The 1,109,147-nt window shown below is 35.7% G+C and overlaps 39 protein-coding genes, 4 long non-coding RNA genes and 3 other non-coding genes across 85 annotated transcripts; 20 read left to right on the top strand and 26 right to left on the bottom strand.

Annotated features, from left to right (window-relative positions):
* Positions 1 to 44,303: 44,303 nt before the first annotated feature.
* On the bottom strand, positions 44,304 to 62,182 carry LOC138315554 (ubiquitin carboxyl-terminal hydrolase 10-like). The gene is made up of 15 exons (XM_069256661.1): positions 62,085 to 62,182; positions 59,502 to 59,606; positions 57,945 to 57,990; positions 55,208 to 57,160; positions 54,776 to 54,867; positions 54,390 to 54,499; positions 54,156 to 54,205; positions 53,739 to 53,848; positions 51,055 to 51,166; positions 50,563 to 50,669; positions 49,562 to 49,687; positions 48,394 to 48,486; positions 47,770 to 47,914; positions 46,468 to 46,533; positions 44,304 to 45,989 (listed from the first exon to the last, which is right to left on the bottom strand). Exons 1-15 carry the CDS (start codon positions 62,100 to 62,102, stop codon positions 45,799 to 45,801), a joined length of 3,324 nt encoding a protein of 1,107 aa, XP_069112762.1. The 5' UTR covers positions 62,103 to 62,182; the 3' UTR covers positions 44,304 to 45,798.
* Positions 62,183 to 62,253: 71 nt separating this feature from the next.
* On the top strand, positions 62,254 to 62,325 carry Trnaq-uug (transfer RNA glutamine (anticodon UUG)). The gene has a single exon. It is a non-coding gene; the product is annotated as a tRNA-Gln (tRNA).
* Positions 62,326 to 63,091: 766 nt separating this feature from the next.
* On the bottom strand, positions 63,092 to 63,163 carry Trnaq-cug (transfer RNA glutamine (anticodon CUG)). The gene has a single exon. It is a non-coding gene; the product is annotated as a tRNA-Gln (tRNA).
* Positions 63,164 to 63,398: 235 nt separating this feature from the next.
* Positions 63,399 to 139,933, top strand: LOC138315552 (WW domain-containing oxidoreductase-like). Of its 2 annotated transcripts, none has more exons than XM_069256659.1 (9): positions 63,399 to 63,518; positions 65,575 to 65,639; positions 66,107 to 66,164; positions 68,692 to 68,870; positions 69,460 to 69,655; positions 70,169 to 70,354; positions 71,278 to 71,536; positions 73,091 to 73,294; positions 134,810 to 139,933. In XM_069256659.1, exons 1-8 carry the CDS (start codon positions 63,424 to 63,426, stop codon positions 73,286 to 73,288), a joined length of 1,236 nt encoding a protein of 411 aa, XP_069112760.1. In that variant the 5' UTR covers positions 63,399 to 63,423; the 3' UTR covers positions 73,289 to 73,294; positions 134,810 to 139,933. The 2 variants fall into 2 exon arrangements, with proteins under 2 accessions (XP_069112760.1, XP_069112759.1); XM_069256658.1 differs by lacking the exon at positions 134,810 to 139,933 and adding an exon at positions 81,998 to 83,517.
* On the bottom strand, positions 138,318 to 139,004 carry LOC138316648 (GATA zinc finger domain-containing protein 14-like). Its single transcript, XM_069258321.1, has one exon. The coding sequence runs from the start codon at positions 139,002 to 139,004 to the stop codon at positions 138,318 to 138,320; it is 687 nt and encodes a 228-aa protein (XP_069114422.1).
* A 1,314-nt stretch (positions 139,934 to 141,247) lies between the features above and the next one.
* Positions 141,248 to 145,732, bottom strand: LOC138315553 (transcription factor MafB-like). The gene has a single exon (XM_069256660.1). The coding sequence runs from the start codon at positions 145,408 to 145,410 to the stop codon at positions 144,526 to 144,528; it is 885 nt and encodes a 294-aa protein (XP_069112761.1). The 5' UTR covers positions 145,411 to 145,732; the 3' UTR covers positions 141,248 to 144,525.
* Positions 145,733 to 149,860: 4,128 nt separating this feature from the next.
* LOC138315551 (uncharacterized) lies at positions 149,861 to 176,890 on the bottom strand. The gene is made up of 12 exons (XM_069256656.1): positions 176,735 to 176,890; positions 173,550 to 176,252; positions 172,448 to 172,592; positions 172,009 to 172,274; positions 170,891 to 170,998; positions 170,361 to 170,481; positions 166,212 to 166,382; positions 155,082 to 155,277; positions 153,601 to 153,707; positions 152,682 to 152,857; positions 150,917 to 150,957; positions 149,861 to 150,410 (listed from the first exon to the last, which is right to left on the bottom strand). The coding sequence occupies exons 1-11, from the start codon at positions 176,793 to 176,795 to the stop codon at positions 150,932 to 150,934; spliced, it is 4,080 nt and encodes a 1,359-aa protein (XP_069112757.1). The 5' UTR covers positions 176,796 to 176,890; the 3' UTR covers positions 149,861 to 150,410; positions 150,917 to 150,931.
* A 66-nt stretch (positions 176,891 to 176,956) lies between these two features.
* LOC138315550 (ubiquitin-conjugating enzyme E2 Q2-like) lies at positions 176,957 to 183,898 on the top strand. Of its 2 annotated transcripts, none has more exons than XM_069256655.1 (9): positions 176,957 to 177,235; positions 177,986 to 178,105; positions 178,250 to 178,404; positions 178,774 to 178,844; positions 179,194 to 179,267; positions 179,654 to 179,734; positions 179,945 to 180,038; positions 180,509 to 180,585; positions 180,822 to 183,898. In XM_069256655.1, the coding sequence occupies exons 1-9, from the start codon at positions 177,062 to 177,064 to the stop codon at positions 180,957 to 180,959; spliced, it is 984 nt and encodes a 327-aa protein (XP_069112756.1). In that variant the 5' UTR covers positions 176,957 to 177,061; the 3' UTR covers positions 180,960 to 183,898. The 2 variants fall into 2 exon arrangements, with proteins under 2 accessions (XP_069112756.1, XP_069112755.1); XM_069256654.1 differs by having other exon boundaries at positions 176,958 to 177,235; positions 178,771 to 178,844.
* Positions 183,899 to 186,785: 2,887 nt separating this feature from the next.
* Positions 186,786 to 188,626, bottom strand: LOC138315548 (uncharacterized). The gene is made up of 3 exons (XM_069256653.1): positions 188,514 to 188,626; positions 187,981 to 188,107; positions 186,786 to 187,862 (listed from the first exon to the last, which is right to left on the bottom strand). The coding sequence occupies exons 1-3, from the start codon at positions 188,551 to 188,553 to the stop codon at positions 186,875 to 186,877; spliced, it is 1,155 nt and encodes a 384-aa protein (XP_069112754.1). The 5' UTR covers positions 188,554 to 188,626; the 3' UTR covers positions 186,786 to 186,874.
* A 3,097-nt stretch (positions 188,627 to 191,723) lies between these two features.
* LOC138315547 (ranBP-type and C3HC4-type zinc finger-containing protein 1-like) lies at positions 191,724 to 203,630 on the top strand. 4 transcript variants are annotated; one of them, XM_069256651.1, is made up of 10 exons: positions 191,724 to 192,024; positions 193,151 to 193,516; positions 193,900 to 193,996; positions 194,195 to 194,393; positions 196,068 to 196,333; positions 196,707 to 196,856; positions 197,625 to 197,738; positions 200,822 to 200,903; positions 201,304 to 201,450; positions 203,388 to 203,630. In XM_069256651.1, exons 2-10 carry the CDS (start codon positions 193,350 to 193,352, stop codon positions 203,558 to 203,560), a joined length of 1,395 nt encoding a protein of 464 aa, XP_069112752.1. In that variant the 5' UTR covers positions 191,724 to 192,024; positions 193,151 to 193,349; the 3' UTR covers positions 203,561 to 203,630. The 4 variants fall into 4 exon arrangements, with proteins under 4 accessions (XP_069112752.1, XP_069112753.1, XP_069112751.1 ...); XM_069256652.1 differs by having other exon boundaries at positions 191,737 to 191,842; XM_069256650.1 differs by lacking the exon at positions 191,724 to 192,024 and adding an exon at positions 192,653 to 192,766.
* A 12,077-nt stretch (positions 203,631 to 215,707) lies between these two features.
* On the bottom strand, positions 215,708 to 300,579 carry LOC138315545 (ranBP-type and C3HC4-type zinc finger-containing protein 1-like). Of its 2 annotated transcripts, none has more exons than XM_069256647.1 (11): positions 300,443 to 300,579; positions 298,098 to 298,360; positions 290,370 to 290,463; positions 228,151 to 228,349; positions 226,768 to 227,084; positions 226,310 to 226,486; positions 221,734 to 221,915; positions 218,143 to 218,254; positions 217,389 to 217,667; positions 216,834 to 216,977; positions 215,708 to 215,883 (listed from the first exon to the last, which is right to left on the bottom strand). In XM_069256647.1, exons 2-11 carry the CDS (start codon positions 298,283 to 298,285, stop codon positions 215,803 to 215,805), a joined length of 1,773 nt encoding a protein of 590 aa, XP_069112748.1. In that variant the 5' UTR covers positions 298,286 to 298,360; positions 300,443 to 300,579; the 3' UTR covers positions 215,708 to 215,802. The 2 variants fall into 2 exon arrangements, with proteins under 2 accessions (XP_069112748.1, XP_069112749.1); XM_069256648.1 differs by having other exon boundaries at positions 226,768 to 227,033.
* Positions 252,073 to 272,241, top strand: LOC138315546 (uncharacterized). Its single transcript, XR_011207509.1, has 3 exons — positions 252,073 to 252,809; positions 261,714 to 261,784; positions 262,517 to 272,241. It is a non-coding gene; the product is annotated as an uncharacterized lncRNA (long non-coding RNA).
* Positions 300,580 to 302,577: 1,998 nt separating the features above from the next.
* On the top strand, positions 302,578 to 313,871 carry LOC138315544 (repressor of RNA polymerase III transcription MAF1 homolog). 2 transcript variants are annotated; one of them, XM_069256644.1, is made up of 7 exons: positions 302,578 to 303,188; positions 305,962 to 306,102; positions 307,250 to 307,415; positions 307,694 to 307,818; positions 308,077 to 308,196; positions 309,171 to 309,245; positions 311,045 to 313,871. In XM_069256644.1, the coding sequence occupies exons 1-7, from the start codon at positions 303,106 to 303,108 to the stop codon at positions 311,064 to 311,066; spliced, it is 732 nt and encodes a 243-aa protein (XP_069112745.1). In that variant the 5' UTR covers positions 302,578 to 303,105; the 3' UTR covers positions 311,067 to 313,871. The 2 variants fall into 2 exon arrangements, with proteins under 2 accessions (XP_069112745.1, XP_069112747.1); XM_069256646.1 differs by lacking the exon at positions 302,578 to 303,188 and adding an exon at positions 303,246 to 303,274.
* A 7,719-nt stretch (positions 313,872 to 321,590) lies between these two features.
* LOC138315543 (ubiquitin carboxyl-terminal hydrolase CYLD-like) lies at positions 321,591 to 347,247 on the bottom strand. The gene is given in 14 exon segments (XM_069256643.1): positions 321,591 to 325,087; positions 325,601 to 325,841; positions 326,199 to 326,314; positions 327,315 to 327,423; positions 327,852 to 327,987; positions 328,269 to 328,335; positions 328,898 to 328,989; positions 335,595 to 335,884; positions 335,886 to 336,026; positions 336,600 to 336,820; positions 340,406 to 340,753; positions 341,208 to 341,337; positions 341,808 to 342,116; positions 346,381 to 347,247. Coding segments are annotated over 14 exon segments (2,844 nt in total). The 5' UTR covers positions 346,834 to 347,247; the 3' UTR covers positions 321,591 to 324,896.
* A 17,446-nt stretch (positions 347,248 to 364,693) lies between these two features.
* LOC138315542 (uncharacterized) lies at positions 364,694 to 374,649 on the bottom strand. The gene is made up of 13 exons (XM_069256642.1): positions 374,267 to 374,649; positions 373,252 to 373,404; positions 372,372 to 372,494; positions 372,068 to 372,178; positions 371,288 to 371,561; positions 370,548 to 370,827; positions 370,092 to 370,328; positions 369,340 to 369,416; positions 368,803 to 368,910; positions 368,241 to 368,458; positions 366,412 to 366,480; positions 366,071 to 366,166; positions 364,694 to 365,841 (listed from the first exon to the last, which is right to left on the bottom strand). The coding sequence occupies exons 1-13, from the start codon at positions 374,530 to 374,532 to the stop codon at positions 365,592 to 365,594; spliced, it is 2,262 nt and encodes a 753-aa protein (XP_069112743.1). The 5' UTR covers positions 374,533 to 374,649; the 3' UTR covers positions 364,694 to 365,591.
* Positions 374,650 to 376,837: 2,188 nt separating this feature from the next.
* Positions 376,838 to 383,840, bottom strand: LOC138315541 (protein CA_C1420-like). The gene is made up of 4 exons (XM_069256641.1): positions 383,339 to 383,840; positions 382,831 to 382,955; positions 377,413 to 377,543; positions 376,838 to 377,106 (listed from the first exon to the last, which is right to left on the bottom strand). Exons 1-4 carry the CDS (start codon positions 383,791 to 383,793, stop codon positions 376,879 to 376,881), a joined length of 939 nt encoding a protein of 312 aa, XP_069112742.1. The 5' UTR covers positions 383,794 to 383,840; the 3' UTR covers positions 376,838 to 376,878.
* A 1,641-nt stretch (positions 383,841 to 385,481) lies between these two features.
* Positions 385,482 to 391,436, bottom strand: LOC138315540 (metaxin-1-like). The gene is made up of 8 exons (XM_069256640.1): positions 391,298 to 391,436; positions 389,863 to 389,932; positions 389,433 to 389,509; positions 389,055 to 389,147; positions 388,095 to 388,280; positions 387,556 to 387,632; positions 387,080 to 387,237; positions 385,482 to 385,839 (listed from the first exon to the last, which is right to left on the bottom strand). Exons 1-8 carry the CDS (start codon positions 391,379 to 391,381, stop codon positions 385,610 to 385,612), a joined length of 975 nt encoding a protein of 324 aa, XP_069112741.1. The 5' UTR covers positions 391,382 to 391,436; the 3' UTR covers positions 385,482 to 385,609.
* A 176-nt stretch (positions 391,437 to 391,612) lies between these two features.
* Positions 391,613 to 396,196, top strand: LOC138315539 (uncharacterized). The gene is made up of 3 exons (XR_011207508.1): positions 391,613 to 391,894; positions 393,302 to 393,527; positions 395,383 to 396,196. It is a non-coding gene; the product is annotated as an uncharacterized lncRNA (long non-coding RNA).
* Positions 396,197 to 397,964: 1,768 nt separating this feature from the next.
* Positions 397,965 to 401,042, bottom strand: LOC138316646 (uncharacterized). Its single transcript, XM_069258320.1, has one exon. It carries the CDS (start codon positions 401,040 to 401,042, stop codon positions 397,965 to 397,967), a length of 3,078 nt encoding a protein of 1,025 aa, XP_069114421.1.
* A 7,532-nt stretch (positions 401,043 to 408,574) lies between these two features.
* Positions 408,575 to 434,313, bottom strand: LOC138315538 (tyrosine-protein phosphatase non-receptor type 1-like). The gene is given in 10 exon segments (XM_069256639.1): positions 408,575 to 413,788; positions 414,304 to 414,653; positions 415,345 to 415,533; positions 416,169 to 416,378; positions 416,728 to 416,885; positions 416,888 to 416,909; positions 417,671 to 417,769; positions 418,794 to 418,894; positions 419,750 to 419,858; positions 434,177 to 434,313. Coding segments are annotated over 10 exon segments (1,503 nt in total). The 5' UTR covers positions 434,246 to 434,313; the 3' UTR covers positions 408,575 to 413,592.
* A 6,078-nt stretch (positions 434,314 to 440,391) lies between these two features.
* LOC138315537 (uncharacterized) lies at positions 440,392 to 444,842 on the top strand. Of its 4 annotated transcripts, XR_011207507.1 has the most exons (4): positions 440,392 to 440,574; positions 442,153 to 442,308; positions 443,033 to 443,502; positions 443,911 to 444,842. XR_011207507.1 is itself a non-coding variant. In XM_069256635.1 (3 exons), exons 2-3 carry the CDS (start codon positions 442,186 to 442,188, stop codon positions 443,447 to 443,449), a joined length of 540 nt encoding a protein of 179 aa, XP_069112736.1. In that variant the 5' UTR covers positions 440,393 to 440,574; positions 442,153 to 442,185; the 3' UTR covers positions 443,450 to 444,842. The 4 variants fall into 4 exon arrangements, 3 of the variants coding, with proteins under 3 accessions (XP_069112736.1, XP_069112737.1, XP_069112738.1); XM_069256635.1 differs by having other exon boundaries at positions 440,393 to 440,574; positions 443,033 to 444,842; XM_069256636.1 differs by lacking the exon at positions 440,392 to 440,574 and adding an exon at positions 440,582 to 440,740 and having other exon boundaries at positions 443,033 to 444,842.
* Positions 444,843 to 446,543: 1,701 nt separating this feature from the next.
* LOC138315533 (uncharacterized) lies at positions 446,544 to 710,059 on the bottom strand. 6 transcript variants are annotated; one of them, XM_069256626.1, is made up of 11 exons: positions 709,877 to 710,059; positions 514,675 to 514,804; positions 506,560 to 506,716; positions 477,737 to 479,073; positions 459,886 to 459,934; positions 455,611 to 455,655; positions 454,277 to 454,421; positions 453,477 to 453,618; positions 452,392 to 452,460; positions 451,985 to 452,079; positions 446,544 to 451,320 (listed from the first exon to the last, which is right to left on the bottom strand). In XM_069256626.1, exons 4-11 carry the CDS (start codon positions 479,002 to 479,004, stop codon positions 451,271 to 451,273), a joined length of 1,863 nt encoding a protein of 620 aa, XP_069112727.1. In that variant the 5' UTR covers positions 479,005 to 479,073; positions 506,560 to 506,716; positions 514,675 to 514,804; positions 709,877 to 710,059; the 3' UTR covers positions 446,544 to 451,270. The 6 variants fall into 6 exon arrangements, with proteins under 6 accessions (XP_069112727.1, XP_069112729.1, XP_069112728.1 ...); XM_069256628.1 differs by lacking the exon at positions 709,877 to 710,059 and adding an exon at positions 529,582 to 529,684; XM_069256627.1 differs by lacking the exon at positions 709,877 to 710,059 and adding an exon at positions 526,676 to 526,897.
* On the top strand, positions 466,010 to 472,406 carry LOC138315530 (integrase/recombinase xerD homolog). 2 transcript variants are annotated; one of them, XM_069256618.1, is made up of 2 exons: positions 466,019 to 466,470; positions 468,756 to 472,406. In XM_069256618.1, exons 1-2 carry the CDS (start codon positions 466,257 to 466,259, stop codon positions 469,739 to 469,741), a joined length of 1,200 nt encoding a protein of 399 aa, XP_069112719.1. In that variant the 5' UTR covers positions 466,019 to 466,256; the 3' UTR covers positions 469,742 to 472,406. The 2 variants fall into 2 exon arrangements, with proteins under 2 accessions (XP_069112720.1, XP_069112719.1); XM_069256619.1 differs by lacking the exon at positions 468,756 to 472,406 and having other exon boundaries at positions 466,010 to 467,901.
* On the bottom strand, positions 532,920 to 535,033 carry LOC138316645 (myosin light chain kinase, smooth muscle-like). The gene is made up of 3 exons (XM_069258319.1): positions 535,018 to 535,033; positions 533,638 to 533,909; positions 532,920 to 533,432 (listed from the first exon to the last, which is right to left on the bottom strand). Exons 1-3 carry the CDS (start codon positions 535,031 to 535,033, stop codon positions 532,920 to 532,922), a joined length of 801 nt encoding a protein of 266 aa, XP_069114420.1.
* LOC138315529 (transmembrane protein 143-like) lies at positions 538,011 to 549,141 on the bottom strand. The gene is given in 6 exon segments (XM_069256617.1): positions 538,011 to 539,695; positions 541,605 to 542,235; positions 542,487 to 542,681; positions 547,750 to 547,906; positions 548,819 to 549,029; positions 549,032 to 549,141. Coding segments are annotated over 6 exon segments (1,530 nt in total). The 5' UTR covers positions 549,108 to 549,141; the 3' UTR covers positions 538,011 to 539,435.
* Positions 553,717 to 559,545, top strand: LOC138315528 (DNA replication complex GINS protein PSF2-like). The gene is made up of 5 exons (XM_069256616.1): positions 553,717 to 553,887; positions 556,766 to 556,880; positions 557,574 to 557,673; positions 558,049 to 558,175; positions 558,784 to 559,545. Exons 1-5 carry the CDS (start codon positions 553,798 to 553,800, stop codon positions 558,901 to 558,903), a joined length of 552 nt encoding a protein of 183 aa, XP_069112717.1. The 5' UTR covers positions 553,717 to 553,797; the 3' UTR covers positions 558,904 to 559,545.
* Positions 562,503 to 649,822, bottom strand: LOC138315531 (genetic suppressor element 1-like). Of its 2 annotated transcripts, XM_069256621.1 has the most exons (16): positions 647,118 to 649,822; positions 646,735 to 646,825; positions 574,344 to 574,556; positions 572,838 to 573,028; positions 572,281 to 572,429; positions 571,882 to 572,073; positions 571,342 to 571,551; positions 570,810 to 571,108; positions 570,147 to 570,334; positions 568,886 to 569,810; positions 568,199 to 568,423; positions 565,518 to 565,577; positions 564,777 to 565,034; positions 564,180 to 564,383; positions 563,782 to 563,885; positions 562,503 to 563,330 (listed from the first exon to the last, which is right to left on the bottom strand). In XM_069256621.1, the coding sequence occupies exons 1-16, from the start codon at positions 649,326 to 649,328 to the stop codon at positions 563,235 to 563,237; spliced, it is 5,616 nt and encodes a 1,871-aa protein (XP_069112722.1). In that variant the 5' UTR covers positions 649,329 to 649,822; the 3' UTR covers positions 562,503 to 563,234. The 2 variants fall into 2 exon arrangements, with proteins under 2 accessions (XP_069112722.1, XP_069112723.1); XM_069256622.1 differs by lacking the exon at positions 565,518 to 565,577.
* On the top strand, positions 649,864 to 665,442 carry LOC138315532 (serine/threonine-protein phosphatase 6 regulatory ankyrin repeat subunit A-like). 3 transcript variants are annotated; one of them, XM_069256623.1, is made up of 19 exons: positions 649,864 to 649,978; positions 650,290 to 650,423; positions 651,334 to 651,423; positions 651,962 to 652,084; positions 652,467 to 652,574; positions 652,811 to 652,888; positions 653,336 to 653,422; positions 653,775 to 653,858; positions 654,262 to 654,354; positions 655,226 to 655,342; positions 656,632 to 656,745; positions 657,029 to 657,202; positions 657,410 to 657,502; positions 660,059 to 660,148; positions 660,447 to 660,566; positions 661,238 to 661,357; positions 661,972 to 662,073; positions 662,567 to 662,647; positions 663,080 to 665,442. In XM_069256623.1, the coding sequence occupies exons 3-19, from the start codon at positions 651,337 to 651,339 to the stop codon at positions 663,608 to 663,610; spliced, it is 2,202 nt and encodes a 733-aa protein (XP_069112724.1). In that variant the 5' UTR covers positions 649,864 to 649,978; positions 650,290 to 650,423; positions 651,334 to 651,336; the 3' UTR covers positions 663,611 to 665,442. The 3 variants fall into 3 exon arrangements, with proteins under 3 accessions (XP_069112724.1, XP_069112726.1, XP_069112725.1); XM_069256624.1 differs by lacking the exon at positions 649,864 to 649,978 and adding an exon at positions 650,746 to 650,764 and having other exon boundaries at positions 650,230 to 650,423; XM_069256625.1 differs by lacking the exon at positions 650,290 to 650,423 and having other exon boundaries at positions 649,869 to 650,223.
* On the bottom strand, positions 665,698 to 673,246 carry LOC138315534 (proteasome subunit beta type-5-like). The gene is made up of 7 exons (XM_069256633.1): positions 673,081 to 673,246; positions 671,081 to 671,225; positions 670,561 to 670,672; positions 668,449 to 668,548; positions 667,438 to 667,467; positions 666,857 to 667,061; positions 665,698 to 666,137 (listed from the first exon to the last, which is right to left on the bottom strand). The coding sequence occupies exons 1-7, from the start codon at positions 673,219 to 673,221 to the stop codon at positions 666,040 to 666,042; spliced, it is 831 nt and encodes a 276-aa protein (XP_069112734.1). The 5' UTR covers positions 673,222 to 673,246; the 3' UTR covers positions 665,698 to 666,039.
* LOC138315535 (uncharacterized) lies at positions 675,041 to 678,465 on the bottom strand. The gene is made up of 4 exons (XM_069256634.1): positions 678,231 to 678,465; positions 677,143 to 677,450; positions 675,514 to 675,662; positions 675,041 to 675,280 (listed from the first exon to the last, which is right to left on the bottom strand). Exons 1-4 carry the CDS (start codon positions 678,428 to 678,430, stop codon positions 675,134 to 675,136), a joined length of 804 nt encoding a protein of 267 aa, XP_069112735.1. The 5' UTR covers positions 678,431 to 678,465; the 3' UTR covers positions 675,041 to 675,133.
* Positions 710,060 to 710,517: 458 nt separating the features above from the next.
* LOC138315536 (uncharacterized) lies at positions 710,518 to 712,928 on the top strand. The gene is made up of 4 exons (XR_011207506.1): positions 710,518 to 710,715; positions 711,394 to 711,473; positions 712,017 to 712,137; positions 712,436 to 712,928. It is a non-coding gene; the product is annotated as an uncharacterized lncRNA (long non-coding RNA).
* Positions 712,929 to 714,213: 1,285 nt separating this feature from the next.
* Positions 714,214 to 723,709, bottom strand: LOC138312723 (uncharacterized). The gene is made up of 3 exons (XM_069253500.1): positions 723,490 to 723,709; positions 721,102 to 721,409; positions 714,214 to 714,263 (listed from the first exon to the last, which is right to left on the bottom strand). Exons 1-3 carry the CDS (start codon positions 723,687 to 723,689, stop codon positions 714,214 to 714,216), a joined length of 558 nt encoding a protein of 185 aa, XP_069109601.1. The 5' UTR covers positions 723,690 to 723,709.
* A 3,669-nt stretch (positions 723,710 to 727,378) lies between these two features.
* On the bottom strand, positions 727,379 to 741,503 carry LOC138315527 (DNA replication factor Cdt1-like). Its single transcript, XM_069256615.1, has 10 exons — positions 740,798 to 741,503; positions 738,768 to 738,977; positions 737,422 to 737,603; positions 736,924 to 737,121; positions 732,853 to 732,995; positions 732,394 to 732,497; positions 731,468 to 731,656; positions 730,515 to 730,655; positions 729,193 to 729,394; positions 727,379 to 728,839 (listed from the first exon to the last, which is right to left on the bottom strand). The coding sequence occupies exons 1-10, from the start codon at positions 741,473 to 741,475 to the stop codon at positions 728,682 to 728,684; spliced, it is 2,205 nt and encodes a 734-aa protein (XP_069112716.1). The 5' UTR covers positions 741,476 to 741,503; the 3' UTR covers positions 727,379 to 728,681.
* Positions 741,504 to 741,693: 190 nt separating this feature from the next.
* On the top strand, positions 741,694 to 916,300 carry LOC138315524 (RAB11-binding protein RELCH homolog). 2 transcript variants are annotated; one of them, XM_069256609.1, is made up of 28 exons: positions 741,694 to 741,982; positions 742,824 to 742,913; positions 743,514 to 743,585; positions 744,032 to 744,198; positions 744,475 to 744,663; positions 745,134 to 745,222; positions 745,476 to 745,775; positions 746,117 to 746,195; positions 746,687 to 746,785; positions 748,307 to 748,419; positions 748,706 to 748,796; positions 749,025 to 749,096; positions 749,900 to 750,040; positions 750,394 to 750,552; positions 751,527 to 751,541; positions 754,051 to 754,231; positions 754,559 to 754,715; positions 755,432 to 755,555; positions 756,028 to 756,076; positions 756,252 to 756,343; positions 756,672 to 756,778; positions 757,608 to 757,707; positions 758,083 to 758,165; positions 759,360 to 759,423; positions 762,175 to 762,313; positions 890,223 to 890,339; positions 890,685 to 890,838; positions 907,145 to 916,300. In XM_069256609.1, exons 1-28 carry the CDS (start codon positions 741,694 to 741,696, stop codon positions 907,284 to 907,286), a joined length of 3,474 nt encoding a protein of 1,157 aa, XP_069112710.1. In that variant the 3' UTR covers positions 907,287 to 916,300. The 2 variants fall into 2 exon arrangements, with proteins under 2 accessions (XP_069112710.1, XP_069112711.1); XM_069256610.1 differs by lacking the exon at positions 751,527 to 751,541.
* LOC138315525 (uncharacterized) lies at positions 768,873 to 868,440 on the bottom strand. Of its 3 annotated transcripts, none has more exons than XM_069256611.1 (3): positions 867,982 to 868,440; positions 814,769 to 814,930; positions 768,873 to 772,820 (listed from the first exon to the last, which is right to left on the bottom strand). In XM_069256611.1, the coding sequence occupies exons 1-3, from the start codon at positions 868,052 to 868,054 to the stop codon at positions 771,667 to 771,669; spliced, it is 1,389 nt and encodes a 462-aa protein (XP_069112712.1). In that variant the 5' UTR covers positions 868,055 to 868,440; the 3' UTR covers positions 768,873 to 771,666. The 3 variants fall into 3 exon arrangements, with proteins under 3 accessions (XP_069112712.1, XP_069112714.1, XP_069112715.1); XM_069256613.1 differs by lacking the exon at positions 867,982 to 868,440 and adding an exon at positions 862,353 to 863,068; XM_069256614.1 differs by lacking the exon at positions 867,982 to 868,440 and adding an exon at positions 843,378 to 843,432.
* On the top strand, positions 826,123 to 829,765 carry LOC138315526 (uncharacterized). The gene is made up of 2 exons (XR_011207505.1): positions 826,123 to 827,088; positions 828,312 to 829,765. It is a non-coding gene; the product is annotated as an uncharacterized lncRNA (long non-coding RNA).
* An 844-nt stretch (positions 916,301 to 917,144) lies between the features above and the next one.
* On the bottom strand, positions 917,145 to 924,440 carry LOC138315522 (zinc finger protein 675-like). 3 transcript variants are annotated; one of them, XM_069256608.1, is made up of 2 exons: positions 924,422 to 924,440; positions 917,145 to 921,655 (listed from the first exon to the last, which is right to left on the bottom strand). In XM_069256608.1, exon 2 carries the CDS (start codon positions 921,598 to 921,600, stop codon positions 919,489 to 919,491), a length of 2,112 nt encoding a protein of 703 aa, XP_069112709.1. In that variant the 5' UTR covers positions 921,601 to 921,655; positions 924,422 to 924,440; the 3' UTR covers positions 917,145 to 919,488. The 3 variants fall into 3 exon arrangements, with proteins under 3 accessions (XP_069112709.1, XP_069112707.1, XP_069112708.1); XM_069256606.1 differs by lacking the exon at positions 924,422 to 924,440 and adding an exon at positions 923,947 to 924,072; XM_069256607.1 differs by lacking the exon at positions 924,422 to 924,440 and adding an exon at positions 923,333 to 923,488.
* Positions 924,212 to 930,692, top strand: LOC138315521 (uncharacterized). Its single transcript, XM_069256605.1, has 2 exons — positions 924,212 to 924,332; positions 926,082 to 930,692. The coding sequence occupies exon 2, from the start codon at positions 926,118 to 926,120 to the stop codon at positions 928,620 to 928,622; it is 2,505 nt and encodes an 834-aa protein (XP_069112706.1). The 5' UTR covers positions 924,212 to 924,332; positions 926,082 to 926,117; the 3' UTR covers positions 928,623 to 930,692.
* A 5,678-nt stretch (positions 930,693 to 936,370) lies between these two features.
* On the top strand, positions 936,371 to 938,794 carry LOC138315520 (NF-kappa-B inhibitor cactus-like). Its single transcript, XM_069256604.1, has one exon. The coding sequence runs from the start codon at positions 936,709 to 936,711 to the stop codon at positions 937,792 to 937,794; it is 1,086 nt and encodes a 361-aa protein (XP_069112705.1). The 5' UTR covers positions 936,371 to 936,708; the 3' UTR covers positions 937,795 to 938,794.
* Positions 938,795 to 971,194: 32,400 nt separating this feature from the next.
* On the top strand, positions 971,195 to 996,095 carry LOC138315519 (histidine N-alpha-methyltransferase-like). 8 transcript variants are annotated; one of them, XM_069256595.1, is made up of 12 exons: positions 971,195 to 971,386; positions 973,083 to 973,149; positions 974,007 to 974,094; positions 975,763 to 975,850; positions 977,518 to 977,605; positions 985,089 to 985,276; positions 987,303 to 987,441; positions 987,745 to 987,847; positions 988,238 to 988,341; positions 988,791 to 988,868; positions 989,286 to 989,459; positions 995,480 to 996,095. In XM_069256595.1, the coding sequence occupies exons 5-12, from the start codon at positions 977,575 to 977,577 to the stop codon at positions 995,668 to 995,670; spliced, it is 1,008 nt and encodes a 335-aa protein (XP_069112696.1). In that variant the 5' UTR covers positions 971,195 to 971,386; positions 973,083 to 973,149; positions 974,007 to 974,094; positions 975,763 to 975,850; positions 977,518 to 977,574; the 3' UTR covers positions 995,671 to 996,095. The 8 variants fall into 8 exon arrangements, with proteins under 8 accessions (XP_069112696.1, XP_069112699.1, XP_069112703.1 ...); XM_069256600.1 differs by lacking the exon at positions 971,195 to 971,386 and adding an exon at positions 983,378 to 983,477 and having other exon boundaries at positions 973,033 to 973,149; XM_069256597.1 differs by lacking the exon at positions 971,195 to 971,386 and adding an exon at positions 976,583 to 976,659 and having other exon boundaries at positions 973,033 to 973,149.
* An 8,145-nt stretch (positions 996,096 to 1,004,240) lies between these two features.
* LOC138315517 (centrosomal protein of 72 kDa-like) lies at positions 1,004,241 to 1,025,079 on the bottom strand. 5 transcript variants are annotated; one of them, XM_069256590.1, is made up of 17 exons: positions 1,024,977 to 1,025,079; positions 1,023,651 to 1,023,778; positions 1,022,399 to 1,022,436; positions 1,021,867 to 1,022,021; positions 1,020,998 to 1,021,159; positions 1,020,196 to 1,020,321; positions 1,019,353 to 1,019,370; positions 1,018,512 to 1,018,555; positions 1,018,003 to 1,018,112; positions 1,017,500 to 1,017,588; positions 1,016,876 to 1,017,045; positions 1,016,337 to 1,016,538; positions 1,014,862 to 1,015,061; positions 1,010,141 to 1,010,273; positions 1,009,766 to 1,009,880; positions 1,009,215 to 1,009,382; positions 1,004,241 to 1,008,432 (listed from the first exon to the last, which is right to left on the bottom strand). In XM_069256590.1, exons 1-17 carry the CDS (start codon positions 1,025,047 to 1,025,049, stop codon positions 1,008,417 to 1,008,419), a joined length of 1,947 nt encoding a protein of 648 aa, XP_069112691.1. In that variant the 5' UTR covers positions 1,025,050 to 1,025,079; the 3' UTR covers positions 1,004,241 to 1,008,416. The 5 variants fall into 5 exon arrangements, with proteins under 5 accessions (XP_069112691.1, XP_069112693.1, XP_069112694.1 ...); XM_069256594.1 differs by having other exon boundaries at positions 1,005,173 to 1,008,432; positions 1,014,913 to 1,015,061; XM_069256591.1 differs by having other exon boundaries at positions 1,005,173 to 1,008,432; positions 1,016,876 to 1,017,042.
* A 2,548-nt stretch (positions 1,025,080 to 1,027,627) lies between these two features.
* LOC138315515 (F-box only protein 15-like) lies at positions 1,027,628 to 1,041,678 on the top strand. Of its 2 annotated transcripts, none has more exons than XM_069256588.1 (15): positions 1,027,628 to 1,027,787; positions 1,031,289 to 1,031,408; positions 1,031,765 to 1,031,869; positions 1,032,132 to 1,032,242; positions 1,032,467 to 1,032,565; positions 1,034,363 to 1,034,575; positions 1,034,932 to 1,035,067; positions 1,035,534 to 1,035,616; positions 1,037,917 to 1,037,972; positions 1,038,306 to 1,038,401; positions 1,038,656 to 1,038,762; positions 1,039,067 to 1,039,128; positions 1,040,539 to 1,040,582; positions 1,040,779 to 1,040,864; positions 1,041,258 to 1,041,678. In XM_069256588.1, exons 1-15 carry the CDS (start codon positions 1,027,705 to 1,027,707, stop codon positions 1,041,345 to 1,041,347), a joined length of 1,491 nt encoding a protein of 496 aa, XP_069112689.1. In that variant the 5' UTR covers positions 1,027,628 to 1,027,704; the 3' UTR covers positions 1,041,348 to 1,041,678. The 2 variants fall into 2 exon arrangements, with proteins under 2 accessions (XP_069112689.1, XP_069112688.1); XM_069256587.1 differs by having other exon boundaries at positions 1,032,120 to 1,032,242.
* Positions 1,041,679 to 1,043,793: 2,115 nt separating this feature from the next.
* LOC138315514 (uncharacterized) lies at positions 1,043,794 to 1,055,341 on the bottom strand. 2 transcript variants are annotated; one of them, XM_069256586.1, is made up of 2 exons: positions 1,054,533 to 1,055,341; positions 1,043,794 to 1,047,703 (listed from the first exon to the last, which is right to left on the bottom strand). In XM_069256586.1, the coding sequence occupies exons 1-2, from the start codon at positions 1,054,540 to 1,054,542 to the stop codon at positions 1,046,187 to 1,046,189; spliced, it is 1,527 nt and encodes a 508-aa protein (XP_069112687.1). In that variant the 5' UTR covers positions 1,054,543 to 1,055,341; the 3' UTR covers positions 1,043,794 to 1,046,186. The 2 variants fall into 2 exon arrangements, with proteins under 2 accessions (XP_069112687.1, XP_069112684.1); XM_069256583.1 differs by lacking the exon at positions 1,054,533 to 1,055,341 and adding an exon at positions 1,049,845 to 1,051,117.
* Positions 1,054,458 to 1,087,042, bottom strand: LOC138315516 (uncharacterized). The gene is given in 6 exon segments (XM_069256589.1): positions 1,054,458 to 1,056,930; positions 1,062,715 to 1,064,671; positions 1,064,673 to 1,067,576; positions 1,067,578 to 1,069,755; positions 1,083,860 to 1,083,929; positions 1,086,947 to 1,087,042. Coding segments are annotated over 4 exon segments (8,619 nt in total). The 5' UTR covers positions 1,069,753 to 1,069,755; positions 1,083,860 to 1,083,929; positions 1,086,947 to 1,087,042; the 3' UTR covers positions 1,054,458 to 1,055,347.
* Positions 1,087,043 to 1,091,331: 4,289 nt separating this feature from the next.
* On the top strand, positions 1,091,332 to 1,091,414 carry Trnal-uaa (transfer RNA leucine (anticodon UAA)). The gene has a single exon. It is a non-coding gene; the product is annotated as a tRNA-Leu (tRNA).
* Positions 1,091,415 to 1,092,800: 1,386 nt separating this feature from the next.
* Positions 1,092,801 to 1,108,817, top strand: LOC138315513 (linear primary-alkylsulfatase-like). 3 transcript variants are annotated; one of them, XM_069256581.1, is made up of 5 exons: positions 1,092,801 to 1,092,941; positions 1,101,984 to 1,102,170; positions 1,104,117 to 1,104,323; positions 1,106,099 to 1,106,354; positions 1,107,066 to 1,108,817. In XM_069256581.1, exons 2-5 carry the CDS (start codon positions 1,101,994 to 1,101,996, stop codon positions 1,108,172 to 1,108,174), a joined length of 1,749 nt encoding a protein of 582 aa, XP_069112682.1. In that variant the 5' UTR covers positions 1,092,801 to 1,092,941; positions 1,101,984 to 1,101,993; the 3' UTR covers positions 1,108,175 to 1,108,817. The 3 variants fall into 3 exon arrangements, with proteins under 3 accessions (XP_069112682.1, XP_069112683.1, XP_069112681.1); XM_069256582.1 differs by lacking the exon at positions 1,092,801 to 1,092,941 and adding an exon at positions 1,092,988 to 1,093,653; XM_069256580.1 differs by lacking the exon at positions 1,092,801 to 1,092,941 and having other exon boundaries at positions 1,100,619 to 1,102,170.
* The last annotated feature ends 330 nt before the right edge of the window (positions 1,108,818 to 1,109,147 follow it).

Here is a 1,109,147-nt window from a genome sequence, read left to right as displayed (position 1 = left end):
TCAGGTTTTTGGTATTTTCAGAAATGTCATAGTTTAATGAATAAGTACAAAGATATCACAATGGTTCTACAGAAGAGACACAAAATATCAAACTCCTTTAGTTCTAACATGGACAATTATTTAGGGCGGTGGAGGAATGCCGGAGCACTCAGATAAAAACTACCAACCCACGGTCATTACCCGGCAGCTGTACCACATTCACGAGTTCGGAACTCGCAATCCAGAGATGGAGGGCTAGTGCTGGAAAGTTGAAACACCTTCATAATTCGGCCATCGAGACCCTTAAAGGAAAGACTAAATAAAATGAAGTGACAAAGGTTAAAAAAAGGAAGAATGGTTTCGACCAAAAACTTTCGTTGTAAAATTAAGAAAGAACCCTCAATAAGTGAATATGAACCAAATGCATATCGTCGGTCACAAAAACATCTGATATTAACAAAACTATTAGAAAAATGATTTTTTCATATAGTTGAACAATGGTTTGTTTGTTTGGCGATCTTGAGGCCGTTTACCTTCAGTGTGGAGCTGATATCATGTTCGAATGATCTGAAGTCAGGTGTTTGTGGGACACACGGTAAATATCTGTATTCACCATGAGAATTATAAATCACTAGAGTTTCCACCACGGTGGAGTGGTCCTTACAGATGACTTGATTTTCTCATTTCAAGGGGATTGAGAGGCGAGTTGTATTTTAAATGTTTGGGGAATGTTTTATTTGTTATCAAACTTTTATTTATAAATTAATTTTGGTAAAGCTGGAAAGCTTTTTTGAGTGATTGAGTGATTCATTTCATTATGGTTTGCACTAATTGCCGCTCTGAATATTTAAAAGATTCAGGTTTTGTAGGGAAAAGATTAGTGATATATCAACCCCTTTACTTCAAACGACAGAGGTGGACTAATAGCTCGCTTTTTAGTCTTTTTCAGGCCATGTTAATAAAAACCAATTACGTTGAATACTAGTCACTATAAATCAAAACTCTATTCAACGTTGCGGGTCCTTGGAAGCCACAATACGACAAAGTACTTTGGAACACCAAGTGTCCTTTGCTACATCACCTAGACCCATCCACATACACATCTAGGTCAAAACGTTGTTAAATGATTATCTCAAAATGAGAGAGTAGTGGAGACTAAATATTATGGTATATGGGCCATGTTTCTCGAACATTCCTTCAAGGAATTCCTTAACTTAAAATTCTCCATGGAAAACGTAACAGAACTTAAGGGGAAATGATGAGTTAATGAGCCCTTATATATATTCTGTAGACTACTAGTATACCATGAAACCTCTTTAAACATTCCATTGTCGTTTACCTGTCCATGTATCAAGGTAATACTTGAGCAATATTTTGTAGCAGTTTCTGTCCATTTTATCTTCATTATCCCTACTGCAACTCTTGCATAAATAATGGAGAAAGAATGTCATTTCAAACAGCTGAATACGACATCTCGGCAGTAGCTCCCATATGTACGTACAATATAGCGTATTGAAATTGTACACGTTCTGTGTGTCTTCAAATTGTTAAAAAGTTTGGGGTCACTGACATTCAAAATTTTTCTATGGTTCGTGCTTGGCAGTGATAAATTGAATTTGTTCACTTATTGTACACAAAAAGCTGAGGGTAATTTTAGATTGGCCTACACAAAATATGAATATCCCTTGCGCCAACGAACTCCAACAGTCGTTAGAATAATGATTTACTAAAAACTAATAATGATGATATTTTAGTAAACTATGAATAGAGTGATGTACAAATAACATATTAAAAGTAATCCAAAGTTTTCAGTCCACTTGTGATGGCAAGCAAATTGCAAATCATGAAATATAATACCGATGGCTTAAGCAAACTATTCCCGTATTACAGTATAAAGTATGTTGTATGCTTTTAATTTGTCTTCATTTGTTTTTATTTGATCTGGACATAAGCCACGTACTAACAACTACCCCCCGCGATGATTCGTCAATAATAATTCATTCCGAAACTCTAGTAAATATTGACACTACTTCCTGCTCAGGTAACGGCGTTGTATTATCGTAGTCCAAAGTTCAAGCGTGCTATATTGTCTCAAGTTGGCCTGAACTTGTTTTACCTCTGGGCCACGTACATAAATATTATCACATATTGATTGCGGCCTACTTTGTGTCATTATGACACTATTTCCCTCATCGACGGAGCTGCTTTGTCGAATTTAGTATCACGGAATTAATTTTGTTGTAAAAGCATATACATACAAAAATTGCATATGTCAGCTAAACGAACTGATTCCATATATAAAACATCTTAATACAACGTTAATTTCAATTTGGAAGTAACCCCCATGTACAAGTGTTTGTTTGGTGACTATTTAAGCGATGATTAATATTACGGAATGAATATAAAAACGAAAACATGTAAAAACGAAACTAAAAAAGGAGGAACCGAAAGTGCTACAACTCCTGCAAAATACCTCGATTTAGAATGATCGATTTGCTCATGTAGTTATGCCAAAGTTGTGCAATGTAACAGTTTTGAGTATGAGTTACTAATAATGTGGCTCGCTATTTACCGTTCCGTAAATTCTACAAACCGCTACCAATGGCGGCGGCGAACATCAAAAACGACTAACTGTATCTTTGCCGTACTAACGATTTAATAACGCAGCTTGTAAAAACAAAGCACCGGGTATCGGCCTGATTAGTGATATTAATTATTTTGATGATATCAGGCTAGCAACACAAGCTGTCATAATCCCTATTGTCCGGCGAAGGCCCGTCGCGAGACAGCTAGGTGTGACAGCATGCCGCGGGGTATCGGCGAACACCTGATCTGTACAATTAAATTTGTTGTAAAAGCATATACATACAAAAATTGCATATGTCAGCTAAACGAACTGATTCCATATATAAAACATCTTAATACAACGTTAATTTCAATTTGGAAGTTAAGTATATACAGCGAAATATTGTGTGTCCTTGAAAACATGACACCACGTCTATCAAATTACTGACATGGAATTATAGCAATAATAGAGAATGTGACTGTAAATAATGAGAAATATATTCCTGGGTGACACAGTTTTGCCCATAACTCCAGAACTCTTTTTAGATGCATGAATGTTAAAGTCGACATATAGGGGTTTCAAATCTGCATAATAGGTCCTTGACAAGCAGACAGGATGTCAGCCGAGGTAAAAGAGCACGTTATAAACAGTTCTAAGAAAGTTAATTACTACGGTGTTTACACCTGTTTACTAAAATATGCGGCGAAGTAATGGAGATCGATGTGAAAAGACGAATTCGTTGACTGATATAAAGTTACACTGAGCTGTTTTATAACACAAGCAATTAGTGATTCTGCTTCCCATACTCGTCCATTTTAGCAAATAATGCAAAAAGCTTTAATGAATTAAATACTGAGTAAATTTACACAAATATTCAATAGTGAAGTAAAAGTCGATTTTACATAACCTTGTTGAACTATTTAATCATTTCACCTGACATCAATAGACTCCGGATTACACAGTGAGGATAATCAAACATCGTGGACAGTCAGCTTTTCAAAGCACGGATTTTAGACGCTCATAATAGTATGTCAAATCTGCCAAGAACATTATAAGGGCTACACTTCATGCGTGGTTATACGTGTTTTCCTTCCAATATGACCTGTAAATAAAATCACTACCTTGGGTTCTATTATATGGAAAGCTGTAGACTGAAATGCAATGCAAATATTGGAATATGGCACATGACCTTAGCTAATACTACTATGGAAAACTAAAACTTCCTGACCGTATTGTTAGTCTGCCAGTAGGACCACCTTAAAATAATATAGTAAATCATTCCGTCTTAAAAATTCCAATTCATTATTTATGATTTAATAGTCTAAATTGACTTAACGTGAAATTGGAGCAGACATTTATCATGGTGTCTGGCAGTGGAACTGAAATTGATGTTGCTTTGTATGGTTGTGTATCATACTAGTAAGAACAGCACACGATAGATGAATATATAAACTAAATCAAAGTAATTGGAACTTAATTTCCCATAAATTCTGATATTTTGTTGCTAAATAAAGGTTTAAAGTTATAATTGCACACAGATGTATCGAATGTATACTGAAATATACAGTATTTTAGATAGGTGAAGATTAAATAAACATCCGTAAATAATTTTGTACGTTTTAAAGTTAAAATCAGGTTGAATTATTTACGCTATAAAACATCACTTGTCGTGTAGGGTGATATAGAGTCTTCACACTACGCTAAGCAGGTGTATGTATGATAGACCAAAACACCAAGTAATCGACCGGTTGATTTCTGGTTTTCCCAAGGACAAGCCCTTACCTGACACGAAGACATTTATAAAAGAGGGATTGCCTTTTCAAAAATATTCTCATTATTCACAATTTTTCTATATTCACAAATATGCATTTAGAGTGGCTCACAAGATTATAAGTTTGTATACATTAAGAACGAAAGCATGTGTATGTTAAACGTATGTTTGGTAATAGATGTAAGTCATGGGTCACAAACTAGGACTGTAGGAATTGAGCGGTAGCAATAAAAAAGATTAAGTTTCTCAATGGGAAGTTTTTTTAGAAGGTAGTGAAATCAGTTGTTTATGGTTAAAACCTTTGTATTATTTTGAGTTCAATATAAGTAAATATTAAATCTAATATAGTCAGGCCCCACGCAATTATATGTTTAATCGGATACAATGTTCATATACTGGTGTGTATAACATGAAATTTAGTAGATAATAACAAAAATATCTCTTGTAATTTTTTTAAGGATTTTTATAATGACAGTTATAGTAGCTCCTAGAGTATCGAGTGTAAATTGCCTACATTAAAGAGACAATTCAATGAAGCTAATCTTTTACATAAGTAAAATATGACATAAATGTGTTGTTCTATATTCCTTATGAAACATATAACAAGAAATATTGACATTGTTAAGTATTTTAATTGATATCGTTGAAATTGCAAATCGGTGATCAATACGATATACTCGATCAAAGGTCATATATATACGTTAATCAAATGCAATACATAAGCATGAGCAGTTGGTGAAATTTATTTAGACAAGAACATGCACCTAATAACGTAAACACTTTTCTAAGGCGGTTTGAGTAGTTACAGACACAAAAAAAATCTTTACAACACTGGCCAGGGCCAGGGTTCGGCATACAAGACGCTCGATCACATTGTGTAATGGCGGACAGCAAACGAGTTTGAACATTTCGCATACATTTCACTACAGTGGACTTTTCAGTAAAACCAACTAATCTAATTTCCATAAGAAATGGTTTGTTTTCTATATATATGCAAATTCTGATGTTCTATTAAACTGAATTGTCCCTTTAGTGGCTTATATAACAAGGACTGAAAGTAGGGCAAACATTACATAAAACTGTGTAAGTAAAACCAAACATGATACTACTTCGGTATTGCATCATGAGGATTTATAAAAAAAAAGTATTAGGTATTTACACCTAGTTACTGTTTTCAAGTATTGATTATATGAGGCGACTGGATGTGAAACACAACTTTGTGTTACTGTTATGATACATTATACCCAGAACTGATCAGCTAACTTATAAGAATGCGTTCATATGCTTATATCACGATGACACGATTAACACTAACTGTTCCCTATTGAAACAGTGTGATTTGTCACTGACATGTGGTGTTGGACCAATAGTTAAATAATACGATGTGGCGTGTGATAAATGGGGAGGTGTGACGATAAAGCTATGTAGTGGAGTATATAGTGTTGTGTTGATACTGATAGAATTATTTAATATGGCTTTGAGTGTATAATTCACTCTCGATATTCATGTAGCAGTTACCTAGATATTAACCCCTGGGTCAAGTCATTTTATGAGATGATTCTATAACAAAAAATTCAAATTTGTTGGTTCAACCCCCTGGCTCTTAAATAAATACAAATATAAAATTAAGATAGATCAGGATTGATTGGCTACATAATTAGATGTTAAAGTGTACAAATGACATGTAATGAATCTGCAGATTTTAAGATTATATAATCAATTTGATAATATAATTAAAATCTTTTACGAAGTCATCATTCATTTCTAATTTTCTTTTTCGGTTTTTTTCTGTCTGTTTTTTTCTTCACATTATTGCATTGTGAAACGACATAGTGTACAGTTCCCAGCCGGTTTTTATTTCTTATGTATGCTAACCTCGAATCTTATTTATTCCTTATGATTACTGATGACGATAAAAGTCACATTGAAGTTTTTATTCATTCTTAATGCTTGTTGAGGTGTTTTAAAGTGTCATTTGATTTGCACATATATTGCAGTATGTTGAGGAGAAATGAGGAACTACTTCGTTGCAGAACAATTAAGTATGGTTATGACAACGTCCTTGAGAAGAAATCAGAGAACAACTTCCATCTATTATTGTGAAGTCATTAGTATTCTGTGGCCATATTGAAGTATGTTTGTCCTTATATTAATGATATACTGAATGATTAAATGAAAAAAATGTAAAATTTCATTATTGAATTATTTTTGCAAGAAATGAAGTGCCAGAGAAGTTTGGTCATTTTGTGTGAACTTATATTACATCAATGTAATATAAATTTTAGCATCTCGACAGAACTACAATGATGTTTTGACAAAATCTGTTATTGTTCTGTAATCAATGTAAGCATAAAATAAAGATACCTTCGGAGAGTAACAATTAACAATTGGTATCCGCCATACAAGATTAAGATGGGTATGTTATGGATATATAACACAGAAATCAGAGTGTAGATCTCATCTTCAGAATGCACTCTGACTTTTGTGCTGCATCTCCATGGCATAATAATTTATTCCAGTTAATTCTTTCATATAATAATATGATGATAAAAATAAGATAACTATTCTTTCTATTTTTTTTCAATACTTATCAACAACAGACTAACGAGTCTATGATCACTTACTTTTATCAGCCTATTGACATTTTATGTAAATTAATGTCCTTGTCCCTGTTATCGGCATGAAATACACCCAAATATAGATTGGTCCCTGTTGGACCTTCACACCATATCTTTTGTTTACATTGACGAACAGATCGATGACAAACAAACATGTGTAAATATAATCAGTGTTTGGTGATGTCGTTTGTGTACCCTATCAATATGACACACATCATGGTACGAAACATCCTAGGTATGGTCGCCACAACATTGACGTACAAACCAGACGTTCACGCAACCATACGTCAAATTGATTTATTAAAAGTTCACATCCTCACCGAAATTCCATCTTTTCATACCAATAAATAGTCTTGTTGATAATTCTGTTATGATATTCCTATCATTATATCATAATTTCAAATTACTTGGTATACGATATCGAAAAACAAGCTTTGAGCAAAGAATATTCCCGGAGATACATAAAACGTAAAATAATCTTCGACCTTGAAAACATCCTTTTTTCAACATGCGAATAAATGAGTTCACCAGTTACACACACTTATACTACCGTTATAAGCATACGTTCGATTCTGTTCTCATTGTTTGGGATATTTATTGGTCGCTAACGAGAATAGTATGGCAATACCACAGTGAGTGCAAGTTAATGAAGATAACTTTATGCCATGACGTCAAAGCGATTAGTGATTTTTAATATATGTGTTGTATTTCTGTTGTCACCACATGCTTATCAATTGAGATTTGTTAGTTTCATCGAGACCAACTAACTTATTTTGTCTGGTGGATGTCATCAGCTAAACAGAAAATGATTATTCTTATGTAACACTTCTTTTTAACTCACATTATTTTAGGTGTTTCAGTAAAATACATCTAACAATACATTTTGATATTCTATGACTGATTTGGTCTACGATTAAGCTGATATTTGTTATACATGTAAACATCGTATTTAATTTCCATGGTTTAACCAAATATATCAAATAGCGTTAGAAACTGATATATACTCAATACGAGGATCTTAATATTTCTGTGGTTTGACGTTCTACAGAAACATAACTTTGTTTCCTGTGGAAAAATATACAAAATAATAAGATACTGCACGTTAAGTGTAACAATTTCTTTCGTCTCCTTAGAATCACTATTCCGGCTTCCTTACAAGAATTACACTCCTCAACGGAAAGTTTTTAATTGTACATTAGTGAACGATGACACATGCTCTGATACAGTTATATTTTGAATACATGTACTTCAAAGTTGTCAATAAACACCTATCCCAACATCCTTTATCGTTTTTATATGTATCTTAACAAAAGGTATAAACCATTTAACAATTACATGTCGCTAGATAATTACATCACAGATGTCAAATTTAATTGGCATTTTCGTCATTTATTGTCTCAAATTAATACATTCATTCATTCATTCATTCATTCATTCATTCATTCATTCATTCTTTCATTCAATTGTTTCATTCGTTTAAATTGTTTGTTTGAGTGATAGTTTGTTTGTTTACTGTTATGGCTATTGGCGACATATAATTAATCACGTTGTTTATTGTGTTTTAATTTGAGTGTAATTTGTTATAATTATAGTCATATAACATATGATACCTCACACACGTTGGGAATTCGTTCATAATACGTTACAACAGGAAGGGAGTGGCGAGGAGAGGGAATTCCCCGAAATATTTGTCACCATTCATAAAGTATCTACTACAAATCTACGATGAGAATGTCTATTAGTAGCTGTTACGTTATTTCAACATATGTGTACGTTAGTATACACTTTATCTCTATGATAACAAAAATAAGAAATATACCACAGGCGAAAATAATATTATGGTTACAGGAAAATAAATATAGTATTACTAGTACACAATACTATCAGACAAATGGAGTTGCTGACCATCAGAATCATGCAGTTGTTACGTTCCCCACCTCTCTCAACACGAGCTTTGGACAGGCTACGGCGGAGGTACCATCTGAATCACTATGCTGATCATTATATCACTGACCATCAAGCACAAGCTGGCATGGTCACCATGGTAACTGATGGTCCTGATCACCAGGGTTATATATGGTTTGAAATTGCTGACGTGGTCACCATGGTACATAATTATCAGAGTTACACTAATGTGGCCACTTCTTGGTAACTGACCAATGGTGCTATGATTGAGATAAAAGAACAAAAGAATAATTATGGAGCTTTCCCATCCATACACGTGCTCATTATCTATTATTGGATTAAAAAACCCATTTATATATACATATATGTATTGATAAATCTTAGGATTGAAACATTTTCTTTTTTATTCAATAAATTAATAATAAACTTGATACAAATAAACTTCGTCAGCATTTTCGTTATTTCATATGTAATACCATCAAACCCCTTTTATCATAACAACTGTGGGTATTATTCTGATAAAGTCTTATGTATATGAACTTCATAATATAGAAAAAATAGACTGGCGGCAAAAAAAAAACTTCTGATTGATATAATACAGTTGTCAGTAATTGAAAGGTGATTTTTTTAACGTTAAACAAACAATCATTGGTCAAATCATTACTGCATATGCTGCACTATCCTTATATTATGGTATGGGATATTTATGGAATATCCCTTTACCCACAGAATACATCATCACATTATAACTGTTTGAACGAGTGATGGTACGTGCATACTAATGACAGAGTGAGAAAATAAAAACAATGGACTGATTTCTCCAGGCAGACGTACGTGGTGATTGGTCATCTACCAACAACACCCGTTAGCAGCTGTAGCTATAGTGACTGCTCATTTAATGTATCCTCATAACAATATACATTGTATTATCTTATCTATGTGTTTGCAAAACATTTTAATTGCGGTCACAGATGAAACGATGATTTAAGACAAAATCATAGGACTCAAAACATTGCTATATAAATATAAGTGTGTGGAAAAGATCATAAGAGAATGTGTTGCTCTCTTCATACAATATTATTTTGTTTTGTTTCAGGACAAAATCATAGGACTCAAAACATTGCTATATAAATACGTGTGTGTGGAAAAGATCATAAGAGAATGTGTTGCTCTCTTCATACAATATTTTTTTTGTTTTGTTTCAGGACAAAATCATAGGACTCAAAACATTGCTATATAAATACGTGTGTGTGGAAAAGATCATAAGAGAATTTGTTGCCCTCTTCATACAAAATGATTTGTTTTGTTTCAGGACAAAATCATAGGACTCAAAACAATTGCTATATAAATAGATGTGCGTGGAAAAGTTCATAAGATGATGTTTTGCCCTCTTCATACAATATTTTTTGTTTTGTTTTCATCAGGTAACGTACGTATACTATGTGTATTCATATCCTTCTTTTCGACAATTTTAATGGAGTTGAGATATGTTGGTATTTTGTGTTGTTTATATATCAAATAAAACAAATTCTGTTTCTAGCTGACTATGAAAGCTAAGGATAAGATTTTGAAATAAACAGTGTTTTTTTTTATTCAAACGCTTCCTGTGCACCCTATGGCTGAGGGAGACTGTAGGGTGCCCTCGACCCATTTACCAGACACCGGGTTTTCCCTATGACTAATCATCACATGCAGCCATACCCCCCTGATAGAGGCCGCGTCATCTGACGTAAATGCCTATTCATGCCAAGTTGTGACGTATTTATTAGTATAAATTTAGACCGAGACAGATTATATTTAACACTTGGCAACCCGCCCAAGAGTACGTTCACTATAGTAAAATTTACTATACACTTCACAATGTACGTCTGAGATCAATGAATGAACCGTATGACGTCAATGATCATGTGAGTGTGCTAATTTTAGAACTCGGTGGGGGAATACTCACCAGATGTAACCAAGAGAGACGGTTAATGTTTACATTATTGGTTAACCAGTGTATGGGCCACTTATTTTAAGACCATGGGTATCGGGGAAATTCCACTACTGGATGGAGTAAAACTCACGTGGTGTAATAAAGAAATATGAAAATATTTCCTCACAGACACAATTTCGAAATCTTTTGTTATTGGTTACAGGTTTATAGCGAATTTGTTGCTGTGGGGGTAGATTTGTTTCAAGGTCATGGGGTATATTTTATAATTATCACATGTTGCCATGATTGTACTGGTCAAATCAATAAAATAAAGTAATCCATGCAATCTATAGTAGCAACTTTGTACATTTTAGTGAAAACTGAGCACTAAACTATACACTTCAAATTCTAGTGCATTAACTTCGCTCCCATAAGTGAAAATAGCATAATAGCTTAATTAATTATTTAGATTTGCAATAAAGACAGAGGATGCTTGAGCATGTAAAGATCGAAAATGTGAAAAAAAAAGTACAATGAAAAGAATTAACTACGTCTGTCATATGTATTGCCTATTGTACTTGATGATTCCTGTCATTGTCTATCTATATAATCATAACCCTATCCATCTATTCGCAATGATTTGTATCGTTTCATAACTCATCATGCAAAAACAACATTTAATAAAATGCATGCCTTTTCAGCTTAGTATCGTGACAAGGGACTATAAACACAAATTGCAGAAATTGACTAGAATTGACTAGAAATCTCATCTATAACAAAAGATGAATTGCTTTCTGGTTAATTTCTTAATTTTTGTAAAATGGCGATAAATAAAAGAATATGTGCATGGCAAATTTTCTTTCTACAGTATTTGTTCATTTTAAGTTCAAATTTTGATTAAACGTAAAGGAAGTGTGTTAAAAATTTCAAAGAAAGGTATGGAAGAATATCATGTGTTTTCTGTGGCCTTATTTTACACCAACAAGTGGTTTATCCCATACGTAATTATCGTAATTCACTCAATACAAGTATCAACCATGGGAATGCGCTATTCCATACCATTTAATCATTAGTTTTACCATAACTTATAGTACTGTGAATTATGCAATGAAATGCATTACATACAATTTTCCTTCCTTCGTTACTAAAAAAATCAACTCATACAAAATTCGAAAGATTTCCTAACCACAAAAGAACTTAATCACGATCATTTCATGCTATATGTATCAGATGTGTGTTTGTTGGTTGGAGTTGTTTAAATTATCATACATTTCCTTGATTTGTTTTGTTGTTACTGATGCATGCATATATCAAACAACATACACTGTAGTTTAATCACAAGTCATTCTATATAACAAGAAATATTCGATATTTAGAAATTTTCACTGTTATAATTAGGTTATACAGTAATTTATTCCTGCACGTCAAGGCATCGCTTTTTCTAAAGTTTGTAAACTATAATAATTGCATGTTAACTCACTGGACAATTTGGTTTTCATGGTTTTAATAGATTTTTGTTTGGTAGGTTGGTTGAAATAACAGTATAATTTTGCTATTCTGAGAAGTACATTGAGTACTACAGTGTGCTAACGTCAGCCCAAGGGTAGCATTCTTTATTTCCCTATACCGTTAAAGTGGTTCACAAAAAATATTTGTGTCAGCTGTTATTTCATAACCCACAATATTTCTAAACATATATTATTACGAAATATTCTGTATGCTATAATCGTTAGTTAGCGTTGTTGCGTGGGAGAACGATGTGGCGATGAGCCGTATGACTGATTTTACCCAGTTTCCACCCGGAACTTTGACTGATTTTACCCAGTTTCCACCCGGAACTTTCAATAAAGGCTAGGTGTTATATCGGCCGGTTTATAAACATATATACAAGAATAAATGGTGAATTGCGCAAGTTTGCGTTATTCATCAACTTAACATATAAAAAAGTATATGTCCTATTTATGATATCTTCTGGCTTCTCACGAAGTATTGTTTGTATACTGCTGTCAGATCACTTGATGCATTACACAATCTGCACTGCTGCTTAGGGCATGTGATTGCAACTTTTCAATTTTAACATTTTTTTTGTTTCAGATATATATGAAAAAGGATCTAACAATAGGCATAAATGTAATCGCAGTTTTTTCGTTTTATAGAATCAAATACCTCTAGTTGTGTATTACTAACCAGGTAGTGACATTTAATATCAAGTCTAAAATTGCAGAATTCGTTAGTTGCATAGCACCGTTAATATACTTATCAAGTCAAAGGTACAATAATAAAAGTCATAGTGAAAGAGTTTCAAATTAGAATCGTAGTTCTATAAAAAAAAAAGTAAATGTATTATACATTATATTGATAAAGAGGTTTTCGTCATTAGTTGGTATTCAGTGACCTCACCTTACAGAGTCTATAAAGGTTTCCATGATTAAACTGTCAATGTTGAGAGAGCTGAGTCTGTCATCAATAAAACATTGGATTATATCTTCTTACTCAGCTATACATAAAGAACTTCTTGCTCATTGCACATTTTTTTAATTCAATGTAGCTCGCTTTGCTATTGTGGTTCTTTTAGTATACGCCAGTACGAGGTAATGCTATACCAGATACAGTAGTACTATAGCATGTACTCAAAATTCATTTACAAGTTTATAAATTCATTTTCTATTACAAACATCACACTATCAGTGAACTGTTTTTGATGCCATCATTAGATTTGTGCGTTTTGCTACTGATAAATACAAATGTACAGCATGATTTTTGCAATACAAGGGCAACACTGAGGTGACATTTAAGAAATTATAATATCAGAATATCGATATCGATGACCTATAACAAAGTTACAGCATCCAACAAATGCAAAATGCTTTGCGTTAATCTATGTAAGCAATGAATGTTCATTTTGATTTTTGTACATGGCGTAGTGGTAGTCAACTACTGCGCGTTAATTAGGCAGGAAACATAAGACGACCCGCGTTATGGAAATCAACATTTAATCGATTTCATTTTGCTTGCTCAGTAAGTGACGATTAGTGTAGTATTAACGACAAGCTACTAGTTTTTGCAACTCTACAAAATTATCAAACTCGTTTTACATTCACAATTTGAAAAAAACACCATTTTATAGGTACGATAAATAGGCGAACATTTTGACATGTTAAGTTTTCTTCAGTAATCTATTGAAAAACATAATAAACTACTAATAACATTGTAAAAGTGGGAAATGAAATTGTAGACCACAATTTGGTTTTAAGGCCCGACCTACATGTATGTACTCTAGTCCGCTAAAACTTCTATGTAATGTAATTTGCAAAATATTGATAATTTTTGGGGGTGAATATCGTATTATAAGCCTTTTTTGATTCATGAGCGAAATTACGACTAATATTAACTGTAAGATATACATGTACCTTTAAAGTACAAAAAAAATGTTTGTTTTTGTTTCCAGATGTTAATGCGATTTAAATAGACATCTCGTTATATATACATAAACATTGTAATCGTGGGCGGTAGTCACGGAGAGTAAACAATAAGTCTAGATTGTACATCTTTTTAGTAATTACAAAATTACAATGCCGAATGGGGTCGTAATAAGAAGATATTAATCATCTACTGTTCTAACGTGAATGATCTGACAATTACAAATCGTGTGGTTTACGATCATTAATATCTTACGCTTATCAAAAATAGCATCAAATTTGAATGCTATCTTAAACTTTAGACCATAATTTGGTGTGATTAGTTGCACTTTATTTATCGTGCATATCTTTCAATAGTTAAAACACTAAATATTGTGGCATTTTTCCTTTCTTTGCTGGAGGTAGGGCGTTTCTGTACCTATTGCTTTGTCGTAAATGGAGACTAAATATAGGACCTTGTCTTTTCTCTTCTTCTTCACCGACTTTCTTCTTCCTTAATTTTGGCCTTCAGTTGATAGCTCTCCCTTTTGAGGACGGCTCTTGGTTCTGTCCCCTGGCCGATACGTGTACACTATAGAATATAAAATTAGTAGTTTTTGCTCCTGTTTAGGAAGTGGGATGACTGGTTTGCTTTTGTCAGTATAATATGACCGGATGGAATGTGCTGTCCGGTGGCGGCATGCTTCAGTGGGATAGCACTATAAAATGGGCAACAATTATTACAAAGGGACACAATACGAACGTACATTGTACATCAACCTTCCAAGATATAAGACATTCATACAAAACCATTGCATACAGATGGGACTATCCTTAAAAGACCGTAGCTGTTATAGGACGTAAAGAAACCAAACAACCAACCAGCTCTTGCCTAAACAGTTATACAATTACAACAGTTTAATTGTTTCTAAAAATGAATGCCACTTAAAGACCACAGAGTGCATGAACTTATCACGAGGAGCAGTTCCAGATAATGTGCAACATTTTTTATCCATTATCCGGTCTTAAGAATGCAATACGATTTATAATCAAAACTTTATTCAAATTAATGTATAATTAAATTATCGTTTCTCCTTATTTAATTGTTCATATTCATATTTCATTTTGAAAAATATAGTTTCAATAATATCAAATGAAATTATCCAGACATCCATATTAAACCAAATTCTATTTTTATCAAAATTGTTATCAAAGGAAGCAATTTCAGTTATCCTAATGACATCGTATTATTTGACATATAGACATTGATGAAAGGTTGGATTCTAATAGGTATGACATCATATCATTTTTAGGTAGATGATATGTTTTGAGACCGACTTTCCTGAGTAACTGTAAACAACCTTGTTTCTGGACATGTATTTTGTGGATATGGTATAATCCTGACGCTACACGGTAAACAACATGAGAAAGTAATAATTGAGCTACACCTGTAATCTTTGTCGCGGTCTGTTCGTCTGAGTTGTGTCTACTATAGCTTAGTTTGGAGTTGGGTGGATGACAAGATTTCTGGTAATAAAATGTGTATGGTCAATATGACACAAATTCACACTGACTCAGCTTGTAGTGAACTAACACGTATACCGATCTAGTATTGACATCTCTCTTGAAAAATACTCAAATATCTATATTTGATAGTCTCTGTGATATTATAATGACAGTTGAGTATATTAACATTTCTTAACCTTTACATTGAGCGGTAATATCAAGTGCATTTCTAAGCATATTACTAAATTTTATTAAAACTGGATGATTACAGAGACAATATTTATTTGGATGTTACTATACAGGCGTCAGTGCATTTAAGGAGTTATTGGTGGGCAATTTTTGTGATGTAAGTACGTATATATCATCTATTGTTTCTGCTTTGTATTTTGATAACTCTTTTTGATGAATATCCTAATAACTATGTATCGATGTTAGGAGTTCTCCGGTGATCAAATGGGAAAGTATGCATGTCCAATTAGATGCCATTTATACTCATAAGAGAATATTGAATCTATAACTGAAATAATTCCTTCAATTCATATTTTCTTATATACTTTCAGTAATATCATCATTTCATATTTTCCGATAGGAACATTGTATAACTGTTTTCATATTGATATATAACTACATTATGTTTTTATTGGCATTTTGTTAGGTCTTTAGTCCAGCAACATGGCATCTTTAATTGTCAAATTGTTTCGTAAGCATCCTTATGAATACATACCATGAAAATTATATATAAAAATAACTGAATACAACATCCATTATATGTGATTTTATTTGAGATTACGACTTGACACATGTTCGGCTCTGATGGTATTACAGCCGTCGTCGAAGTAGAAGGGAAACACCTCACTCCATCCTCCTGTATACATATATTTTATACATATCCGTGCGACTCTACGTTTATTGTAGATAAAACAAATTATATGTAATTATTTGCTTTATTAATTTTGATTTTCCTAATTATGTCTTCCTAAACAAAACAACATGCGTTTATGCCAATTTGTATTTGCTTATGAGAGACTGGACACGCTGAAGAACTAAAATTTTATATCGTCTGGCTTGAACTGATGGTATACTTACCCGTATAGTGAGTTTTCCTTCTTGGGAATACGCGTATCGCCATTTTCACATAGTAATCATGGTATAACTTTTCAGTATATTGCAGTGTTTTTTGTTATAAATTTGAATTCTATTCTAGCATGAAAGTCACCTTTATTTCAGAAATCGTGTAATTTATAATGATTTTTTTTTCGTAAAATGGAGTACGTGTATTAGCTCGGCTACGATATTTGTATCTATATACAAAAATGGCAACAAAAGCATTCATGGGTGAGAGTCAATTTAAAGTGATTTAAGAGTACATCGAATGTGTCAGGGTAACCTGGTTTGTGACGCCGTAGTCTTATCATTGTTCAGTCATCCTTGCTATTTCAGGAAAAAGTTAGCAGAAATAAATCTAGATAAGACATTTGAAGGACTGGTCACCACTTTTCCTACGGGGGATATGAATGTAGTATATCAAAATATCATTGTAGTATATGATTTGGAAATATGATGTGGTATGACCTACATGTCTTCAGTGTGAATTTAAATGAGGTAATGTGATTATATTTGGTCCAGTGTGACGATGACATTTGAGCTGGAGTGGGTGGTTTCTTTGCCCGAGTCGATTAAAATTCCATTCCTGCTAAAGAGACTCGGATTTATGTTAAGATTCCTCAAACCACACAAAGACGGAGTGTTTATAAACCTATGACTTACTGCCTACCTCTCCAACGTCACCTGTCATTCACACAGACGACACCTGCAGCAGGCCTCGACCTTTTGTTAATTGATTTCCACCGTTTCTGCTGGATGGACTGATATGTTAAACATTGGTAAAAACTACGTATCTTATCCATACATTTTTTATCGTTTTTTACTCTTTATTCTATTTTTCTATTCTATTTAATTCCAAACCTCAATATGAAATAAACCTAAACAAGAAGTAATCTATATGAAACATGTATAATGAGTTTTGTCTATGTCTATGTGTCAGGTAATCTCAGTATTGTCTCTTGTCTTTTGTTTGCAAACTTTTGTGAGAATCCGCTACGTTAAATCGTAATAAACACATACCAAAATAATAATGTGATTCAACAGACGCGATGTGATATATGCCATAGCACAAATGAACACTCGCCTTACAAGAATAAACAAACAAACAATAGTTCACTATGATTCGCGCCTAGCAGAACAATACTTAATAACCCGAACATTGCAATAAGAATTATCCATCAATACTCGCTTTGTTACCAAAAACACCCCAACTTGCAGCTAGGCAATGACCATGCCGACATTACTTACAAAAACAGAAAGGAAACCCTTCAACTCCTGTCCAACTTAAAAAAGCAAAAAGTAAGTTACGTTTGTACGGGTGACAGATATTGGTAGCCTTGACCTTAATTCCACTCAAACCAGCCACCCACTGCATGAACAGCCATTCCAATAGGTATAACTCCTTAATTACTTGTAATACATTAATGACATATCTAGTACTCCAATAATACCTAAGGCATAATCTTATTAGCATTATCGGATATATCTGGTAATAAAGCATGTCTTGCTATCTAAATATGACACCAATAGGTATTACAGGCGCCTAGTAGGAGATTCAGCAAATACCAAATGGTATGTATGTATGTATTGGTGTTGATATGAATTAAATCCGCTATTGTACATTGAGGTCACCAATTTGACAAGACTCTACTGACTGAATGTTTGGTAAATCGATTTAGCTATTGTTGTGTCTATTTTGACCAGTAATGCACGTGACGTATTGATTGAACATTATGTTTTGTTTGGCTCCATGTTGTGGTTACCATAAGCTTTTATCATGTGCATAATGAATTGCATTGTCGTTTGCATAGTTGATGAGATACGTCCCCAGTGTTAAACTTGATACCTGGTCTTCTCATACGACATTGGCTTTAGCATGCGGTGCATCTGAATACAGTGTATTGACACAATTGTTACATTCGGAAATAAAATCCTCTTACAAATCTAATGCACTAAAATGACCGAGGATGAATAAAGAAAAACATGCATTATTGATACAAATGTTCATCAGGTACAAACGTATGTCCAGGTATTTTTTCAGAGTATTACCATACAACTACACATTGTATACTGGCGCACAGAAATAACTTTTACCACAAGTCATGTCCTCCATTTCATACGGCAGGTTCAACATGAAGTGTAACAGCTTTGGTTAGATGTATCTCCTGCTATCTCAGCCTTCCATCAGCACTCAAATTATAATCCAGCATGTCCATATTGATGGTCTTGGCTATGCAAAAGTGTTAATAAGATTCAGCCTAAGCCAAAATCATTACGCTTTCATGCAAATTACTCGCATTTTGAAAATTTAATTCAATTGATAAAGCGTTTTCTGTGTGTAAACAGTTTGTCGCAGTTTGATATGTACACTATTAATTGTTTAATTGTCATTTACTATCATGAAATAATCCGTCTAGTACCAACTGTTAGCTCAATATATCGTTCTTCGCTCATCAAGAATATCAGTCCATTAAAATGATACACGAATAAAGTTAATAAATGTTTTGATAATATCAATGGTGCTTGTCTTTGTTTTTAATTTGTGCAACAACAGTATTCAAACATCACAAAGATAGCATATGGTTACAATTTACGAATTATGCCTGCTAGAATTTGAAAACTTTTGTTGTATGGGTACCTGACTATACAATCCGAAGGGAGGTCTACGGGCTATATTGACTTGTTATGTTCCAGAGTCGGTCGGGTAGAATTAACGCGATGACTGCCAGCACAGGTAAAACTCTATAACCTGAATAATAGTCTTTTGTTGAGCTAGTCACGATCTGAACCAGTGGAACCGCAATAAAGATTAACGCTTCCACCCCGACAAACACCCGAGGTCAATATAGAGGGCGATCGTACCATCCAGCGGAATGTACTGCCGTATGCACACAATGTATAGACCTGTTCCATCTGAATACGTTTCTACGCTAATGATGTATTTGATTACACGGACTGAATGGTTTAGTCTCGTGACTATGACGTAGTCAACGGAATATCAAAATCTAGGACGCACTATTAATTTTAAGGTCATTAAACCTAAAACCGGAAATAAAAAATAAGCTTTTCTAGCAAAGATCTGTTTTGTTTCTGTTCATCCCATTTCGTAATTCTATTTTATTGCAAACTTTCTGGATCAATCTACTATGAAATTCTATAAAGTATAGGTGGCTATAGTGTGAAGTGTTTGCCTCAAAGGGAACATTTCAGAGTCATCGTGTGACCAGAATGAATTTAACGAACACGCTCTCTCTTGTTCAATACTATTTAATTCAAACCAATCTCCAGTGGCGTAGCTAGGTTTGGATAGGCCTGCATGCCTGGGGGTGCAGGGTCCAGGGGCGAAGCCCCGGTAGGGGGTATGGGGGGCGAAGCCCACCAGAAGCTGACGGGAACTTGTTACAATGTAGTAATCATTTTACTCCAATGGTCAAATGGAGGTCACGATATTTAGTTGATAACAATGCAGAGCTAAATTTAGTTTACGTGTTGGTTTGTTTATGACAGCCAGTCAAAGACCACTGTCAAAATTGCGTAAATTGCGTTAGAAGGGACCAGTCCACGACCACCTCAATTAAAAAAAAACTAAACATAGTATTTATAACCTATTTTTCTACCTATTCTGTTCTAATTCTAACAATTACAACAACAAAAATATTTTCTAAATCAACAATCTGTTCACATTCGACAAAAATAAAAGTCAACCATTTCGTGAGTAGACACCGAATTGGTATTCGTAAGTGTTTCCCGATTCAAAAGCCACATTTGCTTGAGGGATTTTTGTGAAGAAGTCTAATATTGTCTTCGACAAGATTCAAACAATCAAATTTAACAACTAAATGCACGTGGTAACCGGAAATATATAGACTATTATACATAATAAATTTCCAGAATGGCCAATCTTCAAATCTTTCTAATGTGCACAAAGTTATGTTAGGCATATAGTTGGACATATCATATGTATTTATACGTAATTTATATTCTGCAGCGTTACGTGTATTCAAATGTTGTGTTTTTTTCTGACTGTATAAAAATGTAAGTCAGAATATTTTTGCATGCTTGAGCATGCAAGCATGCACGGGCGCTACGCCACTGATCTCTCATGCCTATTACACACACCCACACACACTATGGTTGGCATTTAGTAAAATCTTTGAAAGAAAGTTGAACGGCCGCCATTTGCCACTACACCGACAAGCCAAAGCAAGAGGATCTTTCTGCTTATAAAACAAATCACAGGAAACCTATTCGATAGAATAGATATATTTTTATTCTGTTCAATAGCTTTGTTTCTAAATTTGTTTTTATTTCAATTACAATGTATTTGATTTAGACGCAGACTTTCTTTTGTCAATTTCAACAAGATTTTACATTAGTTAAATTATTTTGGGATTCTTTTTACTTTGAATACCTCACCTACCCTCATCACCATAACACTAATATAACGAGTCGTCAGGAACACTAAAATCAAACAACACCAAGCATGTTTTTAAAAGTAAGCTTTATTGCTCAATTTTATAAGTCACGTTTCCTTCATTTCACCTCTATGAATGAATGTCGAATAGAATCTATTGTAATATATTTATATGCACAACTTTCACCTAAGGCGAGGTATGCTAATTAGATGCATATATAGGAGTCACTAATCAGATATACATGTATAAATGAATTACACCCACTGTCAGGTACAAACCAACGTCAAAGATTTTCCGTGTAAAATTGGACTTTTTCGATAAATCCATATCTGTACTGTATCGACTTCTAAAAGAATGATATGGGCCAAAAAGTTTGATTTGTAACCTTGTTATTTTTACAAACGAATGATACTTCCCATATTTTGACAAATGTATCTACTTACATTTACCATGAGACTTTTAAGTTAACGTAGTGTAAACATCATCTTCGTCTTCTTCTTCTTTAGAGGTTTCCTCGTGTAGAGGGAGGTCCGTCCAACACACATCACACAATATACAAAAACATCAGCTTTTTCCTTTCAAATTATTTAAGTCTTCTAATGTATGAGATAGAAACACGAGTGCCTACCTTTAACATACAAAAATCAACCTACACCATGTGTTTAGCTGATGTGGTAATTAATAAACTTATTTAGTGAGTGCAATATTTTTCCCAAATTCAATATCAAAATCTTTATTTGTTTTCATACTAAATCCGACTTTCTGATACATAGATTCTTTTTCTTAATATACTATGGAAAAAAAATCCGATAGTGTTGCTAAAACCCGACGTTATCATGACGTCACAATAGAGACGTCGACGTTGCGTATTGATTTTGAAAAAAAATCCTTTGGAAAATCAATGGAATCGTACGTTTAAACGTATTTTGTGTTATGAAGTAGTCTGAAAATTTAATTATAAGCATTGATCTAACTATTTTTAATTTCATCGGGTTTTGAAATAAATTTTGTTTGAAAACTTTTGTGATAATCCGCTGCGCTGATTTACACAGATTGCAAACAAAATTTCTTTCATACCCCGATGAAGTTAAAAAAAAATAGTGACATCAATGCTTAAGCAAATTATAAAAAAAATGACAATGAAGTATTTACACAGATGGAGGACAACTTAATCACCGTCTTCTCACCCTTTTTATCGACACACTGGACTTAAGTCTAGGTTTGAGGTTAAATTTTAAATTTATCACGATTTTCTTTTCGATGTCGGTGTATATGCTATGATATATCATTTCTTTCTTTGCTAATTTTCAAACTTTTCAAAGTCGTCAAGGCTGTCTTTTATTTTGTTTATGAATACCACAATATAATATGAATGTGTATTCTTACGACCACAATTTGTAAAAATAGTAACAATATGTCTATTTCTGAATTAATCAATTCTAAAAATGAAATGACATAGGAGAAACAGTTTGATTGCACTGATACGATGTGTGTGGGAAAGGTAAGTACATGACTCCTACATTATATAATGTTTTATTTTAGGCCCGAAAAGAAAGGTACAGCAATACGTACGTCAAATTTTAATACTGTTTATCTAGTTACGTTTTAGAAACAGGTTTTTTAATGAATGGCCGAGTTGTGAAATGAAAGACATTGGAGAAAGTGTCTACGTCATATTTAAATACCAGAATAAAGACTTTAATCTATTTAAAGGTACAAGTATTTAATGGTATAACATGAACAATTCTAGTAGTATTGTGGTTTAAATATAAATACGAAATGTAATAGTATTATGGCTATAACAATTAAAGAATGTTAATGTGTGTTTAGATAAGACGTTATTAGTATACAAGAAAGCTATGACGTACATTTTAGGTTTTTTTGATCATGTAAAACGCATAACCTTGACACTGAATAGCTATTTAAAGGGCTAGGTCGTGTCAGGTCGTGTTTACACCAAAAAAGAAAGTTATTGGACCTCGGAACAAAACAAAAATTAAATAGATTAATATTTCGTTTATTTCTTATTTCACATGAAATTCAATTTTATTCATATACGTCACTTTGTCTTTTTATGATATTTGACAAGTGTTCATAGAGCATTAGAAATATCTAGATTGTACAAATTAAAGAAGACTGGTAGAAAAAAAGTTAAGATTTTGGCAACAAGTCAGTTGATTAAAGGAATCTCTCGTTGTTAGACAATGGTTGAAGATGTCGAAGTCGCCTGCAGAATTTAAGTGATCGGAGAAAACGAATGGAAAAAGACAAGATAACGACTGGTTATTTTAAACCAATCTCTTATTTAGTGTTTGAAAAGTGACACTCTTCAGAATAAAAGTTATTCACAAATCCGAGAAATTGAAACATTTCAAATATCTTGCAAATAATAACACGATTGTAACGTCAGTAATATGCGAAATGATTATGGTTGGTACCACCTTTTTGTTTCATTTTGTGTATCTTATGTTAGATGTCAGAAAATTGTACAAAAACCTAAAGATCATGAATAATTAATACACTGTATATGATTAAATATTTATTTATTCCAATTACAGTCACACCTACCTGTGAGACCCCCTGTTTAGTAAGACAATTTTCTAGGGTTCCATATTACTTTCCACACAATGGAACTCGTGTATAAAGACCACCTGGATATAAACATATTTTCCTCTGTCCTTTGGAATGCCTGTATAGACAGGTTTGACTGCAGTTGTTTTTATCCTTTTATCACTCATCAAGGTGTTTTCCATGATCTTTAATCTAAGTTGCTAATATTATTTAGCATGCATACGCATATTCATATCCTGCATATGTCATCCTCTAATTAGCTTATCTATTAACGTTGCATAAGCAGTGTGTAATCGACAATTACCTTTACATTTTTTTACCTGGCGTCAAGCATCACGCATTTAATTTCTAATTAAAGGTTATTTAAAGTAACATCTCAGTCTCATTTTGATACTGTCACTTTGAATATTATTTGAAAATGTATTCAAATTGCTCGATAATTTCAACCGAAGAATATAATTCTTTGCCTTCTAATCCAAAAAAGGTTTAGATGTCGTCAACACTTTTAATCTTACATTTAAATAACACTTCTTGAGCAACGTTTTTTGTTGCGAGAAACGCAACAAAAACGAGCCTTTGACACACACTCGTACATTTTTTCTGAATATAACTACATAAATATACACGGAAAATTGTCACAAATACATTTGTACATGCTCAGGGTGTATTACAAGGAATTGATATGACGCTAGTATGGGGTCTCGAGGCCTAAATGACGAATTCTTTCAAACGTTTATAAGGCAAATCAAATAGCGTCATTTGTTTACACTTTGGGTTTAATTGTATGTTCTGAAAGCTAATATTTTTTATTCCATACTATACTTGCAATTACTGCTCTAAGTATAAATCTAAATAGTCTACTGTAAAAAACATGAAAGTTTCGTTGTGTAGACCTTTTCGCTGTTTTTTTGGTGGTTTTTTTTTGGTTCTATGGATGTAGGAATATAAAAGGCAACGGAAACTGTTTGTTACAAAGATGTTAAATGTAATACCGGTACGGGAATCATATTTACAAAGATGTTTAATGTTTAACCGGTACGAGAATCATATTTACTAAGATGTTTAATGTAATACAGGTACGGGAATCATATTTACAAAGATGTTGAATGTAATACCGGTACGGGAATCATATCTACAAAGATGTTTAATGTAATACCGGTACGGGAATCATATTTACAAAGATGTTTAATGTAATACCGGTACAGGAATCATATTTACAAAGATGTTTAATGTAATACCGGTACGGGAATCATATTTACAAAGATGTTTAATGTAATACCGGTACGGGAATCATATCTACAAAGATGTTTAATGTACTACCGGTACGGGAACCATATTTACAAAGATAAACCACGAATATTTCTGTTAACTAAATAATTTCCAAACCTCGAAAAGAGTACTCACGAATATTTCATGTTCTACAGTAAATAATTTCTACCATACAAAAATTAACCTGCACCTATTTCTATCATATAAAAATACATTATTGATTTTCTGTAATATCATTTCATTATACATATTTCTTTCATTGAGACAAAATATTTGACTTTTTAAATTGATGTTACGTTGTGGAGCCGATAATGCCACAGAGGATAAGATTGATAGGATGTTCAAAAACTATGATGATTTCATAGTTATTTTTCCTTTCAGTGAAGCTGTCATTACTATAAATATAGTATACACTATAAGACTATGTCTTATAAGGTTTTAAGGTATGTATTGGTTGTCTGTCAAACCATGCCAAGGTCATTCATAACGTAACGATAAAGGAATGAAGTGTCGGTACACTTACACACTGACTCAGGCAATGTCACGTGTTGGATTGTGTAATACACAACAATAACATAGATACAGATAATACATACTTAGTATATTACCATACAATGTTTATATTGGTGCCAGATTTAAGAAAGCCAAGATGATGACGTTTTCTGTGTCGAGCACTAAATGAACCTTGTATTGTAAGATACTAAGCGTGTATTCTTTTACCCTGCAGCCAGTGGCTTATCAAACGACATTTAAAACGAAAGCAAATTGTCAGTTATTTACTTGGTTTGGCTTGAAGCGAGACGCTACTTTGTTGTGCACGTCATTCATTCACAAAACTAGAATGAAAGATTGGCACGACCAATTCTAGTAGGCCTAATCCTGCTGTTTTTTTTCAATTCAGAGTGTAACATCACTGAAACAGACATGGAAATACTCATACACCCCTTTATCTTTATCATGCGCAAAGTAAAAAACGATATGTTGATTCCGATATCGTAATAAAATGGCGTCGTTCCGATGAATGTAACGTCACGTTTTAGCGAAATTTAATGACGTTTATACAACGAATGGTTAGATTTCGGTTTAATTTAGAATTCAAGTGCATTGCGGATAAAGTATTTCGTATTAATTGATAGTTTATCCGGCAGTAGTTATCAGTCAGTATGTGTGTGAGACAGTTAAAGGATAAAGTAAATTAACAGTATACACAGGAGTAAATTGAGAGTAAAATTGCAGATTTTTCTAATGAACCAAATTATCAAATGATCAGATGCAAAAACTTGAGATCCATAAAGGGTTTTCGAACCACGTTGATGATTATTTTCATGGGCGAATTTTCGTAATTAATTAATTAATTGTATAATAATAAAGTGGAAGCATTGATCATATTAGATATGCCCTGATTGTTTCCATACTTATTGACTAATGTATGGTTAATTGAGGTTCGATATACATCATATCGACTCGGTTTTTCTAATTTTAGAACCATGGAGTCAAATTTCTTCTGTTATAATCTATGCAATAGGAAGCAAGTTCATATGACCTGTGAAAATCGTTTCTCAATAGATATGGTCGTGTGTCCTGGTTAAATGTGCGACTATAACCCTCGACTATGACCCGCTGACCTTTTAGATAAAACTCTGCTTTAAAGTACCCAAGTAAATCACAAGTGTATTAAACATCGATCATCAGGTTTGTTACGTGGATGAACTTTGTCTAAATATTTTAAACAATCGCTTATTTTTAACTACAGTGTAAAGTGTGGAAAGATGCAAATGAGTCCTAACAACAGTATTAACAATTTACTTTTGGAAAATGTAAACAAAATCAGTTCAGCATCCATTTAATGTTCACGTTTATTTTGCGGGCAATTACAATGCATACCGAAAATTAATTTCCATGAAATAGTTGCAATATCGCAGGTACAACAGAACTTTTATGAGTGCAAAACGTCGACATAAGGAATGAAAACACGATATAAAGACGCCGGTCCAAAGAAGATTTTCTTGAAGTATGAACAAAACGATATGCACTTTTGTATTTATTGGTTTTTCGCGTTATCGTCTGACACTTATTGCCATATAACTTATATATCCGTGTCAACGTATTTAACATTAAAACACCAACACATATTTCAAGAAACCACACAGTTGATACATGGACACATATTTTTTTTATTGTCTTTAACAGCCAACTCTTACATTTTATGAGCATTCCAGAACGTTACACAGGGCAACACAATAACAACCATATAATGGGGTTTCCTATGACAAATACCAATATTTCACACACTACATTACTATGTGTTATATAATGAATAGCCGGCATTTATTACCATTCCTAGTCACTTAACATCATCCAAACATCTTTACAGTAGCGTTAGAACAATTAGAAGAGAAATTATTTTCCTCGTAAATCACTCTTTATTTTCTATGGACAAGAAGTAATACAATACCATAGGAAGAGTGTTTTTTAAGAACGTTAGTATGGTATCTCGCGGTAATCTATATCAGATAACTCCTGATTTGCCAAATATAGATTCCAGAAAATGTAAACCATAAACATATGCACATAATGTGCAATGCTAAATAGACCATTTCAATCTGATTAAAATACAGATCCTTATTATCACTACGTTGATAACAGGATCTGACAACATTCCATTAGGGGTCACGTTCTGGTGACCTTTGAAAATGCTACCAAAAGTATTTTCCTGTATATAGTCATCTCGCCCAAAGAGCACAACAAAGCTTAATTTATATGTATACTGGGATGAAATGGAGTTTTCAGTTGACATAACAATGTGTAGAAAATGCATTTGATCTGAAGTACATGTGGTAAAAAGGTCATCAGAACATGGCCTCTGATGGGATGTTGTTAGATCCTCTATTGAACAGAGTGGTTATAAGGATCTTATTTTAATCATATTGAGACCATTTATACAGCTGAGTCTCCATAGCGATCTCCGTTATTGATCAGAGTATCAAGGTTGGAAATGCCCTGGATACAGGACAGTTCCGCGATATAGTAGTAGTAGTAGGCGTAAACGGTTTGTTTAGGTCCACTGGATGCAGGGTAGTCTTTAATATTTAATCACTTGTGCGTGAATCGTAGTATATATACACAGATGTGAATCAATGAATGTGAGAAATACAGTCAGTTGTGTATATACAAAGATTTGTACCATCAGATACGTTGTACTGAAAGTACTGTCAGCTCCATGAATAAATAATTTTTAATAAAATTGAAGCAATGAGAACAAAATTTTCTGAACAATAAAGTCAATTGTAGAAACAGATACCAAATAATAAAGATATCAGTTTAGAAATATAGTATATAAAGCCAGATTTGCAAAAATATCTGACATCTAAAAATTATGTTCTATTTATAAAATAAGTTCCTTTCTAATCGAGCAGTTCGTTCAGTTGTGTCTGTCAAAAATAACTTGCTGACAACAAAAGACAACATGCTCTCTGGACAAGTTGGAATTACGTAAATATTCGGATACATTAATAGTTAAATAAAATGTAAATTATGATTGTCGAGTTGTGGTGATGCTGGAGATTTATGGAATAAGACATGGCTGGAGACAATGCAAATCACCATGAATAATTATCGCTGTTATTATATTTGGATCCAGTTATACGTATGGCTTGTATAATGTTATATTGTTTCTAAAAAGGGAAGACAGAATGATTAAGTTATATATATAAAGATTTAACGCTTTATATTTTAATTTTCATTTTTATTTATTTATTGTTTGGTGGAGGGGGGATTTGCTGTTTTTATTCGTTTTTTCGTGTTTCTATAAATAAGATATCAAACATATCTATTATTCAGAAAGTGAGTTTTTCACTAATCCTTTTGCTAACGTCTTAACTGGCTGATTCAATCTCATGAAATGTAATTTTGAAATAAATCAAAATCAACAAATGGCTGAAAATTTTCCGATTCTATAACGTGTAGGATTTAATTGCACTTAATTCTTGGTATGCTCCAAGCCTGAAATATCATTTCTTGCACTACGATCGATAACATAATGTTTGAAATGCTGTTTTGAGCATTGCAGTTCGCTTTTTATTATTTATTTACACATCGGGTTTTTTAAAAACTTTGTGTAATTAGTGTTGCAATCAAATCATTCGAAATTATTATTTTGTAAAGCATCCCACAAGAAATGAACCCTATTGTTCATCCATAAACTGTATCAAAGATGATAAAAACATATGGTATATCTATAGTACTTGATTAGCCTCTAACATTTATATATATATATAGTGAAAAAGTCACTTCCTGAATAATAGACCTGTTTCGTATCTTATTTATAGAAACACGAAAAAACGAAAACGAAAAGCAGCCCCCCCACCAAACAATAAATAAATAAATAAATAAAAATAAAAACACATGTAAGCGCTAGATATCGCAGACATGTTTTAACTTTAGTTTTTTATTATTTTAATTCCGTCACAAGGATATTCTATGTATATCAATTTATTATTATTATATATATAAGTATACATGTACGCGAGTTCTAAAAATTACGTATATGTATATAATCAGATGCATGGCTGTCACTTGCAGACATGTCACGTTACCTTGACTCCTAATTTCCTAAAACACTTAACGTTTATATTAATATATACTACAGGTAAGTATAGTGAGGATATAATTAGATGGGCGTTAATAAAATGGGTCAAGGTAAGCTGTCACGTTTGAACCACCATCAGGCGATACTGAGATAATATATGTAAAACAATTCTTACGAAATAGATATCAGCGCTCAGGTGTCACAGAGTCCAGTCTAATGTCACAAACAAAAATATTTTGTATTTATAGGTAAATAAATATTTTCAATTTGAAATAATAGGTAGCAAAGAAAATATTCATAAATTTCTGTATATGATAGAAATGTCTTGGTTTTGAAAATGTTTCAAGTTTGACATTAATTAAATGTTGAGGTTCGAAAAATAATACACATTCACTGAGTCTTAAGTGTTTTTTCTCTATGGATCTTAGTTTGCTAACTTTAAAAAAGCACATATTGAAAAAAACAAACATGATATTCTATTGAAATCTTTAATATTGAGCAAAAAGCTCCGCTGTTTTTATTAAACATCAGACAGAATTAGAACTTTTATCATTTTTGTTTCATTTTAACAAATATTTAATCAAAAAGAGTGTACATTGTACATACTAGAAATGGTCTGCCACTGTGGCATTTAGAGGTAAAAGTCCAACTTTGTGCAGAGTAATAAAAATGGCGGCTATGTCAAAAATGGCAACAGTTAAGTGAATACTTAAGAAAGGCAAGATTTACTTTACCAGTAAAACAAAATAAATGTACATGATTTGTTCAATCATAGGTGTCCATCTTAGACCAGAAATAACTACTGATTGGATTGAAGCAGAATCCTTGACTTTAATTAACGTGAGTAATCAACAATAACTCGGGTAACCAAACATAATATCATAGTTAAAAACAGTTTCGAAATATTCGCCAGAGAATTATACAAAAAACACAATAGTTGGGAAATAGTTTAATATCCGATATTTTGCTACTATATCGATTTATGTTATTGTTTTACCTTTTTATGTTGTCTTTTTCTTTCTCTTCTATTTCAGAATCATAGAAAAAAATGTTCAGAATATTTTCCTATCTTATATGAAAACAATGACCACGAACATTTGTTCTTATCTTATGAAGAAATAGAGTTTCAATGTTTAAAGTAAAGTTGATGAAAATGAGCATTCTTGATTTTACGCCCTACACCACATCAACGCCCCTTCTCCCGTATTCCTTTACGACAATCACGCTGCACCTCTTATGGCCTATTTAAATAGTCCAGCATAACTTTTATCTTACCTCGAAATACATACAATGTACAAAAATAAAACATCAACTGTTAGCAATAAACAAAAATTGTTCGTTTTACAGGTCTATAATAAAATTGAACGTCGGAAGTTTTCCATAAGTTGGACATATCAAAACAAAATGGCGACGACATTGACCATGCTATATCGTATTAAGATACCGAAAACAAAGAAAAATTATGATACCATATTTCAGTCATTCAAATGATATCATCATTAATAAATGATATCAGTTTAATTTTATTTTCTCTTTTTTTTTCATCTAAAAAATAAGCGAACAAAAACCAGCCCAATAGAATTGCTATCGTATTATATCTCTTACAAACCTATTGCTTTACTTAACTTGATTATTTTTGGAAAGATTAATAATGTTTTAAATTAATAAGGTAATCAAAAAAGCATCAACACAAGTATAAAATAGTTTAAACTTGTATCCGATATTGTTTTTCAGACTTGCTCGCACATGAAAAGGGCGCTTGAATAAACAGACAAAAATGTGAATTTATGATTAACTGTTAATTATTGACATTAAAAAGAAGCCTTACATGGATGCTCGCACATGAAAAGGGCGCTTGAATAAACAGACAAAAATGTGAATTTATGATTAACTGTTAATTATTGACATTAAAAAGAAGCCTTACATGGATGATCATAATTAATCATCATACATGTAATGTGATTGCATTGTTACATTCAACATTATGTACATTGCGAGTAATCAACAAAATGGCGTCGACCAAACCGATATGACGAACTATAGAAATATTCATTAATACAGCCTTAATTGATATACATATATTTTGCCTCTTTATTTTAGACAATATTCATAAAAATGTCTACGTTATTTCTTTGAAGTCAAACAATTCGCTTTCTAATTCCATATTGAAGGGATATCCATTTATATATAGAATGATCTAGTGTTGAGGAAATGTATTAGGATACGATCATTTTGTTATCTGCCATGGAATAATTTCGTTTTTATCATGAAAACAAAACTAAACAATGTCAAGGACACCACAGTGCTTTTTCCTTAAATATTCAATCTTTGATTTAAACTGGATCTCTATGGTGGAAACAACAAACAGTCAATCTGTAGTCAAAACAACCGTTTAGTTTGAAAACATAGTGGGCGTTGTCAAAATGGCGTTGATCATAAGGTACAAAGATATTCCCATAACAAAGATATACCAAATTAGCCAAGATATAATGTACCACAACTTGATTTCAAATTCTCAGCCATCGTCCTTAATCCAATTATATACATGTAGTATTAACGTACTTTTTTCCAAAAGACAAAATTTTAATATTCATGATACAGCCTTATACAGCCTCAAATCACATTTAATTAGGAATAAATAAAATAAAACAACAAAAAAATGGAAATTATCACGTAAGAAGAAAACTGGTTTTTTTCCAAAAACCAAATAAGTGATTATTGAGTTTCAATTTCGCTTTAAAATGATAAACAAAATTCCGATGAATGTTATTTATTATCTCAATGCTTGTTGCCTACCACACCTTAATGCCACAAGACTCTACCCGTCAGGTTAACAGTACTGCACCTAACTAAAGTTTCTATTCAGTTATAATTCGTAAGAAATATTCTAATCTTAAAATATGCCGAGAATAAACTTATCAATGGAATTTTCATATGAAATTGTCAACTCAATTATAATTTTGCGATATTTCATGTCAGTATATTTGGGCTGGGCTGACCAATTCAATATGGCGCTAGACTAACGTAGATATTTACATTAACATTTACATTTACAGTTACATTAACAAACACCTTTTTCCAAGAAATAACGTAATTATAGTTGGTTTCAACCATTTGGTGTAACTATATCATTGACAAATTCGCATGATCTATCAGTTTACAATTATGTTTAATTTTAATTGAATCCAAACTGAGAAAGGTTTAGAAAATATTCTATGTAGCGCCACGCGTAACAGAAAGATTAAAATTTGGTTGATTAAGTTTCAATAATGATAATTCAAGTTTTCTAATCATGCTAAACAGAATTCAGTTTAAAAAAGAAAGCATTCCATTCATAAAAAATGGAGAAGAAAAAGACACATTTGATCAGACATAGGTATCTTAAATGTAAGAAAGTGACATAAAATCGCCATTTATTCTTTATTGACACGTGCAAACGTACCCATGCTCCTGATAAAGAAGTAATATGAACACATGCATAATATTTAAAACATTAAAGTACAAAATGGTGGAAACGACAACATGGCGGATTGTAATTGGGTATTTGACCAGTGTAAACGTTTCTAACCTATATTGTATGGGTGTAAAATATGCATTTATAACCGATAAAATAGAATTAAACATTGAATTTCAGGTTTTGGCTATTTTCAAATTCATATGGAATCGCTTACGATGATGGCATGGAACTAAGGATGTGGCCGGTTGTAGGGTACTGAACGACAATGTTAGTTGTTAACAGAATATCTGCTATAAATGAGGGAAGGGGTTGGGGATTTAAAAAAAAATGTATATACTGTTATATTCTGTGATTTCATCACTAAATACAAGTATCTTTATTAAGTAAATAACGACAGTCGTGGTACTTTCAAAAATCAAGATGGCGTCAACCAGTGCAATTACGCAGTATCCTAGTCATTAAAGATATGGATATAACAAATAACTAAATGGTCAGTTACAGATACCTTTGATGGCATCCTTAATAAAATAAATGTTTTTTCTTGTAAAATAAAAGGTTCATTAAACAGATATATATAAAATCAAGTGATCAATCGAATTGGAAAAAAATATGGTAGATATCTAACAAATCTAACGGTTATTTCTATATCTTATTTATTTTTGTTTATTATACATATTTTACGGATTATATTAATTTGAATCTAATTTTGATAGTTTCCCCGATATCTGGTATCAGTATGATTCTATGGGCGGGACTGACCAAACCAAGATGGCGCTCAACTATCTTGCGTTGGCTTGTTATGCTATAAACAATACTGATGATTATTTTCAATTTATACGAAAATAAAAACAGAATTAGCATAAAACATGTAAATGGTCAAATCATGTTATCTTGAAATTGGCGTTCTTTACTTCATATCATTGTCAGAAGTATGATCCATCCGAATCAAGGTTTGCAGGGACACGCCAAAAGAATTTAATCATTAACAATCAACAATTACAAGTGTTTTAGATGAATTTACACAAGATATCACATATCACAAATACAGCACAGCTTTGTATTCTGTAGATGCCCCCCCCCCCCCCACAAAAAAAAAAGAAAGAAAGAGGCATAAGTGACATGGGTGTGTAACCTAAAAAGAAATTATAAAGTTTCCTTAAAACTCCAATTAGCCTATCTGCGTAATTGATATGACGAATATTCATTTTCATTAAAATCGGCATTTTTCACGCGTCATCTCACTAAAACTTATTACGGCCATTAGCATAATATGTCTTTGTAACATAATGAAATGTCGCTTTTTACCAAGACTGTTCAGCCAAAAAAGAAGTTAATCAATTAGAGGTATGCTAGTTTAAACAGAGAATGCAACTTAAAAAGACTAAACCTTTCAACAAAAATGCATACATTTGTGTTTGGAGTGCAAAGTGAAAAATTAAAACAAAATGGCGAAGCAAAGGAAACATGGCGGATAACTGTTCTAAATATCCGGTAGTGTTGTTCTTTATTTGGCGAAAAGTGGAGATATTACATTCCTAGTGCATTGCTTCGAGACAAGCATTCACTACTTATTAGTATCAATTTAATGGATCTTGAAATAAAGAAACGTGTGTTTTATTTTAGTTGCCGTCTGACTGCTTTACCATGGAGTTGAGGGGGTGGGGTTGTAACCTTACTAAACAACAAAGATATGGTGGCTAGAAAAATGCGTTATATAATATACGCAGTACCATAAGTATTAAAAATGTGTTAACAAATTGATGATATTTTCAGTTTGCTTGTGGTAGCTGGCTGCTTGTAAACAAACAAAAGGTAAAAAATAAGGAGTAGGCAATGTTTGATTATGTAATTTATTGATTAAAAAAAACCAATCAAGAATGATATCATTTTTCCTCTGCTTGATTTTCTTCATATCTATCCTTTAAAGCAAAATATAAAAAATGTTTTCACTTTCTAGCCACCCCCCTCCCAAACCCACCCCGCCCCTCCCAAACCCAGTCAATAGTGGTGGATCAATATCATATCAGTATTATATCTTTGCCACATTATGAATAATCAAGAATAATGAACATTTAATTCTATTTTTTTTAAAAATTCACTATTTTACAAACATTTAAGGATTTTACGAAATTCATGACTATTTTTTTGAGACTTTAATTCATGCAAAGGTCAGTAATTTTCCATGGGAGGGGCTGAACAAAACAAAATGGCGCTTAATTGACCGACATATATAAACCGGTTCTGATAATGAAAATAGTTTTAATTTATTTTTTCAAGAAATATAAAAGTTTGTAAAATTAATGAAATAATTTTTGGAAATATATGCTACTGTAAAAAGCTTGATGTTTTTTTCCTTCCAACTATGGTGTCAATCCCAGTATGAGTCACATGTTCGTCACGCGCTTTGCTTGTCTGGCGCGAAAATCAAACAACCGGAAATGCATGTTTTCAAAAAATTGTGTTTTGACATAATATTTAGTTTTCCATATTTTTCCTGAGAAATAAAGTTAAAGTCTTTAATTTATGTGATATTTATATAAAAACATGCATCCGAAAGACTTTGAAGTATAACGAGTGAATTAGAAACAAAAAAATAATGTCTGAGATGAGTTTTTTTCAAACATTGCCCTACACATGGGTGTATTGATGGGGCTGAAATGTGTTTTTTAAGGAAAACTGTTCAAATTAATGTCGGAATATAAATGACACAAACAAGTTAATGGTGTTTAGTGCTAAAATAACAATGTAGGCTGAAACATTAGAATTTGAGCTTGGAAACCTACTATATTGTAGTTATATTACTAGCAATTCAGTTACTGTAGCGATAATTAATATTATAAATAAATGCAAATAAACTACAAACAACATTCTAAATTAGAATGTTTCAGCATAACCATTTGAAAGAACATGTCATACAACTTTTTAGAACCAATACACCAATACGAAATCTACAGTTAATTCCAAAAAACATGAAAAACAAGCGCTATTAATTTTACTTATAATACATTAAATACATCAATTGTAGTCATCATAAATCTAAGTTCTGTACATAAATTTACATATACAACACCTTACCTTTACATACACAGAGATATAATCCCAAACACAGTTAACTACCAAATGACACTATGGAAAGGCTTCCCAAAATCATCAATGACCAATATTACGAAATTTTTAAAATTGTGAAATTGACGGAATTGAAATGACTCAATCGGATACTTACTCATAATCAGACCACTTTCAGCGTGATTTTACCTGATCTGAAACTTAAAACTCTACATAGATTACAATATAACACTTTAATTTTATCGTTATTTTCTATCAGAGAGTTTATTCTATGATGTAATACGGCAGATAAACAATTTATCAAACAGCTGGGAGGCTTTTCATCTATAAAATCCTGAATATAATATTTATACTGTGGAAATATTCATTGACATGTACAAAAGCTGTTGTATAACTATCATGATCAACACATTATACCTATTTTTAAAGAAAAATGAAACTTTAAATTACTTTATATTTACGGAAGCTCTCAACGTAGTTCATAGTTTACCGATGGCTTTTGGTCAAAGGTTAAAGGGAGATAATTTGAACATAATAACATTGTGAACACGACACGATGCATCAGCTCTTGTTCATCAGGTTCGTTTATGAATGTTTTGACAGGTCCAATAACGCGCTTTATTTAAAAAAAATGAATAAAAGATACTAATAAATTAATTAAATGATAAAATTAAGTATTGCTAACATGTAAATAGAATAATTTATTATTCATTAGTGGAAAACGTATTTATTTGGTAATATAATGTAGCGGAATGGCAAACAAGCATATGCCATATATATCATACAAGTTGTACTTAGACTGTTCTCAATAGCAACACTCTATCGAGTAGTGTATGTAATAATGTATGAGAATGATTCGAGCAGTTCCGTCAACGTGGTCAAGGGATGAGAAGATCCAACTTGCTGATAAAAGTTGGCTATTCAAACAGGTGTCGATTTCATGAGCAATGAACCTTTTATCACACGTATCATGTGTCGTTAGAACCTGATAAATACTTTGTATACAGAATCACGCTTATTGCACACAAAATTGTTTGGAAGCAATGGTACAGGATTCTTGGGTTTCTTTATTTATGAATGAAACTTAAAGTGAATAGTCGGGCAAAGAAAACCAGTCTAAATGCGTTCATTGGCCTTCCAAAAGTTCTCACATATTAATACGACGGTCAAGTTCTGTTTAGTTTCCCAGTTCTGACCATTAAAGTAAAGAAAAGTTGAAAGCATTGAAAGCGAGGCTGCGTGGGAATGTAACCACGGACATAGTGAGCCGGGAGGACGTTTTAGAATTTCCATACTTTAAATTAATTTCTTCGTACGCAGACAGATTTTGACGAGAGATTTTATTTTTCCATTTCATAAGAAGTTATACTGGATACATTCACACCATTTTTACCGACTTTAGCCATCCTTGCCCGACTGTTCACTTTAATCACTGTATATGTGTTTATATGATATCAATTGCTTATGAAATCGACACCAATTTGAAAAGTTAACTTTTACAAGCGAGTTCTGTAGCTCCCCTTTATATAGCGACATTCTTAAACCTTGAGGAGAATGACCTCTAAGGGAAAACATTAAATGCATTTCAAATTCGTTATTCCATAGCATTCTCTTCCATATATGCTACAGGCGGGCTACATTGCTGGGTTAAAGGAAACTCTAGATGATTGAAAACAATGGCTTTCGAGCCGTCAACGTAAATCCCCGACCAAAAATAAAAGTCTTTTGATAATATACGATATATCTTATACTCAAGGATTTATAAGTGAGAAGGATTCGTCACTGTCTCTTTATACTACTAATACCACGCGAGACGCCTATGAACCGGGAATAAAAACCGTTTTTCTCAACAAATACTTGTCTTATCGAGTCAAACGAAACATCAATGTAAAATTTATTGAATTTCACAACGTTTATTGTTTGCTTTATGGACGGAAGAGTTGAATGATATGTCTTAAATTTTCGTTAAAAAAATACGACAGCTCATGAAATGACGGCCCGCTTCAGAAAGTAAAACGGTAACTCTCGCACCAGCAACCTACATCAAAGGCTGCGCCGGCAGATATCAATGGAAAATCAGTCATCGCCCAACGTCACGGTCAGTGCACAAACACAAAAGCTCCTGCGTTGTATCCTCCAAAACCCAGTATGACTTATCGTTCTCATATACGTCCTTGCTTATACTGTAGCAGTTGATGCTTCCAAAAGCAGTCTCTGGAACTGAGGTGAATGAATATGTCGTAAAATAAAAGGATATACTTAACACATTTACTTAACTAATTACTACAACCAAGGATTTATAAGTGAGACATATACGTCCTTGCTACAACCATCATGTCCTCAGCTGATTATCGTGATCTTCCTCTTGTTCTATATAAACAGTCGCCTAGGAGACCCCGACACTTGTCATGGACACAATATGGTTATAGTCAGATGATAATGTTGCTACATATATGGATGGTAATACTTTTGGAGTTAGTAAAATGGAAATGAAAATGGCAATCTTTCTAGTGATCTCTTTGTCAAGACAGGTTAAAAGAAGTTCTTGTCATAAAACGTAAACGTAATACTATGCTTTTAACATTGACGAAAACAGAGGATTGCCACTACGGAACGTTCGCTAGTAAGCAGATCATTTAGGGTAAGTTGCATATTTTATTCAAAGCGTCGAGTTTTTCTGGGTACATTGTAATAATCTGGGGTCAAGTAGTAGCAATGTAATTTTTAATATTTTATATTTAGTGGGGGTCCATTATGGTAAACATATCTCCGTAAGTTCTCCCCGAGATGAATAGGATTTAAGTTCACTCCAGAGAACATGTAAACAAGTCGATTCGATTCACGATCATGCAGTGGGGCAGCAGGCATAATACTAGCGTCCTACCTCAGTGAAGGCGTTGCTTGAAATTAAGCTCATAAAACAAGTCTAAATAATTTAAAATCATGCTTAAAACATGGGAAAACAGCATATGCTTATTAGACAGATGATATCCGTCATTCATTGAATATAACTTAATTCATGCACGTGACCCTAGGATGTAATCATCTGAAGCAGATAGTACTAAACATCAATTTCAAGCTATCAAATCTTTAAAAAAAATTCCTAGTTTTCAGCAAAAATATTTAAGATTTTAATGCTAAAATAGAATAAATGCTTAACTATGTCACTGTGACCTACTTTTTGAATTTTTTATCATTTTTCTGAACTGAACATCACAACCCCAATATTACAGGCAAAATCTGCAAATAATGTTATCTCTATTCTAATATTTAATTAATTATGACTTAAACAATGAAAATGTGAATTTTCACCCTTTGACCTCTGAAATCACCATGAGCGCAGAAAAAATCATATTCTGAATAGCATACAATATGCAGCTGACCGTAATGTATCTTCATGCAAAATATTTTGCTTATCACCGAGTGGCCGTAAAACGGCCCAAAGTGATAGCCCTCCTTTGTCTTTGGACAATCTGCTGGGTCAATACTTATATAAACTGGAACTGATTCTCAACACCCATGGGACAGTGCTGTTCATCATGTAGTGATATGATGATAAATTTTGGAATCTGGATTCTTCTACTGATGGATCGTAAAATACAATAATTTTCATAATTGTCGCAAGAATAATTTTGTGGGTTTTTTTTGTTTCAATAAATTGTATTAAATATTAGTAACAAAAGGATTGAGCCTATTAGCCTATATAACTCTTCGAGGTCTTCAATCACAATATATAATTCCAAATGAGGTTACAATTGGCCTTCTTATCATGTTCCATAATAAGGAATATCATAGTGTGTCACGTTTTCCTGTACAATTCAAACTAACATTCTTCAAATCAGTACTTTAAAGCATCATAAAAAAGATAAAGAAAATTCACTTCTGAATTAAAAATAAAACACAAGGTTGACAAAAAGTGTTTTTTTTTTTTTTTTTATTAAATACGACCTTAAACAGAACAGTTTCTTTCTTTCTTTCTTTCTCTCTCTCATAGCCATTCATTTTCTTAACATTTGAATACAAACCTAGCAAAAAATATTTGACTCCTAAAAAGAGCGTTGGTACCACTGCTTATGGAAATAACAAAACTTGTACGTACACATCTCTTCTATCTAACACATATGATTCCATTTGTAGTGCTCATGTGCATCTTCCATATAAAAAATGGCGTTTTTCTACCAGTGTAACTAAATAAAGGAACGTAAAAATTTAACTAAAATTCAGATATTACTATTTCATAAACATAGTGTTTTCTTTCAAGCTGCAAATAATAAATACTTAAGCAGAGCAAATCAATTATACATGAACACAAGAAATGGATAAGAGATTAAAGAGACTTAAAATTTACGCTAGCAACAAAGCAAACCTACCTCAAACTTAATAATGTTATGACTTGTAGAAGAGCCCTGTAAATTCTTTTTTAAACCCATTCACCCCTGAAACTCCAAAATGCACTACTCCAGTTTCTGAACTAGGAGAATATAAATGCTTCTTTAGGGGCGAATGGGTTTAAGGACAGGGTTCCACTTGCACAACTCCCATCACCTCACCTCCCCTCCTATCAGTATACACCATGTACATCAGAACCTGTACTATTCAGTATATGAAAGGATAATTTATTGAATAGCGGTGTGATAATGATCACTTTTTCAATTAAAAAAATGAAAGAAAAAAACGAGGCCCAGAGGGCCTGTATCGCTCACCTGGTTTTTTGTTAGTAATTATCACAAGACTCTGACAATTAGAAAAATAAGCAAAATTGACTCCCAAAGTTTAATTTTGAATCACAACCATACAATGATGCTATTGATACCATACAAATATGCTATCCAATACATAGGTTCAGAGACAAAGTAATTTATATGAAAATAGTAGCCTAATTGACCTTTTGACCTCGCATCTATTGCCGTCTAAGGCCCCGGGGGGTCAGCCCTATCATTTGTACAATTTCAAATCCCAACCCTATAAGGATGCTACCATTGCACTATAAGTGCTCTTCCATTCTTAGTTGCAGAGAAGAAGTCGTTTATATGGAAATAGCTAAATTGACCCCTTTTGACCCCACCCTTCAGGCCCCCGGGGGGTCAGCCCCATCATTTGCAAAATTTTGAATCCAAACCCTATAAGGATGTAACCATTGCATTATGAGCGTAATCCCATGTTAAGTTGCAGAGAAAAAGTCATATATATATGGAAATTGACCACTTTTGACCCCGCCCCTCAGGCCCCCGGGGGGTCAGCCCTATCATTTGCACAATTTTGAATCCCCACACTATAAGGATACTACCATTGTATTATGGGTGCTATACCGTGCTTAGTTTCAGAGAAGAAGTCGTTTAAATGGAAATAGCCAAATTGGCCACTTTCGACCCCGCCCCTCAGGCCCCCTGGGGGTCAGCCCCATCATTTGCACAATTTTGAATCCCCACCCTATAAAGATGCCACCATTGCATTATGGGTGCTATACCATGCTTAGTTTCAGAGAAGAAGTCGTTTATATGGAAATAGCCAAATTGGCCCCTTTTGACCCCGCCCCTCAGGCCCCCCGGGGGTCAGCCCCATCATTTGTACAATTTTGAATCCCCAACCTATAAAGATACTACCATTGCATTATGAGTGCTATCTCATGCTTAGTTTTCAGAGAAGAAGTCGTTTATATGGAAATAGCCAAATTTGACCCCATTTGACCCCGCCCCTCAGGCCCCCGGGGGGTCAGCCCCATCATTTGTACAATTTTGAATCCCCACCCTATAAGGATGCTACCATTGCATTATGGGTGCTATCCCATGCTTGGTTTCAGAGAAGAAGTTGTTTATATGGAAATAGCCAAATTGACCCCTTTTGACCCCGCCCCTCAGGCCCCCGGGGGGTCAGCCACATCATTTGTACAATTTTTAATCCCCACCCTATAACGATACTACCATTGCATTATGAGTGCTATCTCATGCTTAGTTTCAGAGAAGAAGTCGTTTATATGGAAATAGCCAAATTGACCCCATTTGACCCCGCCCCTCAGGCCCCCGGGGGGGTCAGCCCCATCATTTGTACAATTTTGAATCCCCACCCTATAAGGATGCTACCATTGCATTATGGGTGCTATCCCATGCTTGGTTTCAGAGAAGAAGTCGTTTATATGGAAATAGCCAAATTGACCCCTTTTGGCCCCGCCCCTCAGGCCCCCGGGGGGTCAGCCACATCATTTGTACAATTTTGAATCCCCACCCTATAAGGATGCTACCATTGCATTATGGATGCTATCCCATGCTTGGTTTCAGAGAAGAAGTCGTTTATATGGAAATAGCCAAATTGACCCCTTTTGGCCCCGCCCCTCAGGCCCCTGGGGGGTCAGCCCCATCATTTGTACAATTTTTAATCCCCACCCTATAAGAATGCTACCATTGCATTATGGGTGCTATCCCATGCTTGGTTTCAGAGAAGAAGTCGTTTATATGGAAATAGCCAAATTGACCCCTTTCGGCCCCGCCCCTCAGGCCCCTGGGGGGTCAGCCCCATCATTTGTAAATTTTCAGTTAGTAGCCCATAAGGATGCTACCAGTCAAATTTTGTTGAAATCCGACCAGCGGTTATGGAGAAGAAGTCGTGATTGTTGACGGACGGACGGACGGACGGACGACGGACGACGGACGACGGACGACGGACGACGGACGACGGACGCCGGACGCCACGGTATGGCATAAGCTCACCTTGGTCCTTCGGACCAGGTGAATTAAAAAAATGAAAGAAAAAAACGAGAACATACCAAGCTTTGTCAACAATGCAAAAATATCGGTAAATGAAAGCAAATCCTAAAACTTTTTAATTACTATTTCCAAAAATAAATTAACACATCATAATTATATGTTTACAAATTAATATGAAGAGAAAAAAGACTATAATTTTTTTTTATAATAGTAGTATTAATCTTTTATTTGTTTAGTCATCAAGTTGTTGAATCAAATTTAATTATCATGTACTTAAACTAATGTAAATGACAATGTCACGACATGAATTAAATTATTTAGTAATTAACACAAAATTTAATCTAGCTTTCCCAACTATGTTGGTGAATTTAACAATACACAGAACTAATTATATAAGATATGGTGATGCGTACCTCCCAACCAAGATCTGTAATTCATTCAAGGTCTGCTTATGAATTTGTTTAGATGAATTTTGTAATTAGTTAAAAGAAACAGTTCACCCTAACAACATCTAAATAAAAATAGTTTTGTTTTATATGTACACATTTCATACAAACAATCCTTCAAGAAAAGTGCTTGCCACCTCAATATGTAATTCCATATATCAACATTAATATCTATAATTCCAGCCTTAAAGGGAAGAAATCTTAAATATCTGAAAAAGAAACACACTTTAAACACTTCAAACCTAGTCATTTTAATTAAAAAAAAACCATGTTTGCAGAAAAAATATATATCTTATATATACATTTAAATACAGACACACAAATTTTGCAAACACAACATCTGTTTTTCGTTCATATATGACTTTTTAATACAAATGATAGGTTTATTTCTTTTTTTTTTTTCATTTTCTCTCTTACAAAGATCACAATTAATCATGTTGCTACTATTACGTCTATGCATACTACAGAGTTAGCTCCCTTGCGATAGGTATCTATTGTGACGTCATTATTTTGTGAGTGCAATTTACATTGTTTTCTCAGAAAATTATGACGTCACGCTCGCAAACACACGACGTCACTATCAATACCTACCCACAAGGGCAGATAACTGTAATATGCAACTACAGAATTCTGATCTTGAGTTCACCATTGAACAAACCAATCACACAAAACCACCATAAATAAGCGTAACAAACATAACTATGTCTTCATATCGAATGTTTGCATTGGACATTAACATGAAAAATAATGAAAATATATCTATATGGAATCTGAATATATTCTATGCATAAACATAGTTATACTATATAAACGATCTTTATAGAATTTCATCTCTATTCCCTTTCCCAGTAATATCCATATAAACAAAGCAAACTTTTTTAATACAAATTCAAAGTGAGCCCATCGACAGTCTGAACTTTACATATCCTAAGTTATATCACACTCTCAATAACTGGAATATATTGAGTTTTGGATGATTAAAATTAGGTTAATTCCTGTTACCCAGAGTGTTTTTTTTCTTTTCTTGATTTTTGTTTTTTTTTTTCTCTTCCAAGACCCGATTGGTATCTAAAGAATGATCCCTCAATGTAAATTGAAAATCTACACCTATAAAGTATGTTTTAACAAATACAGCCCAACATATTCTTAACCCTTAAAAATATATACTTAAATGTTTAGTTCAAAATTTGGTCATTATGGAACTTCTACCAAAAAGTAATGTATGGTATATCAAATGGTCTGTGCCAGAAAACAAATATAGATCTATCATGTGGAAACCTTGGGTATGTATATTTAGGATTGACAATTTTCTGAATATATAACATATACTGTTTACTGATATTCTGCTATGAACAAAATATTTATAAAAAGTAATTTACATTTCATCATAATTCAGTGTATAGATATGGGTTAGCCACATAAATTATAACCTCTTGTCGCTAGTCCACACAAAATTCCTTTGTCCCCATCATTTGAGAGATTCCTTACATGAACCATCCGACATAAGGCATATCCTAACTATCACATCGCCATGCTATTGTATACATACAGGTATTTCTTACCATATGTTGTAACTTGTATCATTAACCACACTTTTTACCAGTCTTACAGCATTTTGATAACCATGGTACCACCATATTAATTTATTCTGCTAAATTCATCACACAGTGTTCTATTTAATAAGTATTATTACTTAAGATATGTAGTATTTGAAAAGAGGAGCTCTTGTACACGTAAGACACTTTTAAAACAAGTATTCTCACCATGGCAACACTTTTACATGTCTTACATTTCTGTATATTTCAGTGGATCTTTCAATACATGTATCATACCCTTTAACATTCAACATCATATCTATCATCAGCACAACTGGGTAACATGCATCACATTGTATAAACATTCTCTCCTCAAATTCCTTTATATCATCAATCATACTAAAGATATATAATCAACAAACGAGAAATCCAAACACATTTATAATAATTTTGACGTTCTCTTCTATCACATATAACCACACCATTATATTGATTTCACACTAAGTGTCATATATCTAATAAACTCAGGTGCAAACTCAGGTGTTGAACCAAACACTAAAAATGCCATTGTTTCAGGAAAATTCCATCAACCTGATACCATAACATTTGCCCTCAATCCTGATAAATATCACTCGGTCTGTATGTGAATCAATACCACTGTTCAAACTTCTATACATCATCAGTCAATGTCTGTTTAAAGATAAAGCCACCGAAATCAGTTTATTCATCCTTATAAAATTTCAGATTTTGAAACTAGCATAACATGTGTAGGCTGAAAATATACTTTAAAAAACAATTGTTATTCCCAGAGCGCATACATGTTTGGTGAATTTTGACACAACTTTTCTCCCAAAATTAGAGTGCAGTTCCAAGCACATTTCTACATCATCTGTATTTTCAGTGTAAGTGGAATATGAGAGTGACACCAGTTCTTGCTTTGCCACTAATAGGCCTGTAGCACTGTTAGATAGCTTTGTGACTGCGTAGCCTAGTGGACATCTGTACGTCTGTAGTACAGGAGGTACGGTACTCGAGGGGGGTTGTACTTGAGAACAAACGGTAAGTTCACAGGTTTCACTATGTTATCGTCTATACTGATCCAGCCATTAATGGCGGGATGGAATACTGTGGTTGTATAATGACCACCTCCTGTAGCCATCTTCCCATGGTGAAACACAACTGTAAAACAGAAATCGGTGTCAGTGAAAATATAAAACTTAATCACAATAAACAAATAAAATACACTTACTCCATATTAGCTAAGTCTTTGAGACCATTAAACTCATTTCACATACTTGGTTCCAATTGTAGATTTACAGTAAATGTAAAAAATATGTGGCACCCTGTTAAATAATAAATTAGCATTCTTATTTAATAGGTTGCCACATTTCACAGAGTTTCATCTGAACTGGTTATTGTGGAGTTTAGCAGTGCCTCTTAAGTATATTTAAAAGTAAAGAAGTTTGACTAACATAAACAGACTGAAACACAGGTCACAATGACCTGGTACCTTCAATTCAATAAGCCCAAAAGGTAGTGTCTAAGGCATAATGTTTATAATGAAAGAACATTGTATTTACCTGGAACGTAAATTCTGTAGGCTCAAAAAGTAGTGTCTAGGGCATATTTATAAATGAGAACATTGTAATATACATACCTGCAAAGAGTTTGTATGACCTCTGGTGTAGCTGGAGCTTTGATTTAACATTGGGAGATAGAAGATCTGTATAGCAGAAAGTAAGGCATGATAACAAACTGAATCATCGTCTAATATATGTTGATATATATATGTTCATGTATGCAATTTAAAACGCTTTTGTATTTTTTTAACCAAACTTCCACTCAATAGTCGCCCAGCTAGACGTTTGAGGAGTTTTAATGTAAAACAAATATGAAACACATGACCTCAAATACTTTCTGAAGCGAGCTGACAAACAATGAAATGGAGAACCTCCTCGAAGCTGGTGCGAGTGTTTACTGTTGTCACTATGACAAAGTTTACACAAAAGTCTTGTACATCTTGTATATTGCCTAAGGGCTGTTCCAGCAAAACATATGTGGCACCCAGGGAAGGCACTTTAAAAAATAGTATGTGCCATGGTGGGTTCAAAGTAAAATCACTTCTGTGCCAGGGTGGCATTTCAATAAAATCACTTCTGTGGGTGGGTCTATCTGAAGCATTTGTAACCTTTTGAAATAGAATGCAAAATTTGTGTTTTATAATGTTGCCGTAAATCATCCTGACTACAAAAATAACTGTTGAGAAAAATTTTAATTTCTGACAATAATAATGTTTTGTTCATCTTCAATAAATAACAATTATTTTATTTTCTGGGTGTTCTGATATAATAATGACAAAATATTTATCTAAAACATATCATATTCATTCAAACTTGTCATTGGTACAGAGAAACAATGGATTAGTTTTGGCATTATCCTGTTGTCATCAACAGATCTTTATTTAAATTCACTGGTATTAATCAAGTCAAGGAAAAAGTGGCAGTTCACAAGCTTCAGCGTCAATGTCCAGATGTCTACTCTTGTATTAAGCTTGTGAAACACTTTGGTATCAGTAGTAGAATTTCCGCTGGTTCTATGAGGATTGTATCTTTATACAGTAATAGATGCAGCACATCAAACAATAGTTCACTGCACCATATACAGTGCAATTTTTCCTGGGACTCTTTAGTGATGCTAGAAATCAAAATATGTAAATCCAAATAGATGTTGGAGCAAAATAAAAAAAATCAAATCGCCTCTATGCCATGGTCTCGTTCATAAAAAAATAGATATGTGTGGGGGTCAACAAAATTGAAAATCACTTCTATCAATGAGTCTCCAAATTTCAAAGTGCCTTCCCCCCCTACCATATATGTTTTGCTGGAACAGCCCTAATTTATAAAATGAAGTAATACAAAACGGACAGTAACCCATGGTAAGACAACTTTTGATGACTCACCTCTGGTAATCTCCAGGTCTATTGGGTAATCTATCTTTTTCAGAAGCTTCTGACATCCACCATCTTTATTGAAGACAAAATACTTCAGGTGCATAACCAGCACCGGTGGCAGTTCCTCAAGGGTGACCTTTTTGGCTACCTCCATCTATAAAAGGTATACATATCACTATCCATGAAGTAAATATTTATTGTAGGGAGTACACAAGTACACGAGTTAACATTATTTTGATAATTTTACTCAAAAGAAATCAGAACTACAATGCACATGCACATGGATATTGGATCATCAGTATGTTGTTGGTATAAAAAATAATGCAACACTGTCTAAATTCTTCATTGCCCTAACTTAAAAAAACCATTTTGCACTAAAATCTAATTTGATGTAGCTAAGATAAACATTTACTTTTACAATTATTGTAAATACAAAGAGAGATCAATATTTATCAATCTTGACCAATGATAAAAGCATAATGTATATGTTCCTCTAATGTATATCAAACATTGATAACCTGGAAACTTCAAGGTCAAGTTTGACATTTTGACAAAGTTTAAATTTTAACAAATTCCACAGCAGTAAACCAAAATTTCATGTAAATGTTTTTAAAAATATATCTCCTATTATACCTCTTGTTTTGTCTTGGTACAGGTGTAGCCACTGATGGATTCCTTTATCACTAGTCCCTCCAGGGCCTCCTTAACACTGAACACTTTATCCGTCTGTCAAACAAATCACATCACAATTTATTCTATAATTCTCTATTTCTATGTAGCTTTCTCAACTTATTATTAAATTCCCTATTTCTCTGTAGCTTTCTCAACTAATTCTTTAATTCTCTATTTCTCTGTAGCTTTCTCAACTAATTCTTTAATTCTCTATTTCTCTGTAGCTTTCTCAACTAATTCTTAAATTCTCTATTTCTCTGTAGCTTTCTCAGCTTATTCTTTAATTCTCTATTTCTCTGTAGCTTTCTCAACTTATTCTTAAATTCTCTATTACTCTGTAGCTTTCTCAACTTATTCTTAAATTCTCTATTTCTCTGTAGCTTTCTCAGTTTATTCTTTAATTCTCTATTTCTCAGTAGCTTTCTCAGCTTATTCTTTAATTCTCTATTTCTCTGTAGCTTTCTCAACTTACTCTTAAATTCTCTATTACTCTGTAGCTTTCTCAGCTAATTCTTTAATTCTCTATTTCTCTGTAGCTTTCTCAACTAATTCTTTAATTCTCTATTTCTCTGTAGCTTTCTCAACTTATTCTCAAATTCTCTAATTCTCTGTAGCTTTCTCAGCTTATTCTTTAATTCTGTATTTCTCTGTAGCTTTCTCAACTTATTATTTAATTCTCTATTTCTCTGTAGCTTTCTCAACTTATTCTTTAATTCTCTATTTCTCTGTAGCTTTCTACTGTTTCCATTATCAAAGACCGCAGTGACTGTGAAAATCTTCAATTTTATGTAGGAAAATTGAGAGACAAAGCAGTTCAAGGGAGATAACTTGCTTTGCAATATCAGTAAAATATATCAATACTACTATAATAAAAAGTTAAAATCAAAGATATTCTAAGATATAAAATATTCCATTAGACACTCATTTAAAAGAATAAAATGTTTAATATATATATTTTTCATAAAATATATTAAAATCCTGGGCAGTAATACAGTTTGGTAGCCTTTTGTCTCTGTATTTTGAATATGTTAGGTATTGAGTAATTCCACTACAGATTTATGTTCAATCTAACTCTATACCTGTATGTCAAGCTAAAGTCTATACTTGTATGTCAAGCTAAAGTCTATACCTGTATGTCCAGCTGTAGAGTGAAGAAAGGCTGAAGAGTAGCAGACTCCTTAGCGGCTGATTTGTATACAGCTGATCTCATATACCCCACAAATATGTCCGCTATAGGGCTCTTGGAAAACATAGCCTGATGGTAAACGAGAAAAATGCACAAATAATATTCCACAAATACATTTTCATAAATAATATTCCACAATTACATTTTCATAACATGTTTTTAGGATCTACATATGAGATATTCTTGTGAGACTTGTCAATAAGTTTATAAAATCAAAACAAACATTGTTTGATTAATTAACGTCCTATTAACAGCTATGGTCATGTAAGGACGGCCTCCCATGTATGCTGTGTGTTGCGTGTTTGTTGTGCGAGGTGGATGTTTTGGGAAACTGTGGTATATTTATATTGTGTCTTCTTGTATAGTGGAACTGTTGCCCTTTTTGTAGTGCTATATCATTGAAGCATGCCGCCGAAGACACCAAGCAACAAGCCCCACTCGGTCACATTATACTGACAACAGGCGAACCAGTCGTCCCACTCTATGTATGCTGAGCGCTAAGCAGGAGCAGAAACTACCACTTTTATAGACTTTGGTCTATCTCGACCATGGGGACAGAACCCAGAGCCTTCCTCACAGGGGCGAAGGCTCATCTCAAGGCCAAAAGTGAGGCGGTGCCAAGGGAGGCATTAGGAAAGATAAAGTCGGTTAGGAAGAATAGAAAAGATAAGATCCTAAATTTAGTCGCCTTTTATGATCATGCAATAGGGGCAGCAGGTACAATTCTAAACATAAATCTTAAGAGATTTTGAATGTATAACATTCCAATGGAAGCAATCATTTTGTCTAGGCAGTCTCTCAACATACAGATGCTCATCAAGTCTAAGAAGTGAGCAAAGTCACTGGATAGCAAGTCAAATCTGACAGTCATCCTCTGATCTCAAATTCATCATCTTTTGCCAGAGTATTAATGTGGATACTATTTGGATCTGGCTGTGACCTACCTTGCGTGTTAGAGCACTGCGTTTCTTCGGTCCAACTTGTTCCCAGGAATCCTCAGACATCTCAGATTCAGCATCGTCATCTTGATCAAAGCCGTTCGCTTCAGCTTCTGTAGATATAGTGGTCATTCAATTTGTTTTAGATGTAGGTGTAAGCTAGATTGCTTCTAAAGGTTTGTTTTTGTTTTATTTTTTTTTCCTGTATGGTTACTACATTATCATGTATTTTACAAAACTGATTTGTTAACTTCATAAAACGTTCCAAGATGCAAGCATGACACTAGGCCTCCAGGATTTTTCACTTTTGATCTACACAAAATAGAATAATCAGATAACCTCAGTATTATTTGACAGGTCAAGTCACTCTCGGCAAACCGTAGGCCTATCTTAATACATGTTAACTTTGCATGTTTATAAGTAAAATGAATACACCATCACTTTTTAGTTCCTGTACTTAAAAAGCAGACCTTAGAATACACGTGTAAGTTTTCATACCTGGAGCGGGATCAGTGTTGCCGTTCACCAGCTGTATGACTGAGGCCATCTCCTCGTGTAGTCCGTCAAGGATACAGCTGAGGAACTCCTCAGCATCTTCCTGTCTACCAAGCTGTCGACAGAGTTCTCTCCCATTAACGACATAATTCAATGCCAAACTTCAATTATGATAATATAGTGTTAATAGCTACCATAGCACACTAGAGGACTCCGCTATAAAGAAGCTTAAGTTAATTTTTAGCCCACCATCATCAAATGGTGGGCTATTCAAATCGCCTTTCGTCCGTGGTCTGTCCGTCCTTCCTTCCGTCCGTTAACAATTCTTGTTACCGCTATTTCTCAGAAAGGACAAAAGGGATCTTTTTCAAATTTCATATGAAGGTTCCCCTAGGGCCCTTGTTGTGCATATTGCTATTTGAGACTGATAGGTCAACAAGATGGCCGACCAGCCACCATCTTGGATCTTGATAGTTAAAGTTTGTTACCGCTATTTCTTTAAAAGTACTGAAGGGATCTTTCTCAAATTTCATATGTAGGTTCCCCTAGGACCCTAGTTGTGCATATTACAATTTGAGACTGATCGGTCAACAAGACGTCCGACCGGCCGCCATCTTGGATTTTGATAGTTAAAGTTTGTTACCGCTATTTCTCAGAAAGTACTGAAGGGATCTTTCTGAAATTTCATATGTAGGTTCCCCTAGGACCCTAGTTGTGCATATTACAATTTCAAACTGATCGGTCAACAAGATGGCCGACCGGCCGCCATCTTGGATCTTGATAGTTAAAGTTTGTTACCGCTATTTCTTTAAAAGTACTGAAGGGATCTTTCTCAAATTTCATATGTAGGTTCCCCTAGGACCCTAGTTGTGCATATTACAATTTGAGACTGATCGGTCAACAAGATGGCCGACCGGCCGCCATCTTGGATTTTGATAGTTAAAGTTTGTTACCGCTATTTCTCAGAAAGTACTGAAGGGATCTTTCTCAAATTTCATATGTAGGTTCCCCTAGGACCCTAGTTGTGCATATTACAATTTCAGACTGATCGGTCAACAAGATGGCCGACCGGCCGCCATCTTGGATTTTGGTAGTTGAAGTTTGTTACCACTATTTCTCAGAAAGTATTGAAGGGATCTCTCTCAAATTCCATACGTAGGTTCCCCTTAGCCCCTAGTTGTGCATAAAAGATTTTGGGACTGATAGGTTAACAAAATGGCTGACAGCCTGCCATCTTGGATTTTGATAGTTAAAGTTTGTTACCACTATTTCTCAGAAAGTATTGGAGGGATCTTTCTCAAATTTCATATGTACGTTCCCCTAGGGCCCTAGTTGTGCATATTGCAATTTGAGACTGATCGGTCAACAAGATGGCCGACCGGTGGCCATCTTGGTTTTGGTAGTTAAAGTTTGATATCACTATTTCTCAGAAAGTATTGAATGGATCTCTCTCAACTTCCATACGTAGGTTCCCTTAGGGCCCTAGTTGTAATTTGAGACTTATCGGTCAACAAGATGGACACCTGGCTGCCATCTTGGATTTTGATAGTTACCGCTATTTCTCAGAAATTACTGAAGGGATATCTCTCAAATTCCATGCATAGGTTCCTCTTGGGCCCTAGTTGTGCATAATACCTTTGGGACTAATCCTTCAACAAGATGGCCAAGCGGTCATCATCTTGGATTTCACCACTGTTTCTCAGAAAGTAATGAAGCGATCTGTCTGAAATTTCATATGTAGTATGTGTGAAAAAGTTTGAAAAGCAGGGAAAAGATCCCTCTTTCCATTGTCAGACATAGATCATTCTTTGGTGGGCGCCAAGATCCCTCTGGGATCTCTTGTTTATAATTGAATTTGACCTGATGGTTTTTTTTTGTTCTATTTTTCTTGAAAATCCATAGAAAATAATGCTATTAGCCATACATTAGGCCAAACAAAATTAATTCTTAATTTCTCAGGCCCCGCCGCATCGACATTTACCCCCCGCACCAGCGTTTTTATGCGCCATAACTTAAAAATTAAAATCGAGACCACCGCATCGAACGCACCCCAAATTTCCATTCGAACTCGCCCGAAATTTCCATTCGAAAACGCACCCGGAAATTGGCTCCAATTTTAGTATGCACCTTTCATTTCCAGTAAAAAATGGCTGACGATGTCAGCATTTGCTCAAAACGCAATGTTTCCTCCCAGGATTATGTATTTTCAACTGGTTTTCTTTGGATATAGTAACGATTGAGATATTTAAAAGCTGTTCTTAAAGACTGAGTAAGAATTTACATTTTCTACACGTGTTTTCATTGATTTTCATGTCCTTCAAGTGAGAAAAAAATAAAATGGTATCTGCCGCATTTGTTTTCAGAGAAATGAAAAATAAAAAATATTCCCGCCGCCCGCACTGACTTTTTAAAAAAGTGGCCTGAGAAACTAACAATTAATTTTTTTTGGCCTTACTTAGAATAACTACTATGCTGACAGAAATATTTAATCATATTGTTATTTCAAATTAAGTACAATAAATTTAATATGAAAATTTACTACATGTATCCTATAATTTTACCATTTCTTTCACAAATGTAACTCTATGACTGTCAGCCTGTTGTGGTTTATACTGCGTAGGACTTAAAACCTACCAGTACTACCTTGTAAGCTTATATACACCTACTGTTCCAGCCTATATACCTACTCTAAATGTCTGGTTAGCCTGCATGACTTGTAACATCTTATAGACATTGACTGGTTCAAACTCCTTCCCCTGTGTGATATCCTGGAACATCCTACGGCCTTTCTGTGGTCCTACAATTACACAAGTATCAAATACTGTCTTCAAAATACTCTTAAGAGATCAGTTTTACAAATTTCCTACATTGATACGACATGCTAATCATCATTTAATTGTTAAAATCTAACCAGCATTTATGTATGTATTATTACTGGCAACAATCTAGAGAAATTTACATAACAGAATTTCCGACATTGAGCTAATGACTGAAAAATAGGTCTCACAAAATAATGACATCACAATCGTATACACAAGAAAGATATTAAAACTGTGTAATATACAAAGATGGAATATATAAAACTTGTGCTGCTGTCATCTTACCTCTATCTGTGTTCCTGCCATATGGGGAGAACTCGTTCACAAACTCCACCCTATAACACAGCAATGGTACGGGATTACACATTTTCCACATTTAATGGATTGCTGCTAAGCATCAATTTAATTTCCACACACAAGTACTGCATCACTCAAGCATGCTTGGACTTCAAAACATCTTTAATGGTATGAAGACATTTTAAAAAATGTTTTTACTCTAGATCTATCCTGTGTACTTACATGCAGTCTAGTACTGGGGTACTGCTGGCTCCTCTTTCCTCTCGGCTGTACTTCGGCATGCGACGTAAGAGATCACAAAATGGGGGACAGGCAACCAAAGCCTGAAGGGTCTGAGGGAGGGTCAAGGTCATAAAATATATATTCATTACCAGCATAAACATGAAATCATTATATTATATATTATTATGTTCTTATGTAAAATAGAAATGGAAGCAAACTAATCCAATGATTTTGTTAAAAAAAAAAGAAGATAACATACATTTTAACAGGATTCTACAAACACATATATATATATATATTTATCTACTGGGAGTTAAATTGAAGAGATAACATTGAAGTAATCACCAAGTTTACACTGTTATTAGATATGTAGTGATGAAGGATACTGCATTGATGTAGCACCAGTTACCACGATTCACCAGTCCGCGGGGGGTCAGTCCTACTTGGACATGGCTCACTTTTAAATTACTCAATGCCTCTGAAACAGAAACATATAGATGTCAACTTTAATTTATTTTTTGATAAAAACAACACATTTTATTAGAATATGTCTGAATATTATGTAAAAATGAACCAACAAAGCAAGATAAAATCCGACCATCCACAAAACATTGCTGATCCATTTACAGATAAGGTCAATGAATCTTGTTACACAAGACTTTGAAAAGAATATTAGGATAGGTTTTCTTTTTGGTAAAACAAACTTTTACAATAAGATACAAAGTTTATTTAACATCATTCTCTCGATTAATTGAAATAAAATTTGCTAATGAATATGAACATATTAATTGTATATACATGTATATTTAAAGCTTTACCTCCAAAACTACTTGCCAGTCTGTCGTCCTCAGTAGACACAGGTTCATTGGGTACATTAGAGTCTTTTGTCACGCTCTGTTTAATCTCTGTAGAAGCTGGCGTGTTATCTGTAACAGTTACACTGTAGCTAACTGGGCCGGTCGTGGCTGGACTCACGTTTTTGAATAGTCCCGCCCATGATGATGCTTTAACAGGTTTCGGTGGTTCCGGTTGAACTGGAGGACTAGGATAGCTTTCGTCTTCGACCTTTTGATCGCCACTTCCTTGCTGAGCTTTGTCTATTTCACTAGAGTCTGGTAATTCTTTAACTATTCTATTGTCATTAATATTCACACTTGGTTCTTGTGTATTTTCCTGAACAAGATTACTGGCTTGATAAACTGGTTCACTAGCTCGGTGATGTGGTTCACTAATTTTTTGTTCTTGTTGACCGACTTCACTGTTTCTTCTGTATTGTTCATTAGATGGCACCGTTTTCTCCTCAACAGGAACTGTAGGAGCACTTCCTGTTGAAGGATATTGTTTATTATAGCTGTCCTGTACATTAAACTCCATGGAATTTGTTGGAATTGCAGCTGCCACTGGTGGGGTTAAATGAGCACTAGGAACATTAAATCCGGGGGGTCTGTTTACATGTACACCTGTATTTGGTCCTGTGTGATTATTGTCCATGACAGGCATTCCACTATTAGAATTATAACCTGTATTAACAGTTTGTGGACCCGAATGATGATGATGGCGATCATGATGATGTGCATAGCTAGGGTTATTGCCCCTTGTGTTTTGGGACACATTGAGATCGGACATCTGGTGGGTGACTTTGTCCACCAAATTATGATCCACGGATGGGCGTGTCTCATGTTGTAAAGTCTGTGAATTAGAGATCTGATGAGGAATATACGATGCTGACAAATTTTCCTGTGGCGGAACATTACGATTACACTGTTCCACATGATGAACACCTTGGGGAGATGAGCTGTAGTTATAATCTACAGGTGAATTCTGATGAGGAATACTGCTCATGTTTCTGTTGATGCTCTGTTGTACAGGATTAGGGTATGATCCCATGGCCATGTTATTCATGGGTGGAGGCTGACCATGACCTGTGAAATGGCCATCATGATAACTGCGAGATTGTTCCACTACCCCCATATGGGCTCCCTCCCTGGGGAGAGATGCCTCTCTTAGCACTGGATGTGCATTCACCACCCCCATGTGGGCTCCCTCCCTGGGGAGGGTACTTCTGTCCCTGGCACTGGGAATATTCTCAGTGGCCATTCTAGTAGGATCCTGCTGAGGGATAGCACTGGGATTAATTGTCTGTATAGGATGGCCACCAACCATAGTGGGAGGGGCACCTTGCGGGGGGAAGGGTCGCTCCTGAACTACAGGAGGAACCATACCCCCAACAGTAGGCTGCTGAGTATGCTGTGGCTCAGTCTGTCTTACCTCTAGGGGAACCGCCGGGTAATTTAGGGGCATATAAGGAAAGTTTTGTGGCGAGACATGTCCTACAGCACTGTCTGCCCAGTTGCCCACGCTCCCTTGGACCATATCGGCCTGAGACTGCTGCCTCTCAGCCTCCTCCAACCTTTCATAATAACCTGGAGGGCGTTTCTTTTTGTTCCTACGTTGTTTACCACCACCCTGCGACATTTCTGACTGACTTGCATCATAACCAAATTCAACAGAAGGAGCTCTGTAATTTTGTGTTTCTCTAGGAAACTGGTTTCCATAAACTTCATTCTGTTGAACTCCTCGATAAGTATTATGTCGTTCTCCTACAAACTCAGGATTTCTAGGCTCGTGGTTGACTTTCATATGCTGTGGAAATTGTTGCTGCGGAAGGCCTTCTCTATGGTATTGTTGGAAGTTAGGAATGCCATCAGTATTAGTATTCACTGGCATACAGTTTGTATCAGTTTGGGCCACCATATCTCCGGCCTGGGCTGCTACATATCAGAAACAAAATTCATACATTCAATTGACAATTTTAATATCCATTCACTCTACTGCATAAAGCAAATATTCCAGAGATGGGAGTCTGACAAAAAAACACAACAGATTAACTGGACACACAAACTGATTGATTATTTACATATGAAATAAGGCATATTTTGAGAAACAAGTATGCCTATACTGTATTTTGTTCTTTTACTGAAAGTAATGTTGGAATAAAATATATTTACTGGTTTTTACATCTGTTATTTTGTTCATGTAGTTTTGCTTCAAAATTTACTAATTATTGTCTTTAATTCTCTAATTTGAACTATTGATAGTGACAAGCTTAAGGTTTCAATTGATTGTCTTTAACATGCCTCTTTATCAATAGATATCAATCTTCAGAGACATATTCAGTAGTATCTTCAGAGACATATTCAGTAGTAACTGGGGAAGCAGAGACACTTTTTGACTGCAAATCTACTCACATAATATTTTGCCCGCCAAAAAATGGAATTTCTTCCACTTAAGAAAGAAAGCTTTGATAAGGGCTTAAAAAAATATTTACTGTATTTGATTCAATAAGTGTCTATAAGCCAATAAGTTATACCTCTGTTGAGATTGCTTTCGGGAAATTTTGAACATGTTTTCATATTCTCAGTGTCCATTTAATTTTAGAAAAGTGAAAATGAGACCTCAAACAGCGGGACGAGAATGCTTATAGGGATGTGGGTGCCTATTTGTTAACTCATATTTTACCAAAAAGTTTGAGGCAAAGAAAAGAATGTTACTTACCATTATCAAACTGGAACATGTCAGCTCCCGTTTCATCCCAAGGAAACTGTACAAAAAAATAGAGCATACAGGTATACAATGCAATCTGCCTAAGCAACAACCTCTGTATATAAAAGACTACTTACTAAATCACAGGGACCTGGCATGAAAATTTTTAACCAATAGTATACATATATATATTATAGTATCAAGGGTATGAACTCGGCGGTCGAGAAAAACAGACCCATTTTTTTTTAAATCGTGATTATTTTAATAAATGGTTATATACAACATTGACGTATATCTTACCTTAAGGAGAAATAATTTATCTTTCCATTGAGTGCTTGATGAACAAAATTGGCCAAGTATTGACAAAGTGGCTTGATGAATCGGGAAATATACGAAAAATATGCTAGGTAGACATTTCCCTGTCCGGTCGAAATGTCGTCTCGGCTCTAATGGGTACCTCAAAAACAAAGCCAAACCTACGCTTGTGGTGGTAAACAGTAGCCATAACCGTGTTCATCCACAATCTCCTTTGGATGTGTCATGACTCTTACTTTGTAGAAAATCCATTTAAACATTGTGTAGCTCACCTACTTTAACCGTCACCGCCATATTTATTTGTTCTTCGGAACGCTTCTCGACTTTACATAGCGTGACTACATTATGCAAATTATGTTATGTTGTGCTTGTAGGTAAACTCCAGAAGCGTTCCGAAGAACAAATGAACATGGCGGTGACGGTTAAAGTAGGTGAGCTACATGATGTTTAAATGGAGTTTCTACAAAGTACGGCTCATGACACCTCCAAAGGAGATTGTGGATGAACACGGTTATGGGTACTGTTTACCACCACAAGCATAGATTTTGTGATTTTGGCTTGGTTTTTGAGGTGCCCATTAGAGCCGAGGCAACATTTCGACCGGACAGGGAAATGTCTACCTAGCATATTTTTCGTAAATTTCCCTATTCATCAAGCCATAGCTTCGTCAATACTTTTCCAATTTTGTTCATCAAGCACTCAATGGAAAGATAAATTATTTCTCTTTAAAGTAAGATATCCGTCAATGTTGTATAGAACCCATTCATTAAAATAAACACAGTTTTAAAAAAATAGGTTTGTTTTTCTCGACTGCCGAGTTCATACCCTTGATACTATAATATATATATATGTATTATACTATACTGTTAGTTTAAAAAAGTCGTGCCAGGTCCCTGTGTGCTAAATATGACTACTTTTCTAAGGTCCCAAATAGGCAATTTTCACACAATTCAACTTGTGTATAAAGACCACCTAGCTATAAAGATCATTCTCCGTCTATCTTTATAGGCCGATTTGGCAAAATCAGGTTGATATATTATGGTGTTTCTGTTTACAAAGACAATTTGCAATGTAACATTGATTATATGACATCAGGATTATATGTGATGTCACATTTTCTTTACATGTCTTGCAATATTATTTAATATTATAACTTGACCTTTTAAAATAGCAAAACAGATAAAGTAATTTGATACAAAACATTATTTCAGATATGAAATTTTACTTGAAGATAAATATTTATATTTAATATACCTCAACCTTCCTATCCTCATTTGCATTACGAGGCCCATACAGAATCTTCCTAATGTTGTTCTGTTCATGTTGGTCCAGGGTATCGAAGTCCCCAAACATTAAATCCTACAAGTAAACAAATATATGGAAATTAATTAAATTACCCTCTAGTACATACATAATATATAATAACCACAAAACAGAATACAAAATGTATACCTTTACCACATAGAAGGAACCTACAATTTATATTAGACACATATAGTGTTAAGGGACATTTGATAACCAGTAATTGTCCCACCCTTGTGAATTTTTAGGTACATTTGGGGCAGAATAAAGGCCCCTTCCCCTAGAGAAATTTTGCTGTATTTTCTAAATTTTAGGTTAAAATATTTTCCCAAATGAAGAAAAGCTCTCTTAAAATATACATGATTCAAGAAAGATGCAATGTAGCTAGGGTTTTCCAGATTGAAAAGGTAGAGACCCCTGAAATTATTCCATATTACACAGGGCTTTTTTCTAGCATGATTAGGGGCCGAAAATCGGCCCCATTCCCCATGGCAAAACCTCTAAATGTTTCCCAATTCAAGCCTTAAATTTCCCAAAATAAAAATTTCTTGAAAACTATCCAAAAATATTACATGAACTTAGTTGGTTAAGACTTTAAATATTTGTGAATTGGCTTCAGAAAAGTACATAAACTAAATTGGAAATCAAAAATCTTATTTGTTATGCTTTATTTCATAATTCATAATTTTTCCAAAATCCTAGTTTTGTCGCACATTTTCCCAAATTCAAAGCCACAGGCCCCATTCCCAAAGCAGTGAGAAAAAGCATTGATTACAAAGAAAATCACTGCACCCACAACATAATGTATAATCACATACAGTCGGAACCTTTTGGAGTAGCCTCCTTCTATGTTTTGATAACACACACAATTGTGTATAGGTGTAGTATAATACTGTATAGTATTGTAGAAGAATGTAACTCTGTGCATTCATGCTCATGCGATAGTATTTTCACTACCGCAAAACACCTATATTTCAATTCTATAGATATCCCAAATACATGTATTTGAAATTAGCACCCAGAGCACTAAAAACTTTTAGTACATCACATGATAATTACTAGGAATGCGATTGGATAACAGCCATGATCTATTATTTAGCGACAGTTCTCTGTCCTTCTTGACTAAGGCAGACTATACCTGACTACGGGAACTATACCAAAGTATATTCCCCCAGGAATGAGCACGCGACCAAATATATGATGTCATAATGAATGTTGTGTGACTCGGTGGACTATACCTTGCCAGATAACACTATAGGAGAACAGTTCCCTCTGGAAAGGGCCATAATAGAATAGTAACAAAGGGCAGTTAGAAAAACAAAATATATGCTGTGGACAATTTTTTTTTTAAGTTAGCCATAACTCTTTCTGTACATATATGGCACATTAATCTGTTACAGTAAACACAGATACGCCTTCTTTCCTTTGAGACGCATTATAATGACATGATTCATATGTTATAAACATAACACAATTGTAAAACATTGTTTAATCCATGGGATGAAGGGGGGGGGGCTTTTATATAACTTTAACTCCTTCAGAGGAAGGAAGGGCTACTTATAGGGGAAGGGATGCTAATTGTATGGTGAATATGGCATTTGATTATCTAACAGAGGCACGAATAATGAGGATTGGAGGAACAGACTACTGTACTCTCTGGTCAGCGACCCATTCTCGACAAGTACCCATTCTCACCATCGCATGTGTATATTTTATATATTTTTAGCAATATTTTGAAGAAACCTGCATGGCAGCGTCTTCTATCAGAAGATGACTTTATTCATTATAATTCACATGTTTCCATACAAATACACAATTGATCAAATGATGGCGAGAATGGGTACTTGGAGAGAATTGGTCGCCTGCCTGTAGTCTCTATTTAATTCATCACCGAACATTATTTTGTTGACAAGTACTGTGCCTAGCGTAATGTTTCAAAAGTTTAACAATCTCATCGTGTACAATCTAAACGTCTATCATTGTTGTAGTATGACCACAGGTACAGTTGAAGTTTTGACTTCATTTTACTCATATAAGTATCAAGACCAACACAATGTTCACCATTGTGTGCAGACTCATACTCTATATTGACATACGATGACATTGACACATAATCATTCGGTCATCTTTATTTTCTTTTTAAAAAAATCCTTGGTAGAAATGAGTCAATAAAAAAAATCTTAGACGTGATTAGTCAAAATCCCTGACCGAGTTTTCAATTTCATGGCAGAATATTTTATGATTTTGGATTAAAGATACCGTGTTTAATCACCAATGCCGTTATGCTTTGATTTGCTTTCATTGGAAGGTTAGCGGAAATAAACACATTCCTGTATAAATACTGACATTTTACAACAAGCATTATAAAACATAACATCACCCCCCCCCCCTTCCGTCCCTTCCGCATGCGGCACATTTGTTTCAAAACAAAAGTTTGACATTCGCATGAAGAAAAGAACACAAATGACATTAGTATTATGAATCGTATTCCTCAATACTAATGGTAAGTAAAACAATGTGATGTAATCATTTAACCTGTGCTTGGTAAGCCATAGTGGTAAAGAATCTATGATGTGTCACAAAACATGCTTCTTTGCCGCCATGTTGGGTAAAATTTTCGACCCGATGGTGAAATCACTTCCGTTCGATAGGTCGAAAAGGGAAATAGCTTTATAAACTCCTTCTACACCTGCAGGGGCATGCCGGTCCTATGGTGTAATGGTTAGCACTCTGGACTTTGAATCCAGCGATCCGAGTTCAAATCTCGGTAGGACCTCTTTTCGTTTTTTTTTTTTAATTTAAAAGTTGTATTATTTTTGTTGTTTCACAGAGTATGTAAACAAATTAACATGTGACTTCGTTGAATTCGTTTTTAATTTTGAAAGGTAAAACTACTTTGTTTGGGTGAATCCGGATATACTGTTACATGGATGATTGAAAGAGATGTAGAATGTTTCAAACTAGAAACATACTAACTAGAAACATACTATACATGTATATAATTTGTCTGGTGAACCATCTGAAATGTGATTCAATTTGTCTGGTGAACCATCTGAAATGTGATTCAATTTCAATTCACTTGCATTTTTTCATCCAAAATAATAAACCTTCCCAGTTCAAAAGACTATTCAGTAGTAAAACTAACAGAAGTATCGTCGATTTCCAGATGTTACGATCACTTTGAAATACGACAGATACTATGTTCGTACTTGCGATTTCTACTGTATCGTATGTATTCGTAAAGCCAGAAAATAAAGTATGGTTCAATTGGTAAACGTATTATATACTACACATAGGGACCAATTCGTACCCGGCCGAATGGTATAGTAGGCCGGGTACGTAAGTTCTAACATCTACAGTAGGCCGGGTACGTAAGTTCTAACATTTATAATCATTTACGAATTTTCGTAAATAGGTGCATGATTATTTTAAAAATAAAAAAAAATCGAAGCAGTGCAATCTAGTTGGAACTATAGAACACATCATAATTCATATCAGTATTTCGATAAAAAATAAAAAGAGAAGAAAAACGAAAGTTTGTCAGGTTCTACCGAGATTTGAACTCGGATCGCAGGATTCAGAGTCCTGAGTGCTAACCATTACACCATAGAACCAGTTACGTTTTCAGGAAAATAATATAGTATATAAAGATTTTGTCAAGCTAGTATGTCGTCAAGTGTTCAATCAATCACTTTTTAGTGATAACGATTGTAAAATTTAGTTGTTTAAATGAATATCAAAATGATAATAAGAACTAGAGCTAGACTAAACACAAGCTACAGGAAGAAAAATCCTCTAATCTTGCTCCTGTACTTCCGGTTTTTCTTGAATGACGTCACTGGCAGAAGGGAATCCCCTCCAAGTGAAAACAAAGATGTCTGCGCCCATATTTGATACTGACAGTGAGGATGAGCTGCCTCCTGGATGGGAGGAAAGGGTTACACTAGAAGGGAAAGTGTTCTATGCAAAGTATGATTCCACACTGACATGATTGATATTTTCACGGAGACTCACGTGTACTAGGTAGAAAGTTTGACCATTGACATTTGAATGTCTTACGGCAGATCACAGGCGTCTGCATCTGGTTTTGAAAAAATACTATGTCCTACCCCTACTATATGAACATAGTAGGGGTAGGTTATTATATTTTTATAAAACCAGAAGCAGACGCCTTTGGGCAGATCGACTGGGCCGAAACAGGGAAAGTTGCGAACAGGTTGGGTCACAGGGGTTTGACATTCTGTCAATAATATATAGTACAAATATATAAAAAAGAATACCCCTATATACTCCTGTGGTTGGGGACACTCCCGCTATATGCAGGATAGTCCTGCATTTGAGTAACAGTCCCGTATTTGAGGGATAATTTTGTTACGCAAAGCAAATAATCAGGTCCGGTAGCACCGCTAAATCTGGCTATATAGCTAGATTTGACTATATAGCCAAATCTGACTACACGTATAGTGGACAAATGTAAACAAACAGGTGAGATCTGGTCACATTTTTCTCGTGCAATATGAAAGCATAGATGACGAAACATGTAAGTCGGTGATATGAATAATGTTTGCCTACTTGTTCATTTGCAGGTGACTTTTTACAGTTCCATCGTTGCAATTATTTAGTATCCATTATCACTAGTCCCCGGTAACAAAACTATAGCGAGGCGAACCAATATGGCGTCGTTGTGTCGTCTGCAGATAAACATCCACCTGATGAAGATTCAGGCCACAGGTGCGCTTGAAGCATGCAGATCCCGTGCAACATTATTCGTGTGCAAAAAAGTGCTATAGACGGCTCATAAACAAAAAGATATTTGGCATATTTCAAATGGGAAATTTGGATTTTACATCGTTTACAGCAGAACATGAGGATGAATGGATGCGAGTACCAAAAAATGCAACGACGGATTTTTAAAAAATCACCGGAAATTATCTTGGATGAGAAAAAAATTTCGTTTTGCCGATTTTCAAGATTCGTCATTCAATTTTCTATGTGTACCCTGTTTTGTGACAGGTATGTCACTTTTGTTTACATTTGTCCACTATACGTGTTGTCAGATTTGGCTATATAGTCAAATCTAGCTATATAGCCAGATTTAGCGGTGCTACAGGACCTGGTAATTATCTGTGAAATATTGTTCATACACAAAAAACATAGAGTCGTCAATCAATTAATGGCTATCTGAAAATTATGACACAATTTTTTATACAAATTTTTAAACAATGTTATCCATTTTCATTTCACAGAATCCTGCATTTGCGTTACAAAATTATCCCTCAGATACAGGAATGTTACTCAAATGCAGGACAGTCTTGCACATACAGGAGTGTCCCCAACCTGGCAAAATGTCACAACGTCTCAGAAACACAAGCTTGGTTCAGTTTATAAAAGACGGGCCATTGGACTTTAACTGCATAATGACATTTAACAGAAAACCAAATTATATGAAAATTGAGTGGACTTTTTAACAACTTAACAAACGCAAATTCATTTTCAGGTGCATATCTTTTCTGTATCTCCAGACCTTTTTGACCTGTCTTCAGGTTGTAGATTACCTGGAGTACTTATTTGAATCATGCACGGCATGGAAGAGCGAAGCTCTACTTGTTTATTGTCTTTTACATTTCAAGTAGAAGACATAATTTAAAAAAAAGGATGTACTTTAAAGTCTACCTATACTAGTAGTAGTAGGCCTATATGATATAATAATTGTTTAACATAATAGAATTTAAAATTTAGACAGAACTCAAGATTTAGATTTGGAAGTTTAATTTTTCGGTGTCCATGCAATATGTCACAAGCCTGGGGTGGTGCATATGTGAATCCTATAGCCATGGTAATTAGAGGGAAATAATATGTTAGTTCATTTAATTGTGTGACTAATCAAAATTAATTAAATAATTTAGAATGAGAAGTATTCAAAGAAATTAAACATGGGGAATTCAATTGATAAATGAAAATGTTTTTATCATGTCATTGATTCAATAAGTTCAAATAACATGACTTCTGATATGCCTACTTTCAGTCATGGTACAAAGGCAACCCAGTGGGAACATCCTGGATCTGGTAAAAAGAAAGTTGTTAAGGGAGGTGAGTACTGATGGTCAAAAGTTTTCTACCAGAAATTTTTACAATTCAATAAACCTGGCAAATCCTATTCAGTGAATTACCGATAATCTGGACGCTGATAAATCAGAAAATATGCAGTCCCAACAGAAATATCTAGAAACAGACTACCATACAGTTACATATTAACTAAGAACACAAAAAATTTAGAAAATCGTAATTTGCATGGTTTAGGCTGGTATTATCAGTGTCTGGATTATCGAGGATTCACTGTGTCAGCAAAAACATATCTGAATATGATACACTTTGTACTTTTCTCAGACACACTAAAAGCCTTAGCTTGAAAGCCTAAATGATTGATTATGATATTATTATGATTAAATGGTCATTCTATTTCAAAACAGTTTTGTTCATATCTAGAATGCAATGAAAGACAATCTGATTGTTTTATTTATGTATTTCTTAATACGTAGATTATTTTTGTTTTCAAGATTTGCCATTTGGCTGGGAGAGGAAGGTAGCTGATGATGGAACTGTCTTCTATGTGGAGTAAGTTGCTATGTGTATTTGGTATATGTTATGTTAAGAAAATTGTAAGAAAACAAAACTATGGCTATATCCTGTTTTAGAATTACTTACCTATAAAAGGAGTTTTTAGGTCAGGATGACCTATTGTCATCGTGTTTTGTCCGTCGTCGTGCGCCGTGCGTCGTGCGTAAGACTATTTATACAAAAGCCTACTCCTCCTTAACCCTTGAGCTGATTACATCCATATTTGGTGTGAAACATCATTGGGGAAGGACAATCATATTTTATATAAATGAGCCTGGTCCGACCCCTAGGGGCTGAGGGATGGGGCCCAAAAAGGGCAAATTTTCTTAATTTTAGCTTTAAAATCCTACTCCTCCTTCATCCTTTAATGGATTTCATCTATATTTGGTGTGAAATATCATTGGGGAAGGACAATCATATTTTATATAAATGAGCCTGGTCCGACCCCTAGGGGCTGAGGGGTGGGGTCCCAAAAGGGCAAATTTTCTTAATTTAAGCTTTAAAATCCTACTCCTCTTTCATCCTTGGATGGATTTCATCTATATTTGGTGTAAAATATCATTGGGGAAGGACAATCATATTTTATATAAATGAGCCTGGTCCGACCCCTAGGGGCTGAGGGATGGGGCCCAAAAAAGGGCAAATTTTCTTAATTTTAGCTTTAAAATCCTACTCCTCCTTCATCCTTGAATGAATTTCATCCATATTTGGTGTGAAACATCATTGGGGATGAACAATCATATTTTATATAAATGAGCCTGGTCCGACCCCAGGGGCTGAGGGGTGGGGCCCCAAATTGGGAAATTTTCTTAATTTTAGCTTTAAAATCCTACTCCTCCTTCATCCTTGAATGAATTTCATCCATATTTGGTGTGAAACATCATTAGGGATGAACAATCATATTTTATATAAATGAGCCTGGTCCGACCCCAGGGGCTGAGGGGTGGGGCCCCAAATTGGGAAATTTTCTTAATTTTAGCTTTAAAATCCTACTCCTCCTTCATCCTTGAATGAATTTATCCATATTTGGTGTGAAACATCATTGGGGAAGGACAATCATATTCTATATCAATGAGCCTGGTCCGACCCCTAGGGGGTGAGGGGTGGGGCCCCAAAAGGCAAAAAAAAAAAACCTCCTCCTTCATCCTTGAATGGATTTCATCTATATTTGGTGTAAAAAATCATTGGGGAAGGACAATCATATTTCATACATGGTTAGGTCCGATCCCTAGAGGCAGAGGGGCGGGGACCCAAAAGGGGAATTTTCTTAATTTAAGCTTTTAAATTCTACTCCTCCTTCATCCTTGGATGAATTTCATCCATATTTGGTGTGAAACATCATTGGGGAAGGACAATCATATTTTATATAAATGAGTCTGGTCCGACCCCTAGGGGCTGAGGGGTGGGGCACCAAAAGGGCAAATTTTCTTAATTTTAGTTGGCCCACTTCCTGTTTTCAGGTTTCGGTCTCTGTTCTCAATGAAAATTAGTCTATATGGGTTTAAATTGATGCCGAACAAAATGCAAACATTTCTGTAAAGATTTTGGTATTCCAAGATGGCCGCTGACCCACTTCCTGTTTTCAGGTTTCAGTCTCCGATCTCAAGGAAAATTGGTCTATAGGGGTTTTAATTGATTCAGAAGGGGGAACTTCAGATGAGGACAATCATATTTTATAAAGGACCGAGCTAAGACCCTTGGGGATAGTACGGCGGATGTCCAAAATGGAAGCTTTGCTGAAATTTGGCTTTAAAATCTGACTCCTCCTTATATTAATCCATGAATGGGTTACAACCATATATGGATGAAGGGCTACCAAGTTTGTTCAACAAATGACATTTACCTATTTCAGAAACTTACATATTCAACTAAGGAGTTCCACGTATTGTTTATATTAATCTTTAACCAATACTTTATACTGTGACTTTGTTGTTTTGTGCAATGAGTCAGATGACCGTTAAGGCCCATGGACCTCTTGTTCATAAATGTGACATGATGCCAGAGAATTCTTTACCATCGATACTTGGTTATCTCCCTTCAGTAATCAATGAAGGTGAAACATACACTGGTCTGCTACTAATGTGACCAGAGTATATGTTTATCTTGATACCATATAGTTTCCTCCCACAATTTGACATCTTGCAATGCTTAGATATGTGTGTCAATAATATTGATTATAAATGTTATATATGTTTAAAAGCAGGGGGGTAGAGCCAACGCCATTGGTTTTGTAGGTGGGTGGGGTGATGGGTTCCTGGGTCCCTAGGCTGGCTATCCGGAGATATGTAGGGTTATTGGAGTAAGAGGTACAGCAAAGAAGGTTAACTACAATCACAACATGCGAAGGAGACCTCAATGTTTCATATTTATTGGTCGACCCGTTTCGCCACTATTAGGGCTTCATCAGGACACTAAATAGATATTTAAGTGGTACATTTGTATTAAGGTATAAAAAAAATCCTTTACATATTGATAGCTTCTGTATTTTATAAACCTGCCAATGTTTTTCATTAAACATTTACAGTCATATAAACTCCAGGACAACATACACTGACCCAAGATTGGCATTTGCTGAGGAGGTGAAGAAATCCAGATTTGACTTTCGCCAAAAGTTTGATGGAAGTAGCACAGCTATGCAGGTCATTCAAGGTCGTGACCTCTCAGGGAAATATGCCATAGTTACTGGGAGTAACACAGGAATAGGTATCTTAGATTTATACATAATTAGCAGTCTGTGGTGTACAAACAAATCACAACATAGTTAATGTCAGCGGAATATCAAGGATTACTAATTAGATACGTTTTATAGCTCCCGCAACAAAGTGAAGGGTGGTATACTGGAATTGGGTTGTTCGGAGAAGTCCTCCTACACTACTGGACAGATTTTGATAAAATTTGGTACACAGAACTCTGACATAAAGGGGAGTTGAGTAAACTATATAGGGTCTTATTAATGGAGTTATTACTAAATTTGTGCGGCGGGTAGTATTAGACGTCCACTCTGGCGACAGTTCTAGTTATACTTCAGATGCCCATTTTAATAATACAAAACCACATTATCACAATAAAAGAAGAAAAATACATTAATGCACAAAGAGATCTGGAAAGTCAAAGATGCCAAAGAGTTATGGTGTGAATTTTAGGAATTATCTCCCTTTAACTGTAGTGATTCTTCTGTGATTTGGATAGTGTATGCCCCCAATATTTTTAGATGTTGATTTATATCCTTTATCTTTTTATTTAATTAGTATCATATTAAAATAGATGTTTTATTGTGTTTCTATTAATGAAGGTTTTGAGACAGCAAGAACTTTGGCCCTACATGGAGCAATGGTGGTTTTAGCTTGTAGAAACACCGCAGCAGCAAAAGAGTGTCAGGCAGCCATTTTGAAAGAACGTCCTTTAGCGACTGTGGAAGTCATGGCCCTTGACCTGGCCTCTCTTAATAGTGTCAGGGCCTTTGCTGAAGAGTATAAACTCAAGAAATGGTAATGGGAATGTATAGTGAAAGACAGATATCATAGTATACACATTCATTTAAGACTTTTTGATTTTTATGTATTTTGATCAGTTCAGCATTTAAAAATATTACATTGATTTAATACTAGGTATAGACTGATACTTCACAATTAGGCAGCATTAAAGAAGGCTTTATACGTTTAGTCCTTTGGCTTGGAAGTATAGAAATGGAATCTTCTACTCTTTTTCATCACTAAAATTACTTGGGTTCTGCTATGACTGGTTTGGATATTGTAGATATGACGTCACTATGGGTTTTGTATGAATTATTCTTCAGGGAGATAGCACTATAATGTTGGCATCACAGTTTTTCACAAGGAGAAAAACTTAACTTATACTCCCAACACACTATAGAAAATCAGGAAGGCATTCCATGAAATGGATTAAGCTGTTGATAGAATATGTAACAGCATCAACAAAAAACAAAACAAAATGTAGAAGAAAAAAGTACTCAATATCAAAATTTTGTGTTAATTTTCCAGGCCATTACACCTGTTGATCCTGAATGCGGGAGTGTTTGGCCTGCCCTACACAGCCACTGAGGACGGTCTGGAGTCCACCTTCCAAGTCAATCACCTGGCTCATTTTTATCTGACCAAACTATTGAGGGATGTTCTAATATCATCACAGCCGTCTCGTGTCATTGTATTGTCGTCAGAGTCTCACCGGTGGGTAAATAGGGTCATATTGACCTTATAATCTAAGTTACCTTATTCTGGGGAACTGACCTCGCCAGAACCTCTCGATTATTTATTTGGCCCTAAATGACCTTAGTTGTCGATGGGCCGTAAAACTCAAACAAACAAAAGATATGAGTTGTCTTTCTTTATATTGTTATCAAAATTAATAAGTGTACATGTACTTTTTCTTAGGGGCACAAATAAATCATAATAAAAAAGTTCTGAAAATAGGATTTGGCATTTTTTTTTAAAAAATGAAGATGACTTAAAAACCACAGTTTATAAAGCTAGTTAATCATTACTGCTCTACTTATCAATATGTTCCCTATGGATTGCAATACAAAAAATCTGCACAATTGGCACCTCTAAAAGTCTCAATAGGATTATCTAATTGGATAAATAGACAGCATTAAAAACAATATACTGTATACATTTTATATTCAGCTACATGTATTTCGTTTAAGCATTGAAGTCGCTATTTTTTAATTTCATCAGGGTATGAAAGAAATTTTGTTTGCAAACTGTGTGAATTCTCACAAAAGTTTGCAAACAAAATTTATTTCATACCCCGATGAAATTAAAAAATAGTGATTTCAATGCTTATAATTAATTTTCCAGGCTACTTTATAAAATGAAATACGTTTACAGGTACAATTCCATTAATTTTTTCCAAGGTATTATTTTTTTCAAAATCGATACGCAACATCAATATTTCTATTGTGACGTCATGATAACGTCGGGTTTCTCAGATTTTTATTCATCGTGGAATGAAAAAAATGAATAGTCCAATCAGAAAGCCAGAAATAAAGAGAAAATTGATTATAAGATTTTATGGATCAAACTTTTGCATTCATAGCAATGTCCTGTGAAATCATGAAAATAACCAACTAAACGGTCTATATTGATTCTAGGGCAACTGACCTATCAGTGCAGAACATTTGTGTGGAGAAGTTATCACCAGGCCAGGCTAAATATAGTGACTTGTGGGCCTACAACCTTAGTAAGCTGTGTAACGTCCTCTTCGCTGCTCACCTTAATACACTACTGGCTCCTCAGGGAGTTGTCTGCAACTCTGTTCACCCTGGCAACCTGATGAGTTCAAGTCTGATGCGAAACTGGTGGCTGTACAAACTTCTAGCTTTTGTTGCAAGGCCCTTCACAAAGAGCATGGTAAAGATATAGATTTTGCACTTGATCCAGCATACGATGATGTATAAAGGCATTATCAAAGTAATTCATCATCAAAGAGAACTATTGGGCCAATGCTTGTCACATTTATATATGTACATGAATAATATCTGTCAGACTTGACTCGTTTTCATTATTTATCTGAAATAAGTTAATTTTTCTCAAAAAGTAAACAAAAGAAAATCATGAAACATCTTGAAATGAATATGAACAATTTGGAGGAGGTTTTTTTCCTGGAAAGTTTATTGATATTTGAGAGAATGTACATTTTTAGCCCACCATCATCAGATGGTGGGCTATTCAAATCGCTTTTTGTCCGTGGTCCGTCCTTCCGTCCGTCCGTTAACAATTCTTGTTATCACTATTTCTCAGAAAGTACTGAAGGGATCTGACTCGCATTTCTTATGTAGGTTCCCCGAGGGCCCTAATTGTGCATATTGCATTTTGGGACCAATCGGTCAACAAGATGGCCGCCAGGCAGCCATCTTGGATTTTGATAGTTAAAGATTGTTATCGCTATATCTCACAAAGTTTTGAAGGGATCTTTCTCAAATTTCATATGTAGGTTCCCCTAGGGCCCTAATTGTGCATATTGCATTTTGGGACCAATCGGTCAACCAAATGGCCGCCAGGCAGCCATCTTGGATTTTGATAGTTAAAGATTGTTATCGCTATATCTCACAAAGTTTTGAAGGGATCTTTCTCAAATTTCATATGTAGGTTCCCCTAGGGCTCTAGTTGTGCATAATGCGTTTTGGGATCGATCGGTCAACCAAATGGCAGTCAGGCAGCCATCTTGGATTTTGATAGTTAAAGATTGTTATCGCTATTTCTCACAAAGTACTGAAGGGATCTTTCTCAAATTTCATATGTAGGTTCCTCTAGGGCTCTAGTTGTGCATAATGCGTTTTTGGATCGATCGGGCAACAAAATGGCCGCCAGGCTGCCATCTTGGATTTTGATAGTTAAAGATTGTTATCGCTATTTCTCAGAAAGTATTGAATGAATCTGTCTCAAATTTCATATATAGGTTCCCCTAGGGCCCTAGTTGTGCATATTTCGATTTGGGACTGATCGATCAACAAGATGGCCGCCAAGGAGCCATCTTGGATTTTGATAGTTGAAGTTTGTTACTACTATTTCTCAGAAAGTATTGAATGAATCTGTCTCAAATTTCATATATAGGTTCCCCTAGGGCCCTAGTTGTGCATATTTCGATTTGGGACTGATCGATCAACAAGATGGCCGCCAAGGACCCATCTTGGATTTTGATAGTTGAAGTTTGTTACTACTATTTCTCAGAAAGTACTGAAGCGATCTGTCTCAAATTTTATATGTAGTATGTTTGCAAAAGTTTGAAAAGCAGAGAAAAGATCCCTCTTTCCATTGTCAGACATAGATCATTCTTTGGTGGGGGCCAAGATCCCTCTGGGATCTCTTGTTATAATATCCTGAATGTAATAAAGTTAATGATCATATATATTCTGCTTTAATATGCTAACAATATTGTCAAAATATTTTGTATTTTTTCTCCAGCAACAAGGCGCTGCGACGACCATCTACTGTGCAGTGTCCCCAGATCTAGGGGATTGTGGAGGCCTGTACTTCAATAACTGTTGTCGCTGTGAACCTTCTAAGTCCGCCCAGGATAGCCAACTCGCTCAAAAACTCTGGGACATCAGCGAACAAATCCTGGCATCAAAGATTCCAACAGAAGAGACGAACGACACATAACACAAGGTAAGTCCTGAAAACTTAAATACTTACTGTGAATCTCAATATTAGCGAGGTTAGTTTTTCCATTGTTTGAAAAATTCTTTTAAAATAAGATACTTCATTTATAGAAATAAATTACCAGTACTTTTTATAAGGAATTCCAAAATATATTTTCAATTATTAATTGCAGATTGCTTATGTAAAGCATAGAGTTGAAATTCTGTAGTTATTTTCCCTATTTCAAAAATAATTTCACTTGGAAAATATTAATGGTAATAATGGTAAAATCATCTTCATGTTTGGTCTTGGAATATTTTGGATACAATTTGAAAATACAGCCTCACTGAATTCCTTGATTCACATAACAGTTGGTAATTTTGTTGATATTTTACTTTGTTTTCATTGTATTTAAGTTTTACTAACAATTATTAGTCGGAATAAAAAAAATTATACTTGTTTCCGATAACACCTTTTAAACATGAAGGGTCGGTAGTAGGTAGGGATTTTTTTTTCTTTTTTGAATTTTTTTTTTCCTTTTCTTCCCAGTTTCTTGCAGTGATAAACTGAAATAGATTTTATTCAACCTTATATAAACCATGAATTTAATTCCCAGGGGATTATTGGTGGCTTAATTTACAGAAGTGAACCAAAATTTCTGATTGTATGCAAAACCAAAAAAATTCAGGATGTTATTTGTTTGCTTGAGGACAAAACGGCACTGAATTTATAGGGTAGGTCGGGTTACTGGAAACAGAAAAAATAATTTGTATGGCCTTAACTAGCTATATAGTCATTAAATGATTAAGATTGTCAAATATTGTTGGCAAAACGCCAGAATACCATGAATAAAATAGTCTAATCAAGATCCAGTATTTGACAACTAGCCCATGTTGACCTTGATCTTTGAGTTTAGAATTAGAATGCCAGTCTTTTATTTGTTTGTAATGTCTTTCCTTTTAACAGTTACAGTCATTAAAAGGTAGGCAACATTTATATGGGGAACTAAAATCTTATTGTTTTGATTAAATGCTACCTATTACCAATTCTGTCAACTACATTATGTGGTCCATGAACTTCCAGTCCAGAAGTAGTTTTAGTGTTATCAGACACTAATAATGATACAAATGAATGGTTCATCTGAAAGTTTCTGTGAAAATGGTCATTTGCTTTTTAAACATCTTTGTTTCTGCCTTGGAAAGAAAGCAATGATAGAAACTGAGAAGATGATAGTTTCAATTTGAATATCGGTGAATAGTTAGATCCTGAATATACTTTAAGTTAAAATATTGCCATCCTCATCTTTTATGCAGCATATGTATGTCTAAGTAAAGAAACATAAACATCCAGTATCAGTACTGAGTTAATTGTTAAATAGTTTTAATGGTTGTGATCAGTTTTGTTTTGAGTCCAATGATATCACTGTTGTTAAAGGCAGTAGAATTTGTTTAGGTGTAGGCATAGTGTACTTTTGGACACCATGATGGCACCAAGTGCTTCGTGGTATTCAAAACAATACCAAAAAGCACGATTAATCTAAACATTTCCTATTAAATAACTGCCAGAGATAAGAATTATGCAATATCGTAATAATAGATAACACCAATGATGTTATGTCTAGTGATATGTATCAATAAGTCAGGGCATGAATTATGTAGTGTTTACATATGGGGCTGCTTAGAATTTCTTGAATACCATACTTGACAAGTAAAATTATCGACTAAACTGCAGTTTTTGTGAAAAAAATGGATCATTTTTCATAAGGAATATAGAACATTAGTATTATGTGATATTTTGGTATGCTCTATGAATGAAAATTAACTTTACTAAATCGTCTCTATACAGGCTAAAGTCACTAAATACAGAGTTATGGGCCATGGCTCACTGAACGCTACCTTGACACTGGATATGAAGTATTCTGTGACATCCATATAAATGTCAAACAGTGTAGTTGAGACACACCCAATTTATAGAGTTACAGTATATTTTGATATTGATAAATATAAAGAGAAACAATAGTAAGTGTATAGTGATAGATAAAAAGTAACTTATCCAGCAACTTCCTTCAGGCTACAGCAGTCATACACAAAAGATTTCCCTTGCAGGGACTCTGCCTTTGGTATTGGGAATTTTGATTTATAGTTAGTGGAATTGGGAGTCTTATAATCATGCTGTAATTCCATTATTTTGACGTTCTGATCTCTGTGTTTCATTTTTAGATTCAATACTCAATTCAAAACTATAGGTAGGCAGGGTTCACCAGCCTTATAAACTGGAGCTGACCAGTTCAGTCCTATTACTGTCCATGTTTTCTGTTTTCTATCGTTAAATAATAAATCATAGATCTATCAAGCATGTTAATGCATTATATACCACAGTTCATGGTAGATGATAATATGATATCGACATTTTGACTGGCTTTGTGCTGCTCATCTCTGCTGTGTTCATCTTTACTTTATATTCATATTCATGTCATTTTTGTTGGTCGCATCTCTCAATTCCTGGCTTTATAAAGATAATGGCATCATAACGTTTGTGTTATTCAGTTAAGAGATTTAGGGTTCATTCTTGGACACATGTAAATATTTGATTTCATAAAAATAAAAGTGCAATGTCTGGTCTATAATGCATGTAACCATCAGCTCTACATTTAGGAGGAACACTGACTCATAGACATGAATGGCCATGGCAATATGCTTAAGAATCCAATTTCTGTAGGAAGGGATGCTAGAAGGGGGACCTGCCCTATGTATAATTAGTATGTCCTATAAAAAATGTCATAAAAAATGTCAGGCCATCTGTATATTGAAAAAAAAAACAAATAGAAAAAATACAGAAAAATAGCATTGTCTTTTATGAGGTCATCTGACCCGAATACAAGATTGCCGCCACAGCCACCAACTTGAAAACACATTTTGAACTTCTTCTCAAGTTCTACTGGTGTGATTTGGCTGAAACTTGCATGAAATGATCCTGATATGGTCCCGACAAAGTGTTGTGTGTTATTTTTTGGGTCGATCCGAAATCCAAGATGGTCGCCACAGCCACCAACTTGAAAACACATTTTGAACCTCTTCTCAAGTTCTACTGGTGCGATTTGGCTGAAACTTGCATGAAATGATCCTGACACGGTCCTGACAAAGTGTTATTATTTTTCGGGTTGATCCAAATACAAGATGGCTGCCACAGCTGCCATCTTGAAAACACATTTTGAACTTCTTCTCAAGTTCTACAATGCGATTTGGCTGAAACTTGCATGAAATGATCCTGACATGGTCTGGACAAAGTGTTGTTATTTTTCGGGTCAATCTGAAATCCAAGATGACAGCCACAGCTGCCATCTTGAAAACACATTTTGAACTTCTTCTCAAGTTCTACCGGTGCGATTTGGCTGAAACTTGCATGAAATGATCCTTACATGGTCCCAACAAAGTATTGTTGCATCTCTGGTTGATCCGAAATCGAAGATGGCTGCCATGACACTATATCTAATCAATTTCCTATATGTTAAGGCCCTTGGGCCTCTTGTTTGAAATAAAATTTGTTGAAAGAAATTGAAAATGATCCTGACATGGTCCTGACAAAGTGATACCATATATAATTAATTTTACTATTGCCAAGGTAGTCAGATGACCGTTTAAGCCCTTTGGGCCTCTTGTTTTAAATGAAATCTAAAAGTACCTGGTATTGTCTTTTGTTTTTAAGTTAAAACATGATTGTTGTCACAATATTATTCATTAATTTACATAACCATCCTTAACATAACCAGCCACGAAACTAATTTGAGATACATTTTCTCATGCTTTTCGTATACTTTTATGAACGTGTAAACAAACACATGCAGCCATATATATAATCATCACATGCAGCCATATATATAATTATTGTTTTATTAAAGATACTCCATTGCTGACATATGGTATTTTCTCACTAGCAAAAACATGAGCAAACAATTTAGTATTTTTCTTCAGTTACAAAAGTTACTTACTTTACACCATTACCACCATTGAAAAGTTTGAGCTTCTAATTACTTTAAGTTGAAAATATAAAGAAATAATTAATTGCATCCCGAAAAAATTCCGTGTCATTATACCCTATATGGAATGAAGTGACTGATTGCGCATGCACCAAAGGCAAAATAAATTATTTTATTATAGTTTTTGTGTTAATTAGACATATATATATATACGATTGAACACCAACTATTGTTCAAATGATGAATGTCATTTATGCTCTGTCGGCGGTGGAGCATCTTTAAACAATGGTTCACAGACTTTATTATTAGAGATAAATTATCCATTTATAGTTCAATAGTACTGATACACACATGTCCACTCCTTGTGTTTTTATCTGTTTCCTGTTTGGACCTGAACTTTGACCTTTACCCTTTATCTGTACTATTGGAACCTCAATCGGAACTTCTCGGATGTAAAACATATTAACATCGTATGTGATAGATGTAAGAAAGAAAATCAAACATTTTCTTCGCGGGAAATTTAATTACGCCCTAACTGTGCATAAGAAAATTAATAGTTATTGAAATGTTGAACATCTATTGTCGTATTTAAAGAAACTGAAAGTAACCATTTCTCATTTGAGACGGACAACATACTGAATCGATGAACAGACACTTTTCCAGGGGTTATGTCCTCGGTGGCAACCAGTTGTTATGGAAATAGGCCCTTAGTTTCAAAATGGATGCTCTTGTGTCACATCCGAAGTCAATGTAAGTCAGTTACATCTGGGGAATTCCAAGTGATTTGAACCTAGCCATTTGAAATCTTGTCATTTATCTTTTTCAGTGAGATTGTTTGGGTACATTAAAGGATTGCCCAGATTGTTGTCATTGACACCTATGTATAAAGATTTCATGTTATGGAACTGATAACTTTTTATACCTTTCACACAAATAATTATTAACAGGTCTCCATTTTACATAAAACGTGGTACATGTAGTCTGCAATTTGAGGGGCATTTGCCAGGTACTGACATGTTTTCGGTAGTTTTGTTTAGGATACTCTGACTTCATCTGAATTTGGTATGTCCTTAAAGATGCTCCATTATCAGAAACAGGAGCAGACAATTCAGTATTTTTCTTCATTTACAAAAGTTACTTACTTTACACCATTATCGCCATTGAAAAGTTTGAGCTTCTAATTTTACTTCAAGTTAAAAATATGAAAAATAATTATTTGCATTCCGAAAAAATTCCATGGCACTATATTCTTTATGAAATGAAGTACTGATTGCGTATGCATCAAAGGCGAAACAAATTATTTTATATTATTTTTTTTGTGTTAATTAGGCATATATATACACGATTAAACACCAATTATTGTTCAAATGATGAATATCATGTGCATTTATGCTCTGTCGGCAGTTGAGCATCTTTAAATGATCCTGGCTGTTAATAGAATATAAAACAAATGAAACCAGAGCAATTTAATGTACCGTATATATTAGGTCACTGTGGCCAAGTTGTTTAAAGATGTCTCAAACAAATTACCACAAGCTCTCCACCTGTGGATTGCCAGTACCCGCTGGTCGGTGGGTTTTTTTGGGTACTCCGACTTTCTTCTACCAACAAACCTGGCACATCCTTACATGACCCTGGCTGTTCATAGTAGTTAAACAAACAGAACCAAACCAAATATAGGATCCTTATTTCAATGTCAAAATGTGCTGCAAAATTCAAGGAAGGTGGCCATTTTATCTTGTCCTTGAATCCTGACGTCACAACTTTGTTTCTTGACGTTACTTCATTCTTTCTGTCATGACATTACGATGGATTTCCTTCTCGGCACAGCCAAGTCTAGTTTAATTGTCCATAAAAATACATTTTCTCTAGTTTATACTACACTAGTTACAATACAAAATATCAGGTGGATTATGTAATAAATGGTATTGTAAATTTGACATACAATTTGTACATGGTATTATGTTATTTGACACACATGTACCTACTTTTCAACATACACAGAACTATTTGATATACCAGGTACTGTTGTACTTTGGCTGGAATTCAGTGTTTTTACTCTGAATTCTTCTATCTGTCAGCAAGACGTAAAAAGATCAATCAAACTCAAATCTTTTATATTATTTGCCAGAAAGTATTTATTATTCATGAAAGGTCATCCATATCTATGCTATCTCGTCCTTTCCTGCCACATCCTGCACCATGCTTCCTGGCATGTCCTTTTCAGGTTTTATATGTAGGTTGAGGCATTTATGTCTTAAAGACATTTTCTAGTTACTTAAGGCACACTCTGGGTTTCTTCAACCACACAAATATGGCAAAAAGTGGTCAAAAACAAACAAAATTAAAGAAAGGTAAATCATAGAGATGTTGTCCATTTTATTTCATATGACATTTATATTTGTGACCAAGATTAGAACATGAATCCATTTGAAGATAAAATATATACATGTGTACATTAAGTATTAGTTTTGTTGTCATATAATGCTAAAGATTTTACTGCCATAACAAAATGATTGAAGTCTGCTGATGAAGAGATATCTTAAAAAAAATCTCATCATTTAATGGTTTAAACTAACTAGGAATAGATTGAGAAAGGTTTTATTGGATTTAAGTAAAAAAGTTGGGGTTGTGGAGGGGGGAGGGAGGGAGGGGTTGCTCAAACGATATGTTAGACTTTTGTAGTATTGGCAATAGCTCTCAGACAGGCATCAGTTGTGTGTAGTGCATTTGTACAGTTCTCTACCCTTCCGTAACGGACAAATTACTACAGGGGGTTATTGACTACTTATACCAGAACGTACCTGGCAGGCATTGAAAACTGTACTTATGTATTGGCTGTAGTGGTTAACTCTCCCATGGAAATTAAAAATTTCAAGGTTGAAGGGTCAGTGAAATTCCTTGATGGTATATAAGACATTTAATTATAAAAATCTTTCTTTGATGTAGTCACTGCATTATGTTTATTTCTGAATTGTTCCTCTTTAGTTAAGTTATGAGAATTATATAGTTAATGAAATGATTAGTGAAAACTGTCTCTTGAAATAATGTGTTTGATATTATTGTAAAAAAGGTCTTTCATATCGTTTAAGAAAACACAAGATCTTGGGCTCGTTGTTTGGTTTTGGTGTCCAACATTTAATCACTAGCTATCCACCTCACGGTCATGTTGCAGTTGGCTAAGTGGTCTATAGGTGTCTAGAATTCAACAACTAATACATCATTTTTATTTATGTCACTTATGTATTACTTATGTCATTGTGCGGCTTCTGTCGTCTGTCTGTCCGTCAACATTTCCTTTACCCTCTGGGCCTCTTGTTTTATTGAGAGTTGTTTGGATAGTTGTCAGGACATTGGTCAATGTTTTTTCTCCGTGGACTTTGAATTCAATGCTCCACCGCCAAAACTCGGACTATCACTTTACCATTATTAAAATACAGCTGTAATTAGGCTTTCCAATACAAATACCTGTGTGGTCTTAAGTAGCTATGGACATACAACTGCTTTGTCCATTTAATGAATAATTTTACTAAGTCTGTTTTTTGTCTCGTCTTTGTCAATAGTCGAGGAAGGGGAAACTAAGGTGTTACTTTTCTGACGGTGGAGGCAATGATGGTAGTGTCACACATTTGCATTAAAGGTCCCTTCTAAAAAAGTTAATCACATCTGATTGAACTGAAACTTGATCAAGTGGCTCTTTGCATTGGTCAGAATACAACTGCAGAAATTCAGAAAATTAGAATTGTAGTTATTTTTGGAAATTGGTTCTGCTCTGGTGAGGTTTCAGTCTCGTTTCAACATTAGAGTTTTTGTTATTTTCAAAAGTTTATTACCAGGTATCTCAATTTGTAGCAAGTTGACATATAGAAAATATGCAAAAAAAATTAGTCTTCTATTGCTAGTAGAATTTTTTATACACACATTTTAAGAAATGACCATTTTGGCGGCAGCTTTGAAAAGGTGCATTTCTTACACTTTGTAGAGAGGTGAAATTTCACTTTTTTTACTTCAATACTTTTACTTACTCGCTGGTGCTACAACATTTTTAGCTATGTCAAGTTGATTTTTGCTGTAAATCTTTTTTGCTTCACAAAAACCTCAAAATCAAGCACACCATGATATTATTTTATTACATTTTAAATTTGGTATGAATTCCTATTTTCGAAAAATCTATATCAGAAAAAAGTTAGTCATCAGAAAATTTTGACTTTTCACCAGAGCAAATCCTTAAGTCAAGATACTCTTTACATGCATCAGAACACAATTCACAAAGATGTAAGGAAATGTTTTATTAGTAGTTCTTACCTCTAATAGTACATTGCTGTGATTAACATTATGGAGAAACATTTGTTGTATGTGTCATATGTCAAATGGATTTAAACATTATACACAAAGCAGGATAGACGAGAATTGATTATGTGTAATTATTGATGTAACAATTAGGTCCTCCACTAATGGCAAAGTTTTTCCTTGATTTTTTCCCAAAAATTCTTAAAAATGATATTTCTCTTAATGAGCTCCCATTTTATGTTAGAAATGTATCACTGAAATGATTTCTGTTCTTAATTAGAAAAAATATTCCAATATTAATAAAATTATAAAACTTGGAAGAATATTACGTTTGATATGGGAGTTTTGGTTATGTAACTCTCCCATAAGTTATGTGAGCTAGTCTTAACAGTTACCATATGACTTTAATATATTGTTATGTAACCATGGATAAATGTCTGCAAATTCTTTTTTTTCTGTTGCAGGATAAACGCCCGTCAGATGTATTAAAACTTTATCTGTGATAATTCCACGACTGTCTGTGACATAATGGATAATATACTTTTCATTCCATCGTATAATGATTGCTTTTTAGGTCATCTGACCCGAAGGGTCAGGATGACCTATAGTCGTCATGTTTCGTCCGTCGTCGTGCGCCGTGCGCCGTCCGCCGTCCGCCGTCCGCCGTCAGCCGTCCGCCATCCGCCGTGCGTTAACTTTTCACATTTTGAACTTCTTCTCAAGTTCTACCTGTGCAATTTGGCTGAAACTTGCATGAAATGATCCTGACATGGTCCCGACAAAGTGTTGTTATTTTTCGGGTCGATCCGAAATCCAAGATGGCCGCCACAGCCGCCATCTTGAAAACACATTTTGAACTTCTTCTCAAGTTCTACCGGTGCGATTTGACTGAAACTTGCATGAAATGATCCTGACATGATCAAGACAAAGTGTTGTTATTTTTCGGGTCGATCCGAAATCCAAGATGGCCGCCACAGCCGCCATCTTGAAAACACATTTTGAACTTCTTCTCAAGTTCTACCAGTGCGATTTGGCTGAAACTAGCATGAAATGATCCTGACATGGTCCCGACAAAGTGTTGTTATTTTTCGGGTCAATCCGAAATCCAAGATGGCCGCCACAGCCGCCATCTTGAAAACACATTTTGAACTTCTTCTCAAGTTCTACCGGTGCGATTTGACTGAAACTTGCATGAAATGATCCTGACATGGTCCCGACAAAGTGTTGTTATTTTTCGGGTCGATCCGAAATCCAAGATGGCCGCCACAGCCGCCATCTTGAAAACACATTTTGAACTTCTTCTCAAGTTCTACCAGTGCGATTTGGCTGAAACTAGCATGAAATGATCCTGACATGGTCCCGACAAAGTGTTGTTATTTTTCGGGTCGATCCGAAATCCAAGATGGCCGCCACAGCTGCATCTTGAAAACACATTTTGAACTTCTTCTCAAGTTCTACCAGTGCGATTTGGCTGAAACTTGCATGAAATGATCCTGACATGGTCCCGACAAAGTGTTGTTATTTTTCGGGTCGATCCGAAATCCAAGATGGCCGCCACAGCCGCCATCTTGAAAACACATTTTGAACTTCTTCTCAAGTTCTACTGGTGCGATTTGGCTGAAACTTGCATGAAATGATCCTGACATGGTCCCGACAAAGTGTTGTTATTTTTCGGGTTGATCCGAAATCTAAGATGGCCGCCACAGCCGCCATCTTGAAAACACATTTTGAACTTCTTCTCAAGTTCTACCGGTGCTATATGGCTGAAACTTGCATGAAATGATCCTGACATGGTCCCGACAAAGTCTTGTTATTTTTCGGGTCGATCTGAAATCCAAGATGGTCGCCACAGCCGCCATCATGAAAACACATTTTGAAATTCTTCTCAAGTTCTACCGGTGCGATTTGGCTGAAACTTGCATGAAATGATCCTGACATGGTCCCGACAAAGTGTTGTTATTTTTCGAGTCGATCCGAAATCCAAGATGGCCGCCACAAGCTGCCATCTTGAAAACACATTTTGAACTTCTTCTCAAGTTCTACCGGTGCGATTTAGCTGAAACTTGCATGAAATGATCCTGACATGGTCCCGACAAAGTGTTGTTATTTTTCGGGTCGATCTGAAATCCAAGATGGCCGCCACAGCCGCCATCTTGAAAACACATTTTGAACTTCTTCTCAAGTTCTACCGGTGCGATTTGGCTGAAACTTGCATGAAATGATCCTGACATGGTCCCGACAAAGTGTTGTTATTTTTCGGGTCGATCTGAAATCCAAGATGGCCGCCACAGCCGCCATCTTGAAAACACTTTTGAACTTCTTCTCAAGTTCTACCGGTGCGATTTGGCTGAAACTTGCATGAAATGATCCTGACATGGTCCCGACAAAGTATTGTTACATCTCTGGTTGATCCCAAATCGAAGATGACTACCATGACACTATATCTAATTAATTTCCTCTGTGTTAATTATAAGGCCCTTGGGCCAATTTGTTTGAAATAAAATTTGTTGAAAGAAATTGAAAATGATCCTGACATGATCCTGACAAAGTGACACCATATATAATTAATTTTACTATTGTCAAGGTAGTCAGATGACCGTTAAGGCCCTTTGGGCCTCTTGTTAACAGATTGATTCTGGTTCAATTAAGTGAATATTGTTTTCAATGACTGTTTATTTTATATAAAAATCGATTTGTTGAACAATAATGAGACGTAAGTTTCCTGTGGATTCACATTACTGAAATAAGTTTGTCTAATTCATTATTATTATCTAAATTTTAGTTATTGTCCTGAAATAATTTAATATTAATTTTACTTTGTCACAATAATTTTCTAAAATTAAATTGAAATGTTGAGCATATTGCTTGTGTCACTATCCGGAGATCAAGAGAGAGAGAGAGAGAGAGAGAGAGAGAAAAGAAAGGGTCATTTTCAGAACTCCATTCCTTAATATTAATGCTGTGTAAATGGCTTGTGAATTTAAAGCAAATAGGAAGTGTAGTGGTGAGTAATTGTCCAATGTAAGGATGTAAAGCCATTTAAATAATAACTTCAGTATAAACATTCTCATGTCATAATTGTATCATTTTAGAAGGATAACCATCCACGATGGAGGATAACAAATTTGGAAAATTGTGATAAACACATGTAGCAGCAAAATCTTCCTCTGATATTGATTGTTCTATTTTATGCAAGGGATAAATTATTATGATGGCATGTCTGAGATTATATGTTGAGATCAAACTTTCAGGAACAAAAATCCAGTGCAATAATTATGTGTGTTAAACATTAAAAACTGTAATGTAAAATCGCAAAAATAAAGTTTACATGTATATTGTATATTATAATATATTATTATTTATTGTTGTGTTCTTAAATGCTCCGTTAAAATTGCTCTAGGTAAATGATAAATCCTTTGTATTCTGTCATTTTGCATAATGAACTACAAAAATTAATTTTGAAAAATAAGCAAAGAAAGAAAAACAAATAAGAGAGCAGAAAAAATTCTCAATTAAAAAAAGAAATTCCAGTAATCAAATTATCAGCTTTTTAGAACATCAATTATAAACATTTTTATGTTTGCGAATAAATTATATCAATACAGTGTCAATAACTATAGAAAATGATCCCATCAAATGTAATTAGATCCTGTTGAGTTTGATAAACAAATCAACAAGGATGCTGACATAACAAATGAGTTCTTTCTTTAAAAAGATGTAATCCATATATTGATACTGAAAAATAAAAGATAGATAAAAATAAACGATGACAAAAAATTAACATCAAATAATTCTGGAATTTTACTTATATTGGGGAAATTTAATTCCCCAATATTCCAAATGGCATACACTTGATGTGGATTATAATTTGCAATGTATTTGAAGCTGGGGTTTTCCCTTAGGTTTTTGTGGTAGATAATGAGTTCCAATCATGAAGAATTTATTTTTTATTTTAGATGAACTCTGGAAAAAAAAACATGTTGAAATTTTCTTTCCAATCTTCTTATATTCTTCAAAAAACAAGGCTCCTTCCTTATTACAAATAAGATATTTGAAACATTATGTTTTGTTTTTTTTTATTATTTTTTCTTTCATTTTATATATATATTTGTAAGGGTTTGGTTATATTAAAGATCTTGCATTTGTTCTGGTTTATGATTGGAATGGGGGAAAAATGGAGGCAAAAATCAGTGACAAGCTTGAACTTGATTTGAATGTGGAAAATTACTTGTGTATTTAAAAAAACAATCAATTTTGGTTAGGATATTTAGAGGTAATAGAAACATATTATTAATTAGTAACAAACAGCAGCTTGTCGAATTTCGCAGTATTACAATCAAATGAAAATAAAAGTAATAGATATTCTAACAATCAGTTATTTAAAATTCACAGGTATGTAGTTTGAGAATAAAAATTGTCCATCTTTCTGTCAAAAATGTTGAAGAGGAAAGATTAATCAATCTTGCAATAAAAATGTTTGTGCTTCAATTGGACCTTTTGTTGTAATTAAGTTTCCTCTTACTTTTTGAATTATGAATTCATAGTGTATATCACATGGTGTCTATTTTTATTCAATAAACTTCAAAGAAGTTTCCTTAATTAATGCAAAAGTAAAAAAAAATATTGTCAAAATTTTGACATTAGGAGCAATACTAATAAAGTTACAAGTTCTATAGTTTAAACTAAACATTGACCGAAATATTTAAATATCACTAAATTGCCAAAAATTATTGGTTGAATTGATTGAAAAGATATTTGGTCTACCTTTAAAGGTCAAGGTTGAATGAACCTAACACGGTTTCCTGCACATGAATTCGTGTATCGTTGTCTGCACATGACTTTGCGACCATCCTTAATCCCATTATTTAACCTCTAATGACAACCTCTGTACTGTTAAATTCCTTTTGGTCAAAATGCTGAACTGGATAGTTGCAATCTTGGTTGTACTTCATAACATTTGTTTCTGTTTGAATTGAAAAAAAAACCATTTTGATAATGGATTGGAAACACTTCGGGAATTTCCCATGACTGCTGGTTTTTCCAGAACCATACACCTTTGCATTGTAGTTAAGGGCAACAGGTAGGTTGAGGAGTGCCCAGTGACATACATTTCAAGAAGGTCACGATTTTGTTTAGAAAAGCATACATTTTGTAGTTAGGAATTCCAGTATTTTGTTTTGTTGCTAAGTGAATATTGTTCAAACTAAACCAATATCCCAATAATTATTATATAGGATTGGCTTGTGATCGGATCAATGGAATTTCCAGAGACTTAATTTGAAAGGTATGATTTAGAAGTGACCTATATTCAGATGAACTCTGTAAAAATATAGATATAAAATGCAAGGTTTTGCCTCGGTGTATTCACAAAATCATCTTCGTTTTCTACCTGTACACTTAAAGAATCGCCAACATAGCATAAGCACTATTTATCATTTGGACAATAATTGATATTTATTCGTGTATATGTATGTGTAATGAACACAAAAATACATATAAAATAAAATATTTTGCTTTTGTTGTCTGCACAATTTGTCCCTCATTCTATATAGGGCATTATCACATTGTGCCATGGAAGTAAAAACTTTTCAATAATGGAATACACTGCCCTCGAAAAGTTCTGTTACATACATAAATGTACCTGGTATATCAAACTTTGCTGACTATTTATCTCTGAGTAAACTCTCAAAAGAGAAGTTCATAAATGGTATATACTGATACCTGTATTAACAAGGTTAACATATTTCTATATTTTATATATATTTGTAAAAATGCATGTGTAACACAACTTTTGGAAGTTAGTGTATTGTAAAGTAAGTAACATCTGTACCAAAGTAAAATACTATTTTGTCCACTCCTATTTTAGATAAATAAAATTACCATTCATCGGTGATGGAGCACTAATGGTACACCACAATGTTCTATATTTGAGGAACTGTTTCAAAATTTGCAATATGTTCTATATTAAGGTTCTTATGGGGGTGTAAAGGATATTAAAAATACGTGTTTATGTAGGAGGATTTACAATGAAAAATGTACTGTTTATTCAGGGGGAAAAAGGGGGATGACAGTGTCACCACGGACAAGTGTCGTCGCCATGCCAGCTGGAAATCTTTTGGGAAGTTGGATGTCCTGTGTAGATGTGGGGGTGTTATCACTGCCTTGTGTCACCATGGGAATGTTGGGGGAGGTTTTATATCCTGGGCAGATAAGAGATAAAAGCCTTCCTGTACTACACCGGCCATTCAGGTCACATCTAGGCTCTGTCATTGGTACCATGCTCAAAAATGACATGCTATTGTTGTTTTGTCCTTTGTTTATGCAACCAAATTTTTGTTTAAGAGCTTTGTTTTAAATACTGCAAAATTTTTTGGATATTAAACACTTGAATATAAAATAAAATAAATAATCATTAAAAATCAATGATTTTTTTTTTCAACCCAATAAGTGCCCCCATCTAAAATAAGCGTTCCTTCCGTATAAATGCCACTCCTCTATTTCGAGGCCTCAACTTCACTTAATAATATGTACCTTAAATTTTCACTCTTTAGCAAAATAATTTGTGAATTACTGTACTTCATGCAAATATTTAGTTTTGTTGGGTCAAGTACAGTATTTAACTTGAAGATCCAAAGCTTAGAATGTTTACAAAAAAATTTGTTTTGGTTGTCATGGTAACAAGAGAGAAGGTGATACCTAGAATATAATGTTGGATCTGGGGGTTTAAAATTCTCATTTGAAAAAAGAACATATATTTTTGGCCTTTTTGAGTTTTATGTTCATTCATAAACATTAAGCTGTAGAAATTTAATTTGAGGCTATGAACACTCTGTTGTTGTATTATCTAGTTATGCCAATAGATACTGTATAACAAAATATGGTTGATAGGTACAGGTACAGTGGAACTTGGTTGATACGAACTCGGATAATTCGACAATTCGGCTTAATACGAAGTACTCTGACGGTCCCGACCGAATTCCCTCTTTATCTTTGTTTAAAGAGACAATTCACTCAGGCTAATTCTTTTACATAACCAAGAAGCCAAATATAGCATAAATGTATTGTTCTACATTTCTTATGAAATATATAACGTAAAACATTGACAAATTCCTCGACATTGTTAAGTATTTTAATTAATATCGTTCAAATATCAAATCGTTGATCAATACGATTAAGCAGGTACAATATGGACGCTGTACCCATACCCGAGTCAAAGGCACGCACGTTAAACAAATGAACTACATAACCACTGAGAAGGTGATAAAATGATTTTTAGGCAAGACAATTCACCTAACAAGGTAAACACACTACCGTCAGAGCGATTTGAGCAGTTCTAGACAAATATTGCATTACTCTACGAGCAAGGGACAGGGTTCGGCATACAAGAAGTTTGACCACAGTGTGTAATGGCGGACAGCGAGCGAGTTTGAACATTTTACACACATGTCACCCCATGGGCATTTCATGCATATCACAGGAAAACCGACTGATCTTATTTCCATTAGAACTAGTTTTTTCCGATATATTTACAAATTTTAATGTTCTCTTAGACTGAATTGTCCCTTTAAAGAACTCGGATAATTCGAATTCGGAAACCTCAATGAACTCGGATAATACGAAGTAAGTTTTGGGTCCAAATGACAAAAAACATACATAAAATGTTCTTATAACTCGAAATGAGATTTTTTGGACAACGAGATCGCCGAAAATGCTGATTTATTTTTCATAAATAAATAGAACGGCATTTCAAAATATGATATAGGTTTTCTTGTTATCATTTTGCAATTACAATCGGTGATTTTGACATCTCTCTTTTTCAGATCGTTTTACGACATAAAACTAGTCTATATATACCTAGTAAAAAGATAGACAGTAGACATGAGAACTCGCTTAATTTGAACACTCTGATAACTTGAAATTTTAACCCGGTCCCTTCGGGTTTGTATTAACCGAGTTCCACTGTATGCGTTATTAATTTTCACTTTTAAATACATGTAAGTTTAATTTTTGTCACGCAAAAGTATTATTTTGCATAGCAAGAGTACTTAATTTTTTTTTTTTATGTTAAATAAAATTTTATGTTATTCTTTGGAAAAATTAATTTAAACAAAAAAAATCTCAAAAGAAAAAAACAAGGTATTAGTAACAATTGAATGCAATATTTACAAGACTCAATTTCCAATGCTGTCTTAAAAATGTCTGAAAATTTCCTTTAAAAAAATGGTTAAGAGTACAATCTATCGCCTTCAAAAATTGAAATCCTTACCAAACCTATAATTCTTCTGGAATCCACACCAATTCTATAACTCGAACCTTTGGAATCCACACCAAATCAAGAACTCTTCAGTACAGCTACACTTAAAAAAAGTCAATCTAATTTGTGACCAAAAAAGTAAGTTTTTGTCACAGTCTGTTAAAGTGATTAGTTGTTGTTTTTTACCAAACTTTGTATATTATATTTCATAAAGATAACAGATTTTATTTTGTTTTTTTATTCACTCTCCCACCTTGTTTTTGTTTGTTTGTCGTTTAAGAATAGATTTGCATATACATTGTACTGTAATTGAGATGTTTTAGATTTGAATTACCGGTACTTTGACAACATATTTCTGTACTGAATTTGTGTGGGCGTTTAAGAGACGGGTATGGAAAACCTTGTGATCGCCCCCACACTCATGTTTTGTCTCCAGGATGTAGAATATAGAAATCTCATAAATATGAGGGCATTGATTACCCTGAAACATATAGGTAGCGTACCTGTTCTATTTGATAAGTTTTTAGCTACATACAGTTAGTTCCTGAAAATAAACAACAACTGCATCTCCAACCATTTAAAAATAATTTGTGTGAAATAAAGTTTTGAAGTAGGGTTGATTGAAGTTATTGTACATGAGTATTGTCCCTCACATCAGGAAATTGAAATGGATATTTTTTTTTTGAAATATTCTTCACTGAAAAATCTGACATCTCTCATTTGGAAATTTTTGAAAACTGGTTTATTAAATACAATTGATATCATTGAATTGTTTCATTATCGAAAATGGCACAAAATTTAAATGCCAAATTCTGGAGACAAAATCATGTTTTCAGTAATTGATAAATTAATTAAGTTTGCTAATCAAGAAAGGTGAGAAAGAGCTTAATATTTGATTTTTGTTAATATAATTATTATATTCTTAAAAAATCTTCATCGATTTAATTATTTTCCTTATCGGAAATGTCATAATTATGAAAATTAAATGTATTCTGAATCTAAAATATTAGCTTAAGATTAATTACCATATAAAAGATTATTAAGATAAAGTTTGACAAAAAAAAAAAAGAAAAAAGCACAAAAGGCCACAAAAATTGCATGTGAACAATTTCAGCTAATGGTTTATGATATCATATCTTTTCTTGTTTTTTTTCCAGATGTATCATAAATTACTAGCTGAAGATTTTTGTTTATTTTCTGTTCATCAATATTTTAAATAATGTGAATAGAATTTTATTTACAATAATAATACATTGTCAGATATATATATTGATGTAAATTATATGTATTTCAGATAAAACAACAGCTTGAAATCATGTACATGTATTACGACGGATAATATTACTGGAAATCCCAAGACTCCCACGTCTTAAGCTAGGATCATTAAGTATTAAACTTTGAGCGTTAACTCAGACTGATTAACCGACTTAGTTTACAGCATTAGACTACTTCTTTTGAACATATAAAACACTGTTTTATCCACAAATGAAGTCACAATTGAAGCCAAACAATAAGTGACACGCCGTCTTTCCTTCTGACATCTAAGATTTGTCAACAATAAAGACTTGTTTATACTTCACTGGCTAGCAAGATCAAAGGAGAAACATTTTATAGAGATCTGGAGTATGTTATTTATTAAAGATAATATTTATGTCTGCTGGGTGCATTTTATGTTTATTAATAGCTCACGATTTTTGGTTTACTCTCATAAGGTTATGATATTTGTATGTGTGTCTGAAAGCTGATACATTTGTATAATAGAGAAAATTATCTTCAGATATTTTTAAATGGGTTTTTTTTGCCAACCTTTAAAGTGTTATATAAGCAGGTTGATAAAATCCATTGCCCAGTTCTGTGGGAACGTTTTATGATAAGTGGTGTAAAAAGTTATTTTTAAATTAGCACTACAACTTCCTGTACATAAATCAATCACCTAAATAGCAGAACTAATTATACATTTAGAAAACACATCCTATGCTTTTTGTTGAAATTTAATTTCTCATGGCAAAGTTCAATTCAATATTCTTATTTCCATAAATTTACAACTGATTGAAATAATGAAAGTAAAAAAACATACACATACTTGGTATATACAATCAACATGGAAAACAGTACAAGATAAGTTACAATTATGTAAACGGTTAAAAGTGAATATGGTGCTCTTATAATGATATACATTTGTAATAAACATATTTGGTTAAGAGATTCTTCTTTTGTTTGCTTCAATAATATATTTTCCTAATGAATTAAGATCTTTTTAAGTTTATATGTGTATTTAGCAATTCAATAGCTTTGTAAACAGATGGCACTACACAAAAGTAGATTTTTAATGTATTTACTAGGAATATCTGAAAATTTTGTTAAATGAATATCTAAATAGACCACATTTACTGAAAGTACTATTACAACAGAATTTCCGGTAGTTGTAATATTTTCCTTGTCGCGGTATAAAATCCAGAGACGTTGATTAGTTTTTCAAGATGTTCAAATACAAATTTATTAAATTACTTTTCTATGAGTCGGAAGGCGATTTCTGGAGTGTCCGAAAATCAACCCGTAGAGACCGAGCTCTAGATCCTAACTGATGACAAAATATGAGACATGAAATTAAATGTACAATTGATACAATGGGTGTCACCTGGCATGTATATGACTCTATTATGGCTGGTCGGTACTCGGACAGGTGAGATAATTAGCTTAACTATTGTCTGAGTCGTAAGTGTCATATTACTAGAAAGACCAGTTTGGATAATTAACTTCAAAGGGTAGATGAGCTATAAAAACACAATGAACAAATTACAATTAATCATAAGTTATATATAGAGTAATTAACTGAAACAGACGTGAATAGATACATGTACAAAATTTAGCTTTAAAATATCATGTCACAAGAAAATAAAGGTACGAAAGTTTGTGGAAATCAAATTAAGTAATACTGAATTAAAATTTTAACCAATGTTCAAAAAATACATAATGTAGCACTTATATCATTAAATTCTTCATGATAGTACTTATGAATGCAACAACAGTTTCTTTCGTCTGATCATCAATTTGTTGTGTGAATGATATCAGCAAGAGATTGCCTTCACAACCGAATCCAAGTTCAGATAATTTCTGTTTAATAAACACTAAGAAGTAATGTTTTGGATGTTCTTTTTCAGTTTCCTTATAAAAGAACTGATATATTTACTTCAAAATACAGTTATTACTATTCAATAGTTTAAACAATAAATTTGGTGATTTGCCCAGGGAAAACGACCAAGTTCAAAATAAACCATTGCATTACAAGCCATTTTTTTCCCCATTAAATAAATGTTTTTACAAAATTCTATATGAAACTTTTCAACTTCATCAACTGAAAATGGCCTTGCAAGCTTGATTAGCTACGAGACTGACTATGTGTTTAATAGTTATTATTGCCCGTCCGTCCGAGATTCAGTTACAGTCAGATTGGAAAGTTTTGGGGATTGTTGAAATGTCATGTGGTTTCAGCAAGATAGGAAACTTTTGGGAATTGTTGAATTAAACTTTTGGGGATTGTTGAATTGTCATGTGGTTATACAGCCAGATAGGAAACTTTTGGGGGTTGTTGAATTAAACTTTTGGGGATTGTTGAATTGTTCCATGGTTACAGCCAGATTGGAGACTTTTAGAGATTGTTGAATCAACCTTTTGGGGATTGTTGAATTGTCCCATGGTTACAGCCAGACAGAAGACATTTGTGGGTTGTTGAATTGTCCAATATTTGCAGCCAGATAGGAAACTTTTGGGTATTGTTGAATTGTCTCATGGTTACACCCAAACATGAGAAATTTGTGGGTTGTTGAATTGTAATGTGGTTACAGTCAGATTGAAAACTTTTGGGGATTGTTGAATTGTCATGTGGTTATCAGCCAGATAGGAAACTTTTGGGGGTTGTTGAATTAAACTTTTGGGGATTGTTGAATTGTTCCATGGTTACAGCCAGATTGGAGACTTTTAGAGATTGTTGAATCAACCTTTTGGGGATTGTTGAATTGTCCCATGGTTACAGCCAGACAGAAGACATTTGTGGGTTGTTGAATTGTCCAATATTTACAGCCAGATAGGAAACTTTTGGGGATTGTTGAATTGTCCCTTGGTTACACCAAGACATGAGACATTTGTGGGTTGTTGAATTGTAATGTGGTTACAGTCAGATTGAAAACTTTTGGGGATTGTTGAATTGTCCCATGATTACACCCAGACAGGAGACATTTGTTGGTTGTTGAATTGTCCAATATTTACAGCCAGATAGGAAACTTTTGGGGATTGTTGAATTGTCCCTTGGTTACACCAAGACATGAGACATTTGTGGGTTGTTGAATTGTAATGTGGTTACAGTCAGATTGAAAACTTTTGGGGATTGTTGAATTGTCCCTTGGTTACACCCAGACAGGAGACATTTGTTGGTTGTTGAATTGTAATGTGGTTACAGTCAGATTGGAAACTTTTTGGGATTGTTGAATGAATTGTCCCTTGGTTACACCCAGACAGGCGACATTTGTTGGTTGTTGAATTGTAATGTGGTTACAGTCAGATTGAAAACTTTTGGGGATTATTGAATTGTCCCATGGTATACAGTGAGCTAGCGAACTTTTAGGATTGTGCTTTTTGGGATTATTGAATTATCCATGATAACAGCCAGATAGGAAACCTTTGAGAATTGTTGAATTGTTCCATAGTTACAGCCAGATTGGAGACTTTTGGGTACTGTTGAAATGTCCCATGGTTACAGCCAGATCATTGAAATGCCCTATTGTTACAGCCAGATTGTTGAAATGTCCCATGGTTACAGCCAAATTGCTGAATTGTCCAATGGTTACAGCCAGATAAAAACTTTTGATGATTGTTGAATTTTTGAATTGTCCCATGGTTACAGCCAGATTGGAAACTTTTGGGATTGTTGAATTGTCCCATTGTTACAGCCAGATAGGAAACTTTTGGGGATTGCTGAATTGTCCCTTGGTTACAGCCAGTTAGGAAACTTTTCGGATTGTTGAATTGTCCCATTGTTACAGCCAGATAGGAAACTTTTGGGGATTGCTGAACTGTCCCTTGGTTACAGCCATAAAGGAAACTTTTGGGATTGTTGAATTGTCCCATTGTTACAGCCACAAAGGAAACTTTTGGGATTGTTGAATTGTCCAATTGTTACAGCCAGAAAGGAAACTTTTCGGATTGTTGAATTGTCCCATTGTTACAGTCAGATAGGAAACTTTTGGGGATATCTGAATTGTCCCTTGGTTACAGCCAGTTAGGAAACTTTTGGGATTGTTGAGTTGTTCCATTGTTACAGCCAGAAAGGAAACTTTTGGGATTATTGAATTGTCCCATTGTTACAGACAGAAAGGAAACTTTTGGGATTGTTGAATTGTCCCATTGTTACAGCCAGAAAGGAAACTTTTGGGATTGTTGAATTGTCCCATTGTTACAGCCAGATAGGAAACTTTTGGGGATTGCTGAATTGTCCCTTGGTTACAGCCAGTTAGGAAACTTTTGGGATTGTTGAATTGTCCCATTGTTACAGCCAGAAAGGAAACTTTTGGGATTGTTGAATTGTCCCATTGTTACAGCCAGAAAGGAAACTTTTGGGATTGTTGAATTGTCCCATTGTTACAGCCAGAAAGGAAACTTTTGGGATTGTTGAATTGTCCCATTGTTACAGCCAGAAAGGAAACTTTTGGGATTGTTGAATTGTCCCATTGTTACAGCCATAAAGGAAACTTTTCGGATTGTTGAATTGTCCCATTGTTACAGCCAGATAGGAAACTTTTGGGGATTTCTGAATTGTCCCTTGGTTACAGTCATAGCAAACTGCTTCCTCTGTTGATTTATTCTCACAAACCAGAGTTGGAAGAGCTGGTGACAAAATATCAGATACTGTATATCAAAATAATGTACATCTGTACACTCAGCTGCTACATCAAGCCTCAGTCATATGTATATACCACTGTAATCAGTTATAGTAAGTCCAATATTTTAATAATGGAAATCTGTTGTTGATAGATAATCATATTGATGGATTTGCTGACATAACTTATGATATTTTTTTTAGTCCTACCATTAGTTAAGCACATCTGCTTATATCATAGCTGCATAACAACTTTGTTCACATTTGAATCCATCACTTTTTTCTTGATTTCTAGTACACATTGTCATGCATCTTTGTAAAAGAGAGAAATTTTTGTGGTCAAGTCAGGTTAAATTACTTTAAATATTTGTTAAGATTATGGCAGTATTCATCTTGACAGTTACTCTAAGGAAATTCATTAAAGATGCATTTTAACTATTTGAGCAAAACAGGCCAATGAGACATTTTCTTGAGTTTATTTGAAGCTGCAAAAAGAGATAAAGTGACAACCACCCAAAATGATTCCCACCCCAGCAGCACTCTTTTATTTTCATATTAATCCTTATTATATTGAACAATGCCTACTTAATTCCAAAAGACCGAAATGCTGTATTTATTGAAATTAGAATTTTTTCTGGCTTCGTGACAAAGAGTTCTATTTGAATTTTTGAAGAATATAAGACTGTTGCTGAGGACAAAGGGTGCAAGTTGTCACACGTTAATGATAAACGACTGTGAACAGGAAACAATAGCTTAGCAGGTGAAGTATTAGTGGGAGTATTACTCTCTACATCCTAAATGGTACAGCTGACGTCTATAACTCTCACACATGGTCTTTATTAGCCCCACTTCCAGGGGACATTTAGATACTAGAATTGTGTAAGATCAAATTTAACAAAAACTGACAGCAACTTAAAATTTTATGAGCTTCTGTTTTTTCAAATTCACATGCAGCAGTCGGACGCAGACAAAGTTTTTACAGGGAAAATTAAGTTAAAAGTTATGAGATTTCACATGATTTTTTCACACATAATTCTTTGGTTTAGAAGTGCAGTCAGTTATTTATTACCGATTGTCTACATTAGTTTCCTGAGTCAGCCCAGCCGGAGATAAGTGCTTCCAATAAGCCGGTTTGTAGTGTAGTGGTCACGTGCTTCGGGCATTATGTAATAATCAACTTCACAGTGTGAAAAGTCAAGTCGTAAAATTTCACGCTTCAGTAACATTAAATGAAACGATAAAATTTCACACTGTAATAAAAGTTTTATTATGAATTAAATGAGTACTAAACGTAAGTGGGTGTAGATATAGGATTTGTTAAGAGTTTCACATCTGTCATATGTCTAATACAGTTTTTGTAGGAGGTAATCCTGCAAGTCAAAGTTAAGGTCATTGATTTCAATAAACCATCCATAGACAAATGAAAGGTTAAGAATTGATATTATAGTAAAGTTAAGTGTAAATTGCAACAAAGGTCAAGGTTACTACAGGACATATTTAGCAGGTCGAGAAATAAAGGTCAAGGTCAATGATTGCTTTATTTTTACATCAGATATGGAAACAAAGGTCAATGTTATTAATCTAAACATCTTATACAGGACTGAAAGTGCACATAGGTCAAGGTAACTGAAAAATACATCAGATATTGGAATGAAGGTCAAAGTTATTAACAGAGACATAAGGTTTAGTGACAAGTTAAGGTCAAGGTTAGTGTCTAATACACAGGATATTAGGATTATAGGTCAAGTTTGTATATAATTTAAAATACAAATTGTAGATGAGTGATAAGGCAGTCTGGATTAGTTTCCGAGCTGAAATGTAAGGCACACAACAGCTTTCCTAGCTGTCATTGTCTTTAGCACAAATATTCTCTGACACATGGCATTTCATGGGAATTATCAAGATTTTAAAGTATCAGACAGTTTCAATCTGAAATATGTATGTTCATGCATCCTTGATAATTTGTACAGATATGAAATCTTATATGATCTATAATAGATATCACTGGGTTTTTTTAACAAAATGTAGGTAATATATACATAATCATTTAATATAGACCTATTTGAGATATGTTCTTAAAATTTGAGATGTTTTTAATCTCTGCGATTTAAGTAATAAAAGATGAACAATCTTGATTTCTTAAAAAATCATCTGGCCTGAAGTGAAATGCTGGTTTGCTTCACTCAACGTCACAGGGGATAAACAATATGTGGAGGTCATTTAATGGCTTCTCAATATACCAAGGCTAACATCAATATATGTAAAATTGTTTTAGCTATTAAGTTATGTTGTGTAGAAAAGGGTTAGCTTCTAGTTCCAAGCAAAATGATAAAACTACTTAGTTTAATATCAGTTTATTATCTTCATAGTACAGGCAGGTGAACTTCACATAGATCAAATTGTGTTAAAATTGCTAATTCAGGACCCCAAAAAGTGGTGTTAATAGAAAGGTGGTCATAATACAAAGGCAGTCGCTATGGCAATTTCCACTGTAATAAAGTAAATTATTTTTTCAACACACAAAAGTTTAAATAATTTACCAACTAGTCGAGGGCCATTCACATTGTGTCTGTGCTGTGCAAATGATTCTAAAAGTTAAAACATGTGTCTGTTACTCTAGACCATAAATCATTGTGCTATCGCCATGGGAACTGTGTGTAACAAATTCGGCAGGAAAGAGGGTCAGTACCCACTAAGTTAGGACCAAGACTTAGTTTCTTAAGATTTTGTAAGCTACTGGGAAATATTCCTTTTGGCTGTTAAAAGTTAAGAGTGTGTCAATGAAAGGTTACGTTATGTTTGTTTAGTTTCTACTGGTATCAAATACTCAATTTTGCAAGCATTTTGATAAAATCAACAGTGAATTGTGAAGTTATTTTTCAATGCTAAACTACAGACAATTAGAAAAGAGATAGCACATTTTATTTGATGACATAAAGAATTCTACAAAATACAATGTCTAATTAGGATTAAGGCAACATGTTACAAATTGTAATAAGATCAGAAAAGGTGATGGTAAAGATACTTTTTTTTTTTTTTTTTAAATCTTTCAAAATATGACTGAATGATTTCTCTGAAAAGATTGCACAAAAATGTTGTTGAAAAGAAATTGATACTAAAAGCTGCAGTACTTGATGAAAAAGATTGCATTAAAAAAATTGTTGAAAAGAAATTGATACTAATTCCTGGTACTTTGGAAATCAAAACCACATGTCAAATATGATATTAAGATTGTATATTTCACATAGTTTCCCCATTTTCCTTCGATGTCAATTAAAACTTTATTTGTTTACCACTATGAATATCGGTCAGTGCTCTCTTGTGACGTCAGTCAATGAACCCGATCTGACTACCAGCTGACCTCTCCTGACCTTTCCTGTTCCCAGGGTAACCTGTTTCCAAACATGAAATGGATAGTACATGTGGTTTTTGTTCAAAAGTTTGGATAGAAAGTGAGATTTTTTCCATCTGATATTACAACTTTGTTGTCACAGAAAAACAACATTTCTTTTGTTTTGTTTAATTAAGGTTCTCCTCTCTTGCCTATTGTCTACATGGCTATTGAAATATTTCTACCAATAGAAATTCCACAGTTAATGTTTGTTATGTTTTTATGTGCCAGCGATTATTCTTACATGTTCTTTACATTTCTGTGAGAGGTATGTTCTATGATGAAGCTGATCACCAAAAATGTCTCCACAAGCATGCAGCCATTTTGGATTTCACCTACAAAAAAAATTCATTCAAGGCTTCAGGATAAACAGACAGTTCTTCTGACATATCATAGTTCATTAGAGATAAAACTTTGATACCAAGAACTTCTGGATCAATACTCTTTCATTGTTTTTGCTTGGTGTATTCTAGCTTCTGATGGCCACCTCACTGTCAAATTATTAGAGGCTTGTGTCAACTGAGTAACAAAACTATGTGTTTTTCTTTGACAACTTTGATATCACAAACCTGCAACCTCTTTGTTAGCTTTCAGAGAAACTTTAATAAGTGAAGTGTAGAAGGTATATACAACTTTTTAGATCTTGACCTTTTGTTTAATGATTAAAACTCTGTACATATATCACCGATATTAAGATGAAATTTCATTACATGCATGCAGTTAATTGACAAAACAAATCATGAAAACTGTCAATTGAAAAAAAATGCCCAAATAAAAAGTACAAAAAACCATGTTCAGAATAAAGTTTGGTTCTTAGCATGAATTTTGTCTAACATATGATATGTAGAAATTAGAAATACTGTCATAGGAACTTATCACTAATGTTATCACAAGCATCTATTATGAAAATCCTGACCTGCCTGATCACAAATACCTACAAGAAAATTCTCAATAGTAGAAGTTAATATTGAGATCTTTGACTTCTGGACCAATCAAGTCTATGACCTTAAAGACCACACAAGTTTCTACAGCCCCAATGAGGCCAATCTCCTCATATGGCAGGGTTAGTGACTCTACCAACCCCTAGTGATGGAACTGGTGCACTAATTAAAATGTGTTTAACAGAAAAAAAGTAATTGGGGGGGGGGTGTTCTTTAATGCAAATAAGGTTTTCTGCTATCTGCAGATTGAGACTATATGTTGTTGTCCCACAGTTTTTACAGCTTGATGTAATATTGCACTTTATAACCAGTGATACAGTAAGATATAGTGGGTTATTTAATACATAATCCTGTAGGATTTAGTCTCTTATCAGAAAAGTGTTATCAATCACTACTATTGAAAGTGGAAGCTCCCTAATAGATTTAAGCATAATATATATTAGTAAATCAATATTCTATTATAGTCACCATGTTTGTGTGATACTGTAGGCCTATCCCTATTGATAGCATACATATGTGCATATATATAAATATGTCACAGCCGAGTTACCTAATACACCATGTGTAGGACAGGTAAACAGGGCCCTGTGGACCTTTTACCTCTCTACCATTGAGGCTTTGTGTTTTGTTTTCATCTGCCAGTGTATATATATACACACTCTTCTAAATTATACAGAACAACAGGTCCTTTGTGCCTTTTATCAGTGACCTGGATAAGTTCCAATATTGAGATGAGACAGGCCTTTAGTACACATGTGTTTATTTTTTACTTGTAACTTCTTTAAAACGTATAAAAAAGCTTGAGTTGATTAAAATAAAACATAAAAATAAGTACAAGATTCAGATGCATAATTTATAAGTTTGGTATATAGAGTCTTGAAGTTATTGGGACTGTGTTGACTTTACTAGGTATAGATTTTTGGAGAGACCAACAAAATACACAAAATTAAACAGGGTCCTTAGATTTATTTGTATGCACTCGAGTAAATAACAGAATACAACAGTTTCCAGCTACTAATCAAGTTCCTCTGCAGGAAGTTACAGGCTATTTATCTCTCTCTCTGCATGTCCAGTGGACCTTTTCCTGGATTGTAGACGAGGGTGTATACAGGCCCTTTAGACCTTTTCCATTTGTTTGAAGATCATTATACTTCATCACTCAATTTATTTCTACATGTTCCATTGGTCTTTTTTAGTCTGAATTTGTTTTTTAATACACTGTGCATATATATATAGACTTATTATTTTTCTTTAGCTGAAAGGTAATATTTAGTTCCTATATACCTTATTGGTCTTTTTACTCAATTTTATGTGGACCTGACCTTATTTAGGGTCATTTGGACCTTTTTCCAGAATGAGAAATAAAGACATGTTTGTACAGTTGTACTAAACTTTTGCTCTTAGGGAAATCAGCATAAATTCTTGAGGCTCTGTGGGCCTTTTCATTTCAGCGTGTTTTTTTTTATGAATGAATGTTTTTTATGTTGACCACTGTTTTGAATTGACGTCATGAGAGATAAAATACCTCAGTTATCTAGATAGTGTTAAAAAGCACATCAACTTAAATATATGATTCTTATCAAGTAATTAAAGATATTGTAATTAGGTCAACAATCTTCCTCAATTAAAACTGAAAAACGTGGCCACCCTGATCTAAATATAACTCAATTATGAGTTTTTACCCTTCCGGTACTATGCAGCTACTATTTTGTTATCAATTTAAATCACGGGAATGACTTTTTGCAAAATTGTTCAAAGTAAAAAAAATATATTATCAGTTTTCCTATGTTAAGATATCAATAATGAAAGATTATGATGAAGTGTGCATGTGTGAGGAACAGCCTGTATGTGACACTGGTATAAGAAAATGGAGATCTATGAGGACATAATGAAGATGGATGGTCTCTACATGTACCCTACTGCCATGGTGCGGTGACCTTCACCTCTATAGCACGGCCTGTGTCTGTGGATAGTGTGAGAGCAACATGTGCCTGTTTTACTTTACATGCTGGTAATGTTTACTAACTTGTCCCCACAACTGATCATTCAACCTACAATGTCAAAGATTCCACATTTGTAAATATAAAGTTTTATAATGTTCTTTTGAGCATTGTTTGAAATACTGATTATAAATCAATTTGAGGTAATTACAGAGGCATGTTTCTTATAGCAACAAGTTTAGATTTTGTCATATTTTACTCTGGGATTTATCATTAAAAATAAGTTACCCTGAAGATCAATTTAAACAATTCTATATAACACAGAAGATAGCCAGAAACATAAAAAGTATTACAGGAGTGCTTTGTAGAGTAGCTATGGTAATGTATATATACCAGTGGTGTTTCTGTAGATTGTATGTTAAGGTATTACAGGGGTGCTTTGTAGAGTAGGTATGGTAAAGTATATATACCAGGGTTGTTTCTGTAGATTGTAAGTTAAGGTATTACAGGGGTGCTTTGTAGAGTAGGTATGGTGAACTATATATACCAGTGGTGTTTCTGTAGATTGTATGTTAAGGCATTACAAGAGTGTTTTGTAGAGTAGGTATGGTAAAGTATATATACCAGTGGTGTTTCTGTAGATTGTATGTTAAGGTATTACAGGGGTGCTTTGTAGAGTAGGTATGGTCTGTAGACTGTATGTTAAGGTATTACAGGGGTGCTTTGTAGAGTAGGTATGGTCTGTAGACTGTATGTTAAGGTATTACAGGGGTGCTTTATGGAGTAGGTATGGTAATGTATATATACCAGTGGTGTTTCTGAGGATTGTATGTTAAGGTATTACAGCGGTGTTATGATAATGTATATATACCAATGGTGTTTCTGTAGACTGTATGTTAAGGTATTACAGGGGTGCTTTGTAGAGTAGGTATGGTCTGTAGACTGTATGTTAAGGTATTACAGGGGTGCTTTATGGAGTAGGTATGGTAATGTATATATACCAGTGGTGTTTCTGTAGATTGTATGTTAAGGTATTACAGGGATGTTTTGTAGAGTAGGTATGGTAATGTATATATACCAGTGGTGTTTCTGTAGAATGTATGTTAAGGTATTACAGGGGTGTTTTGTAGAGTAGGTATGGTAATGTATATATACCAGTGGTGTTTCTGTAGACTGTATGTTAAGGTCTTACAGGGGTGTTTTGTAGAGTAGTTATGGTAAAGTAAATATACCAGTGTGGTTTCTGTAGACTGTATGTTAAGGTATTACAGGGGTGCTTTATGGAATAGGTATGGTAATGTATATATACCAGTGGTTTTCTGTAGAATGTATGTTAAGGTATTACAGGGGTGCTTTATGGAGTTGGTATGGTAATGTATATATACCAGTGGTATTTCTGTAGAATGTATGTTAAGGTATTACAGGGGTGCTTTATGGAATAGGTATGGTAATGTATATATACCAGTGGTATTTCTGTAGAATGTATGTTAAGGTATTACAGGGGTGCTTTATGGAGTAGGTATGGTAATGTATATATACCAGTGGTGTTTCTGTAGAATGTATGTTAAGGTATTACAGGGGTGTTTTGTAGAGTAGGTATGGTAATGTATATATACCAGTGGTGTTTCTGTAGACTGTATGTTAAGGTATTACAGGGGTGTTTTGTAGAGTAGTTATGGTAAAGTATATATACCAGTGGGGTTTCTGTAGACTGTATGTTAAGGTATTACAGGGGTGTTTTGTAGAGTAGGTATGGTAAAGTATATATACCAGTGGTGTTTCTGTAGACTGTATGTTAAGGTATTACAGGGGTGCTTTATGGAGTAGGTATGGTAATGTATATATACCAGCGGTATTTCTGTAGAATGTTTGTTAAGGTATTACAGAGGTGTTTATGGAGTAGGTATGGTAATGTATATACCAGTGGTGTTTCTGTAGACTGTATATTAAGGTTTTACAGGGATGTTTTGTAGAGTAGGTATGGTAAAGTATATATACCAGTGGTGTTTCTGTAGACTGTATATTAAGGTATTACAGGGGTGTTTTGTATAGTAGGTATGGTAAAGTATATATACCAGTGGTGTTTCTGTAGACTGTATATTAAGGTATTACAGGGGTGTTTTGTAGAGTAGGTATGGTAAAGTATATATACCAGTGGTGTTTCTGTAGACTGTATGTTAAGGTCTTACAGGGGTGTTTTGTAGAGTAGATATGGTAATATATATATACCAGTGGTGTTTCTGTAGACTGTATGTTAAGGTATTACAGGGGTGTTTTGTAGATTAGGTATGGTAAAGTATATATACCAGTGGGGTTTCTGTAGACTGTATGTTAAGGTATTACAGGGGTGTTTTGTAGAGTAGGTAAGGTAAATTATATATACCAGTGGTGTTTCTGTAGACTGTATGTTAAGGTATTACAGGGGTGCTTTATGGAGTAGGTATGGTAATGTATATATACCAGTGGTATTTCTGTAGAATGTATGTTAAGGTATTACAGGGGTGCTTTATGGAGTAGGTATGGTAATGTATATTTACCAGTGGTATTTCTGTAGAATGTATGTTAAGGTATTACAGGGGTGCTTTATGGAGTAGGTATGGTAATGTATATATACCAGTGGTGTTTCTGTAGACTTTATGTTAAGTTATTACAGGGGTGTTTTGTAGAGCAGTTATGGTAAAGTATATATACCAGTGGTGTTTCTGTAGACTGTATGTTAAGGTATTACAGGGGTGTTTTGTAGATTAGGTATGGTAATGTATATATACCAGTGGGGTTTCTGTAGACTGTATATTTAGATAAGGTGTGTGGTTCAGCATCAGTCTATACCAGTACCATATTAATGGTTGGCCCTAACACCAAAGGGATGTCCATGGAGATAGCTTCCAACTTTAAATTGTGTTTACTTTATTTTGTTACGCTGGGGATAAGCTGGAACATTCTCCAATCCTTTAATCTTAACAAACAGTCGTAAAAATGGGTTGTGGCTCATTCATACTCCATTTGAACATCAAAAATATTTTGGAGCAGTAATGGGCCTACTTTTCAGCAACATATACATGTGTATATGTTTCAATAATATACTCTGTCATGGGCATATTGGGCTTTTGATATATTTTATTCAAATTAATTACCTTGACCTACTTTTAATTTACAGGGATCAAAGATATGTTAAATAATGTGTTCTGTAACAGCGAGGCCTACAGGCAGCATATATCACATAAAACATGCAGGGATAAATAGGATGACCTTGAGATATGCACTATATGCTGCTATACATTGTTTTAATGAACAACTTTCCCTAGAAACAATTACCTAGTACATTAACCTTCTTTTAATACGTTAGAGAGCAAATTTGTAAAAATCTAAAGGGTATTACAAATACCCTTTTCTGATGAATGAAGACCTATAAGGGCGATGTGCATGTTTAGGAGTTGAATTCAAGGTGATTTCATGTGTATAAAAGAAGTCTTATAATAAAGGAAGAATAGAATACTAAATTATGTTTTCTTCATCAATTGACGAAGTTGGTTTAAATGTTGATAGGGAATAAGATAAGACAAGGATGTGTATTATGAGAAAATCAAGCATCAGAAGTGAATCCATGGGGAGAAATGTATTGACAAAAATGGGGTAGCTAGTTTTGTATGAAGACATGGCAGAGGAAGTGAAGTACAATATTCTTGTCTATTGTAAGGTACATTAATGGTATAGTACTTGTAGCTAGACAGATAATTTACACTATATCAAGGTCGTTTCATGTAAATTCCTAGATGACACAGGGCTGATAAAATACCACACCAAGTCTACTGCATGTTACATGTCAACATAGTCCTCATAATTAAGGGCAAATGCTCCACTGTAGGGCGAATAGAAGCCATTGAGACTGTTAAACTCAGACATCATAGATAATCAACTAATGGTTTAAGGCAAACCATCTAGGGTAAAAGTACCTTAAATGCAAAGCTTGGGGTACATGTTACATTTGACATAAACAATGATCAGCCATCAGCTCATGGATGAACGATCTGGTGGGCAAACCTCAATCACATGGACAAGAGTCAGTTTTCTTGGCAGGGATCAGTCTACTAGAACAAAGGTCAACCAACTAGACCTGGGTCAACCATCTATGCAAGAGTCCACTGTCTGGGCAAGTCAGTTATCTACCCATTTGGACAAGGGTCAATCAATAGGCAAATATAAACCATCTAGACATGGGTCAGCCATCTTGGAAAGGGCAAGCCATTGGCAAGAATCAACCTTCTGGGCAAGGGCCAACCATTTGGGCAATGGTAGTCGACCATCTAGGCAAGGTTCTACCATCTCAAGAAGTTAATCATCTAGGCAAGGTCAACCATCTGGGTCAACCAATACGCAAATTTCAACCATCTAGACTTTGGTCAGCCATCTGGGCTGGAGTCAATCATCAGGGTAAGGACAAACCATCTGGACAACCAATAGGCAAATATGAACCATATATACATGGATCAGTCATCTTGCCAAAGGCCAGCCATCTTGGCAGGAGTCAATCATCAGGTCAAGGACTAACCTTCTGGGCAAGGACCAGCCATCTGGACAAGGGTAGTCAATCATATGGGCAAGGATCTTCTACCAGATCTTGGACCAACTATCTGTCCAAGGATCTACCATCTGGGCAGTAAGTGCCAACCATCTGGGCAAGTGTCAACTATCTACGCAAGTGCAAACCATCTCGGCAAGGACCATCCATCTGGGCAAGGGTGGTCAACCATCTGGGCAAGGTTCTACCAGCTTGGCAAAGGTCTACCAGCTGGGCAAGGGTCAAACATCTGGGCAAGAGTAGTCAACCATCTGGGCAAGGGTAGTCAACCATCTGGGCAAGGGTCTACCAGCTTGACAAGAGACAATCATCTGGGCAAGGGTTAAACATCTGGGCAAGAGTAGTCAACCATCTGGGCAAGGGTCTACCAGCTGGACAAGGGTCTACCAGCTGGGCAAGGATCAATCATCTGGGCAAGGGTCAAACATCTGGGGAAGGGTCAAACATCTGGGCAAGGGTCTACCAGCTGGGCAAGGGTCAACTATCTGGGCAAGAACCAATCATCATGGCAAGGACCAACCATCTCAACAAAGGATACTTAAAAAAAATTAGGTTAATTTTCTATTTGTCATGGTTGTAATTGTCATTTTAAAAATCGAAATTTTGTGAAAATTATCAATACATTTTGGGAAGATTTAATCTTGATATGATTGGTGTAGTACAGTTGTATGAAGTAAACAGCAATTCACTTTTATATACTATGAGTTACAATTACCTATTTCCCAGTCAAAAACATTAACAAAACATAATTTTATGTGTAGAATATAGTTCATCTCCAAATGTGAACCCAGCTTCTTATGTCTTAAATTTCCAGAATTGAAATTTTAGTTGCTTATAGGTCATTTCATCAAATGCTTTTATTATTGCAGCTGTCGTTAAAACTGCAGTAAATCTTCTGACATTAAAATTGATCAAAAACTCTCACAATTGTAGTATTATTTGTATTGGCATGCTACCCACATCAAGTTACACCTCTATAATCCATGCACACATAGCTCACGTTTTAAACCCCAATTACAATAAAATTTATGAATGACTTTATTTTGCCTTGTGTTATTTCAAGCATGAATATAAGGAAGAATTGATACTTCCAACCACACACATTGGGAGCCAAATTTATTGAGTTGGAGGGAGCAGTGTTACGCAACACTTCACATGGCAGACATCACTCCTTAGGAGGGGGTTAACATGGAAATCTGTAACATAGCGAACTCTTCCTTGTCTATAGGAATGTTTAACAAAATAAACCTGTATCATACATTACCATCCCAAGAATCATGTAGTGGCTTAGTGGTAAGGTGCTCCAGCATCTTACCATTAGCCTTCCACCTCTTGGTTTTGAGTTTGAATCCCACATAGAGCAGTTTCCAGGTACTGATAAAGTTGGTTGGTGGTTTTGCTCCTGAGTTCACCTTTTGCCCCTCCACACCCTAAACCTGGTCAATCCTTTGATTGAATGATCTTGGTTGTTAATATGATTTAAAACAAAAACGAACAAACCATACAAAAGTTTTCAGAAATCAAATTTAATGGATATTTAAAGATTTTTTATTGGTTCATGATCAATCACCCATGAATGGATGGGACAATATTTTTTCCAATAATTATAGTACCGTAGCTGATAATTGCTTTGGAAGGTTAATAAATTGTACTAAAGGCAATTATACCATATTTATATTGATTTTTAGCTCACCTGGCCCGAAGGGCCGGTGAGCTTATGTCATGGCGCGGCGTCAGTCATCCGTCCGTCCGTCGTCCTTCGTCCGTCCGCCAACATTTCCTTTAAATCGCTACTATTCCTAGAGTTCTGCATGGATTCTAACCAAATTTTGCCAGAAACATGCTTTGGGGAAGGGAAACAGGGTTTGTATAAATCTTGGCTCTGACCCCCCGGGGGCAGGAGGGGCGGGGTGCAATAGGGGAAATAGCCCGAGATACTCTGGCCCTGACACCAGACTTAGACATTATGACAGATAGATGTCTGGTTTAGGGCCAGAGCGCAGTAGTACTCGAAAACCTGGAATAAGCCGACACCGTTTGGTATCGGGCCAGGTACTCTCCGATTCAGACTACTTACAAAATATTACCACCGAGAATCGCCACTTACCTTGGTCTTTTCAACAAATGAATAATTTATCTACTCATAGCCATCCATTTCATCACGCATGCACGTTCTATTGTGTCAACACAGTAGTTTCTTTTCCTCAACTTTAAATTTCCCTCGTCGTCGTCGCCATTTTCTCGTAGTATGCAAATCATCTTTAATATCGACGGATTGCTATATTTGGGTAGGTATGATATTCATTTGTTGAATAGACTAAGGTTAGTGGTGCTTCTCGGTGGTCAGGCTGAATCGGAGATGACCTGGCCCGATACTAAACGGTGTCGGCTTATTCCAGGTTTTTGAGTACTACTGCGCTCTGGCCCTAAACCAGACATCTATCTGTCATAATGTCTAAGTCTGGTGTCAGGGCCAGAGTATCTCGGGCTAATAGGGGAAATAGAGGTAAATCCTATAAATCGCCACTAGTTCTAGAGTTCTGCATGGATTGAAACCAAATTTGGCCAGAAACATCCTTAAGGGAAGTGGAATAGACTTTGTATAAATATTGGCTCTGACCCCCTGGGGGCAGAAAGGGTGGTGCCCAATAGGGGAAGTAGACGTAAATATTCAATTTTCCTTCAGGAAAGAACAATGAATCTGTACTCAGAACATTACTTGGCATTACAAACCAGGTGAGCGATACAGGCTCTCTGGGCCTTTTGTTTTGTTTAACTTCCTATTAACAGTCAGGTCATTCATGGATTTGTTGGGTTTTAAAGTTAGAAAAAAGGAGTACTCACAGAAAAACCACCTACCTACAGTGAGTACCTTGCAACTGTCCTACATGGATTTGAAATTTGTATTTGTATTGGAGTGACAGAAAAGACAATGTGTTTTCTAATTTTAATAACATACTACTATGACATAGCCATACAAAAGGTCCTTTGTCATAGCCATAATATGAGTGTTGATTTGTTTTAGTTAGCCAGATAGACCAAAAAATTTTCTCTTTTGTATAGATTGGACGTTCTCAATATCTGGTCTGGTTGTTTTGTTCTTTTGTGTTGCTACTTTTTCCTGTTGTTGTTTGTGCTAAGTAGTTTCACATCAGTGTTCTTACCTGTATGTTTATTTTGAAATACCGGTACCTACAACATGTTTCTATTGAATTACATATCTAACAGATGATTCAACACTGAAATAAATTATTTATTTACATTGGGGGAAAACCTTGACCTTGATTAATCCATTTGACCTTCCTCGTATTCGTTTGTTTTCCTCGAATGTTGCCATTAGTAGGGCTCATTCACAGAAAACTATACTGTAATATTACTTATGTCAGGTGTCAAGTTGAGGAGCAAGGTAATGTCTATAGAGAAGGTGATAAAGGAGCGTAGCGATAGTGTTCTAGTCCTTTCAGGAGTGTTTCTATACCAGTTATTTGTTCCCTTAGAAAAGATAAACCTTCCTGTCAGGTATACCATTTACACACTACACCTTGACAATTGTAAAGTTTATCTTAAAATCTATACTTCTCTGGATCTCTTCTTTTTTCTTAAGTTGTTGCGAATATCAATATAGCTTTGATACACCATAACGTGCATAAAGATAGCACTTCTATGCTTAAGTGTTGAGGGCCAGAACAAAACCGTACAGGCCGATGTATTAGGCTTAGTTTTGAAACCCAGTATATCAGATTTTGAATGCACCATTTTTGTCTAGGACAAAATTTATAAAGCTTGGTTTCAAAACTCAGTATATAAAATTTTGATGCAGCATTTTTGCCTATGGCAAAATTTATAAGGCTTGGTTTCAAAACCCAGTATATCAATTTTTGAATGCATCTGTTTCTGCTTATGGTATAATTTACTACTCTGTATATTATATGTTGAACACACCCTTTTTTGTCTATAGCAGAATTTATAAGGCTTAGTTTAAAATCCTTTATATAAAATTTTGAATGCACCATTTTTGGCTTGGACAAATATACATTATGAACTGTGGCCGCAGTCCTTGTCAACATAGAAAGCTGCTATCTGATTATACTGCACGGTCCTAAAACCTGCCATCAGCCAGCCCAGATATTGAGTTAGTAGCTGTCATCTTTTCTATTGACTAAGTCCTCATAAGTTCTATTTTTGTAGAGTAAACCTCTTCCTAAAGTCACCAAAGATTACTAGGCTAACTTGATCTTTGAGATCTTGATCTATTGTTTTATTGTCCATGATAATTTGACCTACACGATTTATGCTATCTAGTTTGAATTGAGATTTTGTACTTTCAAGATATATTCAACTTAAGTTGTCTTACAAGTTTTGTTATCAATTGCAAGCAAATGGTTTCCAAGTTGTGACTGAAGATGTCCTAACCTTCTGATATTCTGTACCTTTGTTTGTCCTTAAGGATTGATGAGTTTGGCTGAAGTACTTCTTAAAGATGATTAACTGGTATAGTTCAATTATAGAACTCCCATTCTATTTTCATGTTTGGTTGCCATAACTATTTGTCAAAATAGAGAATATGTGGGAATTTAACTTAAGAGGATATTACAAGCATGTCATAATTATATATTTATTGAAGGGAAGTAATTTCACCATTTGATGTATGCAAAACAGATTCAGAAAACGAACAGATCAGATGAGCACTTTGGGTTTGTAAGGTAGTAAAAGGTGCATATGCACCTAAATCAAACTTGTATGTGTAAGTATGACATCAAGTAAAGATTACAATACCTTCAATCAATTACATTAGTTTGATGTCTATAGGTAAGGATGCAATACATCCTTCATTCAGTCAGGACAGTTTTAGTGCTGTATGATATTGTCTAGATAGTAAGGTAGCATACAGCATTAAAGAAATCAGGACTGTTTCATGACACATAATGGTAGCAATGCAGATTACATGGAGTGTGATTGTTTGGAGTCCAGAAAAGCCAGAGGACTAAAGAAAAACCTCTAGCCTGCAGTTTTGTACCTTGCAACTGCACCCACCCAAAATGGTTTCTCAGCCATGTAAACAAGGTGGAGGTCCCTTTATGTGTCCATTTAGTGGTATAATTCAGTAAGAGAGTACTATAATATCAGTATAATGTGACAGATAGGGAGTCCTACTGTATGTCCTCAGTAGTATGATACAGTGAGATAGTACTATAATATCAGTATAATGTGACAGATGGGGCGTCCTACTGTATGTCCTCAGTAGTATGATTCAGTAAGATAGTACTATAATATCAATATAATGTGACAGATGGGGAGTCCTACTGTATGTCCTCAGTAGTATGATACAGTGAGATAGTACTATAATATCAGTATAATGTGACAGATGGGGCGTCCTACTGTATGTCCTCAGTAGTATTATTCAGTAAGAGAGTACTATAATATCAGTATAATGTGACAGACGGGGCGTCCTACTGTATGTCCTCAGTAGTATGATACAGTGAGATAGTACTATAATATCAGTATAATGTGACAGATGGGGCGTCCTACTGTATGTCCTCAGTACTATGATACAGTGAGATAGTACTATAATATCAATATAATGTGACAGATTGGGCGTCCTACTGTATGTCCTCAGTAGTATGATACAGTGAGATAGTACTATAATATCAATATAATGTGACAGATGGGGTGTCCTACTGTATGTCCTCAGTAGTATGATACAGTGAGATAGTACTATAATATCAGTATAATGTGACAGATGGGGCGTCCTACTGTATGTCCTCAGTAGTATAATTCAGTAAGAGAGTACTATAATATCAATATAATGTGACAGACGGGGAGTCCTACTGTATGTCCTCAGTAGTATGATACAGTGAGATAGTACTATAATATCAGTATAATGTGACAGATTGGGCGTCCTACTGTATGTCCTCAGTAGTATGATACAGTGAGATAGTACTATAATATCAGTATAATGTGACAGATGGGGAGTCCTACTGTATGTCCTCAGTAGTATGATACAGTGAGAAAGTACTATAATATCAGTATAATGTGACAGACGGGGCATCCTACTGTATGTCCTCAGTAGTATGATTCAGTAAGATAGTACTATAATATCAGTATAATGTGACAGATGGGGCGTCCTACTGTATGTCCTCAGTAGTATAATTCAGTAAGAGAGTACTATAATATCAATATAATGTGACAGACGGGGAGTCCTACTGTATGTCCTCAGTAGTATGATACAGTGAGATAGTACTATAATATCAGTATAATGTGACAGACGGGGCATCCTACTGTATGTCCTCAGTAGTATGATTCAGTAAGATAGTACTATAATATCAATATAATGTGACAGATGGGGCGTCCTACTGTATGTCCTCAGTAGTATGATTCAGTAAGATAGTACTATAATATTGAGTATAATGTGACAGATGGGGCGTCCTACTGTATGTCCTCAGTAGTATGATTCAGTAAGATAGTACTATAATATCAATATAATGTGACAGATGGGACGTCCTACTGTATGTCCTCAGTAGTATGATTCAGTAAGATAGTACTATAATATCAATATAATGTGACAGATGGGGTGTCCTACTGTATGTAGAACATTTGCTTTCTACTTATAGTTGATTCACTGCAATGAAAATGAAGACAATGGAAATACATATGCACATACTACAGCCTTCCAAAGCACAAGTCAATATGAATATTCATCTTGTGTGTAGAACTGACTTTTTCATCGCTGTAGGAAGAAATTGAAGGAATGTTGAATATACTCAAATGAAGATGTAGAAAAGCCCTCTTATCACTGATACCTGTTGTAGCAGAGCCATTCCCTTTTAACACTGATACCTGTTGTAGCTGAGCCGTTCCCCCTTAACACTGACACCTGTTGTAGCAGAGCCATTCCCCCTTAACACTGATACCTGTTGTAGCAGAGCCGTTCCCCCTAACACTGACACCTGTTGTAGCAGAGCCGTTCCCTTTTAACACTGATACCTGTTGTAGCTGAGCCGTTCCCCCTTAACACTAACACCTGTTGAAGCTGAGCCATTCCCCCTTAACACTGATACCTGTTGTAGCAGAGCCGTTCCCCCTTAACACTGACACCTGTTGTAGCAGAGCCGTTCCCCCTTAACACTGACACATGTTGTAGCTGAGCCGTTCCCCCTTAACACTAACACCTGTTGAAGCTGAGCCATTCCCCCTTAACACTGACACCTGTTGTAGCAGAGCCATTCCCCCTTAACACTGACACCTGTTGTAGCTGAGCCATTCCCCCTTAACACTGACACCTGTTGTAGCAGAGCCATTCCCCCTTAACACTGATACCTGTTGTAGCAGAGCTGTTCCCCCTTAGCACTGACACCTGTTGTAGCAGAGCCGTTCCTCCTTAACACTGACACATGTTGTAGCTGAGCTGTTCCCCCTTAACACTGACACCTAATGTAGCAGAGCCGTTCCCCCTTAACACTGACACCTGTTGTAGAAGAGCCATTCCCCCTTAACACTGACACCTGTTGTAGCAGAATCGTTCCCCCTTAACACTGACACCAGTTGTAGCTGAGCCGTTCCCCCTTTACACTGATACCTGTTGTAGCTGAGCCGTTCCCCCTTAACACTGACACCTGTTGTAGCAGAGCTGTTCCCCCTTAACACTGATACCTGTTGTAGCTGAGCCATTCCCCCTTAACACTGACACCTGTTGTAGCTGAGCCATTCCCCCTTAACACTGACACCTGTTGTAGCTGAGACCTTCCCCCTTAACACTGACACCTGTTGTAGCAGAGCTGTTCCCCATTAACACTGACACATGTTGTAGCTGAGCAGTTTTCCTTAACACTGACACCTATTGTAGCTGAGCTGTTCCCCCTTAACACTGACACCTGTTGTAGCAGAGCCCTTCCCTCTTAACACTGATACCTGTTGCAGCTGAGCCGTTCCCCCTTAACACTGACACCTATTGTAGCTGAGCCGTTCCCCCTTAACACTGACACCTGTTGTAGCAGAGCCGTTCCCCCTTAACACTGATACCTGTTGTAGCTGAGTCGTTCCCCCTTAACACTGACACATGTTGTAGCTGAGCCATTCCCCCTTAACACTGACACATGTTGTAGCTGAGCCATTCCCCCTTCACACTGACACCTGTTGTAGCTGAGCCGTTCCCCCTTTACACTGATACCTGTTGTAGCTGAGCCGTGTCCCCTTTACACTGACACCTAATGTAGCAGAGCCGTTCCCCCTTAACACTGATACCTGTTGTAGCTGAGCCATTCCCCCTTAACACTGACAACTGTTGTAGCTGAGACCTTCCCCCTTAACACTGACACCTGTTGTAGCAGAGCTGTTCCCCCTTAACACTGACACCTGTTGTAGCTGAATTGTTCCCCCTTAACACTGATACCTGTTGTAGCAGAGCTGTTCCCCCTTAACACTGACACCTGTTGTAGCTGAGCCGTTCCCCCTTAACACTGACACCTGTTGTAGCTGAGCCGTTCCCCCTTAACACTGACACCTGTTGTAGCAGAGCCGTTCCCCCTTAACACTGATACCTGTTGTAGCAGAGCCGTTCCCCCTTAACACTGACACATGTTGTAGCTGAGCCGTTCCCCCTTAACACTAACACCTGTTGAAGCTGAGCCATTCCCCCTTAACACTGATACCTGTTGTAGCTGAGTCGTTCCCCCTTAACACTGACACCTGTTGTAGCTGAGTTGTTCCCCCTTAACACTGATACCTGTTGTAGCAGAGCCGTTCCCCCTTAACACTGACACCTGTTGTAGCAGAGCCATTCCCCCTTAACACTGATACCTGTTGTAGCAGAGCCGTTCCCCCTTAACACTGACACATGTTGTAGCTGAGCCGTTCCCCCTTAACACTAACACCTGTTGAAGCTGAGCCATTCCCCCTTAACACTCCACCTGTTGTAGCAGAGCTGTTCCCCCTTAGCACTGACACCTGTTGTAGCAGAGCCGTTCCTCCTTAACACTGACACATGTTGTAGCTGAGCCGTTCCCCCTTAACACTGACACCTGTTGTAGCTGAGCCATTCCCCCTTAACACTGATACCTGTTGTAGCTGAGTCGTTCCCCCTTAACACTGACACCTGTTGTAGCTGAGTTGTTCCCCCTTAACACTGATACCTGTTGTAGCTGAGCCGTTCCCCCTTAACACTGACACCTGTTGTAGCAGAGCCGTTCCCCCTTAACACTGATACCTGTTGTAGCTGAGCCGTTCCCCCTTAACACTGACACATGTTGTAGCTGAGCCATTCCCCCTTAACACTGACACCTGTTGTAGCTGAGACCTTCCCCCTTAACACTGACACCTGTTGTAGCAGAGCTGTTCCCCCTTAACACTGACACCTGTTGTAGCTGAATTGTTCCCCCTTAACACTGATACCTGTTGTAGCTGAGTCGTTCCCCCTTAACACTGACACCTGTTGTAGCTGAGTTGTTCTCGCTGACTGTTATTTCACTCTGCTGCTTTAGGAAACCTGTCTGATAAGTGTAATAGTTTCAAAATTGTTATGAAGTATGATAAATCAGTTCTCAGCTTCCTTGCACTTTATTAATTATGAGAGCGTCTACAACTTTATCAGCTGGCAATATGAGGCAGGTTGAAGTGCGCTGTGGGGTGTCCTGATGGAAAGAGTGGAAGTGAAACGCAGGCTTGTTACATCCAGTTTAAATTTCAAATTTAAGTCTGGAAAAAAAGAGGGTGAAGGCTGAAGGGGAGAGAATAGGCATTAAAATGTAAAAAATTACATTTAAACATCTGTTGGGAAAAGAAACAGACACGAAGGCAAAGAGAGAAGGTTGTTTTGTACAATAAAGAATATTCAAGAAGTTTTATATCTACCAAACATATACTATAGGACACCAACCAGGCTAACCATGGAGGCTTAAAGCTTGCACCAACTTAGACATCTCCTTTTTTCTTTGCATTTGCTTATTTAAATTTACTTAAACTTACAGAAATAAAGATTACGTTGGTTAGCTTGTCATAGTAAGATTTCCAAATAGGGATGGAGAGAGTTTTTGTTGCAGAGATATCAAGATATTTTAGATTAGGATATAAAGCTAACCAGACTTAATACATCTAGCCCAATGGGATCTCTAAGGATACATAATGTCAGTCTGGCAACAGCCTATGCAGGCAGGTTGTCTAGACTTGCTCAAGTTTTTTTCCACGTTTTTTCTCAATAAATGCCTATTTAGTTATCAGCAATGTAGCTGTAGCAGGGAGACAGGCTTGTATATAAGGTTAGAACCCACTGACACAAATTAATGCTCAGATGAATAATCTAGAATAAGACCAAATTCTGTGACATTAGATGTTAAATTCACCCTTCTGAAGAAAATATGTATTTCATGTTAGAGGTAAATCCCTTTAATGTCAAATTAAACCATTTGCCACTGAAATGTGAAGTCTGAGTGGAAGTCATTCACCCAGTTGATGAAGAAGTTTTATATCAAGGTTATTTCAAGGTCAGATGCCTTGAACAGATAAAAGATTTATCGGTCAATAAAGGGGAAAGAGAGTACAGGCTTGAAGCTTAATTAGTATTGCAGGACAGTATGCAAATCTGTGGTGTAGCTACACAAATATAACATTTAGTACACACTGTAAAGATATGTATCATCAGTCCTTGCCATAAAAAAAATGGAAGATATTTCCTGGTCTCGACATGTAAAGTGATATACATATCCTAGTATCAATGTTTGCATAGGTAAAATCCTTGAAGTCCTTCTGGTAAACAGTGCAATATCAGGGGAATTACGGTGTAATTGAACCTCATTAAGGAGAACTTGTACCTGCACTCAGAGACTTCGTTTTTAATTCAAGGTATTTTTGCTGGTCCAGACATTGATTAGGCTTTTCACTATATATTTCAGTAACTCATACTTTTACTATGGCCTGCTGACAAGTTAAAAATATAGAATTGTGTTAAGGTTTTTAACATGAAATATGGTATTAATATACATTGTCAAATTATGGTGCTTATAGAGTGCTTGATTTTCATAGTCTGAGATCCCAAGTTTTGAATTCCTGATCTTTTTTTCCACTCGAAAATGAAAATAGAAATTGAGAAATATTCTGGTCTGTGTTGTCTTGGGGGTGTCTTCATATTGCTTTGGATAGGATGCAATGGAGTTCTCATATGTTATTGAATTAGCCACCAGCTACTACAAGAAGACTAACTCGGAATTGCTCTGCCTTTTCACAAGGCAATGCAACACATCCAGTTGATACGTTGAAGACATAATTGAATGTAACAATATGCAGTGCATTGTATATGATCTGGAACGGTTCTGTTTAGGATAGATATGGTATTTTATAAATAGAACAGGTGTATTTATTTGTTTTTTGGATAAATATGGTACATGTATATGATTTAATGTGTGTGGCGTTTGTGTTAAATAGGTTGGCATTATTTCAAGTTAGGTGGATTGTGGATCAGAATGAAGAATAGCTGTATGAATGAATGTGTCAACAAGCTTACAACCTATAAAGGCCGGCTGGCATTATTAGGGGTAGGCTACCCCGGGAATGTTAAACCCCTGGGTCTTCCTTACTAAAGCTCTTGCTCAAGGCCAGAGACTACACAGTTTGTGAATGTGAACCAATTAAGTTTGGGCAGGTCAAGTTGGTTCTTGGCCAGATTAGAAATCTAGGTTGGGAGTCTATACTATTACATTAACTCCATATATACAATGTCAGAGATTGGGGACTGATTTAGGGCTGTCAGAGATTGGGGACTGATTTAGGGCTGTCAGACAGCTCACAATGGTACAATAATAAGACAGAAATAGAAATTGTTTGATTTTAAACTAGTCAAAATAAATAAATACATACAAAATTACTAGCTTTAACAAAGTGTTTACTATTATGCAAAATATATGCAATCATCTTATAATTCAAAGAGCTACACATATTGGACTTACCGGAACATTTATTTGTTTGGTAAAAATTGTTTCCCTTATTTGGTTAAGTGAAATAGTAATGCTAGAATTAGTGGTGACTACTCAGTAAAACAATCAGCTGAAAAACATTGTGTAAAATAGTCAATGTACATACTTTAATAAACTAATTCTCTGAGCAATGGAAAATTTGAAATCAACCAGTAGTAACAAATTTTGTCATTTGGCTAATTAATAAACCACTATACATATTGCTTAATTTGCATGTATTTAAAGCATTGCACCATTCCATTAATATTTTATCACTGTGTAGTAATAGACAAGTCTATTATTTACTGTGGGGTAAACAGGTATGATAGGATTACCGGTAAATTGATACCATATTTACTGTAGAGTGATTACCATACATGGACAGACATGCGATTGCTGTGATGCGTATTGGATAATAGGTCAATGTACCATTGACCTATTAACTAGATTGATGAAAACCTTTTACGTAAAAAAGAAGGCAAGTAAATTAGGTAATAGAAATACTATGACTTTACACAAACAAGGAAACAGTTAATGATGGACAGTACACTAAGCTCTATGTAACACAGATTGACTCCAGAACAATATTCACAAACTAGGCTGAGGTAGTACTAAGTAGGTCAATGCAGTATTACCTGTGGTTCAAATTAGGTCAATCGAACACCATATACCAATCAAGGTCAAGGTGACACTGGGGTTTTGAAAGTAGGTCAATGTGTCTCTTAGGTTAAACTAGATTAGTGTATGCTCTTGACTAATATAGCTACTAAAATGAGACCAAGAAACTGAGCATATGTCAACAAAATATAGTGCACCAATTTGTAAGGCCAAGATGAACTTTTCTGTGTCTGTCTAATCCTTAGGGTTTTATGGGCATTCTAATGAAATTCACATTCCAAGTAGTTTTATAAAGTCTGATCTGTTGGATTTAGGCCTATAATTCCTGACATAACATCAAGACGAGAGAAGGTAGGGATTTTTTTTAGAAATAATACAGTTGGATGTACACTGTAAATGTAGTATGCATTCAAGTTGAGATTTGTATTGGATATTTGATTCATGCTTATTTCATTTAATGTTTGCATTTTTGTACAGACATATTTTTCATCTTTCATAAACAATATTTTTTCTAATTTAAAAGAACCAGTCATTGAGCTCTAATGTACATATACCATGCAACCAAATGCAGAATCTTCAAACTTAACAAAAAATGGTAAATATCAGAAACATTCCATTATTATTAGTTCTATGTCATGAAGCTAAAGATGACTATAGTATTTGCAATGTATCAATGTCCATATGTCAATCTGTCTTTCAGTCTGTTTCGATCTCCATCTGGATGTTGGTTTTCAGATAACATGAGCAAGTTTGAGTTTCATTATCAGATCATGGTCTCCATTCATGTTTTTCCTATTTATTTTATAAATGTGTATTGCTTCAGTGATACTGTCTGTTTGTTTTACTTGAAAGATGTACATGATGTGCAATGTACTAACGTTCGCCTTTTCCCTGAATTTCATACCTGTACTATATGATACAAGTAAAGCTAACAGATCGTGGTGTTAGGTGTAGTGGACCATCTGTAGCTCTGACCTCTTAGTACTGAATCTGTAACTACCATCTAACATACAAAACACATGTGTAAAATAGACTCTAGATTAATCTGTCACAGAAAGCAATCTAACAATGCATGACTTTGTTTCACCATGTTCATATACTATGTACATGTATAGTAATGTGTTACAGAAAGCAATCTAACAATGCTTACCTTGCTGTTTAACCATGGTAATGTACTATGCAGTCTAATACGGAAAGCAAGCCAACAATGCCATACTCATTTCCGTGTTCATCTACAATGTTCATGTTATTACTATGTAATAGATGTTCACAAATTCCTTGTCAGCTTTAAATAGAATTTATCTATGTATGCATGCAACAATTGTGCAGATAGTTGCCAGTGAAGATCAAAGCAAGTTTGATTATGCATGGAACTCTATGTGGCTTTATAATGTGTATATAGGTACTTAAGTCTTCTTTGGTTCAGTAATTCAAAATTAGAATGGTTCATTAATTCACAATTAGAAAAAAATATTATATTGGAGGAAGAAAATTAGATAATTATACAGATATTTGAAATTTTGTCTCCATGATATGAATCATGGAACAAATTAGTTATCAACTGAAGTTTTAATGAACGTAGGAATTAAAACGTAAATAACTTACAAAGTTAACAGATTGGTGCTTTCATAGATAAAGTTATGAATAGATCTGCTATTGGAGGAGATGGTAGATTTATATATGTGGTGTATAAAGACTAGGGATTTAGAAACCATGTGTGCCCTGTCAGGCATGTATAGAACTTTAAGCCTGTTACCCCAAGTATTTTAATTTCAACATTTAAAATCAAACTGTCAATTTGCCACGATAATGTTTACGACTTCACAATGACTTTGATAGCAAGCAAATCATTTTTCCAAATAATTACACACAATTAAACTGGAAAGATAACTTTAAAAAAAATGTTTACATTTTGTGACATAGATAAACAGCTAAACATCACATCACTTTAATTGCTATTATCAAAGTCAATTCAATAGTTGTCACATAGTCTTGACAATGCATTTTCAAACAAGTTTTGTCAATAACAGTACAGTGATATGAGAAGTATTGTGTTAGTGTAGGGGTAGACCTGTCTGGACCATTAGGTACCCACTGGTCACTTCATAGATAATCTGTCCAGCTCAACAGGTCATTATAGGGATAAGGCCTATGTATCAATACAGGCCATGAACTACCTGGTTGTTCTAGAAACTTGCTGGACATGTCAACTAGATGTTATCTTTACGTATGTTCCTTACTGACAACCAAGATTGATGTTTTTCTTTCTAACATGTTTATCACCATTCCCCACCACTACCACCCCCTCATGCCTTCCCCCCCATCTGTCTTTCATTATTTCTTCTTCTCTTTGACATTCTCTTAAATCCTACCCATTATTTCTCCTGTCTTTTTCCTCTGCTTATCCTTCCTTTCTTTTTCTCTCCCATACTTGTGACCTACTCTTTTTATCCCTCATCTCTTGCCTTCGTTACTACCTTGCCACTCCCAAATCTACCACATGCATAGCTGTGTATTTCTGTGGTTAAAAATTCAAATGAAAAGACAAAAATCAAATTTAAGCAGTTTGTAATTTTTGCAATCAGCCTCATTCAGGGTATATATATGATTCAATTATTTCTCATTATTTTGTGGATGAAATATCACCAGCTATACATACAGTAATACAAGTCCCTGTTCTCTCTCTGTTACATTAAGGATGATAATTCCATCACAGATCAGGTTCTGGTAATATTTTGGATTATCCCATCAGAATACTTACTTTAGAATTTCAAAGGTAAGAATTGGGTATGAAAAATGATTTTCAAAGATTTTTGCTCCCTTGTGTGTCTGGAGTCATTTCACCCCTAGACATCTATCTGTTATAGCAACATGTTGTAATGAAATGACTTTATGCTGGTGACATCACTTGTTGAAATTAGGCACATGGAATGTAATACAGAGAACACTGACACAGATTGTCTGAAAAGTTGTAGCAATGACCTTGACCTCATTTATCTGAAATTGAAAGTTTGCCAAATTTCTTATATCAAGGAAATTTGATGTGTAATAACACACTGACCTTGACCTTGATCCATTTTCTCTCAACTTATTTTAGCAGGTATTGCAGATGGTACATTGTTATTGTTGAAAGAAAATAAATCAATTACATCATCCAAGATTTAGTCAATCAACTAGCTACTTTATCAATACAGATTCGATAACAAATTGGTGACTTTGACCCCATATCTCTGAAACACTGACTTTATGATAGTAAAATTTTCCATACAATGAAGCCCTGTGTCTTATGTTGATATTTATGGTAATTGTTGTCCTTATCATACATAAAAATCCTGTTAAATCATTATATATAAGGTATTACTTATATAAGGGGCTGTTATGTCAGAAATTACGGTAATAAAAGTCGGTCTTGGAACCACACACATCCGCTTCAGTAATATTATCTCATTTTTGTTGTATGTGTATTTGAAAATAATTTGAATGGGCGTAAGTATTGGTAAACATTAGTGATGGCGGTGTTTAGATGACAATGGGTGATGTTTGTACGATGTTTGTATGTAGTAGTTATAGATCAATACACACCCTACATAATGTATAATTTGCTCTCGGTAATGATCAGGTGGACTCCACACCTTACCTACACTATTATACATATACTAATGGGGCATGCTTTGTACCTGGGTCTTAAAACTACATGTACCTTGACCTCCGTGTCCGGAGCCTTGTCGACTTAAATCTCCAAGTTACACATATTATGTTGGCTTACAGCTGGAAATTACATACATATTGTACTATACCATACCTGCATATTGTATGTACTAGTTCCTATGCCTATACACTGTAAGCATTGTAAGGTTGCATTTTTCTGCAAAACACCCAGTCCAATTCTCATTGTATGAGCATTGTCATCTTACATCTTGGACTTAACTGTACGACTACAGATTGCATGTTAAAGCCTGTTAAGCCAAACTTGACTTGAGCTTAACCAAATATTTTCACAGTCATTATGCAACTTGCAATTCAAGCTTTTACATACTGAATTGTACATATATACTGGTCCTAAATTCAGTCCAAACCCCATTTCTCCTGACTCAGTAAGCATTGTCGTCTTACTACTACTAACTGAGTACTACCTTACTGTACCTAAGTTCTCGACTCCAGCCCAGACCACTACATCACATGCCATAAACCAGGGAGATACTTTCTGATTGTGTACTCACTCAGGATAAAGCCTACAAAACCACAGGTGTGATAAGTTTATCAGCATTTTCCAGCTGAGAGGAAAAGTAACAGAGGATAGAGTAGGACTAGATGGACACTCACTCACTGACCAGAGCTTCAGTACAATTCACAAAGTCCTTCCATATAGCTTTACAAACTTATGTATGTATCTATTTGAGTCCCAAGGGACAGCAAGAGATCCCTTAGGGATACTGGCACCCACCATTGAATGATCTTCATCAGAGGTTGCATTCACTACTAAAGGTAGACCTGAATATGAACCTGTGAACTCCATGGGTTAGGATCCCTCAACGGTCTGAACCATCTGGTCAGAAATTAATGTTTGATCCAAATGGACTCAAAATTGAAGAATTCTAGCTCTAGTGATGGAGGACTTTGGAGGTCATATGTAACCTGTGCGGTCTTAGTAATAAAAGCAGAAGTCCATGTATCCATCAACATTGAGAGATCTGCCTTGATACTGATAATGACTAACTAATAAGCCATAATGTCTTATGTAAGACCATGTAGGCAAATGTTCCTCCATTTTGTTGTTTCCATGGTAACCATTATTGAAGCATGTGATATGGTCAAGTATTAGATATCTATGTTACATTTTGCACAAAAACTAATGAGCTATTGACCATTTTAGAAAGTCTATACATAATATATAGTGACCTGGTTATTATGTCAATGAAAATTTTCCACAAAGTTTCATTGAGATTGACCCAGTCGTTTAGGAGGAGTTGTCTCTAGACTAACTTTGTTGCAGGGGTATAAAAAGGCGTATGTGAAAGCTTTAAGCATCAATATGAAATTCAATATATTTACCAAGGTATATATATGTCTCTTACAGATTTATGGTAGTTTAAGTGAAGGATACAAATGTATGGATTTGCTAAACTATAGTTTTGTATTTTGGAGATTTATGGTAGTGGAAGTGTAGGAGTTATTGACAGAATATTCATGGTATGTATATGCACAGACTTATAGGAATCTTACAAGGGTTATATGTTGGAAATTTACGGCAGTGTGTAGGTACTTTAATAGTACAGATGTATATAGATGATTCTTAGAGGTGGGATTATGTTGGAGATTTACGGTAGTGTATATCACGTATATGTCAGCATGTGTATCATTAACTGTCCATAACATCCAGTCACATGACCACATCCTGTAGTTCTAATCAATGGACATACACATTTCTGATAAAGTAACATCAGGACAAGGACAGAGAGATATCGGAGCCATTGCCTGTATACATAGGGTGTAAATCACTAATTAATCTACCTGTATATTACTCATACAGTTTAATAATTAAGACTTGTGTGGTCTTTTTAGGTATAAATTGACCTTTGCTACTACCTAACAGTAAATGAAGGGATACAATATATATGTATTAGCACAGCTTAGATGGCAGGCTAATGATAGGTGGGAATCTATATAGAAGGGTGTGGGTCTATATACAGTCAAACCTTTCTATAAAGACCACCCAAGAGACAAACTTACAAGGGTGTTGGTCTATATACAGTCAAACCTTTCTATAAAGACCACCCAAGAGACAAACTTACAAGGGTGTGGGTCTATATACAGTCAAACCTTTCTATAAAGACCACCCAAGGGACACACTTAAAAGGGTGTGGGTCTATATACAGTCAAACCTTTCTATAAAGACCACCCAAGAGACAAACTTACAAGGGTGTGGGTCTATATACAGTCAAACCTTTCTATAAAGACCACCCAAGAGACAAACTTACAAGGGTGTGGGTCTATATACAGTCAAACCTTTCTATAAAGACCACTCAAGGGACACACTTACAAGGATGTGGGTCTATATACAGTCAAACCTTTCTATAAAGACCACCCCTTTACAAGGGTGTGTGTTTATATACAGTCAAACCTTTCTATTTAGACCACTCAAGTGACACACTTACAAGGGTGTAGGTCTATATACAGTCAAACCTTTCTATAAAGACCACCCAAAGGACACACTTACACGGGTGTGTGTCTATATACAGTCAAACCTTTCTATAAAGACCACCCAAGAGACAAACTTACAAGGGTGTGGGTCTATATACAGTCAAACCTTTCTATAAAGACCACCCTAGTGACAAACTAACAAGGGTGTGGGTCTATATACAGTCAAACCTTTCTATAAAGACCACCCAAGATAAACTTACAAGGGTGTGGTTCTATTTACAGTCAAACCTTTCTATAAAGACCACCCTAGTGACAAACTAACAAGGGTGTGGGTCTATATACACTCAAACCTTTCTATAAAGACCACTCAAGGGACACACTTACAAGGGTGTGGGTCTATATACAGTCAAACCTTTCTATAAAGACCACCCAAGTGACAAACTTACAAAGGTGCGGATCTATATATATATATATTAACTCTTTAATAGGATAGAAATGGTATGTTTATATTCATACAAATCTTTAATAGGATAGATATGGTATGTTTAGATATGGTATGTTCATATTCATACAACTCTTTAATAGGATAGATATGGTATGTTTATATTCATACAACTTTTTAATAGGATAGATATGGTATGTTTATATTCATACAACTGTTTAATAGGATAGATATGGTATGTATGTATTTATACAACTGTTGAATACGATAAATATGGTAATGTTATATGGCTGGTTTATAGGATAGATATGGTAATGTTATATGGCTGGTTTATAGGATAAATATGGTAATGGTATATGGCTGGTTTATAGGATAGATATGGTAATGTTATATGGCTGGTTTATAGGATAGATATGGTAATGTTATATGGCTGGTTTATAGGATAGATATGGTAATGTTATATGGCTGGTTTATAGGATAGATATGGTAATGTTATATGGCTGGTTTATAGGATAGATACAGTAATGTTATATGGCTGGTTTATAGGATAGATATGGTAATGTTATATGGCTGGTTTATAGGATAGATATGGTAATGTTATATGGCTGGTTTATAGGATAGATATGGTAATGTTATATGGCTGGTTTATAGGATAGATATGGTAATGTTATATGGCTGGTTTATAGGATAGATATGGTAATGTTATATGGCTGGTTTATAGGATAGATATGGTAATGTTATATGGCTGGTTTATAGGATAGATATGGTAATGTTATATGGCTGGTTTATAGGATAGATATGGTAATGTTATATGGCTGGTTTATGGGATAGATATGGTAATGTTATATGGCTGGTTTATAGGATAGATATGGTAATGTTATATGGCTGGTTTATAGGATAGATATGTAATGTTATATGGCTGGTTTATAGGATAGTATGGTAATGTTATATGGCTGGTTTATAGGATAGATATGGTAATGTTATATGGCTGGTTTATAGGATAGATATGGTAATGTTATATGGCTGGTTTATAGGATAGATATGGTAATGTTATATGGCTGGTTTATAGGGATAGGATAGTTATGGTAATGTTATATGGCTGGTTTATAGGATAGATATGGTAATGTTATATGGCTGGTTTATATAGGGCTGGTTTATAGGATAGATATGGTAATGTTTATATGGCTGGTTTATAGGATAGATATGGTAATGTTATATGGCTGGTTTATAGGATAGATATGGTAATGTTATATGGCTGGTTTATAGGATAGATATGGTAATGTTATATGGATGGTTTATAGGATTAGATATGGTAATGTTATATGGCTGGTTTATAGGATAGATATGGTAATGTTATATGGCTGGTTTATAGGATAGATATGGTAATGTTATATGGCTGGTTTATAGGATAGATATGGTAATGTTATATGGCTGGTTTATAGGATAGATATGGTAATGTTATATGGCTGGTTTATAGGATAGTTATGGTAATGTTATATGGCTGGTTTATAGGATAGATATGGTAATGTTATATGGCTGGTTTATAGGATAGTTATGGTAATGCTATATGGCTGGTTTATAGGATAGATATGGTAATGTTATATGGCTGGTTTATAGGATAGATATGGTAATGTTATATGGCTGGTTTATAGGATAGATATGGTAATGTTATATGGCTGGTTTATAGGATAGATATGGTAATGTTATATGGCTGGTTTATAGGATAGATATGGTAATGTTATATGGCTGGTTTATAGGATAGATATGGTAATGTTATATGGCTGGTTTATAGGATAGATATGTAATGTTATATGGCTGGTTATAGGATAGATATGGTAATGTATATGGCTGTTATAGGATAGATATGGTAATGTTATATGGCTGGTTTATAGGATACAGTAATGTTATATGGCTGGTTTATAGGATAGATATGGTAATGTTATATGGCTGGTTTATAGGATAGATACAGTAATGTATATGGCTGGTTTATAGGATAGATATGGTAATGTTATATGGCTGGTTTTAGGATAGATATGGTAATGCTATATGGCTGGTTATAGGATAGATATGGTAATGTTATATGGCTGGTTTATAGGATAGATATGGTAATGTTATATGGCTGGTTTATAGGATAGATATGGTAATGTTATATGGCTGGTTTATAGGATAGATATGGTAATGTTATATGGCTGGTTTATAGGATAGTTATGGTAATTTTATATGGCTGGTTTATAGGATAGATATGGTAATGTTATATGGCTGGTTTATAGGATAGATATGGTAATGTTATATGGCTGGTTTATAGGATAGATATGGTAATGTTATATGGCTGGTTTATAGGATAGATATGTAATGTTATATGGCTGGTTTATAGGATAGATATGTAATGTTATATGGCTGGTTTATAGGATAGATATGGTAATGTTATATGGCTGGTTTATAGGATAGATAGGTAATGTTATATGGCTGGTTTATAGGATAGATATGGTAATGTTATATGGCTGGTTTATAGGATAGATATGAATGTTATATGGCTGGTTTATAATATGGTAATGTTATATGGCTGGTTTATAGGATAGATATGGTAATGTTATATGGCTGGTTTATAGGATAGATATGGTAATGTTATATGGCTGGTTTATAGGATAGATATGGTAATGTTATATGGCTGGTTTATAGGATAGATATGGTAATGTTATATGGCTGGTTTATAGGATAGATATGGTAATGTTATATGGCTGGTTTATAGGATAGATATGGTAATGTTATATGGCTGGTTTATAGGATAGATATGGTAATGTTATATGGCTGGTTTATAGGATAGATATGGTAATGTTATATGGCTGGTTTATAGGATAGATATGTAATGTTATATGGCTGGTTTATAGGATAGATATGGTAATGTTATATGGCTGGTTTATAGGATAGATATGGTAATGTTATATGGCTGGTTTATAGGATAGATATGGTAATGTTATATGGCTGGTTTATAGGATAGATATGGTAATGTTATATGGCTGGTTATAGGATAGATATGGTAATGTTATATGGCTGGTTTATAGGATAGATATGGTAATGTTATATGGCTGGTTTATAGGATAGATATGGTAATGTTATATGGCTGGTTTATAGGATAGATATGGTAATGTTATATGGCTGGTTTATAGGATAGATATGGAAATGTTATATGGCTGGTTTATAGGATAGATATGGTAATGTTATATGGCTGGTTTATAGGATAGATATGGTAATGTTATATGGCTGGTTTATAGGATAGATATGGTAATGTTATATGGCTGGTTTATAGGATAGATATGGTAATGTTATATGGCTGGTTTATAGGATAGATATGGTAATGTTATATGGCTGGTTTATAGGATAGATATGGAATTGTTATATGGCTGGTTTATAGGATAGATACAGTAATGTTATATGGCTGGTTTATAGAATAGATATGGTAATGTTATATGGCTGGTTTATAGGATAGATACAGTAATGTTATATGGCTGGTTTATAGGATAGATATGGTAATGTTATATGGCTGGTTTATAGGATAGATATGGTAATGTTATATGGCTGGTTTATAGGATAGATATGGTAATGTTATATGGCTGGTTTATAGGATAGATATGGTAATGTTATATGGCTGGTTTATAGGATAGATATGGTAATGTTATATGGCTGGTTTATAGGATAGATACAGTAATGTTATATGGCTGGTTTATAGATAGTATGGTAATGATATGCGGTTTATAGGATAATGTTATATGGCTGGTTTATAGGATAGATATGGTAATGTTATATGGCTGGTTTATAGGATAGATATGGTAATGTTATATGGCTGGTTTATAGGATAGATATGGTAATGTTATATGGCTGGTTTATAGGATAGATATGGTAATGTTATATGGCTGGTTTATAGGATAGATATGGTAATGTTATATGGCTGGTTTATAGGATAGATATGGTAATGTTATATGGCTGGTTTATAGGATAGATATGGTAATGTTATATGGCTGGTTTATAGGATAGATATGGTAATGTTATATGGCTGGTTTATAGGATAGATATGGTAATGTTATATGGCTGGTTTATAGGATAGATATGGTAATGTTATATGGCTGGTTTATAGGATAGATATGGTAATGTTATATGGCTGGTTTATAGGATAGATATGGTAATGTTATATGGCTGGTTTATAGGATAGATATAATGTTATATGGCTGGTTTATAGGATAGATATGGTAATGTTATATGGCTGGTTTTATAGGATAGATATGGAAATGTTATATGGCTGGTTTATAGGATAGATATGGTAATGTTATATGGCTGGTTTATAGGATAGATATGGTAATGTTATATGGCTGGTTTATAGGATAGATTGAGATAGGTAATGTTATATGGCTGGTTTATAGGATAGTTATGGTAATGTTATATGGCTGGTTTATAGGATAGATATGGTAATGTTATATGGCTGGTTTATAGGATAGATATGGTAATGTTATATGGCTGGTTTATAGGATAGATATGGTAATGTTATATGGCTGGTTTATAGGATAGATATGGTAATGTTATATGGCTGGTTTATAGGATAGATATGGTAATGTTATATGGCTGGTTTATAGGATAGATATGGTAATGTTATATGGCTGGTTTATAGGATAGATATGTAATGTTATATGGCTGGTTTATAGGATAGATATGGTAATGTTATATGGCTGGTTTATAGGATAGATATGGTAATGTTATATGGCTGGTTTATAGGATAGATATGGTAATGTTATATGGCTGGTTTATAGGATAGATATGGTAATGTTATATGGCTGGTTTATAGGATAGATATGGTAATGTTATATGGCTGGTTTATAGGATAGATATGGTAATGTTATATGGCTGGTTTATAGGATAGATATGGTAATGTTATATGGCTGGTTTATAGGATAGATATAGTAATGTTATATGGCTGGTTTATAGGATAGATATGGTAATGTTATATGGCTGGTTTATAGGATAGATATGGTAATGTTATATGGCTGGTTTATAGGATAGATATGGTAATGTTATATGGCTGGTTTATAGGATAGATATGGTAATGTTATATGGCTGGTTTATAGGATAGATACAGTAATGTTATATGGCTGGTTTATAGGATAGATATGGTAATGTTATATGGCTGGTTTATAGGATAGATAGTTGTATAGTAATGTTATATGGCTGGTGTTATATAGGATAGATATGATAGATGTATATGATAGTATATGGCTGGTTATAGGATAGATATGGTAATGTTATATGGCTGGTTTATAGGATAGATAGGGTAATGTTATATGGTGGTTTATAGGATAGTATGGTAATGTATATGGCTGGTTTATAGGATAGATAAGTAATGTTATATCTGTATAGGTAGATAAGTAATGTTATATGGCTGGTGTATAGGATAGATACAGTAATGTTATATGGCTGGTTTATAGGATAGATATGGTAATGTTATATGGCTGGTTTATAGGATAGATATGGTAATGTTATATGGCTGGTTTATAGGATAGATACAGTAATGTTATATGGCTGGTTATAGGTAGAACAGTGGTTTTATATAGGATAGATACAGAAATGTTATATGGCTGGTTTATAGGATAGATATGGTAATGTTATATGGCTGGTTTATAGGATAGATATGGTAATGTTATATGGCTGGTTTATAGGATAGATATGGTAATGTTATATGGCTGGTTTATAGGATAGATATGGTAATGTTATATGGCTGGTTTATAGGATAGATATGGTAATATTATATGGCTGGTTTATAGGATAGTTATGGTAATGCTATATGGCTGGTTTATAGGATAGATATGGTACATTATTAGATGGTGTATATTAGGAATGGGCTCCATGGATGTGGCCAAATAACCACTAACACTCCACCTCTAGTTTGCAAGTTTGAAACCCACATTTGGCGATATAGTAAGATATTCTTACAACTGGTTAAATAGAATAAATATGGTACCAATGCTCATTTGATTGGCTTTGGTGTTAAATCTGGGTACACCTCTTATCATACACTGTCTATCAAAACATGTTTTAAACTGTTTACTTTATTCTATAATTGTTACCAACAGTCAACAGCCTAAATCAAATACATTCAAACGTTTCATCTTATTTGTATAGGAAATTGACTGATCTTCATTGAATTTTTTCTACCATCAAACAGCATTTACCAGTGAATTTTACTGGAAAATGAATATGGTTTTATTGAATATCACAGACCTCTCTGGATGGCAAATTCATGATTTTTAGCTCACCTGGCCCGAAGGGCCGGTGAGCTTATGTCATGGCGCGGCGTCCGTCGTCCGTCGTCCGTCGTCCGTCCGTCCGTCCGTCCGTCCGTCTGTCTGTCCGTCGTCTGTCTGTCCGTCAACATTTCCTTTAAATCGCTACTAGTCATAGAGTTCTGCATGGATTGTAACCAAATTTGGCCACAAACATCTTTGGGGGAGGGGGAACAGAACTTGTATAAATTTTAGCTCTGACCCCCCGGGGGCAGGAGGGGCGGGGCCCAATATGGGAAATAGAGGTAAATCCTATAAATCGCTACTTGTCCTAGAGTTCTGCATGGATTGTAACCAAATTTGGCCACAAACATCCTTAGGGGAAGGGGAACAGAACTTGTATAAATTTTGGCTCTGGTCTGTCGGGGGCAGGAGGGGCGGGGCCCAATAGGGGAAATAGAGGTAAATCCTTTAAATCGCTACTAGTCATAGAGTTCTGAATGGAATGTAACCAAATTTGGCCACAAACATCCTTGGGGGAAGGGGAACAGAACTTGTATAAATTTTGGCTCTGGTCTGTCGGGGGCAGGAGGGGCGGGGCGCAATAGGGGAAATAGAGGTAAATCCTTTAAATCGCTACTAGTCATAGAGTTCTGAATGGAATGTAACCAAATTTGGCCACAAACATCCTTGGGGGAAGGGGAACAGAACTTGTATAAATTTTGGCTCTGGTCCCCCGGGGGCAGGAGGGGCGGGGCCCAATAGGGGTAATAGAGGTAAATCCTTTAAATCGCTACTAGTCATAGAGTTCTGAATTGAATGTAACCAAATTTGGCCACAAACATCCTTGGGAGAGGGGGAACAGACCTTGTATAAATTTTGGCTCTGACCCCCTGGGGGCAGGAGGGGCGGGGCCCAATAGGGGAAATAGAGGTAAATCCTTTAAATCTCTACTTGTCCTAGAGGTCTACATGAATTGTAACCAAATTTGGCCACAAACATCCTTGGGGGAAGGGGAACAGAACTTGTATAAATTTTGGCTCTGATCCCCCAGGGGCAGGAGGGGCGGGGCCCAATAGGGGAAATAGAGGTTAATCCTTTAAATCACTACTTGTCATAGAGTTCTGAATGGAATGTAACCAAATTTGGCCACAAACATCCTTTGGGGAAGGGGAACAGAACTTGTATAAATTTTGGCTCTGATCCCCCGGGGGTAGGAGGGGCGGGGCCCAATAGGGGTAATAGAGGTAAATCCTTTAAATCGCTACTAGTCATAGAGTTCTGAATGGAATGTAACCAAATTTGGCCACAGACATCCTTTGGGGAAGGGGAACAGAACTTGTATAAATTTTGGCTCTGACCCCCCAGGGGCAGGAGGGGCGGGGCCCAATAGGGGAAATATAGGTAAATCCTATCAATCACTTCTTGTCCTAGAGTTTTGTTTGGATTGTGACCAAATTTGGCCATAAACATCCTTGGAAGAAGAGGAACAGAACTTGTATAAATTTTGGTTCTGACCCCCTGGGGGCGGGAGGGGTGGGGCCCAATAGGGGATTTAGAGGTTAATATTAAAATTCCTTCAGAAAAGAAACAATGAACCTGTATTCAGAACATTACTTGGCATTACAAACCAGGTGAGCGATACAGGCCCTCTGGGCCTCTTGTTTATATCCTAATACTAATGCCTGCCTTGTAGTTTGGCCCTAAATGACCTTAGTTGACGATGGGCCGTAAAATTTAAATAAAAAAAAAAAAGAGAAAAAAAAACATGATAATGAATATATTTGACCTTTTTACACTGACAGATCAGAGGTTGTACTTTTTTAGGACTTACAAGAAATTTTAAGTATTATCCTTCAGCAATGGGGCCATATATTTAGGATGAATCAGTCTTTTTTCCAATTTCAACCTTAAACTGCCTTAGAAACTTGGCCTAAAATTGATTAACCTTCAGATGGCATCAAAACATTTGTGAATAAAAAGATCGTAAGTCTTTGATTCTGTAATGTAAATTATCAGTGTCACTCTGTATACTAATAAATGAAACAGTCACCGATACCCTGTTCATCTTAACAGATTATAATTATCAAGGCTCATATGGATTTATAAATCACCAATAATGACAATCAATATGTCCTGTAATTCCATGGGCATATTAGTCAGTATGTGACATTTAACATTAGTGCATATATCCTAATCTGTATCAAAACAATAGTATAAGTATGTGGATACTCTCTATATATAAGGATATACTGTATCTTAATCATCATGTAACCTTATCAACCTTTGGCCTGTGACCTTGACAGTAAAGTACATAGCAACTTTCACCTCCCACTTCATATCTGACACTTCCTTTAATAAACCACCAGTAAGGTGTTTGGGTTGTTCATGAGTGACTTAAAGATACCTATGTACTAATAAATATGTATTCTCCACAAAATGGTGTACCTATATATAGATCAATCTTTATAATCTCTTTGATAACCTTTGGTATCACCTTGACCTTTGACCCTCTAGGAGGTAAGAGGCTATCTGCAAGGTGACTAGGTACTATCAATACACAGTACCAAGGATACTTAGTACATAATAGCATATGATTTTTGTTTTTAGGATTCAAATCATTAAAAAGAATAGTCATGTATGATTTAATTAATTACGACATTAAATTGCTTTGGTTTGTAGATAATTTTCAATAAACAAGCTACATTGTATTTAAAAGATGAAAAACAGGAAAATGAATTTAGTTCTGTATGCAAAAGTAAATTGATCAGAAACTTTAATTACAAAAATATTCAAACTTACTTCAGTTTTTTTGTAGAATTGGTTCATATGAGACCTAGAAACACACAAGATTATGACATAAACTGTATGAGATTACTTTCCTGTGTTTCAGTACAAAACTACACCAGGAGAAGAAGAGAGCATCAGTGTGGTCGATCCACTAGTTACTGCAGGAACATTAACTGTTACCTAACAAGTTTGGTCACTGCCATGTTCCACCTGCTCAGACATACCACTTGGACAAGACCTTGACATCTTGTAATGGGAAAATATTCACGAATCCAACAGTGAATGATCGAAGCATTGGATGACTGACTGGATGTAAACTTACCATCAGTTCAGCCAAACATACTGAACAGTACTCAAGGGTCAAGGTCAAACTGTCAACACATGCAAATTAGTACTCTATGGTCAAGGTCAAACTGTCACCCCATACAGAATGGTACACAGGGGTCAAGGTCAAGCTGTCAACTCATACAAATCAGTACACAAGGGTCAAGGTCAAACTATCAGTCCATACAAATCAGTACACAAGGGTCAAGGTCAAACTGTCAACATATACAAATCAGAACACAAAGGTCAAGGTCAAACTATCAGTCCATACAGATCAATACACAGGGGTCAAGGTAAAAAAGTTAGCACATACCAGGTACATATCATTACCCAATGTTCAAAGTCAATCAGTTTTCAGTTACACATCAGTTCCTCATGCACATACAAATTAAAGTACTCAAAGGTTATGATTTAATTGTGAACACATCCAAGCACAGGTCTGTATTTTAGGTCAAGGTCAAACTGCCCACATTGAGGTCAGTATTCTGCATCAAATCGTCCACACACTGGTCATTATTATAGGTCAAGGTCTAACTGTAAACATTAAGGTCAGTATTCTGGGTCAAGGTCATACTGTCAACACACAGGCCAATATTATCAGTTAAGGTCAGACTGAAAACTTAAGGGTCAATACGGATCTGCTTGTTAGACCACAGAAAAATATGTGTGTTCCTTGGACAAATTCAGACCATGGTAGTGATAGGAGCATGTAACATCTGTTTAACTGGCTAAACAAAGAAATCACACATAAAGTTTACATATAACATTTAGTTGAAAAATCAATTGATATTCTGAATGTCCCAAACGTTTTGAATGACACCAATACCTGCAGATGAGAATTAAATTAGAAGCTCAATAGTACTTTGTGGACATACCATTAGTTCAATAAATGATCTACTGTTGTTCTGTTTAATACAACTAAATGTACCTAGTGTTTCCATCATACTAGGAATAGGCGTGTGTCTACTCCCTTTCTCTACAAGTTTTCTCCAATTTAAATTCTTTGTTGCATAATGTCTTCTCCATTACAGGACAGATTTTGGTCCCATTTATTGAAGCTGCACACAAGGACTAGTAGTATTTTCATGCTACCTAAACACTTTACTATGATTATCACAGAATAAGACACATAGCTGTGTTGCAAAACCAGTGCAAGTTGAATTTATTTTGTTTTGCTTCCTAATAACAGCTATGGTCATTTAAAGCAACACCAGCTTTATATGGTGAAGAGTACCCAGAGAATAATCACCAACCTTCAGTCAATACCTGCAACTGACCCAAGGTGCATTTTAAACTTGCAACCCAGATATCATCGCTAGCCAAGTTTGTGGAGGGTAAATGATAGTGGTAGAGGACTAATATTAATATATCAGAACAACGTAACCACTGAGCCATCTTCGCCCAAACACATTGGGTATGGGTCCAAATTTTTCAATGGATGCAAATTTTAAAATACAATCAGGGTGCAATCAGTTCGGAAACTTGGGTGAAAATTGAAATATTTAGGGAGCTTTGAAGAAGTTTAATGTACATTTAAGTCAAGGAAAATAATATCTAAATAACATTAATTTCCAAGATATTACAGAATGTATAAATTTATATTCTGTATATATCTTAATCGTTGAATCTTCATATAAGTAAAGTTTGAAAGCCATTCTTTGGGCTCGAGCCCATTTAGGAGTGGAGTATAATAGAGAGGGATCTAGCAGCCTGCCTCACTGTACAGGGATATACAAGCAGGCTTTCATTCATGTGAAAAAATCAATGTAAAAACTAGGGACAGTCACCAAAGGCTATTGATCAACTTGTGTATAGAGTACAAAGGTAAATTGGAAATCTATTATTTATCTTCAACTATAGCAAGTAGGTATATATACACCTACCTGGTATACCATGCCAGGTACAGTCTTGTTAGGAGGGAACTCTACGTACTAGTACCATACTATTCCATGTACAGCCTTGTTAGGAGGGAATTCTACGTACTAGTACCATACTATTCCATGTACGGCCTTGTTAGGAGGGAACTCTATGTACTAGTACCATATTATTTCATGTACGGCCTTGTTAGGAGGGAACTCTACATACTAGTACCATATTATTCCATGTACGGCCTTGTTAGGAGGGAACTCTACGTACTAGTACCATATTATTCCATGTACAGCCTTGTTAGGAGGGAACTCTAGCTTGTACAGTACCATATTATTACATGTACAGTTAGGAGGGAACTTTAGCTCGTACAGTACCATATTATTACATGTCAGCCTTGTTAGGAGGGAACTCTAGCTCGTACAGTAATGTATTATTACATGTACAGTGAGGAGGAAGCTTTAGCTCATACAGTACTGTGGGTTGTTAACCATGTACTGTGGGTTGTTAACCACATATTTTTGGTAGCTTACCATGAACCATGGGTTGTTGACCATGTTTTTTGGATTGTTGACCATGCACTGTGGGTTGTTAACCATGTACTGTGGATTGTTGACCATGTCTTTTGGGTTGTTGACCATGCACTGTGGGTTGTTGACCATGTTCTGTGGGTTGTTGACCATGTACTGTGGGTTGTTGACTATGTACTGTGGGTTGTTGACCATTGAGTGTGGGTTGTTGACCATGTATTTTGGGTTGTTGACCATGTACTGTGGGTTGTTGACCATGTTCTGTGGGTTGTTGACCATGAACTGTGGGTTGTTGACCATCTAAATGTACTGTGGGTTGTTGATCATGTAAATGTACTGTGGGTTGTTGACCATGTTCTGTGGGTTGTTGACCATGTTCTGTGGGTTGTTGACCATGTACTGTGGGTTGTTGACCATGTTCTGTGGGTTTCTGACCGTAAACTGTGGGTTGTTGACCATGTGTTTTGGGTTGTTGACCATGTACTGTGGGTTGTTGACCATGAACTGTGGGTTGTTGACCATGTACTGTGGGTTGCTGACTGTTGAGTGTAGGTTGTTGACCATGTACTGTGGGTTGTTGACCATGAACTGTGGGTTGTTAGCCATGTATTATGGGTTGTTGACCATGTACTGTGGGTTGTTGACCATGAACTGTGGGTTGCTGACCATATTGTACTTTGGGTTGCAGACCATGCACTGTTAGTTGTTGACCATGTACCGTGGGTTGCTGACCATGAAATGTGGGTTGCCGACCATTGAGTGTGGGTTGTTGACCATGTGCTGTGGGTTGCTGACCATGAACTGTGGGTTGTTGACCATGTATTTTGGGTTGTTGACCATGTACTATGGGTTGCTGACCATATTGTAATGTGGGTTGCAGACCATGCACTGTTAGTTGTTGACCATGTACCGTGGGTTGCTGACCATTGAGTGTGGGTTCTTGACCATGTGCTGTGATTGGTTAACCATGTAATGTGGGTTGCTGACCATTGAGTGTGGGTTGTTGACAATGTGCTGTGGGTTGTTGACCATGCACTGTGGGTTGTTGACCATGTTCTGTCGGTTGTTGACCATTGAGTGTGGGTTGTTGACCATGTGCTGTGGGTTGTTGACCATGTACTGTGGGTTGTTGACCATGTTCTGTGGGTTGCTGACCATTGAGTGTGGGTTGTTGACCATGTGCTGTGGGTTGTTGACCATGCACTGTGGGTTGTTGACCATGTTCTGTGGGTTGCTGACCATTGAGTGTGGGTTGTTGACAATGTGCTGTGGGTTGTTGACCATGCACTGTGGGTTGTTGACCATGTTCTGTCGGTTGTTGACCATTGAGTGTGGGTTCTTGACCATGTGCTGTGGGTTGTTGACCATGTACTGTGGGTTGTTGACCATGTTCTGTGGGTTGCTGACCATTGAGTGTGGGTTGTTGACCATGTACTGTGGGTTGTTGAAGATGCACTGTAGGTTGTTGACCATGTACTGATGGTTGCTGACCATTGAGTGTGGATTGTTGACCATGTGCTTTGGGTGGTTGACCATGTACTGTGGGTTGCTGACCATTGAGTGTGGGTTGTTGACCATGTGCTTTGGGTGGTTGACCATACCAGTATATTTTGGGGTATTTTCCTTGTACTGTATTTTTATTCTGTGCTGTTGAACGATAAAGATTGGACTGATTGTCATGTAATAGTGGCCATAGGAGTTAAAACTGTTTTTGATATATATTTTTGTTGATATTAAAGACTCAATTAAACAAGTTTTGTGTTCTTTGATAGCTAGAACTTGTTAGAACAGTCAAACATATGTACTAGAGCAATGGAGTACAAGTACAACCATAGCTTACTAGTCATAGTATATGTACATGTATAGCAGAAATAGTGTGTGATATTTCCACAAATATCTGGGTATGACAGCTTTTGCACAATAACCTTTCAACAAGGAAATATGGAAAAACAGTTATATGATGTCATTAATTTCATGCAGTGTAATTGTGGCATCATAATGTTATCAAATATTACATGTAGTTGACGGACCCATGATCATGCTTCTTCTGAAACCAATATCTCTTTCTTTTATTGTGTAGAGGAAAACATTCACTAACTTGTGGTGACAACGAAATCTCATCCCTCAGGGGAATTCATGAAAGCCCACCCCTTGGAAACCTTGGGTTAAATATTCATGAATTAACTCCTCGGATTGTGATTTTCTTATCGCACCCCTATAGCTTTTAAAGAGAGATTCAATTAATCTTGCCAGAGGAGACAGCAACAGTACAGACCAGGTTTTTTTCTTGGTGTAAGAACTTTTCTTCAAGTAAATACGAAGATTTTTGCTAACACATGATGACAACTTTGATCCTTCTATATACAAGAAAATTGTCAACTGTAATTGCAATCTATCTATTAAATTTCTTTCTCAACAATATTCATATCAATAATATATATGCTGTGCTTTGACATTTTTAACCTATGTTCCACATCTTATTAAATACCTTGTACCTGAATGACCGACAATTTCAATTACCTACAATTAATTACAGATCCGGGCAATTATGACGTGTATATGGGCTCTTAATTAAAACATCAAACATACCATTCTTTATCTATTGGCTAGAATGGCAAACTTTCATTGAACTGAATCTACAAAGAGTTAGATGTTCTTCCATAGGTACTAATGATACATGCCTGTTCACACAATGTTCCCTTTTCCCTTGAGGTCATTTTATAAGTGTGGAACTGATGTAAAACTAGAAACCTCATTTACATCACACATGGGAAACACCTGCTTTTTGATAATGTTTGTTAGGAGTTTCAAGTTTGTGTATCATATGACAGTGTTCATTCATGATAAGGGAATTTGACACTGGCTGCTACCTAAACATCCATCAGGATCTTATCAATGTTAAAACAGAACAAATCGCTATGAAAATTTTCTTAAAACTACCTGTTAAAGTTTTATCAATGTTAAAGCTGCAATGCAAGTTAAAAGACATCGGTGACATTTTATGCCTCTCGGACTTCCAGCTCAAATGTCTGCCATTTTCTTGAAAACATTAACTGAAAGATATATACTGTAGTCTTAAGACTTTTCTGGGGACATCTCTGAACCAAATGTGTTTCATTTCCCTTACGTCCATTGCAATGTAGATTGTGATCATATGCATGCGATGTAGTTTTGATGATTCATGAAAATTCATTTGGTGTTTATAGAATGAGGGCCATATGAGAGATTTTTATTATTGAAAGAAAATGTTTTACCTCAACACAAAAGCTTTACATTTTCACCATCAGTTTTTGACTTTCTAAAAACTATTGTTTCAAAAGACCTTTTGTATTATATGACAAATGACGGACATTGCACCTTGGCACAAGCTCATAAGCCTTTATGCTAAACAGTAAGTTAAGATAAAGCAACTCAATAGAGCTTAGCGTGAAAAAGTACCAAGATTTACTGTACCTGGAAGAAATACGAAGGAAAGTCAAAAGTATGTACCATATTCAACCCAATCAGCACACACAAATCATGTCCACATGATAAAAATGATATTATGTTTGTGTTTATTGGGTCAGATACAGCAAGTACTTTACAAGCCAAGGCAACCAGTAGACCCCATGAGAGTAAGTTTTGACTTCCAAAAATCAGATTTGACCATTACGTTTGAAGCACATCTATTTGTCACATGTTTTAATTAACTCTTCAGATTTCTGATAAATGGTCGATTTTACCTCTGAATCTATACTAAGAGAAGAGGGTCAACTGGATGCCCTGAAAGGCTCAAGCCAAACATCAATGTACAGTAAATAACAAGTCAGAGGTTTAATAAATGCGTTTTCCATGCATTTTATTTGTTGATGAGGACAAACATCATCCAAGACTGGTGTACATTGGTACAGTAAAGCAGATAGCTGGCTCAGTACACTATTACCAGTATCAAATATCACAAACTGGCCCAACACGCTCCAGTACATAGCACAGATAAAAAACAAAACTGTCAGATCTTTCTCTCATTCTGTCTGGCAAACCACGCTCTCCTGCTATCATGTATGGTATATTCTCACTCCCATCCTCCGAGGTTAAAACAATTACTCAGTCAAACATTTATCTGGTGTGCCCTCTGACCTAACATTGGTAATTAAGGTCAATTAAAGTTAAGTAGACATATGGATGGAGAGACTTGATTCAAAGATATGAACCAACCAATCACAAGGCCCGTTACAAATGCATCAACAAATCGCTAGGCTAGTAACATACAAAAATAATCTCCATATGGTACAACTTGGACCTGTGTAATGTGGGTAGATACCTGTCAATTAGACAGGTCACCTCTCTACCATTCAACAGCTGAATTATCCGGTAACAAAATAGCACAGTAAAACATGGCTAGTACTAGTAGTACCTCAGTGTGCCATATACATAAACATTTGTAATGTTTCATCAATTAAAAAAAATTTAAAACAGAAAACAGAAATATTTAACAGCCAGTGGCGTATTTATCATTATGTTAGCAATAACAATCTACACCTCTTCTGTAAAACAACTTCCATAACAACATTAACAACACAACAAATTATCACAATTGGATTAACATTCTCAAGCACTATAGTTATGGCCGTAGCGAGAGCACAGCATGGCGGTTGTGCGTAAGATACCCTTCTTTCTATCATTACTTGTTCCTTTTACACTAACTGCTTTACTGTACGTTAATAATTCAGTCTTAACAAACAAAAGAGATAACTGTCAAGTCCAGGACAAGTTACATCAGAGGCAACTCTTCCCGGTCATTGACAAGTTATTGTACATGTCATGTCCGATAAGGTCATAATATGGTAGTTAACTGGCAAAGTCAGGAGCTCGACTCGCAACACCTCCCACATACAAGACATAGCAGGTGATTGGTCAAGCTGGAAGGTTACAATTTTTTTAGTTTTTTTTTTATATATTTATATATACATTTTTTTCGATTTTTTTGGCCTTGATTTATTTCCATGGAGGAAAAAAACTCAAGATTTTTTTAAAAGTTTTTTGGTTGTTGAAGCCTTTTTTAAAACTTTTTTTTTATACATTTTTTATCACATATACAGAAGTAAACACATTCTGGACATACACTTATTATACACTAATTCAGCATATATACACTAATCAGCATATATAACTCGCATAACAAAATTCCAACAGAAAAAAAAAAACACAAAAAAGATCAATTTGTATACAACATGAACAATGTATACAAAGTATTTCACTCGTAACTCCGTCCGGTAATATACACATGGTGTATATCTAACTTCTAAGTATTCATCTATCTTTACCCTACAAATAACAAGGGGATAGTTACTTAGTAGTTTTTATCTCAATAACTTGCAAATTCGGTGTACCAAGACATATCGTGGAAGATACGTCCCGTTTTCATCATAACTTGTAAAAAGTTACAACTTGTGTGTCTCGCTCACAAACAATTTTGTCAACTTCTTGTATCACAGATCATTGTATTCATCAACCTTGGGTACCACACTGGTTTATACTAAGTATAGTTGCCCTTGCAGTGGGTACCTTTCAGTTCAAACATTTTGGAGGGGATGGGGAAATGGGGCTTAATATACAACTATTTACAAATGATGAAGTGACAGAACCATTTCTCTCATTCAAAAAAAAAAATATTAAAGTTTAAAATATTTTTAAAATCTCCATTGGCTAACATTCTATATAATTGCACTCTGCGACCTCACATTCCATTTCAAGATAATCCCCAGCATGTTCAACTCAACCTGTCTGTAAGTAATAACCCACTGGATTTATAATGAACATGAACAACAACAAAAAAACAGTTCACGCTTTTTTGATCACAAAAATCATGCAATATCAGGTCTGGAAGAAACAAAATCTTTCATTTCAGACATAACATTTCAGTGATGCATTCAGTAAATGAATTTACTCATTATTTTAGGGAATATCCTTAATTAAACGTGTAATACACAACAATTGTGAAACTACAATGATTTATACCTCTGAACAATGTACATGTATAGCTGTCATGGTTACTGTGGAATAGTCACCTCTGGTATGCTTCACAGGTGCAATAAGGATCAGGCTTTAGTCAATCCCCCCACAAAATATAAGGCCAGCTAATTAATAGCTATGGTGATGCTTCACAATGCATATATAACAAGCTGCAGTATTGCCCCTCTTGGGCCTCCCTCTAGCTCGAATGCTTCCTCCTCTCCCCACGAGACCCCCATCTTGGTGCCCCCATCCCTTCACTCATTCATGTTCTTCAGGGAAAATATTAACTATGTGGTGCCCATATTAATTAGCATTGAGAGGCCACTTAAAGGGTATCTGACTTTGATTAGTAATAATAATTATGATTATCCCAAATAGTACCCCTGCAGTTGGGAACTTGAGTGGGGCCTTCTGCAGGAATACTGCTTGACTATACAGCTGATACCCAATAAAATGCCCTCCAGATTACATTCTATGCCAAAATGACATGTTGCTAGAAATGTCAGTTTTACAGTTAACACTTTACACCCAAACATGCTACTTCATACAATGAAAAACCTTCCAGAGTGTAGTTAGGACAAGGGGGACTGACAAATGTATTGATCCCTTGTACATCTGTGTTACAGTAATATTGCAATATTCAAAGCAGATAATATTTTACATTTCAACCATATCATTAAGGAAATACTTCCTTGTGCTACAGTACTATGCATTTTTTGTTAATTTTTCTTTTTGCAAAAATATATCTACAGTGGCAATTGAATCATACTCACTACAGAAAGTTAGACCATGGTTATAAATGTATATATATGTACACAAAATTCTCACCTGTACATTTTATTACAAACAAAATCAAATGGCAATATTACGATCATAGTGGTAGTCATCTCTTGTCTAGTGATATCTTAACGTTGACCATTGATGAAAGTTACGTGTCACATTAACTATATATAATAAGTTGGTTAAAATTTTCCTGAAACCTTCTATTTGATAGTGATTTTCTATAGATCATGTCTGCTAATATGATAATACGTTTGACTGATTGATGTAACTGAGATAACAATGAGTAGAATGTATCAAGAATGTGTCAAATTACCAGTCTCTCTCAATCACTGTCTGGAGAACTTGGAGCATAGCTAGACACTGATCCATCCAAGTCGTGTTTCCTGGTACTTTTGCTAACAGCCAAGCTACATTTCACCCTGAGAAACTCGTACTGTTGTTTATATAAATCCCTCTCTCGTGTCAGGTTTGACAGCTGCCTCTGAAGTTGTTTCAATTCTTTTTCAAGAGAACGGTTAGTAACTTCTAAATCTTGTCTCTGTTGCATGCGTTTGGAACGGCAATTTTGAGCATATCCTCGATTTTTCAATGTTCTTCTTTTCTGTTTTAACTTTACAACGTCATCCTTTGGTAGCCCCTGAAGTCGCCGGTTCAGCTCTCTCACAGGCAAAGTAACCAATTCCTCGTCGTCCATTTTCTTTTTGTTGTTGCTGCTTCTGCTCCGTTTGAGGGTTGGGACCTTAGTTGTTAGGCTGGCCTGTGCAGGTGGAGAACTAGGGAGTGATTCCTTGCCGGCCTCGGCCCCAGATACCAAGTACTTTGTAAAATTGTTCACAAACTCTGGGCTGCTAGAAATCAATACGTCAACTGCCTCAGAGACCCCTTCCATGCTTGCCGAGTTGAACGACACACTTTGGGTGAGCCAACCAATGTCATCATACAGATTTTTGGACTCCGTGGGACTAGGAGGGACACTGCTACAGCTACTGTTGCTGAAGCAGCTCGGGGACTGGGGCACACTACATATGGAGGGTGCGGTCGAGCTGGCCTCAGAAGCCGTAGCCGGGGATTTAGCTCCGCCATTACAGCAATCACTGAAATCGAGCCGATCAAGTGTCTCTTGTTTAATCACAGCAGAACGTTCGACAAACTGGTCTAAGTCGAAGTCATTTATACAGTCATTTACCATGAGCGGGTCGGCCTCCATTTTGTGTGTCAGCTGGCAGGTTTGAGGTGCTCCTCGTGTTAGCTCGCCACTAAACTAGGTCAGCTGTCGACCGGTCTACGTGGTACACAGCCCAACTGCAGAGGTTTTTACTGCGACAAGTACACTCAAAAACTCAGATTTTCACAATTTTATACGTCCATCAGAGTTATCTCTTCCACATGTACTGTCTTACGGTGAATATTGTTACAATGATATTGGTTTCCTGGTAAAAATCGCCGGTGGCCAAGGGCACAACCACCATACGACTTTCCACGGCTTACCAGATGGGGAGACAGGCCAACAACGAGCCGACAGGGGAATCCCGGTTGGTTATATACCCCCTGTGACGTAGTACACAGGCAAATAAATTGCTGCAGAAATTGACCAATCGTTGCAAAGAATTAGTTCTATTTTTATAATCTTGCGTATTTTCTCCGTCATTTGAAACGAGTCTGAATCTCACAAGCGTTTGCGCTGGAAGCAACGTTAACCGAGTTGTGGTGGCTTCTAAAAGATTTGCCGGCCTTTAATATCAATGGGTTGTGCAATACACAAACCTGTACCAACTTGTCAAAACGAAACTCGGAGACTGAGGATGAGTTTAAATTGTTACAATAATAATGTTTTAAATAATGGAATAAAATTAAAAGGGAAAATAAGACTTTATTTACAAACGTTACCAGTAGATCAAATAATTTTAAAAAGGACCTCTAATGGAAAAAAAAATTAGAGTCTAGGACCCAATCATAAATGTAAATTAAAAATCAAAATCTTCATCAAGCTTCCAGAATACAAGTTAATGTCATGTTTTCCTTTTTTAGCTTACTTAGATCTCAACTTTAAATAATGTATGATAGGCCTACTGTTATTTTAGAATTGAGTTTTCATGCTGGGATTGCTTCTATCTATAATCTAAATAACATATTTAGAGGTCTGCATCATTGAATCCATCCTTAACTTTTTAAGGTTTTTCAATTCCCTTGTAGGTGCCTATATATCTGCTTTCTATCTTCTATTCATTTTCAATTTCTTGATAACAACGACATAGATCAATAAAATTAAAATTACGAAATTCCCGTGTTAGTTCATCAAATATCACCATTACACAGTATTCAACTATCGATAAAAAGTAAAAGTTATTAAAATCCAAATATGTGTATTTCATTATCATTTTGTTTAGCTAATGTTTGGTAAGTGAACTTGTGATAATAAATTAATCTATGCCTTTGCGGTCAAACCACAAAGTCTACGTTAATCACATGCCGGGCACACGTACACGTGTGACGCTCATCCAACTAGTACATTTGTATTTACATGTTTGACTTGTAACTAAGACTTTGAATTATTTACATAACGTTAAAATGTAAACTTATGATATGATTTAACTATCATTTTATAAATTAAGTGCCCTACAGTGTAACTAAATAAATATTGACTTCATATATATCCGTTCTAGAACATTCCATTGGTTTTCTCATCCCTATAAATAGAACTACACATACTCTTGACATATATACACTATTTAGTGTGTATTGATTGAAGAAAGCGACAGCCCTTGACAGATGGTAGACACGGACTTCTGATCGCAGTTACAATGATTAAATTATTTAATAGGGACAGAAACATAATATATCATATACATACATAGAGAAAGTCATTCTTTGTCTATGCTGACGACAATCTATATATGTTTCTAATGAGGACGTAACATGTATGTCCCTGTCATCAAGCTATCGGTCACTTATCGTATCAAATAAAAAGGCCTACATTTTGTGTACTTATTAGTTCAAAATTAGCTCTTTATGATTTTACCTAAACTCTTAAAAAAGTACCAGAAACATTAAATCAATAATAGATATATTTCATTGCCATAAATAGCAAATGGATATGGCGCAAACATTACGTCTAATCTATAAACGTTCCCTTCATTTCAATTTAAAACAATACATTAAATATATAGTCATAAGATGTTTTAATTTAGATATTCATGTAGAATAATACCATCATTAGTTGATCTATTAAAATAGAATAGGAGAAAAACTTAGTTAAAGAGTGTGAGGGAGGGAGGTTTAACATCGACATTTTTATGTAGTTTATGTAGTTTATTTAAATCAATTTACATGTAATATATATTTAAAGTGTTAAGGCCATCCTGAATGGAACATATAAAGCCAAAATACAGAAATGGATTTTGAATTCCAAACACATGTAGCGTCCATGTATATGCATGTCTTGGATATATGCATGTATATATATTTTGTCGTCACACGAACAGGGATCTGAAAATTAGTTACAGTTTATATGAATTTGGAGTACCCACATATCATTTTAGACGTTTTAGGGGTCTAGATCAAAATTCGGTAAAATCGTCATGCATGGTACTATATAGAATAATTCAATAGAAAACGACGATTTTACCGATTTTTAATCTGGGCCAATAAAACGTATAAAATTATCTTTGAGTACTCTCGTGGGTCATATTGATATAAACTTTAACTAATTCCCAGATATCTGTGGTCACACGTAGACGTGTTAATATGTAATATCATATACCTGATATTACTCAAACAATACTAATAGTTTATCAGAAACTGTATCAACTTGTATAATTCCCAACATACATGTAGTAAGCGTTTGCGCATGGAATATTTTGCAATCGACCGGACTTCATTTTCACCGTATTTCATTCTTTAAATTAATTATTACTGTGTAGGTAGAAAAGTTCAGAATACAGCATTTCATGAATAGCCAGTAATTGGTCCATTTCCTTGACATCGCCAGTCTCGCTTACAAAGTCCATCACGACGTCCTCCTTCCATGGACAATTTCCACGGAAATAAAAATACTTTCATGGTGATAAATATTTCACACGAGAACGTGAAAATATGTTGTATTGAAACAACTTGAATACAGTACAGCATGTTCCAAAAATTGAACATGAATGTTGTGTTGCTTCCCGCGTATTTGTTCTCCAAAAATGCGGTTTCCTGGTGTTGTAATTGAGCTTTGCGATAATACCAAATTTACCTAGCAACTCCAAGTACTATTTGTTAACATACATGTATATTTCTTTCTCATACTGATTTCAAACACAAATAAAATTTATCATCAAATACAAAATACATATAATTGATCAGATGTTACAGCGAATCTCTAGTCATAAATGCGTTTTCACTTTAAAAGTTGTCCTGTATGATGTCTACTTTAGGTAATCATAAATGTTTAGTATGCAAATGCCCCGTGCGGGACCTTGATTGGTTTAATAAACATTGTCTATGTCTTCATGGAGAACAATCTAACATTCAATGGCTAGGACAGCGATCTGTTAACAAGTCATCTTACTAATGAAGAATTGGTCTGCTATCCTCTATGGTCTGGAGTACCAAATAGTATATTTAGATTGTTTGACTACTGGCCATGTACCGGGTATTGGACCGTGTGTACATGAAGGCAATAAGGGTAAAATTCATTTCCCTTGTCTGACCGTTCATATTGCAGGCTCGTATCGTCTTTGTAAAATGCAATTTAAAATTTGAGAAAATAAATGTCTTTTCCAACATTCAAAATTAACGCGTCATACGTGTTGATATCCTTAAATGATTTATTGAAAACCAGGTGGCACATCCATCCAGCCACAAAGTATGGCCACTAGCATGTTTAGAAACGACTGAAAACGTCTCTACATCACAACGGGGACATACAGGCTCAAATTCTTTCACATCTTCTCGATCACCAAGCCGAGACATAGGGTTGTTTTGATCCAGCAACATAGTGAAAATACATTTACCTTCTTTGAAGGTGGTATGTTGAAATCTTCTCTATAGACCTCTATTTAAAGCGATACTACATTGAGGAAGATCTCAATGGCCAACGAGAGGTCATGTTCAGTTGACCTCAATGATTAATATACAATGGAATTTCTGTAACTAATCAGAAATTATATCTCATACGTGCAAGCTGCCATGTTACAAATCGTTCGGTGGTTCCATTTGTCTACAATAAATGCTGGGGCAGCACGATGAACCAGCTGTAATTTGGTTAGTTAATGTGATGAACCAGCTGTACTTTGATTGGTTAATGTGATGAACCAGCTGTACTTTGATTGGTTAATGTGATGAACCAGCTGTAATTTGATTGGTTAATGTGATGAACCAGTTGTAATTTGATTGGTTAACAGTAAGGTCATCTGAACTTAATATCTTATTGGTCACCTGAATATCTTCATTAATGTAGTATATATTTTTCTTGTGTATAATAGAAATTACATGGTTTACTTTCAAAATGGTGGAATTCAAATTTGTAGAGATTTTTTTTTATCTTGGAACTGAGTGTCATTCAAGGACCCTGGTTCTCATGTTGAAAACGTTGAGTCTCATGTTCAGATGGGGTCTCATCTTTAGATGTGCCATCAAAAGCTTGTCAATACCAATATACAATAACCACAACATCATTACAAATACATATACTTTTATTAACAAAAAATAAAATGTATATGATTACAATTATAAAATCGAATGCACAATTCAAATAGACTATCATTAATTTAATAAGCACATCTTATGAAATTTTGAAATAAAATTCTAAAGGCTTATTTTCATTTTTAAAACAAATAAAAATCATTCCTCCTAACAACAAACAAGTTGTGTTAACAAAAGAAAGGTTTAATATTAAGACACTTGATTTCAAATTCATATTCACTGTTTTAGAATGTCTAAAACTATTAGCTATGTAATTCTACTCTCACTATGGTGTATAGTTCTCTTCTCGTCCAACACTGTTGAACTATTAAATATCCTGCTTCTCTAAATATAGGCATACTACCTTCAATAGTCATGACTAACATTTGTAACACCAAGAACCAATTTCTTTAAAATATAAAGTACTTGGTTGTTTATACCAGCTAGTTAACCAATTCACAGCTGATGTTACTGTTAGCAATATCAAATTTGATTTATAATCAAAGACACATATACACTAACCGTCATGTTTCCTGGAAAAATCTGTGGAAAAAAAAGAAACTAAATGCTCCATCAAATTTGATGACTCTTGACTAAAGTTTCATAAATACTTTATTGTGACAGTTTCACAATGATTTGTCCCACCTTTTAATGATAATGATATTTCGATGGGATTGTATTGTAGGACTTAACATGGGCTAGCTCTACTCAAACTATGTCATTTCACTATCTCCATACTGTTGTATCAAAGTGGGTTTTTTCACATGGAAGCATTAAGGAAATACAAGGAACTTGAAATGGCTATAATGTTATTTTCTTCCTTATACAACTACTTTTATTGTTTCAATAGAAATCTATTGTTAAGGACCGGTCGACAACATTCCAGACAAGTTTTATTATTCCATCACAATGCTTATGCTTATTATTACTCATGTTATTTTACATTTTATACAATTAAAGATGAATTATTCTAGTTTTTCATATTTTGACATTAAACTTTTATCACATAGCTAGCATTCAACTTTTATCTATGCTTTCAGTATATTTACCTGTGATTTTAGCCGCTATAATTTAGGCTTAATTTGAATAGCTGAAACAAAAGATAGAAATACATGTTAGTGACATCTAGGACATGATAAATGCTTTTTTTACATAAGAAATCAAACTAGAAATATGTCTATCAGACATAAAGTTCTCGATAACTACTTCCTAACATTCATTTCCAGTATGAAGTAAATCTCAGCAAAAGGCTAAGTGTACGTAGTACTTTCACTCATTATCCTTAGGGCTATTGCAAGGAGATGGTTTACGTCCTTGATGTATTGTAATAAATATTTTCCTTTCCTTCATCAGATCTAGACACCCAGACTAATATTTGATGATGTTCTTTATTCTGTTTTTCTAAAACAAGGCTGGGTAATTTTATAAATATTTATCAGAACTGCAGCAAATGCGGTGTTTGGTCACAGGGTTAAGTACAAGAGCAACGTACACCTAGGACCTAGGATGATGTGACATAAATTATATATAATCTGCTAAATAACGCTGTATTTGGCTTTCCTTCTCCACTTTCTTTACTGACAATAGAAATCTGATTTGCATTGTATTGTTCCGGAAGTTTCCAAAGTCGATCAGATGCTTAAAATATCGTGACCAATGCAAGCGTTTGTATGATACTCCGTTTGAAATTTACACAAAACGAATGTGTTTAGCACTGTGTAATGTTACTGTCGTTAATTCATAGTAGAGCATCTTTGACAGGTATATCTTAGTATATCACAAATCACAGCGAAATCTATTAAAGACACCGATTTCCGGTATCGCGTGTGCAGATGGAATCTGCGCATAGCGGATGTACACAGACTCCACACCCGACAGGGAAAATAATAGTGTGAGAGTAAACTCGCACTAAAAATTGAATTTGATTAAAAAACCATGTTTAATTCAAAATACATGTATTCTGATGGTCTTGACTGATTTTTTCAAAACATTTTTAAATGCACCTAACTCAAATACACAAATACTGCAATTAAACTATTGTCAATGCCAACTTCGAGTAAGTGAGGATTTACTTTTTTTTTCTCAATGCTTTTATTGCTATTTGTTTTTGTGTTACATAATGGTAAACCTGACAGAACCTGTAGAGTTTAATAAAAAATATATACTGACATAGGATTTTAAGACTTGAAAGAAATGCTCATGTTTATGACTTAAAATCATAATATTCTTAATAAAGTTATAACAAGATTATCAGTTTGAATTTTTCTGAATTATTCATAATTATTCCATCTTTTATGAATATACTGATACTAATATGTGTAAGACCAATATTGTGGTTTTGTAGAAGATAGCCAGTAAGTTAACAGTTCAATGAGTAATATATGTTCTACTGTTGGATATTTTTTTTATCAGGAGCAAGGGGAGAAAACCTATGCATTCTAAAGTAAAATATAAATGTCTATATAAATCATTGTTTACTGATAATTATATCAATACATATAAATACATTGGATTTTAAATATGAACAGCATTATTTTAAATCTAAAAGCTATTCATATTTATTATTAGACTTTCATTAATGTTAAAGTTCATTGAAATGATATCTGGAACCAATATATATACTGGCAGGCGACCAGTTCTTGCCAAGTACCAATTCTCCCCATCGCATGTGTTATTTGGAAGATCACACACAATTTTTCAGGCAATTTTTTGTGGAAAGCTACATTAATTTTAATCGTAAAGCTACAGATACGATGGCGAGAACTGGTAATTGGCGGGAACTGGTTGCCTGCCAGTACAATAAGAATACTATACCCGCTCCTGATGATGTTGCAGACTCTATTACGGGACTACTGCCAAGGGAGATAAATGTTGGAAGTTTCTGTTGTTTAAATGGGATCCCGTGATCCTCATCAAGTAATCCCGATTCTGTTACTGTCCTTTTCAGTGTGTGTTGTTCCTGTTTATCTATGGAGGTGACCACAGACCGTCTGGAGTAGAAAACCAGAAAATGAATTGTATTATTTGCTGTCAAATCTCTGTAAACTTACTGGCAGTTATAGAAAACATGATTAGTATTTTATCTTTGTACAAATGTGTAACTTTAAACTGATTTGTATAAACGTTATTGGTAGTAGAATTTAATCATGTTTAACTCTATTGTCATTAATTTATCATTAAACTGTTCTGTGCTTCCCCTGCTTACATCCACATAATTCATATCCGATTGGTTTGTTTGGTATGTATGTTATACAAATGTATAAGTCCCATTTTTAAACATCTGTAGTCAAATGTGGATGTCTTGGCTTCTGTCAGTTAAGGAATTCTGGAGTTCCCAGGAGAAAAAGTACAGACCTATGGCAAGTGCATGACAATTTTCTCTAATTGGCTTTGATTTCAAAGCCAATAGCTGGAAGGCTAGATTTAGGATCTTTGTCTACAGATACTTTAATCATTTAGCTAGTAATTTTAAAATGACAACAATTCATACATTTTCAATTGAAGGTTCTTGTATGCGAGAAAACTTTGGTACCCTGCAAATACTTAAGTGGTTCACTAAGTGACCAACAACTACCACTAGCCACTGTAACCACTGACCAACATAACCCCTAAGAGTCATTAAGCAAAATATGGCAAAACAGTAATGGTGTAACATCTTTGAAACTAAAAAACATGTTTTGATACAGCTGCTGCAACTGTGTCTCTCAAATCCCTCATCATTGATTTTTATTACTTTTTCCTTGGCTTGTCTTTCTTATGGATCAGTGGACAGGACCGTCCCGCTGGACAATGTCCACTTTTACTGAAAGCTTCACACTCAAGTGTGTGCCGCTTCTTACACTGAAAAAGAAGTAAATGTATATAATAATGTATGCAAAGTAAATATATAAAATAATGTATGCAAAGTAAATGTATAAAATAATGTATGAAAGTAAATGTAGATAATAATGTATGCAAAGTAAATGTATAAAATAATGTATGCAAAGTAAATATATAAAATAATGAATGCAAAGTAAATGTATAAAATAATGTATGCAAAGTAAATGCATACAATAATGTATGCAAAGTAAATATATAAAATAATGTATGCAAAGTAAATGTATAAAATAATGTATGCAAAGTAAATGTATAAAATAATGTATGCAAAGTAAATTTATAAAATAATGTATGCAAAGTAAATGCATACAATAATGTATGCAAAGTAAATGCATACAATAATGTATGCAAAGTAAATATATAAAATAATGTATGCAATGTAAATGTATAAAATAATGTATGGAAAGTAAATGTATAAAATAATGTATGCAAAGTAAATATATAAAATAATGTATGCAAAGTAAATGTATAAAATAATGTATGCAAAGTAAATGCATAAAATAATGTATGCAAAGTAAATGCATACAATAATGTATGCAAAGTAAATGTATACAATAATGTATGCAAAGTAAATATATAAAATAATGTATGCAAAGTAAATATATAAAATAATGTATGCAAAGTAAATGCATACAATAATGTATGCAAAGTAAATGTATAAAATAATGTATGCAAAGTAAATGTATACAATAATGTATGCAAAGTAAATATATAAAATAATGTATGCAAAGTAAATATATAAAATAATGTATGCAAAGTAAATGCATACAATAATGTATGCAAAGTAAATGTATAAAATAATGTATGCAAGATTATTACAGCATTACTATAGTATACCTATCATACTGAGATTGTTAAATAAAGGTAAACTCATCACTTTATGAAATGGTTTTACATGAAAATACTTCAATGAAATAGTTTACATAGAAACTAAATCTTAACATAGTTGTTATTTCCTTTATCGATAGCAGTAGTCATAGCAAAGTTATACATGTATCAGGTCATTGATAAAAGAATAAGTTCTTTACAATAAAATATAGGTAAAATCTAGACATATCGTATTCCACCCAATAAGTGCCCATGTCCCTATAAGCGCCCTCCCCCTTTTTGAGGCCTCGATTTCGATTGTCCATGCATAAATAAAGACCAAAACTACACAAAACTGTCTAGATTTGCAATAATTTCGTCTTATTAGCACCTTTTCATTTTTTTCATTTTTTAAACGCCCTGGGCGCTTATTGGGTCGAATATGGTACTAGATATTGTTGACTTAGAATTGTGCTGTATTACACCAAATTGAATGTAGTTGTGTATGTTACTTTGGTGTGGAATTTTTACCTTCTCTCCTAGAGGGCAGAATCCCTTTAAAAAATTTTGACAAACAGAGGCATTTTTGTTGACTTTGACATGAAGGTATGGACAGTCATCTCTATTGCAGACCCCACGTAAGAAGTAGGAGCAGACTGGCATCTTCTCCTTGACCACTTTGTGAGAGAATGGACAGCCAGTCATTTGGCACGTTCCTCGAAGGAATCTGGAAATAAACCAAAACTGTTTAAGTAGATGATACCATTTCTCTCAGATCTTTCCAATGTTAGTCTACGGTACATACAAAGTTTCATTAAGCTCGGTCCATATTTACTCAAGTTATCATGTTCACAAGATTCAATAATCATAATTGCCAAGGGCAAAAACTCCGTAAGTTATGATCTAATCAGGTCTATTTTCTAACTTGTCCGAGATCTTTCCAATTTTAGTTTAAATACAAAGTTTCATCAGCTGAGTGCATATTTATTCAAGTTATCGTATTCACAAGGTTCAATAATAATTATTAGTGCAAAGGGCTATTACTCTGTAAATTACTGTCAAATCAAGTTGATTTTCGAACATATCCTAGATCTTTCCAATGTTAGTCTACATACAAAGTTTCATTGAGCTCAGTTTATATTTACTTAAGACATTTTTAGGTCACCTGAGACGAAGTCTTAAGTGACCTATTCTAATCGCCTTTTGTCCATCGTCGTGCGTAGTCCGTCGTACGTCGTGCGTCGTGCGTCGTGCATCGTATGTCCGTAAACAATTCACATTTTCGACTTCTTCTCCAAAACTGCTGAAGCAATTTCAATGAAATTTGCACAAACCTTCTAAGGCATAAGGCCAATCAAAATTGTGAATTATATGGTCCCCACCGCCCAGGGGGCTGTGGGAGGGGCCAAAAGGGGTAAAATTGAGTAAAATTTCAAAAATCTTCTCCTCTACTCGCAGATGTGGTAGAATCAAATACTCTTCATAGATAGAAAGGTCTTAAGGTCCTTTACAAAAATTGTGAATTATATGAGCCTGGGGTCTCTAGATTCCCCCTGGGGAGGGGGTTAAGTTTACTATACTTTATATTGAGAAAACACATTTTTGCGCATTATCTGGTCATTTGTAATAGGAAATGAGTCAAATGTTGTCAGAATTATCAGTATGAGATGGCCATTTAATCCTATTAACAAAGTTTCTATAACTGACCCCCAGGGGCCTTAGAGGCGGGGTCAAATGGGGTCAAATAGGCTAAAACTTCAAAAATCTTCTTCTGAAATTCTGGATATGGTAGAATCAAATACTTTTCATAAATAAAAAGGTCTTAAGGTCCTTTACAAAAATTGTGAATTATATGACCCTGGGGTCTCACGTTTCCCCCTTGGGAGGGAGTCAAGTTTACTATAGTTTATATAGGGAAAACACATTTATGAGCATTTTTTGCTCAATTTTCATTGGAAACGAGTCAAACTTGGTTAGAATTATTAGCCTGAGATAGCATTTTAATATCATATCCATATTGATCCTGGCCGACCACCTGGGGGCAGAGAGGCGGGGCCAAAAAAGGTCAAATAGGCTAAAACTTCAAAAACATTCTTTCAAAATTCTGGAAATGGTATAATCAAATACACTTTATAGATATGAAAAGGTCTTAAAGTTTGTTTATAAAAATTGTAAATTATATGACCCTGGGGTCTCCTGTTTCCCCTTGGGGAGGGGGTCAAGTTTACTATAGTTTATATAGGAAAAACACATTAATGAGCATTTTTTGCTCAATTTTCATAGGAAATGAAACTTGGTAAGAATTATTTGCCTGAGATAGCATTTTAATATCATATCCACATTGGTCCTGGCCGACCCCCTGGGGACAGAGGGGGGGGGGGGGGGGGGGGCTAAAAAAGGGTCAAATAGGCTAAAACTTCAAAAATCTTCTAAAATTCTGGATATAGTAGAACCAAATAATTATAGATGGAAAGGTCTTCGGGTGTTTTATAAAAACTGTGAATTATATGACCTTGGGGTCTCACGTTACCCCCTGGGGAGGGGTCAAGTTTATTTTAGTTTATATAGGAAAAACATATTTGTGAACATTATTTGCCCAATTTTCGTAGGAAATTAGTCAAACTTGATCAAATTATTAGCCTAAGATATAGCATTTTAACATCTATATCCGTCCTCGATGACCCCCTGGGGGACCAGAGGGGCAGGACCAAACAGGGTCAAATTGATTAAAATTTCAAAAAATACCTCTAAGTTCACAGGTTTGATAGAAGCAAATACTCTTTATAGTCTAAAAAGGTACAATTTATAAATCACTGACCAACTTCAAGGCCCAGCATATAGTGTTTATATGTCTTTAATTTGTTTCATTATTTGTTTCATTAATATTCTAACTCAGGTGACCGTTCAGGCCCATGGGCCTCTTGTTCTTCATGATTTCACCTGATCATCAATATACATGTGTATCACAGTTTAAAAAAAAAATTAACAGTTATTTCAAAAATAGAGAACAAAGATGCATGCTAAGTTGAAGCAGATGATATTGACACTTGGTGATTATATACCCCTAGTACCACAGAGTACTGTATTGACACTTGGTGATTATATACCCCTAGTACCACAGAGTACTGTATTGACACTTGATAATTATATACCCCTAGTACCACAGAGTACTGTATTGACACTTGGTGATTATATACCACTAGTACCACAGAGTACTGTATTGACACTTGTTGATTATATACCCCTAGTACCACAGAGTACTGTATTGACACTTGGTGATTATATACCCCTAGTACCACAGAGTACTGTATTGACACTTGGTGATTATATACCCCTAGTACCACAGAGTACTGTATTGACACTTGGTGATTATATACCACTAGTACCACAGAGTACTGTATTGACACTTGGTGATTATATACCCCTAGTACCACAGAGAACTGTATTGACACTTGGTGATTATATACCCCTAGTACCACAGAGAACTGTATTGACACTTGGTGATTATATACCCCTAGTACCACAGAGTACTGTATTGACACTTGGTGATTATATACCACTAGTACCACAGAGTACTGTATTGACACTTGGTGATTGTATACCACTAGTACCACATAGTACTGTATTATCACTTGGTGATTATATACCACTAGTACCACAGAGTACTGTATTGACACTTGGTGATTATATACCCCTAGTACCACAGAGTACTGAATTGACACTTGGTGATTATATACCCCTAGTACCACAGAGAACTGTATTTACACTTGGTGATTGTATACCACTAGTACCACATAGTACTCTATCGACACTTGGTGATTAAATACCCCTAGTACCACAGAGAACTGTATTGACACTTGGTTATTATATACCCACTAGTACCACAGGGTACTGTATTGACACTTGGTGATTGTATATTACTAGTACCACATAGTACTCTATCGACACTTGGTGATTAAATACCACTAGTACCACAGAGTACTGTATTATCACTTGGTGATTATATACCACTAGTACCACAGAGTACTGTATTGACACTTGGTGATTATATACCACTAGTACCACAGAGTACTGTATTGACACTTGGTTGATTATATACCACTAGTACCACAGAGTACTGTATGACACTTGGTGATTATATACCACAGTACTCAACTATGGTGATTATATACCCCTAGTACCACAGAGTATGTATTGACACTTGGTGATTATATACCCCTAGTACCACAGAGTACTGTATTACACTGTATTTATGACACTTTTGATTATTTACCACTAGTACCACAGAGTACTCTATCGACACTTGGTGATTATACCCTAGTACCACAGAGTACTTATGACACTTGGTGATATATACCCTAGTACCACAGAGTACTGTATTGACACTTGGTGATTATATACCCCTAGTACCACAGAGCTGTATTGACATTGTGATCTGTATACACTAAGTACACAAGTACTTATGACACTTGGTGATTATATACCCCTAGTACCACAGAGTACTGTATTGACACTTGGTGATTATATACCCCTAGTACCACAGAGAACTGTATTTACACTTGGTGATTGTATACCACTAGTACCACATAGTACTCTATCGACACTTGGTGATTAAATACCCCTAGTACCACAGAGTACTGTATTGACACTTGGTGATTATATACCACTAGTACCACAGAGTACTGTATTGACACTTGGTGATTATATACCCCTAGTACCACAGAGTACTGTATTATCACTTGGTGATTATATACCCCTAGTACCACAGAGTACTGTATTGACACTTGGTGATTATATACCACTAGTACCACAGAGTACTGTATTGACACTTGGTGATTATATACCCCTAGTACCACAGAGTACTGTATTATCACTTGGTGATTATATACCCCTAGTACCACAGAGTACTGTATTGACACTTCGTGATTGTATACCACTAGTACCACAGAGTACTCTATCGACACTTGGTGATTAAATACCCCTAGTACCACAGAGTACTCTATCGACACTTGGTGATTATATACCCCTAGTACCACAGAGTACTGTATTGACACTTGGTGATTGTATACCACTAGTACCACAGAGTACTCTATCGACACTTGGTGATTATATACCCCTAGTACCACAGAGTACTGTATTGACACTTGGTGATTATATACCCCTAGTACCACAGAGTACTGTATTGACACTTGGTGATTATATACCCCTAGTACCACAGAGTACTGTATTGACACTTGGTGATTAAATACCCCTAGTACCACAGAGTACTGTATTGACACTTGGTGATTATATACCCCTAGTACCACAGAGTACTGTATTGACACTTGGTGATTATATACCCCTAGTACCACAGAGTACTGTATTGACACTTGGTGATTATATACCCCTAGTACCACAGAGTACTGTATTGACACTTGGTGATTATATACCCCTATACCACAGAGTACTGAGTACTGTATTGACACTTGGTGATTATATACCACAGAAAAGTACTGTATTGACACTTGGTGATTATATACCCTAGTACCACAGAGTACTGTATTGACACTTGTGATTATACCACTAGTACCACAGAGTACTCTATCGACACTTGGTGATTAAATACCCCTAGTACCACAGAGTACTCTATCGACACTTGGTGATTATATACCCCTAGTACCACAGAGTACTGTATTGACACTTGGTGATTATATACCACTAGTACCACATAGTACTCTATCGACAATTGGTGATTATATACCCCTAGTACCACAGAGTACTGTATTGACACTTGGTGATTATATACCACTAGTACCATAGAGTACTGTATTGACACTTGGTGATTATATACCACTAGTACCACAGAGTACTGTATTGACACTTGGTGATTGATATATACCACTAGTACCACAGAGTACTCTATGACACTTGGTGATTAAATACCCTAGTACCACAGAGTACTTATCGACACTTGGTGATTATATACCCCTAGTACCACAGAGTACTGTATTACACTTGTGATTATATAATAGTACCACAGAGTACTCTATCGACACTGGTGATTATATACCCCTAGTACCACAGAGTACTGTATTGACACTTGTTGATTATAAACCCCTAGTACCACAGAGTACTGTATTATCACTTGGTTATTATATACCCCTAGTACCACAGAGTACTGTATTGACACTTCGTGATTGTATACCACTAGTACCACAGAGAGTACTCTATCGACACTTGGTGATTAAATACCCCTAGTACCACAGAGTACTCTATCGACACTTGGTGATTATATACCCCTAGTACCACAGAGTACTGTATTGACACTTGTTGATTATATACCACTAGTACCACATAGTACTCTATCGACAATTGGTGATTATATACCCCTAGTACCACAGAGTATTGTATTGACACTTGGTGATTATATACCCCTAGTACCACAGAGTACTGTATTATCACTTGGTGATTATATACCCCTAGTACCACAGAGTACTGTATTGACACTTCGTGATTGTATATTACTAGTACCACATAGTACTCTATCGACACTTGGTGATTAAATACCCCTAGTACCACAGAGTACTCTATCGACACTTGGTGATTATATACCCCTAGTACCACAGAGTACTGTATTGACACTTGGTGATTATATACCCCTAGTACCACAGAGTACTGTATTGACACTTGGTGATTATAAACCCCTAGTACCACAGAGTACTGTATTGACACTTGATATATATACCCTAGTACCACAGAGTACTGTATGACACTTGTGATTTATACCACTAGTACCACAGAGTACTGTATTGACACTTGGTGATTATATACCACTAGTACCAAGAGTACTGTATTGACACTTGGTGATTATATACCCTAGTACCAAGAGTACTGTATTGACACTTGGTGATTATATACCTCTAGTACCACAGAGTACTGTATTGACACTTGTGATTGTATACCACTAGTACCACAGAGTACTGTATTGACACTTGGTGATTAAATACCCCTAGTACCACAGAGTACTGTATCGACACTTGGTGATTATATACCCCTAGTACCACAGAGTACTGTATTGACACTTGTGATTATATACCACTAGTACCACATACTATCGACATTGGTGATTTATACCCCTAGTACCACAGAGTATGTATTGACACTTGGTGATTATATACCCTAGTACCACAGAGTACTGTATTGACACTTGGTGATTTATATACCCTAGTACCACAGAGTACTGTATTGACACTTGGTGATTATATACCCTAGTACCACAGAGTACTCTATCGACACTTGGTGATTATATACCCCTAGTACCACAGAGTACTGTATTGACACTTGGTGATTATATACCCCTAGTACCACAGAGTACTGTATTGACACTTGGTGATTATATACCCCTAGTACCACAGAGTACTGTATTGACACTTGGTGATTATATACCCCTAGTACCACAGAGTACTGTATTGACACTTGGTGATTATATACCACTAGTACCACAGAGTACTGTATTGACACTTGGTGATTATATACCACTAGTACCACAGAGTACTGTATTGACACTTGGTGATTATATACCCTAGTACCACAGAGTACTGTATTGACACTTGGTGATTATATACCCTAGTACCACAGAGTACTGTATTGACACTGATTAACCCTAGTACCACAGAGTACTTATGACACTTGGTGATTAAATACCCCTAGTACCACAGAGTACTGTATTGACACTTGATAATTATATACCCCTAGTACCACAGAGTACTGTATTGACACTTGGTGATTGTATACCACTAGTACCACAGAGTACTGTATTGACACTTGGTGATTATATACCACTAGTACCATAGAGTACTGTATTGACACTTGGTGATTATATACCTCTAGTACCACAGAGTACTGTATTGACACTTGGTGATTATATACCCCTAGTACCACAGAGTACTGTATTGACACTTGATAATTATATACCCCTAGTACTACAGAGTACTGTATTGACACTTGGTGATTGTATACCACTAGTACCACAGAGTACTGTATTGACACTTGGTGATTATATACCTCTAGTACCACATGGTACTGTATTTACACTTGGTGATTATATACCACTAGTACCACATAGTACTCTATTGACACTTGGTGATTAAATACCCCTAGTACCACAGAGTACTGTAAACCAACTTATTTTTACACACGATTATTAAGTTTCACGAACCATAAGATGTCACGAACAAGAGGCCCAGAGGGCCTGTATCGCTCACCTTATTTGTAAAGCCAATACAGGTTTATTGTTTCTTTTCTGAAGGAATTTGAATATTAACCTCTAATTCCCCTATTGACCGATCGCCAAACTCCGCCCACAATTTTTATTGACCAATTAATTAATTTCTCTATCATCCTCCGCGACTAGGATAAGTTCTGCTGTTGCTATGTCTGTCAAGCGCACGGTTGCTACGTAGAGTATTGCTATATACATATAGAAATATAGTTATTATAGTCTGATAACGATAGAAACACAAAGGAAATGTGAGCTAACAATGTCTGTTATTCAAATGACCAGTAGCCAGAGAGTATAATTGGATTACAATTTATTCTGTTTTCAAAACAAAAAAGTAATTTAGATCGCTGTTTGAGTAGTATTTATTACCGTTAAAGACAATATAAGTACATACATGTATGTAGACATTTCGATATGTAATAGTAATTATTTTAATGTTAATGGAGGTGTCTACACAAAAAATATTACACGTATTAGAATGAAGACCAGTGAGTTACTGAATAAATATTTTTTTCATTATTCACGATTGTAATTTATTTCCAGTTAGCTAAGAGGCTGCTTATTGTGACACCGCCGTTTTCGTTTGTACAGTAAAACCTTATGATTTACTTATTGTTTCGTCAAATTTGATAAGTGTAAATGCTAGATATTGATCTGTATTGATTACCAGGATGAATATTTGGTAAGGTACAAGTCTATCTCAGTTCACTATCCAAAGAACTTGTACAATAGACGTACGTATATGAAAACTAGCACGTTTTATCTACCAGCAATTGAAAACAGCATGGTATCACGTGTAAATCGACACATGCGATCTACCTGGAATTAACTCATGAGAACTGGCGGAAGTGTTATGTAACTGACTGATCATCCACAAAACACGTGCCGTTTGTTAGGGGATTGGATAATATTTGTTTACCATACATATTTAATTACATGTATAGATGCTTTTAAATTGTATCTGTTATATTACTGCGTTAAAATCGACATGACTCACCATAAACTAAAACGTAAACATGTAATTGGTAAAAACTACCATACATCTACGTATACATGCAAGTCAATGAAAAAGTTTAACCATTTATTTTATAGTTTATTCTTAAAACTATTGACTTCATACAAAACGTAATGCTAATTTCATATCATATAAATGCAAACCCTGCTGTATTTGAGTATTTGAGTTGAAAAACAGAGTTAAATTTAATGCTGCTTTGGATAATTGAACAAATATTTGAACAAAGATTTGAGGAAATATTTATTGAAACAAAATGGAGACAATATCTGTTTAAAATATATAATTGAATCATAAATGAATTTTATTGAACAATTTATGTTGGTTTTTCATGATAATATATATTTCATTGCAATATAAGATTGTGTGATCTAAGCAAAATATGTGTGAGCACCAAATAGGCTAAGGTGATGACATATATTTACCTAATAAAACAGGTCAAGATGTTAGTAATTAACTCTATCACCCCAGTTGGAGGCAATTTGATAATCAAGGAAGATCCATGTGTCCAATATAGCAATAAATAAATGTGTTTGTGACAAGAGTTTTCTGTGTAAATGTATCGTTGAATATATACCGGTAGATCTTGAAGTACATTAAACGGTACATGTCGACTACTTGCGCGCCACGTTAGTTCATGCAACACATCCGTAGCATGTGTGTTTTCTACACCTTTTGACGATACCACGTTAAAGGAATTGCGATTTTCAGTGAAAATGTATGTATTTTTTCTATATTATGAATAAAGAAGAAGACGTAGAATGTGACTCTTTATAGTCTATTCTGCCGTCTACTTTCGGGGTGTTGACAAAATTGACCTATTATATATCAACGAAATACTTCAGTAACCAGGATCCCGATTTGTGCAATATTCTATATAATTTACGGTCGTCGTGTGATAATAATTTTTTTTTTGTAAAAAGAGCGTGTTAAGTTAAGATTTAAGATGTATTTACAAAATATGAATAAATACAGAAGTCCAGCTTCCACGGAGAAATACATTATGATAATGTTAAACATGCGGCGATTTGGTCTTTCGCAAACATAACTTATATATCGACACGTGCCAAGTACATTTTTGTACATGTGAAAGTCTAGATGATATCAGGAAAGTTTTCAATCTGTGGTGTTACGACTGTTAAAAATCTCAAAGAAAGTTACATTTTATGGCAAATCTGTACGTACCAGTCTACGTGATACTGATACAGTCGCCATCTTTGTTAACACTTGACAGATGTACCGGTAGCAACAATTGCTAAGGAAGCAGAAAAGAGCGTGGCTAAATGGTCGTTTGGCGATCGGTCAATTGGACCCTGCCCCTCCTGCATCTGGAGGTCAGAGCCAAAATGTATACAAGTTCTGTTCCCTTTCCCCAAAGGATGTTTGTGACTAAATGGTTATAATCCATGCAGAACTCTAGGACAAGTAGCGATTTATAGGATTTATCTCTATTTCCCATAATGGGCCCCAACCCTCCTGCCCCGGGGGGTCAGAGCCAAAATTTATATAAGTTCTGTTCCCTTTCCCCAAAGGATGTTTGTGACTAAATTTGGTTACAATCCATGCAGAACCCTAGGACATGTAGCGATGTAAAGAATTTACCTCTATTTCCACTCTTGGGCCCCACCCTCCTCCCTCCGGGGGGTCAGAGCCAAAATTTATACAAGTTCTGTTCCCTTTCACAAAAGGATGCTTGTGACTAAATTTGGTTATAATCCATGCAGAACTCTAGAACAAGTAGTGATTTATAGGATTTACCTCTATTTCCCCTATTGGGCCCCGCCCCTCCTGCCCCCAGGGGGTCAGAGCCAAAATTTATACAAGTTCTGTTCCCTATCCCCCAAGGATGTTTCTGGCCATATTTGGTTACAATCCATGCAGAACTCTATGACTAGTAGCGATTTAAAAGATTTACCTCTATTTCCCCTATTGGGCCCCACCCCTCCTGCCCCCAGGGGGTCAGAGCCAAAATTTATACAAAATCTGTTCCCCTTCCCCAAGGATGTTTCTGGCCAAATTTGCTTAGAATCCATGCAGAACTCTATGAATAGTAGCGTTTTAAAGGATTTACCTCTATTTCCCCTATTGGGCCCCGCCCCTCCTGCCCCCAGGGGTTCAGAGTCTAAATTTATACAAAGTGTTTTAAAGGAAATGTTGACGGACGGACTATGGACGCCGCGCCATGTATTTCGGGCCAGCTGAGCTAAAAATTAATTGCTATGAAAATGTACTGAGTATATCTGAAATATAACCATATGAATCACAAAATTAAATAAATGTAAATAGGTAGCATGAAAACTTGAAATTAAGTTGTCTGAAAAATAAGTTGGTTTACCGTACCACATTTCACTTTAGCAAGCCAGAATTTCAATAAAGTGACAAAACAAACCTGGTACAGATAGCTACTTTGTCAGGGTCATGGATGTACGAACATTTGTCTCCCCTCTTACACTTGCCGAACCTGTTGTAGAAGAGGCAATACTGCTTTGAGAGCTTGTTCCGCTTGTTAATCTTTCTGGAACGTGCTGTTGCTGCAGCTATGCTCTTATTGATCACACGACTGGAAAGGAAATAAAGGATTTTTTTTTACTACCAAGGCAATCTTTTTAAATAAAAAGAACAAGAGGCCCATGGGCCTTAACGGTCATCTGAGTACCTTGGCAATAATCATATAGCAAATTAATTAGATATAGTGTCACGGTTGCCATCTTCGATTGGGGATCAACCAGAGATGTAACAACACTTTGTTGGGACCATGTCAGGCTCCTTTCATGCAAGTTTCAGCCAAATTGAACCGGTAGAACTTGAGAAGAAGTTCAAAATGTGTTTTCAAGATGGCGGCTGTGGCGGCCATCTTGGATTTCGGATCAACCCGAAAAATAAGAACACTTTGTCGGGACCATGTCAGGATCATTTCATGCAAGTTTCAGCCAAATCGCACTTTTAGAACTTGAGAAGAAGTTCAAAATGTGTTTTCAAGATGGTGGCTGTGGCGGCCATCTTGGATTTTGGATCAACCCGAAAAATAACAACACTTTGTCGGGACCATGTCAGGATCATTTCATGCAAGTTTCAGCCAAATCGCACTTGTAGAACTTGAGAAGAAGTTCAAAATGTGTTTTCAAGATGGTGGCTGTGGCGGCCATCTTGGATTTTGGATCGACCCGAAAAATAAGAACACTTTGTCGGGACCATGTCAGAATCATTTCATGCAAGTCTCAGCCAAATCACACCGGCAGAACTTGAGAAGAAGTTCAAAATGTGTTTTCAAGATGGCGGCTGTGGCGGCCATCTTTGATTTCAGATCGACCCGAAAAATAACAACACTTTGTCGGGACCATGTCAGGATCATTTCATGCAAGTTTCAGCCAAATCACACTAGTAGAACTTGAGAAGAAGTTCAAAATGTGTTTTCAAGATGGCGGCTGTGGCGGCCATCTTGGATTTCGGATCAACCCGAAAAATAACAACACTTTGTCGGGACTATGTCAGGATCATTTCATGCAAGTTTCAGCCAAATCGCACTGGTAGAACTTGAGAAGAAGTTCAAAATGTGTTTTCAAGATGGCAGCTGTGGCGGCCATCTTGGATTTCGGATCGACCCGAAAAATAACAACACTTTGTCGGAACCATGTCAGGATCATTTCATGCAAGTTTCAGCCAAATCGCACTGGTAGAACTTGAGAAGAAGTTCAAAATGTGTTTTCAAGATGGCGGCTGTGGCGGCCATCTTGGATTTCGGATCGACCCGAAAAATAACAACACTTTGTCGGGACTATGTCAGGATCATTTCATGCAAGTTTCAGCCAAATCGCACTTGTAGAACTTGAGAAGAAGTTCAAAATGTGTTTTCAACATGGCGGCTGTGGCAGCCATCTTGGATTTCGGATTGACCCAAAAAATAACAACACTTTGTCGGGACCATGTCAGGATCATTTCATGCAAGTTTCAGCCAAATCGCACTGGTAGAACTTGAGAAGAAGTTCAAAATGTGTTTTCAAGATGGTGGCTGTGGCGGCCATCTTGGATTTCGGATCAACCCAAAAAATAACAACACTTTGTCGGGACTATGTCAGGATCATTTCATGCAAGTTTCTGCCAAATCGCACTTGTAGAACTTGAGAAGAAGTTCAAAATGTGTTTTCAAGATGGCGGCTGTGGCGGCCATCTTGGATTTCGGATCGACCCGAAAAATAACAACACTTTGTCGGGACCATGTCAGGATCATTTTTATGCAAGTTTCAGCCAAATCGCACTTGTAGAACTTGAGAAGAAGTTCAAAATGTGTTTTCAACATGGCGGCTGTGGCAGCCATCTTGGATTTCGGATCGACCCAAAAAATAACAACACTTTGTCGGGACCATGTCAGGATCATTTCATGCAAGTCTCAGCCAAATCGCACTGGTAGAACTTGAGAAGAAGTTCAAAATGTGTTTTCAAGATGGCAGCTGTGGCGGCCATCTTGGATTTTGGATCAACCCGAAAAATAAGAACACTTTGTCGGGACCATGTCAGGATCATTTCATGCAAGTTTCAGCCAAATCGCACTTTTAGAACTTGAGAAGAAGTTCAAAATGTGTTTTCAAGATGGTGGCTGTGGCGGCCATCTTGGATTTTGGATCAACCCGAAAAATAACAACACTTTGTCGGGACCATGTCAGGATCATTTCATGCAAGTCTCAGCCAAATCGCACCGGTAGAACTTGAGAAGAAGTTCAAAATGTGTTTTCAAGATGGCGGCTGTGGCGGCCATCTTTGATTTCGGATCGACCCGAAAAATAACAACACTTTGTCGGAACCATGTCAGGATCATTTTTATGCAAGTTTCAGCCAAATCGCACTTGTAGAACTTGAGAAGAAGTTCAAAATGTGTTTTCAAGATGGCGGCTGTGGCGGCCATCTTGGATTTCGGATCGACCCGAAAAATAACAACACTTTGTCGGGACTATGTCAGGATCATTTCATGCAAGTCTCAGCCAAATCGCACTGGTAGAACTTGAGAAGAAGTTCAAAATGTGTTTTCAAGATGGCGGCTGTGGCAGCCATCTTGGATTTCGGATCGACCCGAAAAATAACAACACTTTGTCAGAACCATGTCAGGATCATTTCATGCAAGTTTCAGCCAAATCGCACTAGTAGAACTTGAGAAGAAGTTCAAAATGTGTTTTCAAGATGGCGGCTGTGGCGGCCATCTTGGATTTCGGATCGACCCGAAAAAAAAACAACACTTTGTCGGGACCATGTCAGGATCATTTTTATGCAAGTTTCAGCCAAATCGCACTTGTAGAACTTGAGAAGAAGTTCAAAATGTTTTTCAAGATGGCGGCTGTGGCGGCCATCTTGGATTTCGGATCGACCCAAAAAAAAACAACACTTTGTCGGGACCATGTCAGGATCATTTCATGCAAGTCTCAGCCAAATCGCACTGGTAGAACTTGAGAAGAAGTTCAAAATGTGTTTTCAAGATGGCGGCTGTGGCGGCCATCTTGGATTTCGGATCGACCCGAAAAATAACAACACTTTGTCGGACATGTCAGGATCATTTCATGCAAGTTTCAGCCAAATCGCACTGTAGAACTTGAGAAGAAGTTCAAAATGTGTTTTCAAGATGGCGGCTGTGGCGGCCATCTTGGATTTCGGATCGACCCGAAAAATAACAACACTTTGTCGGAACTATGTCAGGATCATTTCATGCAAGTTTCAGCCAAATCGCACTAGTAGAACTTGAGAAGAAGTTCAAAATGTGTTTTCAAGATGGCGGCTGTGGCGGCCATCTTGGATTTCGGATTGACCCAAAAAATAACAACACTTTGTCGGGACCATGTCAGGATCATTTCATGCAAGTTTCAGCCAAATCGCACTGGTAGAACTTGAGAAGAAGTTCAAAATGTGTTTTCAAGATGGCGGCTGTGGCGGCCATCTTGGATTTCGGATCGACCCGAAAAATAACAACACTTAGTCGGAACCATGTCAGGATCATTTTTATGCAAGTTTCAGCCAAATCGCACTTGTAGAACTTGAGAAGAAGTTCAAAATGTGTTTTCAATATGGCGGCTGTGGCGGCCATCTTGGATTTCGGATCGACCCAAAAAATAACAACACTTTGTCGGGACCATGTCAGGATCATTTCATGTAAGTTTCAGCTCAATCCCACTGGTCAAACTTGAGAAGAAGATTGAAATGTGAAAAGTTTACGGACGGCGGACGGCGGACGGCGCACGGCGGACGGCGGACGGCGCACGGCGCACGACGACGGACGAAGCATGATGACTATAGGTCATCCTGACCCTTCGGGTCAGATGACCTAAAAATGGAGATGAAAGCATCAAATTTTCAAAAAATATTTTATTTTGAAAATATATCTTTACAATATAATCTTAAATAGTACACAAGAACTGTTGGAAAGGTTTGTGAATAAAGTTATCAAAACACCAGACCTAAGGACCATTTTTTATTCACTCAATTTTTATCAGTTCAGCAACAAAATAAGTTGGGTTAAAATCACACAAACTAACTATTTCACAGCGATGAGACTTACTTGGCAACAACCCTTGTGTTAGCAGATCCAACCCTCTCTAGAGTACCCTGGCTGTTCCTTATATACGTCATCCCCCCTATATCCAGGCGCTTCACCGTTGTCTGAGACTGCTGGGTCTCTCCTGATAATAACCAAACATCAATTTCAACAGATAAATATGACAGAAACGCCTTAAAAGGTAAATCACAACATATCCTGCAACACATTCAAACATCTTTTACTCAGTATACTATGTCTGTCTTATGAGTTGGTTTTGATATACCTTACTATCCAGAAGTTTCTAACTACAAACATACAGTAAAACCTGCCTTATCGACCACCTCCTTATGAAGACACCCTGTTTAATAAGACCACTTTCCCAGAATTCCAAATAACCCATTTCAACACAATTCAACCTGTGTATAAAGACCACCAAGCTATTAAGACAAATTTTCCTGTGTCCCTTTGGTGGTATTTATAGACGGATTTGATATTACCTTGTTAACTAATTGCAGGCTGTCTAAAATCACTCCAAGAATACAAAGGAATACCTTGTGAACTTGATGTCGACTGAACCCTCCTAAGAGTTTTTCCACCAGCATCCATCTGGAACTGTACTCCACGAACCGTTACCACTTTCATACAATCTGACTCCATCTCTGGAAAAATAAGGAAGTTCTCATTGCAATACAGGTAATTTAAATCTGACAATCTGGTCTTATTTGTTTGTTTCTTTGTTTTTGTTTTTGATGTACCCTTTATATCAACAGCTATAACAATTTCATCAAGTTGAGGGATTTGAAAAACAATATTTCAAACATATCTAAACTAAACTAAAACGCTTATCACTTACCTGGTATAATCATTTTGTATAAGAAATAAGGATTGTGAATTTTTAGGTCATCTGACCGAAGGTGCATAGTGTGTAAGGCTATTTATAATATACAAAATCCTTAACCCTTGGGTGGATTACATCCATATTTCGATAGAAACATCATTGGGGAAGAACAATTTTTTTTATAAACGAGTTAGGGCTGACCCCTTGAGACAGAGGGGTGGGGCCCAGAAGGGGGAACTTGGATGAAATTTTGCTTTAAAATCCTACTCCTCCTTAACCCTTGTGTGGATTCCATCCATATTTGGTGAGAAACATCATTGGGGAAGGATAATCATATTTTATATAAATAGGCTAGGTTCTACACCTGGGGACAGAGGGGCAGGGCTCAGAAGGGGGAATTTCGATGAAATTTGGTTTTAAAATCCTACCCCTCCTCAACCCTTGAGTGGATTACAACCATATCTGATGTAAAACATCATTAGGGGAAGGCAATTATTTTTTTTTTTGGGTCAATCTGAAATCAAAGATGGCTGCCATAGGCGCCATCTTCAAGACACATTTTGAACATCTTTTCAAGTTCTATATGTGCTATTTGGCCAAAACTTGCCTGAAATGATTCTTACATGGTCCCGACCAAGTATTGTTATTTTTCAGGTGGTTACCAAATCAAAAGTGGCCACCATGAAATCATATCTATTCTAATGAAGTTCTTCTACCACTGTTGCTATGATTGTTAGATGACCATTAAGGCCCTTGGGGCTCTTGTTCCTTTTTATCAAATTACGAGATTATGTTGGTAAGTTGTACCAATCTAAAATAGTGACCACCTACTCTTTACTACTATGCCAGATGTCCTGTTGCTGGTGTTGCTGATGCTGGCTGAAGCAGACCTAGTCTGTGACATCTTCACTGGAGAAGTTTTAATCAAACTTTTTGAACTTGATTTATACAACATGCCATTGATGATCACAAAGTTAGATTTGCCCGGTGTTCCTGCTGGATTTAGGGTAGAGATATGCCTGCTTTTCAAACCTGGTGTTATTCCTGTAGCCATTGAGGGAATTGTTGAGGTTTGTCCTCTTTTGTCAGATTTGAATCTGGAAATAAGTTTATTGAGTTAGAATAATATCATTTTAAATTATGAACATTAAGTATTTTCCAGAAAGAGTGGTGATATTTTCATCTAGAAAATCAAATTACAATTCATGATATAGATGTTAATCATTTTGATAACTCCATATATTAATGTCAAAATCAGTTTTTAACAAACCTTGAAGGAGAATTCCTGTCATGTTGCAATCTCTTCAGAACATACTTCTTGCCAAAGACAACCCTTGACCTCATATGAAATGACCTTTTGACCTTATGAGGAATGTAAGGTTGATTGAAACCTCTGCCTGTGACTGGGTAAACACCTAAAACATTCAAACACTCTAAAATCTGTAAGACTATTCAATTAAATATGACATGCATGTAAACATCATGAGATTAGGTAAGGAATGTGCTGTATAGTTAGATCCTAGAGTATCCAAATCAATTTTTGAAATAGTGAAAATTTTCTAACACAAAGTAATGACTACATATAATAGAATCTTACTGGAGTTTGTAAAGTCGAGATATTTTTTCCTAGAAGATTTTTGCTAGTCAACAGAAGACTAGTCGAATGCTGAGAACTAAAAATACTCAGTCCTGTCTACTTTCCACAACTATGTTTATGTTTTTCTGTGAGTACCCTAATATGACATAAAGTTATAGTTTTTTAGAAAGGGCGAGTCAGGTTAAAGAGGTGGAGAAAAGCCAGAGTACCTTGGCAAAAACCACTGACCTCTGGTCAGTACCTGGCAACTTCCCTACGTCAGTACCTGGCAACTTCCCTACACATAATCCTAACTCAAAACCAAGAGGTAGACAGCTAGTAGTAAACATTATGTCACTTCAGTCCAATAAGTCCCTACACACACGCTCATGACCACAGGTGCATCAAGTATGGGAGTGCAATGGCTAAGTGGTTAACATGTCCCAAAATATTACCACAAGCCCTCCCACCTCTGGGTCACACGTTCAAATCACATGTGGATGGGGTAGTTGCAATTGCCAGGTACTGACCACTGGTTGGTGGTTTTTCTCCAGGACTTCGGTTTTCAACCACCTTCCAAACCTAGCATGTCCTTTAATGACCCGACTGTAATAGGAACCATTAAACAAATCAATCTAAATAAAGCTAATGTATATGAATCAAAAGGGTAGGTTAGGTTACATAAAATGCATAATGAAAGGACTTCATTTCAAATATACACTCTTTACTTGTCCTAGATTCATATTGCTTGTGTTGAACTTTCTTTGTCTAAAGTCTTCTATAAAAGTCATCTTACCGCTGTATCCTGGATACCCATGTCTAGTGTACTGTCCCATGTATCCAGGTCTGTCCCTCATTACTGGGTAGCTGTGATGCCTCTTCATGTCCATGTGTTGATAGAAGCCATACCCATATTGATGTATACTGCCTCGACTTCTTCTGTGGTTATGATAAGTTTTAGAAAACTGGTGACCTCTACTGCTGGGGAAAGACCTTGAGGGGAACATAGGAGGTTTGTTATCATGTCGTGGTGGTGGACTTCTCACACCAGAGGTCACTTTCCGCAGTTTGTATTTTGATTTGATCACCTTGGCAACCACCTGAGTTTTACTTGGTGTCACAGCAGATCTTGATGTATGCGGCAAATTTAAATTGTTTTTTTCTAACATTTTGGTTGCTTTTTTATTCAAAGAATATTTTTTATCAAACACTACATGTGACTTTGATAAAGGTCTTTTCTGACGTGACTGAAATTTAAGACTACCCAGTGCATTTATGGATGGAAATGTGTGTGCTTTCTTCAATGGAAATTTTTGTCCTTTAGAAGAATCTTGCCCATACATTTTGTGCTGTTTTTGTGTCTTTGTTTCTTGTACTGGTTTAGCTGACAAAGACTTTTCTTTCTTTATGGCAGCGATAGACTTCATGGTGACCTGACTATTGGTAATATTGCGGGTCATCCTTTTGATCTCAGCCTGGGTTTTTGCCAGTTTCTCACTTAGTTGTAGGACAGTATCTTTACGCAAGTCAAGTCTTTCAGTTATACCTGTTTTACTTGGAGAGTTAGAAACACTGTTATGTTGACATTGTAGACTAGACTTCAGAGGAGAGGATATTATTGCACTGTTACTATTAGCTTTGTGACCAGAGTTTTGGGAAACAGTAACAGTTGCTCTGTCACAGTCAGATCTTGATTTCTGGGCTGCAGTGAAAGATGCACCGTTACTTTCAGATTTTGACTTCTGCATTGTTGTGGAAGATGCACCGTTACTTTCAGATTTTGACTTCTGCATTGTTGTGGAAGATGCACCGTTACTTTCAGATTTTGACTTCTGCATTGTTGTGGAAGATGCACCGTTACTTTCAGATTTTGACTTCAGAATAATAGAAGTAGATACACCATCACAGTTAGATATGGTCTTCAGTGGAACCATGGAAAATGCACCGTGAGATACTTGGTCTTCAGAATTTGCTGAAATTGACTTTGATTCATTTAATTTTGCAGTTGAGTGACCTACTTTTGTGTTGAAATGTTTTGATGGACTTTCTGTTTTTGATTGAAATCCAGAAGATGAATTAGGCTGTTCCCTAGTACAAATACTTTTCATCTGAGAAGAATCACTATGACGTAAAACTGCAGATTCCTTGTTTCCAGGAAAGTTGGCAGATGGACGGAGACCTTGGCACATAGAAATTGTTTCAACTGCAGGCAAATCTGTAAAGATTTTATCTGATGAATCATGTTTTTCAGATTTAATTGAAGCACTTATATGTCTTCTACTTTGAGGTAAAAGTGGTTCTTTTTTTGAGCAGATAGTGTATTTCTCTGGTGAAGGCACTATGGAAGACTGACTTTCTGTAGTTGGCAAACTTTGAGCAGGTACAACAATCTTACATTTAGGTTCTGCTTTTGGTCCAGTATTTTGTGAAGTCAAATCATTTTCTACATCCTTAGACATTTTTCTTTTTAAATGATTCTTCAGGAAGGATGGAATCACAGAAAGCTTTCCTTGGGTTTGAGGCTTCTCCTTCTTTACACTCTGTTCCACAGGTTCAGGCGACTTAGAATCGGCAATCAATAATATCACATTTTTATCACCAGAGACTTTTGTTGTTGATGTTTCAGAAGATGATTGTAAAACAGATTTCTGACTAGATACCTGGGGATTAATCAAAGAAGGAATATTGTGACCAGAGCTTGTAGATTTTGTAGTGTCTGAGCTTGCTTGTTTCGTATGTTCTGTTGTGTGTGTGGAAGACTTCCCTGTATGAAATGAAGTTACAGATGAATTGGTTGGCCGATATCTCACAGATGAAGTTACAGAGTCCAGTTTATGAACTAACTGTGTCCTTATACTTTTTAGCCCTGATGATGACACATCAGCTGTTGATGGAGATGATGAGGGTACAATATTTGATGAGACATTTTGTAAGGAAGACATTGGTTTTAATGTCATTGTAGGTTTGGCTTCCTTTGGTAAAGAAATTTGATCAGATGCTTTGGCAACTGTTGCATTTTTAACATTTGCGCGATTCCCTACAGAACTTCCACTAATATTTGGTACAATTTTACAAGAGGATTTTGATAACTGATTATATCTGGTCAATTTGTCAGAATTGGCCCCTTGGTCTGTATGTAATGTTGCTGGCACAGATGATGAATTAGAATTTGAAGGCATAGTTTCTAAGGATGGACGACTAGATTTTTGTATGTCAGGTACTTGTAGTTTATGACTGGATTGGGTTAAATCTGTTTTTGGTTCTGAAGGCACACTCTGGGGCTGATCTAATATACCTGAGTGTTTCTTCCAAACATATTTGCCTTGTTTCTGAGTGTTTTGTGCATGACCTTCAATGTTGTGTCCAGTATTATATTTTTGTTGGGCTGTTCCTAGCCTCTGTAATTCAGTCCTTGTAATATTTTTTACATGCTGTTGTGTTCTAGTCCTCTGCTTTACGGTTGGTCCTCGTTTGCTTTTCTTGGCATTATTGATAAGATCTGCAAAATTGACAATAAAATGTGAAGATAAACAAGCTTGTACTACAACAAATTTTATAGATCTTTAAAAATTTAAATCCTACCTAGAAGAAAGTTTAGGTCAGGATTTTATTGAATACTACTAGGTCTATAGATTCATCAGTTCATCAAGCATTCTTTAATTATTATGAATACGTATAATAATTAGGCCTAGCTTAATTAAAATACACGTAGTTTAGAAACATATGTATACATTGTATTCTACATGACCAATTTAATATGTAGAAATAATCTATTAGTCCACAGCATGGTAGGCCTAATCACAGACGTCTGCTTCTGGTTTTGGAAAAATACAATAACCTACTCCTACATGTAGTATGCGTAGGCGATTATATTTTTTTTCAAACCAGAAGCAGCTGCTAATTATATTATAACAGTAAAATGGCTGAATTTTGTTGCTGATTTTCAGACAATTCCAAAGGGTTCATTTTTATCATACAAACCTGTGAGGTATTTTATTTGATTTCTTAACGTTTCTGCTTCAGACGATTTCGACATCTTCATAGGATATTAGTTGTAAGAGAGAAACAAACAGAATCGTCGTCACATGATTTCGAAGAAGCCCTACCTAGGCTTTTTCCATTTTACGTGGGTTTTTTCCTAATCTATGTCATTGAAACGCTTCAAACAATGTCATCGAAACGGTCATGATTTTCAAACATTGTTGCGACATTGATTGTGTTGATTTTCTTGCAACACGACATGAAAATTCTGGCGAGTCTCCACTGACGGAGCATTTTCGTTCTACTAGCCGATAAATTACCAAAAATATGGAGTTCCCACAATTGTTGGTATCATCAGAAGCTTGGTCAGAAAAAAGTGATTCAAAATTCAAAGTTTTTTCTTCTGACGAGGAAGATAAAAAAGTCCTATTCCACGTACCCGATACTGACATAACGTTCCATTTATCAATATGTGACATTTCAGAAGAGAAGACGAAATTGGTTTGTATTTATATTATGAACTTCTATATTCTTGTCATCACATTTAGATTTTGTCGTGTTTATTATTTTGATCTTTTCAGTTTTCGAATTTGTGGTACGTGAGTTTTTCACTAAAATAAGGAAGTAAAAAAGAAGTAACGTTACCAGCTTAGTTACAGTTAGCTGTCTAAGAAAGGATTATGCTGTATCCAACCCAATAGGTGAACCGAATTAGATACTTCATTAAATCAATCAATAAAATGTTAGTCACAAAATAATTGTCAAAAGAAATCATTTAGGGGGATGCTTGTAGTTGCATCCTCGATACTCATGGATTACGATCGAGGCCTACCACAGACGTACGCGTTATAACCACCTCTGCAATATTTCTTACCAAAACTGAAGGCTCCACATGACCACAAATGAGAAGGTAGTTTGGCTGTTTAATGTACACCAAAAGAAATGAATAACAGTATACTTTGTAGCTTTGAAGTTGGGCGTTGCTGTCTCTGTAATCTTCAAAAGAAGTTTCTGCTGGCATGTGATTGGTCTTAGGAAAACTGCCTTCAGTTTTGTTATGAAATATTCCAGGGGTTGATATGACAATAATGACAGTAATCCCTGGAAAATTGAGGGTGTTGTTTGTAGGGAGAGGGATTTTAATTGGCGTATACGTAGGCCTCAAGTGTTAAACACATAGTCTTTTTGTAATTACATGTCTTTATACAATGTATATACTTGCTGTTATAAGAACCTTGTTATGTTTTCCAGATGGTGTGGAGTAATAATGACCGTGTGCTGCCTTACCTAAATGATGTACTTGAGTTTACAGAGTCAAGTGACAAAACCGTTCAGATGGTATTGGACAAGGTTAATGTGTGTCTCAAACCTGTAAGTATGATATATCCTAGATACATGTATAAACTATTAAACTGTATTTGACCAAATTTTGCATGTTTTTAATTCACATTTCTGTATAGCTTTTATGATAAGTCTTGTGTCTTGCTGTATATGATAATTTTATATTATTCTAAGTTGGTGAGATCTACCTTGGCTGATGAAGATGATGATGACAATAATGATGAAGGTTGCGAATCTGATGATAATGATGACTATGGTGCCTACTATGGCAACGAGGATGTAGATGCTAATGATGAGGATGTTCCTAAAGCGAAAGAAGCACATTCTAGGTATATAATCAAATAATCATTCAGTTAGGATTTTTAATTATATCCCTTGAAATTTTATACTGCTAAGGAAAGTAAATAAACTGAGTTAATATTGATTCCCTAACAAGAATTTTCAGAACTAGGTATAATAAATGGTTTGAAAACACTATGTACCATATTGATTTTAACATGTTCTTAGTTTCGCTGATAAAATAAATGCATGATTTTTCTGAAACATTTAAAAGCAAACTCAAATGCTCTTTATAGAATTTATCCTTGAAATGATACTTTTGTTTTAAGATTTAATGCAGAAGATTTTTATTTCTAACTTTTGGCTTAATCTCTCTCCTTCCAACAGAAGCCACATTTTATGTTTTGTGTTTTAAGCAGTGAAGATGAAGAAGAGGATAATTTTTTCGGTGCTCAAGGAACACCAGGAGCTGTTCAGAGACTTCTAAGAGGTATCTATCATATTAGGCCCAGAGAAATACAGTAAAGGTCTATTACTATATTGAATACTACCTATAGTGATACAGATTTGGATGAACTTTTATTTTTATATCCTTATGATAAGGGAATTACAGAGGTAATAGACTTTAAATACTTAACATACTTAATTGTAATAAAATGTAATTAATTGATAAAACATTGATAGTGTGATTTGAATAATTTGTACCCTCTCAGGAGCTGACAGCACTTACTATGAACTCCTTTAACAGGTGTAGACAGGGGTGTCTCCCCTTATGTGTAGACCCCAGTTTAGAGTAACATATATTGTATATACTTAAAATTATTCTTGTTTTCTTTCAGATTTAAAAGGAATGAAAGAGTCTCATAAGTTTGGCATAGAAGGACGGCCAAGGGGAGACAATCTGTTCATTTGGGTATGTTGATTGAAATATGAAATTATTCATAAACAGGAGATTATCTGATGATTTTTGCTTGTGATATGGTGTAATGGTATCAGAGAGAATAAACTATGTAGTAAATGATGTTTATTATTGTTTTGAAGCATCTTTACATGTAATAGGACACACAAAGTAACAAATCATGACTAAACAAAATACAGTCCAGTACTACAAAAAGCAAACACAAGATGCCCCATAAGGCACACAGTCACATGAACAAACCTCATTATAGAATTAATGACTTTACAGGAAGTGAATTTGTTGTTGTCATTGAATCCGAAATTAAATTTGATAAATAAAATGAAATTGTTTTTGTTGCATGATGTGAAATTGCAGTTAGGGAACTATTGAATCTGTTACAGGATGTGAAATTGAAAGACTTCCCCAAAGAGTCAATGCTAGGGAAAGATCTACAAAACTTTGCTGATAAATTCAAGAGGGAGGTAAGAAACATATAACCACCAAAACAAATTATGGTATCCATGTTTTAAGTTAGAATGAAAGAAATATTAGCATCTGTTTCTTTGTATTTCACAGCTGTTGTTCATTTGGGCATTTATTCTTTGTTTGTATGATACAATATACTGTCTACACATGTAGAGATCCATTACAGCTGATTGTCCATGTAGATAGTCATCCTTTGTGTGTTACAGCCAGTTGTATACATAGAGATGCATTTCCCAGGAGAATATCCCATGAAGCCTCCATTTGTTCGAATTTTACGACCAAGATTTAAATTCTTAACAGGTAAGTCTGTCCTCTTTCATTCACTTCTTTATTTCTTTGATGCATGGTTCTTTATGTTCTTTCTAAACTATAAAGATAATATATTTCAGTGGTAGCAATTTTATGGGGTCCGATTTTAAAAATTGTACAAATATTCGAATCGATAAACATTCTCTACTCAATGACCTCAAAAGTCAGGACTCAAAAGGAAGTGAGGCTGTTTAGGGAATAGATTGAATGCACTACATGGTTCTGTGACTAGCAGAATTCAACATGAGAAAAAATTGTATGATAAATGAAGTGTGAACACTTACTGAAATATCAAGGCAATCAATTTACCAGTAGGTTCTCTGAAACTCTTTCATACTGTCATAAGTTTTTAACACCATTCTTATCAGCAAGTAAAAGTAAGCATTTGTTTTCCATCATGGAATTGCTCCATTTAAAAAAAAAAAAAAAAAAATGAAGTATTCTCCATTTCTTTAATACAGGTCATGTGACCATAGGTGGCAGCATCTGTATGCAGATGTTGACGAATTCTGGGTGGACACCGACTAATGACATTGAGGTAAGATTGAGAAAAACCTAGCAGAACGATTATTTCTAACGTACTGGTAGATTAGTAGGGGTAATCATTATTTGTTTAAGTTCATTCATCCTGATCTTGAGTCCGAATATGAATTGATTTGAATGTTTTACTTCCAAGTACCATATATCACCTTACTATAGGATATCAAAATGTTTTTTCAATGCCAGATACCTTAAACTGCTCTCACATTCACAACTCCTATAATTCCATTACAGGCAATCCTTGTGCAGATCCGCTCTGAGATCATGAGTGACCCAAACGCCCAGCTGGAAAGGAATGATTCAGATCGTGCCTATGGGGAACAGGAAGCCAAAGATGCATTTAAACGAATGGTGCAAAGATATGGATGGTGAAAATGTTAAAAACTGTTGGATGATAACACTGAATTACATTCCTAATCATGAAATTTGGTCATCATGTTATAACTGAGATTCTGTATCATTAGCACTTACTATACCGTAACACACCGAAAGCAACTCGGGGAAGGAATCTGGAGAGAGCTTGAGGCATTGTCTAAAAAATATCACTTATGTTTACATCCTCATTCACAAATATTGAGTATATGTGTAGTTTAGTTTAAACTGATATCAGGCAGGTCTTGTGTCATTGATAAAGAAATCCGTCAATAGTGGTAGTCACAGCTGACAGTCAAATGTTACATTATCTTGTTTATGAGAGGTGAGAGACTGTATCAAGTCTGAGAGTGAGAGTATTCTATTTATTTGTTGTGATGAAAGCTTGTGTATGCTGTGAGATGATATCGTTGAACAAATGTAGTCTGTGACATTGTTTCTGATGTGAATGATATGTATGGTTTCAGATTCAATCGTTGCCGCCTCCATATATTGGGTTTCAGATGCTAAAACGACACGGACAGTGTATAATTTACCAACAGTTAGTCCCACTGTAGGGTGAAAGTGATGTCATATTTTAACACAATTTTTGTGATGTTGCAATCACCGGAAGATGGACTAATCGATGGTATATCACACTTTTCCCACATCATTTATGTATCTCGAAACCCTCTTATTGTCATGATTAAGTGACATTTGTTTGTGATGAGAGTAGTTGTGCGATGGAAGGGAGTGATATATGACCTGTAGATAGGTTTAGTTTTATATGTCCATGATTGTAAGACAATGAGAAATGATTTTATAATAATAGATTGTAGATCATTTCACCTTCTTTAGGATTTATTTATGGAATTTTACAATGTTGTTTTTAATTTTTTACCATAATAAAAGCTCACATGAGCATCCCCTATTTATTAAGATTGATACAGACCTGTATCAGTCACCTTGTGAGTGCTCAGGCTTCACATCATGATCCATACACCACAATAGAGATGTTTGGTTGTTCTTCTGTCTGTTCCGCAATCATATTGGTTCTTATGTGGACAATTTTATGGTAAAACATATTCATTAGGACCAATATGGAAGTTTCGAGATACTGTATAGCGGATTATTTATGCAGTTTAATTTTTATTTACCATTTTTAAGTAAAAACGAAAAACTTAAATTTTACCAGTTTTACATTTTTTCGATACGGCTTTCTGGGTATTTATGAGTGAATCCTTTCTCAATATTTTACAGATGGTTTGATTATACATGTATATGCTATAGCTCCTGCAACACCTTGATGATTTAGAGAGTGTTTACCAATACATCGAAATTTTCAAAGTTCTGTGCCAAATAGTTTGAACCAAATCATGAATAGTACAATTTGTTAGCCTATCAACATCAGAAGGTTGGCTATTCAAATCACCATTCATCTTTGGTCGGTTGTCCGTCTGTAAACAATGTGTGTTACTGCTATTTCTTAAGAAGACCTGCACGGACATTTCTCAAAATTTACATGCATGGTTCCCTTGGTCTCTATTAGTGTCATGCTAATTTCGAGATTGATCGGAAAAACAATATGGACGTCAGGCAGCCATCTTTGATTTTGATAGTTGAAGTTTGTTACCACTATTTCTCAGAAAGTACTGAAGCGATCTGTCTCAAATGTTATATTTTGTATGTAGTAAAAGTTTGAAAAGCAGAGAAAAGATCCATCTTTCCATTATCAGTCATAGATCATTCTTTGGTGGGTGCCAAGATTCCTCTGGAATCTCTTATTTTTATTAACATACGCTGTAACTGCAATTTGTGATGGGTCCCTTACCTGCTAGGAGCTACAGTGGTCGAGTGATTATAGTCTCTTGACATTTTACCTGGCTAGCTTCCCACCTCTGGGTTACAAATTCAAATCTTGCATGGAGTGAATGCCAGGTACTGACCGCAGGTTGGAGGTTTCTCACCAGCTTTCTTATACAATGTACTCCTAAATCAATACAAAAAACATACCTAATTGGATGGATGGCTTCTAGAAAACAGTTGACTAGAAGCAATCACCTAAGTTCTGGTGAGCATTAACAATACATGGTAGGTTACCATGGTAATATTCAACTTTATATTTTCAGTGAACAAAAAATACAGCAGATTATGGAAGACTTCCGATATTTTGAGTACTTACTACTGCTCTCTACGAAATGTTATTGAATAAGATAAATTATTTAAGCACTGTGTTATAGAACAAAATATAAAATTAACTATCATGTAACTGTTATTGCTGTTGTTATATACTGTAAATCATTTTTAGTTTGTGTGCAATTTACTTCTGCACATTTCTCTATCTAAGTAAAGATATCTACATCATTTTTTATACTGAAAAGAATTTTCTATGTACATTTTAAATCTGTGAATAATATTCTTTGCGAATTTGTTTTGAAATGGAAATTGCAAACTATAGTATAAGTGAGAGAAAGTTGGTTTACAGTCGATCTTGTAATGTGATACATTGTTTGGATGGTCATGTGTCTTGTCATAGATCTACATCATTGTCTAATGTTTTGATAACTCTCATTATACAAATCATCTGTGTACATGTAGATATTATATTAGTTTTACAAAACTTATATGAAAAAAATAAATTGTCAAGATATGAATATATTTGAATAAAGAAAAATATGTGTGTGTCCATTTTATAAGGATTTGTCAGTATCTTATGTAAAAATAACTGAAGACCAATATAATGTACAAGTTTTTTTCAATTTGTAAAGTTGTATGATTAATTGGTAATATTTTACATGACATGTCGAGAAAAGTATGATGTATGTATAATGATGATAATGTTAATGTAAAATGTTATTAGTATTTTCGCAGCTGTAAAGCGTAGTTGATGACTGATCATATTTTAACAATTCCCTCCAATATTGTATAGATAATGTAGTCGAGTAAAAACAATGTGTAGCTATGTGTCTTAATGTTTTGATTCTTATAGATTTAAATGTCCATTTCAGAATATTTTTTTGTCAGATGTTAAAGACTATGGGAATTGGACAACAGACAAAATGCCTATACACACCCAAATACATACAGTTAAACCTGTCTAAAAACACTACCCAAGGGCGCAAGAAAAAGGTCTTTTATACACTGAGCAAATTGTGTTGAAATTTATCATTTAGCACCCTGAGAAAGAAGTCTTATTAAGCAGGTGGTCTTTATGTATATGGAGGTGATCGCTAAGACAGGTTTGACTATATATTCTCACAAATAGGTGGTTGAGTGATTTCTTTTTATTTCATTTCTATTTTAGAAAATATACTGTCTTTTGTATATGATAACTTGTCAGGCATACTTTTGCTGAATATTTTCAGCAGAACAAAGCTACATATGTTTATGACAGAAAAATAGCAGTATTTTCAAGAATATAATTCAAGGTCCCTAGAAATGTGTATAATCAAATGTCATGGACATATTCCATGGGTGAAATGCTTGCTTGCTATAAATTTCTATGGCATAGTTCAAAAGTCCATTGGGATTGTATTCCATGTCCAGAAGTAATGGTCACCTTTACTAAAAATAGAAATTATGTCAATTGGTCTGCTTTCCAATGACATATTTGTCAGAAAACTTGTCATGGTAACCATATTGTGACAATTCCATATCAGGTCTTGTGGTCTTCGTATTTGCTGATTTATTGTTTATAAGCAAGGATTTATAAGTGAGAAGGATTCGTGACTGTCTCTTTACATTACTAAACACCAAGCGAGACGCCTATGAACCGGGAATAAAAACCGTTTTTCTCAACAAATACTTGTCTTATCGAGTCAAACGAAACACCATTGTAAAGTTTATTAAATTTCACGACGTATATTACTTGCTTTAAAGACGGAATATTTAAAGGATATGTCTTAAATTTTCGTTAAAAATAATCGACAGCTCATGAAATGACGGCCCCGCTTCAGAAAGTAAGACGGTAACCCTCGCACCCACAAGCTACATCAAAGGCTGCGCCGGCGGATATCAAAGGAAAATCAGTCGTCGCCCAACGTCACGGTCAGTGCACAAACACAAAAGCGCCTGCCTTGGACTTCCCCAAAACCCAGTGTGACTTATCCTTCTCATATACGTCCTTGTTATAAGTTATGAACTTATTGTTCAGAGTTTGTAGGTGATGAGTTAATGTCACAAACAATTATGTGTGTAAATTTGTTTACATGTTGTTTAGATGTTGTCTTGTTAACATGATCCTTGACAATCTAGGGTTGACATTCTGGTTTTGCTTTCTTTCCCCCAGGGTAGTAGCAGTGAAGCTATATGCAATTGCTTAGCACAAATGTTAAAGTAAAGGTAAGTTAAAATAAAGTTCAGTTCAAATTCAATTTAGCATATAATTTAATTATTCTAATGGTCAGGTTTTGTACACCAAATGACTGAACTTTAAATTTTGTTGTGATATATTGTATAAGAACAGAGGAATGTACCCTTTGAGCAAAGAGGACATGATTACAAGACAGATTTTGGTTGTAGTTCTACAGCAATTAATTGCTGTAAGAGAGGTATTATATATATATTAATTTGTTGGCAGGTATACTTAGTAAGTAATGAAATGTTAAAGATAGATTTTGATGCATACAAAATAAAGTATTGCAATGTAATATGATAATTACTGGGTTTTTTTTCATGTTACATTACTTGAAAATCTACATAGAACTGGGTATCTTGGCTTGGCTTGTTGGTTTTTCCTTAAAAAATGTATCCTGAATCTACCCGTTTGGTTTTGATTGACAAATATAGTTATTTATGAAGATTCAACTTGCAGTTCTTTCCTGGAGAGATGGAATCCTCTAAAGCTTGTGGTAAGAGATGTCTCTGGTATATACCAAAATAATTCAGTTAGACACAGACTATAGCTACCTTCCACAGATTTATATATATGTTTACAAAGTTCTTGCACTGGAACTTTTTTATTTACCAAAATGTAAAAAATTTTAAATAAAAAGTTACCAAAACAGATTAGAAGTGATTAATTATACTAAAATAACAAAATAGAAAAGCAGCAGACCATCTTGACATCAATGAACACTTCTGGTAATCCTTTGTCTGGTAGACTTTGAAGCAGCTCTGTCCTTCCATTGTTGGACTGTTTGAACCAGTCTTGCCATTCAATGGATAGACTGTTTAGACTTTGAAGCAGTTTTGTCATTCAATTGCGTGACTGTTTGAACCAGTCCTGTCCTTCCATGGTTGGACTGTTTTAAGTAGTCTTGTTCTTTAATGGTGAGACTGCTTATGTTTAAAGCAGTTCCATCTATTAATTGTGATATGGTTTTAAGCAATCCTATCCATCATTGGCGAGACTGTTTCAATCAGTTCTGTACTTCATTGGTGAGACTTGTTATTGGCGAGACGTTTTGTCCTTCAAACAGGAAAGATGATATACCTAGTTTTGTCTTTCAAAAACGGCACACTTTAAAGAAACCCTCTGTTAAGTCGGAGCATTTCGTCTTCAAAAACAAGCTTATTTCACTGTAGTCTTACACTAACGGTATCCGAGGAACAGAAACACGTATTTCCTCCGTCAACGATCTGGAGGACTCCGACTAAGCGATACGTCAAAAAGATCGAGCTACATCCTCATCAATGACAAGGTTAATTTTCTTATCCAACAGAGTTATCAAAAACATTTTGTTCAATAGATAGTATTCTATTCCTATTGTTAGAGACAATGTGGTTTGCTGTTCGACACGCCTAACTAATCCCAGTAAACAATATCAACTTTACCATGGATTAATAGGATCGTTTCGTTCAGTATTAGTACTATTACTATCCAAAATATAAAACGAAACTAAAAGACATGTTTGTTTTATTTATTGTAAAGCCACCTTAACAGTACAACAGTAACATCTGTGTTGAGTGCCAGATTATGCTCTTCCACCACATCTCTATCCAATTAGATGACCACCAAACAGAGTGGTAAGTTTAGCATCCGTCATAAAATGGGACAGATCCATTTCTGTAAGCTGGTAGCCTCCGCCCAGATGTGACATGATAGAGTTGATCTCGTCAAAGTTGTACTGTATTGACGTTCCTGATCCTGCTCCCCCATAGGTAAACACGAACAGAAACACTAGCTGATTGTCTATAATGAAGAAGGAGGGGTTCCCACTATCGCCAGTTATCTTAGTCTCGTAGTACAGGTGCCTGGTAGATGTTCTGATGGGTTCAACCAGGGAAGCCATGCGTCCGTTCATAGCACTAAAGTCTGCAACTAAGGCCTTCTCCTCAAAGTCAGTACTGAGGACGGGTAATCGGATCGTCTCCCTGTGAGGGTTAAGGGCCGTGAAGTTCCTCGGCAAGACTTTGGCAAAGGAGATAGACGGTGGCACATCTCTGTCCAAGAGTCCTACCACCATATCATGGCCATAAAGGAAGCTCTGGTGTGCCGATGTGTTGGTGTACAACGCTCTCGTCTTGACCACGGTCCTATCAACCACATTGTTGTGGCGGTCCACAAACCGCAGCGTACTGTTGGTGCGGATGTTATAGTGTCTTGCCCACACGGCATGTCTTGGGGACAACAGCGTTCCTGCCCGGCGGGTCTTCCCATTACTGTTCCACGGGGATATAGGGGTCAAATCAAGGTCATGTGCCCAACAGTTTGGGTTCCTCTGATATATTTTGTGTGTATGATCCTGTTTAGAGAAGATTGGTTTCGACGCATTGGCACTTACGCCTGCGGCAGCTGACCTTTTGAGTCTATCGTCGACTCCATGAACAATAGAAGAGAACAAACTGGTCTCCTCCGGAGTCAACGGACGAGGAATTGCAGATAAGTATAACCGGTGGTCACAGTTTGGACCTAGTCTTGTTAAATGGAATGATTCGTTGTGGAAAAATGTGAGCCTACAGAACTGTTCCTGGAGTTGGCAGCTAGAAAGAAAGGACATGAGAGAACTTAGATTAAATTGTATTATACAGATTACAGGGGGATTTTATAAGCCATTCCGAGACATATGAAGACTGCATTAGGAGAGAAACATTGACTTGCCTGCCGTTATATACCCGGCCTTTACTGTCACAGAAGTACAGGTCGACATGAGGCGTGGCCTCCGGGGGACAGTAAGTGTCCGCCACGTCTAGGCAATCCTGGAGGCTAGCATCTACAGTGACAAACGCTGCAGCGAAAGATAACAAGTCAACTCCATAATAACTATAGGCTATACGTATAAATAAGCAGTGGTATACATGATATGCAGATTGCAATTCCCATGCGCTTTAATACATCCTAATATCAGATGCAAAATACCAATTGTCATAACGTACATGGTATACACGAAAAATATTAATTAGTATTCAGAGGTCGTCAGGACGTTAATAAAACAACGATAATTTTTGCTTGTGGCGAATATGACATCTGCTGACTCTTTGGTCAGCTGAAGCGTTGCATGAAGAGACAAACAACAATGTAGTATAAAAATAAAACTTCAAGAATCGTAGTGAGGGTGCAACTGAGCACGCAATATCTTTTGCATATATATCTAACTTGCAACTTTTCCGATAAAGGTAACTAAACTTCCTTACCACAAATAAAAACAGCAAGTATTGTGTGAACCCGGGCCATTGTGGTGAGTTCTAGAGTTGAAATCTATAACGGACTGAAACTCCACAACCTTTATTTGTATGGCATTTCTTATCTGTAGTCATATGTAGGGGTCAGTGCGGTCAATGTAGATTGAACCATTACTGGACAAGCACTGTGCCGTTAGTATTACAATACAGTATTATGTTAACGTTGTATGCCATATGTGTAAATACACAATGTTCTCAGAAATTCAACTCAATGTTCTTGAAAAATGCCGTCATACAGTGCGGCTATCGATAGACGCGCCATATATTCATACAGAGGAAATGTTGGCCTTACTGTTTTTAGGAGAAAATCCCCAAATTTCGCACGTGCCCAAAATTCGGACAGTGAGTCCTCTTATTAATACGATAGCATAAATACACTGTAGGTATTCTTAAATTAAAATTTGGAGTCAATCCGAAAAGTTATTAAAACTTATACACTGTACTTCACTTTTACATTCCTGAAAGCAACAGCCTTTAATTTGGTTGTCATTTTAGAAAAGGAAATCTTGGGTAGATAACAACATTACGACAAGATTGTTGTAATTTTGAGCACAATATGTCAACAATTGTTTGCATTGCTGAATCTAGATAGTTTGCCTTGTGTCAAATATAACTAGAGCCTGGCAAAAAGCATTAAAATCATTATTCGCCAACATAAAGGCACCACGTGGTATATGGTTTTAAACCATTAGTAAGATTGTTCAATCTTGACAAATTCTTGCGTTTCCGTCGCAAAATAACCATTCTGGTACCAGGGTTAAAGGCACAAAACAAATACTATCGGGTTTGATATGATTCCACTCAAACGAAGTGTTAATTGATAGTGGGACACAATCATTTTCCTTGCACTAAAATTAGATTGGAATGGAACATATAATATGTTATTTTCCAACAGAATGACTTATTTATTGTAATTTTTCACTAATGATGGACGTCTGCTTGTTTGTAGAATAAAAATAAAAATAAAATAAAAAAAGTTTTCATTAAAGTGTTACTTGTTAAACTTACCTGTATATTAAGCATATTGTATTTTCTAGAATAGCAATAAACTTATATAGAATCTATATGTTACCCATGTCCCTAAACTTTGTCAAGCAACATTTTTTTTACAAATGTCAGATAAAAGATTCAAAATCGTTTTAAATAAGTTTGCACATAAAAGAAAATTGTGTTTTTTTTTTCTAAAACAAGCAACATATGAGAGGTTGGTGTTTTTACGCTCGAGTCCAATTAGAATTGTTACTTTCTATCTGTACGTATTTTTAATAAATATAAACAAAATTATAATATAGATCATAAATATAAGTATTAGCAATATCGATTAGATAACAGGCAAAGCCTATACAAATCCGTTCAGTTTTCTCTCTGTAATAACATCTATTTGATTGCCGATTTTCAAACGGCTGTTTTTATTGTAAAATATATTATAAATTAACTGAAAGGTTGAAAAAGTGTTGGGTTTTAAGAATTATTTTCAACCCTTAAATACAGAATCTGAATGTTATTTTTTAGGAAAAGAAAAATTCCAGATTTTTGGTGTTTTTTATAATATTTCGCCAACCAGTAATTTTGTTTAATTAAGGATTAACTTGAATAAATTTTTTATGTTATGGAGATATAACACAAAAATCTGAGTGTACTCTAAATAAACCGCGAAGCGGTTTATGATGAGAGTACACTCAGATTTTTGTGTTATATCTCCATAACATAGAAAATCTATTCAAATTAATCCTTATAATTCAATTTACTAAAGATAATCTCTTCAACATTTAAAATTCATTTTTGGACTCTTTTGTCTATGAAATTATTACGCCGTCATCTCTGCCAATAAGAAGCGACGTTACAAACGGCGACGCCATTTTTTCCTTTATGGGCTGATAAAGTAAATTTTTAAGCCAATGAAAATGCTCGTAACAAGCAAAAATGAATTATTACATTTTATCGCACCTCGGACAGAAATGTCCCCAAATGATTGGCGGAGAGCCGTCACGTGGTGACCCCCTAACACTTTATAGGGGGTCAGTAAATTTTATTATGGTGCAATATGGCGGCTCTCGCCCTCGCTTCAAAATTTAAACACATTCTCTTCAACTAAATATACCACTTCATTACCGTAAAACTATATATTACTTGTTGATTTTTGTGTAAAAATAATTTTAATCGTTTTAATACTTCAAATTAAATGAAATGCATTTTTTTAAATACGAGTTGCTTCCCCTACGCCAGTTTGAAAGTTGATGACGCGGCGAAAGTCAAACGTAGAAATTCAAGCGTTTTCTAGACTGATTATAAACAAATGGAGGTGTTCGGACCCACAGATCAATTCTCACTCTACAACCAATTTATTGGCATAACTTTTCAGTGATTATCTCAGCAAGAATGCACAGATGATCAAGGAGATTGTGCTTAAAATGTTAGATGGATGTTTGTGTCACTCTTGTTTGTGATGCTTTTAATATACAGACGGTCTGGTGTAGTATTGAGGTAGGCCTACTGTGTACATAGGAATGTAGAACTGTTGATTTATGAATTATTCAGTATTATTCTGCTGGTTCCTTATACAGTGTATTTGAAAATTCTTGAAATTAATAAATGAATAAATAAATGTATAGCCTACTGAAGAAGGCCAATTATTTTAAAAGTGTCGATTGTTTGTTATCATTCGCCAGTATGATTTAAGTTTGATTTCATATTCTTGACCAAACAAATACTATGAAATAGGAAACAAAGAATTAATGAAACAATTAAATGGTCCTCGATGCGATAAATTCGTTATATAGTCAGTTACTGACCCCCTATAAAGGCATAGAGGGTCAGTAAGAAGTATAGGAGGCTCGGGCTACGCCCTCGCCCCCTATAAATCTTACTGACCCTCTATGCCTTTATAGGGGGTCAGTAACTGACTATATAACTAATATTATCGCACCTCGGACAGAAATGTCCCCAAATGATTGGCGGAGAGCCGTCACGTGGTGACCCCCTAATACTTTATAGGGGGTCAGTAAATTTTATTATGGTGCAATATGGCGGCTGTCGCCCTCGCTTCAAAATTTTAACACATTCTCTTGAACTAAATATACCATTTCTTTACCTTAAAATATATTTTACTTATTATTTTTTATGTAAAATTAATTTAAAATCGTTTTAATACTAATTAAATGAAACGCATTTTTTAAATACGAGTTGCTTCCCCTACGCCAGTTTGAAAGTTGATGACGCGGTGAAAGTCAAACGTAAGAATTCAAGCGTTTTCTTGACTGCGACCATAAACAAATGGAGGGGTTCGTATCTTTAGATCTATCAACCCTCACTCTACAGCTAATTTATCGGCATTACTTTAAGTGATTATCTCAGCGAGAATGTAGAGATGATCATGAGTCTGCGCTATAAATGTTGGATGGATGTTTGTGTCACTTTTGTTTGTGATGCTTTCAATATACAACCAGTCTGATGTCGCATTGAGGTAGGCCTATTGTGCACTAGGAATGTCGAATTATTGTTGATTTATGAATTAGGCCTACTCAGTATTGTTCTTCAGGTTCCTTATACAGTTATTTGCAGATTCCGGAAAGAAATACATACATGTAAATAAATACGTAGGCCTACTGTAGGCCAAATATTTAAAAATGCGGCGACAGCATGGTTCAGGTGTGATATCGGATTCTTGAGAAAACAAATAGGAAACAAAGATCTAATGAAACAAATAAATGGTCCTCGATGCGATAAATTCGTTATATAGTCAGTTACTGACCCCCCCCCCCCCTATAAAGGCATAGAGGGTCAGTAAGAAGTATAGGAGGCTCGGGCTACGCCCTCGCCCCCTATAAATCTTACTGACCCTCTATGCCTTTATAGGGGGTCAGTAACTGACTATATAACTAATAGTATACTGAAAGTGCTAAAAAATTACATTATTCCAGTCTAGAGTGAACCTTAAATAGGCCTATAACTAAAACTGTCGTCGAAGTTTGAACTAAAACGATAGCCTGTTATACCGGAATCTTAGTGGTCTATCTAGATATGTTGGCTCAGGGTTCAGCTCGGACCCGGAAACGAATAAACCCTCAATGCGTGCAAGAATCCGTTTGTAAATCGAGCACGCCGATCATGATATCGTGTCTCGGTCAATCAGACGCTTTACATTAATCATTCCGTAAAAATAACCTTTAGTAAAGTCCCTTTTCTGAACCAAGTTCCTTGTCAATGTGAGTAAATCTAAATTACAACGTAAGTGGTAGTTTTAATCTTGTATGTCTTTTCTATGTTTGATTTTGTATCACTGAAATGTTAGTAAGTAATGCTATATTTACTTTCGGTTTTAATGATAATCTCAAATCTTTGTTTGGAACTGCAGCCAGCTGTCAAATTTAATAAGGCCTAGGCCTCTACTGTACAGTTCTTTCTTAACTCATTTTGAATTGATATTTCTAGCCCTATGTACAACCCTGTCTTAATATACAGAGTATATTGCGCATAAATGGTGATTTCCAGCTTCTATTTTTGTACTTTCGTTTTCAGTACAAATTACAGTAGATCTAATCTAATATTCTGTATGCAAATTGATCTCAATTCTCTACTTTTCATTTCAGAATATGTATTTTGCAGAATGAAACATGTCATAATTCAGAAAATGTCACGCAAGCTTTCTGAATTCAGTGTTTAATTGTATAATATGGTTTAAGTACAAAGTAAAACTTTGAAGCTGGATTTCGGATATGTGAACATATTGATAAACAACATAAAGGGGAGTTCATGGTGATGGAGGATGATTACATATAGGAGAAAATAATGGAAAATACAGACATCTTAGGGCAACAACTTGCAGTTGCATTACAGAATGGAGATTTAGAAAAGGCAAAATCGTGTGTGAGAGACCTTTCCCAAGCCAAAGTACACTGTGCTATTGATTTGGATAATGAAATTGTGAATGGCATAGGAAAAGAACAGGAGGTCAGGTAATTATATAATGAGTTTTTGAACAAAGATATGTAGGACAGATGTATATTGAAAAAAAATCAAACAATGAATTTAAAGGATGAGTATATTTCTTTAATGTTCTCTGTACAATGTCCTTATACCTGGTTGTTCAGTTGAAGTTTTATTCAACCAGATTGACTCATAATATAATTTTTTTTCCAATTTGATATTGCCTATTGTCCTGTTTGAATTTCAGACATTTATAAAATTTTCAGTATGTTAAGAATTGTACTATTTTTTATAATTTAAAATTTCCATTATGATGGATAATAATATTTAGAATATTTTTTATAGTGTATTTGTTTTTAGAATATAAGATATGGAAAAAATCCTGAGTTGTACATTTCTGAATACTTTTCAGCATCAAAGTTCATATTGAAGACCGAAACAGATCTGGGGATTTTGTTTTATCAATGAAGGTGAAACCCAGTGACACTGTACAACATCTGAAAGGGAAGGTAAGAAATGTTCAGACACTCATAGAAAACAGTTGCTCAGTTCTGCTTTACATGTACATTGTGATCGCAAGCAGTATCTGTTAGTTTATAAAGTGACCGCAGAAATCCTATAAAGACTTACTTCCCTTCTTTAATATTTTGAAAATCAATATGGAGACATACTGTACTTTAATTTCAAATCCTTCAATTCCCCTCCAGATGTTACTGAAGTACAGGTTTCCTAAGGAGGTCCAAAAGTGGGTGATAAACAAGCGAATAGGTTGTGACCAAGACTCGCTGAGGAGACTGGGTGTGAAGGACGGAGATACAGTTTACTTATACCTCATGTCAGCCAAATCTGTGGGGCTTAGTAAAGAGGAATTCGACAGACGAATAGAACGCCTGATCATGAACCCAGGTAATTATTTTTCACCAGGATTCTAGGACAGCGGTAAAAGCAAATTCTGCAATTTCTTGGTAATTAGTCAATTCTGTGGAATGTAATATGATTTAGGATTTCCAATGAGCTTTTCTTTCAATTTTAAATTCGGAGCGTGTGTACAAGATATAATGATTTTTAAAGATTTTGAATTACCAGTAGTTACCATAATGGCATTTCCCCTCCGTATTATATATTATTCTGTACCTATATATACAAATTTGATAACTTATTGTCAAAAGTAATGTTTTCTGTATAATTCTACATTTGCATATAACAGAGTTATCTGCCCTTGCATCAGGTAGTGACTTTTGCTCACAAAATAATTACATCACAATTAATACCTACCTGTAAGGGAGATAACTCCCTTGCAAAAATGCAAAATATGAAATGTTAATTGGTTCTATCATGGTAAGAATTTTCCTACTGATTTTGCAAGCAGAATTATTCATTACTGTACATAGCATATAAATTTTGTGGGGGTAAAATTTTGTGATTTAAAGGTAGGTTTCGCCCAATGAAATATAAAGACTACGAAATTGAAACTTATCCTGTACATAGATACATATAATATAATCTTCAGATCATTTTCAATGCATACAGCGAACAATATGGGTGGTCAGTTGCCTAGCTTGACCAGGAAAATACTCCTCTAAAAATAGAGCGAAGTCAAGCTTTACATAGAACATGACATATTTTTTTCCAAAACGTGGCCGCAGCAACAAACGGAAGCGTGCAACAAAAAGTCAGATGGAAGTGACAGTTTGCCACGGCATGTTTAGTTTAAAAAAACAAGAACAAATCGAAGTACGATGGACTGTTTATCCATATCATATATGCTAAAACACTTCACATCGATGTTACTTACATACGCTCGCTAGCTTAGTACACCAAACATACATGTAGTTAGTCTGCGGCTGTATGTGCGCATCAGGCATATGTGTTGAAATTTAACTCACCACGTGCAACGCCGTTACACGAGTCCCAACAGATCCAGGCAAGTTTGGCTTCTGTTTCTTCTATCGCCACATGCCATCTCTGAATTTTATTCCATATAAATATCCTAGGGTACTACCGATTCCATTATAATTTCCTCCACTTTGTTGCCGATTCAGATATATTTTTTTATCTCACACACTTTCGTTCAGCCATTCTGTTTACTTTTATTGCGTAACAATGCGCATGCGGGAAACTTCGACTACACAATCCATCGCAGCTACATTTGCATACTATTTTGTCTGACGGACACCGTAATAAATCAAGGATTTCCTTCAAATTTGTATTCAAGACACATTTGTTCAATCTCAAATGTATAAAGAAATTAAATTGAGGTATTTTTGATATGTTTTTTATCTCTTCTTCCGTTTATCGGATTTTACAAAAAAATATTTATTTGTTTGGGCGAAACCTACCTTTAATGTTTGGAAATTATTTGAGGGGGTTTTATTTTCGCAAATCACTCTGTAGCCTTTGAAAGTATGATTTATGTGACAGTGTGTGATATGTAAATCTATGACTTTTGAAAAAAAACCAACTGTGAGATATGACTTAAGTTAAGATGATGTGGCACACACTTATACTTACGGTTTAAAAGGTTCCTTTTCTACTTGTAGTTTTATGTAATTTATACAGTGAGGTATATTTTCATTTCAGATGGACCTCCTCCTACCCCAGAAACACCCATGTCTAACCCCTCACTGCATGCCTTCCCGCCCAGTCGACAGAGATCTACTCAGAGTCAGGCCAGTGATAGGTCTTCCCTCAGCCAATCACAATTAAACCTGAGTGAAGAGTTTGCTGGGTTACTGAGGTCACAAGAAAGTCAAGGGTCAATAACAGGTCTGATGTCAAGGCCGGGTCAGCAAGCCCCTGATGTGTATGAACCTGTCCAGAATCCTGCCTCTTCCCCAAACAAGGAGGTATATAAGGCACTTATTTTCAAACTTAAATAAATCTAGCCACAATAGAATGATTGTAATACACATAATAAAATTATGTTTCTCTGGTACAGGCTAGCATCTATGCTGCAAGGTGATACATGAACATGTATATCTTTTTTTACATATGAACCACGATATAGCAATTGTAACACACATGTGTAAGTTTGTAAAACAACAAATGACAGACAGTTTTATTTTTTCAGTTCAGCACTTATATTAGATGTTAATCATTTAGCAATCACTCGTTGCTATATGAGAAGATGTCATAATTGTTTAAATTGACAAATATGTTTAATTTGTTCTAATCTTTCATATTTTTCCTTAAAACTTTAAGTTTGATCTCTTGATTTAGTTTAAGGAAGGTGATTGGAGTTGTCCAGCTTGCACATATCATAATAAACAACACAATAAACACTGCCAGATTTGTGCCTGTAGTCGGCCAGACTCGTATAAGATTCCCAGCCACGGGAGGTCAGAGGTCAACAGATCCATAGGCAATGAGGTATGTTACTTAAAGACCCACTTCCTTTCTGAAACAGCTTCTATGGTATTGTAAAACGAATATGATAATTTTGTAGAGTCGCAAAAGTTATTAGCTTACCGTTAATACCACACTTATCATCACATTATGATCAATTTAATTAAAATAAAGCAGATATTAATTTTGATAATGCAGGTTGTCTTATGTTTCCTGTCGTCATAATTACCACACGTTAGTTGACTATCGCTGTGCCTGATGGCAAAACAGCGAAATGAATCTTCACTGTTTACATAGATTACACAGGAAATCATGCATACCTATGTTTAGTGTTGCAACCTCATCTTAGACTATCAAGATCTATTTTCTTATAATATATTTGTTTTCACTAGGAAACTTTTAATTTTTGCTTCGGAATGGTAGTGGACCTTTAACTAATACTATTATTGCTTACTTGTAAAAGTTATTTTCTAGCTATGTTGTCTTGGTACTTAATCCAGTATCAGTCAGGTTTTTGCATTTTTACAAAATTGTGTAAGTTTTAAGAACTTCTTTACCTGCTTGCTGATTTTGTTGAAGATATAATCATAAATGTTGCAGCAAATTAGAAATGAAAATTTCACTAATCATATGATTAAGCTTTGAACAACTGGGCCCTGTTTATAAATCCAAATTTCAATGCGCTCTTAGACTAAATTGTGTCCCTTTAAAGCATGATGGTGTTGAAGGATCACTCAGTTGAGTTCATTCATGCTGTATGTAGTGTTGATTTATAAAATGTTGATATTACAGGTGTCGGATGGAGGGAAAGGACTCATGAGTTTGCCGATGACTGGTGTACATAAAAATATACAAATCTTACTGAAAAGGAAAACTTCCACTCATGATTTGATCAGCTGGATGAAGGTTTGTACCAGAGATAGAGCTGTCGGCGAAGGAGTTAAATTAAACAGTTTTATTAAATAGACCATAACTCCTTGAGATTTTTATTGTTTGATATACATATTGCTTATTATGATTAGGGCTGTTCCAGCAAAAAATATGTGGCACCCAGGCACCCAGGGAAGGCACTTTAAAAAATAATAGTATGTGCCATGGTTGGTTCAAAATAAAATCACTATTGTGCCAGGGTGGCGTTCAATCAAATCACTTCTGTGAGGGGGGAGGGGGGATTAGTTTTGGCAAAATGTTGTTATCATGATCAACAGATATTTACAATGTAAATTCACTGGTTTAAGTCGAGGAAAAAAGTGGCAGTTCACAAGCTGAACTGTGAAATGTCCAGATGTCTACTCTTGCATTACGCTTGTGCAACACTTCGGTACCTTTAGTACATTTTCCACTGGTTCTAGGAAGATTGTACCTTTATACAAATTAAGTAATAGATGCAGCACATCAAACAATAATTCACTGTACCGTACACAGTACAATTTTGTCCTAAAACTCTTTGGTGATGCAAGAAATCAAAAAAAGGTAACTCCAAAAATATGTTGGAGCAAAATAAAAAAATAAATGGTTTCTATGCCATAGTCTCTTTCACAAAAAAGATATGTGGAGGGGGGGGGTGGTGTCAACAAAATTGAAAATCGCTTCTATTTGATATACAGATGGCGTAGGATTACTGACATATTATAAATGTGTACTATTTGTTATACATATGGCATAGGATTACTGACATATTATAATGGTGTACTATTTGTTATACAGATGGCGTAGGATTACTAACATATTATAATGGTGTACTATTTGTTATACAGATGGCGTAGGCTTACTGACATATTAAAATGGTGTACTATTTGTTATACAGATGGCGTAGGATTACTGACATATTATAATGGTGTACTATTTGTTATACAGATGGCGTAGGATTACTGACATATTATAATGGTGTACTATTTGTTATACAGATGGCGTAGGATTACTGACATATTATAATGGTGTACTATTTGTTATACAGATGGCATAGGCTTACTGACATATTATAATGGTGTACTATTTGTTATACAGATGGCGTAGGATTACTAACATATTATAATGGTGTACTATTTGTTATACAGATGGCGTAGGATTACTGACATATTATAATGGTGTACTATTTGTTATACAGATGGCGTAGGATTACTAACATATTATAATGGTGTACTATTTGTTATACAGATGGCGTAGGATTACTGACATATTATAATGGTGTACTATTTGTTATACAGATGGCGTAGGATGACATATTATAATGGTGTACTATTTGTTATACAGATGGCGTAGGATTACTGACATATAATAATGGTGTACTATTTGTTATACAGATGGCGTAGGATTACTGACATATTATAATGGTGTACTATTTGTTATACAGGTGGCGTAGGATTACTGACATATTATAATGGTGTACTATTTGTTATACATATGGCATAGGATTATTGACATATCATAATGGTGTACTATTTGTTATACAGATGGCGTAGGATTACTAACATATTATAATGGTGTACTATTTGTTATACAGATGGCGTAGGATTACTGACATATTATAATGGTGTACTGTTTGTTATACAGATGGCGTAGGATGACATATTATAATGGTGTACTATTTGTTATACAGATGGCGTAGGCTTACTGACATATTATAATGGTGTACTATTTGTTATACAGATGGCATAGGCTTACTGACATTATAATGGTGTACTATTTGTTATACAGATGGCGTAGGATTACTAACATATTATAATGGTGTACTATTTGTTATACAGATGGCGTAGGATTACTGACATATTATAATGGTGTACTATTTGCTATACAGATGGCGTAGGATTACTAACATATTATAATGGTGTACTATTTGTTATACAGATGGCGTAGGATTACTGACATATTATAATGGTGTACTATTTTTTATACAGATGGCGTAGGATTACTAACATATTATAATGGTGTACTATTTGTTATACAGATGGCGTAGGATTACTGACATATTATAATGGTGTACTATTTGTTATACAGATGGCGTAGGATGACATATTATAATGGTGTACTATTTGTTATACAGATGGCGTAGGATTACTGACATATTATAATGGTGTATTATTTGTTATACAGATGGCGTAGGATGACATATTATAATGGTGTACTATTTGTTATACAGATGGCGTAGGATTACTGACATATTATAATGGTGTACTATTTGTTATACAGATGGCGCAGGATTACTGACATATCATAATGGTGTACTATTTGTTATACAGATGGCGTAGGATTACTAACATATTATAATGGTGTACTATTTGTTATACAGATGGTGTAGGATTACTGACATATTATAATGGTGTACTATTTGTTATACAGATGGCGTAGGATTACTGACATATTATAATGGTGTACTATTTGTTATACAGATGGCGTAGGATTCCTAAAATATTATAATGGTGTACTATTTGTTATACAGATGGCGTAGGATTCCTAAAATATTATAATGGTGTACTATTTGTTATACAGATGGCGTAGGATTACTGACATATTATAATGGTGTACTATTTGTTATACAGATGGCGTAGGATTACTGACATATTATAATGGTGTACTATTTGTTGTACATATGGTATAGGATTACTGACATATTATAATGGTGTACTATTTGTTATACAGATGGCGTAGGATTACTGACATATTATAATGGTGTACTATTTGTTATACAGGTGGCGTAGGATTACTGATATATTATAATGGTGTACTATTTGTTATACAGATGGCGTAGGCTTACTGACATATTATAATGGTGTACTATTTGTTATACAGGTGGCGTAGGATTACTGACATATTATAATGGTGTACTATTTGTTATACATGTGGCGTAGGATTACTGACATATTATAATGGTGTATTATTTGTTATACAGATGGCGTAGGATTACTGACATATTATAATGGTGTACTATTTGTTATACAGGTGGTGTAGGATTACTGACATATTATAATGGTGTACTCTTTGTTATACAGATGGCGTACAACCCCCAGGTGATGAAAAGTAAAGAGTTTATCAGGACAGTGGTGACTTGTGTTTGTGAGGACGCCATCAATAGTAAGTCTTCAGGGTCTACTACAACACACTACTGTGTACTAGTATAACAGTGATTATCTCTTTTATCAGTTATACATCTGACTAGTTTGTCTTTATTACCTTATATAGTCAACAGTGATATAACATAATCGCATCCTCTGTCTGCTTGCGTGTATACCCAATGTCTTAAACATGGTATTTATATCAATCATTCATCAGCTGGCTGTAAATAGAAAAATAAAATCCTTAGATGAAACTCTTCAAAACCTTAGATATTTTGCTAAATTTTGTAACCTTATGGTAAGACCCAGGTAGTCTGGTTTGGTTCGTTGTATGCATACATTATCAACATTTTCAATAAAACATTTTAACTAAATGCCTACTTTCCTGTCTGTGTATCCACTTGTGTCCTATTTTTCAGAGATTGACACTGTATATTTTGTGGATCAACACAAGATATCTGACCGTGTGATTTTATTATTGGACGTGTTGGATAATCAAGATTCTCGTATGGTGGAGGCTCTTTTAGCCTTACAGAATCTCTACCACAATCTCCAGTATCCTGAAGGTAGGTACCACAATCTCCAGTACCCTGAAGGTAGGTGTCACAATCTCCAGTACCCTGAAGGTAGGTACCACAATCTCCAGTATCCTGAAGGTAGGTACCACAATCTCCAGTATCCTGAAGGTAGGTACCAAATCTCCAGTATCCTGAAGGTAGGTGTCACAATATCCAGTACCCTGAAGGTAGGTACCACAATCTCCAGTACCCTGAAGGTAGGTACCACAATCTCTGGTACCTTGATGGTAGGTAACACAATCTCCAGTACCCTGAAGGTAGGTGTCACAATATCCAGTACCCTGAAGGTAGGTACCACAATCTCTGGTACCTTGATGGTAGGTAACACAATCTCCAGTACCCTGAAGGTAGGTGTCACAATATCCAGTACCCTGAAGGTAGGTACCACAATCTCTGGTACCTTGATGGTAGGTAACACAATCTCCAGTACCCTGAAGGTAGGTGTCACAATATCCAGTACCCTGAAGGTAGGTACCACAATCTCTGGTACCTTGATGGTAGGTAACACAATCTCCAGTACCCTGAAGGTAGGTACCACAATCTCCAGTTCAGTACCCTGATGATAGGTAACACAATCTCCAGTACCCTGAAGGTAGGTACCACAATCTCCAGTACCCTGAAGGTAGGTACCACAATCTCTGGTACCTTGATGGTAGGTAACACAATCTCCAGTATCCTGAAGGTAAGTACCACAATCTCTAGTACCCTGAAGGTAGGTACCACAATCTCCAGTACCCTGAAGGTAGGTACCACAATCTCCAGTACCCTGATGGTAGGTACCACAATCTCCAGTATCCTGAAGGTAAGTACCACAATCTCTAGTACCCTGATGGTAGGTACTATATTTGACCCAATGAGAACCCAGGGCAGTTAAAAATTTGAACAAGAGCTGTTGGAGAACAGCAAAGCTCGCCTATTCAGAAGAAGTTGATGTTCAAGTATTTACTATTTAAACATGGAAATATGACAAATTAACAGACTCAAAAACCCCCTAAAGGGCCCCAAATTGGTTGTATTATCACGTTCAGCATTCATACACATTAGGAAAATAAAATCATAAAAATTTATGATGACTTAAGCTTAAACAATTGACGAAACAGAAACTTGCTCAAAAACTTTAACGTGAAATGGGACGCCGACGCCGACGCCAGGGTGACAACATTAGCTCCCCCTATTCTTCGAATAGGCGAGCTAAAAAATGACAGGCGCTTAATATGACAAAATTTGAGCTAACATTTCACAAAATAACCACAGTCTGTAAGCCATTAATCAGTTTACGAAAGAAATTACCAGTAAATAGAGAAATCATAGTTACAGTCTGAAGTTAGTCAATGCAAATAAAATAGGCCTTAAAAAGGGAGAGGGGGTTGAATACGTTACCTGAACTTATAATCTCCAATTTGTTACTTTTGTTTCTCAGCCAGTCAATGCTATGATCAAAGTGACCTTATTCCATATTGTGGCATCTGACTTCTTCTTGAGTGGTAACATCTGGGGTGGGAATTCTAAATTTCCATATACCTGTAAACAACTTCTCTGAAACTTTAAGTTGTGGATAACAATTATATTGCATTGGTATCATCATAGACTTGAGAGGTGGGGCCAAAAAGGATAATGTGGCCATAAGGCTATATATTACTGCTTATTTTAATGCAATACCATTCCTGATAGATGCAACATATTTCAAATATTGCATCCATTAGGGATTGGGATTCAAAATTGTACATATAGTCGGGCTAATATTTGTTTGTTCTATGAAATATGTATTGTATTAGCCAGATGAGAGATAGAGGCCCATAAGAGATAGAGGCCCTATGGGCCTCTTATGTGTTGTAGAGTCCATGAAGATAACTTATAGCTATGTTGTATGCATTAAATCATTTTCATTTATACATAGTATTCATTTTATCTATTTTTCTTTACAGGAATTCTGCAACGATTGTTTGAAGTGATGTTTAGTGAAGGAATTATATCTCATGATGCATTTGAAATGTGGGAGCGGCGTTTTGATGAATCCGAGTCTAAAATCAAAGCCTTGTACGATACACATTCCTTCCTTAATGACTTACATGCAGATACCAATATTGAGTTTGACTGAACATTTCATTCTTCATTGTTAAGATTGTTTAAAGATATTATTATAAAAATTAAATCATACAAACTGTGAAGTTGTTGTTGGTTTTCTATCAAACATACCAATTTGACTTGCTATCAGTATGTGCTCATGTAAGAGGACACTGAGAAAAAAATCCCTCCACATGTTTTTACCTACTCCAACAATGTTGGAGGTATAGCATGACCAGACACTTTTGATCATTTTGTCATGTCTATTCATCAGAAGTTTTTCAATATCGAGCACCTAATATTATTGGATTAGTTTTTACCTTGAACATTATAATCAAATAATGAATAACATGTTGAAATTCTGGAATCATGACTTGCAACATTTTTGAGAATGAAAACGTCTTATTACACACTTCTAATTTCTTGGTTTGATTACCTTGCCATGGTTGACTATTGGATCAAACATAATAGAGTTTTGTTCTGAGATTTCAATTAAACGTTTTATATTGTGTTAGTCAATAGGATTGTGTGTATATATACTTTGTATTCGTAAGAAGATTGATGCATTCACCCCTGCAAACACATTTAGGTTTTTAATTCACCTGGCCCAAAGGGCCGGTCAGCTTATGTCATGGAGCAGCGTCTGTCGTCCGTCCGTCTGTCCGTAAACATTTCCTTTAAATCGCTACTTGTCATAGAGTTCTGCATGGATTGTAACCAAATTTGGCCACAAACATCCTTGGGAGAAGGGGAAATGAACTTGTTTAAAGTTTGGCTCTGACCTTCCTGGGTGCTGGAGGGAGTGGGGCCCAATAGGGGAGATAGAGGTAAATCCTATAAATTGCTACTTGTCTTAGAGTTCAGCATGGATTGTAACCAAATTTGGCTACAAACATCCTTTGGGGAAGGGGAACAGAACTTTTATAAATTTTGGCTCTGGGCCCCCAGGGGCAGGAGGAGCGGGGCCCGATAGGGGAAATAGAGGTAAATCCTATAAATAGCTACTTGTCCTAGAGTTCTGCATGGATTGTAACCAAATTTGGCCACAAACATCCTTGGGAGAAGGGGAACAGAACTGGTATAAATTTTGGCTCTGACCCCCTGAAGGCAGAAGGGGCTGGGCCCAATAGGGGAATTAAAGGTAAATCCTATAAATCGCTACTTGTCCTAGAGTTCTGATGGATTATAACCAAATTTGGCCACAAAAATCCTTGGGGGAAGGGTAACAGAACTGGTATAAATTTTTGCACTGGGCCCCCGTGCGCAGGAGGGGTGGGGCCCAATAGGGGAAATAAAGGTAAATCCTATAAAACGATACTTGTCCTAGAGTTCTGCATGGATTGTGACCAAATTGGGCCACAAACATCTTTGGGAGAAGGGGAACAGCACTTGTATAAATTTTGGCTCTGACCCCCAGGGGACAGGAGGACCGGGGCCCAATAGGGGAATTTGAGGTAAATCCTATAAATCGCTACTTGTCCTAGAGTTCTGCATGCCTTATAACCAAATTTTGCCACAAACATCCTTGGGGGAAGGGGAACCGAACTTGTATAAATATTCTGCACTGGGCCCTCGGGGGCAAAAGGGGAAATAAAGGTAAATCCTATAAATCTCTACTTGTCCTAGAGTTCTGCATGGATTGTGACCAAATTGGGCCGCAAACATCCTTGGGAGGAGGGGAATAGAACTTGTATAAATTTTGGCTCTCATCCCCCGGGGGCAGGAGGGGCGGGGCCCAATAGGGGAATTTGAGGTAAATCCTATAAATCGCTACTTGTCCTAGAGTTCTGCATGGATTGTAACCAAATTTTGCCACAAACATCCTTGGGAGGAGGGGAACAAAACTTGTATAAATTTTGGCTCTGACCCCCTGAGGGCAGGAGGGGCGGGGCCCAATATGGGAATTAGAGGTAAATCCTATAAATCGCTCCTTGTTCCCCATCCCCCATGGATTGTAACCAAATTTGGCCACAAACATCCTTGGGGGAAGGGGAACAGAACTATATAAATTTTGGCTCTGAGCCCCTGAGGGCAGGAGGGGCAGAGCCCCGTAGGGGAAATAGAGGTAAATCCTATAAATCGCTACTTGTCCTAGAGTACTGCATGGATTGTAACCAAATTTGGCCACAATCATCCTTGGGGGAAGGGGAACAGACTTTGTATGTTTTTAGGCCATTTCCACTGGGGGCAGTAGGGGCGGGTCCCAATAGGGGAAATAGAGGTAAATCCTATAAATCGCTACTTGTCCTAGAGTTCTGCATGAATTGTAACCAAATTTGGCCACAATCATCCTTGGGGGAAGGGGAACAGAACATGTATAAATGTTGGCTCTGACCCCCTGGGGGCAGGCGGCGCTGGGCCCAATAGGGGAAATAGAGGTAAGTCTTATAAATCGCTGCTTGTCCTAGAGTTCTCCATGTATTGTAACCAAATTTGGCCGCAAACATCCTTGGGAGAAAGGGAACAGAACTTGTATAAATTTTGGCTCCGGACCCCCCGGGGGCAGGAGGGGTTGGGCCCAAAAGGGGAAATAGAGGTAAATATTCAAATTCCTTCAGAAAAGAAACAATGAACCAGTATTCACAACAGTACTTGGCATTACAAACCAGGTGAGCGATACAGGCCCTCTGGGCCTCTTGTTTCCTACTTATAAGACCTTTAACACACATGAAAATCATGTAAAATTGTAAAATGAAGGTTGGAACTTTTTCAATGTTTTCTACAGGAACATTTGGTTTAGAATTGCAATATGATCTATTCAATACTTTCTTAGAAATACCTGGTACATTATTGTGACATATCTAAGTTGGCAACCTGTCGACCATATTGTTTTCAATGAAAAGGTTGAACAATCTCATAACGCATGCAGTGCCAACATGAGACAGATCCTTTAAGCACCAGCTGTAAATGGCAGAAATATAAATACTTTCTGATTTATAGCAGTAAATTACTTCAATCATCAAAATCTAAGATGGCCAATCCTGGACCATGTTATAGGCGATTTGGTTGCCTTTACCGTACATGTTGTTGTCTTATTTTAAAATAAAAGTATAGGTAAAACTACAACCCTCTGATCTGAAACCTTTCAGTGCTATTCTGCCACTTGTAATAATAGTAATAAGTTGTAGCTAGTGACAAGTAGCTCTGTTGAAATATATAGCTTTCGCATAGAGTGGATATGGGAGGTAACTCTGTTGTCTTTATCTAAATGGAGTGTGATGCTGTTATATCCCCCATACTACAAGCATACTTACATATTTGTGATACCATAATCTTATCTTAGCAAACAGAATAAAATATAGTTTGGCTGATTGTGATGAATTCACCTAGCATGTTATTTGGGTATATGGACATGTATTTGTCATATTTTGCCTGTTTCGATTAAATCACCATTAATTACATATTATTCACTATTTCTGTAAGTCATCCATGAACATTCACTAAACAAATATAATTCTGGTGGGAATATATTTTGTGACAATGTTAAAATTTGCATGATTGTTGATTTCCCCCCCATAAAATATTTCTGGTCTAGCTGACAGTCCAATAGTGTAAGCAGTCAGACTGATATCTTATAATTACTGGTAACTTTAACATTACAAAAATATGTTGCTTTAGTTCTTGGAATTAGACAAACAATTAAGACAATACAAAGAACTGTTTTTATTAGATGAATTAAACCATGAATGAAGGTTCATTGATCTCCACCATGCTACAAGTCCAATATCCAGTGTCTAGGCCTCTTAGTTATTTTCAAGAAGTCCTTTACAATTTTTAGACTATTTGACCCCTGTGACATTGAATGAAGGTCAAGGTCATTCACTTGAAAAAACTTGGTAGCCGTTCGTCCAAGCATGTCACAGGCCCAATATCAGGTCTCTAGGCCTCTAAGTTTTTCACAAGAATCTGTTTAAATATTTAGCCTATTTGACCATTTGACCTTGAATTAAGGTCAATGGCATTCAGTTGAACAAACTTGGTAGCCATTCATCCCAGCATGTCACAGGGCCAATATGAGTACCCTGGGCATTTTTGTTCTTGAGAAGAAGTTGTTTAAAGGTTTAAGCCTATTTGATCCCTTTGACCTTGAATGAAGGTCAAGGTCATTAATTTGAACAATTTTGGTAGCCATTCATCCCAGCATGTCACAGGGCCAATATGAGTACCCTGGGCATTTTGATTCTTGAGAAGAAGTTGTTTAATGGTTTAAGCCTATTGACCCCTTTGACCTTGAATGAAGGTCAAGGTAATTAATTTGAACAAACTTAGTAGCCATTCATCCCAGCATGTCACAGGGCCAATATAAGGTCTCTAGGTTTCTTAGTTATTCACAAGAAGTTGTTAAAAGATTTTAGCCTGTTTGACCCCTGTGACCTTGAATGAAGGTCGAGGTCACTCATTTGAACAAACTTGGTAGCCATTCATCCCAGCATGCTACAGGCCAAATATCAGTACCCTGGGCCTTTTAGTTATTTTGAAGAAGTCGTTTGAATGAAAAGTTTACGAACGGTGACGGCACACAGCGGACACCGGACGGTGCATGATGACAAAAGGATGACTTAATTATCTTATGCAACCGAACTGTTCTAATAAATTCTTATTCTAATAAATGATCGTCTCATTCTTCTAGAGTGTTTGCTTTCTTCTGATAGTCTGACCAAGTATTGAAAATATATGTGACAATCTGTATGTATAGTCTACGGTGGCTGATTTGTGCCATTTCGTCTTTTCGCCCCGAAAAGACAAGAATTAAGAAACCTTAATTTTCGTCTCTTCAGACGAAAATTAACAAACCTTAATTTTCGTCTTTTCGTCTTTTCGCCCCGAAAAGACGAAAATTAACAAACCTTATTTTTCGTCTTTTCGCCTTCCGGTCCGGTGTGGAAGTCATTTTGAAATCTTTTTATCTTAATATTGACTTAATTGTTCAATATGGAAGCATCAAAGTAGTTTATGATAACAATCGATTTATTAAATTGATAGTTTTACAAGTATCGTCATCAATAACTAAGATTAGAAGTTTTAAAACAGAAGTCAACATGTTTGTTTACAGCAGTTACGTAGATTTCTCACACGTGGCATATGCCACGTGCCACTAACAGATTCATCATTCCGCAAATCCTTTAGCATGATTGATACATTTTTTAAAATTCATTAATATCTTATTTTTTGTGTTCTAATCGCCCTCTTTAGCAATTACGCTTATCAAAACATTGCCGTGTATATGTTAGGACCATAATGAACTTAAGATGCTAAACATAGCACTTACAGGAGTTGCCTCCCCTACACAACTTGAAAAAAAAAGTTGTCGGCGGGTAATATTTGAAAGCGTTTGAACCACGGATAAACTTGTTAACAAAATAATTTATGAAAGACAACTCGTGAAGACTTTGAGTTTAAAGGAAGGACTTGTACCAAGAAATTGCTCAAATACAGTTAATTATAACAGTCAATCAGTAGGTACAATGTACTGTGTATTATTTGAAAAGACATTTTGACATGGTCTTCATCATAATTGTACATTAGAAATTACATTATAATCTCCGTCGTATATGATAGATGACAAAGTATATCTGTAATTTGCATTTTTTTCGGGGCGAAAAGGCGAAAAGACGAAAATTAAAGTTTGTTAATTTTCGTCTTTTCGGGGCGAAAAGACGAGATTTTTGAAGGCGAAAAGACGAAAATTAAAGGCGCTTATTAGAAACCATAGAGCACATCCTTGAACAAACTTTATATTTCTCCTAATGATATATAGGAGATGCATTCATTTCTCAGTAAATATTAAGTTTGTTCGATATTATGCTATAGTTTCACAAACAAAAACTTGTTGATAGGCATTTTTCTGGGAGGTGTGGGTGGGGGGAGGATAAAATACCATGGCCATGGTGAAATGACCACCTTCCCCTTCCTCACTCCAGAGATTTTTGAAGGCGAAAAGACGAAAATTAAAGGCGCTAATTAGCGTGCTTCACTTTCGTCTTTTCGTGTTTGACTTTTCGTCTTTTCGTCTTTTCGCCGCGAAAAGACGAAATTTAAATTTGTTAATTTTCGTCTTTTCGGGGCGAAAAGACGAAAAGACGAAATAGCATAAATCAGCCACCGTAATAGTCAGCACTATCTGCTGTAAATGTTCTGAAGGAGTTGGTGAAGGTGATAACCATCAGTTATAATGGGCTTGTAAGATTTTCCTATGGATAGTCTGTGTCATTTTGTATTTAGGCCCATTGCACTCCACACCAATTGATAAATCTTTTCCTCAGAACAGACAGGAAAAACAAAACCAAAGCTAAAGAGCAGTTGAACTTTTTCTTTTAGATCCAAGGTAAATCTATCACACCTCACCTTTTTGGTAGTATAAAACAAATAATGAAAGGGATATGAATGGTTTGGGGCCTTTTGGGCCCCGAAATCCATCCAATTTTTTTGAAATCTGTTAACTAATAGTTAAAATTATTGGATTTGACATATTTAGTACATCCTTAATTGAATTGTAATGAAAGTTTTCTAACCAATCAAATTACGCATAAATTATGAAAATGTGGAAATTTTTACAATTTTTTTCATTTTTGCTAAGTTTTTTTTCTAAGAAACCATAGAGCACATCCTTGAACAAACTTTATATTTCTCCTAATGATATATAGGAGATGCATTCATTTCTCAGTAAATATTAAGTTTGTTCGATATTATACTATAGTTTCACAAACAAAAACGTGTTGATAGGCATTTTTCTGGGGGGTGGGGGTGGGGGAGGATAAAATACCATGGCCATGGTGAAATGACCACCTTCCCCTTCCTCACTCCAATTAATTCTTTTCAACTGACATGTAACTGCCTTAAGATACAATAAAATCAAATATATTATGATATCAGTTAATTTTTCGTGTTATTATAAACAACAAGAGCCCCATGGGCCTTAACGGTCATCCGAAAATTATTTCAACAAATTATATCAAGAGGTAGGGAAAACAAATACTGGGTGAAATAGAAACCGAAACAACGGTGTTGGGCAGAGTCACTTTATAAAATCTTTTCTCATTCTCAAAAGGTTGTTTGACAAAATTTGTCCAAAATTTTATGATGTGTTTATGGCTACTAGCTTTTTCAAAACATATTCCCAATCTTCTCGATTTTCCAAACGATGTTTCTGACAAAATTTGGTTGAAATCCAATGAGACCTTTATGACTAGTAGTGTTTTGAAGGAATTTTCCTCTATTTCCCCTATTACGCCCCACCCCTTGCCCCTGGAGGGTCAGAACCATCATTTATACAATATCTCTTCACATTCCCCCAAAAGATGTTTCTGATCAAGGCCCCGCCCATCCGGCCCCAGGGGGGTCAGAGTCACAATTTAAACAAAATCTGTTCCCCTTCCCCTTCGAATGTTTCTGGCGAAATTTGGTCAAAATCCAGTAAGAACTTTATGACTAGTAGCTTTTTGAAGGAATTTCCTCTATTTCCCCTATTGGGCCCCGCCCCTCAGGCCCCATTGAAGTCAGAGTCACCATTTCTACAAAATCTTTTCCCTTCACCTAAGGATATTTGTGGACAAATTTGGTTAAAATCTGTTGAAAACCTTTTGACAAGTAGCGTTGTAAAGAATTACAAAATTTCCCTTATCGGGCCCCGCCCCTCAGGCCCCAGAAGGGTCAGCGTCCAAATTTATACAAAATCTGTTCCCCTTCCCCTACAAATAAAATCAAATAAGAACCTTATGATTAGTAGAGTTTTAAAGAATTACCAAAATGTCCCCTATTTGGCCCCGCTCCTCAGGCCCCAGGGGGTCAGCGTCACCATTTATACAAAATCTCTTCTCCTTCCCCTAAAGATCTTTCTGGCCAAATTTGGTCAAAAACCAATAACAAGGGGCCCAGAGGGCCTGTATCGCTCACCTGGTTGTAATGCCAAATAATTTTCTGAATACAGGTTCATTGTTTCTTTTCTAAAGGAATTTTAATATTAACCTCTAAATCCCCTATTGGGCCCCACCCCTCCTGCCCCCTGGGGGTCAGAGCCAAAATTTATACAAGTTCTGTTCCCCTTCCACAAAGGATGTTTCTGGCCAAATTTGGTTACAATCCATGCAGAACTCTATGAGAAGTAGCGATTTAAAGGATTTACCTCTATTTCCCCTATTGGGCCCCACCTCTCCTACCCATAGGGGATCAGAGCCAAAATTTATACAAGTTCTGTTCCTCTTTCCCCAAGGATGTTTGTGGCCAAATTTGGTTACAATCCATGCAGAACTCTAGGACAAGTAGCGATTGATAGAATTTACCTCTATTTCCCCTATTGGGCCCCGCCCCTCCTGCCCTCTGAGGGTCAGAGCCAAAATTTATACAAGTTCTGTTCTCCTACCCCCAAGGATGTTTGTGGCCAAATTTAGTTACAATCCATACAAAACTCTAGGAAAATTAAGTAGCAATTTATAGAATTTACCTATAATTCCCCTATTGGGCCCCGCCCCTCCTGCCCCGGGGACCAGAGCCAAAATTTATACAAACTCAGTTTTTATTCTCCCAAGGATATTTCTGGCCAAATTTGGTTACATTCCATGCAGAACTCTATGACTAGTAGCAAATTAAAGGATTTACCTCTATTTCCCCTATTGGGCCCCACCCCTCCAGCCCCGGGGAGCCAAAATTTATACAAGTTCTGTTCCCCTTCCCCAAGGATGTTTGTGGCCAAATTTGGTTACAATCCATGTAGAACTCTATGACAAGTAGCGATTTAAAGGATTTACCTCTATTTCCCCTATTGGGCCCCGCCCCTCCTGCCCCCGGGGGGTCAGAGCCAAAATTTATACAAGTTCTGTTCCCCTTCCCCCAAGGATGTTTGTGGCCAAATTTGGTTACAATCCATGTAGAACTCTATGACTAGTAGCGATTTAAAGGATTTACCTCTATTTCCCCTATTGGGCCCCGCCCCTCCTGCCCCCAGGGGGTCAGAGCCAAAATTTATACAAGTTCTGTTCCCCTTCCCCCAAGGATGTTTGTGGCCAAATTTTGTTACATTGCATTCAGAACTCTATGACAAGTAGCGATTTAAAGGATTTACCTATATTTCCCCTATTGGGCCCCGCCCCTCCTGCCCCCGGGGTGTCAGAGCCAAAATTTATACAAGTTCTGTTTCCCTTCCCCCAAGGATGTTTGTGGCCAAATTTGGTTACAATCCATGTAGAACTCTATGACAAGTAGCGATTTAAAGGATTTACCTCTATTTCCCCTATTGGGCCCCGCCCCTCCTGCCCCCGGGGTGTCAGAGCCAAAATTTATACAAGTTCTGTTCCCCTTCCCCCAAGGATGTTTGTGGCCAAATTTTGTTACATTCCATTCAGAACTCTATGACAAGTAGCGATTTAAAGGATTTACCTATATTTCCCCTATTGGGCCCCGCCCCTCCTGCCCCCGGGGTGTCAGAGCCAAAATTTATACAAGTTCTGTTCCCCTTCCCCCAAGGATGTTTGTGGCCAAATTTGGTTACAATCCATGCAGAACTCTATGACAAGTAGCGATTTAAAGGATTAACCTCTATTTCCCCTATTGGGCCCCGCCCCTCCTGCCCCCGGGGTGTCAGAGCCAAAATTTATACAAGTTCTGTTCCCCTTCCCCCAAGGATGTTTGTGGCCAAATTTGGTTACAATCCATGTAGAACTATATGACAAGTAGCGATTTAAAGGATTTACCTATATTTCCCCTATTGGGCCCCGCCCCTCCTGCCCCCGGGGTGTCAGAGCCAAAATTTATACAAGTTCTGTTCCCCCTCCCCCAAGGATGTTTGTGGCCAAATTTGGTTACAATCCATGCAGAACTCTATGACTAGTAGCGATTTAAAGGAAATGTTGACGGACAGACGGACGGACGGACGGACGGACGGACGACGGACGACGGACGACGGACGCCGCGCCATGACATAAGCTCACCGGCCCTTCGGGCCAGGTGAGCTAAAAACTTTATGACTAGTAGCGTTTTGAAGGCATTTTCATCTATTTCCCCTATTGGGCCCATCCCTTCAGGCCCCAGGGGGGTCAGAGTCACCATTTATACAAAATCTTTTCCCCTTCCCCTAAGAATGTTTCTGGACAAATTTGGTTAAGATCTGTTGAAAACTTTTTGACAAGTAGCATTTTTAAAGAATTACCAAAATTTCCCCTATTGGGCCCTGCCCCGCAGGCCCCAGGGGGATTAGAGTCACCATTTATACAAAATCTGTTCCCCTTCCCCTAAGGATGTTTCTGGACAAATTTGGTTAAAATCCATGCAGAACTTTTTGACTTATAGGGATTTAAAGGAAAAGTTTACGCACGGTGCACGACGCACGGTGGACGGCCCACGACGATGGACGGTGCATGATGACAATAGGTCATCTTGACCCTTTGGGTCAGATGACCTAAAAACTATGACTATGAGGAGATCAGAAGGGAGACAGTGGGGGGGGGGAGTCCAAATACCATACTACACCGTTATAGCCAGGTTTTAATTACTATAAATTAAGAAGAAACATACATGTACCATACAATTATGCCATAATACACAGGTATCCGAATTAGACATGGTTGGTTTTGATAAGTTTCATAGAGGTTCCCCAACATGTGACTTGTTTATAATGTTTATCAAACTCAAGTTATTTAATTTTCAAATTTTGAACAGACATAAGCTTTGAGCTTTAGCGAGTGTCTTGTAAAAATTTGAAAGTTAACTAAGGAGAGTTTGATAAACATATCTTTCCGCCATTAAATATAGTACCTAAATAGAGAGCCAATATTCTATTATTTAATACTTTGAATAAACAACTACCCGTTAGACAGTAACTACAATGATATTTTTGAAACAAGATGCCCATAGGGCCTGTATTGCTCACCTGGTTTGTAATGCCAAGTAATGTTCTGAATACAGGTTCATTATTTCTTTCTGAAGGAATTTAAATATTTACCTCTAATTCCTCTATTGGGCCCCACCCCTCCTGCCCCCAGGGGGTCAGAGCCAAAATTCATTCAAGTTCTGTTCCCCTTCCCCCAAGGATATTTGTGGCCAAATTTGGTTACAATCCATTCAGAACTCTATAACTAGTAGCGATTGAAAGGATTTACCTCTTTTTCCCCTATTGGGCCCCACCACTCCTGCCCCCGGGGGATCAGAGCCAAACTTCATACAAGTTCTGTTCCCCTTCCCCGAAGGATGGTTTGCCAAATTTGGTTACAATCCATGCAGAACTCTATGACTAGTAGCGATTTAAAGGAAATGTTGACAGACGGATGGACGGCGGACATCGGACAACGGATGTTGCAATGACATAAAATAGCGCATTTTTAGCTCACCTTCGGGCCAGGTGAGCTAAAAATGCGCTATGAAAAGTAGCCCGAAGATGAGAGCCAATCGGAATCAAGAGATCTTGGAGTTGACCAATCAGAGGTGTCGTAGGTGTTTACACACTGGAGAGTGTAAATATAAACGATAACCAACTGCTGTGGAATTTATCACATGAGTTTTCTGTTGTGAAACATGCATATTTATGGGATAGACTGTACTTATTAAATGGTATAGGCATATATATGGTAGGTATGGTCGTGCCAACAACTGCACATATAATGATATACACAAATTATACAGTTATTGCAGCACTCACCATAAATCTATATACGTGATGATGATGTACAATGGTTTCATTTCATATTTTTTCATGGTGATAAAGTAACCCACATTTTCAGAGCAAAAACATCTCTTTTTCTAAACAATAGTGTATTTCGAGAATGACTCACGATATATCCGAATGAGTACAGTACAGAATTTTGATTCCAAATGTATGTGTACTATTAGGTGCAACTGGCACGTGAGAGAAGGCATTTGATTGGAGTATTTTGTTGGTTGGTTGATTATAAGAAACGTCCGAAGTTCATTTAAGGACAGCCTCCCATGAATACAATGTATTGTGTGTGGTGCTTGCTTGCACTTTGCATGTTTTGGGAGACTGCAGTATGTTAGTGGTGTATAAGCCATGTAATAATGGAAACTCTCATTTATTCATTATACTACATCAATGAAACATACTGTCACAGTCATAGAAGAGTAGTCCCCACCTGATTGGAGTACACATTTTAACAGTAATAAAGACAATACAGCAATAGTCTATCGTTATCCTTCAGGCTCAGACATCTTTATAATATAAACACAACCAAACAACTTAGATAATGCAAATTTAATGTTTCAGACATAAATATTTGGAAATATCACATGAAATTAATGACAATTGCTCTACAGCTTCAATGACATCAGAAGTCAATGACAATTGTTACAGTTTGGATGACACCTGCGTCCTCCTACTCGACATCCACAACCTCCACTGATATCCCCAGTACCCTAAAAATAACAGGAATTGAAATCAAAGATCTAGACAGGTACTAATAAACAAATAAACAAGAGATCCCAGAGGGATCTTGGCGCCCACCAAAGATTGATCTATGTATATATATGAGAGAGGGATCTTTTCTCTGCTTTTCAAACTCTAACTTTTTTTTTCTGCTTTTCAAGCTTAAACATTTTTTTTTCTGCTTTTCAAACTTAAACTTCTTTTCTGTGCTTTTTAAACTTTCAACTATCAAAATCCAAGATGGTGGTTGGCCATCTTTATTCTTATTGATCAATCGGTCCCAAAATGCAATAGGCAGGACTAGGGCCCTAGAAGAACCTACATGAAAATTTGAGAACAATCCCTTCAGTACTCTTGTTGACCGATCAGTCTAAACATGCAATATACACAACTAGAGTCCTAGAGGAACCTACATATGAAATTTGAGACAGATCCCTTCAGTACTTTCTGAGAAATAATGGTAACAAACTTTACCTATCAAAATCCAAGACGGCCGCCGGTCGGTCATCTTGCTGACCGATTAGTCCCAAAATACAATATGCACAACTAGGGTCCTAGGGAAACCTACATATGAAATTTGAAAAAGATCCCTTTAGTACTTTTTGAAAATAGCGGTAACAAGAATTGTTAACGGCCGGCCGGCCGGACGGAAGGACGGAAGGACGGACGGATGACGGACCACGGACAAAAGGCGATTTGAATAGCCCACCATCTGATAATGGTGGGCTAAAAAACCTCTAAAACTCTAAACCTGTAAAAATGTCTTTACCTTGGCTTTTTATGACAAAGGAAACATGTTTAATGCCTCTACTTTCCCTCCTTATGGCAAAAAACATGTAAAAACACATGTTTTAATCCTAAACTTATTTTTGGTCCACACATCACTGAAGGCACCAACCACTACTTCTTTTTGACTATACAAATCCCCTAATTTACTTACCAAAGGTCCCCATCTGGGCCCCTTTGTGACCCAGCAGATTTCCAATTTACAGATAGAACATCGGACCCAGTCACAGCCATCTTTCTTCTGTACAATGACCTTACATCCAGGACAGTACATGGCATCTCCAGCCTTCACTAAATTCTGTAATACATGCAGGAACAATCTAATGTTATATTTTTACTAATATAGGTTATCATTGGGCAGAAAACAATATACCAAAGACCTGTTATAAATGGCAAGTGATATTGGTACTGTATTGTATAGTTGGTAATATTCACAGATAAGAGGCTTTATTTTTACTAAATTCACAGATTTTATATCCAAATTCATGAAATTTATCAAGTTTAACATATCTGAGCCTGTCCTGTGAATGACGAAAGGCTATAAAATGTGATTCGCAAAAATATTCCCATGTAAAAAAGTTCCAAATACATGTAGTAAATCTAAAATTTACACCTGCAAATTCATAATGAAACATACATCATTTGAAACTCAAAAATTCTTGTGAGTTGTGTATTCCTTGTCACCTATAACATTACTGGGAACAGTTACCTCTAACATGAGTTGTGTATTCCTTGCTGCCTCATCATTCTTGGCCCGGATCACTAAGTCATCCTGGTATTGTTTACAATTTAAGCCTGTGTGGATCGCCTTACAAGTGAGGCAGTTCTCGTGGTTACAGACTGGACATTGGAAAAAGTTGACCATGTCCTCATAGATACACCAGCCAGGACAGTCCGGAGACTTACAATGGAAGCTGTTCCTCTCCTGGCTCTCAGCTGTACTGAGGCTGCGCTGCAGGTACTTCTCAAACAGCTCTACAGGCACCAGCTAAATGAAAAATAAAATTATTTTACGCAACATTTGGGCTATATATACTTGAATTTGAAAAATTAAGGCAATTTGTTCTGGACAACCTAAATCTATTCGATTCACTATATAACAATTCTTCATCCTATTACTAAGTATGCAATTCAATGGTTCACAGAGGTTTTACATTGAAATAAAAATAAAGTATATTTATTTTTTAATGACCTTTGACCTATTGACAAGGAATGTTTATGTGACCTTCAACCTAATGAATGGAAATGTATCAGTGACATTTGATCTGCTGACTTGGAATGTATCTGTGACCTTTGAACTAAAGACTGTGTATGTTATCGGTGATTTTTTACCTACTGGTAATGACTGGAAATGCATCAGTGACTTTCGACCTAATGACAGGACATCTAAAATATATCTATAACTTAATGGTGGGGGTTGTGTATCAGTGATCTATGACCTAAGTACACAGAATTCATCTTACTGCCTTGATCTCCCGTTGTTGAAGCAGAGCGTTACAGGCCGTTTCTGAGTCCATGAAGGGACATCTGATAACAGGCTCCTCATTATGCTGTACAGCTGCCTGGAGACAGTCCCTTTCAACACAAAGTATACTTAGATACAGTCCCTAGCAACACAAAGTACACTTAGAGACAGTCCCTATACACAAAATACATTTAAACACAGTCCCTAGCAACACAAAGTATACTTAGATACAGTCCCTAGCAACACAAAGTATACTTAGATACAGTCCCTAGCAACACAAAGTATACTTAGATACAGTCCCTATCAACACAAAGTACACTTAGAAACAGCCCCTTTAAACAAAATACATTAAGATACAGTCCCTAGCAACACAAAGTACACTTAGAGACTGTCCCTAGCAACACAAAGTACACTTAGAGACAGTCCCTATCAACACAAAATACATTTAGAGACAGTCCCTTTCAACACAAAGTATACTTAGATACAGTCCCTAGCAGCACAAAGTACACTTAGAGACTGTCCCTATCAACACAAAATACATTTAGAGACAGTCCCTTTCAACACAAAGTATACTTAGATACAGTCCCTAGCAGCACAAAGTACACTTAGAGACTGTCCCTATCAACACAAAATACATTTAGAGACAGTCCCTTTCAACACAAAGTATACTTAGATACAGTCCCTAGCAGCACAAAGTACACTTAGAGACTGTCCCTATCAACACAAAATACATTTAGAGACAGTCCCTTTCAACACAAAGTATACTTAGATACAGTCCCTAGCAGCACAAAGTACACTTAGAGACAGTCCCTATCAACACAAAGTACATTTAGAGACAGTCCCTTTCAACACAAAGTATACTTAGATACAGTCCCTAGCAGCACAAAGTACACTTAGAGACTGTCCCTAGCAACACAAAGTACAATTAGAGACAGTCCCTATCAACACAAAATACATTTAGAGACAGTCCCTAGCAACATAAAGTACAAGTAGATACTGTCCCTAGCAACACAAAGTCCACTTAGAGACAGTCCCTTGCAACAAAACGTACTCTTAGAGACATTCCCTAGCAACACAAAGTACACTTAAAGACAGTCCCTAACAACACAAAATAACTATATTTTCTTTTGCACCATCCTGCAGTCTAAAGTGTTACAAATGTCAGTCAGTGCACTCTGTAACCCATGATGTTACCCCGGTATCATTTCCTTGCTCAGAAGATTGATTTTAAGGTAAAGGTTACCAAAGGTAGGCCTTAGTTTGTGGTTTATTTTTTTAAATTATTACATATAATTTACTTAATTTGATTGAGTCTGTGAACAGGGAACATATTGAAATTTTGAAAGCACTTTGTATCATGGTGAATTTATCAATGGTAATTTAATCCATACTATTGACCAGCCATTTTAACAGTGATCAGTTGACATGTCCATGTCAACATAAGTGACACCATAATGGTCACGTATCCTTTGTATATTATACCACTATACTTCATTTGGTCTTGGTTGGTTTATATAGTAATGGTGACAAACGAATGTAAATATATAATAAAATGTATGCTGGTATGATGACATTCAAGTGACATACACTGGTATTTAAGCATTGAACGTTTTTCAGTTGACATTCATTGCCAATAGGAGATTTCAGAAAAGATGGCGTGACGTCACAGAAAGTTTACATCCGGGTCCTCAAAGGTACAAACACAGTATGGCGACTAATAACAACAATCACAGATACGTACATCCCTGCTACACAATCGATACTTTGACAAAAGTATACACATTCATACTTGCAAATTCCGATTTTAAAATTGTTTCCTATTCTTTTAGAGGTTGCAGACATTTATATTTTCATATTTACAATTGTTTATTGCTAAATATATTTGTGTAGATTGTTGAAGCCAGCTTGCGAAGCGGTGTCGGGCCGTCACAGTAGCCATTTTTCCTTCACATGTAGAAATCCATGTTATGAAAAAGTTATGAATAGATAATTGATTTTATTGTGTAATTTTTCTGTTAAACATGGAAAAGCTGTTCACAACACTATTAAATATAACGAAATGTGAACCACCTTGCCAGACCACGGCCGCTCGTGCATGGCTTCGTTGGTAGATCACCTCAGGCTACAGCCCATAGTTAGGAATTTAATAATATAAATACATAAATACCAACACATATCTCAATAAGTTCTTTTAAAAGATATATATTTCGTTCTTTACCATATATATATCTTGCTTTAAAGGAATGCTATAAACAACTGTGTTACACTTATATGCAGATCTACGCAATATACATGTTTACGTAAACGTACAATGTATGGCCGCCGATCGCGATATCTCGAAAAATAAAATGGTAAAATCGTTCAGTTTTAATGCTGTAGAGTTTATTTTCTAATTTCAGTAGCTTTTATTCCATGGGCTGCTAAGTGAAGTCTCATATTGAAGTGATATTACTCTTAAATAATTCGAATACGAGTTACATAGACTACATTTAGATTTATGAATACAGATCGTAATAATGTAAATGCCGACCAGGACACATTGAGCACGGCTTCAAAAATCCTAAAATATTAAAAGTTTTGTTTAAAAATATGATAAAAAGTAACTATAAACTGACTCATTTGTATGTCATTAACTAAATAACAAAATTTCTGATGAAAAAAATATCCAGAATACGTAATATAGTGACTCTGAAAAAGAAGGAAATTCGAGATCTCGGCAGCACTGTACGTTATGGCTGCCATGCGCTTGGGGTAATCTACGAAAGCAAACTTTAATTTGGTCATAATCACACATTGTAAGGTGTTTTACCAAGTAAGACTAAGAAAACAGTAATCGCTTATTTAAATTTCAGTACTATATTTGCGGAACTTGGAATTTAATTTGTAATTTCAAGCTGATATTTGCAATATTCTGTCAATGTTTATACATAGTGGTGACCGTGTTTTTTCTCGTGTCGGTCGAAAATAGAGTATAAACATTGTAAAATATATGAATACCATATGTTTATATCGATATATTATTGTTACAAATTTTTTTTTACACCTTTTGAAATTAAGATAAAGCAACAATTCTTGGATTGGTATACTATTTATTACAATAAAATGTAAACAAACATTGAAGCGGCTGTGTCCCCACCATGTTAATGTGTACACATATACGGAGTTGTACCTTTGAGCGCCCGGATGTACCTTTGTGTGACGTCATCGCCATCTTTTCTGAAATCTCCTATATGAATGCCAACTGAACAGAGGCAAATTCAACATGAAGCGCTATCTTCAATGCTTATATTTACATTTGGTTAGAATTTTATGATGAAATCCCAAGGGATTTTGCATCTATAATGAATTAATCATTTGTTATCGTCATGGATAGAACAGCCATTTGAACAGCCTTTTCCCATGATCGCTGGCATGACAATTGTGACGTCACAATGATAATGACGTCATAATAAGAGCTTGTAGTTCATAGTCTTTATGACTGCCAACTGTGCTTGGTAAGGTTACATTGTGGGACTGCAGTGAAAATGTAAATATGATGATATGTATGCCTTTGTGATCAAGTTTACGGAGTTGATTTAGAATGACTAACCTGCAGAATGAATGAAGACACTCGCGTAACACTATACCATCCCCAGGTTCAATGGTATCAAAACAGATTGGACAATCAAACTCAACAGTGTTGGCAACCAGATGCTGCTCTTCCATTGCCAGCAGACGCTCAAAATTCTCCTGTCGCCGTGCCAACTGCTTCTCCCGACGCTTGGTCTCATACTAAAACAAACCAAAAGTTTTTCAACTTCTCCCAAAGCTTGGTCTCATACTAAAACAAACCATAAGTTTTACAACTTCTCCCAATGCTTGGTCTCATACTAAAACAAACCAAAAGTTTTTCAGCTTCTCCCAATGCTTGGTCTCATACTAAAACAAACCAAAAGTTTTTCAACCTCTCCCGAAGCTTGGTCTCATACTAAAACAAACAAAAAGTTTTACAATGCCTTGGTTTTAGCATTCAACAGAAATCATCTGAAGAACAGTTGTGCTCCAACAAACAATTAGCACCATGATTAATGCAGGCAACATAATTATTTAGTTCGTAACACACTACTTCAAAACTCAAAGCATGTTTGATTTAAAACAGGATATTGTGACTTACCCAATGTAATCATAGACATTATTAGTGAATCTAGTAATTTGGGGTGTCCTCCTTGAGGTACAGTGAAAGCCACTTAATGTCATGTCTGTTAATGTCATTTTCTGCTTAATATCACATTTCACAGCCAATTTACATTTTCTGGGTGACATGTGCTTGAGATTTTGATCAAACAATAGGTCGAAGCTAAAATGACTACTGTACAGAAAACATTAAGTAACCTGTGTGCAGTCATTGTCTAAAAGTTACATTTGTATTATGTATTACATTTTTTGTCTATCATTAATATCATCATTTGTGTGTGTGTGTGTGTGTGTGTGTGTGGGGGGGGGGGGGGGGGGGGGCTTTCCATTCCTTTGAACAGACTTGAAAGCCCTTCATCCCAGTATGCTACATACCCACTATATTCTATCTTCATTTAATAAGTAACTTTTCATGAATAATCTACACCTGTTTGTTGCATGAAAATGACTGAAAATGCTTCTGTTAATGTCACAATGTATCACATTTTTGCCTGAGGAATACAATATTAATACAAACATTAACCTTGCAATAATGAATAATAATTACTATCTGGTATTGTACTGTATTTGTAACAAAAACCTCAAAATCAAAGGCGTCGGATAGAGGTTGGATCAGAATTATGCACTATCGGGGGTATGTAATTCCCCATTTAGTCTGCCATCTACCGTAGTTTTACTTAGATTGTTTCAAATATTTTCAAAATCACTCACTTCTATCGCCATTTTACTGCTAAGAAGCAGTATTTCATACTTGAATTAAGACAAACTGGGATTTTATTCTATATAACACATTACAATATGGAGAAGGACATACTGAATCACCATAAGGCAATATGTATCACAAATCAACTCAAACATGTCCCTCTTTTACAACAAAAGTTTTAAAAACCAGCACTATCATGACCCTCATCATAATGCCAATAGAGTTCTGGGGAAAAGAGAAGCAGTAACATGAACTTTATATGACTCAATGCACCCTAATCAGGAAGCTGTTAAAGGGAAACTTTTTTTTTTCACTCCTCAGATAATGGTATTTATTTCACATCCTGTACGTTGTACAAACTTGGCTATTGTTTATCATAGATTTCTCAATCGCATCCACAACAAAAAAGTTCCCCAGTCACACCAATGCACTCAGGAAGCTGTTAAAGGGAAACTTTTTTTTTCACTCCTCAGATAATGGTATTCATTTCACATCCTGTACGTTGTACAAACTTGGCTATTGTTTATCATAGATTTCTCAATCGCATCCACAACAAAAAAGTTCCCCAGTCACACCAATGCAGACTGCACCATGGCTCAAAAACTACACTTCAACTCTAATAATTTATATCTTAAATACAAATAAATATCAATTTCAGACTCATTTGATTGAAGATTGAAACTTTTGATAGTTTTTTTATGCAGAATAAAAAGTACCCCTCTCTTTTCCCCTGGTTTGGGAACGAGCAAGGTTGGGTCAGAAAAACTTTTAAATGACAGCTGCAGTGTCGCTTTTATATAAATTCTTTCAATATCAGACTAAATTTTTAAGTTAAGTCTAATAGCAGTATAATAAATCATGTAAATTAAATACCAAATTTGTGATGTGTATAAATGTTGGATTTTGTCCACATTATTACTTTTAATTGTGTAACTTAGGGACATTTTATGATTATATACCCAACGCTTTAAAACGCTTTTGATGAATTATGGTTTTTTTTTGGTGTTTTTTTTGTAATTTTACATTAATTTATATACACAATACTCCTTTTGCTAATGCCATTGAGGAGATTATCATTTGTCACTATTATACACTATATGAACATAAAACATAACCCCTTCTATTCAATAACAGCTGTTGAAGTAGTTTATATTTACAACTCATTGATATGTACACATTTATCTGGCATAGACACGAAGGACTTCGAAGTATCCAAAGGAGTAGATATGATAGGACCAGTATTTGGCCTTAATTTTTCAGGCCGAAAAAAAATTAACTCTGATCCCCATCAATTTCATATCAATAAATACTCTCATACTTGCCATTAATCAAAACATATTTTTTATAACCATGTACATGATGTGTCCCACCTATGACGTCATCAAATTGATGATTTTCCTCTTCTCGCCAAATTTTGCTAGAAATTCATCATCTTTAGGTTAGAAAAGGCTCGAAATGGATTTGGCCGCCACCTTGGAGCAACTTTACATTTTGCATGGATATGCGTAAATACACGATATTACACAATGTGTAAAAATCTCTTTTTGCTCCACGAAGGCGGCCCCACATTCAGATTTTTAGAGAAAACCACTCCAAATTTATATCAGGAGAATTTCATATGCATCAGGAATAAGAAATATTTATTATATGATTGACTATTTTTGCAGGTCAACAATCGTTTTTGACTTAATTCAGGAAAAAAAAAAAAAATTTTGTTGCTATGATTTTGAACTTGCTATATTTTTGAAAGTTATACTGTTTGATAGCTAGGATTTTTAGGATAAATTGTCCCAATTCAACATCTTATACAAATAACCTTGTTCATTGACTTAGTTCCTATGGCAACCAGAAATCATGTACAGGTACTTACAAAACCTGTACTATAGATACTTCATCCATGCCTACACAGGCAATATTTCTTCATGTGAAATTCATGTGAAAAAATTTCACAAGGAATTGAAGTGAACATTTTCACTCGTGAAATCACATGAAATTTTCCACATGGAAATCCATGTGAAGAAATATTGCCTGTGTATAATTAGAGAGTATAATATTTTTTAATTCGAATAGACCATCAACACCAAAGATTTCATAAATGTAGATATTTATTTATTTTAGATGTTTCGGATGGCCAAATAGACCTTGTACTAGTTTTCACACACCCGAAATCATACTATATGAATATAGTCAAATCAGCCTTAACTATTTTTAACAATTTTTGAAATCCTACCCCATAGGATTGCTACCAATGCCATCTTAAAATCTATAGATATGGACAAGGTACTAGTTTTACTCTTTGCCCCCCCCCCCCTTTTTTTTTTACTCCAATTCAAGTATATTCATGGAATGTAACTTCTGAGTAAAGTGGGTATAATCTGCCAGACAGTCAGGCTATATATGATATCCCTGTGGAATCAAGTAATAGGTAAAAGTTGATGGTCGTGGGAATGTTAACCGATATAGGATATATCTATTGGTAAAACTGTCACCTACATCCGTACTCAGCTCTTAATTATCTCTCAATTTAAACAAGCCTAGGATTGAACAAGAAATAACACATTTATTTTCCAATCACTTTGACAAAAACACAGATACCAAGTTCTGAAATCACAGATATAGATTTTTAATTACTTTAAAGCAAAAAAAGAAATTGAAGTAACTTAACATGATTTCCAAGGGAAATATTGTAACATTGTGACAGAAAATGAATACCTGGTTGTTACAAAGTAAGCATTTGTGTGTCAATCATGTCAATCCCTCTCAATGTATCAATATACAGTTAAGCTGAATTCTACCTCTCACAAAATATGATTAGTTAATTAATATCCAGTAAAATGAAAGAAATCAAACTATTGATGAGAAATAGTTGAATGGACCATTGCTCCTACTGTAACAATGGCGACGATTGTTATATTACTGTCATAACTGTTACTGTAACAGAAGACTGAGAGAGAGCTTTATTGTTATCTAATATGTTACTTGAGCACTTCCTGTCATCAGGTTACTAATCACCTTTCACAAGTGTCATGTTGACTGCACAGTTGATGATTTTCTATCGAATGCAAATAGCACTGCATAAATTCACAATAAATCAAACTAAAGCCACTGAAAATGGAACAAAGGAGGACATATTTATTATATTTCACAACATAAATTTCGGAGCTGGGAACACACACACACATTAATTTTTTTCCGAAATTACCAGTGGGGTGAGAGACATACACACATAAACTATGTCATAAATTTTCCGCTATATTAGAATAAAAAGTCATAAAAATCTTCAACTAACCTTTTTGACCTCTTCTTCCTCCACCGATTCCTGTTGTATCCTTCTCCTTTCATCGTCTGTCGGTATGTAGTTGGCTGGTACCTTGTAGTCCACAGGGCGAGGGGCAGAACAGATTTCACATCCAGGGCGAAGTGGCTGATTAACAAATGTACAGGCTTCACAGGTCCAACCTTCCTTCTGTACAAAGACAAGACCAAAATACAGCAGGGACCTTTAATTAGCACTCAGTGCTTACATCTGTGTTCAGAGGCACAAGCTTACATGTGTTGTATTGATTCAGTGGTATTAAATTATATATATCTACATTTTCAACAATCATATCTAAGGTTAAATTCTTGGTTCTCTTTCATGAAATGTGATGGCCATGTACAAAGGAAAAGAACCCAACATCAATGTATAAGTGAGAGAACCTTAAGCTAGCTATGGTACAGATGTGGAGTATTCCCTTGAATACAAACCTTATGATCCTGAACAAAGTGAAGTTTGCCCAGATCTCCAATCAGAGGTACCTTTGGTTTGGCCCATGCCATCGCCTGATGAGTGTCTTCGTCAGAATCTTCCTCATCTTCCTCCACACTGCGTGTTTCTCCACTAGACCTGTTCATCGACGTCTGTCCCATGACTTTGTTTAGAAGGAGCATCCCAGGGATGGGGTTTGGATTCCCTTTAGGGAGGGGATTAGGGGAGGTACTAGACCTAGCTTTGCTTTTCCGAGTTTGATAGTCTGTATTAACAGAACAGAAACCAAGTGGCCCACAGGGCCTGTATAACTCACCTGTTAAGACGAATCAAACCCAAAAACGTTACAATTATAGGAGTATATAAGGTGAAGTATTAATCCCCTCAGACCCTTAGTCACACCCTTAGTTAATACAAAAGTCAAGGATGTTGCAGAGCAAACATGGACCAAATCTTTTATTTCTACAGCAGAAGAATTAAATAAAAAGAACATCAACCCTATTGGGCCCCACCCCTCTGGCAATTGGTTCCTTTTCATTAAGGATGCTGTGGACCAACTATGAGCCCAACAAATCCTTTATTTTTAAGAATTTGTACAATTTCTCCTATTTAGCCCCACCCCTCAAATCCTTGTGGACCCAGACCTTCAGTTTATACAAAATTGGTTCCGTTTAGGATGCTGCAGACCAAATATGCATCAACTTCTTTCATATCTTTTGAGCAGAAATTTTTTTAAGGAATTTGCAAAAAAATCTCCATTTGGGCTCTACCTATCTGGCTCCTATAGGGTCAGGGCTATGGTTTATACAGAAGTAGTTTCTCTTTCCCTAAGGACATTTCAAATGAAATTTGGTAACAATCTAAAGAGTCATTCATGACTAAGTGTAGCTATACATATACGGTATTAAGAAATCATTGATGAACACCAGCCGGCTGGCTAGGTCAGGTGAGCTAACAACCAAAGTGTGATTAGTACAGGTACTTGTTTTCACAAAACAAACTTAATTAAGTCAAAAATTTTCACATAAGTTGCATAAGGAGAAAAACTAAAGTTTTGAATCATGAAGTCCACACTTTTGTTTCAAGAAATCTGAGCCAAATTAAACATTGATTTATATAAAAATGAGGAAATTAATTGAGCCACATTACAACAGGAAATACTTATCTTCAATCTCTATATAAACAACACAAACAGACTATTTTATGACTCATGTCCTCTTTGGGCCTTGATCTAAATTGGTACCCATACAATGCCTGGGCCACATATATCTGTGGCTTGTACTACTGATGAACCACATCAATATACAGCACTCCCAAAGAAAGCAGAAGATTATCACTCACAACAAATATAATAATAGTATGTATAAGGTTATTTTCTTTACCTTGTTCCAATATCTGGAGTAGCCGTGTCTCATTGATTTTCGTCACCTTGGTGATGTCGGGGTTGGTGTGAATAAGGTAGAGGTAGATGACACTGCCCTCCATCAGGCCATATTGTCCAAGGGTGTCAAGGTCACTTGGCAAGGACTTTCCAATCACCCACTGTTGGATCTCCAGCGGAAACTTGTGTTGGACCAACATCTGTAACAAACATCACTAATTTAGGTTCAGGGAACATTTTAGTCTTTCGCCCAGGGCCCTTGGGTTCCATTCCATCATATGTGAAAAGGATTCTAACCTGCAGGAAGGGCATAAGAAATGTAATTGCTGCCACTTTGCATGAGCATAAAACACAACTATTTTTTTGGGTTCTTATCTTTCTCTTCTTCCTATCTGACTTTTTCTTAATATCTCCCTTTACACCGCCTCACTTTTGGCTTTGAGTTGAGCATTCACTTCTGTAAGGAAGCCTCTGGGTTATGGTCTCTGGCTGTGACACACCATACCTACTTTGTAATCATTGTAAAGGCTTGGGACGACCCATTTTCAGTATCATGTGAATGGGTGGGGTGTGCTGTTTGGTGTCATGAACGGCAAGCTTCAGTGAGAGAGACTCAGAGAGCACTATAAGAAGGGCAAGGAAACACAATAGGAATATATACAGCAGCCTTACAAAACATATTCTGACAGTCACACATGCAATACATTGTATACAGGGAAGGTCGTCCTTAATTAAATGACCTTAGATATTAACACGTTCAGTCTAATCCACCAACAATATCACAAACACATAAGTAGCTTTCCCATCTGGTAATTTAGCACTCTGCATTGTCTATTGAATTCTACCCAAAGTAACAATAATGATTGATATATGATATTGTTTCAAGTGTGTTATTTTTAATTACCTGTATATCAACAAAATTAATTTGCCTACTGCTCCCTTTATATTATACTCTAATTACTAAATACTGTAGTATCGTTAGCATCATATATCCCTCTAATGAATTTAAACTACTACGTGAACTTCCACAGATGAAAAATCTACACATCAGGTCTCTATAATTGGTCTTAATTTTCACTCTAATGCTAGGTAGTGTGCAGGTCAATTCATGGTAAAAGACAATAAGGATTGGAGTCAATTGATTTTTTTTCTTTCTTTTTTTTTCATTTTTCATTTTTAGATTTTTTTTTTAGCAGGGGAGGTATGAGGGAGATGAGATGGTTGAAATATGAGTCTGTATAACTATATAACCAATGTAAACCCTATTGACATTCAGTCTGCCTCTAGCTCTCTTACATTAAAATCCCAGTGAGAAATTACATCACTTTTAGATAGTATATTTTATTTGTGGTCATCAAATTACCCTGTATGGTCCCCAATTACCGTATTACCCTGTATGAGGCCCCATTTTTCCCTATTCGACAATATCACCATTTCATGCCTATCCCTATAAACATGTGATCTGTTGGCCAGTAACATCATACCATCCTCAGAATATCCAATCAAATTGTTGGATTCAAGTTTAAACAATGAACCAATGAAAAATTGTTTTATTACCACCAACTTTGCGCCATTTCTATAGACTAAGGTTTATGATGAGTGTCTTTAATCCTGATGCTTGAGATGTAAACAGGCTTGCTCTGTTCAGTTATAAAAGAGGTTCATTCAGACCATGACCTATGTGAAAGTTAATACAAACTTATGAGGAAATTTTTCTCATCTTTGTGGACATTATTGTTAGTTTAATTGATATGATTTGTAATGGTATGAATGTGAAGCTTGAGATTTCATGAATCATCTGATCTCTTAAGAGTAATTTTCAGCCTCGTGTTTATCTTACAAATTGTGGAAATGTACTGGTATGTGTAATTCCAAAAGGTAAGTGGACATTTTTCATGTTAACTCTATAGATAAGCAATATATTTGGATTACAATTATATATTTCATACTTCTATCTGAATGCTCTTACTGTATGCTGATACAGTTATTTGTAAATGTTTATAAAGTAAATGATCTACTGATCCAGAGCATCATAGGCTATAAACAAGCATGGAGTTAAAAAAAAAACCCATTCCACACAATTATCACTTCATCTACACAAACTGCTGCAAATATAATTGAGAAAACATCTAATATTCCCATAAAATCATCTAGCATGACCAGTACTTTTAAAAGAAAAAAAATGAAGATTATGTATTTATTTCTTAAAAATCTGCTAAAATAGAAAACCTAACTTTTCATATACATGTACCGGTAATTGTATTATTTAATATTTACTGCTTTGATTGTATAAATGTCCCACACCAGGGTTTATGTATTTACACTGTATGTATACAATGTATGTAATTTGACACAAACATGCATATCTGTTGTGTTACAAGATTTTTTTATTTGTACAAATGTGTATCACAATAGGTCACTACAGAGATACAATAATGATACATATTGATAGTATCTGCAAGTACCATGACTTCAGACTATGACTTGTGGAACTCCCTACCGGATTCTGAAAACCCTATACTCAGCACTTTCAAAAGTCCTCTAAGATACCTCAAGTTAAATCCCAGTTTTTATACGGCACATTCTGACAACAACCAGTTAAACGAACAAGATTGACATCAATTAGCTGTAGTCAGCTCCCAACTTTTATCGTCATTGTGTTACAGATAACAATATAATCATATACAACAACAGGCCCAATTCAGCAATTACTGTATCTTTTTCTGATTTGGTACAGACATATTGGTATCTAGTCATAACTAATCTACGTAAAGTGAGTGTTAATTGGTACAGTAATATGACCAGGTCTTCATTCAATCTGATTTGGGTTTTTTGTTGTAAAACCAATATAACCTAGAAAAATTCTTACCTTGCCAAAAACAATATCACATTGGCCAGGTAAGCTGTTTTCTGATGGTAAATATACATTTGGTCATACTTCTTAAGGCAAAACATTGTATCTATCCCCTAACATTTAACAGGCTGTGGCCAAAATTCAAAACCAAATTATCTAATCCTCGAAATGTAATATTGATGGACAAATTTTAAATATATGTTTTCAGACAAGATTAGTGCATAAATTAATAAAACAATTAACTGCATTCTGTGATTACTTTAGAAACTTAAAAAAATATATGTAATTTTACATGGATCTGTTCTTAAATTGTAAACAAAGTTTAACTTAAGAAAAAGCTGCATAATGATGTTTTTAATGAGTACTATCTTAATTTATGATGCACACACTTTGTTGATGTTGCTTTCACATAACCCTGATATGAATTAGTGATCATGAGTAAGCCAGCTCTTATTCAATATCATATATTTAATGTTGAAAAATATTCTTCAAACATTTCATATCTTTAATAAAATAGTTTTAATCGATAACTAAAAATATATTGCTTATAAAATGGATGCAATGAAACATTTTTGTTCATGATCAGCAAATATGTCAATATCAGCAATTATCAGTATGATAAACTATAAATTTCTATAATTAACATGCATACAGTTACATTTTCACTCCCATATCAGTATACATGTATTTGGGTATATCAATAATGATCTTATCAGAAATACATAGGAAGGTAACATATTGGCTATGGTTATAGTAAAATGAAAATTAAGCGTTAATACATGGGAACCCAACTTAAAATAATCATTTATTTATGTTTTTTTTTTTCAAAAATCAAAAGCTTGGTACAAATTGCATAAGATATTCAAAACATTTCAGAAATGAATGACAGCAGCTGAGGTAGTTATTCCATAGATATACTCCACAATTCTAAAGTATTGACTGTTCAATAACATACAGTGCAAAAAGATTATGGAATTATATAAAAAATTCTATGACAACAATTATGAGTATTGTAGTGCTACACTCAGCGAATAGTAATTTTCATTTTTTTAAAACAGAAGCAGACAAATAATTATAATTAACTTACTTTACATTATTACCATTACTGAAAAGTTTGAGCTTTTTGTTTTACTTCAAAATAAAAGTATTTAAAAATAATTAATTGCATCTCAACAAACATTCATGGTTTTATGTCCTATATGGAATGAGGTACTGATTACACAGACAACAAAAGCAAATATACATGAGTAAACATTAATAATTGCCCAAATGATAATTAGATAGTGTTAATGTTCTGTTAGTGGTGGAGCATCAATCTCTATTGAAAGTGATATGTATAGATAGTAATTTTTTTTATTGCAACTCTACTTAATGAAACATAAAACATAACTGACAGCTTCTTTAGTACCTGTACCTATATAATACATAACAAACAATGCTGAATCATACTACATGTATATAAAATATAAAATGATTTAATGTAAGAAGGGGTTAAGCAAACTCCCAGTAACAATACAGAAACTTATCTTTAAAGTGATGGGAAGAATTTGATACAGAAATAGGGTCTGTGTGAAATAGGGACTGAGTCAGAGTATATTATAAGGAGTGTCCTGGCAGGTGTTACTGTCCTGGCAGGTGTTACAGAGCTGTGCCCTGTCCTAATAGGGACTCAAATCCAGTGGGAAAACTTCTAGCCAAGATCTTCCAAGGTCACAACGTGATAAAGGGAATAGCTACAACTGTAATTCATATACATAGGAGTTTGTAATGAAACCAGTTTTTAATTATGAAATAAGATATTTTTGAAAGCAAATAGAATGAAGAAGACTACTATACAAGATTTATGAGCTCTTTACAACGCAGATTCATGTCAATTATCAAATATCGAAAAAGGAACTCTTATCCAAACAACCCGAAAGACAATTAGTCTTGTGGAAATATATTGATGATATTTCTGTGATGCCAGGAACTGTTACTACACAACAATGCCATATATAATGTTGATATCGTATTGTAATTTTATTCTACTGTATTAGATATGTAGATAATTCATGGGCTAATTAAGAAATGAATATCCATAAATACAAAAAAAATTCTTAGATATGGAAAAGGACTGTAATTTAAGAATCCATGATGGAACTGTTAGAGTTGTTTATCAGTCAATATCATGTGACATAATTGTATGACGTCACAAGTGTCTTATATCATGTGACATCACTTGTGTGACGTCACAAGTAACTAATAAAAACTGCCCACATTTTAGAAAAATTGTCCTGAAGAAGCCCACATGTTTGGGCAAAACCAGTAGACGTACAGAAAATAAAGATCACAAACTATCCTGAGCTTTAAATATCTAAACATGTTACGATTTTCCTGCTAAAATCGGCAGTTCACTGCAGACTCAGTTGACTGTGTGAGGGTAAAGATAATTAAGTAAGTTGGTTTAAATCAGTGTCTGTGGCAATAGGAAATAGGGTGATTGGTTGGTGTGGATGATCGGGTGGTGTAGTGGTTAAGCCACTCGCTTTTCACCTAGACAGCCAGGGTTCAATACCTGGCACAGACATGAAAAGGTTATTGGTCACCTTCCTGATCATCTGGGTAATTTCTTCGGGCACAACGGTTTCTCTAAGACCCCCTGTGTTTATATCCGGCCCATCAAAAGGGATTTGCATAAGATATAACTTTTTTCGCAATCAAAGTAAAATAAATCAAAGTTTAGTTTAATAGGAAATGACATAATGCTTTATTTCCATACATTCTATCAATGTAGAATATATATATATATATGTGTGTGTGTTAGGTGTATTCCAACAATGTCGGTCACAGGATTAATGTCTTTACCAAAAACAAGAGGCCTATGGGCCTTAAAGATGCTCCACCGCTGACAAATGGTATTTTTTCACTATCAAAAACAGGAGCAGACGATTTAGTATTTTTCTTCTGTTACAAAAGTTACTTACTTTACACCATTACCACCACTGAAAAGTTTGAGCTTCTAATTTTACTTCAAGTTAAAAATATGAAAAATAATTAATTGCATTCCGAAAAAAATTCCGTGGCACTATATTCTATATGAAATGAAGTACTGATTGCGCATGCACCAAAGGCGAAATGAATTATTTTATATCATTTTTGTGTTAATAGGCATATATATACACGATTAAACACAAATTATTGTTCGAATGATGAATATCATTTATGCTCTGTCGGCGGTGGAGCATCTTTAACAGTGATCTGCCTATTGATACAATACAACAACCTAGGGCCAGACCAAATAAATCAGTTGTTCATCGGGAACCCCCGCTCCTATAATGTCAAAGGCAAGAAAAAGTAAAGAAAAATATTGGCAAATCCAGATTTTTTTCAGACGTTTTCATGTGGTTAAATTCGTCAATCTTAGGCATTACTACATACTATCAGGCAGTTGGACACTGGCTTGATAGATAAGTATACAATAGAGGTGCGACCAGGCCCTAATCAGCAGCCTGCTTGCATTTGCTAGGTCTCTAGGCCTCCTAGTTATTCTCAAGAAGTCGTTCAAAGATTTTAACCTTATTGACCCCTGTGACTTTGAATGAAGGTCAATGTCATTCATTTTATCACACTTGGTAGCCCTTCATCCAAGCATGCTGCAAGCTTAATATGAGTATCCTGGGCCTTTTGGTTCATGAGAAGAAGTTGTTTAAAGATTTAAGCCTATTTGACCTCTGTGACCTCGAATGAAGGTAAAGGTCATTCATTTGAACAAACTTGGTAGCCCTTCATCCCAGCATGCTACATGCCAAATATGAGTATCCTGGGCCTTTTGGTTCTTGAGAAGAAGTCGTTTAAAGAATTCAGCGTTTTTGACCCCTGTGACCTTGAATGAAGATCTAGGTCATTCATTTGAACAATCTTGATAGCCCTTCATCCTAGCATGTCACAGGCCCAATATCAGGTATCTAGGCCTCTTAGTTATTCACAAGAAATTGTTTAAAGGATTTTTAGCCTATTTGACCCTGTGACCTTGAATGAAGGTCAAGGTCATTTATTTTAACAAACTTGGTAGCTCTTCATCCTAGCATGCTGCAGGCCCAATATGAATATCCTGGGCCTTTCTGTTCTTGAGAAGAAGTGGTTTAAAAATTATAGCCTATTTGACCCCTGTGACCTTGAATGAAGATCAAGGTCATTCATTTGAACAAACTTGGTAGCCCTTCATCCCAGCATACTACATGCCCAATATCAGTACCCTGGGTCTACTGGTTGTTGAGAAGAAGTTGTTTGAAAATTGTCGCCTTACTGACCCCTGTGACCTTAAATGAAGATCAAGGTCATTCATTTGAACAAACTTGATAGCCCTTCATCCAAGCATGTTACAGGCCCAATATCAGGTCTCTAGGCCTCTTAGTTAATCACAAGAAGTTGTTTAAAGGATTTTTAGCCTATTTGACCCATGTGACCTTGAATGAAGGTCAAGATCATTTATTTGAACAAACTTGGTAGCCCTTCATCCCAGCATGCTACAGGCCAAATATCAGTACCCTGGGCCTCCTAGGTCTTGAGAAGAAGCTGTTTAAAGATTTTAGCCTTTTTGACCCCTGTGACCTTAAATGAAGGTCAAGGTCATTCATTTGAACAAACTTGGTAGCCCTTTGTCCAAGCATGCTACAGGCCAAATATCAGTACCCTGGGCCTTTTGGTTATTGAGAAGAAGTCGTTTGAATGAAAAGTTTACGCACGGCGACGGACGGTGCATGATGACAATAGGTCATCCTAAGAAGGGTCAGATGACCTGAAAATGGGAAGGGGGTTATTTTCCAGAAATTTTGTGTAAATTTTAGACAAGAGGCCCATGGGCCTTAAAGATCATCTGACTATTCAAGGTCATTCATTTGAACAAACTTGGTAGCCCTTCATCCCAGCATGCCGCAGGCCGGGCCCAATATGAGTACCCTGAGCCTTTTTTTTTGTGAGAAGTTGATTAAATTTTTTTAGCCCATTTGATCCCTGTGACCTTGGTATCACTTTATCTAAGTATGTTATTTGTCTATGACTGAATAAACCTAAGAGATATTGAGAATAATGCATTTGTTTATACTTGCGATTCAGTAAGAACCTTTGACATGTTATTAACCACCATAAATTTGAGAATTACAAGATATACAATGCATAGATTTTAAGTTACAAAGCCAAATAAGAGCTTAAAATGATGATCATGATATTTATATTCATTAATCTCATTTCATATTTTTACAGTGTTATAAGTAATTGTAAAGTGACTTATTAGATATGTTTTTATCTAAACATACTTGTAAACATCAAAACCTGAATTTTCATTTCAGTAATATGTTACCATAACTTTAGTATGATAGACCTCGAACCAGGCAGTTAGCCCTCCAGTTGAATTTGGCCTAAGTGCTAAATTCTTTGACCATATGGCTCCCTATGAGTCAATTTCCAGTGCCTATTTAAAGATTCTTACTTTCTAACTTTGCAGACGATTTTTCTAGTGTAGTACATGCCTTGTCATATCTTTAATCTTGTCTGCATTGGTCAAGGGGATTTTTTGCAGTTACTCTGTGGTAACTGATTTTGCCTTTCTCACTAACAAGAGGCCCAGAGGGCCTGTATCGCTCACCTGGTTTGTAATGTCAAGTCATGTTCTGAATACAGGTTCATTGTTTCTTTTCTGAAGGAATTTGAATATTTACCTCTTATTTCCCTATTGGGCCCCGCCCCTCCTGCCCCCGGGGGGGTCAGAGCCAAAATTTATACAAGTTCTGTTCCCCTTCCCCCAAGGATATTTGTGGCCAAATTTGGTTACAATCCATGCAGAACTCTAGGACAAGTAGCGATTTATAGGATTTACCTCTATTTCCCCTATTGGGCCCCGCCCCTCCTGCCCCCGGGGGGTCAGAGCCAAAATTTATACAAGTTCTGTTCCCCTTCCCCCAAGGATGTTTCTGGCCAAATTTGGTTACAATCCATGCAGAACTCTAGGACAAGTAGCGTTTTATAGGATTTACCTCTATTTCCCCTATTGGGCCCCGCCCCTCCTGCCCCCGGGGGGTCAGAGCCAAAATTTATACAAGTTCTGTTCCCCTTCCCCCAAGGATGTTTCTGGCCAAATTTGGTTACAATCCATGCAGAACTCTAGGACAAGTAGCGTTTTATAGGATTTACCTCTATTTCCCCTATTGGGCCCCGCCCCTCCTGCCCCCGGGGGGTCAGAGCCAAAATTTATACAAGTTCTGTTCCCTTTCCCTCAAGGATGTTTCTGGCCAAATTTGGTTACAATCCATGCAGAACTCTAGGACAAGTAGCGTTTTATAGAATTTACCTTTATTTTCCCTATTGGGCCGCGCCCCTCCTGCCCCTGGGGGGTCAGAGCCAAAATTTATACAAGTTCTGTTCCCCTTCCCCAAAGGATGTTTGTGGCCAAATTTGGTTACAATCCATGCAGAACTCTATGACTAGTAGCGATTTAAAGGAAATGTTGACGGACGGACAACGGACGACTGACGCCGCGCCATGACATAAGCTCACCGGCCCTTCGGGCCAGGTGAGCTAAAACTCAGGTTTCCTGGTTTTTCCCCTGGGCCTATTATGTCCCTTCAAGAGCCTCTGTTCCAGGTTGCTGTGATGATGACAGGTTGCTTTGTCCTTGTCAAGCCTTATCCGCTTACCTTACCACCTTACCGGCTTACCTTGACAAAACTAGGTTCTTGTTTTCAGTTGTTTCTTCCCATCAAACAGGGTAAGCAAGATATCTGCACAAACTGTCTCTATTTTGCTCACAATCATACCTAAGAAACTATTCTCAATAGGTTTAAGGTGAGATCACATGTGGTCAGTGCATGCTCGATCTGGCTACCTCCTGGGCTCTGCTCTGTTCTACGTTTCAGGAGGTCATGTCCCCAGCTTTCTAGCCAGGACAGACCACTTTCACAGATTTTTATCTGAGATCCTTGGCATCTGTATCTGATGACCTTTTTCATTGGGTCCTTTAATGGTGGCACAGTCTCTTGCTGTTCCTCCTCATAAAGTTATGGTATAAGCATTACATCATGAACATTGGTTTTACAAGAAAAACCTCACTTTTACAACACATACAATTCTGTTTTGTTACTAATATTTATAAAACTATATATATCACATGTTGTCTGTGAATTTGAATGATTTTCACAGCTTAATTAAAATAGCAGGTCAAAATTTTGGCCCAGATAACATTAGTTTGAGATGAGAGAATTCTAATTTAAGGTCAGTACTGTATGTAGCTGTGTGGAAATTCTAATTTTAGTATGCTTATATAGACAATGTGTACTTTGCCCTCTTATACCAAAGCATTCTTGTAATATAATGTACACTATGATATACTCCTATGTGTATACCTGTGTTCTAAGAATAAGTCATGCATACAAACTCGGTCATAGTGTTGTGATAAACAGGTAAAATATAATTATCTACCTGATAACAGTTACATTATCAACGCAGATCATTGTTTTGATCACCTGAGTCATTTCATAATAAGATACATTGTATAATTTTGTTTTATTTCTCCGAAAGTTTTCATTTCTGAGAATCAGCTGTTTTTAGATAAATGAGGTCATCTGTGTATTGCATACACAGTGCACAATGCCTGGGTATATATCCTATGAGCTAGCCTAAATACAGCACATCGATCGGGTATTTTATACAGCTTATTTAAACCCAGAGTTTCAGTCGGACGTCACTTCTCCGAACAGTAAGCCATACAATTGTAAAGAGATATTCAACATACTACACAATTCATGGGACCTAGAGACGATCACATGAAGATATGAAAGTGAAAGAAAAAAAAACTTTCAACTTGATTTTCAACCATCTTACAGAGCATGATAATGAAGGAAGGATCTATTTTAACAAATTCTAAATGAAACATCAAAATTTGTTTTGGAGGTTGAAATGCACTGGACTCTAATCATCATATCCCTGGATTTTCTTCATGTATAAACCGGATAAATCGGACGGGGAAACCAGTAAACTTCAAACCCTTGGGCCATATAAGGAAACCAGTAAGTTAATATTCATCTTTTTTTTGGAGGGGGGGGGATTATTCATCTTCCAATTTGTACACAATTTTTCCAACAATGCAATTAAAAGACCGTCCAAGGGACAAAGAGACAAATAGTCTAAATGCCAAGTGTTCAAATTGTGTGAGTGACTGACTGTTTGGGCCCTAAGAAAGTGGTCTTATTAGGTAAGCAGGTGGTCTTCATACAGAGGTGGCTGTTAAGGCAGGTTTCACTTTATAATTGGATACATGTTCTTTACAGTTATTTAATTTCCAATATATTATATCTGTTAAAATTTAACAAGATGAACATGTATACTTTTACTTATGTATAAGTCTTTATTGCACTTGTAAAGATTTAAGATGACAACATTCCATTTAATGGAATCTGTTTACATTACATAAGTACATAGATAGTGTAATATTTAGATACCAGTTTGTACTTTAAATACAGCTGAGAATTTTTTTATCTGTACCTAGTTAGAAAATTTTACTTACTCCCTTAGCTGGTAAACAGACTTTGACCTAGATAACACACAAATATTTGTGCAGTACATCACAGTTCTTTGTATCAGCTGTTTTATCAAATACTGTATGAGAAAACGCACTTTCAACTGAAGTAAGATTGAAAGATCGCCAGCTGTCAATAAAATGCTCGGGGACAGCATGTGACTTTGCATTTTGTATAGTGTATATTAATCTGGGGTAATATTATTGAACTGGGTTAATATTAATGAAATAGGGTAATATTATTGATCATGAGTAATATTATTGATCTGGGGTGATATTGGGGTGATATTACTGAACTAGGGTGATATTGGGGTGATCTTATTGAACTAGGGTGATATTGGGGTGATATTACTGAACTAGGGTGATATTGGGGTGATCTTATTGAACTAGGGTGATATTGGGGTGATATTACTGAACTAGGGTGATATTGGGGTGATCTTATTGAACTAGGGTGATAATGGGGTGATCTTATTGAACTAGGGTGATATTGGGGTGATATTATTGAACTGGAGTGATATTGGGGTGTTTTTATTGAACTAGGGTGATATTGGGGTGTTCTTATTGAACTAGGGTGATATTGGGTTGTTCTTATTGAACTAGGGTGATATTGGGGTGATCTTATTGAACTAGGGTGATATTGGGGTGATCTTGTTGAACTAGGGTGATATTGGGGTGATATTATTGAACTGGAGTGATATTGGGGTGATATAACTGAACTAGGGTGATATTGGGGTGATCTTATTGAACTAGGGTGATATTGGGGTGATATAACTGAACTAGGGTGATATTGGGGTGATATAACTGAACTAGGGTGATATTGGGGTGTTATTATTGAACTGGAGTGATATTGGGGTGATACTATTGAACTGGAGTGATATTGGGGTGATACTATTGAACTGGAGTGATATTGGGGTGATACTATTGAACTGGAGTGATATTGGGGTGATACTATTGAACTGGAGTGATATTGGGGTGATATTATTGAACTGGAGTGATATTGGGTTGATATTAGCAAACTGGGGTGATATTGGGTTGATATTAGTAAACTGGGGTGATATTGGGGTGATATTAGTAAACTGGGGTGATATTGGGGTGATTTTAGTGAACTTCAGTGATATTATTTTGCATGACCATTATAACCCATTGATGCTGTATAGTTGTCCTTACATACCCTTAATGATTTATACATGGCCAATAATCAGTTAAGTACTTGTCCATGAATTACATCATGATAAATTTGTATCTGTTTAATTAGCATTTTCATGATGAACATTTTGTGTGATAATGAGATCATGTCAGTATAAAATGTACATGTAGTGCTATAGATGTAGAATAATATAAAAGTTGATTTTTGAGTAAATTTTGCTCTGTTTATGAAGCATGCTCAAGACCAGATTGTAGACGGCATAATTATTTGGCAGAATGTTCGGAATCTCCATAGGCCCATACATGTACGTAAGGATGCAGCTTTTCTAAGTGGGGAATTAATGCAGTAGTATATATAAGCCACACCATTCTGAGACCTCCCATTTTTTGTTGACCCATCCTACTAAATCTGAGAACAGTACTCAATTTCCTTCCATAATTTTTATTTTTAACTAGAACACTGACACGTCAGAAAGGGCCCCGCTATGTGTCTGACGTGCCAAGATGACTGATTTGCAGCCTTTTTGATTCTAATCATATCATGTAGCCATTTTGATTCAAATCATATTGACTTTAATTAATATATTAAGCAATGAATAATTTTATTTATTATGTCATAACAAATTGTTAATAAGTCCAAAAATGGAAAATGTGTCCACAACCTTTGATGCAGTGACCCCATGATCTTACCTTTGGTCAGTCAAAACTTTGGTGAGTTGACTTCTTGTTTAATTCTGAACAACTCTGCTTCATTATAAATGTTGTAGCAAAATGTTCATGAGAAAATAATTTTTTTAAATTTGACCTTGACCTTTGACTTAGTAACCTTGGCCCATGACCTTACCTTTGGACAGTCAACTCCTTGTTTAATTCTGAACAACTTTGCATCATAATGTTATAACAAAATGTTTATCAGTTAAGAGCAACAACATTGTGATTTTTTTAAATGTTAAAATCCAAGATGGCCGATTTTTTAATTTAATTTCAGCCTGAAAAATTACCAAGCAGATCTAGGATGGATGGGGAATCATCATGTAAAATATGGGGAAAATCCTCCACTCCCTTCCATCATTAATGTGCAAAAGAAAAAAAACGGACAGACGGACGGACGGACGGACAGACAGACGGACGGACGGACGGACGGACGGACGGACGGACGGACGGACAGACGGACGGACAGACGGACGGACAACCTGATTACTATAGGGCACCCGCATCTCGATGCGGGGCCCTAATTATTTTTTTTTTAAATCTAAGATGGTCTAATTATGTTAAAAAAGATTGGCCAGTATTTTGGACCCAGGGTTGTGAGAGGAAAGAATTTATAGGGATATACAAAATGTATATAAATATGGGTCGTAATTGTATATCAAGATTTATTTATACACTACTGGTAGTAAAGAAAGCAGGGTGGTATGTTTTAGGAATGTGCTGCTTGCTGTGTACAGAATGGTACATGTAGGTAATGCCAAGTATATATACAATACCAAGTACCATAAAATTGTAGGAATCATAGAGTGATCACATCAGTACTCAGTGCCTTTAGTCCAACACTAACAAAGCTAATCCAAAGCCAAATGACCTTTCAGTATTCCTCATAACCATGAATTCTGAAGTCATAAATAACTTGCCTGAATTCAAGAGAGGCAGTGGCATAGAATGTTTTTGATAATCTTCGCCATCTCTTTTGTTTCAATCCTTCCTCACCTGTTTTTGATCCGATATAACCTTATCATCATTTTAATGATACTTTTTTTTGTCATTACAAGAATGGGCAAATTTCTATTTTACTAAGGTCTTTTTGTCAAAAATACTGTTTGGGCACATTTCTATTTTACTAACATTACTTGTCACTGACAAAAAGATAGTCTGGTCAATTTAATTTCTATTTAAGTGCTTTTTCGTCAGATGATGCAAGTCATTTGGTCCAATCTCTGTTTAAATACCACATTAGGTTATTTTGTCAGGTGGATGTCAGTTATCATAAATCAGCCATACACAGTAGTCCTTATCATAAGACAGCCTCGATCTCCTCCAATCTTCTCAGTGGCGTAGGAAGATGAAACGTAATGGGGGGGCCAAGGTCTTCAATATTTTGTAACTAACCCCCCCCCCCCCACCCCCACCCCCACCCCCCCCCCCCCGCCCCACCTACAGGAGGAAATTAATTAAACTCCCAACCATATATGCTTTATGTACATTTTTCATATATCATTAAATTTAATCCTTGTACACATTTATACACAGTGGGGTCGCTAAAAGGAAATTAACGAATACGCAAATTGGACAAATTAGCGTGTGAGCGCCGAAGGCGCAAGATTTTGGTATTTTAGGGGTCTCAGGGTGACCCCCGGGAAAAAAATGTAATTTAGAATGGCTGATATGAGTTTTACAATGTACTTTGATGATTTTGCGAGGGCCAGAAAGCGCGAGATTTTGGTGTTTGGGGGTTCCGGGGCCTCCCCCGGAAAAAATATTACGATGTAGAATAGTTTAAATGAGTTTTGAGGTATTTGCGAGCGCCTGAAAACACGAGATCTTGGTGTTTGGGGGTCCGGGGGCCTCCCCCGAAAAAAAAAAAGAATTAGAATGACTTAGATGAGTTTTACGATGCATTTTGATGAATTTGCAAGCTCCCAAAGCCGCGATAATTTGGTGTTAGGGGGTCCGGGGGTCTCCCCCGAGAAAAAAATTACGATTTAGAATGACTTAGATGAGTTTTACGATGCATTTTGATGAATTTGCGAGCTCCCAAAGCCACGATAATTTGGTGTTAGGGGGTCCCCCCCGGGAAAAATTACGATTTAGAATGGCTTATATGAGTTTTACGATGCATTTTGATGAATTTGCGAGCTCCCAAAGCCGCGATAATTTGGTGTTAGGGGGTGCGGGGGTCTTCCCTGGGAAAAAATTACGATTCAGAATGGCTGAGATGAGTTTTACGATGTATTTTAATGATTATAAAGCATTCTTAACATGGTATTTTTCGATTAAAAGCTACCTGCATTTAGATATGATAATTGTGTCGTCATAATACTATGCAACCCTACTCGATCTGAATACACCGGCTTCACACCATCGACACATTGTTGTGTAACATAAAACAAGAGGCCCAGAGGGCCTGTATCGCTCACCTGGTTTGTAATGTCAAATTATGTTCTGAATACAGGTTCATTGTTTCTTTCCTGAAGGAATTTGAATATTTACCTCTTATTTCCCTATTGGGCCCCGCTCCTCCTGCCCCCGGGGGGTCAGAGCCAAAATTTTTACAAGTTCTGTTCCCCTTCCCCCAAGGATATTTGTGGCCAAATTTGGTTACAATCCATGAAGAACTCTAGGACAAGTAGCGATTTATAAGATTTACCTCTATTTCCCCTATTGGGCCCCACCCCTCCTGCCCCCAGGGGGTCAGAGCCAAAATTTATACAAGTTCTTTCCCCCTTCCCCCAAGGATGTTTGTGGCCAAATTTGGTTACAATCCATGCAGAACTCTAGGACAAGTAGCGATTTATAGGATTTACCTCTATTTCCCCTATTGGGCCCCGCCCATCCTGCCCCCGGGGGGGTCAGAGCCAAAATTTATACAAGTTCTTTCCCCCTTCCCCTAAGGATGTTTGTGGCCAAATTTGGTTACAATCCATGCAGAACTCTAGGACAAGTAGCGATTTATAGGATTTACCTCTATTTCCCCTATTGGGCCCCGCCCCTCCTGCCCCCGGGGGTCAGAGCCAAAATTTATACAAGTTCTGTTCCCCTTCCCCCAAGGATTTTTCTGGCCAAATTTGGTTACAATCCATGCAGAACTCTAGGACAAGTAGCGATTTATAGGATATACCTCTATTTCCCCTATTGGGCCCCGCCCCTCCTGCCCCCAGGGGGTCAGAGCCAAAATTTATACAAGTTCTGTTCCCCTTCCCCCAAGGATGTTTCTGGCCAAATTTGGTTACAATTCATGCAGAACTCTAGGACAAGTAGCGATTTATGGATTAACCTCTATTTCCCCTATTGGGCCCCGCCCCTCCTGCCCCGGGGGGGTCAGAGCCAAAATTCATACAAGTTCTGTTCCCCTCCCCCTAAGGATGTTTCTGGCCAAATTTGGTTACAATCCATGCAGAACTCTAGGACAAGTAGCGATTTATAGGATATACCTCTATTTCCCCTATTGGGCCCCGCCCCTCCTGCCCCCGGGGGTCAGAGCCAAAATTTATACAAGTTCTGTTCCCCTTCCCCCAATGATTTTTCTGCCAAATTTGGTTACAATCCATGCAGAACCTCTAGGACAAGTAGCGATTTATAGGATTTACCTCTATTTTCCCTATTGGGCCAGCCCCTCCTGCCCCCAGGGGATCAGAGCCAAAATTTATACAAGTTCTGTTCCCCTTCCCCCAATGATGTTTCTGGCCAAATTTGGTTACAATCCATGCAGAACTCTAGGACAAGTAGCGATTTATAGGATTAACCTCTATTTCCCCTATTGGGCCCCGCCCCTCCTGCCCCTGGGGGGTCAGAGCCAAAATTTATACAAGTTCTGTTCCCCTTCCCCTAAGGATGTTTCTGGCCAAATTTGGTTACAATCCATGCAGAACTCTAGGACAAGTAGCGATTTATAGGATTAACCTCTATTTCCCCTATTGGGCCCCGCCCCTCCTGCCCCTGGGGGGTCAGAGCCAAAATTTATACAAGTTCTGTTCCCCTTCCCCCAAGGATGTTTCTGGCCAAATTTGGTTACAATCCATGCAGAACTCTAGGACAAGTAGCGATTTATAGGATTTACCTTTATTTCCCCTATTGGGCCCCGCCCCTCCTGCCCCTGGGGGGTCAGAGCCAAAATTTATACAAGTTCTGTTCCCCTTCCCCCAAGGATGTTTCTGGCCAAATTTGGTTACAATCCATGCAGAACTCTAGGACAAGTAGCGATTTATAGGATATACCTCTATTTCCCCTATTGGGCCCCGCCCCTCCTGCCCCGGGGGGGTCAGAGCCAAAATTTATACAAGTTCTGTTCCCCTCCCCACAAGGATGTTTCTGGCAAAATTTGGTTACAATCCATGCAGAACTCTATGACTAGTAGCGATTTAAAGGAAATGTTGGACGGGACGGACGACGGACGGACGACGGATGACGGACGACGGACGACGGACGACGGACGGACGACGGACGACGGACGACGGACGACGGACGCCGCGCCATGACATAAGCTCACCGGCCCTTCGGGCCAGGTGAGCTAAAAAATGAATTAATTGTCTCGCTAAGACATAAACAGATTGATCTTTTAAGAGACATTTTTTTAAATAGTACATAGAATCCCTTGATGGACATTTTTAGTCTAGTTCGTGTGTATTGAATTTTTACTATTTAAGGTTTGACATTATGTGCTTGAACGTTTTAGGAAATGCGCCGCGCAGCGGAAAATTTTCTAGAATGAAGTACGAAAAATGTGCAGGAGGACCCTTTTTCTTTCAAACAAGCATTTTTAGAAAATTTCGGTCGGCGAAAATGGGGGGGCAAAAAGACATGTTTGCCCCCCCGTCCTGGGGAACAGGGGGGCAGTTGCCCCCCCGCTTCCTACGCCCCTGCTTCTACTACCATATTACATGTAAATGATGCTGGCATTTTATTTTCGATACATACACAGCTTTTCTGGAATCCGCATATCAAGAACACTAGGAAAATAGTAAGAAATTTGCTACTGTTATGCAAACTTTATAGGTCTGTAATTATCACATCCAGGGGAATTAAGTGCCCCCCCCCCCCCCCCCCCCCCCCCCCTTCGCCTATCAACTATATTTTCATACAATAGACATTTCTCTCCTATAGTAGCTAGTTTATCATTTCTGGGTACCTGGTATATTAATTGGTATGATTGATGTCACATACACTTTTGGTTATTGAATATATATGAACGCTAATACTACATATTGTTTATAGTAGATTATTGGACTCTTTTAATGCTATTTCTTGTTTCTTTTATTCACTAACTAACCCGAATAAATATCATAATGACTTAACAGATTACAGGGTCAATAACTGGGAACTTCCGTCGTCATTAGACTCTATATAGATCTAATATAGATCAAACATTTTTGATAATCACCAATGTAGAGCATAGATAATTATATACTAACACCGTAGATATAGAAGAACTTGTAGAGACATGCATGGTTTTTAACTTCAAGTGACTAAATGATTTGTGACTCGTCACTATTTCTAATCAATACGCCCACGTTTTTTTAACTGTTATCTGAGTTATATCGTCACCTACACAGTGAACATGATAAATAAGTGTTTGTAATGGTATGTACATGCTGTGCTGCCCATTTCCAAGAAAAGTGTAATTTCAATGTAAAATTGTCTAATTCTTGGAATAGCACATTTCACAGATGTTTAATGAACTAAATTCCTTGAACTTCCAGGGTTTTGTAATCAATTCAAGGAACTCAAAATTATTGCATTAGAATTACTTAATTTACAGTTTTCTTCAATACAATGTTTTTTTCTGGAGAAGTAAATAAAAACTCTTTAAAGGAAGGTCTAAGAAACCATGCTTAGTTTTATACTGGTTTATTTTTCTAATATATAATGATCCTATTCATTATTGTATTATACTAAATCAAAGTGGAAAAGTGTCAAATGAATGGAAATTCTTTAGTCACATTCCAAAATGTTGGATTATCAAAAACATACACTTATATCTTTATCTAGCTATTTTAGAAATATTTGTCATTATGAAAAGAATAGACAGGTGAACTTACATAAATTAAATAGATCTTACCTGTTACATAAATACTGTAAACTTCAATTCCTTTTTTTTCTTCTATAAAAATTTGATTTTTTTTTAAACAACGCATCAGATATTACATTCACCACATAATCATGACATATGAATATTATATACATATAAAGTGATATTCCATGCAGACCTTTCACTCTTTCATTCATTAGTAATTACATTGTGTTTTAGAGGGAGGGGGTGAGAAAGACAAAGAAGGCAAATGAATAAGGAAAGAAAGAGGGATACAGGGGGTACTGAACTAGAAGAAGAATGATCATGATGAACAAACATATCTTCTTCTGTGAATAATTGTAAATAAACCAATGAATAGAATGGTAAAGGAGGAAAAAAAGAAAAAATGGAGGCATACATGACAATAGACAGACATAGGTAATTCGGTGGAAATGGAAATTGATACTTCAGAATTCTGAAAATGTTCTATCCTTAGACTATAGAAGAGCAGGGATCCTTTATATAATATACAGTAATTTCTACGGAGTACATGCTCAGCCAGGAAATCAAACAGGAACAGCAGATCCCTTTAAAATATTATACAATAAAGGTACATCCTTTACAATATCTTACTTAATTTGTTTTAAAGAGATATCCTCAGTGAATCTCTATCACTTTACACGCTACATTTCCTGTTTAGTTCCCCACTGGACCTGGATTTTGAGCATGAACGAGACAGTGAGCCCTACCAACTGCCATATTCAACCCAATAAGCGCTCATGTCCCTATAATTGCCCCTCCCCTTTTTGAGGCCTAGTTTCAATTGCCCAGGCATAAGACCAAAACTATCAAAACTGTACAGGTTTGCAATAATTTTGTCTTATTAAAGTGAATAGTCGGGCAAAGAAAACCAGTCTAAATGTGTTCATTGGCCTTCCAAAAGTTCTCACATATTAATACGACGGTCAAATTCTGCTTAGTTTCCCAGTTCTGACCATTAAAGTAAAGAAAAGTTGAAAGCATTGAAAGCGAGGCTGTGTGGAAATGTAACCACAGACATAGTAGTGAGCCGGGAGGACCGTTTTAGAATGCCCATACTTTAAATTAATTTCTTCGTACGCAGACAGATTTTGACGAGAGATTTTATTTTTCCATTTCATAAGAAATTAAACTGGATACATTCACACCATTTTTACCGACTTTAGCCATACTTGCCCGACTGTTCACTTTAAGCACTTTTTCATTTTTTTGTTCAAATTTTTTAAATGCCCTGTAATATTTACTCAAGTTATCGCGTTCACAAGGTCCAATAACAATTATAAGTGCAATGGGCAATAACTCCCTAAATTACTATCGAATCACGCTGATTTATAGATTTGTCAGAGATCTTTCCAATGTTAGTCTACATACAAAGTTTCATTATAGTCTCGGTTCATATTTACTCAAGTTATCGCGTTCACAAAGTCCAATAATAATTATTAGTGCAATGGGCAATAACTCCCTAAATTACTATCGAATCACGCTGATTTATAAATTTGTCAGAGATCTTTCCAATGTTAGTCTACATACACAGTTTCATTATAGTCTCTGTTCATATTTACTCAAGTTATCGCGTTCACAAAGTCCAATAATAATTATTAGTGCAAAGGACAATAACTCCATAAACTACAGTCGAATCACGCTGATTTTCAAACTTGTCCGAGATATATTTAATGTTAGTCTGCACACATAGTTTCATTATATTTACTCAAGTTATCGTGTTCACAAGGCTTAATAATTATAAGTGCAAAGGGCAAGATTTTTTCAATGTTCCAGGTACACACAAGGGGTGTTCCAAAATTATTGTTACTTTGGTGATTTCTCTTTGATAGAAGTAATGCTGATCATTTTACTTTGCCCTGTCCCTCGAAGTACTCCCCCTCTGCATTTATGCATCGTTTCAACCGATCGATCCACTTTTGGAAACAGTTTTCGTACTCTTGAATTGGTATACTCATAAGATACTGGTAAATGGCCGAGCCAAGGGCATTTCTTGATTTATATTTTGTTCCAGACAGGTGAAATTTTAGTTTGGGGAACAAGAAAAAGTTACAGGGGGCCAAGTCTAGTGAATATGCAGGGCGGGGGAGGACAGTGACCTTTTCTGCCTTCAAAAACTCTGTTACAATGCGCTCCTTGTGTGCTGGCGCATTGTCATGTAAGAGCCTGAGCTACAGTCGTGTGCCAAAAGTCTTCGTAATATTCAAAATGGCCGACACGGCCGGAACAGCCCGCTTCACAATTTCTAAGTTTTAAATTTCAGAAACTAAGAAAGCCACTTACCTCAATATTTGGTTATGTATCCCTTTGATGATATTACGTTCCGTAAACGCTTAGGTATAGACGTGTACAAATTTTGAATGAAGTTAACGCTAATTTTTTCCCAAGCAGACCGAATGGCATTCTCCAATAAATTATTTTAAGTCAAACTTTGAGATTGTTTTTGGAGCTCTAGTTTCAGTTTATGCCAGACATTTTCAATTATGTTCATGTCTGAACTCTGCGCTGGCCATGTCATAGTATTAATATTATTAGTTTCTAGAAATGTTGTCACAATCCTGGCTCGATGTACCGGAGCATTGTCATCTTGAAAGACATAATTGTTTCCGGGGAAATGGCGTGCTATAACTGGCCACAGATTATTATCTAACACTTCAATATATTTTTCAGCATTCATATTACCATTAATAACACAAATTGTTCCAACACCACAAAAAGTAATGCATCCCCATATCATTAAACTTCGGGATGTGACAGCTGGCGTGTTCAAACATGGCAGACGCCATTCCTCTCCAGCTTTTCTCCAAATATAAACACGGTGATTATTTCCAATTTCCACCTTACATTCGTCAGAAAATATCACTTTACTCCAATAATCATCTACAGTTTTGTTTTTATTTTCTTTGCACCACGATACACATTTTTTTATATTTTCTTTCCTAAAACGAATTTTCTTCTTAACAATTCTTCTATGAAATCCTTCCTCGTGAAGTTTTCTCTGCAAACTTCGTTTAGACACTCTATCGCATCTATATTCATTAAATGTATTAGTAATATCTTGTAAAGTCCGCTGCCTGTTTCCCCTTACAGTTCGAAACAGTGCCCTCGAGTCGTGGTCAGATAATACGGGAGGTCGTCCCGATCTTTTTCCATTTTCTATCGAACTACGCACTTTAAAACGTCTCAAAAAACTGTATATGGTAGTATATGGCTTACTGAATAAACTTGCAATGTCCTTAGGTCGATGTCCTTCTTGATATAACTGCTGTATTACATCTTTCTCGGCATTTGTCAGCTCCATGATAACAGATACACATGGAAAGCCTGTGTTTGTAAATACCGCAAAATTCTATCAGACGACAACAAAACGCTCACGTGATCATTCTGATATGACGTATACATATGTGACGTGATATATGTGTAGTAAGGGGGATAACTCTTACATATTTATTGAGTTATGGTCAATTGAAACTAAGCGATAAATTCTGTAAAACCAGATAACGTTACGCTATTGTTGAAAATTACGAAGACTTTTGGCACGGTACTGTACTTCAAACCTGTCTGTGGGCGGCAGCGTTTGTAGACTTTCTTACGTTCACAAGGTCCAATAATTATTATTAGTGCAAAGGGCAATAAGTCTGTAAATTACAGTCGAATCACGCTGATTTTCCACCTCGTCCAAGATCTTTCCAATATTAGTCTAAATACAAATTTAAGTTTCATTAAGATCGGTTTATATTTACTCAAGTTATCGCATTCACAAGGTCCAATAATAATTATTATTACAAATTACAGTCGAATTACGCTGATTTTCTAACCCGTCAGAGATCTTTTTAATGTTAGTCTACATACAAAGACATTAAGCTTGGTTTATATTTACCCAAGTTATCGCTTTCACAAGGAAATGTTAACAAACAACGGATGATGCATGAAGACAGACAAAAGACTATCGTAACAGGTCACCATGACCTATGGTCAGGTGACCTAAAAACGATGTCATGTATATATATGATAATGGTAATAATATGACACTACCAGCCTCAGAAAGTTACAGTAATTTGGAATGATATCAGACTATCAGACTACAATATTACAAGTACTCATCAGTATAGAAGGAAAATATCTGTATATGAACATTTATCACTTTTTGGATGGATTCTCTTTCTTGAAGATATTTTTTTCATGACATCTCAATGCCAGTGGGCTTTTCAATATGGGATTAGGCTAATTGTAGTAAAAAAATTATCTGAAAAAATATGCTTTGCTAAAAGTAACTTGGAACAAAGAAATTCTAGAAATATTTTCAAAGAATGTTCCAAAATCCATGGAATATTATAACTGGTAGCAATTCATATGAGAGTTACAAATGAATGATGGGAATGTTAAAATGCTGAACTGTTATTTATCATTTTACAAAAAACTCATAAATATATACTGCTGTATTTTTTAATACAACTACCTGTATATCTGTCAAAGAAAGATCCCAGAAATAACATTTTCTTTCTCCACTTCAATGAAAACTGGCCATATATACACAGAGAAAGATTCAGCATTACCAGAAAAACATTATCTTAGATCAAATTCTTAGAAGAAAGAAAAAATGAATGTGGTAGAAATAGGATCAATATAAGATAACTGTACCAACAATGGATCCTCACGAACAGGTAAAATGTACTTATAAAAGGTCGTGAAATATATATCTTCCTGGTAATATAACTATTATATAAGGCAGGTAGTTAAGGCTGTACACAGGAATGATGTCATTTAACAGCTAACAATCTATCTGCTGTATACCGGGTAATCATTATCATAGAATACCAAGCAAGATAGCCCGGCCATCAATCATCTGCCCATTGGTTGGCACCCTCCCACTGTACGAAATGTAGGCGGAGCTAAGATGTATAAAAATGAACATCCGACTGGACTTGCTCCAGTGTAACAGGCCCAGGAAAGAAGCATGCACATGTAGTCATAAGAAGAAATATTGTGAAAATGATAGCTGCTATGAGGGGAAATGATCTGTACTGAGGACACTTTTACCCTGCCTGGAAGAGAATTAACTGAGTTAGGACACTAGTGATGGTGTCAGATTTAAAAGGCATGTGTAAGCGGTGTTGTTCAGCAGTTTGGGTTCTATGTTCAAGCTCTGATGGTGAGGAAGTTTGCTACAGAACTAAGGAGAATTGATACAGTGATTAGTGAAAGGTTACATCCGTTTTGTTTATGGCTCAGTGATTAATGAACCGGCATTAGTAAGTGTTACATTCTGGTGTAATTCAGTCCATTGGAATAAGAATGGAGTGAAAACATGGGTTATACAGAGTGCTGGGATGTAGCCATAAAACAAAGGTAAAGCATTTTCTTCATCGTCCCTGATTTTCCAACAATCATTATAATCATAAGAATGCTTGCTCCCCTACTTATATATTGACATGAATTTGGATAATCTATTAAGGAAACAAAATTAATGTATATAATTATTTTCTAAAATGTATATTAATTGTGATATTGGTATATCTTTAAAGCTGATTTGTCAATACCTGAGTAGGTTACTTTGGCTTGTCTTCTTATCTACTTATTTTACAATGCAATTTTGTAAGTTTAATGATAATTTCACTTCCTTCTATCGCTTAGTTTCATTCTATAACTATTTGACTTTCACCATTTTTTAATTTCATTGGGTTGAGAAAAAAAATGTTTTTACAAACTTGTTCATACCCCTAATTAAAAATGAAATCATAAAATAGTGACATAAATTTGGAACAGGGATATAAAATATTAGAAAACATGTAACCTGGGCAAACAGAATGAAGAAATGCACTTGCTTAAATGTAATTTCTACTATAGAGCTATTAAAAATACACAATAAGAAAATTATTAAGATTAAAATACTGCATAAATTAATGTGAATCATAATTTTTGAATTATCTAATAAAAATTTGATAAGTTATTACATAACTAGCCTGTTCTAGGGTCAGGTCTCAGATATTGTAAGAAATCGGTGTAGAACATCATATCTGATACCCAATACCAATGTCTGTAGCATTTCACTGTATTTTTACTGGAATAAAAACATTCCAATTCCACCCATATTAGAGAATGCTGAAGTATATCAAAGGACTTTCTTAAACACTAGAATTCAAATGAAACACTCAGAATACTACTGAAGGAGATATATATCACAAGATTTTAATTTGTCTAAAGTACTTTAAAAGCATGAAGCAAAGTTCTGCTCTTTTAATTGTATACCTACTGTCATAATAAAATTAGATTTTGTTCCTCATCAAATATTGAACAAGGAGCCGCAAAGCTTGGCATTATCCCCCGTGCCCAGTTGTGTATGAAAGCTCAAACATAAAATAAATGAAGCTCATTGTAACTAAGAGTTTAAATCTTGATATTGTCATCCATGTAGGTTTAACTATTTGAACAGAGCTTAGTATTGTCCTTGAATAAATTCATACAACAATATATCCGCTCTCCAGTAACATGACATTTAAAAGAATAACTTAAAAGATCATGTACAGAAAGTTTCGTGTAGCCAAGTTGAACGGTTTTTGAGTTATAGCCTGAAATAGAAAGGAAACTTTAATAATATGGTATTTTTAGATAAGTTTCCATGGTAACAGAAAAAGTATTGAAAATGAAAGATTCCCATTAGCAAAAGGCACAACTAGAGCACTAGCCTACTATGTACAGAAAGTTTCGTGTAGCCAAGTTGAACGGTTTTTTAGTTATAGCCTGAAATAGAAAGGAAACTTTAATAATATGGTATTTTTAAATAAGTTTCCATAGTAACAGAAAAAGTATCGAAAATGAAAGGTTCCCATTAGCAAAAGGCACAACTAGAGCACTAGCCTAACATGTACAGAAAGTTTCGTGTAGCCAAGTTGAATGGTTTTCGATTATAGCCCGGATAGAAAGGAAACTTTAATAATATGGTATTTTTTAATAAGTTTCCATGGTAACAGAAAAAGTATTGAAAATGGAAGGTTCCCATTAGAAAAAGGCACAACTAGAGCACTAGACTACTATGTACAGAAAGTTTCGTGTAGCCAAGTTGAACGGTTTTTTAGTTATAGCCTGAAATAGAAAGGAAACTTTAATAATATGGTATTTTTGAATAAGTTTCCATGGTAACAGAAAAAGTATCGAAAATGAAAGGTTCCCATTAGCAAAAGGCACAACTAGAGCACTAGCCTAACATGTACAGAAAGTTTCGTGTAGCCAAGTTGAACGGTTTTCGAGTTATAGCCTGGAATAGAAAGGAAACTTTAATAATATGGTATTTTTTAATAAGTTTCCATGGTAACAGAAAAAGTATTGAAAATGGAAGGTTCCCATTAGAAAAAGGCACAACTAGAGCACTAGACTAACATGTACAGAAAGTTTCGTGTAGCCAAATTGAACGGTTTTCGAGTTATAGGCCGGAATAGAAAGGAAACTTTAATAATATGGTATTTTTTAATAAGTTTCCATGGTAACAGAAAAAGTATCGAAAATGAAAGGTTCCCATTAGCAAAAGGCACAACTAGAGCACTAGCCTAACATGTACAGAAAGTTTCGTGTAGCCAAGTTGAACGGTTTTCGAGTTATAGCCCGGAATAGAAAGGAAACTTTAATAATATGGTATTTTTTAATAAGTTTCCATGGTAACAGAAAAAGTATTGAAAATGGAAGGTTCCCATTAGAAAAAGGCACAACTAGAGCACTAGCCTAACATGTACAGAAAGTTTCGTGTAGCCAAGTTGAACGGTTTTCGAGTTATAGCCCGGAATAAAAAGGAAACTTTAATAATATGGTATTTTTTAATAAGTTTCCATGGTAACAGAAAAAGTATCGAAAATGAAAGGTTCCCATTAGCAAAAGGCACAACTAGAGCACTAGCCTAACATGTACAGAAAGTTTCGTGTAGCCAAGTTGAACGGTTTTCGAGTTATAGCCCGGAATAGAAAGGAAACTTTAATAATATGGTATTTTTTAATAAGTTTCCATGGAAACAGAAAAAGTATCGAAAATGAAAGGTTCCCATTAGCAAAAGGCACAACTAGAGCACTAGCCTAACATGTACAGAAAGTTTCGTGTAGCCAAGTTGAACGGTTTAGGAGTAATAGCCCGGAAACGATACTCGGACGGACGGACGGACGGACGCACGGACGGACAGAGCCCAAATCAATATCCCCCGCAAACGCGTTTCGCGGGGGATAATTATTGGAGTTTTTCATGATTTGATAAAAATCTTAAAATACTTGTATACTTGGTTATAATACCACATAGCTGGTCATATTTATGAGAGTCAAAATTTTCAAGATTTTAAAGGCCCACTACCTTTCTGAAATAAAAATTAGAAATTAAAAAAAAAAATTAATAATAACATTAGAAAATTTATATTGATGGCCTAAGATGAAGTCACATCAGCAAACAAATCGAAGATTCCCTTTGTAATCTATGTGAAGATTAATTTCACTGTTTTGCCGTTTTGCAGTGATATTCAACTAACGCATGGTAATTAGGGCAACAATGGGAAATTCAAGATGACCAGCGTTATGAAAACTAACATTTTGTTTATTCTAATCAAATTGTTAAAAAGGTGATAAGTGTAGTATTAAAGGCAATTTAATTATCTTTGCTAATATACAAAATTATTAATCTCATTTTACATTCCTTATATCAAAAAGGAAAGCTATTTCCGAAAGGAAGTGGGACTTAAACTAATAAAAGAAAATTAAATTTAAAATTGTTTTAAATTTTCAATACTTTGCGGATAAAATTTTCGTAATTTCAAACTGAAACAGCATCTAGTGAATTTTTAGGAGGTTACATACTTGTGACAATCATTAAACACTTTTTCTTCATTTATTTCAGCCTTAATCTATGTTTCTTTACTTTCCTATCCAATTAATTTTATGGGAATATATTCTTTAAATTCCATTTAACATGTAACTCATGTAAAAACAATCCCTGTATTACAATGTGAGATAAGACCTTTCACGACACGCTTGTAGATTTGTCTTAGAATTGATTTAACTCACCAAGTAAATTGATATACTGGTAATGAATCATTTATTTATATTCTATGTTTATATATTGATGATACGGATATAGAGGCTTCCAGACTACATCCATTAATTGTCCTAATAAAAGTACATTTTTCATATATATATGCCTAGTTGGGTTGATTTATGTGGTTATTGTTCTGTTAACAGCCATATATGGGCATGTCAAGTTTAGGAGATTGAAAAAGGCTGTATTACCCGCAGAAAAAAACTTTGACCAGTGGTCAGTATCTGGCAACTATCCTTCATAGGTTTCGAACTCACAACCCAGAGCTGGAGGGTATGTGATAATATATTGTAACATCTTTATTATCCAAAAATAATCTTCTTTTTTTTTTGTAATTGTTTATTTTTCAAGGCATTTATATATACATGTAGTATAAAACAAAAAGCAATCATTTGTCATCAATCATCATCATTATCATCATCATCATTATCAACATCTCATCTTTATCATCATGATTATCATTAGCAATATCTTATCATTATCATCATCATCATCATTATCAGCATCTTATCATTATCCTCATGAATATCATTATCATTATCGGAGATAATTAGAAATATTACCATCAAAATCATCATCATCCTTATCCTCATATCATCAACCATCATCATCATTATTGCCTTTCATAAACGTACACATACACCGTTATATATATATATACACACTCTTATACACACCTTAACACACTTTCACTCACACATACACACAGTCTCTCACCTTCATTCACACACAAGTCACACTCAGATACACACGAGCATACACATGGAGAAACAAGAAAAAAAAAAAAATTTACAAAAAGAAATGGAATACTGTATATGGAGATACAAAGCAAAAGAGGTTTAGAGAGGGGAGGGGAGAGGCGGTAGGGAGATTCAATCATTGTAGTTTTAATATACTCTAGAGGAAGGAAATTGTATTGAAATATTTTGACTAGAAATTTATATCTTAATTCGGCACTGAAAGGGTCAATGACAAACTTAAACAATCTGTTAATAGTAATATGGTTATTGTGTAGATATAGATATAGATATATGTATAAGTACATGTATATGCATGTGATGTGTATGTAAATATATATATATACCTGGTATATATAATAGATTAATTAATAAAATAAAATTGAAAAATGTGTGTACATAAGGAAAGAAAATCATGTATTTAAAGGTCTAATAGTGGTTTCCATTTCCTAAAATTAATTTCAAACAATTGTTTTTTCCCTTGATTGTTGTTATTGTTTAAAAATTTCAGAGCTGATAAGTGCTCCTTTTTAGTATTAATAAGGGCATTTATTTTTAAAGATTTATTTAAACATCTAGCATTATAAATGTAGTGTTTTATTATAATGATTATTTCGTTATCAATTGGATTGGTATTTGGTGATAGAATTCCGAATAGGTGAGATTCTTTGTTTGTAGAAAAAGGAATAAATAAAATGTCCATTAGAGTTTCAAGTTCCTGTAATAAGCTTTGAACCTCTATACATTCCCATAGACAATGGACTATTGTTTCTGTTTCGTTGTTACAAAATGTACATAAAGGGCTAATAGCTAGCTTGGCTTTTATATGGTGAATTATTCTAAGTTGGAACCACTGTAGCTTTGTACTATGGGAGACTAAAAAAGGAATTTTGTATATTTTTTTTCCATTGATCTGTGTCATAGTGAAATTGCTGTCCCACTTCGTTATTCCAGTTGGTACAGTGGTTGGTGAAATATGACATTTGTAAAAAATCTTTTGAGCCTTTTCTATTTCTGAATTTTTTTTCAAAAAGCAAGGGAATAGATGGTTGAACTGTTCACTGAAATGGTTACAGCGAATTTGATATCTCATGGAACCGTCGGATAGCTGATAACAGTCCATTATAATTAAAATTTGTGTTAATGTTATATATGTTCTGAAACTCATCAAGAGAATAAAATGTGAGATTACTGGGGTCTTTAATTAGGTCATTAAATGTAAATATGCCAGTATTAAACCAATTTTTGTAAAAAATGACTTTTTTGCCAATTTATAGGTCTCTGTTGTACCATAAAGGCGTCAAAAATAATCTTATTCAACAAGAGTCAATATATATTTACAATGTCATTAAAATTTGAATACATCAGGACATATTAACGACATGGCCCCTTGGCTGATTGAACCGGTGGCTGGAAGTCCTCATAGGTAACATTACTGTTAGGGGTAATCTTTCATAGGCCCACCTAGTGAGACGGCCCACCTAAATATGTGTTAAGTATCTACTTAAAAACCCTTGGGTGATTCATTACATTAGCCTGAACAGGCTGATATAACAATTCTATGACATGGACACACTTCTGACACACGGCCTAGGTATTATCTCGAGCACAATGGCCAGAGAACACATTTAGGGTGTTTCTGATAAAGATGTTTAAACAAGAGGCCCAGAGGGCCTGTATCGCTCACCTGGTTTGTAATGCCAAGTAATGTTCTGAATATAAGTTCATTGTTTCTTTTCTGAAGAAATTTGGATATTTACCTCTTATTCCCCTATTGGGCCCCACTCTTTCTCCTCCAGGGGGGTCAAAGCCAAAATTTATACGAATTCTGTTAACCCCAAGGATGTTTCTGGCCAAATTTGGTTACAATCCATGCAGAACTCTAAGACAAATAGAATTTTTTAGGATTTACCTCTATTACCCCTATTGGGCCCCGCCCCTCCTGCCCCCAGGGGGTCAGAGCTAAAATTTATACAAGTTCTGTTCCCCTTCCCCCAAGGATGTTTCTGGCCAAATTTGGTTACAATCCATGCAGAACTCTAGGACAAGTAGCGATTTATAGGATTTACCTCTATTACCCCTATTGGGCCCCGCCCCTCCTGCCCCCGAGGGGTCAGAGCCAAAATTTATACAAGTTCTGTTCCCCTTCCCCCAAGGATGTTTCTGGCCAAATTTGGTCACAATCCATGCAGAACTCTAGGACAAGTAGCGATTTATAGGATTTACCTCTATTACCCCTATTGGGCCCCGCCCCTCCTGCCCCCTGGGGGTCAGAGCCAAAATTTATACAAGTTCTGTTCCCCTTCCCCCAAGGATGTTTCTGGCCAAATTTGGTTACAATCCATGCAGAACTCTAGGACAAGTAGCAATTTATAGGATTTACCTCTATTACCCCTATTGGGCCCCGCCCCTCCTGCCCCCAGGGGGTCAGTGCTAAAATTTATACAAGTTCTGTTCCCCTTCCCCCAAGGATGTTTCTGGCCAAATTTGGTTACAATCCATGCAGAACTCTAGGACAAGTAGCGATTTATAGGATTTACCTCTATTACCCCTATTGGGCCCCGCCCCTCCTGCCCCCGAGGAGTCAGAGCCAAAATTTATACAAGTTCTGTTCCCCTTCCCCCAAGGATGTTTCTGGCCAAATTTGGTCACAATCCATGCAGAACTCTAGGACAAGTAGCGATTTATAGGATTTACCTCTATTACCCCTATTGGGCCCTGCCCCTCCTGCCCCCTGGGGGTCAGAGCCAAAATTTATACAAGTTCTGTTCCCCTTCCCCCAAGGATGTTTCTGGCCAAATTTGGTTACAATCCATGCAGAACTCTAGGACAAGTAGCGATTTATAGGATTTACCTCTATTACCCCTATTGGGCCCCGCCCCTCCTGCCCCCTGAGGGTCAGAGCCAAAATTTATACAAGTTCTGTTCCCCTTCCCCCAAGGATGTTTCTGGCCAAATTTGGTTACAATCCATGCAGAACTCTAGGACAAGTAGCGATTTATAGGATTTACCTCTATTACCCCTATTGGGCCCCGCTCCTCCTGCCCCAAGGGGGTCAGAGCCAAAATTTATACAAGTTCTGTTCCCCTTCCCCCAAGGATGTTTCTGGCCAAATTTGGTTACAATCCGTGCAGAACTCTAGGACAAGTAGCGATTTATAGGATTTACCTCTATTACCCCTATTGGGCCCCGCCCCTCCTGCCCCCTGAGGGTCAGAGCCAAAATTTATACAAGTTCTGTTCCCCTTCCCCCAAGGATATTTCTGGCCAAATTTGGTTACAATCCATCCAGAACTCTATGACTAGTAGCCATTTAAAGGAAATGTTGACGGACGGACGACGGACGGACGGACGACGGACGGACGGACGGACGGACGGACGGACAACGGACGCCGCGCCATGACATAAGCTCACCGGCCCTTCGGGCCAGGTGAGCTAAAAAAGCACCTGGTATTAGAGGGAGCAGCCAAAATCTTAAACATTAACTGTTTATATTTATTACTGTTTCATTTTGTGAAGGTGTGTGTATGTGTAGAGAGATCTTGCAAAATTTCTTGGACCAAAAAGATATTTCAAAAACATCTACAATATTTTATCTGTACAAACCTTTAAAGATGCTACACCGCTGACAAATAGTATTTTTCTCTATTAAAAGCAGGAGCAGACGATTTAGTATTTCTCTTCAGTTACAAAAGTTAATTCTTTACACCATTGAAAAGTTTAAGCTTCTAATTTTACTTCAATATATTAAAATATATTCAAAATATTAAAAATAATCAATTGAGTCCAGGAAAACTTTATGGCACTGTGGACCTTTACCAAATGAAGCATTGATTGTGCATGTACCAAAGCAAAACATACTATTTTATATGTGTTTTTATGTTAATTAGACACATATCTACACGATTTAACATAAGTTATTATTCAGATGATGAGTATTGTATGTCGGGGGTGGAGCATCTTTGAATGACAGGTTGGTAAATAACTAGTTTTGAAGAGTTTTGAATTAATTTTTTGGCAAAGAAACATTTTTTGTAGTAGCACCATAGCTACCACCTCTAAACAAGGATTAACACATCATCTCACTATATCACAGTCTCCTAGACAATATCAGCCTCGGGTTGACCAGCCAAAATCTTTCACTAGGGTCAAGATATCCCTGTCCACTTGACAGACCCATGCAAGATTATTTCTCTCCCATATTTAAAAAAAAATCAGATTATGAATTATTTTCATAGTGTTGACAATTAATAGCGTCCTCAACAATAATTGATTGCATCATTGTCAAGCGCGTGTGAGCTGTGTTTTCCTACCCCAGTAAAAGACATAGTTATCTTTTCCTTAGCAACCGCAGGATAACCCTGTCAGTTATGGGAGAAAAAACATTCCAGTTCACATAGTCACAATACACAGTCTCAATTCTGTGTGTTTTAACAAAGATGTTACTTTTATAGGAGATGAGGAAACCAGGAATATTCTACACAGTACAGGGCCAGTCAGGGATATCCTCAACAATCACGTAAAGGTAGGTCCTTTTTACCTTCATTGTGGTATGTTATCCTCAAAGTCAAACGTTCAATACATGTGCTTATATTGGTTAATTCAAACTTTCAAACAAATTGAATACATTATTATGGGTAAGCACAAGGATAAAATGAAACACTATATATTATTGTTAATGAGTAATATACTCCTTCTTATTAGTGAAATTATCATTCACTGGAGTTTTACAGAGTAAAAAGAAAAAAACATTTGATTGCTACTAAAGTACCGGTATGTCTATTTCAATAGAAGTACATGTCTTCAGCATTCACAATGAAATACCTTAATTACATGATTTACAAACCCATCAATACCCATTTCCAATATGTCATACATGTACTTTCAAAAGTAAAGTAATGTAATGAGTTTCTTTTATTATATTAATTCTACTCTTGGGTTACAAAAATCCCTCACAAAACAATCCATACCACAAATGAAACAGTGAAACCAGTTTTTATATATTTGCAGTCCTTGGTGAATACATAATGTGTAAATCTGACTTCATGACAACTAATTATTCTAAAAGCACAAAGTAAAATTTTCTTTCTTTTAAAGATTTAAGTAGCATGCTTGCAGACTCTGATATAATACAGTGGCATGTCCTACTCCTGCAGTGGAAAAATATTTACTGTAATTATAAATATTGTTAAATGTACAGTTAATTTCTGAAATGTTTTACCTGGTATTTGAATTTGGACTTCTTTTGTTAATCTAGCAAACTGTGGCGATTGTAAGAGGGGAAGTCTATTCACATGCCGAGGATACACGACACTTGGTGAGGAAGGGATAAACATTTCAGACTAACACAGACACCAACAGCCTGTCCCCACATACCAGACAGGAAAACACTAATACAGACTCTTACATGCATCTGTTTCACAAACTTCTATAGTCTTAATGGATCTGTGGATGGGGAAAGAAATGTGCATAGTACGAGGGATGTTCCGAAATTAATTTTACTTGCGCAATATCTCGTGGAAATCATGCTAAATGGGCTTAAAAATACCTCATGGCGATAGTGTGATATCTGAAGCGTGATATAGGTAAATATCTCGCTCACAATTACACTGACCTTGGTGCTGTGTACATTGTTTTGTAGCGCACTCATTACACTCTATACAAATATGGTTGGCAAGAAAGTTGAAAACGTAATTGAAATTAGGGTAGGTCTCTACTTGGTTTAAAGCCGGTGGATATTCATCGTGAAGTGTGTGATATATATGGGAAGGGTCAAATGTCATATATGACTATTTGTAGGTGGGTTGCTTGATTTAAGTCGGGACACCAGCAGCTTAAAGATGCTGCCCACACAGGTCGCCCTGCAACAACAACAACAAAGCATAACATTGAACTCATTCGGCAAATCCTTGAAAAATATGCAAGGTACACTGTCCGGCAGTTAGCTAAAATGACAGGCTTGTCTTTAGCACGTATTCATTGCATTTTAAGGAAACATCTTAAGCTGGGCAAGATCAATGCCAGGTGGATTCCCCATTTACTAACTGACAACCAAAAGAGGTCCCGGGTTGACAAAGCCAAATCCTTATTGAAGAAATACCCAAAATACAGCAAAAAGGCTTTTGATAATTTGGTCACAGGTGATGAAACATGGGTGTATTTTTTTGAACCCAAAAGAAAATGCTCTTATCGAATCTGGGCAAGTAAAAACGCCAGGCGCCCTAGCATTGCTCAAAGAATACGCACCGTGAGGAAGGTTTTGTACGTCATATTCTTTGATAACAAGGGTTCAAATCCCTGTTCCAAAAGGCAAAACTGTCACAGCAAAGTATTATAGAGACGTTGTACTTCGAAAACTTAAGAAAGTCTACAAACGCCGCCGCCCACAGACAGGTTTGAAGTACCTCAGGCTCTTACATGATAATGCGCCAGCACACAAGGCGCGCATTGTAACGGAGTTTTTGAAGGCAGAAAAGATCACTGTCCTCCCCGACCCTGCATATTCACCAGACTCGGCCCCCTGTAACTTTTTCCAATCAATAAATTGCCCTTGGCTCTGCCATTTACCAGTATCTTATGAGTATACCAATTCAAGAGTACGAAAACTGTTTCCAAAAGTGGATCAATCGGTTGAAACGATGCATAAATGCAGAGGGGGAGTACTTTGAGGGACAGGGCAAAGTAAAATGATCAGAATTACTTCTATCAAAGAGAAATCACCAAGTAACAATAATTTTGGAACACCCCTCGTACTCTAATGTGCAAGAGTTGACATTGATTGACAGGTAGATTTCCCCAATGTTATTTCATAATGAACTGTTCCAGCCTTGGATGGTTTCAACTATAGGTTCAGTGGAACTCATTAATTACCAGGTATTTAATTAAGATATTTCAGTAGAAGTTAATTTACCCAAAATAATTTTTTGGGAAAGGCTTATGCTTTTGCACCCTTCCAAAGGGAAGTCTTATTGATTTAAAACACTACCAGTTGTCTTTGATGCTATCTAATTAGGCAGGTAGAAAATTTATGATGTGATATCCTATTCTTTTTCTTTTCCTATTTATAGCAACCTCAGAAAAAAACTTTCGAAACTTTCCAGTGTTCGAAATAAATACCTGTCCGTCTGCCCGTGTGCTGTTACTTTATAGTCATGCAGACTTTTTTGTCCATTTTGGTCGAGATAGAGGACACAAAACAAAAATAGCAGAAGAATTGTGGAAAGGTTGAAGATCAATCTGTAAAAATCATTTTTTTTGTAATATTCTGGTTTTCAGTCAACTTTGTTGAGACCCTACAATACTAATCTGGATATGCAGATATACTTTGTTAGTAAAACTGTTACTTTGCTAGTAATTATATAAACTACAAAGATGAATATGATGAATTGTAATTTACTTTGTAAGGACCAGTAACTTTCAGTCAGGACCAGTAACTTTTAGGGTCAGCCAGTCCTTAGGATTAGCAGGAAAAAATCCTGAAGGGAGAACACTGCTTGTGTCATTTAACTGCTGCTGTAAGCATACAATGTACTTTGTTGAAGAACCATCTGTTGCTTCAGCATTTTAAAACCATTGTTTTTAGAGTTGTAGCGGTATAAAAGTAACTTTGATATTCTTTATAAAAATAATGTTTAATTATGAAAGGCATTGGTTTCTTTATTTAATTCCTTTTGCGTATTGATTTACGGCTTATTTTGTGCAGTAATTTTGTGAAAAGGTAGCTACTGGTCCCTCTCCTTTTTTAAAGCATTTAAGCTATGGGTCGAATACAGTATTTGTTCATATCGATTAAAGACATCTTCTAGTAGCGATATGTACCATGTATGTAGTCAACAGATATCTTACATGTAGTGATATGGACCATGTATGTAGTCAACAGATATCTTACATGTAGTGATATGTACCATGTATGTAGTCAACAGATATCTTACATGTAGTGATATGTACCATATAGTCTAAGTGGGATGACAAACAGCCATTTCCCATCATTGTCTATATCCAATTGTCATTGTAAGAAAGTAACTTGTGATGTGAAGTTGTTTTACAACCACATCAAACATTTTAAACACCAATCTGTTGTGACTCAAGTTCAAATTTCCTTCAATTCAGCCCTATGGCTATCCAGTTACATTAGCATCTACCACTCCACAAGGTGTGCAACCCCTGACCTTAAAAGGCTAAAATAAACTACACATGCATGACCAACACTCATAGGTAATCCTATAAAATGCACAGCAATTTGTCTCTCTGTGCTTTTTCATCATTCAGGTGTGTGTGAGCATGATACAGGGATGTCTCTATGCATAATGGTATCAATTTTCAAGTTTTTTCTGAGGAATTTTACTTTGCTTCTAAAGTTTGTTGCATATTTGTGAAACTGCATGGCAGTATGGTTTGGGTTATCATTATGCCTCATGTTTATAACAGAGTCTGTGATTAGTTAAAACACATCATATGATAGGGAAATAAAATGTCCCTCTGGGAAATAAAACATCATATTTGATGACAGCCTGTCTTTCACACAGAGTTATCTCCCCTTCCGATTGTACAACAATGATGGACGAAGTGTACTTATCGCGAATTTAAGTAATATTTTAACCCAGAGTAGCCAATTGCGAATTTTTGGTATAATAAACAATTTATTTCTCCGGTGGCAATGTGATATGAAGTTTTATTAACCTTCAGATGTAATATTTCCATCGAGCAAGCCCTCAGAAAATATTACACCTCCGGGTAAATAAACCTTCATATCACACTGCCACCGTGCCCATCATGCATAAAGCGGGTTGTAGAATGTTCCTACTAAGTCTTCTAATGCTAATTCAGATACCTATAGTAATTTGCTGAGGAGGAGATTTTCTGTTATAGAAAGATGCTCTAGTATTCTTGGTATAATGAAATGTGAAACAATACTTTGGTAAAGATAGATATCTCCTGTAAATTCCGCAAGTCTCTTTTTCTATTATTTTTACAATAGGTATGAAAAATTGGTATATGGTGGTTGTCTTCAGCTACCCTGCAGGTAGGGCGTAAGAATTGTACCTGCTGCCCCTATTGCATGATCGTTAAAGGCGACTAAATTTAGGATCTTTTCTTTTCTTTCTATTTTACTTACTTCTACTTAACGTCTTCTGACACCCCCTCACTTTTGGCTTTGGTTGAGCGCTCGCCCCTGTGAGAAAGGCTCTGGGTTCTCTCCCCTGGCCGAGACACACCGTAGTCTATAAAAGTGGTAGTTTCTGCTCCTGCTTAGCACTCAGCATTAAAGGAGTGGGACGACTGGTTCACCTGTGGTCAGTATAATGTGACCAGGTCGGGTGTATTGGTTGGTGTCTTCAGCAACATGCTTCAGTGATAAAGCACTATAAAAAGGGCAAAAGTTCCACTATACAAGAAGACACAACATGAATATACCGCAGTCTCCTAAAACACACGTGCACTTCACACACACAACACACGGCATCCATGGGAGGCCGTCCTTTGATCATGACCCTGGCTGTTAATAGGGTCATTTATTTAATCAAACAAACAAACAAGTTAGGAATTCATAGTTGTCGGTGAGGAGGAGATTTTCTGTTAAGAATCACTTGATAGAGCTGATTCTTGGTACAAATGTTTAATGTAATGTGAAACAATACTTAGGTAAAGATAGATATCTTCTCTAAATTATGTCTCTTTTTCTTAATATTTTTACAATTGTTATAAAAATTGGTATATGGTAGTTATCTTCAGTTATTTTCTTGCATTCCATTTCCAAATTGTCTATTCTTTCAAAAGAAGATTTCACAAGAGGTTTCTTATTTTAAGCTTACTGGTTCTTAATTGCTTGTTATAAGGATCTACCGTATTTGACCCAATAAGTGCCCATGTCCCTATAAGCGCCCTTCCTCAATTTCAATTGCCTGGGCATAAATAAAGACCACAATTATCAAAACTGTATAGTTTGCGCTTTACTTTGCAATAATTTCAACTTATTATACGCACCTTTTCATTTTTTTCAATTTTTTAAAAGCCCTAGGCGCTCATTGGGTCTAATAAGGAACTTAAGAAAAAAAATCTACTAGCTTTATAGAGCTGATACATGATTAAATAGTCTTTATGTCTAAAAAATTCATTAAAAAAGAATGAAATTTCTTGTCTTCAGGTCTGAATAGACTTTGATATGGGGTAGATGTCACAGTGTTATTTATTGTGGTATACACAGTTTAAATCATCTTCTTTTAATGGGCTGAATTAGGAATTAGAAGTCCCCTGCAAAAAATAAAAATGAAAAAAAAATATACAGATAACAAATTATCCTCATTATGAAATGATGAAGGATAAGAAAAAATAAATAAATAAATAAATAAATAAATAAATGCTTTATTCATAAATAAATCTTTCAATTTTCACTGAAGTTGGACCCCATGAAACTACCTTAAAAATCTGGTTTAACACTGGTAACCCAAAATGTGTTAATCTTGCCGAAACTTGTTAGAATAACAGCAGAATACTTAATTTTTAACAAGTTTCGGCAGGATTAGCATATGTGCTTTTTTATTCAGTATTAACCCTTTATATTAAGAGTTTTCCTCAGAATTCCAATTCGATTAATAAAATTAAGTATTTCTGCCGTAAAATTAAGTATTTTCCTGTCCGCCGTGGGTCGTGACGGCTGACGGCCGAATAACAGAGGGTATCAGTCACAATTACCCAACGTGCACGGCTATTTATTGCTACATTGTCGGAGGTTGGGAATCGCCAAACTTTTCCGATGCGACGGTGAAATTAACAGATTCGGCGATAGAATTAAGAGTTTCTGCGTTTATATTCAGTGTTTCTGCGTTTATATTCAATGTTTCTGCGCTAATATTAACACATTTCGTCGCTTACATCGAGCGGGCGCGCCGAGCCGTGACGGCCGAGCACAGGTAAACTTTACCTTGTGAAACGAGACTTACAGTACGTACAGCCGCCAGCCGATTGTACCTGTAAAATAATTATGTTTACAATTCTCTTTTCCCCTTTAAAAATACATGTACCCTCATTATCCTATTCTCCTATCTTTTGTTGTTTTCTTTCCCGCGTCTCGTATGCATTTTGCACCTTTTTTCGGAAGAGTTCCGATACGAGCGGTAACAAATGAATATAACTGTCTAGGTTATGTGTAAAATATGTGTATATACACGGGGATTAACTATGACAAACAAATTATGTGTTTGATTATGTGCAATTGCATGTATGTATATTCTTCTCACAAATTTGAATTGTTGACGATATTAAAATAAGATCGTTTTCCATAAAATAAATAAATATTTGTTATTTACAGACGTTTTGAAAGATATTTTGGTGTTGCCTTTAATTGTAAAATGCTGATTAAGTGTTATACATAATGATCTGCTTTTCAGGTTTGCTGAATTGATTTGATATACATTAAACGACCGATATCATATTCTGGTAATATTTGATGTACTTTGTGGCACGTAATTCCAGTATTTATTTATTTCCGCGTTTATATTCAATGTTTCTGCGTTTATATTCAATGTTTCTGCGTTTATATTCAATGTTTCTGCGCTAATATTAACACATTTCGTCGCTTACATCGAGCGGGCGCGCCGAGCCGTGACGGCCGAGCACACGGCTTACACGGGTAAACTTATCTTGTGAAACGAGACTTACAGTACGTACAGCCGCCAGCCGATTGTACCTGAAAAATAGTTATGTTTACAATTCTCTTTTCCCCTTTAAAAAAACATGTACCATAATTATCCTATTCTCCTACATGTATATTTTGTTATTTTCTTTCCCGCGTCTCGTCATTTGAGCTATGCATTTTGCATCTTTTTTCTCACAATTGTTTTTTTTTTTATTTGATATTACATAATTACATGTTTGACTTAAATAAACAATGGTGATATACTGTCTTTGCTAATTAGTCAGTGTTATGGTAAAGGTTTTTACTACTACCCTAATTACGAGGCCATGCCCAGGCCTATGTTATTACAACGAAGCGAACTTAGCTTGGTCATGTATGATTTCTTTTGTGTCGTCAAAGAGAGGTACTCTGGATACGACCATAAGGAGAGTAGTACAGGGAGCTGTATTCATCGATTGGTTAAATGATAAAACGTGTATATTTCTTCATATTCCAGCTTACACATAATGGTAGTGAGGTTTCGACGAATTTTTTAAAATTATTATTTCTTTGTCGATTAACTTATTGAATCTGAAACTTAACGACATACATTAATTTTTTATACGTTTCTGATTCAGTATGCATTTTTTATACTCGTGACGTCGTTACACCTAAAAATATCTTTAAAAGGTTTTTTTTTACTAATATTACTATCACTGGACAATATTAAAAACGTCTTTAAAAGCAACTGGTTAGCTGGGGATATTTGTTAGATCTATGTACAACTCGTTATAGGAAATGACATCGGGATATACCGATGTCTGTATTAATCATCATATCTTATTTCTAAAAAAAGAGACACAAAAGTGAAAATAATATTGGTTTGAATAAATATCCTGATGAACCGTCATGGCACGAATCGAATAAAGCACTAATAAGAAGGTCACATAATAACAGAATTTTCATACAATTTTCAGTTTAAGAGCACACCTTTCGAAACCCAGTTACTGGGAGTTATCATAGCTGGCATGTTATTTATTACACCATAAAATACACATTAACATGGAATATTGTGTCAACACAAACCGACCAACGGCTAGCATTTTTTTCAAGGCTATATTTAGTGCGTGACGTAATCGATACACAACGTCACTATAATAAACATAAAATATCATATGAACGATCACTGTGCTATATATTTGGTAAAAATTATATACTCAAAATGCTAATCAACGAAAGACAGAGACTAGATTGTCAGTGAAGTTTGGGAAGACCCTTTTTAACCCAGTACACTTTAATGGGGGTTTACAAAGAATGAACTTTACAAAAAAAAAAAACTTATTGCCAGTATATGTTCTTCTCTCTCTGTCAGGTGAATTATATTACCTGTACATACACCTCTCAGGTGTACTGTGTACCGCACACGTGTCATCCGACTAATTAACTCCACAGATAACGGACGCCGTGGACAAATTTAGCTATATTGCTTGCCCTATTGGGGCCATCCTGACACCACGGGTAGGAGCTAGCTAGCGGTACCCTGCGGGGTTACGAAGGGGATGCGTATGCATTTTGGGGAGCTCGAAGTGAGAAAAATGGCCTACGATAGTTGTATACACTTTTTCAATGCGATCATATGTGTATGATTTTTAATACCAGAAACACAGTCATACAGCTACCTAATAATTTAATGAGACCATAGTATATATAGTTTCATATGTAGTGTATGTCTAATTTCTGTGAGCACTTTTTCACACCGCGGTCGCTTATAATATGATGATAATATGATACTAAGGATTTTTGTCTAAAATACATCCTTGATGATACCAAGGACGTATGTAAGGTGAATAAGTGACGCTGGGTTTTGGGCAAGTACGACGTAGGAGCTTTTGCGTTTGTGTACTGACCGTGACGTTGGGCGACGACTGATTTTCCGTTGATATCCGCCGGCGCAGCCTTTGATGTAGCTTGTGGGTGCGAGGGTTACCGTCTTACTTTCTGAAGCGTCATTTCATGAGTTGTCGTATTTTTTAACAAAAATTTAAGACATATCTTCTAAATCTTCCGTCCTTAAAGCAAGTACTAAACGTTGAGAAATTTTATTAACTTTACATTGGTGTTTCGTTGGACTCGATTTACCGGTTCGTCTAGCGTTACGCGTGGTGTTTAGTAGGGTAAAGAGACAGTTCTCACTTATAAATCCTTGATGATACTTTTGACGATGTTGGGATACAAAATGGGGGTGGTTTCAGTACCAAGTATTTATGAATTGGCATATATAATACATTCACTTGACTTTATATATATAATCATTGACACACACGCCATATTGCAAGTCAGCAATTTTAGGAGATTCACGTAACAGTACATCCGGGTACTCGGTAATCTGTACACATTTACATTTTTATTATGATAAAATGGTGCGTTAGTCCGGTAACTATTAGGCCTAAATCAAGTTCAAAAAGTGTTAATAAAATACGGAACACGATTACATATATACAAGGATTTATAAGGATTTATAAGCATTTATAATTCCATGATATATTTAAAGGATTTGTGCAGTCAAAAGTGATAATTTTAGTTTATGCTGGAAATGGCTTTAATAGACCATGTAGAAACCTCTCCGTGCCGCGCGCGACCGGAATAACCTGTAAACCGCCGATATCGAGGTCAAATTTTCTGACCGCCCGATTATGCATATTTTCTAGCCCTAAACCGTGTGACGTCACAATAGTCCGTGGCTTATTGCTGTACTTTAACTGATGTGCTATCACTTACATCGACGGTCACAGGAAAAGCGATCAAAGATTTTTTTTATGATTACTTTTGAGTGAAGTTAATCGTACAATAACTTTGTCTCGAATATAAATAACTAAAAGAGTGAAATTCGATGTTTCAAATACTCTAATTTGTGCTCTAATAGCAGGTATCTTCTAGTAATTATGAAAGAAAATCCACACAGAAATAAAAGTTTCCGATTTTTTGTCGAGGAGTTCAGCAACGAATACGCTTTAATTAAATAATATTTTCCTGTAGTCTGTATCTTTGATACATTGTGAATTGCAAAGTTTGTGACTGTAGAATGAAATTTTACGTAACAATTGAAGAAATTCTTGATTAAAGCATCAAGGATATGATGCTTGACATACGTACACACCGATGATTTATCATTACAAACATTGTGTTGTGTGTTGATAACCGAATAAATCGAGATACATTTATTACAATACCGTAAAACGTTTCAACATGTGGTAGAAAGAATTTACTTTCGATATTATAAAAGATCTAAATATTGAGATATTAAGCAAAACAAACTATTTTTTCAGACCGTGCGGTCGCTTTCAATTTTTAATCGATATACTAGTAGATACACCGACATTATAGATATATAATTAGCCATGCCTTTGGTTTGATGGTTATGTAATACCTTGACCAGGATGTTATTTACCTGTACACAACGCCATTCATCGAACTCACCTGTAATTACCTGGCCGCGGGCAATTTGCTATTCAGTGGACTATATCGGGTATTTGCTATTGTCTTACTGTCAATCAGGTTAGGACATCCGTTAATTGGATTGTGATTTGAATTATGGAAACCCCGTACATCTATGCTCTAGGTTTTTTTATTGTCACCTCCATTTTTAGAATGAAGATGTAAAAGCAAATGGAAATAAAATATACCTGATCATACATAGGAATACATATTACATACACACATATATATATGTCGTACGCAGGTAAAACAAAAATGGAAGGTGACTTATTCAGAAACAAAAATGGTTCTAAGAACTAGTTCAACTAAAGGTTTAACCTTAAAAATTATTCCAGTCTAGACTGTAATTACGGAATCGTGGCATATAGCAATCTCCAGCAATTTCTAAGGTATTAGTAAAAATTCTAAGCATGTATTTTCACCGTTTCGAATCTTAATGTACATGTATAGTCATACAAGAAGGGTTTAAATATCACTTAGTATATTTTTAAAAAGGTACAAGATATTATATCTATTTTTAATGCCTGTATACGAGTAATTTCAATTTTCATTTGAACACTGTATGTGGTTACTTTTTGGATTATACGATAAATGTTCATATATCATACTATTAAATCTCGGTATGATATACAAAACGGTCGACAATGAATATACTATTAAGGATTTAGTATAATTTTGAAATAATGAATTTAAATCTACACTTAAACTGTAATATAGGAACATATATCAGAAATACCATTGATGTATTTCTGCTTTTTAGTAAACGTTATGGATAAAGTTTCAAAGGCAACAATATAGATATACATATTATTTTCGGTATAAGTTCGGTACTGTAACTCCAATATCACATAACTGATAACCGTCCACATTTTATTTTTACTCAAAAACGGTGCCGTGTTTGCATCATATCGTTATAGCAGAAGTTTGAATGAAATAAAAACACGGATTCTAGATATATTCATGCTAAATTTTGGGATTTTACTCGTAAAAAGATAGTGTTACATTATACTTTTTTTATTACACTGAAATTTACATCATATGCTATCTAAATCTCAGTCCAGACTGATCCGAACATCATTTTGATATCGCTATCAAATTGGACTGATTATCTAATCTAAAGTTAAATATATGCTTGTTTGAATTTTTGAAGTGGTGTAAATGGAATGTTTTGAAACTGAAAATATCTACATCATAAAGCTAGAATAACCATTTACTCGAAAAACTCAAATTGTAGATCTAACGTATACGTATATATGCTGTATACATGTATAGTACTAGACTTACCTTGCGTCACGGCTCGGCGCGCCCGCTCGATGTAAGCGACGAAATGTGTTAATATAAACGCAGAAACATTGAATATAAACGCAGAAACATTGAATATAAACGCAGAAATAAATATATACTGGAATTACGTGCCACAAAGTACATCAAATATTACCAGAATATGATATCGGTCGTTTAATGTATATCAAATCAATTCAGCAAACCTGAAAAGCAGATCATTATGTATAACACTTAATCAGCATTTTACAATTAAAGGCAACACCAAAATATCTTTCAAAACGTCTGTAAATAACAAATATTTATTTATTTTATGGAAAACGATCTTATTTTAATATCGTCAACAATTCAAATTTGTGAGAAGAATATACATACATGTAATTGCACATAATCAAACACATAATTTGTTTGTCATAGTTAATCCCCGTGTATATACACATATTTTACACATAACCTAGACAGTTATTCATTTGTTACCGCTCGTATCGGAACTCTTCCGAAAAAAGGTGCAAAATGCATACGAGACGCGGGAAAGAAAACAACAGATAGGAGAATAGGATAATGAGGATATATGTATTTTTAAAGGAGAAAAGAGAATTGTAAACATAATTATTTTACAGGTACAATCGGCTGGCGGCTGTACGTACTGTAAGTCTCGTTTCACAATGTAAAGTTTACCTGTGTAAGCCGTGTGCTCGGCCGTCACGGCTCGGCGCGCCCGCTCGATGTAAGCGACGAAATGTGTTAATATTAGCGCAGAAACATTGAATATAAACGCAGAAACACTGAATATAAACGCAGAAACTCTTAATTCTATCGCCGAATCTGTTAATTTCACCGTCGCATCGGAAAAGTTTGGCGATTCCCAACCTCCGACAATGTAGCAATAAATAGCCGTGCACGTTGGGTAATTGTGACTGATACCCTCTGTTATTCGGCCGTCAGCCGTCACGACCCACGGCGGACAGAAAAATACTTAATTTTACGGCAGAAATACTTAATTTTATTAATCGAATTGGAATTCTGAGGAAAAGTCTTAATATAAAGGGTTAATACTGAATAAAAAAGCACATATGCTAATCCTGCCGAAACTTGTTAAAAATTAAGTATTCTGCCGTTATTCTAACAAGTTTCGGCAAGATTAACACATTTTGGGTTACCAGTGTAAATCATCTTCTTTTAATGGGCTGAATTAGGAATTAGAAGTCCCCTGCAAAAAATAAAAATGAAAAAAAAATATACAGATAACAAATTATCCTCATTATGAAATGATGAAGGATAAGAAAAAATAAATAAAAAAATAAAGAAATGCTTTATTCATAAATAAATATTTCAATTTTCACTGAAGTTGGACCCCATGAAACTACTTTAAAAATCTGGTTTCATTTGCTCATGAACTTGGGCATGAACTTGGGTATCTTAACATCGGTTTTCGCGTAAGAAAATATTTCATCTAGACCTACTTTTGCCTAAGAAGCTTCGGCCTAGGCATAACTGTTAGATCTAAACAGCGATGGCTTAAAAAATGCAAATATTACGACGGATTTCTACAATTTTAAAAGCATTTTTATGAACTTTCGTTTTACTGACTCTGTGACTCTTGAGTATCGTTCGAGTCAGCAACATTGCCTACCGAAGCAAAATAAAATGTGCCATGTCCCTGTGTGACGCGTGTCGAAACTACGTTAGAACGTCTCAGTTACAAACAAATCATGAAGCCTAAACGGTGATAAGAAATACTATATAAAAGTCAATGAGTGTTGATTTACCTTTAATCATTTGTTTAACTTGTATGAAGGCTAAAGGCTACATAAACCACTAGAACCTTTCCGTTCCCATCACGTTACGTACGGTGACTCTCCATTTTGAATCGAAGCGGGAGACAACCATATCACACAGTCTAGACATTATCCTTCCTCGTCTTCGGCGGATGATTTTTGCAATCACATCTAAATCTATTGTAAATGTTTCATGTTTCATCTGGATTACATTGATAATTAAGTTGTTTCTAAATAAATATATGACAAATGTAATATTTGCGCTATTTATTTTTAATTAGTCTAATGATGCACTATTTTCTTACGTCTCTCGTCGTAGACTTGCACAGGCCCAGAGACTCGCAATTTTTTAAACAAAAATCAACAAAAATCTTATACGATTGAATTGAAATATAAGTATTGAATCTTGCTTTGGTCGATTTCATGGGGTGATGAATTGAGTTGCTCTTGAAACAAATTCGATATGAACTGCTTTGCAGTTCATTCAATTTGTTTCAAAAGCAACTCAATTCATCACCCCATGAAATCGACCAAAGCAAGATTCGATCCTTAAATAAAAGTTCATAAACCATGGATTTTTTTATTGAAACTAATTTTACTTTTAGGAAATAAATAAAAATAAACACATTAATTACATTTTATGTACATGTACTAAATTATATGTAAGGTTGACTCACTTTTGACCTGGTTTGTAGGTGTACTCAACATAATTTTTCTTCTCTTTTTAAATTTCTACACCAAAACATACATGTATGTAATAGCCATATTTGCAATCTTTCTTAAATGAGAAAATGAATTTTTTCTTTGTAGTATGATAACAATATGATTTAAAACAATTTGCAATCTCATTATGTTCTTTTTAGACATTCATAGGGAATAGATGCTACAAAGTCATTTGGTGCAATGACACACATGTATTGACTTCTTCTGGTAGGTTATGTTAAAATATATATATTCATGAGATTTGATTATGCTTTTAAAATAATGATGATGCAAACTTCTTAAAAGAAAATCTAGACTTTAAGACAGAGTCAATGTCAATGATGGCAACAAAAAGTCTTCTTTTCAGGACTTTTTAGACTTTCATAGGGGACAGATGTCGCAGATGGCATTTTGATGTTTATTCTCCTCAACTATTGAAAGCATTATCTAACTTTCCAGAAAAAATGTGAATAAATATCTATTTTCATGAGAGAGAAAAAAAATAAAAGATATTATTTCAGTTTTTCTGATGACATATTACACTTGTATAACTTCCATTCTTTGCATTTGATTTCCATCTTCTCTATTCTGACACAGCTATTGACGGTGTCAGTCTCTTATGTTTGCAGATCTAGAGTGCAGGTATTTCATATCACTGTGCATTAATGTTTAAAAAAGTATACATAAATAATGAAACAGTATTTATCACAATATTGAAACAGTCAAATAATGTCAAAGTATTCTGTTTCACAGAAATGATTATGGATTATATTCCTATAAATTATACATCTTTATTATCTCTATATGATGTAGATTCTGTCTGGTCCTCAGGAGAGTCAACACATTCAACTCTTTCAATACGCTGTACTTGAATATACTGACAAGGCTGCACTTGTAATATCAGGGGTTGACACTAACATTTTCACCTTAGCAGACCAGAGGACTGCTATGTTAATGGCAGCTCTGATTCTGTTGTGGGGCCCGCGGATACAAGTGAGGAAAGTGCGAGCAGTATAAGATGTAGGGGATTCTCCCTCAGGGAAAAATTTCTATTTCTATATTCAATTTCCTGCATTCTAGTGAATTTTGGTACTGATTACGCAGATATCAAATCATACAATTTCCCTTCCTCAACTACATGTCTAAAATATAACAGGCAGCCTGCCGGGCTACTGCACTATGACATTCTGGCAGCCCGATTTTTTTTCAGGCCGCCCCGCGCTGCCCTTAGTGTCGACCCCTGTAATATGTATAACTAAGTCTTCCTACAATGTGTGGTATCTACATAGCAGCCCTTTAATATTCTCGGATTTCATATCATTCTAACACCCATTATAACACATTACTGGCTCCTGTCACTCCTCTTTATAGTGGGTGGTCTTGAGGTGGTCTTGTATTCAAACAAGGTGACAGATTACACAGCTGTTGTAGGGTGATATACTTAACAGTTCACCACAAATCAATTCCTACCTAGGATACAATAAATAAAAATACGAGGTGATAAACCAATCAACCTGATATAGGGTTAAATAAGTTAGAACTAAGACATCCGACATACGAGATTAATAACAAGGTAGAATACTAATGAATTTCATAACAAAAGATATTCATCATAAATCAAATGTGCAGTCAAACCTGTAAAGAATCTAAAGGGCAAAGGAAAATGGGTATTTACAGCCAGGTGCATGGTCTTTATACATAGGTCAAATGGTATGGAAATCATTCTGGAACCTAAGTAAGTGCTCTTAGTAAGCAGGTGGTCAGTAAATAGGTAAATACAAAATGAAATGTATATGGAAAAGATGATTGGAATGGATAAATATTGTAGTGAATTAATAAATAATATAAGACAGTGAGCATCATATATGATAGTTAAATAACAATGTGTGTACAAATGATATGTAGATAAAAAGGCTTAATCTGCTGGATGCCCATAATGCTGCATATCTTCTTGCCCGAGCAATATACCAGATCTTGTTCACAGTTTTCTGAATTTTGTATTTGTCTTCAGGTATTTTCTTGCATTCTATTTCCATCTTGCCTTAATATTTAACAAATATTTTTGGTAAACTAAATCCTTTGGTGTTTAATAATTGTTTCTGGTGGTTACTTCAGAGCATCTTATCATGTTGCACATGTATTTCAAAAATCTTAAAATTAAAAATATTTGCATAGCCTAATTACTCCATTAAGTGTTATATATTTAACTTATCTTCAATTGTCGTACATCTTATTTCTATCTTTGGTCATTTGCTCATATGAGTGTCTTGATTAAATGGTTTGCAATGTCTTAAAAATTTTAACTCAGGTTTCGACTATTGTTGTCTTGATTGTTCAATTAAATCAAGAACAACAATTTCCTCCACCATTGTCTAGAATAAAGTCTAGAAAGCCTTCTGAGCTGGTGTACATTTTATACATACAGTTGTCTTCAACAGCAATTTTTTGCATTCCTTTTCCATCCTCCTTATTCTTTTATAAGACTCTTTTTACGACACAAAAAATAAATAAATGAATAAATATAAAATTTTTTTTTAAAAAGAAAAAAATAAATAGATAAATATTAACTGATTCAAAGCAAGCAGTTAAAAAAAACCAAGATTGTTGTAAGGATTTCTTGAATGCGTTGAGAATCATACATGGTACTTAAAACACAACTTGTCCAAATAATTGGACATGCTGTATTCCTCCTTAACTATATGTCACATACAAAGCAAGCAGTTAAAAAAACAAGATGTTTGCATGCGTTGAGAATCACATATGGTACTTAAAACCAAACTTGTCCAAATAATTGGACAAGCTGTATTCCTCCTTAACTATATGTCACATACAAAGCAAACAGTTACAAAAAACAAGATGTTTGCATGCATTGAGAATCATACATGGTACTTAAAACCCAACTTGTCCAAATAAATGAACAAGCTGTATTCCTCCTCATCCTCCTCTCTTGATGGTACATCCAGTTAGAAAGATAAGGAATCTTTCTAAGACATGGACTCTTTCTTCCTAACAATTGTAATTCATATTACCTACCCATTAATTTTGGTTAATACCAGGTTTTATCCCTGAAATTTCATAATGAACTATATTTCTTGTTTAGAATAAGTCAAGTTCATGTGTGTCTTCTGGGAGAATATAAAGCTGAACTAAATTTCATAGCAATTTTCTTTATCAAATCGGACATTTACCTTGTAATACCTTAAACTACACTTAATTTATTTTAAACATCAAATTGCAAATTTTGAAATAAAGAAGCTGTAACATACTAAGTACAGTTATATACAATTTAGTTTTTCTTTCACAGTTGGATTGCAACCAATGCCTAATTGAATTTTTTGTTACCAACATTTTTGACTTGATGGAAAATGGCTGTGAATGACTATATCATCTGACTATGTGATGTGTTTCTTTTGCCTCGTTTTATTTATGGATGTTAATAGCATTTCTTTATAGCAGATGTATTAATGCAAATAAAATCTTGAAATCCAGATTGTGTGATCTAATTATCTGTATACTGCAAGTAAAGTCAGTGAAACAATAACAAACTTCAGATTTTCAAAATATTTTAACAAAAGTACTTTAATACATTGTATACATATGTGCATACCCCTTTAACTCGAACAGCAGGGGACCAGATCAACAATTCGAGGAATACAGGGTATTCAACTCATCCAAGGTTGGTCAACTGTCAAAATGTCTGGTCTCAAGCTATGACAAACAATGCAAGTCAATGACATTTTGAATTTTCATAAAAGTGGTTTTTAAAAACAATATCAAATTGAAAAAAAAAAAAATTATATTCATGTATGGGTATTACATAAAAATGAGAGTTTGAAAATTTCTCAAGGGTCTAACACCTGTTCGACGAATACATAGTTTAATTGTATGTATTTGATAAACGGTGATATATTTCTGTTCAAGGAATAAGGGTTATTCGACGAATAGCTGTTGGAGCTATCTGAGGTTTAGTTAGAAGAAATATATAGGGACATAGACTGGACCATGCAGGCAGTTCAACGAATGGGGGATATTCAAGGAATGCCGGTTCGAGTTAAGAGAGGTTATTTATATAGTAAATCACGTTTATGATAATCACACATACAACAAATTCATAGTTACACTAACATAGAGATTTTTATTCCCCATCAACTTTCCTATGGATGTTTATAATATGTGTACAACAAACTATGTTTATATTGAAGTGATTTCATTGGTCTCCAGAGATTCATTATAACTGTGTTTTACTGTATTGTGAAAATTTGTTCAGAAGCTATAAAATGCTTTGAATTAAGCAAGATCTATGCGTTATATCAAGTATATCTAATACAACATCATCTTCTACTCTTGATTTCTGGTGAACTCTGTAGAACTAAAATCTAAGATTCATTAAAATTACAAATATTGCACTGTATTCAGGTTCGATTTAATTCTGCAGGCAAATAGAAATCCCAAAAATCAATCGCTGCTTAAAAGTGTCAATCATAGGTTCAGTAGAACTCTACAAAGATGACTCCAAATCAAAAAATTGAAAATGAATTAACATGAGATCACGAATTTAAGTGATTGCCAAAATCAGTTGGTTCACAATGTAATGTAAGGATTTCCTTTTTTTTAGGCCTAACTGACCTTGAGCAAATATCATGAGGTTCAACTGCAAAGACATCGCACATGACATACATACAGAAATAATCCTTTTATAAGATTCCAAGAAATAACATTTTGTAATATATACCTATTTTTATCAACAAGATTTACATAATAGAAACAAAACAATTTGATTTCATTTTTTCTGAAATCAGAGTCTCCAAAAATAGAACCAGATGGCACATATATTTGCATAATTTGGTAACATAAACCTATTTTGTATCAACAAGATTTACATAGTAGAAACCAAGTAAATTATTTTAATTACAGTATTTCACTTTGTTGATCTTATCTTTTATTTTCCCCTTAAAGTTATAGGGTTACATCATCTCCAGAAATAGAACCAGATGGCACCTATATCTGCATAATTTCTAAAACATTAATTGATTTGTACCACCCTGTCATTATCAGTAGAGATAATAAACACATATATTATACCTCACAAAAGATTATAAAATACCGTCTGTGACAAGGTAAATTAATACCACATGACTCAAAGTCAGCCCATCCGGACTAAAACTCAACTCTACAAATTTCTATAGCCTTTGATATTTGATCTTTAAATAACAATCTTTTTCATAATGTTTTCACTGTCATTTACAACATTAAGATTCATTAAAAAGTGAAATTCAGCATTTAAATCTTTTAAATTGACAAGATTACTATTTATCAATACAAATTGTAAATGTAATTTAAAGTTGGATCATTTTTATATCAAAATCAGTCAGATCGATCATTCAAAGTTAATGACACATATTTAAATGGACACATTTTTATACATAACACTTAAATTACAGGGGAAGATCAAATTTACTATTACAATCAGAATTGTATTGACATTCCAATAAAAGTTCTACCCAAAGCTTAGGTCTCACATGAAATGTCTTTTAACATGTTACCGTAATAGAAGCTAGAAAATCTATCAGACAAATACTGTGCCAACATATGTATACTTGAGACATGATAGGACACGAGCTAGACTAGATATACACAATATGGCATACCTCTTCTCCCCCTCTCTCTCTCCTTTTTTGGAGAGTAACATTTGAATAGTCTGTATTATAGAGGCATACTTACATGGACCACATATCCATGGATAGTGATGGAGTGACTGCATTATTTAGCCTTAGTTCTCAACCTACTGACAAGCTTGTCTGATAAGATCATTAGTATACAAATATATCCACTGAAATCATAATGGCAGGTTTTGCAGGAAACCCAGAGTTTGTGTGTGTGGGTATGGTAATGAGGTGAAACATGAAAACCAGAAGGATTTTTACACATGACACCATTGCCCCATTGCTGCTGATATAGTTCAGACTACTACCTACTTAAAAGATAAACCATGCCTAGTCAAGATGACAATGGAGATAAGACCTGATTTAAATGTTATACAAGAGAGCTACAGTTGGAGTTCCTGCAAAAATCTACTGGCCTCACAGCAATCATCACTTGGCTTAGTGAATGCTTCATATAGACATCAGAGGTTGAGAACTAGTACAAGTCATCACAGTCACACCCTTTCGGTCACGGTCACGAGAGAGTTCCAGTATTATAATTAAGTCATCAGGTGGCACAGTAAAGACACCTGAACAATAAAGAGTATACTCGACAGCTAAAATCTAAGAGCCCATAAAACTAAATAGCTAAATAGAGCTTGATCAACAAAAGATGTCATTCATGTCTTTGATATGGCTATACATAAAATTAATTTCTTGAAAATTGAATAATTTTAAAGTGACAATTCAATAACATCAATTCTGTCACGTAACTACCAAACAAAATGTTTCATAAAACTATTCTTTTCTATACCTTTTGTCAGTCTCCCAAAACACGCACCACGCACTTCACACACGCTACACACTGCATACATGGGAGGCCGTCCTTACATGACCCTAGTTGTTAATAGGACATTAAACTAATCAAACAAACAAACAAACTATACCTTTTGAAAAAAAAAAAAAAACATTAACAAATTCTAAAGTCTGGTTAACAATTTTAATTGATATTGTTAAAATTCCTAATTGCATAGCTATACAATCTAGTACGTACAATGTGTACAACATGCTATAACTGTACCATAAACCGATTCCCATAAGGGTTTTGGTTTTATTAGTTTAATATCCTATTAAAAGGCAGGGTCATGTAAGGACGTGTCAGGTTTGTTGGTGGAGAAAAAACACTGACTAGCGGTCAGTACCTGGCAACTGCCCCACATGGGATTCAAACTCATGACCCAGAGGTGGAGGGCTTGTGGTAATATGTCGAGACATCTTAAACACTTGGCCACCATAAGGTTGGAAGCCACTTTTATAAGAGACCTAAGTTACTTTTCAGACATGATTATGCCTTTTGAAAGGTAAACTGTAAACTGCTACTGTAAGACTGATTTAATTCTTTCTAGACATAAGGCACTTTACTCCACAGGTATAGGTTAAAGTTCAGCCTACAAGAAGTAGCTAATGGCACCACCAATTGATAATGACTCTGAGCAAGCTATTCTTCGCACTGCATGCCATGATGACAGTATACATTTGCAGGCAGCCATATTCAACTACTACAACTTTCATAAGAATCGGTTTATTACCAATATTTTGGTACAGGTAAATGCAGCCTCAGACTAAACTGTCCCGGAAGTGATGAATCCTCACAACAGCTTGAATCAAGAGCTGATATCAAATAGATATAAATATGATAAAGGGTATGCTTATTAATTAAGTCTTTCTTAAATCACCAAAAAGTAAATGGTTTTACATAAGCTATTAATTAGTTTGTTACTTAATCCATATTGAAAGAATGATTGAATTGTAATATTGTATTCACTTACTTTCAATGAATAAAATATTGTTTAAACTAAATTATTACATTTGGTCTGTTTCTTTTTTACCTGGATTTAACACCCAGTAAACCGCCGGTTGTGTCAGGACTTTTTGGTAGTAGCTGCTGACTTAACCTCAGTGAATAGTAAACAATAAGTCTATTTAATGCCACATGCAATACGTGTCAAACTTTATAAATCTGCACACGCCATACTTCACTGTGTCTTTTTTCTAAAGGTCTGGCGTACGTCACCCACAAGTGTACATCCCTATCCCTTCCGCTGTAAATTGTTCAAGTGACACTTGTAGCTAGACATCACAGGCTGATTTAACTACATTGTATTATAGTGTGTGCATCAAATGTTACATCTCAGGCAACAGATATCATGTTACGTGCCTTATCATTTGAAATAAGAACTCTTTATTTACTGATGAAATGGCATCATGTTACGTGCCTTATCATTTGAAATAAGAAGTCTTTTTTACTGATGAAATAATTCATTGTTACGTGTCTTAACATTTGAAATAAGAAGCCTTCAATTTACTGATGAAATGGCATCATGTTTCGTGTCTTAACATTTGAAATAAGAAGCCTTCAATTTACTGATGAAATGACATCATGTTACGTGCCTTATCATTTGAAATAAGAAGTCTTTTTTACTGATGAAATAATTCATTGTTACGTGTCTTAACATTTGAAATAAGAAGCCTTTATTTACTGATGAAATGGCATCATGTTACGTGTCTTAACATTTGAAATAAGAAGCCTTCAATTTACTGATGAAATGACATTATGTTACGTGCCTTATCATTTGAAATAAGAAGTCTTTTTTACTGATGAAATAATTCATTGTTACGTGTCTTAACATTCGAAATAAGAAGCCTTTATTTACTGATGAAATGACATCATGTTACGTGTCTTAACATTTGAAATAAGAAGCCTTCAATTTATTGATGAAATGACATCATGTTACGTGCCTTATCATTTGAAATAAGCACCCTTTATTTACTGATGAAATGACATGTAATCTTAGTTTCACGATTTGTTCAGTACAGTGCTCACAAGAGTTGTTCAGACATTTTGTGAAGGTTTTATCAGAGCACAAAAAACCAACAAGATCATAGCAGAAATATGTGACCTAGCCACATCTAAAGGTTATACCTTTAAGCTAGAGCAAATCATTATTCCAGGATAAGAAGCCTTTTAGTTTTCAAAAGATAATAACATAACCTTCTGGCAAAATGCATTTGAATATGGCATTGACAACTTGTCATCAAAATGATTAAATTATCAGAACAAATTCAAACCATAAGCAACAAATTAATTCTACAAAAGAAAACAGAAAAGCAGGAAAGTATTTTTGTCACATTCATTACATCTGAACATCAGTTTCTCACACATAATTCCAAGATGATCAACGCACCTTGCTGGTTAAGTACCAAAGTAATATGCAGTATTTGTACTTGTAGCAATGGATTTATCAGTGTTTGTAAAAGACTAATTTGTTTATTATTTTTTTGTTTATTTATGCCCACTACCTTTCCAAAACAAGCATAAAAAGTTCATTAAAACAATAATAACATAAGAAAATATATATTGATGGCCTAAGATGAGGTTTTACAACACAACACAAACAAGATTTACTGTGTAATCTATGTTAACAGTGAGATTATGATTTTCTCTGTTTTGCTGTCCGGCACAGTGATAGTCAACTGACGCGCGGTAATTAGGACGACGGCAGGAAACTTAAAACGACCCGTGGTATGAAAATTAACATTTTATTTATTATAATTAAATTGTTCAGAATGTGTGGTATTAAACATTATGCTAATAATTTTTGTGACTCGACAAAATCACCAATCTCATTTTACGTTGTCATTTTAAAAATCAAAAGCCGTTTAGGAAAGGTAGTGGGCCTTTAATTATAACAGCAATAGACATGATCACTTTATTTATTCTGATCATTGTATTTCAGTCATTCAAATGGGACGCTCTTAATGGGAAATAATATATAAGTCTTTGCAAACAGTAACAGTGATGTTGTCAATGCTCTATAGATTCAAATGGGACGCTCTTAATGGGAAATAATATATAAGTCTTTGCAAACAGTAACAGTGATGTTGTCAATGCTCTATAGATTGATGTATTGTGTAACCAGATGTTAGTTTCGATTTCTCAGTCAGCCGGCCAGGTGCATTGCTGTCTCAATTACAAACAAAAACTAACATATTGTTTACTTTACAGAATCTGGATACCTTATCAATTGTTTAATGTAGCATGTAAAACACATCAATGACATAAATGTTTAGCAGTGAAGATACATGAAATGTAGTTGTTGATTATTCTAACTGATAAAGGCCCTAAATGTTTAAATAAGCAGCCCTGCATGTCTATGCAAATCACCTGAAATCATAAATGCTGTATTTGACATAATAAGTGCCTCTGTTCCTATAAGCACCCCTCACCCTTTTCCAATTCCAACAATAAAAGTAAAGATCTAATTAGAACAACTTTACCACTACATGTTTGATTGATAAAATTCAACTATTTTGAACAGATTGCATGGAAAGCAATGGCTAAATTGACTATGTACAATTATTTTGTGAAAGGTCTGGTCCCATTACCTAAGTGTCAATATCTGCAATTCTGGGTGGTTATTGGGTTATATATATAATACTGTAAACATAAACATACATATTTTAGCAGTATCTAAATCTTATTTTAGTGGTTTTTTGTGACAGGAATACTGTATTAAAATATAACTAGAACTGTAAGCTGATGGGTGACTAATTCCCTCCCCCCCCCACCCCCTTCCTCTTATTAGAGGTGTCAATCCAGCTTAACAGTCACAGGAAAATTACAAGTTTATATACAAATTTATGTATATTGACTGAGTTACTATGGCAACTAAGATTTTGACTAACAAAAACCTGCATGCCTATTCCCACATAATCCCAAACAATACTGTCAACATGCATTTTTCATTTGACAAAGCTGTAATGTATCACTGTATCTGTCAGAGTAAACATATAACGCCCTTAAAATATATTATTAAAATAGATTTGCATATCAAGGCATTTCAAGTGTTAATTGCTATATATCATTACCGAAAACAATTCCTGCATGTTTGTAGAAGGTCAATACAAAGACATATACTATCGCCCCGAAATAGAGTCATGTTATTCGTGATACAGCTAAGGTCCTATCCTAGTTATAAATGCCGTTTTATCATTGATGTTTGACATTTCTCCAGCAACAAATGGGAGTGAACCATCCTTGATACTCCAGGGGTTCCAATCCCATACGATCTCTACACCCCTGGACTATCTCATAGTAAAATTAAAGGCAGCTCAGGGGAACAAATCTGAACCAATCACAGGCCTGCAAAAAAATCTTTGAAGACTACAGAGAGAGTGACACCCTACTTCAAAGCCACACACTCAACCACAGTGTAACGTTATACAGCTCTTTTGATGTGCATCAAAAGCCTAAATTACCTGTTCTGTTCTGTTGCCTCAATTTTTACCATGAGATAATCCAGGGGTGGAGATATCGTAAGTGATTGGAACCCCTGAAGTATCGAGGATGAACGGTCACTACAGTACTAGTTTCTTTGGTTGACTGCCCATACTTTCACTGATAAATACCAGAACACAAAAGTTTACGTTTTTTCCTAATAATATAAAAATGTTAAAATTGATTTGGCTAATGTTTTTAATACGTATAGTGAAATAATGTGCAGAAATAACGTAGAAAATGTATATACAGAGAACTGTGGTTTGCCGCTAATTTGATTTGCTTCATATTGCATAAGGAGTGCATGGGTTGGTGTAGCATGAACAAACAGGGATATGAGAATTTGTTATAATTCAAATATATATGAACAAGAGATCCCAGAGGGATCTTGGCGCCCACCTAAGAACGATCTTTGTCTGACAAAGGAAAGAGGGATCTTTTCTCTGCTTTTCAAGCTTTTACTACATATTACTACACATGAAATTTCAGAAAGATCCTTTGACTGCTGTCTGAGATATATAACAGTAACAAACTTTAATTATCAAAATCCTTGATGGCTACCTGTCGGCCATCTTGTTCACCGATCGGTCCTAAAATGCAATATGCATAACCAGAGACCTAAGGGAGCCTGCTCATGAAATTTCAGACAGATCCCTTCAGTACTTTCTAAGAAATAGTGGTAACAAGCTTCAATTATCAAAATCCAAGATGGCATCCTGTCGGCCATCTTGTTCACCGATGGGTCTGAAAATGCAATATGCACAACTAGACCCCTAGGGGAACCTGCACATGCAATTTGATACAGATCCCTTCAGTACTTTCTGACAAATAGTGGTAACAAGCTTTAACTATCAAAATCCAAGATGGCGGCCTGTCGGCCATCTTGTTAATCAATCGGTCCCAAAATGCAATATGCACAACTAGACCCCTAGGGGAATCTGCACATGCAATTTGAGACAGATCCCTTCAGTACTTTCTGAGAAATAGCTGTAACAAAGTTCAATTGTCAAAATCCAAGATGGCGGCCTGTCGGCCATCTTGTTTATCGATCGGTCCCAAAATGCAATATGCACAACTAGGCCCCTAGGGGAACCTGCACATGCAATTTGAGATGGATCCCTTCAGTACTTTCTGAGAAATAGCTGTAACAAAGTTCAATTGTCAAAATCCAAGATGGCGGCCTGTCGGCCATCTTGTTCATCGATCGGTCCCAAAATGCAATATGCACAACTAGGCCCCTAGGGGAACCTGCACATGCAATTTGAGACAGATCCCTTCAGTACTTTCTGAGAAATAGCGGTAACAAACTTCAATTGTCAAAATCCAAGATGGCTGCCTGTCGGCCATCTTGTTAACCGATTGGTCCCAAAATGCAATATGCACAACTAGGCCCCTAGGGGAACTTACATGTGAAATTTGAGAAAGATCCCTTCAGTACATTCTGAGAAATAGCGGTAACAAACTTTAACTATCAAAATCCAAGATGGCTGCCTGGCGGCCATTTTGTTGACTGATTGGTCCCAAAATACAATATGCACAACTAGGGCCCTAGGGGAACCTACATATGAAATTTGAGAAACATCCCTTTAGTACATTCTGAGAAATAGCGGTAACAAGAATTGTTAACGGACGGAAGGACGGACGGACGGAAGGACGGACGACGGACGGAAGGACGGACGACGGACCTCGGACAAAAAGTGATTTGAATAGCCCACCATCTGTTGATGGTGGGCTAATAAAAGCTTACTAGTAAACACCTTTACATCAGGAATGAGATGTTCCTAATTTCTAGACCCCTAAACATGGTCAAATACATATAAGCTCCACATGGTCCCTATAACATATTGTTGTGCTTATATTTGAGACGCCCCCCTGATAACTGCTGTATGCACTTCCATCTACGTGTATGTGGTACGTCTACGATCAGAACTGGAGATGTCTAATAGAAATAGAGTAATTCTTCATTGGACTACAGGATAAGGCAAATGGCAGTAACTTGTTTATGTTCCATAAATATGGTGTAAACGTAGTGTAATAAATTTTAATTAGATTGCAGTAACCCCTACATACATAAATGCAATCGCAACACCTTTTAGAACCAATATTCTTGGAAGAAAGTCGGAATTTGTGTTAGATATCACTGCATTCTAGTCGAAGGGAAATAACCATTACAAAATGTCACTGTAACAATCAGATAAAGCTACATTATTGATTGCCGACTAGTGCCCAGTTGTTCCAAAGGTGATTTAAGGCTAGTCACAGTTTACAACAATTTTTAAATCAAGAGGAAATATTCATTAAGCTTGATTTTTTTTTTTTTTTTACTAACTTCAGAAGTACAAAATTCTTTACTTATACTAGCACAGGTTTTGCAGCAAACAGAAAATTTCACTGATCATGAGACTAAGCTAATTACTGTTTGAATAACCGAGACCAAAGATTAAGCATTCCGAGTGTATTGAAGGAAGTATCAAGAGATTTATTCAAAGCAATGAATACTGGAAGGAATATACATTCAATAATCTATTGAAACAAAATTGTCTTTGCATGTTTTATAAACGATTCTGAAAAAAACTTGTTTCAACAATATGTCTTGTTATCATTGTGTATATTACTGCTGAGGGAGAAGTAGATGATAACTGTGAAGAGAGGAGGAAACTTCACAGTATATTCAGTCTATACAACAATATACCGAATTATCATCTCACTTAATATCTAAATAATTACAAAATAGCTAAACTAAATGATACAAAGCATTCTTTGTTGTTACATTGTCCTGGTGGAAACAAAAGTGATGGTGGCTTCTGTCTCTCAGCTGTGAAAATAAAATAGCCCAAAAAACTAAAAAAAAAAAAAGAGGAAGCCCAAGGAATCATGTAGGTTATACTATACTTTCACATTTATAAACACTTGCAATTTAGGTATAAGGCAAATGTGACACCCAAATCAGTATAACATCATACAGATTCTATTTTTAATGGAAAATTGTATATGTGAATTTTACAAAACCTTAAAATATTGGTACTATTACTTGTCTGAAAACAGCATAATCCTCATTCATGATCAAATGATTATGTACATTCAGTCAATCCAATAGTCTTCAAAAAAATATAAAGTGAAAAAGGGTTTCTGGTAATGCTGACACAGACCTACCAGGTACATGAACATGAATTGTGAGCATATTGTGAATTTTGATTTTCTGAACTAGCTAATAGCCCAACACTTTGTGCTGAAATAAACTGTTAGCTATGAGGACTTACCTTATTCTTGAGGTCTAGAATGGTGTCTGCATGTCGAACAACAAGGGAGATAATCCCACCGCTGTTGTCTTTATCTTCCACATGAACCTTGACACTGTAAAACAGTATTTATTATAAAACTCTCAATGATATTGATATTTATATATGATAAGGTTCTTTGAGATATATATGTTCAGCTGATACATTGATTTATCTATTTTTTTTCCACATTTTTTTTTCTCAAAAGAGTTATATATATGAATACTAAATAATAAGAACAAGGAAATGTATTTATAATAAGAGCCTTAGCTATGCTAGTCATATGTAAATAAAATATTTATATTATTTTAAAATACAAAAGCTATTTATTTCACAAAAATTTCACAAAATACCACAAGGAAGTATATACAGTATACTAATTTATCTCTGTTATTACAGATCTCAGACTAAATAAAACAAGAAAATTGCTATTACCTATAAAAAATAGAATTCTGTTTTGACTATAAATGATTTATATACAGCTAGATCACATTGAAATACTAAGCAAAGTCATCAGATGAGCAGGACAAAGGTTGGAGCTAGAGGGAGAATGTCAGACATGCACCTGTACCACTAAGTCACTGCAGACCACAAATGGATGGCTCATGAGATAATGTCATACAGGACAACAGTGAGGAATAGTGACATCCTGTGTCTGGTTTTGGAAGTTGTGGAACTAATCTTATCAAAATCAGCAGAAAAGAATAATTTTGTTAAATAATTTTTATTACATTAAATTGACTATTAGTCTATATAGGTCACAACACAATTTGGGTAAATTTGGGTAACAGGATATTGGTTCACAGGTACCTTTAAACATTACATCATACTTATATGTTATCCCTTCATAAATGAATTATTGTAATTGGTCGCTATCCTTCATTCTTTTTTTTTACTTTCATCAGGTAATACTGTACATGTGTGCATTGGAGTTACAAAGTGGAGAAGACACTTCCCCCGGCATATACACTACAAAAGATGATTATATTAGGTGTGGTAATGAATGTAAGGATTTCATTAAAAAAGATTGATTTCATATACATGTACATGTAGGGTAAACTTCATGTTTAGTTTATTTTCAGTGTTGTATGTAAAGCAAATGCAACTTAAAGGTATTCAATAATTAAATGGGGGGGGGGGGGAAACTCAAAGATCCTTTTTGGTGATCAAAATCAATTCTTTATTAGGTAATGTTCTTTTTCGAAAACTTTTCCAGGTCCTAAAAATAAAATCAAGGCCTTGATTTCAAAGGGTTATATGATCACTTATAACCTCGATTTCGCTGGAACATATTTTTATTATAATAACGTGTTTGATTGGTTAATAATAGCGGAAATTTCAATATGTCTGCATCCAATGATGTAAAGTGGCCTTGCTTCACATTTTGTTAACTTTTGTTATTTTACTCTTTCTGAATGTTTGCATATCTAGAATGTCGTTGTTTAGATGGTGTAAACCATTCATCAAATCTTTCAAAAACTGTTCAATGTTAAATTGCATAACTGATAACGTAGTTCGATAACTACTGGTGTTTGGATCTTTTGGATTCCTGCATGCTTTTATATTACCATTATTCTTTCAGTAAACTCCAACAAGAATCACCAAAACAACATTATCCTGTGCAAATCCATCCACATTGTGAAGAGATATATTCATTAGCTGCAATCAACATGGAAACACTGTACCCTTTCCCTTAGATTACATCGCTACATCCAGTGTCTTATGATGGATTAATTGATTTGAAAATGCTAAAAGGACATGCATAGTAAAGCTTTTGAAAATTACTGCATCAAACATTGACTAATTCATTATCAAAAATATACCTGTATCTTGAATGATGTATTCAACTATCAATAATATTATGTTGATTATTACCTCCTAAGCCTGCTCCACGCAGCGATAGGACCCTGCCTGAGGGCACTATTGTATCCTCTGCTTTGGCCACCGCCCAGGCTCGTGTGGCAGAGAAGAATTCTTCTGCCACTCGTGCTCATGGGTTTCCTAGGCTGCAATTTGGGGTGTCTGATTTATCAGAGGTTAAACCCTCTGATTATGCCATCCATGACGGGATGGAGTCGAGGCTTCCTGGCCCGGGAAATTGGTGGACCAGGTGGTGTTCCAGGCCAAGGAACATATTCTGTCATACGTGGATTTTTTCACTGTATCCTTGTACAGATTGTCCGACCTGCCTGAGGGTCAACTTTCTGACAAGGAAAGACAGGATATGCAGGACAGACTTACGTCTGCCCTGAATTCAGCGTTGCGATCTGTAGCAGTGTTGCAATGCTCAATGCTAGCAGATGTAATGCTTGCTCGCCGCTGCTCTGTCCTTCGAGACATGCAGGTGAGTGAGCCCTTCCTCTCCCGACTCTTGACAGCCCCTTTCACTGGTCCAACTCTGTTCAGTGGTGTTTTACCAGTTGTTCAAAGGACCTGAAGGAGGACTGTGGCGTCTGGTATTCTTTTTAAGAAGTCCAGCTCTTCCGGTCCTAGTTCTTCATAGGGTTCTGGGCCTGCTGCGAAGAAGGCTAGACCTAATCCCAAGCAGCGGTCTGCAGGGAAAAGGCCTAAACCCGTCTTCAAGGCCAAGGGGAAGAAGGGGAAGGGTGGCAAGAGACCTCCTTCAAAGGGTAAGTCGATTTCCTGACTCGCTTCTTCCCTCCATACCATGCCCGCTTGTTCCTCTTGACCTGGATGTTCCAGGGTGTTTAAACCCGTCTTCCAGTGTTTGGGAGGGTCTGGATGTGCCATTTCCGGATCTTCCGGTAGTCAGCCATCTTGCTTCCTTTCTCCCTCAGTGGAAGGAGATCACTCAGGACAGCTGGGCTCTATCGATGGTATCGGAGGGATTAGGCATTCCTCTGACTCAGGTTCCTCCCTTGTCTACCAAGCCAATTTTCTATCCTCCGCTGGGGGATCAAGAAAAGGCGTTTGCTTTGAAGGAGGAAGTCAGGACCATGCTCCGCAAAGGTGCGGTGGAGGAGGTTCCTCTGGTGGGATGTACACCCGGCTTCTATTCCAGAATGTTTCTGGTTCGGAAGAAGTCCGGAGCTTGGCGTCCCATCATCGATCTGAGTGCTTTCAACAAGCACGTGGAATCTCCTCACTTCAAGATGGAGACCCCACGGGGCATAATTGCATCCGTTGGGGAGGGTATGTGGGCAACTTCAGTCGATCTGAAGGATGCCTATTTTCATATTCCCATCAAGAAGTCAGCAAGGAAATACCTCCGTTTTACTTGCGACGGCAGAGTATTCCAGAGGTCACTCCTTCTCAGGACTTTGTCTTCCTGGGGAACCGTTTCAATACGGTTCTCGGGATTGTGTTGCCACCAGACAACAAATTTCAGAAGGCTCGAGACATGGTTCTAACCTTCATGAAAATGTCTCGTGTCCAGGTATGTTGGTTCCTCAGACTTCTGGGGTATCTCAACTCCCTGGCAGGTGTGGTCCCATTGGGATGCCTTCACATCAGGCCTCTGCAAATGTTCCTTCTTTCCAACTGGGTCCCTGCGTCCAGGGATTGGGAAGCAATGCTTCCTTTAACTCAGTCGGTGAAGGACTTTGCCTCCTTGTGGACCAATCAGGACAATGTCCTTCGAGGAGTTCCTCTTCGCAGACCGAGTCCCACCATGACCCTGTACATGGATGCTTCCATGACAGGGTGGGGCGCTTACCTGGACGGTCACATACGGTCCGGGGAGTGGGAAGGGGATCAGCTCACGGAGCACATAAATGTGCTAGAGATGAGAGCAGTCCTGCTGGCTCTACAGTCACTACGGGATGTGCTGCAGTCACAGGTGATCTACCTGGCGACAGACAACTCTACAGTTGTCGCTTACCTGGAGAAGCAAGGGGCTACCAAGTCCCATGTACTGTGCGCCCTGGCCATCAAGGTTCTCTTGCTGCAGAGATGCATTTGACAATACAGGTCAAGCATCTTCCAGGCTGCTTGAACATCCTGGCCGATACCCTCTCCAGGCGTCGTCAACCACTGTTGACGGAATGGCAGCTAAAACCGTCTGTGTTTCAAGCGGTTTGTCAGGCTTGGGACAGACCACATGTGGATCTGTTTGCCACAGGCCTGAATGATCAGTTGCCAACCTATGTCTCTCCGGTTCCCGACCCACAGGCTTGGGCAGTAGATGCCCTCTCTCTGAATTGGGACGGCATGAATGCATTTGCATTCCCCCCGTTCAATCTGGTGGGCAGGGTGCTCCAGAAGGTTCGAGAGCATCATTGCTCTCTGCTTCTCATAGCACCCTTGTGGCCGAGGCAGCCATGGTTTCCAGAGTTGCTGTCTCTTCTTGTGGATCAACCTCTGCAGTTGCCTCCAAGTCGAGACCTTCTCGAGACCAGCCTCGGTCCAACGTGGTGCATCCACATCCTCAGATTCTCCACCTTCACGCTTGGAGGCTATCATTGGAGGCCTCACTAAGGCAGGCTTTTCTGAGGACGTGTCCCAGAGCATCACGAGATCAATTAGGTCTTCCTCTTCTGCCATCTACCACAATCTAGATGGAGGATTTTCTGCGATTGGTGTGGTGAAGGGAAGATTGATCCAATCAAGGCATCTGTTCAGGTGATTGCTGACTTTCTTCTGTCCCTGTTCAGAGATCGTAAGCTTTCACCTGGAACTATTGCTGGCTATCGCTCAGCATTAGCTAGTGTTTTTGCCTTTCATGGCAGACCGGAAGTTGGTAATTCTCCTTCCTTGTCTGCTTTGATTAGGGGTTTCGGTCTCTCTAGACCTCGAATCAGGCAGTTAGCCCCCCATTGGAATTTGGCCTTTGTGCCGAATTCCTTGACCAAGGCTCCGTATGAGCCACTTTCCAGTGCCTCAATGAAGTTTCTTACTTTCCTGGTTACTTTGGCTTCAGGTCGAAGATGTAGTGAAGTACATGCCTTGTCATGTCTTCAATCTTGTCTGCGTTGGTCAAGGGGATTTTCTTCAGTTACTCTGGTAACTGATCCTGCTTTTCTCACTAAGAATCAGGTTCCTGGTTTCTCCCCTGAGCCTATTAGAATCCCTTCAATACCATCTGTTGCAGGTTGCTCAGACGAGGACAGGTTGCTTTGTCCTTGTCGTTCTTTATGAGTTTACCTCGACAAAACAAGGGGGGGGCGAGGTTCTCGTTCTCGGCTGTTCCTTCCCATCAAACCTGGAAAGCGAGATATATCTGCACAGACTGCCTCTCGTTGGATCTGTGAGGTCATCCGTTTTGCATACGATCACACAGATGAAGGGATTCTTGACAGGTTTAAGGTGAGAGCACATGAGGTCAGAGCTCTAGCAACTTCTTGGGCTCTGCTCTCTGGCTCTTCCTTTGAGGAGGTCATGTCTGCAGCTTTCTGGCGTGGGCAGACTACCTTCACAGATTTTTATCTGAGATCCTTGGCATCTGTGTCAGATGACCTTTTTTCCTTGGGTCCTTTGGTGGTGGCACAGTCTCTGGCTGTTCCTCCTCCTAGTATTTAGTATGCATCTCATGTGCCGGTACACGGGTGGCTTTTTGGTTCCGATATTTTTATATATCCCTGCGGGGTTTTATTCTTTTGGCCCATCTTACTGCCCTGTATTGAACTGCTTGCTTGCTGGGATGTTAGAGACTCCACTACGGTAAGACGAATTCGCATACTAAAGTTATGGTAACGTATTACTGAAATGAAATTGAGGTTTTTCTTGTAAAACCAATTTTTATGATGTAATACTTACCATAACTTTACAGAGTCCCACCCTCTTTTTGGTTTCTATCCAAAATTCTTGCCTCCCCTTTTCTCTCATGGATAAAGAAGGATGTATTTCCGGTCGTGCGTACGCTCGACAGGCAGGTAAGAGGGGCCTCCTACGGGAGGTTTATGGGGTTTAATTTTGTTCATATTTATATACAAATGAATGAGAAATTGTGGAAGATATGCTTTTCTGGAAGCTTTTAGGTAGCTTTTGGATATGTTTTAGGTAGCTTTCAGGTACGTTTTAGGTAGCTTTCGGGTAAGTTTTAAGTAGCTTCTGGTATGTTTTAGGTGGCTATTCGGGTATGTTTTAGGAAGCTTTTAGGTAGCTTTCGGGTATGTTTTAGGTAGCTTTCTGGTATGTTTAAGATACTTTTGGGTATGTTTTAGGTACTTTCGGGTATGTTTTAGGTAGCTTTCGGGTACATTTTAGGTAGCTTTTGGGTATGTTTTAGGTACTTTCAGGTATGTTTTAGGTAGCTTTCGGGTAGCTTTTAGGTAGCTTTCGGGTATGTTTTAGGTAGCTTTCGGGTACATTTTAGGTAGCTTTTGGGTATTTTTTAGGTACTTTCGGGTATGTTTTAGACAGCCTTCGGGTATGTTTTAGGTAGCTTTCGGGTATGTTTTTAGGTACTTTGAATGTTTCGGGTATCTTAGGTAGTTTTCTGGGTATATCATAGGCAGCTTTCGGGTACTTTTTAGGCACATCATGCCACTAGGCACATATAGGTATACCTAAACTGTGCCTAAAACATACCTAAAATGTACCTATATTGACTATATAAAACCCCTCATCATTCTCCCTCTTTTTCTTTCTTACCAAAAAAGTACCTAAGGTACACCTGAAAAAGTACCTAAAAGGTACCTATTTTTCCCCTGGGTTTGTACCTGGCTCGTTTCTTTTTTAAATGACATGTTGTAGTACATAATATATCTCATATATTATGTACTACAATATGCCATTTTTTTCAATGAGCCAGCTGGTACCTGTGTTTGAATTAATTGTATTAAAATTGAGAAGGAAAGTATGGCCAGTATTACACAAAGCAATTGGAGTAAAATATTCTTAACAAGAAATGTAATAAAACGTCTGTAAGTGTTCCACCACTGTTAATTAGTGATTGGTTACATCATTAGTTGTGATTAATCATCAAAATCTGTAGAACTTTCTAACTGTTAATCTATTAAACCTGATCATTGGCCTATCACTACTCTGTATGAAATCTAGGCTGGACAGGATACAATGAGACAGAAATCTGACAATACTAGAAACAATTTTCTAACACCTCAGACAGGGAAATCCCACATGATACCCATGCAGTGCTAGATTTTCCTATCTCATCCAATCTGTCTGGTACCTTTACATGATTTTTGGCAAAATTTTACCCCATTCATGTAACAGTCTGCACATGTGACGTCATACTCTCGATTCGGTGACGTCACCTGCTTCAGATAATCAATATTATTAAAAATATGTGCATTTAGTCATTTATCATGCATTGTTTGGTTGTTGTTTTTTATTATTAAAACCTTATGAACAGATTGATCATTGTTTTTCTTTGATATAACCGAACAATAGTTTTACACGAAATCACTGAATTCCATGCACAAAAGAAACAGTTAATCGGCTTTGAACCAGGAGGCCCAAGACAGCATAATTTTACATTCTGAACACAATTATAGCTGGGTTATATATCTTCAAGTTGGAGAAAAAAAACAATTACATGTAAGAGATCAAAATCAGGTATCTCAGTCTCGGGCTAAGATTTTGTAACACCCCAACCTCGGCTAACGGTCGGTTGGGATTATGTTACAAAATCTTAACCCTCGACTGAAATAACGCAATCTTGATCACTTACAGGTAATTGATTTTATTAGAAAAGATATACAAGGTAAGTAACACATGCTATATGTCCTCACTTCATGGTGAGGGCATAAAATCAAACAAAATTATTTAACTTTAAAAAAAATTATTTACATAAATTGGTGATCCTTGGATTCGCCTGATAGAGACTGGACTTTCACAGTACATTTGACTTTGTTGGTGACTAATATTGTGGTATACTTGAGGGCTGATTCAGTGTCTCTTGTCTCTATAGCTGCCTTCAGTAGTTGTGTGACCTTCCTTAGATCCTCAACACTAGCAACTTCAGTCTCACCTAACATCTTCCCAGGTTTAGTCAACCCAAGCGTTGGCAGTATTTTGACATTGTGTGGTCAATAACTACATGATTATGTAACCTGAAACAAATAAAAAACAAAAACATAAACATTTTACTTAATACAATACATTGGAAAAGAAGATGATAATAAAAACATCCCTGATATTGTAACCTCTGTCTTTTTTTTTATCTTCTCATTTTTAAACAGGGTATTGACATAATGGTAGACTCATATATATTCTTTTGTAAAATCCATACACAGGTTTCCTTTTATAAGTATATTGTGTGTTTTGTTCAGCTGGTTTCATTTAAAAAACTAACAGGTTTTGGAGGTTTGAAAAAAGCTGTAGTATCCAGGAAAAATCTTAATGATAATATGGTCCTCAGAGGTCAGGTGGAAGGGAAGTGATAAAATCCTCCAAACACTCAAAGGTCAGTGTGGACAATAGAGTTTTATTGGTTTTAACAACATCCACTATGTATATGTAGATATTTATGTCATAGTCATATACTTATATACTTATAATTAGCTAGTATAAATATGAGGTTTCAGTCCCGTTGAAGTCTCGTTTCGACATAGATCAAAGAAGTTAATGAGATTTTCAAATAAAATCTATCAATATCTGTAGCAAATTGCCAGTTGCAAATTTTGTCAAAAAATTACATTTCTATTTTTAGTAGATTTTTTTATACTGGGATTTAAAGAAATGGCCCATTTGGCTGCCATTTTGAAATTAGTTTTTTTTTTCACTTTGAGTAGAGCCACAATTTTACCATTTTTTTCTGAAATTGTTTTTACTTAAATCATCACTGTACCAGTATTTTTAGCTGTATCGAGCTAATTTTTGCTGTAAATCTTTACTGGGTTCGTGGTAATCAAAATATTGAGCATTAATGGGTGAAATGATACACTTTTTGTCACTTTATTTTAGCATTTAATGGTAATTTGAGCACTTTTATTTTTTACGTTAAAATACTGAAAAATGACAAATATTCAAATGGGGCAAAAAAGTAAGCACACAGACCTCCCTTTTTTCTGTCTGATTTAGAAAGAACAACCCTTTCCCTGTTGATATGCAAAATATTTACAAAAGTTTAATACCAGAACTTTTTCTATAAAAGGTTAAAGGGACAATTCAGTCTAAGAGAACATTAAAATTTGTATATATATCAGATAAAACAAGTTCTAATGGAAATTAGATCAGTCAGTTTTACTGTGATATGCCTGAAACGCCTATGGTGGTGACACGTGTGTGAAATATTCAAACTTGCTTGCTGTCCGCCATTACACACTGTGGTCGAACTTCTTGTATGCCGAACCCTGTCCCTTGCTCGTAAACTAATACAACTTTTGGCTAGAACAGCTCAAATCGCTCTGACAGTAGTGTGTTTACCTTATTAGGTGAATTGTCTTGCCTAAAAATCATTTTATCACCTTCTCAGTGGTTATGTAGTTCATTTGTTTAACGTGCGTGACTTTGGCTCGGGTATGGGTACAGAGTTAATATTGTACCTGCTTAATCGTATTGATCAACTATTTGATATTTCAACGATATAAATTAAAACACTTAACAATGTCGTGAAATTTGACAATGTTTTACGTTATATGTTTCCTAAGAAATGTAGAACAATACATTTATGTTATATTTTGCTTATTGGTTATGTAAAAGAATTTGCCTGAGTGAATTGTCTCTTTAAATTTGGCAAAAATGGCTGAAAATGGTGCATTTTGTAGCTCAAATTAAGGGGTAGGGGTAACATATATTGTTATTCTGAGGAAAAATATTAGTCTTATTAATCAAAACTGGTATATTTTTAAAGACGACTACTGCAAAATAAATTCTACAAACATCCATACATATCAAACACCTCATTAGGAAATTATGGCTTTAATATCTTGTGTATATGGTCAAAACAACAAAATTCCCATAAAATCCAATATTTTGTCAACTAGGTATCTTTGAGTCACAATAGCTCAAAAACGAGCACACATAGCTTATGTTTCTAGTTAAGATAAATTTACTGCAGTAATTCTATGGAAACCGAAAGTAACTCGAATCAGATTTTGTGAGCTGACATTACGAGATATGTATCCATATATGGTAAGGTTTATCAACAAATGTGAGAACACTTTTGATAAATTGTACAAATATAAGCAAACCTTGTAAGTATCCTTAGAAAATAAAAGTGTCATCCGTTCGCTGCAACAGACGTATTTCGTCCGGAAGTGACGTTTGTGTCAATCTCTTCCCTTTCCTGCAAGGTTGGGTCAACTCGATTTGTACTAGCCAAGGATTTATAAAGTGAGAAGGATTCGTTACTATCTCTTTACATTACTAAACACCACTCGAGACGCCTATGAACCGGGAATAATCGTTTTTCTCAACAAATACTTGTCTTATCGAGTCAAAAGAAACACCAATGTAGAGTTCGTTAAATTTCACAACGTTTATTACTTGACGGAAGATTTAGAGGATATGTCTTAAATTTTCGTTAAAAAAATATGACAGCCCATGAAATGACGGCCCGCTTCAGAAAGTAAGACGGTAAGAGATTGGAAACTCCTCCTTTGTCTTTGTTGACAGGCAGAGGGACCTTCGGTTTGTAGGCATTTTTCCTTGGCTAACTACTAATTAAATGTATTCTTTTAAACAAGATATTTTTGCATCAATACAAAGTTTAAAAATTATATCATGGTTTGATGTGACCAGTTTTTCCAATTGATGTTATTTAATATGATTTTTGAAAGCATGAAATGAAAATCGGCAATTTTACCTGGTTTTTCGAAAATCAGACATTCAAAACCGGAAGTGCATTTTGTTTTATATATAAGTTAAAATATTATTTTTTTCTTTCCAAACTCGTAATCAAACCATCTAAAAATTACTGAACTTTTATAACATTTCAAAGTTATTCTGCTGTATTTAACAGTTTATCTAAAAAAAAAACCTAAGCCCATACGTACAGAGGTACATCTGGCGATCGTAAAAATGGCGGAGTTGCCAATCTCTATGTATATATGTTTCTGGTTTATTAAACCAATCAAGGTCCCGCACGGGGCATTTACATACAAAACATTTATGATTACATAAAGTAGACATCATACAGGACAACTTTTAAAGTGAAAACGCACTTATGACTAGAGAGACAGGTTTAGCAGACTAGCTACATGTACGTGTCATGTATGCATGGTTTGTGTCCTTTTTGGTCCCAAATCCGTCAAATTTTCAAGCTGGTGCATGTAATTTATAATGATTAAAGGGATAGGCCTAATTCAAGGAGGTTAATTCTGTTACATAACCACGAAGCAAAATACAGTGACATAAATGTTTATTCCTTATGGAACACATAACAAGAAATATTGACAAATTCCACGACATTGTTAATATTGATTGATACCGTAGAAATTCCAAATCGTTAATCAATACAATTAAGCAGGTATGACATGTATGCTGTATACCAACTTCGCTAGCCAAGGGTATTACCGGTAGTAGAGAGAGGATCGGACTAATACCCTTGGTTAATGAAGTTGGCTGTATACATACTCGAGCCAAAGTCACACGTGTATGTTAAACATTGGCGTAGGAAGTCAAAAGATGAAACGTAATGGAGGGAGGGGGGGGGGGGGGCAAAGAGGGGGGGGGGCAAAGGTCCTCAATATTTCGAAACAACAACTCGCGCGCGTACCGCACCCACAGGAGATAATTAATATACTTTTTAAATATATCATTAGACAGTGGCGTCGCTAACAGGAAATTAATGAATAAGCAAATTAGCGTGCGAGTTTGGGGGTTCCGGGGTATCCCCTGGAAAAATATTACGATTGAGAATGGCAGAGATGAGTTTTGCTATGCATTTTGTTGAATTTGAACGAGATTTTTGTTTTTGTGAGGTCCGAGGTTTTTCTCCGGAGAAAAATTACGATTTAGAAAGGGTGAAATGAGTTTTACGATGAATTTTTATGAATTTGTGAGATTTTGGTGTTTGGGTGGGGTGGGGGGGGGGGGGGGGGGGGGGGGGGGGGGTCCGGTGGTCTATACGATTTAGAATAGCTATAGGCGTGACGTGGTGTATGTAACAGTGCCTAATTTCATTTATCTAAATTAGCAGGTTTGAATCCAGCAAAAAAAAAGATAACAAAAGTGACATATGTCATATAAATTCTGGCATCTCTATTAGGGCAGAAATATATGTTTCTCAATAGGGTCTCTGACGTAAACGTTAAAAATAGCGCGGCAAAAATTCCCACGTTCGTACGTTTCCGTAGTTCTACGGAAATAGCCGCATAGTCTATTAACGGAGTGCATTGTGGGTAATTAGGTAGAGGAAGCAAAACAGAAATACGGAAAAGAAAGAGACCACAAACAAATACCGAAATTAGTGAAGTTTGGCTGTGTCTTGTTTGTTTTGGTTCGTTAGGAACCATCGTTCTTGACAGCACAGGTAACGCCATTGTGACATCTAGAAAGATCGCTGTTAATTGTATTCATCATATTCACAAAAACTTCGGATTACTTTGACATTGACATTCATTGAAATACCAACAAATGGAGTACGCAGAATTCGGGAGAGAAGATATGCCGTTTGAAACTCATCACCAAAGAGATCAAGAAAGAAGTAGAAGAAAAACGATAATACCGTGTTCCTTAAATCTTTCTAGTAACATTTCGTTTACTTATAAATCTTCACCGAACAGTTCTTCTACGACGATTTCTTGTTGTTGAAAATCATTCAAGCGTGCAATATTCGTGTGGTAATATTTTGTAATTGTAAACAACTGGACTCTTTTTACCGTTTAGCCACATACTGAGCCAATATATCACCATGAAGCTTCTGGAAAACTCTCTTTTTGAGCAGATCAACTCTAACTTATCTATACAATTGGAAACTTCAAAGATTGAAGGAAGGTATGAAAAACTCACTTCTAGTTTGTTTGGCATTAAGAGCTGATTAAGGTTTGACTTGTGCAGTCTTGCCTCATGGTCAAACAAATGTAAGTGTGTACGACATGAACAATTGCATGTCATTTATATGATCCTGTAAACCAACTTTCTTTCATGGCTACTAATATTTACCACTTCTTTTTGAACACAAGCTGTAGCTAGTTCTCAAAGATTTTACTTAAAAAAGAAAAGAAAATTGTTTATATCAAATATACCGTAACTGATGTAAGTGATTGTATTTACATTTGTGGAAATCATTTTTCACGAATTAACTGTAAACCATATGTAACGTATAATATATATACATACATATTTCTAATAAAATATTTTGTACATGTATACAGAGTTATATATACTAACTTGATGTATATTTGCCTGAAGCTGTTTGATGTTGGCTTTAATCGCTTGCTTATATATTAAGCCTCATGTGGTGGTTCATCAATATATGTGATAAACTGAATTGTGTATATATTATCTTAACAGATGTACATGCAACAGGTTGTTTATATATATATTTATATCTAATGCATAAAAAATGAGTGTTTGACATCAGAGAAATTATACATTATGTGTAAGTAATTATAAGAGGACAACCTATAGCTAGCTATAAAATACTAAATCTGAAAGTTATATTTACTCTGATATATTAAATTTGCTTCCATAATCTATTGATCACGACATCTATATGACCATTGTATTGATTAAAATAGAAAATAAATGTCTTACACCAACTAAGTATGCCCAATCACCACTTTTAAATAACAATTAATGATTTTTGTCTTACTAGAAATTTAATCCTTACTGTAAGGATTAAATTTCTTGTAATACAGTAACAAGTATACAATGTATAACTTTATATATATAGCTATAGCTTTTAAATGTAGGTGTGACAGGCGAATTATGAACTGGCCACAGATTGAGGCCTGCATAGGTCTCTAGAATCAGATCTTGACATATAATATATAAATAGAGACAAAATAATCAAGCCAAATTTTAGTTATTTTTTTTTCAATATTTTAGAGACTGGTGGCAAGTCTAGGATATAAGTTTCATTGACAATTCGTAAATTAATGGAAGGTATCTTCCTGGTATATGCACATATATACGCAGAGAGTTTCATGTAATTAGTCTGCTTGTGATCATGAAAGGTAATATAGTTTCACAAAATCTGCCAAGCTCATAATCAGTTAACATATATCTCTAGCATTTATGATGGTTAAAGTTGCAGAAATAGATTTCTCTTGAGGAAATGGTGATAAGTTAGCTTCCCATGTAATTATAGCTTTCATGTACAGTGGTAATGGTGGTATATAGCTATAGTATGAAAGAATATAAGGATGGATTTTGTTCATAATCATGTATCTATTCATCTTGTAAATATATCTAGACCTAATTATAAGGATGATATATATGTAGAGTCTGCATCTAAATGTACATCCATCAAAGTGAAATCAGGCTTGTTATTCTGCTCTACTACGATGCTTTATGTTACACTCTAATACACAAGATCTAAAAAGACCCCGTTCAAGGTCACATCATGATCAGCATGACCCCTATGGTTAATGATCAGTGTGTCACCTATAACATCTTCAGTATGGTTGCAATTGATTCATTTAGGAATATAAATGGCTAACAGTTCATCCCGAGATGTTCTGATTATAATCTTATGCCAGGAGGTCATGCTGAAATAACTCCGATTTTGTATTGGAGCTTAATGTAGAGAATCGTAGTGGAGTGCATGTGGAATTACAACTTTAATTGCTATATGCATGCACATATCCAACAGTTCTAATGTTTCTTATATATGTACTTAATTCAAATTTAAAAGTGTCTACCAGGCAGCCATCGACACTAACGTAAGACCGGGGGCCCGAGGCCCCTTAAATTTGCTACGGGCCCCCTGATTGTCTGCCGTTTGTGGCCCGGCGGGCCCCTGACTATTTTACAAGAAAAATAATATTAAGAACAGGTAATCCACTGAATTTGCATTATGTCGAGTGTCTACCGATCTAACTACGAGCACTAATAATTCAGTCGCACTCTCGCAAACGTGTAACGAACGAATAAGGTACGTGAATCTTTGATGTTAGCGGCATCACCGAAACGCTTGTTATAAATACAATCCAATCCCTTCCTATCATAAGCGTCGGAAAGACTTTGATTACATTCCAAGATGTCGTTTTTGAGTAGATGGTTGGGAATTAACTCCTCCACCAGCGAAAAAAACAAAAACCTCTCAGGAAATACAACAAAGTAATCAAATATATGAAAAAATGAAGAATCTGATGATGATGATGAATTCGATAATATATGCAAACAAGACTTGTTGCAGTTACAAAGGAAAGCGTGTAAGCTTTTAATGGAAAATTGAAAATAAATATGAACAATCAACGATCAATTTTTGTGTGATTTTCTTTTATTAAACCTACTGAATCTAAATTGGTTCAAAGGAAAAACATCTCCGAAAAGGAAGAAATTACTTCATTCATCAATATATGATTATTCTAGAAGAATTAAAAATATCGATATTTAATTTGATCAAAATCCAGGGCCCCCTGATTTCCATCAGGGCCCCCACTTTTATCATCAAAGGAGCCCGGAGGTCTCCTAAGCAAATAAAGTTAGTGTCTAAGCCTGCCAGGTACTAATTTTTCTCCTCTCTGTTACTTTAATTCTGTTACATGTAAAGGTAAAGGTGATTTTATTACCAATCCATGATTTCTTATTAATCATACAGATTAGAGAGCTACTCCTGTAAGATGGCAGGGAATGACAAGCGTTTGTACAACAAGATGCTGACAGCTGAGGGGGGCGTCAGTCCCATGGACCTACAGGCCTTATCACCACCACAGAGCACACTGTCACATAGCCCCAGCAAGTATGTATACGTATAGAATAGTTATTGAACATGATATTGGATAAACTGTAACAGAATACAATTCATTTACCATAATTATTATAACATTATGTCATAACTCACTGTCAATTTAACTAACAAGTCAGCTGTTTAGTTAAATACTGTATTTTCCCTATTAAGAGCGCCTCCTCTAATAAGGGTGCCCCCACGTTTTTTGCTGAAAAAAATCAACTAATTTCATACAGTTTTTGTGCCAGATTGTGACAATTTGTCTTTGCAGACGCTAATAAAATACTGTTTCACATCAATCTGATGCTTAACAGATATCCGATCAGCTATAAATTTATTGCATTGGGCAACTTAGGACATCTTTGCCAGGTGTTTACACATAGAAACAGCGAGAACGCCATTTTCAAAATAAAACACGTCACTTGAATGCCCCACACATGTGTATGGATGAAGACTAACTGGCAACAACATTTTAGCGATGTCTATACAGGTTTTATGAATACTTACTGTATATCTATGATAAAGGTTCCTAAATAACAGGAATGTTATCATTTCTAAGCATTTTACTAAGCATTTTATTGCGCGCTCTTGTCGGTATTTCCCATCTGCCACAAAACGAAAGTAGCAATCGAAAGCACCATCCACCATTTTGTGTACGCATGGTAAACAAACAGGCTAGCATGAAATGCCAAAATTCCGTGAAACAGACATATTTAACCAATGTTTGATACTTCTGGTGCATACATTACTTCATAATTATGTAATCAATACTTAGGCCTACTTGACTTCAAACGTAAGTTGGTTATAGTAAGTTTCAGAAAAAATACGAAACTAAAAGCAAGATGACTATAGTCTGTTTCAGAAAAAAAACATCTAAAAATGGTGTCAACCATCCGGCGCCCTCATTAGGGAAAATACGATATATGTTGTTAGGCTTTAAAGCTATAAGCTTTAGATGTACTTGATTTCAGTAATGAAATCCTTATATTTCCTGGTATATTTGATTAGTGTGTGTTTTGTGGAATAAATTAACTTATAGTTGTTAGTAGAACTTAAAATTAACAGACCAATAAAATAAAAAAAAATAATAAAGTAATTTTAAGTTTTGAAATATCATATATAGTAGTGTATTTATACATGTATAATTGTATTCCTGCAGACAATATAGCCGTAGCCAGGGTAGTGATGGAGAGGGTTACCTGTGTGATACTATATCCACTAAAACACTCTTTTATCTCATCTCCACACTCAATGCCTCGTTCAATCCTGACTATGACTTCAGCAATGCTAAGAGTGAGGAATTCAGCAAGGAGCCAAGCATACAGGTAAAAACCAAAAACAGGTACATAAAAAACTGAATAGAGATGCTTAAAACCAAATAAAAGTACATAAAAACACTAGATATGCAGATAACTAAAATACCAAATGCATGTGGGTACGTTATATCTAATAAACAAAAGACAGGCACAAATACACGTATACCTACCTTACGTGTAGAGGATGATGTAGAAAGTTTTGCTGATTCTATAAGAGTAGAATTACTCTTGACAACAGTTGAATGTATTTACCGGTACTCTATGTTCTCTAATTGATTTGCCTGTAGTGGGTACTTGGAACAATAAATACACAGATGCATGCAGCAGCAGGAGAACGATTTGACCCGCTCACCCAGAAGATGTGGTCTGCTGTTGATGCTGAAATTGGACTGCAGGAATGTGACATCTATAGGTAAAAGTTCATGTAGAAATCTTGTTTCATTGTTGAGGATGGAATAACAATATTTTAAACCAGAGAGAAACAAAAGCTGACATGAATTTACATATTGTCTGTTATTGATAATTTCTGGATTTTGATTTTTCTTTCAAATTTCATTACAAAAAAGTTTTCTTTAGAATTTTTGCTAAAAAATTCATGGAGTTTCGTATCTTATGCTCTTTTTTCACTCTAAAGAGATTTTATGTATTGTATCATTTTGATCATTTTTAGTTACAACCCAGACCTCTCCTCGGATCCGTATGGAGAAGAAGGATGTATTTGGTCTTTTAACTACTTCTTCTACAACAAGAAACTCAAGAGGATTGTTTTCTTCACCTGCAGATCCTCCAGGTAAGTACTAAGTACTCTGGATTTTGTTAAGTCAACTGGCACCCTTAAATTTAAGGTTAGTTGACTCATATATTGAGATTATCTGTCAACATTTTCTAGGTCAACAAACACCCAGAATATCTAGATTATTATATTTACACACCTAACTTCTGTGTCATTCAATTTGCACCCAGAACTTCAAGATCTGTTGTAGATGTCTCGTACCCTTAACTTCTTGGTGAATCTACTCTCATTTAATTTTGCATCCCTAGCTTTAGATCAGTAAACTGAAGTCCACAACATATGACCTATAGTTAAGGTTGTAGGTTGACGAGCCTATAGGTTAGTAAACTCACAACATGAGTTTGTAAAATTCTCTGATGACCTTCATTTAGATCTGTGAACTTACAACCTTAATTATATAAGTCTTTAGAATTGTAAAAAGGCACTCACAAGTTTGTAATTCTTGATGTTTTATTCTAAAAAGAAATATTGGTTGTTGTTGGTTCCATTTTGTATTTTTTTCCATTTCTAACCAATAATTCATCATGTTTACAAATCAAATTAACTCATCTATCATTTAAGTTACCATAATATAACTGCTTGTCTAATTTATGTTTTTATAAAAAATAGCATTAAAAATAAAAAAATATTATTTGAACAACATGTGGTTAAAGAACATGTACCATAAATAGGAAAAATTGTAAACATATCACAATGCCATCTTTTATTACAATACTATAAATAGATTAAAACAAAGTTCTTGGATGTGTGATTTTAGGTATCTGCTTTTATAAGTATTAGTTGGAGGGAAAACAAACAAAATGGAAAGACAGATTTCAATAATGTTACTTGATTAATTGTGTTTGAACTAATTATCAGTATTACCTCCTACTTTGGAGATTACCAGTTATACTGCAGTTGTTGAGACAGCTGTTTTCAGTGTTGTGTGTGGTGTGTGTGATCTCTCCATGGTTTGGTGTTGTGTGTTTTAGTGTCACTGCCCAGTCTGACTCTGGTATCGGTAACGACAGTATGTTTGATACCTCTGGGATGGACTTCGATGATCAGTAAGTACACTGCTGGACTGGTTTATTTCACTCTCATACTAATTACAGTTAACAGACAGACCAGCAATGATTTGTTGTATTATGTTTAAGTTTGATCTGAATAACATTGTGTATTTTCTTTACACAATCCAGCTTTGTAAATTCAGTGCACCCAAAACGATGGTATTTTACAGTGCTTTATATTGAAAAGCATTCTCTGAATTTCCAATGACAATTTGGACACAACTTGCAAATCTACTTCATTTGTTATTTGAATCAATTGAATAGTATTTTGATTTAAGTAGATGTATAAAAAGTTTGTCAAACTATACAGTCAAACCTGTCTGTAACGACCACTGAAGGGGAGACAGAAAAACGGTCACTATAGACAGGTTGCCTTTATAGACAGGTTGGGGCTTTCTACCAACCAGCAAGCCAGTAAATAAAACATTTTTTTTAATGCAAAACAGACCTGCTATTAGATATTTATATATATATTACCATGCATTATTTAAGAACTAATTGTATCAATATTTTTCTGTAATTTGTGTTCATTTTACTTAACAAAATCAACTCGTTTTGAAACACACTAGTTGTAGATTTTTTCAGCTATAAACATAACAATTACCTAATTACTGACTTGACATGGCCTGGAATTATCTGTGCAAGATTAATTTCCGACAACGTATGCGTGTAATATTTTGTACAACACTTTCTTGCTGGCAAGTCGTATGTAATGTTGCCGTGTAACCAGTTTTGACGGATTAATCTCGGGACTTGAAAGATAGATTTGGAGGTGTTTTCTCACAAAATATAGCTTCAAAACTATTAAAATCACAATGCAAGTACACATATTAACTTTCAGTAGCATTTCTACCAAGTAATGGGCGCGTATTTTATTGATAAACACATCGAGAGTACCCAGGTTACATCGGGCGATAATCCGACTGACTCTATAATCGTGAAGAAATTGAACGTAAATTTATAGGCCTAATTTGAAAAAGGTTAAGTACATGTCATTTCTTAGTATTATTACAATGCTAAATATTGACAATGAATAACTGAACACATTGAATAAATCGGCATTTTTTATTTTGCCTACCGTATCATCCGAGTTATGGCTTCAAAATCATGCTTAACGAGTGATCTTTTCATGCACATGGCGTTCGCGACCAAACATAATATCAGTCTTTGATAGGCATAAACGGTCGTTAAAACTTCCATCTTCAATTCGGCAAACATATTTGTACCTCATATGTTACAACCGCTAAGTTATAAACCATACAGTCCTGTATAAACAATTCATAGCTTGGGCTTCAGTAGGCCTAATGGCTGCCATATGCTTACTAAGGGAGTTAATTACCGGAAGTAGGTCAAAGGGACACTACTACTACGCACACTGTACTCGGTACTCGAAAAGTCAATCTCAGCGACCGGTCGTTAGACAACTTTGACGGGGCTAAAATGACCGGTCGCTAGCCGCATTAGACAGGTGGTCGTTATGCAGAGTGCCACTATATAGTAAAAATGCACGGGGAGTCTAAAAACCGGTCATTATAGACAGGCGGTCGTTATATACAGGCGGTCGTTAGAGCAGGTTTTACTTTATATACACACATAAATTTTAATTTCTGAAATCATTATTATTGATATAAAAGTGGTTTTCAATATTTTTTGCAAAGAAATAGTTCTTCATTTCAATAGTTATACTTAAATTTAATCAATATGATTTAGAGCAAGATTTATCTAGTCTCTGACTATCTTTTGGTGTGATTTGTTCGAGATTTTATCTATCTTTTAAGATGTCTGTCCTCTTTCAGAGATTTTGATGACATGGAGTGAAGAAGAGGATGATCCATCTGTAGAGCCTGAAGGATACAACAGAACCACTGTAGAAGGGGACGGTCTCGCTGGACATATCTGTGTGTGTGAACTATTTCAAACTTGGATAAATGGAAGAGTCACTTTAACTCAACATTCAATTTTAAAATTAAAGATGCTCCACCGCTGACAAATGGTATTTTTTCACTATCAAAAACAGGAGCAGACGATTTAGTATTTTTCTTCAGTTATAAAAGTTACTAACTTTACATCATTACCACCATTGAAAAGTTTGAGCTTCTAATTTTACTTCAAGTTAAAAATATGAAAAATAATTAATTGCATCTCGAAAAAATTCCGTGACACTATATCCTATATGGAAAAAAGTAATGATTGTGCATGCACCAAAGGCGAAATAAATGATCTTATGTTATTTTTTGTGTTAATTAGGCAAATATATACATGATTAAACACCAATTATTGTTCAAATGATGAATATCATTTATGCTCTGTCGGCGGTGGAGCATCTTTAAGAAAAGTATACCTTTGGAATGGATTCCTGGAATTTTTGTATCTGAAATATTACCCAACTTATCATTTTTGAACAAAGGGCATGGGGATATGCAGATTTTGTACCATAAAACTAACATTAGAAATCCACTTTGTATAGTTTGAGGATTTTGATATCTATTTTTTACAGGTGTGTTATTAGTGTTGTACATACAGTTTGAACATAAACCAGCAAATGTGTGTTAGTTTTCCACATTCCTTGTCACGTTACTTTCATATCAGATCTGCTGCACTGGGCTATCAATGTTCCTTATTTATAGGCAGCATTTCAAAGAAAACAGCAAGCCTTACAATTTTTGATTTTCTGCTATTTAAATGAAGTAATTTTAAGTATAAGAAATATATTATTTTGATGAAATTTTGGCTCTATTTGATGATAAAATTAATAATTATCCCCTTCTTTGTTAATGTTCTTTCTGTAACTATTTCTTTCTATATTCTATTCTTTTCTTTCTATCTTTCTTGCTGTTTACTACAATACCACACATGATCAAAATATAAATACTTAAATAAGATGTATGTTTTGAATAAGTGCATGTGTGGATAATCTTCTGACTTCCTGAAAACACTGGAAATTAATTGAATATTGGTCTTGTAGAATAACTCCTGGTTAAATACTGATGTAGTTATAAATTAGGATTGCAATAAATATTTGGCCAGTGCATTGTTGATTACAAGTAGAAACTGACATTGATGTGACAAAGCAGTATCTTTGATATCACATCAGTTATGTATCCATGTGCAGTAGTGTTAATATTTCCATTTATTATTCGAAAACCCAACATTTTTAATCAATCAGTGGAGTGAAGATATGTATACCTACACATACATATAATACCCATTTTAATACACATGTACAGAATGTTGTTTTCTTTTCAATGATTTTGCCATAATTAGTAAATGTAGCATGGTAGATTTAATTTGTGTATATTTTTGTGTTAATGTAGCGCATAGGTTACTATCGTTATTTTTAACTTTCGATATATTGTTTATATATAATTTTGACCTTGATATGAATATATGATGCATATATTGTAAAGTGTTTTTGAGATTAATATTGATACACAAATTTCTATTGATCTCGGAATTTCCATTTTCTTGTCAAGATTTTTACATGTACATCTATAGGAAAATTCTCCAAGTTTGAGAGGATCTCAGGAGAAGTATTATATGTATATATATGTTTGATACCAATTAAGGTATGCAGAAAACGTCCTGAGACATTATTTCTTATAAGTGTTGCATGATAATGGAAATGTTCCTGTGATTTTCTTTTGAAATAGTGTGGAAGTGGACAATTTGCAAAAAAATAACCTGTGAAAGTTTCCTGTAAATAGTGGCCAGGAGTTTTCACAAATATTGTGACAATAATCAAAGAGAAAGTGATTTTCCACATTTCTATATCCTTAGTGTTGGAGTATCATACTACAGGAAGTTAACAGACTTATAACACAGGAAGTGATTAACACCAGCTGATTTGGATGTTCTCGCTACCCACCATTTCCTGAGGTGGACAAGAAATGGAGACATGTTGGCAGTTGTACAGGAAGTTGTGTTGATACACATTGTGATATTAGTGACAATTTACAAAGATTGCTGAACCATGTACGTGGTTGTAAGAAAGAATTACTGATGGAGCCAGATGATAAGGTCATTGCTTTGCCATTATTTTTCCTTATTTTACATATATTCATGTACACGTACAACAAAACTAAGCATTCTTGTGTTTCTGAATTGAGATGTACAATCTTTTGTTATTTATGTCATGCACATCTGATAAACATTGGTAAATATGATATACAGAGTACATGTTTGTGTATCAATACCATTATTATAAGTAATTCAATTGATCTGTATTTTGTACATTTTAAGATATGAATAGCTTCTGTTTTTTATGTCCTTAATTGTAGGGCATTTAGTAATATTAAACAGGTCAGCTGTAGAATTTTAAAACTTGGATATCTAAATACAATCAATGTTTGATTCCGTTTTCTGTAACAGGAGGGGGATTATACTAAGAAGTACACACACTTATGTTATTATTGGCTCGGCAGTAGCCACTGCTGTAGCTGACTTCTCATTGTCATTGTTGTCCATCTGTACCATGATTAGATGTTGTCACCAGTGTTAATCATCAGTTTTGTTATAACTAGTTACTTGTGGCATTTTCTTATTTCCGATTATATCACTTTGTTTTCATCTTGTCATTTAAAGAGATAGAAACAAAAATAAAATTGTTTTATTTTGTATTTTTCAGCTACATGTTATGTTATCTATTCAACAGTACTATACATGTAACATCATCTGTACTGATAGGTTACAGCGTATACATATTGTAATACGAGAGCCGTCTATTTATAGGATTCATTGGAAAGTTACGAAAATATGAACATTTAATTAGATGCACATCCCATGTTGAAGTTTTATTTTGTGTTTCATCCTACCAATAGTCGAGGCATACAAGGACATGCCAAGTTAAGGAGTTGAAGGAATGCCAGAGTAGCTTGAAAGAAACCACCACCTTGTACAGTCGGTGTATGGCTACTGCTCTTCGTGGATCTTGAACTTACATCACTTGTGGGTAAGGGGTAATATGTTGGATTAACTACTTTCCTTCTACTAAAAGACATAGAAATAAATAAAATTAAAAAGAATCTTGGTAATAGGGTGATAGTAGCACAGATAAAACAGTTTGTACAATACATGACAATAGGTCAATCAACTACACGTTTTTACCTGCTAGATGCTCACATTTGTTACACCTGTTTTGACTTGCTCATTGTGTTTTAGTTAGTTTCATCAAAGTTTTAATTAATGTTCTTGTGATGAACATGGTCATTTAAAGACATACTGCCAGAGAATAATCCTGTAGACTACACCTCAAACACACTCGTGTCAAAACACAAAGGTGATGAACAAATGGTAGAATGCCAAGACAGTGACCACTAGGACCTTGGTACCATTTCATCCTGAACACACGAGATTTTACATTTCACTCTGCTGTAAATCAGGGAAAGCATTGATCAATAACCAGCACCCAGTGTATGCCTTAACCTTGGCCCCATATTTGGATGGTTACCATCTCTCTGATCTTTATAGTACATATGACGAGCATTAGGAGATGAAGTATGGAAATCATCTCTGATCATTATAGTGCATAAAACAGGCATTAGAAGATCAGGTATGGTAATCATCTCTTATCATTATAGTACATATGACAGGCATCAGGAGATCAGATATGGTAACCATCTCTGATCATTATAGTACACATGACAGTCATCAGGAAATCAGGTATGGTAACCATCTCTGATCATTATAGTACATATGACTGGTATCAGGAGATCAGGTATGGAAATTATCTCTGATCATTATAGTACATATTACAGGCATCAGGAGATCAGGTATGGTAACCATCTCTGATCATTATAAAACATGACAGGCATTAGGAGATCAGGTATGGTAATCATCTCTGATCATTATAAAACATATGACAGGAATCAGGAGAACAGATATGGTAACCATCTCTGATCGTCGAGATGACAGGGGAGATCGCACTACACTACGCTACACTATCAATAAGTATTACGTAGTGTATATATCGCTGGTTACCGAGGATGCCATCTCTGATCATTATAGTACATATGACAGGCATCAGGAGATCAGGTATGGAAATCATCTCTGATATTATAGTACATATGACAGGTATCAGGAGATCAGGTATGGTAACCATCTCTGATCATTATAGTACATATGAGTATCAGGAGATCATTGTCTAGCAGATCAGGAGATCAGGTATGGTAATCATCTCTGATCATTATAGTACATATGACAGGTATCAGGAGATCAGGTATGGTAATCATCTCTGATCATTATAGTACATATGACAGGTATCAGGAGATCATTATAGTACATATGACAGGATCAGAGATCAGGTATGGTAATCATCTCTGATCATTATAGTACATATGACAGGTTCAGGAGATGTACATATGACGGTATCAGGAGATCAGGTATGGTAATCATCTCTGATCATTATAGTACATATGACAGGTATCAGGAGATCAGGTATGGTAACCATCTCTGATCATTATAGTACATATGACAGGCATCAGGAGATCAGGTATGGTCACCATCTCTGATCATTATAGTACATAGGACAGGCATTAGGAGATCAGGTATGGTAATCATCTCTGATCGTTATAGTACATATGACAGGCATCAGGAGATCAGGTATGGTAATCATCTCTGATCATTATAGTACATATGACAGGTATCAGGAGATCAGGTATGGTAATCATCTCTGATCATTATAGTACATATGACAGGCATCAGGAGATCAGGTATGGTAACCATCTCTGATCATTATAGTACATATGACAGGAATCAGGAGATCAGGTATGGTAATCATCTCTGATCATTATAGTACATATGACAAGCATTAGGAGATCAGGTATGGTAATCATCTCTGATCATTATAGTACATATGACAGGCATCAGGAGATCAGGTATGGTAATCATCTCTGATCATTATAGTACATATGACAGGCATCAGGAGATCAGGTATGGTAATACATCTCTGATCGTTATAGTACTGACAGGTATCAGGAGATAGGTATGGTACATCTCTGATCATTATAGTACATATGACAGCATCAGGAGATCAGGTATGGTCACCATCTCTGATCATTATAGTACATATGACAGGCATCAGGAGATCAAGTATGGTAATCATCTCTGATCATTATAGTACATATGACAGGCATCAGGAGATCAGGTATGGTAACCATCTCTGATCATTATAGTACATATGACAGGTATCAGGAGATCAGGTATGGTAATCATCTCTGATCGTTATAGTACATATGACAGGCATCAGTAGATCAGGTATGGTAATCATCTCTGATCATTATAGTACATATGACAGGCATTAGGAGATCAGGTATGGTAATCATCTCTGATCATTATAGTACATATGACTGGTATCAGGAGATCAGGTATGGTAACCATCTCTGATCATTATAGTACATATGACTGGCATTAGGAGATCAGATATGGTAACCATCTCTGATCATTATAGTACATATGACAGGAATCAGGAGATCAGGTATGGTAACCATCTCTGATCATTATAGTACATATGACAGGCATTAGGAGATCAGGTATGGTAATCATCTCTGATCATTATAGTACATATGACAGGCATCAGGAGATCAGGTATGGTAATCATCTCTGATCATTATAGTACATATGACAGGCATCAGGAGATCAGGTATGGTAACCATCTCTGATCATTATAGTACATATGACAGGTATCAGGAGATCATTATAGTACATATGACAGGAATCAGGAGATCAGGTATGGTAATCATCTCTGATCATTATAGTACATATGACAGGCATTAGGAGATCAGGTATGGTAACCATCTCTGATCATTATAGTACATAGGACAGGTATCAGGAGATCATTATAGTACATATGACAGGAATCAGGAGATCAGGTATGGTAATCATCTCTGATCATTATAGTACATATGACAGGTATCAGGAGATCATTATAGTACATATGACTGGTATCAGGAGATCAGGTATGGTAACCATCTCTGATCATTATAGTACATAGGACTGGCATCAGGAGATCAGGTATGGTAATCATCTCTGATCATTATAGTACATATGACAGGTATCAGGAGATCAGGTATGGTAACCATCTCTGATCATTATAGTACATATGACAGGTATCAGGAGATCATTATAGTACATATGACAGGAATCAGGAGATCAGGTATGGTAATCATCTCTGATCATTATAGTACATAGGACTGGCATTAGGAGATCAAGTATGGTAACCATCTCTGATCATTATAGTACATATGACAGGAATCAGATCAGGTATGGTAACCATCTCTGATCATTATAGTACATATGACAGGCATTAGGAGATCAGGTATGGTAATCATCTCTGATCATTATAGTACATATGACAGGCATCAGGAGATCAGGTATGGTAACCATCTCTGATCATTATAGTACATATGACAGGCATCAGGAGATCAGGTATGGTAACCATCTCTGATCATTATAGTACATATGACAGGCATCAGGAGATCAGGTATGGTAACAGGTATCTCTGATCATTATAGTACATATGACAGGAATCAGGAGATCAGGTATGGTAATCATCTCTGATCATTATAGTACATATGACAGGTATCAGGAGATCATTATAGTACATATGTACATATGACAGGTATCAGGAGATCAGGTATGGTAACCATCTCTGATCATTATAGTACATATGACAGGCATCAGGAGATCAGGTATGGAAATCATCTCTGATCATTATAGTACATATGACAGGTATCAGGAGATCAGGTATGGTAACCATCTTTGATCATTATAGTACATATGACAGGTATCAGGAGATCATTATTAGGAGATCAGGTATGGTAATCATCTCTGATTGTTATAGTACATATGTCAGGCATTAGGAGATCAGGTATGGTCACCATCTCTGATCATTATAGTACATCGGACAGGCATTAGGAGATCAGGTATGGTAATCATCTCTGATCGTTATAGTACATATGACAGGTATCAGGAGATCAGGTATGGTAATCATCTCTGATCGTTATAGTACATATGACAGGCATCAGGAGATCAGGTATGGAAATCATCTCTGATCATTATAGTACATATGACAGGTATCAGGAGATCAGGTATGGTAACCATCTCTGATCATTATAGTACATATGACAGGCATCAGGAGATCAGGTATGGTAACCATCTCTGATCATTATAGTACATATGACAGGCATTAGGAGATCAGGTATGGTAACATCTCTGATCATTATAGTACATATGACAGGCATCAGGAGATCAGGTATGGTAACCATCTCTGATCATTATAGTACATATGACAGGCATTAGGAGATCAGGTATGGTAATCATCTCTGATCGTTATAGTACATATGACAGGCATCAGGAGATCAGGTATGGTAATCATCTCTGATCATTATAGTACATATGACAGGCATTAGGAGATCAGGTATGGTAACCATCTCTGATCGTTATAGTACATATGACAGGCATCAGGAGATCAGGTATGGTAACCATCTCTGATCATTATAGTACATATGACAGGCATCAGGAGATCAGGTATGGTAACCATCTCTGATCATTATAGTACATATGACAGGCATTAGGAGATCAGGTATGGTAATCATCTCTGATCATTATAGTACATATGACAGGCATCAGGAGATCAGGTATGGTAATCATCTCTGATCATTATAGTACATATGACAGGCATTAGGAGATCAGGTATGGTAATCATCTCTGATCATTATAGTACATATGACAGGCATCAGGAGATCAGGTATGGTAATCATCTCTGATCATTATAGTACATATGACAGGCATCAGGAGATCAGGTATGGTAACCATCTCTGATCATTATAGTACATATGACAGGCATCAGGAGATCAGGTATGGTAACCATCTCTGATCATTATAGTACATAGGACAGGCATTAGGAGATCAAGTATGGTAATCATCTCTGATCATTATAGTACATATGACAGGAATCAGGAGATCAGGTATGGTAATCATCTCTGATCATTATAGTACATATGACAGGTATCAGGAGATCAGGTATGGTAATCATCTCTGATCATTATAGTACATATGACAGGCATCAGGAGATCAGGTATGGTAACCATCTCTGATCATTATAGTACATATGACAGGTATCAGGAGTCATCAGGTATGGTAAATCTCTGATCATTATAGTACATATGACAGGCATCAGGAGATCAGGTATGGTAATCATCTCTGATCATTATAGTACATATGACAGGCATCAGGAGATCAGGTATGGTAACATCTCTGATCATTATAGTACATATGACAGGCATCAGGAGATCAGGTATGGTAATCATCTCTGATCATTATAGTACATATGACAGGCATCAGGAGATCAGGTATGGTAATCATCTCTGATCATTATAGTACATATGACAGGCATCAGGAGATCAGGTATGGTAACCATCTCTGATCATTATAGTACATATGACAGGCATCAGGAGATCAGGTATGGTAATCATCTCTGATCATTATAGTACATATGACAGGCATCAGGAGATCAGGTATGGTAATCATCTCTGATCATTATAGTACATATGACAGGCATCAGGAGATCAGGTATGGTAATCATCTCTGATCATTATAGTACATATGACAGGCATCAGGAGATCAGGTATGGTAATCATCTCTGATCATTATAGTACATATGACAGGCATCAGATCAGGTATGGTAACATCTCTGATCATTATAGTACATATGACAGGCATTAGGAGATCAGGTATGGTAATCATCTCTGATCATTATAGTACATAGGACAGGCATCAGGAGATCAGGTATGGTAACCATCTCTGATCATTATAGTACATATGACAGGTATCAGGAGATCAGGTATGGTAATCATCTCTGATCATTATAGTACATATGACAGGCATCAGGAGATCAGGTATGGTAATCATCTCTGATCATTATAGTACATATGACAGGTATCAGGAGATCAGGTATGGTAACCATCTCTGATCATTATAGTACATATGACAGGTATCAGGAGATCATTATAGTACATATGACAGGAATCAGGAGATCAGGTATGGTAACCATCTCTGATCATTATAGTACATATGACAGGCATCAGGAGATCAGGTATGGTAATCATCTCTGATCATTATAGTACATATGACAGGCATCAGGAGATCAGGTATGGTAATCATCTCTGATCATTATAGTACATATGACAGGCATCAGGAGATCAGGTATGGTAATCATCTCTGATCATTATAGTACATATGACAGGCATCAGGAGATCAGGTATGGTAATCATCTCTGATCATTATAGTACATATGACAGGCATTAGGAGATCAGGTATGGTAATCATCTCTGATCATTATAGTACATATGACAGGCATCAGGAGATCAGGTATGGTAATCATCTCTGATCATTATAGTACATATGACAGGCATCAGGAGATCAGGTATGGTAACCATCTCTGATCATTATAGTACATATGACAGGCATCAGGAGATCAGGTATGGTAATCATCTCTGATCATTATAGTACATATGACAGGCATCAGGAGATCAGGTATGGTAACCATCTCTGATCATTATAGTACATATGACAGGAATCAGGAGATCAGGTATGGTAACATCTCTGATCATTATAGTACATATGACAGGCATCAGGAGATCAGGTATGATATCATCATCTGTGATCATTATAGTACATATGACAGGCATCAGGAGATCAGGTATGGTAATCATCTCTGATCATTATAGTACATATGACAGGCATCAGGAGATCAGGTATGGTAACCATCTCTGATCATTATAGTACATATGACAGGCATCAGGAGATCAGGTATGGTAACCATCTCTGATCATTATAGTACATATGACAGGCATTAGGAGATCAGGTATGGTAATCATCTCTGATCATTATAGTACATATGACAGGCATTAGGAGATCATTATAGTATGGTATGACATCTCTGATCATTATAGTACATATGACAGGCATCAGGAGATCAGGTATGGTAATCATCTCTGATCATTATAGTACATATGACAGGCATCAGGAGATCAGGTATGGTAATCATCTCTGATCATTATAAAACATATGACAGGCATTAGGAGATCAGGTATGGAAATCATCTCTGATCATTATAGTACATATGACTGGTATCAGGAGATCAGATATGGAAATCATCTCTGATCATCATAGTACATATGACTGGTATCAGGAGATCAGATATGTAAATCATCTCTGATCATTATAAAACAAATGACAGGCATTAGGAGATCAGGTATGGTAATCATCTCTGATCATTATAAAACATATGATAGGCATTAGGAGATCAGGTATGGAAATTGGTTATCTGATAAAACAAACCAAAAGTTTTTAATCAAAACAATGTTCTTTTATTCAAAGATTTAACAACAATACAATGAAGAATTTGCTTACATGAAAACTGCTTTAAAAGGTACACAAGATGTAGTCATATACATGTATGTCGATATGGCCATTATAAATGTGTTTAGTTCATACATATTGAGGTGTAGATCCAGAATGATAGCATGGCTTCAAGGCAGTTAGGCTTCATACTGTGAAAGTGAAAGTGAATTTCAGCTATTTCTTAGATTCACTTCTCGTGAAATAAATATCACATTAAATGGTTTTCAATTCTAATGCACAAGAAATTGACAAAAAACACTAAGTAAAAGTAATAACATTGATATATAAACAGGCTCATTAAAATAAGTACACACACACACACATATATATATATAAGCATAAGAAAGCACAGAGGCCTTGCTGGAAAGTACCATATAAGTACTTAATAGTTTTGATGTTGTTTGTACCTTCACAAAGAAATATTAGCATACTAACAATCAAATTTATTAAAAAATGATTTAAGAAAACATATTTCCTAAAATTTATCTACATTTATAGCTCAAGACCAATAAATATAATAGAACATCAAAATAATTTGGACTAATTATACAAGGAAATCAATAAACATAATTAAAAACACTTACCCTTTCAACAGAACTTTTACATGATGTCTGTTTATCTATTTCAATACCATTGGCCTGTATGTTAATCTCTATTTAGACATAAAGTCTGACAATATGGATGATTCTATTCTTCAATTCTTCTAGATAATAGAATCACTGAAATCAAAAGTGTACCGTCTAATATAACAAAATGACAATGACACTCTTTTTCAGACTAAACACAATATAGTAATTTACAACATTTTAATCTCTAAAGAACTATGTATCATACTCTTCACAAAGACACTAGCAAAACTAATGTATCATAATCTATGTGCGTGTGTATGTGTTATAATACATGTACAGTAAAAAGAATATGAGATAACAGTCAACATTATAATGAAAGTACTGAGCTTAGACAGTGTAGCCTTTTATAAGTTGTATTCCACATTCTACAGAGAAAGTAAAGATTCCGAATGGATTTACAAAGGAAATATTTTCTGCTTTGTCAATCCAACCCTTGAATAATTTGTTCTCCTTTTTTTTAAGCAAATGTGAAACAAGCCACATCAACATATATATAATCACACTTTTCGTACTACAAAGAAACACCGATATCCAACTATTGGTTGCCAAGAGAAAACCAATCTGGCTATTAGTAAGGCCAGGTTAACCGTACCATATCTGATATGGGGATTACTACAGAAATGAAAACAAGAAAAAAATAGTTGAATATAACTCATATTTGTCAAAAATTACCAGTAAGTTCTCTTACTTCAAATGCATGAAAATATCCCACCTCAAGTTTATGTTCAACTAACCCACAAGAGTACTTAATAATATTGTGCACCAACAAACATGTTCATAATGACATTTTCTCCGTTATCACAAAATTTCTTGGAATAGTCATACCTATATATGTAGCTACAGCTCTAGAAGGGTTCAGTTCTTCTTGATGACTCAAAGTTGATGTCATAAGTTAGTAAAGTCCATCATATGAATAATTAAAACCAACCTAAAGCATTAAGATTTAACTTTAATTGACCCAGCAAAAATTACATCTAGGTATCAATTGATCGTAGATAAAGTTATACTGGTATTTATTCCTTATGTTTCAAACATCCAAGAAGCAGCTGCTTTTTTTCAAAATTTGAAAAAAAGACTAAGCATTCTGATTTATATCATTATTAAAAATCGCTGAAGTTTTCGCTACTTTATACAAATCCTGGTTACATCATTCTAATCATTATAACAGACATGTAGTCTGCCTACATTTTCTCCATACAGTAAGTAGGTATACGTACTAGATACTATTCAAAATTTAAAACGTTATCAGCGATTGTATGAGCTGCATCAAAACATTGCTTAAATTAGTTGGGCAAATACTCTAATGAATTTGGTAGAAATTTAGCAATCTAACTTAAGCTAGAAAAATAAAACCAAATCATTGCATTTATTTACCATCAAGGTTTCAATAAACACTAGAAAATTTTATCAATTTGCAAATATTTCTGATTTTTTCCCCTGAAAAGCCCCCTCTCAACCCGTTAAATTTTTTAAATCAATATATTTGATGTTTGAAAATATGTATAAATCCAATAATGATGATTCCAAAACAGGAATAGTCATTTACTTTCATCACTACAGGATGATCATTAAAATTCTGGTAGCCAGTCATAAATGTTTCAATTAGAGCCTATCAGAACTACTGAAAGCTTCAAGGTGGACAGTCAGCCAGTAGCAGCTATCACTGCTGAGACAGCAAATCATAGCTGTTCCAAATATTGCAACAAATTAAAATCATCCACATGGACAGTGGTCACATCTATCTCCAATGTTGAAGCTGATCACAGCTATTCTCTAATTTGCCAGTCAGTTTCCCTTTGACATCCAATGGCAACTGTTCTTTTATGCTGCCAAACACTTCCCTTTGACATTCAATGGCAACTGTTCTTTTATGCTGCCAAACACTTCCCTTTGACATCCAATGGCAACTGTTCTTTTATACTGCCAAATGCTTCCCTTTGACATCAAATTACAACTGTTCTTTTATGCTGCCAAACACTTCCCTTTGACATCCAATTGCAACTGTTCTTTTATGCTGCCAAACACTTCCCTTTGACATTCAATGGCAACTGTTCTCTTATGCTGCCAAACACTTCCCTTTGACATTCAATGGCAACTGTTCTCTTATGCTGCCAAACACTTCCCTTTGACATTCAATGGCAACTGTTCTTTTATGCTGCCAAACGCTTCCCTTTGACATCCAATTGCAATTGTTCTTTTATGCTGCCAAACACTTCCCTTTGACATGCAATGGCAACTGTTCTCTTATGCTGCCAAACACTTCCCTTTGACATCCAATGGCAACTGATCTTTTATGCTGCCAAACGCTTTGTTTGACATCCAAAGGAAACTGCTCGCATATGCTGTTGACATTGAATGAGGGCTGTTCTCTCTTACTGTTGACATTCAATGGGAGCTGCTCTCTCATGCTGTCAGTCACGTTGATAAGGTATGATGTGTGTTCTAATCATTGATATCTAACCTTGTTCTAAACTACCAGAATTATCCTGCATCACTAACATAACATCAAAGCATCTTTGTTGTCATCTAGGTACTCCATAGAGGAGCTTGACACTGTATCAATACGAATGGGTTATCTCAGTCTGAAGCTCATGGTGTAATTTAGAGAAGAAAAATTTAATCACTTAAACATAGACACTTCAGGATTTTGATACATGCACATGTAGGCATCACACAGAAGTCTACGCATGTGTTCTGGAAGTTCTCTATCATCTCGATGACGCATTATCTCTGACTGGTAATCCTCTGATAGCCACTGTGACAAGTCCTTACAAAGCTTTACTTCAGGGATATTATAACCACTCTGCTCACCTGAAACAGACAAAATTAATTCTAGAATTATGTTAAATCCTCTATAGTAATCCAGGTTACTTTGCAGTTTTGTGGTGCTAAATCAAAACAGAAATAAGCATCTCTTATCTATCCATTACTAAAAAGATGCTCCATCACCAACAGAGCATAAACGTTACCCACCATTTGAACAATAACTGATGCTTAATTTTGGACATACCTACAAAAATACATACATGCGCAATCAGTACTTCATTCTATAAAGGGAATAGTGTCATGAAGTTTGTTCGTGATGCAATTAATTACAGCTGTATTTTTAATATTTTCATCTTGAAGTTAAATAAGAAGCTCAAACTTTTCAATGGTGGTATTGGTCTAAAGTAAGTAACTTTTGTAACTGAAGAAAAATACTAATACTTATTCGTCTGCTCCTGTTTTTAATAGCTAAAAAAATACCATTCGTCAGTGGTGTAGCACCTTTAAAATATTGACATAATTCACTATTTTGAAAAGCGTTACACTAAAATCACTCACCCATTCTGTCAGCCATAGAGTCGAAAAACAACCATGGAGCACCCTTTCCTTTGCCACACTTCACAAAAGACACATAATGGCTTGTTTGAATACAAACTACAGCAAAAAGTTCCATTTTTTCACGAGGTATTGAAGGATTTTGTCCAGTAACAACCTTTTGATGGCTGTGCCTCTCACGATATTCTTGTGGCACGGAAATCTTCCTGGGCTTGTGGTGTTGACGTAACTTATGCATATGACTCTGAAACCAAGGTCAGTGGAATAGGAATAGTGAAAATCTTCTTTTATTCTTAGAGAAAACATTTGGGCATACATGTTCATTAAAGTTTATAGCAATTGATAAAATTGATAAACACAATTCGTGAAATTCCATCTTTTTGCATTGCATTGTTCTTTGCTATTGTTAAAAAGTATATATTGTTATGTCCATAATTGCATTGCATGCATTGTGAAAATCAATTGATTGCTGCTATTGTTAAAAAGTATATATTGTTATGTCATCAAATTGTGTGAGAACATTCAGTCATTTTCTCATCAAAAGTCGTATGTAGATCTCACAAACATTGGTATTGCATTTTTCAATGAAAATCTTCCTCACCATTTGTTTACAACCTTCACAGAAGGCGATTGTATTGAGCCCAGCTCCATGTGTGTTGTAACAATCCTTACATTCAAACATGGCCAGGTCTCCACAAATAATACAGTCTCGTGGTGCTGTAACAAAAACCTTGTTATATCAACACCTCTCTATGTTGCAAGGTAAGGATAATACAAAGTAAAGGAAGTGATTATTAAAGGGACAATTCAGTGAGGCTAATTCTTTTACATTACCACGAAGCAAAATATGACATAAATATATTGTTCTGCATTCCTTATGAAACATATAACAAGAAATATTGACAAATTTCATGACATTGTTAAGTATTTTGATTAATACCGTTGAAATCCCAAATCGTTGATCAATACGATTAAGCAGGTACAATATGTACGCTGTACCCATACCCGAGCGAAAGTCACGCATGTTAAACAAATGCAATACATAACCACTGAGGAGTCGATAAGTTATTTTAAGACAAGACCATGCGTCTAACAAAAATTTCTTTACTACACTGGCAAGGACCAGGGTTCGGCATATACAAGACATCCGACCACTATGCGTAATGGCGGACAGTAAGCGAGTTTGAATATTTCACTACAGTTGGCTTTTCTGGCATGTCACAGTAAAACGAACTAATCTAATTTCTGTTACAACTGGTTTGTTTCTGATATATGTGCAAATTTTAATGTACTCTTAGACTTAATTGTCCCTTGAACAAAATTTTGCAGAAATTTTCTAAATTGAAAGATTCCTGAAAATTCTTCTTGAAATATTTTTAAATTGCATTACATATGATATGTACTTAATTAATATTCATCACTTATTTTTCATCACTTCATTCAAAACAAAGGCATCCACTATCTCTATTGTATTTTTAAACACTTTTTCTTATTGAGTATCAAGGTAAAAATCTATATGAAAATGTTCTTCTCTTTAAAATTTGTGTAAATAACAATTAAATACAGTTCAATTCTCTACCATGTTTTCCATCTTTAAATGGGATTTTGAAGAAAATTATGACAATTTGAAAATTTCATATATTTGTTTCAAATAATCATTATTTTTTTTATATTCAAGAACATATATCCTGCAGTATTTACAGGCGTTGGCACTCACCACAATCCAGGACATCAGATATATCTAGTTCTAGACTGGGAACGATTCTGTCATACATCTTATAATCCTTTCCAAACCTAGGCATCTGGATGATCAGACAGGATGGTCTCTACAATGGAGCAGGTATCAAGTTTTTATTTCTGGCATTCGAACATATAAATAAATATATATATAAACATGTAAATATACACTAATAATAATGTAGTGTACATTAATTATATTAAGCCCTTACTGCTTCATATATACATTCTCGATTCTCCACATGGGTTATTATCCACATGTGAATAATAACAGTGATAATAGCCCCTAGAATTTCGAGGAAGGCAGAGTACTCAACACTTGTGATAATTAGTGATTAATCATGGTAAGAAATGTTACACAGGTCAGAGGAATACAACAGCCTTCTGTAGGTTTACATACAGCCAGATTGTTCAAATTATAATGTAATACAGATAAAACTAAATTTCATTGAAAGTTTTGAAGTATATATTCGTATTTTCTTTACAGTAATTCAGGGTTCCGTACATAGAAACTTACCTCCTGTAGTTTAACCCCCATTTGCAAGAAGGACAGCTCAAATAGTTGTTGTGTGGTTGGCAGTAGGAGACGTTCGTCTTTCTCCATGATAAGCTGGTATAAAAACGCGTGCTGCACTTCCTGACCTTCTTCTGACCTGTCAACCAAAGGTCATTTAATGTAGGTAAACCCTGATTTTGTTAATAAGTGAGAACTTAGAGGGAGTTTAACAGGCAATACATAACATGTATATTTTTCGCAGAAAAAAAAATCATGATTACAATTTAAAATGAGAAACTAATAATTTAAATATAGTCAATAAAAGTTTTTATGGTCCAAATTTGTTTGTCATAACAATGCCTCATAAAATAACATCCTCACAAATGTCACTGGCTATACCGTACATTAAGTGTTCTGCTTTGAGGCGTAGATACTGACCTTATATGTAATAGTGGGTCTGCCTTAGTGATCTGATTCAGTAACAAACTAAGGAACTCTTCAGGATCTGAAAACACAAAACATATCAAAAGTTATCTATGGAATTTTAAAAGTTTTCCATCAATTAGTTTTGATACTCAGTAGTATGTATGTGAAGTACATGACATATCATAAGACAGCAGTTCTTGTATTACAATTTTGCCTGCATTTTCTAGAATTAATGGTTAACATGTAGGTAAGCACCAGAAATGTCTGTAAGATAATTGTAAATATCCCTGACTCCACCTAAAACCAGGATGAGGCAGGACATGTACATGCATATATGCAATGTCTCTATGTTATTATTATGTATTTAGGAGAGGACTTATGAGTTTTAATATCTCGGGTCCAATCCTTATGTTTAGCTTGGAAAGATATTGTCATTCATTCATTCACAATTAAATGGAATTATTAGTTCTGTGTATTTCTACATTGATATCATTAGAGCCTAAGAAAGCACTATGACTTCCCGTGTCTATGCTAAAGCTCATGAAAGCCCATGGAGTCTGATAAATATTACATGGGCATCAGAATGTAGGTATCCTCAACCTCACTTCAGATGACCTCTGATTATCTTTGGATACCGTTACCTTTTTCCTCGCTCATCATGCCAGGGATATTTCCTAGTTTATGTAACAACTGTCGTAATCGCATCACTTTGTCTGCCCGTACATAATGGTACCTGCAAGGAATTAAAACATGAGTTTTAAGTACATAAATCATATTATTTATCCTCTTTATCCATCAAATTTATCCCACAATTTAGTGTATTTTCTCATTTACATAAATTCTGCATTTACATTTTACAGTTATCTGTCCTTGTGGTTGGGTATTTATTTTGACATCATGTATTTACGAGCACAATGTTATTTTTTCAGAGAAAACAATGTGAGTGTTCTTCACGAAATGAAAGAATGACCTCACAACCAATACCTATAACCCACAAGGGCAGATGCAAAGTCGAAATATATGATGACAATAAGCAATATTATGAATTTATCACACTAATAAGTTTTTACTCCCTCTATATTATTCATCAATAAGGTAAGCAATAAGTAATACATGCACACAGTATTTATCATTCAATCCATCAAAAAGCTTATATTACATCCTAATTCAGTGGAGTCATGAAATGAAAACAAACATAATCAAATGAAATTAATTTTTAATCATAAGAAAAGTAGCATAACATCTACTTTAAAAGGGTTAACTAACTATGTATATATTGCCACTTTATTTCTGTATTCTAGCTATATTCAGTGATATAACCCCTCCACTGAAAATCTCAACATCTATTTCTTGGGTAGGGGGCTTATTGTCGATAAAATAGGTAAAATATATATATTTCAGTTATCGCTTCCATTTACTAATAAGCAATTATACTTTATCATCTCTATCAACCTATAAATCATTTGCTGACTTTTGTGTTTTTTTCTTTGAAATTGTAATAAGCTTAAAAGTTAAGAACAGTAGAAATGGTTTGTGATGATAAATGAATTAAATTAAGATTGCTTTGCTTATGTACATATTGACGGAGACAAAGATTAAATAATCTGAATATATATAGTACACAATGTCAACAGTAACTTAGCAGTATATGAATGGAAGCAATGAACTGCATATGTCAGATAGGCTATATGATATGTACATTGTATGTATATACCTGTGATATGATCTTGATAACAATCTGCCATATTTATATAACAAGCCATTGATCTTACAGAGACATTGAATAATCTATACATGTATACACACAGGAAATTTGTCAGGACATAAATATAGCAAGTGAAACTGGGGATTCACCTAGCTGGTATTACACAGTGTACATGTAGGGAGACTTACTAAAGTCCGCCATTTGAACATCACAGTGCTGAGTGATGTACAGTTTAATGACATCAACTTTCCATACTGAACATTTTTTTTTATTTTGTGTATTAACAATACATTTGGGAAGCATGAATGGTGAAGCTATTTTGAGAATGAAATAAAGTTGACACACTTAAAAACAATTTTTAATATTGATAGGCCTCTAGTGAGTGGGCAAAATTAATAATTTTATTTTATTTTGAACATTGCATGCTTGTTTGTATATATTTTATTGGTAGGCACATGTAACGAAAGTACTGAAGTATTTTCTAAGATTTCCCCTTTATACTGGTGTTCAGAAACATGTATGCATACAGGCTGCAGACTTTTATATATACAACAATGACTCATATTACAAGGTGTTACTCAGATAACCGAAATACTAACTCTAGACAACAACAAACAAATATTTGTGGTTTAACACCCTCAGAGCAGCCAGACTGTGATAAAGTCAACATCTTATGACTCTTACAAATAGTAAATTAAGACTATCCTCTTTATATCATCATGTCTATAAATAGTTACATCTATATCCTGCCTGACTCAGGTGTGTTTATATGCACAGGGGGAATTCCCAATAAAAGATTTTTATTGCCCTGACTATATATCCTCACAGTTTTACTACCATATTTGATCCATTAAATGAGGTTTGAATTCCAAACTTGATTTCCAATATACAGCAAAACACATCTATTGTATACTAGCTTTTAACAAATTGTCTGGTTGAATAAAGATGCTCCACCTCTGACAGAGCATAAACAATATCCATCATTTGAATAAATAATAACTAATGTACATATGTATGATCATGTTTTTATGTGTCTAACTAACACACAAATGCATATGAAATAATTCATTTTCCTTTTGGTGCATGCACAATCATTACTTAGGTCCATTTAAGGCATAGTGTAATGGGATTTTTTCGGGATGCAATTAATTATTTTTAATATTTTCATCTTCAATCAAAATAAGAGTTAAGCTTAAACTTTCCAATGATATAATAATAGGCCCAGAGGGCCTGTATCGCTCACCTGGTTTGTAATGCCAAGTAATATTCTGGATACAGGTTCATTGTTTATTTTCTGAAGAAATTTGAATATTTACCTCTAATTCCCCTATTGGGCCCCACCATTCCTGCCCCCTGGGGGTCAGAGCCAAAATTTATACAAGCTCTGTTCACCTTCCCCCAAGGATGTTTGTGGCCAAATTTGGTTATAATCCATGCAGAACTCTATGACTAGTAGCGATTTATTGGATTTACCTTTATTTCCCCTATTGGGCCCCGCCCCTCCTGCCCCTGGGGGGTCAGAGCCAAAATTTATACAAGTTCTGTTCCCCTTCTCCAAAGGATGTTTGTGGCCAAATTTGGTCACAATCCATGCAGAACTCTAGGACAAGTAGCGATTTATAGGATTTACCTTTATTTCCCATATTGGGCCCCGCCCCTCCTGCCCCCGGGGGGTCAGAGTCAAAATTTATACAGGTTCTGTTCCCCTTCCCCAAAGAATGTTTGTGGTCAAATTTGGTTACAATCCATGCAGAACTCTATGACTAGTAGTGATTTATAGGATTTACCTTTATTTCCCCTATTGGGCTCCGCCCCTCCTGCCCCCAGGGGGTCAGAGCCAAAATTTATACAAGTTCTGTTCCCCTTCCCCCAAGGATGTTTGTGGCCAAATTTTGTCACAATCCATGCAGAACTCTAGGACAAGTAGCGATTTATAGGATTTACCTTTATTTCCCCTATTGGGCCCGGCCCCTCCTGCCCCTGGGGGGTCAGAGCCAAAATGTATACAAGTTCTGTTCCCCTTCTCCTAAGGATGTTTGTGGCCAAATTTGGTCACAATCCATGCAGAACTCTAGGACAAGTTACGATTTATAGGATTTACCTTTATTTCCCCTATTGGGCCCCACCCCTCCTGCCCCCGGGGGCTCAGAGCCAAAATTTATACAAGTTCTGTTCCCCTTCCCCCAAGGATGCTTGTGGCCAAATTTGGTTACAATCCATGCAGAACTCTATGACAAGTAGCGATTTATAGGATTTACCTTTATTTCCCCTATTGGGCCCCGCCCCTCCTGCCCCCAGGGGCTCAGAGCCAAAATTTATACAAGTTCTGTTCCCCTTCCCCCAAGGATGTTTGTGGCCAAATTTGGTTACAATCCATGCAGAACTCTAGGACAAGTAGCGATTTATAGGATTTACCTCTATTTCCCCTAATGGGCCCCGCCCCTCCTGCCCCTGGGGGGTCAGAGCCAAATTTTATACAAGTTCTGTTCCCCTTCCCCAAAGAATGTTTGTGGCCAAATTTGGTTACAATCCATGAAGAACTCTATGACTAGTAGCGATTTATAGGATTTACCTTTATTTCCTATATTGGGCCCCGCCCCTCCTGCCCCCTGGGGGTCAGAGCCAAAATTTATACAAGTTCTGTTCCCCATCTCCCAAGGATGTTTGTGGCCAAATTTGGTTACAATCCATGCAGAACTCTAGGACAAGTAGCGATTTATAGGATTTACCTTTATTTCCCCTATTGGGCCCCGCCCCCCCTCCTGCCCCCGGGGGCGCAGAGCCAAAATCTATACAAGTTCTGTTCCCCTTCCCCCAAGGATGCTTGTGGCCAAATTTGGTTACAATCCATGCAGAACTCTATGACTAGTAGCGATTTATAGGATTTACCTTTATTTCCCCTATTGGGCCCCGCCCCTCCTGCCCCCGGGGGGTCAGAGCCAAATTTTATACAAGTTCTGTTCCCCTTCCCCAAAGAATGTTTGTGGCCAAATTTGGTTACAATCCATGAAGAACTCTATGACTAGTAGCGATTTATAGGATTTACCTTTATTTCCTATATTGGGCCCCGCCCCTCCTGCCCCCAGGGGGTCAGAGCCAAAATGTATACAAGTTCTGTTCCCCTTCTCCCAAGGATGTTTGTGGCCAAATTTTGGTCACAATCCATGCAGAACTCTAGGACAAGTAGCGATTTATAGGATTTACCTTTATTTCCCCTATTGGGCCCCGCCCCTCCTGCCCCCGGGGGCTCAGAGCCAAAATTTATACAAGTTCTGTTCCCCTTCCCCCAAGGATGCTTGTGGCCAAATTTGGTTACAATCCATGCAGAACTCTATGACTAGTAGCGATTTATAGGATTTACCTTTATTTCCCCTATTGGGCCCCGCCCCTCCTGCCCCCAGGGGCTCAGAGCCAAAATTTATACAAGTTCTGTTCCCCTTCCCCCAAGGATGTTTGTGGCCAAATTTGGTTACAATCCATGCAGAACTCTATGACTAGTAGCGATTTATAGGATTTACCTTTATTTCCCCTATTGGGCCCCGCCCCTCCTGCCCCCCGGGGGTCAGAGCCAAATTTTATACAAGTTCTGTTCCCCTTCCCCAAAGAATGTTTGTGGCCAAATTTGGTTACAATCCATGAAGAACTCTATGACTAGTAGCGATTTATAGGATTTACCTTTATTTCCTATATTGGGCCCCGCCCCTCCTGCCCCCAGGGGGTCAGAGCCAAAATGTATACAAGTTCTGTTCCCCTTCTCCCAAGGATGTTTGTGGCCAAATTTGGTCACAATCCATGCAGAACTCTAGGACAAGTAGCGATTTATAGGATTTACCTTTATTTCCCCTATTGGGCCCCGCCCCTCCTGCCCCCGGGGGCTCAGAGCCAAAATTTATACAAGTTCTGTTCCCCTTCCCCCAAGGATGCTTGTGGCCAAATTTGGTTACAATCCATGCAGAACTCTATGACTAGTAGCGATTTATAGGATTTACCTTTATTTCCCCTATTGGGCTCCGCCCCTCCTGCCCCCAGGGGGTCAGAGCCAAAATGTATACAAGTTCTGTTCCCCTTCTCCTAAGGATGTTTGTGGCCAAATTTGGTCACAATCCATGCAGAACTCTAGGACTAGTAGCGATTTATAGGATTTACCTTTATTTCCCATATTGGGCCCCGCCCCTCCTGCCCCCGGGGGGTCAGAGCCATAATTTATACAAGTTCTGTTCCCCTTCCCCAAAGAATGTTTGTGGTCAAATTTGGTCACAATCCATGCAGAACTCTATGACTAGTAGTGATTTACAGGATTTACCTTTATTTCCCCTATTGGGCTCCGCCCCTCCTGCCCCCAGGGGCTCAGAGCCAAAATTTATACAAGTTCTGTTCACCTTCTCCTAAGGATGTTTGTGGCCAAATTTGGTCACAATCCATGCAGAACTCTAGGACAAGTAGCGATTTATAGGATTTACCTTTATTTCCCCTATTGGGCCCCGCCCCTCCTGCCCCCGGGGCTCAGAGCCAAAATTTATACAAGCTCTGTTCACCTTCCCCCAAGGATGCTTGTGGCCAAATTTGGTTACAATCCATGCAGAACTCTATGACTAGTAGCGATTTATAGGATTTACCTTTATTTCCCCTATTGGGCCCCGCCCCTCCTGCCCCCAGGGGCTCAGAGCCAAAATTTATACAAGTTCTGTTCCCCTTCCCCCAAGGATGTTTGTGGCCAAATTTGGTCACAATCCATGCAGAACTCTATGACTAGTAGCGATTTAAAGGAAATGTTGACGGACAGACAGACGGACGGACGGACGGACGGACGACGGACGACGGACGCCGCGCCATGGCATAAGCTCACCGGCCCTTCGGGCCAGGTGAGCTAATAATTGTCTGCTAATGTTTTTAATGGAGAAAAAAATACCAATCGTCGACGGTGGAGCATCTTTAATCATTTGGAAAATACAGTTATCCTGTTACAACAGCCAGTTACAGGATTTCAGTTCAATTTTATTGTAAACGCTTGTTGTTTTCATAGTTGCTTTTTAACAATGTATATAAAAACAACAAATTTTACATGAATGTTTCTACCCATGTACTGAATTGAAAACTCCAAATCATAAAGGAAAGTATACGTACCTACAAATATTTCATTTGATATATTAGATTTATATAATAGCCATTTACTAGATAGCCAGTTAAAAGATAGCTAGTTTTAAGATAGCCAGTCACAAGATAGCCAGTAACAAAATAACCAGTTACAAAATTGCTAGATACAAGATAGCTAGTTAAATATTAGATAGCCAGTTACGAGATAGCCAGTTACAAGATAACACTGTATGTGACCAAATAACAGCACATATCTTGATAAGAGTCCCACTTATCTACATGGATTTAAAGTGTTTTGAAAAAAATAAAACGGCAGTGACTATGCTGTGAAATGGACTTCCTGCACTTCCTGTATCATATATATCCACTGTCAAACTTGAATGAGCCCCCTAGAAGTATTACTCTAATAAGTAACCCCTCCAATTTTAAGGTCATTGGACCTTGTTGTTGGCGATCTTAGCGTGTATGTATCATCTGGCAAAAGCCCTGAATTGGATCAGATATGAACAGAAAAAGGAGAGATAAAAACAGGATCTTACCTTCTAAGTGGATTCACGATTCCCTCCTTTATAACCTGCTTCACCTCCTCATACTCGGGAAGGTCATCACTACGTTTAGGTCTGTATAGAATACCATCAAACACCGTGGTGAAGTAGAACATAGAGAACAAAGTAGCGTCTAGATAACAAGAATTATGGTGACCTTGAATGCCCCTTTCTTTACCACATACTCTACGCTTTATATCAGTTTCTTCCATGGAATCTGGCGGAGAAATATTTCCAGGAACATCTGGAGTTTCTATTCTTCCAAAGTTTCCCATGGCATCCATCTTCTATAGACATCTTGCTTTCTACAAATCTCTTGTCCTTCCGACACTTATACAGCGGAACAAAAAAAGCTTTCCTCGGTGCACAGGTAAACATACGATGTTGACCAAAAGTGCCATCAGTTCCTGCAGATATTTCTTCTTCCTATGAAATGTAAAGAGAGCTTTGATGGAATGTCAACCAATACATTGCTTTCACCTTTCAAAACGAAAAAAAAAAAAATAAAAAATATTAATTTGAAAAATGATGCTTATTCTACGCACTTGTGTTGCATGTCCTAATATGATAATGGGTCATTGAAGGGTATAAAATGTTAAGCTTTGAAAAGTGGAGAAATAACTGCAGTATCTAAGGCATTAGTGACAACAAAGACCCAGCAATAAGCAATATGGGTCTCTAACATTCACCCATCCTCGAAACTTCAGAGGTTACTATTACTGGCAGATATAATGTCAGTAATAGTAACCCCTAGAGTATTGAGGATAACCTTCATCTAAACCACAACCAGTGTTCCATTATCCTCTAATCTGTACAAAAGAGCTAGGTATTATATGATATTTTTACATACTTCTACAAATACAAATATTCCATGAAACTTTCTCAACTAAAAGTATCTGTGGTACAATTGATGGCCCTTCCTCTATACAGAATTGGAACAGGACTGAATGGCATGCAACAAAGCAATAGGACAGCCAAGGGTAATGCAATCATACTAACCATTTCAAGTCCAGCTATTATCTTGAGAGGCTTCTTCTGGTCTGGCAGATAACCAGTCCATTTGATGACCCCATACAATGGTGGATTGTTCATCACTTCAACCATTGATCCTACTTCAAGGTCAGGGTCAGCGTTAGGGATGGCTGACTCCTGCCCACGTCTCCCCCCACTGCCAGGCTGATCTAGAGACTCGCGTTTCACAGGTTCTAATGGAGACATGTCTAAACAGAAAAAAAATAGATTGATAGTTGAGATCAAAGAAAATCAATGTAGATGATTATTTTTAAAGTATATTAAAGCTTAAGATAATGTAATATTAAAAAAGTTTCCTTGAAAACCCTCGAGCAGGTAAGGAGGATCATTGTGTCGACAGACGAACCAATAACCAACCTCATCCAGTATAATCCCTAAAGATAACCAAGCACATGCATTATTAGTCATTTACTAGTCTGAAAATGTAATCAAATTAAAAAGTTAAACATCAATATTCAAAATGGCCACCTGTCAGCCATGTTGTTTTCTCATCAGTCATCAATAAGCATACATAGCTATGGGACATCTATTTCTAGAACTATAAATATGCTCTTCCATCTAAAGCATTTTACATTTCAAAATAAAGGCAAGCATTAATTTCATTGATTTATTATACATTTTTGTATCTTTAAAAACTAAACTAAACTATGCAGTAAAGTTGTAACTTAAGTATATAGATACCTACTCTGTCCTAACATTCCTGAATTTTTATGTTTGCCTAGCTATCAGTTACCATATATTACAGTAACACTCACCAAGAACAACTTCCTGTATTAAGATAGACATAGGATCCTGGTTTTCCAGTGTTTTCGTTATGACGAAAACGGGATTCCCAATTTTTTGACATACATTGTATATTTTTAAATTTATAGATATGTGTATCTGAAGGCAAGTTTTATTAGGTTGTCATAAAGTTACCAATATTCAACATTACAGTTTCATTGGTTACCAAACTATTCAAGTCTTATATCTAAGACCGGCAAAGAAAACAAAATTTAACCAATAATCCCTGCTGTAGAAACATTATAGCCATCGAGTGTACCACATCCAAGGCTACAAATATACACTATATTGTGGTCACGATTCATTCTGGTGACTTCAAGTTATATATATCATTGTGTCATATTAAAGCCAATCTGACTTTGTGTTATTTTTATATGACACAGACACACCATACTTGGTATCTGCAAATAAGCCATGCACATGAAAAAGAGAGGAAACTTTTTCCAGCATTATGCAGAACATGCAGCTTAATTCCTTTGATCAAAACATAGGATGAGAAACTTTGGATTAGCCAAACATAGGATGAAAACTTTGATTGGCCAAACAAAGGATGAGAAACTTTGGATTAGCCTAACATTGAATGAGAAACTTTGGATTAGCCTGACATAGGATGAGAAACTTTGGATTAGCCAAACATAGGATAAACTTTGATTGGCCAAACAAAGGATGAGAAACTTTGACCGGCCAAAGACAGGATGAGAAACTTTGATTGGCCAAACTTATGATAAATGGACTTTGACTGGTCAAACATAGGAGGCCAAATATAGGATGAAAGGATTTTGATTGTCCAAACATATAAATATTACTTCAGTTTTTCTCTACCGTAGAGTTCATACCTTTGATACTATAACATATATATATAAATAAATACTTTTGGTTAGAAATTTGTGCAAGGTCCCTTTGGAAATGACTTTGACTGGCCAATTAAAGGATGAGAGGACTATGATTGGCCAAATATAGGATGACAAACTTTGATTGGCCAAACATAGGATGAATGGACTTTGATTGGTCAAACATAGGTTGAATCGACTTTGACTGGCCAAACATAGGATAAATGGATTTTGATTTGCCAAACATATAAAGGGCTTTGATTGGCCAAATATAGGATGAATGGACTTTGACTGGCCAAACATAGGATGAGATGCTTTGAGTGGTCAAACATAGGATGAATGGACTTTGACTGGCCAAACATATGATGAATGAACTTTGACCAGTCAAACATTGGATGAGATACTTTGATTGGCTAAACGTAGGATGAATGGACTTTGACTGGCCAAACATAGGATGAATGGACTTTGACTGGCCAAACATAGGGTGAGATGCTTTGAGTGGCCAAACATAAGATAAATGGACTTTAATTGGCCAAACATAGGATGAATGGACTTTGATCGGTCAAACATAGGTTGAATGGACTTTGACTGGCCAAACATAGGATAAATGGATTTTTATTTGCCAAACATATAAAGGGCTTTGATTGACCAAACATAGGATGAATGGACTTTGACTGGCCAAACATAGGATGAATGGACTTTGATTGGCCAAACATAGGATGAATGGATTTTGATTTGCCAAACATATAAAGGGCTTTTATTGGCCAAACATAGGATGAAAGGGCTTTGATCGGCCAAACATAGAATTAGATACTTTGTTTGGCCATGCAAGCATAGGATGAAAGGCTTTGATTGGCCATACATTGGATGAGATACTTTGATTGGCCAAATATAGGATGAATGGACTTTGACTGGCCAAACATAGGATGAATGGACTTTGATCGGCCAAAAATAGGATGAAAAGGGCTTTGATCAGCCAAACTTGGGATATATGGACTTTGAATAGCCAAATGGATGAAAGGGCTTTTATTGGCCAAACATAGGATGAATAGATTTTGGCTGGCCAACATAGAATGAGATAACTTTGATTGGCCAAATAGGATGAGAGAACTTTGATTGGCTAGGCATGCACAATACTACCTGATTTAAGGAGTTGCTGTACAGCTACGCAAATACAACAGTAGTGCTGATTATTTGCTTGAAACATTAAAGAGATCTTTCATAGTCAGTCACACATGCATCCTTTATGCCTACAGACAATTATAGGTTTGTTTTATAGGATTGCTGTGTGGCTTATATTTATGTATTGCTTCTCTTGCATTCAATTCATTAAGCACTGCAGCTAGATAACTACTGAAGATGGACACTAGGTGTGTGAGAAGCTTAGTCAGCTAACAAAACTACAATACCTGGTACACAGAGAGAGGCTTTGTCTCTGTCCTACTCAACACACCATAATCCATCATCATACAATGATGTACTATTACACCTAATTTCTTTATAACTTGGTTTGTGTATACAGTAGATCTGTGTTTGCCTTATAGACACTAAACAGAGATTGCTAGTGCGTACATGTACAGCAGAGTGTTTATTAATGTCTAAATAATTTGACTTTTGGGTAAGCACAGTAGAATTTTGTTTGTGTAGACATGATGATTGCTAGTTACAACAGAACTATTTTGTCCACACCCAATGGTTTTATGACCAGTGGAACCTTGTCCAGTAGAATCAAATTTGCTTTGATACCTTGGGTGTACAATAAAACTTTGCAGTACCAGATTTTTTTTGTGAGGCCACTTTCATTTGCTTGTACTGTATAAAAAATATTTTTTGTAGACACTAAGATTTGAAAGTATAGTATAACTTGAATAGTCTGAACTAAATGTACATTTGTTTGGTTAGCATGTGAAAGAGAACTGTGTTAATTTGGACATATTTGTGTGTTGAGTACAGGCACAAGAACCTTATAAGTCTAGGATACATTCAGTTGCTAGTCTGGACACTTTGGTTGACAAAGATCAACATTTAGGTCCATGCACTTAACAGGATACAGTAGAGCGATATCTAGTGATAGTGATTTAGATATTAAAACACAGCAATAACATAAATTAATAAATAAACCTAAGAAATTATTATACATGCCAGATTTTGAAATCCTACCTTGATTTTTCCTATTATATTCATACACAGGGTTCAGTGCCTGCCCTTTAGTTGAGTCCTCCGTAAGCTCAGTTTGTCGATACATTGGTTTAGTCATCCCTATTTGTTTCGGAGGAGCATGCACGTCTGCAGTTACTTTATTTTTATCATCCAATCGATTAAAGTGTTCATCCCTATGCTGTGTTCCTTGTTTGGAAATTTGCTGTTGTGAACCATATTTTTCCGTATTCTGTTGAGACATCTTACGTTTCTCGGCCTCAAGTAAAAGTTTTTCCTGTTCTCTGAGCATCTCTGGTGAAGTGTTGGAACCTTCCAGGAATATCTTGTTGCTATCCCCATAGTTAGGAGCTGGAAGGTTTGGAATACAGGTCACAAGACAAGGATGGATAAATAACAGTAACCAAACCACAATTCGCATGCTAAAACACACACACATATACAAATATTCCTATTTCTTTATTTCTGTATCATCAAAATAGCGAACAAAACACATGGCCAAGCAGCATGCATGTAAAGTTATGGAATGGAAACTTCAGTAATTTCGTTTGATCAAGCATCACATTTATACTATAATGGTACTACTACTTCATATGTTCGAAATAATTTCATCTTAAATACCAAAAGTTTAAGGGGGTTTAGGTTACAGGCTGTTAGGCCAGGTTACATTATCTTTTAGTGATTTTTTTCTTCTTTTATAATTCTCATCAATCTATAAATCCAAATCACACTGTCACAAGCTGTGACAAGACCTTACAAAATCAACTCAATTTCCAAGCATTTCAAGCAATAGAATATTACTCACTTGTATCTCGGACTGCGACATCATCAGCTTTTATAAGGCCCATTATAGGTACTAGGGAAGCATGTTGTGCTTTTGCGTAGAAAAGACGCGTATTTTTATATTTTCCCGTCCCTGAACCAACTGGGTTATCCTGGAAAATAGAAAACACTTTTCATCAAACCCCCAAGACAACTGATTAACATATGCAGGTATTTACTATGGATCCAGTCAAATCATATGTTATAGGCTATACATGTAGGTTTGAATCTCCAAGTTTAAGAATAAAATTTAATCTACTTTTAAGTATGGCCACAATAAATTATGTATACCATACCCAAAATAATCAGGTTCTTCAAGTTATATATATAAGTTTAAGATCAGGATGTACATATCATGAATATTATATCCAATGTATTTAAGCAATAAATCTCTTTTAAATGAACATATATACCCACTAAATTCAATTGGTAAACATTAGATACAAAATTTTGCTTTTAATTTTACAAGTGATCTGAGAACAGGAATCTAACAGGCGATGTATAAAATACATCCAACATACAGTCCTTGTAGAATTCACAGCAGAAATGATTTTCTTTCCACAAAAACAAACTAAACACTTACAAATTCAACACCAACAGTCACTTCCTGATTTCGAGAATCTGGTAAAATGCCAATCCATTTAACTACCCCATACTCAGGTCCACTGTCACTCATCCATACCACGCGATCCTTCTCTCGTAAATCATGATACTCAGAAAACGTCTGCTGTTCATTCGCAAAGCCTGTAGCTCCTCCAGTCCCATGGCTAGCTGGCTTAGTAAGGTCTCTTCGAATCTTATTCAATGGCACAAACACTGAAGAATTTAGTTCAGTTGTAAAGTACCGTTTTTTACGAAATACACCATCACATGTTCCTTTACCTCGATTTTCCTGAAAAATGAAAAAGTATTTATATAATTAGATATAGGTATTTGAATCACTTCTTGGGGTTTTTTTGTTTAGTTTTTTTAGCAATTTCTATAATATGCATCACTGGCTATTTTTATGTATACATAAAAGCAAGAACATGGATATTGTAGCAAGATATCAAATTTAGCAAGCACATGGATACATGTTTTCAAAAACAAATAAGATCTCATTGAGTTTTTATATTTGTATCATAATAAATAGAAACTAGTGGTTAACATTTAGATTTCATTTACTGCAGTTCTTATTTTGCATTTGATGGACCTTTCAAATTCCTGCATGAAAGAACTTTATTATTCAAAGAAATTCCTTTCAAGCTATGGAGGAGCCGCAGTTGCATAAATGTCAAATCTTATCTATTGGAAAACTGCCATACTCAAGTCTGCTAAAGACATACACTGTAACATAACTCAGTCATTAATTGTATGTACATGTACATACTATATAATAAGTTGAGTCAATTTGACAATTTTCTACCCATCTGCAGAAAGGGAATCATGAAGCATTTATTTTGATTAAGAAACTTCAAGGGACATAAGTTCATTTGATTTTTTCAAATAGAATTCTTCAAATTATTCGTTCAATTAAATCAACAATTATTAATTTTTCTTTGTTTTCATACTTAATCTGGTGTTCTGATTGGCCAATATTTTTTTGCATACCACTAGTACTATGAAAAAAATCTGAGAATGGCGCGAAACCCAGACATTATCCTGACGTCACAATAGACATTGACGTTTATCGATTCGGAAAAAAGAATCCCTTAAAAAACCACTATAATGTTTCTTTTAAACATACTTCATTTTATCAAATAGAGTATAAAATTAATTATAAGTATTGATGTCACTATTTTTAAATTAAAAAAAAAAAAAAACACTTTTGTGAGAATCCGCTACGTGGATTCACACAGTTTGCAAACAAATTTTTTTTCCATACCCCGATAAAATTTTAAAAAAAGTGACATCAATGCTTAAACATCAAAATAATTTAAAGATGCTCCAACACCGACAGAGCATAAATGATATTAATCACTTGAACAACAATTGGTGTTAAATCGTATATATATATGTCTAATAACACAAAAAATGATATAAAATAATTTATTTTGCCTTTGGTGCATGCGCAATCAGTACTTAATTCCATATAGGATATAGTGCCACGGATTTTTTTCGGGATGCAATTAATATTATTTTTTGTAACTTTAACTTGAAGTAAAATTAGAAGCTCAAACTTTTCAATTGTGGTAATGGTGTAAACTAAATAACTTTTGTAACTGTAACTGAAGAAAAATACTAAATCGCCTGCTCGTGTTTTTGATAGTGAAAAAATATCATTTGTCAGCGGTGGAGCATCTTTAAAGAAAATCAAATTGATTGATATCCATGTTTAAAAAAAAAAAAAAAAAAAAAAAAACACTTCTAAAAATTATCCATTATTTATATGATGGGTATACCTGTATGTAATTTCAAGGGCATTTAAAAGATGATAAACAAGTCAAAATGGTTAAGAACAAAAATGTGTTTTTATAAAATGAATAAGTTAATATGGTAGTGTTACTGATGGGACTATTCTTTGTCTTATATGTGACAATACAACAAAAGAGTAGTTGTGTCTATATTAGTATAGAAAGACATGTCGTTATAGATTTTTGATACAGAAATTAAACATGGTAGAGTTTTGACCTAGATGATTATAGAACACCTAAATAAAACAATGGAGTTCTATGAGTAACAAACATAGCTTTATAAAGTCACAGTGGTCACAATTCTTTTCCATCTGAGATAAGTACCAGGCAGGAAGTATTTCATATATGGAGTTGATAACCCATAAGAAATTCATTAACTTCAAAAACATCAGATTCATAGAACTTTGTGAATAAACAGGAAAATATTTTCGTTGGAAAACCCAAAAACGTATAGTACAAGCTTGTTTTACAAGCTTTTTTTTTAAGTAAATTGCTTTAGGCCAAAAAAGCAAACCATTGAATTACAATGAGGTCAATAAAAAAGCTGTTTAAATTATAGGGTTGTAAGTACAAAAGTCAACAAAAAAGTGTGCCGTATCATGCAAAAAATGTGTTATTTGTTTCATCACATGTAACATGTTAAATTGGTTGTTAAAATATCTAGTACTTTGGAAGTTTATTATTAAAATACTGAAATATGTCTTTAATACATTGAAGGCTTTCATGTCAATTCTCCTGTGAAATATGGACATTACAGGATATGTATACATAGTTTGTTTTCAGGCTGAACTTGAATAGGATCAAATTTATGTGACAATATTTTAAAGTTCTACCTATAGGTAGAATACCCTTTAAAAAGTAAACTTTGCCCTAGCTCATACAATGTAAATATTGCAAGTCAATGTATACACTAGACATCTATATCTATTCTAAGACTTAGTGGCAGAATGGCCATGGTAATTACAAAAGATGATAAGCTAATTACGGTATTAAAAATTCATGTTATAATTCAGATTCTTAATAATTTATATCATGTATTGTTGAAAACCTTAATCATGTTATGAATTAATTGGCTATATAATAATTAAGCAAAATATATGGACTGAAGATGTAAACTGGGGGAATTCAATGTGCTTAATTATAGATTCCAGGGACCAAAGCTTCAAGTGGATAATGGAAGGGTTAACACAGCGAGGAGAAATTCTATGTCAGGTCCACTATTAGTGTTTTGAAAGATATCAATTTGGGTGATATACAATATTTAACGATTATGATGTCTGCAGAATTGATGGTCATGTGTTTGAAAAATTGGAAGATACCAGGTAATTACACTTTGGTTTATTTTGGTTTTATTAGTTTAACGTCCTATCAACAGCCCTTAAGGACATGCCCAGTTTGTTGGTGAGATGGAGGGCTTGTGGTAATATGACCAAACATTGTAACCACTCAACCATCGCAGCACCTTGGTAATTACACAACATGAAGCAAGGGTAACTTTTTAACAAAAATCCTGATACTGATGGTTTTACAGCGCTAGTTTAAAATGTTTTTGAAAATTTTAAAGTAATTCTGTATGATTTAATTCAATATAATGTACTGTAAACGAAAAAAAAAGTTCCTGGAAGGCTATGTTGGGTGATTTTGAGAAAACTTTTGATTTAGTGTCTTAGAATTTCATTGAAAAGATCTTTTCATTTTTGGTTTCTGGTCAGATAATTAAGTTGGGTATTAATAAAATATTCATACTAATGTTAGTGCAACAATTTATCAGGTTGGAAATCATTCATCTTTTTGGTACAAAAAGGCTGTCACCAGGGGGATCCAATAACATCTTAAGCTTAAACTTACATGATGCATCTTTATCATTTAATTGTGCTGAAATTTTAGCTTTTAAATACTGACGTAACTAAGACTGAAGAGGTATCTCTGAGATGTCAGTTTATTGAGGAAATTAAAGGTGATTAATCACAGGGACAAAAGTGCTGTTAACTGCGTACAAACACAGTTTAAGTTATAATGAACACGATTACAACAAATTCATGTTTATAACATAATTTTCATTCTCCATCAAGTTCATTGCCAATAAGTTGATTGCAGTTTTTTGTTGTTCCTTTTTTTTTTTTTTTTATATAATTGATTGGTTTAACATTCTGTTCTTCCAATGTCATTTAAGGATGGCCAAGTGGTTAAGGTGTTCCAAGATATTACCAAAGCCTAGCCTCCATCTCTGGGTCGTGAGTTTGAATCCCATGTGGGGCAGTTGTCAGGGACTGACTGCTGGTCTGGGGTTTTTCTCCGGTTCCTGTTTTCCTCAACCAACAAACATAGCACGTCATTACATGACATGGCTGGATTTGTCTTAACCATATCTTACTGCACTTTTCTTTTGCTTAATTTATTTATTTACATTTTTAGAATTTGTAGTTAGGAATACATCAGCATATATCTGTCAAATGCAAAAATAATTGTGCATGCCCTTTGTTGACACCTTTTAGACAGACAGGAATGAATTCAATATAGTAATATAACACAAACATAATTACATGTGTACATGCATTACCCTGTTTACCCATGCATTTTTTTTTTTTTAAATGTTCAGTTAGGTCAACTGTCAATCTGAATCAGTCGATGAATCCTGCCAGATCAGTTTTCGACAAAGATGGTATAATGTCTAAGATGTCAGTAATCCGCAAAGACTGCAAACTCTGGAAAAAAACTTGTTGCTTGTTTAGTAAAGGGCAACAACTCCTTTAATATGCTTACCCTTGAAAGTTCAACACCAAACTGAATACCAGTATTATCTTTCAGTACACCTTTGTATCTCAGTGTACCAGCTAAGTCAGGATTGCCTTTAAGAGATACTATAACAGGATCCCCTACACTTAAAGTCACCCCTTCATTAAGCCATGTTTTGTCATGAAAAACAGTCACACGTTCACTTAGGACAGGGATAGGTTGAAGTAAGTTAAGTTCTTGGTGTTTAAGCTGCTGTATTTCATCAAAATAACACTCCACTTCGGTACTTTCAGGTTCCAATAACTCCAAAATCCAAACTAGTTGTTCATGTTTGTTGTAAGTTTCTTCAATGTGAACTAGTAAACTTCCTGGCAAAACTTCAACCTCTGAATTAGATGGCCTTAAAATAGACCGTTCCTTCTTTCTACCTATCTTTCTGACAAGTAAAATGTAGTATACATCTCGATCTTGGTTTGACATTACATAAGTTTATCCTTTCTTGATACAGGTGTTGGATGAGCGAAGGTAAATCTACAGTACCACTTGCTTGTTCAGTGTAGGCGGGTTTTTTTTAAACATCAACGTGAATCCATAGTAAGACGTACTTAAATTCAACAAGGAACATACACATTCCGGAAGAAAAAAACCACCGTACACGTTTAACTATGACGTAGTTTTCGATGTAGGGTACACAATGTTGTAACTTTCGTCACTGGATCTGGAAACAACGCTGGAAATTCCGAAATTCAACGTCAATGACTCATCAAGATCATGCGATCGTTTTGTACGAAGCCGCACCTTGGTGACCGTTTCAAGCGTCTCTGTGACCCGAGGGAATCCCTTTCGAGTTGTATTTTAGGACATGGATTTCCGCAGACCTAGCCTACTGTTACTGCGTGTACTAGGCTACTTTAGAAGGAAAGATCCATTATGTATATGAGAAGAACTTAAAATAAGATCTACAAATATGGAAGCACTGCTTTTCATAATAAATATGACGAGAATATGTTTCTACTTTCGTTTTCGATTTGTCCAAATGTTGCTAATGCGTCAGCATCATTTTTAGATTATTCTGATGTTCCACGTTACTGTTTCATATTTTATTTCCGATGGAAAATTATTGGAAATCACTGGAAATGCACACAGCTATTCCATGTAAACAATTTCTGCTATACATATTAAGTTTGGTGGTGTCAGTTACATGTACATGTATACAGAATGTACATATATATATGTCTAGCTTTAGTGGTTTGGTTACTTGTCACTGTACAACGGTAAGCTTTCATTGTTCATATAAGCTTTAATTGTCAATTTCGTTTTAACATTTGTATGTACGCAAGCGTATTAGGCTCGAGAATATCAGTAAATAATATATATTTCAGGGTAATGAAAATGATGTTTCTACTTTCATGTAGATGTATGGTGGCTGCCATATTACTTATCTGGCACCCACTTAATCATTTGACAGGCTGCCATATAATTAATGATGACCATGCATGCACCATTTATATACATGTACTTACCAAATAATTATTCTAAAACTTAAAAGTAAGCTTTGTGGTCCAATTATAAAATACTTTAGTATTCCATATGGTCATTCATTTTTGGCAAGTAGAAAAAATGTGACTTTGAAAGTTGAAATTTCCAAAAAGGCCAATTTCAACACATTTTGACTTGTGAATACATTGCCCACTTGGTTATAACAACGAGTTCTTCTGTGTTTATTGACTGATCCTAAAATGCATGTATATGTTTTACTGCACTGTATATGAATAACCCATTAAATTACAAAAATGTCCAAGAAAAATGGTGGTGACACCAGAAGATCTAGAAATTTAGTTTACCGATATCTGATATGGTCTAAGATATTCTTTTAAATGTGGAATCTAATGGTACTGCACACCTTGTCTGAGTGATCATGATTGTCTCTCACCAAGTGCACACCTTGCCTGTGTGATCATGATTGCCTCTCACCAAGTGCACACCTCACCTGTGTGCTCATGACTGCATCTCACCAAGTGCACACCTTGCCTGTGTGATCATGATTGCCTCTCACCAAGTGCACACCTCACCTGTGTGAACATGATTTCATCTCACCTGTGTGCTCGTGATTGCATCTCACAAAGAGCTAACCTCACCTAATATTTGCTTTTCACCAAGTGCACACCTCTCCTAATGATTGCTTCTCACCAAGTGCACACCTTGCCACCTCTCCAGTGTGATCATTATCGTCTCTCACTAATACAAACCTGTGTGCTCGTGATTGCATCTCACAAAGAGCACACCTCACCTAATATTTGCATCTCACCAATTGCACACTTCGCCTTATGGTTGCATCTCGTCAAATGCACACCTCACCTTTGTTATCATGATTGCCATACACCAAGTGTACACCATGCTTGATGGTTGCTTCTCACCATGTAGACACCTTGCATGTGTGATCATGATTGACTTTCACCAAGTGCACACCTCACCTGTGTGATCATGGTTGCTTCTCACCATGTGCACATCTTGCCTGTGTGATCATGATTGCCTCTCATCAAGTGCATACCTTACCTGAGTGATCATGATTGCCTTTCACCAAGTGCACACCTCTCCTTATGGTTGCATCTCACCAAATGTGTGGTCATGATTTCATCTCATCAAGTGCACACCTCACCGATGTACTCATAATTGCATCTCATCAAGTGCACACCTGGCCTAATGGTTGCTTCTCACCAAGTGCACACCTCTCCTAATGGTTGAATCTCACCAAGTGCACAAAGCGTCTAATGGTTTCATCTTACCAAGTTCACACCTCACCTGTGTGATCATGATTGCCTCTCACCAAGTGCACACCTCGCCTGTGTGATCATGGAAGCATCTCATCAAGTTCACACTTTGCCTGAGTGGTCATGCTTGCATCTCACCAAGTGCACACCTTGCCTGAGTGTTCATGATTGCATCTCACCAAGTGCACACCTTGCCTGAGTGATCATGATTGCATCTCATCAAGTCCACATCTCGGCTGTGTGATCATGGTAGAATCTCATCAAGTGCAAACCTTGCTGAGTGATCATGATTGCCTCTCACCAAGTGCACACCTCGCCTGTGTGATCATGGAAGCATCTCATCAAGTTCACACTTTTCCTGAGTGGTCATGATTGCATCTCACCAAGTGCACACCTTGCCTGAGTGATCATGATTGCATCTCACCATGTGCACACCTTGTCTGAGAGATCATGATTGCATCTCACTAAGTCCACACCTTGCCTGAGTGTTCATTATTGCATCTCACCAAGTGCACACCTTGCCTGAGTGATCATGATTGCATCTCATCAAGTCCACATCTCGCCTGTGTGATCATGGTAGAATCTCATCAAGTGCAAACCTTGCCTGAGTGATCATGGAAGCATCTCATCAAGTTCACACTTTGCCTGAGTGATCATGATTGCCTCTCACCAAGTGCACACCTTGCCTGGATGATGATAATTGCCTCTCACAAACTACACACCTCACTTGTGTGCTCATGACTGCATCTCACCAATTGCACATCTGGCCTTATGGTTGCCTCTCACCAAATGCACACCTCACCTGTGTGGTCATGATTGCCATCTCATCAAGTGCACACCTCACTTGTGTGATCATGATTGCCTTTCACTAAGTGCACACCTTGCCTGAGTGATCATGATTGCCTCTCACCAAGTGGACACCTTGCCTTATGGTTGCATCTAACCAAATGTGTGGTCACGATTTCATCTCAAGCGCACACCTCACCAGTGTACTCATGATTGAATATCACAAATTGCATGCCTCACCTAATCATTGCCTCTCACCATGTGCACACCTTGCCTGTGTGATCATGATTCCCTCTCACCAAGTGCACACCTTGCCTAATTATTGTATTTCACCAAGTGCACACCTCACCCGTGTGATCATAATTGCCTCTCACAAAGTACACACCTTGCCTGAGTGATCATGATTGCCTTTTACCAAGTGCATGTCCCGCCTTATGGGTGTATCTCACGAAGTGTACAGCTCGCCTGTGTGATCATGATTGTCCCTAAACAAGTTCATAATTGCCTGAGTGATCATGATTGACTCTCATCAAGTGACACCTTTCCTGAGTAATCATAATTGCCTCTCACCAAGTGCACACCTTGTCTGAGTGATCATGATTGCAAAAAATGCACACCTCACTTGTGTGATCATGATTATTTCTCTCCAAGTGCACACCTTGCCACCTTGACTGAGTGATTATGATTGCCTCTCACCAAATGCACAACTCACCTGTGTGAACATGATTGCCTCTCTGACAGTGATGCGTTCAGTACAGGAGAGTACAGACGTGTTTTATACAGCTCTGAAATTTCTTCTTAAATACCATACACGGAGATTATGGATCTTCTCAATTTTAGATATGTGGATTATGTAAAGGATATACTACCCTCTCCTGTAACCAGTTTCTGAACTTTTAACCTTAGTGGGCAAACTGGATTTGAGACTTAATGTTATTGAAGAACAGGTGGAAAAAAATCGAGGGTGTTCAAAAATCCTTGAATTCATTGACAACTCGAGTGAGATTCCTAGAAGATGAAATCCATAAGGTTAAAGACAAACACAGTGAAATTGAGAAGAGTGCAGAAATGGTAAATGGTAATATGACGACATGAAAGACTCCACATTAAAAACTAATTCAGAGATAAAATGTATGAAGAAGACAGTAGAGATGGTTGACTCCAACACAAAACAAATTGAGACAGTGGTAATGACAAACAAAGACAACCAGCAGGCAATATTAAACACTATAGCGGACATACAGTGTCGATCAATGAAACGGAACTTGGTATTTCACGGACTCCGGGAAGACAAACACGAGGACACTGAAAGTAGACTGAAAGACTTTATCTACTTTGAACTGTGTATCGAGAAAAACACTGAATTCACAAATGTCCATCGTTTTGGCAGGCATGTATTTGGCAAATCGCGGCCGGTCGTAGCAGTATTTATGTACCAAAAAGACCTACTAGTGGAGTGGCTTAGGTCGATTTTTCGACAAAATCGTTCAATTTTGAAGAAAGCATGAAACTTTGCTGATGGCTTCTTTAGGACACCAAGTTTCAGGAAAAAATGGACCCCAAAAATTCACGGTCCCTGGTGGCCGCCATATTGGTTTTCAAAATGGCTGCCAAAAACACCTTCTGCGACCCATATACCAGCTAGACCCACACTTTAAACGTCGAAACTCATATTATTGATACTTAGAAACATTCTGTTAGTGTTAAACTTCATATAGAAGGACCGTCATTTTGTATTTCAAGATGGCCGCCAACTATGCGAGCTATATCTGGATAAATACATATAATTGGGTATGCTGATTTTAAGCAAATAAACACCTGCAAATATAGTCAGAGTATTGATACTTTTGTATTGTTTGATACATAAATGATTTGATTCTAATTTTGATTTCAAAATGACTGCCGTTTTGAACTCCAAGATGGCCGTTTAAATATATTTTTCCCGTATTTCACTCTGTAAGTGATCGAGCAAAAATCAAGTAACCACTCTTAACATGTTAATACATATGATATGCCTTGAATAATATTGGAATAAACCCCCGAATTCCAACTCTACAAGCGTTATCAGAGGATCATCTTTCGTGGACTTTATCGACTCTTCAACTTGAACATCTTCAAAGTCGCAAGTCACCAGCGATTGTCCAAATCACTGCCCATATGCAGATAACACCAAGCTCAAACCTTGTCACTTCTACTGCGATCAATCGGGCGCCTTCTCTCCTGTTTTTGACAGTAGATCCACAGCTGATTTCTTGTCATTCTCCATTACTTACAATGTTGGATATAGCTTTTACGTTAAACATGCAGGAAACAGGAACACCCATTCCTACATTCTATGATATTGATTTCTCCTACCAACATTCGTCTCCCTCCTTTCAAATCCTTCCTCACAGTGTAACTCCTATTGAAGTGTCAAGTCATCCATAAACACATCTAGACAAACGTATCTTACCTTATGATGTACGAGAACACAATCCACCTTATTTCTGCTCAGGTGTTTATATGACTTCCTTCTTCAGATCATACAGATATTTGTCATCGCTCTTTACCTTTAGCAAATGTGATTAAAGTACTTTCTTTTAGTGGCTACGACTTCTTTGTTGTTTTCTTTTTCAAGATGTCTGCCAATTAACTTCTCAGGGCGATAGCTATACTTTCTTTAGGGAACTGGGGTTGTAGAACGCGCAAGAGTTCCTGGTGGCACAATTATTAGCCTGCAGGTATCGCTCCCACCTTTTGTCATATATTGACGTCAACCAGAACTAAAAACCAATGTTCCAGATGACCAATATCTGACTGAGTTAGTTTTCTGTCTATGTGGTTTCCAGTCTTGACAATCAGAATTTGCACTTAGTTTAAATGACCATATATATTTTCTCTTTGAAGGCTTATTGTTCTCTATACCAGCTTATCTTCTAAGTTAGTAATGAGATGGGGAGTTCTACCTCGGAGGCTGAGCTTATATTTGTAAAGCTTTGACGTAGCAGTCACCATGACTATCTTCGGGACTTGCTTGTGGTTTTTTCTAGTGCCACTACTGGCAATTTGATAGACGTACCACAAGGGGTCATGTCAGACGAGGTAAATATCCATGATTTGGCGGCAAAACCTTGCTATGGAGTCATTCCTTAAGTGGAGTCTTCTGATGTTGTTGGAGTCGTTCATAATTGCTTCGAAACAATTTCTCTGACATGTTATCTGATATTAACAATAGAGGGAATGTCTTCCCCTGAATCCACACTTTCCAGGGACGCGGTTGACGGCAGGGCATGGACATGGTTATGCAATATAAGTGCGGCCATCTAATCTATGAAGCCTCCTTTGGAAGACGAAACCCATATGATATCCTTGCATTTAGCACTTCCTTTTGCATGTCTGATATTAAGGTAAATCTCTATCACGCAAAGTATTTCGGATGCCTGCCAAAGTGATTTCATTTAGATATTTTCTGATACTCCCTTGATGTTGTGAGAGATAGTGATGTGGTATCATCCATATGCATTAAATAGTTGTAGTCATAATAAACCATTTGAAGCCTTGACTGCCTTCTTGCTTTATCGAAAATATAATCGTTAGCCGTCATGAAGATTCCCATTCATCTGGAAAATACGACCTTCCATTCCACATACAAAAAGGAGATGATCCTCAATTGTTATTGTTTTGTTTGCAATTTGTATCTTTCGGAAACACCTCCTATGCTCTCTTCAGTTTATCCGATATCCTATTGCTCTTCCAAATGACATTAATGAGTTTCCACAGTACCTTTTATAATGTTAGGGTTCATCTTGCATTTGTAGACAGTGTAAGGTATACCAATAGGACATAGTGCTGATGTAGTGAAGATCTCCATCAGGATAGGCTATTTCCAATTACATGATATAGCTCTTGTACGGGTGTTCTTTCCAGAATGACAAATATTGCTATCGTGTAAAATTTGATTCTAGAACTATAATTATCTTTTTGGCATGAAAATAGGTGTGAGGCATGTTTTCCAACCTTCTGTACTCTGAAAGAGTTAAAGGTCCGCTACCTGTCCGAAATGATGAAATAGTTAAACGTTTTCTAATGACCGTTGTGAAAGTAAATCACGGTGTGTTTATAAGGACGACGTCGTGGATCATAAGCGACCCGTTTTATGGAAATTAACGTTTGTATCTAATTTATCTATTCAGATTGGTTCAGAGAGTAATGGTATGTCTAATATTTGTAGAAGTTTATATCAAGTTTTTACGCAATGTTTCCGAAATTATCAGCCAATTCGGTTAATTTATGTACCTTTAGTTTAATACTGCTGGACATCTTGAATTTCAGATTGGAGGCCATTTTGAAATTCAAATAAGAATCGAATTATTTTGTATCAAACGCTAAAATATTAATACTCACTGTATTTGCAGTTTTTTTAATTAACTTAAAGTTAACTATGACAATTGTGATATTATTATTATTTACAGATATAGGTAAATGTAGTAAATTGGCCGCCCTCTTAGAATACAAAATGGCCTCTTTTTACATGAAGTTTAACACTACCAGAATGATCCTAAGTAATAATAATACGTATCAATAATATTCGTGTAGACGTTTACGAGTGTTAACTTGATTTTTAAAGATAAATAGGGAAACAACTTGAATTTATACGGCAATGTTGGATTTCAAAATGGCGGTCATTTTAAAATCCAACATTGCCGTATAAATTAAAATAATAATCAAATTATTTATGTATTAAACACTACAAAAGTATGGATACTCTCACTTTATTTAAAAGTATTTGTTTATTTGCTTAAGGAAAGCTTATCCAATTAGATGTATTTTATACAGATATAGCTCGCAAAGTTGGCGGCCATCTTGAAATTCAAAATGGCGGTCCTTCTCCATGAAGTTAAACGCTATCAGAATGTTCCTAAGCATTAATAATATGGGTTTACTCGTTTAAAGTTTGGGTCCAGCTGGTATAGAACGTAAGCTATGGGTCGCAGAAGGTGTTTTTTGGCGGCCATTTTGAAAACCAATATGGCGGCCGCGAGATGCCGTGATTTTTTGGGGTCCATTTTTAGGTCATTTGACCGAAGGTCAGGATGACCTATTGTCATCGTGTTTCGTCCGTCGTCGTGCGCCGTGCGTCGTGCGTAAGACTATTTATAAAAAGCCTACTCCTCCTTAACCCTTGAGCGGATTTCATCCATATTTGGTGTGAAACACCATTGGGAAGGACAATCATATTTCATTTAAATGAGCCTTGTCCGACCCCTAGGGGCTGAGGGTTGGGGCCCCAAAAGGGCAATTTTTCTTAATTTAAGCTTTGAAATCCTACTCCTCTTTCATCCTTGGATGGATTTCATCCATATTTGGTGTGAAACATCATTGGGGACTAACAATCATGTTTCGTATAAATGAGCCTTTTGGGGCCCCTAGGGGCTGAGGGGTGGGACTCCAAAAGGACAAATTTTCTTACTTTAAGCTTTTAAATCCTACTCCTCCTTCATCCTTGGATGGATTTCATCCATATTTGGTGTGAAACATCATTGGGGAAGGACAATCATATATTATATATAAATGAGTCTGGTCCGACCCCTAGGGGCTGAGGGGTGGGGCCCCAAAAGGGCAAATTTTCTTAATTTTAGCTGGCCCACTTCCTGTTTTCAGGTTTCGGTCTCCGATCTCAATGAAAATTGGTCTATAGGGGTTTAAATTGATGCTGAACAACATGCAAACATTTTTTAAAGATTTTGGTATTCCAAGATGGCCGCTGGCCCACTTCCTATTTTCAGGTTTCAGTCTTGATCTCAAGGAAAATTGGTCTATAGGGGATTTAATTGATTCAGAAGGGGGAACTTTAGGTGAGGACAATCATATTTTATAAAGGACCGAGCTAAGACCCATGGGGATAGCACGGCGGATGTCCAAAATGGAAGCTTTGCTGAAATTTGGTTTTAAAATCTGACTCTTCCTTATATTAATCCTTGAATGGGTTACAACCATATATGGATGAACGGCTACCAAGTTTGTTCAACAAATGACATTTACCTATTTCAGAAACTTACATATTCAACTAAGGAGTTCCTTGTATTGTTTATATTAATCGTTAACCAATACTTTATACTGTGACTTTGTTGTTTTGCGCAATGGTCAGCTGACCGTTAAGGCCCATGGGCCTCTTGTTTTCCTGAAACGATATGGCTTCAAGAGGTCATACGCAAAGTTTCATGCTGTCTTCAAAATAAATTTAAAAGATTTTCATGCTTAGCCGCTCCACTATACAGCTAGTTCGAAAAAACACGCATTATTTTAAAGCCGCATGATCCGTATCTTTCAGGGTCCGTAAAACAAACAGTGACAAGATATGGTGTAATATCCCTAAAAAGTTATGAACTTTCCCCAAATTACAAGTCTAGAAAGTTAAGAGGTCCAAAGATATAAATATACAAAATTTTTATTTTAGACTTATGCGCGGTCCGACAGAAAGTCAAAAGTGAACGCCCCCAAAGCTTAGAAATGCTACTTTGCGCATGTCCGGAAATAAAAGTTGTTTACCGCAATGGAGCGAGCTTTGCAGTGAAAGCTCGGCGGCTTAGAATCAACTGCTGATTCGAAGTGAATAAGGAAATTATTTAAACTAAGAAATGTTGTGAATTGCTGAGAATATTATATGGAAACGAATTCGAGCTATGACAACAACTATGATTTATGAATGATCTACCAAAACCACATTAACTGACTTCTCTTCGTCTCTATAAGGTGAGTGGGGCCCCGAAGGGGTAACAGTTTTATATTCTATAAGTGTTTGGTCGCTTTTTGGAATTGGTACCATAGTAAAATAAAGATTAGAAATCAGGAAAAGTATTGATAAATTGGGGAACATATTACAGATTTAATCTTGGGTTACAACAGAAGCATTAATAGAGTCGTATTATACGCGTTTCCTTAAAAGATGATCACATTCTTCAGTGTTATACATGTACGATATACATGTAGCTACTGTTACAGGCTTACAGCGTCAGGAGTGTGATATCTTTTCCGATATCTATTTGTGTATTTATGTATATCAGTGATATATATCCTTTAACTATATGTATGCTATGGATATTACTGAATTAAAGAAGCCACTTTCAAACTTACAAATGTACTTCATCAGTGCTCGCGTGTGTAAGATTGTACATGTATTTTTTAGACTTACAGTCACTTAGTCACGTAGTCGTTATCCTATCTGCTGGTCTAAATTATATAAAATTCACACCAATACATCATAAGTGGTGTAAGTAAAGAATAGTAATTGACTTTTAATATATGTATTATATATTATGTCCAATAAATTTAGGCTTCATAAATTCTGGCACCAATTAGTACCATTATTCTTCACATGGAAATGCCTAGACCCCTGTAATTCAAGAAATGACTAACCAGGGCATCCAGTAGGATCAAAATCTCAAGAGTCAGTGACCCTTGGCTGTAAAATCCTGAGGGTCAAATCAAATTCCTGAGGGTCAAAATATTAAACTTAAGGGTCAATTATTAATCGCGTTAAAATTCAGTTATATTTAAATATTAAATTTTATAACCAATAACATTGATAATGGTTAAAAAAGTTAATATGACTTATTATGTTTCTATAGAATAAGTAAAAAAAAATGATAATAATTATTGTATAAAATATTGATTAACTTCAGTATTCATGTAAATATTTTAAATTTTTAATTATATTTGATTATCTAATTCTGGAATATTTAAAGGACAGTTTTGAGCTTCTGATCATAAATCTATTATTTAATCAACAACATCATTTTATAAAAAAAAAAAAAAGATTTTTTACAAAAAAAAAAAAGGTCTGTTTTATAAATCATAGTTACGACTGCTATTTTTTGTTTGAAATCAAATGTTATTAATTCAATGTATTTCTAAAACGATCTTTTAAAAATAAAGAAATTGTTTTTATTTATTTTGTGTTGCGTTTCCACGTCAAACCACTTTTCATATTTGCCGCCAAAAACAAATTAGAAACTGTAACAGGAACGATTTACGCTTCTCATACTCCAACACCGATGGTTTGTGGGTAATGTACATGTAGGGTTATTCAGGTTAACAACAAAATGGCTACTGCAGCATGCATCAAACTAGGCATATCTACGATCTCATCTCTGTTGTATACCTGCTTACAAGTTATATAACATTAATTTATTGCAATTGGAATCTAATATAGCTTTGATTAAAATGTGATTGCTGATAAGAATGTGCAGTTTTAGCGGATTGGAGGCGGGTAGGTACTCAGTACAGGTGTGACTTCTTTACCTGTGCTCCAATTAGCAAATTACGGTCGGACTATGTCACAGTTGAGTGAATCTTTTAATTGGCTTGGGGTATTCTACCAATTAGTGTCACTGACCCTTGCTAATATACACTTTATTGAGGGCTGAACATCACATAATACACACATACACAAGTCTGATGGGCAGTGGTAGTAAAAATGTGAAGCGTCAGATTGACGCACGGCATGCAAAGATCATGCGTCAAAATAAATTTTGCTGCGTCAATGACGCGAGGTCTCGGGTTAATGGATGCCCTGCTATCTTGATATTTCTACTGTGCATTTGATTTTGATAAACGTGTTCAAAAGATGTGTAATTGTTATAAATTTGTGTTTGACAGAAAACAATTGGAACTAGTTTGTTTTACATGTAGGCTTACACTGAAAGATTATGTACATGCATGTATACAGTATTTATCTATGTACATAACTGACATTTACTCCATGTTTTCTTTATAGAATGTATGGGACCTTCAACCGGATGACAGAAGTGCAAGATGTGATGGCAGCTCGCCCAAAAATAAAAGGGAAAAACAACTACATGTATCTCTGAGATCAAAACTGACAGTAAAAAATAAAGTCTGTTTGTAATGTACCCATTATGAACCAGAAAGAAATTATTTTCAAGAAGGAAGGACAGAACAAACCTAGCATAGTTCTTTACTATTATCACCAGGATATTTTCAAATTAATTTCTTCTTCACACAAATGAAAAAAGGAATAATAATGATTATTGCATGTTTACATACCTAGTATGTATAACTTTTGAATAATTTATATGGGACAAGGATGTAATTCCAATTTATGAACAGTAAACCAATTAAAATAATAAATGTCATTTGTCTGAGTTGTTTAATTATGTAGTGTTCATTTTAGAAATGTTCAAATACAGAAAATAAATAGCAAACAAGACTGGAGCTAGATCAAAGGTTATTTGGGTCAAAAGTCAGTGTCAAATCTCAAGATTTTGGATCTATAGATATACATATATCCCTATGTGTAATAAAAAAAATCTTGTTGCTGTGTAATACACAGATTGCACATATATATAAGAATATCCATATATCTGTAGAGACAATAGCCTGTGATGTATGTTGTTAAATTGCATTATTCATTATTGACTATTTTAAGTTGCAATGTTTTGATTGAATTAGAAAGGAATAGACTGACAATAACTTCTAATTAGTCCAGGTCAATCAAGGTCTACATGTATAAGCTCTTAGCAACTTCACTTAGTGTTTGGAGCAAGATCACACTAAAGGAATCAGTATTGTTTGAATATATAAAGAAAAAACTAACAATATACAACTAATAAAGTTAGATTTTCCACCAGGTTAGACTATTTACATACTGAAATTGAATTTTACTGCAATTACTCTGATGACATGAGAATCACACGCTATGGTCAGCTTATTTACTACTGGATACTATTTTGAACTCCAGTCATTTTTTTATTGACTTAAAATTCAATGCACAATATGTGTACATGTACACTATACAATGTACATTGTATATCTCAGAATGTGCTATTTGTGCATGAATATGATTGTATAAGAAACACATAGGTCTTTCATTATACATGTTTCTGATTCATTTGATTCAGAGGCAAATTCACGGCTGGACATCATATTATATGGTAGCTATATGGTTCATTGGCAAGCTATCATATACATGTACATCACAAATTTAACCAAGGGAGCTGTATTCATTATCTACATTATCAGAAAATATATACAGTACATAATTGCATGTTAGACATTCAGAACTTTTAACACACATTAAACCGCCTTATTGCAACCTCAACCCCATTCTTTCTTTTATTTTTTTTTATTTTCTGTAATCCCTGAAATCATATATATAACCAATTGTTTATAGTCTCACCAGAAATTTATCATCATGTTTTAAACGAACATGGAGCTTTTCCAACATAAATATCAGAAATATACATACAATAACATGCATGTATTAGGTTTTATACTCGTTTGGCGGTACATGGTGATTTTTTAACTAATAGATATGTATGTATACATGTACATGTACATACACATATGACATTGAACAAAAATGCATATTATGTCAAGTTTGCTCTCCGTGCTTATTTTACTTGATTTATTATTTTATTTTATTTGGACCTTTATAAAACAAGTTATATGGTTATCCAAGGCAAGTCAAATATCGTCTGAGATATTTATTTTAGAAAATATCACCAGAGATTTACATGTAGATAACCATTTTCGTCTCTATATAGTACGATGTGTCTTGTCTATTTCATCATTTATCAATTCCATTATTTATTTATCTGGTATATGTTTGTACAATTTATTATCTTGTCTAGTACGATGTATGGTATCGCAACACGTATTTTATACGAAGTTTAAATACCGTTCCCACAAAAAATCCCTCCGATGGCCCCCGGAAATTAGGCAAAGCATAGTCAACCGATCGCCGTATTGTAAACACTCAAAATGACCGAATGTAAGTATTGTTCACACGACGATAATGTATATATATATTGTTCTGGGGGACCCTTTAACTTCATTAAATAACAAAACATTCACTTGTTCATGAAAAGTAATAAGTTCTTCCGTAGAAGTTCCTGCTAACATGAACGACACACTTTTGACTGGGCACGCCATTTCGTTTGGTCTGGAAAGTCACGTGATCGTCTACGATTGAAAATGCATATTCAAACACTCTCGATATCGAATTCTTAATCATCAATTTCTTTTGAACTCGGGACTTTTTGGGTGTGTAATTAGGGGAAAGTTGATAACTTTTTATAATATATGTACCCTAATTTTCTTTTGTTGATTTACGGACCCTGAAAGATACGGATTATGCGGCTTTAAAGATGCTCCACCGCTGACAAATGGTATTTTTTCACTATCAAAAACAGGATCAGGCGATTTGGTATTTTTCTTCAGTTACAAAAGTTACTTACTCTACACCATTACCACTATTGGAAAGTTTGAGCTTCTAATTTTACTTTAAGATAAAAATATTGGAAATATTTAATTGCATCCCGAAAAAATTCCGTGCCACTATGTTCTATGTAGAATGATATTCTGACTGCGCATGCACCAAAAGCAAAATAAATTACTTCATATTCTTTTGTGTTAATCTGACATATATATACACGATTAAACATCAATTAATGTTCAAATGATGAGTATCATTAATGGTCTGTCGGCGGTGGAGCATATTTAAAGACACAAACTTTTGGATCAATGAGCAGTTCCCCGAAGCTGTAGAACAACGGCGTAGAGAGCTGTACCCTATTCTGCGATCGCACAAAAGAGCAGGCCACCATCCTTAAAGGGACATCACAGTGAAACTGTTCTTCTTTTCGTTGAGTGTACGTGTTTTTAACATTCCCAGATACATTTCTGTGTTATCCTCATATTTATAGTCGATCCCAATGTCCAGCTTGACCACTCAGTAAAGTTGGGAAACCCCGCTTATATTTAGCGCTAAAATTATCACGTGACCAATTTGAAATCGAGGCAGTTTCATCAGTAAACACAACCACGATGGCTGAAAGTGACACAAGCGATACGGTACGTTAGTTTATATTTTTAAACATGTTATTTGATATTGAAGCTTCAGATGATATTTTATATGTCTTAATCATTTGGGAATTATGAAAAAAGATATGTCACCCACTGACAAATTCGTGAAAGTATGCATTTTCCGCAACATACCCACGAAGGGGCCCCCAACGGGGTAACGTTACTGTCACGAAACGATCTGTAATGTTTGTTGTATAAATGGACGTCGGTCACACTATTATACCGATGTCATTATTTGTTTAGATGTTTTAGGTAACATTGACTTCACTTGCAATCTGGCGAAATCGCACTGTCGCGTACATGGTTTACGGCGAATTGATTACAACTAAACCCGATGGTCGTTGCGAGATCATGATATGTCAAAACTGCAGTACAGTGGCTTGGCAAAACGTTACGGTACGGCGTACTTACAAAGTATACGTACGTACGAAATACCGTTATAATGAAACAAATGTAACATGGAATACATAGAAAGTGTTATCAACCCAGATGTATAATTCGTGTGTATATTAGATCTACGTTATTATCTGAGGTACATATACACATGTACATGTTGCAAATAATACAAATGTAAGCTACGGTAGCCTGCTCGCCTAACTAAATGGGTCTGTGGTCGTTTTATTATTCCGATGATTATGAAATATGAAATTATTAACAATATGTTACCCGACTGGTAAAAGTTGTTGAAAAAAACCACTGTCTGTGTAAGCCAAATGAATCATCTAATAAAACGTTTTCAAATTGCATATGATGATTATTACATTCTTAATGATTCTTAATGATGTTTTCCAGCACAGGCTCCTTATAGATCCTCTTTGCTGGACTCGTAATATTTTTAGTTACATATTATGATTATAGTCACTTCCTAGCTGATATTCTCTTTATAGTTATTGTATTTGATTTCCTGTTCGTTCCAGTGATTGTCCAGAACAAAGGAAGGCAAAAGCACAGGTATCCTATATATTTATAAAATATTTGCTCTGATTTTCCATCGTTCTCATTTCTCCATTTTTAGAAACATCAAGCCAATACATGTATTCCTTTGTGCATGAACTTCGAATTCCTTGCCCAAGTTCTTCAGGGTGGCATTCTATGGCCAACATTTTTCTTGTTATTACATGCACATCAGAGATTTTTGACATTATGCATATTATCAAATAAAAAAAAATAGGATCTTTGTGCCGGTCCATATGGTGTTATACCGCTCTGGTAGAATCTGAAATACAATGTAACCTTGGGGTACACCTTCGGTTAGTATTCATTGTGCCAGGGCGGTATAACACCATATGGACCATTACAAAGGGTCCATAATTGATATACATGTATATTATAGCTGTGCAGCCTACGCCATGGATTTTCTCTATTCTCATACATTAATACTTATATAAATTAGTTACATGATGTGTGATTATATGATATCATATTGAACTCGGAGTTTGTATATATATTCAAACCTTGAGTTATATAACTTTTTTGATGTCATTATCCAAAAGTTGAGTTCTTCAGGGTGATGTCCTATAGTCACCATTATTCTTTAGGTCGGATAATTCTGTAGGCAATTAGGGGGAACTACATATCTGATATTAATATGAGATCTTTGATTCGGTCCATATGGTGTTATACAGCCTTGGTAAAATTTAATTATGACTGAGAGCTGAAGGTCCATGATTGGTAGTACACTATTACACGACACAAATGTAACAAACTAACTTTATACATGCTTTTGTGTAGCATACTTCAGTGATTATTTAGCTGTTTTTATTAATTGTGCTTATCTCAGTGTGCAAACATGAGCCCGAATCAGACGCACACTACCTGGTACTTTCAGTCCATATTATTATTATAGAGTAACATGTAAGATTCAAAGGTATTTTTTTATATTATATTTTTGTTCAGTTTTTCATGCCATACACAATCTGTATCATTATGAATTTGTAAAGGTCATTCATTTTAGCAAACTTGGTAGCCCTCCATGTAGGTCCACTATTTATTGAGGAACATTATCAAATAATTATTGGCCTGTTTGACACCTGTGACCTTTGATGAATTGGTCAAGCATTGACAAACTTTGTAATCCTTCATTGGAGCATGCTACCTGTAGGCCCAATACTAGGCTTCAAGGGACACTTGGTATTGATGCCACAAAAAGCATGGCACAAACTCACTTACCTTTCTCCATATGGTATTTAGTTTGCCTCAATTTTTTCTTAGCCAAAGTTATAAGTGGTACCTCAAGCTTCTTCAATTATAAATGCCTGTTTGAAAAGGTCATATTGTCACTAAAGGACTTACCAAACAAATATTGAAGTACTGTGCAACTTAGCTTTATTGTTAATTTTAGCTGTAAATTAGATGTTGTAGGAAAGCCGGAGTACCCTGAGAAATAACACATGACCAGCGGACAGTACCTGGCAACTGCAGCACACGGGAATCAATCATCACCCTCCACTTCTGGGTTACGAGTTTGAATCCCATGTGTGGCATTTGCTAGGTACTGACCGCTGGTTGGTGGTGTTTCTCAGGATACTCCGGCGTTCCCCCAACATCTACTGGCATGTCCTAATGATCCTGGCCGAGTTCAACTTATCCAACTAAACCAAAGTAATATTAGGGGAGAGGCTTGATAACTGTTTTACCATAACATTTGATGACTGGAAATGTGTTTCTTCATTTATTGACAGGAATTAGTGAGAAACATGTCAGCAGAAAGATTACGAGACATTGTAACACAGATGGTAGAGAGGGAACCAGGTTTGGTGTTTGATCTGTGCGAAGTTCCTGGTGGTAGCCCCCCTGGAGATCCCCCAGCTGGTGAACCATCCCAGACACCATCCTGGTGCAAATGTAACCATTGCAGAGAGATGCCAACAGACATCGAAAGAAAATGCTGTGACTGTCTCCCAAACAACTGTATTGCTAACAGACCGGTAAATGTCTCACACTTACAAAAATTTCCCAGGAGAGGAATTGTTATAAGCTTTAGCTTGTCTGTAACCCTCGGTTCAAATGTATGTGTACGTATATATATATGAGAGTTTATTTGAATAAAATATGAATGTATGGTTTACTAAAAATTGTCATTTAAAAACAAAGAGTCTTATATGTGCTACAAAATTTATTTTCACAAAGATTTACACCGCTAAAGCTGTATCAAATACAAAGTGTGTGATACAGACAAAAAGATTATTTATATCTTATTTTTTATTGAACGAATCTGAATATCGCACTGTATGAATTTAAAGATAATGCACTGGTCTAAAATGAAACAGACATACATGAATATATATATATATATATTGAAATTGCAGAAGAGCAAACAATTTGCTTACTGTATCAAAATAGTTGCAGTTTACAAGTTACAATTGCCATAACTTGTGTAAACGTGATAAAAGAAGTCTGCATCTTGAATTATAATCCTGACACTATTTCAGAAACGAATGCTTGCTCTATGTCAGTATGCTCCATATAGACATAAGGATATATAGTAAGTCAATGAATGGTACAATGAACATTTGTATCATATTTGTGTCTTCTATCATTTTCAGGAAATGGATACACTAGTATTGGACCCAATAGTCCTTGCGTTAGGGAATGGATATCACCGTGATATGCTGGGCAGACATCGCCAACCTGTTGAAGAGTACCATTCACACATGCGTCTTTCCGCATACCGGAATTTCACCCTATGGCGTCATGGACGTTTAGGTCAGGGTGTCAGGAGGGTTGTGCCTAGCTGCTGTGTGTGGCAGATTAGAACTCACTTTCCTGATCCAACACACACCTACACAGGTTTCCAGGCACACAGATTGGCATGATTTACTGAAATCTGGATTTCTTCTTTGCTACAAGTTCCTTAGTAGGAATCGGTGACACTTCCGCGATGGTCCTTTTGATGAGGCGCGGGTCTCCCTCCTCAGGTGGGAAGCGAGTAGGAAGTGGTCCTTCATGATGGGCTAGCCGTGAAAGGATTTCTTCCATCATTTGTGGGATGTACACATACTTTTTTTTCTCTTTCACAGGCACAGCGCTCCAATTTTTGTTCCTCTTTGAATACTTCCTTGCATATCTGAAATCAATAGAAAAGTATATATATTCAATGTAAATATTTTCAATCATAATTTAAATTCTTAAAATGCACAAACTATTTTCAATTGTTTCAAGATAAATGCAGAAATACATTTAAAATTCTTTTTTTCAGTGAGGATGAAAAATTGACTTCATTTTTTGCTGGGACAAATGAATTCTAACTAAGAAATGTACAACGATGTCCATAAATTTGATATATGTTTGCTTACATGGGTTCCCCTTGTCTGTTAGTAGCCTGAGCCCTCTCTTTGTGCTTCTGGTAGTCGATGACTGCCAGCTGGTTGCGGGCCTTGTACATGGGATAGCTAGAAAATGAAAGTTTGTTTTGTTTCAATTTACATACTTATAACTGATGTTGTGTTTTCAAATATATCATAAACTATGGCATACAATTACTTTGGAATAAATGCAATTATTTGAAGTTAATGTGATTTCATTTATTCAGTGTACATGTATTTCATAATGAAACGGTGCTGCTTGTATGTTCACCACATAACAATTTTCATTATCATTTTAATACAAAGTACTTTGATATGAAAATTATAAATACCTGTAGGCAAATCTCTTTGCTGCATACATGAGTATATGCTCGTGGAAGTTTTCCAACTCGCCTGTATGTCTGAAATAAATGGCAGTATAAAGAGAGACCATTTGTATAGTATACACTATATAACAAGATTGGTGAAAATAGCTATAGAATTGCATAATGTGGCAATCATAGGCACTATTGTGTTGTCTGTCAAAGTAGTATTGTCAAATATTGGATAGTTTCTTTTGATAATTGTTACTGTGTTATCAGGCAACTGAAATTGAGTACATACAACTTCGGAAAATTACTGTTATGAAGATTTGTTTTTCATTCATATGATTTATAATACCGTAAAAACTTGTGTAATTTGCGCACTTTTTCTGTGCAAAAATAAAATTTGAAGTTGGGGGTGCGCAAATTATATATTGATAGAGGAAATTTAAAAATTTTACGGGGAAAAAATCTGTCCATTCTGAGGGGCTGACGATCTATGAATGTTGAGATACCGCTCTGTGTATGGTAGCCATTTTATATGATACAAGGTATTAAAGATTGTAAAAACAATGCCTCACCTATTAAAGTGGATTATCTAAGGCTAATTAAAGTGTTAAGTTATGATCACATTGTCTTGTTTCCATTTGCCGTGAGAATTCAATGGCGACAGACTGAGAGCATGGCTTCTACTGACAGCAAGCGATGTATACCCTGTGCACCTCGTAATATAATGGGACAGCCACAATCAGTGACTTTGGCCGGGTCAATCTAGTTTACCTGTATTTTTTTAGGGAAGAGAGGCTGTAGAGAAAGTCTGTAGGGAGTGTGTGTGTGTATACACAAACATACGTATACCCCAGCTGCAGGCCGTGTGCAAAAAGTCAAAACACACGTGGGATTTATAAGATGCCTAAACTGACCTATATTTAGGACTTTTAATAAGTGGTTTGCAATTTTATTACTGCAGAATTAACAAGCTACAAGGTTAGTGACATATTCAACCGTATTGATAAATATAATTAGCCATTAGCTTTGCACATGAAACCTTACGTAGGGCCCAGCTGAAGGCCGTGTGCAAAAAGTCAAAACACACGTGGGATTTATAAGATGCCTAAACTGACCTATATTTAGGACTTTAATAAGTGGTTTGCAATTTTATTACTGCTGAATTAACAAGCTACAAGGTTAGTGACATATTCAACCGTATTTATAAATATTATTAGCCATCAGCTTGGATCTGGTACCGTACAGGTAGTGAGTTTACTCGCAATGTGATTGTTGCAAGCTAACATATGTATCCGCTAGCCGATTGCTGTTGATTGTTAATGATCTCAAACACACAAATTACTTATTGTGACAATTTCAAACAAATAGATTCAAATCTTTATAAATGTTCCTGATTACTATTCATGTGTAATATCTCAAAGCATTGACATGTGCACGGAGTACGGCGGACCGGACCGCCGATGTTTTAGACATCTGCAAGATATTTTAGTTTCAGGTTAAGGTGGCCAATAAAAGAAAACAAACACGATGCGGTTTTAATATGTTATTTCTTCTTAATACAACACTTCTTTGTGCAAATTGTCAAGCATTTCAGGGGAATATTTTGCATTGAAATTGTCACCTTCATACATCGATTTTGGGACTCCCTGGACATCGTTTTTTCCAAAAAATTTTGATGCGCAAAATATACTGATAGTAGATTTTTTTCAGCATTTTCAGCCCTAAAAAGTACCTGCGCAAATTACACTGGTGCGAAATTATACAAGTTTTTACGGTACTATTATGGAAGTTTATGCATATGATAGAATAAATAATTTAATCTCATGATGCCTTTAGTGTTTTATGCATACCTGAAGTTGACATAATAGTTCAAATTGTGCAGAAGCCTTGTGTCCAATATCACTTTGGCAAGAGAAGCGTGAGGTTCTGACCCAGGTTCCAGCCACTTACTCTCCATATCTTCTGTTGTCAGAATGGGATCATGCTCACATTGTGCTGGGCCTGCACCATCCCCAATAACCCATTCATGCACATCTGTCACATGGTGCAAAATCCCTCTCCATCTTGACTAAGAAATGCATACTTACATCACTATCAATACCTATATTTTGGCATAACATTGAAAGATATTCATTTATATTAAATTAGTAAAGACTACATAATAAGGATAGTAATAGTATACCATGTTCACATGAAGCTAAAAGGACACAATCTTATTTTATAATGAGCTGGAGTTATATTCAAGGATACAGAAGTCCAATCAATGAAATATACTATTAAATGTCTTGATGACCAAAAAAGTTATCATTCAAAAATTGAATTGATATATATCTATAAGTCAAAGGGAAGAAGATAACATCTTCGAAACAATGAATGTGTCTGTTAGTTGTATTAAGTCATGGAGATACTTACTATGAGAGCCATCTCACTGCCTTGGGCTTTCCTACTGCAGTACCAGAAATGGTTCACAAGGTCCTGTACCCATGGTCTAAGGTCTTTATTTCTGGTCTCTGCAGCAACCTGTGGAAATATAAATTCTTATTCGACATATTGTTGAGGGAAGATTTATATGTATTTAGAGATACATGTAATTAATTTTGTGAAAAAAAAATAGCAAATTTATCTGTCCAGTTATCAACCTGGTATCTAAATAACATAGCATCAGATAAAAGTAAGCCTAAATCATATTAATATTCCAGTGATACTTATAAATTAATTCGGGCCTAAACCTTACTTTGGTACTATCCACAGGTGTAGGGATTTTGTTTTTTTTTCAGATTAATTTTAGCCAGTACTGTGTAAAGACAAACCAGACTTGTGATGTATAGAAATTCATTGACCTATAGTCACTACCTTCGGACAATCCCATATGGGTTTCAAACTAGGAACCTAAGGTATAAGATGATACAAGGAAAGGACATAAACTTTTTTCGGAAATAATATACATACAGCAGTCATCTTTTTTCCGAAATTCTTAGCGCCATGCCAGGTGTCAAAGCTGTGTTTTAACAGGGGGTAGTCTTTCTCTGCAACAAATGAAAAATATATAAAAACCCTTATAATCACTTGTTTATGTAGGGATATGATAGACTGAAATAAAAGTTGTAATATACTTTGGTTGTGCGAATGAAGTTCCGACTAATAGGTTATAGCGGTGTAATCAAACTACTAGCACATGCCGTTATAATGTAAGGAAGTTGGGACTAATATAATCATACCCAAACAATTTTAATGTCTTGAAAATGATAGATTGGTCTATACCTCTAAACATTTTTTTTTATCTGGTATATATGCACCAAGGTGAATTATTATTTAATAAAATAGTGTTCCTTCATGCCAACATGTTACAAGTCCAATATCGGGACTCTAGGTCTCTTACTATACACAAGAAGTTGTTTTAAGACTTCAGCCTATTTGACACCTGTGACCATGAATGGCAGTCAAGGTCATTCATTTGAACAAACTTGGATGCACCTCACCTTAGCATGCTACAGGCCAAATATGAGTACCCTGGACCTTTCGGTAAGTTAGAAGTCATTTGAATGCAAAGGTAACGCATGGCCCTCGACAACTGATGGGGCATGATGGCTATAGGTCATCCTGACCTTTCGGGTCAGATAAACTTAAAAGGCCTTGTCACATGGGGGTAGTTATAAGAAATATATGACAATGTTTTATTGAAATATGGTTATAGCACTTACTCAGCATGCTTGCAATTTGGGTATGGGCATCAGTGCACACTTCTTTGATAAGTACTCCTTCATCCAGCAGACTTTTCATCGCTCTCAACATTCCCTCTTTTTCCATGTTGATGGATTTCATATTAGTCATTCGTTTGTCGATGACAATACTGGACACAATGTCTTTTGTCTCATACTCAATAAAAGTGTAGGTGCAGTACATTGCAGTGTGTCCAGGACTGTCATTACGTGCATCACCTATGAAAAGTAAAATTTTCCACTGCTATATATCTGTACCTTTATTTCAATGTCAACAAAATTTGTTTTGAACACAATGTAATTGGGATCATACTGGTAATGCCCATAATAAGGTCTCATAACCCTTATCATGATAGAAGCTATTTGATTATTTTTGTACTACCTACCTGATAATCATGTAAAATTGTACACTTTTCATCAGACAATCGCCAAACTTACCAGCAACAACTAATTCTTTTCCCTTGTATTTGTTGATGGTTTCTCTCATAAGGGTCTGGTAGGAAGAGTCTATCACTGGCACTGTAAATGTTCTTTGAACACGTAGATGGCTTGTTGAGCTGATCATTCCAAGATTCAAGAATTGGAATAATAGCGAAATTTTCTGATAATTATTACCAGACATCAAAATTGCAGCTGACAGGAGCACATTGCCAACATAAACCTTCTTCAACCTTGGTTGGGAGTTCCAAGTATGGACATTGTGCCCGTTGGAACAAGTCTGTGAATGAAATTATAGAGATAAATGAAAATCATATCATAAATATAACACACTGTCATTTGCAGTCACTAATTATTGTACATTTCATTCTTTAACACTATTTTTGTAACAAGTGATCTGACATACACGTTTTTACTTCATATTCTTATGAAACACAAGTTTGTGAAACATAAATACCAATATTGATTTGGTTTTGTTAGTTTAACACCCTATAACAGCCAGGGTCATGAAAGGACGTGCCAGGTTTGTTAGTGGAGGAAAGTCGGAGTACCCAGAGAAAAACCATCGACCAACAGTCAGTACCTGGCAACTGCCCCACTTGGGCTTTGAACCCGCATCCCAGAGGTGAAGGGCTGGTGGTAATATGTCGGGACATCTTAACCACTCGGCCACCGCGGTCCCAAAATACCATAAATAAACTTATTACATTCATTAATTTACATATATACACAATTCTTACCCATATCAGCTGAGCTGAACTTCCAACATATCTACATTTCACACCGATTTCTCCGTCACAACCCTTTCGCTGACAGTGAGAAGGCATCCTTATGGCTGCTAATTCCTTTAGGCATGACTCAAAACAGATGAATTTTTTTTCTGTCACTGGATCATCACTGCTCTCGGAATCAACAGGCACATCACCTTCATCATCATCTGGTCTCGAGTCATCTATGTCTACATCACCTACTATAGGTAGCATCTCCAGTGCTGCTTGATTTGTTTGTGGTGTACTGTGAAACATAAATAATGTATACTATAAAATCATATACCTAGATAAATTCATCTCAGTCTCTTGTGTTAATATCACATGTACAATAATCCTCATCACATAAAAGCTACAAAACAATGATTTTCCATGCGAACTTTGATGATAAAAAGTGACCTTGACTTCTGACACACTGATCTTGACATGTTACCCACTACTATGACCTATGGTCAGGTGAGTCGTTAACTTAATCCAGGAACATTAATTTCTTGCTTGATTATGTAATAAAAAAAAGCTCATCAGGAATATAAAATTTACAAAAATGGTTTGACCTTTGAAGTATTACTTTGACTCCTTCCAGTCAACTCCTATCATTGTGAGCGGGGCCCATATTTTATGATTTATTTATAAAGAATAAAAAATGTCCCAATATTATGGAATTGGCAGATATATATATTTTAAACTTATCATAGGCATATATCATAAATCATCCACACATAATAATTATGAAATCCATACAAAATCTTTTACCATAATGACATTTCAAACTCAATGTCAAGATCAGCATCTTCCTCTTCAATGTCACTTTGACTGGGACTGTATGTTGGATCATTAGGTTCTTCAATTTCTTCATATGATATCCTGAAATAAAACAAGTCTTTGTAAGAATAAAAGTTATTCTTTGTGTATGTCGAAATGGTACAATATTTCTAAATGATTTACAGATTATCATGCTCGAATACTAAATAACTTTTCCTGTAAAAGTGTATTACAAATACACGCTGTTTTATATTATGCTGGTCAATATCAAGTAACTGATCATGACTGTACTCACTGAATGAATGATCCTTCATTCTCCAAAGCTTTCTCTTCATAGCGCCTTAGAACACGTACATCTTCACACTCTCTGCTGACATCTGACATAGCCTCCACACCAGACATATCTGATGATTGAACTCTAATGAAAAATAAGACATGTCAATTATACAGCATATGACAAGTACATAATTCTAAAATAATTCATCTAGGGTATATACATAATATATATATATTGAGTTTCTGTAAGTATATACTGTATTTCTTAAACTAATACTTTATACTTTTCCAGTATCTTATCAGCAGGTTGTCATTATACAGAGGTGGTCACTTAGGCAAATATTACTGTATGGGGTACTGCATCCTCGATACTCCATGGCTTCCGATCACTTACGATCTCTACACCCCTGGACTATCTCGCAGTGAAATTGAAGGCAGCTCAGCGGAAAACATTTGACCAATCACGGGCTAGCAAATATTTCATTTGGAGACTACAGAGAGAGTGACGCCTAACATCAAAGCCACAGAGTCAACCACAGTGTACCGTTATACAGCTCTTTTGATGTACATCAAATGACTAAGTTACCTGTTATATTCTGTTGCCTCCAGTTTTACTATGAGATAGTCCAGGGGTGTAGAGATCGTAAGTGATCGGAACCCCTGGAATATCGAGGATGGGGGTACTGGAACCATAATATTGATGATAATAGATAACAAACTAACATTACAACGTGTATATAAATGTAATAAATAACAACTCTAGTGATGTATACAGTGTAGATCTGTTAGTGTTTCACAATATGTAAATGTGAAATAATAACCTGCATGCCAATACATAATATTTCATTGGTATGGAATAGACAAAATCTATTCAAATAATGACTAAATGGAACACTTACTCTATATCAGAAACATCTGATATAAGATGTTCATCTTTTGACTTCAACGGATGCAGATGACAAGGACCAGGTGTTGATGTAGATGGCCCCTGGACAGGTGTTGACACTTCAACTGTACTTGCACCATGTAATTCCCTTACTGATGATGCATACCTAAATACAGAAACAAAACATTTATATGAAAATGAAAGAGCGATTGTGATGTCATTGATCCACTGGTTACTCACAGCACAAAACCTTGACATGTCAGCTGTACATGTATAAACAGAGTTTTAAGAAATATTTCTTACCTTTATATATACATATATTATTTTGCTGAAGAGGTATCACATGATAATAGAATGAGGCAATGAGCAACACAATATACAATTATAAATATATAAAAAACAAGTGAAGCTTGAGCCATTGTGAAATAATTTCAAACTGGAGAACAAATTCTGGACAAAGGAAAACTGTGAGTTTACAGATACTGCAAGATATAGGCCTATAGATTATTCAATCTGCAAATATATCATGGTAGATTTCATATATAAAACATTTATGCTTTTAGCCTAAAAGCTACACTCGATCAATAATTTTACACCTTATTTCAGATATCTGACGTTATCCGATATACCGAATGCATCTAATAATCCAAATAAAATCAATTATCATTATTATAATAATTTAGATATTAGAAGCATCTGTAAGACTGTGTTTTTTTTCTAATTCGAATAGTTACTACATATAGACGAACGATACTGTAATATATTTACGACAATTTCCCCTTCGGGGCCCCTTTTCAAATCAAACTAACCAGTCTAGTTTTGATAGCTTACACTTGACACATTACATGCGGATATATGCTGGGTATCTTATAAAATAAACCAAAATTATGTGTTGAACATCTCATGCATGTGATTTGATGTGAATGTTTGATAATAAACGTCACTTTCGTACCCTAACAGTATTGTGTTGGGATTGCGAAAAAGGTAAACAATCAGTACTGTACTCAGATTAGACGAAAATTGCTTACCAATGATCCAACAGAATACGTGCAGCATCTGTGTTGGAACAACTGTCGTTTTCCTGTTTAAACTGCACCCATCTGGAGAATTGGTCCCCTAATGTAATGCGTGGGTTCTCTTTGCCCCATTTGGCCACTCTTCTCTTAGTAGCGGACTCGGTTACTCTTTTCAAACGTGGTCGATTTACGCGGGACGCCATTTTGTTTACAAGTGAAGTAGTATGTTTTGCGCATGCGTGAGATCTTTGACGATAAAATTTGCATATCCAAATCATCGTCCGACGAATAGTGGTTACCTTTATTAATTATTAATTAATATTTCTACGTAATCCTTTCGGCTTAAACAAGCTGGCATTGTCCATGAGGTTAATAGTTTTAATTTTATATGCAATAATATGATAAATATACGTGAAACTTTTCAAATATACAATGAAAACAGGGTTCTCGTTTAAAGCCGGCTGCCGGCAAAAACAGCCATCTATTTCCTTGTTTACAACCGGCTTGGTTTTTTGTGATGTCCCTTTTTAAACAACTTCTACTCAAGAACCAATAGGCCCAGGGTACTCATATTGGGCCTGCAACATACTGGGATGAAGGGCTACCAAGTTTGTTCAAATGAATGACCTTGACCTTCATTCAAGTTCATGGGGGTCAAATAGGCTAAAATTTTTAAATGACTTCTTGTGAATAACTAAAAGGCCTAGAGACCTGATATTGGGCCTGTGGCATGCTGGAATGAAGGGCTACAAAGTCTGTTCAAATGAATGACCTTGATCTTCATTCAAGGTCACAGGGGTCAAAAAGGCTAAAGTCTTTAAAGGACTTCTCTCTCACACACCAAAAGGCCAAGGGTACTCATACTGGGCCTGCGGCATGCTGGGATGAAGGCCAACCAAATTTGTTCAAATAAATGACCTTGACCTTCATTCAAGATCACAGGGGTCAAATAGGCTAAAATCTTTTAACGACTTCTTGTGAATACTAAGAGGCCTAAAGGCCTGATATTGGGCCTGTGGTATGCTGGGATGAAGGGCAAACAAGTTTCTTCAAATGAATGACCTCTCAAAAAAGTCGTTTAAAGATTTTAACCTATTTGACCCCTGTGACCTTGAAAGAAGGCCAAGATCATTCAGTTAAACAAACTTGGTAGCCCTTCATCCCAGCGTGCTGCAGGCCCAATATGAGTATCTAGGGCCTTTTAGTTCTTGAGATGAAGTTGTTTAAAGATTAAAGCCTATTTGACCCCTTTGACCTTCAATGAAGATCAAGGTCATTCATTTGAACAATCTTGATAGCCCTTCATCCCAGCATGTCAAAGGCCCAATATCAGGTCTCTAGACCTCCTATTTATTCTAAAGAAGTCGTTTAAAATATCTTAGCCAATTTGACCCCTGTGACCTTGAATGAAGGCCAAGGTCATTTATTTTATCAAACTTGGTAGCCCTTCATCCAAGCATGCTGCAAGCCCAATATGAGTATCCTGGGCCTTTTGGTTCTTGAGAAGAAGTCGTTTAAAGATTTCAGCCTTTTTGACCCCTGTGACCTTCAATGTAGATCAAGGTCATTCATTTTAACAAACTTGATAGCCCTTCATCCTAGCATACTATGGTACATGCCTAATATTAGGTCTCTAGGCCTCTTAGTTATTCACAAGAAGTTGTTTAAAGGATTTTTAGCCTATTTGACCCTGTGACCTTGAATGAAGATCAATGTCATTTATTTTAACAAACTTGGTAGCACTTCATCCCAGCATGCTGCAGGCCCAATATGAATATCCTGCGCCTTTCTGTTCTTGGAAAGAATTGTTTAAAGATTTTAGCTCATTTGACCCCTGTGACCTTGAATGAAGATCAAGGTCATTCATTTGAACAAACATGGTAGCCTTTCATCCCAGCATACTACATGCCCAATATCAGTACCCTGGGCCTACTGGTTCTTGAGAAGAAGTTGTTTAAAAGATTTTAGCCTTTTTGACCCCTGTGACCTTGAATGAAGATCAAGGTCATTCATTTGAACAAACTTGATAGCCCTTCATCCAAGCATGTTACGGGCCCAATATCAGGTCTCTAAGCCTCTTAGTTATTCACAAGAAGTTGTTTAAAGGATTTTTAGCCAATTTGACCCCTGTGACCTTGAATGAAGGTCAAGGTCTTTTATTTGAACAAATTTAGTAGCTCTTCATCCCAGCATGCTACAGGCCAAATATCAGTACCCTGGGCCTTCTGGGTCTTCAGAAGAAGTCGTTTAAAGATTTTAGCCTTTTTGACTCCTGTGACCTTGAATGAAAGTCAAGGTCATTCATTTGAACAAACTTGGTAGCCCTTTGTCCAAGCATGCTACAGGCCAAATATCAGTACCCTGGGTCCTTCGGTTATTGAGAAGATGTCGTTTGAATGAAAAGTTTACGCACAGTGCACGGCGTGCAATGACGGACGGTGAATGATGACAATAGGTCATCCTGACCCTTCGCAAAAACAATATAAATTTCACTTCTAAAATAATTATTTCACAATGGATACCTACTTACAAAGGAGGTAACTTTGTAAGATGTAAAGACAAAATTAGAACTATGCTACAAACTGTATGTTTGGAAGCGATATTATATTAAAGATATAAAGAGATCAGGATAACAAATTATGACGTAAGAAAGATGCTAACATCATTCCGTAATAACTTGGATGGTAATTTGCATGCAGTGTTGGTATCCATGACGATAGCTTCCCAGCCTCTAACATCCCATGCAACATGACCATTCCGGTGTAGCCACAGGACAGGGCTTTGTCCACATAGTTTGCTGCAGTGACCAACAGACTGGTATAGTCTAGTGTCTCTGCCCACTGGCCACACGCCTGGAAAAAAATAGAGGATAAAGATTTCTATTGATTGTTTGGAAGAGATCATCAGAGAATGATAACATAGTTTTCAACTGAAAATATTAATTATGCACATGTACATAAGAAATAATTCCCAGATAAAAAATAAAGATACAAGAAAAAACTGACCTGTATTACAAACAATACTGTTAATAAGCTTTACAATAACAGTATCTTTATGTACAAACGACACAAAACATGACAGAACACATACTTAAATCGTCAACACAATTTTGTTACTCCCTATGACAATTTCTAATTAGCTAATTAAAAATATTTTACCTTATCAAATGGTTCAGCTGCATCTGAGTAGCCATATGGTCCATCTTTATCATGAGTGTGGGCCAGATCGGCACTGACCATCACCACCACAGACTGCTCCAAGGCCTCGAGGTAATCGTACAGGTGGCACCCTGTCAAAGATAGTCAGACCTGTCTATAAAGACCACCAAAGGCCTCAAGGTAATCGCACAGGTGGCACCCTGTCAAACCTGTCTATAAAGACCACCCACATACAGGTGACACCCTGTCAAAGAAAGTCAAACCTGTCAATAACAAGAGGCCCATTGGCCTTAACAGTCATCTGACTATTGGCACAAAGGTCACAGTATACAGTAGTGGCTAACAATTAAGGCAATACAACAGACCCCTTATTGAAGCTTCAACTTTCCAAAATATTTCATGATTTTGACATTAAAAGTACATCACGGTCATTCACTTGAACAAACTAAGTAGCTCTTTATCCTTGTATGTTACAGGCCCAATATCCGTACTCGATGCCTCTAAGTTATTCACAAGAAGTCGTTTAAAAAGGTTTAAGCCTATTTGACCCGTGTGACCTTGAATGAAGGTCAAGGTCCTTCATTTGAACAAACTTGATAGCCCTTCATCCCAGCATACCACAGGCAAAAAATATCAGGTCCTAGGCCTCTTGGTTATTCACAAGAAGTCGTTTAAAGATTTTGGTCTATTTGATCCTTGTGACCTTGATTGAAGATCAAGGTCATTCATTTGAACAAACTTGGTAGCCTTTCATCCCAGTATGCTACAGGCCAAATGTCAGTACCTGGGGCCTTTCGGTTATTGAGAAGAAGTCGTTTGAATGAAAAGTTTACGCATGACACACGATGAGGGACGGTACATGATGTACCTTAAAAAACCATTCGAGGTAATCATACAGGTTCACCCTGTCAAACACAGTCAAACCTGTCTTAAAAGACCTCCCAAGGCCTTAAGGTAATCATACAACTGGCATCCTGTTAAAGACAGGTAAACCTGTCTATAAAGACCACCCAGGGCCTCATGGTAAAAGGTGGCACCCTTTCAAAGATAGTCAAACCTGTCAATAAAAACCACTTATGTAATCATACAGGTGGCACCCTGTCAATCCTGTCTATAAAGACAACCAAAGGCCTAAAGGTAATCTGACAGGTGGCACCTTGTCAAAAACAGTCAAACCTGTCTATGAAAACCACCCAAGGCCTCCAGATAATCATACAAGTGGCATCCTGTCAAAGACAGTCAAACCTGTCTTTAAAGACCACCCAGGGCCTCAAGGTAATAATACAGGTGGCAGTCTGTCAAAGATAGTCAAGCCTGTCAATAAAGACCACTTGAGGTAATCAAACAGGTGGCATTCCTGTTAACCCTGTCTATAAAGATCATCCAGGGCCTCAAGGTAATCATACAGGAGGCACCCTTTCAAAGATAGTCAAACCTGTCAATAAAGACCACAAGGTAATCATACAGGTGGCACCCTGTCAAAAACAGTCCAACATGTCTTTGAAAACCACCCAAGGCCTCAAGGTAATCATACAGGTGACACCTTGTCAAAGACAGTCAAACCTATCTATAAAGACCACCCAAGGCCTCAGGGTAATCCCACAGATGGCACCCAGTCAATCCTGTCTATAAAGACCACCAAATGTCTCAAGGTAATCGTATAGGTGGCATGCAGTCAAAGACAGTCAAACCGGTCTATAACACCCACCCAAGGCCTTAAGGTGTGCAGGTGGCACTCTGTCAAATATAGCACAGTCAAACCTGTCTTTAAAGACCAAGGTACAGATGGAAAATGGTATTTAGAGCCAAGAGGTCTTTTACACATGTTGAATTGTGTTGGTCATGTTGGAAATTGGTCATTTTTGGATCCTAGAAAATTTGTGTTTATTATCAGGTGGTCTTTATACAGAGGCAGTCACGTAAACAGGTTTTACTGTAGTTAGTAAAGCTAGCAAGTTTTATCTGCTAGTTTTTGCCAAAATCCAGAATATTTACTTAATTCTAGAAGTTCTGGTGTAATAGAGACAGCATCTGTTATTTGCGACACTTTAGTGTTTAACTAACTCTAGAAGTTTTGGTATCATGGAGACAGAATCAGTTTATCTGCGACATTTTAGTGTTTAACTAACTCTAGAAGTTCTGGTATCATGGAGACAGAATCTGTGTATCTGCGACACTTTAGTGTTTACCTAATTCTAGAAGTTTTGGTATCATGGAGACAGAATCAGTTTATCTGCGACATTTTAGTGTTTAACTAACTCTAGAAGTTCTGGTATCATGGAGACAGAATCTGTGTATCTGCGACACTTTAGTGTTTACCTAATTCTAGAAGTTCTGGTATCATGGAGACAGAATCAGTTTATCTGCGACATTTTAGTGTTTAACTAACTCTAGAAGTTCTGGTATCATGGAGACAGAATCTGTGTATCTGCGACACTTTAGTGTTTACCTAATTCTAGAAGTTCTGGTATCATGGAGACAGAATCAGTTTATCTGTGACATTTTAGTGTTTAACTAACTCTAGAAGTTCTGGTATCATGGAGACAGAATCAGCTTTCTGTGACACTTTAGTGTTTAACTAACTCTAGAAGTTCTGGTATAATGGAGACAGAATCTGTGTATCTGTGACACTTTAGTGTTTACCTAATTCTAGAAGTTCTGGTATCATGGAGACAGAATCTGTGTATCTGTGACACTTTAGTGTTTAACTAACTCTAGAAGTTCTGGTATCATGGAGACAGAATCTGTGTATCTGTGACACTTTAGTGTTTACCTAATTCTAGAAGTTCTGGTATCATGGAGACAGAATCTGTGTATCTGTGACACTTTAGTGTTTAACTAATTCTAGAAGTTCTGGTATCATGGAGACAGAATCTGTGTATCTGTGTTTACCTAATTCTAGAAGTTCTGGTATCATGGAGACAGAATCAGTTTATCTGTGACATTTTAGTGTGTTTACCTAATTCTAGAAGTTTTGGTATCATGGAGACAGAATCAGTTTATCTGTGACACTTTAGTGTTTAACTAATTCTAGAAGTTCTGGTATCATGGAGACAGAATCTGTGTATCTGTGACACTTTAGTGTTTACCTAATTCTAGAAGTTCTGGTATCATGGAGACAGAATCTGTTTACCTGTGACACTTTAGTGTTTACCTAATTCTAGAAGTTTTGGTATCATGGAGACAGAATCTGTGTATCTGTGACACTTTAGTGTTTAACTAACTCTAGAAGTTCTGGTATCATGGAGACAGAATCTGTTTACCTGTGTCACTTTAGTGTTTACCTAATTCTAGAAGTTCTGGTATCATGGAGACAGAATCTGTGTATCTGTGACACTTTAGTGTTTAACTAACTCTAGAAGTTCTGGTATCATGGAGACAGAATCTGTGTATCTGTGACACTTTAGTGTTTACCTAATTCTAGAAGTTCTGGTATCATGGAGACAGAATCTGTGTATCTGTGACACTTTAGTGTTTAACTAATTCTAGAAGTTCTGGTATCATGGAGACAGAATCTGTGTATCTGTGTTTACCTAATTCTAGAAGTTCTGGTATCATGGAGACAGAATCAGTTTATCTGTGACATTTTAGTGTTTACCTAATTCTAGAAGTTTTGGTATCATGGAGACAGAATCAGTTTATCTGTGACACTTTAGTGTTTAACTAATTCTAGAAGTTCTGGTATCATGGAGACAGAATCTGTGTATCTGTGACACTTTAGTGTTTACCTAATTCTAGAAGTTCTGGTATCATGGAGACAGAATCTGTTTACCTGTGACACTTTAGTGTTTACCTAATTCTAGAAGTTTTGGTATCATGGAGACAGAATCTGTGTATCTGTGACACTTTAGTGTTTAACTAACTCTAGAAGTTCTGGTATCATGGAGACAGAATCTGTTTACCTGTGTCACTTTAGTGTTTACCTAATTCTAGAAGTTCTGGTATCATGGAGACAGAATCTGTGTATCTGTGACACTTTAGTGTTTAACTAACTCTAGAGGTTCTGGTATCATGGAGACAGAATCAGTTTATCTGTGACACTTTAGTGTTTATCTAATTCTAGAAGTTCTGGTATCATGGAGACAGAATCTGTGTATCTGTGACACTTTAGTGTTTAACTAACTCTAGAGGTTCTGGTATCATGGAGACAGAATCAGTTTATCTGTGACACTTTAGTGTTTATCTAATTCTAGAAGTTTTGGTATCATGGAGACAGAATCAGTTTATCTGTGACACTTTAGTGTTTACCTAATTCTAGAAGTTCTGGTATCATGGAGACAGAATCTGTGTATCTGCGACACTTTAGTGTTTATCTAATTCTAGAAGTTCTGGTATCATGGAGACAGAATCTGTGTATCTGCGACACTTTAGTGTTTATCTAATTCTAGAAGTTCTGGTGTAATAGAGACAGCATCTGTGTATTTGTGACGCTTTAGTGTTTATCTAATTCTAGAAGTTCTGGTATCATGGAGACAGAATCTGTGTATCTGTGACACTTTAGTGTTTAACTAACTCTAGAAGTTCTGGTATCATGGAGACAGAATCTGTGTATCTGTGACACTTTAGTGTTTAACTAACTCTAGAAGTTCTGGTATCATGGAGACAGAATCTGTGTATCTGTGACACTTTAGTGTTTACCTAATTCTAGAAGTTCTGGTGTAATAGAGACAGAATCAGTTTATCTGTGACACTTTAGTGTTTAACTAACTCTAGAAGTTCTGGTATCATGGAGACAGAATCAGTTTATCTGCGACATTTTAGTGTTTAACTAACTCTAGAAGTTCTGGTATCATGGAGACAGAATCTGTGTATCTGTGACACTTTAGTGTTTACCTAATTCTAGAAGTTCTGGTATCATGGAGACAGAATCTGTGTATCTGTGACACTTTAGTGTTTACCTAATTCTAGAAGTTCTGGTATCATGGAGACAGAATCTGTGTATCTGTGACACTTTAGTGTTTACCTAACTCTAGAAGTTCTGGTATCATGGAGACAGAATCTGTGTATCTGTGACACTTTAGTGTTTACCTAATTCTAGAAGTTCTGGTATCATGGAGACAGAATCTGTGTATCTGTGACACTTTAGTGTTTACCTAATTCTAGAAGTTCTGGTATCATGGAGACAGAATCTGTGTATCTGTGACGCTTTAGTGTTTACCTAATTCTAGAAGTTCTTGTATCATGGAGACAGAATCAGTTTATCTGCGACATTTTAGTGTTTAACTAACTCTAGAAGTTCTGGTATCATGGAGACAGCATCTGTGTATCTGTGACGCTTTAGTGTTTACCTAATTCTAGAAGTTCAGGTATCATGGAGACAGAATCTGTGTATCTGTGACGCTTTAGTATTTACCTAATTCTAGAAGTTCTGGTATCATGGAGACAGAATCTGTGTATCTGTGACACTTTAGTGTTTACCTAATTCTAGAAGTTCTGGTATCATGGAGACAGAATCTGTGTATCTGCGACTGGGCTGACTTAGGATTATCACCTGTATCCTTGGTAAGTTGGGGATAAAGTAGAGTGGAATAACTTCACCCCATCTGGAAAAGATTTAAAAAAATTCTGTTTACATTTCATTGTTGTTCCTTCATTCATATAGTCTCATCAATTTTGTGTTTGTTCTTGTTTTAGTTGCTTCAGTGATATTTGATCAGTTTATTGGAGTTTGTAGCTGGTATATATCAATTTAACACATATACACTTTACACATCTTATAGATTTGTCCATTTTATGACATGTTATGCAATTAAATGTGAGTTAAACTATTTCAATACATACAAGTTACAAGCCTATACATACAGCTGTACATCAATTCTTATATACAATATTGAAAATGTACCGACAAACTTGTAATTTTATCACAAAATCTTACTAGCTTTAACATATAAACTAATGTCTTATCATTAATAATGTATGCACATACCTTAGTGGGAAATTCTCGTCCGATTTTCCTGGTTGTCCAAATGCACTAAGTCCTGTCAAGTTAAACCCGTAATTGAATTTTCTGACAATGTCTTTAGCTACATTAAAAGCAAGGTTCGCTGATACATTGAAGCAGGCGGGAGGACATTGTATATTGTCTGTATTTGCATTTCCTTCTCCCGCAGAGTTCAAATATAACGCAAACCTATCTAAATCTGCCACTCCATGCGGTGTACTCAGAAATATCAAGTCGGGTTTTGAACGATCAATTTGGTCTCCAATTTGTCTGTAATTTTTATGTAATATCCACGCTTGCTCCTTTGCTGTAGCATTTGTAGTATTAAAATGATTTGGTGCAAGTGCAATGCCGCCATGTGGAACTACGAATGCGCCAGTTATCTTACTGTCTGCCAAAGAACAAAGCGAAAGTGAAAGTAAGGATAAAAACATGTACATGTTAACGTTGTAATGTCCATAGCGAGTGCACGTGTGGTCTTATTTAGGTAATTCCTTATCTGTAACAATTTACAACGCTTCATTATCAGCTCAATATACGACAGAAACAGACACTAACCTCACCAGGACTAAGCACCGTTTTTTGTATCTTTTTACATCCTGTATCCGCGCGCGATTGCCTCCCTTTGATTTGGCCATTATAGCCTATATTCTTCAAACTGATTCGAAGCTCATCGGCAACGTTGGTTTTTTTTTTTTTTGTTTTTTTTTCCTACTTTTTCACTTTATTTCAAATATATATTTGTAATTCTTCATATTCAGAGTTTTGGTATAGGACTTTACAATTTTTAGCAAAATGAAAAAAATTGTATAGGAATGCATACAGACATGTACATTTGTAGAATCTACATGTCAGTTTAAATTTGTTTCTTCTCATTAGACAATATGTAACATAATCTAAACTCATGCAGGAATCAAATGAGGAATATAGCCAATGTGACTTAGTTCAAATATTTAATGTTGACATTGTCTGGTAATTAACTTCTTACAATTGTACATATATATGTTTCATACATGTATACACTGTATGTATATATATCTACTAAAAAATGAAAACGCATGAGTACTTATCATTTGCATTTATATACGGACTAAATGAGTTTTGACACATCATCAGAAACCCATGAAGATCGATTTTGTGGCAATTGAAAGAGCGATGACTTAGTTTCAAAATGACAATGCGAGTTTGACTTCTTGTAATTTTCATTTGCCGTTACTGGAACTTCATGGGTACCGGTTTATCCGTTAACACTACAAGTTTTATCATCATGCTACTTCCATTTGCCTTTCTAGGAACACAATTGGTTTGGCATGGTCTCAATACTTTCATTCAAGAATAAAGTAATCATGTTGTAATTTCCACTTCACAGGTTCCACATACATATGTATACGGTTGTATTGCTTCCATTTTCCATATACATGTAGATGTTTTTTCATGCGTTTGCTTTTATAAGAACTAATTCATGGACTTTGCATTTTCTTATATGTATATAACTTTGTCCACAGGAGACAATATGGGATCGGCATTGTCTTGCAATGTTAGAAACTACATCGAAGACGGAGTTGTCTTTTTTTAATTGTTTTCTTCCTTCCCTTTTTGAAGAAGAATAGAATCTTAAATGGGTTTGTCAAGTGGACAGGGATAGCTCAACAGGAATGAAAGATTTTGGCATGTCAACCCGAGGCTTGCCGAGGGTTGACGGCCAAAATCTTTCACAAGGGTTAAGTTATACTTCCCACTCGACCAGCCCATGTTTGATTCTCCATCTCCCATACTTATTCGGAAAAAATATGAAATCCTGTTTTTTCATCGCTTTTTATCGCCTCATGATCACAGGAATGTCCATTTCAGTCCATTTTATCTTTTGAATTTTATTAAAAGATTTTTTTTTCTTTTCTGTATACTATCTTTTTTAATATGTCGTTTCAATAGTAAGATGACCATTAATACTCATGGGTCCCTTTAAAGTATTCTATACATAACTAATGATGATTTAATTTTAATTCATCAAATTGATATTGTAGACAGGGCGAAGACATAATACTCTTCATCACCATGCAAATCTATAGTCAACAAAGGACATGTATGTCATTAATCAGAGTTCTGATAGAAATAAAATCAAGCTAAATTGGCTGTATATTCATGTTTTAATGTATATTGTTAAAACCACATTAATATATAAATCCTTTTCACATTACACTTCAGACATAAAAAACAACATGTAATACCAATTGAAGATCTAAATTTCTGAAAATGTTAACCATTTTCATCTTCTTCGTCATAGTAATCATCATCTGCATAATCGGGATTGTTCACGTCCTCAGTCTCAAATGTCACTAGTCCTGTAGACAAAGCGTATGAAATCATTGCTGTGGCAGCAAACACTGCCGCAAAAAACATATTACGTTTCTTGTTAGGAAATGCTAAAGAGTCTATCTGCATCTTCTCCCTTTTCTCTTCTTCTCGCTTTCTTTTGGACTCCATTTCTGTAATGCAAGGAAAAAATATGTATTTTCATAATATGAATGTTTTTTTTTAAATTCTAAAACACAAACTGTGACAGCTTTATTTTCCAAAATATCATGCATGAGAAAAATGTTCAGTGGTGTTGCATCTAGACGTTTTAATCCTATGTTTTAGCATTAAGAGAAAAGGCAGACATTTCAGACTCATTGTTATTTATATACCCTGCCCAGCATGTGAAATCATTTATTTCCTTAGTGTTTCTGTACTAAATCACAAGCTTATGTCGGTTGTCCACTACATTTTGACATTGTCCCACCCTTCACTGTTTTTTTTATTTAATATTTATTATTTAATTTCCTATTAATCGCCAGGGCTATTGAAAGGCACCTCAAAATTTTAAAAGCGAGTGAAGACAAAAGTACGACAAACCCAGGCCAGACTAGCAACTGCCCCATGTGGAGTCAAACTTGCAACTGAGATGTGGAGGGCTTTAATGGGTAATGTCGGTTGTCCACTACATTTTGACATTGTCCCACCTTTCACTGTTTTTTTGTTGTTTTTTTTTAATTTTTATTATTTCATTTCCAATCAATGGCCAGGCAAGGATTTATAAGTGAGAAGGATTCATGACTGTCTCTTTACATTGCTATACACCATGCGCGATGCCTATGAACTGGAAATAAAAACCATTTTCTCAACAAATACTTGTCTTATCGAGTCAAACGAAACACCAATGTAAAGTTTATTAAATTTCACAACGTTTATTACATGCTTTAAGGCCGGAATATTTAGAGGATATGTCTTAAATTTTCGTTAAAAAATACAACAGCTCATGAAATGAAGGCCCGCTTCAGAAAGTAAGACGGTAACCCTCACACCTGCAAGCTACATCAAAGGCGGCGCCGGCGGATATCAAAGAAAATCAGTCGTCGCCCAACGTCACGGTCAGTGCACAAACACAAAAGTTCCTGCCTTGTACTTCCCCAAAACCCAGTGTGACTTATCCTTCTCATATACGTCCTTGGCCAGGGTTATTGAAAGGCACCTCAAAATTTTAAAGCGAGTGAAGACAAAAGTACTACAAACCCAGGCCAGACTAGCAACTGCCCCATGTGGGGTCAAACTTGCAACTGAGATGTGGAGGGCTATAATGGGTAAATGTTTGAATATATTAAATATTCGGCCACTGTAGATACCTGTTACCTTCACAGGCCAATATATATATATCAAAGAGATTACTATATAATTGTGATAACCAACCTTCTGGGCTGAGGGGGAAGTATCTCATTAGAACCCTATTACATAGAGTACAGAGGTTTGTACAGGCTTTCAGATGGTTAATCAAACGATTCGTTTGTACTGGAGCCTTCAGCAGAGGTGCAAGGTATCCAACCACTTTGGCATCCAATTCAGACGGTCTACAAAATTAATTTAGCACTGTTATTGGCTTAATTTACTACAATGTGTTTTTCTTTTACATGCTTTCAATAAGAATGTGCAAAATTAATCCTTTTATGGTACTCTATTGATTAAGTTATGAATAAACTTGTGATAGTGTACAAAATCCAAAAATAACATTAAAAAACCTTAATGACAGATCTGATCTTCATTTCAAGAAAATCAATCAAAAAATTATTATCATGAAAAGATCATTAATATGTGTTTATTTATGAAGCACTTGTTTATAGGATTTGTATGGCAATATAGTAGCAAATATAAAAGATCTGCAGACTTACAAAGATCCAAAGAAAAAGTCCTGTTCTCCAAGCCGGTACGATAAATGATTCAGACATTCTTTTGCTTCTTTATATATCTGTTATTTGAAGAAAAATTTGAAAATAAATTCAGACATATCAAAAACACTATGTACAAGTCTTATATCATTTTACTTACAACACTTTGTAATTCTAGCTTGTATATCAGTGGTAGTTATCATAATGGCATTTAGTTTTCTTTGTTGTTTTTTTAACAAAGTAACAAAGTGATGTTTCTTTCATGTGCAATGGAATCATATCTCAAATTCATATACCAAACTCATGTTTTTGCTTTTTGCTACAAGATCCATGGAGAATTTCAGTCACAAACAAAAAGTGGTCTCCAAATATTTCTTGTTTTTCTTCAATGTAATGGAATACATGTTCTTTATAGGTTGGTATATGCTACATTGACCAACTAGGTGAGCCAGAAACATATATACATATGACTTCAGGTTGTAGTTCTACGGCATAGACAGATATCTAGTGTGTCATTTCTAAAACCTTTTCATTACGCTAACCTTGGCTTCTATTTCCTCCTTTGTTATGTTATCTGGATCCAAAGTCTCTGCCATGTAAACAACTGAAGCTGCTTGTCTGTGAAGCCTCCCAGGGATGTAAAAGTTCAATGGGAAGGGACTGGCGCGGGCGTACCAGGGACGAGTTACGTCAACATATGTCTGTTCATCCAGCCACCATGTGTGCAACTATAATTAATCAACAGAAGCCTCTGATTCTAACCATATTGATTACTTCATTAGAAAATGTTTCGAAAAGTGAAATATAAAAATAATAAGACTCTTCAATACAAAAGCATTTTAGTATTGTATCATTTAGTATTTAGGCATTTTGGAATGTTTTGCTGTTTCAATTCCAGTAATAGGAGACAAGATACACATGCAAGCATTTTAAACAATGTGTAAGGTGTCAGAATCTAGAGAATAACATAGTACAAAGTAAATAGAATTAAATGTAAAACTTAATTTACAAACCAAGAACACTTCTTACTATGGGTGTAACAATTAATCGCATTATTTTCTTTTAACAATACAATTTCGCGAATCTTGTTTTCGATACAATACTATACATTCAAATGACAATGATCAGTCGATTAGGATCATTAATCTACATATAATAAGAAATGATAGATCAATTTCAAAGTATTGCCATAGAAAGTACCAGGTATCTTAATTCTAGTGTTTTAATACATTCATTTGTTAGTTTTTGAAATTAGATAAGTTTCGCTTTTTACATTTGTGTTTGAATGAATACACAATTTCATATTTTGATGCCTTAAATCAATTAAACATAGCAAATAGAAAAATTGTAGTTTATTTGTAAAGATAGGTATATTGTATCATCACAATCATACATATCATATCGAGACATCAGTGTATCATTACACCTTTACTTCTCACACAGTCTCAAATGATGAGTACATTATAAATATTATGTACTGTAAGTCACTAAGCAGTACTTACCACAGCAGGTAAAAGTTTCTGTTCCAGTAACGAAGTGAATGCCTTTATGTCAGCAACATTTGGACCCACTTGATGAGTTACTCCAGTTGGACTCTTTAAATTTTTCAACAACAAAAATACATGTACATATTATTATAAATAAGTGACCAATCTTAGCTTTAAATATAATATTGAAAATTTTATGAATACTCAGTTAATGATGACATTGTAACTTAAAAGAAACCATCATCCTGTCCTTCAATAATTACACATCTTTCATTGAATACACTTGAAATCAATATTAATATATGATACAGAATACAAAACATATTAAATTAACATTTATTTCATTTTCGTTCAAAGATTTGCAAATGCCTATTTTAACTATTTTTAGATTACCCTTTTCCTGATCAAGTCCAACATCTCCGATATTTTTGATGCTGAATTTCCACCAGACCGCATAACAGGGAGTGTACCTAAAATTGCAAAGCCAATTTTGCACTTGCATAACATCTTTTTTGATAAAAAAAAAAAAAAAAAAAAAAAAAAGTCTTATTTCTACAGCAGGGTTGCCACCCTCCAGAGATGTCAAAGTGGGAGATCTCCCACCAAAGCATGTAGGCTACAGTAGAAATATACATAATAATTTTATGTTGAAATTTCCAAAAGTACATTAACATGATATGCCATTTTTATTAAAAGATTTTACCTAAATACCGATAATAGATATGATTTGACAATAGAGCTTGATTTCTCCTTCTCAGAGGATAATAACAAAATAAGTTTAATGCATTTATTAAACTTTAAAGTATACATCTTTTATATGTACCTGATGCTGTCCATACTGGATTGTTTCTTTTAACCACTTTACAAGGAACTCCACAAAATTTAGCAAATGCCTAAATATAATGTACAAAAGTTTAAGAATATAATCAAATGTATGATAAATCAAACCATAAATCAATCATCATTATATAACAAATTTAAACTTAACCACTTTACATAATGCATCATGGTATTACATTTGTATGCCAAGGTTATTAAAGTAATTTTTACACCTGGTATTATAGCTATTTTGGTTTTGAGTCATCGCTACAATACTGAAGAGTATTAAGCACAAATGGACAATATTGCATCCATGGAATCAAAAATGAATTCCAAATATTAAACATTAACAAAATAAATATGTTGTTGCCAGTGCGACTGTAAGCATTGAAACAGCTCATGTTAGTTTAAAACTCTATCTAAATACAATGTTAAATACATGTGTATTGAAGTATATACATATGATATACTTTCGTGTTTAACATGCACATTTTATGTAGTGAATGGTGCATATAAACACATACATTGTACATTATACAGGTTGGGGACCATCCCGTATATGCAGGATAGTCCTGCATTTGAGTGATAGTTCTGTATTTGAGGGATAATTTTGTTACGCAAAAGCAGGATTCTATGAAATGAAAAGTGATAAAGTTGATTTAAACATTGTCATCAAAAAAGGGCATCATGATTTTTATATGGCATCATCACTAATACAACTTTCCACATTATTACTCAAATGGAAACAAATTTCATCATCTAAATGTTTGTAAAAGTCACAAACAAAATCACCTCTATTGCTTACTATGGGGCTAAAAATAGAACACAGGTAAAAGCCAATCAACCATGACATTTGCACTAAATTTCCCTGATGGCTATACACTGTAGTCTATGGAGAGCACCTAAATTGTCACTTTATTACACAGTGAGATAATAGAATTCAATAGTTCATATAAAAATACATAAAGTTTTCAATTAGTTATATGGGTATCTGAAAATGATGACGCCCTTTTTTGATACAAATTTTTAAAACAACTTTATCCATTTTCATTTCACATAATCCTGCATTTGAGTAACAAATTTATCCCTCAAATACAGGACTATTACTCAAATGCAGGACTATCCTGCATATACGGGATGGTCCCCAACCTGTTATACACAATGTCAAAATGTAATTTTGTTCTTTTGTAGAGGGGTAGCTGCATGTAAGGATCAACTAAGGCAAACTATACCAGATAGAGTTGCATCAAAGGAGATGTTATATTGATTTGAAATCTTGTAATGATTATGATGTAAGCTTGCATGTAATTACAAGGATAAATTACGAAGGCTGTCTTTATAACCTTACACTACTTTTTGTGGTACGATTTTGAGTTTCAAATTGATTCTAAGTATGTGACATTAATATAAAAGTAAATATAACAACATAAAAAATATACCAAGACAGTCAAACAATCAGAATCTACGGAGGGAAGTTCCCAGTCACCTCCCCAAATATCCAGCTCCAAAACGTCGTCTGCCATGCTTGTCGAGCACTGTCCTTGACCTTGATGTAGTGATACTATCTTGTAAACCGGAAATTATTTTACTTTTTGAAAATAATTATTTGCTTTACCTACAGGTAGTAAAACAATGTGTAAAGTGAAATTGATTTTTAAAATTCGTCATATCATTAACACAAAATAGTAAACGGCTTTATGTATTAATTAAATATACGGTTTCATTGGACTATATTTTGCAATCGATGGCGCGGAGGGTTTTCCGGTAAAACTACGCTGGGTGTTCCAGGGCACCAGTTGGCAGTTCGTGATTGGGAAGTTTATTTTTTGGGAGGAAGTTTCGGATACGTGCATTATTTCAATTATGTTTTTTAAAGCATTGTGTATTGGGATATGTGCAGTTGGTATAATATTTGTATATGATGCTTGGAAAACAGCATTGGAGGTTCAAAAAGAACAAATGGAAGAGGACATCATAAATGCTTGGGAAACACGCGTTGTGTCGCCGCCGGTGAAGTTTCAACGTTTACACGTTGGGTTAGTGTATACCAAATTGACGTCAGTTTTTGGGTTTTTTTTGTATTTTTATGTCTTGACAGATAACGTGTTATGAGTAATCGATAAAGTTTCGGCCTCAAGTATCAGTATACGTGTATTTTGTATTTTACCACTAATTATATGAAAAAAAATCATAAGAAATAATCATCATACTGTATAGCTTCTGCTATGAGAAGAACTTATCAAACGAAATGAACTATACTACTGTAGACTAATCAGAAAAGAGCAGCCAGTTTCTCGAATCAAAATCTGGCCCTAAAGCCAGTTTTTTGGGGAAAACAGATAAATTGTACTGTTGTACATTTGTATATGTAAGTGTAGCGGGGGATATTAATTTACATGTTTACTGTATATGTCTAGGCAAGCTAACCAGTCAAGCTGTTTTGTCCGTAGCTGTATTGTGTACCTGTGCTGTGACTGTGCTATACTGTGGTAGTGTTTGTTTCGTGCATTCATTTGTCGTGGTGTCCTAAATGTGTGTCTGTGTTTTCTCTGTTGTGATTGGCTGCCTAGACTCGGGTATGATAAATTCGGGGTAGTTCTAGTAGACTGGGCAGTCTGATGGATTAAGTTCCGGTGTGCTGCCAGCTCCGCTACTAGGCCTATAGGTGACTATTTTATATTTGATAATTAGGTAGGAATAAAAACCGTAATATGGAATTAGGTACGGGAATGGGGGGCTGGGCATAATATTTGTGTGGATGTATGTGTGATGTACAATTGTATGTTGTAAATAGTTACTGTAATAGTCATAATAAACTGTTCCTTATCATATAAACCCAGTAGTTTGTTCTTCCTCCTACCAACAGACAAGCATATTAAATAAGGGGCGCGCCAGGCGTAGTTTGACATCCTTTCAAACTGGGCCCGTCTCGTTCCTGTTACATAAAATACTGTATGTAGGTAATGTGGATAGCAGGTTTTAATTGTACATAGTAATGTGGACACCTTCTAGCTTTGTGCTGGTGGAGGGGGGTGCCTTCAGATCTGTCAGTAAATACTGTATGTAGATCGGCGGACAATTATATATGTCTGGAGTTGCAGGTTCGAGCCCGGCTGGCAGCACATTGCACTCTCGCCCTGTTACACATGTACATACATGTACAATGTGGATGCCTGTGTAGTGTTGAATGCCACTACTGTGCACCTGTAGTCATCAACATGTCATATTGTCAAAGTCTCTGCACAGGTGGTTGGAATTCCGACTATTAAAGCTAAAATTCCAACCATATACACTGTTCTTCTTTTATGTAGTAATTTGATATTTTCCATAATATTTAAACTGGCTAACTGGATGCCCAGCTCAGTTATTTTGTCTTACCTTTGGCACATTCACCATATAGTTTTTATTTGGTATTATTTCATTATTGATTATATGTATTTCAGAATTAACTCCAACATTGACCTGATTGTCCCAGGTGTTATGCTTCTGAAGGCTTTGGCTATACCGTCAGGAAGGAGAGAAAACAAAGATGTTTTAAACACTGTTGATGACCTTGAAAACACTTTTGCACACTTCTTTGCGAAAGGCTCAGCAGCAGAAAGAGCTTTCTTGGATAAAAAGATATTTCAAAGAATTGTTTCTACTAGCAAGATGTTGGAAATTTTCCAGGTATTCCGCATATATTTCTTTAATTCAATGTAAAGAATTCTATTAATCAGTGAAGCTGTCTCAAGTTCCATAATGATCACATGTCGTGAACAACACCGATTGTTATCAAGTTATAACTGGAATTTTAAAAAATGAAGCATCCTTAGCTGGTTGAGATCGAAACTTCCATAAAATTGTTCTTTTATAACTGATAGCAGTTGATTTTTAGCCCACCATCTGATTTTTTAGCCCACCATCATCATCAGATGGTGGGCTATTCAAATCGCCTTTTTTCCATGGTCAGTCCGTCCTTCCGTCTGTCCGTTAACAATTCTTGTTACTGCTATTTCTCAGAAAGTACAGAAGGGATCTTTCTCAAATTTCATATGTAGGTTCCCCTAGGACCCTAGTTGTGCATATTGCATTTTGGGACCGATCGGTCAACAAGATGGCCGACATATACTATGTTCTTTTATAACTGATAGCAGTTGATTTTTAGCCCACCATCTGATTTTTTAGCCCACCATCATCATCATCAGATGGTGGGCTATTCAAATCGCCTTTTTTCCATGGTCAGTCCGTCCTTCCGTCTGTCCGTTAACAATTCTTGTTACTGCTATTTCTCAGAAAGTACAGAAGGGATCTTTCTCAAATTTCATATGTAGGTTCCCCTAGGACCCTAGTTGTGCATATTGCATTTTGGGACCGATCGGTCAACAAGATGGCCGACATATACTATGTTCTTTTATAACTGATAGCAGTTGATTTTTTAGCCCACCATCTGATTTTTTAGCCCACCATCATCATCAGATGGTGGGCTATTCAAATCGCCTTTTTTCCATGGTCAGTCCGTCCTTCCGTCTGTCCGTTAACAATTCTTGTTACTGCTATTTCTCAGAAAGTACAGAAGGGATCTTTCTCAAATTTCATATGTAGGTTCCCCTAGGACCCTAGTTGTGCATATTGCATTTTGGGACCGATCGGTCAACAAGATGGCCGACAGGCGGTCATCTTGGATTTTGATATTTAAAGTTTGTTACCGCTATTTCTCAAAAAGTACTGAAGGGATCTTTCTGACATTTCATATATAGGTTCCCCTAGGGCCCTAGTTGTGCATGTTGCATTTTGGGACCGATCGGTAAACGAAATGGCCGACAGGCGGCCATCTTGGATTTTGATAGTTAAAGTTTGTTACTACTATTTCTCAAAAAGTGCTAAAGGGATCTTTCTCAAATTTCATATACAGGTTCCCCTAGGACCCTAGTTGTGCATATTGTATTTTTAGAGCGATCGGTATACAAGATGACCAGCCGATGGCCATCTTGGAGTTAGATAAAGTTTGTTATCGCTATTTCTCAGAAAGTACTGAAGGGATCTTTCTCAAATTCCATGCATTGTTTCCCCTGGTACCCTAGTTGTGCATAGTACCTTTAAGGACTGATCCATAATGCCTTTCGGGACTGATCGGTAAACAAGATGGCCAACTGGCCGCCATCTTAGATTTCATTGTTGTAGTTTGTTACCACTATTTCTTAGAAAGTACTATAGCGATCTGTCTCAAATTTTATATGTAGTGTATTTGAAAAAGTTTGAAAAGCAGGGAAAAGATCCCTCTTTCCATTGTCAGACATAGATCATTCTTAGGTGGGCGCCAAGATCCCTCTGGGGTCTCTTGTCTTTAGATAGATAAGAAAGATGTAAAAGTATGAAGTTGCCGTAACTACCACATATTTCAATTATATGACATCATTAATGAGCTTCATGACATCTACGATAACAAATATAGAATTAATTTCAATTATTTTGGCATAGGAAAATTACAGACAAAGTTGCTATGTTTTAGGACAGTGTTATACATTCATTGTTTAAATTGCAGTACCATATTGGGGGTAACGCAGCAATTATGGCAAGTATAATAACGGAGCAGTTCCCAGAGGTTAAGGTAAGGACACACTTATACTCTATTTAGATACAGCAGATTTTATACTGGCTGGTAGTCATCTTGGATTTTAAATCTGTTTGCTGTGTATCACTATTACTCAGAAAGTACTGTCAGAGGGGTATTTCTTAAATCTCAAATGTGTGCCTATTGGACATTTTTATATACCATAACAGTGATTTTTAGCTCACCTGGCCCGAAGGGCCGGTGAGCTTATGCCATGGCGCGGCGTCCGTCGTCCGTCGTCCGTCGTCCGTCGTCCGTCCGTCCGTCCGTCCGTCCGTCAACATTTCCTTTAAATCGCTACTAGTCATAGAGTTCTGCATGGATTGTAACCAAATTTGGCCACAAGCATCCTTGGGGGAGGGGGAACAGAACTTGTATAAATTTTGGCTCTAACCCCCCGGGGCCAGGAGGGGCGGGGCCCAATAGGGGAAATAGAGGTAAATCCTTTAAATCGCTACTTGTCCTAGAGTTCTGCATGGAATGTAACCAAATTTGGCCACAAACATCCTTGGGGGAGGGGGAACAGAACTTATATAAATTTTGGCTCTAACCCCCAGGGGCAGGAGGGGCGGGGCTCAATAGGGGAAATAGAGGTAAATTCTTTAAATCGCTACTTGTCCTAGAGTTCTGCATGGATTGTAACCAAAATTAGCCACAAACATTCTTGGGGGAGGGGGAACAGAACTTGTATAAATTTTGGCTCTGACCCCCTGGGGGCAGGAGGGGCGGGGCCCAATAGGGAAAATAGAGGTAAATCACTAAATCGCTACTTGTCCTAGAGTTTTTGCTGCATAGATTGTTAACCAAAATTGGCCAAAAACATCCTTGGGGGAAGGGGAACAGAACTTGTATAAATTTTTGGCTCTGCTCTAGTTAGAGTCGTTCAGAATTGCTTCGAAACAATTTCTCTGACATGTTATCTGATATTAACAATAGAGGGAATGTCTTCCCCTGAATCCACACTTTCCAGGGACGTGCTTGACGGCAGGGCATGGACATGGTTATGCAATATAAGTGCGGCCATCTAATCCATGAATTAAGCCTCCCTTGGAAGACGAAACCCAAATGATATCCTTGCATTTAGCGCTTCCTTTTGCATGTCTGATATTAAGGTAAATCTCTATCACGCAAAGTATTTCGGATGCCTGCCAAAGTTATTTCATTTAGATATTTTCTGATACTCCCTTGCTGTTGTGAGAGATAGTGATGTGGTATCATCCATATGCATTAAATAGTTGTAGTCATAATAAACCATTTGAAGCCTTGACTGCCTTCTTGCTTTATCGAAAATATAATCGTTAGCCGTCATGAAGATTCACATTCATCTGGAAAATACGATCTTCCATTCCACATACAAAAAGGAGATGATCCTCAATTGTTATTGTTTTGTTTGCAATTTGTATCTTTCGGAAACACCTCCTCTGCACTCTTCAGTTTATCCGATATCCTATCGCTCTTCCAAATGACATTAATGAGTTTCCACAGTATCTTTTATAATGTTAGGGTTCATCTTGCATTTGTAGACAGTGTAAGGTATACCAATAGGACATAGTGCTGATGTAGTGAAGATCTCCATCAGGATAGGCTATTTCCAATTACATGATATAGCTCTTGTACGAGTGTTCTTTCCAGAATGACAAATATTGCTATCGTGTAAAATTTGATTCTAGAACTATAATTGTCTTTTTGGCATGAAAATAGGTGTGAGGCATGTTTTCCAAGCTTCTGTACTCTGAAAGAGTTAAAGGTCCGCTACCTGTCCGAAATGATGAAATAGTTAAACGTTTTCTAATGACCATTGTGAAAGTTAATCACGGTGTGTTTATAAGGACGACGTCGGGGATCATAAGCGACCCGCTTTATAGAAATTAACGTTTGTATTTAATTTATCTATTCATATTGGTTCAGAGACTAATGGTATGTCTAATATTTGTACCAAAATCTTTACCTATACCTTAAATACATCAGATGACTCCAATGCTGGCCGGTCCCCTCATCAGGTGGATCCTCCTTCCTTAGACGTTTCGGCGCTTTCCACGACGTCCTCCAGAGGTGCGCCGGCTGGGTTGATCAGGCCCAACCAGGGACCGGTCGGCTATCGCATCCGCTTGATGTTATTGCGGGTAGTTGTCTAATTTCTGCCTGTTCATCGCTACGGGCAGCGATGTCTGTCCTTCTGCCATTCGTCACCTTGTGGCTAGCACTGTTGCTGGTGACCAATCCACTTCTCCTCCCTCTTCCTCCAGATCCAACTGGAAGCAACTTCTGCCTGCCTGCTAACTGCTGCTATCAGGTTCCTCCGGTCTGCTCCGGTTACCCCTAATAGACGTAGGGCTCTCCATAATGATTGGCCGGGGAAACCCCTACATCCGACCTCTATCGGTAAGCACCATGTCTTCCATCCTCGATGTTGACATTCTTCCACCAGCTGCTGGTATTTCTGCTGCTTCCGTTCGTTGGCCTCCTCCATCCTGTCTTCCCATGGTACTGTTAGTTCCACCAAGACTACTTGCTTAGAGCTGCGGGACCACAACACAACATCGGGGCGGAGTGGTGTTGAAGCCACCTCTGCTGGGAAACCCATCCTCTGCTGGATGTCTGCCCTCATTTCCCAGTCTCTTGCTGTTGCGAGTATCCCACCAGCCTCTACGTTTCCTGTAGCCCGGGTTCCCGACTTCACAAATGTGACAAACTTTGGCCCTTTCGATATCGTCCGCTTTTTTCCTCCTTGCACGGTCTAGACTTGCTGCTACCTCCTTGAGGACCTGGTCGTGGCGCCATGTGTATCTTCCATCTGAAAGTGCCACCTGGCATGATGTGAGGACATGTGCCAGGTTAGCTGGTTTCCTGCAAAGTACACACTCAGCGTTGTCCTTGATTCCCCAGGTGAATAGGTTGGTTGGGCTTGGCAGTAGATCGTAGGTTGACTTCAGCAGGAAGCTAAGTCTGTGACCTTCCATCTTCCAGATATCATTCCAAGATACTTTCCTCTGCCTCACTCCCTCCCAGTGAGTCCAGCTGCCCTGCTGTCTCATGCTCACTGCCTTCACCTGCCTAGCCTCCTCGTCCATCGATCTAATCTCTGCCTGGGCCATGTCCCTACGTGTCCGTTGGTTTGCACTTCCCCACCTTGGCCTTGTGATGGTCCCCAGGCCAAGACGCCCTGATGCCACGGACCCTACGATATCACCATGCCGAAGTCTTGCCTCTGCTTCCTTCAAAGCCTGTTTAGCGTCCCACTTTCTTCCTGTTCGTGTAACGACCCTCGCTTCTCTGACCTTGTCATCCGCACTGTCCCTCAACATGATGACTTGACGTACTTTGGTAACCTTGAACTCCTCCGTTAACGATTTGAGCGGGAGTTGGAGTTTGGTCCCTGAGCTGTACAAGCCCACACTGCTGAAGCTGCGTGGAATGTTCAGCCATCTTCGAAGGTGTCCACTGATCATCCTCTCCATTGCCTCTACAGATGTAAGTGGTACTTCGTAGACAAGCAATGGCCACAAGAGTCTGGGTAGTACGCCATGCTGGTATATCCAGGCTTTGAATTTCCCTGGGAGTCCACTCTTCTCAACTGCCTTCATCCATTCTTCTGCCTGCTTCTTCATCTCCACCACACTGTTCTTGTCGTTGAGTGAACCATTAAACCACTTGCCAAGGCTCTTCACTGGCTTCTCTGTAACAGTTGGTATGTCCACTCCTCCGATCTGAAACCTTTCCTCCTTCACCTTGCCTGCCTTAAGAACGAGACTCCGAGACTTGGCTGGTTTGAACCTCATGCGGGCCCAAGTGATCTGCTCTTCTAGATCTCTCAGAGTCCACCTTCCTTCCACCACCGTCTTCGTCGTCACCGTCATATCGTCCATAAACGCTCTGGTTGGCGGTTGCCTGCTGCCTGCCGACAGGTAAGGACCCCTACTCATCTTCTCAACCGCTTTGATGATTAAGTTCATCGCTGCTGCAAAGAGTATGACTGAGATCGTGCACCCAGTGACAATCCCGACCTCCAGTCTTTGCCAAGCTGTTGTGTAGTCTCCTACAGTGAAGCGCATCTGGAAACTGTCGAAATAATCCTTGAGAAGAATTCTGAATTTCTCGGGCACATGATACTTTTCCATCGTCATCTCTACTAGTTTGTGTGGTATGGAACCGTACGCATTGGCCAGGTCGAGCCAAAGTACCGCAACATTGCCTTTGTTCTCCCTTGCTTCTCTGATGATTTGGGTTAGTACGCTGGTGTGTTCCAGACATCCAGATACACCAGGGATGCCTCCCTTCTGCACTGAAATGTCTATGTATTTGTTGTCCAGCATGTACTTCGTCAATCGCCTCGCTAAGACGGCTAGCATGACCTTTCCCTCCACATTCAGTAAAGATATGGTTCTGAACTGGCTGATGTCTTTGGAGTTGTCTTCCTTGGGTATGAAGCACCCCTCTGCTTTGTTCCAGCTCTCCGCCAAACGCCCTCTCCTCCAAACCTTCCGAAGCAAAAGCCATAATCTTCTCAGCAGTCTTGGGCAGTTCTTGTAAACCCTATATGGTACTCCGTTGGGTCCAGGTGCTGATCCTGCTCGTGCCTTCTTGATAATTTCACGAACCTCAGAAAGCTTTGGCTCGCTCTCGTCAAATGCCTCTGTTGGCTCTTCGACCTCCCTTATCTTGGTGTTCTCTGCCAGATCTTCTGCTCTCCTAGGATCACTGTGGGTCTTCCTTAGGTGCTCCTCCACTTCCTCCTTGGAGCTTACCAACTTCCCTGAACCCTTGCTCCCGAAGAGCTTCTTCACGAACTGGAAAGGGTTTGTCACAAAACTTGTCCTCTTCCTGCTTCTCTCTTTCCGATTCCTTCTATTGGTTTCTGCTCTTCTCAGTGTCTTCAGTCTTTCCCTGAGACCGTGTGTCAGTTCTATGATAGGTTGTTTCTGGACGTCTGATGCTTCCCTGAATTGTTTCTTCAGTGCTCTCAGTTCCCTTCTGATGTTACCAATTTCCTTCTCTCTTCTATTTTCCCGGTTGTTTCCACCTCTTATTTCCTTTTCCTCAGTTCCAAATCTCTCTATTCCCATGCTGTATATGCATGTGGCCATTCCTTTAACCTTCCTATCAATATTTCCAGCTAACATTGCCTCAAGGATGTTGTCGACGTCCTCATCAAACTGCTGCCATACTACCGTGTTGAAACTCCCAGGCCATTTTACACGTTTTCTTCTCTCCTCTCCTTGCCCTATCTGATCCTCCGCCGATTCCCTCTGAGAGTCTACCTCTCCGCCTTGCTCCTCTCCCCCCTCTGGTGCATGGAGACTGTGGTTACTGTGGTTGTTTCCCGGAACCTCCTCCTCCTCCGTCTCACCAGATTGCTCTGTGCGTTGCGCCAGGTTGAGAATAGGAGCGCAGCCCATCTTTGTGCGGTGGATCTTCAAACCTCTTTCGTTCTTACAGGTCTTTCCGCAACTACATATGCTCCCCCTTCTTCCGTTGATCGGTCTCATGTCCGTATTCCGTTCCGGTGTCGTTTCCAATATCTGTCCGATGGGTCGCTCATCCTCCCCCACTCTCGTGCGACCCCGGGGGTGTCTTAATATGTATCTCTCCATTGCGACTTCATGGGTTTCTCCTCACGGAGAATGCGCTTCGGCGTGTCATTTGACGTAAGGTCAGGCCAGGATGGACCTCGATGTGTCATCGTGTTTCGTATCCGTCGGTCGTGGCGCCGGTGCGTCCGTGCGTAAGAACTATTTATAAAAAGCCTACTCACTCCTGTAACCCCTTGAGCGGGATTTCATCCATATTTGGTGTGAAACACCATTGGGAAGGACAATCATATTTCATTTAAATGAGCCTTGTCCGACCCCTAGGGGCTGAGGGTTGGGGCCCCAAAAGGGCAATTTTTCTTAATTTAAGCTTTGAAATCCTACTCCTCTTTCATCCTTGGATGGATTTCATCCATATTTGGTGTGAAACATCATTGGGGACTAACAATCATGTTTCGTATAAATGAGCCTTTTGGGGCCCCTAGGGGCTGAGGGTGGGACTCCAAAAGGACAAATTTTCTTAATTTAAGCTTTTAAATCCTACTCATCCTTCATCCTTGGATGGATTTCATCCATATTTGGTGTGAAACATCATTGGGAAGGACAATCATATATTATATATAAATGAGTCTGGTCCGACCCCTAGGGGCTGAGGGGTGGGGCCCCAAAAGGGCAAATTTTCTTAATTTTAGCTGGCCCACTTCCTGTTTTCAGGTTTCGGTCTCCGATCTCAATGAAAATTGGTCTATAGGGGTTTAAATTGATGCTGAACAACATGCAAACATTTTTTTAAAGATTTTGGTATTCCAAGATGGCCGCTGGCCCACTTCCTGTTTTCAGGTTTCAGTCTTCGATCTCAAGGAAAATTGGTCTATAGGGGATTTAATTGATTCAGAAGTGGGAACTTTAGGTGAGGACAATCATATTTTATAAAGGACCGAGCTAAGACCCATGGGATAGCACGGCGGATGTCCAAAATGGAAGCTTTGCTGAAATTTGGTTTTAAAATCTGACTCTTCCTTATATTAATCCTTGAATGGGTTACAACCATATATGGATGAAGGGCTACCAAGTTTGTTCAACAAATGACATTTACCTATTTCAGAAACTTACATATTCAACTAAGGAGTTCCTTGTATTGTTTATATTAATCGTTAACCAATACTTTATACTGTGACTTTGTTGTTTTGCGCAATGGTCAGCTGACCGTTAAGGCCCATGGGCCTCTTGTTTTCCTGAAACGATATGGCTTCAAGAGGTCATACGCAAAGTTTCATGCTGTCTTCAAAATAAATTTAAAAGATTTTCATGCTTAGCCGCTCCACTATACAGCTAGTTCGAAAAAACGCGCATTATCTTAAAGATGCTCCACCGCTGACAAATGGTATTTTTTCACTATCAAAAACAGGATCAGGCGATTTGGTATTTTTCTTCAGTTACAAAAGTTACTTACTCTACACCATTACCACTATTGGAAAGTTTGAGCTTCTAATTTTACTTTAAGATAAAAATGTTGGAAATATTTAATTGCATCCCGAAAAAATTCCGTGCCACTATGTTCTATGTAGAATGATATTCTGACTGCGCATGCACCAAAAGCAAAATAAATTACTTCATATTCTTTTGTGTTAATCTGACATATATATACACGATTCAACATCAATTAATGTTCAAATGATGAGTATCATTAATGGTCTGTCGGCGGTGGAGCATCTTTAAGGACACAAACTTTTGGATCAATGAGCAGTTCCCCGAAGCTGTAGAACAACGGCGTAGAGAGCTGTATCCTATTCTGCGATCGCACAAAAGAGCAGGCCACCATGTTAAACTTGTGAGAGACAAACTTTACATCGATAATCAACTGTATGATGGTCAAGAGACAGCTAGTAGATCTTTTAGTGAAGTTGTTCTATCATCTAATGTTAACAATGGTAGAATTGTTTAAAAAAAAAAGATCACGTGTTCCCTCTTCCCCATCTGTGCATAATAATGCCCCGTTATCCAGTCGGCCACGTTTATCACATCTGATCTTGAGCCAGAGCAATCACGTGTGCCTCCTAGTACTCCTGGGCAACCAGTTGAGGAACGGAGGGTTAGCGAGGGTAACCTCGTCGAGGCCCAGTCAGGGCAGTCACGTGTGCCTCCTAGTACTCCTGGGCAACCAGTTGAGGAACGGAGGATCATTGAGTCTAGTGAGTCTAGTACCCTTGACACCTCCCAGACAGTAGGGGAACAGGGGTAGGGCAGGGAGGAGAGTGAGTTGTCGGTCCTGTCATGGAACATTGGTAAAGGGCTCACTAGTAAACTCACCTACGGAGCAAAAATTTATACAAGTTCTGTTCCCCTTCCCCCCCCCAGGATATTTGTGGCCAAATTTGGTTACAATCCATGCAGAACTCTAGGACAAATAGCGATTTATAGGATTTACCTCTATTACCCCTATTGGGCCCCGTCCCTCCTGCCCCTGGGGGGTCAGAGCCAAAATTTATACAAGTTCTGTTTCCCTTCACCCAAGGATGTTTGTGGCCAAATTTGGTCACAATCCATGTGGAACTCTATGACTAGTAGCGATTTAAATTAAATGTTGACGGACGGACGGACGGACGGACGGACGGACGGACGGACGGACGACGGACGGACGACGGACGCCGCGCCATGACATAAGCTCACCGGCCCTTCGGGCCAGGTGAGCTAAAAATGGTTTTACGACCATAAAGAAGTAGAGGTGGTAGATGACTTTAGCTACCTAGGTATGTTTTTTAATTATAATGGTAAGTTTAACAAAAGTCAACAACATGTAGCTGAAAAGGGCAGAAAAGCATATTTTGCAATATCAAATAAAATTAAAAAGTCATAGTTTTAAACACCGAAACATTATGTTCAGTATTTGATACTTACGTAAGAAGTGTATTAGGTTATGCATGTGAAGTATGGGGCTTTCATAGAGCACTCGAGGTTGAAAAAGTACATGTTAGTTTTTGTAAAAGAATTCTAGGCGTCGGTAAAAACACTTGTAACGATTTTGTATACTATGAGTTAGGTAGATTGCCTATGCATATTATCCAGAAAATGAAAATACAAATGTATTGAAATACTGGGTAAAACTTAAATAAACCGATAATTGTATATTTAAAGCATGTTATGAGGAAAGAATATTAGATATAATGATGATTGGATCATGAATGTACAAGCCGAACTGAGTAAGCTAGGATTGGGTTATTTATGGAATAGTAAGTATGAGAGTAATATTGTATACAAGAGGCCCAGAGGGCCTGTATCGCTCACCTGGTTTTTTGTTAGTAATTATCACAAGACTCTGACAATTAGAAAAATAAGCAAAATTGACTCCCAAAGTTTAATTTTGAATCACAACCATACAATGATGCTATTGATACCATACAAATATACTATCCAATACATAGGTTCAGAGATAAAGTAATTTATATGAAAGAAGTAGCCTAATTGACCTTTTTGACCTCGCATCTAGTGCCGTCTAAGGCCCCGGGGGTCAGCCCTATCATTTGTACAATTTCAAATCCCAACCCTATAAGGATGCTACCATTGCATTATAAGTGCTCTTCCATTCTTAGTTGCAGAGAAGAAGTCGTTTATATGGAAATAGCTAAATTTAGCCCTTTTGACCCCACCCTTCAGACCCCCCGGGTCAGCCCCATCATTTGCAAAATTTTGAATCCAAACCCTATAAGGATGTAACCATTGCATTATGAGCGTAATCCCATGTTAAGTTGCAGAGAAAAAGTCATTTATATGGAAATTGACCACTTTTGACCCCACCACTCAGGCCCCCGGGGGTCAGCCCTATCATTTGCACAATTTGGAATCCCCACACTATAAGGATGCTACCATTGTATTATGGGTGCTATACCATGCTTAGTTTCAGAGAAGAAGTCGTTTATATGGAAATAGCTAAATTGGCCCCTTTTGACCCCGCCCCTCAGGCCCCCGGGGGGTCAGCCCCATCATTTGCACAATTTGGAATACCCACCCTATAAGAATGCTACCATTGCATTATGGGTGCTATACCACGCTTAGTTGCAGAGAAGAAGTCATTTATATGGAAAAAGCCAGATTGACCCTTTTCACCCCGCCCTCAAGCCACCGGGGGGATCAGCCCTATCATTTGCACAATTTTGAATCCCCACCCTATAAGGATGCTTCCATTGCATTATGGGTGCTATACCATGCTTAGTTTCAGAGAAGTCGTTTATATGGAAATAGCCAAATTGGCCTCTTTTGACCCCGCCCCTCAGCCCCGGAGGTCATCCCCATCATTTGTACAATTTTGAATCCCCACCCTATAAGGATGCTACCATTGCATTATGGGTGCTATCCCATGCTTGGTTTCAGAGAAGAAGTCGTTTATATAGCCAAATTGACCCCTTTTGACCCTGCCCCTCGCCCCTCAGCCCATCATTTTTACCTGAATCCCCACCCTATAACGTTACTACCATTGCATTATGAGTGCTATCTCTTGCTTAGTTTCAGAGAAGAAGTCGTTTTTATGGAAATAGCCAAATTGACCTCATTTGACCCCGCCCCTCAGGCCCCCGGGGGTCAGCCCCATCATTTGTACAATTTTGAATCCCCACCCTATAAGGATGCTACCATTGCATTATGGGTGCTATCCCATGCTTGGTTTCAGAGAAGAAGTCGTTTATACGGAAATAGCCAAATTGACCCCTTTTGGCCCCGCCCCTCAGGCCCCTGGGGGATCAGCCCCATCATTTGTACAATATTCAGTTAGTAGCCCATAAGGATGCTACCAGTCAAATTTTGTTGAAATCCGACCAGCTTTATGGAGAAGAAGTCGATTGTTGACGGACGCCGGACCCCGGACGCCGGACGCTGCGGTATCCCATAAGCTCACAGTCCTTCGGACCAGGTGAGCTAATAAACTAATTGATCAAAAATTTTGTGATGTATGTACTCAAGAAATTTTATACAGAACACAGAATTCCTCAAAAGGAATTTTATATCAACATCTGGTAGACAATTTTGGTTTACAATATTATTTAAAGAACCCATTGATCAAAGTATAAAAACAGTATTACAAGTATACGATTAAGTAGTCATAAGTTAAATATAGAAAGTGGTAGGTTTCAAAATGTAGCACGACCTAATATAATCTATACAGTTTGTAATACCAATGATATAGAAAATGAGTTTCACTTCATCCTTAAATGTCCTTTTTATACCCAACTATGAGTTAGATATCTGAAACCTTATTATTTTTATCATCCGAGTGTGTTCAAACTTGTTCAATTACTCAGTGTAAATAATGTTAAAGTTTTAAATAATCTCGGAAAATTCTTAAAACTTGCATTCCAGAAACGTTCTCAGTCTCTTAATACGCCGTAACTGTATAGTATATGATGTATAATAATTGTGTACTAATGTTTGTGTTTTATTGTATACAATCACTCTCCTGTAAATGTTTAAAATAGGCCTATTCAATGTGTATTAAAATTGTACTTTGTGTCTTATAAGCCGCAAGGCTTATGGAAATAAACAAATTGAAATTGAACTCTCACAAAATGCACACCTCACTGTTGTACTGATGATTACATCTCACCAACCAAGTGCACACCTCATCTAATGATTGCTTCTCACCAAGTGCACACCTCACCTTTGTGATCATGATTGCCTTTCACCAAGTGCACACCTTGCCTGAGTGATCATGATTGCCTCTCACCAAGTGCACACCTTGCCTTATGGTTGCATCTAACCAAATGTGTGGTCACGATTTCATCTCATCAAGTGCATACCTCACCAGTGTACTCATCATTGAATATCACAAAGCGCATGCCTCACCTAATGATTGCCTCTCACCATGTGCACACCTTGCCTGTGTCATCATGATTCCCTCTCATCAATTGCACACCTTGCTTGTGTGATCATTAATGCCTCTCCCAAAATGCACACCTTGCCTGAGTGATCATGATGGCCTTTCACCAAGTGCATATCTCGCCTTAATGGTGTATCTCACCAAGTGCACATCTCGCCTTAATGGTGTATCTCACCAAGTGCACAGCTCGCCTTATGAGTGTATCTCACCAAGTGCACAGCTCGCCTTATGAGTGTATCTCACCAAGTGCACAGCTCGCCTTATGAGTGTATCTCACCAAGTGCACAGCTCGCCTGTGTGATCATGATTGCCCCTAAACAAGTTCATAATTGCCTTAGTGATCATGATTGACTCTCACCAAGTGCGCACCTTTCTTGAGTGATCATGATTGCCTCTCATCAAGTTCACACCGAGCCTGAGTGATCATGATTGCCTCTCACCAAGTGCACACCTTTCCTGAGGGATCATGATTGCCTCTCATCAAGTTCACACTTTGCCTGAGTAATAATGATTGCATCCCACACCTCTCATCAAGTGCACACCTTGCCCGAGTTATCATGATTGCCTCTCATCAAGAGCACACCTTTCCCGAGGGATCATGATTGCCTCTCATCAAGTTCACACTTTGCCTGAGTAATCATGATTGCATCCCACCAAGTTCACACTTTGCCTGAGTGATCATGATTGCCTCTCACCAAGTGCACACCTTGCCTGAGTGATCATGATTGCCTCTCACCAAGTGCACACCTTTCTTGAGTTATCATGATTGCCTCTCACCAAATTCACACCTTGCCTGAGTGATCATGATTGCCTCTCACCAAATGCACACCTTGCCTGAGTGATCATGATTGCCTCTCACCAAAAGCACACCTTGCCTGAGTGATCATGATTGCCTCTCTCCAAGTGCACATCTTGCCTGATGATTGCTCTCACCATACCTACATGTGCCCCATACCCTACCTACATATTTTTACACAATTACAAAAGACAGGGTGTCCTTGTGATGAAAGAGAAACAAAAACAACGAAAAAACTTAGTTAAAAGTTTAGATATTTTGTATTTCATTTCAAATATCATACAAAAACATATACAAGTATTAAACATCTTTTTTCACGCAATAGTTGTTTATCATAACAAACAGTTTAGATCTGCAAATATGTGCAAGAACATGTCCATGTCTAGACATAGTTAATAAAGTATAAAATTGTTTTAAAAAAAAGAATTATATTTCGGGTTTTCTTTCATTGAATTCCATCTAAAAGACAAAATGAACTAGTTTGTATTAAAGATAACAGCACCAAGACTGGTTAGCTGCAAGTGCTTACTGGTGCTCTGAGTGAAATTCTCAAAAGTTACGAAAAATTATATCTTGAGTATTTTCAACTTCATTCAATAATGATAACACTTTTAATATAGCAGACTTTAACTAAAATTCAATTTCATGTAGCTGTTCGTTAGTATGTAAGGTACCAGTAGATTTATTTCAAACAAACAAACGTATTTCAAACCCACAAAAATTAAATATTAACTCAATCATCCCTATCATTGCATGATGAACTATTCCAGGCTTTAAATTGAAAGAGCTTATCTTTGTTACTAGGGGTGGTTCAGCCAACATCAGACCCACGATAACGACATACCCACAGGACTAACATAAACAATGTTTTTAACCAGAAACACCAACAGAATTTGGGAACAACAACAGTGAATTAATTCAGCTGATTAGCTGATTAACACAAATAACGTTAACATTTAAATCAACAATTTTGGCATTCTTGCTTTGAGGCTCCAATATATCACAAAACCTGATGCTTGAAATATCAACAAAACAATTCAGTAATTCTTCAGTTACAATCTAAGTCCTTCTTGTATATAATAGGGTGACCTTGAAATGATCTATGTATATCAAATGGTCAAATCAAATCTGATAATTCTTCTGCTTTTCCATTCTCCCCGCCTTCTTCATTTAGGGGAACCTTCATTTGCCAATATCCAAGATAGCAGTATGTTGGTCATGTTTGTGTTTAGGCTCAATCATTTTAAGTATTTCAACAAGGATCTTTTGGCTGATGAATGTTTATAATTCATAGAAGGGCAAATGGTCAAAAAGCGCTTTAAACCATCCATGATTATTGTGGACTTATATGGTGAAATAACTGCCATTTTCACTTGATTAGATGCTTTAGTTTATGATAATAACCTAAAAATTCAAATTCAAAATACATTAAATTATAATAAACTTCAAAATACTTAAATGATAATAAATGTATGATTATACACCAAAGCTTTTAGTATGTTAATATCCAGAAATTTATCTATACAAGGAAGAGAAATCCTAAATAAAGCCAAAAATCCTTTCAGTTAAGGTGGGTATAGGTTTAAGGTGAAAGGTCAAATCAGATAAGGTGAAAGGTCAAATCAATCACAGTATATATATAAGACTTATATATATCCCAACACAATACAACAGGAACATGATTACTTTACACAAAAAGGGGAAAAAACTGACAAAACAGTTTCATAAATAGGGTAACTAGAAATTGAACTGAACATTTAAACATAATTGGGAAACAAATAATGTGAAGTTATCTATAATGCATGTGAGCAATTATTATCTATTTATCATTCCAACGTTTTTATATGGATGTTATTGTGAACACAAATTTAACTACATGAATATTTTAAATGAGAGGTAAAACTAACATACCATGCAGATGTATAATAATATTCTTAACGGCCCAGTAATTTCTATAAAAGTACAAATGAACAAAAAACCCAGTGTCACATTGATAAGTAAATTAGTTTATGTAATTTGATGGAAATAATGTTGCCTACAGCAATGATATTCTATTGTGATATCCCTGATACATACTTTCCTGACTGATGGAACAAAATCTAATATAAAAAGTTATGATAGAATAACCCCCCAAAAAATAAGATCTGGAAAATAAACCTCTATAGAATGTTAGTGTTAGTATCTGTTAAATCAAAGCCGAATGGAAAGACTTTTTCATTAATTAACATGTAAACTTTTATATGTCTGAATTGGCTATATACCTTACCATTAATATATCCTAAGCCTAACTCAATTTGCCCTCTTCTACTTCTAGCATAAAAATTCCAATCACTCAATTTTTTGCTCTTCTACTTCTGGAAGTTCTAGTATCTATGAAGTTGTAGATCTTCTGAGAAGAGTGCAAATTGAGTTGGGCTCTGACAACACAATCATTGACGATATTCACGACAGCTGAACACCTCAAAACATCGCAAGTACATCACTATTTCACATAATGGATGAGTATTTAAACTCATAGAATAGGATAGTATCAATATAATGAACATAACTGTATATAATACAGATCTTCTAACTCACATACCGTAGATCACAAAAATGGGGAACCCTTTTCAATTATAATCACATAATTTTGATGAAAGGTTTCCAATAACTTGTATTTTTCCACATTAAATATATATATACATGAAGTGCTTTAACTGATCCGTAGTATTAGTATTCAGTACAAAATAAAAACTATTGTCATCTACCATTGCTATTTTATAATTTTGAATGTATATCAGTGTAACATGGTATAAAAGGTTTAGCAAGATATTTATCACAAATTCCAAAAGAAATGAATCCTACTTATATTTAGGTATAAAGATCATGTTTTTGTCCAAGATTTAACATTCTTGTTATCTACTTATAATTTACACTCTTACATTAGAATCATCATTTTCGAGCTTAATCCTGCTTAAAGGTGGGTTTTTTTTGTGTAGTTTTTTTTAATTAATTATGTTAAAAATTCATTGTTTGAATTAATTTTCAACAATTTAAAGAAACCAACAGCTCTGCTTACAGTTATGATAAACTCTTAACATAATTTTGCCCATTGTATAGTATTCTGATGCAGTTTTCAAATATGAAAATAAACTTAAATATAAAATTGCATGCATACAAAATATACTTTAGACTATGTGTCAGCAACAAATGTTGCCATACAATTTTAATAGGTTGAACCTATGTAAGTTATATTAAACGAGTAAATAAAACATGTTATAGAGTATCGGCCAATATACTAAATCTCAGCATGCATTTGACCAATGTTTAATGATGGAAATGATAATTTGTATCAAATTTAAAAATTTGTATATGATACACAATGTTGACATGTTAAGTGATTTTTTACTTTATATTAACGTAAGATATAACATTTGCATAAAGGTACATGACACTTGGAAGAAAGGATAAGGTGGGCCACATTTCTAAAAGTAAACTTATACTTTCTGTGAATGATATATAAATGTAATATATGTCACTGTAATGTAAGATAATACACTATTACAGTACTATTCATTCTTTCCATATCATAGAGTTATCTGCCCTTGTGGTTTGGTATCAATGGTAACGTCATTATTTTGTGAGCAAAATTTAGATTTTACTCTGAACAATAAATATCCTGGTACTCGCAATGGCAGACAACTCTGTAATATGCAAATAGCTTATAGTTAACTGGCTCTATCATAAATATCATATTTACCATCAATTTTTCTGTGTAAAATACCTCTTATGATTTTAATCTTTCATAAGTTAAGAAGTACTCTGATGTATATATATATATACACATGTATATCAAACAGCACAAAAAAGCAAGCAAATACTTACTGATTTTGAAAATAAATTGAACTACCACTACCTAGACCTAGATAATATTTTGATGGCAAGAGTACATTCAAAACTAATACATTAGTTATTTTTTACATGGATGGGCCTTCAAATTAACAAAATATGTGTATTACATTTGTATATAAAATTTTGATATCAAATATCTTGAAAATACATATAATACACTAATTTTCTTTTCATAGATATTACCTGGCATTAGGTGAAAAATAAATCCCAATACCCGGTAATTATTTATCAACTTTAAGATATGTCTACAACTATAAAGAAGAGTTACTTTGAAAATATACTAGGTAGTTTGAGCATTCAATTTTGAAATTGTAAAAAAAAAAAATGTTTTGAAAATGACTCACTAATTCATTTGGAGACCAAACAAAATTAAAGAGAAACAACTATTACTTAAAGCTGGAATCTAAACAAATCATTTATACAAACAAAATTTCATCAATTTCCTACAAATCTGTTCCTTGTCATGAAAAGCATGAATTTCCTACAAATCTATTCCTTGTCATGAAAAGCATGAACTGGACTTTTGATCTATTAATTAAAAACGAATTGAACTCTTATGATCAGCTGACAACATGCCAGAATAAATAACATGCTAAACTCGCAATAAGAATCTGAACAAGTTACCAAAATCAAATATTGTTGGTGGGTTTTTTGATTTAAAATGAAGAGTTTTATATAACCAACAACTGGCAAGATATTGGGACGGACTTTTATGGCAGATGGCAAAACATCTAGGGAAGGCCTAGAAATATATCTTAATTATGTTCTGATTTTTATATACTGTACTCTGTGTTTTCTTAACAATATCTTTAAAATAAGATATTTTTAGAAACCTTTTATATAAGTAACTCTCAAACTATCAAAATGATTTTACTAATGAAACGCTGACTACAAATCACAAGCTTAGTAACATGTTTTTCTTGACAAAAATCTTCCCGTTTAAGTCTCTGCCTCAAAGTCTCAATGAATATCAGTTTTTTAAACCTTCATTTCCCAAAAAATCAACACGTTTTGCCACATAAGACAAAATTGCATACTAAGATAACATACAGAAAACAGAGATAAAATATCCCAAGTGATCATTAATTTTACATGTTACCAACGTGATCGTTCATTCTACATTGTTTTCATAATATCCCATGATTCATGCAATTTATGAGTTCCTTCCTCCATTGCTAGTTTGTTTTTAGTTACTGTTCAAATACATGAAAAGTTACAATTTTCTCTCATATGCTAATATTTACATAATTCTCAAAATCTAAATAAAATTGCATCATTTACATATGTTAGTTTTCACACCTAATTTTATCAAAGATCTGTAAATATATTTGAAAAAAGCCTCTTTTATGAAAAGAAGGGAAATCACTAATAAAGATATATCACATGATACAGAAGTAAAAATATAATTCACATGAATGCTTCCAATACATTTTACTATTTCCTTAGAAAATCTGTTCCATTTCAATTTCCTCTCGATTTTACTCCCACACAGTACAGTGATCATATCACAACAGTCCTTACAACTTTTATTTCCTCATACCTCCACACTTTATAGACTTGGACAAATTGCTGGAGGGAAATATGAGTGCAGATGGAAATCAGCTGGTATATCATAAGCTTACATTTTAACTAGGACATATCTTTGCTGAAACACTGAAGAATGCTTTTACTGAAAACCTGGGACAGAACTTTAATGGATATCTGAGGTATAATTTTACAAATACCCTGGGTATAATTTAAATGTATTGTGTATAGAATAGTGTAATACATAATTACCTATATCTATCTTAACACTAATAACATACAGCCAAGAGAAGACTTCCCCTATTTAAAGATAATAAAATAACAACATTCCAGTTTCAAACGCTGGTAATTCTTTTCTCGCATTCACAATGTTGCCTTGTTAATATTTCTGTATGTTCATCCTCTTAGTCAAGATGGTATATTTTCTCACTTCCAACTTTTTTCTTTCGCTTTCTTGAGCCTATATGCTGGACATGTAACACAGATGGGTTTCAATAACATTTAAGAATATAAAAATACTTCTGTGCAGGTTAACGTTAGTAACTAGACCAGTAATAACGGTATATTAACAGTCCACCTAGAAGAATTGAAATTCCTATAGCGACTGGCTGAAGGTACGACCTCCGACCTTTCCACATTTCATTGTCTTTCTGTTTTTGTCGCATTTTCTCCACCTGTTCCCGCGTCTTCTTTGCCCTCTCTTCTCTGTTTCTCCGTCGGATCTCATAGCCACTAATAAACAAACAAATAAGAGAAATAAACATTTTAGTTTCATTGAAAAAAAAAAAAAGATTTTCCATGTAATACTAAGAAAACATGATCAATAAAGTTATAAGGTTTTATACACAACAACAAAATTCTAACGAAAAGTTTCTGTACATGATCAGAAATCACAAACAAAGTTTGAATGTCATAAAAGGATTTAAATCATAAAAAGAATATCGAAATCTCTTTTTAGTGTAACACTTGTTAAAATACCAAGCCTGGTGAATAATATATAAGTATCTGGCATTTTATTTATATCATCAAAAGTTATCCTTACAAAGATTACATCATAGAATCAATCAAACTGTTCTTGTGCAAAATAGCATGGGTGAAGACCTTGTAGCTATATCAAAACAAGAAGACAACAAAGAAAAGCCTATTAACGAGTAAAACATGAGTGGTATTCCTCTCTTCTGGAACTTTCATTATTCAATATATAATAATAGGAAAGGGAGCAATAACATTGCCTGTGAATCTTGTACCTTGTGTTATTTTGATCCGCAGCAGGGATCATCTCCTCCTTAGAAGGTTCTGTGCGAGTGTCCTCCTCTATACCATTTACTCGCTCCTCCCTTTTTTCTGGCTGGAGGTTTCTCATATCAACAAAGTCCTCCTCATCATCTGCTTCACTTTCTGAAAGATCAAAATCCTCGTCGTCGTCATCAAGGAGAGAGTCTGAATCCGACTTATCTAGTCCATCAGCCATGTCAGTTGGAAGCCCAGTACCAGTGCGCGGTGGGAGAGGAGGAGGAGCCCTGTCGTGATGTCCGTGGGAAGGTGACAGACTGGTAGTCCGTGTTGGAGGTGGGGGAGGCATCATATCTTTGGACTCCTTACACAAGATAAAGAAACAGTGTTGTAATGACAGAGGTAAATTCATTTCCTACCATGCATACTACTTTTGTGACTCTACAATACCAGCAGACTCCCTCTGGTCATACTTCGACTAAATCTTCTGAGCATAAGTTACCATGCGCGTGATCAGCCAACTATGTCAATATTCACTGGCTTGAGTAACTAGTCTTCATTTATTCATGCATAACTTATTAAGAAGCGTGGTAACAACTGGTTATTGCTATCTGCACATATGATCTCATGATATGGAAGGGCCTTACAATAGTCAATCATTACGCTTAAAGCCGGCCTATATCATGTTTACAACATATCACAATATTGTATCACAAAATGTATATGTTTTAAACTAAGCCTCCGATTGACATACTGTATAAGAGGTATTTTCTGTCATGGTTTTGAGAAATGTGGTTAATAAGTATGCATTTATCACAATCTTAAATTTTCTGTGTATAAAATTCAAACTTAAATTTAAAAGATACATGTATGTGCAAAACAGTGCCTTAAAATTTCTATTGTAGAAAGTTTCATCTCAGAAGATTAAATACATTTTAATGTCTTTCAAAGTAATGAAATACATCAGAATTCTCGAAAGCTAATTAATGTTGGAAAACTATTTCACCTAAAAGAAAAATTTGAAATGTAATGATACATATTTTAAGAAATTTTACCTGCATGTAACCATCAAGGACAGAAAGTGTGGAATCATCGCTGGCAAGGATACGATGACCACCCTCTATTATAGCTTGGTAAGAAAATCGAAGCTGGTCTGCAGTCTGGATCAGACCCATTCTACAAGTTCTCATCTTGAGCAATAACTGTCGAAGGTCCACAGAGTTGAGGTCCTGGCTCTTTTCAACCTAATACACACAGTGATGAGCATTTTTAGCTTATTAGACTGCCAATTGAAACCATAGGAATGATGCTATGAGGTGACACTTCAGATACTATTTCTCAACATATAGGCCTTTGATAAATTGTATAATATCATTTCAAACTTATAAGATGTATAATATTTGCACTATACCTTTGTTAAGTTAGGCATAGTAAAACAGCTACAGTCATTTCACAATATGCCAGGGTTTAAAGATTAAGAAAAGCCAGATTACATTAATAAACAAGGTATCTCTCAACTGGCATGTTATGGCAAACCCAGAAATGTCATAATTAATGAAGCATTGGTAATGTGTTTACATCCTTACATTATGTTGCTTTCATCTACTTTCCCCCATTGGACTCTGCCCCTCCATCTCCTCGGGGCTTATACCCTTAGTTCATACAAAATTGATTCCCTTTCAGTCAAGGATACCACAGACCAGATATGAACCAATTCCATATTTCCCTTATTGGGCCTCACCCCTCCAGTCCCTTGGCACTCCCCTCCTTGGTTTATACAAAATTAAATCACTTTCAGTCAGGGATGGTGCAGTTTGTAATACAGTATATAACAAATAAGTCCTAAGATCATGGTATAATCAAGTTTTGTGATACTTACAATAACTAAACTGCTGTCAACAAGACAGAAGGTACCCGATCGACCAATTCCTGCACTACAATGAACAACAGCTGGGCCGACGTTGGCATCAAGGGCTCCTGTCTGCCGCACAACCATCAGAAAGTTGAGGAAGGCATTAGGGGAAGACGGTACACCAAAATCTGGCCATGTGATGTAATTGTAATGAAGCACCTCTCTTGTGTCTCCAGACTAGATCAAACAATAATATCATAATAAACTTCTTGATATTTCTTCTTTGCCAGAAAATTGTTAGACAACATAATCTGTTTAAAAAATTTCATATCATTAATTCTATTTCAAGAGTACGAAATGAAATGAAATGTATATAGTTAGGTATTCTACCACAACAACATGTTTTCTTTATAAAAGATTGAGAAATATATTTATATACTTTGCTAGAAAAGGTGCTACTACAAAATTTTAGCTAAAAAATATGCTGGATGTAAAAATCAAAATTAACACTTAACTTAAAAAGATATATTGTATGCATTTTATCTATACATGTATTTAAGACTTTGATGGTTGTGTGTAATACTACCTCTATTTCCTCGAGTTCTATCTTCCTGACGACGTAATAATTTATCTTCCTGACGACCCACATCCTCGTATAATAAGTTAGATAGGACTCCTCCATCAGTGTAACTTTTAGACCCACATCCTCGTATTCTATCTCATCCTCTAATCCATGTGTCTTTGTGGAAAGTACGGGTGACATTTTTTCTGAAAAACGAAACATTGCCATACATTTAGGTGAGGGAAATTTTTATCAGATTCTTATAGACCTTTTATCTATTCAAAGTGACATCTTATCAATGAGTAAATCGGTGTCTGGTTTCCAATTATACTGTATCTGTAAATTATATTCAGGCTTCAACAAATAAAGTTTTGTTGAAAATATTTAGTTCTAAACAACATTAGTTTTTGGGGGGTTTTGTAATGCCAAATACCAGTGTTAACTTGCAAGGTTAATTGATATTTCTTCTAAATTATATGAAATAACATGTGTCAAGTGAAAACAAGCTGATATTATATCTGGGCCCTTGGCTCTTGTCGTTCTGTATTTATATATATTAAAACACTACAATGCAATGTTATTCATCAAGAAATAATTTTGTCTATTGCTGCATAGACTCAGTAAAAATGTTTGGTAAACTACTTCACTCTTTGATTAGTTTGAAAAATTAGCATCCTATTAATAGTCAAGGTCATATAAAGACTTGCCAGATGTTGAAGGAAAGCTGGAGTACCCAGAGAAAAAACTGGCAACAGACCCACATGGGATTCAAATTCTCTACCCAGAGGTGGAGGGCTTGTGGTTAAGATGTTGAGACATCAAGGCCCTGTAAACTTCAATTTTCAGTCTATACATGACTATATCAAACAATTATCTTGTTCAATCTTTGAATTCATTACAATAGTACTGCATTTGCAGAATGATTTTCTAATGACATAATACTTTGTTGGTCATGTTGTATACTTACATAACCATTTTCCACTAATTTGTTGAGCATTACTACCGCCTTACACTTATGCTCCCAAACCATCTGCCAGAAATGGCCAGATGTGTGTTCTAATGGACCCTGTAAACAGTGAACACAATAAAACGATCAATTACTACAAAAGTATGGTAAGTTTTTTATAATGAAGAATCCTTAACCAGAAAAGCATATCTAGTAGAATACGTACATGATGTTAAAGCTGCCTAATAAGATACCCAAGAAGCTCAACAGCAAAAAGTAATTTTTCATTGCTAATATTAAGAAATCATACACAGGTATATCTAAAAGCATAAAGATAAATAAATAAGGGTCTAAAACATGAAAATATCTACCACAATGTAGTAGCTGTAATTTTGAATTATTCCATTGGCTATACATAACAATGGGCAACCTTTGTACTATTCTTAATGAACCTTCTTTCTTTATTTCCACAAGATGATAAAAGTAAAACTGTCACCAGAGTGGACGGCTAATGCCCCCCGCTGCATACATTTCATAACAACTCCATTAATAGGGGACATTGCATAACAACTTCATTAATAGGGGACATTGCAGAACCCTATACATGTATATATATATATATATATATCCTCCTTTATGTCAGGACTCTGTGTACCAAATTTCAGCACAGTTGTGTAAACAGTATACTTCATTCTAACTCCATGTAGAAATAATCTGAATCAAATTAGTGGCTACTTTGTGGTGGCCATTACATTCTGAATTTCAATGTGTGTTCTAGATCTGTATCTGGTTTTTTTTACCTACACAGAATCCAAATAAAGGTGGTATTTGTTTGGCAACTTGGGACAAATCTCTGGAAACTATTTTTGAAATGTACACTCAAATTCACTATCAATGATATTTGAAGGCAAGATTTAATTGGTCAATCCAAAAGGTTATTACATGACCTCTGTTGACATGTTGTCAGACCTACTATGAAGTGAGGAGAAGGGTCTGTAGTTATTCTATAGCAAGGAGTTATCTGCCCTCATCAATACCTTTTCAAAAGACCAGATAATTCCTTCATCAGGGAAACAGTTTGTAAACAAGTAAAATATGGTCTTGTCTATACTGTATACAACAAATATAAATAAGGTATACACACCTGAGCAAGTATGTAGTGCCGATTGGCCTCAGTAACCTCAATAAGGCTGGCATTAATGTAATCTGTGTCACCACGGTGAAGTACAACTCGACTGTGGTCATCTGTAAAAATCAAACACAAGATAATATAACAATACAAGAGGCCCAAAGGACCTTAACGGTCATCTGACTACCTTGGCAATAGTAAAATTAATTATATATATAGTGTCACTTTGTTTCAGCAAAATCGCACCAGTAGAACTTGAGAAGAAGTTCAAAATATAATGTGTTTTCAAGATGGCGGCTGTGGCAGCCATCTTGGATTTCGGATCGATCCGTAAAAAAATAACAACACTTTGTCGGGATCATGTTAGGATCATTTCATACAAGTTTCAGCCAAATCGCATCGGTAGAACTTGAGAAGAAGTTCAGAATGTGTTTTCAAGATGGCGACTGTGGCAGCCATCTTTGATTTCGGATCGACCCGAAAAATAACAACACTTGGTCGGGACCATGTCAGGATCATTTCATGCAGGTTTCAGCCAAATCGCACTGGTAAATTCGGGTCAGATGACCTAAAAATGGCTATTATCATCTGTATTTTGTTCAATTTTGTAGAAGTTTAAGCAGTGTGGTAACCTTACAACTATGCTTGATAAAATTGTGTTGAAATTCATGGGAAAATATTTGATATACAAATTGTACCTTGATAAGCAACTTTTTCATGTACATTTCTCTACAGATATGCATTGCATATACAGATATGTATTGCACAATCATGCTATTTTTCTATTTCTGTGATATATTTCTGTTTTTTTTTTTATTATTATTATTATTATTACTATATTAGATACAAAATCTTGTGATCAATATGAAAGGAAACAATTTGAACCATCAATAAAAAAACACACATTAATCAAGGATTTTACACAGAGCTTGCCACTCTAACCCTCTAATTTAGAAGTAGATATGTCTTACATGGACTGACATCGCGATACCGGTTTTTGTTACGGTTCACTGGTTTCTTAGCTTCCGAGGTGGAGAAGTCCTCATCAATGGCTCGCTCAGCAGCTTCATTCTTTACTTCCTGAAATCATAAAATACACAAACACAATAATTATTCCATAACCAGATTTCATAGTCTATTGTATAGTTTTTAAGGGATCTTAATTTCGCGTACTTATCCAAATTCGCGAAAATTAATTTCATGCAAAATTTATCATAATCATGGTTTTAGACATCATGTTTAATGCCAATTTCAAAGGCTATAAATAAAATTTGGGAAAATAAACCCCTGCGAAAAAGTTACAAACAATAAATTGCGAAATTTTATGCCTCCGAAATTAAACAACCATACAGTAATACACTGCATATTGAATCAGGTTAAAAGACTGGGTATCCCGAATAACTAAATATACATACCAGGACCCCAGCGGGATTACCAGACTTCAAGTACCCCTATTAACTAATTTATGCATACATACCCCTGGATTATATAATTACAAGACTCTTTTATCTGCTTGTAAATCTGTGATATTAGGATGGAGAAGTTGATCAAACCTTAAATATTGGACTGGAGAACATATTATGTTGGATGACTCTTTTGTTCTCAATTATGCCTGTTCAGGGTTTTTTCCAGGCCTTTGTAGGGTCTGGTAAAAGGACCCGTTCATAATTGAATCAAAGTACTGAAAGTACTGAAACACAATGGCTATCTGATCAAGTTGGTTCTAATAGCAATACCATTACCATTGTTATGAAAGGAGTAAATTGGCCGATAACAATTTTTTCATGAATGTATGTACTTTTCCGAGACTGGCACAAAATTATTGCATTCTAGATAGAGACAATTTTTATACATATGCTAATAGTTATTGAGAAAGAGAGAAAAAGCATTTAAGTAGGTATAACAAGTTGAAAATAAGAAATAAATGGATAGTTTCTATAAAAAGACAAAGTCCAATAACAATTATTTTTGCAAAGGGCAATAACTTAGTAAGTTACAGTCGAATCAAGCTGATTTTTGAACTCGTCCGAGATCTTTCTAATGTTAGTCTCCTTTAAAGTTTCATTAAGATCGGTGCATATTTACTCAATTAAAAGTGTTCACTATGTTTATTAATTTTTATTGCAAAGGGCAATAACTCTGTAAGTTAATGTCAAATCACGCTGATTTTCGAACTTGTCAAAGATCTCTCCAAAGTTGGTCTACATGTATTACTCAAGTTATCATGTTCACAAGATTCAAAAATAATTATTAGTGCAAAGGGCAATAACTCTGTAACTTTGAGTAGAATCATGCTGATTTTCACACTCCAATGAGATCTTTCCAATGTTAGTCTACACACAACGTTTCATTACACTAGGTGCATATTTACTCAAGTTATAGTGTTCACAATGTTTGCTGATTTTCATACTCATCCAAGGATTTCTCCTAAACAAAGTCCAGTAATAATTATTAGTGCAAAGGGCAATAACTCCGTAACTTACAGTCAAATCAAGCTGATTTTCAAACTCATTTATTCATTAAGTTGGTTCAAATTTACTCAAGTCACTGTGTTCACAAGAATGGACAAATGACTATCACAGGTCATCATGACCTATGGTCAGGTGACCTAAAAATGTAAAATGTATGCTGCATACGTAATTACGGTAATTTAAGTGGATTTGAAGTGGGGATTTTAAGCATTTAAAATATTAAAATTATTTACCAGTGTTTCTGCTAGGGGGATTTGCAGTGGTTCATTTAAGGGGTTATCCAGTGGTTTCGATAAGGGCATTTGAATTGGCCCCACTAAGGGGGTTTGCAGTGGTCCAGCTAAGGGGATATGAAGCGGTCACACAAAGGGGATTTTTTAAAAACGTCTACAATATGTTAATGAGGACACCAGTGGATTTGAAGTGGTATCCTTAGGGGGATTTGATGGGGTCTCACTTAGGGGATTTAAAGTGTCTAAAAATCAAGTGGTGCTTAACAAGAGTTATTTCATTAAAATCATCGTTGGTAACTTCTGGCATAAAAGAAATAAACTGCTGTAACAGGTGTTGTTTGAATATCTAAGCAAATCAATATACATTCTAATTTCTTTCTTTTTTAAAATACATTCATTAATAAAATATTGAATGGTAGTACACATAAAAATTAGAAATGAATACCATAATTACAGGACAACAATGCATGTCAATCTACATATAATCCCCTAAATGCTCAATTTAAAATATATATTTTGTAATATAACAGCACAGTCATTACATTATAGTATAGATATTGACTAATGATATTCTGTATTTGCATATTATAGAGTTATCTGCCCTAGCGGGTAGGTATTGATTGTGATGTCATGTGTTTGCAGGCATAATATCATACTTTTAAGAGAAATCTACCAGAATTTCGCACACAAAATAATGACATCATAATGGTTACCTACCCGAAAGGGAGGTAATTCTGTAATATCCAAAGATGGAATAGGTTTTATATGAGGAGACACAATAATATTTTATAATTGATGAGTTTGGTCAAAATCCATAAGTTTTCATTTTCTTCATTTGGTTTCTTTCTTCTTTGTTACATTAACTTTAAAATAATTCACATGTTGTTTTTAGTGTCTTTTTGTGAACAGCATATGTCTTTCTGTCATCGCAGTCTACTTCAGTGTCTGAAATGCATGTTATAAAAACAACAAATCCTAACAATCCTAATAATATTTGATATTCAAAGGACTGTAAATTCATACAACTTTGATCTTAAAATGAAATATCTCAAATATGGTCCTCGGCATTCCTCTGACAAAAGGGGTGTAGAGAGGCAGTATGGGAAAGGTATTTATTTTTTATTCATTTTCGGACCTTCCAGGTCCAATGCATGCAGGTTTTGAACTTGTAACACAGGTGGTGGTAATTTGACGACTCAATTTATATAGCCATATATAAGGCCACTATTTCCCAAGTAGGGGTTTTAATCAATTACTAAATGGAAGGCCTTATAGTTTATAATTTACTGACCATTTTTTTATTAATTAAAAACATCTTCATAACAGCTAAGTTTATACCCAGTATAAATTAAGGAGTTGATTAGACTACATATTTGTACCCGCAGTCTCCATTTTAGGCCGGCGATACAGATTTCATTTCTTATACATTTCTTCAAAAACAATAAAACATACATTTAGGAAGCTCTTCATTTCTTCGAGAATAAAACCTTTAGGAATATTATGATCAATGACTAGAAGATAACATGGTACAAAAAAAAAAATTTAGATTCTAAATACAAGGCAAATTAAATTTTGAAATGCAAATCTCTGAACTTCAAATTGCACAGAATAATTTCCAGATAAAAAATATCAAATGTCACTTGATAAAAGTTAGCTTTTTTAAACAAAATATAAATACATAACATTGTTTGTCATCATATACATATATCATGACTTTTTGTAATTTTCACATGGATCAATTGAGAATCACACTACAGTCATACCTGTTTGAATGACTTCATAATAGAGGACATGTAGCTCTGTTATATTCATGATTAATCAGACAAATTTGGAATGAATGTATTCTCATTCTGCATGATGACATACTTATGTAGTTTAATAATTAGGATATACACTACATAATCAATAATTGGATATATCTCACTCAGATTGCATGGCAATAAAACTAAATTAATCTAATTAATACATGTATACAAATATTTCAAAATAAAAAATGAATTTGATATAGTCTACTTCAGTAGGAGGCCTTATTGTTTTTTATCTCTACATTTTCCCAGTTTTAATTTTAATTTGCTGGTTAAAAATTAAAAGAATATGCTATAATGTCTTTTAAATACATTTAAATACCAGGTACTAAAACTTTCAATTACAGATTTTATTTAAAGTTACATTATTTTTTTTGGAAATTGACACAATCATAAACACAAATATCTAAGCTAAGGTCAATAATTACAAATTAATCAGCCGTGTGTGAATAACTCCATCTCTCAAAATATTACTGTGAAATTTGCCGTATAAGCATGTCATACCTAGGCCTACCGGTCGTAATTTAAAACAGCCATCTATACTGTAAACATCGATGTATTGAAGAACTATTCTGCTGTCCTCATGAAGTCTATGTTCTCAAGTGTATCAAAATATAAGCATGGTCAACATCGGTTGTAAGCCAAGCAGTCTGTGTCCGTATTTGTTTACATTCAGCAATCAGACATACGTAAAACAAACACACATGCCTGTGTTTCCCGCACTGAATAATCACGTGACTAACACATATGTGTCACAAAAGAATGCCGTTGACACACTCTCTAAACAAAGAACTGTCGCTTCCGACAAGTTTTGTTGTTAATACTCTGTTTAGTGAACAGTTATCAGGCATTATGTTGTTTTATTTGGATAATGCTTCACGTAATATAAATAATATTAGATCGACAGCACAGACCTGTACGACAACTTTGTCTATTGTATAAAGAACATTTTCCGGCATATCGTGAAAACTACTAGTAACGATCGAGATTCTAAAAGATAACAGAGCTAGAACTTCCACTTCTTTTGGCATAAGTCTGATGAGGATTGTCATTATATCATTGCTTAAATAATATCGGTACAACATAGGCCTACTGTACGGTATTTATCGTGGTAGGCCCTACGAGTAGCCTATGTATTGAGTATGGAATACTGCGTCAGATCCAAGCTATCAACCTTTACACACGTGTTACAAAGACCTAGCTCATGGCCGTTCACGATTGTTTTGTTTATATAACAATTGCTTTATATATAATTGCTGAACATTATTTCATATTTACGTAATAATATCGGCAAAATCTTGTCTTTAGTGTGACCTTCTTTCAACTGGAAGTTGCGCAGATACGTACACATATGCAAATGACGGGCAGAAATAAGGTCACCGGTCATCATAATTTATATGCAAATTGTCTTGACCATTTTACGTAAAATAGCGACTTTATCGTACTTTTTTATGAGTCATTGGTATATTATTCCCAATTTAAATCATCATTATAGATATTTGTTAATTCAAAGATGTGTTATGGAAGTTAGATATGAATAAGAGTAAGATAAAGAAACAAGAGGCCAAAGGGCCTTAACGGTCATCTGACTACCTTGGCAATAGACCTTTCTTAATATTAGCTCATGAATATTCATCTTTGAATCGCAAGATCAAGGGCGTTATCAGGACGATGAGCCGGAGGAAGTAATAACATGTGCATGTAATAGTATAAATCGTGTAGGTAATACATCTTTACTTACCTTATGATTGAAAATGGAGAAAAAAAAAAACATAATTTCACATAATAATGTTCCATATAGGTACATGGATCAATTCTGATGCACATCAGTGGCGTGAAATGGATGAGCATAAACATAGTATAATGACTATATGCCGCTCTAAGAGCCCAGTAGAAACAGAATATATGCTGGTATGTCATGTCTAATGATTTCCTTTAATGAGGCGCAAGACTCAAATTTACTAGTGAACTTGGTTACCACATATGCATTAAGCTGGAATATAAGTACGTATTGTACAATGTAAAGAGTGCCAAATGAAAACAAACGGAGAAGTGAAGCGCAACAAAAATAAAAAAAGTTACATAAATACGGTCATCTTCCTAACGGCCTGCATTTTCAGCACTAGTCTCATGTTGCCTTCCCCCCCTACTTCCTCTTTCAGAGCCAGGTATTTGGGTCGCCAGTCTAGTTTATATGTAACAAGCTGTCCCGCGATCCTGATACACATTTTGCCATTAAATTTCGCATCATTTCAGTGGAGTCACATTAGAATTAATGGTTATGTTAGCAAACAAATATCACATTTCCACTCATAGGCTACTGGCTAGTCCCTCATTTATCAATCCCTTATTTTCTCCGAATAATTTCACTAACCTGTTGTCTACTGACATGTGAACAATGACAAACACCCAACTTATGTTACACGATAGTTGGCAAAAAATAATGAATGATAATTGTAATTTGAGAGTAAAGCATCTTCCTTAAATGTCTATCTCTGTATAATGACACGTACCTCAACATGCTTAATCAAAGACCTATTTCTTTATGGGCGTCAACAACAATTTGGTCAATTTAGCATTTATCACTGAACTTGTTGTTGTGAACAAACTTGGATAAAAATCCGTCAATTTCGCATCTGCACGTTTTGGGTTATGATAGGACTTACCCTGTATAATACTTGTATGTGGGACGCCTATGATTTTCGTCATTTTTATGTATCAGCATAAATAAATGTACATTGTACTTTGATTATATGTCGAAGATTTTTTGGCTGGCGGCTAATATTATTTAAAGACTCTATAAAAGTGTGTTGGTGCATTAGCTTCTAAGTAGTTTTAACAATGCTTCAGAGGGGCTAATTACAAATAAATATTATTAGAAAGTTTTTCTGAAATATTGGATCGTTTTCAAAATCTAAAGGATCATGAGTCACAATAGGGTCCTATCTCTAAGAAATTACAACATTTATGTCCCTTGACGTGGGGGGAAGTTTTGTGATCCAAACAAAATACATATCCTATAATAAATCAGTTTCAACAAATGATGTTCATAAAGCAAGAGAAAACCTTAAATATAAGTATAAGTATTACCACCATTTTAAGACTTAAACACAAGATGATTAATAAAAAGAGGGGTTCGCGATTGACCTCCGAGACCTTATTTTTTCATAAACATTATAGAAAATATATCCCAAATGTGATTATTTCAGATAAATATATTTGGGCTTTTCTACTAAAGAAGTGAAGATCCCGATTGTTCCAGTTTACTATTGATTATTGAGTGTCCATAGATGCATTCTTATTCTAGTTTTACTTTATTTATAGTGCTTTTCTTCTATAATAGTTCTCCAGCTATATATGAATTTAAAGATGTTAGTTGTTAAGAAATAATTCACCCTATCTATGATCAATTGACATTAAAAATAATATCCAGCTTTTATTCAAGCCTCTAAGATTAGTGTCCTACGTGATTACATAGGCAGCAAAAAAAAGCTCGTTGTTTCATTTTATAGGAAAAGGTTATAGCATTCGTATAGCATCAAGCACGGCACGTTTCTAGTGCTATAAGGAAAATTACGTTTAAAGGAACTAAACACTTAATTTGATATTTGTTCGTCAGTTATGCTAAAGGACACATGTATCTGGGGAATTCTTTCCCTCTCTTGTAGCTTAAACTGTGTGTAAAACGAAAACTACAGGTTCATTGCACAAACGATGAATACAACTGATGCATATACAACCGCATAATGTATCTGTTATAAATCACGATAAATCTACACAATGGATCTTCAACATAATGCACGGTGAACCTTTTTTTTCCTTTTCCTTCTGCTATGTTGATAATCAACTTTCTTTTACACTTCAATATTAAGAATTTGATGAAAATGAGAAATTGAACCTATTTTCATGACATTGAACAGCAATTCGGTTTGCTTTGTAAGATATGTTGCATTAATTGTATATACGTTGCTACGGTGCCCGTGCTCACTAAGCCTCGATCTGAATTTAGGAATGTCAGGCATGCATATATTTGAGAAAGGTCTATAGTAAATTTAATTTCATATGGTGTCACTTTGTCCAGGACCATGTCAGGCGATCATTTTCAATTTCCTTCAACAAATTTTCTTTCAAACAAGAGGCCAAAGGGCCTTAACATGTAGGAAATTAATTAGATATAGTGTCATGGTAGCCATCTTCGATTTGGGATCAACCAGAGATGTAACAACACTTTGTCGGGACCATGTCAGGATCATTTCATGCAAGTTTCAGCCAAATCGCACCGGTAGAACTTGAGAAGAAGTTCAAAATGTGTTTTAAAGATGGCGGCTGTGACGGCCATCTTGGTTTTCGGATTGACCCGAAAAATAACAACACTTTGTCGGGACCGATATCAGGATCATTTCATGCAAGTTTCAGCCAAACCGCACTGGTAGAACTTGAGAAGAAGTTCAAAATGTGTTTTCAAGATGGCGGCTGTGGCGGCCATCTTGAATTTCGGATCGACCCGAAAAATAACAACACTTTATCAGGACCATGTCAGGATCATTTCATGCAAGTTTCAGCCCAAATCGCACCCAGTTAGAACATTGTGAAGAAAAGTCAATTATGTGGACCATTCTACAGTGATGCGGCTTTATGGAAACAGGTCATAACTACTTCGTCATTATCAGGATCGAAGCAACACGAAAATAATAACAACACTTATGTTTCGGGTAAACGCCAGATCCAAAGGATCCAAAATCATAAGCGAAGGTATAACAAGCCCATATTCGCCACCACGTTAATACTTGAGAAGAATATCAATAGTCAGGTTTTCAAGATGGCGGCCTAATCTTTGGATTATCGGGGGATCAGGACACAAGAAAAGTAAACAACACGCTTTCTGTTCGTGAGATCTGACCATGTCAGAGTATTCATTTCAATCAGCAAGTTTCAGAAATCAATCACAAATTGCGCACCGGTAGAAACTTCTCAGAAGAAGTGTTCGAAGATCATTTCTTCAAAGTACTTGGCTAGGACTTGTGACAGGCACATATTGGATGTTTTGGTTTTTCAGAAACACCAATATACTATTAAACAACTATTAGTTCCTAGTGGTGCGGTCAGGTATATATCGGTATAAAAAGATACCCGATATAACCTACAAGTACAATTCTGAGAAGACGATACGAATATCGCCGGTTGACGAATATTAGTACGTATAAGCGTTTCACATACATGGGCAAGAGGAGATCATTCGATAGAAGGATTTTTCCGTCTATATTTACACGCTGTGAGAATTTTCGTTTTCTAGACTGGGAGAAATATTTTTAAGAAATGCGAATTGAAATAAAAAATTAAGAAAATAAAATCTGAAATAACTATATTTAACTAACATTATCGCAGATCAGAAATATATTGAGATTTAATCATTGGTGAGCAATGAGTTTATTGGGTACATGGTATTATTGGGATAGCGGTTAGACAGTTTTTATGATTGATCTGTGTGCTTTTGTAACGTTTCAAAATGGCGAACCTTCATAGGCACTACGAGAATGATAACCATCGTATAAAAAATCCAGATTAGCAAAAGCGTTTGTATGGCAAGCATTTTGGCCGGTATCAGTACGATAAAGGGGAAATAGAATAGCGAGTAAAGCATCGCGCTTGATGTCCGATTGTGTGGCGGGCTCAATCGTTATTAAATGTGGAGTGCGTGAACATACGGAAACCTGATCTGTACTCACCTTGCGTCGCCCATCGTCCAAGCTACTGAGGTCCTCGTCTCCAGTAGTTAAGTGTTTGCATAAACATTCGAGCGGAAGAGAATAAGCACAGATCATTATCCATCGACATTTTTTTAGATAAAAAAACAAGAAGAATAAAAGTGATATATTGACAAAACATTTATTTCATTACTCTTTTTAGGTGATTGACAGAAAAAAACATGCAATTCTTATTCTACATCAAAATAATACCAAAATATCATGATACGTATCATAATACACTTATGATGTATCGTGATATATCGCGATACAAAATTTTTCGCGATAACCCATCCGCCACTAACTTTGTCGGGACCTGTCAGGAATCATTTCATGCAAGTTTCAGCCAAATCACACCGGTAGAAACTTGAGAAGAAGTTCAAAAATGTATTTTTCAAGATAGCGGCTTTCCTGGCTGTGGCGGCCATCTTGGATTCTCGAGATCGACCCGAAAAATAACAACACTTTGTCAGCGTCTCTTCTGATTTGGACCATGTCAGGATCATTTCATTGCAAGTTGTTTCAGTCCAAGTCGCACCGGTAGTAACTTGAGAAGAAGTTCAAAATGAGATTTTTCCCAAGATGGGCGGCTTTGGCGGCGATCTTGGATTTCGGAAGTAGGACCCGAAAAAATATCCAACACTTGGCTGCGAGGTCCATGGCAGGTTCAGTTCATCGCGAAGTTTCAGACCAAATCGTCACACACTGGTAGAACTTGAGATGAAGGCTTTTTCAAGAATGTGAAAAGTGTAAACGGCAAGGCGGACGTGCGCGCGGCGGTCGTAGACGGACGAAACATGATGACGACCTGACTTCGGGTCAGATGACCTAAAAAAAATCCGCATTTAAAATGAGAAGTCAACCGTATTTAAATGAGTACAAATGTAGGGTCAGCCATACGATGTTGAATCTTTTTTTTATTAAAGTTATACATGTACTTTGTATATTTTACCAATTTTGAAAAACATCGATGATATTTTCCTTATTTTGCTTAGACTCATTCTCCCAAAACAGCTGGCAAAAACCCTGCTGTAATATATGCACAAGTCATTTCATTATTTCTTATCCATGGTCATTCTAAGGCCCTAACAATTCTGGTTTGTTCAGGTTAGTAAATGTTAAATATCTAATTCTTCAATATATAAATTTAGCTTTTTATTACTTCAATTTACTTGGTATGGATAATAATTTTCTTTTTATTACTTCAATTTACTTGGTATGGATAATAATTTTCTTAATAACTAGCTATAGTGATTGATCTTTTTATAATTTACTGGTGTTTATATATGTACCAACTAGGATTTATATGTATCTAAAAACTATCTACCCAGTTTGAATCAATTTACTCTACTTTAGGTACAAATGTATAACTTGGTACAAAACTACACATACCACCTAATGTATCATGAGAATAAGCTTTCCCATAAGATGAATAATTACATAGAAGTTATCATCAATAAAAGTTAGTGTGTTTTTATTTTATCTAACGGATTCCCTAGTTAAAAGATAGCATTCATACAGGTATAATCTTTGTAGATAATGAATTTAATATGTTTGTATCATAAAAAGTATGTCAGATATATATACAAGTACGCTACAAGTAGGCTACAATTGGGTATACAAGTTCGCTTGAGGGTAAACTTCCTTAATTAACTAACATTCTGATTCATACATTGTACTCTACAACTGAAATTCCCTGAACTGGTCATAGCTATCTTACCTATAGATAGCTACAAATGTACCACTTTTAGCTTTGCCATGAATCATATAATCAGTCTCAATCATTACTTCCTGATTTGTTTTTTCAAAACTGTTATTTTATACAGGTCAGCTTATAAGATACATCGCTGAGAAAGCAAAATCAAGTTATTATTTAACAATATATATTATATTTAGGCAAAAGAAACATGTCCAATTAACACTTACATAAAACAAATGAATAATATTGTGACAGGCATTTGTACAATCAGCAGTGCATTCAACATAATTATACAACATTGGGTCAGACTAAAAAGGAATTTCTTTGAAACACATATATAAATTATTACCAGTAATGTACGTATCTTCAAATTTTGACTCTAAAGATGACCAGGAAGATAAGTTTTTTTCAAGGAAGGTAAACTGTAAAGTATGCATGTATTAAGCATACGTGTATATTTAACAACTGTTTTAACAAGAGAGAAAATACAAATTACCATATACAAGGATATATGATCTACCAAAATGTATTATATTTCACAGCTGGCTGTATGTATATTTAGCTATATCCGAACCAAATCTTCAATGTTTATGTAAACATGGTATACATTGATGTCTAAAACTGCATATACCATATATGGATATATGATCTACCAAAATGTATTATATTTCACAGCTGGCTGTATGTATATTTAGCTATATGTATCCCAACCAAATCTTCAATGATTATGTAAACATGGTATACATTGATGTTTAAAACTGCATATACCATATATGGATCTGAAGGTTATTTTTGTACTGTATGACAATACCGTGCTAGCTGTAATTCTCTTACTAGAATGTATGGTTTCCGGGCAAGACGGTTAGCCAATTATGGTCATATATGTTCACAAATCAAATAATTAATAACAATGCCGTATTGTCTTCTATAAGTGATCAAGGAAGCATTGAATTGTATTCAGAATTGTTTAAGATTTGAACACAACACAGGGAAACCATTTAGTACATTAAACTATAAGACATCACATATTAAGAATATACAAATGGTTATCTGCAAGTATACACAGATACCATTAACATTATATTTATATGTACAGTACATGTAATAAGATTTTTCATCAATTAATTTAAAGATGTTCCACCGCTGACAGAGCAAAAATTATATTCGTCATTTGAACATTTATTGGTGTCTAATATATCATATATATATATATATGCCTTATTAACACAAAAAAATATATAAAATAATTTATTTCGCCTTTGGTGCATGCGCAATCAGTACTTCATTCCATGTAGGATAGTGCCACGGATTTTTTTCAGGATGCAATTAATTATTTTTCATATATTTAACTTGAAGTAAAATTAGAAGCTCAAACTTTTCAGTGGTGGTAATGGTGTAATGTAAGTAACTTTTGTAACTGAAAAAAAATACTTAATCGTCTGCTTCTGATTTTGATAGTGAAAAAATACCATTTGTCAGCGGCGGAGCATCTTTAAGGAAAGTGATACAGCTGTAACACATTAAGAACTGTTAATTATATATATATATTTACAATTTCGTTTTCTCTTTACTACAATGTATATAACCTTACCGACTGCGAAATTGTTTACACTTGCGTAAACGCAATGGTTGCCGCGCAAGAATACACACACCGGAACACTGACTTCCGCAAGTAGTGTGAATGCGCATCCGGTTAGGCCTATTATATCTGTATGATAAATCTTCAATATATTGGATGCATGAATGTAATGTTATTCTTATGTATATCAGCAAATTAAATATTGAACAACTATTGTATAAATGGGATGAAAAAAAGATATAGTTGATATGGAACTATATTTTGAGTGCTCTCTGAATTTGACAACATTTCCGCCAAATTGAAGCCAGCTGTTGCCGATAATGACCACGATATATGGCTCAGGAGGTTCAAATCTATACGGGTATAGCCAATGTAGGCCACATGATGTAACTCGGTTTTCCGATATTACCCGAAAATTTGAAACATGGCGTTGACTGTGGCGGTTCTTTCAAAACGTGTGATATTCCATGCGACATTTACTGCTATGTCAATAGTATATAGGTGCTTGATCTGAATCATCATATATAAGCATCCATATTCACACACTGTATGTTTTATTAGAGTTTGTGATGGTGAAAATTACAAGAAATACAACTTTAAAGTTGTATGGTCTATCACTTTTGCTCTTTTTGTCCTAGTGAAAACTATGTAAGTGTTATACATATTTTTCTCTGTTTGTCTGAGTTTTAAACTTTCTAATTTTATCACTTTTTATAAAGTTGCAGTACTGGAAGTATTTTAAATTATAAAAGTAAAAAATCTTTTTAACGTGTACACGTGAAAAATAGGCTCGAAAGAGGCTGAATCATTCCGAACTCTTCCGAACATCGCCGCGACAATCTCGAAGTAACACAAGAGTTGTGAAACCAAGAGAAATGTCAACAATTTTTCGTAAACAAAAAATGTGGTCGACCTCTGTAGCAGACTGGATCTACAAGAAAATAATGCTCGCACATAACAATATTTGATTCACACAATATTGAATTACGGCAATGTGTGAATTAGATGTTTCAAATGCTCGCTCTGTGGACATATACCAGCACAATTTGCTCATATAAGCCAGAAGGAAAACGTAAACAAACACATGTGCGCTTACGTATACGCTAATTACCAGCTGGATCACCACGTGCGGGACGTGTGGACGTCAGTCAAGTGATACGATTCAGAATTCCGACAAAACCTGAAGGTACTGAACATGGCGGTGATTGAAGGCGTTTTAATCAAAACCAGGAATATATGATTCCTAGATTTCGGCTCTCTTACAGGCTGACATATGGTTTTGGGGAGCTAAATCATCAAGATACATGTCCATGTTCCAATATCAAATGTTAAAACGACATATCGCTTCAGTGAAAATTACAAGAAATACAACTTTAAATCAGATGTCACTTTCCAGACAGAACATCTGCACCTTAGACTTAAAACCGAGACTGAATCAGAATTTACAATGTCATTCTATACTTATTATGTCTGAATAAGTTTGTTACTTTATCAAAATAAGCTGAAATTACCAGTGCACAAGATTCTGTGCCGCGCAATATCGTGGTCCTTTCCTGTTCATAGTTTCAAGGTACCAACTGACTAGGCCCTACTGTAGGTGAAACGTGTCCAACTCCAGCAAGTTCCCTGGACTGGTATCATCAACAATCGTCAACTATGTGCATTATGCCTCTAAACTATGCTTCGTTACAGTAAATAATTGCGGTAGTTTCAATTGGTAATTAAAATGACATTGCACTGCTATTTGGACAAACATGTTTTGACAATCGCGATCAAAATCACATTTAGTAAAGTTATCATGGAAAATGTTTCGTATGTAAATTCTACGTATAAAATGGAAAGATCTGTGTTTTGAGTGGCATTTTACCTGATAAATTGGTTGCCATAGATTGTGCTGATCGTATTGAGCAAACTCCTTTTCCACTGTCGACTGCATACTTCACTGTTGTTGATAACTTTAAGATTTCGAAGAAAGTTATCACACCGGACGCGTCGCCATTTTATTTTCAGAGCGGAAATAGGATTGGCGCACTGACTTCTTTAAAATAAACCAATCAAATTCGTGGAAATTCAACACTTCCTCTATCAGCACTTCCTGTTCTACTTTCACTTTCTCGCTCAATATTAGTATTTACATTTGTGCAAAGAAGTACTGTAGCCAGCGGTTCTATATATGCTTAAACTGTCAGACTAGACATATTTTATCACATATTTTATCGGCTGTTATTAAATTTTGGGTTAGTATTATTTCATTAGATTTTAGGGCTTTAATGAAACATACTGTAGGCCTATTTCGAGTTGCCTATTTCACATTATGTTTCTGCTATCGTAAGGCACATGTTCCAAGTGAAACGTGTCCAACTCCAGCAAGTTTCCTCGCCTGGTATCATCAACAGGCGCCAGTAACATGCAAATCTACTTACTGTTGTTTCATTTATATTACAAATTACCTGTTACCTGTCGTAGAGGTCTTTATATTATAGACCGGAGGCCTCTCTGACCCATCACATATACGTTTTCTGGTTCCGGAAGGTTATGGAAACAGCTAGGGTTGAATTTGAGTTCATGATATTTCCAGTAACTGTTCAGTCTGCTCTTGAAGGTGTTGATGTTTTCAGCATCAACTATATTATCTGGTAGTGTGTTCCAACTGTTGATGACGCGTTGTGAAAAGTTGTATTTTCTAATATCTAGTCTACAGTTACTCTTTAGTAACTTATATTTGTTTCCACGCGTCACAGATCTTTGGTTGAATTTAAATAGGTTGTCACGGTCACAATGATCTATTTCGTGGACTATTCTAAACACTTCAATCATATCTCCACGGAGTCGCCTGTATTCTTATGAAGGAATTCCTATCTCTAATAGCCGTTCGGGATATGATTTGTGTGCTATATTTTTAACTAGCTTAGTGGCATGGCGTTGAATCCTTTCAAGAGTTGAGATATCTTTTTTTTGTGCATTACACTGCTTAGAAACGACACTTTTATCTGCCAAATGATATGACGATTTTTTTTTATCGAACATGAGTAAAGATATTTAAAGAAATGTAACGCAATAATAAGATTTTGCTAACGGTCAGTTCTACACTGTTCAGTGTTATACACTAATTGTATATAGGATTTACATTGTCAAACGGAATAACACTCATATGGTTTGTAGTATTATATTACTGTATGGTCCACAAACCAGAGGTTTGACATGTACTTAGATTTTTTGTGGGAAACTATAGATCTCTATCAAATGCATTCACCATTCTTATAAAATGTTGCTCTATAAATAAAAAATAACTGTAGAAATGAAACCTAAATTTATTCATTTATATATATTTGGGGGTTAAATTTGTTGGTTCTTTTTTTTCAGACTATGCAGACGAAATTTACCTGTAATACAAGTTATGTATATCACGTGAAAACTGAAGAATGTTTGATAATGAGTTGCGTAAAACTTTTATTCCAATATGGAACCCTAGAAGATCATGAACAGAACATTTATACCGTGTTCTACTACATGAAATAATATTCTGATGCAGTTTACCTGAGCCCCCCCCCCCACCCCCCCCCCACCCCCCCCATTAAGTAATTGAAATATTTGTTTATATTAGTTAGATCCAGTTTACATTATACAGTAGCTGTAAATAAGCTTACATTATATAAAATGGGGATTCATCACAATTATTCCACTATTTTCAAACAGTTTAAAACGATTTCTGTGCTCAGAAGCTTCAGAAAAGATATTAAGAGGTATGTATCGATTGGAGTCAAAGTTGAAAACAAATAAACCAAAGGAGCTCAGATCAACTCAAATTTGCTTGAAGATTCTTCTGTCCTTTAAGCCCCACCCCCAACCCCACACCCAACACCCACATGTACTTATATCGTATGTACAATGTACAGTTGGTAGTAGACTAAAGGTTACACATTGTGCACACGGTGTGAACTACGAGTGGACACGGAGTGCACGAGGTTTAGACTACAGGTAGACACGGAGTGCACAAGGTTTAGACTACAGGTAGACACGGAGTGCATAAGATTTAGACCACAGGTAGGCACGGAGTGCACTACGTGTGGACACGGTGTCCACTACATATTATTTATTATGATTATTATTTAGGATAGGGTTAGGGTATTTGTGGCAGTTTGGGGATCTATATACAGATCATTATATAATAGATGTTATAAAATGTAAATAATGTGATATTTTAAAGCAGGAATATAAAGAAAAAAAATGATTCATCTTCAAAGCGTTCATTATACAAGTTTGTTGGTCAAAGTTTCTGCTTATAACCTTATTCAACAAAACTAATTGGTGTCATGAATTTAAAAGAAAAACAAAAATACGATTTTCATCTCACAAATTAAATATTGGAACGGGAAGGTATAACAATTTAGAAAGAAATGAAAGAACATGCAGGTACTGTAATAGTGAGGACATCGAAGATGAATTTCATTTTATTTCTAAATGTGAATGTTATTTAACTTTAAGAAAGCGTTTCATTAAGAAATATTATTGCATTAGACCGAGAATGTAAAAATTTATTCAACTTTTAGAAACAGAGAACAAAAAAGAGTTATCAAATTTAGCAAAATACATTAAATTATGTAGTAAAATAAGAAATAACATTTTATAAGCTAAAATTAGCATAATCCCTCTACACTAGTCTTATGAGTGTGCATGTATGTGGTGAGAGTGGATGTGTTTTGCATGGATGTAAGTGTGTATTTTGTGTATTGTCTTTGTATATTCAGTTTGTTTGAAACCGATGCGCCAAAAGGCTCAAAGTAATTAAAGAATTGAATTTTAGTCTGTCTAGGGCTGAATGTACCTTGACACGATGTCGAATTCTCTACCGCAAGAATATTTAAGAATTTTAAGCTACCAAAGTTCAAACCACAAAAGCTGTTGTGTTTACTTCCCGGTTCGGTCAGACTATTGTACTAAATTAGGAATACATTTAATATGTATACGTCTGTGCCGATTCCGCCAAGTTATTTAATGTTTATTTATAAGTGACACCTTTATGCGGACTGTTGTAACACTGAAAAAAGAGGTTATATAGTCTTTTTAAATATATCATTTATTGTGACTTAAAATGAAAGTCGTATCTGGCATGAGTACGTCACTAAGGTATATCATTTTACCGATACAATACCTCTATCACCTCTTCAGAGAATTTCAAAACTAGCTCAGAAAACTTGAAATACACCAGGGATTTTTAAAATAATTCTAGAAGTTCTTCATGTTCACAAACTTTTGAAAACAAATCTACAGTACGTATACATGATTTTTTTTTTTTTTATCATTTCAGTCCTTTTGTATAGATCAAGTACAATGTGAATGCCATCTACCTATTACACCGTTTGACTGAAGATAATACTTGGCGCTAAAGTCAAATCCATCCCGTGTGGAAATCCGTGTTTAGCCGATGATGTCGCACTTGTTACCACAAGTCCGAAAGCACTACAAACTTTACTTGACGTTGCACAAAGATATGCTAATAAATGGAAATTCCAATATAATGCATCGAAATGTAACATACTAACATTCGGCTGTGCATGCCTAAATTATGAGTGGACAATCAACAACAATGCAATTCGTATTGCGAACAAAGAGACGCACTTAGGAATCATTCTCTCCTCTAACTTGAAAAACAACGATGCCGTTGACAACGCTTGCAAGAAAGGACGTAACATGCTACATTCTATCACTCGCATGGGAACTGATTGTATACACACTAAACTTCTTACACTTGTTAGTATTTACAAGAAAGTTATACTTCCCTCGATACTATTTGGATGCTAACTATGGAATGACTTAACTATTTAAATCTGAGACGATCTACGCGATCCGACATATGCGAAAGTATAGTTGGAGTACGCAGAATCCAGAGCGAAATTGAAAAGAGGAAATTGTACTTCTTACGTAATATTATCGAATGCACACCCACTAGTGTTCCGAAAAGCATCTTTATACGCAGACTATTCAAGTATAAAGACATACTAAAAGTAAAGCAAATGAGTTTCATCCCCGATATTGTGTCTATCTTAGCCAAGTACAATCTATTAGACTTCATACAGTGCTATATCCAGTCCGCAAATTTCCCGTCAAAGATCCAATGGAAGCTTTTTGTAAAAGGGGCTATAGCTATGCATGAAGATCGGTCGCTTCATGAGAGAATGGACAACGATAGTGATTTCGTGAGATTTAAATATGTTCACTCCACATATGATAAACCATATCACATACTGCAAACAGCGGATATCGACAATAAAACAGTGCTGTATATTTGCAAAATGATTACCTGTGTTCCTGGAGAACAACGCATCATATGTAATTTATGTGATAGGCCACTATACGACATTATAAGACATTTTGTAACAAGCTGTACAAGAACATTCCTACTGAGAGATACTTTTATGACGAAAGTGATTGATTATTATGGTATCCAGCCATATGTAATTATGTCTAACCTTTCTGAAGAACTTTTGCTTCAGACAATATTCAAAGCAAAAATTCCTAATTTCGAATTTGAAGATGATGAACTGTCAGATGAATTTACAAAGGATTGCTCGTATCTCCTCAAAAAGTCAGCAGAAATCTACTTTCACGATGTTGTGACATGAGCTGTATTAACTAGCATGTAAAGTAATATGCATGTAGTCGCGCGATTTTATCGTTAACAGAACTTTGATCTGAACTTTCAATGTAAATAGATCTGTTCCAATATATCTACAATGCATAACTTTTTTTTTTCATTTCCCTGTACTCTCAACTTTTGAGGAATAAAGAATGATGATGATGATGACGGAGAGCCGACAAGGAATTTCACGTATACCTATATTTAGCAAGATTATGGAGCCTCTCTTCTGATGCAATGTACATAACATGGTAAGGACGTAATTCAATACGTGACTATTTAATAGTCTGTATTTCCATCGGATAATTACGTACGCAAGATTACAAAACACACCGCCTCGCTTATTATAAAAGAATAACAGTAAAATCGATTCCATATTCTATAGAAGTGATATAAATGAAAAATTCTAAAGTAATTCATTTAAATACCTATCTATCAGCTACCAAATACATAACCAAATGGACATTTGATATGGTGTTTTAAAAAAGTATGAAAGTTTATTCTCCCGACTTTAATAACAACATATATGTATATGTCATTATTATGCGTTGCCGAACACTGCGTTACAGTAGTATCATCCTCGATACTCCAGGGGTTCCGATCACTTACGATCTCTACACCCCTGGACAGAACAGAACAGGTAATTTAGTCATTTAATTACATCAAAAGAGCCGTATAACGGTATACTTTAGTTAACTGTGTGGCTTTGATGTTAGGCGTCGCTCCTCTGTTTGTCTTCAAAGGAAATCTTTGCTGGCCTGTGATTGGTTAAATGTTTTCCGCTGAGCTGCCTTCAATTTCACTATGAGATAGTCCAGGGGTGTAGAGACCGATCGGAACCCCTGGAATATCGAGGATGCAGTGGATGCAGTGGATGCAGTAGTATATGACACTGCGTTGCCGAACACTGCGTTACAGTATCACGTAGTATATGGCTCTGCGTTGAAATAATGACACTGCATTACAGATTATGACATTACGTTACTGACATGCCGGCCACGAGACTGCGTTACAGATTATAACATTACGTTACTGGCATGCCGGTGTCAATGCAATACCGATAATGACATTGTGTTACGGCATGCTGGCAATGATAGTGGCATTGCCAAAACTACGTAACTGGCAATGACACTGCGTAGCTAAATAAGGACAATGCGTTGCCAATGAAGACACTGCGTTGCCAATAGTGACACTGCGTTAATTACCAACAATTACACTGTGTGACCGAGGATGACAATAGTAGCAACTTTACACAACTTTCATATTGTTATGTTCCCATGTCTCAAACCTATTAGTAGTCGTACTTTCTGGCAGACAATTCCTTGTTACAGGCACTGTAAGCTGGCCCATGTATCGTCTTTTAGTATAATATCATTCTTCCGGACACGGATAAATACATGATCTAATATTCACAAAGAAGGTGCGTACGTTCATAAATATACATGCTTTAATATTTATGAAGACGAGGTCACGTTATAAATGATTAGTAGTTTGTATACAGATAAATGCAGGATCAGACAATGACACATTCATATCGACGAAGTGAAGGGTACCGGTTCGTAGTAAACATCAATACAACGGGTAGCTAAGTTCCTGTCTACCGGCTACCGGGGCTATCTATTGATACGGTAAGATATATATGGATACAGCACTACTGTATTAAAGTTAATGTACATATGTTCATAGTGTGAGATTTTATCTATCAATAGATTTCTTCGAAAATGTTGTTTTCATAATCTCAGGATTAAGCATCAACAAGGAAGTGGTCACGTTTTAAGCGTATTACCGAAACGGGTAAGTGAGTTCTTTTTCACAAAACAAACTCACTTTTTACGTATCACTTAAATAACTAGATCTGTTTAGAGAGCTTTAAACATTCGCTTTATTATGTTGAAAACAATTCCGCATTTTCATTGTATAAAACAATAGATTATATGACAGACATGCAATATGGCATGGTGATTAATTGATTACTACATTACTTGGCAAAAATAATTAGCCTTTTTTCTCACGAGAATGATGTGGTCGTTCATTGCTTATACAACTTACAATGCTATGACTTTTAGGGGATACTCTTTCCAAACTGGACAAGTTGTTTAATAATAGAAATCACAGTCATTTTATGTAGTGTTATGATTTGGATAGTTTCACTAAAGAAATGTTTTTTTTTTATTTATTAGATCTAAAAGAAATACCGATAATTAGGCCTTCGTAAAATAAAAAAAAACCCGCCACCATTTTATTTGCTCATTTGATGTCATTTTCTTCTCTCTAATAAATACAGTTATAACACGAGCACCGCTCACTTGAAATTCCGCATATACATGTATGAACCACTAATTGCACACCGAGAGGATTCCTAATTTCAATAATTTCTTTGCGTGATATAGATCTAATATCCGCTATATTGACCTCTGGACAAAAAAAAAGACATCTTTACACTGTCTTGATATCTTCAACGGTTTTGCCTTCCAATGAAGTCTATATCAATTTTGAACAAAACCAGAAAAACCTAGATCTCTTAGAATCGTTGATAAAAGATAGAGGGAGAAGAGAGTCATTTAGATTCCAGGATACATAGAGTTACACGTTAAGTAGGGAGATTTTAATGTGAAAACATCCACGGGTTGAGAAAGTGAATACATCATGAGTTCCGCTACTCCCCTTATACAAAATCTATCACTTTGACATAAGTTTGTTCCATAATTGGGTCAATTGGATTGAAAGCTGGTATTATCCCAAAGTCTCGGACATGTAAGGTCATTAAACTGCCCATTGTCCGAAACTAGCGTCTTAGTAAGCCCAGATTAACTCACCACGCGATGTAATTGACGGAGAAACTAGGAAATAAATGGAATGAACAACAATCAATTGACAACGACAGGAAACATATCAAAACATGCCCAGTCATTCATTCTTGTGTAATCCTGATTGGCTATTAAATAACATACTGGTAGTAAGTGGTTTATAATAGAGACACTGTACAGTAAAGAGCTTTTAAATACTTCTTGTATCGTGAAAAAAGTCACGTCCAGATAGTTTCAATAGGGTAATTGTCATTCTTTGAAAATGGAACGGCTATGCTGGTGAGTGATGGTGTTTTAACAAAGACGTTTCCTGCTCCGAAATCCATTACCATATACTTACATTTTAGGACGTCACAATAAATTTGTCATGTTTTTATGTATAATATTTCGACATTTCAGACACACGCTACAGTGATGTGATCGAGTCCCAAGATGGTGGTGAAGTTATACATTTGGAGCATGAAGTCCTGCTGGGGGCACGTCTCCATGGCCCTGGGGGACGGGTTTTACATCAGCTGGAGACCAACGTATCAGGTGGAGAAAAGTCCTGTCTGTGTGAGTTCACATTGTTAAAGATGCTCCACCGCTGACAAATGGTATTTTTACACCATCAAAAACAGGAGCAGACGATTTTGTATTTTTCTTCAGTTAAAAAAGTTACTTACTTTACACCATTACCACCATTGAAAAGTTTGAGCTTCTAATTTTACTTCAAGTTAAAAATATGAAAAATAATTAATTGCATCCCGAAAAAATTCCGTGGCACTATATCTTATATAGAATGGAGTAATGATTGCGCATGTACCAAAGGCAAAACAAATTATTTTATGTTAGTTTTTGTGTTAATTAGGCATATATATACACGATTAAACACCAATTATTGTTCTAATGATGAATATCATTTATGCTCTGTCGGCGGTGGAGCATCTTTAAAGCAACTTGTAATTTAACTTATTTCATACTTGACTTGCCTTGCGATAAGATGGGGTTTGAGGGGTACCACGGATAAAACTGTATCTCTTAATCAGATACTGCATACCTGATACTTTGAAATATCATGGAATGTGCCGAATTGATTGACCGTAAAATAATATTATTCTTGATATCTGACCAAAAGATTCGGACACGAAGCTGTTCTTGGGAGTTGTGCTGCAATGTGCTAACTAACCGGGTTTCATTTCGATAATGTAATATATATATCACCACGTTGAATTAGGTGCTCTTTGGTCTGATTTTTTTTACTTTGAAATGACTGAACTGCATGTAATTCTATTTGCAGGCGACGGAATGGGTGATAGCACGTGCACAGCAAACCTTGCAAGACGACATCCGTGTCGAGTACGGGAAGCTCCCTATCCACGCCATAAACATAAGCGATGAGATTCTAGATGAAGACAAGATAAAGAGATGGTGGTTAAAGTTCAAGGCCAACAATAAGTACAACCTTCTCACATGCAATAGTTCCACCATAGTTTATTTCGCGCTAAGAGAAGGTGGTGCTTTAGATCACGTGATTGATCGTCAGCCTCGATGGTGGACCCCGGAAGACATCAAAGCTTTCGGAGAAGCAATTTGTTTCGGGCACAAGACGAAAGGAAGAGTGGGGGTTTCATTTTCACCAAGTGATCAACAGTTTGTATCGCATCTTGGAAAAGTGACAACGGCAGGAATGGTAAACTCGTTTCTATCTGCTTAACCAGACGTCCGTACTTTAATGAATTAACTTGACGCGTGAAATACCCCATAACTCTTTAAAGGCCCACTACCGTTCCGAAACGGCTTTAAATTTTTAAAATGGGAATGTAAAACAAGATCGATAATTTTGTAGAGCCACAAAAATTATTAATTTACCGTTAATACTATATTTATCATCACCTTCTGAACGATTTGATTAAAATAAATAAAATATTTATTTTCATAACGCGGGTCGTATTATGTTTCCCGCCGTCGTCCTAAATACCGGGCGGTAGTTGACTATCACTGCGCCAGACGGCAAAACAGCGAATTGACTCTCCACTGTTTTCATATATTACGCAGGAAATCTTGCATATGTTTGGTGTCGTAACCTTATTTTAGGTCATCGGTACGCATTTTCTGATGTTATTATTAATGTTTTTTTAAGAAAACTTTATATTTTGCTCCGGAAAGGTAATGGGCCTTTAATGACCAAACAAAACAAAGGTATACCGACGCTGTAAGGATTCGCGGGGATTTCAATTCCAGCTCTATCCAAAACTGAAGTTGTGCATCCGACGTCCACAAAGAGTGTGACGTACATATATGCTTAGTTCTGTTTACATCAATGCAATGACAGGATCGGCACTGAATGCAGCAAAGTAAAGTTATTCTTCTTATAATCCCTTAACTTTGTCATAAAATATTTCCTTATATCTCAACATTGCCACAAGAGTCTTACATGAAATAGTCTTGAGATGACAACAATTCGTTTCCTCTCAGTGATGCGATGGAGGCCTTGGAATCAAGAAAGGTCCAAGACGATGAAAGAGACGATGAAAGTAATCTGAATACTCTCTTTTGTGTTCATTCTCAGAGAAGGGCGTTGAGGGTTGAACATGATGGATTTAAAATAAAACTCCATAAAACGTTTGTTTGACGACAGAAAATCAGTCACGTGACACCTTAAGTTGGTTGCGATACGCTGATGCCCACCAAATAGTTCGTCAGATATTACTTTTATTATCTTTCCACGGCTGCTTTTTTAATTTTGATTTTTTTTAAAAATATTGTCTTGGCAATATTTACAGCATTCTTCATAAATGTTAACTGCGATTTGCCCAGGATGTATGTTGTCTCTATTGGCCATATCCATTCATCAAATTATGTTTTAGTATGTACGTTTAGGCCTTGAAATCCATGATACGTTTTGCTCAAATATTCAAAAGCTTAAACGGATATATTATCGCCATTGTACCGTCGTAAATTATGAGATTTTAATGTTTATTTCCATGAAATATCACTCCTCTCTTTGTTGTGCCTGCACTTTTTTTTTTGAAGTTTTACACATTGTCTCCGCTCTTTGTTGTGTCAGCACTTTTTATTTTATTAAAGTTTTACACATTGTCTCCACATACTGTGTTTTAGCCTTGATATCTCATTGTCTGTACATTTTCTACCAGTATTAGGATGCAATAAACCCTATCTAATGAAAAGTGTAGAATTACATTATATTCTTATTGGTATGATATGATTTCAGACCTGACACTCTATCTGTTAAAGGACAGACACAGTTGTTTCCCTTTGTCTGAGGATGGTAGTCGAACATATCGTTTTATTACACAGGGTTAGTAAGCTAATTTCTGAATCGTCAAACACACTGGTTATATATTCTATATGTCTTCAACATTTTGATTTTCCTTGTCTTTTCGGCAACAATTGTTCTCATTGCGATATCGCGTTTCTTTGCTATCACACGACACTTTTGCATACACAAATTTTAGTGTGGAAGTCGTCTTAGAATCAGAGTTTGGGCAATATCACGCTGGTCTAATCGAGTTTGGATCAATGTATAGTATATAACACGACACAAAAATCACGCTGGTTTAATCGAGTTTGGATCAATGTACAGTATATAACACGACACAAAAATCACGCTGTTAATCGAGTTGCATGTACTATATAACACGACACAAAAATCACGCGTCTATCGGTTTGGATCAATGTACAGTATATAACACGACACAAAAATCACGCGTCTAATCGAGTTTGGATCAATGTATAGTATATAACACGACACAAAAATCACGCTGGTCTAATCGAGTTTGGATCAATGTATAGTATATAACACGACACAAAAATCACGCTGGTCTAATCGAGTTTGGATCAATGTATAGTATATAACACGACACAAAAATCACGCTGGTCTAATCGAGTTTGGATCAATGTATAGTATATAACACGACACAAAAATCACGCTGGTCTAATCGAGTTTGGATCAATGTATAGTATATAACACGACACAAAAATCACGCTGGTCTAATCGAGTTTGGATCAATGTAAGTATATAACACGACACAAAAATCACGCTGGTCTAATCGAGTTTCTAATCGGTTTGGATCAATGTATAGTATATAACACGACACAAAAATCACGCTGGTCTAATCGAGTTTGGATCAATGTATAGTATAAAACACGACACAAAAATCACGCTGGTCTAATCGAGTTTGGATCAATGTATAGTATATAACACGACACAAAAATCACGCTGGTCTAATCGAGTTTGGATCAATGTATAGTATATAACACGACACAAAAATCACGCTGGTCTAATCGAGTTTGGATCAATGTATAGTATATAACACGACACAAAAATCACGCTGGTCTAATCGAGTTTGGATCAATGTATAGTATATAACACGACACAAAAATCACGCTGGTCTAATCGAGTTTGGATCAATGTATAGTATATAACACGACACAAAAATCACGCTGGTCTAATCGAGTTTGGATCAATGTATAGTATATAACACGACACAAAAATCACGCTGGTCTAATCGAGTTTGGATCAATGTATGGTATATAACACGACACAAAAATCACGCTGGTCTAATCGAGTTTGGATCAATGTATAGTATATAACACGACACAAAAATCACGCTGGTCTAATCGAGTTTGGATCAATGTATAGTATATAACACGACACAAAAATCACGCTGGTCTAATCGAGTTTGGATCAATGTATAGTATATAACACGACACAAAAAGAACATCATTTTAGCAGACTGGAACTTTGAGTTCTTTAGTACACAATAATAAAACCAGACACATAACAGTTGCATTTGAAACCTGTTTTTATTTTTTGTAGTGGGTTTATTTCATACACAACATCTCTCTACCAGGAAAGGTACATTTAGGAAGCAATGGACACGATGATGGGATAAATCTTACGCACATGGAATGATCGAGAATTGGCACCATTCTCCATGGTCTATACATATACGTTATTCTACCATTTAATTACGCAAACCTAACATACCTCAATATATGATCCTACATAGCCAAGTTTCACCAACATTAAACTCATTTGAAATTCTGTAGCTTAAGGAAATTCTTAATGTTACCCGTAAGAAAACATTAGAGTGTATAAGGAAAGCTTGTTAGCTTAAAGTGTTTTTCATTTTATTCTCTAATGCATTCCTATGTGGATTTTTATGTTAAGGAGATTCCTTAAGTTAAGGAATGTTAGTGAAACTGGACTCAAGTTCTAGACGTGAAATGAATAATACAAATGCATACCTGGTGATCTAAATTCATGACAAAAATGCATATATGACAATGATGATTCATTTCTATATACTAGATCTACTCTTAAAAGAACATTTGGACACATGTCTAACATATTTTGACGATAGTAATTCATACTTTACAATCAACAGCAAAATGTTCAATCTCACAAAAACGATTTTTAAAGTATTTTTTAATTCCTTGGTCGGGACCAGTTTCGTGAACATTCCTTAACTTAAAGGAATTCTCATACTTTAGTATACACATATGATATGAGAAGTTAATGAAAGTTCCTTAACCTCATCCTCGATACACCAGGGGTTTCGATCACTTTTAAAATAACGATCTCTACACCCCTGGACTATCTTATAGTAAAGCTGAGGGCAGCTCAGAAGAAAAAATCTGAACCAAACACAGGTCAGCAAAAATTTCCTTTGAAGACTACAGAGAGAACGACGCCCAACTTGAAAGTCACAGTGTACCGTTATACGGCGTTTTTTATGTGTATCATATGACTCAATTTTCTGTTCTGATCTGTTGCCTCCAGTTTTACAAAGAGATAGTCCAGGGGTGTAGAGATCGTAAGTGATCGGAACCCCTGGACTATCGAGGTTGCCTTAACATAACATTTCTCTGTAACGCCTTCTTATGGAGAATAGATAGTTCCAGTTTGTCAGTATCCCTACGATTCCGGCTATTTTTGATTAGGGAAAATACTATATGTCAATGTCGTATATACTAGAAAATTGTATGGATATAAAATGGCATGATTAGGACAATACCCAATGTTATACATTGATATAGCAAATATCAAACCAGTTATCAAAGTGCTAGTGATACTGGAGAACTGGTCGACAAAAGCTAGGACTTGGTAGTGTTGTGTTGAGGATCCTAATACGTATAACCGAAGGAATAAAGTCCGAACATTATCTGATATTATCAATTTGAAGCATTTTTAAAAGACATGTTTATAGTTATCTATCATATATAAACATATATTGTATATAAACATATATTGTATGAATTCATGATTGCACTAATTTGAGTACGTTAAGAAGTAATTTATTAAATGCATTTTTCACCTTTTGGCGCAAATGATACCACCTAGGACTAATGATCCATAGACAGCAAAAAAATTAATCGCTTTCATTCATGAACGTTATATTTCTAGGATAAGTCTTTCAGGGACATTCTTGGTCAATTACCAAACATAAGTTATGCATTTTTCTCCATTACTTGGATGAACGAGATCTAAATTCACCTACACTGTTGAATGGGAATATTGAAATAACCAGTATCGTATGAAGGCGTCTACACAATGATAAAACACATTCTAACAATACTAACGATACAAATATCAACTGGGGCATAGTCAATTGCAACTGGAAAAGAATAACCCAATGACCTTTAAAATTGGAACTTCATGGAATGTCATTTTGGTAGGTAGAGAAACATATAACAACAAAACATATGTATAAAGAGACTTTCTTCCTCTGGCCAATATAACATAAAAATAAACCCAACATTTAAACAAGGTTTATATATAATACATAGCATACAAAAAACAGTAACCATGTCTAGCGATTCATGTCTTCCCACAAGAATCGTTACGAGACCCCCATTGGTTTTACTAGTGAAACTGGAATGGATATCGAGTGAAACTTAACAGATTCGGATTTATCATAAATAAAACAGAAACTTTAACATCGCCAATAAAATAAACACCTCTACATATATATAATTCAACATAAATACAAACAATTTAATTGAATATATAAAATTCATTTCATGAACCATAACACTTGATAATGAATATTTCATAATCTTCACAAACACAACGTTAACATTCTACAACACACCATAAACAATATTCAATAACTTAATGTTATAATAATTAAAAAGAGTAAGTTCAGGGTAAAATCACAGTCATTAGTGTTTCATTTAGACAATTCATCCCCATAAATTTAACAACTAGACTATTAAGTACATCCTCGGTATCCCAACAACAGTGAATACCAACATCATCATATTCGCTGTGTTTACGGTTAACATGGCTATCGGGATGTTAAGAGTGGCAAGCATCTGATATTTTGACTAAAATTGATACTAAACCTTTTGTCAGACAATAAAATACTTTTCTGTATCTGCACTTTTTCTATAAATTGAACATGGCCAACTTTCATCTTCTATATGAATAAGAATAGCTCGTGTCATTGTTAGAAAGCCGATATTTATCCTCGCTTGTACTGTTTTGACACCTTCTAAGTAAGGCAAAACACCACCAAGAAGTGATTGTTTCATACCGTAATACCATGTATTGTTGTATGCTGTAGGGTCATATTAATAATCTAACATTTTACCATTCGATTCACAGAGAAAGTTGGGCAAGTTCTTTTTCTAATAATAAAATATATTAGCAAATCAATATACGTTACATGGGACAAATTGCAATCCTCCATTTATATTGCATGGTTCATACATGTTTGCTTAATAGTATGCAATTTCATAACATTCAGGAAGTACCCAACTTTTTAAACACGAAGAACGGAGCAAATCACTCTAAGATAAACAACTGTAAATTATTTCCCGTCCTTCTAATGAAACGGCGTCTGAATGACATTAGCTCAATTTTACAATATTAATTATTACTCCAGTAATTTTATGGGATGTCAATGATACACACGACATTTACCATTCATAAAACAAAATCGTATTTTTCATAAAATATTACATATCCACTAAGTCCTTGATATCCACTAAGTACACAGATACCTTCAAACACAATCACACAGACACTCACTATATGGTGTACTACACACAGTCTCTCACCTATTCTCTCCTCTGCAATCTATTTTCATTTTACATCCATTTTACACTAAGTGACATAAAATTAACATTTTATTGATCTAGCACAACATATAATGATATAGAGTATAAACATATGCACCAAAAAGCATAATTTTTAATATCTCTACATTATGGAGAGTAACGGTGGACATGGATCTAACCAATAAATCTCCCGAGTTCTACCAAGACTTCAAGGCTATATCATCTATAGTCTATGGCATGTACTTTACAGATTAAATGTTTTTCATGACTAATCTAAATACATTTGATGAAACTATTATAACCTAATATCCTTAACAAAGCTTTCTGAGTATTTTGATAAGACTTTCAGTAATAACACATTAACCGGTAGATAGCATATTTTATTGATGTGTAGGGGTATATACAAAGAAAATGAACACAACTTATATTTCTTAGTATTTATAACAATCGTGTCTACCTAATTTCTATATAATATAACAATGTCTCACAACCTTTCCCTTTCATCCAAATCAATTCACCAGATAAATAGGAACAAGTAACACTATCTTACAATTTCAACCATGCCTCTTCAGTTTAAATTGTTGATACAATCTATCATAATGCATGGTGTATTCCAAAGGACTCTGACCACCGTAAAACGACTTATTTTTGCGATGATTTGATTTAATTTCTCATACTTTATGACAATATTTTCACATGTATCTGTTTTTTTTATCCATGCCTTTAGTCAACTAGACTAAATTCATGCCACTGTAAAACTATAATGTCGTATATGGACACTTGTTTTTGTTTGATAAAACAATGTTCTGCCGTAGGAATGACATCAACAATGAAAGTCGCTTTATCTATAAATGATTATTTCATTGTAGGACAGAATTAAATCTACTCATCGTACAATCATAAGCAATAATGACAGTTACCTGTACAAAACTATTCTTTTCAGCAATGAAAACCTTTTCCATTTATTTCTTTGAGACAAACCTTTAACAACCAAAACAGATACCAGACTGCTTCTTATGTCAGTGAATACTAAGGTAGCTGGAATGATTCTTTGATTTTAATAAATATTAATTATAGATTGTTAGATATCAAAAAACCGTTTTATTCCTGTCTTTTCCAACACTTTTAAACATTTCTCGGTCTAGTTAACTAAAAGTGATTTTTAAAAAAATCGTTTGATCTATAAACGTAAACTTAAAGAGATGACTTACACATTACACATATCTAATCAACAGTAGTACATATATCTTTGTACATCAACATACGATAAAACCTACATCAGTTAAATACATAATCCACCACCCAGAATGAATATTGTATGCATGAGATCTGCCACGTGTGATTTCTATAGAGCGAGTCGTTGATGTGAGATGAGATTATTTCTATATGCATTGTACATGTACATCATCGAAGCATGTATTTTCATACCTATCCAATATCAACGTCCTTACGTTTCCTTTAGTTTTTCCACATTGTCCCTTAGCATCTGAACTTGCTCTGAAAGTAACGTAAAATATTAATAAAGACACAATACAAAAAGATTTGAAGTCAAAAAGTTGGATTGGTTTATATAACCAAACTCCTGATTTCAGAAAAATACACGTCATTATTTTAAAATAACTTTTCATTGCTCTCCTAGTTCAATTATCTTATTCTCTTTTGAAGACGATCTCTAAAACGCGAAGTTTGACAGCAGTTCACTGTAATGGCCAAATGTTCAACAACAAAATGTCAATAGAAAGTGACGGCTTGCTGTTTTGCATCATTATATGCATCAAGAATTGCAATTCTAACAAACCATGCATTGACCAATGTTATTGCATCAAACATATATAAGAAAAATTTTAAATAGTATACAATTTCAAAGCAAAATCCCAGAATGTAGCTTATAGATGCAATGGTAAGTTGCAAATTAGCGCCAGCTGACAATGTGGACAATGTCGTGTGGTCATCTTTAACTAAAGAAGTAAGTAATATTGTCACTGCATTGGCGTAAACGCTTGAACAGGTGGACAATAATCTTCAAACTTCAAGGGTTGGTAGCATGACTTCTTTTTTCACATATGTGTTCACCTTCTAAGAGACTACATGTATAAACTGGAATATTATGTGGATCTTTTTTTGAGACAGAATTAGCTTTACTAGAGTTATTTCTCCTTACCTTCTCTCAGATTCGCAATCGTTGACTGCTTCCTGAGGAACTCTAAACACAGCTCTTTGTTCAATCCAAACGATCGCATGTTGCATGTAAATGTTCTGTAACAAAAGATAAATTGTAAATATTTCTTCAAATTCAGATAAGCAGCATGGTTGCTGTTATTATTATAGTGTTTATTGACAATAACATAGCTTCGACACGCTCGAATCACATTGAAGAATTATGTAGAATTGAAACCAACAAATACAACGGACTGCATAGCAAAAGAAGAAATAGACTTTAACAAAGCAAATCTCCTAACATGAACAGTTCTGCCATTCTATGTCCTTTTCATGTGGGTCCTATTGAGCCGATGAGTGGTAATGATAGGATCAAGACGACATACATAAAAAGACCAATTCCAACCTTACCCGAGCTGGCCAAATGTGATATTTTCCTGGAACTGCTTATCGTCTGTTTGGGCCTGGTCCGTTTCTTGACTGTAAGTGAAAATAACTTTTAGTGTATTTTTTGTGTGTGAAATCTATGCTCAACATGCATTCAAAACTGATAAGACATTCCTATTACTATTTCTTCAACAACGATATGAAAATATCAAAGAAGAAACGTCAATAAAAAATAGTTCCATTAAGAACTTTTACACGGAACAAATATGTTTGATTCTAAGGCATATGCCATCACCATTTGCATGAAAATTAAATACACAGTAGTTACGGCCGACAAGTCATGGTTAGCTTTGAAGGTCAAAATCAATGAACGATCTGTTTAAAGCAAGCGGAGACTACTGGATCGTTTTCGATTAAACGGTTTGACTGGTTGGACCTAGTTGTTTGTTTATCAATTAAAGACGGGTCTGGTGATTTTAAGTTGTTTCAGCCGAGCCTTGACAAAGCCCCACAGGCCTGTTTCAAAAACTGCAAGTCCGTCAGGATTTATACTTGAAATAATGACTTTAACCAACGGCCGAATCGGTTGTTCCGAATAAACGAAATCCGCACAAGAGAAGTCTGGTTTAAACAATGACAATTATTGCAACCAGTCCTGGCTTTAGAACGCAGATGAATATTCATAAGGACTGTCAAGAAAGTGCAGGCCTGATTTATGGAACGACCATCAAAGCCAATCGAATCGCACAGAGCCATATTCTGTTCTCAGATTGTGTATATAAATGGGCAATATTACCAACCAAACAGAAGGAACATATGCCTAAATTATCACAAAAACAATTAAGGCCCTGTAGAACACACAGAAAATGGATATCCAAAATGTCATATGCAAAAATATACAATTTTGGTGTAATCTCAGTCTGTGTTGTGATAAAAAAGTGTTTAGCAAAAATGATAATCAAAAATATTTTTGAAATACATGTATATGTATTATTCCATAACCGGCAAATTGGCTTATGAGAGCGGGTATAAATTTGATTTCATAAATTGGTTATTGTTTTTTTAGATTTATAAACAACCGATACCATTTAACCGAGATCGCTATGTACCTTGTACACATTGGCTGCCGGGCACGTTCACATTGTACAGCATCAAAGAAGGCGGCGTTCCAGAACCTTAGTGACTGCCATATTGGTTGTTCTCGTAGAAAACTGTACAGGAAGTTACGTCCGCTCACGTTACCATGGTGACCTTTGTAGTTACAAAAGTCAATGTTAACTTGGTGCAGTAACTTTATTGTTTTATTACATAATTGATGTCATTAGCAACAACGCTATTAACGTGAAACCCAAGTTTTAAACAAAGTAATTGAAATCATATGGGTTCAAGAGATGCTGATGCATTAAGACTGGGGTACTTTTAGGGAAAACTTCAAGACATTCTTATTCTTAATTGATTTGTGCTGCCACTAATGGTTAACATTGTAACTGTTGCCATCACGATATTCTGACTTTTGTAATGTTGGATGTAGTTGATAAAGCTGAAAACGTTTCCTTTTCCATCAGATGTTTCTCCTTGTAATTGTTATGTATATATTCACTTCCAATTGTTTGAAATCTGAATGATGTTTATTATTCTAGAAAAATATGAAAGTGAAAGAATGCTACTTTCGTACGAAATGAAACAACAAAATTAACTTCTTTTTAAACATTATGCTAGTACTCTCAAGCATTGAGCTGAAAAACAATCTACAATATAAATTTAAAGAGTTGTCATCTGCTTCATTGTTAAGCTGACTACGAATGGTTTAATGAAATTACTGCAGTCAATTTGTAGTGTAATGTAATATGAGTTATCATTTACATCAACATATCATTTACAGATATACCGATAGTATATATGCTCTTACTTTCATAGAAGAAGGTAAAGCACATATTCATTAGGGACTTCGCAGGTGAAAAATCCTCAGCTTCGTTACATTCGAACAGAACAACCGCGAAGTACTGCACCAACTGGAAAAATATCTGCTCTGATACATTCTTGTTGTGGACTCTCTGAAACAACAACCAAATAAAACATCAAATACCTTTCAATACGTCAGATTGGTAACATGTCTTGGTACCAGTTTCAAAAACGAAAATATGGAACAATTGCTCAGTATTACGGAACAAACGGTAACTTAAGGAATATGAATCATGGATAAATTACAGATTCTCTTTTTAATATATCGTAAAAATACAAAATAATTCGTTGAACATTTATTTTCTCATCTGAATTAGTCAAAACCAGATGTACGGTATGACCTATTGACCTCACAAAAACTCCTGTTATCTTACTGAAACCATTTTGGAGGTACATCGTTCTCATCATCACCACAGCCTGCATCAAATATTCATTGTATTGACATATACATAACAAAACAGGGGTTCAAGAGATGTAAGTTGATAAAACCTGACATCAAACTCTCTTTTGGAATTACTCTGGTTTCTGCTAGCAAGATCAAAATAACAAATATAGTCACAGGGATTCTTCATCCTGTAATATAGGATATCACTAATTTTCTACTTTCTTTCGTAATTTGGAACTAGGAAATTAGACTTGGGTAACAAATTTAAAGTTTAGCTTACGAAAAATAAATATTTATAATGACAATTACAGTATAATTGCCCGTCTTACTGTCTGTCTATCTGTCCGTCCGTCTGACTTTCTGTCTGTCTGCCTGACTTTCTGTCTATAATAGGCAAAACTGACAGGTTCAAGCCGCTGTGTCCTGTCTGTTTGTCGTGTATTGTCTGTTAGTGTTTTTTAACGTGTATAGTGCATTGCCACGGGAAAGCCTGAAGGTATTTTTTCATACAGCTAACATAATCTTAGGCCAGTCTAGGGACAAATTTGATGTTGGAAACCGTTCCGACCAGTTACGAGAAATAAGAATACAGTCCACAGCTGCCAAAATTAATTATCCATCCACATGTATTCTGACTTCCTTTTCCACTGGGACAATTCTCACTAAGCACCGTCTCAACGTCCTGATATAGACTGATACTCGGGAAGCTTTGTATTCGTGTTATTTACGGTTTTCTTGTTATAATTTGCAGAAGAAATGATTCCTAAAAATGGTGGGTTATTGAGATTTTGGCATATAGATCATCATGGAAATGGTTATACATACAATCTATCACAAGAAATACAAAAATACTACAGAGTAATTAAAAATAGTCCAAACTTATAGGAATTACTTACCTGAGAGTTGACATATCTTGCAAACCATAAACGACCAGGAGCAAACTGTAACGATAAAACAATAATTATATACCATATAACGATTTCATTAATGCTTATTCTGTATAACTGAACATTAAAAAGAGCATTTATATCACATGAACATAGACCAGTTTCATTAGGCCTTATTTTGTATAACTAAACAATAAAAAGGACATTTATATCATATGACCATTGACAAATTTCATTAGGCCTTATTCCGCCAAAACACGATGTTAGGGATTTGCCCGATATAGGAGTGGTTAATTCAAACTCAAGCTCTACTTTGACCGCTGATGACGTGAATATGAGCAAAAGCCACATTTTTTTCCATTTCTAAGTATGTTTAATTTTGACACGGGCTTAAAAGCAACCAAGCTGTTTGTCAAATAGTTTTTTTGTTTTTGTTTTTGGTTCTATATCTACTTGTTACCTAACTCTTTGTTTAGGGAATCAATGTATCCATCGTACAACAGCGAAAGACATCCTCTGAACTGTTTCACACCTTTACAAGGAATAAGGAACTGTAAGCGTTTTTTTTATTTACCGTGGGAAACACCACAACAGAGTTGCGGGTATTGAAAAGAGATTTCTTTGAGATGGGGATAAATCTTATCATTAGAGCAGTAGATAGACAAATCAGGGGCCCTAAGACATCCTCAGGGATTTTACTACAATCCAACAATGGTTTTATGGATAGCCTAATAGTGACTAACACAATTCATATCCAGGTCCAATTTCACTATGAGATAGTCCAGGGGTGTAGAGATCGTAAGTGATCGGAACCTCTGGAGTATCGAGGATGGCCTAATAGTGACTAACACAATTCATATCCAGGTCAGGCGGATATTGAAAAAAAAATAGTATTCACATCCGTTTAAACGCCAAAAAGCAGATATTTTTAGAACGTACCTGGCTACATTTTACCCTAAACTACATTTTAATAGTTGTACCATTGTTGAATTTTTAATCTTAAGTTTGACCCTAAATGACAAATAAAGCAAGCAAACAAACACTAAAAGGATACCCAGAGCATTGAGAATGACAGTGGAATACGCAAGGACACTCAACCCTACAAAGTCACGCTGCATATACAGGACGAGTGGATGGTTTTTAACTCGATCAAGAGACTGGGGATATAGTCCAATGCAAGCCAGAATGACGCAGGACTAGTTCAAAGTATGGCTTCATCAGCATAACTTCTACATCGTCAGAAATAGCTTGTTAAATTACCACATTGACTGTAAAGGGAATGGAAATACCCATCAGCAAGCAGATGAGAAGACCTTTACGAATTTCTACAAGAGTTTCGTCAGTGTTGGTCTGTACATCCCGTTCTCTCACAGAGCCCCAAACTTCATCATTGGTAGATGTGTTCAAAGGAGCGAAGGAAAGACAGATAATAATAGTGACCGAATCCAAAGATAGAAAGATTCTAAACGTATGTGGGATTTTAAAGAAAATCAGGAAGGAAGTGGTCTGCTAGCAGTGTAATAGAATGATAGAACTAGCATAGAGACACCCAAGCACAAAGACATCGCTGGTAAATCATGCACATGCCGTCAAGGACTGACTACGTTTCATTTGCAGCAGTAAGAACAGTTGACAAATGTAGCTTGAGGAGCATAATAGTAAACAGAAAAGAAATATAAAACAGGAAATCAGCAGCGGAGATGGAAGCCAAGTGAGGTGGTCACCGCAAACAAACAACTATCTTGGTCAGGCTTCTGGTACCTTGAACCAACTTTTCGAAACTAACTATACAAAACCAGACTAAAATGGAAATTACTAATTGTAGCTGCGATAATGAGGTACTTTATTGTTTCGAGAAATGAGGACATGTAATCTTTAATTAATTGCTCTTACAGCCGGTGTACGATGTATTTCCTTACATACTTCCGTAGATGGGGCTTATCCAACTGTCAAGGGTGCACGTGACCACAGTGCAGATCTTACACATCTGCTTACAACATGTAATGCTGCACTTAAGTATGGAATGCACGAATAATGCTATGACAAGGTGCTAAAAGATCGAGTAGAGATCATGAAAAGAGAAACGGTAGATAACCTTAAACCAAAGTAAGGGTGCGCTTTCAATAACTTTGGTTGATACGACAAAATTCTACACAAGCCCACTAGAAGGTAATTCTTGAGAGAGCACGCATGTGAGAATGTGGATATGGGTAGGGATACTGGTGGCCCAAGGTATCATCCAGATCAATTTATACCTGGATATTTTAAGGCAAGCAAAGAAGCAGGCCATGGCAAAACTAGCAGTTCTATGGGAGGAAGGCTATGAGGAGTCATGTGTATCACAGAAACCGAAGTTTGAAAGTTTAACAAGGGACATCAGTGCTTGGATGGGGTCTCTGTGTCTTCCCAGTGGAGATCGTTCCCCTGCACAATCAACTTGGATAGTGTTTGGTGTGGAGGGAAGAAGCAGGAAAACAACAGTGGCTGGTATTTCAGAAGTCATACTGTTGGATTTGGAGGCAGCAATAAGACCTAAAGTCTATCTATCTACAGACAGCCAACGATTTGGCCATTGATTGCACTGTTGATCTGTAACATTGAAGACATTCCCGGATATAAGCTGAAATACTCTAAGGAAGATGGGCCTGGATGATGACGTTTGAGGAGCTGTACTCCAGGGATTGTAATTTTGGTGAATTGGCACTTCTAACAATACATACAAGTACAGCATCAACTGATTTACGTTTGTAGAAATACAAACCACACAGGTGCTAATGGAAATCTTTACATAGTTTCTGTTTCAAAAGACATTGGTTTGTAAAACTTGGTTTACATTATGTTCTTATTCAGATAGATTCCAATATCAATACTAGGATATCATATGTCTAAAGCATGACTTTCAGGAAAGTTGTGACTAATATTGACCTACTATTCTCCAGTTTAGTAATATGCAAAAACATGAATATATTGCCATCTTTTGGGCCCTGTACATAGTATTCTCTGCATATGTCAGTCTCCTATCGCTTTTATAACTAGCCAGGGATATCTACACTACAGTAAATAATGTTAATAGACCAATTTATCTAAATAAAGGTTTTCTGATTAGAATATTTACTTTTACTGTCGATGGTGATACCATATGACAACATAGAATAATGGCTGATCCCAGGAGGTTTGTTCTTGAATGGCTTTACAAGGTCAATCAATATCAAAGGATTCCCAATAGAGACTTCATTATTTTCATATCCACTCTCTTTCATTTCACTGATAACTTTGATATCTTGATAAATCTGTTAATCAATATCCTTTGACAGGTTATTTTCAGATTATTTTAAGAATGCATGGAAATCTTCATAAATGCCGTTTTGTGTCTGAAGATTAATTTTGGCATTAGGATTCTTAAAATAAGTGTACAACACAAAGTTGTTTCCATTAAATCTCTATATTTAATCTCAAAAGTGAAATAAGTCTACCAAGAATGAAGAAAGGAATATCAAAGCAATGTGTTTGAAAAGATGATTACAACAAATTCAAAGCTAACATATCTATAATTGTGATATAACTCTTTTTTACATGACACCTGGGACCCTCAGGTTTCCTTTGAAGAATGTTGAATGTCACTGGTATGTAAGCTACCATACTGTTCCCTAATAGCTCATCCTGAAGGCCCATAGGCCCCTTGTGGGTCAGCCCAACCTAACTGGTACCATTTTATTTACCCCAATTAGTGATAGTGATACATATATCATAGATCAATAGCTCTGCTTCGGTGAAGAAGTCATTTATATGTATATGTTGTGGCCAAATAGAATCCTTTTGGCCCTACCCTCAGTGTTCCAGGGGCTCAGCAAGGACATATTAGTGACATAGTTTGATAGTGACGCAATTTTTAATTCCATCTTGATGAGAGTCGCCTGTGCTAAGTTTTCTTCAAACTACAGCTATGTCATCCAAACCATATACAAGATTCTACCAACTTTACACGAATATATTTTGGATATCACATGATTCACAGGATTCTTGAGAGGGGAATAAGTATAGTTTTAAATCCACACAGACATAGTGACAACACAAAAGGTACTGCACATAGGAGCAATGTTTATAAAAACAGGGGACATGATTACGCCAACAATGTTAGACCTGTAGCATGTTAAGATGCTTTTGAAACATTAAATTGTTTACGATCAGTAAAATAATGCCGATAAGAAGTTAGCTGTTCAGTTAGGGAAGTAAAACAAAAAATGTATATATTTTGTAATAACAAAACCAGTGTAATTAGTTTACCTGACAAAGTTCCCCAAACTTGGCTTTTTCTGTCTGTGATATGGAATGACTGGAAAGAAAAGACAAAAAAAAAAGAACATAAAATGCAGGTTTATATACACAACAAAAATGATAATCATGCAACATGATATTCACTATACTTCCAACAATCATTGGAGAATCTTCAGCTGATCAAATGGTTGTATAGATAAAAAATCCCATTTATCTTGGAGATCCTGTTTAAGTCCCAACTAACCTATTCTGGATATTCTAATTCTCAGTTATTACCATGGTCCTATTGACTTGGAGTCAACAAGGTTTGACTGCATTCTGATAAAGCAATCAATGATCCTCTCTGTAGCATAACATGTGGCTTGTAATGTTACTTTTAGTTCTAGGAAGATATTTAAAAAAAATAAGACACTCAAATCTACCAGAGATTGAAATGTGACCACTAAATGAGCATATCTTATATAAAGTAAATCTGGAAAACAAAACCAGAAAAGAAATGTTCCCTTCATTGCTTTAACAACCAATTCTAATCAATAATAGATGTAAAACACTAAAACAGTTTTTGATTGGTCAATGAAAATAGTATCTTTAGTGTGCCAACTCTCACCCACTTGAAATGTAAGATCACATTCAATTGGTCATTGAAAAGACTTTTCTGCAGCAAACAGATATTTTGGGCTAAACCCATATCTTAGACAGTAATATTAGCTATATAAACCCCATAGTGTTTCAATGTTTGTGATGGTGCCAGGCCTGCTGTATCAGCAGGTTAAGTACAAACTTGTGCCCCATTGATGGATTGCTCCATCCATATCGACCAAACACCGCACAAGGAGATGCAAGTTCTATCTGACAATACACAGAAATGCACTCAAATTGATTTTATTACAGACAGCAGTCTTTATCTCTTGTTAAAAATACCATCATCATATTGCTGTGCATATTCAACTCTTAAACGACTGATGTTTGTTTCAAGATGACAGGAAAATTGGCAAGGACTTTAATGTGCTTCAGATTCGCAGATGATTGAAATCTTCTAATATAGATGTGTGCATTGTCATATCTCTAACAATTAACTTTGTTTAATTATTACTTGAAAATGATGATGGATAAACATGGTCGCCTAATTTCTAGCAGTCTCGCAGAATTACACTGCTGCTTTGTTTTAAAATTATATGTTCAGTGTCTTAAGGTTATTTGCAACAAGGATGAATAAGGATGTATTCTTCTGAGGTTTCAGTCCCGTTGAAGTCTTGTTTCGACATAGATTAAAGAAGTTATAAGATTTTCAAATAAAATCTATCACTATCTGTAGCAAGTTGCCAGTAGCAAATTTTGTCAAAATATTTTCATTTCCATTTTTAGTAGATTTTTTTATACGGAGATTTAAAAAAATTTCCCATTTGGCAGCCTTTTAAAATTGTGTCTTTTTCCACTTTGAGTAGAGCCACAGTTTTACCATTTTTTACTGATATTGTTTTTACTTAAATCATCACTGGGCCAGTATTTTTAGATGTATCGAGCTAATTTTTGCTGTAAATCTTTACTTGGTTGGTGATAATTAAACTATTGAGCATTAATGTGTGAAATGATACCCTTTTGTCACTTTATTTTTACATTTAATGGTAATTTTAGCACTTTTACTCTAAAATATTGAAAAATAACAAATATTTAAATGGGACAAAAAGGTAAGCACACGGACCCCCTATTTTTCTGCCTGATTTAGAAAGAAGAACCCTTTCCCTATTGATATGCAAAATATTAACAAAAGTTTAATACCAGAACTTTTTCTATAAAGGGTTAAATTTGGCAAAAATGGATGAAAATGGTGCATTTTGTAGCTCAAAATTAAAGGGTAGGGGTAGCATTTGTTGTTATTCCGGAAAAAAATATTAGTCTTACTAATCCAAAACTTGTATATTTTTAAAGAAGACTACTGGAAAATAAGTTTTACAAACATCCATACATATCAAACACCTCATTAGGAAATTATGGCTTAAATCCCTTGTGTATATGGTCAAAAAGACAAAATTCCCATAAAATCCAATATTTTGTCAACTATGTATCTTTGAGCGACAATAGCTCAAAAACGAACACACTGACATATGTTTTTTTTTCGTTTTCTTTTATGGCATGAACTCCTATTTCCAAAAATCTGTATGAGAAAAAAAAATTAATACAAGAAAATTTTGACTTTTCAGAGGAGTAAAACCTTAAGCATGAAGTCCTATACAGTGACAGTTTATAGTGTGTATCATAGAAACGCTGCATACTCAGATAGCTAGTATATAATTTGTACAGATCCCCATACTGTGACAGTATTGGATGTGTATAGGGTCCACTACAGTGACAAATCTCATTTCCTGATATCAGAGTAGTTTAATATAAAGTATTTCTTTTATCATTGGTAAATGTACTCCTCTAATGGAAGAAAACAATTTTGTTGATTATTAAAAAGTCGTGTCAGTGACATTATCAAAGAGAAAATATCCTGGTGATGATAATCATTAAAAAAACATGTATTTTTATGGTGTTTAACCTGACTGATCCTGGTAATTATGTAAATCTATTATCAACTTTGTAACAAAATTAGATGGTAGGTTGTTGCTATGGATAACATCTCATGTAATATACTGGTAGCTTTTTTCTTGTAATTAACTTTCAAGACCTTAAATATATCTATTCATTCTTTGTTAATTAGATTTAAATCATATGACCTTTTTTCATTCTTTGAGAATAAGATTTAGATCATATGAAATTTCATTTGCAATTACTGCAGCAGTCTCATGGAAACTAACTGGATTAATTGATGATGATGACCTTTGACCTACAAGCTGCAAGAACTGTAAACAAACTCTGTATCAGCTTTGGTCATGATAATTAAAATCCAAAAGACCATGGATTACATAGCACTTAACAGTATGGCTAGCAAGTTTGAGGAAAGTTATATTCCCGTATCATTGAATTCTGACTCTAAATTTTCAAATGCAATGATTCAAAATGATGTCAAACATCTTTCCATGGCTTCTCGTGTAATTTTGTTTCTCCAAAAGGTTGTGATGTAAAAGACACACACATAATCAAGTTGTTCCATTAAAGAACCATTGGCAGAGCAATGGTATTCAGAAATGGCAGACCAATGCATGATATTCAGATATTTCTTGTTAAATATAGATGTACACGTGTACTTTAACATATGACAAGGCACTCTCTATCCATGGTGACTCACCATTACAATATCACTTCAATACTAGTAATTCTGGAGTTGTCAATGATTCTTACAAGCTGGTTATATGCATTTTAATGATTTTGTTATTGTTTCCCAAACAAAGCCATAAACAAGCAAAATTACCCTTTATTATCGTCATTGTACTTTTATTTCCGCGAAAGCAGTAGTTACAAATGCCGTTCTCTTTTAACAATGTTTTCTCTATCTTTGCCACAAAGGAAGATTTTTAGTATTTTATTTTATCTTAACACTTCTTTAAGTAAAGATAACCTTTCAGTGCTGTGGTTTACAGAGCAGATATTTACTTTAATGGACAATAAGCAAATAGAAAAATGCTATCCATTAACAAAAGGAATGGTCTCAATGCTACCATGGAAAAGGTAGCTATTCTGAGAAGTTTTCCTGTAGATAAATGGTAAAATGACGGTAGGTTATGTTGCTGTGATCAGGTGGCTGGTCTCTTGAGGTAGATTATGCCACAGAGACCATATGGGTAGTCTTTTGTGGCAGGTTATGCTACAAAGCTCCAATGGATGGTCTCTAGATGCAGATTACTACATAAACTAGATATGTTACAGGTCTTTTGTGGCAGGTAATGCTACACAGACCAGAAGGATAAAAGTTCTTTTGAGACAAACTATGATGCAGAGATTAGATGTGTGCATTGTCTCTTGAAGCAGGTTATGCTGCAGAAATTAGATCGGTGGTCTCTTGAAGCAGGCTGTGTTGCAGAAATTTGATGTGTGGTCTCTTGATGAAGGTTATACTGTAGAAATCAGATGGGTGGTCTTTCAAAGCAGGTTATGCTGCAGATATCATATGAGTGGTATCTTGAAGCAGGTTATTTAGGCATTATTCTCAATATCTTTTGGGGTTATGAAGTCATAGACAAAAAACGGAAGAACATTCTTCTCAGACGCTTCGTGTCTATGAAAAAGAATGTCTGCCTGTTTTTTGTCTATGACTTTATAACCCCAAAAGATATTGAGAATAATGCTTGTAATTTAATTCCGATCACTCAATCAGGTACTAATGATGCATAAATTTCAGTAAATTTACTTGCTTTTACAATAAAACAAATTGAGTTGTGGCGCATTGATATCTTATCCAATAAGTTTGGCCAATGATTCTACCCCTTTTAAATTCCCTGCAAAAACGTTTTGTACTATGATATATTTATGACGTCATAATACTTGACGTATATTTCTTTCCCTCTATGGAAAAATAACCTCAAAGATCTAGCCAATAGAAATGAGTGTAACATATGAAATTAAATTATGCTGCAGAAATCAGATGAGTGGTATCTTGAAGCAAGTTATGCTGCATAAATCAGATGAGTGGTCTCTTGAAGCAGGTTATGCTACAGAACTCAGATTGGTGGTGTCTTGAAGCAGGTTGTGCTGCAGAAACCAGATAGGTGTTCTCTTGAAGCAGGTAATGCTGCAGAGATCAGATGTTCTAGAAAGTGCAAAGGTGATGAGTCTCATAGCAAGTGAAGCTATGGACTCTATGCAGACAGTCTCTCAAGGAAGTACTGTGCAGACGATATCTTGGGTTATGTTGCAGAGAGTGGGTTGATGGTGGTCTCTCAAAGCAGCTCATGTTGCGGAAACCTGAAGGTGGTTCTAATGGGGCAGGTTAATTGCAATGGTTGGGATATGTTGATTGGGCACAGAGACTCATGCAGTGACTTTAAGGATAGCCTCTCATAGTAGGCTTCGCTACATATGTTTCTGTATACATCTAGATAGAACAGAAGGTCTCTTAGAGAAGTTTTTGTCATATGTACGAACCATTTATTTCATCTTTTTGAAGACACAGTGGTTTGTTTCTCAAGGAAGGCTCTACATGTATTCTATGGGGACAAAAGGAGAAAAGAGTAGTCTCTTAAAAATGTTCTACTGCAGATATGCAGACACATAATGTGTTGTCTTTATTTCAGGTTCTTCTCAATACAAAGAATAAAGGAATACAAATAATGATTGATCAGAACAAGTTGTTCTTTAGGGACATGTGATTTTTTTCTATACAGAGGTTGCAGACAAAATGTGATCTCAAGGGGTAGCTTCTGTTGTTCGTGGTGATTTTTCTGGAATGTTTCAGCAAGACTTTGTATCTATTATACATGATTGTTATAACTGCCAAATTATGTGGCATGAAACCTATAAAATATTCATGGAAGCTTCTTGAAAGCACATTATAAAGTACATGTAAATGCAGAAAGACAGTCATATTTGGAAATATCATCAAAATCTACTATATGACAGTTTCTTCTGGATTTAACTGTGACGTGACATGCAACATCTATATACATAATAATGTAGATACATGTATAACCTTGAAAGCTTTATGTCAGCGGATCTACTTCAGGCACAAAAATGGCTTCTGTGAAATGTACTAGGTACATTGTATACTGCACAGACTTAACACAGATCACTATTACCGTAGTACATGCTTTGTTTTAATTAAAACGGTAATGACACCACTTTGTCAGTAAATGGAGTTATGCTGTGTGAGTGCTGTCACCCACTGGGACAGGTTGTCGTGGTATTTACGTAACAGGAAATAGTTTTGGTAAAGGTCAGCAAGCATTATGGGTTATTATAGTAAAAGTAATGAAAAGAAGCAAGGATGTTTCCAGAAAAGGAAATATTCGTGGCACATTCTGTCAGCTAGGGACTTTGAGTAATTTCTAAATATGGAAGCCGTGTAATGCAGAAATTGATTAATTTGATCAAAGCTCAGCATACCAGTTAATTGTCAGTCTATTATGGCAGATTGCATTGGGGAAATCTACTTGATGGACAATGTTTCCGATGGTATATGGTGTATTGAGTGCAGGATGGGCCATTTTTAGAGAGAAATTTAAGCTGTTAAATAAAAATAAAAGTAATACTGATTACCGACGTGTACGGTAATCAAAGTTATTGAAGCCATTATGGAAGTTTAGTATGTGTCATACGTAAGGTCACAGGAGTTACCCCCCTTTGACAGTAGTAAATAATTTAGAGTTATCTCGCTTTGCATAGGAAAGCATTGTATAGAACGTTATCCCAGCATGCTAAGTTAACATCCGGTCATCGACAGATTAGCAAATAAGAGGCACATGCTTGCAGAGAATTTTAATTTGTACTGATCGGACTTCTTAAGTATGCCAAGAGGTCTTGGAATTAGGAAGCGGCGAGGTCCCGGGGTGGCTTTGTCTCCGCCCCCAGAGAAAAGAAAAGGGGGAAGGCGAGCAGTTCCCCTCCCAAAAAGGACGGAGACCGCCGCTGGCGAGACCCGGAGGGAGACTCCACGTGGTCAGCTGCCAGAGGTACCAGTAGTAGAGCTAGAGGAGGTACAAGTGGAGGATGGGATCACAGGTATGGGCATAGAGCCCGAACCGCAGATGTTATTAAATGTACATGATAATGGTTACAATAATAGCACTACCCCCGAGATCGAAATTATCCCCCTGGAGTCCGACTCCATCGGTGACCATGTGCCCCGGGCTATAAAACAAAAAATCTGGGGTCACGAGTATATAAATTTGGCCCTTCTTTTAAAGGGCTACTCAGAATTGAATGACTTTTGCACTAGTGCGCCGATGGTTGTCGGATCCAGTGGGATGATAGAGACCCGCCCCCCTACTTGTAAAGAAAAAATACCAAATGTGGAGAAATGGACAGATGCTTTCCACATTTATATGTCCATTTATTTGGAAAGATTCCCCGCTAAGGTACAGGAACTTTTGCAGTATGTAAAAACAATACGTGGGGCAGCTTGTCAGGGTGTGCCAGGGGGTTGGCGAGTGTATGATGAGCAATTTAGGGCTCGTCTTAGTCAATCTCCTGGTTTAGCATGGAACCAAATTAATTCAAACCTTTGGCTCCGGGTAATGACCCCTCAAGCCGGTGGAATGGGGAAGAACAATGTGGTCAAGGGAGGTAACAAGGAGTGGGGTGGGAAACATTCCAAGCCATCACCTTGCTTTGGCTTCAATAGGGGTAAATGCACGTATAGTAACTGCAGGTACACTCATGTTTGCAGTATTTGTGCTGCTGACCATAGTGCATTGCAGTGCACTAAGTCTTTTCGGCCCTCAGCTGCAAGTTCCAGTCAAGGAAAAAACCCCCATGGCAGTGTCCAGTCTGGGAAAAACCCCAATAAATAGTGAAAAATTAAAACAGGAATTGCTTGATTACCCAAACCATCAAATCACACAGGAGCTTGTTGATGGTTTTTCAGAGGGATTTCCTTTGCATTATCAAGGTATTAGGGAGGATACTGATTGTTTAAATTTAGGTTCAGTCAGACAGAATGTCAATATGGCCCTTAAAAAAGTTCAAAAAGAGGTGGATCTTGGAAGGGTTGCCGGTCCATTTAAGGAAAGACCTTTACCTAATTTGAGACTTTCTCCTTTGGGTCTGATTCCAAAGAGTACACCGGGGGAGTTTCGTTTAATCCACCACTTGTCACATCCTAAAGATAATTCAGTTAATTCTGGTATCGATTCGGATTTGTGTTCTGTTCAGTATACCAAATTTGATGCGGCGATTGAATTGGTCCAAAATTTAGGTCAAGGGGCTTTATTAGCAAAATCCGATATCAAATCAGCTTTTAGGTTACTGCCAATATCTCCACAAGACTTTGATTTATTGGGATTTAAGCTTCAGGGTTATTATTATTTTGATAAATGCTTACCGATGGGATGTTCATTATCATGCAGCTTATTTGAGAAATTTTCAAGTGCTTTAGAATGGATAGTTCAAAATAAATCAGGAAAACGATCTGTATTACATTATCTTGATGATTTCCTTTTTGGAGGTAAAGCTGGTTCCACCCAATGTAAGGATTTATTGGAATGTTTCTTAGCTTCTTGTGAAAACCTGGGAGTCCCTATTGCTGAGGAAAAGACATTAGGCCCTTGCACTGTGTTATGTTTCCTAGGTTTAGAAATTGATACTGTAAATCTTACAATTAAAATCCCTGCAGCTAAAGTAGTTGAGATTTGTGAGAAGCTAGAAAATGTGTTCTCAAAGCAGAAAGTAACTTTAAGGGAAATGCAGTCGTTGATTGGGGCATTACATTTTGCTTGTAGGGCTGTAAGACCTGGGCGGACTTTTTGTCGACGTCTAATTAATTCAATTAAGGGTTTAACTCAGCCCCATCATCGCATTCGGGTTACTGGGGAAGTCAAGCAAGATATTGAGGCATGGTTATATTTCTTTAAGGGTTTTAATGGAGTTTCAGTGTTTCTAAACAAGGAATGGGAGAGTTCTCAGGATTTGTGTTTGTACACTGACAGCGCCGGGGGCCCAGGAATGGGGTTTGGGGCCTTTTTTAATGGTAAGTGGTGTTTTGGAGTATGGCCAGTCAAATGGCATGATCAGGGCTTAACCAGAAGTATTACACTACTTGAATTTTTCCCAATTTTAGTGGCCATAGTTGTTTGGGGGGAATTACTAACTAATAAAAAGATATTGTTTAGGTCAGACAATACAGGAGTTGTAAGCATCATTAATTCTCTAACATCTAAGTCAGATCTGGTTATGAAACTAGTCCGGTCATTTGTTTTGAGATGTTTAAAATTTAACATATATTGTGTAAATGTTCACATATCCCTGGTGCTGATAACACTGTTGCTGATTCAATTTCACGTTTGCAGTGGGACAGATTCTTCCAGTTAGCTCCAGGCGCAGAACGGGAGCCACATGTGGTGCCAAACCATCTATGGGAAATCTTCAATTAGAAATTGAGACTTTAATTCATGGTAGTTTGTCCAATAATACAAAGCAGGCATACAGTACAGGCCTGTCATCTTTTAAAAAATTCCGAGAGTTATACAGGCTATCTGAGATGTGGCCTGTGCCTATCAATCATTTGCTACAATATGTGGCTTATTTATCTATCAGTGGAGCATCCCCTAGCACTACACAAACTTACTTGTCAGGTATAAGTTACCACCACAAAATTAAGGGGTGGGGGGATCCTGCAAAACAATTTTTAGTACAGAAAGTTATGGAAGGTTATAGGCGTACAAAGGCATCTCCTGATGTGCGAGCTCCAATTACCTTAGATATCTTAAGGAAGATTGTAGGTGCATTACCGTTTGTTTGCACTTCAACATATGAAACAAGTTTATTTCGTGTGGCCTTCCTGTTAGCCTTTTTTGGTTTTATGAGGGTTGGTGAACTTACTAGTACTGCTAATTCAGATCATGCAGTGGGACTATCAGATGTGTCTTTAAATGATCAGGAGGTGACATTAAAACTAACCCACTCAAAAACAGATCAGACAGGTAAGGGTCATATTTTGGTTATCAGTGCTTGTCCAGATTTATCATTGTGCCCGGTTAAGGCAACATCAGCATTCCTTAGGATACGTCCTAAATCTCTAACTCGTGAATTTCTTTGCCATGCTAGTGGAAGGTCATTGTCGCGTTACCAATTTTCAGCAGTTTTGAAGAAAACATTGCAGTTCGCTAATGTCCCAGCTGCCAATTTTAAAACTCACAGTTTTCGCATAGGGGCGGCGTCTGCGGCTTCGTTGCAGGGAACTCCGGATGAACAGATAAAAGTGCTGGGCCGCTGGAAGTCGGCATGTTTTCAGAGATACATACGTATTAGTGCTCCAACATTGTTATGCCGTTAGCTGTTTATTACTGCTTATTTAAGGACATACTTTAATTTACCAGTAGCGTTGTTCGTTTTTGTGTATATGCTGTAATTAATTAGAGTAGGACAGATGCTAATATTGTAAGTTCATTACAGATGTGTGGATCATTGGGTCTTCATTAGTTTATTGGGCAGAGAAGAGGGCAATACAGAGACTGAACAACAACCTTCGTCTTGAGAATATTAAAGTAGACATTACATGGACAGGTATTCGGGGTATGCATTGGCGGGATTTAATCCCTAAGGTCCGTCAGATGTTGTCAGTGAGTCAGGCAGGTCCCCCTTCTATGATGATATTACATTTGGGCTCCAATGATTTAGTTGACCGCCCATGTGCTGAGTTACAAGAGGCAATTGCAAATGATATCCAATTGCTCCACCAGCTATGCCCGAAGACTGTCCTGGTCTGGTCAGATGTTTTGTGTAGGTTGTTTTGGTTTGGGGCTGGGAATTTGAGAGCAGTTGAGAGAAAGCGGGCACGGATAAATAGGAAAGGTAGAAAAGTAGTGAGAGCCTTTGGGGAAAAAAAAAAAAAAAAAAAAAAAAAAAAAAATCATACACCATACAGAAATATCTTTTGATTGTCCAGGCCTGTTTCGTAAGGATGGTACTCATTTGTCTGATATTGGTAATGATATATTTATAACTGATTTTCAATCAGCACTTGAGACATTCGTGAAAACAAATGCTATAGCTTTTTAGCTGCTAAAATTAAAGGGCGTAGGGCATTGGTTGTTGCCAGATTGGGGCAGTAAGCTTTGCTTTCTGTTTGGCGGAATTCTGGCAAGTTGGCGGCAGCATGTGTCAATAAGCAAATTCCCCTTTCATTTTTAAGTGGTACGGGTATCCAGGGTAGGTCTGCTTGGTTTCCCAAGGGACATAACTCAGGAGGAAAAGTGATAAGGGGAGGTAACTCTGCAAGAGATGGATGATAGATCCAAGTTTGGGTGTTGGCTATGGGAGCCATCACAGTGTTTCATAGGCAACTGCTTGGAGCACACCAGCATGGTGTGCTTACACAAGAGTTGTGTTCGCCTGGTTTCCCAGGGAACAGCCCTATAGTGTTGCTGTTTGTTGCTCATTATGCTGGTGGGCATTCAGCTTGGTGCTGTTTGTCGGGTAACCATGCAGGTGAGCATTCAGCAGTTTGCTGTTTGCTGGACACTATGCTAGTGGGCATTCGGCTGGAGATATCAGTCTCTTGTAGAGTTTCAGGTATATATAAATATATATGCTTGTTGGCACATGCTGCTGCTGTCTGGTTCAAAAAATCTGTGGCCGTATCCCAGCAATGAGTTTGTGTTGTTTGTATGGAATAAGGGTCTTGAAATAATACTGATTACCGACGTGTACGGTAATCAAAGTTATTGAAGCCATTATGGAAGTTTAGTATGTGTCATACGTAAGGTCACAGGAGTTACCCCCCCCTTTGACAGTAGTAAATAATTTAGAGTTATCTCGCTTTGCATAGGAAAGCATTGTATAGAACGTTATCCCAGCATGCTAAGTTAACATCCGGTCATCGACAGATTAGCAAATAAGAGGCACATGCTTGCAGAGAATTTTAATTCCCACCCTCCCAACCCCTATTTCTAGTTGACATTCATTGTTTTATTACAGTATTGGTAAAATAACTTGTATGCTGTGCTTAAGCAATATTCTGCTGTTAGTTCTTTTTGTTTCAGTTTTCTCCAAGTCATTATCTGGATATTTGGAAACATATACCTGACAAGGACGTTGTACAGTGTGATTCATAGCGTGCCTTATTTCAGAAATCATTCTGGAGTTGTGTTCGGTTTTGTTGGCTAGTGGACTGTAAGTATTATTGTCTCGTATTAATGGACGATTCATGTGTGAGCTTTTCCTGGTGAGGACATGTTATGCCAGTGTGCTCAACAACAAAAAATTGGTGAAGAGTTAAAATTAAACTGCGCTTACTTTAAAGATTAAAAAGTGTGCAATTCATCAATTAACAACATTGATAGCAAAGTTCATTTGGATTAACAGGACTTTAACAGAAGTGAGTGATACTACATCATCTACATGGGAAAGAATATCAAGTGACTATGATAATTCCATGTTTTGTTTGTTTTCTTTGTCACAGGTTTGCTGTTTTGAATAAATTAGCGGAATTCTGGCAAGTTGGCGGCAGCATGTGTCAATAAGCAAATTCCCCTTTCATTTTTAAGTGGTACGGGTATCCAGGGTAGGTCTGCTTGGTTTCCCAAGGGACATAACTCAGGAGGAAAAGTGATAAGGGGAGGTAACTCTGCAAGAGATGGATGATAGATCCAAGTTTGGGTGTTGGCTATGGGAGCCATCACAGTGTTTCATAGGCAACTGCTTGGAGCACACCAGCATGGTGTGCTTACACAAGAGTTGTGTTCGCCTGGTTTCCCAGGGAACAGCCCTATAGTGTTGCTGTTTGTTGCTCATTATGCTGGTGGGCATTCAGCTTGGTGCTGTTTGTCGGGTAACCATGCAGGTGAGCATTCAGCAGTTTGCTGTTTGCTGGACACTATGCTAGTGGGCATTCGGCTGGAGATATCAGTCTCTTGTAGAGTTTCAGGTATATATAAATATATATGCTTGTTGGCACATGCTGCTGCTGTCTGGTTCAAAAAATCTGTGGCCGTATCCCAGCAATGAGTTTGTGTTGTTTGTATGGAATAAGGGTCTTGAAATAATGTACTACACGTATCAAGTGAAATTTTAACCAGTTTAATTTGGAAATGAACTGTTGAGTAAATCGATTTTAACCAATTTTAATGGAATTATACTGCAATGTAAATTGAAATTTAACCAGTTTAATTGGAAATGTAATGCAATGTTAACTAAAATTTTAACAAGTTAAATTGGAAATGAACTGTTGAGTAAATTGAAAATTTAACCAGATTAATTGGAAATATACTGCCAAGTTAATTGAAATTTTAACTAGTTTAATTGAAAATGTTCTGTAGTAAAATCTATCAAGTGAAATAATGGTTATTCATGCCTACAATATGGGTAGAGAATCAATTGGTTCTACAGTAGGTCTTAATGATCTGCTTCAACCTTTTTGTACTCAGATCCATAAATTGTGTGATAAATTGAATTGCCTTTGTGAACTTTCCGGTTCATCATGCCAAGACATGAAGCATTTGGTATAGTCTAGGATCAGGTGCATCCTCATTAGTAATTGTTTATCAGGTCAGCCATGTTATACATCAACAGAGGGTCAAGGTCAAAGGTGAGGGAGGTTAAAGCTTCCCTTCAAAGAAATGACACTACATGTTAGGAACAATATCAGTTACAGGTCTTATTTCGTGGTACAGAAGATGGTAGTTCAGTAAACCAAGTGAACCCAGTCATTCTGACAAAATATAGTATCTTTATATTATCTGTATGATAGAAGGAGTATATACATACCTGGCCTACTATATGCTTTTTGGAGACAATGTATGAAATGGTCCCTAATGACTCTTGTAGAGCAGCTACCCAAGTGAATCACTCGGCACAATTTTGTATGAACATTTTTAGGTTTCAAATTATTTCATGCATTTAAATGCATATATATAAGAATTCTGTTCAAAGTTAACATACATGGTATACAAATCATTCTTAATATTTACCTTATCACTCACAAAACGTCAATTTCACAAACTCTAGAATTGCTGTGTTCTTTAAAAAGATTGCCAAACTTGTACGTAAAACAAATAGTACCTTGCTGTGGTTTGTATCTTTAGCATGTTGCCTAGAAAGTATGAGATATAACCTTGTCCAATGAAATATATACCAATATGTAAATGATATTTCGCAAAATTTTGACTTCGCCCCATTAGCAGTGATAAGCACCAATATTGTATAGCTCTAATGACGGCATCATTATCTGTCTAGAAGTAGTGACCTTTAGAGCTGCAATATTGCAGTTAAGCCAAAGATAGTACTGTCATGTTTGACAGGCTTCATTGTAGAATATTAGTAACATGTTAAAACAAGAAATCCTCAACAATCCCAAAATGGCAATGATCTATGTGACTGATCTGAAGCTTAGAGGCACATTTTTAATCTAGCATGTCAGCCATGTTTGGCCTACAGGAGTAGCTGCAATGATAAAGTGATCAGACGCAGAGAAAATCAGCGGAGTATATATATCTATGGGGTAATTATTTCTCTCCAGAGTGACATGCTCAAGGTAATGGCAGTGTGAGATACCATGTCTTTATCCTAATGGAGAATACACCTTAGAGCACTACTGTGGCAGGAATATATTACACAGACTGAAGAGACATGAGAGACATGCATAGTGGTCTTAAATATTAGATAGAACATCGACCATGGTAGGGACATAAGTATATATATATATACCGGTAAGTGATGTATTAAACTTCAATTTCAAACAAACTAAAACTTCTGTAATGTTACCCATTAAGTTGTTCAAACAAAATCAACAAGAGCGATTAGATGGAGCTCAAACAATTTGCAAAACTTAAGTCAACAAATATCCTGGAAGTCAAATTATGAACAAAATAAAAACTGTTCAACAAATGTAAAACTGTTCAACCAAAGTGAAATATATTATTTTAAAGTATTTAAGTATTTAATAAAGTCACTCAATTTTTAAAATGAAAATAATGGTTTGTCAAATAAGTCCAACATCAAAAAGAGTTCAAACAAATCGTTGAAAGAAGACCAACTACAGCTAGTGTAATCTGCCTTAGTGTTGACCACCTCTGTGTAAAGACCACCTGCTTATTAAGACCACATTTTTGGGGTCCCATTTGACCATTATATACATGTATGTGACCTGTGTATACAGACTACTTGGCTATAAAGACCATTTTTCCTTTGTCCTTTCTACTTTTGGTGTAACTAATTGTCAATTCAAGACTAAATCAAAATACGTTAATTTACATAAATGAGATAAATTTGTCAACTTGAGACTTTCTGTAGGAAAAATAAGGGTATTATCTCTATGTGATAGAAATCCATGCGAGATTGTAAACTATTGATAACACAGAACATGTAGAGATAAATGTTACCATTAAAACACAAATGCATCATTGACAATGCCATCACACACAGGCATTAGGTACGACGCCCCAACATCTTGCTAAGACACACCGACCATAGCCGATTAACATGTATAAGAATCTGTAAATATTGATTAAATCTATTTCTGGTTGTCATTTGATCTTGACTCTGGAAATTGGATGTTTCCGATGAGCTTTTTTTCCAGGTCAGCTCTGACAGGAGTGATGTCCATATAGAGATATGAGCTGTGACTTCCTTTTTGTGGCAGTGTTTGTTTAATTTAATATTAGGTGGATTTCTGGTAATGTGATTACAAACCTAATGGCTGAAGTCATCAATACTAACATCACTATTACATTAGCAAGCATACCATACAAAACAGTATCCTAGGTCTTAAACTGGGAAAGGTATTATAAAGGCCAGCAACCCTTTCTGGTGTTGCCTTGGTGTTTATTAGGAGGTGTTGGATGCTCCTCCTCTTGGTCTTCCTCTATCTAGGTGGAAGCACTTCAATGTGATGACTACAACCATCACATCTTCTATATTCCAGTGCTTTCTAGCACTGTTGTAATATCCAACCCTTGAATATGCCATAGCAAAACTGAAGGCAGTTTTTGAGAAGACAAACTGACCAATCACACGCCTGTAGAGACTTCCTTTGAAGATTATGTAGAGAGCAATGCTCAACTTCAAAGCCATTCAGTCAACCACAGCGTACTATTAATCTATTCTTTTGATGTACAGCAAATGACCAAACTACCTGTCTCATCTGCTAAGAGATATCCCAGGGGTTGATATTGTGACAGTAATAGTAACCCCTGGAATACCGCGGATGGAGCTCTTTTGCTCTATTGCTGATAATTGAGAGGATGCTTGTTGAAGGTCTCTCTGGTGTGGGAAATAGCCAGCTTGAGAGTCGAAAGCCAATTTGGCCTCTCTCTGGTGTTTGGAAAGGTGGAGGAAGGACATTTCTGTAGTGTGTTGAAGGATTTGTGTGAGGACTGGAGATGGTCTTGGTCCATGACGTATTTGGAATAGGGTAGTGGTGGAAAAGCCATTGGTCCATTTCTTCTGTGTAATTTATCTATGGTGAAGGAGCAATGTGGGGGATTCTAATCATGCTATGGTGGTGTGGCAGGTTTAGTAAGACTAGGCTGGAACGTTAGCATTTCTTGATTTTATAGAAGGGAGGAAGGGAGGGATGGAGCTCAATGAGGTCCATCCTTAGTGTTTGGTAACATCTGAGGAAGTAACATCTGGGGGTGGGAGTGGGTGGGGGGTGAAATCCTTCTTGATTTGATATTATTTATATATCTAAGAGGGAGCAGATGAGGGATAGAGCTCAATGTGGTTCATTTCTGGTGTTTGGAAGCCCGAGGAGGTATTCGAAAGGCTCATACCCTTCTTGTTGCAGAAAATTTGGGATGTTAGAGGTCAGAAGAAATGGAAGCCCTCTGGATATATCTAATTAAAACAAGCTATAACTTGGAATGATACTGGTGGTATTCATATATACATACATTGTGTATTATTACAAGGTTTTATAAAACCACATTTCTATGTACATAAACAGGTCTTCATTAACCTAGATATAAAACACGTAAATTCTGTTCCATATACAAATATAGACAAGCAATATATGGCTTTTTATGTGTAGCAATAAATGAAAACTCAATGTTTTTTATTACTGTTTTTTGGATCAAAATGAAAAATGTATGAATTTTGAATATCTTAACAAAAAGAAATCACAGCGCAGTTCAAAACTGAACCATAGATTTATTGAACTGTGTTAATGATAGAGAATTAGAACATAGGGGAAATCTTCTTAAGAGACCAGGGGAAAATGACAAGTATTTTAGGTTTGTTTCTATATATCTGAATTTTCAGTGAATATTTATTGTTATTTTTATAATTCTATTTAAAAGATGAGTATTTTTGGTAGTAGAAAGCTCAGTCAGGAGATCCTGAAAAACAACCTTTTTGAGGTATTAGAGGACTAATGGTGGAATGTCAGACACCTAACAAAGGCCACCATGGATTACTAATTGACAACTCGATTAATGTGAAAATAAGTTTGTCCTTTAGCTTTAGATAAGCTTGTAGATGTGATATATGAATACAAAGTAAAACTGACCAAAGTGACATCATTGGCCACAGCTCCAACAATAAGACATTTATATAAACTACAAGTTAGATATAATTAAAACCTGCTATACACATACATGTACACAATGTACAAGTACTTGTGTGATTTCTCTATTGAGATAGCATTGTAAGCTTTCACAACAACACACCTGTGTATATGGGAGCTGTGTGTATTGATGGTTTAAGCTCTTACCTGGTGAACTGGAACGTTTTAAATAGAAATTTATCACTTCCTACAGATTTGAAACACCTGTTTATTTCTAAACAATCTGTCAAAACTCTATTAACTGTCACAATGCTTTTAACTTTCACTCTAGCTTCTACATGGAATACTTTGATAAGGTTCAAGGTTACATGCATGACCTCATGTCATGTGCTCAACCATCTGTTACAAATAGAAATAATGGTGAAGAGCAGACGACACTTGTAACTAGATATAAAAAAATATACTATACAACATATACACAAATTTAGGCTAATAAATTGATTGAAATCTATCGGTATCAATGTCAATATGTTTATCGTGGAGAAAATCCTTATTATCAGGTGTTTTTTTTTTTAAATAACTTAAGTTAACCTGTACTAGACTTACCATATGTTTGAAAGTTACATGTGGTAGTTTTCAACAGTTTGCTTTCTGTTATTAACAGTTTACAAGTATATCTATATCTTCATAGCCACATTCAGTTTGTATGAATTTTAATCCTTAGAGTAAATACTGTCAATAACTTTGTATACAGAGGAAATGCCATGAATTTAATCTATAGTACCTTCCTGTCCTGTTAAAGCATTACAAACATTTTATAAAGCTTACCTGACATTGAAGATTTTCTCCACAAATTGTTTCATGAAACTCATACACTCCAGTGTAATGTCGTCTGGCTGACTCTCTATACTGTAGGACGAGCTCCATGAGTTTTCTGACCCCATTGATCCAGTCCGGTGTCGTACCTGGTACCCCCCAAAGTCGTTCTCAGAGGAGTCAACACTGGTTTGTTGATCATACCCGCCCCACTCAGAACTGTCTATACTACTGACACTCTGATCCAGGGAGACTCGCTGGTCCTGTGTGTTGTTATCTACACTGCTGGCCTGAATCTTCTGTTTGTGGTTTGTCAAATCCTTTTCACTTTCCTGGTCATCATCAAATGACATCAGATCCCCTAGAGGAATTAAACTCCTCCGATTCGAACTCTTTGTGTCCGGTTCCACCAATGCACCGACCTGATCTGCAGCTTCATCATTGTGTTCTATGTCCTCCGGGGGCGGGACGTAATCGTCAAAAAGCATTTCGTCCACAGTGCTTGACCTACGCTTTGTCGTCGTAAATTTTGGTGCCCGTGGTCTGGATCCATTTTTGCGGAAAACTTGGTCAGAAGGTGTAGATTTTCCTGAATCTGGGGAAGATATGCTTGGGGATGCTGGACTCTTTATATGTGAAGCACTAATTTTGTGTTTATCGATGCTATTTGATTGGTCAACATGAACGTCTGCTACCACCTGATGGTTATTCCCGTTATTATATTGAACGCTATCCTTTTCATTAAGTTCATTTGCACTTTTTTCAATAAACTGATGATCAAATTGCGATTCAATTGTATCTCCAGGCATTTTTCCTGTTGGAGAATATAAAGGTTCCTCAAAACTCATATTTATATTTGATACAGAGTGGTTGTCAGCATTCCCACTGCTGTCAGAGTACCCTGAAGAACTGTCATGGCGATCGCGGCCATATTGAATTTGAACACTGGGGTTTATAGTTGAGGCAAAAGAACTTACAGATTTTGTATCATAATTATCATGATCAGGAAACAGCATATCTTTTGATTTCTCACTCGTAGGGGTGGGAAGAAATGTAGGGCTATTTTCACCACTGCTAGAGTCATAACTACTGCTAGCAGATTTTGTTAAACGTGCCCCCACATTTTCTATCTTTGAAGATATATTGTTCAACAATCCATTCTTTCTAGCAACAACAGAACTGAAAAATCTTGAAGTTCCTTCAGAGATACTTGACGATGAAGATCTCTGTTCCTCATCACTACTCCCGCCTTGAGATAAACGCCGCCGTAGGAAATCCATCTTGACTAAGTGACTATGGTCCAACTGTCTATTCCTTGTAGAGTTGTCACAGCATTCCTTGTGTCATTTCTGTAAACACAAAAAGCACTTCATTGATAAAATAAACATGAAAATCAACTGCAAGAAAGATTACTCATAAATGCATAACAAATAATCAACATTCAAATCACATTGAAGAAATTTCTATTGTAATAGCAAGGTAATATTTCCAAAAGTAAAGCCAGTTACCACAGCTAGTTTTCAGCTACAGCTCACACTTGCCTCAGTAGCCACAGAATCTGATGTTTTCTTACCTTTCACAGTTGTGTAGTAAGTTTGTTTTTATATCTTACCTGGTTAGTACCTATATATAGGTCTATTTGTGAATCTACTCCACAATATTGATTTGCAGAAACTGTTGTGTTACTAATGGAGAGGCAAATGTCCTTGCACAACCTCCATATTACTATTTACACAAAGCAATACTGTATGGACTGCAGCTCTGATTTACTGTTAGGCCATAAAAGCACACAATAAGTTAATGTTAGGGAGAACGGCATGCTGTAGGCACTAATAGTACAAAGGTTGTATAAAGTTCATTGTAACAAGAGGCCCATGGGTCTTAACGGTCACCTGATATTTGATAAAAATATGTTATGTAATATACTAGTCTACTGATGTCTTTTGTTCACGAAAGAGGAACATACATCTAATAGGTCTATTAAACAAAGTTTCATTAAGCTTGGTGCATATTTACTCACATTACTGTGTTCGCAAGATTCAATAATTATTATTGCAAAGAGCATTGACACTCCATAAATCAGTTTGAGTCAAATCAAGCTTATTTTCAAACTTGTTGAAGATATTTCCAATGTTAGTCTATTTGCAAAGTTTCATTAAGCTCGGATCATATTTATTCAAGTTATCATGTACACAAGATTCAATAATTATACTTGCAAAGGGCAATAACTCTGTAAGTTACGATCTAATCAGGTCGATTTTCGAAAATGTTCAAGATCTTTCCAATTTTAGTCTAAATACAAAGTTTCATGAAGCTGAGTGCAAATTTATTCAAATTATCGAATTTACAAGGTCCAATAGCAATTATTAGTGCAAAGGGCAATAACTCTGTAAATTATTGTTGAATCATGCAAATTTTCAAACTTGTTCGAAATTGTTCCAATGTTAGTCTACATTCAAAGTTTCATTAAACTTGGTTTATATTTACTAAAGGTATCACGTTCACAAGGTCCAATAATAATTATAAGTGCAAAGGGCAATAACTCCATAAATTACTGTTGAATCAAGCTGATTTTCGAACTCATTCATGATCTTTCCAATATTAGTCCACCAACAAAGTTTTATTAAGCTTGGTTTATAATTATCTAAGTTATCGTGTTCACAAGGTCCAATGATAATTATTAGTGTAAAGGGCAATAACTCCGTAAATTTTTGTTGAATCACACTGATTTTCAATCTCGTACAAAATCTTTTCAATATTAGTCTACACACAAAGCTCATAAAGCTCAGTTTATATTTACCTAAGTTATCATGTTCACAAGGTCCAATAATAATTATTAGTGCAAAGGGCAGTTACTCTGTAAATTAGTCAAATCACTCTGATTTTTGAAGTCGTCCAAGATCTGTACAATATTAGTCTACATACAAAGTTTCATTAAACTCAGTTTATATCTATTCAAGTTATTACATTCACAAGGAAATGTTAATGAACGGCGCGCGGCGCACGACAACAGACAAAAGACTATTGCAATATAGGTCACCATGACCTATAGTCAGGTGACCTAGAAATTAACATATTCATATAGAAAAAGAACACTTTGTCAGATACAATTATAGTAGAACAGGATAATGGTTCAGAAAATTTTCACCAGAATCATAATTAAATTATTAGACATTGTTTTTACCTTAATTGATCTATGTAAATCGGGACTCTTAATTACTTCATACAAAACAGGGACTCTTCATTGATGCTCACAAAATTTGCAGGATTTTTATTGACTCGTTAGAAATTGAAAATATCATTTGATTCATACAAAATTCAGACTCTCTCAAGTGACTTGCAAAATAAGGCATCTCATCTAGTCTTGATTCAAACAAAATGGAGATACCTAATTCATTAAAACAAAACTTGGCAGATTTTAATGGATTCATCAATTGAGACTCTTATAATTGATTCACATCAAATTAAGACTCTTTTAGTTGACATGCACAAAATAAGACCTTTTAATAGAATCCATACAAAATGTTAATCCTTCTTTTTTTGAATTAAACAATATTGAGACTCTCTGATTGACTTGCACTGACTCATTACTGATTTAAGTACATGTGTAACATCATTTTGGCAAGAACTGCTCTAAAAACTATGTACTGAACAAGCAGCCATGCACTACAGACACCAACCATGTATGAGTATACCAGATAACTGATACATCATCATAGAAATTGACAAAAAATGTGCTAATTGAAAACTAAAATGGAAGCCATCTTGGATGTCACCCTAATTCAATCAATAGCTTCATAATTTCACGACCTTGACCTTGATTTTAAAAGGTCTTTGATGAACTTTCAAACAACCAGATTACTCTCAGATTGCAAATGCAAAGATGATCACCGGAAACCAAACTAGATAAATCAGATTGAGAAAAGACTTTAGGTAGCAATACAGCTTTGCCCGCGGGGAGTTAAATTGTTTCAGGCGAACTGAGTCTCGATCAAGTGTGTAAATAACAATAACATTGTGGGACACAGGAGACCGGATGATCATTAGGACCAAACTCCAGATAAATGTAATACACTGACGCAGTGCAAACACTCCCTGGGCATAACAACATGTACAAAAGTGCTTTTCAACTGCTGCCTTTCAGTTTGCCATTGTACTTTTCTGTTATCATATATAACTTGATAAAGCCCAATAGAGAGCTGCTGATATATTGTATACATACTGACTATTAAAGCAATAATTTTACATTATACATTTATTGCCCTGGCGGTAGGGAGACATGGCATTTTGTTTACCCAAGGCATGTCATATTTCCCGAGGGTATAGCCCGTTTTTCTCGTGCCAGAATACAAGTCTAACATAATCATAATGGCTAGAATTGTTGTTTGCACAAACACTGTTGGGCTTATGTTACAATTATTGTTAAATCATAAATTAGACCTACCATATCTTTCAGCCCAAATCTTTAGCCTGTTACATCATATAAAACTTACATAGTATTATTGTGTTATCTGTATCTTTTATCATTAGAATATTACGAATTTCCTCCGTCAAAGGTAGATGGAAGTGTCTCGGAGAGTTCCTTTACACGAACAACAACTCTTGCTAAACATATGAGGGGCTCCGCATTGGGGAAACATGATTTCTGAACATGACATTCAGAGGGATACACAATGTTTTGTCTCCCGTCACGTGACATCTCTCGACCAATCACCGAGTGTGAATTATGCTGAGGTATAATGATATGTAATATACTGAGGTTTTTAAGGAGCTAAATGTTCATCATCACCTATCTTTATACTGGATTGTATAAAGGCTATTTTCGTTTGTCTAAGTCAATTTTTGACAAACATATATTGAACCATAGGGAGCTCAATACTTTAAAAATGTATAGAACAAACACAAAGGTTTAGCCCAGCAAAAACACTTAAAATACCCTGAGCAGACATCTCATAAATCGTGCCATTATATTTATACTTTGTTGCTCTGTATCCAATGTAAATGACCTTGACCTTCCCCGTTACGATAATTCATTGTATTTTCATTACATGTATTTGAAATTGACCTTGACCTAACTGCAGGTCATATGTTCCTCATTAGGGTTTATATACTTGACCTTTCTTTTCATTTTTCCTTTGGTAAATAACCTTCACCTATTTGGTAATATTTCCCTTAATCCTTGACCTTGACCTACCCTTGTCATATTTCCTCAATTGTATCAAGGTTACTGATCTTTCCCTTATTTGGATCCAATAAACTTGACCTTGACATTACCTTGTAGACTAGAATCTAGTAGAACTTAATGTTCATTAGATTTCTTTATATTAATAACCATGGGTAATAATTCTTCTAAATCAGTCTGATAAGGTATTGTATTGCCTTTATCTTCAGACTGTTGGTGACAAGAAAGCATAATCCCTCGTTCACACCCAATTAATTTTACTGTAACTGAGCCTTTCTCTCATAAAACTGGATGAATCCAGAGGAAACAAGAATTATCTTTCACAGTAGGACAATTTATGCATATTTCATCATCATTACATTCTAAATAAAATCCATAACTGTGCAGCAACCATATCACATGATAAATGAATCCATCAGGATAAAGTTTGCCTTTGCTATCTAAGAAAATTGCTATAATAATATCATACTGCCTTGGTAAACATCTCAATTAAGATGTTACTTAATTGCATGGAAAGATACAAAAATAAAGATTAATACTTTTCCTTATGTAGAGAGTTTAAATATTCATTTGGTGCTTTGTATTTGTGATTAGATAGCAGCATTTAAAGGAAATTTTGTAATTAACACGGAGATACAATTAGAATTCCTTAGATGGGGGTAGATGGTATAATGAATATTGTATTGTCTTAAAAGGTCACATGTCCTTTCATCTATCAGAAGATGTCTTGTAAGCAGTTCCACTGACATGTAATTAACAACATGTACACTGGGATGTAAACTCTATAGGACACCTTTTCAATAGTGCATCTTCATGATCAGTGTGAAGCGACATCAGTCAGAATACACAAATAGCTTTTTCTTATTTAACACTTTATCTTTAGGGTGGTACAATGATGACACAATTTCTCTTGACTTTAGTTGGATTCCATGATTTAGAACCCTGTGACCTTGAATGAAGTTCAAGGTTATTCATTTGAACAAACATTGTAGACCTTCATCCAAGCATGCTACAGGCCCAATACGTGTATAAGGTCTTTGGGTCTCATAGTTAATGATAAGAGGTTTTTTTTACAGATTTTTACCTTTTTGACACCTATGATCTTAAATGAAGGTCAAGATCATCCATTTGAACTGTGTGCTTTCATCAACACTGATAGCTCCTTAATATAAAACAGAGATAAAGAGATATGAAATATAAAGGATATCACAACTGTAGAGCACTAATATGCTAAGCTGTTAATGTCTCTGGGCAAATAATCACAAGCCTTGTATAAATAGTATTATCACATAACTGGTCCATCCAGCCATGTCATACAGCCATGTCAGCTAAGCTGTTGATGTCTCTGGGCAAATAATCACAAGCCTTGTATAAATTGTATTATCACATAACTGGTCCATCCAGCCATGTCATACAGCCATATCATCAATATCGTAAGACACATATGTAATAACACTATTATGACATCACATGTAGTTTTGACATCATAATCTATATATGACGCCGCATGATGGTCTCTGTAAATGGAAACGTCACATCTGAGCCGGATTTCTATTGTTTTATATAGAGACGAAATTCAAAGTTTTAATTATATTTCTACTTCATAAAAGTTTGGTGATAAATAGAATCTTACACTTGAAACTATGTGATATGAAATTTATCAAACTCGTTAAATAATTTGATATGGCACTCGCCTAAAGGCTCATGGCATATCAAATTATTCAACTGGTTTGATTAATTTCATTCCCATAGCCACTCATGTAAGATCCTCTATTTATATATCAGTAATATTCTTAAGTCATCAACGTGGTCTTTAATTCATCGTAACCTCTACAGGAAATTATGCAATTTCTACCTTTTTAAAACTTAAAGTGAAATTGTTTGAAAAACATGTCATTAAAATAATCCTTTTGAAAAGGATGAAACACAGAACCATACCTGAGTATTGTAGTTACCCGAGATCCTAGTATCCACAAATTACTTGTGATAGCAAGGTCTTTCATTACGACTCTGTTCTAAGAGAGTTGACAAAGCAAAATGTGCAGTCTGATAGTTTTATACACCCTTCATTAGAACACAATTCTTAGAAATCTCTCAAACGCTCAACCCAAACAGTTTACATTTAACCTCCCATAGAATAACCAATTTCTCCTTTGTCCTGAACTTGTTCTTAAGAAAATGATTTGGCCACTTTGGTCAAAAGTACCACCAATATCCAGTCAAAAGAATCATCAATGTCTAGCATAAAGAATTACTGAAGTCTAGTCAAAAGAATCACCAATTTCCAGTCAATAGAATTAACGATGTCCAGCGATTAGAATCCAGCCAAAAGAATCACCAATTTCCAGTGAAAAGAATTAACAATGTCCAGTGAAAAGAATTAACAATGTCCAGTGAAAAGAATTAACAATGTCCAGTCAAAAGAATTAACAATGTCCAGCGATTAGAATCCAGCCAAAAGAATCACCAATGTCCAGCCAAAAAATCACCAATTTCCAGTGAAAAGAATTAACAATGTCCAGTGAAAAGAATTAACAATGTCCAGTCAAAAGAATTAACAATGTCCAGCGATTAGAATCCAGCCAAAAGAATCACCAATGTCCAGCCAAAAAATCACCAATTTCCAGTGAAAAGAATTAACAATGTCCAGTGAAAAGAATTAACAATGTCCAGTGAAAAGAATCACCAATTTACAGAATCACCAATTTACAATGTCCAGAAAATCAGAATTGTCCAGCAAAAATGTCCAGTGTGAAAAGAATTAAACGATGATGTCCAGTCAAAAGAACTAACAATGTCCAGTGATTAGAATCCAGCCAAAAGAATCACCAATGTCCAGCCAAAAAATCACCAATTTCCAGTGAAAAGAATTAACAATGTCCAGTGAAAAGAATTAACAATGTCCAGTCAAAAGAATTAACAATGTCCAGTGAAAAGAATTAACAATGTCCAGCGATTAGAATCCAGCCAAAAGAATCACCAATGTCCAGCCAAAAAATCACCAATTTCCAGTGAAAAGAATTAACAATGTCCAGTGAAAAGAATTAACAATGTCCAGTGAAAAGAATTAACAATGTCCAGTGAAAAGAATTAACAATGTCCAGTGAAAAGAATTAACAATGTCCAGTCAAAAGAATTAACAATGTCCAGTCAAAAGAATTAACAATGTCCAGTCAAAAGAATTAACAATGTCCAGCAAATACAATCAAGCCAAAAGAATCACCAATGTCTTGCCAAAAGTACCACCAAAGTCCAGTTAAGAGAATCACCAATATCTGAGCCAAAAGAGTCACCAATTTCCAGCGAAAAGAATCACCAATGTCTTGCCAAAAGTACCACCAAAGTCCAGTTAAGAGAATCACCAATATCTGAGCCAAAAGAGTCACCAATTTCCAGCAAAAAGAATCACCAATGTCCAGCCAAAAAAAATATGTCCAATGTCTCCTTCATCTCAAACTAATGTTCCATAAGAAATAAGTAATCATCGTATATCAGCCCTAAGTGTCATAAACATTTCCTTTATCACGCCTCCCATCTTTCAAGAACTTAAAAGCCAAAGGTCAAATCTAAAAGGTATCTTTATATATACCTACCAGATTTGGACCAAATGTACCATTCTGGAACTACACATTACATTACTGCTAGTTAGACAACACAATACATGTATACTGTATTGGTGATTTAAGAAAGAATCCTTGTAGTAAAATCAATATCACTTAAAATGAAACAAATAGAATGGCTGAGGTCCAATACAAGTCATACCATGGTCATGCAGGTAGTCTTTACTTTTACTTCAACAGTCATTAACCTTTGGCAAAAACAGATTTCTCATCATCTTTAATGCCCTACTCAGTCTCAGTTTGGATACATGATTCTGATAAATGTCAAGTCAAGATAAAATGTCATTCATGCAAATATAGATACATGTACAAATGTCTATGTACATATCTAACTTATAAATAAATCCTGAATGTTAAGGACCTAGTTCTTTAAATTTATATAATTGAAATCATAGCAAGTAGGAGATGAATGTGTAGAGGAATGTGGAATCAGTCTAGCTAATAATACAGACTTTGGTACTTCAGTACAATATGGAATATGGTAAACTTAGAGCAAATTGTAATGCATGTAAATATAGTTCAAATAGTCCGCAGTACAACATTGATTTAAATTCATCATCACCAAAATCACCAAACAAGCAAGGAAAGAAAGCAAGGAAAAGAAGCAAGACAGGAGAAAGGAAGGAAGGAAGGAAGGAAGGAAAGCAAGGAAAGGAAGGAAGGAAGGAAGAAAGTAAAGAAAGCAAAAATGTAACAAAAAGAACCAAAAAAGCAAGGTAAGAAGGAAGCAAGCAAGAAAAGGATGCAAGCAAGGAAAGAAGGCAATCAATGAAAGAAACCAAGCATGTAAGGAGAGGAAGCAAACAAGCAAGGAAGAAAAAAACAAGCAAGAAAAAAAAGCAAGCAATGAAAGAAAGCAAGTAAGCAAGAACTGTAGTGAGAGAAGAATACATGGGTTTAGGACTTCAAATTAAAGACATGAAGTGACACAGACTATATTCAGTCTAGGATTGAAAATAAAGTAATTATAAAGATTATGTTATCTCTTCATTACAAAGTTACACAGTGCACCTTTTTGTGATGATTCTGTTAGCCTTTTCACAAATGTATTCAAATAGGTTCTATTGGTGCCATCACAATAGAAATGTTAAAGGATGTTGGTTTATTATCTGTAAACTTAGATAAGATCAATATAATTATATTTGTTTATCATGTTCTATGATTCATCCAATCAATGATGCACATCATCGAAATGGAAAATCAAAATTTACATCAGTGAATCAGTGTATTGATTCTGGTGGCAAGAAATATCATCACGTGAAACCCAAACAAATATATCATTCACAAAAACCTCCACAAAAGCATATTCTATACAAGCTAGACCCACCAAACCATGAAAGACTGTCTATGAATCATAGACCCATATGGAAAACACTGAACCAAGTAATCACAATCAAGTCAATAAACCAAACATCCAATGACCACCCTCTACTCCAGCACCATAACCAATATAGGCTTCTCTCATCTAAATCAATTCATAACACTACTTGTCACCTCTGCTCATATCGAGTCAGCAGCGTATCATGGATTACCCCAATCAATAGATTCACAGACAATTAATAGCCATACTGCTGAGCAGCACGGGTCGTTAACAAATACGTCAGCATTAGACAATGATTAATTTTGGTAGTCTATATGACGATAATTGGTCGATAAAGCCTCCCTTTATCCAATCACTGATTACAATGTTCTCAGCCAATCAATGATGTTAAAGGCCATCTTTGGGTGCAACTGTTTGTACAAGAACCTATCATCAATCGTTATGCTGTACTGGAACTTAACGAAGCCTGGTCTTGAATGGGAATTAATGAACATCTTAATGTCATGTGTGCAAATAATCTCTAAACTTGTGTGTCAGTAAAATGAAAATGATATTGACTTCTGATACTAGGTTAATGAGAGTATTTATGGACCTCCTTTGGGTAACGACAGTGAAGGCAAATGGTGTTATGTCAACTCATGAGTTTCATAGAAACAACCATTTATAAAGATAATGATAAGTTGCCGCGACACGAAAATTAAAAGTTTAAGGAGCAGTCAGCAGATAAATTCAGGATATAACAGAGACTGGCAAAGTTGATGATTCATGCTCTTTTTCATCTTGGTCAATCTTTGGGAATCAGAATTGTCCTGACAACATGCAATCCTGCAGTTATACATATATATCATATATTCTTGTATATCTTGGGCAAGAACAGAAGACAGATATTGAGGTCCAAAGGGGCAAAAACTCAGATTAAGACGAAAAATGAATCTGATACAAATATAGATGTAGTTTTTATAAAATAAGATTCTTTCATGCCAATTATAGCTGCTGTAAAAGTAATTAAGCTGGCAAGCAAGGTCAATCGGCCAATTCAGTACATTGTGTACTCTGCTTAAAATGGTTCCTGTTGCCACCATGGGAAAATCACAGAAAATGTAGGTTTCAAGCAGTCATACTGGTATATGTTACCTAAAATTCGTAATGTACAAAACATCATCAGAGCTCTCTAATGTATGGAGATAAAAGCACTGGTCTCTGCTACTTTAAGCTGTCTGTCCAATAGGAATTGGCCTGTGTTTGTTTGACCAATGGTCAGTTGTATAAATCACTGTTAAACAGGATGAAAAAGGATTTTGTTCTGCAGCTCCAGTAATTGTCCATTAACAAATGTCATCTATAGTGGAAATAATTGGTGGGGGTACATGTGACTCCATGGGAACTCGTAATAGAGAAATAGGACATATGATGTATACTCCACAGGAACTCCTTCTAGGATCTGAGAATGGCACATACTACATAGGAACTCATATTTTAACAAAACATGTCAGTGAGACATTATTGCCCCATAAGAAATGGGAATAGGATGGGACTGGGCAGACATGTGTAAACACTATTACGTGTAATTTAATGTAACAAGTCATCTCCTTACCATAGCAGGGGTGAAAATAGAGACAAAGTGCCATCCATAACAAGATACTTTTCAATGAATTACCAAGTGATCAGTCCCAGACAATGATACAAGAATTGCTGTGTGATCAGTCCTACACAGTGATAAAAGAAGATACAAGAATTACCTAAAAGAAGATACAAGAATTACCCTGTGATCAGTCCTACACAGTGATAAAAGAGGATACAAGAATTACCGTGTGATCAGTCCTACACAGTGATAAAAGAAGATACAAGAATTACCGTGTGATCAGTCCTACACAGTGATAAAAGAAGATACAAGAATTACCGTGTGATCAGTCCTACACAGTGATAAAAGAGGATACAAGAATTACTGTGTGATCAGTCCTACACAGTGATAAAAGAGAATACAAGAATTACCGTGTGATCAGTCCTACACAGTGATCCTACAAAGTGATAAAAGAGGATAAAAGAGGATACAAGAATAACCCTGTGATCAGTCCTACACAGTGGTAAAAGAGGATACAAGAATTACCATGTGAACAGTCCTACACAGTGGTAAAAGAGGATACAAGAATTACCGTGTGATCAGTCCTACACAGTGATAAAAGAAGATACAAGAATAACCCTGTGATCAGTCCTACACAGTGGTAAAAGAGGATACAAGAATATATATCGTTTGATCAAAACTACACAGTGATAAAAGAGGATACAAGTAAAACCCTGTGATCAGTTCTACACAGTGATAAAAGAAAATACAAAAAATTACCGTGTGAACAGTCCTACACAGTGGTAAAAGAGGATACAAGAATTACGTGTGATCAGTCCTACACAGTGATAAAAGAAGATACAAGAATTAATGTGATCAATCAGATCCTACACAGTGTAAAAGAGATACAAGAATATGTGATCAGTCTACACAGTGATAAAAGAAACAAGAATAACCCTGTGATCAGTCCTACACAGTAGTAAAAGAGGATACAGAATACCGTGTGATCAGTCCTACACAGTGGTAAAAGAGGATACAAGAATTACCATGTGAACAGTCCTACACGGTGGTAAAAGAGGATACAAGAATTACCGTGTGATCAGTCCTACACAGTGATAAAAGAAGATACAAGAATTACCTGTGATCAGTCCTACACAGTGATAAAAGAGATACAAGAATTACGTGTGATCAGTCCTACACAGTGATAAAAGAGATACAAGAATATACTGTGATCAGTCCTACACAGTGATAAAAGAAGATACAAGAATTACCATGTGATCAGTTCTACACAGTGATAAAAGAGAATACAAGAATTACCCTCTGTGATCAGTCCTACACAGTGATAAAAGAAGATACAAGAATTACCCTGTGATCAGTCCTACACAGTGATAAAAGAGGATACAAGAATTACGGTGTGATCAGTCCTACACAGTGATAAAAGAGGATACAAGAATTACTGTGTGATCAGTCCTACACGGTGGTAAAAAAAAGATACAAGAATTTATTCTGTGTGATCAAAACTACACAGTAGTAAAAGAAGATACAAAAATTACTGTGTGATCAGTCCTACACAGTGATAAAAGAGGATACAAAGAATTACCGTGTGATCAGTCCTACACAGTGATAAAAGAGGATACAAGAATTACGTGTTAAATGATTACCGTGTGATCAGTCCTACACAGTGGTAAAAGAAGATACAAGAATTATTCCGTGTGATCAGTCCTACACAGTGATAAAAGAAGATACAAGAATTACCTGTGATCAGTCCTACACAGTGATAAAAGAGGATACAAGAATTACCCTGTGATCAGTCCTACACAGTGATAAAAGAGGATACAAGAATTACCGTGTGATCAGTCCTACACAGTGGTAAAAGAGGATACAAGAATTACCTGTGATCAGTTCCTACACAGTGATAAAAGAGATACAAGAATTACCGTGTGATAGTCCTACACTGGTGTAAAAGAAGATACAAGAATTACCGTGTGATCAGTCCTACACAGTGATAAAAGAAGATACAAGAATACCGTGTGATCAGTCCTACACAGTGATAAAAGAAGATACAAGAATTACCGTGTGATCAAAACTACACAGTGGTAAAAGAAGATACAAGAATTACCCTGTGATCAGTTCTACACAGTGATAAAAGAGGATACAAGAATTACCCTGTGATCAGTCCTACACAGTGATAAAAGAGGATACAAGAATTACCGTGTGATCAATCCTACACAGTGGTAAAAGAAGATACAAGAATTACCGTGTGATCAGTCCTACACAGTGATAAAAGAAGATACAAGAATTACCCTGTGATCAGTTCTACACAGTGATAAAAGAGGATACAAGAATTACCGTGTGATCAGTCCTACACAGTGATAAAAGAGGATACAAGAATTACAGTGTGATCAGTCCTACACAGTGATAAAAGAAGATACAAGAATCACCTGTGTGATCAGTCCTACACAGTGATAAAAGAAGATACAAGAATTACAGTGTGATCAGTCCTACACAATGATAAAAGAGAATACAAGAATTACCCTCTGTGATCAGTCCTACACAGTGATAAAAGAGGATACAAGAATTACCGTGTGATCAGTCCTACACAGTGATAAAAGAGGATACAAGAATTACAATGTGATCAGTCCTACACAGTGATAAAAGACAATACAAGAATTACAGTGTGATCAGTCCTACACAGTGATAAAAGAAGATACAAGAATTACAGTGTGATCAGTCCTACACAGTGATAAAAGAAGATACAAGAATCACCGTGTGATCAGTCCTACACAGTGATAAAAGAAGATACAAGAATTATCGTGTGATCAGTCTTACACAGTGATAAAAGAGGATACAAGAATTAATGTGCGATCAGTCCTTCACTGTTGTAAAAGAGGATACAAGAATTACCCTGTGATCAGTCCTACACAGTGAGAAAAGAAGCTACAAGAATCACCGTGTGATCAGTCCTACACAGTGATAAAAGAAGATACAAGAATCACTGTGTGATCAGTCCTACACTGTGGTAAAAGAGGATACAAGAATTAATGTGTGATCAGTCCTACACAGTGATAAAAGAATATACAAGAATTACCCTGTGAACAGTCCTACACAGTGATAAAAGAAGCTACAAGAAATAATGATTGATCAGTCCCATTCGATGGTACAAGAGCAACTTTCTCCACCAGTTACCATAAGTGTAAATATTTTATGTAATAATCTCCGCCTGCAGAAAATCTGAAAAGCCCACATATCAATCCTTCATTGATCACAATTAGTGGTCTCTTCCAAGTCGCCTATATCTCCCTACTTAGAAGATTTTCTATCACCCTAGAGATAAAGCCCTACTGATCTGTAATTAAAGTTCTATTTTCTATTGGCATCATCTGCAAAAAGTAGGATCCTTGTGCATTCTCTACTAATGGTTCCAACTTTCCATGTAAAATGACAAAATAACTGAAGGTAATATGTCTGTCAAAAGGAACGCTAATATAAGCTTCTAAAATGTGCTTTAGAACTAACTGAGAAGATCAATGGAATGATGGTGTCTCTATACTTCATCATAATAATGCTAGTCCAAGGCTTTGTAGAAGGGCAATTGCTAAGGGTTGTCCTAGAACAGCTGATAGGTCAGAAAGGGTCCCGCTCAATGTGCCTTACAATAAGAAAAGTAATATCTTAAAAATAAAAATGACTGATGACAGTATAGTACAAGAGATCACAGAGGGATCTTGGTGCCTACGGAAGAATGTTGGCCATTTTGTTGACCAATCAGATAGATGAAATATGCACAACTAGGGTTCTAGGGGAACAGATCCTTTAAGTACTTTCTGAGAAATAGTGGTAACAGACAGACGGACTGAAGGACAGACAACCTGATTACTATAGGGTACCCGCATCTTGATGTGGGACCCTAATGAGTCTGGTTATTATTAAAATATTCAGGGAGCACAAACCAATTCCTTAAATAAATACATCTGTAACAGAAGAGGAGAAAATATAGTGGCTATACGAAGCCGGCACCCAAAGCTATCCAAACACTATTGGATAACTACCAATTGAGCTATACCTTTGTTTCTGATGAACAACCCAGACCAGTCCCAATAGTAGAGTGCTACACATCTATAGTCAATAAGTGAATGTTTCGAGCAGGTAATGGTCATACATCTCCTGAATCTAATCTCATTCTAGAAAAGGAAATCAAGACATTAAAGTTTCATGAATTTATAAATATTAGCTAAGATGACTGATTACTCATTATAAGAATTATTGTGCATGAAGGTAGGAGTAATTCTGCGGGGATGTCACACTTTTATCAGATCTTTTGTACAGGCATACACAAGGACAATCATATCAAAAGTAATCAAATAGGTATCAACAAAATATACTGATCTATACTGATTTTTTACTCCAAACCCAAACTATACTTGTGAATCATTCAGCTTTAAAACTATAGTACCAAGAGGATCAAAGGTCTCAATTTAAGGTCACCTGAATTTTGAAATATGTATATTTCTTTTCAAATAAAAATTTGACCCCATGAAGGTCAAGGTTATTCACCTGAACACATTTTCAGTCTGTTATTCAATCATAATACTGTCTGAAATATCATGCACTTTTTTCTAGTTTAGTTATTTGAGATTTTGACATATTTGACTTGTGACTTTGAAAGAAGGTCAAGGTCAATTTCTTTCATAATCTTACATAGAGTTACCATTGGAAACAAAAACATAAATATATGTAGATAATTCAAGAGATATATGTGATAACAATGCATTACTAAGTACTCTTCTTATTGACTCAAAAGCATTTTGTGAAACCTTCATAAGAACTACTGTATAAAACTTCATTGCCAAATATAAATCAAACCCAATGTTTAATTCAGCTACAATTTAAATGATAATTACAGACAAGTGCAATTTAAGTCTTCACCCAGTATACAAGACTGTTAGCTTCTGGTTTCCCTGACATTTGAGACAGAGACATGGTAATACTGATTAGAACTTGACATTTCCAACATGGTGCAATTCTGTAAATACTGTGGTTAGTTATCTCTAACCTCTCTATCGTACGTCTACAGCTTCTAAAGGTCAACAACATACTAAAAACAACTTTACATTATTAACTACAACTTCAAGGTACAACCACTACAAAGAATAAGGATACTACAGTAAAAAATATTTATCATAAACACACTTAAAGCAAATTCACGGTTATAACATAGTAATTTGTATTCCATGTTAGAATTTCTATGATATGTTTGTTATATGTGTTTATATAATGAACTATTGAAGCCAAGAGGTTCTTTATGTATTGTCACTGAAACAAATCATGACAGAAATGTTGCGGACATCTGTATTTTAACTGAGCAAACCTTTACATACAAAAAGTATTATAGACGTTGCAGTGTTAATGTAACCCACTAGGCACCCGTAATTGTCCTTGGTTAAAATCTACTGTAGACATGATTTGTGAGAGTGTAACATATAAACTAGTTATAGGTCAAAGAAACAGCCAAGGTTACTTGGTATTGGACGGTAGTTGCTGCTGGAAAAGCAACCCCTTAGTCTCGCCTTCCTAGACTATCGTCGAAGGCGAGACAAAAAATCAGCCACCACTGGGCAGTATCTGGCAACTTCCCAATGTGGAATTCAAACAGACAACAAACAGGACCAATTCAGCGGTAAAATTTCAGACTCCTTAAGCACTATGTTACATGATGACCACTGCTAGTCTCGCAGCTTTTTAGTTCAATTTGGCGTCACCATTCTCCCATCTTCAAAGCCTGGTACACCCTTCAGTGATCATAGCCGTAAAAAGGTAGTTAACATTTAAATTATGCATTTTTAATCAAGATAATTACTAAATGAATGCTGTGTGAAAAATTCATATTGCTGTTTAAACGGACCAATTAAAAGTGAGGTCATCTTAAAACTACTGACTAATTTATGTACAGTGTGCTTGTTGGCAAATACTGTGCATATTATGCAGTGGATGTGCATCCCAGAGTTTGGTCTTTGATCAGCTACAGAAAGTTATTGTATGAAACTCTAATGAGGACGCTGCTACCAACACTATCACCACTAACACAATCTACCTATATGTCACCTGGTTTAGGCAAACCAATAATAAAGCTTCAGTGATGAAGATGGCTACATCTTTGTTTTAAATAAAGAAAACACCCACCTGGCAAAATTCAAGAAAAATTGCAAAAGTCAGATTAAAGATGCTCCATCGCTGACAAATGGTATTTTTTCACTATCAAAAACAGCAGCAGAAGATTTAGCATTTTTCTTCAGTTACAAAAGTTACTTACTTTACACCAGTACCACCATTGAAAAGTTCGAGATTCTAATTTTACTTAAAGTTAAAAATATGAAAAATAATTAATTGCATCCCGAAAAAATTCCGTGGCACTATATCCTATATGGGATGAAGTACTGCTTGCACATGCACCAAAGGCAAATTAAATTATTTTATATTATTTTTCGTGTTAATTAGACATGAATATACACTACTAAACACCACTTATTGTTCAAATGAGGAATATCATTTATGCTCTGTCAGCGGTGGAGCATCTTTAAATATTGATCCTTCAGAAAATTTGAAATATATCAGATGCGTTTCTGTATTATATCCTATTTTAGAAAACAGGTTAACAAAACCTGTCGTCTCCAGAGGTTTTCAGGGATTGGTTAAAAAAGTTGATTTGGAATCCCCAGAAATAACATCTAAATAACATCTTAATTCCATTAGCTTCACTTGATCCAGAGTGTGAGAAACAAAAATTCAACATTTAGGAAACGAGATTAAGACAAAGGAATGCTGATAGTTTTGTGCGGGTCCCTATCTAATTGATCTTCTCTAAGAAAATAAACTCCTGCGCTGCATAGTTTAGTGAGAGAAAGATTGTGATAAATATATACGTTATCTTGTACCATTATGGTGTGATAGTTGTTGTAGAGAGAGAAGATTACTGTTATTTTAGGACATAAAAAACTGCTATTCTGTCTTGTGCTGGTGTAGGAATTTTCCTACAAAGTTATTTCAGCTAAGCTGTGGTGTAGTGATTAATACATCTGCTGAGCTGATCCTGCTAGAGTATGTCTCATCACAAGTACTCACTACCACTAGGAGACAATTGAAAACAAAAAAACAAAGCAAAATAAAAACAATTGTACCAGGTACATGTACTTCATTCATATAAAATCTGACAGCTCTTACCATTCCATAAAATACATATTTTTTTGTTTGTTAAAAAACCCCATTGACATTAAAAAAAATCTAAAAAAAACATCCAAAAATCTACCTTAAAGACTAGATTTCCAATAAAATGTTAATACATTAAATTGTCTTTTTGTTACTTTGAGTCTGTGTCAGACATGTTGTGTTTATAAACATAATTATTTCCCCTTTGTAAAATTATATACTCTCCTAAAAAGTTGTATACATACATAAATATAAGATAATAGATGTATATCTTTTACTGAAGCTATTGTCTAATAAGTTTCCTCTGAGATTTTTTAAATGTTAAAACAAATTCTGTCTATGTAGAATTATCCCCCTTTCATCCATCAATCTGATTTTCTTTTATTTTCACTGAAATATATTTATACATTATTCCTGATGTTATTTTATTCGAGTCATCAGAAAAAAACTCCAAATAGATTTCTTTGTATATTCATATCTGAGTATCTCGCTTTTTTTCATTTATTTTCCTTTTAGAATATTGTCAGACATTAAGTCTGTGGATGCAGGATTTACCTCCACAAGATACGCAGGAAATTTGCCTAAAATCTTCTCATCATTTCTAAAGGGAAGAAATGGAGGAAAGTAATAATGTCACCGAAAGGAATAAATCTAAAGAGATATGCGATCATAACAGAACATCTATTCTTGAAGACTTTAAAACCACCCAGAGACTTAGTGTGGCAATAATGATTTACACATTGTCAATGGCCCGGGAATCAAACACGTGCATATCTTTCTTGTGTAATCAATTTTGCGACTGATTTTTTTAAAACAAAAGTCATGAGGGAATTTCAAATATGCCATATTTCTACAAGAGAATTCCTGGCATGCATCTTCATAGATACTGCTTTTGAATTGAACTCCATGACCTATAAACAACCAAAAGATTCATGACACGTAAACCCCACCTGATTGTGTTCATACAATCATAGGTTTACCTACTTTTTCTTCACACTGCACTGTGACACAGCAATGCTACGTACATTTTTAAACCTTGTTCAGAAAATTCAGAGACACTGAAACGCACTTGATTAAATTTCACATTTAGTTCCACTAGGCATAGGAATGGCACCAACGTTTTAGAGCTTTCTATTGATCTGGTTACCGAGATTTTACCATTAGCTATTAAAGATTCAGAAAATAACTACACAGTGTATGATGGTACCACACTATCCCAGTAAATCTTAGATAAAGAGCCTCGGGACTCAAAAAATAAAATTCTACAGAATTTCTTATATTTTCTTTTTCTTTTCTGAAACTATTTGTAAGTTGGTTTTTAGTTTAAATTATGGCTATGTAGTAGAGGTTTCCATATCTTTTTGAAACTATTACCAGTTTTCATTGACATGTGACGATTTTTAAATTTTAAATGTGACTGCTTCTCTCGAAAATTTAAAGCCATGTTACACATATACCTGCAGCCTTTTCAATTAAAAAAAACCAGCAAACCTTTATTTATTGTTTTTTGAGGAGATCTATCAAAACTAGGCTAACCGTTGACAAATATACAGAAATGGTGATTAAATTACTCATGGGTTCCCGGACCTGCATCACCAATGCGGGGCCCTAATTAGATCTGGTTACATACTGTAGTCTAGGTTAAGAAGGTTCCATTAACTCTTGCTTTGGTGTCTCTGTCTGCACGGGTAATTAAGAATAGAAGAACTATAGCTTATACAACTATAAACTTAATTTATTTTACATCAATCGCAAAATAAGTTATATTACTAATAGAGGGTATTACAAATTACTTTTGTTGGCTGATCGACATGTAAGCATGCAAGGGGTCTTATTGTTGGAGGAAACCGGAGTGCCCAGAGAAAGCTACATGTTCGAGCAGGTGACCTCTGACATCAGTGCTGGAGATTGAACCCTGGCAAATGAGGTGAAAGGCAAATAGCTTAACCAGTAAACAACCTGATCATCCATTGGGTGAGGCTTAGCTATGCATGCAGAGCTATTAATACAGCTAATTACCTCATTTATTCAAACTTTCATCACTCAAAAATAGTTTGTTCATAATCTTTATTCAGGCTCACCCTGATATCCAGCTAACTTTGAGGCAACAGTAAAGGTAAGAACGCATTTAAAAAGGTTTGAACATTAATATATTATCATATTTAACTGGGTTGCAAGTGAACAAGTTCAAATGTGTTGGCAAACCAGTCAAACAACAGATATTCAATTCCTCATCCGATACAACCCTAAACTACCAGTATTTGAAATTTTATGTGATCTATCCAATGGAAAAGTTTAAAAATACCAAAGGAAAAAAAAAATGAAGTCTCTGAACAGTCGTAATGCCATCTTCTATGTGCCCAACACCACCTGGGCCATGTGTATTCTAAACTGTATGTAGTTCGACTCTCAAAAGAGACCAGGAACAGCCGCCATTGTAACAAATAACATTTAAAAACATTGTATTTCCTAGAGCGCAAATGAGAAGGGATTCAGAGCAAGTATTAAAAATATGTTATTGAATTAATTTCTTATCTTCTTTTTGGAGAAGATGCATCATTACGAAGACAAGAGATTCCAGGTTGATCGTGGTGCCCACCAAAGAATGACCTATGTTGGACATTAGTAAGTGGAATCTTTTCTCTTCTTTTCCTTCTTTCTTTGAAATATTGACACTTCACATTAAGTATGCTTAGCAAAGACACACTTCACATTAAGTCTGCTTAGCAACTTAAGGCACACTTCAACTGTCAAATTTAGCATCAACCACTGTCTGCCATGTTGTGCTTGGATTTGTGCTTGGACATTTAGAACCTAAAGAAGCAAGGCATTTGAGGAAGCTAGACCTCTTCAGTACTTTCTGAGAATATCTGTCATGTTGTTTCCTTTCCATTCACAAAACACAATGGACAAGAGATCTATAGGGACAAAGAAGACCCTATGAAATTTCAGAGAGATTCCTTAGCACTTTCGGAGAAATACTTAGCAGTTACAAACATCAACTACCTGGTCGCCTGTCAAGCATCTTTTTGTCTGAGTGTTCCAAACTTACAATATGCACCACTAAAGTCCAACAAATGAAATTTGCAACTTGTACAGCTAGGAAACATGGAGAGTCTAAGTATGAAAATTGGAGAATGATCCCTCAGTACTGTCTGAGAAATAGTAGCGACAAAGCATTAATTATCAAAATCCAAGATGATTGTCTGCCAAATACCTTGTTGTCCAATCAGTCAAAAATTGCAATATGCATAACTAGAGAATTAACCTACATCTAAAATTTCAGGCAGATCCATTTGAAGAAATGGTAATAACAAACTTCAATTGTCAAATTCCATGATAGCTGCCTATCAATCAAATTGTTGACAGATCAGTCCAAAAATACAAAATGCCTGACTTGGGCCCTTGTAGAAAATTTGAGAAAGATCCCTTCAGGACTTTCTTTGTATTAGCAGAAACAAACTTCTACTATCAAAATCCAAGATGGCTGGCTATCGACCCTCTTGTAGACTGATCAGGCTCCGAATTTGATAATGATGGGCTAAAAATAAAAAATTTATAGAATTAATTTGTATTTTGAACATTTCACCAGAAAGAATGCAGATTGTTTTAATAATATCATATTTTTCACTTATCAGAATTTTCCATACATTTATTTCCTCTCTGAACTTCATAAACCACAAACTTCTCAACTTTTTAAACTTCTGTTTCATTTTGAATCCATGGAATCAACAGGTCAGGACTTATAAACTGATAAATCTTTACTAGTAAGGTGATAATCATATATTATATCTGGCTCTTTTTCCTAAAACTCTCTATAGCTTATATAACATATATGAAGGTTGGAAGTGTGAAGTAATAGCTAGGCTAGGCTTGACCTTGAAAACTAAATAACATGGAGATTTTTTTCACACTACACAAACAGGATACTATATAAAGAATGTGCCTATAAGATGAATTTGCAAGAACATGTATCACAACATTTTAGCTATACATTTTCTATGAATAAGACCAGGCATTATAAGCTTAATGTAGATTTTTCTACGAGCCACAGCCATGGGAGGGAAGCCCCACAATGTAATGCTATGTATTTATTGAATATCTTAAAGCATCACATCCCTTAACAGCCATGTTGGACCAGATAAGCAAACCAATTGTATCTGTCAGAGCAATGCTGGCTTGCAGCCAAGACATGACTCGAAGAGGGGAAGCCATTTTGTCTTCTCTTGCTAATCAATAGTAGACCAGTGTTTGACCTCTAAATTCAATCAAATATTATAAAGTTACCTTCTTTAACTCCAGACACCATGGTAATAGTGTTACACCATCACGTCACCGCCGATATCAAAGGCATTTCATGGCCAAAGAAGAAATCAAAAGTTTTAGATAGAGTTTTTTAATAAAAATTAGGCGTCTTTATCATGTTTGAAAATTGAAAAAACAAATTTCTTTGATTTCACAATTGCTTTAAGAGTAAAAGGTTTCCAAGTCAAAAAATCAATTAAAATAACTTGTAAAAACTTTTAGTTTCTGCTTATTGCATCAACTTTCTCCTTATCAATATTAAGTTATCCGGTAAGATGTAAATGGTAATATCACAACCTTCAGAATGACTTTTTTTTATAACTGGGTTTCAATGTATCCTAGAGGTATTGTTTATCGTGCACCTAAAAAGTAGTCAGGATTTAAAAAATACAGAAATAAAAGGAAAATCAAACTTATCATAATCATAATGCATTTATCCAATGGTGATGTTCAAATTAAGCCATTTTTAAGTTCTCTCTTTGTCCTATATTCATACCTAGCTGACGACAAAAACTATACATCAAAATAACCTTCCAGTTACAGAAGTCATCATTTTTCGCACACCTCACAAAACAGCATTTCTATGATGATTCACAAATAAATTATATCATATAAAGGTACAATTTTATTTTGTTGGTGTTATCCATGAAAAATAGATTAATTCTGGTATAAGATAGAGAAAAGATATCCGTTTTTTTCAATGTTTTCCTACCCTTTTTAAAATAAAATGACAAAGTTTTAAAATAATTTGTATATTCTACTTTTATTTTGAATGTAAGACACTTAGTGGCTTGGATAAAAGGAAAAAAAAAAATCTGACGTTGAAAAATATTAATTTTGAGTTATTTTAATATAATTTAGTTTCATATAGATCTTTGAGGATATTTTTTCATAGACTGAAAGAATGGTACGTCAAGTATTATGACGCCATACATACTGAACGGTTTCGCGGGGAATTTTTAAAAGGGCACAGTCATTGGCCAAGCTGAATTATTGGATAAGATATCAATGCGCCTCAACTCCATTTGTTTCATTGTAAAAGTAAAATTACGGAAATTTATGCCTAATTAGTACCTGATTGAGTTATCTGAATTAAATTATATGCATTATTCTCAATATCTTTTTGGGTTATGAAGTCATAGACAAAAACCGGATAGACTTTCTTTTTCATAGACGCGAAATGTCCTTCCGTTTTTTTTCTATGACTTCATAACCAAAAAAGATATTGAGAATAATGCTTAAAGAATTTCAAAAATGACAAAAATAATTCCATTAGAAATAAGAAACGCCGCAATTTGTAGTGTCCATAATAATTGTTATAATCGATATAATCATCCATATAAATCTTATGTGACCTAAAGTGTTTCTGACAATGGTATTTCCAAAGAACAAAGTTGCCAGCAACATTTTGTTAATATTTTAGGGCTGAAAACTACTCCACGTAAAAAACTGATCTCCAAATATAAACACTGTATTTGCGGGTTAAATACTGACTAGTAGATGACAAGGAATAAACAACAACTACACTATTCAAGTATAGTCGGGTACATGACGTCACCCGTAAATCAAAGTATATGATTATTGATCTGCGTGAAAATAGAGCCCCAGATGATATATATATATATATATTTTTTTTAATTTGTTTGAAGTGTTCTGTGTTTGAATCATCTGAAAATAACCTTTTTCTTCAGTGAGATATTGTTCAATATCTGCAGATTTTGTGGTTGTCTTCAGGTTAAAAAACAACCAGTACAAGTTTTTAGTCTTTTTCTGATTATATGTAGATAGCGCACTGTCTTCATGCATGGTGACCAATTGTCTACATCAAGTTTCAATTTTCTGGAAGTGTCAGTAGTCTCAAAGGAGATTCATTTGCATTCAATAAAATCCATACACAGTATGTAAGGGTAAAATACTAAGGATTGTTTTCAAGAAAACTAAAATAAATCTATAAAAAACTGTGTTTCAGTCTTTAATGATAATGGACATTTCTAACTGTGAATAATTCATGAAAATTCGAGACAGAAGGCAAGCTGACTATTTTCGATGTTGTTAATTACTCAATTTCCTCCAACCTTAGAGAGTTCGGTAATGGAGTTGCTCTTGACCTTGAGCAATGATAAATGTAGGTGTTTTTTAAACACAGGATAACAGAGGCAGCCATATTGGCCCAGATAATCAATGCTCGGAACAATACTGATTGATGAATCAAAGAAACCAACACAGGTATAAATAGTAAAAAGAGTAATTAGTCCACGATGGTAAAAAAAATCTATATATCTCACCTGGGGTTATACATTTTCTTTCACCTGCCACTGAACCTCGTTATAAAACTACAATGTATACCAATATAGAGTCATGCAGATCTATGTACTGGCCTCCACCTACACCAGAATGATACCAAGTACAAGCTCAGGGATAAGTCACCTTTACAATAGATCAATAATCACAGAAATAATTAATTCATTAGTACTTTCAGAGAAGTAGTTTTTATGGTGTTATAAACGCCTAGAGCCACATTCATTACATTGCTCCTGAACACTGGAAGGGTTATAATTAAGGCTTTAGACACAATGCTCTTCTATATTTGATGTAAATTACTAACTCTATTGAAAAGACCAAACTGTTCTCTTTCACATCCTATCAACAGCCAGGGTCATGCATTTAAGAGCATGCTAGGTTTAGAAAGTAGAAAAAGCCAGAGTTCCTGGAGAAAAATCACTAAACTATCATTGCCAATTGCCCTAATAGGGATTTGAACTTTAAATCCAGAGGTGGAGGGCTAGTGGTAATACGTCAGAACATCTGAACTATGTGGCCTAATGTGGCACCACAGAAAACCATTCCTGTTGTGTAGCAATAACTAGAAAGGCTATAGTAGAATGTCTGTTGTAAAATGTTTCTTCTATCACTCATAACAGCAAAAAATGTCCTTTGATTATTCCCTATTATCACATTTAGACATCTACAAAAATACAACATTTTACAGTCTAGTGAGCATACAAATAATTATAAAATCTATTTTTATGTACATTATACATTGCATCTAGGAACCTTGGTTGTTTGGAACCAGTAGCCTTTGGGCAGTGCCGTATGATTTATGTCAAATCAATGGATACAACATTAAATAGCCAATCAACTGTATTTTACCACAGAGACTGGCTATCTGCCGCCCCGAAGCTTGGGGATGATTTCAAACTGTACAGGTTAATAATTGCCAATTTACTCCAGGGCCAAACCAGATGGAAATTGTATTGACTTTTGGAAGAATTTCATCAATAAGTCAACTTGCAGCTGACCCCCAGGTGGTATAAAAGACAGGCTTGGTACTAGTGAATTGTTGATTTGTAGGACCATTGTCGTTACTTTTGTCAGATTTATGGTATTTGTAAACAAGAGACGATTTGTGCCATATGACTTTGTGGTCTTATGAAAGGTTAAGGAGAGACTGTGGGCATTATCAATTATGATATGTCCATTAATGTGTATAACAGAGAGAAACAGATCCCACCATGTTGACCAGGAAGATGAACCACAACACACATGAACTCATAGCAGGACGTTGGTTCTTAAAAATTTCTCCTTCTGGAGTTTTCTTTTTGTTCACCTAAGATCCAACCAAAGTCTCCAAGGAACAAGACATCAGAAGTGTTTATCAATGCTCAATACAACATTTAGTTTGTGTCAATTCAAAATATCACAATTTTTATACCTTTCAATAAAATTGAGGTTAAATATTGTTTTGTAGAAGTAAACTATCTTGAGTGCACTTTGATTGCAAAATTGGAAGAGTAAATCATAAAGAAAAGTAAACTGTTTTATAGAAGGATACGTCAGAATTTTGTAATCATGTTGGCTTACCAGTATTCGGATTAGCTCCTCTAGTATAACCCCTCTAACTCTGATTCCTCGAATACGGTACTCCTCAATCCTCGAACTGATCCCAAGGTCCCGACCTTGTCCCTATATATTTCCTCTAACAAAACACTAAATAGCCCGAACAGCTATTCGTCAAATATCCCTTATTCCTCGAAAAGATATATATCCCCGTTTCATCAAATACAAAATATCAAATCATGTATTCGTTGAACAGGTGTTCGGCCATTGAGAAATTCTCAAACATTTATTTTTATGTATTAATACACATTTTTTCAAGTTGATATTGCTATCATAAAACACTTTCATAAAAGTTCAAAATGTTGAAAATCACGGTAACTAAAATGTCATTGTCACTCATTGTTTGTTATGGTTTGAGAACAGACATTTTGACTGTTAATGATTGATCATGACCAACCTCTGATGTGTCTCGAACTATTGATCTGGGCCCCTATTGTTCGAGTTATAGGGGTTTTACTGTATTTTGTAGCTAAGGTCATTTTAAGGTAAGGTCTCTGCGTAGAAGCTTGTAGTTACATCAGCAAACAACAAGGAAGGTCAAATGTCTTACTTACGAATATCACAAATACATGTTTATACAAGATACCATTTTACCGGTAATGGAATATTCATTTCATACAGTATTTTAAGAAAGTCTTATATAGTACCAACCAATTTCACCTGGCTGTTAATTTTGCTATGCTTTAACACAAGGATGAATTTAGGAGAACAAGAACTATAAATTCACAATTCAATTCATACAAAAAGAGTTGTAATTAAGACCAAACTTAAATTGAGAAAGATTTAATTAAAAATCCTGATTTTAACACAAATACACAATGTTAAGACAATGTTGTTTGGTACATATATCTGCCCACATGTCCTAGTGTCCATCTGTGTACAAGTCCTATACTTGGTATGTCCAACTCACATGTCCATGTGTCCCTTCTCTGTCTTTGTGGCCAAGTCATATATCTCATTGTCTGTGCTTTCAAGTCCCTTATAATAATGATTACATAAATTTTTGTGTCCGAGTTCTGTATGTTTTGTTCATTTAAAAATGTCAGTCATCAATGTCCATGTGTGAATCTGTAAAATTTCTTTATATCAGTGTTCTGATAATTTAAACAATTTCTTTAAAACCTCAGCCTCATGTACAGACATATCAATTCGATACCATTGAGAATACTTAGTGTATGAAGAAATACAAGACATCGAGGCAAACTTATCACACCATACTTCAATATTACCCTCATGAAAAAACTATTTGGATTGCCAGGGCAGCCCATTATCTCAATTCAAGGTCATAGCAATGATTTTCACTCATGGGACATTTCACAATGGACAAAACTTACCATCTCCAGTGGATTTAGTGTGCAAAATGAGCCAATAACATTGAGAATTTTGTCACCGATGTTGTACGATGAACTAATTAACACCAACTACAAATTCCAAACTTGTTCTGAGATCACTGCAAAGTGTTTATAACTCCACAATTCCTAAAATACAAATCTACAATGAAGAGCACACACATCTGATCAGAACTGACGTTAGCCATAGCTCTAGACCCATAGATTCCCGGTCATCAATGAAAACGGTTTGTCCCGAGAGTCAATACACACAGCTTCCCCACAACACTCATTCAGCAGCGTGTTCCACTCCCTGAACAACACTCCTCCAGGAGAAACTCCGGTGGCTCTACCAGGAATTCCAATCTGACTCGCTAGTGAGCAGGAAATGGCTGATGTACAATATATATATACTAACCATGTATAGGTTCTCTGTGTTGAATTGTGATACTGCTTCATGACAGCACTGGACATGGTGTAGCTCTAATCATCATTACGATGCGTTAACATGATAGAGGTTCTCCGTTGTGTAGAATCCTGTACATTCACAGTGCAGCCCAGTTTTTCTGCAGATTCTAAAAAGAAGGGAGAGGAGTGATAGTGGGAATCAATAGGTTCTATTGACCGTAGTGCTGGGGAGTAGTTCTCAGGGAGTAGTATTAGTATTACTCTCTCATCAGTTCTCAGTGCGCTATTACAATTATTGTTGAGTTTTAAGTGAGCTGTTAGAATGACTCTTTCTGAGTTCTCAGTGAGCTGCTTACATTCTCAGAGACTAGTATTACTATTACTCTCTTGTCAGTTCTCAGTGCATTATCAGAATTACTCTCGAGTTCTTAGTGATCTGTTAGAATAACTCTTTCTGAGTTCTCAGTGAGCTGCTAACATTCTCAGGGACTAGTATTACTATTACTCTCTTGTCAGTTCTCAGTGCATTATAAGAATTACTCTCGAGTTCTTAGTGAGCTGTTAGAATCACCCTTTCCGAGTTCTCAGTGAGCTGCTTACATTCTCAGGGAGAAGTATTACCCTGGTAGTATTACTCTCTATTCTTGAGTTCTCAGTGAGCTGTTAGAATTAGACTGGCTCTCTAAGTTCATGGTGAGCTGTTAGACTCACTCTTGCGTTCTCAGTGAGCTGCTAGTAATACATTGAGTTCTCAGGGAGTAGTATTAGTATAACTTTTGAGTTCTTAGTGAGCTGTTAGAATTACTCTCTCTGACTTTTTGTTGATCTGCCATTTTTACACAGAGTTCGCAGTGAGGCGTAGTATTACATTTAGCTCTCAGAGAGCAGGATTAATATTACTCTTGAGTTCTCAGTGAGATGTTAATATTTCTCTCTCAGCGTTCTCAAGAGTTATCTTTGCATTGCTCAGTTTTCAGTGAGTTTTCTGTAAGCTGTTAGTATTACATGGATTACTTAGTGAGCTTTTAGTTTTACATGCTAGTATTACAATAAGTCTTACAGGAAACCCATGAAATTTAATTAGTACATCAAGTTGTGAAAGAAAGCTTTTACTATAATGTTAATAATACTTATTATTTTTCATTTCATTTCAAAATATTTTTATCAAATCGTTAGATTTAATAGGGATTGGGCAGCAGGCTATGCCTATATAAGCCCTCTCCCTGTGGATACATACATGTACATCTCAAAGTCATGTATCTAATATATGTAATTTTACAGACAATATTGAAATTAAATATATATTTAGGATACACTTGTAAGTAATACTATGATAACACTCCAATGATGAGCAGGTATAAAAAGCATGTTAAGTATATATATGTATATATGCATACCAATGTTTTTGTTTATAGTTAAAATTTGGATACTGTATAGCCAGATAATGATAAGTTGAAATTTATAATGGATTCATATCAGTTCAATATATACAGTTCCTTGATTTAAATCAGTTGATATTGATTTGAATTTAGTTTGAATTTGGATCCCTCAATATCACTCCCACACAAGCCATTCCTAGTGACCGGGCAGTACTATAAAGTCCATATTGTTACCACTGAGTACTGGTCCTAGTCAGAAATGTCCAGAGAAAGAGCCATACTGAGGGAGTATATTAAAGCATATGCGTATAAATTAATTATAACATTGGAGAAAATGAGTTTATACATAATGTAATATAAAAATATGAGTGTTATAAGGGTTTACCTATGATCTACTCCTGTCAAAGAACTTGGTACAAACAAAGGATAAAACTTGTAATATTATTTCTAGGTAATTCTAGGTAATTCATTATAATAAAATGTAATATCAATAGTTTAATACAAATTTGAGAATCAAATGGCATACCGGCAGACAAAATAGTTGAATATATATATCCAAATCCTCCAATACTATTCATTCTTCATATTTCATGAAACAGCTAGATTATGTTTATATAAGGAGTCATGAACATGTTAATATTCATATAATATTGGATAGTACAGTATGGATTATTTTGCTAAATTTTAATATATACTTGTATATGAATAGATCAAAGTTTACACATAAAAAAAATAAAATAAAATATTATAGTGACTTTAAAGTGAACAGTCGGGCAAGGATGGCTAAAGTCGGTAAAAATGGTGTGAATGTATCCAGTATAGTTTCTTATGAAATAGAAAAATAAAATCTCTCGTCAAAATCTGTCTGCGTACGAAGAAATTAATTTAAAGTATGGGAATTCTAAAACGTCCTCCCGGCTCACTATGTCCGTGGTTGCTTTCACCTTTTGTTTACTTTAATGGTCAGAACTGGGAAACTAAGCAGAACCTGACTGTCGTATCAATATGTGAGAACTTTAATTTGGAAGGCCAATGAACGCATTTAGACTGGTTTTCTTTGCCCGACTATTCACTTTAAATTATGTAATGACTATTCACTTACTTCTATAGTGTGAAAATTAAAGCACTGAAGGAGTCTTCATATCATATACATGTACACACATGTATATATACCAGTGTATATAAATTGTGTGAATATTTACGTTTTCTATACATTTACTTGATGTTTTAGTATTTACAAATAAGAGAGGTATTAATGTTATTATGTTAATATGATAATTATGGTGGGCTCAAAGTCTGCCAGATGATTCAATAAAGGTTTGGACACAGGCACACAGGTTTGAATTTATCTCATGGCTAAGGTGATTACTTCCCTTTGTTAGAATGTCAACATTCATATGTAGATGTTGAGAAAGATTCAGGTCTAAATTCAGGCGAAGGTTTAATTGGATGTAAGTTGTAAATGAGACAGAGAAGTTAACAAGCTCTGACGTTGGACTGCATATCTAGGACAGAAGAGAAAGAAGTGATCAACATCTTCAGTAGAGTATCCACAAATACAGGATGGACTATTAGAAAGATGGTCTTTATAGAGATCAGAATTTAGCTGACTTGCTCGATTACGAAGTTGACACATAATAATATTAAAATATCTAGTTCCACCATACTTAAAAGCATCAGTACATTTATCATCAGCATTGCCGGTGTAGTATGGTATTTTGACCCCCATGGTAGAATGACCCCGGGGTCAAAATACCATTATGGTGAAATGACCCCCCCCCATGGTAAAATGACCCCCCTTCTAAAAGTTATTATAACACTTGTAAACATGATATTTTCTTCTCATTTATGATAAACTTCAAATTAGGATTAAGTTAGACCTATGGCTAGCATGTGGAAGGCATTTTTTAATTTTTTTGGGGAAGGGGGGGGGTGTGTCAAAATACCATGGCCATGGTGAAATGACCCCCCATCTCCACGCCAATTATGTCTTTTAAATTCACATTAAACTGCCTTAAAATACAATAAAATCATATATATTATAATTTTAATGAATATTACATGTTATTTGCAAAAAACTATCACTATGAGAACTTCAACTTAGAAAAAGGTTGAGGAGGGGGGGGGGGTCAAAATACCATGGCCATGGTGAAATGAACCCCCAATCCCCACGTCAATTATATCTTTTTAATTTACATTTAATTGCCTTAATATTCAATAAAATCATATATATCATGATTTAATGAATATTAAATGTTATTTGCAAAAACTATGACTATGAGAACTTCAACTTAGAAGGGGAAGGTGGATGGGTTCAAAATATCATGGCCATGGTAAAATGAACCCCCCATCCCCACGTCAATTATATCTTTTTAATTTACAATTAATTGCCTTAAGATTCAATAAAACTATATATATCATGATTTTAATGAATATTACACGTTATTTGCAAAAACAATGACTATGAGAACTTCACATAAGAAGAGGAAGAAGGGGGGGGGGGGGGGTTAAAATACCATGGGAATGGTGAAATGAACCCCTTATCCCCACATTAATTATATCTTTTAATTTACATTTAATTGCCTTAAGATTAAATAATATCATATGTATATCATGATTTTAATGAATATTAAATGTTATTTGCAATATTCATTAAATCATGATATATATGATTTTATTGAATCTTAAGGCAATTAAATGTAAATTAAAAAGATATAATTGACGTGGGGATGGGGGTTCATTTCACCATGGCCATGGTATTTTGACCCCCCCCCCCCCCCCCTCCACCTTCCCCTTCTAAGTTGAAGTTCTCATAGTGATATTTTTTTGCAAATAACATGTTATATTCATTAAAATCATAATATATATGATTTTATTGTATTTTAAGGCAGTTAAATGTGAATTTAAAAGACATAATTGGCGTGGAGATGGGGGGGTCATTTCACCATGGCCATGGTATTTTGACCCCCCCCCCCCTTCCCAAAAAATTGTTTTAAAAAAATGCCTTCCACATGCTAGCCATAGGTCTAACTTAATCCTAATTTGAAGTTTATCATAAATGAGAAGAAAATATCAAGTTTACAAGTGTTATAGTAACTTTTAGAAGGGGGGGTCATTTTACCAGGGGGGGTCATTTCACCATAATGGTATTTTGACCCCGGGGTCATTTCACCATAATGGTATTTTGACCCCGGGGTCAATATACCATGATTCAAAATACCATGCTACACCGGGGATTAATACTTATTAAAATCAATGAACTGTCTTAGACATTCTACCAATGACTTGTGGTGAAGGTCTCTGACATTCTGTCATGGACTCTCTGTAGCTGCACACGAATGTTTCTTAACCACTTGTCTATTACAATTGTAGTGAAAGAAGTACACTTTTTTTTCCTTTTACAAAACCACAAGAATTCTCTCTAAACAGCAAGATATGGTCAAACTGGTTGTGATCTTGGTCACTGGTAAGTTTGATGGTTGACCTTCCAAGATGTATTCTTGCCAAGCAGCTCAACCATGTGTGTTGTAACAGAGTAAATAATTTAGTTGTGTGTGGGATCTTCAGGAGAGGTTTTATTCTAGTCTTTAAAGAACTAACATTCCATTACAAGTTCTAAATTATTCAACGAGATACAGAAACTTGTGTTTTGGCACAGTAATGACTTTCTTGATGTGGGGGTAAATGTTGCTGAATACACAGGCAGAGATGTACTGATTTCCTCCTGAAATTGATCAGTAGGTTGTACAATGGTCCCCAGATATCACACACATAACTATTATCATGCTTACCTAGAGTTTGTCTGGACTGGAATGGTTGACATTGGTACATACCAAAATCAATATACACCAAATAGAATCTACTATAGGCCTTATATTATAATGGCCACCTTTCTGAAATTTATTTTCCCCTTTTGACACTTTCAACTTCTTGTTGTCAGTCAGTATTTGCATGGAAGCAACATCAAATCAAATTTGGTTGTTCTAAAGAAATAATTCAGACATACCAAGTAACACGAAGATGGTCAATCATTTGAATGGTAGCCCTCATATCCAGCATGCTACAGATCAAGTATCAGATTTGTAAACCTATCACTTGTCAAAAAGTCCATGTGATACCTGATAAAAGATCAAGGTCATTCAATTGTACTAACTTGGTAACCCATCATCCAGGAATGCGATTGGTCCAATATTAGGTTTATGAGCTATTTTATTGAGGATAAGTCATGAACAAATTTTATGCTTTTTGACCCCTGTAACTTAGAATGAAATGAAGTCCCAAAAATTGTATCCAAGCATGCTAGGCTCACTAGCAGGCAAGCAGTTTAAAAAATTCAGCCTTTTTTACCCTTGTCACCTTAAATAACTAGAACTGTCACCACTCCATTAATAGGGGACACTGCAAAACCCCATAAAGTTTACTCAAGTGCCCTTTATGTCAGGCGTCTGTGTATCAATTTCAAAAAATCTGTCAAGTACTTTAGGAGGAGTTTGCTGGGCAAAGGTGTGTCTACAGACAGACAGACAGACAGATGGACGGACTGAGGACAAACAGAAGGACAGACGTACAGACGGACAACCTGATTCCAGTATAAACTCCCCCTCCTTTAACTTAATTGTAGGGGTATAAAAATAAAAAAAATCAAGGAGTTGAAATATTGGTAAATGGTGTCTGGTTATGTCATGGGACCAAAATGTCTCTCAGGGAACTGACATAAAAAATCAATGATGTCTAATATTATGCAAAGGAAGTTGATGCACACAGCTAATAGTGTCTGATGTCAAACAAAAGATACCCTGGTAAACATTCTATGGAAATGAAGGTTTTATCATTACATGTAGTTATTTGAAACTTTGTCTAGGGCTGATATAATGTAACGAGTTGCTGATTAATTTTCATTCACTCATGAGAGGTAACATAAAACTTTCGTATCAGGCAAATCAAAACAGTCAGATAAAACCAAATAATAAGCTTCACCAATGCCATTTAATTGGCTAAGATTGCATGACAGTATTGGTTGTCATAGTAATCGCAGCACCTCAATTGTGTTTTATCAAAGAGATTTTAATCATGTTGTTAAACCAGCCTCTCCATAGAAAACCCAGCAGTGTATATCTGATAAAAGCATGTTAACTGACTTAGGAAAGCTTCAGATTGAATTCTGTACTAAGGTAATGAGTTTAAGTAGAAGATTGAACTTACAACATGAAACCTTTTAGCAGCCCTTGTTTTCTATACAATATGTGTAGTTAAGAATTGCTAGTTGAATAAGTAGGCTTGAGATCTCCTTTATTGTTGCCATGGAAACTCAGGTACACAAAACTTGATGTCATGTATGCATGTGTGATTTGATTTGATTGGTTTAATGCCTTATTAACAGCTATGCTCATTTAGGGATGTGTCAGGTTTATTGGTGGAGGAAAGCCAGAGTACCCGAAGAATAACCACTGACCAGTAGTCAGTACCTGGAAACTGCCCCACTGATGGGATTCAAATCGCAATGAAGGATATGTGGTAATAATTAATTGTCATAACATCTTAAAGACTTGGCCCCATGTTTTAAATATGAGTTTTCTAGTACAAGACAAAAACATTATTGTCTTATTTTAAACAAGTTATCATACAAATATCAGCATACCAATTACTATTCACAAACAAATGCATATGGTGGATAGAAAAATGTTGCTGCTCGTGACAAATTAAACTGTAACTTCTTCAATTTATTATGATGGGCTTGCATTTCAGTTATATAGCGGGATGGACTTGGTCAATCATCGGTGACCATGCAGGTAACTCAATGAGTTGAGGATCCGACTAGTGTTTGGAGGTTTTGGGTTCAAACCCTGATCTTGCTGCTAAAGTTTTTCCTCTCCTTTTATACATATCCAAACATACTAGTGCAATAAATTAATACCTTTACTTAGTGTGGTAGAAATCAACCAGAAAGTAGAAATGCATTAATATTTTTGTGAATATTTACAAGAATATTACAAGAGCAGCTGAAAGAAAATTACCACCAAAATATTATATTTATATAAAAGAATGTTTAAATTCAGCACTGGTTACATCAACTTCGCTAGTCAAGGTTACAGTAGACTACTGTACCCTTGGCTAGCGAAGTTGTGGTTACATGAGAAGTTTTGCTTGTTACTAACAAGATGCATGTACCATCCAATTAAAAGCATGTTTTGAATTATAGAAGTGAAGATTTCAAGGTTAAGATAGCTTAACATTTCATTTCACACAAAGCTATTGACAAACATCAGAGTTCCATGTGATTAATCATTAGTTTGGAATTAAACGACCGGAAATCACTTCCTTTAGAATTCCAAGCAGGAGCAAGTCAATGTAACGTCTCTGTTACTTTAATTACTTATTTATAATTTGATCAATAAATTGATTATTCCAGTCCATGGTGGTGATGCTTAAATATGCGGAGTGTACGTCATGGTTTTGTGTTATGTTTGAGTGTAGGAGGGTGAGACTGACGCACTATCAGACAAAAATAATCCATACCATATCCAAACAGTGCATTATGAATTCAAATGGACTTTGTAAATACATCCACAGTGGAAATATCACAGAAAATTGAATTTTTTCTGCCACTGTATTTCGTCACTAAACTGTGTTCTGTAAAATAATCAATAGATCTGTTGGTGTGACGTGGATGAGATCTATATAGGATATTCATAACTTTAGTGAAATCACTTCCAGGAGAAATATTAGATAACCAGAATTACACTAACTTGTGCACACCAGAGTTCCAGCTGTGTGTCCTTGGAAGTGTCAGTCTGTCCCATGCTCTGTAGAGGTCCATTTTTCCATATAATATTCTTCACTGATTTATCTAAATCCATCGGTGAAAAGTATTTAAATCTGAAATTAAAAATAATACATACCAGTAAATTTAATTTGCAAATATTGATTGGAACAAGAAAGCATTAAATTTTCATACAAATGAAGTGGTGTCATTCTAAGCTTGAAGTATATGTTAACCTGGTAAACTAGGGCGTAGGGAAATCATGCTACCACATATAAACAAATTTTTAAATTATAGTCTATGCAAAACCAGAGGATAGCCGTAAATTAGGTAAAAGCTTTGTAACAGAGAGAAACAAAGTGTCACCGAATTCTTGGCAGGGAAATTCTGTCAGAATTCCAAGATGGGAATAACAAACATTGTAACTGATGTGTTAGCTACAGACACTGATACTTTTAAAGACAAATAAACCATCGACATTCTCAATTTCGGGGAGAAATTTCCCAAATGCCATCACAAACATGCCGAAGCTTCCGTCATTTCCGGAACAGACCCATCACTGCTATCCCATCATTTCCTGGGCAGACAGCTTCATCACTGTACTCTAAACTAAAACACACATTAGTTTACAATAACTCATACCAAAAGCAAACCTCATTGTTGAATAATGGCTCTTTTTTAGTTTTCAGTTTTGAAAGAAAATAATTGCAAAGCACAAAAAATTGAACCCAAAAATGAGACATTGGCTTTTCAAGAATTCATAAACCAACAAATGACCTTGACTATTCAAGAGCTGATAACCCAACAAATGACCTTGACTATTCAAGAGCTGATAACCCAACAAATGACCTTGACTATTCAAGAGCTGATAACCCAACAAATGACCTTGACTATTCAAGAGCTGATAACCCAACAAATGACCTTGACTATTCAAGAGCTGATAACCAAATAAATGACCTTGACTGTTTGATAACCCAGCAAATGACCTTGACTTTTCAAGGATTCATAACCCAACAAAATGCTTTTTACTGTTCTAATGTGGAAAGCCTACAAATGACCTTGACTATCAATTGTTGATGACCTTACAAATGACTTTGGCTGATTACCCCTAATGCACACAAAGAAAACTTACCATTTTTCTAATCTTGGATATCAAACAGAGATTAGCTATATAGCTACATGTATGTAGTTACTTGAGCATATAGTATTAGAAATCCCTGTTATAGTAAGCTTTAAATTAAAATTTTAAATTTTCCCAGACATATTGATGTTTGAACAAGCTACAACACACATGAACAAACAAATATTGATAATGAAGGTATACATTGGTAAACCTTTTTCTGTGATATGATCATAAACAGCTAGCTGTAGGATCTGTGCCAGTCGTGTACACCAAATGTCAGAGAATCTATAGAGGTAGTCGTGCTTCCTGACATCAGTCACTCCTTCGAGACCGTTCATCTGAATTTACTCCCAAATTATCTATACCCAATCGATGTTTCCCAACCCAAAGACAGACTGGGACTTGCGTACAGTAACTGTCTCTCCCTCAAACTGTTATAGTTTGACCTTTGACTTCAGACAAGTACAAATTTCTGCATCCCTATGCAATATTTCTGATTGATTTACTAAACAAAATTCATGGCATAAAACAAACGGATTTGGCACAAGTTATGACAGCTTATAAGCTACTAATACATGTATTTCATAATATTATTGCATTTTTTTATACAAAGTGTTGTGGTGTTTCTTTGTGACCATGAAATTTCATCTTTGACCTCATTAATAAATCAAAACTTTCCTTTTTTAAGAAACATTTTTAGGACATATTATTAGAATTGATAAAAACTGATTGAATTTTCATACCTTAATGGAAATCGGAAAAAGTCTTTTAGTTATTTTAGCAAGAATGTGAGTCCAGTACCAATGGAAGAAAACAAAAAATTCATTCATTTATTTCTAAAAGCTATGCTTTTAAAAGATTTTCTTGGATTCACCCCGTACAAAATTAAATGTCAAAATGGTTCAGGTTTAATCTGCCTTCCAGAAAATCCCTTTATGTTAAAGGTCACTGTAATCTTACGCTGCATCGTAACAGTGGCAGGAAGACGGAGGGATTTCAGAGCTTGGGAAAGATCTCGTATCCAGACATGGAGTTAACGTGACAGGAAATTATCATCATTATACAAGAGCAGTTTGTTTGTTGGTGCCTTACTTACAAGACTGCCATAGTTAGTGTATAAATACAGAAAATTATTGATCAAGTTTTAATGGTCGAACGTCTGGTCTTATATCAAGTACGTGTCCTGTACACCCTGTCTCTGGTATATATCCAGTCTTCATTTAACATTCACGTCTTGTACGCTCAGTTACCCAGCCAACAGTAACATGTACAGTTTTCCTCCAATCACTATAATCCAGCCCATTTCTGTGGTGACTTAATTTTTCATTTAGAGTCATATGGTTCTATTTTAAATATACAGTATCCAAAATTTATGGTGCTTAATTTTTGGAGTTTCCTAACACTAGCGAAATATGTGATGAGCAATTTGATTTAATATGATAAATAACTGGCTCACAGTATCATGATTAGATCTCTACTGATTTTAGTGGTAGAAAATGTGACAATTCCAATTAAGTGTGAACTTCTAGATAAAATTGTCACAGCTCATATCCAACTTCAAGCACTCGCATACATTTCAGTACCAAGCCTTACCGATATGATTGTCCCAGCCTTTATCTAACTTCCAGCACATTCATATATATATATCTCAGTACCAAGCCTTACCGATATGATTGTCCCAGCCTTTATCTAACTTCCAGCACATTCATATATATATATCTCAGTACCAAGCCTTACCGATATGATTGTCTCAGCCTTTATCTAACTTCCAGCACATTCATATATATATATCTCAGTACCAAGCCTTACCGATATGATTGTCTCAGCCTTTATCTAACTTCCAGCACATTCATATATATATATCTAACTTCCAGCACTCTCATATACATATATCTCAGTACTTAAGGCCTGGTCCCACTGAAGAGCTGATTAATTATGGATGAATTTAGTTTATAAATTTTGGCCGTTCGTCGTCATCCGCAACAAAATTGGCTTAAAATAACAAATTTTCAAGTATAAATTACGGATATATTAATAATATTCTGCGAATTTATTACAAACAAATGCGGATATTTCACGAATACAAGCGAATACGATAACTGACACTACTGCTCCCGTGAGGTGTACAATCGGTAAGATTATCCAACAATGCAGATATGTAACAAACAATTACGAATATATAACGCATATATTGAGGAAACAGATCGGAAGTATTGCGATTGTTATGGAAGTATTACGAATCTATTAATAATGCATTGCGCAGATGTAGTGGAAAAACAGTTATATTGCGCATGTAGGGCATCTGAATTACGGAGGTAAAAGAAGCGCGCTCGGGCCATTCGGTATCGCTTTTCACAACAACACGACCGCAACAAAGATAAGCAAGCTGTAACTTTCATCCTACCTCCTTCAGATACAAAGAAGGTTCAGTCTGTTTCAAAATCAAATCAAAGCAGACAACTTTTTCTTTTCTGTCTTTGAAACAATTTCATGACTTGAACAAGTAGATTAATATGTTGTTTGATACCATTATTACGCTGCATTGGTATTATTGCCGATGACCCATTATTACACCTGTACTTCTCGACGGACAGGAAATAATAGACAAATATGTCGATTTTTGCCATATTTATACAGTAGTTTTGGTTTACGCCATTGCCACGAATTTTAAGAGGATATGTCTCGAGGATGAGCATAAACATTCTGTTACAGCACATGTAAATCTAAATACCTTCACTTTATGTATTGATTGATACGCTAGGAAATATAGCCACTCCAACGTTTATACTGGTATTCAGACTGCTTTGACGTACCACATTGTGAATTGAGAGCTAACATTTAACATTTCCCAAATTCTAAATATGAAAATAAATGATGTGATTTTACTGCACTGAGTGGAGAAGAGGAAAATTGACAGAATTGGAAACAAGTATTGAAGTATAGGCAATTACTGCAGTGGAAAGTTAAAGTATAGGCAATTACTGCTCTGAAATGTTGAAGTAGGCAATCACTGGGCTGAAATGTTGAAGTATAGGCAATCACTGAGCTGAATTGTTGAAGTATAGTTAATCACTGAGCTGAATGTTGAAGTATAGTCAATCAATGAGCTAAATGTTGAAGTATAGCCAATCACTGAACTGAATGTTGAAGTAGGCAATCACTGAGCTGAAATGTTGAAGTATAGTCAATCACTGAGCTGAATGTTGAAGTATAGTCAATCAATGAGCTAAATGTTGAAGTATAGGCAATCACTGAGCTGAATGTTGAAGTATAGGCAGTCAATGCAGTGGAAAGTTAAAGTATAGGTAATCACTGCAGTGGAAAGTTAAAGTATAGGCAATCACTGAGCTAAATGTTGAAGTATAGGCAATCACAGAGCTAAATGTTGAAGTATAGGCAATCACGGAGCTAAATGTTGAAGTATAGGCAATCACTGCAGTGGAAAGTTAAAGTATAGGCAATCACTGCTCTGAAATGTTGAAGTACAGACAATCACTGAGTAGAAATGTTGAAGTATATAGTCAATCACTGAGCTGAATGTTGAAGTAAGGCAATCACTGAGCTGAATGTTGAAGTATAGTCAATCACTCAGCTGAATGTTGAAGTATAGGCAATCACTGAGCTGAAATGTTGAAGTATAGTCAATCACTGAGCTGAATGTTGAAGTATAGGCAATCACTGAGCTGAATGTTGAAGTATAGGCAATCACTGAGCTAAATGTTGAAGTATAGTCAATCACTGAGCTGAATGTTGAAGTATAGGCAATCACTGCAGTGGAAAGTTAAAGTATAGGCAATCACTGCTCTGAAATGTTGAAGTATAGTCAATCACTGAGCTAAATGTTGAAGTATAGGCAATCACGGAGCTAAATGTTAAAGTATAGGCAATCACTGCTCTGAAATGTTGAAGTAGGCAATCACTATAGGCAATCACTGCACTGAAATAATGAAGTGTAGTCAATCACTGAGCTGAAATGTTGAAGTATAGGCAACCACTACAGTGGAAAGTTGAAGTATAGGCAACCACTACAGTGGAAAGTTGAAGTATAGGCAATCACTGCAGTGGAAAGTTGAAGTATATGCAACTGATACATTAAAATGTTGAAGTACAGCCAATCAATGCAATGTTCTTAAAAGTCTTGTTAGGAAATTGAAAGTGCTTGATGTTAAATATACATACTGGAATATGACGTCAAGTAGATATACCTACTGAAATTTGATGTCAATGAGACATTCTGACATTTGATGCCATCCAGGGTACAAACTTAGCTGTTGCAAAACTTTGGATATTGATGTAGAGTAAATAATGTCTTCAAGACAAATGTTATTTGATTTTATGCACCATTGACAGCCAGGGTCATTTAAGAATGTGCCAGGTTTTTAAGAGGGGGAGGAAAGTCAGAGCACCCGCAAAAAATCATCAATCTGCACTCAGTACCTGGCAACTGCACCACTTTGGTTTAATATGTTATTAAGATAGGGGATGGGAGCCAAGTATATTTTGTAACATAAGCTATCAGTGTAGTGAATGTACCACCCACCTTCTATCCCCTGGCTCCCTAGGGGATGCCGGGGAAGGGAGATTGTATCAGGTGCCTTTGCACTTAGAGGTGATGGTTATTACCACATTGACACCCCTGCCCCCAGGTGATGGAGGGGGGGTATGGCACTTGAGTGACAGTGGTAAAGAGCCTATCAATGTTGTGGTCATTCACTACACTGACCAATCAAATCCTGTTGTAGTAAATGGAGTTTAGGACTCAGGGTCCATCTTAGACAACAGGATCACTCTATAGCAGCGAGGCGTGGCGATAAGGCGTTTATTCATAATGGCCTGCTAGCTGTAGCGTAAAAAATTTTGGGTTAGATTCTCTAAAAATTAAACCAATAACTCCATAATGAGTGAAGTAGACTCAGATGACAGTTCATCCCAGGTTGACATTGATGATTCAAAAAGAGTACGCATTTGGGCGGCTCATAAAAAGCTATCAGTCTCAACTGTGAAAATTTTACTGGAATTGGGATATACAAGTTTGGAGGCCCTTGCTAATTTACAAGAAAAAGACTTGCAGGATGTAGGTCTGCCTATTGGACAAGTACGTCTTATCATAAAATCAGTGGAACAGACTTTTCCAGCCAAAAATCCACGGGGGAAAAAAACCTGTGCTGGATAAGATGATGATTCGCCTGTACATGCAGACTCATACATACAAGAGGTTCTAGGAAATCTTCATGAAGTACAGTCTGGCAGTTCCAGGGACTTACCAGCAGCAGACTCGCGGTTACCAGGTAACAGGGCTTTTAATGCAGACATTTTCTCTTGGCAAGATCCCCAAATTTATTTTAAGGCTCTAAAACCAAGGTCTAGTAATCACTTTCTTGATATATGTGAATTTGTTGGACATAATGGCACTCCAACTGATGTGATTGTCTCTGAGGGCGAGGGGGGAAAACTAGTTTTTAACACAGGACCAGCTCGTCCAAAATTAGAAAATATCAACCAAGCACAGTGGGCAATAGCTAATATGGCAATTTTAAATAAACTGTTAGAGGATAAAATCCTCATGCACACTGAGATGCTTGATTACTTATCGTATACAACCCGTATACACAATTTGTTTTTAAGTCACGAGCAAGTGTCTGTTTTCCTGTATGATCGGGAGTACAGAAAACTCCAGCATCAGTACTCTTTCCGTTGGGGAACAGATGTTCCACATCTGATGGTAGTACATCTAAAGCAGAGACAGCCACAGTCAGTCTGGTAACCAAGGTTTAAAATCGGGTGGTCAACACCATGATTTTGGTGCTTATCAGCGGGGGACACATAAAGGAGGTGGCAATCCTGTTAAGTATGTCACTCATGATATAGATGGTACAGAAATTTGTAAGAGATATAATGCTCAAGCAGGTTGTCCTTTAGTGAACTGTAAGTTTAGCCATGTGTGTGGGTGTACCTGGGTGTGGGCAGAAGCACACAGCTTTGACCCACACTAAGGCAAAAAACTTGTAGTTCCGAAAACAGTCACAACAAAAGCCCTTATGCCTTCCTGCCTTGGACGAAGAATTGATTGATGATATTGACAGGGAGTACCTCCTTAAAGGTATTCGTGATGGTTTTGACATCATAGATCCTGATTCTGTTCCTTTACCAGTTGAAATGCATAATCATAAATCTGCTCATCCAAATGGTCCGCTATATGTTGAAGCCAAAAAGCAAATTCAAAATGAAATTGACAATGGAAATTACATTAAGACGGATAAAGCCATGTATTGTTAGTCCCATTGGCGTCATACCTAAATCTGATGGTGGTGTACGTCTTATTCATGATTGTAGCAGACCATTAGGACAAGCTGTAAATGATTATGTATCAGGTTTTGATAAACAGTCATTTCAAACTTTAGATAGTGCTAAGGCTCTGATGACACAAGAGTGTTTTATGGCAAAAATTGATTTGAAAGCAGCTTACCGATCAGTAAATATCAGTCAGCATAGTCAATCAGTGACAGGATTAAAATGGAAACTTGATGGCAGTATTCAATACTTGTATGATTCAAAAATTCCTTTTGGGTCCAGATTAGGACCAGGCATATTTAATCGCTTAACCCAGGCAGTTAGGCGTAATGGCAGAGCGGCGTGGGTTTTCCATTATGGCATATATAGATGATTTCTTTCTGTGTGAGAAGACGCATGAACGTTGTCAAGAGGCTATGAATTTTCTTGTGAATCTTTTGCGTAAGCTTGGATTTCAAATTAGCTGGTCAAAAATGGCTGGTCCTTCCCAAACGCTTACATTTTTGGGTGTGGAACTTGATTCAGTACATATGGAAATGCGTCTTCCCCAAGAGAAATTAGTTGCTTTAAGGGCAGAGTTGGACCAATTTGCAAGGCGAAATCGTGTGTCTAAACGACAGTTACAATCATTGGCGGGCAAACTTAGTTGGGCAGCAACTGCGGTGATCGGCAGGCGAGTATTCCTCCGCAGAATCATTGATGCTTTTTGCACCCTTCGAAATGGCGATCACAAAATGTATATGCGAGGCGACATTTTATATGATGTCAATTGGTGGCGTGTAGGCTTGAGTGCCTTTAATGGCGTAGCTATGCTGTTAGATGACGATTCCCCTCCCGCGGTCATTTATACAGATGCGTGCAATGATGGTGGCGGAGGTCACTGGGGGGATGACTGGTTTTATTGTAACTGGGATATTGACCTACCTCATGTCAGTTCTTTGCATATAAACCAAAAAGAAATTCTGTCTGTGTTAATTGGAGCACAGCGATGGGGACATCTTTGGTGTAATCAGGGTGTTTTTGCATATTCTGATAACTCTGTTACAGTGGCGTGCGTAAATAAAGGTTCATCGCGAAACCCTTTTATCATGGAATGTATTCGTAAACTTTTCTGGTTATCTGTAAAATATAACTTTAGGCTCAGTTGTCGTCATATACCAGGAGAGTATAATGTTAGAGCTGACACAATTTCCCGTCTGACTGAGGGGAATAACCTTTTTGAGGCATGGGCATATAATGTCCCATATCTTGTTCATGCATCATGGTATGTTGGCCACCTTTCGTCAGCGGTCCTTTCTTATTTCTTCTCCAGGTCGCTCTGCAACAATAGAGCAGTGCCTGGACCGTCGTGTGCTAGAGTTTCGGGGTAACAGCTTGGCAGAATCTACAAAACGTACATATCGAACATACTTATCTGCATATTTGCGGTTCTGCGCTTCTCTTCAGATTCCTTGTGTCCCAATAAGTACAAAATATTTGGCGCGATATGTTGCATATTTATCCAACACATGTGCCTTTTCGTCTCTTTGCAATTATTTGGCGATTGTTCGTCTTGTTCACCTTGAAGCAGGCTATAATAACCCTGTAGATTCTTATTATCTCAAGAGTATACTGCGCTGGGCAAGGCGTGTCCTAGGTGATAGCACCAAAGCAAAATTACCTATTACAGTACAGATGCTTTTTAGTATTTTTCATCAACTAGACCTCACTCAGCATTTTGACATTACATTTTGGGCTGTATGCTTGACAGCTTTTTTCTCTTTCTTTCGTAAGTCCAATTTACTTGTTGATTCAATCAATAGCTATGACTCGTCTAAGCATCTTAGTAGACATCACATTACTTTTTCTCCAGAGGGTGCAAGAGTGACTGTACCATGGTCAAAAACTATTCAATACCAAGAGAGAGTGTTGTGTATCCCATTGCCACGCATACCTTATTCTCCGTTATGTCCAAGTCAAGCCCTACTCCTTGTCACACGTCTCTGCCCATCCATCCATGCAGAAACACCAATGTTTACATATCATAGAGGTAAACTTGTCAAAGCAATTACATACTCACGCTTTCTTACTCGCTTAAAGCATGTGCTTACCGCCGCAGGGTATGATTGTAACAAGTATGCTGGACACAGCTTTCGTCGGGGTGGGGCAACGTTAGCAATGGAATATGGGATGCCACCTGCAGTCATCCAAGCACAAGGTGACTGGCGTAGTGACTGTTTTCGGCGTTATTTGCAGCCATCTGTGACATATCGTCAACAATTGGCTTCAGTTTTTTCTCAGAAATTGGCTAGTGTAACACATTATACATAGTTTTCCTGTTAATATACATATATATATATATATATATAATTGTGTAGGGATCTTGCCATTTATCTAGCCCTGTTACTTTTCCTGACTATTAACTTTGCAAGTGGAATTCCTATGTGAGAGTGACCTTATACCTATACCAGTCATGTGACTTTACAGTACAGTGTTCAATGGATTAATGGTTACCTGTTGGATATGGCAGAGACATGGTTTATTATGGAATTTTCTGCCAGGGGTGCACATGATGGACAGAGCTAGCGCTCGAGTGCACATGATGGACGTTAGATTAAAAAACGATTTAAATGCCGTTTTGTCTATAATGCAGTCTTTGTGAATATAATGTTCTTCATACAAGTATTTACTTCCTACATCTACCAGGTTTGGGGGTATGGAGATTCAGAAGAATAATTTTAATGTATTATGTAATATCATTTATGATGTAATTGCGGTAATCATTACATAACATTAATAAACTGGATCTACTATCCCAAACCTGGTCTTTGTGTTGGTTTCAGACCCGTGATTAATGGAAGTATTAATGTTTTTAATATGTTATTAAGATAGGGGATGGGAGCCAAGTATATTTTGTAACATAAGCTATCAGTGTAGTGAATGTACCACCCACCTTCTATCCCCTGGCTCCCTAGGGGATGCCGGGGAAGGGAGATTGTATCAGGTGCCTTTGCACTTAGAGGTGATGGTTATTACCACATTGACAGCCCTGCCCCCAGGTGATGGAGGGGGGTATGGCACTTGAGTGACAGTGGTAAAGAGCCTATCAATGTTGTGGTCATTCACTACACTGACCAATCAAATCCTGTTGTAGTAAATGAAGTTTAGGACTCAGGGTCCATCTTAGACAACAGGATCACTCTATAGCAGCGAGGCGTGGCAATAAGGCGTTTATTCATAATGGCGTGCTAGCTGTAGCGTAAAAATTTTTTGACCCACCCTTGGCTACCCATTCCCAATGTTTTAATGTTAATTATTTCTTACTTAATTGTTATATATCCTTGTACCGGTAGGTAGTTTATAGTCTATAGATCCAGTTTTACATGCAGAGATTCAGAAGAATAATTTTAATGTATTATGTAATATCATTTATGATGTAATTGCGGTAATCATTACATAACATTAATAGACTGGATCTACTATCCCAAACCTGGTCTTTGTGTTGGTTTCAGACCCGTGATTAATTGCACCACTTTGGTTTAGAAGTCGACCCAGAGGTGAAGGGCTTGTGGTTATATGTCAGGACATCTCCTTCAATGGCCAGTATAGACAAAATGTCTCCAGCCTGAGACTTGGCATAATTCTAAATCTCATGAAGTCTAATATACAGGAAAATACAAGTTACACTTGATGCCTTAAGGAGCAATATAGTGTCTTTATGTCTTGAATACATTATTTTTAGCTGATGGCTATAGTAATTTAACGCGAGGTATATCTATGGAAGCATTTATGTTCACACAAGTCTTTGATAAAACATGCTGACTGTTATACCTATAATGAAATATCACATTTGATCGCAACCATGCAATTTACTGCTATGTTCTATGTTAAAATGAACTTCCACACAACTGTATAAGGAGGAGTTAGATGAGGAAGACGTAATACCAATAGCCATTGCTCTCAGGTGATTAATATGCCAAAAGTTACACAGCAAGACCCAGGCTTCCTGGCACAGAAAACAAATATAGATGAGAAAAGAAATATTGATTTCTGAGCATAAAATTCTAATTACAGACAAAATCACACAGTCAGACATATTTGTGTGAAGATGATTGGGTTGGGTTTGTATTGGCTAGACATCACAGACTGGCCACGTCCATGCTCTATTGAACTGGCCAGTTAGGGAAAATATTGGCGAAGTATTACCATACCAAACTGTAAAGCTTGAGTCTGATACATCATCATCAACATAAACTTCAGACTTCAGGGTTTACATAGGTAGGGCTTGGGTGCATTCCAATACATGTATTACACATTCAGTTCAATATATTACATCAGTCCATTAGAAATGGACTGTATAATGGACTGTATATCACAAATTATAAATAGACAAAATGTTTGTGTGTCTTTGTTTATTTACTGAACTTATTGCACTGCGACCAGTGAGGGACATTTGTATAATTTGCTATGTGATCAGTCAGAGATACTTGAAGGTGATCCAGAGTAGTAGCTTAATTGTGGCTAACTCACCGAGCTTTAAATTGCTACAATCATTAATAGTATCAGGGATAAATTATGCCCTTAGAATCCTTACCTGATTTTTTATATATTTGTTTTCTGGCCCTTCTACTCTTATAAGTACAGCACAGATCTTCTGCAGCAAAAAAATGATAGACATAAAAACATTTTAACGTGTTTGTTTTTTGTGTATATAGTATCATAAAACTACACTCATGTACAAATATTTTGGTGTTCATTGGCTTAGGGTCAAAGGTCACATTTTTATTTATTGAAAAATGAGTCTGTATCAAATAGGTAAAACCTGCCTTAGTGACAACCTCCATATGAAAAACACCTGCATAATAAAACCAGTTACTTGAACTTCCAGTTGGCCAATTTCAACAGAATTTACTGGATTGGAGTTCCTCTACACTTTCATAAATATATCTCAAATATTAGAAAGTACACCAGAACAGTTGATGTGTGAAATTTTTTGTGTTATTGCAAGATAAGGAAAACATTGAGCTATATGAATCGGACTATCAGTGGAAGACCATCCTAGCAGACAGCTAGTAAATTGACCGATTCTATCTGACCACTGCGACACAATCTGACACTTACTATCTAATCAATACAAATATATATATAAATGTTGAACAGATTGTTTCTGGCACGACATCACACTCCATGTACAAAATGACACATTTATCATCACTGTAGTAACACAATGCTCTAATTTTTATCTCATTTTTTTATGAAATCTTTTCTTTGGAAAATTGGCTCTGTATGTGAAACAAATATCTGTGAATTCAGATGATTGAAAATACACACATTGTTTTTTTTTCCATTACCCTGGTAATTACTACAATGGTATATTATCATTTTGTATTTTTATATGGATGTATACTGTTTATATGAGTTTTAAGGTTTGTTGTTCAACAGGACATAAGACCCTATTACATTCACTATAGTAATTATTATTGTGAATTATCCAATTATTCAAATTCATGAACATTCCTTAACTTAAAGGAATTCCTTAACTTAAAATTCTCTATAGAGGTGCATTGCAAAATTAAAAAACAAGAGGCCCAAGGGCCTTACTGACTTCCTTGGCAATAGTCAAATAGGAAATTAATTAGATATGGTGTCAAGGTGGATCAATCAGAGATATAGCAACACTTTCTCAAGACCATGTCAGAACCATTTCAAGTTTCAGCAAAATCGCACCAGTAGAACACAAGAAAAAAAGTTCAAAATGTGTTTTCAAGATGGCAGCAGTGGCGGGCATCTTGGATTTCAGATCGACCAGAAAAATAAAAACACTTTCTCAGGACCATGTCAGGATCATTTCCTGCAAGTTTAAGCCAAATTGCACTGGTAGAACTTGAGAAGGAGTTCAAAATGTGTTTTCAAGATGGCGGCTGTGATGGCCATCTTGGATTTCTGATCAACCCAAAAAATAACACCACTTTGTCGAGACCATGTCAGGAAAATTTCATGCAAGTTTCAGCCAAATTGCTCCAGTAGAGAAGAAGTTCAAAATGTGAAAAGAAAACGCACCTAAGGAGCCTTCCTTAAAACCTGTAATGCTTTCCTATGGGTAATTTAAGCTAAGGCATTCCTTATTTAAGGAATGTTCGTGAAACTGGGCCCAGGTGATTTTTGGTTTGGTTTAACATCCTATTACAGCTAGGGTCATTTACTGTAAGGTCATCAGGTGGAGGAAAGCCAGAGTACCCTTGACCAGCAAAACATGTGGTGGCTGAGGAAGACTTCAACCTTCAGTACAGATACAGCCAAAGACAGACGATATACAGCAGGTCAGCGACAGGATATTGGTGGATCATCGACAGCCTGCTTTACAGCCTGGTCATTTGTTCCTAAAGTCTCTGTTAGGAACATGATTGGCAGATCCTACTAATTCAATACAATGGTCAGCAATTCTGACCGAGCATGGGCAGGATGACCACTGTCTAGTTTCAGCGAAAACATCATCATTTATTTTGTCCTTTAAGAGTATTGAGACTACCAGACAGGATTATATTCATTGATGCTTAACGTTTCTGCAGCAGTGAACATTTCAAAAGCCAAAGGCACAAAAAAGTGTAAAAGAAAACATATCAAAAGTACAAAAAAATAAGGAAATGAGGAGGAAATTGGGTGGACATTTAGACTCTAAGTCACAATATTGCCTAGAACTGATGGAAACCAATTACATATAACATCATTATCTCAATGTTTCCTTTGTTGGCATGATCACTTTTGGGTCTACCAATCCCCAAATATCCAGACACAAGAGGGAAGCAATGGTATACCAAGAGTAAATCAACTGTTATAAGGAATGACATTGCTTTGGATCTATTAGATGATCTATAAAATTAAATCATATCACTGTGTAAGATAAACAATCTATCGTGGAAAAACAACAATTTGTCATCACAAGTCTAACAACTTGCATAGAAAAAGTTAAACATCAGCAAAGTGTTTAAAAACTAGACCAATCATAATGCTTATGATATTCTGTCTTTATATATTACAGAGTTGTTTCCCTTGTGGGTAGGTATTGATTAAGACATCATTATTTTGTGAGTAAAATATTGATATTACATATTGAAACACACAACGTCATGATCAATACCTACCTGCAAGAGCAGATAACTCTTGCAAAGACTAAGATTTTCATCATACACTTTAACATGATTATCTATTGGTCAGAGGCTCAGGCATCCTAATCCATTGAACATGGTAATAACTGACCTCTGGTCATTTAAGAATACACAAGGTTATGATGGTGAAACATAACTAGAAATCCTGGATTAAAACTTTTGACCTACCAACTGCTCTATATGACTTAGAACTGGAGTTCAGATTTAGAAGTTGACCTTGACCTGCAGCTGAGAGATAAGGAAAACCAAAAAGTAAGACTGACCTCAAACTGTCACAAAGAACAAGAGATTTGTGTTAAGCTGTAGGCAAGAAGTTAACGAATGGGAGTGTAACCTTGAACTGCAGTCCGAAATAAGGCTTTACATTGCAGACCTCAGGTGCTAACTGTCATCAGGAGGTGAATGCTAGCCTTGAACAGCAGGCTGGGCTAAATCTGAAACCTAGAGAAAAAGTCAGTCTAAATCTGAAGTCCAGAGAGATTGGCCTCATATGACCTAAAAAGCCAACAACTACATATTGTATTAAGCCCATATTTTATGAGAATCAGTAGGATGTGATGAGCAATTTTCATGGTAACATATTCACCAAGTAATTTAGTATGATGCGACTATGAGTTTCCAGGCCGATATACGCATAAGCTTATTTGATAGGATGTGATAAGGAGATATTCCGAGGGAACACTAACAAGAATTTGATTACTGACAGTCTCATTATGATCCCCCCTGTCTGTGGTGTTAATCTACAATACAATTCACTTTATCATATAAACTATAGTTTATCAAATAGTGGGGTGACATATCAGACGACAGCCATACATTTCCCGCTTTTATTGATTTTCTTTATCTATTCAGTATTTTAGCGGTATGATGGAATACTAACTTTGAACAGTTCATTACAAAGCTGTCATCACAAAAGTCACCAAAACCTTCCCCGCCAGCCTTGACATGTGATGTTTTTTTAGTTTACATAGCTAATCACCAACCTACCATAAAAGTTGTGAGAAAATTGGATTAGATAATCATCTCTTCAGTGAAACCCTACTTTTATCATCTTAACTATGTCACTTTGACCTAGATACAGCGCCAAATTGAGTTTCCTATTATTTCAATACGCTGTATCCTGTTGATTGAGAAATACAAGTAACAACTGAAAAACATGGTGACAATGCAACGGAAATGGACCATATATGAAACGCACACAACATCACACAGGTAAACCAGATGAAATATAGTTAGAAAAGGTACACACAGGTCAACTTCATCATCATCGCTGTTGTTTCAGTAACCCTTGGTGTCTATTGAGGAAGTTTTGTTATACTCCAGAAAATTAGTTATGCGAGTGATATTTTTAGCTCATTGTAATGTCATACCTTAGATGGACAACGTGAAACCATTCTGATTAGAATCATCCATTCATGTCTTGTTTGTTACCTCTGCTTTGTCTGAACATCTGAAGGTACCGCATTAGGCGCAGTATACGCGTCATTAGTAACCAAAGCCATGAACAGGTGATTTTAATCAGATTGATGTCAAACTTGAGAATTCAAAATGGCAACCTAATAAATGAGATAATCTGTTGGCTTGAAGATCTCTAATCTGATCCTAATCATGTGTTATTTTCCATTACAACATAACTAAATCATATCTATAGGAGGTACAGAAAATAAACATCAAAAGAACAGACAACTAACACTAGGATCTGTCAAAATCTGTCAAACCTGGAGATATCTCATTTGTACTTAATACCAAGGTTTTCCCTGCTGCCATTATACATAGGAATGGTTACATCACAATATGCTCCTTTTATTCTTCCTCGGAGATTCCTTCGATTGGCCAAGTGCCAGGATCACTACATAGTTCCATTACTCTGGATACAAACATGTATTCTATTGTGTGGGAAGCGTTAAATATGTTCCTGTACATCGTCAACAGTGAAAGGAGCAAAAAGGTTTGCAGAAGATACAAAAACTATCTGTGTTTTATTGATAATTTTAAAATAGGACAGAAAGCATGACTAACAGAATCTATTTAGCTTTCCTGTCATCATTGTTTGGAAGATTTTTATCACCCTTCATTTCCAACATAATCAATACAACAAAAGATTTTATAATGACAGAGAGACTTTCTTCTTTACAGCAATGGTCATTTGCAGGATATAAATCAACCAGAATATAACAACACAACTGTGTACTATTATAGACCAACTCCATTGTATACAAATAAACAACTGTGTGTTTCTATAGCCCAAGTACACAGTAAAGAAACAACACATTTGAGGTTTTTTACAATGGTGGCTGCGAGCAGACATGAAATAAATAAAATTATTGTGTGGGAACAAAAAATTATTGTGTGAAAAAGAAATATTATTGCATGGGAACAAAATATTATTGCATTTCCATGAAATATTATTGCGTGGGAACGCAATATTGCATTCAAACTATATAATGATTGCGTTCGAACGAAATATTATCGCGTGGAACCGAAATATTATTGCGTATGAACGAAAAATTATTGTATCCGAACAAAAATAATGTTTTGTTTGAATGCAATAATATTACGTTCAAACGCAATACCATATCATTCATATATGATAATGAGCTCAATAGTTATTTCGTTCGAACGTAATAATTATTTTGCTCCCCCGCAATAATATTGTGTTCGAACGCAATCATTTTTGTTCCCACGCAATAATTTTATTCATTTCATGTACACTCCTAGTCACCATATTTTACAGACCATCTCCATTGTATACAACAGGCCCAGAGGGCCTGTAACGCTCATTTGGTTTGTAATGCCAAGTTATGTTCTGAATACAGGTGCATTGTTTCTTTTCTAAAGAAATTTTAATATTTACCTCTATTTCCACATCAGGCCCCGCCCTTCCTGGTCCCAGGGGGTCAATACCAAAATTCATACAAACTCTATTCCCTTCATCAAAGAATGCTTCTGGCCAAATTTGGTTACAATCCATGCAGAACACTAAGACTAGTAGCGATTTTAAGGATTAAGCTCTATTATCCCTATTTGGACCCGCCTATCTTGCCCCCAGGAAGGCAGATCCAAAATTTATACAAACTCTGTTCCCCTTCCCCCAATGATGTTTCTGGCCAAACGGGTACAATCCATGCAGAACTCTATGACTAGTAGCAATTTAAAGAATTTACCTCTATTTCCCTATTGGGTTCTGCCCCTCCTGCCCCCATGACATAAGCGTCATGACATAAGCTCACCGACCCTTCGGGCCAGGTGAGCTGAAAAACAACACAACAGCATGTAAAATGTGCATGGTTTTCTTTGTTACATAACTAGGCACTCAAACAGAAATTATTCTTCTTAAAGCCATTAAATCAATATTTCTGCATATGGAATGTAAACTTGGAGAATCCTTTCATGCAGATGCAGGCATTTTGACACCATGATGTATGGGAAAAGATGCAGAAATAGGCTATCAATTAAATGTCAGGAAGCAATGTAATGTAGTGTACAAATATGACAGCGAAATAGGGTTTGTCCGATTCTTGTCTCATTTATATAGCATTCATTGAAACGTGAAAAGGCTTGTGCTTCCAGTGAAATGCATAATGATGCACATCATCAATTGTGTTTACTGATAATTTACAAAACAATTTTGACATGTTAATGAAGGCCTGCCAACTTAGATGTGAACAGACATTAACCTTTGTTTGCTATATCGACAGCTTTTGCTTCTTGGTGATTTAGATCAAGGTTATCCAATGATTGATTTGAACAAAATAAGTAGCATTTAATAAAAGTAAAAAGGTGTTCAGGGTCTATAAGCATCTCGATAGCAACCTTTTGTGTCTCAACATCCTTCAGAACCTCTTTACCCTTTGTGTCTCTAACATCCTTCAGAACCTCTTTACCCTTTGTGTCTCTAACATCCTTCAGAACCTCTTTACCCTTTGTGTCTCTAACATCCTTCAGAACCTCTTTACCCTTTGTGTCTCTAACATCCTTCAGAACCTCTTTACCCTTTGTGTCTCTAACATCCTTCAGAACCTCTTTACCCTTCGTGTCTCTAACATCCTTCAGAACCTCTTTACCCTTTGTGTCTCTAACATCCTTCAGAACCTCTTTACCCTTCGTGTCTCTAACATCCTTTAGAACCTTTTTACCCTTTGTGTCTCTAACATCCTTCAGAACCTCTTTACCCTTTGTGTCTCTCTAACATCCTTTAGAACCTTTTTACCTTTTGTGTCTCCAATGTCCTTCAGAACCTCTTTACTTTTATTGTCTCCAAGATCCTTCAGAATCTCTTTACCTTTTGTGCCTCTAATGTCCTTCAGAACCTCTTTACTTTTAGTGTCTCCAAGATCCTTCAGAACCTCTTTACCTTTTGTGTCTCCAATGTCCTTCAGAACCTCTTTACTTTTGTGCCTCCAATGTCCTTCAGAACCTCTTTACTTTTAGTGTCTCCAAGATCCTTCAGAACCTCTTTACCTTTTGTGTCTCCAATGTCCTTCAGAACCTCTTTACTTTTAGTGTCTCCAAGATCCTTCAGAACCTCTTTTCCTTTAGTGTCTTCAACATCCTTCAGAACCTCTTTACTTTTTGTGTCTCTGACATCCTTCAGAACCTCTTTACCTTTTGTGTCTCCAATGTCCTTCAGAACCTCTTTACATTTTGTGTCATAGAAGCCATCTTCGAATTGGGATCAACCAGAGATATAACAACACTTCAATACTTTGTTGGGACCATGTCAGGATCATTTCATGCAAGTTTCAGCCAAATTGCACCTGTAGAGCTTGAGAAGAAGTTTAAATGTGTTTTCAAGATGACTGCTATGGTGGCATCTTGGATTTCAGATTGACCCAAAAAATAACAATACTTTGTGTGGACCATGTCAGGATCATTTCAGCCAAATCGCACTGGTACAACTTGAGAAGAAGTTCAAAATGTGTTTTTAGAGATGGTGACTGTGGTGGCCATTTTGTATTTCGGATCGACCTGAAAAATAACAACACTTTGTCGGGACAATGTCAGGGTCATTTCAAGCAAGTTTCATTCAAATCGCACCAGTACAACTTGAGAAAAAGTTCAAAATGTGTTTTCAAGATGGAGACTGTGGTACCATGTCAGGATCATTTCTTACAAGTTTCAGCCAAATTGCACCTGTAGAACTTGAGAAGAAGTTCAAAATAAGTTTTAAATATGGCGTCTGTGACGGCCATCTTGGATTTTGGATCGACCTGAAAAATAATGACATTGGGTCGGGACCATGTCAGATTATTTCAGCCAAGGTTCAGCTAAATGGCACCAGTAGAACTTGAGAAGAGGTTCAAAATGTGAAAAGTTAACACACGGCGGACTACAATAGACGAAACATGACCTAAAAATGAGGAATTGGGCTTTAATTAAGAGGTATGTATTTCTATTTTTTTTTGTATCTTTTTTAGTGAAGTACTATATTATGAATAGTTTATTACCAGGAATATTGCCTGTTATATAGGGTATATATAGAAACTTTGCATCTACTATTCCCTAGTGTACTATAGAATTTTCCTTTACATGTGCAAGTGTAGGTGTAACAGCATTAGTGATTGAAAACCCTGAATTACCCTATATAATGCTATTCACTTTGCCCTCCCCCTCAAATATGTACGTTCACAAAAATTATGAGACGTTTTTGTGAGCCTTGATAAATACAAATTCATGTCCAGGATAATAAATTGTCCTAGCCAATACACCAGCCAGACAATGCCAGACCATTATTCATTCCGTTAGACGGACAAATAAAAATATAAAGTACCCGATTTAATGGCCATTACGTCTATTACCATATATGGAGGTTATAGGATGTATATTGCACATCATTGATTTATTAGATGGATGCTTTAGGCACCTTTTAAAGGCAGAATAATTTTCAAATCTAAAGAAAATTGTGAAAGGAATGAGATGAGAGATGTTAAGATGAGTAGAGGGAATTTGTGAGCAGATGTTAGTGGCTGGTAGAGTTAAAGGACACCCAGTGTAAGTGATTGGTAGAGGGATGTGATGGGGAGGATAGGAGTGGCCTGTAATTGGTATAGGTTAGTGGATGTCGTGAGTAGATGTGAGTGGTTGGTAGAGGTTAAAGGACATCAAGTATTAGTGGTTGGTAGAGTAAGCTGATAGGCTATATGCGGGTGGTTTGGGTATAGGTTAGTGGCTGGTAGAGTTAAAGGACATCCAGTGTAAGTGATTGGTAGAGGGATGTGATGGGGAGGATAGGAGTGGCCTGTAATTGGTATAGGTTAGTGGATGTCGTGAGTAGATGTGAGTGGTTGGTAGAGGTTAAAGGACATCAAGTATTAGTGGTTGGTAGAGTAAGCTGATAGGCTATATGCGGGTGGTTTTGGTATAGGTTAGTGGATGTCGTGAGTAGATGTGAGTGGTTGGTAGAGGTTAAAGGACATCAAGTATTAGTGGTTGGTAGAGTAAGCTGATAGGCTATATGCGGGTGGTTTTGGTATAGGTTAGTGGATGTCGTGAGTAGATGTGAGTGGTTGGTAGAGGTTAAAGGACATCAAGTATTAGTGGTTGGTAGAGGAAGGCGACAGGCTATATGCAGATGTAGAGGTTATAGGTTAGTGGTTGACAGAGGAAACTTGTGAGTACATGTATCGGATAAGTTAGTGGCTTGAAAAGGAAAATGATGGGCATGAGTAAATGGTTTGTGGAGGCTATTGATGGGCAATATGTGAAAGGTTTGTAGTTGTTAAAGAATTGTGGTTGGTAAAGGTGTGTGGCAGAAGGAAAGTCAACTGTTACCTGTTATAGAGGTATTTCTATCAGTTTACCTGTAACCTCTGACCTATCACATTTGTTGTTTCTGTAGGTGAGTGGCTTGTAGAGAAAAGTAGTGGATATGAGTTTATAAATTTGAGGGTATCTGTAATAATTTGAAGAAGGTTTGGAGGTGGTATTAGATAAGAAGTGAGAAGTTTGTAGCTGGTAAGGTATTGTGGTTGATAGAGGTGTTTGAACAAGTGACAAAGTAAGGGTTCCTTATACATCCCTCAATAATAACAAGATAATTCTCAATATATTTCATTGTCAATATATATTGCTTTATATAAAATACAAGAAAAATAAACAAATTGACAATTTTGAGAGAATTTTATACTTAATTGGCGTTTGTTATGTGACAGTACTAGTATCTAGTAAATTACAGTACAGTATTTGCTTCACAGTAAATCTGCAAGGAAAAGTAATGAGTTTGTTCTAATGATTTGTTAAGAAGCTACTCTTTGATCTTATTCTACTGCTTTACTAAACCCTTTTGATGTTTTGTTTTAAATTACATGTTCATTCAAGTTGCAAGTCATCTAGTTTGTAATAGCATTTAAATTTTACTGTAATGGGCTATTAAACAGCTGCATTAACTACAGGTAGTCATTTCACCAATCAATCAATTATGGGTTGGTAAATCAATCAATCAGTCCAAATGACGTACTAATTATAACCTGTGTAATTTGTGACAAAAGCAGTGATGTGTGGTGCTGCAGTCATTTAAAAGTGACATGGTACTATTTGATTTGACTAGTACAAGTAAGCTATGAATAGTCAAGGGAAATCAATTAAATGATATACCAAATATTTCATAAGTGTGCATTAATCGACATCCTGTTGAATTGTCTAATCATCTTTCAGATATTTTTAGTTACAGTATTTACCTAATCAACCAAAAATACATGTATAATTTCATTCTAGAAATTGCATGATATAACTGGAAATCCCAGAGGCAACATTTGACTTATTTCTGGTCTATGGGATGTTAGCTCTTTTTGAATGATCTTTCTTAGTAATTATAATATTACTGGTATGTGGCATTGACAACACATACTGTTCATTTTCTCGTAACATGATTATTTTGAGGCAATTAACATCAGCTTATACCAGTATATACACATTACAGAGTCAAACCTGCTTTAAATTAGTGACTACCTCTATATAAAAATCACCTGCTTAATACGACCACTTTTTAGTGCCTAAATGGTTAATTTAAACACAATTTGAAGTAATTAATGTAAGAAATAGTGATATGAAGTTTGAGAAAAATCCCTTCTGTACTTTCTGTGAAACACTGATTGTCAAAAACTTGTTTTCAGATCATTTATAAAATGCAATTTGCATAACAGGGCATAAAGAGGGGCCTATTTACAAATGAAATTGGAACAAAAATACATTCAATACATTCTGATAAATAGTGATAACAAACTTCTATTGTCAAAATCAAAGATGGATACAAGCTGATTAATTGATCCTAAATTCAATATGAATCAGTATAGGCACCAAGGAGAACCAGTGTATGAATTTAGAGAGAGATTCCTTCAGTGATATCTCAGAAATATCTATTATACACTCCAATTGTCAAAATTCAAGATGGCTCCCTATTGGCAATCTCATTTTCATATCAGTCCTAAAATGCAATATGCATAACTAGGGGAACCTAGATATAACTTTTTTGAGGAAAAGACATCAATTTATATGATCAGTACCTGCATGGTGACTGTCAAAGATGGGTTTTGAAGCTGCAAACATGAGGTCAAGGGCTTGTTGTAAAATGTTGGAACACTTTATTTGAGATGAACAGATCTAGAGGGACTAGTGCTAGACCTCAAACAAAATGCATATGAATGCAGGATTAGAACCTTATAAGCAAGAGATGTTAAGAGATCACCATCTGATGTTGGGACACTTAAAATGGGAACAGAGAGATAACTCTGAATCTAGATCTAACATCAAAAAGATAATACAGAATGAAAATTTTTGTAGATTTTATTAAATTTTGACACTCCTTTATCATCAATTTCCATAGAAAAACTCATATACACTAATACATGTGATTCACCAGTATCACTGTTAAGTAGAGTCCATGAAAAGGTTTTATACTTCAGTTCATTCATCACAGAATACAATGCCATTCTTACATGATACATGATCAGTGTGTAACAGTACTGTTACGTCTGACAGAGTTACCTCCCCTTATCAGTATCGCGGTTCTGTAGTTCATCATATGACTAACTGTTACATCTACAGAGTTATACATGTATAATTACTTCCCCTCAACAGTCTAATCAACCTCTCTATAAGCTAGGTTTTAATTACAACTTTCTCATTGTTAAGAACCTTGTTGAAAATTGTCTCTTCATTTATGTATGGTCGTAATGACTGGAAGTATTTATCAGCATATTTGGTTATGATGTTTTAGTTACAGAATTTAAACTACTTTTTTTTTAAGTAACACAAGGACGTATATGAGTATAAATCCTTGGTAACACTTTCCTGTTGAAGCCTCAAAGTGAAGAAAATGATGATGTAATTAAATCATTATTAAAATATACCGATACTGTTTCAACAAATAGAGCATTTGATGATATCTTAACATGATAACATTATAATATCATTATAATATTATATGTACATTGGATCCAGCAAACAACTTCAGCAGATATAGCAATACAGGGCCAACAGCAACTTAAAACAAGTGCTATTGTTTTGGCACAATTACGTACAAAGCTTCTTAAAGATTGCATTTAATGAAACATGATATGATTGAAATGAAATCATACTCAAAAAGAAATACAAACTGTCTTATTGTTAATAGGGTTATTTAATTTTGCTTTTAATTTTTGTATTTTAATTTTTGATTATTCACCAACTAAACAAGCATACAACTATTTTTAAAATCGCGGTTTGAAATATCACACCCTGTCATCTGAATGATGCTTTCAATGTTATGAAGATGATTTGCAAAAATAATCCCCTGTGTTCCCAAAAGAAAATTTCAAAATTTTACACTCGCAAAATTTAACAACTATACAGTACATGTGTTATGACACCATCAATCAGCATATACCCTATTAACAATATATTATAAACATTAAATCAGAATTTGTATATAGTAGAATTCTTGTAAAAAGGAATTACATATTATATATTAGTTACATATACAAACTGTATACAAAAAATCCTATTATAATAGTGCCCTTTGTAATTGATTCAAATTGTTTTTGTGAAATCCAAATGTACAGTGCTGAATTATTATTGCTTTACTGTTTCACAGTATAAATAAGAAATTCTCTGTAAGAAAAGTTTTAAATATCACATCACATATCATAAATTCTAGATTGTACGAGACCAATAAAAACTTCTCTCACATATTCTGTCACCATCAACTAAACATCATGTAAACTTTTCATCGTCATGGTCTTCGACACGGTCCGACTCTAATTCGCGCATCAGTAGTGTATCAGGTCTCTGTGGCATACAGCGAATGGCTGCGGCTAAGGAAACGACGTGGATCTTCTTTGCAGACTGTTTGACTATGCCATAGTTCTGTAGTAGGGACAGAGCTTCCTGGGCATCAAAGTCAGCGTTCACCTCAGATTTACTGGTGATCCACGCCTCAATCTTACTCTTCAGCTCCTCTTCTGTTAAGCCTCCTAAAACAGTCAAAAAAACAGCTGTTGAAACAAGAACTCTTATTTAGAAACAAGAGACCACAGAAGGATCTTGACATCCACTATAGAAAGATCTACGTCTGAAAATTAAAAGAGCGATCTTTTCTCTGCTTTTCGAACTTTTCAAACATACTACAGTAACATATAAAATATGAGACAGATTGCTTCAATATTACCAGTTGGCAATCTTGCTCACTGATCGGTCTCAAAATGCAATATGCACAACAAGGGCCCAAGGGGAACCTGCATATGAAATTTGATACAGATCCCTTCAGTACTTTCTGAAAAATAGAGGTAACAATCTTCAACTATCAAAATCCAAGATGGGTGCCTGACGGCCATCTTGCCGATTGTTCGGTCCCAAAACGCAATATGCACAACTATGGCCCTAGGGGGAAATATGAGAAAGATCCTTTTAGCACTTTCTGAGAAATAGTGCTGACAAGAATTGTTTATGGACGGATAGCTGCAACATTGTAGCTCAAAAGACTTTAAGACAGATAATGGTGTTGTCCTTAGAGCTACAATTAGTGCCTATTACTGCTAATGATCGAAGCAAAGTCATGATCGTGTAAATCTTAATTCAAATGCTTGTATGCATCTTATTGTACTTGTTTTATATCGCTTACCTACAAGGCAATAAAAGTAAACGGTATAAAATATCAAATTCACAGCGAGACATGGCAAGTCTACAAATTGTGAATTTTACCTCTTTTGAGCTGTACGGTAGATATTAACATGGTCGTTATGTTTGTTGCAATATAGAATGTGCATGTATACGCATAAAGTAATTGGAAACCTACAACAAAGTATAGAAAATTGTGCCCAAGGGATTTTCTGAGGCAGTGCTCCACTACGACATATAGGGACCATTTTGTACCCAGCCAAAATGTATAGTAGGCCGGGTATGTATATTCATTCTAACAGACGGACAGAAGGAAGGCCTAGGGCGGACCACTGATGAAAGGCGATTTGAATAGCCCACCATCTGATGGGCTAAAAACAGTGAAGTTTGGTTCTATTTTAAGTTTATAACCAGTACAGAGTTATTAGATCCTCTACGCCGGACTCAAATATAGTAATTATTAGGATAATAGAGATTGTGACAAAGCCAAACCAAAGAAATACTTGGTATTATCTGATTTATAATTATAGAACATTTTGCAATAAATCAATGCTATGCTATGAAAATGGATATTTTTGATTGGGAATCAGACATTATTGCCAACTAAATGAGTCCTCAAAAACTACTATTGTTGCCAGAGTTGACAACTAATTCCCCTGCTGAACATATTTAGTAGTACATGTAACTCCATTAATAGGGGACAATGCAAAATCCGATAAAGTTTACTCAACTCCCCTTTATATCAGGGTTCCATGTACAAATTTCATCAAAATCTGTCAAGTAGTTTAGGAATAATTTGCCAGACAAATTGTGTGTACATGCAGACAGACAGACAGATGGACAGACAACCTGATTCCAGTATACCCCCCCTCCCCCTTAACTTTGTTGCGGAGGTATAAAAATACTATTTACATTTCATTAGGCTATTCTTTTCACTTACAGACTGGCTATACATTCTGTAGCTACCATTATATATTGGTCATTAATAACACGCTATAGTTTTATATAATGTATGCCTGTACGCACATTATTTTGTTTATCAAGAATGTACAGATATTCATTACTTGTGTCAGCTATACAATGTATCAGTCATTGGTCTACAATATTAGGATATCAGTTTTTTTAGTTATTTTCCGGCAAAGATGTTTCCAATTGTTATATCATCTTTTAAGTGCCTTGGGCACTAATTATAGCGAATGCGTTTTTTAATTTTTGAGCAATTTTCCTACGAAGATGCAATGTCAGATACAGTGCCAGATTTCTTACCTAATTCCTGTGGGGCCATGTCAGCCATAGCTTTATTCTTTACTGAATCAGGACGGTTAGCCAGAAGAAAGGAGTACACAAGCAAGGCTTCTTTGAAGCTCTCGTCCTCGGCTCGGTCAACAACTAGCGTTAAAAGGCCCCGATTATTGGCAATGTTGTTGGTGTACAACATTTGGAAAAGTTCTGCCAGGTAAGCATTGCGACGGTTCTGATACCTGAAATACAGTGTCCCTCCCACAGCAAATGTGACACCTGTCAAACCTAATGTCCAGTTCTGTAGTCCTGACATAAATGGCGATGCTTTCATCATCAGACTTACGGCGAATGTGGTTACGGATCCTCCAAGCCATAACTTATCAAGTTTTGTCATTCGTACCTTAACATCAGGCATTAACATTTCTAGAGAGTTTTTAGGAACATCTTTAAAGCCTTTAAGTACAAGTTTCTGGTCTTTCCTCAGTCTCATGGCCAAGGCAACACGTTTGTAGTATAAGCTCTCGCTAGGCCCTGGGACCTGACTAGGAAACAACCAATACCAGGCTTGTAGGTATAAAGGTGGTTTATCCTTAGGTAACGTCTTGCCGAGTGCCCAGATACGAAGGACATCAAACTTGGTTGAGTCATGGCTTACCTAATACAAAACAAGAATCAAAACTGAACATAGAAAATATACTGTAGATTTCTGTATTACATGATCTATCCTTTAACTCTTTTATCAGGTAAAAACAATGTGTGATCTTAAGATGTGTATATGTACTGATAATTTGAGACTGAAAATATCAGATCAAGGGAACTTGTGTTATTTTCTTCCTATTTTACCCAGACTCCCACTCCAACTTCATATATGGTCCTCCATGAGGACATCACAGCTCTCCAACTTACCCTGACTCCCAAACCAACTTCATGTTCCTCCATAGCCTTAGCTAGGACACTCTTTGGAAGTTCGTGGAAATTGGCCTTCTCCATGATTTTCTCCAGTCGCTGCATCAGCCAGAACTCATTGTCTACACGTTCAGCTTTGTTCCATTTCCTTGTCTGAATTGTGTCCTTGTCGGGGTTCAGGGGGTCAAACATCTCCTATTCAAAGGGAAACATTCAAATAGATAAACCACTGCAAAGCCGGACTACTGTGCTCAATAATTGTTCTATGTTGTATTTTGCTATTAGAAACTTCCAACAATTAAATTTGATGGCGGAAAAGCACTAAATGTCGGTCCAAAGATTGTTATTACATTATAAATTTAATTGCTTATAAACTACATACATATATTATCTGTCACATATGTCAAGCTTAGCATTGCTTACTAATAGCGAAATCAAAATCAGTATTATCAGATTGGACCTCCATCTGCACTTCAAAGTTATCATAAATATGATCAACAATTATTTGGGGGATGGGTAATTGTACTTGCACTTTTAAAAGAGAGGAATACAACTCTGACTTCTGTGCGAACCCAAACCTTAACAGAGATATATTGATAAAAGTTGTGTTAGTATAGTGAAATGTAATCAATGATAAGCTAGCAATTGTGAAAATATCTATCTGAATCAAGGGCACTGTTGATGCAGACTCTTAACAAGAGGCCTAATGGGCCTTAATGGTAATCTGACTATGAATTAGACAATAAATCATACGGTAGTACACAGTAAGTCATTAAAAGATGTTAGCCTATTTGATCCGTGACCTTGAATGAAGGTCATGGTGATTCATTTTGAAAAAGGTAGTCCTTCATTCCAGCATGTTACAGCCCCAATATCAGGTCCCTAGGACACCTATTCACAAGAAGTTATTTAAAGATTTTAGCCTATTTGACCCCTGTAACCTTGAATACAGGTCAAAATATTTCATTTGAACAAACTTGGTAGCCATTCATCACAGTATGTTACAGGCTAAATAACAAGTCTCTAGGTCTCCTAGTTATTCACAAGAAATCATTTAAAGATTTGAGCCTATTTGACCCCTGTGACTTTTAAGGAATATCAAGGTCATTCATTTGAACAAATTAGTAGCCCTTTATCCCAGCATGCAGCAGGTCCAATATGATTACCCTGGGCCTTTCGGAACTTGAGAAGAAGTCATTTAATTATTTACATATGTATCCTATTTGACCCCTGTGACCTTGAATGAAGGTCATTCATCTGCACAAACTTGGAAGTTAATCATCCCAGCATGTCACAGGCCAAATATCAAGTATCTAGGCCTCTTCGTTATTCACATGAAGTCGTTTAAAGAGTTGAGCCTTTTTGTCCCCTGTGACCTTGAATGAAGTTCAAGGTCATTCATTTGAACAAACTTGGTAGCCCTTCATCCCAGCATGCCGCAGGCCCAATATGAGTACCCTAGGCCTTTCGGTTCTTGAGAAGAAGTCGTTTAAAGATTTTAGTCCTTTTGACCCCTGTGACCTTGAATGAATGTCAAGGTTATGTATTTGAACAAACTTGGTAGTACTTCACACCAGCATGCTAAAGGCTAAATATCAGTACCCTGAGCATTTTGGTAATGGAGAAGAAGTCATTTGAATGAAAAGTGTACACACCGTGGACAGCGACGGCGCACAGCGCATGATGGCAGACGGTTCATGACAACAATACGTCATCCTGACCTTTCGGTTAAGATGACCAACAAATGACTGGAATTGATATGATTTTACTCAATTTCTTCTGATAATATTTCTGGTTGTAAACACTCATACAACTTGTGTTCAGTTATAACAAGTATTGTAAGGGTAATTTGTACACGTCCAATGTCCTTTCTTACCTTGGCCTGCTGTAACAAATAACCGATCAATACCTTACCTTGGCCTGCTGTAACAAATAATCCATCAATGCCTTACCTTGGCATGCTGTAACAAATAACCCATCAATGGTCTTTCTTACCTTGGCCTGTTGTAACAAATAACCCATCAATACCTTTCCTTGGCATGCTGTAACAAATAACCCATCAATGGTCTTTCTTACCTTGGCCTGCTGTAACAAATAACCCATCAATGCCTTACCTTGGCCTGCTGTAACAAATAACCCATCAATGCCTAACCTTGGCCTGCTGTAACAAATAACCCATCAATGCCTTACCTTGGCCTGCTGTAACAAATAATCCATCAATAACTTTCCTTGGCCTGTTGTAACAAATAACCCATCAATGGTCTTTCTTATCTTGGCCTGCTGTAACAAATAACCCATCAATGCCTTACCTTGGCCTGTTGTAACAAATAACCCATCAATGCCTTACCTTGGCCTGCTGTAACAAATAACCCATCAATGCCTTACCTTGGCCTGCTGTAACAAATAACCCATCAATGCCTTACCTTGGCCTGCTGTAACAAATAACCCATCAATGCCTTACCTTGGCCTGTTGTAACAAATAACCCATCAATGGCCTTTCTTACCTTGGCCTGTTGTAACAAATAACCCATCAATACCTTTCCTTGGCATGCTGTAACAAATAACCCATCAATGGTCTTTCTTACCTTGGCCTGCTGTAACAAATAACCCATCAATGCCTTACCTTGGCCTGTTGTAACAAATAACCCATCAATGGCCTTTCTTACCTTGTCCTGATGTAACAAATAACCAATCAATGCCTTACCTTGGCCTGCTGTAACAAATAATCCATCAATAACTTTCCTTGGCCTGTTGTAACAAATAACCCATCAATGGTCTTTCTTATCTTGGCCTGCTGTAACAAATAACCCATCAATGCCTTACCTTGGCCTGTTGTAACAAATAACCCATCAATGCCTTACCTTGGCCTGCTGTAACAAATAACCCATCAATGCCTTACATTGGCCTGCTGTAACAAATAACCCATCAATGCCTTACCTTGGCCTGCTGTAACAAATAACCCATCAATGCCTTACCTTGGCCTGCTGTAACAAATAACCCATCAATGCCTTACCTTGGCCTGTTGTAACAAATAACCAATCAATGGCCTTTCTTACCTTGTCCTGATGTAACAAATAACCAATCAATACCTTACCTTGGCCTGCTGTATCAAATAACCCATCAATAACTTTCCTTGGCCTGTTGTAACAAATAATGCATCAATGGCCTTTCTTACCTTGGCCTGTTGTAACAAATAATGCATCAATGGCATTTCTTACCTTGGCCTGCTGTAACAAATAGCCCATCAATACCCTTTCTTACCTTGGCCTGCTGTAACAAATAACCCATCAATAACTTTCCTTGGCCTGTTGTAACAAATAATGCATCAATGGCCTTTCTTACCTTGGCCTGATGTAAAAAATAACCCATCAATGCCCTTTCGTACCTTGGCCTGCTGTAAAAAACAACCCATCAATACCTTACATTGGCCTGCTGTAACAAATAACCCATCAATAACTTTCCTTGGCCTGTTGTAACAAATAATGCATCAATGGTATTTCTTACCTTTCCCTGATGTAAGAAATAACCAATCAATGCCCTTTCTTATCTTGGCCTGCTGTAACAAATAACCAATCAATGGCCTTTAATTCTTACCTTGGCCTGTCGTAACAAACAACCAATCAATGGCCTTTCTTACCTTGGCCTGTTGTAACAAACAACCAATCAATGGCCTTTCTTACCTTGTCCTGATGTAACAAATAACCAATCAATGCCTTACCTTGGCCTGCTGTAACAAATAACCCATCAATAACTTTCCTTGGCCTGTTGTAACAAATAATGCATCAATGGCCTTTCTTACCTTGGCCTGTTTTCTTACCTTGGCCTGCTGTAACAAATAACCCATCAATACCCTTTCTTACCTTGGCCTGCTGTAACAAATAACCCATCAATAACTTTCCTTGGCCTGTTGTAACAAATAATGCATCAATGGCCTTTCTTACCTTGGCCTGATGTAAGAAATAACCCATCAATGCCCTTTCGTACCTTGGCCTGCTGTAAAAAACAACCCACCAATACCTTACCTTGGCCTGCTGTAACAAATAACCCATCAATGCCTTACCTTGGCCTGCTGTAACAAATAACCCATCAATAACTTTCCTTGGCCTGTTGTAACAAATAATGCATCAATGGTATTTCTTACCTTTCCCTGATGTAAGAAATAACCAATCAATGCCCTTTCTTATCTTGGCCTGCTGTAACAAATAACCAATCAATGGCCTTTAATTCTTACCTTGGCCTGTCGTAACAAACAACCAATCAATGGCCTTTCTTACCTTGTCCTGATGTAACAAACAACCAATCAATGCCCTTTCTTATCTTGGCCTGCTGTAACAAATAACCAATCAATGGCCTTTCTTACCTTGTCCTGCTGTAACAAACAACCAATCAATGCCCTTTCTTACCTTGGCCTGTTGTAACAAATAACCAATCAATGGCCTTTCTTACCTTGTCCTGCTGTAACAAATAACCAATCAATGGCCTTTCTTACCTTGTCCTGCTGTAACAAATAACCAATCAATGGCCTTTCTTACCTTAGCCTACTGTAACAAATAACCAATCAATGGCCTTTCTTACCTTAGCCTACTGTAACAAATAACCAATCAATGGCCTTTCTTACCTTGTCCTGCTGTAACAAATAACCAATCAATGGCCTTTCTTACCTTGGCCTGCTGTAACACATAACCAATCAATGGCCTTTCTTACCTTGTCCTGCTGTAACAAATAACCAATCAATGGCCTTTCTTACCTTAGCCTACTGCAACACATAACCAATCAATGGCCTTTCTTACCTTGTCATGCTGTAACAAATAACCAATCAATGGCCTTTCTTACCTTAGCCTACTGTAACACATAACCAATCAATGGCCTTTCTTACCTTGTCCTGCTGTAACAAATAACCAATCAATGGCCTTTCTTACCTTGTCCTGCTGTAACAAATAACCAATCAATGGCCTTTCTTACCTTAGCCTACTGTAACACATAACCAATCAATGGCCTTTCTTACCTTAGCCTACTGTAACAAATAACCAATCAATGGCCTTTCTTACCTTGTCCTGCTGTAACAAATAACCAATCAATGGCCTTTCTTACCTTAGCCTACTGTAACACATAACCAATCAATGGCCTTTCTTACCTTGTCCTGCTGTAACAAATAACCAATCAATGGCCTTTCTTACCTTAGCCTACTGTAACATATAACCAATCAATGGCCTTTCTTACCTTGTCCTGCTGTAACAGATAACCAATCAATGGCCTTTCTTACCTTGGCCTGCTGTAAAACTCCATGGTATTTATTGCGGATTGACTTGTCAAGACACAGAGCAAAATCCTCAAATATCTTTCTCTCCTCATCATTCAACATGTCTTCCTGCAAGATGTGACGCACTATGGATGTCCGTGTGATAGGAATGTATTTCTCCCTGAAAATATGGAAATGTATCTTATTACGATTGTCTCCCCTTAAAAGCAATTGCATATACAAGCTTTCACTTCCTTCATATAATAATTCAATATCTTTGTACCAAAGTAGAAAAAGGTGAAATCTCAGAATACTTGAAACGGTTCATAATAGAATTAACTGAATAGGGCGATTCTTGTTTGTTATTCCATACAGGAAGCCAGTGACTTTCTTACTTGATAATTTTAGGGGCTTGTACCTTTCCATTTCGGAAAACAATGCATTGCATCTTTCTTGAAACAAGTATACATGTATTTTAGGGTTTTTCTGTATTTGGGAAAATATTTCCATAAAATTTGGCAAAATACAGCAAAATTTCTCTAGGAGAAGGGGCTTTATTCTGCCCAAAATGTACCTAAAATAAGAAATCCACAGAAGTGGATGTGTTGCCTGCACAGCATCACAAAAAAATAGTTTACAGTTGAAAATATCGTTAATAATTCGGTATAGTTATCAAGTCTCATAACTTGCAAATATTGATGGATTTTGACCAGTATCAAACCACTCCAAGATTTCATTGATATAAAGCCATATACCAAATTTGGTTGAAAATTGACAATAAATACTAAAGTTATCGAGCAGAAACCACAGCTTTATCTGTTTTGACGATATTGACGGATTTTGACCATTATCGCACTCATCTAAGAACACATTGATATGAAGCAATATACCAAATTTGGTTGAAATCGTACAATTAATACTTAAATTCGGTTGAAATCGTACAATAAATACTTAAGTTATCACAGGGAAATTGTTTCCCGTACACCGACGCCGATATAGAGATACGTTAGTGTCACCATTGCGTTGCAGGCAACACAAAAACCACTGGAAGATATATAATATATAGTCCATTAATTATGTATGCATAGTTCACCTGTATTTAGCATATTCTTCTTCAGCTTTGCGTTGTTGTCTAGCTAAAGCTGTTTCCTTTGGTTTTTCTTTAGTTATCACATCTGTATCAGGGACAGGTGACTTTATAACATCTGTTTTAACATCTTCCTTTGTGATCACTTCAGTCTTTTTAGCAGTGGTAGGAGTAACACTGGTAACAGGTGGTTTTCCATCTTCTTTCTTTTCTTCCTTTGGAACATTTCCAGTCTTCCCATCTGCACCACAGACTTGAAAAGTTGTTGATAGTGTCCTGGCATGTTGGTGACCATGGAGATTTACTTTAAACTTTCCACAATGAACAACCTGCATTAACATCAAATTATCAGAAACACTATTTATAATATAATTATCTTGTCACAACAGCACATGAGCATGTGTAAAACAAGAGGCCCAGAGAGAGGGCCGGTATCGCTCACCTGTTTTTTTTGTTGTTTTTTTTTGTGTTTTTTTTTTGTTTTTTGTAATTAACACAAAGACACTTGCAATTAGAAAAAATAGTAAAATTGACTCCAAAATTTGTTTAATTTTGAAACACAACCATATAATGATGCTATAGATACCATACAAATATGCTATCAAATACAAAGGTTCAGAGAGGAAGTAATTCATATGAAAATAGTAGCCTAATTGACCTTTTTGGTCCCGTGTCTAAGGCCCCAGGAAGTCAGCCCTATACTTTGCCATACTGTTTAATTTTAAATCCCCATCCTATAAGGATGTTACTATTGCATTATGAGTGCTCTTCAATGCTGAGTTGCAGAGAAAAAGTCGTTCATATGATAACAGCAAAAATTGCTCCCTTTCGACCCCGTCCCTCAGCCACCGGGGGGATCAGTCCCATCATTTGTACAATTTTGAATCCCCACCCTATAAGGATGCTACCATTGCATTATGAGTGCTCTCCCATGCTTAGTTGCAGAGAAGAAGTCGTTTAAATGGAAATAGCCAAATTAATCCCTTTTGACCCCATCCCCCAGCCCACCGGGGGGTAAGTCCTATCATTTGTACAATTTTGAATCCTCACCCTATAAGGATGTTACCATTGCATTATGAGCGTAATGCCATGTTTAGTTGCAGAGAAAATGTTGTTTATATGGAAATAGCCAAATTGACCCCTTTTGACCCCACCCCTCAGGCCCCCAGGGGATCAGCCCCATCATTTGCACAATTTTGAATCCCCATCTTATATGGATGCTACCATTGCATTATGAGCGTAATCCCATGTTTAGTTACAGAGAAGAAGTCGTTTATACGGAAATAGTCATGTTGACCACTTTTGACCCCACCCCTCAAGCCCCCAGGGGGTCAGCCCCATTATTTGTACAATTTTGAATCCCCACCCTATAAAGATGCTACAATTGCATTATGGATGCTATTCCATGCTTAGTTTCAGAGAAGTCGTTTATATGGAAATAGCCAAATTGACCCCTTTTGACCCCACCCCTCAGGCCCCCAGGGGGTCAGCCCAATCATTTGTACAATTCTAAATACAACACTTCTTTGTGCAAGTTGTCGAGCATTTATTGTGAATATTTTGCAATGAAATTACCACCTTTATAACATTGAATTTGTGGTTCCCCGGACATTGTTTTCCCCCAAATTTTTAAATGCGCAAAATATACCTATTGTTGATTTTTTTCAATATTTTTAGCCCTATAAGAAACAAGAGATCCCAGAGGGATCTTGGTGCCCACCAAAGAATGATCTATATCTGACAAAGGAAAGATGGATCTTTTCTCTACTTTTTAAACTTTTTCAAACATACTACATATAAAATTTGAGACAGATAGCTTCAGTACCTTTTGAGAAATAGCGGTAACAAACTTCAACTATCAAAATCCAAGATGACTCCTTGGCAGCCATCTTATTGATCAATCGGTCCCAAATCACAATATGCACAACTAGGGCCCTAGGGGAACTACATGTGAAATTTGAGAAAGATCCGTTCAATGCTTTCTGAGAAATAGCGATAACAAACTTTGAATATAAGAATCCAAGATGGCTGCCTTGCAGCAATTTTGTTGACCGATCGGTCTTATATCAAACTATGTACAACTAGAGCCCTAGGGGAACCTACATATGAATTTTGAGACAGATCCCTTCAGTACTTTCTGAGAAATAGCGATAACAATCTTTGAATAACAAAATCCAAGATGGCTGCCTGGCAGCAATCCTGTTAACCGATCGGTCCCAAATCACAATATGCACAACTAGGGCCCTAGGGGAACCTACATATGAAATTTGAGACAGATCCCTTCAGTACTATCTGAGAAATAGCCATAACAAACTTTAACTATCGAAATCCAAGATGGCGGCCTGGCGGCCATCTTGTTCACCGATTGGTCTAAAAATGCAATATGCACAACAAGGGCCCTAGGGAAACCTACATATTAAATTTGAAAAAGATCCCTTCAGCACTTTTTGAGAAATGGGGATATCAAACCTTAACTATCAAAATCCAAGATGGCCGCCTGGCGGCCATCTTGTTTTTCCGATCAGCCTCAAAATCTGTATGGCACAACTAGGGACCAAGGGTAACCTCCATGTAAAGTTTGAACAAAATCCCTTCGGTAGTTCTCAAGAAATATCGATAACAAACTTCAACTGCCAAAATCAAAGATGGCTGCCTGGCGGCCATCTTGTTTTTCCAATCAGCCTCAAAATCTGTATGGCACAACTAGGGACCAAGGGTAATCTCCATGTGAAGTTTGAACAAAATCCCTTCAGTAGTTCTCAAGAAATATCGATAACAAACTTCAACTGCCAAAATCAAAGATGGCTGCGTGGCGGACATTTTGTTTTTCTGATCAGCCTCAAAATCTGTATGGCACAACTAGTGACCAAGGGTAATCTCCATGTGAAGTTTGAACAAAATCCCTTCAGTAGTTCTCAAGAAATATCGATAACAATCTTTAACTGCCAAAATCAAAGATGGCTGCCTGGCGGCCATCTTGTTTTTCCGATCGGCCTCAAAATCTGTATGGCACAAATATGGAACAAGGGGACCCTCCATGTGAAGTCTGAACAAAATCCCTGCAGCAGTTTTTAAGAAATAGTGATAACGAGCATTGTTTACGGACAGACGCCGGACGCCGGACCACGGACGCAGGGTGATTTGAATAGCCCACCATCTGATGATGTAGGGCTAAAAATACATGTGCAAAGTACAATAGTGTGTAAGTTATGCAAGTTTTTACGGTATTTGTAACAATTACGATTGTGTTTGGTACAGCTAATATAGTCAGAGCGCCCGCGATTTACCTGTGGATAGGCGACGGTACTCGAGTCTATAAATAACTAGCTACACTCTTTCAATACATCGATACAAGTCAGCAGTAGAGGTTTATATACATGCATCGTTCTCAGTTGGGGTAGCACGGCTGTAAAGGGCCAGAACAGATACATCACATTGGTGCCATGGTAGCAGAGTGGTTAAAATGTCTCAACTTCAATAATTAGTCAACATACAAATATAACCACAAGTAATTATATAAGCTCTCCACCTCTGGATCATGAGTTTTCAAATTTTAGAGGGCCGTGTTGGCGAAGTTGTAAATTTGATAAACCGGCAGTGACGAAAATTTGAATAGATTTAACCCAAATTATACAGCGCTGAATATGATTGCCATGGGTCACCTATAAAATGTGTGATTATTCCATGGATTCATATTATGCCATTCTACTTATTATAGCAGAATGTGTTTATGGATAACTACTGATTCACACTATGCATGTTTTATGACATTCTGGTAAGTTTTCTCTCCGTTCACTTCCACCCTAATTTTACAGCAGAATTTGCGAAGACTCATATAGAGATCTGATTTTAGATGTCGATATTGCCCATCAGAAGTTTCTCGATATTGACGTCTAATATTATTAGATTAGATTTAGCGGTGCTACCCAAACTAATTAAAATTAGACTTGTAATTTCGCTCCACTACGATACTCTACGTTACGCTCCAATACAAGATCTAACGATGCTCCGTTCGGGGTCACCTCAGCATGACCCCTATGGTTAGCCAATCAGCGTGTCGCCTACGAAATCTTCGTTGTGGTTGATTCATTCGGAAGTGTAAACGGATAATAGTACATCCCCAGATGTTGCGATTCTAGGCCAGAGGTCATGCTGAGGTGACCTCGAACGGGGCATTGTTAGATCTTGTATTGGAGCGTAATGTAAAGTATCGTAGTGGAGCGGAATTACAAGTCTAATTTTAATTAGATTGCGGTGCTACCGGACCTGCATATGTAACATATAAAGGAATGACAATCAAATGGAACTGGAAAGTACTATATCCTGTTTGAACACACTAGTCATTGTCACAGTTATAGAAGACATACATAAATATATACTGGTCAGCGACCGATTCTCGCCAAGTACCAATTCTCGCCATCACATATTTATTTGTATGATTACACACGAATTTTCAAACAATATTTTGTGGAAACCTGCATGGTAGCGTCTTCCATCAGATTATGATTTATCTATGAAATTTCGTGACGGTGTGTAACCATACAAATACACATGATAATTGGTACTTGGAGAAAAATGGTCGCCTTTAACATGACTAAAATCATGAAATGCCCGTTTTTTGCCCTTGGAAAATATTTACATTTCTTGGAAATGTCATAAATATATAATTAGTATCAATCGCAAAATAAGATCGCAAGTACATTTCTGAATAAATGACATTTGTTATAAACACCTGAATCGCATGTTTTGTTGTTGTGTTCCCAAATAACTGCCGGGCAAGTGGCCTACCGGCATCTTTTGCGAGCAACCGTGCTGCCATATTTGCTTGAACATCTGCGTCAATCGTGTACTTTCACTTTAGGCATTTTTGGGCATTCGATTCAAACGTTTCACTGATCTAAGTAAGAGACTATTTCCCGCGAATTTTAATGTTCGAGTGATGTTGACAACTTATTAGTCGGAAATGGTGAAATGACGATTTAAGGATGGACACAGCTGAAGTAGAATTCTTAGCGGAAAAGGAAACTGTCTCTATTGTTCCTAATTTTGCACAGGACAAAATTTATCTTATTGGTGTAAGTTTGTAAATTTGTATAATATCTGATAATGGGCTGAAGTTTACAACAAAAATCTTCGATTTCATGTCAATACTGTAGTCATTTATTGCATATTTTATATATTTATTTGTATGCAATAGGCAAAATGCTGTTCGATCGGATCTCTACAAAGTTTACACGATAGTATAAGGCCTACAATTTTACTGCCATCATTCCACATGTTGCCATTTTTGGTCATTTCGGACCTGTGTAAAGTTGTCATATAGTGTTGGTACGAAATGACTTAGGCCAAAAAATATGTTTGTTTAGGTTACACTGGCAAAAAAATAAGTTCGGTAGGTCGCGAGGATTTTTTTTTTAGTGTGACTGGCTTTTAAGCTAAAATAATGGCCGGAACTGGAGTTGGAGATCGAAATCCCAACTTATATCACTTTTAGCTCACCTGGCCCGAAGGGCTGGTGAGCTTATGTCATGGCGCGGCATCCATCGTCTGTCGTCCCTCAGTCCATCAACATTTCATTTAGATCGCTGCTAATCATAGAGTTCTGTACGGATTGTAACCAAATTTGGCTACAAACATCCTTGGGGGAAGAGGAAGAGAACTTGTATAAATTTTGGCTCTGACACCCCCGGGGGCAGGAGGAGCGGGGCCCAATAGGGGAAATATAGGTAAATCCTTTAAATTGATACTTGTCCTAGAGTTCTGCATGGATTGTAACCAAAATTTGACCACAAACAGCCATGAGGGAAGGGGAACAGAACTTGTATAAATTATGGCTGTGACACCCCGGGGGTAGTAGGAGCGGGGCCCAATAGGGGAAATAGAGGTAAATCCTATAAATCGCTACTTGTCCTAGAGTTCTGCATGGATTTTAACCAAATTTGGCCACAAACATCCTTGGGGGAAGGGGAACAGAACTTGTTCAAATTTTGGCTCAGACCCACAGGGGGCAGGAGGGGCGGGGCTCAATAGGGAAAATAGAGGTAAATCCTATAAATTGCTACTTGTCCTAGAGTTCTGCATGGATTGTAACCAAATTTGGCCACAAACAACCATGGGGGAAGGGAACGAGGTGAGCGATACAGGCCCTGTGGGCCTCTTGTTTCATAGAAAAGTAGAAAAAGTCGGTCGGGTAACACCAAGGACGTATATGAGAAGGATAAGTCACACTGGGCTTTGGGGAAGTACATGCAAGAGCTTTTGTGTTTGTGCACTGACCATTTGACTCAATAAGACAAGTATTTGTTGAGAAAAATGATTTTTATTCCCGGTTCATAGGCGTCTGGCATAGTATACATGTTTAGTAGTGTAAAGAGACAATGACAAATCCTTCTCGCTTATAAGTCCTTGGGTAACCCTATAAACAGACATATTTTTTTTGGCCTTAGTCATAAGCATATATATATATATTATATTTTGCTTAATTACATGAGTTTTCCATTACACATGTGTTGTTTTCATTGTCTATAACGTATAATCTATATTTCATTTTTCAAAAGAGGAAATTAAGTTTAATTATTTATCATTGCAATTTGTAAGATCCTAATGATTACTTATCCAGGCATCCAAAATATCAAGGCTGTTAAAATTAAGTCTTGTACCATGATATTATTCCAATTATGTGGGTCGCATTTGAGTCTAAAAATTTAAATCGGAAATACAAATCTGATCATGAACTAAATTATGTATAATTAACTTAGCATTATGTAAGTTAAGGTAGGTTTCACCCAATGAAAGTTTACGAAATTGAAATTTATCCTGTACATAGATATAATCTTCAGATCATTTTGGATGCATATAGCAAACAAAATGGGTGGTCAGACATTTGCCTAGCTTGACCAGGAAAATACTCCTCTAAAAATAGAGCGAAGTCAAGCTTTACATAGAACATAACATATTTTTTCCAAAACGAGGCTGCATCAACAAACGTAAGCGTGCAACAAAATGTCAGATAAAAGTGACAGTCTTGCCACGGCATGTTTAGTTAAAAAAAATAACAACAAATCAAAGTACGATGGATTGTTATACCCTACGTACATGTCATATAATCTATAACACTTAAGTTACTGACATACACTGGCTAGCTTAGTACATCAAACATATATGTAGTTAGTCTGCCGCTGTATGTGCGCTGGCATATATGTGTTGAAATTTAACTCACCACGAGCATGTTGACCCAACAGAATCCGGGCGAGTTCCGCTTGAGATGTGGCTTCTGTTTCTTCTATTGCTACATGCCATCTCTGAGTTTCTTTCCCTAGAGATATCCTAGGATGCTACTGATTCCATTCTAATTTCCTACTTAGTCTTTGATGCCGATTCTGATACATGGTTTTTTTTCTCACACGCTTTCGTTCAGCCATTTTGTTTACTTTAAGTGCGTAACAATCGAAACTTCGACAACACAATCCATCGCAGCTTCATTTGCATATACAATCCAGTCTGCCTGTCAATCGTAATAAATCAAGGATTTCCTTCAATTTTGTATTCAAGACACATTTGTTCAATCTCATACGTATTAAAAAATTAAATTGAGGTATTTTTGATATGTTTTTTCACCTTTACTTCCGTTTATCGGATTTTACAAAAAAATATTTTTGGTTGGGGGAAACCTACCTTTATATGAAAGAATGTTTTTTTCTCTGTTTACCTCTAAAAAAAGACAAATTGACAACCTGTATATGTATAATTTCAAATAATCTATGGCTGCTTAATTAATTTGCAAATCATCAAAATAGGTTAAAATATATTTTAATAACATGTGGTTAATAACATGCATTTTAAAAGTCACCTATATCATTATAAATTAAATTCATATGCATATATAATATATAGTAATTATAAACCTGGATATTTGTAATATAGTAATATATTTGTATTTTGTGACTACCACAGGGAGATATTGGTCCATTCAGCCCAGGGTTACCAGCGGATGTTCCATTATGGATGGCTGTCAATCTCAAACAGTCACAGAAATGTAGACTTACACCACCCACATGGATGGATGTAGGTAGGTGTCGCTGGAAATGACTCAATGTGACTCTTGTTAGTAGTCAATGCACATGACTTCTTGTACAAGAAAAACTCTAGATAATTATTTCTATAAGCTAGCTATAAGTACAGGACAGTTGTACATTCAGAAAAAGTCACTCTATAATCTATCCTAGCTATATACCGTTATGTACTTGACACTTGTACAAGAAAAGATTATCATAAAAAATTGTGTAATTTGCGCAATTTTACTGTGCAAAAATAAAATATGAAGTTGGGGGTGCGCAAATTACATTGATAGAGGAGATTTAAAAATTTTACGGGAAAAAAATCTGTCTATTCTGAGGGGCTGACGATCTATGAATGTTGAGGTACTGCTCTGTTTATGGTAACCTTTTTATATGATAAAAGGTATTAAAGATTAAATTTTTGATCATCCTTGTAACTATAGATTTCTACAAAAAGTTCAAAGTTTTATCTTGTTGTATCACAGATATTGCAGAGCTACTCTGCTGATCTGCAGAAGAAAATGATAATATATATACAAATTTTTAAAGAGCCTCTCAAAATTTAATTGCTTTTAATAATATTATGCTTTATGTTTTAGCTATTCCTCAATCTAATATGTTACTTAGAAAGGCTATTATATAATATAATGAGGAAATCCTTTTGTCTCTCTGCTGTGAAGGTATTATAATTTGGTATATTTCAGAACAACTGCAAGAGAAGAAACAAGAGGAGACAGACTCTAAATTCTTCACTGCAATGCCTTCTCCTCATTACATGGAGATCACTCAACTTTTACTCAAATAGTCAGTAACGATTCTTCTCATTATTAAAGCCAAATCACCTAGTTTTTAATCAAATATATATGTGTACTGGTATTTAGATTGAATTGACATGGGATTAGTTTGCTTGCAGATTTTTTTAATTGGTAGTATGATGCAAAGTTCTTGATTGATAACAACTAAATTGTAATGCAATTTAGAATTTCAATTTTCATGATAACAAAATTATATACTTCATGTATCTTCGCAAATAAACAAATTGAACTGACTGCAGTTGAGTGATGGAGGATTTGCCCCATTCTTCTTTTTGAACTGGGATTTCAATCATATGTGAAATAAAAGATATATATGTCTGAAAAAAATGTCTTGGTAGTGCATTTCTCTCTCCCTGTGTTCTAGTGCCACAGATGATATACCTCATGCGGACGAGATCCGAACTCTTGTGAAAGACATTTGGGACTTGAGGATTGCCAAGCTACGGAGTAGTATTGACACTTTTGTAAAAAGTGAGGCAACACATGCTAAGGTGAGGGAAAAAATGTTTTTATAAAATGGCAATTGTTGGTAATTAATACACAGGCAAAATTTCCTGACCTGAAATTGTACAGAAATCCATATGAAATTTAATTTCACCAGAAATTGACCAAATAGGACCTCAAGAATTCTGACCTGAAATTAGTCAAATTAAAGTTTCGAGTCAATTTCAGAAAAGTTAAGATTTCTTGAGGTCACATTGGGTCATTAAATTTTGTCTGTGTACCATTCTTTTTACAACGGCATACAAACATGTGATTATGTTATTGATTATGGTCTTGAGAAATTAGTTCACTAGTTTGAATTTTGACCTTCACTTGTTTTGTAGGTTATCGCTGTGTACCAATACAGATCCCTTTCTAAAATTTTAACTGCCCTCTCAAATATTTGAAAACTTTTTAATGAGTCCATCGTGTTTGAATGATCCCTATTATGTTTCGTTTTTTCATTTTTAGGAAATCTTTGAAGTACATATTTATATGGGAAGTACATATACCTTTTTATCAATAGTGCTCTAGATCTTGTCTCAGTAATGATTGTATGTGACATATAATCATTAAAGATGAAATCTTATATAGTTCTAACATTGTTTGTTGACAGCTGAACCACTTAACTTTGATGGAACTGAACACAGTCCGACCATTCCTTACACAAGCCCTGGACCAAATGCACATCCTGCGGTCAAACATGAGTGGACAGGCTCAAGCATCTCAAGAATAAGCAAGATTCTCTTAGTCCAAGGAAATCAACTGAGGCTATGGCTTAGGCAGATTGTGTCCTGTTATCAGATACGAGGTCGATTTGTTACAAAGTTGATGATTCATGTGTTGCTGAATGCAATTTCTTAAAGACACAACACTTCACTAATTTTACCATATAAGACATTGCTTGGAATCAGATTAATTGTGAATATACATGAATGTTAAAATATTTAAATGTTTGTTTTAGAAATGGCAATGCACAATGTACATGTATGATATATAAAGTTAATAATGTGTCTGAAGCAAATTTGGGTTATGTTTCCTGATGAACATCGATAAATCTGTCTGAAATGATGTGAGTAATCAGTAAGTATTCATGTACATTAGCTGCTGTGGCTATTGAAGAAGTAATTACAATTACAGGCTTGGTGGCCTTTGTACCAGAATCTGCTGATGGATGTTGGGTCTATATAGAATGTGCCGGTCACAGAATGATAACAACTAGCATTGTTTACTGTTTGTTGATCTGTACAATTTGTTATTGACTTTGTGACCACACTAAATCATCCATTGTTTATTAGGTACTCTCATTGTGCATTTCACTTTAATAATAATAAAGTAAACAAACATATGATACTATACCAAACAGACATTTACTGAAGTTTTTTGTTCCATATAGAATGCTGTATATCATCAACTTTTCCTGTGAAGAATTCCTCAATAATTCTGGGATATATTACATTGGGGTAATGGTACCTGGGTATACTGTGATGAACTATGAGATATATGGGGGAGAAATTGTAATTATTTCTAAGTTATGTCCAGCCTTTCCTCATTTTGGCATTTTTGGTGGTAGATAGTGTGCCAAGATTCTGTTTTTCTGTTTATTGTTTATATAGATACATACATGTATGTTTATACAACAGTATGTTTGCCAAATTGCCGTGCTGCTATTTTCTTTATAGTCATTGACATTAACTGAAATGAAGCTGGGTCACCATTTTCTGCATTCAGTCTTTTGGAGTGATGTAAAGTCCAATCAGCACTAGCTTTCACCAACCGTTAGATGTTGGGAGTTATATATGTTCCCTTGTTTAGAAGTTTTGTGGCTAGCTCTATGCATAGAATACATGTAAATGTATCTATGACACATTTCTTAATATCATAACATGGTTCGATCCAGTTTGATTTGATCTTATGATATTTGTCTGAAGATAGTTGACACTTTATAAACATAGTTATTTGGGTAAGAATTTCTTTGCTGCATCATTTGGATAGAATTACCTGGTAATCAACACTGAATGCTGTATTTTGTCATGTGAAATTTGTTAACAATCCCTTCAGTACTTTCCACGAAATAGCAGAGTAACAAACATTAACTATGAAAATCCAAGATGGTTGCCTTGCGGCCATCTTGTTCACTGATTGGTCCCAAAATGGAACATGCGCAACTAGGGCCCTAGGGAAACATACATATGAAATTTGAGAAAGATCCCTTAAGCACTTGTGGAGAATTAGTGGTTAAAGTATGATTAACCGACAACCCACGGACAAAAGGTGATTTGAACAACTAACCAGCAGTCAGTACCTACAACTTCCCCACATAGGATTCAAACTCGCTGCTTGTGGTAATATGTCAGGACATGTTCCACCATCTGACAACATCCCATATAGGGTCACATTCTATTGACCAATCAAAATGTTACCTCTAAATTTCTTGATGGGAACAAAAAAATTTGCAAGATATGCATGCAGTGACGAAATGTCGTTTTCAGAAGATGTGAAGTAGAAAAATTGGATTTGAACTGAAGTACAGGAGTAAGAAGGTCATCAGATTGTTACAATATGTTGTCAGATCCTTTATGGAACACAATGGGAATAAGGATAACTGTTTTATCAGATCGTCTCGCACAATGCTATATGGAAAGTATTGTGAAAATAAAGATCAAAAGTTCTAATTTCCTCCGATACTACTAGCAAACTCTAGCCAGGAGGAATGTCTCCATCTAATATAAACTGTGTTATGAATATGTTACCATTAAGTTGCAAATACAACTTTTATTAGCCCACCATCATCAGATGGTGGGCTATTCAAATCGCCTTTCGTCCGTGGTCCGTCGTCCGTCCGTCCGTCCGTTAACAATTCTTGTTACCGCTAATTCTCAGAAAGTGCTGAAGGGATCTTTCTCAAATTTCATATGTAGGTTCCCCTAGGACTCTAGTTGTGCATATTGCATTTTGGGACCGATCGGTCAACAAGATGGCCGACAGGCGGCCATCTTGGATTTTGATAATTAAAGTTTGTTACCGCTATTTCTCAAAAAGGACTGCAGGGATCTTTCTCAAATTTCATATATAGGTTCCCCTAGGGCCCTAGTTGTGCAAATTGCATTTTGGGACCGATCGGTCAACAAGATGGCCGACAGGCGGCCATCTTGGATTTTGATAATTAAAGTTTGTTACCGCTATTTCTCAAAAAGGACTGCAGGGATCTTTCTCAAATTTCATATATAGGTTCCCCTAGGGCCCTAGTTGTGCAAATTGCATTTTGGGACCGATCGGACAACAAGATGGCCGACAGGCGGCCATCTTGGATTTTGATAGTTTAAGTTTGTTACCGCTATTTCTCAGAAAGTACTGAAGGGATCTTTCTCAAATTTCATATGTAGGTTCCCCTAGGACCCTAGTTGTGCATATTGCATTTTGGGACCGATCGGTCAACAAGATGGCCGACAGGTGGCCATCTTGGATTTTGATAGTTAAAGTTTGTTACCGCTATTTCTCAAAAAGTGCTGAAGGGATCTTTCTCAAATTTCATATACAGGTTCCCCTAGGACCCTAGTTGTGCATATTACATTTTGGGACTGATCGGTCAACAAGATGGCTGACAGGTGGCCATCTTGGATTTTGACAGTTAAAGTTTGTTACCGCTATTACTCAAAAAGTACTGAAGGGATCTTTCTCAAATTTCATATATAGGTTTCCCTAGGGCCCTAGTTGTGCATATTGCATTTTGGAACCGATCGGTCAACAAGATGGCTTGGATTTTGATAGTTAAAGTTTGTTACCGCTATTTCTCAAAAAGTACTGAAGGTATCGTTTACAAATTTCATATGAAGGTTCCCCAAGGACCCTAGTTGTGCATATTGTTAATTGGGACCGATCGGTAAACAAGATTGCCGACCGACAGCCATATTGGATTTTGATTGTTAAAAGTTTGTTACCGCTATTTCTCAGAAAGTACTCAAGGGATCTTTCTCAAATTTTATGTGTAGGTTCCCCTTGTACCCTAGTTGTGCATAGTACCTTTTAGGACTGATGCATAATGCCTTTCGGGACTGATCGGTAAACAAGATGGCCAACCGGCCGCCATCTTAGATTTCATTGTTGAAGTTTGTTACCACTATTTCTTAGAAAGTACTATAGCGATCTGTCTCAAATTTTATATGTCATGTGTTTGAAAAAGTTTGAAAAGCAGGGAAGAGATCCCTCTTTCCATTGTCAGACATAGATCTTTCTTTGGTGGGCGCCAAGATCCCTCTGGGATCTCTTGTTATCTCTATATTATGTATATTTATCGAAGATGTTGTGAACACTAAAAAGAACAAAAACCATAAATTCCAAAGAAATGTTTTTAATGGAAACACCCATTTTCTATTCCATTCTTCGTTTGTACACCAGCACAGTGAATCTCCTTAGAAAGAGTTATATTAACAACACTATGTTCGTCGCTTAAAATTTTAAATACAGCAATAAAATTGCAGCATTAATACATAATCACTCATAAAAGAAACAAAATCGAGTTGAGACATGCAAGTAGACAGCATAAAAGTCTAGCTATTTGTAATCAATTACTCGATCCTCAAAACATATTTGTAGAAATCAAAATTATAAAGAGATACAAAAACAATTCATGATATTTTTCTTGCAAAATAACAATGTAGACTTAAATCCATGAACATTGACAGAAGTAAAACCTTTGGTTCCAACACATACCCAATACTATAGCAATGATTTTAAATAGGATGATATGCATGACAAGGTTCTCTTTGCTAGGCAGTGACGTTGATCTAGGCTCCCGATAAATTACGATGACAAATGAAAACATGATCATGAATCGCATACAATACACAACAAATCGAATAAAAGTCAGAAAAAGTAAAACATGTCCGAGTTAATTCCATTGTGAATCACTCACAGGTAGATATATATTTCATATATATGCATCAATGATAAAACTTCAGTAGTCATTTCTCCGTCGATTCTAAAAAGTAATTTTGCACATGGTCCACTTTACAAGATATTGCGCTATCACACTGAGGGTTTATTTGTAGATCTACACTCCCATCATCACCGAATGTCTCGTGTACATTTCTTCAGGCTGTCGATCGACTCCTGTAGCTTGTTCCTCGTGCTGCTTGCCTGTCTCTTGTGTTCCATCAACTCCTGTAACATAATCTCATTATATTACACCCATATACAAATAATAGACACGTTAATTTTACAATTATAGGTACTCTTAATAAGGTTGGTACCATATGCTAAGACTTCAGATTATGTATATTGAAACATATTTCAGTAGAAAGCTGGCATACTTAATGATAGATGTCACATTGCATAACCATAAGAATATAATACCAATGAAATCAAAACTTTGCAGTTGGAACTAGATGTTTTGTCATGTTTGAAGTCCAAGATTTCAAAGGATTTTAGGGCCATAAAGGCATTATCCAAATTTAACATTTGTCCAAAGAATTGTGGTGAAGAACCTATCTATAGATTGGTTTGGTATAGTTATATCATTCCTATTAACAGCCAGGGTCATTTTAGTTTAAGGATGTAGCAGATTTTGGGAGGTGAAGGAAAGCCGGAGAAAAACTTAATATTAGATACTAACCGCCATCCGTTTGCTGAGACTTTCAGCCGTCCTATTGAGATCCTGGTTATCAGCTTGTAGATGGTGACAACGCTCCATTAAAATTCCTCGCTCCAGCTTTTGCTCTGTGAGAAGGAACAAAATCAAAATACATTATTGAAATGATTAATAGTTTTGACATGCCAATTTGACTTTGTATCAAAAAGACTTATAACTACAATAATGATTCAGATCAAAATATTGAAGAAGCAATGCCTAAAATATCCTAAGCACACACTCTGGTAAGGCTAAGTTGTGTAAGAATCTAAAAATAAATTAACTATATTACGTTTAAGGCAAAACTTGAACTGGAAGTTTGTAATTAATAGATATAAGAAATCATGAAGTTGCCTCCCCTAGTACCATCAAAGTTAACCTACCGTCTGAGTGATGTTGGTAGGCCTCCAACAGACTATCAACACCAGGCCATCGCTGTACCCCTACATTTGTATCGTGGTCAGTCCGACTCCCTGCTGACCCTCCAGTCTTAGTGCTGCCTGAGGTACTGACCAGTCGAGACATACTACTTATCTCTCCTTTACCCGGAAACGTTTTCATCTCTCCTGGTCGACCCTGTGTCATTCCTGTCATACACAAAACAGTTCTTAAATTAACAAAGGTATACTTCATCATTTAAGATTACAAACCATGAATGACTCAGAATACAGCAGAATTATCTAAGATTTTATCATATATTTGAATAGAAGAAATTAATTAATTCTATGTATCGGAAGCATTATGCAGTTGTACATTTGAAAATATTCATAAGATTTTACCTCATCAATTTATGGTTACCTTCATATTAATTTTTTGAGGAACTTCTACCAATACATTTTCCTGATATTCAATAGATTATTTCTCTGAAACTAGATAAATACTGGTAGCCCACCCAATCACCTTTTTTAACAAATTGAATAAATAACCAATTTCTTTAAAATCAAATAAAAAAATATTGTTAGCAATTTATGAGTTTTTACCTAGTCTGTTGTTAAGTTCCTTCTGTCGTGTTGTCTGCAGGACAGATTCATGGAATTCCTGAGCAAATTCTCGACTGAGCATCTTCTTTTTGTTCTTGTTGGGGAACAAAATGGCTGTTTTGTCTGTAGTGGTACTGAATGCATTACCAGACATGATACCGTTTTGAGACTTGACTCTACTGCCATCCTTGTCAAGAGCTAACATCTTTGATCCAATGCTGCTGTCCACAGAACCATCACTAGACTTCCTCTTTACACCTGTGAGTATAAAAAGATAAATTAATCTTCTGGGTAATTCAACTTGACTTTTCCGCTTCAACTGCTGAACTGCAATAATGGTTAAATACAAGCATGCACGTACAAATCTAAGCAACTCAAAATTTACCATGAGGGATATCTTGTTTTCCCTCTTTTTGGCAAATCATATAATTATGTGTCCATACAAAAATATTGAATAGTACTGTATACGTAATGGAGAATATCATAAATAATTTATAGGATTCGGACCCAATGGCTTTCATGAAAACACTTGTCCTACTACCGTCTATTGAGCACAGCTGAATTCTATAGCTATATCAAAAAGAAATCTTATGTGATGTGCATTATGATAAGAAAAATGTTTTTAATTACAGCTTCCCTTAAACTGATTTTAAGGTGAAAAAGAGAAGTTTACCATAGACCGTTTGTCTATACCCGAATCGAGAAAAAACAACCAATGACTTTAGCAGCTAGTGAATGTACCTGAGTTTGCTAATCGCCTTAATCTGTCCACTTCACAGATATGCTGGATGTGGTTCATTTCTGCAACGACAGAATAAACTAACATAAGCCCAGTGCCTTCATACCAATAAAAAAAGTGAGAACAAAATCAGAGAACAACAAAGAAAAGAGGTGCTACACGCTATACACTAAACACCAACTCCCATTTTTTCTCCTGAAATTTTTTTTCTGTCCAAAATTTACTATACACATATGCTGTAAATGTTATTTTCATAATTTCATGTGGTACTTTAACTTTTTACAGCATCTATAATTTTCTCCATATTGCAGGTTGTACATGATTTACAGTACAACAACATACCACGAGAATCATGGTTCTATTTAGTGTAGATAAGTGTTCTGTGTAGGGTGCAGTAGAAGGCTGAGTAATTGAGATAACTAACAACACAATAATTACTGTAATTATTAATGACACAATGACATTTTGATGTACTGTATTTATAATTACACAGCTACATGTTTGTAGCCTCTAAACAGAGCATATTTATCTTTATTATTGTGTAAACACCAACCTGTCCACATTTAAAATTCTACACTGGTCATCAGATCATAACTTAGTTCATGGTTATGATTTAAATTCAAAAGACTTGTTTATGAATTAATACCATTCATTTATGGAAAAAATGTCATAAAACTATTTTTAATAAATATACATGATATACATCAATTAGAACTGATCAGTGTTTGTATGAAATCTGTTAAAAAATTCTTTGATATCCTTTGAAAGGCCGTAACGTATTTGCGTAATTATGCATTTGCCCCTTTTCATGCACCCTTCTGGAGCCCCACTAAGCCCCTTGAAAACTAAATACGAGTTTTTTGAAAAGGAGATGTTCATCACTATATAACATGTCAATATCGATTCTGTCAATGCATTAGTGACGACACAAATCACCTTTGAACGTGCCCAAATACGTAAAAACTGAGGTCTGAAATCCGGATTTTAGTGTGCCCGGAAACCTGTCGTTGTGAGCTTAATTATCAAGATACAGATATGCAGATGGTCTTAAACGATAGAAGAGATATGAAAGTAAGAGAAATTAGAGAGACAAAGCAAAAAGAAAGGGGAAAATAGCACTGATTTAAAAAAAAAAAGTCCCACGCGCAGGTTTCTACCATGACCCGTGCGTGGTGACCTTAAGGGGACTTCCTGTGACTGTTTTTGCTTGTTTGCAGTGTGTACTGTATGTTATTATTGTGAAAATGGCATAAAACCGAAATCTAGATGCAAACTGCTTTCATTAATGGTATTTGTTATAACCTACTATCAAAATTGAGTCAGGTTCGAATCCTGGCGACCGTCGAAAGGATATAAAGAAAAGTATTACTGAGGAAGCAACTTATACGAGAGTATATGTCAGACAGATATTTCCAACACAACACCTACTCCACACTCTATGAGGGATAGTTTTGATTATGTCACTTACAACAACGTGAGAGGACCAGTCTCTAACATTGAGAGGGTCATATTTTCTGAGTTATCTCCCTTACTACAACGTGAGAGGACTAGACTCTAACATTGAGAGGGTTATATGATCTATGTTATACATTATCTCTCTTACTACAACGTGAGAGGACTAGTCTCTAACATTGATTGGGTTATATTTTCTGAGTTATCTCCCTTACTACAACGTGAGAGGACTAGTCTCTAACATTGAGAGGGTTATATTTTCTGAGTTATCTCCCTTACTACAACGTGAGAGGACTAGTCTCTAACATTGAGAGGGTTATATTTTTGTGAGTTATCCCCTTACTGCAGCGCGAGAGGACTAGTCTCCAACATTGAGAGGGTCATATTTTCTGATTTATCTCCCTTACTACAACGTGAGAGGACTAGTCTCTAACATTGAGAGGGTTATATGGTCTACGTTATCTCTCTTACTACAACGTGAGAGGACTAGTCTCTAACATTGAGAGGGTTATATTTTCTGAGTTATCCCCTTACTGCAGCGTGAGAGGACTAGTCTCCAACATGTAGAGGGTCATATTTTCTGAGTTATCCCCTTACTACGTGAGAGGACTAGTCTCTAACACTGAGAGGGTTATATGATCTACGTTATCTCTCTTACTACAACGTGACAGGACTAGTCTCCAACATTGAGAGGGTCATATTTTCTGAGTTATCTCCCTTACTACAACGTGAGAGGACTAGTCTCTAACATTGAGAGGGTTATATGATCTACGTTATCTCCCTTACTACAACATAAGAGGACTAGTCTCTAACATTGAGAGGGTCATATTTTCTGAGTTATCTCCCTTACTACAACGTGAGAGGACTAGTCTCTAACATTGAGAGGGTCATATTTTCTGAGTTATCTCCCTTACTACAACATGAGAGGACTAGTCTCTAACATTGAGAGGGTTATATTTTCTGAGTTATCTCCCTTACTACAACGTGAGAGGACTAGTCTCTAACATTGAGAGGGTTATAATTTCTACGTTATCTCCCTTACTATGTGAGAGGACTAGTCTCTAACATTGAGAGGGTTATATTTTCTGAGTTATCTCCCTTACTACAACGTGAGAGGACTAGTCTCTTACATTGAGAGGGTTATATTTTCTGAGTTATTTCCCTTACTACAGCGTGAGAGGACTAGTCTCTAACATTGAGAGGGTTATATTTTCTACGTTATCTCCCTTACCCTTCTTCTTGTCTGGACTTATAGTGCTGAGCTTCATGGAACTAAGGAAGGAGCATTTTTCTGGGTAGTCCTGCTCCTGACACAGAGCTTCCGAGTTGAGATCCTGAGAAATAGGCAGACTTGGGCCAGACTCCTCGGTCGACTCACCATCCACCATCAATATCGGGCTGACACTGCGCTCACGGAGAGATCGTCTCCGCTTACGATACTTCTGATGTTCTAAATCTGAAATAGTAGTTTATGTTCAGTTTGGCATCTTACTTTATACATATATTTCTAGAGTAGGTTACAGTTTCCTATCCAATTTTGTGTCTTAATTTTGATCCTAATTTTGTGTGAAATTCAAATTCAATATTCTTCATGTCATTCATTGCAACATCTAATTCAATATCATAGTTATGAATTTTTGATGATATATCACAACAGTCAGTCATATCATACATGTGTATTGATCATCCTGATTATAGGCTTAATATATTGAAATTTTGATCAATTTCTGATTGGTTTTTTAAGTAGAGATATACACCTCCAGTACAAAACAGTTGCGTCCCACCGTCAAACATTTCATATGAATATTAAAGTTAATTATTTATATGTCATTTACTAACATGATGATCTTGTACTAATATTTTAGAAGAAAGGATATTACCTAGCTATATCTAGTTAACAATGCACACTTATACTAACCTTTCTTGACTCGATGTGATGTAAGGCCTAGCTGATTTAAAAACTTTATCTTTGGTTTGGAGGTATCCAACGGAAGAGGAGGTCCATTTCGAATAAATAAAAGTCGTTGCCGTTTCGTTTCCTCATCATCTGATTCTACCTCACTTTCATCACTATTGTAGTCGCTGCGCATACGTCGCTCCCTGAGTTTACGCTCCTCCATATCGAGTCTGCTCACCACTGAGTGAATATGTTTCGTGTATGGGTAATTAAATGTTGACGGTAAAGCTGTTGAATTTTTGTGATCAAAATTGGAGTTTCCTTGGAAATTCGATGAATCTGACATAATTTGTGATGATTTATTAGACTCCTGATTATTTTTTTCCATGTTCATTATGATATTGTTATTTAGAAAATTTTTGTATTCGTTATGGCTGGCATTGGACGACACATCCTCTGGTGTCCTGCGATTCCGTCGGTCCACACCTGAGAATCTCCTTTGGAGCTCTTCAGTTGACCTCAGCAGTAATGATTCTTCTCCAGACTTTCGACCCGATGACAATGACTCCTCTGACATTCGTCTTTGAGCCATGTGACTGTCACGTGACCCTTTCATATGTAAGACAGACTCCTCTAGTATTGCGCGTCGCTCCTGACTAGCCTCGAGACTAGAACGACTGATGGAGGCCGGAGACTTACTTGTTCTTTCGTTAGACTTGCTGTAATGAACTGAGTATTTATCATAATCATGAGAACCATTGAAGCCATTCGTTAAAATGTTGGCTGTGTCAAACGGTCGGAAAAAGTCTTTGGAGGCTTTGTGGGCGAGATCAGCATGGTGAAGCGATGAATACTGCGACGATGACGGATGAGATGACGAGTGACGTTCTTTTTCTGCCAATGCTAAGGAGTAGGCTCTCTTCTCATACTCATGTTTGTCTATGTTCTGAAATCAGAAAATCAATCCACTGTATATTTAGTATTTCTTCTTATTCAGTGTATATTCTTTATTTCTCCTTATTTGTGTTTATGTTACAGCTGTTAATATGTACCGATAATATATCAATCCTACCTTCTCAAAAATGATACCTTGGATCTTGTCAGACAATAATACAAAACATGAGTTCTTGGAATTTTTTTTCATTTTAATCTACTTTATTTCATTAACATACATGCAACTCAGCCAATGAAATAAAATATAAATATTTACCTCTAATAAAAGTTCTATTCTTGAATAAACTGTTACATGTTACACTGGACCAAAGTTCCAACAACACCTTACCTTGAGCAAAGTTTGTTCACTGGAATGAGGATGAAGATCAGACTTCCTGTCGTAGCTTGACTCGCGGCTGTATTTGTCTCGGTCCGACTCCATCCGCGGTGGGTGGTCATTGTATGGATGTACCTTTTCTGTTCTGTCACTGTACATGTCTCGTTGGCTCCCATGCATCATGGAACTGTATTTAGACCCTACAATACAGTGGGTGTTAGAACTAATTAGTACACCTGTGTCTAAATAATTTGTGTGTCCTTAAACATCTCTCATTGCATAGATATGTATGTTCACTAAAGTTAAACTTTCTTTATTTCTAGGATATCAAATAGACGGCAAAGCTCGTCAAGAAACAACAAATTCTTTCCTCAACTTTCTTGTGTTCACGAATATGTTGAAAATAATGATACAAAATATTGTGTACACAAGAAAGTTGAGGAAAGAATTTGTTGTTTCTTGACGAGCTTTGCCGTCTATTTGATATCCTAGAAATAAAGAAAGTCACAATCAAGGGCTGACAATTCATGTAACTTTTTATATATTTATTTGCAAAACTGTTTTTAAAATTATGGGAACATTTGTATCTTTTGAAACTAAAGTGGTTTATAGTACAGAAGTAATTTCTGTATCCACAATCCCTATACTGACACATAGGTGATGTTCAATCCTTACCTGAGCTGTCCTCAGCCTTTGGAAGGCGAGACGGATTGGCCATGCTATGTGACCCCTCTCCCCGCCCCCGGGATTCTCTGTCCTGTGCCCGGGGGTCTAGTCGGAGCTCTGCCTGGTGTTGATGAGTGTAATACAGGTCTCTAGCCTTCTCTTTGTCATATTCCTTCTCTCGTTCACGTGCTCTTTCTCTTTCTCTCTGTAATACTGCTTCTCGTTCCTTTTCTCTCTCACGCTCTCGATCCCGCTCTCTTTCTTTCTCTCGTTCCATTTCTCGAATTCTTTCTTCTTCTAATCGTTGTCTGTAAAAAATAAATTGCATTCAATGATGAGAAATATGAAATTAACAAATTACCATTCTCTAAAGACAAATCGGGATAATCATTACCATACAGAACTTTATTATACAGAACTGATATGCTTTGTTAATATAACCCAACACATTTAGTACTTAACGCCCCTTTACATGATTACCAGTTATGATTTATCAAACACAGAAACAGATTTTTACAATGAGAATGATCTCATACTTCACCTTTCTGACAAGGCTGGTGATATGTGTTCACCCAGGCGCGATGACTGCGACCCAAATGCAAACTGTTGGTGTAGGAGCTCCGATGGGTACCTGCTGCCCGCAGTGAGGAATGGGTGGACCCCTGGGGGAGGGATCATCCCAGGGTGGGGGAACTGGAGGTACGGGGGCTGCATCATCCGGTACCGCTCCAGTAACACAGGGTCATCAAACCTAGAAATGAAGGAAGGTAATCAAACAGGGCCTTATATTCATACCATGTTTATTAATGTGTGCTTCTATGTGTGTCCATAGTTCACAAACAAATAACTTTGGTTTAGATGGGTATTAAAACAGTCTCTTTACTTTGTATTCGATCAGATTAGACAATAAACTTAAAAAGATAACTTCATATTCACAAATAATTTTCACAATCAGTGAAGCCTTGTAGAGAAGCTCTTACCTTACTAACAACACGTAGAATACATACAAATTCCAATTATATCAATATTTTACTTCACTTTACATTTTCCCTGTGTAGAAACTATGGGTTGTCTGCTTTACCTGAAGGCTGGGTGTGGGAAGTGAGAGGGCATAAAAGCCGTCGGGTAGGGGTAAGCTGCTGGGTCAAGGCCGAACATCGTGGGTGGCAACTGGTGCCGCAAATCTTCCCCAGGACGATAGGGCTGGAACCCACGACTACCAAGTTCCTCTCTGCTAGCTGCCGGAGATGTTGAGCTGTGACCAGAATGTGGTCTGAAACAAGAAAGTTTAATGGAGATGCTAACTCTACTGATAATAGTACATATAATTGGAATGGTGATAGATATCAATAATACAAGAATACAATATACAAGTAACATGAATTATAGTTGTTTACAGATTCATACAAAATTCACAATATGTAGCAAAAGTTATATTTAATGTCTTTTATGTCTCCTTGTTTTGTCACACTTGTCTCACCTTCGTGACTGAGCTGCGTCCTTTATTGACCCGCGGTCATCATCACGGTTGGAGTGTGTAGACTGGGGTCTATCACGATCTTGTTTGATACTGAGCGGGTCATAGACAGAAGAAGCCGTGCTTTGGACAGAGTGTGCTCGTTCCAGACTCTGAAAACAAAATCAAAGTCATTAAAATCATCTTAGCTCCAAACTGCTTAGTTTTCTTATGTTGGAGTTTTAGTTATGTAAGTATTTAATATTACAGAAATAATTATTAATTAAATATACCTTGAACTATATATTCTACAACTTCATCATTTTTAAAGAGAGTGATAAGTATAATGTATCATATTAATATGTACTTGTCAGAAACAAATATTGTCATTCCTACCTTACATATTACACTTCTGATGCACGATTTAGATAATCTGACTCTTTATTTCTTTGTAGGTATGAGGGTAAGAGGGTAGGTGGAGTGTGACTGAGGGCGTGTTTGTGATGATAGCTAGTGGCATGCAAGGATGACTGACAACTGGGGGCTGGGACTGTGGGCACTGTTTTATCATGTGTACTTACCTGTTTTGCTTCGCTACTGACGAGGGTGGGGTGTGACTGTGTGGGCGCGATCGTGACGATAGGTGGTGATGTGTGTGAAGAGGACTGACTACTGTACAACAAAGGTGGGGGACCTCGCTTTGGTGTGACTGCCCGTGGGCTAGTGCTGGAACTCCCGGGGGTGGGGGGATGCTTACTGCTGATTCCCTCTTCTGTAAAGTAAAATGTGGAATGTATTAATACTCTGTTATACACATATATAGACAAACAGTAAAACCTGCATTAGTGACAACATCTTACATATAAGGACCAACTGTTAAACAGGACCACTATCGGTGTGCCACAAATGCCTATCTTCAAACCCAATTTCACCCGAGTACAAAGACTACATGGATTTTGGCGGTTTTTATAGACAGGTTTGACTGTGTATTCAAATTATGTCTTGCCAAATTCACATGTTGTTTAAAATGTGTTATACGTAAATGTACTAGTGATGAAAGTTTATGAAGTATATAATGTTGTGAAATAATATGGATAAATTTAATAGATTAAAAATTCTGTCATTTCAAGGACTCGTGATCAAAACCAGTACCAAATCCCCCTCCCAGAACACTATTCACAGCAATACAACAAAAGTCACTAACTTTATCATGAGAGCCTGAAAAAACAGAGACCTACGCATAAACAGGTCTAGTTGTCAATATCAATGAGATTTGGTAGAAGTGACAAAATCCACCTCTGGGTTTGAGATAAAGTGTGAGATGGTAGACAGATAATGCCCCGTAACAGTTTGATGTAGAGAGTCTATTAACACATAAACAGTACCGTACAGATGTCATCCAGCATTGATCTGCTACATACAAGTCTATTACTTAATTAGCAGTCTCCTCTCTACACCAACTTTTATAGTCCACTGTCACGCTCAAATGTTTTTGTTTTGACCAAAAAAACACTGGTGTAAATTGAGTACAGTTGCTGTAATTGGAAATCATTATTAGAACTCTCCATAAAACCTTCTTCAATGTTTTTGTGTATAGATAGATCTGTATTTTCTTTAAAGCAAATTTTCAAATTCCATCAACGGTTGACATTATTTGATATTAGTCAGTGTAGAAACAATGTAGGTAGTCATACACTGTAAACAACTCATCCTTCTCTCATGTCTTAAGCAGTATCTGAATTCTAAGTTGTAAATTGGTTTTAACATTCCCCTCATTACATCAATGGGAATTATTCATTTACCATGGGATACGTGATAACATTTGTGCAGGATAATTGTTTCTATTGGTGATGGAATGACGTCAAAAGATGATATCCCGCGCTAACATCATTCTAGTGGGAAGATTACAAATAGTTATGTTCCATCACCACTGGAGATACTAGTCCCACATAAACGTTATTGGGTATCATGTGGTACGTGAATAAGTCCCATTTTGATTGTGAATCATGGTTTGGTTAACAAATCACCAATATTACTACCCGGTACCTAAAACTTTTCATATACAGTTATGATTAATTATAATTTACCTGGATCCTTAGCCTGATGGGCTAGTTTACGAAGAGCAGCAGCAAAACTGGACGTCCTTGTAGCATTGAGGGCAGCGTTGGCCCCGATGGACGTGACACCGTTGCTAGGGGATACTTGATTCAGGGGCGGCACAGTGGCAGTATTCCTGGACAACTTGGCTCCTGCGGGGCTGATCATTGTTAAGGGAGGCGGCTTAGAGCCCTGACCCAAACCTGGCAAATACAGAAAATACACAGGTCAGAAAAAACACAAGTCATAAGTATTGATAAAGAAAACACTGATGTAAAAAAAAAAAATTCTAAAAGGCTGCATCTGAAATAGAAATAGTTGTGAATCAACAGCACTGAAAAATAGATTTAAATTAGCAATCACAGATGAGGTCATATATTAGATAATACATATATCATTACAACGAGACCAGAACATTCTATCTAATTACGCCCGGTTACAGACCAACCAGGTGATAATGTCAAAGATTCCCAAAGTCAAGACACTTCCATCTTAACATTTTAACAACATCATCACTGGGAAAGTCATATCAAGTGTGTGAAAATAGTTTTGTTTTGGTTAAATACACTCTTAATATGTTTCCACATGAAAATGAGTTTTTGTTGATGGTAAAAAGCTAATAGAATCTAGTCCTGTGGGCTTAAAAGTGTTACAGATAAAGAGATGTTGCAATCCTCTACATCAACAATTTGCCTACCTCAGTAACAAACAAAAAAGTCAGGGTATTATCTCCACGTCAATAGGAACAAGGGCTGTCTACAGCCTCAGTAGGATCACAGGCCTCCTCCACAATCAAAGGTGTAAACACACTTCATCAATTTCTACCCCATTACACACAAAAGGAAGTCTATCTCCTACCAGGCCTTGCTCTGAAACCTGCTGCCTTCTCTTACAGTATAACCCCCTCTCAAACATGCCGAGTTCAAACATGGCAGACACTACAACGACTCATAACCCTTTGTTATATTGCTCTGCCATACACTTACATATGATGTTACGACTACCTATAAATAAAAACAATTACCACATCAGTGAATCCTTACATCATCCCACCACTTGTGTTTATAGATCCCAAATATTTTTTTTCACATCCACTGATTTTTTTCTTCTCCTGGTGAAGGCCTTCAGTTAATGAATGGTGAGATTTGCCAAGCTAATAATTGGTGTTGGGATACAGCCGTGGCTCTCTTTCCCCACATCAATACATATCTCACATTATACTAATCCAAAGTCAATGGACCAGCAACTCTCCCTGTTATTAAGTAAAACTATGTGCCCCAGTCTGACATCCTGCTCACTTCTATCAACTAGTAATCGGTTTCCATTACAATCCAAATTGCTCAAATTTTCAACTTCAGTAAGTTCAATGATCGGTGCAGCAAGCCGTAGTAGTAATATCTGTGGGGCTTATGAAGGAGTCTTTTTTATGTAACAGACCATGTGGTTAGCTAAGCATCTTTTCACTACCACTGCAGGGCAGGCCATACTGCTTCATTCCTGGGGATGAAAACAAGTCACTGGAGGGTGTCTTTGTAAGGGCAAGGGCAGTGATGGGAGCTGGGCACATTGATTCTGTACCAGGGCAGGGGCAGTGACTGGAGCTGGGCTTATTGATTCTGTACCAGTGCAGGGGCAATGACTGGAACTGGGCACATTGATTCTGTACCAGGGCAGAGGCAGTGACTGGAACTGGGCACATTGATTCTGTACCAGGGCAGGAGCAATTACTGGAGCTGGGCACATTGATTCTGTACCAGGGCAGAGGCAGTGACTGGAACTGGGCACACTGATTCTGTACCAGGGCAGGGGCTTTGATGGGAGCCGGGCACATTGATTATGTACCAGGGCAGGGGCAGTGACTGGAGCTTGGCACATGAAATCCCTACTATGAAAAGGCTATTGATAGGAGTTGGGACATCAAATCTTTATCAGCATAGGGCTAGAATACCTTGGTTGGCCAGGTGATGGAAGTAATGCAAAATGAATTATAAGGTACAATTGATTAAAGTACATGATTGTCAAAAGTTAGAGTTTTTTTTTTAAACTTTGCAGAGGTCAAATAACATTTTATGGGTGCAGCTTTAATACATTGCAAGGAATTCAAAACATTGCTTAATTTGAAAATAATTATTATAACTGTCATTATTTTATCACAACTTTATGGAATTCTTTTGAAAATAAAGCTGTATTGTTTTTTTTTTTTTTTTAAATTACAATAAGCATGCTATGCTAGTTAATGATTCCCACAACATACTGAAGTATCATGTGTTTTCTCTGTCTGTGGCTCTCCCCTATAGTTGAGACATATGAATTAAAACTGCTCTAAGAGTCTTTTGTTGTAAGCGGTACCAAATAGATTCCATATGGGCCTAGCAGACCTGGTGTGTGTTATGGGTCAGAGCAGTGATAGCTCCCCCTCCCCTACCCCCTTACTGATAGCACACTGTTACTACACCAGACAGGCAGCTCAATAGAACGTTTTTTATACAAAAACCAACAAACAATAAGTGACCCTTGCCAACCAGACAAGCAAGGTCAATAAAATCCAGATTGCTCTGAAATGGGACTTTAATCTCCTCAAACAAAACAATTTACTGTTTTTATTGAGACAAAAGTGAAAGAATGTTTAGTGATAGGATGTGTTTTACAAATATAGGCAAAACGCTACATACAAGAGACAAATATTTCTTCTCATTCACTGCTGCAGTTCAGAGATACATAAAACCTAGTTATGTTACCAATTCGTGCAATATTAATCATTGAAATTTCCATGCAGGAATTATCTTAAAGATAGAAAAATACCAACATACATGTCAATTTCCAGTTCTGTTTTGTTTGGAAAACTGAATAATTAGAATTTGAAAATTCTCATCCCTAGTCATGAATCACATCACACAAAGAGCCAAGAACATCTACACTCATAGACTAATTATATAGCTAATTTGATTAACTTAAACTGTTGCGTTTGTAGAATACTGCTGTGCAGTATAACGGACTGTAATGTCAGCTGTTTAACATTTAAATGTCTGTACCCCTTTGTGTTACTTACATAAAACTCATTAGTTTTTTTACCTACTGTTTATGTTTGAAAAAACTACTGGAAATGAATCAACTGAGCACAAAGAACTTTACTCTCTATAAATATTTTGGAAAGCAAAAATATTGTCAAGGCAAACTAAAATCATAAAGAAGGATACAAAACTGTAGTCTTCCAATGTATGACTATAGATAAGATGTAAATGTAGTTAACATTTCTGAATTCAGAATTTTAACTAACTCACTTTAAACTGATCTTACCTAACAAACTGAAACTTATCCTTTTCATCATCCACAAGTTACATTATCTATATATGGTAACCTATCTAGTACAGAAACAAATCACCATAGATTGATCATAAAGACCATCTATTGAAATTTTACTAGCAATACTCATGCCTATCATTTTCAATGCCCTCTCCTCATCCCAACTTATTTGCCCTAAAGGTCTCACTATCCTAAGACCGAATAGCTACAAAATACATTGTATGAACCCCAAGCCCCCAGAATTACATTGTCTGAATCCAAAGCCCCCCTGCTTTACAATGTCTGAACCCTAAGCCCCCAGAATTACTTTACCATCCCTCATTCTGACTAACACATCATCCATAGCTCCCAGGGTTTCTTCCCCTTTTCTTCATCCCTACTAACATCAGCCCTACCCTGACCCCACTAGCCCACAGGGTTATTCCCCTTTCCTCATCCTTACTAACACCTCACCCCTAGCCTCCCCTGACTTCCCTTGACCGCCAACTCCCATCTCATCATCTTAATTCCCCGGGAGTGATGTATCCACAGAATCCAATAACATCCCCAGACTAGTTAATCACTCCTCTAACGATTGCAGTTATAATTGCTAAAGACAAATTACACAGTATACAAACCCTACGTACACACTACTAAAGTAACACTGGACAAAGATATAAATACCTGTGATATCGTCATCAGCCGATCCTAAAATTGCCAATGAACACTGAAATGGTTAGATTTATGCGTGACCATCCTGATTTGTTCACGGGAGAAAACGAGCAGAGATAGTTTCGTTCCCCCCCCCCCCCATGTGAGTACCCTTACCAGTCGGACACCTTGGACATCCTATAAACAGATAGCTCCAATGATGATGACCGCAATGTCACACTGAAAGCGACCACTGATCAATATGCCAGCGTTATCACGCCTAAATAAACCGCTAATGGCTGAAACCCTGTACTATCTCAGTGCTCCGGGTTGTCAGCAAAACCAAAACATGACTCTTACAGTATTCCAACATCAATTATTGACAAAGGAATGGTTAATGTCTACTAACATGATGTTAGACTTGTTCGTGTCCTGCGGTAACTGAGAGCATTTTTTCTTCTCTTTGAGAACACCTTAATTATGCATAAGGATGTCAATTTCAGGTTTAAAGGTTGGTTAGACAGGTGTTTTTGCAATCACAGTCAATACTATTGCTTTTTAATACTTTAATGTTTGATGACAAATAATTTAACAATTAAACAAGATATTTACCCCATAATCAAAACAAGAGGCCCAGAGGGCCTGTATCGCTCACCTGGTTTTTTGTTAGTAATTATCACAAGACTCTGACAATTAGAATGAGTCGACCAGATACCTCACTGTACCACCTTCGGACCAGGTGAGCTAATAAATGCAAATTGACAATGAATCTAGAGGTGTCTGCAAATTATAAATATCCCAGCGGACATGATCGGATACAATTAGAAGGACAAGGCTAAGGGGAATAAAACATGAGATATTATTTATACTTATCATCACAGTAACTAAGGGACAAGGTTAAGGGGAATAAAACATGAGATATTATTTAGTTAACTTATCATCACATAACTAAGGGACAAGGTTAAGGGGAATAAAACATGAGATATTATTTATACTTATCATCACAGTAACTAAGGGACAAGGCTAAGGGGAATAAAACATGAGATATTATTTATACTTATCATCACAGTAACTAAGGGACAAGGCTAAGGGGAATAAAACATGAGATATTATTTATACTTATCATCACAGTAACTAAGGGACAAGGCTAAGGGGAATAAAACATGAGATATTATTTATACTTATCATCACAGTAACTAAGGGACAAGGCTAAGGGAGATAAAACATGAGATATTATTTATACTTATCATCACAGTAACTAAGGGACAAGGCTAAGGGGAATAAAACATGAGATATTATTTATACTTATCATCACAGTAACTAAGGGACAAGGCTAAGGGGAATAAAACATGAGATATTATTTATACTTATCATCACAATAACTAAGGGACAAGGCTAAGGGGAATAAAACATGAGATATTATTTATACTTATCATCACAGTAACTAAGGGACAAGGCTAAGGGGAATAAAACATGAGATATTATTTATACTTATCATCACAGTAACTAAGGGACAAGGCTAAGGGGAATAAAACATGAGATATTATTTATACTTATCATCACACAGTAACTAAGGGACAAGGTAAGGGGAATAAAACATGAGATATTATTTATACTTATCATCACAGTAACTAAGGGACAAGGTTAAGGGGAATAAAACATGAGATATTATTTATACTTATCATCACAGTAACTAAGGGACAAGGTTAAGGGGAATAAAACATGAGATATTATTTATACTTATCATCACAGTAACTAAGGGACAAGGCTAAGGGGAATAAAACATGAGATATTATTTATACTTATCATCACAGTAACTAAGGGACAAGGTTAAGGGGAATAAAACATGAGATATTATTTATACTTATCATCACAGTAACTAAGGGACAAGGTTAAGGGGAATAAAACATGAGATATTATTTATACTTATCATCACAGTAACTAAGGGACAAGGCTAAGGGGAATAAAACATGAGATATTATTTATACTTATCATCACAGTAACTAAGGGACAAGGCTAAGGGGAATAAAACATGAGATATTATTTATACTTATCATCACAGTAACTAAGGGACAAGGCTAAGGGGAATAAAACATGAGATATTATTTATACTTATCATCACAGTAACTAAGGGACAAGGCTAAGGGGAATAAAACATGAGATATTATTTATACTTATCATCACAGTAACTAAGGGACAAGGCTAAGGGGAATAAAACATGAGATATTATTTATACTTATCATCACAGTAACTAAGGGACAAGGCTAAGGGGAATAAAACATGAGATATTATTTATACTTATCATCACAGTAACTAAGGGACAAGGCTAAGGGGAATAAAACATGAGATATTATTTATACTTATCATCACAGTAACTAAGGGACAAGGCTAAGGGGAATAAAACATGAGATATTATTTATACTTATCATCACAGTAACTAAGGGACAAGGCTAAGGGGAATAAAACATGAGATATTATTTATACTTATCATCACAGTAACTAAGGGACAAGGGGGATAAAACATGAGATATTATTTATACTTATCATCACAGTAACTAAGGGACAAGGCTAAGGGGATAAAACATGAGATATTATTTATACTTATCATCACAGTAACTAAGGGACAAGGCTAAGGGAATAAAACATGAGATATTATTTATACTTATCATCACAGTAACTAAGGGACAAGGCTAAGGGGAATAAAACATGAGATATTATTTATACTTATCATCACAGTAACTAAGGGACAAGGCTAAGGGGAATAAAACATGAGATATTATTTATACTTATCATCACAGTAACTAAGGACAAGGCTAAGGGAATAAAACATGAGATATTATTTATACTTATCATCACATAACTAAGGGACAAGGCTAAGGGGAATAAAACATGAGATATTATTTATACTTATCATCACAGTAACTAAGGGACAAGGCTAAGGGGAATAAAACATGAGATATTATTTATACTTATCATCACAGTAACTAAGGGACAAGGTTAAGGGGAATAAAACATGAGATATTATTTATACTTATCATCACAGTAACTAAGGGACAAGGTTAAGGGGAATAAAACATGAGATATTATTTATACTTATCATCACAGTAACTAAGGGACAAGGCTAAGGGGAATAAAACATGAGATATTATTTATACTTATCATCACAGTAACTAAGGGACAAGGTAAGGGGAATAAAACATGAGATATTATTTATACTTATCATCACAGTAACTAAGGGACAAGGTTAAGGGGAATAAAACATGAGATATTATTTATACTTATCATCACAGTAACTAAGGGACAAGGCTAAGGGGAATAAAACATGAGATATTATTTATACTTATCATCACAGTAACTAAGGGACAAGGCTAAGGGGAATAAAACATGAGATATTATTTATACTTATCATCACATTAACTAAGGGACAAGGCTAAGGGGAATAAAACATGAGATAATTTTTTATACTTATCATCACAGTAACTAAGGGACAAGGTTAAGGGGAATAAAACATGAGATATTATTTATACTTATCATCACAGTAACTAAGGGACAAGGCTAAGGGGAATAAAACATGAGATATTATTTATACTTATCATCACATTAACTAAGGGACAAGGCTAAGGGGAATAAAACATGAGATATTATTTATACTTATCATCACAGTAACTAAGGGACAAGGCTAAGGGGAATAAAACATGAGATATTATTTATACTTATCATCACAGTAACTAAGGGACAAGGCTAAGGGGAATAAAACATGAGATATTATTTATACTTATCATCACAGTAACTAAGGGACAAGGCTAAGGGAGATAAAACATGAGATATTATTTATACTTATCATCACAGTAACTAAGGGACAAGGCTAAGGGGAATAAAACATGAGATATTATTTATACTTATCATCACAGTAACTAAGGGACAAGGCTAAGGGAATAAAACATGAGATATTATTTATACTTATCATCACAGTAACTAAGGGACAAGGTAAGGGAATAAAACATGAGATATTATTTATACTTATCATCACAAAAAGGGACTAACAATATCATCACATAACTAAGGGACAAGGCTAAGGGAATAAAACATGAGAACTTATCATCACAGTAACTAAGGGACAAGGTAAGGGGAATAAAACATGAGATATTATTTATACTTATCATCACAGTAACTAAGGGACAAGGTTAAGGGGAATAAAACATGAGATATTATTTATACTTATCATCACAGTAACTAAGGGACAAGGCTAAGGGGAATAAAACATGAGATATTATTTATACTTATCATCACAATAACTAAGGGACAAGGCTAAGGGGAATAAAACATGAGATTATTTATACTTATATCACATTAAGGGACAAGGTAAGGGAATAAACATGAGATATTATTTATACTTATCATCACATAACTAAGGGACAAGGCTAAGGGGAATAAAACATGAGATATTATTTATACTTATCATCACAGTAACTAAGGGACAAGGCTAAGGGGAATAAAACATGAGATATTATTTATACTTATCATCACAGTAACTAAGGGACAAGGCTAAGGGGAATAAAACATGAGATATTATTTATACTTATCATCACAGTAACTAAGGGACAAGGCTAAGGGGAATAAAACATGAGATATTATTTATACTTATCATCACAGTAACTAAGGGACAAGGCTTAAGGGGAATAAAACATGAGATATTATTTATACTTATCATCACAGTAACTAAGGGACAAGGCTAAGGGGAATAAAACATGAGATATTATTTATACTTATCATCACAGTAACTAAGGGACAAGGCTAAGGGGAATAAAACATGAGATATTATTTATACTTATCATCACAGTAACTAAGGGACAAGGCTAAGGGGAATAAAACATGAGATATTATTTATACTTATCATCACAGTAACTAAGGGACAAGGCTAAGGGGAATAAAACATGAGATATTATTTATACTTATCATCACAGTAACTAAGGGACAAGGCTAAGGGGAATAAAACATGAGATATTATTTATACTTATCATCACAGTAACTAAGGGACAAGGCTAAGGGGAATAAAACATGAGATATTATTTATACTTATCATCACAGTAACTAAGGGACAAGGCTAAGGGGAATAAAACATGAGATATTATTTATACTTATCATCACAGTAACTAAGGGACAAGGCTAAGGGAAATAAAACATGAGATATTATTTATACTTATCATCACAGTAACTAAGGGACAAGGTTAAGGGGAATAAAACATGAGATATTATTTATACTTATCATCACAGTAACTAAGGGACAAGGCTAAGGGGAATAAAACATGAGATATTATTTATACTTATCATCACAGTAACTAAGGGACAAGGCTAAGGGGAATAAAACATGAGATATTATTTATACTTATCATCACAGTAACTAAGGGACAAGGCTAAGGGGAATAAAACATGAGATATTATTTATACTTATCATCACAGTAACTAAGGGACAAGGCTAAGGGAGATAAAACATGAGATATTATTTATACTTATCATCACAGTAACTAAGGGACAAGGCTAAGGGAGATAAAACATGAGATATTATTTATACTTATCATCACATTAACTAAGGGACAAGGCTAAGGGGAATAAAACATGAGATATTATTTATACTTATCATCACAGTAACTAAGGGACAAGGCTAAGGGGAATAAAACATGAGATATTATTTATACTTATCATCACAGTAACTAAGGGACAAGGCTAAGGGAGAATAAAACATGAGATATTATTTATACTTATCATCACAAGTAAAACTAAGGGACAAGGCTAAGGGAGATAAAACATGAGATATTATTTATACTTATCATCACAGTAACTAAGGGACAAGGCTAAGGGGAATAAAACATGAGATATTATTTATACTTATCATCACAGTAACTAAGGGACAAGGCTAAGGGGAATAAAACATGAGATATTATTTATACTTATCATCACAGTAACTAAGGGACAAGGCTAAGGGGAATAAAACATGAGATATTATTTTATACTTATCATCACAGTAACTAAGGGACAAGGCTAAGGGGAATAAAACATGAGATATTATTTATACTTATCATCACATAACTCATCACATTATAACTTATCATCACATAACTAAGGGACACAAGGCTAAGGGAATAAAACATGAGATATTATTTATACTTATCATCACAGTAACTAAGGGACAAGGCTAAGGGAATAAAACATGAGATATTATTTATACTTATCATCACAGTAACTAAGGGACAAGGCTAAGGGGAATAAAACATGAGATATTATTTATACTTATCATCACAGTAACTAAGGGACAAGGCTAAGGGGAATAAAACATGAGATATTATTTATACTTATCATCACAGTAACTAAGGGACAAGGCTAAGGGGAATAAAACATGAGATATTATTTATACTTATCATCACAGTAACTAAGGGACAAGGCTAAGGGGAATAAAACATGAGATATTATTTATACTTATCATCACAGTAACTAAGGGACAAGGCTAAGGGGAATAAAACATGAGATATTATTTATACTTATCATCACAGTAACTAAGGGACAAGGCTAAGGGGAATAAAACATGAGATATTATTTATACTTATCATCACAGTAACTAAGGGACAAGGCTAAGGGGAATAAAACATGAGATATTATTTATACTTATCATCACAGTACAAGGGACAAGGCTAAGGGGAATAAAACATGAGATATTATTTATTTATCATACATAACTCATCACAGAGATAATTTATACTTATCATCACAGTAACTAAGGGACAAGGCTAAGGGGAATAAAACATGAGATATTATTTATACTTATCATCACAGTAACTAAGGGACAAGGCTAAGGGGAATAAAACATGAGATATTATTTATACTTATCATCACAGTAACTAAGGGACAAGGCAAAGTAAGGGGAATAAAACATGAGATATTATTTATACTTATCATCACAGTAACTAAGGGACAAGGCTAAGGGGAATAAAACATGAGATATTATTTATACTTATCATCACAGTACCTAAGGGACACAGGTTAAGGGGAAATAAACACATGAGATATTATGTATACTTATCATCTAAGGGACAATGCTTTCCAAGGGAGATAACTAACAATAGATAAGAATTTATCACCAAACTTTAACTTATCAAAATAACTAATGGACAAGGCTAAGGGGAATCGGCCATCTTGTTGATTATTTATCGGTCCTAAAATCACAGTAACTAATGCACAACTAGGGCCTTTGGGGAACCTATATATCATGAAATTTGACAAAAAGATAAAACCCTTTACTTATATCACTTTCTGAGAAATAGCGGTAAAACATGAGATATTGTTAACGGACGGCTAAGGGGACAAGGAAGGTCCCTCTATTAATAAAACATGGATTTAGGACGGACAGACCATGGACCAAGGACAAAAGGCGATTTGAAAACCCACCATCTGATTCTGTTTCATCACTAACAAACAGCAGCAGCTGTTACAGTACTAATACATGGCTTCAGAATCTATCATGTAGTAACTAAAAGGCTAAGGGGAAGGTTATTATAAGACAGTAACTAGAAGGCTGTGAAGGGGAATAAAAGAGAGTAGGTTGTAAAAGGGTGCAAGTACAATAAAGACGTAGGTTGTATACAGTGTAAGGACAGTATAAAAAGAGAGTATTTATGTTAACAGGGATCTAGGTAGGGGTATAAAAAGAGAGAATTTATCATCACAGTAACTGGCCGAATACAAGAGTGTATTAGGTGTAGGTGTACGTGTGTGTCTGGCATTCTGTACAGAATAAAAATATGAACTTTCATGGTTTTAGATACAGTAACTAAGGGAAAGCTAAGGTGTGTTTTATATAAATATTTGGTTTTGATATGAGCAATGTTGTGAAAAGGTTACTGGATGTCAATCTGTGATGGCTCCGGGGAGGAATACACACAGATACTAAATCACTGTAAAGATAGGCTACGCTTGTAACCAGGTCAAAGGGTGTAATGCATGCTTTTACAGATTGTCAAATAAAATCAAGCCCAGGGTAGAATTTTTAAATTCTTAGGGAGCTGATATCAAACATTCCTGTATATATTACATAACTTGTAGAAGTAAAACAGGACTTTATACTTATCATATCGCCCTAGGGACAGGAGGGAGTGTATGGGGGAGATGTTGGGGAGCTGGTGGGGGCGTTATCTTTGATGGTATCGGCTCAAGGGACAACACCATGCACAGGTTACCATGTTATCTACCCCTTACCAGTATAAAGTACAGCTACTACACAGCACACTATATACATTATCACACCTAAGGGACACTCACTAAAACAAATCTTTTTTGTACATCATCACTTATATTTTACAAGTGCATTTTCCTATTTTTCTTTTTCACTCTTCTGTAGCCACAAATACCCGGTAAATACACAAAATAATGCATCGGACAGGTTAAGGGGGGACATGAGATATTATTTATTCTATTAGTATAATTTTGGAGAGAGAATGGTTACACTCTCAATTCGCATATTATTATCAGATTTCTCAAAAGCTTAAGGGACGCCCGAGGAGTAAAAATAGTTTACATTTGAATGCATATTGAATATTTTATGATATTTATAAAAAGAAATTTCACTTCTTTAACAAAACTGTTGTCAATAAAATTAATTATTTATACTTTCCCTCATCCAATGTCATAGAGTAAACTTTTGATATAAAGTCTTATTGAGAGACTGACAATAGAACATGATCACAAACTCTGATTTTTTATCATGATTTAAATACCCCCTCACACTTATACTTATCATCTCCTATACCTGTGGTTACAAATCTCACTAACAACTTGCCTGTGAACATCAATAAATGCCTTTTTCACTAACCAGAAACACCAATATAAATGACCTTGATGCAGTAAATTTAAACCATGAGGTGACATGTTGAGATAGTTAAGGGGAATTGTATGATATTTTTTATCATCAAGCTAAGGGGAGTGACTAATATCGGCTGATTTTCCTTAACTAAGGGACCCTGTAAAACTTTATAGGAACATACATATGGTAATAAAACAGGAGATTATACACTTACAAAGGGGTTACACAGTTACTGATCCTCTTTATAAATGATACAGTTACTGATACATGAGCCCTCAACAAGGAATATACCAGGTAGGGTCAGTAATTATTTTAAACACACAGTGTACACAACCTTTCAATAAAACATACCCTTTCTATATGGCCACAGTTACAACTACTTCGTCTTTGTAGTTTTGTATACCCTGTAGTGTTAGCCAATACACCCCCTGTCGCTACAACTTTAAAATAGTTTGTAGAAAAGTTGGCCAGTTTTAATCTTGGTATTTTAAGAAAAATTAACATATTTAATTAGAGCTAAATGGAGATCACCTAGTGATACCTCGCAGTTTAACTAAGGGACAATGTAAAATACTGCATATAAATTTTAAGCGAAACACCTACACTTGACAACCAGTCTCTAAAATATTATAACTCCTTATTATCAAAATATGATATTCTTGCCGTTAAGACAATTATTTTTTTAAATCTTAAGGTACTGACTAGCCTGTGTGGGATTGGTTTGATTTATTAGGCCTAACATCCTATTTACATCTAAGGTCATTTTAGGATAGGTCTGTCTAGGTACTGTCTTGTTCTACAATAGACTAATTAATAAAATTTTACCTTCATAGGTAAAACAATCGTTATGTAATGATCATTATTACTATAAAAGTGATGTCATGTTACTGTCATGGAATCTACCTAGAGAAGAAATATTTTATTGCCTAAATAGTACAGCTGAGTAATGGAACATTTGTCATCAACGCACCATAAACCTAAATTTAGAAACAGGTCTGTTAAGTAAATTAATCTCAAAAAACTGTTAGAGTGTTTACCAGACATAAATGGTATCTCGTCTTTGTGGTTAGTAAAACCCTAATCTTGTTTTTGTGGTCTATAGTCATTTAGTACTTTCTGAGAAATAGGCGGTAACAAGAATTGTTAACGGACGGCTGACGGAAGGACAGACGGATGGAAGGACGGACAGACCATGGACCAAGGACAAAAGGCGATTTGAAAAGCCCACCATCTGATTCTGTTTCATAATCTACAAACAGCAGCAGCTGTTACAGTACTAATACATGGCTTCAGAATCTAGGATGTAGTACAAAAGGAGAAGGTTAATAAGACAGTAATTAGAAGGCTGTGAAAGGAATACAAAGGAGTAGGTTGTAAAAGGATGCAAGTACAATAAAGACGTAGGTTGTATACAGTGTAGGCAGTATAAAGGAGTATGTTAACAGGGATCTAGGTAGTATAAAGGAGAAGTTTGGGTGTTGGCCGTACAAGGGTGTAGGTGTACGTGTGTGTCTGGCATTCTGTACACAAAATATGAACTTTCATGGTTTTAGATAAAAGTAATGTGTGTTTTATAGAAATATTTGGTTTTGATATGAGCAATGTTGTGAAAAGGTTACTGGATGTCAATCTGTGATGGCTCCGGGGAGGAATACACACAGATACTAAATCACTGTAAAGATAGGCTACGCACCAGGTCAAAGGGTGTAATGCATGCTTTTACAGATTGTCAAATAAATCAAGCCCAGGGTAGAATTTTAAATTCTTAGGGAGCTGATATCAAACATTCCTGTATATATTACATAACTTGTAGAAGTAAAACAGGACTAAAGCATATCGCCCTAGCAGGAGGGAGTGTATGGGGGAGATGTTGGGGAGCTGGTGGGGGCGTTATCTTTGATGGTATCGGCTCATGTTTCCAACACCATGCACAGGTTACCATGTTATCTACCCCTTACCAGTATAAAGTACAGCTACACAGCACACTATATACATGGTACACCCTCACACTCACTCCAAATCTTTTGTTGTACATCTTATATTTTACAAGTGCATTTTCCTATTTCTTTTTCACTCTTCTGTAGCCACAAATACCCGGTATACAAAATAATGCATCCTGGCAGGGACTTTTCTCTTAGTATAATTTTGGAGAGAGAATGGTTACACTCTCAATTCGCATATTATCAGATTTCTAAAAGCTTCCGCCCGAGGAGTAAATAGTTTACATTTGAATGCATATTGAATTTATGATATTTATAAAAAGAAATTTCACTCTTTAACAAAACTGTTGTCAATCCATTAAATTCTTCCCTCATCCAATGTCATAGAGTAAACTTTTGATAAAGTCTTATTGAGAGACTGACAATAGAACATGATCACAAACTCTGATTTTACTGATTTAAATACCCCCTCACACTTAACCATCTCCTATACCTGTGGTTACAAATCTCACTAACAACTTGCCTGTGAACATCAATAAATGCCTTTCACTAACCAGAAACACCAATATAAATGACCTTGATGCAGTAATTTAAACCATGAGGTGACATGTTGAGATAGTTTGGGTTGTATGATGTTTTAAGCTGGAGTGACTAATATCGGCTGATTTCCTGCCCACCCTGTAATTATAGGAACATACATATGGTAATCTTTATACACTTAAAAGTTACACAGTTACTGATCCTCTTTATAAATGATACAGTTACTGGCCCTCAACAAGGAATATACCAGGTAGGGTCAGTAGGATATTTAAACACAGCAACCTTTCATATACCCTTTCCCATACATTACAACTACTTCGTCTTTGTAGTTTTGTAGTGTTAGAATACACCCCCTGTCGCTACAACTTTAAAATAGTTTGTAGAAAAGTTGGCCAGTTTTAATCTTGGTATTTTAAGAAAAATTAACATATTTAATTAGAGCTAAATGGAGATCACCTAGTACTACCTCGCAGTTTTTGTAAAATACTGCATATAAATTTTAAGCGAACACCTACACTTGCAACCAGTCTCTAAAATATTATAACTCCTTATTATCAAAATTATGATATTCTTGCCGTTAAGACAATTATTTTTTTAAATCTTAAGGTCTGGTAGCCTGTGTGGGATTGGTTTGATTTATTAGGCCTAACATCCTATTTACATCTAAGGTCATTTTAGGATAGGTCTGTCTAGGTACTGTCTTGTTCTACAATAGACTAATTAATAAATATTTTACCTTCATAGGTAAAACAATCGTTATGTAATGATCATTATTACTATCTCCGGTGTGTCATTACTGTCATGGAATCTACCTAGAGAAGAAATATTTTATTGCCTAAATAGTACAGCTGAGTAATGGAACATTTGTCATCAACGCACCATAAACCTAAAATTTAGAAACAGGGTCTGTTAAGTAATCTAAAACTGTTAGAGTGTTTACCAGACATAAATGGTATCTCGTCTTTGTGGTCTAGTAAACCCTAATCTTGTTTTTGTGGTCTATAGTCATGGCATCTCTCCTAAAGTCTAAGCATCTATCACCCTTGTGGTTCAGTAACTGGCTATCTACCACACACACACACACTCAATCTCACCTCAATCTTCAGGTATACAAACAATACAATCATATTATATCTCCTCAGATCAATCAAAATTCTTATCTATTCAGATCAATCAAATCTACTGAATAGAAAGCATTTCTGAACAGTTTTAAAAGGATATTTGTGTTTAGGCTGAACTTTTTATCCCTTTTCAAAATTACATAATCTCTGAGTGATGTATGAATAAGGTTATTAATATATTCCATATTACATGATTATTGAATGATAACTAAGTAAATATTTGAGAAAACCTTATATACGACTAAGATGAATGAAAATGTCACATAGAGTTTAGAAACTACCATCTCAACAGTCTATAAAAAATAAAACAAGAAAAAAATATATACATGTTCTGGCAGAAAACCAGCAATACATCAAAGTGTACCACATGACCTTTGACCTTGTATGACCTTTGACACTATTTGACCTGTGCCCCCTTATCATTCTAACACCATCAGGAAGCACTTCCTTGGTGGGTGTTGTGACTATCAGATTACTTATAATAGCTCCACTCTTCAACACATGCTCTCCCAACACTTGTCCTCCCTGCCGCTCCACAGGGAATTTCTGCCATATCTACCATCAATAAGACTGGGCTGGTAATATATCCAATTTAAATTGACACAAATTGCTTAATTCAAGTAGATGAAAAACAATGATTGTGTGATGTAATTAATTTTGGGAGTTGGTTGATATTTCGGGAATAGTTTTTAATATCTTGGATATCAAGCCTAAAAGTTTCCAAAATATTACTCTCAAATGAACTTTATCGTGAATGAAATTTATTTTCATTCATATAAGCACTTTGTGCACAGGCATGTTGGTCTTTACTATATAGTTTTAATACTTTACTCTTATTGCTCTGGATGAAATATGACAGACCTTTGTATCTTGTTTTATTAGGTAGTCACCAGCTACTACAACCAGACTTTTCTCAAAAGAATCCACATGTAGGCTAGCTATCATCTGATTACAGAACAAAAACTCTGTAACCAGACCTGGATTATAAACCTTGCTTTCAGATCTAAGGGGAACATGAAGGTCTAATATCAAACTCAACTCTCAACTTTAAGGTTGCTCAAAAAAGAGGCAAACATCAGACTTGACCTGGGCCCACAGGGAGAGGAGAAAAAAAGTCAAGGGCGATAACGTAACACTCATTGACAAGATTAATATTAAGTTTTTAGTAAGATCTTACAAATTAGGGAGCAATTACTACTGTTTTTATTCCAATTTATCTCCATACTGTTTTAATTACATCCAGGTTTTTATTCTACAAACGCTATCTCTGATTGGATTAATATCACATCAGTATAAAAGATGAGCAGAAGAAATTTGCCGTCAGTAGGATCAGAGGCCCGAGCTTTACTTCAGGAAGTATCAGGTTAGCAGATTTCATTAACACCATCAAAATATATTTGTATAATGAGTGTGCTGCTGGTCTCCACTAAATAAAAGGTCAACTTCCCCTCTGACTGTCTACAAGTAATCAGAGAGGAAAATTGGTGTGCTTTAAGTTCACATGTGTTTCCATCTTGTTAAATGTCCATTTGAATTAACTGACATATTCGCTACCAACTGTTACAGATTTAGCAAGAATGTGCATTTCCTTTTGGGAAAAAATTACATCAGAATTTTATGCATGGTTCCAATTCAACAAGAAAGATATTTCCGGTTGTACATTTTACACAACGCATTCAAATTTCAGCAGAAGAAAACCTGCTTGAACTAACCAAGCCGCCCCCTCCCTATCCACTACACATCCTAAACTCTCATGAAGAAAATACCATTACTATCTCAAAATAATTTTTTAAAACATGCTAAAATATGAGCACTGAGTCACTTTTCTTTAAGAGTATGCTTCAATTTCTCTTAATTTATTTATCTGAAGCCTCGAAGATTTATCCAAACATTAGCTGGTGACACTACTCTCTTGGCATCTGCTACAACATCACCAACCTTACAGTATTCTTTGAAAGATGCTACTTTAAATACCAAAATTTTGTCAAATATTATTTCAAAATATTTGTTCAACATCTAACGCTCTGTTAATTAAAACATAAACTAAATGAAGTGAATATAGCACAGTAACAGACATCTAAGATACAAGATGCCACAAGCTGTAATCTGTCAGATGTTTTTTTCCAATGATGTAGTTTTAACTAATCAAAGACATTAACATCTATCAAAGCTATAACCAAGATAAAACAGACAAGGGTTGGATGGCTGGAACCTGGTGTAAATTGTCTGTCTGACATGATAATATTTACATTATACTGGCCAGCTGTTGGGACCAGAATATCCCTTCACAGTCACATGGTATTTTAACAAACCACCTCACACCATCCCTTAGGTAGCAGTGAATCTCTTAATATTAACAGAGAAATTACCTATGAAAGTAATGGAATTACAACAATACCTTAATACTACAACTCTCGCCCTGCCTCAGGTTTCAATATCCCATCTCTGAATCCTTATATTGGTTTAGCTGGAGAATCCACAAGGTTCAAACAAAGGGGAGGTAATCCAGTTCCTCATAAAGCACACAAAGTTCAGAATTTTTGTGTAATGAATACCAAATCCTATTATGTGTAAACAATCCTTGTATCTAGAAACTTCACCGTTATCAAGGACAATACAATTCAAACAGTATTGAAGGCTATTGACAAAATATGAAATCTGAAGATGTTGCATCATACTATATTTTTGAATGAAATATTGTCAAAACTTGCCAACAGATAAGATGTGTGTTTACCTTTCACTGCACTCTTAGACTATACACCATGACCAGTGTAGTTCTATTTACTAGTTCACATGGCATCCATTCACAAGGCCAGACCACACAGCTAAATCCTAGCAGCTTCACAATGTCAGGATCAGACACTGGACAATGTCCAGTTGGTAGTAACAGGTCAGTAATGATCTGCTAGATACAGCACTCAACACTGACCAGCCCTGATCTAGGCTGACCACAATATAATGGCAGGTCAGCCAGACTGTGGCCACAGCAGTAATAATTGGTCACTTCAGTCTCAATCTGATCAGATCTGTAGAAAATGCTGTAAGCTATCTCCACATCTATAACTCAATAAGATGGACAAAGCCCAGGAAACTGACAAGTCCATACTTAGGCCAGCTGATCACCAATAGCTATACAGCTACATTACAAATCACCCTATTAAGGAGCCTCATTGCCTCAAGTATTAAAGCATGGTTTGCTTAACTTTTATTAAACTTCAATTTATTTTTACAAAATAACATACATAAATATGAAAAAAAATACTTTCCATTTTTTTGTAAAAAACAATTATTGGAACATAGGAATACAAATAGTATTTTTATGCATTCATATAAAATTGAATAACTGACCATGTTGCGGACTTTAAACTGACCAGACTTGATAATACAGACAGGTGTACTGGTATTTAAAGCACTACTTTCCAATAACAAGGGGATATCTGTGGTGGGACTACTCAGTGACTATAGTGTGTAAATATACAGTTGTTTATATACAAACATACAAATCCTGTTTATCTACCTATAGTCTGGCTAATATATACCCATTAATAGACACACTTTCAGATATCTCATAGAAATGGTATAGTCACAAAAACACCTACACAAATAATCACATACAAATATTCCATCTATACCTTATACCTCATTATGCCTATTGACTCTCTCTTGTAATGCCTGTTGGCCACCTATACCTAGTTATGCTGAAAGACTCTTTTCATATTTACTCCTGTATAACCTAAAGTTTGTTACACACACGTTTACAATTTATACCTAGTTATGCTTATAGATTTAATATATGTTAGTAGACTACCTATACCTAATTTTGCCTCTAGACCTTATATCTATTTAGACTGTAGACCACCTATGTATCTTATTTTGCCTCTAGACTTTATATATATTTAGGCTGTAGACCACCTTTACCTAGTTATGGCTCTAGACCTTACATCTATTTAGACTGTAAACCAACTTTACCAAGTTATGCCTCTAGACCTTATATCTATTTAGACTGTAGACCACCTTTACCTAGTTATGGCTCTAGACCTTATATCTATTTAGATTGTAGACCATCTATACCTAATTTTGCCTCTAGACCTTATATCTCTTTAGACTGTAGACTACCTATACCTAATTTTGCCTCTAGACCTTATATCTATTTAGATTGTAGACCATCTATACCTAATTTTGCCTCTAGACCTTATATCTCTTTAGACTGTAGACTACCTATACCTAATTTTGCCTCTAGACCTTATATCTATTTAGACTGTAGACCACCTATACCTAATTTTGCCTCTAGACCTTATATCTCTTTAGACTGTAGACTACCTATACCTAATTTTGCCTCTAGACCTTATATCTATTTAGACTGTAGACCACCTATGTACCTAATTTTGCCTCAAGACCTTATATATATTTAGACTGTAGACCACCTATACCTTATTTTGCCTCTAGACTTTATATCTATATAGGCTGTAGACCACCTTTACCTAATTATGCCTCTAGACCTTATATCTATTTAGACCGTAGACCACCTTTACCTAGTTATGCCTCTAGACTTTATATCTATTTAGACTGTAGACCACCTATGTACCTTATTTTGCCTGTAGACTTTATATCTATTTAGACTGTAGACCACCTATACCTAGTTATGCCTCTAGACTATATATCTATTTAGACTGTAGACCACCTATACCTAGTTATGCCTCTAGACCTTATATCTATTTAGACTGTAGACCACCTATACCTAGTTATGCCTCTAGACCTTATATCTATTTAGGCTGTAGACCACCTTTACCTAGTTATGCCTCTAGACTTTATATCTATTTAGACTGTAGACCACCTTTACCTAGTTATGCCTCTAGACCTTATATCTATTTAGATTGTAGACCATCTATACCTAATTTTGCCTCTAGACCTTATATCTATTTAGACTGTAGGCTACCTATACCTAATTTTGCCTCTAGACCTTATATCTATTTAGACTGTAGACCACTATACCTAATTTTGCCTCTAGACCTTATATCTATTTAGACTGTAGACCACCTTTACCTAGTTATGCCTCTAGACTTTATATCTATTTAGATTGTAGACCATCTATACCTAATTTTGCCTCTAGACCTTATATCTATTTAGACTGTAGACCACCTATGTACCTAATTTTGCCTCAAGACCTTAAATCTATTTAGACTGTAGACCACCTATGTACCTTATTTTGCCTCTAGACTTTATATCTATATAGGCTGTAGACCACCTTTACCTAATTATGCCTCTAGACCTTATATCTATTTAGACCGTAGACCACCTTTACCTAGTTATGCCTCTAGACTTTATATCTATTTAGACTGTAGACCACCTTTACCTAGTTATGCCTCTAGACTTTATATCTATTTAGACTGTAGACCACCTATGTACCTTATTTTGCCTGTAGACTTTATATCTATTTAGACTGTAGACCACCTATACCTAGTTATGCCTCTAGACTTTATATCTATTTAGACTGTAGACCACCTATACCTAGTTATGCCTCTAGACCTTATATCTATTTAGACTGTAGACCACCTATACCTAGTTATGCCTCTAGACCTTATATCTATTTAGACTGTAGACCACCTATACCTAGTTATGCCTCTAGACCTTATATCTATTTAGACTGTAGACCACCTATACCTAGTTATGCCTCTAGACCTTATATCTATTTAGACTGTAGACCACCTATACCTAGTTATGCCTGTCATACCTACAGTGATTAGCCTTGTGTATAGACTGGTGTAATCTGTGTACAGACAGATACTGACTGGATGATGGCCTCAGAATCCCTCCAAATATAAACAGGACTACTCATCCAAACAAGATTTAGAATATCAGGTCATTGATCACATATATGACACATTACAAGGGGATGTTGCCCTTGATAATTAATCATGACTCTGCAAGGTTACTGACACAGTTCCCACATCTTATTAAACATTATGCTACCTTATCCCTCTACCCAGACCAATAAGGTGTTTTCTCCTCCCAATCTCCCTGTCATACCAGATCTGAACTTGTCTTCCCTCTCCAGATAAATAATGTGTAGTCATCACAGACCAATAAGAACTGACCTTGACCCTCTCCATTCCCCAGACTGACAAGGAATGTCCTTGACCCTTCCTCTATAATGTCCTTGATCCCCCATCCTACTTCATCCACTCTATACTTACAAGGCATGACCTTGATCACTTCCCCTTACTGATAAGGCACAACATTGTTTCCAACCCCCTCCCCTCAGACTTACAAAGCATGACCTTGACCCTCCTTCCTGTCTGACTATAAGTGTAACTTTGACCCCCTCCCCCATCCTATGTACCTGGTAGTAACACACAGGACCAGTATTGTTGACATTAGGAGGTATTAACCAGTGATACTGTATAAACATTGTGGTAATGATTCATACAGATAAAATATCTCCTCAATTACCGTATGTACTTTCTATTGGGGGGAGTCCTTATCCTCCACAGTGTACATAACTCAAATCAATATAAATATCTGGAAATCAATGGGTGATGGGTAATACGGCATGGGGACATTTAGCATGGAAACATATTACATTTATATTTAACAAATACTCATTTAACTGCAAAGCATTTTTTAAAAGAAGTCAAAGTCATAACAATTTCTACATTTCCAAGAGGAGCCTCACCTAATCAGGAAGGGCTCTCCTCTCTCCCCATCCGCCACCCAGTAACCTTCCCTATAACCCTTTCCTGTTGATCCTTTCTCACTTACTCCCCTCTTTCATTGCTAATACTGTGATGAGAGATATGTAGTATACAATACTCTGATCCCACTTGACCCCAATTTTCACTTTTGAATTTCCTTATTATACTCAAGTCTCCAGTTTCCTATTATCATTGTCAATGTTATGTTTAATACACAGACAACAATGCATGTATACACAGATTTTACCTGTGGCAACATGCCCCACCAGGTAAAAGGTGTTTTAACACATTTTTTTGTCAGAATATATATATGTTATTACACCTATAATCACCAAGGCGAATCATAACAATTTTCAAGCATGTTAAATATTTAACTTACCATGATAAATCCACATTCTTAAGGAAAGTCAAATAGGTATAATTTTGATCAACACTACGAATGCACCATCGCCTTTGTGTAAAAGTCGGGCTGATCCATCCAATTCATAACAGGTGATTAATGACGGTATGACAGATAAATATAGAACTCTCGCTAGCAAGTTGACGAGTCGATTAGTTTTCATGTGCTATGAATATTTAATGGTAAGGTAGGCTGTCAGCAGATCAATCAAGTCACAAATCAATATGTAATGTTTTTTTATGAAACACTTCCAATAAAAACCGGCGTATCACCGAAACCACTCACATAATAGACCTGCTCCGTTCAGTTGATTGATTTTTATTGATAATGCTGATCTCGAGACGAGTACAACAGCAAATGCTGAATTCTAAATCTGTTTAAAATGTAAATATATCTGACTGTCGTCAGGTTCAATCTCTGCTGACACACTGATGGCAGTTAGGTCAATATTACAGAAAAACAGCACTATTCTTTATATCAATATTAACTTTGATAATCTACAACATGATTAGAAAAGAGATTTAAGTGGTTATAAATGTTAGCCAAATATCAATATTTCTCACACATGCACAGACAACAAGGCCAAAGTATAGTCATATCAAGGAAGAGAGAAAATCATCAATACCTCTAGGGATCAATTTTCCTCCATATTTTATCAGATACAAATACATCAATTAATTGTATATTTACCAAATGGCTAATTAAGCTAATTACAATTGTTGGATTTAGTTATTAAGTTGTCAAAAAACATATATTACATCAAACAATACAACTGTTTTTATATTCTAAACAAAACATTTACCAGTAGAATGAGAAAATGAGTTTTGATATATTTTACCAATTTAAAACATTACAAGATGCAAACTGTTGCTCCCTGTCCAGATGAAAAACTGACATAATTTCTAAGACAATGCTATTACTGTCTGAAGCTACTGAAGGTTCATGATAATGTCAACATCAGCTACAGCTGTCATGGGAGATATTATATAACAGTCCAAGCTGTCCAGGGGAGATAACTGATGTCAAGGGGAGGTAACTGTTGTCAGAGGCAGGTAATTATAGCCTTCCTTGGTGTATTGTCTCTGGTCAGGTTTCACTGGTGGATCAGCCCACCAGCCATCTCTCTCCCTACCACTTACACACTGGTTCTCCACCCTCTATCTATCTTAAAACATTTGTACCTGTCACTTCCATCTCCCCATCATCCAAACCTGTAGATGACTGTACCACTGATAAAGAACCTGTTACAAAGCTGTAGATATGGTTGCTATCTATGGCTGAGGGTGAACCTGCCATGGCCCTACACTGGTCATCTGTCAATCAGCAGTCAGCACCAATTATACACAGTCATTAATTACCTCACCCCTGGCCTCATCAACATCTGATACCAGTCTTGATCCATGCCACCAAGCTGGATTAAAGGGCACATACTAAAATATGGTATTTAAACTTCACCAAAACTGGTGCCATGCCAAAGTCAGGAGGATGTAACTACTACTGCAGACTTGCTAGAAAACCTATATATTTACTTTGAACAACCAATCAACAAGGTTCAGATAGTTGTCTTAAAACTCTCTAACATCTGAACAATACTAGACTAGTAGGATGTGCATTGTTTGGAACTTGTCCTTTTTTACAGTATGCCAGAACCACACATGTTATATAGATATATATAATGTTTCCCTGTCATTAACTAGCACTAATCAGGCTTGTCCCCCACAACTTAATTCAATAGATACAACACTATACTTAATTAAATTAGCTGCTCAATCACCATAGCACAGGATCTTGTTAATTGATATATCTTATATAGACACAGGGTCTTATTATCCATCAACATCTGCTCATTTCCTTTAATTACTGGGCTTTTACTTATCTACAAAATGTTGTGATGTGTCTTGGGACATGCAGGACAGTCAAGACTTTTTTCTTTATGCACCTTTTACATTTTAGCAATTCTGATTTCTTTTTTAATCATAAATGGTTGACATTTGTTAAGTTCACTTTAGGCAGGGACAAATGAACTTAAGCTCATCCTGACCCTATCATGCTGAAATAGAACATATTAGAATGGCATATGGCAACATCACTTATATCTTGCACCACATATTGACTAACCTAAATCAAAAGGTTATCAAAGTGTTCCGCAATGGTAAAATCCGACTGTAAATCCTTCTGACATCTTTTATCCCATCATTGAAAAGGCAAATCTGACATTTAACCATTGTATATTATATCATATGCCAAAAAGGAAGCACAGTGACTTTCATTTCAAACATAAAAGTTTTTAAAGACTAATTCTGTTTTATCTCATAATTGAGAACTTGACAACAGATATATAATCTAAAGGTCACATGACAGGAAGTTTCCTCTGGGTTTAGATAACTTATTTCTGTCCAATTACAAATATGTCACATGCTAAACACAAAAAAAATATTAATGTTTGTTTATCTCCATTTTGAGAAATGTACATCCTCATAGAACAGCCAATCACATACAAGAAAACTATTTTTCCGATGATTTGTTAACTAAAACATCTCAATATTATTTATCTACTCCTCTTGTAAATGGATTGTTTTCATATCAAATGTACACTGTATAACAAATCCACTTTTTATTTGGTCCAGGTCCATAAACAAGCTGAGTGTGTGTTTGTAAGTGATGTGACAGAGGATACACAGATCTATCTATAAATAATGTTACTCCCAGCTCTATTGATCCCAGGATGACAGGCAGTGATCCTTACAATGGTTCAGTGTCAGGAGTTGAATCGTCTCACTGCCATGTAGGGGAGGTAATCCAAACAGAAATAGCATCATTAAAGAGCTCGCATGTCACAGCATTACTGTCCCAGAATTGTAACCTCTTGGGTAAATGTGTCTAGAATACTGGTTTAGCAAGCACATGGGGGAAATATTAATGAAACAGCAATATTTATTAATAAAGCTTAAAACTTTTACTCATGTATATTACTGACTTAACTAATGTATCGTACCAAAATGACTGCAGCATCTGCTATTTTTTTTTTTTTTTTTTTCTATCTACGTTGTGGTATCTTTCAACAATTCAATTCAGGAGAACAGAACATAGAATCTAAAATGAATCACAGATTTCAAAAAAAAGTAGAGCCTTAACATTGTTTTTGGACTGAAGTCAGAAACTTTATCAATTTGACAGAAAGAATTTTGGAATCTAATTTCAACCCTGACCCAGACAGTACAATAGCTATATCTTAATCTCAGCATCTGTACCAGGCAGTGTCCAATGACTGTAGAATTATCTGAAATCCAAGAGGAACCTCCATCCAATATATGAAACCTAATTATACCGATATGCAGGATAGTAAACTGATCGCCAATCATACAAATCAAAATTGGTGACCTGGACACTGTCCCTATGACCTCTTAAAAAACCCATGCTTTAAGGGGGTGAAATGTTAATGTATTTCTTCTCTCTAAACCAGAAACCCAAACCAGGATAATTTGTAGTATAGATCTGTAGCAGTTGGGTAGAGATGTAGCTGTGATAGCCACACACATTAACACACCAGCTGGTGAGTCTGTATATAGATCATTAAAATACCTGTTATAGTCTTGACTGATATACCCTCAACACAGTTAAAGTTAGGAAGACAGACATACCCAATACAGATGCAGTAAGATGTTAGCTAATATTAGACGTGTCTGATAAAAATTGTTAAACATTGACCAATATTTCCCGGTCAATACAGATGTAGTTTTATGGATGTTACCTTATACTCTATGCGTCTAATAGCTTTAATACCATTAAACACGACTAACTTCCTATCAGTGACCTTGTAGAACACAATCACACAGACTCCAGAGTATTCAAATTATCAATAAAATTAGACTTTATGAATTTGTGCAGTCTGCCAGTAACTTCCACTCTAGAGGGAGATAATCTAGTGAATTTGAAATCAACTGAAGAGTTCTTATCAACCAGTTAAAATCTGGTGGCCACTCTGGAGATTCTAGCTTGTATAAGAACAACCTTTATTGCGATTTTACTGCAGACAGGAATTTGTTGCATGAGACCTAATACCAGATTATCTATCCCTAAATTAGATGTTTTTTTGTGTGTTAAAATCATAAATTCAAATTTTATTGACAATTTTGTATTAAGAGAAAGATGGACAGTCTACAATCACTTAAATAAAACCATGAAGTAACTTCTGCCGGAATAGTAGCCATGAAGTGGGCCATCTTCAGAGACAGTTTGAATGTATGTTAACAGTTTTTCACCCAGAATTGCTTCTATGCATTAAACAGCCTTATTCTTCATATTTACGTATTGTTGACAGGTAAGTAAATAATTTACCTGTGTTCATTACACCATCACCAGCTAGATAAAACACACGCTGTCTACCAGGTGTCACCACCTACACTATATACAACATCAACACTTACATTATTTGACAGGCCAAAAATCAATAGCCAATTTTTACAATCTAATAAACCGGGGAGGATTTAAGACAGGAGAGATTTACACACCAGTCTATGCTCATCAAACAGATACTCCTAAAACTCATAGGGCATAAAACAATCTGTATTTAAATACTGAACTTACCCCCAAGGTAGGCTGCTACATGAAACATTTAGTACTGCTGAAGGAGCTGTAGATTAACATCAAAATCCTTTTCAATCTCTCCTCAAACACAACCACTTTGGCCCCTAACGATAGTCGTAAGGACTCCCAAATCAATAACAAGGACGAACCACTGACTGAAGCTAGGGGTGTTAGGGTTAAGAGGAAAACAATGGGCGAGACAATGAGGCTGATGATCTCTATCATCTGGTTTCCACGGATATAAATTACACGTCCTGGATTCTTACGACCATGCTGGCCACGCGGCAATACCATGAGTAATACCAATGTCAACAGTTTGTCTCCCTTTTTTGTGCCATTTTGTCAGGATAGTAAAACTTGTGGTAAATGAGACAATTCTGTTTCTTCTGTAGCTAATGAGATTTAATGTTTTCCGTTTATTTTTTCGATCAATATTCCTAGCCTCTTCAGTTGCAAACACAACCTGTCTGTCATCTTAAGATTGCTTCAGGGGACCGTTTGATGACAAGCTGTGAAATTACCCTTAATAAATTTCTGGCGACTTTTTTCCTTTGGAGAATTCTTTGTGTAGGAAACATGATATGAAAAACTGGTGTCAAGAATGTCATTAAATCTCCTCTTTACTTTGTTCAAAATGCTACAAAATAAGATATTTATTGAATTTCCCTCATTGGCAAATAAATAATTCAACGTTTCTATGAAGTTTAGGTTCATTAAAATCAAAGTTTTTGTTCCATAACCTTTATCTTTAACATTTAATAAACACATCATCTTGGCACTGAAGGTTTCCATAATGTTCTTAAAAATCTCCATTTTCTATTCTTTATTTCATAATTTTACAGAGCAAAACGTTTTAATTGAGGTTTTATTGTTCTGAATACATTTTATTTGAAATATCTGCTCGCTTTGACACTTTAAACAAAATATTAACACAAATTTTATTTACAAATGACCATGCAAATGAAATATATCCATACTAACAATATTTCCATTAATCTAGGTGGAAAACATTTTATTCCAATATCCATCCTATTGTAATTCTATAGGTTGTATTGCCATGGTAACCGTTTAAGGACGATATAATGTGCCCAACATCTGTCAGATAAATTTATAAGGTATTGATTAGATGTGACCTTGACAAAGCAATTTTAAGTCAGCTGATATTTTAAACTCCTATCTAAAATATTAAATCATAGAACAGTTTGGTTTTAAAAGTTGGGTCTTCAGAATGGTATCGATTTCTAAGTTTTGAATTAAGGGAGATAATTTTGAATAATAAACCTGGGTGTCCCTTCTCCCCTCTCAAACAACAACTAGATTCAGTATCCAGTACAAGCATCCGAATATCATAATATAATACAAAGGATTTCAAAAGTTAGGTATTCATTTTATCAACCAAGTGAAAAACTGATATCACAAGTAGGGCTACGCAGACTTAATCTTAATGAGGAAGTTGAACTGATTACAACAATAATAACATTTCTGTGAAAGTTTTCCTTTATCTTTCTATTGTCTTAGTCCTGACAAACAGTGTTATAGCTATTGTAAGAGACCAGAAACAATGTCATGTGGAGTGGGGTGAGTCCTTGAGTGAAGTACTAGAAGTAGATTGAGGGAGTATATCCTCCACCAAAGACAAGTCAAGTGATTTGCCACGCTACCTTGATGTCCTCTTGTAACTACAAACTTCCTCCTCATCCAATCTGTGTACACACACACCTAGTACCATAGATAACTGCTTTAAGTTTAGGATACCACAGCAATGTAAACTTAAATGCCAGATTTTATAACTTAGTCCTATTTGAAGATTTATCAGCTAGCAGGAAATGAAAGTACAGCATGTAGGTAAGTGGTTTGGAGACCAGAGCTTGAGAAAATGGCAACATCATAACAAGAGGTTGTGAAAAAGGCAACATTCCAACAAGTGCTTGAGAAAATGGCAACATCATAACAAGAGGTTGTGAAAAAGGCAACATTCCAACAAGAGCTTGAGAAAATGGCAACATCATAACAAGAGGTTGTGAAAAAGGCAACATTCCAACAAGTGCTTGAGAAAATGGCAACATTCCAACAAGAGCTTGAGAAAATGGCAACATCATAACAAGAGGTTGTGAAAAAGGCAACATCATAACAAGTGCTTGAGAAAATGGCAACATCATAACAAGAGGTTGTGAAAAAGGCAACATCATAACAAGAGCTTGGGAAAAAGGCAACATTCCAACAAGTGCTTGAGAAAATGGCAACATCATAACAAGAGGTTGGGAAAAGGCAACATTCCAACAAGTGCTTGAGAAAATGGCAACATTCCAACAAGTGCTTGAGAAAATGGCAACATCATAACAAGAGGTTGGGAAAAGGCAACATTCCAACAAGTGCTTGAGAAAAAGGCAACATTCCAACAAGTGCTTGAGAAAATGGCAACATTCCAACAAGTGCTTGAGAAAATGGCAACATCATAACAAGAGGTTGGGGAAAAGGCAACATCATAACAAGTGCTTGAGAAAAAGGCATCTTTCCAACAAGTGCTTGAGAAAATGGCAACATCATAACAAGAGGTTGCAAAAAAGGCAACATTCCAACAAGTGCTTAAGAAAATGGCAGCATCACAACCTGAGTTCTATCTACATTATCTGTTGGCAATTGTTAAGTTCAGCTTAGTCCCACTATTAAGACATAAACTCACATATTGGTAATGATACTAGCAAGCGTATGTCGCTACTGTACAGCTAGGCATATTAGAGCCATTGGGTTATGTGACATTAAATATGACAAGTAAATAATAGGATTTATAATAAAGCTCCATATCTCTATCACTTTGCTGCCATTATTGGTTTCACCAGGCACTTGATTTAAGTCTTTGTTTAAACAAGCTGGTATTTGTGAAGGATCTTTGCCAGCAATCTACTCATCACACACATCCATATATGGACTTGACACCCCAATAAGTGATCTATATTTAACAATAGAAGCTCTAACATTTCCTCCTATGTCCCGGTATTGATTTCCCTAACAACTTTTATGTGTCATGTATATGTGTCAGTTGTTTTTGTAAACGTTGGTTCAATAACTGGTTATGCTTCGGCCTCTATATGCCTAAGTGACATGCCCTGATATTACGGCTACAGATTAACGCTCGACACTTGTACCCCAATCTGAACATGCGCGTAAGCAGCTTTCTGGCATGTATCTTGGTGTCTGAGCGACACAGATGGCTGTGTGATGTATAGTGTCGCCACACTAATGGAAAGCTGTTGCCCACTAAAAATACTTGGTGAATCATCAAATAGACCAATAACCTATCACCAGTATTACCTAAAATGGTCTCCAAAGATGCAGGGTAACATGACCTTTGACCTAGGTCTTGACCTATCACTTTATTTAGACCTATATTACCAAAATTTGTTCATAATGATTCAGGGTAATTTGACCTCTTACCTATCACCTAATTTAGACCAGCATTATCTAATTCTGTCTCTACAGTTTTAGTGTAACATGACCTTTGGCCTTTGACCCCAACCTTTAAACTAACTTTGACCAACATGAGCATGCATGGCCTCCATTCAATTGTTTAAAAGTAACTGACGTATGACACTTCTGATGACATGCCTTGATTTCATTTAATTTTCATTTCAAGGTCTATCTCGACATCTTTGGACTCCATTTCCATGACCTTTATCTGTAAAATGACCTTTATCTATAAATAGGCATATTCTCGGTATAACAAGACTTTTGACCTTTACAGATTCCATGTAAGTGATAGACCTATCAGTGTAGGGATGTCCCCAACTACTACAATTTTGTATGACCTCTCTATGATATTTCTTGTCTCTATATTGCCCCAGAGCTGTGACCTTTGACTTACCACTACCAGTAGAGCCATTGCTTATTGTGTCAGACATTTCCTTAGATCATAATGGTACCATTGTCTATCTGGAATCCAAGATTATATAATAAAACCCTCGGTGTGGGTCAGAACATTTCCAATATCAAATAAAATCATTTCTTGCAACAGTGCTGTGATGTAAAAAAAAAAATCCATAAAAAAATATTTATAGATAGTCTAACTGAATATTGGAACAAAGGGTACAATTTCTCACTAGGTAATAGCACCATAAAACTACTATCTCCGCTTTATTACACACAGAGTTGTCTTTGTGTTTTTGTAGAAAACGTGGAATAAACACAGATGATGATCCAGAGAACCAAATTAAGTAAAGAAAATTGAAAATCTAATTTCAACTTTAAGTCATGTTCTATACAGCAAGAGTACCAATTCCACAGCAAATAGAAACAAGTGAATTTATGTTTTCTGGTTTCTAACAAACCAAGCTGACCTACATCGTTTCTCACTTACCCACCGCGCTAACAGTCCCTACTGATTTAGACCTCCTCACAACATATAACCAAATAAGGTTCTGTCACAACGCTCTAATCATGCGCCTACGAAAATCAAATCACGTTATCTCCATGGGGACCCATCTTAAAACAATTTACATTTGAAATCTTAAAGCATGTTGTGTTTCGCATGATGTGTGGTACAAGGGGAGGATTGACTGCGAGATGTGGTGTGTATAGGGGGTGATTATCTCTTTCAATTTCCCACTTTTTTCCTGATGTATAACTACAGAATGCAGTCAGAACAGATATACGACCAGGAGTAACAGCTCGATTCAACATCTTTAAGTACAATTCAACTCCCTTAAAACTTCCTACTAATAATGTTATCAAAACCATTTATTGCTTGTTTCCTTTTATTTTTTTTTAACATCAGAAATTGATTACTTCACAATAATTAACATATTTTTAGAGTCTATGTGAAATCCCATCCCCAAAAAAGAATAATTAAATCAAGCTCAGGGAAACATTTTTTCAAATCCTACAGTTAATGTAATCAGCTGTCTATAAAATGCATCACTGATTTTGGTGGAGACAAGCCTTTTTATATGCATGATTTAGGTACAGGAACATTCCTTGTTAGTCTATAAACAGTCCTGGTTATAATACCGGCAGGTCTTTATCACCTACTGATTTCAGATTCCATTGTGTTTAGCGTTAACTACAACAAATATACTTCATACATGTTAAAGACTTTTTCAGGATAAGTATAGTTTTAGGTTACAGTAAACATGATTGCATGAAGAATGAGTTAGCTATTGCAATCTATACTTCCATATTTTCATTCTTTATCAAATTTTAATCAGTTCCTTAACCTTACCAAATAATTTCAGTTTTACTAATGTTCCTTACTACATGTCTCAAACCTTGATGTACATCCTAAGCTCATCTGTTATTATTATAATTAACCAAAGTTCTAAGTCTAAGTCTTGCCCTTAGTCTGAGTCTTCATCTTATTGTAAGTCTTCATCTTAGTCTAAGTCTTTATCTTATTGTAAGTCTTCATCTTAGTCTAAGTCTTCATCTTAGTCTAAGTCTTCATCTTATTGTAAGTCTTCATCTTATTGTAAGTCTTCATCTTAGTCTAAGTCTTCATCTTAGTCTAAGTCTTCATCTTATTGTAAGTCTTCATCTTATTGTAAGTCTTCATCTTATTGTAAGTCTTCATCTTAGTCTAAGTCTTCATCTTATTGTAAGTCTTCATCTTAGTCTAAGTCTTCATCTTATTGTAAGTCTTCATCTTAGTCTAAGTCTTCATCTTAGTCTAAGTCTTCATCTTATTGTAAGTCTTCATCTTATTGTAAGTCTTCATCTTATTGTAAGTCTTCATCTTAGTCTAAGTCTTCATCTTAGTCTAAGTCTTTATCTTATTGTAAGTCTTCATCTTATTGTAAGTCTTCATCTTATTGTAAGTCTTCATCTTAGTCTAAGTCTTCATCTTATTGTAAGTCTTCATCTTATTGTAAGTCTTCATCTTATTGTAAGTCTTCATCTTAGTCTAAGTCTTCATCTTATTGTAAGTCTTCATCTTAGTCTAAGTCTTCATCTTAGTCTAAGTCTTCATCTTATTGTAAGTCTTCATCTTATTGTAAGTCTTCATCTTATTGTAAGTCTTCATCTTAGACTAAGTCTTCATCTTATTGTAAGTCTTCATCTTAGTCTAAGTCTTCATCTTATTGTAAGTCTTCATCTTAGTCTAAGTCTTCATCTTAGTCTAAGTCTTCATCTTATTGTAAGTCTTCATCTTAGTCTAAGTCTTCATCTTATTGTAAGTCTTCATCTTAGTCTAAGTCTTCATCTTATTGTAAGTCTTCATCTTATTGTAAGTCTTCATCTTAGTCTAAGTCTTCAACTTAGTCTAATTCTTTCTAAGTTCTTAGATAATCCATTAATACTTGGGTAACATACCCTCAATGTTTCCTGTAATATTTTACCATTGTTTACAAAATTTACCAAGGGAACCAAAGGGAAAGTTAAGGAGATATATACTATATAGGTAAGTATTGTATGTGATTAACAGTGGTGATGTATATACTACCATCCAAGGGAAATGTAAGAGGGGGCAGTCAAAGCAAAGTCTACACATTCACAATGTCAGCCCCTGATGCAACTGTTGCATGTGCATAACACATGGAAAGGCTCTAATCCCCGGCATCTTGCATGCCACATTATCGCTTTTAACAGCTAAAGGTTAAAGGTTGAGTGCACACACTTTCATGGTTATGTGGCATAAATACATAAGACAGACTTGATGCAGGCTGTAGAATGGTGCCTCTGTTGATTCCTGGAGCTGCCAGAGCGGTACAGATCTCAAGCTTTTGTTTCATGTTGATGTTATCCTAACTTCCGAGGAGATCAAAATAACCCGCCGCTGACTTTAAAGCTACACTCTTTTGTGTCAGTTTGATGTTAACAAATAAACTAAAACTACACTAATTGCTTAAAACCTTTTACTGTACAGCTAATTCAACCCATGTAGATGTTACAGTGAAATTATGTCACAAGATTATTGGAATTTTTAACTCTGTTTCCTGTGATGTGATTTTGGTTGTATTTGGTTTCAGAGGAACAACATAAAACAACTCATGAATTGAACATTCCCAAGGTCAAAAGGTTTAATGAAACTCTGTGGGCTTCCTCACATTAACCTCTTAGCTTAGTTTGGTAGTTTTTGTGGGATTTTTTCTGGCAACGTGTCATAGTTTCAGCCTATGTGAATCCTTTGTCATTTATTTTACTACATATCAACCTTTTGCACAACATTCGATTTGATTTGGGTAATGACCCCTACAACCCTACTAAACCTGCTTTGGGTCATAAGCTTTACAACCTTATTGAACTTAATTTGGGTCATGACCTCTATAACCTTATTGAACTTGGTTTAGACCATGACCTCTACAAACTTATTGATCATTGTTTGGGTCATCATGACCGACATTCTTCCAGAACTTGGTAAGAGACATGCTAATGACTTGATACCTTGTATGTCATTTGTTGACATAAGACTCCAGCAGGTCATTAGAAATTGGTATAGGTCAGTTTACCTGAAATAATACGTCAAGAATATTTCCCGGCTGAAATTGGTGATGTTTCAAATTACCAGCAGTCGGCATCATTATCTGTGATATATGTAAAGCAGAGACATTTATGTGTAGAACAAGGGGCTATGTGTACCCATTACACTATCCAAGTCCTTTGTAGTGCTATATTGTATACACATGTATGTGTTAGAAAATACGATAACTTGGAAACAGGAGCTTTGTCACCTAAAGCAACATGCTGCAACAGAGCGATCTGGAGTCGTAACTATCACACCACATTTAGAACATGATGTGTTTGGGTTCCTCAAGTTATTGCACTCTTGACCTATCCCTGAAAGTCAGCAATCACTCCTACATGTTTGACAGGGGCTGTCCCTTCATGGAAGGGGAGATAACTGAGACGGTACACGCATGTTGGGACAGTAAATGTTGAGTTGGCCAGATGTGATGTAGAGAGAGTTGTCTGACCTACGTCAAACAAGGTGCTGTATTGTACTGTACCCCAGCGGTGGGGCGGTGCTGGCACATTCGGCCTAGCTCCATACCCTGGTGATTTAACCACATATCACAGTGACTGACAGTCTGACAATAACATGGTATTCTTAGCATACCATACTTCACACCCTCCTCAGACAATCTAGACAAGATATACTATCTCCTTATAGCATTGGCCTTTGTTACTTACACAAGTTCTGGCTGATTACTACCAGATTGTGAAATACACATTCAGAAACTTATCATTTGATGGTCAATTATGCATCAATTCGAATTCAATGAATTCAGTTTGAATTATGGGAATATTTTTATACTGGAACTTTCCTCATTTTAACAAACACCATTATTTCTTCACGAGATACATCATACATGCTATCTATTGTTTATTTCTTATTTAGAAATAAGAATCGGCTTATCCATCCAACATCTAGCAATTTTAGCTCAATGAATGATTTAAAGGAATAATAAACCTCATAAAAACGTTGCTGATATAACTAAGAATAGAAATAAACAGCTTAATCTTAAAGACTTTCAATCCATGCCAGATTTCCAAAAAATCATTTAAACAATGCAATAATAAAAAACATCTAATACATTCTTATCTACAATACGTGATTTGTAATTATATCCTTTGCAGGTACAATAAAAATTTAATTTACATCAACCCCAAAAGAAATGAAAGTGCAACTTTTCAATAATGATTTTCTTCCAATAGATGAAATTACCATTTTGGAAAAAAAGGCTCTATCAAGAATCAAAGATACAGACTTGGGAATACTGCCTAACAACTTTTAAATGCACTTTTTACTCTGCATCCCAAGCTATCATTCCAGACACGAGCCTGTTATCAGATACAAGTGTGACTGCTTCCAAACGAGAAGATACCAGGGTCCCAAGGGGGTCTACACACAAATGTTTGCAGAATATATATTCAATCTACGCAAAAACAATCAATACCAACTACATAAAATATGTAAGATGACAACTTATCTGCACATTTTTAGCCCACCACATTAGCCTTTCCACCCGTGAGCAAGCAGACGACAACCCCAGTAATATTGATCCCAGAAGCAATAGCAGCAGCATGTATAATTACTGTAGTATTCTCATTTCAGGTACAAGTAATTCACACAAACACCATAAACAAACAGTCGAAAGGTGAAAGAAAAACAAACCAGGTACAATTTCACAGTGAACACAATCTAATTGAAGTTAAAACAAGTTTCCTAAATAGATATTTACTTAAATGAAAATAGAACAAATATTGCATAAGAATGTTGGTCACAAATATTTCCATTCTGATTAATTCCTATGTGTGGCTAATATTTGCCCAGGCTCTAGGATCATAAAACAATCTTAGACTTAGGATTTTACATAGCCTTTTTCCTTAGCCAATCAAGAAAAACCAAAACTGTGTAACATCATCTGCGATTGCATTGATTAAGTCTAAACTTATGATCGTTTTAGAATTAAGTGTATTTCATGATCAGGTGCCATTATTTATAAATATCTTTAAAAAGGACATTGTAGCATACAGCAAACTCAAAAATTTAAAAATTCTTGCATTAATGGACAATTTCTTAATCTCCTTTTTGTTGTTCTAACTAAACCATAAATATCTTAATTACTAAATTACAATTCACAACCTTGTTATGATGAAGCATTGCACAACTTTCAGCGACCCATATATTCATACATAGCCTGGAGAATGACTCATATCAACACCTAGTACCCAAGACATTAATTTCCATTTGCAGTTAATTTCCACTTTCATCATCCACAAATACAGACAATTGTACCACAAGATTCCAGTCGAACAAATAACTATCAAATAAAACGTTATCTACTCCATTATTGTAATTAATAGAGGTTACAATCTGATATAAGGTTACCATGGCAACAGATTCAGAAAGGGTGACAAAGCATTAGACCGGACAAATTATCTGTTAAATCCTAAGACAGACCCATCCTAGACAAAATTCTGATCATTTATCATTAGTAAGGCACATAGAAAACATACACCAGCCAAGGGAAAAGGTGTGACAAATATGTGTCTTGTAATGACATCAACTCAAGCGAATAACCATCAAGCACCAGGCGTAGCCAGTGATACAATGAAATCAAAGTGATACCGATAAATCTAATTCAATTAGCAGCTCTAGCTTCAGGCCAACAGTTCACAGTCAGAGTTTTTTCATGTTAAGTTTTAATCTTTATGACAGAGAGACAATTCCCGAACCAGTCAATAAAAAAAATCTGACTGTAGTAAATTTTCTCTATCTCATTTCTTTACATTATGATTGGCGTCTGCTTTCATAAAAGTATGTGCACTATAGTGTGTGTCTATAAACACAGCCACATGATGAGACAAATCGTTTGTTCAAGGCACCGGTGCACTGGCAGCAACTAAGAGGACAGACCTCTGTTCAGGGTTTTCCTGATGAATTATTCACCATTGACCCATAATAATGTTTCTTTGTACAATAATTTACAACACGTTAGCAGGATCCAGGCGATTTAAACCATTAAACATTGACAAGCCCACACTGTCCACCATATTATTACCTCACACAAATCATTCCATTTAGAGAACCTTATATATATATACTTGGACTTCTTGATTTAGAATTTAAATCATCCTATCAAGATTTCTAATCTGCCACTAATTAGTCGATCAGTTATGTTGGCATCCTTAGAAGTCAGTCAACAGAAATCTTGATAGTTATTTACTTTTCTTTTTGTGAAAACGATAAATGTCTGTACCACATCAATACCTTCACCTTTATATGGAATTGAAATGGAACAGATATCATTCCAGGTAGCACTCTAATTTTGCCTCCCATCCTTATCAGGGACATGAAAATCAAAGCTGTGTAAGAAACAGTAACTGTATCTAACCTACTAGGAATTCTTTGTCCAACCTATTAGGCATTCTGTGTCCGACCTACTAGGCATTCTATGTCCGACCTACTAGGCATTTTATGTCCGACCTACTAGGCATTCTATGTCCGACCTACTAGGCATTCTTTGTCCGATCTATTAGGCATTCTGTGTCCGACCTACTAGGCATTCTATGTCCGACCTACTAGGCATTCTGTGTCCGACCTTCTAGGCATTTTAGGTCCGAACTACTAGGCATTCTGGGTCCGACCTATAAGGCATTCTGTGTCTGACCTACTAGGCATTCTGTGTCTGACCTACTAGGCATTCTGGGTCCGACCTACTAGACATTCTGGGTCCAACAAAATATCCTTGAGGTCTCATATCATGTCTAGCCCAAAGTCTCTACAAAAAGTCTACAAGAAATTGTTGTCTCACCAAACATCGAGCATGCAAAATTAATGAAACATTATAATTCAAATCATTTCTGATAACAGGAGTAATTTCATTCTTGACTGCACATTTTTAAAATTTCATTTTTTTTTTAACTTCTTTATTTTTTTTTAAAACTATTGGCTGTTTTAAGGCAGACGTCTATCTCCAGCTAATTACTTTAAGCCTGTATATTTTCAACACAAGGTACTCCTAACCAGATTTTATCATAGTACTATATTTAATTTATTTAAAATTCTAAACTGATCTAATGTTGTCTAACAACTTAACAGGCAATTTAGACCTATCGTGCCTAGGTATTTAAGATATATCAAGTCTGGATTTATTTAAATTGTAAACAAACAAGATACCACTGTATTGAAAATTAAATGGTGGTTTGTACGCGAGATCAAAGGGTATGATATACAGGTAAAGTATTTAAACAGTATAGCATTTCAGCTACATAATAAGTGACTAATAAATTTAGATACACGTCCGTTCACTAATATACAGGTACTAACATATTTATACAGGTAATTTATTTCAAGGTTAGTCGAAGTATTTGATCGGGCTATGATAAGGCATAGCCGAGATGACTGTTAACAGCAAGTTGCTTTCAGTATTCCCAGGACATGACAAGAAAATCAATTATATATCAATTACTGTAGGCCTTTTAACAAGTTAAGGTTGTGTGGATTTTATTCTTATTAAACCAATCGATTTGTCGACAAGCCTACATGGTTATGATATCTCAGAAATTCAATATGAATTAGATATTGTACAGATACCATCAGACAAATTTGACAATATTTGACATGCTGTTTGTAGTAAATATACGGTTACATTTAATACACAATCCACTTCTGTAAACAAACAGATTTTTGTGTACAATTCGATTTTTCGTATATCACAAGCAATAAAATACCACAGAAATTCATCGCCAGAATTTTTTTCTGATCATAAGTAAAATAGATGAACCAAATGTCTATAAATCACCAAATTAAATCACTGTGAAAAAGTCATCAGGGGTGAAAACACAAAATCAAGTCACCACGAAAATAAGTTGATTTACAGTAATCAAAATACCATTCAGTGGTTTGACCTTAATAAAATAGCAGAATATGACCTTTGAAAGAAAAGATTTAGATTTTATTCAAAGTTCAAAAGTTTCTGAATGAAGTAATGTAACAAAGATATTGTTCCACAGGTGCATCAGCAAGAAGACAGCATCACACAACCTATCTCTCTCTCTCTCTCTCTGAGAGGAAGGGAGGTGATCAGAGTATCATCAGAATGTAATAACGGCATCATTGGATAGGGGACATCACCAGACAAAGCATCATAAGCACAGAATAATGGGGACAGCATCAAGTAGAGGACATCACCAGACAAAGCATCATAAGCACAGAATAATGGGGACAGCATCAAGTAGGGGACATCACCAGACAAAGCATCATAAGCACAGAATAATGGGGACAGCACCAAGTAGGGGACATCACCAGACAAAGCATCATTAGCACAGAATAATGGGGACATCACCAAAAATCACCTGACAAAGCATCATTAGCACAGGATAATGGGGACAGCACTGAGTAGGGGACATCAACAGACAAAGCATCATTAGCACAGGATAATGGGGACATCACCAAAAATCACCTGACAAAGCATCATTAGCACAGGATAATGGGGACAGCACTGAGTAGGGGACATCACCAGACAAAGCATTATTAGCACAGGATAATGGGGACAGCACCGAGTAGGGGACATCACCAGACAAAGCATCATTAGCACAGAATAATGGGGACAGCACCGAGTAGGGGACATCACCAGACAAAGCATCATCAGCACAGGATAATGGGGACAGCACTTAGTAGGGGACATCACCAGACAAAGCATCATTAGCACAGAATAATGGGGACAGCACATAAGCACAGAATAATGGGGACAGCACCGAGTAGAGGACATCACCAGACAAAGCATCATTAGCACAGGATAATGGGGACAGCACTGAGTAGTGGACATCACCAGACAAAGTATCATTAGCACAGGATAATGGGGACAGCACTGAGTAGTGGACATCACCAGACAAAGCATCATTAGCACAGGATAATGAGACAGCACCGAGTAGGGGACATCACCAGACAAAGCATCATTAGCACAGAATAATGAGGACAGCACTGAGTAGGGGACATCACCAGACAAAGCATCATTAGCACAGGATAATGGGGACAGCACTGAGTAAGAGACATCACCAGACAAAGCATCATTAGCACAGGATAATGGGGACAGCACTGAGTAGGGGACATCACCAGACAAAGCATCATTAGCACAGGATAATGGGGACAGCACTGAGTAGGGGACATCACCAGACAAAGCATCATTAGCACAGGATAATGGGGACAGCACCAAGTAGGGGACATTACCAGACAAAGCATCATTAGCACAGGATTATGAGGACAGCACCGAGTAGGGGACATCATCAGACAAAGCATCATTAGCACAGGATAATGGGGACAGCACTGAGTAGGGGACATCACCAGACAAAGCATCATTAGCACAGGATAATGGGGACAGCACCAAGTAGGGGACATTACCAGACAAAGCATCATTAGCACAGGATTATGAGGACAGCACCGAGTAGGGGACATCATCAGACAAAGCATCATTAGCACAGGAAAATGGGGACAGCACTGAGTAGGGGACATCACTAGACAAAGCATCATTAGCACAGAATAATGGGGACAGCACTGGGTAGGGACAAAGACAAAGGCAAGGGGCAGCTAGATAACTAGGAAACACCAAAAGATGGCATCACTAGAAAGAGGCATCACCACATAAGGGGTAGCATTAAATACGGATCATCTCTATATAGGGGGTGTCAAAAAATCACTAGAATAACTAGACAGTCTGACATATTTTCTGTGTTGATTTTTGTTTGTTAATACCAGGTAGCAGACAGGCCTGGCTTTAATAGACAGGGGTATAGAGTAAGCTGGCAGGCTACCTAATATCAGGCTAAGGTGATGACAGGACACATAGAGAGGAGATGACCTCTAACACTAAAATATCTCCCCCACTCTACCCTCATACTGCTGTTTGTGTTTACCTAGTCAAGTGTTAAAGTGTTGTAATACAACAGCTAGCCTCTAAGGGTCATGTAGCACAGTCATCGTCTCAGATGATTTGTAAATCACAACATTATAATGACATTGCCATATTAAAAGATACTCCTTCCCCTTGTTATCCCGCGCAGAGACATGAATAAGCCACCATTCTGACGGTTCCCTGTCGCTGTTTACCGTGATCATTCAGCATGCCTAATGTTGCGGGCCTACTTAGCGTGATAAAAACTATTTCAATAGTAATCCCTACCTGTATTCCTTAAAGGTGATACACTGGAGTGTCAAGAGAAGCTCAATAAACGCAGGTAAAACGCTTTTAACCCCTTGATCTTAAACACCCCATACAAAGCGTTGATAAGAATAGCATGTGCCTGATAGGTCCGGGGAGAGATAGTCTGGTGGTTACAGTACAAGATATATTCAAAAACAGCTGTATAAAAGACCCTCTCTTATATACAGGGTAAAGGCTACATAGAGGAAATGTAACTCAATATCTTTAAAGTGATCAGTATATACTCGATATCTATGTAATCTGTATCAAAATGTCCTTCTACAACAATATCTGGTGGAGATCTTACAACATCAGGCTTCAGGTAAGAGGAAATATAGAGAGAAGATGAGGACAGCATTAGGTAGGGGACACGGACAGATTATAAGAACAAATACAATAGGGCAGAAAAGGGATATCTAAGTGAAAAGGGTGAACAAATAATTTTATTGGGACATTGTATATTATAAGGAAAAGGGTTTAAGGAATTTGAAGGCAAGTGATAGTAGAACAGATTGTTTCAAGGAGCAGAAAAATAGAAAGCATGAACAGAGATACGATCTACAGAGAAAAGAAAAATTGTAACAAAGAAAAAACATGAAAAAAGAAGAAATGGGAAATTCAGCTCTGTTTAGATTTGAGTCACCTATTTATGTTGTAACCCTTATGTTGAAGATACCAAATGTAAAACATGTTACATATACATAAAATCTAGACCACCCATGGTTGACCATAAATTCATGAAAAATAAATCATCACAGCTACATAATCACATAATATTTACAAAACACTGAACATAAAATAATGTGTTTGATACAAGTTACAATTTGTGTGCCCTTTATGCTCCCAATGTATCTCCTGTCTGCAAACATTTCACACTTTATTACATTCCTACCCCTCAAACTCCTCATGTATCTTTATCTGCCAACGTTTAAGCTCGTAATGTGCAACCAATGATATATATGGCGGTCACATAGCTCTATACAGGCGATAATCTGCCATTTCATGCGTGGTCTGCTGACACATGGTGCATTAGAGCTTGGTACAATTATCATCACTAAACATATTCAATAAACTATATATGCCTAGCAATCCGTGGCTACACAGTTGCAAGAATCCAGGCTTTTAATTTCATATGATCCGCTTTGAAGATCAGGGCACAAACAGTTTAATATGCGTTTTGTAGCAATAGAGCCGATCGTCAGACAAAGTGCAGCCAGGAGAAAAATGGTCTATGATAAGAAATTGATGTGTAGACCTATTCACCCTAAAGAGACTTGTTAGGATCAGCTCAATCCATCCTAAACACTGTTCATCATACAGAGTAGAAAAGGACAGACTTTTAGCTCAAAATATTTTGCTTGCTACTACTTTTTTGTATGATTCTGCAAATTGAACATTAAAGAGAAATATTGCATGTGACCAAGCTGGTTCTTATTCGGTGATTACCTTTATCCTAGCGGGTCATTAACCAAGTATTTTAATTATCCTATTGCTGTAAGAAGTAAAACAAAGACAGTATTGGATTCTTTACCACATTTCTTTTTCCTATGACAGCTTCATGTTCATCAATATACATTGCCTAAATATTTTATTTTATAAAATAAACATTGACAAGATCAGAGATCAACTTTAACAATTGTAGAAATTCCAACAATATAAATGAGGTTACAGACATTTTCCTTCATCCTTGGCATATTATACAACAAGAAAGCATAAATTTATACATTATAACTGACTAATTTAAAATATTTTAAAAGTTTAAAGCGTATACATGTTTAGCACATATTAGCATGCATTAGTAATATTATGCACAAAATAACCAGAAAATGCCTCAGAATCCCCTGATTCAAAACATTAAAAGAATTATCTAAATGTTTACATATCTTGACAACATAATATCTTATACAAAATCCTTCCAAGATTCAGAACATTTAACTTTAACTTTTTTATCTATAACTACATTACAGATACCATTGACTTTGCAGTGACCTTCAAAATCTCATAACAACAATAAATGAAGTGTATAAGAATCATCATCTTCTTCTTTAAATTAAGAAGCAATTACTTACATATTACATACTCTTTTAAATAGATTTTGATATTACTGACATTTCAGGATACAAAAATAGAAAATAATCAGCGAGTTCCTCTGAGAGGGGGTGACCTTTTCTCATACAGGATCATTTAACACTGATATCTGCTGTAGTTTAATTAAAAACCTTGCCATAATTCAAATTCATATCTACAAGAGATATTGAAGGCTGTTTCAGAAGTCTCAAACTTGGCTTGAAGCCAAACTTTTACATTTTTGTCCGATCTGATTTTCTATACAACTTAAAATGACTTTAAATACAAGCTAATTTTCTTGAGGTGTTAAATTTTTGAGATTACAAAATTGTCTATTACCAACAACTTGCTACTTTAAGTTGATACATTGGGTGATTAAAACTTATCAACTTGCTCTGTTGACATAGGTAACAGGAACCAACACCCTGACCCTTTTTGTACCCTCTTCCTGCCCTACACTCATTCACCCCTGAACACACATTTGACCTCTTCTGATTCAAAGGCTTGAATAGTTCATTATGCATTATTAGGTGTGAATGAGTTAATTTATTCCATTAGATTTGTCTTCTAGGTAAGTTCTCCCTAAACAGAAATCTGAATTTTAAAACAGAGTGTTTAATTTGTCCATGTACAGTCAAGGCTGTCTATAAGACCAACAATGTCATTTAACACAGTTCAAAGGTGTCGTATTTAGCAGGTGGTTATTATAAAGAGATGGTCACTAAGTAAGGTATTGTTTCCTGTGTAATTGCTGGGTTTGAATTTTGAACTAATACAAAATTTGAAAAATACCAGCTCGTAATAAATTTTTACAGAGTTTACATAAGTTAAGCTGATCAATGAGATCGGGCACAAAACATAAATTCCATTTTCACTAGGAAGAACAGACACGCTAATTCCAAGTAAATCATCCATTTCTTTCATATTCTTAATGTATTTTTCCTAAATGGTATATTAGATACACAAAATTTTATTTGCTGAAAACTATTTTAACTCATTCCATAATTCATTCTTACCTTCTGTTAAACTAGTCAGGGGTAATATTTTCTAATTTTGTAAAGCTTTTATCCTGTAGAAGGCTGACACTGTTGCATAATTAGCCAGCGCCATTGTTAACTGTATTCTCTAGATATTAACATGTTAGCAGATCAAATCTTAAGGTTATGATCACATCAGAAAATGAAACTGATGCTGACATATTATCATCTGTGTACGATCACTGATATATCATTAGAGCAGTAATGAGTGGAGTCAACTGGATTCTCTTTTATAGGTACCAAACTCAATGGTTGGAACATCTTCTTCCTGATTTAGAGAAATGTACTACTTACACATTTACTGGTGGAACAGCTTGTACCTGGTTAAAAGTGCTGTACCTAATACATTGTACATTGATTGGAGCAGCCTGTACCTGGTTAAAAGTGCTGTACCTGATACATTGTACATTGATTGGAACAGCCTGTACCTGGTTAAAAGTGCTGTACCTAATACATTGTACATTGATTGGAACAGCCTGTACCTGGTTAAAAGTGCTGTACCTAATACATTGTACATTGATTGGAACAGCTTGTACCTGGTTAAAAGTGCTGTACCTAATACATTGTACATTGATTGGAACAGCTTGTACCTGGTTAAAAGTGCTGTACCTAATACATTGTACATTGATTGGAACAGCCTGTACCTGGTTAAAAGTGCTGTACCTAATACATTGTACATTGATTGGAACAGCCTGTACCTGGTTAAAAGTGCTGTACCTAATACATTGTACATTGATTGGAACAGCTCGTACCTGGTTAAAAGTGCTGTACCTAATACATTGTACATTGATTGGAACAGCTTGTACCTGGTTAAAAGTGCTGTACCTAATAATTGTACATTGATTGGAACTGCTTGTACATGATTTATAGTGATGTCAGAGACTTTGGCAACAGAGTCTGCAATATTGATTTCAGATGAGTTAAAGCATTAGTTATGATAGGTTTACATACAATCTTTATTGACAGGGTAAACAAGGAGATACAGAGCTAGATAATACTCGGTGTAATTACATCAGGGGAGATAACCACTGAAGGTCAGACAGCTATAACGACTCTCCACTTACAGGTGTGAATCCTACCTGCTATACCACAATTGTCTAATACAGGTTCTAATATCAATCAGACTCAACTTAATTGGACCATATTTAAGTAATCAATATTTCTGTCAGTATTCCCATGAAAGAGTTCTATATTGGGAAAAGCTACAACAGGTACAGCATATTAAGGATTTTGCAAAATTATCACAATGATAAGACATTTGATTTTTTTGAACAGAGGTACCTGATTAATGTTTAAATCAGTAAAAATTATCAAAGAGAGATTATATTACAGCTTTATATCAGGGGAGGTAACTGTGTAAGAAGTATATCGGGGGAGTTTACTCTGTATGATATACATTCGTATAGATAGTTACTGTTATGAGTGAAAACAAATACTTCAAGTGGAGATATCAGCATCAGACAGGGGCACAAATTAAGGGGACATAACTGTTTTACAGAATAAATCCAAGGGAGATTACTAATGAGATGACAGGTAATGACATTGGTGGATGTAATTATGACTAGGTGGGGTGTGTTATGCTGTGGTAAGGCTATATAAACAAACAGCTGTCTAGCTTCCACCTATTAGTCCAGGGTTTGTTTTCATTGCTTCTCCTCTATAACCTATGTCTGTCTGTATGTTCATTTAGTATTGAGTGGGGTGATGATGGACTCATTCCTTTCCAACTATCAGTAGTTTTTGTTTTGTCTCAGACACAGGGAAAACTGAAGTCGTTAGGATGAATAGAGAAAAAAATCCAGTTTATCATTATCTGCCTAATCAGCTTTACATTACATTTCAAAATGTGACAAAAGGTTAAATATTTCTTCTTAAATCAGATCATTTATTTTTAAAAACAGAACTAATGCTGGAAATGTTTACCCACAATTTCTTTATAAATTGCCATACAAACTGACTGAGGGGAAAAAGGACAATACAATTAAGAACTACAGATAGTTCATGATTCACCATCTTTTTTTTTATTAATTACAACATCCATTGGTACATACCTGGTACTAGAGGGTAGAGCCCCGAGGGAGGGACGGCCCCCGCCGGTGGGAACTGAGACATCAGATAGGCCTCCATCCGGTTCATGAGCCCAGGGGGGTACATTCCGTTGTTTATAGACATGGTGAAGTACAACAATACACAACGTGTGACAGCTGTTGGTTATCCTGTCATTACACCATATAAAAGCATCTCGGATACACAACACAACCACAAAATGTCGGGATATATATCGTAATCACACAGTATCTACAAAGTCTAAATATATATTGTAATCACACCAACAACATCTACTGAGTCAAAATACCGTAATCAGGCATACATTCCAAAGTCACAGCGAACACAATGTAAAATGTAAATTTACGGATTTCAATATAAACCTGATCCCTGTGTCTGATTCACTTGTACAATGGTAGGTATTATGGGTAAGCGTGGAGTAGGTAAGCAGATGTCAATTTACCGTCAATACACCGATAGATACCTGTATTAAAACATACAATGGTATGGAGAAACAGTGCGGAAGGAATCAGCACTCAACTATGACCTCCCGGCAAGGATCTCACTTTAAGTTGATAGTACGCCTAATCCATTAATTTCACCACTTGCTGTTGATCTGCGGAGGGTCTCCAGTGTGGTAGCTTATCTATTGGTGTCCAGGTCCCTGTCATTGACTAGTAAAACGTGTTTGCTAAGGACACAAAGATGAATGGATGAAGGACAGACACTGGTGTGAACATCAGTCTACTTACCAGTATGTATAATCCCAAGTCTCTCATCGAGGCTCTAACATAAAACCCCTCACAAACTTGTACATACTTAATGTACTTCCTCCTACAAATCCCTGAAACAACACTATCTAAACTTCTCCATTTCCGTATGTTTCCAGCAGCTCGGTTGTATGACTACAGGTTAGACCTTATGATATCACAGTATGTACATGCACAAAAGTCGCAATCTAGCGCTTATAGTCTGCCTACTAGATGTAACACCAACATGGGTGCACCATGCCACTACTGCGATGCACTGTCTCAGCGTAGCAGCCACACGCCTCCATGGCATACAACTACACAATCGCTGCCACCCTCGGTATGTTGATGTTTCTCATATTGCGAGCCTGCTGTTCTTGTCTAATTGATGTACAAACCACTAATCATGCCGCGCCTGCCACCCTCAATACTATATCTTACACAGAGCCAATCAGCCAGCCGAGAAAAGGTGTTGATAACTACCGGCCATAGAACTGCTACTACGCTGTGGTGGTGGTGCACTGTTTACAATACAATACACAGTGTCTATCTGTACATAACTTGCCCATACTAATGTTATGACATTGACCCCTATTGACACCTCTGTCACCCACTCTATCTAGATAACCACCCCCTTTAGCCCTAGTCTATATCAACAGCCAGGCTATCGGCTTTCCTTCACTGCTTCTGCTCACTGATCTTGAAGAAGTGTGGACTGATCCCTATAAAGCTCTTTAAAGGTATCTTGTTCGAGCCACCGTCACAATGACAGCCTATCACAGGTATATTGATGTACACATATGTACATATGGCAGATGTTTAACTTCTCAAAAGATCACACTGTTCAGCTAATCACGCATATTTAATACTCAGTCAGTTGTAGGGGCCCAGTGTAAACGATACGTCCTGGCGTTATGTTAGCTTAACTTCTCATGGAAAAAACCTTCAACCATTTCTTCCAGGACAAATTTTTTTTTCTATTAAAAAGACTGCTTTCAACGACTTTACAATAATCTGACCTTGTGCTCTCAAAGCACGAACACATGTTTATGAATAGAAATTATAAATAGTATAAATAAGTGGCCTAGAATTGGCGACGGTAAGATGATTGATCGGGGAGGGCGAGGAGGTTGTGGGCAACACTCTCTGTACCACAACCTACTATTGATCCCCCACATCTATAATGACTTTAACATTAATCAAAGTAGAATTGTTATGTTGTGAATGGCAGTATCCCCTCGCTAACATTTAACTGGCCATTCAACAAATACATTATTCGGTCTAAATATCTGGGATTTAGCTAATTCACAGTAAATACTACACTAACCAAATAAAAAAATCGAACATTATGATCATGGCTAGTGAAAAGAGTGGAGTCTAATATGTCTCTAATGCCCGATTAATTACTGTATGATTTGTATTATACTCATACTGTCCTTGGTTTAGTACTGTAAATGAAGTTAATTAAATCATCAAAATTAAAGAAATATAATTCATGGGACAAAAATCAAAATGGGACCACAAGTCCAGCCCAATATCTTTTTGCCACATTTAAGAAATCAAATGGACATAAATGTGTTTGAAGATGATAAACTGTTGAATGTCCTTATCAACTATGTCCCCATTATAACATGACCCTGTCAATATATAATCACTAATCCTGTTTCTGATATCAGAATGTTAATACTATCAGAGAAAGCCACACCTTCAGCAACACCGATCCCACAGCACTGTTACACTTCATCCTGTAATTAAATAAGCTACCTGAGTGATCAGGTGCAATGTTTCCATGGTGATTAGTCATTGTTACTTTTCATTCTGACATGTATTTTACAACCCATACCCCCCCCCCCCCCCAAACACCCGAAATTTAATCGTGCGTTAAATTCAATTAACCGTTTTCCGATTTTCTGATGTCCATTTGGAAAAAACTATACCAGTTCAATTATTCCAAATATACAAATCTTAAAACCAGAAACGGCCTCTTTCCCAGAAATAGTGATAAACAGTTCTTATGCCACAATCAGATGTACCTACCTTCCTACAAGTTTGTTTCCTGATCATTCATCATGCACCAAGTATGACGTAGAAGAAATACACAGAATATAAGAAAGATTCTGATTTCATAAAAATTCAGGATAAATGATCACTTTTCAGATACGTTTGCAAAACTTTATCGTGAAGATGAGTAGTATCTGAATTTCTATTAAGTACGAAGAAAATAGTTACAAAAAATTCCAAATTTCAAAATTCCAAGTGTCTATCTTTTAGTTTCCTGATCTGACTCAAAATAAACATTTACGGGACACAGGGAACTTTGAGAAATAGCAGAAGCAGACTTGTCAAAATTGTCAAACTTCAAAATTGGTCAACTATTTTTTTCATTTTCCCATACGATATCACCATAGCATAGACAAAAGGGAACCAGCAAATGAAATTTGAGAAATATCTGGTGTTCAGAACAACCTGAAAAGATGTGTTGAAATGTAGAAAGACAACCGGATATGAACAGACAAAATGTGGAACAACATACACACTTTTAGACCCATGGTAAAAGAGAACGTCTGGAACAATACAGATATATATATATACACATCCATAGACTTAGGATAACAGCCAGACTGTAAAGCACAATCAAGAAACAATTTACAAACGATCCAGTTTCACAAACATACCTGAACTTTAAGGAATCCCTTAATTGTAGATTTCCCAGAGGAAAACGTTACAAAAACAAAGGAAAGTTGCTCTTCAGAGTTTTTCTTAACTTCTGTAATACTTTCATATGGAGAATTTTAATAAGTTAAGGAATTCCTTAAAGTTAAGAAATGTTCATGAATATTTGTTATGACTGCAACCATGATTCAATTTACAAAATCATTATATGTAGCACAGAGTTTGATAAGACTACAGTTTGACAAGACACAGTGCAAATTTGGATTTCATTTATTCAGAGTGAATTCTTTATACATTTTAATGTAATGGCTGTATGAAGATAAACCTAAATTGGTTATACAAATACATCTCTGTAATAAATCAACACGCATTATATAGAGTGGATTTTAGTATTATTGGAGTGAAGTGTTAACCTTCCGTAGGAGATGAGCCCACAATTGAATTCTTGACATTGCGGAAATCCATTTTCTAATTTAATACATTTGTCTTTATTTTCACAAGTCGGCTTTTGCTGAATAAAACATTTTGCCAAGGTTTTGCATCGATTTCAGTATAGAAGAACTTTATTACAAAATAATTTGAGACATGTTTATAGGAAAATAAAATTCTATTCTACATTAACATAGAAACAAATTACCATAAACATGGTAGGAAAATATTCCAATTAAAATCTATATGGCACTTTCTGTACTTGGCATGTAATAAATGTAATAAAATTCCAGCATTGTGTCGCATCCATGTTTTGTAATTACTGAAACTCTTTCTTGGGAATCATCTTGAAATCTATGACATGTAAATATTTTGATTACTCTACCATATAAGTGTTTTAATGACTGCAGTTCTATTATTTCAAGGTATAGTTGTTTAACGACTCCTTCTAGTATTTCTTCCATCAGAAATGTAGGGATATATCTGACGATGCCGTTACCTTGTCTTTTATGTTTGACACTCGACTTTTCCTAGTAGGACCCAATGGCAAAACAGTTAAGGTGTTTAGTATTCTACAACTCGCCTTCCACTTACAGTGTAAAGTTTGAGGAGCAGTTGATTGGTTTTTGTCATAAGTTGCTCAAGGTGCTCTGGTCTTCCTTACCAAAAGAACATGCCATATCATTGCTTATCACTGTTAATAGGATGTAACACAAGTATCACAAAATAAAACCAAACTTTTCATTGGTGCAAAATCGAAGATAAGCATTTCCATTTTAAGAAGACTGTCACAGTAAATGGATAATAAACAGAGTAACAAAATTTTGATTCAAGAAAATATCACTGCATGTTCATAATGGTCATACAACTGTCCCAAGGTTTACTCATATTGTAATTTAAAGGAGATAAAGATGTAAGCTCTTTTAGAAGCTTGATTTACCAAGATGAAGATATAAGCTCTTTTCGAAGCTTGATTTATCAAGATAAAGATTGAAGCTCTTTTAGAAGCTTGATTTACCAAGATGGAGATGTAAGCCCCTTTAGAATGTTTGATTTACCATAATGAAGATGGAAGCTCTTTTAGATGCTTGATTTACCAAGATGAAGATGGAAGCCCTTTTAGAAGCTTGATTTACCATGATGAAGATGGAAGCTCTTTTAAAGGCTTGATTTACCAAGATGAAGATGGAAGCTCTTTAAAAGGCTTGATTTACCTAGATGAAAATGTAAGCCCTTTTAGAAGCTTGATTTACCATGATGAAGATGGAAGCTCTTTTAAAGGCTTGATTTACCAAGATGAAGATGGAAGCTCTTTAAGAGGCTTGGTTTACCAAGATGAAAATGTAAGCTCTTTTAGAAGCTTGATTTACCAAGATGAAGATGTAAGCTCTTTTAAAGGCTTGATTCACCAAGATGAAAATGTAGCTCGATTTGCCTTGATGATAATATAAGCTCTTTTAGAAGCTTGATTTATAAAGATGAAGATATATGCTCTTTTAGAAGCTTGATTTATAAAGATAAAGATGTAAGCTCTTTAAATCAACCTACATATCTAACATTAATTTGAACCCGAACAATACTGATATACCAATTCCAGTAACAAGACTGGGATTTCATTTCAACAAAGTTTATTACACATGAAATCACAAATAAAGAGATTAGAGATCAGACTAAGCCTATATAAATCTTATCTGTAGTGGTGTATAGTAATAAATAATAAATATTAATTTGATATATAAATCAATGTTTCTCAGTAAGCAAGACTGTAATCATCCCTTAATATTACAAACTCTTTATTAAGATTCTTCTTGGGCAAAAACATATATATATGTGTGTGTGAAAACAAGCCTTTTTGATTAGGAAAAGGTCACATTTCAAATGTTTAAATTAAAATCTAAAATGAAATTCTGGATTTAATAATTAAAGTCAACAAATTTTAACTTGTTTTAATTCACAGACTGAACATGAACAAAGCAAAATATGCTTTCTTTTCTTCGTTCCGATATTTACTTTAATTCCACAGTGAACACTTAACACAATGTAGAAATTTTAATGATGATAAGAATTTTCCTTAATGAGCCTCTAATGACAGCCATAGCAATTCCAGCATCAACAAGCATGGAGACAATGTAACCAAGGCAACCGTCAACAACAAAAAAGTATATCTCTTTGAAGTGGCCAGAGCTATATAGCTAGGGCTAAATAGATGAGATCACGGTCTAAACGAGCTTTCAAGGATGGTGCTTAAACTTGAACCAATCAACCGTGATACGACAGGAAATCATGACCAAATCAGCTTTTGCAGATTGTGTTCAGCTCAAGTCAATCAGCGGAGACATGACAAAGCACAAGCAAACAAGCTTAAAACAAATAACACTTGATACAAACAAAATCACCAGTTATCTGCTCTTTAGGTCATTCACTGTGTCTTTTACAATGTATCTTTTCCAGCTTCTCCAAATGGCTTCAAGATCAGGATTATGTAATGCAGCTCGTTTCAAATTAAAAAAGAGGAGTTTACATTATATTTGGACATTTTTTTAGTTATAAGCACAGTAGAAATGATTGGTTTATGAAGCAAACTCTCATTAAATTCAAGTTAAAATTTTTATCATTATGTGTGGTGCAGTATTGAGTAACAGCAATTATGGATTCAGGAGCCGCTGAAATGACAGACAGGTACAGATAAGGCACTGCTGACTAAGTACAATGATGTCTAACAGCATTGCTGATTAGGTACAATGACCTTTAGCAGCATTGCTGATTAGATACAATGACCTTTAGCAGCATTGCTGATTAGGTACAATGACCTTTAGCAGAATTGCTGACTACGTACAATGACCTTTAGCAGCATGGCTCACTATGTACAATGACCTTTAGCAGCAGTGCTGATCAGGTACAATGACCTTTAGCAGCAGTGCTGATCAGGTACAATGACCTTTAGCAGCATTGCTGAATAGGTACATTGACCTTAAGCAGCATTGCTGAAAAGGTACAATGACCTTTAGAAGCATTGCTGACTATGTACAATGACCTTTAGCAGCATTGCTCACTATGTACAATGACCTTTAGCAGCAGTGCTGATCATGTACAATGACCTTTAGCAGTATTGCTGATCAGGTACAATGACCTTTAGCAGTATTGCTGAATAGGTACATTGACCTTTAGCAGCATTGCTGAATAGGTACAATGACCTTTAGCAGCATTGCTGAATAGGTACCATGACCTTTAGCAGCATTGCTGATCAGGTACAATGACCTTTAGCAGAATTGCTGACAACGTACAATGACCTTTAGCAGCATTGCTGACTACGTACAATGACATTTAGCGGCATTGCTCACTATGTACAATGACCTTTAGCAGCAGTGCTGATCAGGTACAATGACCTTTAGTAGCATTGCTGATCAGGTACAATGACCTTTAGCAGCATTGCTGAATAGGTACAATGACCTTTAGTAGCATTACTGATCAGGTACAATGATCTTTAGCAGCATTACTGACAGGTACAACGACCTTTAGTAGCATTGCTGATCAGGTACAATGACCTTTAGTAGCATTACTGACTAGGTACAATGACCTTTAGTAGCATTACTGAACAGGTACAATGACCTTTAGTAGCATAACTGACAGGTACAATGACCTTTAGTAGCATTACTGACAGGTACAATGACCTTTAGTAGCATTGCTGTTCAGATACAAACCCCTTTAGCAGTGTTGCTGAACAGGTACAATCAAGTCTAGCAGCACAGCTGACATGATACTTGAACTTTAATGAACATAGCTCCTGATGTAGGTATATATCACCAGCACAACAGATAAAAACTAAAATTTAGATAGTACAGCTGATGAGATTCTTGAAACTACCATTTTACATTGATTGATCCCAAAGCATATCAAATTCTTTGCCAATCAATTTCAGCACTTTCATTTAACCATTAAAATAGTTTAGTTGTAAATGAGGGGAATGATATACAAGGTTTTGTGTGAGTTTCGCCTGCAGTGATCTCCACACTTAACCGACTCAGTGTTATAGCCGACTATTGACATACAAATCATTATGTAGGCTGCATACAACAGCATCTACTTTTATCAAAATCAATACTTTTTCTTAGAGAAGATGACATGGAGCTGTGGAACAATAATTATTTTCTTTCTGTGAGGCTGCTATATACCAGGCAGTGGTATCAAGTTCTCAATTATTTATACAATAAGACTATCTGTGTAGCTGCAGCATCATACTTAGGACATTAAATTTAACAAGCGATGCGTCCATCCTTTCTTATCGTTAGTGATGACAGACATGTAGATCGACAGATCATTAACTTGAAAAATAATGCGATCATTTTTTTTTTATTGCCAATTTTAACCCTTGACCAGCCAAGCGTATCTTATCAATATATATAAACCCTGTACATTAAGACCATGTGAGGGACAAAGATTTTATGGCTAAGTCATGTTTGACCCCCTAATTAACAGCCAAGTTTTTCTTATCTATATATAAAACCCTGTACATTAAGACCATGTGAGGGACAAAGATTTTATGGCTAAGTCATGTTTGACCCCCTAATTAACCAGCCAAGTTTTTCTTATCTATATATAAAACCCTGTACATTCAGACCATGCGAAGGACAAAGATTTTATGGCTAAGTCATGTTTGACCCCCTAATTAACCAGCCAAGTTTTTCTTATCTATATATAAAACCCTGTACATTAAGACCATGTGAGGGACAAAGATTTTATGGCTAAGTCATGTTTGACCCCCTTATTAACCAGCCAAGTTTTTCTTATCTATATATAAAACCCTGTACATTTAGACCATGCGAGGGACAAAGATTTTATGGCTAAGTCATGTTTGACCCCCTAATTAACCAGCCAAGTTTTTCTTATCTATATATAAAACCCTGTACATTAAGACCATGCGAGGGACAAAGATTTTATGGCTAAGTCATGTTTGACCCCCTAATTAACCAGCCAAGTTTTTCTTATCTATATATAAAACCCTGTACATTAAGACCATGCGAGGGACAAAGATTTTATGGCTAAGTCATGTTTGACCCCCTAATTAACCAGCCAAGTTTTTCTTATCTATATATAAAACCCTGTACATTAAGACCATGCGAGGGACAAAGATTTTATGGCTAAGTCATGTTTGACCCCCTAATTAACCAGCCAAGTTTTTCTTATCTATATATAAAACCCTGTACATTTAGACCATGCGAGGGACAAAGATTTTATGGCTAAGTCATGTTTGACCCCCTAATTAACAGCCAAGTTTTTCTTATCTATATATAAAACCCTGTACATTCAGACCATGCGAGGGACAAAGATTTTATGGCTAAGTCATGTTTGACCCCCTAATTAACCAGCCAAGTTTTTCTTATCTATATATAAAACCCTGTACATTAAGACCATGCGAGGGACAAAGATTTTATGGCTAAGTCATGTTTGACCCCCTAATTAACCAGCCAAGTTTTTCTTATCTATATATAAAACCCTGTACATTCAGACCATGCGAGGGACAAAGATTTTATGGCTAAGTCATGTTTGACCCCCTTATTAACCAGCCAAGTTTTTCTTATCTATATATAAAACCCTGTACATTAAGACCATGCGAGGGACAAAGATTTTATGGCTAAGTCATGTTTGACCCCCTTATTAACCAGCCAACTTTTTCTTATCTATACATAAAACCCTGTACATTAAGACCATGCAAGGGACAAATAGTTAGCAAAGTGATCTTTATATGTACAGGTAAAATTGTGTAGTCTTAATAAGTGAGTCATTAGGTTTTATTATATTTAGGAAAGTTCCTTTAAATGCTAGTTTGTAACCATTCAGAAATGCAAGTTGTAAAATGATGCTAAAAATTTATTTAACAAGAGATCCCAGAGGGATCTTGGCGCCCACCAAAGAATGATCTATATCTGACAAAGGAAAGATGGATCTTTTCTCTACTTTTTAAACTTTTTCAAACATACTACATATAAAATTTGAGACAGATCGCTTCAGTACCTTTTGAGAAACAGCGGTAACAAACTTCAACTATCAAAATCCAAGATGACTGCTTGGCGGCCATCTTGTTGATCAATCGGTCCCAAATCACAATATGCACTACAAGGGCCCTAGGGGAACCTACATGTGAAATTTGAGAAAGATCCATTCAACACTTTCTGAGAAATAGCGATAACAAACTTTGAATATCAAAATCCAAGATGGCTGTCTGGCAGTAATCTTGTTGACCGATCGGTCCCAAATCACAATTTGCACAACTTGGGCCCTAGGGGAACCTACATATGAATTTTGAGACAGATCCCTTCAGTACTTTCTGAAAAATATCGATAACAAACTTTGAATATCAAAATCCAAGATGGCTGCCTGGTGGCCATCTTGTTGACTGATTGGTCCAAAAATGCAATATGCACAACTAGGTCCCTAGGGGAACCTTCATATGAAATTTGAGACAGATCCCTTCAGCACTTTTGAGAAATAGGAATATCAAACCTTAACTATCAAATCAATGATGGCTGCCTGGCGGCCATCTTGTTTTTCCGATCAGCCTCAAAATCTGTATGGCACAGCTAGGGACCAAGGGTACCCTCCATGTGAAGTTTGAACAAAATCCCTTCAGTAGTTCTCAAGAAATATCGATAACAAACTTCAACTGCCAAAATCAAAGATGGCTGCCTGGCGGCCATCTGGTTTTTCCGATCAGCCTCAAAATATGTATGGCACAACTAGGGACCAAGGGTAACCTCCATGTGAAGTTTGAACAAAATCCCTTCAGTAGTTCTCAAGAAATATCGATAACTAACTTCAACTGCCAAAATCAAAGATGGCTGCCTGGCGGCCATCTTGTTTTTCCGATCAGCCACAAAATCTGTATGGCACAACTAGGGATCAAGGGTACCCTCCATGTGAAGTTTGAACAAAATCCCTTCAGTAGTTCTCAAGAAATATCGATAACTAACTTCAACTGCCAAAATCAAAGATGGCTGCCTGGCGGCCATCTTGTTTTTCCGATCAGCCACAAAATCTGTATGGCACAAATATGGACCAAGGGTACCCTCCATGTGAATTTTGAACAAAATCCCTGCAGTAGTTTTAAAGAAATAGTGATAACAAGCGTTGTTTACGGACGGACGCCGGACGACGGACCACGGATGCAGGGCGATTTGAATAGCCCACCATCTGATGATCGTGGGCTAAAAAGCCATTATTACTGAGAAAACTGCCTACATTGTAATTGTTGAATAATCAGTCATGCTAAATGAGGTCAAATAAACTAATACCACCAGGAATTTAAATTGCAACCAAATTGCTATATAAGACTCAACATCTTTGTTAGCTCATCTATCTTGGTGTCCTAATAGGATAAATAGAAACCATCATCAAAATGTATATTATATGACTTTCAGGTACTGTAATTACAGTAAAGCCTTTTTGCAAGTGTTCTTTGTGAAGAATTTGATGGCCCACGGTGGCAGGGTGATAAAGGTGTCCTGAAATAGTACTGAGAACTCTCCACCTCTGGATCACAAGTTCGAATCCCATGTGAAGGCAGATGCCAGGTAGAGGCCGCTGGTTGATGGTTTTTCTCCAGCTTCCGTTCATGTCCTTAATGACACTGGCTGTTAATCGGACATTATTCTAATCAAACCAAACCAAATGTAGAACTTATTGAGATACGTGTACACATAGTAATGTAGTACATTTGTGGCCAAGCACTTGAGGTTATATGTCCGTCTTGGTTGTACAACGTAAGAATACTGTGATGCGGTTTTTTATTACTGTTTATACTAGGTTGGTGGTCTCTGGACACTTTGTCTTCCCTCCACCTTCAAAACTTAGCACATCCTTAGAAGATTATTAATAAGATATAATACACAAACTAAATCTACAAATCGGTGTGAAATACAAGTTTATATTAGGCCCAATATTTTTTCATATTAAGTCACTAACAAACTGTGTAACTAATATTATCCCACCTCAGACAAGAATCTTGTTTTCCTATTGGCTACAATGATGTCAGGTGATATCCAAGATATAGTCGTATTAGGTTTATAGAAATTGTATTAGATTTGGACGATACAAGTTTATTTATTTATTGAATTTTTACATCTCTAAAACAATACAGAGTTCAACAAATATTCTGTTAAAACCATTGACAGAATGATAGCAGAAACGTATTTGACATTTATTGAATATTATGTATGAGACATGATTAAAATTTGTGTAACAAATTACACAAGTTTGGAATGAGAATTAAGAATCAATTTTGACGTAATGAATCTGAATGAGAGATAGTAACAATGTTAGCCCCGTGTATTATTGACCTGCGTATCGGCACCAGATGTTACAAATTCGCGGCCACAGATCCAACAATCTGTCTCAATAAATTAACGTTTATTATCCGATTCCACAGACTCTAATCATCACAGAAAAATTCCCCAGAGATCTAAAAAAAAAATGCAGTGATTAGTATGTCCAGGCAAGTATTGATTATTTCACTGCTGGATTTCACAAATATTTATTGGCTTGTTCCACAATATCACAGGAAAATGTCTTCAAACCTTAGCCTAAATATCTTCAAGTAAAATAGGTACAATTCATTTCTTTTATTTGAGAAGACTTAAAAAACCACTAAGGCAGGCATATTTTATACCAAAAAAAGAACCCTATTGATTAATCCCAGAAGACCATTACAAGTTCATTAGCAGGACTAGATTCAGCAACACAATATGGGGTACTGAAAAGCTTAACTCAAGTCTAAACATAGATTGAAGATTAACCCATTTCTTCATTTCTTTGTTTTCTTTTTATCTTTTTAAGAAAAATAAAATTATATTTTAATAGATTTTATTTTCTCACACATGTTCAAAAGATTTGTCTAAAATTCAGCGATCTTTTATCCAACATTTGCAAAATCACCAATACTGTAAATGACCTACAAGTACATTATTTGACCAATGGAGGGATCAAGTAGAATGACCTATCAGTATATATTCCTTGACCAATGGAGGGACCTAGTAAATTGACCTATCGGTATAATCCTTGACCAATGGAGGGACCAAGTAGAATGGTCTATCAGTATATTCCTTGACCAATCCAGGAACCTAGTAAATTGGCCTATCGGTACATTCCCTGACCAATCCAGGGACCTAGTAAATTGGCCTATCGGTACATTCCCTGACCAATCCAGGGACATAGTAAATTGGCCTATCGATTCATTCCCTGACCAATCCAGGGACCTAGTAAATTGGCCTATCCGTACATTCCCTGACCAATCCAGGGTCCTAGTAGATTGACCTAGATCAGTGCATTCTTTGACCACCACAAGGTTTGTTTGTTTGTTTGAGTTTTAGGGCCCATTGACAAGTCAATTTACCCAAACTCTTTAATTCCTGTATTCAAAAGTCACTTAGTTCTGTAAAACCCTGCTGACCGCTGTCTTAATCACAGAGTTCAGAAGAATTCATAATAATGCCAGCACCATGTCAACACCTCTGTGTGAAGCCAATGTGCCCTAACAGTCTGCAACATGAACTTTTTTCATTGCTAGTCATTTGGACCAGTAAATCCAAAATTTTACTAGTCTGACTATTTAATCATTAGTCCAAATTAAATATACAGCGGTTTTGCTTCAGCACTTCAGTCATGATCAGTTTCAATTTTGACCCAAATTACAGTCTGGATGCCTTGGTGAATGCAAACTCTCGCAAAATGATGCATCTAGACTGAAATAATCGGATACAGGTTGCACTCAAAATATGTTGAAAATGCAGTTGACCACTGCTCTTGTAAATATAGTATTTACCGATTTTAATCAGGTGCATGTACGTGGTGAGCCACTAGTCCAATCGGACTAGTTCATTACAATTGGCACTAATCCGGCCATAAAAATTACTAGTCATAGGCATCAGACTAGTACTTAAAGTCGCAGACTGACAGAAGACGAAAACATGTTCCTAAACATTTTCTTCATCTACTGATTTTCACAAGGTCATAACAAGGTTATTGGTAAACATAATAAAAAGTGAATAAAATGTGGGTTTCTGAGATAAACACAGTCATGGAAAAGCAAGAATTATAACAATATTGCATGTGATCATGTTATAAAAATATCAAGTGAAAGAAACTGTAGACACAATAAAGCTCAAAAATGTCAAGAGATATTAAAATCATCAAGCCAGCATTATGGGATAGGTTGGTTGAACCTTGTCAGGGAACACAGACATTAATCTCCCAATTCTAACTATCTCAGTTAAAAGGAGCCACTTTCATTTCCATCTCAAGAGAAAATGGTTTTCATGGTAAAATGTTGGCCATAACTCTTCCATTAGTGGAGGAAAAGAGAGACAAAAACAAGATTGATTCTTACGCAGACTTATTTCCGAGGAACACATTTGAACAAATTTAAAGAAATGATAACCTAAGCAGCTACTTTCACCAAAGGTCAAAGTATTGTAGAGTGAAGGATTAACATGGAGAAAACAATCTCAGACCAATCATTTATCATCTAAAGAAAATCGAGAGCCACCCCGCAATTGCATTAAGGTGATCAGAAGTAGTTGTCGGGAAGTAAAACTATTAGACAATGGAAATGTAATCCCCAACCTGCAAATAGCGGCGCTTGCTGCAGCGTAATACAGGATGATTGTGGATGTATGTAGGTGGTTTGATAGCTCTATTAAATATTGATGCTAGTTGTAACATTTCCTATTTTGTTGGGTTATAAGTTTCATTTTCATTGATGGTGAAACATACTGCTATTGATCCACGTGTCAGCTCTCGGCTTCGCCTGCTGCTGAATTGCATGACCGAGCAAGCAGGCTTGCTTTAGGATTTTCTCATCGTTGCATACATCTAATCACTTTTTATACATTTTTATAGGAATTGTGCTTATCACATTGAGTAATGTTACAACCCCATGACGCAAGTTCCCCTGATTTTATCCATTTAGAAATAAAAAGCCACACAGTATCATGGTCGTCTTTATGTCTGCTGTAAGCAGCTTCAGCTAGGCATGTTTTAGGTGTATTAAGACAGCCAGCATGCTTCTTCTAATAGCTTGTATTCAATAATAAAATATGGCCTCGTTTTTGCCACTCAAAAGCCACGTAACTGACAAAGAAACATAGCTTTTGAAAATCGCAATATGATTGATAATGTTTCTTCTCGACTTCATGAGCCTTTGTTCCGGAAAAAGTCGACTCACTGCAGCAAAGTCATATTCATTTACAGTCATCTCTCATCATTTAAACGTCGACTTGAGTTATGTATACCCATAAATTACGCTCAGCTCTATGAAAAATGTGAAAGCATGCCATAAGATTGTACAATTCTATACACAAAATGCTTTCTCCAAATGATCAGAAAATAGTGTGTGAAGGTTTTCAATTTTTATTTTCATATCAATGCCTTTTAACCATTTGCCTTGGAAAGACTAAACCAGCATAAAATGAGTGTCTTGTCCTGCATCTAAGGCACATCCAATTTGTACCGGCATTTTTCAGTCCTTGGACACCACAAATTTACATTAATTGCTTTTAAAATGCAAAGTTATTGTAAATTAATCAAGCATGAAGCTAAATGTTGAAGGTTAATTTGAAGGGGATCCTTCAATCCTAACATAAACAGTTGATTTTTTTTTATAAGCAAGCACCAGAAAAGAAACTATCATTAAAAGGAACGGAGCTGATTTTAGTAAAGATAAGCCAATCTGTCACAATTGCAAAAACATAATCAAGATTGACCATCATTATTTGAAAGAAGGAACTGTGATTACTTTTATAAAAGAAGCTACATGTAAGGTCCAAAAAATCAATTATCAAAACCATTTATATGAGAAAAGTTTCTTGTTGCAATTAAAATCCTAATCTTAGCATTGGCTATGTGCTATGTAACCTTTGTCTTTACCGAATGTCTAAACTAGTAACATATCTAAATGAAACAGCAGATTCAGCAGCAGGCCCATGCTACTTGACCTTACCCATGTGTTCATCAGAGGCGAGTGGCCCTATCAATAACTGCTTTAACATATCCTTTGAAAAGCTGATAACCGGACCAGGCTGTGCTGTTGTAGTGTTAAACGGTTTACCTTGATTGTTCTTCTCCTGCAGTTTTCAGTAATCTTATGATAGTCACTTGCTACATGTAGGTCCAAACATCAAATTGTTGACGAACAAAACCATGTTTAAGCTTTAAGTAATCAGTCATGAAGGGACAATATCATTAGAATTGTATACATAAGGGTGGTACTCATTATCAAACAATACATTCTTTAACTACAGCTGTAATCACATTACATACAGATGTGTGTATCTATGTACTATGCATTCAGGTGAAATTCAAATTCCTTGTTACAGTGCCGGATCATTGGTTTAATGAAGGAAAACTCATCACGTTTGTATAACATCTTATTATCGGAATACATCAGCACGTATATCAAACACGGTGATGGAGTCTCTTTATACACTAGGGGAGATAATTGATTTTTTTAATGCAGTGTGATAAATATTTTACGAAGAACAAACAGCAGTAGGGACCTTACTTTCAATTATAGAATTACATTGCCTGGTATTGCCTATCTACCCTCTCGGGACACAGTATAACTAATGGCAGTCACCAAACTGTCTACTATAGACGTCTTACAGATGACTTCTGGTTAAAAACATCAAACTACCTTTAAACCTCCCCACCATACCTTCGACTTGGTACTTGGCTGGATATATAATAATGGTAAAATTAGTGTAAATGAAGACGTTTTAGAATGTCACTGCAATCATACCATCAGGCATGTGTAATATGGTTTTTCTTACTCTGGCCTTGAATATTGTCTTGGCAAATACAGACCAAAATAAGCCTCTGTGATACAACTCCTCTTCAGTCAGCCAGACTGGCTGATCATTGGACTAATTAAAGCTAAGGTTATTGAAAAGTCCAGAGTTTGAATCCTGGTCAAGGCACTCATCCATATCAATCAATCAACCATGGATTCTGTTACATATATAAATCAATCTGCTTCATATCTGCATTTATACTTGTTAACCCTTGATTCAGTTTAATATTTGTAATCCAAGTTCAATTTCATATCCTCAAAATGAATCTGCTTCTTTGTTGTATCCAACTTAAACTTTGATTCTATATGTAGGACTACATGTATATATTCACATGTTTCATAATTGGAAACATACATATATTATGCAGTTATATCCAAACCACTGAAAGTGATTTGTATAATTTGTGCTGTAACATATTTCACAATTGATGTGAAATAAATAAAGTTTGTAGATTTTAGTGGATGCTTTTCTTAAATGTAAACTGTATTTATATTCTTAATTCTACATCCATATCGCACCACTTAATTAGAACGCCACTTTCTAATACGTTCCATTAAAAACTCTGAGCTGTTTGTACTTCTGTATAAGGTAAACTAATTGATTTTTCTGAAGATACCAATCACACTCACAGACCTAAGCTGAGTAGAAGTTAAAAGTTAAAAGTCCAATTTCTAATTAAAAGACACAAAAAAAATTCTCCTTTACTCCCCAAATTGAATTGTGCACATAAAACACCTTACTATAATTACACATATTAAATCCCACATACAGTATTTCAATACTTGCAGCAAAATGTTCACATCGTAACACCAATGCCTGAGAATAAATCCATGAACCATTTATACTTTAAACCAGAGAATCAAAATATTACATACACTTTAAACCAGAGAATCAAAATATTACATTAACTTTCAATTTCAATTTATAGTTTTACATTCATATATATATCTCAACAACTAATAGAGGGTTTTAAAATGGTCGTAAAAATTCTAAAGATATCCGCCATTGCAGAGGATGACAGTAATGGAATATGAATTTTTATTGTTAGGTACGGTGAAGTATGCACATTTGTATAGGGTGCGTCTGTCACACTATAATTCTATTATAGCACCTGTAGCTGTTTTGTAAGACATGACATTTTACACCCTACCTCCCCGTGTCAAAGATCAGCCATACTGAAATCTTGACACTAAGGGGTGATAGATAGATGAAACTTTTATAAAAATCATATTCTCTTAAGATACCTAAACCTTTTATAAAAACTTCTGTATTACTTTGAGATATTTTAAACTCCACGCCTGTGTATTATTGTACATGAAATATTTCAATGAGATATCCATCTTAACCGTCATGTTGACACCTTGTGAAGGTAAGTTAACTCAGTATTTTAATCGTTGGTATCCAGTTACCATCAGATTCAACCGGTACACTCCACTTAGACCCTTCAAAATAGGACAGAATCAGACTTCTTTAAGAATGACAGCAAAAACTATGTTGTATAAAGATCAGCGATTCTGTGACGACCTTAGGCTTGTGGTATTGAGTTTTGACACCTTGCATCTCTCAGGTTCTCGTATGGTATGACGAGCTGCAGTTACTCCTCTGTATCATTTATAAACACCTTTTATAGTGTTTTTATGCATGTAACACAACAGGTATTATGTAAAAAAAAATAATAGACCTGCACGTATACAATCAGCATGAAATATTATCATAATAATTAGAGCTTAAACTCTCCACTCTTAAACACAGTCAAATCATATAAACTGAATTCAATCATATGTTAGCTGCTTACAGCTATGATACAACATCTTTTGAAACATAGAACATATGTAACTGTAAATGGTTTATCCTTTTGTAACATCACAAGAATCTGTTACCTAATTTCCATCAACCTCCTTTAGTCAAATCAATATCTTTTAACAACTTTTTGTGTACAAATTATGCATTAGCATATTTTGGGAACCTGGTATGTGTCTCCTTGTGATAGTGAGGACATGATGCATACTTAATAGTGTCATCCCAATGAATCACACTGCCAAGATACCAAGTAGGATACTCTCACTTATTCAAATCACACACATTCACTAAAAATATGTGTCTGCGTATGTTTGGGTGAACTTGGTTCAGGTCGACTTAGTACACAAACATGAAACCTAATTTTTACCATAGGATACATGAAAACAAGAAGACTGGGTATTAAACTCATCTTATTTTGAAAATTTTGATGTCTGGAAAAAAAACTTGTATCCATATCCCTTTTTAACTGCCGCAAATATAACCCATATGTATCACAGCTCTAAATGAAAACTTAACTTTATAGGATGTTTTCAATTAAAGTTCTCAATTAGGAATGTTGAAATCAGATTATTCCATATAACATTTAATTACTTCACTATCAAAACATACATCAAAACTAATTCAGAAATACATTGAAACAGATAGAAGGTTTCAACTGTGTCATTTACCTAGTTAAAACATTAAGTATAATTATGGAGTTATGAGTAGGTATGTATCCCAGATATAATAACTTCCATCTGTTGTGTCTTAAACCAGAGATAAAAGACCATTCCTTTTACCGATACATTAGAATCTCATCATTTCTGAGCTGAAGAGACTGGAAAAGATTTCATTTATAAAGTCAAGGAGATAGTGTGTTGTAAAGTCGAAGAGATAGAAGTGTTAAGTTAAAAATTTAGTGGGTCTTTGGTAAAGCTCCAAATTATATAAAGTTAGTGGGTCTTTGATAAAGCTCCGAGTTATATAAACTTAGAAAGTCTTTGGTGAACCTCCGAGTTATAGGTCTTTGGGAAAGCTCCGAATTATATAAAGTTAGTGGGTCTTTGGTAAAGCTCCGAATTATATAAAGTTAGTGGGTCTTTGGTAAAGCTCCGAATTATATAAAGTTAGTGGGTCTTTGGTAAAACTCCATGATATATAAAGTTAGAGGGTCTTTGGTAAAGCTCCAAGTTATATAAAGTTATAGTTAGTGGGTCTTTGGTAAAGCTCCGAATTATATAAAGTTAGTGGGTCTTTGGTAAAACTCCATTATATATAAAGTTAGAGGGTCTTTGGTAAAGCTCCAAGTTATATAAAGTTAATAGTTAGTGGGTCTTTGGTAAAGCTCCGAATTATATAAAGTTAGTGGGTCTTTGGTAAAACTCCATTATATATTCAGTTAGATGGTCTTTGGTGAAGCTCTGAGATATATAAAGTTAATGGGTCTTTGGTAAAGCTCCAAATTATATAAAGTTAGAGAGTCTTTGGTAAAACTCAATGATATATAAAGTTGGAGGGTCTTTGGTAAAGCTCCAAGTTATATAAAGTTAATGGGTCTTTGGTAAAGCTCCAAATTATATAAAGTTAGAGAGTCTTTGGTAAAACTCAATGATATATAAAGTTGGAGGGTCTTTGGTAAAGCTCCAAGTTATATAAAGTTAATGGGTCTTTGGTAAAGCTCCAGATTATATAAAGTTAATGGGTCTTTGGTAAAGCTCCAAACTATATAAAGTTAGAGAGTCTTTGGTAAAACTCAATGATATATAAAGTTGGAGGGTCTTTGGTAAAGCTCCAAGTTATATAAAGTTAATGGGTCTTTGGTAAAGCTCCGAGTTATATAAAGTTAGTGGGTCTTTGGTAAAGCTCTGAATTATATAAAGTTAGTGGGTCTTTGGTAAAGCTCCAAGTTATATAAAATTAATGGGTCTTTGGTAAAGCTCCGAATTATATAAAGTTAGTGTTTCTTTGGTAAAGCTCCGAATTATATAAAGTTAGTGGATCTTTGGTATAGCTCTGAGTTATATAAATATAAAGTTAGTGGGTCTTTGGTAAAGCACCGAGTTCTATAAAGTTAGTGTTTCTTTGGTAAAGCTCCGAATTATATAAAGTTAGCGGGTCTTTGGTAAAATATGGTCTAGATTTGAGTTATAAAATTGTCTCTCTGTGGTAAAGCTATGAGTGGTTAAGTTGATTAACATGTGGTCTAGATTTCAGTAATAGTCATGAACAGTTTGACAGTGGTAAAGTTTTGAATTTTAAAAGTTGATGGAACTGTGGGTAATGATATGATCTGATTAACTATCACTTATAGAGTCTAAGGACTTCATGGAATTTGCCTCTGTCCAGTTGGCATTCATATTGGCTATGAATGCCAACTAAAAGACATGCAATGCTTAAATAAACTTCACATGTCCTTGAATTCGTTTAGGTGGGATCAATTGTGAAAGAGAATGATGTAATACTATCAGCCATCAGCCATATGTTATAGTATGTAATGAATATGATTTTATATCAAAACACATTACATATCATGTGATTAGCCTTATTTTCATTTTTATGATATAAAAATAGTTCCAAATGCACTATTTCCTTAAGCAAAAATACAGCTAATTTGTGTCACTTATTTCTCTGTTAACAAAGGAAGTAACACCACTGAAAGCACAAATCTTTAAAAAAAAATTAATGTGAATGTACGAGATTCAACTGTAATCAACCAAATTCAGGCAACAGAAATCAGACAAGAAAAAAATTGTCTGTTCCACTGGTATCAAAGTGGTCTTAATTTGAAAATCTATAGCAGCGTTAAATAAATCTACTGCGGATCTAAAATCTATATTCCTTTAATAAGCGGATCCTGCTGTAGGCGAAGCAATATCATCATGACCTTCAAAATAACAAATTGACTCGGCGCTGCTGATCAAAAACAAATTGACTCGCGCGCTGATCAAAAACATGTACACAACTACTCAATATCTGAATAAATATAAATCTGTAAAGACCAGCGACAGAGAGTGAAAGCCCTTGTGCCGAGTATAAATAAATTCCTGCGGTAAATTTGCCAATGATATTGATCTGAGCTTAAATGATTAATCTACATCACTGTCACACTAAGTCACAAGTCGACCAAGTCACAGCGTTGAGTCAAACAGCCTTAACATAGAAAATAAGTTCTTTGTTGATTGACTGGATTGCAATAGGAAGCAAACTCTGCTAAAAAAATCAATAGCTACTACATAAAAGAGGATAATTATGTGTCGGGCTAATGCTGTATCACTTAATACCCTCCAGGCTCCTGTAATGGACCGATATGTGACAAACGTGTAGGTTTCATGCAATTCTAACCCCATGAGGTCAGAGGTTCTAGTGTCAAAGTTCAGAGGTCAGGTGGAGCTAGCAGGCATATGTGTGTGATAGCTTTACATATGTAAGTTCTGCAGTCTTCCTTGTATTGTGCTTGCAGCCCTGGTGGAGGCCTATGTTGGAAAGTCTCAAGGGTGCTAGCGATCGATTTCCCTGACAAAAACTCTTGATGTTCATTGTCTTTGTGCTATGCCTACAGTATATCCTTAGAGCCGCCAGACGGATCAAAACACTTTAGTTAGCTGGAGGGTTGGGAAAGGGGAGGCAACTCTTACTGAACACTCACACTATGCACCCGTTGAAGACACAGGGGGTATAATCCAAACAAAAATTAGGATTTGGATGGTCAGTTAAATGTTCAGTTTTTCCTAATATCTGACTTGACAGACAACAATATTGTTTCTGACACTAAGACTTAATGATATCTTATAGCACAACTGACTGTCAAGTTACAGTTTCAAAAATATTGTTGGACTTTTCAACTAATTAATGTGTGAAAAAGAAATATGCAACATAAATTCAAGTTTGGATTTTCTTTTCCTTTCTGTAAAGTAAGGCCAATTTGATTTTGATGTAAAACATTGATATAAAATTTGTTAATAACAAGCCCCAATACTATACAAATTGAATGATGATCATCTAAATCAAAGGATGTGTTGCCCAATTTCTCACAATATTAATAGTTTAGATCTGTATTTGTGACCTCATTTTCTGACACAATTGTACAAATGATGATGAATCAGTCTTTTGTGTAACAACATATAATGTATTCTCAGGTGATAACAGCATTAAGGTATTTTAAAGAAGGTATATCTCATTATTCTTTCATGGTTGATGATTATGCATAAATTAGAATTTAAACTAAGTGGCAGGGTTTAATAGTAAACTTCCTTTTTTTTTAAATCCTAAAAATTTTGAATGTATGCAATAGTGATATTAAACAATTTGAATGTAATGCTTGATCACTTTTAAATTGATTATACACATTCATTGACTGTAGAGTGTTACATCATTGATTAGCTTTAACATTAAACTATGAGTAATGAATCAATACCAATTTCTATTACAGGTGAGACATGTGGGTGTAGGTATATAAACCAGCAGACTGTTGAAAATTTTAATGTTGCACATGCAAGAAATCAGATACAAATAAATAGTATTTTAAAAGAAACTAGAAAGTGTCTGTTGTCTGTAATACTTTACGACCCCATCTCCATTCATGTAGCAAGACATGATAAGATGGGGAAAACCACAACACAATTATGTTACACAGTCAGGTCAATAACAGTATTGGTCAATAATTGTAGTCAATGAAACTTTCATACATAAAATGATTTATACAGTAAAATATATTTATAACGAACAACATTCATGGTTATAACATAGTAATTTCCATAATTTTCCTATAAGATGTAATGATGTCTATAATGAACTATGCCTATAACAAAGTTGGTACCCAAATGTTCAGTATAACTGTGCTTGACTGTAAAAGTACTCTGAATTTGTTAATTACTTTCCTTATCCATTATGTCACAAGCTTAAGTTTTTAAGGCATACTAGGTTTGTTGAAATATCAAAAAGGTCTATCAAAATGTGCCAATAACAACTTTTAATTGACTTCCTCATAAATCGACATAACAAATGCTAATGATTTGTTACATGGTTATCAGTCCACTATTCAATTATAATCTTTATAGAAGAAAATGTAACTTTAGATATTTATTTCAATTAACGGCAGTCATTTTTTCAGTTTCCTTATAGTTATAATTTCATGACTATAAGTATCTAACAGTTACTATATAATCATCTCAATAACCACACACTATATATATCAATAGTATCAGTGCCTCTAATCCTCTTGTTCTCGTTATTTCTGATATGTCAAATTATGGAAACACCTGAATGCATTGAAAATACATTTTACAGGTTAAAGGACAAAGTCTGTATGCATATGCATGAACTCTTTCAGGAGTGCGATACAATTGCAATTTCAGGGGGTACTTTTCTATACCATCTGTATGCTATCTAATGTACGTAACTTAGCCAAAATCAGGCGGTACCACAGCCAGGTTCAACTGGCAAAAAGTACCGGGTAACGCCCGATATTGAAACCCCTGTAACAGTGATACATTTATTTTATTTTAATACACATAATAGAAATCAATTATTTCAAAATGAATTAAGTAAAAAAATTCTGTTTGAGTGCTGAGTCAAAATTAATTTGAAGTCATGTTTTTTCCCTTTGTTATCCGATCCATGCATTTAAAGTTTAGATGACAACAAACAAAATATCTAGTTCCTTCAAATGGAAATGTTTGTAAATGCTATTTGCAGTCTCGAAATTCAATTTCACCAGAACTCTGATGATGAGTTGAGATGAGTTGAAACATTTTTTTTTACCTGGTAAAATTATTTTCATCAGTTAAAACGTGTTCTATACATTGAAATGAACTAACTAATGCCAAGTTAATAATGAAAAAGAATCAGTAGAAGCACTGTTTTGGGCATTTTAATAATGGCAATAATATCGTATATTTATTAGTAATTTAGTTGGTAGGTCATTGTCTAATGTTAACTCATTCAACCTTAAAGACATGTGTACACATTTGAATTCTTCTGATTCAAAGCTTGGAACATGTACAGTTCATTATAAATTTCCGGGGTGAATGAGTTGTGATTACATTCTGACCAGTTGTACTTACTATCAGCAGCATGTTTTCCATCAGCACCACTTCCTTGGCTGTCAGAACTGTTCTCATCAACATTCAGAAGTTGGTTATCATCATCTTCATCCTGATGAACACACAATCATAAAATGATCATAAATATTAATCAATTTAAATTTTTATTGAAATCAAAAAATAATTTACTGAATAGCAAAACATTGGAAGCATCCACATATCAAGCTGTTGCATGATCTTAATTAAAACATGATTATCAAAACAAAAGAATCCAAAAGAATTTATAACTGTGATATGCAACACACTTACAAATGATGGAAATAGTGATCAAATTATCAAAAACTTATTTATACATGTACTAAATGAAGCTTTCATTACACACTAAATCAATGCAGTAACATTACCTGCGGGTTGTCTTCCCTTGCATTTTCTGTCATGTCAGTCTGGCTAGCATTTACCCAGTTGTACTTCCTCATCTCAATAGGGACTCCCATCCTCTCAAACTCAGCATACTGATGTCCAAGGCTGTTGTAACAGGTAGCACATGCTGTGATGCCTTCACCACCATCAACAACCAAGGCATTGGCCGGGACAGGATGATCCTTCAGACTCGGGAACAGAGAAATATCAATTATCTGCATGTTTCTGCGCTTGACATTTTTAGAACATACGTAACAGCCAATCATTTCAGGAACAAAGTATTTTCTTAGCCAGCGGTTGTTTTCAGCAGGATTTTTGGAGTCTTCTTGTTCGTTCCACTGTTTCAAAAGGCTATGATAGCAAATGTTACAGGACAGGACTGTTCCATCTTCAGACATAGTCTCCGCTTTGGATGCAGGATCTCTATTGGCCAGGAAGGGAAAAAACGGAACCACTTGGCTGTTTGCACCCTTTGCTTCATGGCGTGTCGGATAGGAACACAGAACATGCATTTTAGATATTCTTGATTTGGTGCCACAGAGGAAGCATATTTTTTTCGGAATTGAGGACACTTGTTGAAGTGGGTGAGGGACAGTTAAACTTTTTTGTTCTTGATTTTGCTGTTTTTTCATCTGCTCTGCCATATTCCAGGATGAAGGTTCTGCAGCGTTAGAGGTCACAGACCCAATGCCCGGAGTCGCAATAGCCAGAAGTCCCTGGGAGCCAGCAGTGTTGGTTTTGGAAGTGCTACTGGCTAATGTAGCAGAGCTCTCGCTGATCTGAATATTCAGGGGTTGACTGACATCAGAAGAAGACGAAGATGGACCACCTTCTCCCTCAATCGTCTCCACTTCCTGTTTTATTTTCGGCTGTGAAACATGGCCAGATTCAGTGGTTATCTTTTTGCTGAGGAAGGACAGTGAATATTGACGTCGATACAGAGGTGTACCTTCAGACTCAAATACTTGCCATTGTTGATACAAGTCTCCAAAACAATTTCGACATGCCAATACTGTACCATCTGATTTCAAAGGATGTGCTCCTTGTGGCCTCTGAAGCTCTCGAATAAATGGAAAGAATAGAGTTCCAATAGACTGATGGCCAGGTGGCATGGTGTACAATGGCTGGATGAGTTCCTTGGGATACAAATGTCCACATAGGTAGCAGACATGTTGGAACGCTTGAGGTGGTTTGGTGTCCGGGTCATCTCTCGGTTTTGTAGTATTGTTTCCTTCAATTCCAGGCAAAGGAGACACATCATCATACAGCTTGTATGTCCTATGTTGCATAGGTATGCCAGACATCTCATATGCCTGCCATTGCTGATAAAGAAGGTTTTTACATCCGACACATACTCTTACCTGACCACTCTTGGTTAAAGCATTTGGGTTATTTGCCTGAGGTAAATGTCCCAAAACCGGAAAATAAGGCTCACTAGTTGGCTGACGACAGGTGCTTACAAGCTTACTCTGGTTAATGCTGCATTCTTTAGTACAAATAAAACAACAAACATGTTTATTACCATCAGGTTCGTGACCATGTTTCACTCTGCCTCCTTCAGGCATTTTCTTAGTGGCAACAGACAAATCCAAAGCTCCATCACCAAGTACTCCACGATGTGGTACAGAGTCAGCATTCCGAGACGAGTTGTTTGAACCCTGTTGTGAAGCAAGGTGCCTGTTCTCTTGGCTCAAGGAGGATTTATTTCCCTGGGATTGCTTGAAATTTGTAGGCATAGCAACTTGTGGCTGAGCAATGTAATCAGAACTCTGTCTTCCATCAGAGCGCTGTGTAGGTACTGGTGAGCAATTTTCAGGACGATTTTCACCTGGAGACGTTCCACCATCAAAAACACCTGGCTGATACTGTAAGCCCATTACCTGAGCAATGTACTCTCCTTGTATCCTCATCTCAGCCCCAGTAAAATGTCCATTATCAGATCTCTTCAGCCAGTATAGTCGTTTAATTGCTGGGGTTCGGGATCGTTCATATGTCTCCCACTGTTGACTCAAGAACATGTAACATACTCGACAGGAATCCACTCGTCCATCCTTCTTCGGAAGGCGACATCCCTTTGGCGGGTCATGATTTTCCAAAAACGGAAAGTAGGGGCCCCTTTCCTGTGGTTTTATATTCAAAATTGTTTCTGCCCCTAAGCTTCCACAAACAAAACAAATCAATCTTCCTGACGGCATTGTTGATGTAGTGATTTACATGACAAATGACATGTATAACATCATTACATGATGATGCACAAGTCTATATTTAGGTCCCACATCCAGGCGGGTTACCCATCAAAACAACAAACAGCATACGAGATTTTTTGCAATCAGCGAATAATATCGATCGTTATTGTCAAACGGACTGACATGAATGAAAAAATACACCACGAATCTAAAATAGTCCGGTGATTTAGTAAAATAAGTCCAAAATCGTAAACTTACAACTTGTTGAAACTTTTTCCGACTGAATAACACTAAGAACTGTCATCAAAAACCACAATAACATGCATCGTAAGTCATTAAGACGCAAATGATAATGTGTATTGCAACCTATTTTTCAATCTTCCATAAGCAACATCATATAACAATCCTTCGTGATGCTATGTCATGTGAAACTTCGAACAATGCACCATTCTTGGAGGGAATCCCCTGTCTTCGGTCGCCATGTTGAACATCTGTCTTCCCATAATTCCATAACCGGAAAATGCCACTAAACAGCTGCGAGAAGAAGTTCTAAAAATAACTCCACAGGAATTAACCTTTTTCTTTGTGCTGTGAATGTCACGTGACTTCCCATCTGGCATACAGCGGGATATTCGATCCTTTTCTGGGGCTTTATTTAGGTGCTGTTGCTGCAATATTTTGGGTTTACTTTACAAGCATAATTCTTATGAATGTCAAACTTCCGTAATGGTTTGAATTTACCTTGAATTAAAATAAGCCTCAAACAGTGTAGAAGTTTCTGTGCCAAGTCGGAGAAAATGTTACACAGGCAAGACATACAGAAAAAACAACTTTATTGTGGGTTTTTTCAGCAATTACAACGCTCAATGCCATCGCAGTAGAAACTTGGGATTAATATTTATGTGTGAGTCATTGATCTTTTAATTTATTTTAACTCGTTTCCCTCTTTGAGCCTCTGCTGTTTTGTTAGAGTTATTTCCCCTGCACGGCTGCTGAGGCTGATCGATAGAGTAGGCCTGCATGATGCTGCGCCAAAACTACCGTATTCCCCGAGACCAGACAGAAAACATGCCCAGAGGTTAATGTAATTAAGCATGTTCAGAGGTAAATATAATATGATTTTGTAAAATTTTGCAGAATTTACCAACCTTTGATAAGTAATTATTTAAGCAATCTGTTAAATGGATAAGTGATAATTAGTATTAATATATTAAGGCTACACGTTCTTGTTTATTCATTTACATGTTTTTTTTTATCATTTGAATTTCTTATTAAATCAGCATAACAATTCAAAGGTACCAAAGATGAATGTGTTGATTCATATTGTAACTAGGCCCTATAGATTGTTCCACAATGATTCTTGATTTTCTTCACTTTCACCCATATTTCTCGTGATAATTTCCACTTGCCTTCCATGTTTTTTCAGTGAGATACTAAAGCCACCAGTAAGTAGATAGGAATTGCCTTAAATATTCGTGTATGAGGTTTTAATTGTGGTGATATTGCAGCCTTCTGTAGCTTAATTCATGCTAGGGGAGATTTCCCTTTTGCTCAGTTGGTAGAGTGGTGACACCAGTAAGTTTGGCGTCACAGGTTCGAGCCTGTCTTATGGCACATAATTCTTGCCATGATCGGTGGCATCCTGTTATGCCACATATTTATAAATTAAATTCAACTCTTCACATTTCAACTTACACACACAATACCATTGTCTTAGGAAAGAATCTATTTCATAAGCTAAACTGTACATGTGGCTGCAAGTGAATAAGCTAAGGCTTACCAGCATAGCAAGTCCAATTAGTTCTGATGATATTGCTCCAATATTAAGCAGGTCAGAGAACCTGAATAACCTTTTTGTGTTCATTAACTGTATTATTTGTCAAAGAGAATAAAAGACTATTATAAAATGTACATGTAAATCTCAAATAATATTGTAACCAATTAACCATGTAAAACAGATGTCAAATACCATTTGACCTTTTGTGGTATATTTATTTTTGGCTCTATCCAACAGATCATGAGTATCCTTGAGGTGATTGAAGAACTGTGCCCAGTCCAGTTATTGAAACTGACGGGTGATGTCATCAAAGAAGGAGTTGTTAAGGTAATGACTATAGCAAGAATATTTTTTCTTATATGCACTGCTATTTTTGTTTTGTTAAAAGTAACTGCTCTAAGTCTCAATTGACATGTCTCACTTTTGGCTGAATGAAATGGACTTTTGATTTATCACCTTGTAGAAGTGAGGTGACAAACACATACTTCTGACTCCCAACACTCAATCATTTACTAAATTAGACAAGCGTTAAAACTGTCACATACAAGTCAACCAGTCCTTAAATAAAAATATATGTTGAAGAGTGTTGAAATAAAAGAGAATTAACTTATATTATAATAGGCAATAGTTTCTTCAATATTTTGGTAAAATGTTATTACATATTTTAAAAATCAACCCAAACTACAATAAAATATGTTCCATATACACCAGGCATTTTCACCGAAATGTTGCATACTAACTGTTTTTGTTTGCTTTTTGGCCTAATGAATTATAACCAACAGTGCTAGAATTTTGTAGATTTTATGGATGATAATGATTAACATGTTTGCTTCACTGTTGATTAAAAGAAATTTCTAATTTCTAGCATCCCATACTGTATCATCGTGCTGTGGATGCTTTGTGTCGTCATCCCAAGTCTCATAATGAGGCTGCACAGATCATCTACATACTTCGTAACTATGGATACAACATAAACCATGTCAATGAGGTATGTTGGTAACGGTGAATGTTGATAATCCATTCTGGTCTATGAGTTACTTTCCTTGTTTTCCTTCCTTCAGTACAGTGCTCAACTCGATTTGCACTCTTCTGAGAGTAGAAATCTCCGTTCTCAGAAGATCTTTCAGTATATAGATGGAAGAGCTTTTAGAAGCAGAAGAGCTACAAGTGAACCAATGTTACATAGAAGTAGAAGAGGGCAAATCGAGTTAGGCTCTGCCAAAATGAATTGAAGGGAAGTAACTCTGGTAGATCAGAATGCAATGATGTTAATCAACCTTTGTTACTTCAATCTAAAGGGCCCATATAATTCATTATAAAAAAAAAATAGAAGTTGTGTTAATTGTCTGTTTTCTATTCTGTTTCTACAGAGGGGATCCACAGCCTTGCTACAGTACATCCTGTCATGTGACTTAGTCAAGGACAATGTGGTGGAAGCTATGTTGAGATGTAATGCCGATATCTTTATTAAAAATGAGGTAAAATCAATCTGTCTGAATGTTTTTACTATGATATTTTAAACACTGCCTTTCAAGAATAATGGTCAATCACATTGACCTGTATTTTAACCAAGGATTCTACTAAATAATACTACCTAGTTGCATATGATTTCATTTGATGTCTTGGTATGCTACAATGTGGGATCTTTTTTTAAGTAAATCAAACATAATTATACTTCAATGTACAGTATCTTGTTTACAATTTTTTGGACCAGAACAATACCTGTGCATTTGAAGAGGTCAGGAAGCCTCATATTAGCCGGTCAACGAAGACACTATTTGCAAGATATATGGTTTGTAGATAGCTGACACTGTAGAAATGTCCAAATTATATTTTTGTAAATCAAAAGTACACCTGCTACTGTTCTTTTCATTATTCTATTACTTAATTGATTACAACTGTGTTGATTGGCAAATTAGTAGTTTTGTAACTCGCTTATCTCTCACAAAGATGGTTTTCTTGTATGGAGGAACCTGACCAGCTGTATTGGTTTTACAAACTACTCTGTTTTCTATATTAACATATCAATTTAATATCCTTTGTAAACTTTTATTTGGGCTGTCATGCATGATTACACATAACATGATATCATTTAATTTGCAATGTTTACAAGATAAAAAAGTTAATTTCATAACCATCTGAGATAAAGATATACCTGTTTCCTGGCCACAGCTATTCTGAAATACTATAGTATTTAATTATTGATTAACGTAAAACATTACTTTCTACTTCACTATAGCCTGGGATTTGGAGGGCGGTCGCAGCTGACGACGTTCATCAAGTACGCTTCCTTGTCAATCAATGGTGTCGTGTGGATGTTGAACAGGTTAGTTAGAAGAAGAAACCAAGGGCAGTAACTCTTCTGTGCATATTAGATATAAATCATTTTCTTCAATACATGCATATACCTGTTAATGATATTGTAATTATGAATTATGACTCATTCAAAAGTTCAAAAAAATACGTTTTTTACAATCTTAAAATCCTGGCCAGCAGTTTAACTGTTCATTTTCCCATGCAATGCATTCTTTTCTTTTTTTCCTTTCATTTCGTTTCAATTATTTGCCTGAATCATGTATCATGAAAAATACTGAAATAGAGATAATCTGAATTTGTTGTACATTTTAAACGGCTTCTCTCTTATTGAAATTAACGATATTATGTATAATGAGTTTTAGGATGGTCAGAGTTTAGTCCACCTGACGTTTGATGTAGGTACAGAGAACATCATAGGGATTATCAGTGGAATACATGCCTCTATGGTAAGACTACCAAATTCTTCAGATCAATATTCAACCTAATACTGAATTCCTTGGAAAAATTTGGGATAAACATTCTAGATAAAACAACTATATTCTGTTAGCTAAACAATTGGAAGGTTCTTAGATTATGATACTGAAAAGTTTCAGTTTTGCCCCTGATTTAAGATGTGCAGTAATTGTTGAATCTATGAAGGTATCTTGTATGTAAAGAGTGGTTTACTTGAATGTTTTGGGATACTTATTAATACAAATAATAAGGACCCATGGAGAATCATTGTCCAATGTATTCATACAAAATTATACACAATATAAAATTTACTTGGTGCATAATACTTGTATCTTTTTAAAATATGTGAAATAATGCTCATTATTAATTAAATTTGACCTTAACCTTTTGTTGAAGGCCCTGGCTCATGGAGTACTCGCTGGGGATGTGAAGTATGTGGAGCAGTTGTTGCAGAAAAAAGGAAATATCAATGTGAATCTGAAAAACATGGTGAGTGGTCTCCCTTTAAAGATGCCCCATCGCTGACAAATGGTATTTTTTTCAAAAACAGGAACAGACAAATTAGTACTTTTCTTCAGTTACAGATGTTACTTATTTTACACCGTTACCACTATTGAAAAGTTTGCAGAGCTTCTAATTTTACTTCAAGATAAAACTATTAAAAACAATTAATTGTGTCCTAAAAATATTCCATGGCACTATGTCCTATATGAAATGGAAAACTTGTGTGATAAATTCCATAACAATTGGTTATCATTTATGTTTATACACACCAGTGTGTAAACACCTACTGCACCTCTGATTGGTCAACTCCATGATGTCTTGATGCCAATTGGCTTTCAACTTTAGGCTCAACTCCATGATGTCTTGATGCCAATTGGCTTTCAACTTTAGGCTACTTTTCATAGCACATTTTCTTTTAAATAGTATTGTATTTACTGTATAAAAGGAAATTGCTTGTTCAAAGTATTAAACAATAGAATATTGGCTCTCTATTTAGGCACTACACTTTGAATGGTGGTAATTTTCACTGAGTGAAGGTGTGATAATGGTCACCACAGTATAAATATGGAGTTTAAGTTATGGGATAGATAAGTTCCCCAACACATGGCTGTTGTTTTTATGTTTATCTAAACTCTCGTTAGTTATTTTCAAATTTTTAAAAGACACTCACTAAAGGTCATGTCTATTCTAAATTTGAAAATTAATAAGCTTGAGCTTGATAAACCTGATAAACAACAGTCACTTGTTGGGGAACCTCTATATATATAATTTTAGAACTTGAATGATATTAAAATTCTGGATGTAAATAATATAAATTGTCTTAATATTAAAGCTTCTGATGTGTTTCATATGACAGGGAGATGGAGGGACCACTCCATTGTACTATGCTGCCCTTCAAAATAACACCGAGATCATCAAATTACTGTTATCATTGGGAGCTCAGGTACACTGTACTATAACAATGAACGACAAGGTAAGCCATACTACCATTGTTTATGGGTAATTTTCTAAATCAGAATGTTTGGTATACATAGCCTGTAAAATAATCAATAATGGTTTTGCTTTTTTGATTCTTTTTCAAAATCACAAAATATACCATGTACAGTGGAACCTCCCAAAACCGAACCTTCTCAAAACCGATCACCTCTAGAAACCGAACATGGATGTCATGTACGGAATGAATTCCTCTTTATTAATAGTATATAAAACTTCCCAAAACCGATCCCTCCCAATTCCGAATACCGGACCGATTTTGAGATCGGAATAGTCAAATGTAACTAAAATACACTTCTGAAAACCGGCCTTACCTGAGCGACACCGATAGATTGCATTGAGGTCTGATCAACCGACCGTGAAATACACACGTACCTGTACCATAGTTGTTGCATGCCATGTCCTTGGGCATGTATACAGATGTGAAGGCTATAGGTACACTGTAATTATACCCGAGATGGTGGTGTAATTATTTAATCATGCCTATTGTTTAGATATCTAACGAAGGTCTACCATGTGCACGCGGTTTGTTTACTGTAGGAAAACAAGCAGAGCTAGTAATAAAGAGAAAGTTTCGTATTCAAATCACACATGTTTTTTTTTATTTACATATGTAGTTGTCGGATAATGTAAATTATCTGTATGAAGAAGCCGAAGCCATGTATTGTTTTAGAAAATGACTATGTCATATAATGACCGGCATCGACTGATCATCGTGTAATTAGACCATACAATTTGATTCTTGACGTAACCGGAAGCGATCGGTCGTATGTAGGTTGCAGACGATAACATCCCCAAGAACATTCACGCAACTAACTAACTAAACTACGTTTATAAGCGGTAACAAAGTCAAGTTTGCTGTAATCCATTACTTTTAAACGTTTGATTCTCTCTTTTGTGATAGCATTCACATTAACAATCAGTATCGGTTGGTTTTAACGAACACTAGGCATACATGCGGTGCACTAACGTAAATAACGACTTCCGATCGATTAAATCCGGATCGTGATGATCGGTATTCGGTTCACTTCTCCAAATTATATGCACTGACCATGATCGGTTTCGGGAGGTTCCACTGTAACATCTTTGGCCAGATGCTATTTGTGCTTTTATTACTTTAAATTGAATGTACTTGGACTTGAACAAACAATACGCCATGCTATGTGTATGACACGATAACAAACTAATTTTATTACTTTCAACAAGAGAGTTCTATAAGGGGACATGATGCATACACTATCATTACACTATTTCTTTACAACTTTGTAGACAGAGCTGCCGCTGTTGTTTGCTCTGATGTTGGAATACCCACAAGTCCATACAGCTACTCTCAAACTACTTTTACCACTTAGTCCTGTTCATGTGGAGACCATTCATTACAAGGTAAGATTGGAATTGTTATTTCATTAAAAAAAAAAAAAAAAAACAACGAAAAAACAACTTCATTTGTATCGAGAGGATGCATTTCAAGGTAGCATTGGAATGTGATTTGAATTCTTTAGACCAAATCATCATTATTTCATTGATGCAACTTTTAAGTAGGTTCTTTTATCATTTGAAAATTGAATTTTCAGGCAGCATCCTTCTGACACTATTTGTACATAACCATTGACACCACTAATAAATTTAGTATAGTTGTTTTGTTATTTAAAAATTGTATTTTCAGGGTAAAAACATACTTTTCCACTGTGTAGACTGTGATATAGATCCATCTATGGTTGAATCCATCTTGGAAGTGTCGTCTGCAACCATGGTAACATCTAGAGAGGAGGGTGGACTTACAGCTAGAGAGTATGCAGAAAGACAAGAATGCGAGGCTGTTTTAAAAGTCATCGACAGGGTGAGAGTTTAAGGTCATAGAAACACTGTAAATTTAAGTTGTGTTTTGAAAAAATAATAATGATGAAACTGATCTTTTCATGAGTGATTTACTAACATTTTGAATTGTTTAAACTGATAAATATCTTTGAAAAAACTGTGGTTGTCATAAAATTCAATGGTATTGAACCAGAGTATCAGAATATAATGTGTTGTAAAATTTTGGCAGTTTGTGTATAAATGGTGGACAGACAAGGCAAATGACAAGAACAGAAAAGTGTTGGCTCTCCACAGCTATCGTCCCATACCAACAGACTTGGGGGTAAGGATTTGTGTTAGGCCAATTGGAGGCCATGCCATGGTCTTTTAGCAAAAAGAAATAATAAAATGATAAATTGGCATGCCCAATATATTACATATGGAATGAAATAATATTAGAATAAACTAGTAAATCATGTATTAGAGCAAACCATACAATGGCATATAATAAACTGGTCTGCTGTTGGGACAAAAAGCAACATAATTTTACATATCATCAAGTATTTAACTTCATTACATGCACTATCATTCAAATCCTTTTGCTTTGAAATGTGTTATTCTGTTAGTCAATACATGAGTTGTGATGTGATAGCATATCCAGTAAATATATGGGGCTTTACTGTCAACGCAAGAATAGTGTGAACGGTTTTGGTTGATCACTACATTAGCCATCTGTTGCTATTGCCTGGCAGGCTGTCGCTACACTCTCGATATCTTGGTCACAAGTGTTGGTCATGTTACCTTGACGGTGTCAGCAGGTGGTGCTGTTACGTCATACACACATATGTAAGTCTACACAGGTATTTCATTATAGCTGCAGCGATTTTAACGAAACATACTCTCTTAGCAGTATTAATGAAGTAGTTTACATATTGTAAGATTACGTTCAGTATGTACAGTAATTACGGTAGTCAAATCGGACATCAGTGTGGATTAGTTTTTGGCAAGCGTTGAAACATTATCATGGAGAAATCGAAGACTGAAATGTGACCCAAAAAATACTAAACGTATGAATTAGGAAACCGGACTACACGTACATAAGCTACAGGTACTTTACTTTTACCATTTCTGTGAGTTGGCTTTCGGTGATTTTTTAAACAAATAAAATATTATTTAATCTAAAAACGATGTCAAAAATATTTGAAAGTAGGAATGGGTTTTTTTTTTCGTGAAAACCATTTTTTGTCAAAGTACGACAGTCTGTATTGTTTGCAACACATTGTACTTCCATACCACACTTCCGAGATGAAACATGTGTAACATTAACTAGATGGTGCTGCAGATAACTTTCTAAAGGTGATCTCCGGCTGTAATAAAAACAAACCGAATCAACAATATTCAGATGACAATGCACAGTCAATGTCAGTGCTTACGTGCTGCCAATTTAGACATAATATGTAATACAAGTAATGATCTTGATGTAAGTATCTGTTTTAAACCTCTTTCTTAAATTTTCTGTGACTTGTCTACAGCCAACTTCGCTAGCCAAGGGTATAAGCCGATACTCTACTTTTACCCTTGGCATATCTGACTTCAGAACGGGTAGTCCCGCACTGCGCCACCTGCTGGATCACCGCAGTTGCGCCCCTTCCATTTACGTAATAAGCAACCAATTAAAAAACTCGTATCATCGTTGTATGGTTGAAAAAATGGCAGCGCCCTATGAAACACGTGTGTTGTTTGCGACAGATTCAAAATACCAAAGATGAACATGTGTGTGAGTCATAGTGAGTTCGGACACCAGTCTTTGCGATTCATGCAGAAGTTCTGCAGTGTCCAATTTTGTAACGAGATCGTAGTATATCTTTTAATTGTTTAATTTGTGAAACATAAACCACGCACGTACTTTCCAATCTGTTTGGAGAGCAACGTCTCCAAGACGTTCATTTAGCTGGTATAAAACATCTAATTGATTAAATAGATAGTAATATAATTTCGCTAGGAGTTGATGTTGACAGATATGCCTGATGCCTCATTATACAAATGTAGGTCACTATACTACCGCTTCAGTTCAGTTTTGTTGACAAATCAAAGCTGCGTTTTCATTGGTCGCCTGAACCTAGCCGCATCCAATCAGAATTTGAAAGCAAAAACACCTGTTCTGAAGTGAGATATGCCAAGGGTAGTAGGAATAGAATCGGACTTAATACCCTTGGCTAGCGAAGTTGGTCTACAGCGTTATATTACTGTTAACTTGGATACTGGAACTGCCGGAAAAGAAGTAGGCCTAATATGCTGTAACAACTGTATCGTAGTCTATATTACGGAAAAGAACAATCGTATGACATCAGAATCTCAAATATCAAACTATTCAATGTTAACACTCTTATCAGATAATGAAAATGTATTTTAAAAGTTATCCTAAGCAAAGACGTATTGTACAGTTTGTGTTACAAAAAGTTTGTGTTAAGAGCGCCAGATGCTTATTATTCTACTGTAGCTAATGTGTTGCCTTGATCTCTTGATTAATCAAATAAATATGACAAAAACAATCAATCAAGTTGTTGTACTGGTGTCAGGTCGTAAATATAGATAAGTGGACACAACAACGGCTAACTTCTCATTGTATTTAACGACAGTACCGGGTTAACACGCTCAACAAAGTCGTCATGTTTCCCGCAACACGTGTGTGTGACGTAACAGCGCCACCTGCCGAAACCGACGAGGTAACATGACCAACACCTGTGACCAAGATTCGAGAGTGTAGCGACAGCCTGCCAGGCAATAGCAACAGATGGCTGATGTAGTGATCAACCGAAACTATCACACTATTATTGCGTCAACAGTAATGGACAGAGGGTTTTGTGATTGTTAAGCTACATTATTTTCTATCATCAAGGTGTTATCTTTGGATTCTGCCAATAACCATGACAACCATGAGTGTGATGCTAGTAGAGAACTGCTGGCTGAATCCCTGACTCAGTATCAGGTAAGATTACCTAGCAACTTTCCACAACATATTGGGCAGAGCAGAATTATTATTTATTAGTGAAAATTTTCCTCATTAATATATCAGTACCTTAGTAAATTCATATGACTCAAAGAATTCTCAACTTTGTTAACCCACTATAAGTAAATATTGTGATAGATTGAACATATTGTGGAGAGCAAAACTTTGAGATAATTCACTCATACTCAAAATAACTTACAAACCATGTTTAATTTGCAATTCTGTAATCAACTTCAATGATTAATAAGTATAGATAGTGACTTATGTGTTGTTACAGCAACACATTTGTAAGTTCCACCAGGCCCTAGAACTAGAAGATGAGGGCCAAGTTCAGACAGATATCATCTACCTCAGCTGTGACCATTTCCAGGAATTTATGTGTGACAGTCGCCCACAGGTAAGTTTGTTTCAGTGTAAAACTATAGATTGGTCAGTTACTTTTCTCTCTTCATTGACCCAATCAGCACATTATCTTATGTAAGAAATATCCTTCTCCCATACTTGACAGGGTTATCCCGCGATTGCTAGGGAAAAGATAACTCTGTTTTTTACCAGGGTAGGGAAAAGACAGCTCACATGCAGTAGACAGTGAGGTTAATCAATGCATGGGGCGACCATTTTTACGCTGTGACGTTCATGTCAACAAATTTTTCACCATTCCTCGTTTAAGTATGGGAGAAAAAGAATCTTACATGAGGGAGGTAGACAGGGATTTCTCAACCCTTATGAAAGATTTTGACCACCATCCCTTGGCAAGCCTCAGCTTGATAAGCCAAAATCTTTCACTTGGGTTGAGATATCCCTGTCCACTTGACAGACACATGTAAAATTCTATTACTCTTCTGTATCATAGGATGTCATTTAAATAATTGTAATTGCAGTTTCTGTTAATTGTTTTCTATGAATAAGATTGTTGATAAAGTCATACATAACGATTGTTGATGCAGCAGCACTAAATTGTATGCTCACCAACACCAAATATGTATGTTGAATTTCTCTCGGTACATGTGTATTTATAACTATTGAAGAAATGATTGTCAATAGTTACTAATGAAAGTTCACTCCTAGGACAAAGGTCAGCCAGCTCTTCACAAGGCTGTACTGAGAGGGAACACCAGACTGACACACTTGTTGGCAGAAACCCTTGTTTACAAGCAGGGCTGTCGTTTGGACTCTATTCGTGACCAGGTATATCAGCATATAATTTATTGTTAATAACTGTTTATATAAACAAAACTGTTATACGTCTGATCCTGCTTAGTGCTCAACATACGGGGATTGGGATGACGGTTGACCCGTTGTCAGTATACTGTGACTGGATGGGGTTTGTTACTTAGTGGCAACATGCTTCAGTAATATAGCAATGTAAAAAGGGCAAGAGTTGACTATACAAGAATACATATCATGAATATACTCCAGTCTCCCAAAACGCACACCTTGCATTTAATACACTCTACACACCGCATAGGCGCATACATGGGAGGCCATCCTTACATGATCCTGGATGTTAATTAATCGAACAAACAAACTAACAATACGTTATGTTGAAATAAGTATATATGTTGAAATAAGTATACTGTAAGAAAACTTATTTTCGCTTTTTTTCACAGGCGATAATAATCTGTAAAGATGGTTCAAGTACAAGATTGATGTAGCTCTCTAACTCCAAAGTGTGAAAATAAATTGCTGTGGAAAAAGTTGTTTGATTTGAAAACAATGAATTAAGTTGGTTTACTTACAGAAAGTTGAGAAAAAATAATGCTTGTCATTATAGTTTTCTGGAGAATTTTTGATGTGGTTAGTTTTTCAGGACAGCCCTACACTATGCCTATGCTCTAGATGATAATGAAGCAATAGTGAACGTCCTGGTAGACCATGGAGCTTCAGACTTTGCCATGGACAAGGTAGTCAGCCGATTTTACAATTTCCTGCATCTATCATTTCATGACTCATGCATGTTATAGCAAATTGTTTTACTTTTATAACTTGGTTCCTCTTGTTACTCCCCTGTATTGGGGCACCTGATGGAAATTTGTTGTTCATTATTGTGAGTTTCATTACGTTTTCATGATCTAACAGTAAAAAACATATTTCATTATCAGATACATATAAATGTTATTTGCATCACAAGAATTGTCTATACATGCACCATTATGCTTTTCATCCAAAATAATAGCCATCTATTTAAATACAAAAGCATATAAACTAGATATTTCTTCATAAGCTGTATAACAGATAAAACATTATATTTGACCATTTGTCTCGGTAATAAATTTGGTTTCTCTTATAATCCTCATATGTCATTATAATGCCATTTTAAAAATAATTGGTGAGTAGTGACCTATTTAAAAAAAAAAAAAAAATATATAAGTGGTTTTTGTTTGTTTCTTACCGCAGGATGGACGCTCACCTTTGGCTTTTAGGGACCGTCGTGAGTTAGTGGAGATGAAAGAGCTGCTGCATTATCAGTTGATGCAGGTACACAACATTCTTCTATCATATTCATTCATTGTAATCTCACAGTATGATAATTCTAAGATTCTATGTAAAACACGCTAGAATAACCTAAATATGCATTACTCATGGTGTCTCAAATGCTTTTTGACCCAAATAAATCCAATTTATCTTCTGTAAAACTTTCAATTCTTGAAAAATATACCTGGAAATCAACATGATCTGTCTTGTTCTATCCAAGTCTGTCCTGTCAGAGACCTGTTACATACTTTGATCATGTCTTCATGATGTTAACTTTAAATGAATATCTTAATGACCACATGGCACATATCTTCATTTTCTCTTTTCCATATATCTAGAAAACTACTGCCCTTTACCATAATTCTGTATTTCGTGTCCCGTAAATTAACTTGCACATACATTTTTCTAACATGACGATGTGTTATACAATTTCAGGATTTCAGTCTGCCTGAACCAGACCCTTGGACAGCCCCTCTACCAATACCCATGGTTGGATACATGAAGAACTGTAACCATACCCACCATGTACAAAACAAGTTTAACCATTCACATCACTTCCATCAAATATCTACCGCCATCCCTAATAAAAGTGTCAAACATAACAGGAAGGTGTTCGCAATCCCAGACCGAAGTCTATTGGATCCCGAACAAGAATTGCAGGCAAACGTAACATCAAAACCACCAACTGTCAAAGTCAATTTTACGTCTGCAAGTTCTGAAAATAAATTTGATCCTTCGGAAAATTTCAGGAATTTGATGTTATCTGACGTTGAATCCCAATATTATGAGGATGATGGCTATTATGATGAAGAGCGATATGTGACGGAGTATGACGAAGTAGAATCTAAATATGTGATAGATGACGATGACATAGATTTGTCATCAGATGACGAGTGTTTGGACGATGAAGAGGAACTGGTAGAGGAGGAGTTCAGAAGACAAGGCAATATATGCATAATACTTTAATGTTTCGATCTCTAAAATAGCTGAGTCCGTCCGGCATCTTCTCAAAACTATCGATCAAAGCTGGCAAACAAATCTTTCTCTTTTATCTAAATAGCATCAATGCAACTCAAAAGAATCAAAAATCTGTTTTCAGGATACACTTGGTGTTTTTTAAACAAATAATTTCATTGGTAAGGTGTTGCCAAAGTTTTGCTCAATTAGGGAAATAAAGGGCGGAGAAATATTGAACACAGAACTTTGAACTGTTTTTATGTAAATGTGATGTAATGTAAGCATTTCACTAGTCCTACAGGTCATGGAGACTTTAAACTACTAGTCATATTACAATGTACATTAGTTGTTGTGCTCTTGTCTTCTTAAATCTACCACCTATGTTTAAATAGCACAGCCCTACAGTTTATAATATCCATTCATGTAAGACTTGAATTCCTGCACAAACCTCAAAGAACTGTCAGGATCATTTGATGTACAGAATCTCAGTAGAGATTTTGTAATGATTATTGTATCTCATAGAAACCTGCTGCACCAATACTTGAATACCATTTTATTCAAAGTGTTTTACCTATCCCATATACACTTACTTGTAATTCTAAGATAATATAAAAGTTTTATCAAGTTTTACTGTCACTTTATAGATAGTACAAAAATATTTGCAAAAGTCAAGCTATATTGCCGAAATGATCTAACAAATGAAAAGAGTAATCTCCCTTTGTATTGGAAGTTCATATTGATATTATCACTATTATTTGGTAATTGTCAAGGTCAGGTGGTCTGCAAATATTAACCAAAGCAGTGAATGGATTAAGTCATTGGGTTGGTTAACTATAAATATATATATAGTAAAAAATCAACGGTTCCTTGTGAAGGTCATTGTCAAGGTCAATGAAGTAGTTGAAAAGGTCTTGTTACCGGAATCAGCCCAGGTGTGCCAATTGGATAGTAAACAATCCATCCCCCGAAATCCAGGTTGTTTTTTTGTTGGTTTTTTTCTTGATGATACAATTTGACTGGGTGGACCTTGTTGTTCGTTCATGAATTAAAGACAGACCTGGTGAATTTATATTGTTTTCAGACGAGCCTTGACAATGGCCTCACAGGCCTGTATAAAAAAATGCAGGTCCATCAGGATTTATACTTGAAATTATAAACAAAGGGTTGAACTGGTTGTTCCGAATAAACGAAAACGGCCCTGCTAATTGATACATTTCAGTGTAACTATTTGGGAAGAAACAAAGGTGAAAGGTCATTAACAAGGTCAGTTGGTCTATAAATATTAGCCAAAGCAGTGAATGCATTATCTCATTTAAAAAATATATATATATCCAAGGTCACTGTCAAGGTTAATAAAGTAGCTGAAAAGGTCTTGGTACTTGAATTAGCCCAGGTGTGCTGAATGGTTATAAAACAATACATCCCAATACAAATTGTAAAAAGGTAACAGAATTAATTTACCAAGTAATAAATAATGAATTACATGTAAGGTATATAGAACTTATAGAAAAATCTGCCAATGGATACAAGTTATATAGTCATGTAGAAATTTTAATGAAATAGCCCAAAGCTGTATTAGTAGTACATGTATTGACACAATACTGTTTTATTAATTTCAGTCGATATAAGCCATAGTTTGTGGTTATTAAATTTATGAAATTGTCCAATTTAATTCTAAAGAAATGAAATATTATTCAAGTTGAAAACAGCCATGTAATAGTGATGTTCTCAATATATTTGCTTGTAGTTGCACTCAACTTTCAGCCTGGTGACTGTTATCTGGTTATATTTTGGAATATGTGCAATTTCTTATCTATTATAAAAGTTGATGTAGACTTCCAATCATTTGTTTTTTGTCAAATATTTTATTTATCACTTAATAGAAACTTAAAATCCCAGGTACTGTAGACGTGTCTTGTTTCTAACCTGAACGGTATAATATATCAGAACGGTCACTATCTACTCAATCAAAATCATTTAACAATCACATTCTAAAAGCTTTTCAGTGACAGAAGTATATAAATTCTGTTATATTGATATGTAATAATTTCCCAGAACAATGCTGCATTCTCGGAAGAAAATAAGATGACAACATCTTGGTATGAATCATTTTATTTTGTAAGATACCAAACTTTCAGAAGTCTGACATTGTATACAGACTGGCACCCTACACATTCCCCACAGTCCTTGTAGCACTTAGGAGTTGCAGTCAACAGAATAACTCTATCGTATGAAGAGATGATTTAACGATATCACATATATGTGAAAATTGAAAAGTCTGTAAAGATATTGTGCATCATCATTCAAAGTATTTGGCAGACTTTTCTCTTATCATAAATACAAAAAGTAATGGTGATCAATGATAGACATGAATCGTGTTCAGACATTTGTCTACCCGGAGACATGCCGAGAGAGTATGATGTCTATGACAATATTAATCACCGGCCGCGTTTCTTTTCCTCCTGAAACTTGTAGTGAATCTCTGTTGTATCGGTCTGTGATATAAACTCCCAGCCTGTCTCCTTCATGTGATATACTGAAATACACAAGGCATAACACTAATTCATTTTTTTTATATAATAATTTTTTCTTTGATTTCACACTAAATGTGACCTGATTGGATGATTTTTCATACATGACATGACATGAACAAGCATTGTTATCATGACATCACAATGGACATGACATTGCATATTGATTTGGAAAAAATAATCCTTTGATAAATCATCTAATTTGACAAATTTAAGTCCCCTGTGAGTCTCATACAATTGTACATTGGTTTTGGTTTTAGAAGTTTAACGTTTTATATTAACAGCTAGGGTCATTTAAGGACGTGCCACGTTTGTTGGTGGAGAATGCCATAGTTCCTAGAGAAAAACCACTGACCATCAGTCAGTACCAGGCAACTGTCCCACATAGGATAGAATTGTACAAGCTTATTTAAAAATCTATAGTGCTCACCCCATTTTCGTTTTATATTCCTAACAGTCTAAAAAATTAATCATTATTTGAAATGATTTGCAAAATTTTGTGAGAACCACTGATTCACACAGTAAAACAACTTGTTCCATACCACTATGAAATTAACAAATAGTGACATTTGAAGTTTAATTAAAGATACACATTACATTTATAAAATTCTAAGAGAGTCTTGGTAGGAGAGTCGAACTTTTCACCTGAGATTGTGTAAGCTGACTGAGTGACTCTGAGAGTAAGAGGAAGTTGATTAAGTACATAAGACAAAGAATTACTTACAGTTAACTACTCCTCCACTGTAAGCGTCGCGGTGAGTGGCGTGATAGATGGCACGGCGACCAAGGTCTATGGCCTCTGGTACGGTAAGATTCCAGGCATAGCCGGAGTCTAACACACCATAGGCGTATGTTGAGCCAGAGCCGACAGAGAAAATGTTGTTAGTCAGTCTTGTTCCATCACTGTCTACGTAATACAACCCTGGACCCTGTCAACAAATGTTACTTTAGTTATCAGGTAAACTCACCAGATAAAGGTCCTAATTCAATAGTTCAAGTTATTCTAAATGCAAATGATTTATATCCACGTCATTGACAGGTATAGAGCTTTCAGAAGCGTTCATAACAGTTATTTGTTCAAATCTGCCACATTTCATATCCAATTTTACCCTAAAAAGCAAACAAAACCAAACACATATCTTATGAAAGCATTTACATGAGATGGAGAAATTTGCTATGGAGTACTGTACTTGCAAAAAATTACAAACAAAACATTTTTAAAACTATAGTTGATTGTGATTTCATCAAGTAATAACATGGATATACCCATAATTGTTAATGAGAAAACCTCAGTGCTGTACTGACCTTCTTATCCCAGCCACAGATCATTGTGCCCTGAAAAAGAAAGAGTCTATCAATGCAGGTGTATTGTTATCTATGTAAATATTTCTGAACAAGAAGTATATATCTATATCTTATCTAAAATCAAGGATTATCAAAGTCAGAAATACACTTTAAAGGGACATGAACCTTAAATAAGTTGTTCTGTATGCTTAGATGTGGTTTTCAGATGTTTATTGAATATTTTATTACAATGATTGGTTATCTAAAACGGCAGGAAAACGTGGGAAATACCTACCTCAAAAATGATAAAAATAGACCGTCATATTCTATTTTTGGAACACAAAACGAAAGCTGGCCGAAAGCGAGATTATAATGAACAACAAACTTGCTGACATGACAAGGAATATCTGTTTTCCACATTTTAAGATTATTTTCTTATTTACGATGGTTGACAAATGAAGTTTAAGCCATATTTGTTTTTAGCGTAAATTGATAAGTCAGAAGTCAAACGAGACTTTTCATTCGACAGGGCACCGCGAAGTGAGGTTCCTGACTTATTGCAAATATGTATATCACGCAAGTATAAAAGTGGGGAGTTGCTCCCGTCTCTTGCATTTCAGCGATCCATTTATATTTAACTACTTTCCAAATTGCACACGTTACTGACTCTTGATGTACGCTGTTTTCTATCAGAATTTGTTTGTGTTCGCTTCACCCACGTTTTTGACCCAACATTTTGTTTACATTTGTGCAGTGCATTGTGGGAGGTCACTAAAGTTCAACACTACTATACTATCGTTACAAAATTTGACCGGGCCGGTTCAAAATACAGAAAGATGGAATTTCCATTATAATTATTTTATTTGACACATTTGCACAATAACTGATATATTTTACTAAGTAAGGTATCTGACACGTCTTAAATATGTATTTCACTCAAATTTACATGGTTTATTTAGGTTCATGTCCCTTTAATTTTTATAAGAATAAATATAGTACAAAGTTGTGCATGTCAAGATGTTGTATACTTACCATAGACAATCCCATGCCTTTGTAATTGTATACAATGTTTGCCAATACTTTTGATGCTGCTGCAACTGAAATTCGTTCTTTGTTTCGCAGTTCGTAGATTCTGAAGAGAAAATAACATTAAATCCATGCGTTAAAATTGTTGTTACGAAATATTATCTTTTATTTTCTGAAAATTGAAGATAAGAGTTAGCACTTCAATTCATTAAAGTGATATGTATATAATGTTCCAAAGTGTTCCTACTGACGCATTAAGAACTTTTCATATGTTATTCGCCACTAAAAGTTACAAACATTTGGAAAATTACCAAATTTTATCATGTATAAGTTTTACACAAACAAACAAGAACTCAAAATTATTATATTTACATCTACAGGGTAGTAAAATAAGAACATATGGTTACGTTATGAAACCAAGTTGTGGTCCACAATTTCATTAGACATTTTTAGTTACTAGTTTACATTACTATTAATAATATTAAAGAGACTTCTGTAGATCTATTATGTTTTTTTCTAAACATATATAAAACCTAAAAAGAACACCTTTTACAGTGCAAAAATCCTGTGTAGTAACTAATGTTTAAAAGTCATCATACATGTTTATCTGTGCCTTTAAATGATTTTCGAAGCTTCATCCATCAAAAATTATGGTTGTTAATAAATATCATAAGAAACAAGTGATCCAAGAGGTATCTTGGCGCCCATCAAAGAATGATCTACCTCTGACAATGGAAAGAAGGATCTTTTCTCTGTATTTGAAATTTTTACTGCTTATGAAATTTGAGAAAGATCCTTTCAGTACTTTCGGAGAAATAATGGTAACAAAACTTCAAATACTAAAATCTAAGAGTGCGGCTGGTCGGCCATCTTGTTGACCGATCGTGATCGATCTGCCAAAATGCAATATGCACAACTAGGGCCCTACAGGAATCTACATATGAAATTTGAGACAGGTCCCTTCAGTGCTTTCTGAGAAATAGCTGTAACAAACTTCAAAAGCCAAAATACAAGATGGCTGCCTGGCTGCCATATTGTTTTTCTGATCAGTCTCAAAATTAGCACGACTCTCCCAGGGCCCTAGAGGAACCTACAAATGAAATTTGAGACAATTCCCTTCAGTACATTCTGAGAAATAGCAGTAACAAACATCAACTGCCAAAATACAAGATGGCTGCCATATTGTTTTTCTGATCAGTCTCAAAATTAGCATGACTCTTCCAGGGCCCTAGAGGAATCTACAAATGAAATTTGAGACAATTCCCTTCAGTACATTATGAGAAATAGCGGTAACAAACATCAACTGCCAAAATACAAGATGGCTGCCTGGCTGCCATATTGTTTTCCCAATCAGTCTGAAAATCAGTGTGACACTCCTTGGGCCATACAGGAACCTACATATGAAATTTGAAACAGATCCCTTGAGTACTTTCTGAGAAATAGCTGAAACAAACTTCAACTACCAAAATCCAAGATGGCGGCCATTTTGTTTTTCTGATAAATCTCAAAATCAGTGTGACACTCCTAGGGCCCAAGGGAATCTACAAATGAAATTTGAGACAGATCCCTTGAGTACTTTCTGAGAAATAGCGGTAACAAACATCAACTGCCAAAATAAAAGATTGCTGCCTGGCAGCCATATTGTTTTTCTGATCAGTCTGAAAATCAGTGTGACACTCCTTGGGCCCTACAGGAACCTACAAATGAAATTTGAGACAGACCCCTTCAGCACTTTCTGAGAAATAGCAGTAACAAGCATAGTTTATAGATGGAGGATGGAAGCCAGACCACAGACAAAAGGTGTTTGAATAGCCCACCATCTGAAGATGATGGTGGGCTAAAAGATCATGTCAATTTTTTTGCTAGTTTTGGCACACTTTAAATATAACCTAATGAAATATCAATATTACCAGTTATAATTGTCCTCAATTGATAAAATAACGGTATCCTGCCAAATTCTTATTGTACAATTTTACTGAAAACAGATAATTTGCTACCACAACTATTGTGGAGTTACATCATGTCTGGTAAACCCCATCAGATCTAAGGAAAAACAATTACCAGTACATGTATATACCTGATAATAAGGCTGAACATTAGTAATCAAGGTGTGTATACCTGCACTGTTTGGCGAGAAACCTCTCCCAGTAAGAACAGTCAGCAGCACCTCCTGCCATGGTACCAAGTAGGTATGGGTTAATCTCAATAACCTTCTTTACTGTTTGGGAGGCTAAAACGACAAACAAGTCAAAATTTGTTAACTTGCCAAAGGAGGCAAAATCATTTTACTAGGTAACCATATAGGTACAAGTCCACCTCACAATTTGTAGTAAATTGTACAAATATCTTATAATATATCAGAGCTTTTTCTAATGTCTCTCAGGGGCTGATATAATATCAGCCCCAATTTCATGTTTTTTCCCAATCTGAAATTATTTTAGCTTTGGGGACTTAGCAATCAAACGCACCTGAAAGACGGCCGCCATGACAAGTGAGTTAACTGGCCAAGAACGCAGGTAAACTTAAAGAGGTACAGAAGCAAAACAGCGACCAGACAAATTTGAGTAGACCAGTACTCGGCAAAAGAGACACCAGCATACACATAACACTTGATCATACATCTCAGAAATATTCTTACCAATATAGGAGCCCGCAGTAGCTCTAGAATCCACAGCGACAATGACTCCATGTTGAAATTTGAATGCCAAGGTAGTTGTTCCATGATTAAATTGGATTTTTACATCACACTGTGGATCAGTGAAGGCTTTCAAGTTTTCAACAGGCTGAAAAAACAACAACATAAGATTAATGGAATGACCTACAATTTTTTATTACAACAGAAATAAAATGTCATAGAGTCTTTAACGTGAATTTTAATAATTATATTTGGTAAAATCCAAATATTACCTTATATATGTTCAGTTTCACTATGTTTATTCTTCGTTTGTTGATTTTTTTAACTTTAGCGTATTTGAACAGAATTATACTGTGTGTTGTTTTTGCCTTGTTGTGTGATATGAATATTGATCATTGTTGTTAGAACATTACAGTTTTCCACAACAAAGGCCGTGTAGAGCGAAGCTCTACTAACCATAACACGTGTGTGAGCATATAGATTTCAGTACATTCCAGTACCCCTTGTACTTTGAAATTGTGTCCCGCGGGATAAGTCTCGCACCTCCATGTAGTCAGCCATGTTTTAATTCTCGTTATCAGCACGACGTCACGAGATTTGAAATTTCTGTACCAGACTAAATGTGTTATCAGTATAAGCTTTAAAATTACTGTAAGTAGTTTTAATTTACACATATACAAGAACAACACAATAAATGTACTGGTCCAACATATACTGTGTATGATCTCAAGAGCACGGCACCGTCAGCAGTGACGTCACAAAACCTGACGCCAAAGATGACGGCACAGATTCGCGCATATATTTGATAGCATGGCATGTTGCCAAGTTTTCTCTACATCTGATAAAACAAGATTAACGTACATTGAACTATTCAATTTGGATTATTTTTAATTCTTTCTAACTATCGATAGTATGTGCATGTCAGTATAATATTTTATTGTTAATCACGAAGAGAAAAATTCAACAATATAAAGTTTTTGATGTTATAATCTTTTACATGTAGCTGCGCTCTTCTGAGGCTTTGCCTTAAAATCATATTATTTTTATTTGTGGTAGATCTAGGCCCACTGTACTCAGTATGCTGCTGGGCCGTTTTCGATTATGTGTTTTGACTGGTTGGACCACAGGGCCTCGTTACTGAGGTTGGGGACCATCCCGTATATGCAGGATAGTCCTGCATTTGAGTAATAGTCCTGTATTTGAGGGATAATTTTGTTACGCAAATGCAGGATTCTATGAAATGAAAAGTGATAAAGTTGATTTAAACATTGTCATCAAAAAAGGGCATCATAATTTTTATATGGCATCATCACTAATACAACTTTCCACATTATTACTCAAATGGAAACAAATTTCATCATCTAAAATGTTTGTAAAAGTCACAAACAAAATCACCTCTATTGCTTACTATGGGGCTAAAAATAGAGAACACAGGTAAAAGTCAATCAACCATGACATTTGCACTAAATTTCCCTGATGGCTATACACTGTAGTCTATGGAGAGCACCTAAATTGTCACTTTATTACAAAGTGAGATAATAGAATTCAATAGTTCATAAACAAATACATAAGTTTTCAATTTGTTATATGGGTATCTGAAAATGATGACGCCCTTTTTTGACACAAATTCTTAAAACAACTTTATCCATTTTCATTTCACATAATCCTGCATTTGAGTAACAAATTTATCCCTCAAATACAGGACTATTACTCAAATGCAGGACTATCCTGCATATACGGGATGGTGGTTGGACCTAGTTGTTCGTTTATGAGTTAAAGACGGACCTGGTGATTTTATATTGTTTTCAGACGAGCCTTGACAAAGCCCTCACAGGCCTGTATCATAAAACTGCAGGTCCGTCAGGATTTATGCTTGAAATAATGACTTTTACAAACGGTCAAACCGGTTGTTCCGAATAAACGAAAACGGCCCTGTAGAATGAGACAGCACATTCTCACCGGCATCATGTCTTTTCATAAAGAGTGATAATACAAGTACTTACGTCAAAATTGTTTGGTAGAGTGAAATTCTGAGATGATACTAGAGCGTCATCCACTAAACGTGACGAGTTCAAGCTGTCACCACAAAGAGAAGTGTTCTGTAGTGACTGGAACTTGAATCCACAAACATCTGCGAGCGCCATGATTTTTTGTATTGCAGGCCCGCAGTGAATTAAATTGCCAACATTAAAAATTCTAAATAGTTATATTATGCTTCAATGTAGGGAAATTATATAGCTTAAAAATAGACAATTACTTTGAAATGAAAGTTAAAATTTATCAAAACAATGAAACGGAAAATAGACAAAGTTATGTTTTCTAACAAACAAAACCTACAAACATACCGGAGAGAATATTATCCGGAATAAATTTTTAAACAAGAAAACATATTTGGTTAAAGTATAAGGTGATACATTCATTTGGTGTCTTGGTATTTTTTCATTATTATTTATCTACTGCTTTTTTTTCCCTTATCTTGTTGATGAATCCAGTATTTACAATGTATCTCTGATACTTCTCAAATCAGAACATTAGAAATACTGATAGCTGCACTTTTAGAACATGCTTTTAGTACAATTTTTCATTATGTAATTTTAGAGAAAATTATGTCAAATTTGCGGGCACATTTTCGCAAAAAAAAAAAAAAAAAAACGAAACAAAAAAAAAAACAATACTAAAAATAATATTTTGAAAATAAGACATCGAAAAAAGTTTTTTTTTAAATAGGGTCTACTATCTGCAAGAGCAAATAGTTTCTTTTTCGAGTCATGCGAAATGATTAAAATCAATCAATAAATGAGATCTGGATAAAGAAATTAATAGTACAAACACAAAGCATGTACAGTGTATCGTAAGATTTATCATAGAAGCGTGATGTACTATCACATGGCTATGATCCGTCCTTGGATCATTTACTCAGTACAAATATTTAGATAGTATACTAACTTTAAGTGGAACTACATACGAGTGTCTATACTTTTTGGGACAAATCTAATCTGAACTCGTGCAAAAAGTATGTTAACTAGAGGACGCGCTTGCCGAGTGGCTAAGATGTCTCGAAATACGACCACAAGCCCTCCACCTCTGGGTTGCGAGTTCGAATCCCAAGTGGGGCAGTTGCCAGGTACTACTGACCGCTGGTTTTTCTCCGGGTACTCCGGCTTTCCTCAACTATCAAACCTGGCACGTCCTTACATAACCCTGGCTGTTTATAGGACATTAAACTAACTAATTGAACTAAACCACTGCACTGTCTTATAGTTAAACAAAAAACAAAAAACAAAACTGACCAATCACAGCCCTGCAGAGACTTCCTTTGAATATTACAGAGAGTGACGCTCAACTTCAAAGCAACACAGTCAAGCTTAGTATACTGTTAATTCAATCCCTTTGATGTTTCAAATCATAAAATTACTTGTGTCTTCTGTTGCCTCCATTGTTACTATGAGACAGTCCAAGGGTCAGGGGTAGATATTTCGTCAGTGAAAGTAACCCATGGAGTATCGAGGATGACATATATCATTCTCCGCAGTATCATAAATCACTGACCAGCGTGTGTCTAATTACTGTTCTCTATTCGATCGTCTTTATCGTCTCGTCAACTTGTACAGATAATGATCGGCCTTACTCCTCTTGCACACTTCTTAGTGTCAAAATATTCGATATCTGAAATAGTATCGGAATCATCGAGGAAATTAAAAGCAAGCACAACAATACTAAGTTTCTGTAAGGTTTTTTTTTTAAATCGCATTTATCAATGATTCAGATTTCGATTTTGTCGACCAAAAGGTACAAGAAGTACGATTTTTGGTAATGTTGTTTAATCTGAACATTAATTAAATAATATTTAAATAAGTCTTTCTACTCATACGCAGTCCCGAAGTTTTAACTTTAGAAGCTTTGAACAGATTATTTTAATCAGATTGATACTACTTTACTGTAACAGATAGAATTAACAAATCGTCAAAATGGCAATAATTTTTATTATATCATCACTTTGTACAAAGGAATATTAGATAATACGAAATCTTTTCGCTCTTGCCACATTACGCGAGATTAACAAGAAAGTCGCCAGTCCGTTAGCAGCCTCTCTTTGATAAGGGTCATGAACTGAGGGGGGCGGTCACTGCTGGATGCGTGGCACACGTGACTGCGCGTGCTAGACCCGTGACTCTTGGTGGAGTACTGGACGTGGAACACAGCCTGTAAATATTAAAGGTAAGAATGACATTATTCCGAAAGCACTTTAAATCATAATGTGAACATACCAGTGATTATTAAAATAACCATTTGTAGCTATCGATGTTTGGGATCCTGGATGTCGTTCTTTTATGTATTATCAACATTTCTGTCCACTGACGACACATGACCTCAAAGTTTACGATATCATTTACGACACACGACTCTATGACACATGACTATGACAAAAGTCTAACCTTATGATTTCGGAGGAATGGTTCGTACTGGTCACACTCGTTGTAATCCATACAGGACTCGTTAAGGGCCCAGTCAAAGTACGGCTCCAGTGCTGATAACTGGCCCACATCATTTTTTAGTCCTATCGACAGGCCGCGGTGGTGTGCCTCTGTGTAAAAAATAAGACAATTAAGGACGATTTGCTGCTTACAATGGTATAAAGATAAAAAAAAAGGTCGATGGGCTTTAACGGTTGTCTGACTATTGGCAGTCCAATATCCCGTCGCTAGGCATATTAATTATTTACAAGAAGATGTTTGAAGATTAGCCTATTTGATATCTGTGACCATTTGAACACACTTTGTAGCACTTCATTTCAGCATGTCACAGACACAATATCAGGTCTCTACGCCTCTTGGTTATTAAAAAGTAGTCGTTTAAAGATTTCAGCCAATTTGACCACTGTGACCTTAATTGAAGGTCAAGGTCATTCATTTAAACAAAATTGGCAGCCCTTCATTCCAGCATGACACAGGGCCAATATCAGGTCACTAGGCTTCTTGGTTATTAAGCGCAGAAGTTGTGTAAAGATATTTTAGCCTATTTGACCCTGTGACCTTGAATGAAGATCTTGGTAATTTAATTGAAAAAAACTTGATAGCTCTTCGTCCCAGCACGTCACAGACCCAATATTAGGTCTCTAGGCCTCTTGGTTATTAAAAAGAGGTTAGTTAAAGATTTTCACATATTTAACCCCTGTGACCCCGAGTAAAGGTCAAGGTCATTCATTTGAACAAACTTGGTAGCCCTTCATCCCAGCATACTATAAGCTAAATTTCAGGATTCTATGTTTTCAACTTTTGGAGAAGGAATTGTTTAAATGGAAAAGTTGACGCCGGTCGGACAGACGAAAGTGCGGACGACGCCGACACACTACGGCATAAGCTCAATTGCCCATTGGGCAGGTGAGGTAAACAGGAGGCCCATTGGCCTTAACGGTCTGACTATTGGCACAATACAGAACCTCAAAGAATATAGTGGTGACAAACAATAAAAAAATACAAAAGAACTCTTTTCAATAGAAGAAGTTCAGGTTCTGATGTATTTGATAAATTAGACCATGAATGAAGGTATATTGATCTCCACCATGCTACAAGTCCAATATCCATTCTCTAAGCCTCTTAGTTATTTACAAGAAGTCGCTTAGAGATTTTAGCCTAGTTGACCCCTGTGACCTTGAATATAGATCAATGCCATTCATTTAAATAAACTTTGTAGCCCATCATCCCAGCATGTTACAAGCCCGATATCAGGTCTCTAGGCCTCTTAGTTATACACCAGAAATCATTTAAAGATCTTAACCTATTTGACCCCTGTGACCTTGAATGAAGATCAAGGTCATTCGTTTGGACAGACTACGTACCTTAGGCCTTTCGGATATTGAGAAGAAGTCGTTTGAATGAAAAGTTCACGCACGGCGGAAGGCGCACTGCAGACAGCGCACGGGGAAAGGTGGAATACATAGAAACCCCCGACGATCTTTGGTATATATACCTGCTACCTGCACCCAGAGATGGAACACTAGATTTACTGGGATTCGGATGTTAACTAGCGATGAGATGATATCCTTATACGATGGATCACATTACCTGTGGCAAGGAACTTGTTGTAGTCAAGTTGGTCGTCGCTGTCGATGTGAGAGTGAAATCCTTGTTCAGATGTAGACAGTGTGAACATGTCTACGTTGTCGGCATCTACCCCATCACAGCCCTTCTGTACTGCCAGGTCCATACGCCTCTTCATTATATCCCTAACAGCAGACGAACGAATATCCAGCCATCGTTCGTCCCACCCAGCTAATGAATGTCCGAGAACGCTGTCCGGGAAATCTCCATGGTCAGCTCTCCACCTTTCGTAGGAACCGGCGGAGAAATAGCAAATCACCTTCCGGCCATGACTGGAAATCAAAAAACCATGATATCGTTGATATAATGAAATACTAGTAGATCAGTAAATGAGCTCGTGCACATGGTTGGCAAGATTCGTTGATCCGAAAATCATCCAAATTATCCTTATATATTTCTAAGATCTTTATTTACAGGCTTTTATTTTTTTGGTCTTGCATGCATCATGTCCAAGTTGCTTCTTGTGTCAAAGCCAATTTGGATTAATAATTCACTATTTGAAATTGCTTCGGGCCAACCTACCATGGCACCTTGATCTGTTTAATACTGGGACGGGAATAATTCAAGAATCTGAACCAAGACTTGCACTAATGATAATAAGTTTATAAATTTCTGAGTTTTGAATATGTATTGCCGTCAAAGCACTAGCTATCTTAGTATACATCGGAGATCAAATTGAGAATATAAAACATTTCGATGTTCAGAACATTGAATGTGTTCAAACTTAAAATGTTAACCATAAACTGATGTCAGTCTCGATTCAGACCTACTGGATATGAGTGTAGCGTTCAGCAAAATATTACTTTTTAGAGAACATGGACTTGGTCGGGCTACTAAAGACTTACATGTTGAGGTCTATGGTGTCACTTATGGTTCCAGATTTATTTCTGAGATCCTGGATGGCTCATTCCAGACGACTTACTTTCTGAGATCCTGGATGAGACTCTCTGATCTCAGATTCCAGGCGACGTAAATGTACCTACTGCGATCATGGAAGACTCTCAGTCCAGACGATTTACCTTCTGAAATGTCACTCTCTACCCTAGACTTACTGTTGTAGATACTGTATGTCACTTTCGGGAGTATCGAACAAATCCACATCATACATGTCCACATCATACGTCTTCACCAAATGGCCGTCATCATTTAGCAGTTGCAATTGCCACGTCGTATGCTGGGATGGTTTCCACCATGCCGACACTGTGGTCAGAACTACGGCCAAACTGACCAGTACACCTAAGCTCCTATACATGTCTAACTGTAACAGTCTGATCCGATTGTCTCAACTCTGAGATAAAAAACCTATCTATATTTATACACCGAACCTATTATAGGAACCACAGGCGTTCCACATATTGTTATTCCATAGAAATTTCTGCCCACATAAATGTTTTCAACATTCTCATGTCGTGTGCCTTTTATGTGAAAATGTGTTTAATTGTGTCAAATATCAATACATCATAATAAAAGAAGCCAAAGCCAGTTAAAACGCTCAGCATGGTAAACTCCACAGGCCACTGTAATTTAACAACTATTAATTAAATTGAACATTTTAATTAAAATGTTCCAGTATATTATGATAATCAGTGGCGTAGGAAGATGAAACGTAATGGGGGGGGGGGGGGCAAAGGTCCTCAATATTTTGTAACCCCCCCCCCCCCCCCCGCACCTACAGGAGGAGATTAATTCAACACACAACCATATATACTTTATATACTTTTTTCATATATCATTAAATATAATCCTTGTACACATTTATAGACAGTGGGGTCGCTAAAAGGAAATTAACGAAAACTGGCCAAATTAGCGTGTGAGCGCCGAAGGCGCGAGATTTTGGGGTCTGGGGGTCGACCCCGGGAAAAATATTACGATTTAGAATGGCTGAGATGAATTTTACAGTGTATTTTGATGATTTTGCGAGCGCCCGAAAGCGCGAGATTTTGGTGTTATGGGGGTTCGGGGGTCTTTCCCGGGAAAAAATATTACGATTTAGAATGGCTAAGATGAGTTTTACAATGCATTTTGATGAATTTGCGAGCGTCCGAAGGCGCGAGATTTTGGAGTTTGGGGGGTCCGGGGGTCTCCCCCGGGAAAAAAATTATGATTTTAGAATGTTTAACGATGTATTTTAATGATATTAAAGCGTTCTTACCATGGTAATTTTTCGATTTAAAGTAACCTGCATTTAAAAATGATAATTGTGATAATTGTGTCGTCATATCATTGTGCAGCCCTGCTCGATCTGAACATACCGGCTTCACACCATCGGCACATTGTTTTGTAACTCAAAATAATAATGAATTAATTGTCTTGCTAAGACATATAAACAAAGTAATCTTTTAAGAGACATTTTTGAAATACAAATGCAGAACGTAGAATCCCTTAATGGACATTTTTAGTGTAGTTCATGTGTATTGAATTTTTTTAGAATGAAGTACAAAAATTGTGCAGGAGGACTCTTTTTTCTTTCAAATATGCATTTTCAGAACATTTCAGTCGGCGAAAATGGGGGGGGGGGGGGGCAAAAAGACATGTTTGCCCCCCCCCCGTCCTGGGGAACGGGGAGGGGGCAACCGGCCCCCCCCCCCCCCCCCCACCCCCTTTCCTACGCCCCTGGTAATTGAAGATCCACTACGTTTCCGAAACAGAAATCAAAAGTTTTTTAAAACCAATAATAAGAAAATCTTATATCGAATGTCTAGGATGAGGCTACCACACCAAACAGATGGAAGATTCTGTGAAAGTCTATGTTAACAATGAAGATCCATTTTTGTGGCTCTACAAAAGTATCGAACTCACTTTACAGTTAATTTAAATTCAAAGAATTAAAAGCCGTTTCGATTAAATGCTTTAGAACACCGTGATACAAAACCCTGTGAAATAAGAGGGTTGCAACCATACACTAACAGATAAGAACTTTAGATAACGTCAGTGGCCCCACAATCGTATGACCTCAAAAAAATAGAGCCCAAATATGTCTAGTAATTTGAAGGAAAGTGTCAATGATTCTGACCAAGGAGATCTCGTCAGTCAGCGGCACTGTAACCGTTGGTTTTATAATCTCATTTCTGTGGTATGTCCAGAGCTCGATCTCATCCGGGTATACCCAGTAAACGTCTCTCTTAAAAACAGTCCCCGACAGGGAGGAAGAAAACCTGATTTTTCAATCCCGTGTATTTTACTTTATCAATATTCGATAGGGACAAACACATTAGCCAGACAATGGTTACAACTTCTGAAATATGAAACTACAGACCAAATACTTCTTTAAAATATACATTGTAGTAACAAAAATGATACTAACAATTATCTGATTACAAATTCTATATTTAGATTTGTTTTCAATCTTGGTTTTTTCATATATTGATGTCCAGATATCCGATTTTGAATTCTTGAACACCTATGCATTCGGAAAGTGCACATTCGTCGTCCCCATTTATACACATTTATTTCTTATGCATTGAAGGTACATTCCTTAAGCGACTTTTGATTTTAAAATAAGTTGACAGCTTTAGCAGGTTGGTTTATTTTGAGGAAACTGCTTTTGTTTCGTAAAGAGAGCTCGAAAGAGGAAAAAAGATGAGTGGAAAAGATGAGGTCATCGAGACCAATAGTTTGACTGAAGGAAGAACTGTGTCACCCAGAAAATAACATCTATCATAACGGCGAAGAATAGATGGTGTACTGATATCTTATTGACAAATCATTTATCAACACATCTCAATATTTTCAATTAACCTTGCAACTGGTAAGGAAGTCGACCATCAGTGTGACTTGAACGAACTGGATGCTTCTAAAGATGGAAGCAAAAGAATTGACTGTTTTGTATTGATAAACACAGACTCTTAAATGTGTGACAGCCTCATTCAACTTCCATCAAAATTATCGTTATGAAGTACTATAGTTTCCATTGGTTTCGTCTCATACAAATCAGAATCTGTTGAAATGAGATTGATGAACAAGTATTTGTAAGTTCATCATTGCTTTTAATCCACATTGTTATTCCATTTTTGTTAATTTTCTCTGAAACTGTGGCAGGTATAAACTATATGTAACACCTGCTTTTTGTGATTTATTAGAAATGGTTTCGAGAAATGTAGTTTTGCTAAATTATATTATGTTTATCTGTGGTATCTGTAAATGTATTGATGTATGGCCATATTGTGAATTAGACTTGTTTAAATAACCCTTAATATGCATTGTAAGTATTACATATGTACATGCAGTTGTCTTTTACGTCAAATTTCTACACTACTGACACCAAACATAATCCTGTACATTGTTCTTTCTGCACCCAATACACTCTTCTTTTATAGGTAGTGGTTAGCAATACAAAACACTCAACTTCAGGGCACATGTTCTAAGCAAAGTACAAATCTGATCTCCAGATCAGTTTATTTTTGTATGGAGACGGTCATGTCGCATTTTTGACTCCGCCAGAAGTCAAAGTTCATCATGAGGCCATGTCATGTCATGCCATGTGTGAGACTCACACGTGATTGCACTACACTACGATGTACTTAATTAAATACTTATATTATAACTTATTATAATTCACTTCAATATAATAGAACTCTTAGTACATTATCACCGATGTCACAATATTCGATCTGATAAAAGGGGACATGCTGAAGCAAAACTTTTACTTTAAGTTTTTTAAGTACATTACGTATTGCTGTATCAGTTTTCATTCTCGTGTATGGATAACTTATATACATTAACAATCGAACCTCTTTATGCGAAGTCAGAGGAACCAACAAATACATCAAATTAAATATGACAATTGAGTTACACAGGTTTGGGTAAACAAGACTCCACTGTATATATATGTATTATGGTGTTTTATTTTCGTGAACAAAGCCGACAATTTGAAAGCGATACACATTGTACCATACTGGGCCATTGAACAACCTGCTGTAAACTTTATTTTAAGGCAGAACGTTCAACCATGTAACAAAATATAGCGATAACAGGCTTACTATTAATTGGATTCCTCCGACGAAAAATATGGAATGTAAGACAGCAAGGTCCAGAGCCTACCAAACATTAGTTAAGTAATCAAATGCCTCATCAGTCTGGGACCCTCCAACAAACAACCAAATCAACCGGCTTGACAGTCAGACATGACAACAAGTGCCATTGCGACAGTGACTGATCCGGGAACCACTATCAGTTAGGAGGACAAGGATCTGACTAATATTGATGTACAACATTTACCACCAACTTATTGCTATTCCATCACAGCATTAACTTGTACAGATTGACCTTAGAACTAGAGGAGGGTATGCCATCCGTATACCATAATGACGGACAGATGCCTACAGAACATAATTTTCCCTAGAACCATCCGAGACTAGAACAAGCTTCAAGAAACGTCAGATAACGAATACAGGCTGGATGGCTTCCATAACAGTCTATGTGCTCTGTCACTAACCTTGGTCAGCCTTGGTCAGCCGCATACTGCAGTCGTTTAGTGTAAAACTCTTCGAGGAAACAACTTTATCTATGGAAGAAAAAGAAGAGTCTAAAACAGAAAATCTTTATTTATTTCAATATTTTTCCAAACGAATTGATGATGATAATCTAACAAGAAAGTCGCCAGTCCGTTACAAGCCTCTCTTTGATAAGGGTCATGAACTGGTGGGGGCGGTCACTGCTGGAGGCGTGACACACGTGGCTGCGCGTGCTGGACCCGTGACTCTTGGTGGAGTACTGGACGTGGAACACAGCCTTTAAATAATTAGAAAAGAATATCACCCTGAAGTGCTTTTCAATGCACTATATAAATCACTTTGGTTACCAAAATACGTCCTAAGTAAGCAATTGAAAATTAGAAAAGACCGTACTTCAGACACTAGTTCCATATATAGACATATTTAAGCTATCACGTGACAAAATATCACTATAATTATATATTTATTTGTTCGGAAAGGACGTCAGTAAGTTGTAATAACTTTTGTCCGATCCATTTGTCTTTTGTTACAATAAAATTGATTTAAAGTAAACTAAACTAGTTCGGTGTAAACTTTGTATTGATGATGTTTCAGAACGTTCAGACATGCCAGACGGCAGCCAATAGGACTTAATCTATAGCAGAGACCTAGATATAATATCTAGTCTCTGTCAAAAGTTATATTATTTGTAACTACGTTTCATAGCATGGATTTCTTTGATTTCTCTCTAGGTACCATATTTACCTTTTGATGTGTAGGATGTCGCTATGTCACTACTACCCCCTGAAAAATTATCTGACGACAAACGACCTCAAAGTTTGACCTTATGACCTATGACAAAAGTCTAACCTTATGACTTCGGAGGAATGGTCCGTACTGGTCGCATTCGTCGTAATCCATGCACTCCTCATTGAGGGCCCAATCAAAGTATGGCTCCAGTTCGGATATCTGATCCACATCATTCTTTAGTCCTACCGACAGGTCAAATGTCCCTACACAGAAACCAATAGAACTTCTGTAATGCATACATGTAAATGTCCCCACACAGAAACCAATAGAACTTCTGTAATGCATACATGTAAATGTCCCTACACAGAAACCAATAGAACTTCTGTAATGCATACATGTAAATGTCCCCACACAGAAACCAATAGAACTTCTGTAATGCATACATGTAAATGTCCCCACACAGAAACCAATAGAACTTCTGTAATGCATACATGTAAATGTCCCTACACACAGAAACCAATAGAACTTCTGTAATGTATACATGTAAATGTCCCTACACAGAAACCAATAAAACTTCTGTAATGCATACATGTAAATGTCCCCACACAGAAACCAATAGAACTTCTGTAATGCATACATGTAAATGTCCCCACACAGAAACCAATAGAACTTCTGTAATGCATACATGTAAATGTCCCTACACAGAAACCAATAGAACTTCTGTAATGCATACATGTAAGATAATGTCCCCACACAGAAACCAATAGAACTTCTGTAATGCATACATGTAAATGTCCCCACACAGAAACCAATAGAACTTCTGTAATGCATACATGTAAATGTCCCTACACAGAAACCAATAGAACTTCTGTAATGCATACATGTAAATGTCCCACACAGAAACCAATAGAACTTCTGTAATGCATACATGTAAATGTCCCCACACAGAAACCAATAGAACTTCTGTAATGCATACATGTAAATGTCCCCACACAGAAACCAATAGAACTTCTGTAATGCATACATGTAAATGTCCCCCACACAGAAACCAATAGAACTTCTGTAATGCATACATGTAAATGTCCCCACACAGAAACCAATAGAACTTCTGTAATGCATACATGTAAATGTCCCTACACAGAAACCAATAGAACTTCTGTAATGCATACATGTAAATGTCCCCACACAGAAACCAATAGAACTTCTGTAATGCATACATGTAAATGTCCCTACACAGAAACCAATAAAACTTCTGTAATGTATACATGTAAATGTCCAACACAGAAACCAATAGAACTTCTGTAATGCATACATGTAAATGTCCCCACACAGAAACCAATAGAACTTCTGTAATGCATACATGTAAATGTCTCCAAACAGAAACCAATAGAACTTCTGTTATGTATACATGTAAATGTCCCTACACAGAAACCAATAAAACTTCTGTAATGCATACATGTATATGTCCCCTCACAGAAACCAATAAAACTTCTGTAATGCATACATGTAAATGTCCCCACACAGAAACCAATAGAACTTCTGTAATGCATACATGTAAATGTCCACACACAGAAACCAATAGAACTTCTGTAATGCATACATGTAAATGTCCCTACACAGAAACCAATAGAACTTCTGTAATGCATACATGTAAATGTCCCCACACAGAAACCAATAGAACTTCGTAAGCATACAGAATCCCACAAAACCAATAGAACTTCTGTAATGCATACATGTAAATGTCCCCACACAGAAACCAATAGAACTTCTGTAATGCATACATGTAAATGTCCCACACACAGAAACCAATAGAACTTCTGTAATGCATACATGTAAATGTCCCACACAGAAACCAATAGAACTTCTGTAATGCATACATGTAAATGTCCCCACACAGAAACCAATAGAACTTCTGTAATGCATACATGTAAATGTCTCCAAACAGAAACCAATAGAACTTCTGTAATGCATACATGTAAATGTCCCTACACAGAAACCAATAGAACTTTTGTAATGCATACATGTAAATGTCCCCACACAGAAACCAATAGAACTTCTGTAATGCATACATGTAAATGTCACTACACAGAAACCAATAGAACTTCTGTAATGCATACATGTAAATGACCCTACACAGAAACCAATAAAACTTCTGTAATGCATACATGTAAATGTCCCCACACAGAAATCAATAGAACTTCTGTAATGCATACATGTAAATGTCCCCACACAGAAACCAATAGAACTTCTGTAATGCATACATGTAAATGTCCCTACACAGAAACCAATAGAACTTCTGTAATGCATACATGTAAATGTCCCCACACAGAAACCAATAGAACTTCTGTAATGCATACATGTAAATGTCCCTACACAGAAACCAATAGAACTTCTGTAATGCATACATGTAAATGTCCCCACACAGAAACCAATAGAACTTCTGTAATGCATACATGTAAATGTCCCTACACAGAAACCAATAGAACTTCTGTAATGCATACATGTAAATGTCCCTACACACAGAAACCAATAGAACTTCTGTAATGCATACATGTAAATGTCCCCACACAGAAACCAATAGAACTTCTGTAATGCATACATGTAAATGTCCCTACACAGAAACCAATAGAACTTCTGTAATGCATACATGTAAATGTCCACACACAGAAACCAATAGAACTTCTGTAATGCATACATGTAAATGTCCCCACACAGAAACCAATAGAACTTCTGTAATGCATACATGTAAATGTCCCTACACAGAAACCAATAGAACTTCTGTAATGCATACATGTAAATGTCCCCACACAGAAACCAATAGAACTTCTGTAATGCATACATGTAAATGTCCCTACACAGAAACCAATAAACTTCTGTAATGCATACATGTAAATGTCCCCACACAGAAACCAATAAAACTTCTGTAATGCATACATGTAAATGTCCCCACACAGAAACCAATAGAACTTCTGTAATGCATACATGTAAATGTCCCCACACAGAAACCAATAGAACTTCTGTAATGCATACATGTAAATGTCCCCACACAGAAACCAATAGAACTTCTGTAATGCATACATGTAAATGTCCCCACACAGAAACCAATAGAACTTCTGTAATGCATACATGTAAATGTCCCCTACACAGAAACCAATAGAACTTCTGTAATGCATACATGTAAATGTCCCTACACAGAAACCAATAGAACTTCTGTAATGCATACATGTAAATGTCCCCACACAGAAACCAATAGAACTTCTGTAATGCATACATGTAAATGTCCCACACAGAAACCAATAGAACTTCTGTAATGCATACATGTAAATGTCCCTACACAGAAACCAATAGAACTTCTGTAATGCATACATGTAAATGTCCCCACACAGAAACCAATAGAACTTCTGTAATGTATACATGTAAATGTCCCTACACAGAAACCAATAGAACTTCTGTAATGCATACATGTAAATGTCCCCACACAGAAACCAATAGAACTTCTGTAATGCATACATGTAAATGTCCCTACACAGAAACCAATAGAACTTCTGTAATGCATACATGTAAATGTCCCACACACAGAAACCAATAGAACTTCTGTAATGCATACATGTAAATGTCCCCACACAGAAACCAATAGAACTTCTGTAATGCATACATGTAAATGTCCCTACACAGAAATCAATAGAACTTCTGTAATGCATACATGTAAATGTCCCTACACAGAAACCAATAGAACTTCTGTAATGCATACATGTAAATGTCCCCACACAGAAACCAATAGAACTTCTGTAATGCATACATGTAAATGTCCCCACACAGAAACCAATAGAACTTCTGTAATGCATACATGTAAATGTCCATACACAGAAACCAATAGAACTTCTGTAATGCATACATGTAAATGTCTCCACACAGAAACCAATAGAACTTCTGTTATGTATACATGTAAATGTCCCTACACAGAAACCAATAAAACTTCTGTAATGCATACATGTAAATGTCCCCACACAGAAACCAATAGAACTTCTGTAATGCATACATGTAAATGTCCCCACACAGAAACCAATAGAACTTCTGTAATGCATACATGTAAATGTCCCCACACAGAAACCAATAGAACTTCTGTAATGCATACATGTAAATGTCCCCACACAGAAACCAATAGAACTTCTGTAATGCATACATGTAAATGTCCACACACAGAAACCAATAGAACTTCTGTAATGCATACATGTAAATGTCCCTACACAGAAACCAATAGAACTTCTGTAATGCATACATGTAAATGTCCCCACACAGAAACCAATAGAACTTCTGTAATGCATACATGTAAATGTCCCACACAGAAACCAATAGAACTTCTGTAATGCATACATGTAAATGTCCCACACAGAAACCAATAGAACTTCTGTAATGCATACATGTAAATGTCCCACACACACAGAAACCAATAGAACTTCTGTAATGCATACATGTAAATGTCCCTACACAGAAACCAATAGAACTTCTGTAATGCATACATGTAAATGTCCCACACAGAAACCAATAGAACTTCTGTAATGCATACATGTAAATGTCCCCACACAGAAACCAATAGAACTTCTGTAATGCATACATGTAAATGTCCCTACACAGAAACCAATAGAACTTCTGTAATGCATACATGTAAATGTCCCTACACACAGAAACCAATAGAACTTCTGTAATGCATACATGTAAATGTCCCACACAGAAACCAATAGAACTTCTGTAATGCATACATGTAAATGTCCCCACACAGAAACCAATAGAACTTCTGTAATGCATACATGTAAATGTCCCACACAGAAACCAATAGAACTTCTGTAATGCATACATGTAAATGTCCCACACAGAAACCAATAGAACTTCTGTAATGCATACATGTAAATGTCCCCACACAGAAACCAATAGAACTTCTGTAATGCATACATGTAAATGTCCCTACACAGAAACCAATAGAACTTCTGTAATGCATACATGTAAATGTCCCCACACAGAAACCAATAGAACTTCTGTAATGCATACATGTAAATGTCCCTACACAGAAACCAATAGAACTTCTGTAATGCATACATGTAATGTCCCAGAAACCATAGAACTGTAATGCATACATGTAAATGTCCCCACACAGAAACCAATAGAACTTCTGTAATGCATACATGTAAATGTCCCCACACAGAAACCAATAGAACTTCTGTAATGCATACATGTAAATGTCCCACACAGAAACCAATAGAACTTCTGTAATGCATACATGTAAATGTCCCAACACAGAAACCAATAGAACTTCTGTAATGCATACATGTAAATGTCCCACACAGAAACCAATAGAACTTCTGTAATGCATACTGTAAATACATGTAAATGTCCCCTCACAGAAACCAATAGAACTTCTGTAATGCATACATGTAAATGTCCCCACACAGAAACCAATAGAACTTCTGTAATGCATACATGTAAATGTCCCTACACAGAAACCAATAGAACTTCTGTAATGCATACATGTAAATGTCCCAACACAGAAACCAATAGAACTTCTGTAATGCATACATGTAAATGTCCCTACACAGAAACCAATAGAACTTCTGTAATGCATACATGTATATGTCTCCACACAGAAACCAATAGAACTTCTGTAATGCATACATGTAAATGTCCCCACACAGAAACCAATAGAACTTCTGTAATGCATACATGTAAATGTCCCCACACAGAAACCAATAGAACTTCTGTAATGCATACATGTAAATGTCCCCACACAGAAACCAATAGAACTTCTGTAATGCATACATGTAAATGTCCCCACACAGAAACCAATAGAACTTCTGTAATGCATACATGTAAATGTCCCTACACAGAAACCAATAGAACTTCTGTAATGCATACATGTAAATGTCCACACACAGAAACCAATAGAACTTCTGTAATGCATACATGTAAATGTCCCCACACAGAAACCAATAGAACTTCTGTAATGCATACATGTAAATGTCCCCACACAGAAACCAATAGAACTTCTGTAATGCATACATGTAAATGTCCCCACACAGAAACCAATAGAACTTCTGTAATGCATACATGTAAATGTCCCAACACAGAAACCAATAGAACTTCTGTAATGCATACATGTAAATGTCCCCACACAGAAACCAATAGAACTTCTGTAATGCATACATGTAAATGTCCCTACACAGAAACCAATAGAACTTCTGTAATGCATACATGTAAATGTCCCCACACAGAAACCAATAGAACTTCTGTAATGCATACATGTAAATGTCCCACACACAGAAACCAATAGAACTTCTGTAATGCATACATGTAAATGTCCCTACACAGAAACCAATAGAACTTCTGTAATGCATACATGTAAATGTCCCCACACAGAAACCAATAGAACTTCTGTAATGCATACATGTAAATGTCCCCTACACAGAAACCAATAAAACTTCTGTAATGCATACATGTAAATGTCCCCACACAGAAACCAATAGAACTTCTGTAATGCATACATGTAAATGTCCCCACACAGAAACCAATAGAACTTCTGTAATGCATACATGTAAATGTCCCTACACAGAAACCAATAGAACTTCTGTAATGCATACATGTAAATGTCCCTACACAGAAACCAATAGAACTTCTGTAATGCATACATGTAAATGTCCCCACACAGAAACCAATAGAACTTCTGTAATGCATACATGTAAATGTCCCACACAGTCCATACACAGAAAACCAATAGAACTTCTGTAATGCATACATGTAAATGTCCCCACACAGAAACCAATAGAACTTCTGTAATGCATACATGTAAATGTCCCTACACAGAAACCAATAGAACTTCTGTAATGCATACATGTAAATGTCCCTACACAGAAACCAATAGAACTTCTGTAATGCATACATGTAAATGTCCCTACACAGAAACCAATAGAACTTCTGTAATGCATACATGTAAATGTCCCTACAACAGAAACCAATAGAACTTCTGTAATGCATACATGTAAATGTCCCACACAGAAACCAATAGAACTTCTGTAATGCATACATGTAAATGTCCCCACACAGAAACCAATAGAACTTCTGTAATGCATACATGTAAATGTCCCTACACAGAAACCAATAGAACTTCTGTAATGCATACATGTAAATGTCCCCACACAGAAACCAATAGAACTTCTGTAATGCATACATGTAAATGTCCACACACAGAAACCAATAGAACTTCTGTAATGCATACATGTAAATGTCCCCACACAGAAACCAATAGAACTTCTGTAATGCATACATGTAAATGTCCCCACACAGAAACCAATAGAACTTCTGTAATGCATACATGTAAATGTCCAACACAGAAACCAATAGAACTTCTGTAATGCATACATGTAAATGTCCCCACACAGAAACCAATAGAACTTCTGTAATGTATACATGTAAATGTCCCTACACAGAAACCAATAAAACTTCTGTAATGCATTACATGTAAATGTCCCCACACAGAAACCAATAGAACTTCTGTAATGCATACATGTAAATGTCCCCACACAGAAACCAATAGAACTTCTGTAATGCATACATGTAAATGTCCCCACACAGAAACCAATAGAACTTCTGTAATGCATACATGTAAATGTCCACACACAGAAACCAATAGAACTTCTGTAATGCATACATGTAAATGTCCCTACACAGAAACCAATAGAACTTCTGTAATGCATACATGTAAATGTCCCTACACAGAAACCAATAGAACTTCTGTAATGCATACATGTAAATGTCCCCACACAGAAACCAATAGAACTTCTGTAATGCATACATGTAAATGTCCCTACACAGAAACCAATAGAACTTCTGTAATGCATACATGTAAATGTCCCCACACAGAAACCAATAGAACTTCTGTAATGCATACATGTAAATGTCCCTACACAGAAACCAATAGAACTTCTGTAATGCATACATGTAAATGTCCCAACACAGAAACCAATAGAACTTCTGTAATGCATACATGTAAATGTCCCCACACAGAAACCAATAGAACTTCTGTAATGCATACATGTAAATGTCCCTACACAGAAACCAATAGAACTTCTGTAATGCATACATGTAAATGTCCCCACACAGAAACCAATAGAACTTCTGTAATGCATACATGTAAATGTCCCCACACAGAAACCAATAAAACTTCTGTAATGCATACATGTAAAATGTCCCTACACAGAAACCAATAGAACTTCTGTAATGCATACATGTAAATGTCCCCACACAGAAACCAATAGAACTTCTGTAATGCATACATGTAAATGTCCCCACACAGAAACCAATAGAACTTCTGTAATGCATACATGTAAATGTCCACACACAGAAACCAATAGAACTTCTGTAATGCATACATGTAAATGTCCCTACACAGAAACCAATAGAACTTCTGTAATGCATACATGTAAATGTCCCCACACAGAAACCAATAGAACTTCTGTAATGATAGAACTTCCACACAGTAATAGCAACTTCGTAATGTACATGTAAATGTCCACACACAGAAACCAATAGAACTTCTGTAATGCATACATGTAAATGTCCCACACACAGAAACCAATAGAACTTCTGTAATGCATACATGTAAATGTCCCCACACAGAAACCAATAGAACTTCTGTAATGCATACATGTAAATGTCCCCACACAGAAACCAATAGAACTTCTGTAATGCATACATGTAAATGTCCCACACAGAAACCAATAGAACTTCTGTAATGCATACATGTAAATGTCCCCACACACAAAACCAATAGAACTTCTGTAATGCATACATGTAAATGTCCCTACACAGAAACCAATAGAACTTCTGTAATGCATACATGTAAATGTCCACACACAGAAACCAATAGAACTTCTGTAATGCATACATGTAAATGTCCCCACACAGAAACCAATAGAACTTCTGTAATGCATACATGTAAATGTCCCACACAGAAACCAATAGAACTTCTGTAATGCATACATGTAAATGTCCCACACAGAAACCAATAGAACTTCTGTAATGCATACATGTAAATGTCCCTACACAGAAACCAATAGAACTTCTGTAATGCATACATGTAAATGTCCCAACACAGAAACCAATAGAACTTCTGTAATGCATACATGTAAATGTCCCACACAGAAACCAATAGAACTTCTGTAATGCATACATGTATATGTCCCACACAGAAACCAATAGAACTTCTGTAATGCATACATGTAAATGTCCCACACAGAAACCAATAGAAACTTCTGTAATGCATACATGTAAATGTCCCCACACAGAAACCAATAGAACTTCTGTAATGCATACATGTAAATGTCCCACACAGAAACCAATAGAACTTCTGTAATGCATACATGTAAATGTCCCACACAGAAACCAATAGAACTTCTGTAATGCATACATGTAAATGTCCCCACACAGAAACCAATAGAACTTCTGTAATGCATACATGTAAATGTCCCCACACAGAAACCAATAGAACTTCTGTAATGCATACATGTAAATGTCCCTACACAGAAACCAATAGAACTTCTGTAATGCATACATGTAAATGTCCCTACACAGAAACCAATAGAACTTCTGTAATGCATACATGTAAATGTCCACACACAGAAACCAATAGAACTTCTGTAATGCATACATGTAAAGGTCCACACACAGAAACCAATAGAACTTCTGTAATGCATACATGTAAATGTCCACACACAGAAACCAATAGAACTTCTGTAATGCATACATGTAAATGTCCCCACACAGAAACCAATAGAACTTCTGTAATGCATACATGTAAATGTCCCCACACAGAAACCAATAGAACTTCTGTAATGCATACAAGTACATGTCCCCACACAGAAACCAATAGAACTTCTGTAATGTATTGTATACATGTAAAAGTTCCTACACAGAAACCAATAGAACTTCTGTAATGCATACATGTAAATGTCCATACACAGAAACCAATAGAACTTCTGTAATGCATACATGTAAATGTCCACACACAGAAACCAATAGAACTTCTGTAATGCATACATGTAAATGTACCCACACAGAAAACCAATAAAACTTCTGTAATGCATACATGTAAATGTCCCGACACAGAAACCAATAGAATTTCTGTAATGCATACATGTAAATGTCCCAACACAGAAACCAATAGAACTTCTGTAATGCATACATGTAAATGTCCACACACAGAAAACAAAAGAACTTCTGTAATGCATACATGTATATGTCCCTACACAGAAACCAATAGAATTTCTGTAATGCATACATGTATATGTCTCCACACAGAAACCAATAAAACTTCTGTAATGCATACATGTAAATGTCTCCACACAGAAACCAATAAAACTTCTGTAATGCATACGTGTGAATGTCCCCACACAGAAACCAATAGAACTTGTGTAATGCATACATGTATATTTCTCCACACAGAAACCAATAAAACTTCTGTAATGCATACATGTAAATGTCCCCACACAGAAACCAATAGAACTTCTGTAATGCATACATGTATATGTCCCCACACAGAAACCAATAAAACTGCTGTAATGCATACGTGTGAATGTACCAACACAGAAACCAATAAAACTTCTGTAATGCATACGTGTGAATGTACCCACACAGAAACCAATAAAACTTCTGTTATGCATACATGTAAATGTCCCTACACAGAAACCAATAGAACTTCTATAATGCATACATGTAAATGTCCCCACTTCCCCTTGAGGGGAGAACATGTAATAATCTGTATACAGTAACCATTTGCCTGCCTCCTTTTTCCAGACAGGTTTGACAATAGTTCTTCCAAACATTTTCCTTTAAGTTAAAATGAGCTTTTCTGGACTTGTGAATGTTTGACCTGAACTTTGTACTTCTAACTGAACTTTGCCTTTTGTCGACCTGTGGACATTTGACCTTACCCTTTGTACTTCTAACTGAACTTTGCCTTTTGTGGACATGTGGACATTTGACCTTACCCTTTGTACTTCTATTTGAACTTTGCCTTTTGTGGACATGTGGACATTTGACCTAACCCTTTGCAATTCAAACTGAACTTTGCCTTTTGCGGACTTGTAGACATTTGACCTTACCCTTTGTACTTCTAACTGAACTTTGCCTTTCTTGGACTTTCGGACATTTGACCTTACTCTTTGTACTTCTAACTGAACTTTGCCTTTTGTGGACATGTGGACATTTGACCTTACCCTTTGTACTTCTAACTGAACTTTGCCTTTCGTGGACTTTCGGACATTTGACCTTACCCTTTGTACTTCTAACTGAACTTTGCCTTTCTTGGACTTTCGGACATTTGACCTTACTCTTTGTACTTCTAACTGAACTTTGCCTTTCTTGGACTTTCAGACATTTGACCTTACTCTTTGTACTTTTAACTGAACTTTGCCTTTCGTGACCTTGTAGACATTTGACCTTACCCTTTGTACTTCTATTTGAACTTTGCCTTTTGCGGACTTTCGGACATTTGATCTTACCCTTTGTACTTCTAACTGAACTTTGCCTTTTGTGGACATGTGGACATTTGACCTTACCCTTTGAACTTCTATTTGAACTTTGCCTTTCGTGGACTTTCGGACATTTGACCTTACCCTTTGTACTTCTAACTGAACTTTGCCTTTCGTGGACTTTCGGACATTTGACCTTACCCTTTGTACTTCTAACTGAACTTTGCCTTTCTTGGACTTTCGGACATTTGACCTTACTCTTTGTACTTTTAACTGAACTTTGCCTTTCGTGACCTTGTAGACATTTGACCTTACCCTTTGTACTTCTAACTGAACTTTGCCTTTCGTGACCTTGTAGACATTTGACCTTACCCTTTGTACTTCTAACTGAACTTTGCCTTTCCTTTCATGCCCCTCGATGTAAAACACCATCCTCATATACTGCATGCCATCCTTTTCAAATTCAACATGGCTGAAAAAACAAAAGGTATAAAAATCCTGTCTGTAAGACTTGAGCACACCACATATCAAAATAGGAAAGGATGGGACAGACAGGATCAACATTGTACACCTAAATAAATTTTATTGCAAGCACCAAAAAATATGCTTCTTGCAACAAGGATCTTAACAGTGATTAATTTTAGCAGCAGGGGGTCTTTTGTTTGTCTGTTTAATTTGTTATGAAGTATATTGGAATTCTTCTCCACCATCTTGAGCTGTTGGAGAACAGCAAAGCTCGCCTATTCAGAAGAAGATAATGTTCAAGTATTTACTATTTAAAAATATCAAGCAGTGCCCTCAGTCAAAAAACCCCGAAAGGGCTCCAAATTGGTTGTATTATCACGTTCAGTATCCATACACATTAGGAAAATAAAATCATAAACATTTATGATGACTTAAGCTTAAACAATAGACAAAATAGAAACTTGCTCAAAAACTTTAACAGACTCAAAAAACCCCTAAAGGGCCCCAAATTGGTTGTATTATCACGTTCAGTATCCATACACATTAGGAAAATAAAATCATAAACATTTATGATGACTTACGCTTAAACAATAGACAAAATAGAAACTTGCTCAAAAACTTTAACATGGAAATATGACAAATTAACAGACTCAAAAAACCCCTAAAGGGCCCCAAATTGGTTGTATCATCACGTTCAGCATCCATACACATTAGGAAAATAAAATCATAAACATTTATGATGACTTACGCTTAAACAATAGACAAAATAGAAACTTGCTCAAAAACTTTAACATGGAAATATGACAAATTAACAGACTCAAAAAAAACCTAAAGGGCCCCAAATTGGTTGTATTATCACGTTCAGCATCCATACACATTAGGAAAATAAAATCATAAACATTTATGATGACTTAAGCTTAAACAATTGACGAAATAGAAACTTGCTCAAAATCTTTAACGTGAAATGGGACACCAACGCTGACGCCGGCGCAGGGGTGACAACATTAGCTCCCCCTATTCTTTGAATAGGTGAGCTAACAAACTTTAACGTGAAATGGGACGCCAACGCTGACGCCGACGCCGACGCCAAAGCCGACGCCGGGGTGACAACATAAGCTCCCCCTATTCTTCGATTAGGCGAGCTAACAATGATCATTGTATTACCGCACTAAACATGTATTAAATGTCTTGTTGGTCCAGACTACAGTTTTGCTAAATATTCAATATATTCTTTTTTAAACAGTTTTAGATAACTCAAAATTAACTCTGGTCTGGCTGGCTTTGCGTTAAAATGGTTTGTCTGTCTGTAACTCAGAAAAGTCTATGTAAAATAGATTGTGATATGTACCAAGTCCTAGTCACAACTGCTTAAACCTACCTGGTGTGTCTTCTTCTCCCTCGTCTAGTTTCTTCTCCATAACATTTAACTGGTTCTCCTAGCACATCCATAAGCTTAAAACACAGAGACATTATCAGATGTAAAACTTGACCAAGTCTGACGTCTATTTCATTTCAAAATATTTTATTGTCTGATGTTAAAGACAATCAGAATTTGGCAACAGGTAACATGCCTATACATGCCCTCTCCTTACATATTAGTGTTAATTGCTATTTTATCTAATGATGTTGATATCCTATAACATCAAGCTAGATATTGATAAACATCATATACAAAAAGTCTCCTAGTTTATACACTGTATCATTAGGCCATTCCAATTTGATTTCTTGTTCTTCGGATTTTGAAATTTTAAACAAGCTGAGGATGTTGGTGTGATGATTTTATTTCGTCATCGACAGTAATTGCATATCCAGTTCAAATCTTTGTCATTTTATTAGATATAAGAATTTACATATGAAGCCGTATTCATGTCTAAAGTACAACTTCTATATCTTAATCATTTGAAATGTCTTCTCAATTCTAGAAAGTTTAACAAGTTCATTCCTTTCTAAGAAGTATCATCTTAAAATGAAATAAACATTAAAATACATGAACAGAAACATTGTATTGGATTTACCTCTGTATTCTGTTTACATAACTCAAAGGCATTACTATAGATCCCTCTTGGACTTTGACTGGAAAATACCTCTTTCCCAATGATATACAGCAAACTTCCTATTGATGGTAAAATGTTTCATTTAAGTTTAATCAAATCAATAAAATGCAAAATATACATAGAGGTGTTAAAATAAAATATAAATACTGTATAGCCTAAATCAAATTATTTTTAATTATCCAATTCATGTACCGTGTATGCCAACACAAGCCAGCAAGAGAGAACTTCTCTTTAGTTTACCACTAGTAATCAAGTGGTGATGACTATGTTCCCTAGTGGAGGCAGTCATTAAGTTTATATGAAATCCTGCACTTTCTCACATTAATATCCAATTTTACTACAATTCAGTTCAATTAAACATAAATATTCACGATGGTTGCAACCAGGCTGTGAACACACATGTACTAGCTGTGATAACATACAGTTGGTAGTAGACTAAAGGTTACACATTGTGCACACGGTGTGAACTACGAGTGGACACGGAGTGCACGAGGTTTAGACTACAGGTAGACACGGAGTGCACTACGTGTGAACACGGTGTCCACTACAGGTGGACATCGTGTCCAGGTAAAATATCCACTACATCCAGACCACAGACAGACTAGATGATGTGCCACAGAAATATGAGAAAATATGTATTCATTGGACTTTAACAGATAGAAATAGTTATTGCGATCAGAAACATAATATTTATTGCAACATAAAAATTGCCGTTAATTACTGGAAATCATTCGTAGTGTAATGTTTATTTGAATAGATACATATAAAGTAAAATGTATCAACATATATTATCATACAATTTAATTTATAAATAAGGACGTTAATTATAGAATTTATAAAAGCAAATTAACTGCGTTGCAAATTAACTGCGTACGGTAAACCACATACTAGTTATGTCTCATCAATGGATAGTTCCCAGTAAAAACTATTTTTCTTAGCTAGTGATAAGTAGTTTAAAGATGAAATTCTTTTTCGTACGCATAAAGTGATGAACCTCGCGTGGAGTAAGATTTTTAGTATAAGCAAATCATCGCTAAAGAGATATTTTGATCGGCAAATTATTTTGATTAAAAAGAATATATTGATGGACATAATAAAAAACAAGGACATATAAACATACACAAATTAAATTCTTCATAAAATGTTAAACTATGTATGTATGGAATATAGTTTTCTAAACGGCAAGGTGCGCAAAATAGTTTGTATAATACGTATACATTTGCTACATGAAACCTGGCGCGTTGCAAAGCATTGGAAAAATGAGAAATCGTCCATAGACATTAAAAATCGGCATTAGAAATTACACTTTATTACACTCAACCGATTGAGGAACCTGTAAGCACTGGCTTAAGAAAGCAAAATAATATTATCGGGCATGTGGCTGTTCGTGAGCATCACCAGTGTTCAAAGGACCGATTGCTAAAATGTAGGTCACATGTCTGATAACAAATCAAACAGACAGAATCAAAATAAATCCAACTTCTACCCATTTAAACTGTAGATTCATAGTTGTTGATTAGATTGTGAATTCGTCATAATTATTTTAATTCTAGAAACCTTGATAATTTGACAATTTGACAATATTCTAATCTGACCTTCTTTTACAAACCGCGTGAGTTATATGATAACAATATTAATGTATGATCCATACATGTAGTATATTGTTCACTTAAATTTGCCTGCTCGAAAGGTAGACCCATAGGCTAGGACTGCAGTTGCCATGGTCACTTGGACTTCATACGGTTCCATCAACCACACGGGTATGATAATCTAAATTACCTAACATTGGTCAGAGTGGGGCTAGGGGCCTGGGGCCTTCTTTGGGCACCCTTCAATATGTTCAGTCAAGTGTATCACAGACTAACAACACCTGTATACATGTAGTACCTTATCCCAACCCCAGGAGGTCCATTTATAGCATGCTGTACTTAGGTGGCAGCCTCTCTACATACTTACATACATATGTACATTGTACTCATCACACAAATACGTACAGTTATACAACAATGCTAGTCAATAGGGATATGTGTTTTAACTGGTAGTGCATTTTAATTTATTTGTTAATGAAGCTTTATATATTGAAATTAAAAATAATCTAAATACCAAGTGTATAGTTAACTAAAACATTTATTTCAAGATTATTGGAATATCATATTTCATCCAATATCTTTTCATTAATTTAATTTTTTACACTGGCTTTTTACATATATCAGAAACCTGATTATCATGACTATGTATATAAAATACCATATTACAATGTTGAATAAGTACCTAATCTACATTAATTTTGATTATAATATATACATGTATTATTGGTAAATTCAAGGTTGTGACAGACATGCATGATTTACGCATTGTACAGCTACCGTCAGCTCCACTTCACGGCTGCCTGTCATGACAATAATTGAGGTGTATTCAGCATCACTTACTATATGTTTTGCCAGCTAGTTTTTACGTATACCTCATCCCTCATCCCAATCTACAACCCCCCCCCCCCCCCCCCCCCCCGGGAACCGGTGTACATGTTTACCCAGGCTCTACAACCAGCATGTTCATGTATCTAATAAGAATGGTAATTATGTGTTTCAAACTCATGGACCTATATGATTTTTAAACGGTAAAGTATATTTGTTTGTCTTAACAAACTTCCATAGAAACAATTCTAAAATCACATCTTATATAAAGATACTGTCCCCATTCTCATAAAGCCGTGCAAACACACAAACACAGAAGATAACGATTCTGCCCTCTGGCCATTATCGATGGTCACCTTGAGGCACCTGTATAGCTGGATACTGTGGCTTACCTGTATGTTTGACAAGTTGTAATTATTGAACCATGACGCAATATACGATCAAGATAACTTGCGGGGTTGGGATCATAAACTTATTGTGTGTACCGGTAATTAAGAATCAAAACAAGCTGAATTGGGTACTTGTAGGTAGACTAGCCACCAATTAGTGGAGGACGTCATATAGCTTGAAGTGGATTTAATTCTGCATGATCTTTTAAAAGACGTTCAGTTTTTAATAAAGAATATGTAATTAAGCTATTTTTACGTACAATACTTTTAGAACTTAAAATAGCAAGAAAAAATATTATAAAAGTGTAATTATTTTAATGAAAGACGATCTACAAGGGTATCGCTAGACAACTAATTGATAGGCACCAAATCTTTTTGTTTAAAATCTATGTATTACCCGGTATATGATTGTATTACTGATAGCTTATTATAAAAGAAAAAGTGTCTCAAAAGCACATTAGGACTGGTTTTTGCTGCAATTCAAAGTTGTTTTTGACTTGTGAAAATGCTTGATGTAAATGATATATATATATATATATATTTAATGTAATTTACCCATAAAACATTTACTACTTCTGAAAACGCAATATATAGACCAATTATACAATTAACAGTAAACTAATGATAAGAAAAAAGACTCCAACTACCATCCACCCCATGACATATACAACCAAAATCTTGTATCCCCTGTCTAAAAGTGTACCATAAAATCTATACACCATAGAACACACACCATAAACCCAATACTCAAATACGAATATAAAGAAACCCCAATCCTTCCCAAATTCACCCCACCCAAACCCCACAACTTTACGACACTGACAATCACCTTACCCATTACACATAAGTTCCCCCTGCTAAAGGAACCACCGTATTCACATCGTAGACTGTCCCACATATACTTACCTTAATTCATCTTTTGTGCATCCTATTCAAACCATAAAGTCTAACAACTGTGCACTCCCGTGTCAACCTTTAGTCGAAACCTGGTTGTCACTTCTTTTTCAACCCCAAGTAGTCCTAAAACATTTATGTCACCTACCGTGGTCAACCTTAATTCTAAACGCTTTTGCAATCCGTTGTCGAACCTGAAGACTAAATGAGTAGAGTGACTCCCGTGTGCAAAAGGGGTGTGATACCTTTTAGTCTACTAACCAACTGTTACCTAGACTTACTGTGTGCCCAAGCAAGGTGGAGGTAAGGGCTAGGACAGTAATCACTATACAGAAAAAACTATTTGTTTGTTTGTTATAATGCTCTAGATACTCAATGTGGAACAAACAGCAAAGGACCTATTGACCTTTTGACATTAAATGACATTGTGTCATTATCTTCGACCTGTAGATTCTCAAATCAACTCAACTCTGTAACCACCAATTCCAAAGCTAACACTCTCCTCCCTAAAATGATAGTGTTCCCCAGTCATCTTTAACTAAAACAGAAACAATGGTTCACCTTGTCCATAGAAAAATGAGATATTCTTACAAGATACATAATATTACATATATCAATATAGGCATACATTATATAATTTACCAAATATTTAATAAAGAATAGGACTTAAAGAGAGCCTAGCTGATTTATAATGATAGCAATAGAAAAAAGATGGAACTTCAAAATTGTCACATTCTGTAAACTTTGACCTATAGCGAGCTTGTTTAACGATCGAGACATATTTTGTGAAAACACGTATTTAAATGAGGAAAAGTTAGATATGTACCTTTTCCCTACAATACAAATGTCTTCAGATTTGGAATAGCTTAGCTTTCATACTTTTTGTGTTATAGCAGTTTTTGTGTTTTTAGGTTTTGCGTCCATCACTCATGGTGGCCAATTTTGGATTTTTGACCTACTTAATTTTGTTTGTGGAACAACACCTTCAGATATATGTACATGCATATGGCAGTAACATACTGAAATAATTTTTATCATATATCTTACCGTTTGTCCAATAGAGCGTTCACAAAAAAGGAAGAACAAGCTCATAGTCATTCAGATCCCCCGCCAATGGAGAGCTAAATCAATTAATGCATTAATTTTTTATGCTAGTAAGAGTATAGGGAAAGTATTTTAAAACCCAACTGCAATTGAAGAATATATACAAAACATATTTATGTTTTTTTTAACAAAGTGAAATCAACTTTGAAAACATTTGCTTCTTTGAAAAATACCAGAATCAATCTTAGCTTTAACAAAGTTCAGCAGCTAGCAGTGCGATTTTTGATTTGTTTTTAAACAGCGACGAGTTACATAGGAATTAAGTGAATGTTCATAATAATTGAGTTTGATATATCTGAGTTTTACTGCATGCATATTAAATAAAAAGTAAAGCATAATACAAAATTAGAAGTCCTACATAAAATGGATGAAGTTTCATGGAAATATCTCTGCTGGTTTTAGAGTTGTGCTCCGGAAACGATTCTTACAAAAAATCTGCCATTTTCAGCAATGGTTCCATAGTTACAGAAAAAAGTACAAAAAGTGAAAACCTTAAAATAGCAAAAGGCACTACTAGACCATAAGACCAATGTGTCTATGAAGTTTCGTGGAAATATCTCTTCTGGTTTTAGAGTTATGCTCCGGAAACCATTCGTATGGACGGACGGACGGACAGACAGACGGACGGAACCCATTTGTATATCCCCTGCCAACTTCGTTGGGCAGGGGATAATAATAATAAGAATAAGAAACTTAATGAAAACAATAGGTCTTTTTCACCATTTGGCGAAAAACCCTAATTTCACCATTTGGTGAAAAGCCCTAATGAACACATATATCTAACATACAGATAACTGTCAATAACTGTCCAAAGGGATCACCCAGACAATACACATTGCAAATGTCCCTATAGTTTATCTGTATGTTCTTCATATGTTCTGTTTTAATATGTGAAATTATGTGACCGTCCTTAATGTAATTTTATTTGTTCTTTTTAAGTCTTAACAACCAGATAGATCGCCTCGAAAATTTGTTAATATTCTGTCTATATTGTTAGAATTACTTCTTCACTCCATATGTATCATCTATGTAGCTGTAGCGGGATCATACTGGGTTAAACATCGGCGACTAGGTAGTTCAGCAGTTAAGTATTTGGCTAGTGTCCTGAGTCCCAGGTTTGAATCTCGGTCTGGCTGCTACATGTTCTCTTCTCCTGTTACATAGCGTACTTGGACTCGATTGGTATTGGTGACAAGGTACATGTAGCTGCATGTAGCTCAACCAGTACAGCGTCCAAGTTTGAGTACAGGGTTGGAACCCTGGTCTGGCCATTACATTTTATTTACATTTATCATTAATTATATGCATTGTATGATATATAATCAAAGGAACAAATGTATGGTTCAATAATTGTCAATTACCCTTTTCCTTTGTTGACAGTTCAGAGAAGGGGCTCTCCCTAGTTACATCAATTTCTGTATTCTTTTTTTGGCTCTGCACAATGTTTAAATGATGTTGTAAAGAGGCATTTTTGTCCCCATACACTCTTTGACTTAGTATACACTTGCAGTAACGGTTGTCTACTAACCATTAGATAATGTTTTCTGTGATTGATAAAGTACAGGAATCTTCAGCATCCATTTTGAACTTGATTTAAAAGATTGCATTTTTCTAATAAAAAACGTACAAGCTTAGATGCCTATCTAATATGCATGCACATGTATGCCACTGTACTTATCCGGGGTAAATGTTACACTATCGCATGTAGACTTTATGACACAGAAAGTTCCAGTTGATATAGTAACCAGATAAACGCCTCCTTCCGATCTCCAAAACACAATAGAAGGGTTTTCGCATACACCAGTACGCTACACATAAACGGACAGTTCAAACGGACCGGCAAAAGTTGAAAGGACATCGTGCCATTTAACGGTGATTCAGAGTTGTTTCCCCTTGTTTCACTTCCGCTATTATAGTCATTAGCAGAAAAGTGAAAAGAATATCTGTCTATCAAAATAAAGCATTACTTGATTTTAAGTATGGAATTTTAAGTCGATTGATATCTTACCTTTTTTGCAAATGATATGAATAGACTTAGAGAAGAATAGATAGTATATTTCCGAACTAACTGAAATCATCTGAAAATAATGAAACTGACTATAAACGTCTGCATTTCCGGTTCTAAGATGGCGGACAGAATGGACCGGTTTGAAGCATTAGAGCAACAATTGGAAATGTTTATTGAAAACACGCGTCAATTGGGCATAGTTGTCAGCGATTTTCAGCCACAAGGACAGAGCAATATGAATCAAAAGATGTAGGATATTTTAACGATATTTGTTTATATCTAAGGCTTTAAACAGTGATATTTTGCAAGCCTATAACTCATTACTGCTGCAATTGAACAAAACTAACTTCATTATTTGTTGGTATGTACCCTGGCTAACTGCCAGTCTTACTGTTGATATGTAATTTGTGAAGCTGCTTGTAAAATTCAGTAAAATATGAGAAAAATGTATATTTCTGGAGAAGACATAGAACTCGTGTGAATTGCATTGATGGAACCAAATAATCATGCCATCGTATTCAGTTGTGAATATGCCAGGTACAGTACCATGCCAAAAGTATTCGGTCACAATGGCGGCGTGTTTACATGACGGTTAAAACGAAACGAATTCCAAATTACTTTTACTGATATACTACACAGTCGATTGCAACGGTATTACATACTTACCTTCAGTATTTTGTAAGATGTCCTTTCAATCTGATTACGTTTAAAATTCGTTTAGGGATCGTGTTGTACAAGCTTTGAATGTAGCAAGGTGTGATCTCCGTCCAAATCCTCTGAATCTCGGAGAACAAGTCATTTGCCGATTTCACAGCTGCTACTCGAGACTGAAGTTTTCTTTTTATTAATAACCAAAGATTTTCAATTATGTTTAAATCTGGTGATTGAGCGGGCCAACTCATTCCATTAATTCCGTTCTGGGCGATGTAGTCTTGGGTGGACCTCGCCCACGGTGAACTGGGGCATTGTCGTCTTGGAAAAAATAGCCACCAGTAGGAAAATGTCTGGCAAGAACTGGCCAAAGATTTTCCTCCAAAACCTCCTGATATTTTTGCAGCATTAATGTTTCCTTCCACTTGAGCTAATGTCCCCACACCGTTCCAACAAATGCACCCCCAAATCATAACCTCGAGTTTGTTTTGGGTATTACGCGGCTGCACAAGATCCGGTCGCCATCCTTCACCCCGCTTTCTCCATATATAAACTCTGTGGTCCTGTCCAATAACTATTTTGCTTTCATCCGAGAAAATAACTCGCTTCCAATTATATATTGTCCATCTCCGCTTTTCTCTACACCAAGCAAGTGTCTTAGTTCGGTTACTCTGCTTCACGACAAGTTTCTTCCTAGAAACACACCTGGTATACCCATGTTGGCTCAGATGTCGCTGAAGTGTTCTTTTAGAAGTCGAAACATTACTTTGCTCATTGTATTTAATGGTAACATCAGTAAGGGAATCCCTCCTATTGTTTTTAACAATCCTCTCCAAAGAACGATAATCCCGCAAATTCACTAACTTTGGTCGTCCGCTTCTCGGCCTGTTTTCCACTGAACCACATGTACAAAATTTGTTAACAATGTCAATAACTGTGGACTTGGGTATTTTTAACATCATACCTATCTTTCGTCGTGAATATCCACTCCTAAACATCCCTACGATCATATTTTTAACGCCCATTGATAGTTCTTTTCCTTTTCGGCCCATCTTGGCAATACACGTCCACGGGAAAAACAGAAAGCAGACGACAACAAAAAATTGTGTGACGTAACATGACGTCATACGCAAACCTAAAAATGACGCACGTCATCATCAGTGACGTTTACAATGAATGCCAAGGCCATTTTCAGCGATGTTATTGACACGACGTTAACACGCCGCCATTGTGACCGAATACTTTTGGCACGGCACTGTACTCCAACAGTTTGTTTGGCAAAATCGGACCAGCAAATAGCGCAGGAGCCTATTGTAGTAAATGCAAATGGCTGATCACAAATATAGCATATAAGAAGACATTTTAATTGATACAAGTGCTCTTATATACACTATAAGGTACTCTGAACATGACAAGAAGAAGCTGCACTTAAATTACAAGAAGATCTAGCTATAGACGCAGCAGGTAGGTGGGAGGAAGATTGATTAATGTCCTTCCACCCGGACAAGTGTAACGTCCTTAGCATCTCAAACAAACGCACAAAGACCAATTATACATACAAACTCCACGACCACAAATTACAACAGGTAAAATCTAGGAATCATAAAAATAACCTAAGATGCGACACACACATCAACAACATACCTGCAAATGCTAACAAGACACTAGGATTCTTGAACGAAATCTCCAGATAAACTCACAAGATATAAAAGAACATGCTTACAAATCCATAGTCAGACCCAAACTGGAGTACTTCTCCAACGTATGGGAACCTCACCAGACAAATCAAATCATGCAAATCGAAAAAGACGCAATGCAGAGCACAGTGATTTTTCAGGGTATTTTGGGAAAAAGGTTTTTGTAACAAATTGGGAATTTTTAATCGCAAAAAGAGCAGTTTTGGGAAAAAGTTACCCGATACTGAACATGGTATTACAAGTGATTAGACTAGTGGCTTTCCGCCCAATTAAAATTGTTTAAAAATACTATATCTGCAGTGGTCAATTGCATTTTCAACACATTTTGAGTGTATTCAGACTGTACTTTGGGGAAAAAATCGTAAACTTATGATGACCGAAGTGCTGTTCATGATAAAATTTAGTGTGGCCATACTTATATAATAAGAGTGGTATATAAGCATCAGTCCAATACATATATGTATGTAGTTTCATTTAGTTGTTGTACAATGTAGCCTTATTGATTTATTAAAGTTTTTTTTTGACTCAGGCAGAATAAAATGCAAATATATCCACTAAAATGTATAGTTCACTCAAGCGCAATTTGAATGCCGATAATAATTGATCATGATTTGATAATATATATAATTCAAAATAGAAATTAAACGACATCTGTGTACATTTTGTTCACTTTTTAAACCATTTTTACATTAAATATAAATCATGGTAAATAACAAAAGCATGCTGTTTAGCATGCATCTTCAGCATGAGCGATATTATCAGTCACCTGATCAAACCAGTTTTACCGCTTCGAGAGTTCAAAGAGGGAAATAGGATTACGTAGATAACACTCAAGGAGTTCTGAAGTTAAAAGAAAAGTGTTAATCCTTGTTGGTTTTGACATTAAAGGAGAATGATCCCAATTAGGAGGATGGTAATATATAGCCTGAATAATTTATAACAGCAAAAGATTTATCTCCCCTGATCCATCAGGCTATTGAACTCTTATCGATATCATGTCTTTTGTTCTTATTGTATGCATTGACTAGCTACTGTCGTAACAGAAAAGATATCACCTTCTGACTGCCTTTTCCGCTACTGATGAATGGATGGTGTAGTGGTCAGGCCACTCGCCTTTCACCTAGCCGGCCGGGTTCGATCCACGGCACGGAGGTTAAAAGGTTAGGGGTCACCCCTCACCACTTTTGACCTTTTTTTCTTCTCTGGGAGGGAGGTCTTATTTGCTGTCAATTAAGGGTGATGGAAATTTTCTGAATTTTGAATTATAAAAGAATCCACAATTTTGATTTTTGTCTTGATGATAAATTAACATATAGATGGTTGGTTTAATTGCCTGTTGTCATTATTATATGACTGGATGGTGTGTTTACCTTGTTCATTGTCTCCCACAGCATGCTCTTTAAAAAGCACTTTAAAACAGCAACAATCCGCTTTAGAAGGAGACACAACATGACTTCACACATAAAAAGCACTTCAAAGACAACATGAAATAAAACAGCAACAATCACATTGATTTTGTACAGGGGGTATTACCTCAATAGGACAACATGAAATACTACAGTCTCTCAAACAGACATTCACACATATAACACATTGATTTTGTACAGGGGAGGTAGTCCTGACCTCAATAGGACAACATGAAATACTACAGTCTCTCAAAACAGACATTCACACATATAACACTATGATTTTGTACAGGGGAGGTAGTCCTGACCTCAATAGGACAACATGAAATACTACAGTCTCTCAAAACAGACATTCACACATATAACACTATGATTTTGTACAGGGGAGGTAGTCCTGACCTAAATAGGACAACATGAAATACTACAGTCTCTCAAAACAGACATTCACACATATAATACATTGATTTTGTACAGCCCATACCGAAATAAAGCATGCTTTTATGATGCTTTTAGTGACATATTTTAGTACTTTTTCTAAAAAGTACAAAAAAAGCATGCTCTTTTAGTACTTTTTCCAGACACACCATCAGGGCAGAGTACTTTTTTTGTACTTTTTTTGGACTCTGAAATTTTGCAGAGTACTTTTTTTGTACTTTTTTTGGACTCTGAAATTTTGCAGAGTACTTTTTTTGTACTTTTCTGGACTTAAACATTCTGCAGAGTACTTTTTTTGTACTTTTCTGGGACTTAGTCATTTTGCAGAGTACTTTTTTTGTACTTTTCTGGGACTTAGTCATTTTGCAGAGTACTTTTTTTGTACTTTTCTTGGACTTAGAATTATTCACATGGTTTGAGAAATGTTCAGAGTACTTTTTTTGTACTTTTTTTGGACTTAGAATTTTTCACAGGATGAATGGGAAATGTTCAGAGTACTTTTTTTGTACTTTTTTTGACTTAGAATTTTTTATGAAAAATGTTGTGTACTTTTTTTGTACTTTTTTGGGACTTAGAATTTTTCATAAGGCATCACCATTTCAGTGTACTTTTATTTTGATTTTTGTTTCTACTCCAATTTTTTTAGGGGGAGTTTTTTTAACAAAATTATATATTTAATTAAAAATTGTTTACAACTGAACATTAGAAAGAAATATAATTCAACTACTGGTAATTAAGATGTTTATTTAATAAGTGAATGTTGCAGATGATGTTTTGAATAATTTTACATTCTTAATGCTAAGTTTTTATTTTCATTTCTTTACCATAAATGTTTAAATTATTTCTAATCACTTAAGTGTTCACCTTAAAATATTGTTGAAATGTGTTTATATAAGTGTTCACCTTAAAATATTATTGAAATGTGTTTCCAATTCCCTTTCTCTCTAAATGAGTTAAAATGTAGTAGTATACACTAGGCCCATGTACATACATGTTACATAAAACCAATGCCTATGTGATCAGCATAAGATGCATTAAAATTAGAGTCTTAATTATCGACAGTCACGTGCACACTGACACACAAATCGCCTGTCTCTGACCAGTGGTTTCACACACAATAACGATTTACAACCAGGTAAACAAGCCAACACATGTACATTAGTCGTTCTGCACGGACCTAACAAAACTCTCCCCTGGGTCAGACTCATGGTCCCATACGATAATAAATAGTTTGTGAACGTATTTCCATCCTCATATAATGATTAAATGGTTTCAGTATAAAATCTCAACAAACTAACCAAAACAAATAGACATGCCGGGGATAATCCGTTGCACACACTGTTGACGTAAATATGCTATCGGTCTGATTTATATGTAAAAGGAAATACAAGCTATCATAGATGAATTTGTCAATGGAATTTTATCAACTCATTTGTTTACACCGACTCGGACATCATAGTAGGCTAACCAACAAAACACTCACGGCTCATGTTTACGTAGGCCTGGATGTTTCTGGTCAGACACATGGTCTTATACGATGATAAATAGCTTGTGACTATAGAATCTTTCCAGCATCACAACGATGAAATTGATACTTTAAAAAGTTCCTCCAAACCATGCCAAAACAAGGGTTTTTGTTTATATTTTTTTATATAAAAATCTCGATCTTTTCACGACATGCCGGAAATGGTTCTTATTACAAATACTCTGTTGTCGTGATTATAAATTGGTTTACACCTCGCGTCAAAAGGTGGATTTATTAATATAATAGTTCGTATGTTTTCTGTTTTTATATATTATCAGAAACTCTCAACAAATATTTAGGAATTAAGAGGTTTGGTTTAGACGATAGGATCGTACAACATTCTTTTGAATCACGTAAGAGGCCTACAGGTGTCTGTTTGTAATACAGCAACTAAATGTGGATTTATCAGCACACCAGTTCATTTGTTTGCGTTTTTTATTGCTTGTCCTAAGTTAATAATAAAACGTGAGGAATTGAGAGATTTTGTTTAGAAATATTATAGTACAGCATTCCTTTGTGAAAGACGTAAGCGGCCCCACATGTGTTTGTCACGTGATTATTTGAGCGGGAAACACAGAATGTGAAACAGCTGGCTGGCGGCCATATTTGTTTACGTCTATCAGCTGATTGCAGAATGTAAACAAACAAATATAACTGGCTGCTGGGCCAACATCGAAAGAAGGTAGGATGTTTGCACAGAGACACGAGGTTATTTATTTTTTGTTTATTGTTACAATACCATCGATCTCCTCAAACTCTAGCTGGTGAACACAGTACCGATGGAGGATGGAGTTACGGTAAGTTCATTTTCTCTTACTTGTTTACTTCGTTCTGAAAGCATTTGGATGCAATTAAAACACCCAGTGTATGAAATAAGTTAGACATCATTTTTTGTTTACATAGCTGTGCTTTCTTTTTGAATGGGCTTGGCAATTATTTCATTGCCGTTTAGTTGTAAATTTCAACATCATTTCCAATTTCAAATCACAAGAAAATTTACACGGCAGGGGGGTTTAAATGTTATAAATCAATTCAACATCCAACAAATTGTATCTGGACACAAGTTTTATTAAAAAACTATGGAACTTTCCATATCATTTTCACTTCATTATCGCCCACAATTTCGTTTTATGTTTTTTTTTAAGTTTTTTTTTAAAAACTTTACTTTATTCATCATGATTAATTAGATAGGGAAATAATATTTGTTTTCTTGAAAACATGGGTAATGAAATAACATTATTAACTTAAATATGTGAGTGTGATGTGGATGCTCATATTCAATTATATCGTTGTTTTCACGACATTTTTTTGACAAGAAGGTATGATGTTTCAATGATGTAATCCTATCATATTTACATTTTGCTGTCCATCAGTCAATTAAGTCCTGCAATTAAATCTAAATGTGTATACACATTCATACATGTGTTTCCATACAATCAGGTCATGTATATATAACCTCATATTTTTCCTTTCAGGCAAATTGCAGATCAGTGTGTGATAATGATCCAGGGCAGACTGGTTAAAGACATAACATTAATATGCCTAATTTAAACAGGTAAATATTAATAAAAGGATGGTGGTAACATGTGAATATTTAAATATTTTAAGATGACTGATATACACAATGTATGAACATTATAAAAAGAGTTATTTTACCATCTAAACATAACCTTTGCATTCCTTTTTTGTTTAGTAATATTTCATTGAGACTTACAATTTAAGTGAATTAACACTCTGAGAAAAATGTCATTTATCAGAATGGCAGTAGGGTCACTGGGGTGTTGATCAGGGGTCAGGGAGTGGTCACACCTCTTTTGTTTACATAATTATCAAGCAACTGCCTGGTATTTTGGTAGTTTAGTAAAACTGTACTTGGGACAAACAGGGCTGGGTTATAGATCGAGGCATGGCGTCAGGTAAAAAGGGCACGGCGCTGCGCCATGCGTACATAAAAACACTGAAATAATTTAGTTCTGTAAATTTATTTTTGATTAATTAATCTAGCCATGTGTGAACTTTTTATGAGTATACTATTGTACCATATGCATTCACACTGTATCCATATTGCACATCCTATTTTTTTTTTCTTTCTTTTCAGAATACAGTAATTATGAAGAAGAAACAGTCAACAAAAACAAATGAATAGCTGATGACTGAAAATGAATGCACCTCATCAAAGAGACTGAAAATCCACAGCTGTCATCAAGCCACTTTTGCAGGTAAATATTTCAATCTATCCTGGTTTCAGATTGCTATTACTAGCAATTATGTAAAAATATGGATGCCATTTTAGACACTAAAACTCAGTAATCCTGTGTGGAGTGTATCTGGCTTCATTGTACGTTCATATAGGTGGGTGCTTCGAAAAATAAATGGAGGAATTTACGTTGTTACATACATACACATGGCATGGTATAAAATTAAAGCAAAGATTTATTTGAGCCAAACAAAAAAATAAGACATTTTAATATATCCATAAACATTATTGTTCCAGCACAAGTCTTTGTCTTTTTTCAGGCTTTCACTGCCAGGAAAATGGAATGAAAAACAGCATGTAATGGACTTGCACTGGACAGTGATCAAGGGGAAAAGATTTGGACAGGATTTCATTGCATTGACATATTGAAATTTATATTGTAGACAACATTGTGACAAAACCTGATGCCAATGTTCAACAATTTACATATGTTTTTATCTCTGAATACAATGCTGTGTTGTAAATATTGAACAGAGTGTGGCCCTTAATTTATTTGTTTCTTCTGTGCATTACCATGTCCAGGTACTATCTTTAAACTTGATGTGTGGGTCCATCTTGGTTGGATTGTGTGTCACATAAAAAACACTGCACTAACTAAGACAAGTCTATTTGAACAAAAAAAACAACCTTGAATTGCATCTTCATTTAAGAAAAACATTGCTAAACTTTTTCTGTGTTATAAGAGATACTAATAGGTCCATCTAGGTGAGCTGAGGCACCTATAACCATCAATAAATAAGATTTCTATCATAGTATTTGAAATTAGTGAAAGAGTACACCTGGGTTTTCATATTGTATTCTTAATTATTTTGGTACTTTTCCACCAACATCAGTAGTAAATTTTTCATACAGTTTATAATTTGTTTTGAGCTTGTTAAAAAGTACTAAAAAAGTACTGTACTTTTTTTGTACTGTTTTAGTACTTTTTGGTCTACATAGAAAAGTACTAAAAAAAGTACTGTACTTTTTTTGTACTTTTTCTAGACAAAAGAAAAGGTCAAAAAAAGTACACTGTGTGCTTTTTTTGTACTTTTTTTCCGCCACAAAGTACTTTTTTTGTACTTTTTGTACTGTTTTAGTACTTTTTGGCCTACCTATAAAAGTACTATAAAAGTACTGTACTTTTTTAGTACTTTTTTAGTACTTTTTCTGGATAAAAAAGGTCAAAAAAAGTACTGTACTTTTTTAGTACTTTTTCTAGATGAAAAAAAGGTCAAAAAAAGTACACAGTGTGCTTTTTTTGTACTTTTTGTACTATTTTAGTACTTTTTGGCCTACCTTCAAAAGTACTATTAAAGTACTGTACTTTTATAGTACTTTTTCTGGATGAAAAAAAGTACAAAAAAAGTACACATGCCACGGTCATGTGTGCTTTTTTTGTACTTTTTTCCCCCCACAGAGTACTTTTTTTTGTTCTTTTTCTGTATGGTGTAAAACAATAGAGTGTACTAAAAGCATGCTTTTATGAGCCTGTTTTAGTACTTTTTGTACTTTTTTTGACTCATTTTGGAACCGGGAGGTAAGTTCGGTTCCAAATTGAGTCAAAAAAAGCATGCTTTAGCATGCTTTTTTTGACCTTTTTTTAGTGTACTTTAGATGGGTCTTTGGTAAAGCTCCGAGTTATATAAAGTTAGTATTTAGTGGGTCTTTGGTAAAGCTCCATGAGTTATATAAAGTTAGTAGGGTCTTTGGTAAAGCTCCGAGTTATATAAAGTTAGTAGTTAGTGGGTCTTTGGTAAAGCTCCGAATTATATAAAGTTAGTGGGTCTTTGTTAAAGCTCCATGTTAGAGGGTCTTGGTAAAGCTCGAGTTTTAAAGTTCAGTAGTTAGTGGTCTTTGGTAAAGCTCCGAGTTATATAAAGTTTAGTTAGTGGGTCTTTGGTAAAACTCCAATGAATATTCATAGAGGGTTAGAGTAAAGTGGTAAAAGCTCTGAGTTTAAACAAAGTTTTAAGTTGGTGGGTCTTTGGTAAAAGCTCCGAATTTATATAAAGTTAGAAGTTAATGGGTCTTTGGTAAAGCTCCAAGTTATATAAAGTTAATCCACATCATTCTTTAGTCCTACCGACAGGTCACGGTTGTGTGCCTCTGTAAACAATTTTTTTTAAAAATCAGGGGACATACTTTACACTGGCAATGAGATAGAACGTCGACGACATTGGAACACCATGCCTGATGTTGATGTTGGAACGCCTTATTAATGATGAAATAGGAAATATGTCAACATCATGATGAAATGCAATAATTTGAAATGAACGCAGAAACGAGAACATTGCAACGAATGGTATTTTTGGAACGTTATAAATGTTGCTGAGATGGGAAGCTAATCATAGACGTAATTATTGGAACACTAGTACAATGGATGGTGAGATTGGAGTCCATCGACCGATGATGTAATGGGAGCAATACGACTGACAGACGATTGAAATATCAACTAAAATGGTGTGATGGGAACCTAACGACTGACGATGGTATAATATAACGACTGGCGGTGGAATAGCATAACGACTGACGATGGAATAGTATAACGACTGACGATGGAATAGTATAACGATTGGCGGTGGAATAGTATAACGATTGGCGGTGGAATAGCATAACGACTGACGATGGAATAGTATAACGACTGACGATGGAATAGTATAACGATTGGCGGTGGAATAGTATAACGACTGACGATGGAATAGTATAACGACTGACGATGGAATAGTATAACGATTGGCGGGTGGAATAAGTAATAAACACTGACGTGGAATAACGTATAAACGACTATGAACGATGGAATAGTAAAGACGACTGAACCGATGGAAATAGTAATAACGATGGGTGAATAGTATAACGATTGGCGGTGGAATAGTATAACGACGTACGATGGAATAGTATAACGATTGGGCGGTGGAATAGTGATTGCGGTGGAATAGTATAACGACTGACGATGGAATAACATAACGACTGACAAGGAAAAGAATAACGGGGTGGCGGATAGAGCATGGGCGGTGGTATAACGACTGACGATGGCAATAGTAACAACGACTGACGATGGAATAGTATAACGATTGGCGGTGGAATAGTAAAACGACTGACGATGGGAATAGTCTACACCGACTGACGAGGAATAGCATAAACGAATATGGCGGTGGAATAGAGTATACCGACTGACGATGGAATAGTTATAACGGACTGACGATGGAAATGGTAAAACGACTGACGTTGGAATAGCAACAAACGAGATTGGCGATTGGAATAGTATAACGCCTGACGATGGAATAGCATAACGATTGGGCGGTGGAAAATGCAATTTACGAACAGACGAATGGAATAGCATAACGATTGGCGATGTATAAATTATAACGACGACATGGAATGGCATAATGGTCAGTAACGAGTGGCGGTGGAATAGCATTACGACTGACGATGGAAAATAACCTAACGACTGGCGAATGCAACAGTAAATAACGACTGTCTGATGAGTGGGGGGGAATATGCAAATAACGACTGACGATGGAATAGTGTCACGACTGGAATATTTTTTTTTTTGACTTGCATAGCATAACGACTGGCGATGTAATAGTATAACGAACAGTCTGATTGATGGAATAGCATAACGATTGGCGATGGAATAGCATAACGACTGGCGATTCAACAGTATAAGACGACTTAGTCTGATGATGGAATCAGCATAACGATTTCTGGCTGATGTAATAGTATAAAACGACTGTCTGATGAAAGAATAGCATAACGCTTGGCGATGTAATAGTATAGACGAGCTGTCTGATGATGGGAATACGCAAAAACGATTGGCGATGGAATAGCAAAAACGACCTGCGATGCCACAGTATACACGACATGTCTGACGATGGAATAGTAATAGACGCCTGATCATTGAATTAGTAATAACGATATTTCGGTGAAATAGCATAACGATTTGCGGTGGTATAGTATAACGATTGGCGGTGGAATAGTAGTAAAACGGACTGACGATGGAATAGTATAACGACTGAGCGATGGAATAATATAACGATTGGCGGTGGAATAGTATAACGATTTGCGGTGGAATAGTAATAACGATTGGCGGGTGGAATAGCATAACGGACTGACGATGGAGATAGTATAAACGACTGACGATTGAATATTATAGACGATTGGCGGTGGGAATACGTATAACGATTAGCGGTGGAATAAGCAATAACGACTGACGATCGGACTAGTATAACGACTGTGACGATTGGAAAGGCATAAACGATATTTGCGATGAAATAGCATAAACGATTGGCGGTTGAAAAAGTATAAACCGTACTGACGGATGGAATAGAATACTAACGACCTGAACGATGGAATTGGCATAAAAACGATTTGCGGTGGAATAGCATTAAACGACAGTAACGACATCGAGTTAAACGACAGATATGGAATAGTATAACGACTAAAAACGATATGGGAGGATGGGGGGGTGATGGTGGCATATAACGATGTCGGTGAGAATAGCACGACTGACGATAGAATAGCAGAACGATTTGGCGGATGGATTAGCATAACAGACTGACGATGGAATAGAATAACGGCTGTCCTGATAATGGCAATAGCATAACGATTGGCGGTGAAATAGCATAACGACTGACAATGGAATAGCATTACGACTGACGAATGAATAACATAACGACTGGCGATGCAATAGTATAACGACTGTCTGATGATGGAATAGCATAACGATTGGCGGTGAAATAGCATAACGACTGACGATGGAATAACATAACGACTGACGATGGAATAGTATAACGACTGATGATTGAATAGCATAACGACTGGCGATGTAATAGTATAACGACTGTCTGATGATGGAATAGCATAACGATTGGCGATGGAATAGCATAACGACTGGCGATGCAACAGTTTAACGACTGACATTGGAATAGTATAACGATTTGCGGTGAAATAGCATAACGACTGACGATGGAATGGCATAAGGATTGGCGGTGGAATAGTATAACGGATTGGCGGTGGAATAGTATAACGACTGACGATGGATATGGCATAAACGATTGGTTGGTGGCTGTGGAATAGCATTACAACGACCCTGGACGATGGAATACACCATAACGACTGGCGGATGCAATAGTATAACGAAACGACTGTCTAATGATGGAATACCACAATAACGTATTTTGGCGGTGGAATAGCATAACGACTGACGATAGGAATAACATGCAACAGTATAACGACTGTCTGATGATGGAATAAAATAACAGCAAAACGACTGACGGATGGAATAGTTAAATAAACGACATGAGGTATTGAATAGCATAAACGGACTGGCGACTAGTTAATAGTACTAACGACTGTCTTGATAATGGAATAGCATAACGACCATTGGCGATGGAATAACAGAGTTATAACTGGCTGTGCTGATGGACAGTACATAACGACTGTCTGATAAATTGAAAGAATAGCATAGAACAGAATACGGCTGACGATGGTCCTGCTGAATAGTATAATTACTGAGCATTGGCTAATATAATAACTTCCAGTAACCAAGTGTCATAGATAATCACTCAAGCCTGCTTATAGGTAAGCGGCCGGATGAAAAAAACGCAGGCAAGACACAGTATACTCCAACGACTGACGCTGGCCTAGTATAGACGATGTGACCGCATGGCAATAGTATAACGAATGGCGGTGGGAAAAGCATAACGACGGACGATGGAATAGTAAGGTAACGTCTGACCCTCCATCGCCAGAAAAATAGTAGTATACGATCCCCTCCCGGTGGTCCCTAGCAGTATCCCCTAACCCTCAAGGTCTTGATTGACTAACCCCCCCCTGCCCGAATAGCATAACGATTAGCGGGTGGAATAGCAAAACGACTGACGATGTTCCATAGTATACACGGACTGAGTGCCATTGAATAGTATAACGATTTGCGGGATGGAATAAGTATAGGGCACGTCCCCCCATTGGATGAGCGGTGGAATAGCATAACGACTGACGATGGACTAGTATAACGAAAACCGCATTTCTACTGGCCCCCATGAAAAAGTATTACGACTGACGACCAGAATAGTATAACGACTGACAGATCCTCCAGGTCCTAGGCATAACGATTGGTCGGTGGAAGATGCATTCTCGACTGACCGACGGAAATAGCATAACGATTGGCGGTGAAATCTTCATAACGACTGACGATGGAATAGTAAAACCCGACTGTCTGATTGATTGAATGGCATAACGATTGGCGGTGAAATAGCATAACAACAGACTATATGGCATAGTATTACATGCACTACTGAAAGCGACACGATGGTGATGGCATACACGATTGCGGTGGAATAGCAATGAACGACTGACGATGGAATAGACATAACGCGAATTGTCGATAGGAATAGCATAAACGATTGGCGTGGAATAGCCATAACGACCTGACGATATGGAAATAGCAAAACGGACTGTCTGATGATGGAATAGCAAAACGGTATGGTCGGTGAGCATATCATAAAAACGATTGACACATGGAATAGTTAAAAACGACTGACTATAGCCTCACCATCACCGATTGTCGGTGGAATAGCCATAATAGATAACGACTGAACAATGGAATAGTAATAACGACTGACGATGGAATAACCATAACGATTATGGCGGTGGAATAGACATAAAACGACTGACAATGGAATAGTATAGGGAGATTTCAGAAAAGATGGCTGTGGACCGTTCACCCAGAAAAGTTTAAACATCCGCCGTGGAATCAATCCGGGTCCTCAAAGGTACAGAACCCTACAACAGTATGGCATTTGTTATGGGCGACTGATAAAAACAATAACAGGAAAAACGGTACCAGAGGTCATCCCTGCTTCACACATCAGTCATCTTCAAGAAGTGCACATTTACATTCCAACACATCGCACTTAGGAGACAAAAAAGACTATACTAACTTACCTACTATTCAAATTCTCGAAATTGAAAATGCTTTCCTAATTGTTTTCCGACATGTTGTCAAAACGTACGGTATTGTTTAACGAAATGTTTTTTATATTTTTTCCATTTGTTTTTAAGTTTGCTAACATAAAACAAGTGTCGAGTTTAGTCTACATAACTCACGAAGCCTCACGAACCAACGGCCAGCGTGCACAGACTAAAGAGAAACGTAATGACCGTGTTAGTCCCTTCCTCCTCTCCCCCCCTCCCTGTTATCCCCCTAACTCACGCCGTCGCTGTTATCTGTGCTACGACAACGAATCGACGCTCAGTCAAACTATGCCTGGTGGCCAGACCACCCAACACGCCCTTATCCCCTATTTATGTATACAACAATGACGAAATAAATTAATGAGGATGTTCAAAAAAGGTTGGTAAATGAATAAATGATGTTAAATCCATAGTTATCATGGTTTTCTGTTAAAACATGAATAAACCAAAACGTTGAACCACCTGACCAGACCACGGCCGCTCGCGTGTATGGCTTCATCGCTGGTAGATCACCGCAGGGCCACAGCATTGTTGGGGTTGAAATAAATCATATGAATGATTACCAACACTTTTATCTAAAAAAAAGTACTTGTTTAAGATATATATATTTCGTGTTATTTAATATGTACACACACACAGTTCAGTTTTTAATGGAACCCACCTCTAAGATGATACCCCCCTGCCCTTGTATCAACTACTGTGGTACACGTACACGTACATGTATGGCTGCCGATCTCGAAAAATAATATATGGTGAACACGTCGTTCAGTTTTTTCAATGCTGCATATTTCATTTTTTTAATATTTCATTTTCAGCCGCTTTTATATGCCATGGACTGCTGTGTTAAGTCTCCAATTGAAATGGTATTAATTTATATATAATTTGAATACATATTAGGTATAGACTTCATTTAAATTGATATAAATTACAGATCGTAGTACTGTACGTAAATGCCGACCAGATACATTACGCACGGCTTCGAGAATCCTAAATACTCAAAGTTTTGTTTAAAAATATGATATAATGAACCTACAAACTGACTCATTTGTATGTTATAAACTAAATCCCAAAATTGATGACAAAAATATTAACCAGAATACGGAATTTTATGACACTGAAAACGGACGAAATCCGGGTTCTCGGTTGTACTGTAATGGCTGCCGTGGGCTTGGGGTAAACTACGAAAGCAAATGTTTAATTTTGTACTAATCACACATCGTAAGGTTGTTTTATCAAGAAACCCTTCGAAAACAGTAATTGCTTATAATTATATTTTGGGTGACTTTGAATTTAATATGTAATATCAAATTGATATTTTGCAATATATCTGTCAATGTTTATACGTAATGGCGACCGTGTTTTCTCGTGGCGGTCGAAAATGGAGTATAAACAGAGTAAAATATATGAAATACCATATGTTTAAAATTGTAAATTATTTGTAAAATATTTTTATTTACACTTTTCGAAATGTAAATAACGCAATAGTTCTCGGATTGTCGTACTATTTATTACAATAAAATGTAAACAAACATCGCAAGCGGCTGTGTTCCCTCAATGTTTATGTGTACAGATATAGGAGTTGTACCTTTGAGCGCCCGGATGTACCTTTGTGTGACGTCATCGCCATTTTCTGAAATTCTTTGTCTGATGATGGGAATAGCATAACGATCTGGCGGTGGAATAGCTAAACGATGGCGATGCAACAGTTTTAACGACTGTCTGATGATGGAATAGCATAACGATTGGCGGTGGAATAGCATAACGACTGACGATGGAATAACATAACGACTGGCGATGCAACAGTATAACGACTGTCTGATGATGGAATAGCATAACGGCTGACGATGGAATAGTATAACGACTGATGATTGAATAGCATAACGGCTGACGATGGAATAGCAATACGATTTATTGAGTATTACAACTGACGATGTGATTGGGACCAGATGAATGACGCTGAAAACTTTACCTCTGGCAATAAATTTGTTGAAGTCGAGTTGGTCGTCGCTGTCGATGTGAGAGTGGAATCCTTGTTTAGATGTAGACAGTGTGAACATGTCGACGTTATCTGGCTCTACTCCATCACAGCCCTTCTGAACTGCCAGATCCAGACGCTTCTTCATGATGTCCCTGACAGCTGATGAGCGGATATCCAACCAGCGTTCGTCCCACCCATCTAATCCGTGTCCGAGAACGCTGTCTGGGAAATCTCCATGGTCAGGCCTCCACCTCTCGTAGGAACCGGCTGAGAAATAGCAAATCACCTTCCGACCATGACTGTAAATTAAAGATACATGGTATAAGAAACTGTTAACTTATGTTTTGACGTTAGAGGAAAACACAATCCCAATATTGTTCGTGCTTCTTGGAGACTATGGTTCGACAAATAGTTGTGATCCGATTTGATAACAAAGGGAAGGTGTTCATGACATTGCATAATAGTGCTCTACACTTAGACAATGGAGACAACTTCGCAGGCCAGGGCTTCGAATATGTCAATGGAAATCTGTCAAGGAACTTTGTCTCATTTTTGCCCACTTGGTCATTCATTATCTGCTAGAGTAAATAATGAACGTCGAACGTTCGTTTTAAAACATGGCTTACATTGCATTTCAAGGTATATGTGTGCATCTGTACAGTTAAAACTTAACCATTAAATGATATAAAACTACGGCCAATTAAAACCATAATTTCTGATCAATTCAGTACACCATGGGTAGATTGGCTGACGATCGCGCGAGTCAACACAGACGCCAGATGCATGAGCATATATGTTGTGCTTTTGTTGTCATTTTGTTTCCAAACTAAGATCACATTGATAATATTGATGCCTGATGTCAAACTAAATTCTGAGTCCTGATTAATAAATAGGTGATATTATAGCCAATTCGGGTTCCACTTTGAATTACGAAGAGCTTGAGTCGACAGTTCGCGACTTATTCAGGTAATTTTATCTCAGTACCTCGGGCCTGTCGGGTATTGAATACGAGTTATCGATCTACGACTCCTCAAATACGTTTTGTGGTGTGTCAATTACGATTACAACAATCTACATCTGTCTACCTAATAATCGACCTACTCCATCATATTGAAGATCATGTCGATATTGTTGAAGGTGTGGCTATGAACAGGGGATGAGAAGAAAATAATTAAATTAGAGATGAAAGACGAGTTTTGAAGGAGTCGAGCGACTTTGAGATTACAAGATCTGGCGGAAGAGAGTTCAAGTCTTGGATAGTGCGGGGAAAGAAGGAGTGTTTGCGAGAATCAGTTCTACGGTAATGTATTTGGTATGCAAGTGTATGGGAGTGTCTGGTAGGGTGTAACTGTGAGGTCAAGTATTGGTCTTTTTAATAGCTACTATGCCGTTAGTGATTTGAAAAGCATAGTAAGCCGTGCGTTTTTTCTTCTAGGCCACTCTAGGTGTTCAAGGATGTCACTAACGCCTGAGGTGTTATGGAATCTGTTAGTGACATATCGAGCAGCTCTGCGTTGGACCAATTCTAGCCTATTAATGTCTCCCTTCATGGTATGGGTCCAACACTGTACAGGCATATTCAAGTGTGGGACGTACTAAAGATTTATATGTTTGTTCTTTGATCTTTTTTTAAATTAATTTTGAGATTTCGTCTAATAAATCCAAGGGTCTTATTGGCTGTGCAGGTGATGTTGCTGATGTGAGAGTCCCATTTTAAGTCGCCCAGATATTTTGCCTTATCAGTGTGTTCCAAGCAGTGACCATGAATATAATAATTATGTTTGATTGTCTTGGTAATCGAAAGAACATTACATTTCTGGGGGTGGAATTCAAATTTTCCACCTTTTTTCCAAGTCAACTAGTTTGTCTAGATCATTTTGGAGTGTTTATGAATCTTTTTTCGATGTAATGATTATGTACGAGATAGTGTCATCGGCGAACAATCTAACTGAAGTGGCATATGTAATATAAGAACAAGCTTGGGCCGAGAACAGACTCCTGAGGGACCCCCGACTCTACATGGAGTGGTGGGGAAAGTTTCCGAACTTACCTTGAAACTGAGGATACAACATAACTAATATATAAAGTGCCTATAATGAGTATTACAAATAGTTACTGTAAAATAAATTTCATCAAGTTAATCAAGAACCGACTGCATAAATTATTTTACGACCATGGATGTCACTCTCTGGCTTTTTGAGAACATAAATGTTCTCGGTCAAAGTTACTTTGAGGTCTCTATCCCATCACAGGCTTTTGACTATATATATTACAGACACCTCTATCTGCAATGTCTTATACTGTCACATTATTACACATACATGTGTCCGTTTATCTAGAGAGCCAAAAGTCTGCGATCCCATACTTATAGTGACTTACTGTTGTAGATACTGTATGTCACTTTCGGGAGTATCGAACAAATCCACATCATACATGTCCACATCATATGTCTTCACCAAATGGCCGTCATCATTTTCTAACTGCCATTGCCATGTCGTATGCTGGGGTGGCTTCCACCATGCCGACACTGTGGTCAGAACTACGGCCAAACTGACCAGTACACCTAAGCTCCTATACATGTCTAACTGTAACTATCTGAACCGATTGTCTCAACTCTGAGATAAAAACCTGTCTATATTTATACCGAAACTATTATAGGAACCACAGGCGCTCGACACGGAGATTAGGGGACAAGGTTGCAAAAATAAAAATGGACACTTCCTAAAATCTATGTGCAATGTTCTGATATATGAATTGAATGTTAACATGCTTTATATGTACATGTATTTATATTGAATATTTTCCCCGCAGTATTGGATATCATTAATAAGGAAATATATACACAACTTTCTGTACAAATCGGGACGTTTTGGAATTTACTGATTTATATACAATTATGTACTTTTATTTTCGGCATAAGCCCTTGTGAAATGAGATGTGTCTTTCTATATTTAATAAAAGATAAGAATCGGATGTCTGAAAACAATGTCAGTGACCCACTCTAAATTTAGGTTATCGATATTCTCTTAAGAAGTCATCCTGGTCGAGTAACCTTATGATTTCTGTGCTCTTTGAACTCACGCACATTATTCACCATATTTAAATTCGTTTTAAAGAGAGATGCTCTACTCCGTGTTAACAAATCTGTTATTTTATAATATGCACGTGAGCTTTGGGATGGGTTTTTAGTATCACATTCTAGCTCACCGTGAGGTCCTTCATAAAATTTTATGGAACTGTTTCAGTTTTATATTCGGAAACGGGCCTTGAGACACTTCCTCATAAACGCAAAAGAAGAAAACTTAGTCTAGGCTGCACTATCTCCAATCACTTCTTCCTCCATACGTCGGCAATAATAACAACTATACTTTAAGAACTAATAGCAGTTATACAATTCCTCTTTACATACTATCTCTAACTACCAGTTAAATTCTCTTCCTTCTTCTCTTTATATGTGGAATGACTTGGATAAAACGACTAGATTACCATCTTCATTGGCAACTCTAAAAAATGTAAATCCCGTAATTCTGATGAAAAATATCCAGCCTGTTACAATTATGGTGACAGATATACAAATATTGTACATACAAAGAGAAGGCGTCGATATGAATTTAGCCAGTTAAATTTCGGCTTATTTCGTGTAAGGCTCAGATAGGAAAATATTTTTTCAGGGGAACGAAAATGTATTATTTGGCCGCCATATAGTTATATGGTGGGCGCCAAATAAAACATTTCCGTTATCATGAAAAACAAAATCCTGTGTGAGACTTAAACCAACAGTTCAAGTTGTATCTGTGGTCATAAGTGTGAGAGTGTCTATTTATTTTATTTAATAACTTAAGAAACTTTATTGTTGATGTTCAATCGAAAGTTAACTATGTAGCAGCGAGCTGCATGCTGATCATATAAACCAAAGTATTTGCAGACACGTACATCAATTTATCCAGTAATCCAGTAAAAGATTTTGATTGTATAAAATGTAATTTTTGTATTTAACTTAATCAATATTGTCTATGTCTTTTGACTCTTGTATAATCATTATAAGTTAGGAGAAAGCTTTTAAAAGTTGAAGTAACTTTTACCTGATCCTTTTGTCTTTTGCATTGACAATAAAATATGTTTAAACTAAATTTATCGACTCAATCCATCGCTTTTGCTAAAATGTGACGAATGGTGAAAAACATTTTTACTGATTATTGATTAGCAATAGTATAATGAGATCCAATCAAACAATTCAAAAACCAAGAAATACATGTATTCCAAGTTTGTTTGACTATGTTCAAGTCCGGATTAGCAGAGTCCGTTTCCGTCCCTGGTTTGAGAATTACAACAAACTTATTCAGTGCGTACCTGTTGTAGTTTTAGCTGTCTGCATAAGGCGAATATCAGCTGATGATACGATGAAAGAGATTGCGTTATCCATATTTTCCCTGATTATATCGCTGTTCTTTGTTATACTGTTTATAGCTTTAGGTGAGATACTTTTATGAAGTGTATTAAATGTGGACTAAGGCTGATTTCTTTCTGAACGAGCACCTGCTGTACATAAGAGAACAAAGGAAGTCTGCGTTAGTCCACATGAAATGAATCGAATGGAAATATCACTATCAAACTTTTATCATTTATCTTATTTTTTGTCAATATTCATGTGTTACTTAGTGTTTTTATCATCAGAAAATTATCAAGTCACTATAGTTACAGCTATTATTGACATATTGCAATACGCATATATGGTTGCTGACAATATAGTTATAATTTTGACTTTCACTTTGCAATTATTTTCATAACACTTGACCATTAGCAAGCTAATTATATACTCCTGTGTTAAAGGAATCACTAGTTATACTATTTTTGTATAATGAAATTTTAACCATATATTGAGATTTCACACTTCAAAAATAATGTTATTTTCTTGACAGGTTGGTTCATTGTGTGGAAACTATTTTTGTCAAGATTCAAATTTGTGCGGGAGCTATTAGGGACAAATGGGTCGGAAAGCTCGAAAGAGGAAGAAAAAACGAGAAAATCCAGATCAAAAGTTAGGAGAGATTGAAGAAAAATGTACTGTTAAGAAATGACTTCCATGATGAAATTTGCTGTGATATTACAAACCTTTCCTAGTTTCAAGAACAATTAGTATACCATATCTATCTGGACTTTTCTTCACCTGTGAGGACTGCTTTAAATTGTTTTGTCCACGCCTCCACGGATATCAATTGACTGTCGATTAATCCTTAATCATGTGAGCAACTGTTGTGGAAGACAATCATTGCCGTTTGACATGGAAGAGAAACTTCATGTTGTTGAAGTATTGAACATCCAGCAATAATCAACCTAGAAAAAAACAAGACTCCTTAATGATTGGCAGCAGTTGTAATTATTTTTGATCAAAATGATCATAATGGATGTGCAATAAACTACGTTTTTTCAAAAGTTCCCAAATCAGGAAACGTGTCAATATTTGTTAGATTGACGTTATACTAAATATATTTGTATGCTGGCATTTGTTTCAATTCACCTTTCATTAATCATTCCTGTGAAATTATGGCAGTTGTATAATTTTTGGTTATACATGAAAAACATTTTTTTTTTTTGTGTGCAAGGATGGTTGTTTGTATAAAATGACTATCATATGTTTCATGAGAAATGTAGTTTTGAAAAATTATCAGTATTTTCCTACACTTTTTGTAGAATGTTGATACCCTGTATAGATAATAAACCAATAACACTTATAAAACTATTTTTGTCATCCATGTCTTAAATACAAGTTAATAAGGGTGATAGTACGCGTAAGGAGTACACTATGTCATTGTTTGAAGAAACTTTAATACATCTCCATAAGCTAGCCTTAGCTTACCAACGATGTCAACTGAGCGAATAAGCTGGAGCTGTGTACAGAATATATTAAAATAACTCTATTGATGTCAAGATAACAAGTATCGTATAAATAATTCTGGAAAAGTTATTTATAAAATTGTCCTCAGATGTGTACCATTCAAACAGTATATCTCCATAAGCGGAAGGAGGATGGCATACTGTTTAGCCAGTTATCTTTGTGCAATACAATTTTTGTTTGTTTGAGTGAATATGTTCAAATGAAACATTGTGTCATGTGTCACTATCCATCTCATATAATCAAATGAAATGGGGCCTTGTAAGTAGTAGAGTAAATATAGACGAAATGAAATTTTAACATTTTGAAAATCTTATCGAAATACCAGGTATATTTTTTTTTTTACACAATGCCTTTCTTAGAGACCAATTTTTTTTTTCTTTCATGAGAATATCGATGTCCTACATAACTCAAAAATATTGTCAATGTGAATATTTACAGCACCTAAAAACTATTTGGTGACATATTCATAACTATGTTTATTCCAAACAGTCTCTTTCTGTTCTTTTTCAAATGTTTATCATTGTTCAAGAAAAACGAAAACAACATTTTTTTTTTATATTATTCACAATTTAATAATTATTACAATATACAAATAATGAAAGTCCAACATAGATAGAGAAAATGAAGATATAATGATAATGATGATGTTAATTCATCGTCTACCAAAAATACAAACTATTGGGTAGTACAATAATAAACGGGCTGACTAAAAATCTCTTTAAAATTGGAAACGTTACAATGAAACAAAAACCTTTCATAACCTAATTATAATAATTCTAAAAGAAATTTGAACTCAAAATGAAATTGCACTATATTATATCTTAAAATTAGATCACAATCAAAATGGCTAACAACTTCCTTAAAAAGTACCATTTACCATGCAAATAATAATGGCATATAATGAATTAAAAATATGAAAATAATTAAATCATGCCCATTTCCATTTTTAAAATTTAGATTTTAGAAAATTGCCCATCATGATTAATTAGAACTTGCTTCAAAATCACATTCCCTTATAAAGAAATCTGAAATAACTCAAGAAGCCTTAACCAAAGATAAAACCTTATTACATCAGGAAAGCTTTCCTTCACAAGCCTAAACTCTATATCAAATAACTGAAATTACAAATCTACAAATTATAAACTTACATGAACACAATTCCTTAGGAACAACACGTATATGTTTATCACTTCCGACTAGAATTACAAATTAAACACATATTAAAATAACTTTTAATTTACTTATGCTTCCAATTTGGATGTATACTTATCTTACAAGATAACAATCACAATTGTTTTTCATAGTCGTCAACACATGAAAATATCTGGCAAAGCAAAGCCTTTTTTCCAATAAATCAAACCATGCAAACCAAAGTGTTGGCCACAACCAAATTTCCTATCCAACCTCGCAGTATACACTTTTATTAACAAAGCCAACTTAAAGATAATTTAATTTGATAAGTTTGAACAGGAAGAAATGTTGCAAAATAAAAATAAACAAAACATTTAATATCTTTCATTACTGCCACCATTTCTATCTATTCTCTCATTGCACCTCCTTACTTCCGGCTCTCATCACACCTCCTTACTTCTGTCTCTCATCGCTCCTCCTTACTTCCGTCTATCTACACCCCTACCATTGCACTCGCCAGATCTCATTCCATACACTGTCACTGTTAGCCTTTGTTCTTTACAAGGTTGTTCACTTCTCCCACCAAGACCTGCAGATCCAAGTTTCTATCCATCTTCACATATTTTCCTTTCTTTATCTCGATGAGGGTGAGCCACTTTGGTAAGACTTCGATCATCAACTTCACATGACTTTCCACTGAAGCTGTAAATTTTAACAAATAGTATTCAACAAAGGTTTAACTGGAATTTTATTTGAACATATTAAATGGTTAAATGCACTAGATATAACTTTTTGAAATAGAACTACAAAAATAAATACGCCAGAAACTCCAAGACTGAAATGAGGAATGTAGCAGAATGACTAGCAGTAATTGATATTAATTGAGTAAAATGATATTCAGAACTCCTGTAAACAAATTTATCATTTTCAAATGTTTGAGGCCATGGTAACAAGAATATGACTACCAGGACTTTTTCCAAGAGATTTTAGGATTGTTAATTGGGCTGCATACTGTAATGGAAATTATTTGACCGTTTCCCTTGATTTCCACTTACCATATGGTATAAAATTACGGCTACTGTCTCCAAGCTTCTGAATGATATTTTCCAACAAAAGGGCTGGTTTCTTCTCTGTGACGAAATGTGACCTCAACATCCGCATTAGCTCTGGTAACCTCCGTAACATTTCCATACGTTTATCTTCAGCAGGGTTTCTTGTCATCGCAAGTGTCAGTTTCTTGTTCTCCTTTGCGCGAATCTGGAAATGTATATTTTGAAGTTATATGGGTTTTTTATCGTTTAGCCTAGACATTTTACAGCTACTATTAGATTTAACATTTTGTTTGTTATGTATGAAGATACCTATCACTATTCAATGGGACAGAAATTACTCACCAATTTGCAAAGACATTGAAATACTTGGTGATTCTAGTATTGGTACCTTTCAAATTCCAGGCAACATGCAAATGCAACAACAATATTAACATTTTTGAAACATGCCATTGCACACAACATAACTTTTACACTTGTAATTGGAGCCAATAGGTGTGTGGACCGGAATAACAAAATTACCAACAATCAGTATAGTCGCCCCACTTGCCAGGCAATGACTCTCTCAAAGTAAACATAGCTCCATAACAAGAGCTGTTGGAGTACAGCAAAGCTCGCCTATTCAGAAGAAGTTGATGTTCAAGTATTTACTATTTAAACGTGGAAATATGACAAATTAACAGACTCAAAAACCCCCTAAAGGGCCCCAAATTGGTTGTATTATCACGTTCAGCATCCATACACATTAGGAAAATAAAATCATAAACATTTATGATGACTTATGCTTAAACAATTGACAAAATAGAAACTTGCTCAAAAACTTTAACATGGAAATATGACAAATTAACAGACTCAAAAACACCCTAAAGGGCCCCAAATTGGTTGTATTATCACGTTCAGCATCCATACACATTAGGAAAATAAAATCATAAACATTTATGATGACTTAAGCTTAAACAATAGACAAAATAGAAACTTGCTCAAAAACTGTAACGTGAAATGGGACGCCAACGCTGACGCCGACGTGACAACATTAGCTCCCCCTATTCTTTGAATAGGCAAGCTAAAATGTCACCTTTGCATTGACAATATTTATTAAGCATTGAAAGATACTAGTTTCATGAAAGTGCATCATGCTTCAATATTTACAATATTCCTGTTCTGATTGTATAAATTCTACAGTGGACTAAAACCCTACACACTCTCAAGAGACTCTTTAACTATTGGAGGACAAATTTAATTGCATGTATATAAGTATTTTGCATAAACAGATACGATGACATTGCTTTTATACATGCAAACACTGACACACAGATGTATTGAATTACCTTGTCCAGGAGTGACTGAGGAATGCCCTTGTACTGGGTATTATTGGAGGCCGAGCCAGTGTCTGCCTTCGTCTCAGCTTTGACCTCCTGTTTTATCGACTCCTTAGATGTCAGTGCTACATTCTCCAGAGCTTGTTCTACCTGTTAAATTAAAGAGATCTCAACAAGTGAGCAATTTCATATGTAATATCAAATAAAATCAGCAGGCAAAGGGATCAATTCACATACCATGTGATACCCAATAACGTTTGGCGATGGAATGATGATGATATCCCAGGCTAACGTCATTTCAGCAGTAATATTACAAAGAGCTACATTCCATCACCACTGCAGATGCTAGTCCTGCACAAACCTTATCAGTAATCACGTGTTAAGTGAGTTAATCCCATTGCATGTCATCAGGTTAAAATTGTTATTTACTTTTTAACTATGAGAATGCATGTTGAAGAGAATATTTTGGTATAAACACTATGAAATTTTTTAAACCACAACATACACTTTCCAGTAGTTTGGAATCCTAAAAACAAAGTTTTGGATATTTTCAAATTAATGCTGAACATCATTGTATCAAAGTAAGCCTGTTTATTCCATTGTATTCCCCCCCCCCAATTGAACTTTCACTTTATTACAATACCATGGTCATTCAGACTTCTTGCTCTTATTCAGTACTTTGTAAAGTAGAAACTAAATATTGGCAAATCACTTAGTGTAAACCAACTACTAATTTTTGTTATTTCCATTCCTAAAAAAGGTTGCGAATATTAACATTTACAGATTTACAATTGAATAGAAATTACTATCATTATAAATGCTTTAGATATCATTTCACAGAGATAAACTTCCGCGTACATACTTAAATCGCAATGAAAGTTAATCGCACACGAAAGAAAGTTGGTTTTCAGAAACTTACATAATTTATTTGGTCAAGTATTTATTGGTCTTTATGATTTTACCTTGATTGGGAGTTGTCCTCGTTGGGCCTCCAGAACATCCCTAGCAGTGGTGTATTTATGCGTGACCTCTGGTTTAGGGAGCTCGGACACCTCAATATCAGGAACCTCATCCACTGAAAACTTGGGGTGCCATCTTGTAATCTTATCATCAGGGATTGTAAGTGGCTTGTCTAACTTTGCCAGGAACTCCTACCAGTCAGAGAAAAATGTAAGATTTGGTGAGTAATTTTAAAATGTATCACAAATTTATGAATAATAAAACAAAGCCTGCAAAGGTTCAAATGGTTATTTTTCCTTGATGTTATGTTGAAGCAAGGATTTATAAGTGAGAAGGATTCGTGTCTGTCTCTTTACATTACTAAACACCACGCGAGACGTCTATGAACCGGGAATAAAAACCGTTTTTCTCAACAAATACTTGTCTTATCGAGTCAAACGAAACACCATTGTAGAGTTTATTAAATTTCACGACGTTTATAACTTGCTTTAAAGACGGAATATTTAGGGGATATGTCTTAAATTTTCGTTAAAAAAAATTGACAGCCCATGAAATGACAGCACCGCTTCAGAAAGTAAGACGGTAACCCTCGCACCCGCAAGCTACATCAAAGGCTGCGCCGGCGGATATCAAAGGAAAATCAGTCGTCGCCCAACGTCACGGTCAGTGCACAAACACAAAAGCCCCTGCCTCGGACTTCCCCAAAACCCAGTGTGACTTATCCTTCTCATATACGTCCTTGGTTGAAGTAATTTGAATCCCATATGGGGCCGTTTTCAGATACTGATCTAAACCTGGTATGTTCTTCAATGATCCTGGCTATATAAAAATGATATCTTAATAAATTTGCCATTCCAAACTGTCAAGTCATATTATATAATTTCCTATCTTATTCTTCAGTGAAATAGACAAAGTTAGATTGACAAACCTTGTGATGGCGCTTTACTATTGAAAGCATCTTGTTCTGAAAAACGCAGCGTCTGTCCATCAAATCTTTTGGCGAGAAATTTGTTTTCTTCTGCTTCATATCATCTGTGATTTATCAAAGAATATAATATATCCAGGCAAAGTTTTCTGAGAACAATTTAAAGTGATAACATTATGAGACTTCACCCCAAGGAATCGCGCCTATTTTTGCTGACAGTGCAAAACCCCACTACTTTGTTTAATGATTAACATTATTTTTATAATGCCTTAATATGTTTATATGCCCTTGTGGATAGGTATTGATGATGATGTAACAGGTTTGGGAGCGCAACATAATAATCAATACCTTTCACAGTGGAGATAACTATGTAATTAGCAAAGATGTCATAGAGGTCAATACAAAGTATTTTTGAGTTTGAGTTACAAGATAAAACAGTCAAGTATTGGTATATAAGTTTACCTTGATCCAGATTGGCCTCCAGAGTCAGCTGCCATCCAGCAGGTTTATTACTGGTGAAGTCAGGGATGCCCTTCTGTTGTCGGAATGTATAGGCTGTAGGGTATACGGTCTTTACCTGCCCAACATGTTTTTCCTCAAAATTCCTAAATAAATATGATTACTGCATTAAGTCTCAGAAACAAAATTTACAAATAAATATACAAATCTATACATAATATGATCTTTAAAACACTTTGTGGAAAAGTTTTATGCTTGCTTTATAACTCGTCAACAATGTGAAAACCCTCTTTCTTTGTATTGAAACTCTTTCATAAAAAATCAAAATAAGTGCACTGGACTCACCTTAAAAATCCTACATAAACTACTGTCAATATTAAATGAATTATGTGAACCTTTCAAAATCATTGCCTAAACATTTTTTCATCAGCTTGCTGAAAAATCGCCTAACTACCTCTGAAAGTGAGAATCATAGGGCCTGCATCTAGCTGTTGTATTCAGAATCAAGGAAGTTTGTAACCAAATAAAGACAAGAGGCCCAAGAGGCCTTGACGGTCACCTGAATGCTGATACAGAAAGAGCATTGCAAAGTTGGTTCAAATCTGTAAAAAGTATTTACGAATTAGAATAAACTTTAAAGTTGAACCTTCGTTTTAGAATTTTCATTTTTTGTTTTTAATTTTGATAGTTAGTGTATTATGTTACCGAATCTTATGCTTAAAATTCCAATTTGCTTTGCCAACGTTAAACAACAAAATCAAACTAGAAGTCAGTCAAAGTCAGTCATTTTATAAATTTCACTTTTTAATCTATGAAGATTATTTGGTTCCATCAAACCTGTGAATTCAGAAGAAGATTTTTGAAATTTTAGTTATTTTGGTCCCGCCCCTATGGTCCCTGGGGGTCAGCCAGGACCAATATGAATATGGTGTTAAAATGCTATTTCAGGCTAATAATTCTAACTCAGTTTGACTCATTTCCTATCAAAACTAAGCAAATAATGTTCATAAATGTGTTTTTGTTATATAAACTATTGTAAATTTGACTCCCCTCCCCAAGGGAAAATCTGAGATCCCAGGGCCATGATATTCACATGTTTTGTAAAGGGCCTTAAGACCTTTCAAGCTATGAAGTGTATTTGGTTCCATTGAATCTGTGAATGCAGAAGAAAGATTTTTGAAAAGTTAGCCAATATGACCCCTTTTGGCCCCGCCCCTCTGGCCCCTGGGGGTCAGCCAGGACCAATATGAATATGGTGTTAAAATGCTATTTCAGGCTAATAATTCTAACTCAGTTTGACTCATTTCCTATCAAAACTAAGCAAATAATGTTCATAAATGTGTTTTTGTTATATAAACTATTGTAAATTTGACTCCCTCCCCAAGGGAAAATCTGAGATCCCAGGGCCATGATATTCACATGTTTTGTAAAGGGCCTTAAGACCTTTCAAGCTATGAAGTGTATTTGGTTCCATTGAATCTGTGAATGCAGAAGAAAGATTTTTGAAAAGTTAGCCAATATGACCCCTTTTGGCCCCGCCCCTCTGGCCCCTGGGGGTCAGCCAGGACCAATATAGATATGATGTTAAAATGCTATCTCAAGCTAATAATTCTAAACCAGTTTGACTAATTTCCTATCAAAACAAGGACATAGTCATTCAGATCCCCCGCCAATGGAGATATCAAAGCTGAAGTAAGTTTGATTGTGGAGACTTATGTGTATGAAAAAAAAAAAAAAAAAAAAAAACAGGAAAAAAGGAAGTTGAGCTAAAAAAAGATGGAGTATAATTCAAGTAGAGCAGGGCTGCAATTGTTGAATCAGGTATACAGCCTTGACATATATATTAGACTATATACCGGTACACAAAGATGGGTGGAGTTTTGCAAATTAACATTTACCATTTACCATGATATTTTCAGCAATGTTTCCATGGTAACGGAAAATTTTCAGCAATGTTTCCATGGTAACGGAAAAAGTGCAAAAAATGAAAACCTAAAAATAGCAAAAGGTACTACTAGACCATAAAAAGAATATGTCTATGAAGTTTCGTGGAAATATCTCTGCTGGTTTTAGAGTTATGCTCCGGAAATGAACCTGCTACAAAAATATTATATTTTCAGCAATGTTTCTATGGTTACAGAAAAAAGCACAAAAAGTGAAAACCTAAAAATAGCAAAAGGCACTACTAGATCATAAGAACAATGTGTCTATGAAGTTTCATGGAAATATCTCTGCTGGTTTTAGAGTTGTGCTCCGGAAACGATTCTTACACAAAAATCTGCCATTTTCAGCAATATTTCCATGGTTACAGAAAAAAATACAAAAAGTGAAAACCTTAAAATAGCAAAAGGCACTACTAGACCATAAGTTTAATGTGCCTATGGAGTTCCGTGCATGCTACGGAAACGAACCTGGTACAAAAATATGATATTTTCAGTAATGTTTCCCTTGTTACGGAAAAAGTGCAAAAACTGAAAACCTAAAAATAGCAAAATGCACTACTAGACCATAAGAACCATGTGTCTATGACGTTTCATGGAAATATCTCTGCTGGTTTTAGAGTTGTGCTCCGGAAACGATTCTTACACAAAAATCTGCCATTTTCAGCAATGTTTCCATGGTTACAGAAAAAAGCACAAAAAGTGAAAACCTTAAAATAGCAAAAGGCACTACTAGACCATAAGACCAATGTGTCTATGAAGTTTCGTGGAAATATCTCTTCTGGTTTTAGAGTTATGCTCCGGAAACGAACCTGGTACAAAAACATGATATTTTCAACAATGTTTCCATGGTTACGGAAAAAATACAAAAAATGAAAACCTAAAAATACCAAAAGGCACTACAAGACCATAAGACCAATGTGTGTATGAAGTTTCGTGGAAATATCTCTACTGGTTTTAGAGTTATGCTCCGAAAACCGTTCGTACGGACGGACGCAACCCATTTGTATATCCCCCGCCAACTTCGTTGGGCAGGGGATAATTAGCAAATAATGTTCATAAATGTGTATTTGTTACATAAACTATAGTAAATTTGACCCCCTCCCCAGGGAAAAATCTGAGATCCCAGGACCATTAAATTCACAATTTTTGTAAAGGACCTTAAGACCTTCCAATGAATGAAGAGTATCTGGTTCCATCATATCTGTGAATTCAGAAGAAGATTTTTGAAGTTTTAGCCTATTTGACCCCTTTTGGCCCCGCCCCTCTGGCCCCTGGGGGTCAGCCAGAACCAACATAGATATGACGATAAAATGCCATCTCATGCTAATAATTCTAACCCAGTTTGACTAATTTCCTATGAAAAATAAGCAAATAACGTTCATAAATGTGTTTTTCCTATATAAACTATAGTATACTTGACCCCCTCCCCAGGGGGAAACACGAGACCCCAGGGTCATATAATTCACAATTTTTGTAAAGGACCTTAAGACCTTTCCATCTATGAAGAGTATTTGATTCTACCAGTTCCAGAATTTCAGAAGAAGATTATTGAAGTTTTAGCCTATTTGACACCTTTTGGTCCCACCCCTAAGCCCCCTGGGGGTCAGTCATGGAAAATTTGTAAATAGGTTTGAATGGCCATCGCATAGGGATAGTTCTGACAACATTTGACTAATTTCCTAATATAAATGTCCAAATTATGCTCCAAAATGTGTTTTCACAATATAAACTACAGTAAACTTAACCTCCTCCCCAGAGGGAAACCAGAGACCCAAGGGTCATATAATTCACAATATTTGTAGAGGGCCTTGAGACCTTTCAATCTATGAAGAGTATTTTATTCTACCACATCTGTGAGATGAGAAGAAGATTTTTGAAATTTTAATCAATTTTACCCCTTTTGGCCCCTTATGAACCCCCTGGGGGATGGGGTTCATATAATTCACAAATTTGATTGGCCTTATGCCTTAGAAGGTTTGTGCAAAATTTCATTGAAATTGCTTAAGCGGTTTTTGAGAAGAAGTCGAAAATGTAAATTGTTTACGAATGCACGACAACGGACGAAAGGCGATTAGAATAGGTAACTTGAGACTTCGTCTCAGGTGACCTAATAAAACCATGCAATTCTCACCTTTTTGTCATCGACTGTACTGCAGCTTTAAGCTTGGAGAATGTGCATGCCTCTGTACGGTTATGGAGCATGCTGACGACCGTGTCCATGCTACGAAACACATCGCCCAGCAGTCGGTACTTGTAAGGCATTGTCAGTGTAGGAGGCGCTGGCGTAGCAAGAGCGTGAAACCTCTCATATGCAGGGGCCTTCTTGGTTCTGAGACGATAATAAAAGCAGTCAACTATTTAATATGTAAAACTTATATGTAAGATCATCAATAATGGGCCAATAGTGCCTATATACCTCCGAAAAAATATTTGTCATCAACCAAAATACCAAGACAAAATTTGATTTTCAAAGATATTTCTACGGTCTTAGTCCTTGAGCAACATCAGTGTGTTGAATTTGATCAAGATAAAATATTTATGTCAGCAATCAGCATTATATAAAGGAAATGTGACAAGCATTTATCTACTTTGCAATACACTTTTAAACCATTAATGTACAAACACCTACGTTTCCTTGGGGACATCTGGTACTTCAACATCAACTTTGTCAAACTTCTTTAGTTTTGGCACATCTTTCTTAAGACTGGCTTTGGTCTTCTTCATATCTGCTAACCTAGCCTTCAAATCGTCTAAACCACCAACCTTGGATAGTTTATCTTTCATGCTTTCTGATGTCATGGTCTCCTTCAACTTAATGAACAAATTATTTGTTGAAAATCAATACTAAATTATTTGATACATATACCACAGCAAATAATTTTCTGCAAAGAAAAGTTACCAAAGTCACACTGTCAATATATAATTTACTTAATATATATATAATTATACTCTATATTCAGACTTTTTGTTAATACTGCCCCCATATTATTAAGTACAGAAAATGAAAGGACTTAAAATTTTTGTTTTGAAAATCAATTCAAGTACGGGGGTTTTGAAATATCAAAATGACATTGATAAATTACGACTTACAGTCGATTAGTCCCACCTGTGGTAGTGGCATCACAAAAGTACATAAAAATATAGAGTTACAATAACCAGAAGGTGGGACTTTATATCGACAGTAAATTCTACTTCACCCATGTGTTATTTTGTTAACTGAAAACCCATGTAAGATATAGAGGAACCCCATTTTATCTGAGGGGACTCCTTTGATGGTACACTGCCAGTGCAAATCCTGATATTGATACTTGAATTGTTTCAGCTATTACTGGCTAGGTTCTGTTTTGGAGGCATGTTCCATACAATAAGCAGGGATCAATCTAACTCTGATTTATTACCGTTTATGGGTAAATTTCCCCTCAAGGAATGAATTCCCCTCTGGCCTAAAATTCCCATGAAGATTTAAAAAATCACCATTTGAAGCTAAAAAATTCTCGCCAAATTTTGCTAGAAATTCATCTTTAGGTTAGAAAAGGCTTAAAATGGATTTGGCCGCCACCTTGGAGCAACCTTATATTTTGCATGGATATGCGTAAATACACGATACACAACCTGTGAAAATCTCTTTCTGCTCCACGAAGGCAGCCACATTAATTTTTAGAGAAAACCACTCAAAAAGTATGAATTTTCATGGATTTCTGTGAAAAATGGCAGGAAACTGCATGTTGATGACGTCATAGTGAACATAATTGGCACATGCAGGATATTTTCGGGATGTAATGTGTTAGCAAATGTATTCAACTGTTATATGGCAAAATGTGTGGTTCTTTACTGAAGAATTAATTTTGCGGCAATATTCGAGTCTTAACGTACCTTCTCCATTTCCCAATATTTTGAAAAAGGGTAGTTTCCCACAAAACCTAGATTGATCCCTGATAAGCATCCCTAACTTAAGTCTGGCTAAGCAAGTCTTACATCATTTTTGTAAGTAGTCTTAGTTTCCGCCTTTCCCTTGGAGTTCTGTAATTTCTGAACGAGGGCCATGGCAGCCTTGACCTTGCTTGACGTTGGTTTGGCTGGGCCTTTCTTCAACTGTTGACGGACCACCTCTGGAGTTTCTGGTATAGGAGATATAGCAGGTGGAGTTTTTGGAGGCACCGACATTGGACTAGTTTCTTCTGTTACCTGTATTAATATATAAGTTATATGAATAAAATAATGCAATAAAAATGATCTTTTTTTAAAAACTTTTATACCCAATATATTATAATATTCCATCCCATGTCAATCTATAATGTTGTTTGGCAGATTAACAGGGATCAAACTCAACAGTAGCCCGATAGTCTGGGGCTAGCAGACTTTGCAGATGGGCTAGTGGTTTGAAATTATAATAGCCCGACTGACTAGCGGAAATTTTATAATACTAATCTCGCTAACAATGTCGGGCTAGTACAAAATTGCAAGTCCAACAAAGCCTGTGTGACTAATCGATATCATGTACCTTTTTTTTGATATAGTCAGTTTAGATAGAAATTTATATAATAGTCCACTTTCTGTTTTCATCCGACGACTTTCTGCATTACCTATTATATATAAAAGCCAGAGAGTTCTAAAAGCATGTATATGAAAGATACAATATGCCCTAGTGCACATGGCAAATCTTGACCAGTCTCGCGTTTGAACATACATACTACAATCAGCAATTTATGGGACGCGTCCTTGATACATATCCATTTAATTTGGGACGCAACATTTTGTAATAGTCTGTGTCCATGGATGTGTCCCGATTTTAGTGGCTTAGTCCCACATTTTTAAAAAAAATCGAACGCACCATAAATGGCGGCCTTGACAGACGAGTTGGCTGGCTGAGAACACAGGTAATTATAAACTAACAGGGATCAATCTAGGTTTTTGGGGGAAACTACCCTTTTTTAAAATAGGGGGAAAGTTTGGCGAAATATAGGGGAATTTGAATCTTCTTATTTTGGTCCAAAATTATATTCATTTTGACGAAAAAGTAATTATATTCATTTTGTACTGTAAAACAACTAATTTTAATTTAGATTTAGTAAAGCAAGATTTTAAGCTCAATAATGAGAAATTTGAGTTTATCATAAAATATGCAGTAGCTGTATAATTTTAAATAAAGAAATTTGCAAACAAAAGTCTAAAAAAAATTAATGAAAAATAAGTCACAAGGGAAATTGTGTTACGAAAATGGTCATTTTTAGCTTAAAATGGGGAGTTTTTAAATCTTCAGAGGGAATTTTAGGCCAGAGGGGAATTCATTCCTTGAAGGGAAATTTACCCATAAACAGTAATAAATCAGATTGATCCCCGACTAGCGTGCAATTCTAAGTACCAATTTAGTTTTTTTAATTATTTTAATAAATTCAGGGATCAATCTAGCTTTGATTTACTATTTATGTAACAATAATTCCTCTGTGACTTTTGTTTGCAAATTTCTTTATATTTATCATACAGCTACTGCATATTTTATTATAAACTTAATTATTGAGCTTTAAATATCTTGCTTTATTCAATCTTAAAATAAAATAAATTGTTTTACTGCTGTTTTTCTTCAAAATGAATAAATTTTGAACCAAAATCAGATTAGTCAAATTCCCCTATATTTCACCAAACTTGTCCCCTATTTTGAAAAAGGGTAGTTTCCCCCAAACCTAGATTAACCCTTAGTCTTTCATATTCTAATTCACATTGTGCAATCTTTTTTCTTTTAACATAAAATATATAAAGTAGATGGGATAAGACAAACATCTGGTTAACTAAAGTGTTTAATATGACTGTAATCAATGTATTGTATCTAATCAAATGCAACAAGCAAATACATCTATTGCATTTGTTCAACTATGGCTAATGTTTTGTTATATATTTTCAGAAACAAATTCAAAATTGGGCTATATTGCTAGGCTAGTTTGTCTACTATGCCTATACCCAAGTTAGTATTTAACCTGCGTTTTAATTTCTTATTGGTGACATTATACCTCATTCTCTGAACTTCCTTCTTCACTGGAGGAGTAGATGACCGGACGTAGGTGAAGGTTCTTTTTGGCCTGTCTGGGCTTTCTTGTTGTTTCCACAATTTCAACTTTTGATGGAGTTGCAACAGCTTCGGTCTCCTTGGCTTTACTTTTCCCTCTCCTCGTGCGCTTCTTTGTTGCTTCCGTCCGCTCCGAGTCAGACGAATTGTCGCCATCCTTGGGTCGTTTGGACGGAGTCAATGGCACGCCATCATGTTCGTCCCAAGCTGAAGTAACTTCTTCAACAGTACCGGTGTTTTCAATGTCTTCAGTTGGAGTACTTGCTCTGCTAGCCTTTTCAAATGCATCTTTAATACTACTTTGGTTTGTCTCAGGCGATTTTACATTCGCTTTGCGTACCCTTCTTACCGATTTCGTTTTCGATTTCTTCTCTGATTTGGATTTGTCTATGGATTTCTGGGCCAATGGCTCCGCATTTGCATTGAAAGTAAACTGATCAGGAACAGGGTCCGTCACTGCCTTATTTCTTGATGACGCACGGGTCGATCTAACATTTTCATTTTGAACAGGTAATGTTTCCGAATTCGACGACAAAATAACAACTTTCCTTCGCTTTGATGGTTGAGATTCAGCTGTACGTTTTCGTGCTGAAAAGAACTCCGTGACTCTAGCCTGCGCCATTGTTGATAGTTCTATTTCGCGCCACAGGATCATGTGATCAGTACATCCGTTACTTTATTTAGAATACACTTATAAATGATCTGTAGTTCATACGTGTATATGATTTTATAGTACGCATATAATTAAGCTATAATGTACTATTTTGATATGATTTCAAAATTTGTACGTTAAAATACAAATAAATTTTTTGTTCATGTTTTGTATCACGTGACCACAAAATGGCGGACAACACAAACACCAATCCCTTCGATTGCGATGTGGATCCAGATATTGTCATAGAAGAACAGTTCGGTGACACTGAGAATGACACAGTGCCTACAGATCATTCAGAATCATCATGGGACTCGATTGCACATAAATTATTGAGGGAAAATTTTATGCTTACAGCTCTAGAGTTCCATACAGAGTTGATTGAGTCTGGGAGAGAACTTCCACGTTTGAGGGACTATTTCTCAAATCCGGGGAATTTTGAGAGAACTCGGGATGATCTTGCCTCGCCTGGTTTGCGTAAGGACCAGTTAAACTCTTAAACTAATAATACATTTGGCATTTGATATGGACCCCTTTGGCTTCAACGTGCACATTGGTTATACATAAAAACACACCTTCCTGCTTTAGATCTGAAGTGAACGTGGACTAAGAATACCATATTGACTATAATCGGGTTATTCTATCATTTTCGACATATCATACCTTGGCTCTTTTATGAATGTAAAAAAAAAATGAAAAGCCTGAAGAGGTGGTTATAAATAAATATAATAAATTTTTAATGATGATTCTATGAAGGTAGAGTCACCTTAGTGTCTTTAGTAGATATAAATCAGTAAAAAGTTTGTCGCTATCATATCTGAAATACTGTTACATTTGACAACAGCTTCATTTACATTCATGTTGTTGCACTTGCATCACACGTCAAAAGTTGTTTTTGTTGGGAGTTTGCCAATAATTCAACAACATAAATATCACAGACACTTTGACTTTATAGTTGTTTTTTCATTACAACAATTTGATATTAGCATTACATCTATGTATGGTACAATCAAATGTATAAACGTGTATGTGCAGTTCTGTATTAATATAGCCCAGTGCAAATATTTTGTTATGTACCCGAGGTATGTAGTATATTGAAATAAGATGGAAATATATATATACCTAGTTTAGAAAAAAAATCAGGATGTATATGGCATGTTTTTCTTTGTTTTGTTTTTAGCACAGGTTTGCTTATACCAGGATAGATGAAATTTAAGATAAGTTAAATCACCAAAACTACTGTTTTTAAAGATAATTGTCATCTTCATAAACTTTGTACTTAATTATTAAATTTTCTAAAATCTTCTTTTTTTTTCAGCCAGAACCTCTAGTATTCAGACCTTTGATTCCCTTGACTTTGCAAGATATTCAGATGATGGGGCAGGACAAGTGGATGAACGAGTTGCAGGTAAAATTGCTGCTGCCTTAAAGGATATTTGATACCTGTTCAAAAAATTGGTATACTTTCAGGAGGTTTCAGATAAAATAATAAAAATTAAAAAAAAGACATTTCTATATGTATTCAATAAGTGTTGTGTATGACTATAATAATATCAAATGAAAAGGGTTTTTTTAAGATGCTCCACTGTCGAAAGAGTATAAACGATACCCATCATTTGAACAATAATTTGTGTTCACTCATGTAAAAATTTATGTCTAATTAACAAAAAAATAATATAGAATAACTTGTATTGCTTTTGGTGGATGCACATCATTACTTCATTCCATATGGCATAGTGTCCTGGATTTTTTTTCGGGGCACAATTAATAATTATTAATATTTTTATCTTGGAAGTAAAATAAGAAACTCAAATTTTTCAATGGTGATATTGGTGCAAAGTAAGTAGCTTTTGTAACTGAAAAAAAATTTGATCTTGTTTTTGATAGAGAAAAATATTGTTGGTCAGCAGTGGAGTATCTTTAAGGATAAAATATTAACCTGTATAATTTTATTTCAAACTTTTGTACATTTCACTTACCAAATGATGTCAATTTTATTTCCTTATAGTTCTTGAATTTGAGCTACGGAAGGCACAAGAAACTATTAAATCACTCCGAGCCAGTCTAACAAAAGAAGCAGGTAAAATTTCATGTGAAAGAAAAAAAAATATGCACTGTTAGAAATTATTGATACCATGCATATGGGAGTTATTACTTATGTATCATTTTCTGATGTGTTTCTATAAGTGATAGAGTGCTTTATTCTTTAGCGTTTTTTTATTGAATTACAAGTTCCTGACTTAGTTTCATTAAAGCAAATGAATTTGTAAGGTTAAACTACAAAAATGAGAATAACTTTGGTTATCAAAACTGTTTAATGAAGTTAAATTTAAAACTAGAATCATAATTCTCCTAAATGTTAATGACTGAATGTATAATAATAAAAATCTCATCATTAAGATAACAAAGAACATCAAATTAGTATGTAATAAATTGTTGTATTTTAAAGTTCAGTGTATTGTGTATGAGTTTCGAGTCTCGTGAATGATATTATTTTCTTCTGAACTGTCTATTGTCCATTTGTAGAAAATGAATGTACAGAAAATGTGACAGAAGGATTTACTCAGGTTGGAAAGGATGACCCAATTCGACCTCTGGACAAACGAGCACTTAATTACCTTGTGAACGAATATCTCCTTATGAACAACTACAAACTAACATCTGTCACATTCAGCGAAGAGAATGAGGATCAAGTAAGTTGGTAGCTTTGTTTGGTTAAAAGAAAATTTAATTACCAACTTAGCTAATTACTTTATGATTCATAAATAGTTGAAGTTAATTTTGATTTGAATTCTTACATTGTAAAGAGAAAATGAGCCCCGGATTAAGTTTAATTTCAATGTTGTGAAGAAAAGCTGTATCGGGAAAAAAATATGTGTATATAAAGAAATTTCCATAATGAGAAGGAAATATATATAAATAAATGCATTTGTTATAAAATTTGATTCCAAAATTTCATTACTGTCCAGGATTTTGAAGACTGGGATGATGTTGGATTAAACATTCCAAAACCTCCAGACCTCCTACATCTCTACAAGGACTATGGTAGCCATGGTACACAGGAAGTAGAAACTAGCAATGCTGAATGCTGGGTAAATATGGAGGAGGATCGTATTGGAGAACTAGAGCAAGAGTGGGTCACCATGAAGGAACAGTTGGTAGGCGATTCAAAATCTGCTAAACATACAATAATAACAAAATTTGTATAGGGATACTGTATGTTTATGTGATTTTGAATCATAGGGCCATATTCAGAATTTTGATAATTCACTCTTATTCTGAGAGCCATATTCAGAATTCTGATAATTCACACTTCTTTTTTCACCTCTGAATTCCAACGTTTTTTTATATCATTGGCCCTGCTTTTCTCAGACATCCTTGATATTGATGATTAAAATCTTATGTTATTATTGCTATTTTTTAGTTGAGTGTAAGAAATAATCAAGTCACAGATAAAAATGTCTCCTTTGTACATTGGTACACTTAATTGATACACTGTTGTTGTAACGAAAATTATTTGTCATTTTATAGGGCAGATCATGAAATTTTTTCCAGTTTTACTTATTGTTGAAAGAATAACAAAACAAACAACAAAAATTGAGGTATTCAAATCCAAATATTTTTCCAGGATTCCCAGATCAAACAACTAGAGGACCAAATAGTTTTAATACAAACAGAGAAAGTAGATCTAGAAAACCAACTCTCAGAGATGTCAAGGTAAGATGATTTACATAACATTATAATCACTGATCAGAACACAAGATATAGATTCAATGTGAATGGAGTGGTATATCTAACTGAAATAAATGTGATTCAAGTTTATCACTCAGCTAATGGAGCACAATTCTCAAGGAAAATTGAGCTGTTGGTTTTATGTAAGTAAATGCTTGTTAGTTATTCATTGTGTAAAGTTGTATCTCAAGATGTGTTGTCAATTTGGTGGTGCTATTTTTTATTTTATCATTTTCAGATTAAAAACAGAACTACAAGACACTTTAGACACAAAAAAATCAATAACACAACAAAATGGAGACATTAGTGATGTTTCTCCCTCAAAGAGTGTGAATACTGCTGATGTGAAGGCACACACACCAATGGATAGTAACCATGGTGATGATGACATAGACTCAATACAGAACAATATGGGTTCAGATCCCAATGATAGCAAACATTCTGTGGACCAAGATAGGAATAGTGATTTTTTTGTCATAGATACGCCAAATAGAAAAAAGGAAGAAGACATGGAGGAGAAAGACAATCCAAACAAAAGGTATAGGTCAAATGCTGAAATACTGATATTAATAGTAATTATGAAATGTTAAAAGTGGTTGGTAGGTGGTTTTGTATCGGTTTTGTTCTTGTTTATTCTTAGGCTTATATATATCTAAATTAGTCCAGATTTTTCTGTTCATTTAATAAAGAATTTTCACCAATGACCTGATATTAAGAAAAATGTAACTTTACTAACAAAAAAAGCGACCTTTTGAGTGTTTCATAAAATCATGGAAGCTTATGATCAGAATTCATTTTAATGTCTGATTTTCAAAACAATATGCATGTACTATGTACAACTTGAATGTAATCTGATACTTCTCTATCCCATTATGACAGACACTTACCACCCACCTTTAAGAAGGCTCTGTTAGATGTTTGCTTTCACGTCTCCAAAGACAACAGGATTGTTAGCGAGGTAAGTTGTGAATTGTCTCCCTTAAGGTGTGTAATAACATGGTAATTGCTACATTCACAAATCAACCACATAATGATTCAACATTTTAGATAAGAAAATTATTTCATTTGAAACATTTCAAAATCTCAATACTAGTATTTAGTATATGTATTTAAAAATCAGTCAAATAAAAATGGATTACTGTCAACACACTAACATTACTTTCTGTAGATGTCATGGTATGGTAATACAGGGGTGTACTGAAGCTGTTTTTTCTGCAATCTTTAGTTAGAAAATAGTTTTGGCTTGAGTATATCATACCATGTTAAAAGTTAATATTTGAATCACCAAATTGAATGATTTTCTTTCCTCCCTTTTAAAAGGATCTGCAACTTTTCCATTTGAAAAATGTATGTAACATTAATATTCGTGTGTTAGGAAACAATGATCTTTTTCTACCGGGACTTTCCTGTTTACATATAATTATTCATGTTATTATCTACACATTTCAGATGTCACAGATTGCCAGCTTTAACAAGGACAGCGTGGTTTTAATGTTAGGTCGCTGTCTACCTCATATAGTGCCCAATGTTCTCCTAGCCAAAAGGGAGGTAAGTAAACTGAAACATAGAGCTTTATAATTTTTTCTGTATTTGTAGACGAGCAAAATGTTTTAAATGGATTATCACACATTTTCTTTTTCTGGCCTAAATAAATTTTGTTTAATCAGGTCTCAAGATCAGGAAACAGTCTTACTTAAAGGGACAATTCAATGAGGCTAATTCTGTTACTTAACCATGAAGCAAAATATGACATAAATATATTGTTCTACATTCCTTATGAATCATATAACAAGAAATATTGACGAATTCCACAATAATGTTAAGTATTTTGATTGATGCCGTTGAAATTCCAAATCGTTGATCAATACGATTAAGCAAGTATAACATGTATGCTGTACCTATACCCGAGCCAAAGTCACGTATGTTAAACAAATGCAGTACATGTACATAACCACCGAGGTGTTGGTGAAATTATATTTAGACAAAAACATGCACCTAATAATGTAAACACACAACTGTAAGAGCGATTTGAGTAATTCTAGACAAAAAATTCTTTACTACACTGGCATGGGCCAGGGTTTGGCATACAAGAAGTCCGACCACAATGTGTAATGGCGAATAGCAAGGGAGTTTGAACATTTCACATACATTTCACTACAGTGGGCTTTCCTGGCATATCACAGTAAAACCATCTTATCTAATTTCCATTAGAACTGGTTTGTTTCCGATATATATGCAAATTAGCTCGCCTATTCGAAGAATAGGGGGAGCTAATGTTGTCACCCCGGCGTCGGCGTCAGCGTTGGCGTCCCATTTCACGTTTAAGTTTTTGAGCAAGTTTCTATTTTGTCTATTGTTTAAGCTTAAGTCATCATAAATGTTTATGATTTTATTTTCCTAATGTGTATGGATGCTGAACGTGATAATACAACCAATTTGGGGCCCTTTAGGGGATTTTTGAGTCTGTTAATTTGTCATATTTCCATGTTTAAATAGTAAATACTTGAACATCAACTTCTTCTGAATAGGCGAGCTTTGCTGTTCTCCAACAGCTCTTGTTTTAATGTACTCTTAGACTGAATTGTCCCTTTAATAAATCCAAAGAAAGTCTACATGAGTTTTAGTTATGAAAGAGAACCAATTATTTAAGCTTATAGGTCCACAAATGAAAAGCTGCTCTACATGCGTGCTTGATGTTTCTGATTTTGATAGGAGTTAAGACCCTTATGTATGATTTTTACTGAAGTTAATACCCTTGTTTATGATTTTTTGACTGGAGTTAATACCCTTGTTTATGAATTTTTGACTGGAGTTAATACCCTTGTTTATGATTTTTACTGGAGTTAATGCTCTTGGTTTTGATTTTGACAGGAGTTAATACCCTTGTTTCTGATTTTAACAGGAGTTAAGACCCTTGTTTATGATTTTGACTGAAGTTAATACCCTTGGTTTTTTTATTTTGACAGAATTTAATACCCTTGTTTTTTGTTTTGACAGGAGTTGATGCCCTTGTTTTTTGTTTTGACAGGAGTCAATACCCTTTTTTTTTTTTTTGTTTTTTTTTGACAGGAGTTAATACCCTTGATTCTGTGTACAGCCATGTTACATCCAGACTCCAAGGAGAGAGACAAACTTCTTAACATCTTGTTTAACCTCATCAAGAAACCAGACGATGAACAAAGGTATGATGCTTATGTTATTTTTCTCTGTTGATTGTATAATATGTATTAATATGTAAAATGGAAAAAAAAAAATGATTTTTTTTAAAGTCCCTTTAATTAATCCCAGAACTGGATTTTGTTTATATGATCAAATCCCTAAATGTTAGATTATTACAAAGATATATATTTTAATTTATCCGAGTACAATAACCTCATTTCCTTTGTTGGTTTTTGTGTTCGATATTTATCCATGTTTCTGTGAGCATTTGTTTATCATTTACTAGTGTATTATTGTTTCTTTACACAGACAGATGATCTTGACCGGATGTGTAGCGTTCGCCCAACATGTAGGACAGGCTCGCCTACTGGAGGAACTCCTTCCACAGTGTTGGGAACAGGTAACTTTCTAAATTGTAACAGATTACTTCATTCATAATTTGACTATTGTATCTAAAACCGGTCATTAAGAATTGCCTGATTTTCCTTTCATTTTAAGCTTTCCGATTAAATTAATATTTTGTTTGTTTCAATTTATTTATTCCAAAGAGTTTGAAAATATATTAATGGTCCAAATTGACATGGCATTTTTTAATGCATGCTGAAAGTATTTCTGTTAACTCGTACAGATCAGTCATAAGTACGCAGAGAGGAGAATCCTCGTGGCAGAGGCGTGTGGAGCCCTGGCTTCATATCTGCCTGTAAGTATTTCATTGGATGGTAAAACAAAATGTACTTTTCTTAGCCAATCAGATGTTGTAAAACTTACCATAGAAAAAAAGTGTTTCTGTATAATCTAATTTAATGTATAAACAATTAATCTAAATTCATTATTATCAACAAACTGCTTTTTTACTTTTAGATTGACTGTACAGCTCAAAATGATTAAGAATGAAATTCCAAGCTCATTTTAATTAATGTCTTTTAAGTACACAACATGTTTTTAAATGAAATTTAGAGCTCACTTACTGGTGATGTTAAGTTCACTCTGTTTTCAGATTGAAATTCTGAGCTAAATATATGATATCTATAAAGTTCACACTCTAGTTTTAAATTTAAATTAAGATCGGAACTTGTTGATGGTGTTAAGTTCACTCTGTTTTCAGATTGAAATTCCGAGCTCAGTTAAAGTGAATAGTCGGGCAAAGAAAACCAGTCTAAATGCGTTCATTGGCCTTCCAAAAGTTCTCTCATATTAATACGACCGTCAAGTTCTGCTTACGTTTCCCAGTTCTGACCATTGAAATTAAGAAAAGTTGAAAGCATTGAAAGCGAGGCTGCGTGGAAATGTAACCACGGACATAGTCAGCCGGGAGGACGTTTTAGGATTCCTAAACTTTAAATTAATTTCTTCGTGCGCAGACAGATTTTGACGAGAGATTTTATTTTTTCTATTTCATAAGAAATTATACTGGATACATTCACACCATTTTTACCGACTTTAGCCATCCTTGCCCGACTGTTCACTTTAATGATATCTATAAAGTTCCCACTCTTTTTTCAGAATGAAATCCTGAGCTCATTAGTGCTGTCCATGCTACAACAGATGTTGAGTGATGACAAGGATGAGGAGGTTCGGGAGGCTGTTGTCCGGAGTCTGGGTCTGCTCTTTGGTTTTATCTGTGATACTGACAAATTTACTCAGGTACGTCAAGATCTGTTAGGTTCTCTTCTAAGGCTTTATCTGTGATACCGATACAGCTAGTATAGTCTGATAGTCTGTCAATCTGTCAGAAAGAGAATCTTCATAACCTTATTCCGCCTTAGCATGTTACAGAGTTAGCTCCCTTGGTGGTAGGTATCCATTGTGATGTCATTACTTTTTGTGTGCAAAATTCACGTTGTTTTTTCAGGAAAGTATGATGTTACGCTCACAAACACAGGATATCACAATCAATACTTACCTGCAAGGGCAAATAACTTTGTAATATGCAAATACATTACATGCATTTAATTCATTCTGAGGTTTATATATCAAAATACATTTTGTATCAACAGGGGTTCGAGCTTTTGCAGACGGCCCTAAAGGACAACTCGGAGCGAGTGATCACTGCAGCACAACAAGTCTTTCTTCCTGCGTTTGCTGTCTGGGCACAGGAGCTTGACAAGTTGGAACATAATCTAATTAATACCATTCTCAAGGATCTGGAAGAACTAGTTAAGGCAATTCCATATATCTTTGCTTCTCACCCTGGCTCACCAGCGCCACCTTGTGTCATCTACAGGAATTAATAAGGGGATGTACATCAATGCATGTTTTAAACAAAGAATGAAATTTGGGTAAAGAGGCTAGAAATTTTCAGGTTTAATACTAAAACAGTTCTTGTATTTGATTGTGAACCAAGTTCAAGTCAAAGGTCAAGTTAAAGGTCAAGTCAAAAGTTAAGTCAGTGATCAAGTTGTGGTTGAAATCAAACGAAAAAATAGGATTCATAAAATCTAGGCCACTGATAAAGGACATACATTATTTCTTGGGATTGCATAAATAAAGGTTTATATGATTTTGTTAAATACTGAGACAAACAAGATGACACAGGGGGATGCTTTTCTGATTAATTTAGTGCTAGTCTGGTGTACCTTTTATTTATCTAATTTTAATTTTTTATCTAATTGTGCTTAAATGTGTATTATTTGTATTCTGAAAACAATGGAACTGCTAGGTGTACAGCAAGAGTTTAACGTTTTGGTATAAAATAAATGTAATACGATGTTAACATTACATTTATAATGCATCTTAAAACATCTTTCTCAGTAGACATTGGTTAAGTCAATTAAAATAGTTCAATAGTTACGGCGAATTCTTGTAATATGGGATAATATGGGAAAGGAGCATAATTTTTCTTTGTCAATAGTCTGTAGGAGAAAATTACATTGTTTTATCCTAAATATCTTTTGAACAAATTTGCTGTATCAGTAACTGCTGTCAAGGGCAGGTAACTCTGTACTGCAATTTGAAAATTCAAAACCAGATCAGCAGATGTAAGCAGGATAAAGTAAGACAAGCATTTCAGTACATTTACCTATCATTTTAGTATGAAATGATAGAAGCATAGTTTGTATAGATGGTTAAGGTGAGATTGTATAATTCTATGATAAATGACTACATCGCCTATGATGCTGTTTACCTTCAGTTGGCCTCTCGCCAGGTATAGTATAAACATGGTAGCTACGCCTGCCAGAAAGTTTGGTGTGCCGTATAATCACACTCTATTGTTTCAGATATCACACTTTATCAACTAATTATAGATAATCATTGGTCTATAGGATGAAATCAAAAGACTGCAGAATTATTGTTCTTATCACAACCATTTTACACAATATCTGAAATTTTATTCACACGACTGCCACAGACTCTCTAGTTTTACTTCTATCTGATGATTCCCCATTTCTACCTGTAAGTTCCATTGTTAAACTACCATTGTGTTTACTTCATATCTGACAGATTTCAAAAAATAACAGGTTCCAGGTTTTTAATAAAATGTGGCTAAATTTTGCTTGAAGTATTTGTGACATTTTACATTTTATTATATTTATATTTGTAATCCATAATTTGATATTGCAAAAGTTTATTATGAGACCTCCTTTACCAAGCAATATTGAACATTTATGTGGGAACTTTTACTGATAAATTTACAAATATTGCATCCATTTTGTTCTGTACTTGCCGTATACATTTTATCATAATGAACATGAATGTTTAATTGTGAAATCATGACAAACCACAGCAGAACTCTGATATTATTGGAGGTCTATAACTTTGCAAGATAGATAATTATACTCTCTCCTGATTTTGATCCGTCAGGTTTGATTATGACCAATGTTAGACTGATCATTCATTTATAACTGTATTTGTTTACTATGTTAATTCTACCTTTCTGCTGTCAGTGTTTTTCAGTTTCCAAGGTGACAAATTTCTGTGTTGAAGACCCGTTTTCCATACTGATGCTTTCAACATTTGACAACATTAAATTTTTTCTCTGACACAAGAATCATAGCTTTTATAGATACAATGTGCCATGTTTAACAGAGACAGCTATTGTTTTACAGGGGATGAACAGGTTTAGGTCTGAATATGAACTATAAAAATTGTCTTTTCTTTTGATTTTATTGATTAATTATGTAATTTATGCAAAAGTCATCAACAAGAATTGGAGAAAGAGCTTTAATGTTAAAGAATTTCTCCCTCATTTTAGTTTGCAATTTTTAAGTCATTCAGTTTCATGGATTAAAGGAAATCATATATTTATTACACAACATGTATTACCTACAACAAATACCTGATAATGACACTATCTAAGAAAGGTATGATTCTTTGGGTGAAGGGACTACTGAGTAGTTATCTGTTGTCTGTGCCAGTGGTTCCGAGTCAAGCTTATATGTTGGTTTTTAATTTTAAAAATTATTGCTTTCAAATAGGTTTGTAATGCCTTGAAATCATATTTAGATTTTTGGTTGTTATCAATTCTGTGATACTGTTTACTTAGAGTAGTGAAAGTCATTTCTATTCCTGAGATTTCTGGTTGGAAAAATGTGAAAAAATTAGTGTTATGATAAATATGTAAACTCTAATATAATGGGTTATTACTTATTATTATAACTTAGAAATATCCATGTTGCTAAGATAAGGAAACTATCTTAAAGTTAAGCAACTTTCCTTAACTTCTGTAATGCTTTCATATGAATTTTAAGTTAAGGTATTCCTTAAAGTTAAGGAACGTTGATTAAACTGAACCCTAAGCCTCTAAAATTTATTCCTGTTTATCATATCATATACTGATAACATAATATATGATGTATACTGTTTTATATCAGTTTGTAAATATTAATCTGTGTTTTCTTGTGTACTCCAGTGATCAACTTTTTTACAGTAGTGTCTTTAGTAAATATATAATACTAGTGTAGGTTAATCCATATAAACTGTTAACCAGAGCATTTAACATTTTCTGCTTCAACCCTCTAAATTATTTTTTTAATGTATATTCAGACCCTCTGTATATATCTTCAGTAGATCCCTAAAGTAGATTGCTTTGCTAATAATATAATTTTTATCAGTTTTTTTTAAAAAAGCTTCAAACAGCTTAATTTTATTTTTGTTTGGTCTCAATAGATTTTATCAGATGTGCATATTTCTACTAGATTTAAATAGATTCATATTTTTACATGTACAGTCCATTTTCACACTTTTATTTTGTTGCTGATAAAACAAACCATTTCATTCTTGAAATTTCGAAATGGTCAATGCCACTCATACAGAAAAGTTAATTGATGTTGTTCATGCAATATTGTTGTTGATCATGATGTTCACAGATATACTCACTGGCTTAAAGTGTAAAATGTATTGTAAATAGTCTCAACAGTGTTACTATGTATAGCAATTCATGTGCATGTGTAATGATAACTGATACCTTAACTGTAGAAAAGAGATCAATACTAAACAATTGTTCCACTGTACATGTTAATTGTCTGTTGAATTTTTACACCATGGACTGGTGGGTGTGTCTTCTTTATAATGCCATGGTTACCCCAATATATTGTCTCCATGACAACAGAGGCTGTATAAAGGGAGATAACTGAGGTATTATAAGGAGAGTACATACCAGTATAAGAGAGATATACTACAGACACTAACACTAGGCACTACTTTTATTTTGATAGTGTGCTCTAGCAGCCCAGAAGGCCTCTAACAGTGTGACAATACCGCTGAACGAAGGCCGATTTCTCCTACTCATGATGGCCCTTCAGGAGCTGGTGCCCTTCCTGTTTATATCTATGATCAAATCCGCCCCTTTTGTTAGTAAGCTGAGTGAAGTGCTAGGCTCATCAGAACCAGTGGACGGTAAGCTGTTTATTGTTTTATTGTGATAATGGTATTGTTTGGGTAAATAACAGTTTCTACATTATAGTCGACCAACTTTGTGTTAATATTTAAAAGCATAAACAATTTAAAAATTAAATGACCTTTGTTACAAATATACACTTCAAGTTTCTACTGTTATTCTAATAACAATATCTAAACACTATCTAGTATAACAAATCCAGAAGATTTAAATGTTTTTGTCTGTGATAATCCTCTTATTTTTCAGAGAGGTATAACAATAAAAAAGGTACCTTCTTATTAAAACTATTGCAGTGCTGTTATATTCTTGTCTTCAATCTAATTCAGCATCACGGTTTCCAAAACCAAGCTCAGCATTGTCAGATCTGAAAACAGTAGTAGGAGGAGGTCAAGAGTTATCCGCCCTTATGCATCTATACGAGGACCATATAACACAGGAATGGTTTGAACCTTGGGACAACTTCAACTGGGTCGTAAATAACCTGTAAGTACTATTGCTTATTTTGAAAAAAAAATCTTTGTCATTTCTCCTTATTATGTGAATATTAATAACATGTGTATATATATATACAATATCTACTCATGGATATTTGTACCTCCATAACCACTTGGTAGGCTTGCCCTTAGTGAAGTTAGCCACGGGCTTCACACTGGCATGCTGACAAGGGAAAATTATAGACTGTTGAAGTAAAGATCTCGAACTCATTCATCCCTAAGATCTCATAATGAACTGATATAGTCTTTGATTTAGAAGAGTCTAAATGTGTCTTCAGAGGTGAATGTCCTTTTATGTCTTCCATGGAATGGATGGACATGATGTTACACTAATGTCTATTCTGTCCCTTTGTGCCCTGTTTGTGACGTCAATGGAGGCGAAAACTTTGACATGCTAGATCTTATAGACAATTGTCAATTCTTGTTTCATTGTTAATGTTTTCAGTTGACCCTTCAGAAACTTCAATTTCATTTTAGCAAAAATTATTACCATATTTTCCGGAGCATAAGTCGCGACTTTTTCCCTGAAAATTGGGAGTGCGACTTATACACCAGTCGACTTATCCACGGACAAAAACCAAAATCTGATGATGTTTTTGCATTATTATGTCACGATTCTCATGTGAAAATCGTAACTTTTACTATCTCTATGAAAATGACATGACAATGACATGCTATAAATCATATTTAATGCGTGTGTTTCAGAATCCCGCGTCTGATCGAAATCTCCATGGGTGCTGGATTGTCATCCCCGCGTATTACCACATGCCAGTGCAAATGTTTCTTCAAAATTTGTCGGACATTTGGCAAAACATTCACAGAAAAGAAGGTATATAAGTAATCCTACTGTTACTCAAATCTGAGTGGCATCGTTGTTCTCTCTTTGGCGTCAATCCAAGATAAAAAATACATCAAAGGTCAGAATTATCCATGGCACACCAAATTTTAAGATATCTCCTGACTTGTCTTCCTTATTTGTGAAAAAGAATCCAATTTTATCATTTAAAAATAATTTATCATATAAAATCACCTAAAATATAAGAAAAGAATTAGATAGTAAAGAAATAATGTAGATCAGTGGAAAAGAGTACCATAGCTGATAATTCTTATTATCTTACTTAAGAAAACTAATTCATCAAATATTGAATTGTTTGTGATATTGATTATAGAGTTTCCAAGATGTCGAACAAATTTTGCTGCAATTTTTTATTTTCACTAAATTTTGAAAACAGTGAAATTTTGAAGACGATTCATGGTTTCAATTAAACATTTATGAGATTAATTGTACTTTTTTTTTCTAGATTCGACCAAAATTTATAGAGCTTATGATGTTGACAGATGAACATGTAGGTAAGTAGTTGTTGATTTTGTCTCAAGTCAATACAGAATGGAAAAGTGTAAAGATGTATCAGTTGTCAATGCTCTTGTTAAAGATTCTAAAGTAAAATAAATGGATTGAGAAAAGATTTGTGCTTTGAGGGAGATGTCCAATTCATTTTATATTTTTTCCTTTCCCCCCTTGCAGAATACCAGGCGTATGCGAATGCCAAGCAGACGTCGGTGACCACCTGTATTGTACCAGTGTATGCTGGTGGTGTACTTAGTGCTTTCAATGGTGTAAGTTACAGGCAATATGTAGGTTATACTTTACACATGTTTAGTACAGCAGACTCGATGCAGGTTTGATATACCATATTTATATGGAAATTGGGATTGAATTTTCATTATTAAGTAAATCATATTAAGGCAAGTCTCAGCATTGGAAAAAAAAAATCTTTCTCCATATAAATATTCTGTTTTAATCATTGATATAATGATGATAAACATCACATTGAGACTGTCTTTAGTTTTGAAAGAATATGTTCTCCTTTACATTTGGGGTTATGAAAAACATTGGAAAATGTCAACTTTTTTTGTAAATTATTTGAATGACCTTGACCTTCAGGAGGAGGATCGGCAGCAGCTGACACAGTTTCTACAGGAGATGTTGACAATGGTGTCGGTGTACCAAGCACCTCTCGACAGCCTCAAGGCAGCCTTCATTGAGATAAGGTACACAATTGAATACTTTTACTTACCGTGTTATATGGTAATTTGAAAGTCCAAGAAACCCTAGTGTTTTTTCTGAGATTGTATGTAATTGGTGTAATCTGTGACCTTGTTTTTGAATATGACCAAGGGTCATGCTTTGATTGTATATTTTTTATAAATAAATATGTGTGACCTTGATCTTGTACTACAATATAATTTTGGATCACTTTGGAATGGTATGTTATTAATTATGTTATTATTATGATAGCTTTTATTTGCGTTAGACACATTTTTTCAAATATTTCATGAGAGACCTCTAACGTACGGAAGCGTATTTGGTTCACGTACATAAATATTTTTTAGGAAAGCGAAAATGTTTTATTTGACTGCCGCCAAATAATTAAGTTGCGGCCGCCACTTTATTATCTGGCGGCCGCCACTTAATTGATCTGGCGGCCGCCACTTGATTATCTGGCGGCCGCCAAATAATTAAATGGTGGCCGCCAAAAAAAACATTTTCGTTATCCTGAAAAATATTTTCGTACGTGAGCCTAATACGCTTCCGTACTAATGTGAGCTCAAATGTTTTTCATATAATTGTATAAAACGTATTCCTGAATGCCCTATTGTCAGCAAGAACCAATGATTGTGAATGTTTGTATTTAAAATGACAAAGATGTGTCTATTGTGAAATATTGTGTATGTGAAAATGAAGTGATTAACAGTAATGGTCCTAACCAAACCAGTATACAGTTACTAACTTAATGTTATTTGACCTTTAACTTGTATTTAGATAATAGATTCACAAATAGTTATTCCAAGTTTTGATTGGATGACCTTGACATTTTAGTGCCAATCCTAGTAACCATGAGTTATTGTTGACTGTGTTATGGGAGGGTGTGGTCCACACATCGGCTCAGGTGCGGAGCACAGCAGCTCGTTTGTTTGAGGTTAGTGCCCGCTCTTATCATTTTTGGTGTACCCATTTCAACATATAAAGGTAAAACCCGACATGACGTGTTATTTTCTAATCTGGATCCCTGTATATTCTGGCATTAATGTATGGCATTTTCCTTCTTATTCTATTGTAATAAAAACCTGTATAATCCAGAACCCTGTTTATAAGGGCCAAATATCTTGGTCCCAATGATGTTCAATGACAATTGCTAATACATATATGATTACTGTTTAAAATGTGAAAGGGTTTCACACTTGCTCAATTTGTCATCTCACTGCCATATTTTGTGTGATATTTCATTAGTAGAAATACCAATATTCATGTGATGTAACATGACTGATGTGGTGTGTTGTTACCTGTGTTTCAGCTCCTGGTGAAGGGAGTGGGTGAGAACCTTGTGTCTACCCGAGTCTTTCCTGCCTTGGTTACTCTCGGCAACGACCCAGAAATGTAAGTCCTTTTTAGGTCATCTGACCCAAAGGGTCAGGATGACCTATAGTCACAGCCACCACAGCCTCCATCTTGAAAACACATTTTGAACTTCTTCTCAAGTTCTATCAGTGCAATTTGGCTGAAACTTGCATGAAAGGATCCTGACATGGTCCCAACAAAGTGATGTTATTTTTCGGGTCGATCCAAAATCCAAGATGGCCACCACAGCAGCCATCTTGAAAACACATTTTGAACTTCTTCTCAAGTTCTATCGGTGCGATTTAACTGAAACTTGCATGAAATGATCCTGACATGGTCCCGACAAAGTGTTGTTATTTTTCGGGTCGATCCGAAATCCAAGATGGCCGCCACAGCCACCATCTTGAAAACACATTTTGAACTTCTTCTCAAGTTCTACCGGTGCGATTTGGCTGAAACTTGGATGAAATGATCTACCTGGCTACCATGACACTATATCTAATTAATTTCCTATATGTTAAGGCCCTTGGGCCTCTTGTTTGAAATAAAATTTGTGGAAAGAAATTGAAAATGATCCTGACATGGTCCTGACAAAGTGACACCATATATAATTAATTCAACTGTTGCCAAGGTAATCAGATGACCGTTAAGGCCCTTTGGGCCTCTTGTTACATCATCATATATGTATTAATACATGTATACACGAAGAACTCTAATACTTATCTAGGGGCAGCAGTGGCCAAGTGGCTAAGATGTACCGGACAAGCCCTCCACCTCTGGGTTGTTAGTTTGAATTCCATGTGGAGCAGTTGCTAGGCACTGACCACTGATCAGTGGTTTTTCTCCAAGTACTCCAGCTTTCCTCCACGAGTATACCTGGCATGTTCTTAAATGACGCTGGCTGTTAATATGATGTTTAAACTGATACAACCCAATAGTTATCTGTTATCACTCCTTATGTCTGTTATCACCTCCCTCTGATAGCTGTGTGAGGTAAAAGTAATTTTATCCCTTCTCATTATGTTTGAGTCGTATAATTATTCATCCTAGATCAACTCAGTTCTTTTCAAATATGCCAAAGTAGGGATTTAAGCCATGCAGAAAACAGAACTAAGTTTAACGAGGTCAAAACATACGGTAAGTATACGTCTAGAAGTCTCCATGTTATGGTTTTGACCTTTGACCTTTTGATGATTGTATGACATTTGACCTTTGTCCTTTATGTATTTACAGCTCTGTGAGAACGTCAACCATTCCAGCTTTAGGTGCAATAATAGAAAACATTAACCTAAGGGAGGTAAGTCTGCACAGCTTGCTGTTATCATGGTGATATGTGGATTATGAAACTTTCAGACATTTTCCGGTTTAAATGCTGTCCAGCTAATAAAGTGTCAAATGCATAGACGATTTGTCTCAGTGACAGTTTGAGTGTGTCTGTAGTGGTTTCCGTCTGTGAAAAATAGGGCAGATGTTGTCAGGGGAATCGACTACATTTCCGACCGTCTGCTTACAGGATTAAAGTAACGTGATATATTTACTGATAAAACCCAACAATTCATTATTAAATTGTGTGGTGGCATATATTATATATCAAATACAAAAACCTTAAACTGACACCAATGAAATTTCAAAACTGATACAGAGCCTATTTTTAGCTCACCTGGTCCAAAGGACCGAGGTGAGCTTATGGGATACCGCAGCGTCCGGCGTCCGGCGTCCGGCGTCCGGCGTCCGTCGTCCGTCAACAATCGACTTCTTCTCCATAACCGCTGGTCGGATTTCAACAAAATTTGACTGGTAGCATCCTTATGGGCTACTAACTGAAAATTGTACAAATGATGGGGCTGACCCCCCCGGGGGCCTGAGGGGCGGGGCCAAAAGGGGTCAATTTGGCTATTTCCATATAAACGACTTCTTCTCTGAAACCAAGCATGGGATAGCACCCATAATGCAATGGTAGCATTCTTATAGGGTGGGGATTCAAAATTGTACAAATGATGGGGCTGACCCCCCGGGGGCCTGAGGGGCGGGGTCAAATGGGGTCAATTTGGCTATTTCCATATAAACGACTTCTTCTCTGAAACTAAGCATGAGATAGCACTCATAATGCAATTGTAGTATCGTTATAGGGTGGGGATTCAAAATTGTACAAATGATGGGGCTGACCCCCGGGGGGCCTGAGGGGCGGGGTCAAATGGGGTCAATTTGGCTATTTCCATATAAACGACTTCTTCTCTGAAACTAAGCATGAGATAGCACTCATAATGCAATTGTAGTATCGTTATAGGGTGGGGATTCAAAATTGTACAAATGATGGGGCTGACCCCTGCGCGGCCTGAGGGGGGGGTAAAAAGGGGTCAGTTTGGCTATTTCCATATAAACGACTTCTTCTCTGAAACCAAGCATGGGATAGCACCCATAATGCAATTGTAGCATCCTTATAGGGTGGGGATTCAAAATTGTACAAATAATGGGGCTGACCCCCTGGGGGCCTGAGGGGCGGGGTCAAAAGGGGCCAATTTGGCTATTTCCATATAAACGACTTCTCTGAAACTAAGCATGGTATAGAACCCATAATGCAATGGTAGCATCCTTATAGGGTGGGAATTCAAAATTGCGCAAATGATAGGGCTGACCCCCTGGCCTTAAATGGCAATATATGCGAGGTCAAAAAGGTCAATTAGGCTACTATTTTCATATAAATTACTTTGTCTCTGAACCTATGTATTGGATAGCATATTTGTATGGTATCAATAGCATCATTGTATGGTTGTGATTAAAAATTAAACTTTGGGAGTCAATTTTGCTTATTTTTCTAATTGTCAGAGTCTTGTGATAATTACTAACAAAAAACCAGGTGAGCGATACAGGCCCTCTGGGCCTCTTGTTAATTTTTCTGTTAAAGATGTAGCTAGTCTGTCTGAACTTTTACGTCAAAAGGAAAGAGTAAATGAGATGCTTTGATTAACCATAAAAGTTCCATAAAATTTTTGATAAATCTTTTGAGGTCATCTGACCGAAGGTCAGGATGACCTATTGTCAGGATGACCAATTGTCTTCCTGTTTCGTCCGTCGTCATGCACTGTGCGCCGTGCATCATGCATTGTGCGTAAGACTATTCATACAAAAGCCTATTCTCCTTAATCCTTGAGAGGATTACATCCATATTTGGTGTGAAATATCATTGGGAAAGGGCTACCAAGTTTGTTCAACAAATGACCTTTACCTATTTCTGAAACTTACATATTAAACTAAGGTGTTCCTTGCATTGCTTAATATGAATTGTCAACCACTACTTTATACTGTGACTTTGTCATACTTTTCGGAGGAAATGACATGAATTGCGCACACAAAATAATGACGTAACAATCAATACCTACCCGCAAGGGAGCTAACTCTGTAATATGCAAAGATGGAATAGCTCATTCACCCCTGAAAATTCATGATGAACTTTTCCAGTGTGAGAATCAGAAGAGTTTAAATGTGTCTTTGGGGGTGAATGGGTTAATCAAACCTGGGTAGCTTGATTGAGTGGAGCTTGATTGAGTGGTGAAAACATACTCCCCTTACACAAATGAGTAAAAAGTATTAGGTCATCTGTCTCAACATGGGGGTTTTGTCTGGCTTTGTGATTTCTTACTTTTAGTTTAGTTCAATCTTGTATTACAGTCCAGCCTTGATTACTAGATGTCCATGACACCAATATAAAACTGTTTGAGTATCCTCTGAATCACTTACTTATCCTTAAATATTTATTCTGGAGCTGTGCATTTCTTTAAATAAATTAAAATGGTCAAATTGACGAGGCTCGTTTGTATGTTTCTATCGTCACCAACAAACATGATAAATAGAAATTTATATATTTGTGTATTGTTGCTTTTCAAATAAATCTTATTCTTCAAAATGATAGCTTAATGATAAAAATTAAGTTTCGATTGTTTGTCAATATATTTTTAGGTTATGTTTAATTTTTTCATGGATGGTAGTTTGTGTTTACGATTTTGTTGTTATTTGTTTAAAATGTTATATGTATTAACTGTTTTTACAGATGTTAGATCGTGTGTATATGCAGTTTTTGACCTTCATGGATGACCCTGCCTATAAAGATGAACACAACATACAAACAGAACTGATACGTACCCTGGCACGTGTCGGACCAAACGCAGAGCCTCGCTTTCGGGATGAATGTGAGTACTGCTTTTTCTTACACAGTTTGCTGTATTTATCCTGAATGATGATTCAATGGTACAAGGTTATAATAATATACAAAGGTCCCATGTGTAATTTTACAATTAAGTTATGTGGTCATTTCCAACTATCTTTTTCATTTCTCATTCATCAATATATAAAGTAAAATTTTTCACCACTGCTCTACTGAAGATCATGTTTGGACAGATACAGCAAACTATTTTATAGTGAATTTATATCTGTTGTTTTGAATTTTTCTTTAACTCCAAAGGAATTTGGGCGTTGAGGTCTCCAACCACTAAAACATGTCTCTGTTGTGAGAATCAGTCATACGAATCCAAGACATGTTCTAATGCTTCTCTGTAGATTCCAATAGGTAGATGGCATCAATGTTCCTATGTTGAAAGCATGCAATCTATCATTCCTTTGTATTGAGCAGCATATAAGTTTTCCCTCAGTGGGAACTTAGGGTCATGAACTGTTAGAGTGAATGTAGTTATGACTGTATAAATATTATTTCTTGATATAGGGAGTCAAAGTGGTAGATATGCTCTCTTTTTTAGTAAATAAAAAAAAATAGTTTAACATTTAACATTAAACTTATTGGATTTTGATATTTGAATTCCATTATTACATAAACTTTTTCTGGCAAATTTGCTTTAATACATTTTAGTACAGAAAGTTTTATTTGAACAAGAAATATTTAGGATTTTGTCAGTGAGGGTTTTAGCTTCAAATTAAAAGAAAGTTGTTTGAGAAAAAATAGCAAAATTATGAATAAGTCTGCTGCAGTACTTTAAACAAAAATATAAGTTTTGTTGTTGGAGTTTCATGTTGCTTTTATGACTGGTTAAAGAAATTTGTTATTTCATCTGTTATTTGATAGACCACAAAACCCCACTCCTACCATGTGGCATGGCTGATACAGTGCCTCTATAGTATATTGGCCTGTTATGTCTATACTACCAGGGGACCTGCTCCTGTCCACACTATATAGAAAGGAAATGAGAAATTTGTACTTTCCTGTGGAGTATACAGAGATTTTTGTACTTCTCTAATGTAAATATCTCCTACAGTGTTATACAGTAAAAGGATATGTGAATGATTTATAGCTTGTGCATGAAATCAGAAAAAAAAATAGTATAGAGAAGACATTGGTTTTATACGACAGATATTTTCTGTCACCAAGATGGTGGTGCTATACATCAGAGGAGATAAAAAGTGGCAGGGAATCAGGTAATACAGGGACCAATATAGTCTGTCAGTTACATTGCTGTACAACATCATCACCAGGATATTGCCAATGGGATATAGTCTCGTGAGATACATGTATCTCCTACACACTGAAATCCATAAGAAATAGTGTAAATGTTATGTCTTGTACTATTTTATCTACAGGGATGATTGGCTCCTTTGACAGTTGTATCTATGAATCTGCTACAGCACATACAATTGTGTGGAAAGTTTTCTTGTTTTCACTGTTGCATGGAACCGCAAATTTTGATGAAAAAAAAAATTATGAACTAGAAATATTTTTACTCATCAAATAATTTGAAAATCATGTTATATGTCTCTAATAGCTTTTTTAAAATCCAAGATTCTATGAGAATTCGGATCCTTGTGGGAATTCTAATATCCTTTAAAGTGAAATAGTTAAATTTTGCTTGTTACGAGCATTTTCATTGGCTTAAGAATTTACTTTATCAGCCCATAAAGGAAAAAATGGCGTCGCTGTTTGTAACGTTGCTTCTGATTGGCTGAGATGACGGCGTAATGATTTCATAGACAAAATAGTCCCAAAATGAATTCTGAATATTGAAGAGATTATATTAAATAAATTGAATTATAAGGATTAATTTGAATAGATTTTTTATGTTATGGAGATATAACACAAAAATCTGAGTGTACTCTCATCATAAACCGCTTCTAGAGTAGACTCAGATTTTTGTGTTATATCTCCATAACATAAAAAAATCTATTCAAGTTAATCCTTAAATAAATGATTTATCCATTTGCACTTATTTCATCCTCTCTGACACAGTGTAGACGAGGACACAAAAATGTCTCCACATTGCTAAGCCTATCTTATCTACATACATTTGTATATTCATACTCTTTGGATTTATTTTTGCTAGTTAGACGTTATAAGTATCTACACAAAAGAGACTGTGAATGTAACTGATAATATGAGAATGACCTTGTACGTTTTATATAACAGGGAACAGTAGGATATGATAGGGGTAATTTGATCAAAAAATACTAAAAAGTCCTATACACTCCATGTAATTCTTAGATTATTGTTTCCCAGTTTCTATATTTAACATTTACCAAAAAACGACAATAAGCCTGTGATCTATCAAGGTTTGAATGTTGTTTCACGAGAAGAAATCCTACGGGTGGTCATAACTTGACTGAGATGTAACGATGAGAAGTAAGGCTGCTGCTCAAGACTGAGGCAGGCTGTACACTATAGCTACTGGGTTGGTCTGTTCGGCTTCATGTTACCAGCTTGGTATAGAGTGATATAAGTTGATACTCAGGAAATGTATAAGGTGAGGGTTGTGTTACCTCTTGGTCAGTTTGAAACATTGGTTATATACTTGGGGACTAAATAATCATACCGGGGTCTGTGGTGGTTATAAACCTTCCACCTCTTGGTTGAGAGCTTAAATCCCATATGAGGCAGTTGCCAGGTGTTGGCTGCTGGTTGGTAGTTTTTCTCTGGGTACTCTGACTCTGTCCACATATAAAATTGGCTGATCCTTAATGGACTCTGGTTGTTTGTAGGATGTTAAACTAAAACAAACAAACTGTAATGGTTCTTTTTCTTGGTTTGTGTTTTTAGCTCACCTGGCCCGAAGGGCCGGTGAGCTTATGTCATGGTGCGTCGTCCGTCGTCCCATGGTGCGTCGTCCGTCGTCCGTCCGTCCGTCCGTCCGTCCGTCCGTCCGTCCGTCCGTCCGTCATCATTTCCTTTAAATCGCTACTAGTCATAGAGTTCTGCATGGATTTTAACCAAATTTGACCACAAACATCCTTGGGGTAGGGGAAACAGAACTTGTATAAATTTTGGCACTGTCCCCCCCGGGGCAGGAGGGGCGGGGCCCAATAGGGGAAATAGAGGTAAATCCTATAAATCGCTACTTGTCCTAGAGTTCTGCATGAATTGTAACCAAATTTGACCACAAACATCCTTGGGGGAGGGGGAACAGAACTTGTATAAATTTTGGCTCTGGTCCCCCAGGGGCAGGAGGGGCGGGGCCCAATAGGGGTAATAGAGGTAAATCCTTTAAATCGCTACTTGTCCTAGAGTTCTGCATGGATTGTAACCAAAATTAGCCACAAACATCCTTGGGGGAAGGGGAACAGAACTTGTATAAATTTTGGCTCTGATCCCCCGGGGGCAGGAGGGGCGGGGCCCAATAGGGGAAATAGAGGTAAATCCTTTAAATCGCTACTAGTCATAGAGTTCTGAATGGAATGTAACCAAATTTGGCCACAAACATCCTTTGGGGAAGGGGAACAGAACTTGTATAAATTTTGGCTCTGGTCCTCTGGGGGCAGGAGGGGGGGGGCCCAATAGGGGAAATAGAGGTAAATCCTTTAAATCGCTACTTGTAATAGAGTTCTACATGAATAGTAACCAAATTCTGCCACAAACATCCTTGGGGGAAGGGGAACAGAACTTGTGTAAATTTGACTCTGGTCCCCAGGGGGCAGGAGGGGGCGGGGGCCCCAATAGGGGAAATAGAGGTAAATCCTATAAATCGCTACTAGTCATAGAGTTCTGAATGGAATGTAACCAAATTTGGCCACAAACATCCTTGGGGGAGGGGGAACAGACCTTGTATAAATTTTGGCTCTGACCCCCTGGGGGCAGGAGGGGCGGGGCCCAATAGGGGTAATAGAGGTAAATCCTTTAAATCGCTACTAGTCATAGAGTTCTAAATGGAATGTAACCAAATTTGGCCACAAACATCCTTGGGGGAGGGGGAACAGACCTTGTATAAATTTTGGCTCTGACCCCCTGGGGGCAGGAGGGGCGGGGCCCAATAGGGGAAATAGAGGTAAATCCTTTAAATCTCTACTTGTCCTAGAGCTCTACATGAATTGTAATCAAATTTGGCCACAAACATCCTTGGGGGAAGGGGAACAGAACTTGTATAAATTTTGGCTCTGATCCCCCAGGGGCAGGAGGGGCGGGGCCCAATAGGGGAAATAGAGGAAATAATCCTTTAAATCACTACTTGTCATAGAGTTCTGAATGGAATGTAACCAAATTTGGCCACAAACATCCTTTGGGGAAGGGGAACAGAACTTGGTATAAATTTTGGCTCTGGTCCCCTGGGGGCAGGAGGGGCGGGGCCCAATAGGGGTAAATTTTGGCTCTGATCCCCTGGGGGCAGGAGGGGCGGGGCCCAATAGGGGTAATAGAGGTAAATCCTTTAAATCGCTACTTGTCATAGAGTTCTGAATGGAATGTAACCAAATTTGGCCACAGACATCCTTTGGGGAAGGGGAACAGAACTTGTATAAACTTTGGCTCTGGTCCTCCGGGAGCAGGAGGGGCGGGGCCCAATAGGGGAAATAGAGGTAAATCCTTTAAATCGCTACTAGTCATAGAGTTCTGCATGGTTTGTAACCAAATTTGGCCACAAACATCCTTGGGGGAAGGGGAACAGAACTCGTTTAAATTTTGACTCTGGCCCCCCGAGGGCAGGACGGGTGGGGCCCAATAGGGGAAATAGAGGTAAATCCTATAAATCACTTCTTGTCCTAGAGTTTTGTTTGGATTGTGACCAAATTTGGCCATAAACATCCTTGGAAGATGGGGAACAGAACTTGTATAAATTTTGGCTCTGACCCCCTGGGGGCGGGAGGGGTGGGGCCCAATAGGGGATTTAGAGGTTAATATTAAAATTCCTTCAGAAAAGAAACAATGAACCTGTATTCAGAACATTACTTGGCATTACAAACCAGGTGAGCGATACAGGCCCTCTGGGCCTCTTGTTCTGTGAGTACTGTGGATTTCCCCGACAAAAACCTAGTATAACCTTCAAATAACCTTGGGTATTAACAAGACATAAGATAAAACCAACCATTGCCAGGTATGTGCATGTCTCCCTTTGTTTCTTTGGGATACAGAAGCAAATAAAATGATTTAATGATGAGAAATCTTGAGACATAACAAAGTCAATTTTATCTTAAATTTTAATATTACTATGAGATTTGCAGTAAATAAATGTGTATATAAACAATTTTGATACCAACATGAAGGAAAAGTAGAGTACATTGAATGGTTGTTCATTAGATATGAGATAGGCACTGTGTATGTTCACTGGTAGTATCCTGTCACCACCCTGGAGATAGAATGGATAGATCCAGATCAAAGGTAGAGACGGACTCAAGTTAGGAATTAGGGGTGGCAGCATATAGATACTGTAAAAAGTCAGTATAGTCACCATGATGTGATAAAAAAAATTTTGAGAATGTTTTTTTATTGCTTTACTGGTATGATGATTGTATATGTAGGAGTGGTAAATGTTTGCTTAATCAATATACATGTGTAATAAACCCTATAAACAAGAAATGGGAACAAAACATGACATCTTTTTGCTGTAGTCTGCTGACAAGGTGTAATGCATAAAGAGAAGGAAATTGTGCCAATATTTAAACTAGTACTATTAGCAAAAGCTGATTTAAAGTTAGGTGTCAAAGTTAAAATGTATGTTTATAGCTGACGTACAAGTAAACTGATAAAAGTGAACATGTAAATAATTTTCCTTGTACCGTATTTTCCCTATTAAGAGCGTCTCCTCTAATAAGTGCGCCCCCACGTTTTTTGCTGAAAAAAAATCAACTAATTTCATAAAAATTTTGTGCCAGATTGTTACTACTTGTCTTTGCAGACGCTAATAAAATACTGTTTCACATCAATCTGATGCTTAACAGCTATCCGATCAGCTATAAATTTATTGCATTGGGCAACTTAGGACATCTTTACCAAGTACAAATAGAAACAGCGAGAACGCCATGTTCAAAACAAAATGGTCACTTGAATGCCCCACACACGTGTATGGATGAAGACTAACTGGCAACAACATTTCAGCGATGTCTATACAGGTTTTATGAATACTTACTGTATATCTATGATAAAGGTTCCTAAATAACAGGAATGTTATCATTTCTATAAGCATTTTATTGTGTGCTCTTGTCGGTATTTCCCATCTGCCACAAAACGAAAGTAGTGATCGAAAGCACCGTCCGCCATTTTGTGTACGCATGGTAAACAAACAGGCTAGCATGAAATGCCAAAATTCCGTGAAACAGACATATTTAACCAATGTTTAATACTCTTCTGGTGCATACATTTCTTCATAATTATGTAATTTCAATAGTTACTTGACTTCAAAACGTAAGTTGGTAATAGTAAGTTTCAGAAAAATATGAAACTAAAAGCAATATGACTATAGTCTGTTTCAGAAAAAAACATCTAAAAATGGTTTCAAATAACAGCGCCCCCCCCCCCCCCCCAAGCCATTTACCCGCCCGCGCCCTCATTAGGGAAAATACGGTATGTAGTATTTGTGTGGCTTCATGAACATATGCTCTCTCCTATAGTGTTTTAATGATTTGTAAAATAATACAGAATGCCTGAATGATAAACTAATATTCAATGATAAAAAACAGGTACAAAAGCTATATAAGCAAGCTGAGACATATAATGTACATCCCAGGTGGTAATCTCACTCACAGATCACCGAACATAGTCTAACACCATAAATCAAAGGGTAACCGTTGGTGGAAAGTTCCATAGCAGAAAAACAAACCTATAATATAATGCATTTTTGTTTCATAAAATGCATTCTCTCCCAATTAATGGCTGAGGATATGAATCAAAGTGATATGGTTAGGTCAGAGGTGGTAGGTCATAGGTCATGTGATTGGGTTTATGAAGATAATTTTAAAAAGGATGGTTTACACATACAGTAAACGCTGATAAAATCTGTTTTATAAAGATAAGTTGTGGTATTATTTCAGATAGAATTTACTCTAAGACTGAATTATTGTGTTCCAAGTATGATCAGGTGACTATACCATTAGCTTCATTTCATACAATATTTTTACTTAGTATGTTGTCATGGTGTCTACAACATTACAGCCTTATTTCACACAATATTGTTATGTTCTCATGGTGATTAGAACATGCAGCCTCATTTACAAAGTACATTGTCATGGTGATTACAACATACAGCCTCATTTCATACAATATTTAAAAAAAATTGTGATGTTTTCATGGTGATTAGAACGTACAGTCTCATTTCACACAATATTGTTATGTTGTTTCATGGTGATTAGAATATACAGTCTCATTTCACACAGTATTGTTATGTTGTCATGGTGATTAGAACATGCAGCCTCATTTATCTAGTACATTGTCATGGTGATTAAAACATGCAGCCTCATTTCACACAATATCGTTATGTTGTCATGATGATTAGAACATGCAGCCTCATTTACCTAGTACATTGTCATGGTGATTAAAACATACAGCCTTATTTCCTGCAATATTGTTATGTTGTCATGGTGATTAGAACATGCAGCCTCATTTCATACAATATTGGTATGTTGTCATGGTGATTAGAACATACAGCCTCATTTCACACAATATTGTTATGTTGTCATGGTGATAAGAACATGCAGCCTCATTTCATACAATATTGTTATGTTGTCATGGTGATTAGAACATGCAGCCTCATTTCATACAATATTGTTATGTTGTCATGGTGATTAGAACATACAGCCTTATTTCACACAATAGTGTTATGTTGTCATGGTGATTACAACATACAACCTCATTTCACACAATATTGTTATGTTTTCATGGTGATTAGAACATACAGCCTCATTTCATACAATATTGTTATGTTGTCGTGGTGATTACAACATACAACCTCATTTCACACAATAGTGTTATGTTGTCATGGTGATTAGAACATGCAGCCTAATTCTATACAATATCATTGTCATGGTGATTGAAATTGGTAGTTTTAATTATATTCAGTTACGTTCCATCTGTGGAACCATATTTTGACAAAGCTTCAATAAGATTTGAACTGACTTGTTTAAGTACATAAAAAATGAATGAATTTCAATGTATGTACAAAATATCTTACCTGATACATGTAAATGCAAATATTGAACCTTTTGTGCTATAAACAATTTACAAGATATAGATCAAACCTTGTCTACTTTTCTTGTATACAAAACTGTTATAGTTTTATACTAAGTGATATCATTCATACTTTCCCATGCAGCAAGCTGACTTCCATACTTGTGTTAAATTTTCCACATTGTGAGGTGACTTCCATAGTTGTGATAAATTTCCCACATTTTATTGCGAGGTGACTTTCATACTTGTGTTAAATTTCCCACATTTAATTGCGAGATGACTTTCATACTTGTGTTAAATTTCCCACATTTTTTGCGAATTGACTTCCATACTTGTGTTAAATTTCCCACATTGCGAGGTGACTTCCATACTTGTGTTAAATTTCCCACATTGCGAGGTGACTTCCATACTTGTATTAAATTTCCCACGTTGTGAGGTGACTTCCATACTTGTATTAAATTTCCCACATTGCGAGGTGACTTCCATAGTTGTGATAAATTTCCCACATTGCGAGGTGACTTCCATACTTTTGTTAAATTTCCCACATTTAATTGCGAGGTGACTTCCATACTTGTGTTAAATTTCCCACGTCCATAGTTGTGATAAATTTCCCACATTGCAAGGTGACTTCCATACTTGTGTTAAATTTCCCAGATTGTGAGGTGACTTTGCGATAACATCCAAACACATATTTGTTTTCTACACTCAAAGATGAAGCACAGACAATAAATCCATTTGTGGTTTTGAAATCTATATACTTAGATACTTTTATTGCACAAGTACCTTTATGTAGCACTAGGAAAGCATTTTGTTTTCTATCCTTACGAAGCTTTCTTAATCATGGCAGTTGTCGTAGTGCTGGGACTTTTTGTGCTGTTTTCTTGAAGCTTATGATTAATCAATAAGAATTTGTTGAATATCAAATCCAACTTACAAAAATCAGCAATGGTCTTCTGATTTCACTTCACACACCTGTTGAAGATCAGCAATGGTCTTCTGATTTCACTTCACACACCTGTTGAAGATCAGCAATGGTCTTCTGATTTCACTTCACACACCTGTTGAAGATCAGCAATGGTCTTCTGATTTCACTTCACACACCTGTTGAAGATCAGCAATGGTCTTCTGATTTCACTTCACACACCTGTTGAAGATCAGCAATGGTCTTCTGATTTCACTTCACACACCTGTTGAAGTACCAATACCAGTGGCAGTGTAGATTTTGGGACGTGCACCCGCCGTACTGTTAATAGAATTTGTAGATCGAGTGACTTCGATGGATGAACCTCTTTTCCTTGTCGACAGTTGGTAGCGTTTATTTGACTGGCAGTATTTGAAGCAGCTCATCATATCCTGTCGCATCTTCTTACAGAACACAATGAAGATGTACGGCTTTAAACTTAAATAGGCAAAGTCCATTGTACGAAGGACTATGTCAAACAGAGCAAAATTTAAATGCACTTCAGGAAATTTGGCTAAGACTGACTCGATGGCCAAACATGATGAGTTTATCAGGAAATACATTGATAAAATCACTGTGGCTTTCTTCATGTCGTGAAGGGTCTTTAGATCAAGGAAATACTTGCTGAGTAATGATTCCACTTCATCTTGGTTGCTTTTCCTTCCCATGTTTTGGACGATGTGCACAGAGCACACACACAGGCATGAAAACACTGCTATCATGGGGATAGCATTTCGAACGATGAAGTCAACGAGAGGCCATATAATCGTTCGGAAATCTTCCGACAGTTCGTAGTTGTCATGACAGTATGGTGAGGTTATTTCCGGGGACTGACCAGGCAGGCTCAACCCTACTGTCCAGAAGAAGTGAATGTTGAGACAGATTAGTAGAACAATGATAAATAGAATGACGGCTTGTGACCGCTCCCGCATACACATCATGTACATGTGCCGCGGAAACCGCACCGCTATCAGTAATTCCACCGAGGCCGCGACAACAATCCATGACGACATGTGATTAAAGAAACTCAGGAGAAATGTGTACACTTTACAGATGGAGTTTGATATGAGTAGAATATTCCAGCTGAGATTTTCGTCGGTGACCTCCTCGAACCACTGGTTCCCACAATGGACGTACAACTTGACCAGGTCAATACCGAGGAGAAGAGAGAGGTACACACAGGTCGACCACACGGTATGACTGTAACGATTCAGCAACACAATACAGGGGAACGATCCAACGGTACCCAGGATGAGAAAGACAGCAAACACGTAGCGGAATACGACTTGTCGAATCTTATACTCAGGTCCAGTGGACGCAGACTCAAAGCCTTCGTAATCATACTGGTCACTCGTGTTGCCCAGACTAGGATCTGTGAAATATAAAACGAACATTAACTTTTAGTTTAAAGTTTAAGATTCTAATGTATTTCAAAATATTAGTTATTTCTAACTTCTGAAAGAAGATCGTAGATTTTAATGCCCTTGTCATATAATTATTGTGTGTGGAGGGGAGAGGGAAGGGAGTTAGAGACATACCAGTAGTCTGTCATGTTCCAGCCCCTCCTGTATTCAAAACATTTCAAGTTTATCTATATTGAACAAAATCTAATACATACACCAAGAGTCGAGCCAATAGTAATTATGCTACACATCTTTATCTTTCAATTTGCCATAAAAATGGCACAATCTCTAATTTAAAAACTATGCATGCAAAACAATTCGTCTTATCACAATTTGTCATTATAACTTTTCAGAAATGATTTTTCACCTGTTGCCATGATCAATTCTATCAAATTGAAATTTGTAAAACAGAAACTGGCTGCCAAACTTTCATAAATGTAATTGCCTTTGATCAGAAAAATACAGCTAAATCATGTAGAAGTATTTCAGATGTTACAGATGTTTTCTTAAAATGGAGATTCTGATGTTTTAAATAGCTCAATTTGATTGAGATGAATAACGCAAATTAATACTGGTATAAGCAATTATTTAGATAGGATTGGTTTCTTTGCTCATTAATTAGGAAAAGCAAGCATAACAACTTAATCATTAACAAACGCAGAAGAACCTGTCTTTTGGCTAATTTTGACAAAATGGAATGAAAAAAGGGAAACCTATAATATAAAATCTGTGAATGAAATTTATTGATTTTACATGTAACAGATCTTTAGGCAAAAGGCAAATCAAATTATCTTTAAGTTTAATCAATTTAGACAAGATCTATCATATTGTGTAATCAGGTTTGTTTTGTGTGTCTTGATAAAGGGGCAGATCGCCTCGAAAATTTGACAATTTTTTTTGTCCACACGGTTGGAATTACTTCTTTGTCCCATAGACAAGTTAGTAAGATTCTTTTTTCACATCAATAGTGTTTTTGAAATATAGACAAAAACAACTTTCGATTTTGTGGATGTATATTTGGTAAGGTAGGTAAAATCCAGCTTGGATGTGACATTAATTTGATGTTACAAATTGATTATAGCATAATTCTTACCTCTTAAGTATAAATTATAATTATGAAATTTATGACTGTGTGACATGGCAGAACATGTCAGTGATTTATTTCTGATCTCCCATGACATATTTAGTATGTTACCATGGTAACTAACTCTCCTAGAAAACATATCAAATTCACCCTTAAAAAGCTTCAATTACCAAAAGGTTAGAGAGAATAATGTCAGTTTTTCAAAGGGGAATTATATAAAGTTACCATATATAGATTCCTTGAATCACTCTTGGAATTTTTTTCTTTATTTGCACACAAAAATGATGAAATTAAGGTAGCTCCATACTTTTGGTGAAACCCATGTCATTTTTTTCTAATAGGTATTATTTTCTTGCATTTTTCATGTAGATTTCAAATTTGTATAGAAAAATGGGTGTTCTCGAACTACTTTTTGAGATATTTGAGCTTGAAATATACCATCCGTACAAATTTGCTGGCCGCAAAAAGAAAAATTCATAAAAATATGTTTTCCGTAATATTAGGGTGAATGTAGTCTCAATCCTGTTGATTTTTTGTCATTAATTTCTAACGATAAAACAATATACAAAACTATTGTATTTTTACAAATGCTAACTAATTTTCTTTATTGCCGAGGACCGTTTCTATTCGTAATTATCATGTTTTGCCATGTTTTTACCCCTAAAAAAACCAGTGAATAGGCAAAAAAAGAAATGAAAACCTATGTCAATTTTACAATATTTGTATATGATATGCCTAAGGTAATATGTTTTTCAAATATCATATAAAAACATGGGGTCCTCGATCAAAATTTCACAATTTTGTAAGCTTAAAGTTTGTAACTCATAACCCTACCCCCATTTCATCCAGGGCTAAGATTGGTCATATTTGACTATTTTTTAAAAATCATGCCACAAGAAAACATTCTACATCAGTTCATATGTTTTTGTCATATTCTATGTGGTTTATGTCTGTTTATTTTTATGAGTTTCTCCAAATTTTGTGTTTTAAAGAAATCTGTAGGCGATTTTTTTAGAATTCCGGAATTTCAGTCCGGACGCGGCCCCCTCTTATCATTTATTGCGACGAACCTTACTTCTGGTGTTTGAAAGTCCATTCCCATTTACGACAGGGACCGCAAAAACCTCAGAGATAGCATGTTATATTCACTTCATTGCTTTTATTTGATTTATTTAATGATTTTAAACATTCAATATTATATGTAGACAATTTGCACCGATTGAAAAAATATCCAAGTGGAATGTCGTAGCGTATCGGAAACCATTCTGAACCCAAAACAACCTCGGCAGCTTCCGGTTTAGCGTCATATGAATTGGCGCGGTTTTCAAAAGTATGGACCTACCTTAAAAGACAAATTGGGAAACAACATCTAACGGTAAATTGATACACCAGTTTCAGTCTCTAAAATTATTTTGCTGAGGGAAAGCTGCATCAGATAATGTGTAAAGGTAGAAATGATTAGTGATACAAAACATAACATAGTATACATTTCAGTTAATTAGAAAAAAAAAATACTCTCACACATAGAGTGCTAAAATGAGTACCTGGAAAATAACCACTGACCACTGGTTAGTACCCGACAACTATCCTACATGGGTTTCTGTACCCCCGAACATTAAAATGTCTATGTTTTACTGTTTGATGAACTATTATTGTACTCTAATGCGTGCAACAGGTACTGGCTTTGTGTAGCTGTATATAAATTCCTTACAAAAGAATAAAAGATTGATATCTGGCTTATTGTGGTAAATTTAGAGCTTTCACGCTCAGCATGTTAGGTATAAAGCTACGGCTGGTTCCATGGAAACAGGAGACAAAACTCCTGATAGAGTTTAGAGGCTGGAGGTGGTAGAGAATAGGTATAGACTAGGTCGACTGTTATAAGTTTGTATCATTGTGGGTTGCCTATCCTAATAACTTTTATATTGATCTTAACCAGTCTGATTGGAATTATACCTTGACAGAGGAAGATATTAACTCAGATTTAAACTTGATACACACGGCTATGATTTCCAGGAATACAATGTTTTTGTGACATCAATTCTAGTTACGCCCGCCTCTAGTAAATTGTGCTGCAAGAATTGCAGGCTTATACAACTACGAGACAAAAACGATACTTCTCAAAGGCTGTGGGTTAGGCTTTAATTCTTTCTCTTTGTTTGTTGTGGAAAGTAAATATGATTGGATGAGACTGTGGTGCATAATGACTTTAGATGATAGATATCCAGTTTTGGACCCCTGGTGTGGTTCACTATAATTTTCAATTACCCTGGTGCGTCTGGGGGTTTATAGTGCATATCACTGTCAGATAGAAGCCTAGTAGGACAAGAGTCAGCCATCCTCTGATAGCAGGGTCATTGATTCTCAATCTAACCTCAGGCAAATTGAGAAATATTAAAAACTCTTCATCACTGTCATTCTCAATAACCTGATCAGTAATTGTCACTCAGCATGGCACCATGTTTTATAATTAATGCCTTAACGTTGGTACTTTAGTTTTGTCATGACCATTTGGTTTGTTATGTGCTCCATTAATAGCTGGCAAGGACCATTTAAGGGTGTGCCAAGTTTAGGAAGCTGAAAGAAGAGTTCCAAGAGAAAAACCACCACTACTGATTTCAATGGCTATTGAAAATGTGTCAGAACATCTTAACTTCCCAGTCAATACAGCTTCCTAAACCGTTTAGATGACGACATGCTAATGTGCAGAAACTATTCTGTTTTATACTATCAGCCCAAAGTGACAATGATAATGCCATCTTAGCCCTTCGATTAGGTAATCAACTGTCTGATGTTAATCTCCTAATGGAATTCCTTTTCTAAGTGACATATGACCATAACAAAATTTTGACCTTGATAACATTTTCGAAAAATGAAAAAAAAAAAAACACAAACCATTTAATATTCTGTTTATTTTATCTTTAAGGCAAGAAATGAAATTATTCTATCTTTAAGATAAGAAGCAAAATCACAAGCGTGTGTGTTGAAAAAGTTTTGGAATCAATGTGTCCTTGAATTCTGGTATGCATCATAACAAGACGACATCCTTTTAAATTGGCTGATGTCTATTTTTTGTACATTCTTTTAATAACCGGACGATACCTGATTTTTAACATTTTTATTGGCGTAAATTATTGACAACAGGGATTAGACACAAGTTTTGCCAACTTAGTAACATCCTCTCCTATTGGAGTATTATGGACTGTTGGACGATACTTAAGGAAATCAATCAGAGTCAGAGAACCTGGAGAAATTGACATAAGACCTGGTCACTGTGCCCCTCATCAGTGTTGAACCTGCAACCCAGAGATAGAGGGCTAGTGATAATATGGGAGAACACCTTTGACCTTTCAGTCACTACACTCCACTTGTTGTCCCCACTTTGAATAGAGTAGCTGTTTAATGCAATGCTCTCAAATGGTTATACGTATGTACATTGTGTTAAAAGATAAAAAGAACCTTTTTATGTCCATTTAAAAAAAAAAATTCAATAGGGTGAATGGAAAGATTGCTTTGGTTGGTCAAAAATGATGAAGTTATTATTAATTATCACTACAAAATATGATTAGATAATTTTTTATAATGTTTGTAAATTTCATTGATGTAGCTGTTACAAATACAACTCTTCTATTATTGAATGATAGATTCCATAGATATTCAGTGGTACAAATCAGAAATCTATTATTGTATCTACAACTATTGTAGATATTTGTATATAGCATTCTTTAACTTTGTAGTATTACACTACTCAATGACTTAACTGTCAGTTGTTCCTTTTCCTTATTTTTATCACAGGGGGCTGTCACAATTTGGGTATTTGAGTGTCTTAATACAATACCCATATTCTTTCACTTCTTGTATCGTGACAACCCCTCAGATTTTTTTGTGGTACTTATAATCATTCTAAATATGGCAGAAAACTATTTTTGTTCACAATATAATAAATAAATGTGTCATTGTCTGTAAATAACAAATTTTCAACTGTGACATGTTGCCATTGTATTTTCATTAGCATTTTCGTTATATTCAGTAGACATTCTATTTCTGCTATTTAGATAGATTTTATATGATGGCTCTGTTCATACAGTTCATACATGTACAGTATTAGATAAATGACTATTGTCTCAAAATAAGTATATAAATATAAACACTTACAGAAGTAGTTATAACTGTAAAAACTCATGATTACAGATCCGTTGACGCTTGAATCACACGGCTATATTCCTAATTTAAAACGGTTGTCATGACACCGTAATCTCCAACAGGTAACACAAGGCACCATATGTTTCATTAGAAGTGCTCTACAATGTTCATTCTGTAGCTGTTGGCTGTGAGGTGAGCTGCGAGAAAGGCACAGTAAACTTATAACACAGTTTAAAAACCACACAAAAAATTCAATCATATGGATTTAATAACAATTCAAATCCTGGAGAATCTGGAAGATGGCGAATGTTGCTTCAGATTTCATCAGCTCTTTAAAAAACATACTTTGGTATTGATTGCAACTTTCTTTAGTTCATTTTTATGCACTGTAAAATGTTTAGATAGAGGTTGTCTAATGTAGTATTGTTTAATAATTCACAAATCAGATGGTAGCATGTTCACATGGATGTTAAATCCGTGATATGTACAAAATGTAGCTGTTAAATTTAATTTTCTAAGTTGATGAAAATATTTCAAGTTGTGAAGCCATAATCCTTAAGAACATATCAAAGTAAAACTTGATTCTCTTCAATTCCACAGGAAAGCACACATGTTAAGAGAATTAGCACCAAATGGCTATCGCAGTGTTAGATCAGATCACATCATCCTTAAACCTTCTCAAGTGTGGTAGGTATATTGGTAGGAACAGAAAAGTTGAAAAGGAATCATAAATTTCTCTCCACCATGAAACAGCAGACGTTACTACAGTAAATCAGGCTACATCAATAAGACAGGCATTGGAAATGAAATCAACTCTGTTTGATTATTGGCCAATGAAAACAGTGTGCACACTAATGCGTAGCTTCTGTTTTGAAGTCGACAGTAGCTGGAACATCTAGTCATAAAGAACTGTTTACTTAAGTTTCTTTTCATCTCACTTTTGTTAGAAACCACAAGTGGTTTTTAATTTATGTGTCTGTAATTTTTCGGTGACTTCTTGATTGCATGTCTATGAACCAAATATGAGTATTACAGCTGTTCAAGGGTCCAAGTGTAGAATAGCGTATGGTGGCCTAGCAATCCAATGTATAAGACATTTTCTCCAAAGTAAGGTAGAGTATTCCAATTAGAGTTGGTGTGAAATGGTATGAACAGATAGCATCGGAAAAATTCTGATCGGAAGTTCCATTCGGATGTTTGATAGACTGACCAGTGAGTATGTGAATAAATAACCAATCTGACCACCGCAAATTATTGACCTTATGTCAGGAGCGGTTCCATTCTGGTCAATCGGAAACAGCTCTTCTGTGAAAAGGAATCGGCACCTCACTTCCGTCAAATTATTTGTTATCCTGTTGTGCTTTAGCGTGATTTGCGGTTTATCTAGATCTATAAATGTACCAATGTCAGCTAGTAGGGATTAAGGTCATCAGCAACACGTTACAACAATGCTTCTCAAGTCTTATTCCATTGATGTAAAAACGACATGTTTTAATGAGTTGTGATATCTTCCATTGATTGAGAAGCGACACATTTTAATGGCCTTTAAAGTCAATAAGTTGATGTCCTTGTGAAGTGATAAAATTTTCCTCCTGCTTTGAAGATTTAATGCTTTATAGATAGAAATGCTTGTCTGACTCCGACTGCTATGGCTACTCCGTGGGAGACAACAAATCTGTGACTGTAGAATCTGTTTTTAGATCAATTTATGCAACAGCTGTTCATTGCAAATTTCTCCATATGAAGATTATTGTTATTCATAGGTTTATCAGTTAAAATGATAAATATTGGAAATTAATCACCCAAAGTTGTAAACATCAAACACAGAGTAATAAACTCTGATCAGTGATGACAAAACAGTTACCATTGAGCAGTAAACATTGAACAATTTGAAACATTGAGCTGTAACCTTTGAGCAGTAATTGAAAAGAATCAAACAATTTACATTGTAGTGATAATGAGTACTGCTATTTTACTTATATGATCAAACCCACTTAAACATTCTGCTGTAGAAATACCTTGAAGGCTTGTTCAAATCAATAGCCCTTTCCAAACTTGTTATCATTTACTGGTAATTTTTCAGAGGAGCAGTCTATCAGCTGGGAATCCCCCTGGTTGTACACACTATCTTTACTGATGCTTTAAGCAGCATTTACAAGAAGTCAGCATACCTGGTTTAGATTAACCTTCAATAAACCTGGCACACTTTTCCCTTCTGTGATTAATTAGTAATGTTTTAAAGCTGTTTTCTCTGCTTACATTGTTTGATGGTAAAGCTTTAAATCTGTTGCCATGGTAACTGTCAGTTGTGGTATAGGGTTTATAATTCCTCCATAGTCCATTAACATACACCAATCATATTAATTTGACAACATTCCAGATACCATAGGCATAAAATGAAGGTCACATCCATAAAGGTCAGATGTATTCTTTGTATGATTTAGAGGTTGGTCACAGTCATACTGCGTGGTCAGAATTGTTCAAGGTCATTTTGAAAGGTCAAGAACCAAATGACAATTCAAATTAACTCTACTGTTACATGATAGTATAGTGTACCTTAGGGTGTTGGGATTTTATGCTAATGAACATTGAAAAATTCCCACAATTCAGTTTCTTCATTAGCATCACACAATGAGAATATTCATGTCTGGCTTTTTCAGTGAAACTAGTTTTTGGTGGATTTGGTAATTACTTTTGGTATTAAAGTGCAATCTGTAAAGTGAAACTGCAACTTCAGGATGAGAATAAATCTGGAAAAGCAATCAGAAAAAAGGTCATGAATTAGATTTTCATTTCTCTGTGATAGTGTTAACCTTCTGATTTTTATGAAGTATTCAGTTTATTTCAGCATCCATTTATAGAACTCAATTTCATGTGAAGGAAAAAAAAAGCCCGGTATTTTTGGTACTGCATGTAAATCTTAAGACACTCAATATTCCTAGAGGAAATGTGAATCGATACATTTTCCCTTTTTAAAGACATGCACAGACAAATTTTACCCAAGGGAGACCACTCTTGTGTAAGTTGGGCTGAATATTTGCCTATGGTGTTGTGGCTATTACTTTAGCACTTGACAGCGTAGAAGCTCTAATTTGTCCACAAATCATTCACTGTAAATATTTATGGCATTTTCTCCAGGGAAACAATGCTAATATTCATAGAAATATCTCGGAATATATGTGATTTGGTTGCCATGGTAATCTATCCTTTGATGATGGGCTACCCTTGGGAACATGGCTGGGAACCGCTGATATTGTTTTGTTTTCGTCTTCGGATAGCCTAACATTTGGCAGACTGTGGGTGTTACTATAGCAGCCTCTGTATGTGACATCTTCTTAATGATCTTTTTAAGATGTATGTCAGTATCAAAAAGCTACAACACAACATAGATGTCTCCACAGGAAAATATCACAAAGATTTTAAAACACAAAACTATTTTACAAGTTGGACTGAATGTAGTTGACCAGTATTCCTAAGTGCTTTGTATCATTGTTTTGTGTATCTATGGCTGTTTGAAGTGTTAATTGTATAGTATGTTTAGATTCTGTTCGGAAGTTTCTTTTTCCCATGATAACAGTATTGGACCTCTCTCATCAGAACTGAAATGATTTTATGTACTACAAGTACCATTTTAAAATCAAAATTTGATGAAAAAAACTAGGATCAGTCAAGCCCACATGAAAAAAGCATTGAATTTCAATCTTATTTGTATAAAATAAGCTTTCATGCTATGAAAAATTGAAGTCTAAGGACTTGGGTACATACTAAGTTGACCAGCTATAGATTCTGTTTACAACAGATCATATGGAGTCACCCTTGGAGATCTATGGGAGTCTGTAGTATGAAGGTATGGGAGATTAAGTGGAAGAACGGGTACAAGTCTGTAGTATGAAAATATGGGAGATCAAATGAAAGAATGGGTACAAGTCTGTAGTATGAAAATATGGGAGATCAAGTGGAAGAATGGGTACAAGTCTGTAGTATGAAAGTATGGGAGATCAAATGGAAGAATGGGTACAAGTCTGTAGTATGAAAGTATGGGAGATCAAGTAGAAGAATGGGTACAAGTCTGTAGTATGAAAGTATTGGAGATCAAATGGAAGAATGGGTACAAGTCTGTAGTATGAAAGTATGGGAGATCAAGAGGAAGAATGGATACAAGTCTGTAGTATGAAGGTATGGGAGATCAAGTGGAAGAATGGGTACAATATGTTAACCATCAATCACATTGTGAATGGACTTTTTAAATTGTTCTATATTCATAAGGTTAGTAGTCTATCATATTCAGCCTGGGTTATTGCTTTCTTGTTAGACATACTGGAGGGATTGTTTTCTAAACTACAATTTGTCAATACTCTATAGCTTTGCTATTTGGTAAAGTTCTTGAAAACCAAATTGATTCACACAAAAGTGGCAGTCTTGTTAAGACATTTGGAGTTTGATGGTTTTTTTAACCTCAAATAGTACATGTATTTAAATTTAATTGATAACCAACTTAAGACATCACTGGCTATTTTGTATTTGATCTGCAGAAATTTGAATACCACGATGTACTTCTCGAAATATTCTTAGATGTATCATATGAGCATATCAAATTTTCTTTTCAGTAAGTAAATGTGAGGAACGAAAAAGAAAATTCAGAAAAAAATCATTGATAGACTATTATATAACAAAAACTTGTACATGTTTGAGACAGGAGGTAAAGCGGAAAGTGATCACCATGAAATGTTATTTTTATACGAGCGTGTTCTCATGATCAGTGACATATTGTACTCCTTCGTGTTTCAATGCAGTAACTCAGGAGAAGGAAGAAATTGACTTAAAGATTTTTAAAGATTATATTTTCTGTTTGCTCAAGAAAAGGTTTTTAAATGATATTCTTTTCTTGTAATGCGGAAGTAGTGGAGATGGTAACAGGAACAATCTGCCCACGTATGCAGCGACTTAATATCATTCTGTGTATCATTACAAAGTGTCGGGGAAAATGGAATCAAAGTAAGACAACATGGTGTAGCTTGCTCAGGGATATTGATGCCTTTATATGGTTTGACATTTTGGTTGTCATGAAAACGGATTATTTTACCATTACAGCGCCTGTTAGATATGAAATCCGTAGATATCATTAACTGAATACAAAACAAGGCTTTACTAATACTACAGGGTAAGAAATAACGATTAGATAGGGATACATGTATCACATTCTGTCAGTTTTTGGTCAGTAATTTGAGCTAATTAAAAGCAAAAAAGAAGTGGACTCAGTATGTCTATGCATTTTCTAAACAGAATAAATAATTTCATGTGTAGGCATCAAGTAATAAGAGACAGATTAATTTCTGTTTGTGATTCCATAAATAAATAATTCAGTGATGATTGACACGTTCCTGGTGTAAGTATCATACTGTTAGCTTAATGAAACAATGAATATCAAATGTTCAATGGAAAATTTCATTTTTAGTTTTGCAAAATTATTTATTGTTTGTTTTCGCACCCTATGAACAGCTAGGGATATTTAAGGATGTGTTAGGTGAGGAGATGGAGGAAAGCCAAAGTACCCTGAGAAAAATCAACAACCTATAGTCAGTACCTGGCAACTACCCCATGTTGGATTCAAACTTGATAAATGCACTGGAAGATAGGAGAGCTAAACAAGAAACTGCTTCCTGATTCAACTTAAGTTGAAGCCATTTCTAAACCATGAAAGTTATAAAGACCTAAAACTACCCAGAATGTCTGTGTCTCTCTGCTTCGAGTGGAACTTTTGATAGGTTATCTGCATCCAGAATGCTATATGAGAACTAAAACTTTGTGTCCAGACTATTGTCATCTTCTGGGCTCAGACTTAATACGGTATGTTCATTTATTACAACAGGTAAATTTTCAGTTACAACGATTTCTCATTGTTGGACTGCTAACTCCCTTTCAGCATTGACCACTCACATTTATCATATAAATGGTGATTTTTTTATGAGGCAAATGTGATGCTATATATTATACAGACAGGGCATTTTAGACTTTCTGCTCATTTCTGTGGTGTAAAGCCTGATTAGTTCCTGGTTCACCACCTACATGATTCCATCTGTTACCATAGGTTTTGTCTCACGCTTTGTGTTAAACCTAATTAGTTTTTAGTTCACCACCTACATAACTCCATCTATTACTAGTAAAGCCTAGTTAGCTACAAGTTCACCACCTACATAACTCAATCTACTAGTTCAACACCTATTTGACTACACCTATTACTTGGCTTTGTCTCACCACCTTGTGTAATGCCTTATCAGTCAACAAATTATTAAAGGATTCTATTGGTATGATAGATGTATAGCTTTTAACAGTCATTACAGACGATGGAAGCCTTATTCTGCGTTAATTAGCTTTGTGTAAAGCCAGAAATTGGATCATAAAAATATCATAATTGTTAAGTTACTGCTCAATGAACATAACTGATGTGTTTGTTGCTTATGAGATATTGGTGAATCTAAATTACTATTTTCAGAGTATGTTGTGAAATCTATCACATGAAGATGTGAAAATAAATTACTTTTTCATAGAAAATGTTCAAAAGTGGGATTTATTCCTTTAAACCATTAAATTACCTGTCAGTTGTTTATAAAGCAGAATGACTAAAACATTAGGAACAGCTTTTAATTACTTCACTGAAAAAAAACAACAACAAAAACCCAGCGAAACATGGTTATAAAATAAAAGGCAACTGAAAAACATGTCATGAGATATTGTAATATAATGCAAATAAAATGAGAATATCTTTCTGAGAAACATAAAGACTGTTTAAGTGATGTTAAACGAATATGATGTTGAATTAAAAGCTTTGCTATTATTTTTCCTTTCCTACCAGGCCCTGTGAATTTCAACAGTAACCAGTTGTTATAGCTACTCATTGCACGTTTACCAAAGACTATATCAAGCTTCATCGATAGATATGGTAATTAAGTTTCTCCATATCTTTACAAAGATTTTTTTTTTTGTAGAGAGATGTTACCTGATTACCGAGGGATGTGAGATACAACATAATAAAATGACATTTAGATAACATGTTCTTTACTGAGTAAAGATACAAATATTTATCCAGTGTGTTTTAGAGGACTTGTAGTTATCCATTCCAGATAAGCTAAGTGCTTACTGACCTTTGTCGTCCATTTTCCCAGACAAAATAGGTGGTTTTTAATACACATTGGAGCAGGACAAAAGAGATGAATCTTGATTTGCCAGCCAAACTATATGTATGACCACAGCCATAAGATATGTATACTGAGTTATGGGTAGCACCCACGGGCTCACAAATATAGTTTTATATGTCTCACATACACAAGTTGTATTAAACGGCAGTTATAAGGCGGGGCATTCCTAGAAACCCTTTTGTATAAAATGTGATAAGGCCTTGGTGTCCAGACAGGTTCTAGCTTTATATATATCTTGTGTGTTTATTCTTATGGTGACTATAAAAGTATAAGCCTCAATATCTAAATTCAAGACACAGGGCAGGATAAGTATATAGATTGGGCACAGAATAACAATTTTAGCTGACTCTGATTCAGAGTCAAGATCTTAGTTAACATGGATTCTCCGTAATGGTATTATTTAGTTGACTTGAAACATAATATAGATATTTTTTTATTCAAAATTATTTCAGAATCTAAATTGACTCAGACGTCAAATAAAGAACAATCTTGGTTGATACATGCACACTCAGAATAGTTAATCGATGTAGATGCAAAAATTTATATATAGATTTCTGGAATGTCTGATTATATGTAGCAGATTTATTGTAAATATATATACTTTTGATTTCTTACATTTTTTAGGTCACCTGACCATAGGTCATGGTGATCTATTGCGATAGCCTTTTGTCCGTCGTCGTGCGTTAACTTTTTGTTGTGAACACGATAACTTGAGTAAATGTGAACCAAGATTGATGAAACTTTGTATGTAGCTTAATATTAACAAGATCTCGGACGAGTTCGAGTTTCAGAGTTGCTGGGTCAAGTTCAAGGTCACTGCTACTATTTTTAGAAAATCCCTATCAGCACTCTAGCGGCTTCATTCCTTGAGTGATTTTGATCACACTTCACACATAGACAAAGGATCATAATATCTCAGACAAGTTTGAGTGTGAAGATTGCCAGACTAAGGTCAAGGTCACTGTTACTATTTTTTAGATAATTTTTTTGCCAGCACTCTAGCGGCTTCATTCCTTGAGTGATTTTGATCAAACTGCACACAAATACAAAGGACTGAAAAAGTTCGAGTTTCAAGGTTGCAGGGTCAAGGTCAAGGTCACTGCTGCTATTTTTAGAAAATCCTTTTCAGTGCTCTAGTGGCTTCATTCCTTGAGTGATTTTGATCACGCTTCACACATAGACAAAGGATCATAATATCTCGGACAAGTTTGAGTGTGAAGATTGCCATACTAAGGTCAAGGTCACTGTTACTATTTTTAGATAATTTCTTTGTCAGCACTCTAGCGGCTTCATTCCTTGAGTGATTTTGATCAAACTGCACACAAATACAAAGGACTGAAAAAAATTGAGTTTCAAGGTTGCAGGGTCAAGTTCAAGGTCACCATTACTATTTTTAGAAAATCCTTTTCAGTGCTCTAGCGGCTTCATTCCTTGAGTGATTCTGATCAAACTTCACACAAATTTAAAGGACCATAATATTTTCGACAAGATACAGTTTCAGGATTGCCAGGTCAAGGTCAAGGTCACTGTTACTATTTTTAGGTCACCTGACCATACGTCATAGTGACCTACTGCAATAGCCTATTGTCCATCGTGCGTTAACTTTACTTTGTGAACATGATGACTTGAGTAAATGTTAACCGAGGTTGATGAAACTTTGTATGTAGCCTTATATCAACAAGATTTCGTACGAGTTCAAAAATGGGAATTATTCGACAGTAACATACAAGTTATTGCCCTTTGTTCTAATTTTATCATTGTGCTTGTGAACAAGATAACTTTGGTAAATGTGAACTGATTTTGATGGAAACTCTGTATGTTGCCTTATATCAACAAGATCTAGGATGAGTTTGAAAAAGGGAATTTTTCGACGGTGACTATATTATAGAGTTCATGTCCTTTGTAATAATGCTATTATTGGACCTTGTGTTCTAAAGATATTGTGGTGCTTTATCAGAATTGTGAATTTTATAACCCTTGGCCTCTTTGTTTGCCCCTGGGGAGGAGACTAAGTTTGCTATAGTTTATATTGAATACTTCTTGGGTATATTTTGTTTATTTTCTACTGGAAATTGTTCAAACTTTTGATTCACATTATAACCACAAGAGGACATTTTGCTATTATGTCATTTTGACCCTGTCTCATCCCCAAAGGCTGAGGGGTGGAGCCCAGTGGGATCCAAACGGCTTAAATTTTCAGGTGACCGTTAAGGCCCATGGGCCTCTTGTTTAATATCTAGTTTTAATGCCTTTCAGTAAATATGGTATATATTATTGTATAATATCTTCTGACTTATAAGTGCAGTTTTCTGACTGGTAAACACATTTCAGTAAATATATAACTGACATTTGAATATATATGTATACCAGTTAGTCTATACTTCAAAGTTAAATTTTCAAATATTTTAACGACTAGAATGGCTTTGGTAAAATGGTCTCCATAGTAAAATGTTTCTGGTGTATATGTATATACCGGTATGCAACATAGTTGCAGATTCTGTATATAGGGCGACTAGGATATAGTTATTGTTTTCTGACATGTCAAATACACATCAGAAAGGAAGGAAAATTAACCACGGAAGTTATTTCCTCCTCGTTACTAGATCATGGCATGCTCAGTTTGAGTATAAAGTATTTACAGCCACAACAAGTCAAACGATTGTCAGTAGCGTGTAGATGCTCCTTTTAAATAGCTCAATGGAACCATACTGAAACTGGTCTGCATTGTCTCCCCTTTGATACTCTCCTTTGATGTACACTACTGTTTTACATTAAATGGTAATCATTGTTTTTTGTTTTTAAATGTCTGAACATTATAGGATGGATGGGATGGACAAATTGTTTTCCATTAAAGAATACGTTTAAAGTTTCTATCATAAACATCCTTTAAAGTTTAGTAATCACATCTGATTCCAATATTCCTTTACCAGGGTATCCCAAAATCAGGGTATCCCAAAATCATCATATTATTATGTGAAAAGTGCATTTGACTTTAATAATCTCCCTTTTTGTTTTAGTTATCTCCCTTTAGTAATGGTTCACTACATGCTATCCTGGAAATAGAAAAATATGTTACTTATCATAAACCAAACTTCTCATGTTCTAAAGAATGTCCGACTTCCAAACTTCATTTGAACTTGGACTCTATTTGACCTCATTAATTATTTCAATTTATATGTATTTGAACTCTACTATTCGCATGTCAGCCATCCTTAACTTTTTTCCTTCGCTGGACCATGATGACCTGGTATTAATCATGTTGCATTTGGTGAGACAGGTCGGCCAATGATAAAATACTTATAACTATCCGACAATCAGCCGAAATAAAGACTCATCAAACAACTAGAATGTTTGTTTTTGTTAGATGAACTTGATAACTTGTCCAATATTTAATATAGTCTGATGATTGTGAAAAAATTAAACAATGATCCATGGGATAGATTGGCTGGATCAACCATCTGTTATCTATGTAACTGTCTGATTGGCTGTTTTATGAGGAACATCCCTGGCCAATGGTTCTTTGATACTGCTGTACTTATCTAATGAGGATGTTATCAGATTGTGTATATCGACCCTACACTCATTCACCCCTCAAAGCACATTGGAACTCTTCTATTTTATTGGCCGGAACAGTTCATTATGAATTTTCAGAAGTGAATTTTTTAATTGTTTTCAGACTCCAAAGTATAATACTGGACAGAAATAATAAATAAATCAATTCAAATATAAAAAAATCTGAAATTATTAATATTTATACATTTAGATAAAATCACATGTAAATAAAATGGAAAATCAGAAGAACTGGAAAGGTTTGATAGTTTGGTGAATAGATTCAGACCTTTGACACATATACCGCCAAGCTACACTTGGGTCTGTTTGCCCTATCTCTCCCTTCAGTGTCCTATCCATGAAGTTTATTCAGTGTGTGTGGAAATCAATACATTATTCACTTACATTCTGTCACAAAAAATTAGTAATATTCCATCAACATCTACCAGGTTACAGATTAAGTATATAGGCATGGCACATATACTGATGGTAGGCATCTGTTTTATGTAAGGTATACAATGGTATGTATATTTTGGGAAAATAACTTAGATTTTTTTCACATTCCGAAATGATTCATGAGTCAATTGTATACATATATAGTCCAATAGACTGTAATTTTATCCTTTTGTGACATAATAGTGTTAGTTTTAATTTGTGATTGCTTGCTTGGTTTGTCACACTGTAAATAGCCATGTTGAAGGAACATGTCACCCTGTAGTAGCTGGTGACTAATACTAGTATCGTATTCACCATAATTACCTCCCCTCCACCTTTAAGCGCCCTTCCTCTTTTCTGGTGAAGGAGTTGAAGTTTTTACAACACGTGATGCCTCTGATAACAGCATTGTATCCCTGTGAGTCTTGTGAGTCTTTTACATGTGAATCAGAACGTTACAATGTGCCTCAAAGATTTTAGACATATGCATGTTTGCTCTCAGCTAGATGTTCATTTTGTTTACTGCTCTTAGGAACTGTTATGATAATTGTGTCACATTTTCATGATATTAGAATTTTGCAGAATAGATATTAAACTCAAAAATAACACTATTGGGTGTTGTGTCCAGAATGGAATGAGTCCACTTAGTGGCTGGAGGTTGTTTGTTGTGAGTTGGTGGGAGGAGACATGTGGAGGGTGTGCAGTACATATGGAGTACAAGTGTTTATGGTAATAGAGGAATATTGTGTAAGAGATAATTTCATAGTCATCCTAACATGCCAATGTATTGATCAGGGGATGATAGGGATGTTCCAGATAATTGTCTGGTGTCCATGAGTGGTCATTTTCACCGGTCAGCTATGGTCAATAATCATGAATAGGAAATTTTAAAGATTGTTGTTATTACAATCACCTCAAAAACTATGGCTATTAATTCTCCAATCAAAGCAAAAGTAAAAAAAAAAAAATGAGAAAAAAATGAGATTTTTCAGGACAAGCTTTAATTGTTCAAGTCAGGGAGGTTTAATGAGAAAAGAAATCAAGCATGCTTCCAGGGGTTCCAGAGTCCAATAATTAGAAGAGAAAAAAAAAATATCTAATAGGAATTTTTCTTCCTTGTCAGAGTCAGGGACATGAAAAATGTGATGTTCAGGCGATTTCTTCTGACAATCAATAGCATATTGTCTCATATAAAATTCCATAAAAAAGGAAATGATGAATTTTGCATTAGATATTACATTCAGCTGTCCTGTTTTGACAGTCTGAAGGGGCTCTAAGACACTAACATGTGATAAGGTGTATTCTCCAGATAGTGTAAGGATAAATTGATGCTATTTGGTATCAAAATTTACATATTTTTGATGTTTTTCATGATACTCACTGCATTAAATTCATGCAAGTACACATACTGTGTTACAGGAAATTTCCAAGCATCAAAAGTTAATGTTTTATCATTTTAACCCTATCGTTAACAAGCATTAATTTAAAAATTGGATGAAATCATATTTAAGAATCTACAGCTATGTATTACTGACACAATGCTACATTTGCCCTAATTAGCGCCCCTCCACCTGTAAGTGTTCCTCCCCTTTTCTGAAGGAGTTTAAGTTATATAAATGCCCCCATCCCATGGATTTAACAATGTTTTACAAAATGTGATGCTTCTAACATGAGCATTGTATCCCATATTAGATGAACTTTGGAGGTCTTTCACATTTGAATCATGACGCAATTATGTCAAAGTAAAGAAGGCATATGCATGTTCACTGTGCCATGAGCTCAGAAAGAATTAAAATATTGCTGACTTTTTTCATCCACAGCTTACATTTTGGTTTCCTAATAAGCACCATTCCCCCGCCCCCCCCCCCTCCCCCCCCCCCCTCCTTGTTACAATTTCTTAAGCGATCTGATGAGCGCTAATTACGGCCAATATGGTACATTGAATTTGAATTAGATATACAATCATTTGTCATTATATGGCTTTGAAATGTACATCTGTTGTTGTTATTACTTTCCAATAGATTTTGTAGATAACCCATGGGAATCAATTCCATGCAATATTCAGAAATATATATATTTTATTGCCATGGTATCAGAATGACATCAGGTAATAAAAAGTCTTGTTACTTTTCTGTATGATTAAAATCTCTCATAAGATTGATAGTATTCTTCTATAAGCTCTTTTGGAATCATAATGTAGATACATAAACTGAATTTATTTACCTTATCCATTGATGCATAGTTCTAATTATGTTACAATTTTATATCTAAACATCTATAAGTACATTTGTCAATATGACAATTGATGCTGCATATTGCCTCCGTTAATTTCACCCATTGTCCGTATACTATCACTGGATGGGGTATGCTTCAGAAAGACGCCACTATTCCAAGGAAAAAACATGGATATACTGAATATAAGACTGCCTCCCAAAATATTCAGACATTCACACATGCAACACAATGCATGCATGATAGACTGTTAATTGGATATTAACCCTTAATATAATCAACCAACCAACAAACCAATTTTATATATATGATAAAAAATATGATTTAATTATACTGTAAAATTTCATCCATATATATTTGAAAACTTTCAGCCTGAGTTTTGATGTAACCAAGATAATGAAAAGGTCTACTTGCTCATCTTAGATTGAACAACTTGTAGAAGGTTTGCATGTGCTAGCCAAGTATCTCTATAGTATTAGGCTTAAAACAAAATAACTGGTATAAACCGCAGTATGAACATTTTCCAGTATATAACTGCAGTTTTAACTCATGAAAATACAATCCGATATCTACAGTTTTGTCAAAGTATTCTGCATCGCCAAAATCGATGCTAATCTTTTTGATCATGATACAAAATTAATGAAATTTGGAAGGACATTACGGAACCTTTAGGATCAGTGAAGACAATCCTCTGGTCTCTTGGGGTTTCACTTCGACTGAGGATAGACTGTGTTATAACTTATTAATCATTTATCACAATATATTAGTTTTAAAGGTTTCTATAGGCTTTGATCTGAGTGAGATTCCTATTTCTGATTCCATTGTTGATTACCCTGGTGTTATGTTCCAGTAATGGGGTTGATACCTGTAGAATTATCGTCAATTAAGTCCAGGTAAACACTCACATGTTTATGATGAGTGACTTCTGGTCAACAATCAATGATAATGACATCCTACAATATCTGACCATGTCTATCACTATGTCTACAATCTCCAATTGGTGTCATTGGGATCATTGACTGCTGACACGTACCTCATCATATCCAACTTATTGGTTTGATTGTTTTAACAGCCAAGGTCATTTAAGGACATGCAGCTTTAGTAAGGTGGAGAAAAGCCGGATTACTCAGAGAAAAACCACCAGTCTAGTATCCCACATGGAATTCAAACTCACAACCCAGAGGTAGAGGGCTTAATTGTGGTGATATGCCGGGACATTTAAACCTCTCGGCCACGGCAATATGATTTAAGTTTGATTGGTTTAACGTTTCAAACGACCTAAATAAACAGCCAGGGCCACTTAAGGAAATGCCAGTTTTAGGAGGTGCAGGAAAGCTGGAGTTCTAGAGAAAAATCACCTACCTACGGTCTAAGAGGATGGATAAAACCTCACACCTGTCTATATCAACTAGCTGTCTATAATGACAGACTTTCTGATTTATCGGTCCCTTGAGTGGTTGTCATGATGACCATGACGTGATGCCCACATTTTAGATATAGAGCCTTGAAATGATCCTGCCAAGTTTGAAAGGTTGGAAATTTGACACCCAACATCATATAGGTACATGTAGATGTTGTCCATTAAAACATGTCTAGGTGTGCGGTAAATATACTACATTATTCATTGTTAAGTTCAGTGTATGAGAGAAAGTCCCAAACGGTTATACATTGATCTTGGTTTCTTGACTGAAAAAACAAGGAATTTTACCGATGCATGAAATATCAGAATCAGCTGTTCCTCTGTATGTTTTAAAATGTTTGGTTTCAATAGATAAAACAACCAGAGGAAATAGAAAACAGAAAACTTTTTATTTAAATTCAAAATCTGGACTAAAAAAAGCAGCTTAATCTACCTACTTCTGAAAAGAAAACAGCTGGAGATGTGTTTAGTGATATATCTACAGCATTATAACAATGTCCCATGGGAAAAGGTTCAAGCTAAGCTGTTTTGTGCTCCAAAAGGTTGTTGAACATGCCTTATATAACACCTATCAGGCACATATTTCAGATTCTACAATCATTTACATCGTGGAGGGTGTAAGGCTTATGCCGAGATAAGCCTTTTTTCATGCTATTAAAAGTACAATACCATTGTTGATTAGGAGGCAACAGAAGAACATATGATTGTAATTTTGCTTTATGTACAGTTCTCAGGAGAAAATAACCAGATTATAGGTTTAGATTTCTTTAAAAAAGTTTTGTTAGATGCATGGGATCTCTTAAGACCTAAATCTTTGCTGTATGAACAACTTCAAGCTCTCAGTATTGATCAATTTGTTGAAACCTTACAGAAAACTACTGAAGAACTTTTTAACTAGGAAATGACACTGATCATAAAATTGAAACATCTTTTAGCATACCTGGTATGTGTACTGTCATGTTCAGAGTCAAAAGCTTTTTGGGATCCCCCGGGTTATATCACATCCATACTGTGCTATGTTTTCTAAAAACTAAGAACCAAGAAAAGACGAAACTGTAAAACAAATGCCTGTCATATTACGTAAGAAAGAGCTCCTAAATTCCAATAGTCATAAGACGTCATTCAATTACAATTTTGAATTATTTTTTTTAATGATGTAAAATTCTATTATTTGTGATCATGATCATATGTTGGAGGGAAACTGTGCCAGTTTTGTACAGACATTACACCATGGTCAATGAGAGAGACATGTAGTCTGTACAACCATGCAATAATTGAATGTGCTGCTGCATGTTCTATATCACAATCATATATCATCTGTATTTATAACTTTACAGAATAGCTCCTATGCAGACACCATTGTCATTTGATCAAATTATGATAGTCTGTCTTTCATTTTTGTATGGAAGTTCCAACCAATTCACGTTAATATTGGATTGATTTAGTGTGAATTTACGACATGGATTTTTCAGGGTATTGTTCTGGCTTTTGTCTGACTTCCTGTGGAACTCTCCAATGACCACGATACAGGTTGAGAGGCGATAATGGTCCTACTATGCCAACCCGTAATAACTATATCTATATCAATAATATACAATCATGTATTTACTATTAGATACAAATGTAGGAGCAGGAAATATGTATAAAGTTATTCTCCCTGTGGGGCATTTTCCATTTTATTTTTAGAATGGAAATGTATTATGATGAAATGGTCAGCAGTGTGATATGGTGGGACATGGCAAGTAATGCTCGCCATTGCTCGGTGTCAGCTTTTGCTGAACATTTTAAATCCACATTATTGTGACAGTGACTGCATTTGTAACTGGATGATGCCATATAATCTTTAATGCAGCAAACCATAGTCAGTTAATTGTAATTAAGAACCCTGTCTGCCAGGCTTGTTTCATGCAGAAATAGAAACCTAAACATGCCCAGCTTTCAAAATTAGCAAATAAAATTTAATGGCCACCTTAAATCCAAAATCTGCTATAAAAACTTTAAATGTCTTGCATAGATGAACATAGCCTTCATAAATCTGGGCTATTGAAGTAGAAATATAGGTAAAGTTTTCAATTATTAATGTTCAATAAGTTTGATTGAAATCACAGAAATGTGCTGTAATAAAATATGATTTGCCATGTATGGAATTCTTGGATCATTCTGTTCAGTTACAGTTAGGTTTGTGTTGCCTTAATTACAAAATGTCTTATCAGTTTTTTACAACTCATTCACCCCTACAATTTCCTAATAGCCTGGTCTAGTCTTTGATTAAGAAGAACCTAAATGTGTGTTCAGGGGTGGAATGAGTAAACTGTAAGAATCATGAATCCTAGTCTGTGGTACAGTGACCCTGAGGATATTTGTATATGTTCAACGCCAGGGAACAATTCTCCAATGCTTGTCATAAAGATTTAAAAAGATAGAGATTCATGATGCATATTTGTCTTTAACTGAAAATGGCAGCTTTATAAAGGCTGATATAATAGCTAATCTGGTGTACCTGATGGCATGGCGACGACATGAGTCAAACAGTTCTGATTGGTTCATCACATTGCATAAATCGTTCACTGCAGAAACATTGCAGATCTCATAACAAAGCTAGGTACTCACTTACATAACATAAAGTGTGGCTTGCTCCATGAACCTTAAGATAGCCTGAGTTTTAATTTGTATTCTCATGTTTCCTGTTTTGATGAGGTTAGGTAACATCCTTGATGGTCCAGACATATCTCTATAACACCACATGATACTGACTACCATACAATGCTTATCTTACAATTCCTAATGATTTTCGTAAAACATGTTTGTCTGTAAATTTAAAATGGCTAGTCATTTTCGCTAACATTATCAAAATTTTTTCTGAGATATTGAAGTATATTTTCAAGTTTCATCCTAATGGATATCACTTGTGTGCAACATTAATCTTTCTAATGCTGACTCCATCAGTTCTGAAGCCGTAGGCATGATCTATATACATGTACAATTTTATCAGAATACCAGATAGCAAATAAGTTAAAAGTACATATATGTGAAAAGGCAATGATAACCGCTGACATTTTTTTCCAAATTACTTTTTTAATGAATTAGATGCTGGTCATTTTTAGGTCATCTGACCTATTGTCATCATGCACCGTCCGTCGTGCGCCTTGCGCCGTGCTTAAACTTTTCATTCAAACGACTTCTTCTCAATAACCGAAAGGCCCAGGGTACTGATATTTGGCCTGTAGCATGCTGGAACAAAGGGCTACCAAGTTTATTCAAATGAATGACCTTGACCTTCATTCAAGGTCACAGGGGTCAAAAAGGCTAAAATCTTTAAATGACTTCTTCTCAAGACCCAGAAGGCCCAGGGTACTGATATTTGGCCTGTAGCAGGCTGGGATGAAGGGCTACCAATTTTGTTCAAATAAATGACCTTGACCTTCATTCAAGGTCACAGGGGTCAAATAGGCTATAAATCCTCAAAACAACTTCTTGTGAATAACTAGGAGGCCTAGAGACCTGATATTGGGCCTGTAACATATCTGGATGAAGGGCTATCAAATTTGTTCAAATGAATGACCTTGATCTTCATTCAAGGTCACAGGGGTCAAAAAGGCTAAAATCTTTAAACAACTTCTTATCAAGAACCAGTAGGCCCAGGGTACTGATATTGGGCATGTAGTATGCTGGGCTGAAGGGCTACCATATGCTGGGATGAAGGGCTATCAAGTTTGTTCAAATGAATGACATTGATCTTCATTCAAGGTCACAGGGGTCAAATAGGCTAAAATCGTTAAACGACTTCTTTTCAATAACAGAAAGGCCCAGGGTATTCATATTTAGCCTGCAACATGCTGGGATGAAGTGCTACCAAGTTTGTTAAATAAATGACCTTGACCTTCATTCAAGGTCACAGGGTAAAATAGGCTAAAAATCCTTTAAACAACTTCTTGTGAATAACTAAGAGGCCTAGAGGCCTGATATTGGGCCTGTGACATGCTAGAATAAAGGGCCACCAGGTTTGTTCAAATGAATGACCTTGACTTTCATTCAAGGTCACAGGGGTCAAATAGGCTAAAATCTTTAAAAGACTTCTTCTTAATACCCAAAAAGCCTAGGGACCTGATATTTGGGCTGTGACATGCTGGTATAGAGCAGGGTTGGGGTCAATTACATTGCAATGTAATTAATTACAATTACAATTACTTGTTCAAAACCCAATTACAATTACAATTACAATTACTCAGTTTTGTAAATGTAATTAATTACAATTACAATTACATTCAAAAAGTAATTAATTACAATTACACATTACATTTTCTTAATATGTAGGTCCAATAAAAATAGGTTCAATAAAAATATACATTTAAAACTTTTCATACACTGATGATGATAAAATGCAATTCAAAAATATGAATACCTGGTACCGTACCAGGTATTCATATTTTTGAATTGTATTTTATCATCAGAGACATAGTTTGAAAATTATCATCAGACAGTCTGTTTCTGTCTGGTCGATATACTTTGCCAGCAACACTAAACAATCTCTCTACTGGAGCTGAAGTGGCTGGTATAGCTACATGTAAGTACTTGCTAGCTATAATAGACAAATTTGGAAATCTGCAAGAATTATCTTTCCAGAACTTTAATGGGTCACAACATTTCTCTGTGCAATATTCACCAATGTACCCGTGTAGATGTCTACTTCATTGGATTTAAGACCTGAGTTGTGTCTCTTTCGTGAGGGTGTAGTGGGAAGAAAACTGAAAAAGTCTTTTGTTTTAATTTTCTTGGCAGGGGGCGGTTGAAGACTAATCTGAGCTATCATCTATATATTTGCCTTCATTAGATATGCTAATTAGGTGATCAACAGGTGTTATATAAGCAAGACCTTTGTGAGTTGTAATCACTCTATACTATAGAGTGCTACCAAGTTTGTTGAAATGAATGATCTTGACCTTCATTCAAGGTCACAGGGGTCAAAAAGACTAAAATCTTTAAATGTCTTCTTCTTAATAACCAAAAAGCCTAGGGACCTGATATTGGGCCTATGGCACGCTGGGATGAAGCGCTACAAAGTTTGTTCGAATGACTGACCTTGACATCATTCAAGGTCAAAGGGGTCAGAAAGGCTAAAATCTTTAAACAACTTCTTAATAACCAAGAGGGCTAGAGACCTGATATTGGGCATGTGACATGTTGGGATGAAGCGCTACAAAGTTTGTTCAAATGAATGACCTTGACTTTCATTCAAGGTCACAGGGGTCAAATAGACTAAAAACTTTAAAAGACTTCTTCTTAAAAACCAAAAGGCATAGGGACCTGATATTGGGCCTGTGGCATGCTGGGATCAAGGGCTACCAAGTTTGTTCAAAAGAATGACCTTGACCTTCATTCAAGGTCAGAGGGGTCAAATAGGCTAAATTCTTTAATTGACTTCTTTTTAATAACCAAGAGGCAAAGCGACCTCTTATGTGCTTATAGCTGCAATATTGTAGCTCAAAAGACTTTAAGACAGTAAATGATGTCGTCTTTAGAGCTACAATTGGTGCCTATTACTGCTGATGGAGCAAAGTAATGATTATGCAAACCAATAAAACGTTTATTTGCATTTTATCTTACTTGTTCGATATCGCTTACTTACTAGGCAATAAAACTGAACCACATAGATAATCAAATTGCCACCGAGGCATTATTTTTTACGTAATACATATGAAGATCTTTCTGAAGGGGATTTTTACGGCAAGTCCAGAAATTGTGAATATGACGTCGTGTGAGCGGTACGGTAGATATTAAGAATGGTAGTTATGTTTGTTTTGGGCAAAAATAATATGTAAATGCATGTATAGGCATGAAATAATTGGAAACCTACAAAAAAGTATAGAAAACTGTGCCCGAGTGATTTTCGGAGGCAGCGCTCCACTACGACACATAGGGACCAATTCGTACCCGGCCGAAAGGTATAGAAGGCCGGGTACGTTTATTCGTTCTAATGTGCTTAGGGATGATATAAATTCTTATTTACTCTTTTTGTTAAGTATGACCAGGTTGCAGGTGAGCGATTCGGGCCCATTGGGCCCTTGTTTTTAATACAACGTGACTAGCGTTTGTATTAATGCTATCCGGTTTGCTATTGATGTGTAGGACTGAGTAGGACTTGCCCTACAATGACATCAAGTGGTGACCTCTTGAACCATTTCATTCATAAACTTCCATTCATAAATTCCCTATTCATTGAATAATATTCCTTTGGACCAATCAGTAGTCATGGGAAGACTGCCTTCTGATTGGTAGAATACACAGAGTGTGTATAGAATACACAGAGTGTTATATAATACACAGCCCATCTAGGTCAACTGTTGCCTGCTGGTGACACCTCTGTCCAACTTACATAATCTCTGTTAATGATAATTCGAATTGGACTGGAAAAATTAATTTTAGCTGCTTTGGATTTTCGCAGTGTAGCTTTCAGTTATATATATGATTCACCTGTTTCTTAAAATTTTTCAGATCAAAGATTGCATGTAATTCGCTACTTCTACCGCTGCTGTGTATATTGGGTGTATAAACATACTTCAGCTAACTTCCATAAAGAATTTTTTGTCGAGATTTTTTATTACGCTCAAACACTAGATAACATGTGAAATAAGAGGAAAATATAATAATTCTACATGACAAAATGGAAAATTTATCTGTTGTATAGCGGGATGTAAGTTGCCATACTAACATTCTCACTACACCAGTAACCTTGTAAGGCAATGACAGAAAACAAATCATTCTAGTGCTGCCATGAATTTAGCCATCACAAAAACTTTTTTTATATTTCCAGACCAAATTTGGGTAATTGGTGGATGAATACCAGTGATTTGCTAAAAATCATTTGATACTTGAGCGGAAGCTCAGTAGACATCTCCTGGGGCTCAGTTGTATGTTGCACGAGCTTTGACTCATTTAAAATTCATTATGGTTTTGAATGAATGTAAATGTGACATTTTGTTATAAGCTGCATCCTCCGGATTCTGACGACAACTGATCAGACTGTTAGGGATTAGATTTTTGTTGTTGATTTTTCTCTCTTCAATATCTTAACAATATTTTGCCCAATGGATAAGATAGACCTGAATTGTCGTTTGGATCACTGCCTTCAAACAGAGTTATTTGCTCATCTTTATAAAATGATTTAATAATATGGAGATAAAAAAGTAATTCATATATGATTCAACAAAGCTAATTACTTAAATTATCTCCCTTTCATAAATGTTACAGTTGTGCCTTCTGGCAACGTGATCCTCCCTGAATTTTTAGCTTGCCTATTCGAAGATAATACAACCAATTTGGGGTCCTTTAGGGGTTTTTGAGTCTGTTAATTTGTCATATTTCCATGTTAAAGTTTTTGAGCAAGTTTCTATTTTGTCGATTGTTTAAGCTTAAGTCATCATAAATGTTTATGATTTTATTAGCTCGCTTATTCGAAGAATAGGGGGAGCTAATGTTGTCAACCCGGCGTCGGCCCCGGCGTCAGCGTTGGTGTCCCAATTCACATTAAAGTTTTTGAGCAAGTTTCTGTTTCGTCAATTCTTTAAGCTTAAGTCATTATAAATGTTTATGATTTTATTTTCCGAATGTTTATGGATGCTGAACGTGATAATACAACCAATTTGGGGCCCTTTAGGGGTTTTTTGAGTCTGTTAATTTGTCATATTTCCATGTTTAAATAGTAAATACTTGAACATCAACTTCTTCTGAATAGGCGAGCTTTGCTGTTCTCCAACAGCTCTTGTTAAAGGCTTGATAATCTCCAGACAATGTCATCTCCCTTGTGTATAAATGATTATCTCCCCTTCAAAGATTATTAGTTGTTAACACAGACACATTTGTCTCTCTTAGACAGTATTGGCATTGTAACTGCTTTTTGATAGAGTGGTCTCCCCTTCATTAATTCTTCTGACACGATATAAATGTTCCTTCCATAACTAACCTTGTGAATTAATTGAATGTAGACACTGCTAAGGGTCTTTGTTTATAGTTAACAAGCCTACACAATCCATTCAAAAGGATAATGTTCATTACGATGGAGTTAGATTAACTGTCTGCCTTGATCATGTCTGAGATGTAGCTGAGATAAGCAATTAATTACGTTGCTGCTGATACCCAGTCATAATGCTAGGAGTCCTATATCATTCTAATTTTTTTTTACACAAAATAAAGATTTATTGGTTTGAATGCTTATTAAGTTATTGTTTTGTGAAGGGGTAATATGATTTTGATTGTATTTACTTTTTGATATATCTTGTGAACTCATAACAAAGGTATAAATTTGTATACTTGTGCCAAAAGTTACATTCAAAGTATCAACTTGTAAGATACTTGCAAGGCATCATCACATTTCAAACAGTTTTCAGCATCTACAAGAATATATATTTTCAAATGAGAATTGAAACAGATCTGACAGTAAACCAAATAGACAGATGTAGACCTCAAATCAAATTCTGGGTCACTTCAAAACTGAAACCTTCTGAAGATAAAAACATATGATAGGTATCAAAGGTCATTTTTGAAATTCTATGTGGCATGTTAAAGCCTTAGATATTTGATGATGGTTGATTTATTGGCGGGAGGAAACCGTACTGTAAACAGCTGAACAAGATGGCCACCATGGGAGGTTAACATAGGGCCATGTGTCACCTCTTGTTTGTGTAGCCTTGGTAGGGATGCATGTTGATGTTCTAGCCTTCCCATTACACCGAGTGTGTCAGTGACATTAAGGCTCTTTTCTTTATATGGTTTAATTTGCTGTTATATCCAATAAACCACATCCAACATGTGTTGTAATATACCAAGGGATTGGCGAGGGATGTTGTAAAACATCAGAATTTGTAACCATGGTAACCCAGAGGTGGGTTAGATGTTGAAGAACATCAGAATTTGTAACCATGGTGACGCAGAGGTGGGTTGGATGTTATAGAATATCAGAATTTGTAACTACTGTAATTCATTGTGGCCAAGAGATTGGTTGAATGTTGCAAAATACCAAAATTTGTACCGGAAGCCACTGTGACCCAGAGATGGGTTGAATGTTGTAAAATATCAGACATGGCTGGTTAGAGGTAGAATGCTAGAATAATGTGTGGTTGACGGTCAGAAAAGCTGAATTGGAGCCAGTGCAGGACATAGGCTAGATGAAATTTATAAAGTTTATAGGCTTGAGCTCTGTAAAATGCATCAATGGCAAAAACAAGGTAAACAGTTTTACAGAAATCCCAGACCATCACAGTACTCTCTGGGTCTCCCAGACCATCACAGTACTCTCTGGGTATCCCAGACCATCACGGTACTCTTTGGGTATGATTTCATCATAGAGTGGTATATTATGTTTTTGTGAACTGAAGAGCCAGACCAAATTCTGGGACCATATTCTCCTGCAGGGTAACAATCCACTTGGTGTAAATCAATACTCATCATCCTTAAAACTTGCGTATAGTTTTCAATATTTTGACAAAGTTGTGTTTTAGTATACTGCATACTTATTTAGCGATTATCATCTTTTAGTGCTTTTTGTTCTAGACATTTTACACTTACATATGGTTACACTAACTGCATTTGCTTTAGGTGGTAAGATCATGTATAGCAACTACTACAAATGTGTAAATTTATCATTGGGCTAGTCTGTTCAATTTTTTTTTTCACTGAAATATAATTGTGTCATAATAAGTATGCTTACAGTTTTCCATTCCCCCACACAGAATATTTGATCCAAAGGTTAAAGCTAGTAGTTTGCTGTGGATTGTTGTGGAGAAGAAATGGCAATAGCTAACACATGGGAACCATTGGTACCGGTGACTAACAAAGATACATCTCACTATTTCTCCTGTAGATCTACGTAAAAGTCGTCAACTATAGCCCTATAACACCTAAGGGATTGCCATGGATACGGAAGAGGTCCAAATGACATAAACAAAAAACTGCTGGCTAACTGTAAATGACTTGGGAAGGAAATGAGTCTATACTTAACTAATCTATCTTATGATTCCTATCTCCCTCAAGGAAAATCTTGTCATCATCCAAATTAGTCACTAGTTAGCGCATCGCTCATTCATATTTACAGTTATAAGAATATTGTTCCAAAGGCCAAGGTCATTATTTAAGAACAATAGATTGGTGGAGAGTGTGTCAGACTTACATAGGGCTTGCAATTTTTATCACTTTAGAAATCTAAAGCGGAGCCGAATCAATTGCTATTTTATTTTAAGGAGTTTCACGTACATACAAATCTATACTTAAATAGCTATTCTGTGCTGCTGATCGGTTCATTTTTGTTGTACCATAGATTGCTCTGTTTCAGTTAGAAGGTACAAACATTATTAGAGTTATCTCCCCAGGGAAGCTGTGCGATGTAACTCTGATATTGATCACACTGTAGAGAGCATTCAAAAACTTTGGCTTAATTCTATTGATGCTTAAAAAGTTTTGATGAATAAGACAATACTGGTTTTTATATGAGTTTGTTAGCCCACAATCATCAGATGGTGGGCTATTCAAATCGCTTTTTGTCCGTGGTCCGTCGTCCGTCCGTCCCTCCGTCCGTCCGTTAACAATTCTTGTTATCGCTATTTCTTAGAAAGTACTGAAGGGATCTGTCTCACATTTCATATGTAGGTTCCCCTAGGGCCCTAGTTGTGCATATTGCATTTTGGGACCAATCGGTCAACAAGATGGCCGCCAGGCAGCCATCTTGGATTTTGATAGTTAAAGTTTGTAATCGCTATTTCTCAGACAGTACTGAAGGGATCTGTCTCAAATTTCATATGTAGGTTCCCCTAGGGCCCTAGTTGTGCATATAGCATTTTGGGACCAATCGGTCAACAAAATGGCCGCTAGGCAGCCATCTTGGATTTTGATACTTAAAGTTTGTTATCACTATTCCTCAGAAAGTACAGAAGGGATCTATCTCAAATTTCATATGTAGGTTCCCCTAGTGCCCTAGTTGTGCATATTGCATTTTGGGACCAATCGGTCAACAAGATGGCCGCCAGGCAGCCATCTTGGATTTTGATAGTTAAAGTTTGTTATCGCTATTTCTTAGAAAGTACTGAAGGGATCTGTCTCAAATTTCATATGTAGGTTCCCTTAAGGCCCTAGTTGTGCATATTGCATTTTGGGACCAATCGGTCAACAAGATGGCCGCCAGGCAGCCATCTTGGATTTTGGTAGTTAAAAAAATTGTTATTGCTATATTTCACAAAGTACTGAAGGGATCTTTCTCAAATTTTATATGTATATTCCCCTAAGGCTCTTGTTGTGCATAATGCGTTTTTGGATCGATCGGTCAACAGGATGGCCGCCAGGCTGCCATCTTGGATTTTGATAGTTAAATATTGTTATCGCTATTTCTCAGAAAGTATTGAATGAATTTGTCTCAAATTTTATATATAGGTTCCCCTAGGGCCCTAGTTGTGCATATTTCGCTTTGGGACCGATCGATCAACAAGGAGCCATCTTGGATTTTGATAGTTGAAGTTTTTTACTGCTGTTTCTCAGAAAGTACTGAAGCGATCTGTCTCAAATTTTATATGTAGTATGTTTGCAAAAGTTTGAAAAGCAGAGAAAAGATCCCTCTTTCCTTTGTCAGACATAGATCATTCTTTGGTGGGCGCCAAGATCCCTCTGGGATCTCTTGTTTAGATAGAATTCTATACCTTGGAGGCAAATTCTCAGCAAACCTTACACATATGCATAGGGATAAGGGAAAATATGTTCAAAATATGTTCCATCAATTTTTGCCTTTCATTGTTTAACATTTATTGTTTATAGCTTGGTATTATAGTATTGATTGACAGCCCATTGACAATTCAATTATTTAGATCCAATCACATTTTGGTAAATCTCTTTGCATAACAGAATTTCAATTTGTAAGTGAATTAACTCATGTTCACTCAAAAAAACAAATTTGAAATCTTTTAATTCAAAGAGTGGAAGATAAGTTCATCATGGATTTTCAGGGGTGAACTAGATAATTTATTTAAAAAGATGTCAACTTTTGAAACGAATATGCAAAAAAAAAAAAGTTTCTTTGATTAAATTTCTAAGCTGAGTATGTCAATCAAGAAAACTTAATAACATGTTATGAAAAGTTTGGTTGCATGGAAACATAATAAAAGACATTAAATAAGAAAAAAGGTTGTTGTATTCTACAAGTTTATGTGTTAACATGGTTCAACTTTAATTGCATATAGTATGATACATGTAGATTGATGTATCAGTGTGTTTCGATTTTTCTGCAAGTTCATAACAACCATTGATTGCCAATAAAAGGCACCTTAGGTCACTAAGATGAATTCCTCAGTGCCAATTGTAACACACACATGACTATAGCTAATCCATCACAGAAATATCTGTCAACTTTAAAATCACATCTCGATCTGTCTGACCTTATCAGTCATTTCTCAATGCTGAAACTCATTGTTTGTCACTAACATGCCCTTAATTGCCACACAAATGTTTTCCAACACGTCTTTTGGTCAACGTGTCGATCAATCTTAACAGAAGCTAGAGCAGAATATTTACAGCAACAGAAATGAAACAACAGCAAATAGAATGCACTTAGGTTAATCAGGTATAAACTTATATTCGTTGTTGCCTAGCAACAAATAAAAGCTACGATAGTTTTTCTGGTCAGGATTTATACTGGAAACAAATAAATTAATGATTGTAAAAATGAAAGAAATAACGGAAGTGGATTTTTTTTTTTTACATAATGAAATCTGAGAATAGTTTTTAAGATTAAGTTACAATAAATCTGTGTTAACTTAATTAATCTATAAAACATAATGATTTAGTACTGCACATGCAACCCTACTTATAAGGCTTAAAAGTAAGAGAAAATGTTTTTCTAACAAAATGGTTAAAAATGTTCAAGTCCATTTCAAATTTTTTGAAAAATATTTTGTTTTAAATGTATTGTTTTTTTAAATATGTTTCTCATTTTGTACTTACACAAATACTGGTAATGGTCCATGGTGAAATGTAATCCTATAACAGTGAAGCAGTGGATGGATTAGGTGGATGTCCCCAATACACAACCACAAGGCACGCACTGATGGCTCACACAATGCCTCGTTTATTAATTAAAATAAAAATCTTTAATCTTCTTTCTGCTTCATTAATATAAGTGATTGTACGATTGAACCTTCGTGTGTTGTTAGCTCATTAAGTCATGTTAGATCGGGTGCTCTGTCACTGCAATGAAACTCAACAAACCTGCAGAATTGTCATTTGGTACAAATACTCAGAACTCATCAGTGTTGGGATTAGGGCCACCAGATCACTATAATCACGGTCAATTATTTCCTTGTAATCAACCCACGGCAAGCCATTTGTCAGCAATGCATGAAGCCTCTCCAAACATTTGTACGATCCGGATCAGTGAGGATTTGTGTGAAGTCCTCGGTCGGGATATAGATAATGCACGTGTCAGTATTTGTAAAGATCAAACTTTGTAACCAGTGTAATTGTTCCTAAAGTGACACTAAGTCTGGGGCCTGTCATTACACTGGTGAGTGAAATTGACACGGCGTATAATCGTCAATAACTATATCCAAGTTATGTGATCTTGTCTCCGACAATGCTATATATATACACTGAGAATGACATTTGTGAACAATGTTGTCAAGAGCTGTAAAACTCCTTGGAGATTTGGATCGGAGCACTCATGACATCTTACCAATATCAGTAAAAAGCTAGCTAAGCGATGTTTTTGTCTGTTTATTTGGTACTATTTTGGTGTTTATTGGGATAAGACTGTGGCCTGTTGGTGCTGTCGGTGATCTGCTGTTAGATGGTGGTCAGGAGTAAGGGTAACAGTCATTGGACTAGTGTGTCTATCCAACCTAAGTAATAAGACCAAACCGTTTTGTTACGTTTCCCATAAAAGTTCACACTTCAATCCTCAGATGGAGTTGTTGTCTCCAGAAGTTTCTTAAAGAGAATGTACATCCATTATGTCATGTTAACATGCTCTAAATTGTATAAGCAAGGAGACATGATTGTGTTTCAGATAAGACAAACACTTTGCTTTGTCCTTTCTGACTTTGACTTAAAATCTGTGTTTTATAGTGTTCATATAAATATATGATGATAAACTTGTGCTTTAGATTTGAATGCTGAAGATTTTAGTGCTTAGAAATGCCAGAAGAAAATGGAACTTTAATTAAAGATAATAAAAGATTGACAAGAAGCTGATCCTCTAATGGATAACAGCAACAAACTCCAAGGTTTTGGGAGTGATGATATTTCAATTTGACAGTGAAGGGAAATTTCAAATAAATTCAAGGTTGATGGAAATTTAATCATTATTCAAGGTTGATATTTTGAAATCATGGGACTCTCTTCTGCACAATATTGTTCTTGTCTTTTATGGCATGGATAGGCTAATACATAATCGTCATTATTAGTATACCTGTAATACCCATTGACAATATATCTTAATTTGAAGAGAGATACTCGGGTATTTGATGAGATATGTTGATACCTCTATCTTACCATGGGCAAGACAGCATGTACACACAAAACACTGATGTCAGCATGCAAACACAAAATGATGATGTCGCAAGAATACTCTATTGACGTCATACCGATAGCTTTCCATTGCATCATGTCAAAATTGTTGTCGGACAACAGTACATACATCAGAAAGCCTACAGGTGAAGGGAGAACTAATCTATCATCCTGTTGAGAGTGATACAAAAGGAATTTCAACCCTAGATCATAGGGACAAGATTCTTAAGCTGTCAACCCCTTGGCAAGAATTGGCAAGAATTTTATCCCTCTCTTTTTTTTTTGAGATTTGCTTAAATGTCTTGACTTCAAAGGGATGAAAGATGGTTTATCAATTCATCATAATAAAGTCAACGGAATGTAAGATAAACTTCATTCAGAACACAATGAATATATTGAACATTTGTAGATTTAACTTGTCAAGATCTCTATAAAGCATTTGGTTACTGTAATTTTGATATTTCTTATATGTATTTGAATGTACATATAATAATAGATACATACAAATTACAAAATACCTACATTTGACTCTGAGCTGTTTTATTCATACAGCAATAAAACAAATGAAATCGTAGATGAATAATTCAAAGAAAATAGTATAGAAATTATAATTATTTCCTAGTGATTAGGTATCTTGACATTCTTTCTCTAGGTCAGCCTTTTAGTTACAATTCAAGGCCTACTTGCAGAGATTACTATGAACAGACTGTAGATTTGTCTTTGTTAGAGATTACCGTGGACAGACTCTAGATTTATCTTTGTAGAGATTACCATGGACAGACTGTAGATTTATCTTTGTTAGAGATTACCATGAACAGGCTTGTCTTTGTTAGAGATTACCATGAACAGACTGTAGATTTGTCTTTGTTAGAGATTACCATGAACAGGCTGTAGATTTGTCTTTGTTAGAGATTACCATGTTACCATGAACAGACTGTAGATTTGTCTTTGTTAGAGATTACCATGAACAGACTGTAGATTTGTCTTTGTTATAGATTACCATGAACAGACTGTAGAAACAGGCTGTAGATTTGTCTTTGTTAGAGATTACCATGAACAGACTGTAGATTTATCTTTGTTAGAGATTACCATGGACAGACTCTAGATTTGTCTTTGTTAGAGATTACCATGAACAGACTCTAGATTTATCTTTGTTAGAGATTACCTTGAACAGACTCTAGATTTATCTTTGTCTTGCCTGGGCTTTTCCTGATCCCCGATTTTCCTGATTTTAGAAAGTATTAAGTTTAGACAATAGCATGTAGCATGGTATTAATCTGTAAAGCCATGCTATCAATGTCACCTACAGATAAAATATTGGGACATTTTTACTCTGAAAATACAAAGAATCCTTGAGGAATAATAACTTATGATAACTAAACTCTGTTATGTGACACAATTCTGGTAGTAAACAATCTCTTTAGGTTTAATTGGATCTATTTAAATGTCAAAAGATCTTTATAAATAACCAATAGAGAGTTACTGTAGAAAAGATAGCCCAGTTAGAGCGATAGTTATCCTCTAAAGCATTGTAAACTGTCGCCTTGACTTGTACACTCAGCCTTATATCATTTCTATAACCTACTTTTCTCTATCTCTCACTTCAGCTTATATTTTATAAACAAGTATATTTTACAATATAAGACCCAGACACACAGGGGAAGCTACTTATCGATTCGTCCTTTTTTCACTTCACTTTCAAATTAGATTTTTAGGCTGTGAATCAGAGCCCTATTCTCCAGGCCTATTTGTTGTAGATGTAAAATGGAACTATGGGGTATAACTGTGAAAGACTGTGGAATTATTGTCTGAATCTCAACACCAAATAGATACAGTTTTCACCCCTGGGCTCTGCCTCTCTAATCAGACTGATGCTAGGTATAAGAAAAAACATTTGTAAGATGCTTATTGTTATAATCAATGTCCAAAAGATAGAACAAATCTTTCAATTTTATAGAGAGTGGTTAAATCATTACATCACGTAGATATATATATTTTTTATTTTAACAAAAAGTAATATAAGCATATATTTATAAGTTACAATTATTCATTAATTTTAATTCATGTTAGATATGTAGATCTTATAAAGCAACCTGCGATTTCATTGCAATAAATGGCTTTTTAAAAAATTCCGGAAAAGTGTGGCAATTACAAACATAGCAAGTATGGGTATGGAAGAGCCTTATAAGGAGCTTCATATAAAAATTAAAATTTATCTCCCTTAAACAGAGTTATCTGTCTTGTCTAGAGTTTCAGAGACATGCTTAATTAAAGAGACAACAGTACTGGTTTGTCTCTTTTGAGACTGTTCTCTTACATCAATTCCTTATTTCCGATCACAAAATAAAAATGTCCTACTTTGTTTTAGAAGTGAATTATCTCCCTTAAACAGTCTGTTTTAAATATTTCTCTTTTTAATCAAAGTTTTGGAGTGGTAGATTATTAACACCATCACGTTTTCTCACAAACATAATGATGTCCATATAAATGATTCTAAACAGATGTTTGTAATACAGCAGTTTACAGTAGTTATCTCCCCTGTAAATGTTCATACTGTCCTGCTTAATAACCCAAAACAATGTTGTGTTGAGTGGAAGGTTTATTTAAATGATCATGATTCCAAACAAACAAGCATGAGCTTCCTGACAGTAATAATAGAAAAGTTTAAGCGTTAATAGTACAAAATGAGGCATCTGTAGATCATTATGGGGCTGATATTACAGAATATCGGCAAAAATGTCAATTGGCTGTCGTTTCTCCTATGAACATCGGACATGAGGGGAAACATGGTGGTATACTGGGAGCAGTGAGATGGTTAGATTTCGGATGTTGGATAGATTACAGTACAGTTATAATCCCGGGGGTGAGGCTGTCACTGCTAGTGTTGTGTTTAGGGGAGTCCCTCTCATTGATTAACGACCGATAGTCATGCATAGTCACAGCGATTGTATAACTGGCGCTGTACCTCAGAGGACACTAATCTCGTTACCTTAGTTACAGATACATATGAAAAATTTATTTATTCTGACAAATAATAACTTAACCCATATAAGTTCTCTCTTGGTAAACAGCCAATCAAAAGTTAGACCATCAAATGTAGGTTAGTTTTTTTGTGATTTTATCATTGGAAGAATTTATTTAATACTTCTCTTTGAGGGTTTTGTATTGGGTCACCTTTCTTGATAGGTCAATGGTAATCTGGAATATTGTATATATTCTCTTATTGTAATTTATCAAAATTGTTCTGCTGTAAACTAGAACACTTGCAGATCTGATTCCTGTAGCCTGAGATGGTGTATATTCTGTTTTTTGTGCCTCCTCCCTTAAACTTCAATTTAAACTAAAACTGTAACTCTTAAACTCTATTGTAATTCACTGTTAAATTCCACTGGGAGCAGATCTGGTTTATTTATAGTGTGGCTTCTGGTGCTGCTGGCTGTGGTTTTGATGTTTGTCCTTACTGTATCCTAGCCGTGATGCCTTTTGACCTTTACTTATCTTGTTATAATGGACAGAATGACTGTCAAAGCTTCTACACCAACCATTCAGACCCAGGTATTTTCCCCATTAAATCCCCATGGACCATCATTGATCCACAAAGACCCTTTACATAATAGTCAACAGATAAAGAGACTCAAATCCCCAGGGACACATTACAAAACCAAAGCAACTGGAAACTTCTTTATCTCCATCTTGTTCTCAAAGGGTCTTTGAAGGACTTTAGAGATAACATGACTTAAAAATTTGTTTAAGCATGTAGTAGATATACAAAATTTATGAGTGTGGGGTTAAAGTTGTATTGTCTATCACTTTCGCTCTTTTTGTCATAGTGAAAACTCTTTAAGTGTTATACACATTTTTCTCCGTCTGTCCGAGGTTTAAACTTTCTACTTTTACCACTTTTTATAAAGTTGCAGCACTGGAAGTATTTTTAATTATAAAAGTAAAAAATCTTTTTAACGTGTACACGTTTAAAATAGCTCGGAAGTATCCGAACTGTTCCGAATTATTCCGATCTGTACCGGTATTGCGAATATTGAGCATGTGATGCAACTGTGTTTTCCGATATTACCCGAAAGTTTGAAATATGGCCTTGACTGTGGTGGTTCTTTCAAAACGTGTGATATTTCATGCGATATTTACCGCTATGTCAATAGCATATTGGTGTTTTTATGGATCTGAACCATCATATATAAGCATTCATATTCACACATTGTATATTTTATGAGAGTTTGTGATGATGAAATTTACAAGAAATACAACTTTATTGAAGTAGATGTCCCACACTTATGATATCAATATAATTTTTTAGCCATTTTAGTTTTTACCTAGCTTATTACAGTTTTTCTGTGGTTGTTTTTATCCCCCGACCAACGAAGTTGGCGGGGGATATACAAATGGGTTCCGTCCGTCCGTCCGTCTGTCCGTCCGTCTGTCCGTCCGTGCGAATTGTTTCCGGAGCATAACTCTAAAACCAGTAGAGATATTTCCACGAAACTTCATACACACATTGGTCTTATGGTCTAGTAGTGCCTTTTGCTATTTTTAGGTTTTCATTTTTTGCATTTTTTCCGTAACCATGGAAACATTGCTGAAAATATCATATTTTTGTACCAGGTTCGTTTCCGCAGCATAACTCTAAAACCAGAAGAGATATTTCCACGAAACTTCATAGACACATTGATCTTATGGTCTAGTAGTGCCTTTTGCTATTTTAAGGTTTTCACTTTTTGTACTTTTTTCTGTAACCATGGAAACATTGCTGAAAATGGCAGATTTTTGTGTAAGAATCGTGTCCGGAGCACAACTCTAAAACCAGCAGAGATATTTCCATGAAACTTCATAGACACATTGTTCTTATGGTCTAGTAGTGCCTTTTGCTATTTTTAGGTTTTCACTTTTTGTGCTTTTTTCTGTAACCATAGAAACATTGCTGAAAATATCATATTTTTGTAGCAGGTTCATTTCCGGAGCATAACTCTAAAACCAGCAAGAGATATATTCCACGAAACTTCATAGACACTTTCTTCTTATGGTCTAGTAGTACCTTTTGCTATTTTTAGGTTTTCATTTTTTGCACTTTTTCCGTTACCATGGAAACATTGCTGAAAATATCATGGTAAATGGTAAATGTTACTTTGCAAAACTCCACCCAACTTTGTGTATATAGTCTAATATAAAAGTCAAGGCTGTATACCTGATTCAACAATTGCAGCCCCGCTCTACTTGAATTATACTCCATCTTTCTTTAGCTCAACTTCCTTTTTCCTGTTTTTTTTACACATAAGTCTCCACAATCAAACTCACTTCAGCTTTGATATCTCCATTGGCGGGGGATCTGAATGACTATGTCCTTGTCTGATCTAATTTCAAAAATCTTTTCTCTGTATTACCCTGTTCAGCCACTAATGAGGTGATCAACATAATTAAGTAACCTCAACATGTTGTACTTTAACCAAAGACGGACACAGAAAAGATTATTAGTGTGAACCAGTTCAGACACAATTCATACTTTGTCAATGGTGGTAAGCTTTGAACCACTAATAAGCTCAGTATAATCATAATTTTCAAATTCATTATGTATTGGCAAATGATGTACAAAATCAGTATTATCCTTTAGCAAATCATGAACGTGGACATTCAGAAAAGTAAGCAGCAGTTATAGATTCATGTGTGTTTATTTGGCTAAATATGGTTTAAATAGTAAGATCTATATAAGGAATACAAATACACTTGAATCAGCATCAAGGGACATCACTCTGTGACCTTCCTGTGAAAGCTGGATTAATTGTCCTAATTACTCTGCTTGTTACAAGTTTTTAGTCCCTTTGGATTAATATCTGTCCCTATAATTGATCCGTGTTTTAACCTTCATTTGTTATTTATTTGTCGTGGTATGACCTCTGTGTTACCCCAGGGTAACCTGATTAAATGATATTATAAATTAGGAAAAGAAGGCCTCAATGGGAGGGCCCTCCTGTATCTCCCTGTGTGTGAACTGTAATTAGGAGTTCTGGAAGAGGATTTAACTCTGTGCATTTGATCTAGATAGTGATGGAACAAATTGTTTTTGTTTTATTGATTTGTTATAAAGATGTAGAATTTGTTTGTTCAAGAGAATATTTGAACTTTGATTTATGTAGATTAAATCTTCGACTTTAATTGTGTAGAGAATGTGTAGACTGTGATTAGTATGAATAAAGTTTGGACTCTGAATGGTCTAAAAAAAGTTTGGATTTTGATTGGTGTAGAAAATCTCCTAACTTTAATTTGTATAGAGAATTTCTGACCTTTTATTGGTTTAGAGAGCTTGGTGTAAATTTTAATTAGTGTATTGAAACTCTATACTTAATTCAGGTGTAAAGAATCTCTTTTATAAGTGTATTGAATCTCTGGACTTTATTGAGGTGTAAAGAATTTCTGGACTGTTTTAAGAAATGTTACGACCCATTATTGTTGTATAGAAGAGAGAGAAGTATGATGAGTTTTGTGTATTATTTATCTATCACCTTCAGTAACAACCATGCAACATAAAAATATCAAACACTCAATGCTTTTAGAAAAATATTTTATTTGAGAATAGGTTATCCAGCAATCCAATTCTAATGGCAACTTGATGTTGCAGGACATGAAGGCTTAATTATCCTTCATATTCCTTGCATGAAATATTAATGCCATTTTCCAAATCGAGATAAATCCTGAAAATTGAGAAGTACTTAAGCATACACAATTATATTGCCTTGGTGATCATTAATGGTCAAACATCAGTGAATCACTGAAATGTTGTGTAACAGCAGTATATAAAAGTATATAAAAATTATGGCAAAACATGTGTTGCTTTTTTAAAAGAAGAAAAAATAAACATTTTTAATTTGATAATTGTATCTTATTTTTGGTCCAAAATCAAGTTCCCCTAAATGGTAAGATTTGGCTGTGACTTTATCAAGTGTTAGCATTGTATTTTCTTTGAAAGCATGCATACAGTGTACTATGCCTTAATTATGTCCAGTTTTGGTCATATAATTAGGACTTGATGGATATAGTGTAGACAAAAATGGGTAAAGGGAATGAACTCTAAATACTTCATCTTACCAGTTATATTTCTGTTAAAGGCAGTTAGAGTTGTTGTTCTTTTTTAGCTAACGTTATACCAGAAAAGTTTAGCATATAGCTAAGGGACACAACTCTGTTATCCCAAGTCTATGTAAGGTTGTTAGAGGCTAACTTGTATGTACTCAATGCTTAGTAGGGATGAAGTGATGTGTTTTAAATGACCCTTGTGGTGCTATTTAAGTGTTGGATACTATATCAGTATACAGATACCTTTATGGTACATCTCCACCCAGGGTTTGAGGATGTCGCGTATCCAGGCCCGCTGACAGAAGTCTGTGGCCGAGATCTGGTGACAGTACGGAATTACTAGCTTTGTTTCCAGGTCCTTGTCCATCATTCCGGCCAACTCACGCATGGAGTATTTCATGTTTACTGCAAAGATACAAAAAACAACGATATTCATATATCTTTTTGAAATTCATCTTTTTGGAGAACACTGTGAAATTGTTAACCCATAGCAACTCTCATTTCTAAAAAACTTTGAAAATCCTTATTAATCTTAAAGAACCTGATAATTATTTGCCAGTCAATCTTCATATGGAAACCAGTTTCCAAATATTTCTTGTTTACAGTGATCAATCCCATTCCTACACTATGCTTGTTTAATTTGTCAAAAAAAAAAAGAAGAAAAAATGAAAAAAAAAAAAAAAAAAATCAAGGTTATTTCTCCTCTTAGGAAAAAAGCCTTTGCTGAATTTGTAAACTTTTTTTTCATTCCAGAATCTAATTTGTCTCGTTAGTGTATTTTTTAAGACTATAGATCCAATGTCCGTTGAGGTTGTTGTGTAGGGATCTAGTGTCTGTCATGTTTCTGTTGTTGTCATATGAGTAGGCTTCCCTTAGGAAATTTGTACAGTGCTGCTTCATGTTACATGAGAAGGGAGGTAACTCTAACATACTTTAATGGTACCATGTGGAATTGAAATTGCATTACTCTAAGACAAGTTGTGTGAAAGAATGTGATGATTATTCTTGGTTTAAGCTAGAAAATGCACCGGTATGGTGCCCACAGGGTCAGCTGACTGGAGGAGTCTGATATCTGATAAATCAATCTAAATTAACATCTTGTAGACTGCTTTTTGATTTGATTTGGTTTTTATTATTATTTCATTTTGTTACATCTATATTTTAACAGTTAATCTTTTTACAATTTTGTACTAAAAGTGAAGATGTATTTATAACTCAGACAAATGACATCACTCACTTTCAATCACAGTTTCTGTTATTCAATATCCCTTTTCATTTCAAGATGTTTCCAATGGTTCCCTATGTGTAAGATTTAAACATCTTAAGGATGTACAACTCTGAGAAGTCAAAATTTTCTCGTATTAAACTTTTTTTCTCATATAGATTTTTGGAAAAAGGAGTTCATACCATAAAAGAAAATGGAAGAAAAAACATATGTCCGTGTGCTCGTTTTTTGAGCTTTTGTCACTCAAAGACACCTAGTTGACAAATTATTGGATTTTAGGGGAATTTTGCCGTTTTGACCATATAAGATAGAGATTAAAGCCATAATTTCCTAATGAGGTGTTTTATATGTATGAATGTTTGTAGAATTCATTTGCTAGTAGTCTTCTTTTGGGGGTCCGTGTGCTTACTTTTTTGCCCCATTTTAATTTTTGTTATTTTTCAGTATTTTAGAATAAAAAATAAAAGTGCCCAAATTACCCTTAAATGTAAAAATAAAGTCACAAAATTGTATTGTTTCACATATTAATGCTCAATATTTTAATTACTACGAACCTAGTAATGATTTGCAGCAAAAATTAGCTAAATACAGCTAAAAATGCTGGCGCAGTAATGATTTAAGTAAAAACAATTTCAGTAAAAAATGGTATAACTGTGGCTCTACTTGAAGCGAAAAAAGACACAATTTTAAAATGGCCGCCAAATGGGCCATTTCTTAAAATCCCCGTATAAAAAAATCTACTAAAAATAGAAATGTATTTTTTTGTCAAAATTCGCATCTGGCAACTCGCTACAGATACTGATAAATTATATTTGAAAATCTCATAACTTCTTTGATCTATGTTGAAACGAGACTTCAACAGAACTGAAACCTCAGAAGAATACATCCTTAAGCATTGAAACAGAGATAAGAGCGTTAGGATGCTTAGAAATAATTAACTTTCATATTTGTGATCATTGGAGCATAAAGTATAGTGATTTTTAAGGTGATTAAGTATAGAAGTCAGCTAATTAGATAACAATTAGTATCTGTCATCTGTATTTTAACTGAATGACTCTGGAAGAAAACCTGTGATAAAGGTTAGCATGTCAATCTAGTATAAAAGACACATTTAAGATGAAATAATTTCAATTGATATTGATGAGGTATAGATAGTACACATCGCCTAAATTGTACTTTTAATGTCTACCATTAGATAGGTTATGTAGTGTTAAGTGTTTCTCATGTCCATCCCAGCACTTAATTCTATCAACCATTGCAATAGCTCTGGACTTAAAGCCACACCTAATAGCAAGTTTTCTCCTTAATAGTTTGAAAATTTGTCTGGGTCAACAAAACCCTCAATCAATATAAGTAAACAAATCATAGCATCAAAACTTTGTATTGAATCAGATGTGATGATGATTTGGTAAAATTCATGTAAATATGAATCCGCTATTGAAGATATTTAATGATATTCCATATTGATGACAATAAATTTATCATGAGTTATGAAGCACATAAACTGTTGTAACTTGTTAAAATATTGGTTAGAAGGATGATAGTAAAACATCCAGTCATGTGAGATGATGATGAAAATAAACGGAGACAAAAGCTACCAGACTTCTCAGATACAACACTGAGTCACATCATACTGCTTTATTGATGATGGATCGGAAATTAATGCAATTCTCGTTCAGATGTTGATGGAAAACAGACAATTTTTTGACACATTTGAATATTAAAGATTATTTTATGATTTATTTTTGGAATTGAATAGAATTTTGTTACATGAAGGCATGAATATGGAAAATAAAATTGGTCGATTTGGTTTTGGCAAATTTATTCATGTAAAGGAATTTTCTCCAAGGGTATTAATTAGTAAAAGATTCTAAGGTTTGAACTCTTGTCATTTTGAAGGTTCCTTGAGAATGATATCTAGATAGTATACCACTGGTAGAGTTTAATTAATGTTGTAAAATGTAGGAAATATATTATAGGGTTCTTTAGGATGTAAAGAGAAGATAATAGACTGTAGGCTCCGTGGGTATGTACCTACTTAATAGGCTAGTGTTAAGGTACAATTCATTGCCTTTCAGCAAAACATTTTTTTTTATCTCTTTGAGAGTAAATGAATTTGTAAAAGATAAGGTTGTGTGTTTAGAACAGACTATGACCTTGAGCAGATACAATAATGATTTTAGATACAGCAATCTTATAGATTACATGCCTTATTCTGTAGCATTTTGCTACACAGCGTTGTGTTTATGACATACAATTATCATGTATAGATCTTTCCTGTTCAGAACTCTTTTTTAATTGAATCATGTACTCCAGTGATATGGTCAGGACCTTAGCTAGATGCAAAACACTCATGAAATTGTTTCTGTGTAAAAGACATGGAAATTGAGTAATTGATGAGAATGGTGTGTACAAAGGTTGCTGTGATAAAGAAAAAGCTATGTCTGAGGTAATTACATCACAGTTTATACTCACAAGGGGATGTGTTTGCAAACTATTCTTCTTATACAAATCAGGACATAGCTACTATAGCAATGGTAACCAAGTTAAGAGGCCTTTTCCAAAAGTAATTCATTAAGTTACTATAGCAATGGTAACCAAGTTAAGAGGCCTTTTCCAAAAGTAATTCATTAAGTTACTATAGCAATGGTAACAATGGTAACCAAGTTAAGAGGCCTTTTCCAAAAGTAATTCATTAAGTTACTATAGCAACGGTAACCAAGTTAAGAGGCCTTTTCCAAAAGTAATTCATTAAGTTACTATAGCAATGGTAACCAAGTTAAGAGGCCTTTTCCAAAAGTAATTCATTAAGTTACTATAGCAATGGTAACCAAGTTAAGAGGCCATTTCCAAAAGTAATTCATTAAGTTACTATAGCAATGGTAACCAAGGGGTTAAGAGGCCTTTTCCAAAAGTAATTCATTAAGTATCAAATTGCTTCATTAGAAAAGGTTGTCTAGTCTCTCTCTCTTAAATACTGTAAATTGTGTGTTGTCTTCAAGCTATGGAAATACTGTGGTACGACGGCCAGGTAGTTATTGGAAGGTTACTCATAATAATGGTAGTTATTTTAAAGATTAGCAATTGATAGTTTAATGGTCACTGCAGTGACCAATTTAGTTTTTGATACATTGGTTACTAGGGTGATCGTTTCCAAGGTAATTGTTTGATATTTAACATACCGGGTAATAAAGGTTAATCATGATGGTTGCTGTAACGTTGAAAATGGACCCCCATTGAAAACTGACCTCTGGTCATTTTTCAACGTTGAAAAATGACCCCGAAAACAGTTGAAAACTGAACTTTAAACACACTTTTTACACCGACCCGTTGAAAATAGACCCCCTTGAAAAGTGACCCCATAAGAACTCGTTTTTACACAACAACACAACACCACAACACCATGAAACCACACAGCATCACACAGCACATCAACACACCAACAACACAACAACACTACACAACACAACACCACACAACAACACATCACACCACACAACAAAACACAACAAAATGATACAACACCACACAACACAACATCACACAACATAACATCACATAACACAACAACGCATCACACTAAACACAACATCACACATCACACAACCACACAACACAAGACAGCATTACACAAAAACACGACACAACATCACAACAAAACAACACAACCACAACATAACACAACCACGCAACAACAGTACAACAACATCCAACAACAACACTACACAACACAACATCACACAACACAGCATCACACAACACAACATAACATAATACAACAACACATCACACAAACATGCAACAACAACACAACACCACCCAACAACACACAACAACACAACACGCCTCACACACAACACAACATAACAACAAAACATCACGAAACAACACATAACACAACCACAACACACATCCACGCAACAACAATACAACACCACTCAAAAACAACACAACACACCAATAACACACAACACAATAACATTACACAACCAAACATAACAACATAACACAACAACACATAACTACACAACAACACATCACACAACACAACAACACAACACAAACACAGCCACACATCATACAACAACACAACACAACAACACACCAATAACACACAACACAATAACATTACACAATCACACATAACAACACAACACTTCACAAAATTCAGCCGCACAGCATACAACACACAACAACACATCAATAACACAAAACACACTAACATTACACAACCACACATAACAACACAACACACAATGACTCAACATCACACAACAAAACATCACACAACATAACACAACACATCATACAACACAACAACACAGCACAAACACAGCCACACAGCATACAACAATACACAACATCACACCAATAACACTCAAGCACAAACACAGCCACACAGCATACAACAATACACAACATCACACCAATAACACACAACACAATAACATTACACAACCACACATAACAACACAACACAAAACACAACAACACACAACACAAAAGCACACAAACACAAAACAACACAACCATACGCAGAACACAACATAACTGATCCATACGCAGATCCATAATAATACATGTATTCTTGTATTGCAGGGAATAAATATATATTAACAATTACTGAATATCTGGCAAACGTAAGATCGTCAAAAAAATATAATCATAAAAAATCATTAAGAAACTAATTAATAATATCCCATAATTATAGTTTTGTAACACTATCCACTGGTACTAGGAAGTGAACACCACATAGTACAAACTCTGCATGCAATTGATAACAACAATTCCTTTTTATTTACTACGTTACCTCAGTATTATATAGCATTTCCTCAGTTTGAGAACAATTAAATTAACATTATCCACACGGACAGACAAAATGACTATAGAAATATGATAGTTTTTTAGTGCCCTATTCTCCATAATAAACATACAGACACCTAAAATATTTAAATGAGGTATTTGTTACGATGATAACAATACCAAATTTCAATTCAAATCACGGTAATTACGTAATTTAAATACCAGCACAGAAGGGTCGCTTATATTAGGAATGGTGATAACAGAATTCGAGAATCATGTTTGTGCAACAGCCATATATGTGAATGTACTAGGGCCATTTTTCAAAAGACCATCAGTTGATAGTTTGCCAAGGTCATTTTTCAACGGTCATTTTTCAATAGACCTGCCATTGAGAATTGACCCTAGACACTATCAGTTTTCAACGGCATGTTCAATTTTCAACGGCATTCGGGGTCGTTTTCAACATTGAAAACTGACCCGAGGTCAATTTTCAACGGAGGTCCATTTTCAACGTTACAGTTGCCAATGTAACTTTTGCTATGGTAATTGCTATCAAAGTAATTGCTGAATTAGTACTTCATGCTGATGGTTATGAAGGCAATTCCTGTGAAATTACTGTGGGGATGGTCACAACTATTCCTAAATACATTATAATTTTTCAAAACCATGCATCCCTTGTCTAATTCGGATCACTGTATGCCAGCATAATTGTATGGCATTTTTCTTCTTAATTGAGAGGAATTAAACCTGTATAATCTGAAAACCTGGCTATACCGGCCAAATATGCTGGTTCATGTGACATCCAGTTTAGTTTCCTGGGTAATGGTTACCATGGTAATTGATGAATCTGATTTTCATTGTGTCTAAGATAATGGTCGTCAATTTAGTCAGAAAAAATTAACTCATTTTGTGAGGTTTCATGTTCAAAGTAGATTAATAGCAGTGGGAACCTTGTGAGGTAACCATGGTAATGGATTTTATGGGCTCAGCAGTGATCTGTTATTGTTTAAAATGCGAACTAGTGTATGTAACTTAATGTTATACAGAAGGGAAAACCATCTTATTAACATGTAAAGGATTTGTATAGTATAAAAATTGTGTGTGGCATGTAGACATTTCAAGTTTAATATTGATGTTTTGAAGTACATATAGTGTTTATAGGGGTTGTATTGGTGTTGTTTTCTGGAATATAGTCCTCGTCACCACACCATATAGGAATCTAATGTAATTGGTCTTTATACAGTATTCATGGAGGCTCCAGGATGATTCCAACGGGACAGAGTTTTAAGTTCATTAAGTTCAAAATTGGTAAAATACATTTCTCGTGCAATGAAAAAATAAAGGAAAAATTATATTTCATAGAGTATTTCAGGAATGAGGTCTGATGTTACAATGGTTTTAGGCTATCAGGCAGTGGGTCCATGGGGGAATATTACTCATGCATGTAGTAATATAATTGAATTAGTTATCTAACCCAGTTCTCATCCGATTTTCAATTTTCTTTGGTGTAAGAATCAGGCCAAGGTAAACATAAAAGTAAAAATATAATGGCAGACGGAGAGAAATGTTGAAATACAATGTCTGATGAGTAGAGGTTGTATGCTGAGATTTTTGCTTTGGTATGATCTTTGATACATACAATGGAAGCTGGTGCATCAATACCCTGTTAATGTTTTATTTGAAGAAAATTCAACCATGGAAACACAATTTAATTCTTCTTATTCAAAAGCTAGAACAGTTCATTATAAATTTATAGGGGTGAAAGAGTTAAATTTAAACTGGAAAAAGGGAAAGGATGGTTTGTTCCAGTTATGTATGTTTTTTGTTAGTACCTTTCCAAAATTGTGAAGGAGTACTGCAGAACTACTGGTGATGTTGTTTTTTATTTCAGTTTATTTGTCATTTCACAGAATTCGGACCAATCCTTAGAATTATTTTAATTAAGCTTTGAAAACAATGCCATTTATTATGTTGTAGCCATGTTTTTGACAAATTGTTTTTGCTTATTAACTGTTATTTTGATCCAAACCCACCATAATGACTAGGATAATAGGCTTTCTAGTGCTCAATCAGGAATCCTGATTAGGATAAATGAATTTAGCCTCAAAAGCAAAATAATGGTATTTCCGCTGTATTGATAGAAACAAACGATAGTGCTATTGGTAATGGGATTGTACATCATTAGATGTTAGGTCAGGTTGTGCTACAAAATGTTTTTAAATGTATAGACCAGTAGCAGAGGTTTGAGTATAATACAATGTTTCAGCTGCGAATATCTTTGTACTTTAACCCTTTTGTTTTAAATCAAATACATTAGGAACTGAGGTAAAATGTGATATGTCCTTCCTAGAAATCACAGTTTCTGTGGAGAGAACAACTTTGGTGATATGTTATTATTAAGCCAGTTATTTTGGGCAATATTATTGGAAATTTTGCCAGTATACAGAACATTATTACTGTAACAACTGAGACATATATTCTGTTAAAGTTGTAGCTGGTGGTTACTTCAATAAATAACTCACAGGTCTTTTGTCTGAGAAGGCAGTTTGTGAATAGCATTGATTCAGGCTCGCAAAGTGGGGAGAAAATGTAATAGAGCATTATGACTCCTATCTTGATTAAGGGTAAAAAACCTGTCAGAAAACTAATGGATATCACATGAAGGCTCTTAAAATAAAACTCTATCATTAAAAGCGCTTAATAAGTACTTTTTTCTTCGGTTTATAAGCATAGTAGGTTTGTCTGATCTATTGGTTCATTAAGCACACCCATTTATTTTAACCTTATTTCCACATTTTTAAACAGTACCGTTGCTCCTGTCTGACAACTGAATGTGGAGACCAAGCCTTCCTACTAATGTGTGTTGTATTTTACAAAGCTGAAATTTAAAATTAAGAAACCAATTAGAAGAGGCATGTGTCATGACTTTTCTCTAGCAGCTCTTGTGTGTTTATGTGTTGTGTAAGTCGACAGGAGGCAAACAGAAAGTAGACATTACTGAAATGATTTATCATTGTCATTATGGAACGGCACCATCAGCTCTGAGCTCTTACATAGCATTAAATTTAGGGAAAAGAAAACAAAAAATGAGGAAATGCAGCAAATACAAATAAATCTAAACAGATTCACACACTTCCATTGATTTACCTTGCACAGTAACAAATCAATGGGGAAAAAGAGCAGGTTGCTTTCTTGGTGGATATCTGAAGGTTTTTCAGGAATTGGTTCAATTTGGCATTAATGATAGCTACTGATGAAGATTGATTACTTATATATCTATTATGAATCCTCCTTTGCTGTAGATTCTATTAAAAATAAATTGAGATATTATCCACGTGAAGTCTGAAACGTAGTTACATGCTTTTACATCGGTAACATTATACCAGGGGTATATATTGCTCATTCTAATTTGAAAACTTCTCAAAGGAATCAATATTCTAAAATGTTTTTATATTCACAGAATTTCATGATTTTTTTATCTGATTTTGATTTGGCAATTTTAGGCAATCTGTTTTTATTGTTTTAGACCTAACAAATTGTGGTTTTCACATTTCCAAAAAATCTACTCAATCAACTTGCTACATGTAATTTACCTGAAAAATCAACCTTGTCCTGGTTGATATATTGTTAACATAGAACATGTACTATTCAACAAAAAAGGAGAATGTAGAGGCCGCTTCTTACTACAAGGTCATGATACAAGGTCACTGCGGGGTCACTTTAAGTTGACTTAAAGATGATTGAAAATTTGCAACAAGATGACTGTAGTTATTTATCTCTGCCCCTTTAATTCTTACTGACCCTCTATGACACGATAGGGGTCACTAACTACTATATAACTATAGATATTAAAGACTACTGAAAATTCACTGCAAGGTCCCATCATTAAATCAAAAATAACTGAAAGTCGTCTAAAAGGTTGTTTTAAGTTACTGCAGGATCTCAAAAAGGTTCTTGACAGGTCAGCTAAAATTCAACACCAAGTCCCTACAGGGCTATTTCTATCCTAGAGAACATAGTAGTCAAAAGTCTTCATTATTTAGATCGAAAGAATGGATTCTGATTTCTGTATAATCCTTGATTTATAACCATGTAAAACATGACAGATCTAATGTTGCTTATGATTTCTATGGTAAATACATAATTGGAAACATGTTATTCAATATGGTCTGGGGTCATAAGTAGAGGTATAGGCTTGTTTCTTTAGGGAATTGAACTTTTGACTCGTGCTGCTCCAAAAAGAACTGAGGCTGTGACCTGTGCTACAGCTCCACAAGGAATAGAACCTATGACCTGTGTGACTCTGTCCGCTCTGTCAGATATTGAACCACCGACTTAGAGAGGCCCACCGGGTATTAACTGTGTGAGACTCAGCTTGTCGGTGTGTCATTCTGCTTATCAAACTATTGAGTTGATAAGTATTCCATATTTTAACACTAGACTGCAGAAATATGTAAGCTGAATATGATTAGCAATTGCCTCAATTAGACGCTACATTTCAAATGTGTTAACCCAATGGAAAACCAACCCAGGATTCATTAGGCCCTCTGATGTGTCTAGTATAATGGGACTGGACATAGTGGTCAACAGCAGTACTGGATGTGGTGGTCAACAGCCGTCACATAAAGCAGAAAAGTAAAAGCATGTCATAAACAAAGACCAAACCTTCCATGCTCTACTGACACCCCTGAGTGCCAAATCTAATGACCCAGCATTGCTAGAAGGCTGCTGTAATGACAATCTAATGACACAGCATTGCTAGAAGGCTGCTGTAATGACAATCTAATGACACAGCATTGCTAGAAGGCTGCTGTATCATTAATATCAATCCTGACACTTAACCACATCTCTACAAATACCCAGACATTTTGGTCAAAGGAATTTGATTCTTCATCACTTTTGTTTAACTCTTTTCGTACGTTTTATTCTTTCCGGATTCCGTACCAGAGTAGTTATTAGTCTTGTCCCCAGAAGTTTTTGAGAAAATGCCGGACAAAATGTCCATTTGTTTTGTGCTAATTCAATTAATTTGAACATGTTAAGGTTAGTGCAATAATTTAAACTTAAAGAATTATTTAAAGCCTGAACCATGATCATATTTTGAAATTGCAATCTGGAGCAAAGGTGCAAAAAAACCAACGCCATTTTGTTGATGATTTATCTTGTTCCTCTGCCATTAAAACAATATACATGGTAAAAAGAAAGAGGAATAAAATACTGTCGACAACGGGGAAAAACAGAGGGTAAAATACTGTCGACTATAGTCGACAACGGTGCCGTTAGAGTTAAGAATCTGCTCTGGTGAAACGCTCTGGCGAGGTTTCAGTCTCTTTGAAGTCTCGTTTCAACATAAATCAAAGAGTTTTTGTGATTTTCAAAAACTGATGATCACGATTTGTAATAAGTTGTCATATAGAAAATATGTCCAAAAAATAGACTTTCATTGCTTGTAGAATTTTTTATACACAAATTTTAAGAAATTATCAATTTGGCAGGCATTTTGAAAAGGTGCAGATTTTACTCTTTTTTACTTCAATATTTTTGCTTAACTCGTCGGTTCTACAACATTTTTACTGAAAAAGCTTGCTTTTCCAGTATTGCTACGGCCCGGATGACCCACTAATTTAAATGCGATTGACCTCTCATTTGCATGCGATTTTTTCTCTTTTCCTCTTCCTAGAACAAATATGCTGCCATAGTGCAGTTAAACAACTTCTATGGTATTTCATTAAATAGAATAGTTTCAAACATGTCTACAAAAACTATAACATGAACGTCTATAATTGAAAAATAGTGAGGATAATTTGCATCAGTGGTAGCGATCGGTGGCCTAATTCTCGCCTGCATTTGCATATATATGTAAACATCCGGTTTGGGTAACACTAAATAAAGGAATTGTCAGGATTTTGGTATGTAAGTAACTAATTGTAGTTTGATGTATACATTCATAATCTATTATGTAATGACAATTTTTTAATTCATCCCGACGTAAGAAAGATACAAAAGTTGTTTGTTTTTACATGTATTATATTGATAGTCATTTTGGAGAACAGGTACGTTCGTATTGTGATCATGTCATTACGATGGCCCACTGAATTTAACCAAGTCTCACTCAAACAGACGCTTGTTAACTACGTACGCATCAAGCGTCTGGGTGATCTATGCAGAAGCTAGCTAACAAACACGATAAATTCTGAGTTACGCTGGCTCCTTATCATTTCGCACGGATTGTCAACTAACGCATCCTTTCATTAACGAGGGAATATTTAATACACGGATACAGATACAATGAAATATCGTGACACTCAGCAATAGTGTAAACGGCCGAATGTAAACAAAGACGTCATCACGCAAAGCGGACCTGTGATGTAAACTTGCAAGTCAAGAGATATTTTCCATTTAATTATCGAGCGTAATAAATACATTCTCATATCAGAAAAACACCGAAGAATATTTGAACACTGCATGTTGCAAGCCACCTTGCTAGTAAACTTCGGAATTCTTTTCGTATTTGGAGACAGAAGCAGTGAAAATCGTAAGTTTCATTTCGTTTTGCTTCTTTGCCTATCACGCCTATGGGTCGGTATATTATAATTATATGAACTATTTGACAAACATCGGCACATTAAGTGAACTTACAACATCATGAGTATGTGTGAATTCCTGCTAACATCCATATAATCGACGTTTTATTTTATTACAACGCAACAAAATTGAATATCACTTTAAATTTGAAGTAGTTTGTTGTTATATAATTAGCAGTTGACAAGATTCATTTTTGGTATTATTTTCTAATGCGATGACATCAAATTTAATATTAATGCATAGAGTCAATTTACCAGATTGTCAATATGTCTATAAACATCACAAAGCATGTGTTTATTTGTAGGCAAAACAATGCATGATATAGATCCATACACAATACGTATATATGTGTGTAATACACATGTGAATACAGAATTTCTTTAGATAAATAGAAGAATTGTAATGCTAGATTTATTTAAGACAATTGATATCTGGGATTTCGAAATTGGCGGTATGAACTTAAAACATCGATTAAACAGTCACTACATATATAACTTCATGGATTCAGAGAATTTATAATAACACTTACCAAAATAAACAATAACCTGTGCACTGTAATACATGGTAAATTTACACTTGCTCAATATTACAGTATTTGGTTTAAAGTAAGTTTTGCTAACAGTAAAAAACATTGTATTTTATCAATGTGTATCAGGTATAGGAGACAAATTAATTATGATGCTAATATATTAAAGATGCTTCACCGCTGACAAATGGTATTTTTTCACTATCAAAAATGGCAGCAGACAATTTAGTATTTTTCTTCAGTTACAAAAGTTACTTACTTTACACCATTACCGCCGTTGAAAAGTTTGAGCTCCAATTTCACTTCAAGTTAAAAATATAAATAAAATAATTAATTGCATCCCGAAAAAATTCTGTAGCACTATATCCTATATGGAATAAAGTACTGATTGCGCTTGACCCATAGGCAAAATTAATTATTTTATATTATTTTTTGTGTTAATTAGACTTATGCATACACGATTAAACACTAATTATTGTTCAAATGATGAATATCATTTATACTCTGTCGGCGGTGGAGCATCTTTAACTCAAAGTACTTGTGTACATGAGTCCAGTTTCTTCCTTTTGTCATTGTTAGATGATTTCTGTAACTTTTTTATAACAAATTAAGAATATTGATATATATGTTAAATTTTATAATTACAGGACTCATTGGCTAGTCATCTGAAGCAGATTCATAATTGTTGAAGACTGGAGATTATCAGGATTACTTTGGAAGCAGTGAAATGATTCTAAGGATGACTACCAGGCATATATTAAACTAGCTGCGACAGCATACATGTAGCTCTGGACAACAAGCATATGGGTTGGCGCTTCTCATTCGCATTGTTTCGTAATGCCAATTAAAACACAAAAATACAAAAAAGTAAATCCAGTATATTTGCAACTTTGGAAAGAGTTGTCACCATTTGACAAACTGCCGATTGTTATTAATCTGTGGAGAGATAGAAGGTGTTTAAACTTTTAACTTCACAGACTGACTCACATGTTAGTCTTTCGGTTTTGTTGTAAAATTCATACAAACAAAAATAATTTTCTTGGCTTGAATGAAACACACTATATATGTTCTGACAGACGGTCATTATCAGAACTACAATTCTGTCCCATTGACTGTAATGTTGCAAAACATCAAGTGATGACAATTAGCGAGTGTCGAGTAACTTTGCATTTAGATATATATAGAAATATCCCACATTTATAATATAAACTTATAATTTATTTACCCATCATCACGCCTGAGTTATCATTACTACAATGTATATTTCAATGTTTCACATCTGTGACACGGCCATATAAGTACATTGTATATGGAATGACATTCATTTATTTGCTACAACAGAAACATATTAAACAGTTTACTTGTTGACTTTGTGCAGTGTGTTCACAAAAATGACACAAAGTTTAACGCTTCTGGTGACATAGCCCATTAGTTGTTCCATTTAGTTGATGCCTCTATCAAATGTTTTTACAACTGTTTCTGATCTTGTTACCAATATATGTACAAACAGTTGTAAGTAATGTGACATTAACAACAAGTTGCCAATAATGTGTGATTACATGTACGTTAATTTCATATTCTTAACATAATTAAATGGGAAAAAAAACCTTTAAAACATAACAAAAAAAGTATTTATTTTAGTACATAAACATAAAAACCGATCATTGATTTACAAGGTCAAGGAGAGTAACTTGTACATGACAATTTCAAAATTGACTAGGGTACACGAAATTCGGCAGTCCAGAAAATTTGTAATCTGGGCGGTTTAGGCTGGGAACGAAGGTTTCCAGATTATCAACGGTCCAATGTACATGTCAATGTATACAAATAACACACTGATTTTGAGAATGGTTGTTTTAATATGCTGTTAAGAATTCTCAGTGTCCATTTTATGCATTATATAGAGACAGTATCATACTGAATCTAACTTTGATATGACTTTTCTTCAATATTGCAGCAAAGTATCAAGAACTGCTCTTTACTTAATAATATGCCTGAATACATTGTGTGTATCACAGAAGAGAACTAGAAAAAATAATGTATTGTGATGTTATTTCATGTTTGTATTAAAGTATTTTTGAATAAACATAATTCAAAACAATTCAGTTTTGATTTTGATGCAGTAACCAATTCTTTAAATGAACATTTGACCCTTAGTTTTTGTCATTTCATTTCTTCTCTTGAAAATTATCTAATTAATTGCCTTTTGCCACATAGTTCATCGGAAAAAAAAATACTTGTATATTATATGCATTGCACATAGTTCCTTATAAATGAGGTCTGTAAACAACATTTGCAGCATAAGCCATGAACTTTGTAAAAATGCCATCAAGGGATATCCATGTGTCAGATCATACTTTCTTCTTAATGGAGTCTTAATGTTTCCCTTGTTGTCATTTTACTGCAGATTGTTATTAGCTGTCTCCATGGCTTTGTCCTCAAGATCAATTATCAAATAATCATAACTACAATTTTTTTTCTTTATTTTGTTATTCAGACAATTATATTCAAACATTAGAGAAAAGGTCACATGACACTGACTGTAAATATTTGTTGAAACTGTTGAATTCAAGATAGGTTCAAAGTTCAAATCTAAAAGAAATTTTCTAGCATTTTCTTAAAATCTTCTCATAATTTTTAGATTCATCTTTTGATATGAGGAGGAATAGTTGTCTGCAATCTCAACAATTTATCCAAAATTAATTAAATGAATACTTGGAAGATAAATAACCCAACTTGATAATGACATGGGACTTGCAAGAAAATACACACCCTAAAATGTTACTAATGACATATTTGCCTTCTTTGAACTAAAATTTTGTTACATCAATGCTTTTTCAGTTCAGTACTTACAGTACTTTGATTAGTTATATCAAGTTAATTTTTGCTGTAAACCGTTTTTAGGTTTACTGAGATGAAAATGATCAGCATTTAAGGTTCGAATCATTACCTATTGGTTTTGATTTTTTACATTTTAGTGAAGATAAAGCAATTTAAATTTTTAGCAAATATTGCTGAAAAATAACAAATTTTGTATCGATACAAAAAATCGAGCACTGACCCCCTATTTTTATGGTAGATTTAGAAATAGCAACTTTTTTTCTTTTGAGCTGCAAAGTTTAAGAAAAAGTCATCAGCACTTTTTCTATGAAGCGTTGAATCAGTCAAAATTTGTTAAAAACAAGGAATTTTCATCTTCAAAATTTAGGGAATACGGGTAACATATACAGCTGCTCTGAGCACAAATAATGAGTTGACTGTGTCATATTGTTATTTTCTTAAAGAAAATATTGGTGTTGTCAAATTTGCGAATATTCATACTTATCAGACAACTAATTTGCAAAATATTGCTTTAATTTGTCATGTGTATGGTCAAAATAGTGAAATTCCGGTCAATCACAATTTACTTGAAATAGTCATTTTTGATTCATAATAGCTCGAAATCAAGCTCACCACCATATTATTTTTATAATATTTTTAACTTTGGTTTGCATTCCTATTTCCAAAAATCTATGTAAGAAAAAATGTTTGACTTTTCACCAGAGCAGATCCTTAAGTTGAAAATCTATAAAGAAAAATCTCACAAACTATGAAGTCCATAACAATATTTTTAAAATACGATCAAGCCTGTTTTGTATTCTACATTGTTTCATTGGGTCCAAATGTCTGAGCCAGAATATCGGACATTAAACCACTTGGCCACCACAAACTCTAATATGTGTTTGAAGGAAATATAAACATGTACTCTGATGCAGAATAATTTGTGGACTTTGCACTGTGGCACAGAGGTAGGAACAAAAAGTCCAACTTCATGAAGTTATCATTGCTGATAAGCAATACAAAACTTAATATATCTCTTTCTGCTGTACGCTGTATAAAATTATTACTTTTTAAAGTTCGCGGAAAATAAAGTTTTCTTTCTAGCTAAAATTGATAAAGATTTTTATCTTAGAGAGTTGCCATAGTAACCAGATGTTATTTATCTGCCTACCATCACTAACATCATTCAGTACCACAAATTAGGGGCAATATTTTGAGGGAAGATATATACTTGAAAATTCATCCCTGTATATTGAACTGGTGTAGTACAAAGTTTGTTCTGATGGAAGATGCATCTAAGAAAGAAAGCCTTTCATCAAGATAAGCCAATAGTTCTTGGTAGCCTCATTTTTATCCCAAGTAGAAGATTTGTTATGGTTTAATTTCATTCTGTGTTGTTATTGATGATGCCATAGAAGATGTAAGGTATTTTATTGTGATCAAATTGTTAGCTATTTATAACGTTTATCGAAATGTGAGTTATCCAGTACAAACAAATCCCTCAGAAACAACATCTATCTGAATGTGGTTACCTAGTACAAGTCCCTCGGGGATTATCTATACAGATTCCTATCCTGCAAATGGCATTGCTCTCTTCTAACACAGAGAAGTGTTATTCTGTTCATATCTAAGTTTTAAGTAAAAGAAAATGATTACTATGGAGACGAACTTGACCTTAGACCAGCAGTCAGTAAGATGTCAGTTGGTGTCACTGAGGTTGATTTCTTGCTACAAGTTTGGACAGCATTTTGATGACAGCTTGTTTACTTAACAAAATTGGCAGATACACATAATGAAGTAAATTCATTAAACTATAGAGCTACATTACCATCAGAGTTAGTACAGAGTTTATATTAATGTAGTAGATCCACCAAGGGGCCGCGGTGGCCGAGTGGTTAAGATGTCTCGACATATTACCACAAGCCCTCCACCTCTGGGATGCGGGTTCGAATCCCATGTGGGGCAGTTGCCAGGTACTGACCACTGGTCAGTGGTTTTTCTCCGGGTACTCCGGCTTTCCTCCACCAACAAACCTGGCACGTCCTTACATGACCCTGGCTGTTAATAGGACGTAAAAATAAACAAACCAAAGTAGATCCACCAATGGTGGTCTACCTTAATTTAAGTACGTAAACCCTCGATAATCTGGAGGCCGAAAATCAGAAAAACTCGCAGTCCAGATGAAAATGTCCGGGATTGCATTATCATAACATTACATACATGGAATTGGCAGTCCGGATGGTTAAGGCTGGGATCGAAGGTGTCTGGATTATCAAGGATTCACTGTAATTTAAGGTTACAACAGTTGTTCTCATCTATTTTGCTGATATCAGTTATCTTCATTTTGAAATCTTGTTTTCAAAAGCATGGAGTTTTATACAAATATATTAATATTTGTGGATGCAGCCTTTTTCTTTAAAAGTTCAATTATGAAATCATGCCTGCAAGATGAACATATTGCAGAGTTCTAACTCAAGGTTATTGATATTGTATACATTTGATGCGGTACCCTTTTGTTAATGTCACTATAAATCATCTCAACCTTTATCTCATCTCAAAATATAGATTTTATAGATCAGTTTAATATTACAGACATATTGTTTACGAATCACTGTATAAACTTATCTACTTCTCTATCACCAAACCTGTCATCTCCATAACTTAGTCAATACTAACGGGTTGATTAGGGAAATTAAATATGGATAGTAGTCTGTAACGGAATCAATAAACTTACTCTACAAACTCTAGCTATATCAGAGTAAATGAGATTTTAACTGTATAAGAAATTATATTTGACCATCTGTATATAGACACAACAATTGACTGTCTACTAACATGTTTATAATCTATATCTGAACAAGATACCTGATCCATCGTATTCAGGGCTAGAAGTTGACCTCGTGGATGATAGATCTAGTTTTGTTTCAAGGTTATTATAAAAAAATACTGATATAAAACTACACAATGAAAGTGAGCTTATGATTAGTTCTGGAATAAGATAAATAAAATATATTTATTTTTTGATTATGAAAAATGAATAATTGACATGTAGTGATAAAGATATGTTTAATCATCGATATTGAAATCTGAAATAATTCTGCATACAAGAGTGCATACCTAGTTGAATAGAGGTGTAGTATACCGAGAAACTTCTCTCCAGAATTGTGACTTTGTTGAGGACCTTGTAGTACACACTACCATGAGACAATGTCAGTCACCATTGCTCCACACCTTAAATGATGTATGGGTGTGATTATTTGATACTGTTGTTAGCCTAATCGGTGGATGAAGTACACCTCCTTCTCCCAGTGCTGTTCATTTAGCTATGTAGGGTAACTTGTGGAAGTCTGTGGGGAGGGGGTCCATATCATCTCTTCACTAATTGTGTATTACCAGCCGTGTCCTAATACACAAAGGCACCCATTAAACTCATTGTCTGCGAGATCCTTTTGTAGTATAGTAGGAGATTGTGGTTAGGTCAACTTGGTAAAAACTTACAAACTACTGTAAACATGGATATTTTTTGTGTTTAATTTTGCAATTTGTTGGTGTGAACATTTTGTGATGCTATTATGTTCGCTATGAAAGCACCTGTTAACTATTTGCATCATAGTTTCACATACCCGCCAAATGTTATGCGCAGAAGAAATCTTTGGACTAAAAAGTCCTTTGCATAATTAATATAAATTAACTCCTTGCGTGAATGTCCACGTTTACAATATATCTTGAACTTGAACAATCACCTTAATGAAATTGTTTCATTGGATTCTTTCTTAATGTTCTTGTTTATGTTAAATTGTTGGTAGTTACTGGTGAATTTCAATGAAAAAAAAGACTGAGAAAGGAACATTCAGTAGAACAAACAGTAGATTATATATACAACAGGTTTAGGTTATATTACCATACTGGGAAATAGATGATGAAACTGGCTCTATGTTTTTCCTTATCTACCTTTTATTAGATGGAATAGATCTGATAGTGTTGGTGATCACTGATGGAGTCAGAGGCTGTAGAATCTTGTAACCAGGTCGAATGAGACCTTGGGGATAGTCTAATCCAGACTATTATCTACTTAAACCAGAAAGTTCCGCTTGTTTATGTATCTACAGTGTCATTGTACACTGGTAGAGGTTTCTAGGATGTGTAATTCTTCCAAATTTACCCAACCACAAATAGACATTTGAAGCCCCTATCTGTCCCAACCTGTCCTGTCACGTCCCGTGATGTCCCAATTTACCATAGCATTACTAAATAGCAACCATTTTTTTTTTAATAAAAAAATTATGATGTATCACAGTACATCCTTCTTATTTCTACCCAGATAAATTATTCTGATTGTATGGAAAATTGTTTTGAAAGAACTAATTTGATATGGAGGAGGGTGTTCATGTCTATATATGTCTTAAATGTATTATTCAATCTTTTGATTGTAAATATCTCCTGAGACATCCTCTTCCTTCACTCTTACAGTTGCAGGTGACACAAAGGTATCACTATGTCTCATAGTTGTCCTCTTTCTCTCTCACAGTTTTCTCCCTTTCCTCTGATAGTTGCCTCCCTTTACTCTCACAGTTGTCTCTCTTTTCTCTCATAGTTGTCTCCCTTTTCTCCTACAGTTGTCCCGTTTCCCTCTCACAGTTCCCTTTACCAGTAGTCTCCCTTGTCTGACATTTCACCTTTATTTTTGAGTACATGACTTTTAGAGATACCTGTGCGAGTCCTCATGCTTGTGAACATCATTGTTAGTTGATCATTTTTAGCTCACCTGGCCCGAAGGGCCGGTGAGCTTATGTCATGGCGCGGCGTCCGTCGTCCGTCGTCCGTCGTCCGTCGTCGTCCGTCCGTCCGTCCGTCCGTCCGTCAACATTTCCTTTAAATCGCTACTAGTCATAGAGTTCTGCATGGATTGTAACCAAATTTGGCCACAAACATCCTTGGGGGAAGGGGAACAGAACTTGTATAAATTTTGGCTCTGACCCCCCAGGGGCAGGAGGGGCGGGGCCCAATAGGGAAAATAAAGGTAAATCCTATAAAACGCTACTTGTCCTAGAGTTCTGCATGGATTGTAACCAAATTTGGCCACAAACATCCTTGGGGGAAGGGGAACAGAACTTGTATAAATTTTGGCTCTGACCCCCCGGGGGCAGGAGGGGCGGGGCCCAATAGCAGAAATAGAGGTAAATCCTATAAAACGCTACTTGTCCTAGAGTTTTGCATGGATTGTAACCAAATTTGGCCACAAACATCCTTGGGGGAAGGGGAACAGAACTTGTATAAATTTTGGCTCTGACCCCCTAGGGGCAGAAAGGGCGGGGCCCAATAGGGGAAATACAGGTAAATCCTATAAATCGCTACTTGTCCTAGAGTTCTGCATGGATTGTAACCAAATTTGGCCACAAACATCCTTGGGGGAAGGGGAACAGAACTTTTATAAATTTTGGCTCTGACCCCCCAGGGGCAGGAGGGGTGGGGCCCAATAGGGAAAATAAAGGTAAATCCTATAAAACGCTACTTGTCCTAGAGTTCTGCATGGATTGTAACCAAATTTGGCCACAAACATCCTTGGGGGAAGGGGAACAGAACTTGTATAACTTTTGGCTCTGACCCCCTGGGAGCAGGAGGGGCGGGGCCCAATAGGGGAAATAGAGGTATATCCTATAAAACGCTACTTGTCCTAGAGTTCTGCATGGATTGTAACCAAATTTGGCCACAAACATCCTTGGGGGAAGGGGGAAAGAACTTGTATAAATTTTGGCTCTGACCCCCCGGGGGCAGGAGGGGCGGGGCCCAATAGGGGAAACAGGGGTAAATCCTATAAATCGCTACTTGTCCTAGAGTTCTGCATGGAATGTAACCAAATTTGGCCACAAACATCCTTGGGGGAAGGGGGAATGAACTTGTATAAATTTTGGCTCTGACCCCCTGGGGGCAGGAGGGGCGGGGCCCAATAGGGGAAATAGAGATAAATCCTATAAATCGCTACTTGTCCTAGAGTTCTGCATGGACTGTAACCAAATTTGGCCACAAACATCCTTGGGGGAAGGGGGAAAGAACTTGTACAAATTTTAGCTCTGACCCCCCGGGGGCAGGAGGGGCGGGGCCCAATAGGGGAAATAGAGGTAAATCCTATAAATCGCTACTTGTCCTAGAGTTCTGCATGGATTGTAACCAAATTTGGCCACAAACATCCTTGGGGGAAGGGGGAAAGAACTTGTATAAATTTTGGCTCTGACCCCCCAGGGGCAGGAGGGTGGGGCCCAATAGGGGAAATAGAGGTAAATCCTATAAATCGCTACTTGTCCTAGAGTTCTGCATGGATTGTAACCAAATTTGGCCACAAATATCCTTGGGGAAGGGGAACAGAATTTGTATAAATTTTGGCTCTGACCCCCCGGGGGCAGGAGGGGTGGGGCCCGATAGGGAAATAAGAGGTAAATATTCAAATTCCTTCAGAAAAGAAACAATGAACCTGTATTCAGAACATGACTTGACATTACAAACCAGGTGAGCGATACAGGCCCTCTGGGCCTCTTGTTATTGTATTTTTATTGGTCTGAAGACCAGGACTTGTACGTGATAAAAAGTGGTTGCTGGTACTTTTATGTTGCTAGCGATTGTGCCATGTGATTTTTGTTTCCTGATGAAGCAATGAAACATATTTACAGCGTAATTCTCAGTCGATAAACACATCTTAAGTTTGAACTTAAGACGTCTGCCGATAGAACCAGATCCTGATTTTAAAGGGCTGTCAAGATTTTTAAACTTAATGAACCACAAAACAGGAATGCTTGTGCTGAAATCTTACTACAGTAAATGGGATTACACTTAAATGTAAAAACAGCTTTTTATTTCATAAGACTTTGTTATGAAGATGGTATATTCCCATTGAAAAGATTATTTTGAAAAATTATCCAAATTTTTCAAAAATGTCTTACGATTAAACAATTGTCTTTATCCTATTTCAACCAAAAACTTTTCATCTCTGTGATTAGGGAATGATCTTTTTATTTCTATAGAATACCAATACCAAACCTCTATCTGTTTATAATTCTGATCCTTCTCATCACTTTATTTCAGTTAGGATTTGACAATATCCCCATATATGGTGGTATGCTTCAGTGAGATAGCACTAAAAAAGGGCAACAGTTCCAATACTAGGAAGAACCACATACAAACATAGATTACTGCAAAATTTGTCAGGCGCACTTCACACATGCAAAGCGCTGCATACATGGGAGTACATCCTTGAATAACCCTGGCTGTTAATTGGACATTATATTAACCAAACAATTAATGTAAGATGTTGTGTTCTAATGCACTTAATAACTATTATTTGTGATGTAAAGATCCAGTCACAAGAAACAGATAAACAGATAAGATTTTTCGAACAAAATATCTCAAAATAATCTATAGTATTGTATCTATTCCTCACATCCCAAATTCACATGGAAAGTGGCACCTTTATTTGATCAGTAGATCCAAAAACTCATTATGATATAACCCTATATGAGATATTATCAGACACTTTCTGTTACTATGGTTGACAACATTATAACATAACCCTTTATGAGATGTTGTTAGACACTCTCTGTTACTATGGTTGACAACATTATAATAAAACCCCTTTATGGGATGTTGTTAGACAATCTCTGTTACTATGATGGCTGGTTGACAACATTATAATATAACCCTATACGAGATGTTGTTAGACACTCTCTGTTACTATGGTTGACTGGTTGACAACATTATAATATAACCATTTATGAGATGTTGTTAGACACTCTCTGTTACTATGGTTGACTTGTTGACAACATTAAAAACTAACCCTATATGAGATGTTGTTAGACACTCTCTGTTACTATTGTTGACTGGTTGACAACATTATAATTTAACCCTATATGGGATGTTGTTAAACACTCTCTGTAACTATGGTTGACTGGTTGACAACATTATAATATAACCCTTTATGATATGTTGTTAGACACTCTCTGTTACTATGGTTGACAACATTATAATATAACCCTATATGAGATGTTGTTAGACACTCTCTGTTTCTATTGTTGACTGGTTGACAACATTATACTATAACGCTATATGAAATGTTGTTAGACACTCTCTGTTACTATGGTTGACTGGTTGACAACATTATAATATAACCCTATATGAGATGTTGTTAGACACTCTCTGTTACTATGGTTGACAACATTATAATATAACCCTATATGGGATGTTGTTAGACACTTTCTGTTAATATGGTTGACAACATTATAATATAACCCTATATGAGATGTTGTTAGACACTCTCTGTTACTATGGTTGACTTGTTGACAACATTATAATATAACCCTATATGAGATGTTGTTAGACACTCTCTGTTACTATGGTTGACTGGTTGACAACATTATAATATAACCCTATATGGGATGTTGTTAGACACTCTCTGTTACTATGGTTGACTTGTTGACAACATTATAATATAACCCTATATGAGATGTTGTTAGACACTCTCTGTAACTATGGTTGACTGGTTGACAACATTATAATATAACCCTATATGAGATGTTGTTAGACACTCTCTGTTACTACGGTTGACTGGTTGACAACATTATAATATAACCCTATATGGGATGTTGTTAGACACACTCTGTTACTATGGTTGACTGGTTGACAACATTATAATATAACCCTATATGAGATGTTGTTAGACACTCTCTGTTACTATGGTTGACTGGTTGACAACATTATAATATAACCCTGTATGAGATGTTGTTAGACACTCTCTGTTACTATGTTTGACAACATTATAATATAACCCTATATGGGATGTTGTTAGACACTCTCTGTTACTATGGTTGACAACATTATGATATAACCCTATATGAGATGTTGTTAAACACTCTCTGTTACTATTGTTGACTGGTTGACAACATTATAATATAACCCTATATGGGATGCTGTTAGACAATCTCTGTTACTATGGTTGACTGGTTGACAACATTATGATATAACCCTATATGTGATGTTGTTAGACAATCTCTGTTACTATGGTTGACTGGTTGACAACATTATAATATAACCCTATATGAGATGTTGTTAGACACTCTCTGTTACTATGGTTGACTGGTTGACAACATTATAATATAACCCTAAATGGGATGTTGTTAGACACCCACTGTCACTATGGTTGACAAAATCATGTTTTGATGAGATCCTCATGATTTTCATTCCGTTTTTCACAAAGACTTGTCTCACACAACAGTCAAAATCTGCTAAAATATGGATTTCGATGTTTATCACATCAAACAAGATTATTGATATTTGACCTGATAGACATAAAGTGAAAGCCAGTTTTGTCATTTTTAATTCATTTATGTTGTAAAATTGTGCAAGAAAACCTGACAGATTTTGGCCATAATTCCATCAGGTTTCTGACTTAACTATCTCCATCTCTGCTTTGTCAGTAATTGGATGCAGGAGTTCTTGTTTGCAAGCTCGTTTCCGTGGCAAATAAATCACTCGAGTTACAAACCAAAGACACCTTGTCTTTGATTATTTCATTACTGTGTGCTATAAGGGTTTAATGGTGTAACAAAAACACAAAGATTATCAATTTTGGTGTCATAGCTCTGAAAGATTTGCATAATGATTTCATGTGAAAGAACTATCAAAATTGTTTTAATTAGTGGAAACAGGGAAAAAATGTAAAAGGACAAAAAATTCAGTAGAACATTGGGTGAATTAATCTTAACACAAATATCTTGAACTCACTCAGTGGTACCTCGTTAAGATAAATTAAGCATCAGCAGAATCCTTTTGAGAATTAAGATAGAAATTTGGTGAAAGATTTTACTGATTATAGGGGAAAGGTGTTAAATTCTAATTTTCATTGAACAATTTCACAAATTTCATTACTGTATTGACAATATTACCAGGTTTTCAGATGCCATTTTCTCTATTTCGTCTAAAGTTAAGTACCAGGATTTATTGTAGCTATCTAAAACTCATTGATAATGTTACAATATTTCTCTGAATAACTCTGATGATGTCACTACTTAGAGTTGAAATATTTCTTTATTACAGAAGTGAGCTAGGTCCTATTGTGAATCAGATCTGTTTTACCACACCTCACTACACAGTCTGATGCTTTACAATTTTACCGTATAGTTGGTAATTTTCGCGATGTTGGTATTTTCATGACTTTGCAAAATACTGCTATGATCATGAAAATTTGATCCGCAAAATATTAACAAATGGTTGAATCAAACCTTGAAATCCAGATCACGAAAATTTAAAATTGATGAAAGATTACTTCATTTTAAGTAGAAATTGCATAAGTAATTGTCTATATGGTATAATGAACTCATAGTGCAATGCAAAAAGAGCCTGAGGTATTAAAGATTCTCCACCGCCGACAGAGCATAAATGATATTCATCATTTGAACAATAATTGGTGTTTAATCGTGTAAATATATGCCTAATTAACATAAAAATAATAATATAAAATAAGTTTTTTCACCTTTGGTGCATGCGCAATCAGTACTTCATTCCATATAGAATATAGTGTCATGGATTTTTTTCGGGATGCAATTAATTATTCTTCATATTTTTAACTTGAAGTAAAATTAAAAGCTCTATTATTTCGATGGTGGTAATGGTGTAAAGTAAGTAACTTTTGTAACTGAAGAAATATACTAAATCGTCTCCTCCTGTTTTTGATAGTGAAATAATACCATTTGTCAGCGATGGAGCATCTTTAAATTCCAATTTATTTTACTGAAGATTGTCAAGATTAGGTAGAGTTCCAGTCAAACCATGTAACTTAACTTTTGGTCCAAGTGAAACTTACAATAAAGGCTCACATTTTCATGGTTTTTCTTCAACTGACCTTCATTACCATACTTGGTCTATTACAAAATGACAGCCCGGCTTATTTACCAAACATAAGATTTGAGTATTTTTTATGTGTAAAGGACTCCTATTGGAGTGCACCGGAATACAGTATGTACTGGTGAACACGAGATAAATGATAAGATTATTAACTTACTGAATAAAAGGCTTATTTAACAAACATGAGTTAAGTAAATAGGGCTTATTTGCCAAACATGGATTAAGTATACATATGGCTTGTTTACCAAACATGCATTAAGTATAGGGCTTATTTACAAAACATGTGTTAAATATATAGGGCTTATTTACCAAACATGGATTAAGTATATATATATATATATGGCTCATTTACCAAACATGCATTAAGAATATATAAGGCTTATTTACCAAACATGGGTTAAGTATATATATAAGGCTTATTTACCAAACATGGTTAAGTATATATAGGGCTTATTTACCAAACATGGGTTAAAGTGAACAGTGGGGCAAGGATGGCTAAAGTCGGTAAAAATGGTGTGAATGTATCCAGTATTATTTCTTATGAAATAGAAAAAAATAAAATCTCTTGTCAAAATCTGTCTGCGTACGCAGAAATTAATTTTAAGTATAGGAATCCTAAAACGTCCTCCCGGCTGACTATGTCCGTTGTTACATTTCCACGCAGCCTTGCTTTCAATGCTTTCAACTTTTCTTTATTTTCAATGGTCAGAACTTGGAAACTTAAGCCAAAAATCGACCCTTCGTATTAATATGTGAGAATTTTTGGTAGGCTAATGAAAGCATTTAGACTGGTTTCTTTGCCCGACTATTCACTTTATGTATATATATAGGGCTTATTTATCAAACATGGGTTAAGTATATATAGGGCTTATTTATCAAACATGGGTTAAGTTTATAAAGGGCTTTTTTACCGAACATGGGTTAAGTATATATAGGGCTTTTTTACCAAACATGCATTAAGAATATATAAGGCTTATTTACAAACATGGTTAAGTATATATATAATGCTTCTTTTTTAAACATGGTTAAGTATATATAGGGCTTATTTACAAAACATGGGTTAAGTATATATATATAGGGATTATTTATCAAACATGGGTTAAGTATATATAGGGCTTATTTATCAAACATGGGGTTAAGTATATAAAGGGCTTTTTTACCAAACATGAGTTAAATGATAAGATGATTAAAAGACTATGAGTTAAATAAAAGGTTTATTTACAAAATATGGGTTAGGCGATTGGCTGATTTACAGACATGAGTTAGATGATAGACATGTTTATCAAACATGTGTTAAGTAAAGGACTATTATTTAGCCAACATGGGTTGAAGATGAGAAAGGCTTAAGGCTTATGCAGCAAACATAGGTTAGATAATGGTCTTACTCACCAAACTTGAATTAAGCAAAGGGCTTATTTACCAAGCATGGGATAAGTAAATGACTTATTTGCCTGAGACATGGTTTGAATGAAGGGCTTATTTATCAAACATGGGCTGATGATTGACATGATATCACCGCTGGTTGTGTGATACTCCCATTGTAATGATAGGTTATCATCCTATGTCAGACCATCAGTAATGGTATCTCGTTTGAAAATGATGTGTCGAGTCGGTAGATTCCTCCAGTATCCCTGGTGACCATCACTGAACCGCGGAAGACATTAACATCATAATTATCTCATTAGCTATAGTACAGTATTGGAGAAGTTTTATCAGAGATGCATCATGGTTGAAATGAACAGACCAATATTGATTGTTATATACGTTTCCAAATTCTGTAAACATCCAAAAGATTGTGAAACACAAACACAAGTCGTGAATATGAGGAGTACTAAGTACAACACAATTTTCTGATGTAAAGGAAGTTCTGATGCCAACAGTCTCATCTCGTAACTATAACATATTCCCTACACAAGGAATCAGAATCAATAATCCTATTACAGCTGATAAACCTTTATTTCTAAAAATTACACAACTTTCCCTGGGGGTCAAAGTGTTCCACTTACCTTAATGTATGAAACAGCTTATACAACTTTTGAGATGAAAGTATAACACACTGACAGCGAATCTAACACACAGGTTGTCAAGAGTCTGGCACTGACCAGTAACTCCAAAAAGGTTATTCCAAGAACAATGGGTGCAACAAAAAATGGCCAAACTTAGTACTTCCCACAGTATGTGACAGTTTAACTATGACAAAGGGGTGATTTGAGTAGAAAGTACCTGTGGGTTTGGTGTCCTACAAGCTTAACACCAGTCTACTGTAGGGGATCAATAATCGCCTCTGTAACACTGATCACAATCTTCTACTCTACTTGGTTGACACGCAGGCATGATTCCCCATTTAAAATTCTCGGCACACCAACCATGTGACAATTTGGCCAAAAAAGTGGGAAAATTTTTTTTTGAAAGTTGCATGTGGTCTGCTGAGTTTTGTATATATGTTGCGTGCTGTCTCGTGTTGTACCAGCTCTACGTACCAAATATGTCCCCCATATAGTTCGCTCACTGCCATCACAACGGCAGTGCTGTTGTCTTTTTACGACAAATTTGACAATAACTGTATAGATCATTTCTAGGATAGATTTTACGAGCAATCTGTCAATGTGTCGTTTTGAACCATTTTTCAGATGTAAGCCATGGTAAAAACAAAATGTGTGTTATTACTTCACAGAGTGATAAGAGATAAAATTCTGTTTCAGAACACTAAGTGTTTTTATATATCTTAATGTTCTAAAAGTGCACATTTGTTTCAATCAATAAAAAGATATGTTTCAAAAGGGTACATAATATAAAAAAGAGAAAAAAATAGTGGTGTACAAGCTATTAATTTTGATGAACTTCCTATGAAACAAACGGAAATAAAAATTGCTCATATTTTTACCATCCCCAAAACCAGTTTCAATACAACTGCTTTCAGAAACTTATCTACTGAATATAGCCATAAATTTTCAGTGATATATTTTCGTGCAAAGTTTTGTGTTACATTGGTGATGTTTTTAAAATTTCCTATGCCATATATATATAGTAAAAATAATATAAAATATCTTATAGTCATAATTTGAATTTTTCATTCACTAAAATTTGGTTTTCACATTTTTAATATGTCCAAATTTGCACACCTTTGACAAAATTACTGGCTTTATGGTATGGTATTCTTCTGAAAGTAATAATCAGTTGTTAACTTGTTTTTATTTTTGGATGAAGCATCCAAGATGATCAACTGCCACAAATTATCGGTGTCAAATGTATAGGAACATATAGGTGGAGTGTGTGATGAATCCCTGGAGTGAGTAAAGTGTGTGATGAATCCCTGGAGTGAGTAAAGTGTGTGATGAATCCCTGAAGTGAGTAAAGTGTGTGATGGATCCTTGTAGTGAGTAAAGTGTGTGATGAATCCCTGGAGTGAGTAAAGTGTGTGATGAATCCCTGGAGTGAGTAAAGTGTGTGATGAATCCCTGGAGTGAGTAAAGTGTGTGATGAATCCTTGGAAAAGTGTTGTAATAAAGTGTGTGATGAATCCTTGGAGTGAGATAAGTGTGTGATGATGAATCCCTGGAGTGAGTAAAGTGTGTGATGAATCCCTTGAAGTGAGTTTGAAGTGTGTGATGAATCCCTGGAGTGAGTAAAGTGTGTGATGAATCCTTGGAGTGAGATAAAGTGTGTGATGAATCCCTGGAGTGAGTAAAGTGTGTGATGAATCCCTGGAGTGAGTAAAGTGTGTGATGAATCCCTGGAGAGAGCAAAGTGTGTGATGAATCCCTGGAGTGAGTAAAGTGTGTGATGAATCCCTGGTAGTGAGTAAAAGTGTGTGATGAATCCCTGGAGTGAGTAAAGTGTGTGATGAATCCTTGGAGTGAGTAAAGTGTGTGATGAATCCCTGGAGTGAGTAAAGTGTGTGATGAATCCCTGGGGATGTAAAGTGGTGATGAATCCCTGGAAGTGTGTGATGAATCCCTGGAGTTAGTAAAGTGTGTGATGAATCTTGGAGTGAGTAAAGTGTGTGATGAATCCTTGGAGTGAGTAAAGTGTGTGATGAATCCCTGGAGTGAGTAAAGTGTGTGATGAATCCCTGGAGTGAGTAAAGTGTGTGATGAATCCCTGGAGTGAGTAAAGTGTGTGATGAATCCCTGGAGTGAGTAAAGTGTGTGATGAATCCCTTGAGAGAGATATGTTGTTTATATTGATGCATTAAATTTGCACCATCAGATTCATCATTTGGTAAAATAAGTGACTATTATTAATGATTTTTTAAGGTTGATTGATGCAGCCCAAGTTTACTTTTGGTTATGTTGATTTTTCAATTCAATAATGAAAAGAGAAAGATCTGTGGCTATAGATTTATAACAGTGATGTCTGAAGTTCATTAACAGAGCACTTTCAACAGGAAATTCAAATCTAAACTTCAGATCAACAACACAAATACTGTATGTGATGCATTGTGTTTAGAACAATAAGGTAATATCTCAGAAAAACAAGTGATGGAAGAGGACGATTTTATGATTTGTGCCCTATCCTGACCTCAAAATCATAATCTACGGCATGAAATCACCAAGCCAACATAACTCTTGCTTTCACTCTTGTGCCACATCCACATCCTCAAAAACAAGATGTTTCAGTGACAAAGTGATAGTCGGCCCAATATCCTGACATGACCACAATGACAAATGGTCTATTTGAACACTGACTCCTCAATTTGGCCTTTGACACTATGGTCTATGAGATGAGGCAAACCCAATGATACGCCATGTCTTTCATGTGATATCCATTAGTAGTCAGCCATCCAAGTCAACCATTTACTAACTTTTGATATATCACTCAGGTTGTCTGATAGATATTTATCTATCTAGTGAAATTTTACAAGACATCATACTGTCTACCCTTTGTTCCAAGTTTACCTCAATCCAATTGTTCAAGCTCTGTGTATTTACTCTATGTGGTGACACTCATTATTCACCAATTTATTCAGATATTATGACCACTTCTTCAATATAAATATTCTGTTTTCTTCCTTTAAACCCAAACTTCTACTCTGAATCTAATTAACTGTCTGACCATCCATTTTGTCAGATTATACATATATGCATCCTTCAGTATAAGTCCTTTAATGACCTGTTATATAAACACTGCTACAAATCAATGAAGAACCAGACATTGTTATGATACTTGGAGGTTTTCCAAAGGACCTCTTTATACCTCCAAAAAACTCAAAATCTTTGAAATTAAGCTGCTTTCAAGGAACCATTCATCTGTTTCTCTTGGAAGATAGAGTCTAGATGTAGGACCAAGGCTAGGTAGTGTCTGAATGTAGGACCAGGACTAGTAAGTGTCTGGATGTAGGACCAGGGCTAGGTAGTTTCTGGATGTAGGACCATGGCTAGGTAGTGTCTGGATGTAGGACCAGGGCCAGGTAGTATTTGTATGTAGGACTTAGGCCAGGTAGTGTCTGGGTGAAGGACCAGGTCCAGGTAGTGTCAGGATGTAGGAGAAGGACTATGAAGTGTCTGGATGTAGGACCGTGGCTAGATAGTGTCTGGATGTAGGACCAAGACTAGCAAGTGTCTGGATGTAGGACCTGTTCTAGGTAATGTCTGGATGTAAGACCAAGGCCAGGTAGTGTCTGGATGTAGGACCAGGGTCAAGTAATTTCTGGATGCAGGACCAATGCTATGTAGTGTCTGGATGTAGGACAAAGACTATGTAGTGTCTGGATGTAGGACTAATGCTATGTAGTGTCTGGACGTAGGACAAAGACTAGCAAGTGTCTGGATATAGGACCTGTTCTAGGTAATTGCTGGATGTAGGACCAAGGCCAGGCAGTATCTGGATGTAGGACCAGGGTCAAGTAATGTCTGGATGTAGGACCAAGGCCAGGTAGTGTCTGGATGTAGGACCAGGACTAGGTAATGTCCAAATTTAGGACCAAGGCCAAGTAGTGTTTGGATGTAGGACCATGGCTAGGTAGTGTCTGGATGTAGGACCAGGACTAGGTAAAGTTTGGATGTAGGACCAGGACTATTTAGTGTCTGGATGTAGGACCAGAACTATTTAGTGTCTGGATGTAGGACCAGAACTAGGTAGTGTTTGGATGTAAGACCAGGAATAGGTAGTGTCTGGATGTAGGACCAATGCTATGTAGTGTTTGGACGTAGGACAAAGACTAGTAAGTGTCTGGATATAGGACCTGTTCTAGGTAATGTCTGGATGTAGGACCAATGCTATGTAGTTTCTGGACGTAGGACAAAGACTAGAAAGTGTCTGGATATAGGACCTGTTCTAGGTAATGTCTGGATGTAGGACCAAGGCCAGGTAGTATCTGGATGTAGGACCAGGGCTAGGTAGTGTCTGGATGTAGGACCAGGACTAGGTAGTGTTTGGATGTAAGACCAGCCTAGGTAGTGTTTGGATGTAGGACCAGGGCTAGGTAGCGTTTGGATGTAGGTCTAAGGCTAGGTAGTGTTTGGATGTATGTCCAAGGCTACTAGGTAGTGTCTGGATGTAGGACCAGGGCTAGGTAGTGTTTGGATATAGGACCAGGGCTAGGTAGTGTCTGGATGTAGGTCTAAGGCTTGGTAATGGTTGGATGTATGTCCAAGGCTACTAGGTAGTGTCTGGATGTAGGACCAGGGCTAGGTAGTGTCTGGATGTAGGACCAGGGTTAGGTAGTGTCTGGATATGGACCAGGTCTAGTTAGTGTCTGGATATAGGACCAGGTCTAGTTAGTGTCTGGATATAGGACTAGGTCTAGGTAGTGTCTGGATGTAGGACCAGGTAGGTAGTGTAGGACAATGACCAGGTACTATCAGGACAAGGTTAAGGGCCAAATAGTGTTGATTGAAGGGAGGAAAAATAACTGCATACTTATGATGTCAATATACAGTCAAATCTTTTCTTCTCAACTTTTGACTGTGCTGCTCCAAAAAGAACTGAGGCTGTGACCTGTGCTACAGCTCCACAAGGAATAGAACCTATGACCTGTGTGACTCTGTCCGCTCTGTCAGATATTGAACCACCGACTTAGAGAGGCCCACCGAGGTATTAACTGTGTGAGACTCAGCTTGTCGGTGTGTCATTCTGCTTATCAAACTATTGATTGAGAAGTATTCCATATTTTAACACTAGACTGCAGAAATATGTAAGCTGAATATGATTAGCAATTGCCTCAATTAGACGCTACATTTCAAATGTGTTAACCCAATGGAAAACCAACCCAGGATTCATTAGGCCCTCTGATGTGTCTAGTATAATGGGACTGGACATAGTGGTCAACAGCAGTACTGGATGTGGTGGTCAACAGCCGTCACATAAAGCAGAAAAGTAAAAGCATGTCATAAACAAAGACCAAACCTTCCATGCTCTACTGACACCCCTGAGTGCCAAATCTAATGACCCAGCATTGCTAGAAGGCTGCTGTAATGACAATCTAATGACACAGCATTGCTAGAAGGCTGCTGTAATGACAATCTAATGACACAGCATTGCTAGAAGGCTGCTGTATCATTAATATCAATCCTGACACTTAACCACATCTCTACAAATACCCAGACATTTTGGTCAAAGGAATTTGATTCTTCATCACTTTTGTTTAACTCTTTTCGTACGTTTTATTCTTTCCGGATTCCGTACCAGAGTAGTTATTAGTCTTGTCCCCAGAAGTTTTTGAGAAAATGCCGGACAAAATGTCCATTTGTTTTGTGCTAATTCAATTAATTTGAACATGTTAAGGTTAGTGCAATAATTTAAACTTAAAGAATTATTTAAAGCCTGAACCATGATCATATTTTGAAATTGCAATCTGGAGCAAAGGTGCAAAAAAACCAACGCCATTTTGTTGATGATTTATCTTGTTCCTCTGCCATTAAAACAATATACATGGTAAAAAGAAAGAGGAATAAAATACTGTCGACAACGGGGAAAACAGAGGGTAAAATACTGTCGACTATAGTCGACAACGGTGCCGTTAGAGTTAAGAATCTGCTCTGGTGAAACGCTCTGGCGAGGTTTCAGTCTCTTTGAAGTCTCGTTTCAACATAAATCAAAGAGTTTTTGTGATTTTCAAAAACTGATGATCACGATTTGTAATAAGTTGTCATATAGAAAATATGTCCAAAAAATAGACTTTCATTGCTTGTAGAATTTTTTATACACAAATTTTAAGAAATTATCAATTTGGCAGGCATTTTGAAAAGGTGCAGATTTTACTCTTTTTTACTTCAATATTTTTGCTTAACTCGTCGGTTCTACAACATTTTTAGTTATATCAAGTTAATTTTTGCTGTAAACCGTTTTTAGGTTTACTGAGATGAAAATGATCAGCATTTAAGGTTCGAATCATTACCTATTGGTTTTGATTTTTTACATTTTAGTGAAGATAAAGCAATTTAAATTTTTAGCAAATATTGCTGAAAAATAACAAATTTTGTATCGATACAAAAAATCAAGCACACTGACCCCCTATTTTTATGGTAGCTTTAGAAATAGCAACTTTTTTTCTTTTGAGCTGCAAAGTTTAAGAAAAAGTCATCAGCACTTTTTCTATGAAGCGTTGAATCAGTCAAAATTTGTTAAAAACAAGGAATTTTCATCTTCAAAATTTAGGGAATACGGGTAACATATACAGCTGCTCTGAGCACAAATAATGAGTTGACTGTGTCATATTGTTATTTTCTTAAAGAAAATATTGGTGTTGTCAAATTTGCGAATATTCATACTTATCAGACAACTAATTTGCAAAATATTGCTTTAGTTTGTCGTGTGTATGGTCAAAATAGTGAAATTCCGGTCAATCACAATTTACTTGAAATAGTCATTTTTGATTCATAATAGCTCGAAATCAAGCTCACCACCATATTATTTTTATAATATTTTTAACTTTGGTTTGCATTCCTATTTCCAAAAATCTATGTAGGTAAGAAAAAATGTTTGACTTTTCACCAGAGCAGATCCTGAAGTTGAAAATCTATAAAGAAAAATCTCACAAACTATGAAGTCCATAACAATATTTTTAAAATACGATCAGGCCTGTTTTGTATTCTACATTGTTTCATTGGGTCCAAATGTCTGAGCCAGAATATCAGACATTAAACCACTTGGCCACCACAAACTCTAATATGTGTTTGAAGGAAATATAAACATGTACTCTGATGCAGAATAATTTGTGGACTTTGCACTGTGGCACAGAGGTAGGAACAAAAAGTCCAACTTCATGAAGTTATCATTGCTGATAAGCAATACAAAACTTAATATATCTCTTTCTGCTGTACGCTGTATAAAATTATTACTTTTTAAAGTTCACGGAAAATAAAGTTTTCTTTCTAGCTAAAATTGATAAAGATTTTTATCTTAGAGAGTTGCCATAGTAACCAGATGTTATTTATCTGCCTACCATCACTAACATCATACAGTACCACAAATTAGGGGCAATATTTTGAGGGAAGATATATACTTGAAAATTCATCCCTGTATATTGAACTGGTGTAGTACAAAGTTTGTTCTGATGGAAGATGCATCTAAGAAAGAAAGCCTTTCATCAAGATAAGCCAATAGTTCTTGGTAGCCTCATTTTTTATCCCAAGTAGAAGATTTGTTATGGTTTAATTTCATTCTGTGTTGTTATTGATGATGCCATAGAAGATGTAAGGTATTTTATTGTGATCAAATTGTTAGCTATTTATAACGTTTATCGAAATGTGAGTTATCCAGTACACATAATAGTACAAACAAATCCCTCAGAAACAACATCTATCTGAATGTGGTTACCTAGTACAAGTCCCTCGGGGGATTATCTATACAGATTCCTATCCTGCAAATGGCATTGCTCTCTTCTAACACAGAGAAGTGTTATTCTGTTCATATCTAAGTTTTTAGTAAAAGAAAATGATTACTATGGAGACGAACTTGACCTTAGACCAGCAGTCAGTAAGATGTCAGTTGGTGTCACTGAGGTTGATTTCTTGCTACAAGTTTGGACAGCATTTTGATGACAGCTTGTTTACTTAACAAAATTGGCAGATACACATAATGAAGTAAATTCATTAAACTATAGAGCTATACATTACCATCACTAGTGATAAAGATATGTTTAATCATCGATATTGAAATCTGAAATAATTCTGCATACAAGAGTGCATACCTAGTTGAATAGAGGTGTAGTATACCGAGAAACTTCTCTCCAGAATTGTGACTTTGTTGAGGACCTTGTAGTACACACTACCATGAGACAATGTCAGTCACCATTGCTCCACACCTTAAATGATGTATGGTGTGATTATTTGATACTGTTGTTAGCCTAATCGGGATGAAGTACACCTCCTTCTCCCAGTGCTGTTCATTTTAGCTATGTAGGGTAACTTGTGGAAGTCTGTGGGGAGGGGTCCATATCATCTCTTCACTAATTGTGTATTACCAGCCGTGTCCTAATACACAAAGGCACCTATTAAACTCATTGTCTGCGAGATCCTTTTGTAGTATAAGTAGGAGATTGTGGTTAGGTCAACTTGGTAAAAAACTTACAAACTACTGTAAACATGGATATTTTTTGTAGTTTTAATTTTGCAATTTGTTGGTGTGAACATTTTGTGATGCTATTATGTTCGCTATGAAAGCACCTGTTAACTATTTGCATCATAGTTTCACATACCCGCCAAATGTTATGCGCAGAAGAAATCTTTCCACTAAAAAGTCCTTTGCATAATTAATATAAATTAACTTCTTGCGTGAATGTCCACGTTTACAATATATCTTGAACTTTCATTGGATTCTTTCTTAATGTTCTTGTTTTATGTTAAATTGTTGGTAGTTACTGGTGAATTTCAATGATGAAAAAAAAAAAGACTGAGAAAGGAACATTCAGTAGAACAAACAGTAGATTATATACAACAGGTTTAGGTTATATTACCATACTGGGAAATAGATGATGAAACAGGCTCTTTGTTTTTTCCTTATCTACCTTTTACTGTAGATGGAATAGATCAGATAGTGTTGGTGATCACTGATGGAGTCAGAGGCTGTAGAATCTTGTAACCAGGTCGAATGAGACCTTGGGGATAGTCTAATCCAGACTATTATCTACTTAAACCAGAAAGTTCCGCTTGTTTATGTATCTACAGTGTCATTGTACACTGGTAGAGGTTTCTAGGATGTGTAATTCTTCCAAATTTACCAAACCACAAATAGACATTTGAAGCCCCTATCTGTCCCAACCTGTCCTGTCACGTCCCGTGATGTCCCAATTTACCATAGCATTACTAAATAGCAACCATTTTTTTTTAATAAAAAAAAATTATGATGTATCACAGTACATCCTTCTTATTTCTACCCAGATAAATTATTCTGATTGTATGGAAAATTGTTTTGAAAGAACTAATTTGATATGGAGGAGGGTGTTCATGTCTATATACCGTATTTTACCGCAAATAAGACCCCTCCCGCAAATAAGACCCCCCACCTATATTTTGACACATTTTCAGACTTAGGGGGGATGTCTGCAAATAAGGACCCCCCACCTATTTTTCAGTTTACTGGATGATGGATTTGAGCAATGGAGTATTTAAAAATATCACCAAAATGACTTTGTATCGGAACTTTTTTTTGTTTATTTTATCGGCATAGAAAAATCACGTAGTCAGTATAATATGATTAGCCGCAAAGTTTCGTATTTTACTCTGGATATCCAAAATACTTGCTACGATGTTTTAATGCAGTTAAATACTTGGATTAATATCTGAAATATTATCAAAAACTATCGTCGTATCAATAGCAATACCAGATCAAATTCCCAAACACGACCCGGTGTGAAAATGTGAAAGTAAGGCTTCATAATTCCTTCTTGTTGTACGATGTTGAAAAATGAATACTGGTGACATGTCGGCAATGTGAAGTTAAAAAACGAATGTTGATCATTTGAACATGAGTACAAATGTAACAAATTCAGTTCTGTTATAACAAATTTAGATTATGTAAACCATAAATAAATAGGCCTGAGTATGAAAACGGCGATCTTCCTTCCGATTTCATTATTACCTTTTTTGGAATAGACGGAGATGTAGTGTTGGTGATCGTCACAATAGAGGCCTAATGTAGAATCTTGTAAAAGTCAATACATTATTAAAACCTAGATTAAAATGATGAGTGTGATTCGTTTTGATTCTGTGGTTAGTCCAGACTCTTGCAAAAATGTGCGTTTATCTTTCTTAAACCAATGCCCTAGTTCCGCTTGTTTATGTATCTACAGTGTATTGTAACTTGTCATAGGTTTCTGGATTTAATTTTACCATTTCATTACCATTAAATAGACTTTGAAGCCCCTATCTGTCCCAACCTGTCCTGTCACGTCCATGATGTCCCAATACCATAGCATTACTAAATAGACAACCATTTTTTTTTTAAAAAAAAATTATGATGTATCCTCAGTACATCCTTCTTATTTCTACCCAGATAAATTATTCTGACCACTGTATGGAAAATTGTTTTGAAAGAACTAATTTGATATGGAGGGGGTGTTCATTTGCTGAAATATATGTCTTAAATGTATTATTCAATCTTTTGATTGTAAATATCTCCTGAGACATCCTCTTCCTTCACTCTTACAGTTGCAGGTGACACAAAGGTATCACTATGTCTCATAGTTGTCCTCTTTCTCTCTCACAGTTTTCTCCCTTTCCTCTGATAGTTGCCTCCCTTTACTCTCACAGTTGTCTCTCTTTTCTCTCATAGTTGTCTCCCTTTTCTCCTACAGTTGTCCCGTTTCCCTCTCACAGTTCCCTTTACCAGTAGTCTCCCTTGTCTGACATTTCACCTTTATTTTTGAGTACATGACTTTTAGAGATACCTGTGCGAGTCCTCATGCTTGTGAACATCATTGTTAGTTGATCATTTTTAGCTCACCTGGCCCAAAGGGCCGGTGAGCTTATGTCATGGCGCGGCGTCCGTCGTCCGTCGTCCGTCGTCCGTCCGTCCGTCCGTCCGTCCGTCGTCCGTCAACATTTCCTTTAAATCGCTACTAGTCATAGAGTTCTGCATGGATTTTAACCAAATTTGGCCACAAACATCCTTGGGGGAAGGGGAACAGAACTTGTATAAATTTTGGCTCTGACCCCCCAGGGGCAGGAGGGGCGGGGCCCAATAGGGAAAATAAAGGTAAATCCTATAAAACGCTACTTGTCCTAGAGTTCTGCATGGATTGTAACCAAATTTAGGCCACAAACATCCTTGGGGGAAGGGGAACAGAACTTGTATAAATTTTGGCTCTGACCCCCCGGGGGCAGGAGGGGCGGGGCCCAATAGCAGAAATAGAGGTAAAATCCTATAAAACGCTACTTGTCCTAGAGTTTTGCATGGATTGTAACCAAATTTGGCCACAAACATCCTTGGGGAAAGGGGAACAGAACTTGTATAAATTTTGGCTCTGACCCCCTAGGGGCAGAAAGGGCGGGGCCCAATAGGGGAAATACAGGTAAATCCTATAAATCGCTACTTGTCCTAGAGTTCTGCATGGATTGTAACCAAATTTGGCCACAAACATCCTTGGGGGAAGGGGGAAAGAACTTGTATAAATTTTGGCTCTGACCCCCCGGGGGCAGGAGGGTGGGGCCCAATAGGGGAAATAGAGGTAAATCCTATAAATCGCTACTTGTCCTAGAGTTCTGCATGGATTGTAACCAAATTTGGCCACAAACATCCTTGGGGGAAGGGGAACAGAACTTTTATAAATTTTGGCTCTGACCCCCCAGGGGCAGGAGGGGTGGGGCCCAATAGGGAAAATAAAGGTAAATCCTATAAAACGCTACTTGTCCTAGAGTTCTGCATGGATTGTAACCAAATTTGGCCACAAAACATCCTTAGGGGAAGGGGAACAGAACTTGTATAACTTTTGGCTCTGACCCCCTGGGGGCAGGAGGGGCGGGGGCCCAATAGGGGAAATAGAGGTATATCCTATAAAACGCTACTTGTCCTAGAGTTCTGCATGGATTGTAACCAAATTTGGCCACAAACATCCTTGGGGGAAGGGGGAAAGAACTTGTATAAATTTTGGCTCTGACCCCCCGGGGGCAGGAGGGGCGGGGCCCAATAGGGGAAACAGGGGTAAATCCTATAAATCGCTACTTGTCCTAGAGTTCTGCATGGAATGTAACCAAATTTGGCCACAAACATCCTTGGGGGAAGGGGGAATGAACTTGTATAAATTTTGGCTCTGACCCCCTGGGGGCAGGAGGGGCGGGGCCCAATAGGGGAAATAGAGGTAAATCCTATAAATCGCTACTTGTCCTAGAGTTCTGCATGGACTGTAACCAAATTTGGCCACAAACATCCTTGGGGGAAGGGGGAAAGAACTTGTACAAATTTTAGCTCTGACTCCCCGGGGGCAGGAGGGGCGGGGCCCAATAGGGGAAATAGAGGTAAATCCTATAAATCGCTACTTGTCCTAGAGTTCTGCATGGATTGTAACCAAATTTGGCCACAAACATCCTTGGGGGAAGGGGAAAGAACTTGTATAAATTTTGGCTCTGACCCCCCAGGGGCAGGAGGGTGGGGCCCAATAGGGGAAATAGAGGTAAATCCTATAAATCGCTACTTGTCCTAGAGTTCTGCATGGATTGTAACCAAATTTGGCCACAAATATCCTTGGGGAAGGGGAACAGAACTTGTATAAATTTTGGCTCTGACCCCCCGGGGGCAGGAGGGGCGGGGCCCAATAGGGAAATAAGAGGTAAATATTCAAATTCCTTCAGAAAAGAAACAATGAACCTGTATTCAGAACATGACTTGACATTACAAACCAGGTGAGCGATACAGGCCCTCTGGGCCTCTTGTTATTGTATTTTTATTGGTCTGAAGACCAGGACTTGTACGTGATAAAAAGTGGTTGCTGGTACTTTTATGTTGCTAGCGATTGTGCCATGTGATTTTTGTTTCCTGATGAAGCAATGAAACATATTTACAGCGTAATTCTCAGTCGATAAACACATCTTAAGTTTGAACTTAAGACGTCTGCCGATAGAACCAGATCCTGATTTTAAAGGGCTGTCAAGATTTTTAAACTTAATGATCCACAAAACAGGAATGCTTGTGCTGAAATCTTACTACAGTAAATGGGATTACACTTAAATGTAAAAACAGCTTTTTATTTCATAAGACTTTGTTATGAAGATGGTATATTCCCATTGAAAAGATTATTTTGAAAAATTATCCAAATTTTTCAAAAATGTCTTACGATTAAACAATTGTCTTTATCCTATTTCAACCAAAAACTTTTCATCTCTGTGATTAGGGAATGATCTTTTTATTTCTATAGAATACCAATACCAAACCTCTATCTGTTTATAATTCTGATCCTTCTCATCACTTTATTTCAGTTAGGATTTGACAATATCCCCATATATGGTGGTATGCTTCAGTGAGATAGCACTAAAAAAGGGCAACAGTTCCAATACTAGGAAGAACCACATACAAACATAGATTACTGCAAAATTTGTCAGGCGCACTTCACACATGCAAAGCGCTGCATACATGGGAGTACATCCTTGAATAACCCTGGCTGTTAATTGGACATTATATTAACCAAACAATTAATGTAAGATGTTGTGTTCTAATGCACTTAATAACTATTATTTGTGATGTAAAGATCCAGTCACAAGAAACAGATAAACAGATAAGATTTTTCGAACAAAATATCTCAAAATAATCTATAGTATTGTATCTATTCCTCACATCCCAAATTCACATGGAAAGTGGCACCTTTATTTGATCAGTAGATCCAAAAACTCATTATGATATAACCCTATATGAGATATTATCAGACACTTTCTGTTACTATGGTTGACAACATTATAACATAACCCTTTATGAGATGTTGTTAGACACTCTCTGTTACTATGGTTGACAACATTATAATATAACCCCTTTATGGGATGTTGTTAGACAATCTCTGTTACTATGATGGCTGGTTGACAACATTATAATATAACCCTATACGAGATGTTGTTAGACACTCTCTGTTACTATGGTTGACTGGTTGACAACATTATAATATAACCATTTATGAGATGTTGTTAGACACTCTTGTTACTATGGTTTACTTGTTGACAACATTAAAAACTAACCCTATATGAGATGTTGTTAGACACTCTCTGTTACTATGGTTGACTGGTTGACAACATTATAATATAACCATTTATGAGATGTTGTTAGACACTCTCTGTTACTATGGTTGACTTGTTGACAACATTAAAAACTAACCCTATATGAGATGTTGTTAGACACTCTCTGTTACTATTGTTGACTGGTTGACAACATTATAATATAACCCTATATGAGATGTTGTTAGACACTCTCTGTTACTATGGTTGACTGGTTGACAACATTATAATATAACCCTATATGAGATGTTGTTAGACACTCTCTGTTACTATGGTTGACTGGTTGACAACATTATAATATAACCCTATATGAGATGTTGTTAGACACTCTCTGTTACTATGGTTGACAACATTATAATATAACCCTATATGAGATGTTGTTAGACACTCTCTGTTACTATTGTTGACTGGTTGACAACATTATACTATAACGCTATATGAAATGTTGTTAGACACTCTCTGTTACTATGGTTGACTGGTTTACAACATTATAATATAACCCTATATGAGATGTTGTTAGACACTCTCTGTTACTATGGTTGACACAACATTATAATATAACCCTATATGGGATGTTGTTAGACACTTTCTGTTAATATGGTTGACAACATTATAATATAACCCTATATGAGATGTTGTTAGACACTCTCTGTTACTATGGTTGACTTGTTGACAACATTATAATATAACCCTATATGAGATGTTGTTAGACACTCTCTGTTACTATGGTTGACTGGTTGACAACATTATAATATAACCCTATATGGGATGTTGTTACTCTGTTACTATGGTTGACAACATTATGATATAACCCTATATGAGATGTTGTTAGACACTCTCTGTTACTATGGTTGACTGGTTGACAACATTATAATATAACCCTATATGGGATGTTGTTAGACACTCTCTGTTACTATGGTTGACTGGTTGACAACATTATAATATAACCCTATATGAGATGTTGTTAGACACTCTCTGTTACTATGGTTGACTGGTTGACAACATTATAATATAACCCTATATGGGATGTTGTTAGACACTCTCTGTTACTATGGTTGACTGGTTGACAACATTATAATATAACCCTATATGAGATGTTGTTAGACACTCTCTGTTACTATGGTTGACTGGTTGACAACATTATAATATAACCCTAAATGGGATGTTGTTAGACACCCACTGTCACTATGGTTGACAAAATCATGTTTTGATGAGATCCTCATGATTTTCATTCCGTTTTTCACAAAGACTTGTCTCACACAACAGTCAAAATCTGCTAAAATATGGATTTCGATGTTTATCACATCAAACAAGATTATTGATATTTGACCTGATAGACATAAAGTGAAAGCCAGTTTTGTCATTTTTAATTCATTTATGTTGTAAAATTGTGCAAGAAAACCTGACAGATTTTGGCCATAATTCCATCAGGTTTCTGACTTAACTATCTCCATCTCTGCTTTGTCAGTAATTGGATGCAGGAGTTCTTGTTTGCAAGCTCGTTTCCGTGGCAAATAAATCACTCGAGTTACAAACCAAAGACACCTTGTCTTTGATTATTTCATTACTGTGTGCTATAAGGGTTTAATGGTGTAACAAAAACACAAAGATTATCAATTTTGGTGTCATAGCTCTGAAAGATTTGCATAATGATTTCATGTGAAAGAACTATCAAAATTGTTTTAATTAGTGGAAACAGGGAAAAAATGTAAAAGGACAAAAAATTCAGTAGAACATTGGGTGAATTAATCTTAACACAAATATCTTGAACTCACTCAGTGGTACCTCGTTAAGATAAATTAAGCATCAGCAGAATCCTTTTGAGAATTAAGATAGAAATTTGGTGAAAGATTTTACTGATTATAGGGGAAAGGTGTTAAATTCTAATTTTCATTGAACAATTTCACAAATTTCATTACTGTATTGACAATATTACCAGGTTTTCAGATGCCATTTTCTCTATTTCGTCTAAAGTTAAGTACCAGGATTTATTGTAGCTATCTAAAACTCATTGATAATGTTACAATATTTCTCTGAATAACTCTGATGATGTCACTACTTAGAGTTGAAATATTTCTTTATTACAGAAGTGAGCTAGGTCCTATTGTGAATCAGATCTGTTTTACCACACCTCACTACACAGTCTGATGCTTTACAATTTTACCGTATAGTTGGTAATTTTCGCGATGTTGGTATTTTCATGAAAATACTGCTATGATCATGAAAATTTGATCCGCAAAATATTAACAAATGGTTGAATCAAACCTTGAAATCCAGATCACGAAAATTTAAAATTGATGAAAGATTACTTCATTTTAAGTAGAAATTGCATAAGTAATTGTCTATATGGTATAATGAACTCATAGTGCAATGCAAAAAGAGCCTGAGGTATTAAAGATTCTCCACCGCCGACAGAGCATAAATGATATTCATCATTTGAACAATAATTGGTGTTTAATCGTGTAAATATATGCCTAATTAACATAAAAATAATAATATAAAATAAGTTTTTTCGCCTTTGGTGCATGCGCAATCAGTACTTCATTCCATATAGAATATAGTGTCATGGATTTTTTTCGGGATGCAATTAATTATTCTTCATATTTTTAACTTGAAGTAAAATTAAAAGCTCTATTATTTCGATGGTGGTAATGGTGTAAAGTAAGTAACTTTTGTAACTGAAGAAATATACTAAATCGTCTCCTCCTGTTTTTGATAGTGAAATAATACCATTTGTCAGCGATGGAGCATCTTTAAATTCCAATTTATTTTACTGAAGATTGTCAAGATTAGGTAGAGTTCCAGTCAAACCATGTAACTTAACTTTTGGTCCAAGTGAAACTTACAATAAAGGCTCACATTTTCATGGTTTTTCTTCAACTGACCTTCATTACCATACTTGGTCTATTACAAAATGACAGCCCGGCTTATTTACCAAACATAAGATTTGAGTATTTTTATGTGTAAAGGACTCCTATTGGAGTGCACCGGAATACAGTATGTACTGGTGAACACGAGATAAATGATAAGATTATTAACTTACTGAATAAAAGGCTTATTTAACAAACATGAGTTAAGTAAATAGGGCTTATTTGCCAAACATGGATTAAGTATACATATGGCTTGTTTACCAAACATGCATTAAGTATAGGGCTTATTTACAAAACATGTGTTAAATATATAGGGCTTATTTACCAAACATGGATTAAGTATATATATATATATATGGCTCATTTACCAAACATGCATTAAGAATATATAAGGCTTATTTACCAAACATGGGTTAAGTATATATATAAGGCTTATTTACCAAACATGGTTAAGTATATATAGGGCTTATTTACCAAACATGGGTTAAAGTGAACAGTGGGGCAAGGATGGCTAAAGTCGGTAAAAATGGTGTGAATGTATCCAGTATTATTTCTTATGAAATAGAAAAATAAAATCTCTTGTCAAAATCTGTCTGCGTACGCAGAAATTAATTTTAAGTATAGGAATCCTAAAACGTCCTCCCGGCTGACTATGTCCGTGGTTACATTTCCACGCAGCCTTGCTTTCAATGCTTTCAACTTTTCTTTATTTCAATGGTCAGAACTTGGAAACTTAAGCCAAAATCGACCTTCGTATTAATATGTGAGAACTTTTGGTAGGCTAATGAAAGCATTTAGACTGGTTTTCTTTGCCCGACTATTCACTTTATGTATATATATAGGGCTTATTTATCAAACATGGGTTAAGTATATAAAGGGCTTTTTTACCAAACATGGGTTAAGTATATATATAGGGCTTATTTACCAAACATGCATTAAGAATATATAAGGCTTATTTACCAAACATGGGTTAAGTATATATATAATGCTTCTTTTTTAAACATGGTTAAGTATATATAGGGCTTATTTACAAAACATGGGTTAATATATATATATGGCTTAATTTATTTTTTTTATCAAACATGGGTTAAGTATATATAGGGCTTATTTATCAAACATGGGTTAAGTATATAAAGGGCTTTTTTACCAAACATGAGTTAAATGATAAGATGATTAAAAGACTATGAGTTAAATAAAAGGTTTATTTACAAAATATGGGTTAGGCGATTGGCTGATTTACAGACATGAGTTAGATGATAGACATGTTTATCAAACATGTGTTAAGTAAAGGACTATTATTTAGCCAACATGGGTTAGATGAGAAAGGCTTAAGGCTTATGCAGCAAACATAGGTTAGATAATGGTCTTACTCACCAAACTTGAATTAAGCAAAGGGCTTATTTACCAAGCATGGGATAAGTAAATGACTTATTTGCCTGAGACATGGTTTGAATGAAGGGCTTATTTATCAAACATGGGCTGATGATTGACATGATATCACCGCTGGTTGTGTGATACTCCCATTGTAATGATAGGTTATCATCCTATGTCAGACCATCAGTAATGGTATCTGGTTTGAAAATGATGTGTCGAGTCGGTAGATTCCTCCAGTATCCCTGGTGACCATCACTGAACCGCGGAAGACAGTAACCATCATAATTATCTCATTAGCTAGTACAGTATGGAGAAGTTTTTATCAGAGATGCATCATGGTGAATGAACAGACCAATATTGATTGTTATATACGTGCCAAATTGTAAACATCAAAAGATTGTGAAACACAAACACAAGTCGTGAATATGAGGATACTAAGTACAACAATTTCTGATGTAAAGGAAGTTCTGATGCCAACAGTCTCATCTCGTAACTATAACATATTCCCTACACAAGGATCAGAATCATAATCCTATTACACTGATAAACCTTTATTTCTAAAATTACACAACTTTCCCTGGGGTCAAAGTGTTCCACTTACCTTAATGTATGAAACAGCTTATACAACTTTTGAGATGAAAGTATAACACACTGACGCGAATCTAACACAGGTTGTCAAGAGTCTGGCACTGACCAGAACTCCAAAAGGTTATTCCAAGAACAATGGGTGCAACAACAAATGGCCAAACTTGACTTCCCACAGTATGTGACAGTTTACTATGACAAAGGGTGATTTGAGTAGAAAGTCCTGTGGGTTGGTGTCCTACAGCTTAACACCAGTCTACTGTAGGGGATCAATATCGCCTCTGTAACACTGATCACAATCTTCTACTCCACTTGGTTGACACGCAGGCATGAATCCCCATTTAATTCTCGGCACCAACCATGTGACAATTTGGCAGTGATTGAAAGTTGCATGTGGTCTGCTGAGATTTGTATATATTTGCGTGCTGTCTCGTGTTGTACCGCTCTACGTACCAATATGTCCCCCATATAGTTCGCTCACTGCCATCACAACGGCAGCTGTTGTCTTTTTACGACAAATTTGACAATAACTGTATAGATCATTTCTAGGATAGATTTTACGAGCAATCTGTCAATGTGTTGTTTGAACCATTTTCAGATGTAAGCCATGGTAAAAACAAATTGTGTATTACTTCACAGAGTGATAAGAGATAAAATCTGTTTCAGAACACTAAGTGTTATATATCTTAATGTTCTAAAGTGCACATTTGTTTCAATCAATAAAAAGATGTTTCAAAAGGGTACATAATATAAAAAAGAGAAAAAATAGTGGTGTACAAGCTATTAATTTTGATGAACTTCCTATGAAACAAACGGAAATAAAAATTGCTCATATTTTTACCATCCCCAAAACCAGTTTCAATACAACTGCTTTCAGAAACTTATCTACTGAATATAGCCATAAATTTTCAGTGATATATTTTCGTGCAAAGTTTTGTGTTACATTGGTGATGTTTTTAAAATTTCCTATGCCATATATATATAGTAAATAATATAAAAATCTTATAGTCATAATTTGAATTTTTCATTCACTAAAATTTGGTTTTCACATTTTTAATATGTCCAAATTTGCACACCTTTGACAAAATTACTGGCTTTATGGTATGGTATTCTTCTGAAAGTAATAATCAGTTGTTAACTTGTTTTTATTTTTGGATGAAGCATCCAAGATGATCAACTGCCACAAATTATCGGTGTCAAATGTATAGGAACATATAGGTGGAGTGTGTGATGAATCCCTGGAATGAGTAAAGTGTGTGATGAATCCCTGGAGTGAGTAAAGTGTGTGATGAATCCCTGAAGTGAGTAAAGTGTGTGATGGATCCTTGTAGTGAGTAAAGTGTGTGATGAATCCCTGGAGTGAGTAAAGTGTGTGATGAATCCCTGGAGTGAGTAAAGTGTGTGATGAATCCCTGGAGTGAGTAAAGTGTGTGATGAATCCTTGGAGTGAATAAAGTGTGTGATGAATCCTTGGAGTGAGATAAGTGTGTGATGAATCCTTGGAGTGAGTAAAGTGTGTGATGAATCCCTGGAGTGAGTAAAGTGTGTGATGAATCCCTGGAGTGAGTAAAGTGTGTGATGAATCCTTGGAGTGAATAAAGTGTGTGATGAATCCTTGGAGTGAGATAAGTGTGTGATGAATCCTTGGAGTGAGTAAAGTGTGTGATGAATCCTTGGAGTGAGTAAAGTGTGTGATGAATCCCTTGAGTGAGTTAAGTGTGTGATGAATCCCTGGAGTGAGTAAAGTGTGTGATGAATCCTTGGAGTGAGATAAGTGTGTGATGAATCCCTGGAGTGAGTAAAGTGTGTGCTGAATCCCTGGAGTGAGTAAAGTGTGTGATGAATCCCTGGTAAGAGCAAAGTGTGTAATGAATCCCTGGAGAGAGCAAAGTGTGTGATGAATCCCTGGAGTGAGTAAAGTGTGTGATGAATCCTTGGAGTGAGTAAAGTGTGTGATGAATCCTTGGAGTGAGTAAAGTGTGTGATGAATCCCTGAAGTGATTAAGTGTGTGATGAATCCCTGGAGTGAGTAAAGTGTGTGATGAATCCTTGGAGTGAGTAAAGTGTGTGATGAATCCTTGGAGTGAGTAAAGTGTGTGATGAATCCCTGGAGTGAGTAAAGTGTGTGATGAATCCCTGGAGTGAGTAAAGTGTGTGATGAATCCCTGGAGTGAGTAAAGTGTGTGATGAATCCCTGAAGTGAGTAAAGTGTGTGATGGATCCTTGTAGTGAGTAAAGTGTGTGATGAATCCCTGGAGTGAGTAAAGTGTGTGATGAATCCCTGGAGTGAGTAAAGTGTGTGATGAATCCCTGGAGTGAGTAAAGTGTGTGATGAATCCCTGGAGTTAGTAAAGTGTGTGATGAATCCCTGGAGTTAGTAAAGTGTGTGATGAATCTTGGAGTGAGCAAAGTGTGTGATGAATCCTTGGAGTGAGTAAAGTGTGTGATGAATCCCTGGAGTGAGTAAAGTGTGTGATGAATCCCTGGAGTGAGTAAAGTGTGTGATGAATCCCTGGAGTGAGTAAAGTGTGTGATGAATCCCTTGAGAGAGATATGTTGTTTATATTGATGCATTAAATTTGCACCATCAGTTTGGTAAAATAAGTGACTATTATTAATGATTTTTTAAGGTTGATTGATGCAGCCCAAGTTTACTTTTGGTTATGTTGATTTTTCAATTCAATAATGAAAAGAGAAAGATCTGTGGCTATAGATTTATAACAGTGATGTCTGAAGTTCATTAACAGAGCACTTTCAACAGGAAATTCAAATCTAAACTTCAGATCAACAACACAAATACTGTATGTGATGCATTGTGTTTAGAACAATAAGGTAATATCTCAGAAACACAAGTGATGGAAGAGGACGATTTTATGATTTGTGCCCTATCCTGACCTCAAAATCATAATCTACGGCATGAAATCACCAAGCCAACAGAACTCTTGCTTTCACTCTTGTGCCACATCCACATCCTCAAAAACAAGATGTTTCAGTGACAAAGTGATAGTCTGCCCAATATCCTGACATGACCACAATGACAAATGGTCTATTTGAACACTGACTCCTCAATTTGGCCTTTGACACTATGGTCTATGAGATGAGGCAAACCCAATGATACGCCATGTCTTTCATGTGATATCCATTAGTAGTCAGCCATCCAAGTCAACCATTTACTAACTTTTGATATATCACTCAGGTTGTCTGATAGATATTTATCTATCTAGTGAAATTTTACAAGACATCATACTGTCTACCTTTGTTTCACATCCTAACTGTTTTTGTTCCAAGTTTACCTCAATCCAATTGTTCAAGCTCTGTGTATTTACTCTATGTGGTGACACTCATTATTCACCAATTTATTCAGATATTATGACCACTTCTTCAATATAAATATTCTGTTTTCTTCCTTTTAAACCCAAACTTCTACTCTGAATCTAATTAACTGTCTGACCATCCATTTTGTCAGATTATACATATATGCATCCTTCAGTATAAGTCCTTTAATGACCTTGTTATATAAACACTGCTACAAATCAATGAAGAACCAGACATTGTTATGATACTTGGAGGTTTTCCAAAGGACCTCTTTATACCTCCAAAAAACTCAAAATCTTTGAAATTAAGCTGCTTTCAAGGAACCATTCATCTGTTTCTCTTGGAAGATAGAGTCTAGATGTAGGACCAAGGCTAGGTAGTGTCTGAATGTAGGACCAGGACTAGTAAGTGTCTGGATGTAGGACCAGGGCTAGGTAGTTTCTGGATGTAGGACCATGGCTAGGTAGTGTCTTGATGTAGGACCAGGGCCAGGTAGTATTTGTATGTAGGACTTAGGCCAGGTAGTGTCTGGGTGAAGGACCAGGTCCAGGTAGTGTCAGGATGTAGGAGAAGGACTATGAAGTGTCTGGATGTAGGACCGTGGCTAGATAGTGTCTGGATGTAGGACCAAGACTAGCAAGTGTCTGGATGTAGGACCAGTTCTAGGTAATGTCTGGATGTAAGACCAAGGCCAGGTAGTGTCTGGATGTAGGACCAGGGTCAAGTAATTTCTGGATGCAGGACCAATGCTAGGTAGTGTCTGGATGTAGGACAAAGACTATGTAGTGTCTGGATGTAGGACTAATGCTATGTAGTGTCTGGACGTAGGACAAAGACTAGCAAGTGTCTGGATATAGGACCTGTTCTAGGTAATGTCTGGATGTAAGACCAAGGCCAGGTAGTGTCTGGATGTAGGACCAGGGTCAAGTAATTTCTGGATGCAGGACCAATGCTAGGTAGTGTCTGGATGTAGGACCAGGACTAGGTAATGTCCAAATTTAGGACCAAGGCCAAGTAGTGTTTGGATGTAGGACCATGGCTAGGTAGTGTCTGGATGTAGGACCAGGACTAGGTGGTGTTTGGATGTAAGACCAGGAATAGGTAGTGTCTGGATGTAGGACCAATGCTATGTAGTGTTTGGACGTAGGACAAAGACTAGTAAGTGTCTGGATATAGGACCTGTTCTAGGTAATGTCTGGATGTAGGACCAATGCTATGTAGTTTTGGACGTAGGACAAAGACTAGTAAAGTGTCTGGATATAGGACCTGTTCTAGGTAATGTCTGGATGTAGGACCAAGGCCAGTAGTATCTGGACGTAGGACCAAAGACTAGTTAAAGTGTCTGGATATAGGACCTGTTCTAGGTAATGTCTGGATGTAGGACCAAGGCCAGGTAGTATCTGGATGTAGGACCAGGGCTAGGTAGTGTCTGGATGTAGGACCAGGACTAGGTAGTGTTTGGATGTAAGACCAGCCTAGGTAGTGTTTGGATGTAGGACCAGGGCTAGGTAGCGTTTGGATGTAGGTCTAAGGCTAGGTAGTGTTTGGATGTATGTCCAAGGCTACTAGGTAGTGTCTGGATGTAGGACCAGGGCTAGGTAGTGTTTGGATATAGGACCAGGGCTAGGTAGTGTCTGGATGTAGGTCTAAGGCTTGGTAGTGGTTGGATGTATGTCCAAGGCTACTAGGTAGTGTCTGGATGTAGGACCAGGGCTAGGTAGTGTCTGGATGTAGGACCAAGGCTACTAGGTAGTGTCTGGATGTAGGACCAGGGCTAGGTAGTGTATGGATGTAGGACCAGGGTTAGGTAGTGTCTGGATATGGACCAGGTCTAGTTAGTGTCTGGATATAGGACTAGGTCTAGGTAGTGTCTGGATGTAGGACCAGGTAGGTAGTGTAGGACAATGACCAGGTACTATCAGGACAAGGTTAAGGGCCAAATAGTGTTGATTGAAGGGAGGAAAAATAACTGCATACTTATGATGTCAATATACAGTCAAATCTTTTCTTCTCAAACTCATATAACTCATGGAGACCCTATAAGTATTTTATTGGTCCATCTTACTATAGAGTGTTCACTTCATATTCAAGGTATCTTCATTATATTGAATGCACTGACAACTGAAAGTGCTGCCACAGTCTGAACTGACTTGGAGTTAACAACTAGTGACTGTATACTGTGTGCTATAATAGCTTGTGTTATTACTCTGGTGCACACAATGTCAATTATTGTTAATGTGTCTGTTAACAATAACACAAGCTAATAACAGCTTCACCAATCAATAGTCTAGTGTTCCGACATAATTACAAATTTAAGTATTTATACTTACCTGGTTTCAAACCTTCATAGAAAAATCCCAGGTTTTTACTGTCCCAAGTCAGATTCTTCTTGATATACAGCATGTTGTATAACAATGTGTTCACCCTAATCAGCACTCAGCGTTTCGTTAATTGACCCACACACGAATTGTTAGTATGAGCGATGGTCGATCTATACTCTTAAGATACTGGACTTCAGCTCGATATACATACAGCTAGAGAAATGCAGTGCATATCCATTCAGTAAAATACAATATAAATCCATAAAAAAATGGAAATGTTTCTCAGTAGCAGACAATAAATTCAAGGTGCATCCAAGCATGTGTAGATACATATACGTTAAAGTTCCTTCTCACAGTTTGGCTAAAGTAAATATAGTTTTGGGGTGGAAATCATTAGCATCAAAAGGCGTATCGATGAAAACTATTCAAGCAAGAAAATATAAGTATGAAGATGTTGGTGATGTTCAATTGAAGACCCTTTAAATGTCTGCGGGGGATAGCTGTTTTGAAAGGTTATAAATGCCATCAATCCCAAGCGTCTGTTGCTATGGTATTCACCGAGAACCTATTCCCAACTTATTGGCAACTTAAGTTGATATCGGTGGTGGGATAAGCAAGCATTCCTTAATTCATCAATTTGTATACAACCCCAATGCCAGACATATCAGCAGATGAATTTTCGCCACAAACTGATGGATGGTTTGCCCAGAGTTTAATTCGTCTGTTTGACCATCCTGTAGAAAGCCTCAATCAACACTCTGCTTCGTTCTGATAATATTTATGGATCTTTTTTCTGATTTGACAGGTGTTGGGGAGTCTATGAGTGGGGAAGTGGTAGGATCAATACCGACCCCTAGGGACCCATGCATTTTGAGAAGGGTGCTTTGTTTATGCCTGTTGTAAATAAAGGAGTCAGTCTGTTCTCAGAGTCAAGTAGAGACAATTAGCAATTAAATGGAATGATGGGTTCTTTTTCCATGTCTATCTGTATATATATGTAAACAATGTCAGTTTGGTTGTCCATAGGTTTTCAGTCTGAAGACCTGAACCATGGCATTGTATTTAGACTTATCATTTTATACATACACACTAGGGACCTGTATTTTTTTTTTTTATTAAATAGCAAACTTCTTAAACACAGAAATCAATTAATATACGATCTCATAATTATAGAAGTTGTTATATAATGTAATAATATACAAATATAGCATTTTGATGAGGTCGATACATGGTTATATCGACCAAAGAAAAAATATTGACCGAGGACGTAGTCCGAGGTCGATATTTTTTCTGTGGCCGATATAACCATGTATTGACCGAAATCAAAATGCTATAATTGTTTTATTATTTTTCTGGGTTTTTTTTTTGGTTTTTTTTTTATTACATTTTGAAATGACTGTGAAACCAAATAAGCATGGCATTGTAAATTCTGCTTTGTGATGAGTTACAATCTTATGATTTTGTAACAAGTTTAATTTAAAAACAACATATGAAAACAGTATCAATTGATGCACTTCACGCTTTAAAGGTAGGTTTAGCCCAACCAAATAAATGTTTTTTTGTAAAATCCGATAAACGGAAGAAAAGATGAAAAAAACATATCAAAAATACCTAAATTTAATTTCTTTATGCATTTGAGATTGAACAAATGTATCTTGAATACAAAATTGAAGGAAATCCTTGGTTTATTACGGTGTCCGTCAGACAAAATAGTATGCAAATGAAGCTGCAATGGATTGTGTTGTCAAAGTTTCGCGCATGCGCATTGTTACGCACTAAAAGTAAACAAAAGGGTTGAACGAAAGTATGTTAGATAAAAAAAAATATGTCTCAATCGGCAACAAGGTGGAGGAAATTATAATAGAATCGGTAGCATCCTAGGATATCTGTAGGGAATTAAATTCAGAGATGGCATGTAGCAATAGAAGAAACAGAAGCCACATCTCAAGCGGAACTTGCCCGGATCTTTTGGGACTCGTGTAACGGCGTTGCACGTGGTTAGTTTAATTTCACCACATATGCCAGCGCACATACAGCCGCAGACTAACTACATGTATGTTTGGTGTATAAGCTAGCGAGCGTATATAAGTAACATGAAGTGTTTTAGATTATATGATATGTATAAACAGTCCATCACACTTCGATTTGTTGTCGTTGGTTTGTTTTTTTAACTAAACATGCCGTGGCAAGCTGTCGCTGCCGTCTGCACGCTTCCGTTTGTTGCTGCGGCCTCGTTTTGGAAAAAAATATGTCATGTTCTATGTAAAGCTTGACTTCGCTCTATTTTTAGAGGAGTATTTTCCTGGTCAAGCTAGGCAACTGACCACCCATATTGTTCGCTGTATGCATTGAAAATGATCTGAAGATTACAAAAATGGAGCTACAGGTGTACATGTACATGTATGCAATTTATAAACAAGCATGCACCGGGAGCATGTAATTAAAGGTAGGTTTCGCCCAATGAAATATAAAGACTACGAAATTGAAATTTATCCTGTACATAGATGTAATCTTCAGATCATTTTCAATGCATACAGCGAACAATATGGGTGGTCAGTTGCCTAGCTTGACCAGGAAAATACTCCTCTAAAAATAGAGCGAAGTCAAGCTTTACATAGAACATGAACATATTTTTTATATTGAAATATATTCTCTTATGCTTAGTATACTCCATTTCGTAAAATAAAAATCGTATACATACAGTAGGATTAGCCTATGCCTAATGTTGTTATTAGCCTAGGTGGAATTTTAAAAATAAACATCAAACGCATTCACTATTCAATGGCTTGTTATTCGATTATTTCCTACTCTCCTACTGTGTTTATGTTGTAAATTTGTAAATTTAAACTGTCGTAATCAGCTGGAAGTCATCATCATCTTTGATAGAAACCCAAACAATCTACGTCGTCTGTCACATTTGGTGGTTACGCTTCAAACTCAGGTCATCAAAGCGTTTGTTTCAAAGCGCCAGGAACACGAAGCTTTTTGGTAACATAGACGATAACGTTATCTATAAATAATCGTGCAATATACTTTTTCTATAAACTACTTCCAGAAAAATCGTGCAATGTAGTTTTTTATCGGTGATCATGTGGCATGTTTTTGACCAATGAGAAGTGACGAAAAATCCAGAAAAATAATAAAACATATTAGGGTTTGCTAGTGAAATTTTTAATAGGACAAAGGTCAATATACTTTTCTTTGTCTGAATGAAACATTTCAGTAGCATGCTTTTTGATAAAATTATTCTGAAGAAATGAATGAAGCATAAAAATTTGAAACTCAGCATTTCATGTAAAGATATTACTAACACCAGACACACCTTGATGGAGACTTGCTCAGAACAGAAATTGAATTTCACACTGTCTTACAATTTTATTGCGTTTCATAATATAGAAAGACGAGGAAATATGATTAATAATTTTTTTTATTTTTTGTCATCTTGTTTGCATTTTAAGTAAATTGGATGAATATCGATGAGCTCTTAATCTATTTTAAAGCTAGTACAAATTATTGCAAACACATAACAGAGATACACCACAGGGTCATGTTATCTTCAAACTTAAACTTTCAATAAAAATCTATTTAGATTTTTGAAACCGCTTTTATTTGGAAACTTTCAATAAAAATCTATTTAGATTTTTGACACCGCTTTTATTTGGAATTGATAAGATCTTAGAAAAGAAAGTATTTTGGATAGTCATCATAATTTAAAAAATTGACGGATCGATGCCAGTTGTCAATCAACCCGTCCGGGTGCCTTACATGACTTTCCATTTTGTATTATGTATGCTACGATGTTTGCTCTGATATTGAATAGGTACGCTTTTCATACTGCTTGGCGATTGGTCAGTTGTTCTGTGTGTCATTTTAAATTGAAAGTTAGCAAGAATAGATTTTCTGGGTCAATACATTTTTTTATGATTCTGAGATAGTTTATGTGTTTGAATCTTTCTTATCATTTTATTCTTAGAAAGTGGGGGAAAAATGATGAACGATTGGTTCGGTTGTTTTGCCTTAACAATTCTATCGATAGCTGAGTTCATTTAAGGCCAACTTTAGTCCAAGAAGTCAGATGTCTGCACGTAGTTGTTTTATATAAACCATAAGACCTGTATTATTGACCTAATTTATTTTCCCCGTGTACATCTTTCATTGGACAAATAATAATCTAGTCTGTCTGTGTGTCCTTTGGGAACCTACTAGAACAAGAAAAGGAAGCCATTGTTTCAAGTTAGAAATGAAATTGTGCGGGCTACATATGGAAATTTTGATCCCGTGAGTAATGGACAATATTTCACATTGACAGTTAGGTATTTATTTAGTTACTACAGCAATGTTGACTGTGTGACCTTAAACTCGGCGCCATCACTTGCGTTGAAGCAGTTATGTGTCTTTTGCAGTGGATTATTACAGGTATGAAGTTGGTGCTCACCAAGTGTTATTTGTCCACTTGTCTGGAAGGAGCAGAGAGATTGTCCTTGTGTCTGTACAGAGCAAGGAATTGGTACAGTAAATGGGTTAACATTGAACAAATAAAATGGAAATTGAATCCCCAATAGGGGACAGGGCTGATACCAAGAAGTTATTTGTTATCGCAAACTTATCATTGTCTTCACATTCGCCTGTGAGAGATGAAACAACTTAAGCAAGACACGCTAAATAAACATGGAATAATATGCATCCATGTACGGCAAAGCAATGCAAACAAAGCTTGTTGTAATGTGCTCAATGTCTGTAACGGAAGCTGAATTTGATCTGTGTTGAAAGGATATTGGGAGCCATTCTCCATTTCTCTTTGTATGGTTAGCTTACAGCTAAAGATGAAAGTATCAATCACTATGGTTACCAAAATCATTAGACCTACTTACTGGTCTAACCTGAATCTTAAGCTATCTGGCAAATAGCCAAAGTGGAATTCATAGAAAGATACTTGATTGCAGGCATTTTTTATATTATTTCAATATAGTAACTTTACATTATTGGATGTTATTTCCTTTATTAAAGTTATATTTTAGAAATTATAACCTTTTTTAATCACAGAAATTTAGAAATCGACAGACATATTTCTATGGATGCAATATGCTTCCAACATTTTACTTTTAGTTGAATCCATTTGTAACTATGGTTATAATACTTAAGTTGCAGTTATGGCACCTATATTTGGTTGATTATAAGGGCCAAAGGATGTAGATTTTATGTACATTTCCATTATTCTGCCAGAAGAAAAGACATTGAAATGAATTATAATCATCATACATTTTGCTCCAAATGGAAATTTTTGACCATTTAACAAACTTTCTGGATATATGTTTAGTAGTCTGCTTACCTTGCAGGTCTATATCAAATGGGTTCATATTATCTAAGACATATGACTACTTGTATTTCAGGTGTGGTATGATGAATACAAGCCATTCAGCAGACTGTCTGGGGAATTTAGACAGATGCCTTAATTTCTATCCTGATCCTTCTTAAGTTCCTTCTTTCTTTGTAAACATCTTCTTCATCATCCAAACTGGTTTCCAGGGGAATTCTCAGCCATCGTTAGTTTCCATTTTCTGTTAAAAAGCCAATTCTTCTATCTTTGCAATTCTTGAAAATATATTGTCCTCATATTCTCTGAATCTGCCCATTACCCAACTGTCTCTACATCATCTTTGTCTTTTATCCTTGTAAATGTATCTCATTCTCTAATTTGTACCTAATAAACAATTTATTTATATTCCTTTGGATCAGCTACAGACAGATGGAACTCAAATGCCCTTGAAACAACAGTTGATATAAGGTGCCTTAATGTTATATTAGCTCACTTTTCTGAAGGAAAGTGCCAGAAGGAATCTTTTAGAGTTTGATCATAATGGTCAAATGAATGAATGAAATAGAAATATTTGCACTGTAATCTTTATACATCCAGCAGTGTCTATAGTGTTTTAAGGCCATGTCCGTGAGGTAGTATAGCACTCGTATATTATCTACCAGTATCTATCACATGTTCAGTTATCATGCCTTTGGATATATGTATATCTGCTGATCTGAAATGTGACTATTTGATGATTTTTAACGTTCCTGTATTTATATTGTCAGTGTACACAGACTTGATGGTACGTCAGAAGGAAGCAGCAATTCAATTTGGCAGCTTGTTTGGACTTGATATGTCCATTAGTGAATGTGCTACCCATAATCTCTCTTCATTTTGACCGATGTTTGTTTTTGATACTTATACAGAGGATAAAAATGAATGTTTTACAGTTCTGTATCCTTTTGTGGGATCAATGTTGTTGCTTGATGTTTAATTGTACAAATTAGACTTTCAAATAATTTCATATTGGGAAAAGCAATTGAGAGATTTCCAAAATAATAATTTCCACACTTTGAATTAAAGTGATGTTCTTGGCAATCAACAATTTATCATGTAGGGCAACTCTTTCATTGAATAACTGGCCTTAATATAGATAACTCTTTCATGTTACCGTTATGAAGAATTATAATTTGTTCACGTTGAGCAACCTTTTATATATTACTGGCTTGAATGTAGTTTTAATAATAACAAGCTGTTTTGTTTATACTGTAATATTTATATATAGATAAAAAGATGTACGTGACGGAGTTTAAATGTGAGTCGAGGTACAATGGATTTCTGTTGTAATAGACAACAGCTGTTACATCCATAAATTTAATAAAACAAGGATGCCAATCTATATCTGGTTATAAAATCATGTCTTCTGTATATGTTAGGTATTGTCATGTGGTGTTTTTATTAGCTCACCTGGTCCAAAGGACCGAGGTGAGCTTATGGGATACCACAGCGTCTGGCGTCCGTCGTCTGGCGTCCGGCGTCCGGCGTCCGGCGTCTGTCGTCCGTCAACAATCGACTTCTTCTCCATAACCGCTGGTTGGATTTCAACAAAATTTGACTGGTAGCATCCTTATGGGCTACTAATTGGAAATTGTACAAATGATGGGGCTGACCCCCCGGGGGCCTGAGGGGCGGGGCCAAAAGGGGTCAATTTGGCTATTTCCATATAAACGACTTCTTCTCTGAAACCAAGCATGGGATAGCACCCATAATGCAATGGTAGCATCCTTATAGGGTGGGGATTCAAAATTGTACAAATGATGGGGCTGACCCCCCGGGGGCCTGAGGGGCGGGGTCAAATTGGGTCAATTTGGCTATTTCCGTATAAACGACTTCTTCTCTGAAACTAAGCATGAGATAGCACTCATAATGCAATTGTAGTATCGTTATAGGGTGGGGATTCAAAATTGTACAAATGATGGGGCTGACCCCTGGGGGGCCTGAGGGGTGGGGTCAAAAGGGGTCACTTTGGCTATTTCCATATAAACGACTTCTTCTCTGAAACCAAGCATGGGATAGCACCCATAATGCAATGGTAGCATCCTTATAGGGTGGGGATTCAAAATTGTACAAATGATGGGGCTGACCCCCCGGGGCCTGAGGGGCGGGGTCAAAAGGGGCCAATTTGGCTATTTCCATATAAACGACTTCTTCTCTGAAACTAAGTATGGTATAGCACCCATAATGCAATGGTAGCATCCTTATAGGCTGGGGATTCCAAATTGAGCAAATGATAGGGCTGACCCCCGGGGGCCTGAGGGGGCCGGGGTCAAAAATTTCCATATAAATGACTTTTTCTCTGCAACTTAACATGGGATTGCGCTCATAATGCAATGGTTACATCCTTATAGGGTTTGGATTCAAAATTTTGCAAATGATGGGGCTGATCCCCCGGGGGCCTGAAGGGTGGGGTCAAAAGGGGTCAATTTAGCTATTTCCATATAAACCACTTCTTCTCTGCAACTAAGAATGGAAGAGCACTTATAATGCAATGGTAGCATCCTTATAGGGTTGGGATTTGAAATTGTACAAATGATAGGGCTGACCCCCGGGGCCTTAAACGGTAATAGATGTGAGGTCAAAAAGGTCAAGTAGGCTACTATTTTCATATAAATTACTTTGTCTCTGAACCTATGTATTGAATATCATATTTGTATGGTATCAATAGCATCATTGTATGGTTGTGATTCAAAATTCAACTATGGGAGTCAATTTTGCTTATTTTTCTAATTGTCAGAGTCTTGTGATAACAACTAACAAAAAACCAGGTGAGCGATACAGGCCCTCTGGGCCTCTTGTTGCTGACATCATCTAACAATCAAGTCCATGTTATGTTGTTACATCCAGTTATATGTTTAGCAAAACTCCTGTCAAGTTCCTTGCTGTTGGGAAGTTTTTAGGTCATCTGACCCAAAGAGTCAGGATGACCTATAGTCATCATGCACCGTCCGTCCGCCGTCCGCCTTGCGTAAACTTTTCATTCAAACTTCTTCTCAATAACCATAAGGCCCAAAGTACTCATATTTTGCCTGTAACATACTAGGATGAAGGGCTATCAAAGTTGTGAAAATAAATGACCTTGACCTATTTTCAAGGTCACAGGGGTCAAATAGGCTAAAATCTTTGAACGACTTCTTCTAACTAACCAAAAGGTCCAGGGTACTCATATTTGGCCTGTAGCATGCTGGGATGAAGGGCTACAAAAGTTGTGAAATTTAATGACCTTGACCTACTGTCAAGGTCACCGGGGGTCAAATAGGCTAAAATCTTTGAACGACTTCTTCTAATTATCCAAAAGGTCCAGGGTACTCATATTTGGCCTGTAGCATGCTGGGATGAAGGGCTACAAAAGTTGTGGAAATTAATGACCTTGGCCTACTTTCAAGGTCACAGGGGTCAAATAGGCTAAAATCTTTGAACAACTTCTTCTAACTAACCAAAAGGTCCAGGGTACTCATATTTGGCCTGTAGCATGCTGGGATGAAGGGCTACCAAAGGTGTGAAAATTAATGACCTTGACGTTCTTTCAAGGTCACATGGGTTAAATAGGCTAAATTCTTTGAACGATTTTTGTTAACTAACCAAAAGTCCAGATACTCATATTTTGCTGGTGGCATGCTGGGATGAAGGTTTACCATATTTATAAAAATGAATTACCTTGACCTTCTTTCAAGGTCACAGGGGTCAATTAAGCTAAAATATTTTAACTACACCTTTTAATTAGCCGAAAGGACCAGGGTATTCATATTTAGTCAGTAGCATGCTGAGATAAAGGGCTATCAAAGTTGTGGAAATGAATGACCTTGACCTACTTTCAAGGTCATGAGAGTAAAATTTTCCAAAATCTTGAATTTTGAACTTCTTCTCAAGTTCTACCAGTGTGATTAAGCTGAAACCTGCATGAAATGATCCTGACATGGTCCCGACCAAGTGTTGTTATCTTTTATGTCGATCCAAAATCCAAGATGGCTGCCACAGATATGTATATCTGCTGATCTGAAATGTGACTATTTGATGATGATTTTTAACCAAAAAATGAATATTTGTTCCTGTATTTATATTGTCAGTGTACACAGACTTGATGGTACGTCAGAAGGAAGCAGCAATTCAATTTGGCAGCTTGTTTGGACTTGATATGTCCATTAGTGAATGTGCTACCCATAATCTCTCTTCATTTTGACCGATGTTTGTTTTTGATACTTATACAGAGGATAAAAATGAATGTTTTACAGTTCTGTATCCTTTTGTGGGATCAATGTTGTTGCTTGATGTTTAATTGTACAAATTAGACTTTCAAATAATTTCATATTGGGAAAAGCAATTGAGAGATTTCCAAAATAATAATTTCCACACTTTGAATTAAAGTGATGTTCTTGGCAATCAACAATTTATCATGTAGGGCAACTCTTTCATTGAATAACTGGCCTTAATATAGATAACTCTTTCATGTTACCGTTATGAAGAATTATAATTTGTTCACGTTGAGCAACCTTTTATATATTACTGGCTTGAATGTAGTTTTAATAATAACAAGCTGTTTTGTTTATACTGTAATATTTATATATAGATAAAAAGATGTACGTGACGGAGTTTAAATGTGAGTCGAGGTACAATGGATTTCTGTTGTAATAGACAACAGCTGTTACACCCATAAATTTAATAAAACAAGGATGCCAATCTATATCTGGTTATAAAATCATGTCTTCTGTATATGTTAGGTATGTTATGTGGTGTTTTTATTAGCTCACCTGGTCCAAAGGACCGAGGTGAGCTTATGGGATACCACAGCGTCTGGCGTCCGTCGTCTGGCGTCCGTCGTCCGGCGTCCGGCGTCTGTCGTCCGTCAACAATCGACTTCTTCTCCATAACCGCTGGTTGGATTTCAACAAAATTTGACTGGTAGCATCCTTATGGGCTACTAATTGGAAATTGTACAAATGATGGGGCTGACCCCCCGGGGGCCTGAGGGGCGGGGCCAAAAGGGGTCAATTTGGCTATTTCCATATAAACGACTTCTTCTCTGAAACCAAGCATGGGATAGCACCCATAATGCAATGGTAGCATCCTTATAGGGTGGGGATTCAAAATTGTACAAATGATGGGGCTGACCCCCCGGGGGCCTGAGGGGCGGGGTCAAATTGGGTCAATTTGGCTATTTCCGTATAAACGACTTCTTCTCTGAAACTAAGCATGAGATAGCACTCATAATGCAATTGTAGTATCGTTATAGGGTGGGGATTCAAAATTGTACAAATGATGGGGCTGACCCCTGGGGGGCCTGAGGGGTGGGGTCAAAAGGGGTCAGTTTGGCTATTTCCATATAAACGACTTCTTCTCTGAAACCAAGCATGGGATAGCACCCATAATGCAATGGTAGCATCCTTATAGGGTGGGGATTCAAAATTGTACAAATGATGGGGCTGACCCCCCGGGGCCTGAGGGGCGGGGTCAAAAGGGGCCAATTTGGCTATTTCCATATAAACGACTTCTTCTCTGAAACTAAGTATGGTATAGCACCCATAATGCAATGGTAGCATCCTTATAGGCTGGGGATTCCAAATTGAGCAAATGATAGGGCTGACCCCCGGGGGCCTGAGGGGGCCGGGGTCAAAAATTTCCATATAAATGACTTTTTCTCTGCAACTTAACATGGGATTGCGCTCATAATGCAATGGTTACATCCTTATAGGGTTTGGATTCAAAATTTTGCAAATGATGGGGCTGATCCCCCGGGGGCCTGAAGGGTGGGGTCAAAAGGGGTCAATTTAGCTATTTCCATATAAACCACTTCTTCTCTGCAACTAAGAATGGAAGAGCACTTATAATGCAATGGTAGCATCCTTATAGGGTTGGGATTTGAAATTGTACAAATGATAGGGCTGACCCCCGGGGCCTTAAACGGTAATAGATGTGAGGTCAAAAAGGTCAAGTAGGCTACTATTTTCATATAAATTACTTTGTCTCTGAACCTATGTATTGAATATCATATTTGTATGGTATCAATAGCATCATTGTATGGTTGTGATTCAAAATTCAACTATGGGAGTCAATTTTGCTTATTTTTCTAATTGTCAGAGTCTTGTGATAACAACTAACAAAAAACCAGGTGAGCGATACAGGCCCTCTGGGCCTCTTGTTGCTGACATCATCTAACAATCAAGTCCATGTTATGTTGTTACATCCAGTTATATGTTTAGCAAAACTCCTGTCAAGTTCCTTGCTGTTGGGAAGTTTTTAGGTCATCTGACCCAAAGAGTCAGGATGACCTATAGTCATCATGCACCGTCCGTCCGCCGTCCGCCTTGCGTAAACTTTTCATTCAAACTTCTTCTCAATAACCATAAGGCCCAAAGTACTCATATTTTGCCTGTAACATACTAGGATGAAGGGCTATCAAAGTTGTGAAAATAAATGACCTTGACCTATTTTCAAGGTCACAGGGGTCAAATAGGCTAAAATCTTTGAACGACTTCTTCTAACTAACCAAAAGGTCCAGGGTACTCATATTTGGCCTGTAGCATGCTGGGATGAAGGGCTACAAAAGTTGTGAAATTTAATGACCTTGACCTACTGTCAAGGTCACCGGGGGTCAAATAGGCTAAAATCTTTGAACGACTTCTTCTAATTATCCAAAAGGTCCAGGGTACTCATATTTGGCCTGTAGCATGCTGGGATGAAGGGCTACAAAAGTTGTGGAAATTAATGACCTTGGCCTACTTTCAAGGTCACAGGGGTCAAATAGGCTAAAATCTTTGAACAACTTCTTCTAACTAACCAAAAGGTCCAGGGTACTCATATTTGGCCTGTAGCATGCTGGGATGAAGGGCTACCAAAGGTGTGAAAATTAATGACCTTGACGTTCTTTCAAGGTCACATGGGTTAAATAGGCTAAATTCTTTGAACGATTTTTGTTAACTAACCAAAAGTCCAGGATACTCATATTTTGCTGGTGGCATGCTGGGATGAAGGTTTACCATATTTATAAAAATGAATTACCTTGACCTTCTTTCAAGGTCACAGGGGTCAATTAAGCTAAAATCTTTTAACTACACCTTTTAATTAGCCGAAAGGACCAGGGTATTCATATTTAGTCAGTAGCATGCTGAGATAAAGGGCTATCAAAGTTGTGGAAATGAATGACCTTGACCTACTTTCAAGGTCATGAGAGTAAAATTTTCCAAAATCTTGAATTTTGAACTTCTTCTCAAGTTCTACCAGTGTGATTAAGCTGAAACCTGCATGAAATGATCCTGACATGGTCCCGACCAAGTGTTGTTATCTTTTATGTCGATCCAAAATCCAAGATGGCTGCCACAGATGATCCAAGATGGCTGCCACAGATGCCATCTTGAAAACACATTTTGAACTTCTTCTCAAGTTCTACCAGTGCAATTTAACTGAAACTTGAAACATGAAATGCGGCTGATATGATCTTTTCAAAGTATTGTTATATCTCTGGTTGATCCCAGATTGAATATGGCTACCATGACACCATATCTAATTATTTTCCTATGCAGCTATTGCCAAGATAGTCAGATGACCGTTAAGGCCCTTGGGCCTCTTGTTAAGATGATAAGATTTGTGAAATGTTCTCTGAGGTAATTTTGGATCACGGTTATTTAAACCAAAAAATGAATATTTGGAATGATCCCATGTATTCATTACTTTAAAGAAAGTGAAAAACTGAATCAGCTCGTCTGTCTATCCATTGAAAATAAATCTTCTGGATCAATTTCAATGAAACTTCACTGTTTCACTGTAAGGTTATGGACCATGTGTAGATGTGCATGCAGAGTTTTCTTTTACCAAAATGTTGGTTGTCATGATAACCATGTACAGTCCCTGTGTATAAAGACCACTAGGCTATAAGACCAATAGTTTTGTCTCTTAGATGGTCATTATAGACAGGTTGACTGTACTCACAGCTACACTACTGATTTTTCTGCTGTTTTTCTCTTTGATATATCTTATATATAATTTTGTCATGGTTAGAAGTAGGTCACATATTCCGTGACTTATCGCTATTGGGGTTTCGAAAATAGATTACGAATCATCTTTTCTTTCCTAGTCTCATTTGCAGGATGGTACCATGTTGATGATTGTTGAGTTCTCAAGGGTACATCTATTATGAAGGTACAGATCCGTTTGAATGATTCCTAACTCACATTTCTATCCAGGAACCCATTATAGACTTAATTCGACAACTCTTTTCACTCCACTTCATAGAGAAATCGGCCATTGAGATGATTTTTATCCTCTAGAGTACCCTCTGTACCATGGCCCTGTATGTGTATCTCAGAAATCGATCATCAGAGGTGATGTGTATAAGAGTGTTCAACTATGAAGGAATTGAGTCATATTTTTATGAATGATTTACTCATTTTTCTAAGTGACTTATGATCAAATGGCATTTAAACTTATTGTTTTGTGATTAAATAACTTTACTTGGTTACTGAAACTGTAATTTTAGCCATCATTAATGTAAACATGAGTTATAGCTGTCTGCGTCCTATGACCCAGAAAATTTAAAAGTTTCAGGATGTTTTTGAAAAAGTCAAGAAAGGCAAGGCTTTAAGGTGTTGCTTTTCCGCCAGCAGCATCTACATTTTCATGATGTCCAACTTTGACCAAATTAATTATCCTCCATTAAAACGAAATGTCCATCACTTTATCCTGCATAAGTCAAAACAAATGGCAGAGATAAGAAAAGAAATCTCTCAAATGGTTCTGATATTTTTGGGATTGAAAAAAAGGATTTTGAGAATTTGGATTAAAGTTTACTTTTGATAAAGTTTATCACATCCAACATTGAGCTGAAACTTGGTCAAGTTAATCTTTGCTTCCATCAGTCACAACACATTAACAAAGATTGAGAAAAAAATTCAAAACCAGTTCTGGTATTTTTGGGGCTAAAAAGCTCTGAATAGTGGATTTTAAGTGTTAGATTCCAATTGTTCTGAAACTTGGTCAAGAAACACTTTGTGTATTAAGGAAAATATTGTATCTGGTTCTTTTGGGATTTTGAGAATTTGTGAACAAGATAATTTTAACTTTCTTTGCAATCAGAGAAGTTTGGCAAATAAATTTCTGATGACATCTGCCTATCAGATTGGTACTCATTGACTTGTTTGTACTGAATTTTATTCAAAAATTGAGATGGAATATAATGAGCTCAACCTTGACCTGGAGAGATTTCTTCTCTGTTTGTTACCATGGCAATGATAACTAATTACACTAGTCTGTTACTTTGTAATGGTGTTTTACTCCCAACTGAAGACTAGTTAAAAGTAAAAAAAATGTTTTTATTTTATTGCCAATTTGAAGCCATAAAATTTTTATGAGAATAAACCTAGTTGAACAGTAACAGTATCTTTACTCGTGTTGTGCAGAAATCGGTTGTTCGATTGTCTTGGGATCCATAATGATAGAACAATTTTTCTGGTGGTATTCCGATTTTTCTGGTGGTACCGAGATACTGGAGCTGTGGTTTATGATCTTGCTGGTATTGCTAGGTAATAAAAATGTTATAAGAGTCAGACAATATCAAATTAAAACTTCTAAAGCATTGTTTGAATGGATTGGCATTCCATTTGACCTTTAAAGATATGTAATAAAACACTTTGTTAATGGATAAAATCAGGCTGATATTTGGCTATTCTTCAGTCATGTTGATAACATATGTACAGTCAAATCTGCCTTAGCGACCACCTCTGTATAAAGACCGCCTGCTTAACAAGGCCAACTTTTTCTTAGGCACCCAAATGGGCTAAGATATCAATGCGAAAATTTGTTTTATTGTAAATGAAAAAGCAAGAAAATTAATGAGTTATTTAAGTTAAATTATAAGCATTATTCACAAAAGGGTTACTGTTACCTCTGAAATTTGGCGGGGATGTCTGAATGTTCCCTTCCCTAAAGAAAACAATTTAACATGAGTAGATATGTTAGTGCTAATTGCTGAATTTGAAATAAATTCATGGGTTGTCTGACTGTGTTACATGAATGATATAGTTGATATTTTTGGAAGGATATTTTACAAGATGATGGACATCCATCAATGTCAAACTTCCTATCCTTATCTGATTTTTTGTGTCAAAATCAATTTCTATTATTTTGGCTATAATTATTTGGCTGTAGTTGATACTGGCCTGTCCAACTGTCATTAGTAATCAATAATCTGATACAGTATATACACTCGTCATACACGGCCGGAGAATGGCAATGCTTTCCTCTTAGTGTCTTTCATTTCATCATATTTTCTTCCCCCTTCCTTCTCGTACGTCAATCTGTAGGTCGTAGCCGATCTTACTAGCCCACCCACTGCTGTCTGAGATTCCGGGTTCCCATCTCATCCTTTTCCCGGATATCTCCATTATATCTCAGAAATTGTGTTATCTATTCCTAAATCACTCAATCCCAGTATAAGTTGAGCAATGTCATATTATATATTTTATGCCCTTTTGATTAAAAAAATGGCTTTAGTTTATAGACAGTCTATATATGTATTTGTCCATATTTGGGTATATCCATTAAGATAACTTTTTATTTCTATCATCAATACAGCTTTAGAATGGTAGATGTTCATTGTTTTTACTAAGGTGCATCATATATCCTGGAATGATTTGATGTATTGCATTCTAAATCCAGACATATCGGTATGTAGCTTTATATGCTGTTCTCATGTAGCCTGTTCTACCTTATAAGATATCCATAGTCGCTTGATCGTCTAAATCTCAGCTAATTCAGAGGACAATAAGAATTAAAGATAAAGGATACTTTAGGCAGGCTGTAGCATTATCAAAGTCTTTTGCAGTTATGAAGGTGATTTGATAATGCATTTATAAAATACCTGTATATAGCCTGTGTTCTGATATCCTTATTAGAGATGAAGAGATATTTTCTCATCTGCCTGCCATTGTGGCTTATACTCCATGTATGCTGTCTATTTCTAGACAACAAGAGTAAATATTACCATCATCATTATTGCATCGGTTTGAAGTTCACTACAGTCTCAGATTGGTGGATAACAGTTGGCCCCCACACTCTCTGATTTGTGTATAACAGTTGGTCACTAAACTCTCTGATTGGTGGATAACAGTTGACCACCACACTCTCTGATTGGTGGATAACAGTTGGTCACCACACTCTCTGATTGGTGGATAACAGTTGGTCACCACACTCTCTGATTGGTTGATAACAGTTGGTCACCATACTCTCTGATTGGTGGATAACAGTTGGTCACCACACTCTCTGATTGGTGGATAACAGTTGGTCACCACACTCTCTGATTGGTGGATAACAGTTGGTCACCACACTCTCTGATTGGTGGATAACAGTTGACCACCACACTCTCTGATTGGTGGATAACATAGTTGGTGGATAACAGTTGGTCACCACACTCTCTGATTGGTGGATAACAGTTGGTCACCACACTCTCTGATTGGTGGATAACAGTTGGTCACCACACTCTCTGATTGGTGGATAACAGTTGGCCACCACACTCTCTGATTGGTGGATAACAGTTGGTCACCACACTCTCTGATTGGTGGATAACAGTTGGTCACCACACTCTCTGATTGGTGGATAACAGTTGGCCACCACACTCTCTGATTGGTGGATAACAGTTGGTCACCACACTCTCTGATTGGTAGATAAAAGCTGGCTCTTTAGTCTCTCTCTCTGATTGGTGGATTACAGTTGGCCACCACACCTGTTCACAGCACATACCTAAAATGTATGTTTATTTAACATGATTGAGTAATTTACACGAGAGTATGTGTTCACATACCTAATAAATGACATGTAGATGTATCGATAGTTATTAACAAACAGATGAAAAAATAGCCAAATTTTGATTCGTTAAATTTTGGCACTTCCATGCCAAATGCCAAACGCCATATAAGCCAAAATATGACCACATCCAAATAATTTCAATTTACAATAGCCACGTCATTTATTTTTTTATGATTGATGGATGAAATGGCCACACCATTCTCTCTCTCTCTCTCTTTCTCTCTCTCTCTCTCTCTCTCTGATTGGTAGAAAACATGGTCACGTCATTCTCTCTTTCTCCGATTGGTGGATACCATGATCACCACAGGCTCTGATTGGTGGATAATAGCTGGCCATCACAGTCTTTAATCAGAGGATTTATTTTAAGATGGAAATGGAAGAATTTATTTCTTATGAACATTTTCTGGGTTCATTTATGGTAAACTTAATCATGTTTATATCTCCTAATCATAAAGTTATGTTCCTCAACTGTTTAGCTCCTATTCTGGAGATTTCCTACCTCAGTGCTACAAAGCTGACTGAATGTGATATCCTCTGTCTCACCATCGGCCTACAATGGACTTTACATGTTTAGTAAGCATTCAGGCAGATAACGTGCAAGGTAATTTTCAAATCTCACATATGCTGGCAATTTACAATGAAATTTTTTACAAACAATTCTTGAAAACAATGAGTCATTCTTGTTGGAAATTGTACACAAAGGTTTTTCACTGATAAACGCTGTAGGCATTGATGATCTGTCCATGGAACGATTGTACAACATCACAGCAGTCCTGTCCATGGAACAGATTTACAACATCACAGCAGTCCTGTCCATGGAACAGATTTACAACATCACAGCAGTCCTGTCCATGGAACAGATTTACAACATCACAGCAGTCCTGTCCATGGAACAGATTTACAACATCACAGCAGCAGTCCTGTCCATGGAACAGATTTACAACATCACAGCAGTCCTGTCCATGGAACAGATTTACAACATCACAGCAGTCCTGTCCATGGAACAGATTTACAACATCACAGCAGTCCTGTCCATGGAACAGATTTACAACATCACAGCAGTCCTGTCCATGGAACAGATTTACAACATCACAGCAGTCCTGTCCATGGAACAGATTTACAACATCACAGCAGTCCTGTCCATGGAACAGATTTACAACATCACAGCAGTCCTGTCCATGGAACAGATTTTACAACATCACAGCAGTCCTGTCCATGGAACAGATTTACACATCACAGCAGTCTGTCCATGAACAGATTTACAACATCACAGCAGTCCTGTCCATGGAACAGACACAACATCACAGCAGTCCTGATTTCTCAAACAGACAATTTCACATATTTAAAAATTTTCACTGTTACAAAAAACGTACTTTATGGTCTTTGCATGATCATTACATTTGTTCAGGGTGTTAAAAACTTTTATGAAGACCAACATTTTGCTTTCAGATGATACTTGGACTTGATTTTTCTGATAAGAATTCAGGAAATATTTAAACATAATTGATTGGTTTATTGTAAAAAGCATACAGGCATATAAGGCATGATGATAAGAAGCAAGCACAATCTACTTTGTTCCTTTATCTTTCATTTCAACATTCGTATTTATTACATCTTTATATAATAATTGATAAAAAAATTGAATTTTATCTATTTTACTCTAACTTAAGTTCCACTAAGTTGATTATAGTCGTTAGCTGAAAAGAAGTAATGTAGATGGTCTTCACTCTGGAGCACGCCATGTTGTTTCAGAGATGACAACATAGCCATATATATGTATATATATATCCTGTCAGGGGAATTGAACCCGGGTGTCTATGGTTCACCACCTAACACTGAATTCCCCTGTACCGCTTGTGATATCCAATCAGAAATGGTCTTGCCACAGAATTGCACTTCATCTTATCAATAGAACAGATTCCTTTTATTGTGTCTTTCCTTTTTTCCCCATTGCTGACTCGTCAGCTGTCATTTACACCAATTTGTGGAATACGTTGAAGCTCTAACATTTGTTGCTTTATTGCTTACATGTCATGATAGTAGAATAGCTAAATACTGGCTTAAAGCAATTTGTTTAATTCCTAAATTTCTTTACTTTGTAGAAGTTTTATAGGTTAAACCAACTCTCAATAGTCAGAGTGATGTAGGTGATAAACAATTATCTCAGTAACTGAAAATGTTTGAGTTTAAGGATCTGGGAGATTTATGATGGAGCAACTCTAGAGGACTGCCTATCCTATAGTAGATTTGTGATGGAGCGCCTCTAGAGGACTGCCTATCCTATAGTAGATTTGTGATGGAGCACCTCTAGAGGACTTCCTATCCTATAATAGATTTGTGATGGAGCAACTCTAGAGGACTGCCTATCCTATAGTAGATTTGTGATGGAGCGCCTCTAGAGGACTGCCTATCCTATAGTAGATTTGTGATGGAGCACCTCTAGAGGACTGCCTATCCTATAGTAGATTTATGATGGAGCACCTCTAGAGGACTGCCTATCCTATAATAGATTTGTGATGGAGCACCTCTAGAGGACTGCCTATCCTTTAATAGATTTATGATGGAGCGCCTCTAGAGGACTGCCTATCCTATAGTAGATTTGTGATGGAGCGCCTCTAGAGGACTGCCTATCCTATAGTAGATTTATGATGGAGCGCCTCTAGAGGACTGCCTATCCTATAGGAGATTTGTGATGGAGCACCTCTAGAGGACTGCCTATCCTATAATAGATTTGTGATGGAGCGCCTCTAGAGGACTGCCTATCCTATAGGAGATTTGTGATGGAGCACCTCTAGAGGACTGCCTATCCTATAGTAGATTTGTGATGGAGCACCTCTATAGGACTGCCTATCCTATAATAGATTTGTGATGGAGCACCTCTAGAGGACTGCCTATCCTATAGTAGATTTGTGATGGAGCACCTCTAGAGGACTGCCTATCCTATAATAGATTTGTGATGAAGCACCTCTAGAGGACTGCCTATCCTATAGGAGATTTGTGATGGAGCGCCTCTAGAGGACTGCCTATCCTATAGTAGATTTTTCGATGGAGCACCTCTAGAGGACTGCCTATCCTATAGGAGATTTGTGATGGAGCGCCTCTAGAGGACTGCCTATCCTATAGTAGATTTGTGATGGAGCACCTCTAGAGGACTGCCTATCCTATAGTAGATTTGTGATGGAGCACCTCTAGAGGACTGCCTATCCTATAGTAGATTTGTGATGAAGCACCTCTAGAGGACTGCCTATCCTATAGTAGATTTGTGATGGAGCACCTCTAGAGGACTGCCTATCCTATAGTAGATTTGTGATGGAGCACCTCTAGAGGACTGCCTATCCTATAGTAGATTTGTGATGGAGCAACTCTAGAGGACTGCCTATCCTATAGGAGATTTGTGATGGAGCGCCTCTAGAGGACTGCCTATCCTATAGGAGATTTGTGATGGAGCAACTCTAGAGGACTGCCTATCCTATAGGAGATTTGTGATGGAGCGCCTCTAGAGGACTGCCTATCCTATAATAGATTTGTGATGGAGCACCTCTAGAGGACTGCCTATCGTATAATAGATTTGTGATGGAGCACCTCTAGAGGACTGCCTATCCTATAGTAGATTTGTGATGGAGCGCCTCTAGAGGACTGCCTATCCTATAGTAGATTTGTGATGGAGCGCCTCTAGAGGACTGCCTATCCTATAATAGATTTATGATGGAGCGCCTCTAGAGGACTGCCTATCCTATAATAGATTTGTGATGGAGCACCTCTAGAGGACTGCCTATCCTATAGTAGATTTGTGATGGAACACCTCTAGAGGACTGCCTATCCTATAGTAGATTTGTGATGGAACACCTCTAGAGGACTGCGTATCCTATAGTAGATTTGTGATGGAGCACCTCTAGAGGACTGCCTATCCTATAGTAGATTTGTGATGGAGCACCTCTAGAGGACTGCCTATCCTATAATAGATTTGTGATGGAGCACCTCTAGAGGACTGCCTATCCTATAATAGATTTGTGAAGGAGCACCTCTAGAGGACTGCCTATCCTATAGGAGATTTGTGATGGAGCACCTCTAGAGGACTGCCTATCCTATAGTAGATTTATGATGGAGCACCTTTAGAGGACTGCCTATCCTATAATAGATTTGTGATGGAGCACCTCTAGAGAACTGCCTATCCTATAGTAGATTTGTGATGGAGCACCTCTAGAGGACTGCCTATCCTATAGTAGATTTGCGATTGAACACCTCTAGAGGACTGCCTATCCTATAGTAGATTTGTGATGGAGCGCCTCTAGAGGACTGCCTATCCTATAGTAGATTTGTGATGGAGCGCCTCTAGAGGACTGCCTATCCTATAGTAGATTTGTGATGGAGCACCTCTAGAGGACTGCCTATCCTATAGTAGATTTGTGATGGAGCACCTCTAGATGAATGCCTATCCTATAATAGATTTGTGATGGAGCACCTCTAGAGGACTGCGTATCCTATAGTAGATTTGTGATGGAGCACCTCTAGAGGACTGCCTATCCTATAATAGATTTGTGATGGAGCACCTCTAGAGGACTGCCTATCCTATAGTAGATTTGTGATGGAGCACCTCTAGAGGACTGCCTATCCTATAATAGATTTGTGATGGAGCGCCTCTAGAGGACTGCCTATCCTATAGTAGATTTGTGATGGAGCACCTCTAGATGACTGCCTATCCTATAGTAGATTTGTGATGGAGCGCCTCTAGAGGACTGCCTATCCTATAGTAGATTTGTGATGGAGCGCCTCTAGAGGACTGCCTATCCTATAGTAGATTTGTGATGGAGCACCTCTAGATGACTGCCTATCCTATAGTAGATTTGTGATGGAGCGCCTCTAGAGGACTGCCTATCCTATTGTAGATTTGTGATGGAGCACCTCTAGAGGTTAATACAAGGATTGGGCAACCTGCTTTATGATGATAATAAAATCTCCACTTCTAATCATCAGACTAATAAATATCCATGTTGAACTCTGCTAAAGTCATTAATTGTATAGCATAAGAAAAGACATTATCTTACGTAAAGTTATGATTCTTCATCTGACTTAAAACCAATTTGTTTTTGTGTATTTTCAGTCATTCTACCCAGACTGGCTGCCATGGCATCAGCAAACAACAACCTGACGACGGAGGGTCGTAAACGAGACATTGCCCTGCTCCTGTTTGAGGCGTACAGTGCTATGTCCTGTTGCTGTATCCTTACCCTACTTATATTTTCACTTTGAATTATCCATATTCTGAAACTATTACATTGATGTTTGAACACTGAAATGTTTTTACAAGTACTTCAATTGTCAAAATGATTGTTACTTGATGAGTATAATGGTCATTAAATAGGTAAAGTACTGGTAATAAAAGTTTTTCAAAGTTTATACCCAATTTAGAATTTATTTGTAAAACATAATATATGAATTACATAATATATAGGCATTCTTGCCTTTATGTATTACTTTTATGGTGTTCACAATGCAACCAGTGTTTTTAAAATATAGAATACCACTCAGATTTCCAGAGTTACTTCCCTTACATGATTGACAGTTATCAATGACCAGCTTGTCCAGGAGGCCATGGTGCCTGGTCTTCGCTGCCTCAAACAAGATGTGGCACAAATAGCTCCCGAACATGAGGAGGTTGTTGCGTCCATGATCAAAGACTACGAATCCAAGATGGAGTCTGGGAGGCCAGCAGATAGGTAAGATATGGCAACATATGTAATGTAGAATACCTTTATCATGACAATGGGGTAGGTTTTGTACCAAGGTTTTGAGAATTGCTGACCTTGACTCTGCCTAGGTAGTTCAAGGTCACAAGAAAAAAAAAAGAATTCTTACATTCGAACAAGTTATTCTAATTAACCAAATGCCTTCAGTTGTGGATAAGGACAGCTTTTATCGTTCAGTCAACGCATACTTTGCAAAAGATATGAACTTGAAAATTTTAATATACTTATTTGGAAGTTACTAGGTACAAACACAGAAGACCCATGGAAGCAATAAATATATGATGAATGGTGCAGACCCATTAAGATGATATATTTTATATGTCTCGACAATGACGACAATATTCACACTCGTTTACACAAAACTGGAATTAAATTGAGCAGAAATGTAAACGCATTTGTATGATTATTTAAATTCCATATCAGCACTGACAAATTGATGTTGGAGGTGTATTACACAAGTTACTTGAGTATGATTAATCTTCTGTTAGAACATCATTATAAATCATTTCAACATGATTGTATTAGTGACACATACATTTGTTTGTTTCCAACAATTCATCCTCATGACTGACTTTGCTAAATTTCCATTACAAATACCAGAAATACTACAGGACAGAATCATCAGATATCAGGATAATCCACACTTAGAGATCTCAATGTCACTAACACACACACTTAGACATCTCAATGCCACTTACACACAATTAGATATCTCAATGTCACTAACACACACACTTAGATATCTCAATGTCACTAACACACACACTTAGATATCTCAATGCCACTTACACACAATTAGATATCTCAATGTCACTAACACACACACTTAGATATCTCAATGCCACTTACACACAATTAGATATCTCAATGTCACTAACACACACACTTAGATATCTCAATGTCACTAACACACACACTTAGATATCTCAATGTCACTTACACACAATTAGATATCTCAATGTCACTAACACACACACTTAGATATCTCAATGTCACTAACACACACACTTAGATATCTCAATGCCAATTACACACAATTAGATATATCAATGTCACTAGCACAGACACTTATATATCGCAATGTCACTAACACACACACTTACATATCGCAATGTCACTAACACACACACTTATATATCGCAATGTCACTAACACACACACTTACATATCGCAATGTCACTAACACTCACACTTACATATCGCAATGTCACTAACACACACACTTAGATATTTCAATGTCACTAACACACACAATTAGATATCTCAATGTCACTTACACAGACACTTACATATCTTAATGTCACTAACACACACACTTAGATATTTCAATGTCACTAACACACACACTTACATATCTCAATGTCACTAACACACACACTTAGATATCTCAATGTCACTAACACACACACTAAGATATCTCAATGTCACTTACACAGACACTTACATATCTCAATGTCACTAACACACACACTTACATATCTCAATGTCACTAACACACACACTTATATATCGCAATGTCACTAACACACACACTTACATATCGCAATGTCACTAACACTCACACTTACATATCGCAATGTCACTAACACACACACTTACATATCGCAATGTCACTAACACACACACTTAGATATTTCAATGTCACTAACACAAACACTTAGACATGTCAATGTCACTAACACACACACTTAGATATCTCAATGTCACTAACACACACACTTAGATATCTCAATGTCACTAACACACACAATTAGATATCTCAATGTCACTAACACAAACACTTAGATATCTCAATGTCACTAACACACACAATTAGATATCTCAATGTCACTAACACACACAATTAGATATCTCAATGTCACTAACACACACAATTAGATATCTAAATGTCACTAACACACACAATTAGATATCTCAATGTCACTAACACACACACTTAGATATCTCAATGTCACTAACACACACACTTACATATCTCAATGTCACTAACACACACACTTACATATCTCAATGTCACTAACACACACACACTTAGATATCTCAATGTCACTAACACACACACTTAGATATCTCAATGTCACTAACACACACACTTAGATATCTCAATGTCACTAACACACACAATTAGATATCTCAATGTCACTAACACACACACTTAGATATCTCAATGTCACTAACACACACAATTAGATATCTCAATGTCACTAACACACACAATTAGATATCTCAATGTCACTAACACACACACTTAGATATCTCAATGTCACTAACACACACACTTAGATATCTCAATGTCACTAACACACACAATTAGATATCTCAATGTCACTAACACACACACTTAGATATCTCAATGTCACTAACACACACAATTAGATATCTCAATGTCACTAACACACACATTTAGATATCTCAATGTCACTAACACAAACACTTAGACATGTCAATGTCACTAACACACACAATTAGATATCTCAATGTCACTAACACACACACTTAGATATCTCAATGTCACTAACACACACACTTAGATATCTCAATGTCACTAACACACACACTTAGATATCTCAATGTCACTAACACACACACTTAGATATCTCAATGTCACTAACACACACAATTAGATATCTCAATGTCACTAACACACAAATTAGATATCTCCATGTCACTAACACAAACACTTAGACATGTCAATGTCACTAACACACACACAATTAGATATCTCAATGTCACTAACACACAAAATTAGATATATCAATGTCGCTAACACACACACTTAGATATCTCAATGTCGCTAACAAAAACACTTAGACATGTCAATGTCACTAACACACACACAATTAGATATCTCAATGTCACTAACACACACAATTAGATATCGCAATGTCACTAACACACACACATTAGATATCTCAATGTCACAAACACACACACTTAGATATCTCAATGTCGCTTACAAAAACACTTAGACATGTCAATGTCACTAACACACACACATTAGATATCTCAATGTCACTAACACACACAATTAGATATCTCAATGTCAATAAACACACTCACACTTACATATCTCAATGACACTAACACACACACACTTACATATCTCAATGTCACTAACACACACACTTACATATCTCAATGTCACTAACACACACACACTTACATATCGCAATGTCAACACACACACTTATATATCGCAATGTCACTAACACACACACTTACATATCTCAATGTCACTAACACACACACTTACATATCTCAATGTCTCTAACACACACACTTACATATCGCAATGTCACTAACACACACACTTACATATCGCAATGTCACTAACACCACTTACATCACAATCACACTTACATATCGCAATGTCACTATCACTCACACTTACATATCTCAATGTCACTTACACACACACACTTAATCATCAGTCACACTTACACTCACACTTACATATCTCAATGTCACTTACACACACACTTAATCATCAGTCACACTTACACTCACACTTACATATCTCAATGTCACTTACACACACACTTAATCATCAGTCACACTTACACTCACACTTACATATCTCAATGTCACTTACACACACACTTAATCATCAGTCACACTTACACTCACACTTACATATCTCAATGTCACTTACACACACACTTAATCATCAGTCACACTTACACTCACACTTACATATCTCAATGTCACTTACACACACACTTAATCATCAGTCACACTACATCACACTTACACTCACACTTACATATCTCAATGTCACTTACACACACACTTAATCATCAGTCACACTTACACTATCTCAATGTCACTAACACTCACACTTACATATCTCAATGTCACTTACACACACACACTTAATATCATCAGTCACACTTACACTCACACTTACATATCTCAATGTCACTTACACACACACACTTAATCATCAGTCACACTTACACTTAATATCTCAATGTCACTAACACACACACTTAATCATCAGTCACACTTACACTTAATATCTTAATGTCACTAACACACACACTTAATCATCAGTCATACACTTACACTTAAATATCTTAATGTCACTAACACACACACTTAATCATCAGTCACACTTACACTTAAATATCTTAATGTCACTGTACTACACACACACACTTAATCATCAGTCACACTACACACTTAATATCTCAATGTCACTTACACACACACTTAATCTCAATGACACTAACACTCACACTTACATATCTCAATGTCACTTACACATACACTTAATCATCAGTCACACTCACACTTACATATCTCAATGTCACTAACACACACACTTAGTATCATCAATGTCACTACTCACACACTTAGATATCTCAATGTCACTAACACACACACTTAGATATCTCAATGTCACTACACACACACTTAGATATCTCAATGTCACTAACACACACACTTAGATATCTCAATGTCACTAACACACACACTTAGATATCTCAATGTCACTAACACACACACTTAGATATCTCAATGTCACTAACACACACACTTAGATATCTCAATGTCACTAACACACACATTAGATATCTCAATGTCACTAACACACACAATTAGATATCTCAATGTCACTAACACACACAATTAGATATCTCAATGTCACTAACACACACAATTAGATATCTCAATGTCACTAACACACACAATTAGATATCTAAATGTCACTAACACACACAATTAAATATCTAAATGTCACTAACACACACAATTAGATATCTCAATGTCACTAACACACACATTTAGATATCTCAATGTCACTAACACAAACACTTAGATATCTCAATTTGTCACTAACACAAACACTTAGACATGTCAATGTCACTAACACACACAATTAGATATCTCAATGTCACTAACACACACACTTAGATATCTCAATGCCACTAACACACACAATTAGATATCTCAATGTCACTAACACACACACTTAGATATCTCAATGTCACTAACACACACAATTAGATATCTCAATGTCACTAACACACACAATTAGATATCTCAATGTCACTAACACACACAATTAGATATCTCCATGTCACTAACACAAACACTTAGACATGTCAATGTCACTAACACACACAATTAGATATCTCAATGTCACTAACACACAAAATTAGATATATCAATGTCACTAACACACACACTTAGATATCTCAATGTCGCTAACAAAAACACTTAGACATGTCAATGTCACTAACACACACAATTAGATATCTCAATGTCACTAACACACACAATTAGATATCGCAATGTCACTAACACACACAATTAGATATCTCAATGTCACTAACACACACACTTAGATATCTCAATGTCGCTTACAAAAACACTTAGACATGTCAATGTCACTAACACACACAATTAGATATCTCAATGTCACTAACACACACAATTAGATATCTCAATGTCAATAACACTCACACTTACATATCTCAATGACACTAACACACACACTTACATATCTCAATGTCACTAACACACACACTTACATATCTCAATGTCACTAACACACACACTTACATATCGCAATGTCAACACACACACTTATATATCGCAATGTCACTAACACACACACTTACATATCTCAATGTCACTAACACACACACTTACATATCTCAATGTCACTAACACACACACTTACATATCTCAATGTCACTAACACACACACTTACATATCTCAATGTCACTAACACTCACACTTACATATCGCAATGTCACTATCACTCACACTTACATATCTCAATGTCACTTACACACACACTTAATCATCAGTCACACTTACACTCACACTTACATATCTCAATGTCACTTACACACACACTTAATCATCAGTCACACTTACACTCACACTTACATATCTCACTAACACTCACACTTACATATCTCAATGTCACTTACACACACACTTAATCATCAGTCACACTCACACACACTTACATATCTCAATGTCACTTACACACACACTTAATCATCAGTCTTACACTCACACTTACATATCTCAATGTCACTTACACACACACTTAATCATCAGTCACACTTACACTCACACTTACATATCTCAATGTCACTTACACACACACTTAATCATCAGTCACACTTACACTCACACTTACATATCTCAATGTCACTTACACACACACTTAATCATCAGTCACACTTACATATCTCAATGTCACTAACACTCACACTTACATATCTCAATGTCACTTACACACACACACTTAATCATCAGTCACACTTACACTCACACTTACATATCTCAATGTCACTTACACACACACTTAATCATCAGTCACACTTACACTTTAATATCTTAATGTCACTAACACACACACTTAATCATCAGTCACACTTACACTTAAATATCTTAATGTCACTAACACACACACTTAATCATCAGTCACACTTACACTTAAATATCTTAATGTCACTAACACACACACTTAATCATCAGTCACACTTACACTTAAATATCTTAATGTCACTTACACACACACTTAATCATCAGTCACACTCACACTTACATATCTAAATGTCACTTACACATACACTTAATCATCAGTCACACTCACACTTACATATCTCAATGTCACTTACACATACACTTAATCATCAGTCACACTCACACTTACATATCTCAATGTCACTTACACACACACTTAATCATCAGTCACACTCACACTTACATATCTCAATGTCACTTACACACACACTTAATCATCAGTCACACTCACACTTACATATCTCAATGTCACTTACACATACACTTAATCATCAGTCACACTTAAATATCTTAATGTCACCAACTCTTACATTGAGATATCTCATCAAAGTTCCTTACACTTACACCTTACGCGTACACTTTTTCCATGTCATAATGAATGTTTAATCTCTAAATATAGAAGCATTTGTAACACTTAATAACTCTCCACTGTCAAAAAAAGTAGTATTGAACATTTGTGTTTTGGTGTAATTGAGGCAAGGATAACTTATTATGAATATTTTTGCTGTATAACTATTGAGGGAGTGTGGGCTTCATTATTGGGAGTGATATACTGTATTTACATAGCCTTGCTTTTAAATAATTAAAGAAAATGACTTTATAATTATTTAAAGTATGGTGTTGTTTAAATTGTACCATACTGTGTTTTTAACGACAACTCGACAAACAATGGTTGTATCCTCAGACTGTTGGTTTTCACATGACTATTACAATGTGTCAGACCATGGTAGGAGATACTGTCGGAGGACACACCATAGACCAATCCAAATTTCTCTATCACGGAAGTACTGCTGATTGTCTTAAGTCTTATGTCGTCTCTTACATACTTTACTGCCTCGGCGTCCAAATTCTGCGAAGAAAATGTCAAGATTTGCACCAGAGAGCCATTAACTTGGCTAACAATTGCTTTATAGATAATCCCATCAGACTTCTTAATGCTGCTATCTTTAGAAATCACCCTTGATGAACAATAATTAAATCTTAGGGTCTAAATACCACATGATCAATACTCAGAGTGGCTCCACTGAACCCTTGGTATAACTATATAGATTTTACCATCAATATACCACTGAACCCTTGGTATAACTATATAGATTTTACCATCAATATACCACTGAACCCTTGGTATAACTGTATAGATTTTACCATCAATATACCACTGAACCCTTGGTATAACTATATAGATTTTACCATCAATATACCACTGAACCCTTGGTATAACTATATAGATTTTACCATCAATATACCACTGAACCCTTGGTATAACTATATAGATTTTACCATCAATATACCACTGAACCCTTGGCATAACTTTATAGATTTTACCATCAATATACCTCTGAACCTTCCCAATTGTAAACCATAGATGTAGACTATCCAACCTTCAACAATGAAACCTTCATGTACAAATGTAACTTCAAGTTTAGTAATAACTAAGGTATTATCAATAACTCTATATATATATAACATGTTTTGCTGTTTTCTTATCAACTAGAAATCTGTAACCCACATACAAGTACATACTGGTATATATATATATACAATAAATGTAACTTGATTATAACTTGATTTTCTATTGCTATGTTTTATCTTATATCCTTTCTGAAAAAGTGTACTCACTTTTTATTAGAGCTTTAAACCTTACAAGAAACTATAATCACAAATATATTCATTGGGTTAGTTTATCTTACTATATACATTTGTAGTTGCTAATATTTGCGAGGGTTTTAATTTCACTTAGCTAAAAGTCGTGGATTCGTCCAAACTGACAAAATTTAATACCTTGCAAAATTGATCAAAATTTTGTTGTATGAGAATTAGTGTTTGTCTGAGTAAAAACTAGACAGTCTGGCAGTAACAGTACAGTCTGTATTTTGTAAAATATCTGTATTTTGTAAATATTATAATGACATATTACTGGTTTACTGGACCTAAAAGATACATAGAGTAATAGAAGTTGTCAGAATTAATCAGAAAGCTCTTCCAACATAAAGACAGTGACCAGAGTTATCACTCAAACTTCCGACCATTTTTGGTCTCGGTGGAAACGGTCAGACGGCCAAAACAGTCAGCAGACAATCAAATTCTAGTGGTATTATTTGTACGATGATGAAAGGTTGTTAACTTATGAACTCTACGTAATACCAGCAACGAATCTAAAATCAGTGTCAGAAGGATGTTTTAAACTATGCGTCCTGGTGTACATAAACTTTCTTTCACATATGATATAAACATTAGTTGACTTTGTAACTACTGTAATACATGGTACCTGTTTCTCAACAGATCAACAATGGTAAATCTTATGTTAGATAGATTAGGAACCACCATGGTAAGTCGAACCTGTCTGGGAAATGTGAGATGATCTCGCTTTACAGAGTTCAAACAAATGATTGTAATGAGGGATTTTTAGAGACATCTAAGGTATTAATTTATCTCTAGAAAAAGTCGCATAAATAGCGCAAGATAACATAAGCATAACAAACAAAAATCTGTGTTGGTCTTTTTAAAAATTATATTCATTCAGAATAGCAAAGCATCAAAAGCCTTACAATAAACTTTGTTGATACATTTTGAATGTTTTTGGAATCTTAATAATATTCTGAGTGGCAACAATGCCAAACAGTTCTGCATGCACCATTACAGTCAATGAGATGAAATGCTTTGTTAAAATAAGGGAAGACAGTGATGCCTTTTTGAAATCAGTTTTCACACAAATAGTAATTATTGATTGTGTGGAAATTGTACCGTTTCAATGGAACAATGGGACTATGTTTTAATGAATTTTAAGAGCTGTTTATGCATCTCTGTATTTTAATATAGACTAAAAGTCCCTTTTAATAGAGACAGTTTGATCTCTGTAAAAGGAGAGTGTCTCACATTTCTGCGACTGTCTTGACTTGTCAGAATGGTTTCATCAATGACATGCCATATTATGCAGAATATATACATGAGTCTTACGTGTGAGGTGAGAGTAAATTGGCATAAACTTGATTTGATGAAAAAAGTGAAATAAACTAGGTAATTGTCAGCAAAGAGCTTAAAAGTGCATCAAGAGAATTCAGAGTAAAGCTCAGTGCTACAAACTTGAAAAGAACATTTTTTGAATATGAAAAAAACCCTCAAACAATGTGTTCATTGATTTTGGCATGTAATGTGTGTAAGAAAACAATTGAAATTAGGTGCTCCAAATATAAAGAAAACAAATAAAAAATACAATCAGTGTCAAATAAATGTATTATGTTACATGTGTATTCCCCAAAGCAGGACGATGTAATCAGTGTCGTTAAGATGTTTGCAGCAAACAATGTTCTCAGCAGACTTTCCCTGTCCGTGTTGACATTTTCCAGGCCATGACTATTTTACTGTAGGTGTTTGATAAGCAATGCTCCTCTTTTACTTTTTCCAGTTTGTGTTATTGAATGTCAAAAGTTCAGATTAGGTCTTGAAACTGCACATTTATAGTTGTGGTGAAGTTGTAACAAATTATAGTAAAATAACAGTCCCTTTATCACCCTGATTTGGATTGTGGTGGCCGAGTGGTTAAGGTGTTCTGACATACTAATACTAGCCCCTACCTATGAACCAAATGTTTGAAAGCCATAGGTCAGTGGTTTTTCTCCAGGAACTGGCTTTCCATGTCCTTAAACAACCTTGTACTATCAAACCTGTAAAGATTACCCAAGAGACAACAGAAAAGTGGATTTATAGCGGTGTGGTCTTTCTACACAAGACAAATTGTGTGGAAATTGGTCATTTGAGATAAACAAATGTGGTTTGATTAAGCAGGTGATCTTTCTACAGAGGTATTCACTAAAGCAAGTTTGACTGCCATCCCTAATGCATTATTATATCCTTGTATCGCCTGAGATTCCTTATACCTTAAAAAGTCTTATACTCCGGAAAATACGGTACTGACTTATCTGCGTCTGACCCTAGCTATTCCGATACCTCTAACTCTAAAACAAGTCATGGTCGCTACTTTCTCTTTCTCCCTGCCATCAGTCTTGCTCTAATTTACCAGCTCACTTTATGATTTTTATTGTATTGATTATATGCCATGCTTCCATCTGTTGACTAATTACCTTCAGACAATGGTATTTAGAAATCTGTGCCTCTCATAGCCGTTTGATTGATAATGGACTGATTGATGGTTTAGGATGCCTTTGCTTTTCCATTTATTTCAGCTTAATAGCCTTCAGCTTTCTGTTAGAGGAGTTCAAATACACAATGTATCACAAAGTATGGAATTTTCATGTAATTTTCTCCTTAAAATTAGTAGAGAACTTATTAACTTTCGCATTTGTCCTCAATTTTGTTAATGAAAATTGCAAAATCCAAGGTTGTAAAATATAAAAATATAGGAGATGCTTTTGTCAAAATGGAATAATAACTCGATACTGTAGAAGCTACGTTTCATGTTTCCTATATATTTAGAGCCCTGTGGAACTGTGTTGCTGTTGTAAAATCTGAGAAATCTAAAGTTTTCCAAAAGACAGGTCCTTCATACTTCCACAACAGGTTCTCTTATCAGAGACGACTGACCCTTAATGCATATGATTTACAGCAGTACCATGTGGTATTCTAGTTACCATACTCATCGTTCAAAAACGTTTGCACAAAGTCAGCCACAAATATTTTTTAAAAGAAATTAAGTAAAGATAGGTAACAGTAATCCTATTGTCATTCTGTCATTATAACTGAAGATAAGTGAACTTGAGACCTCAAAAAAGGGTGAGTAGGTCTTATGTTAGATGGGTGAGGGTATTTATTGGGTTAAATGTGGTAGCTAAAGTCAAAGCTGTCTAAAAAGACCACCCAAAGGACCAAGAAAAATGAGAATTATATAGCCGAGTGGTTTTTATACACAGTGCAAATTTGGTTGAAATTACATGTGGTCAGTATACAGAGGTGATCAGGTTTGACTGTATATCTGTTTGGTGATAAATATCAGCATTGCCAACTGATCTAGATTAAGGTAAAATATAATCTTGATAATGATAAATTTGATGGTAGAATAAAGGAATAAGAATAAGATTTTAGAATGGCTTACAATGAAGTATTAAGTGGGAGTATGTATAGAATGTTACAGGTGAATTTGAGAAAGTAAAAAAATGGGTTGTGATGGAAAGTACTGGTATGTATGAGTTGTCATAGAGACTGGAATTAATGCAAGAGGAAGGTTTGTTTTATGGTGGATGAAAGAGATGTGTTTCAAGAGGGGAAAATGAATGAGATGAAAAATCATGAACATCATTAGAAAGAAGAAATAGAGAATGGGAATTACCATGTAATGTAAATGAGAAAAAAATAGAACAGACTATATATGTATGTGAGAAGTGGAAAGGAGTGAGTGAAAAAGATATTGGAAGAGGCATAAAGAAAAAAAGTAAAGTAAGGAATGAGACAGGAATATGAGTGGAAGGAGGTGGATAAGAAATGTTAAATAAGTCAATGCAAGTCTGTGAGTGCAATATTGATTTTCTACTGATATGATTTTATTGTCTCTTTGACTGATTCTTTCCTTTTCTGTCCACATACCATACAACAAAATGAAGTAGACATGATTTGACATCTATTCAGCAATTTATTAGGATGGTCACATCCTTGGTAGCCATTAAAACATCCAATTTGGCTTCGTTACATCCTCCATTATAACCTCAATTCTGACCTCCCTCCAAATGTCTTGGACTGAACTGTACCTAAATAGGGCTAATTTACTACTGGATTTAGCGGATTACCTCAAAACAAAGTATCGGGGAGGCAGGCTTCCAAATTACCTCTGGAAGTAGGCTCTTGCCTGTCACAATTTGATATCTGTATCCCAGTTGTCCATTTAGTAGAGTCCTTAAGTACACCATTAGATATGTATATACGAAGGAACCATTAGGACCTATATGTGTGTAGTAATGTTTCCTGTCTGTTTGCTTCTGATCAATACACACTATCCGGAAGCTGTAAAACTTGTAATGATAAATCAAACCATTATTTATTGTTATATGACTGTGAGTTTTGCCTTTTTCTGATTGGTCTAGACCGCTCGGACAAAATGCAATGTCAACCTGAGACCGATGAACACCTGTTCAGAGGTTGACATTGCAAATCCGGTAACCTGGCTGAAAATAGACACAGGGAATTCCCTGTCTCTTCCACATTTTTGACCTATCAAAATAGAGCATTGTTGATCATCAGGCAATAGCCAAATCCAAAATGGCAGACAACAGTGAGGTATGATTAGAAAAGATGATAGGCACATTTTAAATGTAGCTATATATTCTTAAGTTATATATTATGAAGAAGTACAGCAGAAGAACTAAAAGTACCTATACTGAGGATACGTGGATGAAGATTTTCTGTCTTTTTGTTTAATTAGTCATTGCACTGTCCTTGCTTCAAAATATTGTTCCAAGTAGCAAAACTTACAAGTAATCAATGTATCGTTTCATATAACAAAACAATTATTGACTTTTTGTAGGTTAATTTTTTTCCGAGGGAAATATCACCTTTCAAAGGTTTAACAATTCCTCGTATTAACCTACAAAAAGTCAATATTTGTATAATGTCGTCCTTTGTAACAAAATTATGCTGTTGTTGCTTACTTTAACCTAATTGTAGAAAACCTTGACCTTGGTCACAGCATTTTGACAATTATAAAAATAGCATTCATATTTCAGTGTTACAACTCATTTGCAGAGATTGTGACCTTCACCTTGACAATTGACCTTAATTGTTACCTAACTGCCACACTTGAATATTAATCAACAGTACATGTACATACTAATACCAGTTTGTGTTCTTTAAGTTCATTTCTCTCCATTACATACTGTGAGTGCCACCTTTTCTCTGAATATACAGTAAAACCCCTCTAACTCGAACCCGGATTTCTCGAATACCCCCTATTCGTCGAACTGGTCGTACGGTCCCGACCGTCTCTCTATATAATCTTAGTAACAAAACCCCGGATAGCTCGAACAGCTATTCGTCGAATACCCCTTATTCCTCGAACAGAAATATGTCCCCGTTGCATCAAATACATAGTATTTACCCATGTATTCGTCGAACAGGTGCTCGGCCCTTGAGATTTTTTTTACCTGTGTCACACCTGACTGCACCGACCGACATGGATAATTGCTCACGATCTTGTGTTTATACAGTTGGCTTGTCAAGCCTTTAGGTAATTAAGGGATTAACGGTGTCATTATTACCTACCTACACGATCGCAAGTCGTTGTTTGATGCTAACTTTATTTAAATATTTCAGAAAAGGCATTAAGTTATTGATGTTTCTCTCGTAATAATCTTCGTTGTAAATACGGAAGTTGTTGATCCGTGTTAACAGAAAGTACGCATTGTGAAATGACAAAAGAGGCGGAAGATATTGCTGACGTCCGCCTAATTATAAAAGGTTTTTTTTTTTTAATTTCTTCGTTGGTTTCATTCGACAGGCTAACACAATGTTATTTGCCGAAAGATGTAAACGATATCAAACGATATATGCAAAGTACATTATATCAGTGCGTTCCGTATCTTTTCATGTAAATTGTATTTTGTAACTTTACTCGTAAATACTAAATAAACATCTATAGATATCATTTCTTATGTCCATAAATATGCTGGTTAATAACTTTATTGTGAGTATGCATTTTGTAAATGTTTTAAATAATTTGTGATATTTAAATAATAGAAAATGTACTCCTTGTTGACCAATATGGATATTGTACATTAACCTAGATGACGATCGCTTACTCTGATGTGAATGACATTTGATTTAGGGCTTTCTCATTAGCTTTTCCAAACGCTAAATTTATGTTATACATTTTTTTCAAGTTGATATTGCTATCAATACAACACTTAAATAAAGAAATCCAAAATGCTGAAAGATAGGGTAATTAAAATGTCATTGCCGTGCATTGTTTGTCATAGTTTGAAACCGGACATTTTAACTGTCGATCTTGACCAACCTCGGATGAGTCGAATACCCCGTATTCCTCGAACTATTGACCTGGTCCCCTGCAGTTCGAGTTATAGGGGTTTTACTGTATTCGTCTCAGTGAGATTCTTAGAAATAGATTTCATCAAATGATTTATTATGTGCTATAACACATAATTATCAATTTTCTATGAACCTATCCTTTGTTTAGCACACTTCTGTTACAACAAACTTCAAATTAGTACCTTTCAAATGCTTTTATATGGGATTTTTTATAAACAGAAACTTAAAACATAAAAGAAAAAACAGGTTTCTGTCTCTGTGAACTGTATGTTTAACCTGAAAGATTATTTATCAGTTTTCATATGATCATTTTTCTTGTCAGAGTGAGGAATGAGATTTTGAAGATTCTGACAGAGAAATCAGAGGTTAAAGTCGACCCTGAGATCTCGACAGTCATTACCAGAGATAAAACTGTGTCTCCATGTCCCACTGAAGGATAACTAATGTCTTGTCGATGAATAGGGTTTGACTGAGAACAGAAAAACTTTGACACCACAAATCTGTCTCCACTATCTCACCAGACAACTTCAGGATCTGAATCTGAAATCGGAATGTCAATGTACTTTTTTGCCCAACGTTTTAAACTCATGTTTCACCAGTCTGCAGTCTCCATATTTCTGTGACAACACAGAAAACGTGTAAAGCAATTGTCAAATGTCAGGAAAAGTCATAGAATAGATTTCTCTGTCATCTTCTAGTTGTCAGATTTATAGGACAAACATTGTCAGTGCCTGTGACGTTCTTGTCTTTTGTCTTCATTTCTGTAATGGGGGCCATAACTTTGCTTGAGTAATGATGCTAGAGGGAGCGTTTGTTCATTAGCTGCAGCATTTAAACCCATTGAATTGATTAGGGTTTTTTTTTGTTTTTTTTTTTTTATCAAAAGCAGAATTCTGGAAAAGTGATTTATTCGTTTACAAACAGCCGTCCTGCAGAATAGAGTGGATGAGAATACCACATCCATTCATCCCTCATTACATTTCCTTAGGCTACACAGGTCATATCTTGTACATTGTATTTGTATTTTTCTTCATAATTACAAAACATGATGATCAAGTGCATTTCTAAACTTGCACTTTTGCATAACAAGATGATATTTTGACCTGTAAATGATGTATTTGTTTCTCTTTGAGGAAGATATTAGATTAGTTAAGATTACGTGTATATCAGGTGATTAGAGCTAAATTAGCTTTCTTTTTCATGATGATGATAATGGAAAAAACACTAAGCTTAAACAGGAGTAGAAAGTGCAGAACAATGCTACATAGACGGAGATATTTCTGTTCATGCTTTCAGTGTTCCATTAAAACTAAGACATACGGGTGGAATTTGTCTCCCTGAGGTGTATGTAGTTAAACTATAATGGATTGACTAGAGTTCATTGCTGATGGAGATGCCATTAAGCTGGCATATAGGGGCTAGCAATAGACATCCGTCTCCCAAAGTACTCTTTTACACAGTTTTACAGCTCCACTTAATCACAGTTTCCTTCATTTATAGATAAGATGAAAGATGACTGGCAACTTTTATAGTTTCTTTCCTTTTGAGACTCTTTTGTCAAATTTAAATTGTGGAATAAGGGTTTAAGAGTATGTGTCACCTCTACCTGGAGTGGATTATATATCTTGACTGTAAACATTCTGGATGTTCAGTTGTTTCACAATTTCAGGATTTTATTGTTATTGTGTACTTTATATATATGTATCTGTTGATGTCTGAATGTTTATGTCATTGTAGGAGCTTCACTCCATCATCAGCCTACTCAGTGGCAGGTGGCACCCCAATGTCATCTGAGGACATGAAGACACGCATGATGTCACGTCTAAAGGATACAACATCTAAAGCAAATCTGTCCACCATATTCAACAGGAAAAAGTAGTTGATTAAGGAAATCTGTCCACCATATTCAACAGGAAAAACTTGTCAACATAAGCAAATCTAGGAGGGCACCCTAACACAGTTCATTACTGGTGGTTATGTATTTACCGGTAATTTCTGTAAAGTAGTTGACTTAGGCAAATTTGTCCACTATATTCAACAGGAAAAAGTAGTTACCTAAAGCAAATCTGTCAACCATATTCAACAGGAAGAAGTAGTCAGCCATTTGAAATCCAGAAGATATATTCAACAGTGGTCATATTTTTCCATACATGGAGCCTTTGTTCTCCAAGAAAAGCAGCTAAGCAGAAGATACTCAAGCCAAATTTTCAAACTTAGAAAACAATAGTCAATATGTTTATCTTCTTCAAAGTGATAAGAAGTCAACTATCCAATGTAATTAGGATTTGCTATTCTAGAAAGAAATGTGAACAGGATTTATGGTGTATATGGCTTTATTAATGAAAAGAATTTTGATGAAAATCAAGATTTTATAGTTTCTAATGAAATTCTTTGATATACATGTATGCAAAAAAGAAATTAATATAAGAAGATATTGACAAATGACATGATAATTTGAGAACATTTTATTGTTAGATGATAATTACAAAGGAATGTTAAGCAGCAAACAGAGTCTTTTAAAAAAGCTTTTTCTTCAAAATTTTGAACAGTGATCATTTTAGATGAATGAATAAATATTTTTTCAGCTGTAAATTAGTAGGGTGTCTGGATTCTGGGCCCCAGATGTTAGCTAGGGCCTTCAGTTGTTTTGATCAGTTGAATATGATTTGATGAGAGTTCTAGTCTGAACAATAGAGTGTCTTTTTGTAGATTTAAGCAATCGTCAGAATAATTATCATCAGATGATACCATCAAACAAAACAATAACATGTTTCATTCGTAGTTACTTTACCACATTAAAAAGCACCTACATTATTGTATATCATTATTGGTGTATTTTATGTTGCTTATCTTTCAATTTGAACCTCTTAGGAGGTTGATCACTTCTACAATTACAGATTTTTTCTCGACTTGTAAAATATATATAAATACAGTTATTAGTTATTTTATACTTTTGTTATGATAAGAAAGACGTATGGTTTTGTATAAAAGCTTAGGAACATGAACAGTGTGTTATTAATTCCTCAGGCGGGCTCTCTTTATCTGTAACTGTTCTGAACATTCCCCAGACTGTACGACTTCATTGAATTGACTTAGCATTAGTTTCAGTTAGTATACAATGTATATGCTTTACCCCTCCATGCTTCAAAGGAACAATGAATGGTTCTTTCACTGAAAGTAAGCATTAATTTCCCCAACAGATATATGACCAATTCTTCTGCATTCCATTCCATGTGTACTTTTACATTATGGCAATGTATGTGTTTAACAGATAAACACTCTGCATTACTAAACATGAATGCATAATAAGTTGTATTATTAGCTAGAAATGTCTTAGTCCTACAATTGTTAGTTAGGTGGTCAGAAACTCATATCTGGCTTTATCAATCTTTTTCCCTACACCTTGAAATCAAGAAGGTGGCCTATTTACAATTATGTAATGTCGTTTTCCATTACATCACATGCTATTCTGTCCACATTTTACACGGAGGCAAGTGCATTTATTTATGTCTTACAAATTATTTAATTAATGCCTGATTCTTAGTAATTTTTAGCTAAATTCAGTATTTTTCCTTTCCAAATTTGTCCAATGAGTTTTTGAAACTTGATTACCATATGCCAATAAACTGATAAACATATCATAAATTATTATATTCATCAATACATAATTAATGAGATGAGGATTCAGCATCTAATTCTCATACTCTTATTGGTGGTGATTGATCAATATGTGTTGAATTGTGATTGGCAGATCACTGTAAGATCCTGATTGGTCAATAAGTTTTAAATTTTTGATTGGAAGAGAGATGTGAGATTCTGAGTGGCTGATCAATCTAGAACTCTGATAGGATGGAAACATATGTATAAAGTCAATGATTTGTCCAATTTCAGAGCAGCCTTTTCAAACTACAGTAATTACCTTATTAGATTGTGTTTTCATATCACAATGTATCAACTACAAATAGTCAGTGTTCCAATCATGGCTAAATCCAACCATAATTTGCAAGTGATAATGGTCAACAATGTATGATCTTCTATACACAATGTATTTGTTGTTGATCTCCATGATCAAATGACCAATCCCTTGTTTGTTTTCTCTTGTTAAAGTCTTGATATCTAATTATCAAATAATAAACTACACACAAGGCCATTTGTATCAATCAATGTTTGTAATGACAGTCTGAAGGACAATAGATTGATGGTTGAACAGTCTGGTAATGAAATTATGCGGACACATTTTTGTTGTTCTCAAGTGCAAGGATATAGTGTCTATTATGTGTTTTGTTTCATTGTAGCATGTTTAGGGGATTAAGATAAAACATTAATGTTCAATTTGAATTATTTGTTGATCAACAGCATATATATCAGAGTGTAAGTAGTTGAGCAGTATTTTGTTTACTGAAACTGCCTACAGCACAAAAAAGTTTTCAATTCTCATCTGCAAAAACATTATTAAAGGGACAATTCACTCAGGCTAATTCTTTTACATAACCAAGAAGCAAAATATGGCATAAATGTATTGTTCTACATTTCTTATGAAACATATAATATAAAATATTGACAAATTCCACGTTATTGTTTAATATTTTAATTAATATCGTTGAAATATCAAATCGTTGATCAATACGATTAAGCAGGTACAATATGGACGCTGTACCCATACCCGAGCCAAAGTCACGCACGTTTAACAAATAAACTACATAACCACTGAGAAGGTGATAAAATGATTTTTAGGCAAGACAATTCACCTAATAAGGTAAACACACTACTGTCAGAGCGATTTGAGCAGTTCTAGACAAAAGTTACATTGCTCTACGAGCAAGGGACAGGGTTCGGCATACAAGAAGTTCGACCACAATGTGTAATGGCGGAGAGCGAGCGAGTTTGAACATCTACACACATGTCACAACCATGGGCTTTTCAGGCATATCACAGTAAAACCGACTGATCTAATTTCCATTAGAAATGGGTTTTTTCCGATATATGTACACATTTTTATGTTCTCTTAGACTGAATTGTCCCTTTAATGTCAGATTATTTCATGTACCTGGTAATTTATAACACATATCAATTATCATAACAAAATGATCAACCACAAGCATTAACTAATCAAGTGTTTTCCTTTTTTTTAAGTGCTAACATATTACTGGGTAATTCTATAGAAATAGAGATACGATATCATAGTGAGTGTTGAAGCATTAGACATCTCGATGCCATAAAACCAAGAAAGAAATGTTTAGTTTGGTGACTGATCAGGAAAATTCCTATATTGAAGATTTATTTCTAGTAATTTAAATTAAAATATTGACTATTTTGTTACTTCATGTCATATTTACTTACATATTATATAGAATAATGTGCTTTCTTTTGTATTCATCTTATGAAAAAATATTACAGTTGATTTGATCAAGTGCAAAGTTTTCTTCATGTAATATATCATTTTATTTATACAGACATTTATTACCGAGCCTATTTTCATTAGAGATTTTTTTTATCTGTAATATACAATTGTAACATATTTTAAAATGGAAATTATCATTGATAATGTACATTAAGGCATTATGGAATTGATATTTTGTGTATTGATGTAAATAATATTAAGTAATTAATATTCAACTAATTACTTATCATGTTAAGACATTCCTAATTTATATTGAAAGAAACAACTCTATATGTGACTTGACAGATTATTTGATTTTGATGTCAATATCTAAGTTTTGAGATAGAAAAGATGACGTCATTTGGATGATAATTTGCACCATCTTGTGATTATGGTGTCATATCTTTGGTGGTAATTAGGATATGTGTCAATCTCCAGACAAAATTACTGAATAGTAAATGTCATTTCATCTCAAAACTGTATTAAAAACTATCCTTAATATATTGTCATCTTTCAGTTATCTTTAGGCTATCTTAATCCAAGAAAGCAGCCCAAACTTTCTTTTAAGGATTGGAGCTTGTGCTTGGCAGATATCTACCATCATAACTTAAGTGGTGACATTCAACCCAGCTCAATTGTTTTACAACTCCACACACACCAGAATCTGAGCATCTCGCATAAACTTCTTTCATAAATTCTGCATGATTCAACTGTATTTTAAAGTTATTTCTATGTCTGTAAATCTTGACGGGTAAATGAATTCCACCTCTAGACACAAATACTTGATGCATTTCAGTATTATGGAATACAATTTCAAATAATCTATAGACATTGTCTATATAGGTCTTCACAATTCAACGAATACACTATTGATTTTATTTCAAACTCTAAAAAGACTTCAACATCTCTGCTTTCAGAGTTTAATGCTCACAGACGAGATCAACCTTGAGAGTATACCATTAATTTTGCCAGTTTATCTATCGTTAATCAGACAAACAGTCATTAATACATGTACAGTTTGGACCAAAGCAGCTACCAGGAGATTTATCTTACCAAAGGTTTCATTTTCTAATTACCATTCTTTCTGAGAGAAACTTGTGATTAAGAAATGCACTGTCTGTCGGTGTTTATATTTTGTATGTAACGTGGTAAACAATTGATTTCCTTTGTTTACAATTTGATTTTAAAGCTCCACAACAAGTTGAGATCATTGTATTAAGTCCCTGTAATACATGAGATAGTTGTGTATAGGATGCTTATACACTTATTGAGTTACATTTGTATATGAGGTTGCTTTATGAGATATGTTTTGAATCTCTTTAAATATATACATTGTAATTGAACACATGTTATGAATTAATATTGAATTAAGAGCTTTCAGTTATTACTACAATGTATCATAATTACTTAGTAATCGTTGGAAATCCAACAAAGTCAAATCAAATTTTTTTGTTTCATCTTCTAAACTGATGAGAGTTCATCATGAATTCACTACAACTATAAGATAATCAGATTTGACTTTTATTTTCTTCTTTTGTTTACCATTCCATGAATGGTATTGTGAAGAGCATAAAAGCTCTTATTTCATTCTTGAATCTCACCTTTTACTAATTACATGTACATGTAGTATGTTATTGCTATGAAATATTATAGATATTCACTTCCACTGAGTTATCCTGACTAGAAGAATAATACCTTATGGAAACAAATCCATTAATGTTGTAAACATACACGAGGATAATCTCCACTGGATCAAGTATGATTTGAGTGTAAGTTATCTGACATTGATGGATCAAATGCTTCATCCAACAGATGAGAAGTACATCATTCATTACTAGATAATTGAATATTGGTCATGAGTCAAGTATTACCTCTGGGTCCTTATTCGATGACATTGACAAAAATGATTTCAATGTCTTCTCTAGCTCAAATACATAATGTATCAGAGTTGTTTACATATGGTTATACATATTGTACATTAATCCTGATTCATATGAGGAGAACAGTTACATACATTATTTAACTGATTTTGTTGTTTCTTTATTGTATTGGATTTCAATTGCATGTAATAACATTTGGAAAAAAAAATTAATTGATTTTACCTATATATGTAAATAATGTTGATATACAAGCATCCTGAAGTCAACTGAAGTTCTGAGTTTTCTGCTTACAGTAAACTTAATTGTCTTGGCAATAATTTAAAATTTAATGTGCCATATTTTTATAGATAATTTTTTTGTAGTTGATCATAAAAATATGTACATAACTATTCTTCAAAATTAACAATGTGCCTCTTTGGTATTTTTATCAACCTCACAACTGCTACTAATTATAAATATAGTATATAATCTGTAACTACTAATTATAAATATAGTATATAATCTGTAACTGGCTATTTTCGTAGTTGAAAATTTCTTCTCATTAAAATTATCTACGGTATTGAAGTTTTAATGAATTCAGATTTTGCAGTCTAATTTCTATACATCTGTATAATTTGTATTTTACAAATCAAAGTTACAACCTACCACTTGTCAAAATATCATACTACCCCCTATATAATCAACTACAGTAACTGCATTGACCATTGAGTAATAATTTTATATGTGGAAAAACAAGTAAGAATTTATATGTGTAAACTTACAAATTGAAGACGTTAAATATTCAATTTTAAAACTTAAAACAAAAGATCATAATATATTTCTATTTTGCTAGAAAATGATGTCAGAAAACAATTTTTGCATCAGGGAAGACAACTCTTGCTTAAGCTTTCTCAATGTGTTTGGTTTCCATGTTTCTGTGTTTTTACATCATAATTTCTTTATGGTTCCTGGATCACTGTCTGAAAACCATGGGATATGTAGAACTTAATTCATAAAGAATTATTTCCATATTGGATAACATTTCAAATTCAACTTTACATACCTACATACATTGTACATATAGTTTTTGGTTTTTTTTTTTCATTCAGATATGTACACTGGTCTACAATTTAGAATTTATTTAAGCAGTGATTTCGATGATTTTTGTAATTTTGTAATGCTGAAGTGAATGGCGTAGTTTCATACTTATCTTAAATAAGGAGTGATCAGTCTTTAAGTAGGGGTAGTGATTGTGGAAAGTCCTGCAAAAGGTCTCCTAGATCAGTTCATGGATACTTACGTAATTTTGTCTGATATGTTACAGTTCATGAGAATTAGGGTTAGGACGATGATCTGGTCTGTGTAATTATTATAGTCCTTGTGAGTTTGCAAGTATGCAATGCCCTGCAGACTATTTATCAAATCAAGATGCATATAAAGTTAGTTGCTATGATAGGCAAACTACTAAGAGTTTTCTATGTTCTGTTAAAAACCATAGACACATTGGATGCTACCCAGTATGTGTTTATTTATATCTGTTTTAAGATATATGCAATTGTAATTGAAAATCTGAAGATTCTTTTAGCTCAAATTCAGCTTGTTTAATTTGCAACTGTGTGTAATTGTTTTGTTGTATCAGAATTATTACCAGTGATTTTTTTTTGTATTGTGCAATTTCAATATGAGTTTGTTGTTTTATAGCACTTACTTATCATACTGTGAACAAATTTCAGCAGTATAGTCTTAGTGTAGTGTTGCTAGCTTTTATTTCATACAGTATGCATAGTTGTTTTGATTTGTGGGGAGAAAATATCGCTATCTTTTCTTTGATACTCATTCGCTAGTTGAAATGTTCGCACATTAAATTTTGTCAATAACAAACAGTAATAAGCTGTACGGTTTACCTATCTTGCTATAATTTTCTCTAATTCACAGGTATTTAATTTAACGGAAATTAAATTTGAACACGTACATACTAGTACATAGTAGTACATACTAGTATATAGTAGTACATACTAGTACATAGTAGTACATTCTAGTATATAGTAGTACATAGAAGCAAAATTTAATCCCTCTCAAAATAAAAAGCAACTACAAGTGTATGAAAATTGTATGTAATTGAAGCTTCTATGGCAGCAGTTGCTAGCACAACTAATCATTATTTCGTCAGTCTGAATTTTCCTGAACACTAACTATAAAATGTTAGCTCACTCAATTTAAGATAGAAATGATATTAAGTTTGAAATTAATATTAGATATATTAAGTTTTTGTTTTCATCATATTGAATATAATTATAATCACCATTTTCAGATAAAAAAAAAAAAAAAGAATAAGAAGAATGAGAAACATTCAGAAATATTTTCACATTCACCGCTATATTTTTAATGAGGTTAATAGTGGAACTGACAGATTATTTATCAAAACGGAAAAAAGAACAAAAGAAATTGCTCATGGTAACTATTTCTCTAAAGAAGTGAAATGTAAAGTAAAATAGTAACCCAGAGGATTGAGTAAATGTTAACAGTTTATTGTAGCCATGCAGGACTTAACAATAGTTAAAGAAAGAGCGACATATAGGGGACATGAACTTATAGACTGGAATTGTGTCATTGCGGTCTGAAGTAAATATTTTAAATTTACATTGAATCTGGTTATCATGGAATAGTTTTTAAGTGTAGAGTTGTGACTTGTATGTTTGTGATAAAATGTTCGCCCATTGCCAGCAAACTGTGATTTTAATTATTTACCTATAGTTTGCAAAATAATAAATCATTCCGATTTTTACATATAACTTATTGCATAAGAAGGTAAGCATATGCTCACATTATGTTAAATTATGATATTACTTATATAAATAACATTACAATGTATGGTGACCATACCTTAGAGTGCTATGTACATTACAATGTATGGTGACCATACCTTAGAGTGCTATGTACATTACAATGTATGGTGACCATACCTTAGAGTGCTATGTACATTACAATGTATGGTGACCATACCTTAGAGTGCTATGTACATTACAATGTATGGTGACCATACCCTAGAGTGCTATGTACATTACAATGTATGGTGACCATACCTTAGAGTGCTATGTACATTACAATGTATGGTGACCATACCTTAGAGTGCTATGTACATTACAATGTATGGTGACTATACCTTAGAGTGCTATGTACATTACAATGTATGGTGACCATACTTTAGAGTGCTATGTACATTACAATGTATGGTGACCATACCCTAGAGTACTTTAGAGTGCTATGTACATTACAATGTATGGTGACCATACCCTAGAGTGCTATGTACATTACAATGTATGGTGACCATACCCTAGAGTGCTATGTACATTACAATGTATGGTGACCATACCCTAGAGTGCTATGTACATTACATTGTATGGTGACCATACCTTAGAGTGCTATGTACATTACAATGTATGGTGACCATACCCTAGAGTGCTATGTACATTACAATGTATGGTGACCATACCTTAGAGTGCTATGTACATTACAATGTATGGTGACCATACCTTAGAGTGCTATGTTGCAGTATGTCATGTATCATTATATATTATCACTATCTGTTGTAAACATGAGGGCAAAACACCATACACCAGCCCTTTGTGGGAAATAAACCATTTGATATATCTCCTCAGTCTTGTGTGTTAATTCATCTAAGTGAAACAGGGTGAGAATGTGTAGTGTGCTGCCAGCCAGGCTCAAACCCGTCACCCAGACTTACTGGTCCACTGGAAGAATAAACACCACAGAATAGGTTACCTTCAAGTAATTTGGATTATGGTAAAACTTTGCAATCTCACTATTGCCAACTGAAGACTCAATTTTTAGATCACTGCTTCCTTATACAGTATATAGACATAAATGAAGTTCTACTTTTATTAGGTCACCGGAACGAATATCGGTATCTGTTAGAAATCTTGTGTCTGTTGTTCATAGCTATGTCATTGTAGCTACTAAACACTCAGCATTAGGAGGACATCTGTTATATAACCTAGGAGAGTGTGTGAGATAGCACTACAAAGTCTGCAGGAGTTTATACAAGGAGAACCAACACAACAAGCTCCTAGATGAGGTGCATACACACGCATGTAGGAGTGGCTCCCTTAAATGACCCATTCCTCAAACGCTAAATCATATTACTGTTATAACAAACCTATGTGGTATGAATATATTCATCAATCGGTCATTATGGTAATAAAAAAACAACATTATGAAGGTTGAGGAAAGTCGAATAAATAAGTAATAATTTGAATGCCACCTAGCAAATAGAATGAAGAGCATAAAGATGCTTCATCACTGATATTTTTTCTCTATCAAAAACAAGACCAAACGAATAAGTATTTTTCTTCAGTTGAAAAAGTTACTTAATTTATACTCTGTCAGCAGTGGAGCATCTTTAAGACTAACATATCATCATTCTTCACCATAATGCTGCCACTTTGATGAAAACATAAGAAGGTAACAAAAAGACAGATTAATTGTGAAATATAACAATCTTTAATTGGCAAAAGAAATTGTGAACTATTATTATACATACACTTGCAAACACTTTCAAATGGGTCTGATCCTCAAATAATTACCAGGAAGGATTTGCATATCTACTAGACCTTGGTATGCATGTACTAGGCAAAAATTAATCTAAGTATAAACTTATCTTTGTATGATATACACTGTATAGCAAATATTACAGAACATTCCTTTAAATTATCTCCCCTTGCATGCCCAGAAAAGAAAATCACAGTCCAAATTATAAACATCATTGAATAATGCAAATAATATAGTCCTAAATTAACAGGTATCAGCAATTTTTTTTGGTTTGTATTAAGAAGTTTTTCTTCAACTACAATATGCTTTCAATTTGTCTGTACATAATGATGATATGCCATTTTAATGGCAAAATAAAGTAGAAATTGCAAGAAAATGGCAAAATCAAATTTGTGAAAATTGAAATCATATGGACAAATCAATAAGCCAGGCTGTTCTGAAATATCATTAAACAGTTTATGACTGACAAAGTCACAATATCAACCTTTAATTCAATTTCAACAAAGACTTTTTTTACAACATCTGCACAAATATTAATTCTTTTGCTTCTGAATAACCTTATATTAAATTGCATAGTATTACAAAAAAAATGGCAAAAGAACAGATTTTGATGAATCAGCTACACAGTGAAATGTTTCTCACACTTCGTTCAATTATATTTCTGCATTTCATTCAAATGTTATGTCAAAGTTATTGGACCAAGATAAATCGGTGTATAACTATGATAGATTTGGTACATCTTGGAATCCAATCAACTATAGTAAACGAAAACTATATACTACACAAATACCAGATTAATCAGACTTATCTTGTCATTTAATAGAGTCATTAATAGAGAATTACCAGTACCGGTCCATACAATTTTTTTTTTTTTACAATATATGTGTAATATAAAATGTCACCATCCTGCTTTTGTTATACAAGACATGATATATCAAGGCATAAACATTTGCAAAAGCAAGATGGTGACTTTAAGAATAAGCTGAGTTTGAATTAGAGATATTCTAAATTACACAAATTGTAAATAATATTGTCTTTGGAACAACTATGTCAAGTTATAGATAAATTAGTTTGGACTGAAGCAAAATTATGCTTTTAATTAGTCAAATACTTTCACTATACTCTCAAGAAAACACATTAATCAAACAATCACCCATACATTCCATTACAAAAATAAAACCAACAGACATCAACAAAACCTCTTTAAAACATATGTGCAGCATATAACAACAGTATGTACAAACATTCCAAAACTACCCACATCATGATCACCAAATATGTACATGTATTTACACTTAGATATAGGTGAATATACATAACACTTGACTAAACTGCTTCCAAATAAACATTTCATTTATATGTATAATACCTATGGATCTAGAGCAGGAACAAAATGTTTATCTCTTCAGTACTATACACAGCAGCGTGTCTTTAGCTGTGGTAGGTTTAATTTTTATGCAGAATCACTAAATTAAGAAAATATATATTAAGTGTTCAATGGACAGTTAAATTTTAATTGTAACAGTCGACATCACTATACATGTATTTCACCTATATCATAATATTTATATATCTATTAAATACATATTACTATATATATATTTGCGGTATTGTGTCTGTAGGTTGACTTTCTGACAGAAGGCTTTTTTGTGACAGTATCTATTAAATATATGTTCAATCTAGCCGTGTGGATTTTTCACAATTTTTCTTTTTTTTATTATTAATCTTACAATTTTTCTTTTTTTTATTATTAATCTTATAAGTTGTTAATGCTTGTGTCCAAATATTAATTACCAAGTGGGCAGCAACATTCCTATTTCAAATAAATTCTACTGTCATTGATGTAAAATTACAAATTACTGTTATATCGTTTAAACAAAACAATGATAAATCAGGCTTAAAATCTAATTATATATAGATTTCAATTGTATAGCCAAAAAAAACTTCATGTGTTTCTAATTGTTAACAGTATCTTATTACTGATAATCTTGATGCTAACTACATAAATATAGTCTACTTGAAGTCTGGAGGACCATATAGTAACACTTTGAATTATATGAGTAGTCATAGTGTTTATAAGTTTACTTTAATATAAAGTGAAAAATTAGATTGGTACCAACAAAATACTTCTAATTAAACAGTAGTTGACCTGTATATCAATTAGGTCAATCTTATTTTAATCAAATTGCAATAAGGTTTAAATGTTTGCCTGATAAACACCTCTGACCCAATGTTTATAACACAGTTACAGTAATATCCTATAAAGGAATGTATTAATCAGTTGAGGTACCAGCTGTCTCTGCCACCTGTGACTGCATGGTAGCAGCCACTAACTGTGCCAGTTCTTCCTGTGTTAGTCCAGTCTCTATTTCCTGGGAGTCCACTGGTACTTCCACTAATCCAGTTTGTTCGTCCACAGATGACAGATCGACCACCTCTGTCATACCTTCCTCTTCTTCCTCCTGTTCCTGCGGGACATGTTCTGCACCTTCGAGTTCCTCATCAATAACTTCCTTCTTTATCTCCCCTGCTGTTTTAAGTTTTTCCTCGTCTTCTATCTGAGCGTGAACCTTCATGTGGTTATCAAGGATTTGTTTACGACTGAAAGTGAAATGACAGAGCTTACATTGGAATGGACTCTTGCCAGTATGTGTGCGGTAATGTGTCTGTAGGTTGACTTTTTGACAGAAGGCTTTGTGACACTGATCACATTTGTACGGTTTATCACCAGTGTGAATACGGATATGACGGTACAGGTCGGAAATTTTACCAAATGTCTTCCCACATGTGTCACACTTGATCTCCCCAGTGTGGACTTTAAGATGGACATGGAGGCGATACAAGTCTGTAAAGCCCTTAAAGCAGACTCCACATTTGTAGGGGGTGTCATCACCAGCGTGAATCTTCATGTGTCGACGGAGGTTTCCACTTTCGTTGAAAGCCCTGGTGCAAATGACACACTTAAAAGGCTTTTCACCTGTGTGAATACGACTGTGCATTTTCAGTTCATATCGATGCATATAAGTTTTGTCACAGTATTCACACTTATATGACTTGCCGTGAGTGTGTGATTTGAGATGGCGATGACAGTTGCTCTTGTTGTTGTACTCCTTACCACAGACATTACACTTGTAGATGTATTTAGTTGTCACATCCTCATATTCTCCCTCTGTCGTGTTTGGTATCTCCTCTTGCGTGGTCTCTGTCCCAGCTATAGCTGTCTCCAGCTCTTCTCTCACTTCTTGTGAGGTGGTTGTAGTTGTCTTTAGACCTTGGTCACCACTAGCACTTTTAGCAGTACTAGTACTAGTGCCGTCTGCAGCATCGGATGTGACTTCTGCATTCATGGCCACATCTATCAAATTACCAAGATCTATGACAGTGGCCACCTGCTGGTTTGGTAGAGTCACCTGATGACTTCTCACCATGTATCTCTTCTCTCCATTTTCATCCATCACATCAAAATCCTGACTTTCATTGTTGCTGGGAGCTTCTGTTTGAGTTTCAGTGGACATAGCTGTAAGCGTTGCAGTAGAAGAAGCTGTAGGAGTGTTATCTACCTCGTCATCAGCATTTTTCGTCTGAGCTTTTGCAGCTTCTTCTTTAGCAGCCTCTTCTTCACTGTGGTGGCTTTTAATATGGGCAACAAAACAGAATCCCTGAATAAGCTGACCACAGTATCCACACATAAATACTTGCTCTTTTGAGTGGCCCTTCAGGTGATTCATCCAATTAGTTTTGTTTTTGTAGATTTTCCCACAGATACCACATTTGTGGAAAGTTACTTCCTTGCCTGCACGTATTCCTTTCACTGTGTTCTCGTCATCTGTCTGAACGTTCTGTATAACCCGCGGATTCTTAGTCGTCGCTTTCCTCTTTCTCTTTGCAGGCCGTTCTTCAATTTCTTCTTCCACTACTTCATCCATTTCTTCATTGTCCTCTGGAATCGGAAGCTCGACTGGCATGTTTCCATCACCTTCAATCAATAATGATTCATCTGGAGTTGGGTCTGTTTGTACTCCATGTTCAGCAAAGCTGTAACTGTTAAACTGAGGAACCGTGGTATTCTGAATCCCAATACTGTGTGCACGCCTGTTCCTGATGTCTATGTCTGTCTGTATGGCAGACTCTGCATATCTGGGCGTGGAAGGATCCTGATCTTCCTTGCTATCCTGATAAACAATCACCTGTACTGTGCCGTCCTCCAGCACCTCTGTTTTGTAGTTTCCCGCTGGAATCTGGAGAGGCATGCCATCAATGATGATTTCTTGATTTCCTGCTGAAAGCTCCTCTGCAGCAACCTCCTGGATCACTCCTGGGGTAAGCATTGTCTGCATTAGGGCCTCTGTTGATCCCATTACTTCATACTGAACCTCCTCTGTCATCTTGGTATAGGTTTTGTCAGCCAGATAAAGTTTATCAATATACTGTCAGCGTTATCTGAAAAACACAATAAGATAAACTTCATAAAATCTGTTGATTTAACATTATATACCAAATACCTTATTTAGACAACTTTCTCTAGGGGTAGAAATTATTGAACTGAACTAAATTAGAATTACCTAGTAGACAAAAAAAATGAAATAACAAAATTTGCAAGTTCCCACTTGTTGCTGAAAATTAAAACTTTGATGTCTACCTGTTAAATCGTAATATTTTCATCCAAAAGAATTTGTTGTGGTCATTTAAGAGGCCAAAATGAAGTGCTTTTGGTGACAGTAAGTATGTTATTATATATTATGCATGTCTCCAGTCCAACCCAACAAGCTATTAATATACCATTTTTTGAATGCACTAGGGCACTTATTGGGTCAAATACGTTATATTCATCTTCGCTTGCCAAGGGTTTCAAATCTTTCTATACAATCACTCTCACTTGCTAGTCCCTTTTGTGAAGAATCCTATTTCTTGATATTAGTAGAATATGCAACTGCACAGTGACAGTTAATTCATCAAAGATAATAATGAAGATTGAAGACTATAATTATATAAGCTACCTTTTATAATGAGATATTAACTTATTAAGTCTTTATAACAAGGACTATGTACTTATAATTAGCGACTTATGTATATCTTGTTATAACAAGGTGAAAGTATTTATTTGTGTTACAATGTAAACATATTTATTTTGTAACCTCATCTATATCAACCATTGCTGAATTAATATTGTAACAGGGCTTGAGTAGTCTGTCATCAGCCGGGCTTGAACCGTGACCCTGGACTTACTGGTCTGCTGCTCTACCGACTGAGCTAAAGGGAAAATCACCCTTGCACGAAGCCGATCGTATTATCATTTACTATTAAAACCTGCTACACTACCCTCCCCTTTCAAATGTGTTTGCCCCCAAACATAGACCAAATTAGGTTTTGTCTCCAAGAAAGCCTCTCAAACTCCTATAGCTTTCGCTTCTTCTTCTTAATTTGTCTTCTTGTGGTTAGACCACTCCATCGTAGCCAACGATTATGTGGCTTTAGGTTTTGCGCAGCGGCGTGAGGAGGGGGTTAATTACAGTTGTCTACGACACTAAATGTAACTGAGAGAGTAGTGTGTCGATAGCTGGGCTCAAACGCAACCCTGGACTTACTGGTCCCCTGCTCTACTGACTGAGCTAAAGGGAAATTCCCCCAAGCGTGAAGCTAGGTGACGACCATATCACTATATATACATGTACAAATAAAACCTGCTATACACTACTCCCTGTTTTCAAACATGTTCGCCCTCGATCACACTTATGACCAACCAAAGTTCTCTCTCCAAGGAAACCTCCAATACGTGTCCCATTTGGAATGGTCTACTACAGCACCAAATGTAACGTTAACAGGGCCAGCACTACTCTCACCCTGTTATAATATCACATTTGCCATTTTGAGTTGAAAATTACAGCTGCAAGGGGTTTCAATATCAGACGGTACCGGGTTGAACCTGGTTGTGGTACGCCTGATTTGGGCTAAATTACATGAGATAGCATACAGATGGTATAGAAAAGTACCCCTGAAATTGCAATTGTACCGCGCCTCTCCTGAAAGATAATGAAACCCCTAAGCTGCTATCAATTAATCTAGACTTATGTAGAATAAAATGTCATTTCTGTGAAAATGGGTACTAAAAATATTTACCTTGACCAAATAGGATAAATCAAGAAAACTGGGATTTCAAATTCCATGCTTATGCCATGGCCAAGTGTCACACCACGGACTTTACTCTTTAACCCATCAAACTTTGGTAACAATTTTAAACAACACATGTTATATATGCCTAGGCCTAACTAAGCTTACTGGACCAATAACCAGTTAGATCTAGTCCCCATTCGTTTTTAGAACATACAAGTGAATACTTTTTGTTCAGACAAAATGTATTAGACAGAGTAGTCTAATCAGTAGAGGACACATGGTTGCTTTGAGACACGCATACGGCGCATTATTTTTTATTGGCACAAAAAATATCATTGGATACGAATGCAAAATACCTCTAGATCATGAGTCAAACACTTTACATTACATTCAAGCGTTTTAGAATACAAGAATGTGCTGCAAACGACCAGCCGATCGAGATTAGAATCCAAACATACTCAAGATCCTGTCGCCATGCTTGGTCGACAAGGAAGGTGAAATGGAACCGTGGAATTAACCAGTGCGGTGCACGTATTTTTCGAATAAAATCAATGAAATGTTGTTTTTAAATAAGAAGACAAGTGTAACTATACTTTTCACAATAATTGGGAATGAATTACCATTTCCGTGACTGAAAAAGTATGAACTTTGGAGCTTCTTGTTGATTCTGATGAAATCAAAATGGCGACGGGAAAATGTCCACCATGAGCCCGCGCAATAATATGACAATGTTGTAAGCGACATAGCAAAAAATAATTAAGGAAACATTTTAAATGTTAAATAATTTCCTTTCATCTCAAAAAATATTATAATATTTTGAAAACATATATATTCCTTAAAGTAAGCACATAGATATTGCAATAAATCCATTATTTCATATAGTCGCTTAAATCATTATGAACTTTCTGTAGAGTAATTTGCCCTTGGAACGCTGCCTCGTCGGCCATTTTGCCCGATAAAAACTTGAAAATTCATGGAAAACTGAAACCTCTCTGCTCATTTTGAGGTAAGATAAATCGATGTTATTTAGTTGCTTTGATTGACAATGTATCAAGTTCATATTTCGAGGTTAAATAATTGTTGCGTGTAACTAACCCAGGGTTTTCACTTAGAAGCTTGGCACAAAGATATCGAAACGGCGTCCAAGCTTCTGTTTGAAAACCAGTGGTTAGCAATGCGCTTGGAAATCCGACGATGTGATTTGCATCAGTTCGTCTTTCTAAGAGTTGTCATGATGTCTTGATCGCTTCCTACTTTCGATTTGACTTTTCGCGAAAGGGGTGTGATATAAAAATGGTTTCAAGTTAATTTTGCAATTAATTTTAAATTCATTTGATTAATTTTGTTTCATAGGCCTAATGTACAGAAACTAATTTGATCACCGGAGTTTGACGTTCTGTCAATAAAAAGTATATAAGGGTATTTTTTATATATCGATACTATATATTGAATATTATTGACTGAACTTTATTTGGACAAACTTAAAGCAAATGTAAAAATCTTACTTGAAAACTTCACACACAACCTGTTTGTTTTGAAAAAGTGTGATAAACTAGCTAGATTAGGAAGTAAAAAACTGGTATGTAGCTAGGGGTACCTGAAACATATATATTTTGGGGGGGCCTTAGAGAGAACTCTCTTTTGCTCGATCTAATACGTTTCAGCGTCAGACCACCGGGAGTAACCGATCGAGAGAGTTTGATCCTTGGCAGAGGCTGTTATTATGTTTATATCAAATTATAGGCTCTGTTAAATATACTGTATTCGCCATAGTTCACCCAGGGCATTCAAATAATTTGAACAAAGGGGACGCTTATTATGAACCAAAATGTAATTAGTTGTGGGCGAAAAAAGTCAGCAATATTTTAAATCTTTCTTTACTCTTGGCACATTAATCTGGTACACTAAACATGTATACATTTTACATCATTTAAGACAAATTATTATTTCATGATTCAAATGTAAAACATTGGCAAGCTCATGTAATATGGGATACAATGCTGATGTTAGAGACATCACATGTTGTAAAACATTGTTAAATTCATGGAATTGGGGCGTTTATATAACTTTAACGTTTCTCCATAAAAGGCCAAGGGGAAGGGTGCTATAATTACGGTGAATATAGTAAATACATACATATATAAAAATGCAAAAAAAAATCATTAAACCCTATATATATCCATTAATTGATATACAGCAGCAGATTTTAATTGGTTCAACATGAAAGATAGATCTCAAGTTATCTCCAATAAGTCTATTGTGAACTTCAAAATAATAACTTCCATATATGTTCTAGGATCAAGGAATCTTTAAAGAAGATCTAAGCTAATTATATATATATTTAACATTTGATGGCATATGATACTCCAGATAGTGATAAAAATGTTTGTTAAAAAAAAATGAATGATTCAAATTCCTAAACTGATTCACACTGGCCATTGGCCAGGGTATGCAACAATTCACAAACAACTTCTGGACGACCAAGAAGGTAATTGATAGACCTGTGCCTATTTCAAAAAATGATTATAATTATTAGGCTTAGCTACCTAGTACTATTACTATACCTGGTAACTATAAGAAGACTTTAGATCTATATATCTGTTTTAAACTAGATTTACATGTATATACTGTAATACAGCAACTGCAGCTGTCTTTGACTACAACAACTTATCATACTGGAAATGATTATGTAATTGTAAAGAAAAACTCATTCACATGATCACAAAATTAATCCATTTTACTTTGATTTCCCCAGTTTAACTGCCAGAAATTGGGAGCTGGAGACATCATCATGGCTGAAAAAACAAGCATTCCAACAGTAGTAGAGATGGAGGGTCAAATACTGAACAATTCTCAGATTATTCTTGAGCAAGTTGAAGGTGCCGAAGGAGTTGAAACACAGACAGCTGGAGGTGGCATCATCAACATCACAAATGATGAGACTGGCAACATCATCATGCAGATCCAGGATGGTGCTGTTGCAACTTCAGATGAACAAGGCATGATGACCACCTACAACATCAATGAGGTGCAAGCAGGGGAGAACATGATGGAATTTGCCCAAGCTCTCAGCGAACTTCAAGCAAGTGAACAATTATTAGAATTTGCAAATACTGCTCATGAACAGCAAGGGAAAATTGTTATTAACATGCAAGAGAGCGAGGAGCAGCAGCAGATTCCCAACACAGTCAAAGATATCCAGTCAGAAGTGCAGATGATACAGATTCCTTCATTAAGTATGGAAGCAGGAGATAAGCAGAAAACCGTTACCATCCCAAACACAGTGATGGATATCCAAGGAGTTTCTGATGGTGTCACACAAATGCCAGTCATCGTCACTGACCACAAGGGCGAAAAACAAGTGGTAGAGGTCATACACCCGAAAGCTGAACATGTAGTGGAGACAGTCCAGGTTCAAACCACACAGACGGGAGAGGGTAGCTCAGCTGGTACCAGTCTACTTCAGGGGGTCAACTTACAGCACTTAGAAGAGGCTCTTACTGACAAGCAGATTGTCATCGATGGCCTGGCACCAAATAATTTTCAAAACTTGCGTTCTGAAATTCTCGAAGATGGAACTATTCAACTGTATATGGTTGAGGAATCTGATAAGGAGGGAGCTCAAGGTGACATGGCAACTATAGAGGACGGAACGTTTTACATTCAGGACAGGCCAGACAAGAGAGACTCCAGTATGCAGACAGCAATGATGTCCATCAAAGCCAAGCAGTATCGTGATGTGGCTACACAGATCACATGCTTCCCAAAGTTCACAAGACAGGGCTTGTATGATGTAGCCATTCAAGTCAGTAGTAAGGACATCCGTCGTAATCCACTAAAGATATCTGCAGGTAAACACCTGCCTAATGGCACGAAGATTATCCAGAACAATATAAAGACTCAGAATGAGAGCACAGTGGTACTCAACGCAGGTGATGCATCTCAGCTCATCTTTCACAAGTGTAACATTTGTGGGAAAGTCTACAAGAATAAGCTAAACTGGACAAACCATATCCGATGTCACTCTGGGGAAAAGGTCTACATGTGCTGTCACTGTGGGAAGGTATACCAGAAAGGTAGTCTGGCTTCTCATCTCCGCACCCACTCGGAACTCCGACAGATTGCAGTGTTTGAAAATTTGCCTGACGATATGAAGAGAAAGAATCATAAGTCTATTCCTGGCTTAAAATTTCCCAATCAGGAAGCTTCCATAATAGAGTTAACCATTGCTGACGTTACAACAGAGGTTGACGGAAGTATGTTCCCTCCCCCAGCAGCTGTTCCAGCTATCCCTGGATCTGATCTGCAGGATTTCTCCCAATCAGAGGAAGTCTATGCAGATGCTGACATTCCTGCCAAGATGGAGGTGGAAGCTGAGGCAGAGATTCAGGAAGGCACTGCTAAGACCAAATACATCTATAAATGTAATATCTGTGGGAAGGAGTACAACAACAAGAGCAACTGTCATCGCCATCTTAAGTCACACACAATGGACAAGAATTACAAGTGTGGGTATTGTGGCAAGGCCTTCACTCATCGATACGAGGTGCGTATGCACTGTCGTATACACACAGGAGAAAAACCATTCCGCTGTCCAATTTGTACTCGTGGATTCAATGAAAGTGGTAACCTTCGACGTCACATGAAGATCCATGTTGGGGATGACTCTCCATATAAATGTGGTGTTTGTTTTAAAGGCTTTGATCACATTGTGCGACTGAATGCACATGCTAAAGTTCACACAGGGGACATTGTATGCGACACTTGCAACAGAAAATTCAGTAAGATCTCTGACTTGTATCGCCACATTAAGATTCATACTGGAGAGCGACCTTTCAAGTGTGAGTTCTGTGATAAAACCTTCTGTCAGAAGGTCAACCTTAACTCCCATATGCGTACACACACTGGCATGAAGGCATTCCGCTGCAAGTATTGTGGACTTGGCTTCAGTCGCAAGACGATTCTACAAGCCCATGAGAAAACACATGAAGAGGGTGCTGACGATGAAGGAACAGTAGAACGTGAAGCTGTTAAAATAACTAAGGACCAAATAGAGATACTAGAAGCAGAGGTCATAGAGCACATGGATGAGGAGGAGGAAGAAGTTGTTGAGGAATGTATAGAGGTCATCACAGCAGAGAATATTGTGGAGGAAGTAGAGACGGAGGAGACCACTGGTGATAAGGGGATTCAAATGGCAGGGGAGATAATTGAGGAAATGGAGCAGGGAGAACCTGGGGAACCAACTGAGGATAGAGGAACCCAAATAGGAGGGGAAGTTACTGAGGATCAGTAGAGTAGAAATCATGGGGAATCAATGATGTAGGTAGGGGTGGGGGATTATTAATTAATAAAAGATCAGTAAAGCTAGCTTGAAAACCTATGGAGAAGGGGTAATGTAGTTCTACTGGTTTTCAAGAGGAAAATATTGATATTGAGTATGGTACTCAAATGGGAAGGATCGATGGAGGTCCGAGGCTTTGAGAATGAAAATCTATGTGATGAGAATCGAGAATTCAAATGGAAAGGGTTATTGAATGTCAGTCGAGCTAGCTATATATAGTAAGGAAAGGGGAGCGAAATGGAGTGGAAGATATTAGGTTATAGATGATTGATAGAGTAGGGTAATCAGAGCATGCATGGAGAACCTATTGAAGAAATGGTATATCAGATGAGGGGGGAGGGATAAGAAAACATGTAGTATGTGTGAGGAAACTGGGGGCTCGAGTAGAAGGAATTATTAAGGATCATATATACCTAGATACCAAAAGGATATAATGAAAAGGAGAGTTTAAAGAGAGGGGGCATATACATGAATATATTTCTGATAGACAGGTAAAGCAGACATTTCAATATTTGATTTACCATTGATAGATTAATTTTATTTAAAACCATTTTGATTTAGGAGAATTATAAATGTATTAAGGAAAATAATGACAGTTATTTCACCTACTTTGTAGCTAAATAGAGTGCACTGAGCATTTATTTGTGTTTAGAAAGAATTAAAAGAGATTTTTTCACATGATAATGATTTAGGGTTTAGATATTCTGCCCTTCAACATACACATTAATATTATTTATGTAAAGGTAGGGTCATCCGGACGTATTTTCCCCATATTTCATATAGAATTGGGAAAAGGGGACATATTTTCCCCTCATTACATATAGAAGTGGGAAAGGGGGACTCCATTCTATATGTAATATGGGGAAAATACATCCTGGGAGTGAAAAATCTCCTATTAAATGTTCCTAATTCCCAGTCTGGTGGTTTTTTAACAGTTTGATTTATTCATACTTTTTGTATATATACATGCTGTTGATTTGAATCGATAATGAAATCACAAGTATTTCAGACAGCCCATGTCCACTTGATAGGTCTGTAGATTAGTGTATGTTACATAGTTATCTCTGTGATTTGTTCCACAGCCTTGCTCAGTGTATTATAATTCCGTATTATGGCTTTGTTCATTTGTTTTATTATCAATTTGTATGTATTGGAATCTTAATCTTGTTCTGATGTTTACTTGTTTGCCTTCAGCTTGTTAAAATTGTTTTCTAGTTTTGAAAATGTTCTAAAAGTGATACACAGTAAGTACAATAATAATCAGTGTTCGAAATTAACGCCTGTCTGCCCGTGACCGACAACTTTATAGTTGGGCAGACAATTGTTGCCATGTAGCTTATATAGCTGGTCCTTTGACAGGGAACTTTTGGTCCAGATAAAGAATATGCAAAACAAAAATGGCAGTGGAATTGTAGAAAGGTTGAAGATCATACTGTACAATACAAATTTTTGTAGTAGATTCTATTCTGGTTTTCAGTGATATTGATATATGAATTTTCCTTCCAAAACTCTGAAACTTTCAATCCTACAATACACACCCTTACTGACAGGTCAAGTTTGTGTATATCTGTTAATAAGATAATGGACTGGTTTGATAATATTGACAATTGGAATTTTTAAAATGATTATTACATGTACCATATTCGACCTCATTAAATAACCATGTGCCATCTATAAAAACTTTTGTGACAACCATTTCAAATTTCCAAATACCAATTCCAGATGCCAAAAAGAATATGTCACATAATCCTAGAAATGTTCTGTTAATTGTGGTTCAATGTTTTAATATTGGATGTCAACAAACAAAGGCGTTTGATTATATAGATATGTGATATACTGTGTGTATTAGAGAAAACCATAAGAGTCCAACGCCTGTGTTACAAAGGATCCATCCCATTCTCTACATTGGAAGTGCTGTCTGAGCTTTTATGGGTTGAATATGGTATATGTACTTAAAAAATCCAGAACGTTTGTGTTTATTGTTGCAAAGTTGTATTCCAAATAAATGTTGATATTGATAAATATTCTTAAATCATTTTAATTTGTCTATAGTGTGTTGAATAGCATTTTGTACAAATAATTTGAACTATTTAGATAATTTATGTAATTTACCAACTCAGTAAAACATATAAATCTCTCATTTAAGAACAAGATCAATTAAAATGTGATAGTTTAAATTATAATGACATCAAAATTGAGGCTGACTCAATGATTAATCCCAGTAATTGATTCCTTATATTTACAGAAGTTCCGTTTCTTATATATAATCTATAATGGTCATCGTGTCATTAAAATATTAATTTTTAACAAAATATATTATTGCCAAAATTAGCTAGGTCTTTTAACAGTGCTAGGAACATTTCTCTATGTTTCGCGGAAAAAAAAAATATATATATATATATATATTGAGTTACCTCCCCTTGATCGATTGGCCTCAATCTTCGAAAATATCGGTATGTGATATATTTCCAAAGACGGAAATTACATCGAGATGTCTGGATTGCGATCATTCTATCATTTTACACTGATAATGATAATTGTAGAAAGCATGGTAATTGAGTCCATGTCAGTGCAAACTGAAAATATTAAGGAATAGATTTTCATGCAAATTAATATTATTTATTCTCGCGACAGCTTTTTTTTTATGAAAATATCCATGTTTTTTCGCTCCCGTCATTGTCAAGGAATTCGATTGAACTGCTTATTTTAATCGATTCATGCATATGTTCCCAACAAAAGTGGGGTTCGTTGCTACGTCAACGACTATTCCCATAACTAGAATTACCGCACGTGTTGTACTATCATTATACACTGATAATGATAATACTAGAAAGCATGGTTATTGAGTCCATGTCAGTCAAACTGTAAATATTAGCTTATAATGATAATGAAGCCCGTGTAACCCAGCGATTACACGTGCACCTGCTCCATTATCATTATACCCTCATAACCTCAACAAAATAAAATTCTATTCCTTAAATAAATACGTACTATACGGATAGGATATACATGTATAAGGTAATGTATAACAAGATAACCTGTACCAAAGAATGATTTTTGATTGACAATGGAAAAAGTTATCTTTTCTCTGCTTTTTTTAATTTCAACTATCAATATATCGGCCATCTTGTTGACAGATCGATCCCAAAATGCAATATGCACAACTAGGGACAAAGTGGTAACAAGAATTGACGGAAGGGCGGATGTACAGCGGACCATGGGTAGTCCACCATCTGGTGATGGTAGGCTTAAATGTAAAAGTTAGATACTGTGACCATACAGTGTATGTAGTCTACGGCAATGGAACTTGTTACTTATAGTGAAAACAACAACTTCGCTGAGAAATGTCTAATTAATTCTACACAAACTCAGATTTGTGTAGAATTGATTACTTTCTATATGAAAAGAAAAAACCCCATTGTCTTTTATTTTGGACAAAGATTGAAGAATAACGTCAGTGTGGGGAGGGATGGGGTGATTTAAAAACCTGTCGGGAGTGCACGTATCTTTCGTTACACTTAATCGTTCAGAAATTGCTCGTTTGGGGCGGAAAACTCTTACAGTGCTCTCAATCATTGCATGGAATTTCATACGGAGTGATGACCATTTCATTATCAACTTTTTTTTTACATTACTTTTTGCATCATACGTATAGAATCCATGCAGAATACAATTATGCTAAGTTGATAAAATCTTCACTAATGATTTCTATTTTGGATGGTCGATTTAAAATTCGATGATCATTAGTCTAGGCGTGTCTGCTCCGTATTTATTCTTACTTTTTATTTATCTACTTTCTTAAATAACACAACTGTAGTAAATTGACATTACTTGACAGAGAACAGGGGAGATGACTGCCATGGACATACACTTGTTTCAGTGAAAAGGCCACGTTCTCTATCAAAAACGTTAAAGGAAGGGAGATAACTCTGGTAGATCTCGTATGGACATGTTACTTGTTACTCATAAAGTCAATAATAGTACTTACTAATATGATGAAATCACTACCGATGGTACAATTTGTTGGTTTAGTCACACTAAGGCTTTAAATGTGTCATCTTGTTAGGTGATTCATAAAATTGGTCATCTCGATATGATTAAAAATACGAAATCCTTACAAAATTCTAATAAAGGAAAAATATGTATATGAAATCATTACAAATGTAACTTGTGATCTCCGACTTATAGCCTTTTTGTCTATTTATTTTTCTGGATTTTACGGTATAAACACGTTGCTTTCCCATTAATTAGAAATAAATTACTTGATTCGTTACATTTGAAGTATTTTACATTGTAGTAATGAATATTTATTTGAGAATAAATAAGAAAATAGATATAAAGGAATCTACAAAATAAAATTTGTATGCACATGTTTTGTTGATATCCATGTACGTTTTACTATAGTTTGGAATATTATTTTATTTTAAGTTGTTTCTTTCTAAATCTTTTATTGATAAAATTATAAGAAGCGACTTAAATTAGGATTTTATCGTGATTATTCCTATTACAGTTTTCAGCGCGAAATTGTATCAAAATTCTATCAATTTGTCGCCCTCTACTATTTTGACCGTACTTATTGTTAAATTTAACATGTTATTGTTATTCTATGTACAATAGATTTCAAAAGTACATGTATTAAACGGATATATAAGATGGCATTAAATAGGTTTGCATAAGAAAGTAATGGAATGAAGACACCATTCAAATATACAAGTAAATGTCCCTGTATCCTTGATTCAAACCACGGGCATATGCAGACTGAAATAATAATCTGACAACGTGTCTTGGTGACTTCAGAGAATACAACTCGGACATCTATTATAATATCTTTATCAAAAACAAAATGCGTGCACATGTGACGTTTACCAACATCCCAGTAAGTGTACTTTCTATGGTAAACGCATAAATTTCGTTACATGATTTGCTCAGTCATTGATCCAAACACCTTATGTCATGGCTATGGATGTGTCTGTATGTCATTAACTTCTATATAATTTACTGCCAATATAAAAAGCTCAAATTCTAATTAAACTTGAGTAAAAAAACATTAGCTGCCGACGCCATTGTAGGACGTACTAGCCAAGAGGAAACTTAGAGGAAAAGTTTGTTTGACTAGTGATGTGAACCTTTACCTGTGGGTTACCGACCACAGATATTTCCTCTACATCTGGGTTAAACTTCTTAGAAGGAAATTATGATCAGTCATCGCCGTCATTAACTATGAACTGTCGGATGTGTTTGAGAGACAATCTATTGTGTGGACTCTCATTGTAATCGGGACGAGAATAGATTAATCGGGAGATGTATGTGCATTTTAACTAGATAATTTGAATTTGATGCATCGCGTTTTCAAGTAGATATCTGTAATCATATTGCGAGGGAAATCATTGGCCATGTTCGTCCAGAACAAGCTCCATGTCAAATTAGATGGAGGGGGATATGATATAGCATTCCTTCGATGAACATTTTAGATGACCAACGCGGCCTCTGAAATAATACACACACACACCGGTACTCTCTCACACACACAAGAAAGACGATTTAGTAAAACACAACGGTATAGGCCTTTCTGAGCGCACATTTTGATTACAGATGCTCCACCGCCGAGAGACAATAATTGATGTTTAATCGTGTATATACGCGTCTAATTAACACAAAAATACATATATAGATAACTTATTTTACTTTTGCTGCATGCGCAGCCAGTACTTCATTTTATATAGCGCAAAGTGCCATGGATATTTTTTTCGGGCGCGATTAATTATTTCTAATATCTTTATATTGACTAAGTAAAATTAGAAGCTCAAACTTTTCAATGGTTTATAACTGAAGAAAAATACCAATTCGTCTGCTCCTGTCTTTGATAGAGAAACAGTCGTCAGAAGTTAATTGCCATCGATACCTATTGGGTTACAAACAGTAAACTACGCCTTGATTATACAATCGGAATTCAATGTTGAATTCTGGATGAAAGTTTCCAAAACATTGCCGCAGAAAGAAATGTATGGTTTAGACCCTTTTTAGCTCTCAAATTGATCGATATTTTAAAACTAAGTGTTAAGTTGTTGTATTTGAAATATTAAGTACACCCACGATTCAATTGTAATGGAAGTTGTTTGATTTTGCGGTTTTGGTTACCAACGTAACCATCCGAAATATGCATAAATTAAGCGAATTCGAAAACCTTGTGTATTTTTAGTATATTTTTATTTTATTCTAAGAAACATTAGAGTCAGAAGAAACTTGATATTTACTGTGAATAGTAAGCAGTTTAAATACATATTTAGGAGAAAGATTTTGAAGGATGCGCTCTATTGTTTCTAGACGAAAAACTGAGCGCAAAAAAAAATTGCGGACATGATGAAAAAACAACAGAAAAAGGAGAAATGTTCTATAATGAATTTTTTTAAACTATATGTTTTGTCAATGTTAGCTATTTTTACGGTTTATCATACAATCGGTTTTGTACTATCGTCTGTAATATCACTGACGAATCATGGCCCCACTTTTGTGTGTGTTATTTTTGTGCGACTTCTGTACAATTCGATAATACATAATACTTACCGTACCGAAAAAAATACAGATGTAGCTCGATTGTTGTAGTTTGTTTTAATTGTCAAAAGATAAGTTTCATATATAACATGTCTTTTTTCTATTTTTTTTTTTTTTTATATATATATATATACCAACGAAACACTGTACCAGTACTTCTTTTGCTTTCTTTATTATTTTGCTCTCGTGTTACTATATAGATAATTTTAATACGGATATCGTTGGTGGTGTTCCGCTAAAACTATCAATATATCGTCTAGAAATACCTCCATGTCGTATAATGCCTAACAAAATCCGGGAAGAATTCTGTAATCTAGCATAATCACTGGCGGACATTTCTACCGGAATAGATAAATGCTTTTCATCGGAAACCTGATTCGGAAAGATTATCAGAAAATTGGTCCTAGTAAAACCTTAACCAAACCCCCGAAAATTTGTGCTGCTATGTGAAATCCCGATAACTTAAAAAGGTTACTGCGATTTATATTACAGATCAGGAAGTAGACCAGACACTCCCGTGTACAACGGTTTTCTTCGTACGTGCCGGACACTAAGCTAGAAACTATATTCTTCGGAACTTCTATCACATATTATGATCCAATATATCCATCCACCCAGGTTCAATTTGCGTCCCTGTTCCGCAAAATTCGTTGACATATCACGATGTCCTATAATTGATTTATCATCAATATATATAAGTTTTGTTTTCGTGGTGATATTGAAAAACCAAAGATTATATTTGTACATCTTGTAATACGTATATAATGTATAATGTGTAAAACCTGTATACTTTCCCAGAGCTACACATTTTTGTAACACCTGTATTTACACAGTCATCAACATTGGCAATATTATCCCAAACTGAGACAAATTCTATATTTGTTTTTCATATTCAGCTTCAAACTAAAAATAACGTACAGCTGATAGCTGTTGAAACTTGACTCTTATCATTGCTATATCAGTTTAACAAACACTGGGAATTTCCGCGTTGACCTAGTGAGTATGTGTGTCTATACACGCAAGCCCTGCATGATTGACACCTAGGTCGTTCACAGTACAGTTGTAGAAAATCAACAGTGCGTGCAAAGCCAAGGGAAAAACCAACGGGGAATCCCCTACAAATTTCCTAGCGGAGCTGCAATACAAAGGCCGACCCTATCTGCGTTGCTGGCAGCCTACGTGTATGGAAATACCAATCCAGATCATCGATTGTGAATGACATAAGTATTTCAAATAACAAGGTATTTACACTTCGGATAGGTTTTCCAGGCGACAGAAGTTATAAACTGTGTAGTCCTGGTTTCAGTAATCAAAAAACGGTTTGAACGAACACGAGAGAACTCAGTGGTGAGAAATATCTGATCGACCTTGGCATACGGAGAGGACGCCATATTTGATATACGTTGACTTGTATTGTGTGGATACTAATCTGCGCAGTGTATTTATAGTGAACATTTATAAAAGACTCTGCAACAAAGTGGACAAAATGAACGACATAGAAACTGATTGTGCACCGGTTAATACCCGACCCATCTCACAGAGAATGGACCAACTTAATAAATTACACCAGAAAAGCATGGATAGCGCTGACTGTCTAAGTGATCCTGGCTATGGTTCTGGTTCGTTGTCATTTTCCAGTGGAGATGTTGCTAGTTTACGGGAGGAAATAACTCGATTGAATGATAAATCTTTGGAATCAGTGAAAGAGCAGAGTGAGAACATCACGGACATTGATGAACTTTTGTCTAAGACGAGAGAAATAACTATTGGTGACGAAGGCTATGTGGAAGAATCCGTTCAGGAAACTAAGACAAGTGAAATAGTACTCCAGGATAGAATCACACCCGAGGCGTTGATGGTGTATGGTACAGACTCTGAAGGAGACAATCTCCTTTTCTTGGCTATCATAAATGGACAAATACAATTGGCGTCCGTGATAATACAAATGGCCCCCGCAGCAGACTGGCTTGATATTTACAATGACGAATTACGCCAGACGGCGTTACATCTGGCTGTTCTGACGAAACAAGTTTCTATTGTTAGGAGGTTAATTGTTGGCGGCGCTTGCTTGGAAATGTGTGACCATAACGGAGATACCCCTCTCCACATCGCTTGTCGTCAGGGTGACCACGAAACGGTGCGCGCGCTGTTGGAACCAGTCCGGTATGAAGAACTACAGCAAAACGAATACTCTATCCGTTACCAGACAATTCCTCAAAATTTGGAAATCCGAAACTCTTCCGGTTGCACGTGCTTGCATGTGGCAGCAGAGAACGGACATTTGAATGTTATGAAAGTGCTTCTATCCAAAGGAGCCCACATAAACAATGGTGACGCGAAAAGGGGCGCGACTGTACTGCACAGAGCTGCAGAGCGAGGTGATCTCAGCCTCACAACTTTTCTCCTGGGACTTTCTGATATTGATGTGGACAGTAAAATGTATGATGGCACAACGCCTGCAGCCATTGCTTATTGCAGACGACACAATGAAATCGTGACCATTCTGAAAAAATTTGGTGCAAGAACTGAATATTTGAGTGACATGTTTGATGATAGTGATTCGGATGCATAAAAACTATTACTTTCCCCAAAGACATTGTTCTCTTTAAATTTCCAATGCAAAGAAAATCTGAGACATTATGTAAAACGCAATGAGGCAGCTGAATATTACATATAGAGTATGCAAATGAGAGGTTGTGAAAAACGTTGAGAGAAGAATGTAAATGATAATGAATGGAAAAGTTAATCGGATAAACAGAATTCCATTATAGATATTAATAATTAACACAAGTACGAAGGGATAGCTTAAATTACAAGTATTTAATTAAGATATACGCGTGTTAATTATCATAGTAACCAGGGATAAGAAAAATCTATGTAAAATTACGCAGTGGATTATCAAATATTTGGGAAATACCCACACGAGTCGATCTACGTCTCGGTGGTTTTAATCTTCTGACCCCACAGGAATTCCACGTGATGACAGGTGCGGCAGATTAGTATGGCGCACCTGGTGACCTCAGTGATTTAGGGACACTTCCTGGTGTATTTCGATAAAGTATTATTGATTTAGTCAGGGATTAACAAGACTGTATAACTCATTACTTTTTTAAATTATTTATGGGTGGGAATTTTTAAATAAGTGTGAATGACTTGGACATGTGTAATTAATGTTTACCATTAAAATTACAAATTAAACGAGCAATAATGAAGCTAAATAAAAGCCGAATTTATTGAGCAGATCGATTTATTATGATCTCTTATTACAAGAATTATTATAATTACTATCGATATAATCTAAATGCTCTATAAATTCTGATCTTTTGTTTTGGCAGGCCAGTGGTAGTTTATATGTATTGTTTGATAACGTTTTATTTCTTACGATGTAGAATTTCACTGATTACATTGATGAAAGAAAAAATGAAAAATCATTTAGTTTATCATCACCCATGACTTGTGCTTAGTGGAATTTTGATATTGTAATAAAATACAATGATATCACGTGTTTATATCTATTTGTATTATTTATGTGTTTAGTTAAGTTAATAATAAATAAAATGAAATTAAACTTACATCACTTGTATCTTGTTTTTAAGTAAAGATAAGAAAGAGGCGAAACATGAATTGTTCATGGATTTCGTCTATAAGTTGTCGAGTACAAAACTTGCTCGTACGATGGCACAGAGAAGATGGTGACCAAACCGATGAAATTATTCGTACTAATTACATCTGATATAAATATGATCTATGATAAAGGATTCAGCTTAATTAATCACTAATATGAGGGGACCAGCAGCTGTGGTTTATTGTCTGACATCAAAATGGGGTTTTTACCAGAAGTTTTTCTCTTATTTCGGCTTATACACAAGTAGGTGTAAAGTAGAGGAAGAACATCACTGAAAGGATTAACCGCTCATCTGAGCAGGACTCAAATGAACGTAAAAACCCAGGTCTAAATATAGGCTCCGACAGATGTTAGTTATAAAATACCTGGTTTTGATCGACCGAGCACTGAACTCGGAAAAACCGTTTCTGGCCAGCGCTCCCTGTCTTTTTTTCTTAGTTACGAAATATGATATCCCGGTCCGTTGTTGGGGCATTATCATTAATATTTAAAAGGTAACATGCACATTTGTACATATGTGTATCGATATGTTATTTTAGCACGTCCGTTTTAGAAGTTATTTGGAAAATTTCAGATAAAGGACATTTGCGAAATACTTTATTTTTGTTTGATTTTTTTCTTTTTCTTGGTACTTTTCCGCTTTGATTCTGTCGCTTGTCCAGTTTCGGTTTTATTACTTGATGGACGAAGAATACGCGTTGTGTGTATGTGTTCGTTGAACGTTATTTTGTTTTGTGTGTCGGGTATCTGAAGCTTTATGGAGTTCCGACCACGATCATTAAACCCCAAAAGTGATATATATATATGTGTGTGTTTTACCTAATAGGGATAGTTTAATTTAGTTTAAACATATTTTATTGAATCAACTTATATCAAGCCCTCTCCAACAATATTACATATATACATAATCAACATTTGAAGATGGCAGACTTAAAATATTTTTCGGACGAAATCTCATGCATACTCAAAATCAATATAAACATAGAATTAACGTAGTAGTTTTAAACATACAAAGTACATTTCCATTTTTTCTTACAAACTCCATAACAGATAGAGAGAGAGAAGGAGAGAGAGAGGAAGATTAAAATCTTTTTGTATCAATAATGTATTTTTGATTTTCATTAATAATAAATTCATTTTCGTTATATGTTAAGTTAGAATCACCGAACAACAAGGTTTGAAGTCTGAGTGGTATATAATCATTATGCCGAGCATATAAGTTGCAATTAAAAAAAATAAAGATATGCGTCTTCACATTCAAATCCACATGCACAGCTTTGGTCGTCAGAAAGATTTACTCTGATATAGGGATAAATATTTCATTAATTTTACTTTAAGAATACGTTTCATTATGATATACAGTATGACAATCATTTGCACAACTGTTTTGGGGATTGAAAGGAATGTGAAATGTAGGTACATATCAATTGTAGTCCGAATGTCACTTTCTCAGAATGTTTATGTCGGGTCCTGCAATCGCTGTAATAACTTGATACGCTGTTTCCATATCCGTCCATACATTTTAATTTGTGTTCTTGTTCTTTATATATATCCATTAATTTAAAGAGACCAAAATGCGATTCATTGCAATTTACAAAATCTTTTAAAAAGTCTAAAGAAGTCTTAAGTATAACTGAAGTCTAAGACTGTTTTATAATCCTAGGCATGGTTACCAATGTTTTATTACGGTGTTATAGATTAGATCAATATGACATTTGTCAACTTGGTCTGTACTTTTATGCGTTTTATACTCAATCAATATGACATTATTTACTAAAGTGTTGTGTTCTATAGTCGAGTCACCAATATAAGATTTGCTTATTATTCTTTTGTGCGTTCTATAGCGTTTCATAGAAGAATATGACATATATCCACTATAGTGTGTTCTAATAAAGTAGATCAATATGATATGTGTTTACTATAGTTATTTGTGTTCTAATAAAGTAGATCAATATGACATTTGTGAACTATTGTTTGTGTGTTCTAATAAACTCGATCAATATGACATTTGTGTACTATTGTTTGTGTGTTCTTATAAAGTAGAGTAGATCAATATGACATTTGTTTATTATGGTTTTGTGTGTTCAAATAAAGAAGATTAACATGACATTTTTTAATATAGTGTTTTTGTGTTCTAATAAAGTAGATTAACATGGCATTTGTTTATTATGGTTTTGAGTGTTCTAATAAAGAAGATTAACATGACATTTAAAACAAAAAATTGTGTTCTAATAAAGTAGATCAATATGATATGTGTTTACTATAGTTATTTGTGTTCTAATAAAGTAGATCAATATGAAATTTGTGTACTTTTGTTTTGTGTGTTCTAATAAAGTAGATTAATATGACATTTATTTATTATAGTTTTATGTATTATAATAAAGTAGATCAATATGACATTTGTTTAATATAATATTTTGTTCTATTGTAGATCATATGACATTTTTTTACTATAGTTTTAGCGTTCTATAGTAGAACAATATGACATTTGTTTACTATTAATATTTAATAATTTTTTCTTTCTATTGTAGAACAATATGACATTTGTTTACTGTTGTTTTTGCGTTCTATAGTAGATCCATACTTCGTTCGTTTATTTTAGATATTTTTTCTGTTTGTGTTATAGATCGATATGACATTTGTTTACTATACTAGAGGTTTTATGAACTCTATAGTAGATCAATTTGATTTTACTCTGACCTGGATTCAGACACATCCTGGTTTGTGTATACAGATAAAAACACGTCTTACATTGGTCGAGTTGTTCAAGTGTATATTATTGTATGAGCCTTCCGGGTATGAAAAATCGTATAAAATTGGAAAATTGCCACCTCGATATCAAATATAAAAAAATCGACTAACAGAGTCAAATGAAGTGGAGTGACATAGATCATCGCTATGTCAGAGCAATTGTTAACTCTGGGTGTCTTGCCAAATTCAGGTTTTGTACTGTTATCGAAGTCCTTCTCTGCAAGTCAATATAGAAAAACAAATAACAGAGTCCGGGATTACAAACTCAAAGTAAAAGTGCATATACTTAAGTTATAATATTAATGAATTACAAACATCCGTACCAGTTTGTGCATCATCATCAATGCCACAAGCTCGAGGTATACACAGACTCCTGACCCTATCACACACATTTTGACAGATAAACGTCTGTATCGCGACAACAAGGCAATGTTTTCCAGAATTGATATAAATATAACGGGATACTTTTAATTTCCAAACAATGTCCTTCTTGTCCATCTCGCCCTTTTGTCATTTTCCCTGCATATCATATATATATATGATTCATAGAGTAGTGTATGTTGAAGGCCGCTGTTTCTTTATAATAGTATTATAGTATTAAAGTTAATCATATGTGCCATAACTGGGCGAAATGAGTTGGTTTTTTTAATGGTATTGAATTGTTTAGCAATCTATTGAAACTCTTAAGTTTTGATGAATTAAGCTGTGAAAATCATTCAAGGTACGGATAAACATGTATGATACTTTATAGACATAAGTCATTAGTTACAACACATAATTTATGCACCATTGATAGTACTTGTTTTTATGCTTTATGTAGGTTTAGATGAAAGGTTTATCTGAAGAAGTCACTTAATAATTACTTATATCATCGTAAAAATATGAAATGAACTGGTAGACAACAATTTGGCTTCATGGCCTGACCGTGTGTACTCGCCATGATTTTTGGCAGTACTGCTAAAATTCATTTTGAACTCTTATTTGGTTTTTCATAAAATTAAAGCCTATGCAATGTAAATATTAATATCTCAAAATGTTCGTATCGTTTGGTGGTGAATAACATTAAAAGTTCTTTTTGATTCGTCATTATGAAACTAACGGCACATATAACTTTAAGTTTGTGCATTGGACGCGAAATCGAACTAGATTTGTGTAACGGATGCTGTATATATAGCAGTGAACGGTTACTCTCTTGGAACATTATCACCATAACCATATCTCTTTTAACAATTTTAAGTTCAAAGAGAGCATATGAACTGACATCTGGCGTCTCCGCACTTGTATAATTCGGGATGATCTAGCTAAAGGCAAGAATTTGATCATCGGAAAAGCATTAAGGTTAGATCATTACCGGAAATGTTTGGATTGGAAATTAGAGAGTGTCGCATTACGAGGAGCACTTTGTGGAATAGGAAGACTCAACATTAGTAGCGTCTACACCCATCCAACAGGGATAAATGTGTTAATGGTGCTTTATAAAGCATCGTCAATAGATTGATTAACATGAAAACCATTTTGTAACAGCTCACTGATATTAGTGTTTTAACAACATATCATAACGATGTGAACTTTAATACAAATCCAAATCTGCATGATTTCATGACTTTAACGCGAAAACTACTGTACTGGCCTGAAATAATAACAAATTAAAACTTGGCAAAAATTGGCAACCTCCTTCACCATATGTTCATCGATGTACTTTTTCATATTGCCAATTTATATTTGTATCTATATATGTATAAAGCTAGGGATAGGTTTTATGTTGTTTTGTGGGATGTTATTTTCAGTCATTTGTTGACATATGACTTTCCTTGCTACCGTCAGTGAGTTTATCGACACTTCATATTACCATAAAAGGTAACAATGACAGGGAAGTATGTTAAATACTAAAATGATATCTAAATTACACTCAATTGGCGACGGAAGTCTTAATGAATCAGACAATCAACCCCAAACCTAGTAAATACGGCCACAATATGAGACAATTTCAAAGTTCGTTTGTCGTTTATGTTGCTCCACGAACTCCGTCTGCTCTTCTTCATAAGTCTTACAACGTCATTGTTTGATCCAAGATGTTTATAGAACGTCGCCAAACCAGAACAAACCAACAAAAACCAAATTAAGTACTAGTAAAAACATGTAAAATACTTACTTTGTCATGCTAGATACAAAGATAGAAACTAAAAGAGTGAGTTATTTTAATGTGCAAATATTACCATGTTTAGCGAACAAAGTGTATGAAGTAATAAAGTAATTGTGTTTTGTACCGATGGACCCCAAAAAACAATAAACAATATAGTTATAACAAGGAAGGATGATGTCATCATGCAAAACAATCCAATTCTGGGCAGACTGTGTTTTATAATGTCTAGGCGTATTCCATCAATAAAATATCTCTCTAATGTTGTGCGTCAAAAGAACTTGTTTTCTCTATTCAGTGGTATGTCGTCGCTATATCCCGTAAACAGGACTAGAGTACGCAGAGAGTTCTGACGTCATCTTTGTTGTTTACATGTGAGCGACTGAAACAACCATGTAAGCTTAAATTAGCGTGTGCAATATGTGTGTTGTCATACCAGTCGAAATATAGCGTTTTGTTACGAAAGTTTACATGAAATAAATGAAGTTATTTATATCTTTCTACGATTCAACTTAGCCTTATGCTGTAATTGACCGTTTTAGTAGTGAAACAAATATCAAGTCACTCTTAAATTGTCTCTGTATGCTAACAATGCTAGATGAATTATCGAAATCAACATGTTGCTATTATATATACCTAACCATATACGTACATAGTGTTGTCTGCTTACTGTGTTGCTTGGTTAAACCAGGTATAATATCGTCAGACAACAAGGTCATTATTTAGACTACCTGGGTTATTAAACAGAACGAGGACACGTGTTTTATATTTAGGAACACATCATGGATGATTTCCCGTAAATATGTCCTTATTGAAAGAAAGACAGTTCTTACATGATAATGAGTAAATATCATATGACAAGGAAAATGAAAATCGAGTAAAATTCATGACGCACATAGGTAAACTTCAGAAATTGTATTTAAAAAAGGAGTTTTGATATTGTACTCCTACATATTGGGTACCCCGCATAGTTACGGGCGTGACCAGTCGTACTTGAGGATGACGCTGTCAATAACATGGAACTTAAGGTGCAACGCTAAGCAATATTTATTTCGTAATATATTTTACATCTAATCTTAGATAAAGTTGATATTAAAGGGATGGTAAAACCCGCCGAATGATCTTACACAATTCGTTCTAAATTTTTGTTATCGTTCGATCAATGCGTAATTAGTCCATCCCTGTTAGGGATATCCAAGGATTTATTTATTTCAGAATTGTTCCGTCACCACAGGTTTACGACGCGCAAAAAAAAAACAAACAAAAAAAACTAAAAATACTGAAAGGTTGTTTACTTAGCTCTGTATCCCATTTCCAGAAAACGGGGTAATTAATTTTAAAATGCTCTGAAAACCACAAAAAACATCCGATCTGAATAATTTTTAGCTTACAATGAAGACAATTCCTTACTGGTCACTATGGTATATGATATGATGGGATTTTATTTCATATCGAAAGTTGAATTACGAGGATTCATGTAAAAATCGTTAGTCGGAAAAGTACACGCTACATCCCCAGGTCACGATTCCCTAATGAGCACAGACCGAATAAAATCGCCATCCATTCAACGAATGCATCCCTGAAGTGCAGATCCTAAATATAAACTCACTTATAAAAGTTACACAATGGTATCCCTTAGCGATCCCCACGCTCCATTAATTGTAATGCAGAACAGATGATCACCGATTGATACAAGCTCTCTGATTGACTCCTAGGAGCGAGTAGATCAATCAGAGAGCTTGTATTTTTAGTTTTTTTTTTGCGCGCGTCTTAAACCTGTGGTTCAGTTTATCGAAAATTACCACCATCGGTAATCCAGACTCTATGTATAAGTAATTAGTAAGCTACCGATTTAAAATTTTGACACTGGTTTGAAGGAAAGCAAATGTAAAAAAAAGAAAGAAAGACAACAACAACAAAAAACAAATAATCAATTTCCTTTACATATTCCAAATTTATCTGTTCTTCTGTAGAGATAATATTGTCATTACTGTGACGTAAATAACGTAACAAACAACACTTGCTCACAAGCAAGAGTAGGAAAGTACAAAGGACATATTCAAAGATTACTGATAAATAGGTGTTCATAGATTCCTACTTTGATTGTTAAGCACGAGTTTCATTCAATGTTATTTATAAAAAAGAAAGAATTTGTGATGAATTGCATCAAGTCAAATATGAGAGTTTCCACTCATTACATTTGTATATTCACCTTATATGAAGTCAATATATCGACGACAACATTTTGCCTACATTGAATATATATGACTCACATTGTACTTAAACAATGAATAATAAACAAATGACTACTTAGCTTGCTTCTTGTTTTAATTCGCGTCTTGATGCAACTCCCTCATGCAGATTCTATGACAAACACTTAACCTTTGTTTGTGGTACATATCCTTATGGGTGTGGGTCGTACTTCCGCCTTGCTAATACAATTACCGGATGAATGAAATGTAAATCTTAAAAGGGATATACATGCAATTTGTAAATATTCAGATAGATATAGCTGTTGAACTAAACTTTTTAACAGCACAACGTCAAGTGAGACTGAGACATTAAAGATGCTCCACCGCCGACAGAGCATAAATGATATTCATTATTTGAACAATAATATGTGTTTAATGGTGTATTACTATATATATGTGTAATTAACACAAAAAATAATATAAAATAATTCATTTTGCCTTAAGTGCATATGAAATCAGTACATCATTCCATAAAGGATATAGTGCGACGGATTTTTTTCGGGATGCAAATAATCATTTTTGATATTTTTTACTTGAAGTAAAATTAGAAGCTCTAACTTTTCAACGATGGTAATGGTGTAAAGTAAGTAACTTTTGTAACTGAAGAAAAATACCAAATCGTCTACTGCTGTTTTTGACAGTGAAAAAATACCATTTGTCAGCGGTGGAGCATCTTTAAAAGGAATTTTATTATAATCTTTCCTGTTTAAAATGTTCATATTGCTATGTTATATAATGTAGGACCTACGTGTGTTGTACTGATGTTTTATGGACTTGGCTTTGCCTATATCCATTTTTTTTCATGAAACGTTTACGTTGGTAGTTGCACCATACAAAGTTTAGTTGTGGGTGAATTCTTTGAAGGCGGCCATTGTTCTGCCAAGGTTTTCTATATTATTTCTGAACTATTTATATTGTAATATTTTCTTGATCTACCCAACGAGAGGTATTATTGCCGATAATTTATATTTGTAAGATATATATTGGTGTTTGTTTTGGTATTCATCTGTTTTCTAAAAATATGCCATCGTCAAGTTATAAGAGTTATAAACTCTTCTGCGATTTCGCTCATTGGATAGTATTTTGACTGATGTGGAAAGAAGTCTCAATGTTCTTCATCTTGTTCTATGTGTATTATTCATTTTATAGGCGTTCGTTTGTATGTTTAATTATTTCAGTTTTATTGGTCCTGCAGGTAGGGCGTTAGAATTGTACCTGCTGCCCCTATTGCATGATCGTAAAAGGCGACTAAATTTAGGATATTATCTTTTCTCTTCTTCCTAACTGACTTTATCTTTCCTAATGCCTCCCTTGGCACCGCCTCACTTTTGGCCTTGAGTTGAGCGTTCGCCACTGTGATGAAGGCTCTGGGTTATGCCCCCTGGCCGAGACACACCAAAGTCTATAAAAGTGGTAGTTTCTGCTCTTGCTTAGCGCCCAGCATACAGTGATTGGGACGACTGGTTCCCCCGTTGTCAGTTAATGTGACCGGGTGGTGTGTGTTGCTTGGTGTCTTCGGCGGCATGCTTCAGTGATATAGCACTATAACAAGGGCAACAGTTCCACTATACAAGAAGACACAACATGAATATACCGCAGTCTCCCAAAACACACACCTCGCACAACATACACGCAACACACCGCATGCATGGGAGGCCGTCCTTACATGACCATAGCTGTCAATAAGACGTTAATTTATCAAACAAAAAATCAAACGGAAAATCAATATGAACTCAATTTACTAAAATGTTTTAATAATATCCCATTAAACAACTATAAGATATATAATCCATTTCTTTTCAAAACCCATTTACCAAATTTGATGCATGAAATAAGCCAAATAAATTTGACAAATAACCACGTGACCTACTACTACCTTGCTCTTGTACTGTATATCGTTATATAATCGTGCTTACCTGTAATGTACTTACTATCTACCCTGGGTAAGTACAGGTATACACAATAGTTATGGTGTGAGATATAGAAAGGTCAATCTCCCACGGAGTTAGGGAAAACCAGAACGTGATGAACTTCATAATAGTAATTATCATGTCATATACCGAATTTAGATTATAAAACTAGGTATAGGTGCGATAAATAATATAGTATCTACCTAGGATGACATCAGGGCGACAGTGCATTAGTGAGTTGATATCACATGATAATGATGTTATCTAGTCCGGTTTACATCGAAAGTCATGTACAAAAATTTATTGTTATATACATTTTACTTCTATATTTATAGATCGTAACATATAATAATTAAATTGTGATCGAATGCTGTTTACTTTACTTTTTGTGAGTTTATGTTCATTCTTTTAAATCATGAAGATAGTCTCTACTTATATTGCTTTATGTGATGTCTTTAATGATGTTCTCATTTATGACCCCTTATATAACCATGCAAAACTATGATATTTTATTCTTTGAGGCAATTTAATACTATTGTTTATTGCGTTAACTCTTCAACGTGAATGGCTATTTTTAAAGTTTTTGTTACATATGTCGTAATGTTATCCATGTCACTTCCATTACTTCTTTGAGAATATTTGAATCCAATTAATATTACAGGTAAGATAAGGTATGATGAAGATATAATCATGGAATATTATCAATTGTAAAGCAATGCGGTGCGTGTTATCTGAACAAATGCACTTCAACCGTATGACTAACAGTGTTTGGATAGCAACGTCTGCAGGAGAATTGTGCTGGGTTTTTTTATGAAAATATAAGTATTTCTTAAATGAGCTTGGGCTGTGTGTTAGAAGAAATATTTTTAAATTAGTGTTTAATGATCAATCATCACAAGATTTTCTTATTTCAAAGTTTTCGGGTTGTATTCAGAAGAATTTACGTCGATGATTTTTTTAATGTTATCGGAATGGTGTTGTTACATAAATATTTCAAACAAACTTATTAATCTATTCAGTACAGGCATCAGCATTTAAGAATATGTAAGCTTTTTTTTTAAAACAACTTCAAATTGAACTTGAAACGTAGTGGACGCATTCAATGTTGATGAAGCTTTCGATCGAGAATCATTGGGATAATTATTTTGAAGTTAAATTACACACCAAAGCACATAAACAAAAAACAATATAGAAATTTATTCCACTAGGCCATGCCTAGAGTTATACATGTTGTTGTATATGCTCTTTTATATTCACACTGTACCGAGTATACCACTCATGTTTAATGACCCAGAAATATCGCGTGATTAGACCCAATCGATAATAAATGTAAGTTCAATAACTGAGCCTAGATTCCGGGATTTCCAGAGAAATGTGTCTCGTTTTGTTTCAGACCAAGCACATTATACAGTAGAAATACACGTGTGAACTGAGCCTTTAAACAATTGTCCTGATCTTATTGTAAGATATAATCAAGACAGACCTCTTTCTGACCCTGATATTGCCATGAATAGAAATAGCTGTGTCGGAAATCCCTCGACCTAGATAATCGCGTCGTCTTAGAAACCAACCCGGACGACCTAGATAGCGAACACAATATATAGGGGAATTACCTAACAAATGTGTGTACTGTATTTATCATGTTTATGTCAAGTCATTTTCCAATCACGGAAATTGTTATGTGAAAATAAAACACATGGAAACCCAACATTTAGTTCACACAAAGGCATATCAATAAATCTTGTATTTTCCATACATATAATTGCTCTAGAGATTTTTTTTTTGCAGCATCAATCATATCCCTGAAGTGCTGTGGGTTTTTGTACTTGTAATATCGAACTTAACATAAAAATGATTAAGCAAAATGCCGAGAAAAATGTTCTTGGGGGAACACGTCAGCTATCACCCCTTGACATTTTCTCGTCGTTCATATTTATCGATAGTTCTAACTGAAGTTGATACCTATTATATTAATTATCTATTAATTAAAACAGTTTGTAGACAACTAAGGTGTAACGATATACTGGTAGGCCTTGGGTTCAGTATTACGTAGTTGCACTAATTAGCCAGCAGCAGCTGACGAGGAAGCTATCATTTTAATTTTAGCTTCATTAACTCTGAGTATGGATTTTTTGGTTTCGCTACAGATTTTCAGGTCAGTTTCATTTCTGCAGGCATCTGTTGGGAAAACCAAATCGCTAAATTGCCTATCTCAGGCAATAACTTGTCCAGGTTAGGTCGGAGCTCTATCTCTAATGCTGTACACATATACATACATATATAACCTACTGTAGAGGAAACCGCTAGAGTTTTATATGGATATTAAATCTACGATTACGTCATCAATTCTCCTGCTTTTTATTTCGAATTTGAAACTTTCATTTTCATAATTTCCTATTTGAATTAAAAGCAAGTAAACAAAAATGATTGCGTTCACTTGCTAGACAGTATAATAATTATTCAGGCTGCATACTTTGCCAATCGAAAAGTGTCAGAAATAGGTGCAGATGATAATTTACTGGTGCTTCTGAAAGCTTCTTTTTGCTACTCACTATAAGATTCATTAACTCCTAGACAATCTACTTTTTGCTGTGTCTAACCTTTACAATATCAAGCGACCTTAAGACGTATGCAACTATTCTGTAATGTGACAAAATATCCACATTTCTAGCCAGGGACATCGTCCTTCACTGTCGATTGTGTAGAGTACTTGGATGTTTGCCAGGTTATTTAACGTGCAACAATACAAGCTTATGCACACTACAAATGTTTGTCGCACCCAGAAAGGGAACGTGATAAACTATGTTGAGAGCTCGTATTCTAATTCCTCAACATATTTCCTCCGGGTTTTCCTATTTATATACCGCAATAGCTTCTTTATGGCACATCAGGAAAAATATAAAGATGGCTAAAAGAAAATCATTGCTTGGCTAAATGACACTCTAAACGATTAAAAGGCGGATTGGGTTTTGAGAAATTATACATAAATAGATAAATAAAACATGCAAAATGACTTCATTTGAATATTGATTCATTGTAAACATGTACAATTCTGCATCTTCCAGCAAGACTACAATGTAGTATGATTGTAACAGACAACAGACAACGGAAAATGATAATACAAAACTGTAATACTGCAGAATGTCATGAATGATTTAATAATAACATTAAAGCCAACTAACTGCAAACGTGAATTTAGGTATGCTACACTTGAGAGCATGATATTATCAAATGAGATTACATTAACGATACATTACAACATGCAATTAAAAAGTTTATCATATACAAAGTGTAGTAGTTAAATGATTAAATTAAAGATACGTTCCCAAGAATTAATGCAAGATTTATTTATTCTGAATGTTAATTGGGGCGATGATTGGTTCTGATCAGCCTTAATGAAGGACGTTTTAAGTTTTGGTAAAAGTTGAAATTTCCTTGGGAAAACCATCGACTTACGGCAGTTACATGGCGATTTTAGCACCTGCCTACAATCTGTCTAAAATACTGAGTCTTCAAAACTATAGCGTGTCTTACTACGACCTGATAGTATTTAGCACACAGGTTCAACGAACGTGTTATGATTATTTATCTGAAGCATTTGTTATGTGTAATACACAATTAACATGTAAGAGTCTTGTATACTAACATTATTTAGATTTCCCTGTTTCCAACACTTCAACCATAATGCAGTAACTTTCAAAAATATTTTTTACTCAAAACTATTAAAGGCCCACTACCGTTCCGAAACGGCTTTAAATTTTTAAAATGGGAATGTAAAACAAGATCGATAATTTTGTAGAGTCTTAAGAATTATTAACTTACCGTTAATACTATATTTATCATCACCTTCTGAACGATTTGATTAAAATAAATAAAATGTTTATTTTCATAACGCGGGTCGTATTATGTTTCCCGCCGTCGTCCTAATTACCGGGCGGTAGTTGACTATCACTGCGCCAGACGGCAAAACAGCGAATTGACTTTCCATTGTTTTCATATATTACGCAGGAAATCTTGCATATGTTTGGTGTCGTAACCTTATTTTAGGTCATCGGTACGTATTTTCTGATGTTATTAATGTTTTTTTAAGAAACCTTTATATTTTGCTCCGGAAAGGTAATGGGCCTTTAAAATATGCACCTGTATGTATGTCGTTTACTAATATTGGGTACATGTTTAACGTAAATAAATAACGCGGTAAAGAATGTTTTCCAAGAAATGAAATGGGGAATAAATCCACGGATTTGATACAACGCCATAACACGCGGAAATTCCGCATGCGGTTTGGCCCACTTTTGGTATCTATCTTATCACATGGTGTGTACAACCCAGTTTATCACAAGGAAACTCGATTCCCAAGTATTGGAAATGCCGACGTCAGGGTGCTGTTTATTCGTAAAGAAAATTCACAGTCACAGATATAAGCATTATTAATTTAAACTTTAAAGAAATGCCGTGAAAAAGATCAACCATGGCTTTTCCGCGATTTTCATGAATACCAATTTCAGCTTTGATTGATTTTGCCATTTTTCCGATTTTTCGATTATGAGTTTCTAAGTTATTTCCTTGTTATGTTAGTATTCACGTACTGGTTTCACGATGGGTTTCACTTGCTATATAAAAAGAACACACCTCTTTTCAAGTGCCTCATTCGTGACCTTGTCAATCTATTGGAATTCATATCTTTTCAAGAATAAAGCATCCTGCGAAAGCCATTGAATCTCACGGAAACGTTTCGAGAGGTATTTGAATTCTTTTTGGCAAACATCGAGCTTCCTTGTACGAAATATGTTGAATTTGATATGCGCTTGGTTAGGACGTAGTTAATTGAGGCTTATGATTAAATTCATACATGGCTTTAGTCTATCAGGCTTCAGAGTATCAATAACACAATCTGACAAGCTTGTTTTATATTGACACGATCTTTATTACCCAGAGATGAACAACGAAATGAGTGTGGATTAAAATGATACGATAAGCCATTGCATATGACAGACTAGAATGACTAAATGTGATGACATGTCTATAATTACTTTTGTGAAAATATCTAATTCAGTGATTGTGTTAAATTCTTGTTGAAAATTGAAGGGTGCCCCCATTACATTTAAGGCCGGAACTACAGTAGATTAATGAACAGTTTTCTCTATATACCCTTTATACACACATCGTTTGTAATTAAATGACATCAAATGAATGCTTACATGATATTTCGATTATACTGAAATTAACAGCGATAAAATGATACAAATAAATTGTATACTATTTAGAAAAATAAAAATAATAGCACAGCTATTTTTTAAAGTAATGTCAGATAATGATCAACTTTAGGGTTTATATCATAAAAGTCGAGCAGGATTTAATAAATCACTCATAACATTCGTCTAAAATGGAATATTTTCCAATATAACGGGGATCAAGTTGAACACAATAAAGAAACTACGCACATTTGGGAATACCGTTGACTTTATCAGGAGTGGTGGTCACGTTTATAGATACCACAAGTCTATACAACCATGACACGCTTACTCTTTATACGGAATGCTCTTGTACCCATTCTTTACTGAAGGGGGTGGGGTGGTGGTAGTAAATACGAGAGCACCTAGCTAGACTTAGACTAGCCATCAGACCCTTAGTTGATGATAAGACTTTCTAAGCAGAGTTCTTTACTAGATTATTTCCCCCTTGTTTAAAACTTAGGTGCCCGAAGAGTAAAACTGTCTCGCCGCCCCCCAAAAAATCTCTTTGGAAACAGACGCCGTACGATTACCGCACAGACTCTTTTTTATGTAAATGATGTCTGTCAATTGTTTTGATAGGTGTAGTCCGATATCGGAAAAAATTACCAAAACCAGCGATGTACCCCCGATTATCCCCTATACCCGGATATCGGCCGATCATTGTGACCTTTATCATTAGATGTCAAATGCAAGTTAGTAATTTAATTATTTGAAATTAAAGATGACTATAACAATTGTATGTGTAGAGGTAGAGAAAATGGGGAAAAATAACCAATTAGCAACATTATATTAAGGTACATGTATCGATATGCCTATATATTACATTGCAAAATTAGATTTACACTTTGTGTAACTTCAAACTGGTGTCACAAGATTTAATTATAAGACTTGTTCTACAGATGTTATCAGATTTAAGCTAAGAGACATGTTTGTTTATCATAAAACAATTATTTCCAGATTTTGTTGGAAACATGTGTTTAGTAGGTATAGATCAATTATGTTGGGGACTAGATTTTAGTGGTAGTGCGATGGTTTTAACTAGAATTTAATAATCACATTTTGGTCTTTTGTGTGAGAGACATTGCTGGAAATTTCTTATTTCCACTATTTCGACCAGATTTTGTATTAGGCATGATTTTTGTTATTCACAATATAAAGTTTGCTTTAGTTGGAGAAGACCAATCCTTAAAATTGTTGTATGTTATCGTGGTTGATATATATCTCAATTAAAGACTTGGTAACTTGAACAATACGAGATATATTTTTACATTGTTAATATAACTTTGCCTTATCTTCTTACGGATGTTTTATTTAGGTCTTTTGTTTAGAAATTACTTATCTTAATATAAACACGCCGTAAAAACCAGTGGTAAACTAGACTTCTAATGTTCCAAAACGATGATGCAGTCATTTAAAAGGAATGAGGTTTTTCCATTTTCTATTTAGGTGCAGGAATAGCTCTTAAATTAAAAGTCTACATTGAAATTAACCACAAAAAGGGCATCTGTATAACCTTTTGTCTGCCATATGTCTGTTGCATTAGGTCTGTCTGTGAAACCCTATTAATCAGCATAGCCCAGAATAGAAATACTCAGTAACTGACTAGAGAATGAAACTTTCAAGTTGGAACTAATTCAAGTTAAAGATAACATAATAACAATACGAACGTTTGTTTTTCTTTATGATACACAGTTCGGTAAATTTACGTCATTGTCGAAATAATAATAAAACAAAATCCATGGTTAAGGTTTTAATGACCAAATGAAAGTTGCATTTTCTTATTCATCATTTATTTGGTTTTCCCGTTGGTTTCTGCTTTGGCCCCGCTGTCACTATTACTACTACCTCCCTCAGACATCATTTTTGAATATCTTAGTATAAAAAGGAACAGCACTAGCACATGTTCTTTCTCATACCTCTTTACAAAAGCTCTGTATGGGTGTTCAAGTGTCAGTTGACTATCTTAGCGGTCATCATCCTGCTGGGCGTATGACCTACAATGTATGAACGACTGTTACGACGGTATTGAAAAAAATAAAACAAGAGGTCACTGAACTGGTGACAACTTAAAGGTAACTTGACAAAAGAGTCAAGTCTTTTCATCGTGTTTTAAAAAAGAAATTACACATGGTTTCCGGTAAAACCCACAAAATCCTATTATGACTATTAATCCTATCATATCAATGCCGTCCTCTTAATTTATTTGCAATTTTCGCATACATATATTTTTAAAAAAAAGTGAGCAAGGGAGCATCAATATTAAAACACATTAACATTAATAATGCACTTATGCACCAATACCATCGTTTATTGAGAAATCAGTGAGAAGTGCATTATAAATTTAAAAAAAAATAAGAAATGAGGGAAAAAAATCCTGGACAACGAACGTTAAATTGATGTTATCACATTAAAATCTTCAACTTGCAGTAACTCATTGTTTAAAAAAGGTTATTAAAACATCACAATAATTTTATATTGTAGTTCCAAAATTATGACACAACTATGGAAACTGCATCCTCGATAGTCCAGGAGTTACTTTCACTGGCGTTATACCCACCCCTGGACTATTTGACAGTAAAACTGGAGGCTTTTCAGAAGAAAAAACAACAGACCAATAACAGGCCTACAGAGAATTCTTTTGTCATCACAATTGAGCTCAGCTGTAAAAAAGTGTTTGTCATGTCACCCATTTTTGTTTTGTTTATTAGAATAGAAGTAAAATTGTCATTGATATGTGCATAATTTTGAATAAATCAAATATGTATGTCAAACAATTGTAGCCAACGGGTTTCTATCTATACCTTCATAGCCTATATAACGAAGTAATTTGTGTGGCCATAAATAACAGCGAATCAGTGAGCTGGTCATACATTACACACGATATTAATTAATCATGTATTAAGTACATTATAACGCAAAAAGAGCACAGGCGGTCAATGAAAGTATAACAAAATGATGAGTGCATTAAAGTATACCGGTATACATTGTATAACAGTGGTATTGTAGTGTACATCGCCCTTTCAAACTTCTCCCGTCAAATTGATAACTACCATGGATGTTTTTATAATGACACGATCATTTGCATTTACATGTCAGACAAAGCATGTACTAGATATCAAGTAATGACTGTAATACCTTATCGCTTAAAGCAAATATCAAAAGCGTGATGAGGAATTCAGACACGGAAATACAATTCATTAGTAAGGAACTACAACAAAAATGTGACAGAGCGGGAACAATAGCTTTCATCCAGTCATATTTATATACATCTTTATCATATGATGAGCCTTTGGAGGGAGGACATGGGCTTACAACAATGAACAGAAACCATCAAATGAATGATGGAGGGGGAATACGACACTTTATAAGGTCTATCAAGGTTTTATACGAAGACATGTACACAATTAAATATGCCACAACTAAGTAATGTAAGAGAGTAGAAAAATAACGACCATCCAATCGTATCTATATTATTTGAATTTAAAATTGATTTTTAGGACGCGTTTGTGATGCAAAGGACCAAATACCGTTGGCGAGGGAGGCAAGAGAAATAAACTTAACAAAATTGGAAATAGAATGCTAAAGCCTTCATTGACAGATGGAATTATGTCAATGAAGATCGTTTCATCAGGTTTTCAATATTGCAACCCGAAAGGATATAGCTATATAACATCCGATACAACTCTACCTTGTGGAAATGGATTGTGAAGAAATGAATATTTGAGCATGTATTCTGTAATGCATTGATTGACCAGCGCGTCAGGTCCACCGGGATAAAAAAGACTACTCTCTTAACCGATGTGTGATGTGTTACCAAAACTATGATATTGTCCACGTGCTTCAGTCGCGCTATGCCCCAATATAACAAAGTACTGTTGGTCTTAGACAAAATTTACTTAAAAAATATCAGATACACAGGTGTCTGTGAAATGACGAGGAAAAAACACATTTCAAGTATAAAATTCCTTGATGTGTATGAACATCATATTCATATTTTTCACTTTTATGGGAAAAAATTTAACATAGATTGTTTACTTCAAAAGTCTTTGTCGGAGAGAACATTGTCTACCTGATAATGGAGCCCAATGGTGTTGTTACGAGGTTCGTCGAGTACAATTTTGTTGCATCCATTCGACTGTATGGTGATCGATAAGGAAACTTAAAGATGCTCCACCGCCGACAGAGCATAAATAATACTCATCATTTGAACAATAATTGGTGTGTATGCATGTGAATAAATGTCTAATTCACAAACAACAAAAATTATATATAAAATAACCTGTTTTGTATTTATTGGATGCGCAATCGGTACTTCGTTCCATATAGGGCATAGTGCCATGAACTTTCTTCGAGAAGCAATTAAATATTTTTAATATTTTTACCTTGAGGTAGAATAAGAAACTCAGACTTTTCAATGGTGATAATGGTGTAAAGAAAGTAAGCTTAGTAACCTAAGAAAAATACTGATTCATCTGCTCCTGTTTTTAATAGAGAAGATATACCATTAAAAATAGACATACGGCGGTGTAGCATCTTTTAAGTATCTTGATTGTGTAATGAAGAGGTACATGTTCTATTGGCAATAGTGAGACACACTATCTGCCACGCTTTCATTAGTTTTTCATATCAATAAAAAAATAAACAAAAACATGCACTTTGTATTTAAAAACACGTACATGCACTTCATGTATGTATTTTTAAAACTAACACTTGAACTTTATCTCAAGAAGTACTTTAGAAAATGATATAATGTGAAGACTCTAAAATAAATAGGATTTTCTTGTCATATTGAATTAAATTGAAACAAAAAGTATTTTAAAAGTAAAATTCCTAGTAAATTTGTCATTTTACCTTAATGTACTTTCAACTTACAATGTCAATTTTCCTCGTTGTAATAGTTTTATATAGTGAAATAAGGGAAATCCCCCAGTAAGTATGTTGTCCTGTAAGTAGTACATCCGGGTAAGGATAGAGGACGGGAAGGCGACATTGGTTATTTTTATTTCATACCAGTGAAGGAAACATACCGTTATTAAATGTCAAGTGATATCTTTATCAGACACTCACAATGTAACTCGAATATGGATTTATGACGACTAGATATTATAACAAAGGAAGAAGCCCTCTTACAGATGCATTTCTACAAAAGAGCAAGCTATAGAAGATTATCAAATACCTTTTTTGTACTAAATCAAACAGATATACCTTAGTAACATCTAGACATTATCATAGCAACATAACCCGAATCACAGATAGAGATGGATTCTCATTAGATTTAGGCATTACCGCCATTTACAGCAGGCGGTGGACAATTTGGAATTGCCATCGATTCAACAAATGCAAGACAACAACGAGAAGCACAATCACTTGAACATTACTGAAGTTTTACTACCCAAAGGAATATTAACGTCCGGTTGCATTTAAATCTAAATCTCGTGCAGACAATATAATCAAGAGAGCAATACAAAAATCTACAGTTTAGGATTTTTATGCCTTATTATCCTGCAACTGCCACACAAACTGACCCAAAACTACTATCGGATAACTTGTATTTTATCCGTCAATACGAAACGATTTATCTGTCAATACGATTACGCCAATTTGTTCCATATCTAACTTTTGCTATCTTGACTTCGAACTTTAATCTTGATAAGAATGGAACGCTATTCAGTCCAACAAAAAAACGTAGCATCACATCACCGGGATGGCGTTGTTTTTACAATATCGTAACCCCGTATTTTTTCTTGGCTCCTGGTAAATGTACATAATGTAAATAATCCATTGATATGGATGGTTAATTTTGTGAGTTGTTTCTGAGATAATGCACTCTAAATCTTAAACACAGAAATAATGGAACTGTTTGCAAAGGCGCTTTTATATTCCCCACGGCAATAAAAAGGAGTACACAGTCACTCATAATCGGTTTAGTGAATGAATCTTTTCCTGAGCATCGGCAATTTCCTTTCGTTTTAAAATCTCATCTATAAGGAAATGGTTGCATGATTAACATAATACATGGTTAGCATCTTGCAATACAAGGTTTATTTTAACACTATATCTAGCTGCAATATTGTAGCTCAAAAGACTTTTAGACCGATAATGGTGTCGTCTTTAGAGCTACAATTGGTGCCTATTACTGCTAATGGAGCAAAGAAATGCTTGTGCAAACCATTATTAAAACGTCTGTATGCATTTTATCTTACTTGTTTGTTATCACTTACCAACTAGGCAATAAAACTTAACCGTATGAAATATCAAAGTCACAGCGAGACATTATTTTTTCACATATAAATATGACGGTCTTTTCGAAGGAAAACTATACGGCAAGTCTACAAATTATGAATTTGACGTCTTATAAGTGTTAAAGTAGATATTAAGAATGGTCATTATGTGTCTTTTGGGCAAATATAATATATAAATGCATGTATACGCTTAAAATAATTAGTAACCTACAACAAAGTATAGAAAACTGTGCCCGAGTGATTTTCTGAGGCAGTGTTCCACTACGACATATAAGGACCATTTCGTATCCGGCCGAAAGGTATAGTAGGCCGGGTACGTATATTCGTTCTACACTATATCGTCATCTAAGACTTTCTCAACAATTTCTCAACAATGGAGACGTGGAGTTTGTATAAATATTTAAGAGTACGCGTAATCAGAGTAACATAAAGGTGAAAACGAACTAATTTTATTGTAATTTCCGACTAAAAAGAAGACAATTACGAAAGAAGGTCATATACAACCAATCTTTATCTGGAGTGTAACCGAGAGTGAATGCTGGATTGCAAGAGTTGTTGGATATACTTTGGGCTAAAAGAAGTCCATTCCAGGCCAACATTTAATGTATGTTGTCTAACAATTATCAATTCTTAAGAACTTAGTCACTTAAAGATGCTCCACCGCTGACAAATGGTATTTTTTCACTATCAAAAACAGGAGCAGACGATTTAGTATTTTTCTTCAGTTACAAAAGTTACTTACTTTACACCATTACCACCATTGAAAAGTTTGAGCTTCTAATTTTACTTCAAGTTGAAAATATGAAAAATAATTAATTGCATCCCGAAAAAAATTCCGCGTCACTATATCCTATATGGAATGAAGTACTGATTGGACTATTTTTTTTATGTTACTTAGACATATATATACACGATTAAATGCAATTATTGTTCAAATGATGAATGTAATTTATGCTCTGTCGGCGGTGGAGCATCTTTATACCTTTCAGTTAATGCATAAAAAGTGTACCAATAAAATTTTCTTAATAAATGTCATTTTGTTTAAACATATTTCTATTCGACATGTGAATGTTTGGTTGGCTTTACGATGCCTTAGTTTTACACAATTAGCATATTTCTTAGCATCCTTTATATGTAAAACTAATCTAGCTGCAATTTGAACTTAAATCGCAATGGAACAAATCAGTCATAAAGGGTGTCTTCATCTGATAAAAAGCCACCATAAATGGACGAAAATGGTTGGTAACCTGCAAGATTTGGATGGATGCCAAATTACAATATGTATCCTTGATTATCTGCTATATGCTGGTAACGGATCCGGTTTGAGTAAGTCTGGGTTTAATATGACATATAGGTAGGCACAAATCAGAACATACACTTATTAACCCGGATTGTAGTGATCACGGTTTTCAAGTCCATTGCGGAATGTATTTGTTTTGTGAAAAATACGGGTTGCTCTTTGTCAACGCGTAACAAGGATAGATGTTAAACATTTCTGTAACATACCTGTTTTACTCTTTTTCTCGGCATGGATTCTTACTGAAAACTCAATTTGTTTTTTCGTTTTGCAAATTATCAACATTATAATGTTTTTAGACATATTAACAAATTCTTGGCAAAACAAAACATGGAAACATGGAATATGAGCATTTGGAATAACTTTTTTGAAATTTGAAATTCTATAAACTGACACACAAAGAACACAAAGGCAGAAGAGTGCTTAAATTCTGGACATAAATAGTTTAAAATTGGGGAAAAACATTAACATTGATCAGTATTTTATTTGCATTTACACATTGTTTATTTAAAAATCAACGAAGACGTATAATTGGAAATACCCACATTCCATCAGCATGTGTACTCAGCTGTTAAAGCTATCACGCCTAGGCGATTACGGTTTTAGAAGTCGGTTATTAATTATTTTCAGGATACAAACATGTGGTTGTATACAGCTTAAAGCAAAATTTAGTCCATCGGTGGTTACTTATAATAGCAACGTCATTCATATTTTGTAGAACTCCATAAAAACATGTATTGTTGTGTATGCGGAATAATTACTTTTTTACAAAATGATTTATGATAAGAGATTTAACTGGAATTACATTTTAAAATGTTATAATTTTTATAACCTTACATTTTAAAACCTTATTTCTCCGAGATTCAAATGTTTCGCGTAGCTTTTCAATATACCTCGAACGCGATTTCGAATGATTCGCGAAACTTCTCAATATACCCTGAACGCGAATTCGAATGTTTCGCGTAACTTCTCAATATAGCTCGAACGCGAATTCAAATGTTTCGCGAATAAGTGTATTTAGCCTTGCACGCATTTATGTACCAGTATTCGCGAATAGTTATGTGGGAAAAAAGGGAGACGTGAAATAAAATTTACAGTTTTCTATTATGGCACTTTCCAGAGGGAACTGTTCTCCTATAGTGTTGTCTGGTACAGTAAGATATAGTCCCCGTGTCGAAGACGAGGGGACTATACCTCGCCAGACAACACTTTAGTAGAACTGTTCCCGAGGGAAAGGGCCATAATGAATTTAGTACTTCACATGACATTCATTATGACGTCATATATTTGGTCGCGAGCTCATTCCCGGGAGATTATACTTTGGTATAGTTCCCATAGTCAGGTATAGTCTCCCGTAGTCAAGAAGGACAGGAAACTGTCGTAAAATAGACCATGGCTGTTATCCAATCGCATTCCTAGTAATTATCATGTGGTGTACTAAATTCATATATGAAAGAAGGCAGAACCTCAATCTTATGAAAGACGTTAAAATAGTATTCTACGAGGAGATGATAATTCCTGTACCTACTTTCAACTGTGCGATCGTTGTCTAAACTATTATTAATAATTCCTTAAAGTTAATGAATGTTCGTGAAGCTAGGTCCAGATGCGTTAGCGATCATTGATTTGTTGACGTCGTCACATGTCTATACATTCTAAAAAATAATATAATTATTTATACCAAATCATCGAAGAATCTTTATTTCATGATGAAACAATATTTATTTTGTATAATATAACAGGCCAAGTTAAAATCAACTGAGACTTCAACATGTAAAAACATTTACAATGTACACTGGGCACAGACGGTTAACCTATGTCTACTTATTGGCAACGAAGCATACTAATGTCCAAGTATGAACGAGTTATCTGCCGCTTATAAGTATTCTGGAAATATTTCGTTTGATACAGTGTATGCGATACTCATAACTTTTAGTAATAAAACCAGATAAGAATATTTTTTTTATTTTTTTTTAACGTATTTTACTTAATTCTTTTACAGATAACGACTTTTTACCAGCAAATATATATTTCCTTTCCACATTGCCAAGTTCCTAAAACAATTACTTACCTAATGATACCGAACACATATAAAACGTTCTATCCATCTTTTTTTTCTGTTATGTATCTACAAGATACTATGTAATTTATGTTGTGATATGATATGATAAAAACTTTAGTGAGAATCCGCTACTTGGATTCACAAAGTTTGCAAACAATTTTTTTTTTCATACCTCGATAAGATTAAAAAATAATGACATCAATACTTAAATGATTAATTTTTCTTTGTTTTCATACCAAATCTGGCTTTCTGGTTGGCCAATATATATTTTAAGAATATTAATTATATATTGTATTAGCTTTAAGAACATAATTAATAATTTTAATTTTAACTACAGTTTTTTTGTATTATTACATGATAATTCACGTAAGGAAAAATGAATAAGTTTTCACAAAGTAACGGAAACAGATGTTGTGATACTCTCAAATATTAGCATAACTGATTTAACTTTTCTATTTCTAGCAAATACCACCAGAAGTGGCCACCCTCGTAAACCACACTATACAACTCAAAGACGTTCCTCACTCTGTACCAGACCACAAACAGACTGTGGGCTGATTACGTGGGTGACAGCTAGCGTTCTAAACATGTTCTTAATAAAATGTTATAGAAGATAACAAAGAGCAAGGAATATGAACATTTTATATATTTTCATATATTACAAAGAGAGAGTGACCTTTTTTGAAGAAAAAAAAACAATTCAGATTTCCGAGAAGAACAACTAAGCACATATCAATAATTTATATATTAATCTTTCAGCATTTTGTGTATCACTTGTTTCTGAGTTTAATTAAGAATCAACAAAGGTGTTGGTCTGGAAATACCAACATACCATCATCATAGCTGTTACGTTACCACGCCCGATGACTAGGATTTCTATACCAGTTGAGAAGTCAATTAATCATTTCCGGGATATGTCCACAAATACCACTTAAAAAGGAAATGTAGATCGTCGTAGGCATCGTCTGATAAAAATATATAAAGATATGGCAGAGATTTGTAAGAAAAGTACTCAAAATTCGTATTTCATAAAATGAACGAGAGCTTCACATTTTGCCATTTTTCATATCTTAAAAACATATCTGCTTTAAGACGTGCTGATTGAATAAAACTGAAATTGAGTAAAATAAGTAACGATTTCAAAAGAAAAGAAAACCTATACCAATTGTACAATTTGAACAACAAAAGCACTAAGTTACGCATCGCTGATGTCTGTGAAACTGAAGGCTACAGAACACACAGATAATTTGATCCTTTGATGTACTTCAAACGAATCGAATAACGGTACACTGTGGTTGACTGTGTAGCATTGAAATTATGTGTAGCGCTGTCTGTAATCATCGGAGGAAATCTTTGAAGGCCTGTGATTGGTCTTTTTTCTGAACTGTCTCCAGTTTTATTTTAAAATAGTCCAGGAGTGGAGGTATATGAAAGTAACACCTGGAGTATTTTCATTTCATTTCAAAATATTTTTATTAAATCGTTTGATTTAATAGGGATTGGGCAGCAGGCTATGCCTTTATACGCCTGGAGTATCGAGGATGCAGTATACTAAATACGAACTTGATAGCGAATAGGAATTTTAAAATACATTTTCAAAATAAAGAACATATAATGACGTTGACATGCAATGTCAAAACAGAAAAACACAGCAAAAAAGTGTCCCTTTGATTAAGCTCTACGTAGAGTAGAAGATGAGAGTATCACCGATTAGCTAGAAGAAAATATGATATCCATCTAGTGATCCTTACTTTACCTAGAGTAGATTACTCAAGTTGTTGGAAGTCGTTATCAGCATGACAGTGCGGCCAATAACGTCCATCACAAAATATCTAACGGAAATCTAATGATTCTACCACAAAAAGTGTATAATGCTTCAAAAGTAACATAACAATATAAATAAATATTGGTTTTTGTGGTCATATATAATGGAAATAACTAAAACAGCGAAATTTCATCAAAAGTTTTCGCCCATCCATGGGCTCTTCAGATAATGATTTATTCTTATCAATTTTTATTCCTATCAATTCATATCAACAAGATACAATGATGTTGATCCATTTTGTTGATAATTATCTAACTTGACCTGTCATATAATACGAAATTGATATTGTTTCATCAAAGAATATTAATTCTTGGACGATTTAGTATAATTATAACATCTTTATATTGATTTTCAACATGTATGGGCAAGGAATCGTCATTTTTTTGTTATGCTTTTAGAATGAGACGAGAAACCCCAGAAGAGTAAGCGATCAATGATCAATTCAAAATACTGTTCCCATAGTCAGGTATAGTCTCCCGTAGTCAAGAAGGACAGGAAACTGTCGTAAAATAGACCATGGCTGTTATCCAATCGCATTCCTAGTAATTATCATGTGATGTACTAAATTCATATATGAAAGAAGGCAGAACCTCAATTCTTATGAAAGACGTTAAAATAGTATTCCAAACATAATGTTATTGTATCATTTAATATCAGACGAGGAGGTGATAATTCCTCTACCTACTTTTATGGGCTCTTCAGATATTGATTTATTCTTATCAATTCATATCAACAAGATACAATAATGTTGATCCATTTTGTTGATAATTATCTAACTTGACCTGTCATATAATACGAAATTGATATTGTTTCATCAAAGAATATTAATTCTTGGACGATTTAGTATAATTATAACATCTTTATATTGATTTTCAACATGTATGGGCAAGGAATCGTCATTTTTTTTGTTATGCTTTTAGAATGAGACGAGAAACCCCAGAAGAGTAAGCGATCAATGATCAATTCAAAATACTGTGTAGTCAGACTGAACTTATGATCCAAAAATACAAAGATGGTGGAAACAGAAAAAAGATAGTTACGCAAGGTAAGGGAAATCATAGGAATAAATGTTTCCAAAATTTACATATCACAAAAAGAAGCTTTTCAGTAATTCACATGCCATCGGGAAATGCTTAATCATATTCAATCTTCTTTTTCAACTGAATATCATTATTACGAAAGATAAACACTTTTATTGATTATTAATTTACAAATCTATCCTTTACAGGAGCAAAGAAAGCTTAAGATATAAATGAGAAAGTAATACCGATTTTCCTCCTTGGTCGTAGGACTCCCATAGGCATTAACAGAGTGTAAGAATAATATTCTTTGATTTATCTGAATGTTTGGTGTTATGGCAATACTATGTACTGGTAAAACATAAATAAAAAATTGCTTTAAATTCACGTAATAATACTTTACTGTCGATTTTTCGGAGATACCATCATATTATATGAATTCGAATTTTTTCATATATTAATTATTTATTTTTGTCAGTTTATTTTAAAATATATCAATAATGATTATAAAAAGTATTATATCCTAAAAATGCATATAATGAGTTAGATGATTTTCGGCAAAATGGTTGAATTTTGTTTCAATGCCAAAGACATGAAGAGTTATCGGCCTTCCTTAAGCATTCGGACGATGATATGTAAGAATTGATGTCACTATTTTCTTTAACTTCATCGGGGTATGAAAGAAATTTTAACTGTGTGAATGCGCGTAGCGAATTCTCACAAAAGTTTGCAATCAAAATTTATTTCATAACCCGATGAAGTTTAAAAATACTCACATCATTGCTTATAATTAATTTTTGACGTCGACGTCTCTGTTGTGACGTCATGATAACGCCGGGTTTTCGTGCCATTCTCAGATGTGTTCTTCATTTAAGCATTGATGTCACTATTTTTAACAAAGAAAAATTAATTATAGTAGTAAGAAGAAAAAGAATTTTGTCAATCAGAAAGTAGAATTTAGTATGAAAAAAAGTAATGTACATGTTATTCTAATATTAGATATGGATTAACTTTAATGTATTTGAAGCAGACATCAAAACGAAATATTACATCATAGATCACAATTTATATATTGAAGCATATCTGGTATGTCTTTTCAGATTAAAGCTACGGAAATATAGAAATCTTTGACACAACACAACTAAAAGCTTATTCTTTCGATCTTTGAGTTCATTGCAGTATAACCTGCAACATGGACAGATGACAGTAATCGATCGCACAGTTACCGACGGAGATTGCATTCTTACAGATTATAGCAGGTAAAACAAGTCTGCCAGGAGTCATTTCCATGACAATATGCAAATATTGCTAAAGGTGAGTCTGCACGCGAGTGAAATGTCTGGTATAAATGTAAGAACATGATCTATACGATTTGATAGGTCCGGAGAGTACGATGAAACAATTCATGACAAATTAATTCAATTCAATAATTGTCGTCTCACGATTTGACCTGTCTTTTGGTTTTTTCTTTACATTGGGCATTTTTCACATTACAGGAAACATAAAACAATGGAGATGGCAAGCTTCTCGGTTGACAATTGAATAATACAAAAACATACAAAGTAACACATATTATAACACTTATTATCACTTATTATAGTATCACATTACAGTATTTTAATGAGTCCTCCATTAGCTCTATTGACCGAGACTAGATACCATTTATCAGAAGCGATGGTTGTTTATTTAGCCATTTGATCAACATTTTTTTTCATCAATGATTACAAAAGATATCCCGATACAAATATTAATAAATGCATTGAAATAATCTGTTAGGGTATAATATCATTTTGGTTGTATACTAAACTGATGATCATGCCTATATATGTAGTTGAAATATCCACTCATTATAATTACTTTTAAAATCAGAGATACACAAAAACATCCAAACGATTTCTATTGGACATTCGACACTACTATAGTTATGAGACATACCGTACAGCGGGTAATTTTTTCTGGGATGATATTTTTGCGACTTCGTGGGATATTGTGTTGAAAGTGAAAGTCTTATTCACAAAATAATAAGTTAGATAAAAGGAATTTATATATCAGAAAGTAAATGGCGTGTGATCCTGAAAACAAAATAAAATTTTCTTGTTTAGACCAATTTCAATAGTGACAACTGAACATAGTAATGAAAAGAAAAAAAGATGCTTTCTGAATTGGTGTTTTCAAATCATGGTACAATTTAAGAATGAAATCTTTAAAAATATTAATAATAAAAGACGATAGAATTATATAATGAAAATTTAGGGAATAATGTGTTTTTAAAAAAAATTAATGAAAAATATCACTACTGGAACGTTGTGTCTTTTATTAAATTTTGGGACATTCATGACATAATTTGCAATTTTCTAGAAGATCGAGGATTAATTTTTGGTATTAATATTTATGTAAATTTTAGATATAAAATTAGACTGAAAAAGAGACGCGGATCTCAAAATTTCTATAAAATCCTTGTCCAAAATTAAACTAACATCACTGGCCAAAATAAATTTAAAAAAAAAATGGGAGGAGCTTACTCAATTGAAAAGCCAATGATGAGTCTTCACATAAGGTAGAACTATTCATCCGCGACGTCAAAAAGTTCAATATTTTAGTGTAAAATAAACATGACAAACAATGAGCTTGAAAAATAATAATTTGATTTAATCAGATCAGATATTTGGCGTAATATTAACAAAGTATCTGTTCTCGGCCACTTGTGTGAACTCGATGACCGTTAAATTGTGCAGCGAAAACACCAGTGTTCAAGTAGCTTAATGTGTTTGAGATTGTTGCTTGGTGTCTTCGGCCACATGCTTCAGTGATATAGCACTATAAAAAGGGCAACAGTTCCACAATACAAGAAGACACAACATGAATATACCGCAGTCTCCCAAAACACGCACATCGCCAAACATACATGCAACACAACGCATACATGGGAGGCCGTCCTTACATGACCAAAGCTGTTAATAGGACGTTAATTAGTTTAAACATATTTTATTGACATAAAATAACAAAAGGATAAGTCATTAAGTTTTTCCAACTTATATGTGACTTCTCCTGAAATATAGAAAATATAAACATACAATAAATAGACACTGCTTACATGGAACAAAATAGTATGAATTCACATAAAACACCAAGAACATTAAACTGGTAAGAGAGAGGGAGAAAGATAGATTGATTTGTACTCTTAGTATTCGTGTGATACCATTATAATATATAAAACAAGCGATGAAAAATGCAAAAAAAAAAAAATCTTGACAACTTGTAATGATATAGGAAATAAGTAAGAGAGCGAAAGAGAGAGAGAGAGAGGGGGGGGGGGGGGAAGTGTGAGAGAGAGAGAGAGAGAGAGAGAGAGAGAGAGAGAGAGAGAGTCTACCCGTTCTTACCAGGAATTGCTGTGCAGCTTTTGCAATTTTCATGTTATTGATGATTGAAATGTTAAGACGTTAATTAATAAAACAAACAAACAAACAAATTGAGATTGTCGTCTGACTTGGCGATATTACATCTTTGGGAGCCATGTGATTATATAATCTACGGTAGATTCATCGATAGATGGAAAAAATCATTTGTGTTCGATGTATGCAACGTATTTGTGGTGACGCGTACCTGTCAACTCGTGGATTACTACATGTAGCGGTGCATATTTTATAATACACATTATTAATTTTTCAAAGAATAAAGACAAGACGAAATGTTTATAACTGAACTCTGTCAGAGGGTCTCACGCACGTCCACCCCAAAGACTCGGATGTAATACGAAGACAAACACAGAGGTAATGTTTTCATTTGACATCCACTAAGGGATTTTGAACAAAAATGAAAGCACTGCACGTCGGGATATTTTCACGTTTCTTTCATACAATAGTTAATTTAAAAAATGGTTGTATTATATATAAATATGATATATATATATATATTGTTTACATTTTTCCGAAATTCTATGAAAAACATCAATATACATGTAATGTGCGTCGAAATATAAACAAATCCATGGGTTTGTTTTTTTTGGGTTTTTTTAATTAGCCCTTATACGTTGCAAAGAAATTTTCATACTCATGTTCAAAGTTCAATGTTACCATGCAGTTATGGTAAACAAACTCGGCTTGTATTTCCTAGTGAACAAGCCTAGCACGTGTAAATACATCGGAATGAATACACCCACATCGGATGAAGTTGATGACGTTACTTACAATACCAGCAAAATAGGTAGCCTCCTATACGAGAATACAACAATTCACCATCATCCCCCACTTCATATTGGCAAGTACAACAATTTTAAGATACACAAAGGCTATATCTCACCCACAAATTAACACCATTCCTAACACACATGCAACAAATAAGCCTTGGAACTGATAGAATTCATATAAACACATTCATCACAGAGCACAACACTGTAAGGAGCATGCCAACTATCAAATTTGACAAGGACATTAAAAGAATATATAAAACATAAAGGAAAGAAAAATCAAAATAGAAAGAAAGTTGCAAAATTTGAACATTCAATGTTATATGATGGTGTTCATCCTAACTTTGACAAATGTTCTGGAGTGATTTGCAGATCTACGAAAGCAGATTGGGCTCATTTTGGTAGAAAAAAAAATCGCGTAATTACGCGAAACTTTCGCGTTATAGATGATAATAATGGGAGTTATTTTAGCAACAGTATAGATACAAGCAAAGAGAAATTTTGATACAAGCAAAGAGAAATTTTGCGTCTTATAAATTGTGTATATAATAGAAATCAGAATATTTTCTTAAATGACCATGAAAATTATGTGGATGCACGTGAGTTCGGGAGTATATGGTAGCCTGTAAGTTATTAAAAACAAGTCAACTCTAAAGCGGTATCTAATTCCATTGCAATTAACAAAATGGAAATAGTTTTCAGATTTAAAGGATTTTCAACATTTATTTTGAGCGAACTTCAGCATTCCGGACAACGTAATGGGTATAGATGACAAAGTTCTTGCTCGTCCATATGAAATGTGGCTTCCGAGAGTTCAAACAATGAAAACATATATAGTAAGTTTCGCGTAATTACGCGATAGTTCCGCGTAATAACGCTAAAGGTTCGCGTAATAACGTAATAACGTAAAAAGTTTCGCGTAATTACTTAACCACTAGGCCACCGTGGCCCCGACCAGACGAAAACATTATGCTTTGAAATTTACAAAAACGTTAGGACATTCCAACCAATATATGAGACAAGACAACAAGAATATACTTCGGCCTACTTAATATCTACTGTGTGTTTTGCTATTTATATTGCACTAGTTTTGAGCGTTATGAAAGATGATTTGTTTTTTACTGCCGACGGTGAGTTATCGACTTTTGCTAAAATTAGTAAAATGATTCTAAATCAATACAATGCAAATACCTGAAAACTAGCTTCGTTTCTAGACTTTTGGTATAACAAAATAAATACTACCTGCATTAGAGGGTGACAGTGTCTAGTGTCATTCAGAGGATATCGTTGTCACCCGAGGCGAAGTAGAAGTAATATATATAGTTTTTACTCTAGTGACATAACATGCTAAGCAATTGCACTTTAAAAAAACTTTTGCAGCTTGACACATTACATCATCATGATGATCTTTAATTATATCTTATAAATGAATCACAAGTTTTAAGATACATTGTACATGTAATTATGCAATGTGACCTTTTAAACAAAATCGTATTTGTTGCATTCATTTGTGTACATTCAAGCGTTCAATACATGTATGGATACCTGATAACAACACTTCAAAACTAACAGAGGACTTAAAACATGGATAGAACTACTTGATTTCATACAAAAGGTAAGATAATAACTAATTACAATTGTTCCATGCGATCCTGGTATTTTTACTTACCATATGATAACAATTAGAACTATTTTTTCCATACTAATATATATGTGCTAATATATTTCAACCTATTTGACGACATTCGATATGAACATTACCGTATTTAGCTGTTTAGTAGTCATACATTGAAAAATACAATGTATAATTCTCTTTCTTTCTGGAAGATCTACAACTAAACATCACCCAGTCTAGAACTTATCTAGAGCTTCACTCTTCTCATGCCATGCGTGTATCAAATTATTACACGTATTGCTAATATGCTAATTAGGCATTTGTTCCTTAAGTAAAAGATCCCTGATTGGGGATTATGTTTGTCAAATAATTTAATATGAGAACATGAAAACAAAGAATCGATTGTTTTCAGTAAATTGAAATAATTTATTGAATCCGAGACGTGGAGATTTTAAGTATAGAATGTATCTGTTTACTTGGTGATTTTAATAGTAGAACTGCAGAGCTACCTGATTTTGTTGAAGTATCGGACACACATTTTGATCACTCTGATATTCACAAATTAGAGGAAATTAAAATATTTCAGATGATAAACATTTACTGAACATAAAATAAAGGGGATACGTTTTACGAAAAATTGTAGACCCAGCACTATTGATAGATCACAAATTTTCGTTATATTCTTTAATTGAGAGCTTTTATAGATTTCGAAAAAGCTTTCGATTTTGTCTGGAGGTTAGGATTATGGAATTCATATCCCTATCAACTAGCTGATAAAGATGATTTTACACGAGTGGGTATCCAATGCGTTCAATGAGTTAAATAGATTTCATATTACGTATCCACGAGTCTAAACTTCTATTTATCACATTACTAGTTTATATGGAAAATAAAGACAAAACTTTCAATTATGTAAGCGGTAGCAAAACTACCTGTAGGCCGGATTGTTTATATGCAACTTTGTCATAAAACCAATCCTTAGCATGTTTTACCATATAATCAACTTTACTTCCTTGTTGCTTATACGTCGATCAACTAGCAACGTTCATAGCACGTTGAAATATTTTTGTTTTGTTATGAAAATTTTCAATACTTAATTTCACATATAAATATTACTACAACAAACGTGTGTTTAACATAACTTTTTAATTATGAGGTGCCGATTACAAAATTGGCAAAACGGCCGGTTATGTCGTAATTTGATCCATCATTTTCTGTTTAAAGTATGAAAGAAGTTTATGTGATTAGTAAGAACACTGCACAGTTACAACAAGTCTTTGATATTATTTCCATACATCAGTTCATTGTTCCGATGCTTGGGATCTAAGTTGTTAGGCAAAAAATGATAAAAATCAAAATTTTATTTTTAAAGAATCAAATTTTTCCGTTACGCTCCATGCAACATACATATACTTTGAATTTATGTATAGAATTACGTCTACCCCCTTTCAACACTGACACATATATAAAGGAATAAATAACCATTTTATCAAAATACAATGTGTTTCACATATATATATTTAGTTTTTAGATTTATATTTAAACTTAACTAACAAGGACTGTAACTTTGTCCTTCAACACTGACACATACATAAAGGAATAAATATCCATTTTTTCAAAATACAATACATTTTACATATATGTAAAAAAAAATACCTTGACTAACAAGGACGGTATGTTCGTCTTTCTTCATTAGCGATGTACATCATGAAGGTGTGCTTGCTGCAAAAGTATCCTAAGAGGTTGGTGGAAAGAGTTACTAAGTAAGTGGTGTCAGAATATACTGCATTTGATAATATCTATGCTAGTCATAGAATGTATTCTTAAGTATGATAATGACCACATCATGTCTTTAATAATGTGTAATATCAGGCTTCATCTTATACCAATGCATGTTATGATACACAATGTCAAAATTGTTGTAATATGCATTGTATTCTTATAGTTTTCACAAGTGAATTCCACTCATTATTTATTAGATATTAGAATAGTTATTGAATTTGCATTTTGTCGGTATGTCATAATAATATCAGGATAGAACGATTATGTTATGTAAGTATGACTAATTAAAACCAGTAACTCTAGATGTGCAATGTACATGTGATAACATCTTGTATGTGGGGTTCATGCACACACAAGACCACATCTGCAACCCATACGTTTATAAGCTTATTAATTTCATTTTCATTTATATTAAAATATGCAAGGTGTAATATTAAGCAACATAAATTGTATCTCTCGTATTTTATTCTGATCAATTTTGCTCTTGATTTCTTTGCAACAATACACTGATGTATTGTACCATAAAATTCTACTTAAGTACACATCTTATCTGAAAATAATTCGTAATTCACATTTTATCTAACCATCTGATTTATCTTATCAAAATTATTACCATTAATGTGAAAATGTTGATAGATTGTTTGCAGAAATAACAATATTTTTTTATTGCTTTTGAATATTGAAATGTGATAATAATGAGAACGAAGACGCCCATACGACTATTTATCGCTACATCACTTACACGTCTGTACACGCACCTACATTTTTTCGTTATGAAATATTTAATAGTGACCACTTCTATGAACTATAGTTTTCCATTAATTTGAATATCTGACAGGAAAGGTATATAAGTAGGAAGGCTGATCGATCCGGGACGACTCCAGCCATTTGGCGAATGGACATAAATATACAAGATCTCAGCAAAGGTAACTTTCTCTTTTACGGAAATTCCAAAAAGGACATCAACAATTTTCAGTATTGATTCGTCATTGTAAGGGAATAAAGCGATTGATCACAGCATGCGAATTTGCCATTCAGTCATGGCTTATTGACCTTAGCTACGCTTGAATGATCACATGTGATGAACACACGAATGGACATTTTAGTTGCACTTTAAACTGAAACAGAAACGGTAGTTCGTTTTTAAAAATACAATAGACTTAAAATGGCGCGACTGTCTATCAACGTTTGAAAAGTCGTAAAAGTAAATAAATATTGACATGTAGTAAGGCGTAAAAGTCAGTGAATCAAAAATTATAAATGTAATTAAGAGTCAACACTTGCTCAGTGGTTTTGTTTGAAAGGGACACAAAATTAGAGAAATAATAACCATCAAAATAAAACAAGATAAGATATATGTGCCATAATTTTCATACGCACAAATCAAGTAATATTTTGTTCGCCACCCAAAGTTACCAAAATTATGAAAATTACGATACATTCAATGCATATGCTCGATAACTCCCCTCCCTCTTGTTCCACCTACCAAATCCTATCCCATTTATAAGATAAGTTAATATGATGCAAAACTATTGCTAAATGAAATATAATATGATACATTTATTTGTATATGCATATTTTCTCAGATATATTATAGCACCAGATGGACTTATTTTTCATAATTGGCGTTTAATCATCATCCAACTTTATTTCCTCCAGGAGGAGATACAATATAAATCGGCAGTAAAAAGCGAAAAATGGGAACAATTTAATCAGTATAAATTAAAGAGTAATAGGTAAGCCATTAATCTTTTGTGCAAATTGTTAACAAAGTCAATTTCACAGCTGAATAAAACGCGAAGCGTTCGCGATGACCACATCATGTCTTTAATAATGTGTAATATCAGGCTTCATCTTATACCAATGCATGTTATGATACACAATGTCAAGATTGTTGTAATATGCATTGTATTCTTATAGTTTTCACAAGTGAATTCCACTCATTATTTATTAGATATCAAAATATTTATTGAATTTGCATTTTGTCGGTATGTCATAATAATATCAAGATAGAACGATTATGTTATGTAAGTATGACTAATTAAAACCAGTAACTCTAGATGTGCAATGTACATGTGATAACATCTTGTATGTGGGGTTCATGCACACACAAGACCACATCTGCAACCCATACGTTTAAAGCTTATTAATTTCATTTTCATTTGTATTAAAATATGCAAGGTGTAATATTAAGCAACATAAATTGTATCTATCGTATTTTATTCTGATCAATTTTGCTCTTGATTTCTTTGCAACAATACACTGATGTATTGTACCATAAAATTCTACTTAAGTACACATCTTATCTGAAAATAATTCGTAATTCACATTTTATCTAACCATCTGATTTATCTTATCAAAATTATTACCATTAATGTGAAAATGTTGATAGATTGTTTGCAGAAATAACAATATTTTTTTATTGCTTTTGAATATTGAAATGTGATAATAATGAGAACGAAGACGCCCATACGACTATTTATCGCTACATCACTTACACGTCTGTACACGCACCTACATTTTTTCGTTATGAAATATTTAATAGTGACCACTTCTATGAACTATAGTTTTCCATTAATTTGAATATCTGACAGGAAAGGTATATAAGTAGGAAGGCTGATCGATCCGGGACGACTCCAGCCATTTGGCGAATGGACATAAATATACAAGATCTCAGCAAAGGTAACTTTCTCTTTTACGGAAATTCCAAAAAGGACATCAACAATTTTCAGTATTGATTCGTCATTGTAAGGGAATAAAGCGATTGATCACAGCATGCGAATTTGCCATTCAGTCATGGCTTATTGACCTTAGCTACGCTTGAATGATCACATGTGATGAACACACGAATGGACATTTTAGTTGCACTTTAAACTGAAACAGAAACGGTAGTTCGTTTTTAAAAATACAATAGACTTAAAATGGCGCGACTGTCTATCAACGTTTGAAAAGTCGTAAAAGTAAATAAATATTGACATGTAGTAAGGCGTAAAAGTCAGTGAATCAAAATTATAAATGTAATTAAGAGTCAACACTTGCTCAGTGGTTTTGTTTGAAAGGGACACAAAATTAGAGAAATAATAACCATCAAAATAAAACAAGATAAGATATATGTGCCATCATTTTCATACGCACAAATCAAGTAATATTTTGTTCGCCACCCAAAGTTACCAAAATTATGAAAATTACGATACATTCAATGCATATGCTCGATAACTCCCCTCCCTCTTGTTCCACCTACCAAATCCTATCCCATTTATAAGATAAGTTAATATGATGCAAAACTATTGCTAAATGAAATATAATATGATACATTTATTTGTATATGCATATTTTCTCAGATATATTATAGCACCAGATGGACTTATTTTTCATAATTGGCGTTTAATCATCATCCAACTTTATTTCCTCCAGGAGGAGATACAATATAAATCGGCAGTAAAAAGCGAAAAATGGGAACAATTTAATCAGTATAAATTAAAGAGTAATAGGTAAGCCATTAATCTTTTGTGCAAATTGTTAACAAAGTCAATTTCACAGCTGAATAAAACGCGAAGCGTTCGCGATGACCACATCATGTCTTTAATAATGTGTAATATCAGGCTTCATCTTATACCAATGCATGTTATGATACACAATGTCAAGATTGTTGTAATATGCATTGTATTCTTATAGTTTTCACAAGTGAATTCCACTCATTATTTATTAGATATCAAAATATTTATTGAATTTGCATTTTGTCGGTATGTCATAATAATATCAAGATAGAACGATTATGTTATGTAAGTATGACTAATTAAAACCAGTAACTCTAGATGTGCAATGTACATGTGATAACATCTTGTATGTGGGGTTCATGCACACACAAGACCACATCTGCAACCCATACGTTTAAAGCTTATTAATTTCATTTTCATTTGTATTAAAATATGCAAGGTGTAATATTAAGCAACATAAATTGTATCTATCGTATTTTATTCTGATCAATTTTGCTCTTGATTTCTTTGCAACAATACACTGATGTATTGTACCATAAAATTCTACTTAAGTACACATCTTATCTGAAAATAATTCGTAATTCACATTTTATCTAACCATCTGATTTATCTTATCAAAATTATTACCATTAATGTGAAAATGTTGATAGATTGTTTGCAGAAATAACAATATTTTTTTATTGCTTTTGAATATTGAAATGTGATAATAATGAGAACGAAGACGCCCATACGACTATTTATCGCTACATCACTTACACGTCTGTACACGCACCTACATTTTTTCGTTATGAAATATTTAATAGTGACCACTTCTATGAACTATAGTTTTCCATTAATTTGAATATCTGACAGGAAAGGTATATAAGTAGGAAGGCTGATCGATCCGGGACGACTCCAGCCATTTGGCGAATGGACATAAATATACAAGATCTCAGCAAAGGTAACTTTCTCTTTTACGGAAATTCCAAAAAGGACATCAACAATTTTCAGTATTGATTCGTCATTGTAAGGGAATAAAGCGATTGATCACAGCATGCGAATTTGCCATTCAGTCATGGCTTATTGACCTTAGCTACGCTTGAATGATCACATGTGATGAACACACGAATGGACATTTTAGTTGCACTTTAAACTGAAACAGAAACGGTAGTTCGTTTTTAAAAATACAATAGACTTAAAATGGCGCGACTGTCTATCAACGTTTGAAAAGTCGTAAAAGTAAATAAATATTGACATGTAGTAAGGCGTAAAAGTCAGTGAATCAAAATTATAAATGTAATTAAGAGTCAACACTTGCTCAGTGGTTTTGTTTGAAAGGGACACAAAATTAGAGAAATAATAACCATCAAAATAAAACAAGATAAGATATATGTGCCATCATTTTCATACGCACAAATCAAGTAATATTTTGTTCGCCACCCAAAGTTACCAAAATTATGAAAATTACGATACATTCAATGCATATGCTCGATAACTCCCCTCCCTCTTGTTCCACCTACCAAATCCTATCCCATTTATAAGATAAGTTAATATGTGCAAAACTATTGCTAAATGAAATATAATATGATACATTTATCTGTATATGCATATTTTCTCAGATATATTATAGCACCAGATGGACTTATTTTTTCATAATTGGCGTTTAATCATCATCCAACTTTATTTCCTCCAGGAGGAGATACAATATAAATCGGCAGTAAAAAGCGAAAAATGGGAACAATTTAATCAGTATAAATTAAAGAGTAATAGGTAAGCCATTAATCTTTTGTGCAAATTGTTAACGAAGTCAATTTCACAGCTGAATAAAACGCGAAGCGTTCGCGATGAACCTAGCCGATTTTATCAGGAATGTCTTTCTGGTAGTATCATCCTTGAAAGGGACGTGACTCTCGCCGTTTCGCCTAAAAGGGTTCGAGCAAATGAAATGTCATTTTTGCTTATGACAGTATTGAAGACACAATACCCGAGTTCAGCCAGGACTTTTTGTAGAAAACTGTCACAGAGAGCTCTTTAATAATCACAGTTATGAACTATAAACGTCATGGAAGGACTGGTTGCACAAAACAAACAATCTAGTATTATGGGTGACTGATAATGTCAACGTGGAGCACAAGGGAAAGTATCCCTACTTGTACATTTAAAAAGAAATATAAACGTTCGATGAAGATTCGCTAACCTTAAAACGACTGTTCTAAAGATATCAGTTTCTGAAGGAAACACAACTTTCTTCTGTCAATCTCGACAGGTATACGAAATAAGCCAAGCATGGGCTCGATCAAGTCCGATTTTGATCGCCGTTGTGCACCAAGAATAAGTTTCGCTGCGTTGTGTTGGAAACAAGCTAGTTGTGAAAGATCGCACGCACATGTACCCAACGTTAACATCAATAGAGAACAGATGGCAAAACCACGTTTTTGTACAAATTACTCTTGAAAAGCGGAAGATGATCGAGTGAATAGTTCTTCTTTCTTTATCACACGGTGCGGTCACACGTTCCACATTGGACATTCCGACTGATATTATAGTTCCAATACAAACTTGAGAACAAGTTATACCTTAGAACCTATTTCAACAAGACCGAGCTGACGTGCAATATTCCGATTACAACAATTTTGCATTTTGTGTTATTCAATTCGAATTTCCACTTTCCGCTGTAATCATGACAAATGCAAACTCCCCTTCCTTCCTGCTCTACGTCAACAATCCTATCCCATGCATAAGATAACTTTATATTGTGCAAATGTATTGCTTAATGAAATATAATACCATATATGATATATAATATGTACATGCATACTTTACTCGGGTGCCGTATAGCCGGTTATTTTCGACATATCAATGCATAGTACCGTATATCCGGTCATTTTCGACATATCAGTGCTTAGTACCGTATATCCGGTCATTTTCGACATATCAGTGCATAGTACCGTATATCCGGTCATTTTCGACATATCAATGCATAGTACCGTATATCCGGTCATTTTCAACATGTCAATGCATAGTACCGAATGTCCGGTAATTTTCGACATATCAGTGCACAGTACCGTATAATCGGTAATTTTCGACATATCAGTGCACAGTACCGTATATCCGGTCATTTTCGACGTATCAGTGCATAGTACCGTATATCCGGTCATTTTCGACATATCAATGCATAGTACCGTATATCCGGTCATTTTCGACATATCAGTTCATAGTACCGTATAATCGGTCATTTTCGACATATCAGTGCATAGTACCGTATATCCGGTCATTTTCGACATATCAGTGCTTAGTACCGTATATTCGGTCATTTTCGACATATCAGTGCATAGTACCGTATATCCGGTCATTTTCGACATATCAGTGCATAGTACCGTATATCCGGTCATTTTCGACATATCAGTGCATAGTACCGTATATCCGGTCATTTTCGACATATCAGTGCTTAGTACCGTATATCCGGTCATTTTCGACATATCAGTGCTTAGTACCGTATATCCGGTCATTTTCGACATATCAGTGCTTAGTACCGTATATCCGGTCATTTTCGACATATCAGTGCATAGTACCGTATATCCGGTCATTTTCGACATATCAGTGCATAGATCCGTATATCCGGTCATTTTCGACATATCAGTGCTAAGTACCGTATATCCGGTCATTTTCGACACATCAGTGCTTAGTACCGTATATCCGGTAATTTTCGACATATCAGTGCTTAGTACCGTATATCCGGTCATTTTCGACATATCAGTGCTTAGTACCGTATATCCGGTCATTTTCGACATATCAGTGCATAGTACCGTATATCCGGTCATTTTCGACATATCAGTGCATAGTACCGTATATCCGGTCATTTTCGACATATCAGTGCATAGTACCGTATATCCGGTCATTTTCGACATATCAGTGCATAGTACCGTATATCCGGTCATTTTCGACATATCAGTGCATAGTACCGTATATCCGGTCATTTTCGACATATCAGTGCATAGTACCGTATATCCGGTCATTTTTCGACATATCAGTGCATAGTACCGTATATCCCTTTAGTAAATTTAGTACTACGTATATCCATATCAAAATGTAATATTTTTTCGACATATCAGTGCATAGTACCGTATAGACCGGTCATTTTCGACATATCAGTGCATAGTTACCGTATATCCGGTCATTTTCGACTCGATATCACATATCAGTGCATAGTACCGTATATAATTTAAATATTGATCCGGTCATTTTCGACATATCAGTGCATACATGTACCGTATATCCGGGCATCATTTTCGACATATCAGTGCATACCACGATATACCGGTCAGCGCGTGGTCTGGTCAGTCATATCAGTGCATGTTTAGTACCGTATACATTGAAATAAATCATTTATCATAAAACCTTTTTCACAACCTCAATTTATCGGTCATTTTCGCTTCGACATATCAGTGCATATTACCGTAAAGTATCGATTATGAGCGGTCATTTTCAGTCGCCATCTGTGTTTGTACATATCAGTACATATTACCGTATAGTACATATGCAGGTCACGACATATCAGTGCATAGTACCGTATATCCGGTCATGTTCGACATATCAGTGCATAGTACCGTATATCCGGTCATTTTCGACATATCAGTGCATAGTACCGTATATCCGGTCATTTTCGACATATCAGTGCTAAGTACCGTATATCCGGTCATTTTCGACATATCAATGCTTAGTACCGTATATCCGGTCATTTTCAACATATCAATGCATAGTACCGAATATCCGGTCATTTTCGACATATCAGTTCATAGTACCGTATAATTGGTCATTTTCGACATATTAGTGCATAGTACCGTATATCCGGTCATTTTCGACATATCAGTGCTTAGTACCGTATATTCGGTCATTTTCGACATATCAGTGCAAAGTACCGTATATCCGGTCATTTTCGACATATCAGTGCATAGTACCGTATATTCGGTCATTTTCGACATATCAGTACATAGTACCGTATAGCAGGTCACGACATATCAGTGCATAGTACCGTATATCCGGTCATGTTCGACATATCAGTGCATAGTACCGTATATCCGGTCATTTCGACATATCAGTGCATAGTACATATCCGGTTTTTCGACATATCAGTGACATATCAGTACCGTATATCCGGTCATTTTCGACATATCAGTGCTTAGTACCGTATATCCGGTCATTTTCGACATATCAATGCTTAGTACCGTATATCCGGTCATTTTCGACATATCAGTACATAGTACCGTATATCCAGTCTTTTTCGACATATCAGTGCATAGTACGGTATATCCGGTCATTTTCGACATATCAGTGCTTAGTACCGTATATCCGGCCATTTTCGAAATATCCGTGCATAGCACCGTATATCCGGTAATTTTCGACAAATCAGTGCATAGTGCCGTAAATCCGGTCATTTTCGACATATCAGTGCTTTGTACCGTAATACCGTAACATCCGGTCATTTTCGACATATTAGTGCATATTACCGTATATCCGGTCATTTGCGACATATCAGTGCATAGTACCGTATATCCGGTCATTTTCGACATATCAATGCATAGTACCGAATATCCGGTCATTTTCGACATATCAGTTCATAGTAGTGTATAATCGGTCATTTTCGACATATCAGTGCATAGTACCGTATATCCGGTCATTTTCGACATATCAGTGCATAGTACCGTATATCCGGTCATTTTCGACATATCAGTGCATAGTACCGAATATCCGGTCATTTTCGACATATCAGTTCATAGTACCGTATAATCGGTCATTTTCGACATATCAGTACATAGTACCGTATATCCGGTCATTTTCGACATATCAGTACATAGTACCGTATATCCGGTCATTTTCGACATATCAGTGCTTAGTACCTCAAAATCGGTCATTTTCGACATATCAGTGCATGGTACCGTATAATCGGTCATTTTCGACATATCAGTGCATGGTACCGTATAATCGGTCATTTTCGACATATCAGTGCATTGTACCGTACTGTCGGTCATTTTCGACATATCAGTGCATGGTACCGTACAATCGGTCTTTTTCGACATATCAGTGCATGGTACCGTATAATCGGTCATTTTCGACATATCAGTGCATTGTACCGTACTGTCGGTCATTTTCGACATATCAGTGCATGGTACCGTATAACCGGTCTTTTTCGACATATCAATACATAGTACCGTATATCCGGTCATTTTCGACATATCAGTGCATTGTACCGTATAATCGGTCATTTTCGACGTATAAGTACATAGTACCGGACATACATATGTATCACTTTCACATCTCGTTTATCAAAACAGATGTTTAGATTTTTTGAGCAGAATTTTTTTTCCCGCTTAGTCAACCATTTCTTGCACTGTGAATCCATGATAAAGTTATTCACATGTAAATTGTGTACTAATTACTATATCCGCGTTTCACGGACAACGCGAATAGTTCCACTTCTACAGTATACAAGGGTATTTTTCAATATTCAAGCGTGCATATGTAGATTTGAACAAAATCTGATGTATAGAATCCTTTGAAGCGATTTCAGGGCGCGAAAATAGAAATAAATGTATTTATTCTGATTAGTGACAAAATGTTATCTTTCTATAAATTGTACAAGCATACGCCGATGTTCACCGGAAAAGTCATTCCACTTAAATTGTTGTAAAAATTCAGAATAAAAAAGTCTTAAAAGAGGTTTTTTCTTTTCAAGATCCAATATAGCTGACTGATGAGAAAGACCTCAGCATCAAACAAAATAATTGACCGATCAGCTGGGTAGTTGCCCTACAAGAGACGCCGGTTATCTAAGGGTAATAACTCCAACAAACCCAAGCAAAGGAGGGAACATAACTCTTAAAAGCAAATACCGTTAAACTTAACACTAGTACTCTTACTACGTACTTTACATGTATACATTAACTAAATACTTAGCTGCTTTTCATGTATCTGCACACTGGCGAAAGAATAAGGCAACAATTAAAGCGAATAAAAAGGTCTGGCTGATGTAGGCTGACTAAGAATTTATCAATTTGAAAATTCAATAAAAACAAAACTTTTAAAGACGTGCAATAGAATCAAAAATACATAATATAATCATTTTGAAAAAATATGTATAGCCAATGTGTGGGTTAACAAAAAGCACAACAAAGACAAGAAATGTCTCCCCTGTGTATTGGTCCTGAACTGTCACAAAGGTTATCTTTCCATAAGTTATATAATGATATGCCGAGATTGACTGAAATTTGGTTCAAGGTTGGTGAAATGTCAACCCGAAATATCACGTTTCTGCACAGACGGCCACTGGATCCGACAATAGTTATTAACGTTACATCCAAATGACTTAAATTTGTGTAATACTAGACACGTAAGCCATGGATATTGTGTTTTTTTATGCCTGTCACTCCGCCAAGTTCACGACTTTCTGAAATGTACAGGTATTAATACCTACCTATGACGATTCTTAGCAATTAATCCACTGTATGACATCTCTGGGTTAGGATAGAAATTGGCATGTTGAAGGAACGTCCTATCGAATAGGTAGGTACATGTATTTATCTCTTGGAATAATTCATAGACTTTAACATTGTATTTCATGTAACATACCGTTGAAATTATCAAGAAATATTACTCTTTCGAGGACACAATGAAAATAAAAATCATAATCGTATTACTCTTGACTCGTAAATTGTTGAGCATTCTGTAAATTTTGATAATATGCTAAAACTTTACAAATCGAGATGGCGATTGTAAATTGTAAAAAAATACTTCTATCATATACATGTATTTATAGGAACACTGAACATGATATGAAAATTGGTTGTGAGAAATAGTATTCAACCGTTGTATTTGGGGCAAACATGAAGATTTGTGGGCAAATACTCAAAATAATAACAATTTCTCGAAACCGTCTCCTCACTATTTTCAATTATCATCAAAGCATTGAATTTTTGTATTGATATCAATACTAGGGTTTCAAAATCCCAAAATAAGTACGAAGCACCGTCGATTAGTATCACCTTCCAGTGATTAAGAAAATCACATAGAAAAATATGACGTCCCAATCACAGGAATGTGGGATGTATTGACGGTGAATCGTACTTTGCCCATGCCATTTCGTGATTTCGAAACCCCCGTATTGGTTGCGCAATATACATTACTGCTGCCATAGATATGCCATGGTAAAAAAGGACTCAAAGCGTATTTTCTGTCAAATCCAGTCAAACAAACGCTTGCAGTACCTGCTGTAGACACAAGTAAATAAAAGGGTGTGTTCATTTGGCGACAAAAATATGTTCCTAACAATTTGGAGTTTCCCCTGAAATATATAATTTTAATATTTTATAATTAACTGGCGTGAATTCGTGAATTTGGCCCGGGATATGTAGAGTAGCCGAGTTGTAATTTTTGCGTTTAAATTTCAGAAAACATGACTGATACCAAGGAACAGAAATTGATAGCGGGATTGACCTCCTCTCCGAAATACATTCCTGCTTGGTATAAATATGACAGCCTAGGATCAGAGCTAGAACTAGACTGTAGGGATACTGCGAAAAACAATGATTATTACCTGTACAGGTGCATGACGTCCTGTCTAAAGTCTAACATACAGGTAAAGCAAAGGTCATATCGTTCAGGGACCGGTTGTTCAAAAGGTTTATTACTTTTTAAGTGAAATTGCCATTGCTTAATTTCTAAAAAATATGATTATAATCAATTCTCTTCTCAAAAATGTAGGTAAAGAATGGAATACTTCATTTTTATTTTTTTTATAAAAATCTGTAAATTTTGTTTTTCAAAATATTATTTTAACTTAAGTCTCTAGTGATCTATTCTAATCGCCTTTTGTCCGTCGTCGTGCGTCGTGCGTCGTCCGTCGTGTGTTCGTAAACAATTTACATTTTCGACTTCTTCTCAAAACCGCTGAAGCAATTTCAATGAAATTTTACACAAACCTTCTAAGGCATAAGGCCAATCAAAATTGTGAATTATATTACCCCCACTCCCAGGGGGCTGCGGGAGGATCCAAAAGGGGTTAAAATTGACTAAAATTTCAAAAAATCTTCTTCTCCACTCACAGATGTGGTAGAATCAAATACTCTTCATAGATAGAAAGGTCTCGAGGCCCTCTACAAAAATTGTGAATCATATGACCCTGGGGTCTCCGGTTTCCCCCTGGGGAGGGGGTTAAGTTTACTATAGTTTATATAGTGAAAAGACATTTTGGAGCATTATTTAGTCTTTTATAATAGGAAATTAGTCAAATGTTGTCAGAATTATTCCTATGCGATGGCCATTGAATCCTATTAACAAATTTTCCATGACTGACTCCCAGGGGCCTTAGGGGCGGGTCCAAAAGGGGTCAAATAGGCTTAAACTTCAAAAATCTTCTTCTGAAAATCTGGAACTGGTAGAATCAAATACTCTTCATAGATGGAAAGGTCTTAAGGTCCTTTACAAAAATTGTGAATTATATGACACTGGGGTCTCATGTTTCCCCCGGGGAGGGGGTAAAGTTTACAATAGTTTATATAGGAAAAACACATTTATGAACGTTATTTGCTTATTTTCCATAGGAAATTAGTCAAACTGGGTTAGAATTATTAGCCTGAGATAGCATTTTATCGTCATATCTATATTGGTCCTGGCCGACCCCCAGGAGCCATAGGGGCGCCCCAAAGGTGTCAAATAGGCTAAAACTTCAAAATCTTCTTCCGAATTCACAGATTTGATGGAACCAGATACTCTTCATAGATTGGGAGGTTTTAAAAGGTCCTTTACAAAATTGTGAATTTCATGGCCCTATGATCTCAGATTTTCCCCGGGGAGGGGGTCAAATTTACTATAATTTATATAACAAATACACATTTAGGAACATTATTTTCATAGGAAAATAGTCAAACTGGGTTAGAATTATTAGCCTGAGATAGCATTTTCTGACTTCTAATTTGGTTTTGTTATTTTACGTTGGCAAAGCAAATTGGAATTTTAAGCATAAGGTTCGGTAACATTATACACTAATTATCAAAATTAAAAACAAAAAATGAAAATTCAAATGCGAAGGTTCAACTTAAAAGTTTATTCTAATTCGTAAATGCTTCTTACAGATTTGAACCAACTTTGCAATGCTCTTTCTGTATCAGCACTCAGGTGACCGTCAAGGCCTCTTCTTATTAACCTAGGCTAATTATCTTTTGAACATCTAAGCCTTGAAAAATAACCAGTCTATATGAAAATCAACAGAATGCACATCAGACAGCTAAAGTCACTCTTGTAAAATGTTATCAGAAATGTAACGATCAACCTTTTTTATTATTCAGTCCGCCTGATATCCTGTAACATGTCACTGGTGTAAAATAACTTGCTGCCGATTCCTTGACATTAAGTCATGAAGGTGTTCACTAAGTCATATTTTCACCATACATACAATTCAATAAGGATTGAGATTGGATATCAAACGAAGACATTCTCTAGCAATAATATGTCAAAATAGTTCCACCCAAATGCCAACAATGAATAGCATTGTTTGACACAAGAAAAACTTTAAAATGTCTTTTCCTATGAGAACAAAGTCCTTGTTACTCATATTAAAAATCAACCCTTTGAGAAAAACTATATAGGAGTTTATTCATTTGTAGGACATCGTGCCAAATAAGGAAACACCATACAAACTGATTGACCTTGGGAGTGGTAATTGTTCCAAGACCAGATATGTAATAGACCAGCTTCTCAAGGCCCAAACACAACTGTCATTTTATCCTTTAGACATATCCAAAGGTATGCATTACTCGTATTTATAGCTACTAGTAGAGAGTACGTAAAATACCAAGGCAATTCCTATTCGGTTTTTATATAAAACCATACAATCTCGAAGGCTATACTAGCTCTCTAGATGTTTCTAAGTAAACGAGACCTTATGTACCGGTAACTGACATTTTGTACAATTCATTGATGCATCTGCTTCTCGTGAAATTAATGCTTTTTATCTGTCCTCTGAGATATTTATTTTTGCATTCATCTTAAACAATTTAAAACTTTTCCTCTCCCCCTTGCCATGTTTTGTTGTTGATACGGTTACAGAGTTTCTAATGCGTACAGTGGACATATTACACCATGAGTATGGTAGACAGTTAGTTATTCATCCAACAGCAGAAAACTACGTCAACGGGATCGAAAAATTCAGGTTTGCTAATATTTTACACTTAATAAAAGTGTCTCTACAACTACATCAACGGTATCGAACATTTCAGGTTGGTCAAAACGTTACACTAAATAAGTGTATCTACAAAAAGGTTGAGCGAGGAATATTTCTAAATGATTAAATTATTAATGTTTTCGAAATTTCCCCGACACTTTAAAAAAATACATTTTAATAAATGATTTTTCTTATGCTTTTCTAAAGATGGTACCTTGATAATAATAACACAAACCAGTTAAAAACTATTATCTTATTTGGGTATCAAAAGCCTCCTATATTTATCATACAGTTGTTACATTTTATATTAGTTCAAGTTGCGATTTAAGAAACCTTTACTGTAAAGCAAAATATTTATTTTAACATTTTTTGTTGCAGACAACTGGAGGGACCGAAGCTTATACTGTGGTTTAACGCCATCTTGAATCTTACCTATCATGACCAAGTTGAAACTCTGAGGTTGATATCGGACATTATGACGGGTATGATCTATATTTAGTTTTGTTGTTACGAATGTCACTGGTGAATTAACAAATGACGAACAATCAGACATTATGGAAAGAAATTTGATGAAGATCTGTTCAAAGTAAAATGAAATTATTATTTTCATAAATAAGATACACGAATATATTAATATGCATGGCTTTAAATGGGAATTAATATTCAAGAAATTATGCATAATTTGACATACCTTAGGGAAAAGACAAAACAAATTTCACGATAATTGAAATCACTACGCCATAATTATATTCTTTGCATTACTTTATCACATATAGAAATTTCCTTTTCTTCAAATAATCTCAATTATCTAGGTCAATACCGTTAGAAACTTCTGAAGCCAACATTAAAACGTTTGTGGCCTACTTGTTTTCATGCTGCCCGTATGATCCTAGCATAATCATTTTGGCACACCTTGTTCCTTTGTTTCCAGATGACTGTCACTTGATATTCAGCACTGATATCACACAGGATCAACACTCCATACTGAAGGCATATAACGACAAAAACGGCAAGTACCTTTTTACAATAGTTTGAAGTTAAATATTGGAAAATACACGTAATCGTAGCTATGTAATTAGAGGTCAAATAATCATGTATAGCTGGAGTTTCGACTATAATAATGATTTTAAACAATCATGGCCATTGATTTTGGCCCCTATTTTATTTTGATTTTGCTCGGGATCAGAAAAATAATATCAACAATGAATGATATTTTAATTGTGTAATGAGATAAGATAAGATAAGATCAGATGAATACGAAAAGAAATATTCTGTTGGGTGAAAGATATGAAATGAAGGCATTGGTCTAATAGAAATGGCAGAAAAAAAATAATTGTCTACACTCGTTATATCACCACCAAAGTGTAAACGTTGATGAAGATACAGGAATGAAAATAACACGATGAGTACTTTATATTTGAAATAGGGCTTCACAAGAAACTCTTCCTGAACACTATAACGAGACTGAACCGAGAGTATGGCAGTGAGGTCAACCCTGATCTGTTCCGATATGTAATGGACTTTGTATCTGATCCAAACTCGGATATGAGTTACGTAAGGGCGTATATCCAAGCTACACAGCATGTGACATTCCCTATACGTAAGTAACATATCATGTGACATTCCCTATACGTAAGAAACATATCATGTGACATTCCCTATAAGTAAGTAACACATCAAGTGACATTCCCTATAAGTAAGTAACACATCAAGTGAAATTCCCTATACGTAAGTAACACAGCATGTGACATTCCCTATACGTAAGTAACACATCAAGTGACATTCCCTATAAGTAAGTAACACAGCATGTGACATTCCCTATACGTAAGTAACATATAAAGTGACATTCCCTATACGTAAGAAACATATCATGTGACATTCCCTATAAGTAAGTAACACATCAAGTGACATTCCCTATAAGTAAGTAACACATCAAGTGAAATTCCCTATACGTAAGTAACACAGCATGTGACATTCCCTATACGTAAGTAACACATCAAGTGACATTCCCTATAAGTAAGTAACACAGCATGTGACATTCCCTATACGTAGGTAACATATCATGTGACATTCCCTATACGTAGGTAACATATCATGTGACATTCCCTATACGTAAGTAACACAGCATGTGACATTCCCTATACGTAAGTAACATATCATGTGACATTCCCTATACGTAAGTAACATATCATGTGACATTCCCTATACGTAAGTAACATATCATGTGACATTCCCTATACGTAAGTAACATATCATGTGACATTCCCTATAGGTAAGAAAACAACATGTGACATTCCCTATACGTAAGTAACACATCATGTGACATTCCCTATACGTAAGTAACATATCATGTTACATTCCCTATACGTAAGTAACATATCATGTGACATTCCCTATACGTAAGTAACACAGCATGTGACATTCCCTATAAGTAAGTAACATATCATGTGACATTCCCTATAAGTAAGTAACATATCATGTGACATTCCCTATACGTAAGTAACACATCATGTGACATTCCCTATAAATAAGTAACATATCATGTGACATTCCCTATACGAAGGTAACATATCATGTGACATTTCCTATACGTAGGTAACATATCATGTGTCATTCCCTATATGTAAGTAACATATCATTTGACATTCACTATACGTAAATAATACATCATGTGACATTCCCTATACGTAAGTAACACATTCTGTGACATTCCCTATACGTAAGTAACATATCATTTGACATTCCCTGTACGTAAGAAACATATCATGTGACATTCCCTGTATGTAAGTAACACAGCATGTGACATTCCCTATAGGTAAGAAAACAGCATGTGACATTTCCTATATGTAAGTAATACAGCATGTGACATTCCCTATAGGTAAGAAAACAGCATGTGACATTTCCTATATGTAAGTAACACAGCATGTGACATTCCCTATACGTAGGTAAAACAGCATGTGTCATTCCCTATACGTAAGTAACACATCATGTGACATTCCCTATAAGTAAGTAACATATCATGTGACATTCCCTATACGTAAGTAACATATCATGTGACATTCCCTATAGGTAAGAAAACAACATGTGACATTCCCTATACCTAAGTAACATATCATGTGACATTCCCTATAGGTAAGAAAACAACATGTGACATTTCCTTTATGTAAGTAACATTTCATGTGACATTCCCTATACGTAAGTAACATATCATGTGACATTCCCTATACGTAAGTAACATATCATGTGACATTCCCTATACGTAAGTAACATATCATGTGACATTCCCTATAGGTAAGAAAACAGCATGTGACATTTCCTATATGTAAGTAAAACAGCACGTGACATTCCCTATACGTAAGTAACACATCATGTGACCTTCCCTATACGTAAGTAACATATCATGTGACATTCCCTATACGTAAGAAACATATCATGTGACATTCCCTATAAGTAAGTAACATATCATGTGACATTCCCTATACGTAAGTAACATATAAAGTGACATTCCCTATACGTAAGAAACATATCATGTGACATTCCCTATAAGTAAGTAACACATCAAGTGACATTCCCTATAAGTAAGTAACACATCAAGTGACATTCCCTATACGTAAGTAACACAGCATGTGACATTCCCTATACGTAAGTAACACATCAAGTGACATTCCCTATAAGTAAGTAACACAGCATGTGACATTCCCTATACGTAGGTAACATATCATGTGACATTCCCTATACGTAGGTAACATATCATGTGACATTCCCTATACGTAAGTAACACAGCATGTGACATTCCCTATACGTAAGTAACACAGCATGTGACATTCCCTATACGTAAGTAACATATCATGTTACATTCCCTATACGTAAGTAACATATCATGTGACATTCCCTATACGTAAGTAACACAGCATGTGACATTCCCTATAAGTAAGTAACATATCATGTGACATTCCCTATAAGTAAGTAACATATCATGTGACATTCCCTATACGTAAGTAACACATCATGTGACATTCCCTATAAATAAGTAACATATCATGTGACATTCCCTATACGAAGGTAACATATCATGTGACATTTCCTATACGTAGGTAACATATCATGTGTCATTCCCTATATGTAAGTAACATATCATGTGTCATTCCCTATATGTAAGTAACATATCATTTGACATTCACTATACGTAAATAATACATCATGTGACATTCCCTATACGTAAGTAACACATCATTTGACATTCCCTGTACGTAAGAAACATATCATGTGACATTCCCTGTATGTAAGTAACATATCATTTGACATTCCCTGTACGTAAGAAACATATCATGTGACATTCCCTGTATGTAAGTAACACATCATTTGACATTCCCTGTACGTAAGAAACATATCATGTGACATTCCCTATACGTAAGTAACATATCATTTGACATTCCCTGTACGTAAGAAACATATCATGTGACATTCCCTGTATGTAAGTAACACAGCATGTGACATTCCCTATAGGTAAGAAAACAGCATGTGACATTTCCTATATGTAAGTAATACAGCATGTGACATTCCCTATAGGTAAGAAAACAGCATGTGACATTTCCTATATGTAAGTAACACAGCATGTGACATTCCCTATACGTAAGTAAAACAGCATGTGTCATTCCCTATACGTAAGTAACACATCATGTGACATTCCCTATAAGTAAGTAACATATCATGTGACATTCCCTATACGTAAGTAACATATCATGTGACATTCCCTATAGGTAAGAAAACAACATGTGACATTCCCTATACGTAAGTAACATATCATGTGACATTCCCTATAGGTAAGAAAACAACATGTGACATTTCCTTTATGTAAGTAACATTTCATGTGACATTCCCTATACGTAAGTAACATATCATGTGACATTCCCTATACGTAAGTAACATATCATGTGACATTCCCTATACGTAAGTAACATATCATGTGACATTCCCTATAGGTAAGAAAACAGCATGTGACATTTCCTATATGTAAGTAAAACAGCACGTGACATTCCCTATACGTAAGTAACACATCATGTGACCTTCCCTATACGTAAGTAACATATCATGTGACATTCCCTATACGTAAGAAACATATCATGTGACATTCCCTATAAGTAAGTAACATATCATGTGACATTCCCTATACGTAAGTAACATATAAAGTGACATTCCCTATAAGTAAGTAACACATCAAGTGACATTCCCTATACGTATGTAACACAGCATGTAACATTCCCTTTACGTAAGTAACACATCAAGTGACATTCCCTATAAGTAAGTAACACAGCATGTGACATTCCCTATACGTAGGTAATATATCATGTGACATTCCCTATACGTAGGTAACATATCATGTGACATTTCCTATACGTAAGTAACACAGCATGTGACATTCCCTATACGTAAGTAATATATCATGTGACATTCCCTATACGTAAGTAACATATCATGTGACATTCCCTATACGTAAGTAACATATCATGTGACATTCCCTATACGTAAGTAACATATCATGTGACATTCCCTATAGGTAAGAACACAACATGTGACATTCCCTATACGTAAGTAACATATCATGTGACATTCCCTATACGTAAGTAACATATCATGTTACATTCCCTATACGTAAGTAACATATCATGTGACATTCCCTATACGTAAGTAACACAGCATGTGACATTCCCTATAAGTAAGTAACATATCATGTGACATTCCCTATAAGTAAGTAACATATCATGTGACATTCTCTATACGTAAGTAACACATCATGTGACATTCTCTATAAATAAGTAACATATCATGTGACATTCCCTATACGAAGGTAACATATCATGTGACATTTCCTATACGTAGGTAACATATCATGTGTCATTCCCTATATGTAAGTAACATATCATTTGACATTCACTATACGTAAATAATACATCATGTGAAATTCCCTATACGTAAGTAACACATTCTGTGACATTCCCTATACGTAAGTAACATATCATTTGACATTCCCTGTACGTAAGAAACATATCATGTGACATTCCCTGTATGTAAGTAACACAGCATGTGACATTCCCTATAGGTAAGAAAACAGCATGTAACATTTCCTATATGTAAGTAATACAGCATGTGACATTCCCTATAGGTAAGAAAACAGCATGTGACATTTCCTATATGTAAGTAACACAGCATGTGACATTCCCTATACGTAAGTAAAACAGCATGTGTCATTCCCTATACGTAAGTAACACATCATGTGACATTCCCTATAAGTAAGTAACATATCATGTGACATTCCCTGTACGTAAGTAACATATCATGTGACATTCCCTATAGGTAAGAAAACAACATGTGACATTCCCTATACGTAAGTAACATATCATGTGACATTCCCTATAGGTAAGAAAACAACATGTGACATTTCCTTTATGTAAGTAACATTTCATGTGACATTCCCTATACGTAAGTAACATATCATGTGACATTCCCTATACGTAAGTAACATATCATGTGACATTCCCTATACGTAAGTAACATATCATGTGACATTCCCTATAGGTAAGAAAACAGCATGTGACATTTCCTATATGTAAGTAAAACAGCATGTGACATTCCCTATACGTAAGTAACACATCATGTGACATTCCCTATAGGTAAGTAACATATCATGTGACATTCCCTATACGTAAGTAACATATCATGTGACATTCCCTATACGTAAGTAACACATCATGTGACATTCCCTATACGTAAGTAACACATCATGTGACATTCCCTATAAGTAAGTAACATATCATGTGACATTCCCTATACGTAAGTAACACATCATGTGACATTCTCTAAAAGTAAGTAACATATCATGTGACATTCCCTATACGTAAGTAACACATCATGTGACATTCCCTATACGTAAGTAACACATCATGTGACATTCCCTATAAGTAAGTAACATATCATGTGACATTCCCTATACGTAAGTAACACAGCATGTGACATTCCCTATACGTAAGTAACACATCATGTGACATTCCCTATACGTAAGTAACACAGCATGTGACATACCATATACGTAAGTAATACAAAATATGAATATGACATTTCTAACGAAAGCAAGGAAGTAATTATCGAATTAAGAGAAAATGTATCGATATTTCATTTTTCATCAATATGTAATTGCACGCACAAAATTTACGCTATAAAGATGCTAATAGATTACTAATTATGTAGGAATGTGTTTTCAATAGTTTGTCAGAAGTAAGTCAAGTACTGGTTCCCTAACAACTCATAATCCAAGTGCACGAAAAAATATATTTCGATCGGGTTTTTGTTTGTAACTCGTCTACATATAGTAATGGATTTTAACATAAATAACTTAATTGACAGGGAAGGGTTGATTGGTATAGTTACCATGACAACGGTTTGAAAATGTATGATTAACATAGCTACCTTGGAATCAAACCTGTATGAATCGAGTTCTTGATTACGCATTTATTTTCTGTGAAATTGTGAAAAATTATCCGTTATTTCTTTGAATTGTTTCTGTATACGATTATTTTACAAAACTGACCTCGGTTTAATAATCTTTTGGTGTTTCACCAACAGCTGGACTTGGTTTAAGGTTGGAAATGGAAAGGGACGAGAGGCTATATCTCCACGAGTCAGGAACAGGAGTTAGCTGTAAATACACAATGGACCAGATCAGAACTCTGACCAACAGGGCAGGACTGAAACTGGCCAACTCATGGACAGATGACCAAAATCACGCGGTGATATGTAGATGTGAAAAGATGTAAACGGCTTAATTATTGAGCTGATTAATATACATAATGTATTTTAAAATCTGTTATTTGTATATATTTTACTATATTTAGAATAATTACATTACAGTGAAATATAACACTGAAATGAAGACAGTCACAATACAACTCTTCTTATATGACTTTCTTCCCGAATGTTGTTCAGCGGGTATATGTGGCAAATTATCTTCAATGAGGATCTAAATGACTCTGTTCACGGGGTAAAATCCATAAGGCAATCTGACTTGTTTTCATTATTTTAACTATATTTTCTTGTTTATCGTTTGTAATTTGCAAAAAAAAAAGTCGCCCGGAAGGCGGAAGCTTGGAAACGCGACGTTGTGGAACGACTTTGTCATCCAGCTGTTCCATTAATCTCGTTTCTCGTCGTATATGGGTGTCATAATTAAATAAAATATAATAACCTTTCAATAATTATTATTTCCTTGAATTATTCTAATGTAAATATATGGATATAACGCGCTCCACGTGATATGTAGATAGCTTCTGCTATTCATAGTCGCTATGAGAATCAGAAAAATACATTCAATCCCCATATAGGCCCATTTGGTGTCGTTGGTGTTCAGAGTGGAGACTTTTAGAGTGGCGAAACAGGACTCTAAAGAGACCAATTCTACGAATAAAATGTTGATAAAGATTTTGGAAGATGTAACTGTGAAGGTAAAGTGGTTCAATCGTTCAAAGTTTGAAGAAAGCATGAAACTTTGCATATGGCTTCTTTAGAACATAAGGTTTCAGGAAAAAAATGGACCCTAAGAAATCATGGCCCCTAGCGGCCGCCACATTGATCTTCAAAATGGCCGCCAAAAACCACCTTCTCTGACTCATAACTCACGTTCTATACCAGCTAAACCCATATTATTGATACTTAAGAACATTCTGGTAGTGTTAAACTTCATGTAGAAGGACCGTCATTTTGTATTTCAAGATGGCCGCCACTTTCCGAGCTTTATCTTTATATATAATGCATTTAAATGGATAAGCTGACTTAAAGCAAATATAGTGGGAGTACTTATATTTGTGCAGTGTTTGATACATAAATAATTTGATTCTTATTTTAATTTCAACATGACCGCCATTTTGAAACCCGAGATGGCCGTTTAAATTAAAGATGTTTCCAAATTTCACTCAGTAAATTATCGAGCAAAAAATCAAATTAACATTTTCAAACGTCTACACCCATATTATTGGTACTTATTATTATTGATACTTAGGATCATTCTGGTAGTGTTACACTACATGTAAAAGGACCGCCACTTTGTATTTCAAAATGGCCCAACTTTGCGAGCTATATCTACATATATAATGCATTTAAATGGATAAGCTGACTTCAAGCAAATATATTGAGAGTACTTATATTTTTGTATTGTTTGATACATAATCAATAATAATTTTGTTATCAATAATTTTATTCTTATTTTAATTTCAACATGATCGACATTTTGAAATCCAAGATGGCCGTTTAAATCAAAGTTGTTTCCGTATTTCACTCTGTAAGTAATCGAGCAAAAAAATCAAGTTGACACGCTGAAAATGTTGATATATATGAAATGCCTTAAATTGCAGCTCTGCAGGCGTCATCTGAGTCTCATCTTTCATGGGCTTTATCGAATTCTCAACTGGAACATCCTCAGAGTCGCAACCCATACCTTGTCACTTCTAATGCGATCAATAGGGCGCATTCTCTTCTGTTTTTGACAGTAAATCCAGTTGATATCTTGTCCCTACCCATTACTTTCAATGTTAGCAATATCTTTTAAGTTGAACGTACAGGAAACAGAAACAACCATTCCTACATTCTAGGATATTAGTATTTTCTACCAAACCTTTTTAATACTTCGTCTTCCTCCTTTCAAATCCTTCCTCATAGCGTAACTCCTATCGAACTGTCAAGTCTTCCATAACCACTTGAGAACATCTAGACACACATTTCTCCTTATGGTGTCTGAGAACACAATCCACCTTATTTCTCATGTGTATGTATGGATTCCTTCTTTAGATCATACAAATGTCTGTCATCCCTATCTGCCTTTAGCAAAGTTGATGAAAGTGTTTTCTTTTAGTGGCTAGGGCTTCTTTGTTTTTTCTCTTTTCATGATGTCTGTCAATTTACTTAGCGCCTTCTCATGGCAACCGCTATACTTTTTTTAATGAGCTGGGGTTGTAGAAGTAGAGTTCTTGGTGGCAAAATCAGCAGCCTGCACTATTGGTCCCACTTTTTGTCATATATCGACGTCAACCAGAACTAAATTCGGCAAGGTAACAGATGACCAATATCTGACTGAGTTAGTTTGCTGTCTATGTGGTCATAATAAAGTTTATACTCTCTATCATCTCCATTGTTTGTACTTAGTTTGAAGGCTTATTGTTTTTCTGTTCTACATCGCTGCAATATATTTTCACACAGTACTTGGTGCCGTATGCATGTTTTCTGACGGTGGCTATGCGATTTAGGTGGATTTAGTTAGCATATACTACACTGCGCATAGCGCTTCATATCTGTTCTTAATTCAACACCATCATCTGTCTTCTCTTCGCCACCTTCATCTCCAGTAATGAGATTGGGAGTTCTAGCTCGGAGGGTCAGCTAAACATTTGTTAAGTATTGACTTAAAGTTACTTATGACTATCTTTGCAAAAGATTGTTTGTGATTAATTCTAGTGCCACTACTGTTACACTGACAGACGTACCACAAGGGGTTATGTCAGACGAGGTAGACATCCAAGCTTTGGTGGCAAAACCTTGCTATGAACTTACTCGGAGTCCTTTCTTAAGTGGAGTCTCCTGATGTTGGAATCGTTCGGGATTACATCTAACCAATTTCACTGACATTTTATCTGATTATTAACAATAGAGGGAATATCTTCCATTGAATCAACATCCAATTGCCTGAGATGCGGTTGACAGCCGGACATGAACGTGGTTATGCAATGTAAATGCGACCATCTCAACCATGAAGCCTCCTTTGGAAGACGAATCCCAAATGATATCCTTGCATTTAGTACTTCTGCCTGCATGTCTGATATTTCTCCATCACACATAGTATCTCTCGGATGACTGCCAAAGTGATTTCGGTTAAATATTTTCTGATAATTCCCTTGCTGTGGTAAGGAATATCATCCATATGCATTAAATAGTTGCAGTCATTATAAACCATTTGAAGCCTTGAATGCCTTCTTGCTTTAGCCAAAATACATCCGTTAGCCGCCATGAATATTTTCATTCTTCATGCAAATAATATCTTACATTCCACTTTCAAAAAGGAGATGATCCTCATTTTGTTTAAGGAAACACCAATCAGATAACATACCTTTCTTCCGAATGACATTAATGAGTCTCTACAGTATCTTCTCTAAGGTTTTGGCACATCTTGCATTTGTAGACAGTGTAAAGTATACCAATAGGTTATTGTGATGATGTAGTTAAGATCTCCTTCAGGAAAGGTTATTTTGAAGTACATGATATAGACGATTTCACAGATCAATTTGTGATTTTTATTCTAATTAAATATGAACTTACATTTTGTGTTAAAAAGTCTCTGCCTAAGCCTCTTTTAAGAGTTAAAGCACTGAGTTCTTGTATGACTGTTCTTTCCAGAATGGCAAATATTGCTATCTTTGTTCTTTCCAGAATGGCAAATATTGCTATCGTGTAAAATTTGATTGTAGAACTATAATTATCTTTCAGGCATGAAAATGGATGTGAACATAAATATGTTTCAAACTGCTGTACACTGCAATAGTTAAAGGTCCGGTAGCTGTCCGAAAGGATGAAATGATGAGGACGACGTCGAGGATCATAAACGACCCGCGTTATGGAAATTAACGTTTGCATATACTTATATTGGTTTAATTTGATTTTTTTTCTCGAATAGCGGTCATGTTGAAATTAAAATAAGAATCAAATTATTTATGTATGAAACACTGCACAAATATAAGAACTCACAATTAGTTAGCTTATCCATTTAAATGCATTATATATAAAGATATAGCTCGGAAAGTGGCGGCCCTCTTGAAATACAAAATGGCGGTCCTTTCACAAAATGTTAAACACTACCAGAATGTTCTTAAGTATCAACAATATAGGTGTAGACGTTAAAATGTCTGAAGAAGCCATATGCAAAGTTTCATGTTTTCTTCAAACTTTGAACGATTTTCATGCTTAGCCGCTCCTACATTACTATGCCCACGTGTCACTTTTACAAAGTACAAGGTATGTAGTATGTAGATTTTGAACAAAATCAGATATAATACTTGTATTATGTTTCAATTAAAAAAAACAACTCCCTCTCCAATCTGCTTCGCGTCTCCAATTCCATCCCTTTCATAAGATAAGTTTATATTATGCAAATATATTGCAATATAATCTGATACATTTATACGTATGGATATTTTTTCATGTGTATATTCTGGCACCAGATAGACTTTATATTTTGCATAATGGGCATTTTACAAAATTTTCCAAATTGCTTTATTTTCGACATAGCAGTGCATAGTGCCGTGGGTTATTTACGCGAGTCAAAATTTTCGTGATTTCGGCTAAAAACGAAAAAGTCGAAAGTTTGCGTTTTTGAATTTTCGCGATTTGACTTTCATGGTATAATAAACGATTGGTTGATCGGGTGGTGTAGTGGTTAAGCCACTCGCCATTCACCTAGCCGGTGGGGGTTCGATGCCCATGGTTCATCTGCCCAATAACGTGGGTTTCCTCCAGGCACTCCGGTTTCCTCCCACTCAAGACTCGCGTTAGTCCGTGCCATCGAAAGTGATTTGTATACGTTGTATAACTTGTTTCGCAACCGATGTAAAATAAATAAAGTTTATATTATAAACGATTAAACTTTTTCTCAATGTAACGCAGATTTAAGTTTCGCGATCATAGCAATGATATCATTCCAGCTGATAAAGATATCATTCTAAAATCACTTCTTAATAATTTCATCTACATCTATATGTTTTGACTACTTAGCATCACTACTTAAAATTACTCTTCAGTGTAATGTCTATAATTGTGTTATCGAATGTAAAAAGTAGCTGGTAAGTAAGGAAGATTTGAAAAAGATACTAGAATTTCTGTTTGGGGTTGAAGGACATGAACCAGTCATTTGACTATTTTTCTAGAGCTTTTTAATCAGTATTGGTAACACGTGTAAAAACATCTAATACAAATAATCTGAAGAGTACGATAATGAATACTTTGTCGACAACACTCGACATAAAACATTTCAAAACAAATAGGAGAAACCTGTATTTTCACAATCGTAAGAAGAAACATAAACCACTACAAAACCTGCCAAATAGATAGTATACCAATATAGTAGTTCACCATGTATCGGTAAGATCTTCTATATCTACATTTAAAGGGGCATATCATCTCCACACCTCGTTTTTTTGCACTATGCATCTATCATAATGCCAATGTGGGGTTAACAAAAAGCACCACAAAGACTTTAAATGCCTTCCCTGTGTAGTTTGCCTGAACAATGACAAAATATCATCATTCCGTAACTTCTATAATACCATGCCGAGATTGGACAAAATTGGTTCAAAGACAAATTCCTTCAAAGTCATTAGTCAACCAAATATCAGACTGCCACAACATCCAGATCTTATACCAGCCATTCCGCCATGTCAATGGCACATTGTACACAGTTTAATGAATCTTATTGAAAAATACGTATAGCCAATATGGGGTTAACAAAAAGCACCAAATGACATGAAATGTCTTCCCCGTGTATTAATGATATCACTTTACCGCACAGGCGGCTACATTAACCGGTAATATTTAGTAACGTTACACCCAAATCACACAATAGTCGGTAATATACTACACACGTAAGCCATATTTATCGTCATTTTATGCCGGTCATCCTGCCAACTAGATTGCTTACTGAATGATATAGGTATTGCTATTTACCTAAGACAAATGAAAATACAAGAAAACAAAATTAATTTAAATGCTTTATACTTTGCCGACAACACTCGACATCAAATAAATCCTAGGAAAAAAATGTATTGCTACTATTGTAAACGCGAATAGCTCCACTTCTACGGTATACAAGGGTATTTTACAATATTCACGCGTGCATATGAAATTTTGAACCAAATCTGATATACGTTACAAACTTACACGGTCCATTTAGGTCCCTCTGTGTTTCGCGATGTATAGCATGCATTTGAAGCTAGCATTCTTAAAGCGGTTTCAGGGCTCGAAAATCAAAGTTAATGTATTTTTCCTGACAAAATATGATCTTTCCAAAAATTCTAAGGATACGCCGAGGTTGGCCGGAAAAGTCCTAAGTCAATCCATTTTATGGTTGATTTAAAAGGTGTTTTTTTTCAAAATCAAATATGGCTGATGATAAACTAGAAGCCACATTCCCTATACGTAAGTAACACATCATGTGACATTCCCTACACGTAAGTAACATATCATGTGACATTCCCTATACGTAAGTAACACAGCATGTGACATTCCCTATACGTAAGTAACATATCATGTGACATTCCCTATACGTAGGTAAAATATCATGTGACATTCCCTATAAGTAAGTAACACATCATGTGACATTCCCTATACACACGTACGTAAGTGAAATATCATGTGACATTCCCTATAAGTAAGTAACACATTATGTGACATTCCCTATACGTAAGAAACATATCATGTGACATTCCCTATACGTATTAACACAGCATGTGACATTCCCTATACGTAAGTAACATATCATGTGACATTCCCTATACGTAAGTAACACAGCATGTGACATTTCCTATACGTAAGTAACACAGCATGTGACATTCCCTAAACGCAAGAAATACAGCATGTGACATTCCCTATATGTAAGTAACATATCATGTGACATTCCCTATACGTAAGTAACATATCATGTGACATTCCCTATACGTAAGTAACATATCATGTGACATTCCCTATACGTAAGTAACATATCATGTGACATTCCCTATACGTAGGTAACATATCATGTGACATTCCCTATACGTAAGTAACACAGCATGTGACATTCCCTATACGTAGGTAACATATCATGTGACATTCCCTATACGTAAGTAACATATCATGTGACATTCCCTATACGTAAGTAACATATCATGTGACATTCGCTACACCTAGGTAACATATCATGTGACATTCCCTATACGTAAGTAACACATCATGTGACATTCCCTATACGTAAGTAACATATCATGTGACATTCCCTATATGTAAGTAACATATCATGTGACATTCCCTATACGTAAGTAACACATCATGTGACATTCCCCATACGTACGTAACATGTCATGTGACATTCCCTATACGTAGGTAACATATCATGTGACATTCCCTATACGTAAGTAACATATCATGTGACATTCCCTATACGTAAGTAACATATCATGTGACATTCCCTATACGTAAGTAACATATCATGTGACATTCCCTATACGTAAGTAACATATCATGTGACATTCCCTATACGTAAGTAACACAGCATGTGACATTCCCTATACGTAAGTAACATATCATGTGACATTCCCTATACGTAAGTAACACATCATGTGACATTCCCTATACGTAAGTAACATATCATGTGACATTCCCTATACGTAAGTAACATATCATGTGACATTCCCTATACGTAGGTAACATATCATGTGACATTCCCTATACGTAAGTAACACAGCATGTGACATTCCCTATACGTAAGTAACATATCATGTGACATTCCCTATACGTAAGTAACACAGCATGTGACATTCCCTATACGTAAGTAACACAGCATGTGACATTCCCGATAAGTAAGTAACACAGCATGTGACATTCCCTGTACGTAAGTAACATATCATGTGACATTCCCTATACGTAAGTAACATATCATGTGACATTCCCTATAAGTAAGTAACACAGCATGTGACATTCCCTATAAGTAAGTAACACAGCATGTGATATTCCCTATACGTAAGTAATATATCATGTGACATTCCATATACGTAAGAAACACAGCATGTCATTGTGACATTCTATATTCGCAAATAGAAAAGTGTGTAATGGTTGACGAATTTTGACCTGTATCAAACCCATCCGAGATCTCATTTATATAAAGCAATAAACATAATTTGGTTGAAATCGGATAATAAATACAAAAGTTATTAAATGGAAACAAAGAAATTATCTGTTTTGATGATTTCAAAGTCTCCTACCTTTTGCAAATATTAAAGGATTTTGACCAGTATCAAACTTATTCGAGATCTCATCGATATAAAGCAAAACACCGAATTCGGTTAAAACCGGACAATAAATACTAAAGTTATCGCACGAAAACCTTTTTTCCGCACGCCACTGACGCTGACACCAACGCCGACATAGTGATACCTACATGTATGTGTCGCTCTTGCGTTACAAGGCGACACAATAATGAAACAAGTCGTCTTTTGTGGTAATTCCAGTACCAATGCCGCCCCATATCAATCATATAGGCCGGTAGCCTATACATATTTGTGCATATTGCATTATTTTCTTAGTAAAAAATAACTAAATTAGCTTTAATATACAATATATAGTTTATTGCATTGCTTTGTTGTTTACCATTACATGATGATGTGCATGGCACCACAAGGGATCCAGTGAGTGAATTCCAAACCCAAAAACTGTAATTTATAATTACAATAATACACACACAGACTTTTATGCTCTTCATTTGTCAACCTGTGCATTTAAAAGCACAAAAATACACAAAAATACGGCATAGAAAACAGCACATCGTAAATTAGCTATTACATCACAGTTTAGTGATTTAAAAGAAGTGTCGCTGATAATGAAATGATTAATGCAAACCGATCCAATCACATTGTTTTAATTTTAAGTTGAAAGAATAATTTGTAAATAAGATGAACTGAAATAATGCTATGCTTTGTAAATGATGTTTGATATGTTTAAGGTTTCTACATAAATACACGTTTACTGTACACATTGAAATTCAAGCAAGAGGGAAATTTATGCTAGTTAAAGTGAACAGTCGGGCAAGGATGGCTAAAGTCGGTAAAAATGGTGTGAATGTATCCAGTATAATTTCTTATGAAATGGAAAAATAAAATCTCTCGTCAAAATCTGTCTGCGTACGAAGAAATTAATTTTAAGTATGGAAATTCTAAAACGTCCTCCCGGCTCACTATGTCCGTGGTTACATTTCCACGCAGCCTCGCTTTCAATGCTTTCAACTTTTCTGTACTTTAATGGTCAGAACTGGGAAACTAAGCAGAACTTGACCGTCGTATTAATATGTGAGAACTTTTGGAAGGCCAATGAACGCATTTAGACTGGTTTTCTTTGCCCGACTATTCACTTTAAGAAAAGGACGTTTTAGTGCAAAATATTCGTCTGTGCGTAATATTGTTGTATATATATGAAAGTATGTTGCAAAAAATGGTGTATTTATCAGAAACCACTCGCGTATATGTCCACGTTTGCAGTTTAATAATCACCCCTAATGATTATAAGAAAATTATAAAAACAAAGCAATCTGGTCTTTAAAATTGAGTATACTGAGTATATAATCATAATACAAAAACTGTGTTCCTTTTCAATGTAATGGTAAACAACTAATTGTAATATATCACAGATAGCAGACACGTATGGAACACACACTCGTATGATAAACAATGTAATACAAAAGTAGACTTCATATCATCTCTTCTGATTTTCCCAACCCAGAATCAAAATTACCAGTACATTATAATAATAGACTTCATATACTGCCCTTTCCGAATTTCGCCACCCAGAATCAAAATTACCAGTACATGATTATTGACTTCATACTGCCCCTTCTGATTTTACCCACCCAAAATAGTATCACTCTGGATGAAAAGAAACCCAACATTTCAACTTTTAACTCGACTCTAAATTGCATAAAAACATTAAGAGTACAAAGGTAAATAAATAAACAACAGTTATCTAGATATGCCCAAAATACGTCTTGATAGATGGATGTGCAAATAGAGCCAAATGGTGAATAAATAAAACCTATTTTACATATAATGTTCTATAATGCAAATTACCATTAATCATTAGTCTCTCCATTGCATCAAAACTGATGAGCACAAAGGAATCTACAGTATGACAACTACATTGAATTGTAAGTGGATTTCGCTTTAGGTATACTTTACCTTCTTATATAAATGCTCTTGTAAATCAAGATATATATTTGACTATTCCTGCACTGAGAATTCTGTCTATACGTATAGTTTAGTTTTGTAGGTTGAGGCTTTTTCACAGTGCCTGACCAATGTCACAAAAACTTTTTAAAAGAGCTAAAAATTACTTTAACCAAAAACATATAAGTACAATGTACATAAGTCAGAGATGACAAAATTTCATTTAGTTCGGTAAAAAAATTATTATGATACCAAGTACATACATGTAAAATCAAACAATATATCCAATAGTGTCACATTAATACTAACCTCCCAATGAAACAAACACTGTTAATCAAGACAACAACAAAGGATTTAAAACAAGTTAATAAAGGCAACAAATGCTTATTTCAAACCCCCTATAACACCAAAACTCAAGTATAGGATATTTTACTTTATAAAAACATGAAGACTCTTAAAGATGCTCCACCGCTGACAAATGATATTTTTTCACTATCAAAAACACGAGCAGACGATTTAGTATTTTTCTTCAGTTACAAAAGTTACTTACTTTACACCATTACCACCATTGAAAAGTTTGAGCTTCTAATTTTACTTCAAGTTAAAGTTACAAAAAATAATTAATTGCATCCCGAAAAAAATCCGTGGCACTATATCCTATATGAAATTAAGTACTGATTGCGCATGCACTAAGGGCAAAATAATTAATTTTATATTATTTTTTGTGTTAATTAAACATATATATACACAATTAAACACCAATTTTTGTTCAAGAGATTAATATCATTATGCTCTGTCGGCGGTGGAGCATCTTTAAATTTTTATTCAAATTAATATGTACCCAGTATACCACAGCTTTAATTCCTTTTGTCATAGTTTTTGTTGTACATTTGGCATTGTAATTGGAGTTCCTTTGTCAGAACAAAACACATCATACCATAATCACAAATGTACCCCTAGCGTTTAGACAACTTTATATAACTCCCATAAATATAGAGACAAAGCCCTGCCACCATTCCACAAACTCGATACATTTATCTCAATGAAGTATGTATATCTTCATTGGTAGTACAGGAGAACATGTAACCGGTATTCATTGATTTAACATGAAAATGCATTTTGTGACATTAGGTAATGTAATACAATACAATATACAAAACAACTAAACTGTCTAGTTGTTTTTATAAATAAATAATAATAGCACAACTTTGAAAAATACAAGGTAATCAAGATCATCACTATAAGTCTAAATCAAGGTAATTCTGTTTCAATCAACTATAAAACTTGGTTGATGAGCTGCAAGTAGGAATTTGAATCAATGATTATGAAAATAAATTTCTTGTTTAATGCATACAGAACCTTGAAATAGCAATTGGTCCCAGTCAAAGTTGATTAATGCTAATGCAATTTCAATATTGGAGAGTAAGAATGCTACACAAAAATTACCAAGGGAGACTCAAAGCTATACCTCGGACCCCATACATGAAATATATAAATATATAGATAAATATATTACAATGGACGGATTGGATTTCTCTTTCAAGCACATATGGCAAACAGTAACACAAGTCATATGATAAAACAAGAGGCATATGGGCCTTAACGGTCACCTGAGGTTGGATATAGAATGAACCAATAGAATGAAACAAAGACATATAAACACTATATACATACTGCCCCTTGAAGTCGGTCAGTGATTTTATAAATTGAACTTTTTAATCAATGAAGAGTATTTGCTTCCATCAAACCTGTGAACTCCGAAGAAGATTTTTTGAAATTTTAGTCATTTTGCCCCTGTTTGGCCCCGCCTCTCTGGTCCCCCAGGGGGTCAGCGAAGACCGATATGAATGTTAAACTATAATTCACAATTTTGATTGGCCTTATGCCTTAGAAGGTTTGTGCAAAATTTCATTAAAATTGCTTCAGCGGTTTTGGAAAAGAAGTAAAAAATGTAAATTGTTTAAGGACATACGATGGACAACGACTGACAAAAGGCGATTAGAATAGGTCACCTGAGACTGAGACTTCGTCTCAGATGACCTAACAAGAAGGATATTTTACTGTAAACACACTTATTTTGTGTGATCAAATTTTAATGTTAAATTTATTTTGAACCAGTTACTAGAGTAATATATTCTCGCATTGCTATGCTAATGAATTATGATTGCACAATCATATTTTTAGCACAAAATGTCTCGTGTAAAAAGTGTTAAAATATAATTTCTGCTAAAATATGTATGTTTACACTATTAAACAAAAAGATTTTTATATTTTGTAGTTCTACATTATTTTCTTTGTTAAAAAAGTCGACTTTATGGGAAGGATTTCATATATATATATATATATATACACACATGTATAAGTATCTAGTTTTGATTGTACATGTGTCTTGCTAGATGGTGTCAGAATCCGGTTTCAAAAAAGAAAGCATTTTTTTTATAATTAAATTTAAAAGTAGACTAATTAGTTATCAGCTAAAACTAACCAGACACCAAACAAAGCCAAACTTCAGAAACCGTCAATCTAACAGAGTAAAATTTACCATTTTCATGCCTCTATTTCTCCAATTATTTGCGATAGAAACTGAAAGAAATTGTTGTTGTTAAATATTTTATAAATAACAATAATATAAAAAAGGATATAATGAAAGATAATCTTTCTAATCATTCTTATTAATTTATAGCCCAAAAACTTTAAAAAAAAAAACTGGCACATTATCCAAATATAATTGTATTTTTGTTATACATTAATGTAGTTAAAAAACAAAAACAAACATTTGATAAAGGCAAGAAAACAAATACTGATATACATGTTCATATTAAATGCTGGATGGTGTATGGGCGAAATGTATAATATCAAAAAATAAATATGGACAAAAACATAACTACATTTGTAGTTGTTTTTCATTCAGACGCTGAATTAAAATTCTTTATACTTAAATCTCCTTATCAATTAAATCACAAATAATTGTATTGTGACATTTTATTTAGAGATTCAGTTTAATAAACGATCACCGGTTATATATGAACTTTCATTAATGGTTTTGTTATTTGTATGGGATGAATATTGTACATGCACCAATTATACAACACTAAAGAATGGAATTGATATTGGTAATGAAATAAATAAAAATCCTTTCTTGACTTGGTTTGCCTGGCTAAATTGAAGTCAAATTGATCTGATGATAATTAATGATGAATTAAGAAGAATCATAAAATCAAATCTTGATTAACAGATGATATCAATATGACCAATTTTGAAATACATTTTATGAATTAATCTTTTGATATGGTAAACGAGACATTGTTACAGTGCATGTTAATTGCTGAGTAAAGAGTCACATGTTATAACACTAGGAATCATACATGGTAGCCGAGGCTTTGCCGTGATCTCGGGCTTTGTTGGGTGGTGCGTAGCCAGAATTTTTCTTCAGTTGGTTGTAGCTCCAGTTAAGTTGTTCTACCTCCCCCTGGTGACGACGTTTGGTCTCGTTAAGGTCTTTCAGCAAGTGATCATTGGTCTGGACTAGGGATCTATCATAAATACAATTTAAATGTAGTCAAGGACAATTATTACAATACCACTGTTGATGGAATATCCAAAGAAACCTGTTTCTCTTGGAAGGGTATGGTGAGAAATGTCTGATACATAAATATCCATGAGGCCATATAAAATTAGAATGGAACATAAAAGGATAAGAAGGGACCAGTTGGTATACACCAGATGTTGGTAATAATTTTACCTCCTAATTTATCGTAGAGATATTAAAATGTCAAAAAATTTAAAACATACAAACTATTAACTCATTCACCCCTGAAATTTCATAATAGGCTGATCTAGTCTTTGATTTAGAAGAGTCTACATGTGTCTTTAGGGGTTAATGAGTTCAGTAGTAACTGGCATTAATGGTACATACTTGTGACTCTCCTGTAACATGGCGGCTAGCTCCTGCATCTGTGAGTACTGTTTGAGTCTGATCTGTAACATTTCCACCTCATTTCGAAGGATGTCATTCTGTCGCTTGATCTCCTCTGTAAAAATTACATAAAACACACCATCATAAATAATTATAGAATTTTATACCATCATTCACTCTTACCATTTAGTTGAGCTTCATTATTTAATGTAACTAGTACCTCTTCCTCTAAAATTAAGCTCACTCCTTTATCATGGTCTATATCAAAATGCAAATGAAGTGTAATGTTATGACAAACTGAATGAGGACATTGGTGACAATACTGTGGTCAAGTCATTTGGTTCATAATGGTCAAACCTGGACAGTAGGGCTTACCTAAATGTGACTGGTTGACAGAAGACATAGATGTTGCGGCTGCTGAGAGATGTCCATTTTGCTGTTCCTGAAGTTTTATTTGTAGTTTACGGTTTTCCCTAACAGTGTTCTGTAACTCGTCTTTCAGAGCCTCCTACAAGGAAATATACTAATATTCAACAAAAAAGGCTTTATATCAACAAATACATCATTTATCAGGAATACTTTACATATTTTTAGACTTAGATTTTGCACAACATAGTTTTTGCATTCATCAGCATCCATATGAGTAAAAGTTTCTGAACATGTTATACCATATTAATATTTCTAAATTTAATCATAGTACTCATTCAACATTGAGCTGTATTTAAAGATTGTTTTCCCTCACAAGGGCTATGATATAATTATCTGACACATCTTTTAACCTGTTTTAACATTTCTGATAAAGAAGAGGTGAGAACAGAGGTAAATCTGACACCGTGCAGATCTCATGCTGTGCCACATGCAAGTACAATCTACATAAACAAGTTCAACAAAGTGGACAGCCATTTTTTATGACATTCAAAAAACCAGTGGCATACAGTGATAGAAGGAAATCATTTCATAAGATGTCCTAGTCTGCTGTTCAGGGGACGTAACTCTAGTATCTCTCACATCGATTATCTACTATGGGGTATCATAATCAAAGCCATCTGCTTGAAATCTCGAAAAAAGAAAGAAAAAAAATCTTGTCTACACAAGTTCATGATAAACATTTCTTGCCAATGGATTAGAAGAGTTCCACAAGAGTGTTTTTTTGTGAATATATAATACCTTAAGTTTCTCCTAAAGATTATATCTCTGTCTAAAAGTATCCAGACCTTTTCTATGTTAGGGCTGTTCCAGTAAAACATATATGGTAGGGGGGGAAGGCACTTTGAAATTGGGAGACCCACTGATAGAAGTGATTTTCAATTTTGTTGACCCACACACATATCTGTTTTTTTGTGAACAAGACCATGGCATAGAAGCGATTTAATTTTTTATTTCACTCCGATTTGTAGTATTTGGATTTACACATTTTGATTTCTAGCATCACCAAAGAGTCCTAGGACAAAATTGCACTGTATATGGTGCAGTGAACTTTTGTTTGTTATGCTGCATCTACTACTAAATTTGTATAAGGGTACAATCCTTGTAGAACCAGCGTAAAATCTTCTATACATACTGAAGTGTTTCGCAAGCATAATGCAAAAGTAGACATCTGAACATTCACATTTAAGCTTGTGAATTGCAACTTTTTCCTCGACTTAATACCAGTGAATTTAAATAAAGATCTGTTATTTTGCCAAAACTAATCTATTGTTTCTTTGTACCATTGTCAAGTTTGAATGAATATAATATGTTTTAGATAAATAGTCTATCATTATTATATCAAAATACTAAGAAAATATAATAATTGTTTTGTATTGAAGATGAACAACACATTAAATATTGTCAGAAATTAACATTTTTTTCAATATTTATTTTTGTATTTTTGTAGTCAGGATGACTGAGCAACATTATAAAACATAAAATTTGCATTTTATTTCAAAAGGTTACAAATGCTTCAGATAGACCCACCCACAGAAGGGATTTATTGAAACGCCACCCTGGCACAGAAGTGATTTTATTTTGAACCCACCATGGCACATACTATTTTTTAAAGTGCCTTCCCTGGGTGCCATATATGTTTTGCTGGAACAGCCCTTATATATATATCATATTATCATTCTCATCTCTAGGAGTTACGATCACATTACGAGCATCGTTTTGACGTTACCCCTGGAGATCGAGGATGACTTAGTATATGAAACACAGAAGTATTGTTCTAGCATACATACTACCCACAAATCAAAGTCTTATCTACCCTTCATGTATCAAAAAAATATCAACAAAATAATCATTTTTCTTGAAATACAGTTTTTGCTGTCGTTACATGATACATTCTAACTCACTTTGCAAGGTTGAAAATACGATATACCAATGTACTTTAAATATTTGTGATAAAATCAGACTTTGATATGTGTTGGATAAACAGCAGAATTCTATACAGAAATCTAGCAAATAAAACAAGACTTCCGATAGACACCTCTCATGATCTGTCTTCATGTAATATGTGTTGATTTCAGTAAAATTCATTTATAACAGTATTTATGAAAATAAAATGGTTCAATAAATATGGCTAAATCTCTTAATACACCGAAAAAATTCAACCAAATTTGAATGATTTTTTTGTGACAGATATCCTTTTGTGACATTTACAGAGAAATAACAGGTGCAGAAGAAAATTGGTCATGTGAATGAAAAACATGATGGTCCATTTATCTTGTTGGACATCTTATGATAAATTTCCAGGAAAAGAACATATTCTTTCCAATAAATCTGACAAACAGTCAGAGCCTACTTTTGGGTAGGTTTCACATTATCAGTAATACAAGTGGACTCGTCATGTTTTAAATACAATAACCAGGCACAAATGTCTTGAAAAAACGCAAATTTAAAGTGACAACTTTTTAATGCATTTCAATTTTAATCAAACTTAATTTTCTTAATTAAGTTTCATTTAAAATTGCTCATATCTTAATGACTTAAGAAAACATTTCAATAACTTCAAACAAGAGGCCCAGAGGGCCTGTATCGCTCACCTGGTTTGTAATGTCAAGCCATATTTTGAATACAGGTTCATTGTTTCTTTTCTGAAGGAATTTGAATTTTTACCTCTATTTCCCCTATTGGACCCCGCCCCTCCTGCCCCCGGGGGGTCAGAGCCAAAATTTATACAAGTTCTGTTCCCCTTCACCCAAGGATGTTTGTGGCCAAATTTGGTAACAATCGATGTAAAACTCTAGGACAAGTAGCGATTTATAGGATTTACCTCTATTTCCCCTATTGGGCCCCGCCGCTCCTGCCCCTGGGGGTCAGAGCCAAAATTTATACAAGTTCTGTTCCCCTTCCCTTATGGATGTTTGAGGCCAAATTTGGTTAAAATCCATGCAGAACTTTAGGACAAGTAGCGATTTATAGGATTTACCTCTATTTCCCATATTGGGCCCCACCTCTCCTGCAACGGGGGGATCAGAGCCAAAATTTATACAAGTTCTGTTCCCCTTCCCCCAAGGATGTTTGTGGCCAAATTTGGTTACATTCCATGCAGAACTCTAGGACAAGTAGCGATTTATAGGATTTACCTCTATTTCCCCTATTGGACCCCGCCCCTCCTACCCCCGTGGGGTCAGAGCCAAATTTATACAAGTTCTGTTCCCCTTCCCCCAAGGATGTTTGTGGCCAAATTTGGTTACAATCCATGCAGAACTCTAGGACAAGTAGCGATTTATAGGATTTACCTCTATTTCCCCTATTGGGCCCCGCCACTCCTGCCCCGGTGGGGTCAGAGCGGAAATTTATAAAAGTTCTGTTCCCCTTCCCCCAAGGATGTTTGTGGCCAAATTTGATTACATTCCATGCAGAACTCTAGGACAAGTAGCGATTTATAGGATTTACCTCTATTTCCCCTATTGGGCCCCGCCCCTCCTGCCCCCGGGGGGTCAGAGCCAAAATTTATACAAGTTCTGTTCCCCTTCACCCAAGGATGTTTGTGGCCAAATTTGGTTACAATCCATGCAGAACTCTAGGACAAGTAGCGATTTATAGGATTTACCTCTATTTCCCCTATTGGGCCCCGCCCCTCCTGCCCCCGGGGGGTCAGAGCCAAAATTTATACAAGTTCTGTTCCCCTTCCCCCAAGGATGTTTGTGGCCAAATTTGGTTACAATCCATGCAGAACTCTAGGACAAGTAGCGATTTATAGGATTTACCTCTATTTCCCCTATTGGGCCCCGCCCCTCCTGCCCCGGTGGGGTCAGAGCCAAAATTTATAAAAGTTCTGTTCCCCTTCCCCCAAGGATGTTTGTGGCCAAATTTGATTACATTCCATGCAGAACTCTAGGACAAGTAGCGATTTATAGGATTTACCTCTATTTCCCCTATTGGACCCCGCCCCTCCTGCCCCCGGGGGGTCAGAGCCAAAATTTATACAAGTTCTGTTCCCCTTCACCCAAGGATGTTTGTGGCCAAATTTGGTTACAATCCATGCAGAACTCTAGGACAAGTAGCGATTTATAGGATTTACCTCTATTTCCCCTATTGGACCCCGCCCCTCCTGCCCCCGGGGGGTCAGAGCCAAAATTTATACAAGTTCTGTTCCCCTTCCCCCAAGGATGTTTATGGCCAAATTTGGTTACAATCCATGCAGAACTCTAGGACAAGTAGCGATTTATAGGATTTACCTCTATTACCCCTATTGGGCCCCGCCCCTCCTGCCCCTGGGGGGTCAGAGCCAAAATTTATACAAGCTCTGTTCCCCTTCACCCAAGGATGTTTATGGCCAAATTTGGTCACAATCCATGCGGAACTCTATGACTAGTAGCGATTTAAGTTAAATGTTGACGGACGGACGGACGGACGGACCGCCGCGCCATGACATAAGCTCACCGGCCCTTTGGGCCAGGTGAGCTAAAAATGTAATTTTTTCTTGAGTAAAACTTTCAGTCAAATTTATGAAAACAATTTGTGTACATTATTCTTAGTACTTCTATTACATTCAAACAACATGCAACAAAATGTTCAGATTTTCCTTTTAGAAATTTCAAAAACTCAAAATAACCATTCGATAAACTACGTTTTTTTCAAGACATGGTGTTAAGACTAGGCAGACAACATACATTGTCTTTGTAAGCTTGATGCAGTGAAGTTTTTAGTTGACTCTCATTCACCGTGCTGTCTGCTAGAGTGTTGCGTGTCAGCTCCTCCCTCTTCCGTAACTTAAAGTTCTCTTCCCGAAGGTGTGCTATGTCAGCTTCCACCTTACTCATGTCATCACCGTAATTTCTAGCAAAGTTATCTATCAGTTCATATGCAAGACCTGATGGATAAAAAACAAGTTTACTTTTACCATATAGTATTATACATTAATGATTGACTTTGTTATAAAGGTATTTGTCTCCACTTTAAATTACTTTTACCATATAGTATGATACATTAATGATCAACTTTGTTATTAAGGTATTTGTTTCCATTTTAAATTACTTTTAAGGTATTTGTTTCCATTTTAAATTACTTTTACCATATAGTATTATACATTAATGATCGACTTCGTTATTAAGGTATTTGTCTCCATTTTAAATTACTTTTACCATATAGTATTATACATTAATGATCAACTTTGTTATTAAGGTATTTGTCTCCATTTTAAATTACTTTTACCATATAGTATGATACATTTATGATCAACTTTGTTATTAAGGTATTTGTCTCCATTTTAAATTACTTTTACCATATAGTATTATACATTAATGATCGACTTCGTTATTAAGGTATTTGTCTCCATTTTAAATTACTTTTACCATATAGTATTATACATTAATGATCAACTTTGTTATTAAGGTATTTGTCTCCATTTTAAATTACTTTTACCATATAGTATGATACATTAATGATCGGCTTTGTTATTAAGGTATTTGTCTCCATTTTAAATTACTTTTACCATATAGTATGATACATTAATGATCAAGTTTGTTATTAAGGTATTTGTCTCCACTTAAAATTACTTTTACCATATAGTATGATACATTAATGATCAACTTTGTTATAAAGGTATTTGTTTCCATTTTAAATTACTTTTACCATATAGTATGATACATTAATGATCAACTTTGTTATAAAGGTATTTGTTTCCATTTTAAATTACTTTTACCATATAGTATGATACATTAATGATCAACTTTGTTATTAAGGTATTTGTCTCCACTTAAAAGTACTTTTACCATATAGTATGATACATTAATGATCAACTTTGTTATAAAAGTATTTGTCTCCATTTTAAATTACTTTTACCATATAGTATGATACATTAATGATCAACTTTGTTATTAAGGTATTTGTTTCCATTTTAAATTACTTTTACCATATAGTATGATACATTAATGATCAACTTTGTTATTAAGGTATTTGTCTCCACTTTAAATTTCTTTTTTATTGTGTCTTTAAATATGAAACTTTTGGCTTATAAGGAAAGATTTTTTTTGTATTTTTCATGCATTTTTCGATTGCTGTAGATTAAAAACCTAGCTTAAAACAATTTAATATCATAACTTAAATAATAAAGATATTTTGATTTTAAAAGACCTGCAATACTCACCTCTAAATTTGATGTTTTTATGTAGTGACTTTGAACCATTCCAGTATCTATCAACAATATCTAAAAGTCTAGAGAGTAGTTCTTTTGATCTAGAGTTCTCTCCCTTCATGATTCCATTGGAGACCAGGGCTTCATTTGACCTAAGGTCATCTGCTGACCTATCTGCTCTTCTAATTCCCAAGTCTTCCATAGAATCGTGATGCTGGAAACAAGAAAAAGCATTTCTTTAGCTAGCTTTCTTTTATTATTAAAAGAATAATATACTAGACAAATGTTTTATTCTAGGGAAATCCAAATTCAATTTGAAGGATATGATAACTTTGGACTCCCAAAAAAATCAGCATCAATCATGGTTAGGTTTCCTTTGCATTATGCTACAGTAATGTATATTTACTCCATGAATTATATTAGCAGTGTCCTTAAACAAAACCTGGAGATCTGAAATAGGACAGTTTATAGAAAAATCATAACCTCATTAAAAAGTTTTACATGAACTGAATAAAGAATGAAAAACACTGGTGAAATGAGTAATTGTTTACCTCCTTTCTCATTGACGGCTGACTTTGTGACCTCTGATGACCTTGTGGTGACTCCTCCTCCCCAAATGACCTTCGTCGTTCTGTCGGTACCCGAGGGGGGCCAGGGTAGGGGTCTCGCTCAGTTAGGATCTGGGAAGTACTACCATTTCCAGCCCTTGGTTGTTCAGCTACTGTTAATATTTCATGTTGTTTTATTACCAGAGGTAATCACCTTTAATCACTAAATCACTTTCAGTGCTAGATGAATTCTTTCAAACTTTATGTAAATAGGGACCAAAATTAAGAGTTGGCATGAATTCTCACTAAGCAATATCTATAAATACACCAAGTATATGTAGTCGGTAAGGAATTCATTAAAATTCTGTACATGACTTTTGACATGATAAAATTAAGACACAATAAAGAACAAAACATTTTTGACTAAATTATGAGGTTGATGACTGGTAGGACACTAGCTATGCAAATAAATTAGATCTGCTTGTGAAAAGGAAGTAATTGTCATTCATATCATATCTGCAGGAGTTGGGCAAAAATTTTGACAAAGACATAATCTTTTCAGTAGACTACTGCCCTTAAGATAACATAAGGAAATGACATAAATGTCAAGAAATTGGAGAGACATACCTTGATTTGGGTTTGCAGTGAAGTAACCATGACTTTTGAATTTGTTATAAGCCTCTACTTCATCTTGGTACTGTAGGTTCTCATCCCTCCTGATAAACAAAATTATGTTAGCCAATCACTACATAATCTCTGTCACCTGTCACTGCATAGGTAAGTGAGTATCATTGAACAGGGAATAGGCAGCACACATATTATAAACCCTAGTCTTACAGGAGAATATTCATGACAAAATTAACCTATAACTTCATTTAAATACTATATCTTCATTTTAATAGGAAGCACACATATTATAAACCCTATAGGTATATACATAGTCTTAAAGGAGAATATTCATGATAAAATTAACCTATGACTTCATTTTATTTGTTTCAATAGAAAGTTTTGAAAGTATCTGACAGTTTGAAAAAGATGCAAAAATGTACTTGACTCTGCTTTGATATCTCAATTTCAGTAAAATGTATCGGTATATAAATGCTAGAATATTGTTTGTACAATATATCTACCTGTGTTGTCTTTCCTCTGTACCGGTCACAGTGACAGACGGTATGTTGGGGTACTTCATCCTATAGGCCTCCTCCATACTGCCTGGCCGAGGTTTGGGGACAGCCACCTCCTATAACACACTCAAACGTCTTACTGTTGCAAAACTACACAATCGTTCTAATAATCACTACCACAATATATATTCCATTTTTGCATATCAGAGAGTTACCTCCCTTGTAGGTAGGCATCCATTGTGCAACCTCTACTTAGTGAGCAACACTTTGACATATCATTTTCTCTGAAATCTTAGATGCTAACCTCGCAAACACATGACGTCACAATCATTATCTACCTACAAGGTCAGATAACTCTGTAATATCTAGGTATGTGAATACTGTACAGAATACAATAACTGGTACAATATGTTAGCAGCAAATGCTATCCATGATTATCTAGGTTGTATTATATTTTCATAATTAGTAATTTCAAATGGTAAAAAAATCATAAATATTTAATTTGTCATACATACCTCTCTGTTGTCCTCCACTGGTCCCCCATCCAAACTTTTCAAAACTGAAATAAAAAGATGCATATGATCTGCTCTATCGAATGTGAAGTATAAACTTTAGACAACCAAGGCACTACGGTGTGTATTTCCAATGTTTTTCCAGTATACATATCAGATATTAATTGCACCCATGTTTTATTCTATTCGGCATTTCTTGTTTTGAAACTTGTTTCTACCTTATGTTTTAACATAATTCTTTAGTTAGATATTAAGCAATTTATGCTGCATTTTTATAGCCAAATCATTGATTATATGCCATTGAGTGCTTAAACATAGTTAAATGATTCTGTATACATACATTTGTATATTTAAGATGTAGTCTATTAACATGACAGATTTCCGCTAATATCTGAAAGTGCTACAGGTAATTGCATTTTCTGTACATTGATTTCAAGGCACATCTTACCAAAAGCCATTCTTTATTGTAAAAATATAATTAGATTTAGTAGTGTGCTTATTACCAAGTTCAAAAAATTGTGTGTATATGCAGTAACAGCAATATACACCAATAGTTTTCTCCAATTAATTAAGTTTATAATTTGAAACAAACTTATTACAAAGTTATTAAAGCTCGTTCAATATATTTGTTATGAGTTGCCTTTGTTAGTCAAGCTAATTGTCAAAGTTTCTGACAATGTTTTGTTAATAGCATTACCATCGTATCCATCTAATTAGGATTATTTATAGTTATGTCCTTTTTTTATTTTATTTTAGAATAGGAAACATATAAACATATAATTATATTTTAGCGAATTAATATCAACTTTTAATATATAATTATTTCTTAGTAATATCAATGTACCTTGATAAGGTCTGCTTTCTGCATAAAAAGAACAATTTTCATTACGACAAGGTGACCTATGTATTTAGATCTATATACAAATAATAATATGTACATTTAACATATGATAACACAACAGACATTAAATACACATGTATAATGTACTAGATGTCAAAATGGTCTTCAAATCGCAGGTCTAATTTGACACAACAAACAAACCAAAAACATAATATATCACCTATGTCTTGATTAGATAGATCTACCTAGAGTAGTCCTCTGCTGTAGGTTCCCGAGCGGCTGAACCTGTTACAGCCCGCGGCCTACTGATGTCACCACCTGTCTTGGCTATATAGACCAACCTTCTAGAGAGTAGTCCTCTGCTGTAGGTTCTCGTGCGGCTGAACCTGTTACAGCCCGCGGCCTACTGATGTCACCACCTGTCCTGGCTATATAGACCTACCTTCTAGAAAGTAGTCCTCTGCTGTAGGTTCTCGTGCGGCTGAACCTGTTACAGCCCGCGGCCTACTGATGTCACCGCCTGTCCTGGCTATATAGACCTACCTTCTAGAAAGTAGTCCTCTGCTGTAGGTTCTCGTGCGGCTGAACATGTTACAGCCTGCGGCCTACTGATGTCACCACCTGTTCTGGCTATATAGACCTACCTTCTTGAGAGTAGTCCTCTGCTGTAGGTTCCCGTGTGGCTGAACCTGTTACAGCCTGCGGCCTACTGAGATCACAACCAGTCCTGGCTATATAGACCTACCTTCTAGAGAGTAGTCCTCCGCTGTAGGTTACCGGGCGGCTGAGCCTATTACAGCCCGCAGCCTACTGAGGTCACCACCTGCCCTGGCTATACAGACGTACCTTCTAGAGAGTAGTCCTCTGCTGTAGGTTCCCGGGCGGCTGAGCCTGTTACAGCCCGCGGCCTACTGAGATCACCACCTGTTCGTGCTATCAAATCCAGAACTGCTACATCATCATCATCTAGGGCTGTAACAAGGAGAGCAAACCAATTTCAAGGTCAAAATCCTATTTTAATAAGAGCAGCAATCAATTTTGTCACATCAATAGGCTAGTACAAGACAGAAATCATGTAATCCTTCCTCAGCAAGATAGAATACTAGGTAAATATAAGGGTATGGTACAACATATCTCAACCGACAAAACATAAATATGGTACTGTAACCAACTTAGGCAGCTTAATATTTCATAATAACATGATTCTACTGCTCATGTGCTTGAAACATTCTGCTATTATTTAATCTCACCATTTATTATCACTAAAAAATATGCAAAATTTAATCACAAGAAGAAAAGTTTGTTATAGCTGCTGAGGATATGAGGGTGGTATAACATACAGGTCTATGATATCAAAGGAACGGTTCACATATGAAAGATTGATAGAGCTCAATAGTTCTTTCTCAATACAAAACAATATGCTCATCTTCAAATGGACAATTCAATTTAAAGATCAAATAAATTGATATGGCATAAGAGGGATACTCATTAAATACAGATAAAGATTTCCAGAACTAGAACACAGTAGACAGATACATGTAGTGTACTAATATGTGAATACCACTTTCTGAATGTTGTAAACTTAAACATTTCTACATACAAATTGTGTACATGAATATTAAAACGACAGCATTTATGAATAGCTTACCAGTCATCCCCTTGCCCATGCCACGGACCATCTCTGCCCGGGGGTGGGGCTGTTTGGGTGGAGGTTCCCCATTGCTGGGTTGGGCAGAGATTTCCAGAGCTTGACTTGAACTAAAATGAACAAGGGCTGCATTTCTTTCTCTGTCCCTAACTCCTCGATCATCTGGACAAAAAAAATCAACATTTTATATAGGTTGCCAAAAAGGTTTCATTTCCTTTTTCCAATGGAAGAACCTATAATGTTTTTGTAAACTATATATATATAATAATGAAAATAGAATTTTAAAAGGTATTTAAACATTTTGCTTCCTTTCACATACACCACCAAATTATGATCAATGGTCAATACTCATTAGCTTTAATATTCTCATTTGTATTTGACAATTATCAAAACCTACCAATAGATTTGTAAGCTTATACTTCATTTATTTATATATTCTGTTCTGTATTCAATACTGATTTTGTATATATTTAAGCATTGAGTGTCTTTCAGTTGACATTCACAGCCAATATGAATGCCAATTGAACCGAGGCAAATTCCTCTTCATGGTATTTGCCTCTGTCCTGTTACATGGCTATGAATGCCAACTGAAAGATGTTCAATGCTCATATTTACATTTGATTACAATTTTATGATGAAATCCCAAGGAATTTTGCATCTATAATGACTTAATCATTCATTATCGTTATGGATAGAACAGTCATTAGAACAGCTGTTTTCTGTGATCGCTGGTACAACAATTGTGACGTCATTATAAGTGGTTAAAGTTCATAGACTATATGAATGCTAACTGCGCTTGTTAAGGTTACATAGTGGGACTGCAGTGAAAATGTAAATATAAGTATAAACACTACCTACAGCTTGCTTACCAAGTTTTTGTAGATTGGGGAGCATGTGTATTAGGTACAATCTGTAGTCAGGTTCAGTACGAGTGATTGGGTTAAGTCGAAGGTCTAACTCCTTCAGATTAGAGTTGAACCTAAGGCGCTTCAGTTCATCCATTGTCTCTATCCCATTGTAGTAGCTGGTGGCTATTGTCAAGGAAACTACATTTAAATCTAGCTTTAATGTTATAATAATATTTGGGAGAAATTTGAAAAGTTCAAAAATGACTATTTGAAGAAAGAGTGATAAAAAATTGACATTGTGAAGTTCAAATGAAATTCTGTATTTTCTGGAAGATCAGCCACAATTTTTCATTTTATTACCCAAAAATTTTGGTTGGGGACTTGAGGGTTGGGAGGGGGAACCTCTGCAGTTTATATTCAGGTGTGACTTCTAGCCTTGAAAATATGGTACCTAGGATCTTTGTCACTCTTTTGACTTAATTATCTTTTTTCAAAATATGCTTATGATTTTAGCAGCATTATCAGTTTCTTGAATTTCACACAAAAAGGATACAGGTTTAGATTCTCCAACAGCTTCAGATGTTCCATTCCCTGTACAGATATAAGATTAATGTAGAACTCAAGTAAAAGAATGACAGGTGTATATTCTCTACAGAAATTTACCAATACATTTACAGTAGAGCTAAAGCTTTTATATTTGACAATAAAATAGTATCAGGTACATAGCAACTGTAGTTTGATTTGTCTAATAAATCAAATTCAGGAATGTACAAATGGGTATTGGTATGCAATCTTAATCTTGTAATTTCATGTTGAATATTGTAGATTTTTAACACATCAAAAGATTATTATATAATAAACTTCATTGACAGGAAACCGGAATGCCCGGAGAAAACCCACGTGATCGGGCAGGTGACCCCTAACCTTTTCACGTCCGTGCCGGGGATCGAACCCCGGCCGGCTAGGTGAAAGGCGAGCGGCTTAACCACTACACCACCCGACCACCCGACCACCTAATAAAAGATTATTACACTCATCATGATGAAATATGTAATTACAGTACTATACTCGTAGCACCTGCAGGCTATGTACATTTATTTACATGTACATTTACAGATGAATTACAATAAATTTGAAAATTATGGCTCTATTGTCAAATTGATATTAATAGTAATTTTTTCAAATGTATAAATTCATCCATTCATATGAGTAGAATTAAAGGGACAATTCACTCAGGCTAATTCTTTTACATAACCAAGAAGCAAAATTTGGCATAAATGTATTGTTCTGCATTTCTTATGAAACATATAACATAAGATATTGACAAATTCCACGTCATTGTTTAGTATTTTATTTGATATCGTTGTAATTACAAATCGTTGATCAATACGATTAAGCAGGTACAATATGTACGCTGTACCAATATCCGAGCCAAAGTCACGCACGTTAAACAAATGAACTACATAACCACTGTGGCGGTGATATAATGATTTTTTAGGCAAGACAATTCACCTAATAAGGTAAACACACTTCTGTCAGAGCGATTTGAGCTGTTCTAGACAAAAGTAGCATTACTCTACGAGCAAGGGACTGGGTTCGGCATACAAGATATTCGACCACAATGTGTAATGGCGGACAGCGAGTGAGTTTGAACATTTCACACGCATTTCACCACCATGGGATTTTCTGACATATCACAGTAAAACCGACTGATCTAATTTGCATTAGAACTGGGGGGTTTCCGATATATATACAAATTTTAATGTTCTCGTAGAATGAATTGTCCCTTTAATAAATATGTATACCTGTAAACATGTTAAGGCATTCCTGGAGAGGTCAAGGCATTTGAGACGAGAAAACTTTCGAAGTGAACTTCCAAGACTGCCGACTTTCTCATGGTAGGTGCCAGGAAGTGACAAGGCTTTGACATCCTCTGTAACACAGAATTACAGTTATTGGTTTTGTGTACAGCATGCCACTGTACTTCATTAACAGTATACAGGTAAAATAGATGGTAAAATATCTTCAGATCTATTTTACCTTTTTTAGGATTTGTTCAGGTCAATAAAACTTAAATGCACCTTATATATATATAAGAAATGAAGTTTTGCAACATTTTGAATTGTGTGTACAAAATTCTCAAATTGCTACAACTTGATATAAGATTTAATTCAAGTTTGATAAGATCAAATTAAAGTTTTGGAATATTTTGATAGTTTTGGTACATTTTGAAAGTTCTGTATTATTTAGAAGAAAATGACAAAATCACATTTGCTGATCATTATCCTATTTGCATAACTGTCACCTCAATCTAATTAAAATTAGAACTTCTATGTCGCGCTACGAGCGGACGGTACGGAGAGCGACATAGAAGTTCTAATTTTAATTAGATTGCTGTCACCTTAGCTTATTTCGTGTATAACCACAGAAGCTTGATGTTCTGTCAATAATATCATATAGTATAAATATATATAAATACCCCCCCCCCCCTATGTACTTTGTGAAACATAGTATATCTATAATATAGTATACTGATAGGGGCATTTATATAGTTTCTTTTATTATATTATTGACAGAACGTCAAGCTCCTGTACCCTGGTATAACATGCATTGTAAGCTTGATATATTATGCAGATTTTTAGGATCTAGCCTGGTTCTAAGCAAATTAAATTCAATGTAATAAACATTCGGGAGTTCGAATATGAGGTTAGCAATTTATAGGTCATACAGGTGGGTATACGACGTTCATTTTAAGATAAGACCACCAACTGAGTTATTTATGATATGGCCATTTCAATAACATATTCAGCTCCGCGCTAAACATGTTTAAACATGCAAATCCATAAACTGTCAAACTCAACGGCAATAATTCAAACATAAGACATACAACTACACAAAAGTATATAGTGCAACTGCGTCAATCTTTCAAGTGTTAAATGAATTTTACATTGAAAAGAAAAAGAAAATCCTCTCGAGTCATAAAAAGTGCACCGGATCGAACGAGCACTTGCAAAGAGAGTTCTGCAAAGCTTTCAAATACGGTTGAAATAAACGTAAGTTTCTGAAGCTTTGGTCGTTGTGGCAAGATATTTGTGATATGTATATAAAAATATATTCAAATTCTACATTACCCAGATTGTCATGTTGCAAATTCACTCGATTACGGATGATTTCTTCTGTCAATGTTAGTGTTTCGTTAGCCATGTTTGTTTTCAAAACACCCGGACAGAATCGTACTCGACACGAGCCTGTTCTTCAGTGAGATATATATGGATAAATGAACTGCGCTGTAGGTTTTAAGTGTAAACTGCTATCCCTACAGTTCTGTACTGAAATTTAATATAGATATGTTCATAACTGCAGAAAAATGTAATATATGAACTGATTATAATCAAATTTTAGTTTATAACTAACAATATATTTATTACATACATGTAATTGTTGACTTTGTGGAAATGCGCACCTGAATGTTAATTAGATAGGCATAATTAAATTATGAAATTATTTAAGTCTCATTACCTTTACGAAACGGCTTTTAATAATATAAACCGAGATTGATAATTTTGTAGAATCGCAAAAGTTAGTATACCATTTACACTTATCATTACATTCTCCAATATCTAGTTAAGCTTGCTTAAAGATGCTCCACCGCCGACAGAGCATTTTAGTTTAGGATATCTGCTCATTTAAATATGGAAATAGGGAGGGATCAAAATGTGATAAGAGGAAACATAATTTGTAACAACTGTAAATCCTATAGAAGATGAGTTTTATTTTGTTTTGATTTGTCCATTTTATATTGATCCCAGGCGCCGATTATTACAGAGAGCCATACGATGATCGAAAAATATCTGGTATCCTGTCATACTTATATGTCAAAGTTGAAATCACGTTTACATTTTATTGTATAGAGAATTTTGTATTTGGTGTCATTCTTCTTTGTCTAAACTACATTGTAAATATATCTACAAATGTAATTGTGCACAAGTATATATGTTTTGTACCTATTAGTCTATAGGGTTTTTGGTTAATAAAATCAAAATTGATAGATTGAGTAATTAGATAAATAATGAAACAAATAAATAAATAAATAATTCAAAAAATAAGCAGAAAAAAAAACTTGCGAGTTAGCGAACAAAAATAAACAATAAGCATGTGCATGCATGTTGGGGCCGCGGTGGCCGATCTCTGGGATTACGGGTTCGAATCCCAAGTGGGGCAGTTGCCAGATACTGACCGCTGGTCGGTCGTTTTTCTCTTGGTATTCCGGATTTCCTCCACCAACAAACCTGGCATGTCCCTACATGACCCTGGCGGTTAATAAATAGGATATTTAACTAATATTAAAAACCTTAAGTAGATTGTATTTATTTCGGGTTACCGGTATGCCAAAATACAAGGACAGTCCAACGTAAATGAACATGATTGCAAAACATAACTAAAGATTTCTTTATAGCAACATATTGCATATCATATGCTTCCTTTTGGTTACAGAAATAAATCTGAGCGTATTTCATCTGGAGCACAGATTCAGTAACCAATATAAGGAACACGCCTCGTCAATCAGTTGGTAATTATAATTGACTGACACGTGAACATCGAGGCTAGTAGCCAATGATATGGTAGGGGCGGGGCCTCTGTAGTCGCGTGCCTTGTATTATACCCGGTCACAAAAGCCATACTTCAGTGAAAGATTTATTACATAAAATTGCACGTGTCCGTGTCAAATACACTGCGCTTTAATCTTGTTGTTGGTATAAGCATGATAATCTTATAGCGATACGATTATCAATATGCTGCAAATATTCCAGTTATGAATAGTCTACTCTATTTATTTTAAAAACGCTGAAATTAAGAAATTGAAGCATTTGGCATTCTCTTACGGGATCGCGATTTAGACAATATTTTTTTTAGTTCCTACACGCTTCAAAAGTCTGTCGACAGCATAATACATTCCATGCATCTTTTACCATTAAACACTGGCAGCTAGTTTATAAAGATTTTATTGCCGTAATTATTGTATGATATGAGAGACAACTGACGATCTTTATATAAACATAAAACGCAGTGAATTATGAACAGAGAACCCTTAACTACATTATTATTGTACCAGTCTACGGTACGTATGTGTTTATGAAACAACGTTGCTTAGAATAAAAAAAAATAAGAATTATTCAATATTCTTGTACATGTATTTACATATATTTGTTAGCTACTGTTGTAGCGGAAAAGATATCACCTTCTGACTGACTTTTCCGAAAAAGTCAGTCAGAAGGTGATATCTTTTCCGCTACAACAGTAGCTAATATATTTGTGTAACTCAAAATAAACAAGTGCCGCAAATTGTAATCAATCTTATTTTTTTTTCAATTTATGTTCGTATTCTGTCAACATGTATAACTACAGAAGCATATACATAAGAAGGGATATTTCATATATCAAGGACTTATAAGTGAAACTTTATATATTGTTGACAAAATGTCAAACCGACAAGTGCCGAGATATCTGACAAAAGTGCCAAGGTGACCTCGGAAAAGTGCCGAAGTGACTCCAAGCCAAAGTGCCGAGGTATCCAAGTGCCGAGATGTCCTGATATATAACTCTCGAAGTTTTTCGCTACAATTGGAGTTTAAAATATGTAATTAAAATACGGATATCTAAATTGAATGAGTAAACGGTTTGCCATACATTTGCACGAAAATATAGGCACGTTTAGAGCCCCGCATTCCAAATTATGGTTCAGTTATTGAATTAGGACCGTTCTTGTGTGGAGTACTATCACTATAAACAACATGGCCGCGTGTTGCCAGTGTTTGTCAAAAACTCTCATCGGTAGACCCATAAGTAATTAGGCTAGCAATGAACCGTCATAAAAATTTAATGGTGAACTATTTATCAAGTCACAAGTCTTCATCACCAGGTTCAGGAGAGCACACGAAAAGGTAATGGATATTTCTATAACAGGAGAGGGGAAAATGTCGTCATGTAACCCAGATTGGCACACATTTTTCTTATTTTTAAGCATCTATTTGTCAGATTGTAATATGATTCCAATTTTGTACCAATCTTACAAATAGAGCCTGTCATCTGTCTGTTGGCCTATGTTTGGAAATCTTCCTGCACGTGTTTCCATAAATAGCATCCTTGGATACATGTCTGAAACGCACCTGATGGTGCGGGTACCTAGATTGGCACACCCAGGTAAAAACAGTGAGCATAGAAAAATATTGGGATATTTCAAAAATAATTTGATTTATATTGAAACTACAATATAAAAATCAACAATTAATGCCATTGAACACTTTTCTCCATATTTATTTCTAGAATGATTTCCGTCAAAATTAATGTAGTCAATACGCAGGTAAAATTTCATCTTTATGGTTATCTCTTGCTTTTCTTACGTGATTTTTACATATATATTTTGCCTTTTTAAAGTTGTATTTCTGGTAATTTTCACTGTAACGATATATTGCTTAAACATTTGATATTTGAACATGCACATGTAACTTATTGATTAAGCTCTCCAAAAGAATATGTCGGCCTATAAGAGCGCCGAAATCTAGGGATCATATATTCCTGGTTTTGAATACAGCGCCTTCAATTACCGCGATGTTCAGTACCTTCGGCTTTTGTCGGATTCCGAATCGTACCGCGTGACTTGTGTCCACACGTCCTGCACGTGGTGATCCAGGTAACTAGCGTAAGCGCACATGTGTTTGTTTACGTTTTCCGTCTGGCTAATTTGAGCAAATCGTGCTGGTATATGTCCACAGAGCGAGTATTTGAAACATCTAATTCACACATTGCTGTAATTCAATATTGTGTGTATTAAATATTGTAATGTGCAAGCATTATTTTCTTTGTAGATGCGGTCCAGTCTGCTGAGGTCGACCGCATGTTTTGTTTATGAAAAAAAATTGTTGACATTTGGTTTCACAACTCTCGTGTTACTTCGAGATTGTCGCGACGATGTTCGGAAGAGTTCGGAATGATTCGGCATCTTTCGAGCTTATTTTTGACGTGTACACGTTAAAAAGATTTTATACTTCTATAATTTAAAATACTTCCAGTGCTGCAACTTTATAAAAAGTGGTAAAAGTAGAAAGTTTAAACCTCGGACAGACGGGGAAAAATGTGTATAACACTTAAACAGTTTTTACTATGACAAAAAGAGCGAAAGTGATAGACCATACACCTTTAAGCTTTGAAAATTGTGGTACTGTTAAATAAACATATAAATGGCACAAGGGAAGTAACTCTTGGATTTATAAGTCCTATTTGAGCACACCTTTAAATTTGTTTCATTTCACAAGTGCACATTATCGCAGATGAAAATTTCCATACAAGAAAATCGACATTTACTGAGGATAAGACAGCTCTGAACTATGAAACTACCAAATAACTGATAATTGAATTGAATAAATTTGTGTTCTAGACATGTTTTATACCATTTCCCCACTTTTTAGAGTAGACTTTTGAGCGAAAAGAGGAAAATTAGAGTCATTTCACATGGCAATATTTACCGTAACACTTGATTTCAGGTATTTTCTCAGGTTTATGGCTGTACAAAATTCCTCCTAGCTATGGTCATGTGGAAATATCACCATTAAAATATTTCATAATGATCAGGGATTAATTATAGCAACAGCTAAAAGAAAATTTCCAAAGTGAATTAAAACGGAAGCATTATTATCAGAAAGTGTGCTATTTTGGATAGCGTGCCAATTTGGGTAACATGACTTTAGCGGCCAGACCGGAATTCGAACCCGGGACCCTCCGAACACTAGCCGAGTGCTCTATCGACTGAGCTGCCTGGTCACCGATGATCGACTCAGTCCAATCCCGCTACACTCCTACCTCATTTCTCGAAGTCTTCGCCCTCGAAGACACAAGATACCCTTCAGAACACCACCACTGTGGATTATTTAGTTGGGCGACAATTCTGTAACAGGAGAGGAGAAAATGTAGCGACCAGACCGGGATTCGAACCCGGGACCCTCCGAACACTAGCCTAGTGCTCTACCGACTGAGCTACCTGGTCACCGGTGATCGACCCAGTCCATTCCCAATACATTTCCATCTCATATTCCATATACAATGCAGGCACATGATCTTGCTCACCCAAGAGTTTCATAGCCGATAGATATTTTATTAAATATTTATTTATTGTTATATCATGGTGACAACAAGGAACAAACAATTGTTTTCAGTACCTTCCAAAAGTAAATGGTATTTTTTCAGTTTACCAAAAATAAATGAAAAACAGTTGCTTACCCCAAGCTGGAACTGGAAGTAAACACGATGATCTTGCGCAATACACTATAATCCAATTTTAATCATATTATGATGTTCATTTTATTAAAGGCCCATTACCTTTCCGGAGCAAAATATAAAGGTTTCTTAAACAAACATTAATAACATCAGAAAATGCATACCGATGACCTAAAATAAGGTTACGACACCAAACATATGCAAGATTTCCTGCGTAATATATGAAAACAGTGGCGAGTCAATTCGCTGTTTTGCCGTCTGGCGCAGTGATAATCAACCTACGCGCGGTATTTAGGACGACGGCGGGAAACATAATGCGACCCGCGTTATTAAAATAAAAATTTTATTTATTTTAATCAAATCGTTCAGAAGGTGATGATAAATGTAGTATTAACGGTAAGTTAGTAATTTTTAAGACTCTACAAAATTATCGATCTTGTTTTACATTCCCATTTTAAAAATTAAAAGCCGTTTCGGAAAGGTAGTGGGCCTTTAAGCTAACCATTAAAATTTCAACGAAAACCAATTTTAAAAATGTCAAATGTCAAATAAGAAAATGTTGGCGACTTTTTAAATCAGACGTCACTTTCTGCCATTCTTCCACTATCACCCTATTGTAACACGGTACGTCTGCATCTTAGACTAAAAACTGAGATTGTATTAGAATTTACATTGTCATTCTTTTTATGTCTGAATAAGTTTATTGTTTCTTTATAAAAATTAGCTGAAATTACAAGTGTGCAAGATCATGTGCTTTGCAAGACAATGTTCCTTACCTGTATGCAGTAGTATATGCTTAGGCCCTAATATATCACTTCCCAGGTGTACTTGAACATAAATGAATTGTATTTTTTTCGCATACTTTGCCAAAATTTACAAGCTACACCACAATTTACGAATCAATAGTAATACCTGATGTTAGCCCCAATGCATACACTATATTTATCAACTCAGTTTAGAACAAATAATCATACCCTGCCTCCACTCACTTCTCGGACCATCTGTCAGAAGTCACTCGTCCGTCGTTCAGAGCTACTTATCCATAGCAAGTTTAATGAACAATCAACTTCTACATACACTAGTAAATGTCACAATGGAACTTATATTCTACATTAACTCCTTTTTCTAAACAAGTTAAAATAAACTACTGTATGATTGTCGTTAATTTTTAGAAAAACACCAACTGACACCACTTCAGGTTCAAGAAGAGCATCTAACCCTCCCCGCCATGGAGCCCAACTTTCCTCAAAGTTTTCTTCAAGGATGTCACAACGAAAGGCAACAGTTCATGAGTAATTACTTTACCCTCATACAAAATATTACTTACTTTCAGTTTTAATTGAAATTTGTTTGATGAAAAATGTATGCTTTCAATATTCAATTGTTTCTTTCTTTTTGTTTCATTTTCAAAACTCAGCATTTTAATTTTTGATGTTTAGCAAAAGATGTGTACAAATGATTGAATTTTAAGGATGCTCCACTGCCAACAGAGCTTACATGACATTTTTTCATGGACTTTTTTGGTATGCAATTAATTATTTTTTTTTACATTTCTATCTAGAAGTAAAATATTAGCTCAAACTTTCAATGGTATATATATGATTGTCTCCCTCAATTGTAAAAAACATCTTTTAATCTTGTGTTGCAGTATTCCAGATGAAGTTCTTTTGAAAGTGTTCAGCTTCTTTGGTGCCCAAGACTTGATTCTAGTCTCACAAGTGTGCCAGCGATGGCGGAACTTAGCTAATGACAAGTATGGCTACAATTTTAAAAGGGAAAAGCAATAGCTGTTGGAAACAATGAAACATTGCTTTATGCATATAAATTATAATGATAAAATGAATGAATGAATAAATAATTGTTTTCATTGATTGTCATATCATACTATTTAGGGTTATCCAATGTCTGTGTTATATTTTCCTTTTTGAATGATGAAGTCCCAATACATGGTAATTAATTTGAGGATTTTTTACATCCCCAGCACCAATGTATACATACTAAAGGTTTGTTTACAGCTCATTATGGAGACCTATTTTCTTGAAGTATGCTCCAAAAAGTGAAGTGGAAGCGTCTAGAGCCGGGGATTTTACTTCAGTGTCCCACCTCAAAACAACTTGTATCAGAAGGTAAATTGATCTATAACCAATACTGCATGTTGATTTTCTGTGTAATGTATTTTCTTGGGTTTTTTCCCCCTGGTATATCTCAATGCATAAAACACAGTCTTATTTACCAATATGACATCTGATGCTATAATTACAATTTGTAGCAATTAGTTCAAGTATACATTGTAAATTTAATACGCCTTTGTAGTTTGCATAAAAATCTAATTGGCTTTGGCCATTCCCAGGTGTGTCGAACAGAGGAACAAGAGAGTGTTCAGAAATCTGAGGAAGAAGAGCCCCTATACAGGTATCTCTCAGCAGAGAGATGTAGAGAAGGCCTTGATGTAAGTTAAAACCACATTCTGTAGGTCTAGTTGTTGACAAGCAGTGTAACTTTAGAGGAAAATCACCTCTAGGCTAGACCAAAATGTTACTTATGTCTATTAAAGTCCTGAGTAACTAGAAACTTTAATTTCTAGGTAATACAACAATTATTTATGACAACTATAAGGTAAAACCAACTATATTTCAGGATTGCTATGACAATGGAATACACTTGTCTAATTTCAGGGTTATTACCATGCAGGAACACAGTCTATCTCTCATGATTACTAATGGGGAATATGTCAATGTCTGAGGGTTAAAAGACATATATTATCATAGTATTTTAAAGGAACTCCATAATATATCTAATAGTTACTAGAAGAGAAGCCTCAGAAGAAAAACTTGTATCAAGATTTACTGCATGTAGGGGAGATAACTTACATTATAATCGTACTAGTGGATCCCTTAGAAAACTTAACTCCAAGATTTACCAGGGGAGATAATTCACATCTAAGAATATAACATATATATTTATATCAGAACATTGACGGAAATTACTCGAAGATGTTGCGATTGCAAGAGTTACTGGAGGTGATATCTATATCTTAGGATCTACCAGAGTTCCCCAGAAGAAACATAACTAAGAGATACCTGTCAGCGATGTTCTACTATAAATTAACAACAGTGACATTTAAGCCAATGTTAAACACATTCGTTTTGTGTAAACTTCAAGTGGCATACGTATCATACAAAGTCTTGCATCGGTCACAATATTCTAAGCAATATTCTAAGCATCTGATTTTGGATACTTCCGGTACAGTACAATGCAAATCAGGTTTATATCGTCAATAAAAAAGTGACAAAAACGGATAATTTTAGTACCAGCCAAAGACATTTACAGTGTTATTTAGCAGATTATACTTAATTTATTTCACATCATCCTAGGTCCTAGGTGTACGTTGCACTATGGCTTACTAACCCGTGACCATAGACTGCATTTGCTGCGGTTCTAATAAATATGTATAAAATTACCTAGCCTTGGGTAAGAGAAACAGAATAAAAAGCATTATACAATATCAGACTGGATGCCAAAGGTGTGTTTAGGATGGTGATCGCTCGCGCGACAAGAAATGTTCTGAACGGCACCGGATGCTCAGGCGCGCATTTGATATGGTGGTTTCTCATGCCCTTGTTTTGGTACTGTTATCAGAATAAATATGTATTTAAAAAATCCCTAAACAGGTCTCCATTCATGTCTGTTCAGAAGCGAGCACCAGCAAACGCTGGTGAGCGCTTGCCATCATGAACATGATCATGAGCTCTAGATCTGATGCACCCAGAATGGCAATCAAGCATGACACAGGTTCTGGTAAGTCCCCATGTTCACAGAGACTGGACAGTGCTGAAGTGGACGACTATTTTGAACAGCGAAACAAGTCTTATCATATCAAATATCAATAAAATTATAAACAAACTTCTATGTAACATAATTAACAAAGTTCTGATGAAGTAAAGTATTTATTACAATAAATCAAGGACGTAAACCATTTCCTTGCAAATGAGCGATCGCTAGTGCTACATACACCTGTTGACAAGGATGATATTCCATATAGGCTTGTGGGTATATCTACCGGTTATTTATTAAATATATTACATTTTTGTATGTGCAAAATATCTCTGAGCAAGGCTTATAGATGCATTTTGTACTGGAAATTAAGGTTTTAGAAAATATAGTTAGAGAGCACTTAATGTCTAACAGACATATTTCTAATTTAAAAACCAATTATCATAACTGCACCTTTCTACATGTTTTCCAGAGATTCCTGTGTGTTCTGGCAGCTGGCCTTCGTGGACGCTAGTGACAATGAAATGTGTATACAGAATGATGATGTATCTGTCCATACCATGGCCGCCTCTGTTCGATGGTACAATTTTAGTGGCCAGTCTCTACACTCCACCAAGTTCCTCAGGATTTATTCCTGTAATCCAATTTTCTTTGACGCAAAGAAAGGATGTGCTGTAAAAGACAGGTGAGTTATTTTAGATAGGTATTTTAGCTTTGCTTCTCCAACATAAAGTCAAATTCAATGAAATGCATTTGTTGATGGAAGTAAGTTATAAATACATGGGGTATATATTATTTTATTTTCTCTGTTGAATGCAAGCTTTCATGAATATATAACATACAGTGTCAATTAAAACAAGTTTGATAAACTCACCATTCTTGTTACTATTTCTACATTTCAAATTCAAGTTTGTACAAGTTACATGAATATTATTTTGTTTTATGACTGGAATATTTTCATTATATAACCTTTAACAATGAATTTCTCTAGTTGAATTAATCATATCATTATCTAAGTAATGACAACCTTGACCTTTGTAGTCCTTACCAGAGGTCAGTACTAATGACCTTTCCTTTGAAATGGAGTTCCTGGGTTGGTACCAATAAACCCATAGGGGAAAATGATACTGTCAATCTGTACTGTCTCCCTAGAGGACTGGCTATAGCTGTTTGGAAGGTTAGTAATCTATATACTTTTTCCATGGAGAGCTTGTTATTAATGTTTGGAAAGTAGTATTTAGAAATCAATGTTTATATGTCTCCCTTAGCTAAGGGATATGGAATCTGGTAATAAACAAAATGTAAATTAATGATTACATTACGTATAAAGAGAAATTAGACTGGGAGAATAATAAGAATAGAGTACAATAAGAAAATTATGAAGGATCAATGTATATTAATAAACAATGTACAATGTAGTTTCTCATCTCACACCCATTTATATTTATTGTCATGGTATTATTACCAAAGAAGTAACCATAACTCTTCTATAAAGGTAAATAAGTGTTTGATGTAAGATAATATATTCTATAGTGTTGATAAAGGAAAAAGATTAAAGCTTATCCCCTTATGTGTAAATTTAATTGTTTAAACTTTGATATATCATATACAGCTGTAGATGTAATAAATGTTCTGTGTTACAGGATGGAGGAGAAGTGGCATTTGTTTGTGTTGGTCTACATCTTCATCACTTAGTGGACAGATGTTTGAGAGGCAACTCTTTAGAGTAAGTATAGTTGATAAAATAACATTAAATGAGGCAAAATTTTAGAAGCTTACCTACATAATGATAATATGTTACTATTGTGGTTTAATCGTATGGCATATTTATTTCCCCCTGAACACCAGTGACTATTTTGAAGGTATGCTTCTTTTTAGTATCTGGTGGCTGTAACACCTCTGGAAAATGTACATAATCTGTTTGTTCCGCATGCCATCCAAAGCTGTCCAAGTAGTTTCTTAACCATTGACAAATCTGCATCAGCATACCCATGTTGACTTTTCATCTACTTGGAAAAGATGATTACCCTGAGGTTTAAGTTTGTTTGCAAAAAACATGTTCAGATGTACATGTAACAAGTTTCATTTATGTTGGTGTGTTAATAGTCCAGTAAAGATAGGTTGTTACCCCAAAATAATTGCAACAGAATTTTTCTTTGTTTTTCATACAGATCTGACTTTGTTTTATGCAAGAAAAAAAGTCGCCACAAATAAAAATTTGGGAAAAAGCTTTTCTTGACCCCCCAAAAATCAGAAAAATATGGATATTTGCTTAATTTGCCAACTTTGAAGCCAAATATAAACTAACATGGTTATCGTGAGATTCTGGAAAATTACGGTATGGTAAGAACGTTATAAGGACAGCACAGATTGCCAAAAACATAAGTTGGAATCAACACAGGGAAAAAGTATAACAACATGAAAATTGCATAGTTAGTGTTATCATCAACAATACCATTGATACTCATTTTGATGGAATCTTTTTAAATGAAACTGTTGATTGAAGGCTTTAAAAGTAAAACATTTTACTTTCACTACCTGAGATAACATGGTTGCTCAAAGTTGGTCTTTTGGCCTTTTCCAAGGATATTTTGAAGTCCAAATTGATATGTCTTTTTTATTCAAGAATTATTCAGTAGGTACCGTCTCAAGTGTTTAGATAGTTATCAATTCAAATTCTATGTAGGCTATACTCACCCAAAAGAGACAACTATATCAAGATATCCCCATATATAAAAGAAGTGAGGTTGATCAAATCCTCATTTAGTGCCAATTTGACTAAACTTCTCTAATTGGCCAAGTCCTTAAGTTGAAATATCAAAAATGTGAATATCTATTTTGTGACTGATCAGATTGCAAATTCCTTTGGCAGATATTACCACCATAATGGAGCGTTCTTTATAAAGTGAGATTTAAGTTTCTTTTTGATCAAATATTTAAATAGGTCAGTTTTTAATTTTTCTATACTGGAACCGGATGGCAATTACATAATTTTCAATGAGATAAAGGAATAAAATAAAAGTTCAATGTCAATTTTATAGCTGAAAATCAACACAGTTCTGATTTATTTACTGGCAAAATTTTATGACAAACGAATAAAGCATATTCGAAAAATTAAGATTTTTGTATTGCAGATTTATGGACTTAGACATACGGTATCTTGGTATTCAGCCAAATTAGCGTCATATATAAGGAAGTTTTTACTATTAAATAATATGTGCATATTTATACCGTTTTTACAACAAATGATCCAAATAATAATTACAAAATAAACAAACAAGGATATAACATATTTGGAAGCATTTCAGCAGCGTCGCTAGCAGTGGAAGAATGTGCACGCAAAAATTGATCGAGCGCCTACGGCGCGAGAGAAAAAAAATTGGGAGGGGTCCAGGGGGTTGGGGGGGGGGGTTTTTCGATGAAAGAACACAAGAACGGGTTACATATTGCAAATCGAAAGTGACTTACGTTTTGAAATTATGATTGTAAATGTCGTCACATAATTATATTTTTTTTTCATACTGAATCCAACTCTCTGATTGGCAGATTCTTTTTCATTATCTACTATGTAGAAAAATTCCGAGAATGGCGCGAAAATCCGACGTATTCATGACGTCACGTTGCGTAGAAAAAAATAATCTATTATCTATTGCAAACAAAATTTCTTTCATACCTCTATAAAGTTTAAAAATAGTAACATCAATGCTTAAATGGGAACATGTTAATTTCTTTATGCATGTAAGTGCTGACACCCTGATTTGATTATCTGTACGCATGAAAAAACGCATTGCTGTAAGTTCAAGGGAGACTAATGAAGATTGAACACCTATTTTACTGTGATAGCATCCTCCTGTTTTTCTGCGCATCAAAATGGTTAATAACAGTATCCACATCTATGGCTATGTCGCGGTGGATATGTAAGAGTGCCAAGGAGGTATGTTTTTTCTGTTGCAATTATTTGGAGGTTGGGTCTCCTTTTTTTCATATTTTTACTGGACTATAAGACGGTTTTTCTGTGACTTGTAGACCCTTCTGTCCACCCGTGCCTCCTGTTTTAACTGATGACATTGATTCCGCATTTGGTAAGATTCCAAAACACTATTTGAATTTTAGAACTCTTTAAACTTACATGAAAATTAAGTGCTTCTGTAAATGTAATTTAGACATGAATCAAAACAGCTTTGTTAATTCTAAGCATAATATTATGAAATAATTATTAATACCTGGTATTTATGAGAATTAAGGCTAAGTTGAGGATTATTTTGTGACATCACTGTAAATGGATTGGAGAGTGTAGTATATGTATAAAAGAGTTAAAGCGCAACATCAAGATGTTTGTTGTATTTTGATATTTGTTTTGGACATGGAAGCTGTACAAAAATTGAGTGATTTATTTGTATGATTATGATTTTTAGGTCTCCATGGTTACAACTGCACAGTTCAGCTGAGGACAATGAAACAGCAGATTTGGGACCAACAGTTCAGGGGGCTAAACTGTCACAGCAACACAGGTTAGAGGCTTTCATTCATATAGAAAGGGATGGTTATATAAATGATCTATAAAGAACTCATTGCGTGGCTGATGAAGTGAAGAAGGATGCTCACCACAATTTATATAGACCAGATAATGGAACAGCCTCAAGTCTAAAACAGTCACTTAAAGATGCTCCACCGCAATTATAATATAAAGTTGTACCAAAATATTTGTCATTTATCTATTGTTATAGGTTATGAGATGCTCTGTCCATTTTTTTCCCAATAACAGGTGGTGGATATGCACAGTTTATTCTTATAGAACCTCATGAGAGACAAATCATCAACAAAGCAATTGTTTTTCCTTGGAAAACAGAGGCATTCAAAGGAAAGATCAAGGTATATATGTCTCCTAAGTAAACTGCTCGAAAATTTAAACCAATTAATTTTCACAGTGATTTCAATGCCATTAGTACAGAAAGATTTAAAATATGTCCTGACTTTTTTCATCCATAACTTACATTTTGGTTCATCTTAAGCACCCTCTCCCCTTTCTTACAATTATTTAAGTGCCCTTGGCGCTTATTACAGCGAATATGGTATCAAATTATTATTAAAAATAATAAAATATATTTTCCAGTGTCTTGAAATGTTGTTGTGTATCCATGATTATTAACAAGATGTAAAAAATATTTGTTCCCAGAATGCATGCTGGCTTGACATCACAGTTATAGACGAGACAGGAGAGGTGTTCTGGACAGTGAGGTAAACTACATGTATTGTATGATTCTTTGGTTGAATTTAGCATCAGTTTAGATGAGGCTGTATCAGTAACTTACAATAAAACCTGCTTTAGCTACATGTACCTCCTCTGCTTAATAAGACCTCTTTTCCAGGATACCAAATGACCGATTTCAACACAATTTTACCTGTATATAAAGATCACCTGGCTATAAAAACCATTTTTCCTCTATCCCTTGGGTGGTCATAATCCTCAGGTTTGACTGTATAATGTACATGGTATTGATAGAGTGTTACAAAGATCAATGGAATCTTACATGGGTCTGTCAAGTGGACAGATATATCTCAACTCGAGTGAAAGATTTCGGCTGCCCAGGCTTGCCGAAAGTTGGCGGCCAAGATCTTTCACGAGGCATGAGATTTCCCTGTCCACTTGATAGACCCATGTTTGTTTCTTTTTCTCCCATACTTTCACCAAACATAATGAAAATGCAGTTTTAAGAAACATTTCCGAAGCGCCGCCATCATAGGAATGTCGCAGTGCTTCAAAATTAATGACGTCACCAACAATAGGCACTGCCTGTATTGATGACGTCACATCATTGTCTAGTGCGTGTGCTGTCTTTTCACTACCCCGGTAAAAGACAGAATTATCTTTTCCCTAGTAACCGCGGGATAACCCTGTCAAGTATCAGAGAAAACATATCTCTTTAGAATTTGAACAATAATTTTTTCATGACCTTGGAATTGATGATTTTTAAAATTACTATCATTTTGAACTACAATTTAATATTTAAATGTTCGGGGTTAAAGGGACAATTCAGTCTTAGAGAACATTAAAATTTGTACATATATCGGAAAACTCCAGCTCTAATGGAAATTAGATCAGTCGGTTTTTCTGTGATATGCTAGAAAAGCCTATGGTGGCGAGATATGTGTGAAATGTTCAAACTCACTCGCTATCCGCCATTACACATTGTGGTGGAACATCTTGTATGCCGAACCCTATCCCTTGCTTGTAGAGTAAAGCAACTTTTGTCTAGAACTGCTCAAATTGCTCTGACAGTAGTGTGTTTAACTTTTTAGGTGAATTGTCTCCCCTAAAAACATTCTATCACCCCCTCAGTGGTTATATAGTTCATTTGTTTAACGTGCTTGACTTTGGCTCGGGTATGGGTACAGCGTACATATTGTATCTGCTTAATCGTATTGATCAATGATTTGTATTTACAAAGATATCAATTAAAATACTAAACAATGACATGGAATTTGGCAATATTTTGTGTTATATGTTTCATAAGAAATGTAGAACAATACATTTATGCCATATTTTGCTTCTTGGTCATATAAAAGAATTAGCCCGAGTGAATTGTCACTTTGATATCAATGAGAATATTAAAGCAAGCCATTTTGTTTTTGTTTTTGCCTTATTAGTTCCCTGGTGTGTTCGAAGACTGCCCAGAGAGCTGGAGCAAGCTGTAAGTGTCAGTTTCAATTGTTAGATGTTAAACATTATGGAAGGTGATGTAACAGAAAGTATATGCCATCTCAATATTTTCAATTTAGCTTCATGCTGTTTATCAATTCTGCAATGACTTATAACTTACTTCTTGAACTGCCTAGCTTGTAAATAAAATACAATGTACTCTTATTTCTATTGTGCATTTGTTGCAGCTCTAGATTTTGATTACTGTGATGATAATTCTCGCTCCATTGACTTCATCGATGAGGTTGGCAAGTTTCACTTGGAGTTCAGTGAGGTGTGTATTACAATTATTTCAAGGTTTTATATCCTAAGGATTCATTTTGCAGGAAATTTCGAACTATTTCAAAACAACTCAGTTAAATTACAAGATATATACTGGTAACTGATAAGTACTGACCACTGGTCGGTGTTTTTTCTCCAGGCACTCCGGCTTTCCTCCAACAACAAACCTGGCACATCCTTACATGACTTTGGCTGTTCATAGGACATTAAACTAATAAAACCCTAAACTCATTAAGATTTATTCTGGTTAACGTTGTATATAAATCTGTTAATGTCACAAAACCTCCTTTATTATGAAAATAATTTTTTTTTATCTAAATTTAGTAAATTCCATAATAGTTTTAATGGCGTTTTGTGTATAATATAAAGTTGTTTGTACTTACAGACAGATGACCAGGATATGTACATCACCCAAGCTGTCTTAGGCCTCACCTTGAAGGCTATCAACACACGATTCAGTTCTAGCTGCAGGTGATGACAGCTGCGATGTCTATAGCTTCAGATTATCTCAGAAACTATAAGGATCTTCTGCATCAGTTAGCAGGCTGATACTGGTGGAGTTCTTAATGGTTTAGAACAGTGTCAAGACTGTTAGAGCAATTCCAAATGACACTTTAATATCTAATCACACAACCTCGCACATGTTCCTTCATAAGATTGGTCAGTCTAGACCAAATTCTACGAGGCCTTTATGCTACTTACAAATGAATGAAGCTGTGGAGAATTAATTTACAACATTTACTACATTCCATTGCAGTTATCTCCCTTGATGTGAAAAATTCCGAAATAAATTGTTAAAGGGACAATTCACTCAGGCTAATTCCTTTACATAACCAAGAAGCAAAATATGGCATAAATGTATTGTTCTACATTTCTTATGAAACATATAACGTAAAACATTGACAAATTCCACGACATTGTTAAGTATTTTAATTAATATCGTTGAAATAACAAATCGTTGATCAATGCGATTAAGCAGGTACAATATGGACGCTGTACCCATACCCGAGCCAAAGTCACGCACGTTAAACAAATAAACTACATAACCACTGAGAAGGGTATAAAATGATTTTAGGCAAGACAATTCACCTGATAAGGTAAAAACACTACTGTCAAACCGTTTTGAGCAGTTCTAGATAAAATTGCATTACTCGACGAGCAAGGGTCAGGGTTCGGCATACAAAAAGTTCGACCACAATGTGTAATGGCGGACAGCGAGCGAGTTTGAACATCTACACACATGTCACAACCATGGGCTTTTCAGGCATATCACAGTAAAACCGACTGATCTAATTTCCATTAGAACTGGGTTTTTTTCCAATATATAATGTTCTCTTAGACTGAATTGTCTCTTTAAAGACAATTAATGACAAAGAGATGCAACCATAAATTCTCTTGTGTGACATTTCATTTTAAGACTTCAGCTTGTCAATTTAAAAATGACCAGGCAGGTAGTGTTTGCTTTTGTAACATTGGTGATATTTAGTGTTTATTTCCGAGATCACCTTTATAAGCAGAACAAAAGATGAACATTTTTATCAGAACTCTATGTATAAAGGTATATTTACACAAAATGAGTTTCCTGTATTTATCAAGAAGACTTGTGGTTCACATTTGAACCTTTTAAAATCTGTGATCCAAGTCTCAATCACACAAATCTTCCTTTGGCAGATGTTTGTGGGACAGACTATAAAAGTGCGAGTGATGGTAAATGTGAAAGATGATGTTATTGACTTGGCATGTGCAATATGGTTTGAGAAGGAGTTCATGAATAACTAAACAATAGGAATTGCCAATGTCTTTGTATGAATATGTTATGAATTTACTAAATCTACATGTGTTGAAGAACAACTACATTATATTGTTATAGTAGCAGTAAAAAGTGTGATGCTTTATCATTATGTATACGTAAGTAGAATACAGTGTCTATATTGCAATTATTGCTTTGCACTCATTGTTGTGTTTCCACACATCTCTTTAACAAGCCCCTTGGTTACATTGTATATATAGTGTTCCATGTAACAATTTATATCAATGACCATTTATAAGTACCAGTGTGGTATACAAAGTTTATGAAAGAGAAAATTTCTTGCTTGTCAAGGCTCTTTAACATAAACAACTACATTAGAGGCTTGTAATACACTGAATTCCATGTATTTGTATTGATTGCCAAATAACAAAGTGTTGCCATGTCTTCAAAACAAGCAAAGGGAAAACAGCAATATTCATACAAGAGCTGTTGGAGAACAGCAAAGCTCGCCTATTTACTGTTTAAACATGGAAATATGACAAATTAACAGACTCAAAAACCCCCTAAAGGGCCCCAAATTGGTTGTATTATGACGTTCAACATCCATACACATTAGGAAAATAAAATCATAAACATTTATGATGACTTATGCTTAAACAATTAACAAAATAGAAACTTGCTCAAAAACTTCAACGTGAAATGGGACGCCAACGCTGACGCAGACGTGACAACATTATAATTAGCTCCCCTATCCTTTGAATAGGCGAGCTAATAAATATAGAAAGTTACATGCATTAAGCATTCTGCTCATATGTTATATGACTTTGGCAAAATAAGATGCCTTTTAACTTTCCTGAACTGTATGCTATATAACCATGTTAAGTTGTATGCCTTATATTCTGAATATTACACAGTACAGTAAAACATATTTATAATGAACATACTTACAAGTTCATGGTTGTAATGAAGAATTTTACATTCCCGGTCAATGTTCCTACATCATGTTTGTAATATACATGTATATGTATAATGAACTAAGCTGATAATCATTATCATTGCTTGTAACAAGTAATATAATTTGTCCCCATATTACGGCATAAATTTGTTATAACAATGTTTAACTGTGTTCCAACAATATGCTATGTTATAAACTATCAAGTAAACAAGTTAATATTATTAATTCTTTTATTAACAAATATCAATGTAAAGAGTGATGTAGCCACCAGCAATTTAAATTAACAATATCTATTGGACATGTATATCTATATGTACAATGACAATATCAACACATCTCATAGTGGTACAGTCTCATAGTGGTACAGTGTATCAACAAATACAAACTCCAGATCTAAACACCGATTGACAATATTAATCAAAATGGACCGTTTTAACACTTTTATTTATAATTTCTGTTTATATACTTGATATTGTATACCTGAAAGTACCTAAGAATATTTATAGTTGCCAATTGAAGTTACTTATTTTGACATCACTAAATTGCCAAAGCGACATCTTTAGTAAGCTGGAAAGCTTGTCATGTATTTTCTTTTCACACAAGCTGTCAAGCTAACTAAAAATGTCACACTTCAGCGTTTCAGCGATATCAAAATGAATACTTTCAATTGGCAACCATGAATAACTTAAAATGCAACTTAAACAAGATCTAATTGTGACGGACCCGTCACATAAAGTTCTCTCAATCTCCATAGAGCCTAATTTGACAAGAGTGACCTCCCATGAATGATGACGTGACATTTTATCGGTAAATTAATTATATTTCGCAGAAGAAAAATGCTTAAGTCACATCATTTCAAGTTAATATATATTAGATTTGTTTTCTCAAGCATGTTCCTTTTAGTTCAATTTTGACCAATTGCATGCTGTGGCAGCCATCTAGGTTCCTGGTCTGCAAAATTTCCCAAAAAAATGACCTCAAAATAGTTCTTTGTCACTAGTAACAATATGATCAATAAAACTTAAAAATACAACAAAAATTAACTTGGACCTAAAACAGATCCCTGCTGACCAGTGAATAAAGGGAGATAACTCTTCTTGGTTTAGAAATTTTGAAAGTCACAAAATTAGTTTTTATACTCATAATTATGGTATTTTTCACTTTAAAAATTTAGAATCTGATTAAAGTACATATTGAAACTGATTCCAGGCAATTCGGACCAGTAGTTAAATATCAATGACTGTGGCGGCCATCTTGGATGCTGGTCGGCAAAAATGAAAATGATCGACACATCTGCAGGACACCAGAAATGTCCTCACAAAATTTCATGGCTATCTGACTTATCGTTTTTGAGAAAATGGTCAGACAAAGTTGCGGCGGAAAAAGAAGAACCAGGAGAACCAGAAAAAGAAGAAGAATAAGAAACGGACCAAACACAATAATTTCCCAACTCCTTTTGGGGAACTTAATTACTTTCCAATATCAAGAGAGAGAAAGACATAAACAGAAATTGGAGAAAAACAGAGCATACATGTAAAATTTAATAACAGTTTTTACTAAGAAATAATTTTATGCCAGATTGGCCTATAAAAATTAGAAAGAATTCCATCTGCAGTTCTTTTTTAAAAGATAATTCATCTAGACAAATCATAAATACCAACAGTATATAAATATGTGGGGAAACAAGGAATGGTCGATACATTGCCCAAAAAATAAAATCAATGACTTAATTGTGTGTACACATTAATATATTAAAATCAGAGATTTCACAACAAAATAACTAGTTCTAAACTTACTAGTAGGTAGCATGAACAGACATAACTTCTATTTGTTACATACAGTGTACTATACTTAACAACCACAAATACAGTGAATTATATGTAACAATTTAACCTTATTTCAAACATTGTGGGATTAAATGTTCATGAAAACTTTTGTCTTGAACAGCTGCAGACATTCAGAAATTTCCCAGAATATTCATTTTTTTAAACAATGACTAAGATTTTTTTCCTCTATATCTGGTTATTTGCTTCAACAGAAAATTTCCTGCATTTCGATGTGTATCATATGTCAAAACTCAGTTTATAATGTAGCAAGTGATCAGATTGATACCACAATTTATCATACATAGCCATGTGCCTACTGACAGGTACCTCTCTAAAAAAAAATCAAAAAGTACTAAAACCCAAATGATTTTAAAACCATAAATTGAGTATATTATATAAAACATAAATGCTATCATACATAAATCTATAAAAAGACCATTTTCATGTCGCAGATTGCAGCGATGCTTACAATATGATTTTATAGTACGAAAACACATGTACATTACATACAATGCGAGACATACCAGTATATTGAAACACAAGGACAATAAAAAGATCTATCGTATGTTCCACAAAAAGTGTACAATATGTATGCTATTTTTAGTCAAGGCTACAAGTTTTCTGAAGAGTATTCATATCAGACCTGATAACTTGAAAAAGTTGGTTTTAATATAAGCTGTCATGAGGGTGGCATTACAAGATACATGTACCATGTAGCAGAATTAATGCTAAAGAATATATTGAATAAGTAAGGTTGTGTTTTGTATGTTGAGAGCAACCTAGCTAGTAGTCTGCGTCTGCTTCTTGTTTTATGTACATAATACTGTTTGTTGTTTCTGGGTCTGATACTGGGACAACAGCCACGCAGTTACTGGAAGATTTACACTGGCCAACTTCTAGAGAGGATCTAGATATAGATGGGCTGTCTTGGTTAGAGAGGTAAACATATGCAAGTCCATCGTTTGCATGTTGATCCAAAGAGTGAGGAGGGTATTCTACGGTTGAACAACTACATACAACGGTTGAACAACTACCTACATATACACCAGTTTGGTACATTTGTCCATTTGAACAAGCACCATATTCAACGTCTTCATATCCTGGGTCAACAATTTCCGTCTTGACTTCAATCTCGCCATTTTTTCTAAGCTGTGAATTTGAATGCAAAACATCTAATGCTTGGTCTATTGGTTCTTCCTTTATGTCAGTAATAAGGTTGTTGACATGCCTCTGGCTATCTTCTTCTGTAATGTCGTGATTTATCCTAGATACCAATGCAGACTGCAATTGTTTATGTTTCCTTGATCTCTTATGTTTTCCAATTCTGACAAACAGCTTTGCAGATGAATGATTTTGTAAATCCTCAATACAGTTATCATCATTATCTTTGTGATCCTCATCCTCGTCATCTTCATCAGAATCACAATTTCTCTTTGACTGATATGCATCTAAGTTTGATTGTGTCCAAATATTTGTTTTAGAAGTTGCCATACAAACTGTATTACTTGCTTTCAAAGTGTTTGTATACGAATCAGAAGCTGATCCATACTCCTCATCCATTCTTGGCTCTGCATATGTGTTTCTTTTCTTGTATACTCTTGGCTTTTTAACAATAATCTTGTTCATGTCTGTATCACTTGGTGGTCGAACTACATAGACAAGCTTAGTGATGGGTTTAATAGCTCCTGGATGTGACTCACACAAATGTGGCAATTTTTCATATGTGTTTTTTGAAGGCTGTGTGTTTGTGGTTAAAGTATTTGAATTAGATACACGCTCACAAACTGAGCATATGACATTGTCAGTTTCAAAATGTTTATGTCGTTTAAAAACATTCTGTTTGGTACTTTCAAAGAGAAGATTTCTAAAGCATAAACAACACTGCACAACACTAGCATCATGCTTCTTGGTTACTCCATTATCCTTTTCCCAAATCAGATCATATTTGGAAGGTCTTCCTCTAGTTTTTTTCTTCTGACTGCAGGTTGTTTCAACAGTTTGGTACGATTTTGGTGCATATTCTAGCCTTGATCGCATATCCATGGACCCTAACAATCCAATATGATCAGATTCCTCTTTTTGAACTGGCAAGTCATCACAGAAAGATTCTGATTTATTTTTTAAATACTTTGATGGTGTCCCCACTTCGACTACACTGGATGTTGATGGTTCAGTCAGATCACTTTGAAAGTTGGGTACTGTACATGAATATACAGTTGTATTCCCTTTATGTCCCACATAACCAGTAGTAAATACTCTTTGTTGAACTCTGCATGCGGTATCAGAACCTTGATCCAAACCTGTAAATGTATTAAAGAATTATATAAATTGTGTATAGGCCCAATATAAATTGTACGTGTTTGAATACGGAATAAACTAATATTAAATTATAATAGGCCTACATGTTACTTTCGATGATCGTAAAACTATAGCTTTGTTAGATTGGGCACAATCCCACATATGGGTAATTATAACAGTCTTGCATTTGAGCAACAGTTTAACAAGCAAGTTAATTAATAGTTAGTCAAATGAAGGATTCTATGAAATTAAAATGTGTGTTATATTAAACAAGAGGCCCATGGGCCTTAACAGTCGCCTGCTATTTGATACAAATTAGTTATGTAATTAATCAAAATAACTAGCCAACTGATGTCTTTTGTTCACAAAATAGAAACATTATACATGTAATAGGTCTACATACATAATAACTCCATAGATAAGATAGAATTGAATCAAGCTTATTTTCAAATGTGTTCCAGTTTCCAATGTTAGTCTACATACATACAAAGTTTCATAAAGCTCATTATGGTGGCATGTTTTCTGCCATTGTGTTATTTCAGGTCGAGTTATGTACTCGAGTTACGTAACTTTGCTGAGATAGTTATGTCGACCAGTTCAGTTATAACATGACTTGTTGAGATATCTATGTCGACATGTCGACTTACATCATGGAAAGTTGACTTATATCCTTTAAAATTGACTTAAGCTTACCATGACGAGATCCAAGATAGTCAGTTGCAATTGTGTAACTTGACTTTCCAATACGATTATGTCAATATGTCATGTTAAACTCATTTTACCGACACAAATATCTCAACAAGTCTTGTTATAACTCGATTTGCCGACATAACTATCTTGTCAAAGTCGGGTTACCATAATTCAACCTTAACTAACTTTATAACAGAAATATGCCACCATAGCTCCCCATACTTACTCAAGTAATCATGTTCACAAGATTCAATTATTCTAATTGCAAAGGGCAATAACTCCCTAAGTTAAGAATGAATCAGGTCAATTTTAAAAATTGTTCAAGATGTATCCAATGTTAGTCTACATACAAAGTTTCATTAAGCTCGTAGCATATTTACTCAAGTAATCATGTAACATTATGTTCACAAAGTCCAATAATGTTTTTTGTGCAATGGGCAATAACTCCGTAAATTACTGTTGAATCATGCTGATTTTCGCACTCGTCCGAATTTCCAATGCAAGTCTACACACAAAGTTTCAGTAAGCTTGGTTTATATTTACTAAGTTATCACAAGGTCCAATAATAATTATTAAAGTTTCATTAAGCTCGTGTTATAAGTCTAGTTATTGCATTCACAAGGAAATCTTAACAGACATCCCACGGCGCACGAAGCACAACAACGGACTATCGCAATAGGTAACCATGACATATCGTCAGGTGACCTAAAAAATAATAAAAGAAGATCTCATGATTTTCAGATTACCTTAGAACTAATTTAAGGCTAGATCTATTGATTGCACAGTACATATGTAATAGGTAACTATAACTTGAAATATTTTATCTGATTATCGTAAGATGACAATTTAGATGCTCTCCATCAGTGTACAAGTATAGCCATCAGGTATAAATTTTGAATTTTGTGCAAATTTTGGTTGTGTGAGTTTACTTCTGTTCTAATAGTAGCCATCAGTAATTATAAGTAACAGAGGTTATTTACTTTGTACGAAAGCAGATTGGGCTCATTTTGGTAGAAGAAAATTAATATGTTTATGGGACCCTTTTTGATAAAATTGTTTTAAAACTATTAAATGCGTTTTTCTTCTACATAACCGATTTGGGTAATTATAATTTCAAATCCTATACAGTAAATGAGTATGTAACCGTTACTCAAATGCGGGATTGTGACAAGTTTTCACTAGTCATCGACGACGTAAGGTGTTAATGTTTTAAGTGTCTCGTCGTATTACAGATCTGTGTTACTCATTGCTGGAGTAACGTTGAATCGAACTTAGAGTGTAAAGTTAAAATCAGAAATATAGTATACGGTGTTCCTGAAACAACACATCAGAAATATTCGTTTGTTTACTTTTCGACCCCCAATAGTCTATTACACTTAAATTGTGTGAGTTAGTAATCCTCGTAACAAATATATAATTTCAAGATTATGATCGATCATTATCCGATACTTACGCCAATTATGTTTTTTCTTGCGTGGCATTTTCTGTCTACATGCGATTTAGTTTAGAAAGCCAAGTCCAAAAGCTTGATCCCTAACCAACCGGAAATCACACTTTACTATGTAAAATGACATATCGGAGTCCGGGTCTAAATTTCCGGATTTTACTTCGCGAATATTTTTTGAATTTTTCTTGTTCTAATTTTGAGATCAAATGAACCGTTCTACATGAAAACGAGTTTAAAACTAATTAAAATTTAATAAAACAATATTTTTCTTGAAAAAATGTATAGCTATATAACCAGAAATATATACTATTATATGCTTCCAATATATAACAGTTCTATCATACAATTAAACAAGAGATCCCAGAGGGATCTTGGCGCCCACCAAAGAATGATCTATGTCTGACAATGTAAAGAGGGATCTTTTCCCTGCTTTTCAAACTTTTTCAAACGTACTACATATGAAATTTAAGACAGATCGCTTCATTACTTTCTGAGAAACAGTGCAAGTGAAATCCAAGATGATGGCCGCTTGGCCATCTTGTTGACAGATTAGTCCCAAAGGTACTATGCACAACTAGAGCCTAAGGCCTTTGCATGGAATTTGAGGGATATCCCTCAGTGATTTCTGTCAAATAGCGGTAACTATCAAAATCAAAGATGACGGCCAGGTGGCCATCTTGTTGACCGATAAGTCCCAAAATGCAATATGCCCAACTAGGGCCCTAGGGGAACCTACATGTGAAATTTGAGAATGATCCCTTCAGTACTTTCTGAGAAATAGCTGTAACAAACTTTAGTTATCTAAATCCAAGATGGCCGGCTGTCGGCCATCTTGTTGACAAATCGGTCTCAAATTGCAATAAGCACAACTAGGGCCCTAGGGGCACCTACATATGAAATTTGTGACAATCCCTTCAGTACTTTCTGAAAAATAGCAGTACAAACTTTAACTATCAAAATCCAAGAAGGTGCCTGGCGGCCATCTTGTTAACTGATCAGTCACAATATGCAAAACTAGGGCCCTAGGGGAACCTACAAATGAAATTTGAAAAAGATCCCTTTTGTACTTTCTGAGAAATAGCGGTAACAAGAATTGTTAACGGACGGACGGACAGACCGCCGACGAAAGGCGATTTGAAAAGCCCACCATCTGATGGTTATGGGCTAAAAATATACTACATTGTAGTTGTGTTACAGGAGAAGAGGAAATCATAATGTAGCAGCCATGCAGACAGGGATCCGAACACTTGCTGAGTGCTCTGAACTACCGACTGAGCTACCTACAGGTCACCAATGACTGACCCAGTAAAATCCTGCTACACTCCTCCCTCCTTTCTCAAAGTCTTCGCCCTCGGGGACATATGAGACGGCCTTCAAAACACCACCAACGTGGGTTATTTAGTTGAATGCCGATTCTGCAACAGTAGAGGAGAAAAATGTAGCAGCAAGACTGTGATTCAAACCCAGGATCCTCCGAACACTAGCCGAGTGCTCTACCGACTGAGCTACCTGGTCACTGATGATAGACCCAGTCCAATCCCGCTACAGTTGTTACTAATAGAAAATTACCATAAATGACCCATGAAGTTCACAGTTGTGAGACCTTGACCTATTTTATTCTTGTGACTTTAATGAATGCCAAGGTCATTCATTTGAACAAACTTGGTAGCCGATCCTACAACAGTCACAATATCAACTCTCTAGACTTTCTAGATATAAAAAGATGTTCTCTAAATGACTCAGAGTTTGAGTTTACGTCATCCTAATATCATACTTAACTATAGAAAATGAAAAGGACTTGCTTTTCCCCCTTAAAGTCCATCCTAATTACATAATATCGTCGGAAACCCACAAGTCATCACTCACAAACGTAGAGCGGCGACTCGTGGGTTTCCGACGATGATTACATAAAGGCAACCCACTTTTTCTGATGACCCCATTTCTTGAACACCCAGCGCAAACCCTGTATGTTATCACCTAATTGGTTTCTATGACACTGAATATAAACCAAGGTCGTTCATTTGAAGACAAAACAAGAGGCCCAGAGGGCCTGTATCGCTCACCTGGTTTGTAATGCCAAGTAATGTTCTGAATACAGGTTCATTGTTTCTTTTCTGAAGGAATTTTAATATTAACCTCTAAATCCCCGATTGGGCCCCACCCCTCCTGCCCCCAGGGGGTCAGAGCCAAAATTTAAACAAGTTCTGTTCCCCTTCCTCCAAGGATGTTTATGGCCAAATTTGGTCACAATCCATGCAAAACTCTAGGACAAGTAGCGATTTATAGGATTTACCTCTATTTCCCCTATTGGGCCCCACCCGTTCTGCCCCGGGGGGGGGGGGGGGGGGGGGGGGGGGGGGGGGGGGGGGGGGGGGGGGGGGGCCAGAGCCAAAATTTATACAAGTTCTGTTCCCCTTCCAAAAAGGATGTTTGTGGCCAAATTTGGTTACATTCCATGCAGAACTCTATGACTAGTAGCGATTTAAAGGATTTACCTCTGTTTCCCCTATTGGGCGCCCCCCCCTCTCCTGCCCCCGGAGGGTCAGAGCCTAAATTTATACAAGTTCTGTTCTCCTACCCCCAAGGATGTTTATCGCCAAATTTGGTTACAATCCATGCAGAACTCTAGGACAAGTACCGATTTATAGGATTAACCTATATTTCCCCTATTGGGCCCCGCCCCTCCTGCCTCCCGGGACCAGAGCCAAAATTTATACAAACTCAGTTCTTATTCTCCCAAGGATATTTCTGGCCAAATTTGGTTATATTCCATGCAGAACTCTATGACTAGTAGCGATTTACAGGATTTACCTCTATTTCCCCTATTGGGCCCCACCCCTCCAGCCCCGAGGGGCCAGAGCCAAAATTTATACAATTTCTGTTCCCCTTCCCCCAAGGATGTTTGTGGCCAAATTTGGTTATAATTCATGTAGAACTCTAGCGATTTAAAGGATTTACCTCTATTTCCCCTATTGGGCCCCACCCCTCCAGCCCCGAGGGGCCAGAGCCAAAATTTATACAAGTTCTGTTCCCCTTCCCCCAAGGATGTTTGTAGCCAAATTTGGTTATAATTCATGTAGAACTCTATGACTAGTAGCGATTTAAAGGATTTACCTCTATTTCCCCTATTGGGCCCCGCCCCCGGGCTTGCCCCCCGGGGGGTCAGAGCCAAAATTTATACAAGTTCTGTTCCACTTCCCCCAAGGATGTTCGTGGCCAAATTTGGTTACATTCCATTCAGAACTCTATGACTAGTAGCGATTTAAAGGATTTACCTCTATTTCCCCTATTGGGCCCGCCCCTCCTGCCCTCGGGGGACCAGAGCCAAAATTTATACAATTTCTGTTCATCTTCCCCCAAGGATGCTTGCGGCCAAATTTGGTTACAATCCATGCAGAACTCTATGACTAGTAGCGATTTATAGGATTTACCTCTATTTCCCCTTTTGGGCCCCGCCCCTCCTGCCCCCGGGGGATCAGAGCCAAAATTTATACAAGTTCTGTTCCCCCTCCCCCAAGGATGCTTGCGGCCAAATTTGGTTACAATCCATGCAGAACTCTATGACTAGTAGCGATTTAAAGGAAATGTTGACGGACGACGGACGCCGCGCCATGACATAAGCTCACCGGCCCTTCGGGCCAGGTGAGCTAAAAAATAAATAAATTTGCTATTCATCCAAAAATGCTGCAATTTTGAGCTTAATGTTAATCACATTCTGAACTGGCATTGGGACATGTTTTAATTCTTTCAATTGTAAGGATACCATTTAGTAATCATTGAAATTCTTTAATTGGTTCTTATAAATATGTATGCTAAAATCTACATCAAGTGGTAATTTATATTTAGCAATAGAAGGGTTGCATGGTGTTTTTACCTACATATATGACAGGTATGGGATATGTACCATGTACTTGTATATTGTTGCTCCCTAATAAAAGTTTTCTTGAATGATTTCAATAATATGTATTTGCCCTTCATGATCGACACTCAAGTAATGCTTTTATGTACAATTTTGCTCAGTAGTATTTTAAGATGACATACATGTTTTTCTCTCTCACCTATTGATGTACTACTGGTTTATCCCATATGCAATACATGTACACTGATGATGGCTGCAGCTGTATTACAAGGTAACCATGCATGTAATACAACCTCGTGACGTCACTGTGTCAACAAAATTACTATTTTCTGTGAAAGTTTAACATTATTTTCAGAAACTATGCTGGTTTTACTATAAAAGAACAAACAACAGAATTTATGTGAAAATTTAAAGATGTTAACAAAATTTTGATGTATGGAGAATTGACTTGCAGTTCCTTTTTTCTTCGAACTAATTTTTCAAAAATGGCTGGATATCATAATTGTAAAATTGTAATAAAAACGTTGAGGTATGACAGAAAAATACTCCTTTATAAGTGAATACGAAGGCCAGAGATATATATTTTACCCTCGGGATCACAAAACTTTGTAAAACTATCTTCAGTTTTAACATATTTTAAGATTCTTGGGCAGAATTTCACTATCCTTCATATCAAAATATGAAATATGTTTTTATAATATTGTCACAATAATATATCAAGTCGTCCATTTTTGTCAAATCACAAGAATCCTTACAACAATTATCATATCTGATAATGCTTTAATACATTAAAAGTATACAAATGACCAGAAATACCATGAGACAAATTATATACCTGAATTCATAGCCTTTTGGATCCTCAATATTTGGTCATGGTGGTGAAGTTAAACCTCCAGGCTTCTTCTGAGCGTCTTTGTTGATTAATAGTCTAATGTAATGAGTACCTATGTACTAATGACCATGGAGCAATGTCACTGCAGAACACTTTAAATCTTTAGTTGAACTCAATTACAATCTTCTTTCCATATATACTGGTATCTACACATTGTGTTTTAAGTCACTGCCATGTAATGGTAAACATATTTTACAATCTGTGACAATGCAAATTAATAAACCATATTTTGGTTCAACCGCTAATATTTATACAAAATTTTTAAGATCAATGTATACATATATGTACATCAAAATCTTGAAATATTTGAATAAAAAAAATTTAATAAAATAAAATTAAAATTACTGTAAAAGTTTTCCTGAACACTTATCAATAGTAAAATAGAAGATCATCAGCAAGTTCTTCTTGCAGGCATTAAAAAAAACGAAAAATCGCTAACAAAGTCCTCTCGATGAAACATAAATTTATATACATGAATACACATGTACATCAATAATAGTCAATATTGTGTTCTGTAAACCAACTTATTTTCACGTGCTATTAAATTCTGCGGATAAGAAATCCCAAAAATAAATTGCCAGGAAATCATTAAACGTTTAGATTGCCAATTAAATCTAGGTTAAAAGGTTGTTTGGTATATGAAGATGCAAAATTAATTAGTCGGAGCGGAAATAAGTTTGTTTACAGTAATCGCTGAACACATTGTGATACAATTCTTAATCATCTAGAATTATATAGCTGGTACATATTGTTCACCATCAAAAGTCTGGCTCTTCCTTAATGGATCTAACATCAAGTATGACAGGGAGACTAGACTGAGAACTTTGGTCAGGAATGTTTGTACTCTGTTGCGTGTGATACCCAGTACCAGCTCCTGACATATGATAAATAGGGATAGGCTTGATGTCTTGGTCTGATAAATGACTAGCTGCAGCATGTCTTGTTTCCACTTTGTCAGGGTCATCTACCAAGTCTGGAATATCACTATCCACATCCTCTTTCTCTACCTTAATCTTACGACCGAGGTAGTGTTCAGCTTCAACATATTCTGTTTGTCCATTTACCAGCCGGGTGTCATCTCCTAGATCCTCTACTACTGTCATCACACATGGGTCATTCCACAGGGCCATGGGATTCTGATCAAGATTTTCTCTTCCTGTTCTCTTGGCTGCCACATCGTCACAGAAAACATACAACTTTGTACCTTCAGGATGCTCTCCGTTTCCTTCTCCCTGGAAGTTTTCCCATGCCTCAACACTGTTATTGTTACTATTGGCTTCTCCAGATGTTTCAGTTCCGAGATATCTAAAAAGATGTTCATTTGTCATAGTAATGTTCTCTTCAGATGAACCCTCCTGACCATCTGACTTTCCTGTATTAACAACATAAAGCGGGTATGGATGATCACTATCTTTTGCATTATCAGGAATTGTTCTGTCCGTCTCATCATTCACCTCATAATCTCCAACACTTGAGGTAGTAAATGGAATTGCTGAATCACTTGGTTCTTGATTGTCAGCTTGAATTTGAAATTCTAATGTTTCCAGGTTGGGTTTGACATCCGAAGGTTCATCATCACACCCGAATGATTCTGGATGATAAATCATTTTCATAACATCTGGGGTTTTGTCCATTAGTGTAGCTGAATCTGTCCGATGATGCAAATTCTCACTTGTCCCACATCTGCATCTGTCATCGGAATTATCTTCATCATTGTCCTTTATACTAGTCAATGTATATGAAACCTCTTTGTTGGTTTCTTTAGATACAACATAGGTTTTTATTTTTCCAGCAGCAGAATCTGCTTTAGGATAGCGATTGGGGCTGTAACCACCATATGCACTACTATAGTTTGAAGATTTCCTTACTATTTCCTTGTCAGCAGGTGGCTTCACTACATAAACATGGACCTCGCCATCCTTACTTTCATTAATATGACCAATGTCAACCTTTTCATATATATTCTTAGGTATGTTGCCAAACTCAGAAGAGGCCTTCTTGGCAAATTCACAAGACTGGCAGGTCAATTTTTTCGGCCAGTCTTCCACTTTACATGGGTCCCTCCCATACAACAAATCTCTCAAGCAAACAATACACTGACGTGACTCTTTATTTACAAAAGCTTCTTTCCTTTGCTTTGTTAGTGTTCCATCATACCCTGAATGGTTCATAATTTCTCCATCTGTTGTTAGATCTTTATATACTTCACTTGGTGGTTCTACTTTCCGCTGTTTTATTTTTTCATAAAGCTTGAATTTTATGGATCCTCCTGGTTGCTTTTTGTCATCATTAGTTGGAAGATTACCACTTTTAGGCGGTATACTAAATACAACTTCAGCATCTGAAAAAGGAAGTAAAATTAATTACGCTGTAATATACTTGAATATGTAAACTGTTCAGATTTTAAAATTTGTACTAAAATGCAAATTATATTACCTGTTCTTAACAGTGGTTTTAAAGAATAATGTTTTCAAACACTTCAGCATTGAAGTAACTTCATCAGGATATGAAAGAAATTTTATTTGCAAACAGTGTGATCTGCGTGGATTAAACCTGTTGAAGTTAAAATATAGTTACATCAATGCTTATGAATAATTTTTCAGACTACTTGATAACATAAAATATGTTTTAAAGTAGGATCCCCTTGATTTTCTAACAGATTTTGTTTTCCAAATCAACATGCAACGTCTCTATTGTCACGTCATGATAATGTCAGGTCTTTATGCCATTCTGATTTTTTTTCTTCATAGTAGTATGAAGAAAAATAATCTGCCAATCAGAAATTCAGACTTAGTATGTCATACTTCTATTTGTATGAAAACAAATATAAACATGGCATGTAGGTTACCCCAGCAACAGTTATGTTCAAGAACAATAATAATATATTAATGTAGATAAAATTAACACTTGACTGGCACTGTGTAGTTATTTATATGCACACCTGCTGTGATATCTGACAATAAGAACCTGACCTTTTTGTTGAAATGAAATTAATTCTCTCATAAACTTGTGTTGTACCGGTATGTGTATGACAAACCATACGCTCAAAAGATCTAGAACTGAAGCTTTATTTGGTGTCAAGTGTGTATATATATGTTACCTGTATCAAGTTGTACACGAGTTAAGACTGAATTAGCAGTTATGAAATCAAACTGTATTACCAGAAACAAACAAATGTGAACTAAAGTTACTGAACCGTCAACAATATCAAAGTACAAATATTTGCAACTTGACCCATGCTAAATAACAATTATATTAAACGATAGAAGATTATTAATCAAACCATTAAAACTGATGGACCCATTTTATATGTCATTCTATAAAGCCTTAGTAAGACCACATCTGGAGTATGCTGTAACAGTATGGAATCCAATGTACCTTAAGATATACAAGCTTTGGAAGAAGTTCAAAGAAGGGCAACAAAATTAGTGAAACAAAGGGCTGAACAACAAATTATACAGAAAAAGACTTCTGATCCTAGGCCTACAAAGACAAGAATACAGAAGAAAAAGATCAGATGTCATCCAAATGTATTGAAAGAATATACGTACCTAGCTGCAATATTGTAGCTCAAAAGACTTTTTGACAGAAAATGGTGTCGTCTTTAGAGCTACAATTGGTGCCTATTACTGCTAATGGAGCAAAGTAATGATTATGCAAACCATTATAAAACGTTTGTTTGCATTTTTATCGTACTTGTATGATATCGCTTACCTACTAGGCAATAAAATATCAAATTTTCATCGAGGCATTATTTTTACATAATATATATGAAGGTCTTTCTGAGGGGAATTTATACGGCAAGTCCACAAATTGTGAATTTGACGTCTTGTGAGCGGTAAGGTAGATATTAAGAATGGACGTTATGTTTGTTTTGGACAAAAATAATATAATAAATGCGTGTATACGCATGAAATAATTGGAAACCTACAAAAAAGTATAGATAATTATGCCCGAGTGATTTTCGGAGGCAGTGCTCCACTACGACACATAGGGACCAATTCGTACCCGGCCGAAAGGTATATAAGGCCGGGTACGTATTAGAACGAATATACGTACCCGACCTACTATACCTTTCGGCCGGGTACGATTTGGTCCCTATGTGTCGTAGTGGAGCACTGCCTCCAAAAATCACTCGGGCATAGTTTTCTATACTTTTTTGTAGGTTTCCAATTATTTTATGCATATACATACTTTTACATATTATTTTTATCCAAAACAAACATAACTACCAATATTAATCTACCATACCGCTCACAAGACGTCAAATTCACAATTTGTGGACTTGCCGCATAAATTCCCTTCAGAAAGACCTTCATATGTATTATGTAAAAAAAATAATGCCTCGATGAAAATTTGATATTTTATGTGGTTCAGTTTTATTACATAGTAGGTAAGCGATATCAAACAATTACGATAAAAATGCAAAGAAACGTTTTATAATGGTTTGCATAATCATTTCTTTGCTCCATTGGCAGTAATAGGAACCAATTGTAGCTCTAAAGACGATACCATTTTCTGTCAAAAAGTCTTTTGAGCAACAATATTGCAGCTACCAAATGTATAGAATTACATGTATGTCTGGACTGGACCATCTGAGCCAGAGAGGGAGCAAAATGGTCAGGAGATCAAGAGAATTGAGGATGAGGGGTCACACAATTAAACTGGAGAAACAAAGACCATGACTCAACCTCAAAAAACACTTCTTTGCTGTTAAAGTTGTCGACGACTGGGATAGTCTTCCAAACAACATAGTGAATTCCAACACACTAAACAGTTTTAAGGCAGTTCTGAATAGGCATTGGAACGGTATCAACATAAAGTTCAGCTCAAACTGCTATGCCAACAACTGAATAACTGAACGGGATACTCAACCAAACAATTATCAATTACCATGCATTAAATTCATTAATGTAGCAAAATAAGGCACTATCATGGGTGAATTTTCTGCAACTCTGCATATAAGTAGAATTAATTTTCTAAAACTAAACTATATACCAAAGTAAGATAAAAAAAATCATGAATGTGAATAAATCTAAAGGATGCCAAAAAGCGAAGGCTTATGTAAGGCAGATACTGATATAACTGATATAATTATACTGCAACGTTAAGTTAACGGAGTAACGCAGAAAGGCCACATCAGATTGATCGAACTTTCCTTGGGTAAATAGTTACCATTGGCTCGCGATCGTTTTCTTGAACCCTTCGAGGATTTTTTCGAGTACATAGCTTTATCAAGGCAGGTCCTGGATCAGTATTTTTGGAAGTAACTTCCAAAAAAGTATCAAAGCATATATATAAGCTAACACAATGTTGACGATTCGGAACCCGGAAGTGAAGCTATGTTAAGTAACCGCGAAAACGAAATCTGTAACTACATTTCCGGAACATCTACATTTCAATCATGTGGAATATTACTACGCCTACTGTATTCTACACACAAGATATTAAATAGTTACTTGATCGAGACGTTGGTGGTTATATATAAAGGATCGTGAACATTTTTTTCTGTTTGCATTGACTGCATGGCTGGGCTACACATCGACCGCGAGATTTTTGTTTTCATTCTATGACACTCACAGGAATCCATACTGTATAGGCCTACATGTATACTAGCTCATTTTGACCAAAGAAAGATAGCAAAAAAATAATTTGATTTGATTTATGTTTTGTTTATTATTTCCACAGCATAACAAATAGTTCTCCACAGGTATCGGTACCTACCTTGTAAACTACGACCTCAGGAAAATAGTTCAGCCTGGTCGCTACGTACCAACACATCGGGAAAACAATTTTAACTGTTGGCTTATATATATATGTATGTATGTATGGTTAAGGCGAAATTATAATACAATAATTCATGATTAAAATATAAAATTCAGTTATTTGTGAAACCTGGCTGTAAAATCGACACCAATTTCTTGTAAGAATAAAGCAATAGAAGAACGTACGCCTATGTTGGATTATCAAAGATCTTAACTTGGACACCATGTATACGACCAGGAATTACCACCACAGACCTGAAGACAAATTAAAGGGAGCGCCATAAAGATTGATGGAGAGTGGACTAGCGGGCTGAACTACGTAATTAGGTAAGTTATCAGTAAATGAAGAATGCAATCTCCTTGTGTTATTTCTTGCGGCATACGCACGCTACAGGTATCACGTTGATGTATTATAAATCTTTGTTCGGATTTGAACGGCAAATGCAACAGCATTATAAATACAGTACAGTATAATTCAATACCTCATTCTATACAACGAATTCATTTTGACTCTAGGTCTTTCTCTATCAGAGTTAGCGTTGCAGATTATTTGCAATTGATAGAAAGATACAGAAAGAATTCAGCATAGTTTACACAAGGATTTATAAGTGAGACGTCCTTGGTTTACATAATGATCTTTTTTTTCTTTCTAATAATTTGTTTTACATTTTACCTTTTGTGTTTTTTATTTGATATCACATATAATTCAAAATTTGAAAGTCTTTATTTAACTTTACATGACAATACAAAATATTTCAAATTTCTATTGTTTGTCTATATAAAATTAAAAGCGACATGGCGGTTAGTCTCTGAACCCAGCGAGTTAACCACATTCATGACACGATCCACTGTTCTGATTCGTATTCATACCTAGTCTAGCTGATATTAAATTAAAGCATTTTATCAACTACAACTTTCCCATTTTACGATAGAGAGCGTCGGAGGACTATTTTCAGGAATAGATTATGGTTGCATTTACTACTGAATAAAGAGAACCATATAAAAGTTGGTTCTCTGTTTCGATCTATGAAAATAAATGACAGTCTTTAGTTCAAAAATGGATGATATGCACTATCCGTCGTAATAAAAATAACTTTAAACATCCAATCTCAAAATTTCGCTTAACTTCCGATTTTTTTATAAACATAACAAACGCAGTTTTATATCATAAGAGTTTCCTCAACTCTTGTCCATGTGTGATGATGGATACAAACAGTAACTTTACCAAGTTTCAGTACAAATTGGAGTCAGTAAGACAAGTTCTTACAACTTATAAAAAGAACTTAACTTTTCATATAAATATAAGGACCGGGCAAAACATTTCGATCTTTGTCTATTGTGTTCTGTTACAATCATACAAAACTAACTAATGATGGCTACATTCGTTATACTCTCCAATATACGTAAAATATTTCAGGTACACGAATATGTACGCTTTAATGAGTGTATTATATCTATAAAGTGCAATCAATTACCCTGTCTACCACGTATGTTTTGCATAAATTGACCTCTTGTGGCACACAAAGGTGTGCCCAATGTATTAATAAAATCTGAAATCTGTTACATACTAATAATACACTTTGGATTAATTTATTAATACATGTACAACTAATTTACGATGCTTGTGGTACCTTAAATCACATGGATATGAGAATTAATGTCCAGAGACCATGTTAGACGTTTCAGGAGTCTAGATCAAATATCGGTAAAATCATACTCTACAGGACTATATATACGAGAAGGTTCTATCGCTCGTCTAGACACGTACAAACTCTATCCCATCTAGCTTCAGCGGCTAACACAATTATGTTTCTAATTCTTCACAAAAAAAAGGTTACTACCGTTGGAAAGACCGATAATTTTCCTATCAAAATCATCCCACACAACTTTACAAAGTGCCGTCACTAAGGTGATATCAGCCCCGTTTCAACAAAAATAACACAAAAAATATTCCCAATCGTGTTTTGGATATCCATATGGTAGCTCATTTGCATACATTATGTATGCATCCCATAGTGTCTCTTGTGTGCCGGTTAGGCCAAAATTTCATGTTCAGTTTGCCAATTGAGATTAAAGCGATAACCTCTTACATACACAATATGAAACCAAGGATTTGTCACTTCAGCAAATGCCGCATTCGAAAGAGAACGATTGCTAGCAAACATATTCGCGGTAAAATATGTGTAAAATTAGAGTTATACAATTAAGAGTACAATTGAGATTTATGAAAGCGATGCATGTATTGAGCGATGGGAGATGCAAGTTGCTATGAAATGTGAAGTTTTTGACATTTTGTTATTGATTGTGCTTTATATGAAGACCCTTTCATGATGGACCTTTATCACAATTACGCATATTACCTTCTTCTGATCCCGGATTCATCACAGAGTTTCCGGTTGTTTCGTGGGCTGCTTCCTTCGTTACGGAGTATTGCTTTCTCTCGTCAGTTTTCTCTGAACCCTCTTGTATGGCTTTGGGCGCCGTCTCGTCTATAGTGCGACAGTCAGCTGCTCTTTCCCCAGCGGACAATTCATCGTTTCCACTTTTAGGTAGAGATTCCTCAGACTCCAATGTCTTTTCAGCCGTTTCCTCAGTATCTTCAAGGGGATAAGTCTCGTCTGATTTGATGCAATTACCTTCTGAATCTAATTCCAACTTAATGAATTTCTTTCTAAAAGGAAGTAGACGCTTTTTAGTCGCAGAAATACCTTTTGCTTTCTTCATACACGATTCTGAAAGTTCATTGGAAACAATAGACAATTTTGGTTTCAGCATAGTTCCTTCACTCTTATTCAGTTTAAACAGCTCCTCTTGCGAGACCTTAACTCCATCCAAAGGACTTGGATGAGGTCTATCAACCAGATTTGACGAGAGTGATTCTTCAGATTTTTCGACTTTGCTGCTCAGTATACTTAATTCATTCACATGTTTTGCGTTCTTGTTACTATTCATTCGAAAATTTGATACCTCATTGCGACCGGACAGCGCTGTCCGTCTCCTCCTCTGGAAATTTCCAGCAGATACTATTTTAGATTTTCTTCGCAAGTACTTCAGCTGATGTTTCTTGGATTCTTCATCCACAATAGCATCTAGCTCCATAAACCAACATTTGGGTTTCTTACCAGTTTTATTAAAATTGAAGCGAAAACCCCTGGTAGCAAGCGGAAGTCTGAAATTACCATCAAATTTAGTCCAAGAAGAATGAGAAGAGATAGCATTCACGCGTGTTTGATCCTTTTTCACAGGCGTTTTTTGCGATTCAGAAGGTAGTTCTTGATCTCCAGACAATAAAACTGTAGTTCTTTCACAATCATAATCAGCAGATTTATCCCGACTATCTGATGATGCTATTTCAGATAAATTCCCAGATTTGGCGTTGCTCCTATGCTCTCCACATTCAGATGATATACAAGATTTCACAGGGATACCGTTATCATTTTCTTTTCTAACATCCTGTTTATTTCCATATTCCTGAATAGTACTGAGATCAGGATTACTAATCAGGAGCTTTTCTTGTGAGTTTTCTTGATCAAGATTTTCTGTACAGTTTTCATTTGTATCCGCATTGTTTCCAGATACGCAGTCTGTATTTATCAACGTCTGTTCACTCTTCGAGCCGTTGGTTCGGTACTCACAAGATTCTTGCCTTCTGTTGACAATATTTCGTTCTAAATCTGACTCCGTACGAGGGAGTATCTCAGCGCTACGATCTTCCAAGTGCCCATTTTGGCTTTCATCTAGACATCGTACACTGAGAGCTCCTATGTAATTTAGATCGCTTGTTGTCGGATTATCATTTGCTACATTTTCTGGCATTGCTTTTTCAGGTGGTCTTTCTGAGCACAAAGGTTTACTGTAGTCCCTTGAATTTTCATCCTGACCAATAACTTTTAAAGGTTCAATTTGACACTTGTACACACGTTTACTTTTCTCCTTTGGATCCTCACTTGCGGACTGACAAATGGATGGTGAGTGGTTATTGGAACTTTCTATCGGAAGTGTTTGAGTATTATTTTCAGAAGAATTAGTGTGAATAATGTCTTTTGAACATCCTGATTGAGTATTCCCTTTTGCCTCTTTACTTTGACTGGTCTCAGGGAGATTAGGTGTCATATCACTATCAAGTGAATTTTCCATTTGACTGTTACCATTTGATGTTTCATTTGGACCGTTGTCGGTTTGATTGCAGTCGGTAAATTGTTCTTTGTGAAAGTCTGACAAATTTTCTTTCTTGCTATAGTCTACTGGTTGTTTACATTGACTGTTGTCTATCAATTGTTTACTTTGATTGCTGGCCAATCGTTTTTCAACTTCATCTGTTCACTGGTTGTTCACTTTTACTGTTACCTACTTGTTCACAATGACAGTTGTCTACTGATTCTTCACTTTGACCGACGTTCATTGGTTGTTCACCTCGACTGTTGTCCAATGGTTGTTCACATTGACTGCTATCTATCAGACTTTTACTGGTATCCGTTGAAAGTTCTTTCTGATTATTTTGACTGTACTCCATTAAACAGTGACTTTGAGTGTTGTGTGTGTGGTGTTCACGCTGACTATTGTCAATTGGTTGTTCACATATGTTGTTATGAACAACTTGATCAATTTGACTGGTTATTAATGACTGCTTTGTCGGACTATTGTCGACTTGATCATTGTTCAGACATTTGTCTAAAATGTGTTCTTCCTCACGATAGTCGATTAGGTTTTGTTCCTTTTGACTATCATTGATATTTTGTTCCATTTGACTGTTGCCAGATTCAAGTTCACTTTTATTGTTGGTCGGTTCACTTTGAATATTGTCGACTGGACGCTCACTTTGACTACTGTTGGTCTGTTCACTTTGATTGTTGTCAGCCAGACGCTCACTTTGACTACTGTTTGTCTGTTCTCTTTGAATGTTGTCAGCCGGACGCTCTTTTTGACTACTGTTGGTCTGTTCACTTTGATTGTTGTCAGCCAGACGCTCACTTTGACTACTGTTTGTCTGTTCTCTTTGATTGTTGTCAGCCGGACGCTCACTTTGAATAGTGTAAGTCGACTCATTTTGATTGTTGTCAGCCAGACGCTCACTTTGACTACTGTTGGTCGGTTCCCTTTGAATATTGTCGACTGGACGATCACTTTGACTACTGTTGGTCGGCTCACTTAGATTGTTGTCGACTGGACGCTCACATTGACTACTGTTGGTCGGCTCACTTTGATTGTTGTCAGTCAGACGCTCACTTTGACTACTGTTGGTCGGCTCACTTAGATTGTTGTCGACTGGACGCTCACTTTGACTACTGTTGGTCGGTTCCCTTTGAATATTGTCGACTGGACGCTCACTTTGACTACTGTTGGTCGGCTCACTTTGATTGTTGTCAGTCAGAAGCTCACTTTGACTACTGTTGGTCGGCTTACTTTGATTGTTGTCAGTCGGACGCTCACTTTGACTACTGTTGGTCGGCTCACTTTGATTGTTGTTACTTTGACTATTATTGTTCGATTGTTGCTTTTGAATGCTTAACACAGGATGGTCACTTCTACTGACGTCGACTGGGACATTACTTTGACTGACATCGACAGATTGATCCCTTATACTGATGTCGGAATTCTGATCACTTCTACTATTGGCAGCCAGGTGATCACTTTGACTGATGTCGATAGCCTCATCAGGTTGATCAATGTTGTTATTCGATTGTTCACTTTGACCGTTGTCGGATGGTTGATTATTTTTAGTGGGTTTAACAGAGTGTTCAAACTTACAATTGCCAGCAGGTTGCTTCATTTGATTGTTTTTGATTGGTTGTTCAGTCTGACACATGTCTGTGGAATGTTCTTTCTTACTATAGTCCACTGGGTGCTCACATCGCCTGTTTACTTGGCTTTTAAGTTGATTGACATCCATCAAGTAGTTTTTCATACTATAATCGACTGGATGTTCAGTTTGGTTATTGTCAAATGTTTGCTTTTTCTTGCTCAAGTCAACTGCATGTTCATCTGGACTACTGCCGGATGAGTGTTTATTTAGACTATAGTCAACTGGGGTTTCATATGGACTATAACTAATTGGATGCCCTAGCATTTGGTTTCCATCTTGACTAATGCTCAACGAATGTTCTTTTTCATTAAAGTCGACTAAATGCTCGTTCTGATGATTCGTGACTTCGTATTCACTGTCTTTTGAGTGTTTGACTGTTTGAATAATGCCTGTTAAATGCTCTTTTTGACTCAAGTCGATTGGACATTCACTTTGGCTTTTGACAACTTTGTTATCACTCTGAACTTTGGAGTGTTCGTTGTCATTTTCAATTATAGAATGTTCGTTCTCTTGGCGGACACTTCCAACAAGGTGTTCACGTTGACTGTTGCTTATTTGTTGTTCCCGTTTCGTGTTGTCTATTGAATCTTCCTTTTGACTAGATACCTCCTTTTGACTAAAGGCTGGCACACTAGGACGTTTGTTTATTGAAAGCCCGAATTCACTCTTATCTATAGATGGCTCTTTCTGACACTGGCCTGCAGATTCAACACAATGACTTTGATTGGGTAAATATCTGCTTTCTACATTCTGGTGATCACCACATGCCACCACACCAACACCTTCCAAGTTTTTGAAATTTGGATGCTCACATTGATCAGTATTTCCATTTTCTTCTTTCTCTAGCTCCCTTTCTTCACTCTTGTCCGTGTTTAAACAATCATTTTTTCGTTTTTGGCTTGTTTTTTTACACGAAGACGATTTAGTCTTGCCATTTTTCTTTGGTCTTCCCCTCTTCCTCTTCTGAGGGTATGACTGCGTTTCTTCTCTGGTAACTGGTGATGTGTCCGCCATCGCAATTGTGGATATTTCATTCTCTAGTTGATCAGTTCTTTGTTTCTCTGCAATATGTGAGGAATCGTCTATATTTTCTGGTTGCTTTTTTGTCGTGGTTTCACTGGCTTTGATCTGGTCGTCTATTGATTTTTGACGAGCCGACATTTTTGCACTCATTTTTTTCTTAGGCCTTCCTCTTTTTCTCTTTTCAAGGGACAGTTCTTTTCCTTTTTCAGCATTAGAGGAAAACTCTTTGTTCAAACTATCAGATGAACCAGTAGTCAATTCGTCCTCACCGTTTTCCTTTTTAATTTGTTTAAGAATACAATTCATGGCCGACTGACCTTCTTCATTGTGATTTGTATCCAGCGATTCATCTTCTTCAAATTCCCCCTTAATCAATGTTAAATCCAAAGTTTCTAAGGCTATTTAGTTTTTCTAGCTCCATTTTCGAATGCATTCTCTTGTAATGCATTTGTAACTGGCTATGCCGTTTGTACGGCTTCTGACATAATTCACAAAAGAAGGCATAGTTCCCATGCATTGTACCCACATGAGCCAAGAGATTGTGCTGTGATTTGGCACCATGTGGACACAAAGGACAGCGATAGGGCCGATCTGTCAGATCATGAGTTTTCATGTGTACATCTTTATTTGACTTACTTGAAAAGGTCCAACCACATACTTCACACGAGTATGGCTTATTTCCACTATGTAATACACGGTGTTTTCCAAGAGATGATTTGACTTTGAAACCCTTATTGCAAATATCGCACTTAAATGGTCTTTCATTTGTGTGACGCTTGGCGTGTTTATTCCTTGCTGATGCAGACTTATAATATTTTCCACATAGAGGACAGGGGTAGTTCCTTTCTTCACAGTGGACAACCATGTGCTTCTTTAAGTCTGATTTGGTCTTACAAGCTTGCACACATCCTGGATATGTACATGGAAAAGATCGAATATCACTGTGCTTCAATTGGTGGAGGTCTAATTCATACTTTGTTTTGCATCGGAAGTCACATGTTTCACACTTCAGTGGTTTTTCCGATGTATGACGATACAGATGATATTTTAAGTCGGTTGATCTCTTGAAGTTTTGTCCGCATATTTCACAATGGAAAGGACGATCCTCCACATGGCTCAAAAGATGATGTGAAACATTACGCCTCCATTTTGTGGTGAAATCACAATAAGGACATTTGTAGTTTTTGACAGTTGAATGCTTAGCCTGATGACGTCTCAAGTCAATTCTAGATCTTGAAGCATATGGGCATAATTCACACTTAAATGGTTTAGTGTTTGTATGCTTTGATTCATGCTCCATAAATGATTCCCTACATCTTGCTTTGAAATCGCAGTAAGAGCAATATATCCATGGTCTAACATGTTTCTGTCTGTGCTTAACCATCTTCTGACGTTCCCGGAACACCATATCACATCGGTCACATTTGAAGTTTCCTAGCACTGGTGGTCTTCCTATTCGGGTTTTTCCTTTTCTCTTGGTTTTCTGATTTGCTTTGAACTCTTTTGGCTGATCCTGAAGAGGTTTTGTTGATGAACTTGTTGAAGATTCGGGCACGAAAACGTCTTGCTCTAACTTAACGTTCACTGAAGATGATTTTACATCAGTTTTGCGTTTTTTTGCAGGCACGTGTACATCGTTATTATTTGTTTGATGGGAATTCATATCTACTACACCAGTTGGTTCAGAGCTATCCATACCAGCAACGCGGAATCCAATTATTTGTTGTTGTTCTTGTTCAGTTATATTGTCGCAATCCTCTGAAGCAGAACTTAAAAATAATGATTCTGCTGTTGCAGGCACTTTCTTAGGCCGGCCTCTTTTTCGAGCAATTTTGAAGGGCAGTGTTGGTTGGGGTTTGGTACTTTTCAAAGTAATTCCGACATTAATATTTTCTGTACCAAGCATGTAAGCTGTTGACTCACCACTAATTGTATCATTTGCTCCATCAAGTATAGAATCCGATTCCAAAGAAGAATATTCTGTATCATAAGCAAATTCAAACTCAAAGGCTTCCTGCGTTTTTTTCTTTTTGGACTTTTTAGGTGTTACCCTTGCATGCGTTTTATTTCTTCTTCGATATTTCTTACGTGGTAGACCTTTATTGCCTCCACACAGTTTAATAGCAGGTGATACCAATCCTTCAGACAGACTGCTGCCAGGTGACTGTGCCAAACATATACTGTTTAAGGAAATATTACATTCATTTGCACTATCAACATCCAACATGTTTGGGATCATATTCTGACAGATTTCCAACGTTTTCTCAGTGTTTGTATCACTTGATTCCCAATCGAGCTCCTGTTTGGTGATGTTGACAGAAGGTATATTGTAGAAGGTAGCAGGCTCTTCATAACCAGTGTCAGTATGTGGCAAGCCTAATGGGACAGTTTCTTCTGTCCCTGTATTCATTGTTACACCTGTGGAACTTAATTCAGTTTCTTCCATCTTCATGACTGGCAATTGGTTTGTTGCCATCTCTTCAGCACTAGTTTTATTATCATACACAGTTCCAGTTAACTTTGGTAAGCTCACGCCATAAGGTTCAGTAGAGACAGACCTATGATATTCCATTTTCTGAAATGTATCAAAAAGACAGTGCTTAAATAAAAATATTGAACATGGCAGAGTTAAAAGACAATTTTGATAAAATAACATTGTATTACCTGGAAAAAATCTATCAAACATTGATTCGGTTTATAATGTGTTTATTAATTTCTGTCATTTTGCATTCTTACTTGTGAAAAGGCATTTCTAATCCATCTAGGTGGAGCAGATTCTTTAAACTCTTCCTTTTGATTGAAATGCCCTTACTTGAATGATACTTTAGAATAAATTTTGTTTGGAATTTCCTATTTCTATAACGAAAAACAGTAGGTTGAGGTGTGAAAACGATACAGTGATATACAGCATATTTGCATATTGATATTCAATATTCGATATATTGATCCAGCCCTATGTACAACACATTAAAACATAAGAAATAATTGATATTTTCAGAGGCAACAGTTTAGTTTTATAACGTATATAGCACACAAAATAAAAGTGTTCTTATTACGATTGCATGAACTTTGTTTAGAAAATCATGCAAAACATAAATCTACATTGAAGTTTTAAAGTGAACACTCGGGCAAGTATGGCTAAAGTCGGTAAAAATGGTGTGAATGTATCCAGTATAATTTCTTATGAAATAGAAAAATAAAATCTCTCGCCAAAATCTGTCTGCATACGAAGAAATTTATTTAAAGTATGGAAATTCTAAAACGTCCTCCCAGCTCACTATGTCCGTGGTTACATTTCCACGCAGCCTCGTTTTCATTGCTTTCAACTTTTCTTTACTTTAATTGTCAGAACTGGGAAACAAAGCATAACTTGACCGTCGTATTAATAAGTGAGAACTTTTGGAAGGCCAATGAATGCATTTAGACTGGTTTTCTTTACCCGACTATTCACTTTAAGGTTTACCCTATTAACAGATACATATAGAACAACACCTTAAAATCTCATACAAATATTTCAATGCAAATGGCACCATAACAAAATTTTTTTTGCATATTTAAGATGATTACCATAGCAATGACAGATGCAATGATATTATACATAACTATCATACCTATTCTATCAAAGATGTATTCAATATTTGATAATCAACAATTTAATCAATAAATAACAAGTTCGAAAACTTTGACGGATTTGGGGGTAAAAAAAAAAAAACATACATAGTTCTTTATTTAAATTTAATTGTTGTAGATAGCTTTGTTACTTTGTCAGAAACAGACCAAACTACACAACTTTAACCTTGAAACTTTTCTTATTCCAAATTAACAAAATCACCTAGACACAAAGCCTCAATGCTAATGATGACACAGGTTGCTGCCATTGGATTTAAAGCAATGTTACCAATCTTACTTTCTCAGAATATGAATCAGACCAATTATGTTGTACATTGTATTCATGACTGGTCCTCACAGTATAACCAAAAAGTAAGAATGTTTAAAGTATAGTATGTTGTCTGGTTGCATACGCATAAGTGACAAGCCAGCTGATCAAAACAATGTTTAGTCTTAATTGATATTTAAAGTGTTTTAGAATTTGCTCTTGTTTATTTTGAGGTTTCCCTTATATATCAACAATTACAGTATAACTAATGTTTCTTGTATAAAAAAAGGGGTGAGGGTGTGTTGTGGGGGTCAGGTGGGTGTAGAGCCAACGCCGTTAGTTTTGTAGGTGGGTGGGGTGATGGGTTCCTGGGTCCCTAGGCTGGATATCCGGAGATATGCAGAAAAACTGGAGTAAGAGGTACAGTAAAGAAGATAAGTGCAATCACAACAGGCAAAGGAAAATAAAGTGAAGAGCATAGAAAAGATCCTTTTTCTTTTGACGGACATAGATCATTCTATGTCATTCTCATGATCTTTTGTTTGTTAGTAATAAACGTAATAAACAATTCCTCAATTTATGTACTTCATAGCTAAAAAATCTGTAATTTTGTGTCCTGATGAAGCCCTAATAGTGGCGAAACTGGTCCACCAATAAAGATAAGACATTGAGATTTCCTTAGCCTGTTGTGATTGCACTTACCTTCTTTAATTTTATTATGTTTATTACATACAAACAAAAGATCATGAGAATGACATAGAATGATCTATGTCAGTCAACAGAAAAAGGATCTTTCTTTCTTTTCCACTGTTTTACCTATTTCCTTTGAAAATATTAATGAACATAGGGAAACTTCACAAAACTTCAGCATAACAGCAACAAACTTAAATTGTCAAGATGTTTATCACCCATCATGTTTTGGGATCAGTCCAAAAATGAACAAGAGGCCCAGAGGGCCTGTATCGCTCACCTGGTTTGTAATGCCAAGTAATGTTCTGCATACAGGTTCATTGTTTCTTTTCTGAATGAATTTTAATATTAACCTCTAAATCCCCTATTGGGCCCAACCCCTCCTGCCCCCAGGGGGTCAGAGCCAAAATTTATACAAGTTCTGTTCCCCTTCCCCCAAGGATGTTTATGGCCAAATTTGGTCATAATCCAAGTAAAACTCTAGGACAAGTAGTGATTTATAGGATTTATCTCTATTTCCCCTATTGGGCCCCACCCGTCCTGCCCCCAGGTGACCAGAGCCAAAATTTATACAAGTTCTGTTCCCCTTCCAAAAGGATGTTTGTGGCCAAATTTGGTTACATTCCATGCAGAACTCTATGACTAGTAGCGATTTAAAGGATTTACCTCTATTTCCTCTATAGGGCCCCACCTCTCCTGCCCCCCGGGTGTCAGAGCCAAAATTTATACAAGTTCTGTTCCCCTTCCCCCAAGGATGTTTGTGGCCAAATTTGGTTACAATCCATGCAGAACTCTATGACTAGTAGCGATTTAAAGGATTCACTTCTATTTCCCCTATTGGGCCCCGCCCCTCCTGCGCCCGGGGGATCAGAGCCAAAATTTATACCAGTTCTGTTCCCCTTCCCCCAAGGATGTTTGTAGCCAAATTTGGTTACAATCCATGAAGAACTCTAGGACAAGTAGCGATTTAAAGGATTTACCTCTATTTCCCCTATTGGGCCCCGCCCCTCCTGCCCCCCGGGGACCAGAGTTAAAATTTATACAAGTTCTGTTCCCCCTCGCCCAAGGATGCTTGTGGCCAAATTTGGTTACAATTCATGTAGAACTCTATGACTAGTAGCGATTTAAAGGATTTACCTCTATTTCCCCTATTGGGCCCCACCCCTCCTGCCCCCGTAGGGTCAGAGCCAAAATTTATACAAGTTTTATTCCCCTTCCCCAAAGGATGTTTGTGGCCAAATTTGGTTACATTCCATTCAGAACTCTATGACTAGTAGCGATTTAAAGGATTTACCTCTATTACCCCTATTGGGCCCCGCCCCTCCTGCCCCCGGGGGACCAGAGCCAAAATTTATACAAGTTCTGTTCCCCTTCCCCCAAGGATGTTTGTGGCCAAATTTGGTTACATTCCATTCAGAACTCTATGACTAGTAGCGATTTAAAGGATTTACCTCTATTTCCCCTATTGGGCCCAGCGCCTCCTGCCCCCGTGGGGTCAGAGCCAAAATTTATAAAAGTTCTGTTCCCCTTCCCAAAAGGATGTTTGTGGCCAAATATGGTTACATTCCATTCAGAACTCTATGACTAGTAGCTATTTAAAGGATTTACCTCTATTACCCCTATTGGGCCCCGCCCCTCCTGCCCCTTGGGGATCAGAGCCAAAATTTATACAAGTTCTGTTCCCCTTCCCCCAAGGATGTTTGTGGCCAAATTTGGTTACAATTCATGTAGAACTCTATGACTAGTAGCGATTTAAAGGATTTACCTCTATTACCCCTATTGGGCCCCACCCCTCCTGCCCCCGTGGGGTCAGAGCCAAAATTTATACAAGTTTTGTTCCCCTTCCCCCAAGGATGTTTGTGGCTAATTTTGGTTACAATCCATGCAGAACTCTAGGACAAGTAGCGATTTAAAGGATTTACCTCTATTTCCCCTATTGGGCCCCGCCCCTCCTGCCCCCGAGGGGTCAGAGCCAAATTTTATACAAGTTCTGTTCCCCCTCCCCCAAGGATGTTTGTGGCCAAATTTGGTTACAATCCATGCAGAACTCTAGGACAAGTAGCGATTTATAGGATTTACCTCTATTTCCCCTATTGGGCCCCGCCCCTCCTGCCCCCGGGGGGTCAGAGCCAAAATTTATACAAGTTCTGTTCCCCTTCCCCCAAGGATGTTTGTGGCCAAATTTGGTTACAATCCATGCAGAACTCTATGACTAGTAGCGATTGAAAGGAAATGTTGACGGACAGACGGACGCCGACGGACGCCGACGGACGACGGACGACGGACGCCGCGCCATGACATAAGCTCACCGGCCCTTCGGGCCAGGTGAGCTAAAAATGCATTACAATGCACCAAGAAGAACCTGAATGTGGTAGAACTATTTATGGTTTGGGCCCTTTTTTGCCCCTAAATCCATGAAATTTTCAAAACTTTTATTAAGTGATTAAGTTGTTGTATATTGTTGAATATTTAGTACATTTCCGATTCAACTATAATGAATTTTTGCGAAGTTTTTGTCTATGAAACTGTAGAGTTCATCATTGAATAAACTTAATATTTGCTAAGACTATGTATGCACTTCCAATACATCTTTAGGAGAAATATAATTTAAAGTTTGTTTAATGATGCACACTATGGTTTCTAAACAAAAACTTAGGAAAAAATGGCCAAAATTGTCAAAATTCCCACATTTTCACAATTTATGCATATTTCGAGTGGTTACCATGACACCTGAAACTACAAATTCGGGATATACTAAATATGTCAAACCCAACAATTCAAATACTAAATAATAGTTTTGAAAATTTGATGAATTCGGGGGCCAAAAAGGGTCCAAACCATATATAGTCCTTTGAGATTGGTCCTTTCAGTACTTTTTCAGAAATAGCAATAACAAACTTCAACTGTTGAAATCCATGATGGCTGCCTGACAGTCATCTTGTTTTTGGATCTTTCATACTAAACATCAAGGTTAACCTGAGAAATATATATATATCAGAAGGCCTGTATAGCTTATCTGGTTTGAAATGCAAAGTTATGTTCTGAGAGCAGGATCATTGTTTTTCTTCTGAAGGATTTTGATTAACTCTATTCCTCCTTTTGGGCCCAACTCTTTCTGCTCCACGGGCTGGGGTCAGAGCCAAAATTTATAATACAAACATCCAAATTTGTTTTCAACCCAAAAAACAAGAGGCCCAAAGGGCCTTAACGGTCATCTGACTACCTTGGCAATAGTAAAATTAATCAAACATGGTGTCACTTTGTCAGGACCATGTCAGGATCATTTTCAATTTCTTTCAACAAACAATAGGCCCAAGGGCCTTAACATGTAGGAAATAAATTTGATATAGTGTCATGGTAGCCATCTTCGATTTAGGATCAACCAGAGATGTAACAATACGTTGTCAGGGCCATGTCAGGATCATTTCATACAAGTTTCAACCTAACTGCACCAGTACAACTTGAGAAGAAGTTCAAAATGTGTTTTCAAGATGGCGGCTGTGGCGGCCATCTTGGATTTCGGATCGACTAAAAAAATAACAACACTTTGTCTGGACCATGTCAGGATCATTTCATGCAAGTTTCAGCCAAATCACACCGGTAGAACTTGAGAAGAAATTCAAAATGTGTTTTCAAAATGGTGGCTGTGGCGACCATCTTGGATTTCAGATCCCCTATTTGGCCCCGCCTCTACTGCCCCGAGGGGGGCAGAACCAAAATTTATACAAACTCTGTTCCCCTTCCGCCAAGGAAGTTTTTTGCCAAAATTTGGTAACAATCCATGAAGACTTTATGACCAGTAGCCATTTAAAGGATTTCCCTCTATTTCCGCTATTGGACCATGCCCCTCCTGCCCCCGTTGGTCAGAACGAAAATTAATAGAAACTCTGTTCCACTTCCCCAGAGGATCTTTCTGGCCAAATTTGGTTACAATCCATGCAGAACGCTATGACTAGTAGCGATTTAAAGGATTTACCTCTATTTCCCCTATTTAGCCCCGCCCCTCCTGCACCCGGGGATCAGAGCCAAAATTTATACAAGCTCTGTTCCCCTTCCCGTAAAGATGTTTCTGACCAAATTTGATTGCTATCCATGTAGGAGTCTATGACTAGTAGCAGCAGTGATTTAAAGGAAATACTGACGGACGGACGCCCCGCCATGACATAAGCTCACAGGTCCTTCGGTCCAGGTGGGCTAGAAAAAACTTTAAAGTTGTATGGTCTGTGACTTGTATATTTAGCATAGAAAAAAATTTAAAAGTGTTCTACATACTTTTTTCCGCCTCTCTAAGTTTTCAACTTTATATATTTTAATACCGACTTTTGTGAAGTTCATATTCACAAAGTTATTAAACAATTAAATTAAAATATTGATGTTAAATGTGTACAAGTTTAAAATAGCTCGGAAGTATCTGAATTGTTTCGATCTATTCTGATCTGTACAGGTATTGCTGATATTGGCCATGTGATATGGCTCGGGAGGTTCCGATCTATACGGGTATGGCTGATATCAGTCATGTGATGCAACTCAGTTTTCCGATATTTCCCGAAGTTTGCAACATGATACTGACTGTGGCAGTTCTTTTAAAACGGGTGATATTTCATGCAACATTTACCGATATGTCAATGATATATTGGTGCTTATATGCATCTGAACCATCATATATAAGCACCCATATTCATACATTGTATGTTTTATGAGAGTTTGTGATGGTGAAAATTACAAGAAATACAACTTTAACTGTCAAAATCCAGGATGGCTCCCTATCGGCCATCTTAATTTCTGATCGATTTCAAAAATCCAATGTGGACTAAGTGCAGAGGAAAGATCCTTTCTGTACTTTCTGAAAAATTGCTAACTTATATTGTCAAAATCCAAGATGGCTGTTTGTCAGTCTGTGACATTAACTTTTTTCACTGCTAACCCTCAAAATTTTACTAGTTCGGCTATTTAAACACAAGTCCAAAACAAATATACAGCCGTTTTGCTTCAGCACTTCGGTCATCATTAGTTTACAATTTTTTTCCCCATTTATAGTACAGTCTGAATGCACTCAAAATGTGTTGAAAATGCAATTGACCACTGCAGATATAGTATTTTAAAACGATTTTAATTAGGCAGGAAGCCTCTAGTCCAATTGGACAAGTTCATTACAATTAGCACTAGTCCGGCCATAAAATTACTAGTCATGGGCATCGGTACTTAAATGCAATATGCATAACAAGGACATAGTCATTCAGATCCCCCACCAATGGAGATATCAAAGCTGAAGTAAGTTTGATTGTGGAGACTTATGTGTATGAAAAAAAACCAGGAATAAGGAAGTTGAGCTAAAGAAAGATGGTGTATAATTCAAGTAGAGCGGGGCTGCAATTGTTGAATCAGGTATACAGCCTTGACATTTACATTAGACTATATACACAAAGATGGGTGGAGTTTTGCAAAGTAACATTTACCATTTACCATGATATTTTCAGCAATGTTTCCATGGTAACGGAAAAAGTGCAAAAAATGAAAACCTAAAAATAGCAAAAGGTACGAATAGACCATAAAAAGAATGTGTCTATGAAGTTTCGTGGAAATATCTCTGCTGGTTTTAGAGTTATGCTCCGGAAATGAACCTGCTACAAAAATATGATATTTTCAGCAATGTTTCTATGGTTACAGAAACAAGAGGCCCAGAGGGCCTGTATCGCTCACCTGGTTTGTAATGCCAAGTAATGTTCTGAATACAGGTTCATTGTTTCTTTTCTGAAGGAATGTTAATATTAACCTCTAAGTCCCCTATTGGGCCCCACCCCTCCTGCCCCCAGGGGGTCAGAGCCAAAGTTCTGTTCTCCTTCCCCCAAGGATGTTTATGGCCAAATTTGGTCACAATCCAAGCAAAACTTTAGGACAAGTAGCGATTTATAGGATTTACCTTTATTTCCCCTATTGGGCCACACCCGTCCTGCCCCCGGGGGGCTAGAGCCAAAATTTATACAAGTTCTGTTCCCCTTCCCCCAAGGATGTTTGAGGCCAAATTTGGTTACATTCCATGCAGAAATCTATGACTAGTAGCGATTCAAAGGATTTACCTCTATTTCCTCTATTGGGCCCACCTCTCCTGCCCCCAGTGTGTCAGAGCAAAAATTTATACAAGGTCTGTTCCCCTTCCACCCAGGGTGTTTGTGGCCAAATTTAGTTACAATACGTGCAGATCTCTATGACAAGTAGCGATTTAAAGGATTTACCTCTATTTCCCCTATTGGGCCCCGCCCCTCCTGCCCCCGGGGGGTCAGAGCCAAAATTTATACAAGTTCTGTTCCCCTTCCCCAAAGGATGTTTGTGGCCAAATTTAGTTACAATCCATGCAGAACTCTAGGACAAGTAGCGATTAATAGAATTTACCTCTATTTTCCCTATTGGGCCACACCCGTCCTGCCCCCGGGGGGCCAGAGCCAAAATTTATACAAGTTCTGTTCCCCTTCCCCCAAGGATGTTTGTGGCCAAATTTGGTTACATTCCATGCAGAAATCTATGACTAGTAGCGATTCAAAGGATTTACCTCTATTTCCTCTATTGGGCCCACCTCTCCTGCCCCCAGGGTGTCAGAGCAAAAATTTATACAAGTTCTGTTCCCCTTCCACCCAGGGTGTTTGTGGCCAAATTTAGTTACAATACGTGCAGATCTCTATGACAAGTAGCGATTTAAAGGATTTACCTCAAGTAGCGATTTATAGGATTTACCTCTATTTCCCCTATTGGGCCCCGCCCCCCTGCCCCCGGGGGACCAGAGCCAAAATTTATACAAGTTCTGATCCCCTTCCTCCAAGGATGTTTGTGGCCAAATTTGGTAACATTCCATTCAGAACTCTATGACTAGTAGCGATTTAAAGGATTTACCTCTATTTCCCCTATTGGGCCCCGCCCCTCCTGCCCCCGGGGGATCAGAGCCAAAATTTATACAAGTTCTGTTCCCCTTCCCCCAAGGATGTTTGTGGCTAATTTTGGTTACAATCTATGCAGAACTCTAGGACAAGTAGCGATTTAATGAATTTACCTCTATTTTCCCTATTGGGCCCCGCCCCTCCTGCCCCCAGGGGGTCAGAGCCAAAATTTATACAAGTTCTGTTCCCCTTCCCCCAAGGATGTTTGTGGCCAAATTTGGTTACATTCCATGCAGAAATCTATGACTAGTAGCGATTCAAAGGATTTACCTCTATTTCCTCTATTGGGCCCACCTCTCCTGCCCCCAGGGTGTCAGAGCAAAAATTTATACAAGTTCTGTTCCCCTTCCACCCAGGGTGTTTGTGGCCAAATTTAGTTACAATACGTGCAGATCTCTATGACAAGTAGCGATTTAAAGGATTTACCTCAAGTAGCGATTTATAGGATTTACCTCTATTTCCCCTATTGGGCCCCGCCCCTCCTGCCCCCAGGGGACCAGAGCCAAAATTTATACAAGTTCTGATCCCCTTCCTCCAAGGATGTTTGTGGCCAAATTTGGTAACATTCCATTCAGAACTCTATGACTAGTAGCGATTTAAAGGATTTACCTCTATTTCCCCTATTGGGCCCCGCCCCTCGTGCCCCCGGGGGATCAGAGCCAAAATTTATACAAGTTCTGTTCCCCTTCCCCCAAGGATGTTTGTGGCTAATTTTGGTTACAATCTATGCAGAACTCTAGGACAAGTAGCGATTTAATGAATTTACCTCTATTTTCCCTATTGGGCCCCGCCCCTCCTGCCCCCAGGGGGTCAGAGCCAAAATTTATACAAGTTCTGTTCCCCCTCCTCCAAGAATGTTTGCAGACATGTTAACCTTTGGTGAGCAAAAAGAGGTAGATTTTTGACTCAAAAGCGGTAGCATTACACGCGGCATTTTTCGTGACGCGTCAGAGATGTATAAATATCAATAATATGCCAAATAATTACAAAAACATATTTTGTTAACAAATTATGATTTAACTTTAATTATTACCATAGGCCTTGCATTGGTGGCTCATTTTGTATTTTTAAATGTTAATTAAGGCTTACATTAAATTTAGAAGATGAAAAATGCCAACAAATATATTGTATACTTTTATTTCAATGCTATTTAGGCCTATCACCTTTTTTAATTATACATTTTGTCTATTTGTTTTTGTTTTTTTTTCACTTTTTTTTTTAATACATACTGGACTCATTTTCTTTTGATTTATGCAAGAAAAAATACAAATATTTGTTTCTGAAATTTACACCAATATTCTAGAGAAATAATCACCCTGAAAAAATAATTACTTTTTTTTAATGATATCCTGAAAAAATATACCAAAATCCGGCTCCTTTATTAGAATCACCCCATTCCAAAATGGCGGCCATTACGATTGCAAAGTTTATGATTTTCAGCAGACACTGTATGCCTATTTTACATTAAAAACGTGAGTAAATCATTTCAATTATAAGTAGTGTTTGTTTTTGAAATTATGCTTACTAGTTTTAAGCACAAAATTTATTGAAAGGCCAGATGATTGTTTCCTTACGGTAAGCCTACGAAACACACATCGTTACACTCAGACACAAGTGACACCACCAAGCCAAGGTGGAACTAGCCCCAGGCTGCTAATTAGCACCAGTGGGTGTTGGTCAGGGAGTGTTCACACCTCCTTTGTTTACTTAATTATGAAGCAAGTCAGCCTACTTAGCCTGGTATGCATTTTGAAGCCACCATGGCAGCCCCAACCGACTATGAAAAATTCAGAAATCGGAAGAAAAAAAAATGAAGACGATGTTTTGCAGAAATCGGAATATTTGGATATTAAAGCGGTAGGCGGAATATCAGTCTCAAAAGCGGTAGACTTCCGCCAGAATCGGTAGGGTTAACATGTCTGATGTTTGTGGCTAATTTTGATTACAATCCATGCAGAACTCTAGGACAAGTAGCGATTTAAAGAATTTACCTCTATTTCCCCTATTGGGCCCCGCCCCTCCTGCCCCCGGGGGGTCAGAGCCAAAATTTATACAAGTTCTGTTCCCCTTCCCCCAAGGATGTTTGTGGCCAAATTTGGTTACATTCTATGCAGAACTCTAGGACAAGTAGCGATTTAAAGGATTTACCTCTATTTCCCCTATTGGGCCCCGCCCCTCCTGCCCCCGGGGGGTTAGAGCCAAAATTTATACAAGTTCTGTTCCCCCTCCCCCAAGGATGCTTGTGGTCAAATTTGGTTACAATCCATGCAGAACTCTATGACTAGTAGCGATTTAAAGGAAATGTTGACGGACGGACGGACGACGGACGACGGACGACGGACGCCGCGCCATGACATAAGCTCACCGGCCCTTCGGGCCAGGTGAGCTAAAAAGCACGAAAAGTGAAAACCTAAAAATAGCAAAAGGCACTACTAGACCATAAGAACAATGTGTCTATGAAGTTTCATGGAAATATCTCTGCTGGTTTTAGAGTTGTGCTCCGGAAACGATTCTTACGTAAAAATCTGCCATTTTCAGCAATGTTTCCATGGTTACAGAAAAAAGTACAACAGGTCAAAACCTTAAAATAGCAAAAGGCACTACTAAACCATAAGACCAATGTGCCTATGGAGTTCCGTGCATATATCTCAACCGGTTTTCCAGTTATGCTGCGGAAACAAACCTGGTACAAAAATATGATATTTTCATCAATGTTTCCATGGTTACGGAAAAAGTGCAAAAAATGAAAACCTAAAAATAGCAAAAGGCACTACTAGACCATAAGAACAATGTGTCTATGAAGTTTCATGGAAATATCTCTGCTGGTTTTAGAGTTGTGCTCCGGAAACGATTCTTGCAAAAAAATCTGCCATTTTCAGCAATGTTTCCATGGTTACAGAAAAAAGTACAAAAAGTGAAAACCTTAAAATAGCAAAAGGCACTACTAGACCATAAGACCAATGTGTCTATGAAGTTTCGTGGAAATATCTCATGCTCCGGAAATGAACCTGGTACAAAATATGATATTTTCAGCAATGTTTCCATGGTTACGGAAAAAATGCAGACAATGAAAACCTAAAAATAGCAAAAGGCACTACTAGACCATTAGACCAATGTGTGTATGAAGTTTCATGGAAATATTTCTACTGGTTTTAGAGTTATGCTCCGGAAACCATTCGTACGGACGGACGGACGGACGGACGGACGGACGGACAGACGGACGGAACCCATTTGTATATCCCCCGCCAACTTCGTTGGGCGGGGATAACTAGGCACCAAATTGGGTCTACCTATGAAATATGAGAAAGATCCCTTCAGCACTTTTTGAGAAATAGCGATTTTAAGACAAGAATTTTTTACAGACAGAGGGACAGACAGAGAGAAAAAGTCTACCAACAGATGATAGTGGGTTGATAAAGTTGACCTAATGACAGCTGCCTAATGTCAACAAATGAGGTAAAGGGCCTTGAGAGTTACTATAAAGTCAACTACTAGCTATAATAGTATAGTTATTTACACTCTTGATAATTTGGACACCTTAATTGCTCGCCAACATGTAATCCATCTTGATCACAAATTTTTTGGACTTTCCAAATTTCATGTTCAAAATCAATTCATTGTTGATACAATCAATGATGATCGACACTCAAAGATATGACAACACAGTGTCAAGCAGTACTTAGTATTAACAAGAAAAAAAGATTTATTCTGAACGTGGCAATATATTTGATAAAATTGTACGGATTAATGAGATTACTGCATGAACTTTACAAATATAGTGTAGCGTGACTAGAATTACGTCTATTGTACATATATCTATAGATGGTTATTATTGTCATCATTCCATGTATTAAGTAAAGATAAGTTTGTAATGTTTAATATACGATGACATGTTTACGTTTACAGTTGTACTAGCCGGCCATGTGACTGGATGAAGTTTGTGAGATTGTCGTATTTACCCGCGGTAATAATACGTGTTACGATTATTCTAGGTTTTAGCGAGTTGTATCTTATCTACGCGATGTCGAGTTTACCTATATTACGGTCGTTAAGTGATGTTATTTGCCATTTTAGGCATCGTGAATCTTGCAAACTTCAGACAGCCTTTTCCGCTTCGACTATTGTGTTGCGCATGTCCGCGGTTGGGAATCACATTTCCGGTTTGGTTATTTTGGCCAGCCAATCAGCGTGACGGAGTGCCCGCACGCGAATGCGGGGCATCGGGGGGCATCTTATGCCCCCGAGTCAGTTGCGCCCCTGTAGTCGATGAGGTAAGTCGTGTTCTCGATCTCGGAACCGATAACCTAGGGTCTACGTAACTCAGCCCCTATCTTCCCATGTAAATGGCTTTGGTGTATTAAGTGTGATGTCATAGTTAGGCTATTAATAGAACAGGGGTTTTACAGCTTGTCTATTCGGTTTATTTACATTAGCGACGCTGTCAAGGTCGTAGACTTGCGGTAGTTCCAGATAGTGTGGTACTACAATAGATTAGTGGGAATAGAAATAGTATTAATTTGTTGTGGGATACTACTATAAAGAAAATAGTATTTATCTGTCATAAGTGAATTAATGTGGAATTATACTATTGAGATCTATTCTACTGTAGCTATAATGTATTATAACTGTTAGATATTGTACTGTGTGTTATCTGTAATCTCCTGGTTGTTTATATGGCCATGTAAATAATAATACAAACACTGAAACTTGATTTACTGAGTTTGTCAATTCTGTCACTGAGTGGTTGAACTTAAATATCTATAGCCTTGCTACCAAAGGCGTAATAGTGATACCTCGCTACCAGAGGTTGTACCTGTAGAAACCTTGTTACCAAAGGTGTAAGTTGTACCTCGCTACCAGGGGTTTGAACCTTGTTACCAAAGGTTATAGAGTACCTCGCCTACCAGAGGGCTATACTATTTAAGTAGACTCGAGCACGTTACAATAGATTCAGAATGTGATTTTCTGGACTGGCTAGTACAAACATGTGTAATCTAATGGAATCTATTTTCTAACATTTCATCCAAATTAGTTAAGATAGATAGTTTTCCTGACCCAGTGAATTATCAGGGGTCCACTGTACAAACAGTGCATATGTATTGAATTCCATGATCTTTTGAGCTTGTTAGAGCTAATAAACAAGTTAAACAAGAAATAAGTGTGATAACTAATAAGTTGATTACCTTGTTATTGGCAGTGGATCCAGGTTTTAATCAATTGCTTCAGCTTTCAACATATCAATATCTCTTCACTCTGGAATACAATTATGACAAAAGAATTCTGTGAAAAGTTAAACAGTAATAAACTTTGGCATCATATTAAACTGTTTTGAATATGATAACCTTTTTCTCACCATGGGCCCATGGGCCCCACCCTCCCAACCTTTTTCTCACCATGGGCCCTACCCTCCTATTTTCTCACCATGGGCCCCACCCTCCCAGAATATGATAACCTTTTTCTGACCATAGGCACCACCCTCCCATATTATAACCCATTTCTCAATATGAGCCCAACCTCCCACCATGGGTCCCACCATGGTCACTCATAACAAATAATAATGACGAAATATCAATCATTATCATCAAATCAGAAAGTAAATGATATATGTATATACATGCACTATAGATACAACTGTAGGCTTTCTAATTCCGTCTTTGCACATTATAGAGTTAGCTCCCTTGTGGGTAGGTATCCATTGTTATGTCATTATTTTGTGAGCGCAATTCACATCATTTTCTTCTAATTGTATGATATTACTCTCGAAAACACATGATGTCACAATCAATACCTACCTGCAAGGGCAGATAACTCTATAATATGCAGATACAGAACACCTAACATAAAAATATATATATCAAAAGTTCAATACCAATGGTTTCTTTACCTTGTACAATAATTTTGTGAAAGAGTCATCCAAATTTTAGTTCATAGCGCCTCCTTATTTTGTTCAATTATCTTCACTGTAATTGCTCAGGGCGCTTATAACTATTTGGTTAAAGGGACATGAACCTTAAATAAGTTGTTCTGTATGCTTAGACTTGCTGACATGACAAGGAATATTTGTTTTCCACATTTTAAGATTATTTTCTTATTTACGATAATTGACAAATGAAGTTTAAGCCATATTTATTATAAAACAATTTGTATATAGCGTAAGAATTATAAGTCAAATGTCCAACAAGACTTTTCATTCGACAGGACACCGCGAAGTGAGGTTCCTGACTTATTGCACACATGTACATCACGCAAGTATAAAGTGGGGAGTTGCTCCCGTCTCACTGCATTTCAGCGATCCATTTATATTTACCTACTTTCCAAATCGTGCACGAAACTGACTCTTGACGTACACCGATTTCTATCAGAATTTGTTTATGTTCGCTTCACCCACGTTTTTGACCCACCATTTTGTTTACACTTGTGCAGTGCATTTTGGGAGGTCACTAAAGATCAACACTACTATACTATCGTTACAAAATTCTACCAGGCCGGTTCAAAATACAGAAAGATGGAATTACCATTATTAATTCCCTTAAAATACTCCTTAACGGTAATAATCATAAGCCATCAAAAAAAGTACATTTACATTTAAACCAATCCACTTTTAACCATACATTATGTACTTATTAAGTTATTTATAAACATGTAGACTATTAATTTTTTTGCTATATATGACATTATCTGATCTAATCGACTACATTATGTACTGAAACAAAGATACTTGGATTTTTTTTTTTCAGACATATACAATATTTTGTACTGTTCATTCACCCAATATTAAATTCAATCAAATATTCTATTGGCCATGTATGATTTAAATATTTTAGTGCAACAGAAGTTTGGTTTTTAGGTCACCTGACCATAGGTCATGGTAACCTATTGTGATAGTTTTGTCCATCGTGAACCGTGTGTTGTGTGTCATATGTCATCTGTTAACGTTTCCTTGTTAACACCATTACTTGAGAACTTGAGTATGAAACTTTATTTAAAGACTAACATTGGAAAGATCTCAAACGAGTTCGAAAATCGGCGTGATTCAATTGTAATTTACGGAGTTATTGCCCTTTGCACTAATAATTATTATTTGACCTTGTGAACATGATAACTTGACTAAATATAAACCGATCGTAATGAAACTTTGAATGAAGACTAACATTGAAAAGATCTCGGACGAGTTTGAAAATCAGCGTGATTCGATAGTACTTTACAGAGTTATTGCCCTTTACTCTAATGATTATTATTGGACATTATGAACGTGATAAGCTCGGTTTAAGTAAACTTTGTATGTAGACTAACATTGAAAAGATATCAGACGAGTTTGAAAATCAGCTTGATTTGACTTTATCTTAATTACAGAGTTATGGCCCTTTGCGATAATAATTAAATTGAGAATGTGAGTTAATTTGACTCAATCTTAAAGAAACTTTGTATGTAGACCTATCAGATCTATGTTCCTATTTCATGAACAAAAGACATCAGTTGGCAAGTAAATGACATAACTAACTTTTATCAAATATCAGGTGACTGTTAAGGCTCATATAGGCCTCTTGTTTATTAAACCTGTTAAATCATCAATAGAATAATGCAAAGTGCTACCATAGCTTGATGTGCATGCACAAGCTTGAATGATCATTTATGTAAAAACAGTACCTGCCTTTTTTCTTGACAATAGATCTAGCATTAAGTTCATTGAAGGCTGATTTTCAAACTCCTTGTCTATTCTAGATCTACTTACACATTTAATTTACTGCAGTGCTCATTTAGTATATATTCTGATGATATGCTAGAAGTTAGAAATACTGTTACACAACATATAAATGAACTAGAAATACGAGTTAGCCTACAAATAAATCGACAAAAAAGTAATCGACGTTCAGACATGAAAGGGAGCCCATAGCTACTGTATAGCTATATCTATTTTTAGCCCAAGTACAGACTGCAGTAGCAACATAATAATATTACTGAAGCTTTCTCGCCTTATAAATACATTTGACAACATAAACTACTTACCAATATAAAAACAATAATGATTTCTTATGCGTAAATAAAATAAAATTTTGGAATAACAGTGGAATTTAGTCCTCCGTAATTCCATCATCATGTCAAAATAGAGACAGCGGCAGTGATAATGCGAGTCCTTGCCGTCTGCCTCGTTTCCAACGTTCAATGCTGTATTTTTAATGCATAAATTATGCTGACAACCTGCGTATTCGTGTGAGAAACACTAACCATTATTTCATAATCAAAGCTATTTTGAATTTTGACTTTCTTACCATTCCAATGAGTGGGAAACATAAGCATTTCTAAACACATGCGTGAGCGGACGATGCTTTGGGCAGCAGCCGACCGGGGTCCACTCGCGTAAAGAGTGTGTGCTCTGTGGTTAAAGGGAGGTAACCCCAAATCACTCCGCTTGCTAAAGTGGATGAGGCAGATGCTGAAACTTCGCATTTTTCAATTACCCTTGGATCATTATTCATTCCTCATATGAAAATATTTTTGCTATAATTTTCAAAAGAGATCGCATCTTACAAGGAATATATTAATATGAGCGCAATGATTTATCATTTTGGGGTCCAAAAAAGGAAAGACACTTGCAGAAAAAACTTGCCATTTGTATCATGTGAAACATGAACTTGTTTTTAGAGGGGGAAATATATTCTTCTGACAAAGATCAAAGAAGTTATGAGATTTCATTTATCAATATCTGTACATTTGTACACTGTAGCATGTTGCCAGTTGCAATTTTGAAATTTTGGCGACCATTTTGAACATTGTGTCCTTTTCGCTTTGAGTAGAGCCACAGTTTTACCATTTTTTACTGAAATTGCTTTTACTTCACTGCGCCAGCATTTTTAGCTGTATTGAGCTAATTTTTGTTGTAAATATTTACTGGATTCGTGATAAATAAAATATTGAGCATTAATGTGTGAATTTATATACTTTAGTCACTTTAATTTTACATTTAATGATGATTTGAGCACTTTTATTTTTTGCTCTAAAATACTGAAAAATAACAAATACCGCATTCAGATCGGCCAAAACGTTAATACACTATATTAAGATGCATCTCTTTTGTTTTTATAACCCCTGATTTATTTCCAGTTCATTGTCAACATAAGCATATATAAACTACAAATAAGCTACGGATTTATGCATAAAGCTGTCAAGGAAAAAATAAGACCCTTAAAGGCGCACTACCTTTCCGAAACAAAAATAAAAAGCTTCCTTAAAATAAAAAAAAATAGCATAATGGTCTAAGATGTGGTTACAACACCAAACAAAAGATTCCCTGTATAATATAGGTTTATAACAGTGAAGACTAGTTTCGCTGTTTTGCCCTCTGGTGCAATGAATTGATAATCAACTTTATACAAATAATGCGACGGGAAACATAATACGACCCGCGTTATGAAAATTAACATTGGATTTATTTTAATAAAACTGCTCAGAAGGTGATGGTAAGTGTAGTATTACCATGTAGTATAAACGGTAAAATAACTGTTGCGACTCGACAAAATTATTGATCTTGTTTTACATTCCTCGATGATTTAAAATTAAAAGCCGTTTCGGAAAGGTAATAGACCTTTAAACCCAGTGAAAAAAGGTCTATTGACACTCTGATGGGTCCATAACCATACCTAAAACCATTTCTCAGATCCCCGTGGACCAGACATGCGTCGAAGATGTGATTTTTAAGCCACCTGGATCTGAAAATTGGCTATATGATATATTTGAACCCACAGTGCCCTTAGACCATATCACGTATACACCGAGTAGGATTTCTATCAATTTTTTTGTCTAGACCCCTTAAACCTCTAAAATGGTCTATGGTCTGTCTGTCATAGAGAGTGCTTTATGCATTTACACATATAAACCAGGAATTGTCATGACCAATATGACGGAATTTTCCACTTCATAACTTTTTTCAAAAATAATTTCTAACCATTCATACCAACAGCTGAACGTGCTTATCTTTTGATTATCAAATGTGTCAATTTCAGTATAAACTTCATAGCTCTTTATCACAGCGTATACATTCTTAATATCATGTCGCAATGCCTTCTAAAACTAGAAGTCCATTAAAGATTTGAAGTTAATTTATGAGCAACAATGAAAGTCAAGGTCATTCATACTGACAAACTTGATAACATGCTATAGGCCCAATATCGAGCAATCTGATTAAAATCAGCTGTTTGATACTGCTCCGCTACACGGAGCACGAAGTTAGCGGAATATCAAACAGCTGATTTTAATCAGACTGAATATCGAGTCTCTAGGCCGATTTAGAAAATTATTTTTAGTCGTTTAAAGATGCTACACCGCCGACGATGATTTTCTATCTATTTAAACAGAAGTAGATGGTTTATTATACTTTACACTTGACAATTATTTAAAAGTTTGAGCTTCTTAATTTACTTCAATATAAAAGGTTTTAAAAGAATTACTTAATTTAATTACTTGATAGTCAAAATACTATATAGCAGTGCAATTAAACACCTAAACTATTGTATATGTTAATATTTATTTCTGATTTACTCTAAACTATCCTGGCTGGATGGATACTGAATACTGTTTTTCGAATATTGAGAATCTTTTATACTATAATAATTATCTAATTGAATAACCAAACTATGTACATTTTAGAACCATAAATGTTGGTTAACTCCAATTGTATAAACAATTGCATTCAATCTCCTACCAATTTTTTTTTCATATTCAACTGAAGACAAAATGCTCATTTGTTGTCAGACTCTCATACATATTCCAAGCGGATGGGCCATTGTGCATAAGCACAGGGACTTTTTGGCCTAATATCTCATGGTGTGTTTGTATGTTAGTCTGTCAATAAATGAGCATGATTCTGATCCCTATCCAAAAACTACAATCATTAGGAATATGAAATCCAAATAACTAAACTAGTTCTGAAACATTTTCTATTAAAAATAAAATTGGAGTTACCCCCCTTTAATTAGTAATTATTAATATTATTATCACTATACTGTAACTAATTCAATTTATTTGTATATATAAATATATGTATTAATGAATTGCAGAATGAATTCATGTTTATACTTTAAAATAAGATCTGGAGAGGACTTAAATAGGCGTAGCCTGATGTCCGATCCTATTGATGTACATAATATCAATAAAATATTGTTGAAATTGAAATTGAAATTAAAAGAATTAATTGCAGCCCGAAAAAAATCCATGGAATGATGTACTGATTGCACAGACAACAAAAGCAAAACGAATTATTTCAGATGTATGTTTGTGTTAATTACACATATATACACACAATAAAACACCAATTATTGACCAAAATAATACATAATATTTATGCTCTGTCGGCGGCGGAGCATCTTTAATGATTTTAGCCTATTGATTTAAACATATTTTATTTGTATCAAATATATACAATGGGATTGGGTACAAGTTGTCCAACTTAAGCCTTGCGTTCAAGGTAATTAATATTAACAAATGGGATACTTTTTTTACATAGAACCTTACAGACCTAATATTAGGTCGCTAATCGCTATGTCTTACATATCGGCCTATTTTAACCTTGTGGCCTTGGTAGCCCGTTACATAATTACGATACAGACAAAATATCAGGTGCATAGAATTTTTAGAACATTAGAGAAATTTAAATTATTATATTATATATATAACTTATCCTATTTGATTCTAGTAATAAAAGTATTGAATAAAGATCAAGGTCATTGAAATTGACAAACCTGGTAGCGCATTGACCCAGCTAGCTGCGACGGACGGAAGATTTCTGACAGATGGTCGTTTTTTAGCAGATTTAGCTTTTTTGCCCTCTGTGACCTTGAATGGAGATCAATGTCATTCAATATACTTGAAATTATAGATCTTTTTCAACTTGAGAAGTCATTTAATGGTTCTAGCATTATTTGACCCTTGTGACATTGAATTAAGGCCAAGATTATCCATGTTTACAAACTTGGTAGGTTGTTTTATTGTGCATGCTCTAGACTCTAGACTCTCTTTAGATTTTGATAGAATACGTCGTCCAAAGATTATAGCCTTTTACAGCCAAGATCAATCACTGCAAAATATCAGCTGCAAAATATCAGTAAAGAAGAAGTCGTTTAAAATTATTTCAGTCTATTAGATCCCTGTGCCATTGAATGAAAGTCAATGTTATTCATGTAACAAACATGCATGGTACCCTTGAACTTAGCATGCTACATAACCAATATCAGGTATACATGTATTAGGCCTTCTAGAACTCGAGGAGAAATCGTTTAAAATGCTTAGCATTTTGCCTCCTGTGACCAAGATCATTCATATTAACAACCTTATATAATAGTCCTTCAACATAGGATGTTTATTACCAAGTATTAGGTATCTAGATATTCTAGAACTTGGAAAGTTGTTTTATAATGTTAGTCATTTTGGCTCCTATGACATTTACTATTAACAAATATTGTAGTCCATCATCTCAGCATCTCAGCATAAAGACCCAATATCATATCTCTACACTGTAAGGTGTAAGATAAACAAAATATTTTTTCCATTAACGAAAATATCACCTATAGTATATCGTGTATATATACCAACGCATGGTAAGAAACGTTAACATGTCATTACGCTGATCGCAAAATTAATACACCTGTATGGAGAGGTAAATAGTACGGTGGCCGAGTGGTTAAGGCGTTGGACTTAAGTTCCAATGGAGGTCTCTCCGCGTGGGTTCGAACCCCACCCGTACTAATATTTTTTCTTCGATTATGTGAGTTGAACAATGCTTACTCGCACTGTCGTTTACTCTATCTCTGGACCTCCTCCAGTGCTACGGCGTATCATGAATAATTCTCCACTCAATAGTTAATACCGTCTTCACACATGTGTAATGTAAAGACTACTATATAGACGGCCTATTTCAAACACGACCATAATCATTATGTTTTGTTTTGACCGAGATTTGCATTTAATGGTTTCTCTCACTGATCTCCACGTTGTGACCAAGGTCGCACGCATCAATGAGCTTGATGTACGACCCATTATCGATATTCCAAGGGGTATGCTATCACTGTCCTATCCTGAGAAGGTAGTACGGTCCTTTAATGTATATCAAAATTATCAATAACGGTACTATACTGTGATTGATTGCGTGACTTTTTATAACTTTGAAGTTGAGCGTCGCTGTAGAAAGAAGACTCTGCAGGCTTGTGATGGTCATTTTTTTCTCCTGAACTGCCTTCGGCCTTGCTATGAAAATGACAATAGTGATATTAACCTCTAGAATACCAAGAAGGGTGTTGTACATCAAGTTCGTTACACATGCACTTTTCACTTGTGTGCTAACAAACGAATGTGGATGATTTGTAATTGTGAATCTTACCTTATCTAAACTGACCTTATTATAAATTAAGTGACCGCATGAGTGAGTCCTAGATCTTTGTTGTGCAGTATAGGTAGTTAGTTATTGTATTATTTCTCGTCACCCGGTACTTATTACTCACGGGCTTCCCTCGGGTGCAATAAATTCTTTATTACCGTAATGCCACACAATAACCTTTACACACTGACTGATTATAACGAATTGACCACAAGAGTAATTATTATAGTTGCAGCTCTAGATCCGCTCTTACTATCAGGATCAGCCAACCTTATTAATTAAGAAGCCTAATAACCGCATGACGGAATCAATTAGTGACTGCCCATGGTTGAGTTGTAATATTAACGATTACTGAAATTATAAACTGACCTTAATCATTATGAAGTCATAATAAGAATGAGTTACAACACCATCGTTACCTGACTTTATTACAAAGTAACCACATGAGGGAGGTGTAAAAGTAACTATTTCGAAGTGAACGCAAGAGTAACTTGTAATAGTTATATTTATTTAGTTAACCTTACCCGCTCACCCTATTATTGACCTGGCAAGCAGACCAGATCGTTATATTTCGACCTTTTACAATGTAAGTATAACCGGGCAATGTATATTATTGTTTATGTGCGTTGTATGCATTGCTCTCATTCTGGCGTGCTCCCTATATATATCTAACCCCCCTACATTATGCCTTCGGCACATGTGTCCCAGTTTTTGACTCTAGTGTACCTATTTAGTAGTGGCTAGAGATTGTGTATTCAAATATTGACAGTTTGTGACGACCTTGTCCGAAATAAACTGATAAAGACTTGAAGCTGTGGCGTATGAACGTAATGCATACCTGTGTACCCTGCTCTAGTGGACATCACCGATAATGATTTCCAGATAATATCCCATCATCGGTAAGTACAATTGTATTAAAATTTACGTCTAATCATTTATAATTATTTGAAGCTTCCATGTAAATCTGCTTCCCACGTCTTTTTATGAGTTTTATAATATCATTCATCGATACCTTATGTACCGGGTTTTCAATAATTCGAAACTGCCATGAATTTTTTTAATACTTTAAGAAATTCTCTCGACAGTTGTTATGAAAGTTTGCTTCCCACATGTATATTTCTCATAGTTTTTATAATACAATTAACCAATAACTATTTCATTGATTTACAATTGCATTGCTATATCCTCTTGTAATATTTGTAGAAATATGATAATTTGTTGACCAGCTGAAATACGTCATAGTTGTTAAACTAAATAATACGATAAATATCAAATATCGCCCATATACATTTCAAAACTGCGCGCAAACATATAAGCAAAACAGTTTATCATGACTTGCAGTTTTGGACCATTATATTACATGATAGAAAACCAACTAAGCGTGATAATTTTCCCCATAGAAAAAACACGCTCCAGTGAAGACAATAAAACAGTTTTATTGCAGCTGATATAGGCTATGCAAATTATGTGTCCCACTTCTTGACACGAGGAAATACAAATACTACGGACAATAGAACTATCAGGTATATTGATAAGGCTCCGCCGTCAAATAACGTTACTCTGTAACGCAGGAATGCCAAACGTCGGGAGTCAATTATGCATGTACTGAAGGTAAGTGGAGGTGTTGCCACGGACACGTAAGTATTAGTATCCCTTGTGGTGATGTCCTTAATGATGGAGGTGAGGGGTGGTGTCCTTACTGATGTAGGGGAGGAGTGGTGTCCTTAGTGATGGAGGTGAAGAGTGGTGTCCTCAGTGATGGAGGTGAGGGGTGGTGTCCTTAGTGATGGAGGTGAGGGGTGGTGTCCTTAGTGATGGAGGTGAGGGGTGGTGTCCTTAGTGATGGAGGTGAGGAGTGGTGTCCTTAGTGTTGGAGGTGAGGGGTGGTATCCTTAGTAATGGAGGTGAGGGGTAGTGTCCTTAGTGATAAAGGTGAGAAGTGGTGTCCTTAGTGATGGAGGTTAGGGGTGGTGTCCTTAGTGATGTATGTGAGGGGTGGTGTCCTTAGTGATGGAGGTGAGGGGTGGTGTCATTAGTGATGTAGGGGAGGAGTGGTGTCCTTAGTGATGGAGGTGAAGAGTGGTGTCCTCAGTGATGGAGGTGAGGGTTGGTTTCCTTAGTGATGGAGGTGAGGGGTGGTGTTCTTAGTGATGGAGGAAGGGGTGGTGTCCTTAGTGATGGAGATGAGGAGTGGTGTTATTAGTGATGGAGTTGAGGGGTGGTGTCCTTAGTGATGGAGGTTAGGGTGGTGTCCTTAATGATGAAGGTGAGGGGTGGTGTCCTCAGTGATGGAGGTTAGGGTGGTGTCCGTAATGATGAAGGTGAGGGGTGGTGTCATTAGTGATGGAGGTAAGGGGGTGTCCTTTATGATGAAGATGAGGAGTGGTGTTATTAGTGATGGAGTTGAGGGGTGGTGTCCTTAGTGATGGAGGTGAGGAGTGGTGTCCTTAGTAATGGAGGTGAGGAGTTTAATCCTTAGTGATGTAGGTTAGGGGTGTTGTCCTTAGTGATGTTGGTGAGGGGTGGTGTCCTTTGTGATATAGGTGAGGAGTGCGGTCCTTAGTGATGGAGGTGAGGGGTGGTGTACTTAGTGATGGAGGTTAGGGATTTTGTCCTAAGTGATGAAGATGAGGGGTGGTGTCCTTACTGATGTAGGTCAGGGGTGGTGTCCTAAGTGATGTAGGTGAGGGGTGGTGGTGTCCTTAGTGATGTAGGTGAGTGGAGGTGTCCTTAAATATGGAGGTGCGGAGTGGTGTTCTTAGTGATGTAGTTGAGGAGTGGTGTACTTAGTGGTGTATGTGAGGAGTGGTGTCCTTAGTGATGGAGGTGAGGGGTGGTGTCCTTAGTAATGGAGTTTAGGGATGGTGTCCTCAGTGGTGCAGGTGAGGGGTGTAGTCCTTAGTAATTGAGGTGAGGAGTGGTGTCCTTAGTAATGGAGGTTAGGGGTGGTGTCCTTAGTAATGGAGGTTTGGGATGGTGTCCTTAGTGATGGAGGTGAGGAGTGGTGTACTTAGTGATGGAGGTGAGTGGTGGTTTCCTTAGTGATGGAGGTGAGGAGTGGTGTCCTTAGTGATTTAGGTGAGGAGTTGTGTCCTTAACGATGGAGGTGAGGAGTGATGTCCTTAGTGATGGAGGTGAGGGACGGTGTCCTTAGTGATGGAGGTGAGGAGTTGTGTTCTTGGTGATGTAGGTGAGGAGTGGTGTCCTTAGTGATGGAGGTGAGGGGCGGTGTTCTTAATGATGTAGGTGAGGGATGGTTTCCATAGTTATGGAGGTGAGGGGCGGTGTCCTAAGTGATGGAAGTGTGGAGTGGTGTCCTTAGTGATGGAGATGAGGGGCGGTGTACTTAGTGATGGAGGTGAGGGGCGATGTCCTTTGTGATGGAGGTTAGTGGTGGTGTCCTTAGTGATGCAGGTGAGGACTGCTGTCCTTAGTGATGGAGGTGAGGATGGTGTCTATAGTGATGGAGGTGAGGGGTGGTGTCCTTAATGATGGAGGTCAAGGGTGGTTTCGTAAGTGATGGACGTGAGGGGTGGTGTCCTTAGTGATGGAGGTGAGGGGTGGTGTCTTTATAGATGGAGGTGAGTTGTGTCCATAGTGATGGAGGTTAGGGGTGGTGTCCATAGTGATAAAGGTGAGGGGTAGTGACCTTAGTGATGGATGTGAGGAGTGGTGTCCTTATAGATGGAGGTGAGGAGTGGTGTCCTTATAGATGGAAGTGAGTTGTATCCATAGTGATGGAGGTTAGGGGTAGTGTCTTTAGTGATGGAGGTGAGGAGTGGTGTCCATAGTGATGGAGGTGAGGGGTGGTATCCATGGTGATGGAGGTTAGGGGTGGTGTCCTTAGTGATGGAGGTGAAGAGTGGTGTCCTCAGTGGTGGAGGTGAGGGGTGGTTTCCTTAGTGATGGAGGTAAGGGGTGGTGTTCTTAGTGATGGAGGTAGGGGTGGTGTCCCTTAGTGATGGAGATGAGGAGTGGTGTTCTTAGTAATGGAGTTGAGGGGTGGTGTCCTTAGTGATGGAGGTTAGGGTGGTGTCCTTGTCCTTAGTGATGTAGGTGAGAGGTAGTGTCCTGAGTGATGGAGGTGAGGAGTGGTGTCCTTAGTAATGGAGGTGAGGAGTTTAATCCTTAGTGATGTAGGTTAGGGGTGTTGTCCTTAGTGATGTATGTGAGGGGTGGTGTCCTTAGTGATGGAGGTGAGGGGTGGTTTCATTAGTGATGTAGGGGAGGAGTGGTGTCCTTAGTGATGGAGGTGAAGAGTGGTGTCCTCAGTGATGGAGGTGAGGGTTGGTTTCCTTAGTGATGGAGGTGAGGGGTGGTGTTCTTAGTGATGGAGGAAGGGGTGGTGTCCTTAGTGATGGAGATGAGGAGTGGTGTTATTAGTGATGGAGTTGAGGGGTGGTGTCCTTAGTGATGGAGGTTAGGGTGGTGTCCTTAATGATGAAGGTGAGGGGTGGTGTCCTCAGTGATGGAGGTTAGGGTGGTGTCCGTAATGATGAAGGTGAGGGGTGGTGTCATTAGTGATGGAGGTAAGGGGGTGTCCTTTATGATGAAGATGAGGAGTGGTGTTATTAGTGATGGAGTTGAGGGGTGGTGTCCTTAGTGATGGAGGTGAGGAGTGGTGTCCTTAGTAATGGAGGTGAGGAGTTTAATCCTTAGTGATGTAGGTTAGGGGTGTTGTCTTTAGTGATGTTGGTGAGGGGTGGTGTCCTTTGTGATATAGGTGAGGAGTGCGGTCCTTAGTGATGGAGGTGAGGGGTGGTGTACTTAGTGATGGAGGTTAGGGATTTTGTCCTAAGTGATGAAGATGAGGGGTGGTGTCCTTACTGATGTAGGTCAGGGGTGGTGTCCTTAGTGATGTAGGTGAGGGGTGGTGTCCTTAGTGATGTAGGTGAGTGGAGGTGTCCTTAAATATGGAGGTGCGGAGTGGTGTTCTTAGTGATGTAGTTGAGGAGTGGTGTACTTAGTGGTGTATGTGAGGAGTGGTGTCCTTAGTGATGGAGGTGAGGGGTGGTGTCCTTAGTAATGGAGTTTAGGGATGGTGTCCTCAGTGGTGCAGGTGAGGGGTGTAGTCCTTAGTAATGGAGGTGAGGAGTGGTGTTCTTAGTAATGGAGGTTAGGGGTGGTGTCCTTAGTAATGGAGGTTTGGGATGGTGTCCTTAGTGATGGAGGTGAGGAGTGGTGTACTTAGTGATGGAGGTGAGTGGTGGTTTCCTTAGTGATGGAGGTGAGGAGTGGTGTCCTTAGTGATTTAGGTGAGGAGTTGTGTCCTTAACGATGGAGGTGAGGAGTGATGTCCTTAGTGATGGAGGTGAGGGACGGTGTCCTTAGTGATGGAGGTGAGGAGTTGTGTTCTTGGTGATGTAGGTGAGGAGTGGTGTCCTTAGTGATGGAGGTGAGGGGCGGTGTTCTTAATGATGTAGGTGAGGGATGGTTTCCATAGTTATGGAGGTGAGGGGCGGTGTCCTAAGTGATGGAAGTGTGGGAGTGGTGTCCTTAGTGATGGAGATGAGGGGCGGTGTACTTAGTGATGGAGGTGAGGGGCGATGTCCTTTGTGATGGAGGTTAGTGGTGGTGTCCTTAGTGATGCAGGTGAGGACTGCTGTCCTTAGTGATGGAGGTGAGGATGGTGTCCATAGTGATGGAGGTGAGGGGTGGTGTCCTTAATGATGGAGGTCAAGGGTGGTTTCGTAAGTGATGGACGTGAGGGGTGGTGTCCTTAGTGATGGAGGTGAGGGGTGGTGTCTTTATAGATGGAGGTGAGTTGTGTCCATAGTGATGGAGGTTAGGGGTGGTGTCCATAGTGATAAAGGTGAGGGGTAGTGACCTTAGTGATGGATGTGAGGAGTGGTGTCCTTATAGATGGAGGTGAGGAGTGGTGTCCTTATAGATGGAAGTGAGTTGTATCCATAGTGATGGAGGTTAGGGGTAGTGTCTTTAGTGATGGAGGTGAGGAGTGGTGTCCATAGTGATGGAGGTGAGGGGTGGTATCCATGGTGATGGAGGTTAGGGGTGGTGTCCTTAGTGATGGAGGTGAAGAGTGGTGTCCTCAGTGGTGGAGGTGAGGGGTGGTTTCCTTAGTGATGGAGGTAAGGGGTGGTGTTCTTAGTGATGGAGGTAGGGGTGGTGTCCTTAGTGATGGAGATGAGGAGTGGTGTTCTTAGTAATGGAGTTGAGGGGTGGTGTCCTTAGTGATGGAGGTTAGGGTGGTGTCCTTAGTGATGTAGGTGAGAGGTAGTGTCCTGAGTGATGGAGGTGAGGAGTGGTGTCCTTAGTAATGGAGGTGAGGAGTTTAATCCTTAGTGATGTAGGTTAGGGGTGTTGTCCTTAGTGATGTTGGTGAGTGGTGGTGTCCTTAGTGATATAGGTGAGGAGTGGGGTCCTTAGTGATGGAGGTGAAGGGTGGTGTACTTAGTGATGGAGGTTAGGGATTTTGTCCTAAGTGATGAAGATGAGGGGTGGTGTCCTTACTGATGTAGGTCAGGAGTGGTGTCCTTAGTGATGTAGGTGAGGGGTGGTGTCCTTAAATATGGAGGTGCGGAGTGGTGTCCTTAGTGATGGAGTTGAGGAGTGGTGTACTTAGTGGTGTATGTGAGGAGTGGTGTCCTTAGTGATGGAGGTGAGGGGTGGTGTCCTTAGTAATGGAGTTTAGGGATGGTGTCCTCAGTGGTGCAGGTGAGGGGTGTAGTCCTTAGTAATTGAGGTGAGGAGTGGTGTCCTTAGTAATGGAGGTTAGGGGTGGTGTCCTTAGTAATGGAGGTTTGGGATGGTGTCCTTAGTGATGGAAGAAGGAGTGGTGTCCTTAATGATGGAGGTGAGTGGTGGTTTCCTTAGTGATGGAGGTGAGGAGTGGTGTTCTTAGTGATTTAGGTGAGGAGTTGTGTCCTTAACGATGGAGGTGAGGAGTGATGTCCTTAGTGATGGAGGTGAGGGACGGTGTCCTTAGTGATGGAGGTGAGGAGTTGTGTTCTTGGTGATGTAGGTGAGGAGTGGTGTCCTTAGTGATCGAGGTGAGGGGTGGTGTTCTTAATGATGTAGGTGAGGGATGGTTTCCATAGTTATGGAGGTGAGGGGCGGTGTCCTAAGTGATGGATGTGTGGAGTGGTGTCCTTAGTGATGGAGATGAGGGGCGGTGTACTTAGTGATGGAGGTGAGGGGCGATGTCCTTTGTGATGGAGGTTAGTGGTGGTGTCCTTAGTGATGCAGGTGAGGACTGCTGTCCTTAGTGATGGAGGTGAGGATGGTGTCCATAGTGATGGAGGTGAGGGGTGGTGTCCTTAGTGATGGAGGTTAAGGGTGGTTTCGTTAGTGATGGACGTGAGGGGTGTTGTCCTTAGTGATGGAGGTGAGGGGTGGTGTCCTTATAGATGGAGGTGAGTTGTGTCCATAGTGATGGAGGTTAGGGGTGGTGTCCATAGTGATAGAGGTGAGGGGTATTGACCTTAGTGATGGAGGTGAGGAGTGGTGTCCTTATAGATGGAGGTGAGGAGTGGTGTCCTCATAGATGGAGGTGAGTTGTATCCATAGTGATGGAGGTTAGGAGTGGTGTCTTTAGTGATGGAGGTGAGGAGTGGTGTCCATAGTGATGGAGGTGAGGGGTGGTGTCCATAGTGATGGAGGTTAGGGGTGGTGTCCTTAGTGATGGAGGAGAGGGGTGGTGTCCATAGTGATGGAGGTGAGGAGTGGTGTCCTTAGTGATGGAGGTGAGGGGTGGTGTCCATAGTGATGGAGGTTAGGGGTGGTGTCCATAGTGATGTAGGTGAGGGGTGGTGTCCATAGTGATGGAGGTGATGGGTGGTGTCCATAGTGATGGAGGTTAGGGGTGGTGTCCATAGTGATGGAGGTGAGGGGTGGTGTCCATAGTGATGGAGGTGAGGAGTGGTGTCCTTAGTGATGGAGGTGAGGGGTGGTGTCCATAGTGATGGAGGTGAGGGGTGGTGACCTTAGTGATGGAGGTTAGGAGTGGTGTCCTTATAGATGGAAGTGAGTTGTGTCTATAGTGATGGAGGTTAGGGGTGGTGTCCTTAGTGATGGAGGTGAGAGGTGGTGTCTTTAGTGATGGAGGTTAGGGGTGATGTCCTTAGTGATGGAGGTGAGGGGTGGTGTCCTTTGTGATGGAGTTTAGGGGTGGTGTTCTCAGTGGTGCAGGTGAGGGGTGGTGTCCTTAGTGATGGATGTGAGGAGTGGTGTCCTTAGGGATGGAGTTGTTGAGGAGTGGTGTACTTAGTGGTGTAGGTGAGGAGTGGTGTCCTTAATGATGAAGGTGAGGAGTGGTGTCCTTTGTAATGGAGGGGAGGTGTGGTGTCCTTAGTGATGGATGTTAGGGATGGTGTCCTTAGTGATGGAGGTGAGGAGTGATGTCCTTAATGAATGAGGTGATCGGTGGTGTCCTTAGTGATGGAGATGAGGAGTGGTGTCCTTAGTGATGGAGGTGAGGGGTGTTGTCCTTAGTGATGGAGGTGAGGAGTGGTGTCCTTAGTGATGGAGGTGAGGGGCGGTGTCCTTAGTGATTGAGGTGAGGAGTTGTGTTCTTGGTGATGTAGGTGAGGAGTGGTGTCCTTAGTGATGGAGGTGAGGGGTGGTGTCCTAAGTGATGTAGGTGAGGGGTGGTGTCCTTAATGATGTAGGTGAAGGATGTGTCCTTAGTTATCGAGTTGAGGGGCGGTGTCCTTAGTGATGGAGGTGAGGATTGGTGTCCTAAGTGATGGAGGTGAGGATTGGTGTCCTTAGTGATGTAAGAAAAGAGTGGTGTCCTTAGTGATGGAGGTGAGGGGTGGTGTCCTTAGTGATGTAGGTGAGGGGTGGTGTCCTTAGTGATGTAGGTGAGGAGTGGTGTCCTTAGTGATGTAGGTGAGGGGTAGTGTCCTAAGTGATGGAGGTGAAGAGTGGTGTCCTTAGTGATGGAGGTGAGGGGTGGTGTCCTTAGTGATGGAGGTGAGGGGTGGTGTCCTTAGTGATGGAGGTGAGGAGTGGTGTCCTTAATGATGGAGGTGAGGAGTCGTGTCCTTAATGATGGAGGTGAGGAGTGGTGTCCTAAGTGATGGAGGTGAGGGGTGGTGCCCATATTGAATTAGGTGAGGTTTGGTGTTCTTGTCGATGGAGGTTAGGTGTGGTGTCCTTAGTGATGGAGGTGAGGGGTGGTGTCCTTAGTGATTGAGGTGAGGAGTGGTGTCCTTAATGATGGAGGTGAGGAGTCGTGTCCTTAATGATGGAGGTGAGGAGTGGTGTCCTAAGTGATGGAGGTGAGGGGTGGTGCCCATATTGAATTAGGTGAGGTTTGGTGTTCTTGGCGATGGAGGTTAGAGGTCCCTATTGATGGGATGCTCAATGTCCTTATGTTAAATGTAAGTGAGATAGGAGGAGCAGAAGATACAGATGATATTTTCATAACAATGAAATGTATATCTACAGCTATCGGGGTTTGCAATACATTGTATTTAGGTTAAAGGAGTAGGATTATCGTGCGAAGGTAGCTTGTGGAAAATTTGTTTTGACTGCAAGCTAGCACAACGATTAAAACCAACAACGTCTGAGTAAATAAAGTTATGATAGGTTATCTCAAAAACATCTAATTATCTACAATTATCCTAATTAATGGCGTTAAAAAGTGGGTTCAATACCATAATAGCTGTTGTTAGTAATGTGAAAGGAAGATCTTAATTGCTATTTATTACATTCCCCATTCCTTTGTACATTCCTGAATTGTATATAATACCGTTTGCTCTGCCGTTACACAGTGTAGTTACAGTCTATTGCGCTTGCACAATGTACATTGGTAGTAATGTCCTTCAAATTTATTCAGATGGTATAACTTTCGAGTTTATTGATTCAGGAATTGTTTATTTGAGAAAATTAGGATAGCATTTGTCTATCCTTTGCACCGCATATTCCTGTAATAGCTCACAACAAAATATGATAAAATTATCTATATTTTTTTGCAGACGATCCAATATGGAGGACAAACACCTCCTGCTGATGGTGTTTTTAGGCATTCTGGCTTTGTATCTTGGCAACCGGATTATAAACGGAAGTGGTCATTCTTACCGGGAAAGGATCATTTCTCTGGCCACACCGGACCAGGATTTGGTCAGCCATTCTAAGGAGTTCAATGTACCGGAAGTGATAAAGGTTAAGTGATAAGTATTTATTTCATTTAAAACTGCTTATCCATGATAAATAGTAGTACTAAATGTTAACCTTTAATAACATTATCACGCAGTGGCCGATTCCCGAGTGATGTCTAGACATATTACTAAAAGTCCATTGCACATGACGTGCGGCAGTTGCAGGTACTGACCGCAGGTCGATGTTTTTTCTCTGGGTGATTCGATTCTCCTCCATCCCTTAAACCTGGCATATTCTGACTGGGTAACACAAAAAAAAAGAGAGAAAAAAAAAGAAAAAAAAGAAACAAAGATGTACACTATACATAACTAAATTACACCCGCAACACTCTGGCTGTTACTAACTACCAACGCAAAGCCTTAGTAGATAATGGACGACCGCAATTTCGCAAACGAAAGATGCATTCTCGGTTAATGCTGGGTTTATTACGTTGTTGTTTCATTGTTCAATGGAGTCGACGGACCTTGGCCTTTTTGTAAACATTAAATATTTAAACATGAATTCATTTCAAAATGAAAATGGGAAATGTGCACACATTTAGCGGTGAGCCAATGTAGCCTGATTAATGGGTTAAGATACAAAAAAAAAAAAAAAATACATGGGACCATTCAGTCAGTTGTTGATTTCATAAAACAACGAGTTCTGTAGCCGCCCCAGAAATGCATTGCGCGAAAAAAAAATCTTTATAGAAATATTAATTTCTCAAAATCGTGTAAAAATCACATTAACATCGCGTTAAATTTGAATTAGTTTTTACATGCACCATATAAAATGTCCCTTCGCTCAGTTTCATGCTAACGGAAATATGTTCATCCTACAAACACAATATAAACCACTAGGAGTTTAGCGTGGGACAAAGATACTAGACAACCCATATTTATTTAATCTTGCGACAAATTGATAACTCGAAGTTTCAATCCATGTCAATCTCGCTTTGCTACTGAGCGATTTTCTTCCAAATTTACATGTATCATGTGTTACTATTTTTTGTTTCATAATTCAGATAGAATGTGTATTTCGACAAAAGTTCAAGGAGCATTGGTTCCCTCCTCTGCATTATAAACCGTTAATCTGGAGTTGCGTACATGTTATATCATATCTTCATTTCGTCATAAAAATTGACGCTGATTTACTGCTAAAACGTAACATTTTATCACTGAAAATCGCAACTAGATCATAATATTCGTATGTCAGACAAACACACACACCGCCCCGTAAACATTATTATAGTTAACAACGGTGGGGTTTTGCGCCCCGTAAACATTATTATAGTTAACAACGATGGGGTTTGGAGTGAATATGATAAGAAATGAGGTTAACGATATATTAATGACCAATGAAGAGAATTCGGTCAAATTTATAGTTTATCAGATAAATATGATATCATGTCAGTTAGGTAGTGACATGATACTGTCACAATCCCAACAACATGATATACCTATGTGATAATATTTAGGTACATACTTAACATAAACAAACAAATAAAACACCCTGTACTACTTGTCTAGTAAACAGCAATACTTCTAACAACACAATTAATACTTTTCTTGTATGATCTTATTAATTTCATGGTACATGTATATAATTAGATTTTGAGTTGGAGGCGAAAACGTTTTGTGAAAGCTATTGATAAAATAAAAATAATTATAAATTAATCATAAAAAGAAATGTCATTCTTATGTATATATTGCATGATTATAAAGCACGTAAAGGTATGATTTTTACCTTTTTGTTTAAGAAAACAAATATAAACCACTTAAAGGCACGGCAATAATAAATGTAAACTGTAATTCGCATAACCATCGATGTTAAATACATTTTTCATTGTAATAATTAGAAATGTTTAAACTCCCTTTGTCAATATGAAAGATGTAAAGCGTCTTTGAAAATGAAATTGGAGATATACCCCAATAATGATATAAAAATAGCCTTTATTTTCTCCTAAACAGGTAACTGAGGATGTGTATGTAGCCATTGGTTACGCTCTTGCCAATTCTATCTTGCTGGAGGGACCCACTGGTCTGGTGGTGGTTGACGTAACGGAAAGTACAGAGGCTGCTTCGAAGATACTGGCTGCCTTCCGGAACATATCGGACAAACCTATCCAAGCCATTGTTTACACACATAACCATGCCGATCACACTATTGGAGCGTCGGTAAGTCTCATAATCAATGGTTACTTCGCTAGATTTCAAAATTGGTTGCCATCTCCATCTGGTATTACGTTAAGTAAATGTTTTCGGCTGTCTGATTAAAATAATCAATAAGTACTACGGCTGAACAACCGTCGCAACGACGGAGGCAAGGAACAAGTCATGTAAAAAAGACTAAATAATCAGATTGAGTTTTGGGTTAAGTCACCTCCCATTCGAAGTACTGTACCTAATGTAAGTGTAATCGCTGGCGGATTCTAGACTTTCGAAGCAGGTCATAATTTTCTTTCTACTTGTACAAAGTTTAAATTCAACGTGTAACGAAAACCAGAGTGTTAAATCGTAGGAGGATAAAGTGGAGCTGGTCATATCGCTTCCCATATTTGGGTACTGATCGTTCTTCCACACAGTAGCGTGGTTCGATGGAGAACGAATCCACATCACATACTTCTGATTCAGCGTTGGCACAATCGGACTTGCTCATCCACATCCAAGTTGCAAAGCCTATCAATTGGTTTGGCTTATCGTCAATAAACCACTGTCCACAGCAAGAAAATACAGCTGTAACACCAATGTGCTCTATAACGATCAAACTCAAGGAATATGGATGAAAGATCAAAAACACTAGATTACAGAAAGATGCAAGTTGCAGTCGAATTTGCCATACACATCAATGTTGCGAAACCTATCTATTGGTTTGCCTTATAGAGTTCAATAAACCAGTGAAAGATGCAAATGCTGCGTTTAAAGAACATCACAATACTCTAAAACTTCCAAACCGTTTCAACCATAGATTTAACCCAGATTTGATTTTATGTATCGAAAATTAAAATGCATGATTTCTTTTAATGGGATTCTGCGCCAGCCATAACAAATGGTTTTGATTGGGGTTCTGATATAATTATACTTCTGCTGTCTCCAAATCAGTAATGTTAATCACATATTACGTGTAAATTACTACACTCATGAAGTCATTTTATAGGACGCTTAATAGAAATAGGCAACACTTTTCACTCAATAGAATATCATATTGACACCACATTGGATGTTTATTTCCCTTCAAAGATGGCCATATTAAAAGTTTTAAAGTCAATACGTACCGAAGTATCAACTCTGTGTAGCTCAAATGGCTGAGACGGTGGTGAAGGTTCAGTGTTCGAATCTTTTCCTTGACAAGCAACAGAAATAATTTATTTTGTCACATCAATTAGATATATTGAATTAATGTGATATAAAATATATGAAATAAAAAATAAAGATGATAAAACATGATAAAAAATCTTTAAAAAAACATATCTCGTAAAAATTGTGCCACGTCAACCCTGGTGCATGTAGGGAAAGAGTTAGCTACTGTTGTAGCGGAAAAGATATCCCATTCTGACTGACTTCAGAAGGTGATATCTTTTCCGCTACAACAGTAGCTAGAAAAGAGTCAGTATGGATTAGTAACTATAATTAATACAATTTAGTTTTCGCAGCAATTACATGTACTATTAAGGAATACATTTGCCGCCTATTATGCGAACAATGAAGTGGACAACTAGTAGAAATCTATTTTGGACAAGGGAGACCTATAAAATTTAACGTGACATTGTACCTGTAGTGTATTTTGAGCTCGAGCAACAGGTGTGCGCGGCCTACATATGTAGGTCGTGGCAGGCGGAAAGTAACCGTACCTTTTTAGCATATTATTTTCTGCGTCAGAAAGAAAAAAAAAATCTCCAGCAAGGTAGCGCCACAATTTCATATATTGTCAATGAATGCTCCTTTCATATCAGTCTTTTATAGAGGACCCGAAGAATCTCCCTGATATCTGGGCCCACAAGAAGATGCTACCCGAAATGCAGCGATCCTTCTCTACAATTAGCGGTGCTACGTACACCCGAGCGATGAGGCAGTTCGGAGTTCTTCTTCCTGAAGCTATCAATGCCGGAATCGGCCTCAGACTGAAATATGGAGCGTCGGACGGAAGTCTCGGAGTAGTCGTACCTAACAAGGTTGTCTCTAAGGCCATCACAGACGTTACACTGGCAGGTGGGTGAGTCTTTCTGACCATATTGAATATTTTCAATAAACCAAGATTATGTCGGAATATAGGAGCGTAGTGATAGCATAGCAGAAATCTAATCAGTACAACTAATTAATTGATTGATTGATCGATGACAAAACTGCGTAGACTTCGATTCAGGAAGATCATTTCATTTTCAAAGCAGAATGTAATGATGTATCAATATATTCTCACTGCACTACTAAATTGCTTAAGCTGAACTTAAGATGATATGTATTCGATTAACTCCTCGCTATCCAGACACACTCGTGTTTATTAAAAGTCGTAAGGGTAGCCGAAGATGACGGCTGGTTTGGTTAAATCATGATTTAGATTACCACCCTTACTCGACAATTTTGGTCAGAAATGAGTGCTGCTTCCTCCTCCTTTCTCAAACGCGGGTTTGGGACGGGTAACGGCGGAATTCAGGATGTAGACTAGATTGCCTGCCATAGTTTTTCCACACTTTGCTTGGCTTCGCTCAGAAACAACATCCTAAGTAAATATATGTGAGCGTATACGCTAGTAGAAAAAAATGGTACTAATGCAGATAATCCAGTCCTTTGTAGACGTAGACACAAAACCACAATTATTTACATTTACATGAATAGTTTAGGATCGTTTGTGAAACCCAGATGAGTTGATATTACGCACCAGTGTCACCACCATTGATTACATAATATTTTTTCCATTGTAAGGAATCCCAGTACAGATTATACACATTCCCGGGGAAACAGACGATCAGATTGGAGTGTGGATCGCAGACAGAAAAATATTCCTTTGTGCGGACGATATCTACCGAGCTTTTCCAAATTTATACGCTATTCGGGGAACGCCGTCCCGTGATCTTATGCAGTGGGTTAATTCCCTTGACATTATGATTGAGCTAGGTCCTGAGTATCTTATTCCGAGTCACACCCGGCCGCTCCAGGGCAAACGCTACATTAGAGAGACGCTTACCGCATACAGGGACGCCATACAATATGTTCATGACCAAACTGTACGTTATATTAACAAGGGATTGACGAAAGAGGAGATAGTGGAATTGGTCAAATTGCCTCCACATTTGGCCGCCCATCCTTACCTACGGGAGTTCTACGGCACAGTAGCCTGGTCAGTGAAAGGTGTCTTTACATCTTATGTTGGTTGGTTCAGTGGTGACGCAGTCGAACTCGCTCCGTTAACACCCAAAACCAAAGCGGAGAAAATGGTTCGTCTTATCGGCGTCAACAAACTAATGGATGCCGCAAAGACTGCTTATAAAGAAAAAGACTATCAATGGGCTTTAGAACTATCTTCACACGTGCTCCACACGAACAAAGACAATACAGAAGCACGAGACATTAAGATAGATTCCCTGTCATCACTTGGGGCGATGCAGACAAGCGCAAATGGCAGAAATTATTACCTAACCGCCGCTTTTGAGGAAGCGTCAGAAATCAATATGAAAAATCAGAAAAATAAACTAAGAATCGGTGCAATCAAAAGTGTTCCAGTCACCCCAATCATCCACGCTCTTTCGGTCCGATTCAAACCGGAAGATTGTTCATCTATGTCCGAGCAGCTTTATTTTGAATTTACAGACACAAACACTCATGTTGTGGTTACCATTCGTAATTCTATTGCCATAGTTACAGATAGTCCTTCAAGTACTTATGACGTCAAGGTGTCGCTGACAGAGACGGTGTTCAAGGAAATCATATCTAGTCGTACCAGGGCGTTAACGGCATATGGTGGCGGGGAACTTGTGGTCGAAGGCGGGTTGATGAAATTCAGAAATATTATGGGATGCTTTGACAGTGACTAATATGAAATCAGAATCAGACGGTGGCTTTTTGATGTTTTGATAAAACTCTAATTGATTTTTTATCAAAATTAGAATATTATTATTACAGATGTTTTTATAAGCTCGCAAAAGACTCTATCCTCAATCAATCTTTTATTAACCAAAAGCCCTTAGACTTATATAATTACATTTGTAGATATATTGACAATGTAGTTAGGATTACGGCCCTTTGGCTCGATGTTTTAAACTAAGTGTTAAAAGATAAGTTGTTGTATCTTAAATATTTATTACATTCCTGAATCAATTGTAAAGGAGGTTTAAATTATCTTTATTTACATTACTGGAAATGGTTTGGATTATTCCATGATATTCCAGAGGTTCTCAAAACGAAGAGACGCCATTACGACTGTCACTTGTTTGTTAATTCATCGTATGTTGTGTATTCTAAGTTAGATGTTGATATTACGATGAACTCAACGACAACAATTAAATGGTGCTATTACGGGTATCACCAAACAGATGTTATGGGTTATTTAAAGGGCAATTAAATGAGGTAACGTAACAAGTAGAATGTTAAATAATTGAAGCGTATGTGTATTTAATGTTGCATGAGTGAAAGGGTATATAATAATAAGTGGCATTAAATGAAAAGAAATGTGAAAAATGTGTTCTTAATCAATTAAAACATGTAAAAATACAAGTTTTTCGCTAGTTTGCTTTTAAAGCACACAAATGGTTATTTTTCAAGTTTGTTTTGAATGTAGATAATGCATGCGTGTAGATGCATTGCGTTAACGGAATTTGAGTGGACTTTTTTTAATAAAGAGAACTGGTCCCAAGAACATGAAGCAGTCTGAACAGTGTTAAGATCAAACTTAGTCAATGACAGAGGTCATATAAAAACTTACACCATTTTCATTGTCAAACACTAATACGTTCCGTGATCCTGGAGTTCGAATTACATTAGTTTTGAACGATTTCACTTATTCCATTA

The sequence above is a fragment of the Argopecten irradians genome, chromosome 2, assembly GCF_041381155.1.
Source record: "Argopecten irradians isolate NY chromosome 2, Ai_NY, whole genome shotgun sequence".
Lineage (NCBI taxonomy): Eukaryota > Metazoa > Mollusca > Bivalvia > Pectinida > Pectinidae > Argopecten > Argopecten irradians.
Note: the sequence above shows the minus strand (reverse complement) of the source record. Positions and strands in the feature narration are given on the sequence as shown.

Coding starts and splice junctions, on each gene's coding strand:
- LOC138312723 (XM_069253500.1), bottom strand. CDS start 723,689: ATGTATAGGAGCTTAGGTGTACTGGTCAGTTTGGCCGTAGTTCTGACC. Junction 721,410..723,489: donor GACATACAGTATCTACAACA/GTAAGTCACTAT, acceptor TTTAATTTACAG/TCATGGTCGGAAGGTGATTT. Junction 714,264..721,101: donor CAACAAATTTATTGCCAGAG/GTAAAGTTTTCA, acceptor AATTGTTTACAG/AGGCACACAACCGTGACCTG.
- LOC138315517 (XM_069256590.1), bottom strand. CDS start 1,025,049: ATGGCTAACGAAACACTAACATTGACAGAAGAAATCATCCGTAATCGA. Junction 1,018,113..1,018,511: donor CAGTGGAGGACAACAGAGAG/GTATGTATGACA, acceptor AGTGTGTTATAG/GAGGTGGCTGTCCCCAAACC. Junction 1,010,274..1,014,861: donor ATCAAGCTTACAAAGACAAT/GTATGTTGTCTG, acceptor ATTTCCTTGTAG/GAGGCTCTGAAAGACGAGTT.
- LOC138315535 (XM_069256634.1), bottom strand. CDS start 678,430: ATGTATAGGAGCTTAGGTGTACTGGTCAGTTTGGCCGTAGTTCTGACC. Junction 675,663..677,142: donor CAACAAGTTCCTTGCCACAG/GTAATGTGATCC, acceptor TTTTTTACACAG/AGGCACACCACCGCGGCCTG. Junction 675,281..675,513: donor CATTCCTCCGAAATCATAAG/GTTAGACTTTTG, acceptor TAATATTTACAG/GCTGTGTTCCACGTCCAGTA.
- LOC138315527 (XM_069256615.1), bottom strand. CDS start 741,475: ATGGCGCAGGCTAGAGTCACGGAGTTCTTTTCAGCACGAAAACGTACA. Junction 737,122..737,421: donor CCAGATGTCCCCAAGGAAAC/GTAGGTGTTTGT, acceptor TTATCGTCTCAG/AACCAAGAAGGCCCCTGCAT. Junction 731,657..732,393: donor TAGTAAAGCGCCATCACAAG/GTTTGTCAATCT, acceptor TCTGACTGGTAG/GAGTTCCTGGCAAAGTTAGA.
- LOC138315551 (XM_069256656.1), bottom strand. CDS start 176,795: ATGAAGATGTCGAAATCGTCTGAAGCAGAAACGTTAAGAAATCAAATA. Junction 176,253..176,734: donor TCAAATAAAATACCTCACAG/GTTTGTATGATA, acceptor TCAATTTTGCAG/ATCTTATCAATAATGCCAAG. Junction 172,593..173,549: donor TGGGTATCCAGGATACAGCG/GTAAGATGACTT, acceptor TGAATGTTTTAG/GTGTTTACCCAGTCACAGGC.
- LOC138315531 (XM_069256621.1), bottom strand. CDS start 649,328: ATGCCGTCAGGAAGATTGATTTGTTTTGTTTGTGGAAGCTTAGGGGCA. Junction 574,557..646,734: donor TGGAAAACATGCTGCTGATA/GTAAGTACAACT, acceptor TGTATTTGCCAG/GTTTGGGTCAGGGCTCTAAG. Junction 568,424..568,885: donor ATCACATCGAGTCAAGAAAG/GTTAGTATAAGT, acceptor CTACTATTTCAG/ATTTAGAACATCAGAAGTAT.
- LOC138315541 (XM_069256641.1), bottom strand. CDS start 383,793: ATGTACATGTTTTTATCCTTACTTTCACTTTCGCTTTGTTCTTTGGCA. Junction 377,544..382,830: donor ACCAGAACTTCTAGAATTAG/GTAAACACTAAA, acceptor TATCTTTGACAG/GGTGCCACCTGTACGATTAC. Junction 377,107..377,412: donor CAGCTGAACCATTTGATAAG/GTAAAATATTTT, acceptor ATTTTTTTCCAG/GCGTGTGGCCAGTGGGCAGA.
- LOC138315521 (XM_069256605.1), top strand. CDS start 926,118: ATGGCTGAAAAAACAAGCATTCCAACAGTAGTAGAGATGGAGGGTCAA.
- LOC138315513 (XM_069256580.1), top strand. CDS start 1,101,955: ATGATAAAATTATCTATATTTTTTTGCAGACGATCCAATATGGAGGAC. Junction 1,104,324..1,106,098: donor ATCACACTATTGGAGCGTCG/GTAAGTCTCATA, acceptor CTTTCATATCAG/TCTTTTATAGAGGACCCGAA. Junction 1,106,355..1,107,065: donor CACAGACGTTACACTGGCAG/GTGGGTGAGTCT, acceptor TTCCATTGTAAG/GAATCCCAGTACAGATTATA.
- LOC138315520 (XM_069256604.1), top strand. CDS start 936,709: ATGAACGACATAGAAACTGATTGTGCACCGGTTAATACCCGACCCATC.
- LOC138315537 (XM_069256635.1), top strand. CDS start 442,186: ATGGTGGTGAAGTTATACATTTGGAGCATGAAGTCCTGCTGGGGGCAC. Junction 442,309..443,032: donor TGGAGAAAAGTCCTGTCTGT/GTGAGTTCACAT, acceptor TTCTATTTGCAG/GCGACGGAATGGGTGATAGC.
- LOC138315547 (XM_069256651.1), top strand. CDS start 193,350: ATGGAAAATACAGACATCTTAGGGCAACAACTTGCAGTTGCATTACAG. Junction 196,334..196,706: donor CCTCTTCCCCAAACAAGGAG/GTATATAAGGCA, acceptor CTCTTGATTTAG/TTTAAGGAAGGTGATTGGAG. Junction 201,451..203,387: donor CAATCTCCAGTATCCTGAAG/GTAGGTACCACA, acceptor TTTTCTTTACAG/GAATTCTGCAACGATTGTTT.
- LOC138315530 (XM_069256618.1), top strand. CDS start 466,257: ATGCCAAGAGGTCTTGGAATTAGGAAGCGGCGAGGTCCCGGGGTGGCT. Junction 466,471..468,755: donor AGTGGAGGATGGGATCACAG/GTATGGGCATAG, acceptor TCACGTTTGCAG/TGGGACAGATTCTTCCAGTT.
- LOC138315545 (XM_069256647.1), bottom strand. CDS start 298,285: ATGTTAGGTGAGACTGAAGTTGCTAGTGTTGAGGATCTAAGGAAGGTC. Junction 226,487..226,767: donor ACTTTGTTCAGGATCATAAG/GTTTGTATTCAA, acceptor GTCTTTGTACAG/AAGGAAGGTTGGACCTGTGA. Junction 216,978..217,388: donor ATACACAACTCATGTTAGAG/GTAACTGTTCCC, acceptor CATGTATTACAG/AATTTAGTGAAGGCTGGAGA.
- LOC138315548 (XM_069256653.1), bottom strand. CDS start 188,553: ATGGCCCGGGTTCACACAATACTTGCTGTTTTTATTTGTG. Junction 188,108..188,513: donor ACTTGCTGTTTTTATTTGTG/GTAAGGAAGTTT, acceptor CTTTCGCTGCAG/CGTTTGTCACTGTAGATGCT. Junction 187,863..187,980: donor GGCCGGGTATATAACGGCAG/GCAAGTCAATGT, acceptor CTTTCTTTCTAG/CTGCCAACTCCAGGAACAGT.
- LOC138315515 (XM_069256587.1), top strand. CDS start 1,027,705: ATGAACCGTCATAAAAATTTAATGGTGAACTATTTATCAAGTCACAAG. Junction 1,037,973..1,038,305: donor TGACATTGATTCCGCATTTG/GTAAGATTCCAA, acceptor TATGATTTTTAG/GTCTCCATGGTTACAACTGC. Junction 1,039,129..1,040,538: donor GAGGTGTTCTGGACAGTGAG/GTAAACTACATG, acceptor TTGCCTTATTAG/TTCCCTGGTGTGTTCGAAGA.
- LOC138315525 (XM_069256611.1), bottom strand. CDS start 868,054: ATGCTGTATATCAAGAAGAATCTGACTTGGGACAGTAAAAACCTGGGA. Junction 814,931..867,981: donor CTATGAAGGTTTGAAACCAG/GTAAGTATAAAT, acceptor GTATCTTTGCAG/TAAACATGAAATACTCCATG. Junction 772,821..814,768: donor GGTGGAGATGTACCATAAAG/GTATCTGTATAC, acceptor TATATTTCACAG/ATCCTAGTCTGGGCAACACG.
- LOC138315532 (XM_069256623.1), top strand. CDS start 651,337: ATGAGTATCCTTGAGGTGATTGAAGAACTGTGCCCAGTCCAGTTATTG. Junction 657,503..660,058: donor CCATACCAACAGACTTGGGG/GTAAGGATTTGT, acceptor TCTATCATCAAG/GTGTTATCTTTGGATTCTGC. Junction 660,149..660,446: donor AATCCCTGACTCAGTATCAG/GTAAGATTACCT, acceptor GTGTTGTTACAG/CAACACATTTGTAAGTTCCA.
- LOC138316648 (XM_069258321.1), bottom strand. CDS start 139,004: ATGGTCAACAACCCACACTCAATGGTCAGCAACCCACAGTACATGGTC.
- LOC138315550 (XM_069256654.1), top strand. CDS start 177,062: ATGGAGTTCCCACAATTGTTGGTATCATCAGAAGCTTGGTCAGAAAAA. Junction 177,236..177,985: donor CAGAAGAGAAGACGAAATTG/GTTTGTATTTAT, acceptor TATGTTTTCCAG/ATGGTGTGGAGTAATAATGA. Junction 179,268..179,653: donor GAGACAATCTGTTCATTTGG/GTATGTTGATTG, acceptor AATCTGTTACAG/GATGTGAAATTGAAAGACTT.
- LOC138315524 (XM_069256609.1), top strand. CDS start 741,694: ATGGCGGACAACACAAACACCAATCCCTTCGATTGCGATGTGGATCCA. Junction 745,223..745,475: donor CAACTCTCAGAGATGTCAAG/GTAAGATGATTT, acceptor TATCATTTTCAG/ATTAAAAACAGAACTACAAG. Junction 749,097..749,899: donor CCCTGGCTTCATATCTGCCT/GTAAGTATTTCA, acceptor CTCTTTTTTCAG/AATGAAATCCTGAGCTCATT.
- LOC138315519 (XM_069256598.1), top strand. CDS start 977,575: ATGGACATAAATATACAAGATCTCAGCAAAG. Junction 987,848..988,237: donor AACGGGATCGAAAAATTCAG/GTTTGCTAATAT, acceptor TTTTTGTTGCAG/ACAACTGGAGGGACCGAAGC. Junction 988,869..989,285: donor GGCATATAACGACAAAAACG/GCAAGTACCTTT, acceptor TATTTGAAATAG/GGCTTCACAAGAAACTCTTC.
- LOC138315553 (XM_069256660.1), bottom strand. CDS start 145,410: ATGGAGGCCGACCCGCTCATGGTAAATGACTGTATAAATGACTTCGAC.
- LOC138315534 (XM_069256633.1), bottom strand. CDS start 673,221: ATGGCGCTCGCAGATGTTTGTGGATTCAAGTTCCAGTCACTACAGAAC. Junction 668,549..670,560: donor TTTCTCGCCAAACAGTGCAG/GTATACACACCT, acceptor TTTTCTCTTCAG/AATCTACGAACTGCGAAACA. Junction 667,468..668,448: donor AAGGCATGGGATTGTCTATG/GTAAGTATACAA, acceptor TTTCTTTTTCAG/GGCACAATGATCTGTGGCTG.
- LOC138315528 (XM_069256616.1), top strand. CDS start 553,798: ATGGACACAGCTGAAGTAGAATTCTTAGCGGAAAAGGAAACTGTCTCT. Junction 553,888..556,765: donor ACAAAATTTATCTTATTGGT/GTAAGTTTGTAA, acceptor TGACTACCACAG/GGAGATATTGGTCCATTCAG. Junction 557,674..558,048: donor ACTCAACTTTTACTCAAATA/GTCAGTAACGAT, acceptor CCTGTGTTCTAG/TGCCACAGATGATATACCTC.
- LOC138315552 (XM_069256659.1), top strand. CDS start 63,424: ATGTCTGCGCCCATATTTGATACTGACAGTGAGGATGAGCTGCCTCCT. Junction 69,656..70,168: donor GAGTATAAACTCAAGAAATG/GTAATGGGAATG, acceptor TTAATTTTCCAG/GCCATTACACCTGTTGATCC. Junction 71,537..73,090: donor GGCCCTTCACAAAGAGCATG/GTAAAGATATAG, acceptor TTTTTTCTCCAG/CAACAAGGCGCTGCGACGAC.
- LOC138315544 (XM_069256644.1), top strand. CDS start 303,106: ATGAAGCTTCTGGAAAACTCTCTTTTTGAGCAGATCAACTCTAACTTA. Junction 306,103..307,249: donor CTGTCACATAGCCCCAGCAA/GTATGTATACGT, acceptor GTATTCCTGCAG/ACAATATAGCCGTAGCCAGG. Junction 307,416..307,693: donor GCAAGGAGCCAAGCATACAG/GTAAAAACCAAA, acceptor ATTTGCCTGTAG/TGGGTACTTGGAACAATAAA.
- LOC138315533 (XM_069256626.1), bottom strand. CDS start 479,004: ATGGATTTCCTACGGCGGCGTTTATCTCAAGGCGGGAGTAGTGATGAG. Junction 454,422..455,610: donor CAAGATATGTCAACTCTCAG/GTAAGTAATTCC, acceptor TTGTTGTTTCAG/AGAGTCCACAACAAGAATGT. Junction 453,619..454,276: donor CTTTACCTTCTTCTATGAAA/GTAAGAGCATAT, acceptor GTAACTACAAAG/GTCACCATGGTAACGTGAGC.
- LOC138315540 (XM_069256640.1), bottom strand. CDS start 391,381: ATGGCAGACGACGTTTTGGAGCTGGATATTTGGGGAGGTGACTGGGAA. Junction 389,933..391,297: donor CTGATTGTTTGACTGTCTTG/GTATATTTTTTA, acceptor CATTATATTTAG/GCATTTGCTAAATTTTGTGG. Junction 387,238..387,555: donor GACTTTTTCTTTGGATCTTT/GTAAGTCTGCAG, acceptor TTAATTTTGTAG/ACCGTCTGAATTGGATGCCA.
- LOC138316646 (XM_069258320.1), bottom strand. CDS start 401,042: ATGGAGAGATACATATTAAGACACCCCCGGGGTCGCACGAGAGTGGGG.
- LOC138315514 (XM_069256583.1), bottom strand. CDS start 1,049,872: ATGCCACGCAAGAAAAAACATAATTGGC. Junction 1,047,704..1,049,844: donor CAAGAAAAAACATAATTGGC/GTAAGTATCGGA, acceptor ATACATTTACAG/GTTTGGATCAAGGTTCTGAT.
- LOC138316645 (XM_069258319.1), bottom strand. Junction 533,433..533,637: donor AGGACATTGGAGGCACAAAA/GTAAAGAGGTTC, acceptor AAAGGATGTTAG/AGAGACACAAAGGGTAAAGA.
- LOC138315554 (XM_069256661.1), bottom strand. Junction 50,670..51,054: donor CAACACTGATCCCGCTCCAG/GTATGAAAACTT, acceptor CTATATCTACAG/AAGCTGAAGCGAACGGCTTT. Junction 45,990..46,467: donor GTCATACAAACTCTTTGCAG/GTATGTATATTA, acceptor TCTGTTTTACAG/TTGTGTTTCACCATGGGAAG.
- LOC138315542 (XM_069256642.1), bottom strand. CDS start 374,532: ATGATTTGGATATGCAAATTTTATCGTCAAAGATCTCACGCATGCGCA. Junction 368,911..369,339: donor TCGGAAAAAAGATGACTGCT/GTATGTATATTA, acceptor ATATTTCCACAG/GTTGCTGCAGAGACCAGAAA. Junction 365,842..366,070: donor AACAGACAAGGGGAACCCAT/GTAAGCAAACAT, acceptor TATTGATTTCAG/ATATGCAAGGAAGTATTCAA.
- LOC138315522 (XM_069256608.1), bottom strand. CDS start 921,600: ATGACAGAGGAGGTTCAGTATGAAGTAATGGGATCAACAGAGGCCCTA.